The sequence below is a fragment of the Vanessa atalanta genome, chromosome 17 (genome assembly GCF_905147765.1).
Source record: "Vanessa atalanta chromosome 17, ilVanAtal1.2, whole genome shotgun sequence".
In the NCBI taxonomy this organism is placed as follows: domain Eukaryota; kingdom Metazoa; phylum Arthropoda; class Insecta; order Lepidoptera; family Nymphalidae; genus Vanessa; species Vanessa atalanta.
The window spans coordinates 6488001-7528213 of record NC_061887.1 but is presented as its reverse complement, the minus strand read 5'-3'; the positions used below and the strand labels follow the sequence as shown (position 1 = coordinate 7528213).

Sequence of the window (1040213 nt, the reverse complement as noted above, 5' to 3'; positions counted from 1 at the left end):
CCCTATAGAGAGCCACCTTTTAGAGAGCCTCCTGGTGCATTGCACCACCTGACCCTCCGACAGCTACGCCACTGGGTTATATCATGAATTTGGGTACCTATTTACCAAATGCAGTTACCTATGCAATTTAGAAGGTATTTACCTACTATGTAAGTAATACGATATCGGTACGTACTTAACATCCTAAAGAACTGTCATATTGATCGTATATTTTATTGTTAATAAACTAGAGAAACTTTCATCGGAAACAAGAGGAACCAAATTTAGAATACCATTTTGTTAATAAGTATGACATAAATAAATAAATTACCTATTCCATTGTTACGTACTTTCCTCAATATTTATAGGTATTTATACTCTATATATTTATAGGTATTTATACTCATTTACTTAAGATATACCGAAATATATATTTACGATTGAAACTCAAAATCATACGCCAATTTCGAAGCTATTAGTAAAGTAAGATTACATTACATTACATTTACATTAGCAGCCTGTATATTTCCCACTGCTGGGCTAAGGCCTCCTCTTCCATTGAGGAGATGGTTTGGAGCATATTCCACCAAGCTGCTTCTATGCGGGTTGGTGGAATACACATGTGGCAGAATTTCATTGAAATTAGACACATGAAGGTTTCCTCACGATATTTTCTTTCACCGCCGAACACGAGACGAATTATAAACACAAATTTGATTATAAGCACATGAAATTCAGTGGTTTTTGCTTGGGTTTGAACCCGAAATCATCGGTTAAAATGCACGTGTTCTAACCACTAGGCCATCTCGGCTCAGTAAAGTAAGATACAAGACGTAAAGCATTAAATGTTAAGTTTCAAAGCTCTGTTCAAATACTAAACTTAACCTGAAATATAAAAGGTGAAACATCAGGTAATATAAAGGTACGTAATCATTAAATGAAAACTGTATGTGTAATGTACGTACATTAACGTACGCATGGGTATCAATTAACGCCAATGGAGGAAGAATTAATCTACATCTATTTTATTTTATTTTTATTTTTATTTAATAAGTACACTAACAATATACATATTAATTGATGGTTTACACAACATCCAAAAAAAGAAAATCAACTTCTGATATGTACATCGATTACAAGTGTACATAACATTCACAGTGTATGGTGTCAACATGTAAAATAAAGTTTAAATTAAGTTGAAACTAAAATATATTATACAATTTTAAAAAAGATTATTGGCCTATGCTATCGTCGTTTACAAACACAATAACTACATATTATAAAAGAAAAACAAAAACAAGGAAGTTAACGCACTATTTAGCTGACAAGAAGTAATCCATGAGCTTTTTTTTAAAAGTAATGAAGCTATCATGAAAGATGTCAATGCCATGTATAACTTTTGTGAATTCATTATGTTTAGCACATATGCGCACTATCGGAGCCAGTTTTCCAAGATGAGTTTTCGTGATAGGAGTATGGAATATTTATACATAATATTAATAATATTTAATATACATCTAATGGAGATTTGTTATTATGAAAGCATATTTAGAAAATCTAAGGAAACATTTTGTAATAATACGAATAAGTACCACGCTGCTGCATAACATTGTCTGGAACACAGCCATTGGGCATTGTAAAAAATGCATAATGTTTTTTTTCACAGTAGGTTTTTATATTTCTATACTAAAATTATAACCTAAATGTGAAAGTAACTCTGTCTGTCTGTCTGTCGCTCTTTCACTACAAAAATTTAGTATGAAGTAAACTTGAACTCCAAAGAAGGACATAGGCTACTTTTATTACCTAACAAGTGACAACCAACCACCTTAAAACGCCAAAAAAGCGAAGCCGCGGGCCACAACTAGTTATTAATATTAGAAGATAAGACTTTTCGATAGTACGAAGAATTTTTCTTTTCTCATCGTCCTTCCTTTGCCTCCTCCTACACCATGGAACTCCTTAACACATTGCTCATAGATAAACATAATCTTGCCATACAAGATACATAGGCTATTCATAATTCTAATTCAATTCTTCGATACACTTGGCCTTTTCAGCCATGGGTTCCATCGCGTCATATAAACTCATCTTGATCTCGAGTTACTAAACTACTAAGAGTATGTAGGTACATAATTTCTTGGCACTGTACAGATTTGTGAAATAGTTGTTGTAATTTTGATGATTTGAAGCTATAGTTATAAAATATACATAGATACCTACTTATTTAAATCCACAGTGTAAATATTTCTAGTATTAACAAATGGGTAATTATGATTTTGATGAATTTCTGGCCGTTTTATTTATTATAAAATATGTAAGCCAATCGAAGTAAAAATACTTTTAGACTTGAGTATTTCATGCGATTTGCTACATTGTGCACTACTAAGAGTTTATGTTTAATGATTACCATCTTTCCCATAAGGCTACGTGCCCAGGGCCTTCATCCTGAGGAGGCCCTGAAGAACCAACAATTTCTCTCACACGTTTTTGCACACGTTGACTGCTGTGTATATTTTCGAAATTGCCATATTTGTTAGAAATACCCAACATCTTTATCAAAAGATTAGTGACGATAGTCGATATTAAAAGTTGAAAGATATAGCCGTGCTCTTCGTGATAGATATAGATACGCTATGGCCATAATATTGTACAACCAATCAGATTCCTAAGAATTAAAATTAACGCAAAGTTTATTTGAAACTTAACTTAATGCCTATTTACAAGTGAATTATTTCTACATGTAAGACGAATTTTTAAAATTAAAAACTAATTGTTTGATTTTTATTTACCATGATTAATTATCTTGTGTGCCCAAGGACTGTGTTTAATATATCTTTATTTATTTATTACTTTAACTTCCAAAATTCCGATAACAGTTTCGTCGACGTCAAAACGCCATATTTTCGCAAATCCATAGTAGATAAACATTATATCGCGTCAATTTGCTGACAAATGTTGTTTCTTTGGCTTTTCTTCTAATGAAATAGATTATAAGTCATTTATTTACCTACTTACGCTAAAGGCAGGCGCGCGTTCTAGAAACTCTTGCTGATGATGTTAACGCCTTGGACTATCGGTGAGACTCCGCAGAATGTCTCTTTATAATGGGGAGGGGAGACCTCAGAACGCCAGATTTGCTTGCTCCATGTGCTTTAGCTTAGTCCTAGTTTATTAGTCCTAGAAAATCTGCCCCACGTGTCTCCACCAACCTGGTTTAGAGCAGAGTGGTGGTAGGCTCCCAACCTTCTCCGCAAAAGGAGAGGAGGCCTTAACCCAGCAGTAAGACATTTACAGACTGTTACACTTAATTAGTCCTATATTTGTCACATGACGCTTAAAAGAAAAGAAAGAGATTTTACCTTATTTACGTAGGTAATATTTATATATTATTAAGTACAAAATTGTGGGCCATTCTGTGCATATAGAATGAGTGGAAAGCGGTTTCTATTGTTTCTGTTGTTCCTCTTACTTATTAGATTTTGTCTGATTAAGTTTTATCCATAAGCAAATAATAGAAAAATATTCACTTTTAAATACAACATATTAATACTAGCTTGGTACATACCTTAATATATACCTATATACATAAGTACTTAGGTATAATACATAAAAATATCGTGTTTAGGTACAAGTACGTTTACACGACGAACAGTACCTACCCTATTTCACATACTTAAATTCTCTGTAATTCGTGTTATCAAGAAATAATAAAATGTCTATAGTAATTCTATTAGGTAGGTATTTAAATTATTACAAAATTATAAGATGTCCAAACACCACCTTACCATTGTTACCATTTACCTACAGTTTATAAACAAATTTAAACATAAACAATATTAAAAATCACTTCATAACTAGGATGAAAAAATTGTTACCTAAGTTTCACACAATTATCTATAAAGAAAAAAATATCGTCGGTATTTTACAAAAAAAATAAATAAAAGATTTAAAATAATAGAAAAGCTTTCGACATAGGATTAGGTACATCGTAATAATTCGTAAAGGTGTAGGTTTCAGGCTGAGGCTCAGACAAGAGCAATTAATACGGCCGCCAGATCAATCGCTTGTCGAACTGCGCGCTGGACTTGTTTGTTTACTGGACTAAAGTATAAAAGACCGGCGATTATATTTTATGAACTAATATAAATCAATAGTAAACTCTAACTACCTGTACATTATCTATATTGTAAAATATTTTTATTGATCTTTATATTCCTACCTGAATGTTTTTTTTACAGAAAGTGTAAAATTATTGCACAGAAATGAAATTATACATCCTATTACTTTATAATGTTCCGTTTGCACTACAATAGATTGTATTTGTATCTAATTAATTGTATTTTTTTAGATTCCCGCAGAATTAGAAAGAGTAGGTAGATACTTATTTTATTTTTATTGATAACTTAAATGAAAAAAAAATCGATACATGCCATGCATACATACAAACGATGTCAACCATAAGAAGTTATGATATTTAAATATAAGAAAGGCCCTGATGTAATATTGCCGATAAGTTTATGTGGAACAGTGTTAAAAATTGTTACGAAATTTAAATATCTGGGACATATTGTAGCTGATAATTTATTGGATGATGACGATTTGGAACGACAGAGGCGCAGTATAGCCTGTAGAAGTAACATGCTAGCCAGACGTTTCTACCACTGTTCCAATCAAGTGAAGGTAACGCTGTTCAAGGCGTACTGTCAGTCGTTATACACCAGCCAACTCTGGTACCGGTACACGAGGAGTGCCTATAACACTCTTCGTGTACAATATAATAACGCATTCCGGGTGATGATGAACTTGCCCTGGCGGTGTAGTGCGACTGACATGTTCGCCGAGAGCAGAGTTGCAAGTTTTGCCGCGCTACTACAGAAACTCAGGGTCTCATTCTACAGCAGAGTAGCCATGAGTAACAATAGCATTCTGTCCTCAGTATTCCAAACCGTTCATCTAAAAAGAGAGAGAAAAGACTTATAGTTATTCTTAATTTCGTTTAGGTTAAGTTTTTTAAATGTTCTATTTTATTTTGTTAATATTATTTTTATTGTATATTTCTTATTATTATTATTTTTAAAATTTTAATGTATGTTGGTCTTGTGTATCTTATGGGTTTGAAATTGCCTGGAATAAATAAATATTTAATTTAATTTAATTTAATTTATAACTAGGTACATCTTAAAGCAATGTCTACCATGTTTTTCTAAAAAGTGGAAATTTTCGCACTTCGTTAACCAATAAACGTATTTAAATATCAGTTTCTTTGATATTGATTATTTTGAAAGGCTGTTGTCACTAAGTAAATGTTTAACTAATAAGCAAAGAGTTATTCTTCAATCGAGTCTGTGCAAAATGATGAACACTAGTGTTGCCAGCCATTAAAACCGAATTTCTCCAAAATTTGCAAACAAATACCTCAGTTGTGCATTTAATGAGCACTTACCTAATTTTCGATGAGAACTAACTCCGTATGTACGTCTCAACTAATTGATCGCTTGCCAAAATTGTTTGATGATTTGACGTCTGTATAGCGTTTTATTTATATTCGTAACACTAACCGTTTTTCGGTCGGCTTTAATCATCATAAATCAATCAAGTTTATGTGTGATGTTAGTTGTATTCATCGGTTTTTCAACAAAATATTCCCAATCATACCCGCTATCCTTCGTCCCTTATGGCAAGCCTGCAGTAATCGCTCTGGGCTGATTGATGGACCCCCCTCCCCTCGTCCGCCCGGAATGATCCATGGCCACGAGTTCTATTACTTGCGCCTCATCCTGCTCTTATTTCGCACATTAACTAATGCGAAATTTGTTAAAACAAATAAAAGCAAAAACTGAGTAATTTTCTAGTAATGGCGTGGAATATTAAAGTAAGTAGTTATTATTATTGGTTATCATTACCGACTTCCATTTTAGATTTTTGTCGAAAGTAATTTATACCATGATAACCGTATGAAGTCCTCCAGACATAACGTCCTCCAGATTTAGCGGTATTGTATGATTTCAATTTATCACATAATAGTATTCATTTGTTAAGAAATTTTACGGTTTTGTATATTGACCAACTCAATTTTTATCTTACTTTCTTTAGTCTCGAGATTCTACCTCATTTGTACAGTTGGAAAATTTGAAGGCGGCTGGTTTTATAGGTCCAGACAGAATTCGAATCGTGAGTAGTGATACCAGAAATCATTACCCATCTGAAGGTAGGAATTTGACAATGTTACATTCTCACATAAAGATTTTAGACTAGGATCAGCACAAGGCAGGCTAAACAGTCCTAGGCCACAACTCCCTCCCGGAGTATCGTTTTTTTTTATTTAAAATACGTAAACAAACTGGCAATTGGGTAAGTTGATACTAAGTAATCTTCACTGCACTGTAAGTAATATTAAAGAATCCATGGATCGTTAATGCGCCACTAACCTCGGGCACTAATATGTAATGTTCCTTGTGCCAGTTTGGTACATGGTAAACTCAAATTTTGATTGTCGTTAATCAGTACAACTATATTAGCGCAACATCCACTGCGTAGTTGACTATTGCTTGAGTTCTTCAGTTTTCAGCCAAAACATTGGGAGGACATCTTCTTGACCCGGTCAGCACGTACCAAATAATACTTCTGGTGAAAGTCTGCTTCTACGACCGAAAAAGATTCCTACAAAATAGTAAATACTACTTTTATATTGGAATTAATTATACTTTCAATTTGATTATGTCGTTTCTCTTTCTGAAAAATTAGTATATTGGGACAAAATTTATCATTCATATATCATTTATCAAATATATCATATTTATTAATATTATCCATGTGTAAGGTATTTTCAGGCTGTTAGATAGTTACTTAACAAACCTGCTTCAATCGATACAAGATAAGTTTAAAATAAAGTAGCGTGTTCTTATAATATCTACATAAATGCAATTGAACTTCCAATATAGATAGAGCTACACTAAACAGCAAATTCATGTGAATACAAGACCAAAAAATGTGGGCGAGTAAATATAATAATTTACTATGTATATTTATCGGTCTCTTTGGTCAACGGTTCCAAATACTCTTTGGGCATGTGGAGCACGACCCTGATGGCCTGATGTGGCACGAAACTAAGTATCATATTTTGGTCTTTTAAATGCCTGTACCTTTACTAATAATACTATTAATACAGGAATAGACGAAAAACAAAATAATCTTAAAGTAGTTAACGGTTGAAGTTTGCTTTAGATTAATATTGAACTACACTTATATTTCGTCTATAAATACATGACGTGACATGACTTATACAATACTATTTATTCCATGCTTACATCTACTAGCAACATTCGGGGTAAGGGATATGGCAACACATTTACTAGCTTCATTAAAAGTGTTAAAAATCGAGCATAGATGTCGCTTCTGGTTGGTTCTAATAGCTAAACTGGCTATGTATGTGATCTTAAACTCCATCGATAGATGTCGTTTTTACTCATGAAACTTGTTAATTGAACTATTTGTAATTGAACAAACAAAATAATTAGATAGAAGAATAAGAATGGTATATAATACGTACGTGTTTTGAAAAATAAATTATTCATTTAATGAGTTATTTAAACAACAGAAATATTACGAAGAAGAAGTTAGTAATCATAAACATTGACATATACTACTAGAGAAGCTGTTCAAAATTAAAATTATGTCACAGTGACGGAAAAGGGAAATAAAACGGAATGGCAAGTTAGTTCATTGATTAAGTAAAGAATATCGCGCAGATGAGGCACAATATTTTGCATCTTTTTCTGTTTGTCTCTGAGAGTATTATAGTTAAATTATTTAATTCAAAGTCATAATTGTAGTGATATTAAGTAGATTAGAATTATTACATTAAATAATCAACATAACAGCTTTTGATTAAAAGCTAAATCTAATCTAAATGTTTTCTAGAAGAAAACAAAATTAAATTTAATACTTGAGAAAATTCTGTAAAAGCAAGATGCCCACAGACGACTATTGTTCTCTGAGAGACACTTTTTACAGTATCGAAGAATTAATTTAAATTTTGTAAAATAAAAAAATACAACTAAACTATTTTTTGTAAAAATAGTAGGTTTTAATAATATTTATGAAAATTAATGTTTTTTTAAATTTTTCGCTATTGATATATCTGATTTAAGTATTTTTGTTAATCTATATCAGCATGTCGGTTGTACTGCTCCCTCTTAGGTAAATCTAGTAAAGAGTAAGCGAAATGGCATAACAAAATGTCTGTCATGCATGTAATTTTCTCGAAATAATTTGTTTACAAGAAAATACAAATTTAATTATTTACTAACCATTAATAATTATTTAATCATGTTAACCAAGTGCGCATGTAAATAAATAATAATGCATTTTATCATAAAAAAAATATTACAAACTAAAAATGACCGAATTTATTAAGAATACAAATAAATCGCTGCTTTCAACAACTGCCAGTTCCTCTCGGTCGCTCGCATTCGACTAAATGATTAATGAGTTGTGGTCAATTGACCGTAACTTAGTGCGCAAATCTCAGTAGCGAACAGCGCGTCTAGTAGTATACATAAAAGTCAAAGATCATAGCTCGTGCTATGATTAAAACTAAAACAATTATCATGAAATTATATAATTAACGTCATAATCGCTAATATTTATCATTTATATGCTATTAGCGACTCACTCGGCATCGCACGGGATATATTTTTTTTAGTTAAGAAAATGAGACGTGCGCTTAGCAATAAAATAAAAATCATTGACAATTCCTAATAATTTAAATGTTTTACGGTTAGAAAAGTTAGGTTTACCTGTTGGGTACCTTCTTATAACCTTTTGCTTTTGTGTAATTTTTTGTAATATGTAGTGGACTGTCTGTAACCCAAAAGCTACGAAAACCTCATTAAAATCTGTGCGGCTATTTGTATCAGTAATAAGTACATACATTTTTTTTACATAGATATATAACGTTCAAGTCATAGAAAACTTACATAAAGAATACGATACATACGGTATGGATATGTAATAAATATATAAAATAGATAACAAAGTAGATCCTAGCTAAACAAAACCTCCTTCCCTGCTAAGAAGAAGCCTTGGAGTTTATTCCACTACGCCGCTGCAGAGCGGGTTGTAGGATACATGGAGCAGAATTTCATCCAAGAGATTTCATGAAAATTATCCTTCCATGTTAAGCGCAAGATAAACACAAAAATATGAGAACTATTACGTGGTTGGATTTGAAACCACGTCCGTCTGCCGAGATCCACGTGTACTAAGTACCATATTCAATACATGAACAATAAAAAATAATGTGTCTGTAACCGCGATAGAACACAAACTTTATTTTCCAAAAATATTAAGTATTTAAAGCAATATTTCTTGCTTTTAATTTGATGATAGAACATTGTCTCCATGGTAGGGCTTTGTGCAAGCTCATTTGGGAAGATACCACCCATTCATTCATATTCTACCGCAAAGCTGTAATATTAGTTATTTCCAATTATATTATATAAAAAAAAAAAAACAAAATAGATAACATTACGTTTTACCCGTGACAGGGAATAGCCAAATCATTTAGAAATGCTTTATAAAATATAAGCTAATTTAAATGATGTAACAAAATTAAAACACTATTAAAATATTTATATGTTGATTCCATTTTCCAATATCATTTACTCAGCCTACACGTATACAACAATCTATTTTAAACGAGAACATTTCAAACACGAACAATAACTTAGTATAAAGGGTCATCAACATTCCTCACTCCCCAACCCTCAGACAATGATAAATTAACATTATTATTGAACTGTACGACTCGGCGCGAAAATTAAATTAGTCAAACACCTTTATTGCTTTCTAGACCGAGTTGAATTATAGAAAGTCCGTCACTATCTTGACACTTTTACATCACACCACACGTGGCTGAACCGCGACGCTCTTCGCCTCGGTTTACATTAACTAGTCGACGAATTATTATTCATTATTTGCTGTTTGGTTGTGTGGGACGTGTTCTCTTATTGCTTTCTGTGGCATTTCGCATTTGCTAAACATTAATGTACGGTCGCGGTTTGTTCAGAACGTGAACAAGTATACTTAAGAATTTCTCGGTAATGCATGACGGTCCTTTATATAAGGCGTGAATGAATAGTCTCATGCTCGCAAAATCTGCCTCGGTATGGCAACACAGCCACATTTGTTTCTTATTGTGTTTGAAAATGCATGTCTTTTATTTGGTACTAAATTCCTAACATTGTTTAAATTCTAGTTCAATTATATTCTGTATTTACATTGGTTTTGTATCAACAATATTTAAAGAACTGAAGCAATAGCTCGTTGGTCTAGAGCACGGGTCGGCACGTAGTTTTAAGTGAGGTCCGAATATTATTGTAAATACTTATTTTATCGAGGTCCGAAAAACATTACCACTTATTTTTTGCCTATTTTTGCTATCATATCGAATGTATTGTTCAGGGTGTGGATGTACCTACATATATTACTTACTATATACTTTGTATCCATGTAGTAGGGTATTTATTATCCAATACATACCTACATTACAAAACAGAGATCTCTTCCAAACTTCCATGTCTACGTATGGTATGGGCTGAATTAATAAAACCCACCAATGTCCTGACATTACCTACTTTTATATTATGCCTGCCGATTTTTCGATAAAGAAACGTTTAGTTATATAACGCATAGAGTTTATAGTATAACACCAAACGTATAGAGCCTATACTATTATACCTACATAACACTATTTCATTTAAATATAAATATGTAGAAACGTAGATAAAAATCTGTAAAGATAGATGCTTAATGGAATAAGTGTTCTTTGTAAGTTTTCAGTGTGTAAAAGTTCGATGTTTGATATTTTTTTCTCAAATTAAAATATAGCTTTAGGAATATTATTTATTATAGACTTAAAAAAAATTTACTTCACGATTGTTGTCTAATTTTTTTAATGTTGTGTTAAATAAGTATATAATTCTAAAGTTAAACGAATTATCTTAACATGACTATAATCTGCATGGTTTCACTGTTCAATAAATGATTCATAATAATAATGTTATCATATAGGCAATCGGATTTCAGAATCAATAAAAGTCAGCTTTAAAAAAAGTATAATATATTATACATTTTTTTACATATGACTGAATGAATTAATGATGTTGTATTGCATTCTTTTTAAAAAACCTAATTCGTTTTCAATCGTTCCCGTTGTTGGCCAACAGCGGGTTAAAAATAAATGCTTTTTATATTTCGATCGTTGCCTTATCTAACTGTATCGACGTCTCATTAATTAGGGGGAAGTGACAATGGGGACAGTTTGTTCGCGGGGCTGTTCCGTCACGGGAGCTTGAGGTTCAGGTTGCTTCGCTGGTCCGGTTTTCATGATAGGAATTATCCTCTCTCCGGCGTTCGGGGGAGGGCGCTTCGGTGCTGTTATTGTCAGAACTCCATCAGAGGATAGAGTGCTTGTGAGGTCGACCAGCTCGTAGCCCGAGGGGAGAATGTATCTACGAGTAAACTGTCGGGATATGAACCCGTGCTCGTCTGGCTTCTCTTCGTGCTTGCCTTCTACTACGACTGAGTTATTAGTGGCTTTGACTGTTATTTCTTCAGGAGCGAATTGTTGGACATCAAGTATGACCTGCAAATATATTCATTGATAAAAAATCTTAAAAATCTATACTAAGTGAATAGTATTTTACTAAGTGAATAGTATCAGCTTCATTATATCTATTAAACAATATTATTTATTTATTTAGACGTGTAGAATATAAAATTTAGAACTTTTATTGGGGTCAGCCAGTGTAACAATAGTCACAAGGGATAAAACCTTTTAGTTCGCAAGGTTATAAAAAAGTAGAAAGTTTTAAACGATTCGTTTGATCTTTTAATGATAAATCGAATTACTTACCTCAAATTTTTCCTTGGTCAGATTAATAGTAGAGGCTGACTCTTGTCTTGCTAGATTCGCCCTCCAGGGCCTGAAGTATGAATTCCTGAGGAGAGAGCTGGATGGGAAGCTGGAAATTGAAGACAGTAGGTCGTCTTTCCTGAGCCCCACACCGAAGTGCTGGTCCAGCAGTCTAGAGGGACGCTCCCAGTCATCCCACCAGTCACGGAACATCATTGGGACAATCGACATCTACGAGAAAGAGAATCTTAATGATTTTTTTTCCTCATTATTTAATGATTACATGATTTTAATAACATAAAAGTTTAGTTAACATATTTTTTTTTATAAATGGAACTATTATAATATTTCGTTGAGATATAATTAGAAATAAAGTATTGAAAATAAAATACATTTTATATTATGACAATGCTGATACGAATTCAAATTATGTAAGAATCTAAAATTGCTTGCATTATTTTGACGTGAGCAATAAGCATCATTCAAGAACGATCGTTTGTTTTCGTTGTGCGTATTTTTGGCGATGAAGAGCGTCCATCAATTAGGTACCAACGTAATGCCAACGTAAAGATTAACAAAATTATCTTATTAAACATAACAAAACTGCATATATAATAATACCGATATCAATTTGCATTTAAATTAATTTAGAGGAAATGAAATTTAGTAAATCCGAAATTCAAAAAATTACAAAAAAAGTAAATTAATATTAGTATTAATGAGTTTTTGATATTACTATTGTCAGAAAAATAAATAAAAATAAAATAATTTAATAAGCATAACGCTTTTCTGGATTTAATTTTTTTTTATTTATAACTGACGAACGCATAATTTAATACATACTTTAAATTTTATTAAATACTTGAATTTGTTTCACCCGCGCTTTAATTCCGAAAACTATCTAGAGTTATAGCTACGTCTGGTTTGTTTGGTTTGTAAATCTATACTAAATACTAATCGCGATTCAAAGTTGTTATTTTGGCAAGAAATAGAGATTATTGTAAAGACACAAACGTCTGGAACGACTCCTCTAGTGATTCACCTGGAAACACATTTAGATCTGATGCAACAAACTGAACTAAATTTCTCTACGATAACAACTTTGAGTCAAATCTTACTTTTGTCACAGATAAAAATAGTTCATTATTTTTGAATATAGAATGATGAGTCATTAGTTTATTTCAATTTGTTTTTCTATTGGTATAACAATTACATTTTAAATGAAAGCAACTTTTTATCGTTAGGTATGATACCATTAACCTAGGTATGATACCTACTTAATAGTCATGTTAATTTTATTTTTCATTAAAATCTTATAATTTATTTCGATGCACCTACCTAATCGAAATACTTCAAATGCACAACTAAATACTCATTTTTTTTTTTATCGTAACGTGGAATAAAATATCAAATGAATAAAAAAAATGGAAATATTTACATTTATCGTAAAACCACAATAAATACAGCTTAATTTTTTTTTTTTATTTTAAACACAAAATAATCGATAAGAATAATAAAAAAAACGCTTAGGTACCTTTAGTGTTTTGTTTCGTTGCAGGCGCGCGCTGCGTAGTGCTCGTGAGACTACGGAGCGAGATTTCAGAACGGATTTAAATAGAACTTTTCAGCGACCCACACTGAAATGATTCAGCGGCGCACCTTGAACTTGAAAATTGTATGAACACCATACTACATGATTAAAGAAGACAAACATCTCAAATTTAATCGTAAATAGAATATATAGAGAGAAATAGTGTTGTTTTTCTTAATGAAATAGTATTTACTGATATAAAATTATCATTTCGTCCATATTATCGTAGTTAAGTCATAATTAATACTAAATAAATAACTTAGACCAATGCAGGGTCGGATTTAGGGGAGGGCAACAGGGGCAACTGACCTGGGGCTTGAGAGGGCTTTTACTGTTTTAAAAGTCACCGATACAAGTAAATAAATTATAATCGCCTCTGTCGCTTTAGGGCATCCACTTCTTTGTGGCCTCAGGGCCTCCAGACCTTGAAATCCGACTCTGAATTCTAGTTATCTATATCGGTTATGATACCATCCAAATTATATTTCGATCCAACTTCGACCCAAATGAAATTGGATCGTTGTGTTAGTAGAATATTTCCAATTCTACGGCTGAACAATTGTGAAAAAGGTTGATTAAGTGTCCATTTGTTAATATATAATAAATAGATGTAATTCCCTCATTATCATAATTTAATTGAAGAGAAACGGACTGTAGTCTTGCGGCACTTACGTGACAATAATTCAGTGACAGCCAAACCTTTTAATACCAGAACTTCGAGACCTGAAGCCTTATAGGCTAGCCACTTGAATATTGGTCAGGTCGTCATAAAATCTATATTTGTCAAGTACCTACTACATACGTAAGGTACGTATCTAATTTCTAGGAAAGATTACATTAGTTTCGATAAACTCTCCATAATTATTAATCGTGTAGGTGTTTCATATTCACTCAGAGCCGTCTCAAGCTATGCTGGGGCCCTTAGGCACCCATGAATTTGGAGCCCTTTTGGTAGATATTTACTACCATGTACAAATAATTTGCTTATGGCCAGGCCTTAAGTATAGTTTCAAATAAATGGTGCGGTAATTTTTGTAAATTCGTAGGAATCTGATTGGTTGTACAATCTTATGGCTATTTCATACTATTTCTATAATGAAGAACACGTCTTTCTACTTTTAATAGCAACTGTCGTCAATAGCCTTTTTTGATAAATATGTTAGTTATTTCTTACAAATAAGTATATCACTTTAGAAAATTTACATAGCAGTCAACTTGAGCACAAACGTGTAAAGGAAATTAGTGGTTCTTAAGGGCCCTCTCAGGATGGGGGCCCTGGGCACATGCCCCATGTATGGTATGGTATGGTAAAGATGGTAATGTATTTACTAAGTACGTATTGTTATTTTCTGATGGAAAAAAGGTTTCCGTAAGTCATGTGTGAGCTATTTACAAGTTATAAGACCGGATCACCCATTAGGCAGTATAGGCAGCTGTCTAGGTTTTAGGTGCCTGCCTAGGATCTCTATAAATTGGGCAAATGTTCATTGCTTATGAAATTGTTAATGCCAAATATTTCACTTAATCCTGTAGGTACTTATTGTTGGTTTAATCATTAATTCATCTTAAAGTAATATAAGTACGTAAAAAAAAAAACATTCTAATTATGAATAAAAGTGCATTGTGGTAGAAAAAAATATATTGTCAAGGGGTTCGAAAAGGTTAATTAATTACTGCATAGATAGGCACTTATTTAATCTTTCCTTTCATTGTCAATTGTCTAAAAAAATTGTAAGGTTACTAAAATATGTATAAATACCTACTAGTTATAATAGTTTGATTAAAATAGTTTTTTTTTAAATTATGGTCACTTTGTATATGACGTATTTGAATGACTGAAAAAATAATTGTACATTCAAAACAGTAGGTGTCTTTCGAGAATAAACAGTTCAGGAATGGTGGGCGGCAATGAACAAGTGATACAGCGTCTTAATTTAATTCTGCATTGTCAAACGAAATTCCTTAAAAATTCCGATTTGTTTCGAGGAAGTGTGACGTTTGGCGATGAGCAATGACATTTAATGAGATTAATTAATCAGTTGTTAAAAGTAGATAATTTATCACCAACGTATTCGCTCAGCTATAAATAATCTGGATAGGTTATACCCACATTATGTAGGTATTGTCATGGTCGGTCATACAAACTTGGTTCCTAAAGTATTTCTTTTTTTTTTTGTTAAATTGGCAGTGTATATCTGCAGCGGTAGCCACTAGCCATTGGGTGACCTATTTGATAGTCAGACTACCTAAAAAATAAATTCAGGACAATGACATTTTAAAAATCTATAAAAAAAATGTATGTTGATCGGTTTAGTAGTCAAGTCACAAGAAACGAAAGAAACATGAAATCCACATTCGCATTTATAATAAGTTCCTAGTAAGATTAATTAGGATTGTTATGACTTTTAGATACGAGATAATATGCATTAAAATATACGATCGAATGATAGGAAGGAAGGGAGGCTATACCTAAGTGATTTATGCGTCGAAAAAGCAATATCAAACAGCAACATACTCGAAATTAAGTTCGAAACTAATTGGTTGGTTGACCTTTAATTCATTCAATTATATTTCATGTTATTTAAATTCGATCCTGTTAACTTAAATTTTGCTTCTTATGTGTAACGTCTTATCCATGTACTCCAGCACACAATTTTGAATAATTTAGATTTGTATCTATTATTAGTGCAATTCGTCAAATGTGTCTGGGTAGGTAGTACCAACTCTTCAGATATTCTACCGCAAAACAGCAATACCATATCATTGTTTTCCGATTTGAAGGGTGAATGAGCCAATGTTTTCAGCACACTTAACTGAAAATATGAAAATAATTTAACTGGCTATATGGCATTGATTTATATTTCAAATATGGAAATCATTTAAAATTTCCTCTTAACTTATCAGATTTCGATATGATACAAAATGCCTGGTCTATAGATGTATTTACCCATATTACAATCACAAACTCCAGCTCTGTTTAACAAATAGATAGACTGAAAACTATGTGTAAAAAAATATTTTTAAAATTCAAAATATATCTACTAATAAATAAAACCGAATGTTCTGTAATTGATAAGAGTAGCAGGGCATTGAGGACCGAAACCTCTACTTTCTTGAAGAATAATAAATACCTTTTCACAAACTATAACTACCCCTGTTTTAGAAACTATTACGCATTTTCACTTAGTTTTCAAGTTAGTCAGATTTTGATACTACGTAAAATACTATTTCGTTTTATTTCGGGTATACTTATTGAAATAGTTACGAAATAATATTTTGCGAGCGCAACAATATATTGTTTCCCTATAGGGAAAATAAAATTAAGTATAAGTATACACTCCGTAGAATCCGAATGAAATCGTATCTCCAGTTTTGAATTCGGTACCTTGCATCATAGATTTTAATTTTATTTATTTTATAATTTTATACATACCATAGCAAATAAAATTTGTTTGTATAGAATTTCGTTATTCACAAACTTTAAAGTGTAGAGTGTAGTTTCTAAAGGATTCTTAAAAATTTAGACTGCACCGCTTTTTGTAATTTTGAAAGCATTGCTCAAAAAATTATGTTCTAAGTTTTATTTATTTTCAGTGGCACATAATTTCAATTAAAATATTAAACATAAACATTTAAGTTTTATGCTATTATTGAAAAAGTTTTAATTCAATTCAATTCTTAGTTTAATGGCTTTTAGTTGTGCCATAGGGCACAGATTATTTCGCCAATGTCACGTAGGATGGAGAAGACAGAAAAAGTTTTATAGAAAGCAATAATAATGGAACACAATATATCTGACATTGATAGCTGTCAAAAATCTAAATATCAATAAGTCAGTTGACCTTTTACTAAAATAAGCGTGAACAAAACTGCAACTTCAATAATCAATTCCTTTATGTTTTTATCATTTATTTTTAATATAATGTAAAACAATTTTATAATTTCAATACGATGTTCATACATCATAAAAAAAAAAATACTAAACAACTTCACACCTAACAATAATTTAAAACGTAAACAAAATAAACCAGTCCTTTAGCCGATCAAGCTTATCAAAAATATTCTGATACACTGATAATGTTACCAATGATTCAAATGAAGTAATAAGTATGTACTACTTCATTTATTAGTGGGGAAGATTGCGTAGATACGAAACACACGAGAATTGAAAGTGCGTGGTTAAACGTGTTAACATTTTATTACCGGCGAATAAGTTAATACAACATTATGTTACACTGGGTGCAGCATCGATGGACCAGCCTTTGGTTGCTTATATCGGCATTGGCAGCATTATGTCTATTTCTATATGGTTTTTTCCCTTTGAAATATCATTCTGGCAAACTAGCCTCGATGGATGATCTACCAAATGTTATTAATGGAGTGAGGTAAGTTATTGTCAAAGAAAATATATCTGAAATATATATGGCGTAATTTTTTATGATATATTTTATTGAATTAAAAAAAAAATACAGATTATTATCATAATAAAAAAAAAATTGGTTATATTCATAACTAATGAAACAGAACTTTATAGAATTTTATAAATTTTAGTATTGATGGTCAAGAAGTATATAATTCTGGTGAAAATAGTGTAATTCTGATGGTGATAGATGGCTTGAGATACGACTTTGCCACAGAGGAGTATATGCCATTCACTGGCCAGCTGATAAAAAATAAATCAGCATGTCTTTATGTGTCCGTCGCTGAACCACCTACAGTTACCATGCCTCGGATAAAGGTAATTAATATAGAATTACATTAACAATTATTTTGCATATTGTAAATATAAAATACTTTAGTTTATAATGAGTCTGATAGTAGATTATACCAAAATATGTAAAAAAAAATTATATAGTCACACAACCAAAGAAAAAGTTTAAATTATTAACATGAGCCTGTCATTCTTAATCAAGAAAGTTTAAGAAAAAAAAATGTAAACAATAAATTTTATGTTGTCTGTCGAAATGTAAGTAAAGTGATTTGTTTTTTGCTATTTTAAATCAATATATTTAATATAAAAAATATTACACAGTCACCAGACAGAAAGAAGGAAAAGGCACAGTGGAGGCGCACAATAAACTTCTGGAGGGATATCTTTGCAAGTGTCACTTTTTGTAATTATATCACATTGCTTTATATTTGGTGCTGGTGCCAAAGAAAAAACAATCATTTCTTTTTTTTTATATAATCAGTGTGTTTTTTATGAAACTTTTGTTCCATAAGTATTTACAAAAAAGTTTTTTCTTTGGTATTGTGATTTAATGACACTACATAAATTAGTTATTTAGCACCATAGCTTTTATTTTAGCCATGAAATCATTATCATCATAAAACCTTTTATCATTACTAATATTAAAAAAAAATCCGTGCATCTGTTTCTCTGTCTCTCTTTTCACGGCCAAAACACTGAACCAAATTTGATGAAATTTCTTATGAAGCAATCCTGAACCCCAAGAAAGTATAAAAGCAATTTTTATGCATAGCACCTGTCGACCGACCCCTTAAATTAGCTGCGGGCAATAACCAGTTATGAAATATAAATACCTATAATACCCTAATCCAATTAAAGAAGTAGTAAAGATAACCTTATACTTACATCTTCCATGCGCTTTGCTAATAACTCTGCCATACTAAGTACTACAAACAGGTCTTTTTAATATATCTTTATACATAATACAACAGCATTCTACTGCAATTCTTGTATGCTTTTTATTTATACTTCCAAAGTTCCGATCACAACTTTGCTGACTTTCCAAACACCTTATTTATCCATTATAAATGCCATAGTTTATTCAAGACCAATTGTATCTCGTAAACTTAACATGAACATTATTTGTTTGTGTTTACTCCAATTAACAAAATGTTGTGTAGTGGCAATTAATATATGAAATCATTATTTAAAATTACCTTTATAAAGTAAGCATTTCATATAATATTGTCTTAGAACACTCTTGAACTATTTTCATAGCCATTTCACATATTTCATTTCATATATGTAATCATCCAGTCGAAAATATTGCTAAATGTGGTACTTTGTAAAAAGCAATTGTAGACGTTATTGCCTGTGAATAAGTGTTATTTTAGCATGAACGTAGTTAGGTTTTGCATGAATAATCACAGTTATAAACTAGTAATAATTGCAATGTGTAAATCTGAGAAGGGTTTTTCAAATCAATATTAAATGTCAATTTCATGTAATAGTGATTTAATACTTCTTCCATTAGAAGTAAAGACATTATGCTTGCCAGTTATGGAATAGCTTTGGAAAAGAAAGCATAAAATTTCAATTGGTCACAAATGGTACTAAAATTAGGGTTATGAAAACTAACATTTATGTAATGCATCGTTGCATGTATTTTTTATGAACTTAAAGTGTAATTGGACTGAAAAATTAATATATGTACAAGGTGACTGTAACATATCGTTGTTGTGTCAAACCTTTGAACCAATTTAGTTTGGCAAATGACTTTTTTAAACCTACACAGGAGAAAGAGATAGAAATATATTTCTTTGTTTTCCACTTTATTTGATAAAACCAAGTGAATTCATATATTATCTTATCATGCTTATTGATGAAATGGATTTTCGTTGCTTATTTAACAAAATCAATTGTATATCTTCAGGCAATGATGACTGGAAGCGTTTCGACGTTTGCGGACGTAGCGTTAAACTTTGGCGCTCCCGCCGTGGTCGGTGATAGCGTGTTGCGAGTAGCGGCGGCGAAGGGCCGTCGCACCGTCATGTACGGAGACGACACGTGGCTCAGACTCTTTCCTGGATTGTGGACGGAGTCTGATGGCACCACTTCGTTTTTTGTCACAGATTATACAGAAGTAGGTATTTAATACTTATTGCATACGTTCTTATATAGGTTCATTTTCTTAATTTGGATATATGAGTAATATTGTACCAGTTTCAGATATTAATTGGATTATCCGATTGTTTCGAATAGTTTCAGTTACGAATATTAGATTAAATAAAGATTAAAAGAGAAAATTACATTTGGTATTAAGTTCTATCACAGAAAAAAAAGCAAATAGCCTTAAAAACAATCAGTCTACTTTAAGTACAACATTATAAAAAACTAAATTCAAATATTTATTTATCGAATTCCGTTACGGTTTCGAACAAATTTTTATTTCGGAAAACCAATGGTTTCCATTACGGTTACGAAGTTTACCCTATAACAAGCCTGGTTAGTTACCCCCACGGGAGCATATGCCTGTATTGTATCAGCAGAGATAAGAACGTTACGTTAGTGACTGGGAAGAACTGTGCAATACAGTGCGCAAAAGTACATATATACATTGTAAGGAGATGACCTTTAAACGTATTTGTTTTCCTTTTAGGTAGATAACAACGTAACGCGCCATCTTGATAGAATTCTAACACCAGATGAAAAAAAGAAACCTCCGTTTGATCTGCTCGTCCTCCACTACTTGGGGCTCGATCACATCGGACACTTAGAAGGAGCCAGGAGTCCGAAAATTAAACCTAAACTTTTGGAAATGGACGACGTAGTCAAGAAAATATACAAAGCTATGCAAACATGGGTGATTTTGCTTATTTAATTTAATATTCCAACAAAAGATAAAGCAGTAACTGGAACACGACATTCTTCGCAAGCAAGCACGACTAAGTTTTCATGTGCTTATTTTGTGTTTATAAAACATACCGTGTTTGGCGGTAAAGGAAAACATCATGAGGAAACTTACATGTGGCGGATGAAAATCTGTCGCGTCACGAACGCATTGGCACTGCGTGGTAGAGGAAGCACCTTCACCTCAGATATAAAAGGAGCCCAGCAGTGGGACATATTAAGGGCTGTTACTTTATATTATATTCACTGTTAATTTTAACAAAATTAAATTCATAAATATTGTTGTTTCCATCGTTCATTTCGTGATTAAGGGTGAGGTCAGATGATAAGCAATCAAAGTTAAAAGTAATACCTCCCCCCCCCCCGTGCACAGGAGCGTAAGGGCGTGCTGCTGCTGTGCGGCGACCACGGCATGCGCGACGCGGGCGGCCACGGCGGCGCCTCGCCCGCCGAGCTGCTCGTGCCGCTCGTCGTGCTCACGAGCGACGGCTTCCGCTGCCCGCACGAGTTAGTTTACCTTAATCGAGGCACACGACTATTAGAATTCAAAGTTACTATTTTTATATATATATTCCCAAAAACTATGTCAAGTTGGTCCTACCAGATGCATCTCCTGACTTAGTAGTACAATCATCAAATATTCAACCAGTTTTTCTAGTTGTAGGGCTTCGTGCGAGCCCGTCTGGGTGGATACCGTCCACTCATCAGATATTTTACCGGCAAATAGCAGTACCCGGTGTGGTTGTGTTTTGGTTTGAAGGTTGAGTCAGTGTATTACAGGCACAAGGGACATGACATCTTAGTTTCCAAGGCTGGTGGCGCATTGGTGATGTAAGGAATGGTTAATATTTATTACAGCGCTATTGTGTATAACCGGTGGTGACCACTTAACATCATGTGACCCATTTGCTCGTCTACCAATCTATAACATAAAAAAAACTTACTAACATTGACTGCGTCACCAACCTTGAGAACTAAGATGTTATCCTATGTTATACTTTGTGTCTTTACTTATACTGGTTCTACTACATCAATAGTTTGTCTTATTCTTAACTCATTCGGAGGCGCTCGTACTGACTAAATTTATAATAATCTATTAAAGTGGTCTGTTACAACTACAAGAGGAATAAAGAAAATTTAACATCGACTGGACGCGATGTAAATGTTCAGAACGTTCTGAATGTCAACGAAGCTGTCATCGCAACTTTGAAAGTAAATTGAAGTGCATGGAACTGGTATAAGGAGTTGAGGGTTCGCTCGGCGCCGGCAGGGCGGGCGCGGGCGGCACGGTGGCGCAGACGGACGTGGCGCCGTCGCTGGCGTGGCTGCTGGGCGCGCCGCCGCCGGGCGACAGCGCGGGCCGCGTGCTGGCGGCGCTGCTGCCGCCCGACCCGCGCCAGCACCTCTACCTGCTGCACGTGCTGGCCGAGCGGAACGCGCGCCTCGTGCCCTCCACCGACAAGGGTGAGATCCGATCACGTCGCTCGAGCCGAACGATTCGTTTATGTAGTTTAATTGGTGGTCTGCTTCGTTAATCTAGTGACAAGATTTGAGGCCTTTCAGTAGTAAATATTTCAGTAAAAGCCTGGAGTCCGGATTTTGGAATTCTGTACAATCCCGTCCCTCAAAGAACACGTAAATCAGTAAATAGGTCCTGCGCTTGAACGCGTTTCGAACGTGTTGGATTTTCCTTCCCATAGGACAATGAGAGTGAGGGAATACAGAGTGCACCTGTGTTTGCGCACACTTTTGTACAATATAATATGTCTTACGTAGTTACGTAGTCTTACTAGTCTTCTTGGAGATTAGCCGCGAGGTCAGGACGGCAGTATCATTATTATTATTGGTAATGTTCAGACCGATCGTAAATCATCTCTATGTTTATGGAGCTTGTTAAAGACTTACACAATTAAAAAATAGTATGAGAATATATTTGCCTATAGATAATTATTAAAATGAAATATAACTTTATACGAATTTACCGAAAATTAAAGATAACTCTCAATATTATAACTAATCTTGATCTAGATTAAAAGCAAAAAGGTACATTGTAATTCACTTATATAAAAACATGTTAAAAAAATTACAACTAGAACAAGATATTCGATATTCAGTTTAGGGATACCTCAGGATTATGTACTTGGTCCATTTATCTTCCTCATTTACATAGATGACTGTTTGGTAGTTATTGAACATAAGATTGTATTGTAAGCTGATTACTCTTTGATTTTTTAAATAAAACAATATATGCTAGGATAAAAACAACACTCTGATAAAGTTTAATTAGTCAACATACAAAATGTATTAAATTTACTTCTATATTCTATGGTAAATAAAATTATTGATTTTTGATTTTTATATTTTGGTAATATACGATTTCGACGCAATAACATAAATATATTATGCTGTTTATTTTCTATAAAATTTAACAGATTAACTTGAGGAAAGAAAACAAATCAATTTTACAAATATAAAAAATAACTTTGGTAATTTCAGAATTTTACAAACAATTCGAACGCGCTAAAGTACAATTCGCCCATTTCCTGGCCACGGGACAGCAGAGCGCCGCCAAGATCGCAAAGGAATTCTACGAAGAATCCTTGGAGGAAATGTCTAAGTACCTCACGGAGACGACGACCGACTTCGATATGTTTGCTCTCATCAGCGCTACGTGTATTTTGTATCTTGTACGTACTGCAAATATGTATAGTATACTTGATAACACAATTAACACCCCTTTAGGGTTACATTCTGAAACTATGAAGATATCTGTAATCTAAGACTTTTCACGCAGGCAGATATTTCAAATAACGAAAATATATTATTATTATTATTTTATTTTAGCATTAGCATTAGCAGCCTGTAAATTTTCCCACTGCTGGGCTAAAGGCCTCCTCTCCCTTTGAGGAGAAGGTTTGGAGCATATTCCACCACGCTGCTCCAATGCGGGTTGGCGGAATACACATGTGGCAGAATTTCGTTGAAATTAGACACATGCAGGTTTCCTCACGATGTTTTCCTTCACCGCCGAGCACGAGATGAACTATAAACACAAATTAAGCACATGAAAATTCAGTGGTGCCTGCCTGGGTTTGAACCCGAAATCATCGGTTAAGATGCACGCGTTCTAACCACTCAGCCATCTCGGCCCAATAATTGTAATACATGACATTAAGCAAAAATCCCGCTGAGTTCCTTTCGCCGGTTCTTCTCAGGCCCATATCATGTTGAATAAACATGTTTGCTTTTGACCTTTGACTTATATTGACAGACATTTTTATTGCACATATTTCGAACAATAAAAAAATATATAATCTTCAAACTCAAATCGCGAGGCTGCCTGGTTACAAAAACATGCAGGCACACTGAAATCAAATATACCTAAGACATGGACAATTTTTTTTTTTATCCATTTCAAAAGACTACATTTATACATTACCTACTTATAATATTATCTCAGTTTGTATTTATTTTTGAATTATTTGTAATTTCCAGCTAGCCGGGGCTCTTCTCTGCATCACACTCTACTCTCTCCAACCGGAGGCACGAAGAAAAATAAGCTTACCAAAACTACATCGATCCAAGGCCAGTTCATTGATCGCATTCGTCGTTGTGCTCGTCATTTCCGCATTTACGCTGATTACAGCTTGTTTTATAACGGAAACCAAGAGCCAGTTCTGTTCGTTCAGCCCCCTGTGGAGTATAGCCTTCATAGCAGCGGCCGTCACGATCACAGTGACGTACTTCATTATCAAGACGACCATAGAAAATACGAAGGATCTTTCCATATTGAGAGATCTGAACGCGATCGACTATTTACTGATCATAGGCACGCTGTTCCATTCTTGGTCGTTCTTCGGCACGAGTTTCATTGAAGAAGAACACATGACGTGGTATTTCTTCTGGAATACGCTGATGTTCTTCATCCTGGTCCGGACGATCGTTGTCGTGGTGATGTATTTCGCGAAACGATGGTCGGGAGCTACGGAATTTCAAGAGAAACCGGATCTTGAGAACCGGATGAGCTCGGTCGGTGTCAGCATCGTGCCACAGTGGGTCTTGCTGATCGCTCTGCATAGGTAAGTTATTTTATTTCAAAGCTTCAAGTATATTTGTATACTAGTAGCAAACTTATCATACCAGTCAAGTAACCACCAACAGGGGATTTTAGCTAATGTAATTACTGGTACAAGGGACGTAATATCTTAGATCTCAAGTTGGTATATGAATGGAGGTGACCCAAAATACGGAATTATATATGGAAGGCTGACGAGCAAACTATGGCTCATATATTACTACCATCCATATACTGCTTCAGAACTAAGTTAAATCCCTTGCACCTATAATTAAATTGGTTCAGCGGTCACAGGCTCGTGACTAGGTCGTAGAAGACACGGCACTTTTTAAAACAGAAATATACCAAATCAAAATATATTTACATTTTCATATCATGGGCACTATTCAATTTTAGGGTATTTGTTTTTAAAGCAAACTTTACAAATTCCAGGTATTTAAGGACAATGAATCAAACCGGGGATCGTTGGTTGTTTCTCCCAGATACGGCGGACTGGTTGAATTCACCAGAAAACTCTTTCTATCTAGAAGCACATCTTGTTATAGGTAAATGTTTATAAAAATAGTTTTATACAAAAATAAATAAAGCACCTCTTAGTACTCCGTCAATTAAATAGAATTAATACGATTTAAATCAATGAAAATGGTCAATGAATCTGAAAAGTTAGATATTTCAAAGAATTTGTCAAGATAGAAACGGTTTTCTGAATACTAATTCAGTATAAAATCGCATCCTACAAAAAATCACGAGTCTTTTGAAAATCCATCTATTATGACATACATGGCTCACCCCTCACGAATCATCAGACCATAAATTAATTAAATTATTTACATTAGTTAATTGAACTTTGAAACTTCTCATACAAATTCAAATACTTTTTATATTATTTTCGATTTTTAAAGCATCGTAATTATTTACATGTGATATGTAATATTAACAAATTCGGATCTTTAAGTATTTAAAAATTTTCAAATGTAATATGAGAATGTCACCTTGATTCAATTGTATTTTTTTTTTCAGGAAGTCTCCTAACTCTGGCGATATGTCTTTGGAACATTCGCTTCATGAATAATTATATGCAAATACACTCGGCACTAACCGTTCTGGCAACGGCGTGCACACTCTGCCATCGGATCGCTACCAACGCCTTAGTTACGCCCTTCGCTATCATAAAGACTTGGGATCCCGTATTAATAGTTAACATATTTTGGGGTCTACTCATAAGCCAAGTTATATTCGAACTTCTCACTTATATTGGCCTATTTAAAACATGCGGCTTCCCACTGAAGGGTGACAATAAGTTCGCATATAACAAGCCCAAAGCGAAGAACGAAGATTACTTCTACGATCAAATGGAAGAGCCTTGGAATATAGACGAGGTGAAGCTGAACCTCGCTCGATCGATCACTCACATCATGTACAATGATTTGATGTTGATAATAATTCTTTTAATGAAGCCGCATAATGTTATAATGGTCCCGAGCATTTATTTCACCTGCAAGTTGACGTCCAAGTGCTTGGACCACAAACTGTTGGACGCTAGGACGAGGAAGGGTACAGAAATTCTAGACATATTGAGCAAGTCCCTCGTCCATCTTTGGATTGGATTCCTGTTTTACTTTTATCAGGTACGTGTAGTGTTGTTTTATTATTTTATGTAAAATTTTATATTATATAGTCTATTTCAATGACAATAGCAGTAGGATATTTAAACAATTTTTACCTGGGATCAACATTAAAGCATGACATCATTGGTCGAAATCTAAAATTAGCTGTGGTGTTTGCTTATAGATTCGTAAAAAATAGCATTTAAATGTTGAATAGCATATATAAATACTTAAGAGGAATAGTGTTGTATTATAAAAAAATATATATTTATTAATAAAGATTTTTTTTATTAATAAATCATATGGAAATTGCAATATAAGGCCTTCTGCCCTCGGAATAGGCTACCTATCGATATTGCCCTCGATTTTAAACTTAAATATTATTACTTACATTGATGCACTCGGTAAGTCAAATATGCCATTTAACTTCCGTCGCACTCGACGGATTGAGTACCCCGCGCGGGACGTAAGATAAAGTTGTAAGCAGGAGAGCCAGTGCTAACGGGCACGCGTGTCGGCAGGGCAACTCCAACAGCCTGGCGTCCGTGGAGCTGGGCGCGGGCTACGTGGGGCTGCGCGAGTACAGCGCGGCGCGCGTGGCGGCGCGCGTGGGGCTGCACGCCTACGCCGCGCCCGCGCTGGCCGGCGCGCAGCTCTTCTGCGCCGCCGCCGCGCGCGCGCACCACTGGAAGGGGTGCGCGTTCATTCTAGATTGGATTTTTGTCACTTTGGGGGGGGGATCTTTGATAGCTCTACGTAGAGCGAAAAATATTTATTTATTATTATAAGTAGTCATTTCATTATTTTATTAATTGTTTAACATCAGTACCTACCCTGTCTACTGTTAGAGTATGCAATGAAATGACATTTGACGTTTGTTTCCAGGTATCTGGAATCGGTTTGGAGGGTGATAAACATTTTCGCCCTGCAGAGGGTGTACCAGCTCGTTATATATTGTCTTATAGCGATTATTTTTAGACATCATCTATTCGTGTGGACAGTTTTTTCACCCAAGTTGCTATATGACTTTGTGGCGACGGTGTTTTCGGTGCAGGCTTTGTCGACGATATGCGTGATCGTGCTGTTGACGCATGCGTCGAGTTGGATGGCTAAAAAGTTGACGTACAAATCGACGCTGTGAAGTAAATTTTAGACAACATGTACATTATTATAGTACAATAATTCGATTTAAAAAAGTATTAGAATCTTAAATGTACATATATACTATTCTTTACGAGGCACGGGAACGGCGAAGGGTCTAGAATAAAATCGAATAAAAAAATCGATTGAATATCTAATCAAGATCATTTATAGTAAATAAAAAATCGATGTGTATTTATAAAAAAAAGAGAGAATCGATACAATTGCATAATTTATTCGCCATAGCAAGTTTTCGACTTGATGCCACTCCTTTGATTTGTTATTTGCGCATCTGGAGTATTTTTTACATTTGTAATAATACTATTATACTTCAAATGTATTATTATGACAAACGTATATAGTTCAAATGTAGTTTTATGAATTATTTATAAAGTTTTATTATATTGTTTAAACTTTCTCAAGAAGAGACAGATTTAGCCCAAACAGTGGAACATTTAGTGGTTGTTACTTTAGTTTTATCATAATTACATGTATGACAATTATAATATGTACTAATCATATAAAATATCTTTTTCAATTGTAAATATTTTACATATTTTAAATGCAAATGAAAACTTTTCATCTATAATTTCATTAACTTTAAAATCATCCAATTTAATTAAACATTATGTAAAAAAGATTATATACCTACAAATTACTAATGTTTGGATTAAGCCACATTCCTTTTTATCTATCATACTATGTGTATCCTTACAAAAGTCGAGGATTCTAATACCAGCAAGCGCCACTCAGTTAAATATACTTTTGTGTATTAAAAATGCACTATTTATCTTATATTCGACGATAAAAAGGTGTTTGTGTATCGGCACATCCCGCACCAGAACTACAAGGTAAGCTCTATATTTTTATAAAATAAATCGCTTTTTCCCATTTGAAAACGAATAAGGATCCCTATTTCATTGATTTTAATAATTTCGTGATAATGAAAAACATACCTAATATTTCTGTAAACGTTAATTATACAGTATTATATATTACATAAGATTCGGTAATAAGAACATGAAGTCGCCTGTTAAACTTTCTTATATAATATTTATATTATGTTGTTAGAATCAAAATTATTCTAAAATTAAATGAAGAGATTTATTTATAAATGTGTGCATTTGAGTTTATTTTAACCCGTTATAATAAAATACGAATTTATGTATGCATTCAGTTTCAAAGCGCCCAAAGAGGTTTTATTTGAGTTTATACTTCCACCAGCAATTTATTCATTAATAACTTGACATCATTACTTATATGCTTCTTTAGTTTAATTTAAGTTAAACAAAGTTAAATTTATTAAGCGTTACGATTTTAGAGTAAATTAATACCTAAGCAGCAAATATTGTACATTTTATCCATAATATATCACCTATGGGTTACCATTACAATTAATATTAAATTGTTTTTTTTTTTATATATTTTATAAAGTCCATACTGTTTTGTCTTGACTCGTAAAATGCTATTATGGGACGAATATCTCTTGCCTTTGAAAGGTAATATAAAACCAGAATTTTATAAATGCCACAAGTGTTGTGTCTTGCAATAACTAAACTTCTATATAACATAACAAAACAAATTTGAACAATTATCTAACCAAAAGTAAATCATAAGTCAATGTTAACATTTGTTTTTTTTTTTCTTTTTATAATCTTGCACTTATTTGTTTCCGATATTTTATTTACATGAATGAATGAACATGTAGTTACCAAATTTTAGGGAGGAACCATTTTAGTAATTACTTTGCCATTGTGAAAAATTAACTGGCTGATCAATGTCTCACCTCTTCTACATTTCCATATTTACTTCTTTGCAATTATAGAACAAATTTTGTATTTTTTCGAAATATTAGATTTTTGTATTTTTTATTAAAAAGAATTTGTTATACAGCATTTTAATACATTTCACCATTCCAATTGTTATATAAATAAAAGCTGAATAATTGTATCGATGTGAAGAATATAATAAAACTAAGTTATTTTCAATGCTTTTTATTTCTTGTTACATAATAATGGTACCACCATTGACCTACCAAACCAATATATAAGGATATAACATAAATTTTAACATCTATTTCTAATTTAAAAAAGAAGTGATTATGACAGGCAAAAATCAAAAATATAAGGTACATTTATATACTAAGTTATTCACTATGTGAAAGAAAAGTTTATAAACTGGGCATGAAAATCGTCATCACAGTGTTACCAGAATTCCGAATGATTAGAAAAAGCACCAAGTAATTTTAACAATAAAAACAAAAATATCAAATCAAATTTTACATAAATGCCTATAACATCACCTGGATATAGTCTTGATTTATTTATACAAACTGACAAAACTGTTAAAAATGTTTACCTTAATACTTTAAGATAAATGTTTAATTATTTTTTTTCTTTGGAATGAAAGTTGAAAGCAGGTGATAGTCAAAATAAAAAAAAAATACAATCTATTATAAGACTGCACATAGGGTAAGTACATATTTACATTTGGAATGCAAATTCTTTTTCTTTCCTAAAGCATGTAAAGTTTCAAAAAATATTTTTTTGCATTATTATATTATCTATCACACTATTAAACCTTGAAGGTTTTATATAAATATGTTTGATACTTAAATTATGTATAATACAATTTTATTGGCACTGCCTTTAATAAATATCAAACAGTTGAACATAAAATAAGCTAAAACAATTAAATAAACATCCGTAGTCATTACTCAAAAGTTAGCTGTCTGTATTTCTAACCTAAAACCCATTTTATACAATTAAAAAAATTGTTATAAATATTTTCAATCCAGTGCTCTAGACCAATATTAGAACTGAAATCTATCATAAAAGAAATGCCATTATCTAGTCTGCAAAGCGTAGGAAATTGGAAGATATTATATTTATAAAAATAAATTTAGCGAGTTATGAATCTGGTTTTTTTCACTGCTTCTGTCTCGAAGTTATCCGTCGACTTGTAAATATTTAAAGCTAGATGATATTTAAACAGCTAGAACTATGTTGTATTTATTATTATTCTGGAACCACAAGAACTTGATACACCTCTCCCCCTTATCTTACCATTTATTCATTATAAACCTGTAAACAAAAGTATAAATGCATTAAATAATTTTCAGTTTTATATTTCGTTGTTTATTGACAAACCCTACACTCCGAATTAAACTAAAAATAACATTTTTATATACAAAAAATAGCTTTCAAAGACATATTGACCAATATAACTATTTATAAGCAACTAGTTGTCGCTCGCGGCTTCGTTCGCATTTTGGGGAGTTAGTCAGGTATTAGAAATAAAAAATAGCTTATGTCCGTCCTTGAGTTCCAGCTTTCTTTATACTAAATTTCATCAAATTCGATTCAGTGGTTTGGTCGTGTAAGGTCAACAGGCATACAGACTGAGTTATTTTTGCTTTTATGATGTTATAGATTTTTTCATTTAAATGACAATACTAAGTGTTAGATTACTTGCTAGGTGTAGCGTGTCCTCATTGAGACTGCATCTTGTAACGATATACAAGCACGCTGGCCACCCCCACCAGCAGGCTCAGGAGCAAAGAGCCCCACATTAACATCTGCATAGAATATATTTTAAATATATTACACATAATAATCCAATACTTTAAAAATAGCTTATTTCTGTCTTTTAATAGTTATAAATATTTTCAATCCAGTGCTCTAGACCAATATTAATTTTGAAATTGGAAGATTTATATTTTAAACATACTACACTTAATAATCCAATGCATTTAAAAATAGCTTATTTCTGTCGCTTTATATTATTTACGACATACAAAATATAATATAATTTTAATTTGGTCGAAATTCACACCGCGCCACCAAATAAAACCTGAAAATGGAGTAATACGAATTATTGCGTACACTGAGATCACGTGTCGACGCCTACCGCCCGTACCTTGGCCGTGCTGGGCTTGCTGTCGGGCGCCGGCTCGTCGGTGCCCAGCATGCGGCGCGCCAGGCGGCGCTCGAGCGAGCGGTCGCGCGCGCGCTGGCGCTCGCAGCTGGCCAGCTCGCTGCGCACGGCGCCGTCGGCGGGCGCCGCCCGGGCCGCCGCGCGCGCCGCCTCCAGCGCCTCCCCAGCGCGCCCCACCGCGCTCAGGATGCGCGACTTGCGGTACAGCGCCTTCGCGTTCGTCGGCTGGCACGTCAGCACTCGGGTCACGGCCTGAACGGTTTCAATTTACATTTCAATTAAGTGTATCGACACTAAAGCGAGGACGATGACGGATCGCATAAATATAATAGCTACTTATATCGCTACTATTTTTTATTTCCCATAATAAAAAATCTACATTCTATATTATTATATTTTTAAGTCTTTCAATTTAATTGTAACTACAATAACTCATGTTGTTACCTCAAGATCAATTCGCTATTAAACCAGGGATTAATGACTACACATACTACTGAGCTTTTATTTTTAATTTCATTAAAAAAATATTTGAATTTTATTATATTTAAGATAGACCTTACTTGCAACGCAGCGTCATAGGCTCCCGCTTTCAGTTGCGCGGCTGCCATATTGTTATAAACGCGAAGTCGTTCCTCCAAGAGTGCGTGCAATGAGTCCGAAGTGGGAACCATATCCCCTGAGGGCGTGGGGTCGGTGATCCCGCCCTCGCTCTCATCGAGCACGTCAAGAGCTCGTCGATATAACTGCACAGCCAACTGAGCCTCACCGCGGCCATACCACCAATTACCACGACAACGACGCCGTGTACTAAAATTATATATACAATTTGATTATTATTTAAATAAGTTCATCTTAAATAACTTGCAACATGGTAGTCTGTTTACAAACGGCATCGCAAAAGAAACATAATCCATGGGTCTACTATAACAATAATTTACAAGCAAATCTTTTTAAATAAATGAATTTAATGTATTTTTTTAATTTACATCAGTTTAATAATGCAGTTATTTCAGTTGCCTTTATAATTACAGAATATATATGGACTTTAAGCTAAATTATCAAACAAAAATATATGCAAATCCAAGTTATAGAATATAAACAATCATTTGAAACAAGGAAGTTGATAAACATACAACCTTGGCATCATTTTATTATTAAAATATTCATCTATAACAGAGATATTGTCTATGTCATCAAAGCATTCAGTTTTTAATAATAATTTAATAATATTCTTGGCTGTACAACCTTAGTCAAAACGACATTTTATTTACTATACTTTGAAAATTTATCAGTTTAAAAAATTACATTATTTGTACATACATACATACAAAGTATATTTATTTTAGTTTAGTGGAAATACAAAATTATATTATAATAAAATCAATTTATAAAAATGGTTTATCACACACCCAATTTCCATCCTTTCTGCGATAGGTAATGTTTCATGGTCAGGCTCCTCAGTCCAGTCATGTAATTCTAGGCGAGCTTCGAGCCATGTGTCAGCATCAATCGGTGTACCTTCATATTTGGCTCCATTCACTTCCCCAACTAATCCCAGACTCTCACCAGGCTTGAGACCTGTCTCTCCATATGCAAATCTTGGTGCTATTTGAAGAAGACAAACTTCGCCTTTATACATAAGAGTTAGTGCTAAGTCCAATGCTTGAAGGACCTGAAATTTCACAGATAAGAAAATAAAATACAGTGAAATAAAGAGCAAGTCCCAAACTTAGAGCAAAACGTATATGTAATACCGGAATTTATGACCAGTGATAACCTGAGCCGGATTCATTAACACAGTCTTTAAAAATGTGGTTATTAACACCTAGTAAATTCAAATAAGCTACTGGCATATTTTATGTCCATGATTAACTTGTGACCAAATTTGACAGTGACCCCAAATTAGTATTAAAATGGACTATTAACATATTAATGGAGGCTGTCTTATTAATTGTATTATTTATTAAATATCTAGTACTTACACTTAAGTATTTTAATGCCTAATATAATCTCAAGGAACATTTAAATCATTGATAATTTCTCTTTCATTCTTTTTAATACTGAAATAACTTTGTCTTGAATATAATTCTTATTGAATCATAAGATTTCCTCAACTATCATTCATTACTTAATTTCCAACATAAACTTTTGCTTTAAGGTCAATTAACCATAACAATCACAGACAAGAAATTAAATGAGATAATAATCAGGTAATGATAAGGAACTAATTACCACAAAGATAACACATCATTGTCAATGAACTTACGTATGCAAAATATAAATACTTAATTAACTAAATAAATAATATTAACTTACTTCATTGTCACCCAAATAAATCTTAATATGATCCCGTTTCTCTACCAGATCTTGAGACCCATCCCGTAATTTAAGTTCATAACTAATTCTGCATATATCTGTTCTTTGTGGTCTAGAGCCGTCTGATTCATCGCCTGCCTTTAGAATCTAAGAGAAAAACAAACTTGTTTTTTAAGTTGCTCCAGTTGCAAAATAGTTTTTTGTGTATAATTTATTTTTACCTTCTTTAAAAGTGCCCCTGAGCCTAAAACATCCTGCCATTCTTCTACTGGTTTATCACCATGTTTTTCTTTTTCTGAAGCAGCTGCCTCAGCAAGTTTCGCTTCCTCGATCTCATGCGCTGCAGCTGAAGCTAAGTCTTCGAACGAACTACTCTCAGACTTGTCAATCAACGTAGGCTCTCCTTCACTCATCTTTAAACAAAATTTTACTCGTGATTTATACAACGTTTAACTACGTAAATAACCAGTTTGTCAAAGCATAACTTAAAATTGCGTATATAATAATTGTACAACATTTTGTGATAAACCTACCTTTTTATTTTATAACAGAAGTATTTTTAATTTATACCTTAATACGAAATATAAACAATGATCAAAACACTTGACATTTATACCTAATTTAATTGTATGAAATACGTATTAAGATGACAATTCAACTTTCTGAATTGATTGACCATTTGTTTGTTGAATGTAATGAAATTTTGCCAAAATGTACAAGAACAAAAATTGCACACAGATAAAAAATACAGTTTACATTAACGATAAGACAAGACAAGTAATATGTTTATGACTTATGTACCTATTAGAAATTGGATATCGTAAGTAGTCTTTGGAAAAGTTGTGGGGCTATATTCTACTGTTTATTATAGCAATTGGAATTACTTTCTTGAAGGACTACACATCTTTTATCTACATTTCGCAAATCATTAATTTGTACAATTCTTAATCATTGTTCCTAAATAACTGTGATACATTTCGTTCTACTTCGTTAAATACATGTCTTCCAAATGATATTTATTTCATTAGTAAATAACTATTTATCGAATCGTTATATATAATTCAAATAGATTGTAATGCTTAGAGCTTAGATCCAAAACACAAATTATTAATAACTATTAACCGCTCCCTTATTGTATAATTTTAAAATAATAAAAAATATGCATTCGGAGTACTTTAACCATCTGTTATAAGTAAAATGTCATGAGATGACAGTGACATAAAACACTCTTCATAAATTGAAATTTACATCTTGTAATTTTAAAAATCAAATCATTTCACTAATACAAATTAGTGAAAATGCAGAAATATGAAAAACTCGAGAAAATCGGTGAAGGCACATACGGCACTGTTTTTAAAGCAAAAAATAAAGAAACTCATGAAATAGTGGCACTTAAACGAGTAAGATTAGATGATGACGATGAAGGGGTTCCATCTTCTGCCCTTCGTGAGATATGTCTACTTAAGGAATTAAAGCATAAAAATATTGTCCGTCTGTATGATGTGTTACACAGTGAGAAAAAATTGACTTTAGTCTTTGAACATTGCGACCAAGACTTAAAGAAATATTTCGACAGTCTTAACGGTGAAATCGACTTAGACGTGGTCAAGTCATTTATGTACCAGCTTCTTCGAGGACTCGCTTTTTGTCACAGTCACAATGTACTTCATCGTGATTTAAAACCACAAAACTTGTTAATAAACAAAAACGGAGAACTAAAATTAGCCGATTTCGGCCTTGCAAGAGCATTTGGTATTCCTGTGAAATGTTACTCGGCAGAGGTTGTTACTCTATGGTACAGACCTCCCGATGTTTTATTCGGGGCTAAGTTATATACAACTAGTATTGATATGTGGTCTGCTGGGTGCATTTTTGCAGAACTTGCAAATTCCGGAAGACCCCTGTTTCCTGGATCTGATGTTGATGATCAACTTAAAAGAATTTTTAAACTGCTTGGTACGATATATACAAATTTATTAAATTTTCTAGTATAATTATAAAATTGAATATCTACTTCTATCCTTGTTTATTTCAATTATAATGTACCACTTTAAATTAAACAGACGTTTTTCCTCAGGTACACCAAATGAAGACACTTGGGCAGGAGTAACGCAATTACCAGACTACAAACCACTAGCAGCTTACCAGCCTAGCTTGGGTCTTGCACAAGTAGTACCAAGGTTGCCAGCACGAGGAAGAGATCTGCTAACTCGTCTGCTCACATGCAACCCAGCCTTAAGAATGCCAGCTGATGATGCCATGGCACATGCCTATTTCCATGACCTCAATCCATCGGTTAAGAATGACCGATGTTAACAATCAATACACCCCTACAGGTGTACCTCAGAACTCTTATTTAGTGTTAAGAATCAAGACATTGACGAAGTGCAACAGTGTTGTGAAGAAGACACATGAATTTTCTAGAAAAATAATACTTTTCTACTTGTTTGACAGTGATCATACAGTTAAGGTTTACATTATTGAATATTTAAAAAAAATATATACATTTTAAAATCATCAATGATTAAGCTTATCTGTGCATTTTAATAATATTGATATTATTTTATATAAGTGTAACAAGAATTTATGTAACTAATATTTTTTAACATATTTAACTGCCAAATTGTTTTGCATCTTGCATTTATAACAAGAATAAAATATTTGTATATTAGATTGAGTAATCAGTAGATGTGATAGTATACATTAGAAAAAAGGATATATAACTGTATCCTTAGATTGAAATTAGGATTTTTAGGCTTAAAGATTTAAATAATATTCTTTATTTGTTTGCATTGTTTGTTGATTTTAATAGGTTTAATTTGCTAGATGCCTTCACAATGAAATTAAAAATAATCAGGAATTATTTACTATTAGGTGGCAACATTTTGTTATTTATTTTTATGGCTGTTTACATTAATATAATAAATAGGGGTAAAGAGTTAAGATTACCTATTAACATAGAAATTGTTGAAATTGATTTAGTTTCTACATTATATAATGTCTTAATGTATAAAATAAACAATAATTGATTTAATATTAAGGAAATTGCTCTAGTTAATACGATCTCATTGAATTTCTCTTGTAACATAATTTATATAAGGGTATATAAATTACTAATAGTAACAAATTTTTCAGGTCTGACTGAACTTAATGTTAACTGACTGTATACCATTTTATAGTGAAGTTCATTAAATATTTGAATTAAACAAAAACTTTATTTTGTGTTTAGTGTGTGTGCTTGTATTTCAAATAGTACATTTTCCCTTAATTTAAAATAATACTTATTATGACAATTCCATTTCTGCTCTCTTCCTTTTTCTGTGATTTGCTACCATACTAGCTGTTGTTAGGGGGCAGTCGCCTATTTTTAGCCAACTAGAAAGAGCCCTTTCTGTAACTACTGCAGATTTAGTTCTTTCGCGCTCACTCGCTGATAAGGGTTGTACAGAATTTATAGAATCAGTTGATACAGTTGCAGATAATATCATTTTGAATCTTTGTCTATATGTCTGCAAATAGTAATGAATGTTTCATTAGATTTATAAACTAATAATATACAATAGTTAAGTGAACATATTTTCGAGCTTGTGTTATTAATTAACAACAGCAGATAAGAAAAATATAATACATATTCAAATCTTTATTACTTACATCATTCTTAACATAGTTTACTTTCTTTGTTAGACAAATAATTGTAAATTGAGAATGTAAAAATTAAATTTAGCTAACTTACATTTAAAAGTGTCGCTGAAACTTCACTTTTTATATCATGTTTTGCAATATAGCATCCCAGTTCATAAAAATGCTGTCCCAATTTATGCATATCGACTGTACATGCGTCAGCATTTAGGATTTCTCTATATGTTTCTTTATATATTTTAGGTAGATCCACACTTACTAACGGAGGTCTTCGTGTATACAATGATTCAGCAAGCCATAGAGGTATTTCTATATTAGTTCCAGCTTTTAGGTCATTTTCAGCAGCAGAAGGATCCAGAAAACCTTAAAAATAATTGTAATATAACATAAAAATAATTGAGATAGATCAACTGGCAAAACTTAACTGAGATGAATTAAACATTACCCATTTTAGGTAAATCGAGCAAAAATTTACACGGAACTTTCTCATTTGTTACTAAAATATCGGATATGGAAAGGTAATTTGAACTAGACATTGTAATAATAGGAATCGAATCGAATGAAACAACAAATAAAAATTAGGGGATCGAGTCTTGACATTGACATTTGTCATCATACAACAGATACCGGCTTTGTCATTTGAAAATTGACAGTTAAGCAGGAGTACCAACCTAAGAACAGTTGCCAAAGAGAAAAGAAAAAAATATAAAGATAGATTAGGATTCCAAATTATCAGATACATTTCTGATATGCTTGAACTAGGTTAGTCAACATGAAGTTGGCTCTCTGAGAAATCCAAGCATGTATTGCGTGTTGACAATATAATAATAATCACCCAATTCAGATTCGCTCTTAGGATTGGTTAAGAAATTGACTTTTTTGTCTGCATTAAACAAGCCTTATCATCTTTTTTTTATCAAGAAATTAACTAAATATTAAAAAATATCTTTACATGAATCAATGAACAGGCTAATCTATATATATAATTATTAACATGTTTTGGAGACATGTGTGCAGTGGGTGTCAAGCCCAAGTAATGTCTCCGTTATTATGAATAATAAATTGCGATTTTGTATTATATTTTTTGATGGCTATTCATATATTTATTAATTTTTTTTCAGACTTTTATCGATAAATCGTTTCTGTAGCAGTCAAACCAGAGTGCAATCCATTTGCAGCTAATGCATCACTATTTATTTTTAGGATGGTTAAGTTAAAATTAAGCATTGTGAACTAAATATAGCATAGGGTATAAAGTTTTTTTATAAGTGGAAACTTAACTGGTATATGTGCTAATTTTTATGCTATAGCTTAAAGAATAACTTGTACTGTTTGTTTCCCTAATAAAGTAAAAAAAAAAAAATATACAATATGTGTATATAAAAAAGAAAAACATTTATACATATGTATTAAAACAGTCTGTTCAATGGCTTCAACAAAACAAAAACACATTTTTTTTACAAAATAACAAATAAATAAGATTGTCAATTTTATACTAAATAAATTTATTCCAACTGAAAATAAAAAAAAATTAACATGTTTTCAGAAATAATAAAACCATTGGTAAGAATAACAAAATATATAATTAATGCAACAATTTATTAACAATGCTTATAGACTAATTCAACAAGTTCACTCTTCTTCAATCCAGTTAAAGCTGGTAAATTTTTGATATCCTTATATTTTAATATTTGTTTTAATTGTGGTACTGTATACTCATTAACTTTTTCATTTTGCAGTCTAGCACTTAAGAGACTTTCATCAATGTCATCAACTTTTTGCTTCTTGGTGCCACTTTGTGTTGATGATGAAGCAGTTCTTTTTATAGATAAGGCACCAAATGGTCCAAACAGTTCTTCAAACAAATCCTCATCTATGTCCTTAAACTTATCAGGATTTGCCTTTGTTGTATCAATAAATGGTTCATTGTCATCATCCTCTAATGCAATTGCTTCTATAGCTCTATATTCTAATTCTAATTTGGGATTTATAAACATGTCTGCTTTATAATCAATTGTTATTTTATTCAAAATATTTGACATTAATCTTTTATGTGCTTTTTCAACTGACGGGCTAGCTTCATTCTCATCATCCTCATTTATATTTAGTTCTCTGACACTTTCAACAAATGGAATAATAATTACATCAAAGCCAACTTCTACATCTAAGTTAAGGGGTCTTGAACAAGGGCTTAGTGCTACAATAAGTGGCTTAGCGTTCACTCTTGGTGACAGAACACATATAGCAACCATGTCCATATCTTTGCAAGCTCTGTGTAAAGCTTTGAAAGCTACTGTTGAACCTTCTATAATACTTTCATTTGGAAATAGAAAGTATCCCATTTTCAAGTACCACTTCTCTTTACAAACAATGGTTGCAGGCTTAAAACCTAAGAGTTTCAACATAGGTGGACCAAATGGATTGGTTATTAATTTTTTTTCACTATCAGTGAACTCAATCCTTTCACCTCCAATGTCTTGATAATGTAGTAACTCTGATTTCAGCAAGGGAATTTGTTTTGGTTGACTATCCTCACCATCCTCCAGAGTGACTTTCATGGTTTTTGTCATACTTGTTAGAACTGTATTAGTATCTCTATCCAAATTAACTTTTGTTTTACCATTTTGGCCAGGCCTTTTTAAGAGTGTATACAAACCAACACCAATATTGAAGTTCTCACCAATTTCGAAATTTATTTTTGCTACAGCTAAGTGTCTGTGTGACTCTTGATACATTAATTTTTCAATCTCTTCAGAATCCCATATAGGTTTTGGCATAACAAAATCTAGCCCTCTATTGGCTATTGTAAGAAGTTTTTCATAGTATGTGTCTATTTTATACTCATGTTGCGAAACATTTATTATTCTTATATTTATACTAGCATCAACTAAGTCTATCGCTCGGTTAAGTGTTGGCTTTTGATCTACTCCAATAGGTGGGGTATCAAGATAAGTCAACATGATAACAGTTCTGGAAGACAACTGTTTTTTACAATTAGCAAATGTTTTACTACAATGCCATAACACATCTGATAGCTTTAATTCTTTAGCTTCTTTAAACGAAGTTATATCGCTATTTTTAAGTTTGTTATAATCGTCGAGGCTAGGCGAAGTTAAGGGAATTATCTCAACAACTGGTTTAGAGTCAAAAGCTGATGCAGTAGTCTCTTCAGTACCGAATATGCAAACGCTAATGTTTTGACTACTCGAAGAACGTAAATGTTGTCTTATTAGACGACATGTTGCAACATGTACGGTTGCAAATATATTGTGCTTTGAATTTTCAAATGCGTTAATTAAAATAATTGTACCAGGCACACCTCTCCATGATGGTTGAAAATCAATCTCTTCATCAGAATCCATATTGTTTTTAATATTATATTTAGGTTCAAATGATTCTTGAAGTATTAATCTTTCATAAGATTAAGTTTATAAACATTAAGCTTACAGCTACAAACTACAACAATGGACTGTCAACTGTCAGTTGTCACCTGAATGACATTTTTTAAATTGACATTACTGATTTTTTTTTTATTTTTAGGCAAAGATTATTAACATAATGGTTATAAAAAATCTTGAATTGAACCACATTATCATTGGCCTTAAATAAACTTTAACCATGAAAAAAGGGGGATCACTAAAATTAATTTAAAAAATGTATAGCTTATATGCTATTAACATCTATAGATGGATCGTCGTAGAATGGTCATAGTCACATACCGATACGTTCAATAATTACAAGACAAGCAAATAAGTTGTATTAAATATTAATATTTACACCACTAATACGGCACCAACGTCGGGAACTATTATGATTTGTATCCCTTATGCCTGTTGTTACACTGGAAAACTAAGTATTGTTAGTTGATGATAAATGATGATTATGTCTATGTGAACAGTATCTTATTTCTTAGCATCGATTCTAAATATCTATTTTTAATTTTATAATGGTCATTATAAACATTTTACTATTTCAATCAAATATTATAAGAGACCATTCCTTTAATCTCGCTTTTATCAGAATATAGTTCCACCCGGTTAAGTTATAGCTCCGAAAAAACTTTTTTTGAACGCTTAAAATCCCTATTTTTGAGTTAAAGTTAAGTTGAAATATAAAACTTAAAAGTCATGGTTTCTTTTAATATTGTATAAGAAAACTCAATACAAAAAAAGTCGATAAATTTGATGAATAAAAAAACATTATATTGAATTTTAATTTTTGATGAAAATGAAGAGTTTTATTCTTAGAAAATAAAACGAAATAACTCGACAGGAAAGATTCATTCTTTCCTATGGAGTTGTTACTTATTAGTTCTCAACGGAAAGATTAACGGTATGCTATTAACAAAAAATGCAATCTTTGCATACTCTTTGTTAACCGATTGAATATTAGCAAAAAAAGACTAGTACTGTAAGCGAATTCTATAACCACCCAGCGGAGGGTGTGATTAGTGTGTCAGGGGGCACTGGGCGGGCGAGGCAGGCAGGGCGCGAGGCGCGAGCTTGCGCAGTGCAGCCGGCGTCACGGGCGTGCGCGACCCGTCATTCGTTAGCGGGATCACGTCGCGGTGCCATCTAGTCGTGCCGCCGAGACCGATCTCGAGTGAGCTTGCGACAGCGTAGCGGCGATCAGAGCCGTGTGACGTGGCCCTCGGGCACGACAAATTCGTACCAGTAGCACGCGTGCGCGATCGTGCGCGTGCGCGGCGGTCCCTGCGCGCGACGACGAGCCGCGAGCATGCAAGGAGCACGGCGCTGCCGCGCGTAGCGAGCCAGGCCGTGCGCGCTATCGCCATGGGCTGCGCCTCGTCCGCCGAGGAGCGCGCCGCTCTTGCACGCAGCAAGCAGATCGAGAAGAACCTGAAGGAGGATGGCATCCAGGCAGCCAAGGACATCAAGCTGCTGCTCCTTGGTAATAGGGCTTCCTCTCTCTTTTTCGATGATGCGCGCGCAAGTCCCGCGCCCGCCGGTGCTCTATCGACTGCCCGTCCGTTCTTTCCAAAACCGGCATCCAGCGCATTTGTATTACCGCTTGTTGCTTTATGATTTTTACTTCCTTATTGGTACACAATTTGATGAACAATAGTAACTATTTATTTGCTCCTCGAAACAAACGCTATAAATTAAGAGATATTTTTAATGGACAATAAAAAATATTTATTCTTTATTTTAAAGTGTTTCATGTTGAATAAAGCACTGAATAAAAATAGGTACGGTACACAGTTTAGACGAAACGAACTAGTACTTACCCACGCTCCATAGCCTAGTCATTCTCTATAAAATATAACTAATAAGTTTGTTTCATAAATATAAAATAATATAGGTGTTTGATTGAGCCTTATAATAAATGTTTAATTAAAGAAGAAATTGGTAATCTAGCGAAAGAATAAACTATTTAAAAAAAATACCTTTATATAAAACTTAATGGATTTTTTATTAATTAATATATTTATATTTTTAGCAACGATCCAGAAACATTTTCTAGAAATTAGTTATAAAAAAAATGGAGAATATTGTTTGTTTGATGTAACTCTCTTATTCGGCATTATTATCTACTAGTTTACAATAATGTAACTTATTACCAGACAACGGTCGTTGTCTCAATCACTAGAAACTACCTGTAGGCTATAAGTTCTTTGGGGTATTGCCAAGTGATGTCGATTAGGCAGGGCGATAACTTATCGTTATCAATATTACCAACTACATGCTGTAACAGCATCATCTGCCATTTATTTTAAAATATTTTATATATTATTTTGTTTGTCAATTATTACTGTTAATTTGATATTTAATCGACTTTGATTTATTTAGGGTAATAATATCAATTTAAGTGTATTTAAAATGTCTAATATTCTGCCGTAATAATTAAAATATTGATCATTTTATTGTAGCAATTATTTTAATAATAATAATAAATAAACAAGGTTCAAAATAACTTTAATGGTTCGCAAAATATAAAAATATCGCAATTTTAATATCATTTTGGGCAGTCGTATTATTTTAACATAATTTTTCTACTCTTTCTCGTGAGCATTTAGTTTTACGCATGTGTGAGAGAGCCGGAACGAACGATGCCGAATCAAGCCGAACGTCAGTCGAGCGGGGCGCGGTCGCCGTCAGTCGTCACGGAGTGGAGCTGGTGCTTGTCATCCGGCCGCCATTATCTCATACGAATTCATAAAATCAATTAAAGTTTTCGCTGTCGTTACGGGTTTGAGTGTCGTGTTTAGTACAGGATCGTGAAAGTTACAAAGATTTGATCGTTTTTACAAGTGTTTTTACACGCTGAAACAGTGATCAGTGATATAGTTAGGTTACTGTGTTGAGTGTTAACGTTGTGTAGGGTGGCTCCGGTTAGGCCGGGGCGGCAGGACGCGATCGGAGCGTATGCAAAGGGAGCGGTGAGAGCGCGCCCGGCTCGGGAGTCGGGGCGGACGGCAGCCAGAGCACAGGAACAGCTGCCGACATGGGTTGTACTCAGTCGGCCGAGGAGCGCGCGGCGGCTGCCCGAAGCCGACAGATCGAGAGGGACTTGAAAGAGGATGGCATTCAAGCCTCTAAAGATATAAAGTTACTGCTGTTAGGTACGATTTATCGGTAATGTAGTTGCCGGCATTCATGGCCGCACCCCAACTTGGCTGTTTGGGTTTGTGGAAGTTGTGAACGAATGTTTATTTGCGGTTTATAAAACGCTACGTATTCAATTATTGAGTACTAAGTATAAATATAATGAAATAATTAATAGGTGTATAGTTAAATTTATTGATGATTACGTACAATCAGGTCAGAGGCATGTAGGAATTGCAATTAGCTTTCTCTTGAAAGTAATCAATATTCTGGTATGCATCATTGTTCCGTATTCGTACGAAAGTGTTTATTTGTTTCATAATTAACATACTAATAATACAGCTTAAAAACAACATTTTTTTAATAACATTTTGTTTGTATCAATCAATAAAATTGATAATATTTTCATGTTTTATACCATGTTTTTGTTTAAACTAAATTATTGTAAAAGTGTATATCAGTAATACAATGTGTAATAATTTTTCCTGCATATCACATTTTCCTCATAATACTGTATATATCAACATAATTTAAACAATGTGATACATATAATATATGTATTATATTACATGAATATATTTATATGTATTCATATTGCCATTTTAAAAATAAAAATAAAAACCAGGTCTGGGTTGTTAACATCAAAGTAACAGAAGGTTTTATATTTGGTTATAAGATAATACATAGTTCTGTTTTAAGTAGATATTATACAGTTGATCTCTGTAAAACTTTTTACAAGAAAACCCTTCTCTTTGTTACAAGAAAAGATTAAAAGCCATAGATAAAATATAATTCTATTAAGTTCAATCTTCTTTTCATAATGTCTACCAAATAAACACAATAAAAATACTTTGTGTGTTGGACTTGGCTGTTTTTTAAATAAAACATTGAAAACAAATATAACATTAATTGATGGGAAATTAAGACATAGCTGCAATCTTAAAATAACCAACGTAAATAAAATGCACATTAATGAAATATTAACAAGAAAAGGTATTATACTACTAAAATAAAAGTAGTACTTTTGAAACAAAGATAGGTATAATTATATCAGGATTCAAATAATACTTTTGTAGGAATTTTATTAAAAGGGAAACAATTTCCTTCTTTTTAATCATATTATACAATAATAACAAAAAAACTCTTTAAACTGAAATCTAATTGTTTGTAAAGATGGAAAATTATTTTAAAGGAACTGTATACTATAATTTAAATTGCTAAGCAATAACTATCAATGAAAAACTAATATTACTCCTATTCAACTATTTTTCCTTATATTTTATTTGGATAAAATTAAAGAATATAAGAAATAGAAAAAGCAAACTCAAATCTCAAGGAAGGACTTTGGCTACTTTATATTGTATCTAACGTATGACAACCATCCCGAAAAACGCAAGTAAATCTACTGGATGCGACAGCTGGTTTTACATGTAGTGTAACTATTGAAGCATTTCACGAAATCACAATAAATTGTATGACATATTGCAGTTTTGCATTAACTTTATATTTACATACTTTAGCACCTACAGAAGCATAAATATATGTAGTAATGTTACGTTTTCCTGAATACAGTAGTAAGTCATAATCAGATATTGCGAATAGGTATTTATTTACAATTCAAATTAAATTCAGTTCAAAAATAGTGCCATTTTATATCAGAAATTTATTTTTGATTCAAAAACTACATTTATCAACAATCACTATATGTCTATGCAAAAGAATCTTAAAATTTGGTATCAAATAAATTACATATAATTGTGCCGTCTAAAATGCCATCACACATATTTTTTCTAAGTTTTTATCTATAAGATAATTCGTAATCCTTTCCATTTCTTATTTGCTAAATTTCTTACACAATCCTACACTGGTTAAATTCTACCTCTGCTAAAATATGTATTATTCAAGTACCTATCTATTAAGATACATTCATACAAGGAAATGGTTAACTTTATTAGTCATTTACAAAGATTTTTTTTTATGACTCAGTAGGTGTCACAAAGAAGAGAATCGGAATGATTTTAGATCAGAAATAAATATGAGTTGAACTTATTCTTGGAATTGTTTTGACTTTTACTTTTGAAAGCATATTTACATTAGGGTAATAACCCCTTATTCATAAAGCTGTACATAAATTAATTAGCAATTTAATTTCGTAATTGAAATAGGATTTTTCGTGCAGTCTAATGGTAAATCAAAATTCGTCCACTGACGGCGGAGGGCGCATTGCAGTCTTGGATAAAATTTCCAAGCTGCTAACTTTTGCGTTTTTATATTTATTTTATACTTTTTAATGGCGCACTGCTCATTTATAATTAATTAAAAGCTATTTACTAATGAAATAATTTTAAAAGTTCCATTGAATGATGCGATCGTTATTAAATGTAAACTTACGAAAGCTTAATACATTCATAGACTTTTTGAACAAAATATTTGTAAATACGATTTATATACATGGCTTCCTATTCAAGTACCAAATTAGATATCTTTCTCTATGTTACTTATCTTATATCTATGGCATCGATAATCTAATCTTAAAATATGATATAACAAAATCCAATGTCAGATTTTCAAGCCTCTTTATTGAAACAACACGAAGGAACTGTTGATGATATTGGCCGTTTTTTTTTATTTATTTAAACCATTGAATTATCGGCATTATTTCTGTTCGAGTACGTATTATCTGATCTTGAACACGCTGTTTATTTATACGTAGTATGTAATGATAGACGATTTTATTGATTCTGATTGAGTCCTTAGCCAATAACTTATCACCTCATCTTAACGCCCCCATAGAGAAACTTAATCTATCACGTCCTTCCAATTACTTTTACACGTTCTTGTTTGGACAACGTTATTAACGAACATATAGTCTCGTGTTAATATTGTCTAGAATTATATGCGGAAAACAAAACTAATATAGAAATCTCTGTGGTATTGGAGTTAATAGTTAAGTTCGAACTATTTTGTTTTGTCAGCAATAAAAGTGCTGCTTTATTCGATCCTCCACTGAAGGTGTTCTACATCATAATCATTTGACTTTTTTCTATCGAGTACCTTTCATAAAACACAAATATATATCAAAATCAACACCATATTTTGTATAACCTAAACTATAGGTTTTAGAATACATTTTACGATCCAATATAGCAAGTATTCTACGCATTATCATGCCTTACATTTTATCACTTTGATTTATTTGTAATGTCATTCACGAACGGGATATCTAACCCATATTTTAACATAATAAATATATCTATATAATTTGTTCGTGACAATGTAATATTAAATATGTTTCGTATTATGTACACAATATATTTTATGGTACGGATCGGGATCGTTTCACTGTCTATCAGTGACGCTGTTGAAACTTAAATAACCCTATCGTTTAACGTTACCAAAAAGCCGGCAGGTCGGATGTTATAGACAGGTTTATCACGCGGTCCGCGCTCGAGCACGCGACCAACGGTTTTATCACGATGATATCACAAAAGCCCCTATTTCGACACATCAGATCGCACAGATAGAATATCTGAAGATTGACGGGTTTAATATTTTATGTAACACCGTTTACGTGGTTATTTCGAATCATCAAAGAGCGAATTGAACGTGAGATTGATATGAATCGAATAAAACTACGATTAAATATTGAGAATCGAAACATTTGTGTCTGATGTATCGAGACAATTCGACTTACGAATTTTCTGTCTTTGACCGTATTCACAATTATGAGTTGAAGCATGTGTTCAAAATAATCTTTTGCGTCTGATGGTTTTCATGAATATTCGGGTCATATCGATACCAATACGAGATAATTAACATAAATGATACCATCACGTATACAAGCTCAAGGTAAGGATAATAAATAATATATCAAAATATTTTGACAATAGATAATACTATCAGACGATATTTAATTCATTCAATTAAAACACAATTATCTAATTATAATCGGTAATTCACTTCAATTGATTCCTTGCTATAGTAATTATCTACGATTCATTATTTGAAGGTAAGAACAATAATTGTGTGATTGCAACTATAAATTGAATCAAGAGTGGACTCGGTAGGTGATATGTGTATCGGGAGGTCAAAGATCGGCCGTTCGCGTCGACGGCGAGCCAATTAGATACAAGCGGGGTCACAATGATCAGACCTGGTATTTGACAGGGTTACTTTTGCAACACCCACGTTACCTACTGTGACTTTTTTTATTGATTATGATTGTCTTACGAGTTATTATTTTTTTATTTAGTAGGCATAATTTAGATTCGATTTGCTATAATTTCTTGTATTTTTTAATAAAATGCGTTTATAGTACGAGTAGCAAGGTTCGAGCTGTAGAAGCTGAATGTTACAAAAAATATATACATTTTTATACTAGGATATAGTAAATCCTTAAGCCCTTTGTATTATAGTCTAGCACTATATCCTAGTATAGGCTAGACTATAATACAAAGGGCTTAAGGATACACACTCAAACACAAGCATTCACAAAATAATAACAATAAATATTTGTACAACATTACTCGAATATATAAAAAAATACCTTTCTTCACAAAAAATCAGTATTTGAAAAAGGAACCATAAAATGAATATTTTTATAAAAATATGTAATAAACTATTGTGCTTAAGATAGATTTCCTATACTAGAGACAACTTTTTGAATAATAAAATTCAGCTGCAATTAGATTACTTAGATTTTTTTTATCTAAGCACTTTTATATTCGATTCCTGTAAATAACTTACTAATTCTACTAATAATACTAATTTCCGAGCAACGAGCCCATACATGCAGTTGGTAGAAAATTCTGATATGCAAGAAATTTTATTGAGCTATTCTATAATAACCAATATTTATCGAATATACAATATGCATCGAATTTTAAATCTGGAAATTTGTGGAAAGTTTTTAAAATTTCTGTTAAGAGGAAGTCTTACTACAGCCAAAATAATATTCATATATAAAATATATATGAATATTCGTCGATTAAAATCAGTTTAGAGAACTGTCTAGAAAAAAAAGACAATCTAGAGAACTGTCTTTCGGAGCTCAAATCGATCAAAATATCGATTAACATCGAGAACTAATATGTAGTGGAATTATTCTTTTCTAAACTCCACGACTATAATTTGTTTCGTGTTAGACGGTTAGGGAAACCATAGTAAGGAAATCGTCATGTATCGGATGAATTTCTGCCTCATCTGTATCCACTAAACTACATTAGAACAGTGATCCAAGAGATCTTTAACATAGCTTCCTCCGTTGTCCAGAACTGGGACATTTACGGGCTACTACATATACCTTTAGTCCTATATATATATTTGTTAAGTTGCATATAGTGTAATAATATATATAATAATAATATAGGTACAAGGTGTGTACGTTTTTATTAGAAATCTTAAAACGTTTTGTTTCGAAAGCTCGCATTCGTATCGTGTTTCCCGCAATCGACGATCGAAAATCCCGCCGTAGTAATCCTATGTTCTCTTCTATTTTTATTTCAGATACGAGACATACATTTAGTTGAAAATGTACGGTTTACATTCGTGAGGCAATTAACTGTTTTTATATCATTGCTAGTTTTATTGCGGTGCTTTTTATTCGTGCTAACGTCTATTCTTAACCTATCAACTTATAGTATATTATATTGCATTTCATTACAATTGATTTCTTTCTAATCTCCTGGTGTGCTTCCGCGCTTTTTCCGGCATTGAAAACCGATGACATAGACTATTATATACAAACGAAGGGGGGTATCGATTTTTTTTTCTTAAATATCTAAATGAAATGAAAAATAAAAGTGTCAGTTGATATAATCGTACTGGAATCTATAGCTATAGATCCGAGTACGATTAGTACAGTAGTGCTATTTCTGTTTGATGTGTGTGTAAATAGGGTAGGAACTCTTTAACTCCTGCAAAAGTATAGTAAATAGATAGATACACCTATATATGTCCGGCTTGGTGCCATTGTAAAATTCTTATGCTATTATATTATTATTAAAAGTGAACTATACAATCATGCGTTTCATAGCAATGGTATTGTATTAAAGTGGCTGTGTTATCAAAACTATGTTATAGATACATTATTTAAAATATATAGTCATTGAATTAATAGTGCACTTCCAAGTGTCTCTGTTGGGTTAATTAAGACATCTTCACCTGCGGTGTTCTCTGCACCTTTCGCTTGGAAAAAAACTGCCTGTCCAAAATTCGAACCTGCTAACTCTAAGTGAATAAAGACCACTGTTTCTAAGTAGCTATATTTATTAATAAAATAAACCTTCTAAAACTTAAAGACCCAAATACTTTTATCAAATTATATTAACAATAATATCTTACAATATTAAATTCGACACGAATTATAATGTTTTTTTTTTTTGATAACTTTAGCGTATTCGACATATTTGGATAATCCTTATCGAAATAACATACATGTTCATGACAGTATATTAATTTAATTTTTTATTTCAGGTGCTGGCGAGTCGGGAAAGAGTACTATAGTTAAACAAATGAAGTGAGTATATTAACTTTAATAATATAGTATATGATATACCTATCTTTAAATATTTTATGTGGTATAGATCTTCAGTGACAAATACGCGTCCCTCAACGTTAAGTTATTAAATAAGCAAATATTATTTAATATATTTTTGCTGACGTTACCTTTAGTTGCCTTACGCACACTAACACATAAGCCCGGGCGTTACTCACTTATACTAATACACGCTTCTGATAATTTAACGTGGAGGGGCGCGCCTTTGTGATTGAATATAGATCTATATACTAGGATGGGGCAAGACCTTTTAAAAGTGACAATTACTTGACAACAAGTATACCTAGTTAAAAAAAAACTAATGAATAAATAAATAACGACAGATAAATGTCGACTGCTTTTAATTTAGTTTAATAAAGTCACATTTTAAACGTCAAAACCGAACATTATGATACACAGATAATTTAATGAATTTAAAAATCGCAACCAAGCTATGCGTACGCGTGTTACACGGTACCTTTCGAATAATATTAGTTTATTTTTTCTACTATAGTAAATACTAATAATAAATTATCTACGTATAATATATTGATGAAAGTGTTGGCAATGCCGTAGGTTCGTTGAAAATAGCCAAAATAATTTATATATACTATCATATTACTCCTAATATAAAAGCACATCAAAAAAATTCATACATAACATACATAAAACATAACATTTACCCCTAAAATACCGTTAAATTTTTCAAAACACTCATCTATTAAACAAGTTTTTAGCTTACATTTGAAATATTTTTTTTTAATTCCTTGGTATCATACGGTAGCTTATGAAAAATGTTTACAGCCATGAAATAAGTCTCCTTTAAGGGGACTACATGAGCTAAATGCAAGTTTTATAATGCAAAAAAGTATATGATCCAATGCAGTAAACCAAATGAAAAAAATATATGATAATCTTCAGGATACATGCTAAGTATTTGTTATTTTGAAAACATGATATAATTAATTTGGTACGATAGAAAAAAATCACAAAGTTACCTCTAAAAAGATCTTTTAATCAATAATAACTATACTTATATACGTTCCATAATTCTGGTTTTTTGTCAGATTATTCTACAAGCAATATACTATTTAACCTGGGTGTCACTTTTTTAGTAAAATCAATAGATTTTTTTTAAATTCGATATTCTTATTTTCGAACAAAATGCGTACGCATGTGTGCGTAAACGCCGTGTACAGACAATGCCGGCCGAGGCCTGATGCTATACAGACGTGTCGATCTTTTCGCCGCATCATTCATTACGTTACGAGATATTTTTTTGTAATTTTAATTGTAAATTCATTGTTTCATGTTTTCTTATAATAAATTTTATTCTTTCTTGTAAATAAATATATTAAGTTAAAATAGTGTAGTAGTAATTAGGCATTTGTTTTTTTATTATATTATTTGTTATAAATTTTAATTGTGTAAATATGGGAAATAAAGTGAAACGCGTGAGGAAAACTAAAAAACGTTTATATAAATCAAGCGCCGAACATACATATGAACGATATTAAAAGGTAAGAGTATTTAATTAGTAAACATTTTTTTTTTATAAATTATGAATATTGAAAACAACTATTAGAAAAATGTGCAATCAGTTCGCATATAATCAGATTTTTCGAGCCATTCTTAATAATTACGATAGAGTATTTGGTCAAAGGAAGGAAAACATCAATTGACTTTCATGGGGATCAAGTGACTACATTCGATCCCCATGAACTCGAAGCATTTTTTTTTCATTATAACTACTATGACATATTAAGATACATATTTTTTAAATACATAATTTTATAATTAATAAAAATGTAATTACTAACATATATTTATTTTTTACAGAATAAAGAAAGTCGAAAACAATAACACGGAAGCTATTTATATTGCGTAAGAGTTTAATTTTATCGATTGTTTATAATAAGAATTAAAGTTATGTATGAACTAATTTTAATAATAATAAAAAAAAGTAAAGTCGTAACAAAAAAAATGTAATTGTTGTGAACCAGAGAACTAGAATATTTAGAAGTGTCATTTGTACGTAATTCATAAATTTAAATTTTTTTGTAACGTCCGCCATATTGGATTGAATATAGCAGCAATTCATGAATCGTGCATTGTCATCGAGATTAAATATGTGAGCCAACTTTCAGCTGAAAGTGGGTGTAATATTTATTCCAAGATTCCAGGACATATGTAATAACATTAATACATACAAGTGAAATTAAATAAAAAAATTAAAAAAAAAATTAACACTAAATGTTTTTTTTTTTGTAATACTAAATATAAATAAAAATATTTTAAGTTTAATTAAATCAGTTTTATTTTTTAATCATTTTCGAATAACAGTCAAAAGCAATACAAATAATTCTAATATCCTATCTATTTTTATGAGATTTATGATTAAACCTATTATGATTAACCTTTCATTCATCAATGATTCAACCAAATCGAATTGACAACATTTTTTTCTAGTAAATATTTAGATTTTTTTTTTTTAATTGAATATATATTTTTTCTTTATGAACCAATATTAATAAAACGAACAAATACTACGCTATATGTTACCCCACGGTCACTACACTATAGATTTCGAACACTTACGATTTTATTATATAAATAGATCATTAAACTTTTATAAAATGTTAAAAATTGGTATGTTTCAATATTTAGTATAAGAACTAATTGTGGTCTAATAATATAAATAATAGAAAAAAAAGGTTAAAACTAACTGTCTATTTTATTGTATACAAAATATAAATAAAAATATTGTAAGTTTAATTGAATCAGTTTTATTTTATAATCATTTGTTAACTAACATCGAAAGAAATAAAAATAATTCTGTTGTCCTATCTATTTTTTATGAGATTTATGATTGATAAGATCAATCGTCGCTCGGTTTGACGCCATCTATTAGAATATTTGGGCGTAATCTCGTTACCTCGCTTAACCCTTAGTACACGGGCTTGCCGTTTTTGTCGATTTTGTAAGTGTGTGCGTGCGATTCTCAAGGGCACTTAGCTCTTGTAGTCCTCTTAAGACTTTCCCGTCATATTGATTCGATTTTGTAATAAAAGATTAATTAACAAACACGATTTGCATGATGCAATTTGAATAACGATATTGTAACAGAAAGCGCACATTGAATAATTATTTCTTATTGCACGCAAGTCGTTGTTAGGCTAAGCGAAGCCCAGTGGGGTGTTTAGTTCATTGAAAAATTTTTCACTAATATTTACCACATATAAAGAAAATTATTCAAATATCTTTAAATTATAAAACTGTTTATACATCGTTTATACTTACTATAATATATTTATAATTGAGGAGACGTTTAGTTAGTCCGAAAAATTGAGAAACCGTTATTCGAACGTCAAAACTCTTTCCGGTTATATTGTATACTCGCCGCTCCATAAAGAGGCAGGGAGAAGGACGAGTGTTAATGTGTTTGCGCATACATTTGTGCAAAAGTTCTGCGCAGCGGACTGACGGAATCCCGTCGCCGAAATTCGACTAGGACTCGGAAGTAATTTATGTCTATCTGCTCGCTGAAATTTTAATAAGAGACGTCGCAAATTTTCGGTTGCAATGAGTACCACAGATCACGTTAAGCATATGTGTGAATGCAAATCTGTGCATCGAGGCCAGTTTAATATATCATATGCTTATGAATGCTCTTCACATCAGTTATCTCGCGATGTGAGTATCTGAAACTGCATTACAACGATTGGTAGATGATTTTGAAGATGTAAATGTTTTACATTACAGTTACCTACCTAATAAGTTTGTTTGAATACACACTATATATTCGAAACGATATTAGTATTATTTATATTGTTAATTACTAGTAGTCTATGACAACAAATTTAAAAGATAATTTTATTAGTATATACATTCAGAAATCTTATTATAATTACAACTTGTTTCTTTTTTTAATATTTAAAAAGAATGGGATTGTCTTTTTAGTTACAAATTCTCACCTCAAATTCTTGCACTTTATGGAAATGTAATAATTAATACGCGTTGTATCCTGATTCTCTCGACAAAATGCGAACCAGTTCTGTTTCCTGTATATTATATAATCGTTTATCGAAAAAGTTAGATTTTATTAAAGTTGAACTTAATCACTCTATGTAAGTTAAATCAATAACAAGCTAGCATTGCGTACCATTATTGCCGAGTGACGTACAGAAGCGACAGACGTCAAGGAGCTCCATTAGGAGTTTATGATGAAGCAATTGTCGAGAACGATAAAAGCTCAGTCGTCATCGAGTAGGCTTCATTGTATCCGACTTCGAGTATTGACCAATCAAATAATTTGGATTAATCTCCCTTTTTGTGTGTCCACTCTCATCATAAGTACTCTCATCTTAAGTATTGTTGTTTATGATAATGTTTTTTTTTTTTTTAATTATTTATAACGGACCGAAAAGGAACAAGCTAATCAGTAAACTTTTTCTTCTTTTTTTTTTCTGAAATAAGAAAATTTGTTCTTAGAAGTATTTAATTTTATGATGAATTGTTACCTACTAGATAAATGATATATATGTATGTATTATATTATTCCTTAAACTTATATATAGGTCACACAAAATTTCGAACGAATTTCGACGAAAAACTATATTAGTTGAATACTATATTTATCGCTCGAATTGCGAGGCGTAAATAAAAATAATATTATGTAATGTTAAAAAATAAGTTAAGAAATCGACGTTATATATTTCTGTAGCATTATAGAATCGGACAAGTGATTCTAGGCTGATTAAGCAACATACATCTAAAGTCAGAAACTTTTAATATTACCGAGATAGGAACAGCACCATGTGTTTGAGTTTGTCGTAGTACGTAGCTTGGGATCGAAGGATGACTTAAATCTTGTATATATTAGCAACAAATAAAATCAGGATCAAGTGTACTGAGCAGCTGTGTTTCCATAAACAAACAGTTTAACCGTCTTTTAAATGGTTTAGCTTGAAGCGTGTGTGAATAATTTGTCGCTTATTATATTTTAAATATAGAATTATTACACTTATTATAAAGTCAATAACATCGTTACGGTAAATACTTCAGTGGTACGAATTCGATCATATACGGAAGTATACCAAAAGTTAGAAAATGTTAATGTCTAGGGGCGACTTGTAAAGAGTTTTTCGAAGGATTCCGAATACGAAATACTTGTCTAAGATTAGTAATTCTGAAACACTTTACTTTGAATGATAATTTAATATCATAAGATAAATTATAACACTCGAAGATATTTTATTGGTATTTAATATGATATCCAAATTATATCTGATTTGCGATGGATAAATGGAACTTTGGTGACGCCACTCGCGTCCCGGATGCGGGCAAGCGGCCCTGTGATAACTATGTAAGTGTGACGTCAAATTTGCGACGCATGCGCGCTGTCATGTCCTCCACGCCTTTACCAATATACGAAAGTCGATGATAGAATCGTCATGACCAACGTATGAAAACACTCGTCCAATTGTTTTTTAAGTCAAATGTTTGATTTTTTCATAACCCGAGGATTTCAAGCAATTAGCACAAATGTTATGTATTTCACCGCCGTGACTTATGGTTTTCCCCAAAATAAATGCCAGTTTCAAATAATAAACGGGTTAGTGAACCGAGCTGTGTATAATTTAATAACAGTAGAAAATATATTTCTTACTGGTTATAAACAGTCTAGATTTCTCGTTAATGTCATTGTTTTTTTTTTTAAATAGAATTTCGCTGAGATTTTATATGTCCGGCGCTTCCATTGTTCGTATTCTTGAAACGTGTTGCCATAAAAAAGTTATTATAAAACACAGGCCGAATTATATATGCGGGACGTAACGAATTTATAAATTCTATTTCATTATTTATATTTACAATCGATTTTATGCCAAAATATATCCCAATAGACACTAATATACCCTCAAACGTTTTTAATATTATGTCTAGTTCTTTTTTTAAACTTATCAGTATGTTTTACATTACCATTATTCCAAATAAATAAAATCTGGGACATTATAAACATATGGATAAACCTATATTCAATTACCTACACGATGAAACAGAATCGATACTACAAGTCTATTATTGAAAATAATAATTAATTGTAAGAATTCGTAATGAGTGACATATTACGAACGTTTAGTAAACTGTTTCTTTTCGAATGTAGGCGTTCTCTTTGAAGTTTTTTTTTTGGTATAATATATATTATTTTTAAACAGAATCATCCACGAGAGTGGCTTCACAAATGAAGATTTCAAACAGTATCGGCCCGTGGTATACAGCAACACGATCCAGTCACTCGTCGCCATATTGCGCGCCATGCCTAACCTGGGCATCACTTATGGGAATAAGGATCGTGAGGTATAGTATAACCATTTTTTTTTTTAAATAAAATTATTCCCAATTTTATACATGGAATATAAATATCAGGATTTATGAATGCTTTTTAAAGTGTTTTAATAAAAATTAATTTTGGTTGTATTTTTAAATTTTAAGGAACACTTTTTAACTGTTTAAAGTGCAAACTACGCACTCTTAATTGGCTCAATAATATGTTCATATTGTTAGCATTTTGTTTTTAAACCAAAATCCAGTCTATAATGCGAAGTCAATTAGTGGTTATATGTAGAAACGTAATAGATAAACAAGTTATTTTAGTATTTTTAATAATGAAGATGGATTATTTGATATCTAATATACTCAGATGCTTAAGAATACAATACTGTTATTAACTACATTTATCTGTATGTTTTATTTATAAAAATAAATATACATATGTTGTATCACAAGTGACTCAAACTTACTTATGTTAAAAAAATTATTACTATTTTCCGCTACGATAAATGCGGATATTATTGAAATTGATTACGCTTATATATAGTTTATAGTAGTCATACTAGCGAATAATTTTAAGGTCTTTACAAATAAAAGTATTGGATTATATAAATTTAATCTTCTTATACAGTTAAGGCAAACGCTATAGGCTCAGTGTGTACGTAGTGTAGTCTGTGAATTTAGCTTGACATACTGCAGTATAAGGTAAAAATAGTCGAATCAATACCTTATCTAAATTTGAACGACAAATTGTACATACTATACTGACCCGTCTTTAGCAAAAATGTTTTCGTGTGTGTATATCCTTTCTCTGGAAGGTTTTAGAATATAAAAAAAAATAACGTACCATTTACTCGGTGGTAGGGCTTTGAAGGGTGAGTGAGCCAGTGTAACTACAGGCACAAGGGACATATCTTAGTTGCCAAGGTTGGTGGCGCATTGGCGAAGTAACGGATGGTTAATAATTCTAACTGCGTCAATGTCAATGGGCGCTGGTCTTTTAAAAAAAAATAGAATAATAAGTACTTTCTTCACATGATTGTGTGGGTTTATCAAGTCGGTATCTTATTTAAAACATATATTAAGTTTTTATTGATGAAGTAAATTATATTATTTCTAATTTCCCGCTAACCGACTATGAGAAGTTGTTAGTTTGAACAGTAAGTGTATCAATAACAATAAAACGTTATTTCTCGTTACATTTCACACGAGCCGGATTTTGGCACACTGGAGCTTCTAATGCATCACTTAGTATATAATATACAGTTCGAATTGGTAGGTTGTAGTTGATTTCGAAACACGAATTATAACGAATGTGCTTCTTATGTTAGAATGTTAAAACAATTTATGAAAATCGGCTCTTGTCTGCGGATTAAAATAGCTTTGGAAAAATATTCAGTAACGCAAATTTGGCCTAAAAATATTGGTATGTGTTTTAAACAAGCAAAAATGTTATAATATTGATTAATTGTTATAAAAAAAAAATTAATATTAATACACTGATTAGTCTTACTTATCCCTTATATAATACTATTGATAACGATTACGAATCGATCAATACAATATCTAAAACATTGCATGTTTGAGTTTTAAATTAATTCGACAATTATCGATTTCTCTATTCGAGAGCAAAATCGATTTAAACTGTAGCTATGTTTAGTGTTTTGTGTGTGCGTGTAATTTGTATTCGGTTCCAAAAATGTAAAACATTCATGCTCTGCAAAGTCATTGTAATTCACAATGTTATCTTAATGTTTTCTTTCACTTGTGGCGTGGAATCATAAAAATGTTAAATATTACCAACATTAAGAAATATTTTATAGAAGACAGTGTTTTTATCTTGCAGCGTACACGTATAGCCTATTGAATTTACAGGAGACTTAAATATAGCAATAAGCAGCTCTTATATCCAATTGACATGACATTACATGAGATCTTGTAATCTGTGATAAATTATTTATGGTATTCATTATGGATCTTGAAAAATTTCGTTTTCAAAGTTGGTACAGTTTTAATAGTAGTTAAGTGAAACAGTTTTGTACTATGAATAAAGATATATTAATCAAGAACTGTTTAGAGTCAAATCGCATTTATATATTGTTAATCTAAGTAAAATCTAAGTTGGTTTATCCTCACTCCTCCCATTGAAATAAACTTCATACAAAATACAATTGATACAAAGATAATGACATAAATATTAATCTCATTATTAAATATTCCAAACTGTTCAGGTTTCATTTTTTGGGTAGTTTTACTCGTTGCTACTCTGTTCTTAATTTAAAATAAAAAATAACGCATTATTATAATCTTCGTTTTAAGTATTGGATTCCGATTATAGAATAGTATATCGGCCCGTTAACCATAAAACATGTATTACTCGGAACGTTCTATAAATAATATTTAGTTCGTAAAAATTAATCTATTGCATCAAGCATCGTTCACTAAGTGCCCGAGTTTCCCCTCGATGATAACTCGCATTACGAAGTAATTTCACTAAGGCAACATTGCCATAAAATATTTTTATAACCTACAACGTGCTTGATACAGATTAATTTCTAAAAATCACTTGCATCGTTTTTATTATCTGTTTGTCTTTTATTATTAATATTCTTATTTTTTTTTTAAACGATCGCATATGTTTAAGATTTAACAGGCTTAGGTATAAATATAAATAGTATTTCAAAGCGAAATGAATGTTTTATGTAATGTATGATGCTAATTTGTGCATTGATCTTGGTTTATATCTGTAACATTTATTATTCATTAAAATATGTTAAGTGTGTTTAGACCGTATTTATGTCACTAGATAATAAAAACGAGAATGTATGATTTTCCTCGAATCAAATTGAAATGATCAAACGAGCAATATAAATTTTTGAGATACATTATCAGTCGATGGACATTAACACGTTTTTTTTTTAAATATTTTCTTCAAGTCGTTAATCAAAGTATAAATGTTAATTTATCTAAATCTTCCTTATTATAGATTACTCTTAAATATCTTACTATTAGCGCTTGGATATTTTATTAACAGAACGTTGATGATGATGTAATAAAACGTAACTTATTTCTGTCTATCTATTTCATTAAAATTGTCCTCCTTTTTTTTGTTATTGATACTCAACTCAATCTGCGACTGTACCCTCGCGAAATTTATAAAACTATACCTTTCGCATACAAACCGTCAACCGTAATTATAACTCCTCTAGAGTTAAATAAAAAAAAAGTAGTCTATGTCCATCACCGGGACTCTAAATCTCGACTCAAACTATCTCCATATCAAATTTCATCTAAATCGGTTCAGCGGCTTAAGTGTCAGTAAATAGTTTCAGAACTTACGTTGAAGGGTTTAGAACTTTGCGAGGCGCGGTAGTGTGAAACCTACAAATGGAATACGTCGCTACTTTAGTTGACTTAGTCTACTGGCTAACCTACACGATCTGTCTATCTTAATTTTTATTAGTGTGAGTGTGATACACCATTAAACAATTAGATACATAGTAACAGAGCCATATTGCATCTTGCAGAAACAAAGTCCTGGAAAGGTCAGGCCAGTATTTCCTTATTCATGAGGGTGAGCTTTGCTTTCAGACTTCAATTACGATATTTACATTTAATTGAACAATAGGTACTTGTTCATTCCGACTCTTTTAATGGTATTATTTATAGAGGGCGTGGGAGGGTGTCCTCTATGTAATTCTAATTACTTTACCTGTGTTTGCTAATCGTCGTCTAATAACATCATTCATCAGCTTTTCTATTGCTAAATATGAATATAGTTTGTTGTGTCCCGGTTTGTAGGATGAGTTAGCCAGTTTTATTAAAGTCCCAAGGAACATAATATCTTAGATTTAGTGGTTGGTAGTGCAATGAGGGTGTTAGGAGTTGCTTACATTTCATGCAGCGTCATTGTTTATGGGGGATATTCACTATTTAAATATCAATAGATTGCCTATTAGCCGATCTGCAATTCCAATAAGAATAAATGTGTACATTTTTTAAAAAATATTTTTTTATTACTCTACTCTGAGCAAGCTGAGATGATCGAATGGTTCGAACGCGTGCATCTTAACCGATGATGCGTGTTCGAACCCTGCCAAGTACTACTGAATTTGCATGTGCTTAATTTGTATTTATAATTCATCTCGTGCTGGGTAGTTAAGAAAAACAGCATGAGGAAACCTGTATATGTCTAATATCAATAAAATTATGCCACATGTGTGCACTACCAACCCGCATTGCTACGGCCTGGCTCCAAAACTCCTCAAAGAGAGAGGAGGTATACAAAAGTCAAAATAAAAATGGATATGGTACGAATAATGACTGCCGCGCGTGGAACGTTGGCAATAACGTATACAATGACAATTTTTCCGTTATAGTAAAATAAAAAAATAATTGTGTACTCATGTTGTTGTACCTTGATCTCATTCGTATTCTAATTTTTGTTGATTTTTTCTATTCGCAACCCAATTAAAATTTCGTATCTCATTCTCTTCGTCCCTTGCATATTTATAATGTATACAGTTTGGGGACAAACAATGGATCAATCGGATACGCCATTCAATTTATTATGCCGTACCGATCGAGGCATTGTTCTATAATATTTGATAATTACTTTGGTGCTCGATGAATCGATACAATGCCATTTGAATATACTTTGTAATACTTTATAACTTGTCTGAGACAGCTTTTTAACAATATCAATAACACAATTTGATTCAGGCAAATCTAACACAAAGGACCGGGAGGGACATAACATCTTGGTTCCCAAAAGTTGGTGATGCATTAGTGATGTAGGAAAATGGTTAATATTTCCCTTGTCCCCTGGGTTGTAAGTACTTACCAACAGACCCATTTGCCCGTCCGCCTTAAATAGGTTTTATATTATATAAGAAATAAACACCGTTATCGTCCATTAATTAAGTTATATATTTAAATGAATTGGATTTATACAAAACCTTTTAAATAGTTGTTTATAAAATTTATATAATAATGCACCTTTGAGCTAAAGTTTTAATGGAAATTAAATTAACTCGTAATGATGTTTTATACATATTTAAAAGTGAAGTAGTACGCTGTAACTAATTCTAGTTTATAGATAAGACAATAATTTATAAATACAATTGCGCAATTACAATTCTATACATTGTTATTGAACAAATAATAATTTAATAGGTAATTTAAATATCGATATTATAATATTTGTCGCAATGGTTAAACAGAGATAATTGAAATATATACCAATACGCGCCAATATTTTTTAACTGGTAAACGAATGATATGTGGATTTTTATCTAAGTTTATATATTTGTAAACGTTTTGTAACGTTACCATAACATTGTGCGTTTAGAAACAATTTTAATGACCAAAATGTCTTATGTGATACGTACCTGTCCTACTAATGTTGTATATAATAGTTTGGATGGATGGCTGTTTTTTTTTCAATCACGCCAGAACGGCTGTACGGATCTGAATTTAATCTGCCACAGATATAGAAGTTTGGGATGGAAAATATGTTACTTTTTATCGCCGACTCGTGCATGACTGCCTCCCTGCGGTAGGAAGCTCGTAGGTAATATTTTCCTTTCATTGTAATATAATATGTGCTGAGAATGTCAAACAATAGGTGCACATGTATGCGTTACGATAGCTTATCTAAGTCTGGTTCGTCACTTTAAACTAGAATGTACACTGTTAGGATTTGGATGTTTACATTAAAAATAACAATCAAAAGATAAACCTTATGACGTCATTCATGGTTTGAAAAATGTCTGTTGAGCATTTATCTTATTTCGATTTTAAAAAAAGTATAAATTTTGCCTTCATCATCATCAACGTTATCTTAGAGCACCAAATCAATGACAAATATAAGTATGTACGTATAAATAACATGGGTTACATTATGGGCTGTAAGCGACTTTTACAATGCACGTGTAGAGTGATCAGCGAGTGAGTGAGGCGTTCAGCGTCACACATCTCCTGAACGATTCGATTACGCAATCGCTGAAACAGAGGACGTTTTGTGAAAACATTGTAATTAACCGCTTCGTCACAAGTCGTGACGCGACTTGTTGTCACATCGGATCTACTATTTGTGTCCTTACTGTATAAAATGTTTACAAATTGTGTCAATGATTCCACGAAAACACGGTATTAATAAAAAAACGAAAGTAAGACTATCCGCCTGTTCGTTATTTCGTCATCAAACCATCGTAATGATGTATATAACAACAACGAATATGACGACATAGTCAAACATACAAACAGATTTAACGGTTATTGAATAAAAAAAATTAAATAAGGTCACATAGGACTCCAAAACAATTTGAAGTAGGTAGAATACCTACAGGGAAAAGTTACGAAGTTTAATTATATTAAGGTGATTTAAATAATCTTTCTATTCTAAGTTTTTTTGTAAAGCGAAACGTTGTCGTCAAAAATCTATTTAAGAAGGAAATTGTTTTGAATTTATAGTTGGGAAACGGTATAAATATTAAAATGAATTTGTATGCTAGGAAAGCCTTTAATCCAATTAAAGTGTTAAGCTGTGCATACACAAAACGCATTGAAATGGCTCAACCATTTTTATTTAAATCTTTTCCAAAACTATTTTGAAATCCAGTTTATTTGGGAGTTAAAGCATTTTACGTTATATAGTATATATTACATTTGTTACATATTACTAAGTGTTTTAGAAGTTTTTTTTTATTTTATATAAGTTTATAAATATGTTAATGGTGTTTATGATTTATGATTCATGTCGCGTTTTAGTAATGAGATCTGTATTCAATTCAACTTAATTAGTTTACCAACAGGGATATACAAACCTCACAATATTGAATTGTCCAAATAAAAAAACCATTTCTGAACCAACAAAATCGTAAAGTGCTCAACTTCTTTTACTTCATAGATTTTTTAATTAACATTAACAATGTTTTCAAGTATCAAGAGATTTGCTTTAAAGTAGTCTATATTATTTGTATATAAGGATATATATTTGTATATATCCTTCTTGTCAGCTTTCTATTATGTATTTTCTAAATTATGAATGTAAAATATCTTAAGTGTCTTACATAATGAACATACATAATTTTGCCTGTTTAGATAATTAAAACTGAAAGTGTGTACAAAATATTCGTTCCGTTCCGTTTCCACAAAAAAAATTAAATAATTGCTCATGATTATTCGGTCATAGTACAACTACGGAACTATACGAATTGAATTAGACGAAAATGTATGTACGTGCGAGACTTCGTTTTAAAATATTTTATAACAGATTGTATACGAGAGTTCCCTGCTCTTGTGATATGAAAGGAGTTTAATTACACGGTTCGCACCCTTTGAATCGTTTCTGTTTATTATCTAAGAGTGAGTCAGTCACGTTGGCGCATAAATGGCGCCTCATCTAAAAACTTCACGTTTGTACGAGTGGAACCATATCCATATATATGAATATGTCTATACGGATTTTTATACGGCACATGCAGGTTTCCTCACGATAATTTCCTTCGCCACCGAGCAGGGGATTAATTTTATAAACAAATAAGCACAGGAAAGTTCTTTGGTGCATGCCCAGATTTTAATTCGTAATCCTTGAATAAAATTCACTTCAATTCTAATAAGACGTCTCGGCCCTTATGCAGCAGCTGGCGTTTATACAGATATTACTAATTCAATATTATATGATATCAATTTGACGATGAAATTTTATTTGAACTAAGATCGATATTATATATTTACTGAACCATTTTTTATCACTGTAATGCTATCGCGTTTATATTTAGATGGCAACATTGAACGTATGTATATGAAAATTGTTAATTCTATTGATATTAAATGTTAATATGGAACGTAATGTAATATTGTATGATTACGATGTACTAACATTAAAATTTAATATAATTACGTGGTAACAAATTTGAATATTATTTTTTGATACAATTATTTATTAATTATACAAATGTTTATTATTATAAATTATTTCATGTATTGTATGTAAGTAAGCAAATTATATTTATTTTACTTTAATGATAGGAAAATATTTTTTTAATGTTCCATTTCGATGTATTATAATAAATACATGATAATTTAATTATGAAGTTTAATATTGTCATTAGGATTTTGAATTTGCACAACAAACGCTACACACTATTTGCAATTTAAAAAGATTATTCTTCACTATTCTCTGTGTGATTTACAAGTTTTAGTTTCTAAAATATATATTATTATTCAGAGCGACGGCAAGATGGTATTCGACGTCATTCAACGGATGGAAGACACGGAGCCGTTCAGCGAGGAACTTCTAGCGGCCATGAAGAGGCTGTGGGCGGACGCCGGTGTTCAGGAGTGCTTCGGCAGATCTAATGAGTACCAGCTCAATGACTCGGCTAAATAGTAAGTGGAATGTTACTTAATTATTTTAGAAACTTTAAATTGACAGATGTCAGGATCGCACGAGTTAACTAATGACGGTGCTTTTAAATTCACGTTTATTGGTTGTCATGATTGGTATCTAAGACGGAGACAGACGATCATATTTATAACTTACGTAAAGTTAAAAAAAGCAAATTCAATCCACAATAAGAGCATTTAGAAGTATTAAATATTAAATGCTCAAAATAAACAGGGATTATTGTATCAACCATATTGCAATGATGATAAAAATCATAATTGTATTATGTAAGAAATAAATTATCTAGTATGTTTGAATGGTAATTAATCATCACCATCTTCATATATCTGTTAAAGGTATATTTAAAGGTTAGGTACTATCATAACGTACAAGTAGGAGTTCTATAAAAATATTACAAATAGCAACTCACAATTTAATGTTTCTTAAAAGAACTTACATACAAATTTTATTAGAATTTAGATATAAATATAAAGGATATAAAGTAATATCTAAGAATTAACTGGATAGGTTAAGTCTTCAATTTGTCATTTTCTTTTCTTTCTGTTGTCTAACGTAAACTGCAGGGGTTCATTTGCTACGTAGGTCGGTGTTACACTGTACGTCAGTTCCCCGTATCTCCAAGACACGTTGTATTTATGAAATACCTGTAAGACGAACATAACTTTACATACCTCTAGTTTGTGAAACGCTGATCAAAATCGGATAACTAAATTCAATTAATTCTCAGTGGTCATTGGTCAGTGTACGCTGATGACGCTAAATGCGACCAATGAGGTTTTAGTATTTAGTCGGATTATTTTAACTAACTTTGCTCATAATTCCAGAAACTGGCGGTAAGTCGGCTACAAATAAAATAAAATCTAGAATGTTCTACAGTTTTCCGAGAACTTTCTTTATCTTAGTATAAATAATTAGTACTGGTATTAAATATTAATATCATTTCCACTTAAGTATGTTTCTTAATTACAATTTTTCTATTCATTCGCTTCGAGCTTTGTTCGCTTATACAAGCGTGGAATTAATGAAAGTATATTCAAACAGAGGATTGTACTTGTACCTTTGTAAGATTTTAATTTTTTTTTTAAATATATTTTCATACTCTTTCAGACGGTACCTCTGCATTTTTATTAAAATGAAACACTTTAATTGCGTTAACGGCTTTCTTTGTCGTATAACACAGTGGACCTCATTAAAATCCTTCCTATTATATTTCACGTGGAACCATGACAGAGACGAGTGTAGTTTTCAATTATTTTTATGCGTACTAACTAACGAGTAATACGTGATTTTTTTCCTCATACGCCGTCAACTTGTTCAGTACAGTTTAATAGCACTTATACGATTATTATTGTTAGCATAGAGAATGCTTATAAATGCTTATTAAACACACGTTAATAAAACCTTTACGTATGTAGTTTGTTTGAATAGACGTACAAACAAAGAAACGCTCAAATTACTTACAAGAGTTTTTAATTTAGCGACATTTTTAATGAAGTGGCAAATATTAGTTTTTTTTTTTTTAACTTTATTTTTATAAGTGGTAACTCTGTGTACGTTTCACGAGTGCTCAGATGACCTTATGGTAAATCGAGTAATTAATAACCGTTTTAACCGAGTTCAAGCCTAAAAACGTGCAAGAGTAGACTCAGGTGAATTTTCACGTGCTTAGTTTGTGCTAAATTCATCTCGTATTCGATGATGAAGGAAAACATGGTGATGAAATCTGTTTGTGGTGGATTAAAATTAGCCCACGTGTTCTCAACAACTCGCCTTGAAGCAGAGTAGTGTAACTAGAAACCTTCTCCTTAAAAGGAACGGACTAATAAGGACTAAAGGAATACTTTTTAGGGCTGTATTGTAGTTCCATTACTTTCCCTTGATAAGCTTCACTGATAGAGATTACTTAATATTCGATATTTCAAATTTAGAGTAGCAAAGAAATCTTTGGCCGAAATGTGAATAGCACAAACTCGATACATTTACGTTACCTTAGCGAGCATAAGTTGCAGTTCCACTTCAGCGAATCTCTTCCCGATACACATACGTCTGCCAAAACCAAATGGAAGAGACGCAAATGGATGGATTCCTACTTCCCTCTGCCTTTCAGCTATTAATGCTGCTTTAGCATGTTCGCAAATCTTATCATTCGTTTCCATTTCTATGTAACAAGATTTGGAAGACACATGATCGTCGGTGCGTTCTTTGTCTCTTAACCAACGTTCCGGTGTATAGTCGTGCGGATTTGGAAAGTATCGTTCCTCATTCGACATGATGTAGTGAGGGAAAACGATGTGCGACTGCGAAACGATATGTAACATTATAATTAATTTAAGTTTTCTAATTGTAAATGTCTTACTCATGAAAGCGAAAATCTATGTGTGCTTAGGATAATGTTAACGAAGGAAATTTTATCGTTAACTAGTTGTCGACCGCGGTGCCGCTCGCGTTTTGGAGATTGTTCGTCAGGTGTTATCTTGCTTCAAAGCAACTTTCATCATTTTCGCTTCAATAGTTTGTCCGTGAAAGAGCAACATACTGACAGACAGGCAGAATATTAGTATATATGATGTTCTTTTAGTTGATGATATGTGATAAAAAGAAGATAATAAACAAACCCCTTTCGGAACTTCATATCCAGATATGATAGCGTCGGATTGTAAGCAACGACCATTTCCTAAGATGACCGGTTTCATTCTAAAATTAAGAAAAAAATCAATCAAAAATAAAAATCGTTACATAGTCAAGTTAAATAGATCAGGTTTATATATCATAGATAATACTAGTAAATCAACGCGTTATATGTAACTATCGAGTTTCTACTATGCCGTTGAACTTGTTCTTATATAGCTACTGGTTCTTATGTTACATATACAATCTGAACGGAGTTTGTCCTAAATTTGATCGTATATTACGTATAAAATTTATCGTTATATTAAACGAAAAATATTACAACATTTATTTTATATCGTATAAAATAAGACGCGACATTGAATAAAACATGAGCTGAACCCCGAGGTTTTCAGTAAATATATCTGCATTGCTTTTACGTAGTGCTGCAACATAAATAAGAAACCGCTTAAACCACAAAGCGTTGGGAAGTATGAGTAACGCTGCATACAAAGCAACTTAATACTTAACTCAGATCAAAAGCGAGCTGCATCTTCATGTCATATTTGTGTAAATCTATAATCTTGTGTAATTCTAAATCCTCTAAAATAAGGATTCTAACGTCTCTTTAATGTCAATGTTAAATTTAACTCACCGCAAAGCTTCCTTTATACAAGCGCGTAAATACGGTAGTCGTTCTAAATCTTGACTATTAAGCATTCTACCTACAGGAAGGCTATTGTCTAGTTCCGCTTGCAACCTGCATTGTGCTCTCGAATTTTTCGCAAGTAAATACATCGTGCTGGCCGCAGCCGCTGCGGTTGTGTCTACACCGACCAATAATAAATCTAAAGCCAATATCGTTGCGACTTGCTCGCCGGAACTTTTAGCAATTTTAGCGCAAACTCCTTTATCTGTCAATCTCTTTAAGCAAAGATTTCTGAAGGAGTCCAAGGCGTCGACGTAGGTTTTGTATGCTTTAGTCGAATATATCCTCCATAGTGGAGCAGATAGTTCGAGTTCTGGTACACTGTGGAAGAAACCGTGAATGTTTTTTATGATTTCTTTTGCATCGTTATCTTTTTCACTTAAACATCCTAATCTCGTGCCCAGGGCCCACGCTCCAACAGCTGAAAATGGTAATTTGATATAAATATAATATGCCCGTAAGCCATGATCGATCAATGTGACATTGATGAATTCTCGCGTTTCACTTACATTCTAAAGCCCATTTGTATAATTCCGTTAGAAAATCTTTAGGCATTTCTCTATTATGATCCATAATTTTTTCCAATCTGAAACAATTTTTATTCCCAAATTAGTTGTCGATTACAACGAATACAAATAATGGGACAAGTTCTCGGACATAGTGTCCAAGCGCCAAAATTCTTAATTTTCCTAAGTGTGATAAATGTGAACGCGTCAAATCAGCATAATCGGAACGTAACTTTTTCATTGAATGAGATTGTTGTTTCCCGCAGTGACTCAGTACACACACACAGCATACAAAACAAATAAGCAGACGCCGTCGATGTTAGGAACGGATGTGGTCATTAAACCGTGATTCTGCACTCCGCTCACATTTGCCACTAGACTCTTAGATCTCGTATTATAACATACTCAGACGTGGAAACGTTTCGATGAAGACGGTTTCATGATAATGTTATGTACATTGTTTTAAATTTATGTAAATTTAATGCGAATAATATATTCGCGTTCGCATTCCGTTGAATTGTTGATGTGCTTCGATTCGAATTCACGTTCGAAACACGACAGGTTTTTGATAACGCGATAGCGAGGAGTGCCTAATGATGTCTTGATTCCAGAACACATTAAAGAAGGTGCTACTTTCTACCTAAGGCTATAAATATTTTATAGAAAACTTTATAATGGTGCTGTTCGTGTGGAAACATATAAGGCTTTGATATAGCAACTCTGTACTTTTATATTTTTGGATAAATTGAATAGTAGACTCTCTACACTGTAAACATAATTCTATGGAAACTCTAAATCTATAATGGTTTTATTTTCATCATACACGTGAAAACTACTGAACGTATCGGAATCGTCCGAAGATGGTTAGTAGACTATTTTTTAATTCCGTTGGTCTTTTCATATTTTTTAATATTCAGCCATGCTGTCTGGTAACAGTGTAAAGATAAATATAATTATTAAACGAACATTAATATAAGTTCATCAGATAAAAGTATTTCAAATAAAAAGTAGATGTATAACATCAATCACACAATACAATTATTGCGTCTTTTTATTGCAATAAATATGTAGTAATTATCACGAATTATAGTTAATATTATCATTGTGAAGAAAATTACATTAATATTTAAATTAACAGTTCTGAAATTGTATTTATTATTAGATGTTTGGAGCTGTTCTGTATGAAGCAAATCGAAATATGAACGCAATGAGCAGTACACGATCACGAAAGAACCAAGACTAGTGAGATACGAAGTGAGTTCTTACAGAGTAGCACTGTTGGACTAATTGATTGATAGGCTCTATAAACATACATGTTCACATAAAAACTGTAATTGCGTGCAGTACATAATTATAAGTAGCACTTAGTAGAAGAAGTTCATTTATTATTCGCACATTTGCTTATTTGCCATTAGCGAATTATTAAAAAATAATAAATAATTATAGAGAGTTTCTGGCCTATTAATATTCAAAATATTATGTTTGCAAATTTTCAGTATAACCTTTAATTATCCCAAGTACAATAGACATACATACCTAGGTTTCAAACATAAACAATGCAACTATAATCTGTAAAAACTATAAAACATAGTCGCTGTTTTAAAGAAGAACACGTGGATCATAAACTAAGATAACCACTGCTGTTTCATGTGCTTAATTTGTGTTAATTATTTATCTCGTGATCAGCAGTCAAGGCCAAAATCATAAAGTAACCTGCATGAGTCGGTTCATGATGGTTCTCTGTGATATATAAGATCGAATCGTTCTTTTTTTTTTATATATTTTTTTTATATAGCCTGTTTAAATTGAAATTTATTTATATATTTCATTATTTAAAAAATAAACATAATTTGGTAATAATAAACCCCTGAAGAATACGCCAAAATATGGGTCTGTTAGCTAGTGAACTATAAATTACAGCTTACCTGTCCAAAAAATCTACGGCCACGTCGTCAAGTGATGGTACAGCCGCTTTTGCTGCTTCCGGAGCCACGAGAGCTTTCGAAACTTTTGATCTGAACTTTGACCAAGGCATGCCGTGTCTGTTATCAAATATTAATAATTAAAGTACTTTATCTCCTTCATAATTAAATTTATCTCATTGAAAAAAGTTACAACCCCGGCTAACACTTACACGCCTATTAAGCCGGGCTCATCGCCAAAAAAGTCCTTCCGTAGTTCCTGTTTGTAATGCTTTAGACATGGTGCCACTGCTCTATGCGGCATAGAGTCCTCCCGCCGATACACTTTTGCTGTTTCTTCGGCACAAAATGGAAATACTAAATCTGGATGTCCAAACAATTTGGCCACTTTAGCGGCTCCGCCAGCACCAGCTAGTGCTCGTAGATTCCATAGAGTAACATCTAAGCTCCGTGTTTGCCACGGTTTCTGTCCAATAGCAAAGCGCCAGGAGTTCCCAAGCAGAGGAAGAGGCCTAGGACCCGGAATAGTCGCGAAACGCCTTACAACACTCATTGCGTGCAAAACACTAATGGTGCTTCAGCTCCAGGAGATGTTACGATGAAGGAAGTGGGGCGACTACGTTACGTTTTCAGTCATTTCGTAATAGCTGTCCAAGTTGACGACGCACACGTTCCTTAACAATGCTGTTCGCTCTAATATTTATCGCTATATTTTTTTATTACCGAACATGTTGCCCTTGCCTAATATAGATTATGATTATGTATGAATATATTCAAAACAAATAATTATTGGTACGATTTTTATAATAATAAATATTCATAATATATATCACCCTTAATATTATAGAATTTATCAATGTTGTACTCGTTTCGCAAAAAAAATAAGGTAAATTAGATATCTATTGAGCGAGTAAGAAACTAAAGTTGCATGGAAGCACTAATCGTTCCTTCCTCACAATGCAATGGTATGTTGTCATGCTCTTTAACACGTGTATGTTAATAATAGTAATCTGTTCACAAAAATGCTGTGTCATTTTTGCTTAAAGATTAAAACAACTGGATGTTCTTTGCGCAATTTTGTGTTTAGATTTGTTCCACTCGTTTATATAGTCAGTTGCCAATTGAATCAGGTGACGTCATAGACCAATGCGATGTGTCCAATTAATGGTTCCCTCAATGGGAGTTGGGTGCGGTGCGCTCACGCCGATTGATTCGTCCGGTCTTCGGGAACATACATGATTTGCACATCTTCCGCAATCTCTCCATTCAAACATGACAATACATAGTTGACATACAATCGAGATTTTCATTCCGGAAAGAACATTTTTAAATATATTTTCTCGTTAATTTTGAAGCTTATATGCCATTTAAACATTTCACGCTTCTACTAATTGGACATTTGCGACTACGCACCGTAAATTCAGAAGGACAATACACTGTTAGTTAGAACATAGTTAACATCACCGCATACTTGGGAAATTCATAGAAATACTATTGTTTATTTAAACCATGTTGGTACTTTGAAAACAATTGATAATTGAGTTGCAATACCTACTCGCTTAGACAGGCTATGCTATTTAAATTCAGTCAATTCCTTTAATGCTGAATTAGAACCATTTCCTGTCATCCCATGGATTTGAAATTTTACACGTTGGTTCAATTCTGATGTAATTTTTATGTTAAGAATTACTGAATTCTACTCCCTTGATTACCTGCGCACTCCTTCAGCTCCTCGGCAACCAACAGCATAGACATTAAAATTTGTATGCTATAAAAGCTGGTTTTTTAAAATGAGTTTTTACTGGAAATTTATTTGACTTACTGTATAGTAGTCATGTTCGGGATTTTGTTGGTAAACGCATTATTTTGATGGAGAAATTAAATATTATTGATGCAAAAAAGCACATCTTTTTATGGATATTGTCGATGTGAGGACGCATCGCAGTTGCATTTTAATGAGAAGTTTACGCTGAATAAAAATGTATTGATGTGGAAAAATAAATCCTGTGGGATAAATTGCTTTCGATGCGTTTTTACAAAAATATTTTCAGTTCCAATATGCTCTTATAATAATCTCTTGGAGTCGATGTGCAGCGTAAATTTTATCTGAATATATAAGACAATTATGAATTATTCGAAGTATTATTAAATGAGGCGCGATAACGCCAGTAACATGATACCTTAAGTCGTGTTTGATTTGCATGAGAAATGCGTCCGACGGATGCAGTCGCGTCTACAAGAAGTTCTCTGTTCCTTCATCCTCTCGTCTCGATACGAATAAAGAACGATTGCGTTAGTCCATGAATATATTATACAACGTAGCGTCACGATATTAGTTCTTAATGTCTGTCATGAAACGCTCAAACAGTCGGAAAATTGCTACTTACTGTCATCCTTTCTAAGCACGTAACGCATTGCATTATGAAGTTGCCCGTAATACCACCTTTCACCTTGTATTCTAAATACTAGTAATTTAACTAACATAAACATTAAATTATATATAATTGTATTTAACTAACGTAATGTATTTAAAATGTTGGAAAATAGTAACTAGTTAGTTTCTTGTCGGTTATTCTGATGTACTTGGAAAGCCTACTTAAACGAAGTATATTTTGATTTTATTATTGAGTATTATTTCCCAAGTTTATTGTTTTGGTGTAGTATATTATGAGGTCAATGACATTTTATCTGTGAACGCATTATGGTTTTAAGCACGGTGAGACAAGTGTGTCCCTTTCGTTCAGAGACATAGGATTATTTAAAATGAGTTTTATTTTAAATAGCTAGACATACTAGAAAATATACTACCTGATGCTGAATGGACATCACCACACTAAGAAATATTAACCACTATTGGCCGCCCGTGGCTTTGCTCACTTTTTGGGGGGTTTTGGGTTAGGTATCATAAATATATTCAATTTTGCTTCATACTATAATTTGATCTAATTCCCCTATATGTAGACAGACAAACAGACTAAGTCACTTTTCGTTTATTATATTAGTATATTTTAGTATAGATATATATATGTACTTTGTCAACGCGTCACCGCTTTAGGAACTAAAATGTTACGTGCTTGTTGCCTCTAGATACACTGTTATTTCTGGATAATTTCGTAAAATACCCGCCTTTTAAAGTTAAATAGTTATGTATTATTACATATTGCGAGGCTTGAAGGTAATTTCATTTTCAATTAAACTTAACGTGGAGAGGAGGATGCCATTTGACTAAGAGAGGACGTTATAACTATAAAGTTTGTGCTTTAAAAAGTATTTAATTACTTCATTGTTAAATAATAGTACAATAATGACTTACTTTTATTGTTTTTAGAGATATTTTAATGATAGATTGAGCGGCTTACTAATCTAATTTTATTATATTAGTAAAGTTGTTGTGTTTTGTTTCGAAATTAAACCAATATTTTTGGACAATTCGAAAACAATTAAATCGATTTTTTCTTCGAATCGAATTCGAATGATAAAGGTTTATTTTTTTATTTCACTATTTCACAAAACAAAACACTTATATAATGTACCTAAGAAAATTTTCGATGTTCAAGTATTTTTGGTCAAATAATGTATAGATTTTGAAGATACAAGTAAAAAACATTGAACCTATTTATAAGTTAGTCGTCCTTCTTTTGTTATATACAAGATGAGGGTAAATAACATGAGATAAACAGTTACAGATATATTTAAAGCAGCGTATGATCAATACTTCGCATGGGCGACAGCAATTGAGATAGTAGAGGATGTGCACGCTACGATGAGGGTTGCTAGGGTTGACAGATTTATGTACAGTTCGCATGTCGCCCACGCCAATTTCGAAACCTCTTTACATAGTTTCGAGTTCCCTACGCTATTGCGGTACAGCGATGAAACTTATGCCTTTGTCGCTATTTTATCGTAAATATATGTGACACTTATATTATAGTACATAACGTAATGTTTATAAAACAAATTCGTAACGTTATTTCGAAATAGTCAGAATAAAACTTAGTGCTTTTAAATAATTAATTGTAAATGACATATCTGTCCCCGAAAAGCAATATTATTCCATTTGTTAACATGAATCGCTTCAATGAGCATCATTGTACATCGATTGCGATATTTGAATGTGTGAAGTAGACACAGCGAATCGGGTGTGCGTGTCGTGCGAACGAGATCGCGCTGGCGATCGGTAACCGTAGCAAGACATTAAGCTTACCGTCCATAGAATACTTAACGTGCATCAATGTATCAAATCAAATACGTCAGAAGCCGCAAACTGTGAGAGTGAGAAGGATATATAGTAGCGCCTCGTTGTACGTAGCTGTGGACGCACGGGATTTAAAGGGCTCGGTCGGCGGCGTGCGGCGGCGCGGCGCTAGCTCGTATTGATCGGGCGTTGCGCCCTGGACCTGTTGCCGGGCACCCAAGCACTTGAGCCCCGATGTACGCATATATGCAATCTTTGTCTGAAACGTCCGTTGCAGAAAAATAAAATCAGAGTTATGAATTATTGCATAAAGATACTTCCTATCTACACTCCAACATGAGTCACTTTTTACATAAATGATACAATAATTTATGACTCATTCGACTCTACCTGATTGTAACAACACATAACTTTGCATTTTAAATAACTTCGGTAAAGTTGTATTTTAATTTCTGTATTCCTTATAATCTACGTAATCTTCACATGGATCAGTATAAAATTGAAGTCTTAGCAACGAAGGATGATTTCATATCTGACGTCCAAATCTCTCTTTACTCAATCGTGATACGTGTAACGCGTAAAACAAATATTTCAGTGATATCGATTTATTTGAAATAATTTCAACAGACTCAATTGATATGCTTAACATGTAAAAAATATGCCATTAATTTACACATACATATTTCTGAGACACACTTATAATAAACACTTCATAATTTCAAATGGAAACATTGTGGTTCCTTTGTCTCCCTTCCCTCTTATATGTGATGACGTAACTCTTTTCTGATTGAAATTAAACTCATTTACGGAAATTGAGTTCCAATATAATAGTTTCGGGTGATACGAATATGTTTCATCCTCCTCTACTGACCCATTTAGTGTTGACAGTGTCTTGACGTCATCGAACCGCAACCGGCGAAAGAGTATACACCCGCTTGGAATATTTACCGCCTACGTCGTTGATTAGACACGTGTTCCTATTAATATAATCATGGAAATTTTAAATTATACATGACATTACGTTTCAATAAAATATAACGATCGAATAAAAAAAAAAAACGAGAACAAAAATACAGAGTGCGCAATCGATACCATTTAAATCTTCGATCTATTGGTACTCGAAGCAATTAAGCAATGTATTCGGCGAGTCCGTAGCGTATCAATTTTCCAGTATAATATAATAGGTCTTTAGGCTGGCAAACGTCCAAACGAGCCACTAGTGACATTGAAACCCTCGACGGTACTTCAAGCTCTCGCTTTCAGCACATTGTGCTGACGGGAGTAAGATGCAAATGTGCGGTACGAATTTTGTACTCGACTAAACTTTCTCATTCGCTCGTTGTCATGGTTTTTGTCTCGTGTGCTTTAAAATCGTTTCACACGAACCAACCACTTGTACAACGGCTTTAATAGTGTCGATGTCGAGTATTGGTTGTACTCGTAGAAGACGAGTACGGATGTATTCGGATTTATAGATCCATACGATAGTGCCATTATGAGATATATTTTGGTAATTCTTGTACTGGTTAGTGATTCATTTTAAGGTTGTTGGAGTTCTAGTTAGATTATTTGAGTGTTTTCGATTAGGTAAGAATGTGTTTTACGTGGAAGGATCTAATATACTTATTATGAAAAAATGTTATGAAGGTTACAGTTGTGGGTTAATTACGTTTAATTCTTAGTAACATCGTGCATGTATTGTTTGTTGTATGCCACTAATCGATATACATAAAGCGTCATCACGTCAAATCGAGTAAAGACAAAAACCTCGTATGTAGCTAAAAATTCACAGAATTCGATTGATAGTAAAATATTTATTACTTCATTATTAAATACGTTATGGTGTTGCCACACTGCATTTTTGAAATATTTTTAAACATACATTACCTAGCTTATTATATTAGATATTGTTGAGATTCGTTAGATGTTTTCAACTCTTTATACTGATGAAAACTTAGCAACATTGTTGTATGATATTTTATATATACATATATGTATGTGTTGCATAAACGCCCCGAGAATGCAAGTCGCAATGAAAAAAGATTTGTAAATGTAAATAAAAGCGAACGCGATGGGCTTTTATTTTTAGTTTAGAAAAAAGGAAAAATGCATACTATGTTGCAATTTGCTTTGCACATAAGAAAACATAAAAATTGTCACGAATTTTAGTTTGCTACAAATGTTTAATAAATTTCTTTCAAATATAACTGTAGTGTGGCAGCACCATAAAATATTGTATAATAATAATAACAAAATATTGTGAAATGTTACGATCCATTCCGATTAAGAAAGTTTGTTTTTGAAAACATTTCGTCTTCAAAATGTCGTTAGCCTCAGACACTGTTGCACGCTATTGTTTAAAAACCCTGACATATATCAAGGGGTGTCCGTATAGGTAGAGTTTGGGTTTAGCCTTTTGGCCGATCGCCAGCCGTTGCCAGTTGCCTAGACTTGTGATCAGCCTTGATCGTAAACCGCGATCGGTGAACGCTGAACTAAGCGTTTGTTTCGAATTCATAACATGCCAAATGTTACTTAATTCTTCAGATATATTTAACTTTCGTTTTTGACATTGATACTTGTCTATAAATATTTTGTAAAATGGAAGAAGTTTTCCATTTTATCTATACAAATGGATCTCTTCTAGACTTATAGACTTCGACTACGTTGACGGGCAACCACTGAGATATATTTTTATTATGTGTTTTGTCATGGAGAAGGTTTTTATGCTGTCCGTCGAATATTGTTGTAAATCACCTGTAGATTGTGCAGCAGTATGTCAATATCTTTATCGTTTAACTAACCGCCATAATTGGTATTTATAACTACATAAAGACTGTATAAAAAAGAGATTCTTATCGGTAGAATCTACATTCCGAATCGATGGTAGCTTTGTTTTAATCATGTAAAATAACGATACAAGAGTAATCGCAAGAACCTACTTTAATAAAGTATATCTTTAGTTTTATTTGTTTTGTTATACACGCACGATATCTGTCAGGTTTTGCTAGTGTCATAGATTTGATAATTTATTCATTGTTGTTAGATAATTAAACAAAAATTCAATGAAAAATCGTTATTGCTAATCTATGGAAATGTGTGTCAAATTAAGGAAGATTTATTAAATATTTTATAACGTTACGTGCTTAGGTAACAAGTTAAGCACGAAAAGCTTGCGTGTGTTGGACAAAGTTTCATTTGGTTCGCCGATTACCAGGTGCCTTGCCGGCCTTTCACACGACACTTAGCGAATAATCTCTCTAGGTCAACAATAGGAACAGATATTATGTGAAAATAACTTGACTAATCTTACACTATTCATTTCTAATTCGACCCAGATTAATACTTCTCTCTTTTATGAATGAATACGACGATATAATTGGTCAAGGTAATTCTGTAGGTGTAAACAAATATTTACTATCTTTAACAGAGTTATTGAAGTCGATTTTTTAAACGGTCTGTAAGTTGCTCGGACGGATCTATTTCCTTGATTCGAATACAATTACTTGGTAGCAAGATTCCGTCACAACTGACTCATCGTGGCCGACCATCTCGACCTATTGTCATTGAAATGATCTAATGTTTCATATTATCATCTATTGCAACGAGCCACGGTATAACTCAAAAATTATAATATTACTATGATAACCGAAATTATCGAAATAATTTCCATGGATAAAAGAACATCTCAAATGTGTATACCCACCTAATTTAACGTCACAGATTAAATGGAGCTGTCGGAATCAATAACATAATAATTACTTGGTGGTAGAACTTTGTGCAAGCTCGGGTAGGTACTATTCTTTCGTCACATATGCTACCGCAAATCAGTAATACTTGTAATGTATTTTGGAGGGCGAGTTAGCCAGTATAGCTACGGCCACAAGGAGCATAACATCTTAGTTTCCAAGGATGACAATGCAAGGCATAGCTAATATTTATTATTACAGTATAAATGTCTTTTGGTGGTGGGCTACTTACCGTCATTTGGCCTGTTTGCCAGTCTGCCTACCTAATTTAAATATAACTAAATAAATAGAAATGGGAATTCCAATTGTATAATTATGGGCGCGTTTGTAATTTGTAGGCTACCCGGCTGTGTGAAGTTCCTGTATATAATAATATTCAAGAATCGCGTGTTGTCTGGTCGGTTCCAACTCGTTAATATGTATGTGGTGCCGACGCCCCGACTCGAAGTCGCCGTTTGCAACTGGTGGCGCACCGATTCGAATGTCTGCTTTACAAATATCAACTGTATTATGTAAAAACCGGCTGATTATTTAGTTTTTCATCAATAATTTATGTACAAATGTTTACTTTCTTATTACGACTAGTGTAAACTCGCGTCTTTATAGTTCTCCTTAATTATCACTCCGTACAACACATTTTATTTAGTGACGGTAATTAACGGTTTTCATTGACAGCCTGGTCATGAATTAATTCATTACAAGTCTCGATTGGTCGACTCGTCATTGTCAAAACCGAATGAATGCTGACGAAGGTTGTATTTTCCGAAATAACGTAAATTGAAATCGCGTGAAATTGTATGTCATAATCACATCGATGAATTTTAGCCGTTCAATTGGTCGTTATAGTTTTTGTTTCTAACGAGAGTTAATTAAATATTGTGACACATGTAAACCATAGTCGCCGCAATATTTTACATAAGTCGATAAAGGAAAAACCCATGACTAAGACTCGCCCTGACTACATTTTATGGTCGTGTTCGAAAACTTATGCTCGCAAGCTTCTACTACCATATTTTTTATACTCGCTCTGTTACAATGGATAAATATCTTAATCTTTGAGGTATTATTACGAGTACACGTATAATTAACCACTAATGATAATGAAATATTTCTAAAGTACTTTAAATTGGAAACGTATTAAATTTCCGGACGATATGTATGTATATTAATATACATCAATATTCAATGATTAATATTGACTTCATTGAATATATGAAAATGTATTCAATGAAGTCAATGTTATCCATTTTAAAAGATCTTTGAACTTAAAAAACAATATGAGGCAGTTTTAAGCCTTTATAGACACTAGATTTTGCGCGGTACTCCATCTTTACTCACTCTACGTGTCTTGTCTACGACTCCATTCCGATAACTTCAGTTGTTTAATCGTAAACAAACAAAACTATCAGTCAATCTTTCAAATATACTTATAACATAACTTATATACTTACGTATATCATACAATATTCCATTTTACTAAGATAAATACCTCGTCTCATATAGACAAGGAATGTGACACGTACTTCAATTGCACGACACCGATAAAATTACATGAGTAATACAATTGGCTCGGTTTTATTAAGAGCACTTACCTTCATATTCTATTAGTAATTGTCGAGTTAATTAGATATTCGTATTAAGAAGGGGGGGGGGTCTGTGCGTTTTTGAAATACGAAACTCAATGATTGATAACTTACAACTCAGAAACAGCTTATGCAGGTTGATTCGTAGTGAAAATACCCAAATTAAAACTTAGATTAACAACGACTTCGAGTAACGAGTAGGTTCGTGTTTTTGAATTCCACTTTGGAAGGGTGGTCCAGTATTGCATGCACAAGTACCATAACATATATTTTATAGTGTGGTGGGCACATTGACTGTTTAAGAAGTGCTAAATAGTTGTTACATTGCAATTGCCTACGTTTAGACACCAACGATCAGGTGGACAATTAGTTCTTTTGGCTTTCTAAAATAAATTATTAAAAAATATAACATCTTAAGCGCAATGGTTTACGGGCCGCCAAGCGATGTAAAAAATAGCAGGTTTGATCCTGACCCCATCCGTCCGTCCCCACTCCTAACGCAAGTGATAAGCTAAAAATGAAGATCGAATAGGAATATTACTTATTCCTTAATAAATTTGGAGCGTTGCTAGTATTCTTTATTATTAATAGTATTTAATTTATCTTATACAAGTGGATATTATAAATTATTTGAATATAAAAACAATTCATGGGAATAATATGAGACAATACGATAGGAATGGCCGATGATATATCAACATAGATATAATATTTTACTATTAAGTCATCTAACGAGTTATCGTCATCTAATTAGCATGATTCATACCAGCTGCCGTTGGTCTAGCGTTTGCATTATTTGAAGTACTTGATTCGGCCGAAATTGGGGTTTACTGTTAACATATAATAAGTAGACTTAGAATTGGAAATCACACTCCTGTATTTGGGATTTCGAAAAGCCAAATAAACAACATTTGACAGAAAATTGACGCGTAGAATTGGTTGAGAGCTTGTTTAATCTATGATGTCGTCTATGGATTTGGGAAAAAATGGCGTTTAGAACGTTGACGAAACTGTTATTGGAATTTTGGTAGGAAAATTTAAGTGGAAAGAAGTAGTTAAGTGTAATAAAGATATATTAATCATAAACTCTTAGTAGTGTACAATATAACTGAGTTATTAGCAAATCGCATGAAATACTTTAATCTAAGCTTTGTTTATCTTTTTTCCCACTTCCATTGGAATAGGCTATATGGTTGATACCATTTGCTTGCTTTCGTTTCATTTGTTTGTAAGAGGCGTATGTTCCTCCTTTATTAAATTATATTTTTTTCAAGTCATCGTCCTGTCCACATTCATACCTAACAAAGACTTTTCTAGTACTTTCTCGCCCTTCGAATTGCACGTCCATGACAATGGTCTTTTTTTATCATTTGTACTTTATAGCATTAGACGCACCCATGACGGACGTTGGTTTTTGATACGTTTTAAAAACCATACCAACGACTTTGATGATTCCTTCAAATATTTATACTTAGCATTTAATAGGGAATGGGTTTAGTGTATGAAACAATTAAGTACTATTCATACGTATAGTCTTACTTAACTTTGTTTATGATTTCAGAAATCCTTTCATTTAATACAAACTTGTGACAAAAACAACATACATTTGAGTTTTTTATCTCCTCCGTAAGTGATTAATACTCAATCTGTGATGAAAATTCCATTCATTTCGGTTTTAACATGATGCCGCTAGCAATCCACTTTATTGATCGCAATGCCGCTCTGATACATATCTTCGCGTTTGAAACTTCAAATTAACTACTCGAGTTTGTGTTTCAAGTTCGTTACTGTGTAAAAATATTTTTCCTGTTTGCTCTTCGTTAGCGAATCATATAATGTCATTAATTCGATCACACTTCGAAAACCATCATGATAATTACTAAGCAATTGAATATTTACTCCGGTAACACTTTTTATTTTTATTATTATTGTGAATGTAGAAAAGCTGGCAATAATTGCATAAGCACTGAAAAAAAAAAACATTGTCAACTATAGGAATTAATACGTCCCCTGTACCTGTTATTATTCTTGTTCTCATACTTGAAACCATAACTCACCATGTTTTTTGTGTAATAGGTAGGTGGACGGGCAAATGGGCCACCTGATGGAACGTGGTCACCACCGCCTATAGATATTGAAGTTGTTAGAAATAATAACCATACCTTTGCCAATGCGCCACCAACCTTGGGAGCTAAGACGTTATGTCCCCTGTGCCACAGTTACACGGCAATATCTGATGAGTGGATGGTACCTTCCCAGACGGGCTTGCACAGAGCCCTGCCACCTTTCAATATAATTATTTATTCATAAGGCTATTTCAACCAGAGCTTTGTAATACTCAATCGTGTACATTTAACTTTCAGTTTCCTCGATGATCTCGACCGGTTAGGTGCCAGAGACTATCAACCCACCGAGCAAGATATTTTAAGAACCAGAGTCAAAACCACCGGTATCGTCGAAGTGCACTTTTCTTTCAAAAACCTTAATTTCAAGTAAGTTTTAAAACTTCCGAATAAAAATCTGAATTAATTCTAATTTACGTTTCGTCCCGTTCGAATAAAATATTTGATGAGTCGTGTTTTTATTCCAGATTGTTTGACGTGGGCGGGCAGAGATCGGAGAGAAAGAAATGGATTCATTGCTTCGAAGATGTGACTGCGATTATTTTCTGCGTCGCCATGTCCGAGTATGACCAGGTCTTGCATGAAGATGAAACAACGGTAAATCAATTAAATTCATATACATTTAATGATAACTTCATACAAATATACTTTATTCAATGTCTTTAGGAACAAGTGGTGCTTGTAACTACGAATGTGTTCAGAATTGTACATACGTCAATGCCTTTAAGTGTCATACGGCACTGATGTACTGGTTAGATTACGAGTTAAGTTTTTAGAACTAGACTTTGCTTATTTGAGTCTTATCAATTGATATACCTAATTAGATAATAATGAGTTTTCAAGACGAAGGATTCAATAAACGAATTATGAAGATTTGTTGTAAAGTTTGTAAGTATAATAATTCAGTTTATGATATAAGCGAGAATAGGTTTTCTATTTAAATCATAATATTCGAGCGAGTACGAATATAATGTTCGCGGTGCAACTGATATACGATTTACGCATATTGATCTATTGATTTTTTTTCAGTTTGGTAATAAAAAAACGTCTCCTTATTTATTAATATAGATTATTTTAATAGTAAACCATAACCAAATATAACCTTATTTTGTAATGTTTATTGTAACGATATTTCTAACGATTATTATGAACTGAATTATTTAAAGTAGTTCCAAGTTGTCCTGCATTGATTACGTGTGCTTTTATTTTATTTTTATGATTTAAGTAATCCGGACGACCAAATGGGCCACCTGATGGTAAGTGGTCACAACCGCCCATAGACAATGGTGCTGTAAGAAATATTAACCATTGCTTACATCTTCAATGCGCCACCAAGCTTGGGAACTAAGGTGTCTTGTGCCTGTAGTTACACTGGCCCACTTACTCTTCAAACCGGAACGAAACAATGCTGAGTACTGCGGTTCGGTTGTACAATAACTGATGAGTGTTTCGTAGCCCTTCCACCAAGACAAACTCTTCTACTTAAAGTCGCTCGTATAATTATATATCTAGAGATCTTCGTACTATTTATAGATTCTATGTACATGCTAAGTTAACAACGTAAACTCTTTAAGCAATACAGTGTACCTTATATTCGCTTTGAAATATTCGCTGTATTTTCTAAGGCTACATTAATCCTTTGACAAGAAAACTATTACGTGTAATTCATGTACCATTCATGTTATTATACGTTTCGTTTTAAGTGTTTTCGTTTAAACTTGTGCAATATTTCTGGTTGTTACGCAATCGTACCACTTGTAGATTAGTTATCAATGTTTATAATACTCTAACTTCGTTCAGATAACTTTTTCTCCTTCGCAAATGATTACAGTCCGACTACGTTTGTGTTATCTAAAAAAAAAAAAATCATATCGTTTATCTTGAACGCTACCGAAATATTCGAAATTATATTTTCGAATGTGCTATAATTTTTTGTATGTGCTATAATTAAATCTGTTACAAGGAAAAACGCATTGAATACTTCGTTTTCTTGTGATAAAATCTCTTTTACATACAACAATGTATAGCATAAACGACTCTTTATTGATTTGAATATCGCTTGGGCCTGTCAGAACTAGTTCCATCCGCTTTTATCTAGATCATTTAAAAAATGACTTGTTATTCTAGAACCGTATGCAAGAGAGTTTGAAGCTGTTCGACTCGATCTGTAACAACAAATGGTTCACCGACACGAGCATCATTCTCTTCCTCAACAAGAAGGATTTGTTCGAAGAGAAGATCCGCAAGTCGCCGCTCACCATTTGCTTCCCTGAATACACGGGTAAGAACTACCTCTAATATGATCTTTACGTAGCGGTGTGTTTGTAGTCATTTTTATTTCAAGTGTATACTGAGGAATTGTTAGTATTGATTGTAACCCGGAGTACATATTAGCAAACGGACAACAATACTAATAATATTTTTCAATAACTAGTGAATGTGTTTATCGATCAATCTCTGTAATAATATTTAGTATGTATATAACGCGTGCTTCCGACGCAGGTGCGCAAGAGTACGGCGAGGCGGCGGCCTACATCCAGGCGCAGTTCGAGGCCAAGAACAAGTCGACCACGAAGGAGATCTACTGCCACATGACGTGCGCCACCGACACCAACAACATCCAGTTCGTGTTCGACGCCGTCACCGACGTCATCATAGCCAACAACCTGCGCGGCTGCGGCCTCTACTAGTTAATGCGGGCTACGGCGAGCCTGTCTCTCAACCTTAATGTCTATTCGTTAACGTATTACTTGCCGCCATGCCTCCGAGCGCCGAGCACCGCCACCGACCGCCGCCGACGCCACCGCGCGACCGGCATCAGACACGCATTCGGGACTTCCGCGTCCACGAACGAAATCAAATGCATTTTCTACCGGTCAAAAGGATACAGATAAAAAATAAGTTATCTTAGGACACGTTACTATAATTCATACAATATTCCTCTGACATCAGTGACACCTGGAGAGAGCGGCGCCGTCGCCGGCTCGTCCGCGGCGCTCGGCCGCTACTGCGAGCGAACCAGTGAACGATTTTTTCATAATATTTATCATAGAATGTATTTTTGTGGTCGTACAGCAGTGTCACTCCCGCCGCGCTCCGCACGGAGGGACGCGAGCGCTCGTTACGCGTATCATATATATTTTCGAGAAGTAAGCTTCGCGGCCGCCGCGACTAGACCGCCCGGAGCGGCCCACACGGCGTCACGGCGTTCAGCTTCCGTTCGTACGGTCGTCCTGCGCGACACGCATCTCCGGTTCAGCGCAGTTGCAATTTTAGATATCTAGTGTTCAATTCTAAATTTTGGTGCTAGGCATAAATTGACATGTGGGTCGTGTTCGTGGTCTAGGCGCGGTCTAGGTGCGGTCTAGTCGCGGTCTAGTCGCGGCCCAGTCGCGGCACCGACGAGTCGCTCCGGACGCATGTGCTTATATACTCACTCTCTTACGGACCAAAATCAGAAAGGAACCAATATTTAGCGCAGAACAGTAGTGATACGCATGACTACGTTCACAGGCCTACTTTAACTTACAAAATATCATTCCATTATTAGGTATTATCACTTACGATGAAAAATTTATTTTTTATAAACTTTTGAATGCACAAACTGTAACCGGCTCGGATTAAGGAGATTCGTTTCGCATACCTTGTGTCTAAGCTAAGATTGTATCCTCGAACAAGTCAAGTATTGTTTAAGTTAAGCGACGTACTATGCACAAACTGTTTATTCCTACGAGAGAATACGTTCTTTATGCCATATACAAACATATATATAATTCTTTTGTGTTCATATTTTTTCTATATCACGTTTACTGTAACCTTAAGACGTAGCTATTTAAGATCAACTGTTTTATGCAATTATAAATCATGGTAGGTATTTATTTGTCTAGCGTACTCTTATTAAACGATGGATCGTATTCACGTTTAGTTCTTGTTATGAGTGGTAACGGTCATGTAAGTGTTGATGATCACTTCGGAGGGCGGTGGAGTATGTATCGCCGACGCAGCGATTGTTATATTAAAATTGTATAAATTCAGAGACGGTCGTCACCAGGATCGCACGTATCCCCGGACCGGGTTCTGTTAGCATTATGTGTAAGATATGTGAGTATATAAACTTGTATACACTCGCGAATTGGCGTAATCAATATTATACATATATAAACTATATAACATAATTTATTATTAATACTAAAATAAAAAAAAATCTTACTTTTAAGCGTTAGGACAGTAATTGTATCAATAAACATTAATTAATAATGCGATTAGGCAGTACCTTTACTATTATCATAGTTAGGTGATTTAATTTCATTTTATGTTTTATGAGTATGTAAAAAGTGATTACTTAAATGGAAATGTAACGCCTACATGTGACCGCGCGGGCCACTCACCCGAGGACACCTGGCGGGAGGGCCGGAGAGGTAAGGGGAGGCACGCAGAGGCACGCAGAGGCACGCAGAGGCACTGGGTGGTCCGCGCCCGAGCGTCCGGCGCTCGCTTGTTGCTAGGTAGGTTTTTTATGTAACAATATGTGTATGTAAAACAGAACTAATAATTATAATTAGCGCAGTTCTACATTCAATCCCGATACATAATTTAGGTAAGCTTCATACTACATTTAGAGAGGAACGCACGCCGGCGTGCACGCAGCGGGCGTCCCGTCGCTTTGCATTTCGATGCGTTCCTCCTTTGCTGAGCATTAACTTGTATGCTTTAATATTTCGAGTGAATGTGATGTAAATTTTGTACACTGCCGCATTGTTTATTCGCTCGAATCACATTTAGTTTATAAGAATCGTGACAGTGACCGAAACGCACACGCCACAACACGCGACAACACGCGACGTCTCCTTAGTTAGGGATACAAAAATTGTGCACAAACTACTCGGCGACTCCCGCGACCCTCGCGACTCGTCTGCAAGCTCAAAGCGACCTTTCGGCAAAGTCACGTCACGTGGTTTGTGCGTTGGCTTCTTATTTGAAGACTGAAATGTTGCGGCTCAAGAGTTCTTGCGCTTATTAGAGTCACTGGAGGACGTTTATGAAGTTTTTAAATAAATTAGCGTCGAACGGGACGAAATAGATGCCCCTCTGCATTTACGACGTGTTTCGGATCCGAAGGCATTGAATTTCGACGTTCAGTTTTGTTTTTTAATATTCAACATTGTAATTTAGTCACTGAGACTCGAATACGTTATCACCGTGCTTCATTCATATTTACCAAAGTTATTACTAACCTCACTATTTATACGATCTTCGTTCTCTTGACTAACTCGCGTCTGAGATTCGCGGTAAGGGCGAGTGTGGCCGCACCGGATATAGTCGTGTGGAAACTAATCCGAGTGCGATGTGAACCTTATTTAGAATTGAAGACATGTAACGTTAACTTGTAGCGCGTGTGTGGGACGGCGAGGTGCAGTCCGACTGCCCGCAGGGGAGAGGGGGGGGGGGTCGAGTCCGCGAACTCTTTCACAGAAGACAGCGCGCCGAGCGGTCCCGTTTATTAAAAAAAAACAAGCGTTTTAAGAGAGTAAAATTTTTAGTCACTAGTGGGTAATTTTTGAATGTGATTCAATCTTATCTTTATTTTTCTATATCGAGTGACTTTGTAACTGTTTATTTCTTTACGTTAAAACTTATTTTTTGTAATGCATTTACTGAAAGCGAAGTATTTAACCAACGATGTAATTAAACAATATTTTCTCTTTTTTGTATCTCGTCTGCACTGGTATTTTTTATTGAATTTACTATAAATGTACTTTAAGTGTATAATTTTAAATAATTACTGAAAATGATTATATTCTAATTTTTATGTTCAAATAATAATGTTTGTTTTATTTCTTAAACCTCATTTATATCCCAACCACATCCCACATTGACGATGGAACACACAAATAGGAAGGATAAATCTTTATTTTAAATAAATAATAAATAAAATGAACTTAATCTACACAAAGCATCATGTATGTCTTGCGATCCTAGCATTACTAATCGACTTACAAAATGGAGTGTTTCACTTGGTACCACCCACACATCAGATATTCTACCGCCAAACAGCAATACTTAGTATTGTTGTGTTCCGGCTTGAAGGATGAGTGAGCCAGTGTAACTACAGGCACAAGGGACTAACATCTTAGTTTCCAAGGTTGAACTACTAATCTACTTACATATTGGCGATATAAGGAATGGTTAATATTTCTTACAACACCATTGTCTATGGGCTGTGGTGACCACTTACCATCAGGTGGCCCATTTGCTCGTCCGCCTACCGATATTATAAAAAAAGTGTTATCTGTGGATGGGTCACTTGAATTACTACAAGATATATTAATATGTCTATGGCAATATTTATTCAGTGAATCAATATAATACAATATTAATACAAGCCGGTACTTGCTAAAAGGCGTTGTAATGCCCCTTGAGCTTATTTTCCTTAGAAAATAAGAAAACCTTAGAAAATAATTCCTTAGAATTATCAGATCATTTTCCGCGCCGACTCTTGTCCCTAAATCAGTGATATTAGCAACCTACATGCCGATGATAAAATATCAATTTTAACTGCTATACACGTACGTGTACTATAGTTAAATTTTAAAGGTATGTCCCAGTATGTCATATTTCTTCCAAATTTCTGTTTACTTAGTTAAGAAAGTTCCGGTCAAATATAAAATAGACATTTCGCAGTTTGTCTGAAGAATCGCTTCAAATATTAGATAATTAGAAGGGAACTACTTTACTTAATATGCATTGGCATCATAATATAATCAGACATTAGCTATGTGACTACAACTACCACAAAACCGATAACCGATTATAGTGACGACAGGCACAAGGGACATAAAATATTAGCTCCCAAGGTTATACCCATCGGCATTTTAAGGAATGTTAAATTTTTTTCACCTGATGGTAAGTGGTCATCCCGCCCAGAGACAGCGATATTTAGCGAGTTTAAAAATTTTTGAGCGAGGCTTTTCGCTCAGACTTTGCAAACATTTTAAAAATACCAACCTTGTTCGACCATGCTTAGAATTTAATTAATATATTAAACAATATGATTAAAGAGTCAATACCGTATGCATTGTCACTCCTGCAGCAAGGTTTTTTTAGGTATTCATGTGTTTCAAAATTCAATGGATGTACTGCGTGTGACCTTAAACACATCATTAATTTCATCTAAAACTGTAAAAAGTAACTTACCGAGTAGGTTTACTACGATTTAGTGCCTACAATTTATTTCAAATACCCAATTCTAGAATCAACCTTGTATATAACTACTACGAGACTAGCCAACTGCGCGAAACATATTATAGTGCCAACTGAGTGCGCAAACACAAGTAAAAATTACAATGTCTGACTCTCATGATTTAATCAATGAGAGGGCAAATCCGCCACGACCAAAAAGAGTTCTTTTCTAGGCACTGGAGTTTATAAATATTCAAATTGCAATTTCAAGACTCTGGGCTGTTACCGATACTGATTGTGGCCTACATTTAGGCTCTCGGGATCTTCGGCCTTATAGCTAGTCATCATAGTCTATTCCAACCACAAGAGGATAAAAGCCAAATAATCAACATTTGACATCGAATTGACGCGATATCATTGGTCGAGAGCTACAATAATTTGTTATATTCATTATGGCTTTGCGCAAAAATTGGCGTTTTGAACGTCGACGAAACTTTGAAAGTAAAATTTAAGCGTATGAATATAAGTAGTTTAGTGGAACAGTACAGTAAGTAAATACATATTACTCAAGAACTGTTAGTAATGTACAATATAGCTGAGTTTTTAGCAAATAACATGAATTTGTTTATCTTTTTCACATCAAGTTTGTGTATCTTTCGATTCCCTCTTCGATTAGAATACAATTTAGAGTAGACAATTTAATAAGGACAAAAACTAAAAATCTAGATGGCCTTAATCTATTAATATATAATCTCAGAAAAAAATAAAATCTTTTGGAGTTTTAGTATTTCATACAGTTTATTATTTTTTTTTTATATTTTTTAAATTTATTTGTTCGGTTTTATTGAAATATATATATATATATGATCTTTTAATAAAACCGAACGAATATATATATATATATATATATATACTGATGATGATGATGATGATATACAAATTCTGAATGGTAGATAATTGTTTTTTATAACGCTTCTGACTTGATGCATACTCGATGCATACCGTGTGAATTGTATATATGAGAAATAATAAATGAAAGAAATAGTACTTTATTTATTATTTATACTAATTTTTATTGCTATAAAATATTAAACTAATTATTTGCTATAAAATATTTTATATAAAACAACATCAATGTTTTACGTTAGTCTGTACTCTCTAGTAATGCTATCTGTTATCTGTGCATTCACTTGTCAAATTTTGTTGTTTTGCATGCTTATACTTATAGTTGCTATAGTTTCAATAACTCCTAAGTATTAAGGGCTTGGATTTAAATCTAATTCTATTAAACAATAATGAAAGACGTGATTGATGTAATGGCGTTACAAAGTAGTCGTCGAGATCGGCGATTACCTGATTATAGAAGTGCTCCTAGTCACAGTTTAGCAACAAATTTCATTTTTGAGTGCGGTATAAAACTCGGATTACAGCCGGCAACCGTTGCTACTGCTGCGATATTTTATCATAAATTTTTTAAAGAAGCAGATAAAAATGATTATGACTGCTACGTCATCTGCACAGCTTGTCTTTGTGCTGCTGGGAAGTCGCGAGATGAGGCGGTGAGGCTAAGAGACGCTGTGAACGTAGCCTACAATTCTATTAATCGCGGAGCTGGACCTTTAGAGTTAGGCGAAGAATACTGGTCATGGAGAGGTTCTGTGGCTCAAGCTGAACTACTTGTTCTACGTTTATTGGGTTTTAACTTGGACGCACCATCGCCTCATCGGTATTTACTGCATTACCTACGCTCGCTGCAGGAATGGTTCCCAGTAGCTCAGTGGCGATCAGCACCGATAGCTCGGACAGCAATGGCCTTCTTGCAAGACTTCCATCATTCCCCTTTAATATTGGATTACCGAGCTCCTCATGTTGCTGTGGCATGCTTGACTTTAGCATTGCATGTGCTAGGAGTATCAGTTCCACTGGCCTCCACATTAGACGATGATGCTGCCTGGTATTCTGTTAGTAATTTTTTATCTTGAGTAAAGTTAGAAATTTCATTGATTTTAAAATTATGAAAAAATCTGCAGTTCGATTGGCATTAATCTATTGTTGAATTTTTATCTTTATTGTATTATTACAGGTATTTACAAAGGACTTACAGAAGGAAAAGAACTGGGAAATTATGGAAAAAATAATGCAAGTATATGGTAGAGAACCAGAACCCATATGATATAAAAAGAAATGAATGTCCTTAAAAAGATATCCAAAATAAATATATCAATAATTAAAGTATTTTTTTTCTCTACACATAATATGTATCATATCAGAAAACAGACAATGCACATTATAAATTTAATGGACTGTAAATAACACATATTTTGAGACTAACAAAATATGTTTATTAAAATGGACTTTAAACCAAAAATATAGGATACACAATCTTCAATTATAATTATTGTAAATAAAGACTTTTGCTCTTATAAAATTTAATCGCTTCTTGAATAAAGAACTTTCTGAATTAGATTTTTATTTTATATCCACTATCAATTTGTAGCAAAAAAGATAATTAGTGATATAAAATCAGGTTTTATGTATGATACCTACTGTGGTGGGTGGGAATGTTTTGTAATCGATAATTTTATAATATTTCAATACTTTTTTTGTAATAGTAGAAATCAGGTTTATCTTCCCTGATACCTTTAATTATGGGAATTCATTTTGTTTGTCAACAATTATAGTGAATCTGTTAGTTATTTATTAGAAATAGGCTTTTAACTTGTACTACCTTTATGCTTTAATCTTAAGGTTTTAATGTTGAGATGCAGAGAAATCATTTTTCTTAGTTTTCTGATAAATATTTCAGAAACGTAAAATTAGGTAATTATGGTAAAATATTGAAAGAAGTTAATAAATATAACTATATAATTGATTGCTCATTCCTTTGAGGTGACCTGTTAACTGCAGGGGATATATTGTACAAATGTGTGTTGCAGTCAACACACGTGCACGAGGTGCACTGGGTTAATATGGCCTTTACGCGGCACGGGTTTGCTAGCTATTCTGACTTCTAAACTGAGCTGATATTGAAAATTTCTTGACTAAAAAAATCCTGTTACCCTATATTGTCCTGATCCTGATTTGAATCAAGGATCTCAAGATACGCAGCCTCATACGCCAACCACAAACGTGCTAATTTATAATAGCAACTGTTGCATTGAGTTATGTTGTGTATATATTTTATGATATAGGTAGGCGGATGGGCTAATGGGCCGCCCGATGGTGAGTGAACCACTGTCCATAGACATGGGCGGAAATATAAATCTATTTACATCGCCAAAGCTTCACCATCCTCGGGAACTAAAATGTTATGTCCCTTGTACCGGTACTCACCCTTCAAACCAGAACAAAACAATACAAGTATACTATAGGTAGCTTTTATTATTTATTTCACTTCGAGCACATTAAATTAGAAAAAAGGAAACGTCCATAATCGCCAATCTTTGCATGAATGATTTTTTCTTTTATTAGATTTAATATTATGGATTATTATACAAATGTTTGTTTAAATATAAGAAGGTGAAAGTAAACAGCAATTAGATCTACAAACAAATATAATTCAGTTTTCTAACATTTTACGATACATAATTTTTATAAATGTACAGGGTAAGCTCATGACGTGGTAAAGCGGTACTAGTTGCGGTTCAGACTTGCTACCAGACGTACAGTGGGAGTGCACCGAGGACATGGGGGCGGCTGCACCGCTCTGATATGCTTTATCGTGGAACATGTATGACGAACTTACAGCTAACATGAATTTAGAATAATGAAACGTTCGAATTCAATGTGCTGTCAGGTTACAAATCTACATTAGACACCAATGACTAGTAATTTATAAAAATTTACGCTAAGTTTAAGCGTATCGAATTTCAATTTTACATCAAATTGCCAGAAATGTTCACTGCGCCGAGTGGTCGGTGGGAGCGCTCGGCATTACTTCTGTGCGTCCCTTTGGAAGACAACAGAATTTGAGTCACTTCGACACACGAGTTTAACATAACATTTGTGCTATCAAAACATTGTGTGCGAGTTGAACAAAACAATTTATACGGATTTACAATTACATATGTACCTAAAGCCTCCTAGCTGATGCGTTAGGACATTAACATCAGTATAAAGAGAAATATTACGTCTTATGCTATCATTTTATTTTAATCTATAATTTATTTCACACTGACGATTCAACATGATATCCACGTAGAGGACATAAATGACAGTAATTATTGCACAATACTATTTAACAACTACTGGATTCAGTACATCGGGGACACACAGACACAGCGTCATACAAGGAAATATCAAACGTCGAACTTAGGTTGCCATGTGTATTAATTTAATTTGAATAATTCTATATTTTATTAAAAGTATCATGTAGGTTGGAAGAATATAATTTCCGAATTAGAAATATAATTCACAAGTTCATCAATATCTTATTCTGATATATTTTTATAGATGGCAACCCCAAAAATGTATTACAGAAGAGATAACTTTCAATATCATTCCACACACATCAAAAACCAATATAACATTATCTGGATGCATGGAAGTTAAACATTTCATTGCATAAATAGATACAATTTGTATATTTAATAATATAAATAAATCTGTTCTAAAAAGTTGTAATCAGACCCGCTGATTATTATATGGTCATTGGAAATGTCCACCATGTTTTTAGATATATTGCTATATTATAATGTACTAAGAAATTTTGAAATTTACATGACATTAAAGTTAGAAATAAAATAATTAATAAAAATTAAATTTCATTCCCAATGGTTACATATAGTAAAACATGGCGCACATTATTTACACAAAGCGAAAGTCTAGCTCTCAGAATACAGAGTATAACAATATGATCAAATATACTAAAATTTTAGTTTTAGTCAAATTTCAACGAACATTTAACTAAAAATAATAATTTATACGATTGCAGACAGACCAATTTTGTTATATTCCCTATTCAAAGTACATGGCGTTTTAATTGAACTCGACTGTGAGACCGGTTCGTAATGGACTAAACAAACTCACAATACACACAAGTCCACATAGAAAAAAGCAGTACGAGTGAGTCAAAACACGAGATTAACAATAAAGTTCTACAAAGACAGTTTCAATTATAAATTTACCAGATGTGCTCATGAAGGCACTTGAAGTGATTTCCTCTATTGCAAAATAAATTTAAAAAATAAACTATAATTCGATAACAAAAATAAATCATTTTTAATAAACTTTGATATTAGCAACTCGGGAATGTATAAGCTAAATGAGGAACACAAACCTGTCGCATTGAAACTGTTAATATACAAGCAAGCATCGAGAACTATGGACGAATCAATCGATATGATATTATGTACTAGAGACGAAACTTCCAAATAGAAGTCGATAGAGACAGTAGGGCGGCGTTACATTAAAATTAAACGTATAATGACATCATACTTTAATATAATTAAATAATTAAAATGTTCTATGGCAACTGAAATATTTTGTACACGTTTTGTACGTCAAAAAAAAAAAACAAACAACACACGACACCCCTCAGGATCTGTCTATACTCCATTAATTTCCTAATCTACAAATATTTAAATTACAATAAGAAGTGACAAAAACTAACTACTACATGTAAATATAGACTTACATATTTAGTGCTACATATGATTTTATGTATTCAACTACTTTGGCTGGATTTACAAATGAAGGCAGGAATTGAAATAATACTGGGGCGCTATACCTGAGGGTTGGATTATGGCGCGCACTCGATATGCGGAGGTAACACACGGACACCGCTCCATTCGGCCCGAACCGAATAGTTCCGGCCGAGGAGTTTGCATAACATATCGTTATGTATACGCGACGAGGGAGTATCATCATGAACAGACAATGCAGGCCCGTTTCAGTTCACACGCTTCTCGGTATGGTGTTCTCAGTAGACATGTTACAATCATAACAAACCTCAGATCTATTTACTAAAATAGGACGAGGAAATGACAATAAAGAATATTTTATAAACGTAATATTTAAAATAGATAACATAAACAAACTTCTCATTTAAAATATACACACAATGGTTTATATAAAAATAATAATTAAATTAAATAAAAATGAATTCGTCGGCAACGCAACGACCACATCTCGATTTGTTCTTTACAATATGCCTCATTGTAAATACGCATCGTCCTGTACTGTTTACACTCACGTAAATATTAATTAATTTGGCATTCACTAACTGATTGTAATATAACATTCTCAATATACATAAATATAGAAACATTTTTTAAATTAATAAAATAAATAAATTAATTAGTTAGCGAGAAGATTTAATCTAATCACCGATAAAATGAAACTTTACCTAATTTAATATTATTATTTTTTTAATGATTTCAAGCCAGTGTTAGGTGTAACGAACAATCTTAAAAAATAGAAAATGGCGGTAGCAGAGATTATCCTAATATAAGACAGGATTCAGCGCCGTTTAGTATTGCATTGTCGTCCCACTACTAAAACATCTTTTTTTTTTTTAATTTAAAGACTAAATGCCATCTTCCCAGTACATACTTATCATGATTTGACACCCGCCCTGTCACCGAACTGACATTTGACACTTCAAGGATAAATTCCTTTTTTAAATTATTTCAGTCAAATTGAACATTTGTGAAGAAATGCACAAGAAACTACGTTACGAATGGAGATGCGTCACGTCAAGTCGTTTATTAAACAGTAATGAGCTGAGCTTCACTCGGGAGCTCGATAACACTACATAGTTTCACAAATTTGTACGCAAATCATTCAAAGAGCGCCAGTCTAAAATGGACTCTTCTACATTAAAATAAAGTTCAACGAATCAGTTTAGTCTACATCAAACGAGCAGCGTAATCGATGACAAAGCGTGGGATCATTATTTACATAGCTACTAAGGCATTTTATCTATCTAAAATAAGCGTATTATTGTTACAATGCAATATTATCCGACGCTGGTAGATTTATTCCCCCCTTCCTTAACAACGTAATCTTTATTTTAATTAATACAAAATAACATGGCACAAACTTCAAATATTTAGGAATATACGAAGAACGAAAATAAAATATAATGGTATCGTTATTAAATGGTGAATAACTAGGGTATAAATAACTTCAGTAAAATTACTACAGCATCAATTAGATGGAATCCATCTCGTAAACGGCTGAAAACCATATTTTAAGTAAATGTTGCCATTAAATTTTTCAACTCCATCGAATATCCAGACTCCGGTTGTTATAGCTTCAAGTCACATTCCAAACAATTTTCCACAAAAAGAAATACCCTGTTATATAAAACAATCCAATGCTATTGAAGAAAATACTCGCGACGTTCGAAAATATCGAAGGTGACGTTTCACGATTTGAGCATGAATTGTTTAAATATCAAGTATGGTTTCCAGCCACATCCGTATATGTTAAAACTGAACACGAAAGGTAATAGAGGGTGTGATTACGGCAAAGGGGGGCTCGGTGGGGGGGCCGGTCGTTCATCGCACGTCGGTGAGGTTGCTCTTGTCTCCAAACAGCTTGACGAGCTGCTCCTCGTAGTCGTCGATGTTGCGTTTCATTATCTCCATGCACGGGCCCAGCAGCCGCTCGAAGGTCTCCACGTCGAGGACTGGAGTATTCAGTCATATTTATTAATGATTGTTCGAAATGTTTACAAATAGCGGATGTTACTGCCATCATTATGATTATAAAATTATACTAGCCCACATTAAATAAACATTAATAACCCATGAATGTCCCAATTCTGGGCTAAGGTGCAAAATGAATCAAGTTTATTTTTGAAAAGGTGGCTTATTGCAGCAATATGAGTTGACAGCTAACTTTGTGAATAACTGTTCATCACATGTACAAGTTACATTGAATATTTTTCTTCATAACATAATATCAGACCAATAAAATTTAGTGAGTCAGTCGGGTTCGAACCCCCAATCTTCGGTTAATATTCACGTGCTCTGACTTATTATAAACATTTGAAATAGTGCACGTTAACACGTGTCATTGTCCTCTGTCTAATGACACAATACACATGTAACTTATTAAGGATTTAAAAAGGTCGTGAATTATTAATTTTTTACTTTTTGAATAAAAACTAAAAACAAGTACGGATTTTATGTATTCTATTTAATAATTGAGCGATTTAAAGTCATGTTTGTATCCAACATATATCACGAACGTGCGAAAACGTTAAGAAAACATCACGCTATAAGTATTTCGCCCTTGGAGTTAAAATGATCACTCGTTATTTCACGCAATGAACTTAACGAATTCAAACGATACTAAAATATAAGACACATTCAGAACCGCCTTAAGGAATACAAGAACTCGGGCACGAGTAGTGTTCTGGTGATCTCTCCTCCCAGTAAATATCTTTGGGAAAACTGGGGCGCCTCATCGATGCCCTTGGTTAAGACGAGTCTGTTCAAAAAACGCTCAAAATCAAGACGAAATGACTGATTCAATCTTAGTGATGTTCTTTATAATTTCCAAGAGTTAAGTCATATTATGTAATCAGAGCGACAAGGCATACATTAAAGTGTCTGTTGTAATATTGTAAGCGTTGCTTCGTAAAACTTACATGCGACTTTGGTGGGGCCAACAGCATATGCAGAAGCAGCACGAGGCTTATGGGTGACGAGAGCCAGTTCACCGAAGTATCCACCTTTGCCTGTAACAAGAAAGATGGTAACTCGTATTTAAAAATAAATGTTTGTATATATTTTCTAAATTAGTAGGAATAGAAAAGGTTATAGTCTGTATAATATCACGCTTTGAGCTATTTATACGTATCAGATAATTTTATTATAACTTATTTTGTAAATATATATCGTTTTCAAAACATTATTTTTTCAAAAAATAGTAGTTTTTGAGTCTACTCTTATAAACTTTTATGATATCAATATTTCTAATTATTTGCACGTTTCTTTAACAGCTAAGCTTCTTCATATAGTATAAGCTAAATTATAGTATATATCAACAAAATGTAAATATATAACTGTATCGAAGTGTAAGAAATTGATGAATCATTTCCATCTATCGCTAAACTTAACTTTGAACGGTAACCTTATCGCCATATTCCATTGTTTACTTTCAACGTAACTTCTAATGAAACGGACCGTATAACTTATGACCGTATAACCCGTGCAAATTCTAAACCATTTATAAATGGCGTCGACATCGACGCTGATAAAAAATACACATTTTCTTATATATATTACAAACAGACTAAATTAACATAAAATGACCTAGGATTTTTTTAGTGATGAGTAGTTAATTAAAGACTAAATATTTCAAATAAATTAGATGTTTCTAGGGTTTAAAGCCAAGTGCCGTAAACGGGGCGTTTGAATCCAGGAGCTAGGGTCGGGAAGCCAGTGCGAGTATATCTCACCGAGCCGTTTGATCTCGTGCTCGTTGCCGTCGTCGCGCGCGATGCGGATGCTGACGGAGCCGTCCTCCACGAAGTACATCCCGTCGGCCGTGTCGCCCTGCCGGATGATCAGCTCGCAGTCGATCAGCGTGCGCGGCAGCAGCGCGTCCGCGAGGTTGGCGCGCTCGTACGGCTGGTGGACAGATAAGATATTATTTATTTACAGACCAAAATATATATACGAAGGAACGAAGTTTCTTTCGCTATATATTAGGTATGCTAGGTAAATAACAGAAACAATGATATAAATTAATAAAGCTTGAGAAAAAAAAAATAACAATGACAATTTTTTTGGTTAAAGTACCTCTGTGAAATAAAAAAAAATAACAAAAACTGTTTAAATAAAATATATGTTGTATAAAACAGTTAACAATGGAAAGAGACAGATTGAAAAAGACGAAAAGGTCGCCTAGAGGGGGCATAACAGTTCACCATACTGTAAGTTGCGTGATGGAAAATTGTTCAAAATAGCTTAAAATATTCTTATATATAAACGCTAAATTCTTATAAATGATTAAATATGCAGCTTCAAATAAAATGCAAAAAATAAACCGTTGTAGAAACAATATAACGTAGTTTAATTTCAAATATGATGTTATTAATTTATTTTTTCATTTAAAATGTGGCAAACGCAATAATTATCTGTATATTTAACCTTGCAACATTTCTCAGGATTTCTCAATAACACATTAAAATTATAAATGCAAAAAATCGAATATTTAACGACAAATATAATCATTAGAGAAAATAATAATATCCGCGAGTTCGTAAAAAAATTAGGTCGAAACACTGTTTATTTTTCAACGCACACATGTATACTTTGAATAATAAACATTTACACGTGTGAAGGTGGGTTGGTATGCTGTTTTGAAATATGGTGTCTGACCATACACTCATGTTCGGTTTGGCTAAAAAGTGTTATTTCAATATATTCAAAATTCACAATTTGTGGAAAATTATTTTTTAAACTATCACAAGTTTAAATCTATGTTTCAATATTCAAAGACGAAGTTCTAGACCATTTACTTCTGTCTGTCTGATTTTCTTTTGTTTTTTGTTTGCTAGCTATAGAGGAGCTTTAGTGTTATCAACAAAAAATTTGGATTTTTTTTTTCGCAACATACAAACATGTTCCAAAAATTACACTCATCATTTTAATATCTTAAAATTATTATTGATTTTTGGTTTACAGTTATAATGTATTTTCAATATAAAATTGAATTATCCGCAATAATTGAATTATCAATTTTGAGAGCCGAGATATGCCAGTGGATAGAACGAATTGATCTTCACCGAAGATAGCAGGTTCATATCCGGACAAGTACGACTTATCAAGTTTGAATTTGCATCATCTACATAAACAACGCGACGAAATAAGTACCAGAACTTTGTCATTTTCAGTAGAAACCTTTGTCCACGAGTGTTATATTTACGAGCTGTTATATATTCTACGCGCATTCTCATTTGAAGTATATCACCCAATTTATCAATTTCAATATTTTGAATAGATTTACGAACGTTCGGGCTTATGTTCGGTAGTTCGTAGTTTATTATCACACATATGACGTTGGCGACAACTCGGCCTCGTCATATGTCATTTGGTGCTGACGTCAGAGATACCTTTGCCAGTTAGTGATACTACATAAATAGGCTATACGCCTTTGTATTTTGCATTTTTGCATATTTAACAAGCGCTATTCAAGAAATGTTGGATTTGTATAACAAGAGCTGAAATTATCTGCCTATCTTATGCACATTATGAATGAGATGGGGTCAAAGGTCCCTCTGACGTCTGCCCGTGTTTACACTTCTTTCTTAGCACCAGTAGTGCTATTCTAGTATAACTCGCTTCGTATCTCACTCGTGCATTATTTTATTTAAACTGATTAACAGTGTTAAACATTGCATCATTATTACGACTATTAAAGTTTCATATCATTATTTGACAATTAGCGATCGAGTTCTGCGGTGAGCTTCGAGTTCGTTCTTACAGAACAGCTCTAATATTCTTGTGTTATAATATCAACCTCTTGTTATCTTATTCACGTAGCATGTTTACGATGACGTTTGTAATTTGAAGTTTTTCCAGTTGTTGTGGTGATAAAAAAGTAAATTTAAATTGTCGCGGTAAATATATAAAGGAACACTCGAATCATAATTAGAATAACTTTAGACGATAATATCGAAACATTGCCGTTTAAATCATATGATAATTATAAATGAAGTTGCAGATATTACATATACGTAATGAAAATACACGTTTTCTATTGAAAAAAGTCGACAGTTTCTTTTTAAATATATTATACTATTTTGCACTTTTGACGACACTTTAATTCATTTAAATAATTACACGATCAATACAAGTTACAACGATCGAATTGATATATTAATGCCAATAGCAAATACGAACCGTTTCATTGAATCTGCCGATCGAAATTTTAAAAAAGGTCTCGTCTAAGGATTATGTTGATATTTAAAATGAAACTAAATTAATGACTTAACACAGAAACAACATTACATTCAATAAACAATTATTTAAAACGATAAAATGAATTACAAATTCTATTCACTACGTATTCCTAATTGTATTTTACACTTTATTCAATTATGACAATTATCTTTACTAATAACGCCAAACTACTGTACCGAATATGATAAAATTTGTTATGAAGCAAGCTTGAAAACCAAGGAAGCACAACTTTTTTATATCTAGCACCTGACGACCAACCCTTAAAACAAAAGTAAACTGTAACTGTCGTTTTCATCATGTATGTTCTGAATTATAAAGTAAATACGTAAAAAACAATTCAGTTATGTTTAGTAATGTCACTGCGATCGCATATTTAAAGCTTGCTCGATTATTCTAGGTAGCTACGCGAGTTGAAACTGTGACATTTAACCGTGAACGTAACGCTCGACTAGGCATATAGATATTTCAAATTTCAGGGATAGGTCAAGAAACAGGTCAATACAGTAACAGAGATATTAATTAGGTACTTTTTAAAACCTGGACAAATTGTACAATATTGATGACACTCGTTCAGAGTATCGGTTATTGTAAGGACATATATTCTAACTACGTATAGTCCGTAGTGGTATGTTCCGGTAGGATGGGTGCCAGTGTAATTACTGGCAAAGATATAACCGTCCACAAAATGCCAATGGTCTTGCACTTGAAGTTTATCCGGTAACGTCAGATTCACATTCTTTCTGATTATGTGAGTGTGGTATAAGAGTGTACTCGTGTTGGTGCACACACTTGTACACTATGTACATATATGTACTTATATATATTATGTCCTGCGCAGTTGGCTAATCTGTCTTGACAATGGAAAACATTAGAATAATGTGTGACTGAAAACGCTCCTGCAAAATACCTTTTCTTCATTCAATTTACAATAGTAAAGCAGACCATTAAATGAGATAATATATCTCGATGGTGATATTGGGGGGTGGTGTCTTTTTTATGATATCGGTAGGCGGACGAGCAAATGGGCCACCTGATGGTAAGTGGTCACCACCGCCCATAGACAATGTCGTTGTAAGAAATATTAACCATTCCTTACATCACCAATGCGCCACCAACCTTGGAAACTAATATGTTACGTCCCTTGTTCCTGTAGTTAGACTGGCTCAATCAGCCTTCAAACCGGAACACGACAATACTGAGTACTGCTGTTTGGCGGTAGAATATCTGATGAGTGGGTGGTAACTACCCAGACGGGCTTGCACAAAGCCCTACCTCTAAGTAAAAGATTGGTGGATTAAGAAATTTAGACATAAGAAGTACTGTCCCCTTATACCCACCCAGTAGATCAGGATATAAAAAGTTCGAACATTACATATAGTAAGGAAAAATATTCCGAGTAAAATTTAATTAGTCTTAAACTAAATTTTAAAGTAGTAGGGTAAGTAGTCTGTATTTTTCTTTTATTGATTAATGATAATGAATATTGTACACGGTGTCCTACTTTTCGTCCCGCTAAGCCGTGAGGTAGGCTGTGGCGAAAAGGTCTCTAGGCCATGTAATGATTACTTTATAATAATTATTTATGACAGAAGTATGAAACTTAAAATATAATACAAAGTCAGCGCAGGTTATCTTTTATAAATAAAATTACCTAGTCACTTCAAATAGTGTTGTTTTAAGTTAGCAACTATTATTCGCCTTTTAATTATTCCAACTAAACTAGTGCCGACTTTGTATGAGTGCGTTATTAAAGATAATAAATTAAATGTGTGAAGAAAGAAGAAACTATAGTATAAATTACTAGGTGCTTATAAGTAAAGCCTCCGAGCACGCGATACATTAGTCCAGGGTCAACGGCCTAGGGGCCATTTCTATCAAAACTCAGAACTGTTGATTTTCTTGGACTATCTATATTAGCCACTAACCATTCTTTATCAAATATTTTTATACCAGTGGTTTTTTTTTCACGTGCCTATAATTACGCTGATTCCAAGCACTAGAGAAAAAAACTATCAAACGGAGATTGTATACCGCTAAGACGAAACTACCTTAATCTTTCTCTATAAACATTAATAAGTAATACCCAGAAGATAGAATCTTGGAAATATTAACCAACGATTCAAATCTGGATTGGCTCCAATTAGTTTTCATGTCTTAAATAAAATATTGTTCAACGAAGAACAAAAATTAACAAATCTCGAACAAACTGCATGTGTCTTAAGCTATTCTTAAATTAGAGCTGTGTTGTCAAATATACTCTACACCTTCTCCATAGAGGAGACTTAATAAATTAATTACTAAGCGAATTCATTATAATGTACTTTTAAAAATGCAAGGTATCTCCAATGTCAAATACCTTCAGTGTAATTTTCATTAGTGGTATTCAATCCAAGCAAACGTAGCAGCCGATACTCTAACCACTTCGGCCGACCGGCGCCCTATTTAAAAAGCTAATAAACCTTTTACTTATAGAATTCTAGCCGTTGCTCGCCTCGCTGGACGTAATTAAACTTCAGCAATGATTCTTTTTTTTTTTTTAAATAACCCATACTTTAATTTGATATATTCAACCTCTTTGCAATATTTTATTTAAAGTCTACCTTTTTGAAACCATTTAGGTAACAATTATACAAAATCTTATTCATATTATTATCAAGGAGTAAGAATATACATTTTAGTTATTCTTATGTAGAAAACCTTATCTAAATTTAGAACGATTTCATCGCAATAATAAAATAAATTAGGTATTAGCCAGGCAGATTATTTTAATGAAGCAGCTGGGAAATATAGTCAATCTGAGTAAGGAAAAACGTCTGATTACTTTTAAAGTACAAATTTATAAATAGATACTCCTTTTTATGGTATAGGTAGGCAGACCGGGCAAATGGGCGACTTGTCGGTAAGTGGTCACCACCGCCGATAGTCAATGGCTCTTTAAAAAATATTAACCATCCCTTCCATCGCCAATGTGCCACCAACATTGGGAACTAAGATGTTATGTCCCTTATGCCTTTAGCCCTACCAGTAAGTAATACTCCTTTAATGTAAGCTTATAAATACAGAGGTTATCAAATAGTATCATAGGAATGTCACATTCACATACATAGAGTGAAACATTCGTATATAAATATATAACGAAAATATAAAATGAAATATGTATCTATATAAACGTGAAAGTAGTTCAGTCCGTCTGAATCTGATGAAATTTCGTATGAAACGAGCTTGGACCCCAACGAAGGCCATTATTTTGTTAAATTACGACCCTTACATACGGACGAGGCCACGTGTGAAAACGAGTATTCTAGTATATAACATATGATCAATAAATAAACTCGTACAACTTGTTTAAACAAGTACACATCTGGCTCGAAGTTGTCAGCTAACTCAAAGCTAAGCGACCTTAATTAGATCAATATTGCGACACTTTGCCCACAATATAATATGACCAGTTAATCTGGTCTTTGATCTGAATTAAAAGATTTCGTTGATAAGTTTTATATCTAAGCACTAGACTTTTTCGTGACTTGTGATGTGACGATACCTGACGTCATCGATAGTATAGATTATCAAAGCTGATTTGATAAAGTACATGTGAAATATTTGCGGAATATTCTTTGATATCGTTATGTCCTTTATATAATAAATCCATAACAGGGTGTGTTTGTACACGTAATATAATTATAAAACTTTTTGGTTCCAAGTTTATTTTTTTCTTCTAATTTATTTTCTAAAGCAAACAAAAATCGTTTACAAGGATGGTGGATATTAGTAGGAGGGATCATCAAATCTACTATCACATCAGGAGGAATGATTGTTCTTATGACATAATCCACCAAATTTCTTTATTTAAAAAACACCAGCTTAAATAGTCGAATATCTTTATTTAATCTTATATATGAATATGATTACGGGCCGCTGTTGAAAAGTCGCAGGTTTGATCCTGAACCCTTGGACTATTTTCGTCCCCACTCCTAGCATAAGGTTAACTCGGAATTTGACATTAAAACAGGCATTGCTTTTTTATGGCATTGGTTGGCGGGCATATGGGCCACCTGATGGTAAGTGGTCACCACCGCCCATAGACAAAGGCGTTGTAAGAAATATTAACCATTCCTTACATCACCTATACGCCACCAACCTTGGGAACTAAGATGTTATGTTCCTTGTGCCTGTGATTACACTGGCTCACTCACCCTTCCAACCGGAACACAACAATACAGAGTACTGTCGTTTGGCGGTAGAATATCTGATGAGTGGGTGGTACCTACCCAGACGGGCTTGCACAAAGCCCTACCACCAAGTGAGTGCTATCATTCTTAAAAAAAATGTTATTTCTTAACTCATAAGTTATAATATATAGTCTTTATCAATTTGAATTACCTAAACTGAAATTAGCTTTAATAAAAAAAACGGAATAGAAAACTTGTTTCTTCATAACATTTATATCGCTCGTATGGAGCACTTACGTTGAATGTCAATTTAGTTAAATTGGAATTTTTCTGTCGGTATCACTTGAAGATCGCCCTACTTTTGGGATGGTTTCCGAGCGCTCTCGCGGGAGCAAAAACTTTAGCTTTGAATGTTTAAGTAGTAATTGTCTTCAGTCTGTTTCATTTCATATTGTAAGAATAAACAGAAAAAAATGTATATTATACCAAAACTGTCATATTACTAAGTCAAGAGGTACGTTTGTTTGATGGATTTAAAGTGTGATTCTAACACATTAATACAATTTTATTATAAAACTGGATTTTTTTATCCGCAATCCGATTAGAGTAATTCTTTTCGCGTTAGATAGTCCGTATTGACGAAGGTTATAGGATATATGAATTCAGTACAAATAGCAATACAGTAACTATAAAGATCAACTAATATAGAGATTGCTTTATTGTATAAAACTGACACGTTTATTACAAATTGAAGACAAAAATCGCGAGACTCGGGTAGTTTGAAATTAAATGAAAACAATCGACATTCCTGATGATAAATTCCAGTTGAATTGATTGATTTGATATGTAACGAGTTATCGTCCGCGGTTCCCTCGCGTTTTAGACGTTGGTGATAGGTATAAAAAGTAGTTAAGTCCTTCCTTGGGAATCCAGCTTGCTTCATACTAAATAGAGTATGCCCTTGAAAATTTACAGACAGAAAATAACTTTTGCATTTGTAGTATTAACATATATACATTTTAAAATAATAAAAAAAAAAAACCGACTACAATTTTTTTTTTTTCAAATTTTATTGAGACAATATGTTGAATGCTCTCTTAACAAAAAAAATACAAATCGTTTAATGACGGAGTTCTAAAGAAACAAACATATAAAAATTAACAACCGAAAAGATACCCTTTTCTTTTATGTAGTCAGTCAAAAAAACACAGAGACTGCTTGATAAAAATAATCTGTAAATGTCCTAAGCCTAGTTTACACAGCTGTTTTTACAGCTGGGACAAGGCCTCTCGCCCATTTAGAGAAGAAAATTTGGACCACTACGCTGCTCCTGTGCATGTTTTTACATATGACAAATTTTAATCCGATACATGCATGATTCTTACGATAATTTCTTATGAAGATGTGACCACCAGTTCTGACCACAGTTTAAGCATATGACAATTGAGTGGTCATCAGGGTTTATCTCGCAAGCTTCAGTTATGTTTCAAATATTCCAATTATCTCGTCTCTAAACTCTAAAAAGTCTATATGAAAATAGTTCTATTTTTTTTTTTGTTTTCGATAATACCACGTCACGTCCAAGCGAAAGAAGTCTGCAGCTCGTTTGAAAACTGTTGACGTACAAAGGCGGCTGTTATAACGTAAGCATGTACACGGAAAACGTGTATATTGATTGATGTTAGGTTTTTTAAAACCGGCCATGCGTATTTTCGGAAGTGCCGACGAAATAAGTCGGTCACGTGAGAAAGGTATTCTCTTTGTAATGGGGATAGATTTCTCAACGATTACTCATTCACGAATACTGGAAAATAAATAAATTTAATTGACTTAACGTATGACGCATTTGAAATTAAGATGTCTATTAAAACGACACTTGTACCAATATTGTTACTACCAATGTTGTAAAAAAGTAGAGTTAATAAGTCTTTAACAGCCTGCTGATGGGCTTAAATCTTCTCTCTTGACCTGCTATAGTGCGTAGTGCCTACAATACTTTAAATCACGATAAAATAATACGAAAATCTGCCTGAATCATCGGTTTAAATGCGTTCATTCAGAAATCTAACAGTCACAAAATTATTTAGAAGGATGAAATATATCCTTTCATATAATATCATAATTGTTTTTTCTTCTTCAGGTTATCGTATCTCAACGGACAAGTAGTTCGTGACTTTAGTGAATCTTCATACTTTTCCCTTACGTGCCTGCATGTTTCTATTACCAGGTAGCATCAATCAATTTTAAATTTAGCATTATTGATGATAATTCTATTCTTTGTGCGAATTAGATTTAAGCTGAGACTTGAATGTAACATTTACGGAATCTTTTCCAGTGTTCAGAACCTTTTCGTGCACTAATAACCGATCAACTTACAAAAATACACGGTTTTAATCCCCAAAAATTATTAGTTATGTGTCCCTAAAAAATAGTTTCTCTAACTTTTTCTTGAGTAAAAGTGTTCAATGTAAACTTTTATTTGTTGTGTATATAACTCTCCGAGGACCACTTTTTAATTGACTCTGATAATGTATCTGTAATCTTCCTTGAGGGGTGACCCACGAGGGCATAGTAACGTTTAACGTGGGCGGAACCGCGTTGAGCCAGTCAAGTGCCCATATAAAGTATTATTATTGTCAAAGCAGTTGTATTACAATTTCGCGACATTACAATTGGACGGAATTTCGTCATTCACAATATCACGGGCTAATTTTAGTCACATTGAAATTTAAATGTACACATTCTGTGACATTTGGCTCGATATCGTTTCATAAAAATAGTGATCGTGTTCGGTTCGTGTTTAAAGTTCGACCATAATCGTAAAACAAACATTTTTCGTACATTTTTTTCTACTCTTTCCAAAATTGAATAGTGAAACCTCTTATACAGATTCTTTTCGACAGGGCGACGAGAATCGAGTTTAAAAATTTAATAATGAGTCACACACACATATATATTATTACACGAGAGAGAAGAAATATATGATGTAGAAAGAAAGAGGTATATTTAATATTTTTTATTGATGTGCAAGTTCTTTCCTCTCACTTACCTACAATCTATCGTGTTCGTGAAAAGGGACGGAAGTGTGTAACAGGAAGTCGGCGAAGCGCGCCCTATTTGATTTGACTAATGACGCGATGCTAGAGTTAGCCGTGAGTTTGTACTAACTAGTTCCACGAGAGGATATGATATTAATGTTGCTTATTACAAAGGGGAGATATCAGATGTTGAATATCAAATAAGAATACTGTAAGATTCATTAAATTGATTTGAATTTCGACCACACCGATCCATAGCGTCTTCTTCGTCCTACGTGACATTAGCGAAATAGTCTTCGTCTAGTCGGCTCAACCTTTAATCTAAGATTTTTTGCCTGCACATGTAGGAAGGATAAAATCCACCAATCAAAACGCTCAAGCTGTGCTACAGCCTACAACTAGGAATAACGATGTTAATTTAATTGAAAATAATGTTTAATGATTAATCATAATCAGAGTTCCGTACAGTTTCAGTTAATATCCACCGCTACTGTAATTCCATTTAAAAGTTTTGAAGAGTATTTTCCGTCACAATAAAATTTGTTATAAGTAGATGTCAAGCAGTTGCCGTTATCCTCATATATGTAAATCCTGAGTATTTCCTTACTATGCTTCACCAGTCACCGTTAAATTGAAATACTTAATACAGATTTGTTTCGGCGTCGACGCTACCGGTGTTGTATGTGCATGGCATATAATTACTCACTTGAATACAGAACGGAAGCGAATAGTTGTTTTGCTACATATTAAAGAATCTTCCGAACTAATAGATTCTTGATTACTATGGAATAATTAGATTCTGACTTCGTTAATATGAAGGGGCTACCGAGTGGAACAGCCGATTTTACCGCCGACTGAAAACAATCCTTACAAATATAACATAGTATAAAGTAGTTGAGGTCATACCTGGAGCGCCTTCAGCATGGGCACCTTGTCGAGCAGCTCCTCGTAGAGCTTGCGCTTCTTGAAGGCGCTCTTGAGCAGGATGCGGCGGAAGGTGTGGCGGTCCATGGCCCACAGCGCGCCGGCCGACTGCGCGCGCACGGACGCGGCGCGCGGCATGTTGTACATCAGCGCCAGCTCGCCGAACGAGCCCGAGCCCTCGTACGTGTGCACCGCCTGCACACACGCGCCCCGTTACTACTCCCCTCGCTGCTCTAGTGACCGGCTCACTCACTCTATGGACTCTACAAGGATCCCGCACCTCCATGACCACGTAGTCATTAGTCCTGCGCCTGAACAGTCTCCGTTCGTTTTGGATTGCCGACCACATATTAAAGATCATTTTTTAATCGTAACGACGAGCCAACTACAGAGAGAGTGAGCAAATACTGACACAATTCCCTCACTCTTCGTCCAATGAGACCCGGCTGGTGGAATGATCAGGCGCAGTACTAAAGGCCTGACATGCTGCCTCTTCGCGGTAAAGTGTACGATGAAATTTAATTTTGTAAATAAGTTACATATATTGTGTATTATATTTATGTACATACACCTAAAATATTTTAACCACATACGCAATAATTAAAGTATAATATTGCAGCATAAGTATATTACATAAAAGAGTTCCTATTCAAATTACTATTAATTATTTAATCGATATAATATTGTAAGCAAAGGACCAACAGTTTATGAATAAAAAAGTACCTTTTCAACGCCATCGTCTCCAGTAACGAGTACATCGAACACTCCATTCTCGATGACGTAGAAGTTGTCGCCATCGTCGCCTTGTCGAATAACGTACTCGCCGGGTACTGAGCGCTTCTCAAACATCGCATCTAGTACCTAACAATTTAAATAAATATATACATTTTTATTCGTGTTATATAACTAAATAAATTTAATTTATTTTATGTCGATGTTTGTTTCTTTACCCATTACTAATATTAAAGGGATAAAATCATCCTATAAATAATAGTAACCATTGCTGTATTTAACTAATTACCCGCTAGACAAGGATTAAAGGGAAGGCGGTTAGTTTTCAACATTGTATAACTGATTTTTCTATAATTATAGTATTCAAATAATATCAGTAATATAATAATTAATAAAAGTTTGAGTTTAAGAAAGCATGTCTCTTTCAGTACTAAAATCGCAAGAATATAAAAAAATGCAAAAAATCTATTACTCGATCAAGGTAAGTAATTTAAAATAAATACATAATTTCGAAGGATTAAGGAAAAATACAATCGTGTTTTAGTGACACGATTTTGTTAATTTAAAATGAACACACATATTTGCTCCACCTTACGTCGATAACTACACCGACATTATGCATGCAAAAGTTGTTCATACATGATTACACTAAGCCCTATCCTCTACGGGCGCGATGAACATGAATCCAAGCGAAAACTGACATTTTTAGTTGGAAGTTTAGAGGGACGCTTTTTAATATAACTATTGTAAGGTTTTGGTAGATGTACTTGTTAAAACTACTATGTATTTCGCATAATATGTAAAACGTTGCAAATTCTTTAAATTGTATTATTAATAACTTTAGTCGATTTTTATCCGATCAATTAATATTTCGATTATTGGATGTTAATTTGACTAAATTTGCGATAGCCAATCAGAAACGTTTGCCAATCACAGCGACGACTTGATCATAGTTGAGAACGGCTGGATACCGGCAGGCATTCTGGCCTGACCGCTCAACAAGGATACAACCACATATTGTAATAATATATTACAATTAACGAAAGTAATTACGGTGTTTAATTACCCCTATACTATTATATATTGCAAATAAATAAAAAATAATAGAATTTGCATCAATGGCAAAAAGTAATAATGATTTATTTCTACGCGCGTTATGTCCTTTCGCAGGTTCTACGTGATGGACACCGTAATGGCACGTAGTGGATGCCATTATTGTTTTCTCTCTATGGTTCTATGGCTGTGATCGTTCGTCGTAATATAAATTGGTTTAAAGTGTGAGCAAAAAAATACATTGCCATTTGCAATTGCTTGCTAACAAGCTAACTTGGACGATTGAATGACCAAAGCAACAGAATTATACTATTTTTACACAAAAGAGATAGTTAATTTTAGTAAAACATAACGATTGAAACAAAATACATAGATTTAAAATCCATCTTCCTTGGAAATAAGTTTTATATTGCTCGGACCGTCCGCACTATCAATTTTCAAAACCAAAAGTAATATTTTTTATTGAAAATTTTAACATAATATTAACTTAAAACTCATTATGCCTGGAATGAGAATGGTTTGAAGTCGATATCATAAAAATATGGTAAGTGAAAAACAATCATGGACATACATAATATTTAAAGACAAAACCAAGCTATCTGATAAGACAACCTTCATAAATAGAAAAGGACTATTAGAACTTAAGCTTATATAAAGTATAGATGAAAATTTTTACTGACAAATTCTTCCAAATGTTACGTCAAAAATGTATACACGTCACGTATTAATATACTATTATATTTAATGTTTGATAATAAAATATATTGATATTATTAATTTTACAATTGATTTATGATAATTTATTATTACTTTATGGTAGTAGTGTAACTACATTTTCTGAACGCGCATGACGGCGGGATTTTTGATAACACGAAGAGATAAAAAAAATAGGTAAAGTTATTTTGGGTATTTCAAGGAACCCGGCTTTATAATATGTATATAAAATAATGTCAAACCTGCTGCATTTGTTGTGCATCGAGCGAACGGAATAACAAAATGCCACGGACTGCCTCGGCGAGACGAGCGCGTTGCGCGTCCGACTTCGGAAACACGGCCGGTGCTCCCTCATCAGAATCATCCTCCTCTGGATCATAGGTCTCAGCAAATACCGACTTACGTCGATTGTTGAAGCGCGCCACTGGCGGCTCTGTTTAAACACACATCATATAAGCGAAATGAATTTTAAATATGGAACACTTTCTATTAATAGACAAACTAATTTCATTTTAATTGCACTAGTTACTAGAACAATGGTAACGACCAAAATTGACCTTGGCATTGTAAACCGTAAAATGGAATTTGCAGTTTAAAACTGTCTTATGTTTTTATACCTTGTTTCAATACAGATAATAAATTGACTTAATTAATCGATACGAAATATTACTCTACAAACATCTTGTTCTCTGTATTTAAAATGTAAAAAAAAAAAACATGTTCCTATGTAACCTACTTAGTGCAATACAGGATGTGAACTATTATACAGCTATTGCATAATTACACTAGCCCTGAGTCTTGTCTTGTCTTTAAATATACCATTTGACAATTTTGTAACCAAGTATCACCTCTAAAAAGGTAATATTACATCCACACATGAAAGTCAACATTGAATCGAAATTAGTGAATTTTAGTTAATTAGAAACAGTCACAAACAAGATTTATCAAAATGTTTGCTTTACAAACGAAATATGATATGGAAGAGTAATATTGAGACTATGATTTATTTGTTTACATTTGCACTGGCAGCCTGCCTAAATTATGTGTACTACATACCATGTATGAGGTATTTGCTGATACCTTTCTATTTCCATATTGTAACCAATTTCTTATCATATATACCCTAACATATATTTTTGTTTAGTAGATTATGCTTCATTCAAATCAATAAATAATCCAAAGCACATCTTTAAATTGCACATGTGACATAATCACAGTTCACATCCGTTTACAGTAAATGATTTTAATTTCTACTTAAATAAATTCCAAGGCTTGTTTACTGGTATTTTTCATCATAAGTCAACACTTGGTTTTGGTAATTGTATGTAACATTTCAAAAGGCCACACCTGTTCCGGCTCACGTTGAAGTGAGTCGTGGACGTAAAAGATTTAAGCTTATAATCTCAAAACTTCAAAGTGTTTGAAAATAAACAAATAAATGAGATCACCGTATAGTAAAACAAAAATATAAATTGGTGGATAACACTACATCATAACAAAACAAGAGCCTAAAATCTCTTGAGATTGGTTTAAATTATATACCTATGATTTCATAATTGTAGTTTTAAAGCAACTATTAATTTAAATTATTGTTTATCTACAAGCGTGGACTATAATTATATTATTATTTTTGGGCAAGAGATTAATGAAAGACTATTTGGCAACAACATTTTATGTCAATTTTGAGTATAAACCCAAATATCATTGAACTAATTGTTTGTGGCACAGTGCCAATCATTCGGATTAGTTTTTCAAAGTATTTTGTAAGAAAATACACATTTAATAGATGTTTAAATACAAATAATATTTAATGATTTAATTATTGTTATTTATATCCTTCTAGAACTAATTCAAAATCTTTTTATTATTCCATTAATATCATTGTTTAGAAAATAATCACTATAGATCAATTTTGTAACTATATTATTGAATATGAATATAACATATCAGTAATTATAAAAAATATGTGCTATTATTATTATTTTAAAGCTTATGCCAACAAAATTATTTCCAAACAGATTATTTCATATTTTATTTTGGCAGTCGCATAAAATGTAGCTAAATGGCAATAGCATCTAAAAGCAATCAACCACATAATATGATAAATGTATGATAATTTTATAACCATATAAATGATAAAGGTACTACATCAATTTCGGTCTTGAATTATATTGATTTGAAAGAAAAACATATTTAAATGTGGTTTACTACAATAATTGAGTTTTTACTATGTAATCTCTTATGTCTTTATCAAAAACTTATTTTAATTTGATTCTCTAGTGAAATGCAATTAATATGTGTGTGTTTTTAAACACAAAAATGTATATTAAGTATCACATGTATAGACAATCTGAAAAATCAATAGTGCAACAGATTGTACAAGAAAATTTATAGTTGTATATAAAATAGTATCTTGTTGCAACAGTTTCATGAGTATGTATTTAAAATTAAGTATTCAGTCCATTCATATGGAAATGACATTATGATCACACTATAGCAATCTCATTAACTAACCTTTCGACGTCGTATCGTCGGGAGAGATTATTATAGAGAGAAATAGAGAAAAATGTACCTTCTTCATCTGATATTATAGATTCATCAGGAGTGCCTGCTGATGGGCCCCGCACTATCGTCGTCGTTCTGTTGTTCTGTAACCTCGTGAAGAACTCGACTGCGTAGTTAATAACGTCTCCCGGTTGTTCCAGTAAATAACTTATGGTAAATTCCAATAAGATTTCTCTAAGGTCATCCGGGACTTGGATCCGTCCACCTTGAGGCCTGCTCATCTCTAACCGCGCCGCTTTGCTTCTTCGTTACTATGCCCCTTAGGGAACGTCAAGCGACTCACCAAATTAAAACTTTGATATCATAGCCATTGAATTAGCTAAGCGACACACCAACGAGCAATCTTACGATGGGGAAGTAGCACTACATACAAACGTTAGTAATAAACAAAACCACACTATTAACGGATACTTTTAAAATAAATAATTCTGACTACGAATAGTTAAATGTAATGACACACTTTTCTCAAAATATTCGTCGCCCTCCAGCCTGACAATTATAAAATCTCCTTTCACTGAAAAGTAAAAATGGCGAAATCTGGATTGCCCTACTTCTCTAGACTACTAATCGGTCGCCTAGTTTTCAATTTGCATTGCCATATAAAAATTATAAAAGCATAGACTAAGGACAGATGCACAAAAAGAAAAAATAATAATGATACATAATTTATAACTGTTACATAAATTAACTATTATATAACTTTTGTAGCTATAATAAATGAAATGGTTATATTAAATGAAATAAAAAAATAAAATAAAAAAAGATTTTTTTTATTGCAATACGTTGTTTTTCGCGTAATTATGATTGCTCTCGAATGTCTCACATTTTAATGCATAACATTTAAAAAGGTTACCTTTTATTTATATAATAATCTAACAAATCTATATCTAATTTGTGTAAAAGATTCAGTCGTATAGGATAGGAATAAATTTAAAATCACGTTATTAGGAGTAAAATTAAGTAAAATATACGAAAAAGTATTTCAAAATAATCAAAACATTTTACTTTTAAATAAATCAATATTATTTGCCTATAAAGAATCAATATTCTTTATTAATTATTTCTGTTAAAATCTATTGTCTAAAGTGTTTAAGTTCTTCATACTGTTAGTTTTTATATGTATGGAACATGGAATTCGTCCTTGTCACGTCTATCTGAATTTAAAGGGGATGAAACTGCAAAGCGCAACTATTATTATTGTATTAAAATAACCATCTCCGAAACGCGCTACATCTTCTAGTATAAGTTTTATGAATATTGGTGCAGTAGTCGTTTTCAGTTAGGCTTTAAGAACAAAAAAAAAACATTTCCACATTTATTATTATAATTTGTATGTAACGTGAAATATCTAATTTTCAACTAATTAATAAACAATCGTCCATGGTTGGAAGATATTTTAGTATGCATGAGAAGATTAATATAATAAAATAATTATCTATATATATATAATTAAATCATCAACTTAATTTGGTAATTAAGTTGATGATTTAACCCGAGGGGCGCGCTTTTGTGAGTGAATAGAGATTTATAAGAATGTGACTAGCATGGTTTGCCCAAACCCTTTATAATAATTTAAATTAATACGAAAAACTTGCGATCACCGATTGTAATATAAATTACTACTAATGGTTAGTGAGACTAAAATATGATGATTTCTTTTTTATGTCCTACTTTTTTTTAATTCATTATATAATACGTCAATATCGAATCGAGCATAATCTGTTGGTGCGAAATAATCTGTGTCATCGACAAAATTATGTAATATTTTGATATGTATTATAATTGTGATCAATATAAACATTTACGATTTCAGTAAAGCGTTCTATGAAGTGAATGACGCTATTTTACTTATTATGTTAAATAAATGGAAATTGAGTTGGCTTACAATTTACTTTGATGATAGCACTTAAGTCGTAATTGTTAATATGTTTTTGTTGTCTTGAATTATTTTATCTAATTTTCCAGCGTACCACAAGGTTCACATTTGGGACCATTTTTGTTTAAAACTTTTAATTTTTAAACAAATTGAATTTTACTGTTTTTTTTTAAATTCAAATATTAATATTGCTTATTTGCTGATAGTTTAAAATTATCAATAGATATAATCGTTTTGATATTATATTAATGTATGTAAAAAAAAAAAAACGGTTTTTATAAGTCTGCGTTTAATCAAGTAGGTAAAGACGGTCGTATTATATTGTTTTTGATATTTTGTTATTTTAGATATTGAATTGTGTTTTGTGCCACACATTGAATACTATCTAAGGTGCTTGGAAAAAGTGAACGAATTCCATTATTCATACAGAGTTATACAAAATAATCTATGTTATGTAGTTTGAAATCCCTACTAAGCAGAGAAGTAGAAACATATATTTTATTTAAAATAATTAATAAAATTGATTATTATGTAGTCTGTTTCTTATGAGTACCTATTTTCCTTTCTATGAGTCAAACTCAAACTCAAATTGGACCAAATATTGTCAATTTAACATAATATATCTTTATTGTATACAAATAGTAATAGTTATTTCAATAAAATTTCAATCTATATTTTATTATTAAGAATTGGAAGCACTGAAACATTACGATTTGTTGTTAATCTATAATCATATTATTTAAAAATATATTACGTGGCCTAGCCTAGCCTCGACTTTGGATTGTTTTTCTTGTTGGTATTTCTGTTCACTAATTACAATAATCCAGATCTTCTAACGTTTTTCTTTAATTTTAAGGCATGAGTTTCTCAGAATACATAGCCAAATATTATATATTTTCAATAATGTGTTCATGTAATGCTAAAGTGAAATGTTTAATCGTAAGATTTATGCGAAAATCTAGTCCGATGAAAGTCAAATAAAACATCATTTTATTATTAACATTTGTTTATTATTTCTCCTTATAGATCCGTTTTGTATTAGTTAGTTTTGGGAAGTAATTAATTTTATTTAAATATAAATTTCAATTAATCAGTTACTACTTCTAACTTGCTTAACATATTTTTTCTTATGTAAGCATATTTTGTGAAGGAATTTTTCACTGGAAACACGATTATCTGATCAGGTGAATCATAACTAATGTATTTAAATAACTCTGGTACATGTTCATCATCTGAAAATAAATCTATCTCTCTCTTCTCTATTGTATGGAGTGTGACACATTCGCATTTATTTAAATATATGCAAATATCTTGCACACTCCGAGTGGAAATAAATTCAAAATTATTACTCAAAAACGTCAGAGAACAACCTGGACATTCGAACACCTTGTTCATTATAACTCCCGCCCATTTAAAGAATACGTCATATTGTATCTGTGCTTCTAGATTGAGCCAGGGTGTAGGTATTATACAAAGGTCTGGCCTCACTTGTAATAAATAACGTTTCGAGAATTTCGTTAAAACTATTCGGTTCTCGTATATGCCCACTCGTTTGATGACCGTTTTCGCCTCGAGATCTTCGAGTTTAGCATTCAGCATGTCTCTCTCCATCGACAGTTGTTCCTGCAATAAATTAACAATTTTCATTATGTATCCATAATTTTCATTATGTATATAAATTTCTGATGTATTTATATTAAATATTACATAGGTTCTTACCTTTAGTTCTGAAAAAGTAAAACCCTCTTTCTTTTTTAGTAAATGTGATATTATGACGTCATCTGTATCAAGGTTATGTGTTTTTGAAAAGTCAACTACTGAATCCCTGAAAGATGAGTTTAAAATAAATTCATCAGCATCAAATAATTTTAAATATGATGTGCAATAATTAAAGTATTTATTACTCATATCAAATATATATAAGATGACTGAAACAACTATATTTTGATGAAAGTTAAGACTACAATTTTATCCTAAAAAGAAAGCTTTAAAGTACGCAAAGTAAGGAAATAAGTATATAGTATATTTTTTGAGCTTTAATTGATTAAGTCAAATAAACCTGTTCTATAATAATTGATTTCAGCTCAAGAATAAAAAAAAATATAACAAATAGATACCAATAGAGTTATATCAATATTGTATTTGTAAACTTGTGAGATGTATTAAATAAAAATGTCATAAATTAAATGACTAAAGACAAATGGTCAAGGCACCACTATCTTAAAATTTGTATATTCAAATTACTTACTTCGATAAGGTTTCTAAAATGCTCTTATATTCAAGATTTTTATAAATTTCTGCAAAGTTATTCCAACTAACTTTACCCTTCCAACCGACCATACCAGATTTTAATTTGTACTTTGTCTCCATGTCGATCACATTCATTTGTTCTTCTTGTACAATGGAACCAGCAGACCCGGTGACCACGGGTATTGTGTCAGAGGTTATGTCCAAAACGTCACAACTGCACATTTCACACAATAAACAGTTAAGCTCACATGATCCTTTCAATCCATTTTGAGGTAATTCAGTACTTAAAATTTCTGCTAAATTGTCTCCAAATTCTGCATCTAGCCTGTTGATCCATTTTCGCCTGTACACTGCGGCAATTTTATAGGATGACTGGACTATGTCATCAAAGTTGATCTTATTAAAGTGGTTGTTCAAAATTTTTTCTCTAGCAGCAATCGCACCACATTTCCTAAGATGTTCTATTGCACTCCGTAAAACTGGTTCAGAATATTCTTTGAATATTAGATATATTTTTTTCGCAGTCTCCGTATTTAATAACTGTTTTATAGACATCATAATGCTTAAGATAATTGCTTCCTTTAATGTTGCAAATTCCGGTCCAGATGTTATTGGCGTTTTGTACATATTGTATGATCGATTAGCGGACGACGGTGTAATAGTGTAATTTTTATCGAAATCATTTAGATCCATGGCTATACAGGGTACTCGTTTAAGAAATGGTTTTGTTTTCTCTATCTGTGATATAAGCCAAACTAATTCCATCATTGGCAGCCTAGCTTCATTAACATATCTGGATATGTTGGCGTGATGACGAAGCCTCAAAACCTTCAAAAACCCTTCATATTTTTTTATCATATTACGGCGACGTCTTAATTCATTTATGATACAGTCTTTTTCATGAGTCAGCACAGAATTTGATTCCAGGGTTAGAGCTCTTTTATGGCAATAAGCTGCTGTTTTCTTAGGATCGTTTATAGTTAACAGATCCCTTGCCACAGTATTCCTTATCTTTAAGCAACCAGGCTGCGAGATTGGGCTCATTATTGTAATTGCAGCTTTACACATCATAATAATTTTATCCTCAAATTCTGACCATACAATTTGCGAATCTACGGCTTTCTTGCGTGAGACTCTATCGGTGCCTTTTTCGGTAGGTCGATCTTTCTTCGTCTTTTGATTTTTTGTGACATCTGATTTCGGTTTGGGCTTTTTCTTTCGAATTCTTTTCGCTTTGATTTTTTTTGGTAATGGTTGTGGCACTGTCGGATTTCTAAAGATGAACGTACGCCACAAACGTGGTATGTCCATAAATATGCTTGAATCAAAACCGCATGGTCCTAAGCCATCTCCAAACCGTTGTCCATTATCATAGTCAGTTACATTGCATTCATTTCGCATTGGGTGAACTAATCTGTACCGCTCACGTTTTGGCATATTGATTGTTGTATTCGAACTGATAGCGATTACTTCGTTCCAATAATTTGTAATATCTTCCATTGAGTTAAAGGAAAATGATTTCTCTAGTGCACACATGTCAGCTTCTTGTCGTGGCCACTTTCCTGATGTATCTATTATTTTTGCGTTTCGATTGACATAAAAAACATAAGTGATAATACTTCCATCTCTACTCATGATTGTTGACGGTTGATTGATCAACTGAACGAGTCCCAGAACCGCAAGAACTTTAAGGCCGACCCTTATTGAATTTTGGAGACTTTTTGACTGTAGCAGAATCCTACTCAAATGATCTGACGTGTCTCGTAATTTTGTGTCGTAAGAATCCTCACTTAATTTAAGATGACAAATATCTGATATATCTATATTATTTATATTGCCAAGAGCAAATTCAACAGTCATTTCCGGTATAATATAGAATAGCGAACCAAAACCAGGAGGGTAAGTTGGGTCAAATTTAATATCACTGAAGTATATCAATTTAGCGATAAATTCATGCAGTTTTTGGATTTTCATATATCTTGGATAAACAAACTGTGACAATGGTCTTGTTATTTCTGACGGATTGTTATGTTTCGGTTTTGCATTCTTTTTAGTTTTAGCACAAATTTCTTTATATTTAGATTTTATTATAGAGTCCGTGGCTTTTATGTTAGGCGAGCAAATTAAAAATGTAAATTTGTTATAGTTTTTGGGTCTTTTTAGTTTTAAAATTTTAAGTTGACCATCTTTCACCAACTTTTGGACAAATAATTTAAGTGCCTTCGTATCCATCGGTGGCTCATCAATTTCTTTGGAAACCAAGGTACTTAATGTTTGAAACCCAATGACGTATTGAACTTCATTTATTATTTTTAAAATTCCATTTGCGAATTTTAATTGTCTCAAAGTTGGATTTTTTTTAGAGTTTAGTATTGAATCCTTGACATTTTCGAAGCCTTCTAACACTTTGATTTCCGTTATTTCAGGTTCAGCATTATCTTCAGGTTCTTTGTTATCCATTTCAAGCTTAATTTTTTTTACCGGTACTTCATATTCAGTTTCATCACTAGGTTCAGCTATAGGTTTAACATCTGTTTTATCACTTACAACTTTGCTACTGTTAACATAGTTCATAAGTTTATTTCTTTCATTTGCATATTCCTTATCCTTTTCTTTTGTAGCTGCTAATGCTATATATCTAAAATAATAAGTTAATGAGTTGTGGTTAAACTTGCTCGGCAAACAATAATTTACTTTTATAAAAAGAACATGTTCAATTTTTAAATGACCTGATATGAGCTGGTGAATAGTTAACATATCAATTAAAAGTAAAATAAAAAAAAAACATATGAGCTGCGTGGATATGTGTATGTTTTAAAAACTATGCATACCTGGCAGTTCTTTGTCTGCCTTTGTCTTCTAAAAATTCTCTCACTATATTTCTTGCCTTAAAGCTTCTACAAATAGTTCTACTTGTGTAAAACTCAACACCAAGAAGCTGTGCAACTTCAATTTGTGTCAATCCATTTAGACCTGCATCTAAAAATCTTTCATAAGCTTGTCTCATTAAGGTGACTCCAACTTTGTACTGACATTTCAGAGGTACATCATTGCTTTCTTCATCTGACTGTGATTCATCACTTTGTGACGCAAGTGTTATGAATCTTTTTTTAACAACAATTTTTTGCTTTTCATTTTTGTTATTAGGATTTCTTTCTAACTTAACTTCCCTGTCTTCCTGTTAAATAAGAGTTCCTGATTAATACATATTAAAATAAAGTATTTTCGGACTGTTCTTAAGTCTTTTGACTCAGATTACACCTACTTTTTTATAATTATTTGTTGTGTACAGGAGTTTTTTTATACCTGGTTTACTAAATCAGAAAGTACTTTTTTTAAGATATCGCTAGGTGGACGAGCAAATATGTCATCTGATGGTAAGTAGTCTCTACCGCCCATAGACAATTGCGCTGTAAGAAATATTAACCATTCCTTACATCACCAATGGGCCACCAACCTCTGGAACTAAGATGTTATGGCCTTTGTGCCTTTAGTTAAATTGGCTCACTTTTCCTTCAAACCGGAACATAACAATACTGAGTACTGCTGTTTGGCGGTAGAATATCTGATGAGTGGGTGGTACCTACCCAGATGGGCTTGCACAAAGCCCTACCACCAAGTAAAATATGGACATTTAAAATATGTTCAAAAGAGTTTCATGGATTCGATTTTCATAATCTAGTTGGGCAAGAATTCATAGATTGTAAACTAAAGGTAAGTTCTCTTTTGAACAAAATGTGTTATATTTTTAGATTTCCTTCATCTAAACCATATCAATTTAATTTTCAAGTCACACCTGATTGGAACTCTAGGATTATACTTAACATAACATTAACATCACAAAATTATTCTTGTAGTTATCTCTACATCCTCTACTGAAAGGTATACATAATTACATAATTAATATTAAATTTTATCTTTTTTATTAATTTGAGACAATTCAACTTAAAATAAATATTATTCAACAGCAGAAAATGTACTTACAAAACTGAAAACATTGATCGCTTTTTGAAGTCTTTTACTCTGTTGGGGAGTCATCAAGCCCTTCTTTATCATCACTTCATTTTGTTCAGAATGATCTTCTTGATTCAGTAAATACTTGACCATCTCAAATATCTTTCCAACTTTAGGGAGTGATTTCAGTGTTGGCTGGTGGAACCTTTTTAAGCGAAGAAGTATACTTTTCATTGCTTTCCCACCAGTTACTTGAGTGCAATACTGATTTTTGATTAAGTCTAGTTTTTGTAGTGCATTTCTATTGTAGAATAATAGTTTTGGTTGCTTGACAATTTTGTTTAAATTCGTCATTCCTATTGTCATTTGGCCCTAAAATTTTATTAGATGATAGAATTTAAATTTGGCAATATTTTTATCTTGAAAGACACAGTAGGGAAAATTTAATGTCAATAGTAAAAGTAAAGATGTATCGGTGCACGGCATTTATGTACCTCAATCATTCAGCTTTATACTCAAAATTTACACAAACACACAACTGTAAATTATATTAGTATAGAATATTTGATCCTGAGAAATTTAAGTAAGATATTGTAAAGAATAATAGTATCAAAGAATTAAGTGTTTTGATTTTGAATGTATCTTTACAGAGCTAATTAATTAATGATATAAATATTATTATTTTTATATACATTTCTGAATACGAACATTTTCTCTCCCTCTTCCGATGACTTCTAAAATGCAATAATGTACGGGAGTCAGTTGATTTAGGTATGTCATCGGCAAATGTGATGCCAAAGACCTCCATCTTTCTTCCAATGATGCAACTAGAACCAATTTATCACCATATTGTGATAATACTTCTTCATAAGTCATTAATTGTGCAGCATCCTTTGGTATCAAAAGTCTTGTATCATAATTAGGGCATGAACCATATTCATTGGGCACTGGATGAAACTCATAGGGACCGTCTAGGTAATTAGGCTGAAAGGATGGTGACAAATAAACAGTTTTATTAATATGAAAAATATTGTTTTACTTAAACAATATAATTAACAAATAAACACTTAAGAGTTTACACTATTTTTGTATATATTTTTACTTTGTATAGCCTTATCAAATAGCAGGAGGCATTGGCATTGAAGTGTTATAATATAATTGATTCAAGAATTAGATTGATGGAAAATATGTGCTTTCTATATAGGCGACACTAGTTATCAGAACTTTGGAAGTAAAATGAAAGCAGGTATAAGTAGAATAGTATTGTATCATTAATAACGATATATTAATCAAGAACTGTTTGTTGTATACTATAGAAACATTATAGCAGAGCAAAACGTATAATATGGAAATTTGAAGTGTATTCATCTTAACTCCTTTGGCTATTGGAATATATTATATATATATTTATTATACAGATAAATTATTTCCTTTTATTAAACATAAAATGCAAAGACATTTAATTTGATTTAACTATTTAGATTTCTAAGGTTAACTTAAAAGAGATATTATTTTGGAATAAGAATTTATTTTAAACGTATTATTTAAAACATGATTATTTTTTATATTATGTGTGTGTAAACAGTAATTAACACTTACTGGGTCTAACATGTGTCCCGTGCGTTCCTCTATTATTGAAAATCGATCTAAGATTTCTATGTATGGGTGTGGTTGGCTGAGTTGGTAAAGCATAATTGATTCCGAATCCACGATGAATTTCCAAAATTTTATCTTCATCTTTGAAGTTATTGTAGAAGAAATACGCTTTTCCATGCGTCTCCATAACAGATCAATTCCTATACCTTCTAAGCCATCTAATGCGATTTCATCTATCAAAAATTGTTTATAATCAAATGTAAAATGTCTGTGTGAATTGCATTCCATTTTAATTAAAAAATAATGTAATTTAAAACTATATTGAGAAATATTTTTATTTCTTTGATATTCTGTCAAATTAACTATTGGCTGACACTGACAGTTGACTCTAGATAGAAATTTACTTACAACGTTTCATTATACGCATAATCAGAACCACTAATAATAGGAAAGATATCGATATAAACTATCTACTATTGTTACATACAATTTTTAGTTACTCTTTTTTGTATTTTGCATGGACCAGTTCATATTTTAGTAATGTTAACTGCATTGCTTAACGATAAATCCTTTCAACACATTCAGTGTCAATTTTATCCACCACAAAAACTCATCAGTTTTATAACAAAGATAAATATACCTAAGAATAGCACATTCAATATGTGCTATATTGAATGTGCTATTCCTAGGTATATTTATTTTCATTAAAGAGAATTTTTACAGATTTTTTACGGTGAAGGAATTATAATTAAATTCTGTCATAATTTGAGTTCTATGATAATTCATATTATTCAAACTTTATCTTATAGTTATAGTTGCTTGGATATTCTATTTTTCCTTGAACATCTACTTCGTGTGTATCCAAAACTAGAAGGTAGACCTCCAAGTAAAATATTTGGAAACATAATAATCTACGGTAATATCCGATCTACAATATTATTGTAGAGCTGGAAATGCTTTTATGTATTTGTTATTTCTTTGCAGCGTCAACATCAGCGTATTCATTTTATAACTAAAAATTTATTTAAAAAACCATAAAATTATTCTTAATGACTTATTAATCTCTTTTTAGAATTAGAAAGTGTTAATATCTTACTTCTGTCATCCTTCATCAGATATCTCAACCTTATATACATAGTAGTAATAAAAAACAGTACCAAGTTTCAATATTTTATTTACTAAAGAAAAGGAATACATTTTATCCTTTGCTAAAATATTTAGCATATATTAATAATATTTTAATGAGAAAATGATCATAACATTTGTAGACAATGAGGTCAAAAATACAAAACAGTGCCCTTTAGACCGTCTATTTTATATTTTACACGTCAATGTTTCCCTTCTATTCGTCTCTAGTTATAAAAATTGCACTCTATAAATATGGGCAGCGAATACGGTGTTACAGTTCTATCACTGCGTTTGCATTTGCATTATAATATTATAAAACTCCTACTTAACCTATGGAGTGTCTAAAAAGCAAACCAACGCGGTCAACGTAAGATATATTATTAAAAGTTCATGATTAAATGCTATGTTGATGAGATAGGTAACTCATAATGAAATTACTTCGTATGTTAAGAACAGATTCCTCAAACTACCATCTGATCCGTGTGGAGATGAAATTAAAAATATCCATTCAAAAAAACTTTACTCGTAATAAAATTTAAGATAATTTTAAATGGGTATTTAAAATCTATTCTGTCAATATGGGTGGTTACTAAATAGTTTTCTAAAGGCACACTAAATAAACTCACTAAGGCCGGGTTCTGGGATTATATATTTTGCTGTAAAGTCTACAGATGCAAGTTATTTTACTTAGGCACTTCCATAGTTACCGAACCTTCTATTTGTCGTGTACGCTGATATACTAACGATCCGAAAGAGTAAGAAGTAGAAAAATATTGCACGCGCGTTTAACAGACTTTCTTCGAGAGTGATCGCGATAATCGTCACTGATTCTAGATACTAATAATAAGATAAAATGATAATTGTTTAATTTATTTTTTGTAACTTTTTTGTAATAATATAAGTCATCTTAATTGTATTATGTGTATTTGTAATAAAAATGTGAATGTACTGTTATAGCGTTGCAACGGTTAATTACGAATATCCTACCGTTACTTTAACAAATATGCTCAATTATAGAGATCTTTCTTCTTACAAGTTTATGTCAAACACTAAATACAAAAAACTCAAGTTTAAAATGACCTTTGTAAGCTATACAACTCTTAAAGTTAAATGAATGAACGAAATATAAATTTAAAAATGATATATGATGGCTCCATTAAATTTGGCTTTCGTTATCCTTAAAAAGAAAAAAAAAATCCTTCGTGATAGTGATTGTGACTCCTAATAATTATACAAGTTCTTTTTTGTTTGGTTATGTTTTGGTGTAAGGGATAATACCAATTCAATGAAAGGATAAATTTTTGTAACCCTTTTAAATGTATTGGCGCCGCCACACATATAAAATTGAAGCAAACAATAACAAATGTTTTCTTGTAAATGTATCATTAAAGCCATTAAACATACGATATACTTCGGAAAGTAGATCGAAACTGATAGTTATAAAATATTATTCAACAATGATACAACTTACTACGCTTTCATCGGTATGGGACCGAAAAAGACAGGTGACGAATTCTAATTAAAACCTAGCTTATACATATTAGTAAATGTTTGTTTGATAACGTTTTAAAACTTTCCAAACTTGCTTGCAGTGTGGCAGCACCATAACGTCCGTATACTGTTTTAATCCTTATTATTGTAATGAATATTCTGCAGTTATTATATTCATTGCACAAACCACATTGCACTTATTAAAAAAATAATGCTCTGCCTTGTCAAGAATTCTTGTCGGTGATATAAATGTTTTTAAAGTTCTAAAACTAGTGATTATTATCGCTCCACCACATCTAACAGGCGTAGCTACTTCTATAAACAAATTCCGTCATATATACACGCTATAGTTAACCTATGTGATGGTTAGTTTGAGACAACGTGATGCAAACTTGCTATTACTTAATAATATACTTTCATTAAAGTATCGGATCTTCATTAAATCGAATAATCTGTCATAACAGATATTTATCATTATCATAAAGTCTTCAATTTCTAACACTAAGGCTCCAAGTCTCAAAACAAAATTAAGCGGTCTATATAAACTACGTATGTACGTTAATACGCTCTAATATAATTCTCAATATTTCATAAATAATTAATAATTTACGCTTAATACGAGACTTTCTAGGCATGTAACTTTTACGAGTATAAAAGGTGGTTCAGTAATTTTAAATGTAGAAATGGTTATTGTACATTTCGTTAATATTACTTTTTTTTAATTATTACAAAACAATTGTTAACAATCCGCCTTCAAAAATTTCTTCGCACTTAAAACTAACTTATTCTATGTACTCGACAAAAAGTATAAATTACGTTACAGAAACCGCTATTTACATTTACATACTAGCCTCTTACGTATGTCTGCATTTTTATATATATTTCAAACTTTTAAAATGGTAACATTATTCGACATTATTGAAATATTATTTAACTCTATTGACAACAAATTTATTTGAAATAAAAAAAAGATTTTTTTTTACTTTAATGTATTTTAATAATTATTTAATTATATTTATATAGTTACTATCGTTATTATCGTTTTGTAAAATTATAATTTTCAGTATCATTTTCAAAAATGTAATCCGTTTATGTTATCTACTTCATTTATAGTTTGACAGTTACCGTTCTAAAAGTTCAAAATTATGTTCGCCCGAATTATTCTTGCCGAATATAAAGCGTCTAATTATCAAATGATTTAATATAATTATTAGAAACAATTATGTGCGTTATCATTATCAAAATATATAAGAAAATTGGCAGTTACGTTTACAATTAAAAATAACAATTACAATTTACTAATAATAAGTTTAATTGATTAATTCTATAAATAAATAATATACTTATTTATATTAAAAGTCATGGCATCTTTGGTATATTCGTGTGAAATAATGTGAGTATTGTTACGTCAAGGCAATATTTAGAATGCCTTTTTATGAATTATAATATATAAAAAGTTAACATACTTATGCGGTTTTTTATTTATTCTCAGCTATTGTTATCGCTACTCTAGTTTTCATTATAACATCAAACCAAAATAAATACTTAGCAGTGTAGCGTTGACACTTGTTTAGTAACACGCGCAAGTACTTTTTTTTATTAATACAATTAAGGTATCATTCTGTGATTATTATTCTATTTCATGGTGTCTTTTTACACAATTTAGTGATTAAATTTGTTTTGCGGTGCAGTCTTACTTATTGATAGAATCATTAATTATTTAATCGCGATAATACTTACCCGTGTGACTAAGCCAATAGTGTTTACGATACAACATACAAATTACAATCTTGCCACACACACTTAGGCACTAGATCATTACAAATAGAATTGACATTTTCTTTACACACATTAAATTGTCAACAATTAGCGAAAATGATTATTAAACATTCCGTTTTCAAAACAACTCGCTAGCTAGATCAAAGCTTTTGTGTTCATAAAATAGCAACAGGAACGTTTCAGAACAGAGTTTTTTAAAGTTTGGCCCACGTGTATGGATTTTTTTTTTAAATTTAGAATCAACGGTTATTTTAAAGAAGACTTTATTAAGTTAAGCGTACATAGTTATTTATTTTTTGACGTTTAAACAAACAACTGTGTGCGTTTAGCTTTAACGTTTTACTTATGTACACAATGATCGTTTGATCACAGCATCTTTACAAATGGCGTATACCAACACTCTAAATTGGCAATATTGCACCGCAGTGCGCTTACGCTCTAGTATCTATGTATACATAATCACTATTTCTAGAACATTATCGAATAATTATCAAAACGATCCCCTAATAATCTAGATACACCCATAAGAAGCACTTTTTAATCAATGAATGAATATCAGAATTTACATATTATTTATACATGGTAAATATAATTTATATCATATCTTTATTCTTTTTCGTTTACTTACTATAAAACGCAAACGTTTTTTTTTTCTCGATATAAGTCGAAAACATCAATTATTGTGCGGTTAAAATGTATTTTATTCGTTTTTAACTTTTTGTTAAGATATGTGAAATGCGACACATTCTTATCAGGAGTATTATCACGCAGCAGTTAAGAGAAATTAAATCTGAATACTGGAACCTTTACAAAGTTAAGGTTTAAGTACTTTTCCCGCCCGATGTTTTCGACTTATATAGAATGTTCTATTTTAGAAATTCCTTAATATAACCTTAATCTTGTGCTACTAATAGTAGTAAAAAGCGATTTGTGAGTTCATTGCAATTTTTTATTTTAATCCTTCGTTCTTTATCGTAGAGTAAATATTAAAAGAAAACTTGCAATGTCCCCAACAACTCCACACTAACTAGTCATCAACATGGTACCAACAAAACTTATATTTTTACCTAAAATATAAGTAAACTATGTATATTCTAAACAATCTACAAATTTGTTACATTTTTCATCGTACATATCGTTAATATTGTTCTGTCGTTTAAAAAAAATACATTTTTGTCATCTTCTCCGATGTACCATCGACTTGTTTTCGGGTAAAGACGAGTACGTATATTTATCATGGAAGAGAGATTTCCGTCACGATAACGGTGACTTTGTTTACAATCCAAGTCGTAACAAATTACATGAACAACACGCTATATTCTTTGCCTATCTTGCAAATTTAGAAATTTGTAAAATAGGCTCTAAGTTACTAATTTATAGGCAGCTCACTTGTACGACGCGTCGTAACATTACATTCGCGAACAGGTGTTCTTCGTTCGCGCGAAACTGACCGACGACTTCGTTGAACATTCAATTTTTTATTCACTTCAACTACTTCGCTTACGGACGGTCGATAGGTCAAAGTTTTATCGATTCGAAATTTGAATATTCACGTTTCGCTTCGTGCGCCGTCAGTCAGCTCGGTCGGCTATACTAATCACTATCAATCGGTACAATAACAATGTGATCCATCCATTACAGTTCGAATAACGATCACGCACCATTCTGGAATGTCTTTTGAGTTTCAAAAGTTCATATCGCACGTTCGCGGCGAGCCGAACGGGGAAGGCGCTCGGGTCGACGACGGAACGCGGTGGAGGTCCGTTCGGGCGTTGGAGAACCGCGGGGGAAGTGTCGGAGGGGGCGGGGCGGGCGCGCTAGTTGCGGTAGATGTACGCGCAGGGCTGCGGCGCGGGCGGCGGGGGCGTGGGTGGACGCTCGCCCGACGGCGACGGCGAGGACGAGGGCGGTGAAGGCGACGATGACGACCCGCTCGCAGACGCCGAGCCTGACCCGCTGCTGCGCTGCGACACTGCAATCGAAATGCTTTATTGTAGCAAATAGTGCGAGAAAACTGAGTATGTCTCAAAACCACTTAGCTGTCAGCCGCTCGTGAACTATTCTCGAACAATACAGATAAGAGAAGTCTTCTTCCTTCGCAGCATCAGTTAGTTAATAAAGTACTCGTATTTGAGAAAATCCTTGACTTTTTAAATAGGGTTTCGAAAAATGATGGCTTAAGTCTAATAAAAATTTCAGTCTAGTGACAAACATTAAGATTTTTCACGCATCTTTACTTTGCGTGCTAATAAAAAAATGATCACTGATTCTATAAAAAAAATATTTTATAGTATATACATAATAATGTTTAAAATTATATTGTGTTAAATATTTCTTTTTTTTTTTAAATCAAGTTAAGATGTTTGATTAAATAGGGTCAGCTCCCTTTTATAAAATGGAAACAGCGTCAATATACTATAGAATTTTATAATATTAAATGAAAAACGAACGTACCCAACGTATGGTGGTGGTGCGTATTATGCTTATGATGGTGCATCTGGTCGCGCGCGTCCGCCCCACTTGTTTCTCAGAGGTACACTTTTTTCACTGAGCGCGTGGTCGAGAAGCCATTGTCGTTCCCACGCCGGTACCCATCGCCCTGCGGTCCGAATATTCCTGCGTTAACTGACATGCCGCAGTGAATATGGATGCATGAGAACATGAAATTAATGATGCGTTAGTGATATTATGAAATTATTATGAGTCAATGGCATATTTGTTAAAGTAAATATATCATTTCAAACTCATTGTAATTTCTTAATGAATACAAGCAATGATTAGAATGATTAATTTATGTAAAATGATTAATGAAATTGATTAGTTAAATAGACACAGATATAATAAAACAACAAGCTCGAAGCAAATTAGATTATCGGTGCGAAAATTGTCGTGTTAATAATATTAATGATTATTGATAGTGAGGTGCAGACGATTTAATAGTAAAGTAATTGTGATGGAAATTGACTGAGACAAACCTCTTCATGACGATCATAAGCTTTAGACAATTTTTTTAAAACTTTTGTTGTTCTTATAAAAATATAAAAGAATGATTAAAATGTTCCAATTCAGTTAAACAGTTACACCTACATACAAAGTGCTAAAGAACTCGGAAAAAGTGCCTTAATAAAAAACTACTTAAGTGAAACATTATTTAAATGATGATAGAAAGCGTTTCAACATCAATATACGACTCGTAAATGAAATATAACTGCAAAATAAAATGGAGTCAACGTCTGAAAATTTGACAGCGGTTATAAAATTTAAAATATTCATTTAATTTTAAATACGAGCGAGTACTCGCTCTAACCACTATCATCATTCAAACGAGCTCAAGAAAGAAGAAGAACAAAGCACAACTGACATTGACCTGGTGGGAGCGAAGCGTCCCGAAGTTGTCCCGGCGGTATGCATCGGGCTGGAACTGGAAGAGGGTCTCGTGGTGGGGGTGGTAGGGGGGATGCTTGCGCAGAGTGGCGCGTGGAGACGCAGGCTTCGGTTGTGGTGCCAGCACCGGCTCCGCGTATGTCACCTCTTCTACCTGCTGTAGGAGCTTCGGCTCGGCTTGAATTCTGGAAGAAGAGAAATATTCACGTTCAGAACAATGTAATGCTCAGATTCATTTATCACATTGATTACTGCTATATTATACATTACTCATTCTGTGACCCTCATATCTGATACCTAAAAGAGAGTACTTGAAATACTATACCTGTTAATATTCTGCCGCTGCTCAAAATACTCATACTCCGTATCTGGATAAGGCATATTATCGTCATCGTCCTTCTTGCATCGTCTGCCGCATATGTAGCCGGCCGCAAAACCAGCACCTAGCGCTGCAAGCGCTCCCGCTGCGACTGCTAGCGCTAGTGTTTCTACAGAATAAGCGGCGGGCGGTGGATCTGCTTGTAGAACTTCAGGACCTGTACAAAAGGGTGTGATTTGAAGCAATAGGAAATAATGAATTTAGCCAGTTATTGATTTTTAATTATTCATTTCAATTATGATACCTTAATCTTTACATCTATAATTGTTTTAACTCTTATTCAAAACACAATTAAATTGAAATTTAGAACTTTAGAATCATCATGTTATTTTTAAATTGAATGTAAAGCTACCATCAAATAATTTGGCGTTATTAAAGCAGTTATCATACCTTCGTTGTTATTGTTGTTTCCTTTGCCATCTTTATCCTGCACAATGTTGATGACTTCTCCCTTATTCTCACCTCTTGCATCATCATATAACCCCGAGCTGAGCCCTCCTACAGCACCTGCGTCTTTACCTTAACAGAAAAATTATATCTGGTCAGTATGTCTTTTACGTTTGTATCATAAAAGAGTAACGCTTAGCAAGTTAGCTTACTATGTGGACAAGCTGCATGGCTTCCTGTGCTGACGCTTTGATAAAATGAGTTCTCATCCAGCCAGCGACTGACCCCGTGAGAGTACGCACGACACCTGCCTGCCTGCTTGTCCCAGGCACAGTATGGGTCTTGAAGCGCTACGCATTCCCTGTTAATAAAAAATATATATGAGTACAGATGTGTAAGCAATACAAGGAAATCTCCACTTATATATTTAATTAGAAAAGTTTAGAGAGTTGTAATATTCTTCTTTCTAAAATATATAATAAACTAAAAACAATTTGTTAAATTTTCACAATTTAAATTTACTGTAATTGATTTCTTCAACAATTGTTTGTATTTTATAACTTACGAGCAAGAGCTTATCTTGTCACTGGAACAACGATGTAGTCTCAGGCTGAGCACTTCTCTATCTGATACGGCGATGAGTCTTGCTGCATCACGACCAGCCCTGGCTACTCTCAATGCCCTAACAGGAGAACCAGCAGCAAAAGCTTGTAACTCTTCAATAACGACTGGTACTGCACGCTTGTTTGAATCGTATGATACGGCATTTATAGCTTTAATAATTTTGCCATTATCTGAAAGAGAGAACAGTGTTTGTATTGAAATATACATTTTTAGAAAGAATTATTAGTTTATATACCTAAAAAAATAGGTCTTATCATGATAATTACGACATACCAGTTCCTATAAATAAAACATCGTACGCTTTTCCACCAGGCGTTTTCACTTGAGGATCCACAGCGATTTGCGTAAAGCGATAGCTGAAAATATTATCAATTATTAATACCAGAAAAACGTCATCCTATATTATTTATTTAAGCAAATTATTAAAACTTACTGGAAACTTGTTCTTATAACTATTGGCTCTCCAAAGAAAGCTGGAACTGATTCGTCCATCAACGCATGAGTCTTGATGAAGTTTAATGTTTGATCTGGCAATTGTCTGGAATCGTTGTGACAAGTACCTGGTCGAGGTTCTGGTACCTAGAAAATAACAAAGAACCATATTATTTACGGAATATTCCTCATAGATCAGAATTAAATCTAAATAATTTTCTCCAACACAACTGTTAATACTTCTGGCAAGCCGTTAGACGAGTTAGTTAAGAAGGAAGCTTTCAATATGAACAAATTGTGTTTAGATCTAGTCAATATATTTTAATACCTTTGCACTATTTACTGGCAGCCAGTTGGAATTAATTGCACTTTGTTCCTTAAAAGTTCCTTCAAAAGTATCAGCAATATCTTGCATGCTGAACGCGCAAACTGCACTCCCTGATATACTGTTAGGAGGAGTTGTGAATGTGCCATAAATTAATTGAGCGTTTAAGCCACCGTAAACGCCTTCAATCAGCTCCGTCGTTGATTCTAAAAAAAACAGTTTTTATATATTAAATAGAAATATGGAATTGTATTATCACCAGCAAGAATTGCTTTTATAATTTAAGTCAATTTATGAAGTCCACAAAATCTTCTAAAATTATTGTTAATTTAAGTAATATTTATGTATTGTTAGTACTTACGGATTTCGTTGAAATAGAAAGGGAAATCCCCAGCAACAGAACAGTTCAGTCTTGACTTAAGAAACGAAGTCCACCGTTGCTTGAAACGATGCGGCCCGCCGCGGTCGTCGCGACATACGCGAGCAACGCGCGAGAATACCGACTGTTAAAATAAATTAATGATATATTAATGAAAGAATTTGTACATCATTCATAGATATACAAATAAGACCTTCATCTTAAAACCCATTGATTGCAGATTGAGTTTCAAGAAACAGATCATTTTGATAAATATTTAAAAAAATATTCTCTTTGTGTTTTTTATTATTATTAATGGAGGAGTGTTAAACATTTTTCAGAATACTCATCATCATAAAGACGATACGTCGTTTTCAAACGACACATGAAACCAGATGGAGGTAATAATTTTCTTAACTATCTTTTTTATTATTAAATTGCTTATATTAAGAAAGATCACTGCGGAATTGCGTAGTAATAATATTTTCTACCAAAAATTGTAAATACAATACATACTTTTCCGCAATTGATGTATTCGACAGCAGTTTCTCTAAAGAAGAAGTAGACGAAGTTCCCATGTACTAACGAATTCACAAAATCAGGAGCTGTGAACAGAATAATTACCATTAGTCGCAAACAGTTCGATATTAATGCATTATGTAAACTAACATGATTAACTACAGCTCCCTTAATCTAGGGTTGCCTTCAGTCCTTTGCTTACAAAGCAAAATTAAAATCTGTAAATGAAATTTCATAATGCGAGACTTTCATATTAACAGAATATTTAAAAAATATAGTTTTTTGTTATTTCAAATTATGTGATTATGTATTATTTTTGAGTATATACCGAGCGTGTGACGTCAGTAACAACCCTATGAATATCACAACATAGTGTCGATAATTTTAATACGATCCTAATCTGATTTATCGTCTGTCGCATCGGATATCATGGCTTTGACGGCAGTTCCCACCAAAACGCGTTCTAAATTCAATTAATTTGACGGATGTATATTTGACAGCGATGTTCGTGAGCAATAGAGCATACCATGTGTAAATATTATTGTCGTCGAATCAGCGTAGAAGGGATGTTTAATAACTTTACATACATTTATTTATTAAATTAATATTTTATTATTAGTTTAAGAGTCCTATTCTAACGATTATCAGAATACATTTTATCAAAATCTATATATTAAAGAAGGTTAATTGCTATAAAATCTTTACAGCATGACCCTAAATAGCGGACTCACAGCCATAAACTAAACTGGTATTTAGTTAGCAATATGCACTAGGTTATGCCGGTATATAATCAATGTAAGAAACATACATGTATAGCCTATATCAATCAAAAATATAAATAAAAAATAGATTTACGTATTCTATGCGATTTGCTTATAATATAATATATATAATAGCTTAGCTATATTGTGCTATACTAATAGTTATTTACTTATAATAGAACTATTCCAAATATATCAACTTTAAAGTTCTGATAACAGCTCCGTCGACATTCAAAACGCCATTTTGAAAATCCACAACGTCATAGATTATTCAAGCTCTCGACCAATGATATGGCGTAAATTCGATCGAAAATGTTGTTTATTTGGCTTTTGTCCTTTTGTGGTTGGAATAGACTATAGAATATATGTAGTTTAGCTGACTTGAATGATGTAAAATCTCAAGGAATAGCTAGTTAGTTTAAGTTTAAGGTAAAAGACAATACAGTTGTGATAATTTTTATATGTCCCTATAGCTCGAATTGGCACATCATACCATAAAATAGAAAGAAGTATTTTACGAATTTTATATCAAAGAAAAATTTTTTAAAAACTATCGTGTTAGGTCAGAAATATAAAAACTTTTTAGAATATACGGGAGTTCCGATATGTAAATTGTTTACCATTCAAAGTCATGGAGTCGTACGGTTCTGTTTGTAACGGCTCTCTGTAGATAATAGGTTCCATGCCGCTGAAGTCTGCCACTGTTCCCGAATACAGTTCTCCATCTGGAAAGATAAGCCAAACGTTATTTTATTATCTTTTATCACTCAAAAATGAATGAATTAATTAAGACTTTATAATATGGTATATTAGCCACTAAAAGGAAAAAGTTATATTAAATAGTACAATTTAAAAAAAAAAGAAAACATTAAAATTAAAAACAATGGTATTCTAAGGCGTTTTGTAACGAATTTTATAATACAATAATTTAGAGGCAGAAGCGTTTTAATGCCTCGTTGTAATTTTTTCTACAAAAAAGGAGCCGATACCACTCACGCCATTTTCAAGTTTTACTATATTTAATATTTTTTTAATCAGCTTGTCTTTGTCTCTTAATTAAATATGTGAAGGTTAAACCTGTATGCTTATTAGAATAAAGACTTATATTTACTGTGCTTCCGTGCGTATAATATTGCTTCCATCATCAACGATAAAAAATAACGGAAGCCTGCAAATCGTATTTGCTATTTCATGACGACTCATAAATATCAGTGAAATTGCCTACTAACCGTACGTTCCATCCTTTGTTTCACAGTCAGCTTCAAGTTAAAACGCAAAACAGTGTATGCAAAAGTGTACTCTATCGTATTCTGGGTGATATCAAAATGGCTCGTTCGAATTTAATTCATCGCCATATGTATAGTGTGGTGGTCTGTGCCCTGCAATGTACCGCATTGCAGTGCTTCAGTCGTTAAGAGAAAGCCATTGCAGTAATAGTCAACTAATATATAGTAATTAACGATTCTCTCTTAATTGGTAGAGAATTCAGTATAAGTTTCGTTCAGAATTTAGTGTTAGTTTTAATTCTTAATTAATTACTATTGAAAATTTTATTTTTTAAACCTATTTCGTTTTCATCATTTAGTCCTTTGTTTATTATAAATAAGTTTTTTACTTGCTATTCTTTTTCAGTTTTTAACCCCACACATAAGAAAGAGATAGGTATATTAGTTTAAGTAGTATCAAATTCGTTAACGAGATTTGTGTACAAAATAATTGTCCAATCAGAATTTCGTGTCAATGAATTATATTTCAACCAACAATAATTTAAAAGTAAATAAAAATCCTTTAAATAAATTCTCTATATTTGAAAATTCAAATAGTTTTGGAATAATAAAAAAAACTTTACAAAACAGCGTTGCATTTATACCAAAACGCGAAGTTAAATATATTGCTCGTGCAAACGGCGCTGAATTGACGCAACTGTAAAGTAAATTGCACACCTGAATAATAATTACCATTTTAAAAGACATCATTACCATGTCACTGAATAAACTTTAAATGTCTGCATAAGCTACGTTTTAGTTTCAACGCCTTTACTTGCAGGATAAATGTATGTGTCCATAAAACTGCGTTACACTACTGCAGACGTTAGTACAGTGTAGTGGTCCCATGGGGCGCATGGCTTAATTGGTCCAGATCAATAGAAGATAACTATCTCTACCCGTAGTAATGGACGCCAGTACTACACTTTCTACTTAGTAATGCAGTATGTTGTACAGATAAATTAGTGTTTCATTACGATATATTGGTTGTTATGTAATACTTGATGTTATTTACAGTAATAATACTGCCAAGCATTTATGAATATATCGATTTTAAAATAACTACACATTAGTCATTAAAACGTAAAGGGAAATATATATTCAAATAATAAATCTCAGTGTTGCCCGATGTAATAATCTTTGTTCGAATCGAATATTGACTTATAGGCTTAATAAAACAAACTGATGCGTATATCTTCAAAAATACTGAAATCTGTATGTTGAATTTCCACAATTCCATCCTTAACAAAACGACGTTCAGAATTATAAGTTTAAATGATAATGGAATGAATACACTTGCATAATTATATTTCTCTGTCATTTTTAGATATATTCGCGTGATGAATGAGCTCGAATTTGTGAGGGGGAATGTTACGCAAAGAAAATTGTACAAAGGACGGTAATTGATGATGTTCACCGTTGTTGCATTAAGTGTTTATTTTAGGGTGAATTGTGCTGAATTGTCCAAATAAAGTTTGCCATTTAATAAAATAAATATTTCCTATGTTCGTTTGAAGTTTAATCGGTATAAATGCGGTTAACAGATATTTTATAGTTTATGGACAGAACTCGTAGTAACTAGTAGTGAATAGCTTTTGAAATATATTTTAAAAAGTTTAAATTTATATCGATTAATTTTTGACACATGCTTTAACAATTATACTTTTTTTTATCATTTCATTATTTGATTTTTTTTAACTGTAGGGAGTTCATTTGTACTTTCTATATATATTTCCGTAAATAAGCACGATACCCATTTAACAATATGAATATCATGCTACATAAAGCTATAGTTATATATTTTAATCTGCGTGTGTCTCTCATATTTATAGACAAAAGAATCTAAGTTATTTTTCCCATATCCGATCAGGTTAGATATTAACATTAACGTCATTGTTTTGTCTCCAAATCATCGGAATAACGTTAGCCATAGGAATTCTTATCGGTCTGTTGAACCTCTGCCTTCTGTGACCAATAATACAATGTTAACGTGTCCTTAGAAACGAATAATAAATGAATTTCTCTCGCAAAGGTGAATGGGTAAGAAAATTATGTTTGTTTGTTTGGGATAATCTCCAACTTGTATACTTCCGAGCACAATGAATGCCCGAGGTATAAGGAAAACATATGGGTTCTTTTGAACAAAAAAAAAATATCACTAACTAAACATTCCCGGATTCGTTGGAGATTTTCGTCACGGCTGGAGTTTATTTATGAGTGTTTAGACTAGTATCACGTTCTTACGTCTTATGTTTTATGAGTTTTCCGCTCATAAGACAGATTTATGTCTTATTAGGATAATGTATTACGTTTATAAATATGTGTGAGAAGTGCTAAATTCAGAAAGGTCTTATTAACATTTATGATATATTTACAAAGGTGAGACAATGTTAGGCGAGCCACACGTAAGTGTATGTCTCGTTTGGTGACATGATATGTTTTAAATTTTGAATGTTATTTTGCAAGGGACATGACATCTTATTTCTAAAGATTAGAGAATATATGATATAATACATATTTATAATAGAATCAATGTCTATGAGAGGTGATGACAACTTATCATTAGGTAAATATGTATGTAATAAAAATGTGATATTCATAAGTCTTTTCTTCTAAAAATTTCCGTGTTATCCTTACACGTACTAACGTCCACAGTACATCATTTTGTATAGTTGTCACGTTATAAAACGTACTCGATCCCTTTCAACGCAACAATGAGTGGCCATTGTACGCCACCAGACTGTAAAAGTGGGTTCATTCGATATAAAAAAGATTTCTTTTCCCTAATTTCCTGACTATGAGACTTTGTAACGGCACATATGTGACCCCATTGTCGTTGACGTACCCAGATTATTTATCTAGGAGGGTCACAGCAGGCCGGTATAAAAAATTGCAATTTTTAGCCAATTTAGTGAACTTTTTTTAATTAGTATGTTCCCTTTTACGACATACAACAATTTCACTTTTGTTTTTTTTTATTTTCGATCGGATATAAATGTTTAACCGTTATAAATAGGAATTGTTTGCCAGTATAAAAGATCGCTTAGAAAGAATAAAAGCGATAGAAACTTTATACCAATTAAAAATGTCAACGTAAAAGTGAAACGTACAAGTGAATCTTAACCAATGATTGCGGGTTAAAATCTAAGCTAATACTACAGTAATTTAATGTTCTTAATTTGTGTTTATGTTTCATCTGGTGCTGGGAGATGAAGGAAAACATTTTTCTTATGATAATAATCAATAAATATCATATATTTGGTAACATATTTATCCAATCCAAGTTTAAGCAGCGTGGAGGATCTCCAAATCTTATTTTCAAAATGAAGAGATCACCGAAGTCCAGCAATGGGATATAGACATATTACACTAAGCCTACCCTTAAAAAGAGGAGGCAGGAGTGACCTGTAACTTTTTTAATAATAAAAATAGTACGAGGGAAGTAGAAGAAGATAGTCACCTATACATGTGAATATTTCAATTATTTAATTCAATAAAGTATTAGATTCAGAGCTCCAGTTGGTAATTCAGAGTCTAAGGATAAATGTAACAGTAATCGTGAACGATGCGGGTATAAGATTGAATTGTGACCGTGAATCGCTTAACGTCCACGTAAATCGTGCGAGCCGTTGCTTTTCGCCCATTCATTTGGAGCTTATTCGTGCGCAATCGGCTTTAGTGCCCCATGACGCGTCACATGTCCTCAACCGACTGCCTAATTGCGAGGACATTCTTTAGTGATAAATCCAGCTCTATATTTTTAGTAAAGCATTTAATTTAATTTTGTTTTGAGCTGAAATGATTAAAACCAAATTTAAATTATTTAAAAAGTGCTCTTATTAGCAATTCAGAATCATTTCACAAGATCATATTAAATGTATTTCTGCATGGAAATCAACAAATACTAACTTCAAGCTTTTTATCATTTATATAATTATCAACTAGCATTGAGTACAGTGCATTACCGCGTAGGGCAGTAGTAATACGGCTTATTAATTACCTACTGTGTTTTTAATATAAGTTTTAATTTTATTAACTGGCAAGATATAATTTATCTGCGAAAATTTAAAAACGAATACCTTGCTCCAGGAAGGATTCATTTATACTGTCCAGTCAGAAAATATATTAATGAATTATATTTACGATCATATTGAGGTTTTATTTTTGATTAAAGTATATAATTAAGAGAAGTATTTTTTTTTTTAATTAAAAATGATTTTATTTTGTATTAAGATATGACGTTATTAATGAATTCACTTTAGTAATTTGCTTTCCTTGTTAATGTTAATTTGTATTATAGGTACTTTTCTATTGTCTTTAAAAATATTGTGAGGAAAGCGAGTTTTTTAGCTTCATATTGTAGTAAAAACTTTTGCGAGTTATATGACAAGTTTTCCAATAAAGCTTCAGTTTATTTGGAAAACTTGTATATAGTTATAAATTTAGACTCACCGGCATAAACAGCAGTGGAATTGTGCTCGGGGTCGTACGGGCACACCGCTTGACCGGATTTCTCTTTCTCCATGTGATAGGAGTCTCTCTGCACGCTGTACTCTCTGCAGAAGGGCCTGAAGCTGTTGGTGCCGCAGACCAGCAGCCGTCCCGTGCCGAGAGACACGAGTACGCGAATGTAGTTCTGACAGCTCTCCTGTAAAAATAATGACCATTTTAAATAAAATTTTATTAAATGACGAATGTTTCTTGCTTAAACACGTTCTGAGCGAATGATCGGATTCCAATGAAATTACATACATATTATATAAGTTTATTCTATCGTGGACTATAAAAAAGGTTACTATACAATTAGTGAGTTTATGTTTGATAGCACACCTTGGGAATAAGCCGATCGCTTCCTGGCTGTTTCTATTTATATACAATTATGTATATAATTAAATTGACGAATAAAAAAAACCCGCTGAGTTTCTTTCGCCGGTTCTTCTCAGGTCAGGGTGTTCCTTTTTCCGAACCGGTGGTAGTGTTTAATTTGACCATCAATAAGAAAGTATAATGCTTCTATATTCAACAAAGGAATTTGAGTTTGAGTTTAAATCTTCATTTTATTTGTTTTGAATTCATAAAAGAGATTGTTACATTTTAATTCCCGTTTAGTTTAATAATAAGAATACTTAGGTTTTTTTATGACATTTGTAAATATATAAAACTAATATAAAATTTCATTTAGTTGTCAGGTCTCCCCAACGTAATACGTTTTATAAATACCATCATACCATTAACATATAAAGCAAAGCTCATTTATTTCTACGCCGATACCCACAAGATAACCCTCTGAAAAGCCCGTACAATACAAGCGTTACGTACGAAACAGGAAAACCGTTTTGTTTTTCCTAGAGATCATGTCACTAGCAATTTGGCTTGGTTTCACGAGAAGTCATGGTGTCTTCTGCGCCATTATCCTCGCCCGATACGCATAAATGACAATATTTCTGACGCTTTATGAGGATTCACAGACAGGCACCGTAGAGAATCGTGATTATTTGATCGAGTAATTCGTGAATGTATTTAAAATTGAATTCCTTTAACGTATCGATGTGATGTTCTGTATTTTTTTGTGAATGCCTTGTTTTCCAATTAATTGAATAGGGTTCGGTTTTGTCAATGTAAATTCGTTTAAACATCTGAAAGCCAATATGTAAGGAATTCAATTTGTTTAATTATTTCATTGTGTATGTTTTATTAATCGGATGTTCTCGTCTTGTTTGCAAAAAGCAAAAATAATCTAACGTTGAGACGATCGTTTAAAATTTTAACATTTTTCAATTGATTGATTGATTGATTAACGTGTACCAATAATTTTCTATATTTCTTGTAACTTCTTGTGTACGAATATATCTTGTCATTGTTTCGTATCGTATTTTTGTTTCATTTGTTACTTATACGATAATATTATTCAATTTCGCATTACAAAAAAACGTCTCAGATGTAATCATTTATAACTTGTTAAAACATCACTCGTCTCGATCTAGGTGACCTTATATCAATCTTTGATGAAGTTCAACTCATCTTGTCTCCGTATTCCGTCTGATCACATGCAATGAACGTGGATATGATTACATTTGCATTGCCATACACCTCTAGCTGTCCGTCTGTAATTCTATTCGAGCACAGTGAGTCGGAGTCTGATTGGATCTCATAGTAGACACGTATTGAGCATCATCGGTATGAACTAATACTAAAATGAAAACATGTACCCGTTATAACATTTAGATATTCCTCAATATATATATATTTTATATAATTATAGGTATTCATTTATTTATTAAGCAATGGAACTATTTCATTGTGTGTGAAATCAAATAGGTTGTGATGAGTACTTTGGAATCGACGTTTTAGAAGATAAATTTAAGCTACCACTAGTTGCGATTGTAGATTAAATTTTTTATGAAGGTGGTGGTAAGTAGGCAATCTAACAACCGGGCCACCTGGTGGTAAGTCGCCATAGAGATTGGTACTGTAGGAAATATTAATAATTTTTCATCACACTTAAAACCGGATCACAACAATACTAAATACTGCTGGTTGGCGGTACAATATACGATGAGTGGGTGGTACCTATCCAGACCACCAACATAACAGTACCGTAATTGTAGAATAATTGTTACGATGGTAACTCTATCTGTTCGTTAACCTATCACAACAAACGACCGAATTGATCGCAATGAAAGATAACATGGATTCGTTCCTTACAATGTTCTTCAATCCTGTAACATGGTGATACAAAAATGCTCATACAAGACTACCCCAATAGAGAATATTTACTTTCTTATTTGCTAAACCAATCAAAACCGAGAAATTTATTATAAATAATGTTATTTATGTATGTATTATCTATAGTAATATTATGAGTAGGTAAAATTTGGTTAGTTTATAAGTAGGAGGTGATCTGAGAAACTAATGAACACTTCTAAAGAAAAATCACTGCTAGAAATATATTATTCCTGTCATATAATTTCCTTTATTAATGAATTCCACACGTGCGAAGTTGCGGCGGGTGGCTAGTCATAATATATTGCTAATATAACTTTATATACATATTAAATTACACCGAGCCTTAGAGATTATCGTGTCAAGTCCGACACCTGTGAAGCAATAATCCTGACAATGAAGACATGCACAGTATATTAAGATGAAGAGATTAGGCCGGTTTTCAAAGGATGGGCGGCGAACAATGGATTTTAGTTTGTATATTTGAATAAGTCACTAGATTTGTATTGATAGTTTTCAATGTTTAATACGCTTCATTGATCCCTCGTAATTATTGTTAAATTATAATTGAAATGAATGATTATTCATTACTGCGTCGTGTATGTTAAATCTACTACATTGGTGGATTATTGGATGGGTTTCAATATACCATGTCTTGTTTATACATGTTATATTATTATGAAACATTACTACATTTTAAGTATTGGAAAAATCGTAATCAATGTTAGATATACTGTTTTTTAATAAATTAAATTCGCTCGTAATACATTCGTATATACATGAGTATTTCCAATTTAAGGTTTCGTACCTAAAAAGGCAAAACAGAACTCTCGTAGGTTCACTGCGTTGTCCGTCTGCCCGTCTATTAAGACCATTTTTCGCAGAAACGCGTGGAGATATCGAGCTTAAATAATCATACAATAATCAAACAAGACTGTTATCCTCCAAAGGAGTAACTATATCTAACTTCAATAAAAGCAAGCAATAAGTCAAAGCAATCAATAGATACGGCCGTTTATGCCAGTAAAGCACCAGTAAAGGGAAACATCCAAAAACTGTAAATTTATACGTACGTCTTAAAAACCAAAACAATAATACTCGAGTCGCCTAATGGATGAAATTGAGATATAACTATAGTTTTTACGGAACTCTTGGTACGCGATAACAACTCGCACTTGGCCGTTTGCTAACAATTTGCAACATGATATCTAAGGTCTCAGATCGAGTGTTAAAGTCGTATAATATTCGTCTGACGATGGCGCGCGAAATATATTTACTCATTGAAATGTTTTCGGAGACTAGCCTCTCAGATTTTTCTCAAAAAATTTAGGTTTACTAGGAGATTACCAATAGGTTTATATAGTATGCTATCTTTTATAATAAATGTTGTTTTATCTATCTATCTCTGGTTATCGTTCCTTGAATATTGGTAGAATACGTTTCTACTACTATAATAGTTTCATCGTGAATCTACAGAAACAAGATTTATTCAAAAGAGTCCGGTTTTTTAATCACAATTAACGTCCCTTATTTCGTTAGTGTGTTGCAGTAATAACACCACGATTAATTTTGCAAACTTATCCTGATGGCAAACCTCTTTGCGAATGCTTTTGATGGAGTTCCGCCACCATGCGGGCGGTTGGAGCCATTAAGTGATCGATCGATATGTGGCGTTTAACGATTTCTTGTTTTAAATTGACATTATAATAGGCAGATTCACTTTGTCCAAATATATTTCAATTTGTCATGTCTTTTAAAAGAAGATATTAATTGTTTTTTTTTTTTTATAATTAAAATCTGCTTTAAGGGACTAGAGATGAAATCTAAAGTAACTATTAGTTCTACCGATGAGAACTGGCGAGTAACTCTGTATTTACACTTTGCCGATTAAAAATCATTTGTAGATTATTAAATACAATTAAAATAGAAATTATTATACTTGCTGCAATATTGTGTCAAATTATTATTTATTTGCATATAGAAGCATAAATACAGGGATAGTTAATAAGCATCGATCTCATGGAAATGAAAATATGAAGATATGTTTTTAAAAATTCCGTAACTAGTTCGGAGTCGACCGTATCGAATTTCACACTCAAGTGTCAGCCGTTTCGCAAACATTGGACCGCCATTAAACGCATCCGCAATTCCAAATTACGTTGTTAATGCCTACGTTGGAAGCGATTTATGGCGATTCATACACCATGGATAGCTTCTGGAACTGCGGTTAACTTATTGTACTTTTTATATGACAGGAACAGTGAATGTAACGGATATGTTTTATGTTTATTTTCCGTTTATATCGTTAATTACAGACTTTCATCATTTTTTTTAAACTGAGTTTAACCAACGGTTTTTATACTATAGTCAGCTTCTACCAGATCAAATTGGTAGCATGCGTCTTAACTTTTAAAATAACTATATTTACCTTATTAGATTATTAGAATTCAAAATGATTAATAAATGTATGAGAGAACTTTCCAAAATAGAATAAGACTTTTAAAGATTCTCATTTGGAAATTGGAATATTTAGTGCAGGAATATATTACGGCGGCGCGGCGTGTTTCATTTAAAAGCCTTATTTAGCAATTTATTCAGAGTTTATATTCACGTAATCTTGTAGTTTATAAATTACGTTGAACTAGATTTTTTAAGTAAACTAATTACGGCCTTACTTATAATTAAACCTAGTTTAGCGGGTGTTTAGTTAAACTAAAGATAGAGAGAAGTCTTAAGAATAACACAGCATTGTTTAAATAATCAACCTCTAAGCAAAACTTAGAGATAAAGCCGTTAGATTTCACTTTTAATTATAATTTTTTTATAGTATTGGTTGGCAGAAGGGCTAATAGATCACGTAGTGGGTACGACCGCCCTTAGACAATGGCACTGTAAGAAATATTAACCATTCTTCACATAACCAATTCGCCACCAGTCTTGGGAATTACGATGTCATGTCCCTTGTGCCTGTAGTTCTACAGGTTTACTCACCCTTCAAATCGTAACCCTACAATACTAAGTTTTGCTGTTTGGCGAAAGAATACCTAATGGGTAGGAGGCCTTACCACCTATAGGAAGTAACTGCCCTAATTGTATAAATATAATGTAATTATAACGCTTTTCGGCATTATTCAAGTATAGAAAATTATTGTTTCTGCTACGTCCTGTAACTATACCTAAAATTCCTAATGTTATGTTTAAACTCTCAGTGAGTAAAGTTCAATGATAAAACCGAATTTTAAATTCAATTACTATAAACTAGAATACCTAATTTCAATTTAGCAAAGTTTATAAAATTGCATTCGTGTATTCTAAACAGTTTATTTTAAATACAGAATGCATTTAAATTAAATTCGGGTTGGAAACGTCTCCAGACGAAGCACGTCTGGCAACTGACGACTCGCAACTGAGGCATGAATATCCGAACGAGCCACCAACAGCCTAATCTACTTGCAGATGAACGTGAGATGTCGACAAGGAACATATACGACCCAGGAACTGTATTTAACTTAATTTGTCCGTACAAACACTGTTTTTTTAAACCTTCGATCGAATGTAAAATAAAATAAAATGTATATATTTTTGTTCAATGAGGTTTTCATATAAAACTCTTTCGTTGAAACTTACGTATTGTATAAATTCCAGACCACATAATAACCTTACCTGAAATAAAATGTTCAGGTATTCAAACGTGCAGCGAACGAATTTTCGCTCGATTGGCATTTTAATTTGCCGGTATTCGGTAGATGTTCACAGAGTACGGGCCCATTTCATATGCTAGTGCTAGCCCAATTCAATTACCCTCCAAGGTAACAGTGGTATTGAATAAGGTGAAGTTATTGTTCTATTGTATTAAAATATCTGAATAGTTTACTTTACGTGTGGGCGACGGTGTAATTGTTTAAGCATGTGTGCGTGAAGCGATTTTTACATAATTTATTGTAAGCGTTTATGAGAGTAATTATTTAATGTTGAATATTTTATACCCATTATTCTGGTACATTATTTAAGGTTCCGGTGAAAGAATTATTATCGTTTCTGCTTAAATAAAGTTTTTATAGCATTATTTAATGTATTTTATAAGCTTTTAATTTTACTTCTTAAATTTTTTGTGTCCCTGCAATTTTCGTTTCGTTTCATTTCGATCGGCTTATTGCGAATTGCGAAATTATATAACATCAACATATATGATTTATTCCAATTGGTATTATTATTATTATTATTTTAACGTTAGTTAGTCATCGATTCTGCACTGCAGAGTAACATTAGATTGAATAATGCAACGGTTTCATTCATCTCCTCGAAACCATGATAACTCTTTTCTTCAGGACCATTTTGATGTTTCGACATTTTATTAGTTAATCTCTAATGACATACCTCATCTTTTCCTTTGACGACACACATTTGTACGTCATTTTCGGATGAATACCACACCAGTCTTCTCTGTTCTGTTAAATCTGTTAAACTGAGATTGTAGACGACATTTCTGTAACAAAGAAAAACATCATGTTAGTTAATTTAAAATAAAAGTTTTTTTTAACGGATTGGTAAATACACTGTCTGTGTAGCACCATGGCATTATAGTAAATATTAAATACGCTTTGTATCCCTAATGCTCCACATACTTTGGGAATCACTCGTCCCTCAATCGACTACAATCAACCAGAAAGACTTCTGCTAGTTTGTTTGAAATTAAGAAAACCGAATGATTTAGTTATGTGGTAAAATTCAGACAAGTTTATAATTCATTAAATTTTGAGAGCGTGTCTGCGTTGTAACGTAATTGCGAAAGTCGCACCCCTTAATTAAGATATTTGGGATGAAATTTCATAAAGAAATTACTGTGAACTTTAGCAATTATAACACGCTAGATGGCCGGTGTGACTTACCTACATAATGTTTTTGAGATTCAACAGACAAAGTTGGGCGTGTCTGAAATTTGAATTGATAGCACGGTTCAACTGGCGTCGATTCACAAGTTACAATCGCTGTTTGATTGTTTTATTGTTATGTATTATGAAGCTAATCCTTTTTAATTAACATTTCGAAATATTTTTGTATAATGTTTTGATAATTTCCTTTAACTATACATTTTTCTCACCTCTTCGGTGACTACTTTAATTTTGCAAGAAATACTGAGAAAATTATATATGTATATTATTTAAGTTTGTATTATGTTTTTTGTATCATATTGAGATTAAATTGAATATAAAGCTACTTTAGTAGGAAACATTTTTATTTTATCGTTTCTTGATTCGATTTTTTTAGGGTTTTAAATATGGTAAACAAGTGGTAGCCAACGGACACCACTTGTGTTTTAGGGGTTATCCGTTCGTGACGCATAAAAAAGTAGTCTATTAACTCCAAGAAGGGAGTCTTGGAGTTAAAACTTGATGAAATTCAGTTCAGTGGTTTGACTGTAAAACAAACAACAGACAGACAGAGTTAATTTCGCATTTATAATATTAGTGAACTACCATTAGAGCTCTGTGCAGACCCTTGCGAGTTAATACTCATTGATTTTATTCCACCGCCAAACACTGATACTTTGTATCTCTGTTTGAAGCTTGTGTAATTACAGGCACAAGGGACATAAGTAACATACTCTGGACCCACTTTTAGACAAAGACCTCCTTTCTTCTTAAGTAGTCTGATCTACGCTACTCCAAGGCGAATTGGCGGATGAATATTTTACTAATTGTTACATTGTTTAGTTTTGTTTGAGTTATAATTAGGAAAGATTTTGGGAAATTGGTTGAAGTGGTCTCAAATAGACCACGTTTGTTACATATAATTACATATTTAATGTACTCCTATGGACAGTAATGGAATTTACTCGAACCATTACTTGAACGAATTAGATACACAGCTGTAAATGCGGTCTAAAACAATAATTATTATAAATTTATTATACTCCAACTGTTTTTGAGGTCATCGTTCATACGTTTATGAACATGTTCTTTAATTATATTCTACGAAAACTTTGATTTCCCTAAAACAAATATACAATATTAAAGTGCGCTTCTGAATCGTCATTTATAACGAACCGGTACTAATGTATATTTAACCGTTAAAAACCAGCAATAAACTCAGCAGTTGCTTGTATTTGACAACTAAATTACACGGGTAATAATAATTTATTACAATTATTATCATATTAAATTTCATTAACCAATCACGTGATTTTGTGATGCGTTTTCAAAATGGCAATCAGAACAAAAGATATATTTAAGAGTATTTCATGAGAAGAATTTTTCATAATAACTAATTACAGTATTTTTAAATTAATTGAATTCTCTTATGATGAGGAGATACTGCTACAATTTAAATTATAATTTGAAATCCTCCCCTCCATTTTATATTGCTAGCACGGGATGACATTGGAATTTTTCTCAGGAGCAATTTACCGTTGAAATATTCTGTCAATACGATGATTCTTGCTCATTCTTGCACATGCTTCATTTTGCTCTGTAGTTACGTTCATGGTTCATAGTACATTGGAATAATGCATAGCCTTCAGCGAGGGCTCACTATAAAAGAAGCAAAGTGCCTGTAATTTGGCAAGAATATGGGGGAGCAAATTTGTGGGCTTCGGACCCTATCTATATTTTATACGCAAACTATTTTTGTTCCCTTAACGAACTGGGATGAGCCAATCAATTTACCCGTATACTGACAATAGCTAATAATCCCATTACATGAAGAGAAGTACCGTAACAAGATTTCAGAAGATCAACGTCGATCAAATTTACCAATATCGCTTCTTTCATTAAGACCCGTGTTGTGTTATAATGTAAACAATAGATCATTACATCACGTTCACATAAATAAATTTGTCAAAAGCTATCGAATAAGGTAAAATAATAAGAATTTTTATGCTACTCAATGAGAAAGATTAGGTTAAACAAAATATATGTCTTAGCATTGATGCTACAAATTAGCATCAGAAAATGTTTTCGTTTTAGGTATAATAGCGTTTTATAAACATATTTTCATATTTCTTAATTATCGTATTATCTATAGTGGAAATCGTTTTGTCCTAACTGTCCTGAGCAGATTCGGAAAATAGGTTTATTTTATAAGATAAGCATTCGCTAAGATATGGTTTTTGGAAATTCCAATTTTAAATTTTAACTTTGTGTTAATTTTACCCGTAAGATGTTAGATAGAATAACTACTTTTCATTTATAGTGTCTAAAAAATAGAGAAAAATGTTATATCTTCATAATTATAGGCAATATACATGATTAAATATCTCCGCTGAGATTATGCTATTTCATAATTTATCGCCGTAATATATTCGAGACTGAAACAATTTATAAATTATGTTATATTTAGGACAGCAGGGCTTGTTCAAGAAACTACACAAAGGCTGTCCTCTATCAATTATTCGCTTCAGTGATTCCCGCCAAAAGCCCGCGGCCATCTTGGGCCGTTTGAATCAGCGCCATCTATTATTCGGTATTCGCTCATGTTTTTTGTTGCCGAGACATTCTCTAGTCACAGTTCTCTGATTGATGATTCAAGTTACAATTACTTTCGCGTCTCCATTGGGACTTCTTCGTGTGGTTTTATTGCTTCTTTAATAAAACATTATATTACTAGATATTTTGGGAATAAAAAACTGTCTTTCATTTGAAGAATGTTCGTCAAATATTTTGATTACTACGTTGAAACTTTTCAAATGTTAAGAATTACTTTCTTGGCAAGTATTTAATTTAAACTTTTTTGGGCACGTAAAGGAGAATGTCGTATCAAGACAAAGCTAGTTGAAATTTTTATAACTTTTACGAAAAGAAGATTAAAAGTTTACACGATATGGTAATTGGATGAAAAAGTTAAAATTCAATACGTTGCTCGTTTTTGTTATAAAAATGATTTTCTCATATGAATTCGCATCTGCCAATCAGTCTGTCTCATCAATAAACATGACTGGCACGGACCCAATGATCGAATCGAAATCGAAACATCAAACACGATGGGGCTTTTAAAACGAGATTTACATATTAAATAATATTATTGGTTAATTCCACAGTTCGTATTTGCGTGTGTCGACGATACGATGTATTTAGTTTATTGAGCAGTGACACTTGTGGCTATATAATTAAAATGTATCATTAGTTTTAGAATTATACCAAAACGTTTGCAATGTGAATATTGCGTACGTATTGGTACGTTTTCAATACATTTCCGCTCTTATGTTCTATTCATTGAGTTCTCATGATTTAAAACGTATATATATATATTTATTACAAATAGGCAAAAATGTTAGTAAATAAAAATATTTATAAACGATAATATATATACAAGGATTTATTTAAATAAAATATTATGTATAACACAAAACTTATATTTAATTTAAAACATAAGGTAATTTAAAAAAAAAACTATAAATCATCATTTTTTAATATAGCTTTAATGTCAACAACAACAAAAAAAAAAAACTTAATTAATATTCATACAATCAGCGGTTGTTTTAAATTAAATCAGTATTAGAGTTAAATAAAACGAAAAGCAAACTAAATGAATTAGCTCACGTCGTCACGCCATGTCCGTACTTCGTGTTAAATTTTTCTGAAAAGGATATATCGGCCTTAAGGGATTACTGGCGCATAAAGTGCACACAGGAATAAAACAACGGAGGGAGATACAACAGTATTGTCGTCGGAAGAATAAATTATTAGCGTAGCCGGCTAACAATGTGACTTTATCTTAGCAACAAAAATCCCCCTTCGATCTGATGTTTTCATTTGTAATCAGTACAAAACTACCGCAGCTCCACCACCCCCGGGTACAATACGGTAAAAAGCGAATGTCTAATCTGAGGCCATTCATTTCGGCTAATTCTCGACGGGAGTCAGTAAAACAGAGGTATTTATAAATTAATCTCTTGTTTATTTTCGGACTAATTTGAATATTATTGTCTAGGTATTTGTCATTGTTTAAATTTTAATATTCAGTAATCTGTGTTCGTTAACATCGATTTAAATATGCTTTTGTAATTTATAAATATCACGTAATAATCTTATATAAAATTCAAAAGTTATAAAAATGTATATAAGATGTGATTTTTTGATGCATGACGAAAATATCGTTTTAATATTTCCCCTGTAGCTTATCAGTAACAAAATGGTAAGAACGCTTTTAGGAAAATTCGAGTGTATAAAAGATAGAACTTCACTTTAGTAGAATAAAGTTGGAAAGGAGTCCATATTTTAATGTCTTGAAATATATCGTCTAGTTTTATAAATTACTTTTAGACTGATTTATATATTTTCTTCCGAATTGTACTTGTTTGAACGGAGACGGTCTAGGAATATGAATTTCAGCGCTAACCGGCGAATTCCAGCTGATGCAATTTGTTTGCATGCACTCGACACTGTTTCGATATTGGAAAACTTTACGACGTTCAGTTTAGAACAATATCAATACGACATTCGGGCACGTGTACTATATTATATATATATCTAGATGTGTTTACTTTCCGCTGGAATTCACTGCGTCCGATTTGATTTGGCGCACCGATACCTTTGAACTGAGCGGTTTGATTTTTTTTCTCAAGATATAAAATAGTACAGAGTTCTTTCAAAGTTGGGGTTGCATCGTCGTTGTAGGGGAATTTGTTGATGGTATAATATATTATTACTTACTAAATTTTGATTTCATTAATAACTTGTGTATGAATTAGGTTTGAGACTTAGGCTGCCTTTTGATGACTTTAAATCAGACAAATTTAACAGCTGTTAATATTTCAATGGAATAAGTTAATTTTAAAATATGAAGTCAGTTTACAGGGATTTAAAATTATGCACATTACTGAATATTTTAATTAATAATTCGTGGAGAAAAAAATATGTTTGATATGATTGCCATTTTTAACAACTTAGACTAGCTTACTACTTGTAAGCTTGAAAAGTAAATACGTAGAAATTCTAGACACAAAAGAATTCGGTTTCAGTGATTGTCAACTGATAATAATTTACGTATAAAGTTATCACACACGTCGTACGTTTTTACGGACTTTAAAGTGGTGTCGACTTCATCGAGCCGTCACGTCGGAGTTATAAGCGTAAGTTTTCGATGTTTGTCATCAGCATTTGACTGTCAAATGGGCACTCACGTGAGATGCTGGTGCTTGATATACGGCAGCCATCTTGTGAACGTTTTTACATGGCGGCGGCGTCAATATTGGAAAAGTTCTGGCGCTCAACCGGCCGAGATAGCACTTCACATGCTGCAGAGATTTATTGCAATTGTTTCTAAGCAACATTTATCACTCATTCCCTCGATTTATGACTTCTTTTAGAATTATATTGGCGCGACCGAACTTCTTTTCATCTCTATTTAATTCCCATTATACTTAATACAAGTTTTACTAACTCGAAAAAGCAGAATACGCTATATTTGCTACGAAAATCATTTACAAATTGTCTAAAAATATTTGCATTGATTTCGAACGAAATGTTAAAATAAATACGGATGTGAATAAGTGCACTGTTTGTTGTTTATTTTAAACAATAACATTAATATCCGGAGTTTTAGTTTGATAACTGTCAAATACGAATGAAATATTTACAAAATTTGTGTTTTAAAATTGGTCGGAATGGGAAAATAAAACTTGACTGGAGCATTCACTCAGCGTTTTATTTACCTAACGAACTGAAACGAATACCAAATAACGTTACAGATTGACTTGTGCAAAAATTCAATGTTTGCGTGTCAATAGTACATGCGTAATACTATGTGCATATAGATATACATATATTGTGTTTACGCAATTTATTGTTTAATGCGACGTTGTTATCGTTGATATTATTAACATATCAATAGTTTATTCATCATTATTTTGAATCACCGAAAACATTTTACAATTTAAATTTCCTCGCGAGTAACTAATCATTGTTTTTACACCTCTTATGAATTATGATTGTTTAAAGAATGTACTCTTAATACGTGCCTATAAAATTATAAGATCCTTTTAAAGAATGCGATACGTTTAACGCTAAAATTAGTAAAGTCAAAAATAGTTCGTTGTTTTACGAACTTTAAATACGTTCCGTTTTTATTTTTTATTTTAATATTCTGCAAAATAATATCTTACGTTATCTAAAATGAAAAGTTCAGCATACATATGTTCAAACAATAGAAATTCTTAGCGATTTAATTAAAATCATACAAAATACCAAGTAGCACGCTATTGTTGTCACTCTGACGTTGCCTTGATTTATGACACTACAATGAGAAGGGTTGTTGGAATATAAATTGATGATGGGATTTTTGTCGAGGAGTCATATAAAAGTAGCAGAAACATTAATCTGGTTTTGAAAGTTGAAACGAAATACAGCAATATATTATAAACTAGCTGTGCCCGCGACTACGTGCGCGTTTGAATTTACTAAAATAGCGTGACTTTATTATTATTTTACATATAATTCTAAAATAAAAGTATCATCAGCTATCTGCCAATGAAAGTCCCGTCAAAATCGGTCCAGACATTCCAGAGATTAGCCGGAACAAATAGACAGACAGACAGACGGACAAAAATTGTAAAAAATGTTATTTAGGTATATGTACCGTGTATACATACATATGCATTTAGTAAAATGCGGTTATTTTAACATTACAAACAGACACTACAATTTTATTATATGCATAGATATAATAAAATTGTAGTGTCTGTTTGTAATGTTAAAATGATACTTGAAAATAAATCGTGAAAAATAATAACTTTATTGAATAAAATTTTTGATAAATTTGAGCATTATTTTTTTAAATTCACAGTCACAGACATTAGTATTATAAGAAATGGAAACCATCCCCTAGATCGCTAATGCGCTACCAACTAAGATGTTATTTCCCTTAATGTGCCTGTCATTACATCGGCTAAACCTTCAAACTAGAACACAGCAGTGCTAGGTATTGCTGATCGGCGGTAGTATATATAATGAGTAGGCAACAGCTACCCATACGGTATTTACTTGGTGGTAGGGCTTTGTGCCCTGTCTGGGTAGGTACCATCCACACGTCAGATATTCGGCACGGCACATGGGACGTAACATCTTAGTTCCCAAAGCTAATGGCGCATTGGCGATGTAAGGAATGGTTAATATTTTTTACAGCGCCATTGTTTATGGGAGGTGGTGACCATTCACTTCAGGTGGCCCATATGCTCGTCCGCCAACCTATGCCATAAAAAAGACGGGCTAGCTGATTAATTTTTAAATAATTTATTTTGTTAACAGGCAACATTAGAATACTATTCATATTACTATTGTTTCCAACAACTAAATGTTGAACTCGTGGTTTGTGGGAACATTCCTAGTGGTCAAGATTGATTCGGCAACATTTCAAGTTACCTGCTAGATTGCCATTAAGATAATATTTAATTTATTATTACATTACAATTTTTATAAGCCATTATTTCTTAAATCATTTCTTTACGTATATCCAACGAAATGACGGCCTAGATTACTTCTTATCGGAAGTGAATCGTAAGAATTTCCCTAGGTCTCCTTATCTCGACTCAACCCCTCTATTTGCAAATATAATATATGCCTCACCATCTATACTATAAACTTATATACGTTGTATAATATATTGTTTTATTTCGAGGGTAGGTGAAAATTCATCACTTGATGGTGGTTATCACTGCCAGTAGACATTTATACCAACCTTTTTTTTTCTCGCTGGAAAAACAACCAACCTAAGGAACTAGGATGTGATGTCCCTTGTGCCTGTAGCTACATTGGTTAAACACGCTTAAAATCGGAACTTAAGAATATATTTCTGTTTGGCGGCATAATATGTCACCGTGCAATAAATGTACATATTAATTATATCAATATGTTAAATTCAGAACGCGTTATATATAATAAGCAATACGCATACAATAGGAAAAAATTGCACTTTAAGTAGTATATTGCTTCCATCCCTTATGTCACAGAAATATGTATGTATATATTTTTCTAAGCGTAAATAATTCGTATGGAAGAAGAATTAGGTCAGAGTATTCGTATGGGAATTAAGATGTTATGTCCCTGGTACCATAGACTCGCAGAAGTCAGGAATACAAAGTAGGTAGTGCTGTTTTGCGGTAGAATATTTGAATCTTTGGAGGTACTCACTTGTAAAGTACCTCAACTCATTATCATCATAAGAATATTATAATAACAAAAAATAATATTATGACGTATAGGTGCGTTCATGACATATTTTATTGTATTAGAATCTTATTTATTGTTATAATTATGATAATGGCACTCGCGGGGTAGGTCTGTGATTATGCAATTACAATATTATGTAAGTATAACCTAGCATGACATAAACTAAAACTCGCGTGACTCGGTATAACTAAAATGTAAAAGCTTTAAATGGAATACGGATCAGTTTTACGTAAACCGAAACGTAATTACCATAGTCAAAAATATTACTTAATTTAAATAAACAATTTTTTTTTAAGTACTGTCGAGGTCGAATTGTTCATTAAAATTGTTAATCAAGATTGTAGATCTTTTAAATTAATACCTTTATCATATACAACATAAAGAAAATTCTTTTTTTTTATTTTTAAAGTATAGAAAAATGGGCAAAGACAAAATGTTCAGTACATTTTTTCTTCATTCTTTGTCATACCATTTTATTTTCCGATCAGTTGCTATTGACAACCCTTAGAGTCAACAATAAAAACAATATGGAAATAAGAGTAGAAAAAAAATGTTCGTAACTTGCAAAGTTATGTTTTCATTGGAACTTAATTCACCACACTTCTCCAATGCGTGGTGGTGGATACTTGTTTTCTTCATGCGGATCAAGAGATGATTTATATACACAAATCAAGCACATAAAAACTGTGGTCCTTCCCGAGTTTGATCCCACAATCTTTGGTTAAGATGTATGCAATAATACTGTTTATTTTTCTGAGTTTAAGAATTACATTGTATTCAAAAAAAGAATAATACCTTTTGTGTGATAGATTTATATACATATATTTCCTAGTAAATATTTACTAAAAACAAAGCAAACCTTTTGAAACGAGAAACCCGTTCCAAGCCAGTGATTTATTATTCATGCGAAGTAAAACGAAATTTAGTAAAATTCCCCCAGGTTTAAACAAATAATTGTTTAATATATATTTGCTGTCCATGCGGGCACGTGTGACAGGCGGCAACAATATCTGAGCGAGAGGCAAATAGTGCCGCCATTAGCAAGTCGAGTATAAATTCGCTCTCGAAGGCGCGCCCCGCCACGTGATTTTTTTTAAAGAAATAACCTCAACAAATATCATCTAATTATTATTTTTTCGCTGTTTTTACTCTTAGTCGTCCCACGTACATTAATACATCTTATAAGTACTAGCGTCACTCACTCATTCCAACGCACACCGATAATATTAAAAAGAGCGCGCCTTTATGAGTGAACAGATCAAATACTCTACCGTATGCATAAACGAATTAATCTAAACCAAATTACGATTATTCATTGCATATATTATTGGAATTTTATATTCTAACTTGGTTCTATTCTATTGTTCTTAAAATTCTTTTGAATATTTTCTAGCTAGTAAACATACACTTTACAATTATTGACACTATTTAATGTACAGAGTTACTTTAAAAATTGGTATCATAGATGGCGCTAGTAGCCAATGACACTTGGTTCGCCATCTTGTAATAATTTGTATGATTAGTTAAAGCATACTGAATTATTTTTTCGATTGTAAAATCTATTACGAGAGAAAGAGAGAAATCAATGTTTATCTAAAAATCCACAATGCTTTACAAAAAAAAACACTTGACATGGTTTCATTTATCTTTATATATGTGTCTGTCTTTTTATGAACTGACTTTATATTTATATTGAAATATAAAATTTGTTTCGTAATAGTTAAAATGATTAAAGCAAACTTTCATGGGTTCAAAAGTACTGAACTAGATTTACAGGAATATTATCGCGGAAAACATAAAACAAAGGTCCGTAACAACTGGGAGAAAGTGGCGTCCGTACACTTAATAAGTTAGAGATCTATTTTCCTCTAAACTACTTTATTTGTTTGGGCCACAACAAATACGCAGTTCACAAAGTTTCCTGGGCACCTGAAATTGCATCTACGCTGTGTTGTTTAATCAAAAGAGAGTTGAGAGAGTACTAATGGTGCTCTTTACACGCGCTTCGTCTTCTAGTCGGACTAATGATTTTAATATTTAGTTAAATTGATTTAATTAAAAGTTAGCTCAAAAATGTAAGTTGCCTTGGCCAAAGATCCTTATTATGGTAGTAGTCGAAAGTAAGGAGGTGAATTCGGTAAATCCGCTGCTATACTGCGGGTACTCCCTACAGTTTTATTGCGACTCATGTAAGGTTCCCAAAGACGTCCAATGATTTGATTTGGCTATGATTATATAAACTCACTTGATGTGGATTGCTTGACTTTGACTGTTAGTTTAGATCTATGTCTTCAATCTTCCTAACAATTGCAGCTCGCTGCTACTTTGGACATAAAAGTTTTGCTTAAAGAGATTTTGAATAATTTTTGTATAAACTGGAGATCAATAGTTGCAATGATAATGACGATGACTTCCCTTGATTAATTTCAATCACGGCGGATAGTCTTAAAGAGATTAAGCAACTGCACACGTGTGTGTGCGTAAACATAGGTCCACTCTACATGCTGACTGTTGTAATCCAACCGTAATAGGACGGCTATTTCGACACCAGAGGATGAATTAAGGCGCTGGACCAAGAGTTTTTAATGCTTTCGTGGCACGGGAACCTCAAAATGGTAAAGCTACTGAGATTTTTTTGGCAAAAAAACATTGATTTAAAATATTATACGCATTGATTTATTTGAGATACAGTTAATGGACTTTCTTCCAGGTATCCAGTTAATATGCAATCATTACCGAAGTAATTAAAATACAACTATTTATTTTCATGTGATGCGTACACAGTCAGACTGTATTTTGTTCTCTGTGTCAATAGTAATTTAATATATACATATATATCATGGATATTTGTAATTGACGAAGGGTTATTATCGAAGCTGTGATAACTGTGATGCCGAGACATTGGAGACGTTGGTTGACGACCTCCGTGGTCGAGTAGTGTGTACACCGGTTTTCATGGGTACGCCACTCCGAGGTCCCGGGTTCGATTTCCGGCCGAGTCGATGTAGAAAAAATTCATTAGTTTTCTATGTTGTCTTGGGTCTGGGTGTTTGTGGTACCGTCGTTACTTCTGATTTCCATAACACAAGTGCTTTAGCTACTTACATTGGGATCAGAGTAATGTATGTGATGTTGTCCAATATTTATTTATATTTATTTTATTTATTGGCGCTGTAAGAAATATTAACCATTCCTTACATCGCATCGAGAGCCAAGATGGCCCAGTGGTTAGAACGCGTGCATCTTAACCGATGATTTCGGGTTCAAACCCAGGCAGGCACCACTGAATTTTCATGTGCTTAATTTGTGTTTATAATTCATCTCGTGCTCGGCGGTGAAGGAAAACATCGTGAGGAAACCTGCATGTGTCTAATTTCAACGAAATTCTGCCACATGTGTATTCCGCCAACCCGCATTGGAGCAGCGTGGTGGAATATGCTCCAAACCTTCTCCTCAAAGGGAGAGGAGGCCTTTATCCCAGCAGTGGGACATTTACGGGCTGCTAATGCTAATGCCTTACATCGCTAATGGGCCACCAACCTTAGTGCTACCCACGGGCTTGTAGTTACACTGATTCAGTCACCCTTCTAACCAGAACAAAATATCGTATTTATAATAATTAATTAATAAAAGTTACAAAGTGGGTGATACCTAACCAGAAGAACTTACATAAAGCCCTATTACCAAGGACAGTACAGGTATTTGGGTTATACGTATTTCCGGTGATTTGATATTGTTTTTCCTAAAAGTTGTTCTGAGTAGAACGTTTATTTTAATTGCTTTTCAAATGATGATTTAATTAATTTTATGGCGTTTGATTACAATCTTTACCCCTGTTTTCCTGTAGACCGTTATAGTAAGTTTTATCAAATTGTTAATATTGCGTTTGTGATTGTTGTTATACAAGACTTAAAAATTCAAGCTGGCTATACACATGGCTATATTTAATACACTGAAAATCAGACAGTAGAGTGGTAGTTACGGCAGTATTGACGACTACGTTCGTCGAGTTGTTGTACGTTTCATGCAATTTTTTTTTTCTTAATTCAATTAGTGTGCTTAATTTAGTCATGTGTATAGCCAGCTTAATGATTGTAAGGGCTGTGTTAGATGTAGTTCAGTTTATCTTTATATATTATAAATTGAAGTTACGTCAAACAAAGTCGGCTATCTACACAAACTATCTGAGGAATATAATCGTGGATATTGTGGGCGGTACAAAGACCAATGCTATCTGTTAAGTTAGCCAGATGTCTGAATTGCACTAACGATATATTTAGTTGAGGAGTATAACTAGTCGACAATGGTTTCTATTTATATATTGTTAAATAATAGTTTTATATTAGCTTAAGCCGTAGTTAAGTTTAGATGTCAATATAATATCTACATTTACAATGAGATAGATATAACGTTCTATAATTGTTAGGATTTAATTGACATTAAGTTGGTAATAGTACAAGTAATTGCCTTGTATTTTTAATATCCGGTAAAGTTGTAAATAAATTTCCCCCATGATTGTGATTATTCTTTGGTCATTATTTTTTCAGTTGCAGAACATAGTTGGGAAGTGGGCAGTGCGTAACACTTTAGTGCTTCGATTTTCTTTCCTGTTGTATCTGTTCCATCAGAATATGGTAAAGTACAGTAGTACCTAAATACCACCTAAGTAAAAGGAATACTGCTCAGTTAAGGTGAATATTTGGAGTTTACTCCACCAGCTAATCCGGATAATATTGCCAGAATTTCATCCGAAAAATGGTGGATTTCCTCGTCCGATTTTTCTCTTATTATGTTTGTCTGGGCTTGAATCTGAGGTCTTTGGTTATCCATGTGTTTTATCGACTTGGCCCTTTCAGTTGAATTTTTATACATTTATTTACAAATAACAAGCACAGCAAAGGAGACGGCGTTAATTTAAGTACGCCGCATCCGATGGGGTGAGCAAATGAACAGAAATCAGAGCAGAGAGGCTCAGGGGAGCACTTGGGTCTAGCCGAGCTCTTGATGGATGCGATGATTACCTTAATTTCTTTTTTGCCACGGAGTCGAGTCGAGTGTTCAAAAGATCCAAAGACCTACGCGGATTGATGGAATGTATGGTTTTTCGTGTTTGACTTACATCGTCATGAATGTAGGTTACGATATTCTTGTGTATTAATCCAAGTATTTGTTATTTCTCAACGTAATCGTGGTCTGATCTTATAAAGTAAAGTATGACAACATAATAATCTGTTGCCATACTTTATTATTATATATTTTAATCATTAGGTTTATTCTATAAATAAGAGCCTTTTATTTAATGTAATTATTGTGACTGGAAACTAATGACACAGTAATTTCAGCCGTGGGTCTTAGCTGAAGGTTACTAGGTCAAATCAGGACGTGGGTAGTGGTTAAAGAAAATTTACGAGGAAATGTTGTTATGTTAGAAATTTTACGTTTTGTTACGTACTTAAGTTTATCGATATATGAGGAGTGTATTCAGTACATACGTCTATCTTAAAAATCATCTATATACTACTAATAAAGTAGAAATGCATATTTATATCTAAATAGTAACAAAAAATATAGTTTGTTTCATGTGGAAAATGAAAAACGAACTATTATGATCTAAAAATACTCTATAACATAGTGGCGCGCGTCCGCCATATTAGATTTGTGACGTCATCAACGTGAATTAAAAACTGTGACGAGGTTCGTACACGAAATAGTTTTTGAAACGATGCTGATAAACTATCTAGATAAAAAAAATAATGCGTTACGGGATTTATACTCAAAAACTTAAATTAATCATATAATATGAAAATATTTGTAACAGCTCTACAGAATTTATGATATAATGATTAATTATTTAAGATTTATAAAATGAAACTGAGGTGGTCCAGTGGTTAGAACGCTTGCACCTTAACCGATGATTGCAGGTTCAAACCCAGGCAAGCACCACTGCATTCATATACCTAATTTGTGTTTATAATATATCTCGTGTTCGGCGCTAAGGAAAAATAGTGAGGAAACTTGCTTGTGTCTGCTTTTAATGAAATTTTACATGTGTAACAAACCTAACCTAATGCAGGTTGCATTGGAGCAGTGTGGTCGAATAAGCTCCAAAAACTTCTCAACAAAGGGAGGCCTTAGCCCAGCAGTGGGAAATTAACAAGTTGTTTCTTACTCTTTTTAACTAACAAACAGATGTATGTTCTTATCTCATAATCCATTAATCCCCACACGACCCCGAGAAATTTAGATGAGAAACAAAATTTCGTATGTAAAATAATTAATTAATAAAAGTTACAAAGTTGATAAAGTTACGAAGGGGTGGCTTAATCGGAAGTTTTGCGCAAACATGATAAGCGCTTTCGCTTATCAAAATTCTTAACTTAAAAAATATTCAGCCCACAGCATACTGTACACTGTAATCTGAATTTTTCTTTAGATATTTGTGTACGGTTAATGATGGAACTGCCCTTCGTAATTCGGGGCTTTGCATTATGTTTGACTAAGGAGGTAATTATTAAAAAAGTTAAAAGTCGTTCTAAAATATTTGCTTTTGGGCTAATATTTACAATGTTACATTTAGATTAATAAAAAAAACACGACTACCCTGAATGATTGAATGAATACAAGTGTCACTTGGGATCGTGTAATGATTCATATGCATCAAAATCTGTCCAGGATATCAAAAAAGAAATTCTCGTACATTTTTTCCTTTTTTGGGCTCCGGGCTTTTGGGTCGTGTACTTAACTTAAAAATCCTGTTTAAAAATCTTTAAAAGATCTTAATATAGTCGAGATAAATAGATGATTTAAGGCATAGAGTATTTATTTTTATTTTCTTGCGAGATATTATATAAATTTAAATGGAAACAATCAAAGTAGCTTCCTATTTAATTGTACCACAAGGTGGTAGGACTTTTTACAACCTTAGGTAGGTATCACCTATTCATCATATATTTTATCGCCAAACAGCAATACTTAGTATCGTTGTGTTCCGGTTTGAAGGGAGAGTGAGCCAGTATAACCTGTAATGGCTTTACAAGGGACATAGATCTTAGTTCCCAAGGACGGTCCAGCCAAAGTATGACACAAAAAATGATATATATGCATATGTAATGTGAAGATTCAAACATACTTACAAGGGTTTATTGATACAGGGTACATTGTTTTCAGGTGAATTTATAAGTAATGATACGGTTTCTTATTAAAATTACATAACGCTTTGTTTTAAACTAATGGCACATTTAGATATTATCTGTGCACACAGCTGGTACGGCGGTCGAAACGTTAATTTACTTAAAAGGGCACAAAAGGCTCACACCCTGTATGCCGGAATAATATTACAGGGACGCGGGTCAAATAAAGGTTAAAATCCACATAACATAGCGCGATGAATCGTTTTCGTTTTATTTACCTGTAACGCATAAGATTATTGAATTGTCATTAAATTGTTATAGCAGAGAAAGGATAAGATATATAATTAAAAGTTTATATTATTTTATTAAGCCGAAGGCGATAAGGCGAGTTTTTCACTTGAGGCTTCGTTTGCAAACGTATGAGTAGTCATCATAAGGTTAGATTAGAAAAAGTGAATTCGATAATTGAGGTGAAGTGATTCTGGATCCTGCTTTCGTCTAAAGAAATTATTTTCTAATTCATTCATACATTACTTCGTATCAAATTTTATTAATCTAACTTAGACAGACGAGTGTTATAATGTTAGTGCAGATAACAGTAAGATTAGTACATATTTTTTTACGATTCATAATATTGTCAACTAACTTAAAAAAAAGCTATTTGTATCATGTATTCTGTTTGAATGACATCACATAACATACATATATATACCTCGTTCTATATTAAATGTAAAAGGAAGCAAAAAACATATCAGGTGATTGTTCTATGTTATTGTCTTCATATATTTCAATTATTCAATTGAACTTTATAAATAAGTTGATGATGGTAATATTTATTTAATAATTCCATTTATTAGCAGCGATTTGTCTATCATGCGAGATATTTTTTACCCTTTGTTAAATAATGCAATCATTGACTATATAATATACATACACAATATAATTGTTGTTGAGTTATATTAAGTACTAACTATAAAGCATGCGTTAGAATGGCTTTTCATTTCTTAATTGTAATTGATACAACTCGCGTGGCTATTGTACAATGGTGGCACTACGCCAGAAACCTTCACGGAACTGCCGACGATAACTGTACAAAGTTCAACTCAATGGAACGAACGATGCGTAAACGCATAGAATACGAACATAAGTTTAGTTTATATATTGTAATTATTATGTAATTTTTTAAGGAGACTACGACAGCATAGGCTTTATGTTTTCATTACATTAATAAATTAATTATTTAGATATTATACATAATCATCATCCGATTATGTTTTTTAATTGTAACACCCGAAATGATTTGTTGGGTACTCAGGTTCCTTCAATCTTGAAACCTGTTTAAAATCCATTAATAATAATTTAGGATATTTCAATCGACAAAGATATTTTTTTCTTTGATTACCAAAAAAATCTGCCAGTGTAATATTTGTCGTCCTATTTTGTAGGTGGACAACAATCCGATTTTAACACGTAGGCGAAGCTAAGGAAATTAACCGTGGGCCATAAAACATGCGGATTAACATATGATAGTATCATGATACGTGTTATAAGTTATGTTGCGGATTATTTTGAAGTTACATTATTATAATTTCTTGGAAAACATTTGTGAAATTTGAAATTCTAGTAATATAGTCTCGTACTAATAATTAAAATCACTCTAAAACAACATTATTACTTAGCATGACGTTATATATTCATACAATTACTTTTGGTTTTCTTTAGACGCATTTGGGTAGGTTAGGTAGGCGGTGAGTAACGCCTATCAATACTCAGTATTGTTATGCTTCAGTTTTTGAAGGGTGAGTGAGTCAGTGCTACTACAGGCACAACGGACATAACATTTTTGTTCTCATAGAATTGTACACACTAACGCGAATTACTTTGAGTCGTGGTGACCACTTATTACCAATCATATGACCCGTATGCCTGACATCCAATGTATTTCATAAAATTATTTGATACATATGTAAAAGTATTATCATTTATTACTTTGTACCCTAAAAGTTAAAAAAAAGCAACTAAAAAATGCTCGCTAAGAACAAAAGATTTAATAAAAACCACGAAACCGCCAGAAGGGATTTAATATTATCTTCTATATAAAGAAAATCAATAGCATATTTTCGGAGTCAGCCGAGTTCGGCGCCGTCTCGTTAAAACAATGCGACCCCAGCTCTAAAGAAGTTCAAGGTGAGAGTACATTTTTTAGGCTAAAGACAGACGATGAAAACGGGTCGACAGCCGACACTGATTCTTATAACAACCTCTTTGCGCTCTATAATACATCCCGAGTTCTAGTTATGCGAATTTCATAGCGTGGCGTAACCATTGTCATGTAAATCTGATTTGGAAAGAAATGCAAAGTTTGCAGGAACGGATGAATATTTCAAATTACAACTCGACTCCGCGCTCATTGTGAGAAATATTGTCCAATTTGTCACACACTCGAGTTTTCTTTATGAACTCGTTTACGGTAGCTATTTTGTGCATTCGGTAACGTATGTCTTTCCCTCTAAATAATAGATGCAATTTACTTGTTTAATTATCGTGTAACTAACTAGTGCTACTTGAGCTTTATGCTAGCCTGGTAGTTACGACTCATTCATCAGTTATTCGACCGTTAAATAGCAATACTTTTTGCATTGCTACATTTGGATTTTAATGGTGTCTGTGTGTATGTAATTTTGTATAGTGTCAATGTATGTTTGAGAGGCGGAAAATTTCTAACTGCCAACTGCCTCGCCAAAAAAAATTAATAAACCGAAATTATGGAGAATTGCGTAATATCAAAAAATTTAAAGATGTCAATAATAGTTTTGTAATTACTGTAAAATTTGACTCCTTCTTTGGTTTAGTGAGCCAAGATGGCCCAGTGGTTAGAACGCGTCCATGATAACCGACAATTGCGGTTTAAGCCCAAGCAAGAGTCACTGAATTTTCATGTGCTTAATTCGTATAATTCATCTCGTGCTCGGCGATGAAGGAAAACATCGTGAGGAAACTTGCATGTGTCTAATTTCAACGAAATTCTGCCACAGTGTATCCACTAACCCGCATTGGAGCAGCGTGATGAAATATGCTCCGAACCTTCTTCTCAAAGGGAGAGGAGGCCTTAGCCCAGCAGTAGGCTAGACAAATGGCCGCAGATAAAATGTTATTGGGTTAATCTATCGAAATATTTTAGCAATAGAAAGAAAGAATAGAAGTCCATAGACTGGCAGTTGGAAGTATGTGCACTCCGTTGTTCCTGCGTCTGAGCTCACCGTTCGTGTCGGATTACCGTCCCATCGGATTATAAGATGTGTTTGCCCACACACGTGTGCTCTATAGTATGTCCTGCATATTTACGCAGATTGCCATCTGGCTAATCTTTCTTGAGATTGCCGCCGTGGCCACAATCGACAGGATGACAATATCAGTACCGAAATTGCGTTTAAAATGTTGCATTCTTTGAGTTTGCAACTAACTACATGCATTTTTCTAAAGTGACACAGTTGTATACGTAATACCTAATTATATTTACCGATTGTGATTTGATTTTAATTAATTTAATATACATGTCGAGAAAATTAGTCTAAAATGTTTTTTTATAAATACTGTAAGAATTAAATAAATAGATTAATGTTAATGCTGGCGGCATATCTGCTGACAACGCTTTGGAAAGGCATATTGGGCTAATATTACGCCATCAAAAAGTATGTATTTATATATCAAAAAAGGCTTTAATAGTAGGCGAGGAGAAATGGTTCCCTTTCCTATTTTGTCAGTGCCAAAATTTTCATTTAACATTACGTAATATATATTTAATAGATTTTTTTTATTTGAATAATATCAAATGAGTGTTGAAATTTAAACAAATTAAATTTCGTTTAAAGTTAAAATTTATATTCAAAGAAATGTAGTAATGCCTTCCGAAAGAGGACACAGGCATAACATTCAGTAAATATTTATTTTCGTTACTTTGAGTAAACAAGCTATGATACCGTGATAACGTGACATGTCTTAAGTGATGCGATAGAAAATATCGTAATCAAATAATATCGATAAAACCTATTTTATTTGTATACCAGTTTGTAATATAACACGTTGCTTATAATTACAAGATATAGTTATATAATTTGAATATTTTATTAATTAAAATTAGAAATTAAAAAAGAAAACATACCAAGAGAAAAAGTAAAGTTATCCGGTGCCTAACAACTACTTTTTATAATCTGTTATCTTGAAAGCGAACGAGTTTTAATTAAAGAAATATTTTTCTCTGTAGGAAAAAACGTTAACATAGAAGTTATAGCCAATTATATAATAAAACAATTATTATTACTAACACTAAATCAATTAGATTAATAAATTAAATCAATTATTTATCGAGTTAAAGCGTATTGCGATATATTATCGACATCCCTTTACGCAGCACTAAAAACATGGCGTCTATAGGCCGTCGGGCGAGGGGTGCTTTAAGTTTTCCTCCAAACACCAGCCAAAAATCTTTACAAATGCAAGCGAGAGGAAATGATCCGACATAGCACGCGTTTGAAAGAGAAGGATATATTGCATTCGACTTAGCTCCGCGGTCGCGGTTGATACAAGAGGTTCCATACTTCATCCGGTGTGGTTAAAAGTACCCTAACTTAGCTACGAATTCAAGTGGAGTTGGAAAAACAAATAAGTATCTCGTCTGAATGTAATGTTGCCTTTATAAATAAAGAGGTGTTGCTGTGCATATATTTAAAGCTAGAACATATACTTTGATAAAACTTTCAGTCACCGTTTGGTGGTTTTATTTGCTTTCTTTGCAAGACTTAAAAGTGAATTAAATTACCTTTTAAAATACTAACTCACTTACTTATAAACCTTGTTTAGCGGGTGTCTGGTTAAACATTGATTTCTCTCTTTCGTTCATCGTTGACTTTACATTAGAAAGAAGAAGAAAGCAATGTTACACTAATTCCTGAACCAATATTAAATGTAAGGCATAGGTGATTAGTTTGTAATCGTTTTATAAATACTTTTACCTATAATGTGTATTAATTGCATGAAGTTTTGTTTGGGATCGCATTTATGAGGACGTTCGACAATTGTCAATTAATTCAATATAAACTTTTTGACCGAAGAACATAATACATTTGTATTGAATCCGATTCAAATGTTCAAATATTAAAGATTGGACAACATCATATACCTTACTCTGATCCCAATGTAAGTAGCTAAAGCACTTGTGTTATAGAAAATCAGACGCAACGACGCTACCACAAACACCCAGGTCCAAGACAACATAGAAAACTAATGAACTTTTTCTACATCGACTCGGCCGGGAATCGAACTCGGGACCTTGGAGTGGCGTACCCACGAAAACTGGTGTACACACTACTCGACCTCGGACCTCGGAGGTCGTCAAATAATAATAATATAGATATCTATAGCGTACTGCGCTATAGATATCTATATTATTTTTATATTTAATTAACAATATAATAATTTTATTTGTACTTATAAATTAAAGTGAGAAGTGCCGTTTCTTGTTTTCATTTAATTATCTTTAATAATATTATAAAGGCGAAAAATTGTATTTGGATGTTTGTTACTCTTTCACGCAAAAACTATTAAATGTCTTTCAATAAAACTTTTTAATAATATAGCTTATACATCAAAATAACACGAAGGCTGTCACTTATAAAGATATTGTGTGAATAATGTCTGACAAACACTTGAAACGCGAGCGAAGCCGCGAGCGGAATTAGTAGGTTGTAAATACGGGTCAAGGGATACTCACTGTCATAATCCCATGGAATGACAAATCCGAAACACTCGGAAATAATTCGGGTATAGGATCAATGATTTGAATAGTTTCCCGAAGAACGCGAGTGAAAACATTGCCATCTATTTATTGATGGAAAAATCCAATAAATTGTCTTTGCCTAATCCGGGGCTTGAACCCAGGAACTCCAGACCTGAAGTCTTATAAGCTAGCCTCTCCACTAGTTTTATAAATCGGTTTCGACTGGGTATCCGATTATGTAATAAATTCGCTTCTACTTTTATAAAGACAACAGTCTAATATCGAATTTTTAAAATAGCATGAAATATCAATTCAATTTTTGGATTTAAATAGACTCGACTAAGTAGTTATTGATTTTCATAAATAGGATGTACATTTAATTCCAAGCACCTCTTATACGAGAATGTATGAGTTCTTACTGGTACTCGTCGGTTTATTCCGCATTTCAGAACAGAAGGTGATAGTTGGTAGTTTTGTTTCAATTCGCATGATTTTAATTGTTTTTATTTATAAATAATTTAATTGTAAAATGGCATAATTTTTTTTTCTTTTTAATTTTAAATTTGGATTGATAGATTATGATACTTCAGGCTCAAGAGACATGATAGTTAACGAGGTTAGTGGCACGTTGTCAATGCCTACAATATTTGGACGGTTAATATTTAGAGTACCAATATATGGGTGATGGTGATCGTTTTCTATTACCAGACTCGTAACTATTTTAAATAATAATAATAATGAAAATACGCAACATTATTATTGTAAAATATACTAAGAGTACTTAAATTATGTAGATATTCTCCAACTGAGATCATATAATTTTTTATGGTTCATATACATTAATTTGGAACCTATATTATGTACGTATTATATTTTTATAACGTATTATATTTATTGTAAAAAAAAGTGTGATTTATGAGTTATTTAGATCTCGAACAAAAGTAAGATGAACAGTAAATACGGCACGTAAGAAAAGCAAAAAGATTCATTTAATTGAATCCGCTAGGAGAGTTTGTCGAAAAAAATCTTATAAATGAACGTCGAGAGAATGAAATAAAGAGAGGATCGGATTAAATTGATATCTGAACAATGTGTTTAATGAATAATTTTAGTTAAATACCCACACACTTTCCAACAAATAAAAATTAAAACATCATGACAAATAAAAATTTAACATAGTTCAATATCACAATTAAAATGGTAACATTTGACATACAACAGGCGATCCTAGGATCTATGTTAAACGCCTATCTATTCTTACGCAAAAAAAAACAGTGCTACCCACGAAGAAAAAGGTATTTATAAAATATACCTTTATAATGGTTTGATACCATCCTCGTCAGATTTGAGAATCTTCGTTTAAATTTGTTTTTTCTTGTTTTCCACGTTCTAAATTTGCTACTAATATTCCACTGTTTTTGATGTATATGTTTTAGAAAACGTTAACGTATTTAGATTTTTCAATTAATCCATATCTTGTTAAGCGTTTTATGAATATAAATAAAGATTATCATAAGTCTAGTTAAAAATTTAAAACGGTCGTCAGGGTAAATATGAAGTAATATAATGGTTATTGAAAGATTTTTTAATTAAGGAACACTAAATGGTTATTACGTCATCATTAGTTTTTTTTTATAGTTATAAAAATATAGCAAAGATCTATAAGAGATATATAGTTTACGTGCTACGCATACAAAAGTAGTGTGGTGTAGGAGTAGAGAGCGTCTGCGGGGAGGGGCATAAGGGAGGCAAGGCATACAAGTAGGTCTTACACTTAAGGCGTTTCAATAGTTGTTTCATATCAACAAGCTTTTATTTAATCAACATGATTTATATAAGATAATTTTATAATTCGTCTCGTGCTCGGCGGTGAAGGAAAACATCGTGAGGAAACCTGTATGTATCTAATTTCAATGAAATTCTGCCACATGGATATCAAACCCGTGAACAGATTGTGAATTTACTTATTTTTATAAGATGTGAACTTAAATTTAGTATACGAGTGAGCACTGTTGTCAGCCCAATAGCGTGTACAAAACGTCAGCAACATAGGTTGCGTGGTGTTGTTTTTAAATTCAATTGTTATATTTGAACCGACGCACTAGCAACTGTAATAAAATTAAAGCTGTTAAAATTAAATTTACCTTAAAATTTACGACAGCGAATGTATAATTATTTTAAGATTAGTTCTCTAGGCCGTTAGGGTAAACGAATAAATTTTTGTCTTCCAACTTTAAACATTTAACAGTATTAAATAATATAGAATGAAGTTTTAACATAATTAATCATTAACTTTTTGGCAATATTAATATTTAAATACAGTAAATATTTTAAACAGAAATTGATGTCTTTAACAGAAAAGAAAAAAAGATTTTCTAAGAATGCACGATGTCGTCCTGATCGAATTTAGTCACGGCGGACAATCTTAACTATCCAGCCACATACATACATACAGGTCACATAGTGCACAAGTCTGTGTGGAAACACAGATTTATTCTCTATTCAATCTCATAATCAGATAAAATGTCAATTACGACACGAACCGAAAGAGGCGTAGAACCAACGGCTTTTCATGCTTTCTGTGGCACGGGAGTATTCCAGAATAACAGAACAGTACTTTCGAAAGAAAAACTCAATATCTATTTATTGCTGCGACTTGGGGTTTAAATAATCCTTGGTAACTGTAGCCTTATATCTGGCCACTAGACTAACGATGCAAAATACATATGTACATATATAAATGGTATGTTTGTTTATAGTTTTATACTAATAACAAGAGCCCGAACACTAACAATAAAATGTACCACAGTTGGACAATGGTCTTGTTTTCTGTCCGTCCTGTTACCCCCCTAACAGAATGCTTAGAGTGTATTTTATGACATTGTTTATGCGTGCGATGAAATTTCCTCCACATGTTTTCCTTCACAGCCGAACATATAATATTTTGTACACAAATATAGAGCCCGTGAAAACTCATCGGATTTAAACTTGCGATCATTTGAGATTAACATTTTATATCCAATCAATCAACAAAGGCTGATGCCATTGTTGATGCAAAAGTAAACTTTATTGATTTACAAAAATGTTATATCGGTAAAAAGAGTTACATACCTGCTACCAACGAGTAAGTAATTTCCATCTCGTAACAATAATCTGAAGAAGTCTGTATGTGTCTCATTTCCAAGAAACTTGTGCGTGTCGTCGACCCCTAGAAGCAGAAAAATAAGATATTAACGACCATTTCGTAGTACCATTACAGAGGATTTAAAAAAAAAATATATTTTATTTTTATGGTATCGGTAGGTGGACGAGCAAATGGGCCTCCTGATGGTAAGTGGTCACCACCACCCATAGACAATGGTGCTGTAAGAAAAATTAACCATTCCTTACATCATCAATGCGCTACCAACCTTGGGAATTAAGATGTTATGTCCCTTGTGCCTGTAGTTACTACTGGCTCATTCACCCTTAAAACCGGAACACAACAATACTGAGTATTGCTGTTTGGCGGTAGAATATCTGATGAGTGGGTGGTACCTACCCAGACGGGTTTGCTCAAAGCCCTACCACCAAGTACACACATTGTCTTCATTGTTTAGAATGTCCTTAATCATTTGAACGTTTTCTAACAAAGATAAAATTAGTATAGTTTTGCGAGCCGGTCGTTTTGCCTCAATCTACCTGTACCTAAACCTATAAGTTTCGAGTTTGCTTTTACAGAATAGGTCTTGGCAAACATCACACAGATCTAATCTCATAGTTTTATTATTGTCTTTCATCTTTAATATTAATTAAATTGAAGCGTCATACGTCATAAGCATTTTGCAGATGCGTAACGTAAACGCAGTCAATGTAACTTATCACACTCGTTGTGGACGTTATTTAACGTAGGGTTATAACCAGCTCATTCTGTTGGGTGGAATAAGCCCAGACATATTAAGATAAAACAGTATGCTATTATTATAATCAGGTATTCGTTTTTATATTCATTCAATTACAACAAATGTTATAAAAGATAATTTCGTATGTATTTAATAGAATAATTGTTTCATTTACAAACAAAATACATACAATATTGAATCATTTTGGAACAGATTAATAGATAAATAAATAATTTTCAAATCGAACCATTAGTTTAATCAGTGTCGATTGTATTAAAGCAATTTAATAAACTGCGTTTTATTTGTATAGTTATTATTGTAATATCAAAATATTCTTTAAATATAGAAACATTACGCTTATTTATTGATGGTAAAGTATTTACCACCGGTTCTGAAAGTAACCTCAGATTCTTCAACAGCTGTTGTTTAAACTGTATATTTATAGTTAAAGCAGGCATCATTTAATTTCCAAGGTATGTTTTTAAATAATAATAACCATTATATCAATACAAGTATGTAAGTGAAAGAAAATGGAAATAATTTCATAGCAAAAAAATTAAATCAAATGTTTTTTTTCTTTCAGCAATATAACATATTCATAATACGTGAATTGAAACGTTAAATATAATACTCTCGATCAGATTTCTGTATTCACATACACCTGATACCAATTATGTTAAAAGCAACGTAAAAGTTTCGATTTTATCTCATTAGTATACTGTTACAATATTCTATAAAGCCGGGAAGAAATTTGCATTTCCATTAGTCGGGTAACAATTTATCGCGAGAGTTAAAGGTATAATGTGACTTATACGGTACATTTAGGGTAATGGCGTAACGTTTTACTTAGATAAACTACGATTTTGACAACGTTGGTAATTGACAAGATGTTAACTTTTATGCGATACTTCTTTTGGCGCGATGAGAGCAATTTAAATTTCGAATTAGAATATAACGTCAAATTATACTATGTATCTGTATACTAGTGAGTGGCGAGCTCCTTATTTTTTTTTTATTAATATATGACTAAGATCTTAATTTATAATACCTCTATAATTAAAATTTTCTTGCATTATAAAATATACTTTAATACACTTTTAAATATTTTTTTAATTATGATATATGTATCTTAGAAGACTTCGATTTTTATTTTATTTTTTATTTACTTTTAATATAAATATCTAAACATACGTTTCAGTTATGTAATGAAATTGTTAACAATATTTTCATATAATCAATTTTCCTCCAATAGTTGTGAGCAATATGTTCGGTGCAATGATTAATTAATTATTTTTAGCTAAATACTTCCAATTATAATTGAAATTCAAATTCATCATATTGGTCGTTTTACAACATGCTAGATAATTTGAATTTATACAATACAATGCTTTTCAAAATTAGACTTGTTTTTACACTGACTTATTTTATAAAAGTTTTGTATCGCTCTAGTTATTAAAGATTATAATTACGTCCAAGAATTTATATAAGATATTTTTCAAAGTAGCCAACCGAATGGATAAGCTAAGCTCATTTTACAGTAGCGATCGATGTAAAGATAAAAGCGTTCACTTGTGCATGAAACGATATTCATAAAGGAACCTACTTCGATCACTGTTTGCAAGATATAAAACGCGCAGTGAGAATAAGACGACAAGTAAAGTATTCTGGCACGTGCGATAAAATCTGAGATTACTCAAAGGGTCTTTTTATGTGTAAAGATAGGTTCAAGTTTTTCACAATGATATTGGCAGTTAAGCTCCCAATCTATTCGTCGGCAAGTAGGAGTTATGTATTCTGTAAATCATTCGTTCTGGATTATCGTTTCATTTTCGTTTCTGTTTATATATCTTTATAATTTCGTCGTTCATTTTAAGTCATTAAACAGGGTTGCCATAAAATAAGACATTTACAAAATTTTCATGAATATTTAATACTTGGTAGATATATTACGTTAAATGTGTAATGTTTTTTATATTTCAATACGAAAAACTTGATTAGTAAAATTAATAATAATTAGAAAATATATAACTAGCGTGATAATAATTTCTAAGCAACACATCATGTTAGAGTTCATATTTAATATAATTTCGTCTTGTCGTAATGGGTGTGCTTTTAATTTGTACAGTTATTTATCATCTGTATTTGCCCTTATATTTGATGAATGTATACTAAGATGAATATGACTAAACATACAAGTATCACGATGTCCACATTTGTGTCCCATATCTTGAGTTTTTTTCCGTAACAAGATGGCACCCGCGCCTTGTTTGAGAGCCTTACGTCATACGGTTCAATGTTCTCGTGGACTACTTTTATAATTTGCGTCATGTTTTTATTTCCAAACAAAACATGTTTTATCGTTGTTTAAAATCATATCTTGTAATTAAATTTTATAATTTCAAGTCATTATTTAATAGAATACCTGTTTGTAAATTCTATTGCACATATATATTTACATAAATAGAAAATAGTCGTAGCAAGGAAGAAAATACTAACGGCCAGTGATATCTTATGGTAAGTGGTAACCTTTACTTTAGACATACTCACAGTGAGAAGTATTGATTCTTTGTTATACCATCAACGCGACACAAACCATGTGAACTTGAGACTATTAATAAACTGGTTAACTTGCCCTTTAAAATGCTGGTAGAATATACTTTGGCGGTAGAATGATAATCATGGTGGTACTCACGGGTTTGTAGAAAGCCTACAATTTTAGTAGTGTGCATACATTGTAAATATAAAAATCTAATTTTAAGTTCCACACTTTCTTGTATCTGAGAGAAGTGACCCGTTCTTCGTAAAATCACTGTTTTTTCAAGTCTGTATTCTTAAGAAGGCTCTCGCCGAGTAAGTAGGTCAAGGCGCAAATTTTCTCGCTCTGCGGCTTCGCGTGATATCGCCAACCATCGACTTTTCTCGGTTATCTTTAACATCTGGGCCACGAAGTTTTATTTTTTTTACGTTTAACTAAATTGCGTCAATCGAACTTCTTTTACGATATGGTCAGTGGAAAATATTTTATTTTTGGTGAAAGGAATAAATGTAATTTGAAATTAATTAAATTCTTATTTTATTATGAGAACACTTTCTAAATACAACGTTTACTGAATGCGAGTTCGTTCAAGTTACATATAAATTTTACTACATAACATTTGATTCATCTTTAAAATAAGATTAAAAGCATTAGCAAGTTAACAAATTAAAGCAATATTGATTCTTTTAGACTTCTAAAGTTTCTTCTTATGGTTTTTACTAACTACTTTTTCTGGTTATTTTGACTAATAACAATTCATCTATTTAGTGAACTCGTGATCATTTATTTTGTTTCCTTAAAGTACACGTTCGGTAAGTAGTATCTTCTGGCTAAATGCCACCAAATACACACATTATATTATGCCCGTGCAATTATAGGCTTAAGTTAAGTTCCACAGTTTACGACGCATTTGAAATGCAGGGCTTTGCTAAAAGTCTCAAAATTTAAGAGCTATTTTAAATTTACAACAAAAAAAAACATTTATTTAAGACTGACTCCGTTTGAAAAAAATAATGCAAAATATGATATAGTTAAATTAAGTGGGGTCGCTAAATCTATCTCCAGGGGGACATTAAAAAATCTAATTACTGTGAAATCATTAAAGCGGAACGGGCGCAGCTGGGTGTGTGAGGTGAGGCCTCTTTATTACAGTACTTATTGTGTAGACTCAGAATATATAATAACACTGTGTTTTAATTTTCTGTAACAAGTATCTACTTTTTTTTGTAACTAATTAATTTTGAAGTATGTGCACTTTCAGAATTTTCGTATTTTTTTCTTTATGAAGAGTATATAGTATAACTAACCAAATAGCAGCGGGATAAAGTGTCCAGTGACATTTGTATGATTTTTATAATCAAATTAATTCATTTCAATATTGAATTCAAATTCAGTTATGTGATTTTATTTGTTTGTTTCAATACAAATTATTTATTTAAATCCACGCTTTTATTAGTAAAGTTTATCTATATTATTTAGTATAGTTTATCTACAAACGGACGGACGATAGTTGAGGAAACGATAATCTGTGATAAAACGAAGTTACCGCTAAAATTCTACAGATTTATCGGATCTTTGGCTCACAAGTTTGCAGTCAGTTCTAACAATAAGGAAAGTTTTAGGTACATTGTTGCTATTCTATTGTTCTCTTATATATGTATATATATTTCGTGTAAATTTTAAACGGTGATTAAGGGTCCATACCCAGGCAGCATGAATTTTCAGTCTTAATTTACGTTTAGAATTTATCTCGAGAGACATGTGTCTAATTTCAATGAAATTCTTCCTCATGTGTTTTTACAAACTCTTTATAGCCGGTTGGTGTAATAAACTCCAAACCTTCTCAAAACCTTAGCCCATCAGTGCGAGCTTTACAGTTTGTTTAATTTACTTGAATTTATTGCATTTTTTTTTAAATTATTATTTCACTAAAAAGATAATTAGGATTTATCAATGTTTGAATTAATGTATACTAGAAAGAATGAGATAACATTTCCTCTTAAGTAAAATCGTCTTCTTTTATAAGTGAGTGTAGTAAGTTATATTAACAAATCGAAATTATTAAAAAAAAAAAAAAAATTCTAAACTCAAATTAAGAATTCGTTTATAAGTTAATATAAAACATTGAATTTTTAAACATTTCCCGCGTAAGTTTGATTCAGTTTAGAAAATTAATAAATGATAAAATTATTAACCATTCCAACTAGAATTTACTCCTCAGGCGTACATGTACTATGTACCTAACATAGGTATATAGAAAATCATTATTGCCTCGCTGCAATTAATTAAGTCTATAAATAATAAGTGTACTACGTTCGACGTGAACTTTATAAGAGCGAAACTAGTTAAAAAGCACATTATTCATGTTCATTAAGCGGGTAGAATTAGCCTGTCGCACCACAAGCGAGCTACGAACGAGATTTCGCTATTCAGTCGGTCTTGCAACGTAAGCTTACGGAAATTACCTTAACCTTTAGTGACCTAGGGAGGTGAGATCTATTTCCTGGATTCATGATATCGTATTATTCTGATAAGATTTTGATATTCGGATATAAGGATCATCGGAATTTTTAAAGTAATTTCCATTTAATTTATATTTTAATAAATTAAAGGCATATTGGTATAACATCGATACAAATTAGTAAATATTTGATTAGGTAGACCAAAATGCACGGATAATATTTGTTGAGATATTAAAGTGTGGTATTTGTTTTAGGCGGGTAGACGATCAAACACACCTGCTCTTAGTGAACTCCGCTCATAGACATTGTGGAAGGTGTTTAAGACACTTTTTACGCCTTTAATGCATCAGGACCATAGGACCTAAAATATTGTGGGACTATTACACTGGCTCACTACATTTAATGAGAACACAACTATTTTTAATGTGTTGGGCTCTTTTAATATTATATTTTATTTTAAATTTAACAGGGGTCAAATCAGAATAAACGTACATACAATATCATAATACTTAAATAGGATGAATTATTATTGTTTTTAATTCCTTTATCTTAATATTTAGCATTGCATGTCTTAAATACTTTTTGTTAAGGAATTGTAGCATTGCCTCATTTTAAAGAATTACATTTGATTAAGACTAAAGCTTGTGGCAGGAGTGGGGAGTTGGGACGATATTAGCCCAACGGGTCAGGATGAATCCTACGACTTCTTCATCTCTAGGCCCGCAAACTATTGCGCTATACTTCAACTTCAAACTTCAATTTAAGAATTTTATTTTAGTTTTACTTAAAAATGTTTTCGGCAATTTAAAAAGGTAAGTAATTATTTGAATACTTGGATGTGCTATTTTTTTAATACAATCGATAACTTCACTGTTCTAATAAAAATAAATGAGTTTTTAAAATATTTCAAGGCGGAGGTCGGTTTAGTATTCAGTATTGTAACAAGAATAAAATTTCGGAAACATATTTGAGACAAGTGTAATAACCGTATGTTTTTATCACAATCCGAACTTGACAATATCAATGATATAACCTTTATAGGAGACACTAAAAAACGAAATAAAAGCAAGAATAAGTGGGATTTGATTTCCGCTTATCGATATGTGGAAAGTCATAAAAATATATATAAATATCTTTGTATTTTTGATGTGAGAAATCTATTGGCACGCCTCGGGCGAGTCTGAATCTTACAGCCGCATTCAAAGACATCATTTACTTTAGTGGATATTACATAATTATTTTTACAGAACAATTTTTAAAACAATTACCTCATCCAGGTTTGTATTATTAACGGAGCTCTAAGACTAAGGTTTCAAGATCTGACTAGAGGTTGAATGAGGTTGTTATTGGTTTAAAAAATCGTTTTGTTAAAATGTTTAATTGGCATTAAAGTTAATTTACGTCTCGATTGTTACACCTCTATGACAAATTTTAGAGGCTATGTTATGGCGTCATGCCCTCACTATGTCGCTCTCAACGTGCGTTCTCGCCTGTGTGTGTGTTGCGTGTGTACATGGCACGTACTTTGATGCTACAAAGTACTTTATTATTATTATTGTTACGAATAACAATATTATCAATTAGAACTCTTTATGTTTTTTATTTATTTTCCTTCATATTTATTTATTTGTTTTCTTTTGTTCAAAGCAAATGCACGCTAGATAAATTAGGTTTTGTGTTGTTATTAAATTAAATAAAAGCGGCTGGGATCGGTCTTACTTTGATTTGTATGTGATCTTGTTATATTATTTAATTTCTTTAAAAAAAGTCTTATTAATAACAACTAGGAGAAAGGCTATGATTAAAATCAACATTCAACAGAATACCTGGATTTAGAAAGCGCTATTCAAGCGATGATATTTTTTAAGAATACTACAAGACTACTGTGTAATAGTGATGAGGGTTTTAAAGACATAATTCTTATTTTAATATAGATAAAATCTTAAGTAGCAATGTATTGTTTGTTTAACAAAAACATTAATAACTAGTTGTCGACGGCTTTAGGGTTAGTCGTCAATGTTAGGCATACAAAGCATGTTCTACTTTGGAGTTCAAGATTGCTACGAACCAATTTCATCAAATTCGGTTCAGTGCTCTTGCTGTGAAAGAGGAAGAGAAAGACAGACAACCAGTCATCATTACTTTCGCATTTTAATATAGATAGACTTTCTTCTTAAGATAAGATGGGCCTTGCAACCAACATAGTAAATTCCCCAAATTTAGTTGTCACTTTACTATAAAAATACGTAAGTAAATAAAATCAAACCAATTTATTAAATAAAATTTCACAATGAAGCGTTTTTTAATCGTCGATATTTAAATACTACCACCGTTTCCAGCGAGAAGAATCGGCAAGAAACTCGCATAATTGCTCGAAAAAACGAAAATTCCGAAGACATTGTCCACGAATATATAAATGTATCGTTCTAACAATCCCAGCAAAAATATCACTTATCATTAGCTACGTATTTCGTCCAATATTGTACAAAAGAATTGTAAAAATAGACGAAGAAACAGTACTATCAATCTTCATTATCTGGAACGAGTGTAACAGTCACGGCCGCAAATGGTAAACGAAATAGATGGATACAGTGGTCTAGAAAATCTGTTTGTCACTAACAAAAGAATAGGATCAAGTGAAGTGAAGTGGGTGATACTGTCGAGTTTATATGTCTAGTCTAAATGGAAACTGTTTCGACTTTTGGTATCACTCATGATTGGAAATTGAAACCGTTAATTATCTTTGATTTTGATCATGAATATAGTATAATTTTTTTGTGGTAATAGTTACATGGCGCCCATTGTGGGACCTTAAATTAATTATGTGTAAAATAAATTACCTATCATCATATGGTATGGTGTATATGTATATTTTACGGGTATTTAATGTTATTAAACAAGATATAAACTAATATAATTAATGTCGTGTACACCCCTACCCCATTCTATCTCTGTTTCTTTCCTCTACCTTAAGGTTGCCTGGAAGAGATCATAGTTTTAGCGCTAAGGCCGGCTTCTTGTGCATCTTTCTTAAAGATGACTAAACTATGTACGACAAAGAGTGTTTTAACTGGTGTACGATAAAGAGTCTTTTGATTTAGGTTTTTTTTTTTTTTAGATATAGGGTTTTTGTATATATAGGATTTACATCCCCGCATATAAAATTTATTTAAACAAGTAAGTATTTTAATTTGTGTATTAAAATAAAAAATAATTTAAGCACTATTTTTTACAATATCGCAGGTACGTATATATCGATATAAATTCTAAAATATACTTCGACGGTGGAAGCTCTCTTGGTTAATTAGTAAAGACTACAATCAAAGTGGGCTCAAGTTCCTTTCTCGATTATTTGCTTTCTTGACTAAAGATGCTTTAGTCGCTTTAATTCAGAATGAATACCGACTGTCTTAACAAAATACGCTTTTAATTTGTAATGTTATATTATTACCTTGAATTTTATGAAATTTCTCGTAAAACATTCTGGCAATGGTTTTAATTTTGTATATGAAGTAAAGTCATCAAAATAAATGATGCATGATTATAATTAAAATGATATTATTCTTGCTTAATAAACGACATAATATAGATCAATTTAAAATGATGAAAATACAAGATTGAATGAATACTGGTTTTTATCAAGATTTGTTTATTTGTGATTGATTTGTCATTATAATTTGTATACAATTCATTTATACAAAAAAATATTTTTTGTAGAGACGTGTCATGTTATAGTGTATTGTTCGTACTTTACTTAAATCATTATTCATATTTAGCTCAAGGAATTAACTTCGCATGTATGGGGTATTGTTGTGCGAAGTATTTCGTACCTACCAGCATTTTCTAATAAAAGAATTGAATTCATTCGAATTATATTTAATTGAAATGTGTAAAAGTACACAATATTTTTTCTAGGTATATGTCATTTTCCAAATATCCAAATCATTGTTAGTATTTTCTACGTAATTTAAAAAGAATGAACATTGTTATATAATGGATATGTTGTAATAGGGTCATTGAGCTTTCTTCGAAATTGTTAATATAATTGATGTCGAATTCGTTTTTATTTACTTGTCAATATATTTATTTTCTAACTACTATCATTAATATTGTTTAGTTAAAAAATAAAATAAACATCATGGAATCAAATGAATATATTTGTAGCTTTACGATATTCATATATTTTTATTCAGAAAACCGTCATATTGTTGTGATTGTAAGTTTGTTTATGTGATGTGAAAACCCATACGTACGTAGATAGCATAGCATTTAGCTAGAAAATTCAATTTTAAATACGTCTCTTGGGCTTTTATTAAAATTATTTAATTATTAATGTGAGAGATTAAACACTTCAAAGGAAAAAGCACAAAGGGAGCAGCGTTCCAGTTTTCGTGGTATGTTCAATTTTTCACCATTAATTTTTCGTCGTTTCAACCTTTGTATCGTGCAGTAAGTAAGCGTTATTAAAAATGTATGTTATTTTTTTTATGTTACCGAGAAGGTGAAAATGAGAGGATGAACGGAACTTATGAAATGTTTTATTAAATCATCGATTTACATAGACAATATAGAGTATTTTGTAAGCAAATATTTGTTAACTACCAATAAGGCTGTGCGACTTGTCTTGAAAAGTGTTCCTTAAAATTGGTGGCTTTGTGTAAGCCCATTTGGTTAGGTACCAGCCAATCATCAGTAATTCTACCTCTAAACAGCAGTCTCGGTGTTGTTGTGTTCCGGTTTTAAGGGTGAGTGAGCCAGTGTAATTACAGGCAAAAGAAACATAACGTCTTAGTTCTCAAGGTTGGTGGCGTGGTCAATGTAAGAAAGAGTTCATATTTCTAACAGCGCCATTGTCTATGAGCTGTGGGGACCACTTAACGTGAATGATATCATAATGTGGATATTCATAGGGTAGAATTTATTTTACAGCCAAGCATTTGATTCGTTAATTTAAAAACACAAATTAAATAAAACTTCCAGTAATTTTCTCACTATTTACAAAAACTTTGATGAAAAAAAGGTAACATTTATAATTATTTCAAATCTTAAATAATTTGTTAGTTTTCTTTATAACATCTTTGCCTTTTTCATTAAAAAAAAAAGAAACAAACTGACGATGAAATTGTCGTAGGTAACAACTTGTACATTACTTAGACGTTGTTGGGAGGACAATTTTTCCTCTTCGTTAACTATAATGGCTTGAAGGTTTCTTTGTGCCTTATGTTCCGAGTTTGCAGAGATTTTATTTTATAATATATTAATATTATGTGATATTTTCAGTCTTAGTTTAGTGAAGGTATTTTTAACTATGAAATATCGGTCTTGAATCTGATATAAAATTAATAAAATCTAAATTTAAAAGATAATGTTTAACTAATATAATATACCTATAGTAGGAGTTATTTAATTACTTCTTCTCACTCTACTCTCTCTCTCCGTCTCTCTCTCTGTATTCTTTGAGTTTTCTTAAAATTTATTCAATATTTAATTGGGGAATGTTTTCAGGGGAATGTTTTTAGTGTAAAAGATTTATATAGATACGTTACTTGAGTTTTTATTGATAATTGTATGAATAATGAATAGGTGACGCAATTTTGCTAATTGATGTTAAGGTTAACATTATTATTATATGTTGTGGATGATTTTACTTCGCATTTCAATAGCATATACGAAGTTTCTGTGTGCAATGATCGAAATGTTGCGAGCGTATCAATGTGAATTGTAATTTAATGACAATTTTTGCCGAAGAAACCGAATGAGTCTGAATAAGGAAACTATCAATAAAAATAAGACTCCAATATTAGCAACACAAAATCTCACAAGTATTTAATGGCTATATTCTGATTTATTTCAAGTTAATGCATATAAACAAATATTATTATAATTAGACTGTATCGCGCTGTACAACCAATCTCCCCTAATGCAGTTTTAATATCACCGAAATTGCTGGTCCAAATTACTAAGTTTAATTTTCACACACAACAATATAACATAGAATAGGAGGACGATGTGATTTATATTATTAATTTTAGAGAGATTTTAACAAATCGCTAATTTAAAGGTAATTTAAGATTACCAATATAAGTATCGAAATATTATTTTTTGTTATGAATATGGAAATAAAGACGTCGATGATGATAATTAAAGCTGGATTTAACATAATTTTAAGGACGGATAAATGTGCCACCTGATGGTAACCACCACCGAGCATAGCAATGGCGCTGTTTGAAATATTAACCTTTCCGTACATCACACCACGCTGTCAAGTTTGGAAGATGTTATGTCGATCGTGCCTGTAGTTACACTGGCACAATCGGACTTTAAACGGCAATACAACAATATGTAGTAGAAGTGGGTGGTACGTACCCAAACAAGCTTGCACAGAGCCTGCCACCAGATAATATTATACACTGTACATTAACATACCATATTTGTACGTGCATATGGGCAAAAATAATAATGAACTCAGGCATGTCTTATTTAAAATTTAATGTTGGTACGCCGTCATCTGTAATTGGATTTTTTGAAGTCGTAAAATTCTCAATTTTCCATTATTGTTGACATATAACTCCATCGCAGTAGTGAAGGTATAATTCTAACGTACATTTTAGGTTGATATGGTTAAATTCGCTTTGTTTTCATTATTTTTATGATTCATTTAATTATCAAAAAGTAACATTTACGGGTTCTAATTTAAAAACCCAAATGCGGAGTTCTCTTATATATTGCAACGCTTCCGAAGAATTACCGAAACACAAAGGTAGGGTAACAACAGGCTTGCGTACGTAGGTGGGCATTGTCGTAGGACATTTTGTACTTCTCGTTAACTGTAATGGCCGCGACCATCTCGCTCAACGACTCTCGTATCTTATCAGCGTTTCTTTTCACACAATACCTGGTATTTGTTGGCGAAATTTCGGGCTTGTTATGCTGTTTAATTCGGCTATTTCTCGAATGTTTTGCTTAGAACCGATCTTTGGAATGAATGAATGAATGGGAACGTTTTTATACGCCTGTTTATAAATGTTACAAGTTTATACAAATTTACAGTTTTATCGAAAAGACTACTGAATTTCTTGGCGGTTCTTTTCAGTAGAATTTTCTTTTCGAAACGGTTATATCTTTACGTGACAAAATTTCATCTGACACACGCAAGTTCCCTAAGAACATTTTTCTTCAAAATTTCAAGTGAATGATGAACTATAAACACAAACTAAGCACATGCAATTGTAGTGGTGCTTGCTTGGGGCACTGGGCAATCTCCTCTATTCAAGTGAAAATGTTAAGCGACTATCTAAGTGATAATGATAGATTAAAAAGTATGAACAATAAAGTGGATGCACTTGTATAAAACCACTATAAACTAAGAAACTTTCGCTAAGCATGTAACTTAGTCAACTTTGTTATCCTTATAACTTACGCTCAAAGTTATACCGACTACATATTAAACGATGGATGCAATAACCTTTTCAGCATCGCACTCGAGATAAATATCTATTTCATTAAAAATTTATCGAAAGTTCTTAATTAAGAAAAAAACTATTAACGTTTATTTGTTAGTAATTTTTAGAATTTATTAATTAATCAATATTATATGATATTTATTTAATCAAAATTTATGAAAAAGACGATAAAAAACCTAAGATTTACGTATGACATGTGATTTGCTAATAGAGTTATATTTTCCAATAGTAGCAATCTTTCCCTATATAATTTATTATTATACATACTTTGAATAGACATTATCAATTAATCAAACCTTGTTAATATATCAAAACAATAAAGGGAAACGATTTTATTACAATTAAATTTATTTATAAATATATAGTATATTTTCTCTTAGTGTATACCGTATATATACACTAAGAGTATACATAAATAAAATCTTAACACGTTATATGTAGTACGTTCAACAGGTAAAAAAGGCGTTTTTAAAAAAAAAAATTAAGGTCAAATTTTAACACGATGATTCTATTTATAATGTCAAAAAGGACGTATATACAGACAGTAGGTACCGAGCCGAGCGTGATTTAGTACAAAATAAGAGCAATGTTTTATAATCTGCGGCATAATTTTATTTACGAGGGTATTCTTTGAAGTTTTAGCTATCTAAAGCAGGGAAGATCATCCGAGATACAAACAGAATCCACTCCTCGAAGATAAATTCATCCTAAATATTAAAAGGTTTTTACAAAAGGAGCATCGACGACTTCTGATGAAATTACAAAAACAGATCTCTTGATCATAAATAGCTCATATATTACGCCGGTTCTGAAGAGCTTATATGGAGTGGCTATTTAAAGAAAAAATAATTTATTAAATACGTCATTATTGGTAAACAAATTTATTATTATTATATAACATTTAAATATATAAACTTAGGTATGTCATATACAATTTCCGTATTATTTGACTTTGTTTGTTAATAAATTTAATACTTATGTTAAAAAAAAATATTAAATTATAGTTTATGAAACGTTTTACTTACTGTTTATTAACCCGGATTCACACGGATACAATAAGGGTATGTATACAACTTTTATATCGTAGATCGTAGTAGATAAAAAGAAAATCTTGTTTTTTTGGCTAGGAAAGTTGAAATTATCGGCTTTTGTTACTGTAATATGCATGTATTATAAACATATTAACGTTCCTCTTGAATGCACTCTATTTATTGATAAAAACCGCTTTCAAATCCGTTGCATAGTTTATAAGATCTAAGCGTACAAACGGCAGGAAGCGACATTGTTTTATACTATGTAGAGATTATAAACACCCTAACTTAACTTTACATAAAATATTATAAGCTATCCAAATTTTATGCGCATGCATTTAATTTAAAATTGAATGGCCGTTCAATGTTTCGACAGTTTACAATCTGTGTCTACACTGGTATAAAATAGCAGTCCTAAAATTTTACCGTGACATACAATCGCTAATCTTGACCGAATCGATCGGCAGGTCGTTCGTTTATTAATTTTTGGTGTAAGATAAGTGCATTTCTAATGATATCGTTCGAATGACATTAATGACGCGTCGTTATATAATAAAATTTATTAAGGATAGTAGATTTTTATTTATTCTGTCAAATTACCACATTGGTTGAGGTTGCAAATGTTTTTATCACCGATTCGTACTTTCCGAGCAATCTTTCGACATAAAATATAATACCGAAGCACTTAGGAGCTTCTTAAGCGGCAAAATTGTGAACGGAACGGGATTATGCAGGTAAGTAAGTTGGCACTGATTTAATTTCCCTTGCACCGCGGCATCCCTCCTCTTTACCCCATTTCCTTCTCAAAGTGCGCTAAATTTGTAAAAATTGTAAAGGAAACTTTTCCGCACCGCTAGAAAAATAGTTTAGTTTCTCAAATAAATTACGTTGTCATGTGTATTTAAATGGATTGCAATTTTTAAAACGAATTCTCTTATTTGTAGGGAAATCATGACTTTGATTTATTATTTCATTTAATACTGTTTGAATAAATGGCCTGATGTAGTATCGTATTCTTGTATAGGTAGGCGGACGGTCCAAGAGGCCACCTGTTGGTAAGTGGTCACCACAGCCCCTCTGGGACATTGCCGTAAAAAAATTACCTTTCTTCCCCAATGCGCTACCTTGGAAACTGAGATGTTAGGTTCCTTGTGCCCATTAGTTTTACTGGTTCAGTTACCGGTCAAACCGGAACACATCAATACTAAGCATTGCTGCTTGACGGTAGGATATATGATGATAGGATGGTACCTACCCATGGGTTTGCTCAAAGCTCATCGCCTATTAAATTTAATATATGTATATATATTACAAGAGCCGAGATGGTCCAGTGGTTAGAACGCGTGCATCTTTACCGATGATTTCGTGTTCAAGCCCAGGCAGGCACCGCTGAATTTTCATGTGCTTAATTTGTGTTTATAATTCATCTCGTGCTCGGCGGTGAAGGAAAACATCGTGAGGAAACCTGCATGTGTCTAATTTCAACGAGATTCTGCCACATGTGTATTCCGCCAACCCGCATTGGAGGAGCGTGGTGGAATATGCTCCAAACCTTCTCTTCAAAGGGAGAGGAGGCCTTCAACCCAGCAGTGGGAAAATTTACAGCCTGCTAATGCTATATGTATATATCATTTCATTATTTCGTCATTATTATGAAACATAACGCAAAAAAATTGTTAAAAGTCGAGCGACAGACATTCTAAATTGCGATTTTTTTAACTCAACAATAAACAAATAATATGTTAACAACATTAGTGTTAATTATTAGTTATTAATAATACTTAAAAATCCCAACATATCTCAGTTCATAATAAATAACGAACGATATATATAATGTCTCAGCGAGAGACGTGTTAGTACTCTGTGTTAATGCATCAAACACTTCCTTTACTCGTACAGGTTGATGTACACTGGAGCACGTTGACGGCTCGATTTGAGAGGCTTAGTGTAGCAGGTATTGTATTACGATGCAAAATTGCATTTTTTTCTCGCTGACTTTTCAGTTTTGAAGTGCGATTATCGGATCTATTCATTTTTATCTGAAATTCATTGGCAATATATTAGGAAGGTATGCGTTCATTAATCAGATGTGTTTTTTAGAACTCATTTTTTTATAGTAGGTCGGTGGATTGGCGAATGTGCCAACTCATTGTAAGTGGTAATCATGGCTCTGAGGAACCACCACCACTCATTGGAACTACTATACTAACTTACTATACTAAATTACTATACAAAATTTAACTATAGTTGTTTAGGGGTAGAATTCTAATAGAATATATATAATATCTACCCAGGTATAATTATAACCGTAAATTATACTAACTAATATTCTAAGATTATGAATTTGTAGAGTTAGAAACTCTGCCTCCGTGGATAATAGAACAGAACAGACTTAAAGAAAGCTTACTAGTCCACCTCACTTTAGTCTCGCTTTTAAGAGACAATTACACATATGCAATTGAACAGGATGTGTTCAGCTGTTGAGCTAATGTTTATGACACGATATTCACTATATTTTCTATAAATCTTTACTTAGTTAAGTTAATCATTACTTAGGATAGTTAACAAAGCCAAACATATATCTCGTAAACGCAGTTACACTATAAATATATAGATAGTAAATTTAAATAAACTGAGGTTTATATATTTTGTAGTAGATGTAAAAAGTATTGATGAGCGGTTAATGACTATGTTTAATATGTTTTTAATTTAGTGTTTACATAATTATAGCAGTTCAGGGCGCAGAGAACACGGAAGAAATTGAAAAATAGTGGAAGGCGTTTTTTGGTATCACTGACTTTTAAATATTTTTTATTTATTTTAGGAACGTTGACAAGTAAATTACGAGATGATGTTCGCTTCGTCCATGGACACTGGATACTTCAAGAGGTTTCATTCAACATACACTATTCATACGCTGCTACATATATCTATTATGTACTTTATGTATATAACTCGCTCGCTCACTTAAACCGGAACGCAATATTGATAAGTATTAAAATTTAGCGGTAGATTAAATTAATATTTAGTACCTACCCAGAGGAAAAGATGCATACATTCGATACTGCATAGTTTGCTCATTAATAGCCAAAAATTTACCACCGTGTGGTGAAAAATCGGTACTGTTATTGTTTTTTTCTAACAATACACGTAAACGAGGCAATTGTTTAATTCTCGAGGTAAGTATCACACAAAATATTAATGGATTAATAGAATTAGTAACCCTTGACTTTACTTTTGAAACTATTATACATTAGTAGCCTGTAAATTTCTCACTGCTAAGCTAAGGCCTCCTCTTCCTTTGATGAGAAGGTTTGGAGCATATTCCACCACGCTGCTCTAATGCGGGTTGGTAGATACACATGTGGCAGAATTTCTTTAAAATTAGAGACATGCAGGTTTCCTCACGATGTTTTCCTTCACCTACGAGATGAATTATAAAAACAAATTAAGCACATGAAATTCAGTGGTGCTTGCCTGGGTTTGAACCTGAAATCATCGGTTAAGATGCACGCGTTCTGACCACTGGGCCATCACGGCTATATTACTATTATATAATAACGAAATAATTCTTGAAACTATGAAATAAAGGTCAACCATCATATCAAAAACTTATTTTTTTCAAGTTCATAAACAAAGTTAAACATAAAATTAAATTGTATGTTATAACAGTACACTAGTATTACAAAATAAACATGTATATCATACAAGTGTAACTGCTAATGAACTACCGACTTAATTTGGTTGGTTTATCTTGCAAACTAGGTGTACGAAACAACAACTACTCCGAGGCTTTTGAACTAACGACTATGAAACACACTTATAACGTCAAAATTTCGAAGAGATCATTGTTTCATTAAAGCAAAACTGACCCGGAAACACCACTGATGGCAAGGCTTTATAGGTAGCACATATTCACCAGTTATAACAACTAAATAGTATTTATGCTGGATTCAATATTATCACGCGATATAAATACATTGTTCGCGACGGATTGATTGTGTAAAGAATTGTTTATACGTCATTAACGTCAATTACGACCATTTTCTACCAGTGCGATTCAATGTTTGCTCGTTCGCCGAATTGTACATAAATAAAAGATAAATAATATATTTTCTATTAAAAAATCTCATCATGTACATAAATTATTGCAATCCTATTGCTTCTAAGCTTCCTATTCCAATACACTATACATCGAAATATCTGCAGTGGAATGCAATCGGTATACAAATACATACATATTTACCAGCCGGAAGCAGGGATGCTCCGTGGACAGATATCGATGTGTTACGAACCAACTTCTCGATTAATCTTGTACACCTACTCTACCTTTGTTAGCTTTCCAATACCATTATAGATTCAACTAAATGGGCACTGTTAAATTGATATCGATGTGACTGGGAATCGATTCCGAAACGTCGAGTGTTTCGGTAAGATTTCTTATTTATTTACCAATGTAATTGTTATTAACTGTAAACTGTACAATGAATGGAAAGAATCGGAACTCACGTTTAATGACTTGGGGTTTTGTTTGAGTTGAACATTATAGCTTTACAAATGCTCTGTCTCTTTCTTTGAAATGTGAAACGAAATAAGACAGAAAGAGATGAAAGACTGTTCAACTAAATACCCGCTAATCAACTTTTATAATTACAATTTTCAATATAAAATACCGTAAGAAAAAAAAGTTAATATTTAGAAATATTATCATTTTTTGTTCGCAATACACCAAGACGTAAATATAATCAAACAATAACTCTAGAGAGCTTTCTATAGGCTGACCTGAAAATCCCGGATAAAAGAAATCTTAGTCTTTTTTATTTACATATTTTCCTCTGAGAAATATTTTTTTTATTTTTTAAATATAAAATGTTTTTATCGCAATTACTTAGACGCGACGCCTTGAAAATATCATAAATATATACAAAAGTATCTCTTATATGAAATCCGAGTATAATTGATGATAAAGTCGTCGAGCCATGACTTTATACGTCACTAGACAAATGGCTTTTAAAATTTAACATTTTCGAGATTTTACAAAATGTCCCGATACTGTGATTTACGATACAGTTGGAGAAATCTGATGTGAATTTAAGGTATTTGTGGTTATATATAAAATAAGACTCAATTCAAGGAATTTTCTTTTACTATTTTGATGTTATAATCTGAAAAGAAGCGTCTATGTGTGCGTTTATGTGTATATGTTTCTTTGTGTGGGTTTGTTTGTATATTTATAATATATAGGATATTGTATTATTTCATCATAATAAACACTCAGACAAATTGTTTATATTAGTAAAATAATATGGTATAGTGTTGTGAATGTGTGTGTTTTTTCAAGTGTCCACCATACACTCATCAGTTACACTACCAATCAGTAATATTTTGTATGGTTCTAGATAGCGTAATTAAATTACTTCAATTAAATTATAAGTTTAGCTAGAACTATATTCAAACTTATCTTAAATACACATTGATTAAATCTCAAATAGAATTTAGCAACAGTTACGAACATAACTGGGTTTTAATTATGACATTTTTGTGATCTCAAATACGCTAACACTTATCTTTTACGATACTTACAATAATACTATATTTTTGTATGAATCTGATTTTTTTATAAAATACCTAAAATTAGAACTACAATACTCATTTGTAGTTTTCATTTTTTTTTTCAGCGACGTAAACACGACCAAATTTTTAAAAAGATCTAATGAAAATGAAAATAACATAGGTACCTTTAATGTTTACTTGGTGGTAGGGCTTTGTGCAAGCCCGTCTGGGTAGGTACCACCTACTCATCAGATATTCTACCGCCAAATAACAGTACACTGTATTGTTGTGTTCCGGTTAGAACGGTGAGTGAGCCAGTGTAATCACAGGCACAAGGGACATAACATCTTAGTTCCCAAGGTTGGTGGCGCATAGGTGATGTAAGGAATGGTTAATATTTCTTACAGCGGCTTTGTCTATGGGCGGTGGTGACCACTTACCATCTGGTGGCCCATATGCTCGTCCGCCAACCAATGCCATAAAAAAAAAACCAAATCTAAACTTTGCAAATTTTTTAAATTTTGGTTTCTTAGTGCGCCATTATTAAACGTCAATTTCAAATTTTGTCAATTTTAAGATAGCAAACTTTTCCTGAAAACATAAGGAATGACCTATATATATATATAATACTACTATTATATATATAATACTATTAACAAAGAAGTAAGTTGTTATTGTTTAATATTTTAATATATAGATCAGATTGGTATCCGATTTGTTGATAATATATTGAAGTTTATCAGTACGAGCTGTAAAATATTTACCTAGCACGATTTTGTTTAAGTCGATAAATAAATTTATAATTCGTATCAAAATTTTAACATTATAATTTTACATTTTTCACATGTCATATGTATAAAAGAAGATGTACTAAAAATGTGCTGCAATTTGAATCTGTACCTTCAGAGGATGTTTTAAAGAACGCATAAGAAAAAGGCACGTGGGCGTGCGGTGTAATACCACTGAAACCGGAGCACATCGTTTGACGTGATACTTTATTGTGACAATATATTTTAGTAATAAAAACGATTTGAGAAAATCAAAATGATAACCGTATGAAGTTGAGGCTGGCAGCTTTAATAGTGTATAATATTATTGAAAATAATTTATATTACGTATTATTATATAAATGATGATTTTTTTAATATTTATATATACATAAAGATATTCTGTAAAGGTTAATATATATACATATTTAGTAATTAAATGGAAGAAATATTTTGTTACTGAAAAAAAAATGTTTTAAATTCACGGCAATAGTTTTTTTTTCAGAATGGGCGAATGTTATTGCCATGTATAATAATCGAAAAACAAGATTGTAATGTCGTAAATGCGGTACCTTTGCCACAGATTTTTTACTAAATCAATTTCCCAACAAGAAAAGTAGCATAAAGTTAAATCCGTTCGTCTCTTTCGCGCTTAATAAAACATAATATATTTGACAGTGACAGAGTATAAAATGACGTTTATTAATTACGCTTAAGAAATAGCGCTTTGAAATGTAAAAAAGATTCTTTCTTAAAATTACTTCGCACTAACATACGGATTCGGCACGCTTTAATGGAGATATTTCACTTTAAGAAGCAAAAACATCGAAAATAAAAAAAAACCTGCACGAGAACGCAATAAGTCTGAAAGGCAAACTTTTGAATCGCTAGGTTTAAAACTTAAAGACTCAATCTCTTTGAGTGGGGTTTAAATTTGTTTCAAAGGAGAATGCGTTTTAAGATACTGTATCGAATGGTACAAAGTGGTTTGTGGGGTGGTTCAGGGTGCGAGGTGGGATGAGGCGAAGGGGGGAGGTTGAGAGGACAAGAGCTGTCATTTGCAAGGACTTCAGACGCAGCGAAGTTACACAAGTTGTCACCAGGCTTTATTTAGGTTTTATACTTATTTTACTCTTCACTTGCGTTCAGGTTTTGACGACGCTGATAATTAATTTTAACTTTCTTTTGTTATTAATTAAATTCAAATGTATTCTTTTGTGAATTACATTTATAAGGATAATATATTCTAGTTCCAGAGTACTTACTTTTTCGAATTTTAATTAAAATTTGCATATTGTTAAATTTTGTTAAATATAATGCTACGAATTTGAGGATGCTCCGTTATAAATACCGAACTACGTTCCTCGTAATCAAGCCAGCGACCGAGTAGCAATGGTTCTAAAGTTTAGCCTAAGTAATTAGATGCAAAGCTTAGTATGCAATAAACCTACCGTGTTATATCTCACGTTTGTAGGCTGGACCTCGCTTTATTTATAAAACAAATATGACATTACACTGACCACGCTATTTTTATTTTATTTCTCCACTTATACTTATTGGAGAAGCTTGTTGGAAAAACTGTGAAAGTGGTCACCACTATCTATACACATTGATGGCATATGAAATTTTAATTACTTCTTACATAAACAATTCGCCACCGACAAATTGGAAATTGAGATGTTATGTTCCTTGTGCCTGTAAAACTGCACTACTGTAACACAACTTACTCAATGAAATACAATAATACTAAGTATAACTGCTTGGCGATTAAATATCTGATGAGTATGGTACCTACCCAAACGGGCTTGCACAAAACCCTAAAAAAGTGACATTAATCGAATAAAGACTTCTTACAATATTATTGTTAAAATTATTTACACGATGAAAGTAAGAAGGTTGCAAACAATACATAGTAGGCAATTAAAACGGTTAGACTTTATACAATCTTTGCCAATTTGATACAACGACAATAAAAAAAAAATATATTTGAACTGTAAAAGAATTCGTTTTCCTTCGTATTTTGCAGACAGTATAAGTGAAATGCGAACACAAGATAACACGGAACAAGTTTTGGTCACCGGCGTCTCTATAATTAATACTATCGAGTATCGTACAACGGAAGTGCAAAATGGCGGAGTGGGCAACATGGATGTACTTCCGGTCGGTCGCCAGGGGACAATTAATCTTGTGTACTTATTTTGCTCTTAGCAATGAGGACTGTTAGTGTCGAAACTCGGGCTAATATTTATACGGAACTATGAATGCGGGTTGTGGATTCTTAATAATTGTTTTCTAGAATATTACTTTGCTCTTATCTATATTAACAGCGACTCTAAAAGTTAATATTGAAGTATACATATATATATTTTATATGATACGTTTCCTTTATTAATCATTTATTCTCTTGTGATTTATGAGCTCCATGTTTGAGATGATTATCAGGCTAAACTTGAATACGCAAAATGTTATTGATTAAAACCGAGAGAGTCCCAATGGACATAAAACGTAACCGAAGGTCGCTATTTCAAAACTGATAAGTTCTAACAAAATATTCTGTTTATTTATTATAAGTATATCAATTTATAATCCTGTTCATGTTTTGTTTCTGGTGTTGAATGAAACACGTCACCAATGTTTATAGGAGCAGCGTATTGGAGCACAAACCTCCTGAACAGACATTTATAGTGCGTTAAATGAATTTTGATATTTTAACGTCATAACTTTTACTATAAATTCGAAATTAAATATATGTTTCGTATTCACGTCTTAAATACTTGTCATAATTAAATTTTGTTAACACTTTATCGGAAATCACAAAATAAGAACCTCTTTACACGGGTCAGAATTAGTTATAGATATAAATTGCGTTGTAAACTTAAACTGCAACCATATTGACGTCATTGGATATATTGAATATCCAGAAAGAAGAATGATAATGTTCATTATAATGTGTGCATTCCCTCGGTTAAAAAAATATATTGCCAATAAAATGAATATAATGTCTTTTATGATGTGTGTTCAGGAACGCATTTTTTGTTCTTTAAATTACGGTCATAAACAAACATGTTAAACATCGTAATACTTAAATTTATTTATTATATATTATCGATTAAATAACTATTAACCGATAAAAGAACTAATGATCAACGGATATTACATAAAAAAAACTCTACGACTTTAAACCAAAACACAAACGTTTGTTTCGTATACCGATATTCTCCCTCCAAACATCAATACTCTGTACTGTTTCTATTTTATTTGCAACCGTATTTTGCATACATGCAATAAGGTCTTTTTATATAAAGACCTTAATTACATACAAATAAAAATTAAAAATTAATCATAGGGTTTTCTACTTTTTTAGTAGAAATCTATATATTAGAGGGTAGAACAATTAATAAAAAATCTCGACGTGTATTTTAATGCGACACAGAGGTATATCTTTTCACCAACAAAGCTTATTATTTACGAATAAAAGAAATCGTTACATCTCTCCAATATCTATATCCTTCGATCTCATTCACGTAATAACGTCATTAATTCGTTTCGGCTCCGGAGAAATTTTCATTTCATTAGAAGCAATTGACGTATTTGTTCCTATATCCAATTAAATACTTGAATTCGATTGGAAACGTCATATAATTGAAAATTATAATGTATGAGGAAATTGAATTTTGATGTTACGTTATAATTGTGATGTTATTATCGTTGGATAACTAGTATCGTTATAACGTTTGATTTTTTTTTATTTTATCGAAATACAAGGCTATGTTGTATACAGCCACACATGTGCTTAGCAAAGGCACACGTAAGTCTTAACTGAAGACTGCATTTTGTTCTGGATCAAACTCAGCACAGCACACATTTATTCACTAAACCTAATTAGCTCCAATCCTTCTATTTAAGAGGAGAGGAGGCCCAGCGGTGGGATCTTTATGCGCTAAATACTTGTAATTATTATATATGTGTAACGTCTTAATGATTTCGTGAAAAGGGACGGAAGTATGTAACACGACATCGGGCAAGACTACGCTATTTGATATGACCAAAGAGCGCGCGCGTGGTAGAGTTAGCCGTCAGATGATACCAATTAATTTTACGAAAGGATATAATGATAATAATGTATATTATCGAGGTGAGACTCCAATTGCGACTATTGTAAGGCTGATTGTTCTATTCAAAATAGTTAGACAGACCGACGAATAGGCCACGTGATTATTTGTCATCTCCGTTCATAGACATCGTTGATCGATATTATAAGAAATATTAAGCTCACACTCACACACTATTCAAAATAAAACACAACAATAAAAAGTATTGCTGTTTAGAAGTAGACTAACATACAAAGTAGAGTTACACGTGTTACGCAATACAGATTAAATTAAATTGCAAATGTCTTGTTTAAATTAAAATTGACGACGTAAAAGAAGATTCAGTCTCAGTTGTCGCCTCGTAGCGTCAGGTTTATTAAACAGGTAAATTATCCATGAGCATTTAGGAGCTTCTAGTGTTTCTATGACCTCGCAAAGTTCTTACACAGTTGTTACAGAGTATTTTCGAAGATTCAGATGTTGCATTAGAATTCTCTGTATGTAAATGTTTGGTAAAACTGCTGTATATTTAAATATAATTCGAGTTGTGTCGGTGTCAAGTATATAAACATTATGTTATGTAATTTATATTAATGAAGGTTTCGTATTGCTCGGGCGTTTTGTAAGTTTATATTTTGTATGACGCTTTTGTAGTTTAATGGTGAGAATTTTGTTACCGAAATCGCTGTTACGGTTACTTTAACGGGTAGTTTGTTCCTTATACCGTTTCATTAGAAGTTATGTACGTGTTTTTTTAATTTTTTACGATACTCTGTTGTTGCGTGAGGGATATTTGCGTATTTTTATTTACGTGAAATAAGTATGTACGTTAAGTTTAATTTATTAGAACTTTTGATAGACTGAAACGTTTTTGCTCAAATAAATCTAAATATATTTGAATACTTTAAATAGACAGACAAACGGACATGAAAATAATAGTTGTTTGGCGTTGGTTATTTTAATAAATTTTATTATTTTGTAAAAACGAAATGTGTTAAAATAATAATTGTTAGTGTAAAGTATCTAAATAAGTAATAAATTAGTTTCAGCCCGCGATATTGCTCACGTGTTAGGGGTGAACGGCTGGTGTTAGGTATTCTAAGTCGTTTTCTGTATCCTTTAAAAATATGTATGCAATGTTCATAATGATCTGTTGAGTGTAACAAAAAAACAGATTCACTTTTACACATATACAATACATATTTAATAGAGTTAGTTATTTAGTGTTTGGTATCTATAATAGATTTGACATATGGGTGTTATAATTATTTACGAGTGTGTTTAATTTTAGACAGTGCATATGTCCCTATAGCAATGCACTATCCCGATTCCTTACTGATGTTTTTTTCTTTATTAAAGAATGTCTGTAACAGATTGCTTATAGCAATAAGACCATCTTTTTACACCCAAAATCGAATTTTAATTTAACTTATTTTTCTTTCATTATCTTTCATAGTCATTAAGGATACTCAAAAATCAGTAAAGAATTATTATTATAATTACAAATGAATGTTCATTAAATTATGCCTAAACACAATAAATTTTTTTTCCAATGACGATAAAGTCGTAATGAAAATTGAACGACGGGAAATGTTAAGACTTTCCACGTAAAACGTGAAATGAAAAATCACGCCACACACAAGGCTCGCTAGATCGCGTTAATTTAGAAATCTCGCAGGTAAGTAATGGGAATATCATTATTCGCAGCTGCCGCCGATTTTAATTTCCTGCATGCGAGCCGTTGCAGACGACGATTTATTTGCTTAAATAAATATTAAACTTCAACGACTTGCAAGAAACATTCCTGGGAGTTCCACGTTAAATACTATCCTCCTCAAAGCTCAAAAGTACTCCGAAGTATATTATACACTGTTAACAATATTTACTTTGTAAAATAGATTCTACTTATTGTTACCTTGTTTGAAGGTTAAAGAGGAACTGGCCGAAGCCGCAAATCACTATACATAATATCTATGTCTTAAATATACAACACCTGAATACGGTATGACGTCATGACCTGGCCCATTGCAACGTCGTGTTGGAAACGATTAACTACAGGAGTTCAGGCGGCTTAGTATTAACAACACCGTACCGTCCAACGTCGCCAGAACCTTGATTTCAACGACACGTCGCAACGTGCCACGTGACGACGCGTGTGTGTCTATATGTGGTAGCCCTAATCGAAGGCCGTGGGTTCAAATACGTATACGTTTATGGGTTTCATTTGTGTTGTACAAGTGGCTTTTTTTTTAAATTGACTTACATGGATGAATTTCCGAATACTTTTATTGAATAGAAGACGCATCTGTCCAGTGCGGGGATATACATACACATTCATTCTAATAATGTATATAAACGCATCAGCGGGAGTACTTTCAACATTGAAAAGAATACTTCGTATATCGATATATACAAAATATTTTTATAAAAACAATGCCGGTGAAACATATATTTTTTATATGTCGTCGTAACAATTTTCATTGGAACATACCAAATGGAATTCACTATTTTTTTTTTATCAATTTTGTTTTTATTCTATTTTGAACTGACGTGTATTAATAAGTGGTGGGTGTTAAATGCACGATTCTCGGATATTGTTTTTTTTTTTTAATAGAAACAGAACGTATTGTTAAATATTGCTATTCTTTAAAATACAAATTCATTTTACATAAAACTCGTTAATGGCACCTTCCTTTATAACAAAGATGATTTTCAACCGATTTTGGTCACAGCGACCATCAGGGCCAATCAAGCCTGCACAGTACAGATTATACACAGGTATATATGTATAGACACAGGTGCAGTCCCTCAGTCACATAATGCCACTACATGGACCACTGCCTTTCCGTGCTAACTAATGCACTCAATGCACTCAAGTGTACATACTAAAAAACTTCCAGCTGCTATTAAAAAAACTATAACTTTTTACGACCTGGGTTTTGAACCATGTACCTCATCTCATCATATATCTACCTTATATGTTAGCCACTACGCCATCGAGGAAGGAAAAAAGTTTAAGTCGTATAGTTGTTTTATTTGGTTTTTTAGTACAAAAAAAACAACAATATTATATCGTATGATAATCCAATTGCGAAAATGTTGTATTTGCGTTCTTAATACTAGACACTAATAGTGATACGCACACATAGAGAACAATGGTCTTGTGTTAATATTTAACAAACACTACCGATGTAAGCCTACCTAAACCTATTCCATTAAAAATTGGAAAAAAGTCAAATGTGCTCCGCACACATCGCACGAGCTCCGTCAATGTTGACCGATTTTCGAGATTTTTCGTATTTTTCCCGAAAATGCCGGCTATTGTACATGTGACACGAATTTCGGCTCAATCGCTCCAGTTGTTTTTAGGTTACGCTCTGGATATATCCTTTGATTGTCGGATATATAAAATGGTATAGAAATACAGTCATATATATGTACATATATATTCATTGAAGAAACGACTTGAGAGCACACCAAGCTTCTTTACTCGTTAGAAAAATAGTTGAGTAGTAATTTTTCGAACAAGAACAGTTTCGCTTTAAAATGTTATACATGACAACATTGAAGGTCCGAGTCCAGAGTTCGAATTCCGGTTCTTAATAATAAATTTGATTGTTTAGTTTAATGTATTCTAAGTAGCTGCTTCTAAGCAGCTGCTGCTACGGTCAGCTGACCGGATTGATTGTCTTACACTCCCGTGCCTCGGAAAGCATGTAAATCGTTTGGTTTTAAATCAGATCTCTATTTGGTTGTTTCGGATTGCCTGCCCTGTCGTCTAAGTGAGCCGGAAGAGAGTGCACCTGTGTTTGATCAATATAATATCTCCTGCGTATATAACCAGTCTCTGTGAATTGCTGTCATGACCCATATTCGGTCGGAAACACTACTATGATTCCAAATCAATAGATATATATTAATTAAATTTATTAACAATGAATTCATAATCTTAAGTTTATTTAGAATATGATAAAAAACTGAAGAAAGTATTTCCTGATTTAAGTATAAATTTAACTGTAAATATTTGACTATGAATGTCATTCGAGAAGAAGAGTAATAACTGCTTTATACCAATTCTTGAATTAAATCATTTAACGTATTCCTGTAACGTAAAGATTCAAATGTGTTCCTTAAAACATACTTAAACAAAGAATGTATAGTCATATCACTCATATATATTTAGTTATTTGGACTCAATTTGCAAATATAATTTAGACTGTTATCTCAGAACGAGCCAGTACATATTTGATGCCAAGAAATAGGCAATAAGTAAACGTAAGTTGTGGATAAGGGACGGAGACAACGCCAAGCGAATTTACGGAAACAAGATGCTATCTTACATTTCAATATTCGAAAATTTATTCAATTTTACTTCGTAAAAGGAAATTTAAATGAGATTCGAAATGTTGGAATATAAAAATTATTTAAGTAAGTATTTGTATCTTGACGACGTGGCACAGTGGCCTAGTGCGGGTTTAAATCCGAGCTCTGAAATTGATGTCAAATTTTGTTTATAATTCGTCTCAGAGGAAAACATCGCGAAGAAGTCTTATAAATATCATTTACGTGTATATCTATGAACTCAGCAGCAGCATCCAGCGACCTCTTTCTTAAAAGGATGGGAGGCTTTAGCCCAATAGTGGATATATACAAGTTATTACGTTTTGTAGGTATTTTTTTGTTAATTTAATTAAAAGTCGTGTTAAGTATTACAAGTTATTTCATTATGAAATGTGTTGCGGAAATAAACAAGTTACAGTAAAAAAAAAAACGAGCTAAGATAATTCTGCAAATACTGAGAGCGTGCTACGGCTTGAGGCTTTAAAAGATTTCCAAGTTTAAAGCTGCAAATAGATGATGTGAATGTTATACACCGACCAAATATAAACATTTATTATACAGTAGTTCTAGTTTGGTAGTTTTGGCGTGTTGAACTTTCTGCATTAGCGCATTATTTATATTTGTTTTTAATCAAAGGTATTTTTTATTAATCTTTATATTATAAAATTAATTAAATTCAATTTTTAAAGGTTTGAATTCCCGTTTGGTATAGAGTATATACCAATACGGTTGTGATGGCTACCCTATAGATCAACATTATATTGAATATAATTATGTCGGCTCTCATTAAAAAAATTAACATTTTCAATAATTTTTTTTTGGATATAGGTTTGTCCGTTACGATATGTAAGGTAAGGCGCTGTAAAAAAAATCCTAACTTCGTCAATGCGCCCCCAACCATGGGAGCTAAGATGTTATGTTCTTTGAGCCTGTAGTGTCACTAGCTCTCTTGACTTTCAAACTGAAACACAACAATACTAAGTCACGGGAAACACAAAGTTACATTAGCAGCCTGTAAATTTTCCCACTGCTGGGCTAAAGGCCTCCTCTCCCTTTGAGGAGAAGGTTTGGAGCATATTCCACGACGCTGCTCCAATGCGGGTTGGCGGAATACACATGTGGCAGAATTTCGTTGAAATTAGACACATGCAGGTTTCCTCACGATGTTTTCCTTCACCGCCGAGCACGAGATGAATTATAAACCCAAATTAAGCAGTTGAAAATTCAGTGGTGCCTGCCTGGGTTTGAACCCGAAATCATCGGTTAAGATGCACACGTTCTAACCACTGGACCATCTCGGCTCCAAACAAAGTTACGGATTACAATAATACCAATTTTCTGGGTCTGCTCAAAGCCCCGCCACTAAGAATTTTCATAAATATATTCAATAATAATTTATAATATCTTTGAATAATAATCAGAAAATATATTTTCTTTAGTCTAGAGAGAAACTTACAGAAACAAACTTAAGATATTCAAATAGTAATTATGATTTGCGTTATCAAAAGCGCGCTCGAAGTCCGAAGTCGGGCTCAATATTGGCGGTCCTCGGTAGTTGATTTGCTGGTATATATTTTTAATTTCCCTTAGGGCCGAAATGAGTTCAGTTTCATACCCATTTATTAGTTTTGGGATACATTTAACATCTGATGAGCTCTAGATCTATGAATGGGCTGTGACGTCATACATTGAAACATGCATTATGAGTCATCGACGTTAGATTTTAAGAAACATTTTCAATGTTATTGATTTTTATAATTATGCTTCTTATATCAGTTGAATTTTATTAATGGATTAAATGAGTATAATTATTTAGAAAGTATTTTTAACAGATGTCTAAATAAGGATGACACTGTTCTCTTTGTATGGGTGTGAATTTTTCAGAAATTACTTAATCGGTGTTAACGAATCTTTAATTGCAGTTAGCAATGTATTTATGGGAAGGTTTTATATGATCAATAGATTTAATACACATGCATCATAACAGAATAACGCACGTTCGGAGAAAAAGTCGCGAGGAAACCTGCACGTGTCGAATGTATTCTGTATGTACTGTAACCTCGTCAAGTCATCAAGTACTACTGAATTTCCTAATGCTTAATTTGTTAAATAATAAATCTCTTGCGTTGCGGGGAAGAAAGACATGGCGAGGAAACCTGCGGCATTCATATTCATATTTCTATAAAGTCGTATGTCCATTTATCAGATGGAATTCTACTATATATAAATATGTCTGTATATTCGCTATCGTTAACTAGCGAATCGTAAGGGAATAAGTTCTAAGCCTTCTTAATAGGAGTGACTAGTAACATTAGTACTCAAATTCATTTACACGAAAACTTTAATTTTCGTCGTACTGACGTAGATAAAAAAAAAATTGCGACGCTTTTCGTGATTGGAATTTTAATTCCCAATGAATACTCGTTAAGGGGAATTTAAATTGGTTTGATGTTAAAAATATTATATTTATTTCATCATACAGTTTATATCATTCAGGATATACAGGTCAAATCAGATTCTATATTTTGTAAGTATAATTATATATAAGTATAACTGAATTTGTGTCGCTTTTATGTGTAAAATATTTGAAATTGGCGTTTGGATATTGATCTGTATATTAACTTGGTGGTAGTTTCTGCAAGTCCGTTTGGATATGTACTTATACTATGCCACTCATCAGATATCTACCGATAAACAGCAGTACTCAATGTAGTTGTGTTCTGGTATGAAGAGTCAGTAAACTAGTGTGCCTATAAAGGACATGACATCTTAGTTCCCAAGGTTGGTGGCGCATTGGCGATGTAAGTTTTGGCTAATATGTCTAACAGCGCCATTGTCTATGGGCGGTGGTGATCATTTACCATCAGGTGGCCCATATGTCCGCCTACCTACATGTATAATAAAACACAAAATTTGCTAAGTGTTTTGTGTAATGATAATAAATACATAGAGAGAAAAAATGATTTATTTTCATAACATAGCTCAAAAAATATATCTTTGTTTAAAACGTCATGATATAAGGTTTGCAACAAATAAATTTATGTAATACAATCAGGGATCAATGATTATTATCCAAGTGGTGGGTTCCATTGAGTCGGACATAATCCTATACGAGTACAGACGCGCATAATGAGTTTTGTTGGCCGCAGAAACAATTAGGAACTTTTGTGTTAATTTATGCATAATCTGGTACACAGCTATACGTTCGTTTTAATAGATTTATTAAATATTTGAGATAATATTAAAAACGGTAATCGTGCAGACTTTCGATAACTAATAATTATGAGTAATGTTAGCACTATTATTTATTATTTATTTATAAAGTAATTTAAATATCATTACGTATTTTAAAATAAATTACTCCTGTTGCGTCTGTATGTGATAAACTTAAAAACTACCAAAAGCATTTTCATACGGTTTTCGCTAATAGACGGAGTATTCATGAGGAAGGTTTGGGTGAGTAATCATTATTATGGTTTTATGTAAAATGGCCTAAATATAATGATGATGATTGTTGAAGCCAAGCCCAACGACAAGATATTAAACAAATAATTACCCAACTTTATAAAATCTATTTTTTTTTTTTGCGCAGTCAAAAACGTATTATATTGATAAAATATAAATATTTTAGTTTCGATCAAGGCATAAGAAAGAACAAGTAGTATCCTTTAATACTATATATTTAAAACATAGCTATACGTGAACTGTGTGTTCTTAAATCAATAAGTAAACTTGTTATATTTTCTTCGGTACCAGTATTTACACAAGGCGAAAAATATACAGCCTCAATCTCTTGCTTTGGGTACGCTTACCAAGAAATTGCATATGTAAGCGTGAAGTGTTCCTAACCAAGTTTGACAATTTATTTCGATGACGTTATTTGAATAAAAAAATATTGAATATAATTTTATTTTAAACGACAAATTCAGCTTTTTATAATTATTGGTATTATTTTAATTTTTAAACTGTCTCTGTCGTCATTGTACATTTTCGAATTTCAAAATTAATCATAATTTAGAAAAAATAAAACGCGTATCTATATCTTCTGCCGTCAAAGATATAAAAAAGTTTGACCTTGAAATTTTAATATCATCAAAACAAGATTTTACAGACATACTAATCTTATGAAATCAGTTTTATTATTCAATGTCGCTGTATATTAGTCGGAATATAGGGGATGTTCAAGTGAACACTCGACACTTTGGCGGTGTAGTCACCGATATGACAGGCGCTTGCCAAATGATAGCTCATTCGGGTCAATGTGGCCGATAGTATCGTACTTGGTAGCATATGAGTGCTATTGATATATAGATAGATAGATAACATAGAGTTCATTTGTACTGATTATATGGATTATGGATATCGCAGATTGGTTATAAGATTCAATAACAATCCTAGTTCTTGTGTTCAATGACGATAATTATGACTTTTATATTTAATACTGAGCAGTGGTTGGTATCTACTTAAACGAGCCTGCAGAAAGATTTACAGCGAGTTAAAGGGTTAATTAGGATATTTTTGTAAATCACATAAAATATACTAATTTAATAATATTTAAAAACAGCAAATAAATGCAGCGAAGGACAGTCTTTAACCAGGCGATGATAAAGAAGATGGTGGGACCCGATAAAGTGGAGAATTTTCGCGTACCTTGGTTGGGTTTTATTTCCAGCAGTGGACTGCAATACCAATTGTACTTTTAAAAACGTGCTAGGTTGTGCATGTGTCGTATTTTGTTTTATGTGTACGAATACGTTATGACGTATTTCGACAAAAGCAAAATCATATCCTTCAACCTGATCAAAATCAATAACTTGAAAAGTCATTGTGATTGCGAGATATTTAGCAGATAAAGTTTATATGATTTTTTAAAAAGAAAACTTTGAATATCTTAGAATATAAATAAGATACCGCCATTTTAAATTCATATAACTGTGTTTATTTTAAGTGCTATCGCAATCAGAGTGCCTCTACAGGTAGTCCAGTGCGCTTTATCGGCAAGTCGCCGGCGGGTCGCAGGATCGATTTTCTATTTGTAGACGCTCTCCTGTATTCCTTTCAATGGTTTAACACTTCTTTACTTGAATTTTTATACGATATTATACGTGGCTTTGTTGGGTGCGAATAAATACTTGCGATTTTTTGATTTAGCTATTGATCGACGTGCTATAATTACCTACTAATAATTATTCTATGATGTTATTGTATGACTTTTGCTTTAATATCATATTTTATTGACGCATTCAGAAAAACTCCATATGGCTGTGACGTCATGTAATGGTCAGCTGTTTACGTCACCGTTCTAACTACAATGCTGTTAAATTGGATCCTTATGTGAGACCGGTGGTTCTTGGTTTTTTGAAATCGAACCGAGTTTTGATATTTCTCTGCTTTGAACTCATTTTTTTATAAATAATTTAAAGGTAAACATTTTCTTTTGATTTTAGTAAGGACAGTCTTAACATGTATATATAATGTAATAAAATACTTGTCATGGTTGTTAAGATTTTTTTTAAATGTCAAATAGGTTGGCGGACAAGCAAATGAGCTACCCGATGGTAAGGTGCGACCGCCATTGACATTAGCACTGTATCACTACAATGCTAAGTATTGCTATTTGGTGGTAGAATATATGGTAAGTGGATGGTACCTACAAAGACGGGCTTGCACAAAGCTCGCATTCCGTGGACAATTTATATTCCGGAGAACCACTGGTTTATAACATAGCATAACAAGGTATTACTATATGTAGTATGGAAGGTTCCTTGACTACGCGATTTTTAAGTAAATAGGTAACTCTTATGTCATTTAAATTATTATACAAATATCGAATAAAAATATTTAAATATGTATATAGGTACACATTATGTACATATGAGTTTTCTAAATACTTTTTAGTTGCTAAGCATTACCACTATTATGAAAAAAACCCCTAGCAACTCTTTCTGAATTATAAGCCGACCAGAGTGAGTGAGTAAGTATGTATGTTACGCAATATTTTCGCCGACTTCATTTGATTGTCTATATCACCCGAAGCAACGGAGAGGATCTATTTCGATACGGGCCGCCTAGTGTTGTAAAAACTACTTCTCCTTAAAAGTTATCTGTCCTCATAAACGTTTCTTAGGCGTTGTTAAAATAGTTTTTGGAGGATTTAATTTAAGTTTATATGCAGACTATTTTTCAAGGCGTGTTTGTTTTTAAATATCAATAAGGGAAAAATAAATGTTTGATGTGTGTTAACAATGTATTTAATCAATTTTATGAAAGTAATAATAATATTTAACTTTTAAATCATTTTAAATATTCACATTCGTTTAATGGTGAAATTTTCGTAGTTCCCAAAAATAACCAAATACTTGGGGGTGGGGTAAACGGTAAAGAGGAAACGGAAGTGGTGCCATAAATCCGCTGTTCGAGTCCGCATAGCGCGCTTCCGGGAGGAAAATGTGCCCAATATCGCACCGCATACATTTTTTTATATCTCTGGTATCATAAATGTATTAAAATACGGGTTCGTTTTTATGGTGTGTGCTATCATCGTAAAAAATATTGCTCATCCAAATGCATCGAATGTTTAACGAGTTCGTTATTATTAAATAATGTTGAACTTCTACGGGCACAATAAAAGTGACATTTCAAGGTCAAATTAGCGTACAACGTTTCTATATCGATTAAGAGAAGTTTTAACGTTGCCGGGCCTTTTTTTTGACATCATAGGACGTCAATCTATGATGAAAATAATAGTCTTTTTATCATTCAATTCAGTTCATTATCGATTTTATTTTAGAAACAATGATTATGGCTATATATAATAAATAATTTAAAATTCTAATGTAATCCTGATAATTAAGCATACTTTTGTATTTGTGATGTAGATAATGTTGTTTATGTAATGGGAAAGTCGGTGTATTCGTTAGGTAGCGGGTAGAGTTCGAGAAGTAGAGCTTAGCCCGAGTGTACCGGCTTGGGAGAGGCCTACGTCCAGCTATACATCGTCTGACCCGGGATGATGATGACGATGTCAAGGTTATGTCACAAAATCAATCATATAACACATAGTGTGAAACTATATCCGTTTTCAATATATATTTTTGGCTTTAACAATGTTTCGTCATAGTTTTGTTTGTTGTAAAGTAACAATGAGCGATACGACTGTGTCAAACTAACGCCTCTTCTAAGTTCAGCATCTTAACCGTTTGATACCGTTCGAACGAAGATTGATTCGGCCCGTTGTGACATCATCCATCACTCACTGCGCAAACACGGTTCCACGCCAACAATAGCAATAGTGTCAATGTACGCTATACCTAGAGAAAGTGTCGAGAAATTTACTACGAACGAATTTTATTAGTTTGAAAAAAAGGAACGAGTTAGTTTGATTTTACTTTTAAATATTTAAGGCGCATCGATATGGTCGTATAACAAAACTGACTATAAGTAGCTGAGTTTCGCAGTTTTACCCGCTTTAAATTTAGACTAGTGATGTGATAAGCTTGAAATTCATGCTTTTGGATATATATAATACAGATTAAAAAAAAAAACAAGTTTCATGTTTAAGTAAAAGACATTTTATATAATCATGAATCTATTTTGTAATGTACGTCTGTTAGTCTATAACTGGTTGACAAAAAATGACACAATAATAAGTAATTTTGTATAAAACAAAGGTTTCGAAAATAGAAAGGTCCAGACATACCGATAGTTCGTTACTAATGGAAAGAACAAAAGCTTTTCACGGCTCCGATGTGTTGCGTCAAAGGCGTGTGAACAAAATACGCTAAAACATGTGAGCCATTATGAACCGTTTGAACGTATAAGTTTACTAGCTTGCCTTCATAATTAACGACATTGAATAATTTACATCGATCTAGTTTGTCCGTAATTTTTAGGTTGATCGTAATTCGTATGATATTTCTATGGAAATTTATCATCTTTCGTCTCAATTATGTCATAAACATGACATAATTAATATAAGGTTAGATGAATGAATAGCAATGGAAATACTGAAAGGAATAAAATAAAAAGATTTTATAAATAAGTCGATTATTTTAAATTAAGAATGCTTTTTTTTCTATAAACAAAAACAAAAAACCGAAGGAAATCCGCATTCATCTCAATAGAAGAACACAAATTATAACGCGTGATATAAATCTACTTGCGCCAGTACTGGGCAGATTACACGATACTTCATACCCCAGAGCCGTTGTAGGGTTAGTATCTGTAATTCCCATCTCTTGGTACAAAGCTACGTTGATTACGCTGGTTGCCGTGGGCGACGCAGCTCGTCTGTATGCGACCTAATACTGCCTTTTTATTTAGCGATCGATGACAGATTAAAGGGGCTTTATAGTAACGAGCGGTTTGAGGCAAATGAGCAGTTGTAGCTAGGCCATATACTATAATTTGTACTGTTCGTGGTCATTTGCGTTATTTTGTAGGCGTTATAATAGTCGAGAACGTGTAATGATGCCCTTATAACTTTTACACGGATAATAGTCGGCGTAAGACTGTTGCTAACTTGTGATTTTTTATCTGTTTCATAATTTTTTTCATCGCGCATATAATTAAAAAATCAAGGTATAGTATTGTAAAAATAACAACAATGGAATTCAGTTTAATATCAGATACGATAGTTTGTCTATCAATATAGCATTTTGGTAGCGAATTTAAAAAAAAGACCTACAAGTAAGCATGTTTTGAGTTACTGCGTTGTCAAGACGTTTTTGTTTGGAATATTAATGAACGAAATGATCAGCTTGTCTTTGTTGTTCGAGGGAACTCTACGGCTTGAATTTAGTTTTGATGGATGGTTCCGTTCATATCAATCTTTTAGACATTTGAATTGGAGGGGAATATATTATTGTTTTTCACATAGGTATGTAGATTTTAAAATAAATACGCTTAAGAACCTAAGTTAGTAAATTAAGCATTTAATTAAATTCAGCAATCCACAAGAATATTATTATATAGGTATGTGTTGGAATTCAAAAACACACATGAAAAAGCCTCTTGATGTACAAATTGTGACGTGTTGAGTTCCATCCATCAATCTTTATAGCATAAACGTGTTATAGTAACTTCAGCACTTATATCGATTACTTTTATTGTATAAAACTATATGGATGCTTGATATTTTGCGGCTATTGTTTAAACTTGGCCCGTCAATTAAACAAACAAAGGCTCATTACCCGAAAAGGTATTCGTATAATATAGTATACTATAGAGTAGTAAGTATTTATTCGTTAATATATAAACTCGTGGTAGATACAAAAGACATTTAAAATAAGTATTCGTTGATTTTAATGCACGATAAATTATACAAATGTAATTACAACACCTATTTCAATTGTCGGAGAGTAACTGAGTTTCTTGCTGGTTATTTTCGGTACAATCCTCATTCCGAATTGGTGGTAGCTTTCCATTTACTTTAATAACGTAACATGTCTCATAAGTGTTTGTTTCACTACTATTACTCTTAGTACCTATTTGAATAAAGAATATTTTAATTTTTATTTTAAATTTTGATATTGCAGACATCAACATCATCATTGAACGCAAATATAGTTTTGTTGCGTTTTTCATATGGTGGGCTATTTATTTATATTCTATTTCCGGCTGTTGTGGAGATCTTTAGAGAGGCCTTTGTCAAGTAGTAGACGTCTTCCGGTTGAAATTGTGATCATGATTTTATGATATATAGTTTACAAAATGATTTTTTTGTCAATAAGTCTACTTTTGGTATCAAAATATTAACAAATGTTTGTAAGATACATAAAACACGATATAAAGTTTGTAAGGCAATATCAAAACATTTGACTGAGTCAGCTCAACAGCGATGCTTTGTGTCTCAGTGACGAATAGTGAGTGGGACAGTTTAACTGGTGTAAGGTCAGTATTTTTTAAGTTCATTATCATAAGCGATGTGACCACAGAACATTAGGAGAGATAACTTTACATCTTCAAAAAACACTTAAATAATTAATTATATATTTGAATAGAATTATTATTAAAAAATCGTAAGTTCTCGGCTTAAGACTAGTATTGTAATCAGTATTAATGTAGATTACATTCTGTTACTAATTGAGTTATTAGACGGCAATACTATTGATCAGATGAGCCTAGCATTACGTAATGCAAATCAAGACGTGTTCGAATCATGTTAATGCAACTTAGCTATATTCGCGCGATAATATTTACAAAAGAAATAAGGAGACGACTTTTTTTTGGAATGTTTAATTAACTGCCTTGTACAAACTGGGTACACACACGTCTGTGCGCGCTTTGCCAAGAAATACAAACCTTAATGAAGCAAATAACTTAAAATTATAAATTACTAACATAAAAATATTGTTACTACCATTATGTTAGCTAGCTAGCTAAGACTGAAATAAATTGATTTATTTATTAATAGAACAAATACTAGTGAGAATATGCAACACCTTTTGGAAAAGGTTTTAGTATATAATATATAAGAAGATGCACTTCGCAGCTTCACGCGCTTTAAATCTGCCTTATTGACGTGACAGGCGAGAATTTCATAATCTTTTCACATTTTTCTCCACTGTTTATGGTTAAATAAATAAAATTACAAAAGTCATATGCGACATTGACTATATTACTAATACTTATACGGTTCAAAATAGCGTATCAACGTAAGTCGGTTATAAAAATTATCGCGAATAATTTACGAAGCGAGTTCTTATAAAAGCATTAATTTATAAACTATGTAAGAATTAATAATAATTATGGAATATTAATTTAATACCAAATTATATTACTTCAACGTAAATTGACGTTAAAATTATATAATTCTATATTATTTGATGGCTTGCATATAAATAAAGAGAGATAAACTGATTCGTTTTATAATATGACATGACGTTACGCGGCCTGCGGAAATAATAAATTAAATTCTGGTACACGACAAAAACTGCGTGCTTTTGTGTTCAATATTTTGACGAATGATTTTTATACGCGAATTGGGTGTTGATTATATATGTATGTACATTTTGATGGCAGTTTCATATTAACACTCGTGTCTATAAATTTAAACTGTGATATTGTAGTCGATCGCAATTTAGATTATTAATATGAGATACTATTTAAATTATTAAAGTCTCTGAGTACCTTCTGTTTAATTTGCATTTATAATATATTTCATGCTCCGAGGTGAAGGTTGACATTGAGAAGATACTTATGTAGACATATGTCGAATGTCATCGTAATTCTTACACGTGTGTACTCACTCCTCTCCTCAATAGTATATAGTAATAAGGCCTTTGTCTAACTGTGATATTTACAAATTGTTAATTTATATATTTTTTAAATTAAAAATCTAAGATTATATATATCGTTCTTTGGAACATTCCAGAAACGCTATCAACTTAGTTGCTATGTACGTTTACGAAAAGTCCGAAAATACCTAAGGGTATACACCTATATATAGTGTGGCAACACTTTACAAGCTGCATACAAGTATTGCCACTCAAGCCGCTAGAGTACCGCAGGCGATGCGCTTAGGGCATTTGCACACGGGATTAAACTACGTTTAGGATAAGTGTGTGTCGATAATACGTTGATACGCTTGTGTCGAGTACAGTTTGCCGAAGGGTATAAGAATTTGTAATTAAAATCACGGCTTTGTAACATTTGATGTTGGAATGATTAAATGAGTTATATTAAACAGTTTTCAGGGGCATTTCATTATGTTCATATTCTTAGTAATGTAATGAATGTCTGTATGTATGTTTATTCGATTGTTACGCTTTTACATCTTTACTACATCGATTAATTATTGAACAATTTTGCGTACATGTTGTCAGCTGCCGCCTGGCTCTCATACGCGGGTTAAGTCGGGGGCGACAACTAGATTTACATGTCCGTTTGTATGCCCCACTTGAGCAGTGGAATAATCTCCTACTTTTCTCCTTATAGGGAGAGGAGCTCTTTACCCAGCAGTGGGATATTAACAAACTGTTACTTACTTACTTACTCTTTTATAAACATAGTATATTTTTTAATGTTACACATAATGTATGTTAATATTCTTTACGAAAACGTTACAATAAAGTCCGTTTTTATAAGTAATATATGATCAATAAAATGTTGTTAGTAAGAATCGAATATTATATTATGAAAAAAAAAACGTCCGAACAAAAAACGTGGCGTTCAAATAATTCTTGTGCTAACACCTTTAAGCTGCTTAAATTACATGGAATTGTCTTGTCTGCTTGTATCTGCGCTGTCTAATGGACAGAATCGCCTCCGGGTTTTGCATTTGTACATTTTTATTACAAACTATATAATGTTTTAGATTAGAAACGTACTTAATGTTCATTTTTAAGTTTCTGGAAAATATAGCTGTGTTATTAAGGATTTTTTGTTTTTGAAATGAATGTACCTTTGTATAACCATAGGTTATATGCTCTAGGTATTTCGCTCAGTGAGTTTCGTCTGAGTACTTTGTAATTCCACGACCAAATAGTAATCTTTCATACACCGGTCCACTCTGAAGGGTGAGTGAGCTACTGTAATTACAGGCAAAAGGAACATAGCGATTTATATACTATGTAACTACGAAAGCCGTAATAATTTAAAAAAAATGTATAGATTTTAATAGCATATTATCCGTGTAAAACAAATGTCCAACGGTTACGTATAACTTGTTAAACTTGTTATTAATAATTAACAGTATAATATGTAAAGATTTAAGTCCATCCGATTACAAAACCACACAACGGACCTATTTACTCATTCACAAAGGCGGAATTTTCGCTGTATCATCCGGGCAGGCGATAATAGGATGCGTCTACTCGCATTTGTAATGCATGGCCTATCTGATGCAACCTCAAGCATTAGACTTGCAGATATTTTGTCGCCGGCGGAACTAACTTCTGAAATATGGTCGGTGAAGTCTTATTTATTACTTCTAGGTTTAACTGTTAGCCAGTAATGTAGATTATGGGTTGTTGCCAACAATTTCGGTTAGGCTGCGCTTATGCGGCATTAGGTAACTACCATAGCTGAGCGTGTAGGCACTAGCTTAACTATATTTAAGCTGACGCCTCGTGCTTATTTGTAATACAATTTAATTATTATTACTTTATAAAAATAATACGTGTGCGTCTCGGGATGCACAGCAGTGATTAAGTTATCTAAGTTGAACTATTTAATTTGACATTGTTTAACTGATTAAGTATAAAAAAAATTATAAAATATTTTTTATTTTAGTTAAAATTGTTGAATATGTACATTAGAATTTTGTGTATGTAGATTATTAGTATCGTTATTTAATCCTATAAACTGCCTACCGTTACCGTATGCGTAAGGGAACGGGAAGCCATTCAGAGTGGCGCCGTTACGCGTTACGTAACAAAGCGCTTTACCCTCCCATAAGAAATTATCACTTCAATAATAAAATTAACATACTCGAAATAAACCTCAAAACATGACCGTAAAATATCAGAGAGTGATAAGCGATATTGACTATAATAATAACGACATTTAAAACATTTACGTATCAAAACGGCGTATCAAGTTATTCGGCTTCCAACATTTCACGAGTGAAATACGAAGTGAGTTTATACAGAATAGCACAGCGGATTCTAAATTTAAATATTATGAAAAATATATACGAATATTTGTGTATTGATTTTTTCTTAAATTGAAAAAAAAAACGCACGCAATCATTGATTCTCATACATTATTCATCTTTTATACTATCGACGAGAATGACATTTAAAAGGCGAAACTGAAATACATTTTTCGAATAATAATATAACTTTAAAATGAAATATGCCAGGGATTACTGTTTCCACGTAGATTATTGTGACAAAGAACGTATACGTTGGTGAAACACTCGTGAAGTGGCTGCTTGCAGCCGCGTTTCGAGATCAGCCGGCGTACAGCCAGTGCCCGAGCGCGCATTGTCGCGATAAGAGTTGGTCCGGTGGATGTTGCTGTTGAACCAATGCTGGAGGAAAGTATATTGACCCGCCGGTCAGGGAGACCCGTAGAAACGGTTGTTCCGCTGGCCGCCCGTGGCAGAGTACAGGGGCCCAAGCGTTCCTAACCAGCTCGCGAGGCTGCCCCACCAGGCCACGCATAATCCCGGTGTGGACCGTCGTGCCGGTTGGTGACCGGACGGTGGGGTCCCGGCGGCCACTACCGGGAGGGTTCGGGGGCCCTTCCGCCCGGCGGGTCAGTTTATTTTCTCTTCTGGCAACTTATTGGGGAAACACAGCTCCACACTTTGACCGTCCCTATCGTGGCAACGCATCGCTCGCTTCACGTCTCTTCCTCTTTTTTCCCCCTATCCATGACAGTGCATAAAAGAAATGACGGTCGTACAGCGGTGCACACCCCCACCATTCCCACGCTGTTTGAGGTTGAGTTCGTTAACATCCGTGGACTCCACGCTAACCTCAATGCTGTCCACCACCATCTCGAGACAGCACGGCCAGCAATGTTGTTTCTGACGGAGACTCAAATACTCCGTCCTGTCGATACCAGCTACCTTAATTATCCCGGCTACATGCTTGAAGAATCCTTCAAAGCGAAAGCCGGAGTATGCTTGTTCGTCAGGACGGATGTTTGTTGTCACCGTCTGCGCTGCTTGGAGGACCCTTCCTTCTCCCTGTTAGTGGTACGTGTGGACTTGGTTCGTCAGAGTCGGGTCTACGTGTGCCTCTACAGATCCCACAATGGTGACTTGGAGACAAGCCGACTATTTGACCATCTTAGTCGGGTGGCAGATGCTGCGCAAGAGCAGTTTCCTAACGCGGAACTGGTGTTTTTGGGGGACTTTAACGCTCACCATGAATCATGGTTGAAGTCCTCCAAAACTGACCATGCGGGAAGGACTGCCCATGCTTTCGCTCTCACGCATGACTTGACCCAGTTGGTTGATCAGCCCACCAGGATCCCAGACATTGACGGGCAAGCGCCTTCCCTACTGGACCTTCTGCTGACTAGCCACCCGGTGGAATATCAGGTTGAAGTTCGGGCTCCACTTGGTTCTTCGGATCACTGCCTGATATCTACCAAAGTGCCACAGGCCAAGCTGCCGCCACCAACGGTAAGCAAACGTCGCATTTGGCACTATAAGTCGGCAGATTGGGACGGTTTGCGCGATTACTATGCGTCAGTCCCTTGGAAGGAGCGTTGCTTCAGTGAGAATGACCCGACAGCTAGCGCCGCTGCTATTGCTGGTGAGATCCTGTTGGGGATGGAATACTACATTCCTAACTCAGACCTCGCCAGTAAGGGTACGCGTAACCGTTGGTTCACTCGCGAATGTGCCGATGCTGTGTCTTCTAAGCAGGCGGCTTATCGCGCGTGGATCAATGGCTGCGTCAGTGGGGCATCTAACATTGACTCACTGAAAGCAACCTACAATAAAACTTCCAAGTCTTGTAGGAAGGCATACACAAGAGCGGATGCACAGCGCATTGCGCGGTTTGGCCATGACCTTATTTCACAACCTAGAGGCTCCCGTAGCTTCTGGCGTCTGACCAAATCTGTGCAAAGCAATTTCTGTCAACCTTCGCTGCCACCGCTCAGGTATCCGGACGGATCGCTAGCTCACAGTCCGCAGGAGAAAGCTGATCTTCTGGCAAACCTCTTTGCGGATAATTCCGTAATCAATGATTGTAGTGCGCTGCCACCAACAATTCCTTCATGTGGCTACACGATGCCTGACATCAAAATCAGGCAACGTGATGTACGTGCAGAGCTACAATCACTTGATGTGCGGAAAGCTAGCGGTCCCGATGGAATACCAGCCATAGTGCTGATGAAGTGTGCAGCGGAGCTGTCTCCTGTGTTAACGCGCCTGTTCCAGCTGTCTCTTTCTACAGGATGTGTGCCGGATTCTTGGAGAGAAGCTAATGTGCAAGCGGTTCCCAAAAAAGGGGATCGATCTGACCCGGCAAATTATCGGCCAATAGCTATCACCTCAGTTCTTTGTAAGGTGATGGAACGGATCTTAAACAACCAACTGATCCATTACCTAGAAGATCACTGTCTAATTAATGATCGTCAGTACGGGTTTCGACCGAAACGGTCCACAGGTGATCTTCTAGCGTACGTAACACACCTCTGGGGTGAAGCTATCGATAAGCGTGGAGAGTCGTTGGCCGTCAGCCTCGATATCTCCAAGGCTTTCGACAGAGTCTGGCACAGAAGTCTTCTCTCCAAGCTGCCGGCATACGGTCTGCCGGTTCAGCTCTGCACCTGGATTGCTAGCTTCCTACACAAGCGCAGCCTTCGCGTTCTAGTTGATGGTTGCGCTTCAAAATCCCATGTAGTGAATGCTGGAGTCCCCCAGGGCTCTGTGATATCCCCCACGCTCTTTCTTCTGCATATCAATGATATGCTCTCTCTCGGGAACATACATTGCTATGCGGATGACAGTACAGTGCACGGGGGATACCACGGACGCGCAGCGGCTGGACGGGCGGAAACTGAGGAGAGACGGAGGGATCTTGTTGTTGAGCTCGATAGGACGTTAGGACTCATCGCCAAATGGGGCTCTGACAATCTTGTTGAGTTTAACGCCAAGAAAACACAGGTGTGCGCTCTCACAGCGAAAAAGTCACCATTTTCCCCTCCTCCTTCCCTCTGTGGCACCACGCTGGAGATACATAGCAAAGTCGCCATACTGGGAATCGACGTTCGGTGCGACCTCAATCCAAAGGATCACATCGAGGCTGTTATAAAAACAGCCTCACGTAAACTCGGAGTCCTGAACAAGGTGCGGCGTTTTTTCACGCCTGCTCAACTGCTCCTGCTGTATAAAACACAGGTACGGTCCTGCGTTGAATATTGCTCGCACCTCTGGGATGGCTCCGCTAAGTACCTACTGGAGGCCTTGGATCGGTTGCAGCGACGTGCGGTTCGCATTATTGGCGATGTAAAGGTCACCAACACCCTCGAGCCTTTACAATTGCGTCGAGAGATAGCGGCACTCAGCGCTTTCTATCGAATGTGTCACGGCGAGTGCTCAGAGGAACTATTCTCCCTTATTCCTGCTTCCCCTTTCCTTCACAAGTCCACGCGTGCTGGTTCTCGATGTCACCGCCTAACTGTGACATCAATTCCATCGCGTACAAAGAAATTTGGCAACTCTTTTCTTTGTCGCACTTCCAAAACATGGAATTCTTTACCAGCGCACGTATTCCCCTCCTCTTATGACCTGGGTTTCTTCAAGCGAGGCGTGAAGAGGCATCTTGCGGGCCGGCAAGGCGGGGGCGGCTAGAGCAGATCACCTTTCCCAACTGCACTAGCCGTCGTCGCGTTTGGACTCTACTACCACTTACCATCAGGTGGAGCAGAGTCATTTGCCCTCCCGGACAATAAAAAAAAAAAAAAAAAAATACGTTAAATATGCCGTACTCATAGCCACATATTCCGAAAACATAATCTATACATTCCATTTTGATGCTTGCTCCATATAACTTAAAAGTCACATTGCTGTGTAATTGTATCGCACATTTATAACGTCGGTTATTTTGCTTAATGGACGAAAAAAGCTATTCGCTGATCGTCGCCGCAAAATATAAATCACGACACCAAACAAAAGACTCGGTAAACGAATACTTTTTCAATTAAAGCGGGCCTTTTAATTAAACGAATGCTTAAGCCTGGGTTCAATGGGCCAGCATTACCTAATGCCGATTGACACTTTTACAGCGGTGTGAACGGTGGAAAAATTTTATTAACCAATTCAGAGTGGCTTAAAACGATATCTGCCCGAAAATGGGCCGGTTCGGTAATTTAGTAGGGTATTTTTAACGTTTATTTTGTAATACAGGTGATTGTATAAAACGGGCCCAGTTATAAAAACTAAACTCATTTTTTTGTTTAAATCTCAAACTATGATTGAATGGTTAAATAAATCATTGTATTATTTTCATATTCTTTAAAATTATTCGGACAATGTTTTAAAGGTAGATCAAAGTGACGTTTAGGTTGTTCCTAAAAGAGGATTTAAAATATTAATTAACATGTTCATTTTTTCCGTCACGCCAAGCTTTTTGACGGGCCGCCATTTTGGTGAAATTGTTAAAACGATTGCCTCATTCCAGCCCGACAGCACTCCAAATTAACGAACTCTTAAAAATCCCTCGAAAACTGTTCACATTCGTGCAGTGCAACGCATTAATAATAATTGTTTATTGCGGCCAGTAACGTGATCAGAATATTTCCCGCCTATTAACAATCAGAGATGAACTATGGAGTGTAACCTTTGCTACAGACTTAACGTGTACTTTAAAAAAGTACTATTTACTAAGTGAGCAATAACTATTTCTATAGTTACTGCTGTGATTACTATTTCTATAGTGATTCTTCACTTTATTATTTTTATTTTTTCGTCCAAAGATATCGGTTTTCCTTTAATGCGTACGTTGTCGTATAAGAAATTGCTTTATACATAAAATATTCCGACCACGGCAAATTATAGTATTTTCAAAACGTCTGGATTAAGTATTCAACCCTATTTCGTAACCAATTATATGGAAAAAACTTCTCTTTTGTGCGTGGTTCCGTTTTGAATGAAGGCGAGTCGCCTCTGTAAGCATAGAAAGCGCGCTAGCAATTTGTCAGTCTAACCTTTTGCTTGAATTGAAGCGCTTGAGGCGTTTGCAGTCGGTTTGCGCATGCGCGGTGTTTAATGTCCCTCACTCCAGACGCCTACAGGAATGGTTTAATAGGACGTGTATGGTGTACATGTGGTTGTGTTTACGTGCATGTGTGCGTGCCGAAACAGCCTTTGTCATATTGGCATGAATGAGAGAGAAGCACGATCAATATTTTGAGGTCCGCAAGCCGAGGGACTTATGAAATTTTTAGTAGTTTCATAATGTGCGCCTGTATCGGGTAATTAAATCAGCGTTACGGTTCGTCAGACTACTTTATGTAACTGAAAATATTTAGAGTTAAAACTAGTTACTCAGTTCAGTAATAAGGATTTATATTTTAAGTTATTATTAATTTTTACACACTATAATGATTCCATAGGTCAGATTTTCCCGTATTAAAGCACTAAAAGACACTTGTATATAAAGTATCTTGATAGTTTGTATGTGAGGCCCAATTTAAACACTTACCTTACAATTTAAAAGTCTAGTTTAGAATGCGCTATATTTTTATTCAAGTATCAAATAATCATAATTTCAAAGTATAGATTAATCCATACATTTATTTGAATTTATATTATTTTTTAATAATATAATTATGTCAAAGGTATAACGTAACTTTGCAATATTTTTCAGTCATTATTAAAGACCTAAAATAAATTATTGTGTAAGGATCATAATTAATATATATTCATTTTTAATATTAGACAACGTCCTATCTTTATAAAAATGTAATATTATAAAATAAACTAAGTAAGTGTCTTGCGGAAACACAGTACTTTTGTTTTATTCTCTTCCGTTCTTTGAAGTACTCCGAAACACTAGTGTAATTTGACTCCATATTCTTTTGAGCTATTTCCATTTGGATATATAAAGATATGAATAGCCTCAATGTTTCTCTTGTATATTGAATAATAAAATATATTCTTACAATTTTGAATTTCGAATGTGCGTTCCTTTTCCCTTTTTTTCAACAAAGGCGATGTTCATGATGCCAGTCCTTGTTGTTGCTTAAGTGGAAACGTCTCAATATTACAACAATCTAACATATTATAATACACATTTATCTAAATCAATTCTACATGTACATTTAAATGCAACTGGCGTTTCTTTTTAATGAAAAAAAAATGGGGGCAAATAATTAGAACAGTGCAAGCAAATGACAGAGAGCGCTACGACACAACGAACAAAGCGAGATAAGAGAGCTAAAGCTGGATACACACGTAGTCATGAACACGTTTTTAAACTGGCAACATTTTGTATTGCTTCAAGTTGTTTTGTTTAGAGCCATCACCTAGTTTACATGATATATAAATTTTAGTTGTATTTTTTATAGTACTTTTTGTTGCTTGTTCATTATTATGGTGTTCATCCAACTTTAAAAAAAATAAATAATAGTAGATATAGTTACAATAACATGGAACGATTAAGGCAAAAATAATATTATAAAGTTATATAGGACACAGTGCAAATGACTTGAAATGTTCAAGAATTAAAAAAAATAACCGCAAATCAAAGGACAGAATAAAGAAAAGTAATGTGAATTAAATTTCGGTGATTCCTTCTGTTTTCGGAGTATTGAGCTAAGCTCAAGATTAATTAAAATCAGTTAATTTAGGCTTTCGAAGGATCGGATTTCATTTATCTGTCGCCGATAAGGCATTTGACATTTTCATTGAAAAATCAACGCTAACATTTATATAATAAGGAACATTGTATATTTTACAGATATTTTTATAATCAAACAAATGGAGTTTATTTTTACGATTGGTTAAATGAAATCCAACCTAATAACTTACACCCAAAGACTCAATTTCCAGCCAATTGAGAACTGAAAATAAATAACTTTTGAAATCAATTCATACAACAAACATTCCTATAGCTTTATTGTAGTACCTTAGAGTCCTTCGCCAAGAGGCAAGACTCACCTGAAACTGAAGAAATACTTTTTATTTATATTGAAACACATAACACTTAGTCTTAGGATTACAATAATATAGCCCGGGTGACCCAGTGTATAGAACACGTGTATCTTAAACAAAGATCATGTGTCTCTGTTTATGATGAATATCATGATTATACCTGCACTTGTCGGATGTCATTCCATCTGTGTATCAGAAGCTGGTGATGTGTTCTCGTAACTTCCAAAGTACCAGCCAAACAGTTGGACATTTTTACAATCATACAAATATATAAAATATTTTTCTAACATAAATAATATAATATCGTTTTCTTTGAATAGTGTAGAAGATATTATTAATATACCCTTAATAATAGAACCCTTTCAAATTATGTGTTACACATCGTATACGAAGATCTATAAACAATAATTATTACTTTTTGTTATCAATCATGTGCTTATTTAGACAATGCATATTTTGCCATTTAATGCAAAATTTAATTAAACTATAGGAAATTGCAACCTTGTCATAATTTGTGGTCTTGATAATCAATATAGCCAAACATTAGGTCTGTAATAGAATATTTTAAGCATCTGCTTATAGTAAAGTATCAATCAACCAAATTACTCTCAAAACAACTATACAAAGTGTATATTTAGTATTGTTTTTTTTATAACACACACACACACACACACATAATATTTAGTAATATTATTTTCACGATTATCTTCCAAATGAAATAATAATATGAAAATTTTGATGCTCTTTTTGAATAGAAGAGTTACAAGTGAAGATCAAAGATGAAGGCAATCAAAATGCTTAAGCTAAGTAAGAAATCGGTTTTCTTTCAAATCCATTTCAATTGAAATTTGATGGAGATATTCAACAAATAATTCAGTGATATTTTTGATTCATTGTTAAGCCGGAGTTTCACTAAAGAACTGAATATATATCTCGATCTATAAATAACGTCCTACCACTGGGATATGTGTATTTTTGATCAGTAAAATGAGCAATGTATGCCCACGCGGTCATTGACAGATCGGAAGAGGGCGAAGCGGACGCACGAAAGGGTGTGCAGGGGGGTGTCAAAAGGAAAGATATAATGTGAAAACATCGATCACTGAATACATACTTATTTGACATGAAAGAATACAAAGTACATTCCTTACATACATACATTCTCGTTACAATCTTAATTCCAATTTTAAATTTAATTTAATTTTTAAAATAGCAATTTATAAGTCCTCAAAGAGCTTTTTTAAATACGGTAATTTTTTTTGATCGACGTAAAGGGTTATGTTTAAAATTACGATATTATATAATATCACTTAAAATAATTTACATCCCAGATTATTCAAATTATATTATAACATATAGTGAAAAGCCGGCTTTATGGATCACCCACGATCAAAGGGGTGACATTGTACTTGCAAATAATCATAATATAATATTTAGTGTATTATAAGAATTATTGCTATTGAGTTTTATTGGATTACTAGGGAAAAATTATCTTGAACTTTTTTCTTTATTTGGATTTTTTTCGTATTTATAATGTGGTTATACGAAATACATCTTAACCGATCATTGAGGGTTCAAACCCAGCAAGCAGCAATTAATGTTTATGTACTTAGTTTGTTTTGATAATTGATCACGTGATTTTGGTGAAGGAAAATACTAAGATATTATGAAGACCTGTATGTACATATGTATTTTTAGCATCCCGCAGCGTGGTTGAGTAAATTCCAAATCGACTCTTCAAAGGAAAGCCTGTAGCCCAGTAGTGGGACATTTACAGGCTGCTTCTATCTTCTATTCTCTCTCCTAAGCCATATGATATATCTCATACTGAATATGAATGTGGAAACGGGGTCGCGTGCAATAGCTAGTCACCCCATATAAGATTTCTTCCCCTATTTATCACCCTCTATGCAAATAGTCGGCGTGATGGATATTGCGAAGGGCTCAGTTTAGCAATGTGTCGAAATTAATGTTTTTTCGGCGCCAAGTGGTATGAGTTTTTGACGGAAATCTATCTATTTTACACCGAGATGATGTCGGTATTAAGAAAACATATTCCTTAGAAATATTATATTTGAGCAATCAATCATATTCATTCGAAAATTAATTGTATTTTTTTTTCAGAATTAATAATAAAATAAATAAAATACGAGAAAAAAATCTTTGTTCACTAATTGACTTAAATATCCAATAATTGCTCGAAGAATTAATTACGATCAATTAAAAGGTCTTAATTAATTTTAATCTTTGGATCGATGTCAAAATATTTTTAGTTTAATTAACATCCAAAATTATAGAGAGAATTAATCATTTAATCGACACTAATAATCTTCTAGGCCACTTGGTAGTGATTAATGGTAATCATCACAATGCAATATTGAAGGTTGGACAGGTGATATATGTACTTTATACATATATGCATAGTATTTTCTTACATTGGCTTTTTAGTTTGACAAATCATTCGATGTTTGTCATCCACTTTTAAGTTATCAATATTAAAAAAAAAATCAATCATTTAATTAATCAGTATTAGAGTTGGACATATTGGTGTAATTATTTTATTGAGTCTTTTATCATTAATCACTGATTTGTTAAGTTTATCTATGATATTAGTTATATCTTCAGTGCACCCGGTTATCATCTTAAATGATTTATTTTTACATCAATCTGTTAGTCTGTGTTAAACATTCGCTACAGGTTCAACTTATGTTTTTAAATGTTCACGATTATTATATAATGTGTATTTATGTTTGTCACATATAAGTATATTATGTTCTCTCAATTCCTTTTAATTGCAGCGATAGGTTTTGTCTCTACCGTTAATTTTGCCATATTCCACTGGCTTGTTAGGTAATCAACCGGTGCAGAATTAATCGGCAGTATTGATTCTGGATTAATTAGAACCGTTGGTTAGCAATCATCACGAGCTAATCTGCTGTGGTCTGGATATGACCCGAATTGTGCAAGTTGATAAGACGACGTCTTCCACCATTTTTCTTATTTTTATCCTTTCAATATTTATATTCATTGGTTATTTTATAAATTTATCCTTTTCTTATAAATGTCACTTATAAGAGATAAAATTATTTTATTTTAGAAAGTGTGTAGTAAAATGAAAAACAGATGAAGTATAATAAAATTAAAAAAAAATGATATAAATAATCCAACAGAGGTCAAAAAGTAACAAAGAGATAAACCAGAATTTCAGTTTCCACATTTAAAACAATAAGTCCTAAGCCAAGTAAAAACTGTTACACATGACAACATTAGTTTCTTTAAAGTTTTTATTACGTAAGGAATAAAGACGATGTTTCCGGTTCTATTTGTGAGGCACACTGTACATCTCGAGCTTGTCTTGTCCATTAATTACGACTCTTGGTGTTACTCTTCTCTTTTTATCTTCGTCTTCACGTTTTTTGCGAGCAATTTATTTTATTCCGCTGACTTTGCTGAATTTTACTTACAGATTGGATATGATAAACAGGACGGACAAAATAAAAATGGCAGTATCACTTTTATTGTTAATTACTCTTTGTCCCTTCAAGGCGTAGAAAAGTGTGTATTATTTGAACAACATAAATTCTCAATTTGATCCAGCACGTTTTCAGTGTTCATGAGCACATTCTGATGGTCAAAGATAAGCTGGGTGTCAGATTTGAATGAGAAGCATTCGTGTCTACTGACTTGAATGCGTTCAGCGCCGTCGAATCACACTTGATTGACTTTGACAAGAACCAATGACAATTGATTTTATATCAACTATGAACATAGTTCTATTATTAATCGCCTTTTTTAATTGTTGTTCAATAATCCGATGATGATGAAGAGAGCTATCGAATGAACTGTTTTCACATTTCTTCTTTAAACAACAAATGCTTTGATTACATAAATAGATCCAGTAAATTTGTTTTTTGTGAGTGAGCATTCATTAGACCCCTGTTTCTTATTACTTGTTTGCATTCAAGAATTTAGAACGCATCTATCTACTTTTTCGACTACTACCTTTTTTATTAGTTGTGTTTAAACCCAATTATTTTTATGTATTCGTTTTAATTGTATAAAACATGATCAATATTTATTTATACTTGTTTAAAAACAGCAAATTGCAATATTAGATTAAAAAGTTTTTATTTATTCTGTGACGGAATAAACAGACATCTGTGCTTTATTACTTGGAAGCATTTAAAAAATGTTGAAGTGCGACACTTTACTCCAATCAATATATTTTTGAAAATATGTATTTAAAAATGGAATGAGTGGTACAAGTGTCACTGTACACATTTTAGCCACTAAATTCAACTCGATTCATTTCACTTGATTGGTTTTGTCATGCGCCAATAGCAATTGATTATATTGGCAACACTGTCAAGCCATCTGTCTGGTTATTGTTGAATGACGTCATATTATACTATTGTTGCCAAAGTTTATGCTGTGGTAGCGTCTATTTGGACATACTTAGTCATCTAAATATCTATTCTATAAACTTTAAGTAACAAAAATAATTTTATAAAATTAGAATTAAAAAACTCATTAAAATATTTTTACTTAGTTAAAGCTCCTATAAACACAATCAACATTTCGATTTATTAGCGTCTAATCCCTGGATATTCAATACAAATATATTCATCAGAGCTAATGCACAGAAAGTGATCATCTGTCATGGCGACGGATAAATCAGACTGGATTAAACCGGTTTAGGGTGATGATTGGAAGAAAACGATAAGCTCGTCAATAATTATTTCCAAATGGACTTTTTAATATGATATAACAATAGTTTTGTAAAAATTAATCTTTTATTGTGCGTCATTTAAATAATTTTTAATAGATCTATTATCTCAGTATATCACAATGCTTCTATTCTATAAAATTGTAGATAAACATAATTCTTGATCATAATTGAACCAATTTAGATTTACAATAAATATTCTTAAGCACGGTTAGAATGAAGGGCGTTACCGATTGAAATTGTTTCGATATTCAGTGTAATAAAAAAGAATATTGCTTTTAAGTGATCGTTACACACTTTATTCTCAATGTTGAAGAGCTTTAAAATGTAGTATCAATTGGTGACGATAAAATGGAGTCAATGAAAATACAAATAATATTCAAATAGGCTTTCGACAAAGTGTTTATAAAAACACTAAGGAATTTAGATTAGGTATCAAGATCATGATTATCTAAAGTCAAAGCCATTAAGTTAAAATATTCGACTGTTAGAACGTTAAATATTTCAACAATCAGTCGTTTAAAGTGTGGAAGCTAACTTCCATCGGGCAATTAACGACATTTGCAATTCAGAGTTCGCCATCGTTAGCGACAAAAAATTACCAGACGAAAAAATTAAGAAGCAAAGAGTAAACATAAACGAACTGGCAACTAAGATAGCCTTAAATTTTCTGCGTAAAGAATGGAATTTTAAAAGTTCGAAAAAGGAATTACTTGAAACGTGACTTTAAAGATGGAACCTCTCTGTTAAATTTTAAGCGCATCGCCTAATTACGTTTATTCTTTACTTAGAGCTCCTTATTCAGATTTTGTGGAAACTTGAGTGTTGTTTTATTCTTTTCGAAGGGTTTTATGAATATTTTAAAAAACTTTCAACTCTGCTTCAATCCTTTCCAAACAAGGGCTGCAGACGTACCTGGAACAAGTAAAGAAAAATACGTTATAGATTGTGAAATCGAAACATATTCCCTGGTGGAACGGGCTCGGTATATGTGAGATCAAACAATACTTTTATGCTTTAATATATTCCATAACAGTAACATACAATCATGTATATACTTGCAGCATTCCAGACAGTCTTATTGTATGGTTATGTAATGCTAGATCCCCAGTCAATTCCACATACTAACAAAGAATGATTACTATAATACGTCACATGATTTTGATTCTACATTTTAAAATACTATTTTAAATAATACTAGTCTACATAGTTTTTTTTTAAAATATGTACTCCTTTTTCTATACTATACTTAAATGATGCACGCGCTAAAATATCGTGTTTACTGCAACTTGATTTTCAATCATTTACGAGCGAGAAAAGTAGAGATACAAAGTAAGTTTATATATAATATCACTTTAAATACCAGAGAAGAAGAACATACAATATGTAAGGTATACAACATTTAATAAGATACAGGCCCGTCCCTACTTCATACGATTGAAATTCATACTAAAATTAAACCTCAATTACCCACCCTTAATGTTGAAATTTCAAAAAATCCTTTAGCAGAAGATTACATTGAAAAAGACTCAATAGTTCTGGTTGAGCGTTTATTTAGCTCATTCTTACCACCGTAAGTCAGTCATATATTATATAAAGGTTATGAGAATAATCATACATTGTATATGATGGGTTAGAAGTTATAGAAGTGGATAGTTGCCAATATTTTTCACTAAACCTTCCATTTATGAGATATAGGTCAATCTATTAGGCTTAGATATTGTTTTTTTTTCATTTCTGGCTCTAAGCCCGCGTTTTTTCACTGCAGATATGTTCAGTTAGATTCGTATCAGTTTTTACATAGAAATCTTAATATATTTGGTAAATTATCTGTCTTACTTATTTAACTCAATGGATGTTTATGTTATAAAATTATTTTTATGATTTTTAATTTAATTTCATAAAAAGTTGATATGAGAATTATTTTAGGGCATTGATCGAGTTATTTTTAAAAAGCAATTTGTTTTAAATTTTAAAATTTATTGAAATGAATATTCATACAGCTTGAAGCGTAATTTTAAAACTCACCATTACGTCTACACCGGACCGTTATGGCTAACACTCCCCCGTAATTACTAGTGATGAAATATCGTAAATTTTATTAAAGGATTCTGAATCTAAAATCGTGAAAATAGAGTTTATTTTTTCTTAAAAAAATTTAATCTTTGGGTACTTTTCAATATCTCGTCGTCATTCGATTATAAGCCTTATTACGTTAACATAACGGCCTAAATACTCTACAAAAGAATCAATGACATTTGACTTAGAACACAAATATGAACATTAGCGGATTAAAAGCTCTGCAGTCCGGTATTAATAGACGAATGTCGTGATGTAAATAAATATAAAGGGGCTGAGTTTTTAATTCGTACATCTGTCGCCTTTGCGGTACAAAAAGTGGGGTTATTACCCCCTTAATAAGGTCAGCTGGTTGGTTTTGAATGGCCGTGAAGTTGACCTATTATAAGAACTCGTAGTGCCCTTTCAAAACAAATTCGAAAGAGGTGGCCTTATTAAAATTAAATTAGCTTTATTGATTGTTATAATGTTTCAATAGTCAAAGGGTGACAAAGTGTTACTTAAATTCGATTGAACGCAATATATATTTAATTTAGTTTCGTATTCATTCATTCAGTATTGACTTAGTTTATTTATTGTATATTTTTTACGAGTTAAAGAGTTAATAATTGTTTGAAGTGATCATTATACCTTTAAAAATGAGTATACTTTTAATTTCCATAATAACTATTACGCTTAATATAATCATAGGTTTACATTTTGATAGCAATTAATTTTATTTTACGTATAAACATTAGAATAGTAAGAAATATTCTTCGGCGATAATATTTCTGAACCTGTCATAGTTCATTACCGCGCTGGCTTCATCGAACTGCCAACCGCACAGGCACAGGGTAGTTATCGCCCGTAACCGGTATCCACTGGTTATGGGTGGATATTACTAGTCATTACCGGAGTTTGTCAACTGAGATGAAGTTTCAACTAACGGTTATTATTATTATATGTAATAAAAGGTAAGTAATAAAAAAGTAATAATGAAGACTTTATTCTTCTAACTAACTATGATTATTATTATTTAATGATTATGACGTATGTCGTTTTAGAAATATCCAAAACAATAAAATTAAAATATTCATTATTTGTGACGACTATTCAAACTAACTTTTAGAATATGAATATATTCTAACTAAACATTCATTTAAATTGCAAGTCTTGAAATAATCATATTTATTGTATAAAAAAAAAAAAACTTGTCTATGAAAGGCAAATACGAAATTTGTTCAATCCTCGCCTCGCTAAAGGACTGCAATGCGCCGGGCGCCGACACTAATTCAATAACAACACCACACGGTCCGTACGTCTCTAAAAATAGAATTTTCTACATTTTCTTGATTTCACAACCGTTTCATATCAGTGTGATGCAATTAACCGTTGATCCTTCATGTGAATAAGCTTTTGTTTTACCTTTTACGACTGTAATCGAGTCGTCTCGTTCGTACATACAATTTTAATGAAATCAAAACGTACGCTAGCTCTAAGCGTAATTCATCAGTTTATTATTAATTAGATATTTTTCTTATATTAGATAACATTTACTTAATATTTTGTACGATTTTTAAAAGAACATTTCACAATTCATAGCACTTAATATATTTTTAGTTTATTTTGTGTTAGTCCGATAAGAAATTATTTATATTGCATTAAGTATTTTAGCGCCATACAGTAGCGCTTACAGTATCTGTCCGTGGACGGTTGTGGTCTCAGGTTTACGTATCGAAAAAATCTCACTAACAGCCTGGAATCTGAAATTTGGATTTACGTACACTCGCGTGTCTTGGTAAGCACGTCAAACCGTTGCGTCTGTGTTTGTGTAGTGGGTTAGTCTCTTGAGATTGGTCGCCAATGCTCAAATCAGTTACGACGACATCACATCATTATGTGCGGTGACCACTTACCATCAAGAGACCATTTGAGATATATTAAATAATATATTATTCCGTCAATCTGCTATGCAGGTTGCCTCTGAGCAAAAGATGAATGCGAAACAAAAATTATGCACGTGAAAGTTCAGTGGTGATTTCAATCGAACCCTCGGTTTGTATTCATCTGTTTTAACCACTGATACATCTCGGCTTCGCTAGATAAACTTAAATAGAGGACAAAACCCAGAAAAAATATAAAAGCATCGGATTGTCTACTATTGGATATAGGATTTACGATTCCTGGTATGGAAATTCGCTAACCAAACTATTGGTTTAACACAATACAGTTTTTTCCTATTGTAAAAAAAAATTTATATGTTAGTTCTCGTAAAATATATTCATTTTGGAAATCATTGAAAATTTTATAAGCAAAATAAAGATGGTATGTTTGCAGCTGAAAACGGAATATCTTGTTAATAGTAAGCAAGAGATGGCCCATTGGTTAGAACGCATGCAGCTTAATAGATGATTGCGGGTTCAAGCCCAGGGCAAGTGTACAATCACTGAATTTTGATATGCCTAATTTGTTTTTATAATTCATCTTGTGCTCGGTGAAGAAAACATTGTGAGTAAACCTGCATGTATCTAATTTGACAGATGTGTATCCACCAACCCGCATTGGAACATGCATGTTGGAATAAGCTCCAAATCTTCTCCACAAAAAGAAAAGGAGTCATCCCCCAGCAATGGGACCTATACAGACTATATATTAGTATGATATTAATTAATATATAATTAGTAAGAAGGTAGTTTTAGTCTATTTGTTTTTTACCGATTACTTAAAAACAACTAATCCGATTGATGTAGAACTTTAATATAATTTTAGTTAATAGTTTCAGACATACATACATGTGCTATATAGTATATATATTTGTTGTAAAATATGTTTTCGTCGTGACCCTCCCCAAAATTACAATATACACTAAAACGTATAAAGACTAATATTTGTATATATAAGTATAAAAAATATAGAATATTCAGTGAACGAGTATATTATTTTATATATGTTATATATGGAGCGAATGTTCCACAATATATTCATACCCGAAACTCATAAAGTAAAAATCAAAATGAAACGAGTTATCTATGCGAAAGTGTTTTGTTTGTAAAAGTTTTGTTATTCAACAGAACACGAACTTGTATTGATCAAATATGGTTTCTACGTAACTTATTCGGAAATTCGTGAGCGTTGTCAACTTATTCCTGTTCGTTTATATTTGACTCTATCTATCATTTAAGGTTTTATTGATATTTCGTCTAGGTCGTCACTGTCTTTATGTTATACAACATATAAAATGAAATAAAGTAGTATATATCTCACACAATAACTATTAAAAAATATACAACAATTCGGCCACCATAGAGTTATTCCGTAAGAACAAATTTGAAAAACCGCATACGACAGTGAAATGTCAAAAAATTACACGCGATATTGAACATTAAAATTATCACACATAATTTTCATTGAAACAAATATACGTACATCGAGTTATTTATAAGATAGAATATATGAATAGTTAAAAGTAGCTCGTATTGACTTGTGTACATAACGAAGTGACTGTTATTGTACATCAGAGAGGACAAATAGGCTGATATTTGTTCAAAATATGTTCCCTCGCACATTCCGAGACACGTAACATTTAGTACAAATAATACAATAATATTATTCTATCGGGACCTACAATTAACGAAATTGGCAATGGCGTTAAGGCTCTATTAATTTATGACTTGTTTTTGTAGTTAGTACCTCTTTGATATTTTTATATTCTATTCGACGATATTACTGTCTTAATTTTCATTTGATTTTCTAGTGTCCAGCTTTAAAGATAGGGTTAAGATAAAAAAAATTATGAGGTTTTTCTGTCGATAATATTTCGGTAGCAGCGTGGATTTAGGATGTTGGTAGTGCAATATTAGAGAATATGTACAACTGTTGGCCGTATTACATTGGTGTTTAATAGTACTATAAAAGTACATTAATAATAGAGAGTGCGTTTAGGTAGGTAATATTTCTTGCAGTTGACTCATTACTGAGCCAGTTCCAATTCTGTCACAAGGATATTATTATTACTGATGGTTTCATTAATAGAACCCAATTTATTAAAGCGTTGAAACGTCTATCAATGAGTCTTAAGCAAAGAAGTTAGAAGCAACGGGATCATCTATATATTTTTTCGTAATGGTAAAATATGAAATATCTTACTGAATTCTTCGATAAGAGATAAGATAGGGAAGATGGGCAATATCTCCTATATCTTATCGTTAACTTTTGACGTAATTTTCAAAATAAATTCTGTTTGACCAACATGGAAATGATTGTATTCGATTTTTAAAATCATATTTTAAAATATATTCTTACCTATCAGACATGAAAATTACTTTAATAAGAATGGACTAATAACCATCTGATTTTATATAAAAACCAATTAAAATTACAATTTTTCTATGACTTAGAAATAATATCCGAAGCATTCAAACTTCCCGCCAAAAAGTAAACCCAAGCCTCTGTGATAGGCGATCGCACGCTCTTTTATTTAAATGTATTACGCTACAAAATATTGATGCATTAATCGGTAAAAATATATATTATATTAGTAAAATATAACACTACTAAAATCAATAGTTCATAGGTTAGTTAGAACGGAAATTTCATTGCTATTTACGTCAGTCCTGTACGTTATATACATTCTTGACTCAGAGTAAATGGAGCATAGCTGGCATTAGAAAAATTGGCCGAGAGCCAGACCTCCTATGGCGCGAACTATACCATGTATGGGCATATAAGGTAATTATGCGATTACTTTTTCTTCTTTTTGTGTAAAGGAACATGAACGCAATATTATTTGGTCTTTATTTAGTTTGATGGCTATTTCTAAATAATCTATTTTATGCTTACAATCTATACTAAAATTACATTACAATACGCTTAAACCGCTGAACTAATTTAGATGAAATTTGGTATGAAGATAGTTTGATTCCCGGAAAAGAACAAAGGCTACTGGTCGAGGGGATGATTGCGTGTTGACGGTTTGTGTGCTAAAGGGAAAGAAATAGAAATTTTGCTTATATGACATATTAAGTAATTTTTTATTTTTTCCTTCATTAGTATGTAATTGTGTCATAAGTTTGTCAAGAATTCAAATTGATAATTACAACGAACAAAAATTTGTAATTTAACAAAAAATATTTTATTTCGATATTGAACCAACCATTAACCATTTTTTGTGTTTCATTGCAATCGGTTCAAGATAAAAGAGACGATACATTTTCTATCGTTTTTAAATTAGTGGAAATATTGTAACCAATTTTGAAGGCTTTTCAATTCAATTCATACAAATCTAAATAAAGTTCGAGATTGTGCAATTTTCTCTAATCTCACATTTCGTAAAATTGATGGTATGTTTTAAATAAAAGAATAAGAGAATACGTTTATTTAATTGCGCTCATTTATATCAAGAATATCGTTTGTCGGTGTAATTGTCAGTGAAGGCTGTTATTATTTTTGCAGCGCCCGTCTCCTGCCAAGTTGAAGTGCGATTTAGTGCCAAATGCTGGCGGGATACTTGAAGTAATGTTGATCGAATAATTACACGAGTAAAAATGTGGCCAAGGGATTACAAATGTTTAAATGAGGTAGATTTTTGACTATCAATAAGCAAGTGTAAACACTTCTATTTTGAATTAAGATTTTTGACTTTCACTAAATAGTAAACCCTTTTTTAAAATGCTATTTAACTTTTTTTTTGTAGTTTCGTGATATAATATATCATAAAAAAAAATTAGATTGATTAATTCAATACTACATCTTCCGTAATAAATTTTATTCCATGTATTACAAAAGTCTGATTTGTATGTACAAAGTTTATTATGAGGACTACGTTGGTAGTTTTATTAGCAATAAAGATATAAGATTCTGTGCATGCTGCTTTGTATCCACTCCACAATAAGTCATTAATCTTAATGTATTACTTGAGTATGATACTTGAAGTAAAGTTGATTGTTTAATTACACGAGTAAAAATATGGCCAATGGATTACAATTGTTGAAATAGTAAACTTTTTTTTTAAAATGTTATTTAATTTTTATCTAATACGATGACATAATATGCATTTACAATATACAAATATATTTAAAAAATAATTTTATTGAAATATATAATTATGATAAAAAATTATATTATGTGGTAATATGTAATCACAGATAAAAAAATATTGCCAAATTTTACCTCAATATTATTTATCAGAAATAATTTAATTCGCTTAAGCGTTACAAAACTCATACGTATAAAATACGATAGATAAAAATCAACAGTATTCGGTACCTTTAAAACGGCAAGCGCTAAATGTGATCAGCCTTTTTGAGATTTTGCGGAAATTACTACAGACAGATTAATGTCTGTGCTAATAGATTCAGCGGCATTGTCACTTGGAGAGATTTTTATATGGATTTTAAGGGATTATGAAAAAGTTTTTACCAACTTTCTGTTCGGCGCGGCGTTGCGAAGTTATAGGTAGATTTTATAATTTTTAAATTTCTGCTCTATTTGTACATCCGTATTTCTGTTAGTTGATTTTCCGCAAAAAAGGCTTTTAGAGATTTGTAAGATTTTTTAAAATCTTAAAATACATTTATATCTTTATAATGTTTATATATTTTTAATTTTGGTAAACCAAATCAATATATCTTCAAAAACAACGTACGTATATAGCTCAGTTGTTTACAAAAAAGTTAAATGGGTTTATTTTTTATGGCATAGGTGGTAAGCGACTAGCGACCCACTTGGTGGTTTTTTCTCTTTTTTCGTTTTGTTTTGTGTTTTTTTTTTCACTTAGCAAGCAATAGTAGCTTGAAGAATTAATAGTTTAATTAGCATATAGTAATATTTAAATCTAATAAATAAATAAATAAAAAGTACCACCCACGAACATTTGCAACATCTTGCAAGATTTGCAACATTTGCCCTGCTGCCTTTAAGAAATAATATAAGTAGACTATTTTCTTGAAGGTTCCCAACTCGTATCGGTTCTCTAACTCTATCAGTTTGTCAACCGATCAATTTAAAAAGTTTTTTGGAATTATTCATTTTCTGTTAGTATCCACATACCATTAAAATTCATGAACTAAAAGTAAAAAAGAATGTCTACTAATACGAATATGATTTAGCTTGAAGAATTTATTAGACATTTGATTTATTTTAAAAAGACGTGTTTTATAGTTATGTAAAAAAATCGATTCTATATCGAGAAGTTAATTCGATTCTGTCACTCGAATTACTGAAAGTGTAAATCGTCTGTTATCTAACTTCAGTCCTGTCCATTTAATATCGTCGCTATCGAATAAAAATATTCATAAATATGCATTACTTGCCTACAGCGTAACATCTGCATAGTGAGTTAGTACCATTAGGTTTTTCATAAAATGAATATATCAAGTTCTGATATTTAACAATAAATTGCAGAAAATGTAATTGAATTATATTGTTTGTTAGTAATACATATATTATTTATGCTTGTTTAGACAGATTAAATTCTTAGACAAAATAATTTATAATCTAAATAGTAAAGACTGTAGTACAATTGTAGCCACAATAAGCCACTAAATCTACGAGACACTTGACGCAACTATGACGCTACGCCAATTTATGCTGCGCTACGATTTAACTTCGAACTTCGTAGCGTATACTCGTAGACATGGCTACGAAGATGCTACGCTGTGGTTTTACGTTCCATGACTTATATTTTCCGTTAAAGCGTGAAATCAAAGTCAAGAATTTATCTTTAAGCAATAAACTAAAATTGTCTTTATAATTTTCTAAGAGTATCTAGTTGAATCGATAAAGTGCTTGTATAATTTTCATCGCATCTTCATCCGTAAGGAGTCTTAAGGATCGATTTACAGTACCTATCCAGTATCAGAACGTCGTTTGAGATAACCCAACAATGCGCTCTAGAACCATTTATTCGATAGTGTTGCTATACAAAAGGTATTATGCTTTCAGTGTTTATGATAGTCTGTCGAAAGAGTACCCATCAGAGGGCAACCTACTTTATATTTTCAGATACTTATTCTATATATAAGAAAATTTCTTATTTTTAAAACCGCTACTTCAAATAGGCAAAATATATTTTAAATCACCACATTGTCAGTGTGTACGTTAAACGTTTGTTTAAGGGAATTGCAATATCAGTTTTTATTTTGTTTGAGCATATATTAGATCAGTTATCAGTTGACGTATAATCAAAAGATTAAGTTATAGTCTATATTAAATCTAATTAACATAACATAATTCGGTACACCGTATCGCTATTAAAGCTTGCTAGCTCATGGCAAAGAGGCATAAATCTCAATCATAATTTGTGTGCGTCAGGCGTGGGCCAACGGACCAATGATTGATGGGCTTTGCCCGCGCGCTCATTCCAAATTCAAACTGGCCAACCAGAGCGTGGTCGACTTGCAAAATGGCGGACAATCAATTTGTGCGCAAAATTTATTAAAAATCTATTAGCTTGACTCTGGTTTTTGAGACTAGACAATTTATTGTTATTTAAATGCAAAAGATTAAAATGTTAAAAATGCTAGTCGATACAAGTTTGTAAAGTTTTGAAATAAATAATCATATCATATCAATGATAGAGATATATTACTTGAACAAAATATGTACGATCAATAAAACAATATAATCTAAACAAGCAAGATATTATTTCTAGCTTACAGAATAAAAACAATTCCTAAGCTAATATATTCTAGCGATGTAGGTCGCGTACCGCCTCGAGTGGCAAAGTTCACGAATGTATTACTTTTTGACGTACAGTAGCGCTCGCAAAATGTTAAAACGTTCATTTTGTCAAGGTGCGTTAGCAACGAAATGAATTGTTTTATATACTACGCTTGTAATCTTACTCTTGATATATACTAATATTAATCATAAAATAAAAATTAAAAAATTGGCATACATTTGGCAATTTTATTTTGATGGCTTAATATTTTTACTACTGATAAATGAACCATCTAAATTAATGATAATTGGCAGTATAAAGGGCGACTATTACCTTAAATTTCTTGTAATATTACTTTACTGGTCAGGACAATCAAAAGTATAACCGTTTAGAGTTAACGGGAAATAAAGCTATTAGCTAATAAATAAGTTCGATATGGTGAATCTTAACCGAAGAATCTTAACGGATATGAACCACTGAATTGATCTGTCCTTAATTTGTGTTTATAATTCATCTTGTGTTTGATGTTTGGTCTAAGAAAAACTGCATCTGTTACATGAAAATCTGCCATACGTGAATTCATCAATTGGCATTGGAACATCGTGGTGGAATAAGCTCCATTTTCAGTCAGAAATTAGGCCTAAACCCATCAGTGAAACATTTCCAGGCTTTTATTTTTATAATAAAATTAGTATCTGTACTCCTCTTTTATTATTGTTTCAATTCCAATCGAATAAAACTTATTTCCGTTAAAAAAACAGGTCTACCATTTCCTAAATTGAATATTGTTGGTCCTATTCCGTGTCCAAATACTGCTGGGAACTTTGGTAATTTTAACATTTCTGACCACCACTGTATAGGGTCGCTCGACAAATGTTGCTTACTCCGTGTGAATTGGATATTGCTCGGAGTGTTTGATCAAAGTTGAACCAAAACTGTATATTAATAGCTCAGTTTCTCGACTTCGACACCTTCGAGCTCAACTTCGCCTCTGAACTAATCTTCGAGTCAGATATTACGAATATTCAATTTCTATAAGCTATTTGTTCAAATGTACGTTGTTTAAAATATTTAAGTCTTGCATAAGGCTTTTTTTTGTTTGATATTATTATATATCTTTTATTTTTCATTTACAAGTTACACGAATATGTTTGGACTGATGTTATAAATGTTTTTATTTTATACAAATGTTCATACAGGTTGTAAAATTAAATACTCATAAATATAAGGAATCATCGTAATCCTTAAAACTGTTTTGAGGATGATTTTAATATCATCTTCATGAGTTATCTTAACTAGTTTTATAAATTTTGAGTCCTAGCGTCGAAAAGCGTCAATAAATTGTACATATGGCCAAAGTTATTTTTGTAATTATCAAGTGTTTGTACCTCTAAATGTTTCCTAAGATTGTTGGATTATGTCTTATTTAATTAAAAATATCTAATGTAACAGTTATTATCTCCTCTCTCATTGGCACCTAACTCTAACAAAAGTTCTTCCACCCAAAGTTGTCAGTGAGAGATCGCTATAAATGATAAGATGGCCCTTGCGGACAATTTGTACATTGCTTTCTTCGTCTACTTTTATGTTATCATTTATTTATATGTTGTACAAGTAAAGTTTATAAATAAATAAATTAAATTGATATTTAAAGAAACTAGTTATATATGAAAATATATTTTATAGTTTATACGAACATAATGTAATCGGAATAAATTGACTTTTGTAAACACACATAATAAATAAAAATTAAATCACAAAGTTTCCATAATAAATTCAATTTGAAAGTATGCACGTATTGCGTCAACTTCTTTATGCGGAATTAAATGCATTTCTCGGGTGTGGATAGATAGTAATTGCATTTTATTTTACTAAAAGCAACAAAGTAACAATGGATTAATGTCACACTGAAATTCCGAGTAAAGAGACGAGAAAGAGTTCTCTTTACAAAAGAGATTAGAACGTAATCCTCGCTTTGAAAATAAAACTATATTTTCTCGCATAAACGATTTTTATTCATAATTAATGTGTTTGTTATAAATATTAGTATTATGGCGGCTTTCGTATAAACATAAAGGAACGTCAACACGACTCGACTCGTGTAACTTCAGGTTACACGAGTTTTTTTTTTTTTAATTTAGCATAATATCTCTGTGCTAATACTTTAAAAAGCTGATGTTGTTATATCGACTTATATTTTTAACCATGTTAAACGATACTGATTCGCCTCTGTGAACTATATCTTGATGTAATATTTAATAATAATAATGAATTGACTTACTAACATTGTTTTGTATCTATTTATAATCGTTCTGTACAACAAGCATAAATTCTTCAGTTTTATATAACAAATAAATGTATACATTTTGACTCAAATACAGATTTAATTGTTTTCGAAGTTCCATTTTCAAACAGGCCTTATGTAAATTGAAGTCTCAGCTTAGGTTAAATGATGTAATCAAAATAAAAAAAAATACTGTACACGTAATCATTTGACTATTTTGTCATCGCCAATACAACATCACGACATTACAGTTAAAGTCGTAATTATTATCAGTATATTAATTTATTTTGAAAAAAAAAACATCTCATTTATAAGGCACTCAAAAAGTTTGAAATATGGCGATTTTTCTCACTTTACTTTTAAATGATACTACAATTATGAAATAATATCTCAATAAAGATGATAATGTTTATATCATGTATGGAACAGCTATTAATAAATAATATACTTTTTTATGTTATCGGCCACCTGATGTCATTGCCTCATACACACCACCACCACTGCCCATAGACAATGGCGTTGTAAGAAATATTAACTATTCCTTACATCACCAACGCGCCACCAACCTTGGGCACTAAGATGTTACGTCCCTTGTGTCTGTAGTTACACTGGCTCACTCACCCTTCAAACCGGAACACGACAATACTGAGTAATGCTGTTTGGCGGTAGAATATCTGATGAGTGGGTGGTACCTACCCAGGCGAGCTTGCACAAAGCCCTACCACCAAATAAGTGTATACTTACAGTATTAAATACTTGAAATACGAACTAAGTTGTTCAAGATACTTTCTGTTCAATCCAATATTATTTTTATAGGGAAATAATATTTTATTATCAACAATTAAATTTTAACAGTTATCCGTTATATAAAAACAAGAAGCGAAATTCATTGGCTATAAAGTAACACGGAGTCACCCCTTTAATCCTATAAAATTTATGTTTCAGATGAGGCTTTGCCGAAACGCATTATTATTTAAAGGAGCTTCTACGAGTGTATTTCCAGACTAGCCTTTCGTTGCTATGAACAATCTATTAATAAATTAAAGCGGTTCCTCCGGGATCCTACGCCAACGTTTTCGGAGTACTAAATGGTAAACTATTGATAGACGAATCGATACCAAAACATTCTTTGTTAAAATTTGAACATTCTAAATATTATTATAATGTCATTGTAAGTTATAGTCCTTTAGTAGTAGTCCTTTATTCAATATAGAAGCATTACACTTACTTATTGATTGTTAAATTAAACACGAAACCGGTTCGGAAAAGAAAGTACCCTGACCTGAGAAGAACCTATTATATGTTTCCTTCGTTTCACTTCAGAGTTTGGTTATAATACGCGTTCTTTCATTGTATGGTCTTATCAGTAAAATAGTACAATAATTTTAATACAAACTGTCAATCCCTAACTCAAGGTTTTTTTATATTGGAATATAGTCTTTTAAATTTTTACTAAGAATGGTTATTTCACAAGTATCAATTTTAGGGCCTTTTCTATATTTCGTGTTCATAACTAATTTTGTTAAAAATAGACATAAATATACAAACACCATTTATGTATATTAAAAAAAATTGCGTATTTTATTTGCTGAGATTTAACGCTATTCCACAAATGTGTCATAATTATGGATGTCCTCGACGTTCTATGATAAATAGCAGGGAGCGGGGGTACGAGCCGGAACGCGACGGTCAGTTTTAATGAGCGATTTACGTTGTTACCATTATCTACACTGCCTAAACTTGGTTAACACTTCGAAAATGAAAAGTGCATTCTTTGTTGAAAGATCATTGACCGTATTAAAGATAGACGACGGATAAATTAAAAAAAAATCTATAATAGATTTTGCTATTAACATTCTCAAATATCTATAAGACATACATACATATACATACGTAGTACTAAATTTATGAATTATTAGTAGTGTAACATAGTATGTTTCAAATATTATTACCTATTTAAATCCCCTTATTTAATAATAATGACTGAACAGAAATGTCAATTTCCGTTGCTTATATTGGAGTAATTGAATGTGTAGGTGAGTATTAAATATTTTATGAACCAGACGTTCAGTTGAGTATTTTGTATTCGTCCTCAGTTTTTCTAATTAAGCGGGATTATGCCTTGTCAAAGCTGTCCGTTTGATCTTAATGCGGATTATAAGAATATTTCACATAGCGAAATTTCCATTTAGATAGGTGCCAATGATTGTGATATTTTCTGAAAATGTATGTATATTTTCAGTTATTTGTGATAAGGGTAGCTTTTTATGAGCTTATTGCTTAGCTTTTTATCTTCAAAAATTTGAGTATATGTATGAAATATTTAAAATAAACAATATTTCATACGTTCAGTTAAGATATTATACTATTTAATATTACTGACCAAAATTAGCAAAGAGTATAAGGTGACTTCTATTAAGAAAGAAAGTGATGTTCTTTTAAACAATTTTCGGCAACTTTGGTCGAGACCAGCTGACTCAGAATAAATAGCGTTTGTGCATATATCATGCACTTGTAGCTTTGCGTATATTCCGAGAGTCGTGAGTTTAAGAGTCTGGAGTTATTCAAGTACAAACGCCAAGCATAGAGTTAGTAACACCATATCTCTGATCTAAAATGTATTTCGTAAAATTCATTTTCATTTCGAGAATTATAAGCGTGAAATATTTTATATTAATATTAAGAATTCAAAGTTGTAATAAATTTGCCATTTCTCGACGTTAAATAAATAAACTTTATTTAATGGCTGTAATTAATATGGACTCGTAACATGTACCTGTCTGTCTGCTTTTAAGGAGTTTCCATCGGTGTATTTTAGATTTAATTTATCATGAAATTGATCATCTGACAGGTGAGGATTAAGGAAATGTTCGCGATCAAAGAATTCGCTGAAAGTGTTAAGCAAGGGCGAGGCGAGTTCAAATTATCATTTATCATTCTGTAAAACGATATCTGTGTCTTATGGATTTTTGAAGAATAAGTAAAGTGCTGTATTAAGTAAGGTTATCGCGGCGCTACATGCTTACATATATGACTTAGAGGATAAATATTCTTACGCTCGCAATTCAAATTTGGAATAGAATCTTTGAATTATGATTATTTTTTATTTTATGTGATCAATGTTTTCATTCATTACGTGCTCGTCATCAAAAGCAATGGAGTCGTTTATACACAAAATCACAGTGGATGATGGAGACAGCATTAAACAGAGAAAGCTATCGGTCACCGATTAAATGTTCTTTGGAATACTACATAAAAAGTTTCTTTAACTTTTTATGGACAAAATGAAGTAGATAAATAAAAACTCACTTGTTCGGTTTACTTCATACGTATACCGTTTACCGTATAAATGGTATACAAATTTATTATTTATTAAATAAAATAATAAACAAATTCTTTGTATTTTATTTTGATGAATTACTTTTAATTTAAAATGAAAACAACTAGATCAATATGTCATTTTTTGACAAGAACATTGAGATATCTTTTAATTTGTAATTTACTATAATTCTAATGTATCTGATCAGTATAATATAGGAAACATTACCAGTTTTTCATATATTATCGATTCTTATAATACTTATCATGTTTTTGACGTTTTTTTTTTAAATAATTAAGCATATTCATTTCACGGGGCTAACGAGACGTTAAATTTTGAAAAACAACCAACCCCGACGAAGGTCCGACAGGTACGGTTGGCAACAAATACAAAACAACTAACAAACGACTGTATTGCTTTTGGCGTAAGATCTAATTTACTTTAAACGGTAAAGCGGAGGTGGAGTACAATTAAAAAGCGGAATGTAAGCCGGGGATTAACTGACCTAGAAATAATGAGGCGAATCGCTGAATAATACGGTAATGTTGCATATTTTACTTTTTTTATACTTTGTTTTGTGTAACAATAAAGACTTTTTTCTTTAATCAACGAGTATTTTGTACGAAAATTGTTATTATTGATGAATGTTTAATTAAGGACAAATCGAAAGGTATTTATTAAATTTGCTCAGAAAAAAATAAAATCAACTCTTCAAAATTCAGTTACATTAATTTCAGTAGGTCGTATAAATAATTCACCAACCTGCATTGGAGCTCTAAACCTTCTTAAGTAAAGTACACCTTTGCTCAAGCAGTGGGACGTTTACGGCTGTTGCTTTACTGTATATATTTTTACTTTTAAACTAGATGTATGCGTTATGGTCTCTAAGCTAACTATAGAACACAGGCATTGGATTCTTCTGTAAAGAAATTCTAAGTGTCTGCGAAGGCACGTAAAAAATATTGTTCCTTCGCCGGAATTATCTCCAATTATGAGTACGGAAATAGGGAGATATATATATTATATACAAAAAAATCTTTGTATTTATGTACAAATCCGTAAAAGTTCATGTATCTCTTACAGATAAAAAATTGTAAAACATAATTGGCTGGCTATTATTTGCTTAGTCATTCAGCTTGTCTTACAGTAAATAAAACAAAAATTTAAAATAATATTTTTCCGTACTGGCAATCTCATCACAATTATAGGAAAAGAGCAAATGAAATAATCCCGTATCCAGACAAAATTCAGATGTTATCACAGCAGTAACTAACCGGAGTTACACTAGAGCGAGTCAAATAAAAGAAGTAAATAAGAAAGTAAGAACTACTCGACTTGGGTTTTGTTAACTTTACAGTTAACGTTCATTCGGCGCTACGTACTGAAAATCATTGGGTACAAATTGTTACTTTAAAACTACCGTACCACGTTACTATTAAAATACTTTTAGAAAATTTTATATGTTTTCTTTGTAACATAATTATAGTTAGGTGTAATCAAATCAAATTCCTTCATTCAATATAGAAGCATTACACTTACTTATTGCTGGTCAAATTAAACACTACTGTTATAATACCAATATTACCCAAGAGACACTTGTTAGGAAACTTACTTTTTGTTGGTAGAAGGCTGCCCGCCTTCGTTTAAAAAACCTTGTTTTTTTTTTTAAATGAATGATTTTGAAATGTAGAGTTTTTTGTAGGTTTCGTTTTTTTTAATATCGAGTACATATTTAAAGGTTCTCAACACATCCGTACATGTATAATATAGATTTTAATGTTTGGTTATTATTATTTTTTGACCGTTTTTAACGGTTTTTTTGCGCTGGGTTCAGTATAGATTACATTTTCATATCATTCTTAAAGCCTACAGCCATTTTTATTATATAGCTTACAAACATGCAAGCATATCTCGATCATTTCATCCGCCACCAACCTAGGGAACTAAGATGTTATGTCCCTTGTCTATATTTACATTGGCTCAATCATCCTTTAAGCCGGAACCAAAAACATTAAATATCGCTGTTTGTCGGAAGAGGATATTTGTATACGTTTGATATTCCGAAGAAGACACATTATTGTTTTTAAACTAATCACCGACAACAAACCATGAATAAATGTTACAAAGTTTAAGCAATGTGTTAATTAATCTAATAAAATATTTACGAATTAAAATCTATACTATTATTAAAACGTTATAGTTCTAAGAACTCCGTTTGAACTGTCACTCCAGGCTGTTCTGAAGCCGGCTAACTTTCTACAATAAGAAAACCGATAGAGTAACAAGTCGGAAAATTTTCTCTGCTCGTTTTAACCGCAGCGTCGGGAATCAGGTCGAAAATATCGAGTCGAAAATTTCTAGTTTGTTAGTTCAGAATGACACAGCCCGAAGATCGGATTATACATTAAGTACCGTTCTCCTTTTAATGGTTTTATTTTGTAAAACGATTCGTTTCAGATCGATTTTTAATTCGAAATTTTTATTTTATATTAAAATTATAATAGTATGTAATAGATTTTATTTACATTTAGTATGTGTACATAAGCTTATATTTCGTACAAGTAATTATTTATTTAACATATAAAATGATAAAACGTTTTCGTACTAAAAATCTGAAGAAATTTTGAATTCAACCGAATGTAGAATAAGTATGTTTTGTGTAATATTAAGAATAAGATAGCAGTAATTGGCTGAAAATGACAACATCATTAAGTTTACCTTTTTGCCTAAAATTATTTAAAAAAAAAAATACGAAACAATATAAATAATGCTGAACCTGTTAAGTCAGTGCCTTTACGTATATAATTTAAAAAAATAAAATAGTGCTTATATAATAATGTGACTATTTTCGACACTGTGATATGTTTAAGAATAAATAAATGTAAATGAATAATCTAATATGGCCGTTGATTTCATGTTTTATTTATTTACTTACGTAGAGTACAAAACAATGTAATGTCTCTTCAGCACATTGCTAACTTTTCTTCTTTAACTAAACTCAAACAAGTTCAGAGTTGGTGACATGTAAGTAGGATTTATTCAATTATGTAATTTAACGAATAAATTCTAGCTAAAAAAAGTACTTAATATTACAAAACCGATTCTTCTTAATACTTTTCAGTCAATCGCTTAATTCTAATGAAATTTGCCGAACATTGAATCGACTAGGACATAGAATAAGGTCATAAGATAATCATTTTAATGAAATTATTTAAAAAAGCCATATTTAAGGTATATATATAAATAATAGCGAATATCGGAACATTTACATTGGTTTCTGGATATTTCTTCACTCTAAACATTCAAAGCATGGAACAAACTATTTACTTTACATACAGGATGTGTTTCATAATAATGCTAGTACATGACGTCACAGGTGCACGGATATTGAGTTTAGTGTATTAGTGTCAGACACGATATTATGCAAATCAGTGTACGAGCTCACAAGTTTTGGAAATTTGGTTTAATGTCATCCGACACTATTAAACTTGTGTAACATACTAAAGTAGATAGAACTTGTAGTTATGTTGCTGTTATTAATATAACCTCCATTAATCAACACGCATAGACTTTATGCCAATTATCACATTGAATATTCTCTTAGCAAATATCAATGTAAGTAAAATAAAAAAAAGAAAACTTGTCTATGACTTAGCATAATAATAAATAAAATTATTTGTCTGTAAAATATTTAAATTAATATATCACTTCTTGATTGTCTTTCATTTACACGCAACAATGGTATAGAGTTTAATGATCCACAGATAACGTAACATTTAATTAAGAATATTGTAAGTTTTCTGCAAGTGACAGATGGGTCCCCTATCAATTATGGTATCATGCAATACTACAATTACGAGGGTAATCCGTCAATCGACGGTAACCACACACTTGTAGGGGATCCATGAATGCTTCACAGTAACTTTAGATAAGATATTTGATTAAAAGATGAGATTAATTGATGGTAGAATGATATTACTATTTTGGCAGAACTATTTTGATAATTATTAAATTTAAGTCCTAAATAAATAAAAATATTAATTTAAATTTTAAAAATTAAATTTAAGAACATACAGAAAATATGTTCGTTATTACCGGCCAAATAAAAGAAAAAATATAATATACAACATAAAGTATCAGAAAAGAGATAATCCTTATCAAATTGCGCGCCAAAATTTATACAGCGGCCTCCGCCATTTTATATTCAATTGCTTTCACAAAATGGCGCGCGTTATTGATATGTGACAAATAAAGTAATAACATCGGAGTACATTAGAGGGTTTCAGACATAATCTTGACCGATAAGGAGCGCGCACGGCTGCCATTACTTTTATTGTTAAGCTGTAGGGGGCGATATAAAGTGAACAAGTGACTGGGTTGCCCAAATGCATTAAACATGTAAATAGGTATGTTTTTGTTTTGATTTCAGAGTTGATGATTATGAAACTACACTTTCAACCTACAGTTTCCTTAATGTCACTCGAATCAAAGTTATTATGAGAGGAATATTAATAGTTTAATTAAATAGTTAAGGAGTACTAATACAAAGTATAAAATAAATTGTTTATCATATTTCATATCATATCCATACGTAAGTAAGGGGTACATGTAAACATCTACATCACGTCTACATATAATGTAGTTGCACAATGCTCCATCTTTTTCTGACAAATGTAAAATTACGCATAACAGAAAAAGATAAATAAGCTGGTGCTTACGATCTTTATTAATAAGACCGCTATTGAACATTATTGATTTCTCAATAAAATAAATAATTTAGTTTTATGACAATAATATCTATGCCAGCTGTAAATACTTTGAAAAGTATAATGAAAGCTCTTACGTCGCTTCTATTTTAACTTACTTCGATTTATTGCACTGGCCTTATTTGCTTTGAAGATGGATTTGGTGTCAAAGATCACGTACCTGAAATGAAAAACGGCATAGTATTATTAATTTGTTTCAATGTATATATAGACGATTATGGGCCTCTTTATAATATATAAAGCCTCTTTTTGAGGAGAATATTTGCAAGTTATTCCAAAATAGTACTTCAATGCGAATTGTGGAGGTACACATGTGTCAGATTTTCGATACATGGAGATTTCGACATGGTGCTATTTATTAAACATAAATTAGGTACATGAAAATTCACTGGTACTTGCCCCGGTTTGAATTTAAAATCTTTGGCTATAATTTACTTGATATAACCACAATCTCGACTTATACTTATGTAGATGCTTCCGACTATACACAAAAATCTCGACGTCCTTACAGACTAAGGCGGTATTTTTTATTATAATTTGTACTTAACTTAAATTTAATGATATCGAGTTCAGGTTTTTGAACACAATCAAGTTGGTTTAGTCTTGAGTTGATATCTCCGTGTCGTGTTTTTATACAATTATGTGTTTCTAATATAATTGGTGGAAAATAGTAAATATTCAGGTTCTAGCCGCACTTCGTCTCGACACTCTCTATGAGCGACAGTGGTAGTAAATGACAATTCCATAGTTTTATAAGAGTCTACTCGAATAAAATAAATTTAGGTGAAAAGAACACACATGAGTGCGTGTATGAGTGTATGCATAGTTGCACACACATACACTCATATCTTTGTATTTTTATATAGCAAAAAATAACTGGCACAATAAAACCCAAGGGCTGAATATTGTTACTAAAAATATCCAATCCAGCGCTTAATCTCTCTTTACGATAAAAACACGCACCGAGATTGGAAGCGCCGCGGACTCGTAAAGTAAATCAAAAATTAATTTTATGTGTCTCTCATTCTTATGATGTTCTTGTTCAGACTCTCAGAGCGTTGAGTGGTTTTACTTCGTAATATCAATCTGACGAATCACATAAAAGTGTAGCATTAGGAATGTTTTAAACCTCTCGAGTTTTATTAGTGAATTTGTTTCCTCTTGAGATTATGTAAAGTAAGTCAAGCCAAATAACTGCTGTTACATTACTTTATGTGTACTTTAGTGGTGTTAGTTGCTAAGGCTGTAGATTATGATGTTCCGGTTTTAATTGATATTTAATGTCAAGAAATCCTCAATTCAATTTGGTGGTGTAACAGTTCAAAAAAAAGCAACGAGAAGCAATATCTGAATTTTCTACGATTGTAGAAAGTGTTACTTGTTCAATATAAATAAAAAAAAAGGTTTAATTTGTTTTTTTTTATCGTTAGTTTGTTTGTTTTATAAGAAAATTCGTATAAATGATTGTAAAGGTTATAAGCAATGTCAAATGCATGTCGAGGGTTTAAATACAGAGGAGCGAAACTAAATACACTTTAGTTTCGCTCCTGTGTATATATATATATATTATAATATATATAATATACATTCTTAACTTATTATAAGTAAATATAAATCGCCTCGTTAGATGATTCATTATCGCATGTAAACCTCAAACCAGCTTGGTTGAAGATCTGAGTAGAACGGGCAAGACAATCAGTTCTCTTTGCCGTTAATCTCAGTCTCAAATGTTAATCATTATCGATTATTACACACTGATATACTTAAATTTACATTCCTTAACAACTAACAATGAGATGAGACGATAACTTGGTGGTAGGACGTTAAGTACCACCCGATCCCCACATATACCACGACCAAACAGCATTACTTAGTATTGTTGTGGTTTGAAAGGTGAGTGAGCCAGTGCAACTACAACACAAGGGGCATAACATCTTATCTCCCAAGGTAGGTGGCGCATTGGCGATTTAAGGAATGGTTAATGTTTCTTACAACGCTAATATCAATGTGGTGGTGACCATTTAACATCAGATGGTCTATTTGCTCGGCCGTCTACCTATATATTAAAAAATACTTATACAAATCACCCAAGAACATTTCAATCAGAAAATTTATCACTCGGAAACTTCTGTCAAATAGTTTCGAAGAATTTCCAACAAGCGAAAGATTTTATCAACCTTAAAATAGCGACTAATTCGAGTATGCCATCGTTAATTAAGATAATTCCGAGAACTAGGCAAGTTGGCAAAGAAATTAATTTTACCTGCAACTGAGAGTTTTCTTTTGTTCGAGAATTCGAACTGTTTCCAGTTTTAAAGATAATAGTCTTTATCTTTATCTATAATCGACTTTAAAATCGACTGTACGTGAAACACAAATAGCACGTATGCAATGGCATAGCACAGCATAATAATAGCAAAGTGTACAATTTTACAACAAGTTACCTCCAATAATTAAGAATTAAAATTTAATGCAAATATTTCAATCCAAATTAGCATAATGCATTGTAAATACCTACTTTTCATTTTATATGTACTATGTACCCACCTACTAATACAAACATAAAAATTAACAGCCTGTAACTGCTGGGCCAAGGTCTCCTCTCCCTTTGAGGAGGAGGTTTGGAGCATATTCTACCACGCTGCTACAATGCGGCTAGGTGGATACACACGTGGTAGAATTTCGTTAAAATTAGACACATGCAGGTTTCTTAACGATGTTTTCCTTCACTGCCGAGATGAATTATAAACACAAATTAAGTACATATAAATACAGTTATGCTTGCCTGGATTTGAACTCACAATCATCGGTTAAGATGCCATCTCGGCTCTCTTACTAATAACGTGTTGTATATATACGCACTGGACGCTGCTATCCTAGATGCTAGGGTTGAAATATTGACAATTCATATTCCTTTATTGTAAGGTTTACTTGAATAAAATACGTTTCATTTGATAACTTTACATTGACTTAAGCAATAAACGACGTATACATTCATAATCTATCTTAAAAATTGTAAACAATTTTCAAGTAAGTGACTTTTTTTTGTCTTTTTTAAGAATAAATATCTAAAAACCTAATAGATATTTATAAAAAGATAAAGATAAAGAAGTTCTTTATCTCATGTTAATCGATATTATTATCTTTTATTTGGTATTTCCATCGACGATATTAAGTGTAATCAATAAAAAAGATAAGAGTAAAATAATGTTCGAAATATAAATCCACTTATGTGAATAAAACTTATGTTTTCCTAAAATTTTCAATCATGACTCTGTCGGTCGAAATTCGACCACTGTGTTATATTGGAACGGTTGTATTTAAAACATTGTATATCTCTGGATAATAATGAATGGATGATTCAGTAGAATTTGTGGTTCTATGGAAGCGTTGGAATTAATTTATCGCTATAACTGATTGGAATTAATGTAGTTTTCACAAAATCTTCATTTCATGACATCCAGAAAAAATATATAATCCGTATGAAGAGCGGGAACCTTCGGAAAACTTATTTGCAGTTATTATACGATTGAATAAAACAAAATTTGAAGGTTTTTACTCGAACTATGTAAATATATTTTAAATTTTAACAAAACTATGAAGTAAGTATGACCATAATACGGTGAGAAATGGATATATTCTTCTTTGTTCGTAAGATTTGTTACGATCTTCGCTTGGAGATCCAAACCGAGCGGAGGAAATTCTCATGAAACACTATCTCTAATGTAAAAGTTGCTCCAAGTTGGTTCGAGGACATGTCAAAAGTTGTCGACTTTTTGATGTGTGCAGCGACCAAGAATCCGATCATAAGTTATAAGGTTCCATCGAAGTGTCGCTAAGAGGAAACCCGTTTCAAATATTACGAGATATATTTTTGTATCATTAAGATATAAATAATGTTCTTCTAATTTATTTTTTTATTAGTTTTTACTCTAATAGATATATTTTCATGTCAATAATATCCAATTTTTTTATAATAAATAAAAAATAAAACGTTCGAATACGCTTTTGTAAGTACTTTTGAATCGTCAAACGTTACCTGAGTTAATCATTATTATAATTATTATTACTGAGTTTGTTATTATTTGTAGTAATAGTTACTAAGAATAATATTACCGTAAGTTTAATACGTATTAAATATGAACACTAGCGACACGGGCGAAACAGTCGCAACGGTGCGATTTTTTACTATAAATATAATTTTCACCTTATATAACTTAGAGATAATGTAGATTTCTACCAGTGTAAAAAATATAGAATTGGATCATTAGTTCAGAAAATTACCCAATACAAACAAATTCACCAACCTCTCAATGTAAATAGTACAGATTTGTTTAACTCTAATAGTTTTTGCAGCGCACGCCAAAATAGCTCGCAGGTGACAGTTTATTTCCGACTTACTGAACACTTATCCGTTATATTTTGCTCAGTTTACAAAATATCTATTGCTTTTATGTGTTATACTGAAGTATAAACTATATTACTGTAAAGATTCATTAAAATCAATTCAGTGGTTTTACTTGAAAGTGTAACAAACATCCATACATCGTGACGAACTTTCATATGTACTTATTAGAAGAATGATATAATAATAAGTTTTATTTTTTCTTGTAATCATTTAAATGATTTTCCTTAAGGAAAGAGAATTATAGAGAAGATAACTTCTCTTTAATTTTATTTTTATGTCGTTCGTTGAAAAACCAGTTGGTAATAAAAACCAAATGTAAAACAACTTAATATTCTTGTTGTACTTTCTTATTACGCTTCTTAAGCATTCCAAAAGTACAAGAATTATGGTTACCTAATTTTGATCGAAACAAACTTTACTTAAATTTAATTATGTTATGTTTTAAAATAGTTACAAATGTGTACGCCATGCTTTGGGGTAACGCTACGGATATTTAAATAAGAAATAATGTTTTCATTACACCAAAAAGGACTGTCTGGTCTATTTATAAACTTGGAGCTCGAGGCAATTCGGAATATTTACAATAAAATAATGTATCTTCATAGTGATATATGTACATTATTATAATATGTATGATTATGAAACAGTGAACTGTTTAAGGAGGTGTACGAGTAGCGAAAATGAACCCTAATGACCAAATGTTGTCTTAGATTTTCGCGATTATTACGCATTGAAATAAAACTAGTTTTTACGTGTTTACCATGAACACTGCAAAGTGCTCGAAACGTCGGGATGTAAAATAATTAATATACGCGATTAAATCCGTTAAAAACTAGTTTTATTTCAACCTAATGACCAAGCATTAAGGTTTGTTAATGCATATTAATCTAACAATAAAATCAGCAATGATCATTGTTTAAACACAAAAGGTAAAGGTAAACTTATATCACCATGTTTCTTGCTCCGAAAAGTTAATACATTCCTCGTTTCGATAATAGACTTCTATAGAATATTATAACTTTGCCTCTAGTTAATTAAAATCTTATATTTTAAATAAAAACATATTATAGATACGGCTTACTACACAATTTGAGAAATTTATTTCGTTTGAGAAAAAAAAGTTACCGTTGAATTACTTAGCGGTTGGCAGAATCTACATTACGAACCGGTGTTTAATTTTACATTCAATTTAATCATGTATAATGACGAATTGTAAGCGTTTAAAGTGAAAATGAAAATGAGAATGAAAAATGTTTATTAACAAAAAACAACATTATACAATGAAATGTCCGGTGGTACCCACACTAGGTATTCCTGTGTCGTGGGTATGTGAAATATGTAAAGTGAATCTTCTTGTGTAAAAAATATGTAGGCAATAATTGTGGCTTATATTTAAGCCACAATTATTGTAACGTTTTGGTGAGAAGTATATTTATTAGGACTACAAAGGAAAAACAAAATGTTTATACAATTCAATAGCCGTGACATGGGAATCTATTTTTCGTCAGTTTTCTGATCCCCCAAATTAACATCGTGGCGACTGTTATTAACTCAATAAAATCTAAAGCGACTGACACACATATAACGTACTGACTTTGTGCTAGCTCGACTGGGTAGGTACCACTCACTAGGTACCACCTACTCATCACATAATATTCTACCGCTAAACATTAATATGTACTTAATTTTGTAGCCTTCCTTCGTAGGTTCGGAGTGAGCCAGTGTAACTACAGCCACGAGGAACATAACTTTTAGCTCCCAACTTTGGTAGTGCATTGGTGATATAAGGAATGGTTAATACTCCTTACAGCGCCATTGTCTATGTGTAGTGGTGATCACTTACCATAAATTGGTCCATTTGCCCGTAAACCTACCAACATATATTGAAGAAAAGAGACATAAATCATACAATCAATATAACTGAATTCAGTATATAAAATATGTACAAGATAAACCATGGTCTCGAGACGCAAAGATGCAGAATGATTTCTTATATATAAAACTAAATCAAACATTACAATTCCAGATTCGTTTAAAAATGTAAAGTCGGATCCGCGTCACTGCCACCAGAAAAGTAGGAAATGCATTTGTAAATTAGATTTTCAACCCTCCGGCGCCGTTATCATGTCTTCGACCTTGCCTTTTAACCCCCGGTCACATGCGGAGATTTTGGAATCCCCCTTTGTCTATGTCATTTGATTTTCTATTTGCAAAACGTTTTCAGTTTATTCATTGATTACATTTGCCAGCACAAGGGATGACCCTTTTTCAAAACTGCGTGCTTTGTCACCATCTCTCCAATTTAAGTACGGTTAAGTGCGAAAGGGACAAAGTTTACAAAGTTATTTTATTTAATCTTTTGTTAATTAGGAGACGAATGTAGCTAATGTAATTTTTTAAAGAAGCAACAATTTTACTTTTTCAGCTTGGCATATGAAACGAGCAAATTGTATTTTGATATTGTATATTTACGAGTACAGAAACAAAATAAAAACTCCTTTCGGACGACGAAAGTGAGAAAAAACTTTGTATCATTACTCGTTATAATTAGAAAAATATGGAAATACGCAATCAGCGGCTTCAAAGCGTCAACCATTCCATCTACATTTGCAGAAAAAAATATACAGAGAAAGCCCATAAAGAAGTGCAGTTTAGAGGCATCTCGTGTTTTTCAATCCCATAGCCCTCTCTCCCCCAGCAATAAAGAACTATAGTCTATAATATACCCAAAGACAATCCCAATCTGCCAATGTTGGCGCGAAAATTGCTTCCTTATTTCTATTGGCTTAAGAGACAGAAAACAATATGTTGGAAGTTGGCGGTTGGATGTTTGTCAATGAACAAAAAACACGAGAAAAGCGGTGCGGTTTCAAATGGTGGTTTCGTTCACACTCGATTTGGTACGTAAATTGCAGTTCGCCTCTGAGTTAACACGAGTCAGATACAGATATCGCAAATAATACATTCTAATCTTGGGAAGGATTTGAAATAACTTACAACAACAAAGATTTTTACTTTTAATGCAAATGGAAAAAAATACTTCTGAGGAAATTTCGTTCAAACAGAATAACATTTCGCTGAAAGGTTTCGATAATTTGTAAGGATTTAGTGAAATCCAAAATGGGCGGGCAGGAACCTAGTGGACATGTATTTATCTTCATCCCATGTACCCTTTGGAGGGCGAACAAATTGAATAAAATGGTTAAATCGTCCGCTAGTGATTGCTCATCCAACATTCCACCGTTACCTTCAAACTTAAAAAAAAATATTCAAAAATGGAATATCATGTCTGTTACTGTAAATTAAAAAAAAAACACTTAAATATCATCGATGGAAAACGCGGCTAAATCCTTTAGAGTGTTCATTTTATGACTCGGCAATATTTTCCCTCATAATGGCGTAGAACAACCGAATCGTCTGCTTCTGTTTATAACACTGTAACGGTTCGCTGTGCCGAAACTAATGATAATGTAATTAGCTCCGTCTGATCCTAATGGGATTAAAATTTGCTACAGTTACATTCCATAAAAGACCTACTACGTCTGTTATGAGAGGAGTTAAGTGATATGAGGTATCCCGGCCTGTATCAGTCCATTGTTCAAATTGTGGGGGAAATGGAAAAAGAAAAAGCGGTAACATAAGGTAATGAACACAGAGAGGTTTAATACATAGTCTAGACTGTTCTACGCGGAGACGAGCCTTATTTTCCATTCTTGCTTATATGGTGCTAAAACATTGTGATCAAAAGATTGTTTTAGTAATAGAATATTAGCTTTTGTTTTTAATTTTTTTTTTATATGTAGCATGTAAAGCAACAATCGGAATGACATTATCTATGTTACCGAATATTGAATTTGTCTTTATACTTTGTTAGAAAACTTGATAAATGAACGCTATGAAAATATATTAGCGAGCTAAGTGATATACCCCAAAACCAAAATAATTAATAATTTTATTAAATATGACGAATGTATAACAATGTTTAATTGTATACAGAGTGTTCGACTTTATTGTAAAATTAAAAATATTATTTGTACATCAAAAATGTTTAGGCCTTTGAAAATTCACCACAGCATCATCTCTAAACGTAAGAGGCGTGAAATGAGATGCTATAATTGCTTCATATTTACGAACCGGGCGAGGTGGAAAAATTGGCCAATTACTTCGGGAAACTTGTGCAGGTCACGTTCCATGTATTTAATTAGACAAGTGTTGAATTTCTATTTACGTTCCGTTTTCATTATGTGGCAGAAAATATCTGTAAATGTATGTTATTTATAAAAATAAATTCGATTTTTAAATTTATTTAACTTCTATAAATTTTAAAACACACTTTTGTGAAAAAAAAAAAACATAAAATTTTGTTTTTTTATTATTATTTATTGAATTTGAAAATGGCACGGGAATGATTTTGAAATCTAATGAAAAGACCATAAATATAAACCATTATTAGTAATAATGTTTGTTTTAAAAAGGCAAAAATCATTAAATAGATTGTCATTCTAAACATCAATCGCCAACATAAAACTTACCGATAAAGTGATTGAAGTCTTAATCAGCGAAAAAATAGAGTTAGTGACCTGACGAGTCGGCTTATCCATATAAATGAAGTGGCCATATTAACGAAGGGTGTCTGGGGATGAGATTGCGAAGAATCAGCATTAAATGTAGGGGTAACTGCACCCAATCCGTTGGAATGGACCGTCATTGATTTATAGTCGTAATATAGTCCACTAGAGGAAGTGCTAAGAATTGAAATTCTTGGATTTCTTTGATTCCATTTGAAAATTTGAGAATACGAGTTTCTTATGTGATATTGAAATTTTCCCGCTCCGTTAATAATATTATATTGTAACATTCGAAGTATTTTGCTGACTTGAAATTCGCCCAGCAGTAGATTACGATTGGCTAATAATGGTGATAAGTTTTTTAGTGAACAATACTTATCTAGTTTGTTGAAAATGTAACAATTGTATAGAATATTATATCAATCAATTACAAAAAAAATTGGAAAATCTATTTAAACTAGCTATAGCTTTAATTGTAGTTCCTAAGGAAGAATATTTTCTAATATGTTTTTTATCTAGTTCAGACAAATATTTTTTGCATTCTAATTGCTTATGCTATTAACTAATGCCGTTCAATTTTTAAATATAACGGACTTTTATGGAGTTCCAGGAATTCGAAAATTATCATTGATGATAAAAACAATTTAATTCTTCGATCATATTTTATATTAACATAATAATTAAATTAGTGAAATTATTTGATTAGGACGTATTTTTATTGTAATATATGTAATAGAAGTGTTGTAACAACTCATTATAATTACAACAGTCATCTGAGCGCGAACATTTAACGGCTAAAAAATTAATAAACATCCTCAACGCCAAACCGTGAATTTGCAAAATCATATTTTACACAGTAATTATTAATACAAATCACGTACAGTAAAGCTTGGTGATTATGAATGGCTGTAATAAGTTTTATAATTACCGTTTCGCGTAATTTATTTGTCCGTTATAAATATTCGGGTAAACACGTCGACATATCTGGCGCACCTCAATAACGCGGTTATAATAATGAAACATCGTCGGATCGACATCGACAAAAACAATTTGTCGAACATCGTTGCTGGAATGTCGATAATTAAACAAACCTGCACTAGATATTTCGCTTGCGCCGCCGATAGATCCATATATTCCGCTTCTATTTTACTTTTTAATCCGAACGGCTATGAATCTATTCACTGGTATAAATAACTGCAGAGGGAATAGAGTTCATCGATATCGATGAAAATCAGTGACGATAAATCCTCGATATCTATAGGTCGTAAAGATGACGAGAACAAGAGAACGAGCCTATGGCTTAGCGATAAAAAAAAGTAAATCGAACACCCAGCAGTCGATGTGATATGTTGGGATTAAGACGGGAACATCAATAAGTAGCTTTCAAAATTCCGCGCACACCGGGACGGGAGAGGCGCAGGAAAAAATTGAAAGGCGCTTCAAATATGTCGTTAGAATATTAAATGGTAGAATGCTGAATAATGCAATGAGTGCCTTACGAATGATATAACTGTGATCATTGTTAAAGTTATTTGCAAACCATTAGTGTTGATAACGAATTTTGAAATTCGGATATTGCGAGGCAATTTTTTTAAGTTGATTTTTGTTTATTTTAGGAAAGCAGATTATCAAATGTCTTACTAAAAATTAAGTGATCGCGCCTTATATACACTGACTGACTGACTGACACTCTACAATCGCGAGACACTCACCAAACTATCATACAATTCAAAATATTGATGTTATCGATGTGAGACCAGGAGAGAGGCCGATAACCACCCAGACGCCAACCCCATAGCCTAGTACTCAAGGATTTAAACTTAAATAAACATTGTTATTATTTAATACTGTGATAGATATGTTTTATAAAAAAAATAATTGATTTTCTTAAAATTTATTATTTGTTTCCTTTGCATATTCTTTAAGTATAAGTTCGTTAATGGTTCTGAGATCTTTACATAGATATTCAATCATTAGTAAAAAAGACTCTTTTTAAAACTGACTTCTGTTTTTGATATATTATTTAATAATTATGATTTCATTAAAATATTATTTAATGTATAAAATAACGATGTCTATGTTACCTACAAGTCCAACATTATATTGATTTGTACACAAAAACAGAACAGGGATAATCTCGGATAAGCATGCCGAAAACTGAAGGATATAGCTCTAAGCTACCCAATACCCTTATATTTAGACATGCAATCCTCTTAATGTACAAACGAGTTTGTATATTTCAAACCGTTTAATGCTTTAATAGATTAAAAATTTAAACGATGCATACGTATATGGTGTCTTTAATGTAATATTATCCGTGAATTTAAAAAGTCTAAAAAGAGCTCGGATTCCTCTGTCTGATGAGATTTTTACAGCACATTCCGTATAAATGTATTTTATCGATATTCGATATATTTTACGAGTGTATAAAATATTTTATTTTATTTTTATATTTTATTAAAAATTCATCAAAATCTTTTAGAAAAAAATAATACGATATGCAAGAAAAAATTACACTTATTTATTCGTAGATATAAAATAAATCATTTTGGAAACGAAATTACCGTGAACCCATTAAAGTATTAAAATACGAATTTATTGTGAAAATAATAAATTAATAAATCTACATACAAGTAATCATCAACTAAGCATTTTGTACACAATTTGAATTAAGTTGTACTTTAACAGTGTTGCAAGCATCTCTCTCTTAATAGACCTTAAGTGTGAATACAAAAGTATAATAGCGTTAAAGGGTGTTTACTGCCTCCACTTACCATCTCTAATGGGCCATGTGCACTTTATTGTCTAAAATTGCATTTCCTAGATGAAAATTCCAATCCTTTTTTGTCTTTACGACACAACGGTACTAAAAATTCATGGGAGTTAACGCACTCAGAATTGAAGGAGTGAATTGTCGTATTTACTCTTAATATGTGTATTTTGCTTGTTTTGTACCGTTGACAAAATTAATTTGCGTATATTTTACACACTCATGTTCTTTTTTCATGACAATATTTTTCCGTCCGATTACATCTAGACTTAAGATTGTTTCGACATTAAGCACGACCAAAATACTAAATAGTTTTTATTGGCTCAACCTAAGACCTACGACCCCACGAGTCTGCAACCTTATAAGCTAGCCAATCAATAGCAGGAAATAAGGCACATTGAAAATATTCTCCATATCACAATGCAGCACACGACCCATTAAATTCACTTTTCATTATAGAAATCCTCGGGCTGTTCACATTACATTAACTTTTTACACGGCGACGCGCCCCTTAAATATATATCATGACGTAGGGGAGAGTTTGTGAGAATTATTATAATACGGATATAATAATAATGATTTGAAAATGATTATTAGTTTCATAATAATTAATTATTATGAATAACTTTTGCGTTTTTGTTGTCGGTGCGTCTCTTTGTTAGAAGTCTTCATTTAATTTGTTCATTTCGAGGCTATATGGCTGCATGGTGTTGTCTTGTAAAATGTATATTACAAATTTTTTTTTTTTTTATGGCATTGGTTGGTGGACGAGCGTATGGGGCACCTGATGGTAAGTGGTCACCACCGCCCATAGACAAAGGCGCTGTAAAAAATATTAACCATTCCTTACGATGTTATGTCCCTTGTGACTGTGATTACACTGGCTCACTCACCCTTCCAACTGTAACACAACAATACAGACTACTGTTAATAACTCGGTTACACGGAATTGTACTTTAATTTTGTAACTTGTCTCCGAGCTTTTTTATAACAGAAGGAAGTCGTCATCCGCGCCTATAAACATTGAAATAAATTTTAACCATTCCTTACATCACCAATGCGCCACCAACCTTGGGAACTAAGATGTTATGCCTTTTATGCCTGCATTTACACGGCCTCACCATTCAAACCGAACAAAACAATATTAAGTATTTCTGATTAGCTGCAGAATATCTGATGAGTGGGTGGTACCCCAGACGGGCTTACCCGAAACCCTACCATCCAGTATCCAAATATTCAGCTAATTATAAAACGTGAATTATGAATCATAAAACGAGCGATGGCTATCTTAATCTGTTATTAGCGTATTACATTATAATGAATAACATAAATTAATCGTGTATTTACTATATTAGTAACTAAATTACTTAATTTTATCGTCCTTTGTTTTCTGCTGTACAAGATCATATAAGATATACATATAATTTATAATTACATTACCTAAAGTTAATTTAGCAAATGAAACAATGAACGGAGTACTTCTGTATCAATACTTGACATTCCCACAAATTGCGTTTTTGAAACAGAACAGATAAATAAAATCACAGATAAGTTTATCCTGATGCATATTAGTCTCAAGTAAATTAGCAGTTATATTATGTAACTATTCTGCCCTGGGATTCGCCCGTGTGTGGAGGTGGGGCATGCAAGTGTTAGGAAATAAATGTATCCTATGTGCTATTTCAGACTGTAATCTATGCCTGTGTCAAATTTCATAACGATTCGTTCAGCCGGTCGGGCTTGATTGAGTAATAAATATCTAACCAAAATATTGCATTTATAATATAATTAAGAATTCGGCGCTAAGCCGATGAGAGAAAAAACAAATACGAAAGTTCTTGAAAATGAGACGCTCAGGGAGTGTAGCCAGTATCACTACCAAAAATATCATAAATTGTAGCGGATTATATCGTTATTTAAATCAAAGAAATTAATATGGAATAATCGTCCAATTATCTTGATACAAATGGTATTCCTTTATGGTGGACGATAAGCAAAATTATATCCAAACAAATACAGCAAACGAATTAGTTATCAAAATCGAGTTCCAATAATTATTTCGCTGAACCGTTAAATAAATGTAATTAATTCTATTATTTAAATTATAAGAAAATGACCAAACTTAGAAGTGTGTTAGCAACACCAAATATGTGAAGTAGGAAATGAGATAACGGCACGGATTCCAGTGAATTGTCACTTTAATGTTGTTTCAAATAATTATAAAAAAAAATCAATGTAACATTGTATTATACAAATAATGTACATTATATGTAACCGAATCCCTTTTTAATTTCAAAATATCAAATTTTATTATTTCATCTCTCACGTATCAAATATTCGATTGCATCGTTTCCATAAAACCATACTGTAAAGTTATTTAAACCAAATAGTATATCAAAATTCATGCTTCGATGCAACATATTCGTATAAACAAGTCATATGCGAAACGTCTTGTTAGTTTCAAGTCTATGATCACGTTCTTGCACGCTTATTTACGAAGCTGGCACGATACCAAGAAACCCCACTATATATCAATGTTATATATTAGCCTAATATTTTAAAGCCTTTATAAACTAGCTCCTAGTTCGTAGCTTTGCTTGGGTAAGATATAAGATAATTTTGCTATACCTTAGATTAATCAGACAATATTCCTTCGTGGTGGGAACGACGAATATAAGATAGAATATTTATTTTAAAGCATATATATAACAGTACGAAGATTCTTAATAATTTGTTAATTCAGATTGCTTCTTAAAATTTATGAATGGCATGTTATCCTTAAGGTTTCTGATACCCAAATTATATCCAAAGGAATCGGGAGAAACTTATTCTAGGTAAATAAAGATATTTACTTACTATATGTATTTTTAAATAATGTTCATATTAAAATATCTTAAGATACGTATAAAAATTGTTTCCTTTTTTAATTTTCATTACGAATTCCCCGCTAAGTTGGCGTGGAACACGGTCTAAGATCTTGGCGTGTTCTTGAGGTTAACGTCATAACTTAGCGTTCCTATTGCTTGAGCCAAATTTATGTTCCAATAAATTTTTTAACTTAACTTTTTGGCAAGAATGTCGTGAGCTTGTATCTGCTTAATATTAAAAGGAATATTGCTGATGAATATTTTTACTGCATTACAAAAAATATATATATATATATTTATGTAGTTTATACGTCGAATGTGTTTGAATTTATATTTATTATTTTTCACAAGGTTAGCGAATCAAACAATTTGAATTCTTTTTATTTTAAATTAAGGAATTACTAATATTCCTATTTAAAACTCCTTATAAGTTTATCACTTGTGTTAGAAGCGGGGACGACAATGGCCCATGGGATCAGGATCGATGCAGCGACTTCTTACATCGCTAGGCGGTCCGTAAACTATTACGCTATGACGTTTTGAAATTTGATTTAAATGCTCATTATAAAATGGTGGCATATAAGTAATTCTTTCGGGAGTGTTATCATCTCTTCGGTAAAGTTAGCCGCATCGAAAAGGATATTACAGGCCATAAATTGTTATTATACTGTGTCGATAGTACATTAAGCTTCATCGATCCTCCACGAGCAAATTGGCCGACTTATTTCACATTTTCCATCATAATACCGTAACATCGACTGTGAGAGGACACGACGCTTATAGCAATTTATTCGACGTCGATGGGTACAAACAGTGTCCTTCTAATCGACATTTTAGATTTACGAGACCGGTAAAGCGAAGGATTAAAAAAGGCAACGTGATATACATGTACAGACTTAAGTATATCCATACATCCGACGTGAATATAAGACTGTAAATGAGGCGGAATTCAGAGGCTTACGTCATTCGAATCTCCGCGTTTGTCATTATTAAAGGAAACATTTACTAAGGAAAACGTTTTCTGCATTGCAATCGTAGCAATTTTATATATTAACAGATTAATCTTCGTCAGTACGCTGTACTTTCTTACAGCAAATATTTTTAGCTCGATGTACGACGAGCTTGCCCTTTTAATTATCCACATTCCGGGTGGACAATTTGTCCGCTGGCTTTCGGGCCCGGATATTAATTTCGATACATTGTCCCTACCCGGCTGGAACGACGGCCATTATTTTCGGCCCACAAGACACGATTTAAACGCTTCTATCAACGACTAAATTTATAATTATTATAATCGAAAACGCTGAAGAGGCGAATGCTTGATTTGTGTGCTTGTAAATATATCTCAAACAATAATATATTAAGTACTTAAATATTGTTAATTTCCTAACAAATAACTTTAATTTGTAAATTAAGACTAAAATCGGAGACGATGGGGCGAAAAATTTAACTTCAAACGACTTCGCTTAGATATGTTTTAGATAAAGATTATTTATACAGTGTCTTATTTTACAAATCCAATTTCCGCGTGAATACACGGGCTGGTTGTAAATAACGCAGACAAAGCTTCGCAAGAATCGCGTACCGTTCGATACATTATGCAGACCACGCTTCGTTGCGCCGAGCAATGAGCTCTGTAAATATACCGGGCACATCTGAACGACGTTTTTCCACTTCCTAACATTTTTTCCACTAACTTTACACACTTTTCAAAGCAGTTCTAAAACTTTCGAGTGATTGAAGTAGCTTAGTAACTTAGTTTCTGTTTAATTTCAATATAGAACAATGAGCGCTTAGATTAAAGCGCTCTTCAAAAGAACAAATGTTTAAGCCGTTATAAGCCGAATAGTATTATATTATCTGTTTCCGTATATTGCACGATAGCAGTTTCTGTATCGTTAGTTTTGAAGGATGGCTGCGTTAACTTCACAACAAACAGTTCTCCCCTCTGATAAAATCATGTTTTGTGGGTTGTACAAAAAATTATAGTCGCAGCTAAGGCGCAAGACATTACGTTATTAGCTGTGTCATCTGAAATATACGAATGAAGCCTTATCGTCACAGTTGGAAGGCACTATTTCACGTACTTTTGTTCTCCGCGTCACTTTTTTGGCCCGTCTCTGGGGCGTAGAGGAAAAGTCGTGATTTACAGACGACAAAAATGTTATTTTCGTTACAGGCTGTGTGAACGTTGGTTGTGGGCTTGCGTGACATATTTTTCTAGTGTCGAGGATGACAAATGGGAAGATAAATCACGACGAAAGCCAGCTTTTATTTTAAAAGTTTTATTTCTACGTATGTTCTCCTAGTTTATTATTTCGTCTGATGATTTTATTTATTGTTAAAGTTCGACTGATCAATATCTATCACGATTCTGAAATATAAGTTCATATCATGAGGATTGGTTGGATATTGGATTACTATTATACTGCGCTTAACAATAGCAATTATTTTTTCGTTTTGTAAAGTAACCAATATTCAGTCACAATTTTTCGTCGGTAGATTCAGTGAACGATAAAGTTTATCACCAACGAGAGTATAAAATGATAAAGGAGGGATTTGTTGTAAGCGCTCATTTCCGCCGGCGTCGAGTTCGTTATATTCGGTTTTGCACCCCTGACGAGACTGCCATCGCCGATTCAACAATGAAATTTATATCAAACAATGATATATTCCAAGATATTCTTTTTTAAATTTAATATATATATTGTATAACCTTTTTGGATCATTAATTTCATTTTAATGTCAGCGTCAAATTCGCGCATTTATTATTACTATTGAGTACAATTTATAGAAAAATAAAAATAATATATTTATTATATGCTTAATGCTCGTATATACCGAGGATAAATAACATACTTACTGTTTAATAAATAATATTATAGTATAAATATGTATAGGAATGCGTATCAACGCGGAATGCTTACGGTGTTTTTCAGTGTTGGCTCAAAACCGTTAGCTATATGGGATACTCATACGCAGGACGGGTATATAACAAGGTTTTTGGACCAAGATATTAAGTCAATGGTCTTAGAGATAGGTGGAACTAATGTAAGTACAACATACATCACTTGTCCGAAAGGCCAAATGGTTTTAGGTATTACGATGCCGTTTTTGGTTATGATAGTAAAGAATTTGAAAAAGTACTTTTCATTTGAAGTTACTATTCTTGACGAGACAGGAACTCGAAGGAGATTTCGAGTATCTAACTTTCAAAGTAGCACTCAAATTCTACCTCTCTGTACAGTAATGCCTATTGGTCTTTCTGAAGGATGGAACCAAATCCAGTTCAATTTAGCAGAATTCACTCGTCGGGCGTATAAGAAACAATATGTTGAGGTACAAAAGCTTAAGATAAATGCCAATATACGGCTTCGTAGAGTTTATTTTACTGAACGACTGGTACCAGAGGATCAATTACCACCAGAGTACAAATTATATTTTCCACTGACGTCTAAATATGCGAAAGATAAAAAAGCCATTCAATCAAATGTTGATAAAGAAAACGTGAAACCGTCTACGTCACAATCTTTAAAAGAACGCAGCACTGCACAGAGTCGTGAAGGTTTAAGAAGTAAAGTAGATTTAGTAAGAAGTTCGAAATCTTCCGTTCATTCTAATAAAAAAGTGCCCTTAAATGAAACCAAAGGTGATTCAAAGACAGCTATTGAAACAGTTAAAGAAGAGTCAATTAACGCAGATAAAGAACAAGAACAAATAGCAGAGGATTCTATAAAAAAAGAGGAAAATGAAGATGTTAAGGAGGAAAGTGAAACTAATAAAGAGGATATTGAAACTAACAAAGAGGAAAGTGAAACTAACAAAGAGGAAAGTGAAACTAATAAAGAAGAAAATAAAGATAATGAAGAGGAAAGTGAAGTTAAAAAAGAACCCGAGGAAGAAGAAACAGCAGCTTAATTTTCTTAATAAACAGAAGTCTAATTTGTGGAAAAGAAAGTTAAATGAACGTATAATATAATATTCTCACATATTTTTTTATTATATTTTCTTATAGCACTAGTTTTAATTTTGCAGCAAAATATAATATAGTTTTTCAAAAAATATATTACTTTTTATTTAAATGAATGTAATTTCTTGCAGTGAAAATATTTTCTATATTTAATCTATTTTGTATTACGTTATATACTTATTTTACATACTGGCATGTTAAAAACGTTTGAATACGTCAACGGTGTTGATATTATGACATTTAATAAATGTTGTTATTATTTTATATTAACCAGTCCAAATATTGCTTGAAATCTTGAAATAAGTACAATAGAAAATGTTTAAAAATACATATCAAAGTGGATTATTATCAATATTCTACAGTTGTGGTTCAAATCCACTAGCAATATGGGATATGGAAGTAAAGAATGGTCACATAAAACGCCTAACAGATAATGAAGTGAACTCAATAGTACTAGAAATAGTGAGTACAAATGTTGCTACAACTTTTATTACGTGTCCAAAGAGGAATCAAGTGTTGGGCATCAAACTTCCTTTCCTTGTGATGATAGTGAAAAACCTTAAAAGATATTTTTCGTTCGAAATAACCATCATAGATGATAAAAACATGCGGAGACGATTTAGGATTTCAAATTTTCAGTCAACGACAAAAATTAAGCCTTTCTGTACAAGTATGCCGATTGGATTATCTGGTGGTTGGAACCAAATACAGTTTAATTTAGCCGATTTTACAAGACGTGCTTATGGAACACAGTTTATAGAAGCGCTTCGAGTACAGGTGCATGCTAATGCTCGTTTACGGCGTATATATTTTAGCGAACGACTTTATACTGAGGAAGAGTTACCTCAGGACTATAAACTATATTTACCTCTGGAAAAAAAGTCAAAGAAAGCTAAACAGGAAAAGAAAGAAGAACAGACGGCGAAAAAGATTCCAGCTCAACCTCCAGCTACAGAAGCCCCTGTTGAAGTTTTTGTTGAACCACCAGTGGAAAGTAAGGTTAGTGCAGCTACTATACCACCAGTAGTTGTTGGGCCCGGTGAAGAGAAAGAAGAAGAAATGATAGCACATACTGAGTCTGTTGTTGAGATTACACCTGAAACAGTCGTAGTAGAAGTATCGTCAAAAGAAGGTGAAGAAACTATATTAACAAAAGTGGAAGGTGAAGAAAATATTGAACCAACTGCTGAACAAATAACAGAAATAAAACCAGATGAGGATATACCTGTAGAAGAATGAATGTTCTTTATAGGTTTTTTACCGTTTTTATTTTTAGATCCAGTTTGCATATAATTTGTATATCTAAATATAATATATTGAAATTTTGATGTCTTTTGCATGTAGTCTAGATTATATTCTATAAATAAGTTACTTACGAAGCAGAATCTGTTTGAATTTACATACCTGAAAAAGAAAAATATATAAATTATTATATGCAATATATTATATGTTTAGTGATTAAAAGATCTTTAATTAACAATTAATATTATTAGATTAAAGTAACTATTAAATATTTAATTAATTCAGAATCAAATAATTCAATTAGAACATATTTAAAATTTCAATCAAGAGGCTCATCCAAAAATCACAGCCTCCATATTCCTTTTTATTTCACTGAATACGTAAGCCGGAAAATCTTTAAATATGTAAACAAAATGTTCCGTTCTGACCTTTCTCCTCTATAGGTTTACCTTTAATAATAATACATGTTTTTAACAACTATGGAACTATGATAAAAGGCAACGCAGGTAGAGCTTTAATGTTACAAATTGAAACAGTGTTTATACAAAAAATAATCTTTTCAGGATTTTTTGGCTATACTTCCTCAATATAACTACAATCTACGTGACATTCAAATATTACGTTAAGAACAAGATTTATCAGTAATGTCTTTCATTTCTCCACAATTATTTAAGATTAGAAACCTTTCTTTGAAAAAATAATTTGTGTAATTATTTAAGACAAAAATACTTTTTTTTAATAAGATTAAGAGTAGTACGTAATGAGTTATTGGTGATCTCAGGATAAAATCTTCCACATAGGTAAGATAATTTGGGTATATAAAGTACAATATAAAGTACATAAATATTACAAAAAAGCAGACCTTAAATAAAGGGTTAAACTTAAATAAACCTTTCAAATTATACAACTGCAAGTAGTTTATGAGATAACTTATCATGTTACACGTTTGAAGAATTCTGAACAAGAACTTTGTAAGCAAAGATCTAAATGAAGGCCTCGTTTTCTGCTGCCTTTCAAAGCATCAATACATTTTACATTACTATTGTGTGTGATAAATAGGTGATATTAAGTTTCGAAACGAACTCAATTTCAGCTTTTAATAAATATCAGGCCTACATTAATAAATAAAACCAAACATTTATTTCCAGACTTGTTTAAGTTAAATTTTCATTTGAAATGTGCATTTTCGGTCTGAAACATTATTATGATGTATCCAAAACCGCATATATCTTTTAGCGTATTCCCTCAGCATAAACGCTAGTAATAAGTTACCGTAGCGTGGCGAGCTATAAATCACATAGCAATGTGAATTTCTTGTAAGGTCAAAGATACAAGCGTATAGCGTGTATGTCGATGTTTTTTTTTTTGGATTGAAGCATACTTGGAGGTTGATTTCTATCTACTTTGTATACAATATATTTAATATATTTTAACCGAAATAGAATATTATATGAATTTATCATACAAAAGAAATATTTAAAATAATAAAAAAAAAACAAAACATTTTTTTCTGAAACATTAACTCAATATGCGTAAAACTAAAATCGATGTAAAAAAAATCAAACAGCTTTAAAAATAAAATAACTTAATTTAAAACAAAAGTCAAATGATAAAATGATACTGATGGTACGAAATATTTTTTATATTCTACCTAACAGTAAAATAATCGATGAGGATTCACATTTGATAATTAAAGCCATTCATAAAGAAGTGCAATACGAGTCTGGTCCGCCATAAACTCTAAACATAGAGCGTAACACTTAACGAACTACAGCGGCATTTCAGTCTGCCTTGCTGGCTTTACGTAATATTAAATCTTTAATTTAATACCATAATATTAAACGACAACAAAACTGATTATACTCCAACTACTGAAAACGATAATGCCACTCTTTAATTTGTTCATGTAACACTAATTAATACTAAAAAAGACTGAAATATAGAAGATATAGGTCAAGTGATTAAGCCTTCCATGCGATCCGAAACAATGGAAATTATAGGGGGCATTCGACAGGTCGTTGACGTTGTAAAGATAGAGCATAACACGACAACAAAAGATGTTTGCTATCTCCCACCCTACCTACGTCTCTAACTTTATAAAATGAATTCTGATAAGCTCATGTCAGACGTTTATCACATCAAATGATTAATAAGTTTTCAAATTTTTTATAACAAAGTCATTTGAATTCAGCTATTTGCCAATGATTATAATTTATTAGCTTAAGTTAGATTAGCTCTGTCTGTAGAAATAAATCAAAGAAAATATATATTGGCAATAGTATTTTTTATGTCACGTGACTTCACTAAATGTATATCTTCGATGCATGTATGTTTGCGTTAAAGATATTTCTTTTTTAAAGTGGCATTTACTTGTACTAGTTACGAACAAAATGTCACGCATAAATATATGAAGTAGGTAGGCGCGAAAATTAGATAAGCTCAGAACAGTCTAAAATTTAAAAAAAAGACATTTTTTTTAATATGAAATGAAGGACTTCGTAATTTCAGTATTATTTATAATTTAATAAATTATTTTATAGTCAGTTAATATGTTTCCTTTTAATTATTTACCATTTATAAATAAAAAATCCATTTATAATTAATTAACTAACTGCAATGAAAACTATTTTATATATGATACAGATATAATAATATGAGCTAAAATAAATCAACTAAAAGCTATTAGGAGCGTAAATGAATTAAATATAACATAACATGTTACATCTTAAAATTCAACTCGAGACGTAATTGAAAATTCAATTAAAGTTACACAAGTCAATTATTAGCCAGCCACAAGCAGTGCTAAAACAATTTGCCGCTAGACGTGTTTCTTAGATCTAGTCAGCTCACGGCGCCTAATTTTTGAAGTTGTAAAATTTACGACAAAGGGAGCATAATCCATCCCAAGTACGGCCAAGGTGAACGTGCCTCGCATCGGTAATAAGGTACCGTCAACAGAAATATGATTTAGAACAAACATATTGAACTTATATTCTTCTCGTAGTATTAGTTCTAATTATTAATTTGAATTACATCAATGCTCATCTGATCTTACTACTTCATTTATCACAGTCCATAGATATTGGCACTGTTATATATATTAACCATTCCTTACATCGCCAATTCGCCACCAACCTTGGGAACTAAGATGTAATGCCCCTTGTGCCTTAACTATACTATACTATACTTATACTAAGTATTGTTGTTTGCCGATAGAATATCTGATGATTCGGTGGTACCTATCCAGACAAATTTACTTAAAGCCCTACCATCAGGTAAGTAGCTATGATTAATTTAAGTTACTTGGCTAAGACTAAGCGATTGTATTCATAAATAATTCCCGATGCTTATGACACTGGTCGAATACAATGCGCTTTATTGGACTCTATAGAGCACGCAACAGCTTCACGGTCTATTCTAATATACATACGTCCAAATCCAAGTTTCTAGGGAATTAACGATTATTATAAGATATATGTAGACCCAATTAGAACATGTTTGAAACAAAACAAATTAAAAATATATGCTAAAACGAAGATATTGCATTATTTTAAATAGCTTTCTAGAATAAAGATAAATTAATACTGTGGAAAATTTTAAGTAATATTGTAGATGCGAAAGTAATCTGTTTATCGATTTGTTACATCTTTACGACTAAACCTCTGGACTTTGACATTCAGGTCAGAGAAAATTTCGCGCAAACTGCTAGTAATAAATAAAATTGTATTTCTATTTAGAGGCCTGAAAAAATTAGAAAAAGTCCTCGTAAGACGTTACCAGACGTCGTTATTATTATTTCAGTTGACGAAAAACGAAAATAATTTCTCGTCGCTTTGCATGGAAAGTTATGAACACACGTCAGAACATTATGACTAATGACAGACTTCCATGCTTATTGCGGAATAAAAAATATATTCTTTATTTACAATGTAAAAAAAAATATGTTGAATTATGAAGACATTTTTTTTTAAAAACCAAAACAATTTTATAATTAATGAAAATATTGAAGATGTTTATAAAATCAGACTTTTATAGAAGTAACAAAGAGAGTACATGGAATAAAGACTATATATATAACAATTAATTAATGTGATAGTTGTCTTTTTTAAAGTAATTAATCTATTAAACTAAATCAAAGTTATAATATCCCTGAACGATGTTAGCCTACTTTTAAGTTAGACTTTCGGAAGCACAATCGAAATAAAAAACAAGGATATTTAAAAAAAAAAAAAAATTGCAATATACGAAAACATAAACGTTCTTACAATATAAATATATTCTTTAATTATTTTGTGCTGTAAACACTGAATCAAGTCAGAACAATGTGGTTCTTTTTTTATACATATGTACATATGGCTTATTATTACTATAAGGTTATATAAGTCATATTTTTACGTTTCTTTTCATTTTGTTATTAATAAGAATATTAAGTATAAAAATTTATTTTATTAAAATTGTTTAGATTTTGTACAAAAATTATTATTACGTCATGATAGATAACATTCTAAACGGTAGCAATTACACATTTAATGTGTATGGCAATATGGCTAAACAAATCTTCATAAAGGTATTTTAATATAAAAATATGGAGTTAATAAGCAGTTTAAAACAGTTGACTGCTGAGCACATAAAATATCCTTACCGCTGACCGAGATAAGTAGACTGGCGAAATTAATTCTCAGACTCTTAACAGATTTATATGCTGTCTCTACCGCAACACTTACCCGAATTAAAGGAGCTATGTACTTGTGGATGCAGATTCAATTACAGCTCCAAACTGTGTGTAGTGTCGTATAAAGTGTTGCTCAATAGATGGGTATTTATAACGAAATCGTTGACAAAAATCAAATTTCACTTGTAAATTTCATTTATTATTTTGGTCAACAGTGATTTCCTACGGTGGTCTTATTCTAAAAAACGATATTTTAACACTAACGGTAGGAAAAGGTATGAGGATTATGATAACATACGCAATGAACATAAGTAACAAGCTGTATTTCTTATTATGGAACAAAGGCCACCTAACCTAACACCAATTCGGGTTGGTGAATAATATTAAGAACATGACAATATATGTATATTAGCAAAATTTACTGGATCTTACGTTTTAGCAGTGTTTTGTTAGTCTCAATTCCAAATATCAGTACAAAATTTCGCGTTTATCGATTTGAAATATATTTTATAACACCTCCACGAAAATCATAGTACAGTAATAAAAGAACAGCCACGGGCAGTCACTAGGCTTACATAAAATCATAAACAACCCTATCTTCACGGTACATAAAGCGGGTCACTTTTACGTGCCCAGCCTGCTCGTATTTTAGCTTGTGAATCTGCGCCGCTGTCGTGCACAGATACGCTCATATTGGTTATTTACTGAACAAAAATACATTAGACAATTTTATAACTTGCAACACTAGAACGAGTATTCACAGATAAATTCGTTCAGTAGATTAAAATTGAAAATATTATTTCGATGAATAAAAAATATTATCATATTTTTTATTTCACAAATTATAAAAAGTTTTGAATACTTATAGTATTGTTACGACTGCGGATTCTTTTTCTAATTATCAATACAGCGTTCAATGGGAATTTGATGAAGATAATAATAATGTATTTAATCATTTGAATATATTCTATTGATCCATCTAGAAAGATCTAGAATTCACATAAGCTCTTATTAATATAGTACTTTAAGAATTTGATTTGTACACTAGCTATTTAAATTTCTATTTGAATATAGTTAAGTCTTTAATCTTAATAATTCTTATGTAAATTTCATGTTACCATTTCATATTACATGGTGGTAATGGCCTTTGGGTAATCTGGGTAAACCTTAGTATTGTTGTGTTTTAAAAGGTGCTTGAGCCAACGTACACAACACAAGGGACATAAGATTGTTGGCACATTGGCAACTTAAGGAACGGTTCTTACAGAGCAAATATCAACGGGCATGGTACATACCAGGCACCAGGATCCCCATTAACGATGAAAAGTAAACCTTTATCTTTTATACCGAATATTTATTATTTAAAATAATTCTGTCTATTCTTGTGTTCTTGGTTTGAAGGGGGGGGGGGGGGGCTTGTCATAGTAGACGAGATATTTAGATTTTTGATCCCGTGACTGACAGTGTATAAAGTAGTAGTAATAACTACGGTAACCACTCACTATAAAATGCCGAACACATAAAAAAAAAAATTAACAAAAATAATAATTTGTGACTACCAGATTCCGTGGTTAATTTTGAGTCATGACAAAATGATGGAATACGTTATAAATTCATTTAAAATGTACCCCTACAATTTGAATAAATTATAAATTTATGTTCACATCCATTTTATATGACGGCATATAACGAATAATTCAATTTTAACACATTCAATTGTATAACATTATATGGATTGGCACATTATAGTTCTGGCAATTTGTTAAAATAATACATGAAATATTTATGATCAATTTCTATCGCGAATCTCTAAAAACAATATGTATATAATAAAATGTTCGTTCGAATTTTAATTTCTATATTTTTATTTAATTATTAGAATTTGTGTAGTTAGAAGTCACGTTCTAAATTCAAGTTTATTCTTCGGTGCTGCTAACTCTAAAAGTTTATAATATTTATATTTATGGAGTTGCTTATCTTTATTATTTTCTTATACAAGTAAAGTGGTGTTACATTGACATATATTTAAATGAAATAAACTGAAACTGGCACAAAAAGTAATAAAGTGAAACTCAATACAGCGGTTTGAACAAATGTGAAATAATTTTGCATTAGAAACGTTTTCACAAACGTCATACGTAAAAACGTTCCACTCAAGTTCAACCTTGATATCGCGTCTAAAATATTATTTTTAGAAACTAATTTTGAAATTAAGAAATCAATGAAATTATATAATTTTTATCATACAGACAGGCGGACGAGCAAATGGGCCATCTGATGATAAGTGGTAACCCCGCCCATAGACAATGGTGCTGTAAGAAATATTAACCATTCCTTACATCGCCAATATGCCACCAACCTTGGGAACTAAGATGTTATGTCCCTTGTGCCTGTAGTTGGCTCACTCACCCTTCAAACCGGAACACAATAATACTGGGTACTGCTGTTTGGCGGTAGAATATCTAATGAGTGGGTGGTACCTACCAAGATGGACTAGTACAAAGCCCGAATACCAAGTAAATAATAATATAACATTTTTTGAAAGCTCAAGAAACAGTAAAGGCTTGTTAATGTTGAACTGCAAGGCTGAGGTATTCATCCAACACATGATGAACAATAAACAGAAATTAAACACATGAACACTCAGTAGTTTGAACCCGCAATCATTGGTTAAGGTGCTCCCGTTGTAAGCACTGAGTCATATTGGCTTAACTTGAAACGCAATGAATAAAATAACATCTCACTGTATCTATGTATCTCATTTAATATTTCATACGTCTTATACCGATCCTATAGTATATACCAATTTATTTAACAAACGAAATCATTGCGCAATTGAACGTAAACAAGACCTAAAGTCGTTGTCACACTCCATGACTTTTATTATTGTTCAACTCGAATGCAGCAACTTAAGGACAGAAGAGAAATTCGTATCTTTTATACATTTAGTGTGTAAGAAGTCTTACAGAAATGCAACTGTGTTTTGTCAAGCAGTCGTATAATAGAGAACGCCACAGAGTATAATAAGCTATGACATGTATCATATAACAGAGACGCGTCGTTAAATTACTCTGTTATGCTTTTGTTTCCTCTTCCATGAACTAGGAAATGAAAATTAATTCGAGCACATTAAAACAATTTTTAATGAACACACATCCTGTTCTTGTAACAACCAAGAATGTGCATGTGTGCGTGTAAGATAAAATATTTTAAATGGAATATCTAGTTCGAATTTTGTATTTTTAGAGAGAAATCATTATTTTGATGAATACTAGGGAGGGAATTGTACGTAAATCGGTTTATGGACTTCCACGTAACTGAATGCCTGACTTGAATGCTAGTTGAGTGACGGTAAAGTGAAATACGCTGGAGATAACACAATAGGCAGAGACACAGGATTACGGACATATGAGGATGCTTCAAATCAATGCCTTTCTCTATTATGACGTTGAATTTAAGGTAATAGATTTACTTATCAAATTCTTTACACGTACTATTTATTCGTGCAGGACTTTCGAATCATTTTACAGGATTCTACCGAGAAATGCCGGCAAGAACCTCATTAGTTTTCACCATTTGCGGATTTCCATCATCACCAAGAATGAGATGAATTTTAACATATAAAGAACTTCCTAAATGAAGCTCAATGTAATGTCTGTCTGTGTGTCTTCAATTGTTATTAATTATCTAGTAATAAAGATCTACATATTCTTCTTTAACTTTAATTATAATATAAAAATATAAAGAAACAGGTATTTCAATAAAAGAGGAAAATGTAAGTCCGGTAACATGAAACTTTTTATATTAAAATTAAAAAGTCTACACGTTTGAGGCACGTAGGGATGAATATTCATAGGGTGCTGGAGATAGTATCGCTTAATAAACACCCCGTGTACGAACAACGTGTTTAGTTACCTTGGACGGCAAAAAGCTTGAAAGCTGTACTTTGTTATCTAACCTCGAAACACCATGTATAATTGTATATAGAATTTAAAAATAAAACTCAAATAGCTATAGTAGTAGCTTATATAATAATAATTATTATTATAATAAAATTGATTACAAGTCATTTGTTAAATATTACATTAGTGCCGTAATTCTGAACTGTCAGAAGTCGTTACCTTCCTTAATATTACATCATAACGCAAGAAACTCAGTAGTAGTAGTAGTAATTCTATTCCTCCATTTCAACTACTGACCTTATTGACAGTAATTAAGATTTACATACTGAAATTGTTGAAAATGATCATAGTAAGCCGTTTAATTATCAAATTGTACCAAATTCTTAGATATTAAGTAAAACATGCTGAAACTATAGGGACTGCGCACAACTCTAATACAATCATTTAGTTTCATTGCGTAACGTTTTTTTTTTAATTAAACTTAATTAAATTGCTATTACGCTCAATTTGCTGAAAGGAGTTTGTATATAAAATTTAAATAAAATACGAGAGTATGTAAAAAAAAGTTAAACTCTTGGTTAAAACCGACTCAATAGTTCATCCTCTCATAGTTATCTGGATAGATCCTGAAACGAAAAACTTGACTTGTCTCGTCAGTTTCTAATGTACCGGGACAATAAAAAGGTTATTGTATTAATAAAATAATCTAAAAGCCTGGAACTTGAAAATACATAGTGTAACTCGTAACTCAAAAAGCACGTCTCTAGTCGTGTTAGATAGAAAGCCTTCCTTCGAAATGAGAGTACATATATGTTCTGTGTGTTATCCGTTACCTAAGTACAATAAAGGCATCGAAGATGTCTTCAAGTAGAAATTATAAAAAAAATTGTTAAGCAATGATATCTCACTAAACACACGATATATTAACGCAGCAGCAAAATGCACAACGCGTTATGCATTTAGTTAATAACAAGCAAACGAGTGCGCAAACAATATCAGAGGCTGACAGTTTAATTTCGCGAGTGAATTGTTCTGTTTGAGCGCCGTCGACTCCGATCGGTCACGCGGGGTTAATGGACCGGTGACGTTTAACCAAATTATACGCGGGTTAATCTAGGGTTTTATTGTGATGGAATTTAAAAGGATTCTAAATTATGAACTGGTTATTTTTTTCTCTGTTAATTAGTATATATGGACGTCCATTGAGTACCAGCTTTTTCGCTGTGTTGCCATTTTTATTTGTTTGCATAATTGAAGCTGAAATTATCATCGTCGCTTTAAATTGAAAACTGTAACTTATAAATACAATGTGTCCTGTGCATTTCTGCAGTTTTCAGTTTACGAAAACATAGAAAATAAGTATCTATTAATTATATGTTAAACAGTGTTTTTAGCAGATTTAATAATATATTTGAGATGTTTTCGTCGCAGGTGCTCAAACTGAGCTCAAATTTTAATGACATTTTTTTTACCCAAAACATTAAATAAATATAAAGACAATGAGTATAAGCTATTTTTATGTATATAATGGGTCATTTGATCAGACTAGTAGTTCTCAAAACCAATCAAAAAACCGTTTCGCTTTATTATTATAGTAAATGGCCGTCCCTTTGTATAACATATTTAAATAAGTATACAATCGCCGTAAAATATAATATAGTTAAATTTTGTTTCACAAATTAGTTAAAGTAAGTTTTGCATGGTAAATACAAGTAACATTGGTCTAGTAAAAACAGGTATAAATCACGAGCCCAGCGACCCACACTAATTAGGGTTTAATTTACGTGAAGAGGGCAGCACTGACCTAAATCGCCGTCCATATGTCTACATACTAAACTAATTTTGATAAAATTATGACTAAAGATAATAATAGCATTATGTTAATTTATGTATTTATAATTATGTTTACACATTATTATATTAAAGAACGATACATTATAATAAGTGTTTCATTACTAAAATACGGGCTTTAAAAAAATATTTTCATTAGATTGGTAAGATCGTCTAGCTATCTGAAGGTCATATATTCAGATTTGGGTTCTTGGTTCAGTGTCATTCGTTGATTTGTTCTAGTAATAGTATGACCTAGGACACGTTTTACATTCAGATAGAGGAAAAATAGAAGTAAATAGCCTATTTCAAAGCAAGTAGGAAAAAAGGTAAACAAACCTTAGATTTACGTAATTCATGCGATTTGCTAATCATAAGGCTATATTGTGCATTACTAAGAGTTAATGATTAATATATTTATTTATAATACAACACAATTGCATTTACCTACTTTCCATTTTAATTTTACTTCCAAAATTATGATAACAGTTTCGTCGACGTTCAAAACGCCATTTTTTCGCAAATCCATTGTGAATATCATAGATTACTCAAGCTCTCGACCAATGATATCGCGTCAATTTGCTGTCAAATGTCGTATATTTAGCTTTTTTCCTCTTAGAGTTGGAATAAAGTATATATAATGCAATAAAAAAAAATATATCGATACTAATTTTCTCCAAAAACCTACTAATACTTATGATCTTATTGATATGTAATTATATTTCTTATTGTAATAATGATAAGGTTAAAATTCTAAAGTTTTAAACATAAATCTGAACCGTAAGTAAGGGTTGAACAATACTAGGATTTGTTGAAATGAACATTAATTAAAACATTGAATCAAAATGTAACCGTCAATCTTAGTCATATTTCGAAAGTCAAGTTGACGATAATTGAAAAAGTTAACACTTTCTACTTACATCGGGATCAGAAAAGGCGAATTATTAAACCAATTAAAAGTTTTCAACATTAACTGAATAAACGCACAACAAATTTCCTATAAAGTTAATCCATTCGCAGAGATTTTAATCCATTCTATACCTTCAATACGCTTGAGCCTACAATTTTTTTTGCAATCCTAAACGATCCCATATTTCCAGTAATTTTCCCTTTTTATTCTATTTAAAATACACACAGGTACAATTCTCAAGCCCGTTATGAATTTTTAAAACATTATTTTTGTAAATATTCGTATTCAAACGCGAGTATAGCTTAGATTACTTGTATTATTGCAGCTAGTGTAGGCAGAGACGGGATAAAAAATTCAATACGTAGCCAACAACTTGCTATTTGAATGTGAATCTTATTATCTGGACGTGTAAGTGGCAAATCGCTAAGTAGGAACATCCAACTCATTTTCCGCCAACATTGAATATTCTGCCGTGTTTGAAGGAAAAACAAAGTGTTAAATTGCGTGGGGAGTCACCTTTGAGTTGGTCGAGTTGGATGGGTAGTTTGAATCTTTTGCTTGTAGTTTTAGAGTTGTTTTTTGTTTGGAGTGGTAGATGAGTCTGGTAGGAAACTCTTCCTGTTATAGGAGACAAGTAGAGGGAATGTGGGTCAAGTGGCAACCTACAGAAGTGCGCGGCGTGAGTCCGTCACTATATTCTTGTTTAGGTTGTACCTGAATTTTAAAAAGAGACTTGTTGCGATATAATGTCACTGAAATATAGTAAAATATTCAGTTGGAAGCACTAATTATGTTGGCAAGTTTCAACGTTGTAATTTAAAAAATTAATTTTTTATTAGTATATGGTATAAACTTTTGTCCGATATCTTAATGCCTCAAAACATCTTTGTACAGTCACTCTGTTCCATATATGCGATGTTTTTTATCGTTATGACTTTAACATCTATAAGTATATATATATTAAAAGATAACTAAGAATAAACCATGTAGTTACACTGGCTCACTCACCCTGCAAACCGGAACGCAACAATGCTAAGTACTGCTGTTTGGCGGTAGTTTTATTATATGTTCTAGTTACGGCGACGTTTTAGGGCGTGGTTTTCAGGTGTTAGCTACATTTTTCCGTGATAAAAGTATGTGCCATCCCTGCCTATTATCTTTGTGCCTTCTGTCATTCAAATCTATTGAATCATTCTGGCGTAAACGAGTAAACACTTTAACTTTTACTTTAACATAGATAAACACTTTCGCAATTATTATATTTCTATGATAACATGGACTCATACACATACCATACATATTTATGTATATTGTACTCATGGTTATATACATTAACTAGTGGATTAGAAAAACGATAGACAGTACAATTTTAGAAACTAAAAAAGCCTAGATCCTAATTGAAAAACTAAATATACTTAATTCAAGTAGGTTTTTACAAGTACTTTTGGTTCAAAATTTCATACGATTATACATAGCGTAAAGCTACTGTCGGTTTTGAATTTAAATTCGACCGACAACTAAGGAATGCAAATCAGCATAGTGGGATATGCAATAGAAGTAAGACGGATTCAAAACTAGACAGACACAGAAAGTTATAGAGAAGACACAAATGGCATATATATCTGGGAAGTCGCGGGAGCCAATTGGATTCAGCTCTTTTTTTTATTATATATTAGTCTTTTATCATTAAAAATGTTTATATAACAAATAGTATACAAAGATAGACATGCATTTAAGAACTGCCAATAAAGTCAATGGAGTAACTACAAGATTTATATTAACAACTACCATAGCAGATGCAGATTTATGATACTATTAGTACAATTGTGAATAACCAACATAAAGATTAGTTAGGGATGCTGATATGCGAACATTTGCTCCAGGACTTTAGAAAAAAAAAATGAAAGTATAGTGTAGTGTAGTGTAGTAAGCATTTGGTATTTTAGATAAAGGAACATTTTCATAGAAAATTATCCATTTAAGACTACAATTAGATCACATTAGATCACAGCTAAACTTCCGTCGTACTAAAAGTAAAGCTTACAATTCAGAAAGCATTACTTTTACTATAACAGATTTTAGATGATAGAAAAATAAGGTCGTGGTAAGAGAAACAGTGGTCGTAGTTAGAGATACCCAATGTCCATGATTAAAGTCGTGATACAAGATTCCAAAACAAATGGCAAAGTTTAGTAACGAATGTCGCTTTTTCATAAACAATTTTTATAATCGTCTAACCATAAAAGTTGTTGATAAATAATTAAAAAAAATGTCGAACGAAGAGAAATAATTGATATCTCTGTAGTATAATAAAACAATTTAGAATTACTGAGAACAATTTCATGAAAAAGCCTTAGTTAGAGGCAGAGGACATATTTTTTAGTGAATATCAGATGACAATTATATATTCGAAACCCTTTTCAGTTAGGTCAAGTTAATAGAAGAATGTTTGAATTGGGAAAGGAAGACTTTTGTATTACTTTTAAATTGGCATAATATTTAAATTAATACGTTGGCAACATTAATTAAATTAATTACTTGTATACTATTGAGTATTGAAGACTAACGATACGATATGATATATGTTTAATCAAAGCAACAGGTAGATTGAAAGGGGTGTGGCTATTGGTGTTAACACGAGGAATTGGGCCACATTTATATTCAAGCTTCCATTAGTATTTTAGGTATATGAGTAACCTAAAACTCTCAAATTTCACTCTCAAAGTGTAATTTTGTAAAAATACCTAACACTTACTTAGGTCTCTAGTTCCGTTAGGAAGACTAATTGCCTGTTAAAGGTTTTGATTTTTTTCCGAAAACTCAAATTCAAGTTACTGGATATATATGTACAATTTCTTCTGAGGCGTGCAAATTTCCTCACGAGTATTTTCTTTGCTACGAAACAGGAAATTAACTGTTGATACAAATCCCAGAATTAAAATATACAGTGACGTTTCTTCTAATTCGATTTCGCAAAATTCCATTAAGAGAATTCAAATCTTACAATCTTACTATCTGTAGTTTTGAGTTTTTCTAAAAATCCAAAATCGTTTCTAAAGCTATTTGAAAAAAAAAAAAACACTTTTTTTTAAATTAGAATTAATTCCTTTGCTTATGAAACCTCTTTCTTCACTGGATTTCTGGAATAATATTGCTTATTTTTAAATGTAAAATGACAAATTCGTTACAGAACGGTTTTGCATTAACAACGATCATAATCTCGAACATTTGTAGTACTTATTTGCAATGCAAAACAGAAACGACTTCAACAATATTAAACGGATACGAAACTAAGGAATTATGAGATGTACCTACTCAAAAGGCTTTTGATATTTACTGAGAGGTCACAAGCTAGCGTAATGTTGCCTACACACACATAAATACATTACATACATTTTTATGTATATTTTTTCTATTCGTGTCATTGAACTCCTAAGCGTCTGGATTAATTTTGATAACTTGCTTGCATGTGACACATTTTTGATTAGGTTGGACACTGTAGTTAACGCTAGGGATCCCCTATGCCAGAATAAGAAAAATAACTTACCTAAATCGCCCATAATAAGTCATGCGGACAGCTAGTGTAATATTATATATATTATATACCTTACTTTCACTGATATTCTGACCCTATTTGAAATAAAAGGCACTTCTAAAGTCCTCCAGTACAAGCCACGAGACCTAACATATCATTCTGTAATTACACTGGCTCACTGACCGGTCAAATGAGAACAGTAATAGTACGATACTTTATAATACTTCTTCTATTTACTTTGAAGTTCTTATAAAAAATCATAATTCACAGATTTTATTCTTAATTCGAATAATATTATCAAAAAATAAATAGATAAATGATAAGAAACAATTATTTCGCTATTTTTCTATTTTATACGAAACTCAAGCGAGGAAAGTCGCAAGTATAGGTAGTAAATAATTAGACGTAATTATAAAAAAAATAAATCTCAACACTATTCAAGGAGAAAAGGCTTGGTGCGATGTTGCTATATAATTACTTTGTGAAAATGTATCGCCGAAAATAAAAGAAACCTGCATTAGTTTACGTGATAAAGGGTTTTATATGCGATGCACAAAGTATTTTTTAAAAGTAAACTAATTTTCTCACAGAAAAGATTCTTTATATAGGCGGGATAATGAAATGTTAAACACTCATTTTGAATTCCGTTTCACGTAAGATTCGTTGAAATTTTCTTTTTGATAACGCTATAGTTTTAGTTTCGAGAAGTTTATTAAATAATGCACTAGCTTTTATAAATTAATAAAAATACATATTTTTAGCGTTGGTAGCACATATTGCCTGGAAATCTGCCATTTATCAGATATTTAACTGCCAATCAACAAACCTTCAATTACTGTGTTCTAGTTTGAAGGGTGGGTTAGTCATTAATACTTGAAATCTACAATGGTTGGTTTCAATGGTTGGTCAAAGCGATGATATATATTTCTTACTGTGATACTATTTATGGGTGGAAGCGAGTTACCCCTCTACCGCATGCCATTTCTTCGTTTGCTGATCTGATATAAACAAAACAGCACAAATCCGGTTAAGATTGACGTGTCTGTTGAACAATCTCGGTTTATATGTACAAAACATACTTAACCTAACCGATAGTAGCCGCTCAACGCCGGTAGCAGCGACACCAGTAGCTTCACGTAATATTCTCATAAAATTAAAATTTATAAAATTGTTGTAAAATAAGCAATGTGAATATTTAAAAATTTTGAGAAGGCTTTACGTCTAACATTACGTCAACAAAGGTAATTGTTGATTTGAATTTACATTACACTACAGGCTTACTATATTAGTGTACAGTAAATTAATGGTTTGCGTATAATCCTGATTTGGACCACATATATTGACGTAGTGGTCAGACGGTGGCAATTGGTTTCTGCGGCGTAGTTTATAGGTTTACCTATGAAAAGTATTTGTACGGTTCACTGAGGTGACCGAGCGTTCTCGGCGTGTTTCCAAACGCAAGCTATTCTCACTAGGTTACGTTAAATTTTGTGCGATATTTCATTAATCACACTTCTTAATCTCTAGTCTAGGTATAATTTGGTAATATAAAAAGTAAACTTAGTTGAAAATATGAAATGAAATTTTGCACATTACTTTTGAAGGGTTAAAAGGCCATAAATAAGAGGGTATCTTGCGATCTCACCGCCTTAATCACGCCGTTTATCTTTAAACGCTACATTAACTACGAGAGCTTCTCGAAATATTCTCTTCACTGATATTAAGATTCATTAAACTTCTAGTTCGTGGCACTTATCAGGTCTTCCGCGGAAAACTCCAGTGACCTTTAGACTCATATCAAACTCGCTAGAAAAAGTGAATTTTAAATGGTTAAATTCCATTTTTACATTATTTTTTTAACATTTTTTACAAAGTTGTTTTGATTGTTTTCAGGCGAAGTAATTAGAATTCCAGAAATAGATTTGTTTTCTTCCAATAATTCAAGATGTGATTTTTATTTTTAAAATGCTTTACAGTCAGGCTATGATGTTACGTGATATTGCCGATATAATACTGCCTGTTGACACAACTAAAAGACGTCGAAAAAATAATTGAATTGAAATAATAATGATTCATATTATATGAACAATTTTAATGATTTAAATGCTTGGATTAAAAAGTTCGTACAATCTTGTAAGAACCCATACAATGTTTGATTAACATTACATAATATTTTTTTACTTTAATTACATTTTGATTAGGAATAAATTATGGAACAAACATGGCACAATCCTTTGTCAGATTGATTGTCAAGATTAATATTTTAAAGTGAGTTCCAAATTAAAAAAAAATGACATTTGAAACGACCCTTTCGGAAAGCGATCAGAATGTTTCGGCAAGCACGTTTTGGTACACTTCATTAAATTTAACCTAAAAGTTCATCGCGCTGATTTCATATTCAATTTACCGCTTACCGGGACCGCCATAAATTTTTTATAGGGACATAAAAACCTTCTTTCTGGTGGTACATCCTTTTTTTCTATCGTATGCTTACAAAACGGGACACGTGATGGTATTAAGGTGTCTAACGAAATGACATAGCATTTTTTAAGAGTAAAAAATATATATAATTTGTGAATCAATTCATAAGTGAATGTATCTTATGGATTTTGATCGGTTTATCGTAGACTCAAATTCGTTTAAACAATATGGACTAATTTCATGGGCTAATTTTATTTTTATGTTTCATTTATTTATCTTGCGTGTTTTAGCCATCATATATCCACGAATGATTATCGTAAGAAGTTAAGTGAGCTCGGGGAAACCTGCCAAAAGCATTGCCATTGAGGTTTTTGCTTCAGATATGTAGCTTGGCAGAAAAGTTTGTCAAAACCTTTTCTCTCAGTGTTATATAATAATACACTGCATCGAGAGAAAACAAACGAGATGAAAACAAGCACATGATGAGTTTATCTCGCGCTCAACGGTGAAGGAATAGGTACATCACGAAGAGAGATAGCCGCGACTGCTTAGAGTGGGACTGTACTTGCACATTCTTTTCTTTTTTTATGGTATAGGTAGGCGGACGACTGCCTCGTTGATCTAGGGGCTACATATAGAACGCAGACCCCGAGGTAATGAGTTCAAACCCCAGGTCGGGCCCATAAAATAGTTATTGATTTTTTCTATCGAAAAATTCTCAATAACAGCCTGGAGTCTGGAAAAGTGTGGAAGTTGGACATATGTACAGTTCCGTGCCTCGGAAAGGACGTAAGGCCTTCTGTCCTGCCGTCTTATCAAAAAGTGTTTGCGCACACACTTGTATAGAATGTCCTGCGTCGTTGGTTAATCCCCTTTGATAAGCTGCTGTGGCCAAAACTGTTCTGGACGGCATTATCATCAGGCGGATTGACAAATGTGATAGTCAATGATCACCTTTACTTACAACGGTTTGCTTTATAAGTAATGGTACCACCGACCTTGGGAACTAAGATGTTACCCCCTTTTTTACTTATTTAAAAAAAAAACCTGTAATACGTTTGTCACTTACCGGATCCAATGTATATCATCGTGGAATCCCTCAAATACTCACAAAAAAATTCATCAATATCAGTCCAGGCGTTTAGAAGAAGTTCAGTGACACACAAGCGTAAATAAATAATTATATTTATAAGATGTTAGTGTAAGTGTGAGTTCTTGTAACAAGACGTGTTATTAGATATAGACATAACTTTTAAAATGCCAATGTCTTTGTAAAGAAGTGACTACCCATTAGTCGGTCCATTAGCATGTCTGGCTTCCGACTTACAACAAAAAGAAGCATACTTAGAAGTCAATATTGCACTAGCATTATATTTTTTATCATTATGTGTTCATAGTGTAAATAAGTCCAGAAGCCATATAACGTACTAAGTAATTCCATTATATAATGCACTTTTTCAGACATAGCAGTTTGCCATTAAAGTTAATGAAGAGTCGTGTAGTATTTTATGGCGTTATATAAGTTTTATTGCTTTTTCTCTAAGAGGTTCAATCCACGTTGCTCGGTAGTGAAAAAGCGCGCTCATTACCGCTTTCCGGAGTAACGCCTCTTCTTGAATATTACAAAACAATAAACATTTACAACTGTGTACTTTTATTTCCCCTTTTTTTTAAATATTATTATTATTATTTAACTTTGGTATTAATATTTCACTTTTGAACTTGTTTCAGACTATTTCAGACTATTTTAATAAATTTGTATGGTAATGTTAAACTGTGTGGATTGATATTCAATGAAACGAATAATAACAATAATTTATCGTAACTTTATCTATACTAATTTTATAAAAGTGATTCTCTCTGTCTGTTTGTACGAACAAAATTTGCTGAAATTTGGATGGATCAAGCTTGAAACTCAAGCAAGGACAAAGGCTACTTTTTTTATAACTGTAATCGCGGGCGACAACTAGTTACTTATAAAATAAATGTCTCATCAAAAGCTTTATTACCTTTATTCCTATAAAAAATCATAAAACAATTTTATTTGATTGGAGTTTTATGTCTAAGCATCTCAAGTATTTGTGAAACTAAGCTTACGTATAGTTTGACACTCGGAAACCAAAATAAACTCTATTTTATCAAACTCAGAGAGCAAAGTCGTAGACAAATGTAAGGCGTACTTTATTGAATGTATAAAAGGGAAAATATCACTTCTTTTTTAAAGAAAAACTCTAGCATATATTCATATTTTTAATCAATATCAGTGTAATCGTTAAGCGGATGTACCCGAGCGGAAGCCGAGGGACGACTCGACGCTGGCGGTTAATTGCGCGAAAAGTGAAGCCCTTCGCTTCAAATATCGAACGGATTTTAAGGGTCCTTTAGAATGTTGATATTATGCATGTTTCTATATCAGACAGGAGATTAGTGTAGGGTAAGTCTTGTAGCAAGGAGTACAATCAAAGAGTTCTCTTCTTTTTTAAATCTATATACATAAACAAGTCTCCACAAACGTTTGATTATTAGTACCGACGTATCTCAACAAAGTGTATATGGCGTAGTCATTTGTTTTTCATTGGTTTTAATTTTAATATGCCCGCATGTTCTTATAACAACAGGAAAATGAAGTATTACCTAGCATGATATTATCCATCTAATGAATTATAGGACATGACTGATTTATATACGTACTAGATAATTTAAGTCATTTTATGCAATAATAGGTAGGCAGAAATGCCAATAGACCTCCTGATAGTAAGGGGTAACGACTGCTCATATATGTACATTGGCACTGTAAGAAATATTAACCAACCTTAAATCACAAAAGCGCCACTGACTCTAATAGCTAAGATGTTGTCCCTTATGCTTGTAGATACACTGGCCAACTCGGGTGAGTTAGTTCAAACCGGAACACAATTATACTAAGTATTAGAATATCTGATGAGTGGGTGGTACTTACAAAGACGGGCGGCAGATTAACCTTGCTAGAATTTATTACCAGTGGTAGCTTTAAATTTATCTTGAAATTGTGATATAAAGTGTTCTTAAGAGTATTTTTAAATAAAATGGATATTTAATTTAGTTTTTACGATGGCAATACAACTTATGTTATTATTTTAAAACTCACATCTCACGTCAATATAACACTATTATGCCCTTAAAAATGTTTTGTAGAGTTAATTTATCTATCACTATAACTGAAAGGAGGTTTTCGTATTAACTTTAATAATTGTAGCATTTACTTATTAAACTGGACAAGAAAAAATAAAAGATTTTTATAAAAAAAAATATATTTTGATTTTTGATTTTTTTGTCCGAAAATATAATTACATCAAATTCAAAAACCAATAAGTAAATAATGTTAATTAAACCACGAGTATTCAGTTCAGTGCGGAAGGCAACTAATTAAAATAATACCGATTGATTGACTTTTTATTTACTTTTAATTATGATATTTATAAATGCTGGAGTAAGCAAACTCTGATGGGTAATAGATCGATGATATATTTCATAGCTAAGACACTAGCAATTTTAAGCGATTTGTATAAACCTCTTTAATTAGAATTAGTAATAAAATTAATTTTGAATATTATTTTTTAATAAAGTTTTCGTTTCGAGAAGTCAATAGAATGTCTGTATATATTTTAATTTCTTAACAGGCCAACTTGTTATATGAAAATGATACATGTACATACCATAGATTTAGAGTTGACTAGATAGCGCATCCTCTTTAGATAGTATGAAAACAGAGCGTGTCATCATTTCTTATACCTACGATGACGTCACTCTAGCCATACTTGAATAGCATAATAAATAATTTTATAATTATTAACAACTATTTATGCAAAGAAAAACTTATCCACGGTAACTAGAAGACTTTTTACAGTTTATAACAGCACAATTACACGGATACAAATTAAGTAGCGCGTTAAGTAAATTTCGGGCGCGCTTGGTCGGACATCTTGTGATATCTAGTCTATTCTAAGTCTGTGGTACGTTGGTACTCTTAACTTTTAAATAAAGAACGTATCGAATGACATTCTTGTGAAATGGATTATTTCTTTCGCGTGAAACTCGTAACTCAAAGAGGCTTGACTCATTCTTGCCATATGTCTCGTAAAGTATCAAGTGCCGATCTATCGTACACATTTTAACATGGAAACATTGCATCTTTGATATAATTTAATTGTAAAATGTGAAATGTTAAAGTACTTTGTAAAGGAAAATGATTTGCGAGGTATCTACTCAAGAATATATGTGTAATATACATACATTGGTAATAATTTCTAATGTAGATTTATTCATTGTTTTTATTTACAGAACGAGATTAAATATATACGTAAATTTATCAGATGAAAAATCAGAGGTGAATGCCCTCGAACAGGTATTAACTTAATTCGTTTGAATTAAGTTAATATTCGATTTAAGTTTTGAATAAATATTTATCGTTAACATATTTTAACTTTGCCTCTAATATTGTAGAATATATATATTTGGCCGAGATGGCCCAGTGGTTAGAACGCGTGCATCTTAACCGATGATTTCGGGTTCAAACCCAGGCAGGCACCACTGAAATTTCATGTGCTTAATTTGTGTTTATAATTCATCTCGTGCTCGGTGGTGAAGGAAAACATCGTGAGGAAACCTGCATGTGTCTAATTTCAACGAAATTCTGCCACATGTGTATTCCGCCAACCCGCATTGGAGCAGCGTGGTGGAATATGCTCCAAACCTTCTCCTCAAAGGGAGAGGAGGCCTTTATCCCAGCAGTGGGACATTTACGGGCTGCTACTGTTACTGTATATATATTTGATACACAGATCATTGAATGTGAATAATAATCAAGGTTGATATTAAATAGTCAGTCGGTTTTAAGATTATTCTTATTATAAATGGATTCAAAGTACGAATTCAATAGTTAACTCGTATAGAATATTGATAGCGAATTCAATCGTCTACATATATGGAGTTGCATTTGGCACAGCTGCGTTCCGACGCCATAAAAAGATCCGCCAAATTGCCCTGAATATAAATCACTCGCTCGTCACGTCAATGTACTGATTTTAAATGTACGTATTTTGTATTAAATATCGACGTTATATAAGTATTGTTTTGGGAACTTTTTGGCATGGTGTGTGTTTTCAATGGACAATTTTTAATACCGCCAATTAAAGATAAATCTAGATACATGTTATGTTCAAGATACTTCTGTTATTTTATATATCTGGTGGAATGAGGAAGTGTTAAGGAGTTTCCAGTAATGTTCTTATACTTTAGTCAATTTCGGCCAATTATAATATATATAAGATATTTTAAGTTTATAAGATATAGGACCGCATTCGTGCATCATTTTATTTGTGACGTTTTTAATTAACTTTCTGATGCATAACACACATACTTTTGAAAAAATACTAGGGTTGTCGTGGAACACCTGGTCGTAACGAAGATGTTTTCGCTGTATATTACGTATCGTATCATACACAATCAAATTAATTAACAAAGTTTGAGAATAATTAAACGTCAAAAAATCAAATTGTGATTAAAGCACCGTGTGAATTAAAACCGTATATAATAGAGAGAAACGGGGAGAAAGAAAAAGAGTGGAAAAGGTCACCCAGAGAACCTGTGTTCCTTCAAAACAGACGTGGAGAGGCATCTTGAATGCGATAGCGAGAGCGGCTAGTACAGTTCATTCTTCCCGACTGTATTGGCGATCTTCGCCTATGCCTACTACTATATGCATAAAACCTCACTGAAATTGACCCGTTATAATATCTAAAAGATATTATTGACCAAGTTCCGCGCAAGAATGAAATTATAATACCACGACATTGACAATAGCCTTGCGTCGTATCGATTAAGTTACTACGTGGAACTTATTTTAGTATTGACCTTTCTTATTAGATTGCTAAATCTTTAATCTAAGAATTTAGAAGGCAATACATTTTTTTCAAGAACTGATCACAGATAATAAATTGCTAATAATTAAATATGATTGTTTTTTATTAGCTTTAAAATTGGGCTACAAATCAGTTAATACAATATTCAGTGATTAAGACTCGAGGATGATTACGATAGTCACGGTTTCGATCCGGGAATGTCGAATGTGTCGGACAAAATTCCACCACATGAGTGGTACAACTGAAGCTGTAAGCTCCAAGTATTTTCCTGTTGTCCTTCATACGTAATCAAAAAGGTCCCTAGGATTCAGAAATACTCAAGTTAAAGAATAATAATTTCACTAAAATGTTGATAACAAAAGTAGACAGACAGTTCCATTGGAATGAAACATCAAAAGTGAGAAAGATATTATAAAAGTGTAATACAAAAAATCCGAGTTTTAATAGAAGGCTCGAACTAAGTTTTATCTTTGTAATCCGGCCACAAGGCAAGTTTCACGAGTAAACGAGTTAACTTAAACGATTTCCTTGCGCTGCGAAAAAAAAAAAACCCAGAAGTAATGGCACTCGGGCGAAACTTCCTCAGTCTCTGCTAAAGATAGATAGATGTTAACAGACTTTAATGATATTCGAATCATATAATATCGAAAGATAAGATTTGTTTATTTTGCTAAGTTCGCACAAATACGGTAATCGTTTCTGGAATCAAATCGGCTACGTGGTGTGTTTTTACTATCTCGGGCTAGTTTATAAATTCACAGATCAAGATGTCCTGGTTTCAAACTCAAGGTCGGACTAATAAAACTTATTTACGTCGAGTTAAAGGAGTCGAGATTAGCCCGGAGTATAATGGTTCGCATTGTAAACTCCCTTGCCTCCGAGAGCACGTAAATGTGTTGTTACTGCGTGTATACTCTCCGAATAGCTTTTTAATATTTTTTATCGATATGATGTATCCATCATATATTATATGGACTTTACAAGATAGAACTAAAGTTTTACGCGAATGTCAATAACAACGGAGCAAGATTTAATGTAACCGGATGTTCAATGCGTGAATGCTTGATGCGATGGGCCAATAAAAACAACATTTATTAAAAACAAATAGTTACCGACATAGAGAGATGCATTCAATATAATTTATACCAATATTATAATGTGAAAGAAACTCTGTCTGTCTCTCTGTTATGCTTTCACGGCCTAACTACTGAATTGAATTTGATGAAATTTGTAAAATGCAAGATTAAACCCTAAGTAAGCCTCCAAAAATACAAACGAAGTCGCTAGCGAACTATTTTACGATTAGGATAAAAAAAAAGATACAATATATAATTAATAATTCCCATTCAACCTTTACAGAATTAAAATGAATTAGTAAATAACAACCGAGACGCAAAATTAGAATCAGCGATGTATATAACCTTCAAATATATAAAATATAACAAAAAGTTTTAATATAAACAGAACGTCTTACGAACGAAGTTATTACGGTAAAAGTCAAATTTCAGATGTAACACGTAATTACAAATAAACAAGGGATTAATTCTGCGCTACACTTAAATCTTATTAAATGACACCCTTAAATATTAAAGCCGAAGCTATTGTCAAGCGTTCTCTAATTGCAGGCTCTCGTTAATTAGTGTCTAAGACGCAAGCGTGAGTGACGCCAGTGTCAAGGCCCCATGTAGGGGCACCATGTTGGCAGAAATTCTTAGACGTATTCATTTATCTCTCGACTAATATCAAGAAATTTCATTTTAATTAAAATTTGTACAAATATTTTTTTAATATATATTTAACCTTAGCCTTGTTGTGTATTTATCTTTGTCTATTTTTAATATGGCAATATTGTGTATGTACAAAATGTATATATCTTAAGATTTACAGGAATATATATATTTTTTAAATACTTATATCAAGTTTACAACAAAAGCCGTGATGACCCAGTGGTTATAGGGCGTTAATCTTAACAGGTGATTCTAAATTAAAAAACCATCTCTTGCTCAGCGGCGAAAAAAAGCATGAAGATGTGCGGTGGATGTGGATCTGCCACATTTACCACCAACTCACATTGTAGCAACGTGTGTGGAATTTGCTCCAAGGCTTCACCTTAAAAGGAGAGGAGACTTAGCCCAATGGTGGGACATTACTTTACTTTCACCACATACGACGTCAATGTCCTCGAATTATTAAATTGAATGGTATCAACGTATAAAAATATAATGTCTTTTCCAAAATATTTCCAAAATTCTTGCATAGTATTATATAGACAAATGCATCAACTGCTTTTTCGATTAAAAAAAATAGAGATTTTATTATTTCACTATTATTATATTTATTTATAAATATAATAATAGTGAAATATTTATAAATATTTCAACAAGTGTAATAATACACTTGATGAAATATTTCAAGCAATTATAAGTTAATTAGTAGAAATGCACCTTTATACGATGAATATTTCATGTGGATTAACAATTTAACACATGGATGATTTTGTAAGATATTTCTAGAAACAGGGGTAACCAAGTATGTTTATAACTATCACGTAAAGTTTATCAATTTAAATAATAGTCGCATGTAATTAGTTGAAAAAAAAATGGAAATACATTTTTTATCAAATTATTATAAATATTACATTTCACAATAATTTTGAAGCGTCGTTAATTTCAAATGTTATATTTAATTTTTATAAATGAATTCACTGTTGTATTATAATTGTTCCATTGAAAGTAACAGGACGACATGAGTTTAAATTGTTGGAAAATCTTCTGAACAAAACTGGCCACGTGACGTATTCCTAAGGAAAAAAACATAAAACGAATAGTGTAAATAGTCGTCAAAACGTATTGACAAAGTAACAGTTGCCCATTTTTCGTCAGTGTAGACGCAGCTTTAGAAAAAAAAACTTAGTAAATATATGTTTGTACCAAGTGTTGTTATGGCTGGTTAAATTAAATGAAGCGTCGATAACTCAAGATAGATGCTTAATGATGTGAAAGTCACGTCCGTTCCTAGCATAAAGCTCAGCTCAGTGAAGGAATTAATAAAAAATTAAGTAATTTCAAACAGTTTTTTTTTTAATGTAGCCAAAAGTTAATAATAGAACATATAGGCCAATGTATAGATGCTAAAATATATTGGTGAATTTATGACATTCCTAATCAAACTAACATATTCATTTTAAACATGTTTCTTAATTAAATCGGTCATTTGTAATTTAAACTAATGTTACGAGACTAGCCCTAGCCTCCAATACGGTGCTACGTCATAGGATATCATAATTAATAATGTCACATTATTATTATTATTACATATTATTACAATTATTATTGTAATTAATTGATCAATAATTTGTACAACTTTAGTTGATATTATTTTATAACATTTAAAACTGGCATGTAACACTATTTCCTATTTTAAAAGTGATTGAGCTGTCATAAGGAAAACAATTGGATGATGGGGCATTTTGTAAAAATATAGAGAGAGATTGAAACATCATGGTAGAATATCATTTTATTTTGCCATCCCGAACTACTGAAATTACACTAAGTTGAATTATGTACTTATAAATCGTTTATCATGACTGACTAACAGACCTACTGAGCCTATAAAGCTGAAAGTTGTAACACAGATTTACGTCATACGGAAAGATGTTGGGTAATTTCAATTTTAAGGGAAAGAAAAATGGGACGAGTACCTTGTATGTATAAATTTGTACGAACGTGACGAGGAAGTTGCTGTAAGTAAATAAAATTTATTATCCTCAGCACTAAAAGTAAGGGTAAAATTTCAGTTTAATGGTATCGCTAGAAATGTTTTAAAATTTATTCGCAAGATTTGACCCACATATTAACAAATGAAGTTGAAATATGAAACACAAACAATATGTACACGAACACTAAACACGCAAATATGTATACAATACGCGAAAATAAAGTCACAGATAAAAAATACACAAATAGAACATGTCCTTAATATAATCTATAATTCGTTACTGAAAGGTCATAATTTGAGAATATATTTTAACTATTTATTTTTAAGTTCTTCTAACAATTGTACACTTGACCATTCAGGCATTCTATGACCATTCTTTGGACTAATCATGTACTAACATGGGCGGCAATTCTTAAAAAATAAAATTCCAAACTAATAACAACTACGTAACCATGCAACGTATGACATGAACTTAAAAAAAATAACCTGATTGGTCACAAAGGTTTACCATGTTTGCTTGTGGCTACGTCGTCACTGGTTATCAATTATATAAATTTGTTGTCGTTTCAGTGTGCGTGGAATTAATTCCTATATGATTTTCCTTATTAAAAAAAAAAGGTTTAATAAACTCTTTAGATTATTCGTATGACTAGAGCTCTTACTATAAAAAAAAAACAACTTTATAATCTTGGCGTGCGTTACAGCTACGTTTTGACACTCACTAAACGTCATTCGTCTTTAATAGGGTTCGTGTCCTTAGTGACCAACAGTTGACAACTATTTTTTTCGATGCGTTCGCAGCTTTGACAATCTGCTTATCGTTAGATATAAATAACCACAGATTAAACTATCGTAGGGAATATGATGTGTGAAAATAGTATTTCAGGTGTGTTTTTTGGATCAATACCAAAGATAGTTTGTTTTTTTAAATTTTTTTCATGATGTTCAACGATCTGATCTTCTTTGAATGCGATTGACACTTACCAGCTGCTACTTTCATTGTACATACAGCTATTTGTATTGGATTTTTTTTTTAAAATAATTATTAAAAATACATATTATAGTACAATAAATACTAAGTTAAGAGATCTCTCCGCCAGCACTGAGCTAATTTGTCTGTTCGTCCCACGCATGTTTTTCTCATGCATTTATTCAAATAACTTCAAATAGATTTCCACGCTGGCGATAGCTGAGGGTTGAAAAGTTCATTGACATTTAATAGTGTGTCTAAAAAGACGATTTCGATAAAAATATTTTAACAAAAAAATATTCATAACAAGAAATTACCAATCACGGAATTTCGTACGTTCTAGTGTTGCCGTTTGGGTAGAATTAATCTGGACATTACCTGAAACAAAAAACAATTCAATTAGTCAATAATATTATCATCAGCATTCTAATTTTAAACAATTAACTATTTCAGAGTGTTTTTTTAAAAGATTTGTTGTTTTATATTAGAACATTTACGTAACAAAATAGCTCTGTATATATTTAAAACTATAATACAATCAGGGAATTTTAAAAACATTGTTAATGAAAGAGAATTTTTCAACCGCATTTGAATTTTAGATTTTAATATTGAGTTATGACTTTGGAATTTAATAGAAGAATGGTCAATTTTAATTTTTAACGATATTTTTTGTTGAAAATTGATTACCGTATAAATAAAATTTGACTCATATATAGAGTAAAATAAAAAAATAAATAAATAAAACTCAAATTAAACTTATAACCATTGTAACCATTTTCACATAATACTCGCTCCAAACTCACTCGGAACTTATTTGCCTGCCAGCAAACATGTTTGTTTCCTCTGCTTTGATATAATCTTAATGGCGGTTGCTTTACCTGTCCCGTCAGCGAATAAACTTAGCAGACAGTTTATGACAGTTCCACATCGGCAGAAGTTTGGGCGAACTTAAATTCACCCTTAGTTTATTACGCGTTAACAAACCTACGGTGTGAGTTCTTTGTACCTAAATTTCAAGATAATGCGTTACATAGTTTTAGTTATATTTCGTTTAACCTCAATTTACTTTTAGTTATGACATACCAAATTATTTATTAGAGGATTTATAATTATAAAAAATTATGATATATTATAAAGAAAAATATCTAAAAATATAAAGTAGATTTGTATGATCTTGTGCTTTAACAAATGAAGTGGCCGACCTGATTTTTTTTGCGAGTTGTGTTTGAATAGGATTAACGAAAAAAAATAAAACAATAAAAATTTTATTTAATTTATTTAGATGTTAATATAGTTTAAAGTTAAAATAAACATCTTAATGTAAATATATTTAACATGGAACAGCAAACCGACATCCTAGCAGCGGTCACAGTGAAAACAATTCATTTTCAATTATCTCAGCATCATGCCGTACGACGTTACTGACAAATGGTCTTTGCACTTTGAATTACAACCAATAAATCGTCGGTAACGCTTATTGGGTTTCACGGATCCGTTCGTTATTTTACTAACCCCCGGCTATACGTCTTGACCAGGGGAAACTATTTACGCTTTGTATGCTGCCATAATTTTACTAGAATTGAGTGTAAATAAGTCCAATGGTACTTCAATATTTAAAAGCGAGAACTTCACGATGCTTTAACATTTGACGCATATAAATTATTACTTCGTGCGTTAGTCTATTTCAAGTGTGAATTTTTAAATGATTTATCGAATAAAATCGCGTTTCGTTTCACGTACGATAAATTAAAAAAATATGTTTTTAATGACATACTTATATAATTTAATATCGAAAAAGCGTAAATACTGAGTTTCTTGACGATTATTTTCGGTTAAATTCGAAACCGGTAACTAAAATTCTATCTTGTATTTTAAAATCATTTATAAGAGCCAACTTGAATTAAGTATATTTTTATTGATTGTGAATAGTAATTAATTTAAGTAATTCTTATTATTACTTTATCATTGCATTCGATATTCAAGTTGACTTTTTTCTTTCTAGAAAGAAAGCAATGAACACTCCATAGAGCTCAGAATAAAACATAAAAATAATATCATAAAAGCTTTTACAAATCAAGTCTAGCGTAAAAAATATTTTGATTAATGTCCGTAACTTGTATGAACATAAAATTTTAGTAGTTTTATTGTTTTTTAAGAGTCACATCTGTTGTAGCTAAATTTCCAAACATTGTTTAGAAAAAATATTTATGGCCGTTGTTGTTTAAAATATATCACAGCAATTTAGTATTTTGATTGCTTCTTTTTTTACTAAAATACTTCAATAATATGTCTGATCTGTCAGTTGATTTATATCACATTTGAAAAGCATAAAGTCGAGATCAAAATTCAGAATACCATACGATTAAGTTCACATTAATACCTCATTTAATTATAGTAATTTACTTTAAGGTGAACTTTGCGAAACAGCCTGCAGATAGTACTAAAAACCCCAAACAATTATCAGTCTTAAATTTAATGGTATAGAGTTGTAATTGGCTTGTGATACGAAAATAGCTCCAGAGGTGGCCAGCGAACGCATATTTCACTGGGAACCCCTGTTTACTGTTTCTAACTAAACAATGTTCGTTATAATAATTACTCTACTTAGATATGAAATGGGGGTCTCCCATTGGAGGAAAATGGTGAAAATAGTGTCCAATAACTTCCAGTAATTGGATTATAGTGGGCCGGCAGTAAATTACGATACGTAATGGCGGATAAGTCATTGATAGAAAACATAAGATATTGGAAACAATGTTATATGTCCGGATTATAATTGCTGTTATAATATCAAAAATCTATCGGGGCGCTGTTTGACTTGAATTTATATATATATATATACGTAGCTATGTACTTCATTGCTACTTATTATTCCTGGTTGTCACCCACGGTTTCACCTGCATTTTAAGGGTTTATACCTAACACCTAATGACCACCTAAAGTGTTCGGATAAATTAGTACTACATGTCCTTCTTTGAAGGTCAAGCTTCCATAATACCAAATATCAAATTCAAATGTTTGACCATGAAAGAGAAAACAACATAAGTTATAAATTTATTTTGCATGTATTTACTAGTATTCTTAAATTATAAATTCTTTCAACGAACTTTATTTCAGTGTTTCATATCCACCGGTCTCGTGACGGTCACATTTTTAAACACAAAGTGAGTCATACACGATCTTTGCTATGAGTCAACCGAACAAGCGATCAAGATCGGATCTGGAGAACGTCCAATCGGTCTAGCGGTTTTCAAGTAATCGAATCACGAAATAAAAATTCGCAAACATGTTACCTCCTTTATATTCGTGAACAAAAACGTGCGTGTAAACGTCATAATGTTTTTCCGTTTATAATATATTCAACGTGCCTTAGATTTCCCCAAAATGCTGAAAGCTATTTAATCGAAACGATATAAATAGTTTTCAAGTAAATATTTATATCAACGAAAGGTTTAATCTTATTAAAATATGCTTAGTTTTTACTAAATGTAACCTTATATGTAGTCATCATATTTTATATGAGAGCGATAGAGAATTTATCCTCAAAGCATAAACTCCTATTGTTAAAAAGAGACACATATACAATCTAAGCACACCCTTACAAATTATAATTCAAATTAACAAATATGATGCGGATCCGATAATCATTTATATAAACGTTCCTTTAATAAGAGGAGTTTTGATTTTGAACTAACTTAAATACTAAAAAGGCTGAAATACATTAAATAGTATAAGTTACATTCCACTTATAAGACGTTTTATGAATAAATTCTTTCTCATAACAATCTGATTCATTTCAGATCATTGTCTCTAAACAAATACTATTGTTTTTTATTATGAAAATTATGTTTTAAAATGTTGAATTACAATGCTAAAAGTATTGCGGCATTTTAATGTAAAGTAAACACAAATATTTCAAAAGATAATTCTATTCTAATTTACTACACACCATCCTACTTTTTGGTTAAATTTTCATTTGTATTTACTGTACTGTTTCCTGTTGTGTTCTAAAATTTATTTTCGTAACTTTTGTTTCACAAAATAAATATATAAAGAAAATAAGTCCGATCCATTACGGCATCAGTACAGCGTTTATTATATTGTAACAAGATTCCCTCGGAATAACATTGTCCAGTCCTTTCAAAACGACGCTCGAGTTAACGCGAACAAATACAGTATTCAAGGAATGTACGTATTTGTTTTCGAATCACGTAGCCGCGGGGTGGGGGGAGGTAAACAGCGTTTCGGAGGGGGGATAACGGGCGAAAAATTGCGTACCAATGGAGACTGAATTAGTATAACGCTGTAAATGAGAGAGGTACCGTTGCTGCTGAGATTTCTAACTCCCTTGTGCATCTTCGAAATGGTAACGATTATAGCGCAGCGCTTCGTGGCTACCAATTAGATTGATAGATTTTCGCTAGCATCTCTATAACTATGATTAGATGTGTTAAGGATGCTAATTCTATGACTAGCACCAAAGGGTGCTTAAGTTTTACGTGACTCGTTTGAAAAACTAAGGGAAGATTTAATACAAAAATTCTTAAATACCAGAAAATTGTTGCGCTTTGTTAAAGTTCTCCCTCGGTGTAATTAAGTTAAATGTGAATACGGAAATTTTCTGAAACAACACCTGCATATTTTAGAACCATTTGTGCCATAAACGCATACTTCCCTATGTTAATTTCCCAGTAATTTTATGCCCGTAGAGTACACGAAAAACACAAAGACGTGCATAGCCGAAATGCTAAAGTTTCTCTTAAAGAACCGCTAGGGGACGCTAACAATGCGCCGCCATGTTTGATTTCTGAAGAACAAAGAAGCCGGTACAATGGCCGACCGACGCGCTACAAGTACCCAGTCACATGCAACTTTCTGTATAGTCTTTGGCGAACGTGTAAAGTTACATATTCGGAATGCCGATGTTTGAAACTGACGGCCGCCCGCGAAGCCATCTGCGTATATATCAGAACTTTTTAATCGAGAAGTTTTTAGATTGTTCTTTTTATGAATATTTTTCGAACGTTACTTGGATTTCCGTTTGTTTTGTCAAAAAGAAAGAGCCACACTACTAATGAGCTAATGCCTTAACTCCTATAGGAAGAACAATTCGGAGATAAGTCACTCCGATCTACTATTGAACTTGCAAAGATGGGTTTCCTTGGATATAACCCTAACATGTCCTCACTACAACATCAAAGCTACATTTTACTACCAAGAAAATCTATTTACTTCGAAAACTGTTTCTACCCATGTATATATGTATGTAAGTATCATTTGATTATAAATTGCATTATAGTCTCTGTGTCTAAGGCAATAAAGTTCACATATTAGACAATATGCATTGCGAACCCAATATGATATTTCATGTCATACTGATAATGGATATGGGGTCACGAGGGATCATATGATACCATACACTTAATTTAATGTAATACATACATTATTACAACACCCATATTATTTAATAGGATGAAACAATTAAAAATTAGTTGTTTTAATAGACAATTGTTTTTTTTACTGGACAGATTTTTTTTTATCTTGTTCCCAATAACTAACTACAGCTAATGACGATTTAAAGTACACAAAAAAATATTACGTGGTAAAATAAGTTAAGTCGGCATTGCTGAGTCGAAACCCAGCTCTAGTTTTGAGCTGGTGACTTTACCTCGGATATCACGCTAAAACAACAAACTGTAAATAATTGATTGATTTTGCATACACAAAATATAATTACAAGAAAACCTCCGTGGTCTAGTAGTGTGTACACCGGTTTCATGGGTACGCCATTCCGAGGTCCCGGGTTCGATTCCCAGCCGAGTCGCTGTAGAATGCTGCTTTAGCTACTTACATTGGGATCAGAGTAATGTATGTGATGTTGTTCAATATTTATTATTTTTAGAAAAAAAAATTACAAATTTCAAGAACATCTTGATGCAGCTGATTAATGTAGGCATTGGTTTTGTTCACTTAGTTCAATAATATAACACGTTTAAAATTAATAATATCGAAGGAGTCAATAATTTAATGATATTATGTTTTACTACACGTTCTAAAATAATAGCAATTAAAAGTGAAATATACATAATTTCAGTACCAAATGTTGGAATATGAGATTCATTTGAGCATACAATTTAATCCCGACATCGCCCAAGGCGTGTAATTGTATTCATGATCTACTGTGCGTCCCTTACGCTTGCAGGACTCAATGGTTTTAATGACCCTCGCCGAAGGAAATGACGCAAAGGCTAACATGATTTCAGAATTAATTTCGGACATAATCTTGATTGTTATATTATTGTAATCCCTTAGATTTTTATTTTAGGGTTCGTTTTTGAAATGCTATTATTTAAATTAATACTTTTCAGATATGTTATTTAAATCATGCTAAGTTCTATTTTTAAATATTGTGATACTGTGTAACTACAGCCACAAGACAAATGACATCTTAGTTTCCAATGTTGGTGGTGCATTGGCTATGTAAGAATGGGTTAAAATTTTATAAGGCGCCAATGTTAATGGACAGTGGTGACCAATTTGCCATAAGGCAAAGGTTAAAAAAAATATGTGAGACTTTATTCAATCAAATACGAAAATAAGAATCAATTCTGCATCGTCATTTGACAATATTGAATTTATTATATCTATTTATTGGGGTCGTAAATTGGATTCTAACGAGATGCATAAAACTTCAGTTGATGCTCAATTTAAGGACAAAGTATCTAAAGAAATGAATTAGAACATACATATCTGGCACGGAACTGAAAATATCAGCATAGGTCTATAAATAAAATAAAAATCTTGCAAGTTTTAAATGAAAACTGAACAGTAGTATCAATCGTCTATAATTCGACACAGAAAACTAGCTAATTGAATTGAATTATTTAAATAATTGAGCTTACGTGATAATTGAGAACTTAGTGTCTCCGATTTACCTAGAAATTGCTAACATAATCATTTAGTGAGCGAATTAACACACTTGAAATATAAGTGGTATTATAGGTACGTTTCCACTGAAATAATTATTATCAGTGGCAAATATCCTCAGCCTGCAGGAAGTCTAAATATCAACCATTGTAATGTACAATTTGATAATAACTGACACATTTTGTAGGAACTTGTTTTGTCACCAAATCATTTGGATAGCACAACAATTTCTTTAATTTTAAAAGTCATTTGATGACTTTTAGCTACTTACATTGGGATCAGAGTAATGTATGTGATGTTGTCCAATATATATTATTTATTTATTACTTATATCTAACCATGAGTTAATTAGACGGTTACATTAGTTAAATATCGTTCGATTTATAATGAAGTTAATGAGCAAACGAATTGCTGTATGGTGTTTTCCGATAATCTGTTCTGAAAACGAATTCAATGATTAGTTATAATGATAAATTTCATTCAATTGATGATTGATTTATAACAACTTTTATATGAACGATATTATGAATAGGAAATTAATTAACTTTTAATGGGAAATAAATCAAATGAATACGCTTATACCTAATTGATAGAATCAAATAAAATTTGTATGAAAATTTCATGAAATTATTTCAGTAATTTATACTTAAGATACATATTTGTACATTTATATATATATATATATATATATTTATTCATTAAGCAAGTAGTTATAAGCATAGCTAGCATTCTTACCACCATTTTGTATTTTTTTTTGTGTAGAGTTAAAGTCTTAATATTATATAATTCTTATGTAAATAAATGTATTAAGTTTAAAGTAAGTAAGTCATTTACTACATTATTTCATCAGAATTTCTTTAAAATCCTACGAAGTGTATTTGTTTCTAAAGATTACGTTTAACCATATTCATATATTTATTTGTATAATAAGTCTTCATAATCATTTATTACCTCATGTATTTCAATAAATATATTCTGTTACATAAGACTCATAAATTAATGATATCACATGAAATTCTTAAACTGTAATCTATATGATATAATATATAAGGCACAATTATCCGAACTCTGAAGTTATGCTCAATAGAGTAGGTACACCAGTATATCCAAAACTATTCTCCCAGATCGTCAGGGGACCGTCGCAAGCTGGTACGGACACAGCAACACAAATTATTCATAGCCGTAGTGAATTGGTTCATCCCCGTACTAGATACGAACTGAGCCATTTATTGAAGATTTTAGGCATGAAATGATTTGTACAATTTAGTGAATATTCAGTTATGATTTGACCATTATTGATAGATATTGTATCAGAAATACGGGTGTAAGGGGTTTATAAGCCCGTATATAACCACCTTGTAATCAGATAGTCAGACACCAAACAACAATTTGTTAATTACTTAACAGAGTATGTATGTTGATATAAATTCCTATGTTTATGGACGAAGGTGACTACCATCGGTTACCTGATGGTAAGTGGTCACCACCGCCTATAAACTTTAGCGATGTTACAAATATTAACCATTCCTTACATCAACATAACACTACCAACTTTGAGAGTTAAGATATTATCTCACTTGTGCCTGTCATTGCACTGGCTCACTCACCCTTCGAACAGCTACACAACAATTCTAAATATTCCTCCTTGACAGTGGAATATATAATGAGTGTGTGGTTTCCAGAAGAGCTTGCACAAAACCCTACTAACAAGAGAAACTAGCTTTACAATCTACTTAAGACTTATTTATTGATATGGATAATTTTAAAACTTATAACGATATTCAAATTGTCTTTGAGAACGTTTATATGTAATTGTGATTTTATATTGAAGTGTGGTTGGTCGATCAACATATCTAGGGCTCCAGGATCACTCTCAACATAGTATCGGAGACCTCTAGTAAAATAACTACAACCCTAATAAATCCTCACCGACTACGACATATGTTTTAGACTGAATTGTTGACCCGATTTAGTTTAAATAATTCATAAATCTCAAAGGCTTTAGTAACTAGAAATTACATTAATTCGCGCAATATTTACCCTCGTATAAAATTAAATTACTCGAAACATACATTTTGTTCTAGAAATTTCTTCCAGTATTCAATCAAAAACGTACTTTATTAAATATGCTAGCTTATCTGTAAAACATCTTCTAAGTTATAATAGAAAAACTTTAAGTATCCTTTTACGAGCACTTTTAAATAATTATTTTGTAAGATTATTTAAACGAAAACGTATTTATCGGTATGGAAATAATTTCGTATTTTTTAAGCAAATGAGAATAGATACACAATGTAATAATAAAATAGATAATATAAAAACAGAGGTAAAACAGAGTACTACTCCACCCGGCGTACATTTGTAAAGAAATGAAAACTTTGTGATGTTGTTTTACTTGGTGGTAGGGCTTTGTGCAAGCTGTCTGGGTAAGTACCACCACACCACCCACAAATCAGATATTCTGCCGCCAAGCAGCAATACTTGGTATAGTTGTGTTTCGGTTTGAATGTGTGAGTGAGCCATTGAAATAAAACTAGTTTTTAACGGATTTAATCGCGTATATTAATTATTTTAACATCCCGACGTTTCGAGCACTTTGCAGTGTTCGTGGTCACGGGCAGACTGAAAACGATTAAATCCGTTAAAAACTATTTTTATTTCAATGTGTAATAATCGCGAAAATCTAAGACAACATTGAGTGAGCCATTGTAACTACAGGCACCTAGTTCTCAAGGTTGGTGATGCATTGGTGAAGTAAGGGATGGTTAATATTTCTAACAGCGTTAATGTCTATGGGCGGTGATGAGCACTCTATATCAGGTGCCACAGCGTCCCAGAGGAGACCAGCCTACTACACAGGATATATCAGAGTAGCCAAGTATATGCGTAGACACAGGTGCACAGTGTACTCCTTCACTCTCAAAATCAGATGGCACGGCAAATCCAATACGACCGGAACAAGTTCAGGCGCAGGACCAACGAGGTACGAGAGTTCTAATTTTTCGACAAAACAAAACCCACAAACTTTTATCAGCCCGACTTGGAGGTTTGAACCCAGGTCTTCGGAATCAGCGGCCTTATATCTAGCAACTAGACCGATGACGCAGTCTGTATTCAGTCATCATCATAAGAAAATCATATAGATTAAGAAGTCGCAATAAACAGCTACTGATGTTGGTTATAACGAACTCCATCGGCGTCAAATTTATTTTTCCAGTGGATCCTATTTATATGCTTAGGTCCAGATTATCTCTCGTGTCAAATTTCGTTACGATCGCTTCGATGACTCAGACGTGAAAATATAACGAACAGGTAGACCGAATTACTTTCACTATTATCATATTAATTATGAGACTAAATTTACTATTGTATAATTTCTGGAATCATTACGATATAAAAATATTGTTAATATTTAACACAATATGTAAAAATTTAAAACGAATATTTTTTTCAACTTATTTAATAATCCCGGAAAATAACTATCCACCAATTAAATCATTAACCAATCCTACTTAGTTATAATAATGATATAAAATCATTAACCAATCCTACTTAGTTATAATAATGATATATATCCGAATGAATATTTGCCCTGGATAAATATCAACGAACATTAACATTTTTTATCATGTACAGTTACCAAATATGTATACATACTTCCATACGAGTATATTACATAACAAGTAAATTGGGACGCTGTAATTAGTAGACTTGGTAGTCAATCACGCGTGACATTTATACATTATCTATTAATTCTATGATTTTAATGAACATTTCAATTTATGCCTCTTGTAATTAGGACGAAATAACGAATGAGTTATGAACTTGCCATACGTTGCCGTAATGGATTCGGATTGGAAGATCGAATTTGATAAACCTCTACGTTTCCAAGTCCCAGGAGTTCAATCGCGCGTGTTTTCAAAGAATTTCATCTGTTTCTAATCAATATGTATGTAAATTATATCAGTAATATAATCTATAATTACTGGATTCAATGGTTGTTCTTCTGAATGGATTAAAGGAAAGTTATAAAATTGAACGCAGAAGATAATTTTTTGACGTCATTACCATCGTTGAGCTAATTTTACAGCAAAATAATAATTAAATTAACTGATATTTTAAGTGTTTCGACTTCAGAGAAGATGAAACAAAATATCCTTAAAATAATCCCTTTCCTTTTTATTTAAATAATAATATTTATTTACATTAATAATATTTAAGAATCCTCTAACTACAAAGGCCCAAAAAACGGTATTTTAAATTGACGTAGTCGCAACATGTAATCCACGTGCAAGCTGACTGTCATCGATCAAATTGTAGCAATTGACATAAAACATAAAACTAAGTGCCCTCTTATATAATATTTACGTAGGCATTACGATAAACCTTCTTTTACATTCACAAAAGAACAAAACAAAGAATTTTATGATCAGTACAAAGATGCGACTTACGTAATACCGACGTCATTCGTCAAGATAAGGAAAGAACAGGTATTGTGATAAGGGATCCCATAAAAGTAAGATTTGCTGCGGAGGTATTTGAGTCAGACTAAGTGTTTTTTCTCCATACTAAGCCATGTTCTTTTTTTAAAACAAATGTTGCAAAAAATACTTGGCTACAGTTTCAGCGGTGATAGGCTTTGATATTCTATCAGCCACACCTACCCAAACGTTCATACCAAAAACCTTTATAAAACCACACTATAATTTAAAGACGGACCGACATTGACACTGCAAGAAATATTAACCATTCTCTAATTGGGAGCTAAGATGTCATGTCCCTTGTACCTTGTGCCTGTACTTAATTTTCTCTTTCCTAAGTTCAATCATGTCAAAGAGTTTGGTCTATATTAATTAAAGAAAAACAGTCTTTGAAGAATAATTTACAAATTATCAGAGAAAGGGTTCATTGGTTGCCATTTTGTTAAATTATACTCTTCATTTAATTTGTCGTCAATTCCCCTTAGAACAAATGCCATCCATTTGACCGTTTGAAACCTGCGGCTTTATTTATTTTGACATTGACATTTTATGTCATACTTTTTTTTATCCCATTTGTTTTTTTTAAAGTGATAGGTCCATTAAGCTGTGAATTGAATGAATATACATTTATACGTTTATTTTTACATGATTTAAACAGTTTAATTTGAAAAATAGGAATAATAATCCGAGTTTAGGTTACGATTTTTTTTATTTTAATATCCAAAATATAAAGTTATTGTTTATGAACATATAATTTAAAACGATCCTTCTATACAAGAAGCTTACAATTTTTGGACTATATAATTTAAAAGTTTCGTGTAATTCACTTATAAGCAAAGCGACTCTCGATTCATTGAACAGTAATGAAATTGTTAAAATGAATGCTGAGATAAATCTTTTTCATTACAAACGTGTATGAGATGAACATATATTAATTAAAGCTTTGTATCTCTACGAGTCCCAGTAATTCAATTTGTATAAATAAGTTTTAACAGAATTTTTTATAAGATAAAATAATAAAAATGCTACTGGGAGTATAACTTTTTACCTACCCATCCTAATTCTACCATTAAGCACCAATACTTTGTACTGCTTTGTTCCGTTTGAGCGGTGACCGTCAAATAGTACTCTGTGTACATATTTTCAAAGATGATGATGATTTCATCTCAGTTCCTTATATAGTATTACATGGACAGCGTCTTTGATTGGTAACATTTTACTGTCCGTGTTCTTTCCAAATTTAACGTGGATTATATTAAAAGTCATTATACGTCACATACCATGAATCATAAATTATATTCTATAAAGATACTTAAATTAATTTTATCATAATACATTAGATAAAAGATACCAATAATGCATTATATTTAATACAAATTCACTCTCTATCGCAATGTTGCATTATACGAGATTTTCTCACCTAATACGAACACTTTTACAATTTATGGCCTGACATATTTACTGTGTTTAATTTACTGCGTTTACAAATTATAGCTTTACATGTAAAGCGCTTAAAGCCACTACATTAGCGCTTTTAAAATGCTTTGTAATCGAAGTCTATGTATTTCAAGAGCTCTTTGAAAGTCACTTGCAGTACTGAGTTTTATAATAAACAGCTGCTTTTTTAAACAAATAACAAAACCCTCGTGCGAAAGAAACGAAGAGGTTAAGAAAGTGAAAGCGTGCATTGTTTCTAAGATAATATTTTAAGTTTTTGCAGACTAATTTTACATACTATTTAATTTTTTTATAACTTAATAACTAAATATATACACGCGCCTGTAAAAGTCTTATATTTAATTTTGACTTTTTGGGCTAATTCGTGCTCATTCTTAACTTAAGGTTTTTCGTAATAATTTCTTGAAAACAGGATTTTAAATGGCGTAACGAAAATTCTCACCACCCATCGCATGATATTCTACCGCCAACCAGCAATAGTCATTATTGTATTCTGGTTTGAAAGGTAAGTGAGCCAGTGTACATACAGGTACAATGGATATCACATCTTAGTTCCCAGAGCGGGTGAAGCATTGTCAAAGTATAGGATGCTTAATATTTCGTACAGTGCTAATGCAGTAATGACTATTTACCATTAGGGTATATATACCACAGGCCATAAAAACCCCAGTAGATAATTTAAAAAAAAAAATTAATATAATTATGATTAACTATCAAGAGAGTCGAAACCAATAAAACGCTTACTCTCATAAAATGAGAGAGAGAGAGACATAAGTACAGATATGTATAAAAATTAAAGACTATATATAGATAAGAACTCAAGAATCTCCAACTCGTAGATATTTGTCAAAACTTGTATTAAATTCGTTCTTAATACAAAGACTTCTGAATTGGTATTTACAATCGATCATTACCCTCAGCGAAGCTGGCAAAACTGATCTAGTTAGCATAAAGCACAAAACACAAACATTGTTTCTCGTATATTAGATTTATTGTTGAAACAAATCTAATACGAGTAACGAATATAAGGGAATATAATTCAATAAGCGAACAAATATTGGAAATCATAGTTTCCGTCACATTCTGCGGACAAATGTAAACATCTCCAAAACAAATTACTGCCTCATATATTACGCTGGCATTTTGTTTTTCGCGTGGTTATAGTGAATATCAAGGTCGCAAAAGGGTAGTAAATTGCTAGATTCGTACGTGAACATGAAATATAATAGTATTTTGTTATATTTCTATTTATAAGAACGCGTAAGAATTATGTTACTCATTATGTCGTGTTTTGCTGAAAACGTATTTAGTCTTTATTTATATGATCTTTAATTAAAGGAGCGGTTTCTTATTGGTGGTAGGGCTTCCCGCAGACCCATATTGTCTGGTGATTTCGTCACATATAAGTTATTGAAAGAAATTGTTTATTGGTTTTTGTGACGAACACCCCGATTTCTCTAAGTGATATTCCAAGTGATATATATATATATATATATATATATATATATATATCTGTATTCCGATATTGTTGACAATATATATAAAAAAATATTATTAATACAATTGTTTGGAGACTGTGTATCCGAAAACTAAATCACATTCGGTAACGATCGGATTAGTAAAGTTTAGGTGAATTTAGAAAATGACACAACTTAAGCCCTTACCCAGGTTAGCCTAAATTTTTTTACCAATCTTAATAATATACAATGAAATCACGTCCTAATTATTAAACCTGACAGAAGTGTAATATCTTTTCGTCGTAAACATCAACCTCAGAATATATTTTTATATAATCATACAGTTTATTTGCCCAAAGATGTTCAATAAATATTATTTAACCTAAACAAAGTAGCAGTTACAAGGAAATAAAAAATACATTTGCAATAAATAATAGATCTTTACAGACATTTGTGATTTCTTTCTTATTACATTCGAAGGAAGCCAATTAGTCCAATTATAAGTATTTGTTATTACAATTGATCAAGCGAAAAATAAACAGAAAACTCGCCCTTAATTAGGAAAGTAAGAAATCACTAAAACAACAGATAGAATGATGATAAAATACACTTCATTCTAAATTACTAAATAATTGTAAATTAACTTGAGTCTAGACAAGAGTTTTATTACATGTAAACATTCCGATAAACTTTATTCTGAAAAAAATGGTACCAGGAGTAATTGGAAAATGGACTAAAATGATATATAAAAAATTACGTTGAATCCAACAAGGCTTAGTTAATATATATTACAAACAAAATGGCGCGTAATATATTTATATACTCAACGATAGAACGTAGTTTCCGTCTAGACTCAAACAAAACGTCCCCCGGTTCCCTCTAAAAGGTTTACATGTTCATTTCGCTGTTACAGCCCCTAACAATTAGGTACCTACTAATCGATAATTCGAATATTCCCAACACGTCGCAGTAAATTGGCTAGCGAAATTCATGTCCCGTGCATCGGCATAACATGTGGGAAATGCGTATGAATACATTACCGGTTTCATCGAAAAAGATCGAGTGAAAATTCGATATTTAAAGTAATTCCTCTTCAACGAATGACGGCTCATACGGCCGTGGTGGTGAGGCTACGGTTCGAATGAATCTCGTTACGATGAGGGTAGGAGTGCGTTATTGCTACAAGTTTATTTTTATTGGGACGTTTCTTATTTCATCTTGTCATTTTTATTTTTATTTCTATGATATCACGTCCAACGTTATTACAATTCATGTTTCTTTAATTTGTTGAGGGATGGCAGATGAAAAGAAAACCCGCTGAGTTTCTTTCGCCGGTTCTTTTCAGGTCAGGGTAACTTCTTTTCCGATGGTAGTATATTTGCTTTTATGGCGTCACTATAATGTTGCACGCGTTCCATTTTGTTATATTATTGATAGGCGGACAAATATGGTAAGTAGCACCTGGTGGTAAGTAGTCGCCATCACTCGTAGACATAAGCGCTCTAAGTGGTAATTCGCTAATGCATCACCAACCCTGGGAATTAAGTTGCTACGTTTCTTGTGCCTGTAGTTACACTAGCTCAGTCTACCTTCAAACCGAAAAAGAACAATGCAAAGTATTGCTTTTAAGCGGTCAAATATGTGTATTGCTGGGTGGTACCTACCCGGAAGGGCGTACATGAAGCCCTTTCAAGTATACCAGCCTTTTTATTTTATAAACTGTTTTTCCCTATTTTATTTTTTGTAATTAATAAAAAAATGTGAACAGCAAGAGCCGACAAACGTCCATCAATGAATCTATCGCCTCGATGTTTCTGAACTAGCTCTTAAATAGATTACGGATTTTTTATTTTATATAAAATAATCTAACGTCGGAAAATCGCACATAATCTTGTCGAATTTTAATTAAAACTAATAATTATCTTATCCATTTTCATAATGTAAATATACTCGACATGTTTCTTGGGATAATTTTAATTACAAAAAATACCACTTTCAACAAAATTTACACGACTCAAGAAATGTAGTTCAAGAGACAAGAATATTATTATTTACATTGAAGAGAAGTAATTAGTATAATTCATATTTGACGGCTTATGGATGTATATTATATATTTCTAGAGAGTATTCCATGATTATTTTGAGTTGATTATAAATTATTGAATGATTTTGTAACGAATATTGGTTTCGTATCCGATCGAATACTAAAACGCGATTCGGCCGAATATAGATTTTTTTGAAAATGGAATATGTTTAAATTAACTTTGTATTATTTACTTTTGCCTCATTAAAAACGAACACTATTGATGTGATTGTTGTATAAACGAGAACCAATCACAACGCAGGATATCGAACACCGCGACTAGACGAATTCGCAACGGATCCGGTCGAATTTCATTGAAAATCAATCAATCATACAAAATTAAAATTGTATATTTGGTATCGAATATAATATTCGCTGAAGGCCTAATTTTAAGCAGTATCTGAATAGTAATAGTTTTCACTTACAAATAAAGTTTTTATCTCGAGAAATGTTATGGTTCCCAGAGGAAAACCAAAAAAGTGGATCTCTTTCAATATTCACGAATGAATTCTTAGGCTCTGGAACTCGTAAATAATAAATTAATAGTAGTATTATCATACTGAAGTTGTAACAAGAAAAGTTTGTTGTTTTTTCCGGATTTACTAAGAAACTACTAATCTTATTGCTATTGAACTATATATATTGAGCACTATGGTATAACTGTGTATATATATTTGTATATGTTATATACGAATACTGAAAATGTGTTATGGAAATCAGAAGTAACGACGGTACCACAAACACCCAGACCCAAGACAACATAGAAAACTAATGAATTTTTTCTACATCGACTCGGCCGGGAATCGAACCCGGGACCTCGGAGTGGCGTACCCATGAAAACCGGTGTACACACTACTCGACCACGGAGGTCGTCAAATCGTATATATTTATATAGAATGCGTTTTTATTACGCGTTTATGCTATGTTATTTATGTGCATGGGAAAAATAAGTCGAGATACCATAGCAAGCGGAATCTAAGAGGTTTGAACGAGAGAGTCAACGGATGTGTATGTTAAAACGATACCGGAGCCTCTGCGATCCGTGTACTGGAAGGCTATTATAGTTTTAGTGGGTAAGAATGCCAAATAAAATAAGAATACATTCCCCAAGATTCGACTATCTACCGAAAACAAACGCTGCGTGAATAAAGACACAAGCAAAATAACTGAGATTATTTTTTATAATATTTGATGAGCGCGTCGTACCTACCCAGTCGGGCTTCCACAAAGCCCGAACCCCAACCTTAAATCCAAAGCGGAAAGCTTCTACTTATATAATAATAATAAATATTAAAGCTTTACTAAGTTAGTATTAATGTAAATATGTACTAATATTGAAAAGAGGTAAAATTTGTTTGTTTGTTATGTAGCTGGTAATCTGGTAAGGATTATTTGAGTGCTTTAGATATATTAATTTCATATCATTTTCTTTATTAATAAACTGCACCCGTGCAAAGCCGGGGCGGGTCGCTAGTTAGATATGATAACTAATCACGTGTGAAGTTTACCTATTAAATCGTTATTCCCTTTGATAATACTAACACTAATTCAATATTATATGATAACTCGATTATCCTATATTCTAAGTAAATACAGTGAAATCTATACCTTATTACCTTATGTATATGTATGTATGTTGTAATGGAGTACATATTACTTTCTAGGTCCATTACTGTCAGCCGGTGGTAGCTAATTCTGTATAACAGAGACCACGATAATGATTCTCTCGATTATCGATTCGATCTCTATAACCGAATGTGAAGAGTGGTTTATCGATATTAAATATCGATGGAATATTAGTTTATAAGTTTGATATGATACTATTCAATTTAAAGCGTATTTTTATATAAAAAAAATTGACTTATGTCTACGCACAGCTCAAAAACCTTTGTTTTTTTATTGCGCAATACAAAAATTGACTACAGTTTTTAAAATTAGAACATGTGTTGATATAATTTTTTTTTTATTTTTAACAAACCAAGGCATGTTTTTTTGTCGCGTCAAGAAATGATACTCGTTATTTTATTAATAAACAAACACAAAATAAAGACAAGTATAAGTGATCTAAATATTAAGATCATTTATAAATTTAAAAAGTGAACATTTACTATCTGCAGGGTTTTATCACTCGTATTATCGTATCAATATAAGTCTTGTTTTACTACAATAATATTGTCGTTAAGATATTATCGTTAAAGCTATCCGACGTCTCGATATTTGGTAATAAAATTATTAACAGTATGAATGACGCGGGGAGTTTTAGGGAAATGCATTCCGGTGACAGATGGCGGCTGCTAATTCCATAATCATAAAAGTGAATTACTTCTATCGGCTTATAAGGATAAAGGAATTAGAGTCAGTTTCAATTATTTTATTCCTTCGCTAATTATACGAAGCTTTGATCACTGGTGATCTGTTCGAATTTCTTTCAAGCTAGTCTTTCCAAAAATATAATATACATCAGACATCAGAGTCGCCGAGGCTGTCTGATCGAGCACGGAGCAGGGCCCGCTGGATTGCAGTAATTAGGATAAAAAAACTACTATATACAGTATTTTTATATATTATCATATATTATTTATTATGGATTATTTATATATTATTTTAAATTGATAAAAAAAAAAATGTCAGTGTGGGCCACGTCTTCCAAGAAGACGACAAGCCCGAGGTCCAGCGAAGATCTGCTGATGTTCAGTAAAAATATAAAATAACACCAAAATTTATAAAAATAATAAGTCACGTGCAACTGTGTGCCCTCGGATATTGTAAATTAAATAAATAAATAAAAAAAATAATAATAAAAAAATATAATATATTATTGCATACAGTCCAATAAAAAAAGCGTAGTTACAACGACTTTGTCTACTATATAAAGAACGAGGACATAAGATAGAAAAAATAATCGACCCAAATCATCAATCAAATATTATCCCGATACAGATTTCGAAATCAGGTTAAGCAGACCTACTATGATTATTAACGTATACATACGAATCATAATAGTTCAATTCAGTGTCATTTTATTACTCTTATCTGAACTCGTAAATAATATAATATTTGAAATCACAATTTATATGACTGATACTAAACGCTACGAACAGTGTCAAGTAATATCGGCTATACTCGTAATAAATTCGTTTCGATAATTTTCATTAGTCATATAAATTGCTTAAGTTTGATGTGACTTTATAGAAACAACATCAATCATTAGGGTTATTGGCAACAGGATCGTGAAATGTCGGAAAGTGACTGCAATAGGACTCCAATAACGAAAACATTGCTCCCAATTATTTGTAAATAATCTCTATATTATACTAAAAAAATCTTTTTTTTTTTTTCTAACTGATATTCGAGACAACGATATTTTAATCCTTTCATCTATGCATGTAATAAAATTGGAGTGTCTGTTTGTCATATTAAAATAACCGCGTTTTACTAAATGCATATGTATGTATACACGGTACATATCGGTCTGTTTTTTCCAGTTAATCTCTTGAACGGCTGGACCGATTTTGACGGGACTTTCACTGGCAGATAGCTGATGTAATAAAGAGTAACTAAGGCTACTTTTATTTTAGCATTATATGTAAAATAATAATAGTCACGTTTTTTAAATAAATTCAAACGCACACGAAATCGCGGGCACAGACAGATATATATATATATAGATATGAGACTGCATACATTATAAGTGTCACGATTATTAAAATTTGACGCAGAATTTAGATACTAGAAATACTAGTTCTTATAAAAACGATTAATAAAAATGCTAGAGACGATAATTTTTTATAATAAAGAAGACCAAAAAACCTGAAACGAAAAAGAAAAAACAATTTATAACAAAAGTTATTTTTCAATAACGTTAATTGTATAATTATGTTATCTCTCAGTAAGTAGGTTGTGATATTTACGTTACAACAAACTTGCTACAAGATATAAACAGTAAAGATAAATTCAGCGAGTCAGCCTGTCTCATACTGTCTAGTTATTATACTCATAAGTTTCAAATAATACATTTAGTTACTTACAAATGATGAATGCACAGCGCCTGTCACTACGTCTGGAACGAATTTTATATTATCTAGGCCGTATATGCTACACTAGTATGCAGCAGCGATTCTGCGTGTAAAATATTTATTTTATGATGAAAGAACTATCGAAAAACATGTATTGTATCCCTATATTGTCATTTAAGGGATTACATAATACGATTATGTATACATAGGTTATATTGTGATTTGTGCTAATATAGATTTGGGCGTTTTCAGTAATGGCTTATTAAAATTCAAAGGTGAAATGAAGCGTTTATCAACGATAGAACCGTTGAACTCGGTCAAATATATATTCTTAGTTTAATACAATATTTTGTTGCCATTCTTTGTAATTAGAAAACTAGAACGTAACTTAATGTCTCGTTTTGATTTTAATTGCCTGCGTTACTTGAATGCCAATACCAACTATTATTAAGATGCCACTCAGTTCTTAACTAGATGTGTGTCAGTATTACAATGTATTAGTACATTAAATTTTGTTTGTGTGTGTCTATTTAAAGGTGTTTTATTTTCTTCTTTATATTTAAATATACAGTTTCGTGTTCATCACAATAATTTTACTGATTTTCCACACAAAATTTAATCCCCTACATACAATAACCGAGTTATATATTTTTATTTAGATGATAATATGTTATAATGGATAACTTATAAGTACATAATTAGTTACAGTACATAGCGGTTAAAGAAAACAATAAATAGAAAATCAATTGTTAATAAAGCTATATAATAAACGTCTATTAAATACCGACATCAACGTAGTTTAAAAAATCGAATGACTTCAAATCGTCTCGAATATTCGCATTAAAATAAAACTATTCGTGCAAAGAATAAAACTACATACGCAAAGATGAAAACAGTCGCGCTTAAAGTGCACAAGAATAAGGTAGCCGTGAATTCACACACAAAATCTCATTTCTTACACGCTCCATGCAGTTTTATACCGCTGCAGCATCCCGTTGAAGGTGTTAAGCGGGGATAAACAGGATCAGTTGTATAAGATTTAGCGAGAATAGTGGCTGTCGGGGGATGCCGGCTCGAGTGGCACATTCCGTTTTTCAACTTGATAATTTCATTTTCGAAATGGAAATAGGATTGGGGATAGACATGCACTTTAAAGAAACGCTGTTAACTAAATTGATTCAATTCGAGTGTTTGCTTAGGAAATTGAAATCGTAAAATGTAATTAATGCATATACAGAAATCAAATGGAAAATACAATTCGAGTAGATATTATAAAGCATATTTATTTGAATGATGTTCGTTTATCTGTTTTCTATACTTCTGTGATATTTCAGATGTAAATAATGAAATAAATATTTGTACATGATTGGATTATTTGGTACATTCGTTATTATTTTTGAATTTCGATCTATATCCCTTTGACATTCCGAACGGCTATTTAATATCGTTCATTTAGAGATAGGTAACATCGTTGGTCGGTACATAATGAACCAATTAATCATTGGTAATATTAATTATTTGGCGTTTATTCTGGGAGAATAACATTTATACCAAATGATAAATATTAATTTTTAGAATGCTTGGCATTATCATTATTTTTATTTTTTTTAGCAGTACATAATTATATAGCCAGGCATATTGGTTGGTTTGATGATTGCGGGTTCAAACCTGGGCAAGCACCTCGTGTTTCACGTGCTTGGATAAAGGCCTCCTCTCCCTTTGAGGAGAAGGTTTGGAGCATATTCCACCACGCTGCTCCAATGCGGGTTGGCGGAATGCACGTGTGGCAGAATTTCGTTGAAATTAGACACATGCAGGTTTCCTCACGATGTTATCCTTCACCGCCGAACACGAGATGAATTATAAACACAAATTAAGCACATGAAAATTCAGTGGTGCCTGCCTGGGTTTGAAGCCGAAATCATCGGTTAGGATGCACGCGTTTTAACCACTGGGCCACATCGGTCTAGGGGTATGATTCTCGCTTCGGAAATGAGTAATAATAATAAATGATTGAGATGAAAGAGATGAATATACTGACGGGACAAACAATGAAACACTCATTTATATATATGTATATAGATCATAAAGAAAAAAAAATCACATAATCGCAACCGATATTTTTCAAAGCGGCGTCAATATATGTTCGGTAGCTAGTGGGAGTTGATGTGCATGTTGACATATACACGCTACACTCATGATACAAAATTGCTTTCTGATCGCAATATATTTCAAAAAACTTCAACGAAGACCAGGACTCCATGGGTAGTGGACCCATGGAGTCCTGGTCTTCTTTCATCCGTTATTCCAGGACTATTCTACCACCTATCTGTAAACTATAAAACTAACTTCGAACTAAACCAGCTGTACCTTCAATTATAATATGGGGCTGTTTATTAAAAGACAACTTACTGGAACTGGTGCTGCAAATATAAAATATACAAGGAAGTCAGAAAATATAATCTATACTAATATTATAAATGTGGAAATAACTCTGTCTGTCTGTCTGTCGCCCTTTCACTGCCAAATCAATGAACCAAATTTGACGAAATTTGGTATGAAGCAAACTTGACCTGCAAGGAAGGACATGGGCTACTTTTTTGCCTAACACATGACAACAAATACCTAAAACGCGACCGAAGCCGCGGGCGAAAACTAGAGATGAATAAGAGCCGCAAGCATTTAATAATGACCGCTATGTCACAGACAATGTGTAGGAATTACGCAATAATGGCTGACATTACGATTAATAAGTCGAGACCAAAAGGTCTTACATTCGGTCTTGGTAGGCCACAATAATGCAAGTCCCATTTGTCAGGATAAAGTGGCTACGGAGAAAAACTGTTCTCACGGAAATATATTTTACCAAACTTGTTTGTTTCAGTCGCGAACGTTTTGCCAATGAATTAGACATAGGTTGAACTTATTGGCAGTTACGAAAGTTCTTAGAACGAATCGATTCGATAAACAAATGTTTGTTGATTCAACGTACCATTAAGTACCAGTCTTTTGAAGTGTTATTTCATTAGTTAGATTGAATAGTCTTAAAATAACTGTAAGAGTTATTAATTAGTCTTTAGTCAACATTTAAAAGCAATGCTATTTGAACACTCTTTACTTCACTGAAAGTGTTATATTTTTTACGTCAAGTGATAGATTTATTGTTATAGTGTTTTGTGTTACTATGGGTATTGTAGCTTTTTGAACATTGTTGATTCTTGTATTGTATTTTATTCATAAATTAAATTGAAAAGAATATACTGTTTAATAAAATAAATAGTAGATGATAAGTGAGTATAGTAACGTACGAAGTGAGGTTATAATATATTTTGGAGTCGAATAAATATTATATTCTATTTAAAAAACATATTTGATAAAATTACAAGATTGGATTAAAAATATTAAAAATACAGTTGTTTAAAAAAATATTTTAACAAAGCAAACTAATTCTCCATTTTAACAGTTAAGTAAATTTTTAAATAAAGCGAAATTGGAGCGCGTAACAACAGTTTACGGCTGTAAAAGGAAAACTATGAAGGCTCTAGTTTTTTAGGCAAAACTGTCAGCGACATTTGGTGAAATTTATGCCTATGTTGTTCCGAAGTTAGCCGTCCGCCGCGGTGCCGCTTGCATGCGAATAAATTCGCCAACAGTTTGAAAACTATTATTTGATGGTACGTAAAAAGGTTCGGGTTTTGTCAGGCCTTTTATATTTAAATTTTATTTTTGTATTTTAATTTTAAAAATAAATTTTACTTTTTTGTTTCTCTCCATTCAAATATTTTAAGTGGCGTGAGCCTAACAAAAATCGACTTATAATTCAAATTTATTCATTATACGCAATAGATTCAGAACATTTCGCGCCATTAGATATAAAATATTATTTCAAAATTCATATTCTCAACAATAAACATGATCGAAAACATTATCATTACTTTTACCTTAAAAAAGCATGACAGCAATTCAATTATTTATAAAAAAATATAAATAAAAAAAATTTAATTTATAATAACAATTCAAATTTAAAAATGGAAGTTAAAAAGACACGGACGGAAATTCTATGGAAAAATATATAAAAGCTACTTATTATATAACCAGTAAAAAAAGTAGTCGTAACAAAGGTCTTATTGTATTCAGTTACATTTTTATTTAATTACAGACGTAATGCTATTGATTGTAAGCAGTTTATAGCCATGAAGTATCTTGAAATGGCTTCATCAAAGCTTAGATCTCACGCTAAGCCAATAGTCCAATTCGAATTACTAAGGCTTCACTTTACGTATAAATTCGCAAAATAGTTTTACAAGAATCAAAGTAAGGACAAGATTATTGAATATAATTTATTCACAAATTGAATATACTTGGAAAATTTCATCTGGATTACAAACAAGGCAGAGATCTATTCATTCGCCTATGAAGGCGCCTTCCCCCTAAAGGGAAAATGTTCCACACGTAATCTGACGTTTAAACATCGTACATAACAAAAGTATGGAACACAATAATTTCAAACATGAAAATTAACAAAGATTATTTTTGTAAATATCAATGTATCTGAAATACATTATAGTATTGAATCGATAAAGCTTGCAATTATTATTCGCACCCCTTGAGGGCGCATTATACGTGATATGCATTTCGATATCGTATTCCGGAATTTAATTTCCGTAGCACATAATTTGTGGTCAATTTTATTGACACGTCACGTTCAATGATTAATTGTAAACCGCATTTATTTATAATGCAGTGATGTGGCAGCTTTTGTTTTGCTCCCATCTCCCTCTATAGCGTAAACAAACGAAACACGTTTAATTGATGTGAATTACGGCCATTTGGTTGTAAATACTATTTGTATTATCGTCTCTTCGTAACATCAATATTGCAAAGAACAGATCTTACACAACGTAATAAAATTCGTGAGACTATAAACAAAAATACTATGCCTGTGAACAGGTTACAGTTCTTTTGACTAAAGATTCTTGCGTTGCATAATAGTTCGCGCATAGTGAAATTACGAGTTAATGGTGCTGTCAATAAAATAGACTCTTGGAAGCATCAAAACTTCAACAGTAGTACGAATAAAATGTCATACAAAATGCACGAGACTGAGAACCAGTGTAAGCTTAATAATTTACTAAATAATAATGATGCTAAAATACGCGATACTACGAAATTTAATTCTTTATGAATTCCAAGAATACATTATTAACTTTTTCATTACAATAAAAATCGTTAAATCCAATACGTTAATTATTCATAATTTTTCCTGTGTATAAATATGAAATTTAAATTAGATCCATTACAAGTTATTAATTGATGGTTCAGTAAGCCTTAACATATATCATGAACTACTTAAAAGTAGTTCTCTTTAGTATAATAAATAAAAACATAGTCTCTATTCTAATAGACTTTTACAAATTGTGAACCAGAGTTTAAGGATAAAATGTTTGATTTCATACAGTAAGGTAAATAGTCAGTAAATGCTTACAACTCGGCAAAGACGTTATTCTAGTGAAGTAACCTTGCTGCTCTAATGTGGCAGCAGTTTTCGTGTATATCTTCCTTCACCGCTAAATATGAAAGGAATTTTTGCACTTGTTCTGGCCTATATAAAGGATAAGTTACTGTCACAGACAAATAATTACATATTTTCGTTATAAATATAAATAATGTCTCGTTACAGTGTAATGAAAAACGATTTAGGCAATTGAGAATTTTCAATTAAGTTATGAGGTGGCCGTCGGCATACTAAAACGTCCAGACAATTTTATTATTACAGCTCTCTATTCTGAATGGATAAAAGGTTGAGGCCTTCTGGGCATGAGTCTGCCTCCCGCCGAACAGCTGGCAAGTTGCCAACCTCCTACACTTCAGAACCATAGCGCGAGTATTCAATAATATTGCGCAACAACAGCTTTTACTCCACGGAAAATAAAGGCCAAAATGCAGCAAAATTGTTTATATTCAGTCCACCGTACAGCTTACAAATCGGCGTCCGTTTTTTGTTAGCGCGCATCTATCCTTAAAACCGATCCCCTAAGGACGAAATTCAAAAAGCCAAAGAAAAAACATGCTGAATTCAAATATGTTGACGCCATTGTGTTTCCAATAGGTTCTATATCAATAAAGTTGAATGCCTTGTATATAAAACGTAACCCGCAAGTCCCTATTTCGCTGCCCGTACACATATTGCACGTATATAAGAGTATGTATGGTTATACATTCATATAATTTCAGGTCAAAATACGTAAGTGAATCTTGTTTGCATAAATTTACCATATTTACGAATTGTAAAGGATTTCCCTCTTAGCTTTTATTCAATTTATTTTGATTAGATTCAACAAGTCACGCTCTTTGATTTCAACATTTATACGAAATGAAACAAATTTTCTGATCGCATTCCGATTTCGTATTTAGGTTAATTAGAATATCCGTTCCCTCGTATAAAGTGCATGTGTGTTTTTAGCGAGCGGGAAAAAAAATGTTGAGCTTTAAATGTAGATAGGAATGTTGGAATTTTTATGTAGAAATTGTAATGAAAAGAAATAATAAATTGAGATATATTTCATCTCATATAATAAAACATTGAATAAACTACTTTGAAGAATTACAATAGTATACGTAGCTGCAAAAAATTTGGAAGTGTTGATTTATCGTGCAAAAGAGCATGCACGCGTGTTCGTGAACTCGTTTCCAATTTGTTATTCTTCCAAATAAGGTTTTATGTTTTAATATTTTAATTAATTGAGGGTTGAACTATACACATATATTATAATTAAAAAAATATAAATACTATTATTATTTTAATCACAAGTGGACACATGATATACTAATTTGGAAAATTATTCGGTCTACTGCTTTACTGTCACTGAACTTTCTATATGACGTTTATTTTATATTACTTTCGTTTTATATTAGACGATCCCAGTTAATCTTAACGTAAAATACGTACATACTAATATACGAACATATAACATAGAAGCATATTCCAGAGAACATAGTTTCAACCCCTGGAGATACCAAACAAAAGCCCTATGTCTTTATAACATAGGTAAGCCGACGGGTAAATGGGCCACCTGGTGGTAAGTGGTTACCACGGCCGTAGACATTGGCGCCTTAAAAAAAATAACCATTCCTTACGCCAATGCGCCACTGATTTTGGGAACAAAGACGTTATGTCCCTTATACCTGTAGTTGCGAAGGTTAATCACCCTAAAAATCGGAATAAGTTAATACAAAGTATTGCTTTTTGATGGAAGAAAACCAAAAATATCAGATATTTTTGAGTATTAGCTTTGGGTTTGGGTACCTACCCAGACGCGCTGTACAAAGATCAACCGAGGAAGGAAATTGGACTAACTACTATAATTCCATAAATGCTCAAACCATGCACGTAGCTTCACCGAAAACCAAGTATTATTTAAATTGAAAAAAAAACGAGAAAGCTTTCCAAAAAAAACTATTTTTACGAGAACGCAAAGGCTAAAAATATAAAAACCACACAAAAATTCTGGTGTTTTGTTGCAGGACCGGCTTAATAATGATGTAGAATTGTTATCGGAAACACAAACGTGCGATTTTATTTCAAAGGATATTGTGTTCAAAAATCTCTATAGCTCAACGGCATAGGCTGTTTACATAATCATACTTGGTTAAGAGTTTGGTCCTAAGAGTTTCGCCTTTATTTTATATAAATAAATAAATTAATTAATACTGGACAACATCACATACATTACTCTGATCCCAATGTAAGTAGCTAAAGCACTTGTGTTATGGAAATCATAAGCAACGACGGTACGACAAACAGCCACACCCAAGACAACATAGAAAACTAATGAACTATTTTTTACATCGACACGGCCGGGAATCGAACCCGGGACCTCGGAGTGGCGTACCCATGAAAACCGGTGGACACACTACTCGACCACAGAGGTCATCGTATCGTATCGTATCGTATTATTTAAGGGTAATTTGTTAATGGATCAGTTCTGATATTTAATGATTATTTTTGCGTTCGTCTTTATTTCAACTCAGGTAAATTTTATAAATACCTAAGCGAGAATAGCAAATATGACACTTGGTAGTTTAACAGAGGCTAATAAACGTTGCCACTTTTAAAATATTCAACAATTCATAATGATAAGGATAAGTTAACTATAAACATAGGGTATTATGACATTTTGTTCCATTGAAATTGGAACACAAATATTGATTTTTAGCTCTCGAATAACTGATAAGTACCAGACCCAGACTCAGACGGGCTTCCACAAAGCCTATCAAGTTAACACTAAGTTGGAAGGGTATATACGAATTGGTAGTTTCAAGAAAATACAATAATTGTTAGTTTTATGCATTTTTGTTTGAAGGCGCTAATGATCTATCAGTCTGATTTTAAAATACATTTTTGCGCTTGATAGCCCGTTTTTAATAATGTTAATAATAAAAATATCACATATAATGAAAAACATTGCAGCTTTGGATAAACTCATTTTACTATTCCAAGCGAAAACTTTATATGCTTTAGACAAATTAAATATCATTTAGATTCATAGAGAAGTGTCTCAAGTCTCAGTAGAGGTATTCTATAATAATAATCGAAACTCACCGCAGAACACGAGTGTGAAATATCGGAAAGTGATATAGAAAATTGACTTTAATAATTATAATGATACACAGATATCAAATCGTCGTGTTACCATAAATTGTTTCTCAATATTTTACAAGTGAGATACGAAATGAATTCTTATAGTATCGCACAGAAACATAATTAGAAATCCAACATAATTAAAAAAAAACAATTCCATATATTTATTATTGTCATTATGACAACTCAATAGTGTAAACGATAGTTTAAGCACGTAAAAATACATACAAAGCGAAAGACCATTTTTTATATAAAATATATAATTTGTGCATTTCGATTGTCTAAAATCGAGATACTCTCTGATTATTTGTAGATATAAACCTCATGTATAATACAATTGAAACAAAATCAAAATCAACTGCAACAGTCAGCTCATCTTCCAACAAAAACCAAATCAAAATGAACTGTACGGTCCACGTAATAAAGAACAATTGAATGGCGCTTTTAAACCCAGATGCTCCGATAGCAAAGGTGAACGGTGAACGTTTGAATCGATCAGAAAGAACAATGAAAAATGAACTCTATTCTTCAGTGTCAAGGTTGATTTTACGCGGAGTTTCAGAGGCTAGAGGAATAACCTTAGGACCCAAGGCTGCCCTTGGCATTACGCCAGAATATTTGTACAGATATGGACATGTCTGGCTGTAGTTTTATGGCTTTTAGATAAATTATGTTGCTGAAAACGTAAACCGCAACTCTTAATGGATCTTTAAATGTGGAGGCAGTTTACTCCAGTACATGCTTACATTTAGTAGTAGATTTCGTTTTTATTTTTAAATAAAAATATATGGAATTGGTTAAGGAGGATTTTCTTGTTGATTTTCTATTTTTTTTTTCTATATTTTAGGTACTTGAGACGTTTTGTAAATGTGACCCTTAAGTATTTAGATTATAATTGATATTTTTGTAATCACGGTGCCTAGTAGGATTTTGTAGTGTTTGGAATTACGATAGTAATCCCTTCTAAAGTAATCGATGGTTGGAGGTGAACATGGGCAAGTACTACTGCATTTACCTATTTAGTTTTTGTGTTTATAATTCGTCTCGAGCTTGTGGGTGAAATCGTGTTCCATAAAATCTTCCACAGGTATATCGAGCCATCCGCATTGGAGTGATGGAATAAGCTCCAAACTGTCAGGTCAAACAAATTTGCCAGCAATGGGACATTTACAATGAAATTCTGCCACAAGTGTATCCACCAACCCGTATTGGAGCAGCATAGTGGAATATGCTCCAAGCCTTGTCCTCAAAGCTGTCTCTTTCTTGAGTATCAAAGTATAGGTTAAGGCCTCCTCTCTTTTAAGCGATAAGGTGTACTTAACAAAAAATATAAATGTCAATTTCATATAAATTAACAGAATGTTAATTTAAAAAACGAATTCTAAAAATGGCTACTAATCAGTAAAAGTATGTTTACAAAAGCAGAAAACTCACTTATCCGCTCAAATAACGCTATAATAAAACAAATGTGAGCATTTCTCTCCTCTTTCATATTTCCATACATTCAGTAAATTAACAACCTTCTCAACGAACAATGGCACCCGATTGTAAGCAGTGAGTTTATTTGAATTCATAGTTTTCATATGACGAGTTCGCTGCGTTTTATATTCGCTCTGTTATTTGAGAAAACAGAAAATTTCAAGGCGTCTGCTCGGAAGGTAGTTCAGACGTAAAATAACACGGTACAAAAACTATCTTTTTTTTTTTATTTATATGTTTGATAAATACACCGCGTTATTCCATGCGATTTTACACTAATGAATTACTTTTTTTGTTATTAGATATATGTGTTTTTTTTTTTTAGAAAAGAGCAGTAGTTAGCATGTTTAGGACACGTGAAAATTAACTGTAAATTTTTGGGTTTCAAACAGGACCAGTTCTACTGAATTTTTATGTGCTTAATTGGTATTTAAAATTCATTTCGTGCTCGGCTGTGAACGAAAAAGTTGTGAAGGGAAACTGCTTGTGGCGGATGAAAATCTAGCACATGTGTAAACAACTCGTACTGGAACAGCATGGTGAATGGAAACCAAAACTCCACAAAAAGGGATAAAGTTTTATCCCAACAGGGTAAAATTTATAAGCAGGTTACTACGAAGGGCAATTTATAATACATATATATGTGTTTTTGTTTCAAAAAGACAGCCATTATGCAGTTGGTTTTAAGTCCCGACTTAAGTCAATATAAGTCATTTGAGTTATTCCGTCAAGATTTTCTTACATAAAGTAATAAATAGTAACAAGATGATCTTATCAGGACAACGAGGTTCTTAATCATAGATAAATTCAATCAATTATCTTAAACTATTTAATATAAAGAGATGAAAGAATAAAAGAAGTCGCTATTAAAAGTGAGTTCTGGACACTTAATATATTGTGACGTGCTCCAATTAAAAGAAGCAATGTGACGATCTTACAATGGCCGAACAGTAAAATACGCCTTATTGTTGAAAGGTACAATAGTTCTGACTCCGGGAACAATACGTCCTATTATTTGAACGAAAGAAAATAAGGTATTTTCATTAATGAAGTTAAAGTTTAATTGCGTTTTGCAAAATGATCTTTTCCGAGACGACCGCGCGGTTACCGCGCTTAAATACTCGGTACGGTTCGCACAAAACGTATAATTTTTACACTTTGTTGATATACATAGTAAGTTTAATGTTTTGAAATTACCATATTTTTTAAGGTCAATCCTAATGTAGAAATATGTTGTCTAATTGCTATCTTCTTCGTATATTATAATTTTGACAATTGACGTCGATTATCTGTCCTTGAGGTTCAAAGTCATAACCAGTATAGAAGCAAACACATAGCTTGTCAAAAATTTACCAAGTTAAGAAGAAAAACCTTCAAAATGATTAAATTAAACACAGACGAAAACTATGTAAAACTATTCCACTTCAATTGTGAGCTGTTAAATACATGTTAACAGCTCACAATTTATAATATAGCTAACCGTCCCAACATCAAACTGGTAGAATAAGGATCTTTATGCTGAATTTTAATTTAATTCATTTTATAAACGTTTACATTGAAGGACTAATATTAAAACATTCATATTTATTTATTTAGAAGGAAAATATATTGAGCATAAACTTGCATATATCTACTTCTGTCACATTTATAAGCATGATAGAATAAGTTCCAATACTTCCCCTCAAAAGAGAAAGGAGGCCCAGCAATGGAACATTTACAGATTTTATTTATTTAGAGAATATATATTTTTTTTAAACACTAGATACTTTTTTATAGTAGAATAAATTATTTTCTAAGCAAACACAGCAACGATTTTTATTTTGTAAACATAAAAATAAGTTTAAATTAATTTGATTTATATGTTGTCTGTACGGGTCGGTCGCTTATCAACGAGTAGGCCTCAGGCGTAATTACATTGGGAAGTCAATTGCGGGTTGTGGCTGTGTGCTGTCTCTTAATAGGAAGCGGGTTTGATTCCTTTCATTGTTTAAATGAGTACATGGAAATGTTTCTTTTTACGTTACTACTTCTATATAAATTATAAAGTCTATTATTTTTGGTTTATTTATTTATAGTTTCGAAAAACAGCCTCATTTGTCTAAGCTTAATACGTAACGAAAATGGTAATCTGATCTTAATACATATCAATATTAAAACAGATATTCCTCTTATTTTACACTTCTCAGAATATATTCATCAATATAATTATATAAACGGTAAATCCCTCAGAATTTCTGTAATAGGCGTCAATTTTTCAGAAGAGGGTTCAGGGGTGATAAATTCAATAAATGATAATAATATACGTCTTTGAGATGCTATTACCAGCAGATGCGAGGGAAAAAATGCAAATATTTAGACACTGATAACGCTCTATTAGAAGTCACTTAACTTATCAAGATTTTTTTTATGTTTGATAAGATATGCAAAACTAGTTCTTGCTAATAATATTAGAAAGACTATTATTCTTTATTATGATTTTATAAAATAGCAAGTCGACCTATAGTACTCGAAAGTATAAATCACTATCGATGTACGACAATGCGAAATCTAAACAAGATCTAAATTTTATTAAATATGTAGTACCATGAAATACAGAAACGTATCCTATCAACAACTTGGTACAGCTTCATTTACCAGAGACATATTCCAATTTATCCCAATTCGTATTCAGCACGCGTAACTGACAATTGTAACCCTCAGGTCTAAAGTGGTCAATAAGCAAAGTTACAAGTGTGTAACCAAACCCTCACTATACAAATGACTCTATTTAAGAGAATCATTCACGGTCGTCCCTCAAAACGAACAAATATTTACAAATTCAACACTGAAATGGCACGCCAAACGTTGCCACTGTTACGTCAGGGTCTCTATGTCCCGTCTATTTACTTCCCTTCCGGGGTAGGTTAAGTTACATTGGTAATAGTCGATCGTTTGTGAGGAATGTTAAAAAAGGCATCAGTATTCTGTTCGGCGTCGACGGGTTAGCTTTTTGATTTTCTTGTCAATGAATCGATATTGGAAGATTAATGTGTTGATTCATGATGCTTGTTTTTTTATTATCTGATAATACTGACTTGTTTGCATCAGAGTTCTCATGAAACAATTACAATTCTTTTTTAAGCAATTTATATTATTTTTACTAACGTACTATTAAATATATTATGAACTCTTAATTAAAACTAAAACCATTTATTCAAACATTAAAAAAAGCCTCTATTTACTAAAAAACTTAACCCGTTCTAGTACAAAACTTTTCGTTCACTTGTTAAAACGTAAATAGTAGACTTTTGAAATCTAACTTGAACAAAGTTAGTAAATCAAAAAATCATATTTCCGAAGGTTCAGCTCTTGTTGAAAACGCTTAGGTGCATAGCTCTGATTCAGGCCAATTACGGTACGACGCAGCGGCCTAGAATTTCTAGCTCCACCAACTTTGAGAATACCCCTTTATTGGTTTGGATTGACCTTGTTTGAAAATTCAATGATCGGTGTATATAAGACAACATGAAACACAATTTGAAAAATCTGATCTAAGAGTTATTTTGTCTATCACGCTAACAAAATATCACATGTGACGCCACGCATATGACGCCAATCGATTTGTTTGACAATGTGAGTTCGAATCTGGCCTTTAGGCCCTTATAGTTAACGATAGCTTTATGTTCCTTTAAAATAGTTGATAGAATATTAGAAATTAATTGTAAAAAGGTCTCGATTCATTATTTAAAAATACCCCAAGCAATAACTTATGCCATAAGTTATGAAAAATCTTTTTCCTTAAATGAATACCATGTTTACGAAATGGAATGTCAAAAATAACATAAGAACAAAATATTAGTAGCAGGCATTTTTTGGTGGTAGGGCTATGTGTATTTGGTGGTAAGGCTTTGTGACACAGTGGAAAAGAAAGTAAAATATCCCACTCACTATGGAAGGCTTGTGAAATAGGTTGACTCAATTGTAAGTACAAGCAGACTTAAACCTAAAATTGCTGATTTATGTCAGTAAGTCAGACTTAGTCATGTGCGAGATTCATTCGTATTGGGTAATGAAGAAAAACGTATTGAAAAACCTTCATATTTCGAATGAATTTTTTTTTTTATGATTTAGTGGTAAGTGGTTGCCACCGCCCATATGATAGCCAATGGTGCTGTAAAAAATATTAACCATTCCTTACATTGCCAAGCGCTACCTTGGTAAGTGGATATTACCTACCCAGACGAGTTTGCACAAAATTCTACCATCAAGTAAATTCTATCACCAATGGTGCTCCAAACCTTCTTCTTAAGAGAAGACAATGGCTTATATGATCATATTTACTCTTAATTCATTGAAAGTCATAAAAATCTCCCTCATATGTTGAATATAGTTATAAAAATAATAAAAAACACGTCTAAATTAAGATGGATATCCCGTCCGTTGCTCGCCGTCTATTACCCCTGCCCTCTAAAACTCATCGCGTATTCGTTGTGCGAGCAAAAAGCGGTTGCCAATTCGAAAAGACAATTTCGGTGTAGGACTATAACTATGTGACTTGTGTTTATAATATATATATTTCTGGGAGGAAATAAGTTTATTTCAAATCAGAATTTTATTATTTTTACTTAACTATCATGTATTAAAATGACTTTGGTTTCTCGATAGACAAAGTATTTTCATTATTAGCAGTAAAACATACGGGCGTTTAATTTCGTAGTATGTTATTTACACTAGACTACAAAGGCGAACATTTAAACAAATCTAATAATCTTTTTTATTAAAATATAATCAAGCAGAAGCGAAAATGGGCGAGCTAATGGTAAGTGTTCACCTCCGCCTATAGGTATTGTCAGTGTAAGAAATATTAACCATTCCTTGGACCGCGAATGCGCCTCCAACCTTGACAGCTAAGATGTTATGTCCCTTGTGCCTGTCCTTACACCAGTTCATTCACCCTCCAAACAATGAATATAAATAACTATACTGAATATTGCTGTTTACTATTATTGCTGTTTGGTGGTAGAATATCTGATGAGACAGGCTTGCAAAAAGCCCTACCACCAAGTAGTATCAACTTTGATTTTAATAATCCCTATCACTAATAATGAATTCTCGTGATATAGATTTAAGTCATAATTAATGTTCATTTTGTTAAATATTCTCGAAGAATCCGATACCCATTTATTCGTATGCAAATCAGATTCGTTCTCACCAATGTGCCACCAAACTTTAAACTTAGATTTTTTGCTCCAGGTACCTCAAATATATTTCTAATACCCAGGATATTGTCATCCATTGCGAAAAGTAATCATCCTAATCCGACTTCAGCTTCATACTTATATTATCATAATTATCATAAAAATAACCTCATCCGATTTCTAGTCCTATCATTGAACTATGGAGGAAAATTAGAATATTACCTCTAAAATATCTTATGATGTTACGGTGCCGAAATTCACCAGTATTAAAAGAAAAAGTACCATTTAAATGAGTGTGTAGACGTAAGGTTCGAATAAACGTAATCTTTTGATATGAAAAATGTTATCACGGTTAGTAAAGCTATACAATTGGAACTGGGAGAGGCTCGTAAAAAATTTGATGGACGTAAAGTTCTAGAAAATGTAAACGATGAATATTAAATGGATTGTATAAATAAAGTTCGCTTTTACAGAGTGATTTTACGAAAGCATATTTCTTGAAATAACTCTCCTGAGTTTACTTTATTCTTTGTGAGGGATATTTCCAGAAAAAAAGGAGTATTACCCTTTGCGAACAGTAATGAGTTCTATAAAATGCATTCGATGGCCACGTGTATATTTGATCCATAATTATTTAAAATTTCGTACAAGAACTGCATGCTTTTTGTAACGTGTCGGTGGAAATTTCGAATATAATAAGTTACGAAACAAAAAAAGCAATGTTATCTCATATGATGAAACTGCAAAACTATTTTATGATAAAAATGCAGATTAAAAGGAAAAATGTATTATCTTTTTAAAATCGCTAAAAATCAATAGTCGTGAGCAGCGCTGCGGAAAATCAAAGCGACGTCCGCACTCCCTCGATATTGTTGAGATTAAAACTATCCCGTTTTATGTCTATGATTTATGACGTATCGGCGTATTGATAAAATTGTACCAGATCTGCTGTTATTTCCACCTACATGACTTTTATGTCCCATCTATCGTTTGTATATTTTTCATACGAATATTTCTATACAAACAGTTTATGTTATTGATTCACACGCCTCCATGACTCGATTGTCTGGTAATAATTATTTTTCGATGAAATTTCAAAATTTTTTGGCATGTTACATAAAATAATAAATAACAATATTAAAAGAGTATAAATTCAAAGACCTTAATTTAAATGTTCATCTTATAGAATAAAATCAGTCACTTAAGCTTGGATAACAATAACAAAAAAAAAATCTTTCATTCTAAATAAAAATGAGCATCGACAACAAAAATATCAAAAATCATAAGACTTTACAAAAGAAAAAAAATAAAACCGATGGAGAATACTAAAGGCGATACTAAATAACGCCATTTATAGAGCAGAGATTCATAAAGCGCGATACTAGCTCTGTTACACAAGTTACCGTTAAAGGTAACCGCTCATATCGGAAACGGCCTTCATGATTGGTGGTTTCACCCGCATTACGACAAAAGATAAGCCAAGAAATTGCAAAGACCGCGTTACCTTTATAAAGGAACTGGTATTTTTGGTCGCAGATAGCTTTTACGGATATTCTACGTTTTAAAATGATAACAACGATTGTTTGAGAATAGACGAAGCCAAATGAGTACAATTCGTAAACTTTAATAGATAAAATTATTATTTTTACGATCTGAATTAACCTGTCATGATTTTTGTATTGTCTTTGCTAACTTGAAATTAGAAATATTTTGGCTGAATAAAATCGTCGTCATGCGAATTCTGTTGACGATCGATTGATATTGATTACTCAGCAACGTTGCGAGAGTTTGATATTCGAATTTAGAAATTTCGAGAAAAAATGCAGAATTATTTTAAAGGGAAAACGAAAGCGAATCCTGATATTGAAAAGTGAGATACAACGAAACGCTATTGTGAAAACGTACTTTGTTTTCTTTTTTTGAATACCAGTGATAACCAAAACATTGCAAGAATAAAAAAATCCTTTAAATTTTTTTTTTTTAATTCTTCGTGATTGTAGTTTGAAACACAAATATCTTTATTCTTTTACACTTTTAAGTATATGTAATGTAGATTATATTAAATTTAATCATTTAAATTATTTTAGTAAATAGGTAAATTGTAAATAAAAAGAACGAACAAACAGATACAGACACGGAACTGGTTAAAAAGTGTGTTAAAGGCTTTTTGCTCAAAACGTTCATACGGGTATTCATTATTTGCGGACGTCACCCGTATACAGCCCGGATGTTGTTAATGGTAGAAAATGTTGAAAATTGGGCTATTCATTTCCTCTCGTCCAACCGCAGGGAATCGAGCAAATACCAGGTAACACAGAACGTTCACATGGCGACATTTGAGATCCGACAGGCGAATTTTTATCCGACCTGGAATAAAACAAACTTCGCAACTGTGAAATGTTTATAGAACACGCTATATAATCAACTTAATATAATATAGCGTGTTTTTCTGGTGACTGACCTGTTACAGTATTAACATTGTATATATGGGTATGTAAAGATGGGAATTTGTTTTTTCAGTAAAAACGAGAGGTGTCGTGAAACGCATGGTTGGAACGAAGTAGCTTACGTTATATATAATATATAACAATAAATACAATGAAATAAAATTAAATAGACGACAAAAAATAAGTTTAAATAAAACCATATAAAACAGAGAGAGACGGAGAAAAAAAAAAAGGAAAAAAGGGAAAGTTCTCCTGGAGGGCGCATGAGGCTTTTTCCTTACGTCTTGATTTCTGCTACTTCGCTCTAGTATAAGCCTCGTAAAAGAACTTCGTTGCTAGATATTTGACCATTTAACAGGATACCAAAAATTAATACATTAATATACAAGATTTCGTAAGGTTTCACTAATAATTAAGAAGTAAAGTAACAATCCTGTCAATGCCTAACTGCTAGGGGCTTCAAAGCATCCAATGGTGGCTGGATACATATATCGCGGTCAGACATATAGATTCTGTGTGCTCATGGTCACTCGCTCGTGTCCGCGGCAGCCCAACCACAATCTTGAAGGTTTTTGCAGATAGATTTGGCATATCCAGTATTGTGACATTAGAATTAATTACACACAATTAAAATTAAGATAGTTATAATGAAAATATTGTACCCTTACCAACATTAGTATTAAGGATAATAGTTACTACATGGATTTGGACCTGAAATAAATGAATATGATTATAGACATTGCAGAATTTTATCCCACAAATCCAGGTTCCTCGAGATTTTTACGTAAACCGTCTCTCTATGTCATTAAACACAAATGGTGTTAGAGAAGATTTCTTCTCCAAAAATTCACGAGTTCCAGTGTTATCTAGACTCTAAAAAACATTTAAGAAGTCATTTTAATATTACCATAATAAAAATATATAACAATTATGTTTATTAATGAAATGAGTTACGGTTGTACAACGTTATTCTTATGCAATATTAACTGCACTGTGTGGATGTAACATGGATCAAATTGCTGCCGTGTTTTTTAATTTAAATCCCGTGTACACCAATTAAAATTGTGAATTTCGTTTTAAAATAGAAAATATAATTTACGCCTTTACTCATCCAGTTTTAAATTATTTTATTTATGGCGATAAATTTTATATTTTTGTATGACAAAAGTATATAACTTAATAAATGCTGAATACGTTTTGGTATAAAATTGAAGTTATCTTATAAAAAATCTTTGTTAACATCACAGTGGTACCCAAGATCAAGTTCTTGTATCTTCTGCAGTCACAGTGACATAATCACCATTTATCAACACAAACTGTATTATTGTTGTAAGCATCTATCTCGTTCGCAGGTACAGCAATAGACTCTTGTATTGGGTATAAGACCCAGATCAGATATAAATCAAAGGATAAGAGACACACTGCACAGTCCAATTTATTGGGCAAACGATAGCAAATAATAATACAAGTTATTAGGCGTTTATAAAAATTTCAAAGCTTACTCAAAACTTTAGCGTTAGTTACTGGAAAAATTCTTACATTCATTGCATATTTCTTCAGTTTCTCTTTCGTCTAATAGTCTATTCGTATAAGTCCCACGGTTGATCAAAAGTCTTCTTCTTCTCCTTCTGATCTTATTTCATCATGCTTTGAGCGTTTTGAAGAGCACATGTTGCAGTTTGTCCTCCTCCGTGATGTCCATGTTTTTATACGCAATTTTTGGTTCAGATTCATTCGTTCTAGCCGCAGTACTGTCTCGACTATTTACTGTTGTATGTGGTTGAGATTGTTTACCAAGTATTATTCATATATCGTCCACACTTTTCAATATTACCGTAGTAATGCATAAAACCGTTTCCCATTCGGTTTGCCTCGAGCGAAACGTAATTAAAGAAAACACAGAGAATGCACGATTCGCATTTCCAATCACGACGAGAATCCATAAAGCTCCGTATCACCGATCGGCGTCATTACGCGACAAATTCCCTACAAAATTCTCTTCCCTGTGGAAATATTTGTGTTTTACAGCGCACCTCATTTTCACATTTATGGTTGAGGATTTGATTTCCAATACTTTACGATCACGCCGTTATTCCCTTAGGTTGTACGGCTTATGCATATTTATTTTTTACATATCGAGTACCGTTGTTTTTTTGTACATCTTCGTTATTACATTAATCCTATACTTGGTATTCGTTAGTCAATAATATATTAAAGGAATCTACGCGTATGCTAAAAATGTTAAAGAATACATTTCGATTCCGATCCTCTTTTATTTTCGATACTCCTAAGCATCGATAAATAAATCAATTACTTAAAAGATTCATGTGAAATCAGGACTTGTATACAGTATAATATTTACGGCTTATATGTGAGTATCATTAATCTTGGTAATAAATATCAGTGTTATTTCTTCCCCTATATTCTTGTCTCAGTAGGCGGCTGTTATGATCCCCTTTGATGGCCGCTGTGTAGAGAGCACTTAATAAAATGCGTTTTTTCAATTTTATGCGTATTTTTATTTTCTTGGATTTTCCTGACGACATTTTCGTTATTTCAGATAAAAAAAAATATGAATCAAAATACACGCACACACACACACATACATACCAACAAAAACATAAAATTTCTTAATTCTGAAGAATTTTTTTTATCACATTTTCTTTTTTATAACTTAAATTATTTTGGAAGACATTTGAAATAGTATTTACTAATACCAATACCAACCAATATCAATTTATTATTTCTAGCTTCTTCTATAATCTGTTTCACATGTCTCAAAATGACCTCGCATGAGAAATGTTAAGACTTTATTATATTTTCAAGTTTACAGTGGAGATGGTGCGTTTTATTCCCTTTATTTAGTTCAAGAAAATGCCGACAGCTTTGCAATGTCCCAAAGGAAATACAGCTGAGGAACTTTACAAGTCTTATTTTAGACCTGAATTAGTTTATAACGGAATAATGGGATCTTCATTGGATTATGAAATTTGAAAATGCTGCTTTCGCGTTTTAAATTAACTTCAGTCATTTAGGTTTATGGTATTATCGTCAACATCGTTTAGTTATGTTTGCAATTTTTTAATTAGACAAAGTTAAAAAAAAATCGTTCTAGAATATTTTTTCTTACATTCATTTAATTAATATGGTACTTGTCGTCGAACGCGGCTGCTTGTTTTAGGAGTTAATCGTCAGGCTTTAGGCGTAAAAAAGTAAATTTCGTCAAATTCGATTCAGTGGTTTGGCTGTGAAAGAGCAACAGACAGGGTTACTTTCGCCTTTATAATATATTTTCAAACGATATGTATTGTGAGCAGCTTTAATTTAATTTAATTCTTAATATTCATATCAAACACATTTAGTTTCTCTTCAGAAAACTAGTTTACATAAGACAAGTACAATGTTTTATTCAAAAAGAATGCATAGTTAACTATGTAAGCGGTAGCCGCATAAATTGTTGACTCTGCACGTGTTGCACTTTTCGTGTTTGAAGAAGCTGTCAGTGCGATAGTTTGAGTGGCCTTAGTACCGAATGATATAACTGTAAAGCGATGCTACCAGCCCATCCGATACCAACAAATACTGGCTTCTTTCGTCACACAAACGTTAAGCGCCGGCTGTTAAAACGCGTTACACTTTTACAAGACCTCTATTTTTCAGTTGTAGCTAACTGCTATTTAACTATTCGATTAAAAAACTCGAACGTCGAACTTCTGTACACAAAGAGCACTTCATCAAAATTTCGTTCGTGGTTAAAACTCGTTGCGAACCGTAAGCTTTTAGCGTTTACTCGTTAAAGCAACGAAAAAGCAAGCTGCGGTATTTAGCTAGTGTGCAGCCAAAAGTGATTCGCAGAAATTTTCAACAGCTAAAGTGCCTTGACCGTGAGCCAGACAATAACTAAATAGATTAAAATGGTAGCATGGTAAAATGTCATGCAAGCCGCTTTCTATTTTTGATGCAATACAGTTATTCGGAAACCTTTTAAACTCCGTAATGTGAGCAGCGAACGATACGAAAATACTTTATTACAGATCACGTCTTGTTTTATTTGAGATATTTAAACTATAAATGATTAATATAACTTATTCATCACGACCAACTGTTCGAAATATATTTTAGGCAATATCTTATCGATGGATAAAAAATCTTAGAGTAAAGTCGTTTTCCGATAAATAAAACCAGGGGTGTGTAGCAATACATAAATTGGGACTTTTGACAGCTATCCGATAAAGCAGGGTAAGTGCCGGAGGGGAGCTACCAAGATTATAATCGGCTCGGCTTGGACAAGGGGAAGTGTCCAGTGACAACGTCTAGGGAGCTGCGGTCTCTAATTGTGCTTCCACTTAATTAGAATTCCAGTACTTCGACTTCAAAAGAAGAGACATTTTTAAAAAACTCCTATTACAAATTGACGAACATAAGTATGAGGTCTACATCAGTAATGCTGTATTAAAAAATGAATATAATAGACTCTAGTAGTAACTCTCTAACATAATACAAAGAGCACTTTTGAGGATTGAGGTTTTCAAGAATTCGGCGAATCGATTGTCGTCATTCTTAGAAACTGTTTGATTTTGATGGTTTTCGTTAAATATTAAGAAATAGGAGATTCAGGTAATAATAATTATGATATAGCTTGTTTCGCTGATAGTATTGTGCTCAGTAGAAAGATTAGTGTGAGTAAAAATTTGCGTAATTTTTTTTTAATGATCTAAGCGATTAGATAGTAGAAATATTTTTATGCTGATTATTCCAAAAATTTGATTAAAAAAATAAAAAAAAGTTAATAATGAACAAGACTCAAAGTACCTATTTAGTAATCAATATGGTGATTTAGTTATTTTAAATTAAAAGGTAAATGAGCAAATTTCTCCTCGTGGAAAGTGGTAAAGTTCGTCCATAGACACAAGTAGTCCATAGAAGATGTGTTATTACACCAGACACGCTGTCGTCTATTAAATCTAAGTAGCAATGTGCATGGAATTACAACGAACGGTTTAGCAATACAAGCCACTGCTGGTTGACGATTGAATAAGCATGTTCAAACCTCATCTACATTCATATAAAGGCAATCAACACAGTTTTATCAAGAGCAAAATATAAGTTTACTGTTAATTTCGTGCTCGGAATTCTTGAATGAAGAAATTCTTGAAAATCTTTTTCCGTCAGAAGAAATAATGACAATTGTATTCTGCAATCCCATATAAAAGGCGTTTGGTCAACAATTAAACGTAAAGTTAATTCCTAATTATTTGTTAGTTTTTATTAAGCAAGTTAAGATTGCAGATTTGAGCGAACCCGAAAATGCAATATGAACATATCCAAATACCCTCTTTTCAAATTGCTCCATTAAAACTCTATAGTACAAGAGAAGCTAAAAATTCAAGCAAGGGTGGAAGAAATGAACAATGGCGAATAAACATTTCCTAAAATAGATGAGTGACAGGTCTTTTGTAATGCGAAATTCAACGTCGTCTAAGGGAAATTATTATTATTAATATCATAGCGCGAGGTACACTTTGTCATTTCTGTGGTCAATTTTTTATATTGCGCCCTCTGTGTCAACGCTTTTGTTAAACCTAACTGTTATCTAAGCATAATAAAAGCTAAAAGAAATGAAAAGAAACGATATAATTTTTTTAAAGATTTTTTTTTTGCTTCGGAATAAGGACTTCTGAATTCTCACTTTAAGACGATACCTTCAAGGTCATTTGTTTCAGCAAGAAATCGCTTAGTAACACCAACCACGCATCAATTACCAAACGTCTATAGTCAGACGATGGGTGCCTACAATACCGCCAGATTATTTGCAAATTGATTCAATTTGCCGAACACGGCTACGCTTTTAGCCTAACTTATATAAACCGAACAGCTACGTCACTCCGTACTAGCGGCTTGATTCACACATAAAGAGATCACTGTGTATTAACGCATTCACATATTTAGGAGAATGCAGAAATACTCCACCAATATTTATTGATAGGGAGTAGAGTATTTTATAAATAGCATATTTTACCAGGTATTATCATTCCATTAATAAGGATTAAGATCGATTTAGATTATATATTCTATGTATACATTAAGGGCTTGAATCTTATTGAATGAATTTTGATATAAGGAGGATGATTATTCATGCATAATTTTCGCATTGGCGACCATTCTTAACGATGAATTGTATATTTATAAAATTGTAATTCTAAGCACAGGTGGTTTGAGAACAAACTAGTGCCCTATAAATCCTATGCTATGCCATTCGCAGATGACTATTATAAGTTGAGAAAAGCCGTCGTTGTCACACTATATTCTCTCACTTTCAAAGTCCATAGAAAACAATGTATTTTATAAAATACGCATATATATAGCAAGAGTTTGGCAGCAATTACGTCCACAAGAAATATTTGAAAAATGCCATTATTATAAATAACCCAAATTACATCACGTAACTAAAGTCAAACATGCCTAAAACAAAAGTGACAGGGCTGGTCACAAGGCTACTGTTTTTAGTGGGCACCGTGAATGTATGCCTCTTTTAACTTTGTTTGCAAACACGGGCGAAGTCATTACAATATTAAATACACTATCGCTTTGCTACTGCGCCGCTTTGTCATGTCAAGATGTCAATTATAATTAATTTATACAGAGACGAGTTTTCTTGGATTCATTTGAAGAATTGTGTGGTATTTAGGTCAAAATCTCATTATTGCATATGAAAGAAGACTATTTAACCTAATATTTTATCGCTCTTGTTTTCTTTTGCTTTATTGAAAATTGTTTCATTGGTAAGCCAAAATGTAGAACAGACTGTATGTAAAGACTGATGTATAGCTTTATCTAGTTAAAACTGCTTCCGTGGTCTAATGACTGGCTCACACTGAGGGACCTGGATTTCAAACCCTGATTTAGCCCTTTTACTGCGTTTTGTAATTCTGTCAATAAATTTTACTTAATGGGTGAAACGAAGTACACAATAATTAAATATATGATACGTCAATTATTATAACATATGATCCAGTACAGATGATCTTCGTGGGATGCGAAGCCATTACGTCTTACGGTTCCAATATCTGTGGTCAGCAACTAGTCTATGTAATATCAATAAAAATATCCACGGCTATCGTTTCCGTGGAATGTAAATCTTCGTATTTAAAATCTTATGACATATTTCTGACTAGCTTTAATAGCTCAAAAATGAAAAGTTCTAACTACGTGAACGTCGACTATAAAGAATGAAAAACAGCGTATGAGCGAATTTTATGTTTCATCTCAGAACAATTAATATGTGAAAGGTTTCATATATTGAAAAACAAAACAGAAGCTTATAATAAATATATCTAAGAGTTAGGATTATCTCCTTAACGTCGACTGCACAGAATTAATTTCGTACCTTTCATAAATATTTAATTTTATACATTTATAATTTACAAACTCACCTGCAATACAAAAAATCTTTTAAGGTGAGTTTCTTGGGCTTTTTAAATATGTAAAATATTACTGTTGTTATATTGTAAGCATAAGTACATTGTAGAGCCGAGATAGCCCAGTGGTTAGAACACGTGCATCTTAACCGATGATTTCGGGTTCAAACCCAGGCAGGCATCACTGAATTTTCATGTGCTTAATTTGTGTTTATAATTCATCTTGTGCTCGGAAAAAGGAAACCTGCATGTGTCTAATTTCAACAAAATTCTGCCACATGTGTGTTCGACATTGGAGCAGCGTGGTGGTATATTCTCTAAACCTTCTACTAAAAGGGAGGGGAGGCCTTAGCCCAGCAGTGGGAAATTTACAGGCTGCCAATGTAATGTAATATTGTAAGCAATTATCTACTTTTTATATCAAACCATTTATAAACGACCATGTACACCTAAATAAATATTTAAGAAGATTTTTTTGCACTAATAAAATACAAATGAATACTAAATAGGTTTTAAGTCATTGGACGTTTGGGCTTTTTAGCCAATTACGACACTACCTTATATAATCTATTCGTTTATTTACAAGCCTGCTTTAGAAATCAACATATTTTTTTATCATGCTTCTTTAAAGTGTATCTTTGACAAAACAATGGAAAAAATCACCAATTACTCCATTAAAATCCTGTCAAGTGTTCAATTTAAAATTGGAACAGACAGACAATAAAAATTAAAGATCTACCTTAAATGAATACACGCTGAAACATGGCATTGTAAAAAAATATATTATTATATCAATCAATACAATATGAACTCGGTTGACCCTTGAAATCAGTTGAAATTACTTAATTACAGTTTCGATACCGTGAGGAGTGTCTTAAAATATCCATAATTACATATAAAAGTAACAGAACATTTCGGTTCGTGATATATGGACATACATTTTTTTAAATCGTTGTCTACTGCTACAGTTCGCGTATTTCGAAGGACCTATCGCCATTGGAGTAGACGAGTTTTAGAGTGAGAGCTATCTATGGCTGGCTGGCTGGCTGGAAGATGGCTCTATGACCTGAAGAAGGTGACAAAAAAGCGGAGAACATAAATCTTTTGGACTCTTCAAAGAAAACTATGTCCGTCAACGTTATACAAGGTATTCGTATATGGATGTAGTGACTGTTAAAGTATTTCTGTTCCCTTTATACCATGCATTTTGTTTTCCATTAGATAATCAAAATGTCCTATCCTAATTAGAATGAAAGCATAAAAAATACTTTTCATCAAGTTTAATACAACAACATTGAAACAGACGATGTTAAGTTAAACTCTGTCTGACATCGGAATATTCTTCGGAAAATATAATTTATTTAATGAAGTATTTAACAAAAGATGAATAAAAACAGTTATCGTCGAATAATCAATTACACTTATTACAGTAAAACTCGCGTACTGAATCTTTTATAAAGTTGTTGAATAACGAGAGGCAAAGTTTATCCATGTTTACAATTCAGAGTCCGGCTTGGGTCCAATAGCCTAAAACTATGAAAGTCGTCATATTGCGAGTACGAACTTTCGTAATTATGGTTCTTATGATGCTACCCCACTTCACATCTGTTGTCTTTATTGTGCGGGAGGTCAAATAGGCTCGATCATTGTTTTAAATTTAAGTCGTATATTTCTATACTAGTGTCCTTTAAGAGTAATAAAAAACACGCTAGGAATCTGGTACATAGTATGGCCACATAAAATGCTGTGTTGAATTATTTAAACGATATTTAGGAACTGTTATAACTTTAAATATTTAAGAAGTACCTTTTTAGCGAGCAAGTTTCTTTAAGGTAGTAGTAGGAACTGGTTGGTATCAAGTCACAAGTGATTTGAATTAATCATTTTATTAATAACTCAATTATTAATTTCTTCCTACAATTGTAGTTGTAATTCAAAACTTTACAAAATTTATAACAAAATATTTATTTATGTGATACTAACAAAACAGTCTTTTACAAAAACTTTATACATAAAGCAGTTCGAGGGACGATTTTATGATACTTGATCCTAGTTTGTGACACTCAATAAACCTGTTAAAAGGTAAAGCGGTAAAGAGCGTCAGGGACACTGCAGTTCTGCGTGTAACCGCATTAGGTCGTATGCACATGTATGTAATGTTTTTTTTTTTTTTATGTAATAAAAGATAACCGTTATTCAGCCAAAGGTAAAAAAATAATAATTTTTATTTCAATAAAAAAGTTAATTAATATTCTGTTAACGAAGTATTTTGTATGTATCTTTATGAATTTAAAAAACTATTCTTATTTGTATTTATTATTGTATTTGTCTAAAGGACGTTAATAATTATGTTTGTCTATATTTGTAACGCTTTTGGTTTTCTATATTTGCCTTTTCTTTTGATATTTTTTAATAATAATTTTATAATGTTAATGAAAGAGTTTATCAACATACTTTATAACATCAATTACAATATTCATAGTTATTAATAAATATATATATCCCCTCAGTACACATTATATTTGTATAATGTGTACATCTCTTATTATATTTGTATATATATATTATAATATATTAAAATTTGTATTTGTTATGGTACGTCAATATATCAGACATTTTCTAAAACGCCCTGAGTTTGACACTGGAAATCGAAAATATCTAAATATATACCGATTTTACTATTTCCAATATATAATTCATAGGGAGAGTTCTCTGAAGAACCTTTACATTAGCTTATCTATAAGAATTGCAGTGTTTTATTATATTAATTAACCGACCATTAAAGGGTATTTTAGTAGCACATACGCATAGACAAACGTTTATAATTTACTTCATATTAATATAAATTTACTATAGCATTTTAAAGAAATAAACAACTACAATATAAAACTTATTCTAACAAATTAAAATATGTCCGTGTCTGAACTAACTAAATAAATATCTATATTTGAGATATATGCGTTTTTCCCCAAGAACCACACAATAATATTTTTTAAAGATTTCATGTTTTAAGCTGAACATTCGGTACAATGATTATTAAGGAAAATAAAAGTTAAAAAAGAAAAAATAATTATGATAAAAAAAGATAATAGTACAAATTGAAAACATCCCGGTGAGTACAATGTGTGTGTGTATGTGTATGAATGTGTGTATGTCAAATCAAATTCAATTTTATTCAAGTAAACTTCACAACGAAGCGTATTTGAATTGTTTGTGTGTGTGTGTGTGTGTGTGTGTAGTACAGCAACCTAATGTGGTAAAACTTAAGGGCAAATTTACGGTTTAATTATATTTTAATTTGTGTATATACCTAATCGAATTGTTTATTAAGACGCTATTAACTCTATTGTAAATTTTACTCACACAAACAAATTGGTGTTTAGATGTAGTTTTAGCCTAACTAAGCCGTTTGCAGCTGGTCACTTACTAAGCACCCTCCTTTAAACGGTGTTGATTGTATCTGTTATGTGACGCGCGTTACCTCTGTTACCTCTTCATTCTACCCATTTCAAACGAAATAGAGATTTTAGAGAGCCAATACACGAATCAACGAGTAACAAACACTCAAAAGCGATAAGTTTTGTTAACAGGCTTCATATAGCTATACAAAAACTAAATGAAGGTAATTAATAGGCTTCGTTTCTAAAGCTATTTGCTATAATCTTCAACACGTTTTGGTTTAATTAGGATGATGACGATTGATGTTTTAAGATAAAACAATAGACGATTTGCTTTTGATTATCGAATTTCAATAAAATTCCTTAAGTAATTTCACTTTACGACCATTAAACGGGTATTATTCTAAAAGGTTTTTTGTATTAATTCTGAGGACTATTTTTATTTTATATTTAATTACAAATAATAATTTAATAATCTTTTATGTATAAGATAGACAAAGATAAAAATATTTTATTTAATTCAATATATTTGAAAAAAAATAACACAAATTTGTAAAATTTAAATATAATTTATAACGTCATGCATTCAACGCTTCCGCGTGGTATGTTACGCGATGCCCTTGCATGTGAGCATTCGTTTCACGCACCAATGGGGCCCAGTTTTGAAACCAGTTCGAACCGATTACAACTGGACATATAAAGGGCCGCTCCAATTGAATAAACAAGCGATGTTTGTCTCGCCAACTCAGTTGTTTGATGCAACGATACATAAAAACATGCAAGTTGTCGATTTAAATATAATATTTTGATTCACAAATTATCCGAACTAATGTTATCTAATGTAACATATGCAAACTTGCAAGTTCAGGTGTTTGCTACGCTTCTTACGTTACGTTAACACCTGTTACCTACAAAGACACTCCTATGCAAAACTAGTCAGAAGTGATTGTTTACGATACATGGGCGTTGGTAAAATAGATCATAATTACGTTTCTCGATTTAATATGAAAACGTTCGAAACTCGTATTTGTAAGGCTTTCATAGAAAAGCCATAAAAATACGTTACGTCTGTTTTATTGTTACATTTAAGATTCTTGATAATATAATATATTTTCCATGAGGGATTATCTACTGTACAAGTTTATTTGTGTGATTTCTTTATTATGTTTATATGATTAAAGTACAGTTACATTATGAACGATTTTAGATCTGTTATATATGTTTTCCATCGTATAATATATATTATATGATTTAAAAAAAAAAATCATTCTTAATTCTCATGGGTATAATTTCGCAGAGTCTAACAGACTAAGCGTAGATATTTAAGGGTCATTATTATCAAGTTTAAATCTCTCATTTATTAACTTATTAACATAATTTATTTAATTTATTTTCTCGAACATATACCATTTATTCGGTATAATATATCGTATTATCAGCTACAAGTGTTAGCAAAATTTCAGCTCGTTATTTTGAGTGGTATATGTTGAAAGTCATTTCCAAGATTTACCCTCCCTTAAAAACAGTTCAAGTTAAATAAAAGCTTGTAAAATTCTTATAAGAAAGTATCCTGAAGTAACTCAATTACTATATTTAAATAAAGGCAAATATTTTGTGAAAATCGAAGTTATAATGTTTTATTAGGCGAAAATTTCTCGCATTTTCGTTTCGGTCTTATATTAACACGGGTTATACCGGGTATTCATCGCAGTGGGTACGTTTCCGGACCCTCGTGATCATGTGTCCTGTTGTGGGCGTTATAATTTCACCAATGTCCGCGACTGTTTATTGCTCCTGAATAATAACGCCCAAGGACTTTTCAGTGTGAAATTAGCCTTAAAATAAATATTAAACTTTTTATATAATTATATTAATATTGGTATAGTTGTACACTCTTGATCATTTTTGATCTGAACTACAAAAAGAGTCCTAAGACAAATCGTTTTCTTTTGTAGTGTTCGTCATCTTAGTGATATGTATGTATATATTTTATTATATACTTTAAATTGACGTAAATTAACGAGATACCCTACGTACATTTAAGGTTTACATTTGCTTGTTCCTTGTATTTTGTTTTTCTTCTTAACTTGCATCTTTTGCGTAACTTTTGTCTTGAACCAAGACTAATATTTTTTTTCAGAATTATGCTGTAAAATCATTAACTTCAAAATATTTGTTTATTAATTGTTATGTGCATACATATTATGGTAGTTTGAACGTCTGTGATTAATTCTGTTCTTCGGCAGCTCGTCGTGTTTTAATTATGTTTCAGCCATTTCAGTCTGTATACATTATAGTCTTTTAATCTCATTTTAATCATATGGGACCATTATTGTCGATAATTATCATTTGTCGCTGAGTAACAAGCTGCCAGTGTCAAAAGACATTCAATTTTTGACACAAATTATGCAACATTATCTTTCGATCAACCCTAAATTAAACGGAGAATATATGCTGCAAATAACATACAACAAAACAAAACATACCTCAACTGCTGTAAAAAAATATAATAAGATTTCGCTAGATATTATACTTATAATTAGATTGTTCGAGCTTAACCTACTACCTACTCGGTGGTAGGGCTTTGTGCAAGCCCGTCTGGGTAGGTACCACTCACTCATCAGATATTCTACCGCCAAATAGCAGTACTCAGTATTGTTGTTTTCCGGTTTGAAGGGTGAGTGAGCCAGTGTAACTACAGGCACAAGGGACGTAACATCTTAGTGCCCAAGGTTGGTGGCGCATTGGTGATGTAAGGAATAGTTAATATTTCTCACAACGCCATTGTATATGGGCGGTGGTGACCACTTACCATCAGGTGGCTCGTTTGCTCGTCCGCCTACCGATATCATAAAAAAAGAACTTTTCCACTATCGGTGCTATACCACAGTGGAGAAACCTTGTCAAAATTTACACGCTTAAGACCTGAGAAGCATACGAATATAGTACAATATTATAAGATGAACTTCCCCAACTTCTCTTTACTACCGAGTATTAAATTAATTGTATACATTAATGTTGACTTGAAATTGAGAAGGTCGGCTTATTTGAAGCGTATAAGATTCACAAATTAATTCTACACTATCTCCAGCATGGCTTTTACATAACATACATAAATAGTCTGTAAATTTCCAACTGGTAGGCTAAGGCCTCCTCTCCCTTTGAGGAGAAGGTTTGGAGCATATTCCACCACGCTGCTCGAATGATTGGTGGAATACACATGTGGCAGAATTTCGTTGTAATTAGTCACATGCAGGTTTCCTCGCGATGTTTTCCTTCACCGTCGAGCATGATGAATTATAAACACAAATTAAGCACATGAAAGTTCAGTGGTGCTTGCCTGGGTTTGAAATCGAAATCATCGGTTAAGATGCACGCGTTCTAACCTTTTTTTATTGTTAAAGAAATAATACTATACATTTTTAGTAGTTTCTTAAGTAAATTCATATGATTTTATTTGAATACTTTATGTTTTTATTTAAAATATGATTGACGAACATATTCTCTTGAAAATAAATAATAATGTACAGTTATTAATAGGTGTATCATGACATACAAAATCGGAACAAGACATGATGAACAGAGTTTGATTACACAAGTAAAACGAACGATTCAATTAGAAAATGCATCAAAATAAACCGCCTACTGCTTGCCGAACCCAACCCTATAGGGTCCCACCCTAAGGGAGCGGTCATTGAACCCTCACCCGACTCTCATGTTACGTTCATTAGAAATTCTTCTATCTGTCCCTTTTATTCATATAAAATGTACTCTCTTAAATAAATAATAAAAAAAAATCTTGATTGGTAAACAGTATTAATTGTCGATGATTTCTAAGTATTTATGACAGTAAAATACTTTCTTGATTTTTTTTCAATATTCATAATAATGGTTTTTTATGACATCTTTAGTTTCCTTAGATGTCAATAATCATGAATATATTCTTGACATGACACATTTTATACATATGGTAAATAGGTAAATGAACGATTTCCTAAAAGTATTCAATATTGCCATTTAATGTTCCTTTATTTAAAAATACTTTATCAATGTTATCCTCCTGGTCGATTTCTGGTGCTGGGTCCATTTTCTATGTTCGTAATCAAATCTTAAGTGTCTGTACAAAGGTGCACTGTGTAATCCCATAGTAGAACGTACCTTCCGAGGCACAGGACTTCAAACATGACCATTATTCAAATTTCGAGTTGATATTGATAATTTTTCTACGAAAAAACACAACAACTCTTGTTTGGTCCGACCAGGAATTTAAACCAAAACCTCGGAATCTACAGCCTTATAAGCTAATCATTCAACACACACACAACTATAAACAGTCAACGCCTGAGCTTCATTAATTGCAATTTGATAATATCTGTTTACAATAAATTAAACAATGAATAAATCTTTTTCTTTCGGACAAGAATGTTGAGTGGAAATAGGGAATTTGAGACTTACAGCACGTTCTAGCTCTTAGAGCGGAAAATTAAAACCAGTGAGCTGTCACTGGCCGGCCAGATTCTGCACTATCATGGAACTATTATCTTTAAAGTGGCATGAAGTATTTATTGTGTTATTTCGGAGGTTTTACTGACTCAAGATTTTGTCTGACTTCAACACAGGATGCTGTCATTTTAGATTTTTCTTGGATTTTTTTTTTATGAGACCGAACCAATAATGACGACCCTTATTATTATTTTTATTTATATAATGTTTTTTTCAAAGAAAATACAAACTGGAACTATAATTATTTCGTATATTAAATTTTATTTAATGTATTTTAAAATAGGTTATTTAAGATGAAAAAATTTATCACTGAATCGGATCGCTATTCTGCGAATTGATTACGGATAATATTGATTATTAATAACACGGCGTATTCACATTAACAACAAAATTTCTACTTACTTTTTGCTTATTAATATATTTCAGTCGCACGGCGGATGATGTTGATCATTCATGATGAAAATTGAAAAATTCATACCTGTAACAAAAATAAATAAATAAACGACAGTTAAGAACACAAAAGCACAATAAAACAAGTATCTGATATGGTATATTTTTATAACGTTAGAAAATTTATTGGCAAAAGTCAAAAATTGTTTGTAGATTGATTTCCACTGAATAGCTCAGAAGGTTACGGTTGAAGACATCACTAAACCTTTACTGTTCAATTAATAATAATTTCTGAAGCTGTTTAAAAATCTATACTAATTTATATTAATATTATAAATGTGAAAGTAACTTTGTCTGTGTGTCTGTCGCTCTTTCGAGGCCAAACTACTGAACCGAATTTGATGAAATTTGGGCTATGCTACTTTTTATGCCTAATCCCAAACCCCAAAAATCGAGTGATCCCGCGGATTAAACTAGTTAACTATGATAAATCACTATAAATCTGTGTTAGTGTGTGTACATACTAAAAATACATTTTATTTAATCAAACTTTGACACTTAAAGATCCATTGATAGCCAACAAATACGAAGAAAACAGCCGAGCGAGTTTATCGAAATCGCAAATGATAATAAAAAAAGATTTGATATTTTTCTAGATTTAATACGAAACCCATTCTAAAAAGGCAACAGGGGTGCGCTGGCTCCCGTACGAATCCGTATGAATGAATAAAAAATACCTTCCACAAAGGGCGTACGGGTCAAAGGGAGATACCTCTGACACTAATAAAGTCTTTCGACGGATCCCAACGTTTCAAATTAAAAAGTAATGCGGTTTCATCAATTGCAAAGGAGTTTTTCGTGTATTGTTATTCGCTGATGACGGAGGGCTTCGCTTTATCCGAGATTATTGTAACAAAAAATACAAAGATTGATACATATGTACGTCTAGTTTTATTGTGTATTCATCGAGAGAGTACCTTATAGACGTAAGCGACATAACATATTATTTCCAAGTCTGTGGTTATTGTTTCTTCCAGCGCCTCTTTGCATGCATATAATTTTAAAAAAAAATAGATAAATAAAAAGTCTCGCAACTACGCATTTTGTATGAAAATAAGTAAAATCTAAAACATTTTAGTATCAAAATTCGACACCGAAAGTCTCAAAGGAACGACTAAGCCTCGTAATCACGGTACTCTTACGAACATTTAGCTCGGCAGCCTTAACAGCCCCGACCGCTTGTTACATTCTATCGCAGAAAAATCTCATACCAAAATCTTGGGAATACAACCTTTTCATTTTATTTTAAAATCAATTTTATATTAAGAACCTTATGACAGGTTAACATAACGCTTCGTTTTCAACAGCAACGAATAGACTTGCATGCAATAGAGTTTGCCAGTGAATGCAGACGCGGCTCTCAAAGATGCTGGATTCCAACTTGTACTTGACTTATATTTTGTAGGAATTTATTAGTTTGATAACTAACTTAAACTAAAGTTTAGTATTCAAGAATTTATACGTTTTAACAAAATATTATAGTATATCTTTAATGATTTTTAATTTAAAGATGAACTTATCATTATTATATAAAAAATAATAATTAAGTATAAGAAAAACTTTTTCAATTAGCGGATGAGTTACAAATAATTTTTTTATCATATTATGCTACCGCTTACCTTTAATAAGTCGTAAGTAATATTTGGTATTTCTGAACATATTATGAAAGTTTCAAGTGACTGACTATACATTAATACTCATTCAAAAAAAAATCAAAATATTATTTATTGTAGGCTATTTTGAATACAAGCGCTTTTGAATTGTCATTTAACTATAATAAGTACAGCTACGACCGGTTCGGAATGTAGATTCTACCGAGAAGAAACTCAGTAGTTACTCTTTTTCAACATCTAAAAATACAGTCATGTTAGTTAAATACTATTATATATGTATGTTATATGTCCTGCCTAGAAGTCAACAAGAATTAACTTTACAAATGTATTTTTTATAAAAGATTTGAATTTATGAAACGGCAAAGTTAAAAATATCTGCGGAATTTTATAATAGAAACGGATATCTTGCCCCAAGATTGATTTATTAGGCAACTATCTCACTTTAATTAATTGCTTAAAAAATGGCAGTATAACTGATCATTTTGATTATATGGCAATATATTTAAAAGATAATCACATATACAATAAACAATGGTGGTCGGATCTACCGTGTTAAAAAATAAATAAAACAGAACGTCTTAAAATTGTAAATATTTTTTTTATATAAATACATTTCAAAAGTGTTTTATATTTAATAATTTATTAAAATAATGGTATCTATTCAAAGAAGTGAAGGATACTTTGATAAAGTACACAAACGTTTGATAAACAACCAATTCCTTTTGTGTTTCGTACATTTACAAATGAGGATATCAAGCAAAACATCAATTTGGAAATAACACAAATCGTTGCCAATTCTAAAAAAGGAAACAATTCCAGGCTCACGAGCAGAATCTCGGAGAAAGTCTGGAATTTGTCCAAATTTTCCCAACGCCACACTCGATCTTGCGTTATACTATAAAAGTCGGCATACATACCCAAGCGTAACACAATCTTGAAGTAAGCTCATTAGTTTAAACTCAGAGATAGGAAACAGCGTTATGTTCCATAGTTCGTTACATTATCTTGAAACCACTTTACTGGCTTAATAAAGAAGTAAATTATGTTTAAAAGTATCTCTAAAACAAATAAGGACTAACTTTATAACTACTATAGAACAAGGGCAAGAAAATAAAATGCTTCTTCAGGAATTTTAAAGAATATTTTTCTAGAATTCTCAAGTGCCACGAGTTATAAACAAGATTTTTTTTTATTGAACGTGACAAAATGATCAGATTATTTATGTCTGAGAAGTTTATCGAAGAGCAATTTAGATTTAAAATAATTATCTAGAAAATAAAAAATAGTGTGTAATAAACACGAGATACTTTCTCGCTTTAATTCAATTAAGATAATGTATATTATGAACTTATTTATTTATAATTTTAACGAATAATTGAATTATGGGATTTCCTTAAAAAGTAATAAGAAAATAATTTAATTCTTCACATAGGTGTAAGAAGGGTTTACATAAACAAACAAAAAAAACTTGCTATTGCTGACGGTCAAAGAACATCTCACCAAAGTTTCATCATAATTTAATGAATAATTTAAGAACATAAATGTTTACTTAAATACTGAATACACGATGACATATCACCAAATATAGAAAGAAACAGTTATGTATCACATTATACAGTATAATTCAATTTAAGTGAGAGTTTAAGAAGTAACAATAATTTCGATAAAATTAGTGCTTACATTACAATTGTAAATTCTACAAAACACATTAGAAACTGTAAAACTCAATTAAGAGTCTACGAAAGTAATTTTTATCAACATTTCAAAACGTAATCAACTGGAAATTTAATCAAAGATCTTCATAAAGATCAGAGGTATTGAATGGAATACCACAACCTTCTTCAAACAGAAATAATAGGAGTAGATAACGACAGTGCTCGCCCATTACCCAATTGAGTAAGCGAGGACTTCTCTCTTTTGTCCAAGTTTATCTCTCTCTGAAATATGATCTGCGGACAAGCCCTGATTGTCGCGACCCATTCAATTTCGGGAAAAACTCTTCGACCTTCATTAAATAAAGGATATCAATATACTACATTCGCCTCATTGTTGGAGCTCCCGAAATGTCCGAACTTGGTACTCGACCTTTGGAATTATGACAAATATTTGAACCGGATCTTGCCAATATGGATTCTCAATAATAATTGTTCCATGGAACGGATTTCGGTGTATTGTTCGATATCGGTTCACAAGTTTTACGTAACGGGTAAATACATCAAAGTTTAATTGTTTATATGAGAATTTAATACAACATAGGGAATGTTTCATTATTGACTGTCAAAATAATAGTATCATGAATATTATTTTACATATCAAATTATAATTTAATACAATTAAAAAGGCCAATATATGTTATTATATTTTGTATTTTCAATAATTAACACGACAATTTTTAACCAGGCTTTTATCAATTGGAATTCATCAGTCATATTTAAGGACTGAATGTAAAGCTACTATTGGTTAGGAATGTCGATTCTACTTAGAATAATTATCAGTAACGACTCTTTTTCTAAAATTTTATTCACGCAATTTACCATCATTATACTATTTGAATGTGTAATAAGCCATATCCATTTAATATTTCGATTAAAATCTATTAAAAAGTTTAATAAATGTACGTATTTTTATAATATAAAATGACACAAATATATAACAAACGGCTGGAAAGTGCAGAAATTCTTGCGAGCATTACTGACACAGAAGGCTTATGAATGAAATTCCGTCCAAACTATGCGTTGATTGAGGCCTAATTGCAATTCTCGGGGAGGCTTCGATTGCGGTGTAAGAGAGTCCATAGCTCCCTATTGCCAGATATTGGATTTTAAGAAGTTCAATTACTTTTGTACTCTATTTATTATTAATAATTCTATATCTATACATAAAATGGATACAGAATTAATTTAGTGTAATTGTTTACATAACGAACTGATATTTCATAAAGAGTTTTATAAATATATCGTTTTACAACAATACTAAGCACAGTTGCTTTGCGGTAGAATATATAATGAGTGAGAGATAACTACCCAGACGGGTTCGCACAAAGCCCTACCACCAAGTAAATGAGTTCTCTTATCCCTATTCCAGCAGTATGTAGTTCCATAAATTATGAGCACATATATGATTATCTTTCGAACGATACAGCAAATAACCTACATATTAATTGCCTCATAAATCAAAGATTAACCAAAACCTAAATGGATTCTTTACATACAAATTCGACTCGAACGATTCAGGAAGGTAGGGAATATAATTTTCATCAGTTCCGGCGTTCCTGCGATTAATGCTCAAGCAAAGACGGTAGCTATGAATAACAGTGCTGTAACAATGGCTTTTCATCGCGTATATTACGCATAAACTATTAAATTTTGTTAGAAGAATGAATATAGCACTGTAGATGTATTATAATTTTAACTATAGAGATTATCAACTGGGTTATCTTTGATTTTGGAATTTGCAAATTGTTCTTTAAATAATTGTTATTGATTTACAGATCAAGTTTTGTTTTTCATATTAATTTTAGTTCTGATTATTTATAAGCACTTTTAATTAGAGCTTAGAGCCGAGATGGCCCAGTGGCTAAAACGCGTGCATCTTAACCGATGATTTCGGGTTCAAACCCAGGCAGGCACCACTGAAATTTCATGTGCTTAATTTGTGTTTATAATTCATCTCGTGCTCGGCGGTGAAGGAAAACATCGTGAGGAAACCTGCATGTGTCTAATTTCAACGAAATTCTGCCGCATGTGTATTCCGCCAACCCGTATTGGAGCAGAGTGGTGGAATATGCTCCAAACCTTCTCCTCAAAGGGAGAGGAGGCCTTTATCCTAGCAGTGGGACATTTACGGGCTGCTAATGCTAGTGCTAATGCTACTTTTAATTGTTTATTTTGTATCAAGAAGAACGGACAAGATATTAGAAATAGCTTTTTTGCAAATCTCGATACATATATCAAATAGTCAAATTGAATTAAATTTATGTTTCCTGTATGACACTCAACTAACACAAATGTTGTTCTATCATCCGTATAACCTGCGCAATATTATTGTAAAACCGAATAAGCAATTCCAATATAACCTAAAAAAATTTAGCTCAATAATTTTAACTACTCCGCAAATAGTTATTAATATAACGGATTTTATTAATAATTACACAAAATTATAATCCATTTAACGTATAAGAAATTAGAACGATCAGAAACAGATGGTTAACGTACCAATAGAATCGTTTAAATCAATGATGGATAGGTCAAATTAAAAGAAACATAGTTAGGTATCAGACATCGCGTGTTAGTATAATGAAGGTTGGGCCAGTGAAAGGCACTTTCGTGCAATGGTGTGCGATTTAATGAAAAGCTAACTTAAATACTTGATTAAAGTGGAGTTGAAAGGATACGTTATGATTGAAAGAATACGGAATTTATATGAATGAGATTGTTAATTGTAAGAAGGAATTGGATTAAATGAAAACTTTTAAATTAGCATGGAAACTTTTCAATTTTTCCTTCATATTGCCAGAATCTTCTAGATTATTCTATTTGTAGCAGGAGTTGATACAAGTGCTACAAACGGAATATGCTGCACGCTCTAGTGGAGAAATTGTTAAATATGTAAACCACCAACGACTAAAAAATACTGAAAGAGAAGGTCCGATCTCGAATACGAGTTTTGCATACTGCATACAAATATCTGCAGAAATTCCTTAACGAGAAAACGAACCTGTTGAATAGACTATTAACACCACATATACGCCACTTGGTAGTCACTACCCACTTGTACATTGAGAGACGAGGTCTTTATGCTTACTTGTGGTCTTCTAGTGGAACTGTAGTTAACTTTTTTTTTATGGCATTGGTTGGCGGACGAGCATATGGGCCACCTGATGGTAAGTGGTCACCACGGCCCATAGACAAAGGCGCTGTAAGAAATATTAACCATTCCTTACATCACCTAAGCGCCGCCAACCTTGGGAACTAAGATGTTATGTCCCTTGTGCCTGTGATTACACCGGCTCACTCATCCTTCTAACCGGAACACAACAATACAGTGTACTGTTATTTGGCGGTAGAATATGTGATGAGTGGGTGGTACATACCCAGACGGGCTTGCACAAAGCCCTACCACCAAGTACCTTAGACGTACATTTAATTCTTCCGTCATGCTGTAATAAGAACTATCAATTACTAACATCGAAGAATTTAAGAACTTAATGAATATCAGTTTGAGTCAAGCAATTATGAGTCATATCAATTAAATCGTATTAGAAGTCAAATACTAATTGTACCGAATAGTATACAAAAACAGACTTAATAAAGACTCGTGGCTTCGTTTATGATGATGAACGTGATATTATATTATTATACAATAAATACGAATTAGTTTATAAAGAGAAACTCAATAAAATATATAAGTTGACTCTAGCTTAGGACTGCAAAATAATTAAAAAAAAGAAAAGTTCCTTGATGTATAAAATTTTTCGTGTATCTATTTTCCTCGCGATCAAACCGATTTCAGTGTCAGTCGGAAGCAATCCGCGATTTTTTTTAAATATAAGTGCCATATTATATATAATTCACAACAAGTTATGGTGCATAGAAGTTCACGGCGTCTGAACCTCTGAATAATTGAAGAGTAACAGACGTAAGTAAGCAAACAGAATCAAAAATTTAATCTAATTCGCCTTTGAGCTTCGTTACTCATGCAGCCCTTTACTGTTTCCGCTTAATAGACGTTCGTGAAGTATCAACCAGTCAAGCACTGGAAAGTAATGTTTGAATCTTTAATGCGTTACAGAGTATTTTAGAAGTCTTGATGATGCCCTCGATTTCTTTATATGGCTTTTGCTGAATGGGTTTTTTGTGTTCGGTTTTTTTTACTTGTCTAATGATTGTTTCACGTATAAACATAATATGTATATAAATACTAATTTTCGCCCGCAGCTCCATATGCGTTTTAGAAGAGGGGTGATCGGTCGTAGGTTTTAGGTATGAATAAGTAGTCTACTCGTATGTCCTTCTTTATGATTAAAGTTCATTTTATACAAAAATTTCATCAATTTGGGTTCAGTGGTTTGTCCGTGAAAGGATAACATACAGAGTGTAGATATATAAATTTATAAGATGTTTTTTGCTGGCAGTTGTGTTATGCTTGATGGCAGTTGTGTTATACTGTTTGTGAAAAATTGTTTACAAAAAAATAGGCTTTACTGACGTTCCATTTTTGAAATTATTATTTAAATGGTGAACATCTAATCAATGTTAATTAAGCGATATCGTTTAAACCAAAATTGTTAATTTTAAAACGATAAAATCGATTAGTTTCAATGAATGGGCTTCCAAGAAATATTCAATATCAAAAATGAACAGACGCAAAGTCACGGACACAATTATTAGTCTAATATGATACCTCTTGAACATGTTAATTTGGTTGAAAAACACTGTTTATACGTACTTACACGCTTTGATGAGCCCTTAAAGGAGCGAAAGATGCTCAAACGTGTATAAAATAAACGTACACCGCAAAATTACAAACCTCCGAGCATCAAACTGGAATGTTTGTCTTTGATGTAATTTAAGAAGTTATGTATTTTAAAGGAATCCTGTAAGACAAGAAATTATCTAGATTTTAATTTTTTTAAATCATATAATAAGCTGTAAGTTTTCTGTAATATCCCAGACACAACGAACCACTTTTTTTTTGTTTTAACGAATCCTATTTAAAATTGTTATAATCTTTAATCTACCCAATTATAATAAAGTCTAAAACCATTGATCCTTTAACTTATACTATGACCTTTTAATCCCTTTTCGAGTAACTAATTACACTATTTCATGTAATATCGCTCGCTTGAAACATTAGGTAGAAATGTCACAAGTTCTTGATATATTGGCGGTCTCGGGTCGGCGAGATTGCTTTGTGTTGAAATTCGGTAAGCCACTTGCGCAAATGTTATTCGCATGTTCGCCACGCACGTCTTCTATTCCAGATTGTAACGAAAGTTTCCTGGGTCCCACATCATATTTATTATATCAATAATACATTGATCTCACTAAAAAAACCAACATATATGACGTCCATCTGCCCAATTTCGGTCTCGGCCATACTCAAGTGTTACAATGCTGCGCAGAATATATTATAGTATACTAGTTGGCCCAAAAATAAGTGCTCACTCACTGGATAAGGTAAATTCGTCAAGAGTGGAAAGAAATCACAAGAAACAGAAACCTAAAAACTTTTTATTGCCTCTTCCCAAGGTGTCAACCCCGGAATCTGTGGTCCAATAGAAACACAGAGAAATCTAACAAAAATATAGTCGAAACGTTCCCTTCTAATCGCCAATTGTAAAACTTTGTAAATTGAAGACCTCAATTTAAGACAAAAAGGTATATACATATACATGTACGGATTATAGACGCAAAATATGAATTGTAAAATATATTTTTGAGCAGATGGTGCCATGGTCGCTTCAGACTGAATAGATGCATACTAACAAAAATTTCACCACTGCAGCATTTCGTACGCATAGTTGCCAATTAGCAGAACATCTTGGATGAAATACCCTAACGGGGATGTTTCGAATTTTGCTGCTTCAATATACACTATGAATCTAAAATACAAGCATTCAAACTCAGATACTATTTGTCAACTCAGCTTCAACAGCTCACTCTTTTTGAAATCAAAAGGAAATTATATTTAATCGAATGTATCGAGTACGTAATGTTAAAAGCTATCACGATATTTATAGGTAACTCTCCACGAGCTAAAGTCCCAGAAACCACGTATGGACGAATAAAATAGGGATATCGTGCAATATTTAATGGAACTTTTCATTTATACACGTCCTTTAAATGTACTTGATTCTTTTCATTAATATTTATTTTTGTAATAACAATTGATGAATTCCGAAAATCATTGGGTAGGTACCACTCATCATATATTCTTCCCAAAAACAATAATACTTAGTATTGTTATTTTGCGGTTTGAAGCTTCAGTTATCCAGTTTATCTATGTGTATATTATATGTATCAGCCTCAAGGGACGTAAAGTCTTAGCTCCCAAGTACATTGGTCATACGACAAGTGTTAAAATTTCTTAAGGTGCCAATGTTTGTGCTAAGTGGTGAAAATTTAGCATCAGGTGACCTATTTGCCAGTCCGATTACATAAAAAAAATATATCTTTGTGGATGTTGATTTTTTCAAAAAAAAATAATTTTAACTGTCTAATATATAAATGAAAGAAATAAAATTAAGAAAACAGAGTAATTAAAAAAAATACTTAAAATGTTTCGCATTTACCACCTTAATGCAGCTCTTACGGACCACCACGAAATACATTTTCAAAGTTACAAAGTTTATACATTTGATAAAAGATAAATTTCCCTACAGAGCCACAAACTTATCTCGCGACTCTTACCTGTCCTACTTTCTAAAAGACAAAACATGTGTTAAGTGGTTTCAAACGTCTCCTCCAACTTTGTAACTCCTCACCCCTTTGAGAAGCCACTGCCAACAGTATGTGGAGCAAAGTTACATAGAGATGAAAAAATATAGTTATTACCTTCTGTCACTGGTATTTTTATACTTACTAGATTAAGGAACACTCCGAACAACTAGTACACCCACCCGGATACCAAGTGGGTCTAAATTGAAAGAAAGTAGAACAACTGAGTAGTCATCCTTAATTTGTGGTTATAATATTCAACCATGTGTAACTACCAACACGCAGCGGAGCAGTGTGGCTTTAACAGCCCCAAACCTTGTCTTTAATAGGAGATGAGGCCTTGGAATATTGGCCATGTGCCCAGCTGTGTAACATTTACGAGCCGTTACATTACTTTACTAAACCTCATCACTGTCTAGGTAATTATTTTGTTACTAATATTTGTCTAGTAACATTTACATAATCATCGAAACTGTTATTGTTCGATTTATATTTGTTTGATAAAAAAAAATATAGATTATTATGAAAATAAGTTATTTAAAAATAATATCACTCAAAAATATGTCTTCTAATTTCTTTCTAATATGATAAAATGTTACGAAAAAACCTGGATTTTGAGGACAAATTTAAAGAAACTTTAACACAAAATGATCAGAGCTTCAAAATAAATACCACTAAATTAAACCTTTTAAGTAAAACACTACAAAATTCAGTTTCCAAAATATCTCCGCTAAAGTAAGTAATGGACGACATCTACTACTCGACATTAATATAAAATTAATTGCGTCAACGAAGTCAAATTAAGGATTCTGCACCTTCGAAGCAAGCTTACTTCAAAACATCGTCAAAGTGTTTTAGAAAACATAAGTTTAAGACGACGCTTGACGGTGTTCTTCGGAGATTCGTTAAAGTATATTTTTTGTAAAGGAAATATTTTCTGTAAACTAAAAATGAATAACCTAATACAAGACCGGGTTATTTGGCGTCAATATCAGAGCACTAAGCCTTTCAACCTACTTTCTACGAAGCGTCTTATCAAATCCATTTGATGTTTATCCTCCTTATTTTTCCAAGAACGACCAATGACATTTTGGAAATAATGAGAACATCTTGTTAGTTTAATTAGATGGAGAAGAGACAGAAACAAAAGGAAACGATAAAAATGACGACGATGATGATGTTCTTCTGACCGATTTTGACTATGGTGAACTCCATGCCTTTCACAATCCGATGAGACAGCAAATTCGACAAGACGAAATACGCACAGGGAGTCAAAATAATATGCCAACATACTACTCGGCGCTGTTATCTATGTTAATAATTTCGTGCAAGTCTACGATAGACCCGATCTAAACCTATACTAACGTTTTTTAACATATATCCGCAAAATTAGTATGATTGAGATATTTCGATATTAAATCCATTAAATTCAATGACAATTCAACGTGCGGCCATGTTTGATAATAGGAACTTTCCAAATACTTAATACTTTTGAACGTTATACTAATGGAATGCCAAAATTAAACCTATATACGTAAAATTTTCACCTAAATATAAAATATAGATGTTTGATAATCGTAATAATTATCACAATGTTTATGAAAAAGTCATACGTTATATGAAAAGTAAATGATGAACGAACGAAGCCGGATTTTTATCTAGTTAATAAATATCTATGTACCTTTTTATTGGTTTAACGCAGAGTTTGAACCTATGTAGGTCGTTGGAAATAATAAGAAATACTCATAGAACTGCCGGATATTAAAAAATCTTTATACTAACTGTCTGTAAGTTTATTGTAAATAAATTCTCTCACCATTGACAAAGTCTATTTTTAGTATCATTAATTCACCAAAGCGTCGTGAAATTAACTTCAATTAGAGCAATTGACAATGTGTAGCAAAAACATAAATGTCTCTGTACAATATGGAACTTGTAATATAATAATTTATATTTGTTTTAAGACCTAAGAATAATAATTACTTATAATTAAGCTAAATATAATCGGTGTAATATATTACATTAATTTTAACGTGTTTGCTGAATAAAACTCTTTATCAGTGGAATTTAATTTTGTCAGCATAGCGCGATTTATTTCATCTACAAAAAGACATTGAGGTGATTATTATTATTATATTATTTATTTCAATTATTCATTATTATTACTATTAACAGACATGTTTTTTACCTTTTTTTATCTTACAGACAAAAAAAAACAATAATTAAATATTATAATAACGTTTTCATTTCCTGATGTTTTTGTTTCTGATTTATTAGATCGCCAATCCTTATTGGTCGTATTCTGTAAGAAGAATAATAAAACTCATCGCAAAACACGATTGTGAAGTGTCAGAATGTGATGTATGATATTGACTATGATGATTATAAAATAAATCGAAGTGAATTCTTATCGAATAGTACTGCAGATCGTCTTTATTTATCAATGAACATAATAAATAGACGAGATGATTTTTATTATAAGCAACAATTTACTTTTAGGGTTTGTTCAAACAAACAGTAGTCCAGAATCTACAAAATCCTCAAAACAATACCGTTTTCGATTCACTGAGATGTTAGTGCATAAATATTGCAGTAACGCCATATGAATTAAATATAATGTCGCTAATAATACGTACAAAATTCTAACAAAAAGTGAAAATAGCTAACACTAAAATGACCTAAGTATTATGACTCGAAATGAAAAATGCATGCATTTTCTCAACGATGTCAACATACCATTGAATGTTCACCTTTGCAGTACGAACAAACAAAATTCAAATAAATTACGACAGCTGCACAGATGCAAAATACTGCTCATTTCATCCTTTTCACTCGCCGCACGTTTTTCATAAAATTCTTTCTCCCGACATTCCGTTTCAAAACATCGCAGTGGCCAGGGGATCTCAAGTCGGATTTAGAGATTAGGCACGTCGAATGCATCTGTACCTCGACTTACTCGGTTCCGCCCAGTTTGTGGATTCGGCATCTGTTTTTTTTTTACCTACTTTTGTGTATTTCTTTTTTTGTGGTAGCTTATTTGTTTTGTATTTCAAGAAGTATTTTTTTGAAAGTTGGTTCATTACATTAATGAACACTCGTGATTTTGAAATAACTTGTACAGCTTTTTCGTTGTATATTTTAATCAAAATCACAGCTCCAGTATTTAAAATTATATATACGTTGTATATTTTATACAACAGACGTTTTAAATATATGTATATAAATTAGATAGTAAATTAAAATTACATTAGGTACGAGCATAATTATATTTCATATTCTGTACTAAAATTATCAATGTAATTACCATTGTTAACCAGATACTATACATCACGCATCATCGAGTAACTAATAAGACGAATAATAAATAAATACTTCATTTATAAAAAGTTCGGTTTATGTTTCAATATTTCTAAAAGATGACCTACATAAACCGAATTCTAGAGAGATGCTGCAAATGGACAACATTCATGTTTAAAATGATCTCCATTTAAAACTTCGCTTCAAACAGTCTGTGAAATATCACAATACAAACCGAGAAAGAGAAAGTAACTGAGCAGTAGAAATGCACAATAATTAACGAAAGCCAAATTGCAACGCAAACCATTATATATTGCAGCGTAATTTCTGAACGGGGACGGTTAAAATTCAAAGTCAAAACGCCACGAACAATACCACCGAAAGCGTAAAACCAACCGCGACTTTTGAAAAGAACCAGCGAACCATGCGAATTTACGGGAAACTCCCGGACAAAACCAGCTATGTCCTGGAGAGACAAATTCCCGCTTACACGTCGAATAATAACTGCCGACGACAATTCCTGAAATTGCAGCGAATTTTATTCCAATTGTAGATGTCGAAGAATGTCGGCTGCTCTATTATGATTACGAGATCCTATGTTTTTTCTAACATAGAAATTATTTATTTACAGTTAGGACGTTTGGATAATGTACCTTGTATCGATAACAGTAAACAAGTAGGAGGTAATAGGAGGGAATAGGAGGGAACATCAAAATATTACCCGTGCAAACATTGTATGGGCGAATTCTAATCAGTAGAGGCAGGTCTGTTTTGTTAGGCAGCGTCGTTATTGAGATAGTCGTCTGTCCCACATTAAAATTAAATTTATGCAGCTTGTAAAGGCAGGTCAGCACTCGTTCATTATTGAAGGGAAAACGAAAAGCTGGCACTGCTTCGTCCATTGAGGTTTAAATTTTAATTCAGTTAATTATTTAGCTCTGAATTTTGCATTCAAAACTCAATTTTGCATTATCACGTATTAATACGCTTGAATTTGATTATAAAAACATTTATTTTTTAATAATTATAAACTAATTGAGCAAAATACGTATAGTATAAAATGTAAATGTCCCACTGTTGGGTGAGGCAGGCCTTAGGAAAAGGTTTGGAGCTTAAACCCTACTGGTCCTATGCGGCTTGGTGACAACCCACATTGAAATATTGTCGCACATGTGACAAAAAATTATTAAATTTAAACACATGCAGGGTTCTCGATGTTCACCGCCAAGGATGAGATGAATTGTAAACAGAAATTTAACACAGAGAAATTCAGTGGTGCTTGCCTGAATTTGAAACCACAATCATCGGTTAAGACGCACGCGTTTTAACCACTGGGTCATCTCGGCAATATTATTAAAAACCGTATATATTACTTTTTATAAAGTTAAAACATATCCGCATAGTAAAAAATTTTATTTTATGCAACAGAATGAATAATTCAATTGAATTAATTCAATTTTAATAATTACCATCCAACATTTAGTACTAGTAACGAACAACTTATATATATAAAAACCATTACTTACAGACACTATTAAAATCGTAGCATAGACGTCTTACGTTTAATGCAAGTGCAAGTTAGTAAGAACGATCTTACTTTTATCGCTTTTAATTTGAAACGTTGCCAGAAAAATAAGAAGCTCAGACAAGAAGAAGTGGTATTGGCGACGACTGTGCGACTTAACTTAGCTCTTGTACGGCCACGGCCCGAATTACTTCAAATGGCGCCCGACGTGGGACTTTGTAGAAGTAAGCAAATTGTGGTACAACGCCTAGAAATTGCAAATTCCAACAGTCCCAACGAGTTCTTGGGCTGAAACCCATCTTGCAATTCACTTACCTTTATACAAGCATACATTATTTAAAACAGTAGTTGTACCGAAATATTCCTTAAAAGGGTTTTTTTGAGCGCGAGAGAAATTTGTAATTTAAACGAATTTTTCGTACTGAGGTACTTTTAATGCGGCTTAAAACGTATGATTTTTATTTATTTTATACATTTTATTCATTTACATACACAGTTTAAAATAAAATAAAAAATCTGTTAAGTAGAATTTGTAGCCTTATAATATGAACAATTTACCAACTAATAAATAAATAAAACGCAACAAATGGACCATTAACACTGCAATTTAAACCGACTTCAATAGAAAGAAAGTAAACCGGTAAAAATGAGAAATTTCAGCTGGTAGAATAAAATTTCATCTATAATTTTAACAAATTTCCTGCCCGATGCCGCATTAGCTACGTACATTTTGCGACGGAGCATTTTGGGTCGTGATTACGGACCGAAAAAACGCTAAGAGGCTCCCTTCTGCGACGTTACATCTTAATGTAGCCACAATATACATAATGGCAAGATATTTAGACCACGAGTGCTTCTGACTGCTATACATCAAACGAAGACATTACCACAAAACGCCTGTTAGATACTGACAGCATAAAATATTCGGTACGCAGTGATATATTTGAAGGATATGGAAATTGTGTTGGCGGAATTCGAATACGTATGCCCGATGCGTTTTGGGACAAAAAATATTCCGATAACATTTCTAGATTTGTGATATGAAAATGTCTTTTGTTTCCTAATAATATGTATTTTATTGGTAAACTCCATTCGTATTCAAATGTTTTATGTAAAATTTAGTAAGAACTATGTACGCGTTTTATTTATCTCTTCATATTTATACCAAGTGTCGCTACACGACTAGTTTGTATATTTTGTTTTTAAGTATACTTTTTTTTAATACTTTTAGACTTGATTTAATAGACGCTTTTAAAGGTAAGCGAAAGCCTTGATCTTTTGTGATAACAAAGAGATATTTCGATTGTACAAAATGTATCCATGTACATGAGAGGAATAGGGTGTGTCACAAGCACTACACGAGTCACACCCTCCGAGGCCCTCCTAATGAAGGACTCGAGGATCAGACGGGAAGACGACACTTTGTCTCGGAGTTTTTACTGCCACTACATATGTAGTCTTTGTATGAATAATTTAGCACTGTCTCTTCTTTTGTTTTGAATCAGCTGTGACTAAAAAGTTGATTGCGAATTCTTGTTAAGTTAATAAGAACGGGAATATTAAAAATATTTGTAACGGAAATATCTTTGCCTTATTTTGCTTATATGTTTCATAGATTTACTCCTAGACTACTGCTATGGCTGAGTAGGACCACCCACTAACTATTTACTATACCGCAAAACAATATTTTGCAGTTCTGTTCAAATGGTGAGTGAACCAGTTTAATTACATACACGAGGGGAATAACATTTTAGATTCTGTGGTTGGCGGCACATAACAGTGTGAGAAATGGTTCACCTCTGCTAGCTGATTTGCCTGTCTGTCTATTTAAAATAAATAAATTGATCAACTTATTTTTCTTTCGCCAAGCAAACTATACTACGTATCGAAACGAACCTCTCATTATCGTTTTATTAAATTTAAATTTCAACTTAATTTTAAATCCGTCAGTCTTAATGCGCTTATATAAATTCTGTGATATATACAATTTTAAATATTGTATCGTTTTATCCGATAAGCATTTTGGAAGCTCGTGCTTCGATAGGCATTTTATTTGTAATTTTTGCATAAGCTCAAGTAAAATAAATGAAATTGTATTATAGTGATGTACATAGAAACAAGTAATAAGAAAGATAAATACATAAATTACATCGATTCAATTAAGTTGTATCAATGTTGACATATAACAATAAATTAATTATTTTATCAAGTTTTTTTTTAAGAGAAACGAAATTGTTTTTTTGCATTATTTTCGAATTACGTTTGAGTAAAATAAGTATCGGATTTAGTTATCAAAGATTAACCTTCTAAACGTTATCGTTTGAAATTCAGTCACGGGTGTACGAATTGCAATTACCATGGCTGGGAGTTAGGTAAGCTTAGTGCAATTTCCGCGCTGAGGAGTAAATGGATAGGGAACGTCATTTCCGGGCTAAGATCATTAATGTTTTAACATTTACTTATAAACTAATATCATTAATTATAGTTAGATCTAAAGTTACCATCTTTGTCTTTCCCACTAACCCACTGCTGGACAAAATACTTTATCTCTTACTAAAGAGAATATCAGAGCCTATTAAAACACGCTTCTCCATTTCGGGTGGGTGGATTTACACGTGACAGGATTTCATTCAAACGATCCGGTGTTTCCTTAAAGTTTTCCTTCGCCCCTAAGCACGAGATGAGTTAAATTCATTAAGTTAATTCACACAACTAATTTGTATTCATAAAGTGAAAACTCAGTAACGCTTGCCTGGATTTGAAGCAACAATATTTGGTGAAGATTCTATTGAGCCATCACGGAGCGTTATTTAATATTTTGGAACTATGTGATAGAAGGTTACAAATAAATGTTCGACTATTCGACGTATAAAATAGTTTAAATACTAATAAATAATTTTGTACGTCGTATAATATAAATATTCGTAATTTTTTTATAAAAACTTCGTAGTTTTTTATACCAATTCCAATAAAAAATATACCTATTATCATAACATAGTATAAATGACATAGCAGTTTGTATTGTCTAAAAAAAACAGTGAACGTTGTAATACATTCTGTAGTATATTTAGTATCAGTATTGCACCCGTGCAAAGCCTGGGCGGGTCGCTAGTTAAATATATAGCGGAGAACATACCAGGATTGTATTATTTTTATACCCAGCGCAACATTTTTTTTAGTATTAATATAAACTAGTCGGTATTTGAAGTAAGCCTAGCTAAGCTAGATCTACACAGCTGCCAAGAGTCCACGTACTGGCACAAACGTTAGGATAAATAAGTTCGAATTATATATGTAAACCTCTTTGGGTTGGGTTTGAATAATAATATATTGAAGTTAAAGAAAAAAAAAAGAATTCGTAATTCGAATATATTCGGAAGTACAATTTACACTAATAAAATAAACAACTTGCAGTTTCCAACTAATCTATACATATAATAAAATTGGAGTGTCTATTTGTAATATTAAAATAACCGCTTTTTACTATATGTATACACGGTACATATACCAAAATATTTTTTTTTAGAATTTTTGTCTGTCTGTCTCTTTGTCCAGGCTAATCTCTGAAACGGCTGGCCCGATTTAGACGGGACTTTCACTGGCAAAGAGCTGATGTAATAAGGAGTAACTTAGGCTATCACAATAACTTTTTTGTAAAATTCAAACGCCCTCAAAGTCGTGGGCACAGCTAATAATATATACATATAATTGTTCATAATTTACTATTAACACTTATCAATAGTAATATTATAAAAGGGTAAAACTTGTTTGTTCGTATGTATGGGATTAATCTCCAGAACTTATAATCAGTTTAAAAAAAATCTAAGGTGGAAAATTACATTATTACTGCTGTGTGATGATAACTTATATCATAACATTTTATTTATTAATATTTTTCACCCGTGTGAGGGACCAACCAGGGGCAGATCGCTAGTATCTGTATATACTCGAGAACAGACAATGAAAAAACAAGGTCAGTACTTTTTCCGTCTATGTTTGTCAACTGTTAGACGACCTAAGGCAAAAAATATTTCGAAACGTGCATATTCGTATTGATTTCCCAGTTTCCAACAACACTAATATTATAAATGCGAAAATAACACTGCCTATCAAATTTAAAGACATCTTCTGGCTCAAACAGCTAGACCGATTTAGCTTAAATTTGTTGTGGAGATAGTTTGAGTCCCGGAGAAGAACATAGGCTACTTTTTTAATTCATCTCTCGAGGGAATAACGGCTTATGTCCTATAGCTAAAGTTTAATAGTATTCGCGCGGGGAAATCCGCAGGTTCGCCTAGTAAATAATATTTATTTATTGAGCCAATAATATTATAAGTAATTAATAAGGTATGATGCTTACATTAAGAGCGTAATCAATATTTAATATTCTATGATAAAATTAAAACAAAAATTCACGTAGACTTTACTAAGAATATAATTTTTAAATTAAAAATATTTACCCGACCGTATTCCCCAACTTGCATGCCTCGAGATAGCGTTAATTAAAGGTGACGCGAAGTACTAAGACTGTTTACTGCCATAACGATTATCATCAACAAATTAATTAAGTTTCGTTAAAGACAACCGATTGCACGGAGAAAACTTTATTAAGTAGCTCGTAAAATACTAACACTGACTTTTGATTTTTAACTTTTTACCTAAAAACGTGATTAAGAATACACTTTAGATAAAAATAAGGTATCAAAGTAAAAAATTTAGTTTCTAATTAATTTTGATATTATATTATATTGATATTAAAGAGTCGAGATGGCCCAGTGGTTAGAACGTGTACATCTTAACCGATGATTTCGCGTTCAAACCCAGGCAGGCACCACTGAAATTTCATGTGCTTAATTTGTGTTTATAATTCATCTCGTGCTCGGCGGTGAAGGAAAACTTCGTGAGGAAACCTGCATGTGTCTAATTTCAACGAAATTCTGCAACATGTATATTCCACTAACCCGCATTGGAGCAGCGTGGTGAAATATGCTCCAAACCTTCTCCTCAAAGGGAGACAAGGCATTTAGCCCAGCAGTGGGGAATTAACAGGCTGCTAATGATGATGATGACACCGTTAATACGCTTTAAACGCAAAAATAATATAACAACGTCTTCCGTTTCTAAGATAAGTTGTTAACTTCTACTTGTTCTACTTGTTAACAAAATAAAGTAATCACGAAAGGACAAACGCTCCATATACTTAACACGATGAATTATTTCTCATTGTTCAATGACTATAACATATGTATCAGGCGAGTCATGCTATAGAAACATTAGCGTTGAGTTGCGAAGCAATCGACCTCATTCATTAGTAACAGCCATCGATCAAATGGCTGAAACTGTTCTGAAAGTTGTGTAACTTCTGCCACAAGTAGCGCACTCTGTCGCATCGCAAACGATATGCAAATTAACGCAATTGCAGTTAAAGTACGTTATAAAAGCGTTTTATTGTGATTATAAATTGTTACTTTCACACCTGTTTATTGCAAGCTGTGTACTTTTAGTTGAGAGTAAGTTGAATAAAACGAAATTTTATTTATGAGACAGATTAAAATTGTTTCGTATATTAAAGCTGTGTCTTCAGAAATATAAACTTGACAATATTTTGTTTTAACATACATTTATTGTAGATAACTCAAATTGTCAACAATAAAAATTGTCAGAATATTTTAAGTTAATGGCGAATCTGGAGAATTGCAAATATAAAAATCGACAACATTATAAATTATCTTTGAAATACGTATTAAAAAAAACACACGTCATCTCTTCCTTTACCAATTTATATGACACCAAATCATACAGAACCATTACATAGATATGAACATAAGTCATTATATTCACAATAAAAACGGTTCTATTGAATACTATTCAAACAGTTTCGTATAAAGATCAAACAATAAAAAAAAAACAAAAAACGGCATATTGCAGATATTTTTAAACGGTTTTCAAACACAAAAAAAAAATATTTTATAAAGCGCATCCTTTACGATCTGCACGTAATAAATTCATTTATCCGTGCGCCGTGCATAGTTGAGCGAAATTAAGCGGGCGCAATAAAGATTTGCTCGTAAAACTATTCGGGCGAAGCGAACAATTCGGATTAAGCCTAGCTCGAGTATTGCAGCTCGGATGCCTGGAGTTAAAGGAACTATATGGACATACAGAACCAGAATGGGACATTTTATTATCCAATGAACTTTGAGATCTTTTGGCTGTATGTAAGAGAACGGTGCTCTGTAACTGTACCGTTTCACGAATACTTTAAGTCGTTTTTGAATAAGGTATTTGATTAGTTTTTTTTTTTTTTTCATTGCAATTTCTTTCGTTTGGAATTAAATTTCATCTGACGTGAAAAAAATATTTAAGGTTTTATATATGTATGTTTTCAAATGAATTATATTTTTTATTTATTTCTAACGCAGAGTTATTTTAAGCACTCATCATCATTATCATCGTCACATTGGCACATTTTTGTTTTGGTCGTAGAATATGCTAAGTGGGTGGTACCCAACTGTACTTGCAGAGGCCTTACCAAGTAAATCAATAATAAATTATTTGACTTAAATTTTAAAATATGTTCGTGTCTCATATATAAAACATCCCACTCACGAAATTGCAGAGTTGCAACAGGAACAAAATGGCAAGTCGCCAAACCTAGCAACTAAACGGAGTCGAACACCCTTAAAATTGTCTAACGTTCGCTTATTTGCCAAAACTATTCAAGTATTAAATATATTTATTATATCATAAAGTTACTTTTCTATCGCTTTACATTTTATAAGAACACACACATTTTTAAAGAATTTGTGTTTTTATAACTCAATTATGAGACGGTATTGGAATTTTGTTGAGTAAGATTTCTTGTTATAATTATTAAAAATATCAAAACATATAATGTACTTTATTTAACTAAGTTCTTAAAAGTACTGTTTAAATCTGCCTTTTAATGCCGGCTTGTCTCCTCTCAAGGATAAGGGTTGGTGCTTAATTCGCAACACTGTTCCAATGTGAGCGTATTTACATTATTAAACAAAAATTGAGCACGTAAAAATCTTTGATTTTTGGCTGGGTTTGACCTTCATCAATCTTCGGCTCAAATCCACGTTTTGTATACGCTGGGCCACTACTGAGATCTCGCCTCCTACAGGTTCAGGTTTAGCTGTAGATTGTATTAAATCCTTTAATAGAAATTTAATTTGGTAACTATGATTTATCTGTGTGATATTCCAAATCTACTAAGAAAAGGCAAAATGTAAATATCAAATGCATTGTCAAAAACACAAATTGTTTAATGCAATTTTTTTTTTTTTGCATTTGGGATTTTGCTAGAATCAGCAGCATTCATTCTAATAAAGTAAAGTAAGCAAGATGTAAAATGGCCCACTGATGGGATAAGGCATCCTCTTCTTAAGACGAATAGGTTTAGCGCATACAGCCACTTAAGAAGACAGAGAGATATAAAATTCAAGCCCAAAAAATCATTTCAGTTTTTTTTTTGCCAAAAAAAAGTCTGGATGGAAATTTTAGAAAAATGCAATAGGTTTTTAGTCGCTACCCGAGAATCACGGCCGAGGCCTTGGAATCTACAGCCTCATAAACCAACTACTAGACCAACGGAAACTACATCCATAAATGTTATATCATATTTTTTAAACTTAATAAAGACAAAAAATAAACGAAACCATGTTTGAAAAAAAAAACGTAATACAATAACATTTTTAACGAGAACTGGTTTGAGTGTTTCGCCATAATTCAACACCAGCGGGAGTTCACGAATCGAAATATTTAATCCTGGAGCGGAAAACTTATCAGTTATAGAAAGGAAATGGATAATTTCAACTCGTTCCGATGACTCAGATCTGTCGTAACAAACTTTAGATGTTCCCGTGGCTTTGCCCGCATTATCTGACATCGCTGAGTGAATTCAATTATTGTCAGATGAAGTTGTTTTGTTTCGATTCTTACAGACAACAATTCTGTGTTACTTCTTATTTCAGTCTAAGTTCGTTTTGAGTTTTGATTTATAACACTTTATTTTTTAACCAATTAGAAAAAATGAAGAGTGCTTCTATTATATTGTAAAAAAAATATACAGGTTTATGTATGTTCGTGTAAAATGTTATTGCTTATGAGCTTCGGTGATAATTTTTGCATTAGGTTGGCAGTATATGGTGGTCCCATCTGGTTGAATATTGTTGTGTTTTTATTTAAAGCGTACAAGGCTAAATTTTCCAAGTCGGTATTTTTTGTTTAGCTAATGTTAAATCAATGTCAAGTCAGGTTAGAAAAACACTCAAATCTCAAGAATCTAAATGACAATTGAAGAAGATTCACGCATTGTTTATATATTAAAAGATATTATCTATAGTTTTAATCTCCAACATTTTTGATCTCAGGATCTTCTGCTCTTAAAATAATCTACAAATCAAATTATTTTCTTTATACGAATTAAATATTTGACATATTTCAAGTCTACACTAATAAAATATTATGATTTCTTTGAAAGAACTATAGAAAAAGATACAAAGCCAAATAAACTTTATACAATATATGGCCTTAGGGATATAGGATCGTATTTGTTATTATGTTTACTCCAACCATGTATTAAAAACGGCTGTCACTCGTTTTATAACAATGTCGTTGACTTAGGGGCTAGCTCTAAAGACCGTAAACCCCTTGTACCTGGGTTCAAATTCATCGGGTCAGTAAAAGAAAAGTTATTATTTTTCAATTTTTTATTTAAAAAATCAGTCGTTGAATATTCAGTAGCAGTCCGGTCTACAGGATGGGTGTTTACGCCGTTAGTTCTACGCCTGATTATGCATCATGGCGAGCTATCGTCGTATCGGGGTTCGGTGTATGGAATAGATGCACACTCAGCAGCTCCTGAGCAGTTAGCTAGTAGCGGAAAACTACCGTGCTCGAAATTTGGTGGACATTCAATGTAATGATTTAACAATAAATATATAAAATTCTGCGAAGTTTTGTACGTCAGAGAGGGTAAGGCAACTGAAATGAAGCTGTTTTTTTAATGATCATTATTCAACGTAAGATAAAAAAACCGGACCAGGTCACTACATCAAATAAAAGCAATTTGTAACAAGCCGTTCCTAATATGAAAAATAAAAAGACGCCATTATAAAGTACTTCATTCAAAGCGTTTCATTAAAACATTTTCATTGAAAACGAATAAAAAATAATCTTATTTCGTATTCATGATCCGTGGTCTTTTAATTTTAATAAAATTCATTACAATCGTGTTAAACGCTAGGTAGCAATAAGAATAATTGGATTAAGAAGGTCCAACGTAATGGACTCTCATTCCGAAGGTTGGCGAAATAATTCAGAATTAATATCTAATACTTTAACTCTGTTACAAGTTTATTTTCATCTACAATAACTGTGCCGAATAATAGGCTTTTGTTTTAATTGGATGTGATTATTATTTTGAAGGACTAGTTATCGAGTAATTATTTTTGTATTATGTATTTTACCTTCCTTTATTACATAATATTTTCCTCGAAAAGGAGTTATTTTTTACAAAGCCTTTTAATGATTAACTATTCTCCCATTATGAAAAACGTTAGAAACCTGGAATTTGGGTTGGTAGTTACTTATATAGTACTCTTTACTGGTAACACTTTGCGAAAGCCAAGTTTAAAAGGTTTGGGGAGGTACCACCTACTAGGTCATACATTCTACCACCAAACAGCAATACTAATTAGTATTTGTTGTGTTCTATTTTTAAGGGTAAATGAGCCAGTGTATCTACAGGAACAAGGGACGTGATATCTCAGTTCCCAAGCTTGCTGACGCCATGGCGATTTAAGGAATGGTTCGTTTGTTTTACGGCTCTTATATCTATGGACAGTGGTATGTATTAGCAGGTGGCCTTTTTGCCAGTCCGCCTACCTATACCATAAAAACTCAGTGATAAGTACAATTGAAATTCATAATCAATAATTTAATAGCTCCTTAACTATTCCTTTATAATATCTGCTTTAAATTATTTCAGCATTTATCAATCAATAAAGTAATATAATATAATATCTCATATTTCAAAAAACTCTCTATACTATTATGAACGTAATGAGAAAACTCGTGTGACTTCGATAAAAGTCGTTTAATAAAACAGCGCTGCATATTACACGCCGGTTGCTTTATTAAAACTCATTTCTACACACACATACGTATGATGGTATTAAATGTAAGATAAAGCATTCACACTATGGTCATTTATTTAAATGGATGGAGTGGAAAGAAGGAGAATTAATAAAATCCACGCAAATTATAGATAGGAAGGTTTCCTTACGATGTTTTTCTTCAACGCCGAGTATGAGATTAATCTATATCTATACATATAATAAAATTGGAGTGTCTGTTTGTAACATAACATTTTTTTCAATTTTTGTCTGTGTATTTGTTCCGGCTAATCCCTGGAACAGCTAGAGCGATTTTGACGGGACTTTCACAGCTGATGTAATAGGGAGCAACTAAGGCTACAAGAATATCTTTTATTGTTAAATCAAAACGCGCACGAAGTCGCGGGCACAGCTCGTCTAAAGTAATTTTATGAAGAGGTAAGTTTGTTTGTTTGTATGGGGAAATCTTCGTAACTATTGATGTAATTCTAAAAAAAACCCTAGTAGAAACTAGATTATTCCTGAGTGCCATGGGGTATAAATTATATTCATATCATATCATTTCTTAATTTAAAAAATCCACCATTGCGAAGCCAGGCTTAGTTGACCACATGAAAATGCAGTGATGCTTCTCTTGGTTTTAACCATCGATTATCGGTTAATCTCTGAGTCATTACGGCTGTTAAAAAACAAAACTATGTTTGAATTCTCAACTGTCATTTTTAAGCTGCTTTTTTCAAATTATTTCATGTTTTCTGTTTGTTTTTTATCCATATTTATCTTCGAAATAGGTTAAAAAAACAAATGTATATATACCTATATTGAGATTAGTAGTTGTCGCCCGCGGCTTTGCTCGTGTTTTTTATCTGCAAATATTGTGTTATTTGATATGATTAAATTTCCAAATGTTACCACCGGATCGGACTATGGAATCTTCTTCTCAATCACCTTATTTACTTACCCATTTTATATTCAAATAAATAAGGTGTTGTGTGCTACTTAAATTTTCAACGACTACAAAAAGCTACCAAAAAAATCATCCCACGATTTTCTGCATCAGTATGACGTTTATTTTTGTTGTTTATTTGATTAAGTATGGTTGTTACTTTATATTCTTCCCAAGTATTTTAAATGTATATGTTCTTAAATAAAACTCTATGTATCTTAAAACTAAGTCAGAAACCGCAAGCGCGCTGCAGATCACTTAAAAGTAAAAATTTAATACTCCGTCTTCGGTGGTACTTTTAATAATTCAAGTTGGCCGGCGGAGTGGAATAACTCTCGGAACGATACCAGATGCAAGTTAAGTGAAAACGTGCTGTAAAACCAACTAATGTTGCCAGCTTATAATACATCTGTTTGTCAAAGAGCGAAATGTTAGTTATTTTCATTTTCATTTTTAAAAGTAAGTTTTTATTTTTCCGACGCTATTATGTTATTTATTAATAATATTAATATGTACCTAATATTTATTAATCACGATATATTTACGTCATTATTTATATATATATTTTTTTAAATACACTCATTATATAACAGGAACTACCGCTAACTTTTCGAGGGTAGACTCATGGAAAGTTTGGCTAGTAGCTAGCTTATAAGGATGCAGATTCCGAGTCTCATTATTTGATTTCCAGATCGGGCCAACAAAACTTATTGTTTTTTAATTTTCCATCAACAAATTTTAGTAGTTAATGTGTTGCAGTCCCATCCCTCAGAATGCACGAACATTCGTTGAGATGCTCCATCCAAATCCACTCAAGTCGGGAAGGATTGCCATTCCATCCGAAAAGATTGAAGGAATCAGAAGCCAACTGCACTAGCACATATAATTGTGAGTTGAGTTAACTCAAGTATACTGGGATAGGGTATTATTCTCCGAAGAAGCAAGGAGCACTACGTAGACGAGAAGAACGCTCTGCCTGGCCTGTTTTGGAAACATCACACCTTGTGGTGGTACCACAACCTTGTTAGTTTTTGAAAACAGCATTATGACTAGGCAATAATATGCAACGGACATTCCAATTCTATGTTGACCGCTCTTAGTGAAAACTCAATTTTTATGGACGATAACTAGCACTGGTGGGCAGTTTGGCGATGTGGTGCTTGATATCGGAATTCGTCGTTTGTATTGGCCTGCTAGAAGTCCTGATATCCAAAAGGGCATTTCTGGGACGTTTAATCTCCAATTTGTAAGATCGGTGCAACCGGCCCTGCAGACCATCAGAGAGCTAGAGAATGTGATTATCGCGGAGTTTTTATACTCTGTATTCTGCCAGAAACAATAACTCGCTAGTATGCCCAGAAAAATGTGAGCACAAGGGGGTCACACTCCATACTAAACTTTATTAACATTTTACAAAAAATAAACAAAAAATCTTTAGTCTTTTATTTTTACTTAGCGAGCGGTTCACTACTAAACTTTAACATTATTTCCCATGAATTTAATCAAAATATTGTGATAGAACTGACGAAAACTTTCTCTTGATTAATTTACGAAATTCTGATTATAAAACTACCTTAATTTATCAAACAAACTAATTGAAAAAAATAAAGTTTTTTTGCTCAGTTTTTTTGTCCGTTTGTTTTGCGTATATAAACGTACATATAATATATCCAAAAACATTCTACAGTTAACTTTTGGTTAAAGTCATATCAATAATTAACTTGTATATGATCAATATCGTCTAAATACAGCCATGAACAAATTCAATAGCGAATTACCATACCGGATAAGGCTTTGAACGACCAATCAGATCACAGTCCACTGGACTGTACGCAGCACGTATCGTCTTAAGATCACACGTGTGTCAAACAGTCCATTGCTTTGATATTGTGGAAACCCAGAGACATATTAAATAGACGTTTTGACATTATATTCTCGAGTTATTCTCACTTTTGCATACGATTTAACTTTTAAATTTAGAACGAGTTCATGGCCTGTATTTTTTTTTTTGGACTGTGGTAATAGAGACTTATTTTAGAACGTTTTTTTAAATAACATTGGCATATAATAAATATAACACAAAGTATTAAGAATATAAAGAGAAACAAAGATTACCCATTATACAAGAACTATAAAGTTTTGTTATAATATTTAAAAAAAAAGAAACAATCTTCAATATTAAACAGTCTAAAGTCCCGATGAGCTCCGAAAAATTTCAATACAAATATATCACAAACTTGCATAGAACGCCTATTACATAAGCGAGATCATCCCCAATGTACAACGCCTATAAAGTCTGGTTAAATCTATGTTGTAACGAGATAAACGTAAACCGGTGTTGCTTGAGCAAATCTACGCTAATCACATTATGCATAAGCCAAATCGTCGATACACATGATCCCCGCCCAGGCATTAACTGTTCACCCAATAGTATCCGAAGGTTTACATAATCGTGTTAAACGAAGCGTTAGTTCAAACAGTTTCATTCACTCGCATATTTGTACTGAAGGTTTACAGCAGCTATGGTCTGTTTGTATGATTTCAAGTGTATACATTATGTATGATATGGGGTTTTGTTTATTTAATTTTGTTTACAAAATGTTCTCTACGAAATACGATCTTGTGTAAGCGTTTTTATTAACATTTTGGGAATTCAATGGTGTGAATGCTAAATAATATAGGAAAGGTTATCCAGCTAATACATAACATAAAACGTTAATAAGAGATATATTTTATTCAACAGAATACCGTACATAAAAATAACATAAAGAACGAGCGTATTATGAGTCTTGAATATTCAGCAAAGTAGTAAATCATCATCTTAAATAACTAATTACACATACAACTTGTTACTCGTTTCAACGGTAATACATTTGTATAATAAAATCACAGAAGATAATTAAGGAATATCTTTGTTAAAATCGAAGGAGTAAAGATAAATATCCATACGATTCACTAGTAGCTCTATTGTTGATCAATATAATATATATATATATATATTATCTTATATTTTAATGGCGTAAGTGGTTATGGTCTCATTTTGAAGAACGCCAGCCGTAGATTTGCAGAAAAATAAGGATGATTCATGATTGTAGTTTAATAAATAGTTACAATTAAACAAATAATTATTTTTTGAGAGCGGAAAATAGTTACTGGGCGTTTAGAGAGCGGTGCTATGACTGTATAAAAAAAACGTAAACACAATTGAAGTAAGTTGTTATCGAAAAACTCCAATTCTATCTGATCTAATGTATATTATTTGACATAAAAAAAAAATTAAATAATATTTCATAATTTTGGCGCGCAAAAGATGTGGCGTGGCGTGTAAAGATGAGTGACTTGCAGTTTAAAATTAATTGAAATAAAAAACAATATTTTGATTATACGCGAAGTTCCGCGATCGATATAGTATTTATTTATAATACAACACTGTTAACACACCACAATCATTTAACACCCTTTATTCACAGTATTTTTCATTTCAAAGTTCCGTTGAAAAAAATTTCAATAATTTTTTTTAAGCCAATAATGAATTCCATATATGATTTAAAATTTCAACCATTGATATCGCATCAATTCAGTGTCAAAGTGGTTTATTAATCTATACTCCTCGTATACTTAGAAAAAGGTCTAGATTTTATGTTTCGTTGCATAATTTCTGCAAAAAATTAGTTATTATAACAAAATTTTCTGCGCGATAATATTCACGACCCCTTTGAGCCCTTATTAGATATTCCTTAATATCTTCAAGAAGTGCAAGTAGCAAAAATCCCTAAGTTAACAAAGTGTCGCTGATTCGGTCTCGTCTATTATTCACCTCGGCTAGGAAGTGGCGGAAACTGGTAAACTAGATAAGTTTTAAAAAGGACCAAGTTAGATGAATCTTGACTGCATAATGATCTAGATTAAAACTTGGCGATTGTGATTTTTTAACGCTATATTATAATGTAACCGTCAGCTATGTAACTATGTATACAATTTACTTTGATATACCTATTTGAGATTAAGAGATTACCGCTTAGCTGATCGTGATTACCCTGAAAATTGACACATAAATGAAATAAATTTTCATAAAGTACATCTTCATATCCATTTTGGTGCGACTCGCCACTGATGGAGCAGCCGAACTTCATCTTCTGGACGTTCGATGGATCGCCATGACAGAATTGTGAGGTTTGTAATACAAACACAGAAGATGGGCTCATGTCTTTGTATATATATACGTATGATATATACATAGACAGGACACCGTCTGCCGTTTTGCTAAAATATCATTCTGAAAAGGCTCATAAAAAAAAATTATATTTCTTGTAATTAGCACGCTAGCACGACAAAATTCATAAATTGTTGTATTTTTCTTGAAAACGAATTAAAAAGCGTGGTCAATATGCCCAACATTATACGACTTATTTCTAAATGACGAATATAAAATTTTAATAATTAATTAATTCTATCATTCATCGTAACATACTCAGTTCTAAGACTAATAATAAATTTATACAATCACGCTAAGGATAGAACTTTGCGACTGTTAGATAGTTGAGCTACAGTTAGTTACTTTCAAACTGACTAAGCTGAAACGTTTGGCAGTTTAGCTTTATAAGCTAATTGTCGACATTCGCTATTAATATTCCGTAAGATTATAATGCTGTCACTTACTTCGTACAGACGATATCTTCAATGCAGTTTTTGTGTATGGTAACCCATTATTTTCCAGAGTATACAGCACACATATAAATTTACGAATATATTACCACTTTGCTGAATTTCACTTAAAACTACTGTATGATTTACGCAAAATGTTTGCAAAGAAAAGTATATGGTGTAGAAAGGCAATAACTAATTAAAAGATATATACAATAATCTTATTATTAAAAATTAATACACATAGATTTAACGAGCGACATAGTTATTAGTGACTGGTTATTATTATTTCATAAAGCAGTAAAGTACAAAACTAAAGGTTATTAATAAACAAAGCCAATTTTCTCTTAATTTAAATTTACCACAAAATGCTGCAAATCTTCAACGAATTCTGATTAATAATAATAGTTACGGGTGGTATGTTGCCAACTGAGCGATCACTAGTAATTAATATGTTTTAATAAAATTTATGAGTCACAATTTTACTGGACGATACATTGTTATTATTAAAACAAAAAAACTCAAATGTCAAAAAGCGTCATTTTTAATTTGACATAACGTGTGTTGTCTTTGGGAATACGTAAATTGTTGTTCCATATTAAAAATGTATATGAACCATACATACACAAATAAAGATGTATGTGTGGGTGTCAAATACATTGGAGTGTGTGTTATGTTTTTATTTAATTTAATGTATTTGTAATTAAAGTGTTTCATAATATATATATTGATTCATATATTTCCTTATACAATATACAATTCTATAAATTGGTTGGAAGCCTCCAAACTCTGTAAGTCACAACGAACGTCAATAGCCTAAATTACTCCGAAGTCTAGACTTTTGGTTCGACCTGACCGGGTACACTCATTAAACTTGACTACTTAGTTACTAAGAAGATTCGCTCACACAGAAAATACGATACAATAATATTAAATAACACAGACGTTGTTTATTTTATACTTTTTTTAGGTATAGTTTTGATACTCTTAATTCTTATTGGAATGAATTTTCAATTCACGTGAAAATGTTTTTTAATAAATTTTTGTTGATTAGTCTTCATACAAATTTATTTAAAAGAAAATATTAAAAATTAACAGCCTTTTGCTGGCCCGATATTTTGCTATTCTTGCGAAGATTTGGAACTTCTCCACTGCGCTTCTCCAATACGGGTTGGTGATAAACATGGGAGGGTATCCGTGATTAATAAGCACGAGATAAATTATAAACACAAATTAAGCACTTAAAAATCCAGAACGGCTTATCTGGATTTTAACCCATTTTTAATCTTTAATGATATTGCATGTATTCGAACAATAGAAATAAAATATTCATCCTAAGTTTTTTTTTGTCTAAATAACATGAACTTACAGAAACATTATTAAGTGTAATTGTTTACAGGCCATGAATATATTTTCCTTACGAATAAATAATACAAGATACTCCCGACCCTGGATTTACTTAAAGGTGACCCAGTAAATAAGGCAACAAATTTTGGTCACTTCAGTTATCTTCGACTGATGGTCGAAGTGCTAGCGGAAATACAGCAGCGTTTACCATGTTTATAATTAATTGATACTACAGCAAGATTATCAATTAAAGATTTATTAATGCACACAAAATTATATAAAATTATGTCCTGTTCAGTGTGGAACTGGTGTAAAATTCTATTGAAAGTTTCAACCCATTGAGATATGTGGTTAAATGTAAGTAAATCAATGCAATAAAATAATCCACAGTTACTTTTATTGTCCACGAATTCCGCTTATCAACCCGCTCACACTGATACCTAGCTCAAAATGACCACAGCACTTAGCGAATTAAGCATGTCAGAAGTTAATGGTTAATGCAGACGAGGGTAAGGGCGCATTTGGGTAAATTAACCATGTCTGTTCTAACCAAGACAGTTAGATAGAAGTATCTAAAATAATTACTGGATTAAAACTAAATTGTACCTAGATTACGTGAAACAGATTGACCTATCCTAATTTCCAGACTACGTCATTAACAACGAAATAACTTGACGTTAATGAGGGGATAAAGGGAGGGGGCGGGGTTAAATAATATTATATGCTTGCTTTTTGTATTATAAATACAGTGACAAAAACTAATATAATGATTTAATCTGTATAAGATCACGTTACATTCCGATATTCCAAAGCTCAAGATGTCAAAGTTCATTCCGGAGAATTGTCATATGTCATATCTCAAAGATATCAGTGGAGGAGATTTTTAAGTGCTTTTTTTGCGCAAACACGAGTCGTCTCTATTCCTTTACTTTTACATAGTCCAATGTGACGGAAATCCGACACAACCTAAAGAATCCGGCGCAGAAATGACGGTTTTATGTACTTTCTTGTACGAGATGGCCCAGTGACTAGAACGCGTGCATTTTAACCGATAATTGCGAGTTCAAACCCAGGCAAGCATCAAAGAATTTTCATGTGCTTAATTTGTGTTTATATTTCATCTCATGCTCGGCGGTGAAGGAACCTGCAATTAACCATTGGATCATTGAGGAAGTATAAATAAAATAGTAATATTATAAATACTAAAGTAATGTGATCTTCCAAATAACTTTTTTTTTATCTTATAGGTAGATAAACGGCCAAATGGGCCACCGGATCTTAACTGGTCACCACGGCAACAGCCATTGGCGCTGTAATAAATATTAATAATTCCTTTCATCACCGATGTGCAGCATACCATGGCAACTAACTGTCTCACTGACTCTTCAAAATAGAACGCAAAAATACTAAGTATTGCTGTTTGACGGTAGAACATTTAATGAGTGGACGAGTGCCTAATCAGAAAGTTCTACAGCCTAACTCACGAGTACTACTCATGGACATATTTAAAATTGCGCGGAATCAATTTTATTTCTTACAAAGGTACATACATTTTTTTACGAACAATTAAAAAAATTACTTGAATATATTATTAAAATAAATCACATAATCATATTATTAATCAAACACATAAGTATATATAATATATTAAATTTTGCATATTAAATTATCGAGTGCATTTCAATTTTTAATTTATTAAATAAATCAGTTGTTAATGTAAACTATTTAAGTAAATACGAGATCTTATTTGAGACAGATCTCGGAAGGGTTAAATAAGCCGTAATGGTTCTGTTGAGACATGACACTTGCATTAGAGGATTTGGTCCACAGGGCTCCGGCGTCCATTGAAATAGGACTTACGGCAGGAGAGACTTCTAATACCACGAGCACTATTAACCGATTACAATGTTACATGAAGAATTGTTACACTGTTTTCAAAATACATACATATATTTAAATAAAGTTCAATAAAAGCCTAACAAATCAATCTTTATTGATTTGTTAGGCTTTTATTGTTTAATAAGGACGTTTATTGTCCTGACAAATATTAAATACAACTATCCCTCTACTTGTAATGACTATTAAAAATTATCTGATTAGTTTTCTAGAATGTTCTACATACAAAACAAAAATAATTATTGTCGATTCTATTCAAACTGTTGTTGATGCACTAATTAGTGTCACAATTTAATTAAATAAAATATAAAATTTTCATTTCTTATATAACACAGGGTTAAAAATTCATGACTATTGGATATTCTGTGACAATAATATCCCATTTAACCCAGATCGCTGATTGTTCGCTGCCACGCTAGCGGTTTCCACATACTCTACGTACATACATATATGTATATATGGAATCAGTACATAGCAATTTCGTTGAGTAACGTAAAAATTTCACGAGTTCATGCTCCATTTTTCATTGTTTTACATACAGGGACAAATTTAAAAAATTTCAAATGCAAAAACGACGTCTGACACTATGTTAAATTTTTGTAACAGAACGAAAATGCTGTGCGCTAATTTGTCTGCCCATACATTAACTTGTCATTTGATTTCAACAATTAAGTATGTACGTTAAAAGAACACTGGTGAATTAATTAAGTTATAATCAGGATTTCATTTTAGAAGTCAGATGAAGATTAATTTTCCGTCAACATTGTGTTTTGTTTTTTCGATGTCCAATAAAACTTCAAATAAAAGCTTAGGTAAATTACATACCAACATTAATTTGAAATATCACGACTTACAAACGAGTATTCTGTCAAAATTGAGGAATCTATATATAATACAATAACTTCAAAAAGTAATTATTAAAATTAGTATCGTTAAGACAGTAAAAAAGTTAAATATTCAGCGACATTAAATACAAATATAAATTTTCAAATTTTTAATAAAATATTCTATTTAAGATTTGTAATGTTTTAAATTTACGCGAGATAAATTTAAAATTCTTTTCACTTTAAACATTTTAAACAATACGACGGCAAATAATCTATTGTGAGAAATTGAAAACTTATGAAACCGCGACCTTTTTAAGATCTTTTGTTTCCACCAACATTTGTGTAAATAGAAGAATGGTACTGTTTTTAGTTTAAATAAAAAATATGTTGGATAGTTTGAGGTCAAGATTTATTTATTTTTTTGAATTCCTTTCATCGGGTTAACGCTGTAGAAATAAATTAATACGGTTTTGTTACGATTCTCCAGTGCAACAAATGCGTATTGAAATGCGAAACGAGAAAATATTCATATATTTTTGAATATTTTGATGTCTTTGAAGATTAAACTTAATGTAAGTAATAATATTTGTAAAAATAAATCACAGTGGAATGTATAATGTATATCAAGTTATATTTAAAGGCAGAACTTTGGCAACAATGACCTACGACCCAGCGTTCTTCTGCCCATAAAATACTTATGGTAACGGAATAAATGTTCGCGTCTAGTCGCAACGGCGTCAGAGGGTTCATAAATCACATATGTACAAGAAACTGCGTCAGATTAAGAGATTGTAGGAAAGTTTGCGGGTAAACAGGAAAATCCATTAAAGTGAGCCCATCAAAGAAATGCGTGTAATCGGTTTGGTTAAATAGAATGTTGAACTCGCATCGTCACCGGTATCGCTATCCTGAAAATTTGTCTTAATGAACTTTGATGCTTGTTTATTTAACGTTGAAGATACAGCAATAACTTCGACTGTTTGAGATTCGATAGTCCTTTTACATTACGGAAATTGAATTCATTACGAGCATTGGGCGTATCCAGACTGAAAATATTTCTGGTAATTTTTGTAAGAGACGCTGAGGGTGTGTGACGTTGTCTCATGTACTCTTTACAATTGTGCTTGAAGCATGCGTTTTTATGTAATGGAAGGGATGGTGGTTTTAAGCGTGATGTGTGCGTCACCCTAAGGATTATTATCCGGGTAGAAATATTTCAAAGAATTTTTTTCTTCATCCAAACTCGCAGCTAATGCAAAGGGTACTTTGAGCTGTTACCTTTTTGTTTGGATAAAAATCTCGAACCTATTTTTAGGGAAACAGACTTGACACAAAGAGTACCTACAGAGAAGTTTAGTTGAAGAAGTTTTCTAATAAATTAAAATAAACAATTTGACTTAGTTTGTTCCACATTTACACTCTTCAACCCTCGGCTTTTGCTAGACAATGAGAAATGAATCTGGAAAACGAAAACAGATCAAAAGTTACTCATCCTCATAGATATCTTACCTCGATGGATTTGCTGTCTTTGAATTTTGTGGTATACAAAAAACAATTAAATATTTAAAAAAATATATTTCAAAACTTGATTGTGATGAGTTTAAGATAAATGTATATTATTCATTGTTTTACTTTAATTTAGTAATTGAAGTCAAATAGTACGATGAAAATGATCAATAAATATACTTTAGCTAAATTACGTATCGGCCTGGTGACAATTATCACTCTATTTACAGATACGGTTTTTGACTGAACGATACACGAATTGAATAAAAACATAATTAAATAATGTTATATACACTCTATTGATTTTTGAACCCTGAGTTGATTCAATCTGTTAATGATAATCGAACTAAAATTATGCAAAAACAAATATAAGCCAATAAATAGACTAACTTTACAAAATCCAATCGAATGCAACATAAAAACAATTTGGTTTCAAACAAATTCGACAACTCGTTACAACTCGCCGCATTAAGTGAGTTAGGAGTTTCAACAGCCGCGGAAAAGCAAAAAAAAAAGGTGCTTTATTGCGTTTTTCCGTGAAATATATATAGCAATGAAGTGGAACTTTTGATTTGTGTAATAGCAATCAAACTTTTATTCGAACGGAACAAAAGATTATTTGAAATTTTTATACCCAATATTTAATACACACTAATTCGATTATAACATATATTCAATACCACCTGATGTTAGGTGGTCACCATTATCTATAGACATGAGTGCCGTAAGAAATATGGATCATTTCTTACAACACCAATGCGTCACCAACCTTTAGAACTAAGATATTCCCTTCCACCTGTAGTTACACTGGCTCACAGCCTTCGATCCGGTATACAACAAGTATACCGGATCATTGAGCATTGCTGTTTGCTAGAATATCTGATGAGCCGATGATACCCAGCCAGATGGACTTACACTGACTCCTACCATCAAGTAATTAGTGCATACACGTGCGTTACAATTTCAATCAAACACATGCAAGTTACACGTACAGTGATCCTTGGTCGGATATCAACCCGCAATCAACGTTTAAGACACACGTATAATACACGTGTTCTGTTAATTACTAATGTATAAAATAATCACGAACAGATTAAATGTTATATTCTCAACGAATACAAATACAACTTGATTCATACTTAAGGATTATTCCGCACTTATCTCTGAAGAAAATATAATGCTGCTACGTTCAAAGGATAAATTCGAGCGCAGTTGCTGTAAAAGATAGGAGCCATGTATAATCTGAGCACAAATAATAAGATAATCTCATGTTGATACCTTGAATCTTAAGGTATATTCGTATTGTTTGGGTAACTATGTATATATAATCGTACCTAATACTTAATGTGCTTGCAACTAAGTTCAGATTATGCGAGGATAGTATGTTACTCTGTCTGGCAATTCTGTTCCATCGAGATTATCGGTCTGGGGTTATACATTCATTAATTTTAGAGAAAGGAGACGGTTCTATTTCAGTCGCTTATTTTTTTATGTATGTACAATGATATATGTAATTCACAAATTTCTACGCATTCACCGATCTGAATGATTTAAACAATATTCTATTAGGGATCCCCAGATGGTCCCACATACTTACCATTAAAATATATAAAATTAAATATATATACATAAGGTATTTGTTCGACAGTCTGTTTAATGGTCTTTGAATAAACATAATGAATTAATAAAATATAGTATAAAAGCTGTTTGTTTAGAGTTTAGTTTAAGATACTTTTCACACTGAAAAAAAATTTTGTTGTATTAAAAAATAATAATCTGCAAACGAAATATTTTTTATGTTATGTAAACGAAATATCTTAAGTTATGGTTCATATAAAGAAAAATAAATCAGTGCATTCATCGATAAGCAATGAAAGTGAAACTAGAATAGTTACGATATTAATAACATAAAATTGGATGTTGCTATACCTGGACCTCGACATGGTTTGAACGATTACCATGTAATAGGCACCATACCACCATACTACCATAGGCTCAGGGCTGGATTTGGGGTGGGCAACCAGCCCGTGTGCCCTACAATAGAGTTTCCGACGAGTTAACAATTTTAATCTATGCTTAGGTATCTACTATCAAATTATAAAAATATTACTCATGACAAATCTGACTGACAGAAATGAAAATGTGCGAATTAATTTGTAAAATAATATTTAGGGGCCTCCACCCCACTGTTGCCTCAGGGTCTCCGCTCCTTTGTAGCCCCAGGGCCTCTGGACCTTTAAATCCGGTCCTATATAGGCTATCTAGCACTGAAAGATTTTACAAATCGGACCAGCAGTTCCAAAAAAAACAAAACTGTTCAGCTTTGTAATATAGGTATAGATTTCTATTGATACGGTTCATATACAATATTGTAACTTGCCACTAGATGGCGCTGCAGCACATCCATGGTTTTAACCAAACGCCGTGAACGCAAATCATTGAACAAAGGGCATTAAACTAGCAATATTATAAATACTTACGTCCGACTTTAGTGTTCAAATCAAAAACAGTCCAAGGAATATTGTATATTTATTACGAAGAATACCAAACATGTCTTGAGGAATAAAACTTCAATAAAGCCAATATAAGCTTGCCTTTGACCAGTCATATGAGAAATAATATTAACAATAAATATACAAAAAATAATTTTATACGAAACATTTATTGAATATCCTAAAAAAACAATGAAAGAATAAATTTCTACATATAAAAAAAATAAATCATAAAACGAGTAAATACTGCGTCATTTAATATTTGGGCTGATATTCGTATAATGTCGGAACGGGAACAAAATCAATAACATCGCGAGGCCATTCTAACATTTGTATAAACAAAGTTACGTCCCGTGGGTAATCACAATATGGCAAACTAGTTTTCGACTCATATCTTACCCTTCAGTAAGTTACAGGTCAATTTTCTTGTTAAACATTCTACAGCACATCTCTAATTTCATTGTGGCTTAATCCTCGAGTTTCACAGAATATTCTGAGACAAATATCCTTCGCATATGTTTAAAGTACTTTATATATATATATATATATATATATATTTTTGTATCACATATATTTCTAACCATGACTAAATTGTTTTTTTCTATTTCTTTAGTAAAGAGTTTTCATTTTACATTTACTTGTTTTTATTGCTTTTTTTTATTTGTGCGTTTTATTTATATTTCAATTATCTATTTACATAGATCTACGTTTTCCTTTAATTCTTAAGTAACACAAACAGCAAATTCTATAGAAAAATTAAGGTGAGAAAATGAAACGTACGCGAAAATCGCGGTTTAGTAAATCCCGAGAAGCGTGCAACATCCTTCAATCTATTTCAGCGTATCACAGAAAACGTGTAAAGACGAAAACAGTTTCCACCGTAAATTTCACTTTAAAACTGTTTCAAACTTCTAATATCGAAATGCACTTTATCTATGAGAGCCTTTCACGCCTGAGGCGAGGGTGCACATCAAAGATGTCTTCACCTACATGAAATTTTACTGTGGTCTAACTTATATCTATAAATTCTTCATTGAAAATGATACTCTAACTTCTACATTGCATGATACACATTCGTTTGACAGCGTTAATGGTTATATCGTTTTTGTTTGCAGTTTTCTCGATGCTTCCGAGGGCGACGTTTTGCGTTTAAAGCAAGCGAAAGCATAATAAAGCCAATAAGATTACCCTTTTATCTCTAACGCTATTTCAGCACACGCTTGACGTTTCGCGCAGAATGGGATTCAAGTAATTTATTTACCATTTAGACACGTTTGTGTTAATTACACACGAAATAATGGCTGTGGCGTTTGCGCTTTCTAATTGCTCTGTTAGCTTTATTTGTACGTGATATTTTGTTGAAACGAAAGACAAAGGGACTGAGAAAAATTAAATATTTTCCTTGTTGATTTTTGTGTAATTTATTTTTTCCTAATTTGTTCACTTCAAGAACACTGCAGAACTGAATGAATTTAATCATTTGTACATTCATTATTTTTTTTAATGAGTCAATTATAAGGCGTGACGCTGAGTGCTCTTACATTTAGTTCTTTAAAAGGGAACAATAGGAAACAGCTCTATCTCAAATTTAATTCAAGTACTTTTTCGACCCAAATCTTTAGCTGTAACTTTAGTAACAGACACGTTAAGGAATTAATACAGTTACTGTATACGTTCCTCCCGAATAATTATATACATATATACATTTCCAAAAACAAACTGTTTTTACGTGATACGTTACAAAGATGAATAGCACATGAACGTTATCTGTGACTGTGTGTTAAGTACAGTTTCCTCCAGGTAGTTATAATGCTCGGCAGTGCGATTCTGAAAGAAATCACTCCGTATCTCACCCGTGAAATATTGACAACCGACTTACAATTATACGCCATTTCGATTATGTTCTATACATTTTATTATTTAAGCCAACGTCATATTCAACATTCTGTCATTTCAAGGTCGTGTTCAGCGGTGAGTTTCGAGTTTCATGTTACAGAACAGTTAGGCTGTGTGTTAGTGATGTAACAGATCTTGACGCATTTATTGAAATATTAATTGGTAAATAATATTCAAACCTCGTGAAATAGAATCCTTATACGAACCTGAAACAAAAGAAGAAAACATTAAATACATGTCGAAACACAACAAGTAATGCGAAATTATTTTTTTTTTACAAAACACTTTACTGTAAATACGCGATTCTTTGACAATCGACATGATAATAATGCCAGCATAACCACAGACAACGAAATGCATAAAACATTAAAAAAAAATAATTTTAAAATGAAACTTCAGTCCACACTTAAAAAATCAGAAAGGACAAAAATACGGTGCAATTGTCAAACAATAGCAGATACAGTGCTTCCCCAAAGGTTATCTAGTATGCAAAAAGCAGAAAATTAACCTATATAACTAGAAGACCGTATGACATATGATAATTTTATAAAACCAGACATTTCAATTTGAAACACAGTACAAAGAACTGCCACGATTTAAGCTTATTTGAATTACTTTCTAGGTTACGAAAGTGTGCCTAACCTAAAACAATATAGACTTGGATTTTGTTATTTTTAGTATCTGAGTAAAATAAAAAATAATAATTCTCTATGGGAGGATTCGCGTTTTTTTAACTTATTAGTTTAACAACGATAATTATGTTAAATTTTAAGCGACGATCCTCATCTTGTACGGAATTATGAAAATAAGGGAAATATCGTTGTTAATATTTGTATAACTGTATGTATTCGAAGTATTCCTATTGCCATATTCTGAGCTACTGGTTAAACTAAACGAATGTACTGGAAGCGCCGTCCGTTCGTAACAAAACATATATTTTTATTTATTTGTGAGATTGTTTAGCAGCTTCAGTGAGCAAATACCACCCACAATTCTAGTCCAGGGACCGGAGAATAAAGAAATATAACGCGTATGTAAAACCTAAAACGACTCATTACAACATGTAATATATATACTATAATTTGTCGCCCGCGGCTTGGCTCGCGTTTAAGGGGTTAGGTACTAAAACGTAGCCCATGTTCTTCCTTGTTATCAATTCTATAAATGTTTATATATAAATTCGGTTTAATGGTTTGAAGCGTGACGGACGCGAGTTACTTTGGCGTATATAATGTCAGTATAAAGTAGTGAGAAGAATGTAAAAGACATCAAAGTACAAAATGATGTTCAGTAGCTGATGGAAGAAGAATCACAAATATTGTGAAAGCCAAAACGTGTGCCACATTGTTTCCTGTGTCTGTGTGTAAATTATAATTATCTTTACTATAACATTATGTAATAAATGGTAAACATAAAGTAATTACAGGCGCAGCGGACATTAAAATGATAATTTAGGTTGTAGGATCGATAGTGCATTAATTATTCTAGAATATGGGTTTGCCCCTTAAAGTAATAATATTTATGAGCAGCGTTTCGTAACAATTTTGAATTAAATGTAATTTGTCGCTAGATCGACTCGGAATGTAAATTCTTATAAGAAGAATCCACATTAACAATATTACCAGCCTGTAATCCCACTGTTGGGCTAAGGCCTCCTCTCCCTTTGAGGAGAAGGTTTTTTGAGTATATTCCACCACGCTGCTCCAATGCGGGTGTTTTTACGATGTTTTCCTTCACTGCCGAGTACGAGATGAATTATAAACTTGAAAATTTTAAATACTTGCGGGTTTGAACCCGCAATCATTCATTAAGATACGTTCTAACCACTAGGCCATCTGGGCTTGTTCTTCTTCGAAGAACCGAAATAGAACCAAATTTGATGTTATATAATTCTGTCCTGGTATAGTACGAATGTAAACAACATTAATTACTAGAATTCTGCCGTTACCAATACAATACACACATTGGTAAATACTGATATAATTTCCACATTCGAGCACCGTTGTATTTAGAAAATAAGTGACTTATCTCTTAGTTTACCAGTATTATTCGACCAATAGAAGTCGAATATACTTTTCGTAATTTAAATATACTCCAATGAAGAAACTTTTCAATAAAAATAGATCATCACAATTGGTTCATAATATTGATACCAAAAATATCGATTAACATTTATGACCAATCCGAATTTAAAACTACTTACATTAAGAACTTACTAAACGATATATAAAAATAGCATTGTTTGAATAGCACCATTTGATATGTAAACGATACGTTTAAGAAGTTCCCAAGTAACTCAATCGAGGCGTAACGTATATTATCGATCATGAATATACCCATTTCTCACACCAGTAGCCTTAGCACAATAGCATACAACTATGTATAGATATATCGTAAGAACATCACGCTTCAGTTGAAATGGACACATTGGAGTATTACAAAACGACCTAATACTTTGTTTTTTTGTACATTATTTATTGAAACTACCTCGTTTATCTAGTTTTTTTTTTTATATATACGTTACGGATCCTGGAACTATTTCCTAATCGGGCCAATAAAATAGATTTTTCTATTAAGAAACTATTTTAGTCGAGGAAATAATAGCATGTTAATCTCACATAAAATTCTCGGTCTCCTTGGTGCCTTCTCTCGTAGTTCTAAATTTAAAAAAAGAATTTCAATTTTAATAAAATACATTTTTAAATTTGGAATAATATGAATATTCTTATTTATTTAGGAGACCAAAAATAACAACTTAAGTTCCCTTGTAATTTAAATAACATCTAGGCATACTAGTTTAAATGTTAATTTAATTTCCACAATGGCCGTGTCTAAATGCCAGAGGACTGGCAAAAAATGTACTCAACTAGATCTCGTAATTTCACTAATTAACTCTGAGAGTCACGTACAAATTAAGATGGCGAAGAAGTATTCGAGAATACGGGCAAATAGACTAACGCTCTAAACGTTAATTTGAATAAAAATGGAAATTTGATGATATTTGAGTCTTTATCGTCTAAGTGTAATTCTTAGAACAGTCGTTGTAACATACTAAAAATCTTAAATTTGACACAATTAAGGATATTTTCCTAATATCACCAATCATTGTTAAAACTAAGAATGAATGAATGTTACTTGTGTAGAAAAACAGCAATGAGGGAATTGATGAATGAATTTTAAAAAAATCGTTTCGTTGATAATCAATTATTGCAATTAATTAATAAAAAAAAAAATAACAGCTAATATTCAGTTTTCATGAAAGTAAAATATTCTATTCAATTAATAAGCCTCAGAAAACTTCGAATGAAGGCCAATTGGAATGTGGGGAATTGTAAAACAAATAATTGATCTCAGAAATTTGCCAATAACATTAGTTTTCAAGAAGATTCCTCGAATTAAATCATATAAACGATTAAATAAACGACTAACCTCCAACTTCTGAAACGCTGATCAAACTCAGATTAACTACTTAAGCTATAACCAGAATGCTCAATGGCAGTCTGTGACGTGATAGGCGACCAATGAACGTTCAGTATTGAGTCGGAATAGTAAATCTAATATTGGTCATCATTTGAGGCGGTAATTATTATCAAAATAATTTACAATTTAACTATATATGTATTTTTTTTACTTAAACTTAAACAAGCCGAATATATCAAATCTAATATTTAGCTAACTATCGAGTAAGAAATTACTGGTAGTGTAATTATACATTGCCAGTCTGTGCTATTAAACAATTCCTTACACGGTCAATGTATCGTTAACAACTTTATCTAAGATGTCATGTCTCTTGTGTATTTTACTGTCGCACACAACAATGCGAAGTTCGCGTAGAATAAATAATATCGTAAATTAGAAAAAGCATTACGCTACTGTTACTGCAAAAGGTCGTATGACTATGAGAACAGAGTATTACATTACGTCTTTTTTACTATAATATAATTTTTCTTTCACTTCTGTTACGTACATATGATAACCATACATTGATTTTAAACTTAACTTCAAAGCGTTAAATTCATACAATAAATAAAGGTAACAGTATGTTTTGTAATCTTATGTTACATACGTCTTTTTGTTTTAGTAGCGGATATTTATAATAATTGTTTTGTATATATCTAGTACAGAAAACAAGTCTAATCCATTTTGTATATATGTAGTACAAACCTAATCCTAACAGAAAATCGCGTGAGCGGTGACGGCGCGTTAACTGTCAACCAACATACCCATAATTATCAGGAACGTTGTGTTATTAAAATAAATAATAGAGTAATTTCAAAGATATCTACAATGGAATTACTTTGAAATTATGTTACATATACTTAAATAGAAGATAAGAATTTGATACAAATTTGCATAGTTAAAAAAAAAATCGTTCAAAAAATAATTTTAAATTCTCCGCCTGGAAAACTTAATTTAAGTATATTGACAAATTATACAGTTATCTATTGTCAGCGAGAAGTTAAGTACCGTAGATGGTATGGTAAGTGTTCTATCCACACTCAAGTAGATATTCCCGTTTTTCAGAGCAATTTCTTGCATTACCAATGCACTTCTAACAATGAGATCTAACTAGTACATTCTTATAATTAAACTAGTTCATTCTTCCACTATTTCATTGTAGGATAATTTTCAAAGGATGTTAACCTAGTGGAAAGGTCTAGTAAATGTTGAACATTCTTACTCTATGGCAAATAGTCCACCTGATGTTAAGTGGTCACCACCGCCCATAGGCATTGTTCCCGTAAGAAATTTTAATCATCCTTTTCATCTCCAATGCGCTACCAACCTTGGGAATTAAGTTATTACGTACTGAACCAAACACAACCTGAACACAACTATACAAAGTATTTCTACTTGGCGCTAGAATATATCATGAGTGGGTAACCAAACCTAACCTACCCAGACGGGCACAAAGCCCTACTACCATATAAAAATGTATTTATAATCATATTTAATCACATGTATATAAGCCCTTCTCTTAGCATTCTGGAATAGGCTTCAAACATTTTCTGTATAAGGAGAGGGTGCTTTTTACAATAGTGGGCTAAAATTGGAATTTATCAACCACATTATTTATACGGTAATTTTTGTCTTATTAATCAAAGTTCTAATCTTTCACCAACAACAAATGACAGCCCCTAACAGTTGTTAATCCCTTAATGATGTTTCTAGTCTACTTTGATATGACAAGTAAATTCATAGCTTATTAAACAGACGTGTTTCTCAAGATTAATATCAGTAATGAACGCGCAATGCAGTAACGTCACACGTCACGTGCTTGTTTAATATCAAATTTCGTACTTCGCTCCACGAATTATAATATGATAATGACGTAGATGCATGGCAGCCTAAGCATAGAGTATACGACCGATTTGTATCTGATTAACTTAATAATTATTGCATTAGTCACGCCTCACACATGTGTAACTATTGTTATATGTCTATACTGAATCATTATGTACAGAAAGACAATGTTTAAGTGAAATAATATAATAGAACCGATCATTTTCATGTATATTCGTTTATAAATTCAATAGAGTTTTAGGCTTGTGTTCTATACAATGAGGGGTTGAAAAATATCAATGTTTTTAATAGAAGCGCAATATAAAATTATTATAAAGACTGACTATTGACTAAATTTTTTATCATAATAAGAATTTACATTTCGAACGAGGTAACTTAAGTAGAACTGATATGCTAGACTTTATTTTAATGAAACTATTCGTCAAACTTAATAATTATGAAGATCAAGAGCTTCCAAATTTTTAGGTACACCAAAAAATTGTAAAAAATCTAAATGTTCATTTGTGAATAGTTCAACTAGCTGGGAGCTAAATAAATATTGACAATATTCGCTAGAGATATAGCTGTTACGTTTTACATTTTTGATCACGCCCCAGTTTTGTTGAGGGCTTTTTGTGTAGTGCCTGTGGCGGTAACAGGCTGCGGCATGTCCCCAATATTGGTACAAGACACGTTCCGTACTGACATGTTTCGAGACGGCTGCCAATGTTGCTACGAATGAAAAATACTATGGAAGAATGATTACGATTTCAACGAAAAATTGCTTAAGAAGGAATGAAATGGAATGAAATGGAATGAAATATACTATTTGTTTTTATCATTTCATTCTTTGAAAATTTATAATTGACGTTATGTTCTGAAAACAGCAAAGAGGAAGCGATTTCATAGAACTTGTAAGTCAAAGATTAATTATTTTCGTTAACAATTAATTGTAATCAATCTATAAAAAAAAGGTCTTAATACCTTGTATTAGAGAGTATTATGAATGGTGATGAATCTTTGAGGGAAACTTAATCAGGACTGAACTCCTGTGGAAAATTTGACTCATAATGAATTATGTAACGCGTCGGAAAAATTGGATGGGCTTAGAATCGATACCAAATTTTTTCCTCATTATCGGAAAGGCGAAAGAATATTTTAATTAATTAACAAAATAAAGATCTTGAAACTTTGTTAAAATATGGACTTTCAAAAATCAAACGCAATTAATATTTCATAGAACTTTAACCTATTTCCAATAGCCGTGATGAGCCAGGGGTTACAAGACGTGAATCTTCACCGTTGATCCTCAGTTCAAATCCGGGGTAACCACTAGTAATTTCATCTACATAATTTTTGTTAATAATTCATCTCGTGTTCGACAGTGAAGGGAAACGTCGTGATTCAACCTGCAATCTGCGTGGTGGATGAGAATCTACTGGACACTGTATGTGTCACATGGCGACTGTAAACTAACTCCTAACCTTCTCCTCCAAAGGGAGAGGAGGTATTTGCTGAGTGGTACATTAACGAACTATTACTGTACTTTTCTCAAAATTATTTTTTTATTCCACAACCTTATATACAAAAGGATTCCCATGTGTGATTATATCATCAGTCATTGAATTCGACATATTCGATACCAAGCCATGAAATAGGAACTGGATTATATTATTGACTATTCCTTCAGTAAGATACAATTCCCCTAAATCAACTGAAAATAAACTTAAATGGATATAGACGCCTGATGAAATTGAAAGCATTGTTTCAATCAATCCACGAACATGTTATTTCGTTTACACTTTTATAGCAAATTAATATGATGACATTTCATGTCCCACAGCTGGGCAAAGCCCATTTATTCGATGCAGAATATACATGTTGCTGCAATAACATATGCCGAAAAATAATCAGTAATATACAAGTTTCGTCGCGAAGTTTTTCCTCCCGCCGAGCACGAATAGAATATAAAAGAAATAATGTTCAATGGTGTGTGAACCCGCGTTCTTTATTTAAAATCCTCATGTTTAATCCATTATTCCACTTAGATTTTCTAATGGTGAATAAGTTTTATTTTATTTTTGTTTAAATATCGGGATTGTATTGTTATTCTTAAATTAAATTAAAATTCTAACGATAAATGGGAAAATGGGAATAAATAATTTACGAGGAAAAAACATTGGTAAAAGTAAAACTCTTAATATATAAGAGTAAACATCCGCAAAAACCTGTCAACTTAGATAAGTTGTCATTGAGTAAAATATCAAGCATTATGTAAAAAAACTAGTTTTATATAAATGACGTAATATTTTCTTGTACACTTATCCTATATTCCATTCCATTTTACATAATCTCGAAGAAAGCGATCAGTAAGTCAGAGGGCCAAGACGACCCTAAATGGAATTATTACGTATCGCTACATTTCTCCATTACATAACCGACCGATAAGAAACAACACAGCAATAGAATAACAACTTCAAGTGTCAAGATTCCATTTGCATTCGCAGGCTAATGTTTTATGGGGTTTGAGGGACAAGTTACGACGTACTATGGTTTATGACACGCACTGGATCCATGGGGTACGTGAGGTGGCCTCTGCGATCATAGATATTTAGTAAAACATTCTGTTATATTGTTTACGTAACTGATGTGTAGTGAATACCAAATGAATTTGTTTTTCAATTTACTTCATAGAGAAATTTCTATGGTCATTTCTTTTGTACGTATTTTTGCGACCCGTGCTTTAAATAACACTGTCATTCACTCGAAAGTCGATTTCGGACATGGATAAGTTACTCATTGATAGAGAAATTCATTTATAATAAATAAACTTACAGCATATGTATGACATGTGTCACGTGATCGACATTTTATTGAAAAGACGATGTAATTCCAAAGATTTGAATCGCAAGCATTTATCTTCGCCCATTAATAACCACAAGACTACAATAGTGTCCTTAGTAGATTATCTTTTTAAGACTATACTAGAAAAACAAACAAATGTATTCAAAAGCACTTTCTTTGTTATTAGTAGTAATAAAATAATTATATACATTCATATAGCTTTTCATGCTGATCGTGTATCGAATGAAAACTAATAGAAATGTATATTGGAATTCTCACTGGTTTATAACTGTATTACTAAATGGGGAGGTCTGACACAGGCGGATGGATGATCAGTCCCGATTGAGCAACTATTTCACCCAAATAGCTTAATTAAATTTGCTGCATCGAAGTTTATACAATTTGGGAATTGTGATAACCGAAAATATTCTATGTCATTCTTTACTACTGAATGTATTCAATTTATATCTTTTAAAAATAAAATCAGACATTGAAGTTAATTAATTATTCCAAATGAAATTAAAAGAGTGTCTTAACGAGAAAATACATTTTTACTATCATTCCGGGTGTTCGTGATTTGTACAGTCGTTATTATTTATCATTTCTTATCTATTATCTATACAGTTCCATGAAATCCTTTTTTATTAATTAAATTTATTGCATACAAATACCTACTACACATAAGGAATTTAGTTGAGTGACATATTAATGCCAAAATAGCACAAATCGTAAGCGTAAAGCTAGGAAATCATTACATCACTAGTGCAAAGTTTTGCTTAGTTTCCAACATAATTTGCCTTAGCGACAGCCCAGTTACCAGCTTGTTGACTTGGGGCATGTCATAGTTATGCACTATTTAGCTGAGAAACTGTATCGATAGCCGATACTGAATATCGGAAGCTGCATATTTAAACGACTATGTAACAAATTAAGTTTCACAAATTATTTGTAAGTCATGATGCTAAGTCGCGATCTCAACTGTAGGTTACATGTTCAAATCTTGACGTATACGACCGACTCTCTAGTGAGCTAAATTTTTAAAAATTATCACGTAACATAAAAATTCAATTATTCCAGAATGTTCCGAAATTTTTTTCGGTCATGGACATAACGTTCTTTCTTCTTACACCTGACGAGGATTTTCTCAGTTGTGAAACTTTTTTACTTTATGTCATATTATCTTATATATTATATATAGTATAGTAGCGTAAGCCGATTTTTGTCTCAGTGATTATGGGACTATCGCTGCCCATAAAAAATCGGTTATGGTCTCATTTTGAAGAACTCTAGTGTAAAAAAACTCAAAAAAACTTAAAGGAAATTCATATCGACGAACTCTAATACTAACTGAACTATTTGTCATTAAAAATTTCATTTTAATAAGGTTTCATCATTTTGGCGCCAAATGGGGATGAGTGACTTGCACGTTACAATGAAATATAAAAATAAAACAAAATCTGTCATAGGTGTCGACATACCTAAAAAATTCTTATGAAAAATCGCAAAGTATCGCGGGTGACTCACTAGTACTTATTAATAGTGGAAATCTATTTCTTAAACGTTTCAAAGGAGGAACTTGCCATTATTTTCTAATAGAGAACAATCTTTGAAGCAAATTGCATAGACGTACAAAATCAAAGGAAAATGACATAGAAACAAAAATGTTATCTAGAAATATCATTCAATTTGTCTAGACTCTTTATAAAATTCTTTTATTCAAACGAAATTTAAGCTCAATACCGAAAATTGTATCGCTTTGAATTTGAATATAATTCGGTCTATCAATACAATATGGCGGCTGGGTGCTGTCAAAACGCACGGAAGATAAATGTTAGCTATAACTTGACACACGTCAGGATGATTTGTGATCAAGTCAGTTATACAAGCGCAACTATGCAAGTTAGTCAACGGTATGCATGTGTACAATATTCACGGATATAAGCTAAAACATAAACATATACACTCTGATTAATATATGAGCTGGTGACATCTATAAATTAATGTTGCTAGCACTTAAAATTATTAATGTTGTATTAGGTTGGCTACGTTGTTACATTTAATAAATATGTATTTGAATAGTAAAAATATTAAGAGGCTTACGATGTAACAAAATCTTTTAATAAGAATATAATTAATATTCATGCTACGCAAATACGTGTTACATATTATTAGAATTAGCCCAAATGTAAAGAAAAAATAATAATTAAAAAACATCTAAGGAAATAAAGGAATAATTAATTATTTCGTATTATACTAATTGGAAAACATCCCATTTAAGTCAGAAAATATATTAAACATACAACCATATCCGACTGACCACATCTCAGAATGTCTTGTCAAGCCGGCATATGTGGATAAAAACGTGTGATCACAGGTGACGTCGCTTGAGTGACCTGTGAGAGGATTACAGCAATAAGCCGCTCAGGACGTCGCTTCAAAGCGAGGACTTACAGACCTCTTACTGGGTTTTATGAACCCTGTGTCCCTTATAATATACACGTTTATGGTCGACTGGAGTAATGACTAATGTAGGGATTTAGGATACATGGTAATAAGACCTTAAAATAATTTCTTGCTCTGTTTATATTTTGACAAAATATATTCCTCATAAATGTTTCGTTTGTCATCTTCGTCACTAATGCTTTTTAAAAAATAACACATTCATTCTATTTTTAAACATTACCTACGTTCAAAGTTAAGAAAAATCAAATAGATGATTACGTAATAGTATAATTTGTAAATATATTAATACGCTTTCGTATGAGTGTAACCTCTATATAATTTGAAATAAACCCTCCTGTCTGTTATATGAGATTTCAGGTAACATCACATATAATACTCTCAGGAATAAATCATTTGTCAAAATTGTTTGAGCCTAGCTGTCGCTGAATGCCTAAGCTCTGTATGGCATCAAAAATATTATCTACGAGTGATAAAAAAAAAAAAAATCATTTCACCTAATAATATTTCATGCATCGCTTTGATAGGTTCACTTAAGATATTATTAATGGTTCCTATATAACGATTACTGTTACACAAATTACTTCAGGGCCTCGCCATGATATTGAGGTTAATACTAAATAAAAGACATGGAAGAAATGGCCGGAGCGTCTCCAGGGACGAAACTTGAGTGTTTACCAGAAGTTAGTAATGATCTGTTTACTACTTAAGAATACATTACTTACGCTATTATGTCATTACAAAAATTGACATTGAAATATGGTGATAACTTCACCTTTTGATTCGATAAGTTTTAAGTTTTGACTTGGTGGTAGGGTTTAGTGCTAGCCCGTCTGGTTAGGTACCACCCACTCGTCATATGTTCTACCGCCAAACAGCGGTACTTTTTATAGTTGTGTTCCGGTTTAAAGAGTGAATAAGCGTGTAACTATAGGGACAAGGGCCATAGCATCTTAGCTCCTAAGGTTGACAGTGTATTGATGATTTAAGTAATGGTTATTGTTTCATAAAGCACTAATGTCTATGGGCCGGGGTGACCACTTATCATGAGGCAGCCCCTTTGCCTGTCAGCCAATCTACTCACCGATCTTCTTGTTTCTAAATTATTTATTCAATCCTATAAAACGAGTTAAACTTATAAATAGTCACTGATGAGTGAGTTGCCTCCATTTGAAAGCAACATTGCTAAGTTAGAACTGTATAATCATCTAACAATGAACTACTGCTATCGGATATACGACCAATTACGATCAAGCAGCCAATTCAGTGACTGTCAATATAAAAAAAGTTAACGCACTATCGGAACGAAGAACAATAGCGAAAGAAACAAAACACAACTTGGATATCGTATCAGTAATCCATGACAGTGAGGCGTACGTGGTCCTCGAGGGAAATACATCTGATTGCACTCATTCACTATTCCACTTGGCGGTGGAAACGAGTGCATTTCTGATTCACCTGCTGTATATTTTCCTCGCGATTTGTTATGACTGAGCATTTTCTTATTGTGGATATTTGTGCATCGCTTATTTATAGTAACCGTAAAGTTGTTATTGTTTGTTATAAAAAAGTTCATAATGTTACATTGAAACGAATACATATAACACTAGAATATTATATAATTAAATTAGAGACAGACAGGGTAATATGATATTAGATAGTATTTTACCACGTTAATGGTATATGTAATATTATAAAGACAACTTCACAAAGAACTAGAACAATAAGAGTATTTTCTTCACAACTACAAGTTAATTTAAGAGACTTATGAAAAATAAATCAAGGGACGAAAGAAAGAAATATTTCGACACCATTTTCCACAAATACAAACAAACAAGACGAATGAAATTTCACGTGAAATGAGTGGCAAAAAGAGCTTCAATTTAACTGATTAAAAATATATCGCTAGTTCTTAAATAACCATTTTAACGGACGTTGACCTTTAAACAGATAATAAATAAGAATTTTCAATAACGATCATTCGATGTCCTAAAAATCGATTAATCAGTTGTTCGGCTACTAAGCCTTAATTAGATGATACATAGGTGTACCTATAAGCCATTGAGAATGTAATTATCCTGTAATTGCCCTTATATTACATAATCGATTATATTTATAAAAATGTACTACTGATATTCACCTTGCACCAAACAATCAACGAAACATTCCATTTAAACCTGAAAATAAAAATGGACATATTCGTTCTAAGATTATTGTTGCTCTGTGTGTGCACTATGTAACAACCCTCTGTTTTATTTATTCATTGCATAACAGTTATTGAAAATGTAACGATTTTCATTACATTAATAAATTGCATTCATAAAAGCAATCGAATATTTTACTTCAATATTACCTTGGCTTACTGGCACAAAGAAACTATCCGTTAATATTAAACAATGGCATTGGAGCGTGGTATGGAAACCGGAGCATCCTTAGAGACTTTGGCAATAAAATATCGATCACGTTTCAATTACCGTGATTACAGTCAGCCAATAATTACGTTACATTGAGTATTCTAGGAGCACGCGGCAATAATTAACATGTACGTTACTGTAGCTGTAATTCAACAGTGCAATGGTAAAAGGCGATATTTACAACATTATTTTAGAATTCGCTGGTTCGATATCATTGATTCGAGAGCTGGAATAGTTTGTGATATTAATTATGAATTTGCGAAAAAGTGACGTTTTTAACGTCGACGAAACTATTATCGTAAATTTGGAAGTAAAATTAAAATAATAAATAATAACAATACTATTTCACTTAACTAAGAAGTTAGTGAAATTGTTTTGTATTATCATCAAGAATCATCGTGGAATAGGTAAATCTAAGGTTTGTTTATCTTCATTCCTTATTCGATTGGAATAGACTTTAGACATTAGTGTCTTACAAAAAATTAACCATACCTTAATCTTACATCGCTATTGCATTGAACTTGGAAATTAAGATTGTGACTTGTGACTAGTTACGCTGACTTGCTCGTCCTTTTTAACGTTACTAAGTATTGCTGCTTGGTGAAAGAATATAAAAGTTGGTGGTATCTACCGAGATTGGACTCGCACTAAGCCCTATCACCAATAAATGATTCTGAATAAAACCGAAAATAATCTTTAAAAAAATAGGTTACGATGCGATTAGAGTACGCTTTTATTGTAAAGTATTGTACGTGTATGACGATCTGTGAAAAATATAAGAGAAGGTTCGGAGCTTAATCCACGATGCGGAAGACGTACGTGGCAGCATTTTATCCGACACATTACTTCATCATTATTTCCTTCACCTATGCTAAAATTAATATGAAGCACAAAGATTCTTCGATATTACCCGGAATCGAACACACTATCAACAGATAGAATTCATATGCTTTAGCTACTTGCTTTTGATACGTTTACTTCTGTTAACTTTTATTAATTATTATATATTGCATATCTGTAATCCTGGCTCACTAATAACTAACAATCACATTAAATAACATTTCGATTATGTATTTTGTAACCGTATTATATATTTGTAATAGGAAATAACAACTCATTATACAATCAAACAATAAGCCAATCCTACGAATGAATAACACAAACTAACCAAACGGTTCGCTGTAGTTAACTATTTCTCGTTAACAAGATATTATGTACTGGTTTAACAAGACGAATCAGTTTAATTATTTGCATAAATAAATATACGTAATACGTGTGATTCGAGATGTAATTACTAAAACTAACTAATCAAACACCCAACTGTACTTAGAATTTAAAGTGCGTTCTAATCACTTTATATAAATATGAAAATAATATTCAAAAGAAATCAAATATAACATTATCTAAAGACTGTTGTGTAAAGAAGTTCTTTATTGACTTCATAATATTAAACTTAACGTTGCAAGTCAATTTGTTATGACATTTGAAAATAAAATGGAAAAAAATGACATATAAAAATTCTATCCCATTTACAACTAATTAAATGATTGATTTTCCTTTATAAGGCGTGTTACGTAGTGTCCTCAACACGCAAGGACCAGGAACCGTGACGGTAAAACTTGCACAACCGAAGTAAATATTAACGCGGTGCGCAGACGCAGCGGCACACACGTACGCAACAGCCGAAATGATCCGCAACATTGCTGTAAGTTAAATTCTCTAATTCTAATCACGTGGACGGATTAAGTGAATTTAAGTTTTGATTATTAAAATTATTATTACAATTAAAATCATTTAGCAGAGTCAGTGATTATAAATATCATAAATAACTTGGATATTATAAATTAAGGTGTTATTAAAATTGTTCAGATTTATAATGCCTTTGTTTTATTTTTGTTAATTCCAAAGTAGATCAATTTAATAATTAAAAATGATTAAATTTCAGTTAATTTGGGCCGCAGTAGTCGCCAGCCATATTTGCTTGGCAACTCCCGTGCCGGACCCGGATCCTATCCACAGAACTCAGTAAGTACTTGTTTAGTGATAGACGACTCTTAAGATGTTATCATTTGTAAATTAAAATCAGTAGAGCTATTCCGTTAGGAACTCAAAACTCACAGCAGTGATGCAATTCTCTAGGAGTTCACTTGGTATCTCACTAGTGAAATGTTGAAAAACGACTTAACGACCTATTTAATTATTAAAGTCACTATCACATATCAAATTCTGACATATCACGTCCGTGCTTTGCGGTGAGTTTCGAATTTCTTCTTACAGAATAGCTCTACTGAACACGATCGTGAAATGTCAAAAAGTGATAAGCAAGTTTGACTTTAATAATAAATAGTGTTAATATAATATTTATTAAAATTTGAGAAAAACATATATCGAACTAGGTATATCAATATTTTTTAGCAAACAAATGAAATAAAACGGTTGACAAACAGAATAAAAACAGGTACTGTTTTGTCTGTACCTACATATGTAGTCCTTACCTATATAGAAAACATTTGAAGGATACGTTTATTAAGGTATCATATGACCCTTAGTCGGTTTACAGTGTTCCACGAGTGAGTAAATATGAAGGGACTCTAACAGAATACCACAACTGATACAAAAGTACGACAAATGATTAACCTGAGTTTACATACTTTGTATAACAAAATATCTATTACTACATAACTCCAAACATATTATACAATACGTATTGTAAACCAGACAATGGTCTGCTATAGTTTACAATACGCATTAGGTCAGCGTTAAGCAGCTTAGTATCATAAATTTTTAATTACTTTCATGTAAATGATTCGAAATAAAGAGCATTATTCAAAGGGATCAAAACGTTACTAATAGCATGAATTAATCACATCGGTTTTTGTTACTCTGAATACACTTAACGACGAACTTTAAGTACCTAGTTAATGAAATATCTCTTGAAAGTAACAAATTTATTTTTTAAGCAAAAAGGTAATATATTACTCTAATGGAAATGCCTAAATGATATTCGTTTCAACTTAAAAAACGTTTAAGAATCGTTGGGGAATCCCTCGATTATATCATTGGATAAACCTAATAATTATTCAACAAATAATGAATTTAGAATGAAGCAAAAGTATAACTTCACTCGAATTCATTCCACTTCAATTCATAAGAAATACAATTATTTTAATCAAAAAGAACCACGGTACTTTATGGTTGTTTTAATGAAATAAAACGGTTCATTCATTATCTACGTATAATGGAATTTCTTTATCTTTCTTATATTGTATCCAAGTTAATTGATACCTTTTTGATCTTGGAAGAGTTATGTTATCTATTGAACTGTAGTTGTAGACTGACTGATTGAATTGTGGATATTGAAGTAGAATAATGGACCCTACCTAATCCCTTAAATCGCACTGTAGTAGTTGTACGTTTTGCAATTTGAAACATCTTAATATACTAAATAATGTTACATAAACTTTAAGCTTTTGCGCCAAAGATTACATCGCACCATAAATGTAATGACTGACCTATTGGAACAAATCAATAGACGAAGTTGATAGGACGGAGCCAGACGCATAAAATCTTAATTTTATTCCTCGGGTTCTTCAGTTTTGGATTATCTTTGCTTTTTACAGGAGACCTGCCCAGTTATGTCATATTTTTGTATTCGTACATTATTTTTGATAAAATAGTTGACAAATTGCAAATATGTTTTGTGATTATGAAGCTTACACGATCCTTTTAATTTGTTGAATTACAATGCAATCTTTTCTCTTTTTGCAGTGTGAAGATTCACGTTCCATATGAAGTCCACACCGTGCATCATCATCATGTCGAGAAAGTTCCGATTATAAAAGAAGTGCCTATCGTCAAAGAAGTACCAATTTTCCACGAGGTACCAGTGGTAAAAACAGTGCCTATCTATAACACTGTGCACGTACCACTCATTAAGACTGTTGCGATAGAAAAGCCAGTTTTCATACCTTACAAAGAACATCTAGGCCTATATCACTGAAAAGCAAATTACGCATACGCCTGTAGCAGAATTTGTGGCAATTTAGGTTTCCTTCAGCAGTTTACTCTATTAACAGTTTAACAGTTTTCTAAAACATCAATGTTCAATTCAGATTAATAATTCAACGCGAATAGATTTGGTGACGTTTATATGAAAAAAGCAATAGTGTCAATATATCTTGAAGAAAAACAATTCCAAGGCATGAGAGAAAAGTGAACACGCTGAAAGACATAAATTCTAGAAGACTGATATCTTGTATCTCTAATGTTTTTATAATTAAATATAAAAAAACTTGTTGCTGGTGATTTTTATTAAAATGACCAAAAAGGTCACAATAGAATAGGTCACATTTTTAATGATTCTACTGAAATTATTTAAAATAAAATGTAATAAAATTAAGATGTTTCATAATAATAAAATACAAAAATAAATGAAACGTTTAGCGAACCATACTAACTTTAAGCATAAGAGAAAAGTTTCGAATATTATAGCCATTTTAAAAGTATGCTATAAAATTTTGATTAGTGAAATTCATAAAGGAAACTACCCTCGGGTAATAAAAACAAAATATTCCACCTGTCGGCCATTAGCACAGGACTAGTTAACAAGACTCAAACTTAATTACTGTAATAACCGGCTGCTAATAAAACTAATATACTTATTGAAGCCTTTAAAAATATTTACTTTGATAATTGTGATTGGTGACAGTTAATAAATTATTTTAATAGTTCATACGACTTTATGTTTTTGTGGAGTAATACAATTATCTGCATAACTCGCTCTAGTTCTACAAAATCAAAATATACTTTATTCAAGTAGGCTTTTACAAGCACTTTTGAATCGTCATTTAACAAACTATTTAAAGTAAAGCTACCACCTGCTCGGAATGTAGATTCTACCCAGAAGAACCGGCAAGGAACTCAGTAGGTACTCTTGTCTGTTACTCAAAACAAACTATTAAAGAATGTAAGGATGATTAAGCTCAGACTACTTTTGCGTTGTCACCAAATGTTAGTAACGAACGTTTCTGCAATTGGCTTAAGTTGTAATGCGGAGGTCAAAATAGGAATAAAAATATTTGACTTTTGAAAGCTATTCTATAACTCCTGTAAAAAATCGTGTTTATAGTTCATTGTAGTTTATACCTATGAAATAATGTAATAATAGATTCGGTAGTATTTTATTTAATATTATTAATTTTTTTTATCAATATAAACATAGAAATTTATAGAAAACATATCGAAAACATTTAGTTTCAAAATTTTTTTAAATAAATGCTACTACGTAAATATCCAGGCTTTTATCGAATAAAATATCAAATATAAGCCCAATGCGATAACAACAACCAATAGAAATAACTAGGGAGCACCATGTGCAAAAATCAATAGGTTACCTATAGACACGTACGTTGAAAACAATTTGTCCACGCGTAGTACGATGCAGCACTTCGAAAGTGGCAACACAGTACGTCCCCTGGGAAACACTCGTCACGCGCCGACTGCCAGAGGTACGATTATTTATTCAGTAACTAATACTTACACTTGACACACATCACGTTTCTTACGGCCCGCCTTTCGATCGACGTGACAGCGGCAAATATATAAAGGCACGTATACTTTGTACTTGGAAAATTATATTGTATAGAGGTCATCGTTATATCGAAAAACATCTATTATATTATAGAAAGGTAAAAATATGATGTTTGAACTTATCATAGAATTGCTAAACTATATCAACTCGATATAAAATAACAATGGAGCAGGTCGTAAACTAAATGGTAGAACTTTGGAAGCTAAAAAAGTTATAGCACTAAAGTCTTTGATATAGCGATTATGATAAACGTAGAGATATGCTTTTAATATGAATTTGCCTACAGCTACTTCGAAGCGTAGGTTAATTAAGGAACACCTCCTGCACGGTGATCATAAGGCACGTGTTCGATACCTACGGTACAATACTGAAGCCGGAGGATATAGGCCGGAGATTGAAATTAAATTTTTTTTTTTTATTCACAAGCTCATTTCTAAAACCAGTGACATTTAAATATTATTTTAATTTATGAATCTTGAGTCAATTTCTAAAATGAATGGTTTTGAAATATTGTTTTAATTTATGTTTTTTTATAATCAATTTCATAAACGATTTTAATCACAGTATAGCATAATAATACAATATGCACTATGAAGTAGAATAATTGAGAATTCAATTAAAACTTTATTATTATGGCATAATTAATTTTCGTACAATACGGAAGCGAGTGACAATAGTGCAATACCTATTTATTAAGTTTTCAAATAGATATCTATTTAGTTCCCATATTTACATTGCAATTTAGCAGCAACTCACAAAATAGCATTGCATTTTCGTTAACAGCCAAAACATCAGTGTGAAAGTTGTTTGCACGTAATAGCAAGGCTCATTGTTTGTGCGCGTTATCGCAATTTGCAGCGGGCGGCGATCGGCATGTCGGCCTTTTGTGTTCTTGTCAAACCCGAAAGCCATTTATTTTGTACCCATCCGATGCTTAAAAATAAAACATTCTCTGTACTCATTACTTCGTATTTTGGCTTTTTCGTGGTCCTATGACAATTTTCGGAATATCATGGCCAGTTCTATAATAATGGTCATTACCTAGATCTTCATTATATTCAGTTAATTTTTCAAATTTCAAATCCATACAAAATTTAATTTAGTTGACCATTCTAACCTATCATCTATAAACCAACCATCAAATATCATATTAGGATCCTTAATACTGGACCAGCAGTTCTAGTAAATATTTGTAGAAATCCCTTAAAATTTTTATGATATATCCTGATCATTAAAAATAACTGACACTTGAGAGAAGGCCATAATTCTTTTGAGTAACAAAAGATGAGCGACACTAAACATCGATATGAAAGTTTATATCGTGAAGGCTTTGTTTATACAATCTATCGAAATTGCTGCGGTTCGGTATCAGCTTGTCGGCCTATTGTTCTCTTGTCAAGTTTGAAAATCGTTCCATTTACAGAAGTTCATCTCCAGCTTTCCGTGATTCTTTCGATTTTAATATTTAGACTATATTAGATCTATCAAAAAGTGACAAAAATGTATTTAATGTTTATGTTTAGAAAGAAACGTAACACCTTTGACATATGAGTACTCGCCAAAAGTAGTTCTACTGACTTCTGCGGTCTTAGGTCTCACCTCAACTCCAAGCCGAGCAAGATATTCGTAATTGATCCTAAGCCACGCAAATTTTATCTCATAATGACAATTTATAAGTGAACTACAATTACATGAATTAAAAGCGAAATCAGAGCATTCATCTGAATTAATTCGCAAACGGTTAATTTTCGCCCAATTAATTCTTTTGTCGTCCGAGGGACTTGTTACTGGTAATTATTTATGTCGTCCATGAATACACCTTTGACAACTCAGATATCGTGACGGTTTTAAAATTGAGATGCCAAATTAAAAGCCAATTCATGAACCATTCGTACGAAACAATGGAAAAATTGTCATATTATTAAATTGATCACTGTACTTGAATGTGTTTAATGAGCTTATGCGTATATCGAGCTATTTTATCGCTGATGATGTTTATCCACATTATTAACGACAGTTTTATAATAACTTAAAATATATGGAGAGTAATAACAATACATTAAATACTTAATTACACGGATGACAAATAATATTCAGATTTAATTATAATAAACCTAAATGTTGAAGTACTTTTGAACATTGTAAATAATATATTCTAAGCTGACAAGAAGAAATTGGTGGCACAATATGAATAATTTGAACACAGATGCATGTGTCTATTTTTTAGAACTTTTTATTTATTTTAAAGTATAGGTACAGGTGGCAATCGAACAGTAGGCTCACCTGATGAAAAGTGACTATCACTGCCCATGGGCATCTGTAACACCGGAAAGGCTTGCAGGTTGAATAAATTAAGTATTAATTTAATTAATTAATTAGATGAATAAACTTAATTTTTACTTGTTTTTAATATAAACTTTTAAATTTACTTGGTGGTAGGGCTTTGTGCAAGCCCGTCTGGGTAAGTACCACACACTCATCAGATATTCTACCAAATAACAGTACTCTGTATTGTTGTGTCCCGGTTAGAAGGGTAAGTGAGTCAGTGTAATCACAGACACAAGGGACATAACATCTTAGTTCCCAAGGTAGGTGGCGCATAGGTGATGTAGGGAATGGTTAATATTTCTTACAGCGCCTTTGTCCATGGTCCGCCTATCAAAACCATAAAAAAAATTACATAACTTAAATCCCACACATAGCATAGTGTTACGGATACAGTACAATACGGACTATTTATAACCCTATAATAAATTAAAAGAGCCGAGATGGCCCAGTGGTTAGAAGGCATGTATCTTAACCGATAATTTAGAGTTCAAACCCAGGCAAGCACCACTGAATTTTCATGTGCTTAATTTGTGTTTTTAATTCATCTCGTGCTCGGCGATGAAGGAAAACATCGTGGGGACACCTGGATGTGTCTAATTTCAACGAAATTCTTCCACATGTGTATTCCCGTATTGCAACAGCGTGGTGGAATATGCTCCAAAACCTTCTCCTCAAAGGGAGAGGAGGCCTTAGCCCAGGGGTGGGAAATTTACAGGCTGTTAATGTATGTAATGTAATAAATTAAAAAGTCAGAACAAAAGCTATTACGATGGCCAATTTGATTACTAGCCCTCTAAATCATTAATATATCACGATAGTTTATATTACCCATAAGCCTTTTATATTTAACTAAAACTAAATTAATAAATTACCTCGTCACCTTAAAACATTCTGAAAATGTTTCTTACTGACCCCAAAAGTGTATGCTATATTTAATTTATGAAGTAACATTAATAATATAATTACACTTGCTAATGCTAGTATATTAATATTCGAGAACCGTAAAAAGCAAGGAGTGAATTATTAATGGTGAGAAAACATGCAACGCGTATTGAACAGAGACGTTTTATAGAATTAATTAAATTTTATCGAAACGAATCAAGGTTTTCTTTACTAATCCTCGCCTGCGACTTCTACCGCGTTAAAGACGGGGGATCCTTAGCTGCCTTGGGTACTGTACCCTTGAAGAACTTCAAAACGATTGAGGGGTTAGGTATGAAATAAAATTTCGTATTTATAATATTTTGAATCGTCATGTTGAATTTATCAAATGAAATGTAAATTCTACAGAAAAGAACCAGCAAGAAACCCAGTAATTATTCTTTTCCGCCAATTTACATAAAAATGTTAATTAAATAACATCTGATAAATACGACAAGTTCCCAAATTAGTTTCATTTGTGTTGCAATATCAGTTAATTTTAATACCACTGAAAGGCTTTTACATTCATAATAAGCAGTATTGTGTGAAAAGCTTGTAATGTTATGATGAATATATATATATATATATATATATATATATAATATAAATAAAACACATCAATAATACGTGTACAGATGTACGTGTACATGAACAGATTAATTAAAGAAAAGAAAAATTATAGTCACTACAGGATATTTTCTGGATTCTTTGCCTGGGTATAAGTTATGGTATAAGTTTGGCCGATGAGCAAATGAGCCAGCTGTTGGGAAGTGTTCACCGCAACCATAGCCCATAGACAATGGTGCGGTAAGAAATATTAACCATTCCTTTTATTTATACAATCTCGGGAACTAAGATGTTATATATCCCTTGTGCCTGTAGTTATACTGAGTACTGCTGTTTGGTGGTAGAATATCTAATGAGTGGGTAGTACATACCCAGACGGGCTTGCACTAAGCCCTACCAACAATTAGTAACGTTGTTCAATGTGCAATTCCATTATTATTCTAAATTTTATGCGGGTATAACCGTGTGACACACCTAGTATTGATATAAAATCTAATGGCATTGAATAAAGCATGGCATAGACAACTAACGATATATTGTACATGTATTATACATACATGCACAATGTAGTTGAACCTTGCTCTTGAATCACTTTATCTATTAAAATAACCGCATCAAAATCCGTTGTTTAATTTTAAAGATCTAAGCATACACAAGGACAGACAGACAGCGGGAAGCGTCTTTATTTTAATTATTGTTTCATAACTAAAGAACATCGAATTTAATTATTATTATCATCAATTTTTTATTTTTATTAATTTAATTATTATTATCTAAATATACGAGTAGTATGTGTATTTTCAATTTATAATATAATTAAATTAATTTTATTTAAATTATTCTCTCTTTCGAACGAGTTTAACGATATTTTCTCTTAGAAATATATTTTTAAAAGTAAGTCTCCTCTGTTTAAAGTTCACAATGCTATCAAATTGCAAAAGGGTGTCAACGCATTTATAATTCAAAGATACTTGTATAAGCAGCTTGAATTAATTATTATAAAAGGAATTAAAAACTCTAGAAATTGTATATTTTAGACATACAAATTTAAAAAATACATACAAAAATTACTTGAGTACTTGTACTAGTGCAGTTACAAGAGAATATCAATTGTAGAGAAGAGAACTGATTGTAGAGAGAGAAATAGATTACGTTATAAAGATGTTACTGACGAAAATGCGACCAATATATCAGCGTCCATTAGTATGAGTAACTCTTGTGCTTACAAGACGTCTGCGTGCTAGTGTGCGTGAGAGGATTAATCCTCAAATTAGAGTAAATACAACAAAAAATAAAAATTACATTATATTTGTTAACGCGAGCCGATAATTTAACGTAGATGGGCGAGCCTTTGGGAGTGAGTCTTTACATATTTATGAGACATACTTTTGTTACATTTTCAGGAAAAAGTCTTTGAAATCATAAAACTTGGACTCATATTATCAATCACGCTTAAACGCAGTCCGCGTTTAAATTGTACTTAAAAAGAACATCACTAGTTATTTCTAACAGTATATTCAAACTAATGAAGAATATCATACGTTTTCATTTCAGTAGATAAGATTTAGCGTTTAAGTATTATAACTTGGTCCAATCAGTTCAGTTACAGCATAAGTTTGGAGCCTTAGAAAAATACGCTTGAGTTATAAATATGTAATAAGACATTTAGGTTCTTTTGTCAAAGGCGTAAAGATTGCTTTTAAAAAAAAAAAAAGGATAAAACGAAATCGTACGTATCGGAAAAGCAAAAAAAAGTCACAATCAGTAATCTCATACTAATAATATAAAACTTAGGAGTTTGATTGTTTCTTTGTATGATTGAGATAATCTTTAACTATATAAGATTTTAAATTGGTTATTTGTATTACTGACAGTATTTAAAACGGGATATTTACCATGTTTTTTATTTGGTGGAGCTCGATATTTCGACATTATCAACGAAAGTCTTGTCCACGAGAATCTTTAACTAATTTGAATTTAAAAGAATATTTTTCATTTTTTTTTATTCATCCCTACTTTATAATTTCACTTGTGCCCTCAATAAATGAGTTAATCTAACTGTCTATCTATCTGTTAATCTCTCTATCTACAACAGAGTTTGCCAGGGAAATTTAACGTTTGTTCCTAGCCAGTCGCTCCTCGACAGTTTGTTTGAAGTTTGTCTTCGGCCGCCATAACGCCTTTGTATTGGCCGTCTTATTTGATAATCGAATACTAAGTTGTGTGTTCGGTTATCCTCGTTGATACTGGATCTTGAGTTATGTTTGTGTATGCTATTACTAAAAGTCACGAAGTAGCCTTTATATCATATCCATATAGGTAAACATCATTTTTTAAATCGAATATCCCGACCTGAGAAGTATAATGTCCGCGATCTCATTAAAATTGGACATTTTGACATTATTTATGAATTCAATAAGTTACGACCGGAAATAATACGAAATGTTTTATTTGCACACGTATACACGTAACATGTACATATATCAAGAATAAGCTTAATAAAATATCAATCTATATTCCAATGCGTAAACAACTTTCAACGGTTCAACATTCGTTTCGTTCCACGACAAAACTTAATATATTTAATATAATTTATTATACAAATATATTTAGACGTCAGAGAATATAGTATCATAATGACTTTCCTAGAAATAATCTTTGTAGATCCGAATGACTTACAAAGTTTATTAATGTCTTATAACAGAGTACACAACAGTGAACCTAATTAATTGTGCCAAATAATAATTATTGTAGAGTCATCACAGCTCTATCGTCATTTGTTTCAGCCATCAAGTGAGAGATCAATTAGTAAGATTAGTTGCCTTAAAGATTATGTAATTAGACGCTGGGGGTGAAGTGTCGAAACGTATAATATCTTGCATTCTTGCTACTAGCCTGCGGGCGTCGGGGGAATCGAAACGTTATGCTTAGCTTTCAAATGAATGTTGACGGTGAAACACCAGGGGACTGAATACTTTCTGAGTTATATACTAGTTTTAATTATTACAGACGTTTTTTTTAACGTTATTACTCTATAAATAGAAACAGAGCCTTCTAGTTTATACGTATGGTAGTTTTTTATTAAACGTGTGATGTATATAAAACTTAATCTTACTTCACCATCGTAATTATTTTACTGACATAAATGAATTTATACGTACATGTTTAGGTGATAAATAAAAGGGAAGTGGATATATTATTCGTTATTTAAAATCGTTGCCGAATTCAACTTGTTTGTAGTGAATTTAACTATATATAAGCATTATTTTATAGCAGTACTTCATCCTAAATAACTGATGATAAGTAATCGATGTTATCAAACACTTGGAACTTACCCGTAGAAATAAAAGGTCGTAAAACCGATGGCCGGATTCCAGAGGAGGGATGGTCCAATTTGGCGTATTTAACTGCTATCTTCAGAGCGATAGCATTTTGGAAGTTATTAGCGTAACAAAATTGTGGACGATTTTTCTCCTTTAAAAGTATTTTCGCGATTGTATCTTTTACTAACAAAAAAATGGCATTTTACCTCTGTAATGGCGAACGTAGGATCGACCTTGGTTTTGTAATGAGGTTACAAAGGAAATGATTTATCTTCACTTTTTGTTTATGATGGTGCTATGTCTTTACAAATTGCTTGGAATTTTATATGTTTTTTTTTTTATTTCTATTATTCTATTACTTTTACAGAACTGTTTAAATGTATCAATATTTAGCTTACACACTTCAACAGGTTTTTATAGTGGCCACTTTGTTGTAGCTCGCCATTAAATGACGCTGCAGCACTTCAAATTCTATACCGTTCAACAGATCGCCATATGTATATGCACACGCAGGCATGACGCCTGCCGGCTTTTGTTAGTCTTATATATTATATTATATAAATTAGTTGAAATTCTGTACTTGTTGGCTCATGCTTCAAGCTTTTGATATAGTTGGAAAACAAACATACAAAAATATTAATTATATACTTGATATTATTTCTCAATACACAGTTAGACGAGACATGCAAACAATAACATCCCAAACATGAGGATTTTTTTATGAAAGAACACCCACCCTTGATACTACTCAATAAACTTCGATCTATATATATGATAACATTTATTGGAGCACAACGTAACGAAGCAGTGTGTTTCTCGTAACAAGTCAAGAAAAGCATTCAATAGTTAATCAATTAGAGCTCGTAGCCAATGAAAACAAGCCACGTAAACAACACGTGGCTGTAAACAAGCGTAATAGTGTATGAAGGGTGTGGTGGAGGCGCGGTGCTGTCCTTTCCGTAAAAATGAGGATTAATTGTACAATTACAAATAAAAATGATATTACATCGTTAACGATTATACAATGCTCATCGTTTTGTGAAACTAATAATGATATAATAGCTTAGCTCCATTTTTATTTCCTATTAACGAGTTAGGGGCGAAATTTTTGAAGGACAAATTTTCTACCATTTTGAGCTATTATTGTTTCCTTTATTGTCATTAGTGAGGTTATCGAGAATTGATTATAAACTAAATTTGACAGGTTTTTAAATTCAATAGGGACAAATAAAGAGGATACAAAAATATCATATAATGGAATCGTATAGGAATTCCTTGAATTCCTATACGATTCGTGTGTCGTACAATGTAAAGTAACAGCCGGCGACTGCTGGACAAATCTATCGGACAGGAGTTTAGTTCACCCCACACTAGGGTAGTGGTTGAATCCATGTGTCAGATTTCATCCTACATACTATATAAACTTCCTCAAGATACGACAAGAACAATTTTAGGAAATAAACACTATTGTCAGGAACATTTTAGATTTCTGTCGCACCAAGCTATTTTTTTTTTTAATTTAAATATAGAATTAATTCTATCTGAATTATTATAGACAATAATCAACATACTTATTAAAATAGTATTTTCGTAATTTTTAGGAGTGTTTTTTTTTCTTTTTGTGGTGTACAATAAAGTATAAAGTAAGCAAGTAAAATGGTGTTTATTAGAATTAAATAAGAACCTGTGTTTTTTGATTAAGTGCACATATTCTATTCAATGGGCAAACCCAGTTCGATATTTGAAGCGATCAACATTTATCTTAAACTCACCGACTTCTTACTAAGACGATAAAACATTTTCTTTTCTATTTTCTATTCAACGATATTACCATTTCTTTGCAAGCACTTCAAGCATTTTTCGATGTTTCATTTATATAATTTATTTTAGATGTTTACAAAATTTATTCTTTTAATCTTAATTCAATGACACATTTTTCGATATAATTATATAAAACAACTATTATATTCTTTAGGCTGTACAAAAATGACCTTGAACTTTAACTTGAAGCGAATTTAAAAAATGTAACAATACAATTTCGTGCCCCCATGACGCTGAAGTATCATTGAAAGTACTAGAACAAAAACTCATGGTTCCGCGATTTAATGAACTCTTTTCTGTGGATGAAAACACTGTACATACCTATTTGCTGTATTTATTATTTAAAATTATATATTACTATTGTATCTGAATACATTTAAGTTTACTTTTGCTTAACATTACCTACTATTTTACTTTTTTTATTTAATAAGTATGCAACGGTCGGAGTCAATAGCAATGATGTAGAGGAGTTAATTGTCAATTTTCCTGACTATGCAGCAATTAAAAAAATGCTCATAGTGAATATTAAAATTGTGATTTGATATCTGCGAGTAATCGTGTAATTTTTTTTAAATTACGTGCAATCTGTAGGGTTTTCCGAAGGTCATAGTATTATATGCAGAATTTTGGTGTCGACATATCGCTGAAGTATTATATCAGAGAATTAACTTTATATTTCCAATTTCGTACCTTTGTTTAGTCACGTGTTTATTTTATATTTGAAATTCGTCTGCAGTGAAGTTATACAAAGTAAGAAACTTCACTTCTGTCTCTAAGAAGTTCCGAGTCATGCATATCTGTCAATTAGTTAAAGAGGAGCACAGATTAAACTCGGAAGCTAACGTCTTAGTGTAAAACATAGATTATTAATATTTTATGTTTGACAAAAATAAAAATAATTTTATAAAATATAATTAAAACAAATATTGCTATATTTTAATGGTTCATTATTTTAGTCAACAATTAATTCATTATACTGCGTACAGTGTGTGGCCAGTAATATTCCTTCGATGAATTTATAAAAAATATTGTTCATATTTTTGTATATTTTATAACCGGATAGAACTCTCCACCCTATCTTATCTTATTAGCTTTCAAAAGATATAGATGTGAACAACAAACATGATAATAGTATTTAAAACAAAGTGTCATTATCTTCAAACCATTACGGCTCGAAACTAAACGAACATTACTTTTACATCTTGTTAATTCAAAAAACGGCAACATTATAATTAAAAAAGATGAAATTAATTAGCTCATTGGAGTCATATCTAAGGATTTCGGAATATTTATTCCATTTAAGTTAAAAAGATTAAAAAAACTCTTTTCAAAAACAATCTATATCAAAATATTAACATACTAGTTGTCGCCCGCGGCTTTGTTCGCGTTTTAGAGGTTGCTTGTGAGGTGTTAGGTATAAATAAAAAGCCTATGTTCTTCCTTGGAGATCAAGCTTACTTCATACATGTCATCAAAATCGGTTCAGTCGCTTGCCGTGAAAGAGCAACATACAAATAGACAGACAGAAATAAAAGTATATAATATTAGTATAAATGTGAATGTTATATTGTATTAGTAATATCTAGTTGTTTTAATGAAATGTTAAATACTTAGTTAGGAATTGTATGTAGTGACTATAAAGGATTAATTTGTTAACAACTCCGCACACTTTTAATTCCCTCAGAACGAAAGCAACTGTGTACGTACTTTATCAAGTTTTCTATTATTCATTTAATTTTCTAGAAATTTCACGAAACATTTTGTATCACGATCCATTGCGTGACGTACCAAGACGGCGGCAAAGTTAAAATGTTATTAAACTAATAATATTAATTAAAAGAACGTTATTCACAACATTTTAAGCTATAACTTAATAAAGAAATTATGTTAAAATCGTCGCGACTGTTTCCTTAATTATATAATTAATGATAAATCAAATAGTCATATTATTATACCAAAACACATTGGTACTGAATCGATAGAATGCAAACGCTCTCTTTCTCCCTCTTAAACTCTAATTTGACGGCGCTAAAATATAGCTATCTCTTTCTCTTAACCACAAAGAATAGCATTTTTGTCTTTTTCATTTATATGCCTCTGCGTTTATAGATTGAATACAACGGAACTACATTTCGATTAAGATATTCTCGACTAAATTTATTTTAATAAAATAAAGTTGAGAACATTAATAATTAATATATTATTTTTTGATTGTTTCTTGAATATTCTTTCATTTTCTCGGACATAAGGTTCCTATGTCCTTGTACCATTCTTAAACGAACACAACTATTCATATTATTATATTTTCAATATAATGCATCTAGTTATGAGTTTGACATTGCGATAGTCGTCTGTAAAAAAATCCTTCTAAATCATAAAACTTTTTATATATATTTTTATACTTTTATAGATAAAAAATACACTTACTCATTGTCCTTTAGCAGAAAAATCAGCGAGTTTTTTTTTTAATTAATGTTATTAGTAAGCCGTGAATCATTATTCACAAACAATAACGAATATTAAATCATAAAAATCATCCAGATGAACAACTTAATATGATTTTATTTTAAACTAAAACCTTTACGAGTTACTAAATAATTCATCGAAAGCACATTTTCTATGTAGCAATCCGGGTAGATTGTCTTTAAAATATCAAGTAGAACATAATCAGATTTAGATCGTATAGTCTTACGCGTCAAATTAAGCTATAGAGAGCAACAGACAGCCAAGACAGGGCTCAGGAGATCCAGAACAGCGTTTCACTATTGATATTACTCAACGAAACTTGAAACTAAGTGAAGACGTTCAAATAATCGTTGTAGTCTAGTCCTCGTGTTTGGCAGAAGCACACGTTTTAATGGGCAAATAATTTGAACTTCGAGCGTCTAATTTGTATTTGAATAATCACCTTTTTTTCCATTTCGCACATTGAAAATGTAGGTATAAAAGAACACATTGATAGTTTTTGACAAATCAATTCTCTTATGTTTTCTTGATGGTAAATATCTAGGTAATAAGAGGTACCTAACTTTTCTTTGAAGATATAATGACAAGTTTTATTCTAAATTATTATTCATTTGAATTTAATTAGATAGTAAGTAGCGCCATCGATTCTATTCGTAAATTCTAGTGTTGTAAAAAATAAAAAATCCTTTGTGTTGTTGTTGTTTGTTGTCGTTGTTTTTAAATTAAAAACAATATTGATAATCGACGCCCATCGATTAAACTACTTGAATTTACTAGTTATTTATTGTAACATTTTTTTTTTTTCTATTAAGGAGCTAAGGAGCTTCAAAACATATTTATTATATTCATCTTAGATAATTAATATGAGCCGAGATGGCCCAGTGGTTAGAACGCGTGCATCTTAACCGATGATTTCGGGTTCAAACCCAGGCAGGCACCACTGAAATTTCATGTGCTTAATTTGTGTTTATAATTCATCTCGTGCTCGGCGGTGAAGGAAAACATCGTGAGGAAACCTGCATGTGTCTAATTTCAACGAAATTCAGCCACATGTGTATTCCGCCAACCCGCATTGGAGCAGCGTGGTGGAATATGCTCCAAACCTTCTCCTCAAAGGAGAGGAGGCCTTTATCCCAGCAGTGGGACATTTACGGGCTTATGTTAGCTAATTAAAAGCGTAACCCTTATGCTTACCGTCCTTACCGTCAGAAGAAGATATTTCATAAATAAATTGTCTATTTATTAACCAAAATAACTAAACCTAATTTACTTTAGTATATTTAGTTAACCACAAATCGATCTTAGTTAACATTTTGCGTTCGGACGTTCTAGACCAAGAGCTAACACCGTTATGATGTAACAGGCTCGGAGCAGCGAGCTTACACTGCGAACAATTAAGTAAACCCAGTTAAGTAACTAACGAGCTAAGTAAATGTAAACTTGGTCTAATAAATAATTGGTATACAAGTGGCGGCAAGTTTGAATTCGGCGGCTTCTTAGTATCATCAAATGGGTAAACACTGATTGTTCTTGTGCGTTTTAAGAACATATAATTACACGGAAAGGGTGAATAAAGAGTATGGAAAATATAAGCCGTTTGCGTTTCCAAAGATAATGTTTATGACGAAAAAACATATTTGTTTATGACAATTAAAAAAAAAAACTTTTATTAAAACAGTTTATTTTAAATAACGAATCATTCAGATTGTACGAGTTATTACATATAATATTTATTAGCTTTTATTGATATAAGAATTCTGTTAAATACAAGTTATGCAATAAATTGCATTCAACACAATGAATACGAATGCATCGAATACATCGAAAACAAAGTCTGCAGGATCAAATTCGTTGTTAACAGCTGTATTTCTTTTAGGTGTACTCGACATACCTATTAAGATATTGTGAAATCATGAATTAAAATTTTATGAAGGGTTATCTGTCCACCAGTAACCCACAATGTTAATGCAATTTTGTTACTTACCATACCCAAAACCAATCACCATTACATCAAAATTATATTCAGTTAGCAAAGTGACTTACTCACTGATAAAATATATTCTTAAGCAGATATATATTTAAATATTTAAGAAACATAAACCTATTTCAATCGAAGCTGCAAAATATTTTTTTATCTGTTAAAACTTTCGTTACAATGAACTTGTCAAAAATTTTAAATTCGAATTTAAAATAAATTATATTTTAAAAAAGGAATAGCTCTTTTTGTGCTATCGTCAATCTCAAGCCACGAACGAAGTTGGTAAATCCACTCTTTGTATAAGATTCATGCAGATGAGCTGCAGTTTCTTTTAAAACAGTTTTAAGCTTGAAGAATATATGATTTATATTTTATACTGTAGAATAATCTCAACAAACCTGCCACAAATATATATATATATATATATATATATATATATATACTGGTATATATATCAAGTACTACTGCTGACATTTATTTGCAATTAGTTACACAAAGTTTAGGATCGTCAATATACTTTTTATATAAAATATACTAATACTACTATATTATAACACGCAGATTTATGAATGTATATAGAAAAAAAAGGACCTAGTAAATATTATAGAGTTTATTGATTGCAAACGTCTTAGCCTAAGATTTCGAGTAACAATTTTGAATCCTTGCAATCATTACTAAGGTTTTATGTTTATTATTTATGACAGTAATTCAGACAGATATCATGAGGATACGTGCAAATAAGGTCCAAAATTGATGAGGATTTTGTCCAACATCGAAAGAGGCTGTTTTATTTTTATTTTTTTTTACTGACGGAAAATAATATTTAATCAATCTTCTTGATGAATGCTGAGCTCGCAATCGTAGCATATACATACGTTGTTATCATTAAAAAGTTTTCTTAAATAATCGTAGAGTAATATTTATCACACATAACGCTAGTGAGCCTTTCTCTTTTCGGTATCACGAAGACTCTATTTACTTTATGAATATTCAAAGTACGATTTTAATGTTGGCGACTAACGGTAAACGAGGCTCAGTAATTGTGAGGGGAGTTTTGAAAAAAAAATGAAAAACAATCGGAAACAATCCCAAATGTAAATAATACGAGAACAATATTCCTGGCGTAGAGAATAGAGAACTCTTTTAAACTGAATACCATCAAGTGGCGTTGAGTACTCTAAAGTATAAAACTGGCTAGGGCTACTAGCTGGAAATCATATTTGAAATTATTTGACTCGACATTCATCATACATATATATGTACGTAAACAAAGTTTTGTATAGCTCGAGACACGAGCCAGTAAGTGATGTTGAAGATTTATTGATCTAGCACAAGTTGTACTGTTATTTGAAATTGAAAATACGTACCATATTAAACATCATAAAAAATATATAATACGTATATATTTTTTTACGTCTCTTTGTCGAAACGATAGCAAAAAAAACGTGCCTTATATTGTGAGAATATCAATTTAGATAACTCTTATTTGCGACAATTATATAAAAGGACTTCCGTCTCATTATCTCCACTGGATACACGGGGGTGGAATATTTTCGTACAAAGAATCACAATTAATGCGCTTGTACAGGGAAATATTCTTGGCAATAATTTACCCACGCTCATAGCTTGTATTTCTGTATATACTGATTTATATTTTATCGATCTCATTGTGATTTTATACAACAATAAAATGACAATAATGTTGTCATTATAATATTAAATAAAAGATAAGAAAACAAATAGTATATTTAATGTTAATTTCGTTTATTCTTTGTAAATTTTTAAATTATGTGCCCAATATAAAATCCCCAAGACAATTTAATTCTTCACACTTTAAGAATATCCCTAAAGACTGGCAACCCTAAGCTGGGCGGAGGAGTGTGGGCGGAGGGGGTGTCAGAGCTAGCCAACGATCAGTCACTGTCAAGTTGCCGATAGCAAGAGACGTCTCGGTACTGCGTAGAATTTTATCGTTAACGATATCAATTCGCTTTTAATCGAAATTTTATTTTTCTTGATAGGCTCGCTTACTGAGACGGATACGAAATTGATATCTCGACTGTATAAAGTAGATATTTTTCTTATGATTCCGAGAAAAATATTGACTTAAAAAGAAAATTCTTAATATATTTTGTTTAATATCATAATACAATATTCATTGAAAGAGAAAATTACATTCCAGGCTTTAGTAAATTAGGTAGATTTATTTACTCTTCTCGTTTAATAAAATCGCGTGTTTTGCCAAAAAAAAAGAACTTTATTGGAGCATATTTATTGGCTTTAATCTCGCTTGTCAAACACAGCTTTTCTCATTAATTAACTGTAATGGGAACATTTACGATTAATTACCCTCTAAAAATTATTGTTTTGACTTATTATTATAAACCAACTTATAACTTCTACTATTATTAAATATATAACAAAACAACTATTCAACCCTTTTTTCCACTTGTCACATAAATCAACTAATAACCTTATTGATTTAATCGTTTGCTTTACAACTTTGATGAAATGGAAAAATTGATAGTCAGTCAGTGTTTGTTTGAATCGTCTATTCAAATATGTCAAGCTTCTATTTGAATCTATTGATGCATTCTTATCGACTGACTCGGGTTTTACTCGTATTGGAAGATCGCCCAGAATTTATTACTTCACTGATTTTTTCAATTGCTCTAAATGGTACCTACCAAGCGAGATTTATAAGGCATTCCCTCTCAGAGTCACGTAATGTTCGTCCCCTTTGTCGGTGACCCGTACTCGAGATAAGTTCCAAGAAGTGTGGAAAAAAAATTAAATCGTACTTCCTTGAAGGAACTTCCGATAATTAAAGTGTAAACCCATGTCGATGGTGATAATCTCTATTATATGAGCAGGGAACATTATTGTAGATATGTTTCGTATTATATATACATTCCATCATATAATTAATATTTTCTATCCTTTATCTATACTGATTAAAATGATATTAGAAGATAGAGAACGTTTTGTAGTATGTTTTATTATACGAGTATAATATACGTATTATTGAATAAGTAGTAACGCTTGGCAGTTTCAACCGTTTTCAATTTAGAATGTTGAATAATTATTATGAAGGTGATAACTAAAATAATCAACACAATAATAATTCATTAATAAAAATGTCTCAATTTGGAACATTAAGAACTTGACGAAAGAGTAAAGATTTAGGTTAAAGATAAAATATATTCGATCTGAGTATTTATTGCGGTAATAAATGACCTGAAAACGAATAAAACAAACAATGAAGTTAACTTTGTAACGAAATCAAACGTTATAAAACAAATAGAATATAAACTCTCGAACGACAAGAGCTCAGAAAGCCACAAAGCGCGCTAGATGCGGGCGACCATAGTTTTTACTAGCGAAGCGTGACTTTTTTGCTTAGCAGCCCTTCTTGCATCCGGATTTGCATCCTGCACAGAATGGACTTTGAATAAAGATGCGATCGTGTCTTTTGGATTTATATCAAATATACTGCTACTGCTTATTTTGAGTGTCAAACAATTTATAACTTGACTCGTTTTTTAAATTTACTATTATATTCAAGGAGACAACTTCTATTGCAAATCTATTCCTGTTAACTTCTATCCATTTGTTTTGTGAAGAAGAGCAATCAATTTCCTCCTCGTCATCGAAAACATTTACATGTTTACAACTACCTTGTATATCTTATATCGTTCCTTTAGAAACAATATGTTATAAAGAGCAGTTTTTATTTTTCCTATGAATGCATTATATATTTTTTTTATTTCCTGCTTAAGAAAATTAAGCGGAATAGCTTAAAGTCTACAAAAAGTAGTAGACTTTAAGCTATTCCGCTTAATTCCTTCCTCTTACGGAGAAAGGTTGAAGATTTTTCAACCATGCAGTTCACAATGATAACCATTGGACCACCTCAGTTCTTCTATGTATATTTCGACATATCCATTAAATTTGTCGGAACAAAACGTAGTCTTTTTCTGGAAATATATACGCAATCATCTCACTTTGGTTTTAATTTATGTACAAAAATGTTTAAATAATTTTGCGTGAATATACACGAATATTGGAAATTATATAACTGTTATAAATTTCCACTGCCAAAACCATTCCATTGTAGCATAATATGTACCTAAGAATGAATACAGATCTGAAAATATGCGATGTCCAAGTAAAATAAACAGCGTTCTGGAATATTTTTAAGCAACGCCGGCAAAACCGGCGTCGTAGGCACTGATGCATGAAGCCAGTTCTCTCCCGAACGTGACTGTCGTGATCTCACACACACATATATTTTCATATCTCTTTTGAAATCTATTTCAGTAGAAGCTAAAAACAATATCTATATACGTTAAATAAATGTATATAATGTTATCATTGTCATATATATATTTATGTAATAGCAGTGCCGTTTGCTCGGTTTTAATAAATGCATCAATTTTCTGTAAAAATAGAATAAAGTAGTTCTAGTAATAATAACTTTAATAAATAAACTTTCTATTTATTTTATTTCTTTATTCTTTCAATCCGTGATCGCCACCATTTGTTACTGGACTTCAAACACGTCAGAACGCGAACAATTGAAGGGGCTTGTAGGCATCCCGCCGCATTGTCCACGACTTGACAGAACGCTCGGTAAAAGATTTCGTGAAGGAACTCTTTTGTATCCAGGTTCAATTTGCCAAGTGATCTCGTCTGCAATAAACAGCAAATATAACGCTAACAATTACGTACCGATATGCCCTATGTACTAAATTCTTACACAAATAATTTCGCTAGAATCAAACAAAGAAATATTCATTAGATGATTTTCACGTAAGTCTGTGTAATAAAGTGTCTTTTAAGTGATTATATAAAGTAATGCCGAAAATGTATGTGAAGTAAATAAACGTATTAAAGATAGCATTGACAGATTAAGATACATTCCGCGGGATCTCTTAACGGCTTAAGACGATAAACCTCTCATTTTCTTATACAAAATCCTGAGATCCGCTTATATTGTGTATTTTGAGGGAATACAAAAATTTAAAAAGCAAAACCGACAGACAATATTGGATATTTGTAAAAATGGCGCACAAAGAACGCTCTGAAAACATACGTTGCATAATAACATTAATCTTTTTGAAAAACTAATATTTTGTATCTTATATTTTTCAAATGTTCTATCAGAAGTACATTGTACACAATTAAATGTAATCAATAAAACATTTTTAATTTAAATGAAAAAACAAAATGTATTATTTCAACAATAAACAACCTTAATTATTACTATATAGAGTCGCTAAAATTACAACGTTTAGCTGTTGTAATAATACTAATTTAAAAAGTTAATTATTAACGATATATTGTGCGCTCGTCCGAACTCGGATCACGTGTATCAACGAGGGGGTACGCACCCGGGCGTGCAGGGCGCCCAACCAGCCCTCTGTTTACTCGATTCACAATAACTCCTTTGTATGACTAACTTTTCGCATTGTATGGGGTTATTGGTATGAAACTGAGAAATACTTAGCGTTTCGCTAGCATTTGTTTACTGATCAATTAAATATTTATAACATGAAAAATGTTCTCGTGTCCTTTTTAAAGAAGAAAATTATAGAAATGTAATTTACAGGAACATACTTCGCATTCATCAGTCTCAAAATAGATTGGCATCCTAACCTTACCTTTGCGTCACTCATCACTACGGCAGTAATTGAGACTGGTGCGAAAGGTCTCTGTCAGCCTTTATTAGCCCGCCAATATAATCTATTGGTTAGATTAACGGAGATCTCTTAGTGGGAACGTTCCAAACGATTTGCGTAAATTGAACTATTGATTGGATTTCTTCGACAACCGAGATCTTCCTTCTGGGATAAAATGTTGACTGAGAAATTCCTAATTTTATTTGAGCCATTTAAAAGTTTGATGTACAATATTTTTAATAGTCTATTTGAGTTATTTATAATATACATATATGTTTGCTTCCTTATTTTTTAGGTTATAGATTTATCGAATTGCGTATTTCAAAGCTGTTTTGGTTGCAACCAGAAAGTTTTTTAGACAACGATATATCGATCGCGTTTCATTTTTTCACAGATTCTTTTTACAGAACTTGTCATAAAAACGATGATTGATCAGTCCTTCGAGCGAATGAATAAGAGATCTACTAATAATAACATTGTTGAAGTCCATTGTCCGATGGGTTGACCCAATTACGGTTCGCAGACACCACATTGGAACGAAATTGTTCGATCTGTCTGCGGAAATTAAATTTTCTGAATACCCATTCGTTTGACTCGGCATCAAAAGTGAAAGTGTAACACGACCATTTGGGTTTGATCCTTTACATCTTTGACACTATTGAATAACAACAAGTACGGATCTTTAGTCCTAATTGCTTATATTATGAAATTAAAAGTATTTGACGTAAATTGCACACCTTAAGAAGATTTGTTGGAGTAACATTCAAAGAATATATAAAAATGGATCGGTAAAAAGGTTCAGCACAGCTAGATCATAAATTGACATGGGATATATTTTGGTGAGGTTGCGATTGCCTTTCACTGAGGACGAGAGGATCACATTAAACTGGTGCAATAGATGGGGTGGATTTTCTCGATTCATTTGTTATTTCAGGACCGCGGAGTGATCAGTTCACAACTGGTAGGGACGTATTGTCGGCCCTCAGTCCATTGTGTTTTTTTACGCTGACAGTGCGTTTTTCCGCTAAAACGTATCAAAGTCTTTGTGAGTACGGTATCTTTAGAATATTGGGCAGGTCGTATTGAGTGTGTCGATATTGTAGTAGCAGCCACGCAAAATATGTTTACCATTGACGATTTGTACTTAAAAGTGTTATCAAATTATTGAGTTTGCTTGTTAGTTTGAGCAAAAAAATCTTTTTCGTAAAAAAATCAAATTTAAATAGATATTAACATGAATTATTAAGGAAGGCTATATACTACATAAAATACTATCTATGACTAATAGAGGCGGTGCTCCGCCTCTTTTTTGTATTAAAATATGAATACTCAAAATTATATTACTTGAATTTTTTCAACTAAGTTCAAAAACCTTTTTACATGCTATCATCTCAAATAAATTAGTCTTAATATAATTTTATTACAGAACATTGCACTTAATTACAATACAATATAAACAATTCTTGAAGATCATTTTATAAGAAATGTATTTACTTAATACACCACAAATCACCACAACCATATTTGAACTTGGTTATCCAAGTCAGATTAATAGTATCAATTTGATTCTAACACTAGTGTAGTGTCGATCAATAATAGGGCATTCTCGAAGCCAATGACCCATGAGACTACAGTAGGTATTAATAACCAGGCTCGTTCTAAGTGCATGTGCAATTGTCCTGTTAGCGGAGAACACAAACAATGCGGGACCAATCACACGGGACGGATGCCAGTAATTAAGACCGCTCGAGTCATTTGAGGAAATACTGACGAATAAATATTATTTCTATGGGAAAGTGAAATTATCTTAAAGAAAGGATCTTATGCACTCGAAGCTCTTTTTATCTAATCAAGAAATATTATATTCAATTAGACTTTTGCAAGACTTTTCTAAGTCAAGACTACTTAAGTGACTGCCAGTTCAGAATGTAGATTCCGATGAGAAAAACCAATAATAGACTAAATAGTTAAGTACTTTTTTTGTACAATTAGATAAGAGTGGTATAAATATATGTATTTATAACATGTGTACCAAAGTTTACAAACACTTTAGTGAGAGTACACTAGATAATTGCTATGTTATAGTCTAGAGATGTTTATTGTCTCAGAAATTGTTTTAAATATCGCAGAAACACAAGAAAGTTCATCCAATGATATTTTGTAAAGGCTGTTATCATAAAAAGGGTAAGACTTAGAGGCTACGTAATTATCGATTTCGGTCAAAGCACATTCTTGAGTTTCAAAACTTGCCCTCGGAACTTTGGTGAAACTTCTAAATTTATTTAGGCCATATTTTTGAAGTTCGATCTGATAAAGTTGAGACAATGTAACAGTTTCATTCCTTTGAATAATGTCTTCATTAAAATTATTAAATAGCTTTAAATAAGTAAGAAAGTTAGCTACAACATTATTCCTAAACATTTGTTGAATGTAAAATATAAATTAAAGACTTATTTTTATCACTAAAGATTGATATTAGTAATAAATCCTGTAGAAATATAATAGCGTAGAAAGACTTTATCGCACACAATTCCTATCTATCTATTTTTCCTGGAGGATTGTCTATCTACTGCTTAAATACATTCCTTTTAAAATATAAGTTTTAGCTATCGTCTCATTGTAGTATAACATTGGCGCCCTCAGCTTACAAGCATCGATTGAACACTAGGTAAATCTGAAAAAATCAGCAGCCATCAAACGAGGTCGAAGTTTCTAGAACGCTGCAAAATCCTAGTTCAGTCATCAGAAAAAATATTAGAGCGAAAGAAATGAGCGAGCGAGCTCCTAGTTTTATTAAACGTTTTTCCATCGTCGCTCCCATCATGTGCCAAACAGCTGCCGCGTAGGTTTTTTACCGTCAACTCTGACCCCACTCTCTACGATCATTCATGTGGGAATTGGTTTTTATATCGAACTTCTGAAGCAATTTAAAACCTAATGGCTGAAGCACACGACCTCGATTCGCTCGCTCGCTTTAACTTGCCTTAAGTGGGTGCTACATTAGTGGTTGTAAATTAATTGGTGCCCATTTTTTTTCGAATACCATGAAATTATTGTTTATTTTTTAAAGTGGTTTCAACGAATGCCGAAATTAAAATGTTGGCAATACTTTTAACCATGTATAATACGCAATTACATTTAAACAAAATGTTTTAAGTTTAGCCTGTTTTTACTCAGAAGAATAATTATTTATTTAATCAATACTTTCTGATAATGAGTTCACTATATAATTAAGCAAGCTGCATAGACTAAAAATTAAAAATAATAAACACTTAATTCCATGAATATTAATTGCAAAATTGCATTAAGTAGTTTCTACATCCAAAATCTAATTACTCGCTATAGCTTTCCGTCCTAGTTATTTATCTTTATCTGGGGGCAATAAAACAGTATGATATTAGTGAAATTCATCATAGCAATACGGACTGCAATCGTGTGGCAACCGCGAAGTTACGAAGAACCCCAGGGAGATCGTAACCGTTCCAAAGCAATTACGTATGACATGTCATAAAATGCCACATTTGTAAATGTGACCATATAAAGTTGATGAAAACACATGAAAAAACAAAAACCCTGATATTCGTTTATTTTGTAAACCAATTACAATTTTGTTAGGAATAGCTAAATAAAAATATATACTTAATAGTATAAAGAAGTATTGTATTTAGGGAGTAATCCTTGAAAATAATAATCCAATTCTAAACGGTTTTTTTACTGGTAGATACTACTACTTACTTTTACTGGTAGCTCGATTATTCCTGAGCACTATAGGGTACAAATTATATTTATCATTTCTTTATAAATAAATTGCATCCATGCAAAGCTGAGTTGCTAAACTAAACCGTCTGTAATAACAATTTAAAACCAAAGCAGAAAAAGTTGAACACATACTGAACCTACACATGACAATGACATAACTTCGAAGACAAATAAAATAGGTGTACAAAATATTCTGAACAATATTAGCTTTGATTAATTATGTCTACATTGACTGTCAATGTTGAGAGCACGTCGAAAAAAATAGTAGCCCACGGTTACCTACTAAGTGCACGCACACTAGTAAACTATATTGGCCAATGTCAAGCGTAGCTGTCACGCACACCAAGACAATAAAGTTAAACCGTTTGTTTTAGTTATTTTGTACAGCGACACTCCATCTACATACATAAATAATCTAAGAATAATAGCTTGAATGGATAACAAAACTTTACATTCTCAGCCCATTTAATTCCATCAAGTAGCTAATATCACACCGCGATATCACATCGAAAACTTATCAGAACTCCGAACTAATCCAATGTCACTAAGGAAGTAAGTAAGCGTAAGTCGAGTTTGTAACAGGAAACCAGTCGCGAAGTTATACCCGTCAATGAACCTTAGAACTGGTTCATTAGTTATATCGCTTAAATATATAACGTGAATGTTTGTGGGATGTCACGCTGCGTCTTTCGCGATGACTAATGCAATACTATCGTGTTTTATTCCCAGTGGTTTTTAATATTCACCATAGTTTCATCATGATTTATGTCACAACAGCCACGTTTTCTATCTAGCTATGGATCCTAAGGTCTTCGTTAAAACTGGATCGAACTAACACTAAGTTATTAAGATTTTTTAATCTTTAAAGAGATTCACAGTAGTCATTGCCCATACGCTATGTATTTATTACTCGCAGTAGTAGCTAATAATAAAAAATATATATTTATAAACGAACAGTTTTTTTATTGTAATAGTATATAATAGATTCATTCAAAATCGACCAGTTTAAAAGAAAAGGGTCCAAAGAAAAAAATCAGCTTTATGGCAAATGCAAATATACGATTTTAATGGAGTAACCAAACCTAAAGATGCCGATAATAATGTAATACATACATACCAGCTTCAGTCCGTAGTTAATATCATACAAACATAAATATGTAAGAAACGAGAAAATTATAACGAGATAGATAGAGAATTAAAACATGTTACGCAATTTTTAAAGGTGTAAACACATTTTGATCAAATAAAATATACGTTTTAATCTACATTAAAGCTGCTCCAAAGTCATTATATTGTACACGTGGTCATAGCTGTATAGAAGAATCCGGCTGTCATTGATTTAAATTGCTAAGTCACTCAGATGTTCGATATTTAAATCACGTAGAATGTCCTAATTTGTTAGTGAGGTTCGTTGGTACTTCTGAATTATTTATTAATACTTATGAAAATAATTTGGCGGTATTTTTTTGTTCGAATTATAAATTATTGGAATCAATGAATGATTAGAATACAGAATATAGGTATATACGATACTTCTTTGTGAATTTTATATTGATAACGTCAGAAGCGAGTAAGATTTCATTTAATTAAATCAGAATTCTTATATCTAATGGGATACCATATTATTAAAGGCATTCCGGAAAAGGAGAAAAAATTATTTTAAAAAAATGTAATTTATACTGAACGTTATTTTATCAAAGAATTAAATTTGATTTTTGTTTCTTTATAAAATTATATTTAAATAACTTCACCAAAATCAATCCGATTAATAATAATAGAAATTTATTTATTTATCTTTAAAATATTGCCATCTCCTTTTAATGGTTGCGGGTAAAAAGGATGACAAATATTTTAGTTATGTTAAGTTACTGTAATTAATATCACCATTACAATACAGTACAAATATACTTTATTGTAGACAAAAACACGAGAGGAAGAAGGAACAAGGAACACAGAAAAAACGTGGTACAAAAGGTTAACAATTAACATACATTTCAGGACAAACTTTGGGCCGAGGACATAATATGAAAACACTAAACAATAACTGCAACTATTATTATATCACGGGCAATAAATCAAGCAAAGTAATCTTTATAACTGTATTACAATCAATAGAGTTGGTTTCGTTTAAAAATATTGTCACTGGTCTTTCCAAATGCAGAGTCAGTTCAATTATTCCAGCAGCAGCCGTAGACTAGCTAAATATAGAAGAATCGATAATAATCGATACTTTTGCACTGTAGTTTGATTTGGTATGTGTCTCGAAGTGGTATTGGCTAGTTTATAAATCTGCAGAAAACGATTAACTGTGTTTAATCCCCGTTTTGGGGGGAAATTAAAAGGTATTTGATTTTTTAGGTCAAGAATTTCAGAATATTAGTAACATATCTGTAACCCACTTATTTGTAATTTTAGCATAAAGTGTATAGAATAAATTATATATGTATATTTAAAACCAATGTCATCTGTACATCAATACAAGATTTACTATATACATATATACATATGTATTATATTGTTAGACTAAGTGAAGTGTATGCTCCTCATATGTAATGTCGCCCTAGTCTTCGAGATCTGGAAGTGACAGCCTTAACTTCGAGGATGAATTACAACCTCATTTACCGTAAACGCAGTTTTATTATACCACATGTTACTTAATAAGCGTATAAAAATGTTTTCGTACGCTACAAATGGCAAGTTTATTGCCTAAATCTTTTTCGGTGAGCTCGTATCAGTCATTATGTATGACATTCTAAGTAGCAGTTTATTATCCAAACCGCTCTTCAAAATATTGCTTTGATAATATGATGTCGATAATACTTTAGTACAAATACACGGTTATAGTAAATTTATATTTAAAATTACGATTAAATTTTGCGCAATAAAACACGACTGTCCTGACAAAAAACGAATTAATGATTGAAGAAAACAATTTGTTTACACGTTTTAAATGTGATTCATTCATCAAAGTTTATTTTTTTGTTTTCAAAAAAGGAAGGATTATATAAGTGAACATGTTTCCTACATTAAATTATGTTCAGAAAGTTGTAATGAAATCAAGAAACTCACATAGGTACACACATATAGGAACAACACACACATACACACGTATAAAACATTACACTCCTTTTTGGGCAGTCGTCTAAAAACACTAAAGGCAACATCTCTACTGACTCATTCAGAACAGATCAACTTCATAAAGAAGCAAATAAATATTCGCATCCGATTAATGAAACGCCAAAACACAAAATGAATCAATTGCTATGTTTAAAACTGCAGTTAGCAACAGAACATTATTTATCATCGAACGCTAAGTTCATTGAACCCAAGTCAAGTTCAAGAGTAGAAAGGGACTGTGTGTTTATTTTTAGGGCACTAAACATACTCAGCTCTTACACTTGGTGTAATGTTTCCTGTTATTTTATTAGCCAAGTTGTTAGCGAAAATGTTATAGGAATATGCTGAAGAGTTTCTAATAACGAATGTTTTAGGGCAAACACATGTTTGGACAGATGTGGGGGAACGCATAAACATGCTTCGACAGAATCGCTTACGTTATAAGTTTATCAAACCTCTAAAAGATATATTATCTCATTAAATTACAAATTATAAAATACAAGACCATAGTAGTATACATGCAAATGATTTTAATTAAGCACTTTTTTAAATATGATAAAACATCTGACTAATTAAAGGCAATTTATACCAATTTAGAGTCGGAAATTGACATCAAAAGTTATGTTTAAATTTTATTATTAATCATTTACACACACATTAATCTAATTAATTGTCATGAAAATTGCAATATAAATGCACAATAAATTCAATTTATTAAACTATATTGAATGAATCACTACAAAGGTTTTGTAGGAATAAATTAAAAAAATAAAAAAAATAATTATTATTGCAACATAACCACAGAAAGCAATGTAAAGCTAAAAAGTAAGGATGAAATGTTGAAACTGGTTGTAACTTAAAACCACTCGGTTAGAAGTGCCAATGACGGAAGCAATTAAAATTAAAAAATAAAAAATAACCATAAACATATTATTTATTTAAATCTATAATATTATTTACATACAAAATACTAAATATAGTTGCACATTAAAATCAAGAACCAAACGTACAATTATTCATTCAATAATAGCAATAACGGTTCGTAAATAAATATTAATTTAAAGAGAAATGCTTTTCAATTGAAGAGCACGCGATAGAGTCGACCCCAGCGATGGTATTGTAAGCACATATTGTGCGACCACCTGCCTCATTAATAGAACCAATCACCACACCACACAGAACTCAAACACTCTTGTAAAGTAACTTTTAACATACCATAAAAACAGCTGCTGTTAGTTAATTTTCTCACCTAAGCCATAATCAAAAGAAAAAAAAATGATCATTACAGATTTAATGATTAATTAACGTTAAAATAACATTTTATAGTAGAAAATAAAACCACATTATTCAACTAAAATGTTTATAATTCACAAACAAATGTAATCTGAGTAAATTTCAAAGTGAATTGTGGAATATTATTGGCTACATTTTGATAAATATATTGCGAATTATAGGGAAATTCAAAACGGTAAACCCAAATTGTGTGGCAATATACAAACAATAAAAATGAATCGTACAACCACAGCTCTTTAGCACAAAGACTCATCGTCACATGCCACCTGGCATTGCAGAATCGGTATAGTGAGAAGGATCTTGGTAGACTGGTTTTAAAGTGCATTTCACTTGTATAGTACCTCGCGACGCTGACTGGCCCATTTCTTACGACCCATTGACTCTTTCCTATTCATCGGTGCATTTTCAAATGAGAAGGGTTTTGTCCTACTAAGTATGTTGGTACGTGAAGTGTTAAGTTCATGGAATGTAAAACAATCTGCAAAGACTAAGTAATAAATGATAAATTAGGTTTGGGAGATCATAGAAATTATTGGTAATAATTTATTTTTACTATTCTTAAAACAATTTTCAATTTCTATACAATGCAAAAAAAAATCTTTCTGAATTACCTTTTTATTCACGAATAATACATACGATTATTCTAAAAAAAATGAGGATTACCCTTTCAAATTGTGCAAATCAACTATGTTTTTTTAAGTAAGTACAATAGCAAAATGTTATACCGAAGTTGCTACAAACGATGTCCCAACGTAACAACCCCGCATCGGGCTTATTACGAGCTTCCTTTTAATCCGGATTTAAAAACTGCATCACAATGGGCTAGACACACTCGCGCAGTCATCTCACAAAAAGTCTTTGCAGTGCCCGTTGAGGATTTCAACAAATATTTTCATTACAGAACCAATATTTGCGTTGTCCTCGGCAGTACGAGTTGAATAAAGAAATCTGTCATCTATCACCATTATTTCATTTTTATTCCACCTTTTGTTAGATTTGAATAAAGAAACCTTCGTTTGCCAATCGATCGCTACCATTATGATCTCTTTTGAAATGAAAAGCAATATCGTCCAAAAACGTTACAGCGTACTCGAGTTACGACCAATCTTTATAACACATTTGAGAAAGTTATGAGAGTTCTCGTGAACTGGCGCAAAGGAAATGCATTGAAGTACAAACATCATGCATATGTTAAAAATTTTATTTGTCGAATATAAAATATATTTCACGTACCAATATATGTTCCCTAATATATTTTTGCTTGATTCTATTCTACCATTTGTGAATACATTCTGAAGAAAGTTAATGCGTGTGTTTGACAAAATAAAACAAAAGAGGGCTTGTATCCCACACTCAGTGAAGACAATATATATCACCGCTATAAAGTTGTCCCTCTCCCGCAAGGCGGCGCCATTCCTTCACCCCCCCCCCCCCTCACCACACTCAAAACATGAATACCGCACGCACGTGCGTGTCGTGCTCTTTAACCACGTCATTTAGAACAAATGCATCGAAATCGACTTATTGCAACTACTGTAGGGTTTACATCTAAAATTATAACCGCAAAAAAACCGAGAACAGACGATTTTTTACCATAATACATTACCATTGAATTTACTTTGTTTTGTTACTTCCCAAAAAACGTTCTTATTGACGAATGTTTGAACTTTGGTCCTTTTCGATTAGCGGTTATCGTCACTCATACGATTTTGTCGAGCAATTTATTCCGAAACGCGGTACTTTTACCGTTAACATACAAGACAATTTATTACGATAACTCATATCATGGTTATTGTGAAATTAAAATGAATGTCAGTGATAACATCTTACTTGACATCTAATATATTTATTTATTTTTAATAATAATATAATACTAAATTAAATTTGACTTAAACTCGTTCCCCTACGGATAATAACGAAATGTTAATAAAATGTTCAGGAGAGCTCAATCCAAAACAACATCACGTCACAGCAGTATTATGCACCCTAACCACATAACAGTACCCTTGGGTATCGGTTCTTGACGAATGACCCAATAAATACCCATAAGGCAAAACGCGACACGTACAAAACATTCCAGGGTATAAAAGTATAATCCTGTTAAGTAATTTATTTCTTCTTCAGGTAGTAAGTGGACGGTTATTTTATGAACCCACTTTAAACGTTCTATAATCCTGGTAGTTAAAGCATAAAGGAGGGCGTCGAAAACCATAATGCAACACCATAAAACGTTTGAAATTGAACCTTAGACCGCGGCACCTGTTCAAACCTAGTACAGTCCATAAAACTTGTTTTAGAATCGTGTTCATATTTTGTATTATGGGTTCCATTCTATTATACTATGATTCTTCAACTTCCATTGCTTCGAGAGAGTTTTATATTTTATTTATATTATAAAATCATTCGGTGTTTAGATATCTAACGAGAGTCGATTTTAAAGTAATCATTTATTTCAATTTTATCTTAGAATTGACTCAAAGCACATACAAAATTTTCTAAAGCAAAATCTACGATTCACATCGAGTTACACGTTGCTCCTTAATGAGTCATCCTCCACCGGGAGAAATTCTGTTTAGCATTCACTTCAAGCCCAATACGTGTCTCGACCCACACGAGACCAGTCAGAACAATAAGTGGGTTACACAATAACGATAAAGCACACGATTATGGTTCGATACACTTTCTTCGTGCATTAGAATCGGTATTCGAAATAGTTTGGAGACTCTTCTGTTTCCTTTACAGAACTTTGAGACAAATTATTGCATCCTCCGTACTGAATGCGCTGAGCGATTTTAGTTCTACATTTTGTATACAATTTGCACAAATTGAACCAATTCCCTCTTGGTATACTTTGTGAATAATAACTGTATCAGTTGTCGACGGACGCAAAGTGCAGTAACATTACCCGCAAATTAGGTTAGTTAGATTGCAACCGCTATCTCCTAAGCCGTGGCAGTAATACTATTATGTACTTATTATCGTTGAGACTAGTTCACTAGATAGTTGAGACAGTTTCAACTACATATCTTAAGTTGTAAATAAGGGTTAGTATCAGATTGCCGCAGACATAAATATTTCTTCGTGTGATTCGATCCTTTATAAATAAACCAAGCGTTGTAAGATAAAACTTTATCGAACTAAAGCAAGTATACATGATAAACTGTAAGATATTTAAATATATTAAGCACCGCTTTTACAATAACATTCAATTCGATTTTGAAAAAGTATTCTGTATGTTATTGAAGGCAAAAGATAAAACCAGGGCAATTTTATTGAAATCTTTAGGAGATATATATATATCCTTCGTCAGAAAATACTAAAAAATTGTAGGTGACGTAACAATTATACTAAACCTTACTGATGTAACAATTATACTAAAGTCCCTCAAAAATAAATCTTTATGTTAAATAGAGCTCCGTTAGTTTCACCCCGAGATTTTATTAAATGCTTCAACTGATATTAAAAAATTGTATAAACTCAATTGCTTACACAACTCGCTCGTTTAAAATTTATCAAATGACAAGATATTTCGTTTAAAAGTACAATACAAGATTCGTTTATCAATTTCGAATATCACGCAAACATCGATAAACATATTCAAAATAAAATCATCGAAGTATTCCGAAACGTTGATATTAAGGCAAAATATGTATGGAAATTACGATGTAATAAAAGAAAGTTTTATATCTCCGATTTCCATACAGACCTTTGATCGTGCGTATATTAAACCACATTATGCGGTCAGTGTGAACCCTCTGGTTTGAATTGGTGGATCACATTACTAGAGGTGTTGACTCGAGTACTACGAGTGTCCGAACATCAAACAGAAACTATAGCGGTGTAATTAACTCGCTTCGTCATCTCTGCTTACTTCATTTCAGCTTATTGACTTTCAATTGCAATTAATTTACTTAGTTACACTGTATCATAATTGTCACTTAGGGCTTTAATGAAGATATCGTCAGCAGTGTTAATTTGAAATCAATTAACAGGTTCAATTATGTACGACAAATATAGTACTTTTAGTATGACAAGGTATTAATTGAATATTGTGTTGTGCATTTTTCCACGTCATGTCAATTATTATTCATGATATACGCGACATAATCAAATTAGTCCGTTGATATTTCAAAGTAACGATAAACAATGCGAGCTCCGGATACAATGGACGGATATACGTCCGACAATAACGTCTAGACCAGTAACGTCAGTGATTCCAATTGGTACTTCTTTAATGAACATCGAGATAATCAGGTTATTTAGATGTCATTTCGTTTCGTTTGCAGAGATATGTTTAAAAATCATTTGATCAATAAAAATCTTTGATTATTTTTTTAGAAAGATAATGTTTTAGGTTCGTTGTAATTTGTATGCTCTCGTAACAATATTATTATACTTTTACTGATTAATATTTTTTTGAAAAAGTATAAATAAAACCACCATGTTGAAATGTAATTTATTCCCATAAAAGCTCTACAAATTCACAGTTGATTTTGACTTAACGGAACAAAAGATGAATCCACCAAATATACATGCATAAGTTAGACAAAGTTTCATCCAGTAGGTTAAACATCGCATCGCTAATCCGGGCGTAACATTGCAAAACGCAGAACAAACTGCTTCGCTTTGTGCTGCACTAATGAGAGCCACGTGGCTGTCCCCCGCAATGCAGACTGCACAATAAAACAATGGCTCCATAGTTGTGCACTCCGCCTTTATTCCTCTAGGATAAACTATCGCATGACTCTGACTCGTTATTGGAGTACCACAAGGCGTAATTCTGGGGACACTACTGTTTGTTTCAAACAATGAACAGTAGGTTCTATTTGAAGTTTCGCCTATAATAACTTTTATACGTTCGTATTGTTATCTAAATTACTTAGAAAGCTATTTATATATATTTATTGCGCTTACTTATTTTGTAAGATTGTATATGATAAGTCGCTCGACTTAGGTCACGTGGTTCGGTTTAAGTTGCAGTAAGATTTTAGTCCTTACAGCTTTTAGTTTTTACGGTACATTACATTTGATTATTACGTTTTAAATGACTGATTTTGAATCATCTTTTGTATTAAAATATATCGACTACGTACACTTAATGTATCTATATGTACGTCATGTGAACATTGTGTTAATTTTCATATTGGAATAACTAAAAATTTGTCTCTATCTTAATTGGAAAATATAAATATCAATAACTCTTAATACACAAAACACTGTCTGAAAATAAGCAACATAAACAACTACTGAATGAGTTTAGCCGCTTAGCCGCGTGGCGTCAATGTCATCAAACAAAACAAAAATAAACACGAACCTTTGGAGTGGTTCTACGAATGTAAGCTCTCGACTGTTGTCAGGGGGTTATAAGGTCGCTTGTTAGCGTTCAGTAACATCTGACAGCATGATGTTAACTGTCATACTAACCTAATTGTGCGAAGACCTTGGGGCGAACGTTCTCCTGCCAGGCAGCGGCGGCAGCGGCGAGCAGAGCCGCAAACAGGGCACAGCGCAGCACGAGCATCGCACTATTCACAAGTCGTCATCACTTGGAGAGCACTCGCGGCGCGCGACTCAGCGCAACACAACGGGCGGGGCGCGCGGTGGCCAGCGGCAGACTGACGGATGAGGGAGGCCGGGGGCTGGGGGGCGCGCCTGCGCTGCCGGCGCCCCGCGGTCTCGCATGCGTCGGGCTGCGGAGTGCGGACCTCGCACGTGACGCAGCCCTCCTCACCCCAACGCACCCTCGCCTATCCTCGACCCTGCGACGTCATAATCGTGTTAAAAAACTGCCTGCATATCCTAATGAACGCTAAACCAGCAATTAAACTCTAGAGGGGCCGCCTGCTAGGCTTTTGTTTATTCTTTTCGGTAGGCATATTAAAAATTCGTTAGCGACATCTCAAGGGCGTGACGCTGTTCAACGAATCGTAAGGTTGTGATTACAACTTTGATGGTTACAATGGGGATGTATAGCCGCTGCGTAACGGAAGATTCCATTATTTTCCTCTCCCTAAAATAAAATAAACATTGTCTTCGTTTGATTTATGATATGTATACAAATACCAATTTATAGAATACGATAAAAAAAAACAATCTAAGACTTCTGTAATAAAAGATAAAATCACTAAAATCTAACATAATGTCAAAACAAAATCCTGCCGCAGAAGCTCTTAAAGATAGATTTTCAGATAAGTTATGATAAAGCAACGAGGTAAGTATGTCATAAATCATATTATACCTTAAATTATTTTTCTAGAAAAGCTGGCTTCTAATTGTGAAGAAATGAAAAAAAAACTCAATTACTATGGCAACATAAAAACAAACGTATAAAATAAAACTTCTTTTTCTAATTACGCACATTATAAAATTAATCAATCGTTACTAAATAAATGCGCAACGAAACCTTTAGCGGAGTAAAAAAAATAATTTATTAACACAAAGTTCTAACTCCCGCGGCACGCAAAAGAGGAGCGAAACTTTATCGAAATAAAAACTTTTTTTTCAACACTAGGGGTCCGTTGGTAGCATTTTCATTATTATTAATACGATAATGTCGTTCCCTGGCTACAACATTGGAATAACATGGAACTATATCGAAGTAAATCGTGTTAAGTTAGTGTACCATGGATATGCATTGTATTAGAGCCGTGTGAAAATCAATAAAATAAACAGTTATTGCGCTGGACTGGGAAGCCCTCTGTGCATCTAAATTACGAAGAATTAACTTCCTTTAGGCGTTAAACAAAACAAACACTTATGTGTTTTTAACCTAATTCTTATTTAATTCGAATGAACTTTACAATACATTATTTCTACGTCACTGTGAATGTAGACGTTCTTAGATAGATTTTGTTAGAGAAAATATAAATATATTAATTCAATCAACAATAAGGAATAATATATATGAAGGCGATACAAATTCATGACGTGGGTACGAATCAAAAATTACAGATCAGTATAAGTGTTAAAAGTTTCCAGTGGAATCAGTTCTTTCGTAATACTTTTACAAGAACATTAATAGGCCAATGAAGAAGTTCAGAAAATATCCATCCAACCGAAATTTAATAAAATAACTCAAACTAACTTACGATTTCCAACCCTAAACGTTTAAAAAAAAAGTTAAGGAAAGTAAATTTATTATTTACGACGTTTTGATTGTTTATTGCATATAAGTTGTAGTCAGGGGTGGTCGTCAAGTGTTTGAGGCATAAAAAAGTAGTATAAGTCAACTTACGTAATCCTTGGAATTCATGCTCGTTCATACAAGATTTTATCAAATTCGGTTTTTTCTTGTTAGGGGATTTAACCGTAAAAGAACAGACAGACACAGATATACTTTCGCATTTAAAATATTAGTATAGGTAAGACTATACGCGTACGCTCGACCTTCAATTTTAATTCAATTATTAAGAAGATTTTTGTATGCATCTTTAACTCGTTGTATGTAATAAATTATAAAATTTCTTCGAGAAGTAATATATTTTAAAAGGATAATATTGTCTTGCTTAAGTTTTTCTTGTATTGCCATAGAACTGTAACTACAGTTCTTTCATTCAGCACAATGAATATAATTGGATGGTTGCAAATTGTTATTGAGTTTTCAAATGCAACGTATTTGCCTCAGTACAAATATAAATTGTTTTTATTTTATTCTCACTTGAAACAGTAACAACAATAGAGCTTCTGTAAAAACAAACTCGAAACTCGTGAACTTTAAGTGATTGTTACATTGACCATAATAAAATTATAAATAATACTTAAAGTATCGTATCAACTTATGACGATTTCCAACATTTCCCGAATGTGTTACGAAATGAGTTCTTACAGAATAACACGACAGTTCTATGTCATACAATTTGTGAGTAATAAGTAACTTTATATCTTAAAATAGTTTTACTAGTTTTTATTTAATGCAATATTTAAAAATCTTGGTCAAATTTTGTAAGAAGTAGAATCACTTACTCTTACTTTTCTGATAGAATTGATATTTTAAACGTCGCATTGGTTCTGTTCCCATAACAATGCCTTTTATTGGTAATCATGACTTCACACACCCAGGATTGGCAACAAGCAAAGAAACCCCTATAAAGAAACACTATAGGCACATTTCGAGCACTATATAAAAGATTTTTTTTTTAATACGTTTTTATTATTTCATTATTTAACATTAGCATCGCAGTAGCAAATATAGCATTTCCTCTTATCCTACCAAATTAAAATGTTATTTGCAAGTTAAGATGCTTGCATACATATTAATGACAGGCATGACTTGATACAACACCCATTTTTCAATAAACTTTACCTCAATTTTTTACCGTGTGAAAATTTTCGTGTTGAGCTTCGAAGAATCGCGACACCTCAATTGATTTCTTAAATAATGAAGACTTCGACTTGTATCACTTTTTCTTAAGTTGAAGTATATGTCATCAATCAAGACCCAAAGAGCTATAACCAGCATCTTTTTGAGTAGTAATATTCATTGATTTAAAGTTTAACGTTATAAAAAATATCAAAAGAGCAAATTATAAAAAGATTATAAACATTAAAATATATATATTACTTCTAAACGTTTCTCGAATTAATTCGCGTCAAATTTTTCCGTATTTATTTGTGTTTCGGTGATTTTTATAATATATCAATTTATCAATAATTGATATTATTTTTATCAACCGTTTCTCTTTCATTTACACTCTTTATGCTGATTTCGTTTCAACAGTAGTGTTTAATGACGTGTTCGACGTGAAACATTTAAAAATAAAAATGAACTTATTTGATATCAATGTAGTATTCTATTGCAACATGTTTTGGTGATTGCTTCTACCCTTCGTCTATTGATAAACTGATCATATATGTATCTTTCGAACAAAGCGTCGCTAATAAATATTATAAAGTCTTAGAGATAAAATGTATGCTTAAGAAATTGATTACTCAGTGTTTGTTTATATTTTACGAGACTAATGAGGTTGTTTCAAACAAAAGTTTTCGTCGTCGTCTATATTACTTGATTTTTTCTTTTTTACTGCAGGCGTTAGTCGGGGGGTGCAACTGGAATTTCAATATTAATAAAAGTATGAAATCTGAAAAATATGTCATTAACTATGAATTTAAAGATAAATTCCCAATTTGGTATGTCTAGTGGCCCCGATTCGGCTAGGAGCCTACGCTACCGAGTGAATAATCTAGTCCTGCGTATTTCAAAAGCGGGAGTGACCCACTTGAGTGACCCATTTGAATCGTCACGTTATCCTTCGATCAACAATGATAGGTTTAATAAAATATCCATAAAGTCTACCGTAGCAACTATTATTCAATTTTCACAATATTATTCTTCGAGTAAGTGTTAGTTATCTTTGTCTATATGAAGTTAAATTGTATAACATTTATCTAGAAAAATTACACATTATCCAGGAGATTATTGCACAAAAAAATTCCCTGTAGATGTAGAAATGATATAGCTTATCAGATTAAAATATATTGCAATATAATAGACGTTCAAAGTTTCCATCAGTTATTAATATATGATATTCATATATTTTTTATATAATTGTCATCGGGACCACCAGTAAGTGGTCTTACCCTTTATCCTTCAGTCAAACGAACTCAAGATTTTTATCTTTATAAGAAACAATAAATTATAATTAAAATAATTTGTAAAACTTATTTAGATTGACGTACATTTTTCATAAATTTACAAATCATATATAATCATTTTTTCCCTGAAAATAAATTGACAAATATATATAAAAGTAAGCTATATACTTTCAACCCTTCCATAATAACACTAATCGAATCATAGAAGTATATATTGTAAACAAAAACAAATAACCGATGTAATAAAAATCGCAGTTTAGGTCGCCGTAAAAAATAGCCATATTGACGGTCAATATTCGCGATTTTCACAAATTCCGAAAAAAGTTCACCGCCATAAAATATTCCTTTCTATGTGAAAAGAATGGAAATAATACAAAGAGTTAATGTGACAGCACAAAGGCTCTCGGTTTACGTTTCATCGTGTAACGTCGTGCTTCTTGATTTGTGGCGAAGCAATGTCTAGGGCTGATGCTTTTCACAATAATACGAGAATACTTGACACATTTTTACAACGAAGGCAGACTTGGCAACTGAAATAGTAAAGAATATCATCAACACGAAACGTCCCATTTAAGAACAAAAATAAAAAGTACCTTAACACGAAATGAGTCAAGTGGAAAGTTGCTTTTACTAAGATGTTTACAATTATCGTGTAACACGAGACGGATTTACAAGATTATTTTGATATATAAATATATCAAATGCTTAATTCGTCTAAAATTTATTTTGAGCTTTGTTTGAAAATATTTTATTTGGAAGAAATAATTAGAATGGTAACGATTTGGGTAGAAGGGTCATTCGGTGGATTTATTTTAATTTTTTAACTATAAAATTAACCTCATCAATCAAGGAGAAGGTTTAGAACTTATTAATGTAAACTGCTTCAGTGCTATGGCATAATTTCATCCAACAAATCACGAGCTTGAGAATAAATATAAATAAAAATCAAATAAATAAATATATTCAGTCGAGTACAGTACACACACAGTCGTCAGGGTTTGAACCTGTGATCCCACTTAAGATTGACATCCATCTCCGCTTAAAGCGAAAGCTTAATTTATTGATATTAGACTTCTTTTGTTGATATAGATATACAATAACAGGGATTGAGAATGTTTTTATGATACGTGCGCATAACATGAAAACTACATGATAAAGTTGCTCGGTAAACCGCCAATTAAATGTCAAGTCGCTCGAAATAGACAACTTCACACCGTATCTTATTTTATTACAATTTTATTTGTAATGACTTTCAAATTGTTAGTGACTATTACGTTGGTGAGTGATTAGCAGCCTGTAAATTTTCCCACTGCTGGGCTAAAGGCCTCCTCTCCCTTATGAGGAGAAGTTTTGGAGCATATTCCACCACGCTGCTCCAATGCGGGTTGGCGGAATACACATGTGGCAGAATTTCGTTGAAATTAGACACACGCACGCACACACTTTTTAAATTTATATCTAAATATAAAACTCACTCCCAGTACATCCAAGCTACAATAAAAACAGAATCAAACGATGGCGAGTAAAAGCTATCAATCAAGAATAAAATAATATATTCAGACGTTACATTATTTCACTTTTAACGTAAAAATTATAATATTTATCAAAGTAAAATTGCAAACCAAATTAGTCGGGCATCGAACAAAAAGAAACAGTTTTACGAGGGCAGCGAGACCACAATGCAAATAGGGCCGGTAGCGTGCGTGGAACTTTCGGTCGACGATTAATTGCATGCGGTCCGACTGATGCGACCACTCATTTTGCTCTCGCAGTGCTTTGTTCTTATCGAATTCAACGTTATATTATATGTATGATAAATTAAACTCATCACTCAATAATGAGATAAAAAAGTACCATCTTTCTGTTATCATTTAAATAGAAACACGGCTCAAATAAGAATGGTCACTCATGCGTCTTTTGGTCCGTAACTAATTACATATGGTGTCCGTTGTCCGAGTACTCATTTCGGTGTGGCAGCGTTTTATTTGTAACGAATTAAAATGTATACAACGTCTAAAACAAATTTCATGTTGTGATGCACTTTTATGGAGTCATGAGAAAAGCTACTATTACAAATACGGGTGGCGCGTTTTTAATTCGGTCACAGAGACATTTGCCGCAATCTCTATTTCTTTTATTATTTATTTTGTTTTAAAATTTACGTGAATATATTTTTGGTGTAATATACGATTGCACTTCAACAACTCAAAGAAAAGCTCTTTAAATAAACCAGCCATTTCTTATTTTCTCATTTCGCTCTCGGTCAATAACCCCGTGATAGCGTACAGTATACATACATATCTACAAAGAAGGTTTCTACATATTCACGTTTGTAATCCAAACAAAAATGTTAATACTGAAAAATTCTTAAAGAAAGGCACGATGTAATGCAAAAATATTTATATAAAAGACAAGGCTTTTAACAAATCAGCTGGGTGTCAATTTCTTCTTTAAAAAAAATCTACGGGCAGTCTCTAAAACTCTCATTTAAGAAAAAAACAAACTCGTATGAAAATAAGCTATCACTCTTAAGCATTAACATTAAAAATATTGCATAAGATAATTAATAAAATATTTTGACGTCATAAAATATGAATTTAATTGAATAGATTATTAGAAAGGAATTAGACTTAATAATATCAGAAGCATACTTTTTGGTCGAGTCATGGCAAACAGATAGACAAGAAACTATCAAAGTAAAAATGAATATACTTATAACTTATGAAATATCTTATCCCCGTGCCTAAGATATTTCAAAACATACTAAGTATCATTTATTTAAATCATCCTAGTAACAAATAATGTTATTTTTTATCTTATAAAAACATAATAATGATGCAAGGGGCAGTTTTAAATACAGTGCGCAACACCAAATTAAGAGATGGCCCAGTGGTTAGAACGCGTCCAAGCACCGCTCAATTTTAATGTGCTTAATTTGTGTTTATAATTCTCGTGCTCGTACGATGAAGAAAAACATGGTCAGGAAATAAGCCCGCGTGTGTCTAATTTCAACAAAATTTTGCCACACGTTTATCCACCAATCCGCTTTGGAGCAGCATGGTGGACTAAACTCAACTGTGGGATATTTACAGGCTACTTTTACGCAACACCAAGTAATGTCCAATATATTGAATTATCGCTATTACCTTCAAATAATTATCCCAGCACACTATTCGGTATTCAGGTAAATCATTTAACACAAGATTATATAGATGCTAAAAATGCGTGGAGCGATAAAAAAATTAATTGTATTTAACTGACATAACTTTGTACTTCAAATGTTGAAAAAGAATAACTACTGAGTTTCTTGCCGGTTCTTCTCGGTAGAATCTACATTCCGGACCGGCAGCTTTATGTTTAGTACAATTCTCAAAAATTAAAAATTCAAATGTTTGTATAAAAAAGGCTACTAAAGAATATTTTGATTTACTGATTTGTATTTACTTGAAATTGTTTTTTTCACAAGAGTTTATCTTTAATGTGCATATGTTTTAGGATCAAGTTGTTTACCTAAATGATTTAATTTAAATTGAATTATTCGATGAATAAAAACATCTCCAATTTTGAATTCAAAATAGTCGCTAATGTCGTATTATCTTTACCGACGATTAGTTTTAAAGCCGTAGTAAACACCACAACGGCTTTTGCTTCTATTTACTATGTAAATTAGAACTTAGCTATTCTAAGCGTTTACTTTGTTTTTTTCTTTAAACAGAGTTCTCGTTTCGAAAAATAACGTGAAAATTACATTGGTTTTATGTTACTTGCTTATAAAAATATATATTCGAAGATTCTTTACATAATTTACTAATTTAAGCGAGATTCCACAATCATCTTCAATAATATATCGATTCATTTTATAAATTCAACGTTCAACGATATTGTTTATTAAAATGATTTGAATATTATAATATTTCATCTCAATATGCTCTGATGAAATGTACTCGATACTTATATTTAAAAGTACTTCAATTTGTAAATCATATTTTATATAAGAATTTATATGAATGCCAAAGGAGTATTAATTAATTGAATTTACTGCCGTAAGTTATATTTTAGGCGAACATAAATTTAATTTATAATCCATCATTTCGTTACTGGATAACTAGCAATTAAATCATATTATTTTTTTAGTACAATACGAACAATAACGGACAATTTATCACAATAGAAATAGTTGATAAAATGAAAATCATATATCCAAAATAAAATAACTAATGTGTTTCTTTGAAATTATTTTAAGTGGATTAGTCATTTCAGGACATGTTCCAATAGCTGCAGTAAATCGTAAAGAATACCGACATAATGGAGCGAACGCAGCTAGTCCTGTGAAAAAGAAACGGGATCCAATCAATCTACATTTACAATCATATGAGTATCGATCCAGACGTATAGAAGGCACAAATCTTCTTGATATTAGCTTTCTTAATGCCAATTTAAAAAATTAAAAACACTTCCTTATTTAAAAATACCTTTATTGATCAGCTATTTTTGTTACTGTTCTCCTTATTCGTTAATACAAATAGATTAGCGCGATAAAAATATTATATAAAATTAGTTGGTATTCCGAATGATACATCGTAAGAAAATTGTATTATGTGAGTTTGTAGTATATTTCATATAATTCAATTACTCTAATATGTCCATACATTATTTAAAGCATACGAAACTCGTTACAATTTTAATAGCATAATCAAATATCCGCATAAAAACGCCAATACTTCGAGTAAATTTGGCGTGTTGCCAAAAACGTTACGAAATTGAAACAAATCCATTAAGTTCGTTTTATAACGTCAAAAATATTTTATCGCAGTGCAGAGATCGTCAATCGAATCGTTACAGTGAATAGTTTAGAATGACTCCATTCGATATACGTAGAGGGTGACTTCTATATCAGATGATACAATTTTGTATATTCTTTAGTTTGTCCCTCGCTTCCATTACATTTGTATATATTACATTTTGCTTTTGAGTTAATCAATTATTTAATAAATCTCATCTAATAAACTTTATTATGTTTGTAAATTAATGTAATAGAATAATAATAACAACATATATGAAAAAGTACGAATGTGTGTAACGCAATAAGTTCTTTTAACTAAGATATGAAAGACATTTCATAATATTTTAATAAAGTTGAATAAAAACAATGAAATAGATTCGAACATAAACAAGCTTATAATTTGTTAGAAGTGTGATAATGATATCACAAGAATATAAGTAATGAGAAAACCGTCGCATAAAGTTATTTGAAAGGCACGAATAGTTCCCAACCGGAGCTAGGTATGAAATTGAATTGATGGCAAACCGGCATACCGCCTTGACGTCGTCGGCTGGCGTGAAATTATCTCAGCAAGTGCAACATCTCAGATTAAGTGGCGTCGATCCTTACTACTGAATAACCTAACCGAGATCGATAGCCTGCTCTACTTCGTTGATAAAATAAACACGAAAGAAAGTAGCTTGAGAACATTATTGTCTTTGGCACGAGTGAAAATTTATGATGGCTATTCGGAGTTAATCCATTTTAGTTTTATTTCAATATAAATGTAAAGGATTTATCAGTAATAGCGTTATAATAAGACATATATTACAATTACAATAAATTATTATATTTTTTTAACTAATTATATATTTAAGAAAAAATAAAACTTACTTTATAATTTATAATTGGTTTGTATAGGCTGCAAATCTTTAGGTTCTAAACAAAATCCTGAAGCCGGGCCATTAAAAAAATTATTGATTGTTTCTGTCATGACATAGCCGTGGAAGTCGCCAGTATTTACACTCCTGTGTCTCGCAAAGAACGTGAAGCCGTTAGTCCCGAGTCTGAACTCTTTCCGATCGTGACGATTTTGTGATGGAATAGTGCACTTCTATTGTCCTGCACAGTTCTCTAATCTTTATAGGTCAAACATGCATCAGACAGGAAAACATTTTCGTAGGTTACTCAACACAAAAAATACGAACGTTTGAATACATCTCATATATTATAGCGTGTTTAATTGTACAGGCTTACGTGGATTCGCGGGTGATCCACCTTGGGAACTCCAAGCGGAGGTGCTCGCAGAGGTGTACCGGTTCCGGGCGGAGGCGAGGAACGGCGGCGACCGTCCAGGGTTGGCGGAGGTCGGGCGGATCAGAGCCATAGCCCAGCAAGCCCTGATCGCCCAATGGGAGGAGGATCTGGGGTCACCCACGGCAGGCCTGGCGACAGTGGAGGCGGTTCGTCCCCACTTGAGTCGCTGGGTCAAGAGAAAGCGTGGCACGCTCACGTTCAGGATGACGCAGGTACTTACCGGGCACGGATGCTTCGGTAAGTACCTGCACGGGATAGCGCGGCGGGAGGTGTCACCCTCCTGCCATCAGTGTGGCGCGTCAGTGGACACGGCGTACCACACCCTGACTGAGTGTGCTGCGTGGGGGCCCCAGAGGCATTCCCTGGTGGCGTCTTTGGGCGGAGACCTCTCGTTGCCGAGCGTCATCAACGCAATGCTCGGTAGCGAGGCGTGCTGGTCAGAAATGCGCTCCTTCTGCGAAAACGTTATGTCGCAGAAGGAGGCAGCGGAACGGGAGCGGGAGGTGGACGCTGCTGCAGACCCGATCCGCCGAAGAAGACCGGGGAGGAGGAAACAACGCTACGCGCACCTTCTCCCCCCGCCTCAATAGGCGCCACAGGAGCTAGGAGGGTTCTCAGTACCCCGGGAATCCCCCCTAGGAATTGGAGGCCCGCATAGGTGGGCCGACCGTCAGGGCGTCACGGTAGTATGCGAAAGCGATCCCGTGGCGCCTACCGATGAGACGGAGAGGGTACCGCTGGTTTTTTAGTGGGTATTCCGGTGTGCCGCTAACATCTTGGGCACCGGCGAGTCCCACATACCCCCCCACTTCCACGTGGGGGAAACGCGTAACGCGTTTTTCCAGCGAAAAAAAAAAAAAAAAAAAGGCTTACGTGGATGGAAATAATATTTTTGTATAATAATAATAAATGTATAATACTTACATTATGCCAAACCATGTTATCTATAAACAAAGTTTAAATAGCTTTCGATGCAATATTGATAGCACCAACTAAATACATTTATCCGCTGGTGCGTAAGTAACGTGACAGCTTTATTATAGTGCACTAGCTCTATAGAAACATTATTCCATTCCAATCTAATAATGTTAAAGATAAATTTCATTATTACATTACAATGGATGAGCATTTTATTAGAATAATTAAGATATTCGTTGATGGATTCGTTGGATGAGGTGCTAAAGTTACTCAGAGTCGGATTTAAAGGTCCGGAGGCCCTGGGGCCACAAAGGACTGGAGGCCCTAGAGCAACAGAGGTGTGGAGACCCTAATAACTATATTATGTTACTTTGAATATTTAGTTAATCATTAAACTAGAATTTATTTACTTGTATCGGTAACTTTTAAAACAGTTATTATAATTTGACTATATCTAGATATTTGTTAACTCGTCGGAATATCTGTTGTGGAGGCGCCAAGGCAGTTGCTCCGGTTGCCCTTTCCTAAATCCGGCTCTGAAGTTACTGTTCAAATGATTATACGTTTCAAAAATTGAATTGTTCTATGAAAAGTGAAGTTAAATATCTTACAATAAAACTTGTAAAAACTATTGTTGATACTTAAACATCCAAGATGACTCAGTAGATAGGAAACGGGAACGGGACTTAAAATTCGGGCAAGCACCACTAGCATATGTGTGTACATCAAAACTGCAGTGGAACAGAGTGGTGTAATAGGCTACTAGTGAAAAATTCACAGAATGCCTGTTTACTTTGCTTGAAAATATTTGTCTTAATGTATTGTTTTAAGGGTGTGGATAATGATATTACGTAAGAACACGTACTGCTAAGGTATCTGTTCCAATCTTTACATTCGAACCACGATCTCTTTTACGCTCTCTCAACCAGTTGTAATTCGAGAGAATCAAATTAACGTGTCAGTTCGCTCGTTTTTCTTCCGAAACTTGTGTTTTAGCTCTGAGATAACTTTGTTAATTAAATTTTGCATTTTTTTTTCTTCTACCAAGACGCTCAGCTCCACCTGAGTGGAATTAAGCTTTTTCATAGACTATATGAAAAAGAATTATTAAGAAACTTCGCATACAAGATGGTAAGATGTGTTTTTTATGATTTTAATATTTATATTAATTTTTATAATAGCGTATTTCATATATGTTTAGCGTCGAGTTAATTTGTAGAATATTATGCGAATAATGGAACATTATTATTACAACAATAGTCTTAACATAAAATACATTAATCTCATTATGATGAAATTTATATCTTTAAAATCGAGGAAATTACACAGCTGCCTGTTAATATGGTTACCGAGGTAGTTCCCAAAATAGAGTCTGTGCTCAGCAAGGGTTAATAAGAGGGGATGTCGTTAATTTAGCCCCGTTAAGAGGGCTGCTCGTGATATCGCGTCGAGTTACAGAAGCCTTACAGAATTACCTTGCGGTGAACGGGACCAAACTATTTAGCCTAATTAACAGAAAAAATGGTACTTAAGTACCGTATAGTATTACAGGGTAATCAATGACTATTTCATATTAGTATAAAAAACAGTTGTTTAGACATAGATAATTTTCAAATAGTTTTAAGCTACGTTTTGTTTCTGTTCTGAACTGTTTACTTAGATTAGGTAAGTTTTTATTTTGTGTTCTTTTTATGAACACAAAATAAAATCTTTTATTTTATTTGAAAGTATAAATAAATTATAATATAAAACGGACAGAGCTTTTGGAAACCATTTTCAGTGTATTTTCGGCCACATGAACAAAAGTAATCATTTGAAAAATGGGGTTTATGTTAGTCAATGCAGATAAAATAGGACAGTTCTAACAAGGGAAAGGGAAGCATACAAATAGTCTAAAGTAAAAAAAATATAGTAAGCAGATAAATAATGAAGATTCATGAACTTCAAGATGAGATGGCCCTGTTATCAGTAACACATAAATCTTAGCCAATGATTGCGAATTCATACCCAGGACAATATTGAATTTTGAAGTGCCTTGTATTATGTATATAATTAAACTCTTACTCCACCAAGGAAAATTACGTGAGATGAAAATCCTGCAACATATAAACATCGACATCCAGCCACCTGCACTGGGAAAGTGTGACGAATTGATCTTCATTTCTTCTACTCAAAAGAAGAAGATAATTTAGTCCAGCACTGGCACATTTACTTTAATTTTATAAACTTCAATTATAGACCAACTGTGCAGAAAATCGTAAGTGTTCGATTACCGAAGCCTTACTGCAAAGTTAAGAAAAAAAATGTTCTATGTATATCGCATTGCGACAAGTTCTCGTAAAGTTAAATAAAGGATTAGGGGTTCAAGTTCCTCATTACCCAATCAGTCTAATTTAAAGATCCTATTGTTATACGAAAAGGCGTTACGGAAGTCCAACGTATATCTTTAGAGACAAAACATACATCGTATAATATATATTTTATTTGATTCCAACTAACCGTCCCGGTTACACAAGTAGAATTAAGGTTTACATAAAACATTTGTATTGAAATACATATACACAAAGAATGAGTCAAGCATGCATCTAAACTGATAATCGCAAGTTCAAACCACTGAATTTTCATATACTTAATTAATATTTATAATTCATTTCGAAATCCGTGGTGAAGGAAAACGCCGGGGGGAAACCTGCATGTGATGCATTGGAGTAGCGTGGTGAAATAACCTCCTAAATCTTCTCCTCAAAGGGATTGGAGGCCCTAGCCCAGCAGAGGGAAAAGGGTGTTACTATATACAAAGAATAATTATTGATTTTTCCACCCACAAATCTTTGCAGGCGTAAGCAGAGCAGCCCAAGAAACCTTTTTCACAATCGGATGAGCACTTGAGAAACGCTCTAGAGGACTAATATACAAACATTAATTTTAAATTATGAAAATTTTATCACAGCGAAGATTATCCGGTCTATAGAACAACATCTTCAACGGAGATCCAAATACGACTACAGCCATATTAAGTTCCTATGCATATCATTTATTTAATTTGTTTATATTATAAATTATGTAATCAAATCATCTCGTGCTCGCCGAAGCAAATATCGGTAGGAAACTAATAGGTTTATCCGACCCGAAATAGAGCAGTATATGGAATATGTCCATACGTTTTGTTTAAGCATTTACCCAGTAGCGAAACAATTGGCTATTTCTTAGCCCTAAATTATTTGACGCCTCAATTTTTATTAGTTAAAGATAAATAAGTGTAACACTTTTGAGAGTGAATAACCTCATTCATAGAAGGTTCTGGAAATAGCTTTACTGAGTAAAGTGAAAGATAGAATAATAATGGAATAGATGATAAGTCTAGACAATAAAGTTCTCATCAGAAATACGAGAGTAGCTTGAACTCACTTAAGAATAACATAATATAAAATTAACTCACTTTTATTACTTAGTTTAACTTACTTATTTTATTAATTGCTTATAAGAATAATATTGTTTGAAAATATTTACAGGGAAATAACTATTAAATATATTTTAGAAAATAAGAGTTGAAGAATGGGTTCAGTGACGTTCCCTGAAAGAGGCACAGGATCAGTGAATTAAATGTAAAACTATCACCGGTTTGGAAAGTAGATTCTGCAAAGTACGCCAAGAAACTCAATACATATTCACAATTTTTATTACATAGTTTATGTCAATCAAGTACAATTACATTTTAATATATCCTGCCAAGAAATCGACAAATACTAAATCCATGCTTTTTTATTATAAATATAATCTTTTATTGAGTAATATGCCATATTTATCAATGTTTCTGAGAGTCCTTTATGTATTAAGTGCGTATGTCTACATTTTATAAACAAATGTATTTACATTTGTCATAGCTTCATATGGTACCATTAAAAATCAGCATTGGGGTTTGGAACCCGACTTGAAAGCTGAATGGTACACCTATCAAATCTCTTCTTAATTTTTTTCTTTTTTGTTGATTTTTATTGAAGATTAAGTAGTTTATACTTTGTTTAGTCTTTATAACATTTTTTTTATAATTTTTATAATCGTACCGTGTCCTAAATAAACATTTCTTTTTTCTTAATTTTTTTTCTTTCTTTTATAATACTACAACTCCAATACGAAAATATATGAAAAATAATCCATTGTATCTATATAGCAAGAAAACCCTGTTGTTATAACGAAGCTTTACGTGAGGCCGCGAGCATTTATTGCAGACGATGAAAAAAAAAAACGAAATATAAATTAACTCATGTAATTATACCATCCCCAAAGCAAGTATGCATTCGAGATCCCCACGAACATAAAAATAAACTGCAATATAAAATTTTACACACCCTATGCTTATACTAAGGGATTTTAAGATTCGCTACACTGAACGGTATTTTTATTGACTATCTAATATAATAAAAAGAAACAGTCTGTAATAGTAATAAAATAAAAACAAATATAATTACATTTACCTTTATTATCTTTATAAGATATATAATCGTCTTTTTTACGTAATCTGCACAAAATTTTATTTGAATGTGAATTAGGTCAATATAAAAATGAGGATTATACAATTTCAAACTATTTTCACTTTGATAAATTCAGACGAAAGTACTTTTACAAAAATAAAATTAAGTTAATTTTGACATTAGCAACAATGAAGGATCTAGTCTTAATTATAAAACGTTGACTATTTATCATTTCGTGATAATTTTTCTTATAAGAGTATTTTGTTGGTTACTTTTTAAGAATCATTTTAAATCAGATCATTAGATTTTTCTTTAGTATAATACACGATTTCGCACATATCTCTTTAAATATAATGCAATAATATGAAGAAATCGGTCGAATAAACATGAATTTTATGTTGTACATATCAAAGATAAAAGGGCTGCCTAGCCGAGGTGGCGAAGTGGTTAGAACTTGAGAATCTTAACCGATGATTACGGGTTACCCAGAGAAGCCCTTAATTTTCATGTGCTGCATTTATGTTTATAATTCATCTCATACTCAGTGAGGAAAGAAAAGATCGTGAGGAAACCTCCATGTATCTAATTTCAACAAAATTTTACTACATATGTATTTACTAACCCGCATTGGAGAAACGTGATGGAAGCGTCTCCAAGCCTCCTCCTCAAAAAGAAAAAAGATCTTAACCCAACAATTTCACATTTATAAGTTGACTTTACCTGGTGACTTGCCTCAATAGGAAAAGGCTTAAATCATCCAAATCGATAGGTTTAGAACGTAAAGTGTATCTAGCATATAACGTCTTTATTTTAAAGACGTTTATTTCTTTTTTAATTAGTTCGGACAATAATTGTACTGTACTGTACTTAATGTACTTTATGCAGTTTGAAATAACGATTTCATGTGTTTATATTTGAATGTCTACACGAGGAGAGTAAAGTTGAGTGATTATTGATGAGTTGACAGTATCATCGACAAAGGGCCATTATGTCGGCTACAAACCCAAACTACACTGTCAATTCCCTTCATGTTTGTTAAGGGCTGCTCTCTTATAAATATGCAAATGTTATTCTGCGTTTAGCGAGGCACTGAGATAATATTTATATTGAAATAGGCATCTGCCCTTGAACTCTTACTATTATTATACTGATCAAACAACCCTTTACATTTGATTGAAGGCTATGTGGCCTATGTTAGGATTTAACTTATCAGTTTAATCCGTTACTAGTTAAATGTTTCGAATGATTTACTTGTTTTATGATCATACTTGAAGCTACTCACTAAAATAAATAAGGTATTGCATTTAAACTTATGTAACTATTGTTTTATTTATGGTCAAGTAATGAACTGCCTTAGCAATTCCTCCTCAAACCAAAGAATAAGATGGAGCGCATATAACTTGTAAATTAAGTCAGTTGAAGTAAAACAAAATATCAAAGCCATCCCGCTAATAGTGGGAAACACGTACGCACGCAAACACGTACACGCACAGACATGTGCACGCATACGCCTACGCACACAAAAAGTACGCACGGCAGCGGACGTCTACTGCAGACAAAAATAAATTGAAAACAAGAACACTGGATTTTTATTTTATAAGTATGATGAGAAATGTAATACTATTATTTTTAATATGTGACTATTTTATTCCCAATTAACTACGGCAACACATCGAGTCTTCCGGTTTTATTGCGTTAATTTTTTTTCACAAAATATATCACTACTTTTGTGGGTAAAATAAAGTGTAATAGTTAATACTTGTATTAGTCTTTCTCTAATTGAAAATAAGTTGTTTTTTATTTCCTGAGAGGTTTTATGTTAGGGTTTTGATTAAATATAATGAGTATTGATACGCAAATGACTACAAAAAAATAAGGATGTATATTATCACCGCCACACTCACTAACAGCTTCATTCTACTTCACATATTTTTCGTCCAACTTATTCTTTAATCTGAGGTGACAGTCCGCTAAAATGACGGTTACAAGAAAACGCCACTTCCCCTAATAAAGAGCTATCGTAAAAAACCACTACAATCATAATAACTCGCCTGTCTTACAATGGACACATCCATCACAATGTTGCTGAAAAATTAATGTCTGGCCAAGTTCCACTGACCGTCTAAAGCCCAAATAAAATACGTATATGACCTGACTTAATCCAATCATTCCGGTAGTAAAAAAAAGGAAAATAATAATATTCCCACAGATTTTCTTATCAATGTATAATGTATAATAAATACTATATAAATACTTTTCTTGAAACAATTAAAATTAAAACGATAGATCCGATATAATATTTTGCTGATCAATAGAATAACGCAACTAATGAGATTGACTCAGTTTTTTTTCCTCCCTTGCAATTTAATTAAGAGATATGTTCACAAGCCATAAAATGAGATTTCCACTTCGTTGACGCTGTAAGTGACTACCCTACACAATTATGGTTTAATTTAAATATCATATATGTATATATTGTGCGTGGATTTAACTTTGATTCGAACACAAACGTTTTATTTATAGACGAGAATCTTAAAAATATACAAATATTCCGTTCTTAGTGCTAAAATATTACAGAGATATGGAAATCGTAAAACACGAGATAGGATATATATTATGTGTATAAGCATTTCGCCATTTTTCTCAAATGCCCTGCTTCACACGTTGCTAATGAGTTTCGGAAAATATAACGCGTTCTTAAGCGTATTTTAATACGCTTGTACAACCTTTTACATTTTATAGTGTAACAAAATGTATAAAAAAAGAATACTAATGTAAGTATTTTAGCTGGATGTCTTTATGCTATTTTAATATTATATAACGGTTATAGATATATTTAATGTTTATATATGTTACTGTAAAAGCTCGAACTACGGTAAATCTTAAGATTTTCCAGTAAAACCTAAGATTTACCGAATATGAATGGTAAATGTCCATAAAACTTTGGGATTCGAACTTCTACCATTATTCACTTGGTAAATCTTAGGATTTACACGTTAGGTTAGTTTAGGTTGGAATGGTAAAAGTCCGAAAAAGTCGTCTTTTATAATAAATTAGTTCGAGCTTTTACAGTAACATATACATAGCTGCACGAAAAAAAATGAACACCAATACTAACTTCTAACTTTAGTATATTGCTCAACTAAAATGATATTTAGTCAACGAGAAAAACATAACTAATTCTATTGACGAGATAACATAAAATAAACCTTATACAACCGACGCAATGTTAAATGATCATAGACCATTTCATGTGCTAGATTTTGTTTATGATTCTTAAACATTAACTTATTACGTAAAGGGGTAACTTATACACACCGCATTTGTTATGTAATACATATGTCATGTACAGCGGTGATGTTAATGTTGATGTTGCCCCGCGGATAAATAAAGCAATGTGTTACAAGCTACCGGTCGTTTCACTTGTCTCACATACCTATCAGCATTGAAATAGTGGATGAGCATCACAGCGCCCCAACATTCTTCATATTAAACCAATAGTACAAATTTTACCGACCATTTCTTAAAACCATAACAATTAAAGTACAAATTTGTATCGATATAGTACATATATTCCAGTGAATGGAACATACGAATATTAATTGATTACCGATGATTGCCGTTTCAAGTCTAGGTTATATAACCTATTCCGATGGAAATAGCAAAAAAGATAAACCTTAAATTTACGTATTCTACTACTAAGAGTTTATGATTAATATATATTTATTTATAATACAACACTATTACACTTAACAACTTATTTCCATTTTAATTTTACAGATTCGTCGACGTTCAAGTCGCCATTTTTTCGCAAATCCATTGTGAATATCATAGATTAATCAAGCTCTCAACTAATGATAACGCGTCAATTTGATGTCGAATGTTGTTTATTTGGATTTTTTCCTCTTATGGTTGGAATAGAGTGTAGGTAAACACCCTATATCCTATTCCTTTGCACCCCGCACAACGTGTAGGCATAAATTCATAATGATCAGTTGAGCAGTTAGGGCGTGAAAGCGTAACTAACAAACTCACATTCGCATTTATATTAGTTACAAATAATGACATTAATAGAAAACCATTAGAAATATTGTTTTTATGTATAACGTTGAAGAACGTAGAAGTTATCCACAAATGTTGCGCTCATAATTAATAAGCTAATTAATTAGAACCATTACAATGCAATGTGCATTTTAGAGATTCGTTTCGAATTTGTGTTATTGTATGCGGTACACTTTGGTCGTAATTGCATATATTAATAACATTTAGCGGTTAGTTTTACTAATATGATTATTACTACTATTAATCGAAAATTTAAATTAGTTTTATGTGCATGTAATAAATTATATATTTAACTATTGACAATATTAAGGCTTGTGTTAAAAATATAGATTAAAAGCGTGCATCGTTCGTTAATTTACAAGCAACATTTTTTCATGTATGTAAGTATATGATTGATGAAAAAAAGTAACTTTACACTTTCTTGACAGTTCTTCTCGGTCGAATTTTATGTATGTGAAATGACAATTCAAAAATGCCTCTAAGATCCTACTTTAATAAAATATATTTTGATTTTATAATGAGCATGTTTAAAAATATAACATACTACACCTTCGTTGTGTATATTATTTTTATAACTGCCCAACCAAGTTTTAATACAAAGTATTTATTTAGAGAGTGCGAGCCGAGATGGCCTAGTGGTTAGAACGAGTGCATCTGAACCGATGATTGCGGTTTATAACGAAATTCTGTCAGCGTGGTGGAATATGCTCCAAATCTTCTCCTCAGAGGGAGAGGAGGCCTTAGACCAGCAATGGGAAATTTAAAGGCTGATAATATTGTAATATTATTTACTTAGACGGTGCTTATCTAGTAGATTTGTACCTACTAGGTAAGCCTATATATGTAACACTGTATGAATACCGATTACTCTTATCCTACAAAATAATAAAAAAAACAAAATATGTCCCCTAAGACCTACATATTGTCTAATCTATATATATATATATACATTGCAATTAATTAGGTTTCCAATAAACTAATTTTATTATATCACCCCGTAGTACCTACATACTGTTAACTTATCTTTTTTCTTTAACTTAAATCAATATATCAAAGGTAGATATATCAATATATATCTTCAAACGCATTACAATCGATGTCAACAACCCCATTTCCATTCACCGCAATAGGAACGAATTAAAAGCGTTTAAGGCAATTACACAGTGCAGTACCTAACAACGCGACACGGGACATAAAAGGTAACTATTTGTTTTGCAAACGTTCACAGAATTTAATAGTTGGCCTAGTTCAACTAAATATTTGCTCATCTGTTTATTTCAAATGAATACTATTACGTTTAAGTTAATTGTATGTAAACGGTCGTTAATATCTTGCAATACGAAAAAAGCATCATAAATAAAAAAGCCAAGTAAAAAGATCTTTTAAGAGTTTTATCGACTATATTTAATTCTTCGGGTATACAATGTAAAAGTTTCTAACGAATTGCAATTTCAGCATTACAATGTTTTAAATTCGTCCATATTTGCCTCTCAATGTTTAACTACTGGACATAGGCTTCTCCTAATTTAAATCAACCGGCCGATCCTGCACTCTTTAAATCCGCCGTCTTCAGATCGGTAGTTCACCTGATTAAAGTATTATTGGATTCCATGATGTAATTTTATATTCAAGAGATTTATCGAGCTATTTTTATGTTGTGTCTTGTTAATAAATAATTTATGTTATCTTCTACGAGCGTAGCATCGTAGCTCTTAGCTACGTCGAAATAACCAAACATATATTTTTTAAGAAGAAATCGAAATGTATCATTTTTTATTTAAAGATTTCTTATTAATAGTATAAAACATTTAAGTACTTCAAGCACTAACTTGAATAAAGATCAATTTAAGATTACTCTCTATATATACTTTCTACTTGAGCTGAACAAAAAATTTCAACACTTAAGACACCTATATGGCAGCACTTAATGAGGTCAGAATATACGTCCAGGAATGGGCAGCGTAGTCCCCATCTCAATTCCGTCGAACATTTATGATACCCGTAGAACATTTACGACTGTTAAGGCACGTCGGAACATAAATTCAACAACGACGGATGAATAGCAGTCAAAATTCACAGAAAAAGTACGAATATCAAGTTCTATTTTTATGCACTTTAAAGAAATCTTTTTCCACTTTAAATGGAATATGATTTACACAAAAAATGATTGCCTGGGTGCAATGGTATGTCCACATACTCCAAACTACCAAAAGTCCAAACATCCCAAGTGATCTTCGAGAAAACTTACATAGGATTCAAATGTAAATTTAATTATAAAGTCAACCGTTGAATGCAAACTTAGCTCAGTTATTGAGATATTTTTTTGGCGACAGAAGACACAAACATTCATTCGAAAACTTCAAGTTAATGAATGAATGTGTAAATATCACAATATTTTGACTTTAAATAGGTATAAATCATATTAGAGTATGAGACTCATCAAAATAAACCAAATGAGCAATAACATGAGATTTACTATAGTTACCATTAAAGAGTTGAATTTTCATTTCCTAGCTTCATCAACGTAGCAGCACGATAGTACCAAATTATTAAATCACAATTATAATATGTTTTTAGTATTATGCTTTTTTTTAATTGTATAACTTTTTTAATTTAATTAAGTTATTTTTATAATCAAGTAAATAATATTGAAAAAACACTTTCAATTTTCAATGTACCTACACGATTTTGAAATCAATGTTTAATTATTTTACTTATATATCTCTCATGTTAAATCAACACCCAATTTTGATTCACAAAACAAGTTTGCTATTAAATTAACCAAAATCTACTAATACCGCCAAATTTCGCCAAGTAAACAATAATTTACTAAAGCTGGACTCCTAAAATACACGATAATCATTCGTGGATGGTAAACATAACATTGCGGTCGTTATGATCCCCACCGTTAACCATAACTACTATTACCCCATGAAAAAGCTTTTTGCGAGACACATGAATGACTTCCACAAGGCCGAAAACAGGGACTGTTCTATTAAAATTCTGGAAATAACAAAAGGGATGCAAAGTGTCGCTATCCCTCGTCTGCTTACCTGCTGTCCCGTGTTTAAAAAGGAATGTGATACAATGCCAGTTATTTCCATTACTCTGAAAATTTGCGTCCGAAAAAACAAACGAAAAACGAATACTGAATAGAAGAACCAAGTCACAGCATTGAAGGGTTATCAAAATAAAATGCGACCACTTATTTTAATGGTGAATGAGAGTTTATATCTGAAAAAGCTTAAAAAAAAGATGCCCTAAAAATGTTATGAAATACCAAGTCTGATATGCCTCAAGTAATCAAAATAGCATCGTTTTTTAAGTATATTTTTTTCTATAAATATTGTATACGAAGAAGTAATTACTCCCATAAAATATACACTAAAGCAGAAAAGTGATCCAAGTTACCAAAATAAGTTAAAAAATCTGCAAACGGGTTTCTGAAAGTAGGTCACGTATATTTTGCTCATAAATCTGGAATGGGCACTAGATTATTTTAATTGAAACAGGGCACAAGCATTGCTCTTAAAGAGAAGCAATGGAAGCCGAGAGGAAGTATTTAGACTATTTGCCGGTAAGCTGATATTGTGAAAATCTCTTAAACTATCACGACTATAATTTTTTTAAATAATAAATAACACTAAAGATCTTCAATAAAGAAAAGGATAAATTATCTACTTTATATATATTTTTTATATAGTTTTCACCATTTGTTTACCAAAAAATATGTTTCATATGAAATTAGTTAAAATAAGCTTTAAAATAATTCTATAGCATTTGCTTGACCCCGTTACCAAGTGTCCGGGTTTAAGCAACTCTATTAGTATCATTTATCAATTTAACTATTATTTCAACGAATTTTATACAGAAAATTAAGAAACTTTTTTCGCAATGAGCTCACAGACTCAAAGCCCACTCGTGGGTCTGCTAAAATATTAACAAAAAAAAATGTTACATAACTATTTGTAATCGGTGGAAGGATTTGATGTAAGCACGTGGTGGTAGATGCCACCTATTCATCACATATTCTACCGGTAAACAGATAAACGTGTGGTTGTTTACCAGTAAAAAGGGTGAGTGAACCAGTGTTAAGCAGAAGGTAAATAACATCTTACTTCCGAAAGCTGACATTGGCAGTGCCATGGATTGTTAATATTTATTACGGTTCCAATAGCAGTGTTGAGCTCTGATCATAAGGCAAGCAATATACCAGTTTCTTATCGTTGTTAAATAATAAAATATAATAATTAACTTAACTCACAGTGATAGTTAGTCAAAATTAAACATGCCATCTTTGCTTACACACGCTGCTTGTTATATAAATATTTCTTGACCTTTATCTCGGCTTTCTTAGCCGATAACATGGATAAATAAAATGTCATAAATAATTATTATATTATAAATAAATGGTAATAAAAACTTATTGCCCAAGTACATGAGTTGTACAAGTTTGGTCTTATATTAGGTAGCAGTATATATTTCTGACGAATTTCACATTTTACACATAAACTTTAAGAAAAACACAACCATTATGGATTTTCTTTCACTCTGCGTGCAATAAATGAATGAAAACTTTCTTCTCTAACTTCCAAGATACAATTGATAACGCGCTCGAGGCTAACTTTTTGCTTTCCGCTCCATTATTGACGTCCAAGCTCGAAGAAATCAGACAGACTGTGATATCTTTAGCCTTACTGATTTTGAAGTTTGTTACAACTCTACTTTTACTCTAATTACGTACGTAATGTTGAAAATATCTTCTAGAACACATAACTCAATAACGCAATACATAGAAAAGAACGGGAGCATGCTATTGATGGATTCAATATGGAAACTCCAATGTTTCAATTAAAAACGAGACTTCTGAGTTCTCGGTTTGCTGGTCAACTTTTATTAGTTTCTGGAGTAGGAAAAGTAATCAAGTCTGCAATATATCGTACACCTAACTCGAGATAACTCTTAATTGTTTGATGTGACGCCTTTCGGATACGTGCGCCAGTCTAGCTTCCTTTTATCTTGTTTGAGAACAAATTTTAAGTTTTTAATGCATTTTCGTTTAAGATTAGCGAGCCTTATTAGATAAATATAATTTAACTTGCCCTAAAGTCCTTAATGAAAGTGGATTGTGATGTAAATTAATCTTTTGAAGTTCGTAATAGTTTTAAGGAAGCTGCTTTTATAGTTTGAATCTTAGCTCTTAATATATTTTTTAATACAATGAGTTTTTATATAATTAAAATAAGGGGCATCGTGGTCATTCCTCAAAAATATGTACCAATACTTATAAATATATATTTATGTACCTACAGTACCCCTATTGAAAGAATACGTTAGTAAAATACGAACATGTTCTTTCAATTCTTTCAATGGAAGTATTTAATTAATTAACGAAATATTAAAAAAAAAAAATAAGCTATGAATACGAAGAGCTGAGTTCGCAATTACGATAACAAAAGCAGTGGGAAAGCTCGAGAAATACGTTTTACTAAATGAAAGCATAAAAAAGAGGCAAATGTACGAAAATGGGTCATCGAATGAAGTATTGCACACGTCCAGTAAAGTGAGACCCTGGTATGAATCCTCTTTGCTATAAAATGGAGATTCAAAAGTTTGCGAAAGGGATCTCGGTAAATGGATGTAAAAGTGGAGAACAGAGGACGGAACGCGTACGACAAGATTCGTAGACCATCCGATGGGATCGTGGCAATTGTTTTCTTTGTATTCGGACGTCGAATGACGCGGGGCTTTCAACTCGAAATTCTGTCACAAACGCTCATGTCACGAAATGCTACAGACATTTTTCCATAGCATAAATTTCAAGCTTCAAAGTTTCGGCATGATTTTATTTGTATTTCTACAGTTACAATAGGATATTATAGAGAAGTTTAAAAATGAAAATTATTTTATAAAATATATATAGTCATATAATATGTACTGTATTACATAATATGCCTTAGTTATGTGATTGAAATAGGTGTTATTATACACGATCGCAAACAACGTAAACTAGAGAAGAAATTGTTCAATATCTTAACATGCGGCTTTGCCCGCACGAAATTTATAAACCTATACCTATAGCACACAACGCATCATCCCCACATTTCACCCCCTCGAGGGGTGAATTAAAAAAGTAGAATATGTCCTTCCCCGGAACTCAAATCTATCTCCACACCAAATTTCATCTAAATCAGTTCAGCAGTTTAAGCATGAAAAGGTAACAGAGTTACTTTCACATTTATTAATATATATATAGATGTATAGTTTATGCATAAAAAATTATTCCACCTACAACAGTACCATACATAGTGGTACAGTACATAATAGCAGCAAGCCTGACTGGATAGGTACTACCTTCTCATCGTATATTCTATGGAATCTATGGCAAAGAAGCAATACCTATTGTGTTCCCATTTGATGGGTTAGTATGCCAATGAGTCAGTAAGTTACGGTTAAAATTTTGTACAGGCAGTGATGACCACTTACCATTAGGGGTTAGCCAACCTGCCTGCCTATGCTATAAAAAAACATCTAAGAAAAATAATTACCCAATGGTTGGTTAAATGATATAAAAACAATTATTTAATTTTCACAATCACTAATACCGTACAATACAGAACAACATTCAAATCTGTATGAATACTAATTATTAAATAATTTTCAAATCCACTCAATCAAATCTAATTCCCTCATTCAATACATAGAAGCATAACACTGACTTCTTGATTGTCAAACCAAACACTAACACCGGTTCGAGGTGAGAAGAACCGGTAAAGGAAACTCAGTGAGTTTATTTTGTCAATTTGTGATTATTTACAAATATTCAATATCAAAAGAGATCATTTCATATATTTGCTGTAGAACAATTTACTTAAGTTTTATAATTAGTGAAGTAACTAGTTATAAATCATTCATTATGTTGGCAATGCTGGGCAAAGAGCTCCTCAGCCCCTTATTATAATATTTGGAATTAAATCAACCATCATAAACTGTGGGATAGGTGAAACAGAATTTCGACAGTTACATTTCTTCACTCTGCACAATATAAATTACATTAACAAATTTATTAAATAAAAACTTAGTGGTAATTGCTTAGATATTTAGAACAATGTCCGAAGACTGTTATCCAATTCTGGATGCTGACTAAAGTTAATTTCCAAATATAAGTCATTTACTTGGACACTTCAGCCCTAAACTACACAAGTACTATAAATATCTTAAATATAAGATGGAAAATAGAATATTTAAAAGTAGAAAAGCAAAAAAATATTTGAAAGCAAAAAGAAAATTAAACAAAGATCAATGTTTATTCGTTTATTAGTATGATTAAAATGTACTACTGTTATAAAAAGTTGCAAATATTAATAAGTTAAATTATAATTAGAAAATTGTAAATCAACTTAGTATCTGAGGTCTATAAAAATATAGATCAAAATCAAACTTAAAAAGTTCACAATAAAATAAAAGAATTGCATATACATTTATAAAAAACAATAAAAAGAAAACATTTATATTTTAAAGTAGAAGTATACAAACATATATGTATTAAATAACCTTACAAAGAAGCTCTCTAAAACTACTTGAGGGGCATGCCTTTAACATTCAAATCATATTTACAATTATCTCACCAATAATTGCGGTGCAATAACGGTTTCACTGTTTACAAATATTATATTTTATTAGATAATTTATAGTCAATGATTCACCAATAACTTATTTCTCAAAATTATGTTGAATATTTAGCACCAATTGTCACAAAATCACAAAACGTTCTTTTACTGTTCCTATGTAATGTATTTCTAATAAAACTCTAAAGAATCGATTAACAATAACAACAATATATTACAGAAATGCTGTATTAACCTATTTCTGACTTGTTATTGTTATGCCGCCATCTTGATTTTTAACGACAGATGCTGTCAATGTCAGAATGTCAGAAAGACATTTCAAAAACTTAAGCTAAGAACATACTTCGTTTAAAAAGTAAAATGATTGCAGGCTCTAAAAACAAAAATACTTTACATTTAAAGAGAATCCAGCATGACAATGATAACAATCAATTAATAATGTTAATTAGTTATTGGTTTAATTAATAAATAATTTATATTTGAATGTGCCTGCGAATATAAATGAAGTTTAATAAATACAATGAGTTTTATATAATTATAATATAAAATATGATATGTTATGTTAAGTCTTTAACATGAATTAATTATTAAAATTAAATGTATTTTTTCTCAACATTACAAATCTATATTTTATATAAAACACTGGCTAAGATGTAATTGGGTAACAAAAAACAGCGGTAATTTCAAACTTTATTCCTACGTCACTCAATAAAATCACTTCATAAATGACAGAATGACTTGATATACAAAAATTTACATGAAAATTCAATCATGAGCTTTACTAAATTATAGTATGAATTCTACTAAATTAAAATTTAAAAATAAATAATACTCTATGATATGCCAGGACCAGATATAAGAACTGACGAAAATGTTCATGGCGAGATGTCTACAACCCCCACAACAACTGTTCACAGTGGCGTTGAAGCTAAAACCGAAAGAAAGTTAACAGTTCTTGAAACACATGGTTACATTTTGGGCAGAACCATAGGCTCAGGTTCATATGCCACAGTCAAGGTGAGATGTTAGTCGTGTCAAAGTTAATTAATATTGTTAAGGTATATTTATTTCAATCAAAATATTTATTCATAACTAATCACAAAATTATTGTTAGAAGACCTTGTAATGACAATCTTAACGAGACCATAATTTTTTTCAATATTATTACAAATTATGTTTACTTGAAATATTATATGATATGATTGTTGTTATTATAGTCGTTTTTAATTTTTATTATATTATGGTAGGTAGCCAATAGTGATAGACACAATTGTCAAGTGGCAATAAAAATAATAAGCAAGTTTCAAGCACCTGGCGACTATCTGAAGAAATTTCTTCCCCGAGAGATAGAAGTCGTAAAAGGACTGAAGCATGAAAACTTAATACGCTTCTTACAAGCAATTGAAACCACTCATAGGTTCTGATTCTACTTTAAAAATATGTCAAGTAGTTTCCGTAGTTAACGTTATTAGTAACAGTGTTCCTTATTATATTATGTAGTGTTTCCGTAAGATACATTAATTATTTGATATGACAATACTTATATTTGTAAAAACGTTAAATGAAATTAAAAAAATCATCTTGTAATTTTATTTGTATGTATATATAATTATTATTATTCTTGCTATTTATTTAGTTATAGTTTTTACCTTGTTTTTTTCCTTCTACAATATATACAATATAATAATTTTGAAAATATTGAATAAGGTGTAAGTAATTGATAATCTAAATTATTTATATAAAAATATCATCAGTAGACGTTCCTACTTACTAAGAACTATCTAGATTTTTTATTTGAACAAAATAAATATTTTGACTGATAATTTTAACCAACGAAATTTTTAACAATTAACTAATTGCAGAGTGTACATTGTGATGGAATATGCAGAAAATGGCAGCCTGTTGGATATTATTCGGAAAGACCAACATATCGATGAGTCACGCGGTCGTCGGTGGTTCAGACAGCTCGTGGAGGCGGTAGATTATTGTCATGAGCGGGGTGTTGTACATCGGTAAGATTGGACACAATAGACACAAACAGGAAAAAGTCAACCACAACTAATAGGCTTATTTTCAATTATTATATTCTCAAAATAAGTATTTCCTTCACGATCTGCGATTTTAGGAGGATATTCTTCCAGCTCCAGTGGCGCAATCGGTTAGCGCACGGCACTTATAGCGCAGTGCGTGCGAGACATGCCGAGGTTGTGAGTTCAAGCCTCACCTGGAGCAACATTTTGTAGCGTTTATACTTATACAACTATATATATTGTACCTCGATTTTACTGACGATATTTTGTGTCGAAAACTTCTATAGTTTTCGACGTGTCGTGATAACTTTTTTAATAAATGGGTAGTCAATTAAGGCTAAAAGAAAATTGACTTTATATATCTGTTCTCTGTTCACAGGGACATAAAATGTGAAAATCTCCTTATGGATAATAGTCTGAATATCAAACTATCTGATTTTGGTTTCGCAAGAGGCCATATGAAACCGAAGAACGGGGTTTATGCATTAAGCGAAACATTTTGTGGGAGTTATGCTTATGCCTCGCCAGAAATACTAAAGGGTGTCCCTTATAGGCCTCAGGATTCTGACATTTGGAGTATGGGCGTAGTTCTCTACGCGATTGTGTATGGTAGACTGCCCTTTGACGATACTAACTATACCCAACTCTTAAAGGTATCAATTAGGCTATGATATTTTATTTATATTCGTAGGTAATTGTTTTAACGATATGTTATTGGTTTTATGAAAATATGGTTTTTAATCTTAGTAGATCTTCTAAGTCTGTATATTACAGTATAAAATAAAATTCGCAACTATGGAAATTCAAGGCCTAAGGCAGTTCTTCAGGCTGTGAATTGACACAATTAAATTTTCATGTGCATAATTTGATAATTTCTTAGCGGTGAAAACATCATGACTTGCATATGTGTGCGATTATAATTCAACAACATAACAAAACATACTAGAAGATGTATACACTCATGCTTTGGATACAACAGCGTGATTGGATAAACTCCAAGCTTCCTTTTAAAGGATCAGCTGGGGAATATTGACAAGCTGTTACTTTACTTTTATATTTACTATATACATTTTTAATATATCGTTCGTGTTTTTATAGCAAGTCCAGAACAAGGTGTCATTTCCTCGCGAACCGAAAATATCGACAGAATGTCGCAAGCTAATCACAAAGATTCTAGCTCCTCTGAAATTACGTGCAAAAATACCTCAAATCTTAGCCGACCCCTGGCTTAGTCCACACCAGTCATCCAAAGATGAAGACTTAGATGCCAAGCCAGTAAGTCTGACGGCCAACGTCTGTTATTGTTACTCACTGTATATTTCATATTTATTATCTACGTAGCTAGGTGGGTAAGGGCCCCGGTGCATAGAAAAAGAATCAGGACCTCACCCCCTCTTTAACGTACATTGGCATTCAAAATTATAGATAGTAATAAGAATAGGGTACAGGATACAGTGAGTTAAACATATCGTTAGTAAATTAAATCCATACTTCATCTCTATTCAAAGCTCTTTTCATAGCTTAGGTTAGAGGGCCCCCAGAGCTCAGGGGCCCTGGTGCACTGCACCACCTGGCCCTACGATAGCTACGCCACTGATTATGTTTCTTTTACAGGATGCAGCGAGTAAAGAGGAAATAAAAAGCGTAAATATTGGAACCGTAACATTTGACAGAAAATTTGAAGAAGTGAAGTAAAAAATGACAATTACATATTTAAAATAGCTTAATTTTATCTGCACAATAAACGAGTTACATGACAAACTTTTTTTTACTACAAAGCGAAACACTGTTAACTTTGTACCAACTTTATTTCAAAACAAGAACTTAATATTCCGTAACCTAGTCAATATGTCGTTCTTAAAATAAAGTTAACCTAAATCCACAGTATCATTACACAAAAAAAAACTAGTAATAAAATTAAATGCACATGAAATATTGGTGTAGTAGAAAAAACCAACCAATATTTAGGACTACGTTAAATCTTACAATCTCTTAGCTTTACTCCTACAGTATGTTTCGTCATCTTGCACGTTATCAGCGGCCATTCTTTCTTTATTTTTTGCGTGCTTGATACACATGTACGACAAACCCAACGTTATCACGTAAATAAAGGTTGCAACCCAACAATTAACAGCTATCTGTAAATAGAAGAAAAACTATCTATTGAATATTCTAGTTATTATATAATATTTTTATATGAATTGATTAATATTAAATGAATATACTCTATAACAATCTCTACTTGTTAATAATTACCTATCAAATAAATAAATAAAAAAACAAGTATTCGTCTTGATTGTACATTTCAATATGAGCTCGACGTTTTAAATGGTTTTAAAATGAATTACAGCATTTTTACATATTGGCAAAAATGACATAATAAAAGGGCTCAATATTGTATTACCAATTGATAGTTTTCTTTAGTTTGTTTCATGAAATCGTCGTAATCTTCATACCCATGATGATCAGGTTCCGCCTCTTCTATGAACGCAAGTACTTCCATTTTAAAGAAAATCCCCATTACAAACTAAAAAAAAATTAGGTTTCAAATATCTTCTTATTTCAAAATTTTATGAAGGGATATAAGATCAAACCACAAAAAATGGGAACATGGCACAGCAGCGGACCTAAATTATAGCAAAGGTACTATTCGCTACTAGATTGGCTTGAAGCCGCCGCTATAGTGTAACATATTTTTACCTTTATATAGGAATCTGGTAAGTGAGCAACAGTACGACGTACGTACAGCTTAAGAAGTACCTTGACACTTCAATATGTGACTATAATTAAATTTCAAATTCTTAAAGATAATTTATAATTGTAGTTATTTCTATTACCAATTGCAGAATTGCCCATATACTCAAAAGCATACAACAAACACCACAACCTAGAAGAAGACTCATTTTTATAATAAATTTAAGCTTCTTATAGCATAACTTGCACAGAGTACATTATTTTATGAAAATAATGATATTTAATAATCAATCGACTTCTGACACTCAAATATGTTTTAAAAAATGACATTTAATCTCTTTTTAATTATCGATAACAAGTTTTAATTAAGGCCTATAAAATCGGGAAAATAGACTTTTTTTTTAAGATTTCCCAATTTGATACATGTAATGTTATTTGTTTGTATCATGTGCTCGTAGTGGATCTGCCAAGTGTATCACCAACCCGCATTGAAGCAGCGTGATGAAGCTCCAAACCTTCTCCTCAAAAGGGAGATGAGGCCTTTACCTCGACATTAACATGGGCCAATTCTTCTACGTAATAACGATTAGGTACTATACATTCCAGATCCTATTACGATCTAAGGATCGTAATAGGATCGTAATAAGGACTATTCCTCACAAAAATAATTATCTGCTGAATCTTAAATGGGGACCAACTCTACTAGTTTATACCGGTTTCGATACATTATATTCCAATACCACACCGAAACCACAACTGCATCTTTGCGTAATTACCATAGGAAAATGACTAAGGGGCAACAATTACGTTTCTCTTCGATTGCGATAAACTGACATTTTGTTAGTAAAATTGGTTGTTACTTAATACATTTAAATGAATTTGTCATATTTTATTACTAATGAATTAACAATTTGTACTCGATAATTACCTACGTATTCTACCAAAGTAATGACTTTACTGTGTCCTTATTTTGTTCTGCAACAAATTACGATAGCATTGTCTTAGCTTTAAGTGACGCAATAAATAAAAATTCTATAACATTTTTAATATAGGTTGGTTGAAGGGCAAATGGGCCACGTGATTGATAAAGTGGTGACCGCAGCCCATAGATTTTGCGCCGTAAGAAATTTAAGACATTCCTTACTAATACAGCAGTTACACTGGCTCACCCACCCTTAATGCAGAACATAACAATACTAAGAACTGCTGCTTGGCAATACAAAATATGATAAGGTGGTACCTACTCAGATTTGTTTGCCAAAACTGTACCACCAATAAAATATAAGTTATTTTTTGTTATCATGTGAATGTGATAAAAATAAATATTTTGTTATATAGAAAATAAAAAGAAAAAAACCAATGTAACATTAATATTTAATTCAAGAAAAACTATAGAACCATTTTACAATGTACCTACAATAATTACAGTTATTTTATGTACAATTTATAGCGATCATTCAACAACATAATACTTTCACAGGATATGGGACTATTTCATTGCCAAACTATTGAGATAGTATTTTTACAAGAGTAATCTTTGTAGAGGCAATAAATTAAATAATCAGCGAGGGTTGCCATATCAATTAACTTGACAAAGTTATTAAGTGCCGATTACCTTTTATTCAAATATAGTACTAATATTCTGGATGACAAATGTTCTCAATACAATATTGGATTTAAATGTTTAATTAAATTGCTCAGACCAATATGGTTCTGAAATAAATATTTATTTTGAAACAAGACCTATATTATAGATACATTTGGTTAGAAAAATAATATACCTAAAAATTAATAAGCATTACATGGAATAAATTTAGATTAATTTAAAGTATTTTATACAATTGGTAGAATCTTAGGAGTAATTTCATTGGGTATTTTATTTTTCTAATCAAATTAAATGGAATGGAGCTGTAAACACAGAGGTGTACTTATAAAGTACTTTGTATGTTTACATGCTAACTGAAGAACGATTGTTCATCCAGAATTGATGACCAGATATTACAAGAGTGATCACATAGAGCAGAGCAGCAATCCAGCAGTTGTATGCATTCTGTAATAAAATAATTGTTGTTTTTATACAAAATTACAAATAATTAACAATAAAATTTATAAAAATTTAACATATTACTATTATTAAGTGTTTTGTTCATTTTAATGGTTTTGCAATTCTTTTTCTACTTATCTTACTAATAAGTAAGTAGGTTTAATGTTTTATGGGTACATACCATGATGGGTTTTCACATAAAACCTTCATAAATTCTAATATGTTCATAAGTTATTTGAATGTTAAAGAAAACATATTTGATTTGTTTTGTAAATTATATTATGTGAAATTATACTCATTTTTACAGCAAGAAGATATTCTTTTCATAAAACTGAAATATTCCTTAGAATGGTCCAATACTATGACATTTATGAGTTGAAGATCTGGTTAACACCAATTTTTAAGCTATGTTCAAAATCTATAAAATTTACTAAAACTTCGTAATATGCATATATATATATGTAAATCATTATGATATGATTGAATGGGCTAGCTAAGATGTTGGAAAGTACTTGCCTGAGAATAACCATTTTTCACTTCAGCTACGAAATCTTCAATGCTGTGGTGATTTTCTCCAAGTGGTAAATCTTCTAAGAGAGCTACAGCTCCATTAAAGTAGAAAACGCCCATCAAAGTCTGAAATTTTAAAGTATTTATCAGATTATTTGTAATTTTACCTCAAGTGTATGGATCAGTTTTACTTACCAATTGTATGATACCCCAGACACTCAAAACTAGCCCGCAGAGAGAAAGTTTTGGACCACAGAGTTTGCAAGCCATTTTGCTCGTTTATTTTATAAAATTACGAACAATTGATATTATTTTATCGACCACTGTCTGTCAGCAAGTGTCAAAAACCACAAAAAAAATGGACACTCACATGATCGTTTATATCTATGGTGTAGAGTATAAAATTATAAACAATTTTAACACTCATTGATTATAATATTTTTATCATACGATTAAAACCAATTAGCATTAACAGTTATTTTAATAAAGTTAAGTTTTATTTTATATAATTGTCATGGGTTACACAATAATATAAAAATCAGTTTCAAATTTTGAAAATAACAATTTTCATGAAATCTAACGTTAATTTTCAAAAAATTTATCATTTATAATAAAATACAGATAGAGTTTTTCCATCATAAGCCATCTGTGTAATTTTAACTTAATTATTTTGGAGATATTATGAAACTTTCTTTATTCTAAGCGAATACTAAATGAGGGTGGCAACATTGTCATCAAACATGAATGACACATTTTTCTCATCTTTATCGTGTCTCTGTACTGTGTAAACTGAATAAAAATTCGATAATGGTGGACCGCTTAGGTAGGCTATTAGTTTTTATATTTGACACATAAGAAGGGCCCTTTTGCATTGTTTTCAACATATTGAGTTATTTGTTATTCGTTAAGTGGATAATCGGTATCATTGTTTGTTCGCTTACTACTTTCCTTTGACGTCAAACTTTGATGCTGCACCACAATTGTACAAGATTGTTTTTCCTTTTTCAGTAAATAGTGAAGCCAATGCTAGAAGAATCGCTATGGTGGAAAACTGCTTCGGCAGTTCGGGACAGGTGTGTTTTTATATTTATTTACATAACTCTAAAAAGTACTTAAAGAAAGTTTAAAACTTCACTATATTATATTCCCTTTTATCAACCGACAAACAGTGCAGATAATTTTTCAGTAAGTATGATTGGTGGGTTCGGTCAATGTTATCATTTTTATCAGCTTGATATATTTTTCGTATGAAATAGATTCATATTTATTTTATGATTATGCTTAGTACACAAATTTAACTGATTTGTTTAGATAATATATATTATAATATGGCTATTTTTATTTCCACTTGTTAATGTAAAACTGCAACAAATGCTGCAAAATATTTAAAACCTTTATTTTGTATAAGTGTAGTAAATGAAAGTTAAAGATATGCTGTATGGGCTCAATTTCATTTGTTTGTTGATTTGATTACATATATAATAAATTATTAATAATAATTAACATATGTGTATCTTCACAGCCATTAGCAGAACAAGGCCGTGTGCTTGTAGGTGAAGGTGTCCTAACAAAAATGTGCCGGAAAAAGCCCAAAGCTCGTCAGTTTTTCCTATTCAATGACATACTTGTATATGGCAACATAGTAATAAACAAAAAGAAGTATAACAAACAACATGTTATACCTCTGGAGGAAGTCAAATTGGAATCACTAAAAGATGAAGGGCGTAAGTACTGTATTTATTTCTAAATAGAGCCAATGTTTTAATAAACTCACTGGATTAGAACGAACACCATATCTTGGTTTTTGTTTAGTAAAAAATAATCTCATATGCAAGTTTATTATTTTCATCTGATTGAAAGATCTAATAAGAGACAATTATAACAGTATATAATAATATTTGTGAAATAATTACATCGTGATCTAGAACAATATAGGTCTCAGTGTATAATAACATAGTCTTCAAACAAAATATATATCAGCTACTAAGTAGTATTCTGTTGAGCTCTCTTAGCTTCAGTAATACTTGAATTTTTTTCTATATTTTGTCATAGAAATTGTCATCAAAGGATCGTAAAAGAGCCCTGAAAATATTCTACTTAAGATCTCAACAAATCCCTAATGTCTAGCAAGTTGACAGTTCCTAATGCTGTAAGCCAGTAGATAGATTTAACTCATTTTATATTTCCAACAATTTTTTTAAGACTAAATGATTACTACATTATTAATATATGACTACTGTTAGGTATTATTTCTGCCATTGCACAAGATTTTTATCACTTATGACTTCAGCTTTGATGCAAATTGATGAAACAAAATTAGAATCATGCTTAGCCAAGTAGCAACACAATTTACCATGGTGAAAGTTAAATAGCTATATTCAACTGATTATCTTGGCAGTATATTATTATATCTCGTTCACTTCACAGGGATCACATGAGCCCCGTTTCTATTTTTAGTAAGCTTTTATTAGCTTGACCTGTTTTTATCTAAGTAAGGGAATCTTTCAAGATGATTTTCATCATCTTCAAGACATCACATGAATTTTGAAAATTGACCTATTAATGACCAATGACAACACTACTATTTAGTCATTTTTTTCTAAGAGACTGGCCAGGTTAAAAAAAAGACTTATATTACAGGTTGTCTACACATGTTCTTTCACATGTTTTTTAAACTATTATTTTTCTTATTAGTGTTAGGGATTAATATTTGTTTAAATCAAATCATTACCCCAGTTGTTTGTGTTGATAAGCTTTACCTAATTCATTTTCCTTATTATTAATAATTTCTTATTATATAAAATCTATGATGAACTTTTAATTTTGTTTAAAAAATTAAATGTGATAAAAAATTGCATAATTGATACAGTAAAACTATTTTTTTTAATTATTTTTGAATATTAAGGCTCTACTATTATAAATAAACACGAGTAATCTGATACAATTGTTATAGAGTACATTCTGACCATACATCCCATTCTTGATATATGTTTCGTAATCAAAATGTCAAAGATATCATCCATGCCGATACACCATTAACTTGACAGTGGATTTTTATAGAGCCTATTTCTATTTTTGTCATGTATATATTTACTCTCTTGCTCACTTTTAAACTAGGAACATAGCAATATAACATTTTTATGTGGAATAATGAGTGGATTCTCATCCGGGCAGATACGCATAAAGCTTGATATAAATAAAATTAGGAATGCCTTGATCCATTTCCTTCTCAAATTGTCTCATATAATTATATTATATTCACTAAAAGTGAAAATACAACAAAAAAAAACCCTAATTATGACTCATTGTTGTGATGAATCACACTATATCGTTATCACTTTTTCTATATTAATGGCATTGATATTTATGTGGTTGAGTCAGTGAGTCAACTTTGAACTTATAAATATTTATATTAAATTTGCATACCACATATTTGTATAAAGGTTGACTGACACAGCTTATCTCAAGGGTAAATATATATACTAAATTCAAATAAATATATCTTTATGTAAATAGGCAGTCAAAACAGTTATATTAATTTTTTTCTTTTGATTGATATTGACGAGCTTTTGCGTTATCAATAAAAGAACCTGGAAAACTGAAACTTTCGAAACATGCAAACTGTTGTGTGTGTGTGTTCTCATAAATTTTTTGGGATAATTATGGTCGAATTTTAATCACTTAGGAGATTTAATTTGTTTGTCAATGAAACTATTTAACCTTTACTTATATGATAAATTATTTATTTGTAGAACATTTATAATGACTAAATAAAACATTTCAAATGATTGCTTAATTTATATTTAATTTAAAGGGATATACTCGGGCTGGATAAGGAACTCTCAATCAGAGATGCACATTGTAACTCTGATCTGAACTTAATATGTACCTCTACAAGAGTTTTCATACAAATGTACAGTTTTTTATATAATTACAATTAATTAATCTAAAATTAAATATTTATTTTAGAATATCGCAATGGCTGGCTGATCCGGACTGCATCTAAATCTTTTGCTGTGTACGCTGCCACGGCAACAGAAAAAGAAGAATGGATGGCCCACATAGAGAAATGTATAGAGGACTTGCTAAGAAAGAGTAAGTGGTCATATATAATAATACATATATAATTTTTAATTAACTTTGTGATATATATGACGTAAATTACTTTAATTATTGTATTGTTTTGCTGTCTTTATGTTATTCGTCTCACTCACACTAAGACATCTTATAAACACTGTGTGTTGTGTTGAGTGTCACTAATGCACGCCGATGATTTTACGTGGGGGAACCATTTTTATTCAGACTGAATAATTTAGACTGATTTGATTTATATAAAGAGATTTCGTCATTTTACAAAAATGGATTGTTATATGTGTTGTGGATTGAACATATTGATATAGATTTATTTATTTTTAGTAATAATATTAATGCGAAATTTTGAATGGATTTTTGTGACTCATTCTTGCCAGAACGGCGGAATGGATCTAAATTAAAATTGGCACAAAGACAACACAGCTTATAATCTGGATTAGAATATAGGTTACTTTTTAGCCAGGAAAAAATACCCAACACTTGTACCTCATAGGCAGACTAAGCCGCGGGGGGAAACTAGTATGTTATACATAGCCGAATAAAAGCTAGCTAAGAAATACTCTTGAATTACTATCATGTACATTATAAATTGGAAACATAAAAAAAATATTTTTTATTGTTTTTAGGTGGGAAACAACCACCATCAGAACACGCAGCAGTGTGGGTGCCAGACAACGAAGCCGCCATTTGCATGCACTGCAAAAAGACACAGTTCACTGTTCTTAACAGAAGGGTATTTATTTTTTTCTCTTTTTCTCAGCACTCTGTTTTATAGTAATTTTTATTTAATTATTATATTTTTAGAAATTATACTTTGTGCTTACAGTATCCGTGTAGGCGTAGATTGAAATCTCTCTATCACTGCGTCTCTATAACGTAAAGGATCGTTACGTTACAAAATATCTACATAAAGTAACTTTTTTCTAGCATCACTGTCGCAAATGTGGCTCGGTCGTGTGCGGGCCGTGCTCGTCCAAGCGGTACGTGCTGCGCGGGCAGAGCGAGAAGCCGCTCCGCGTGTGTCTGCAGTGCTACGACGAGCTCACCCGCGACCGCGCGCGCCCCGCGCAGCCGCCCGCGCCCAGTGAGTGCACGCACACCTCTATGCACGCACGCCATACTCGCGCATTGGATATGCACGCATACATTAACACACACACGCAATACTCACGCGTTGGATATGCACACATACATTGACACACGCACGCAATACTCACGCGTTGGATATGCACACATACATTGACACACGCATGCAATACTCGCGCGTTAGATTTGCACGCATACATTGACACACGCACGCAATACTCGCGCGTTGGATATGCACGCATACATTGACACACATTACGTACGCGCATAGCACACTTGTACGCACACATCCATTACAGGACACGTTGAATACGTGTTCATATCCACACACAATGGCATGTATACTTATATGCAATACTTTTCCAAATACGAAATTCCAATCTATAATTAATATACTCTTATAATGTTTTTATCAACTTAGTATCAACATGTCACTCAATACACTAAGGATTTTTCAGCAACGCATCTTTTCTACTAATTTCTAACTTAACCTCATATCGGTGTCGCAGTGAAAGCTGAGATCACGGGTGCAGGTTCCGGCGGCGACTCGTCGGGAGACGACGACAGTGACGACGACGACGACCGAGTGCAGCCCGACCAGAAACATGACGAGGTGAGATATACATACCTACGGCATCGCAAAGACTCACACATACAGGCTCAGAGCGTAAATTGGAAGCACTCACTTATACCATATTCCAATTGAAGAAGGAGTAAAGATAAACAAACCTGAATTTTACCATATTCCATAATAATAGCTAATACCTCCGCTACATCGTGCACTATAAAACGGTTCTTGATTAATGTACCTTTATACAGGGTTCTTTATTCGGGTATTGGTAATTCCCTTTAGGAGGTGCTAAGGATGACTATTTACGGTCATTTTATTATAATATGTATCATGCAAAAGTGAACTATTTTTGAGCTATCATGTTTTTAGCTTCTTTCAAAATAAGTAAAAAATGCAACTTAAAATTTTATTTAAAAGAAAGTATCAATTTAAATCTCATTTTTCTTCTGATTTATAAAAACGATTAAAAACTGGTTATTTATCAATAATAAAACAATAATTATCGGTACAAAATTAAAAATGCGTGACGGAAAAAGGTATTATTTCAATATTGTTTGAGTTTTTTTCCACAAAAATATCTTTAAAAAAAATCGTTATGAAACTTGTCTTTTTTTAACATTACTGTATTCTTGGCTGTCCAAAAAGTTACAACTAGGAACTTATTTAAGAGCAACAGATAAAAAATGTTCACACATGATGCTGATGGAAATTCGTATTAGAACATGAACGAAAACGGCTTAAAAATCTCTCTTTTTCAAAATTCCCACAAAATTAAATAAAAACAATACCCAATGTAAATAAAACAATAACCCTGTATAAAGTACATCACTATTACACTCGACCCTTTACGTCCAAAGGAAATTCAAGACGAATTTATTACCATAGATTATTCAAGCCATCGACCAATTATATCGGGTCAATTAAATGTCAAGGTTATTTATTTGTCTTTACTCCTTCTGTATTTTAAATAGGATATACGTTGTCTAGCACTCAACAACTATGTAACAACAATGAGTGTACCAGTGTAGACATAGACTAACAATATACTGCTGCTTCTTATAAAGGAAGCATTTACAACGCTTTTGTGTCAATCAATAAGATAATGATAAATTTAAAACCAACTCTGTTCTAAATGCAGCTTGATTTCCGAGGAAAATGTACTTTTATTATTGTAACAAGGGGCTGTATTAGCTACTGAAAGTTAATTAAAACAACTGAAATAGTGGTATCATATAAAAAGCATCACCACTTTAAATGATGTTCTGTCACTGAGGTGTGAGCTAGATTCGTGTTCCGACCACACGTTAACACATTAAAGTTTTATCACTCTGCTTTTAAAATATGCTTATTTTTAGGGTTTTACAAGTTATAACGGTGTGAAAAACGGATTCGGAAATAAAGTCACGACAGTATAGTACATGTTGATATTGTGTAAGTCGAGCAAAATGCTAGATTAATCACGCTTCTTGATTTTTTTGTTTGTATGGTTTTGTTCATGGTGTGTATTATTCCACGCGTTCGTGTTATGTGGGAACAGTTCACCTCTCATATGTTGTTATTTTTAATGTTATGTAGTTTGCTATTTGGTCGTTTACATTAAATATTTTTATTGAAACAAATCAAACAGATATTTTTTATGATTTTTTTTTTATAAAATTTATATAATTATTCATAATAATCCAGACCATTGTTTTAAATAATTATGTCACGCGATATTTTATTTTATTTAAACCTAAAGAAGAGTATGTTAATCCTAATTTGTAAGTTGATTTGTATTTTTTTACTAATCGTGTGAAGTGTTTTTTTTTTTATTTTTTAATGATTGCATAAACATTTGGCTTTCATGCCTATTCCCATTTTAATAGATGGCCCTATATAACACTTTATTCAATTCAATCAAATAACGTTTGTTCTCCATAGTACTGATTAAAATAAGGTCCTTCTGGTTTGGAAATTTGAAGTTGCTTTAGTGTTATGAGTTTTATTCAAACAATTATTCGTGTTTATTGTTTTTCCACTCACTGCCTAATGTATCCCTTTTTTAAAACCCTTCATAGTCATTGTAATTCAACATAGACCTTCCAATAAATGAACTTCGGGTCCACGCTTAAAAGTGTCCGAAATAAAATGTGCAAAAAGAAACAGTCGATACACTTGTCACAAGTCTAAAGTCGTCTGATATAAGAAACGGATAGGAAACTCGGTACTCTATTTTAACGCCACTAATGGGCGATGTATATTTTTCCAAGCTGAAAATATGTCAAACCTTAGTAATTTATAACCAGCTCCACTAAACTGATTAAGCTGCATGCATATAATATTGGTGGCATACAGTCTAGTATACTATATTTAATTCGGTTGAATATGTGGATTACATAAAACCTTATTTACAAAACAGTTTTTAAACATAAATATATTCTTAAAAATATAGTAGTTTCTTCATAAATGTCGACAAATAAAAAAATAAATAAAAACAGTCAAAATTACATAAGCTTATAAATAGTTACACGCAAGATTAAGCTGTATAATGATGATCTAAGACATAAATTAATATGTATTAGTTTGTCTATGATCATATTCACACTCACGCTTATATAACCCACTACACTTTTTTGTAAATTTTCTGTAAGATCCGATGTCCGTTTGTTGGGAGGCCAGTACTATTAATAAAATCGAATTATTTTTTGCAGCCAAAGTTCTACAGTGACGGTGAAAAGACTGAAGAAACTAATAACCATTCGTCCAAGGATACCAAGTAAAGCAATAAGCAACAATGTCCCAGTACAGGATATGTAATTTACATAAATTATTATAATTTTACACTTTAGTAATAATATTGCCGTGGGCTACGTCGTTATGATAATGCAACCCAAAAGCTTCATTCTAATATACACAGAATTAATTAAATTAATAGAAATAACAGATAATATAAAATATAATCATATCAGCTACAGATTATATTACTGTCTGTCAATATACAGAAGAAAAAAAATGGTTTTTATTAAGGATAATGATTTATTGAATAGATCATATAATATAGTATTATTTGGTAAAAAATATGAAAAAGACAGAGGATATAATAAAAGTTATTTATCTTATATGATTTGGTCGGTATGTAGAAGTGTTTGTGGTAAGTTTTTTTAAAGTAAATTTATGTGGTTATTTTTAATAAACTATGTATTAATAATAACATCGTAGTGTCTATTAGTGTATGTGATATCATCACCGAAATGAACACCGAGATGGCCTTCTACTTTAACATTAGATAAAATTTTCTATGTATTTTATAAATCCAGTGAGTTCAACCGATATAATATATTTTTATATAAAAAACCATTTCAATAACATTTTTTCTAGATGTAAATATAAAATGCTAAACAGCTTTAAAACGCTCAAATATACTCTGAACGGGCATCGTTTTTAATTTAATTCATATTATTTATTTACTTTATGTTTACACTTGTGAGTTTCGCTCATAAAACTATGTTATTAATATATATTAAAGCATAGTTATGTTATAATGTTGAACACCTTTACAACTTAATTTTGAAATGAAAACTTACATAAAGTAAGTTATTATTGTAATCTCATAATATATCGAGGCAATCAGGTAAATAAATTTGTTAGATTTGAAGCAATTTTATATCAGGGTCAACAAATTGGTAAGTATGAATATCATATGAAACTCGTAGGTTTTTCCAATGACTAGTTACTGTGTTGAATTTTTCAATATTCAGGGATATTAGACATAATATCACAATAAAAAATAATTAAAATTTATATAAATCTTTACAAGCATTTATCTAACTTAATTTAAGTGTGTGTGTCAACCTTAAATTTAAATCAGTTGCACTGACTGATTGAGCTGAAATTTTACATACACCTCTTGGTATACTATACTAATATTCATTTATTTTAATGCATGAACAACTATTTTTTTTGGATAATTTTGAAACTAAAATTAGTCACTACAATTTGTTTGATTTCATTTTATGACATGTGGAATTAAACGGTTTGGCTATCTATCTATTCTATTGATAATAATAAAATCGAAACAACACAAGTGTAAACATTACCAATCATGGTTCTAACACATTTACATTGCTGAGCTTAGACAAACACATTCGATTCGAGTCAAAGCGATTTCGATCGATCTTCTATCAACTTTGATAACGTCCAATCAAATACTTATGACATATACATTTTGGTGTTACAAGCGAATACGTCAATCGATGTGCAAGTTGTCTAGGTCCGGTGGTTAGGCTTAGTCATTTATGTCAATACATATTTAATACTTTACATGAGTTAGCCTATTATATTATAAACTTTTAAATATAGTTCATATTTTGCTATTACGATTGTTGAATTTTATTATATGGTTTACATAATGTATGTAGTTTAAATTGCATTCATTTATAAATCGTTTATGTAATATTTTGTATGTATATTAGGAAAAATAGTAAGTAAGAGGTGCATTGATTATATTATGTATATTGTTTCGTATGAAACCGTTACATTTTTAATTTAAGGTATTTTTTCATATTAGATATAGTTTGTTTGAAAAAATTTGTTCGCAAAAATTCTAAAATAAGGTCACGGTTTAATTATTTATAATCATAACATAGGCCTAAAATGTTAACACGTCGAGAGCGTACTGTTACTGTTATTTTTCGAAAAACTAAGCGAAAGATAACATTATTGTTTAATATTCGGTTGACAAATATACAATAATATTTTTTATCTTTGATTTTTATTTAATACCCATCAAAACATTGATTCATAATCTTGACTAATGTATGACATTTATTATGGATTCGTGAAAAAAGTAATTTGAATGCGAAATTATAATCGGAACTTTGAACTGAAATTATTACAACTACGATATTTTAATTAATCCATGCTAAAAAGTGTGCGTTAATTTATATTAATACAATAATTTTTAATTTGATCCGTGGTATATAATCAAATAAGTTGGTGCATACCGGTAGCCCACAATAATATCTAATTCTAGTTTATTTATATAAGACCTCATTGAAATTGTCAGAATTATAAATTATTCGTTCAAAAACATAACACTAAAAAAATGCAAGTTTCGCAACACAGTCGTCCAAAGTTGTGAGATCTTATGTTAAATCAAGTCAGTTATTTTATTTAGTATCTGTGGATGCACCAATTCAACAGAATTGGTGCTTCCAAACTTGATATTTATGGGTTTTGGAAATACCTTGGAATTTTTATGGTCGGTGAGTAAGTAACAAAATTAGAGAACTTCGACTGTCGAGTTTATAATTTTTGTTTAAATTTTATATAATTTGGGGACATAGCTAGTCTTCATATGTCCTATTCAATACTGAAAATTCAAGCTTCTCGTCTTGTCCCGAGCCAAATTACAGGTTCGAATTGCCCTGATTGGCTTCAAGAAAAGGATGTTACGGCTGCGTAAAACTTGGCGTGGGCACTGCCGTGCCTATATAAGGATGAAACTTTCAGAATCCATTTCCAATAAAAAAAACACTACACATATTTTTCCACTCTACTTTTATTGTTACAAAAAGTAATTTACATATAGATTTAGGTATAATACTTTTTTTACTTTGAAATAGTGAATGATTGACAATTGTACTTATACTAAAAACAAATATGTTTTATCTTAATAAAAATAAATTTATTTTTGGACATAAACTTTATATATCTTGGCCTTTTGTTAACTTATCGTAAAAAAGAGTGACGAAACAGAAATTTAAATTATACATACGAATTGCATTTATTAATTAAATTTAAGTCTATTATCTTAGGCGTATAATTATGAATTTCTGTTTGATCAAACTAGCATTATAATTACATAAATTCTTAGAGTCTATTAGCTCGCAGTATTCGCAGCAAGTTCAAACCATTGCCTCAAAGCGTCTCCCAAAACCGTGGGTAAAGCGCTCATGTCCCGTAGTATGAGGTAAAATGGGAACGGGAATGTGTCCAAATACGATACGAATCCTGAAAATGTGTTGGTGACTGGATCCAGGAGTGGCCGCCTGATGTCCATTATCGAATCCTAAAAATAATAAAGATTGTCTCTTTAAATTGTGAAACTTAGAGCCGGAAATGTTTTAAATTTTAAAGAGAAAGAAATTTTGTCCTCAAATAAAATCATTTCAAAATCACAAGTAAATGATTAAAATATTAATTTATGTGTTGTTTTTATTCCAATTAATAATTTCAGCAAATCATCGAATTCTCACCTTGTTATCAGGGTTGTCGATAATCACGTAGACCAAAAATATACCCTGTTGTCTCGCCCGTCTAACAGCTTGTATGACTCTCGTTTCTCCTTCAGAAAATATTCCTCTACCGTCGCTGACTACGACCAGTAATTTCGCATTAAAGGCGTCACTCCTCACAGACTGCTGGTCGAACATGACTGTACAGAAATCTAATAATTGGGCTATTTTTGTCTTCGTCTGTTCAAAGCGTAATTTTTCCAAAATCTTTGCGCCGGAATGTTCTGAGAATTGTTCCGTGAACGGATGTAATAAGTTCGGTTTTTCGCCGAAACTTAATACTGCTAGGTCGCCTGACTCGAGGAGATTCAATGCCTGATTAAAATATAAATAAAATGAATATCACATGATTAATCTAATGTATAGCACACAGTGGTAGTACATTGACTTATATAGTCATAAGATTAACAGATATAAATATAATAATGGCATATGTTATACATTTCAAATCAGTTATTATAAGTAATTAATTCATATTTAACATAGTAATATTGTTCACCTGAGAAACTAAGGCCAAGCTCTCAAAGGCCAGTTCCTTGCTCCTGTTGTCTGACATCGAGCTGGAGTCGTCGATAGCGATAGCGATCTTGTATTCTCGCTTGGCGGGTTTGGTCCGGCGCAACCAGATGCGGTCCTTACGGAAGTGCGACGCAATGTACGGGATCACACGTCGCATGTTGATCGCACGACCGGTTCGGAAATCACCTGAAATATCATTTTGAATGTTTTACATATGATTTATTTAATAAATTGGTATATATATGCATGTAAAAGTAATAGCTGCATTGTTATAATCTGCATTAAATTGACTATACAATATAGTATATTGTATAGTCAGGTCAGGTTTTTATTTGGTACGATTAAACACGCAGGTGAACACGCATATAAATAAATAGTGCAGACGCCACGTACCGGCTCTCCGGGAGCGGCCGGTGGGCTCGAGCACGAGGCGCAGGCGCTCGCACAGCGCGCGCGCCGCGTCGGCGGAGTCGCGCCACACGCCGCGCCACGCGCCCGCCGCGCCCACCGCGCCCGCGCCGCCCGCGCCGCCCTGCGCGCCGCCGCGCTCCAGCCACTGCCGGACGCTCAGGTACTCCTCGACCGTGATGTCTTCCGCATGTTGCTGTGTTTCCTCGAGTCTAGAATATCATCATTTATTTTTGTGAGTAAATAATTTGATGGAAGTTTATATTAAAAGCTCCGTTGATCTGGTGACTATACTGTTAGGTTACTGATTTCGAGTTGAGTCAAAGAAAATTTATTGGGTCTTAATTTGGCTGTCAAGAAATACTCAGTTGCCTGAACTCTTGCCATCTCATCCGACTGTGAGTCTGAGACTATAAACCGGTGTCTACACTTCTGCATTATGATATCTTCTGTGTAGGTAGTTAGCCATTAAGATAGAATGGTGCCACCGTTGGCCGAATGGTCAAACGTCTCATGATTAATATATAAATAACTTACTTAGTATGATAAGTAGTTTCCCTTCCCCTCGGTACATTGACTGTTAATATATTATCTCCTTCCACTTCGATACCGGTTTCGCCGGTAGCTTCCTCGCCGCCGTCTTTCTTATTTCCAGTTTTTTCTTTATCTTTGTCTGTGCCATCTTTCATTTTCTCAGATGAAATTTCTTCCGATTTCTCTACCTGTAAATTAAAAAAAATTGCCTTATGATACGGAAAATCTAACAGGATTTTGTTTCGTATTTTTTATTAATACGAAATATTCCGAATTAAGAGAGATGTACAACTGGTAAAAGATGGCTATCGGAAAATATATTTTAACCTGAATATCATCATCGTCTACATCCATCGGAACTTCTTCATCTTCTTTTAGTTTTTCCGATTCTTTATCTTCTTGCTGCATTGTAGGTTGTTCATCCGCTTGTTCTTTTGTCGCAGCATCAACCACCTAAAAATTCATGAAAACAGTATAAATTAATCGTGTTTTGTTCCCCATTCAGTAAGAATGGATAATATTTCTTATAATGTCATTACCCAAAAGGGATGTTACCATTTACCATCAACTGCATCATATTTTATCCGTGCGACTTCTCGATTATTAAAAATATAATTGAAATTATTTTGTTATAATACTATAGAATTCGGAATTTAAAAAAACGATCCAATTATACCAAACCAATTCTCATTAAGTAATATATTTGTATTGCAAGTTGAATTACTTACCTGAAGGTCATCTTTCTTTGCTTGTTTAACATGTTGGTAAGCGTCTGCTTCTTGATCTTTGTTTTGTTCGGGTTCAACGCCTTCTTCTGCGTCCTCCTGTTCTACATTTAATGTGTGTGCTTTCTTGTGTTTCTGTTCATTGACATCACCTTTATATGAAAAATAAAAAAAATGTTAAATTCTAAAAGAGATGAATCAATTAAATCGACTTTATTCTAAGATAGCATACCGAGTGTTCGTTCTTGATCGGTTTTACCCGGTTTGTTCTCAAATCTCTTTTGATTGTCTTGCGACCTCTCTGCTCTTGCCGCTTGCTTTTCACCACGATGTCCTTTATCACTTTTATCTAATTCAGATCTTCCCGTGGACTGTATATCTTCACCTACTTGTTCTTGAGCTTGTTCCTGTGTTAATTGTAATGGCATTTTTATGTATGTGGCAAGTAAAGGCCGAGATGACTCAGTGATTAAAACGAGTGCATCTCACCGATGATTGCGGGTTCAAACCCAGGCAAGCACCACTGAATTCTCATGTGCGTAATTTGGGTATCTAATTCATCTCGTGCTCGGCGGTAAGGAAAACATCGTGAGGAAACCTGCTTAAGTCTAATTTTAACGAAATTCTGCCACATGTGTATCCAACAACCCATATTGGAACAACGTAGTGGAATATGCTCCAAAACCTTCTCCTCAAAGGGAGAGGAGGCCTAATTAGAAAATTAATGGGAAATGTTAATATAATTACATAAAAATTATGTTAACTATAGTTACTTTCTAGTCAATTTCTGCGACGGCGCCAGTCTCAAGGGGACTAACCAACAAAGCGAAACATATTATAATTACTGTACCTTAATTGCTGTAATCAGATGGAAATATAAATCGATACGACTGAAAAAAAACCAGGCTACACTTGCGTTTCTCGGAGTTACAAAATATTTTATTGTAGCCAAAGGATATAAATGATTAGAATTATTAATATTGAATATTTTTGATAATTTTAGAGGTAAAGGAAGTGTGTATTAACTTACATACGGCGCTGCATCTTCGTCTTTAGCTTGTTCAGTATTGGTCTCAACATTATCATTCGTTCCTCTTTCCATTTCTGCGTTTTCCACCTTATCTTCAGCAGAAGCATCATCATTTGAAGGGTTAGCTTGTGGATTAGCTTCGTGTTGTTTATCTTGCTTCTCATCCTCTTCATCAATACTGTCAGGATTCTTTGGCAGGTTTTCATCTTCCTTAGATTCTGGTTCATTTTCATCCGGTCCCATTTCAGGTTCAGGTTCCTTGTCTGGGTTTTCCTCATCCAGTTTAGTATTATCATTTGTTTCGTCTACATCATCGGTTTCGTTATTTTCCTTTGACTTATCATCTTCATCGTTTTGTTCCGGGTTTTCTTTATTCTATAATATTAAATAAAACGATGTTATTTACCAACTAAAATTTTAAGATTTCTCTAAATTATTTAAATTGTATAATAAACAAATTTCATTTATGGAAATTAATATTCATAATATTTTGATTCTTTTCACGTAATATCGATACATTTAACTATGATAAATATAAAGACAATTGTCTTTATATATACCGAAGACAAAAATAATTTTAACGAATTAGAAACAAAAAGAAAAATAGTTTCATTATTAACTAATTATAAATTTATGTATAAACTGAATCTCTATCATCAATCATCATCGTCAAATCCATTAGTATCGCGTGAATTATTATATAACAGAATCTGTTTTAATTTGTTTGATAGGTTACTAGTTATAGATAATATTCACTAAAATAGAATAAGTCAGTCAGAGCAGTCAGTCAATCGTTGTTATTTCCATAACCGTCGCTCAGTCATCTTCGATACAAACCGGTAATCAATAATTATAATTGTAACAACAGTTTAAATCGTCAAACACTTTTTAAATACGTTGCAACAAGAATTTATTGACTATAACGTTTTCAGTGTGTCGAGCTAAATTAGCGTCTAATACGTCATTAAATATTTACCAACTGAAATTTATAACAGTGTTATGTATATTAATAATAAATTTATAAGATAACTGATTGTTTATGTATTGGGTTATGAGTCAAGTACGTACCTGTTCCTCACCGTCCTCTCCTTCACCATCTTCTTCATCACTAGACACTTCAAGACCGTCTCTATTCCCCTTTTCCTCTTTTTCCTTACTTTCCTCCTCCTCTTGAATTGTTTCTTTCATTGTATCGATTTCAAATGGATTTTCCGTTTCTGTTTCACCATCCTTTAATTTCAACGATTTATATGTTTAATACTATTAAAATAGTAGTATTACTCTAAGCACTTATACTAAAGCTAAAAGTTTTGAAATAATGGGTCACGTGATGGTACGTGGTCACTACCAGAGACAATGGCGTTGTAAGATATATTAAACATTCTGACAACGCCGATTTGTCAACAACCTTGGGAGCTAACATGAAATTCAAGCCGAAACACAACAACACAACAATACTGAGTACTACTATTTGGCGGTTGAATATATGATGAGTGATATCTATATGCGAGACTGGCTTGCACAAAGCCCTACCACAAAGTAAATCTATGTTTAAGCATTTGTAACAAATATATTTCAAAATTCAAACCTCACCTTGTCATCGTCCCCATCTTCACCGTCCACATTCATGTTATCCGGCATTTCAAAGTCTTCCGGTTCAGGTAGTTGTTGTTCGTTACCATGATATGGATCAATCTATAATATTAAAAAACCAACAACATTTATAAATATATAAACGCGTTGATACGTTCAGTATTGATTATTTCGGATGATATGTCATATCTATCTATATAATGTATTTTTAAAATATTAAAAAAGTTTTAACCCCCAACCTAACTTAAAAGTGGGGGTAAAACTGATTTTCATTTGATTCTTATCAAAAAATAAACAAATATTAGGTATAGATTGAAATGTAGACCGTTGATATCCAAATTGTTGCTATTCGTGTTTGTATCACATTACTTCAAAATATTAGAAGATATATAACAGTAATTTTATTTCAAATGACTAACATGATCATCGTCAACTTCTGGTTCCTTCATTTCATTGATATCCTTCTTTTGTTTCTCCTTGCCTTCGCTCCCGTCGTCCGTACCCTGCTCTTGTTCCTTCGCTGCCATTTCTTTCTCGCCAGTACTTTCACCCTTACCGCGTTCTTCTTTATCTTTCTTATCTTTCTCTTCATCTACATCGTCTTCATCTTCCGAACCCCATATTTGTTGATCTAGCCTGATCATTTAAGTAAAAATAATAATTTATATTATTGGTTTAAATTTGTTACTAAAATAAATGTTAAAAAAAAAATTCAGTATCGCCAAAGTGTATCTAATTTCATTTTTTTTTTCTGTATTCAATATAATAATTACGTATATTTAATTCGAAGGATACAAGCACCTGAATTAGGTCGAGCCCGTGTCTCAGACGCTTTTCTCGTCCGATGACGTTATACAATTAAAATGATAAATTATTTCATTTGCTAAGAACTGCAAATTCCTATTTAATGGGCAGGTCATAAATCAAAATCAGGACATATTTTTAGTTACACTTTCACATTGCAGTTTTAATAAAAAAATAGTTCTACCAATAGACATTATCTTGTTTAAGTTTTCTCTTATTGTGAGCATGTGAAAAATAATTTAAATATGTATGTATGTATGAGCCGAGATGGCCCAGTGGCTAGAACGCGTGCATTTTAACCGATGATTTCGGGTTCAATCCCAGGCAGGCACCACTGAAATTTCATGTGCTTAATTTGTGTTTATAATTCATCTCGTGCTCGGCGGTGAAGGAAAACATCGTGAGGAAACTTGCATGCATCTAATTTCAACGAAATTCTGCCACATGTGTATTCCGCCAATCCGCATTGGAGCAGCGTGGTGGAATATGCTCCAAACCTTCTCCTCAAAGGGAGAGGAGGCCTTTATCCCAGCAGTGGGACATTTACGGGCTGCTAATGTAATGTAAAATTTTTGCAAGTGATGGCAAATAACACAAAGATCCTTAAGTATGAGGATATACATACTTTTCAGCTGCATTCTCAGTTTCACCCATTTGCTTGTCTGCCTCATCATTATCATCCTCATGATCAGAATCCTCCCCTTCTGAAACCGTACAAAAATCTTCAACATCATACTAAATGATTTTTTTTTAATAAATGATAAAAACTAAATCAAATCTAACATATTATGTAAATTACAAATAATTATAATTAATCAAAAACTAAAGATATATTTTATTATATAAACAATTTTTTAGATTCCATGGTCTGTGGATCTCTGACAGTGTAAGGCTTAAGATAAAACTTCTTGAAATATCAGTGTTTACGGGCGAATATGATGGCTTAATATTAGGTGGCCTATTTATTCGTTTGCCATTCTAAATATTGTTTTTAAATATTATATTAAAATTTACCTTTTTCTTCTATATCTTGTAAGTGTGAATCAAAGTCATCGGTCATGTTGACACCTTTTTCTTCTTCTTTGCAATCTCTATCATCCTGTTTCTTTTCTTCGCCAGGACGATGCGCGTCATCCAGTTGATCCTATCAATGTCCATTACATATAGTTAAGAAGTAAAGTATAGTAACTATTTGTTATGTCACGGAAAAGGAGAAAATTTGGACCTTACTCCACCAAACTGCTTAATATCAAAGAGACATAAGAAAAAATACATATAAACGTAATAGCTCGGAAATATTTGTCAGAATTTCATCAAAGATATGCCGACTTAATCGTGATATTTTCCTTCACCGAGCACGAGATGAACTTTAAAAAAAACAATCACATGAAAACGCAGTGGCACTTGACTCTAATAATCTCTAATTTTCATATAAAAAGGATAATCTTACCTGATTCTCGATCCTTTCAGACACATCCTTTTGACCTTCTCCTTCTCCAAGACCCGTACCACTCGAAAGCTTTCCTGGGCCGCCATCACCATCACCTTCCTCCATATCAAGGTCAGATTGTTTGCAAAATCTAAAATCAATCGATTATACTTGTTGAAAACAAATATTTTTGCAGTTATTTCTGAATGATAAATTAAAATAACATTCTTAAAGTTTAATTTCAGACATATAACGCCTTTCTTTAAGATTGGTTTGGAATATTCATATATATATTTACAATATTAATGAACCATTTATATTTCAGTCACACGGGTGAATTTAATGTCATCAACTGTTTAATTAGAAGCGATAAAAGTCTGAGATATATAAAAATTATACTAACCCTTTTGTTGCGAGATCCGAAAAGATCTTAAGTAAAACAGACAACATTTTACACGATACTCTGTGTACAGCCACTTTTTGCGACACGAAATATTGGACAAACAAAACAACTTGTTCCAATATTGGGACCAATCTCATAACCGCCGTCCTAACCTCATCTACCTCTGACCTAGTTGCGATATATTTAACGTAATCTACTAATAAGGATCGCATTTTGGTAATCAAAGTGTCCAATTGTAACATTTTGGAATCAGTAGATAGTTTCTCTTGCAATAATTCTTTCAAATGCCTGTCTTCTAATATTTCTTTCGATTCCTCCTTTTCGTCGATAATTTCATCGATTGCGTTTAAAACTTCGATATTTTCCATACTTTTGTCAGGTGGTAAATGTCTTTTGTATAGAGACTGAATAATTAACAACATCGTCGCAGCAATATCTTCGGTCTGTGTGACTATTGCGTTAGCTGATAGTTCATCCATGTCTTGGTCAAGAGGTTGGTCCATTTTGTCAAGTTCATTTACAGTTTCTTTTAAATATTTTACCAAATTCTCGATACCACGTAGAAGCGGATGTCGAGGTGTATAGTTATCAAAAATATTCGTCTCAAGCTTGAAGTGATACTCCATTAAAATAGCTTCGCTATTTTCAATTATTTTAATCAAATTACTTTTAGCATCGTTTGTTATATCGATATGGTTTTGAGAAACAACATTGAATTCTACAAATTCACCGATTTGCGTCGGGATGGTATTGGTCAATTTATAAAGGGCCGTTTTTTGTTTATCTACTATAGATATGATGGCCTTTGTTTTTTTATATAGTGCTTGCCATTCTTCACTATCCTTGAAACAACGAGATATAGGTGATTCTGACAAAACAACATCGAATTCGGGCTCGGTATTTGAGTTTATCGTTTTTTCTGGTAGAGATTTCAGTACAATACTAAATTGGTCTAATAAAATACTGGTCTGAGCGTAGCATTCGACTAGAATGTTGAGTTTTTCTTTCAACGTTGTGATGTTAGTATTGTCAATATCAGCTTCTAGGGCATTCGTTAGATTTGTCGTAACTGTTCGTAAATCACATATGAATCTTGTATATTTGGAAATTGATTTTTTCTGACTATTTGTAAGTTTCTAAAAACAATATAATTGTTACGTTAGTTATAAAATCAAATAAAAAACAACGAACATTTAAATGAAATTAAATAAATATTTAAAACATACCAATAATTGTGCAGCGAATCCCTTACAACGTTCTATATTCTGCATACCGAGATCGCTATGGGGGGATTGCAAGGCGGCTGCAAACAGTCGGTGTCGGGCGATGTTCCTCTGGAAGTATTTCTCGCAGCCAGACCATAGCATGATTAGTGTTGGGTCACAACGCCTAAAATGTAATAATAATATCACCTATATTATATACTTTATTTAAGTAGCCTCTAAAACTTAGGTAGTACGTCGATAACTATAGAATTAGTAAGTAGATTCTACCGAGGCGGCGGTAGAATAACTCACGTCTGGATTGTATTTACCCAAAAGATCTTACTTGATATTAAGGCTTCCAACAAGCCCGTATAGGAAGATACCACCACCTGATTATATGTTCTAACGCCAACCAGCAATATTAATTATTGGTTGTGTTCCGTGAAGGGTGAGTGAGCCAGTGTAACAACAGGGACAGGGGACATAGCATAGTAGTTGACAATGCAAATGTCTATGGGCCTGACGGTCGGCCTAAATACAATAACAAACAAACTCCATCTCCCGTATAGATATAAATTTTCCAAACCTGCTCTTTAAATATTTCATAGCTGCTTCCAAATCTACGGGCGGAATTGTAAAGTCGTATAATTCTTCTGCAGCTGACAATATGACTAAACCGGTGCGATAATTGAGGCCCATTTTAGTGAGATACTTAAATAGATCCGCGAGTGCTTTTCGTTTCTGCTGAACGATATTCTTAGCTTGGGACTTTTGTTTTTCTTTAGCTGCTGTTGAATCCACCTAAAAAAATAGTTTTTCGACCATTTTAGTATAGGGTAGTAATGGTTATAATCACAGCAGATAATATCATAGCTTGATTCCCCAAATTCCCAAGAGGATTGGTACAGACCTGCGTGACGCATACTCATACGAGCGTCACCTTCTACGAAAATATGATTTCGCGGAGCGTAAGACTGAGGAACTTGCCACTACTGAATACCCTAGAAGAAAACTGGTGAGAAAATGCCAGCGCTTTACACGTATACTATGCCGTAAAAAGCGTCTGGTATAACAGGCCTGCTTAGGTGGACCATCGGGACGACACGATAGGATGTGGCACTAAGTTTGGAGCGGATACCATTGACTTTTGGGAACTCGGTGTCCAGTGAGTACAACAATGGGATAAGAACAATCGTATAATGATTTAATTTTAATTGATATATCTTACCTCTAATGAGCCTAAATGCGCACTCGTCTCAATAACAAGGGTTACAAAGTCATCTAAACCTTGAACCAGCGCAGGGTATCCGGTATTCGTGATTGTATCCTTACATAGCGTCTTAGCTTTGTTGAGTAATGATGGAATCTTAGATAAAAGACTAACTTCTGATATTATTCCACAGGGCTGCTCTGACTGGTCTAAATATTTCTGAAAATGAATTTTCATTATAATATTATTAGTGTGTCAAGAAGAGTTATGATTATGTTTTTAGTTGTTATGAGCTATGTTATATGTATAATGAAATTCATTTCATATATAAATAATGCATATTTTTTAATTACTTAATTAATTTATAAAGATATGAGAATATTTTTAATATTATATGATTAATTAAAAATTAAATTAAACTTTAACTAACAATCTTATAATTAAAACGAATATAAATAATTTATGAACGAAATCATAGGAATCCGCCAGTAATCATTTATATAGACTTTAATTGAAAAAAATAAGTTATTTTAAAAATGTAATTATAAACAGACCTTTATATTTCTAGCTAGTACGATATGGTTCTGCGGGTCGATCATATAGGCGCCTCCAGTAGCACTCGCTCCAGTCGCTCTCTTTGGACGATCCCAGATACCGACGTGGTCTGCACCGACTTCACTCGTATTGTCGACTAGACAACTTGCCACGCTCTCTTTTAAAACTTTCTGAGATTAAAAAAGGAACGTTACAATCGTGCTTGTCATAAATATTTACGTCGATTATCATTATTACTTATAAATATATATATATATAAAGGCACATTATTACATGTGGTGTAGAATAAAAATATGATGGTAAGGCTTTGTGCAAGCTCCTCTAGGTAGATAGCACCCGAGCCGCCAGTTCTTCAGATATTCTACCACCAAACAACAGTACTCAGAATGGGTGTGTAGGTCAAGTCCAAGGGACATAACATCTTAGTTACCAAGGATGGTGGTGCGTTGGCGATGAAAGGAATGGTTATATTTCAACGCCATTGTCTATCTTGGTGGCGGTGACTACAAAAGTCACTCTATTTTAACTAAAACGTTTATGTGCAATAAATAGTTATATTATAGTTATAAACCTCAAACTCCTTTGTGTGTTTATGAAGTGCTTTGTGTGCCTTCTCCACTGTATCCTTGACACTCCAGTAGCTAAGATCTCTATCCCAGGTACAGATTTTGACGAAATCCTTTAATTTTTTCTCAATCGGAGCTCGTTTCTCTTTAATAAATGCAGCTACTTGAGCCGAGAACTGAGCGTAGAAGTTGTATGTGTTCCATAGTATCGATAATAGTTCATCTGCGAAATTGAATTAAATATTTAAAGAATACATAATAAAAAAATCAAACCATATCGAATTTTACTATCAATTTAACATAAACTCACTATTGATAAAGTTTAAATATTTGTAATAGTTCACCAAATAATTGAAATCTTTTATAGGGAAGCTCATTAGTAATCTTCTTATACAATGCGTCAGATATATTTACTAAAGACGCACATACGCACTGTATGGTCTCCCGTAATACGGCAAACTATATAGTTACCCACAACTACTTGCGGCCGGATAAATATACTTTATGGGAAAATATACTACATGAAAATACTCTAAACTTACTGAGAAACCATTACCGGAAAATAAAAATAATTTCAGTTATTAATAAACAATAAAAAAATAGTTGTGTCCTAATTCATCGCAATGACCAAGGAAGTATTCTGATTCTGTTTTTATTTTTTAATTCCTTTTCAATAGTAAAACAACATAAAAACTTACCTCGTCTTTCATTGCGTTCCAAATGCACAAGATGGCAGTGATACACGAAGACGATATCTAATCTGACTTCGAACTCAGCGAGGTTTGATTTCTCCATAAACTCCTTGAGCACAGAGACAACTCTCGCAGACGATACTGAGTCATCAGACTCAGGGTCTAAATACGAGTTGATTACTGCGTACATATAGAACCAGTACTTGTGGGCTTCTGCCTGTTTCCTGTTTATAAAAGATTATCACAATTACATGATATATAAAATAAATTTGATTTTTATAATAATAATAATGTACAAAAGATTGCTTCAATCAGTTGCTGTAAGGGAATGTATCGTGATATATATATGTACTCCATATAGAACACATGAAGATTGACTTGTTGGTTTAAGGTTAAAATTCAACGATAAGCCTAGTTGAAGTCAGTATATTTTTATTTTAATATTAGATTTCTTACCTTTGATAAAGATTATTGAGACATTCCTTCCAATGGCTCATTTCAAGTTTTCTCCAATTAATAATTTGCTGACCGACTGCCAAGGAAATATCGATCATATTGTTCCCTTTATGAGCATTTTTATTCCACTCCTCAATTTTGTCCCGGAGTAGTTCCAAGCCCGTCAAAAATCGGGATACGGGACTTGTTATCGAGAAACCGAGGATCCTATCGACTATCACTATAATCTGTAAAAATATAAATAAAAAAAAATAAAGTCACGAGCGTTTAGTTTTGTAACGTATTAAAGTAGCATGCAAAGATGCTAAAATTTAATACGCTTCTTGGCATATTGTCCAAGAATTTTATCAATATCGTGCTTGAATTAAAATTGGCCAATTCATTCTCAGATCTAAAAACACCTGAATATGTGGATGTAATATTTTCACATTTATAAATAACAAGCCAAACAAACTGTTGTGAAGTAAGGTTAAAATTTACCCCTTAAATAGAGAATGCCCAATAGAACATTAACAGGTTATAACTGCTGGCTGTACTCAAAGTCAAAGTCAAAAATCTTTATTCAATATAGAAGTGTACACTTGCTTATTGATTGTCAAAAATCTACCACCGGTTCGGAATTTAGCACCTCGGACCTGAGAAGAACCGGCGAAAGAAACTCAGCGGGATATATTTTTTTATTTTTTTTAACCATTTTCCATGTAGGTACACTACTTGAACTAGTGTTACACGCACGATAAAAGCATAATAGTCAACATTATTGAAAATTTTAAATAATTATATTGTTACTACAGGCACAAGGGATGTAACATCTTAGTTCCCAAGGTTGGTGCCAATGTCTATGGGCTGATAGCCACTTATTGTCAAGGATCCCATTCTGCCTACATATTTTCATTAAAGAAAAGGAAGATATTGTGTACAAAATTAATTTAAATTAATAAATAATAATAGAATCAATATTATATACTTACATCTTTAAGTGTTGGAAAATCTGGCCACTGATCTAACAACTCATTTGTGTTGTCTTTAACTTTTTGTAACAGCGGCAGGCACTCCCTCGTTTCCGACACCCAAGCCGAACGATAGAAGTCCAGTTTTTGATTAGGTGCATCTGTTTAATGCATAGTGTTCGTTACTTACAATAATATAATAATTAATGTATTGTTATTTTTTGTTACATATTTTATATTAAATTTATGTTTAATATTTATTTATATTTCTATGACGACTTTAAGTAGTATGAAATTATATAGCCTCTCTACACACAAAATTAATATGATGTTTTAGTTGGATTAATTAAAAACTGGTAGTCCCTGAGATCAGCGCTTGCAAACTCACATTCACTAAAGTTTTAGAATGTTCATGAACACAGATAAAATGGAGAATTTTATGTAAAATTTAAAATGAGCCGGACGATACCTACAAGAGTATGTCATAATGAAAAATAAAATGTACCCTAACTACTAAACTACTATTATCTAAATATCTTAAAAATATGTATAAATACCCAATAGTAGAATCAATTTTTTTACTCACCATTACCATCAACCATTGCTTTAATATGAGATACCAAAACAAGTAAACTTGGTGAAATTTTGCCTTCGAATTCCGCATCCAGTGCTTCCCATGCGTTCTGTATAACCTTGCTAAATATTGGATAGCGCAGTAACAATGGACTTATAACATCATTTCCTACCAATCTCTTTGGGCTGGTTAACCATTCCGCACTCGTCATATTTCGAACAAAGTTTGAATGCCACTTGTAAATTAGTGTGACATCTTGGGAGTTTATTAAATATTTAGATTTTGGTTTATCTGTGGTCGGTGTTTTAATTTTCTTCTGTTCAAGTGATGGTGGTTTGAACTCAGCAAAATCGGTTTCCGAATAGGATGGGAACATTTCCATTATCTCCTCATAGGCTATTGCTTCTTCGTCTTCATCCTCGCACTTTGATCTTAAAAATAAAAAATAAACTAAAACCTCTAGATAATTGACAGATCAACGAAAAAGTGGTTGGTTTTAGTCTTCTGTCCCATAAACTTAAAAGACTATCTTATAATAGAAAAAAAAATCTTACTTGGTGACATAAAGCGCTTCTTCATCCTGCTTCTGTTTTTCTATTTCTTGTCTCTGCTTCTCCCATGCTTTAACCAAAGCGTCTAGAGTATTCAACATTGCATCAATCGTCACTTTGTCAATTCGTTCCAATGCCATACTATTCATGCTGATTTCTGATAAATTCATTTTAAGGACCCTGCAAAAATATCATTTACATTAATCATTCTTATTATAAGAATTCATAACATTTTCCCTTTTTTCAATACTTACTGTAGACATTCTACTTCAGCTTGGTATGCATCCTCATTTACAGCAATTATATTCCTATTTAATACTTGTATAAAGCTGGATGATACAAATCGATTGAGGTGCTTTTCCCTTGCATCTTTAGAAGGAATGTTATCAGGATAAGTCAAGAGGGAAGTTAACATATTATGCAAATTGGGACCTTGTTCGACCTTGACGACAAGTTCCCTGATCAAATCGTTCAATAATGTAACGCTATAAATAATTTGAGAAAGCGAACTCTGCAAAGGTTTTGCTAAATCAGGAAATGCTTCTGAATAAGATGAGTCAACTTTTTTATTGAACGCTTTCGTTGAATACAACCATGATGAAGTCTCCTTAATAATAGTGTGTGCGTGTTGTATTATTGATTTGTCATACGTGTTTGTTTTTACTGCTTCAAACAACTTGGCACACGTTGATATTAAATTCGTTGAAATTGTAGCTACTGTTTTATCTGATAGAACGGACTTTGTAAAATGCTTACAATCCTGAAAATAGTACAGTTTATATTTATATAAAGAAAATTAAATAAAATATATGTAAAATAAATAGACACTGATTGTAAGAGCTCTTTAAGAATAAATCGCTCTAATGTCAAATCTTACCTTTACAAAGTTATTGTAAGATGGTTCTTGCGGTCTGAACGTATTGCCAGATGCATATTTGTGTACTCTTTGAGCAGTTTCCTTTTTTAAATCCATCAATATTTTACAGTAGGGGTGAACTTTTATCAACTTTTCTTTATTTTCCGATCCATCTTTATAACAAGCTACAGTTATATCTGCTGCCTTTTCTATATTTCTTTGCTCGCTTATAGTCCCAGATACAACACCATACAAATAATATACACTAAGTAATTTATCAAACATATTTATATCTTCTTCTATATATTGCACTTTGAGTCGATATTTTTCAACATGATCTATTTCGCTTATTTCAGCCATAATTCGAACAAAAATAAGACTCGTCAAAAGAGACAGTTGTGAAGTAAGCATCTTTATTTCAATTTTAGTAGACGTGGTATTTATTTCTTGGGATAAAATTTCCAAAAGTTGTTTTTGTATATGATTTGATTTATTTAACATATCTAGAATTTGTTTGTCATCTTTAAAGAATAATTCTAGAGATTGCGCATTATCATTCGAAGATTCAATTGCATTTTCCGTAACATTATTTTGTTCTGAGAGTATGCAATGTAAACAATTGACTAGATTTTGGTATCTTTCTTGCTCGAATGCCGCATCAGATTTCCTAAATTAAAACAATATGTTTTCATTAATAAAAAGTTAATTTGCAATTCTACATTGAAGTGAAACTAAAAACTTACAATTTCATATCAGCCGCAGCGTCTAAAGTCCCAATATTTTTCCATAGAGTATTTAACACTGAACCTATTTGCATTGAATATTCTACGCGATCTATTAAACTTACATTTTCATATGCCAAGCTAGGATGTGAATCTGCAAAAGGATAATCCGATAATAAAGTTTAATAAAAGCAATATACCTAGGTCACCTCGCTCAATTTAATAAATATGAGTATTTATGATGGTTTTGAAGAGAGGAAATGTATTATTTTCTCCTTGTTTATGATTTGATGAGATGAGATGAGATGTTTAAGATTATTAAGAAAAAGTTGGAATTACCTGGCGTGTCTTGATACGTTGTCAATTTCTGAACGTAGTAAGGCATCAAAGACAGGTTGTTTGACACTCTCTTTGTATTTCCAGGAATAGTATCAGCGATATCTTCGCTGCTAACTAAACTGTGCATATTTAAAAACGGTAGTGGATAATTTACTGGAGAATTGGAGAGCAGTTTATAAATTTCAGACATGAATGTGACGGAGAGTGTTGAAATCCTGAAAAGAAAAAAAAGTTTAAGGAAATTAATTAAATTTACACAAAGTACGCAAACTTAATTAAATTATAATCACCTCTGACGTGCAACCTCTTCATCTTCGCCGATAATTTTCTGAATAACTTGGAGCTGACTTATTAACATTGGAGGAAATCCTTTCATAACCTTTACAAAATTAATTAAATCATCTAAAACTTTCCAAGCATCTTTGCCAAATTCATTGCTTTTAAATCCATCGTTCGGTAATTTGTTAATGAACTTTAATAAAAGAGGTTGCAAAACAGTAATCACTCTTTGTACTATATACAAATTAATAGGCAATAGTTTGACTTCAGATCTTAATTTAATCGTTTTAGTGGAATTTTCATTTATGTCCTTTATATTATCCTGGATTTCGCTTACTGCAGTATTGTCAGGTACATCGAAGGCTAAGGCTACATTTGATAAATAAATAGGATCTCTAACGACTTTGATAAGTTGTTTGTTGAGTGACTCATAAACATTTAAATGGGTTTTATTATAAAGTTCTACTTTTGCAATACATAAATCGTATTCTTCTTCATTTTGATACAATTTTGGCTGTCCATAATATTTTCGTAATTTTTTACTTACTTTTGCAATTTTCGAGCAATCTTGGTCGTTGATTAGATTTATAGACTCTACTTCATTTTTAAATTTCTCTATATGTTTTTGATTTGTTGGTATTTTAAATAACTCTCCAATCAAATATTTTCGTACCCATTTACAATGAACATTTAACAATGGAATAATTTCCTCCTTTAAAATTGGTGTTCTTTTATTCCTAGCTTTTTCGAATATTGACATGGAACATATTTTTATATATCTATCACGCCAGTTAAGTAATTGCAGCATAAAGCATACGAAATCATCACTCATTGAAGATAAACTTGATTTTATTGCACTTTCGATGTAACTATCAATGATTTGAAGGTAGATTCGACAATTTTTCAAAATAGGATATTCTACAAAATCGTCAGTTAGTTTTCCTTCAAAAACTGCGCAGGAGTAGTTGAATGCAGAAAAACCGGTAGATGGCAGGAAGAACTTTATAACAATGTTTTTCAAATTTAAAAACAATTGGATAAACTCTGCATTCACTTTGCAAACGACCTCATTATCTAATGTATATGATTCTACGAAATACCTCTTGCAGGATTCAGACATGGAGCGTTGACTCAAAAAATTAAATGCTCCATCATTCAATTGGGAAGTTAAAGTACGTAATTTATTCTTATTGTGCATTTCTCTGTTTAATTTTAATATATGATTAACTATGTGTAACAAATCTTTTGAACATCTTTGATATGTAGTCAATGTGCAAAATAAAGAAATTAATGCATTATCTGTAGATATTTCTTCATTTGCTTGTTTGATTGCGGAGTATGCAATTTGTTTTGAAATTTCATAAGAAGAATTAGAGCATAATCCTTTAACAGTCAGTGTGTGATTAACGTCACTGGAGACGATGGGTTCATATTCCTCTGTTCCCAGTTCAAGTTCTAAGGCTTTTAACATTGTATTTTTCATTTCAGATAGAGATGCGTTTACAGAAGTAGCAAAGTCACTTCCGCTCCTCGGTTTTATGTAAACATCTGAAAAACTGTTCAACAAAGCCGTCTTACTTGATATACCACGGAGTAATTGTTGCCAAGTTAAATGAGCTGCCTGAAGCAAATGCGAGACAGTTGGACGATCTAACCCTGTTAAAAAAACATTAAATCAATTAAGGTTGCAAAAGTACAAAATAATATTAAACATACAATAGTTACCTTGAACGAATGCCGTCATCGATTCATGACATCGTATGCAAATGTCATGGTATTGGCTCGGAAGTCCACAAGAAGAAAGCAGAGCAACTAAGTCCATGTAATCCATTGTCTCTGATAACCCTAAGTCCCAATCTTCTGAGCTTAGTAAGAAAATTTCGACCCCTCTATTTCTCATGGCTCGAGATATTTCCCCATATTTTGGATCCATTGTGAAGAAAACTCTAAAGTTTGAATGTGGTTTTATTTCACTTAATTCACCTCTCTCTGGTATATTCAGTACTCCATTTGGTTCTAATAATCCATTTAATCTATCTAATACGGCTGCTGATGTCAGATTTACATTATCTAATAGTAACCATGAACCTTCTTCCATTGTTTTCACGAGCAATGAATCTACCCATTCAAATTTACCACCGGCGTTCACCGACAAATGTTTGGTCACTTTGATTTTTAGTTTCTCTAAGTTTTCTATAATTTTCTTTATTCCTACGCAGGTTATGTCACATGATCTAGTACATTCTAATAGCTTCTGACAGTGTTCAGAGAGGAACGTCAATTTTTCTTTGAAATTTTTGGTCTCTTCATCGGTGAACTTTTTATCTACAAAATTTGATTGATACGATTTATACTGATATAAGTTGCTAAGAAATTTATCTGATTTCCATTTGTTTATTTCTTTCACTAGCCAAATATTTCTAACAATTTGCAATGTTACTGTTTCTATTTCGTCATAAAGATTCTCCAGATTTCTATTAAAGTCAATTTGCTCAAAACCTCCCAATAGATCAGAAACATCCATTGCTGACGTGACAGGTACAACATGAAGTTCATTTCCAGTTAAATCCGCTAACACTTGAACGATGCTACTTTTACCAGTAGCTGTCGGACCCACCAGTATAGAGAGCCAATTCATTTTAATATTTTGAGCTAAAGCTTTCAAAGTCGGTAATTGATTCCTTAATATTAATAAGTTGGTTTCTAACGAGCGTCTATTTTTAAATGTCTTTTCTTTATTCCGCTGTAATTTAACATCCCCGACTATAATTTCGTCGTCTTTTATACCGAATTGTGGACTAGTACTACTTCTTGGATAAGCTGGACTAAATATTTCATCATATATTTGTGTCATTTTGGCCTTGTCATCTTCGGTTCTCATACGGTTTACATATAACATATCAACAAATTTTCCCGGGGCCAGTGTCTGTCCAAGATTATCATCATTTATGAGTGCTTCACACCATCTCTGAATGTCTCTCAAATTCATTTCCCATGGTCCACCTTTATGTCCCCATGCTTGCACTTGTGTTATCTCATGTGCAATTCTACAATTGAATTTTACAATCCTGTGTAAAATATCTTGAGGTAGCTGAGGATATTGTGCTTCTACGATAAATAAGAGGTCGTCCTTCGTCAGTGTGTCGATATACACTTGCGTGAATCTATTTAAGAATGAAACTGGCAAACCTCTTCTTGCTCCGCCTTGTTTCAATGGGTTTTGACATGCAAATAATTTAGTTTGTTCCTTAACTTTAAAAGTTTTACCCAGTTCTGGAATATATATTTCACCTCTATGATCAAGACATGCATTGAGACCTTCGAGTACTGGTTGAGGAGCTAAGTTGAGTTCATCTAGAAGTATCCAGTCTCCATTTTGAAGTGCATTCAAGAATGCTCCTTCTTTAAATGTAAATGAACCATCTTCGGAAGGTAAATCGGTTCCAAACAAATCAGTTATATCCTGAAATAAAATGTAATTATTAAAATAGCCTCAGTACTGTAAAAACAAGTTGCTTTTATTAGTTTTTCGATTTTGATCCCATTTTCAGTATGATTTTAGTAAGAATAGTGTACAAAATTAATAAGTGCGAACTTTTTTATCATTTTATCTTAATAAACAAATAAAAATATAAAATAAAATGTTTATAGTGTACATTATTTGGCAGCATAACAAAAAAAAGATTGTAACTAAACTTACCGTTTGATCACTTAAATTGATGCGGACCACTTTATGCCCAGAAGATTTAGCTAAAGCAGTTACTAAACTAGTTTTTCCAACACCTGGATTACCTTCTAAGAGAATAGCTTTATTTAATTGTAAGCCACGTAATAAACGCAGAGTATTTGATCCAGTGGTTGGTGCAGTAAATGTAAAGGTCTGTTTTTCATCTAAATTTTGATGAGGTCCACAGTCAATGAAAAACGGTTTGATGCCGAATTTAGAATCATTTGCTTCGGCTTTAAGCACCAATTTCTTATTGCTTAATACTTCTTTCAATTTATCTGTATGTTCATTTCCAAATGTTTTAATTTGATTAAGTAAGAATTCTATAGCGTTTTTTCGTAAAAGAACTAACGTTTCAGAATCAATATGGCCTGTGAGAGTTGTACCGAAACAATCTAAAAATGTCATACAAGCTCCATGGACATAAGCCTCAGAAACGTCTAATAATGTTTTTGTAACTGTCACATTAATAAACTGAACCCACGAGAGCAAGTCTCGTATACTAAATGGGAATTTGTTGGTAACTTCTGAGTTTTTTAACCAATCCGTGAAGTCTAAAATGCAACTGCCAATACCGGAAGTACAATCTTCTTGATTTCCTAAAGTAATTCCTTTAGCAACACTTTTTTCGAGCACCTTTAGTAAATCGTCTTTTGAACTTACATGATCGCACCATATTTCTGTAAATCGATTACGGAGAGCTGGTGATAGTTCTTTTTTACCAAAATCACCACCTGGATTCATAGTGCCAATAAAGTGGAAATTTGTAACTGCTGATATAACCACAATATCTGAACTGTTTTCCATGCCCCGTTCTGACAGAACCAGTTGTCGTTCAGGTTCAAGGAGGGAATTAAGTCTCTCTAACACACTGTCGTCGGCTAAAGAAATTTCATCAGCTAAAAACAAATAGCCATTCTCCATAGCTTTTATCAAGGGTCCATCTACCCATTCAAATAACCTGCCATCGTTATTATATTGCCTCACTGGGCGGAGCCCTCCCAAGAAATCCGAACTTTCTGTATGCATATGACAATTAACAGAAAGTAAGTGTCTTTGACTTAAAGCAGCTAAAACTTGGCAAATTGTAGTTTTTCCGCATCCCGTTTCCCCAACTAGTAGAACTGGTTCATTATGAATAAATGCTTTTGCTATTAAAACTGCTAATCTTCTCATATTAAATGTCCAAACTATGTGTGAAAATTCTGTAAGCTGATTATTAAGGAGCATTTCTAAAATAGACTTTGACACAGGAGACGTAGTCGAATGTAGACTGAAAAGATTATCGGGGTTTACTGTTCTTTTAATATGTTTCTCTATAACTTCCTCGATTATATTTCGTTCATCTTTCTGACGTACTTTACCAGCCAGAATTAAATAACCTTCATCGGCAATGTGTTGGTCCCAATCATAAAACTTTTCCGTTGTTAATGCTTCTTTGGAAGCATGTTTATATCTTTGACCCCATCTGAACAAATCTCTCAACGTAATAAAGCCATCCTTGCCTTGAACTGCAGCTGAGCCTCGCCTTCTTACTTGTAATTCTGCCATTACTTCGATCATCTTTTTACTATAAGTAGGAGGAATGTGACATCGTTGATGTAAAATGGTTTCCAATTCTTTTCGGGGTATTTCATCAAAGTGAAGTTCCACGAAACGATTTCTGAATGCTCTCGATAACATTTTTCTACCTCCGTACAATCCAGGAGGATTTTGGGTTGCAAAAAGCATAAAGTTTGGATCAGCTTTAACGACTTGCTGCGTTTCGGGAATGAAAAGCTCACGATTGTCGTCTAAGACACGGTTAAGCGCTTCCAACACATCACTTGGTGCTAAATTCAATTCATCAAGAATTATCCAATAACCCTTTCTCATAGCTTCAACTAGAACACCTTCCTTAAAAACTAAATTCCCGCTGGAATCTGTTGCATATGAACCTATGTATTCTTGTAAATCTGTATGTTCGTGATTGTTTATCCTCACGCAATAGTTTCCAGACGCCTTGGCAATATAAGTTATGAGAGATGTTTTCCCAACTGAAGTATCACCTTGAAGTAAAATGGGTAATCTGCCTAAAGATATAATACGTGCAATATCTCGAAGGTTCTTCCGTACAGTGGGAGTTAATATGTATCCATCGGGAATATTTATATCTAGCTTTCCCTGCGAAATCCAATGCCCTTCAAAGAGTAAATAATTCTGGCCTTCAACTTTTGGTTCCGGTATCAATTGCTTCAGTACCGAATTTAAATTCTTTTTTCCTATGACTGCCCTGAAATATAAATTTTAATTAAAGATAAAAATAATATAAAGTATCGAAATTTAGAATTGAAATATTTAGTACATTGATTTATATTTAAACTGTTCTACTTACTTAGCAATCATAGCCTCAACTTTAGGATGAGATGATCTATCTAATTGTGTAAGAAAAGAGAGACAGAAGGCTTCATACAATGATCGAGCTACGGTGCCACATTTTGCTTTAGCTGCGGCTGAAAGAGCCCTACATAGCGTTCTCAAAGAATAATGTGGTGCATTACCTGTAAAATATAGATATAGATAAAAAATCTACATAGATTAAAACATAACAAAATAACTATAATTTAATATCTGTACCTGCTCCATCTACTAAGCTCAGTTTTGCTTCTTTCTTTATTGTGGCGTAAAAATTATATATTGCTTCCAAAACAGCTCCACTTAAATTCATGTGATATAAATAATCACCTATGAGCAACATTAAATCATTTCTGACGGTTAGTTCGTCAATGAAAAACTCTGTAAATCGGTTTCTTAAACCGACTGGTAGGTCTTTTTTCCCAACATCTGTAGCTGGATTCATGCACGCAAATAGTGTAAAATTGGGATGTCTTTTAATGGGTACTTTGTCGCCTTTTTCGAGTAATTCTATACTCTCGTTTTTGTCTTCTAGTAATCCAGCAAGACATTCTAATATTTCTGCCGATGCAAGATTAATTTCATCGAGCAAAACCCAATACCCATGTTGCATTGCTTTAACAAGAGATCCTTCAATAAACGCAAAAGTCAATCTAGAAGCGGATTTAACTTGTTGTTCCAATTTTAAAAGTTTATGCCCAAAACCCGCCCACTCCTTTAACTTTTCTAATTTATTTTCTGTCGTCAAACGAGTTATAGCTGCCTTATGACTTTGCTTCATCAAAGCCAACAATGCGGTCCAATTTTCCGTATCGTAACATGATTCTATATGATTTATAAATTTTTTGTTCTTTTCTACATTATAAAAACCTTTGAACATTTCAATGTATTCTGTTTTTATTGGTCGTACGACATATTTGAGATCTACTGGTTTGTAGCCTCCAAGTAAATCAGCTGAATCTGACTGTTGATTCATATTTATAACGACAAGTTTATGACCAGTTTGTCTGGCCAAATACTGTATAGACGATGTTTTACCAGTACCCGTTTCTCCAACAAGAAGAACAGGCTCGTTTGCTGTGACACAACATGCAATTTTTTCAAGTAAGCAAGCTGATTGACGTGTAAATGAAAACACTTCTTCTTTATTATCAAAATCTATCGTGTCCAAACGTTTCTCAACTCTAGGAACTTTAGATCTTCCTACTTCCAACGAATTTGGATGTAATGAAACATTTGGTTTATAATGTTTGCAATAAAATTCCGACTTCGTTTCGACAATGCCCAAACACGTGCCTACCTTCTTTGCTAATTCTAACCTATGTTCTGGTGAGGATATGGAACTTGTGAATATATCCAGGGCATCTTGAAGTACTTTAAGAGCGGAATCTGGACTCGAAATATTAAAACCGACTACAGATCTAGCACACCATTTCATAAGATCTCTTGTTGAAATTAGTCTCGAACCTCTCATTAAAACGACATTAGAATTATTTTTTTCATTAGTTTCCGTTGACTGTAAAGAGGCGTCATGGTTGCCTACAGAAAACATCATGAACACTTCTATCATCCTTGAACAGATTGTCGAAAGACTAGAATATTTGGTTTGTATAATTTCTGCCAACTCTGTCTGAGATAAAGGTTCAACATTTATTTGAGTCAAGTGCTTTTGCAATAACGTACTTGAATTTGACAGTTTCTTCTGGAATCCATAATTAGTCACTACAGTTCTGTAATTTGGAACATAAATTAATAAATACCTTCTAGTAAATAAAATTTATAATAAACATTTTCTCACCCAAAATAAGTTCATTTCATACCTCTGTGTAACAAATAATTGAAATCCTGGAGTAACTGGTAATGCGTCTCTATATCCTGGTACGCAAAGCGTGTTTCTTTCTAAAAGGGAACTCAATGTTGAAGCTACGTCTAAAGCTGCACAATCAATATCTTCCAATAAGAGCCAATGACCATTTTGAACTGCCTATAAATAAAAAATATTTCCTTAATATAATTATTGACTAATAAATGACCTGCAAGAATTAATTCTACTTGGATATAATCTATCACAGAAAACTGCAATAAATATAAGAATTATACCCTCATAAAATCTAACCACTATTTCGTAAAAAATATTTTTACATTCTTTAAGATCGCGATTTTCTGTCGTAATTTAATGAGGATGATCTAGTTTCAGGAAAAAAAACGGGCCTAATGTTTTGGATGTTACCTATACAATAACAACGATTTACATTTATTACAATGTGGGTTTAATGCCCCTGTTAGGTGGCTAGCTCAGCTGTAGATCCAAATATCGTCTTTTATTACGATATTATGTTAAGAACTAGTCAATAGTAGAGGATAAGAAGTTAGTAGTACTAAACCCGCATGCCTTGTAAAGCACGTATACGTTATGTATCTCATCTGTGTGTTCACTTGCTGTACATCATACTAAAAATCTATAAACAGTGTACGTACGTATGTAATGTATATATTTTTGCGCGATGATAACCGTGCACCAGTTTCTGCTATATAATTTGTTACTCTTTGAAATTGGCCTTATGGTGAAAATTCGGACATGAGAACATTAATGGTAGTAGCATGTATTGTTTTGCATAAGAATACAGACACATCAATCTGGCAAAATACTATTTATGGTTATAATGTGTTAACATACCTCAGTAAGGACACCCGGTGCCCATATAAATTCACCAGGAACATCAGTACATTGATGGGAACCCAGCAACATTCGTGAGTCAGTTTGATCACCAAGCTGAACTTTTTTAAAAGCTACGCTTTTACGTCCCGTGATAGCTGCTAAATGTTCTACGAGAGAGGTTTTTCCGGAACCCACTGGACCCATTAAAGAAAGAGCCTTCCCTGCAAATATTAAATATGGATAATCTCATGAAATTCCATGATCCAAAGTGCAATGGAGTTAATGAAACAAATGTATTAAAATAATTCATTGGTTTAAAAAACTTACAATATTAAAATTATGCAATAAGATTACTGGAATACATCACTTATTAGACTATTTGAAGAACAATAGAAATTGCATCAATTACGCACAACTAATCACACTTGGCTAAGGAAAAGGTAACATAAAGTAATAAAAACACATTACAGTAATAGTTTTATCAGATTCTGTACATGCTATAGGTTTTGTATGTATGGAGTGATAGATTACATTACATATCTTTAATGCCAGTTTGATATATTATAAAATGCTTATGTATAAAACTGCCTTAGTTTTTAAGGAGAGATGTCCTGTAAGAAATTAGGTAATCTTTTCTTTTTTTTTCATATCATAAGAAATGTACGTTATGTCAAACTATTAAAAAACTTTGATAAATAAGGCATATTACAAAATACAAATTTATATTAAAAATTATATTTTACTTTACTGACATATTCTGTAAATGAAATGCTAGAAAAAAGTTACTACTGAGTTTCTCCTGGTTCTTCTCAGTTGAATCTAAGTTCTGAACTATTGGTAGTTTTACATTTAATTCAACCCAGTAACATGAGAATTCAAAAATACTTATGACCCCATTTGAATAACAATATTTTAAATTTAGAATGTTATAGTAGAAAAATGTAAACTTAAATATTGAGAGTATTCACGTACCTGATGCAACAGCCAGAGCTAAGCTTCGTAAATTATTTACGGTTGACTTAACGGGTACTAAATGACCAGACTGAATATTACTCTTATCATATATTGGTAACAATATGCCATCAATATTAACAACATTGCTTGAATTCATATTTAACTCATTTATATTCCCATCAATAATGTATGTTTCTTTTGCACGAGGAACATATTCTATTTCATTTTGTTCTTTAATATTTAAATTTTTCGATAGCATTTTTGATTGCGCCTCTGTCATATTTGTTAGTATAGTCATACATTCCTTAACCATCCTATAAGAAAGATTATTAATTATAAATAGATATATGTATCTTATCAAATGTTGGATGTTATTGGTACAAACTTACCATCGTATTTCTGTATTTTCATGATTGCTAAAGTTTACCACAAAATTTGTCCAGTCCCATTGTGTTGATAACTCATTCGGCAATTTACTAAGTAATGTATAACAGCATAATACTATTTGATAGTCTGTTATCTTTTGTCGGTAATCCAGCAATCTTCGTTTTTTTGGTGCCACATTGTAGGAATCTTCATGATGAATAAAAACTTCATATGGTGGTATTGCATTAATTTGAAAGTATTTCAAGGCATATCTAAAACAGATTCAATTACCAGATACAAGCACTTATACTCAATTGAATTAAAGGGTGTTTATGTCGGATGCCATATTAGCCAATTTTACAAGTTTTTTTTTGAGGGATTTAAGATTTTCTACTTGAACAAAAGTATAGTACTTATCAATAGAATCTATCTCTCGGAAAATCCTCTTTTAATTCAGTGTGATTTGAATGTTGTTTTACCCATAAAAAGGAGTTGTAAGTTATTTCTACACATTACATAATAGAACAGATTGCCTTCTAGAGAATGTATTTATAAAAAAAATGTGTATTCCTATATTGTTTACGAGAAAAAAAGTAATGTAGGCCAAGCTAAGTGCTCAATAGTTACTTCAAACTTCATGTCTTTTGTTCAAAACTACCTTTACAAAATAAATACTTATTCATTTATAAAGTTTGTCTTAGTTTATGGAAAGAAATATTTTTTTATTAATATAATCACATATATACATAATCACCGGCACTAATTATGACTACATATCATTTTATTCATTAATAAATTGCACCTGTGCAAAGCCAATGTGGGTCACAGGTTTATTCGATAGGAACAATTTACATTTGAATGGATGTTTTCTGTGTATCATAAGAAAAGCTAGTCATCAATACAATTTGCTCCAAGACATCACAATTTAAAAGTAACCTATCTGTGTATTAAAATACTTCTCTGAGATTGAATTTCAGTTGAATATATATAGTCATCTGAAACTGTCGGTATATCCATACTCAAAATTTTGGGTTTACTTTTGCCTCTCTTTGTGTTTACAATATTTTATACTCAATATCTAAGCAATTTATTTAAAATATTTACTATATTTTATTTTATAAATTATATCTAAACTTACTGTAGAATGTCAGGGTGATCACTTAACAAAGCCAAAGCTATTGAAAATTCCAAATGGTGTGTTTTTTCTAGATCAGTACAATGATCATAGTTTTTGTTTGAAAATACTGGCTTCAAAGGGATCTTGCTAGACACCAGTGCTAGCAGTATGTTTGAGAGATATTTCTTGAACAAGTGTGCATCTTCAAAGTTCAAAATAAATTCTGACAATTCATCTATCACGAGATTGATTTCAGTTTCATCATTTTTCAGCAACTCCTAAAAATATATATTTTGTCTGTGTTTATAGATAGAGAATTGAGAATATCAGTGTGGAATACATATTTAATATATTTGTTGCTTTTAACCAACATGTCGCAGATACATTATTCTGAGATACACATATAATAAAACCAGCCATGAAATAGCATTGTGGCTTCATGGTACAATACTTAAACGGTGTCTTATCACGACTTTGTTTACTCGCTTTGTTCTCTATTTACTTGTTTTTTAAATAGAACATAATTAAACAATGTAAAAATATATTCCATCAATAGTAATAAATAATAAAGATATGCAAAACGATGATATAAAATATCAAAAGTTAAATAAAGTGGAAGACTAACCAAAACATGCTGACAAGTTTTTTTCAAATTAGAAGTTTTAGCTTCTAATTCTATGTTTTTAAGAGACGTCACAATTTTATCACACATTTTCGTTAAATTTCAAGTACAATTACTATATGGTTTTAGCGTATATACTTTTTAAAAATAAAAACATTGTCGCCGGTACAATAACGTGCCTCTCACGTGGGTTTAGTGATAACTGTGACATTGACAATGACACTTGTTTTTTTTTTAATTAAATTAAATTACCATACGGCTAAAATCGAATATTAGTATTACTTTTGTAAACACATGGATATGCAATAAATCTACTTTTTGTAATAGTAATTGGTATATATACGCCAAAGTTAAAAAAAATATATATTATTACAAAAAGAAAATAGTGGCTTTTTTCACTATCACATTTATTTATAATATTTATTGTTCTGAATGAAATTATATTAGTTAAGCATGATTTGTTTGCGTTGAAATGTTTTTTAGTCGCTTTCATATCCATATGCTACAATAATATGTTGATATGTTAAATAGATAATAACAATTACTTAATAAATAAAGTATCAATGCATTTAACAAATAAACTAAAAGTTAAAAGAATATTCATTCACTTTATTCTCTAATAGTTTGAATAATATATTTTTTTAATTTGTCTGGAAAATTATTATAGATTTTAATTGCCATTTAATAGATATTTTACTTGTAAACAATTCTTTAATTGACACAGCATTCCTAATTTGTATTGTTTCCCTTCTGTTAAGATTCTCTTTTGAGGAAACAATTGAATAATTTTCATCGCTTTTATTTCTCCTAAATATTTAATGCGGGTCTCATGCAGGTTTTTTGTGCTTCAAAGACAGGTATTGCATCGGCAGAATTTCATACACAAGCATGATAAACAATAGTTGCTGCTCTTTCCAAAACATTTAGACTAAGCTTATTCAATTTTGCGCATACTTTCTTTCCAATTACAAAATTAGTCTATAGATATGTCCAAAAACGTAGCTATATCGTCCATGTTTATGCCATCATAGTTAACATCATTTTCTAAGCTGTCATAATAGTGTCTTAAAATGTATGGATTGGTTTTTTTGCTTTTTGAGGCTTTATATGCCTAACTATTGACGCACTTTGGTTAACTATGGTTGTATCATTTGCATACTAAATAATATTTATTGCTTACAGAATCAGTTTAAAACGTCACTGTTATATAGTTTTATTATAGGATAGGTCACCCAATAAAAGTATATCAGATCGTTCTAGAGATTTCATGATGAGTCAGTAATTAGTATTTCGTTCATATATACTTATATAGATAGAACAGTCGACTGATGCTCATTAAGCCAGGTTTAATTATTCATTTTATTCAAATTTCGATTTTTTTATTCAAATTAGATTGTACTGTTCTGTTTAACTTAATAGCCATAATAATGACACAGAATGTGGTGACTTAATAGTCAAATTAAATATTTAAAAAAAAATACTCTTTAAATAATTATTAATTTGATTTCATTGCATTTTTTTTTTCATATTAACAGTTTGTTTACTATCCGTAATCCACACTCAAGATACATCAATATAAAATAATTAATAAGATCAGTTTATAATTGGTTAAATATCACTTAACAGGTGCATGATAATTAGTACAAATTAGAAGTAGCTGACATCTTTATGTGTATAAAGTTAGTTACAAAACAATTTCACAAATGATATAGGCTGTATAATGTAACAGCGTTTGCCTTTATTCAGTGGTAATAAATAAAATAATTACAATGTACAATGACATCACTCATTAAAATTTAAACGTCACCATTTAAAAATATGATGAAAATATTGGCGCGAAATAATTTGGAAGCGTTATTACTTATTATGACTATCTTTTATAATATTGAACAAAATAAATTTAAAGAATAGTTAAATTAGAAGAAAACAAAGGGCAGCGATGGTTAATGGTGTTTGAAAATGGATGACTCCCAAAGTTCTGATATCTTCTCTGAAAACAGTATCAACATACAGAATATTACTGTATCCTTTTTATATAAAATTTTATTTTGTGTTAGTTTAATAATTAACCTATGTATACAATAATTTCATTCAAATCAGAGATAGATTAATCCAGAATCGTATGACTTGCTTCTAAACAAAATAAAGAATTCTACGCTTGGGAATATCAGTCAAAGAAACAAACTTTCGGAACGCTTCAATTTAATTTTAAATGATTGCAGCAGTTTAATATTTCAGGTATATTACTTGAAGCAAAGATTTTAAATATCGATACATTTAGTGATACATATATTTTTTTATACTTACTTTTTATGTAAATATGTTTCAGGGTCTTGAACTAATTTTATCATTACTAGAAGAGTCAGCAGTGCCAATTGATAAAGTAATCAATTATATAGACGATGGTGCATGTACATTACAAATATTGTCGAATTTTATCAAGAATGTTATTGAAACTACTGCGGTGATATGCTGTACAATGAAAACATTCCCAACCTGTACAGGAAATATTATTTATTTAGTCTTCTCACACTGTAGGGATAGGTAAGTTATTTTCTTTTTTTTTTATTATTTTATATTAAAAGAGTTTGTCTCATATGTGACTTTGACTATAGAAAATTGTGAAAGTAATTCTGTTTGTCTGTCACACTAAATTAGTGAACTGAATTTGATGAAATTTGGTATGAAGCTTAAACCCCAAGAAAGGACAAAGGCAGTTTGCTGTTTTTTATACCTAAAACCTATGAGCACCCCCTAACTTGCATTTGGAGTCAAAGGTGTCTAGTGTGTCTAAATGTCTAAATATATATAATAAAATTTAAACTGATAAGTTACATTACAATTACACCCAAGCTTGTAGTTTGGTCATTTTTAGTTGGTGATGTAATAATCACACAAATGTTTTTTTGAAATATTTTGAAAGACTGTACCAGCCTCAATAAATAAAATAACTGAAGGATATTATAAATAAAAAAGAATATAGTTTATATTTATTATTATGTTTCAGTGAATGTATCTATGGTAGATATTTGCACAATGTGGAAAAAAAATTAAAAGACTTATTTAGAAATTGCCATGAACTACAGTTAACATATTTAATGGCTTTGGGAAAGAACTTTTTATTTGATTTATCTGAACAGGATGAGCAGGAAATTCTTATTGAAAGTTTGTAACCATTATTATTTATATCGTCTTATTAAATTCTACTATAAAGTTCTAAAAAACTATATTTTAAATTTACTTTTTTGTATAAAGATATTAATTTTTTATTAAGATAATAGTCAATTCATACAAATTGAAGTGCCTAAGGTTTGTTTTAAATAAAATAGGTAATTGAAATTTTCAAAAAACCTTTTTGATATTTTTCCATTATATTTAATTTTTATTGCCTTTCAGCACTGAATATTAATTTGAAGATTGGTGAAGTTGTACAAGCATTGGATGTTAAAACGATGGCTGAGCAATGGAAAGCATATGTCATGATTTGTGAAAAATATTCAAATTTCTTATTAGACAAAAATATTTACAATAATTGTACTAAACTCCTGGCTTCCACAGTAGAGGATAATATTAAAACTGCGCTGCAGGTAATGAACATAGCTTTAATAAACATATAACATTGTATATGCTTAGTATAGATAATTATTAAATATTAAAGAGATTAGAAAAATCAAATGTTGTCAAGGTCAATTAATCTTAAATGGTTATAACTTACTACCTGCCCTTCCCTCTGAGACTATAGAGGAGGCTCTTTGATACCACGGGGTGACTTCTTGGCTCAGGAGGCTTTTGGAAGCATACATTAGGGTCCCAGAGATCCTCTGGGGGGCTGATGGGTGACTTGTATGGCATCGGATAGGCTACGGCTTTCCTCAGGGGTAGGTTCTCAGCCTAATACTGTGGAATGTCGGTTTCGACTGGTTCCTATGAACTCCTGACCTTCCATACTTCCCTATAGCAAAGCCACCACACTTATATAGTCACTAGTATTATATATATATGTATATATTATGTAACAGGACAGGCAAATGTGCCACCTGTTAGTAATTAGTCACCACTAGGAAATATCAACATTCAAACTGGAACACAATAATAAGTAATGTTGTTGTTGTCTTATCCAGGTGGGCTTGCATAAAGTATACCCACCACAAAGTATAAAGGATTCCATCAATATTAACTTTTAACTTTAAGGATTGCTTGTGTAAGTAATTTATAGACTTACAAATATTTCAGGTAACAGAAGATAAAATTGTTATGAGATCATTGAAAGTTGCTAATTTTTCTCTAAAAATCTTGCTTAAGATTTCCTCAATTTTCAAAGGTGCTATTTGTGCTAATTATCAACATATTCTGGATTTACTTCAACATATAAGTCTGTGAGTTTGAAATTTTTACTTTTATTATGATAAATGAATACTTATAAAATTCTTTGCATTTTCTTAATTTTACAAATAAGGGCTTGTTAATGTCCCATTAATTGCTAGGAGCTGCTTGTAGCTTCGATTTATTCTATAATAGTAGATTTACTCTTAAGTTTTGTTCTATCAATCACAAGATGCAATAATAAAATCAAATTTAGCATAGGAAAACTAGGTTGGTCGGATTTGAATTTACAATCTTCATATGATCCAAGAGGATATTATCACATTTATCATACATTTTATCTCATTATAATAATCTTATATGATAATTTTTCAGATGTAATAGCAATTACCATGAATTAACATTAAATAAATCATCTGGATTTTCAAAACTCATGTATACAAATCTAATAGTTCCCACAGATGCTTTGATCAATCAACTCGTGAATGAGGAAAAATTTATAAAAGTAAGTACTACGGGGTAAGAACGCGCGATTTTTATTTCGTAGCTATGTAATTTTGTTTATTATGCGTGTATCACACATACGTGACTGTAAATGTGTGCACACATTGCTATAATTATCATCGTCTAGATTAAATTTTAAATATGTATTATTACAATTAAATGACCTAAAATATAGTTTTCCTTATATACTGTTTTTATATAATATACATAAAGAATGATGAAATATAATAATGTATTTCATTTGAACTGTTTCAGTTGGTGCTCTCAACAAATACAAATGATATTAAGGATCAAAATATCTTAGCTTATATTTTGTTTAGGATATCAATTATGAAGGCTTTATTGCAAACCAATGACGTTAGCGGAACAAAGTACAAACTGATTGAGTGTGTGTTTTCTATTCTACCAAACTGTAAGTCAGTGTTGTATTTAATCTCTTGTTACTTGACTGCATAGTCTGGCCCTTGTGGGTGGACTTAACAACAGGGTCACTGATAATGTTTGTTTTTTTTTTTGTTTTTCAATTGGATGGGCGTGTACCACCTTCGTCTTCATCTACACTTTCCATCAGGTGAGATGGAAGCCTATTTCATGACAAAAAAAATCCACACTGCCTCGCCTCAATTGCTAAACTTACTAAAATTGTAAAATAACTTTTGAGTGCAAATGGATATTAAATTTTGAAAATAATAATTAATTTTAAAAGAAACAGCTCTATGCTGTTTCTTCACAGTTCTTGGTGCTTTCAAATAATTTAGTAATACTTGAAAGTGTATGATATATGTTTTTGTGCAGGTCATGTGTGTTTCAACATGGGTCTGAAATTCAATTCCATAATAAATGAAAGCAACAAATCTTATGGTCTTTATGAATATTTATTAATTCACACGCTAGCTTTAGCAGCGTGCATGACTCCACAAGAATACATTAAATTGGAAAAAAAATTCTATGAAGCGATTATGGATGTTGATTATTACACTGCTGTGTTTTGTTCAAATGTCTGGATATCATTGTGCAGGTAAATCTTATATATAAAATTGATTTTTTCTATATTTGTTTGAGATTAAAAAACAGTGCTAGTCCGATCACAAAGTTTGTTGAACCTCGTCGTGAGATGGCGCTGTAGCTCATTAACTTTTATACCGTTCAACCGATCGCCATGACTATTGGTATACTCGTATATACATATATAGACAGGATAATATCATCTAGGTGTAGCTAAGTACCTTAAATAAAACTATTAATTTGATCGTTATATTTTACGTTTTAACTACTGAATAGATCATCATGACATTTTATATATACAAAATAATATACAAAAGGATTAAAGAAAAGGACACCGATAACATCTGACTCTCCCCTCACACGTGGGCGAAGTCGCGCGCAGAAACTAATTTATAGTTGTCCCGACCAATCTTTATCATTTATTTCTTATAAATTAATTATATTTTGTTGAATGATTACTGAAATTTTCAAAAGTAATTATGAATGAATTGGATAAAGACGTTTTTCCACGAAAATATTTAAACTGTTACAGACTTATTGTTTTTTTTTTCAGGATGAATAGTTCTCAATTACAAATAAATACTTTGCAAAATTTACTAAAAATATATCAAAAACTGGAGTCGAATGGATCGTTTGCCACATCGCCGCAACAAGTTAATTTAAATTATACAATAGAATTACTTTTTCAAACTCTAAAATATCCGGAAAAGCTGTTAATTTATAAACACTTTAGTATCAAAGATAAAAGGAATATTGGTATTTGGTTCGCATTAAAAATAAGAAATTTACCTGAGAATCTCGAAATACATGCGGAGAGATTAGTGATCGAAAAATTGATAAAAGTTTATGATGAATTGTCGAATAATAATGCATCTTATGAAACAGACAATTTGGTAGGTAATTGTGTGGCAAAAATTATTCGGGGCACTTGGTGCATATTTCTCATATATATTTTTTTTCAGATTAAATATATGAAACTAGCGGCCACTTGTTCATTTGTGGAATGTTGTTTGAAATTGGAGGATTTGATTGTCATGAGCTGGTGGCGAGCTTGTCCCGATTGTAGTAGCATTGTTCTTCAAAATCACCCCAGTGTGGTCCAGTACATGGAATATTTAACTAACTTAACCGAAAGTTATGTGCAAAATTTTGAGAACAACACAAGTCTAATAAAAGTAAGAGTTTTTATAGTCACCGTCAAAAATGTATCTAAATAAAATTAGTTATTATTTTTCGCTATGACGTGACAGGTGTAAATAATAGGTTCCAGCTGGGTATGGTTAGCATAATAAATATTTATTTATAAAAATATAAACATGTATTTAGTATTATTATTAGTTGAATTTAAATCTACATTTCATACAGTCACTTTTCATATTCATAATTGTCAGAGTAATTTATTATCAAAATTAATGTTTGTTGATTATTTATTGCAGTTGACATTTAAATTTTGATATAAATATTTATAGAATATTGAAAGTTATTGGTTGCAAATGTAATATACAATCATAATGTTGTCTTATCATTATATTAATACTTATTTGAGTTCGTATTAAAATATGTAAAAGTAGTTGTTAGCACTGTGAACGATTTGGCATAGAACTATGTATCCAGGTATAATAGATCGCCTAACTTATATTAGCTATACTATATTCCAAGAGCGGGAAGAATAAACAACAACAGATAAAAAACCTTTAAAAAATCTGCTATATTTATGCACATCATAAAGTTCATGATTAAATATATTTTTATTTTTAATGGAATAATTTTTTTTTTTCACTTTACTACATCCAATTTTAATTTGACTTTCAAAATTCCGATAATAACTACCTCCACGTTCAAAACACCGTTCTCTCACGAATTCATAATGAAAATCGTAGATTATTTTACATCTCGACCAATGAAGTGTTGATGTCAATTCAATGTTAAAGTTTATTTTTGTTTACTGCTGTGATTGGCTTAGGTTGTAAAATGTTTCTTTGGTTTCAGATAATACGTGTGATGTCAAACATAATGCACAAGGGAAATTCTGACCTCATAATACTTATGTTGAAAACGTTTTGCAAGTTACTCTGTCAATGTGAAGACGAAGATGATTCGGCGATGGATCTTTTGATAAACACGTTACAGTCTATAACGAAGGACAACGATGTTCAGAACTGTTTGTTCAGTATGATCACATCACACGATGAAATAAACAATTTATTTACACCTATTTTAAATAAACATCCATCATTAACAGATTTGAGGCATCGCTTTGTGGAATATAAAACTAAGTTTCAGAATATTATAGACAGAAAGGATCGACTGGAAAATGTATCAGAAAATATATTCGAACATAAATGTATTAATGATTACAATGTTGATTTAAAATTGGAAGCCAATAAAACGAGCAGTAATTTTGATATTGACATCGATTCATTGTTTGAAGAAAGCGAGCCAGCCAGTAAAAAGGCCAAGTTAGATATGAATATCGAGAATCTCTTGTCAAATATAGAAAATAATGTGTTACAGCTCTCTCAGGCTAAGGAAAATATTCTAAACGATCACAAGAATAGAATCAAAAATGTGTGTGATAATCTAAGAAATATAATTTCCTAATTTTATTACGTTTTTTATTTGATCTTCTTACTTTTATCGATGTGTATATAGGATTTTATAATAAAACGAGATATATTTCACATTTATATTTATTGTTGTGTTAAAAAAATCTTTACAAATAAGTGAAATATAATCATAACCATACGTCACCGGCATTACACTGACAATTCTTAATCATACATTATGATACACCTAGAAATGGATGCGTGGGGATAAAGGAAATCAATTAAATAGTATTGGTGTTCAATCAGCAGTGTAACACCGGCCGGAGGGGAAACTTAAAATAGCTTTAATTGATACTCGGAGGTAATAAGACAGCTCACGCGCCGAACAGTATCAACTAACATCAGTCGCACTTTACGATTTCACCGTCCAATCGCTGACAAATTACTCGCTACGGCTGTACAGTACTGAAAACCACTCAATGTCATGTAACACAGCAACAATTACTAAATACAATATAGCTAACACTCATCCCTCACTAGCCTAACCTACTCGACTTCCGTAATCATTGTGATGGCGCCATTTCATATGTAACACTTAAAATTGGCTAACTAAAAGTTAAAATACGAATATAATATATTATTGCCCTAGATAGCAAACTAAGCAACTTCAGAAGCGAAGCCCGAAGCACTTTATACAGCTATAACTTAACCGAGTTCTCTAAATAAATTAACGAAATAATACAGAGTAAATAGTCGTTTAGGGTTTATTATAAAAAGATAAAATCATTCAGTATGAATAAAAGTTACGTTTATTATGAATATAAAATTTACATAAATGTATGATCGTTTGATTTACGTTTCCATTCGAACACTTCACCAGTTGAATTCCAAAATCGAATTATATATATCAGATCAGCGAGACAAGTTCGGTTAAACTCAATTTTACAAAAATACGATCAATAAATCAATATTATTCCATGTAAAATATTTTTAAAAGCGTTCATGTCAAACATTAAAGTGATTTCTTTCATTTATTACAAGACCTCAATTTCGTCTCGCTCATGTGATACATTCACAAACATGGCCAAGTAACTACTGCGACGTAAATGTAGACTTTCGAGGCACCATTTCTTGTATGAAATATGAAATCTATATTATGTGCGCCATTTCTGTCTTATCAAAATGATAATAAAATTATCTCTATATCGAAATTCTTTGTAAATAACATTTCGTTTAAAATTATTGCGATTCGTTTGGAATGGTTGGAAGAAAGTGAACTACAAGGCAGTATTTTGTTTTATTACAAAATTTCTAATATCACTTATACCATTAATAAGCAAAACTACATTCTGTACTATATATACACGGTGCGAGAAAATATTCAAAAAAAAAAAAAAAAAACAATATGCAAAATTTGCAGTGACATCAAAATTGGAATAATTGTCAATATAATTATGCCTTTAACGATACTAATAATTGCATTTAAATGTTCTGAGGATGTAAATAAGCTCCGAGGAAATTTCATATCGAGTTTCCCGAACATAAAAATGCTAAGCACCGGGTTTAAACAATAAATATTGCACATTACGATACAGACGTGCAGTTTTAACAAATGAGTAGACGACATCGGCGAGTTACATCCCGATACGTTATAAATATAAGTTAAATCTAATGTGTTAGGATACAAAACCTACTAATATTCAAAAATATCAATTTCTTAGGCCAATTATGTCTTATTTTAGTTTTAAATAAGAAGTTAAGTTCACTTGTCGTGTTTTCATTTATATTAGATTATTATTTGTGGCATCATTACACTTTCGCTTAAACTAAAAAGTCTTGGCACAAATAAAATATCAATCGAGGGATCGCATCACGATGCGACTCGTTTACGTCCTAACGAAGAGTACGATTACGATAAATAGATAGGAAACTCAAACTGCGCACGCGCTTCAATAAAAATACATCGTCAGCATTGCGCGTATAAATAAAACGTCTCGTCTCTAATCGAACGTACCGAAGCGGCTAATCGCGTATAAATTACATAAATAAATCCCTAAGTCTAAATACCCTCAGAACAGTTAATAATGTATTTATATAAAATTCAGTTCTTTAATAGGATTATTTGGCATCTATCACCAATATCGTTATTCTAATTTAAAAATGGTATACGAAGGTGAAAATACCTAATCCGATAATAATGCGTCTCTTCGAACATAAATCCTCACGAGTCATGCGAAACGCATGAGTATAAAATCCCTGCCGAACCTAAATTTCCTCCTGATCACGCACACATGCGGTCCCGCGTCCCGCGTCCCGCGTCCGCCCGCGTCCCGGCGACCGCGCCGCGCGTCCCGCTCGTCCCGCCCGTCCCGCCACCAGGGCGCCCTCGCGTTCCGAAACTAAGTGGAACTAATTCGAAGCTAATCCAGACAAAACTGCACTGAACGTCAACACAATCGACTATTTCTATTTCGCTGCCGAGAAGCCCGGGTATGTTTCAACTCAAACGTGATAATCGTTTACAAAAGCGGCACGTGTTCTACGCTTCGTTTAATCAGTATTTATCACCTAGGGAATCGTATTTTCTGCGAACGTCCATCGACGACTTATTCGATACAGAACTGTAAGTTAACCTATCGTACGCTAAATACATTTAGAGAAATTGTAGGCAGTCTAACTAAACTTACTACCGATCCGGGAGCAATAAAATTCAGTACACCGCATCGAGCAGCGGTCGCAAAACAAACCATGTAATTTTAATTTCATTAATATTTTAGCAATTATAGTACTGATTCAAAAATGTATCCATAAAGTTATCTTACTCTTCTAAAGGTTATTGCCAAATCTGATGTAGCAATCATAAGATTACTTGCAATTTTATTTCCCACGAATCGATATTAATCGTTACAAACTTATCGGCTACTTCAACAATGGGGTACAAGGTATCGAGTCCGCGAAAATGTTTACATTGAAATGTGTATAATGCGAACATCGCACACGCAATCGTCTCAATTACAAATTCGGTCGAATCCAAGATTAGTCGTATTTGAAACACTAAATGTCGAGCTCGGCTACTCGAGTCGAGCGAGTAATAAAAACTAGACGTCGTTAACACACGAGGACGTCGACGTTTCTTCAGTCGGGGGGGTCGGTGCGATTGCGTGCGGCGGCGCCGGGCGGAGGGCGCGTCTAGGGCGCGCGGTACAGCGTGTTGTGTCGGTGGCACAGCGGCAGGCCCGCCTGCTGCAGCTGGCCCAGCGTGGCGGCGTGCGGCAGCGGGCCAGGCGCGTGCGCGTGCGCGAGCGGCCCGTGCGCGTGCGCGTGGGCGTGCGGGTGCGCGTGCGCGTGCAGCGCGTGGTGCATCTGCAGGTGTTGCATCGATGCGCTGCTGTGCAGCATTTGCAGCTCCGGCGGCATGTGATAAAGGCCAGGGGTCTGTGGGCGAACGTTTAACGTGACAAATTTGACCTAATTTGATAACAAATTAAAAATCACAGTCAATTTTTTTGAGCTTCCAGTAAATGCAATTTACGTTAAGTCTCGAGAGCAAAAAATGTACTCACGTGATGCGCGTGTGCGTGTCGGTGGGGCGGCAGGGAAGGCCTGGCTCAGTAGGCCGAGGCCTCCTTGTACTCGGAGTTGTCCATGGTGAAGAAGTCCTCGAGCTTCCACTGCAAGGTCTCGAAGGTGGGCCGCTTGAGAGCGTCCTTGTTCCAGCACTCGAGCATGATGTCGTAGAGCGCGGCGGGACAGTTGGGCGGGCACGGCATGCGGTAGCCGTGCTCCACCTGGTGCAGCACCTCCGCGTTCGACATGCCTGCGAATGAGCGACGTGTGACTTAAATATTAGACGGAACTTGAAGCAATCGTAGTCTTGAATTGTTGACTTTCAGTGAATATAGTAATTGTCAAACATAATTAATGTTGCACATTAATAAGATTCAAAGTGTCATATTTAATTGTAAACGTATAATATAAAACAATTAAGCTCCTACGGTCAACTGCGTTGCATTGTTCGTAACATTCCCGTGACACTGACATTACCGTTGACTTTGAACTGTAGAAGGTGACCATTTACGATCGGGTAAATACACATCAGGTGATATTTGAATATTTTAAGTCTTTAAATTAAATCGACATAAATTTTATACATCAAAAAACCGAGACAATTAATAAAATGATAATCATGTAAATAAGAATCGTCTGAAAGTCAATGACCCCTGAACAACTACTTGAAGGGGATGAAGTTACATATTTTAAATTCTGTCTATTAATTTATGAGTATGTGTGTGTGTTCTATGACGTCACAAAATGGCGAAAAGCCATTCTTATGGGTAGTATATTTGTTACGATCGTATTCTTCCTACCTGGATAAGGTGTCCGGCCATACGTGACGAGCTCGGTGAGAAGAATACCGAAGGACCAAACGTCGGATTTGATAGAGAACTTGCTATAGTTCGCGGCCTCCGGCGCGGTCCACTTGATCGGGAATCGTGCGCCCACGCGAGCCTCGTATTCATCCTCCTAAATTGGAAAATTAACACGTTTATTGGATATTTTATTAACTTCTAACGAAGACAGATCACTTAAACGTTTCAAATGAAAAGCAGTACTCTATTTAATTCAAGAACAACGATGCGGATTCCGTTTCACACAATCACTAAAACAATTTGAAACGACAAAATATCATTACTCTTTCTAAATCACACAAGTTTGAGGATTTTATATAATAGAAATATTATCGAACAAATAATTGATGTACTCGTATTCTACTAATGAACATTGTTTTGTATTACTATGATCTGGTTTGAAAGGTGCGTGAGCGTTATAATTTCAGAGAGAAGGGTAAAGGACTCTTCGTTGTCCTGCATACCGATGATTGCTATCGATTTAATGGTGGGAGGGAATATGTATTTCTTTAAGTGGTCTATCGATAATAGTGACCAATTACGTTCTGATGTCATTCGCTCGAATTAAGTTTATTGTTAATTAATACAGAAATATTAAATTAAAAAAGCGTTTTGTTGACTATGAACAATATCAGAAGTGTACATTCTTCCTGGAAGACCTATCTATATTTTATTTCAAATTTCTAATAAAATGACGTTGAATGTCTAATAAAAATAGATAAAATACCTAAACGGAGACGCAATACAATATTAATTACAGGAAATATAAAGATAGACACTGACTGATAAATAATTAAATGATATAAGTAACAATATTATATATTTACATAACGAACCGCTTTTATACAAAATAACCACTAGGTAGGTTGAATCTATCAACATCACGGCTGCGGCTGTGGATGTGACATCAGTATAATAAGAGAAGAGGCGACATCGTGACGCAAAAATCATAAAAACGTGATCATTAAACTCGTGTTTCAAAACAACACGATCACTACATTATCCCATAGCACGTTACAATGGCAAGAGTGGAGACAAACAAACCTTAGATTTACATATTCTATGCGATTTTCTAATAGCTCTGCTATATTATGCACTAGGAACAGTTAATGTATTTATAATACAACACTTATAGCCATTTTCATTTTACACACAAGAGTCCGATAACAGATACACCGACATTCAAAACATCTTCGACATTCTTTCACGAATCCAAAACGAATACCATAGATAATTTCAGATCTCGACCAATGATGTCGTGTCGATTCAAGGTCATACTTGTTTACGTATATCTACTCGTCCTTCCATTGGAACGGACTATTGTTAATTATAGCAAATCGTAAATATGTTGCAGTGTTCATTCATCTGTATGCAAAAGTAAATAGTTGAGTTATGGACAACTTTGTAGAAAAGTTGTGGTATCTATTAACGGCACTAAACATTGCGGTATGGGTTTTGCCACCCAGTGTGATTAACCTCAAAGTGAAATGAAGTGAGCTAGAATGTTGTAGACGAACGGCTTCTGCTTAGTTTTCTTTACCTTGTTAAGAATAACGATGTCTGTACTGATTTTCCTCAGTGATTATTGTTTTGGCCTTGCGCTCACAATAACTAATTAAAATTGCTATCTGCTTGAGATAAATATTTCAGATAAGGTATGACGCCTTTGATTTTATTATACTTTTAAATAGTTCATCATAAAAATATATATATAGGTATGGTAATTATTTCTTCACAGAAACGAATTAGAATACCGTGGAATTGGAGTCCAAGGTTTATTTATGGAGTAAACTAACCTTTATGAGCCTGGCGAGACCAAAGTCAGCAATTTTGACGATATTCGCTTCGGCCACGAGTACATTTCTAGCTGCAAGATCACGATGAATGTAGTTTTGAGACTCGAGGTACGCCATGCCGGCTGCGATCTGCGCCGCCATATCGATGAGAGTCTGAAGCTTCAGGCCACGGCCTTTACCTGTAAAAAAAATTATTGTTTTAAATTTATATAAAAAAATATTTTTGTAATATAAATAAACTTGTATACAAAAAATACGATCACGGTCGAACATTGGGGAAAACAACTAATATTGCAAAAGTTTTACTCATTCAATGGCCACAAAAACAAGTGTTTTTGTCTGATTCGTCACGTATTCGCAAGTACTTCTCAGTGTATTTCTTGTAACGACAAAGAAAATCTATTACACGTTTTAACGGATATTTTTTAATAATGGTAATTTAAAAATAGTCTAATATAAATACGAATGTGTGCGTAGTCCAGATTTGTATAGATTCGTTTTTTTATTAATTTATTTTTATTACAATTATAGATTTATGTTGAGAATGAGAGAAGAGTCATACCTTGTAAATATTCCGAGAGTGAGCCGTTCTTCATCAGTTCGGTTATGATATAAATGGGTTCTTCGAGAGTGCACACGGCATATAATTGAATCAGTTTGCTGTGTCGAAGTTTTTTCATTATCTGCGCTTCTGCCAGGAAGTCTTTCGGGTCCATTGTACCAGATTTGAGCGTCTTGATGGCAACGGGTGTCGTGTTGTTCCATAGTCCCTCCCACACTTCACCGAATTGCCCATGACCGAGCTTACGTACAAATTTCAGAGAAGATCGGTCGATTTCCCACTGATCGCGGGTTCGGTGCGAAAGTCCTTCTGTGACGGGTTTTTCAACCTATAAAATAAACAGTTTATAAATATAAAACGATGTACTCGATACTTAATTTATAGCGAATGGTTTCGAAACAATAGATACTAAAATTGTAGTTGAAGTTTCCATAAATCTACAGATCTGGTAAATCGGTACAGTGTATCGGTTGTAACTTTTACTTGCAATTAATGATGTATTCAGAGCCCATCACGCGTTGAATTATTATGAAGTGGATTGGACATAATTGGCTTTAAAGTCGAATTACTTATGTGACCAGGTCGATTGTGTCAACGGTCGTAAAAAGGATAAATTGTGCGTTGATCGAGTGACATTAAAGGATTTTCCAGACAGATAGGCGACGTATAGAGACTGTAATTTGAGAAGTGCATGTATTTTTTAATTCACAACGCGTTGTAAGTTGAAACCGGCGGTTCGTGGCGACGGCGGCAAGCGACCGCGACCACTACATGTATGTTATTTCGTTTTCCTGTCATAAATAATCAATAATAATCAATTTTAAACTGAGATAAATAACGTTTGACTTATTGCAAATTATATCGGACCAATCTCTAAATAACTCTCTCAATCCCTTTATTACCTCATCACGGGTAAATCATCGAACCGATTATAATGTTATTTGACAGAGGTAGCCCGAGGCCTGGGATTTATACAAAAATAAGTTTGACGTCGATAGAGTTGCATGAAACAGTCTGTATAATATAAATTAATAGTTAATAATTCTAAGAAATTATATTGGTTTTTAATAAGGCTTTATTTAAACGATTAATTGTTGCTTCAAGTTATTATAATTTTTTTATCAAATCAAACTAATCATAATCATAAATCAAACTAATTTTCCGTATGGCCTTTATAAGGCCATACGGAAAATTAGTTTGATTGAAGTTTTATGTTCAAAAATTCAAAAAAAAGTATCGTAAATAGCAAAGTTGATGTAATCACGCCCGTCGCTTGGTAACCTAAGTTGATGTAAAATGTGCGAATCGTTATACAATCTGTCACATTGACGCGGGCTGTTATTTGCATGTCCAAATAGCGGCGAGCGTGTCGCCTGTTTGTAAATAAGAAAACGATCCGAATTCCCAGCTTAAGCTACCAGACTTTAATCAAATGAGAAATCTTTTGTTAATTGGCATAACCAGATTTCTTTTGCTGGGAAGGCCCTAGATTATGTCAGGAAACGGGTCTGTTTACGTTCTCTTTTTTACGCATAAAAGGGGTTCAATTAACATACTAAACGCATCCAATCTCTTATATGTACATCCTTTTGTAACTGTTCAATTAAATAATTGTGTGTCTTAATTTTCGTAATCGAAGGTTATCGAGGATCGTAATTATAGTCTCATCGAAAGCAATGTTCTTCGTTAAAATCCAAATATACCTACCAACATACCGTTCATAACATGTTTTGATGATTTCCATGTCCCGTAAAGCTTTGTTTAAAAGTATAGTATTAGTAATAATATATTTTACTAGCTACTCGACCTGTATTCACACGGATACAATAAGAGTCTATATTCAACTTTTAGATTTAATAACAAATATAAAAAGAAGGATTCGTGTTTTTCGTTCCACATTGGAAAACTGAAATTCTACGCTTTTTTCAACCGTAATAATGTACACGTATTAGTCGTATGAAACTTTCTCTTGAATCACTTTGTTTATGATGAAAACAGAATTAAAATCCGTTGCGCAGCTTAAAAGATGTAAGTATATGACGGCGGTAAGCGACTTTGTTTTATACTATGTAGAGATATGTATCTTTGTTGGTAGCAAGAGTGAGGAATTTGGGGGGGGGGGGCACAAATTTGTACACTTAGTTAACTCCTACATATCTACATAGTCCACCAGAATCCACTGTAGTGATAATACGGCGTGGAAGACATTATTGTTTTAAATAATGTTCATATATTAATATAATAACCATTTCGATAAATATTTGTATTAGGTACATAAACAACAAGAAGGTTATAGATTAAGTAGGAAGCTCACTTAATTAAAAATACGATATTGCTAAATGTCATTACTACGAAATGTCAGTAAAAATAAATTAATATGATAAGAGATAACTGCGTGAAGCCTAGATGGATTCTTTTAAATAACAAGCAAGACCGTCAGTAGAGGTTGTCTGGCGTCTGGCATTTATCGTATAACTAAAACCTTCTCCGAAACTCGCTGTATATTTTGGTATAGGTACATTTTATGTATGATCTCACAGGAGATCTAAATCTATTATAACCGACGGACAACAAACAAAAAAAAATTTTAGTAATTAATTTATTAATCAGAAGACAGGTATTCAACAAAAATGCATCTCATTCTCCGTAAAAGTAACGGATAACCGTAAAAGCTACACGAAATCCAAAATTTCTCGGAAGTCAAATATTGACTTTCGTCAAGCTGCTTAGCGAGCGGTTTAACCAGTTAATACATGCCTATACGTATGTAGACTACCACACCTGTCATCTGATCGACAGCTCGACCATCCGCTAGTCGAGCGATTGGTCAAACTGCAGACAGCTGAAAGTGACCATTTGTTAAATAACAACTAGTTTTTGATCTAAGAAATTATTATGTGCACAATAATGTCGATTCTGTTCTAAGAAATTTCTCTTAGTTTTACTGGATTGAAATATTTTCCATCCTTGTTTAGCCCTAAACAATAAAGAGATGGTAATATTTTTAAAAGGTATATTAATTAAATAAATCGGAGCAAGTCCCGTGGGATATTAAATTATTAACCAAATATTACAAATTTGAATTATGTCTAATACGGGATGCATCGATGGTGCAATAAAAAGAGTTTATTAATTTTCATCACAACTACATTAAATTTAGTATATTGTGATTCTCATCAAAAATACTAAACAGTGGAAAAAAAGCTTAACTCATTACTTTTATTCGTTTACAGACGGTCAAATGTCGTTTGGGAAAATACAACTAAGATTTATTACCTATCAACTTATTTCATATTTTTTTACGAGACATTTATGTACATATATAATATAATTTACAAGCTAAAAGCGTCAATTGGTTTTAAACAAGTGTGCTTTTCGAGTCATAGAAAGGCTTTGTGACGTCATCACAATGGCGGTCTGCCATATTGCGAAACCTGTTACAGCCGTGTGTACAAGTTTATTGTGCATATAAAAATGAATCATTCTACACTTATGTTTTTATTTTCTTTATAACTCGATAGACGAAGGTAATATAAAAATCAATACAGGCGAATAGCTTTCCAATCGGACTTAAGATGGTAATAGGATATTTTGAATGATTCCATTTGTATAATTCGCACTGCGTTACTAAACACTAGATGTTGCAACCGTTATTGGCTTCGAAACCGCATAGATGTTGAGAAATGTGAATCTAAATATACATCAGAGACGATGTAATTTTATTATCCTAGAAACGTACCGAACTGATATACTTCGAGAGATCGCTTGAGTTTGACTTAACAGTGAAAATCTAATCTATAAGACGTTACGTGTCGAAACAAGGACAAAGTTATTTTGTAACTGATGTCGGCACGTGTCTTAAACCTAGCCAGCAAAAATCCAAGTTATAATAATAATATATTTATTCCAGAGATCAGCTTTTCTTACATTTTTTGACAGCTATCAGTAAGCTACAAAACAGGCCATATCACATATAAACACTATGTTATACAAACATAATTTTATATCGAACTAGTAAGGTTTTCGGGTTATTATATTGTATATTTTCAAACATATTCTTATATTAGCCCTTGATATAAAATGTAATCATGTCAAGTTCCAGTAATATAAATAAAAATGTAGAGTACATTATTCTATCCTCAACAAAAATCAATGTTACAATCATTAAAAGTATTTTTGTTTGAGGTTATTGATAAATTTCTGTAGCAAGCATGCAAAGTATGCAAAAAATGTTCGAGGGTTATATGCACAGAAACATAAATTCTTAGTTAGTTACTAAAATTAAAATATATTGTATTTGCAAATGGAATTTTAGTATAAAATATTCTGCAGGTTTTAGAACATCCAAAAGAATTCAACCTTGACGAAACCTGCATCGGAGTTTCTTATTTGAATCCTCTTTTTATACTAATCATTGGACACGTTTATCTTAGAACGATGCGCGGCTACAGCTTCTTATACAATGACATCCATTACACGGAAAACATATGCATCAGAATTCAGAAAAACTAAACAATTAGTTTAGTATTGATATTGATATTGATTGATCATTAACAAAACTTAATTAATTATACTTGTTGTATCCACGGTTATAGTTACACCGAACTACCCGAGACTTATTTAAACTACGAAAGTATGTTCACGCGTATAAACTTCATCATTTCAGGGTTTAAGGCTATATGGCGTCGTGATAATTTAATTTAGGTCAGTGCAACGCAGACGATGTTGCTGATAAGAACAAGTTCTATAATAGATTATTGCAAAATTCTTTGAACTTGAAAGTGTCAAGTACGATATATAAAATCATATTAACATAAGACACTGCGTCACAACATCAAAACGACACGTTATCGCATAACTATGTCAATATTAACATATTTACATCCATCAAGCCACGCTAGACTCCTTGAGGTTTTACTTTTAACTTTTTATGATGAAAATTAAACAGAAATATAAGCATTCGAAAGTGAGTAATTTGAATATTGATTGATGCTTTTGTTTGATGTATAAAACTATTTCAGTAGATTTTAGCAAAACTCGTGATAAAATACTTTTACTGGTACTTTTTTTTTGCAAGCATAAATATAAAGTTGCCAATCAAAAATGAGTTATTCAGTGAATGAACATCAATATCTACCTTTCTAAGTTTGAAGGGTGAGTGATCTAGTGTTATTAAAGGTACAAGATTGGATCACTATTAAAACGATCGATGCCTTCACGTCACATGAACGATTACCAAATATATTAAGAAAAAAAAAAACATTCAGCACGATTCGTTAACTTGTTTATGAATAATTTATTTTCTAAATACAGGTTTATTACAGATCCATAGTTTCATCGCATTGCAAGTCATAAAAAAAAAGAACAATTTTATTTAAATTAGACAAACATGTATAAAAGTTCAAATTTTAATGTGTCATATTTATCGAAGCGTGAATAGAAATATGAACTAAAGCAATAAAAAAAGGTTAAAATAAAATAAACTAAGACATTAAAGATAAATATTAAACGCAATTACAGAAATCTGTAATTAATTACATTTCATTTGTTACAATTAATAAATAGAATTTACAATAAAATTCTACTCGAATAAAACAATGAAAAGTAATAAAAGCCTTTTCGAACAATACAGTTCATTAAAGTATAAACGTCACTGGCTTCATTTAATCGCGTGTCGATAATCAATTAATGTTGTTTTGACAATGGCCGCCTTTTGTTGATATAAGTCAATAGAAAATAGATAATAAAACCGAGTTTAATATACCGAAACATTAAAATCCAATTCATTTTGTTTAACGAGACGGGTTTTTACATTTATAGTTTTCTTATCTTGTATTTAATTATTTAACTTTGATATAAGTCAATTATTAACGTTTTTTCGCATTTAAATGTCATGCGAATATTTTTTTTTTGTTGAGAAGAATACAGTAGTTCATTTCGACAATTTGTTTTGTTTTTTTTTTTTAAATTGGTATAAATATAAAATATATTTGGATTCGTAGCGTTTAAGACGAGATAGTTTAAAGGATGAGTCTGAGTCTAAGAACCTAAGATCGCGGGATAAAATTTGTGTTAAATCTAATGTCCGCACTCTCGGATAACATTAACATGTTTTATTTTAAATTTCTCTTATTGGAATGCATATGCATAAATACAGATTTATTTTTTATCAACAAAAAAATAAATTGGCCACCTGTTTTTAAAATTAACTTTTTAATAAGCCGAAGGCCAATCAGTTTTAAGGGCATATTTTGTTGCTAAACGATCAATAACGATATCCATATTTCGAGCAATTTACGTTTACAATAAGGATGTACAGAAAATTTATAATCAATGAATCTATACTAGTACCTACTAAAAAACCAGCCAGCGAATGTAATGAGATTTGGTATGAAACAAACTTGAACCCCAAGTAAAGACATAAGTTACCTAAAACCCAAACCCTAGAACGTGAGCGAAGCGCGGCGATAACTAGTCACACATATAGGACAAACATACATTTATATATTAATATAATTGTAGGGATATATTGTATAGAATATCGGAGTACAAAAATATGCACGTATTTATTTTACAATGAATAATATCATCACAATCATTACAGTTTCATGTAACGTTTTTACGTAAAAAGTTTTTCATAATAAATATATATGTATGTGTTACGCAATCTCTTACACAATTCTGTAATTAAGATAACAAGGCGATCAGAACTATTGAATATAATTACCAATATACAATGAGAATTCAATCACGCTATTTAAAAAATATTTATAGTAAGCTTGCGATTAAAACGATTTTATTAAAATACTAAAATTTACTACTTTATACGTCTTCGAGAGAATGTTATAAACACAGCTTCACATTTAATTAAATTAAATGCCTCATAAAGTTGAAAAAAAAAAACGATTTGATCTGTTTTATCGAATCCTAGAACAAATATTAAACTCTCTGAAACCTTGAGGGATTTAGTCACTCAATAGATTACCCACAAGTACGTTATGTATGAAGTAAAAAATCATTAAGTATTTACAAAAATATATTTATTAAAATGTATGTTTGTTGATCAGTTTCTTTAAAACAAATATATATTAAGATATTCTATAAAATCTTAGTGATTGTCATTCTATATTGTACTATTTTATAATATTTACTCTTGTGTGCCGAGATGGTCCAGAGATTAAAAGTCATAAGCTCCTAATCTTCGCCTCAAATGTCATTTTTAGACAAATAAATTCTTAAACCTGATGTTTATATTACTTCGGAATATAACTAGCTCTGTTTTGAGTTAAGTTTGAAATATATATGCCCGTTTCATACAGTATGCCGTAATCTGATGTTTATGATTACCGTTCTCCTTTTTTGGCAGCTTTATGTCATATAACCTTCCTCAATAAAAAGACATATAGATGGATAGAATATTAGATAATATTATCGTATCCGACTTTTTAATTCTGATATTAACACAAATACAACCAAATTTCCAGTTTTATAAAAAATAAGGATATATGAGACGTATCTTTATACAATAATTCGAAAAATATCTAAGTCGATTGAAATTTTACAATATTACGCATGACAGCCGTTTAATGTTATTATAATTATGTATTTTATATAGTATTTAACTACAATTTGTATTTAAAATGTAAAAAAATGAGTTACTACTGAGTTTCTTGCCGGTTCTTCTTGGTAGAATCTACATTTCGAACCGGTGGTAGCTTCACTTAATATAGTTTGTAAAATGACTATTCAAAAGTGCTTATAAAAGCCTACTTGAATAAAGTATATTTTGATTTTGATTGATTTCATTGGCCGGAAGGTATAAAATTGGAATTTAATAGTTAAAATTCCAATTGATTTGTTACTAGTTGTATAGAGTTTAGTAGAATCTTACAGCCTGTGTGGCTATCGGTGACTCATTAGATAACAACGCTGAACAATGCTACGTGACATTGTGTAGATTTGAAGGGTGAGCCATTATATGTGAAAAACATAAACAATATGGTTCACGGTTGCCAGTGATAATAAACGTTGTCTAACACCATTACCAGAACGTAAGCCTGAGATTTTATAAAAAAAATATTAAAAAATAAAAACGAAAAAGAAACTCAAGTAAAACGAAACGTTCAAAGCAACCCAGAGTCCAGCCTACAGGTCAAAATTTGATGGAGAACCTCAAAGTTTTTGTTTTATTATTTCGCGAGGCATCTGAAGGTCGGCGCTAGTTATTAACTTTTTTTAAAAATCCACATACGAACTCGGTTATTATAAGGTTTCCGGTTCTCTTGACGTATTAAAACTTGAAGAAAAATTACGAATATTACTTTCGTGCGGTTACGAGCAAATTATTTTTACATTAACAGTAACAGATGTACGGATCTCGTTTCATAACCGGATAAAAAAAAAAAGATTGCGTCGTGAACATTTGTAGACCAACAACTATACTATCGATAAATAATTGCGGTAATATTGAATATTAATAATAAACTTGTTTATTTTCTCCCTCAAAATATGTAACTATTTATTTCACGAGCGTTAAATTTACATCGTGTATGCCTGTGTCATCCAGCAACCCCCGATGGCGCAGCATGGTAGGTTAAGCTCAAAAACTTACAAGTTGATCATTTACAGCATTTTATTTTGTTATATGTTTCACACACGATGCATAACCAGATGCATATCATAAACAAAACACCAGATTTATTCCCCAAATTGATTTGGCAGATTTTGATTTACTGATATTACTGGCTTAATAATCTTCCCGAGAAAGTGCTACCTAAGGACAATATAACTTTTCAAATATGACTCTGAGTCTCCGAGATTGACGCGTTTAATCTGCTGGAGCTGATAAGATTTACTCATATTTATTTTTATAGCGAAACAAATGTAATTAACTACACATTCGTGCAAACTTAAATGATTCACCTTATTTAATATATGGGAATTTATAAGTTATTTTATTTTTATATGCTTATCAAATATGTACATCAAATCAGTGTGCATTTAATTTTATTTAGTAACGTACACACCGATATAGAAACTAAAGAAACGTGATTTTTTTATATGATGTTTTTATGTGATGATTTTTATGTGATGTATATGATGATGTCCTCCTGGACGATTTCAACCACGGCAGGCTATCTCAAGGGAGAATAACCAACTGCAGGACATATTATGACATACTATGACCTTCGTGGTCGAGTAGTGCGTACACCGGTTTCATGGGTACGGTCTGAGGTCCCGGGTTCGATTCCCGGTCGAGTCGATGTAGAAAAAGTTCATTAGTTTTCTATATTGTCTTGGGTATGATTGTTTGTGGTAAAGTCGTTACTTCTGATATTCCATAACACAAGTGCTTTAGCTACTTACATTGGGATCTGAGTAATGTATGTGATGTTGTCCAATATTTATTATTTATTTATTATAGTGCATAAGTGTCTGCGTAAACACAGGTGCGAACTCGAGGATTTACGTGCTTTCCGAGGGACGGGAATGAACGACCTTTAAACTTCTAGTCTCCACTGAGTATCTTCCGACAGAAAACCCAATAACGTTTTATTGGCCCGGCCTAGGGTTTGATCTCAAGACCTCGGGATCTGATGCCTTATATCTAGCCACTAGGCTAACGAGACTGTCTGTTTTGTATATATGTATTACGGTTAATATTATGTAATAAATATGAAAATTTAAACCCGTAATTTTATTTTTCATTATTACTTACTGGGTAATGAAATTTTCGAGTCTGAATTTTGCAAAGTCTTTATTAATCATTGATTGACTAAAATGTTTAAATATATCTAAATTGACATAAGTCAAGTTTAATAATAAAACTAGCACTTAGAAGGCAAACGCAGCGATGCCTTTTTCCACTTGAAACCTCCTTCTATTTCACCGTATGTATATAACGTGCAAACAACAACTGTACAAAGTTTCAACCCAACCGGTTGAACGATACGCGATCACATATAACACGAACAAAACATTTTAATACAAAAATTAGATTAAACTTTGTATCTCGTAATAAAAGTTCAATCATTACGGGCCGCAAAAATGCACGAGAATTAATTGAAAACTGTACGTAGTGTGATATTACGTTGACTCCACAAAACCGTCTATCATATATCAGTCGGACGGGAAAATTATTAGTATTAATTACATAATCCGATATCTATTCGAAAGAAACCGTTCGAGACTGTCTCCGCTAATGTGGTCGGACCCTGAGCCTTATATATCTTTATTATGGATATTTTTCACGTAACTTTATATTTATTTACCATTTATAGATAATATGACGTAACGATACGTAGCGTTTGTAGCTTTAAAGTTTTAATAAAATCTTCTAACTGTGACATAATTTTTTATATTCGAGATAAAAATTTACTCAACATTTAATTTCATTATATAAGATCTTAAAATGACATTTTTGTATAAAATAAGATATTTTACGGCATAAACATCGCAATACTGATAATTACTGATGATTAATTAACCGACAAAACTTAACAAAGATAAAATGATAAGGTTAAAATAATCTAAATATATTTTGACGTTACCGGATGTCAAATAAAAATAGTAAAGTCAATCAAAATAACACATATTTTATATCTTTAGGACAGGAAACTGAAAAACAAGCGAATTATCATCATATTCGTCTTATTTTGTTTAAACATACCTAAGTAAACCCGACTTCAGATAAGAAAATTCCACTATTTCACATCTTTGTGACATGGATGGATTGTCCAAGTTCAGTTTGCGACTTGCTAGGATTTTTATTAACAGTATTTTTTTCAAAACGGCTGTTTCTGCATTAGCGGCCTTGACAGCACCACAGCGTTTGATGACGTTGATAAAACATTTATTAATTGAGAAATGACTTAAGTCAGAGCGCATAATTGATTGGAATTAAGGTCTTTAAAGTGTCTCCTGTAAGATCGCACTTCGATTCATAACGTCATCGGGAAGGATTTCAAGTCCGCTTACGTCATCATAAATAAATTAAATTATGAATGATAATATATGATTTTTATTATTTATTATGCAGTGAAACATGCACTATAAATGCCTCATCGATCATGTAACCGCAGTATAAAAATGTATAATAACATTGCAACATAAGTGCGTCAGTATATAAAATATTGTGTCGGAAATATATTCGAAGATGTCTCGAGAATTTTTTTTTTAACAATTTCCAATGAATAATAAATAATAATGTCAAGAACGACCGTTGAAGCCTGACTAAGCTGACTGTATTTGTATATTATTATTAATTATAAAAAAAAAATGACATGAAAAGAGATTGAAATTTAAATCTATTAAATTTGGGTCAAAATATAGTATATATTTATACAGGAATACGATAACATTCTCAGTGATATATGAGAAAATATACAAAATTATCAAACGAAGTCGTCTACAGTCCGTAGTCAATAAATTACAAAATATCTTTATTATATAACAAAACGGAATTTCCGTAATGACATGGATATAATAACGTATTAATCGTCTTCCAATCATAAACGTTTAACATTTTTAGTTAACGAGTTAGTTCCTTGTTTTTCCTTGTTTTATAATAATAATAAAATAGATTCACATTGCTCATGATATAGGAGAGAACTGGTATAGAATAGGTTACAATTTTACCTTAGTTAAATAATTTATCATTATAAACGAAACTGTTTATTTAAAAATGAACCTATATATACTCAGTTACTATAAAATCAAAGAATAATAATAAAGTGTTTACTCTATTATATACGTTTAATCCTTTATAAGCTTTTATTTCACACATCTCTTAATGTGTGGTTCATATCTTGTAACAATATTTACGATTCAAAAGATTGAGCTAAAATTTTGGACAAACTTGAGTACATGGATTCAACAAGAGCTTGGTTTTAATTCTTTTTTGAAAACATGCTGTTGAGTAGAGACTGCTCTATCTATTTATCTCTGTGGTTTAATGTCACATTAACCATATAAAAAGGAATAAAGTTTTGTTTTTATAAAAAAAAATTAGGTTGATGGGGAAACGGTCCATCTGATGGTAAGTTGTTATTCATTCACCCATAGATATTGGCGCTGCAAGAAATATTATCTATTCCTTACAACACCATATCTCTTGTAGTTGTACTGGAAGTAAGTGGAACACAACAATACTGATTTTGGTGCTGATGATGTTTGTAGAATATAGATAATAGAATAGAATATGTGTTGATTTTACCTACTTTAACAGTCTTGCATAAAACTCTATCACCAAATATAAAGCTATAAAGAGTATTCCTTAATTACCAGAACTTTCTCGGCGTAAAAGTGCATATTTAACTAAATAATATATATATATATATAATTTGAGCTAAATAGTAAGGTGAACAATGTTTTAATTCATATTTAATTAAATAAATGGAACAAATCAAACGATTACGAATATAGCTGTCATTAAATAAGAATTCATTGAGATTACATGCAGTTAATACGTGTCGAAAGGCGATTTCTAGTATTATTTATTGAATAGGAATTTACACGTGTCCAATCACTACAAAACTATATTGCGAATTGACGAATGTCTAAAGCATATCCAAACGAAGCAATACAGATAAGTAATTGAAACCTATAATACTCTTTGTTTTGTAGCAATTAATAAATTATTCATAAAAAAAATACATAAATCATTCACAATTAGAATTACAACTTTACAAGTATGTATATTGTTTTTCTAGAGCCACGTAGTACCTAAGTTATAGCGTGTAATTTTAGACGATGTCTTTATGAATAAAATTAATAAACAAAATTAATATGTGGATAATCATGAAAAAAATATTTGAAAATATATTGTTAGGTATTGTTATATAACAGAAAAAATACCTATAATACTTAATAGGACGGTTTTCTTTGATGATAATATTATCTTTGATTACACGCAAATATACAGTATATATCTCTGTAAAGATGGTACAGATAATAAATTACACGTATTTTTAATGCAATAGAAAACAATCATAATCAACTAATGACATTTGTAGATTACATAGATATATATAATTAATCTTTCGTTTAGAGTTATGATAAAAAATACTTTTCCGAGTATTCATATAGAACGGTGTACGGTTTAAAAGTAAGATTACAAAACAAAGAACACGTGATCGCGTCCGAGAGAGCTTTCGGTGAATTGAAAACGTTCTCGGACACATACAATACGTCGTGAAATATTTCTCACGCAAACAAAGGTGTCCATCGCGAACCATAAATTTTATGGTCGTCCCGATATTGGATTTTGCGATTTATATTTTATAAGCATACGTAACAAATGACATGATTATTTATGATAAAAACCTTGAAGTAGAAAATTGCAATTCTATTAATCTTTACATATTTTAAACGATTCTTTTGTAAGATCAATGTCCTTAACTGTCAATAATTGTTCAAATTTATTAAAAAAAAAAAGTTTCTTATTCAAATTGTGATATTACCAAGGAATCGATTAACATTGTAATCGATTTCTTTGAGATAATTTTGTATCGAGTTTTTAAATAGAACAGGGAGATAGGTATATACAGCCAATAGTCAAGTTCGCACCGGTAGGGCTGTATCTTACATTCCAGGCACGCATCGCATGTAAGGAATGTATTGCTCAAGAGTTAGGCATTAGTAATCCTACCTTAACGTTTACATCGAAACAAAAAGCTCGATGTCACTTATAAGGTATATTGTAGACGTTCAGGGACTTGTAGGGACTTCTGGTGTCAACTTTATTGTTTAGTAGTAAGTGACGTACATAATAATAATACTTCAATAATGTTTTTTTCACGGAAACTAAAATGATCAAATTGATTTCAATTCGAAATACGGCTCGTTTATATATTAATAATTAATAAAATAATATTTTTATAATTATTAAGCTAAAAATATTCGTTAGAGATCCATTGTTTAATAGTTCTATTGTTTGCAAACAATATTGAGATATTTGTGTAAGCTTTGAAACGTTAGTTTTATCGCAGTCGCGACCCAAACGAGGTCATGGCCTAGAAGCCCAAATGCATCGGCATGTTATTTTATTTCTCATAGACTACAGTATGTAGATGCAATATAATGCAATTGTTTTATTAACGGTCAATACTTTATAAATTAAAGTTTTGATTACTTTCTACTACACCGATTGATTCCCTCGTGGATTCCATACTTCGTAAAATGTATGCTAAATTTGTTGTATTAAGCTTCTAAATTATTCGATAGCCGATATTAAAATCAAGAGTTTATGTTGTATTTTATACAATGCTCTATTTGCAGAAAAGTAACTGAAAAACAATTGCATGTATGTGTATGTAGTGTATTTACGAGGGACATAACATCCTAGTCCCCATACCCAACATTTTAGTTTCTTGGATGGTAGAAGAACGGCGGTATTCTATTTTTAAATATAATGCATAAATAATGAAATTGAGAAATAAATTAAAACAGACAACCCAATAACTTTTTGGCCTCATCCAGGATTCGAACCTAAGCTAGATACCAGATCAGAGACAAATCCTTGATTATATTTACACGTCTAGATAGAATGTCGAATTTGAGAATGCGTCGATAAAAATAGTGGCCAACAGTTAGCCATTAAGTACACGCACACTAGAAAGACGTTTGGCGAATTCGTGCGTAGCTGTAACTCACACAATGATAATAAATTTGGCTCGTTTATTTTAGTTCTTTTGTAGTGCGACACTCTATCTAGTTGTAGAAATTATATAATAGATATACATATATATGTTTTAGTATAGAGACTGACCTGGACACATGGCTTGTTAAGCGATACGCAGAGACCATCCGCGTCCTTACTGTAGTGCTCGACGAGTTCCTGCAAAGTTCGGAAGGTGGTGCGTCTGGCAATGAAGAATCCCCCTTCGTCTAGCTGTCTGATGCGGTAATGCTTTACCGTATCACCGTCTCGAACTGAGGACAAAGGATATGTTAAGCGAGCTTAGATAAAATGCATTCGATATAGAACCACAAAGTTAGCTTTTCGAAATGGTCTTAAAAATACTCTATACATGAAGTAACAAGAATAAATTTACGACTGTTATTATTATGTTATTGACTAAGAAAAATCATTTATATGAAAAATTGTTATTCTCGTTTAAGAATAGAAGTGACTTCAATTTCAATTTTGCTTTCTATTAATTTAAAAAAATTACTGATCATCTAAAATTTTAAAAGATCATATCATTTTCTTGTTGTCAATCTTATGTATTCATTACTTATAAATTCGCTACCATATATGATACTCTTATACTATCATCTATATACATATGTATATGTAAACATTCGTCAATTGCTATGTTAACTGTGTACAGGCACGATGTCAAAAAAGTCGATTTCGTGTATTGCATTAACGAGCTTTGATAATTAACGTGTCATATACCGTACAGTTCTTTAAACTTTATTAGTAATTTAACATAAATAAAAAATCGGTAAAAATTTTAAGAATTACATTTTATGTTTCTTTTGTAAAATTTATCAATAAAATCATCAAATCAATAAAAAAAAAACATGCAAACAGCAGACAAAAAAGGCTTACAGTTTATTGCTAATTACGAGAAATCTTCGTTTCATAATTTTTTGTCAATTTAGAAGCAAAAAATTACTTTTTAAATATTAGCTTGGATTTATATTTTTCGATAATAATTATCAATTATGGAAAACAGTTTACCTAATTATTTAATAAACGTACATATTGTGAACGAAGAACGTGATTCCAACTAAGACTACTAATTAAGACTGATTTATTAATCAGTACTTTTGAAGAAGAAAATAGGTTAGGTTAGTTTTATTTCCGTTAGCGTGCCATCGTCAAGAGTTCTCAATATTTATTACCAAATATCGATCGCTTTCAGAACTAAAACTAACCTAATTTATGTCATTAATGAGCTATATATTATGGACGGTGGTGACCACTTACTGTCAGATGGATTTGCCCGTCCGCCTACCTATTACATAAAACAAAAACCTTTGACCGTCATTAAGAATAATATTGACCGAGAAAGATTTCTAAATCTGAATCTAACACATATAAAACCGCAAAAACCGTGGGAAAATATTCATACCTGCAAAAACCGTATCGATAAGTGATTCCACACGACACATTTGCAACCGAAATTCTTCACACCCAACGAAGCGTAACTCCAACTCCGAAAAACGATCATTATTCAATACATATCCAGAATATTTGTATAAAATTTATATATAAAACATTTTTAGTCACCGTTTCCAAAAAACATTAAGCTTAAGTACATATTCAGAATACTAAGCAACCCGATGCCGTATTTCCTGTATAAGTAACACGCCAATGAGTTAACGCATAAAAAGATTAAAACGGATACTTTAAGCGCCCCTATTAACATTTCATTTTAAAATCTCAAATATTTTATCGATTCAATAATATTTAATCTACAGAAATATGTGTATGTTTTTTGTCATGTATCGAATTAAACATAAAAATCCAACATATACGTAAAATGATGCACAAAACATAAATATTAAAATAATTTATCGATTGCACTTTGATACGGCTAATTAGAATTCAATGAAAAACTAATTATTACTATAGGAATGCAGTACGTTGTTTTATAGAATCATGTAATGGAAACTTCTAAGGATTTTAATGTTTTTAGTTGAAATAAAATAAAAGAAGACGTCAAAGTCAACATAAAATTACAGGGAACATAAGCAATCTCGTCTTTGTTACCGACCACTTAATCACGCTATATAATTATTAGGTTATTGTAAAGGATGTAATTAATTTTATAATAATATTAAGCTTACATTAAGACAAGTAGTTATTGAAATTATAGCTGTTTATACCGTCGCCGTTATATATACCGTCCTTACAGCTCGATGATGCAAAATTATTAAACTGGCAAAGTGGCAATCAATTAAAAATAGGTTAAAATCAACTAGGACGTAATTTAATAAAAAAAAAAGTAATATTATAATCATTTTTATAAAACTTTTCGTTTTAAGCGATTTATGGATATGTATTGTAATGATATTATAGTCACAAGATTAATATCATCTCATGAATAATTATAATTTCACAATGGAAAACGATATTTCTCAAGTTAATATTATCCCGGGAAATACCCGGAGACAACAAAATCCTTAATTCATTCCTGTAATCCATGCGAAGCTTTGATGTTAATGTTATTTAGATCTAATTTTTTTTTCATTTTAATAATCATTTTATTTTATTTTAATTTGCAACCAAGACACTGAGATTTCTTTGTAATATTTCTATATAATTCACAATATCAATTACAAATAGCGATGTTATCATTTTAATTGAACTTAATTGAAGTGTGAAAATATATCTAGGAAAAAATATTATTAATATACAATTCACGATATTAGTTTGTTACCAGTAATAACAATTACAGTCGCATAACGCATTACACGTTTCTAAAAAAGGCAATAAACACTTAAAAAGTCATCCATATTAAAACTATAATTTTCCAAGTAACGACGACAAGAGAAAAATATCTCAATTATTATTATTAATTTTTCCTCGCTCAGCTTACGTAACATCTACGTGGCGTATGCGTGAATCGTTTAGCGATACAATTATTTGATATACTCTTCTGATTTCGTATCGATTTTACGAATCGAGTGAGAGCCGCTGAACTATATGTATTCGTTAAAATTCAACGAAGCTATCGCTTGAGATGTAAGGCCCGATTCGAGGCTATTAAACTTTTGCATATTCCAATAAAAATGCAGTGAATTCGATTCGATCAGCTTTCTTAACTGATTATGATAACAGTGAATTGAGAGATAAAAATAATTTGGGACAATCCAAAGATATATTAAATTATAATTATTTAACAAAAAAAAAACATTTTATCTGAACGCAAGACTTCGAAGTTAATATTGATTAAAGTCTGAAGTTTATCTTGTCTAGACAACTTCTTGTGAGCACGTAACAATGCTGAGATATATATTGATACATTGTATATACACATACATATCTCTGGCGTGTCTACAAAATAAGCAATTTATGGCTAAACTTCAAAAAGGTATTACCTTTTATTTTAGCAATTAAATAGCTCAGGTTTAAATTATACTCTGACTCAACTGTGACTATATTACCAAACAACAGAAAATAACAGAAAAATATAAAAAATAAAATGTCTTAAATAATAATTGTAATAGGCTAGTTGACAAAATTTGGAAATTAGTTTAAAACTATAGCTTGGCATCTATTTCACCCCAAAAATATACTATTTTAAGAAAAATAGGTTTTTTATGTTAGTATTTTGAGTTTTTAGAAATGAACTTGAAATTGACCGCGAAAAAGGCCAAGATTGTCATGGCGTCTTGAATGACGTCACACCTCGCGAAACAGCCGTGTTTGTGTATGACAGTCAATTGTGTTTTTTAATAAATAATGAATTCCTCGTATTATAAATACTGTATGGTGCCCCAATGTGAAAGTACAACGATAAAAACGCCAGACAAATTATTCATATACGTACCAAACAATAAATAAATACGAATAAAGTGGTTAAATGGCATGGAGGCAAGATGCTCTTATTTTGTCAACTAATTCCACAATTTATTTCTGTGAAGATCATTTCGATGTAAGTATTAAATACAACTTGATATATCTATTTATAAATGTATAGTAAAAGAAATGAATTTAGCAAATATAATATATCACACATAACCTATAAAATGTTAGGACTAGAATAGGATTTTATGATTTGTTTGAGTTAAAATATTATTTTGTTTTATAAAATGTAATAATTCAAACTCTTTTTACTTTTTTAGTTGCCAAATGATATGACTAATTATACAGAGTATCATATTATAGGTAAAGACACAAGTGCGTATGAAACCAGGTTGTATACCAACGAAGTTCGAATGCCAAGAAGATATATGTTGAAAAAACAAAGTTTGTCAATAATCGCAGAGTGTTTGAAAGATCCTGAACCAAATAGTACCCCCAGTTTATCTGCCATAATGATAATTGATAGCAACAACGTAGCGTTCCGCGCTTGTTTCGCGAGGTGTGACGTCACGCGACTCTGATTGGTGTTTAATGTCACGTGATTAAATGCCTCATTTTGTCGATTTTATTTTCCAAAAATATAATTAATCTTTTATTATTTTTGTAGAAAAGTTGTTTTTTTATTTACTAATTATCATGATTTATCATTAGAAACTCAAAGCCATCCGATTTATGATTAATGGAAACAAGCCTATTGTACATTATGTATTTTAGTGTATTTATAAGATAAATATTTACAAAAATACGGTTCATAAATGTTGTCTGGAAGAATGTACTTTTTCACGTACCTTGGTGTTTCTTACATGTATGGTGTACAATAAAATGATATCTAATATAATTTTATGACGTAAGTATATATTGTATTCGTATTATATTTAAATAATTAAGCTATTATCGTTTTTATACGCCGCCTTCTTGAATTTGTATTTAGTTAAAGGTTGACTGGTAGAGAATACCCGCAGGCAACAAGTCCGGATTTTGTTTCAACTGTGTTGGTTAAAAGAATTATAAAGGTAATTAATTAAAAACTTATGTTTATTTAATATATTATGTGATTTTAATATAGCAGTATAACATTATGTCCTAATTTGAAAGAAAATTAATATCTATGATATATTTGGAAAGCAGGCGAACGGCACGTTGCTATGTAATATCATCATTTTAGTATAAAACTATGTTTTATGATTGACATATAATAATAATTCGTCTGAATAAAAAGCGTTTAGTTATGAATACAAAACCGGTACTTAAATAAAGAGTAATCGTTACAAAACGGAGATAGTCTGCGAGATGCATAACATTTTCTCACGGCTTACGAACGTAGGGTCTTAGAAAAACTCAACCGGTTTAACATCGGGAATCGAATCTTCGAGGCTATTTCGAGACGGGTTGTGTATTTTAATAGTCACTTACAATTTTTTAAGCCTAGTGTCTGCCCTCGGGTTTAGGTCACGATGAATTTTGCATTTTTACTTCTCTCTACACTACTTTCTTAAGATATAAGTATTCGCGTCGGGTCAGCTTTTAATGTCAAACGAAATGTTGCTCTCGTTGTTTGTATTAATTAAATTACATGCAGACGGTACGATCCATTTGATGTTTTGGGAATGGGATTAATACAAATGTCAATTCTGATCATTACCATGCGATGAAAAAATTTATTAATCCAAACCAATCCGAACTCGAATTTAATTTTTAACGTTTTTATAGCGACTAAAATTAAACATTTCGAATATAAATATATTGTTTATTTAAATTTCGAACGTTATTTCAATAAAATCAATTTTATCTTTTTTCAAGCAGGCTTTTATAAGCAGTAATAAATCGTTATGTTACAGGATTGAATGTCATGTAAGGCAACCTTCAGTTCGGAATGTAGATTATATTGAGAAAAACCGGCAAGAAATTCAAGTATTTTATCTATTTCTCTTATGAAATACACAGTTAACTATATACAACTACATTTATATATATATGAAAACAAAGAAAACGAACTTTACGATGTTTTTTTCATGTATATTCTTGTATCGTGTAAATATCACTCCAGAAATGAGCGAAATTTTTATAACATGATTTACTGATTAATTATATAGATATATTTTCTTTGTTTTCCTTAAATAAATAAAATAAGATTTTCCTTACCTATATTTTTTTTTAGTTTATCTCATTTGTTATAGACAATTATAATTAAAAATATATTATCCTATAAAAATATGCTTAATTACCTGACAATGAGAAGTCATTGTGACGGCTCTCTGAATCTCTGATGAGGAAAGCACCATGTTCGTTCTCCGGCAGAAGCAGTTTCTTTTCAGCTTCGATTCGCTTAATTTTACGGAAGTACCATCTGGAATAAAAACAAAAATCTTTAGATTGGCGTTGATTGTAGGGAATTAATAAAACAGCATGATGAAAATAGAGATTATTTTTAAACTGATGTCAAATATGTTCAAATTGTATACAGACGAAGTTGCGAACACACAGCCGGTTCATATTAGGCGACTGATATTATAAAGCTTAGTTATGTATGTATAAATATATAAATATCAAGAACCACTATTCCGAGTTGGATATTCCATTTGGTATTGCATAACCATCGAGGAAAATTAAAGACTCAATAATTTCACGTTATGACTTAAAAGAGCTGAGCAGTAACGATAAAAGTCAAACGAACTAGAAAATGTACTGATATTTAGATAATGGAAGGTATTTGGTATTGGTAGTCATCGTGTGATTACGAGCTTCGTATAGTACTAATCTAACGCGGATTAAACCGCAGTGGATTATGGCTATTATAGAGAAAAAGTGTGTGCACAAATCTCATTGAACTCTCTTAATCCGATGGGAAGACAACTCTGGAAAAGAGTTTAAGCACAAGGCCGACGGTTTACGAGGTACGTCAGTTTATATAGTCAACTATCAGAAAAGTACTGAAAAAATTATGAACTGACCGGGGGTTTCACAACCCAGGGCCTCAATATCTGGGGCCGTATAAACTAGCTACTAGACCAAAGAGTCGTGGAATATAGCTAGTTGATAAAGTGTCGCCCAGAAAGCGGGGCGACAATGACTCAACGTTGACGAATGAATAAGTATTTTGCATTCAATTGGCGTGAGCGCGCTGCGAAGAGAGCAAACTTATTGTGTTAACACGTCTAACATAGGAGTACAAGCTTATGCGAATTGTATGATTATTATAAGTGTTCATAGCTAAAGAGAAAACGTAACAAAAAATAATACTGATTTGCATTTGTTTTAGTTGAAAGTGCCCAGGGTACTAGTTTAGTTAGTGGTAGGGTTTTGTGCAAACCCGTTTGGGTAAGTAGGTACCACCCACTCATCACATATTCTACCACCAAATATTAATACGTTATATTGTTGTTTTTCGGTTTGAAGGATGAGTAAGCCAGTAACTATAGGCAAAAGGGGCAGAACTTATTAAATTCCGAGGTTGGTGGTTCATTGGCCATGTGGGCCCCTTTTGCACGCCAATGTCTATGGGCGATGGTGACCACTTACCATTAGGTGGCCATTTGACCGTTGGCATACACGGTATGTGTAAAAATAGGTATATAAAATCATGAGGTTGGTTTTTAAGATAAGCAAGTTTAAATAACTCCAACTCAAGAAGAGACCTTTCCTCTTATGTGTATACACTATTTCACTGCGGATTGACAGGCAAATGCGTATCAGAATTTATTACATGCAGATTTTCTCACGACATTTTTTTATTCAAATGAACTTCTTGTTGCTGGTCAACAATTGCCGCGACCTTTGTTTAAGATCAACCGGTGGATACGATTTATGATCATTAGCCGGTCTTGATACATGAGACATATATGTACATATATATATTATATTTAAATCTAATTACTTTAAAAACGATCAAAAAAGATGACAAATCCATCACTACGTTTGGATATATAATATTCTCCTTATGATACATTTCGTAACTCGAAAAGCCTAACAATGGTATTGCATGATATTCCGCTACGCAGCCGAGGTCGTCCGACTCCCGACCAAACCGGTAGAATAATTTTAAAACATTGTGCAAAAGTATCCTCTTTTTCAAAAACGAAATATATAAATACTATTTGTGGAAATAATTTTCATATTAATGAGGGTTGTTATTTAAAATCGATGCAACTATTAAAACCTTTGTGAGAATTGGAGTTTTAGTAAATTTTCCGTAAAAGTATTTATTTGGAAGAAGTTTTAGCAGCCTGGATATTTTTTTTCACAGACTAAAGGCGACGTGTATATATATAAAATTTATGATAATAGATCAAAAATAGGTTTCTGATAAATGGATGCATTTCTTTTATGAAATCGATTATCTGACGGACAAATTGGCTAATGGTAAGTGGTCACCGCCGCCCATAGATATTGACGACGTAAGAAATTTTAAACATTCCTTATATCTTCAATGCGCCACCAACCTTGAGAACTAAATTATTAGTGTTCTTGTGCCTGTAGTTACACTAGCTTACTCACCCTGCTTGGCGGTAGAATATACGATGAGCGGGTGGTACCTACTCAGGCGGGCTCGCACAAAGCCAAACCATCAGTTTTACATAACTCCATACATTTATTTATATGAATTACATATTATATGAATACGATATTAATAAACAAAGAACGTAACCTATTCAAATTACGAGATAATTAGCGATGGTAGCCATAATCTAGTATTCAAGTGTTGCATTTGTATTGAATTCGTGATGCGGTTCGGTTCAAGTGATAATTATAATTATTCATTGGGATTATTCCGAGAGCCACGAACGAACAATTGGATTATAATTAAGTAAATATATGGTTTTTCCTTTGCACACATACAGATAAACCTTGCATTTCTTTAGGTTGACTGGTAGACATAGCTTATATCATAAAAACCGCTTTTTGTAATATTTTTTTTTTATTTGATTTTGATTTTTTGATTTTCCATAACACAAGTGCTTTAGCTACTTACATTGAGTAATGTATGTGATGTTGTCCAATATTTATTATTATTATTTATATATTTGTCCTGTGCACTAATGTATTAGTTTAGTTATCTAGTACATTAGTGCAAAGCACGAATTTTGTTAAATGTTGCTAAATTACGGTTAGTTATTAATATTAAGATAGAGACGAATTACGCTGGCGTAAGTAAATGAATCATTATTTTTATCGTTTTATATCCGCGAAAGTCTTGGAGAATCGAACTCTAGTTTTTATTATACTTGATGTTTAAACACTACTCATAAACAAACTACGTAATGTACTAAAAGTTTTATTAGAAAAGGAAATTGTAAATCGCGTTCAAGTTTAATTTCAATACATTTACTGAACTATTTATTTTATCTGTAGCGTAAGGCTAAACTGGAATTTAATGAAATTCAGTACGAAGCAATCTTGAACCCCAAGGAAGGACATAGGACTTTTCTATAACAGATTTCCTACCCTATCTCCGAAACGAGGGTGAAGCCGCTGGCGAAAATTAGTATTAATTATATTTAAATAAAATATCAAACAATATATTGTTATAAGCTTAGTATAAATTTGCGTGTTAAACAACTTGGAAAAATAAAATACCGTTACCGTACCTCATCTGGTCGCTTTTTAATTGAATTTCAATAATTATTTAGGACTATTTAATTGGCCAGGCTTATCATAAAACCAGTCAAATCGCCAGAATTAAACCTGTAAATGATTCAACTACCGTTTGTTCCCATTTTATTATTAACACACCTTTTAATTTGTTTATAAACAATATATATTTTTTTTGCATAATTATAAAATTAAAAACAGTTGCATAAGAGGATAAAAGGCTATCTTAATATGGTTAAGGATGTTGATCATTAAATACATACTATATTTTATTGTATGCTGAGCACAATTGGATAGTAAAATCTTAGACGAGGATAGAGGATAGAGTGTCATCAATGTCGAAATAATAATAAAAGTAAAAGGGCGCTGCGTCCTGAAACTTTTATTACCAGCTAGTGTGACCTTGTCACGTGCTAAGGGCATGCTAAGGGTCATAGATCGGTAACTAGGTAGTCCTGATCGAAGGTCTTGTGATGGAAAACGCATTCGGAATTGATTGATTTAAATCAAGTGCAGCCATCATCCTTATTGACACATTGACATATATAAACAGAGCATGAGTTGTTTCAGCATAAATATTAATATCTATGACATATAAATATGGTATTATTATTTATATACATATTATGATTAAGTCATTATTGACGATTCCGGCAATGGGGGCCAATCTCAAGCCTATTCAAACTGCGCAGAACATGTTATCGTTGCATAATGAGCGCAAACGTAAGTGAATACTCTATTCTTTCCCTCATAATCTGATGAGATACTAGAGTTAGCACTAATACATACAGATTCTAAAACCTAATAACTTTTGTTAGGCCCGGGTAAAATGGGTAATTTGAACCCAGTACCTCGGAATTTGCTTTTAAGCCACCCAATATGTCAATGAGGCTATATAATAATACAAGAATCATTACTAAAACAGGTTCGTTGAATGAGACAGCCTTACTAAGACACTCGTAGCCTTATTAAATTAAAAGCGAGTATAGTTCTGTAATTATGTATTAGTAACCAGTTATAATGTATTAGTAATTGGTGAAGGATTACTTGGTAAATACGTCAAGTATATATAATTTAAAGCCTCATTTTTCCCAGTGGCAAATGAAATTACAAAAACTATGTCTAATTGCAACGGGATGATAATACCGTGGCTAATCGCGGAGCTCGGTTGAGTCATTGTGTTTGCAATTTGTATGCATCAAGAAAGCAAACGCCCGGGGACAGATAAAACTCACAGGACGAACACATAATTTAAACACGCTTTTAACCATAACGTAACACGAACGCTTCACGACTAATAACAATATGAAATGTAAAATTACAAGCTGCAAACGCAGCAGACGTCAGACCAACCTTGACCTGCATGTTGTGAAAATGAAATCGGTTTCTGAATACATATTTTCTCAAAAAATAGCCTCTTCTATTTATGTTTATTTACAACTAGGTAGCAATCCGTTCCGGCTTCGCAAAAACTTTTATACCGGATTGGTTATAACTATTACACATTGGTTTACGCGGTGCATCCCAAATAAGATCCCAGTTTGCTTGATTTCTATCAACATACTTGAGCCATTAATTAATTATACACTGGAATCTTTTTCATGAGTCACTCCATTAATGAAAACCGTATGAAAAACCTTTTATTATATTTAGAGTTTATCGCCTATAGACAGACATATTTATAATGTCTAGTGATAAAATACTAGTTTCATATAAATATATTACAATAGACATTGCGGCACAAACAAATAAAAATGTTAAACTATTTTTCGTTAGAAAAGATAAAATAAAAACATAATATTTTATTTATGTTTAAACTTTTACAAATCAAATTTAGTTTACTGTATTACCTTTGTCGAATAAAGTAAATATAATCTTGTATATAAAATCAGTCTCCTAGATATCTTAATCGCATACATCGATATATCGATTCCTGACTTATTATCCTTTTAAATACTGGATGATGTTTTATAGCGACCGACATATAATAGTGGAGTATTTCTAATGAGTCACTGTCAATTAAAATTATACAAAGAACTGGGCATAAAATTGTTTTATCACCTACAATAGTACTTGATGGAGATAATAAAATATAAAATTTTATTTAAGTACTCACAATTTCGTTGACAACTTTTAACAGCATTTAATATAATTATTTAGATACGAAGTTACCTAACGTAAACTTTTGTCTGGAAAAAAAAGCGCTGACATCGTTCTCACAAAACTGGTAGACAGTAACGAAAATTATTCATGAGTTCATTATTAATAGTTTAACGAGAATAACCTTGAAAAAAAAAATTAAATATATCTAGCAAACAATATTCTAACAAGTTTCTAAATTCATAAAGTTTATTTAAACAGGCACCGCGTTACATATTTATTTTACATGTTTCAATTGGAGAGATTCGAAAGTTCAAATAACAAACTGCAAACATGAATAGCTTCATTTATTATCGAGACTTGTCAGTTAGTAGGATCTGTATTCAGATTAAAAACGCTATCAGGGTTTGTCCGATGAAAAAAACATCACGATCTTTATATGGCCGGATTTTTGATCAATTTTTGAAATAGAAGCCTCGATAAAAATTAAAGGAAACTTTTGTTTTATTTCTTTTATATCATTAGTAAGGAATAAGAATAAATAAGATATAAATGATATATGCTTAATTATATAATCACAATTAATTTAGTTATGTGACTAATTGTCAGAGCACAAAATAATAAAACAATTGCCAATAATATAATGAGTATAAAGTCGAATTGTACAAATTATCCTATAAATTATTCACATCGTAAAAAACCTTTAAATCTCGCACTAAAAATAGATCTTCAACTTTTTTCCATAATGAGAGAAATGAGAATTTTACAATGGGCTATGGGTGGGTTGGCGATCGTTGAACTTTTGCGTGCCGATGCAAGAACGTTTTTTTGCTAAGCCAGTCCTACCTGACTTAAGGTTGTTCACTAGATGGGTAATCTAATTATAGGGTTTCTATCCCGATAGACATACTCGTCGTAGACTTCGATGCTAGTTTTTTTTAGGGAGAGCTAGTTCTATGCCTAGTTAGATATTGTTAAGACGTATAAGGGAGATGACAATTAAGTGTATACCTGTAATAAATCAACTTTTTTTTATTATAAATAATTAGATATAAAGACAAAGATGTTGTTTCCAACGATTCTATTGACACATCTATATTAAGGACTAAAAAAAACGTGTCAACTACATGTGAATCAGGAAATATGTCACATGTTTCGAATCGTGTTAAATCTATCGTTACATCCATGAGAAATAATATCGATGCACGTGTAATTGATTGTACCGTTGTTTATATACAAAAGATCAAACGATTAATAAGTTAACTAGTAGGAATAAAACTAACGACTAATTATACATTGAAGTCATCATCTATTGTTTCATAGAATTGTGTTAGTTTTTATAAGATATTATAGTTCTAGTCTTTTCTTTGTATAACTTTAAAAATAATACCAACCAAAAAGGTTATTTATTCTAAATTCATTTTCCTGAGATTCCATTATATTTCTACGAAATAAATGTTCGTATCGCTTTTGACTAACAGGTAATGTAAACATACATTTGAGCTGATATTTAGAGCAAGAAGAATTCGCTTGAAAAGATATGCATGAACTAAAAACCCCATTAAAGATAATAAAATAAACGGTATTTTTGCAGGCAATATATGTTTGTCCGTTACTTATTCAGAGAAGTGACAGATAAGGATAACATTCATACAAATCAAGACATCCTATGAATTTACAATAAGGACGTTCAGGTAAGTAGTGTCAAGTAAAATATTCATCCATATAATTTAATCACAAAAAATAAACCTTTAATAATTAATATCCCGATTGATTGTCAATGAACAGCCCATACAGTACCGTGTTTAGAAATCTGAAATTTGGAATATGGGTTTAATTTATTTCAAAGATAAGCATTCACTAAAAAGGGAAATTTCAACTTTAAGGGACGGGCTGGGAGGAGTAATTTTGTATGAATGTTACTTATACGAAATCAGAACGGGCGGCTGGTAGAGTACATTTTTAAATTGGTTGTATGTATTGTATTTAGATGGTGTAAACAGGAAAGGAATGAGTGTTACAAATGGTCGATTTAATAGTTTATTAACTCAATGGATAAGTTAGCGAATTTTACAATGAGTCGTTAACGGCTAGTGCCATTTGTTTTCGATCAGTTATGGACATGATGATGATGATGCGGAATACAAAAGCGTCAGCAGGAGGTACTGCGAAAATTTTAGTCACATCGTCACAAACAATTCCTTATTTTACAAGAGCAATTATATCCGAATATAGTCCATCTACCTATATTTCAATAGATAACAATACTGATAAGATAATAGTTTATTAATAGGTACTTAAAATAGTATTAACGATAATATTATTTCAATTGTAGACGCCACTTGATTTATATACGAAAATAGTTTATAATAAATGCCTGAAAACATCAGTGCACGATGATTATTATCGACGAAGGCTCACAGCGCAAGCGATCGCAGCACGCATAAAATCAAAAAACAAACCATAAAAACTTTTGCATTGTTCTTTCGCAAGAGATCTCTGAACCTCACGATAAGTACAAAACATTTTCTAACACGTGTATAATATTACAATGAAATATCGCGAAAGAGGAGATAAATATCACTAATTACATTTAAAAATATTGTCTCGGTTACACCTCCTTAATTATAAGCAATTATAAACTGACAACAGATAATATATTACATCGAGAAAGCATTTACGTTTACAACGAAAAAAAAAATAATTAAATCGACAAAGAGAAGTTGAGAGACGTCACGAAATGTTACCCAAATCAGTGCTGGCCGCAGTGAAAGTGAGCCAAAAGCAATTAATGTTGTTATTAGACAATATAAACGCTGCATTGTGATAAAAGAGCAAAAGGACAAACTATATTCACTTCTTATTCCAGATGCGTTTTCTTTCCGTTTCGAATACAAAATTCGTATTCATGATTTGTAGCACAAATTACTTTTGTCAACCTCATTGCATTACGAAATTTCACCTCGATTAATATCATATTAAAAATCGATAGATCGTTCACTGTCTATTTCAACTGTTACACAATATAAAGCGCGATTAACAAACGATCATTTCTGGTAAGTTTTTTAAACGAAAACACGTCGTTTCGTCCGAGATATAATAAATTTATGACAATTGTTGAATGTAATCAAATCAGATAAACGACGTTATCACAATAATATAATCAACTTATTTTATCTTATAGTAATAATCGATATAAATTAGTGATTACTGAAAGTTTTTTGTGTATTATAAAATATTATTTTTGGAAATACAAAAAGAAATATATTTCATAAAATATTTATTTACTTAAACAAAATGCTGAAAGTTTTGATCTTTTATGGAAACATTGTTCAATTGAATCTGTTACATAAGAATGAACACGAACAGTTTTATAGACATAATTGTATAAATCTATGTATACCGAGACCATTTTCCGATGTGAATTCATTTTGTTTGTTTCAAATCGTACTTACGTTTCATTAGTACAATAGCTTTGTTGATAATCATACGACCAAACAAGCTTTTTTGATAAAGAAACATCAACCGACATTGTATTAACTTAGAGTAATAATAATCAGTGACAACCTTAATATTGATAGTTGGATGTGAATAGAATATTAATAAATTACATGATAAGATCATTAATAATAGACAAGAGTTCAATGAAATGATTGGAAGAATTAATGACATTGAAATATGTCCCTGACCCGAACTACCACATCAAAAAGGTTTTAATGTATACATGAATAAGAAACTTTGTTCTCTTAATTGTGATTTCATTGGAATGTGGTGATTTACGTTATATTATTCAGTTGTAATCATTATCAGCATTTATTATAGGAACAGAAGTTTACAATTGTGCAACCAGAGTATCCCTCAAGGCTGATCAGTGAAACCGACACCGGCACGTCCGTATACCTTGCCTCACCACCCGCTGCTTTCCGCGCTCTCTAGTGGTTGGGACTTCAGATATATATCATAAATGGTTAAATATTCTTTTTTTTATTACTTGGCAAGAATAATTAATTATATAATATATTTTTTCATAAGTACTGCCTACGCTTATCTATTACGGTGCGTAGTTAGAGGTTTCCACTTTATTAACTATTCATAATTAAATGAAACGCGTATTCCGAGTCTTAATAATTCCAAAAAGGATTAAGGAAGTATATAAAACAAAATCACGAACTAAAGATGCGTACAAAATTTAAATCACAATTACTTCCGACTGGTCGACTACAGTTTTCGTGAGCGTTACCTTCATAGGTTACTTCCTGAGCAGACTTCCAATCGCCGAACTACCGAGAGGAAGATTGCCGTCGGTGCAGCGACCGACCGCGCTAACGTAGCCTTGGACGCGAGCTCCCTGCATTCTAATCAGACGGCCTTGCGGAAGCGCGTGCTCGGGACAGCTCTCGTAACACGCACTTCTCGATCGGCGCCTTATCAAAAGACCCGAGTAACGATCTTTCCTGATGCTCATTTACATCACCCGAATACATAAATTTGCTCTCATATGAAAACTTACGGAACGGGTGTACAATTTTATACTACTATAATTACAGCTAATCAGTTAGACAAATTAATGGAAAACTGAGTACCGTTAAGGGAAAGAATCACGAAGACATAATATGTAAGGAAACGTATGTACTAATGTATGTGACAATAGTCAATATGAATGATCAGCATGAAAAAGTGACCTGGTGGAAGCCAAAAAGTGGCAACCAGTTCCACTAGTTAAAGTTGAATGTTTGACTCGTTCAGCAGGTTTGGATTTGACTAAGTAGATCGTCATGGCTAGTTTCATGGACATGCGTCAATGCATCCGAAATATAGTTATAGTGGGTTAGTTGTTTCAAAATAAGTAGGGTGTAACATTGTGTACATGATTGTAAAAAAATAACTTACGGCATTGTATTGAGTTTCATATATGTATCTAGTGGAAGTTCGACATGTTTATTATTTTCATTTGTTCCTGAGAGCCGGCGTGCAGTTCTCATCCAGCTTCCTCTTTGTCTTCTAAAGCCTTTGTCGTTTTTTACTAATTGAAGATGCCTTTTAACAATATCATGCCATTTCCATTTTACTGTTGCCGGTGAGTCACTCGCTGCATCTTCCTTACAAATCTGTAAACCATCACTAAACCTTCTCATATTTTGTAAATACATTTCATTCGATTTAGGGGGGAGGCTTCTCCTCCTTTCTTCGGGAACAATTCCCGAATCATGAGAGTTCTGTTCAGCTATCCATTTTGATATAAAATCATTTTTATCACAGACTTGTGTAATCACTGGCTCTTCTTTGGGTGGTGGTGGTATCCAATCCAAGCTCACCCACTGACTAGATTTTGGTTTCGACTTAAAAATTACGTCTATCTCATCATCACAGTCCGACGAGCCAATCGAACAAACAGATGTTTTTTTCCTGCGAAAACGCGACCGAACAATCGGCTTACAAGTAGATAACGATTCAGGATTTGTACTGAAATCTGTAATGTCCTCCCGTCTCACATCCTGTAAACTCTTAATAGTCTCTATGTTAGCATAAGAGTTTTCGGAGCAAGAGGAGTCTACACTAAATCTACTTCTTTGCATTGGTTTAGATTTAACAATAGGATTTTCGCTATTATTTTCATTTCCCCCGCAACCAATTTCCCGTTCATAGGTTAAGGACAATCTCCTTTCATTTGATTTTTCATTTTCCATTTCTATTATTTTAGCCATACTAGGAAAACTATTATCTTTAGCACTTTCTACTATTCTATTAAATTTATGCGTACATTCTTTATCAAAATCTTCGTAACTATTTGTATGCGTAGATACAGAATTGTCTTCATTAAATTCTATAATTCTAGTAATTTTTTGTGGCACTTCAATTTCTTCATCATGATTTAATGGCGAAGATAATTTATCATTTTCAAATTCAATTATTCTAGTTATTCTTTGTAATGGTTCTTTTTCTATTTTATTCATTAAATCAGCATTAAAATCATCTAATTCAATTATCCTTGTTATTCTTTGGGGATACATATCTTTTTCGAGTTTTTCTTCACTTTTTTTACTAATACAAAACTGTGTATCAGTTTCCGAATACCTTGTAGTAGAACAACTAGAGTTTTCAAAGATTAGCTTTTCTTCTAATGAATTATGTCGACTTTTTGCTTTTTGTAGTGCACTCTCGGAGAGGAAAACACATGGAACTTCCACTTGCATTGACATCTTGCGACGTCTAGTTGTGTTTTCCTTTTCTTTATTAATGTCATTATCGTAGTTCTCGGGCACAGCTGTAGGCGGTAAAATGATTTGAGTACCGGCCACCATGCGTAAAAAGTCTGTTACAGCGGCTATATGGGCTCCAGTGACAGCACCTTGCAACTTAACACCGGAAACTTGGTGAGGCACAAGTTGGTTATCGCGCATACACCATACAACGGGCAGAGCCCCTTCCGACACCATCGTCGTGTTATAAAGTTTATATAATAAAAACACTCGACCAACTACTTCAAAAGTTACTTTTTAAATATCACAAATTAAAATAATAAATAATTAAATCACTGACGTTTTTCTGGGCTGCAGCCTCTTATGAAACAAACAAAATTCAAATATTCAAACACATAATTGTGACGTATATGGGGCGACATAGCGCGAGCGCGGCGCAAGTGCAAGCGATGCGTTGCGCTGTAGTCGTGCGCGTCCGGGCGCGGCGGAGGTCGCGAGAGATAAGGCGGTGAGAGTCGCATGCGCAGCACCGCCGCCCGCACCCGCGCCCGCCCCGCCACCGCATAAGCCATCTTTGACGATCATACATCAATTTTTATCCAATGCACTTCTTCAACCAATTATATAACGGTATAGATTGACCTATTAAATCCAAATTTTGATATTCTTTACAAATCATATACACATTTTTGTAACAGCAATTTTTGTTTAAAGGTTATATTACTACTAAAGTGTAACATATAAAAACCGATAAATAAAATCAGATCAAAGTGTTACGTTTTCGACAAATTTCATTATTTGCATTACATATGCAAGTACATCAATTCAAGATTCGCATTACTGACGCAACGAATGGATGGCTGGAAATTAGTAAACCGTTCGGCTACCGCGGACATCGTTTATTGTAACCGAACGATTAACAGCTATTTACATTCATCGTCAGACGTCGCTCATTACAATTTATAGCTTGTAATCTATGAAATATTCCAAAAATACATTAAACCGTTTGTTAATTAAAAGATGAGCTATTTATTAGACGGTGAGTCGTAACTTTTCCACCTCATGTACAGACATCCCGTCAGGTACAGTTATACGGCATTGTGTTGGCCCCTTTGCGTTGCGTTCATGGGCACCGTCATGCGAGCGAATTTCTTATCTCCGACCATCATTTCAACTGACGATGATGCTGGAAGACGGCAAAAATTTGCTACTGAATGTAGAAATTCATTTGATGTTATAATTTAAAATGATTTCATTTTAGACATACGGGTAACTTCCACATTGCACATTGAAATATATGTAGCGACTGAACATTTGTTTCTATTTATTGGTAAAAATAATTGGATACTATGTACAAGCCAAGTGCAATTACACGCGCAAATGCCAATCAACAGTTAGGATTGGCGCCGGCGCAGCTTGTGATGCGTGGCCCGTATGTGGGACGGACAAATCAGGTATTAATTATCCATACAGCGCCTAATCAACCTTTGTATGGGTCAAAATCGAGGAATGACATCTTGATAGATAGTTTAGCACCTTCAATTACATTTATGCTTAAGTACAAAATGGAACCAGTCGGAAATAATTCATGTTATGTAATTAAATTGAAATGTATAAATATAAAGTTTGTTTGATGAGTTAATGATAGTCGTTTTTTTATATCTAAATGAAAAAATATATATAACTAAATTGACGCACATCTTAACAACCTTCAACAGTTAACTTTAAATGTATGATTCAAAAAATTCCAACGATATATTTATATTGCAGCAAGAGTCGAATTCGTATCCGTTTAGAATTTTGGCGGTCAATGAATTTATTAAATAGATAAGACATCTTAGTTTCTTTTGATACTACGATTAATCAAATAATAATCCAATTTGTGTTTTAGAGAAAGTCCTGGCCACTAGTCACGCTTTTATTTTAAAAAAAAAATAGCTAATTTTCGCCAAGTTAAGAGCAGTTATAATTATCTCGGAGCAAGAAAATGGTCTAGTATCGTTTTATGTTAGATGGTAGTCTTTTAATAATTTAGATAATACATTTTCTATCTTATTCTTGGCGTAGATACATCATGTAATATCATAAGTGGTAATAACGACGTCATTAAGACGACCTCAGATAACGTGATCGCGGTTTCGACGAAACACTTTCTGTTTAGCAGAATTCTGGTAAGACCCAGCAGCAGGAAAAAAAACATCTTAGATACGCTAATTTTCAATAACATTTTATTTAATACCTTTTATAAAATATTTTAAATTAAGTATTATGAGTTTTAAGCTGTAAAAAATTAGGAGTTTATTAATTCGGTTGGGTTACCTCAGAATTCTCGGCATTTATAAGCCAATATTGAATTTTTTTTGGGTCTCGAAAGCTTTCCTATTTGAAATTTTGTTATTATTTTTACTGCACGATGAGAATAAATGTTGATATATTCAATAATTTAAAGAATTCATTGATCGATCATTAATTTGCAATTAATATCTAATTATTTGATAGCCATTCCATTCCCCTAACTAATAGTCATAATCATAGAATTAACTGATACTCTTGAAAATACATTATAAAACATTTTTTCCACATTGCATATTACCTACAGTAATGATTTTTTTTATATTTGCTGTCTATATTTGCTTAGAAAAGTATTCATCCGAAATAAGGAAATTTGTAGACTTTATCTGTATTCCAACTTTTTTTTTTATATATACAATCAGTCAATTATACTAGAAGGGTGCTTGAAATTTAAAATTTATCATATTTATCTTTGAAACCTGAATACCAAAAGACTTTGTAGGTCATTTCGATTAAACTTCACACTCTGTGACAGCTTGACAGAGATACATCGAAAGCAATTATAATGATCTTTATCGAAATACGAATAACTCTTTTATTATGCGTACTACTGATATTTTTATGCGATCACGCTAAACACGCACATTGAATGGCTTTAAAATATAGTTTTAAATTGTATGTATTGATTTTTTCCTAATTTATTTTAAGGTTTTTAGGGACGCATATGAACCTAGCTAGCTAGCCTAGCTATATGATGGAAACTGCAACGCCGTAATAACCGTAAAAAAATAAGGAATACGCAGTCTAAACGTTTTCTATCACGGTTTCAAAGATGTTATATTCGTTGCATCTGTAAATAATACACTTTTTCGAACACCTTTTAAAAAGAACACTGCGGAGGGAGCCATACTCAGACCACCGCCAAGCCCAAACATCTATTAACAGATAAAATTGACTTAAATTTAGTTGTATTTCCATACAATGTTTAATGTATGTAAGGCGAGGTAAAACAAGAACTTTATATAATTCTATATGGTCAAGTGGTTAGAACAAGTGTATCTTAACCTACGATTGCGTTTTCAAACACAGGTAAGCAGCACTGAATTTCCATGTGCTTAATTTTTGATTATATATATCTCGTGCATCATATTTAATATCAATGATATTATGCCATGGATCAACCCGCAATGCAGTGCCGTAGTGGAATTAGCTCTAAGCTTTCTTATGTAAGGGAGAGGAGGCCTTAGCCCATCATGGGACAATTACAGGCGAGTACTTTTTTAACAACAACCCATATTTATAGTTAGAAATGGCGATGTCACCTACCAGATCTGATCTGGAAGGGTAATCTTTTCTGATTGACTAACAATTTCACTCGTTTTATTCATAACTTCAAATCTAAGCTCATTTAAACCGAAACCTCATTTACGTCAAACAAAATGACGAAGGTGTATTCCTTCAATTTTTTGTGCCTGTTAATTTTTAAAATGCAATGATCATAATAAGGAAAACTTAAGATTAAAATGTAAACAGAGTAACAAAATACGTGAGATTCTTTAAAATATTTTATACTAAAGACCCGCCCCTGCCTCGCAAAGGGTCAAGGACAATATAATATGATATAAATATAAGCAGGACTTAACACCCTTTCGCACTTAGGAATAATATGGCTTTCTACCAGTTTTTTTTTTTTAATTTCATTAGTTCTCGAGATTACCCCCTACATATAAACAAACAAATTTTCCTCTTTATTATATCACTAAAGAAGTATAAACTACAGAATATAATTTGTATGATGTACAACTGTTTTGTATCGTGAAATCTTTAGGACACGAACTCATTAGTGGAGAACGATTATTAGTGCTAATGAATGTTAAATTAGTTCTTAATAATTTGATAAATGCATGAGTTTTGATGGATGTGTGTTTGTTACTCAATCATGTTAGAACTACTGAATTTAGCACGGAAATAGGTTTTAGTCTGGAATTACTGGATAGATTACTTTTAATCCCTAAAGAATGTCAGCCAAAGCCGCGGCTTAAATAGTATAGCATAAACAATTTCCAGCGGGAATTACTCGTTGTTGACAAGAAATGGTAGTGGTAACGATGCTTTGAGTGGCTGTCAGTGCATATTCATGACGTTTAGTACTAGCACAGTAATTTCGTGGAAGCCGTGGCCGCGGCGACATTGGCGCCAGGAGGCGGCGCCTAAGCGAGTCATACGCGACATTCGCTTTTTTACCAACATACATTAACATGGCACTTTCAATTAATACTGCTCGGTTCGACCGAACCTTCTTGTTATTACTACCGAGTGTTTAATTACAACTTTTAAATTTGATTTATTTCGTAAAGCAAACATTAAAAAACACTCGTCGAATTTTCGCTTAGGATCATTATTTGGTACAATAATTAGTAATCAGTGAAAATAATATAATTATATTTGACACGTATTTAACGAATAACTGTCGCAGATTACGTAATTTGAATCTTGTCTAACTACATTATAAACAGATGATCGGTGACGCTGATGTTCATTCATAATATTCAAAACCAATGAAGTGCAAATTGATTCGAGTGGTAGAGTTCCGTTATCCGTACAACGATTATTTTATATATAAAAAAAACAGTTACGCAATGTCTTACATAGTTACATATCTCTCAGCAGGTTTTGCTGTTTCTGTGAGTTCGATATTGTTTTAGACATAAAAATACTTAAATTTTTTTAAATAACATGAGAATAAAAAAGTAATTTAAAATATTTCAGTAACTTGAACGAATATTCCATTTTATAAATGCTGGTTTTTGTACGTACGCCGGTTTTTTGAATATGGGATGGAATATGTATACAGTTCAACAAGCCTTAAATAAAAATTTAAATATGAACACTATTAATCAATTTAACAAATTACAAACCGCTGTCAAGAGAGTCTAGATATTTTTATTAACTTAGACATATAAAAATATTTTTTTTGTGATATATTTTTGTAAGTGGTCATTAGTTATACCGTAAACGGTTCTTTACATTCGTTGGTTTGTAATCCACTCGAACAAATGTTTAAATGTAGAATATGTAAAATTTACATAAAAAATTATATCCTTAAAAATTTTTGGTTAATCTCTAGATATACCTAACAATATTTTTTTGAATTATCTATTATTTGCTCAAACAGTATTTTTTTCTAGTAATCAATACCTATTCTAGCTGGTCGTTATGGGTACCATCCACTTAGCGATATTTCGCACAAAGTATCAAACGCAAGCGAGCGAGTCAGTTTAATAACAGGCCCTAAGGATATAAAATCATAAATCTTATGTTTGGTAGCGCATCGACTATGGAGTGGTTTATACTTCTTGCAATGTCAGGCCAGTGCCAGTGTCTATGGCTAAAGGTGACCACTTACTACCAGGTAGATTATGAGAACGTCGCAAGGCTAACGAGGATTTCTTAAAAAAATGTTTTTTTTTAATTGTTTTTTTTTTTTTTGATTATTATAGAGGATTTCTTAAAAATTTCGTTAATTTTTAGAGCATTCAGACCATTTTTTGTAAAATTAAATAATATGTTTTATTATGGCTTGTTAACTTATTCTTCTTCGTAAAATTTTATTTGAAAAACTTTTTTTTTCATACTCTTAGTTGCATAAAAAACTAAGACCGTCATACAAAAAAAATATATATGTAACGTCATTAAGAACTACAAGAACTATGCTTTCTCACTTGTGACATAATCACGTTTTATTACGCTTAACAAAAATACTTAGTCCTATCCACGCACATCAGTGACCTGGGAAGGTTCTGTATAATTCCCGCATACACTGAATCAGGCAAATAAAATTTGATTAGTCTTCTTATCAAGAAAATCCTAGTGGAAATCCGGAATCTGAAAGTGGATGCTGGTCCTGAACCCTTTCGCGTCATGACGTCACATCGCATTATGAGAGTGAGGGAATAGTGTTTGTGTACATTTCTCCCCGTCTTATTGTAATATGTCCGGCGCAGATGGCTAGTGTCCTTTGCGAATGAATGTATGCCGTGTCAGAAATCGTTCAGGTGATATCCTCTGGGTAGTCGTAGTTTAAACTACGATCAATATCAACTACGTGGCGTTTACATTAAATAAATGACACATTTATAATTTAGTATTTATACTATTGTAATATTTTAGTTACTGAAAAATTAATGGACTTCACGTTCTTTCACTCGAAGCGCGTATAGAGTGGCGTCTACATTATTCATTGTAAATGTAGCACCGATGCGGGCACAACTGAATACGAGGAAATGACTAATGTAAACAAATACCTACTCGTCTATCAAGTCCATTCAAGACACAGTTCTTACGTTTCCGCTTTGATACTAATCGAAAAGTATTCACATTTCGAACCTTTTGGAGCTAAAAAGCACCAACATTGAATTCAGTTGCATCTTCTTACGAGACACGACTTCAAAACATATTTATGAGAAATATTCGCCAGTGTAATTAAGAGAAAATACACTTGAATGTATTTGATTGAAATGATTGGAAATTGAAAGGAAGTCCTCCTTTAAATGTCCAAAAAACAAGTATTGAAATTAACATTGCAATATCTAAAGAAATTTCTAAATACACGATTTACATAAATTTGTAACGGGACCGGGTCTGTAAATCAAATACATTTATTTTGTCTGTATGCACGTATATACGAAATATATATATATGTATATATATATATATATATATATAGTATAGTATATACGAAAATCTACGAGAAACACAACAAGATAATAGAAACACAACATAGATATTAATTAATCCTGAATTATAAATGTTCTTTGTGGATAGAATTAAAACTGCTCCAAGAAGAGCAGTAACGAACTGCGACACGAAAAGCTGCGAATCTTCTATACTTATAAACAGGTTAATTACGGTATCTTAAATATTTTCTAATTGTTTTTTAGTTATCCTGGTAATCCTCAATAATTGCGAGAATGGCTTAAATTCTGGACCAACAAGCATGATTTTAGCTGAAGATCATACTTGCATTTATTGAAATAGTGCACAGATGAGAGTTGAGAAATTACATTCTCCAACTGACATTCATGCGTACTAAGTCGCACTGCAGTGCGTATGTAATAAAATATTAATGATGATAAACAATTTTCTCATGTATCTACTTATAGAGGAAAATAGACTTGCGTCTAGATTGTACAGAACTTATAGTTTACAGATAATTCAGCTTACTAATTTAGTTACTGATTTCCTTGAAGCAAAGGTAGTTACTTTTACCTTATAAGTTACGAAGATATTGTATGCAATGCAAGAAACAGGTACACTAGTATGTTGCATTTTTTGTGCACACATATAGCACAGTACCTTTTCAATTATATGAGATTTTAATTTCCTTTTAATGACAAATATCACCATAAGTATTTATTTGATGAGCATTTATTTCAAATAACTTTGAAGATGGAGACAGAAAACATGTTAATATACCATAAAAAAATCGTATGTTCCAGTTATGGATGATTATCCATAACTGGAACATACGATTTTTTTTTATAAATATTTAATTTAATTAAAAATGCTGAATATTTAAAAATATTAGTTTTTTGTTGCGTCCATCTAAGTTTTTGAGAGAAATCTCGATAACAAAAACCGAAGTAATTATTATTGGCTGTTGGGGGATTCCAATTAAAAGGCGAATTGGAAATTATTAGCAACGTAATGTGCAGTTTAATTTGCCTGTCGTAACGTTCGCGAAGTACGTCAATCTGGAGATTACGGTTTAAGAGCGTTCTAGACGCGCACGTAGAAAGTTGCGGCGCGACTGAACGGCGCCTACGTATGTCCTGCGCACCGCATTCTCTCGTCCGAGCTTTAAAACACGACTAAAAAGCACAAAATGTCTCCGCTAAACTAAACAAAGTATATCTTGAAGCTAGAGCCTTTAGACGATAGAGAAAATAGACAATTATTGAACACATCCAAGGCTATCTGTTCTAAGAATAAAACGCTAATGAATAGTTTGTTGCTCCCAAACGCTGGTGCTTCATAAAATGGGCTATAGAATGGGGAATGCGCTTAGTCTATTTGTGTTTTTTATCGGTAGGGTTGAGTTCTTAAGCGTTGTACATGTAACATTTTATTGGTACTTACGTTTATAGTTTTATTTAGATGTAGAATAGTTTTAGTGCAAAATAAAGAAATTAGAGTTAGTTTTTCTAAAAATTCAATAATTTTACTTTAGATATAAAGTAAACTTGGTAATTTTAAAATAATTAATTGTAAGAAAGAGTCATTGTTAAAAGATATGATATTGCATTGTTTGAGAAACTTAAGTTTCTCACAGTTTTTAAGTAGTTACGATTAGCTATCAATCAAAAATTGTTTTTGCAATAAAGTCGCGGATCCGATATTTAGCTGTACTTAATTAATTTATAATAGAATTAGGATTTATTTATTATAAATTCAAAATATTAAGATAGTAGTCAGTGTAATTTAATTTAACGTTTGCTTAGCTCGTATCTATTCATGCTAAGGGGTCGACTTATAAATTTCATTAATTACATAGAATGTGGAACAATGTTTTACATATCAGATGATCCTGCGATTGCGGTTTTTATTTATATACATATAAGGCTAATTATCGCCATTTTGATTCACACTGTATAACTAAACATAGTATCAGATAATTACCCAGCTTCATCTGTTGCAGAATACTAAAAGCCGAACGCTTGCAAAGGATAATGTAATAAACGGGGCGAAAACAATACGTTTAAAAAAGATTTCATGAAAGAGAAGCCTTAACCTACATTTCAAAATGATTACAAAGGAATGTCACGAAGTAGCAAAACATTGTTTGGTTAATGGTGTATAAACAATCGCTAACCGCGGAGCAGCGCGGGTCGATGAACGACCTAGCTCGCGCAAGGCGTTTCCTCCGCGATGTAGAAACAGACTCAGACGTGCGCGATTAGAACTGAACTCGCACTTTATATACGACAAATACGCAACAAACAAATAATTATAAAAACAATCATGCAAACAACTTCGTTCGTGTAAGAAACAAATGCTAGCATGTTTTATTCAAAACTCACCTACCTAAAGTTTAATTAAACATTCAAAGTTTTCGGTAAGTTTATCCTTTACGTTATTAATTTCCTTTTTACCATTCAAGGCTTTTATTTAGTTCTAAATTGTTTCTTTATAATTTAAAAAAAAATAATGTAAAACAGTAAAAGAAGGCGCGTCCAATTTAATGTGTAAACGTTTTCATGTAATACTTTCGTGCTTATTTAACAATACAGTATTACGTAAAAAAAATTTAAACATTTAAATTTCGACTCGAATAGCATATTAATGCTTCGTATAAAGTTGGTGTCTAAAAACTCCTAACATTCACGTATTATATATATATAAATTTAAATTAATATTCTAGACAAAATCAGGTTGAATCGTTAATTAATTTGAATTGAAATAATATTTTTATAATCATAAATTCTAAACGGAAATTATTATTCATTTATTATCCTTTTCACTGATCTATAAAATTTCATGCGACAACCCTGTCAAAACAAGTTATAATAACCATTTTATCTAGATGAAACGTACTTCACTTTTTTAAATAAAACGAGCTCAATATGTTTTGAGATCGTCTCGTAATTTATTGATAATAAAATGAATTTAACGCCCCGTACGAGATAATATTGGCTGTTAAGATTTTAAGAGATATAAAATAAAATTACGTTTGTATACATCATATTTTAATCTAACATAAACTCAACTCGTTTTAGAAAATATTTTATATGACATATCTTAGGTATTAAATACAAGAGTTTATTTGACCTTTATTAAATAATTATTCGAATTAATTTACCTAAATTTAAAATATAACGGTTTTATTTTTGAATTGCTTAGTGAATTGTATCAAATTCATTAATTTGTTCAGGGTGTCCAAAGTCTGTAAAATGGAAGGGCGCTAAAGAAAACTATTTTATTATTCATATATCAATTGATTTGATTATTATCGTATGAAAATGTCATACCCTTTTTAAATCTTTGTAGCCAATCAAAGGTCGTTAGGGAGATAATTCTGCACTGAAGAATAGAAGGACAAGTGGTTGAACCCTTAAAAATAATCAGTAATATACTCTTGCAAACCGACGCGTTTTCTTATGAAAGTAATACCTTTGATTTTCCTAATGTCTTTCTTTGAGAACTTCGTTCAGTTTAATTGTAAAGCGTAGTACTCTGAAGTGACTGTGGTAACCCTTTCTTTATAATCAATCACCGTTTTTGTGCTATAGTCAAAAACAGAAGTCCATACAGACTTCTGTTTTTGACTCAGGCTCCAAGTGATAAAACCTCGATTAGTTTCCAACTTACAATTCACTACGAAAGTACATTGTTAAATTGATCTAAGACGCGTCAATTATCAAGCAGTCGGAATTCTCCTTATGTGATTGTGATATGGGAATAGTTTTCTAGCTTTTCTTTTGATTGACGATTCCTAAACGAATATCGTTAAAAACTTGGTATATACTCTTTTAATAGGTTCCTAATTATGCTGACACGAAGTAAGAATCCAGACCCTTTACCCACCATTATGCGATCTTTCAGACCGTCCTTGTATAATGTCATGTCAGAATCTCTGTGCTATATCAAACGAAACCTTCTTATAACTTAATCTATTCGTCGATTCAGGATTATAATCTCACATAACGGTACAAGTATAAAAAATGCAAACTTAAGCATTTAATACATAGTAATAAGTTAATTTAATACATAATATTTAGAGGAATATAATAGGTTTGACATATAAGACACGTCAACTTTTATCTGTACAAGGAATCGTTAATGTAAATACATTTTATACTTAAAATAAACAACGATCGCTTTAGAAAAGCCGGAAGTATCAATATCTAAGAAAAAATTAATTACGCGCGAATGTTTTGCGGTACACATACCAGTTTCGGCATTGCAAAACTCTCACTTATGAATGTCGCATTCACATCTCGTGTATGCGACGCTTCGTTACCGATAAAATTGGCATACAGCAAAAAATATTATTTTCACTGTTCGCTGAGGTTTCTAATCATATCTGGGTCAACGGAAATTTACAACGCGTACGATTCGCTGAAAGCCTTTTACATCATCTCGGTGATGGACAATCGCCGGTACCAGGATCTGATCAGTACGAGATACGTGATAATTGGCGGGACTTTTTTGCATTACATTATGCGGCTGCCAACAAAAATTGTTCGACTACGGATCACATACTAATTTGCAATGCGTCATATATTTGAAATTGTAATTAGGATTAGCTACGTCAATAAAATGACACATAAGACGACAGCGAAAATGTACGGAATGACAGCCGCATTGGAGATCGGAAGGTAGATTTATACAAGCAAAGCAAAAAAAAAAATGGGAATAAGTGAAAGTATTTATTAAATGTCATAGTGAAAATACTGCAGTTAAAAATTATCAATAACAAAATCGACGTGGGCGCTCACAGTGCAGTGATAATTGAAAGTGCCATCACTTGCAGGCACTTCAGCGATCCAGTAAGTCTGTACCAGATAAAATGTGTGTCAAGTTGTTTTCACGGTCTTGACGTTTGACTACACAAAATCGACCATGACATGGGTGCGTGCGGTTTGGCGTGTGGGTGGCTTTACATATCATCTATACCATTTCTCCGAATATTTGTACCTGGTATAATACCACGAAAAATAAATCTTTCTATTTCTTCTAAAATGATCGGATCCTGGTGTAAAATTATGTTTTACACAATCTACTAATTTACAGACACACGTTATAAAGTTTCAGTTATGTTATTATTACTGTCAAGGGAACTGACCTAATTTACAAAACTTTACAACGCGTCGAGCGTTGAATGCTGCCGGGAGTTAGCTACGGCACGCACGCGACATTACAAAGTCGTCAATACAAGGGAAATTGCTCTCCGGTCATTCTGTAAACAAGTCAACATGCTCGTTTCAGTTTCGTCACATCTGGACACTTTCTAAAGAAACTGCAACTAATAACTGTGGCAAGAAGCAGCCTGCCTTCCAGTTGAAACATGCGATAATAAGGTATAATTGCACACCACCTCTGTGACTATATTTAGAAGCAAACGCTCAGGATCCAGCCGCGTATGCGACTTGTTCAATTACGTAAAGCGGTTGAGCCCATTTCTAATCTAAAAATAATCGTAGGCTGTACAGACATCGGCGCCACTAGGATCGTACGTGAAAGTAAAGACAATTATATTAAATCTTACCAGTAATATAATTAAATAAAATTCCTTTCATGAATATGTAGGACTTTGTCGCGGGTAGCATACTAAAACACTAATTATATATTTTAATGAATTATAAAACCAAATATTTAATCTCGAATATAAAATTTTACATGTTTGGTTTGTCTTTAATTGCATGATTTGTAAGCTTTAAGTTGAATTTACACATCGTAAAGTTTTATCGAATATGCCAACATTTATACATTTGAAAACAGCAAAGGGCAAATAGGTATTATATAATACGTGTCAAGTATAAAAAATAATAATAATAATAATAAACAATGAAATGAGTTAATGTTTTTCTTTATACAATATAATATAAATAATGTACAGATTTTTAGTGACGCCTGTAGCCTGAACTAATGTTTTGTGCTCTATTGTTTCTTTTGTCACGTTTCATCTAGTTTACGATCACGTTTCCCCAATAACTCCAAGAAATGGATCGTATTTTATGTTATTGCCTCTTTGTTACTTAATCTTGCGAATGAGTAATGACATAATTATTCATACACATTTATTTGCACCTGTCGATTTTGTCACACAATTGACATCCATTGAATAATAAATTGACTATGATTTCAATCACAAAAAAAGAAAACGATCAAAAGAAATCGTCTATATTATTATTAAATAGTGATCATAAGTTACATTTTATAAATGTAGGCAATATTACAGATACTGATAACATAATTCTACTGCAAATACATCCGTGACGCGGACCGGGTAATACATCAGTGGCGCCAGCAGTGTTTAATCGTTCGTCTGCGCGTGTGATGCGAATTTTCCCCTGCACTTAGACCATTAGCGAAGGGAAGCTATCATTTGCGTGGCGACGGGGCGGATCTACGGGCCAACCGGATTATTACCTGTAAGGCTTCAAGCATTAATTGGGGTCTTAAGTGAATTAAATTCGATAACTATATATTTAACTGCTGAAACATACCTACCCGTTCCCCAGCATTTTATCAGCTTCATAACAAAAAAAATTGCTATAATTTTTGAGCGTACTTATTAATAAGAGATAGAAAAGATTCCACGCGATTGGATCATTTTATTACACTGTAATAACTTTTTACCTGTAAAAATGTTTATTTAGTGAAGTAATTCTATATATGCAGTTTGCCTAGTCGTGAATGTGAATAGGGGCAACGTTCGTACGCGATACATCGTCTGCAGTGACCTTAATTGCATGCGATCTCGGCCACTGCTCTCTCTTAAATCAAACTTGAGGGCCCTAGAACCCCACTTATCACTAGACGTGTAGATCATCCGCCCTAGCACGTGAACGCGTGGCTTATGCAACAAGCCAATGACCGCGTAGACTCGTCTGCGTTACATGTCCTCAGTTTTGATAGGATCAGAAAATCAACTTCACTTAATACTCCTAGAGATCGGACGTTTTGTGAAAGGCCCATTATATTATAAATTCATATTTATGACGATTATATAACTTTTCGAGATTAAAAAAACTTGATGTCAAATGCTTTACTAACGTAGACAGTAATACAAATGATGTAATTAACTAACTTGTTATTTATTTTGTTTAAGTTAAGTATGTAACTAAGTACCTGGCAGCTGAACTGGTATATTTTATACATTGTGTATGTTTTATTGCAAGAAAACATCTAAGTTCACTGTTATTTTCCTAATTAGTTTCAAACATGTAATGACTAAACAGATCGCGGCCGCAAAACCAAACAGATTAAAGATGAAAATTATTATTATTAAATGTTATTTAAACATACATGTAGTACAGGGGTGTTACAACGACAATTTATGTTAACTAAGTGCAGGTTTACAACGGATCGTTATGGACGGGACCGGGGCGGTGAACTCGTGCATCCTGTCTTCTCAGCCGGTGGCGAGCCATCTTTACTAGGAAATGTGGGTTTTAAGAAGCCGTTAGAGGCACACCCAACACATCACCTGTTGGGTCAATTGAACATCTCGGCTCATCCGTTTCGACGCTTTACAAATATAGGACAATTTCTTCAGAGAAAATCTTAACATTTATCTTTGAGTTTTTTTTTGTTTATATTCATTGCTTCTGCGAGTATGTCGATAAATTGAAAAATTAACATAACCTGTGGGTAATCATCTTTAATCGCGCCCGCATGCAATGCGTACAATATTTCAAGGACGTTTTTCTAGAAGCGATTAAAATTGTTCGAGTATTTTAAAAATGATATTTGTTTAAAATTTGAACCAGTGATGTTACCTACGTTTAGCAAGAAACTGTATTATGAGATAACTACTTTTTATGAAACGTTAAAGTGTTTCAATTAGCAATTTATGTAAAACAGCAATATGTAATAAGCTATAAGATATCCCAGTTTATTTTACAACATAATACAAGTTTTGCTACTTCGCAACAGTTCAGGTTAAAATTAGAATAGTATTTTTAGCCGTATCGACTTTTGCAAATCCTTTAATTTTCGAAATTAAAACGACTCGAATGTTCTGTGGAACTAATTAATAAATAGTTTTCGTGTAAGCCAATTTCAAACTGTATGAATTAGCGCTGTATTCGCAGTATATGTAAATTGTTTATTGCTAATGGTTGATCAGAATGCGCTGGTAAGTGTCGTATGTCGGTTGACGCGACCGTGCGATTCAGCGAACCGGCTGACTTCCTGTCAATCCAGGATTGCGCTTGCATGCCATGAATAAACACAATCCATGTATCGAGTTTATCTTGAATAGGTGAAGTTTTTTAATAAAAAAAAAAAACAGAAATGAATCATGTACACTGAACATCCGGCAAGTGAGACAAAAGAGAGACACAAAGAAAGTCTTAAGTGTATCAAGCCTTATTAGTATACAAATTATTGTATACATATAATTCGACCTGGTGCAATATGATAAACAGAAAATGCTCTTGATTATCGAATTACTATAAAACTATAATATAAATGCAACAATACAAATTTGACTATCAATTTTATCGCTACAAAAATCGCTATACTTAATATATTTTCTAAAATTTGATATTTTTAATGAAGAGTTAATGTTATCTTAAATTATTTTGACAATGGTCGTTGACGCGGAGTCACGTTAATATAATGGGAAAATGCAATAAACGAAAGCTCGTTTAAGAGGAGAACGATCTTATGTTTTCTAACGCTAAAGACCCATAAAATGTTTGTACTGTTGGTGGTTTTATTCAAGTCATCAAGCACACCGTTAAGTAAGCAGCAGGAATAGCTATTAGTTAAGTATCCAGGCGGCACGAACTCCACATACAAAGTATAGGAACTTCGCCATTTCATATTTGTCTTACAATTTGTTTGTTTGATCAGGAAGTGTTTCCTTGTAAGCGCGTCGGTTTTACCGAGACGGCACCTGGTATTAGTTTTCATAGTTTATACTTTTATGCGCTTGATTTTCCTTATGTTTCGTTCCCCATATTATGCATTAAGTTAAATGTTAGAAAGATTTCGAAGAGATCAAAAATATTCTAGATTTGATTAAGTATGAAATTTAATCATAAATTAATAGTAGTAAAGTAAGAGCGATTTTATTTAAATAAGAGATAAATAAGAGAACGAGATGATCAACAGTTTCCAATTTATTTGTCGAAATGAGTCGACCTTGTTTGCACAGCCACCGTGGAAGTGCGGAACATGGCGGTTTTAATTATTTGAAGGCAACTGCTTTGTCTCAACGTACATTTTAAAGCCTTGTAAACAAAAATTATTGTTTTCGAATGCACAACACAATGTAAAGAAATCACTAATAAGGTCGTTTTATATATTATTCCCTGTCTTAAGCGTAACGGTATACATTTACATACGACTATTGTTAGCAACACACGAATATAATGGAAATGGCCATAAGTTATTATTGTTTTATTTGATTTACTATTTATATATACTAATCATGTTTGAGGAGAATTTTACATGGAAAATTTTGTTACAATGCTTAAAGAAATGTACAATAGATTTCTTAGACAGCCTCAAGTTTATAATTAAATCAATAACACGCATAATACAGTCAAAATAACAATTGTCCATATATTTCAAAGTCAATAAATTCTTCTGGGGCGGACGGATGCCTTCCGTTTCTATAATAAAATTCGGCAATTATTTTTAACTTTACCGATTCATAAATTCAAATCATTTGTAAAAAAAAGCATATTACTCAAAACAGGACTATATAAAAAAGCAACACTTGAGTTTCTTGCCGGTTCTTCTCGGTAGAATCTACATTCCGAACAGGTGGTAGCTTCACTTAATTGAAAAATTACGATTTAAGTGCTTTTCAAAGCCTAATTGAATAGGTAAAGTATATTTTTTCATTTTGATTTTTATACATTTTAAGATTTTAGATAAAAATCTGTTTATGTATACTTTATTCATGTAGGCTCTTGCAAGAGCTTTTAAGTCATAATTTTATATGGATATATATAATGTTGTTGTAAATGTAACATTGTCGTAATACAAACTTTGTTAAAAACATCTCGAAGGGAGTCTCGAGCTCTTAGACTTTAAATAGCTGTAAGGGCTGTTGAATTAAAATATCTAAAATCTGTTAGCTGTATAACCTTCCAAATCCCATGTGTTGCTGTGGAGAAGAACAATGACTATTTCACTGGAGCTTTGAATATATAGTAATGCCTAAAATAATTATTTTATCAGTTACACTAAGAATTCTAATGTCCAACTAACTAAAATAGTTGTTGTTTTTCATTCGTTTGATATGAAATGGTTTCTACATATTCAAGTTTATGTATGTTTTTTTTTTAATTTAAGCCATAATATTGGGGACAAAGAACGAACCGTTACATGTTTATTCTGCTATACAAGTTACATAAAAATTCAAAACAAAATATTTGAACACAAGAGATGTGTATTAATATAATTAATGTACTTAAGATCATTTTCCCGCCGCTTCAACTGTTAAGGTTGTTTTACAGCACGCTCTCAAATTTCCATCTTGTATATTTCCATTCACGATAAAATGTACTCACTGCGAACATTAAGACTGAAGTGAATTTTATTTCAATGTATATCTTTTAAACTAATTGCAGGAGGTGCCAAATTATCTCACTTCGTAAAATTTATAGCTTTCTCTTTATTAACAGCTTTTGTAATGTTTAAAGAGAATCTTTGATGATGCGTCACCATATATTTTCATTGTCATTATTTAGTTTTAATGATACGCTTATTACGCATAAAAATTATATGGTTACAATGAAATGTATACTGTATTATTATCGGCGACAGCGGAAACTGCAAAGGACGTTTTTGTTCGCTCATACTTCTAAAATACATTACAAATCATAAAATCATCAGCTCTGAATCGTGTCTTCCTTAGTTCTTATAAAAACGACCAACGTCATTCGTGCACGGTGAACACGTAGCCATTCGTTCATAATTATTAGTATTAGTTATTAGAATGAATAAATATACAAAGATTTCAATAGAAAAAAATGAATGTTTTTTTTTTATAAAATTACTGTTTGAAGTTATATGATAATGGCGATTGATATATTCATGGAAAAATGCAATCAAATCACTTTGGGATTAATTATTTTTGATAAAATATTATTTTAGATGAAATTCATAGACTAAAAAATTATAGATTGTTCGCTTTGTAGCAGTCGTGAGTGCCCTTGAATTAGTTGATTCTGCAGTTCATGTCTACGTTACGTTACGGCACCATATGTCATGGCACCTAAGAAGCATTCATAGAAAACTTTTTTCGTAAGGAAAATTTTGGAGGGCTTCCTAAAGGTAGTCCAATCATTATCATCATGGCAAATAAATACGATACTATACGATTCTGGCACTAGGCAAACCTGAGGAGTTGAACACGCGCTAATATCTTTAACCCATACTGGATCTCCAATTTAAGGAAAGTATAGATAAACCTAAATCTAAATTTACATATACTATGCAACTTGTAACTCTTCTACATCTTTCACTACAAATGGTTCATGAATATCATATATTTATTTATAATACGCTACACTACTTGCATGTATATGTTACCGTAAGATTACAAACATCGTTTTTTGCTAAATGTACATTAAAAACATAATTTTTCACAAATCTATAACGAATACAAGATTTTTTCAAGATCTCTCCAATAATATGTCAATTGAATTCTCGAGTTGTTTATTTGACTTTATTAATCCTGTGAGTGGAAAAGGTTACATATATTTTAACGAAGCACAGACGAAGCTGCGACGGATATTACTTGTCGTATATAAAAATGCAACTATTCATAGACAAAAAGGTTACTACGAAACCGACAATTCATTCTTTGTAGTATAAAATAATTTGTAGCTTTTAAATCGATTAAATGCGCGTCGACACACAATGATAATTGTTATTTATTCGACTTTCTTTCTCATCCGTACATATATGTTGACATGTTACTGCCGTGTTGTATGTTATAAGATAAATGCAACAAAAATGAACATAAAGATACATCATTTTATTTTATCATCATACGTTACCTTACGGAGAATTTCATTTATCATAATCGATGTTTCGGTACTAACGACCCTTGCATTCCGACCGAATGACCTAAAAACCTCCGGACGATTTCAATTTAGAAAACATGCAGTGCTTTTATATATTGCTTCGATTTAAAAAGTAATTAAATATAATTGATAATCGGAATACAGGAAATTGTTCTTAAAGTGAAACGTCATTTTTATGTGATTTTTAAATAAGATAAGTATTTAATAGAAATTATTTTTAAAGAGCTTCTTATTCGAATCCTTGAATATGTTTTTAACAAAATCAGCTACGAGGGCCATTTGAGTTTTCTGACTAATATAGTGTACAAGTGTGCACACGAACACGGATACTACTATTTTTTCCCTTCTTTTTAATAGTAAAGGTTGGCAGACGGGCGAATGGGTCACCTGATGGTAAGTGTTACCGCGCATAGAAATCAGCGATGTAAGAAATATTAAGCATTCCATACATCGCCAAAGTACCACCAAACTTGGGTGTTGTGCCTGTAGCTAGTTTGTCTCACTCACCTTTCAAACCAAAACACTACAATACTAAGTATTATTGTTTGATAGCATAATATATGATGAGTGGGTGGTACCTACCCAGGCGGGCTTAGACAACGCCCTAGCACCAAGTAACAAGCCACGATCGGTGAGAGGACAGCTGCAGGAACAGTGGCTTGTCGAGCTACGATTTGAACCCATGACCTGGTCTTATACACGACCTTATAAACGAATCATAACACTAGAGATAGTCATTCATTCCTATATATATAACTAAATGGCCTTCCTGACTTCGTACGGGTAAAATAAGGATTCGAATTTTCATATTTCCAATTTCAAATAACACAGTTTCAGTTTCGATACAAAGGTTCCCAGGGGGAGACCCCTTTGAAGTCGAAATTTCCAGAAAATCTTTCTTATCAGACGATTACATTATGAAATAAGCCTGTCTCAAATACAAACTTTTTAGACTCAGTACGGACAAAACAGCCATGCTGAAACCTCCTTGTTTTAAACGATATTTGTCAACTTAAAATTATAAAGATTCTTAGAAGATATCCTTTTCAAAAGTATTAATTTAACATACGAATAGCTCGTGTGATGTTCGAATTATCCTATATTCAATGAAATTAATATTATCATAACGAGTTTGTAAATATCTAAAGAATGCTATAAAATTCATGAGCCTCTAAAACTCGGCGCCAGGTAAATTATATGAAAAGGAAGTGCATTTATGAATAAAATTATTGTATCAATACGTTGCCGATGCCAAAGTTCCGTAACTTTGGTATGATAAAAATTCGAAACGCCATAAAGTTTTCTAAACTAATTTAAAAGGAATTTTGCTTTAAAAATTTACGCTTATTAATATTTTTTGTTTTATAATTATTCAATAGAGTTCATATTAATTTTATTATTGATGCAGTTTTGCCGTTTCCTTTTGTTAATTTATACAAATTTTATTAATGCCAAGATGGCCCAGTGGTTAGAATGCGTGCATCTTAACCGATGATTGCAGGTTGAAATCCAGGCGCGTACCACTGAATGTTCATGAGCTTAATTTGTGCTTATATATGTTATTATGAAGTTCACCTAAACAAGGGGGTAAAGTTGGGGTTGAAGATATGAATGCAAATGGTAATTAGGCCGCGGGCTTTAAACCAGTTGATTATATATTAAGCACATGTTTTTTAATTTAATGGGTATATAATGTACAATGAATAATGATTTGTCAATTTAACCGCTCAATAATCTCTACATACAGACATAAAAAATATTTATGACGATTTTAGCCAAGTCGTGTGTCAACGTATGTATTTATTGAATTCTTTTTAATTTAATTAATTTATTAGTGAAAGTCTCATGTCGATAATTGACAATAACATGACAGATTCTATACCTACTATCTTTACATTCAATATATACAAATATTAATAAAAACTCATAACGTTATAAAATGTTTGTTTATGGATTTTTTAATATGGCTTCAAATTGCGTCATATGTCACAGATTATATAAAATATCCCACGTGTCGTTAGCGATATATATATATATTTTTAACGGTATTTACTAGATCATAGGACGTTTGGCAAGCGCGTCTAGGTACTACCTATTTATATTAAATTCCTTCGCCAAACAGTAATACTAAAGTAAGTTTAACATCTTAGTTAGCAGGGTTGGAGGCCCATTGACGAAGTAAGGAATAATTAAAAATGTCATTGCCCATGTAAATTGGCTGTTGTGACGTCTTACCAGAACATTTGTAGGTCCATATTGATATGTGTAGGCGACACATAATACATTTGGATTGCCAGCTCAAAAAAAAAAAATACACGGATGTAGTCGCGGGGTAGAGTTAGTACATTATATTTTGAATAAGCTCGAGTATTTTCAATAATAATCTGTCAACTGTCCGATCAGTCTCAGCATGTATCTACCTACTTTCGCTTGCATTTTTCTACCATACAGATATGACAACGATCGGAAGGATTGCACAATACGACTTTAAAATATTCGCAATTATTATTATTATAGCGTTAAATTCAAACGAGTCATGACACGTCAAAATAGATAGTATGTGAAAGCAGATTCGAAGAAAATTATACAATTAAATAGTTGAACAACAAAAGTGTTAACAACACTTTTGTTTTGTTCAATTTCTTGTAAATTTTTCCTGTACATATTTTATTATTTAATATCTTAACTAATATTATAATACATATCACGGTCTATATTATGTAACGAAATAAATATAATAATAAGTTGAATATTATTTCCGAGTTTAATATTTATTCGGTTTAGCATTTCTATATGCTTAAGCAGAATATCCAATTTAAAAAAAAAAACATTGAAAATAAATATAAGTTAAGGTAAAGTTAAAATATCTTTACCTAATTTGTATTCGTATTAAGAAATTCGTTACGAGGACCGTTTGTTCGTAACCGTACAATTTCGAGTTATGGCATTTGATATTAATAAGTATTTTTGATGGTTTTAAGGCTGATATTGAAGTGCATAAGTGTGTGCATGGCACAGCTGTACCCTCTTTCCATGTACTGGTAAACTACGACCAGAGAGAGGTCAAGTGGACCAACCCTTTTACGAGCATTTCGAGTAACTACGGCCGACTACTAAGAACTTAATAACAGAAAAACCCAATAAAATTTATTGACCTTTTCTGAGATTTGAACTTTGGACCATATATATACCAAATTTCATCTAAATCGGTTCAACAGTTAAAGTATAACAGAGTTACTTTTGCATTCATATTATTAGTAGCAATTGATCAAAGCTAGGGTGGACTAAAATTTTGTTGAACAAAAGTATTTTATTTTTATATTTATATTCCATAGAAAATGTATTTATGCATCCCTCTTGCCGTACCAGGGGATGAGTGTGGAGCATCTGGCACCGTGCCAGTCTCTTACATAATAATGAGAGAACATTATATTTGAAATAATATTTGAGATTTTTAATATAAATAAAATATAATGAGATGATTATACGATCTTATTATACACTACATGTATTGATAATTGTAATCTGTCTACAAGTCAAGCTTGTTATTTGAAATTCAAGTATTTGATATACTAAAATATTACGGTCTATATTAATAAATTGAAGTATCATGTCTTTTTTTGTTGCCTTATATCTGTGTTGATAGGGTACAGATTATTTTACTAGATTCACATGCAATAAAGAAGACTCAATGCTGAAAGAACATGAATATATTAATAAATTCAATAAATCTATTTTTACAATAAATGATACTTTTCAAATTAGCTCCTTAATAATAACAAACTATTATTTATAGGACTACTTTTATAATGGGTCTATCTTTTTAAAATACCTTTTTTATTTTTCAATTTAAAATTAATTACAATATGAGTAGCGACAGCTTCCATGGACTGAACAAGTGGGTTTTAACTTAAACTAGTAAGAAATAATAACAATTCACTGTATTGCTAATGTGCTAACCATAGGAAATAAGATGTTATGTTTCTTGTGCCAGTAGTGACAATGGCTCACTGACCCTTCAAATCAGAACAAAGCAATACTGAGTATTGCTGTTTAGCAGTAGAACATGTGTTGAGTGGATGGTATGTGGTACCCAGATGGGCCAGCACAAAGCTTTATCACCGAGTAAATGTGGTGATGTTTTTGTAAACACATTGTTGTCAATAAAAAGTAAACAGACACAACTGTACATCTAAATGAAGGATTTCTATGCTTTGAATAGCTAAAAGTATGTTTATATAAATGTATTTCATTATTTTCATGATAATTTACACATCACTTAGATTAGGGGAATGATTTACAATTGCTTAGATCATTAAAAATATTTTTCAATATATTAGAGATTTAGAGATAGAAAAACAAATTAAATACATGTCATAAATAAAAACAGAACTTATTTTGTTTTCCAAATGTGTAGACTAACCATATAAATAATTATATTGATAAATTTAGTTTAGAAAGTTATCACTGAACATGAACAGTGGTGCAGTAGATAAAAAAGTATAACCGGTGTAATGATATGTTTAAATATATGATAAAAAATAGATAATTTGTTATCATTTCAAAGTTTTCTTATAAATTAATGTGAATTTTAAAAGTGACAGTATTAATAGCTTTTATAGTATTAAGATCACCTTTCTCTATAAGTTCAGTTCATCAGTCATGAGTGCATTGTAATGTGTGCATGCCCCTTGCTTTCACTTCATACTTAATGAGTCATATTGCCTATTACAATTAATACAAATTTTTATCTTTTTTACTTAGATAATTTATTAGAATGACCTCATATATATATTTGTGATATATATATTCTCATTATTTTTATTACTTTTATTATATTACTTACACAAATACCATAATAAGGATGCCTATGTTAAAAAATTAAAAGTTTTTATTGATGTCACATTGTTATTGTATTGAATGCAATATTTATATTTATTATAAAACATACTATGTTTAGAAACAGTAATTAAATCTTGCAGTATTTATAACGCAAAGGAAAAGAAATCGTACAGGAACCGCTCACTATTGTAACGATTGCATAAAACATATTCGACTACTTACGGCTCGGCCTCTATAGATTGCAGGCGGGCGACATAGTTCGATGGAATGTAGCCTTCGTGTTTTGTTTTCTTGCTTCTAGCTAACCACCAGTCTCCCTGTGTATCGTTAAGGATTTCCAAATGCTCCCCTTTTCTAAAACTAAGGTCCTCATCGGTCCTTGCATCATAATCATACAGGGCAACAAATATTCGGGTGGGAGGGACCTCGCTTGTATCTGGGCCTTGATTCACCGTAGATCTTATTGGATCAGGGGGCGGTGTCGGCACTGGTGTTTGAAATTGTCTAGGATCTTCCTCATGGGGGTTGACCCGCTCATTTTTATTTTTGGAATCCTTTTCTCCCGTGCTACTAAAACAGTTCCCCATTTTCTCTTTACAAGGTGAGACTGGTATCACTTGTTTTACGTCAAATCACACACTTGTATAAATCCAAACAACTGTTTAAGTCTTGATTGTCCATTAACATTTTATTATGCCACTTATAAGTCAGAAAATATAAACGAGAAACATAATTTTAAGGTAAACAAAGAATATAAAACCTCGATACGACATGACTACTACAGGCTGCCATTTTGGGATATCATAGACACTAAACAATTTAATAATATATTGTCTATGATTTATATTTTTAAAACTTCATATAACTTTAAAGCGATATAAATAAGTGTTATAATATATATAAATAAATAAAGAGGTAAAATACTTTGGTATTTCATTGCATATAATTTTAATATATATTTTAAAATACAGAAATTGCCGCAGTCTCCATCTCTTAAAAATTAGTTGAAATATTTGTATCCATTTCTGAATCATCCAATTGACATAGTAGTGTTCTAAGACGTGGATAGATGTCGCTTTTATAAAGTAAGCTAATTGTGGCAAAGGCAAAAGGAGAGTTTTATTTTAACTTTATGTAAAGTCATTTATATTTAACAAATACGAATAAAAAATCAAAATAATAAAAAATTGTACCCGTATTTACTCAGGTTTCGTCTCGATTAATTTGGTTTTGCATGAATTAGTTAGTTAGAAGTTAGTTTTAGGTAACTTCATATATTCTTTTCGTATAATTTCTAATCTGAACTAGTGCGTTTTGCCATTGTAGTGACGTTTAACCGCCTTGTCGTTTATTACTTTATAATAAACTAGTTGTCGCCCGCGGCTTCGCTCGATTTTATATATTGAACCTTGCGATATGTTTTCAGCGAAACATTGGGAGCATTAGCAAAAAATATTCGTACGCTTTAAATCAATTATTTCGGCTTTTTATATTTCTCACATGTATTAATAGGTTCTTCACTTCTTATAAAAACAAATTTACTTATACACAATATATATTCTAATATGTATACATAATTATATCAGTAAATGTACCGTGTATGAAATGGCAATAACCATATTGGGTAATCTATTTATAAACCAAAAATTATAATTTAAAAACATGCTCTAGTAATAAGGAAGCAGCTTATCGAAGAGTTTAAAATAATTCCGAAAATAATGTGATTTAAAAATGTTGATGCAGAAACAAATAGAAACGATAATATACAGTATGCATTTATTTCCAGTATTCAATCTAATAAAATAAAACAACGTCTATTTCAAAATTAAGACTTAACACTTGGACGGGCAAATAGGCTACCTGATGTTAAGTGGTCACCACCGCCCATAGACATTGGCGCTGTTAATATATTAACCATGCCTTACTTCGCAAATGCGCCACCAACCTTGGGAACTAAGATGTTATGTCCCTTGTGCCTGTTGTTACACTGACTCACTCACCCTTACAACCAGAACACAACAATACCAAGTATTGCTGCTTGGCAGCAGAATATCTGATGAGTGGGTGGTACTTATTCAGACGGGTTTGCAAGCTTTACCACCAAGCGCACAAAGTCCTACTACCAAGTACAAATATTCCTATCAATGAAACCAGCTATGTATGCAATTTTTTATAGCCTTCCGCTTACTGTCGAGACAGTCGCCTCTGATCATTCTATTGCTGCGGTTTTATCTCAAGGTGATCTATCTGTTGCATTATTTTCTAAAACAGTGAACCTCATAGAACAAAAACATTATTTTATTGGTACATCTTTTCAAATTATATTTATCCATCCGTCAAATATTTGTATAATTATGTTTAATGAGAACATACTTTGTATATTGCCACCATTTGACCAAGACCCTATAACGGTTAAAGTATGCATAATGTACAATGTAATTAATTATCTTATTTAAAAGGCGAGATAAAAAAATCTATTCAGAAAAATAGAAAAATTACCAAATCTTGTCGTGTTTTCGCAGAAATAAAGTCTAATAACGTACAGAATCGTACACCTCGACTAAATAATAATTAAAGCAACAGCTCCATTTGAAAAGTCGACAATAAATATATACTAACTGTATTTAACAAAAATTCGCGTTTTCCGTTTGATTTTCCTTGTGTTTCTTCGACATCTCAAAATTAGTTATTAAATATTTCTCATATGCGGTATGCCATCTTTCTAAATACTGATCGTGGTGCAGCAATCATTTCTTCCGATTTGAAAGGCTTTGTAAGTAATCATGGCATTGTTACGAGTCGAATACGCACTATAATCCTTGAGGGAATGCTCAAGTGGAACACAATAATTCAACTGTATGGAAAGCTGAACAAATAGCTTTACGTTCTTAGAACATGTCGATTGAGAATGGGGAAGTAGTTCTGCTCGAGCAGATTATATCTGCTCTTTTCTTTATACTGCTACAAATCTAACACCTCACGAAAAAGTATGCATAAACGATGTATTTGTACCGAGTTGGTTGATTAATTCGGATCATGAAGTTCTGCAAAGGTTCAATTGCGCAATAAATATTAACCACTAGTCAAGCAGTTTCAGTTTCACGTAAGTCCTTATTATTCTCATATATCCCTTTATTGACAGTAGAGAAATTACCTTTAGTAAGATAAGACAATTTATCTTCCAATGATAAAAAAGATTAATAGCTTTATCCATCGGTCATGTAACATGTATAATAAAAAAATTTAGTACTATAGATATATTTTCATGTTCCCTTTTAAGTTATAAAAAGAACATTAATGAATTATTAAATCAATGAATGTTAATTTTGTCTTATGTAATTAATATTTATTTTTTTGAATGTTTTAAATTTTTTTTTTTAATATTAATTGATTTTTGTTTTTGTAATTAATTTTTAATATCTTTAAATAACTATTCTAGTCCTTTTTACTTTCTGCTTCTGATTTGTAATAGATATCAGTGGAAACTTGATTGGTTTATGTATTATTTTATTGTTTTTTCATATTACTGTTCTATTGTACTGTTTGTTTCCCGAAAATAAATAAATAAATAAAATAAATTCCGAGTGTCGTAGAACAAAATTCACCGAAGGGAGATAAAACATCAGATTCAAGCAACCAACTGAAGACCGCTCGCGTTCAACGGAAGAGGAAGCAACTTTGCGTAGATCAAATAGAGAGCATAGACTTCCTATTCGCTTCCATGACTCGGTTTTAAATTAAAGTGTGGGAGAATGTGATAATTCACTTCTTTGCTTAAGTACGAATAAAAAATCTCTATGTATTTTGGAGAAATAAATGTGCAAATTTATACACCTACCCATAATAATTATACGGTTTCAGCTCTATTGGACGATGCAAGAATGTGCAGAATAGGGATAAAAACAAAGAATTATTTTTATAAACGAAATAATGTTATATTACGACTAAATAATAAAACTCAAATTTGTGTGTATACATGTTCAGGAATAGGTTTATGACCTAGCCCTATTCTGTAATCCCGACAGGTACACCAGTCCACAGTAATGTATAAATATATATAAAAAAAAAACATTAATGATAATAATATAAAAGCAAGGAGCTCTTACTACAAGGTAAATTAAATCATTTAGTTTTGTAGAGAAACTATGTACGTCTTAATAAGAGCTAAGGTTTATATTCAACACGGAACAGCTGATTTATTTAAAAGTATTGAAGTTTTAATTTTTGTTTTATACGTTTGTAGCATTTATCTACAGCACTATTTTGACTAAAAAAATAATACGGTAAATTAAGTATGAGTAAGCCAAAAACATCTATACGAAAGGGTGGCCTCGTATAAAGTGATCAGAAATATTATGATACCTTTGTGTCTACCTAGATAGATTTCAAAAGTGTGATAAAGCGGATAGTTGTTTGGCTGTGTAGAAGGTATCCGGCGTATTTGACGAACCTCAAACTACCTTTTTCAGCCAAAGTATGCCCAGGTGTAGTTTTCATCACCTCGCAACAGTTTTTAAAGTGAAATACTGTTTTCAGAAGCTGACCTCATATACTAAATCAGACAAAAGCGCTCGTTACCGGCAAATGTGGAATTAAGTCTTTATTCACCAAAATTTACCACGAATTAATTTTAAGTGAGATTTTATTGTATTCCCTTACAAATATTTTTTTTCATGCCGTTTAAGGTAAAGAATCGTATTTCTTTTAGTTTCTTTTGAATGTCCTATTTTGTTATTTGGCCGGATCTCTTTAAACTTTTTAGTTATTGTATAAAATAATCATGTATTTATCCAAATAACTACACAAATACATCCAACTGTGTCATAACTTAGGTTAAGATGTTAATTTTATTTATGTCTCCTGTAAAGGTCTACTCAAAACTTTTTTGAAATGGGTCATAGACTATTTGACGTGGGACTTTTTTTGAAATGGGTAGCGTCAGAGTTTCATTTGAAAACGCTATATAGAAATTTATATTTACACGAATTTATTTATAAATTCGTGTAATTATTTATAAAAGGTAAGAATGACTTGACTGCTTAGTCACTAACCTTTACCTAGCCTGAATAAGATAAACGACACATCAAACATTATTTCCCACCACTAGCCGGATACTCTACTCTATATTTAGTTAATTGTTATATAAATTAAGTTAATTTTATTTAGATACTAGCGGCCCGCCTCGGCTTCGCACGGGCACAATACTGATACTAAATATACTACACTATGTCTTTATATACAACGTTCAAATTTTAAATTTAAGTTACAATACAAACCGCTAAAAGTCCGCGCTTTAAATCTGTAGTATCTTTGAAATTATTTATTTAAATTTAAAGCCAGCGTTTGCAATGTAAGGGAAAAAAAATGTGTTTATTTACGACATCATATTAGAAACCTCTAAAATTATCAGTGTTTCTCTACTGTATTGTGCACGTATTAAACGTATAAAATTTTCTCTTGAATCAATTTATTTATTTAAATCAGTTGTGTAATTTTAAAGATCTAAGCATACACAGGGACAAATAGACAGCGGTAAGCGACTTTGTTTTATACTATGTAATGATTATGTGCATATTTAAGTTATATTATAATTTCTATATATCTATTAATATTTAAATTATGCTTATGATTTCCAGTAAACGTTCGTATTAAACGTTATCTTTTTTTCGATTTTATACATTTTTAACTTCTTTTACTTTTTGTAAAATTTTCAAAACGGTATCGAAATCGAACGATACATAAATTACATTTCTTTCAAACAAAGAGATTTATTAAGGAACCTTTAATGTATTTGCTTTTAAACAATACGTCAATCCGTTTGATCATATATTTTAGACGTAAATGTATTTTGCGTATATGATCGGCAGGGTTATTCTGTAACAAGAAATTCGAAACTCATCGCAGAACACGACCGTACAATTTCAGAATATGCGAAAGTGACTTTAATAATTATAAAATGTACATGTTACACGTATCAAAATGACATATAACTGTAAGTTAATTAAAGCTTAAGTCAATTTAAATTAATTTATTTCGTGTTATTAAGATTCAGAATTTAATTACTTGAATTCGCTAATTTACAAAATTATTTTAAGCCTTAATATTTATCCAGACAATCATCAGCGTACGCCATCATTTTATACGCAGATCACAAGCATTACAGTGACGCGTCATATGTATATTACTTGATTATCTATACTTCTCTGTCGGATGTCTCTGATGGAATATATATATATATAATATTATAAATAAAAGCAAAAAAAAACCTTTCTATGTATCAGATATTATCATAAAGTAACAAATTATTTTCCACGAAACATTTAATGTTTGAGTTGAAAGTACTATAAATTAAATATTTTTTATCTAATAAAAGGGCATTTTGAAATTAGTTTTTTATTAGCGTACGAAATTGTAGTTCTGTTACGATGTTTCTCATTCAATTATATTTTAAGTACATCATAGGAGGCAGTCCGATGCTGCATTTCCAATTTGAATTGGAATTATTCCATTAACTAAATGTTAACGTAAGTAATTACTCTTTTAGTTTAACTAGATAAAGTTACAAATTCGTTTCGATGAATATAATAAGTAGTTGTATTCAGCTACTTGAGAATACAGCGTTAAAACCTGAACTTTAAAATTATTTCCAATTTCTATAATCTAAATCTATAATAATTTACAAACAAACAATTCACTAAGACTTGTTCCAACAAAAAACAAATGAAAGATAAAAATCTTTAGCCGGAAAATGATCTAATATCGAATATTTAAACAGCCGAATTTTTTCCTCATTTTTTCCTCACTCAGCATTTATTATAACCTCCCTTTGCTTTTAATATTACCTGTAACCATCTTAATATGCTTTTCATTGGGGTACAAATAAAGCTTTGGCATGTGATTTCGCATCTTTAAGTCTTTAATATAAGCTGATTTTTTGGTTACATTTTATCGAGTTTATTTCAAACATTTTTAAGGTGTCGTGCCAGGAATCCCTTTTCAACGATGAGTTGTACTTTATGTACACGTTTCTCTACCCTATTTATAGATAATGTTTTCTAGTGTACATTTTTATTACAATCATAACCATAATATAAGGCTTTCTCTGTAATCGAAAAGCATTTTAAATTTATTTTTGTTCTTTATTTCACACATACTTACTTACTTAAGTGTGAGTGAACTATAATAAATAAAAAGAAAGAAATGAAACTCGGTCCGATTATCAGGATTAAAACCAACGGTTCAATATTCGCTTTATAAAATATATCATTAGGTCCTAACCTCCGCATAAAGCCGTATATAAAATAATACAGAATAATTCATTCTAATAAAGATAAACTGCGTAGATATAACTCGTCAACTTGTTATCTAGCACTCACATATAGGGGTTAATTTATTCATGCCCACCTGTGTATTAATTACTCGATTATAATAAACTTTTACGACATTTTCGAAATGATACGTTATTAATATGGAAGGCACTATTCTAATAAATTTATCGTCATTTTAAATGTCAGAATAAGCAAAGTAAGACATCGGTTGGACTTGTTAATTTGTGAATAATAATAAAAAATGACACGTGATACTAAATTTCTTAGGTATAGGTACGTATCGGTACTAGTTTAGTTTTTGTTTTTTTTTGGGACGCGGGTAATTAATATTATTCTGATCCCAGTGGGTATCGTAATAAACTGTAATTAATAGCGAAGCTATTCGACTTTTTTGATTAAAAAACGTCGTAATGCATGATTATAAGCACATCTATCAATACATATGGGAATTGTTATAGTAATAAGATTATTATTATTATTTTTGTTTTTTTTTTCAGCGGAACCATTCGTAAAGGTATCTAGGCCCCTGTCGTGGGGGAACGGGTTATGTTCTTATCAATTAAACGCACTGCAATGACCATCGTCGGGGCGGATGCTGGGACGTGTTGATATAATGCATTTGCAGCACCCCGTGGTTTGCTCCGCTAATGGCTCAACGCTAGTAAGAACGGCAGCGCAAGTAAAAGACACGCGAAGCACCCACTTCACGTGTCACGTGTGTTCCGGAACCATATCAAAGTCAAAGTCAAAAATCTTTATTCAATGTAGACGTGATAACACTTGCTTATTGATAGTCAAAAATCTACCACCGGTTCGGAAATTAACACCTCGGACCTGAGAAGAACCGGCGAAAGAAACTCTGCGGGATATTTTTTTTAAAATTTCATTTTCACAAAATCAAAATGATATTACTAAACAAAAAAATCTTGTTTTATTTAAGAGCATTAAAATCGATTGTTACTCATAGTGACCGTAAATTTTACGTTGCTCACTTGAGAAATTTTATTAAGTATTCAGTTTTGCCAACAAAATTTGTAGTTTAACTTTTGTAAGATACGCAAATTCGACATAAGAAACATTACCCTAATCTTTAAGAGCACTTACTCTAATTACTATATAAAATTATGAGTTCATAAATAAATACAATATTATTCATATATGATTAGGGATGGTTAATATTTCTTACAATGCCACTGTCTACGGCTGGTGGTAACCATTCACCGTGTGGTGGCCCATTTGCCAGACGACCAAACCATTTAAAAAAAAAAAAAATATAAGTAAATAAAATAATTAAAGTTATTGTTAGTAAAAATACTATTACCGAATTTTAAATTATACAAAACTAGGTGCCGCCCTCCCTTTAATGACATTGCCAACCGAAGGACGTTTAATTTCAAGTCAATTGTAACTATAGTTTCGGCGATGTCGTGTTCAATTACATTTCGCTTATCAATTTTTAGAAAAAAATCATTTGTCTGCACTTTTTTGTTTTCTTAAGAAAAATCTACAAAGTATTAATAAGTTTAAATATAAAAGATGAATAAAATCAGTACCGTCGTTCACAAGTTATGGCGTGAACAAGGGTAAATAGGTTTTTATTTATATATATATTGATCACAGCTACTCATAATTTTTTATAAGACTGACAATTTTATAACTTAAAATAAACTTATTAGTCTTACAAAAGATAAGGTTTCCCTTCTTCTTCTAAATTTCAGCGTCCGAAATGGTTTTATTACACAGCTTATCTGATATCTAGCAACAATCGATTCCTAGTTCCCAAGGTTGATGGCACATTGATGATGTAGAGAATGGTTAATATTTCTTACAGCGCAATTGTCTGTGGGCGGTGGTGATCACTTACCATCAGGAGGCCCACATGCACGTCCGCCAATCTAAGCCATAAAATAAAGAAAAATAAAACAATGATAATAATAGGTAATCTGACCCTGTCTAATGATTTGTAATAATATTGTTACATTATAAGTAGTAATTTAAAACTAATATATAAATAAAAAATAAAAAAAATACATTATACAACAGCTTAAATAATGGACATGGTTTCAAAAATGGACAATAAGCAAACTATCATAAACAGCAGTTGTAGCATGTAAAAAAAAATATATCAAAGTCAAACTTTCAGAACCACCACTGAAAATTTTTGATTTTGCATTTTGACCCTTATAAATGAGACGCGGCAAAAGTTTAATGGCTGAATCCTTGTAAATATTCTTTTATGTGCGTTATGTTCTTTGATATTCGCAGAAAGCCTTATTCAATTTTGAATCAAGACAAATATTACCAAGTATGTAAAAGATTTATGTTGCTAGTGTTTATAAATAAATATTTAATTATAAATTAGATCGAACGTAATATGAAAATTTGACTATAATGATATTGTAATAATTTAATATTATTTGTTGATTTTTTTTTTTTTATTTCTTTAATGTTTGGTGATATCGATGTTGTATTATGACCCCATTGTTATTATTTTACTGTATTTATTACTTATTGTATTTTTTTTAATGATACATCTTGCTGTATATTTTATTTATTTAATGTGGAAACTTCTTTTGTCTATGATTTATGTTTATGTTCGTGTTTTATTAATTGAATATTGTACTGTTAGTTACCTAAATAAAAATAAAAAAAAACAAATGCCGACGACGCGAACCAAAGTCGTACTCGATAAATTGTCTATGTGTGGTAGTGAATTTTGATTGGAAATCATTTTATTGTAATCACACGTAATGAAAAAAGTGAGATTGCAATACGATATATTGCGTTAATACCCGCAGTAATATTTTTCTCAAATATCTTCCATGTACAGATTTCGATAAATTACGATTTTATTATATTATGTATAGATAACCCTTTTTATAATTATATTATATTTTAATAGTTTTCTTTTCAGCAATATAAAAAATGTGTTAAAATTATTATAGTACAATTATTTGAAATTCAACTCCGTCAACCAATCATGATATAGGCGTAGTTAAATAAAAGTCCGCAAAATATTTAAAAGTACTTTTCAGCTCGCGATAAATTAGTTATTTCTCGCTTCGTTACCATCCTATTTTGTAGACCGCATTTGATTTAAACTTACATACCATATAAATCAAGGCTATTACTGTGCAACATATATGTTATCGGGTAAATGTATTTGTTGTAAGTTGTCGCAAAATTGTGAACGACTTAACGTAACTTAAACTTTTTTTAAATAGGCCAGTATTAGCTCAACTTGAAGAAGAGTCGACTAGATTTATCGAAAGATTTTAAGCTATCGAAGTATATATCAGATACGATTATAAATGTACATGATTTTGTAATCAAAAAATAAAACTTTTTTCGTGACTATTTGAAGGCCCGTCTTCGGTACCACCAACTCGTCAGCTAATCTACCGCCAAACAGTATCTGTATTCTTTTTTTCCGGTTTGAATTGTGAGTGAGCTAGTGTAACTACAGGCTCAAGGTAACATCTTAGTTTCTAAGGTTGGTGTCACATTGGCGATGTAAGGAATGGTTAGTTGTGCTTACAGCACCATTGTCTATGGGTCTAATGGTGACCGCTCACCATCAGGTGATAAAGTTGCTCGTCCGCCTATCTATGAAAAATATACTTTACATAAACAAACTTTGATTATAAACGAAAGGTCGTTACAATTTTACGGTTATATACACGTCGGGATTACCTTATTTGACCAATAACAATCACACTTAAACAAGGCCATAGTATTAAATGCTTTAAAACAGACCCAAGAGGTCTCATTAGTAAACGGTTTAACTAGAGGGATATTACTTAAAGCGCTTAAGCGTGTTGTTTAACTAGTACTTAACTGAGTGAAAAATAAATATAACTAATAAAAATAATTCGATGTTGTATTGCAGAATAATTATTTAAGTTATAATAGTTTAGTTAATTCATTGCGAAAGATGAAGTAGCTTTTTTAGTACGCTATTGTTATTAAGAAACATTTTTTTAACTTAGTCTTTTCGATGTAGACTGTAGATATAACTCATTAAAAAAAATTGACGTAAAAACGTTAAAAAATGATCAGCTAGAAGATAAATTTATTCCGTTTTAAAATTACATACAAAAATTACAATAATTGAAAACTTTTGTACACATATGTGTTTTAATTTATTTTTAATTTAGATTATAAAAGTCTTTAGGATCTCGGAAGCAATTAGAGAGAAAAAGCATCCAATACAGCAGACTATGTTGACCAAGATTGCTTTCAGTACGAGACAAACAAAAAAGGCTTCGTCATAATCAATAATTTTATGTGCTAAAGCAGTTTAGACACATCAATAAGCCCATTTGTACTTTTAGCTGAACAATTACATCTACGACAAAATTTTATATTGTAGTAACATTTTTATTTATAATTAATTATTTATTGCAATTTTATGTATTGAATTGATATGTGAAAAATCATTCGCGCTTTGGAGATACCACTGACTCGTACTATGCGATAACAAATGCTACATCATTAGTTACAAAATGTATTCTATTTTATAAATAATTGTACTAATTAATGTATATATATTTCTTATTTTTATTATAAATTCTTTCAGTAGGCATCAATTTTTAAAGCTCCTTATATGCCGGATATTCCTTGAAAGCCAATTTTTTTTTCAACAGGAAGGGTTATGAAATTTATAATGTTTAACACAGATATCAACACTGAGTCAATATTATTTATTTCTTATATATCGTCAGTGCGTAAATAACCTCTAGGTCTTTCGTCTTGGTAGATGAAATATCATTAAATTAGGGTCAAGTTAATTAAATCAAATACAAATTAAAAAATACAACAATATGTTTATTACAAAACAGTAAGTAAGTTTAAAATCTAATTTGAATAAAAAAAGTGTTGGCTATGAGGGAAAGTTTGATTTTATGCATCTATGAATTCATTATACAAAATGTTTCTACTGACGCCATCCGCCTGTGAAGCTCTCATTGCAATTTAGCCTTTACCGCTCACTAAATAGAGACGTAAACGGAATGGCGGTGTTTCAAAACTATATCATTCATTGCGAAAAGTTATATTACTGGTCGTTTAAGTTCCCGAATCTTAAATTCGCAGAAATTTTAGTGGAAATAAATCCAGATATTATGTTTCATTTTTATATTTGTACATTTTTATAGCGATGCCTCCGTGCCTTTGGTATTATTTTTGCTATTGTACCGCTATGAATAATATAATCGGTGAAAACTATTTATGTATAAAAATACACTATATATTTTTACTATTCTAGTATATATTTACTTTAAACATAATAAATAACAATCATTATACAATTTATATAAAAGGATCTCTCCTATTCTTTTGAGGAGGAATTTATTCCACAATACCGCTCCAATGGGGTTGGATACACAAGTGCTTTAATTTCATTCGAAACATGAAAGCTTTTCATGCACATGGAGGGATTATTTGTATATGAATTAAAATTATCATAATGAAACATACTTAAGCTCAGTCACGCAATGTTCGCGCTACGCCACGTGCTCTAGCCGCTGCCCTCTATAATACCTACTTATTTACTATTGTCTATTAATATTAGTTAATACATGAATAATTCAAAGTTACTTTACACTAAGTTAACAGATCTTAAGAGTTCGATATCTGGGCAAAGGAGAAGTTCTTCTCCTCTGTTTTTAAAGGATCAATCACTTATCCCAAGGTTGGCGATGGGTTGGCGTTGTGAGGAATTGATAAAATTTCGTACAGCGCCAATGTTCATAGGCAGGAAGGAACACCATCACGTGGTCTATTTGCAAGTCCACCTACCAATGCTATTAAAAAAAGGTGTTATCAGGTGTGGAAATTGTCCACCTCGCTCCTCTACTGCAAGTTTGTTGGGTCTACGAACGGAAACTTATTGATTTATTTATTTACTCTATACCTTTAAAATTTTAAATTTGGAAAACTTTATTTTATAATGCTTTTTCCATATTTATTCAGGATTTCCCTTTTCAAGATTCAATTATAGAAATGTTCCAGCAAACGTTTCTATTACTAAACGCAGAGTTGCAAAATGTAGAATCTGTTCCTTAGTGTCAAAGACGAGGTTACATAAGACAGCTGACGATTTTATTGAAAAAGTAATCTTCTTAACTTCGGTCCTTATTAGATACTTATTGGATATAAGTGAAAATACTCGTATTGATGTTGACGATAAATATTTGTATTTGAAATGTATTTTTTAGCATTAGCAGCCTGTAAATTTCCCACTGCTGGGCTAAAGGCCTCCTCTCCCTCTGAGGAGAAGTTTTGGAACATATTCCACCACGCTGCTCCAATACGGGTTGGCGGAATACTCATGTGGCAGAATTTCGTTGAAATGAGACACATGCAGGTTTCCTCACGATGTTTTCCTGCACCGTCGAGCATGAGATGAATTATAAACACAAATTAAGCACATGAAAATTCAGTGGTGCCTGCCTGGGTTTGAACCCGAAATCATCGGTTAAGATGCACGCGTTCTAACCACTGGGCCATCTCGGCTCTTGCAGGCTTGAAATGTTAACTTGCAAGAAATCATTACCTATTGAGGGAATATTTTCAGCAAATATTATTCAAATATCATTATTCAACAGACAAGTGTTACACTATTTTAAATGATTGTCGAAATTCTACTACCAGTTCGGAAAGAAACAGACCCGAGAAGAATCTGCGAAAGAAACTCTCAGGGATTTCATTTTTAATTTGTCAGAGATTTGTGTTAACAATGATAACTAATAATAAATTATTTATTTTTGAAATTACCTGGAGGCGATCGTTTCATTCCCAAGGCGTGCTATCTTTTTTTAAAGTATACCTTTAGCACACAAATGTTCTTTAACAATTTTTTTTACCTTACAAAAGAAACAATTTGAACAATTTCTGGATTGCTGTTGTTAAAGCGAATACAACTCTACAAAAAATTACTAATCCTGTGTTGTCGTTCTATACAAGTGAGTAAATTCAAAGGCCAAGTATCTATATTCTGTTATATAATTAGGACCTGATCTAAAAATTAATCTGTCTAAAATAGGCTTTGAGGTCAAACGTGATTAGAGGCTTTAGTCGTCCAAGCGCCCCATAAGACTAGCGGTAAAGTTGTATTTTCCTGTCGTGTCGAGGACTACGATAATGCCAGCGGCGGCTTTACTGAAACGCCAAGGAGGATTAAGGTAGTAGATTGTAGCGCCAAACAATACCACAACGTAAATAAATAAATAAACAGTTAAGTTATCTGTAATAATAAAAATATATACAAATAAAAAAAAATCGTTAAAACTTTTTACTTATATATATTATAAGCCAGATCAATATAACTGAGGAATATACTGTCAATTGGATAATGTATTGGAAAGCTTGGGTATATGTTTAGTTGGAATACCCGTTGCGGTTGCCCTGTGAGAGAATTTTCGTATGTACATATTAAAATAGCATTCTTTTCTCTATCGTAGGGAGGGAAATCTTTTCCGATAGCAAAAAAAATATACCTAACATTTATCTGTGGTAAAGTTCTAAAGAGAATTTCATTAATTAAGCATTCCTACAATCAAATGTCACAAGTTATATAAGAATGTATGTTTTTTGTGATTCTCTCAGATAGCATATGATTATATATATTTTTTTAATAGCATTAGCAGCCTGTAAATTTTCCCACTGTTGTGCTAAAAGCCTCCTCTCCCTTTGAGGAGAAGGTTTGGAGCATATTCCACCACGCTGCTCCAATGCGGGTTGGCGGAATACACATGTGGCAGAATTTCGTTGAAATTAGACACATGCAGGTTTCCTCACGATGTTTTCCTTCACCGCCGAGCACGAGATGAATTATGAGCACAAATTAAGCACATGAAAATTCAGTGGTGCCTGCCTGGGTTTGAACCCGAAATCATCGGTTAAGATACAGCGTTCTAACCACTGGGCCATCTCGGCTCCGGCTCCGGCTCTCGGCTGGGATTATATATTTAAGGCCTGTAAATACTGGGCTAAGGCCTCTAGCCCAGTTGACGAGAAGGTTTCGAGTCCATTCTACCTACGCTGCTCTAATACGGTTTATATGTAGTTTACTACATCAACATCTATTCGTGTGTCTACGTTTCAATCAAAATAGATTTTGATCGTGAATCGTAGTTTAACACGCAGTTTTCTTCAAGATATTTCCTTTATATAATTATGAATATTATTACTTTTTATTTACATTTTTTATCGTTTCCACAAGTCACGCTATAGAAGTTAGAAATATGACAAAAAATAAACGAAATAATATGCACTACATACGGTCATACATTTTTTCTGGACCACCTGGTATGGCTTGGTGCAACCATAGTTAGGTACCACCCACTCATCAGATATTCCTCACTTAGTGGTGACTCACCATCAGGCACATTTACCCATCATAAAAAATATAAATTTATAATACTATATATATAAATTAGTACATACCTACATAGTATTAATAATATAGGTCACTCTAAGAGTTAACTAATTCGTGATAAAATGACTTCCTTGCTTACTAAGCAGAAAATTTAGTGACTAAAACTACAACGACAAATAAATGGGCTAAAAACAAGCATTTACTAAACGGCAATTTGGAATAAATTACGATATTTAGTGTACTAGATTGTATTGTTCTCAGAACTAAAAGGTGTGCAAAATTTCAGCTTTATCGGTTGAATGGAAATGGTTGTGAGATTCGGCCCACACACACTAACAGATGAGGTTTACAAAAAGTATGTAAAATAGTCGGTATTCTTTGTAACAATAGAACTCGATTCTTTGATGTATAAAAATAATATATCGATACACAATATTATTATTTTTTTACCTAACACTTTTTTTACCAATACGTATGCTAAAATTACAATTTTTATTTATACCTTTTTAAACATAAAGTAACCGATTTTAATTCAATATTTTATGCTAAACTAGCTGAACCTGCGGCTTTACCCGCCCGAAATTTATAAAACAAAAACTTCCAACTCCCGTTTTACCTCCATAGGGGTGGAGTTTTGTAAAATCCGTTCTTAGATATCTACGCCCTATAAGAAATTTACCTGCCAAATTTTAAGTTTGTAGGTGTTATGTGTCAGAAAGCTGATATTTCGTGATTTATCAGTGAGTGGTATTTCACTTATATATGTATGACTTTTTTTTTTGACACATAAGTAGATATAAATAAACTGTCCGCTAGTCTGTGTCCACTAGTTTAATCTATACTAATATTATAAATGTGAATGTATCTGTCTGTCTGTTACGCTTTTACAACCAAACTACTAAATAGTATTTGATGAAATTTTGTCTAATGCAAGCTTGAGCCCTAAATAAGGACATAGCCTAGTTTTTACACCTAACACTCACGACCAACCCCCTAAAAAGCGAGCGAAGCCGCTGATGACTGGTATAAAATATTACGAAATCCAGGGATAGCATACGTCTTCACATCTATTCTGTTTATTTTATAAGTTTTTTCTTTTTTTTAATATTTAAATTATATTCAAATTTTGATTGGCAGCAGAAAATAATGTCGACAGGAGTTTGAATATACATATGTCAATCTCCTACAGTATACTCTATTAGAACGACTGATATAAACGTTACGTTATTTTTTTAAATAGCATGTAGATTCCATATTAAAAATTCATTTTTTCTTTTATCTTAGTAAAACGAATATTGTTTAATTATAATTATTATATTAAATAACATTATCTTAAATTCATATATTTTTTCCAAGCGAAAGCGTCTTCTTCCGGGAAATTATATTTAATATTGGCAATATTTTATTGGTCTGTTAAAAGTGGATTCCAGTACTTCAGTAGGCAGCTATATTTATTTTATTTTATTTTCGGGAAACGTACAGCATTGTATAATACAAAAACATTTGATACCAAAATAAGTCTTACAAAAGCCAACAAAGTTTTCATTGTTACATTAAAACGTGGAGTAAATCTAATAAGTATCGTGGCTAGTCATATGACTAAGCTCTCTCGTGTTGTTGTATCCATCCCATCAGACTAAGCGACTAAGGAGTATACGTGTTTTTCCAGACATATGTGTTGTGGTACACTAAACAATATAGTTCTTAATATTTCTTATTGACTATCAACAACTGGGACGCTGGTATATAAAGAACGAATAATCATTGTATTTAAAACTATTAGAATAATACCACCTTAATATTTATGTATCATATCTATGATTTTAGTAGAATTCAAGTAGACGTAAATGTAACAAGAAAATTACTTTAAAGAATGATTATATTTTTATGATATAGGTCGCCAGACGGGCAAATGAGACACCTGATGGTAAGCGGTCACCATCACCTAAAGCCATTAGTTCTGTAGGAAATATTAAACATACCTTACATCACCAATGCGTTTTGGGAGCTACGTTAAGTTATTACGTCCTTTGTGTTTGTAGTTACACTATCTCACTCGTCCTTCAAACCTAAACATAATAGTACTATTATAGCTACCCAGACGGGCTAGGACAAAACCTACCACAAAGTATAATCTATGGGTCTCTAGAACCGGTTGATTGTATGATATTGTTTTATGAAAGCATTTACACAGGTATAAATATATATTATATCTTTTTCAATTTATATAGGACGTCAAATTAAAATGTATGCGTATAATTTTACATAGTACAAAATAAGTAATATAAACAGTAGGTAATAACAACAATGCCCTAGTTTTACGGGCATACAATCTCGTTAATATGTTATTTTAGTGTATGCGAAAAATCTAATTTCACATCTCATATTAAATCTAGCAACACGTTATAAACAATGTAACGTATTAAAGCGTTGATTTAGATCAAAAATCTGAATAAAATGTTCACATTGATATACAATTTTAGAAAACAAGACAAACAATTTTTTAATTAAAAAATATATATATCTATGTATAATCTTTGTCTCTTTTTAGAACAAAATCGACTTTTATATCGAGCCTGAATGAATGAATTGATGTTCATTTACATTCAGTCATTATCGAGAATGACATAAATAAATAATAAATATTTTTAAAAAATAGCCTTCACACACGCCTGGTTCACACCTACCAGGCGTCCTGTGGCATCGAAATTAATGGCTATCAAAACAACCAATAAAGAAACATGGAGTAATAATATAAAAATACTTTAATTAATTATATTTATATTTTTATGCGTGCCACGCACACACATGCAAGTTGAGAGTGGCGGCGGAGAGGAGGCTTGAATGTATAAGAAGGCGTCATGCCGTTGGACGTCACGGCATACGAGTCGTTTCACATCAAAAATCCACCAAAAACATTTATTTTTTACATTAGCAGCCCGTAAATTACCCACTGCTGGGCTAAGGCCTCCTCTGCCTTTGAAGAGAAGGTTTGGAGCATATTCCACCACGCTGCTCCAATGCGGGTTGGTGGAATACATGTGTCAGATTTTTGTTGAAATTTGAAATACGCAGGTTGCCTTACGATGTTTTTCTTCACCGCCAAGCACGAGATTAATTATAAGCACAAATTAAGCACATGAAAATTCAGTGGTGTTTGCCTGGTTCTGAAATCATCGGTTAAAATGCACGCGTTCTAACTCCAAAAACATAACTACCGAAAATTCATTTCAAATTAAAAATATTGTTCGTTAAGTCTAGCTCCAAACCTTTTCCTCAAGGGAAGGCTCCACTTGATTTCCGTCTCCGCAAAATCAATTCAATCTTCCATGGACAAGGTGTTCGCTTCTATAATAAAATTCTTCAAATACTTTTAGCTTTGCCAATTAATAATTACCAAAATGTTAAGAAAACTTTGATTAATACGGCGTTTTACTCGCTAAAGGATAAAATATTGTGGAGTAGGCATTCGTTGATAAGCAATTCAATTATTGTATTTAATAAACTGTGTACCTAACTGATTGTTGGAAAAGCGACAGTAAGATAAAAATATTTAAGAACTCTTAAAAGAGCTTTAATATTAAAATTCAAAATGCAAAGGAAGAGATGCGCAATCCAATTTTATCTGATAATGAAGTTCTTAGCGTTCTGATGTTGAAATAAAATCGAAAATTGGAATCTAAAACATTTTTACATTGGTTTTATAAATATAATCAGTAGTATAAATTAGTATAAAATTTATTTACTAAAACTATAATACAAAAATAAATCATAACAGGCTATACATTTTTTTTTTACATTAAGGTGGTTTGAGATCGTAGTAATTCAGCCTAGTTTTTTTTTTTTTAATTTTTGTTAGGAACGCAGACGCCTAATAGGCCACCTGATGGTAAGTGGCTATAATCACCCATAGACATTGATACTCTAAAAATATTAACTTTCCTTTCATCGTCAATGTGCCGCCAACTATGCGAATTAAGTCTACTAACAAACAGCAATACGTGGAAACTTCTCGTTTTTACACCTGTAAAATAATTGATTAAAAAGTCATAATTATTTTTTTAACGTAATGTTTTTGAGATAGGACGTAATTAAAATAAACTTTACATGTTATTTGTTTTAAGATGTTTTTAATATGGATAACAGATGTGTAAACAATCTAATTAGTAATAATCAGGATAAGTACTGTTAGCCGACATAGCCTAGAAGATATCGTGAGGAAACCCGCATGTATCTATGAAATTTAACCACGTGTACCGCAACCGCATTTGAAAAGTGTGGAGCGACAAACTTTCTCCTCAAAAGAAGATAAGTTCTTTTTTCAAATAAAATTAAAAAATCCAAATTGTCTGACCATAACTGAATAATGGCCGTTTTGTTTGTTCTTTTAAGTTAAGTAGAACAATGTTCTAGAATGACAAAGAGATTATCATATTGGGTATATGTTAATTTTTATCTAAATTTACAACGTTGAAACTCCCTCAAAGAACGTAATAAGTCAGAAATCCATATGCAACATTAATTATAACAATTATAGTATTTAAAGGATACAAGAATCAAAATAGCGTATCGGCTTCGAAAATTTCACGTGGGACATGCAGTAAATTCTCACAAAGCAGCACTGCTGGCTCGCATTAATCAATCTCTTTTGTGTATCTTTCCTACGTGACATTGTCAAAATAATCTATATTTACGTAGTATACGATCAACAACAGACTACGGTGACGGACCCAGGTACTAACAGTGTACTAAATAAGAACGATTAAAAAAATCTACGATTATTATTAATGTTTCACATTTATGAATACTGAATAAAGTACATTCTTAAATCTATTAGACTCAGTGCCATAAATTGAATCGTATTTTTTTTTAATTTATCTTTGTTAACAGTCGTACACCACTGAAACATTTAGGGAATTTTCCAGAAATAACTAATTTAGTGTATAAAAGCATTATAATTAAATTATCTTGTTCGATATTTTCGTTTTATTAGATTTCATGTTGTTTGGTCGATTTCGTTCGATATTATTAAATTTATGGGTGACGCAACCTAATACTATATGACATATTCATACAACGTGTAATTATCTCTACCCCGTTTCTGATAGTGTTTGAATTATTGCAATTTTCTTCATCTATCCCACGTAAGCTATCATTAACGCTTGGCTTTATTTTATGCACTAGTTAGAAATATATACATATATGGACATGTCACGCGATCTGTAATACGATTTTTTGGATTAATCACATTTTCTTCGACACGTATTATATTTAAAAAAAAATTACATTACTAAGAATATTCTAATAATATTACGTTTATTTATAATATTAGGCAGAAATAATTTTATGTTTAATTGTCATAATGCTTTTTAACTAACAATCCAAAAATACGTGCATAAATAAATAAAAACAGAAAGATATCCTCATTTCAACTCTAAACACAGAATCACAGCTGTCAAAACAGATATCGGACGAACTGTCAAAATCTTCCGAACAGAAAGTTAAAAAAAAATCTGTCAATAATGTTTAAATCATGCAGTTTATACAATAAATACTCATGTAATGTATCATTGGTGTTTTAATTATTGTAAATGATTCAGAAATAATTCCATAATTAGTAATTATTATGCGATTGGTACATTTCGAGCTAAAACTCCACGTTACAATCTATATATCATCAAATATCGTCTGGATTTGTTAGCGCAATATTTATCGTGTGTCTCGACTTCTTAAATCTAAAGGTTTTCAATAAGCTTCTTTCAAATAAACGTTTATGGGACAATGTGATAAAATAAATTCTACTTCGAGTGTGTAAAGCAACAGGCGGCAATGGTTCAGTGTAGAGACGTCGGTCGGCTCGGACGCCCCGCTCTTACAAATCGTACATCGTGAAAAATGAAATATTTTCTGTTTACATTACCAATCATATCTTTAACAAATATATAAAAGTTAAGTTTGCTTTTATAAAACTGTGCTAATAATTTTCCGTGGGAGGAACATCCGTAAGTAACCTCTTTTATCTTCTCAACAAACATATACTGTTGCGTAAACATTTAAAAATTTGGCGGTTCATTTGTTACGTTTAATAAACATTGATAATGTGAACATGTAAACGGTTATAGTGTGCGAAAGAAATTTAGTTTTTCGGTTCAAAGTGCGTAATACTTTTGATCGTAAGATTTAAAAGTGAATGTGTTAAGTAAACATAATTATAAATTTTAACGATATTTGCAAACAGAACACACATTTCCTTATCAACGTGTAACAGAATAGTAACTAATCGTGTCTGTTCGTGAAAAATTTGGCAATGAATTGAAAAAAATTGATAAAATGTGTAATAATAATAGAGTATGATTATATTTATTAAAAATACAAAATTATTATTAAACTAAATGATATATTAATAAATTATAATATCTATTCGAATTTTCATCAATAAACATAAAATAAAACGATAAAGAAGTACCAATATTCAATTTTATAATTGTTTTTATTAATTTTCTTAAATAAGTTTTAACATTATTTAAGGACTTATTCAACATTTCCAATTACTACAATTACAAAAAAATACTACAAATTAAGATAGTATTTAAGTTAAATGTTAGATAGAAAATCTCTCAACAATATAAACAGTTCCTACGACACATCCTTGAAATAGATATAATGACCCTTGAAATAAGCAGAAACACCCACGTTTATAATTAGTAGAGTATCAATTACAAACATATAGTATTTTATACCTTATTAGTTAATTCATATATATTATTAAATCAAAATCAAGGCATCCTTTATTCAAACAGACTATTGGGAATCGTAATGTTGTTGCTTTTAATGGAATGTATATACCGTCTGTTCCGAATGTAGAACTGAGATTTTTTTTTACTTTAATGAAATATAAATTCAACAATACACTATCAAAATGTATGTCATGTATGAAACTAATGACAATCTTTTTTATCGTATATAAGTTCTCGTATTGTATAATATGTATTAATTTCTTATATCATAAGATTAAAGATTATTTTTAGGCGAGGTTAAAAGTTAAATATTGCGTATAATTTATTTGCAAAGGACTATTCAGTTCACAAAATGTATTTTTTTTTTATATAATGGCAATATCGATTTTATATAGTCTAATACATTTACATATAATAATAAAGTCGATACGGGTCGCTGCACTTCGTACGGGAAAATTAATACAAAGATAATTATAATTCTATACTTAAAGTAGTATGTACAGATCTCCTTTGTTAATGGATTTTTAATTCATAAAATAAATTATTTAAAAACAAACACAACAAAACAGGTTCTTGGCTCAGAAATTTTATTTATATATTGATATTAATATTTCAGCAAAATGCGCTAACTTTAGAAAAAGAAAATTGTATACGAAAATGTTATTCTGTTAGGTAACGTATTAAATAAGAGATGTGTTCAAAGACCTTTGTTAAATAACTTTTATTACTTAATTGCTTTTACAGTAAAACATACAATTGCATAAACGGTTTAAGCAAGAAAGTATTTTATTATTTTTCTCTGTAAAGATTTTAGTTATTATGTTAGTTTTTCAAATGGTTATATTTCTTCAGAAAATTAATTTGTGTCCACAAAGATAATTATATAAATTTACTTTTTAAATATAAAAATAAAATTACAACCAATTTATATACGGGAAAATAAATAAATAAAGACATATTCACATCAAACAAGTAAACTCAATCAAAATATAAATCCGAAGGCACGGACCACACGCAGTTGAGTTTTTTAAACTAACAAAATATGTTAGTTTAAAATAAAACATTCAAACATTTACAGAATAACCTGGGACAATTCTCACCAGTATTGTAGTTGCTTTTTTTTTAAACAACAATTAAATATCTTTGATTTCACTTCAGATAAAAAAGCTTGGATGTAATTGCTTAATTCCCAAGGTGCGTTCTGTGTCTATAAGTATATTAAGTTAGTATATTACCATAGCGTAAAGTTATTATCAGTAGATTTTCAGGCAAGATAAATATATAAAAATATTTCATTGTATTTAATTAATATATTCGTGTACTTAAATTGGTGGACCACTGAATGGTAACCATACACAATGACACTGCAAACAAGTAGCTTCTAACCTGAGAATTAAGATTATATGTTCCTTGTGAGTGCGACCAAACAGTAACCTTTTTGGGGGTACAAAAAATAATGGAAGGGTCGTACATACAAAGACGGACTTGAATATCAACCACCAAGCAAATAATTTCTAACAAATAACATAATTAATGAACGAATCTTATCATTCCTTTTGTCTTTAATCGTAAACAATAATAACTGCGTTCCGTTCAATTATTTCTTTATCGTTATTAGTTCAGCAATAATTAAATACTATTTTTTATATAATACTTGAAACTATCGGTAGATACTACTTATTTCTAAGCAAATTGTTTTTGTTGCACGCTGTAATATAACTTTTAAGATAACATTAAATTGTTATTGTTGTAACATTCATTTCAGTAATTATTTGGATGAGTTATATTGCTATGTTATAACTATATTGTGAAGCATATACGGCCAATAGGTACACGTGAATCCTACTGGATGATTGTAGCTTATAGCATGACTAAATTGATCTCGTATTCGGTGAATGCGAACATCAAGGAAGAAAGGGAAGCCCTTCAAACTTCTACCTTAATCAGAGAGGCCTGTCCCCAGTCGTGAGAGACATATAGAGGCTGCTAAATTTAACATATTACAATTTAGTTGTAATATGTATATACCTCTGGGTCCTTTGTAATTGTTAAGCAGGTAATTTCCGAGCACTTATTAACATTGCATTCTAAGATAAGCGCATTTAAATGGCCTTAGAGTGCTTTGAAATTTAAATGATGAAAATAAATGGGTTCTAAATATTTTATAAAACATTTAAGCAGGAAGTACGTGAGGCCTTTAGTAAGAAAGCACAAGATTATTAAGATGAAAATCCGACTTCACTCGGGTAAAATAAATAAAACTAAACATATAAAAATATAATATATATAATACTAACTACCGTCCAATTGCACGAAATTATTATTGGGAACACGCTTTCTGAATTCACCCGTAAACGTTGACATGGTCGACCGTTGAACTTCTGTCATTGAATTTCATGGATTTAATATCGAAATATCTCGATTACCTATACGAATTTTGCAGATATGTGTTATCAATTCAAAAATCATTATTTTTATATCGATCTTTAAGTTGATGATGATGGATTACGACCGGATCTATCGTAGACCTGCACGGAATTTTAATATAGATTTAAAAAAATCGTGTGGATTAATTGAATACTTAAGACATTTTTTTGATTTAGACTTTGCAATACAAGTAATCATTTGGTATCTAGTTACGTGTCAAGTCTATGTTTAAGTCAAAATATTCATTCGTTGTTCGTTGACTTATCAAAGTTTCACTTTAAATAAAACATTATATCGAAAAATAAGTTATTAAGTTTATATTTGAAAGAGCTCGTTTATGCAATTGCTTTTTATTGAATAAAAATTAACGAGCGTACAAAATTATAAGTATTTTCATTATTTCGCTACTCATAATAAAATTCCTAGAAATAATTTCTCACATAGAACTAAAAGCTCTCCTTTATAATTATATTTGCGAAATGTCTTTGAAGATTTGTAGTCCAACGAGCATACGTTATATATTAACAGACCACGAAATTAAAATATATATTATATTTGCGTCTGTATGTTTAATATACCATATCGAAAATAATTGCGTGTTAATTGTGTACTTCATTGATTGCAAACAAAGTTAACGTTCGTAATATTTTATATATTTATGTTTATTGTAGTTTACTTTTTGTGACGTACGCTTTTTATATATGTACCTATGTATGTTCCCTGAACGGAACGAATTTGAATGATCTAACCTTCATTCTATTGACGTAGGTCTCCAAGTTGTCCCTGATGAATCTTCGAAAAACGATATGCTATTTAAAAAAAAAAAAGATAAAAAAGTATTTTACTAATTAATTTTATTCCCCAATAATACGATACCGGATTTCATTATATATATTTTCCGGTATTTATGACTTTTGAACTTTCTTAGTTATTTAGTAATGCGGCTTTCATTAACGCTTTCCCTTTCAGAGACACACGTACGTTTTTCTTTTTATTTTACTCTCGTTAGTTTATGGAATCATAATAGTTTGTATACCTTTAATATCATTTAATAGAGATCAATCCTGTAATTTCAAATATTGCTTCAACGTCATAGAAACGTTAAAAAACAAAAGATAATCCAAAAAGTTTTTCCGTCAATCCAGAGTGAACTATGAAAGTACTGTACCTTGCGTAAAAAACCACTGATTTAAATAAATTTCATTAATCGTAAAGTTTTTGCGAATATCTATCTATAAACCAAAATAAGTATCAAAAGTCAAAGTCAATATAGATAAAATCTTTACTCAATATAGAAGTGTTACATGATATTGATAGTCAAAAGGAAATTAAAACCTCGGACCAGAGAAGAAACGGCGGAAGAAACTCAGCGGGTTTTTTTTGTACATTAATTATTACATAATTATGATTAATGTTAAAATGTTTTTATTTTGTATTACCTTTTTCACTTGACAATTTGTTCTAGTACTTTCAGCTATTTTACAAGTTTAATGATCTTGATTGATTGATCAACAGACGTAAGGAATACGTTAAGATTGAAATGTTTATAATATATAAATATATTTGACGCTAATTCTTTTTAAAATATACTAATCCCATTTATTACACGAATCCCTTTCACTATAGAAAAACAAATCTATGTACTCTAATTGTTTTTTTTTTAAACATTTTTATTTTTAATGTTACGACGGTTATGTTAAGACAGACAGAATAAAATTTTTAAGTAAGTGAATTATTATTATATCCATGACAATATTTTCATCTGTTCATTAATAAATGAAATCATTTATATTGCCATTAAAATATGAATACAGAAGTAGTAAATTCTTCGGGTAAGGATGTTTTACTTCTTAATACATTTTCTATTATTTATTTAGCTCGTAAATGAGTTCGAAAATCAATTTGCACTACAGGAAAACTTACCACTGTAACAAGGCACTATAATAAATCCTTATTAAGGCGGCAATTAATTACTAAGATTAAGAATTACGACGCCATTACAAACAGGAGCATTTAAATAACTGATCACAAAATGAAGAGATTTTACTTTTAACATGGTTTGCAGATGGCTTTAATTACGTTTTATGTTAAAATCGTTTGAATTCATTATAAATAATAGAGTTATAGTTTTACGTTTTATTTTTACATGGCAATAATTCGCCAAACTTTTTTACGCATCACTGAAATGTTCGAAATTTAAATAACATCATTTTAAAGACTAAAACTTAAGCGTAAGAAACATTAGTATAATTTTGTGTTAAAATACGCACTCTATGACACGGCCTTAACTCCTGCGAGTCGTGCAAATTTACATTTTCACATATGCATTGATGTTTACATTAAAATGTTACGAGCGTCGTATTGAATATATATTGAGTTGTTACAACAGTTATTTATTTACTAACACACATAGACACTTGAGAAAGTTGAAAAACTTTTTCTTAATATATTTTTTTTAATTATTTAACGATTAGTTCTAACGCGTAGCAGATGGTAGGGCTTTGTATCGACCCATCTAGGCGGACAGCTCTTTTTTATTTTGTGAAGATAGGCGGACTGTATTGCAAATGGGCTGCCCAATAATAAATGTGTGGTGGTGGTAAACATATTAATTATTGCCATCAACTTCGAATTGTTATTTTATGTCCCTTGTGCCTATAGTAACACTGACTCACTCAACCTTCATATCGGAACACAACAAAAATTTAGTATTGCGGTTTGGCGGTAGAATATATGGTGAGTGATTATTATACCCAGACGGCCTTTCGCAAATCCCTTAAAGTATTCATACTACGTGGTGGTACCGAAAAATAGCAATATACTGTATTTCCATGTTCAAAGGTTGAGTGAGCCAGTGTAATTCAAATTCAATTTTATTCAAGTGTACCTACTTCACAATGAAGCGTTTTTGAATCGTCCGTATTTAAGTACTACCACCGTTGCGGAAAGCAGCCTCCATCGAGAAGAAACGGCAAGAAATTAACATAGTTGCTATTTTCAAACAAACAGATTTACAATGCTGTTTTTTAAAAGTATATCTTTAATGGATAATAAGATTTATTAATTAACCCTTAATAAAGTGTGTGGTAAATTGATTATATTTCCTGGTATCTTATATATATGCGTATACCATTGCCCAAAAACGTTCTCTGTACCGTATGCAATCGGAAAGTAGTACAAGTTTATTCTTATTTCTTGTATTAATGGTATTTATATCAGCTTTTATGGAACATTTTTGTATATTCTTCTGTATAAACATTATACTATCATTAATATATTGTGAAGCAGCAGTTAGTTAATACAGTTATTTCTTTAAATTTTTCGCGTAATTGCAGGCCAAAGGGGTATAATACTAGAGCTCGCGGTTGGCTGATCATTGACGGTGTAAGATGTCAGTGTAAGATTAAGGTGAATTAATTAATTAAGATTAATATTAAGGTGTAAGATCATTACTCTATCAGGCCCATTCGCAATGAATAAAAAAAATTAGACTAAATCAATGTCAAATAAAAATTCATTAATTTCAACTATTTTGAAAAAGCGTTTTAATATTTGATCGATTCTCATGACAAATAATATTCTGTGCAATACGAAATTTCCACATGATTTTCCGAATTGTATATTATATACCCAAGTGTGAATTAACGTGAAATAATAAACTCACAACACTAATATGTGCGGTTTTATTTGATTTCTCATGTGAAATACCATATGAATAAACCCACTTCGTAATAATATTATTGTTTTGGTAATATTCCATTAATAAGAATGAATGAATTTCAGGCAGAATATTGTCGAGTAATCTTTCTTAAACCTCGTGTTTTTTACACGCGAAGCTGGTTATTTCTATTTTGTTTTATTTTTGCTTAAACGCTCGATATGATCCAGTCGTGTCGTACTTAACCGATGTCAGTGGAAAAAAATTATAAATTTGTATCCACCAATTCGCATTGGAGAAGTTTGGTGATATAAACTACAATGTTCTCCTCAATAAGAGGAGAGACCATAGTCCAGTATTGCTGGACTAATTTTACTCTAAAAAAATTCATTAATTCATTCATTTCATTCGCATTCAACGTCAAATTCGACAATACGTCAAGTAAGACAGAACGAAAGTTTATTGACCTTTTCCCGTTTTGTTATAATTGGTCAAGAACACAATGACGTTAGAACGCGTCATGTACCTTTACCATTATAATGATGAATCAACATTATAAAGTGTTTTCTATATCGCATAAGCACACATACTTTATTTACCTTGTTCTGGACCGTATTTATCATAAGGTCAAATGTTTTACATGAAAATGTAATTAAATATGATCAAAACGACACACGTGTTTCATATCGTATCAGGTTTGTATTTGATTTATTTAAATTGCACTTTAAAAATAACTCGTGATAATTATTATCAAGGTAACTTCGACAAGTATCGATATCAAAGCTTATTCAAAATTTTGTTAATGTTTATATTTCGTTAAAACTATTTTGTTTTTATAAACGGTTTTGTTAGCCAATATCATATTTATAATAATAGACAATAGCAGATTTATCCACAGACATATAAATAAAACAAAGTCTGGTCTTCGTTTTAAGGAATAACATTTATTTATATTTTTCATATTAATATAATATATATTTTTTTGAGAGATGCCAATTATTTTTTTTTTACTTATAAATACTATTCAAACTTATAGAATTTTTAATAAAATATTATGTTAAATCCAAGTGTTACCATATTATAAAATGAGTTAATCCGTAGTTTGTCTCGAGGACTTGTAGTTGTAGTATTATTTTGAAAGAAGGATATATAGATTCATGTTTTAGAATATCATAATTCAAATAATACTAAGTAAGTAATGTACAATAATTATATATTTTATGTGTGGTCATGTGATGACAAATACATAAACACATATGCAAATTATATATTGACCACCATTTTTAATATTCGACATAATACAATCAAATTTATCGAATTATTATTATTAATGTAAAATCCAGACGTACGCTAAAGATTTACCTTAGCGGCATTTCTGTGTATATATGTATATCGTTTTATGTTACTCCTTGCTGGATGCAAGGATGTCACTGACCTTAATATAATTACTAGTATAGACGCAAGAAAATATAACCAACCCGCTCGTTTAAACATCCCACTCGATCACGTTTGAAACCGGTGTTTAATTTATAGTATCAATAATTAATTTATTTATAAGTATCATTGGTCGTAGAGCTATTCTATAAGATAAAGCGAAAAATCGAAACTCATCGCAGAAAACGATGTTCTAATGTCAGAAAGGGATATGAAATAACTATACTAATAAATGCGGAAGTAACTCTGTCTGTCTGTTACTTTCACGGCTAAACTACGGAACCGAGTACGATGACATAATATGGTATAAAGCAAGGTTGAACTCACAAGTAGGACGTAGGCTAAATTTTTATACCTAACTCCTGAAACGAGAGCGAAGATGCGGGCAACAATTATTATTAGACTATTTTTACTATAACATTTTGAGCCTACAGACTTTAAAATAGCTTATTACGATTTAGACTGTTCTAAAAGAATAGTAACACTACACCAGACCATACTTCTTTAGCCTTTAAAAAAGTGTAAAGAAAAATTTAATTCATTTAATTCTTTACTTTAATTCTCTATCCCAAATGAGTCCATGCAAAGTATTATAAGGATAAAAATTGTGGAATATAGGATGATTAATTGGTACACCTACCTGATATATCGTTTGACTGTAATACCTCTCTATTTAAAGATATACGGTAAGTATTTCCCACCGGTACTTGATTCATATTCCGAATCAGTAGATAAATCTTGAAAATTTTATAAACTGACAATTCGAATTGCTTCTATAAGCAATTTCAATAAAGTATTCTTGCAAAGTTTTTTTTTTTTTTAAATTTGTAATTTTATTTTTTTATTTTGGAGAAATTGTTTATTACTGAAATGTTTAATTCAAATGACGCAAAAAGGAACGACTTTGTATCGGTGAAAAAAGGAAAGCATTCATTCTTTTATCAAGTAGCTCATTTGCCAGTCGGCTTACCTTTTTGGAATAAATAAATAAAAACAAAAACTCGCTCAGACGAGTCGTTAAAAAGTTTGAAGTAATCGGTAATAATTTTATTTTTTAGGGAATGGTTAAAATTTCTTACAGCGTCAATGCATATGGACAGTACTTACCATCAGGTGCTACATTTGCTCATCCGCTTACCATTATTATAAAATAATAAATAAAATTACATAATTTGATTATTTTGAACTGTACTATAGAAACAAACTAAACTTTGCCAGTCGCAATGTTGTGTATCTAGTTATGTTGGCCCAAGGTGTAAGAACAGTACAAGTAAATGCTGAATCAGCATTAAAGGAAAGTAACATCATTTATCTCATATCGTGGGAACATATTTGATGTGAACATCATGTATTAGAAATAAACTCAATTGATTGTAGCGTGAGCTTTCTAGCTTTCTATTCCTTAGTTTAACTAAAATAAGTTTAAATTTAACTTTTTTTTATTAAAAACAAAACACTCGTGCTCCCGTAAATTTTTCTATCTATTGCATTTTGATATTATGTATGCTTTCCGGTTAAAAACACTTCAAGTCATATCGGATATTAATCAAAATTTAAATGAGGAATGAATTCTATATCAAACGAATGTAAATAATTAAATAAAAAAACCTTTCTTTTGATCATGTTTTTGAATTAATTAAAAATATTTTTGTATCCGTAGTGGGTTCACTGGTTTCAATGTGTGGGTGAGTACTTTATTTTAAAAAAAAATGGCAGATATCCTTCTTAAATTGTTCAGTACTAATAAATATATTATTTCCTAATCACCTTACATACTTTATGTACTCCAGTCGTATTGAGTTCTGCAGTGCTATTGTGTAACTCACGTGTTTCAACTCATTTCGTATCCTACGTGTGTGATCTCCAAAACTTACAGTGATATTACGGTTTGGTTGCGTCATATAGTGCTAAAACTTACTTATAGCTTACACTTCTCGATCGTCCTCCACGATTAGTTTGTTTTTTACTCACACATTCTTAACTATGTCAACAATATACATAATAAGGTACGTATAATAAATTTAAGAACAATACATCCAGCATTTTTAATAAAAAGAAAAAACAAAACAATACTTTCACATCCATATAAAATTACTAACAATATAATCGAAAGTCCGTTGAAGAACTTCCGATGGAATTATGCCAAATATCCAGTCTCAAATCATTCAAAAAATATATTTGAAAATAAATAATAAAAATACGCATATTACGCACATCTACACACTACACACATATATGAAATAATTTTGAATTTAGAAGGTTTAAACTATTGTCAAGTTGCATACATGTTTATAATTATTTTAGTTAATCGCTTGTTCAAAATCGAAGTCCTAGCTCTTTCGTGGCAAACGCAGGCGACGCGCGTCCTCAATACGAAATGCCGTGAAACTAAGCTTTGATTGCGGGAATGTAAATCATAAATTTCTACAGTAACGTCCACAGCATCCTACGTCCACAACTACCTTTTGAGCTTAAGTCAAGTTATTAAGTATATTAACGGTTAATTTACTAAAATAAGTGTACTATAGATGATTCCAGTCCATGGAGTTTAAATATTGTTGACAATCTTATGATCATATATTACAAACAAAAGACAGATGTAAAAACACGAACGAACACAAAATTAAAAGCCAATACGAATTCCTAGTTGTGTAAAATATTTATTAATACTTTTTTTTATCTGGGCTTACAATATGGTTAAAAAAGATTAAAGGTCTTCCGTCTTTCAGATGTATAACTATTACTACTTTGGATATTTAAGTTTTTAATGATTAAGTACATTTTGTATTTGGTTTATGATATGTTGAATGGCTTATGAAGTGGTAGTTAGTTCTAGTTTCTATAGCGATTGAGGAAATCCAATATCGGGTGCAAGAGAGTTATCGCCTCAGATCTCGCAGTAGTCATTGCCGTTGTAAGAAGTTGTTTATATTACTTATACTGTCTTTGAGCAAAGGTGGGAACTTACTATCAACTTACCATCACCTTACGTGTCCATTGTCCACACCGCGACTTATCTTTTAAGCCTCAGAACATGTCTCAACTAGTTCTCTATAGTTAAGGTTATTAAGTATAAACTCTCATAGCATTTTATATTATTTTCAATAGGAGAACCGACAGTAGATACAATATCATATCAAAATAAAAAAAATACATTTCAAAATTAATTCGGCAAATGTTCTACTATTTTCAGGTAGTCTCGTCATGTATTCATATTGTACAATATGTATTAAAAATATAAATTAAACTTAATCAATGATTAGAGATAAGAATTATATTATTATTAATTTATTATTATTATATAAATACTGTAGATAGTGCTGTACGATAGTGCTAGTCATGTGTTAGAAGAATTTCCCTATTCTGTTTTAATTTATTTAAAATTAAAAAATGCTTTAAAATATTGTCTGCATATTTGTGCTCGCTTTGTACTAGCGTTTTGAAAGAATTTAAAAGAAATGAGCAAATGCATGGCAACAATTCGTCTACGTTTATCTAATCAAATCAAAATATAATTTGTTTAGTTCTTACAACCATATTTGAACCGTCATTTTACATGTAAATGTCCATTGTCACCGAAATTTAGATTCTACAAAGAAAAATCCGGCGTGTAACTCATTTGTCTATATTAATATTGTAACTGTGAAAGTAACTCTATCTGTCTGTCTATTGCTCTTTAACGGCCGTTCATCATTGAACCGAATCTGATAAAATTTAGTATTAAAGCATGTTTGAACTCCAAGGAAGGATGTTTTACACATTACTATCTTATGCAACGAAGCCGCACTAACCGAGTCACCTACAAATTTAGTAGGTAGGTATATTCATAATCATCATCACCATCATCAGCAGCCCATACTCGTCCACTGCTGGACATAGACCTCTCCAATTGCACGCCACTGTGATCTATCTTCGGCAACTCGCATCCAGCTCCTGCCAGCCGTCTTGCGCAAATCGTCACTCCACCGTGCCTGAGGACGTCCTACACTACGTTTGCCGAGACGCGGTCTCCACTCTAGAACACGTTTTCCCCAACGGTTATCGGTTCTACGACAAATATAGCCGGCCCACATTAATAAAATACATTACAACTGTATGAAATTCAACATACACTAGCACTGCGCTTTTTCATTAGACTTTAATTACATTATTATTAATATGGAAACTTCGCCTAGTACTACACAACCGGTTTAAGTTTAGTTTAGTTATACTACACACACGTTTAATTCAATACAATATTTGTAATTAAATTCAATCAAAATAAAACTTTATTCAAATAGGTATAAAATTATAAATTATATATAGCATAACTGACATTTGCTATTTCCATAACAACTCAAGTAAATAAAAATGTTAAGGTAATAATTAAAATAGCTTTTATTTAATACGTAATAAGGATTAACTTCAAAGAGTTATTATAATTTAATGAAAAACGGCGGTATGCTATAATTTTGGACTGGTATTATGTAATTCCATTGTTTGTAAAGTGGCTTTGTAAACATTTAATAGACCTTTTGATGCGTTTTAAACAACGCTTTTGATTGTAAAATAATATATGAAATCATGGAATTTATCCTTAACGATTTGAATCACATCAATAACTGTATACAGGTTCTAGGGGCTATTGAGTCAATATACATTTTCCAACTTTATTATTACTTGCTTCCGTACTATTTTTCGACTATTTTTTTTTAAAACAATATGCAATACAAGTGTCAATTCTCAAGTTGTAATTATATTTGAAATTATTATTATTATTAAACGTGATTTGTATGCACGATGAGTACATACGTCAATAAATAGGAAAACTGAAATGGCCCAGTGGTTAACACAAAATCAAAATCATCAAAATGAAAATATACTTTATTAAAGTAGGCTTTTACAAGAATTTTTGAATCGTCAATTAACTAACTATTTAAAGTACAGCTACCACCGGTTCGGAATGTAGATTCTACCGAGAAGAACCGGCAAGAAACTCTTTACCGTGAATAGAATACCGTGGATTTGATTTCAGGAAACATCTAACAGTTTTCATTTATGGCTTTAGTTCGTATCGTGTAAAGCGCTAAAGATCAGCTAAACGTTCCATCAACCACTTAAAATACTCTTTAAAAGATGAGAAGGCCTATACAATTTATTATGCTTTCATTCCATGAATACTATGGAAAGAATGATGAATGAATGAATCATCGATTAAATTGCCACTGAGTCGCAATGGCTATCTAGATTCCTCAGTGCAGGGTACATTGTTGGTACCAGTTACCGCCAAATGTCAGTAATTTATTTGTTATGTTTGATTCATTCGGGGTAAAGAGTGAATGAGTCAGTGTACAGACACGAGGGAAATAATAAGTATGTGTGTCATGTATGTATGAGTCGCTTGAGAATTAAATGGTGTCTACAAGCGATCCAACAGCGAATAGACACATTCTCTCGTCTGACTTATTGTGTGTTAAAAAAAGAAACATGTAAATTATAAAAATAAAATAACCTTCACCCCATATACAATAAAAATATTATTTATTCAAGTAGGCTCATAAAAGCACGTTTGAATCGTATTTAATGTGACGTACTCGTAATCTTACGTAATATTACAGTGTTGAATTAAATTTAAAGCTACCAAGCGAAGTAGGCAGCGGATTATAATGATCTCCGGTTTTTACTCATCCCCCTGTTGGGATATGGTGATGGCATTTCCTAGGGCCATGACCTAACTACTGCGGTGTCCTGTTCGCCGTCCGTTGCTACGGACGGGTCGTTACACCAATTCCAAGGAAGTAGTGTCCCTAGTGGCGTGTGCAGCAGACATCTCTTGGTTCATTCTCAGAGCGATCAAGCGCACCGGATGAGACCCCGTACGGGCAGGTCCAGCAAACGATCTGCTCTGTGAATGTCTGCGCACGACGGCTGTCGTGGTATAGAAGGAGGGGTCGAAGACATCTTGCTGCTGCAACAGATTATAAATATGGGCAACGAAGTAAACCCCTTTTTTCGGGTAGCGCTCAGAGGTGACGGACATTTTCGTATTGCGTTGATTACCCTCAGTTAATAAAATAAATTGTTACGAGGCAAAATTGTCATATATAAATATAATTATTAAAAATCATATACATATTCATACTTATTTATAATAAATTTCGTGTATATTTACATTAACATAATTACATTTGACGTCTTCGAAAGACATATGTATACGTATACGTGTTTATCGTGCAAGATAAGGCAGCGTTTCGACAAAATCGCTGCATTTTCATTTGAATATTTATCAAATAGTTAGAAAAATATTAAAAGCAATAAGTCATCAAATAGTGAGCGTTGGAACATTGAGCTGTACCTTGGCAAGTAGTAGTAGTTGCGGCCAACGTTCACGAAGCAGCTGATCTGAAAGCACGCCGACCTTTACCTAGAACTTCATAGCGCCACCTGGTAACACTTTTGTTTCGCTTCCGGGGATAAAATATAGGAAAAATGTCTAACTTATGTCCGTATGCATTACAATTGAAACGAAATGTAAAATAAGGCAGGCGAGCATTCTACTACCGAACAAAGCCGAGATCGCCCAGTGTTTAGAACGTGTGCATATTATACGATGATTGTGGGTTCAAACCCAGGCAAGCTCCACTGAATTTTCATGTGCTTAATTCGTGTTTATAATTCATCTCGTGCTCGGCGGAGACATCGTGAGAAAACTTGCATGTGTTTAATTTCAACGAAATACTGCTACATGTGTATCCACCAATCCGCATTGGTGAAGCGTGATGGAATATGCTTCTCCTCAAAAGGAGAGGAGGCCTTGGCCCAGCATTGGGAAATTTAAAGGCTGTCAATGTTGTAAAATAAGGATGTAGTAGATATGTATCGATTTTATTTTAAATAATATTAACAATGATCCGATTCAGGCCAGTGGTTCGAACACGTGGATCTTAATGAAAGAATTATCGTTTACTATCAAACAAACAAATCACTCCTGTTTATACTATCCTATAGGAACTGGGATAAAAACTTATCTGCTATTACAAACTATAATGTAACTCTGTGAGAAGTTTCATCCAAATCTGCTCAGCTGATCTAGTGTGATTAACAAACATCTATTTAACTAAACTTTGACATTTATAAGGCCTTATGGCATAATATAATATATATATATATATATATAAATAGATATTACATTTTGCTTTCGTATATGTTTTTTTTTTTTAATTTAATCATAATTGTTAGAAAACTGACATCTAACTGGGCGTATGACAAGCGCCAATGGCGTGTTTGCGAACTCTTTATACATAGTCATAAACAGCAAATTGGCTCCGAAGTTAATTTTCCCTTCGCTGTAAAGTGGAATTAAGTCAAGTCAACGAATTATTATTTATCAATATAGGAAACACGATGCTTCCGAATTTATGTTTCACACTAATTTAGTTGGCAAGCTTGCGTACGATAGAAAATGACATTACATCCTGCGCGCTTCTATGAAATCGGTTCTGTAGTAAAATTTACTCGTCTTAAACTAATTCCATAGTGATGCATTTTAGTTACCTGACAAGAACCAAAATGGTTTTGCATTTATATTTTTTTAACGCTTATTATAACAGAATAATAACGCTTATTTGCTCTTAAATAAACAATTAAACCTTTGAGAGTATATAAAAACATGTTTATACATGGTTTATAGGTTGATTTAAAATCTTATATCCCTTGTGTTTTTAATTACACTTGGTCATTCACCAAATAATTCATGGCGAAATAGATACAAGGATGAAGCACAGGATTAACACAGGTTGGATGAAATGGCGGCAGGTTACGGGAACAATTTGTGACCCACGTATTCCCCTTAAACTTAAGGGGAAGATCTATAGGACCATGGTCAGACTTGCTGTTCTATATAGATCAGAATGTTGGGCTACAAAAGGTATGACTGAAAGACAATTGCATGTGGCGAATGTTGAGAGGAATGTGTGGTGTTACGCGAATAGATAGAGTAAGGAATTAGTACATAAGAGAAAGTCTGAAAGTGGCACCGGTAACTTAGAAGCTATGTGGAAACCGGCTGTCATTGTATGGACATGTTTTGCGGAGGAATGGGGACCATGTTGTGAGCATGGTCTTGAGCGTGGTTGTGGATATATATAGAGGTAGCGGATGACCAAAGAAACGATGGATGGATTGTGTGAAAGACGATATGGTTAGAAAGAATGTTACTTGTGAGATGACGTCCGACAGAGAAATATGGAAGAAGAAGACATTCTGCGCCGCCCCAAGTAAAATTGGGATAATGGCAGGACGATGATGATGATCATACACCAAGCCTGCATAAAAAATACCACTTGTATTAACTACTTAAGTAAGTATATTTTTGTTATATCATACCAAAACCATATTAGAAATTGGTGTAATTATGTTCACACGGAAATAATTTCCACTTGTTCAGCGAAATTAAAAATAGTTTTTAATTGCATGCAAATAATTAATTGCATAATATTTTTATTATGATAAATGTAGTTTCTTCTGTTTTCATCATTACTGTAACACTCACGTTTAATTTAAATTTGTAAATAAACATTGTAAAATAGGATGTGATGTCTATTTCGAGCGACGTGACACTTAATTGGCGGTTAAACGAGCAACTTCATTTTGTAGTTTCATGTAACTTTTCATGTATAAATTTAAAAAAGCTGTCACTCAAAACAATACAAAAGAATTAATTGCTTGTACATTGTTTTGATGTCTCTCTAAAGGTTTAGCGAGCGTTAGTCATGTAAGGGTATCATAATATATATACGAAACTTTCCATTAGTGATACTAGTAATTAGCTCATCAATTATAAAAAGTAAGCGCAGATAGAGACAGACGCTCAGCGAATTTGTTTTATATTTTATATTCAGAGCATACATAATTAAAAATTTTGCATCAGAAAAAAAGAAAATAATGAAATAAAAAATAATAACAGCAAAAAGGTATATTTAAAAAAAAAAACGATATTACAAACAGATTGACAGTTTGTTGTCAATAGTAACGATAACATATGTTTTCTGACTATTCGAGTGACGTCATTAATTATTTTGTTCGTAATTTTTATTTTACTTGATGCGTTTTGGTTTAATTTTATCTGAATTAATAAAGCTAATCAAAAAAGTTAAATTAATGATTGACTAAAATAGTAACAGAAATCTAGATAAAATAAATGATTTGTACAATTATTATTATTAAAAATAATAAATCTTGGAGTCATGATTCGAGAAAAATGTTCTTAATAATAAGACAATATTGATTTCTGCTAATATTATTTGATTATGTCAATATGTTTTATTCTCGGCGCCAGATCGTCGCACCGCAGATTTTACGTACCATTCTACTAAACTTCATTTACATACGTAAAGTTTAATACTTATACGACCTCTATGTGACAAGGTTAAACCTGTTACGAAAATAAATGACGTATGACGCTAATTTTCATCAATATATCATCGCATTTTATTCAAAAAAAGAATATTATTATCAAAATATAATACGCAGGAGGCAACACTGTGGCTAATACGCGGATAAATGTCTTAACCGAGGATTGCGATTCCGGTTTTGTAAGGAAACATCTATTAACGCTGAGATCCGTCTTAAGCTATGCTGGAGCCCTTGGGCACCCATGAATTTGGGGCCCTTTTGGTAGATATGTACCATGTAGAAATAATTTGCTTATAGTATAGTTTCAAATAAACGGTGCCGTAATTTTCGTAAATTCGTAGGAATCTGATTGGTTGTACAATCTTACAAAATAAAGATGTTAGTTATTTCTTACAAATATGTCAATTTCGAAAATATACATAGCAGTCATGGTGAGCACAAACGTTTGAAACAAATTGTTGGTTCTTCCGGGCGCTCTCAGGATGGAGACCCTGAGCACGTGCCCCGTGTGCCCTATGGTAAAGACGGTAATGTTAACGCTTCTTCTTGAGAAGACCGACTCCTATATCATGATGGCAATCGGAATGATGCTCTCTTATTAAATTATAAAAAAAATATATTTGTATATTATCAACTAAATTTCATATTCATTTATTGGTCCCCTTTAATTTTAAATTGTTCCAATAATCATCTTTTTTTTCTATGGTGAACGTTTACCAGGTGCCCGTGGCGGCCTATTTTATTTTATATTAGTTTAAGACGAGTAAATTGAGCACTACTGATAAATGGCCCCGCTTATCAATGGTACTTTAAAGGTATGGTAATGTGATGATTGTTGGTTTTATATGACAACGTGCCTTAAGAAGCGTGTCGCCTGTGCCGAGAACGATCTCATGTAAGGGTCCGTCAAATTCATATACATACGTTCTGCACTTTTACACTGGCTCACTCCCAGTTCGTACCACTAGTTGTCTATATTCCATTATAAAAATATCAGTTAATGCGTGCATATAATTTTTTATAAGTGTTGAATTGAAATCGATTTGTTATTCGTTGCTAACAATTGCGAAGCTTTACACGAACGAGTGGATCTCGTGATGAGTTGTTAGATATGTACCTTTATGAAAAAATATTAAAAAACAATTCCTTTTGTATGAAACAAGGGGACGATTTAACACGCTTCATGCATTATGCTTTTTGTGTTGTAATATATTTTTTAACGATAATATTTAATGGAGAAATGCAGAATATGCATGAAATAAGCAGTACAATACCTATTAAGTGTTTGAGATTCTAAAGCCAATATCTCTAAAACACGTCTAAATTAAAAAGTTCAAAGGTATCTTTGAAGGATAAACATGCCTTTCGTAGCTAATTAGTTCTTTACACACACTGCTTCCTTTGTTAACGTTATCCGTGAGTCATCCGTGAGTCATATTGGGTCATCTAACTCTATAAGAATAATAAATTAAAATTATTTGCGTCCAGATAATTCAAAGAACAGACTGTGACAGACAGACACAAATGATCGTACAAGGGTTTCGTTTTTCATCGGATGTACCTTATATTATGTGCTAGTTCTAAATATACGAGTTGTTTATCCGTTAAGAGTTTTTGCGCTAATTCAATAATTACCTCTCAAAGTTCTATCCTACCATGTTTATGGTTATTAAAATTAATTCAACTTTAAAATATTTTGTTTTTGAATCACATTATTCTTATCTCAGAGGATGCTAGTTGAATCATTCAAATTGAAAAATATTTCGTATTATGCCATTACTACTGAATCCAATCATGTACGCGGGTCATAAAACTGCGTGAATTATAAAAATAATTAGCATAAAAGTTAACTTTGAGAACATTTTCATTGTATAGTCCATATATTATTGTGGAAATTCTATGGAGCATAATTATGATTCTATTGTTTTTACAAGCTTTTATTTAATTTGCTATGTATGTACGGGTGAAATCGTGCAACTCAATTTAGAAGTAGATATCTTTAACCGATTGAGCTGAAATTTTGTATTCAGTTTGAATTACAATGCATGCTTAACTATGTGACGTCATTCTAAATCCAATATGGCGGCATACCCAAGATGGCGGAAAAGACGGCGGATTGTTTTATTAAACAAGTAATTTAAATGATTTGATGTAAATAATTTTATCTATTAAAATATTCAAACGAAGCAAATACGAGTACTTATATCTCGCGACAAGTTTTTATATCATATAAATTGTGTCAAATGTTATAAGTTAACAGTAAAAGTTTTAATTTAAAAGTTTATATTTTTCTTATATTAGCGCATTTAAATAAAAGCTTGTTTTAAAGGGACCCTTACTTTTAATTTATTAATCATAATTCTTGTGAAAGTTTTATTTTAAAAATGGGCCGATCATATTTTTTTTTTTTTTATCATTAACACCCTTTAAATTTCCCTGCTGGGCTAAGGCCTCCTTTCCCTTTGAGGAGAAGGTTTAAAGCATATTCAACCATGCTGCTCCAATGCCGGTTGGTGGATAATTGATCATATTTACCATTTCTTAAAACTGCTAGCTGCATATTAAATGTAATGGAAGGTAATGAGTAATTATTGATTTTCTTTTTCTTTTCCTCGGCAGAATCTACATTCCGGACCGAAGGTATCTTTCTAAAGCTTGATGTATTTCAGTAGAATCCTGTAAAATGACTTACGATTGCTCGTAAATGACTACTAGAACAGTATATATTGATTTTGATGCTATTTGAAAGTCAGCTTTTTTAAATTTACTCCATATAGAAGTAAAATAAATAAATAAATATTGGACAACATCACATACATTACTCTGATCCCAATGTAAGTAGCTAAAGCACATGTGTTATGGAAATCAGAAGTAACGACGGTACTACAAACACCCAGACCCAAGACCACGTAGAAAACTAATGAACTTTTTCTACCGGGACCTCAGAGTGGCGTACCCATGAAAACCGGTGTACACACTACTCGACCACGGAGGTCGTCAAAAATAAACGGATTAAAATGAAAAAGCTTATGCAAATTCTAAACGAATCCTTTGATGTTTATCGTCTAAAATAGAAACAGGATTCCCGACACTTAGGTAATTATAGAAACTTTCGTTAGTCATAACGATTACACAAAACCTGATAATTTCCCTTTTGTGGAGACTCAGGCTTAAGTTTTGCGAACACCGTACATTTAATATTTCGAAATTACTTAAACGAAGTTTATATAGATAATCGGATAGCCCGCAGAATATGTTCCACACTAATTATAGTTATCCAAGTTACCCGGGTATTGGGATGGAACTGGGAATTTTAGCCATCAAAGAACGACATTTTTATGATGTCCTCGTTACGGATCGGTGTCGTTCTGCGCTTGCAGCTTCGCAAAGTTGTCTTGAGGTACTTTTAGCTAGTGCGATTAACAAGCTTGCGAGGTAATATTCTTAAATAGTGAAGGCTGTAAGACTTTGGTATTTTTATTTTTATCTTATTATCTCGGAGCTCGTATATTTTTAATAAATCTTCAAAATGTTTTACAAAAACATTTTGTATATACATATATTTTCGTAATAATATAAATCTTTTTGAAAGAGTATGTATGGACTATATGTATGGACATGAAGATGAGAATGTTTTGATGAGATGAGAGGAGAGAATGGTTAACCTATAATTATTTATTATAAAAAAGTGTCGACTTAGTGCTTGTTGATTTCAAGAATGTATTTGTATAAAAGTGTACTTCATTTATATAGACTCTGTAAATAAAATTATGGAAAAAAATATCTACGGTCTTTCTTTACGATTCTTCTCTGTTGAATCTGCTTGGCAAACCGGTGGCAAACCTTTTACATTTATATTATATGAGCCTACTTAAATAAAAAATATTTTGATTTGTATAAATTTAACCAAAATTAATGGAAAATTCTGTCCATATCTTTATTTCTAAGGCATTTTCTGCCTCGTAAAACCACTCTGTGGAATCAGCTTACGCTGGCGGTTTTTCCGAACCGATAAAACTTGGGAACCTTCAAAAATAGAGCCTACATGCTTCTTAAAGGTCGGCAACGCACCTGCAAGCCTCTCGATATTGCAAATGTCCATGGGTGGTGATAGTCACTTTCCATCAGGCGAGCCTCGTGTCCGTTTGCCAGTAATAGCATAAAAAAAACTTAAAGTAATATGGCGTTGATGATAAATATTTAACGACCAGTTTGAACTTTAAGATTTAGAAACATTTGATTGTAACGTAGAAAGAGCAATAAGGAAGGATTTTGATAAATTTTGGCTGCTGCTCGCATTCTTGAAATTCATCGAATCGAACCAAAGGGTAATTTTTCTGGTTGTCCTTTTAGAGTTTTAATTGCAATCAGGTGATGTTTTATATTCGGAGAGCCGAGCAGTGGGAAGTTTACAGGCAGTTAATGTAATGTAAATGTGTGATAATGTTTTACATTTATTTTAGATGGCAGACGACCCAATGATGACGTTCGCTCAGACACTAAAATATTGTCGCTTGTGTCTGTAATCAGACTGTCTTAATTGCCCTTCAAATCGAAATGTAGCTGTACAAAGTACTTGCGTAGTAGAATAATTGATAAATGGTTGCTAACCCACCCATATCTACCTATAAAGCACTATCAAATGAATTGGTTCAATGGCTATAACAGGCGGATAGATATTTTTTCGCTTCCATAAAACTACCATTGATATTTTTTAAATAATAAATAAAAATTGGACAACATTACATACATTACTCTGATCCCAATGTAAGTAGCTAAAGCACTGGGTTATGGAAAATCAGAAGTAACGGTACCACAAACACCCAGACCCAAGACAACATAGAAAATCAATGAAATTTTTCTACATCGACTCGGCCGGGAATCGAACCCGGGACCTCATGGGTTTCATAAAAACCGGTATACACACTACTCGACCACGGAGGTCGTCATTTGATATTGATAACACATCTTCACACACACTTCGATGTAAATAAAAATCTTCCTTTTAGTTTTTAATTCTTGTAATATTTATTATTGTTTTTTCAACAATTGCCTTATTGCCTCTACTGTGTGTCAGATCAGGACAGGGCTGGTTCGTTTTGTGCCCAGAGGATCGGAATTGCAATTTAACGGGGAAATGCTGCTAGCATTCATTCCACGCGGTCACGATTTATACAGACCGGTAACTATTTTTAATTCAAGGACTTAATGTTAATAATTCTAATAAAACGATATTTTTTTTTATATTGTTGCAAATAAATAAATCGTTCATATCGAAACGTTTTTCAATTTCGTTAACGTGCAATTTAATAGATTCAAAAGCAAACATAAATGTCAACATCGTTTACTCCACAATTACACATACTGAATATTTTTCCAATAAGCGACGGTTTTAATTACAGCCTTTATCGATGTTATCAAGCGTATAACTAATAAACTGATATACATGTCTCTTATATCTTATGGGGGATTTCAATGGCGTTAGTTTATAGTTGATAGTGAAATTTTAAGTGCGTTATAGAAAATAATATTGAAATAAAAATATGTTTATGATTTTAAGTTGATACATGTTTTGATATGGGTGGACTTTAATAGAGATGGCTCTTGCTTCATAAAGAAAAGGACTGGGTGTATGATAAAATATATACAGAACTAATCACCGTCAAACTACTAAGACTCCGTTGTCCGTCCGCCTGTTCGTCTGTCAGTCACCACGCTGTATCAAATGAACTGTGATAGTTAGACAGTTGAAATGTTTAAAGATAATTCTGTTGCGTTATAAGAAAAAATGATAAAAAAACAGAATAAAACAAATATTTAAGAGTCCCATGCAACAGACATGATATTTTTGCCGGTTTTATAGATAATGGTACGTAACCCTTCGTGCGCGAGTTGATTTGTTAATAAAGAGTTGTAAACACAGATTCAAAGTAGGCTAGATACCGCATGTTCTTTAGATACCAAGAATGTCAACTTTAACTTAAATACGATGACGTCACTTCAGCCATACTTGAAGCATACTTGAGCAACAAAATTACTTACCAATGGTAGGTTATACCTTGATTGACTCGATTTACTACCCTAGTAGAATTTTTACAGTTTATAACGGCGCAATTTCTCGAACTCAACCTAAAGTAGAATGACGTTTAGTATGTGCGTAGCTCAAACTTCGGGCACGCTTGGTCGGCAGGTTGCAGTATCTAGTCTACTTCAAATCAGTGGTTGTAATCATATACATATAATATTATACAATCAGTATCACCAAAGCAATTACATGCTTGACTGCTTTATTCATAAGCTTATTACTTTGTAATAAATGAGTAAGTAAGTCAATAAAAATAGGTAATCCATATTGCTCATAGAAAATAATTAAATTTACGTCTAATATATTATATGTGTATATTGAAATTTTGATTATATATTATAAAGATATTATAGATATTATAATTTTACACACATTATTAATTTATAAAAAAAAACATAAAAAAAAATATAAATTAAATAATTTGGTAATTTTTTTGCAAGAACGTATAAGATCGATGAGTATGTTAGTACGTATTGTTATAATATTAAATTCAACGCTTACGTAGACACACAAAATTCTTGATCAACAGTACACAGATAAATGCCAAACACACACTAATAAAAAGATGCCGGCTTAACTTTTTTTTTATTTTTTTAGATTTTATAACGTGTCTTAGTTGTTTGTAATAAAAAAAATTGAAAATCCAGTTAAATCTAGTTTAGGAGTCAAGGATGAAATAATATAATTGAACCTTTACCATAATAGAGAATATTATTATTTTAATTAATATTGCAATGGCTATTAATGTATAAGTAATCGAAGGCTGCACCCGCGAGCCTCCTGATGTTACAGATATCCTTACGTAAAGGACGTACTCATACGATTAATACACAGTACAAACACCGATAGCGTTTCAGTTCATTTACCGAACAGAGAATTTGAATTGTGATTGCATTGAATGGGGAATGATGCTAACATTCTTGCCATTCCATTCCATTCTATTCGTTCATTATGTGTACAATATCAATTTCTAATCAGGATTTGAATGTCGAAATGACTTAGTAAATTGAAGCTGGCAGCTTATAAGAGAAAAAAGACAAATGTATTTTTCGAGTATTTAAATTTAATAAAAGAAAATATACTTTAGCTAAAAATTAATTTTACGTTATCATTGTGAACATCACAATGAATTTTCGAATAGAAAAACCCTTAATAAAAAACACAAAACAAAAAGAAACGCGTGTAAAAAACGTGTAAATAAAAATGATAAAAGATAAAAAACGTATACATCTTGTGACAAATTAGCAAGATGTGATGAAGTTGAACATAAAGTCAACATCACGCCTGTCAGAACCTCGGAGTAAAATTAATAAAACATAAGGGCTCATATTTCATTTCTATATGATTCCTGACGCACTATCGCCATTAATATTTATGTTCGGAACTTGTTCGTGTAAATAAGAATATAAATTATTTTATAAATCTCGTCATGAATGATATATGAGTATATAATTATGCGTATTTTGTGGGAAAATATGTTGCTTTCGGGTTGGTAACCATTAATCTGTCTTTTCTTGCTTCAAAAATATTTTTTTTTTACTATATCCTTGGCAAAGAAATTTATAATACTTCCATAGATATTATAGAAACAAATTAAACTAGAGTTAGACTATATATAAAGAACGAATACTGGACGATTTCCACAGTACAGAACTAAACAGACAAAGACAATTTAAATTTCACATAAAATGTTGTGCAGCAAAAAGAATCAGCTCAGTGTAGTTGAGTCGATGCACGTCACTGATTTTCAGCTGGTCCCGTTACCTTAGACGTTATGTAAAATCCTAAACTGTTCCAGATCCAGATTCAAAGTAGATATTTTTAAACAAAATCACATGTAAAATCAATAATACGATAAAAAGTAAGTAAAACCTATACTAATTTTATAAATGCGAAGGTAACTCTGTTACCTCTTTACGTTTAAATCGCTGAACCGATTTAGATGAATTTTGGTAAGTTTGAGTACCGGGGAAGGACATAGGCTATATTTTTAATCGACCTTCGAAAGGGATAAAATGGGGGGTGACATTTCGTACGGATAAAGCCGCAGATTCAGCTACTCACCACCAAACTACCAGAAGTTTAATTTAAAGATATCCTAACTAATATTATAAATGCGAAAGCGAATTTATTACTTTGTTACTTTTTCATATCTTAATTACTTAACTGATCAGCATAAAATTTCAGGGGCATAGAAAAGGACTTAGGGCACCTGACGCCTGTCTCCCAAGTCTTGTCATCACGTTATTGGTCGTCAGGAGTTAGTAAAGCCTATCTCCTTTATGAGGTTCAAACTTGCCTCATACCAAAATTCATAAAATTCCGTTCAGTAGTTTGGCGTGAATGAACAGACAGATAGACAGTTAGAGTTACTGTCACATTTATAATATTAGTATAGGTTATTAATTGTGAGAACCATTCATGTTAGTATAAAAGCCAAAACAAAACGTAATATTAGAATAGATAGATATTCGTATTGCGTACAAGCCAATGTGTGAATTAAAATAATAAGTTCTAGATATACTTGTGTTTTAAATATATTTAGCATTAGAATTTTTTTTTTTAGCCTTAGCCTGTTAATTTTCCCACTGCTGGGCTAAAGGCCTCCTCTCCCTTTGAGGAGAAGGTTTGGAGCGTATTCCACCACGCTGCTCCAATGCGGGGTGGTGGAATACACATGTGGCAGAATTTCGTTGAAATTAGACACATGCAGGTTTCCTCACGATGTTTTTCCTTCACCGCCGAGCACGAGATGAATTATAAAGACAAATTAAGATGCACGCGTTCTAACCACTGGCCCATCTCGGCTCTTAAATATATTTGATTGAAGATTGGGTATAGATTCAGTTTAAGAGGCTATCAAGAGAAATTGTATTGTAAAATAGACGCGAATATCAGAACATTCCCGGCTTGTTGAGAACTCTGTTGTTTATAATGATGCCTCTAGAGGCGATGAATATAAAATACTTATTGAAAGAGTACTAGCTTAATTCCAACTTTTTCTCTTTGTGAATAATTTTACCAATATTGTGGATAAAGAGATTTTTTGAATAGTTAATTAAATTTTGAACATTTTCAAAGTTTTTTAAATTCTTATTAATTTGATCAGCAACTTTATTTTCAGACGTTTTTTTTATAATTAGTGAGTTACCCATTAATCAGTATCACAGTGAATTTCTAAAAAAAAATCTATAAATAAATCTTTCATGAATGTTGGATGTTTATAAAAATAACCTTCCTTTAGTTTTATTTTTGTTTCAGTAACCTCGATTTTTCCTCTTGCTATTATTATCAAAGAATAAATTATTTTTCCCTATCTACGTCAAGTCTCATAACTTAGTGATCGAACTTTGACAAGATGTCGAGGATGAACTGAGTTCATTTTAATGACTTGCTATTTAATACAAAAGAGATTTTTTTTTTCAAGTTGTTCATTGTTTTAATTCTATTTTCAAAATTAAATATTCATCTTTGTTTAAGGTGCACGATGAAGGCTTCGACGTCACGAGTGAAATAATAAATACAGCTACGAGTCGTTTGTATAAAGAAACGTATTCGTATCAAAGCAGACGGAATATGATCATGTGTTAGTGTTAAGTGATGAACAAAGGTGCATTATCCATCACAATGCTAGCGGGCGATGACACACGACACAAACATACCAACATCAGTTACAGTATAAACGATACTTATAACTACTTCGACGACTCAAGATTGTTGACGCTATTACAACAGAAAGGGAGTAACAAGACAACGAATATAGAAGATTGGTTGAGAACGTTGGAAGATTTGAGAAATAAATACAATATATCAATTATTAAGGAGTGTGATCGTTTCGAGTATTGTGCGGGAGATATCAGGAACTTAATAATTGCGTATAACAGTATCCACGGATACATCAGCTTATTGGTAAGTAATTCACATTGCAGATTGGTTCTAGTGTCCAATGCTAATACAAACAGCCTCGTCTATCCTCGCAGACTGAGATCTATTTACATATTTAAATGAACTCGTGAATGGGAAATGGTTGAACAACAATTTTCAATTTGGCTGAGCGTTTTAATAACGGTGAGCCAATGGCCGGCCAAGGTGTTTTGCGTAAGCTGATATTGTGTATAAATAGGTGATAAAACAAAAATGTTCGAGTATGCACCATAAATAGTGATACGGGAATATTAGGTCATTGACTTTTATATTGCCTATTGTTTTATGAACATTATTGCTTCAACGAGAAACCTATTATTTTGATTTATTATTCTATTAATGCTATAGTTCGTTATAAACGTTTGAATATGGAAAATTAGTCTATTATAGGCAAATAAAAGAGTATTGTAAGTTATGACGTAATAACAAATCCGAAAGTAATCAGCAAAGAAAACGGTCGTGAATAGAATATTTGCAATATTGACATCAATCATCATAATATTTATAGGATACGCGTAAAAATATCATATCACGCTAGTTTTACAAATTTCAAGAGGAAATGAGGTATATTTACGAACTTAATCGACATAATTACGAAGTCTCATGATTTTTTTTACAGATCTGTCTCTTTGGTAGTTTGGCAAATGCGTTAAACGTAGCAGTTCTGACAAGGAAGGATCTCGCTGCAGCTCCGATCAATCGCCTGCTCAAGTGGCTGGCGGTCGCTGACGTGTTTGTCATGTTGGAGTATGTTCCCTTTGCCATCTACAGATATCTGGTAAGCGATGACGTGAAGATCAAGTTATTGTACATATTCAAGTCAAATAAATAACCCTTCATTTTTGTTTTTTTTTTGTTGTTTATTAAGTGTAATTTATATTTTTATTTATTTATATATTTTGAAAAAATACACGTAAAATGGACTACCCGACATTGAATGGTCACTTTTGCTCTTAAACTTAAACTTTTCAATTTAAATAATTTAAAATGTCTTTCGTTTTAAATTACTTAAAACCCGTTTCGCTATATTCATTCATTTATTTATGCAGGAAATCCAATGTGTTTATATTCATCACGTGGCCTAGATTTGACCTACGCTAGTTACTTTGCGAAATCAATAAAAAAACATAAGTCTATAGTAAAAATGAGGGAACGATTTTTAATAACCAACTAACAAATGACTAAACCAATATAAATAAAACTCTGCTAAATGATGCAGCGCGTTTCGGAGATGGTTTTTAGATGGTTGGTTTTATTACATAAGTATCGAAGTTAATATTCTTGTGATCGTATATATGCTTTATTTAAATATGTACTGTAGCGATTTTATATCAAGCATGTTAGAATAATACAATAATAAAGCCTTTTTATATTTCCTTAACATATATAGAAACGTAAGAGTACACACATTTAAATTTTTTCTGTCAAGGCCCCTGCCGATTATTGGCCGCCTCCAACAGTTTCCAATTATTCCTATAATTCCTTATCTGTGCTTTCTTTATCCAGTTTTTTCCAGCAAATTTTTTAATGTCATCTATCCATATTTCTTTAGGGTTCTATCCTCTGGCTCTCTTGCCACTTGGACCTGGCTAATTAGTGACCAAATTTGTCCACCTTTCATCTGTCGATCTTGCCATGTGTCCAGCCCATTTCCACTTCAGTCGTTTCATATGCTGGATGTTATTGTAAATAAAACGTTTAATTTCGTTCCAAAACGTTAAACTGAAATCCCGAATGTAGTTCAGTTTGTTTAGGCCCTTTACCAAAGTAATCTTGATAAAAATATATTTTACTCTGGACCACAAAAAAGGCTGAATATAAATTTAATGAAGTACATGAACTGTGCTCTAATGGGTGTTGAATACTACATTGTCAATGTCTTGCTAACTGTAAAGCTTATATAATTGACGCATATGTCTCTACGTGACTGTAATTTTCATGTTTTGACGTAACAATACACACTGAATAGTATTTTTTCCTGAACGGCTTCAAGACTTTAGAGGAACTTAAAAATCGGATACACTAACTCCAGATCTTTACGAATTGCTGCTTAAGCCAGGTATGTAAGATATTATGAACAGAGAAACCCAAATCTCTGTCACTAATGACACAAGACGTAGAAATAAATCAGACATACGTAGAGGACCAGATCTTTCCATTACAACCATAGACGGGATCCATCAAGTCAAAATAAAAACTTATCTCGAAACAGCTAATAACGCACCATCATTAGCGAAGCGAAGACTATCGAAATGACTCTAAGAAATGTCAAACGTACCGTCGTCGAGATACTAAGAAATAATGTTATCAAGGCAGCTCTTTGCCTCCAATCTCCGCACGATGGGGAGAGAGGTGGAGATGAGAGACATAGTGATATTACTTGTGAGGTTTAATATATGTTGACTAAATCCTATCTACCTGAATAATCCCAACATTAGTAATATTAAAAGTATTATTATAAAGTCATCATTATATAATCGGTCATGATTACAATTTGTGTTAAATATAAATATTCCATCAAATATTTGTGTGACATTTATACCATAATATTTGCCGAAGAATGACCACAGTGACGTGCATTTGGAGAGGCCTATGTCCAGCAGTGGACGAATGCGGGCTGATGATGATAATGATGATGATATACCAGAATTAATAATAACTAGCGAAACTTTGCATTTCTTGAATATATTTTTTAAGAATGTCGAAACCTATGACAGGTTTTGTTTTGATTTAATTTCATGATAAACTGCAAGTCACTCATTTATATTTGGCACCAAAATGATGAAACCCTATTTAAATGTTCCTGCACCGCTCTCTAACCGGCGAGTAACTATTCCGCTCTCTAAAATTAATCATTTATTAAATTGTAGCAATTTCGTAAATAACAATGAAGAATCCTCTTTAATGTTCTGCACATCCACGACTAGAGCTCTTCAAATTGAGACCATAACCGATTTTTTATCTGCAGCTATCGTCCCATAATCACTGGGACTAAAGTCAGTTTAGGCTATTAATATATAAGATTTATTTTAGTAATATAAAAATATGCAAAATTTATGGAGCGTAAATCAAGCTTTCAAGCTATACTTCACTGTATGTTGTCAGTTATTAATATTTTTTATATTCCACTTCAATGAACTGATAAATTTATACCAGGGGGAGGTTTCTATTTTCATATAGCTAGCTAATGCGTTAAGCTGGATAATTTGTAATGAATAGATATGTTTTATCGATTTTGGTGTATTTTACCTGAAATTGTGAGAGAGAGTCAAGATGTTCCTGTAAGTGGAATAATTGGATTTTAACCGAAGAACTTCAAATCTATTTAATCTCTGCGCTATCATATGTTTAATTTATGATTATGAATGTAATTCATCTCATGGTCGAGGATATAGGTAAGGTCGGTAGCAAAATTCTGCCAACATCAAATGTCTATAAAACACAGCGACCACTGCGTTGAGCAACGTATTGGACTAAGCTCAAAAACCGTCTTATCGGATGAGGAAGGCTTTGCTCAATAATCACAGGCTGTTATTTTATATAATTAAGATAGTTTCAATAAATCTGATGGTAAAAGAATGAATTAACTAAATTTATAAATAAAGAAAATAACGATAAATCGTCTACAAAAATAGTGTCGTGAAAGTCGGAATATTTATCAACTAGCCATGAAGTAATGTTAAATACGTTGACTTATGAATATTATACGATTTATTCCATAAAAGAAACATATAGACCACTTCTAAACTCTTTTGAGTCAATAAAGCGTTAGCCACGAGTCAATTATGTTATGTGCTTTGTTTCTGTAACATTGGCACATTCACAATTCGCAACAAAACCCAAACATATCAATATAAATTATCGTTGTTTGGTAGAAGAATATCTATCGGAAGGGTACTCGGTAAATAATTAATGTGATGTCGAAGGTAACGTGTGTATTGCCTTCCAGCTGTTCCCCGGTCAAGTGGACAGGCCCTATTCCTGGGCAGTGTACATGCTGTTCCACATGCACTTCACACAAATCCTGCACACCGCCTCGATATTACTCACGCTGTCGTTAGCCATCTGGCGGTATATCGCTATCAAGTAAGTACCTATTACATTAAACAAATGTTAAGTGTTGGTCGAATTATTAATTGGTTTCATTAATTATTCACTTTAATATAATACGATTAGTTGTTCGTGTTTTATTTGATTTATATCTGTACTCTGTTATATCAGTAATATTTGCAGAATATTTTAACATGTTATCATTGTATTCTTTATCAACGTAGAGTAAATACTGAAGTAAAATAAAAATTTAAAAATGGAACACTCAATTCCTTAGCACACTTTTTAAATATTCTATATTTAAAAAATATATATTTCGAGAGGTTTCAGGTTTTATAAAAGAATCACGTATCGCTCTTATTCAACATTTAAGAACTATGGTAATAATAAACAAGATAAATTATATGAATAAGATTTATGACCTCCGCGACATCATAACTTAGACGTCCGGTGCAGAATATTAAATGTGTTTAAATAAAAACAATGTTTATGGACTACATATATCTATTTGCAAAGATTACGAGTATGGCAGGCGTCGGGCGCCTTGCCAAGCGCACCTCATATCTTATAGACGAAAATGTATGGAGCTATATTTTACAGGAAAATTTTTCAATCTTATTCACAAGGAAACGTTTATTGCATAAATATTTGTTATATTTTTACAACAAGCAGGAGATATATCTTTTATTTTCCAAACATGTTCTACGTTAATACCTTATTAGGGATTTTTATGTGGATTTTATAGTAGTATTTATTTTTAAATTTTTGTTATTACTTAAAGTGTAAAGATTTATTTTACAATCATTATTGAATTTGCTGTTCATAAATAATTAAAATGATATGACTATGAGAATAAAATAAGCTATTTTTTTATATAATATAGAGTCCTCAATTGACAGTACGTGAAGAATATTCCAATGGAAGAGGGAATAAACAAATTTTATATTTACGTATTCTACGATTACGATTTGCTAATAGCACTGGTTTTCTTGGTTAATATGTCTGTATTTAATTCCACTTTAATTTTAATTCCAAAGTTCCGTTGATAGCTCCGTGACTATTTTTTCGAAAATCCATAATTAATATCATAGATTATTCAGGCTCTGGATCAACGATATTGCGTCAATCCGATGTCAAATGTTGTTTATTTGGCTTTCGTAGTTGGAATAGATATATACATGATGATTTAGAATTCCGAATTTGGCGAACTTTTAAACTAGTGTTACAAACATGTTGTAGATTCAGTTTATTAAGCAATTCGTTTTGTGAATAGTTCCCCAGAAACCTCCGATTCCTCTGCGTAAATCGGCGTATTAATCTGATATCCCGGCATTGATAAAAACGCTCCACTATCTACAATACCTGAGCTATACTCCACAGAGTTTAACTCTGCATTTTTGAAACTGACTAATTGGCTGAGCGTATTGAGTGAGGTACAAGGGACATGTCTATTACATCCTGCTTGTAACAACTGGACTTCCTCGTTGCATTAGTGGCTAGCTTAAAAGGTAGATCCAGTCTTGGTTCGGTTCGAATAAGTTATGAGTTATTTATATAATGTTGGCAATTTTAAACTCCTATTGGAATATGAAATATGCATTGGAAATTATGCAAAGGTAGTATTGCGCTTGATCTAGCTTAATCTCATCACCAGGAAAAGGAAAAAGTGAAATAAAAAGAATAGAGTAATCACTCGGCTTACGCACATATTTCTGCCTTATAATATCTCATGTGCAGTGGGCCGGTACACACTACGATATCTTGAATTATACGTTCATTATTGTTTTATTTACTCAATTTAAAAATATAATACTTCCTATTTTTCATTGCATCGTCAGTTTATGACATTAAGTTTATACAATGTTATTTACATTGCTCAATTTAAATAAAAAAAAAATTATAATGTTGTACTAAATATTCGACCGATTATACGTTAAAACATATAAGTTTAAATACTAAATCCAATAATAGTAAGTTCTTGTTTAGTGGCTTGATGTAAGGCCATCCCGAGGTTCTAGGTTCCCCACACGCACACCCCAGGTCGATTTGATAATAAGTGATTAGGTTTTGTGTCGAAAAATGATTAGTAACAACCCGAAGTCTGGAAGTTGGAAGTGCGGATACCAGCGCCTAAGATTATCGGGTTATGAGCGTGACGGTTTACATACTGCAACTGTGTTAGCGCAAACATTTGCGCTCTATATACTTATACATATATATAATATATGTATATTACGTAGTTGGTTGTTCTCCCATGAGATTTGACACCTTGACCGAAATCGGCCGGATGTCATCATCAATATTATATTAATTCAAAATTGACTCTATTATTACAGAGCCTTATTGTGTGTATTAATGTTTTTGATAGTGAGTGTCAAATCAATAAAAAAATAGTTTATCGACGGACACTGATTAACTAAGTTTCAGTTATATATAAAAAAAATATTATGAAATTAATCTGGAATGCAACTGAAAGTCACAAATTTGTTACCACCACGACAGCCCAAGATGGATTCCCCTATTTTTTACTACGTCTGAAAGATGACGTCACTTCCTTGACCAAGTCACTCAGTTTTCGTTCTACAATAAATTACAATTTAATTAATTGTATGATCACGAAATATTTAAACCTGTAATGTTCAGGAATATTCGTTCAACAATGTAAATATACGCATTAAAATTACAAAAATAGCTTTTATTACACGAACGCCGTAAACTTGATTACAATGGGTGAAAAATAAAGACTATTTTTACCCGAAGAGTTTTTTAGTAGACTTCCGAAGTTTAAAATAACTTTTGAATTTGAAACCGTATCGTTTAGACTCGTACATATATAGTAAGCCGAGTTTCTTAACTTAGAACATTCATTTTATTAAAAAAAGGTAACTGCTATTGAATATCCGTAATGGACATAGGCCTCTCCTTGAGTTTTGAAGGTTATTCCACCAGGCTTCTCCAATGCGGTTTACATGTCTCACTGCTGGGCCTCCTCGCCCTTTTGAGGAGAAGGTTTGGAGCCTACTCCACCGACTTCAAGCTTCCGAGTCTCCACAAAATTTCATTGAAATCAGACACATGCATGTTTCCTTATTATGTTTTCCTTCACCGCTGAGCACGAGATAAATTATAAACACAAATGAAGCACCTGGATTTGAACCCACAATCACTGGTTAAAATCGTGCATTTTCCAACTGCTGCCCCAACTCGGCTTTGATTAGTATAATTAGTTTCAATTACTGCTTGTAATGAAAGGATTTATTAAGATCATGAAAGGAAACCTTTTTAGAAAGCAGAAAGGCTTTGAGGAAACATGAAAGATGTTTTTTCTATTATATAAATGCTTTTATATAAATCTTTCTCAGGTATCCATCTCACGGGCCATCTCTGTGCACGGAACGGCGCTGCTCTCTTGCTATTATAAGTAGCTTTTTGCTTCCTCCGATACTCTGCATTCCTTCCTATTTCGTAAGTATTTCTTATATTATTATTTGCTGATGTGACTGTTTGAGATTCATAGACTACAGTGTTCTAGTCTATCCGACCGACTATCGTATAGTTTGCCACATATTGATTTGTAATGGAAAAGGTTTTCCTACTTCAAATTTGTTTTAACGTACCGTAACGTAACGTACAATACTGACAAGGCAACCTACTAGATTTTGCTAAAATTAAAAAAAAAATAGATCTCTAGTAACACTACGGGATAGAAATGAAGCGTTCGCGTTATTTACGTTGAAGAGTGGCAAATAAAATAAAATACAATTAAAAATAATTAAATGAATGAATGAAACTTTAAAACTATTGAATGAAGTTGTCGCGTCCCTTTTGGGCTTTGATAGGCGTGATAGGAAACTGCGTGAGAATTCAATTTATTGAGGCTTCATATTAATGGTGAAAATGGTTTTGGAAAGAAAATACGAGAACAACGAAACGACAACTGTATTCGATTTTTAGTACATCTTTTTACAGCTTAATATCTTATGAAATTAACTTCGTTTCATTTTCAAAGTTTCATTTCATTTATCGTAAAATATAATAAATTAATTTTGTCTCTTTATGTTTATTCATTCGTTAAATCTTTCCTCATTTCTATAAAAAAAATTCTATACTTACTTTTAGATTGTTCGTGTATTAAGTGGCGGTTGCTTTTTATTATTTATACATATATATACATTGTAGATCTAAGTAAGTTTCTTGTTGAGCAGATATAAAAAGTTTATTTTGATTATTTTATTTATAAGGTATACTTTTTATCTAAAAAACGAGTGTCCACCCACTAAACAATAATTTAAATATTGTTAGTGTAGTCCTTTTCAACGGGTGAGTGAGCCAGTGTACCTACAGTCACGATTGATATTACAACTTAGATCATATTACTAGCCGCACAATGATGGTAGTAATTTTAAATTTGTGTGACGAAAAAAACATGAAAAATAATTATCATTGTAAACAAATAAATAAATACTAGTGAGTATCCCGCGAAACTACTCGTTTATTCAAAAGATTTCTTTAGGAGTTTCAAAACCTATGACAGGTTTTGTTTTCATTTCATTTCATTGTAAACTGCATGTCACTCATCACACATCTCATCACATCATCTCACAAAATTATGATCTCTTTTAAATGAAAATTTTAATGTAAAATAGTATAGTTCAGCTGGAATTGGTTTTTGTTGAAATAATTTTGTTTACGTTTTTCATTTTTTTTTATACAGCTGTAGTAACTTTTCGCTTTCTAAAATTAATTCTTTGTTAAATCGTAAAAATTTAGTAAATTGCAATAAAGAATCATCTTTAATTTTCTGCACGTCGCAAAACGGCTTATTATATTAATGTATGTGTATGTCGAAGGTAAAATAAATACATGTTTCTCATTATTATAATAATATATAACAAAGAATAGCATACGCGCTTTGCCCACACAAGGGATTACAGAGAGGCAGTTGAGAAGGTAGATCACGGCTAAGAGAGCGTGATATCCTTTGCCGTCACGGCATAGTAACCGCTCTCACACCCGAGGCGCAAATACATTTTTCACATCATTATAACGTAAAAGATACAGAGAATTTATACGAAAAGACGGACAGTATGGCTTTGAGGGTTTAAGGAGGATTTTTCGCTTCTGTTCGTATTTAAGTCGATTGACGAAACTGATCAGTCACCTCTAAATAACATTATTCCGCTAAGAAAATATTTTTGTAAAAAACAATACACTAACCAGTTTGTTGAAATAATTACTTACATATAAATTATCTACTTTCTAATTCTCTCTTTAAGTGTTGTCGCTGAACTTCGACGATAGACCGTACTACAATTTTATTAACTAAACATGGGAATTTGGACTTTTAAGTCTCAGGAGATAAGAATTGGTAAAATTTAATGGAAAAACTCAATTGAAAATCTTATTGGATCTAATGAGGATTAAATCGGCTTAAAATGCGAATTCAAATACGATTTTATTTTATCTGTACTTAAAGTATTTATTTTACGAAGTGGTACCGTCAAAAAACAATACTTAAGATTGTTGTGTTCCAGTTTGATGGGTGCGCGAGCCAGCAACTGCAGCACAAGGGACATAACATCTTAGTTCCCATTGGTGGTGCATTGGCGATGTGCGGAATGGTTAATATTTCGTACAGCGCCGATGTCTATCCGCAGTGGTGACCAATGAGTTCATTTTCTGTGTTCCATATTTAAATTACCTTTCAACAAAATATGTGTGAAATGGAATTAATTAAACGTCATCAAACTCAAGACAATTATAAATTATTATTTGTTATAATACGACTATATTAAATAGCCCGTTATTCTAGTGTCTGTTTCATATTTACGTCGCATTCCAGAAAATCGTCTTATCAAATGCCGCATACAGATAGCTAGGATGTTACACAAGAAGTATCTAATTCAATAAGACGCCGCAGTATTTCATATAAGCTGCTGCTACGTATACTTTCATTGCAGTTTTATTAATAAATCTTTGAAATAGTGAATTCAACATCGATTTCGCAACCTTTGGTTAAATCTATATATTATGGTGCCCGTTAATTGAATAAAAAATCACCATAATGTAATATTATTACGTTCATTAAAAATTTGATCCATTTAAATTTTATTTAAAAAAGGTAGGTGGAAATTGGACACCTGATGGTGAGTGTTCTATATTGCTATTGAAACACTTGGACCTTGGAGAAGAAATGCAAAAAGCTTAATTAATAGTATAACACCTCACCTTTTTGCCTCCACTGGTGACAGGAGGAAGACTGTTCAGAGGATCTGAATTGCGATTCAATGGGGAAATGCTGCTAGCATTTTTGCCACCATTTCAAGATCAAGATTTATGGAGTAACAATTTTTAAGTCATATTTGTATATATTGAAGGATTTGATGTCAATAATTCTTATGTAATAAACATAAATTTCCTTAATATGATGTCTGTGCGTCACCAACTATAAAATGATGACATTATTACGCTAGGCCTGTAATAACACTCACCTTTCAAACCAGAATATCATAATAATGATAATTGCTTTGTATCGGTGGAATACTATTGAAGACCTATAGTTAGCTTTACGATATACTTGTACAGACCTATATAACAGAAGTTACATTGAAAGAGAAACACGTTTTTTTAATATCCTCCTGACTAACTGACGAGAGATTTCAAGCGGAAAACCAACGAGAAGACCAAGACAGTTAACAGCTTTCTAATTAAAGTTGCTATTGAGTTAAAACCTGATAGCTTCTGTTTAGTCCGACCCGAGGTTTGAACCAAGGACCTCGAGTTCTTCGACCTTATGACCCACTAGACCAACATGGCAGTTTTATTACAGAAGATCATGTTCGTTATGATTCTTAGCGTAATAAAGCGTATCGAGTTCTATTAGCTTCTTACTCGCGTCGCCGCTGTAGGAGATAATATCGTCGTTAAATAAATTAAGATCTTATCATGTATCTTTATTATATTTAAAAATTGATTAAAATATCTATATTCATTAAAATATATATATATTTTGACGACCTCCGTGGTCGAGTAGTGTGTACATCGGTTTTCATGGGTAAGCCACTACGATGTCCCGGGTTCGATTCTCGGCCGAGTCGATGTAGAAAAAGTTCATTAGTTTTCTATGTTGTCTTGGGTCTGGGTGTATGTGGTACCGTCATTACTTCTGATTTTCCATAACACAAGTGCTATAGCTACTTACATTGGGATCAGAGTAATGTATGTGATGTTGTCCAATATTTATTTATATATATAATTTTCGTGTTCATAAAATCATGATCATATCATCAAAATACTACTCAATAATACTCTAATCAAATAAGCGCTTTATAATCGTCATTTTACATACGAATATGAACGAATACGAATGAAATGCTACGACAAATTGGACACCGCTCATTATAATGTTTGTGACCTTATTGTTATAATTATATTTAAAAAAAGAATGACTCAATAAACCGTCAATTACAATATTCCAATTTTGGATTTATGGAACGACACAAAGAAGATATTTGTTAATTTAAAACAATACCTATACTAATATTTTAATCGCGAAAGTAATTGTATCTTCCTGTTTGTCTGTACGTCTGTCTATCTGTCTGTAGCGCTTTGATGGCTAAGCCACAGGACCGAATTTGATGAACATGGTATTACGCAAGCTTGAACTTCAAGGAAGGACATTGGCTACTTGTTAAATCTAAAACTTACGACCATCTGCTCCCCCCCCCACCTTAACAGCCGGGCGAAAACTATTTCGATAATGTCAAATTAAGATGAGTGCTCACCACTCCATTAAGGTTGTTAGATTGTATTAAAACCGTTGTTCGCGGGTTAAAAAGTAAATATCGTCCTAACTATGTGCTTATTTTCCTCCAGCCCATTATAGTACGCTTTATTAAGCTTCGAGTATTCCCCAGAGAATTGTATCTAGTGCACTCTCATAATAATTGTACTATCGGGACTGATATTAGTGTTGCGTTTTACGAATATCTAATTCCTTATATGTATTGTATTTACATGACTGGGAAGCTTAGTTTTAGAGCTCTACCAAAAATACCACTCATATTTTAACGATGCCAGTTTATAAATTTTAATTTTTTGTTACAATAAATATCAATGAGTTATTATAGTCAACACGATGAGATTATATATATAGATGGTAATTATAAGAAAAAAAAAACATTTTGATAAACAATCTTTTGGTGAATACTCACATAAGGAATGGAAAATTAAATAAAACTCATCATTTTACCTACTTACAAATCTCTTTTGCATTTTTTGCGAATCTGTAATAGTTTTTGCGTTCACGTCAAAATGGCTTTCTCTCTCTCTAAAAATATTTAATTAAAAATATGCAACATTTTAATTTACTTTAAATAAATTTTATATCCGTCCTAAAACTATAAATTAAATTATGAAACTTCTTTTAAATGAATTCGAAATTAACGAACGAAATTTGTGACATGATTAATAATATAAATACATATTATGTGCATAGTAATAATGGTAAATATAAAAAAAAATGGAGTGACTTTTATAAGATATATTAATTAATATTTATGACAATGGTGGCAAAAATGGTAGCAGCATTTCCCCGTTGAATCACAACTCCGATCCTCTGGGCCAACGAACCAGCCCTCATCCTGTCATCAGTGTAACCAAAAGGGCGAGGTTTTATACTTTAAAAATAATTTTACATATGACATTTATATTTGGATCGTAAGGACTTAATGTTAATAAATCCTAATAATTTTAGCTTTTGATGAAAATTTACCACTGATTACCATTGCACCGATGGCATAATTAGAAGATATACTACTTCGGACTTTCTTTAAAACTTTACATGAGAAACAATTCAGCGATAGATTAATTTCGTTTAACACGTGGTAACATTTAAGATGCCAACTTTTTTCGACTTAATGGAACATTTATATATTATATAAATTTAGCTCATCCTTATATGTACAATATATATATATATATGTAAGCTTTGTGATTACATTTGAGTGTTGGCAGTTGAGTCGAAGGAGGCCGTCTCAGTAAAAAACTATATAATATTTTTTTTTAATGACATAAGAAGTGTCAATTAATTTAAATATTTATTTAAAACGTAGTGATAAACGTTTTTTTTTATTAATTAGTATTTTAGTTCAGTTAAGAGTGGAAAGGACAATTCCAGTTCTCTTTAAGGAAATAAATAAAGCATGAACATTGCAATTGTCGATTCTCTATTTTTTAGATGAATCAAATTGTTTAATGCTTGAAAAACCCACGACCTTATAAATCGACAATTTAGTTACATGTAAAAAAAGGAAATATTTTCTTTTGTACCTACGTAATGGAGAAATTAAGATTTGAATTTATTATAAAAGCAAAACCAGATGATAATAAGACAAGTATTTATGCCATAACCTCCATTACGGATATACAAAACCAAACTTATATTGTGCCTAGAGAGTACCAACCAGTGCATCTACACAAAGAAATAATAAAGCATGAAATATTTGACAAAATAAAAAAATCTCTTCAGAAAAGGCACGATAAGAGACAGGTATGGATAACATTAACTAAGGAAATGAAATCAACATATTTAGATGATGACAACTTACAGTTTGATGGGTTTTTACTTGAAAAAATAGAACAAAGAAATGAGTCTTTAACAACAGAACCAATATTGTTGAAAAAACCAGAAAATAAGATGAGATTAATATCAGAATTTTCAATAGAGAAGTTTTCAAAAAATACAACAAATGTTAAACAATGGTTAGATACTTTTGAAAATGAATGTGCACGATTACAAATAGATACAGATATACAAAAAGTAGAAATTCTAAGATTGCTATTGGAAGATAGTTGTGTAGATTGGTACAGCTCAATGATTATTAAACATACTATAGATTCAGATTGGTCTGTATGGAAGAAAAGTTTGAGTGAAACATTTGCTGATAAAGGTTGGTCACCAATAAGGTACGCTATGAACTTTAAATATATACAAGGATCAATGTTAGAATACGCTCTAAAAAAGGAGAGACTGTTACTAGAAATAAACAAATCAATAGATATACCAACTTTAATATATTTGATTGCCACCGGTCTACCAAACTTTGTAACGGATAGAATAGACAGAGAAAACCTTAAAGAAGTAAATGACTTATTTAACAGCATAAGAGGATTAGAAAGTTTAACAAGAAAAAACGACATAAAGAAAAATTTAAACACTGTGATTAAATACAATAAACAAGAAATAAAACAAACTGAAAAAAAATCATGCAGGATTTGTGAGAATAAAGGAAAAATGAATAGATCTCATCCAGAGAGTGTTTGCTGGTATAATTATGGAAAAAAAACAACAGATGATAAAAACCTTAGTTCTAATTCAATATTAAAAGTTGAACTGAGTAATGAAGATCCAAAAAACTAAAATTTCCTCCACTTATTGAGATTACAGTGAAGTTAAATAATACATTAGAAGCCAAGGGACTATATGATCCTGGTTCACGAATAACATTAATAAATTCAAAACTAGTTCATGTGACGAATATGAAACCAAATTATTTTTATAACACAATAAAAACAATAAGTGGAGGAGGCAAAACAAAAGGATTGATTACGTTAGATGCGGAGTTATTGCATAAGAAGATTAAAATAAATGCATTTATCTATGAAAATGAACATTTTGAGTATGATTTAATACTAGGATTAGATTCAATACATAAATTTGGGTTGACTCATGATGAGAATTTAAATATCCAAATACAAAAAACAGACAATTTCAAAATAAGAAATAAGAATAATTTTGAAGACGAACAAACTAAAAATATGGGAATATATATAGAAGAAAAAGAATATGCTGTAAACTTTAATGAAGGTATAGATACAAACAAATTTAATATAGATACAGAACACTTAAATACTGATCAAAGGAAACAGATAAACATATTATTGGATAGTTACACTGATATCTTTGCAAAAAATAAATTTGACACTGGAAAAGTGAAGAACTATGAAGCGTGTATAGATTTACAAGTTGAAAAATATTGTTATAAAAGACCTTATAGATGTTCAGTTCAAGACAAGCTAGAGATAGAAAATCAAATCTCACAACTGTTAAAACATGGATTGATTGAAGAATCATACAGTCCGTTTGCGGCACCTGTGACCTTAGCTTTTAAAAGGGATGAAGGAAAAAAAAGTAGATTATGCATAGACTTCAGAGATTTAAATAAACTAATCATACCTCATAGAAGACTTAATAACAAAAACAATAAATTGTAATTATTTTACAACTCTAGATATAAATTCAGCTTTTTGGTCTATTCCATTAAAATTTACAGACAAATACAAAACTGGTTTTGTAACACAGGAAGGTCATTACCAGTGGACTTGTTTACCCTTTGGCCTTAAAACATCACCGGCCATATTTCAACGAATTTTGGGAAATATTATAAGAAAAAATGACCTGTCGGGATTTGCAGTGAATTTTATTGATGACATACTGGTTTTTTCTAAATCATTTGATGAACATATCACACACTTAAAAAAATTGTTGGATGCTATTCAAGAAGAGGGTTTCAGGTTGAAATTTACAAAATGCAAATTTGCAAGTGATTCTGTTAAGTATTTAGGCCATATATTACAAAAAAATACGATTACACCTCTAAAAGACAATTTAAAATCAATTAAAGATTTTCCTGCTCCTCAAAATAGAAAACAAATACGACAATTTTTAGGGAAAATTAATTTTTATGGAAAATACATTCCAAATGTTTCAATCGTTCTTGACCCTTTACATAAATTACTGAGGAAAGATCAGATATTTAATTGGACACAACAATGTGAGGATGCATTTCAGAAAATTAAAGATTATTTGTGTTCCAAACCAATACTAGCCATTTATAATCCACAAGCACCAATACTTATCGATACAGATGCCAGTGCTGTAGGAATAGGAGCAGTTTTAAAACAAATTCAACATAATGGTGAAGAAAAACCGGTAGCATATTTTTCTAAAAAAATAAATGAATCACAAAGAAATAAAAAAGCTATATTTTTGGAATGCTTAGCCATAAAAGAGAGTATAAAATTTTGGCAACATTGGTTGATTGGAAACTATTTTACTGTCTATACAGATCACAAACCCTTAGAGAAGTTAAATATAAGAAACAGACCTGATGATGAATTAGGCGATATGTCATATTATCTGTCACAATATAATTGTGAAATAAAATATTTCCCAGGAAAAAATAATACAGAAGCAGATTGTCTCAGCAGAAACCCAGTGTTGGACATAGATGCTAATAATGAAGATAATTTAAGGACGGTTAATATTATTGATATTCATGACATAAAATGTGATCAAGCACAAAATTTGCAAATAAAAGAACATGAAAAGAACATTGTGTTAGAAGATGGAATTTACTATAAAAAAAGTGGTAAAAGTAATAAAAAAATACTTCTAAGTGAAAATTACAGTAAAATTATAATAAAAAAAACCCATGAAAAATATTGTCATACTGGAATAAATCAAACAGAATCTAAAATAAAACGCTTTTATACTGCACCGAATCTATCAGAAAATATCAAATATATATGCAAAAACTGTGAGACTTGTATAAAAAATAAAACAAGGTTAAATAAAAAGTATGGCTTTATATCGCAATTGGGCCCAGCTAATAAACCCTTTCAAATAATGTCACTGGACACAATAGGAGGATTTGGTGGGCAAAGATCAACAAAAAAGTATTTACATCTACTAGTTGACCACTTTACTAGATATGCATATACTCTATTTCGGCTGAGGCCGTAACGTTTTGTAAAATAGGTGAACATGGACGTTCGTCCTCAGGCATAATTTCACTGAAAACTACCAAAAATAATGAGAAAAGGCAATTTATTACAAAATAATTGATAGTTAAAATAATAATTATAAATTGTAATAAATCACGAATTTAACATAAATTAGTAATTTAGTATCCGACAAATTTAACTACTTTGACTATTAATTTGAAAAACATTAATATCAACAAATTTAATGTTAAAGAAACTTAACCACTTTAACAAATTATTATTAATTTTACTAATTTACTAATAAGAAAACAATTTAAGCTAGAAACAATTCAGGAGTGACCAATATCACAATTAAGAGGTGTGAACGGAGCTAGTGCTATCGTTCCAAAGGTGCCCGGCCGCCTAGCACGTCGGTTTATATCAGGTCGTCCCCCACCTCGCCTGATTTGTTGAGCGATAAGCGATTGTAAACAACTTTGTTGTTGCACTTGCACGTGTTTGTTAACACCTGTTGTTGTTTCCGAGCCGAGATGCACGTGTTCTTAAACATCTGGTGTTATTGCTGCGCCGACATCTATGTTCTAAGAATCAACACGCTCGAGACTTCATTAAACTCATAGAAAAAATTCCTAAAGAAGAAACAATAGACATCTTACTCTCTGATCAATATCCAGCTTTTAATTCGATTGAATTCAAAAATTATCTTAAGAACCGAAACATTCAATTAATATTTACTGCGATAGACGCACCGTTCTCAAATGGTTTAAACGAAAGGCTAAATCAGACTATTGTAAACAAAATAAGATGCAAAATGAATGAATCAAAAGGAAAAAGAAATTGGTCAAAAATAGCTGAAGAATGTAGAAACAGATATAATGAAACAGACCATTCTGTAACAGGATTTTCTCCTAAATATTTGTTATCTGGGGAATCTACAGACTTGTTACCACATGAATTAAAAGAAAAACAGTTATTAACAAAAAGTTTGGAAGAAGACAGGAAAATAGCATTCCAAAGGTCAATAAAATCGCATGACTATAATAAAACTTTATTTGCCAAGAATAGATTACAATATGATTTTAAAAAAGGAGATATGGTATATGTTGACTATGGGAACAAATTAAACAAAAAAAAGATGGATGAAATTAGAATTGGCCCATTTGAAATAGAAGAAAAAATATCGGATTCAGTTTTTAAAATAAATACTGGTCGTGGAACAAGATCAACTGGACTATATCATGTCACAAAGCTTATCCCTATGCATACTGATTTTTAGTTTTCACAGCTAAATATTACTTAAGAGGAAATATAAATTTTCTCATTTATATTTCGAAGGGGGGAGATGTAAGCTTTGTGATTACATTTGAGTGTTGGCAGTTGAGTCGAAGGAGGCCGTCTCAGTAAAAAACTATATAATATTTTTTTTTAATGACATAAGAAGTGTCAATTAATTTAAATATTTATTTAAAACGTAGTGATAAACGTTTTTTTTTATTAATTAGTATTTTAGTTCAGTTAAGAGTGGAAAGGACAATTCCAGTTCTCTTTAAGGAAATAAATAAAGCATGAACATTGCAATTGTCGATTCTCTATTTTTTAGATGAATCAAATTGTTTAATGCTTGAAAAACCCACGACCTTATATATATATATATATATAATATATCTATCTCCACTTAGAATATTGGAATAATGTAATAATGAATAATCCTTTTAAATGACGATCATTTTTTTAAACAGGTGCCATGTTTGTATTTGTTACTTTCCGCTTATAAACAATCTCACAAAATTCGCGATCTTTATGTAGCTTATCCTATAAACGTGTTTGGAAAACGTACATTTTGATTTGTTTACTCAGTAAAGACATGAATTGAGCTTATTGTTTTTGAGATGAAGCTCATTACGTCAACGTAGTCGGACGTAAAATTATCGGCTTGGTTGGTCTTTGAGCGAATGCTGCCAAAAAATTGTTCAACTCTAAAATTTGTTTAGAAAATTTCACAACGGCAAATCTTTTATGTATAAATCACAGTGACCATTTTATCTTTAGTAAAATGGGAACAAATAAGTTATACAAGAGCCGAGATGACCCAGTGGTTAGAACACGAGCATCTTAACCGATGATGTCGGGTTAAAACCCAGGCAAGCACTAACTAGCACTTTGATGAAGTTCAAACAATCGGACTCGTAGATCTTGAGTTTAGTTAATTCAAACAAACGAACTTTTCAGCTTTACAATGTTAGTAGAAATAAAAAAAATACGCAGTTACTCTTAACGTAACTAATTAAAGACAGGTTATATAAACTAGTATCGAAGTTAAAATGACCTCTGTATGTAAATATAGGTGAAATAATAAACATGTATATTAAATATATTTATGTTAAGGTATTTGTAATAAGGCTTAAATGGTATTTATCGTTTAAAAATAATGAATTGTTATATTTGTGAAGTCACGAACTTTAAAACTTAGAGAAAGTGGTTGTGGAAGATAAATATAGTTACATATGGAATATTTTTTCGAGTACACTATCTTAAAAATTAAAAATAGTTTACAGACAGAAATATTTTACAAAATTCTTGATTTTCTTATTGAATTCAAACTAGACGTTGGTTCTTATATGTGTCAGTGTATTAAAACTAGAACCAACTAACGTTGGCTTCCAACTTCGAACTGACCTAATTTACACACGGACCATATTTCATGTAGGCGTGGAATAGTAAACTTTGTACGGAATATATTAACGTGTAACAGACAGAATCACTTATATTTTGACAGGTGTAAAAAAATGTGAACAGAGATACACATTATATAGTTACTAACAATAGATAATGAAAATTGTTGTATAATCAACTCTTACCGCCTAATGCGTCAATACCTTGTAGTGTTAATACATTTAAAAAAAAGAACGTATGATCGCCTGGCACAGAGACTCGGGTTTATTTCTTCGGCACGAAGTCTGCTTCGAGTATTACAGGCATACAAATTCTGAATTTCTGAAGAATTTCTTTCAAATAAAGTTGACTTTTGCAATCTGACGTAGAAGTGGGCTGGTCACGTATGTCAAACGACCGAATGCCATAGGACTAAACGAGGCAAGAATGGAGACCGCTTATTGGCAAACGCAACGTCAGGCACTATCCAGCCAGCTGGACCGAGGACCTGTCCTAAAGAAGGAATTATGGCTGATCGTTGATTAATGGATTTATTTATGTAGTAGCTAGCTAAGGATACTCTTATATTCGAGGTACTTAACTAATACCTCACGTCAGGCTATTAAAAAAAATGATTCCATTTCCATGGATAAATCTGTCCGGTCGTGTTAAATTGTCGACTCACCGGATTATGAAAAAAATACAGAGTGTATCTGTAAATGCACATAAACTCGTTGATTGTTTATTGAATTTCCTGGGCAGTTGGCTAGTTATCAAGATGATAACTAGCCTAACCTAACCTACCAGCGCGGTAACCTGCGTTAATAACTGATGGTTTTTATCTGATATTGGCTACTGAAAACTGCATAAAATAGTATGTGTTTAAGTTTCTAGCGTGAATCGAATATGCTGTACTAGACTCGAACCTAGTATTCCTACTGAGAATTCCCAAGAATTCCTAAAAAAACTATACTAAACTTATACAAATACTAAAACTATTTTTATTTAAAACAAATATAATTTCAGAAATAGCAATCGATCAAAATCTATTGTTTTTGTCTTGAAGCTACCCAAGTTTCTACCCAAACGAGATATAAAACTGGTCTATTTTTGTAGATTGAACTTGTAATGATGGTGTCATAAAATTTCTTAGTTATTAACGCAGGTTACCGCGCTGTATTTGACGTTCGAATTGTAAATGGACGAAAGGTAATCGCTGATGTTTTTCGATGAAATTCTCTTTGATATGTGTATATTTTTTTATTTATCCTTATTGCTTAGACAAATTGGTACTGTTCTTACGTCACGATTTACTGAGATTAAACATAAATTGAGATTTTTCATTATTAGAATGGTACGTGTATTCATAAGCCTGTATTTGTGTGGTTTTTGTTTAAATTATATATTTTGTTAAAATTTTTTCTTCGAATGGAATATGTGGCACATTTTCCCTAATACGTCATTTTTATTTATTTATTTATTGAGATAGTCTCACTATCACAATATCACTAAACACTGAAATACGTCTTTAAAATAGATTTTTAATAAGAAGTGAAATTAAAACATAACAAGCATAAAATATTACAATAATGTTATTGAATATAAAATTAGAAAACATAACAAAAATAAATATCTCGCTTATAAGCTATGATATCGGTTCAATGAAATCTTAGTGTTATTATTATGAAAAATGTATCGAGGATGCATATTTACCTATGATGATAATATAAGGTCAAGTCAAAGTTATAGTGATTTTTTCTAATACACAAATATATATAATAAATAAATGTGTATATATATATATATATATATATATATATATATATATACACATTTATTTATTATATATATTTGTGTATTAGAAAAAATCACTATAACTTTGACTTGTATCGTCATATATATATATATATATATATATATATATATATATATATATATATATATATATATATATGTATATGTGTGTGTGTCTTGTTTTCAAAGATTTAGGAACTAAGCGATCGCCTGCTGGCTATTCTTTACAATAATATAAAAATACAAAAAGTACCGTTAATATTTTTTTTCAGTTCATTTTACTATCCAAGCTGATTGTAGTTTTTACTTTGACCAATAACATATGTAACCTCTACATTGAATTAGCATTTCATTTTTAATAATACCACAGAAAAAGGATTAATATCCTCGTGACTGTCACCTTCGGCAAATAAAATAAAAAAAAAATAAAGTCAAGTATATCTACTTAAATATTATTATACTATAGATACTTATTATTATTTTTTTTTTTTAATGGCATTGGTTGGCGGAGCATATTATCCACTCAATGGTAAGTGGTCACCACCGCCCATAGACAAAGGCGCTGTAAGAAATATTAACCATTCCTTACATCACCTATGCGCCACCAACCTTGGGAACTAAGATGTTATGTCCCTTGTGCCTGTGATTACACTGGCTCACTCACCCTTCTAACCGGAACACAACAATACAGTGTACTGTTATTTGACGGTAGAATATCTAGAGTGGTTGGTACCTACCTAGACGGGCTTGCACAAAGCCCTACCACCAAGTATAAATGTGCACATAAATTTGGTCCTCACATTCTATTAAGCAGATCTAAAATATTTGATTAAACTGTGCCTTTAATTACACGACAATGATAGATACAAGACGATTAAAGGGCATAAAATTATTCAGAACAAATACAGCTAAGTTAGGTGATTGATTAAGGAAATCGTGCGGCGCAGAACAATTAATGATACTTGGTTTATCGGCCAAGGTTTCTCCGCACCTCTAATTAATCGATTCTGATGTTGCTATTTTTATCAAATTCGATTCTGTGTCGTAAGTAAGTTTCTAATATTGTTCATTGGCTGATACCCTACGATTTATACATACCTTGAAAGGCTGCAGATTCCGATGTTCTAGATTGTTTCCTGGGCCGGATCATTAATTCGGTCCGGGTATCTATTGAGAAATCTATTATTTTTTCTTTGTAAAATCTTCGGTCCTGAGCTTCAACTCTCTATTTGAGTCGGATTGCAGACTAATACTGCCTTGATGTCTCTGGTTGGTTTATCTATCGTGCTTAGTGGTGAAAAAAGTATATCATGAAACGCAAGTGCCAGTTAAAATACTGCCACGTGTGTTTCAACCCGCATTAGAGCAGAGTGGTTAAATAAGTTTCAAAAATCTCCTCAACTGCAGACCTGCAACTGCTCTTTGCCCAGAATTCTTGATGTTTTGCATATGCTTGAGTCATATATTGTACATGTGATATAGGAAGAATACAAAAAATAGTATGACATGACATCGATAGATGTAGCACAGAAAAATCCTTACTCAGAATCTGATGTTCTATCGACGGTAGAATAATACTTCGTGTATTTAATTGAAACCCAAACAGTTTCTATCTGAATCTTAATTTCTTAATCCCAGTCGCATGTTTCGTTCACCTTAAGCCCGAGGCAAGCTGTCTTGATTTACTGTTAATTAAGAATGGCTATCGTTGCTAAAATTCGGCCAGGAGTATATTATTTCTCTTTGACCCTACTAACTTATTATGATATGTTATTAAAATGATCAAAACATACATATTACTTAATATTCATAATTCGTGTTAGTCAAGGTACTGTGTATGAATATTTAAATCAAAAGAAAATTCAGTTCTATCGAAACTTTTGATACGATTTTCAAACTTTCACTTAATTTGTAACCCAAAGCGTTGATCATATTCGAATAAGGTGCTAGGTTTACTTTTTGATATTCAAATATAAAGATAATTTCACTTTTAGTTTGATTTCGAATATTACGTCAATCGTTATTTTGGTTAGTTTTGAAATAAATTTATTAATGCATAATAGTTTACATTAGCAGCCCGTAGATGTCCCACTGCTCGGATAAAGGCCTCCTCTCCCTTTTGAGGAGAAGGTTTGGAGCATATTCCACCATGCTGCTCCAATGCGGGTTGGCGGAATATACATGTGGCAGAATTTCGTTGAAATTAGACACATGCAGGTTTCCTCACGATGTTTTCCTTCACCGCCAAACACGAGATGAATTATAAACACAAATTAAACATAATAGTTTATACAGTTTAAAAGTTTGTCCGTAATTATAGCTTTTGGACTCGTACCTATTATATGTATCTTATTATATTGTTTTTCTTTCTAGGTATTTACTATACACGAAGATTTTACTTTAGACCGATCGCCATCAAAGGTTTACTACGTAGATTCAAATTACGACGGCAGCCTTTATCAGATCAACTTTTGGGTTCATGCTGTGGTCATTAAGTTGCTGCCATGCGTTATCCTGACCGTAATTAGTGCGTGGTTAATCCGGGTATTGTACCGAGCGAACAGTCGGAAAAAGGCACTTAAGGGATACAGTGCGTGTCCAGCAGATACGGTCGTCAATGGTAATGGGAATATTTTCAAAAGAAAGTCGACTAAGCGAACCAAGTCTGAGAGGAGGACAGATAGAACCACGAGAATGCTCGTCGCAGTACTGTTGCTGTTCCTGTTGACGGAATTCCCACAAGGTATTTTGGGTGAGTAAATAAAACAGATCTAATCAACATTCTACATTTCTTGTCATTTTGAAATAAGGCAAAATCTGATTATTTAAAGAAAATGAAAATTGTATAATTATTCTTTTTAAGAAGCATTCTAAAATATTCAATGAAATTAATAATTAAACTTAACTAAAATACGTGATAAAAACGTACAAAAATACACACCATAATTATATAATAATATATTTTTAAGTCGGCTTAGTAGTAAATGAACAGTTAATTATATAATAATATTTTAGAATATGTTTAAGAAGAAGATGTTTAAGAATACATTTCCGAATTCACTTATTTATATTAGAAAAATTCTATTGCAGTAGAAATGTAAAGCAATGTAATTGAAATCTATAAAAATAAAGATAAATTAAAGAAAAATAAAGCAAAATAAAATATCTTAAACCACGCTGAGTTGAATGCGATTCATGAAGACAAGAATGACAAAGACAATGACGTCGAATTCAAACGTATTGAGAATATATTCTTGTTTTCATTCAATTTAGTCTTACTAGCTTTCCAGAGGGTACAATACGACTAAAATAAATAGACACCAAAGTGTTCGAAGAAAAATAAATGTATTTTATTAGGTTGTTAGGTATTCGATTAATGCACTCAACACTCAAAAGGACATTATATTGTTTCAGTAGATGGTAGGGTTAATTCATAATTTGAGTCACTGATGTTTCGGGATCATTATACTGTGAATTTATTTTCTTTTATTTTTGGAAGATACACGAGAATTGTTTTCAACTGATTTGAGCATATATGTATACAGGTATTTTTAGGGCACTATTACAGCCCATATTAACACCATAATTGTGTCTCCAAACAGGAAGTTTTGTATAATTGGCTCTCTCACTGCTCAAACTGAAATACAGCGTTATAAAGTATTTTTATTTTTGGTAAAACGGTTAATATAGCGGTCTTTACTTAATAAAACATTTACATAATATAAAAAAAAAATCTTAACTTATTTTAGTATTAAGTTCAACACATAGATCTTTAACTGAGAGCTTAGCATGTCCTCGGGACATTAGTCGTCACATTGAAGATCCGAAATGGCAACATCTCAGAACCTAATCCAAAGACGCAGAAATATCCCTATATAAGAATATAGTGGGAAATAGAACCCAAAATAAATTACGACTATGTTTTTCCTTTATCAAATACAATAGATACACACAAACCGTCAAAGAAAAAAATATTTTAAAATTTTATCATAATTTTTGTTCATTCTTCTGTTACAACTTTTTCAAGATATGCGAGGTAAAACTTTTTTCAACGTAACTTTACACGTCTACGCCAATTTAGGACGAGGTAACGGATGTAGACGTGATACTGATTCAGTTGGTACTAAAAATAAATAAGTTATCCATCCATCTGCATTATGTGTGACTTATTCATGAGATACTTATTAGAAGGAATCTCTTTCGAAATAATTCTTGCTATCTATAGATATAATTTATTTTCTTACGAATGTTGTTTGTCAGCTGTATCCCGTTGTTTAATTGGAATTATAAATGCCATGTTTCACATACATGATATACATTTAAGCACATTTCGGTAACTTAATATTATCCGGAACTTAATAAGAAAAAACAGTATTACATTTGTTTAAGTTTTCCATTAATAGAGCTCAGCAGATTTAGGACGAAAAAATTAGTAGTTTCTATAGCAGAAGTGTCCAACGCTTTTATTTCTCCCAGATCACTCGCCATGTTTATTGGTTTTCGGTAGACCCTCTGCTTATCTAATATCATTCTAGGAATTCCAATTGCCAGTGGCGGCGCAAGACCAATTTTGTGAAGGCAAGTGCCTAAATAAAATCCAAAAATGAAAGATCCCTAATTCTTTTTTCACTCACATGGACCCCTTGTAGTTCGTCATCAACCGCTGGGTTTTGATATAGTCTATTTTGGGTATTATTGGTCGTGACGTTGTGTGAATTTTGACAGCATGGAATGATAATATCATTGTAGTAATCTATAATATTATAACAATAGAATAAATATTAATAAATAGTTGCAATCAATTTTTTCTCTTTTGTCAGAGATAAACTTTCCAGATTATATTAAAAAGATTTGCTTACGTCTCATATCATCGTGACATCTGGTGACAATCTTCGAATGTCAATATAAATCATTTTACCCTCTGTTACAATTCTGTCGAAATTGTGTTCAGTTCGGCTGGAACACGATTTCCCTTTTTTCTTTCCCTGGCTCATCGTCAGAAATAACCTCTGGGACTATATGTGGCCGCGGTGGGCATTCACACAATTTGTAAAAACTATTTCAGAATAAATGCCGCGTAGTACGATATTGTTAGTCTTTTACAAGCGCCAGTTAGATAAACTTCATCGGGTAAATATTAGATTACTTTGTTGGAAATATTTTGAACAGCCGTCGAATGGTTCCAGCAACTGACACGTATATATTTGTTTTTATTTTTACGAATAACATTTTCATTTTAAAGTTATCGAATACTTAAATTTTAACGGTTCTGATATTTTTATCATTGAAATTTGTTATTAAAATTATATTTTTAGTTGTTTTAAAGGTAATATTTATGCTATAGATAAAAGTTTCAATTAAAATTAATTATAATCCTGTACATTGTAATAATAAGTTTCTATATAACGTGCCTCATCAAAGCATTAGCGGTTTGTTTTTTTTTGTGGTTCCAAATGCATTAGCCCGCTTGTAACATGAGCTGCTTCTGTTTATAACACAAAAAGAAGTGTAGTATTACAGCGTTCTATTTTCAAAAACGTGTATACTTACCAACCAATTTCGCCACATCGTACCACATTTCATATATTATATTTGTTTGAAAATTAGTTTGAATTCAAGGAATTCATTTGATGAGTCTAATTAATTTTGAAAAATATACTTTGCTTATATTCTCAAGATCTGATTTCGCGATTGTATTGTTAATCTGTCGGACGATGACAGCCGAAGATATGGCTCAGTGGCCACTACTGGAAGAAGTTTGTTCCAGTATTGGCCAAACATTAGAATATTTCATAGAATAATTCTTGTTATTTAATACACCTAATTAAGAAAAAGAAGAAGTTATAGCTCTTTTTGGTTGAATGTAGAAAAACATACGACTGAATAAGCTAATGGTCATTATATCCAATTACAATTCTTATTGTCCTGTTACGCTTTCAACCATGTGATTCAGTTTATTTTGTCTGTAATTGAGGTAAAGCTAAAGAAAAACGAAACACAAACAGAACACAAACTCGTTGGTTATCAACATTAATATAACCTTTTGTTTCATAAATAATTTCTATATTCAGGTTTGATGAGCGGATTGCTAGGCAGATGTTTCTTCAAGCGGTGCTACGATCTCTTCGGGGAGCTGATGGACGCCCTCGCCCTCCTCAACGGAGCCATCAATTTCATCCTGTACTGTTCCATGTCCAAACAGTTCAGGACGAACTTCAGGCAAATTATGTGGAGCCGATGTGCTCCGACTCCCCGAGCGAGCTCACACACCGAATTGCAAACAACATATGTATGAAAGAGATGGCAATAGTCAGACATTTGAAGACAAGAATAGAAAGATAAAGTTGTGTATAGCATTTGTATGTAGAATTTTAATGATTACTCAGTTTACATATACGAGCTTCAACGGTATAATGGTCGAAGTTCATTTGTGACTAGGCGTTCATTCTCGGTAAATAAATATTTTGTATACAGAAATATAATGATATACATGATAAAAATAAGGGGTTTAAAAATAGAATTGCAAAATTACAATTCTCTATATATCCTTTGAAATATAATATTTTATGACATTTAAAGAAATTGCAATCTATTCAATGAAATTGGAATGTCAGTCACAATCTGGTACAATTCAGAAACTGGTGTAGGAATAATATTGTAAACTATAAATTCCGTTATAAAAATAAGCTGTTTATGTATCCCTTAGCCAGCTTAAACATTAAAGAAATAAATTGTATATTAGTGTAAGTGTGATTGAGTTGTATAAATTGAATTTACGTTAAAGCCCGCTTACTATATTTAAAAATACGATTCGTTTTGCGTCTGATCAGGTCAGTCAGAACTGTCTAAAATTTTATACTCACGGATCAACACCTACCAAAAACGGATTATAGGGTAAATGTATGAAGATGACATAATGTAGCGTAACAATGAAAAATGTAATAATGAATTAGAAAATACTACTATCCACTAGCATAAATAATTGTTTGAATAAAGTAACGCGGGCTTTGTTAAAAATGGAACTTCATTGTGCTGTGATGTTTACATAAATCTGTTTAAACTAGTTTCGCGATTGTTAATGATTTTAAGATAAGCCAAACATTAAAGAAACTATTTTAAGAATAAGACTTGTGTTTTAATTAGTTCGAATGATAATTAAAGTTGAATTTTGTACAGAATTATGTTTATTTTTGCTATTTGAAATAAATGAACGTAGAATTATCATATTATTATAGAAAAGAAATATTTAATTGATTTTGGTAATGTATATGAGAAATGTATGTTTTATATTAGTAGGAGGGATTTGTGAACGGCCGTCTGGGTAGGTACTATGTCCTCATCATATATTCTACCGCCATACAGAAACACTTGGTATTATTTTATTCCATTTTGAAAGGTGAGTGAGCCAGTGTATAACCAGATACAAAAGATATCAGATCTTTGTTCTCACATATTTCCTGCCTACTAATTTAAAAGAAAACAAGCTATTTATAAAAATCATTTTATACTTTATTTATATTTATTAAATATGGCTTTTACAAGTGGCGAATGAAGCAGTGAATAGAATAACGACAATTTTGGCAAAAACTACTGTTTCGTGTGTATTTTGTTTTGACAATTCATCCAGTGTTTTCCATGAAGAAAAATGTTGTGAGAGATCCAGCATGTTCAGTTTAAAACTGTGATTTATTCACGAACACACTTAAAATCCTCATCTTAAATCGGAGTAGATGTTAATGCCAAGTAATCGGAAAGGAATTACTTTTACAAATAAAATGTATTAAAGTTGCAATCATAAATGTTTTAGTGCTGTGTGAAACTCACTTATTGGAAAGTATAATGTAGGTATATATTTTGGAAAAAAGATCCAAGTAAGCTGTCATTAAAAGAATGATTATCGAGTGAACGAAAGTATAACGAATGAACAGGTCATACAATCCATATCCCAAAGATCGCTGACACGGGTTTAGATAATATTAACATAGCGTTGGGTGGACAGAAGTGATCCTTTTCCTACGTTCATTATGCTAATAGTTTCTTTGTTCAGGTTTTTATGACTTTTATATGACTAAGTAGACCCTAAGCCGGATATGAGGGTATGACAGTATTTCATCGCATACTTTGCATGAATGTTATTATAGATATTCATTTTTATGTACAATTTTTGCTTAAACATTTCTCATGTATGGAATTTTAAATGTAAAGTGTACTTGAATTGTACAATATATGTCTATGAATTATTAATAATTGTTTAAGAAATTGAGAGTATATTTTATTTAATACAAAAATCACTATAACGAATTTTCCTTTTGATATTAAGATTCATGCTGATAGATTTAACAATTTTGGTTAATTTATTGAGCGGTAATAGTAGTTTGGCTAACGTAAGCGCATGTCGCCCTTGGGCTAGGAAGACGCAAAAAGCCATTTTCGAGCGAGACTATTTAATTGCAATCATTGTTCCTTCAGTCTCATAATCAATCAATATAATCATAGCCCAAAAAATGACAATACGACCTGAAAGAATTTAGGGCACGGAAGCAATAGCAAATAGTACATGCTTTTTAAGCAACGCAAAATTACTGCCACCTGGTCTGAGCTGCTATTTGATTTTGTTTGACGGAAAAACTAATAGCTTATTCTGTTTTTCAATTCCGGGATCCTATAACCAATGCAATTGGATTTTATACAATCGGTCAAAGGCACAAAGCTTATAACTAAATCAGCTGTTTGTTGTGATCCACGAATGTCTGACTTTCACGCGATGTTTTGTTTGAATACTATAACTTTAGATAAGAAATCTAATCAAACTTTTAATTAAAAAAAAATCATATCTCAACATAATATTGGTTAGTGGACGGAAGTTTTAAATTACACTCAAATCCGAGCACTCACTAGAAAGCTTTTACAGTAACGAGGTTCTAGTGTGTACGCGGTGCACACGTTACTAACCAGCGAGGCGAATCCGTAGTATTAGTTCAGAGTTTCCCGATGTCAGATGACAGATTTATGATTTTCCTAGCATTCGTTTGTATTAACAATTTTAAATATCCTATTCTGGATCAGGTGTTCTAAATCCATCTGATTTGTTTTGACCATCAGGAAATTAGTATAAAATAAAAATAAAAACAATGATACGATAAGATACCCAAAATTTTTCTATATTGACCACCACGGTTCGATGACTTGTAGGTCACAAGGCGTTTATGTGAGCGAAAAAAGAATTGGAGATCTGTGCGATGTAAACGCGGGTCTACGATAGTGGATCTTCTTCAAGCAGATCATTTAGTTTAGGGTGGTCCTGTAATTATTATTTTCTTTTATCAGACTGACCGACAACGATACTATTGCATCATCGCAGCTTTTGTAAATATACTTAATGTCTTAATATACTTAATTTTAAATATAACCATTTTGAAATATATAATAATCTAATTAGTTTTTATTGGCATAGATATATGTAAAGTAGTCTAATTTGATTTGTATCGAGGCCTTTTTTCTAATCTTTTTCGAAAAAAACCTAACTAAAATATATTTAAGTTAATGGTTTTTTTATTCGATAGCAAATTGAGTGCCAAGAAAACCTTCAGCCTTATTTTGCAATATATTTTTCATAATTATTTTCAACATTTTTTTACGCAATCGATGCACTTAAATCACTATGTAATCTCTCAGTCGCCTAATAAATCAATGCTGAGGGTTATGCTGAACAGACCTGTGACACTTTTCTCAGTAAAAATGGGGCAGGAGCTGTATGGTATGCACGGGGCATATTATTCGGTAGCGCTAAATCGAGTAAAGTCAACGTATATCCACTTCTAGTATATCATATTATTTTCTCCTTCTTTCAAAACCCTACATCTCAAAGCAGTTGTGTCACTAATGTATTTGCTTACGTGTCTTACAGAACAGAAGTGAAATAATATTTAAAAATGAAAACACAATCAATAATAACATAAATTAAAACGAATAATAAGTAATGTCAGAAAACAATTAAAATAACAAACAACTTTTGATTAATACAATTTTCATGTGTCCGAAGTACTCAAACTTCGCACAAAAAAGGTCGGGTACTGTATAACGCATAATTTATAAAGTGAAAGTAATGGCAGAAAAAGAATTCTTTTTTTTATATATAGGTATATCACGTCACAAGAAATTGACCTATTTGGTGGGAAGATTGTTAAGCTAATCTGTACTCTAGTAGAAAATCTGGAATGTTTGTGTGATTGAATTTGTGAAGTTCGGGAACAACCAGTCTGAATTTGATCGATAGTTACTTTATTGAATTCGGTTATGCAGTTTATAACACTACGACATCAGACGCTACATATGTAAACCAATATGGCTACTATGAAACCGGCACTTAAAATACAAATTTAACGCGAGTAAAATCTCGAAGCACAGCTTGGTTTAGTTTGGATATAAGATACTTACTTCTCGTTCTTTGTTTTGTATAATGGAATGAAATGAAACATATAATAAGGATTTATCGAAAACGGTACAGATAAATAAACCACAGACGAAGTTGTTATTCCGCGGAAGTTAATGACATAAAGTATTGGTTTTGCTATTGAGAGCGATTGTGATTAATTCTCCGTTCAGCGAGTAACTTGTCAGAGTGCTGTTAATGATCTATAAGATACCGAGATTCCTCAAAACTTCCCTGTTCGTAGCTAGCCTTTGAGAACTGGTGCAGTAGCTATAATCATTCATATGATATTAACATAGGATTATTGATTCAGAAATAGATTCTCATATCTAAGTTTCGCTGTTCAATATTAATCATAAGTACCGATTATGATATCCTAATGCTTATTATTATTTTCTGGTTCAAATCCGTCGTTTATTACAGTCTGCATAATGTTCTTACCATAATTAACCGTATATTTGACATTTTAAGCGACTGATTAAAAACAGAATCACGAATATTTTCTCTTCCATAATTAAATAAATTTTACATTTTAGTTTATTATTTTCATAATTGGGTACACTTTTAATTTTAATTGAGTTAACATTGTTATTTGTCTCTGGGATCTCTCTGAACTGTTTTTTATTAAAAATGGTTATTATATAATTTTATTTTTGTCTGTTTTTTTTTTATTGACACGCTGATCCCGTCTCTTACCAGAGAAACAATGTTAAAATCCGGAGCCGCTGCGGAAAAAGCTGAATCGAACAAACTATCCAAATATGGTCTTATTCCAAATTATGTTTATGAAATACTAGGACGAAGCAGTATTCCAAAAAGCTACATTAAAAGTATAATACATAATACATCCACTCACTGCCTCCTCATGCAATAATACATGGGAGGAATTCAACGGGGAAATGCTGCTAGCATTCTTGCCACTATTCCACGCGGTCATGATTTATACAGTAAGTATTTTAAATTCTTATTTATATATAATTTACTTGTCCTTATTGATTTTTCCAACGCGTTTAACTTGGTAGATCATGATATTGTTCTTGCCATTTTTAAGCGTTTAAACTTTTCTTCATCAGCTCTGGACTGGTTCTCCCCATATCTTCGCGGCCGCCAGCAAGCGGTCAGGCTGGATCAATCTCTTTCCGGGTGGCTTGACCTATCTGCTGGCGTGCCGCAGGGTGGCATCCTTTCTCCTATTATTTTTTCTATTTTTATAAATTTTCTTACTTATAACATCGACTGTTCTTACCATTTCTACGCCGATGATCTGCAACTCTATATTCATACTAAGTTGGAGGATATCGATTCAGCTGTAAATAAAATTAATCGAAACCTTACTTATATATATAACTGGTCTAATAAATATGGTATCATGGTAAATCCAGCTAAGTGTCAGGCGATCATTGTTGGTAGTTCGCGTATCATTTCCAAGTGCGATATTTCTTCTTTGCCAAATATCGTGTTTAATAACAATATCATACCTTACTCTCAAAATGTTAAAGATCTCGGACTGCACATTGATTCAACTTTGAGTTGGAAGGTGCATATTAATGAAGTTAGTCGCTCGGTTACCGCCACCTTAAGGTGTCTCAATAGATTAAGAAATTTTCTCCCTATTAAAACCAAAGTTTTGCTAGTGCAAGCCCTATAAATCCGATCATCAATTACGCTGATGTGTGTTATGTCGATCTCAATGAATTTTTTTTAAACAAACTCGATCGCCTCATAAATAATTCCCTGCGTTTCATCTTCTGCCTTCGAAAATTCGACCACATTTCCCACTGTCGACCCGAACTCAAATGGCTCCCTATCCGCCAACGCAGAGATCTACGGCTACTGTGTTCTCTTTTTTCTATTCTTTTTGACCCTCTTTCCCCTGATTACTTAAAGGATAAATTCAAATTTCTTTCTGACAATCACGATCGACAGCTACGCTCTATTGATTCTCTCCTTCTCTCTTTTCCCAGTCACTTCTCTGGTTTCCTAACTAACGCTTTCTCTGTCCAAGCTGTCAGATTATGGAATAAACTTCCGGTAGAAATTAGAAAGGCTCCTACTAAGGCATTGTTCAAGCGTCGTTTACAGGATCATCTTATTAAAAACCTCTCTTAAGTTTCTCCTTCTTTCTCTCACTACGCTGTGTTTTTAAAATTTCTATTATGTCTCTGTTAATTATAAATGTGTATTCTCATGCATATATATAATATTTTATCTATGTTTCTGTTTCATTATTATTATTATCGTATTTGTTGTAAAATTTATTGTTACCGCCTTCATGACTTTCTGTTTGGCCTAAAGGTTGACTGGTAGAGAATGCCTTCAGGCTTTTGTTGTTGCTTTCAGGCAACTTTTGTTGTTGGTCAATAAAGTTTTTAAATAAATAAATAAATAAATAAATACTTAATGTTAATAATTCTTATGTATATAAACAAAAACCTTTTTTATCTGTTGGTTTGCTATTTATGTTGTCCAAAGGATGTTAATTATGACGTGCCCTTATATCGTTAAGGGTTATCATATTTGACCATAATTTGCAACAAACAACAATGGTTCCAACCTACTATGTGTTCTCCCATAATATAATTATAAATATATGTTCTAACTGATTCTAAATAGATTATAAAACGCTTGTTACATTCTCAGGGGAGTTACGAGTCGCAGCAAAGGTAACTTTTCCATTTTCGAATTTTATAAGAAAACAAATGAAATTACGTATGTACATATTTGCTTACACAAATTCTTCATCAGTATTTAATACCTACAATGGCCTATATGAATATTTTCTTATGTTTTAATAGTAATATTGCTAAATATAATATATATTATAAATTTTAACTTTTACCAACTTTATATTTTTTTTTATAGCTTCATCAAAAGTTGTCTGGAAGATCGCTCCCTTAGAAAAAAGACTGTTGTTTCCACATATATAATTAATTTGATATAAAACATATCTATTTCGTGCATATTAATTCTATTCTAGAATAATCTTCATACATTTTCCTTGGTCATTTCTACTTGAAGCTATTGCGATAGCTGGTAAAGCAATTAATTCATAAGTTAAATTATAGTTTATTGCTAGAAAATAGTTTACATATAATCTTCTTCTTGTTTATAATGTATTCATCATTAATTGGTCGCATCGTATAATTCAATGTGCTCTGATATTAAGGTTAATAACCGGTTCATAATTTTAAGCTAAACCACTGACACTAAAATATGAGAAATGCTAGCGAACATCCCTAAAAAATACGTACACCAAAAGGGTATAGTACGACACAATTTAAATGTAGCATGGAATTTAAAAAAAAACAATTAATCGTCAATTTGGCGAATGTATTTGGTTATATGACATTACAAATTATTACGTTTGCATAAAGATCATTTTCGCATAACAAATAGATAAAGATTGATGATTTTTAAGACGCACTTAATTCGGATGTGATCGGTTTAACGAATTTTGCCGATACTACGTCTAAGTTGTGTCGTACTATACATTGCAATTATTATCTAATTAATTTCTTAATTTTAATGTGACATTACTTAATTTGCATTCTGATATGATGTGCTTTAATTTAAGAATATAGCTTAGATTTACCGACCCCGATTGCGTCCTTGAATATACTGAGCGTGAATTTGGTAGCGGTGTAGAACATAATATTAAAAACAACATACATACATACATTACATTAGAAGCCTGTAAATTTCCTACTGCTAGGCTAAGGCCTTCGCTTCCTTTGAGGAGAAAGTTTGGAGCATATTCCAATGCGGGTTGGTGGAATACACATGTGGCAGAATTTTGTTGAAATTAGACACATGCAGGTTTTCTCACGATGTTTTCCTTCACTGCCGAGCACGAGATGAATTATAAATACAAATTAAGCAGATGAAAATTCAGTGGTGCCTTTCTGGGTTTGAACCTGAAATCATCGGTTAAGATGTACACGTTCTAACCATTGGGCCATCTCAATTAAAAAGAAACCAAAGCAAAAATTATATTAAACTTTAAATAATTATAAAAAATGTAGTATACAAATATCTTAAATTAGCTGAAGTAGGTAATACTAAAGATTATTACCGTTTTACTCCTTCAAGTGGAGGGAGTCGTATAAGTTCATGAGTTTGTTTTAGATTTTATTATAATTTCGATTAAACGAAAATATTGCGCACGTAATAACAAAATATTGTACGAAGGTAATATAGTTTGGAACATAGGTTGCATTCAGAATATTCATTATTAAGCCTGTAATTTGAATACAAAATTTATAAAAACTTTATAAAATAAATACTTAGAATAAATAAAATGATGCAAGATCTCGTTAGTGCGTGCATATATTTGTGTAACTTTTAAAAAAATGAACTACGTTTTCCTTATGGGTATTTATTTAAAAATTTATTCAAAGATGATATCATATTTTCGTATTATTAGTATTAATTAATAAGAAATACTGTTATTGATTTTTTGTTTGTTATTTATTTAATTTATTGTTGTTCAAACTAGGGTGCTATTTTTATTTTTTTGTGATATTACGTGAAAATCATGTCCTAATTAATCTCAGCTTATAAAACAAAAAACCAGAACGCGGAACATAAAAGTGAAGCAACAAAAACGAAAACAAATTATTCGTAGTGCGAATAGCAAAAGCTTCAAAAGTGCTGTCACTTTAAATAATCATTATTATTGTTGACTTATTAACAAAACATGCATTTCTCACTACCAGCAATATGTGTATCCTCTTATCAACTTGTATATGCTGGACCCATTTATGTTTGACAACCAGTATACAACAAATTTTGTCATCATTTATGAAAACTGTCTTTCCCTTTTCATCTGTCAAACACGATATTGGCGGAATATTTTATTTATTTACATATTACAAATATAATTTACGTGTACTTGTTAAATAGCTTACAAGAAACGCTATTCGAGTAATAAATTCCTAATTAAGATGGTTCAGTTATCTTTTCATGTTCCGAATAGGAAAAGTTCAAACACGAAGACGGTCAGTACAGTCAGGAAAAATGAACTGCACTAGTCGCCCTCCCCATGTCGGTCCGCGAGATCATGCCTCGTTTGAAGGATCCCAGGTTGTATGAAGAGGAGAACACGTGTGTTGTTAGAGAATTCTAGTTTTTAGCGGTGCGACAACGAAATGAATTGCCATATTTCTTCGTTTGTGTTGGAATTTATGTCACAGTTAGGAGGTGCCATCTAGAGCCAGCACGCGTATACTTAGAAAGTAATAATACTCACAACACTCACCGCGATAAAGTCGATAGGACTCAGGGCATTGAAAGCAGCCGCATTGATGCATGATCGCATAAGCTCTAAATCTTCTTAAACAGGAAAGCAAGCCTTAGTGCAGAAGTGGAACATTGACAGGCTATTACTTTAAATAAATTATTCAACTAGGTAATCAGATTCGAAACACAGCTAGTCATTACTAAGGAAGTTTGCTAGGAATAGCTTTTGTTTTTGACTGCACCTTAATAAGCATTAAACGTAAGTTGATATAAAAATATCGACTAAAACATTAAAGAATCAGATGAATTCATTTTAATTCTAAATATCTTTTACTAAGTATGGACTCGTGTTAAATTATAAATTTTACAATTTATTATAGTCTTTTAAATAACTATAGTAATTTGTTTTTGAATCATATTAATTTATATAAATCTAAGTATACATAAATGATACAAAATATAGTACTTTTAGGATTTAATTCTATAGTTATTGTATACAGTTTTTTCACTTCGGTAATGTAAATACTCCTCGTATTTACAGTACTAATGTGAAAAAACTCCTCGAGTTGATTACTTTGGTAGAAACATCGCACAGACACGAGAAGTAACGATAAACTTGTATCATCAAGATTTCGACTCCACAAAGGGTACTGAGACAAATGTATACGATTTTATGAAAAACGTACGCAAATTTCCTATAGCAGTTCCATTTATAAATATTTATGAATTGTACTAGTGTATTAGACTAGCATTTGAACAAACAACAAAATAAACGATCTCTTTATTTTAGTATAGATATAATAACTGTTCACTCATTCACATTCACGAAGCATTCCGCTCATTCATTGCTGCTGCACAGCGCTATTCAATCGCTTGAACAAGCGAACAACTTAATTAATATTGTAAAGCGGAAACGAGAAACAGTTGAAAGGTAAATTTTAAACTGTTTTACGTCCTCTAGGAGGAAAATGAGACGAAAATTTCCTTAGTTTTTTTTTTTTTTTTATAAATCATTAAAATTATTGTATTTGGCATTTTAAGTGTTTTGAAATTTGCCGTAACGAATTAAATTGTCGTTATGAATTAACTTTATTTTGTCGTGACTGTTGTTTTTTTTTTTTAATGAAGAGTTAGTTAAAGACAGAACTTTATAAAAAATAATATCAAATTTATAAATTATAATTAAAATAATGCTATAAATTAATTGAAACATTTTAAACTTCTATTCGTTAATTATTTTTGTTTTAATTCAAACAGGCTGGCGGTCTGGTAAGTAGCAAACTGATGGTAAGTAGTCATCACCGTTCATAGACTACGCTCATAGATTGGCGCTGTCAGAAATAATAACCACTCCCTATATCGCCAATGTTGGAAACTAATGTCCCTATTATACAATTCTTATATACGATTTGTTTATTTTCAGGCTAAGCTACTTATACGATGAATATTACATAACATTATAACAATTATTTGTTTCAATATGTACATAAACTATGTATGTGTTGTGTTACGACAAACTCAGTTTATTTCTTGCGTATTATTTGAGACAGGTTTTTTATGCCGTTGGAGATAAAATTATCTAATGGAGGTTCGAGGTCATTCGTCATTCGTTGACAAATAATAGACTCACAAAAACCATGAAAAAAAAATTGAAAATTTAAGAAATGTTATAGACATTTTGGAATGAACATCAAAGACTATATCTGTCCTTATTTGTTAGATAAAGAATGTTATGTTTACTAAAATAATAATTGTTGTCGCCATCGGATTTCCGTTTATATTTTTAAACTGACAAGTCGTAGTGATTAATGTAGATTCTGTCGAATTAGATTATTCGAAAAAGTGCAGTGGACAAGTTAACATGTATTCTTGTAAGACTATAATTTGCTTACTAGTAAATAATATAAGTACAACCCGATTTATATTCAGACTAGCTGTTAGCCGCGGCTTTGCTCGCGTACAATATGAATATATTTACAAATTAACTTAAAATATTTCGTTAATGTAAGACCACTTCTATACCACATTGGTGTGTATTTTAGCCCTTAGGGTAGAATATCCAGAAACGCTTAAATACGAATCAACTCATTATTAATCGGTAGCCCAAAAATAAAATTTCGAGCTTCTTACTTCAAGATGACGGACTTCCAGTCTAACCTTTATAGGAAATGTCAAACTCTATTTCTTCCCGTAGGCGTAAAATATCCAGAAACGCTTAAATAAGTATCACTCCTTTTTAATCAGTATCCCAAAAATAAAGTTTCATGTTTCTAACTTAAAAAGTTACGGACGTCCATACAAACGTTTAACCCCTATTTCACCCCTTTAGGGATAGAATTTCCAAACTTCGCTCCTTAGTGGATGTCATGGTATGTTAGTTTATATGTGTACAGCCTAAAATATAAGATTTTTGCTTCTAGTTCAAAATATGACAATACTTTCAATAACTTCAACCTTTTCAACTTTTCATCCCCCTTTCAACACTTTACAGCACTTTTGTTCAAATAAAAAGTGTCCTTTCTCAGGCTCTAGACTATTTGTGTACCAAATTTCATTTAAATCAGTAGTTTTGGCGTAAAAGCGGGACAGACAGACAGACAGAGTTACTTTCGCATTTATAATATTAGTAAGTATGGATACGTCTTAATATAATTTTAAACCATTAATTAATTTGCTGTATTTAATTGTTTATTCTACTTTTGATTTCAGCAAAGTGTGTTTTTATCGTTTTACTAGTTTTCGCTGGAAACTTTACGAGGAAGAGTGTGTAGATGATAGGTACAGTTAGGTTTTCCGGAATAAAAAAAAGCGCTATTCCAGCATTTAATCTAAATCGTTGACGTGTTCGAGTAACAACCATCAATCCAAACTTTCGAATTTTTAATATTGGTTTGATTAAAAGATATTTTTGTTTCAGTTCGTTTTCTACTGTGGAAAACATTATTACAAAAAATAAACTTGAAATAAATTCCGAATACTTTTCGTACGAATACTTCGCATTATTCTCTTTATGTTATAAAAATAATAAACACGGTCAAAGTTTGGAAATTTCCATGAAAAAAATACACATAAAATGATCTTTGTCTTTCCAACTTTCTTTACCTTGTCTAATTTTTCCCTGGGGAGGTAAAACATATTTTCTCATATTTCCCCATTGGTAATTTCTAGGGTAAGTTGTATTATAAAAGAGGATAGACATGAAGATGACAAAGGCCGTAATTTCGTTTGACGTAATTCACTGTTACAGAATGCCCTACGATTCAAAGTTTGGCAGTTTTTACACAAATTCATAAAAAATAAGATATTTATTTGCGATATTAAGAAATATTCTGAAAAAGGTTGCAAATCGAATTTCCTTATAATTCTAACAACAAACATTCTAAAAAAATGGATCGTTGTCTAAAATGCGATATTATGGTAAAAAAAATAAAATAGAATTGAAACGTTCGATGAATTAGGTAACGGAGTGGATTAGAGGCCGCTCGAAGACAAGAAATTGTTTGATTCCTTTAAAAAAAATGTTCGCATTCGATTCACTTTTTAAATCTATATCGCATGTTTTAAATAATATTAATCTTTAGAAGTACTGTATGCATGAGTTGAGATGCAAAATCATTTCGTGTTTGTTTGTGTGTACAGATTTATGTATATGCGTATAAATTAATTCATAAAACATTAACTGTATTATACTGGTCTGGTTGCGGCCTTTCGGGATTAAGTATATGCAAGATTTCGTCTTGAAGCTGTCTGTTATCGTATAAACTACATTATTATGTTTTGTTGATAATACAGACTATTTTTACATAAATCCCTGCCTTAGCTGACCTTTTGTTTGAGTTAAGTTCTTTTTCTTGTTAGTAATATAGAACAAATTAAGGAAGATATTGCAATGTTTGTATAGTCTTTGTAGACCAATAAAGACTAGTTTATTGGTCTAAAATTTATAAATCCAACAGGTGATAATTCTAATGATATCAATGAGGATATAGCTTCTATCCAGTAGGAAGAAAGTCAAGAAAAAAAAGTCAATAAAATAATGCATGTAGCTTCTGAAGATTAGTTAGACAAAAATATTCCTAGAATTATTAAAACTCCGTTTCACTTTGATAAGTATGATCACAATAGAGCGAGGAGTATCTAGGTTAGATTAAAGGGAATATTTTAAATGTTTACGTTAAAACATCTTGAAATCTCAGAATTGTTATCTTAGGTATAAGATAATATCAGGGAAAAGTATGAGATCATTTTTGTAGATAAAAATATGATTTAAAAGTTTTGTATCAGCTACGTTAACGATAATATTCATCGTTTGCGAAAACAATGCAAAAATCCGACATTTTTGAACCTTAATACATTTTGGTTCAGATTTTGGGTTTTAGTAAAAATTAATTATATTTAACTGAACTTTATACGTTTTATTAATCAAAAAAACTATTCATAAAAAAAAAATATCGCTCATCATGTTTTCCCTATATGAAAGGCGGTTATGTGGCTATACAGAGCTTCTTCTTCTTAAAATTAAGATTAATCCATATCATATTAGGTATGTGATGTACTGGATATTGAATTAAAATTACTTATCATTTAAAAAAATGGATCCAATTGTTTTCATTTATCATATTATAATTTGATATCCAAACTAAATTGAAGTGCACATTTATGAATTGACGGTTTCATATTCATTTATTAATCCGATTACACTAAAAGCTGATAAGGGCACGGTAAATTTAACGGTTCATTGGACGTTTTACAATAATTTTACCCGTGAGGATTTAAATACTAAACTATATTTTTGTTTATGCTCTGTGGTTAAAGAAACCAACATGGACCAAATTACGCTAAAATTGTGGCACATCACCAACCCATAAAATCTTCGCTATATCGCTGAGGAGAACGTCGAAGCGAGAGAACGCTTCAGCTCAGTCGGTTTGACATATACAAGAACTTACTTTATTTTACTTTAATGTTACAATTAATTTATATTTAAAAGTTTCCTCAAATAGAATTTGCCGGAATTACTTCAATGAATATTAAATTAAGGTGATATAACTTGCTCTGAGCTGAAATGAACTTTGTTGTAACTTCAGTATAATATTGGACTTTTTTGGAGGTATGTTTTTCCTTGAGGGTAGCTCGTAAAATATATTACAATTGAAAAGCATATTTTCATATGCAAAAGTTATAAAGCGGAATTCAAAGCAAAATTAGAATATTAATAATTTATAACATGTAAAACTTTCACGTGAAAATTTATATTAATTAAATTTTTACAAATAATGTTAATGTCATTTGTTTGAATTATTAAACCATATATCATACACATACTGGAAAAAATCATGGAATTGGCCAAACATTTTTTATCAGTACTTCTAACAGATGCCGTAATAACTGATTGGTGGCTATTGTTGGAGAATAAAAGCCAAAAAAGGGCTCAATCGCATGCTCTGGGAAAGGCCTTACGCCTAGCAGTGGATGATCACGCTTCGATGATCAAAATCTTTTACCGAACATTTAGCCGAAACTTTGTAATCGGTAAAAACTAAGTTCAGACCATAACCAGAAATAAAATTATAGTTTAGGCACCTAATATGTTACCCACTTTGTGTAATTGTAAATATTAGAATTACATATTATGTATTTTATTTTAAGGATTTTAATTACTGTAATTCAAAACCAATTTCTTATATTTTTATTCTTCGTCTCGCAAAAAAACCTTCTTTCATTTTCAATTTAAAAGGAAATTTAAGATGCGCTCGGATCTATTTAAAGCTTCTGTGTTTTACATGGAGCGTTTGAGTTCCGTTTGAAACGTTGGAAAATTCGAATTTAAATGGAGGAAGCATGCATGGACTCCGCTTTTTTAGAATACATTATAATTGTAATTTTTAGCCTGAAACCTGATGTAGTAATTGTTTTTGCATTAACAGATACGAAAAAATAATTAGCTTAAAATCAAGCAGATAATACTATATATCCTTAGTTATTTTGTATTTATAAGTGATAAAAATACGTCAATCTAAGCCGAAGACTGTGGATTTAAGCCCAGGCAAACCACTGAAATTTCATGTATTTGATTTGTATTTAAAATCGTATCTCGTGCTATACGGCAACAGAAAAAATGATGAAAAATTTATTAAAAATTTATCCTTTAATCTATATTTACAATAATTCGTACTGGTGTACCGTAATAGAATAAGTATTAAGCCACCGAGAGGAGAAGCGTAAAGCCTTAATGCAGTCGTAGTTAATAATATGGCCTTATTTACAAGACATAGATCTAGTAGAGGTTTTGTACGGAAACATACACATATTGTAATAATACCACGGCAGACGTTGTTCCACTTGTTTATATGTATATCAATAGTTATGGAAATCGGTTGAAAGTTATAGAAGTTGTGCTTCAGCGCCATCTATTGGTGAGTTACAGAGTGGATAACACCAAAATTTACATGTATTTTTAGTCTGGAAAACCAGGATAAAAATACACGTACATGACAATTTTTATCGTCATCGGTCAAATAGTGCCGATTTTTACATGACCCCAAATAAAATTGGGATAATGGCAGGAGGATGATGATGATCATGATATCAGTCTATATAAATTAATGACAAATTATTTATATTTAACTTAATAAAAGTAAATATAAAGTCTGCCATACGCACTAGTGAAAACTGTGTAGACTAAATAAACACATGTTAAGAATAGTGTATTTCGCACTCGCCGATTCGCTTATAAACTACGGACTTATAGTATACGGACGAACGTTTAAGACATATTTAAAATATATAAGAAAAATACAAATAAGACTGATCAAGTTCCTAGTAAGTAAAAATGTTAAGAAAAGATGTAATAGAGACTATGATAGGCTATTTCATATATGCAAAATATTACCAGTAGACAAAAAGGTAGAATATTTATTAGGATTAGAATATTATTACAAGGACAAATATAAAATATTATTATATAATAAATATAATACGAGAAGAGTTACCGACAAAAAGTTATATCAGCCAAAAATAAATAATTACTATGGGGAAAGAACAAATAAATATATGGTACCAAAATTATTCAATAGAAATGTTATGTTAAGACAAAAAAATGAAATAAGCAGAAAACTGTTAAAGGTTAAGTTAAGGGATTTGTTTCTCGATGAAGAAAAAATGTCGCCATTGTGATATTTAAACAAATGTACATGTGAAGTGAATACTGTATTATTATTATTATTTTATGTAATAACGAGCGCGTCTCGCCGTTAAGCATACCAGCTTGGCGAGAACTTATGTTTTTGTAAAAACTTTTTTATATAATAAATAAATAAATTAAAAAAAAAAAAAAAAGTCACTCTCACCCTTTGATGAGAGCCCCGTCAAGCCATGAACGGAGTACGGCATGGGAGTAGTATCAACTACGTATGTTTAGACAATCTCTCGGTATTCTCTAAGGGGTCTTTGAAATCGCAGAATTAAGTATAAATAATTAAAAAAGAAACATTCAAAAACTTAGACGACAGCAATTAATTGCTCGGCTTGTTATCTTAAAGTTTTAATTCGGAAATAAAATTTTATACAAAGAAAACAATTTGATGTAAAGTTTTATGCTCAATTAAAAAGTTCTTCTTATTTTTATTTTTTTTTATAATTATGATAATTTGCTAAGATAAACATAAAATGGGCACGGTGTCTTCATGTATATTTAATTTAAAACTTCTCTGAATGTATTGTGTGTTTCTATTTTCTATCACAAAATATCACAGCACGAATGCGCTTTTGCAGCAATCAGTTCACAAACTATGTTCATAGACAAGTTTAATTTTAGGTAAAATTTAATATGTCAGTACTCAAATTTTCCAAATATATGGCATTGTTGCTTTGCGAGTTGCATAACATTCAGAACTCATTAGGTATATTACGTAGATATTAAATAACACAGCATAATTTTGCTCTGGTATACTCCATTCCATACTGGTTACCCTGCCTTCATTTCTGTCAATATTTTAGCCCCTTTGTGTCCAATTGGTCAGGCTGCTTTATTCACCTGCCTGCATCAAAAAGAGATTCTCAAAAAGAAAAATATGACCACTGCGCATATACGTACGATAAAAAACTGCTGGAATCTGAGTTGGTCGAGTCTTTAAGCATTATTAAAGGAAATTTAACCTCAAAATGGTGAGCTTGCTTAAAATGCACTGGCGAGTTTCCCATGAGACATAAGTTTTCATTGGTAAGGTTTTTAATTATTACCTGCCATAATTACTTGTCTTCTATACTTAAATTAACATATCATGACTGACTGACTGATCGATTCATCATCGCTGAGCGTAAACTATTAAAGTTAGGTCCATGAAATTTGGTGAGTAGGATCGTTTTAGTGAGTAGACAACCATTAACAAAGGAATTTTTGAATTTATACCTCTAAGAGGGTGAAACAGGGGTTGAAAATTCATATCCATCATTTTTTTAGTTGCAGCATAAAACTTTATTTTCGGCTACAGATTAATTCTACCCTTAAGGGCTGAAGTAGGAATTTATATTTTGTATATAGCTTAATCTTGAAGTCCATCATTTTAGAAGTTAGAAGATGGGTGCTCCTAGAATGTTACTCAGGGATTTAAAACCTACAAAATTATGCAACGGACTAAATAGTAACTAATTGTAACTCCATTGTTACGTTACAGAGATGTACCATCAGATTACCCCTTTGAATTCAAAAGAGTACAGTTCGCGCTTAAATTCTATTACGCCAAGACAATTAATAAAGCACAGGGTCAAACCTTTAAAATGAACACTGTTTTTCGCATGGATAGTTCTATGTTGCCAGTTCGAGAGTAAATTCTGCAAGTAGTCTGGTGGTTTTAGCGCACGAAAGTCAAATTACATATGTGATATACAAACAGCCGCAAACCAGCAATACTTATTACTGCTGTATTTCAGTTGGAAACATAAGTGAGTCAGTGTAACAGGCACAAGACACAAAACATCTTAGTTACCAATGTTGGTGTCGCATTGGAAATTTAAGGGATGTTTAATATTTCTTACAGCGCTAATGTATATAAGCAGCGGTGACCTCGTACCACCAGTTAGCCCACTTGCCACCTGTATAAATGATGTACAAATGATATTTAAATAAATTTTGAAGTTGCATTTTTGACTTGTTTTACAAATAGCTGAAAAAACCTGATAACTCAAAAATGTTTCAATTTTGCATGATTCATATAGGGGTAAAAATTATCTCAAATAGTCACCCCTATTAATTTTTAACGGAAATCCGTCGAATTACCAGTAGCCCCGTATATATTTTACCTTATTTTATAAAGATTTCTTATTCGTTTCTTGAAAAGCAACGAATGTATATTTTATTAACCAATAATATTTAGACAGATGTCTCCATTTGTCTAAGGGTACCATTGAAATACCTACAATTATATATCTCAAACATTGTTTTTAATTTAACGGTTCATTTAAATGCATCCATCCCGGTTGGACTGATAGGTAATTTTCCATCAGGAGAATCAATATTGGTATTTCATGGGGAAATGCTGATAGCATTCACGCCATCATTCACGATTTGTACCGTAATGGTTTTTAAATTAAGGTTTCTGTATACGCATTTACTAAGGTCTCCTGTTACTAGTATTTGTAGAATTAAAATTATAAATGTCAATTAATCGGTTTTAAAGCACTTTATTATCGTATTAGTATAACCAAGAAGTTATTGGAGATCGACTTAACTTAAGTACTTCTCTATTTTATCTTTCTGAATTAACTTTTCCATAACCTCATTGTGGTAATATAAATATACCACAATGAGCATCTCGAAATCCATATTCAGATTACAAAGCAAGTAAAAATAGAACAAAACTAAATACATCAAATATCACGAATTACAAGCGAATGAATGAATGTTACGCAACACAATGCCAACAGCAGACATGGATTTCGACACTTTTAATTTTAAAAGGATTAACATTTTACACTGTGTAGGTATATGATTTATTTAATGATAATTGTTTTGCAAGATATGTGTCTAGAACGGATTTATGAAACATATAAAGTTTTAATTGCATAGCTCTCATATTTAGATTATATTGATACCAAAAACACCTGGATTTCGTCAGTGACTGACTGATGATCATCAAAATGGTTAGGGTATTTCCTTATGTCGTAGAAAGCTGAAATTTGGTATGTAAGCTAGAATTAGTACAAAAACAACAACGACAATTATAAAACTTGTAAATTGTATCCCCAACCCTTTAAAATAGGGGATGGAAGTTTGTATGAGACCAGAGGTCTGAAAATTGATATAAGGACTCTTTGTTATTTATTATAAATAATAAAAAACCCCAAAAAAATATAAATAAAGGATTTCTGTCACAAACAACTTACAAAATGAAATGAGATCCCACCAAAAACATTTTCATGTAAAATGTAGCTAAGACTATATGTCTCGCACTGTCAAAAAGTTTTCAGATCTCATGTAGAACCAAGCTTCTAACTCTACAAGGCCTAACTTCACAAACTCTAGCTACCATAGTCAAAACAGCCGTTTCGTTGCTACAAGAATTATCGTAAAAGAGAAAAGTTATGAAAAGTGCATACATTTTTCACCTTACGAATGCAGCGAATAAAAAATAATAATTGGATTCTCATGAAAGTATTTAGTTTTACGAGAATAATGTATATGAATATTTATTTGCGTTTTTGTTAACGCTGTAAACGAATAAGATGTAGTCTTTGAAACGTACGTCTTTGAATAGTGATATTCGAAGAAGGATTTCTGTGCTTGTATTCGTTTAGAAGCTCAGATCATTAAATTACTATATAAATAAACAAATATTATAACGTTTGCATGTATTTGATGTTGGAATATGTTTGTACTGTTACACGATGTTGTTTATATTAGAGCAGTTTGTATATTCATATATGACGGTTAAACTCGAATATGAAATTATGTATTAGAAGTATGTAATTACTAGTATACAAGCCATACCTTGACAGTGAAATATTTATGAGTGCCATTACTATTATTGTAAACTTGATTTTAATAAATTTATTAGTATTTTAAATGATATTTAAATTAAATTAAATGACGTTTATAATACACCAAATGTAATGTATTCCATTGAGTGAGTTTTTGTTATCTGTGCTAATGTCTGACTGTTGTTCTTTTACGGCCAAACCACTGTATCGAATTTAATAAAAAATGGTGTTGTCAAGATTGCTTACTAGAACTCAAAGTAAGGACATAGGGTACTTTTTTTTGCATAATTGCTGACAATCCTTAAAACACGAGCATAGTGAAAAATAACTAGTAATACATATACAAGGGTTAAATTATAATGTAAGGTACAGTGTACAAGACTTATAAATAAATAAATATTTGACAGCATCACATACATTACTCTGATCCAAATGTAAGTATCTAAAGCACTTGTGTCATGGAAAATCAGAAGTAACGACGGTACCACAAACACCCAGACCCGAAACAACATAGAAAACCAATTAACTTTTTCCACATCGACTCGGCCGGGAATCGAACCCAGGACCTCGGAGTGGCGTACCCATGAAAACCGGTGTACACACTATTCGACCACGGAGGTCGTCAAAGTTGTTTATTCGGATAATAGTTGAGGAGGTTACGTTATAAATTATACTGATTATAGGGTTAATATATTCCTAAATTATTGTTGCTATCTTTAGCCTACATCTTTCACTATAATTATATTAATATTTGGTATCGCATCTTCAAATTAATTTCCAATAGTATATGATCTTTAATTAATTTAATTATTTTCACGCATACTACTTCAATTTATTTATGTTATTATGTTATCACTATTTGAGAGAGTAATAATATATCGAATAAATATATGTGTGTATGTATTTTACCGAACATTCAAAGGCAAAAACGGAAAATGACGTGGAAACGTCTAAAGGAAGCCCTATTGGTCAAGTATCTGTAAGGTTTAATTTATTTATTTTATTATAAAGCTTATAAAACACTAGAATATTTTTAACTCATTAGTTTATTTGGTATGTACACATTTTGCCGTCAAAGCATTTTGGCGTTGTATTTTATTATTAATTCATAAACAAACTTCTTTACAAGAGTGCGCGTACATAGTTGCCAACGGTTGGCCACAATTTCTTTCGATGCGCTTCGAGTTTTGACGTCTATCTAGACATGTAAATAATAATAATCAAAGATTTTAGGAACGATATGCCAGAGGTTTCCTCTCTTCAAAGTTTACGTTTCACATATCTAACTAATTATTATTATGAAATAATAATAAAATGTTTTACAGTAAATAAGGTAGGTCTATTTTTACGAACGGGGTGCCGACCTATCTGAGGAGACTGTTGGAAGCGTACCTCCAGGACCGGGAGGTCCTCTGGGTGGGGGTCAATGGGGAGCTTCGTCCTTCCCGGGATAGGGGTGCTCTGTTACGCGGACGACACCCTCATCACGGCGACAGGGCGAGACTTTGGGGACGCAGCCCGCTTGGCTGAAGTCGGAACTGCTCTCACCGTGGACCGGATGGAAGCGCTGGGCCTGAGGGTCTCCATTTCGAAAACGGAGGCTCTCCTTTTCCACGGTCCACGAAGGGGTCCTCGAGGGGCAAGTATCACCGTCCAGGGGACGGTGATCAAGGTGCAGGCCCAGATGAAGTACCTGGGCCTGATCCTGGACGGACGATGGAGCTTCAGGCAGCATTTCGCTCAACTCGGGCCGAAGCTCATCAACGCCGCTGCCGCCCTGGGACGCCTCCTACCAAATGTGGGAGAGCCGGGATCGCTATGTCGGCGACTAAATGCCGGTGTAGTGAGGTCAATGGCGCTGTACGGTGCCCCGATTTGGATAGACGCCCTCACCGCTGGCAATCGGGCCCTCTTGCGGAAACCGCAGAGGGTCATAGCAGTGAGAGGTATAAGAGGGTACCGTACGGTGTCATGGACTGCGGCGATACTTCTCGCGGGTGATCCACCTTGGGAACTCCAAGCGGAGGTGCTCGCAGAGGTGTACCGGTTCCGGGCGGAGGCGAGGAACGGCGGCGACCGTCCAGGGTTGGTGGAGGTCGGGCGGATCAGGGCCATAGACCAGCAAGCCCTGATCGCCCGATGGGAGGAGGATCTGGGGTCACCCACGGCAGGCCTGGCGACAGTGGAGGCGGTTCGTCCCCACTTGAGTCGCTGGGTCAAGAGAAAGCGTGGCACGCTCACGTTCAGGATGACGCAGGTACTTACCGGGCACGGATGCTTCGGTAAGTACCTGCACGGGATAGCGCGGCGGGAGGTGTCACCCTCCTGCCATCAGTGTGGCGCGTCAGTGGACACGGCGTACCACACCCTGACTGAGTGTGCTGCGTGGAGGCCCCAGAGGCATTCCCTGGTGGCGTCTTTGGGCGGAGTCCTCTCGCTGCCGAGCGTCATCAACGCAATGCTCGGTAGCGAGGCGTGCTGGTCAGAAATGCGCTCCTTCTGCGAAAACGTTATGTCGCAGAAGGAGGCAGCGGAACGGGAGCGGGAGGTGGACGCTGCTGCAGACCCGATCCGCCGAAGAAGACCGGGGAGGAGGAAACAACGCTACGCGCACCTTCTCCCCCCACCTCAATAGGAGCCACAGAAGCTAGGAGGGTTCTCAGTACCCCGGGAATCCCCCCTAGGAATTGGAGGCCCGCATAGGTGGGCCGACCGTCAGGGCGTCACGGTAGTATGCGAAAGCGATCCCGTGGCGCCTACCGATGAGACGGAGAGGGTACCGCTGGTTTTTTAGTGGGTATTCCGGTGTGCCGCTAACATCTTGGGCACCGGCGAGTCCCACATACCCCCCCACTTCCACGTGGGGGAAACGCGTAACGCGTTTTTCCAGCGAAAAAAAAAAAAAAAAGGTCTATTTTACGAAAACGGACAGTTATATAAAACGACGAACCAGATTTTTTTTAATTTATTAAGAAAAGTAAAGTAAGCTTTGTTCATGTGTGTGTCAGTGTTGAAAGATTCGTTTGTATAATTAATTAAATAGAGGTAATGATTATTTGTAAAGTAGGTTAATGAAGAATTTCGAGAAATTTAGAAAACATCAAACACATTTGGCGTCTTATTAATTTACTGAAAAAGAAAATTAAAACCGAATGGAATTAAATTTGAGTTTTTCGGCGATAACAGAGCCCTAGCGCAACTCGTAATTATAATCTGTGTAATTTATATTCGTTCGGAAACCACTCGTATCTCCGACATTTTCTTTTTTCAATTATTGTTAATATTATTGTCGCATCGCCTACGTGGCTAATACACGTGTATATTACTATATATAATACTATATATAATACATTCAAATGTGGGCTAATCCTAGTCAAATTTCGGTGCATAATTATTATTTATCTTGCGCTCGGTCGCGGGAAGCGTATGTTAACCAACATATACCGGATTAAATCTAGTACGGGTATCCATATGCATTGGAGCAGCGTGCCGAAATAAGCTTTAAATTAGCTTTCAATGAAGGCTACGACTTTTCAGTTTGTAACTAGATATGTTAAAATATCTAATATAATATTTCGGTGTGTCTAGTGTAGTCTATAAATGTAGGGGATTCCCGCCATAAGTCTCACCGGGGCTAGGGGGTCTCTGTACCCCGAGAACCCCCTAGGAATTGGAGGCCCGCAGAATTGGGCCTACCGTCAGGACGTCACGGTAGTATGCGCAAGCGATTCCGTGACTTCCCCCAAAAAAACGGAGTGGGTACGGCTGGTTTTTTAGTGGGTATTCCTGCGCCTACAGTGCCGGCGAGCCCCACATACCCCCACATCATGTAGGGGAAACGCATTATGCGTTCTTTCAGCGAAAAAAAAAGTGTAATGTAGTGGGTTGGTCGTCAAGTGTTATAAAAACAGTAGCCTATGTCTTTCCTTAAAATTCAAGCTTGCTTCATAACAAATGTTATCAGATTCGTTTTAATAGTTTATCTGTGAAAGAGCAACATACAGTGAGACAGAGTTGCTTCCCCATTTATAATATTAGTATATAATGTTTAAATAGCAGTTTCTTTCTGCACTGTATCATGTTAAATGTTTTTTGACGAAACTCGCTTACGCAATGCTTAATGGATCTCTCTGTTGTCCTCTGGTATTTAGGGCAATAAATCTTTCGTGATTCATGTTGATTTCGTTAGGAAAATGTAATGCTATTTATCGTTAGTAAAAATGAGTAAAGGTAAATATTTTTTTTTCTGAACTAAATTAACTTTTTATAGAGATAATAAATCATGTTGTTATTTTATTTTGTTTAGACCACTTTTTGTACAGCACGGATTTTTCGTGTTGTTTTTGTTTTATTATAACATAAAGAGTATAATATATATATATATGGTAAATGTCCCACGGCTTTTGTTTCGGGGAGGAAATTCTCCTTTGGATTTACTATGGATATCCTCTGGGATATCTCGGATCCATAAAATATTATTAGTAAATAATTATTGATCATAGATGTCTATTATATCTAACAGCGTCGTTAGACCCCAAGTCTTGCGAAACCAAAATCTCCGCACTATTGGCTAAAATTCATGACCCCATAAAGGGGCAGTTATCGCCCCATATGTTTTCATCGTAGGTAATTTGCAAACCTTATGTCACCCTCCAGTATTTTATCGCGTCAATATTATAATATATGATTTTTCTCAGAACGCCTCATTTACAAAATTAAGTAATAAGTTGATTATTAATAATTATTATTACGATATTACATAATATAATAAGACCATAACAATTGTTGACTTTCAGTCAGAATATATAATGTATATATCATAATATATATGATATGATATGATTTAACATCGAATATTTCAAATATTGAAAAACAGCGTCGAGTTTTTGGTGGATTCTTTTTGGTGGAACCTACATCCTAAACGGGGGTTAACTTTACTTTTTATATAGTTCTGTAAAATGACGATTCACAACTTGAAATATATAAAAGCCTACTTGAACGAACTATATTTCTATGAAAAACTCAGACTATAGCTGTACAAGAATCATTATTTCATGATAAACCCTTTTCTTCAAACAGCAATACTTAATATTTGTGTTATGGGTTGAAAGGTGAGTGAGCCATTATTGCCACCGGCTCAAGGTAAATAACATCATACTTCTCAACACCAATGTATATGGGCGGTGGTGACTATTCACCATCAACCTATTTCATAAAAATATATTTTTATATAAGGTATGTGATGGTGGTGGTGAGCTAGGATACTTATTAGATCCTTAACGAAGATAACAGGATAAATTATTAATTGGTTTTTATTTAGTAGTATTTTAATAGTAATTTGTCAGTTAGGTGTTACAAAAAACGTCGTTTCTTTTATCTTTATAAATTAAATAATTAAAATTAATTATAGGTACATACCTTAATGAATACTTAATATATCATATAGATTTCGTGAATAAATAATTTTTTTTTTCGCATTTATTGCAAACGCTGTCTGAAACCTACGAGATAGATCAAAATAATAATTAAAATTGTTCAATAAAAAAAAACCGCGATGGTATGTGTCTATTTCTTAGGGATAACCCACAATAACCATTTTTTTTATTAAATACATTGTTTATTTATTATAGATCAATATGGCCCTTTGCAGCATGAAATTTAAATGAATATTTTTGAAGATATTACAGATATTGTCAAATGACAAAAAAACTGTGAACGTTGTATGACATTATGTAGTATATTTAGTATCAGCATTGCACCGTGCCGTCCGCTATTTGAAAAGGTATTTTCTTAAATATTTATTTCATATTGCGAGAGATATTATAAATTCCCCTGTATTTTTAATTTCATGCAGAGCTATGCCAGACGTCTCTTTTGTAACTTTAAAAATACAAGCCAACTTATACGACATATTTATTACACTTAGAGAAAGGACACATGCCAATAAAAACGAAACATCTGTTTGCAATATTACGTTTAATCTTTGGATAGCAATGATGGAATCAAAAGTCATTACTTGAAATATTCGATGTAAATGTATACACAAACAAACTTTATTAATATGAGTTTTTTTCTATATCAAATACTTACATAATTAGATATAAATAAAATATTTGATACATGTACATAAATATCGGTGAATGCGATGAAATTTATGTTTTTCTTCGTTAAAATGAATTATGTATTTAAGTACCTTTATTAAATAAATAAATAAACAAAACACAAACAAACACGTCAGCTTACACTAGTCACGTTCGTTGAAGAAAATTGATACTGACATCGTACGAGTAGTGTTTATCATCCATTTCTTGAACCATTAGTATGTTTATATGTACGTTACTGCCATAACATCTGCTATAATTATAATCAATCGTCAATAGGCTCATGTCGTAATTAACTAACAGAAGCTTAGACACACAAACAAAATTATGGAATGCTAAATGTAAATATTTAAAAAAATAATTATGATCAATTTTGTAACTATTTATAAATTTCTATGAGAAATAAATTGAATTTCGTCTGTATTTTAATATTAGGGCAAAGTAAGAAACATATTAAGTGAGTTACAAATAACATAAAGAACTGAAACATTTATTCCTTTTTCGATAAATGTTATTTACTTAATGTTCATCCCAACATCGTTCGGTATCATCCATACTACGTTACCACTCCCAATTCAGCTCTTGAAGTTAACATTTCCAAAAGTCCTTTCTTAGTGAGCGCCTAAGTCACGAAAAGAGTAACTGTGCTAAACCTCAAGTCAATTGGATCTACGGATATCTCGTAATAAGTCAGTCGTTAGTAGTATTTAATATATATATTGCATTGCGTTGTACCCTGCGTGGGTTGCCCTAAGGAGGACGGCAGCCGGAATGGCATCATGCTGCCGCACGCTAGTGAGGATTGCGCAGAGTGAGATGGCCTTCGCTTTGACCAGCGATGAACGGAACACAGCACGTAAGGGGCTTCAGATACGTTCTATCGACCTGATCCCGCAGCTTAATGGGTGGTAATCTCACATAACTCAGATACTCCCCACAGTACTTTTTTGAAGGTTTCCACCACGTGAAAACGAAATGTTATAAGGTTAACCCTAAAATATAAGCCATTCTGGATTAACTCTATACTTGATTCTAGTTTTGTTAAAGTAAAATTCATTCAGCTGGTTCGACGAACTATTTGTAATTCCGTGTAACTGATGAATAAATTAAATATGATCAACACCACAAACATCTATGCTGTCCTTAATAATCCTCTATCACAACACAGACATTTAAACCTAATATTCTATCATTATATTTATTCATTTTACTGGGGGTAGGACTTTGTGATAGCCTATCTTGGTACCAGCGTCATAGACCATGTAATAAATAGTTATTTCTTACAGCGAAAATGTTAATGGATGGTGGTGATCAGTTACCACCAGGTGGCCTTCATGTCAGTGCACTTACCTACATTATGATGTATATGAATATACATTATCTATCTTATAAAAGATCATTACTATCATCGTTTAAAATTCAAGTTCGTCGAAGTCTCGATTTTCGCCTTAATGAGTGTAGTTTCTGGTTTATTTTGAAACTACGTGTCAAAGGATTTAAGTGATTTGGGATTAGTTCGTTCCTCAAGACACCGAGCTGAGAATAGGTTAAATTACATAGAAACACAAAGTACGTAGTCATCTACAATGTCCGGATACAGTTTCAAGGAAAATAGGTCATATCGAGTTTCATATATTTGTATGTAAAAGGCAAACTAACTTATTAAAAACAAATATACGTTTAGTTTGATGAAAACTTTTTATTGAATGATGATCACTTTGCGTTTAATATAATCCAGTAAAATTAAAAAGCAGTCTTTTTGTTTTTTTTTTTTTTAGAGAGGCAATGAGATTATACGTAACTTTGAATTTAAGGTTATCATATACCTTAACCTTTACCTTAATCTTTACCTTAACCTTTACCTTCGCTCAATAATTCCATACGACGAGTCATTCTGCTTCAATCATGAATTTACAAGTCCACAAAAACGAATAAATAATGTGGTCAAATACTTTTTCAGTTTCAGTTTTAGTTAGTTTTTCAACATAAATGTAAATACAATATTTTTAGGGCAAAAACAGCAGAAAAACATTCCTTCCAATTAATTTTTTTACGAAAATATTTATTTTTTTCAATATAAATAAAGCGTACAACGTTTGTCTAAACATACAAAATGTTTTAATTAAAGCAATGACAATAAACATTTATTGATGTTAACAAGAATACAAATCTAATAAAAACTGTTTTGAAGTGAAACTCCTTGATAATAATTAGATAGACGAGATGGACAAGAATTGAGAGAAAAATTTAAGGACGCGTCACGTTTAGGCACATTTCGTTCTTAAGAAAATACAGATATGACATAGATAAAGAGAAAATGCTATATATTTACGTCCTATTTTTATTTATTTATTTGGAAATCCAACGTGACACACAAATATCAGCTTGGTAAATATATCAATATCAGCTTGTTTAAAATTGGAATTAAAGATTATTATAGCTCTCTATAAAGGAGCAGATTGGCCTATATAAGTTTCATAGTTCTATATTATATTATATATTTAAAGGTTCATTAGGTTAAAGTTCATTTTAGGGTCTTGCATTATTCACTCAATAATGCTAACGTCCATTTCATTTTTTTTGTAATACAGAAAGGTCAATCCAGTATCTGCGATAGTGAAAGGGTGTTATAATTTATTACTCTTTAAATAAAATTTATGAATTTGATAGTATTCCAAGCAGTAAAACAACATTCTAGATTACTAAGACCTAAAGTAGAGTAGACTAAAGTAGAAGACAAAGTTAGTCTTCTACTTTATTTTGCTAAATTCTTTTGTACTTCTTATTATAAGCCTTAACGTTTTAAATGTTGTTATGAGCAAATTATCTATATAACTACTATATAAAACTCATTTGACTATCAATTATAACACCTAGATCATTTATTCTGAACTTTTTCTAAAATAATAAAAACAATTTTATACCAAAAGTTACACTATTTTTGATGATTTAATTTCATTTTATACTCTTCATACCATATGAAAATTAAGAAACAAAAGAAAACAATTATTAATATTAATATTTTTTTATAAAATTTAAGATCCTTTGCATATACATAAAACTGAAAACCTTTGACACATTTTGCAGTATCGTTGATAAATATTCCGAACAATAAGAGGCCGAGGTGAGAGCCCTGTGGAACTCCAGATGTAGGAAAAAAATTATAGAATGATTTCCTCCAATAACAATTTTCTTTTTTTCCCCAATATTAATTTCTCTATTTATTAAGCCACTTACAAAACTTCCGCTTACAAAAAATCCGTGTATATGCAATATTTTTAATTATTATAGGCTATATTTTCTGATATGTAATCAAGTGTAAAGTTAGACAATGTAGATCTCTGTTGAATAAAACTATGCTGATTCTATGATATTACAGATTTCATGTGCCATGTTTATGCTATATGTGTGTGTGTGTGTTTCATGTTTATGTGTAGTTAATGATTCAAAAATTTTAGCAAACGTCGACAAGATTGGTCTGTAATTTTTTTTATATATGATTTATTACCCTTTTTAAAAATAACAACCATATCTGCTATTTTTTATGAACTTGAAATTTCCCCAGAGTTTAAAGATTTATTGTATATTAATAATAAGGGTCTGCCCCCTTATTTATATCAAGACATCTAAGTTTATTACTTCGTACTCAGTTAGACAAATACTGTTCAATTTTGAATTAAACAATATTCATTACGAGTATTTGACAACGGTAATCGTTACGTCAAATATTAGCATACTGGTAACAGATATCTGTGACATCGGTTAATGAAAAATTATTTAATGTCATTATAGAAGGGAAGACAAATTTATGACAGCGTTTGTTTTTCAAAAATGAATAAAAAACAAATCGGATTTATTGTTAAATTAGACTACACACCATCAATGTAACTTCTATAGTTTGAATTTATAACAACATCGCATCTGTTTTGAAGTAATTTAAATTGTGTCTCATTTAAAGGATTCTTATAATATTCTGTAAAAAAATTCTCAGCCAATCTTCTTATTGAACTTTGATAGTACCATGTAGGATGAAGATAGAATTTTTATTACTAACAATTTTCTGTGGTACACATTGCTCTATGATCTTTTCAATTCTATATAAAATACATTAGTTAATTGATTAATATATAAACAATTTATGTAATCCCATTGTATTGAGGCAAGATTTTGGTTGATTAATTTATAGTTCACATGTAAGAAATTGTAACTTGTCATATTATTATTTGATATATATCGGCGTAACAGCATTATTTAAATAATTTAAATTATGTTTTAAAATCATATTCTCATAAACTGATTGCTATGTTTATTGTTATTTGTCAAATTGTTCTATTATTATTAAAATTGTTTACGTTTAATTATAATTATTATTAATAAGTACGGCGCATGTTAACAGTAGAATAATAATAGAAAAAATCATAACATTGCCCTTATATCTTTTAGTTATAAATATGAGTGGTTGTTGTCGTACGGGGGCTTCTGTGACGAGTATCCGAACAGGATGAAGCTCTCTATTGTCAATTTTATCTGAAGCGATTATTTTGAAGAAGTTGGTTTTACTTACTTTTATAATGGAAAGTTATGATAACAATGAAGAGCATATATATATATATATATTATATGGATGGATTGAGATTAGTTTCGTAGATTTCTAGTGGAGGATGCTACCAATCTATTGGACGTGCAAAAAATTCTTATTATCTACTTAACATTGCTTGAATTACTAAATACAAGATCTTTTATTTAGCCGTATGTATTATTGAAGCCATTGTATTGAAATCGACTTGTAAGTGACATTAATTCATTTATAAGAATACTTGCTGAGTTTTTTTTTGAATGGAAGGTATATTACAGTCCCTTGCTATACTTGTAGACGATTGCTTATCGTCCATCCTTTCAACGTTATGAGCAAACCTTCAAGTACCTTGATAGATCGCATAGACAACACTTATACACATAGATTTTGTGCCAAATAAAAGGTTTATTCTCAGATTCATATATCGTCCCATGAGTGTACTCTGCAAGGTTGGTGTTTCTTAGAAACCGCAATAAAAAGCCCCCGCCCTCCAGTAAGTCAGTATTGCTAGATTCACGGTCTCTATGCAATAAAAACATTATAGTAATTGTCTTATCTATGAATTCATTATTTGAGACGAATACTTTTGAATATTTACTGAAACTTGGCATAATAGTTATGCCAAGTTTCAGTAAATATTATGACATTGAGTCAATATTAAATATAGCGAAGTATATGTCATCTGCAGCTTTTCCTCATATCCCATAAATGTTTATAAAATATATTATAATTATGTACATAAAACAACACACTAACAAACAATATACACAATAAATTACAATTTACACAAAGCAGCCAAGAAATGTAATGAATCGTTTAAGTTAAAAAGAATAATATTCTAATGATTTTAATTATTATTAGTACGTCACTTGAGATTGAGACATCTGCAGACATAATTATTTAACTTTGTCGTTTCATAAATTCAAATCATTTGTAAAAAATACATATACATATAGTAAAGAAGGCATATTTTTCGATTCAATTCTATATAATTATAGATGATAAAAAAGCGGGGAGTTAATGCTTGTTGACTTCCAGGCAGGATATATAACATTACATATATATGTTATTACATTACATAGTATGAACTGACATGACTGTAATTTTAGATGTTGAAAAAGCGTAAATACTGAGTTTCTTGCCGGTTCTTCTCGGCAGTATCTACATTCCGGACCGGTGGTAGAATATAGTTTGTTAAAAGATCATTCAAAAGTGCCTGGAAAAACCTACTTGAATAAAATATATTTTGATTTTAATTTTTGATAGATCCTAAAATAAATATTACAACGTGACTATTAAAACGATATTGCTTTTATGTCGTAAATTTGAGAGTTGCAGAATAAATATCTTTAACTGTGGATGATAAATGTTTTGATATGTATACCGGTCCTTTTTCTTAAGATATTATAGATATTATTTTATTTATCGTTAGTATTTGTTCTATTAAAATTTATTACACGGATCAAAAACCGATCTCACATCAGAGGGCTGCTGAATTTGACAAGTACCCTACTAATGTAGGGCTTAACGATTCTTCATTAAGCTTTGCTATCTCTGTATCTTTAGATACAGCTTCATCTGTTATTGGAACGTTAAGTTAATTTAATTTCGTTAATTTTACCTATTTGTTCGATGATATTGGATAAATTTTCATTTCTTTACCCAAAGACAAAGTGTAATTCGATGTTGCTGGCCCTAATTTCGTTTTTCCAATAAATTATTAGCATTAGCATAGCTTTGAGTATTTATAATCTGCTTTAAATCGTGGATTCAATTTGATTCAAGTGATACAGAGACTGACATTTAATACATTTTAGCCTTTTCTGAGTGTCTATTTAATACTATACATACTACAAAATTATTTTTTTAAACTTTAGAGTAAGTACAGAACGTCTGATTCTTTTGCTGGCGAGACTCCACTTCTATATGCCTATGGAGCTGCACGGGCAATTGAAAATATTATTTATTGCAATTTTTTTAACTAGTTGATTCAGATTCTCAATTTACAATTTCAATTATAATTAACGTTTATACTATGTAGATGATGGCTACAGATCAACAATTTCAAAGACATTATATAAATATTTACGGAAAGAAATCATGAACACTGATTTATTATATCTGTCATCTTCTTCTCATATTTGATTTGATGTTCGAAAGAAAAAGATAATTGCAAATATTACGAATATAAACGATATTTACGAATTTACCTCTAAAACTATTTTTTTTATGTAAAACCGTTAAGATTTTGGTAATATATCATCATGATAGAATTATAACATGTAGGTATAACTAATATATTATATACACACGGCTAAGCTGTGATTTTTGGTCCCTGTATCAATCGAGTACCATCGACAGCTATTCGCAAGTATAAGAGGACCTTTCTTAAATGGGTGCTTGTAGATCTCTGGAAGGCTACATACATTTTTGTTCAAGAGGTACGCTATATAAAAAATGCAAATATGCTGTTTTCATTGGCGGGTTTACAGAGTCTAGGTACGTTAAAAAATATTACACATTTTATTAGTTGCTTTAGGCTCGTATTCAACAATAGAGAATAAAATAAAAGACGAACCTGTTCCATGACACATATACATATATATACATACATATACAAAAGGAGAATATTTTTATTTACATGGTGGAATGGCTTTGTGCAAGTCTGCCTCTCTAGATTGTGTTTCAGTTTGAAGTCAGTCAGTGTGACAGGCAAAAGAGACAGCATTTTAGTTCCCAAAGTTGGTGATGCATTTGCGATGTAATTACCATCAGGTGGTCCATTTACTCTTGCCTACCTATATCATTAAAAAAATAAAAATAACGATGTAATAAATAAATAAGACATTATAATCTAGGATTCAGACTAAACGTCAGCTGCTTACTGTTCATCAATAAAGGTGTGACTTATTCGAGTAGGATTGCAAGACTCTGCGATCTTTTGTTACAAGATTGAATTAATGTAAAACAATAGAAATTTTACCTATAAGGAACATAGTCGTAACGCTTTTATTTAAACGAGCGAATACTAACTCCATGCTTTTATCGTTCATATTATACAAGACATGAGATTCGTAAGTTAGTTAGTAGTCTAATTTTAATGCGGGTAAAACTGTGAAGCGCAGCTATTTGCATACTAAAACCATTTTCTTAATGCACTGCATCTTCTGATATAAGTTTTCTGTTTTTTAGTCCGTATAGCAAGTCGAGTCAAGTTTTCTGTAAGTTTATTAGATTCATAGTTTTTTTCCGTTAAGCATCTAAAATCAGTCTTCTCTTTTATTAATATAAATTATTCATTTACGAAATGGCGCCCCTATACTTTAAATTTTATATATTAATAGCCGATTTTTGTCCCAGTGATTATGGGACGATGGCTGCATATAAAAAAACGGTTATAGTCTCATTTTGAAGAGTTTTAGCCGTAAATGTGCAGAAAATTAAAGAGGCTTCTTGATTGCTATTCACAAAATTGTTACGATTCAACAAAGAATTAATTTCAGAGAGTGGAATAAAGTTACTGGCCGGTTAGTGAGCGTACTACAGCTGTATAAGAAAAATAAATAAAAACGTATACATTCTAACCACACTAATGAAAACTATTTCATTTAAAAAAAATCATTTAAAAGAGGTTTTATAATTTTAGCGCCAAACTTTCTAAAAATCTTACGAATAAACCCGAAATTACGCGGGAGACCCACGAGTAATTATTATCGGCGTAAATTAGGACGAGTGAGTGACGCTCGTGCTTATAAGAGTGAGCGTGTGCTTCGTCTTAGTGTACGCGAGACGACTTAAGTGTAAAGACACCAAAATTTACGGATCAGATTATATATTTTTATATAATGTGGAAGAGCGCGCATTCGTGATTGAATACATGTATTTTATTGCTTCTATTTTTAACATAACATTTCAATTTATTAATTGGCAAAGTTAACAGTTCGGATTGTTAACCTTAAATTGAGGACCAACTTCCTAAAGCATCAACTTCCTAAAAGTTGGCGAAATATCAAATGGCTTTGTTCATTTGTATTTCCACTGGGACCATTTATTTCTTTCTATATAAATTGAACCGAATGAAAAACCGATGTTACAAATACAAATCGATTCGAGGATAGTTTTAGATTGAACTAGTTTCAAAGAGGCTGGAAAATATTACTTAATTAAAGTGAACATAAAACGAATTCTAGTATCATGGATGTTACGGAAAAGGAAATGTACGCGTTTAATGTTTAATTAAAATATAAGCAAATTTATCTTGAGACATCATACTCTAGTGCTGGACATAAGCCTTCCTCAAGTTGCAAGTCTAAACTCAGAGTTCAGCGTCATCGTCACTCAATCAGTCTGGTTTTCGATACGTGGAAACAACTAGGTACATACTCCTTCCTAAAAGGCCAGCAACGCACCTGCAACATCCTTGGTGTCGCAGATATCCATGGGTGGTGGTAATCACTTTCCATCAGGTGAGCCTCCTGCTCGTTTGACCCCTATAACATAAAAAAAAGAAAAAATCTACTTAGGCCTCTTTTGCTCCAACGGCGATCGGTAGTTCGACATATGTGACCCATTGCTACTTCAATTTGATAATTAAACTTAAACAGCTATAACGTAAATAATTGTATTTCCAATCCCAATAAAATTAATAGGTAATTTATGGCAACAATTCAAAGATATCTGAACTTTTTTAAATATTATATAATTTATCTAACCAACCTTAACCGTACGGTACCTTGATAAGTCAATGCTTGGTTCATTTGGGAATCCTTTAAGAGTATGTATTTGTTAAGAAAGGCACAATTAATAAGTGTAAATATTTTTCTATAGGTACGTGGACCAGCACATGGGCCACCTGATGGTAAGTAGTCACCACAGCCCATAGAAAATGGCGTTGTAAGAAAGTCCATTTCTTACATTGCAAATGCTCCACCTACCTTGGACACTAAGATGTCCCCTGTGCCTGTAGTTACACTGACTTACTTACCCTCCAAACTCGAACAGAACAATGTGAAGTATTTGCTTTTTGGGGGTAGAATATATGATAAGTGGGTGGATGCCTACCCAGGCGGGCTTGCACAAAGCCCTACCACCAAGTATAATATCACGTTTCTAACATCTTTGAAAGTAAGTGGTAATTAATCAATTGATTAATACTAATTAATGAAACTATTAGACATGAAGTGAAAACTATAAGATATTAATTAACAGTCGAATTTTAGTCAAAAATTAGACATTTCGCTTTAAATTACTAATTTAAATCTTTTGTGACAATTAATTACTTAGCGGCTTTCTCCTATATTGAAAGCGTAATTAATTTAGTACTGGTATATATATCTATGTTAAGAACATTACAAAGAAAAGTAGTACATTTAAAATAAACTATTCAAAGTGTAAATTGTACTCGATGGTAAAGTTATATCAAAGAGCTCATATTCTTTAATACCTCTGTGTTAATAACGCTTACTCACCTTATCTCTCAAGATACTTAAACTTTAGTAGATTGACCAATGACCAGACAATGATAGCTATAGTAACGAAGTATTTTCTAGCCACGCGAATTATACTTTATTTATTTGTGGGTTTTCATAATAAATTCTTTCAATAACCATAAATTTTGATGTTTGACATCTGCTACAAATTGGACTAGGGGATTGAATATGTAGAACAATGAATTTTCACATAAATCTTTTTTTTTAAACTAATATAATTCAAATGGTCGTTTTTTTTTCTTATCGTTCGGTCTGGTCTTTCTGATAGCTATTTCAAAAAAAAAAAAAACAAAGAATAATTTTATATTCGTAATTTACAATTGTACACATAGTATTTAGTATTTAATTGAAAAATGTCCCGCTGAGTTTCTTTCGCTGGTTCTTTTAGGTCCGAGGTGTTTATTTCAGAAACGGTGGTTGGTTTTTGACAACAAAGAAACATGTCTGACTTCTTATATTGAATTAATGTTTCGAGTTTGACTTTGAATTGAAAATAAAAGATATACCAAATACCAAATATATATATATACCAAAATAAAACATGCCCACGAATTCTCAAAGTAATGCCCACGAATTCTCAATGATTATAATATAAAAAATATTCATAATTTACATTTAATTTGACTAAGTAACAAAATTCTCAATAAAGTTACTGAATTAAAGTTAAAATAAAACTTGTAATTGATTGAGTAAACAAGCACCAGCTTAACATAAATGATTAAAAGGCACTCAAGTACTCAGCGTTCTACAGATAAACCTAGCTCCGAATTTCTGATTAAATGTATTCTTAATACAAATGCAGGAGTTCTAGCTTGGTCTTACTCAAATATATATAACATTTTTGTATATTTATATAATTATCCTCGGTTATGACACGAGCGACAATATTACTACCAGATCTCTCTCCACATAATCAAAATTGTATCACTTTATCGTTAAAAACAAAAAAATATCTAAATTATATCGAATAAAGACAAACATCACACATACAAAATACCTATTTTCGAAATTCAAATAGAATATGATATTTAAGTTTCTATCTATTTTTTTATTTATAAATTATCTGTACGTGGATATGTAATTTGATCTCCTCATAAACGGTTTATACGATTTCGATGGTTGTTTTATTTCATTTGAGTGAGGACGATTCAAAATAACTTTTATGGGCCTATTTCAATAAAGAATATTTTGTTTTTAATTTTGAGTGGACCTTGGGTGGCTTAGATTGAAACTCGAAGTAAATAAAACTCTTATTTCTCTCGGACGAAGTCGGGACGAAAAGCTTCTATTATAATAATATTTAACAATCAACAAATAAATAATAATAACTTGTGTATTTATTTAAAACGATCAAACGCTTTTGATAAATTAATTACATCAAGTCTATAATTTTTAATTGGTAACTAATTGGGTAATAAATACTTAATGCGGCATAAACATTAAATAAATATATAATCTAAAAGATATATCCTTCAAATATAACACGACAATGACCCGTAAGCTGCAATAAAGTGAAAAAAGATTTAACTAAAAAATACCAGTACACTTTTAACGTCAAACATTAATTATCGTTTACGTGAATCGGATATCTGTTTAACATTACAACGGTAAATATTATTTACAAAATCAGAGTCTAGCCCGATATGATACCGGCATACATAACTTCTCAGTTGATCACGGACGGGCGCCCGGTGTGTAGGGCTGGTGATTCTCCTTAAATATTGCACACTCTTTCTTAATACAAATCATGTTTAGTTTGAACAGTGTTACTTAAAAATGTGTAAACAATGATCGATCATGTGAGTATGCTTTTATATGTATCTTTTAAAAAAGGAATTTTATTTGTAATTTTTTTTTCTGTACATTGTGTGATTTTAAATGTAATGTTAAAACTTTCTATAATTGTTGTTTTGCGAAACTATTTTTTTTTAATTTAGGTTTTATTTTAACGATGTATGTTTCAGTATTTAAGGATAATGCAAGTAGTGTTTTTAAATTAAAATAATTCAACAGACATTTTATTATTATATAAATACTTATTAATTATTAAATATAATAACTATTCATGTAAGTTTTTTTATCGATTAATTATTTGATTTAATGTAAATAATAAGAGAAAAATACCCCTATTTGTGACAGACGTAAAAAAATAACTTTAATGAAGACATCTTGGAAAAATAAATTCTAAATTATTTTTGCTATTATGTAAACATTGATTATCACTGGCTGAATAAAAAAAACAGTCGGTTAACTTTTTAATTTCGTATGTAACGTTCCAAAGAATTATTTTGAATTTATTTTCGACTAGCTAATATTAAAGCTGTTCTCGTTAAATTGTGGCGTTTTAGTATTATTTTCTCATTTAAAAACAACTGATTTATTATTAATTATGTCTGTCTTTTCGATTTGTTTATTCAGGCCATTTAGAAATGTATAACAAAATACTTTGTAAGAATCTTATATCAATAATTTAATATCTTAACGTAAGCATTTACTTTTATTTCGCTCACTTATTAAAAAATAAATTTGATCCGTTTTTCAAATTTGGAATAGCATTTTGTCATGCCTATCTCAGTTCCTGGCATCGTGAAAAATGCACAAGAGGTATGTCTCTCACATATACAGTGTTACATAGCTCGTTTAGATCGAATCGCAAGAATTTTCACTGCCGTTTTTGTGCACAGCGATGCGCAATTGATATTACTTAGCAAAACTACGAGTTCTTAGGTTTAATATGAAGTTAGTTACTGAAAGCAAACATCACAAAGGTTCAAATAATAACGTCTAGACGGCCATTAATAAATTTAATATATTTGACATAACTCTGTATTTCAAATGTTGGTAAAGAGTAACTACTGAATTTCTTGGAGGTTCTTCTAAACATTCTGGGTAACTTTACATTCAACACATTTGTGTAAAATGACTGAATTTGTGTGAATGATTCAAAACGGTTTTGTCAACTTAAATAAAGTCTATTTTGATTTGATTAATTACAAATAACTATCTTAACCATTTCCCTGTCCTGTCAGACACATATAATTAATAATTATCGTTTAACTATTGTTTCTTGATTTAGAGGACAATTTTCATCATTGACATTTAAAAAAACATTGATTTTGTATTTGCTTGATTGAGGTTTGGTAGTACACGTATAAGGTCGTTCTTTATAAGAAACATGCAGGTTTCCTCGCGATGTTTCCCGCCGCCGTGCACGAGATGACTTATAAACAAAATGTTGCGCTTGGAAATTGTGTGGTGCTTGCTTGGCTTCGTATTCGCGCTAGGTATATTGTCTTCTAACAATCACGGTTCACGTCAACTCTCCCCGTTCTTTAAATTTTTATAGCGCTATGTGTATTTTTGTTGTCATAATAACAAATAAAGTATATTCATTATATACTTGCTGTCGATCGTCGTTAGGAGTTGTGAGGTATAAAAAGGAGGCTACATCCTTGGGGGTTCAAGCTTGCTTCTCAGCTATTTCATCAAATTGGGTTCATTGGTATGGCCATGAAATCGTGACACATAATTACAGTACATATGAAACTTATAATTTTAGTATATATGAAACAACTGAATTGACACTTTTCCTTATAATAAATCACCAATGACATTTATTGTTAATATATATATATTAAGGAAATACTAGTTTACCGATCTACGATTCATAACTCTTAATCATGGAAACAAGAAAAATGTCCACTAAAGAATGCTTAAAAAAAATTATAACTTTGACGAAATAATTGAAAAAAAAACATATTAAATACCGTGTTAAGGTCGTTACAACAATAACCATCGCTCCCAAATTTCCAGTGCAAAAAGGCTCACGAGATTAACGGTGTTCTTTCTAATTGAATTTCGAAAGATCAAACGTAGTGTCAGGTGTGATTAATATTCGAACGCAGAGAATATTTTATTTAATCTGGATGTTGACACCAAAGTGTATACAATTACCGGTTGACTAAAAGCGAAAACTATATTTAATTAATATTTATGTACGAAAATCGAGATTTCTACGTACAATTTCTTAATAAATTGAAAGCATTTTAGCAAAGCATTTTTTCTTTGTTCTCTTAGGTTTTTATCACAAAAAATATATACTTATACTAAATAGTATTGTTTAGTGGTAGAATCAATGTTATATTATTTAGATTAACAATTTCGTCACTTCAATTCACCAATGAATAAAAATCAACTTCACAATCATCACGTGTACTGTTTATTGCGGGTAACTGCCAGTGTACCGCCATTTTATGAGGTGAACGATGACGTCTTGTCCCCTGCACGAACTCTGACAATCGTTATAATTATGTATGCAGTATTTCTACTGACTATACGCACACAAAACTGTACTTAACTGAAGTAAACAGAAATGCAACAGAAATCTGCGCGTGAGAATACAAGACAACTTTAAATTTAAAACCTAAACGTAAACACTTATGTGTAATAATATCTCTCTATAATTAAAAGAATATTTTTAAATTATTCCGATAAGCTTGTAGCATGGGCCTGAACGTAGGATTTTGTACCGTGAAATGAGGAATGTCCCAGTGGAGTATCAGCGAGTATGGCAACTTGTTAAAAAATAAATACCTAGCTTCGTATTACGTATTGCTATTAAAGTCGGTAACTCGGAACAAAAAGATATAACGAACATGCACGATATATTCTCTCGAAATCATCATTATTAATCGACGTACGCTTTTTGATGTGTCACATCATTTCTCTAACTTTCCTGAAATCTGTGAGAGTGATCGTGAATAAGGACCGATGTTTGTAAGAGGAAACCGGGCTATTTGATTTGACGAAAGAACGCACAGTAATAGAGTCAGTAAGGTGGTACCGACCCAATTTACTTGAGGATATAATATTACCAAGGTAAGATGTCAGCAGCGTGATCCTGTTAGAATTTACTTCATATCTCACTTGTGAAATGTTGAAAATCGACTTACGGTGATACGATATTTTGATACGTTTATCCTATAATTTAACAATTATTAGAGACAATGTCGCTTGTTACATTATGATATATCACGCTCGTGTTTTGCGATGAGTTTCGAGTTTTTCCTTAGAGAATAACTCTATTGATGTTACATATCATACATATATACTTTTCCCGTTTCATTATCTTTATATATTTCAATATTATATCAGGCATCAATATAATATATAACTAATAATGTATATAATATCATTTATATGTATTTGGATGTCCTCCTGACCGATTTTGGTCAACACAGATTCTCTAGAGAGTCTAACCACGAGACAAGGGACATATTAATATAGTGCGGATAAACAAGAATTGCATTCTAATAACTCGACACGACCTGAAGACTTCAGGCACTTTACGAGACACGTGTATTTAAACTTCCAACTTGATAGCTTAGATATTCTACAAATAATTTCTTAATAGACTTTTTACTGTCGCGTCAGTTTAAACCAAAGAGGCAGTGAATTATACATAACAAAATAATGTCGTTTACTTATTTATTTCTATTTATTATAATTAACAACTGATATACGTAATATAACGTGATACGTTTTTACAGCTGTATACAACATTGACCAAAATATAAACCAAACTAATCTATATAAAAATTAAATATCAAATATTTATAACTAAATTATATCATTTAATAATTAATGTAGTTAAATATTTTATTCCTGTGTGTCTGTGGTTAAGATAACGAGAAAACAGGATCATTATTGCAACTCGGAACAATGGAATCGTACCTCCTAGTTCCAACACATATTTTATCTCTGAAAACAAAAGATTTTCAGGTCTAAGTCGATATCGATTTTGAGGTCGAGCCAGAGATCCTAAGCCCCACTTTCCTTCCACGGGAAGTAATTAAATAGAAAATACCATCTTCCATGCTTTAAATTCAGTCGAAACCTGCAAGTAGTGGAGTCTAGGTTGCATTGAGTCGTGAGCGGTAATGAGGTGAGGAGTTAACTTATTACATTGAATATTCTTGCTATATATATGATTATTTGGTCTCTCTCTTGCTTTAGGGTAATTACATTTGTTGTAGTTGTTTAAGCTTTTTTTTTTAAAATATGATATGATTAAATGATTGATTTCGATGTATAATAGTCTTATTTAGAGCAACTTAACATGATGCAAGTTAAAATAGAATTACGTATTTTAAAATTCCTATAAATTTTTTTCGTGTTCGTAAACTATAAAGTAATATTTTTGATAAAGAACTTATATAAGTATTTCTAATTAAGACGTTGGCGATACCATATAATTTATATTTTAATGACAAATACTGTCAATTTAATTGATATAGTTTCTTTTAAAAATAATGGTCAAGGAAATAGTGACGGTAGATTTCAAGTCATATGTTTTCATTATGGCGACCCTTCTGGGGTTGAATTACGTGATTAATGAAACGAAAACATTGTCAAATCGTTTGGAATGTGTAGTTTATTTAACAATTTCAATTAATCATCATGTCATATGGTTATACTCAGACGATTAGAGAAATTATATATGTATTTTTTTTTTGATAATACGTATATTATTACGTAATTCAATAGCAGATGGGATGCCGTAGTGGTATAAAATATCTTTAAAAAAATCTGTCACTACCTCCTTGTCTAGAGTTCTAACTAAACTTTTCATAAAACCAGATATACGTAAAAAATATGGAGTTTATTAAATGGTTAACCAATGAACATATTTCATTTAAATATTAATCAATATATTAGTCATATTTACTTGGTGATAGAGCTTTGTGCAAGCCCGTCTGGGTAGGTACCACCCACTCATCAGATATTCTACCACTAACAGTACACTGTATTGTTGTGTTCCAGTTGGAAGGGTGAGTGAGCCAGTGTAGCCACAGGCACAAGGGATATAACATCTTGGTTCCCTTGGTTGGTGGTGCATAGGTGATGTAAGGAATGGTTGATATTTCTTGCAGCGCCTTTGTCCATGGGCGGTGGTGAGCACTTGCCATCGGGTGGCCCATATGCTCGTCCGCCAAAAATTTCAAAAAATGATCCCACTCATTCCTTAAAGGTCAGTAACGCACCTGTGCGACCCCGGTGTTGTAGATTCTCGGGATCAGTGGTAGTCACTTTCCATAGTGAGCCCGCTGCTCGTTCGCCTTTTAAAAAAAATATTCCACTGATTCGGTGGAAGACATCGATTTTTTAAAGACACACACAGGTGTTTTTCTTCATGAACGAGAAAGAGCATAACCACAAATTGAGCATAAGATAAATGAATATAAATATTTTCAAATGTTAAAATGATATCGGAGTTTTATTGCAGACTTGAAAATGTTTGCCTTAGGAACGACTTATTGACTTTTCCAAGTCCTTTTGAACTGTTTCATGTTTTTCTTTGTCCGCCGTACGTAAGGTACGGCAGACAAAGAAAAACATGAAAGTTTGAGTTTGTTTATTCTTGTATCTTTATATGTATAATTTGTGTGTTATATATATATATATATATATATACTATCTGTTTCCCGCGGCTTAAATACGTATACGTCTACTCATTTTTAATCACTAGACCAAAAATAAAGTCTCATGTTTTTAACTTAAAAAATATCGGACTTCCATACAAACTTTCAACCCTATATCAGCCCCTTAGGTGTAGTTACTTCAACCCTTAGCAATACTCATTAATAATAGTAATTATTATTACTAAGTTGTTTTGCACTCAACAATGTCGATAGTTATCGAAAGTAAAAGGCGACCACTGCTACCTCAGCAGTATATTTTTGGTAAACATTTGCAAAAATACTATAGTTTAACTAGTTAATATTACAAATCGATTTCTGACATTTCACGATCGTGATCTACATTGAGCTCTGTGTTTACAATACAGCTCTACAGCACCAGTGGTCTCTATGTATGAGTTCAAATTGCATATAGAGTTAAAAATATATATGTATAAAATTAATAAGATAAGTCCGAGATGGCCCACTGGTTGGAACGCGTGCATCTTAACCGATGATTTTGGATTCAAACCCAAGCAGGCACTACTGATTTTTCATGTGCTTAATTTGTGTTTATTATTCATCTCGTGCTCGTTGGTGAAGGAAAATATCGTGAGGAAACTTGCATGTGTCTAATTTCAACGAAATTCTGCCACATGTGTATTCCACCAACCCGCATTGGAGCAGCGTGGTGGAATATACAGCAGTGGGAAATTTACAGGCTGCTAATAATAAGATAATTCGATTTCCAAATATGTATATAAAATATATAAGGATGTCATAAAAATTTTATGTACCTTCATTCAAGACGCGTATTGTCCACTTTGTGAAAATAGCTAATCCATTAATGGGCCTCGTGTGACAGGTTAATTAATCACCTAAGGTATTAAAGGCCATTATTATCATTTTATTGACGGAGAAAGTAGCCTTATTAACACCAAGTCAATTGCTTTGACAGAAGACTGTTATTATACTAACGAAAAATTGTTATACAGCAACATTCATTTGTTTAATTATTATTTATAATTCAACTCGTGCTCGAAGGTCAAAGAGGATAATTATTTGTTGTATCAAATTTTGTGATTCAAATAATGTTTGTTTTCCTATTCTCTATTGACCTTGAAATTTTTCATACTTGTAGAGAGATTTTTCATCGTAAAAACGCAGGTACGACATCGGTCACAATGTAGACCGTTGATGTATTCCTTCGACGCCTTAAAACAAGATGCATTATAAACAAAAATTAAGCATAGAAAATTGAAAGAAATTGAATCCTCATTTTTCTGTTACGATTTACATGTTACATTACCACTGGGCTTGTGACTCAATTTTCGGATCAATGGTATTCGTGTTTAATCAAATTCAATTTTCGCGTATGAAAAAAATCGATTGCTGTATTTGTTTATTTACTGATATCGCGATTGATAAAAATACATTTATTCTGTTGTCAAAGGCTACGTATAGTATATGATATTATTCCATTGAAGAGAATAAATTTAGGTTTGATGTGATACTATATGGAATCCAGGCAAGCAACGTCGAATTTTTTATTTGCTCAAAATAATGGTGACAAATCTCGTAAACAAATCTAAATTTCAGCGTAGTGGTAGCATTCTCCTCAAAAGTAGAGAAAGATTAGAGGGGGATTTTCTGACTTTGCATTCTAGCGATATTCCATTCAAAAATAAATAAAAATAAAACTACTTGAACCAACAAATTAGCAGTATTTAATAAATAATATACACGTTAATTAATATAAATTAACTTATATTACAAATTATAAACTAGATATATAGTTATTTATTTTTGAGATGTTATCTTAAATAATAAATAATAATAAGAAATATTATAAATCCGAAAGTAACTCGGTCTGTTACCTCTTCACGTTTAAGCCACTCAACTGATTTAGATGAAATTTCGTACGGAGATAGTTTGAGTTCCGGAGAAGAACATGGCTAGCTAACTTTTTTTAATTCACCCCTCGTGGGAGTAAAATTGGGATGAGGGTTTGTGTACTATAGGTAATGTTTTATAAATTTTGTGCGGATTAAGCCGCTGGTTCAGCAAGTTGAATACTCGTATATTTATTCAACTCGCTGAACCTGCAGCTTTACATTTTTTACAGCGGCTTTAATTAATACTGAAAATAGTGTTAATTACTACCTATTACTTAATCTTACTTGTTTTATATCTTTTCTTTTTGCTGACATTTGAAAATATTTTGCCATGTATTTTTATATAATTTAATACTACAGAAAGTAATAATAATAATTATGGATGTTGTATTCGCTTTTATATATGTAAACAACAATTTTTTATTATAAAATATTATGAAAAGAAAAAAAGAAAAATAAATCTAATTATATTATGAAATGTAACAAATACAAGCAACCTTATAAATAAATAGATAAAATATAAGCATCCTGGGGTGCCACTTTAATCGGGAATAGATAATATAAATGTGTAATAATATAATTCCTTCGGGACGCGTCCAGCCTACATGTACTCAGCCAGCCATTACTAATGCATCTTATAGCATATATGTACGCTTTATATTTTTTCTTATGCGTTCCATGAATCGACCTTTCATTTTTATACGTTTTGATAGATTATCAAAGTTGAAAACACGACGAAAAATATATTTTCTCAAGCTGTTGGTTACCATTTGTTGCTTCACACGCAGGAAGTAAACCCACACTGCTAGTGTGGGTATATAGCATTATACACGTAAAACGGTATGATTTTTGTTGAGTTTTAAACATACATGTCACGCACACCAAGACAAAACAGTCGGTCCATTTGTTTTTTTTTTCTGTATACAATCTATCTAGATATATAAATAATCTAAGCAAGCATCAATTTATTTGTATCACAGAAACGAATATAGTATTGACGTTACGAGTCCATGATCAAACTATTATGCTATATCGAAATCAATGTCCTGTATTAAACGGATTAGTAAAATTCAGTGTGTCTTCCGTGAATTAGAAAATATTTCATTTCGGTCGTGTCGGATTTAGCTTTATATTATATTATAGGAAACGAATACGAATTATAGGTTTTAGGTAATAGAGTGTGTATTTGTGGTAGCGCTCGTATTGTAGGGTTGATACTTTTTTAAATTTTTAAACATTGTTTTACAAGTTTTCTTTACACCGGCCAGGCGATCGGTGTTCTAAATTATTGAATATATCATTATTTTATCAAATATAAAATATAAATTTTAAATCAGAGACGTTATTCTAATAGATATATAGCACATTGATTTTTCAAACAAACTTTTATACGAAGTAAAGCACACTGAGTCTAGCTGGCATAATTTTTGCTAATACTCGAACAACTGTAACTAAATTTAAGAACTGTATTTGTATTACAATCTGTAAAACCAACAAACAAATGCAACTTTTGCTTAAATGGTTATCTAAATTAAAACTTATTTCTTTCCCTAAACAAGTTTTAAAGATAACAGTATTAATAGTACATCTATATATAATACTGCTACCATAGTGCCACCAATCCTTTTATCAGTACAGCTGTTTTACATTTTAATGAGTATTACTTATCTTAATCCCCAATATAAATTACATTACCTCACATTACATTAGCAGCCTGTAAATTTACAAGAAGGGAGGGAGGGGAGAAATTTTTGGAGTATATTTCACTTGGGTTGGTGGAATACACATGTGGCAGAATTTCGTTGAAATTAGATACACGTATAGGTTTCCTCACGATGTTTTCCTTCACCGCCGAGCACGAAAGCACGAAAATTCAGTGGTGCCTGCCTGGATTTGAACCCGAAATCATCGGTTAAGATGCACGCGTTCTAACCACTGGCCCAACTCGGCTTTTTTATATCGAAATAAATTCAATATAAATAATAATTATTATATATACGTGTAGTGAGTCTCATACTAAGTACTCACTTTACACGTTTCATTCAGAAACATTATCATTAATCATGTCCAATTGACTAAACTGGAGACTGAACTTTATCAAAAATTAGTAGAGTGAACTTTATCATTATACTATATTTGATTCATTTTTAGTAATTCCAACGTGTGTTCTTAAATATAATAAAAAAAAAAAAATAACATTAAATTAAGTTCCCTGCGTAGGAGGAAATGTTGGTCAGTCACGGTAGCATGCGAAAGCGATCCGCGAGGGTGCCGCTGGTTTTTTAGTGGGTATTCCAGTGTACCGCCAACATCTTGGGCTCCAGCGAAAAAAAGATAGAAATTTCGGTTAGTTATAGATTACAAGCTGCAAACTGCAACCACGTGCATTCAAATCTGTGTAGATTTGAATGCACGTATGCGGTAATCTGATAGGATGACAACAAGTCGACTGACTTACCTAATCTCTGGGTATGGGAATCAGCGTTTTATTGTCCATCTGGGGCCCGGGAGTATTACACTTCAACTTCCTAAGTCTGGGCTGGGTTGGTAATTAATTCAATAAACTTTTTACGAGCCCTACTCTACACCCTTATAAGCTTCTACAACAAGGAGACATTAAAAGAAATGAATTTGACTCAATGCTCAATGCTGTCCATCACGACTATAAAACAAACAATGACTGTAATTCATTTATAGGTACGAAACTTTCAAGTATTGTCCGAAACATCTCCCAAATGAATTTGGTGAACATTCGTGACATTATTCACCGGGTAATTTCTAGTAATTCTTCAATTATTCACGGTCCTTAAAAAATATTGTAGTGAAAAATTGACATATTTATTTATTTTTAATCTCCTGTAATATTATATAGTGAGGTACTTTTCACACTGTTTTTGAACGATTCCTTAGTAAAGAAAACTTGTTCAAGAAACAATATATTTAGTTTTGAGGTTGGAAAGAGCTTTAAAAGATTTTAAGCGCTTATATTCTAATAGTAATAACAATAAAAGAGTAAAAATAGTAATTAATTTCTAAAGCAAGTGAAAATGTATGTATTTGTGCGTTGGACTACGTACGTAATGAGAAATGCAATTGCTGGAACGGATAGCGACAAAATCTCCTATAGAGAAAATTAACTTTAATGACGCCCCTCTTAATCAAGATAGATGCTTATTTAGAAGTAACATAAGAACTCTGCTTAAGGAAACTATTAAGAAAATAGAAAATGAAATCCAAAAGTCGCGGATTCGATTGGACCATTATCTAACCAACTATTAGTAAATAATACATATCATCATAACACCTGACTTGATAAAGTGATAATTTGTAAGCTGAAAATAAAAACAAATATTCTTAGAATTTTCAATAACGTTCATGGACGAATTTCGATCAATAGTCGAACACTACCGTATTTAAATACTTTCAAAACAATGTCACCAGTTCAGCTGTTTGGTTATTACTCTGAAACTAGGACGCCCGCAAATAAAGCACTGAGTGCAATAAACGTTTGAAAACATAGGCTTGAATTGAGAGATGACTCGTTATGAATTATCAATCAAAGTTGTATCGAATTGAAATTTGAATCGAGTTTTAGGAGTTGTTATAGCCCAATAGATAAAACTAGTCAATCTCAACTAAACCCGAAAAGGTTCAAAACTTTTATTTATATTAAATTTGTATTTATAAGTCACCTAGTATTCAGTAACAAGTAGGAGAAGGAGGTATTATATTCCACTGTTATAGCAGCAGTTGAATATATGTACATATTATATAGACAGTTACTTTATTTTTTCCTATAGTGCCAATATTTTATTACACTGGAAATCACACACAGTAGTAATTTCGACAATATATTTTTTTGAGTTATTGTTTTCATAAGTAATTGTTTCGGTAGCTTTACAAATTAGGTATATTACATAAAATAAGACAAATGTTTGGTTCCAAGTTTGTTTGATAATAAGCTGCGGTTTAGCGTTGGAACTTTACTTTTAGTTTTCATTAGCATATGGCGTTCAATTATTTGTATTTCTCGTTTTAAAGTTCAAAGTAGATACGACGCGAATTAAGTAAAATAATTTATAGAGCAATAATAAATATATAAACTGAACTCTTTCATAAATCAGAGTGCGAGCACTTATTACGCGTACAATTTTATGTTTTATAAAGGCTTTACGGTTTCATATAATAAAAAATTCAACCTTGATTTTTTTTTTATTAATGTTGTTCATGAAATTTTTTAAGCGTTGTAGTTATTATTATTTTTTCTAAGAAACGCTTCTTTGTAAGTGCTAAGTAACTGTTTTCCACTATGTCATATTTTAATTAACAAAACTTGTTAATCTGTATTAAATCTTACAATTGAATTTTAAACGAGTTCTGTCTCAATTGAGCTAACGCTTTTTTTATAACATTATATTTTTAAGTCTACTTATTTTTAATTATAGTTAGGATATATACATTCATGAACGCAATTATTTATGTCCCCGGTTTCGGCACGGCAGCCATTTTCATGTTCAGTTTCTGTGCAAACATAAGTGCACCGATGTGGCATAAGCTTTGATATAACCGAAAACTGTTCCAGCGATGAATCAACAGCCTTAAATGAGTGACGTTACTGAGAAATTCTCTACGTATCCCAGTAACTTTTAAATGGTTCGATCCAGGCTAAGAACGAAATCTATCTCGGAATCTGAAACGAGGCAGGCATTTTATGTAATTATATAAATTTCTAGAAGCTGATTATTATTTTTAAGTTATAACTTTGTGAATTCGCAGGAATAGAATCCTTTGAGCATAACAACCAAAGAGCTCCTGCTGATAAAGCTTCATGTATAATACTACTTGTTTTTAAATATTAGATACTATTTTTCACATTTAAAAATGTCGCCTTTTATTTCAGAGTTGTAACACCTTTGTGATTACAACATAAATGTATATTATTCACGTGGATTATTTTTTAAACATACTCGTGACGATTTTATGGCGAAATTCGAGGGATCGTCGAAAGGCCATTAATATTTGTCACCTAAATTCTCGTAGGTCGACAAACAACATATTATTTTTACTTACAGAGATTTTGTCGGATAATTCATGCAGAATTATATAATTGCTTGTCATTCTCATATCAATGAAAACTTTCGCTTCTTCCTCGTTCATTTAACAGTAATTATATATTAAGAATTATTGATATTGAAGCCTTATTTATATACAAATAGAAATTAAAAATAGGTAATATTGAAATTGTGTCACATTTGGATCTACCAACCCACATTAGAGCAGCGTGGGAGAAATTGGGGAAATTACTGCAACCTTATCTTTATAAGGAGGGATTTTTTTCCTCGGCTTCTATTCGAAATGCTAAGGCGTCTACAATGTCCTGTGGTGCAGCCGCTGACTCCATTAGCCTCTTTGCAAAGCCTCCTTTTCAATTGGTGAACTTCTGCACCACCTCCAGAATGAGGTCTGCGCTTCGGCCAGCTTATGGTTGGAGTTCCTCCACGCCCATCTTCGTGGGTTCGTAGGGAAGAGTATTCCTCAGCCTCCAAAACAACCTAAAGCGTACTTTCGAAACGCTCTACTACGCAGCGATCACTCGAAGGCCTCCTCGGTCCTAGGTCTTGGCTTTCAGCTCACCCTTAGTCCGAGCGAGGCCACTACTGAAGAACTTTGACAGTTTTGCAGCAGGCTTGCTCTTCGCAGCTAACCTCGTCTCCGTCTCCGTGTCAGAGTAAAAGTAAAAGTTAAGTAAAGCAAAAATAGCGAGACCCTCATGCGGTCGTTTTCTGCCAACCAAGGCGTTGGACGACAACTTTGTGTCGACGTCCATCGCCGAAAAAGAAAAACATCAAACAAAAAAGAAGAATATATGTTACAGATAATAAATTTACACGGGTATACGACCTCATTTATTAGAATGACCAATCCACCAAGAAAAAGTCTATTAATATGGTTATAATATTGTCAAGACAATAAATATTTATATTTTTTTTCCGTTAAGAAATTTTTAGTAGTAGTCCAGGCTTAGAAGTTGTCCATGCTCTGCCTACACTGCCTGGGAGCCTAGGCCTGTGCCTAGGCTCCCAGGCAGTTTACGTACAGGCAGGTTACGTACAGACGTAAAGCCATTAGTCCTGCGTCTGAACTCTAATTGCATATATAAAATTATCAGATATATAATTGTTGTTGTTGATAGATAATTCGTAAAAAGAGAATGCAGTTGTGCACTAGAATCTCCATCCATTTAAAAATATCTGCTGCTGCAATCGGCCAGGAGGACAGAAACACTTTATTATTAACTAGATGTCTTTGTATATTTAAATTTTACGTAAGTTTGTTTGTAAATGAATTACTTCTAAGCGGATTGCTAAGTGCAGCGGACTGAAATGATTTTTGACGACTTAGATTAGACCCGTTAAGTGGCGCTGCGATCGGAAAGAAAACAAAATTCTTGTTTTAACCGGACGAAGTTGGGACGGGAAAGCTTATAAATAATTGTATGTGTTGGTTAAATAAAATAAGTCAACCTTTTTTATTTAAAAACCTTTGTGTAATTTGTATATTGTAGCTAAAATAAAATATAGAGATTCCAAGAATACAATAATTTGTAAAGTTACGTTTCTATTTCATTTGGTATAATTTAAACAAACCCGTGGGTATTGGACCTGTGTATATTATTTCACGCGCAATTCATAATATATTATGTTCGTTATTTTGAGATACTATTATAAATACTTAGAATCCGGAGTTATTATATAAATACAAACAATGAGCTATTAAAGCATTTTTTAGTACTAATAATAATAATACCTGTCTTTTTACGCAATTTAAACACAAAGGACCTGAGGAGAAGCTGGGTTATGTGATATTCTTACTACACTAAATCCACTACAATCGCCGTTGGACATGGATCGGATATGCAGGATTATGTCGATGTAACGCTCCAGTAGCGCTCGATGTAGCTCTCCTCGGGGACGAAGGTGATATTGCATCTTCGCATTCCTCGCTAGTGCGTATATCAGGTATTCTACTCAGGATCGTCTGACATATGACATGCGAGGCCCCCATCTCTTGTGTCCAAGGCCACACGGTTTCGCCATATTTTTTAAGTCCAGGCGTCGTGGATCTTCTCAGCCCAGTCACAGGACTGGGCTGAGAAGACGCCGAGTGGGATCGATCTTTGCACTTTACGGCTCCACCGTCTCCTTCTTTAGTATGACGGTCGCAAAGGAGGCTACAATCCTACAGGCCCATTACCGGCGGAACTTCGCCGAGAGCATTGCTTCACAGAGAGAGAACATATTCGATGTCGTGGATTATGATATTGCTCTCCGCGTGCCCTTGGGGCACGCCTTCCTAATTCAAGGAAAATAAAGTCTAGAAAGGTATGGCAAGAGATATATTTTTCTATTTTAAGTGCATTTTTTTTGTAGATATATCCTATGATATGTTAATATGGGGTATGTAAAAATTCGACATTCAAATTTGCTTAACAGCCTCCCATTAAAATAAATTTAAAACAAAACTATACTTGTAGCAAAATTCTGATTTAATTATAGGTGCGATCAACTTCAATAGTTATCATAAAAAAGTAGTGACTTTTACCACAAATTTTACAGCCTCTAGCTTAAAATGTTATAAAAGAAAAACAAAATAACAAGAAGTATGATTAAAATAAATTCATAGATTACAGATCATTTTAAATATCACATGATATCATATCTAAACACGTAAGAAAACCTTCCGTGCTATTTTCAAAGTTGTGAGTTATTGAAAAATACGAGTGCGTCAAAATAATAGGGAATTTAATTTACTTTCTGAACACAGCATAATAAATACTAGCTGTTAAGTAAGTTACTCCTTCTTCCATGAGCTGTCTGCCAGTGAAGGTCCCGTCAAAATCGGTCTAGCCGGACATAAATTAAAAAAATATATATTTTGGTATATGTACCGTGTATACAATATATTATATTAATATTACAAACAGACACTCCTATTTTATTATATGTATAGAATAGCAACGCACAAAGACAGGCTAATTGTGAAATGTTTTTAAGATAAACAAAGCGAGAAGGCAGCTTCATGTAAGATATATAATTTTAGCCAATAAGTAACGTTAGATGTTCTGCTAACTCCACTTAACAAGATGACGGAGGCCCATGTCTGTAATTACTTCTGCCAATTTGTGTTTAATACACGGTGTACTGTTGGAACTAAATAGTTTTTAATAACTACCTTAACAGTTATGTGGCTTATAAAGCTGCATGTGCAGCTATTATCAAAGGGGTAGGGTAGGTATATACCTACCCCCCCCTTTGATAATTTATAATACCCCAACTTTTATTCGAATCTCGATTCAGGCCAAAGAATTCGTATTGCTTTCAACCAACCTCATCATTTAATGAGAGTGGAGGGGTACAGAAAATTACTATCAAATAAATTTAACACTAAATATAAATAATGTTTGCGTCCATATAAATTATATACAATATGCATAAATAAAAACATAGGATTATACTTCATTATAATACTATTAAAATATGTTTTGAAATGAATAGCTAATTTATTAATCGTGTATACTATACAGTCCTTAATTTATCATCAAAAAATATATATTAACAATTTCAAAACAAAATGTTTGTTGTTCCAAATAAAAATAAGTGCGCGATATTAACACTACAGTATACAGCAATAACACTGTAAAAGAAAGTAAGATTTACAACTAAAGTCTTGTAGGAAATTGTCCAGTCAAACATAAGAGAAAAAATTCGGTTAAAACTTCAATTTTATCAGAAATAAATGGAAAACTGTTTGTAGTTTCTCAATGGAAGATAATAAATATATTACAGTATGTAAATGTCATGCGACTGGGTTAAGACTTTCTCGCGTTTTAAGGACAAAGTTTGGAACTAATTCCAGTACGCTGTCCCAATGGTGCCACTGGATACACACGTAGCAGAATTTCATTGAAATTGAGTTACACAGGTTTCCTGATGATGTTTTCCTTCACCGCCGAGCACGAGATGAATTTAAACAAAAACTAAGCAAATGGAATTGCAGAGGTGATTTCCTAGGTTTGAACCCGCTATCATCAGTTAACATAAGATAATTAATCACTGTCATAATCAACCAAATAAAAGGCATTAGACAAATCTATCCAAATCAAAATATTTCATTTTAATAACCAAAATATCCCAAACATATTTCTTCTCCTTTACGTTATTGCAGAAGTAGTACTTATGCCAGACCGAAAATCGGACTGAAATTTGCTAAGAATATTATTATTTTCAGCAACAAGGAATATCTGTTTGTACGCAAACTTTTAAAACACATTGACAGGAAAGGAAGTATTTGGATGTTTTTGAAATTGTTTGGCTCTAACTTTAGATACAAAATTTATAAAAAATTAACTCTAAAGACTCCGGAGGCAATAGTAAGATATTGTGAGTAACAGCGGTTAGTATTTAATAATAAACGGGTAGGATTATTAAACGGTTATATCATAAAAAATAGCATCACTTGATACAATTGAATTTATCACTTTATAGTGCAATCAATAGATAATGACGCTTTTAAAAAGAATAGAGGACATGAAACGAATTTTTAATTTTTAAATCGATGTTTAATATATCTGATTTTATGACAAAAAAATAGCTTAATAGCTTGATGATATTATTCATACAACGATCTGAAGAGAATTGAAATGATAATTTAAAACGTCACTTTTTCATTAGGTTGGAATTATTAAGTCAATAGCTAACGACTTTACAACGGATTAAGAGCTAGCTCTTTATCCGTTGTAAAAGTCTTTCGAATAGTAATTCGGCATGATAAAATCTTTTTACATTATCCTATAAATTCTTTAAAATTCCCTAGAAAGTCTTAAGGTTTTACCTTAAAAAAAGTTTGTTTTGTAAAATTATACTACATTTAAAACAAAAACGATGATATTGAAATAAAAGTGTATGAACTTTTGGTTCACTGAAAAAAAAACTCAAACTTGCTAAATCGTTATTATTGAATAACTGGAGATCTAAATTAAAAAAAGGCCGCTTCAATGAATCTGCTCTCTGGTAGGCTTTAGATTTACAGCGAAGTAATCTTCGAAATTTTCAATAAGATTTAATTAGATCAAAGGCACTTGATTTGAACAAACCATATATTACAAGATATATTTAGATTTCAATTAAACTACTAATCAAAAACGTAATTACGAATTATAAATATTTTTATTTAGAAATGCATACGAACTGAATGGGCTGTACAATGTACAATAATAGGACCATGTGGGCGAACCACAGTCAGTGGAATGTCCTTTATCAAACCTACGACAATTACCGTTCGGAATACATTTGAAATTCCAACTATGTCGTGTATATATACTGGCATTCGCATTCTCTCATACAACATACAATAACTATAAAACACGTTCTTACAAGAACTTTTGAAGTGGTTATTTTACGAGATTAATTTAAATTCAAGATACTACGGTACGGTTTGGAATAAATATGGCAATAATCAGATGTTAAACTTTCCCGATAAATCATATCAAATCAAAATATAATTTATTCAAAGACTTGTAAAAACACTTTTGAATCGTCATATTGCAGTTTTGATTTCAACGTAAAGCTACCATCGGCTCGGAAAGTAGATTACCTTACCTAGAAGAAGCTACAAGAAACTCAGTAGTTACTCCTTTCTTATATTTCAATTACCGTGGATGTCAGTAAAGTTACAATTCAATTTTTATATATCCTGCCTAGAAACTAATAAATACTAAGTAAATAACCTTGTATTGAGCAATATGCCTTATTACTCAATGTTTTTTTTTTTAAATGAGCTTTAAATATTTTAATAGTCAAGTTAACAATAACTGTGGATTTTTATTAAAGAAACAAATATCTTGGTATCGTAGGAACCCCAGGAAGGATGCATTAACTTTGCGCAGACGGAAGTTATGTGTCATTAGTTTACCTTTTGTACTCGTATCTACACAATGATTCTCATAGTTTCCTTTAAAAAGATCTGTAATATATAATTAAATACATTTCGATGACCAACGAATACTAACCCCAGGCTTTCATCTATATGAGTATATGTTATAATATTTTATCAAGTAATTTATTCATGAGAGCACTTATCGGTATTTAAAGGTTGTACATCACTAGTTCTCGGAAGAGCTTAATAGATAACCGCATCGATTGCAGATAGTTTGCTACAAAGCAAAGTTTGGTAGAAATTGGTAGAACAAGACTTTGCTCGTTTCTTACATAGTTGACAGCTCCATGGTGTACGATTTACCTGCTCATCGGTTCAATGGTATTATCGAACGGCGAATTGCAATTAAACATTGGTACATGTATACCACGCCCCTAACAAATGCTTTAAGTACACAATGTCGATGAACTAAGACTGACCGTTGATACAATAGGCTATTTGACAATGCGAAAAATAAAGTGTCAATTATTGTAATCAGCATATATTATGAGTTTAAAAATGGTTATTTATCAACAAAATTTGAAAATAATAATTAATTTATTCAAAAATCCATAAGTACTGTATATGGATTATATGTGCCACAGATTAAAATACAGGCAAGTAACGTCACCGACCCCATTTAAGCTCCATATTATCAAAGTAGCGCTTTCGCGCGCTATTTAAATATGGAATTTTTATTTTGATATTTTTCAACAAATATGTACTAGAATAAAAAAATAAAAACAACTTTTACTGGGTTCCTTAACGTCTACTAAATAATATAAAAATGCATTTTAAAAACCAATCAAATAGCCTATTACTTATACATATTCGTAAACAAAGATATACTTATGTAGTTAATGTTTATCCTACAGTATATGTGTAAGATTGCTTTGCAACAATAATGTTACGTCACACTGATGTGTTGTTAGATCGCTCTAACACAAAAGGTTTGCATATGCTATAAAAATAAACTTAACAAATTAAAAATTAAAAATGAATTTCTGTACAAAAGATAAAGGCGTAAAGTTATGCAAGAATGCCAGCAGTATTTTCACGTTGAATCACATTGGTTAAATAAAAGTGTATGAACTTTCGTTTCACTGAAAAAACTCAAACTTGCTAAATCGTTATTATTGAATAACTGGAGAGCTAAATTAAAAAAGGCCGATTCATTGAATCTGCTTTCTGGTAGGCTTTAGATTTACGAAGTAGTCTTCGAAATTTTCAATAAGATTTAATTAGTTCAAAGGCACTTGATTTGAACAAACCATATATAACAAGATATATTTAGATTTCAATTAAAATACTAATCAAAAACGTAATTACGAATTATAAATATTTTTATTTAGAAATGCATACGAATAAATGGGCTGTACAGTGTACAATAATAGGACCATGTGGGCGAACCACAGCCAGTGGAATGTCAAATTGGTAAGATTTGCAAATACATGATTCGAATCAAAGGCATAGTCAGAAAAGTTTACTGTACTTTTTATTAAAGTTAAACTACGTTTTGTTAATTGTTGTCGATATAATTTTTTATAAAATATGAGAATAAATAATTTGGCAATCCTAAAGATTTGTATTAATGTATGGTGAACACGCTGACCATGCAGTGATAAGAATATATAGGATTTTGTCTCTTACGTCAGTGTCTTCCTCGTTTTTTTGACGAACTGTTCAACGACGCACGTGTGACAAAAGAAGTTTTGGAAAACCAAATCAAACGACGCACTAGATTGATTATTCACAAGATTAGAATGACTTATAATAAGATATTCTTCAAGAAAAAGGCGTGAAGTAGAAGAAATATTATAACTGTATTATTGTAACTATGAATATAATTGTATTATTATTATTATTGGCTTTCATTTAATAATAAGAACAGTATGTTAATAAATTGTGGCTAATAAAACTGGCCTTACCTTTCTCAGTAATATGTTCTTGTTTTCCGTTTAGAAACAAGTAATGTAACGTAAAATACATGAAAGACCGTATTTAATAATTATCATTTGATTTAACATTTAAAAGCACTCTCCTAGAAACACGTGAGGGTTGAAGGATATTGTAATTTAATACGGCGGCAGCTCCAATTGTTAGCGGCGCTGGAAGACGTTGTCTTATTTCAAATTGGATGTAACATTATATCGAATATCCCGAACCTAACCTAACTATTCTACCCTTATTTATTGCGACGGGGTTTTTCCATTTATTACCAAAAGCAAATTAATCATGGTGGTTACATTTGTGAAAATAATGCAATACCCTTTTTATTAAATGTAACCTACTTAATGATTATATTGGGAGCCGACTTGGCCTAGTGGTTAGAATGCGTGTGTTAGATTTTTTTATTAATTAATAATTACAATGAAACCAATTACCTTAATTAAAATATACTTTATTCAAGTAGGCTTTTATCGTCATTTAACCAACTGTTTTAAAGTAAAACTACCACCAGTTCGGAATGTAGATTCTAAGAAGAACCGGCAAGAAACTCAGTAGTTACTCTTTTTCAATATCCAAAAATACAATCATGTGAGTTAGATACAATTATACTCATTATATATATAATACTAACTTTCTATATTGATAATTGCAAAAACACAATTCATATATTCATCAATAATTTAACAAGCAATAACAATTAGGTATATTATATCACAAAATTATATCGTACCTTAATTGTTAACACCTTGCTGGTCCAGGATCAAAGTGAATAGTAAAAAGTCGTAGTCCCAATTAAAGTATTCTGAACCGAGCTTCCATCATTTATATAGCCTCACTACGAATCACGTAGACTCACAATATTGAACAGAAAAGTCAAAGTACCCTCTTATTTAAATAAGTCTTATTTAAGTAAGTCTTGTTTGTAATTGTCTAATTATTTATTTATTTCTTAATTAATCTGACACGTGCATCTTAACCGATGATTTCGGGTTCAAACCCAGGCAAGCACCACTGAATTTTCATGTCCTTAATTTGTGTTTATAATTCATCTCGTGCTCAGCGGTGAAGGAAATCATCGTGTGGAAACCTCCATGTGTATATTTTCAACGAAATTCTGCCATATGTGTATTCCACCAACCCGTGTTGTAGCAGCGTAGTGGAATATGCTCCAAACCTTCTCCTCAAAGAGAGAGGATGCCTTAGCCCAGCACTGGGATATTTACAGGCTGTTAATGTAATGCAATGATTACATTAGTGTGGCTTAAAAATAAATAGTTTATACTTACACATTGACCTCAAATGCATGTGCAAAAATTTGTAAAATATGCTACTATTATAAAAAAATTATCTGAGGCGAATCCAAAACGCCAAAAAACTGGAATGACTGAAGAACGGCTTTTTTTGTATCACGAAACCGATATGCCCTTTATGACGATCACGAATTCAAAAATTTTGGTTGCTATTTTGAAAATAATAACTTATAATAGTAATATAAAAACTATAGATATTGATTTTTGTTTTTTATTTTAACTTGGCGCTGATGTATTAGTGCTCTACCTATTTTGAAGCGTTTGCCGCAATTGAAAATAAATATATGAAATGATAGCTTTATTAGGCGTATTAAAATAATTAAAATAAAAAACATTAAAATATTGTCCTGTTTTACACTAGCCAATACACACACACGCAATGTAATACGTAATTTCAATAATGATGATGCATCCCAGTAGGTAACAACACTTGAGACCGTACGGAGTCTTTTTATTTAAATAATTTCTAATGTTTTCTTTTATATAAACAGAGCTCCGTCATGGGATGTCTCAACAAATGTTCAGGCGAGCAACGATTTTTTCTCATTATAAAAGTCTACTCTGATACATTTCTCCATTTTTATAAAGTATCATATTTTGTGATTTATAATAGGAAGTCAGTCAAGAACAAAGACAAAAGGACTGTGAAATATAAATAACGAAAGGGCTAAATTTGTCGAATAGACAGAAGTAACAAGAGGTTATTCGTAATAAAATGCGTTCCCTTAGAGATATTTAAGGGTTGATCTTGAAAATGTTCGTACGGATCTTTTTTCCACGTTGATTTTACCTTGATTGATTGTTTATCCAACTACGTATTCATTCTTTGTAAACAAAGAGTTATTATTCAGATAGTTATGGATTATTCTATAGTATATTATATGTAAGATTCCTTTGCGTCATAATCTATCTGATACTATGTTAAGTCTATATACTATAAAAAAAATTCAAAAAAGACATACAAACCAAAATTCAAAACGAATATCTGTACAATAGACAAAGGAAAGCAAAAATGCCGGCAGTGTTTTCACGTTGAATCACATTCCTGATTCTGTAAATGTACTTAATAGCAAAAGGTATGTTCATGTGTTATGTAGAAGTTTTAGAGTTAAGGTATTATATGTCGCTGCTCTTGTGTGTCGTGGGGGATGTACCTAGCTGTACCATCTCAGAACGTGACAAACTTAACCCTAGGTCACTAACCTTCGTCCAAACGACGACTCAAAAATTGTGGTATAAATTTTGAATTCGTCGTCGTACACATTCCAGATTCCGGCTAATCTTCGTCGACCCACAGCTAGTGCGGTGTATGGGTGTATTTTTTGTGTAGGGTCCTGTGTGTTCCAACCACCATGAGTGTCAAGTCGACGTAGGTTAGTATTAACGTTATCCTTGCAGAGTTATTCGATACTAAAAAAAATCGTTATCTTTTTATTTGAAACCTTTGTGGAAAAAAAAACATATACAGCAATATTTCTCAAACTTTTATAATACTTCAAAAAGTTGACGCCAAATATTTGTATGCTTTCGGTACAGTTGTTTGTTTAGTTGAGTTTTCGACATTCAATTTCATTCATTCCAGTGCACGTTTCATAGCAAAAGTATTTTTATGTCGCTTGGCGTAAAAATTATCGAAGGCTTATTTATTTTGAAAACAAGTAGACAAGTAAACTATACTTAACAATTATATTTGTGAGATCAAAGAAATAAAAACATATGTAAAATGACAACATATAAATATGTTGTATTTTTGACCGTAGACCTATTATTATATATTCAAGTTTTGATATTAGTGTAATGTATTTTAAAGTATCAAAATTGCTTAATATTCAGATTAAATTGAGCGTGAAATGAACCGCGCGAATGCATTAATACAATTTCAAATGAAGCTATTTTTCGTATGCAGTTTCGAAATTTAAATTAAATTAATTGTGAATGATTAAGCGAGTAGGGATGTTTCTGCATAAATTGGCCATAAAAAACCGTAGTGCATAGTCACCAGATTTATGTTGTTTATTACCAAAGTGTTCATGTTACTAAAATATTAAGATTGGCTGTTGCGACTCGTTTAATCTTATATTTTAAAAAAGGGAATCAGAAATTTATGTTCGTCGAAAGAGTGTATGGTAATTAAATGTAGAGTAAAATAAATAAAAAATTTTTTTTGAATTCGGAATTTTATTTCATACACTTATTGTTGGTATTTATAAGAAAGTTTTTCGCTGCCACTAAACCAAATTGTCATTAACTTGGCGACGGAGTTGTACCCGATAATAATCGATAATAATTAAAAGGATAAAAATAAAATTAGACGTTCAAACATTAAACTGGTTTTCAAAAAATTGTTTCACGGTACCCAACCTTCTATCTCATTCTCGCATTAGTTTTTTTTCACATATATCTTAAAGAAACGCATAATTTATAGTTTACTTTGTTTTTAATTTGTTTTATTTTTAAAAATTCTCTGAGGACAGACAAGCAAATCGACCTCAGGGTAAATGGTCACAAGAAACAAATAAATCTTTGCCGTTGTAGCGGTGCTAGCTATGGGATCTAAGATGATCCTTTGTGTCTGTAATTACACTGGCTGACACATCTTTTAAATCGGTAGACTGCAATACAATTTTGTGATAGAATAATTTATGAGTAGGTGGTTCGACCTTATCACATATATATAAATTATTCCACCCACAGGACCCTTCACCTATCATCGGGTTTATAACATAATAACGCAATTAGATATAACTTTTAAAGGTCATAAAGCCCTTATTATCATGTCAAATAACAGTAATATTATTATTATTATTTTATGATATCGGTTGGCAGATGAGCAAATCGGCCACCTGATGGTAAGTGGTCACCATTACAATCAGGTAGACAATGGCGCTGTAAGAAATATTAACCATTCCCTACATCGCCAATGTGCCACCAACCCTGGGAACGAAGATGTCCCTTATGCCTTTATTTACACTGGATCCCTCACCCTTCAAACCGAAACACAACAATACTGAGTACTGCTGTTGGGTACCTACCCAAAAGGACTAGCACAAAGCACTGCCAACTAGTAAAATAAAAAAAATAAAAATTATACCTCATCTTTAGCAATAGTTACATAATATTTCGGTCGATAGTGAAAATAATATCTACATGAGTACTGAAATGTGAGACGAAGTGAAAACTATTTCTTCGACAGTTGTTATGATAAGTGACATTGTGTTGTAAATAAATCAATCATTGTCATGTCTTGTTATTTATTATATCCAAAGGGAATAAGAAAACTTTTCGCGCAATAATAAACTGAAACGACTACTTTATCCGACTGTAAATTTTCTATAACCTGGTTAGGTTAGGTAAATATTTTTATTTGATGTAACGAATAACAAGAGTAAAAAAATGGTTTAGATACATAATATAAAAAGATAGAATATTTGATTCGGTTTTATAACTTCGGTGTAAGGCTTATTTAGTTGTAACTTTTTTGGCGGAAATTTTATGTTTGGACCAAATATGTATGAATCATGAATCGAATGAAAGCTCTCATATATAATAAAATAAAATCACGACATTGATAATAGACCTTCGATTTTAAATGATATATTTTTATGAACCATTATGCTTGGTCTCCACCAAAGCGGAGATGGAGAAATTTATCGAAAATAACCAATAGACATAGAAACATAAGTTGCAAGGAAAAGACACATAGACTATCTTTAAAATAAACAAAAGCAATCAAATAAAAAAATATATAATCAAAACTATGTGTGACTTAAGACAGTAATTTTATTTGAAAGTGTTCCAGCATTTAACTCGAGCAGGCCCTGAAAATCAAAATATTATTTATTTATTTCTTGTTGAATTTCTCGACAGCAAAATATTACAACTCTTTATTAGCCCGACCCTAGATTTTAACCCTGACTTCAGTGTCTGCAGCTTTATCAGCTAGACACTGGATCACCGAGATAGTCTCGGGGTATATTAACTTTCAAATCGAATAATAAAATCGATTATCTAAATTATTTGGTCAAATTTTTAAATATACAAAAAATTGTAAACAAATCGAATGGTAAACGACGTATTGTAAAAAAAAAGTTATAACGATTTAATCCAGTCAATGTTAATATTAGGTCCTTACATATGAAATTGGCGTTTTGTACGGGAGGAATACAAAGTAATTTTTTTTAAATATATTTAATTAATCAAAGTATGCACCATTGTTATCTATGCACTTTTGCCATCTCATAGGTATTTCATCGATCCCTTTCCAAAAAAAACCACGGGGGCGAGAATCAATAAACTCTTTGAAGGCGACTGCCGCATCGGAGTTGATTTTTTTTCCTTGTACGAAGTTGTCCAAATTTCGGTGAAAATGGTAATCTGTTTGAGCAAGATCCGGGAGTTTGGTGGATGTCGCAGACATTTCAATTGTAGCTCATCTAACTTAGTGTTTGTTTGTTGTGCAGTGTGTGGTCTTGCGTTGTCATGAAGCAGCAGTGGCCTAGAGCGATTGACCAATCTCGGTTGTTTAGCAGCTAGTATTTCCTTCATGGTTTCCAGTTACTGCCATTGTGACGAGCGCTTCATCGTAGAGTATCAACTTTTTATAAAAAGTAATGATTCGATTTAAAATCCCTTCATTATTGTGTCATTTAAGCAAAGTAACACAGCAATCGACGCGTATATGCAAGTTCGATTCACTCAATTCAAGAGGTACCTGTCGTTCAAGGTTTTTTACTTTCCCAATTTGCTTCAATTGGATTAATACAGTCTTATTATTTACCCCAAAAGCCTATATTTGAAGTGCTTTGAGATGGATCCGCTTCCACAATAGCCTTTTAATTATTTATTTCCCACTTTGGTTTCCGGCCGTCCACGGGGATCGTTCTGAAGGTCGAAATTTCTAGACCGATGACGTTAAAATCATAAACGTACCGTGCCTTCATTTGCGACCTTTTTCTGCAGTTTCTCGTACTCGTAAATATACGGATATTTCATGTTTTCCATTATGCGGTAATAAGCGACACCAAAGAAAAATATAATGAGGAAAAAACAAATAATTGACTGTTTTCAAAACTCAAATGTACCAGCTAAATTAATTTATAAATTTGAATTTGAAATTCTTAATCAAAGCGGAGATATTTAAGCTCAAAGTCAGTACGATAATACGCTAATAATATGTAAGGACCCAATATTAATTTAAAAAAATACTCGTCTGCATCGTTGGTCTATTGGCTTGATATGAGACGGTTTTCGAGGTCTTGGATTTAAGGGCACTTATTCCAACTGCTGCTTCTCAGTTTCTGTGATTTTTAAGCTCGTGTGCGTAGCCAATCGATGTAAATCATCGTGATGCTATTACATTATTTATTCCGTATATATTTTCTATGGGTTTTATTGTCTATGATGTAGAAAGTAAAATGACATCATACATTATAATAAGAATCATAATAAATTACTAAAATAACTATAATATATAGGATATACACACAGTTAGTATATAAAAAACCAAACTTTGAGTAAAATATTAAAAGCGATTGTCATACAAAGTAACCGTAAGTTTTACGGTACTTACGATTTATTGAGTAATTTTATTATCAAATTTTGATTTTGCCTTCAAAACTTGTAGTCCAACTATTGTTTGATATGCAAATTCTACAAAAAGAATGAATTAAATTAACCTTTGACGACACTGGTAATCTAAATATAAATGGTAACTAAATTATGAGTTCATAAATGAATACAATAAGTTAAAGCAACTACAGTTTTTATATTTTTAATTTTCCATTTAAAGTTTCTTTGTTGATGGTTAATTTTGAAAGGAATAATAAATTATAACGAATCGTAATTTTAATACATATATAATTCAGTAATCAATGACTTAAACTTTATAATAGCATAAGTATTTATTCTATTAACAAAGTAGTTCTGCTTGAATTGATATAGCATGACGTTTTAAGCTTAATATTGTGCATTTAGCTTGGTTTTCATATTTTTTTTCTCAAAAATAATAAAGATTTTTTTTTTATCAATACATTCTACACAAAATCAATTTATTTATACAATGCTTACAGAAATAACATACAAATATTTATTATGGGTAAAACAGCGTTAAATTTACACCGAAATGTAGAATTTTTTTTAAACACGCATTTTAAACAAATATTTTTTCAAATATCAGCAATGTTTATTTAGGATGTTTTCAATAGATTCTATTAGGATACATTTTGTTTTTTTTTTCGGCTTCGGCTTTCCTGTTAAAAGACACACAAACAACTTGCAGAAGTTGTTTGCGTGTAATTATAAACTCCGGTCGCGACAGATTTAGACTTGAGAGAGTATTTGTATTTACGCACACACTTGTGCAGTATATGCACAGCGTAATTGGCAGGACTCTCTTAAGATCAATAGTTTGTTGTGGTAGCTGAAATTAGCAAGGACAACTATATCATATTTAAAATAAAAAAAAATAACGATGACCTTTGTAGGTGACAAAGGTTCAACTTAATTTTAGTGTAACTTAAGAAACACTAAGTGGACAAACTAAATAAAAAAATATGTATTTTTTTGAATACAGTATGAGCTATCTCATATTTATTCCAAATAAAAATTCAGCTCACAATCTGATTAAAATAAAGAGATATGAGGTTGTATGATGTCAAATAATTTATACGAGACAACGTCCACGGGCGACGGACAGCAAAGATATTTCTATTTGCGACTCTTGGTGTGCGATGACCTTATAAATTCAATTTGCACTGTCAATAATATCATTGAAAAAAATATATTTGTATTGGTAGAAGGAAATGAAATTATTCATACAATGGAATATGTTTGATATGATTCTGATACGTCAGCGAGAGCATTTTGAAAAATCACGAGTGAGTTTTTATGAAACAATTTAAGGACTTACTTGGTGGTAGGGCTTTGTGCAAGCCCGTCTGGGTAGGTACCACCCACTCATCAGATATTCTACCGCCAAATAACAGTACTCTGTATTGTTGTGTTCCGGTTAGAAAGGTGAGTGAGCCAGTGTAATCACAAGCACAAGGGACATAACATCTTAGTTCCCAAGGTTGGTGGCGCATAGGTGATGTAAGGAATGGTTAATAATTCTTACACCGCCTTTGTCTATGGGCGGTGGTGACCACTTACCATCAGGTGGCCCATATGCTCGACCGCCAACCAATGCCATAAAAAAAAAAGGAATCGATCCATATAATATTATATTTTATAAAAATTAACGTATTAGTTAGTATGGGTGAGAATTTAGGATTTCCAATTATATAAGTGATACCATAGTATTTATTACCTGTCACAGAGGCTATCAATACATGACACTTGACAAGATGTCGATGTTAATTCCATTTTTGGGCACACGCCAAAAGACTTGTCGGGCTGTAAAAATCGATGGCATTCATTGTCATTTATATCATGGTTATATTGTCACCACGCGAAATGTAAAGTAGCCAGTATCGGCCAGCCATCCAGTAGCAGGCAGGTCATCAAAACTGATCATGGCTAGTGTGTGTATGTTTGTATGTTAAATTATCAAATCTGTTAAACTAATAACCACAACAAATTATTATAATCTTCCAGTAACAGTTATTAACAGATATGTTAAAATCATGTTTTATTAATGAAATTCTAGATAGCAAATGGTCGCTGATAGTGCTCTGGTGACATTCCGATTCCCTGTTCGACAAAATCAAAATGGCTGCCTAGCTCCGCTGTCATGACAATAAATAAAAGACATTTTACACAGAAACGTCGTTCCTTATATAAATAAGTCAGATATTATATTATTATAGTTAAAGTTCAATAAATACCTTCAAGATTAAATTCAAGATACATTCATACATTCAAGATAAATTGGTTTCGCTACATTCTTTCGTATCTACAGTAGACCACAAATAGTTATGTTTTCATATTTAGGAGTACTTTTAATATCCGTTCCAATTTTATTTAATGTATTTCGTACAGTATAGACTATATTGGTTTAGTTCTTATTGATAGGCAAGCCCACCGGGGTAGGTACCACTCATCACATATTTTATCTCCAAACAGCATCGTTTTGTTTCGATTTGAAGAGCCAGTGTAACTAAGGACACAAAGGATGTATAATCACAAAATTGATGGCGCATTGGTATTGTTAGGAACCTTTAATATTTCTTACGTCGCCAATATCTATGGACAAGGTGACAATCATTGTAAAGACACAAAGACGGAAGACAAATTAATAACAACTATTAATTTCCGATTTCGCAAAGTTAATACACTTCCTGGAGTAGGGTATTCGATTTTATAATATTAAACCACAGTTTCCTGACTTAGCCGATTAAAAAATTTAAATCGCATGTCAAAAATATATTTATAAACAAGACATATTACTCAATACAAAATTATTTGAATGATAATATGAAGTATTATTGAGTATTAGGATATGTATAAATTTAATTATACTTTAATGACATACTCTGTAATTATAATAGCTGAAAAAAGTAACTACTGAGTTATTGCCGGTTCTTCCCGGTAGATTCTACTTTTCGAACTAGCCGTTTCTTAACATTTAATTCAACACTGTAACATGATCAATCAAAAGTGCTTTCATGTACTTATTTTAATATTTTGATTTTAATGTTCACTCACCGTTGCCTATCGATTTAATAATAAAAGAAAATCATTCAAACAATTAAATAAATAAAAAAATATTGTCAGTGATTAACAGCTTATTTATTAATTTGTAAATTAAATTATTCTGGTATACACTTAAAAAGTAGGTAGTTAATACTAGATTTGAAGGAACTACAGCCCATTTCGAATTGATTGGATAAAGGTGGTCGGTGTTATAACGACGATCTGAACACTTATGACACTCAATGCTAATGAATGGATATATTCATGTCACTACCAATATCGGAATTAATTATGATATTTAATTAAGCATTTTCAGAAAAAAAAAATTATTAATGCTACGTCTCACCTTTAATATATCCGATGAAAAAAGTCCTTATGATCATTATCTGATCAGTGTCTGTCTGTCCTCTAACTCTAAGTTTTGTGATCCATTCAAAGATACAGCGTTAATAAAGAAATTTAAGATTTTGCTAAAGAGATTTTCATATCAGAAAAAAAATATTTAGGAGCACCATGTGTCATGTCTCAAATGACATTAACGAAAATATACAAAATTTGATCGCTTCTTCGCTCTTATTTCTGAAACTATTTAGCCTAAAAGTAAAAATAAATAAGAATTATTCATTTTGCGAACCCGCTTCCAAAATTTAAAATATATTCAAATTAAGCGTTTTTATCTTTCGCCAGCCTATCGATCGAGCTGGAATTTTCACACAATTTTGTTGCTAGTGATAACATAATCAAGTTCGATTTTAGTGACCGGAGTAAACTTTGGATAATTTTGAAAAATATTTAATTTTATCTCACATATATTTTATAAATTTCAATTTTACTTTTCTTGTCTATAGATATTCCTATTTGAGAACTACAATATATTTCCTCCTCTTATTTTCCGTCAATGTAGTCCATGAGACATATTTTTAAATCTTTTATATTATAAATTGTTGCAGGATTCGCAGAAGAATCTTGTTAAGCTTGTGAAGATTTGAAGTTCGCAAAAATGTCGTTCGAAGAAAACGTTACGTCGAACATAACGCAGACGTTAACAAATTTGTTTGAAGAAATGTTACTAGCGACGGAAGAGTCCAGTGAGAACAAGAGCGTTGATGTTTCAAAATTTTTAACAGCCCTGAAAGAGAAGTCGACTAAAAGTAGCCACGACGCGTTAGATTTCGGCACTCTGGTTAAGTTAGTGGATGGCTGGCGCTCTAAACTAAATCTCACTAAGCCGTCCGAAACGACATGTAACTACTGTGACGGCAACATCCGAGATATCATCCTAGCGTATAATAGCATACACGGATACGTCAGCTTAATTGTGAGTATCATTAATCTTACTTTGGGTAAATCCGTTTATGATGATATGGGAAATGTTTGAGGGTTTTCCAATGTGCGAATTCATTTATATATTTTCGATATGTTTGATTATACTTCACGTCCATTTACCATTTATCATTTTATATTTCTTCTTTATATATCTTGCCTTTTATGTCTAATTATTTTATGTTTAATTATACTTGATCTTACAAAAAAATAAGTTTGTCTTTTCTTAGAAAAAGACTTTCAAAAATAAGTCATGTAAAATCAAAATAATAAAAACTTTTTCACAACTTTGTTATTTCCAACAATTTATCTTTTAAGTAAGATATCCATATTTATTTGGCAAGTGTAATTTTGATAAGAACATGTGTTGGTAAATATATTGTATCAAATAATGATACTGAATTAAAGCTACCCACGGGTAGAATAATATTTTACATAAAACTTCTATATAAGGACAAACATATAAGAAACAGATAATTTGTAACTTGTAATAAATCGTTGTATTGTATTAATTTGTAATTGTTCTTGGATACAAACAGTTGTATAAGTGTCTTAGGGTTAATATTTCAATTTATTTAGTATAAGATATGCTCAGTGTAACTGTCGTGGTTACCTGCATATATGGCAACTATTATTTTATTTCGTTTTGAGTACAATAGGCTCATTGTACACAAAAAGTTTAACCAAATTTCAATATATTCCAAGCCAACATTTATGAAAATTAAGACTATAAGATCATTACTTTTCGGGCAAACAAAATAGATTTCCAAGTATGGATTTATTGTTGATATGATTTTAAAATAAAATATGGCCTTATGCAACAGCGGATACGAAACAGGTCTTTTGGAGATGTGCTGTTCAAACATTAATAATAATCTTTGCAAATTACAATAAATCGATGCTCCTCTGCCTGATCTCTCCCCAATTATGTCTAGCCTATTCCAATGGAAGTAGGATAAAATATTAATAAACCTTAGACTTACGTTTTTCATACGATTTATTAATAGCTCAGCTATATTGTGTACTACGAAGAGTTTATGATTCTTGATTTATAATACAACACTATTATACTTAACTACTTATTTCCACTTTAATTTTACTTCAAAAATTCCGATGACAGTTTCGTCAAATGTTGTCTTTTTTCCTCTTATGGTTGGAATACTGTATATGCTTGTCATCTCATCGGATTATGAGAATGAGTGAGTAGAGAGTGCACTGTGTTTGCTATAATAAAATTTGTACATCACAAACACTGCTTGCACAAGAAGAAAAAAGTTATTTTCTTGAAAATGGCCAAATACATATGATTTTCTACTTTATAAAATGCCATCTATAGAGAACCTGCGTGACCTTGAAGTGAATCTCGAAGTCCTGAACGAGGTGCGGCGTTTTTTCACGCTACAACTGCTCTTTTATAATATTCAACGCAAGTGCGATCTTGCGTTGAATATTGCTCGATCGGAAGGCATATGACTCGATTCCATATATATAGAAATTATAAAAAAAAATACTATCTCTTCATTTATGGATATACTATAGCGAAAGTCACGGCGAATGTTATGTGCGACGCCATCTAGTGTCTAGTGATCTATATTAAAGTGAGTCGCCTTCTTCGTGAAAAAATACCTGCACTCGCCAAGATACATAAACATTCATTTATTAATATAATTTATTCAGAAATATATATAATATAAAAAGAAATATATAATCCCGTGTTTGCTTTTGCATAAATAAACTTAAAATCTTTAAAAGAAACGAAACACGAAAAGCGTGAAAATTATTGCTATCATATTTTTAAGTCACGTTTTTACGACTGTATTTAATTTACGGAACATTTATTGGACTATGAAAAAAGTACAGGTACACGAAACAGCTACATAAACGAAATTCCCCGTTTTACTTAGTAAGGTTACTAAGATATTCTACATATATTGAACCATTCAAATGTTAGTGATAATTATCTTCAAAGTAGTTATAATCGGAATCATAGAAATAAATAAAGATCTTTATTATTATTTCTATGATCAGAATTCAGTGTTTTCGAACAATCGGAAAATCTATTCATCGGAACCATTGGTAATACTAAAGTTTATTTTGAGATTCATGACTTTTCAGAAAAAAGACATTTCAAATTAATAATCTCGAAAGAAACTATAAAATAAATATATTTGAATTTTTGTTTAATATATGGTATGGGTACATTGTCCGCGTGGAATAAATAAAATGAGAGAAAGCGAAATATTGATATAAATGCTCTTCATTTATCAGCCATTTTTCAGACTGATTTGTCCACTGGACCAGCTGCGCTTCTTATTGTTATTGTGAAGTTATATGGCCAAATCGATAGACAGGCTATTTAACAGAACTATTTTTATATCGACTAGCGATTCCTTAGGTCCGGGGGATCAATTAAATATTTTATTCATCTTTATATAATATTAAATATATTTCATATTCAGATAAGTCCATATAACATTCATGTTTAAGTAATCAATTAATTACTGGGCCTTAAAGCTCGGCTGTTCACATTACTCGGTAATGAATTGGAAATAAACGTCAATTAGTACCATTAATATTTGCCACTCGACTGTTCAACGATTACCAATTTTTCAACAGTGATGTACTTGGCCTACTTTGTAGCATTAAATTTATTAGTATTTTTTTCTTTAACCGATAAAAAAATAATTAGGCACTTCACAGTACGAGTCGTGTCTGGTTTTCTTAGACACATTCGTCAATAGACTTGTTTTTTATATTGAAAATATATTTAACGTTTGAATGGAGCGTTGAGGTTCACGTATGAAATTTTACATCGTACGATTATTTTATTTATTTTGTTTAACACTTTAGTAAATTTTAATCTCGTCGAGAGGAAAATGTTTATGCCAGAAGTAATGGTTAAATATTTACATAGTTGCAAAACAGCTTTTGAAGAAAAGACGCAAATAGATTTTGTTCTTTGTGTATTCGGCATACTTCAGTATTTAAATGTTTTTAGGTTAAGACTAATGGAAAGTGGTCACCAACGCCCATAAACATTGGTGCTGGAATAAATATTAACCATTCCTTATATCGCCAATGCCCCACCAACCTTGGGAGCTACAACGTGGTGCTCCATATGCTTTTATTTGGCTCATTCAACCTTCAATTCAAAACATAACAATACTAAATATTGATGCTTGGTGATAGAATATCTGATGACCTAATGGTACCCAGCAAGCTTACACAAAGCCAACCATGTATATACTACTGAATTTATTTAAAATTTGTTATTTACAGTATTTATGAATTTCATAAGCTGATGTTGAATCAGGAAATTAGAAATAGAAATTAAAAATATGGCTAAATATAGCCATACGTTTTGTAATAGAGCAATACGATCTATTTTCATTTTATTTTTATTTATATATTCTTCACAAAGGTTTAATGGTCTTCATTTATTTTCCGTTTTGTTGTATTCGGTAGTTACGCAATAAACTTTAGCGAAAATACTTTTGGTAATAGTTCATTAAAATTTTGCAATTGGAAAAGTTACAAAATTATCTGGTATCTTGTCGTAAGTGCGTATGCTTATTAGCATAAAATACTTAGTAACTTTATGTATTTAGTCAGGGAACAGGGCTAAGAAGTTTAAAGGCTAAGTAGAGTTGTGGTAACTTTAAATGAAAAAAGCTGAAGAATATCTGATTAAATGTCGGTATTACCACTAGAAACATTGTTATACAAAATTACGTTAATATTATTATACGTTTAATAAAAGTTCAACAAAAAAGTAATACAACCAAAACAATTTCTTTTGATGTGTTCAGTCAATTCAAGTGTCACGTCCATACCACCTGCTATCATAACAAGATTTTTCGTTTCATTTATTTTTGTCTTTTGTTTTTTTAATAAATTGTTTGTAATGGAAAAGTAGTTTGACTTTGAAGTCAAATAATACTTTGATATCATTCATTCGAAAACTAAAATTATCAATTCATTACTATAAATTCGTGATAATGTCGGCGAAATAGATTTTGGAACTTTGGAATTAAAATTAAAGTGGGTAGAATTATGTTTCCGTTGTGTTGTTATGTAAATTGAGATATATTAATCAAAAACTGCTTGTAATGAATAATATTACAGCAGAACTATTAGCAAATCGAATGGGATATGTTAATATCGGTTTGTTTATCATTCCGTCTCCTGCCATTCTCACACAGAATATAAAATATATAGGTCACAGAGAATTGAGTTAGATTTTTGTACAATCCGAGTCATTTTTTCTTTATAATTATTAGAATGTCAAAGAAAATTTTTTATAATAGTATTATTTTATATCATTAATTATGAAAAAGAAAATAATTTAATTTATTTTAAAAAAGGCATTTATTGTATAAAATTCTGCGTAATTTTCAACAAACTTTATCTTTTTTTATATCAAATCGTAACCGGTTGTTAATGGTAAATAGAGCTAAACTCAAAAGAACAACCGAGGTGCGTTGAATATGAAATAAAATAAATATTTTAAAAATGTCGAGCATTTGATGTTAACGTTTTATTTGACAAATATTATTCGCCGGGATATTACGTCACGTGCCAAGAATTTTGATTGTGTTTACTTTTGAGAACTACAAGTTAGCCGCTCACACGGTATTAATGTTATCTACTGGAAAAACAATGTTGTACAAAGACCTATCACCAAGATTTTTTTTTTAATGAATATCATTGTTAATTATTAAAAATCCTTTATATATCCGAATATAATTTTCATTACGTGCCCCAGCGGCGTTTATTAAAATTTATTTCTCAACTTTTCTCAATCTCGCCTCTTCTCTTACTTATTTTTTTTTTCCTCTTCATGGACTATAATATTCTGTAGCTTTTATATCCAGTTAGTATTTTCAAGTCTTGATAGCATGGCAATTATATTTTCATTTTCATGCCTAGTTTTAGCTGTAGTTATCCAACACTTTAGTTTTGTTATATAATAGCTTCTGCCCGCGGCTGAGCCCGTGGGTGAGAGAGGGCCTTTGTGTTAAATCAGAGTAGGTATAAGCTTTTCATTAATTCTAATAGTAAAACAGAAAAATTAAAAACTGTCTCCAAAGTCTTCGTTAAAGAAAGGATTGGTCTGGGGCATAGAAAACCTAGTCCACTTTAACCCCAAAAAGAAGCAAGTTTGCACGTTGACCGCTAAAAATCACCATTTATCGTATCTCCACGATTAGAGAACAGCTTCTTACGATATTCTACTGATTTTTCCACGGGGATTGTTCTGAGGAATTGTTTGGATTAATCCCAGCTGCTGAATCTCAACTTCGGACATCTCGTCAAAATTCCAAGTTTCACCCGCACCACCTAGATGTCCGAAAGTCCACAGCGTGATTTTTAAGACATTTTCTGCCTCACACAACCACTCCAGCTTTTTTTCCGAACCTATACGACTTGGGAACCTTCAAGAAAATAGCGTACTCATTGTTTAAATAACGGCAACGCACTTGCAAGTCCCCCGGTGTTGCTGATGTCCATTGGCGTTGGGAACCACTTTCCATCTGGCGAGCCTGCTGTTCGATTGCCGCCTTCACATAAAATATATATACATAAGATATAAAAACCAATAACTTTTATTATATAGTTCGTCTTGTATATTTTGGTTATTTTAACAGTATTATTTCACATGGCATATTACTTCAGGGCAATGCTGCAGATATTTAATCTGTTATTTATAAAACAGAGCAGTCTTGTCTCGTGTCTTTAAAATTATGGAGCTAGACTTCGAGATGTTTTTAACAAAGTAGAAATACTCACTGTTGTGTCCCAATGTATTTACAACAATATTATGTTTATTTTCATTTTGATTAAACCTGTCATACGGTGCTGTCCGTAGCTAATCAAATCTGTGGAGATTATTATTCTAAAAAAATATATCGAGATATGTATAAGACAAGATTTCAGTCCTTTGACTTCGAACTTGACTTGACTTTATAATGTTATTAAACAAAATTACATTAATCTTATAGATAATACTAATATTTCATTTGTGATACAATAATGGCATTTAATTCGCCAATTATATATAATATATAATATTAATTCGTTTACTGAATGCTTTTTGATAAATTGGATTTTTATGATTTCCCTGATTGATAAACTCATAAATAAGGTTTAGATTGTTTTTTGCATAGCACTTTACTGAAAACAGCTTTTAATGAATTAAAATATCTAAGAATTTTTATCTTGGCCTACATAGTGAACATAATAATGATATTCCATGAATGAAGCCATAGCCAATGAATTAAGCCATAGCCAATGAAGTCCATTTTCCTTTAAACGTCATAAACATTATTCGTTTAATATTTTCGCGTTTAATGCGAAGGTATTCCCGAAGTCAGATGGTCTCGTGACCATAATATATGACAAAACAATGCAGATATATTTCTAAACTACATTGACTATTGATAGACAAACGACTATTTTTTTATGTTTCATCATCATCATCATCAAGAAGGTAGTCTACCGAATGGGCCTTTCAAATAAGTATGAGTATATAACACAGCTTACACTGTAAATGTAAAGTTATGTATATACATATATAACTACACTGGCCCATTCATCTTATAAATTAAACATTATTAATTATTCTCCGTATTTATTACATCGCACAAAGTAATAATGTTTCTCTGTAGTATTATCGATGAATAGATATTAGTTATCCAGACATCATACACAAAGCCCGATAAAATAATAGAATGATATCGAATTCGCCTATTAAAATGGTAATGTGTCTTCAATTTTGCATGAAAACTGGAAGCTACGATTTTAACAAACTAATTCCATTAAAATATGACACAGTTTGTTTACTGATATTTTCATGTATTCATGTTTTTCTACAAACGAAGTCGAAACGTCAATTACTGAGGCAGAATTAAATATTTCATTGCAATATGATTATTTAAAAAAAAAAAAACAAGACATTAATATTTTCGGTACTTTTGCTATTGAAATGGTTTGTTGTTATCAAATTTGTTTTATTAATATAAGCTGTTTTAATGTAGGTTTGTTTATGTTTATCATGCAACTTTATTCGTACAGCCTTTTCCAACACAGAAGGACAAATGGCATTGTGGCGATATAATTTTTTTCTTGAATAATCTGTGTTTCATTATGGATTCGAGAAAAATTGTGTTTGGTGGGGCTTTGTGCAAACCATCCACTCATCAGATATTCAACTATCAAACAATAATATTTTGTATTGTCGTGTTCTGGTTTATAAGGTGAGTGAGCCAGTGCTACTGCAGGCATAAGAGGTACAACTCCTTAGTTCCCATTGTTGATGGTGTGATGTAAGGAATGGATAACATGTTTTAAAGCACCATAATGACTTAGGGTGGTATGATGATTCTCAACATCCAGTGGCCTATTTGAACGTTTACCTACGTATTTTATAAAATTAACAAATCGCATCGAACATGTAAATCTAAGATTTGTTTATCTTTACTTCTTCGACTGAGGTGTAATAAATAATATAATAATAATAAAAGAATTATATATTTATCTTCTTTATTTCCACTGCATAATGCAGTATAAATATGTATTGTACTCAATTGATTAAATTTATCACTCCATTTATAATTGATTTTATTAATAAAACACGTGTACAGATAAAGATCAGCGAGAAATCACTGATTGGAGGAGTCAGAACACGGGAATTAATATCAAAGTACGTGGGAACAAATCCTCACGAGCACAATTGAGTTTTGAAGAGCTTTATTTGTATTAATAGTACATTCCATGCTCGTAGGTGAGGAGTTAATTAACCAGAATAGAACAATGTACTCGAATAAGCTACTTAAAAAGGAAATGGCTTTTGCTTTGGGTTCGGGAGTGGTTTATGGGATGTTTCTTTATGTTTATATTAGATTTTATCTTCTGTGATAGTTCGTCAATATATTATTATATTTGATGAAACGAACCAGTTATAACTGGATACAGATCCAGTTATAATTAGATTTTGACAGGGACATCTTCACAATATATAGAAAAAGCCGGTTAATGAGTAAAATTGTTATGCAAATACGTCGGAAAGGCCATATCATTTATTTATCTATCTATGCAAATAACGCGATGAGGTTTTTTTGGAAGAAACTAATAAATCAATAATACTTATAGGGGAAAATGTATATAAATGAACCGTGAAAAGTACTTACTTACATAAAATTATTATGTATGCGCTCTTCGTGGTCTCACGTTTTGTATTGAGACTATCGACGTGACAAGCATGTAATTAATGTTTTTGTATTTCATATAAATATGGAACTTACTAGCGAAAATATAGTTTTTTTAACCCCACGTGTGAAATTTTTAATTAAGTTTTTTTTTTGATGATTTTTTATAGTCTTCATAAATACCTATTTCTTTCGTCTAATCTAAGTTAAAAATATAATATTCTAGGTAAGAAAAAAATTTTATGTGTGCAATTCAGATAATTATTAGTAGCAATAAGTCCATGAAATCATTTTAAACGTTATCCTAGCCTGGTAACCGTTATCTATTGGTCTTCCCATGGCACATAAAACTTGCTGAATCTATTTAAGTATACACGTAAATACTGCTTAAAAGTAATTGAACTGTGTACTCGGAATAACGAGTACGTTGAGCACGTTATTGAATCTGCTCGATACTGTGTATTTATCTATAATGTCTCAGATTAAAAAAGAAATATTTTTAGATCATTTAGATCAAAAATAAGAAATTAAACTACAAAGAAAATCAAACCGAGCATTTTATAATTTTATATTATATAAATACAAATATTTGTCATTAAATATTTTTACAGATAAACTTTTATGTATAAAACTTGCTGTATATGCTGTTAACAGCTTAAGAATTCCTTTGTCTGTCCAATCCTTGAATGAGATCAGTGGTGCTATTACGGTTACAACAGAGCAACTGTTGCTAGCAAATATTTGTTGCAAATTGATATAAAATCAAATCAAATCAAAATTTTATTTATTAACATAAGAATTAATAACATTAAGTGCTTAAATATATACAAATATGAATTAAAAATAGTTACTGTATAAATCTTGACCGCGTGGAATGGTGGAAAGAATGCTAAAATGCTTTTTTATTTTATTATATTGGTATTTGTTGTAATTTTTATTGTATTTTTTATTGACAGCAAGGCCTATATGATTAATATACAAACAAAGATTTTAAATAGTTACTGTATAAGCATGTTTCCGTTGAATCACAATTAAGATCCTCTCAACGAAAAATGAACCAACATAATTCGTCATAGTAATACAATTTGAGCTTAAACTTTAGCTAATATGGTTTTGTTATTATTATCCAATGTCATAACTTAATAGTTAACTAAAGACTATGTATTATAATCATTTGTTATTGTACAGGTTTGCCTGTTCGGTAGTTTGGCTAATTCTCTGAACGTAGCCGTGCTAACGAGACGGGACCTTGCTGCTGCGCCCATTAACCGCTTGTTGAAATGGTTGGCGGTTGCAGACGTGTTCGTTATGATGGAGTACGTACCATTTGCTGTGTATAGATATTTGGTGAGTATATTTTCTTGTCATAATTACTTGTCATAATTAAGTTATTAAAAACAAACACTTATGTTTAACACATCAAAGGAGAATATTTATCTTACGATATGGGTTTCCCATTTAAAATAATTATATCATTATTGTACCAGATTAAAAAATATATATTTGTATTTTTTATATATAAAAATTACAAATATTTATTTATTAATAAAAATATATAATCTAAAAAAATCTCTATTACTATAAATCCAAGTGTTTTGTTTGCTAAGGGCACAAAGATATAATTTTGAATTAAGAACGAATATTCTCGTCGTTTGCTTGCTTTTGCGTTGCATGGTTTTTATATACTTTTATTGTCAACCGAACATAAGTCATACTTTGAGGTCCGAATTAATCAGTGCAGATCAATTAGCCTGTCTTATCTCTGTGATTAGAAATTAATTAAATTATTAAATTGTTATTTAATATAAATATAATATACAATTATTAACAAATTTAATAGTGTTGAGGAGGGAAACTTTTTATGAATATCATCCGTACGAAGTAGGAATGAACGATTGTATAATGAAATTTTGTATCAAAAATTTTTTAGACAACGTTATCGATAAAAATCAGAGGTTATTTTTTTTTTACTCTTACTCTGGTTTCCCTATAAATAACCTTGTAGTCAATGTTAACGCTAAGGAAGGGCTTATGAGCTCGTTTTAGTTGGTTCGAACAAAATTAGTTATTACATTACATTACATTAACAGCCTGTAAATTTCCCATTGCTGGGCTAAGGCCTCCTCTCCCTTTGAGGAGAAGTTTAGGAGCAAATTCCACCACGCTGCTCCAACGCAGGTTGGTAGATAAACACGTGGCAGAATTTCGTTGAAATTAGAAACATTCAGGTTTCCTCACGATGTTTTCCTTCACCGCCGAGCACGAGATGAATTATAAACACAAATTAAGTACATGAAAATTCAGTGGTGCTTGCCTGCCTCTTAATAAAATTAGTTATACGTAACATAAATTAATTTCTATAATATTATAAACGTGATCCTTATTACATGCATAGATTTTAGAGGCTGTGGAGTTCTGTACGATCCCGGCTCAATAGATCCAAACCACCTGTCAATTAATAATTTAATGACAAATATGAGTACTTTGCAAGGTTTTCATATTGCTTTTATGATTACATTATACTATCAAATCGAATATTTAATGGCCTACTAGGTATATCGCTGTTTATAATTATTTGAGATGGAGTAACTTTAAAACTCTGATCCCAATGTAAGTACCTAAAGCACTTGTGTTATGGAAAGTCAGAAGTAGCGAAGGTACCACAAAGACCCAGACCCAAGACAACATAGAAAACTAATGAACATTTTCTACATCGACTCGGCCGGGAATCGAACCCGGGACCTCGGAGTGGCGTACCCGTGAAAACCGGTGTATACCCTACTCGACCAAGGAGGTCGTCGAAATACTATGTTGCCTAATAAAACTAATTATACATTTCTATCTATTCTAGTTTTTTAGCTGCCTATCTCTATTGTTACCATAAACATTGTTGTGTTTTCGAAAGAGATTAACACATAATTTGTTTATGAATAAGATTACTTAACTTCGTAACTACCCGGCGTTTGTATCACTTTTGATAATAATTTTGAGCGTAACATAATTATTTACTAAGGAGTTTAATTTAAAGCTACACGGCACTAAAATTACGGTACTCCATATTATTAATTTTACAACAATCAGAGCAGCAACAATGTTGTTTATCTAAAAAAAAAAATAACGTTTGACTGATTCATAACAAAAGACCGAACGAACATTATATTAAAAATAGACTAGGTAGACGTGGGGTTCAAGTAGGCGTTTCAGCAATGTCAAATCTTCCTATTACTAAATAAAATATATTTTAAGGTCAATGACAAGTCATAACTATTTTATACGACCTTTAGACTAACTTACAATAAGTTTAAGACATAAGTATAAGAAACGATTAGAAATTGGCAAATAGAAAAACAAACTCAACTTAATAATAACTATATAATTGGTCCTTTGGGATGTACACGATCATAAAGTAGTTTGTTCACATGGCTGGATTAACCGTAATCATCGGGGACTGCTTAAAACTTATTTAAGAACTATTTCAGTAAATTTCACTGAAGTATTTGAAAATTTCTGTATATATTTTTTTAAGAGAATTACCAAGCAATTTAAAGAAATGTTTCACTAGTTTTTGTTCATAATAAAGCCATTAATAAATAATTAAGACAATAATGTAGATTCCGTTGTTAACAGTGTAAGAAAGTTGAAAAATAAAACATTAAACTTGATACTTACGGTCGATAACCTATCAACGTATACAGATTTAGACAAGTCTTGCCTGGGTGGTGTAATCGTCTTGTCCAATCCATTATTTGCGATCATAGCGGCCAATCTTAAGAGAGACTAACCAACTACGCAGGACTATAATATTGTACAAGTGAACCCTAATCGCTCACCGATGGGACCGATGCGGGGGATGGGTAAATCTAACACGACCGGGTAGTGTTCAGCCGCAGCACCTTAACTTTCTTTCCAAATCACGTGCGTGTACCCATTCCTAACTTGTAGACTCCGGGCTGTTGTTGTTTTTTTTTTCCTATAGAAAAACCAATAAGTTTTAATCAAGGAGATCTGGACCTTGAGCCCCGGACCGCGGGATCTACAGCCTTATTTAAGGCACTTAACCAGTGAAGCAACTGACGGATTAAGTGGTATTTTATATGCATACAGTTAATAAATATGCAACCTATATTTTTCGCTAAATACATTTAAATTTTATATACAACATACATTGTTCGCTGAAGTTCGCTACTTTAAATAATAGTTTATGTAGATATATTTGTGAAAATTTCCTTTTAAAATCACGATACTCCAATTTTATTTTTCGTCTACTGTAAATTTGTTAAACGAAACGCTGAAATATTTCCAATGCAATGACTTTTACTGTATCCGATACAAAAGGTATCAGCTCATTTCAATTATTCCATCGTAATCTATCCAGATCGTAAATTTTGGAATACTCTTATTTTATTCTTTTGTCATTCGTTTTTAAATACGAGTCCACTAAAAGGCGATTCTGCATTCATTTTCATTAAAAGGATTTTTTTTTAAAACTAGTCCATAACAAAAATACTAAATCCCATAGAAGACTATTTTAGTCATTTATTTTGACCTAAGAAGAGGCGGATTATTCCGTTTCTTTTTTTAATTCGGATTCGAGACGATAAATACATGTAGGTTTTGATCTCAAGAAATCTTCAGTAGATAATATTATAAAGAGATATCTTTCTAGTAGTAATCTCAATAAATTATTCAATTCTAAAAATATTTTCACTTGTATAAAATATATTTGAACATGAGTCCTATAAATTATTTTTTTTTTTTTTTTCATTAATATATATCCTTTATAACTGAAGTCTAAGCTCATGCCAAGCCAAATTTCATTCAGACTCATCAAGCACTTCAGCTAAATCGATATAAAGATAATAAATACTTTTAAACCCCATGGTTTTAGCCTTTGTACCGATAATAATGCCGCTGGATGAGTACTTTATCAAAAATGGCGCAAGATTAGATTGATTACTTTAATGTGCCCGCGTTATAATCATAAAAAAATAACATAAATTATAAATAACTATTAATATTAATGAGCTTATTGGTAGGACTTTGTGTTAGTCTGTCTGGGTAAGTTCCACCCAATCATCATATATTCATAATAATTGCGGCAGTACTCAGTATTGTTGTGTTCCGGTTTGAATTCAGAACAAACCAGTGAGTGAGTGTAAGTACAGGCACAAGGCACATCTTAGTTTCCGAGGTTGGTGGCGCATTGATTAAGTAAGGTATGGTTAATATTTCTTATAGCGCCATTATCTGTGGGCGGTGGTGGCGCCATCACATATATATATATAAGAAATTGTAATACTATTAATGATTTGTCCAGAAATTACTTAAAACATTTCGGAAGCATCGTCAACATGGAAAGGCTTGTAATAGTTATTACTCTGATGACCCTATAAATTACTAAAACTTGTGACACCATATTTATGCATAAATTGCTTTACTTTCTGCTGAACAAGCTGAGCGAGATGGATAAACTCTCCCTGGAACGAATGTGCTTGTTTACACCAGGGATACTTTAAGGGTTAAGAAGATTCTTATCGCCAATATTAACTTTTGTCTTAGAACAAGAAATCGGAAACGCTGTGGAAGGAGGGACATTACCCTACAAGACATTAATGTGATTTCCCCACCAACTCAAACAAAATAATTGCCTGAACGTAACAGGGGGGGGGGGGGGCGGTGGCTGACCGAAAACTCCGAATAAAAGTGTATAAATTCCATTTTATGTTAATATTATTTAATACATATTAGTTTCTATAATATAAATCTTTGTTACGTTTCACATCTCCATAGGAGAAATTAATTGGATTCAAATCTGCTCGATCGATTCATGTAAAATTCCACCCACACCATCTATTGTCTTGTAATCAGAATGAAATTCTGCTTACAATATAATAGATCTAGAACACTCAATTCGTTACCGTGCATGCCATAATTATAGCTAGCATAGCTTGCTTATAAATTATCATTTTGTAACGATATATTTTTCATGTATTTTCCATTAAGTTTCAAATTATAATTTAATATATTTGTCCTCCAGATATTACCAGGGCAACGTGAAATGCCGTACAAGTGGGCAGCCTATTTGCTTTTCCATATGCACTTCGCTCAGATATTCCACACAGCATCGATATGCCTCACACTCTCTTTAGCGGTTTGGAGATACGTTGCGATCAAGTAAGTCAAATAAATTAATCAATCTTACGATGTCATTCATAGATTAAATTGAGTTGCTTTAAACATTGATCTAATCATATACTGAATTTTCTTCTTTCAATTATAATAAAAAAAAAAAACTTTTACTTTCTCATGGCAAAAAAACAATGACAATATTTTGAATGTAAACTGTTGGCTAATTTTAAGCTACGTGGTCGATCCGATCAGACTGAATTACATTTTGACATCGTCCATCCGATCAGGGACCTGTCCGAAAAGCATTTTTTGAGACTTTAGTAATATAGGTAAATTTATTTTTCATTCGTACTGATAATTTTATGTTAAGCTAAAAATGTTTATTTTGAACCCAGTATGTGACATTTTTGGAAATCTCAATGCAAACTTCGTATCTGAAACACACCATTCAGTATAAATAACGTAAACATTTCCCAAATAAATAATCCGTCAACAGTCGAATTGTGAATCGTCACAATTACAAAATATACAACCACACATAATATACAAACGTCAGAACCTTTTACTGAGAAAATACAAAACTGTAAGCATTGTAGAAATAGCCTTTTCTATAAACAAAACTATTTTACGAACTTTTATTACAATTTATCCGTTTGCATGCAACTGAAATTTAAACAATTTCCATACAACTCATTTAGCTGATATATTGCACAAACTTTTTACAGTACAATTTATTATTAATTTCTTTAAGTTCATTTAAACTCTATATACAGAAATAAAGTCAAAATAGTTTAGTATCTATATCTTTGTCAAACGATTTTCTTTCAGTTTAACACTAACACTTGTAAAATCCCTTATTTAAAAAAAGTTAATCTAATTTAATAATATTGTTGTTCTATACAGCTCAGATTGAAACTTAACTACATTTTAAATAGTTACTTTATTTTTTTATTATGTAATTGTTAGTAGTAAAAGTTAGTTATAGTATATAAATAATATAGTAATAAATAATGAATTTAAATACTATTGCTCTTAGAAATATAAAGAGTCAATTTTAAATTAATATACTCAAAAAAGATTTGTTTAATTAAATAAGTCGACCTCCTAGTGTATGCACATACGCAAGGAATGATGATTAAAAAATAAAATGAATATTCAGACTTTCTAGCATTATTGAGATATCTAAAATTGACTATTTATTTGTTATATATATTATAAATAATTGTTTCAACGACAATTTCCTTCCTCGCAAACGCACAAAACTAATTGTCAAAACAAATATTATGGCACATGAACACATGATCTTCGGCTTAGATACATTCTACGCACACCTGCATTAGCTGTATTAGTATTCTCAGTATAATTCACACTATAATTAATTGGCCACAGGTATTCGGACAGAAACCACGTTCTCTGCACCGAGAGACGCTGCAGCACGGCCATACTGAGCAGCTTCATTCTACCGCCCATCCTTTGTATTCCTACATTTATGGTGAGCAAAATTGTACATCTATACTAATATTATAAATGCGGCAAAACCGTTAACTGTGAACTGTATTTGATGAAATTTGGTATGAAGGAAGTTTTACCGCCAAGAAAGGAATAGGGTATTTTTTTGCTTATCACCTGCCGAACAATCCCTAAAACGCGAGCGTAGCCGCGGGTGACAACTAGTCTATAATATATCCTATATTTATAAGAGTTTATGTTGGTATATTTGTACCAGATTTATTAATCAACGGCTATTGCCTTCGACACTGTTTAATTGATAAAGAAAGTTTGGCATTTTTTTTTTATTCATGGAGTGTTTTATTTATACCATCCATTTTGTTGTAACTATTGAAAATAATTTATAATATTAATAATTCTAATTTCTACTCTGGCAGCAAAAAAACAAAGAAGCGCTCGACCTCACACGGTGGATACTAAAATATTATTATTATTAATTAAATGTAAATTCAAATATTCATTGAGTAGCATTAAACTTACTTATTGATAGTCGAAGGTAGCAATTGTTTCCGAAAAGATATACCTAGTGGCGTAGCTATCGTAGGGCCAGGTGGTGCAGTGCATTAGGCTCCGGAGCTCAGGGGGGCCTCTAACCTAACCTTTGAAAAGAACAGCCAACTCCTGTAGCTACAAAATCAAAGCTAAGCAAGGTCGACTGTTTACGAGATGTTTTTTTCCTATCTTTAATTTCGTAGGGTAATATAAGTTAAAGAGGGGGTGAGGGCCCGATTCTTTTCCTATGCACCGTGGCCCTTGCTCACCTACGCCACTGCTTAGACCTGATAATAATCGTCGAAAGAAACTCAGATAGACATTTTTGTTAATTTCTTGTAATAGTGCTCGTATTTCAACTTACAACTATTTTACATAAAAATATACGTACAATAGGTTTTTTAATGAGATAGCTTCATTGAATATACATATAATTACTAAATACTGTTTGTCATTTTGCATTAAACGCTATCTCCGCCTGAACGAAGATGTCAATTGCTTAATTAATGCATCGTATCACTCAGTAAACACCTTTATTTGCAAATCCCTTGAGACAACAAAATATTATGTAAATAATCTTTTTATTCACGGCAAATTTATTTATGGGCTATACACTAAATTATAATGGAAATTTATTAAAAATAAATACAATCCTTAACAGGTTGATTTTGAAAAAGTTAAAGTCTTAGAGTTCTTAAGCCTTTATCAATAGGCTATTTGACTGGTTTTTAAAATCCATTTTATATTATTTTGTATAGGTGAAGGACCCAGTAAAAGTTGTGTTTTTTAATTCTAGTACATTTACATGTTCATGTACATTTGCTGAAAAGTATCAAATAAAAAAATCCATATTTAAATAGCGCGCGAAAACGATACTTTGACAATATGGCGCAGCAATGGGGTCATTGACGTCACTTGCCTGTATTGTGGCACATATAATCCACATACTGTAGGAAAACGAGGTTAACAAGCAAGTGACGTCATCATAAGCCCGACCAATCAGGAGCGTTATGTGTCACGTGACAAACGTTTAAAAAAATGCATTTTTATTTATGGATTTTTGAATAAATTAATTATTATTTTCAACTTTCGTTAATAAATAACTATTTCTAAACTCATAATAAATACTGATTACAATAATTGACACATTATTTTTCGCATTGTCAAATAGCCTATTGTGGATATTTTTGAGATATAAATATTAAAAGATATTTTTTCTTATAAAATAAGTATCAAGTTACTGGTCTAGTTGCTATCTAGGAAGACGCAATTAGCGTCTTCTTTCATTATCTTCGTTCATAATGTTTATGGGAGCGACACTAAGTAATATAATATATTTTAGTAAGAAAAGTAACTTAATGTTATTTTAAGTAACTAAACCAATATTTCTTGCGGTTATGGACATATTTTAATAAGTATCTTTATGGTTTATTTAATACATTTATTAATTTTGGAAATAAATAATATTATTACATTGAAAAAAAAAAACTTAGGCAATAATAGTTTTCGATTTAAATTATAATTATAGTCCTTATTTTATTAAATTCTCATAGTTCTCGTACTATCAGGTATAAGAATCGATGTTTTTTTCGCATCTTAAGATGACATTTCCTTATACGGTATCTAAAATACATATTGCAAAATTAAAGTATTTTATAAAATTACCTTTACCGCTTGTGATGTTCAATTGAATTGTATCCTACTATAATACTATGTACGCGCTATTTGAGAAGTCTTTAGAATTAAAAAAGGCTTTCGTATATAGTCGCATTGTAGACTGAGCAAAGATTTACATGTTTGTTCCACCTGTTACCACTGTTCTATTTGACTGTTTCCCTAAGGGCAGAGGCCTCCTTAAATGGTTTCCGTTATTTTCTGCCCTACGTTACCTTTGTCCTTGTTTTGCAACCGCAACGATTTCATCATCCCATCTCTAATATTGTCGTCCTCGTTCTGTTATTTGTTCCATTGGTAACTATTATATTGTTGTATGGCTCTATTTTTTGTCACCTTCTAATGTGTCCATTCCTTTCTATTACAGACCATTTAATCTTGAGTCGTTCAATTGTTTTCTTTATCTCTTGTACCGTTGTTAATAACACATGTCTTCTGCGTTTGTCTTTTAGTTTTATTCTTATACCTGCGATTCTCCTTTCCATTGCTCTTTGATATCTTTGTAATTTTTAACGTCATTTTGTGTAAGCGACCATGTATGTTGTCCGTAATCGAGTACATGTTTCAATCTGTACTAATTATTATGTAACGTGCCAGTATATAAAAAAGAAAGAAAACTTAAAACATAAATAAAATATACATATGTTCTAGATTAAACAAGAGCAAAACGCTGTTGTGTGTGTTGCCTGATGTAATTGAAATTGATATCTGATTATTTTTCATAGTTTTCCTTAACATTGATATTTTCGCAATTTAAATGTAATTCCAATCAAGTCCGTAATTTCAGCATAGTTAAATTTAAATATTATGCGGCGCTTACCCTATTTCTGAACGTGTACGCGGTATAAGTATCGAAGATTTATTTCGCTTCTAAAGATAAAATTTCCTTATACAGTATCTAAAATATTGCGAGACTAATATATATTATTATACTACCTTTATCGTTTGAGATGTTCCGTTGAATTGTCTGGCAAATAATACTTTATAAGCGCTATTTGAGAAGCATTTTGAATTATAAAAGGCTTTCAAGGTCGTATTGTATTGTTATATCACTGGAAAATCTCAACGAATGTGATAGAGATAGAGATAAGATAATTATTATTTTAATTATTTTGTCTACATTGTATGTGAGAATATTACTACTTAATATCTTGCTGGTGATCAAAGGCTTTGCTTCTTGAAAAAAAAGAATAATAAATCAACTACCTACGCAGAATAGATTATAGACATATTTTATAGATTGTAATTATTTCTTGTTATAGAATATAATAATAAAGGACATCATAGTAAATTTGAATAATAAAGAAACTTTTTTTTAATAATCTGATTGTGTTACCTTTTTTATGTCACTTAAAAATACAGTATAAAAATGTAGAAGAACGATACTAACGATAACAAAAGATCCGAATATGGTTTATACATTACTTTTCAATTGATTACACACAATATCCTTAATGTTCTACATCTCTTTATATTTTATTTACTCGATGCTGTATGTAATAAAAATAAAATGGTACTATTAATATGGAAACGATTCTGATAAACATCTAGTCGCTATAAAACTGTATTTTTATATTTTCACTGTCCAAAGTATTAGAAAATATAATAAAACTGACTAACGACCAATAAATGTTTTATAAATTGAACAATTGACAAGCCTTAACTTGAAGTTATGTGCACCGTAAATAACTAATATTTTCTTTATTATTTCGTGCAGGTATTCGATATCCACACAGCTGTCGTGCTAGAACCGAATGGACCCATGATACTGTACCACGTAGATTCGGATGAAGAAGGTCAGCTGTATCAGATAAACTTTTGGGTACACGCTGTGGTTATAAAGCTATTACCTTGCTTTATACTAACAGTGATTAGCTTGTGGTTGATAAGAGAAGTATACAGCGCAAATGAACACCAGAAAAAGATTCGAGTTTACAACACCTGTCCTACAAACGACAAGTTATTAAAACGTCAATGCAAAGGAGACAAAAGAACAAATCGAACGACGAAGATGTTAGTAGCTGTGTTGCTATTATTTCTGGTGACAGAACTGCCGCAAGGGATTTTGGGCCTTCTGAGTGGAGCATTAGGTCGATGTTTCTTCAAGCGATGCTACGATTTGTTCGGCGAGCTAATGGACGCGCTGGCATTGCTGAATGGAGCTATTAATTTCGTGCTGTACTGTTCCATGTCAAGACAGTTTCGGATGACATTTAGACAGATGATGTGGCGTGCGCATCTTCATCGGTGGCCGCCACCGCAAGCTTCTCATTCGGATGGTTTGAATACGTATGTATAGGCACGATTTCATATTTTTCAATTGTCGAAAATTACTAATATTTCAATTATTTTTCTCAAATAGAAGCCTTGATATAAATTTGATTATGATTATTACATATAAAATAACGTAAAATTAAAAATGTTATGATATATATATATATATTCTTTGTATACTGAAACGATTGAAGCAGTAAATTACCTCACCTTAGATTCGAACTTTAATTCGAACACGAAATACGAAAAAATCAAATCAATCAATTTACCATTTTGTTTCTGTTTCTTTACAAACGGTAAAGCGGTAAATTTTGTTTTCAAAATAAAATCAACCGAATTGAAAACCTACTTTTTCGCAGTCGGCGTAGTACATTTTAGTGTACTTAGTGTAGTACTTTTTTTCCATTTTTAAGGAAAAGCTATGGTTAAGACAATAGTCGAAAGGTTCAAGACTTTTACACCGGTAGGCGACAAACGTTGAGCAATATACTATGTTAGTATCATATACATATTATTATTAATGTGGGATATAGGGTTGAAAGAAACCACAAATTAACCACAATTTATATTATTTGCTTCGAATTCACAAAAAAGTACGTTACACCTCAATACGTCGTGCCGCCATCATGTCTATTCTTTCTCCCTCTCGCTCACACCTACATAATCCTCTGTCATGCTGTCTTTGTCATCATTACACTATTATACTCTCGCTCTCACATTGTACCTCTCAATCACACACCTAACATTCCCACATTAATGATTGAATATTTCAAATTAAATTTTATAATTTTGTTACAGAGCAAAAACATCGGTTCCTTGAAACAGGAGGACTCAAGAGAGGCAGGCCTATGTTTTACAACAATTTGTATGAAACAAAAACATAGCCATAAATTCTTGTTACATCAAGTTTAAATTAAAGTAAAGTGGGTTTAGAATATGAATTAAATATGTAATTAATTGTTTAAGACAAACATGTTGAGTGTTTATATTTATTATGGAATAAGGCGAATTTGAATCTAGTCATAGATCTTAATTATGTCTAAGTACAAAATACTAAATAAATGTGTTTTTAATGTAAATATTCATTTCCTATACTAAAAATGTTGCCCGTAACTATATTATCATAATGGAAAAGTTTATTGAAACAACGAACGAATCCTTTGATTGTAAATATCCCAGTTCACATATAAATTTATATATATATTAGTGTGGGAGCATTAGTCATACTTATTAAATGTTAATAACGTTAATAAAATTGTGAGGCATCACACTTATGGCTACAACAATTTTGTACGTTGCGACGCCGTGCTGCAATGCATTATAGAGTCGTGTATCGTATAAAATAACGACACGACATCGTGTAGTGTTACGTTCCACGACGACGTTTTTTGTATAACAACGAACTAAGGATGAACTAAATGTTTTTTGGGAATATAAATGATGCACTAAATCTCACCCTGAAAAATATAATTAACAAGATAATGTATAAGAAAAACGTGTTTACTTAAATAACGCAATGTTTATCGTTTATAAATAATGTAAAAAATATATATCATTATTTTAGTAATTTTCGATTATATAAATTAAATAAGTGCTATGATAAATTGTTCGTACTTAATTATTGTGTACATGTCATTGAACTTAAAAAAATACATAGAATAATAAGTTCTTTGTTGAAAACCCGATATTGAGCTCCTTTTGTCTGGGTTCCATATAACGAATAATTTCAAGCAATATTCGGAGATTATCCTGAACAGATATCTATTCTCCTGAGCTGTCTGTATTTTGCTATTATAACAATAAAATATTTCTTCTAAGGATATTTTTAAACGAATAATGAAAACTTAAATTGAATTATTAAGAAAACCGAAAAATAAATATGGAATGAAATAGACTTTTATTAATAAAATAAATTTGTTTTTTTATTGCTATTATAATATGTAACGTTGTATATAATGAACGCGCTCCGAATTCACAAGGCAGTATAAAACGGCTAAGAGGGAGCGGGATGTCATAAGAGCCCGTCATGTTATTTCACACCCAAGGTGTGCCAATAGATATCATATAAGTAATACTTTTATAACAATAATCATAACATGTAATAAGTATGGAAGTATAAAAAGTAAAAGTCACAGTTTCGATCCTACTAACAAATTGTCACTTTATCGCAATCAAATTGAAACGCAATCGCTGCCGTTCAGCCGTTTTCCTATTCTACTAAACCAAAAATGCAGATGTTAGACCGAAATATAATCATGATCGTGTTGTAACCGATGTAAATAAATAAAAATTGGATTTTACATACACATGCTATATTAGATATAAACATTTTTTTTATTACAAATAAATTAAATATAATAAAAAGCGAAATTGCTATTATTCATAAAACATACGTATGCGTCTCGAGACGCCCGACAGAAGTGATAATTAAAAAAAAAAGTCTCTCCGAAATACGGCTATCACTGTGGGTAGAGTGTGTGTGTAGAGTGGGAAAGAAGGAGTCTGTCTACCGCTGCCGTATGCGTAAGAAAGAGGGAAGCCAGACACACTGGCGCCGTAACGCGTTACGTAACGAAGCTTACCTTCACAAAAGTAGATATCACTTGAAAAAAAAATGTAATAGATAAGAATATTAAAAAAAAAATACACAAATACCAAATAAACCTGATGAAAACCTCTGTTACCATTTCTAGTCTAAAATATATATAATTTAATTATATATAAAATTCTCAATAACTTTTCGACTATATCTCGATTACAGGTAATTAATTAAATAGATACAATACGGAAAGATTAAAAAATATATATTATGTGATCAAAAAGGAATTATATTTTCTGTTTTAACGCTATTTATTTATTATATTGTTTTTACGCTAATACATAGGGAAAAAGATCACTACTCGCCTTTACAAAATCTAGACAACATCGGCTCTGCGAATAAATCGTAGGAATTTAAATTTTGGGTCGATCGCTGTGAAAAAATTACGTGGGATTCATAGGTGTGTATCACACACTTATGAATCTTTTGATAATAATATCCTTCAAACCATGCCGTTTGCAAGCGGTAACCTTAAAATTACGACACACATGCTAGTCTTAAAGACGTATAGGGCGCCGCCACCAGCACCGAAATAAGCTGACGACTCCGCCTCATCAAAAGAGCAGTGAAGCAGACCAGGGCTGCAAAGGTGAGGATCGAAGTAAGGCAACCTTCCCATTATCCAAAACTCCTTGCAAGGGCCCTTTTAAAGCAGCGTTAAGTCCTTTTCAAAAACATCCCGTTTTTAAAACCTTATTCATCCCCACCCCTAAAAAGCCACCCCCACTCTACTGTGGAGCCTACCCAAAGAAAAGAAATTAAACATCCCGCTTGAGGGCTCAATAAAAAAACCTGCTCAATACAGCCCTACCAATCCCTAAATGTCAGCTAAATAAACCCTCAACAATTTTTTTGACCATCTCAATAGCCTTCCCCTAACCTTTGGATTACTTCAACCCCGCGAGCCATATCTGGGAAGCGGTCCATCGTAGATACCCCAAGTTTGGTATCAAATGAATCGGGAAGAGCCGCAACATCTAGCCCCATAAGAATTGTGAAACCACACGGAGATCTACGCACACCACTCACAACAGCGGGACTTCACCGGAGAGACTAGAATGCAGACTGAAGTCGCAGATCCCAGTTAACGCCAACCCTGGGCAGAAAGACACGAAATGGGAGAAGACAGAACCTGACATAAGAGGGCTGGAAGAGAACATCGGCAGTCTAGGTAGCCAGTTAGATGTTCTGCGACAAGAGGTGATAAAGACCAAGAGCTTCGTCGCGAACATCTCACAGATCCCCGAATGCCTGTACCTCAGAACCCCCCTGCGATCGACGAGACAAGCGAGCGATAACACCGTCGCTAATTACTTACGTCGTCAGTAGTAGTTGTTAAAAAATAAATCTGTGGACATGTATTGTATTTGAATGTTTTGTTAAGATAAAGTACTTACCAATATATAATTAAGAACTAGAAATAGTTATAATTAAGAATTATTTACAATAAGTAATTAAATATATACAAAAATTTAAGTAGTCACTGTTCCATGAATACTATTTAATCATTTAATATATATATTTATATATTATTATAATAACATTATTTAATAGAAATACTAATAGTAAAGTCAATACGGACTATACGTCCTTCAGTAGAAGAAAACTACCTGGAGAATAGTTATAGTATTGTAATAATATAATGTACATCAGGAATATTCTTATTGTAATTAAACAAGCCAATAAATTAAGAAATAATACAACAGTAAATAAAGACATGGGCTATTGTTAAGCCGGTGAATGTTGCTTAGAAGTTAAGAGGAGACTAACTACTCAACCAACATACGTAAAATGTATATCGGACAAGGTTTTGCATCCGCTTAACACGGACTGTTATAGAGACAAACGTGAACTTCTTATTCGTTTTACAAAATAAATAATAATATTTACCTAACAGTTTTTCATTTTAATTATTTTTTAATATTAATTTAACTTTGTGCCTAAGAAAATATTTAATAATAATCGCAATTATTGATTTGGTGGTAATTGTACCGCTGAGCAGCAATAGTTTGAATTGTTGTATGTTGTAATATGTTCCTTTTGGAAGTGATTGTAAGTGAGTCAGTTAAACTACAGACACAGATACGAGGGACATAACTACTTAGTTCCTAAGGTTGGTTATCAAATGTCACTGTTTTTATTACATATACATATAGGTCAACTAAAGAGTTGTAACTAAACATCACCCCTTTTATTACATACATTATGTATATTTACAATTCTTAGAGGTATATAGTAGGCAAAAGTGTTTTAATAGGCAAAAATCTTACAAGTATACCCTCCTAAAATAGTTTTTTGTTCAAACTTTATGTGACAAATTATTGAGATAAAATATCTCAAAGATTTTATATTAGATTCTTTTTCAAAATTTAATCGGATCTCCTGTAAAATTTACTTTCACTTTAATCCTCTCTACGTAGAACACCTTGATGATTTGTAGAAGTAAGTTTCAATATATAAATATACATCCTTTGTCACGAATAGATTTTTATAACTATTTATAATACACTGGCGACCCACTCCGGCTTCGCACTTCGCAGGATGCTACAAATTATACTACAGAATATCTTTATATACAAAGTTCACAGCTTTTTTGCCGTTAGACAATACAAACTACCATCTTTGTCCCTGCATTTAAAATCTGTATAATCTTCGAAAATATCAATTATAATTACATGCTGTGAAAGGTCGTGTTGATCTATATTAAATGCACAATAAGGATTAATGCTGTATTGCTTAGTATCACCTCATAAATAAGCCATTATTTCTCGTAAAAAGTAAAGGATATAAAATGGTTATCGTGGGTTATCCCTAATAGATAGACATATACCATGGCAGACTTTTTTATAAGCCTTATTAAGGTGTATAATACTGTAGTACATTATTTTGATCTATCTGATAGGGTTTAGCCAGCGGTTGCAATGTAAGCGCAAAACAAGTGTTTATTTACGATATCACACTAATGTGGTTTAATTTTAGAGGCTTGTAAAAACCTTTAAAATTATATATGTTTCTCTACTATATTATAAATGTATTATACATATAAACTTACCCTTAAATCACCCTATCTATTTAAAAAAATGCATCATAATCCGTTGCGTAGTTTTAGAGATCTTAGAGACTTTTTTTATAACATGTAGTGATATATAATATTTATATACAATGATACTGAAAATAATATTTAAAACGCCTGAAATAGAACTGTGAGCAATTAATGAGTAAAAAGTGTAATATTTATTATATTTCATTTATTACTATTATATTATACAAAAGCTTGATACTGAAAAATTCCCGGAATGCAATTATTCCTATTGAGATACAACGCTGTTATTACCGCCAGATATCGTGACCAAAGTAATAGATTGACTTATTCATTTATTTAATTTTTTATTATTAAACGATTTACAAGAAATAAAATTTACATGGTGGTAGGACTTTGTGTAAGCCCGTCTGGGTTGGTACCACCCACTCATCAGATATTAATAAATATAAATATTGGACAACACAACATACATTACTCTGATCCCAATGTAAGTAGCTAAAGCACTTGTGTTATGGAAATCAGAAGTAACGACGGTACCACAAACACCCAGACCCAAGACAACATAGAAAACTAATTAACTTTTTCTACATCGACTCGGCCGGGAATCGAACCCGGGACCTCGGAGTGGCGTACCCATGAAAACCGGTGTACACACTACTCGACCACGTAGGTCGTCAAATATGTGAACAGTTTTGATAAATAAATAATAATAATGTTTAACTGATATTAGATGAGTCGTCTAAAACGATTAACAAAATTCTGTGAAATTTTAATGTCATTAGTGAAAATTTAAAACGTTTTCATAATAACACTCAGAATTAAAGTAAATTTTAAAATATGTTTAATATGAGAAATTCGTGTAGCGTCCATGTATTATCAGCGGGTTATAAGCGAGCTGAGTAAGGGTAATGGGGCCGTATGGTGCTACGGGTGCCGCCAGACAACCTGAATAAGAATATACATTATATTAATACAGTAAGTAACATAGGCTAAAAATTATAAAAACGGTAAATAGGTGATTTTGTTTCCATATGAATAAACTGAATGGCCAATTGGCCAATTGATAGTAAACGGCCACCTGATGGCCACTGCTCATTGTCACTGTAATAAATATTAGCCATTCCGCCATTAACCTTGGAAACTATAATTTTAATTCCCCTCGTCCCTATAAAACTCCGGTTAACGTACCCATAAAATAGGAACAAAACAACAGTTAGTATTGCAGCAGTATGTATATATGTGTGTAGTAGTATGTACCTACCCAGACGGGATTATACAAAATCCTACCATATTAGTGTAAAAATATCTGAACAATAAATGCTATATAAAGACGTTGAAGATTTATTTTATCGAATACGAAGTTCAAAATCTATAAGTAAGGTCACGAGTTTATAATATATGTCTAAGTTAGTCTCGAAACTTATGAAAATATTTTTTGGTAGATAGCCCGTTTATTGATAACGTTATGGCCAATATAACTTTACAATACGGCCCTAAGGAACGGAGCGGTAATCATAAACATCAGCCAATCCTGCAAGCTGTTGGCACGTTCAGAAACAGTCATGAATAATAAAAATTTACCGCGAGTACCGCGCATAGCTAATAAATAAACCTGTTCATTTATGAAAAAGTTATTCTCTGATATAAATATTATTTATTTATTGAAAACCTTATACGTAAATGTGAAAAAGATTGTTACAATATTAAAAGGCTTGCGTATCATAAATAGATTACATCCAGTACAACCAAGAAGGAGAAAGAATAGATAGATAAATGTGACGTACCTACATAAAAAAATCTTATAAAACTACCTATAGGTACGAATTCTACTTTACGGTATTTTACTCTTATTTATTTTGTTTTAATAAGAAACCCATTACGACGTAGTTCAAGTTTAAAAAATAATTTAGAGATTAATTACAAACTAATTATTCAGATTTCTAAATGTTTAAACTAATATTATAAATATGACTGTGAACTGAATTAGACGAAATTTGATACAGCTTGATTTATGACAAACTCCTCAAACGCGAACGAAACAGCAGGCGACAACTAGTATCACTTTAATTTGATCTCGATGAACTCTTGTTTTGATGAGTGCCTATTATTATGTTGATCTATAAATATATTTTCACATATATTGTCCAATATCGTCAATCCTTTTGTGTTAATAATAAAATAAGGATATATTAAACCGAGTTAGTTTTGTAGATTGCAACATTAATAACGTTATTCAGATAAAATATTGAGAGCTCATTGATTGATTTACTCTGTGGTAGCGACACAAAGAAAAAAACAATAATGTATTGGACCACTTCGTGGGATAAATTCGACACGTCAAACTTCGAATGTCATAAAAATTGTGTCAAATATGTTATAGAGATTTATTAACCGCGAAGCTTCATATATTTTTGAATATTTTTCGTAAATGCTAAAATTTACTGTAAATATAATTTTGCATAAAATAGGGGTTAAAGGTGTTATTCATATTAATTAGTTAACAACAACTTATGACATACGTCAATTTGTTGTGACAATGCAGAGAATATTTAAAATTATTTTACACTGCTATGTTCAGATTATGAAACAAAACGCAGATGCAGCGTTCAAGAATATTATACTAAAACAACAAAAGCAAATACAAAATCAAAATCGAACCCAAATTCCCGGCCGTGTGTGTAATAATTTACAAATTTGTTAATACATTAGCAGCCTATAAATTTCCCACTGCTGGTCTAAGGTCTCCACTCCCTTTGAGGAGAAGGTTTGGAACATATTCCACCACGCTGCTCCAATGCGGGTTGGTGGAATACACATGTGGCAGAATTTCGTTGAAATTAGACACATGCAGGTTTCCTCACGATGTTTTCCTTCACCGCCGAGCACAGGATGAATTATAAACACAAACTAAGAACATGAAAATTCAGTGGTGCATGCCTTGTACCTGAAATCATCGGTTGAGATGCACGCGTTCTAGCCACTGGGCCATCTCGGCTCTTAATTTGTTAATAGGTCAACACTAGCTAAAATTGTATCACTTTTGACGTATTAACAAAAAGACGCGTCGTTTTGTTGCTTCTATCTGCCTTTCTTTTAAAATCTTATGTGCTAAAAACAGAATCGTTTGCACTTATAACGTTTTTAACCTCGAGGCTTAGTCTTTGAATTAAGTAAGCATCACCCCCATGTGTTGGAATAACGCAGCACTGCTTAAGAAAACTTTAATATATTTTATAAGTTTGTGTTTAACTTCGCCTGGTAGTATGATTGGATTAAATCTAGCTAGTTTTAAGCCAAATAACAGTTTAAACTCAAAAATTTCTTTCTTCTTTGGTACCATTGGATGAAAATAAAATCAAATTTATTTTTGTGGCCTAACTGAATGGGCTAAAGTGCATTTTTATTTAAACATATTATATAATTTGCCATAACATTTTAAAAATAATAAATATATTTGTGCTAAAACGGCATAACCTTTATTATTTGGAACAACCAACATGTTTTCATTGTTCCTTTTTTGAATAAAAAAATAAAATTATTATTATTAATTATTAAATGACCTTTACGTCATTGATATTGGTATTTTTAGTACCAGGTAAATTGTGGTTGGTACATAGCTTTATGCAAGCCTGTCTGGGTAGGTACCAGCTACTCATCAGATATTCTACCTTTAAACAGCAATACTCAGTATTATTGTGTTTCGGTTAATCTTATTGTTCGTATCATTTCGTGGATTCGCAGAAAAGCTCGGTTTAAAATGATTTATATATTTTATCATTTGGTTTCATATGACCAAGGACTAACGGGCCTAATAACGGCAATATTTTTTAATATAAAAATAAGAAATATTACTCTTGTCAGGTATATATCGAGGTTTCTATTTGAAGTGAACTTTTTCATTTTAAAATATAAAATAGCTATTCGATCCAAGCAAGCCCGTCTGGGTAGGTACCATTCACTCATAAGATATTCTACCGTCAAACAGCAATACTTAATGTTGTTGTGTTCCGATTTAAAGGATGAGCGAGCTATTCTAACTACAGGCACGAGGAACATAAAATCTTAGTTCACAAGGTAGGCGGCGCAATGACATGATATGATCTTTAATAAGGATTTTTGTAATCGATATTTGTAGCAGTTACTGCCTGTTATTCGCGCCCCTACCGTCCGACCAATGTAACATTGTACAAGCGTCTATTATTTTCAGTGTTTCCATTTAAATTTTACTTTGAAGCGATAATATATAATAGAAAAAGTCTTAAAATTTTCGGACAATGCTTGAATCTTGAGGAAGTTTTGTTTTATATGTATATTTATTTAAATTTTTAAAATCATTCAATTAAGAAAATATGTTCTATGTCCGTCATTGCAAAGTTATGTCGATCAAAAAAAATTATATTTGTCAAAAAGATCAAGCTATCTTGTACAGGGTATAGTATAATTCGCTTTAAATTAAAAACATATGACAAGTGTCAATTTTACGGTCGTATAAGGTACGATAATAAGCATGTGGCTGTGTGCGACATTAAAATTCTGGCTATCAACTACACACGCCTACATTATAAAATAAAAATAGTCTCAGTATGTTTATATTTCGAACAGCGATAACAATGAAGCGAAAAATAATAGCAGAATAGTGTAACATAAAATACTATTTGTCGCTCTCAGCTTCGCTTGCATTTCAGGTCGTTAGGCATAAAAGTTAGCTACTCTTTGGAATTCAAGCTTGCGTTATAACATAAAACATTTCATCAAATTCGGCCGTGGTTTTACTGTGAAAGAGCAACACACAGACAGACAGACAGACAGAGAGTTACTTTCGCATTTATATTATTAGTATAGATTATCTTATACTTTGTGACGTAATTGTGTCGATAGCCATGTATATTTATATAATATGTATGTATACAGTGTATACTTATGAATATAACATAAGATAATTAAACCACCTATTTTCATTCTATATGGCTATTATTAATCAAAAATTTGCCTGATACGTAGACACTTATAGTCATTGCTCCTTAGAGTTGAACCTGAAATTAAAATTTATGTTAACTAACATGACTGTATTTTTATACGTTGAAAAAGAGTAACTACTGAGTTTCTTGCCGGTTCTTCTCAGTAGAATCTACATTCCGAACCGGTGGTAGCTTTACTTTAAATAGCTTGTTAAATGACGATTCAAAAGTGCTTGTAAAAGCCTACTTGAATAAAGTATATTTTGATTTTAAATGATGGATTAAAGACCCTTCGTCATTAATTATTATCAAATCTTAATGGCGACTGCTGGGATTAGTCAGTTCAACCGTGTAAATTGGCCAGATTTATAATACAGATAAATAACGAGCTAAGTTGGCTCACTGGCTAGAACACGTAAATCTTAACCGTAGATTGTGGGTTCAAGCTGGGCGAGCATTTCAGTTTCAACGTGCCAATTAGTTTTTATAAATCACTAGCGATTACCCGCTTTATCTGAACATTAAATAAATAAAATGATAATCAATCCCAAAAATTTATATCCTATAACGATTTGCGTCATACTGATACGTTTTGAAATTTTCACATGATCAACGGACACAAAAGAAAATATCATTAAAAATTTAATAAAATCTCGTGCTCGGCAATACTAAAACAATGTTGTGATTTCTTCTTGTGGCGAATGAAATACTGTTACATGTGTGTCCAATGTACCAATCCGAATTATATTATCCGTAGCAGTATGGAGATTCTAGAATACAAACCAAATGTGGCGATCTATAATAGACATGATCAGACTATGGACAAATATAATTAAGTTCAGCTGATAAATCCAGAATCTCATGCAGACTAATAACATCAAGGAAGTCTACTCAACAAAGACAAACACCAGGTCAATGAATGTCTTCGAGTTCAATGCAAAATTTTGATCAATTCTCAGTCCAAAAATTTAGATTGTGTTTCTGCCTGGCAATTAAATGCAGTGCATCAAAATAACATAATTACATTTATAAATATAAAAATAAATGTAATTATGGATGTCCTTGAGAAGGATGGTCTTGGGTCAGCAGTGCGACATTTGCACAATATAACCTGAATCGATTCAAGTTCAAACAACTTTATTAATGGAATAAACATTTTCCATATATTCACTTCAACTAGGGACTACTACGTATGTAATTTAGTCGAACCGTAGATATGATATTAATTCAATTTCTCCAGTCTTTCAATCATATCTACTGACAGGTTATTAAGGTCTGCATGAAGTATTCAAAATTATCAATATAACTAATGCTGATGTGAATATGAAATCAATAGATGTCTCCAATTTCAATAACGTTACTTAACGTATAACTTACATTGGAGCGTAGCAACTAGAATTTAATAATATTAATATAACAGATTATGGAAGACGAGGATTTGAATGGATTGATTGAGTGAACTGTAAGATGGTGTAATAACACCAGACGTGTTTTGCTAGACTACTTTAGAGTGCTTTACGATCAAAATCATTTTCACCTCATTTCGGCAACTATTATTTTATAATACGTAGTACAAGGATCAAAATAATATTAATGTTTGCATACCGTATAAATCAACATATAATATAGCAGTTTGTAAACCGTTGTCAAGTTATTTATCTTTAAAGAAAATCAGAAAGCAGAAACGTAAAAAAAAAACAGCACATTAATCCAAAAACTTCTACAAAAAAATGAAGACATACATACATTGAAAGTTAAATCATTCCCGTATATATAATACACACACACATTTTTACTATCACAACTAAAAACAAGGTCATTTTTTTTTATCAAACAGATGCCTTATAATGCTGTGTTCCGATATGAGACGACTATTGTTCCATGGAAAACTATTAAGAACATAAAATCTTATACAAAAATACATAAGTACTGGTTTTTGTTTATCATCTATGCGTTGGTAAATCTTTTATTCGAGTCGAGACTTTTTACCGCTATTAGTGGTATTTGCATTGGGGTTTCGTCGTCGGTGTTTCCTGTTTCTATCTTTAAATTTTAGATTTCCATATCGAAAATATTGTTCCTACCTACAATCCCATTTTTCGAAAATCACGTACCGACGTTCCTGAGAATGATGTTTTTTTGGAATTGCAATCCTGTAAGATTGTGAACGTAAATAAATACAACGTTAATGACATAGAATTGTGCATCATAATGTCTTCTAGTCAATCTAATCAAAAGAATATTAAAAATACCTATTAAAAAAGCACAAAATTGTATCCTAAAATCGCCAAAAATCATTTTTATACATTTCCAATTTTGGCAGAAAAATTTCAGACGAAAAGTGAAATGAAATATATTGAGATATAAATACTCCTTAATCACAATATTCAAAACTATAAGCAGTTGTCTTTATTACATGATAATTAATTAGTAATTTTTTTTTTTTTATTTCTCAGTATAGGGCCAAAAATGTTAATACTGTAATTTTCTCACGGTTAATTATAAATTAAGTATGTTTCAAGATATCATTATGAGATCTTGAAACGTACTTAAACGTAAACTTGATTTATAATTATTTTTTATATATATGAGTACATCTATTTTACAACAGATTACATTTAATAAAACCTTTTTTGTGACTTTTACGAATAAAATAAGCCTTACCTCAATCTTATTTCGATCAGTTGGCAAGTAAAAAATAATATTTTATAATTATTTAATATTATTATGTAACTTTTTACAAAAATATATAATAATAAACAATAGCTAATAAACTTTTAAGTAAGCGGATAAAAAAAAAAAGATAAAATTGCGTTAATTATCTTTTTACTAATGTTAATGTCACGTCACTAATGTTAACTCACGGGAAATTCCGTGTTGTGATTTTTTTAAGTCTGTACCTCTGTATGTACAAACGAAGAAAAATATGGAAAGCAAATTAATAAACTATTGATATCTATTACCAATAAATAATATTTTTTTTATATATAGGTGATAGAATTTTATTAGAATGATATTAACACAATTTGATTAACGTATCAAAGGTTGTCATTTGGGAGAGACGTCAATTGTAAAAAAGATAAGACTGGCACGTATTTTGTTACACAGCCCAAAAATGGAAATATAAAGCTTTAATGGTATATCTGTCTGTGTATGCTCCTTTGTTGAGTGAGGCATTTGGTCTCTTGGTATTGCGACAACACCAGCGCCAGACGTGCGTACTGACTGAATTAGTAAAATCAACATGTCGGACGACAATAGTAATTGTTTAGATGGCTATCCATGTGGTTCTCCGACATATATATACTGATTGATTGTAATTTATTGAAACTAGATGAAGGTACTATTTAGAGAAATCATCGTTCAAATGGTCATAAGTCAGCATTACATATATACATTACTCTATACTTAAAAAAATCGAGAGTGCATTGTAATTACGGTTGTGTAAGGTACTAGGTAATTGTACTTATCTTTGACGTATATATCCGTTTATATTTATTCATTTACAGGTAAAGTATGTAAATTTTTTGTGCCAGTCTTAAATATTGTGCCAAATAAAATAGTATTAATTAAAGTTTAACAAATGATTAAACAACTAATTACAACAGTAATTTTAAGTAAATAATAATGTAAAACAGTTTCGATGATAATCATTATATAAATAGACGTTTTATTCTCAATATCAGGATTATTCAAGATAAGTGGGCGTATATTCAAACTATTTTATATATGAACGATCCACAAATTTAGTAAGTTTTTAATTAAACAAATCAATTACACAGGTATATTCACAATAGTCATCAATATCGATTCGTTAATAAATCATATACACAAACACACATAAATCACTGAATTTATTACAAAACAACAAAGATAATGTTGGAAATTAGCGATTCGTCGCATACGTGGTGCGCGGGAAATCTTGAATGTAACTGTCGATTCAAGATGGCTGCCGCGCTACCATCGACGCGACGCGGACGCTTCACTAGAGCGTCGTTCAACTCCCATTCTCACTCTTTTCCATCCAGTATGAATAAACAAGATGGCGCACCATGCGCCGTCATATATAATGATGATGAATGTCCTATGTCCCCTAGATGGGGCAGAGGGCGTCCACAGATGTCCTCCATCGTGATCGGTCTTGGGCTTCAGCCTTCACCTCGCTCCACGTCATTCCGATGCTCGCCGCCTCTGCCAAAACGGAGCGTCGCCAGGTTTGACGGGGACGGCCACGCTTTCTTTTCCCTTGGGGATTCCAGTCCAAAGCTTGTTTGGGAATATGGTCGGGGTCCCTTCGGAGCGTGTGTCCAATCCATCTCCACTTACGACGCTTGATCTGACTGTCGATCGGGCTCTCATGGCATTTCTCCAACAGCTCTAAGTTTGAGATGGTCTCGGGCCAGTAAATACCGAGAATGCGACGAAGACAGCGGTTGACGAAAACTTGGATTTGGCGTGAGATGTTCTTTGTAACCTTCCACGTTTCGCACCCGTAAAGCAACACGGATTTCACGTTGGACCCGAATATCTTAAGTTTAATTCTTCGGGTCAGTTTCCGTGATTGCCAAACAGGTCTCAGCTGCGCGAAGGTAGTTCGGGCTTTGGCTATCCGTGAAGCGATGTCCTCTTCACTTCCACCAGTCTCTGACACGACGCTCCTGAGGTATGTAAATTTGTGGACGCATTCCACTGCCTCTGTGCCAATCAGCAACGGTGAGCGATTCTTCAGACCAGTTCTCATCTCCTTGGTCTTCCGGATGTTGATTTTAAGCCCTGCTTTTGCCGCTTCCTGACTTAGATCGTTTAGCTTAGCTTGCATATCGGCGTGGGTATGACTCAGCAGGCATATGTCATCAGCGTAATCCAAGTCTTCCAAGACGTTGGATAATCCCCACTCTATGCCGCGGCGCCTGTGTTCTAAGATGCGAAGCAAAATTCCGTCTAGAACGACTAAGAAGAGTAGCGGCGATAGGACGCAGCCTTGGCGAACACCCGCGTGCACTGCAACGTCATCCGATATGAGGCCGTCGTGAGTTACTTTGCAAGAATACTTGTGGTAGATGCATTGTAGCAAACGGACTATTTTCGGCGGCACTCCAATTTCCAAGAGGCGGGACCAGATGCTAGACCACTTCAACGTATCAAAGGCTTTTTCGAAGTCGACAAAGGTTAGATAAACCTCCCTCTGCCATTCTGATGCCTGCTCCAGTATGATTCGTAGAGTGTTGATCTGGTCCGTACATGAGCGGTTCCTCCAGAAACCAGCCTGCTCCTTGCGTAGAAAAGGCTCCACGGCCTTCGGCAGTCTATCCAGGATGATCTTGCAGAAAACCTTAGAGGGAATCGATAGCAGAGTGATACCTCTCCAGTTATCGCATAGGCTTAGGTCCCCTTTCTTAGGAACAGTTATAAGGAGACCTTTGTTCCAATCATCAGGGAGCTCTTCAGCGGTCCAAATCCTTTCCATAAGAGGCGTCAGAACGTCGACGGCGGAGGATAAGTCAGCTTGTAGCATTTCCGCAGTTATCAGGTCGAGTCCTGGTGCTTTGCCTGTTTTCAAAGAGCGGACTGCCTCCGCAACTTCAGAGGCTGTCGGTGGTTTCGTGTTGATGTCGAGAAGTCGGGATGGTGGGGAACTTACTTGCGGTGCGTCAGGTGTCGAAGTCGAAGCAGCTGACAAACGGAAGATCTCTTCAAAGTGTTGACGCCAGCGTAGTAGCTGCCCTTCTGACGTTACAACGAACTGACCATCTTTATCCTTCAGTGGCTTCTTCTTTGACTTGCCGTTGCCTGCCAAGATTTTAGTGGCTTTGTACAAGTCCTTCAAGTTACCGGTGTTTGCAGCTTATTGAGCACGATCAGCAATACCGTCAGCCCACTGCCTCCTATCTTTGCGGGTACTTCGATAAATTTCCTTGCGTTTCTGGCGGTATTGAGTGTTAAGGTCGGCTCGCATGGATATATAATAATGTGATATAATTAATTATGACATCCTATGACGTAACACCGTTTTAGAAGCTAGGTCTACTCGCTAACACTATATTTTTCTGAAACAAGTACTGTTATCTCACGACGTGATTGTATATGATTTTCTTTTTATTACTACTCTTACAATTTGTGCTATAAAGCATATTAAATGCCATTTTAATAGAACTCTGAGGTGACAGCCAAACCACAATTTATTAGAGCTATGCCGCACCTAGGCAGGTAACTAACCACGAAACGAACAATAAATGTGCCCAAATTGCGTATTTATTCCCCAAAAGTTATGGACCATGATAAAACACAGCGTTTTATTACTGAATCAATAACATAAGTAATCCTCGAGCTTTGAATCGTTTGTTATATTAAGTTACGATCTCAAACTTAATAAGTATTCAGTGCATTGAATTACTGAGTTTATTGACTATACTCTTGGCTAAAATTTGTTCAATTAGTTGTTTCGTTTGAATTTAATTTCTTTATGAAAATATATGCTACTTTGTTTCGCGTTGGCGTTTATTGAACTGCATGAGCCATTTCAGTAGAGTAATTGTCTTTTTCGAATATTATTTTTTCTATTTTAATGTTAATGATTTTTACATTGTCCGCGCTAAGTACCTACTGCCTTTTTTTGCGCGAATAATAAGAAACAGATATTTATTTTATAAATGACTATATTAAATGTTAAAGTAGAACTTCTTTACAATCGCTGTAATTTGAATTTGAAACGAGAATGCATCATGAACATTACAAACAATTAAAAAAAAACAATTAATGTATATATATATACAATTAATTTATATATCATTATACACACATATATGTTACATACACACATATTTTTTTAACTACATAATATGTATTTATTGATTTCATTATAAATTCTTTTAATAATCAATGTTAATACAAAAGTGCGTCGCGTGACGGCAATATTTTTTCATCACAGGATATATTTAATAAACTATATTTGATAATATTAAGCACATCCTACATATTTACAGAAGGCTGTAACAATACCAACGCCAACGCTATTAAGATGATTATTATTTGTTTAAAATTTAATATACAGCAATGGCTTAATGTTTTGTAGTCATTGACCTGTCTATTTTGTATCTTTGGGAATTCTTAGGATATTTTTTACAATACATGATAAACTTGAACATTAGCAAAAAAAAAAGAATAATGCCCTAGCATCCAGGCCAGGATCGCCCTAAAAAAATACTGGTATTACCTGTCGATTACGTAAAATCCTTCTTTTATCGTTAAATTTCATTCTATCGTGTATTTTTTCAGTTTTTTAAACTATGTATTAGAATTTATATTTCAGTATCTGATGTATCAACGAGTTTTGTTGTTACATTTAGATAAATTAATTAAACGTGATAAAATGGACTATAAGACCAAATAAACTCATCTCTGATATAATAAGATGTCACTTATCTAATTAAAAATATCGATAAAAGATTTAATTCTCATATCACTGATTTCCTAAGCATGTTGCGATGTTTCCGATTAAGTGAATCAATAAGAAATTCAAGTCGGAGTTGACTAAATTGAAGAAAATGTAAATTGCCCCGTGCCCTGGGTGCGAATTCAGTTCGTGATGAGAATGTCACTCACACTTTTATATGTATACTAATGGAACTCGATTTAACCTCGAAACGAAAATAATGTGAACACATTTAATACTAGATGTTCTTGGTGGTAGGGCTTTGTGCAAGCCCGTCTGGGTAGGTACCACACACTCATGAGTTATTCTATCGCCAAACCACAGTACTCAGTATTGTTGTGTTCCGGTTTGAAGGGTGAGTGATCCAGTGTAACTACAGGTACAAGGGACATAACATCCTAATTCCCAGGATTGGTGGCGCATTAGCGATGTAATATATAGTCAATATTTCTTACAGCGCCATTGTCAATGAGAGGTGGTGACCAATTACCACACGTGGTGGTCCCATTTAGGTGACTAATATATATAAAAAAACAGACATGTTATTGTAACTTTTTAAATATATAAATACATTAATTTTCTTAATATCCCTAACAATATTACACATAAAAAATAAGATTTGTATCTGTGTGTGCTCTTTCAATTATAGGAAAACTCAAATCAAATGTACTTCATATAACTAAGTAACAGTTAATATTATACTTATAACACTCAAATATATGTTACATTATGTAGAAAATCACATAAATAATAATTAAAAACTTGTGCTATTTGTGCTTAAAACTTAAATGAATTGTATTCGTATTAAATAATATTCAAATCAATAAAAAAAAAAAAATTAACCGAGATGGTTCAGTGGCAAACGATGCTACATTATTATGCCAAGATCGATGACGCATTGGCGATGTAAGGAATAGTTACAATTTCTTACAACGTTATTATTTATAGTGATCACATAGCATTAGGTGGCCTATTTTTCTCTTCTACCTTTGTCATAAAGAAAAATATTCTTGCGATAACACGTAGTAACTAACACCCGTAGTCGGTCTGAGATCTTCATTGTTAGGTAATTGTTACTGCAGGTATCTACAACCATTTGCAGAGACTATGGACAGCAGAACACAATATAATACTTTTGTAATTTTGTATTTGATGTTTCGCTCATTATTTATCATCGTGTTCTTTATTGAAACTTGTTTATTTATTTGTATTTGAAATAATTCAATTATAAATTTTAAAAGAATCTTTAAGGAACGTTTGTCTGCTAAAGGATATTTCATAACCAATGACTTTGCATTCACATTGGGAATGAAAAGCCTTGCCTCCGACGAACAAAGAAAAAAAAATTTTTTGTGAAAAGAATAAAAAATCTTTAAATCTGTGATAAGAATAAATAATCTTTCACAGCCAAACACACTAGCTACAGCTTGTTCAATTTAATAAAAGTAAAATTAGGCCGTTTCGGCTCCGGCCTAATTTTACATATAAAATTTATATGGAAATTATGCGATCCAATTTTCAGCAAGAATTCCGTCGTAGTACTATGCGGCTAATATTTACGTTTATGTTATTAACCATTGTCTGAAATGGTGAGCAAGTGATAAGCAGTTACTTTGAAAATGTTTTGTCGCCAAAAGCAATCATTTTATACAATTATACATCTCGCTTAGAATGGATTTTCACTTGTAAGTCGAAACGGCATACATATTATTGCGGCATACATTTTATAAGCGGGATTTTTCTTTTAAATAATTACATGATCAACTGCTACTCACTTTTCTTCTAACGTATGTTTTATTCGTGCCGTACGCAGGCAGGCTGACAAACGTCTTACCTGATAGGGACTGGTCACCACCGCCCTTAGAAATGATCACTGTAAAACTATTCCTTACAACATGAATGCACCACCGACCATGGGAAATGTTATGTCCCGTGTACCTGTAATTGCACCGGCTCTATGAGTCATCAAACCGCAACAGAACTGAAGATGCAGCGAAGTAACTTATTACAAACCAAACCAAACACAATGTCCTGGTAAAAATTTTACTCATAAATAAAGCAGAATTATTGACTTTAAGCTGAAAAATAGACATAGCTTACTATTCTAGAAAATATGGTTTCATTTGTTTCTATTTACTTCATTCACTCTTGGCTTTCCCTCGAAAATATAAATTAAGTTTCCGATGGATAGAGAAACACTTCCATCAAGATGTTGTTGTTCTTAAAATAGTTTAAACAAAGCAAGTTTTTGTATCTGCCCGTTTGTTTACTAACATCTTCCAAGCTATACGTTGGATTGGATTGGATCTTGATACGGTTCACACCATAAATATTATGAAATAAAACCTTTATTATATCCATTCAAAGTTATAATGTAAGTAGATGCCTACGTTCTCAATGACTTTTTAATCTATACATATAATAAAATTGGAGTGTCTGTTTGTAATATTAAAATAACCGCGTTTTACTAAATGCATATGTATGTATACACGGTACATATACCTAAATATATTTTTTTACAATTTTTGTCTGTCTGTCTGTCTGTTTGTTCCGGCTAATCTCTGGAACGGCTGGACCGAGTTTGACGGGACTTTCCCTGGCAGATAGCTGATGTAATAAGCAGTAACTTAAGCTACTTTTATTATAGAATTATATGTAAAATAATAACAAAGTCACGCTTTTTTATTAAATTCAAACGCGCACGAAGTCACGGTCACAGTTAATATTTTATATATTCTAATGGTGTTCTACAAAATGTAGATAAGTTACTAGTAAGTAGAGTATTTCAACTTTATGTTTAGTCAGTAAAGTTTGTCGAACATGTTTCTGCCATTAGGAAAATATATTATTTAATACTATTTCAAAAAAGTTTAAGAGTGTGAGGAAAGAACGAGAAACAAACAAGGTCAATGACATTGAAATATTATTAAATGTGTTTAATTTTCCAAACAATAAATGTCAACAATCATTTGTCACCGTTAATTGTAAGCGTTGATTGTTGAAGTTGATTTTTTATGATATTTTTTGATAAAATTAAAAATGAGAACGAAATAATGTTTTACATTTACGTACAAAAATAATATACACTGGCAAACTACTATAATTATCGGTTATTCTAATATCATCTATAGTTTTGCTATGTTTTCTTTAATAGAATATTGAGTAGTGAGTGATCTTTGTTAAAGTAAGGCACATAACATCATATTATATCCCTTGATTGACGCTTAAAAACAATTCAATTCGATTGATGAATTCTTACCATGCGAATATCTGAATAAATCAGTGTTACGAAAGTAAGCCAGATTGAAATTCATTTTTAAATCTATCATCGAAAATCATTTATTTATAATTAATTAGCAAATTAATCTCTTTCAATTCCTATTTGTACTTGCCAAAGATTTTAAATACTATCAAGCTTTACAATTACGTCGTCGAGTAAAAAATCCATGTAATAATGAACGTTTGGTGTCTCTTTACGCTGAAAATTTCCAAACACATATTAAAAAAAAAATTAAACCACCTACATTATCACGAAAGAAAAAAGCACCAAAATCGACACACACGTATAGAATTATACCCATATCAAGATATTCCGTTTGTGCCATTTCAAACAGAAACCCGTTTTAATAAAGCTTTAAATGAGATTTTAATTGTTCGAATGCTTAATCACAGGAAGTATCGGTCCTTTTATACCGAAAGTATAAATTATTTGATTTTAAGACCTTTAAGAACGAAGCAGTAAATTTAATTGACAATAAATATTCAACTGTTTGTATTTAAACCAAATTAATTACAGGTGAAACCGTGGGGTAGATCTAGTATGCTTTGTTAAAATAATTAAGATAATTTTCCTCTTTCAAATATAATTAAGCGGCCCTCAAGTGAAATTGTTTAAGACGAAAGACTCTTTAACATCGATAATTACGATAAACGAATTATAAGGAAATGTCTCTCGGTTATCAACTTTATATCCATTTATTGATTTCATTAAAACTTGCTACCGATGAGAAATTAAATTATTAATTAGATTAAAAAAATTTCAATGTCAAGCAGCTTGAATAAAACAAAGACGTAAGTGTAACTCTAAGATCATACCTATCAACAAATTAAGAAACATTTTGAAGAAAAAGTTTCGGTCTGATATAAATACATATATATGTATAATAAACATATATATATATGTGGTATAAAAAGTGACGACTACCGCAAAACAAAACAGATGATCAATATTATATATTAAATACAATTAAAATAGTCTCAATTAATTCTTGTTCAATTATGCGATCTAAACTCAAACTCAAATTCCTTTATTCAATTTAGAAGCATCACACTTATTTATTGATAGTCAAATGAAACACTACCGTTCGGAAAAGAAAACACTCTGACCTGAGAAGAACCGGCGAAAGAAAATGAACGGGTCTTTTTATGTCTATTTTATTATTTACAAAATTGAATATGAATAGAAATAGTCAGGAGGCGATCGTTTCATACCCAAAGTGTGGTATCAATCATAAATTCACTAATTAAACTAAAATAAAAAATACATTTAATTAAAAAACAGTCCTCCAATAAATGTCTCTCTTCCTTGCCTTTGTTTTTTTTTAGCAAAATGATCCGTCAGAGCGATCGGTGTCGTTCATGAGCACATTGTCATTACGGAGATCTGGCCATATTATGATGAAAATCTACATTTCACAGTTCATTCAATCGCAAAGTTAGTTGCGGACTAAACCTCGCCAATCGACGTAACTCGTTAACCTCATTACACAAACGAACAAACGGGAAAATTTGTCAATATTTACAATCAACCTCGCATATTTAGCAAGAAAAATATGAGATGTCATTTAGTATAATTAATTAGTTTGTTAATACCCATGTAGTTTATTCTTAATTAATTAATTTAGTAAATTTTATTCGTGCGCATTTTATAAAATAATTCAGCTAATTATACTCAAGGCAATGATGCTAGGGGAAGTGATCTGATGTCTAGGTTTTTCCTGCAAGCATAATTAAATTTCTGAAAGATTCGTATTAAAGTAAAACCGCATATCATTGTAGGCGTTTAACAGAATATGCAATCTACTACTTCACTGGACTTACAGAATGTAAATTTATAATTCGTACTAATGGATGCTAATGATGCGTGGGAGGTCCAGGACGGCTTTGTTATCGATTATATTCGCTAATGAAGAAATTAGTAATATATGTCTGTAGAATTAAAAACCGTACACAAATTTGTAATATATTTTAGTATATAAATTAGTAATTATACAGACAGTTGGAGTATCAATCCTATCGGAATACGGGTTTGACATGTAATCATCAAATATATAAAACTAGTGGGTCGCACGCAAAAATTCTCATTGTACTATATTATTATCTCTATATATTTAAAACAGGCTTAAAAATTTCGAAGCCTATGATAGTTTTTTTTTTATTTAATTTCATTATAAACTGATGACGTCTGTTCGTACGATTTATATATGTTTTTTTTTTTATACAGCCATAGCGCTGCTCTCTACGTGGCCAGTAACTTTATTCCGCTTTCTAAAATGATTTCTTTGTTAAATCATAAATTTCAATCAAGAATCCTCTTATTTTTCTGCATATCTACGACTGGAGCTCTTTAAAAAGAGACTATAACCGTTTTTTTGAGTGCAGCGATCGTCCCGTAATCACAGGGAGAAAAATCTTTATAATATATGAGATATATCATCAATCATACACAATGACATATCTGTATCCCGTATAAAAATCAACGGATACAAACTCCAAGTACTTTTATGTTATGTATAATCTTGTAAAATTTAATACGCCTTATGAATTTATACTTATTAACACATGCATAGAAATGGTTGTTTATTATTAAACGCGAAGTCGTCGTTTTATGTACCTTACCTCTACATCTCGCGGTCGATTTTTTGTTATTTCCATGTTACAATATTATTTATAATCACATAAAACAACGACAACACATAAACACGTATAATAACTTTATTTACAGTTTTATTAGATATGATATAATCTTAGAATAATTACCTTTGCTATAAATTCAAACAAATTCTACTCCTTTGAAAATTTTTAATTCAATGACATCACGAAGATTTGAAAGTTTCATTCTAAAGTTTTATTTTATTTTAAGGAAGATAAATTCGATTAAATTAATGATGCCAGCGTCTTATAAATTTTAGTGAATATATTTTAATAATCAATCGGATGGTATAAGTAATAATAATCGAGGGTAGGACTTAGTGCAATCTCCTTTAATAAATACAACATACACACAACAATATCACATTTGTGTTGTTGATGAGATAAGAATATGTGACATACAGTAATACTTGGTATTATTTATTCCTGGTTGAAAGTTGTGGCCAGTGTAACTAGACACATCCTAGGTTTAGATATCCGTGCCGACGACGCCATCACATTGGTTTTTGTGGGTAGAAATCCCACACAACCAACTTGGGTCCAACCAGGGGTCTTCCAACGAAAAATAAAGTAGCTACAGTTGTATGGTTACGAAGTCAGTCACATTCTTCTCTAATACAGAGAAAACTTTCACCACGACGTGAGTCTTGCTTGATATATAAATATTAGAAAAAATAAATTCTTATTATTATTAACATTTAACGACAAAACAAAAATACATTATCCTTGTAGCTTCGGAGAATTGGATATTATGACATAATTGGCTACATTGAAATATTTTTTTTTTTTTTCTAGAAGATATAAATGTTCAAAAGAAACTAAATCAAAATAAATTTTATATAAGAAGCCACTTAACAAGCACTTTTGAAGCGCTATTAATGTGATTAAATTTAATTTAAAGCCAGCATTTGTGCGGTTTGTCAGTACATTCTACAAAAGAGAAGTAAATGGAAAAAAAAAGTTTCCAGACCCAGACGTTTCTCTACCATAATTTCTTTTAGCAATTAAGTTTATGTAACTAATAAATTATATAAAACTAAATATTTATATCTTACTTGAAAATAAAATAATATTGCATCCATATTTTTATTCAAATCTGCACTATTACAATTAGTATGTGCAATTATTATTTTTTTATTATGGATTTAATAATATTTATTTTGTAGATACTGTATGTGTATGTATGTATATATTTTTTTCTATAGTTTTATGTTTAAGTATGAGTAATTCATGTACTGTCAAATAATAATTACCCCCTTCATGGGGGTAGGTAGGACTTAATGCGTGCAGGCATTCCCTGGCAGAGAATGCCTGCACGCATTAAGTCCTTTCGTTCCATTTACTTAGTTGTGGTCAATAAAGTTTAAATAAACACATTTGTAATGTAAATGTAAAAAGATTTGTTGTGGAAATTGTTGCACACGCTTGATGTCTCATGACGATAACATCAATACGGTCGATCTGACATGTTATTTTTATAAGTCTAGTAGTCTTGCATTGTAAAAAAAAACATTAACATATTCAAAAAAGATCATCTCAAACTCAATACTGGTATTGGACATTAAACTTTTAAAAAGTTAAATCACTGGCGTGCTTAAAATCATCTACAAGTATAAGTTTGTCCCGGGGAGAACGCATTGATTTATGAAATTGTTAAATCGATAAAATAACCTTAAAACAATGTGTTTCGCTTGTTTTATCTAAATAACAAATCTTGCTGACGCAACGCCATACGAGAAAGATGTTTAAATAATATGAGTGTCAGCATTGATTAATTAATTCGATTGGTATGACAATTATCCATTATAATAGATTATCGGGAGGACTACCTTCATGTATGTCCACAATATTTATTATTATCCTTGACTATTACACACAATTTATGCTAGTAACGTTAGATTTTTAGTAGATTGTAAAACACACGGCTAAGAGTTCCACATAGTTTCTCGCTTGCAGTACGGGATGTATAAATGCTTTTCCAACGGAATAAAAAACTATATAGGTACCACTTTACTAGTAGTATATTTATACATGTATATTTCTGTAAAATAGATTATAAACATAGTCAAAGAAATAATCGTCTGGTTGGACAACTGCCAAAACTGTGTCACCGCTGACGTAAAACTTTGGTTGAGAAAGTTGTAAGTCTCCAAAATGTATACAATGACCCATAAATGCTGTTTATGAAAGGAAAAACTTATTATAAATTTATATCGATTTTATTAATTATCGTACGAGTTTCGATATCTGTCGATTTATTAACTGTATACTGTTATCCGTCTATACAAAATATAATTTAATACTAAAAAAAAGTAAAGTAAATTTCATCTATAACTTGATGCCAACTTCAGACTTTTCTTAATGAAAAATGCAATTAAACTATTTTTAAAGTCGGTTTAGTTAGTTAGTTAACTTTTACTTTTAGTTAAGATGTTGATACAAAGTACAAATTTAAGTATGAAACTGACTAGACTAGCTTAAATGGCAAGGACCACTTAAGTAGTGCTGATATTTCAACTCATAGTTTTTTTTTTTGGTTTCACCAGTTTTCTGAAGAAGCAACAATTACGTATGATAAATCGTGCTAAGACCATTATCTTTCATAAACTTGAGATCTCTAAACGAACCTATTAATAAGAGCAGTAAGATTAATTAGCAATTCAATAGTCTTACACATAAAGTCTTAAGTTAAATGTTGATACAATGCGCTTTATTTCCCTTTGTCTTCAATCCTTATTAACATATTAAAAACAGTTGATATTTTATTCATCTACTCAATACAATAAATGATAAAATCAAAAATATATTAACGTACTAAGTTATGTCATCATCTAGATAAAACAAAAACAGTTAAATATTAGTCGAATAAATGGCGAGCTTAGCGTCATCAACATGGAGGAGCTCAAGGGTAGACGGCGTGGAAGTTTTTCGCCGAATCAACTCGTGCCTTATCGTGATAACCTTCATTAAGAAATCCACTGAGTCTAACAGTCTTAGTCTAATGAGCCATTTCTAGGGGGCTCTTGAGGGTCTAAAATGTCATTAGACGGGGATTGCATTAATCGTAAAATCGCATCAGTTACTCGTTCCCATGTTTGTCTTGTTAAAATCTTACGTAAATTATCACGAGCAACTATAAATATTAGTACTAGTAGCTACATATTAAAAAGGGCGAAAGACAAAATAAAATCTGGAATATTTTTTTTTATCTGTGTAAATAATAATTTGAATACAATTAGGTATTTAAATTTAGAATCATTACGTCAGTACAATCGTACGTTAATTATTATTAATCACTCATATATATTACATAGTATTTATAATTTCATAATTACATGTACACGCGTAATGATTTTTATCTCACACATAAATGTAAATTCATTATGAAGTATTAAAGTAAGAAAACAATAATAGCAACACTACCTTGTATTTCACGTGTTTTGTTTGAATTTATAATAATAGTTAATCGCCTTATTAATGACTAGAGACCCGCCCCGGCTTTGCACGTGTGCAATTTATTAATAAAGAAAATTATATAATTAAAATATGTTTTTTACCTTATAGCACTTAGGAAGAATGTCCGGATATTACATCCAATAATAAAAAAACATTGTCATGATATTAGTATTATTCATATATTTTTCCTAGCTTCTTATTCTGCCCGAGGCACCGATTGCGATTTTTCTTTGTCACAATAAGTTGTTGTTTTGCTTTCTAACATACATATAATATTACATAAGTATAACATGATTGATAAACTATTTAAATCTAATTAGAAAACTTTTATGTTAATTCGAGTCTATGCAATTTTTTAATATTACTTCTCTGTAGATTTATAAGTTCCATATAAATTTCAATGTAATTAATTTATTGCATACGTTTAGGTCCTATAAAAATATGATACCCGTCTCAACGTAATAAGGACGTATTTAAGTTTAAGTGAAAAACGTCCTGGAACCAACCTGGTACAATCTGAACCATCTATAAATACCCAAACATATATCCTTTTTAAATAGATCTAAAGTTTTCTCGATATAAAGAGAAACTAAGAAATACTTTCTTAAATATAACACTTACTTATTATTATTGATTGTCAAAAATATAGGAGAGAAATATAAATAAAAAAAATTAAATAAAACCTTATCTGAAATATAAAAAATTTATATATTAATAAGATTTTAAAAAGGTATTAATGACCGGGAGTCGATCTTTTCATTCCCGAGGTGTGCCATCGTCAAAACTAATTTTAATTTAAACCTAAGCCTAATTATAAACTAACTTTTTATAAAAACGTAATTAATAATAATTGTGGTAATATTACCAGTATTATAAACGTATTAATGTAAAGATCTTTACATCCACAATCCACATGCATCTTTACATCAATAATCCAATTTCTAAATTCTAATAAGAATCTTATTAAGTTACCTATTATTTGAGCATAATTCAAATAAAATAAAAATAATATACTTGCGCGCTTTCAAAATAAATTCGCCGCATATGTATGTATATACACATATATAATAATTATACACATATAATTATGATAGTAATTAGAAGTACGTTAATTAATAATATTCGGTAGCATCTTAATAGAATAGGATGTGCTAATTGTAGCGACTAATGTAGTATACACAATATAAATTAATATTAATAATTAGACAAAATATAATAATCATAGTACTATACGAAATATTAACAATTCCTCGTATTACCAATGCGCCAGCAACCTTGGGAACTAATATTTTATGTCTCTTGTGCCTGTAGTTACACTGGCTCACGTGCCTGTCAAACCGGCACACAATACTAAATTACACAAAAATCTTGCTGTTCAGTAAAATATATAATGAACCTACCCAGACGATATCAGTATTCATTTCTTGGTAGTAAGGTTTTGTACAAGCCCGTCTGGGTAGGTACCACCCACTCATCAGATATTCGACCGCCAAATAACAGTACTCTGTATTGTTGTGTTCCGGTTAGAAGAGAGAGTGAGCCAGTGTAATCACAGGCACATGGGACATAACATCTTAGTTGATGTAAGGAATGGTTAATATTTCTTATAGCGCCTTTGTCTATGGGTGGTGGTGACCACTTACCATCAGATGGCCCATATGCTCGTCCGCCAACAAATGCCATAAAAAAACAGTACACTACTGACATGTAATCTTCGATCGTTGACAGTGGATTGACATTGAAAACTATGTAGTTGTACACTGTTCCTGTAATTGCATATTGGCACACAATAGTTCTGTAAATAACGATATTATTAATAACTAATATTATGTTTGTGTATTGCTGTTAGTGCATAGTTAAATTGTGTATCAGAATATGGAAAGGAAATTTATTTAGCGTGCATTCAAGATAATTGTTGTTGTTATACGTGCACCATTAGAAACATTGTTACATAATGTATAACATACTAGCTGTCGTCCGTGACTTTGCTCGGATTTTAGGGATTGTCATCAAGTGCTAGACAAAAAGTGATCCGTGGAGTTCAAACTTCCTTCATACGAAATTTCAAAAAATTCGATTCCGTGATTTGGCCTTGAAAGTGCAACAATCATTACAAAACACTAATAATGATGTTGAAAATTATTATAGTAATAGCATTTCTCATCAGCCTAACGGTTGAATAGTTGAAAATGCTTTCAGCCATTTAGTCCTCAACATACAACAACATGTACAGAGTGTAAATTTCCCAATGCTGAGCCAAGGCTTCCTCTCCATTTTGAGGAGAAAGTTAGGAGCATATTCCATCAAGATGCTCCACTGCGAGTTGGTGGATTCACATGTGGCAGAATCGTTGAAATTAGACACATGCAGGTTTCCTTACGATGTTTTCCTTCACCGCCGAGCACGAGATGAATTATAAACACAAATAAAGCACATGAAAATTCAGTGGTGCTTGCCTGAGTTTGAATCCGCAATCATCGGTTTAGATACACGCGTTCTAACCACTCTCGCCGTCTCGGCTCATTTACACCTCCTTTTGTGTAAAATTTTAATAATATGATTGTGTCATTATTTGTGTATTTTGTTTTTCCGCATAAAATCCAAACTTAATAAAAATATGTAATCTAGGCTATGCTGCACCGTTACCTTGTTCAATTTTCATTATCGCGTCTTCTAGCTCCTGCAAGCTCGTCCATTACGATTCAATCTCCGTCACATATTGCCATTTTGATCGTGTAATCGCTTTTATGCTTTTCTGGAGATATTTTGTGTCCCTCGTCCTTTTAAGATTTTTAAATATAAATATTGTAACAATATAAACTTAAGCAAAAGAAGCTTTGGTATAGACACCGACTTCAAAAGTTATGGAAAAAATTGGTTATGTTTTGTGAATATTTAAAAGTTATTCTTAAGTGCACGCTAGCATATTTTAACACAGATTTGGTTTTATGGGTGGAATTATTATTTTTATAATAAAATAAAATAATAATAATTGAAATATCTCTTTTCTCATATATAAAACTGATTAAAATCTAAATGTATCTAAAATTTGCAATTGCTCGTCGTCGTATAAACTTTTAGTCATCTATCTATACGTATAAAAAATTTGGAGTGTCTGTTTGTAATATTGAAATAATTGCTTTTTACTAAATGCCTGTATATGTCTGTCATATGTTTCATGTTTTTGTACCAAAACATAGAACAATACGTAATGATATATTCCGAACTCAATTTAACAACAAAATAGTATTTTCTAGATTAGATGTGAATTATTTGACTGGACGTCTATCGTTGATGATGTGCTAACCAACTTTGGTCACGTTGGCTATTCCCAAAAGAGTTGAACCGTATATGCGGGACATATTGTAATATACAAATATATTCAAGGTCACATTCCAACGTAATTTACTGCAAATTACTGAAAAGTTTTTAGAAGGAAGATCTAATAGATGAGGAATATCTAAAAGACCAACTGAGAGGTAAGTTGTAAGTTGGCACCAATGCTCATTCTATACACCGCCAATGTGATAACAACTTTGTAAACTAACAAGTTATAGCTTTTGAGCCTGTAATTACATTGGCTCACTCATCAAACAGGAACACTTACTTGACCAGATATGCTTACACAAAACCCTACGACCAAAATATATCATAAAGCCAACAGCAAAACAATACATTCAGATTAAACAGAATTTTACGAAATTATAATTTTTGAAATGAGAAAAATCAGACCAACGATAATGACAGAGAGCGTCGACGTAATCAGCTAAAGTTCATATTATAAATAGTTTAATATTTCGAGTAATTAATATTATTAAAATTTCAAAGTACATTACTGGTTTCTAAGAGTTATACGTTCCGTTTTACTGAGCATAATACAAATTAAAAATATAACAAAACATATAATAAAAAATTAAATAAAGAAACATTTCCGATGAATCTTAATATGCGGTAACGTAAACTAAACTATCTGTCCGTGGTCCAACTCGAGATTTCGAGACTGACGTTTTGACTTTGAGCTAAATTCCACGCACCCAACGCTATCCCCCCTCGAAAAATAGTTAGACGCGTCATTGGAGATTGAACTAAAGGTACATATAGGCTTATAATAATTAAATTTTACATGGAGTTACCGGTGCTTTATAAAAAGGAAGTCAAATGTGGTACTAAAGTCTATCCATTGTAGGTAGTCATTAAATATTCAACCGCAAAACAGCAATCATTCTTTGTGGTGCGGTGTTTCGGTTGGAAGGAATCAGTGAATGAGCCCGTGTTATTACAGGCACAAAGAACGTGATAATTAAGTTCCCAGGGTTGCCAGCGATATGGTGATAATTTTTACAGTGAAAAAGTTTTTCATAAAAACACTTAAATGTCTTCAATAATAGACAATGCAAAAAACAATGTCCTCCTCCTTACAGAAGTTCAACGCGCCCTGAAAGAAAAGTTTTGTTGTGAGTCATGAATAAATATAGGTTTTAAATGGTGAGAAAACTTTACTCTTATAAGAAATACGCTCTCGTTTCGATATTGTTATCTTTTATATTTTGTGTAATACCTTGGACATACCTTCAATTATATATTTTAATTTGAGATTGAGGATAAAATTACAATTAAATATGAGTGAATGTATATTATATACACACCCTGACACGCACAAACATACAAAAAACATATTTCTTGTGGGCAGTCCTACTTAAAGTGTCTTACGAAATTTTGAATTATATTCCTAATGATATGTAGCAAAATAAATTCGAAATATACACTCACACATTCACAAAAGTGCAATAAATAATCAGATAATTTTACACGTCATATTATTTTATCATATGGTTTACATCGGTTAATTTAAATACGGTGTACATTCCGTTTTTGTTTTGTTTTGATTCCAGTCTTATTTATTTATATTTATTTGCACAAATCATTCAAAAGTCAATGATAATAAAGATTTAATGGCAAAATGTATTCTCTTATTTATTTTTATAGACTAGCTACTCGTCTCGGCCTCGCTTGATGATAATATAACATTTTTGTCCTAGCTTTTGTTCTAGCTCGCAGCCGATATGACTATTTCCGACATCTTCTATATTTCAGATAAATCTATACCTTCCACCTGGATTTCTTCATCATTAAAAACCATTAGAAAATCCGTTTGAGGCAGCTTGTGGATTATGGATGTCACGGTGGAGTTGAAAATAGGTACTACGATCTAACTTTAAATGAACAAAAATAAGAACACTAATAAACAATATGACGTCGTTTTATTGATTTCTTAGAATCTATATTATATAATTTCGATTAGATCTAAAATAATAGTTATTTTCGATTTCTTAATCATCTCTTTATTTTCTATTTTTTAATTATAAACTCACCCAATATAATTTGAATTTAAAGGTGCTGCTACATTGCAGTTATAAAATATTTTCAAACATCATTAAAGATTAAAGCAACAATCTGTGAATGCTTGGCTAAGGCCTTATCATATAATAATTGTAATTCGTCGAAAATTCATTAAAATTAGACATACCCCATCCTTCGCCGTTGAATGAGAGATTCATTATTAGTCACATGGAACTTCAGTGCTTCTTGTCTGGGTTTTAGCCAGCAATCGCTTGTGAAAATGCACAAGTCCTAGCTCAATAGATATTGGCCCAGTGGCCATACCATACCATATCGGCTCTCAATGAACATTAACTAACACTATATGTTTTTCTTTACATTAATATGTTATCAACGAAGCGTTATAAGCATATGGATGGAAACATTGCAACACCGCTTTATAACACTTTATAACTATCCGTTTGGACTTTGGATATATGTAGGTAATTTCTGAGGTAGATAATTTGTTTAATAACATTAATATTAAATGACATGAAACCTTTGCTACTATTTTTGACAAAATGTTAATTAAAAAATGTTCAATAAAATTTTATAATTATTTAATATGGCAACACAGTGTATAGTGTATATTTATAGTCAATATAGTGAGTCGAGTCGATTATCGATTTCTCGACGAATCCATGAGATGTAATAGAGATAAATACGGAAATTACTTTCTCATTTTGTTATTATTAGCTTTTATTTCTTAGTCTATATATCGCAAGAATTTTTTCTTATTTATTGTTGCAGAATATATATATAATTATTTTTAAACAATTTTTTTTCGTCATTGCAACCCCTCTGCCGCCTAATACATCAGTGCGGAGTTAGACGTTGTGCTGAACGGACATGTTATACTTTTCTCCACAAAAGGAAAGTAGATATCGGCTCAACGGTTTAGGAGTTTAGGTTTATATATCTTCAGATAAAGATATATTACAGTTATTAACACTCTGCATCTTGTTATAAAAACGGGGAAAGAATCGTAATTATTTTTATATTTCACTCCAACAGTTATTGAGAATTTTTTTTAAGAAAACAAGGTTTTTAAGTAGTTTGTTCTCAATATTCACGAAGCAACTCAAAGCATTCTAATTAAAAACTCTTAGTAATTATATACGAAAAAAAAACAAAAATAATTGTGAATTTCTTGTGAAACATTTTATTTTCCTGTTGGAATTTTAAAACTTATGACAGCTTTTTTAAATGATTTTTTTAATATCAAATAGTATACATTAGTTCAGTTAGTATTGGAGATTGTCGAAAAAAAATTTACTTTAATTTTGTTTACGTTTTTAATAAAAAAATCGGCTTACACTATTAATATATAAGATTTTCGAAATCGGAATATGTACAGTAGAAACAAAATCTTGAACTGAAACATCGAAATCAATGGTTATTGAAACAATTTATGATTTTTGAAAATCAATAAATACATATGAGCAACGTCAATAAAAACAAAGAATTTCTTAAGTTTTTTTTTTTCTTTTTAATATCATATTATATATCTACATGTTGTATATGTTATATAGTCATATTAAACGCCATGGATGGCGGCGGATGGGGTTTCTATCCCCAAGACACGCCAATAAGTATTGCATATCAGAAACACTATGTCTCCGACACAAATATTTTAAACAATTACGACGCTACTTATTAATCCGACCTATAAAAGTCATATCATTATTACATAAAAAAACAGTTCATATTAAAAAAAACTTTGTTTTATTAGAACTAATATTACTTTGTTTAGTATAAGCATTTTTCCTAAACATAATGATTTGTCGTGGATTATTTATTCTACTCCTTGAAGGTATTTTTAACTTATGTAATATTAGATCATAAAATAAGAGGAAAAAGGCAACACGCCTTTTGTTATTAATAAAAGTCACATTGGTTATACGGACAATCTATCCTAGAAAAGTGCGGTGTACAAATATACGTATACAGGAAAACGAAATTGTCGTCATTTTTATTACTACAAGTATTTAAAACGAGTTATTTATGGGATGTTGACGGCATTAGAAGTGTCCATATCGGACTACGCCCTTTCTCGTACGTCAACATCTACCCGCAAACTTCAGTCTCGTGAACAAGACATTCGTAGATAATGTCGAAATATCGAGCTCCACCAAATAACATTAAAAAACATGGTAAATATCCCGTTTTAAATACTTGTAGAAATTGTCCTCATTTTCATTTTTAAGAAGATAAATTAAAATGTAGTTATGGTCATTTTTTCAGTTTCTGTATATGGATATATTTATTTTCAAATTGCACAATTACCACTGTTACGCGCGGGAATTAATTACACTTAATTATTAAAATTCCATTCTGCGAATATTTTGAGCCTTAAGTTTAATAATTAAGAATATACGTAATTATATTTAAATAAACTTCATACACCATGTAACTGCAACTAGCAGGTAAATCTTGAGTCATTTCGACAGTTAAGATGTTGTTTAAATAAATATGACCAACGGGAACGACGTGGTGTTGTGATAGTAGGAGTTAAAAAAGTTGTTAAGATACGTTACGATACGTAAGATAGATAGATAGATAAGTAAGATACTTACGATTAAATCAACATATTTATAAAGTAGAGTAACATCGTGTAAATGTCAAAATTCAATCAAGCGGCTTCATTGCGGTTTGGTGGACATATCTCCAAATATTTCCCTGGCAAGGTTGTTTTCATCAGCGATCCCGAGATGAATTATAAAAGTACGGGTTTGAACTCTGTATCTTCCTTTAAGATTCAAGTTTTCCAACCACTAGACCATTAAAGACAATAAGATATTCAAAAACTGCCTATATTGTTATCGTCAATGTCATCTTGGCATGCGTTAATTACTTGAAGCACATTATTTGTAGATTGTTTAAAATACCAAATACAAAAACTGAGTTAATTGTTCAAAGACGGATTAGAAATTAAACAACAGATAAAGTATTTTATGAAGGTCGATTTTGCACATGGAGAAGGATGCATAATTAGATAAATACAGTAATTGTCGAATATTAAATCAACACCTTGCTAATGACTTTTTTTCGTTTTATCTTTAGATTCGTATTTATATTTATTAAGAATAGATATATATTATATTTAAAATTGAACCCCGTCGACCTCCGCGAAATGGTTTTTGTCTTTATTTTGTTTTTTCCTAGAAAAAAAAACGGCGGTATTTTGCCTAAAACTTTCTTGTAATAATAATTTCTCTCTCTAAAATTATAACACTATTATTATAATATTTGCAAATTAAATAAAAAAATATATATATTCAAAACAAAAAAAATTTATTATAATTAAAAAAACATTACAAGTGGGGAAGGTTACTACTGTGATAGCTGTTTTCGGTAAGGATCTGAGAGACTGTTGATGTAACGCATTCGAGGCCCCATCCGCATCCCGTGCTGTGCTCCGCTCGTGACTCTCCTCAACTTGGCAGAACTCTCCTTACCGTAATAAGCCAATTAATAAGATTCTATTACTCTTTGCCATTTTATAGCCAATGAGAGCAACATTTACTAACCGATTTATTCGCCCATACTGTATTAATGCATCGTATAACACGCCCGCTTATCTCGTTATATTTCTAAATATACCTTAAGCCGTTTTAAATTGCAAAGTGTAAAATATTTATCTACATAAAATGTTTAACATTAACGTGTTATTTAATATGTAAATTTAAAGATAAATTATACATAATAACAAAATTGAAAAGTACTGCCTGAGTTCTTTACTTCTGTCAGTTATTATGAAAAGGGTTACATGACTTTCTGAATGTAAAATATCACTGTCGGTCACATTTCATAACTCTAAACAAACTTTCTTATCATAAACGTAAAGTAAAAAGTAACAACTTACAAATGTCTTCCTGCTGGGCTAGGTTTGAAGCGAATTCCACCACTTTGCACCAATGAGCGTTGATGGATACGTGTTGTGAAAATTTTCGTCCGACTCGTGCAGGTTTCCTCACGATTCATGCCGGGTTCCTTCAACGCTGAGCACGAAATATATTATAAACACCTGAAAATATCGTGGTGCTCTCCTGGATTTGAACTCGCAGTTTTTTTATTAAGAATCTAACCACTGAGCAATCTCCGCTCATATCATAAAGATTAATTAAACTTTGTATACTCTACGTTGCATATTTTATAAGTATGCGGGGGTGTTTTAACCCCTTTCCCTCTAAAATACTATTATATTGCTGTTGCATACAGTATGTTAAAAACATATTTTTACAAGCGCACAATTTTTAATAGGAAATCATTTAGATTCAAAGTAGCAATAGAAATTAATTTACAAATATTTAAAGTATATAATCAATTTTAAAGTATTGTATTGTATATCGTTGTTTGATATAACGCTTTACACATAAAAAAATTATTCCATCTTCAAAAGAGCTATTTGAGCTAGTTGTAATCTTAGAACTCGAGGCTCGAAGTCTAGGAAGAAAAGCATATTAGGGGTATTATATGTACATTACCGAAGAAAGACCACAGTGGCGTGCATTTGGAGAGGCCTATGTCCAGCAGTGGACGAATGCGGGCTGATGTGTGTGTGTATATGTACATTAACCCTAATTTGTATAGCTAGTCGTCGTACGTGGCTTTGCTCGCGTTTAAGGAGTTCGTCAAGTGTTAGACAGGAAAAGTCAATTACCTTACTCTTAATTCAAGCCTGCTTCACATCAGATTCCATTCAATTTGGTTCAGTGGTTTGGGCGTGAAAGAGCAACAGATAGACAGACAGACAGAGTTACTTCGCATTTATAATATTACTATGTAATGTAATAATAATATGTATATAAAAAAATGTACAACGTCAAATTACTAAAAACATTATTCTCTGTAAAATAATATTTACGTCATATCTTTGCCATATTTCCTAAAATGCTAATGGATAGACAAAAAAGCATTATTTAAATGTCAAGAAGTCAAAAAATATGATATCGTACCAGGAATAAATGAGCAAATAGGATACTTCGAAATCAAACTATTATCTTTAAGTTTTATGTATATTATATAATATTAAAGTTATATTTTATGTATTTTAAAAGTTATCTATTGACTATAATTCCTATTGAGATCTCTCAGAAATACAGCAAAGTTGATCTTTTATTTATAAAAACAGAAACTTAACACCGATTACTATATTTATATGTACTTTAACACTACGAACTTCCATGCAAATGTTCATTCCACATTTTGCGTCCTAAAGGGATGAATTTTCGAAAGTTTTGATTAATGACTGACTTTAATTCATAAACGCAAGCCTAAATACCGAATTTCTAACTTTCAAAATTGAGTGACGTCGATACGTAATTGAACCGTCAAAAGCGCAATGGTTTACGGGACGCCTAGCGATGTGAAAAGACAAAGGTTCGATCCTATCCCCTCGGGCTATTGTAGTCCCCACTCCTAGCACAAGCGACAAACTTTAGGAATATTACTTCGTAATAACTTCTTCTGACTTTCATCCTGATTTACACACAATTGGGTTTGTCAAAAAGTCTTTGATTTAAATTACATCTGTTTTAAAATCATTAACATAGGAAGCCCAAATTCCATACTTCCTAACATCAGAAACGTGAAATTTCTATGTAAATTTTCATCCTTTATTTAAACCCTTTCTCAGATAACCTTTGGAAATCCTCTCTTAGTGCTCATCTTTCCATAATAAATTTCTGTTCAAAATTTTATCCTCTTATACACACCTTAGTCTTAGGCTGTGGGTTGTATGTCAGTCAATCAATTTAAAATACCCCGATCTAAGAAGAAATGAAGCAACTATTTTTGAATCTAATTACCAAATGAAAAAGTCGTGTAAAATTTTTGGATGATTTTAAGAGTACCAGTTTATAATCTGAGATTTAAATCCTTAGGAAATCGTATGAAACGATTCTATCAACAACAGCTTAATGTATATTTATTTCTCGTTAACAATATTTAACAAATGATTTTGAAGAATGTGTAAATTATTTTAATTATAATATTGTAGTAAATACTAAACGCTTTGGTAGTTGGCATTTTTACCATCGTCAGGCGACTTCGCGGTCGTAAAAGAAAAAAAAAAAGAAAAGGGGAGTATTTGATTATTTTGCATGAAACATATTATTTTAGGTAATTGAGCATGTATCTTATACTACGGGGTATAAGACTTGTAATCTAAAGTTACTGATATAAACGAGCTTAACAAACTAGTTAAAAAGAAAACAGAGTTTAAAATTCAGTAAAAGAGCTGTAATTAAAATTTGTTACAAAAAATCTAAGAATAGAAGAGAAATTACTGAGTGAACTTTAATTATTTCATTTGAGGGGATAAAAAGTTAAGCACTTTTCTTTGAATAAAATTAATGATTTTAGAAGAATTAATTGTCACTGAATTCACAAGAACTATTAGTTTTGCTATGACAATCAACAAGTCACGAAGACAAACGTTAATCAAAGCTGGTATAGATTTAACTAAGGATTGCTTTACCCATGGGCAGTTATAAGTTCCATGTCCACGTGCGAGGAATGCCAGTAGTGTTGTTGTTTAGCCCAAGAAAATCGTACACCAATCGTACATTTTATATAAATATTTTTTTCAATAAAGCTACAAAAACAAACTATCGATTCACAAAATAGAAGAATTTCATTAAAATTATCATAGGATAAAATATTAATAAGTTATAGTAAAATCTGCGAACTGAGCAATACATTTTTTATTTAATTTAAAAGCGCCCGAAGGCGCAGGCACTACTAGTAAATAATTAAAATTTGAACCCGTGTTTTTTTAACATCCTTATCTATAATTTCCTCAAATTTAAATAAGTAAAATAAAAATAAAATTTCAACAGTCATTTTGGAAATGTGAGGATGACACGTGATGACGAGGAAGTCTGAGGTAACAAACATAAAAAAATACAACCAAATTGAGAACATCCTCCTTTTTTTTAAAAGCGCTTAAAACAGTATTTCGTGACGTAAACAAGTGACGTTTCGTCAAATAAATAATAAAAGAGGTCGATCTTTTATTATCAACTACTTACAAGAAGACTTTTGATAACAATTAAAGTTAGAAGTTAATTCCATTACGTACTTCATTTCCCAATAATGTTTGACGTTATGTTTGATATTAAAACTAAACTAAACAATAAATATATATATATATATATATATATAATATGTGAAGTCATATTATTTTATAAGTTCTCGAAGATTCTACATTGCAATCTTTTTTCATATTGTCGCCATTACTAAAACCCTAATATACTCCCTGGACGTTCAAATAAATATATAAAAATAACCTTTAATATCTTGTTCAAAGTTTTTTGTTTTTTTTTTTTTCATTAAAATATTTAACTTCACACACTGTCAAGTCTTATTTCTGTTAAGCTGCGTATACGCTGGACGAGCCAAGCACGAACGGAGCGCAAGCCTAGCCGTTCGCTCACGGTGTCAAGTGTGGACGTGCAACGAGCCTGCAATGATAGCTTTCCAAAGTGTGCTCGTGGCTCGCGGCTGGGATGGACGAGTTGCTGGTTTTTGCGGTAGGCAAAGTCTTCTGATAAACCTAATGATCTTCAGGTTCATCCTGTAAACGTTAAGTGACGTTAAGTTTCGATGTATGTACTTAAACGCTTTTTTAGCAAAAATCCTGCAGATAGACGAATTCTATAACGTAGGTCACGTGTTAGTCTTTACTTTTGAACACCACCTCTTTGACGTAATGATTAATATTAGGTTTTGACGAGATATCTAACAGTTCTCTGTAAAGAAAATTACAAATTAATGTTAGTGGTAGATAAAACTGTGGATGAGAAAGAACATGACGTCAATATGGCCATATTGGTCTATATAAAATGCACAATGTATTTAAGGTTTTTAATTGCAATAAAATGTGTTTATTTACGAAACGATGCCGGAGGTTAAATTCCGGCAAAGTGCAGTTCGTAAAGCACTTCTTTCCTTGGATATTCATAAGTCGAGTGGACCCGATGGCATCCCTCCAATCGTGCTACGGACTTGTGCTCCCGAGTTGGCGCCGGTCTTAACGCGTCTTTTCCGGCAATCCTATGCATTCGGCGTCGTCCAGAACTCCTGGAAGACTGCTTTGGTGCATCCGATCGCTAAAAAGGGCAACCGCTCAGACCCGTCCAATTATAGGCCTATAGCCATCACCTCCTTGTTCTCCAAGGTAATGGAGTCCATTATAAACTGCCAGCTCCTGCGGTACCTAGAGGAGTACCAGCTGATTAGCGACCGCCAGTACGGTTTCCGTCGGGGTCGCTCAGCCGGTGATCTTCTAGTTGACCTTACTCATAGATGGGCGGAAGCAGTTGAGAGCAAAGGGGAGGCATTAGCAGCCAGTCTGGACATAGCGAAGGCCTTCGATCGCGTGTGGCACAAAAGCGCTTCTTTCGAAGCTTCCTTCCTATGGGCTTCCCGGGAAATTATGCAATTGGATTACCAGTTTTTTGGCAGATCGGAGCATCAAGGTCGTTGTCGACGGTGCATGCTCTGACTTAAAATTCGTCAATGCTGGTGTTCCACAAGGCTGCGTTCTATCACCCACTCTGTTTCTTCTGCATATCAATGACTTGTTGCAAATCAGTAACATTCATTGCTATGCAGACGACAGCACCGTAGACACCTCATACACCGGCCGTGCTAATATTTCTCGGGAAAACGTCGAAGAAAACCGGAACAAACTTGTATCTGAAATCGAGTCTTCGTTAAACAAAGTCTCGAACTGGGGTTGGCTAAACCTAGTTCACTTCAACCCCAAAAAGACGCAAGTTTGCGCGTTAACTGATAAAAAAACACCGTTTGTCGTATCTCCACGATTCGAGAACATTCCGTTAGCCGCTACAGCTAGTATCGGAATACTTGGCGTTGATGTTTCGAGTCTCGTTCAGTTCCGCGGTCAATTGGAAGGCAAAGCCAAATTGGCATCAAAAAAGCTTGGTGTGCTCAGCAAGGCAAGACAGTATTTCACGTCGGCCCATCGTGTAAGACTATACAAGGCGCAAATTCGGCCTCACATGGAATACTGCTCTCACCTCTGGGCGGGTTCTCCCCAATACCAGCTCCTTCCATTTGACCGTATCCAACGTAGAGCGGCTCGAATTATCGACGATCAAGCCCTTTCCGATCTGCTTGATCCTTTGGCTTTGCGTAGAGATGTTGGATCGCTCTGCATCTTCCACAGAATTTATCACGGGGAATGTTCCGAGGAATTGTTCGGATTAATCCCGGCTGCTGAATTTCACCTTCGGACATCTCGTCAAAATTCCAAATATCACCCGCACCACCTAGATGTCCGAAAATCCACAACAGCGCGATTTTTAAGACATTTTCTGCCTCGCACAACCACTCTGTGGAACCAGCTTTCGCCGGCGGTTTTTCCGAACCGATACGACTTGGGAACCTTCAAGAAAAGAGCGTACTCTTTCCCGAAAGGCCGGCAACGCACCTGCAAGCCCCCCGGTGTTGCAGATATCCATGGGCGGTGGTAGTCACTTTCCATCAGGTGAGCCTCCTGCTCGTTTGCCACCTTATGACATAAAAAAAAAAACCATATTAGAAACCTCTAAAGCGATCAGTGTTAAACTACTATATTGTGCATGTAATACATACCTATAAACCTTCCCCTTGAATCACTCTATCTATTAAAAAAAACATCAAAATCCGTTGCGTAGTTGTAAAGATCTAAGCATACCTATGGACAGACAGACAGCGGGAAGCGAATTTATTTTATACTTATGTAGTGATAATAATTTATTAACTGATTATAGGTGCATAAACAATTTTAATCCATATGTGTTGTTTTAATTTAATCGTAGAATGTGTTCATTATTATGTATTACTTAAAAAAAAAAAAAAACAAACAAAGTAAACAAAATGTTATAAAAATTGTATTCTAATTTTCGATACGGAACCCTAGTCCTTGCTAATAATATTCCATCAAAAGTGCTGTTACATTCAATACCTGATCTCCAATACTCGAGTCGACTTCGTTAAGAACTTTCCAAGATCATGACCGTGATACTTAAGGCACGCTCCGAGCCCTTCAAACCTCCCAATAGATTTTTCACTCTTACCCAGGATGGGGACAGAAAATGTTTTGTAAAATATACAAAAGATTCCTTCAAGCCAAATAAGTGTGTCCGCTCCTTTGTATTGTATTCTTATAATACAAAGACATTTTCTGAATGAAACTGAATATAAATACATATTATACATACGTACATATTTTATAGAATTTCTATAAAATTTAATAAACTACCATTATCAAGCTATCCCATTGAAAGAACGTTTGAGATTTTTTTAATGAATGAACGAGGATAAACCCTTCAGTATGAAATTCAAAACGTATTTCTTAATGAACGCGTGCATCTTATTCACCAATGATTTCGGGTTCAAACCCAGGCAGGCACCACTGAATTGTCGTGTGCTTAATTTGTGTTTATAATTCATCTCGTGCTCGGCGGTGAAGGAAAACATCGTGAGGAAACCTGCATGTGTCTAATTTCAACGAAATTCTGCCACATGTGTATTCCACCAACCCGCATTGGAGCAGCGTAGTGGAATATACTTCTCCTCAAAGGGAGCGAAGGCCTTTAGCCCAACAGTGGGAAATGTAAAGGACATTTCCCACTGCTGGGCTAAAGGCCTTCGCCTGCTAATTTATATAATGTAATATATAATAAGCACATCAAAACGTAACGCACTTTTATATCGTTTAGACTTTGCGTTGTTAGCTCGTCAGTATGTTGTTTTATAAAAATAAAGTTTTGTAAATGTGTAATTTAGTATCGTCGCGCGCCAATAGAAATTTTGTATGCCGTGACGACAAACGGCAAGCACACTTAGCCGAGAGTGTACTTCGGGACGATAATATATTACATACGAAATAGTATATCAAAAATATATTATCGATTATATAATTGTTACTATGTGAAGAGTGTCAATCATATAAATAACTTAAAACATATTTAATTTTACACAATAGAATGTTAAAAAGATTATTTACGTTGTGTGGTGACCATTTGTCATCAGATGGCCCATGTTCCTATCCGCCTAAATTACGAAAAAAAAAACAACACAACATTACTTAAATTAAAAATAACGTATGAAAAAAAAGTAGTCTTATTTTATTAAAAATATAGTAATGTCGCATAGTTTTCAACTCACATTCCTTCTATATATGTTTCTTTAAATATACGAGACATACAAAGAACATTGAACTACAATCGATCGAATAAAAAAACAACGGAGGTCGGATTACAATCGTCTGTGGTCAGACCACTAGATGATTATAATCCGATCTAATAACACTGATAGTATAAAAATAGTTATATACAAATAGCAATAAAAAACCGGGCAAGTGTGAATCGCACACGGGATTACGTACCGCCCACTGCGGGGTCCGTACATCCAGAAAGATAGACAAACAGACACTGATGTAACAACAAGATATTGCTTCTTGACAAATTTCATGATTCCAGGTCAACGGGAAGTACCCTATATAAGATTCCCTATGCGGTTGTATGGAAAATTCCAAATACATGGCGTAATTATTTTTACCAGACTAATTTTTCACAGAATCAAGTGACCACAGATCTTATTATTTTGTATTAATTTCAACTTTATACCTTTACCCGTTCCAGGGGAAAAGGGTCTTGACAGACAGAGGGACAGATGGAGAACGAAGTGATCTATGAGGGTCATATTTTACCTTTATATTCTTATTTCTCTATTTGGCAAAATTTATTTTCTTCAAATTTCATTTGCACTACTTTCGGACTTATAAGGGTAGCAGAGGTATTCTGTAGAAAGAAACTCGAAACTTACCGCAGAATACGAGCGCGAAATGTCAAAATGTGTTATGCGACATTGCCTATAAAATAAATATGAAATTTATAATACACGTATCATGATGGCGTATCACCTTAAATCGGTTGTCAACATTTCATAAGTGAGATAGAATGTGATTTTTTATAGAACCGCACTGCTGGTTTACCAACACAAAAAAGCAAGTTGCTTTAAAAAAATCTCAGCTTCTACTAATATTTCAAAGGTTATATTATTATGATTTATTTTTCACCGCACGACCACACTGTCACCGCTGTCAATTAAATTAATTGTTAATGCATTAACGGAGCACTTGGACCGAGATATAGTCAATATCTATCAAACAATAATATGTAAGATTATTGTATAATAAAGTTATCCATCTTAAATATAATATAATTAAAAACTGACAACACATTTGCAAATTTTGCTATTTTTGTAACGTCGATCCCAGATGATTTTGGTATTGAGTATAATCCCAAATAAACCTAATTAAACGATAGACATATCTTTAAAAAATTTTTTTTTTTTGGTAATAGATTCAGAACTACTTCCTGTATAAATATGTTGAATTTATGGCATGCTGTATATCTGTTTCTCTCAATTTGAAATTACATAAGTAGATAACACACAAAAAACCTCTCAATTAAGTACGGATTCGGTCAATTCGAAATATCTAGACTATTTTGAGTTTCAAAACAATTGAACTTCAATAATATATATTCCAAGTATTGATGAAAACTTGATCTATTTTTAGTATTTTGTAAAGTCTATTGGTAGCGCTTTGTTGAAACCTCTTTGGAGTGAACCATACTTATCAGTTGTACTACCTCAGGGTGTGGCGCGGAATCTTCAAACGGAAAAGAGATCAATAAGACGATTATAGTCACTTCTGAGCGTTATGTCATGAATGAGAAATATCTTTTTCTTTCTGACCTTGAAGCAATGGTTGTAGGAGATTTGTGGTTTCGTCAAGATGGATGAATCTAAAAACCCTAAACGGGTTATCTATTGAAGGAGCTGTTTAGAGTGACCAGCATGCTCGCCTTATTTAGAATTCTGTTTTGTTATGGAATATATTTCAACATTACCAATCGTCCGACAACGCTGAATGAGCTAAAAACAATATTCGTGATTTTGTCGCCAAGATCGACGCAGAAATGCTGGACAAAATGGACCAAAACATCAGTTTGCGTCTCTCGTAATCTATTGAGCAGAACCATCAAGATATAATTTTCTATAAACATTTTATCGTAAAGCTGTGTTAAAAAAAGTTATTTACAAGACTTTTTGTTTCATCATTGTTAAAAAATAAGGAAGTTCCCGCACTGCAGACTGTACAATAAAATAGTACAATTTGTACTCATATCTTCCGGTTAGAAAGATTATATTTTACAATTACATACACGTGAGCAATATTTAGATATTTTGACTATCGAAACATGACATTGGATAGCTTTTGATTCGTCAGGTAGCATGCGAAAGCGATCCCGGGACGCCCGTCGAATTGACGAATATGGTACCTCTGACACTGAGCACCGACGAGTCCCACATGCCCCCAACTTCATGTAGGGAAAACGCGTAATGCGATGCGTTGTTCCAGCAACAAAAAAAATCGTGGCTGCATTTGTTTGAAAGACCTCTTACAGTAACAACTTAGCAGGGTGTCTACCCTGCTAAGTTGTTAGACTTAGAATGGGATGGACCTCGTTTAAAATATAATGTAAAACTTCCTGTTAGAAATAAATAAAATTAAAAACATCATTTCTTAGTCTCGAGCAAAGTATAATTTCAAAAACTATTTTTTTTCTCAGTAATTCCATCCAACACTAGAAGTTTCTTTTAAATTAATAATTAAACGACGTATGTCTTAACATATTTCTTATATTACAACTATAAAAAATTATCGATTTATATGATGTACTTATAAAAATTAAAAATTTTATTACACGGTAGCTTCATCATAGCGTGACATCTTACGTCAGTACTATGTGATTCAAGGATTTTGCAAATGCGAGTATATAAAGGGGTCTTATTAAGGTATAATATCACATTCAATTGAACTTCAATCAGTAAAGGTGAGCCTCCCCTTACATTGTTATCATAAACAATATTGTAAATTTTCAATTTTTTTTATACATAGAAACGTGTTAAAATAACCCAAAATGAACTTGGTGGTCCCTACCACCAAGTTCATTTTGTAATGAACCTACCCAGACGATATCAGTATTCATTTCTTGGTAGTAAGGTTTTGTGCAAGCCCGTCTGAGTAGGTACCACCCACTCATTAGATATTCTACCGCCAAATTACAGTACTCTGTATTGTTGTATTCCGGTTAGAAGGGTGAGTGAGCCAATGTAATTACAGACACAAGGGACATTACATCTTAGTTCCCAAGGTTGGTGGCGCATAGGTGATGTAAGGAATGGTTAATATTTCTTACAGCGCCCTTGTCTATGGGCTGCCATCCAATGCCATAACAAAAAAAAAAAGAATGACCTGAAAATATCATAATCGTATGATATTTGAACTTAACTTATTTCGAAAAGTATGTTTAATTAATACCTTTATTTTTTAGATTTTGTGTTTTAAATATTCTATAACTTATATGCTTATATGTTTTTTTTTTATTAAATTACATATTTATATTTGAACTCTATTCAAATTAGAAGATAGAATCCTGTGTCACGGTAGTACGTGTCAGTTAGATATCAGTAATATGTAGATCTAAATTCGAGCTGCGTGTTGGAATAACCTAAAAAAAGTCCAAGTTTCCCAAACTCCCCCTTAAAAACCCTTGATACGACAGAGGGATTTTAACAGAACGTTACTATACTTTAATATTTCTCATTCCACAGAACTCAAGATGAAACTCATCCTCGTACTCACATTTGTGGCGATGGTCGCTGCACGACCCGACAATGACTTGAGCCGCTACGATAACTTCGACATCGATGAGCTGATTAATAACAAACGTCTACTGAAGGCATACATGGAGTGTTTCATTGAAACTGGAAAGTGTACGCCTGAAGGCAACGACTTTAAAAGTAAGTTGTCTACCAGTATTAAGTAAATTAATTTGTCAAATTGAATCCTGGAAGTATATCAAGTTTTTCAAGTCTGGCAGGTGCAAATTAGTTCTTCCGTCTTATTGTAATTTATACTTTCAAACACGCACACACACAGGTTAAGTTATTTATTGCTTTTACTGTTTGCGTTCGAACTTTGAAAGTTATCGTACTAAAGGTTCTAATAATATTAAGCCGAGCTACACCGAGCTAACATAACGTTGATTGTATTAGAATATATCGTATCTATTTTTAAAATATATAATTAAAGGGAACCCTTTTATTAATATAAACATTTTATATGTAAATAGTAAAGTTATAATAATATATTGGTTTGTTATTCAGAATGGATTCCTCAGTCCGTGGAAGATAGCTGCAGCAAATGTTCTGAAAAACAAAAGATCCTCGTTGCGAAGGTGATCCTTGCCATTAAAGGAGAATTCACTGATGGCTGGGTGAAACTCAACGAATTATATAACCCTGAAGGCAAATACGACACTAGCCTCAATGAATTCATTGAAAAATACGGACATTAATTTTCACACTAGCCCTCTTCTTCTAGTACTGCTACTTGTTGGAATCAAAACCGATACTAAGGTATTGTTATTTATTTATAATAAATATGTATAATACACAAATAAATATTATTATTCTTCATAAAGAAAATCCTAAACGGTATCCACACATAAAAGAAGCTTAAAAAAACACCGCCTCAACTAATTGATTTCAAATAATTATCCTTTTTAATAAAAAGTTAGACCAGTATTTTTGTATAAGAAACTGTCTGAGTTCAGCTAAGATTAATTTATATCTAGAGTTTATTGACTTTGACAATTTTAGTAATAAACCGGTTGAGCGAGATAGAAGCAAAGTTCGCTTATTATGTGAATTCGTTGCAGTTATCGTTGAAAATAATTCTTTTTTTCGATTCAGGATACGTGTTTGATTTCAAAATCATAAAAAATCAACCACTCATACCCAAAAACACTATAATATGTTTTAAAAATCTGTCATATTTTCGATGATAATAAAAATCTGTCATATTTTCGATGATAATAAAAAGTTTTTTTTATTTTATTTTATTATACCTAAAAGTCCTCTATCAGTCCCCGAACCCATTTAATGTATTGGTCTTCTAAATGCTAACTCGTTTTTTAGGATATTGAATAAAATTTACTAATTAATCACTCTAATTAATAATCATATTTATATTAATAAAAATATGAACACAGGACGAAAATCAAACTAATTTTTTCTATCTAATAAAAAAAATGTCTTTCATAACCGCGTGTGGACTCCTTCGTGGAATCACAATTGTTCAAAGTCACAATATCCTGAACCCATATAGAAATCAAGGAAATCTAAGGCAGTATGATGTTTTTCAACGAAACTATTTACAGATTTTATATCGAATACATAAAGCATTTGGCTTTACCAGGTGTTAAATAAAATTTTTATATGAGGAATCTGAACTTGTGAATTGAATCTTTATTCGTCTCTGCGATGGGAATTGACATAGTGTACGTGGTTTATATCTATCATTATTAAATAGATACATCAGTTATTTAATAGTCATGATGTGAGAAAGGTTTTGAGAATGGATGTGGATGGATATAGGTAGGGGACGACCAAGGTTTTGAGAATGGATGTGGATAGGTAGGGGACGACCAAAGAGACGATGGATGGATTGTGTGAAAGACGATATTGTTAGAAAGAATGTTACATGTGAGATGACGTCCGACAGAGTAGTATGGAAGAAGAGGACATGCTGCGCCGACCCCAAGTAAAATTGGGATAAGGGCAGGAGGATGATGATGATCAGTTATTTAATAGTGTAAATAAAACCTATAATAAAACCATTGATGTAAGTCCAACATATAGCTATAATATATTACTTTATTTGTTATTATCTATAAATCAGATATCTGAACTGAATTTTGAACACAATTTTGATATTAATGGCAATATAATCTAATATATATACTTGAATGTTATGAAATTACTTCAAATAGCTATTGTTTTAAAACTCGACTTAAAAGAAAATATATTTTATTATTCGCTTCTTTTATTTGAAAAAATATATATATAAATTTTATACATATTTTATTCGTCCTTCATTGGAAAAATATCATACTTTTCATTTTATTAATTATTTTCACAAAACTTCTAACATCTTACATATACATACTCAGTGTCCTTGAGACAAAGTCAACTTTTACAATTATACTTATTACTAAATAACGTAAGCTTTGATAAATCTTAAAAAAAAACTTTGAAACATTCAAACAAAACACACTGTATCTTGGGAGAGTGGCCAGCAATGGCGTATGATTAGCTGAACGATGATGACGATGATGAAACTGTCAAATTATCGTTGAGAATTAGTTTCCGATGTTTTTTTTATATAATGACGTCATAGAGTTAGATACTGCATTGTTTCCTTCCACAAACAATGCTACCTTGGACTTTGTTACTTAGACGCTTCAGTCGCTCGCGTTTGTATCTACTTAATAGTTAAATTTTTAATTTTGGTATTATCACATTTGTAATAACTATATATAACTTAGTGACAGATTAATTGTATGCAATAAAATCATACAGCATAAATACTACAGTGGAATACTTTATGGGCATAACCAATATTTTAAGTTTATCAATAGGAAAAAGGAATTTATACGAATAATTATTATTAATTGTGATGATAGCAATGACATGACTGTGATATACGAATAAGAGAATATTAGCGTTAATATAAGCTGGATAATATAACTAGGATACCAGAAAATGGATTATAATATTTATTCAATAAATAAAAAATAAAAAAAAATGCTATTTATTCAATACAAATATAGAACAATTTAATTTTATTTGTAATCTAATTTTCAAGTAAACTTAATATGTATGTACTAGCAGACCCGACCACGCGTTTTTGTGGCTACGTTCCACGTTGAATTATCTTGTATGATTATGTTTAGCCAACATTTTAACATTAACATTAACAACCTGTAAATTTCCCACTGCTGGGCTCAGGCCTCCTCTCCCTTTGAGGAGAAGGTTTGGAGCATATTCCACGACGCTGCTCCAATGCGGGTTGGTTGATACACATGTGGCAGAATTTCGTGGAAATTATACACATGCAGATTTCCTCACGATGTTTTCCTTCACCGCCGAGCACGAGATGAATTATAAACACAAATTAAGCGCATGAAAATTCAGTGGTTCTTGCCTGGATTTGAACCCGCAATCATCGGTTAAGATGCACGCGTTCTAACCACTGGGATATCTCGGCTCGGTTTGGCAAAAAACGTTTTCTAAAATACACTGAATATATTGATATAAATTTCACGTCGAAATATTCAGCTATTTATGTATGTGGCGCGTTTAAAGAAAGAGGTAGCGGTTACCTTTTTATAGAGAGTATGAATAAACAAAACAATAATAATTCTGCTTTGAAATATTCGAAAAATGCTTGGAAAGTTATGTTATTTTATGAAATTTATATTTTTATAAAATCACTCATAAATCATACACTTCTTACAGCACGTCATATCTTTATAGACTTACAAAAAGTAATCGTTACAATTAGTCAACAAAATAAAATTATTGAAAAGTTTGAAATCAAAACAAAGCTGGGTAATTTCGAAGTTTTAAGTCCTTCATGGTTCTGTCTTGCTACGTGCCTTATTCTACTATTTTAAGCTGTTCACGTAATGGAATATTCCAATACACAAACAGTTTAATCTTAACTACTTACTTTAAATGAACGATATAAAAATATTATCATCTACATAAAGTTTTTGAAAGTTAATTTTTGTTTTCTATGATATAAAAATGAATAGCATTGATAAATGTAAAATCATGGCTATTGAGATCAAAACAATATAACAATACATTAAAACAATACTTATAAATAATTGGGTTACAATCAGGCAAAACAGATATTAGAAAAAAAAACTAAAAAGAAATCAAACAACAATTTAACTAGAACAATAATTAAAGGTATCGACAAGTTTGCTTTCCCTATTTTAATATATTTTTCGAAATTAAATAGTCTAAAAACGACTTCGAACACTTCAGCGTAATATAAATACCACTGTGACAAAAAATAGAAAGCACCATCCAAGAGGTACCAAGAATTGAGGGAAGCAGAGAGTATTATAGATATAAAAACATGCATTATAATCAAGTGCATGTAGAGTAATAGCGGAAACAAATTACAAAGTCACGGTCAGGCTACGTATATAGTACGCCAAGCACTGGCTCTAAAATACAATTTAATATCGAACAAGATATATATAAAAATTGCTTTACAAATATACTGCTATAAAGCAATACTTAAATATAAAACACTACAATAGATCGAACATAACAGTAGACAACAAGACACAAAAACGCAGCTTTATAAATGACATTGTCATATCTAATACAAGCAATAAGCAAAGCACCATAAATGAAAAACTTACTAAATACAAGGAACTATGAGAACAACTCTTGTGAAAGAGTGAAGAAATGTTATGTGGAACTTGCAAATAGTTCATAATCCCAATAATTCTTACTACTATCTATGCCAGTCGCATTATACCTAAACAATTTAAAATCTCTCATTCTACCAAATTTTCATTATAATAAAATATGCAGAAGCTCGAGATACTGATGCCGAATTGTGCCCAGCTTCGTTGAAACGAAAACACATGACAATAATAAGTTAAGTAATTTCTTTCTGACATTCTAATGTACAAAGTTAAGAATATCCTAGTAAGTTATAAAAAACCTGTAACATTCGCCTCGCACTCTCACTAACATTAAATTATAATCAAGAACTTAAAGCATTATCAGTTTAATCGGCTTAGTTTTTTTGTGCTAAAGTTTGGCACGCGAGCGAATCGGCCACCTCGGATCGGATAGCAAGTGGTCACCGCCACCTATAGACATTGACGCTGTAAGAAATATTAACTATTACTTACATCACCCATACACCAACAACCATGGAAACCAAGATATAATACTACTTGTGTATATAGTTACACTGCGTAACTAACTCTACAAAATAAAACACAACATTACTGAGTATTGCTGTATGGCGGTAGAAAATACGATGATTGAATGATACCTACCCAGACAGACAGAAAGCCGTACAATCAAGCAACAAGAGTTTTTTTAATTAACCCATATTCAAATTGATTCAACGAAACTACTATATCAAATCAAGATTTCCAAGATATTTTAAAAAAGATTTTACGATTCCTAAATATTATGTGAATACGGTATTTTCCTTTAAATCGTTATTTGAGAATTACAATGATATAAATTCTCATGACATCGAAATTTCAAGCCATAAATAGTTTTAAGAAACTTTTTATGAAATCACTGAACAAACAGCGCACTTTTAGAGTTTTATTTATTTTTTAAAGTTGAATGTAGTTTCATTATAATTGTACTTCTTTTATTATTAGTGTAATATCATACAATTCTATTATTGTAAATGCTTATAATGGCGTATCATACTATACTACTAGCCTACAGTCGTAATTTACTTTCTTGTTTATTTTGTGAAGATATCGATAGTGTTTGTGCTATGAATAAATAAATAATAAGAGGGCTTGAGTATTCTTTTTGTGTTATACAATTTTGATATTGTAATATATATAAGAAATATAGTAATTAATTGTTAAAATTTATAAAGATGTCGTTTCGGTTTATAAAGAGGTTGGAAAACTTTTAAGCGATAACTGGGGCTTCATTACGGGGAAACAACTGTAACTTTCATGTGCTTAATTTGTGTTTATAGGTAATTATATATCTGTATAATATAATATATATATCTTCATTAAGATTAATAAAATATTAAAGAATTAATACTATTAGTATGAACCCTTGCATTATTTCTATTAGCTACTAGCTGTTTCTAAGGAAACGGAAAGCAACAAACTAATAAACGCTTATTATCCAATCACAGGACGATTAAATAAAATATAAACAAATTTGGTATTAAATTGACGTAAAAGCATTGGTCGAGATCAATAAAAACAATGTATGATACAAAGATATGTATTATGATTCGTAGAAAAAAATCGTTTTGAATGTCGGTGAAGTTCGTTTTGGTCTCAGGACTTTGGAAGTAAAAATAAACTGGATATAAGTAATGTATGTAAGAGTGTTATATTATAAATAAATATAATTTAATTTATCGAGATGTCATTATGGTGGATAATGTTGTAAATTTATTACGAAATCACACGGGATATATTACTCTATGGTTTATTTATGTAGGAACCAAAGCCACATAATTCCCACTATACCAACAGACTGTATTTAAAAGTTATGATCGGGTTAGATTATTTTATAATTAATCACAAACAAAAAGGTATCATGGTAGATAGGGAAATGATTACAACACAAAATTTATAAAAAAAAACAATAAGTCTAATACATTCAAAAATATAAAACAAATATAAACGAAAACCCTACATTTAAAATTAGAATATTAAAATATATACTATTAATTGTTCAAGGATTTTTGTTCGAGTGCAAGTATATAAAGGAGTCGTACTACGAACAGAATAGTATATTGAAACAAACTTCAATCGATAAAGGTAAGCTCGTTGTCTAATTTATTTTTTAATTTATTTATAATAAAATTCTTAGAAATATTATATTATTTTTTATACATACATGGTGTTTTTAAAAATGTTTTAACAATCTATGTCGAATAATTATTACTAATAAAATTGATGAAAAATATTTTATTCACATATAGTTTTACTAGTACTTTTGAATCTTCAAGTGTTACTACAAGTTCGGATTATATTATGAATGACTTTTTTTTGTTTTTGTTTTTAACGAATGTTTTCGGAAAATGTTCACATAATTTATTTAGTGTGCAGTGCAACAAACTCTTGCGTGATAGTTTCTGAATTAGTACCTTCACCGTTTAATAAGTGGCTCGTTAATTGTATCGCATATTTTGTCTTAGACATATTAATATTTGTATAACTGTCGTCAACGACAACGAGTATCAATGGTTACGTGAAAGTTTTTGGAGCAGTACCATCACGGTGTAGCAGGTAGCCGTGAACCGTGAGTCGTAAGAAATATTTTTTCAGCAAATAATTGTTGTTAACTTGAAATATTCTAATATACGTTCAAAAATAGCACGTGATTCGTATTGGATATTTTCTACAAAATTTTGTAACACACGTACAAACACGTACAAAACACACTCGCGACTTAATTTGTAAAAAACCGTTAATTCATACTTTTATATAAAAAAATTATATTTAAAAAAACTAAGTTACTTTAGATAGCTTTTAAATATAAAAAATTAAATTTAGTTTGTAGTGGATAAAATAATTATGTATATTAATTATTATTTATTTCGAAAAAGTTGACGGTCAGAAATTTTTTAATGGTGTTCACAGTTTCTAATGTATGGGTATGTATACAAGAACAATGCGTTTAATTATTTATTTAATTTTTGGCCGCCATTTTCTTCTTGTATCGTAGATCCCGATCTTCACTTCAAGCCCCAGGTCGGGCCGATAAAATATAATACAGCCTAGAAATCTGTCAGGATGAATTACTTATTAGTTAATAATGTAAGATATTTCATGATCATCTCTTACCACAGAACTCAAGATGAAACTCATCCTCGTACTCGCATTCGTGGCGGTGGTCGCAGCACGGCCCGATGATGACTTCAGCCGCTACGAGAACTTCGATGTCACTCAATTGACTGAGAATGATCGTCTACTGAGGGCATACACGGAATGTTTCCTGGGAACTGGAAAGTGTACGCCTGAAGGAAACGACTTCAAAAGTAAGTTGACACTTTTTTTATGAATACAAATTTGATTTAGTGGGCTTACAATATGTAGAATAACCAAAATATTTGTTTTGCAAAAACTTTTATTTAAATTTTAAATTTTAAAATAAGTCAAAACAGAATAACTACCCTCTCATGCATTGTCTTTTAATATTTAGAATGGATCCCTCAGTCCGTGGAGGACAACTGCAGCAAGTGCTCTGAAAAACAAAAGACCCTCGTCGCCCAGGTGATCATTGCTATTAAGGAAAAATTAGCTGAAGAGTGGGAGAAACTAAACAAATTATACAACCCTGACGCCAAATTCGACGCAACTCTTAGTGAATTCCTCGATAAATACGGACATTGATTTACATACATACTACTATGAGTACATGATGTTCTTATTATTTAATCGATACTTAAAAGCATTATAATGCATCATTAAAATAAATATAACGACTATACATATATGTGTAATTTGTTTTTTTTTTAAAGTACCTATCTAGCAAAGCATACAAAAGCAACAAAGCTCATATTACGACAAGCGCACAAAAAAGCCTCAGCCTGTTCATGTCGAATAGTACAGTATTTCCAAATTACCTCTTTCAATAGGAAACCAAGTTCACTTTGAGTTTTTTATATAGCCTACAGTTCTTTGATATCAAAATGGATTCAGGTTTGTCGAAAAAAGGCTTTAAATTGTAAAAACTACCGACACGAATTTTACCACTAATCTAATTTAATCTTTAGAGATAGAGAATGGTAGTCTTAATTCAAAATGCCAACTAAGTTCACTGTTTTGTTACCATTTTAGATAAATAAAGATTTTTACTGATTTGAAATTGTGAAATGAAGGCAGAGGATAAGGTACATCGCTCGCAGAACTAAAGGTCGCTGGGGCTGAAAGGTTCTCGAGTGGTGACCAGGAATGGGAGACGCATCGTGGATTGACAACCTTGTAACGATCGCGAAGAGTTGTTAAATGCGGATAGCACAAGACCTGTCATCGTAGAATTTCTTGGGAAGGCTTTTGTCCAGTAGTGGTTGTTTTTTGGTGATATGATGATGACGACGATGAATTATTATTTTATTCGATAACGAGATGATTTTTTTGGCTCTGTAAATAGGCTGTCATTATACAACGAAATGGTTGGAATATTGAATCCCCTCTGCATTTAGTTCAGAATATCCACTTTAGAAGAAGCAAAGTTACTTTGATAAAATATATTTTACATTATAAAACTTGGCTGTATCGACTACAAAAAACGCTTATACTGTAGGAAAGTTCCACGAAGAGTAAAACCTAGTAGAATGCCAATCCTATTAATGCTAAAGACACTGATTTGATAAAATTACGAAAATAAACCTGTTAACCTTTATACACGAGTTCAGGACAGAAAACGTTTTCTTTGGGCTGAATGATTTATATTTTGATTCATCATCAGAATATGTTATTTTCCTTTGACATCTGATAATTGTGTGTTTTTTTCCGCTTTATTTTACAAAATACTTTATTGTATAAGTATTAATCTGTATTTATTTATAAGAAATTTAAAAAAAAATATATAAATATATACGTTTTTAAAGGCAGATTCAATTTAGAAGATTAAATTAATCTTACAACTTCCACCGATGTAGAGTTTGGACTGCGAACATGAACCTCAGTAATTATTTTTTTATACGGATTTTACTGAAATCAATTATTTATTGTCCAATTTTGTAAACCCTGAAACCTGGCTTCATATTTCTTTTAAAAAATATACAAACAGTGATGCTTAAGTGAATTATTTGACGTTTAATTCGTTCATTATAGGAAGGCACACGAGCATCAATAGGTCATGAGTTAGAGATACAAAATAGTTTATATCTCTTGCGCCTTCTTCCCTATTATATATTTCACGGCATTACTTTAAAATTTGCTGAATCTATATTTTTACTCATTTATTAAATAAAGTGTTAAAAAATGCTTTGGGTTTGAAAATGCTGTGCTGGATTTAACTATTTATCAAGTAGACTATTTAATTTTTCCCGCTTACTTCACAGTGTACAATTGCCAGTGCAAGGCATGGACCATCATTTACAAGATTTCACAGTAAATTGACCGGTATATGGGACTCTGAAAAGCACAATTTCAGCTTACATTATAAGTTTTTAGTTTTGTTTTCTTTACTATTTTAATAAGCAAGTAAAACTAATTCCTAATACACTTGGGTTAATAAATACTGAGAAGGATTATATCTTTTTCAATAAAATAATGTCATACTAAAGCAATAAAAAGTATGTTCTAAAGTTCTAATGATTCAAATATGTTTTTATTTCTTTATTATCCTTGTTTTTTTTTTCACAAAAATGCCTTAAAAACAAAAAAAAAGAAACGCTAGGAAACTTGTCCTGCAGATTATTTTTAAAAAGTAAGCTATTTCTTAGCTCTTCAAAAATGTATAACAACCACTTATTTCGAAGCAACCGAGATAAAATGACCTAGTATTGAATACATTTTATAATAACGTATATTTTACTATCGGGTTTTCATTTACATACGCTTTAACAGACAATGTTCGTTCTATTTTAATCAGATTACTTCTTATTACAGGGCACATTGACCTATGATTTTATTTCTATATAAATAAATTTGTTGCATTAATTATAGATTGATGTAATGTAGAACAGAAATCTTACTAAAATGGAACTTAAATATATTATTTTAATATTTTATTGTCCCGTTTATTGGCATGGCCTTGTATGACGGTTAACAGACCCAGGCTACCTTCAAATTTTGAAGTCAAATGGCGCAGCGCGGCGTTCTTCATCAACGTCAGCACCACAATGCACCACCTGTGGAGGTCTTTTTTGGATTTTTAAGCGTGACTTACATTAGTCGCTCTCTAATAGTTACGGATACTATGTTAGGGCAAGTTTCCTATCTAAGAATTTATTTTTGATAAGATAAGACTCCATCTTATGTTAACTACTTTTGCAAATGTAACTCCTCCTCTCACCTCCTCACCTCCTCTCCTCTCTTTTTCTTTTAATTACATAATATAATAAAATAATAGAAATATATATCTATAAATGTATTTTATGTGTTTTATATTATATTTAAGTAATTGTTGTAAATAAGACATTTGAAAATCGACAAAAAATAACAATAGAATCGGTATGACCGAATACTACTTCGAAGGGTGATAATCCTGTGGCGCTTTGAATAGTGTGTTTTGTAGGCCATAATATAATAAGTCAACAGGTGCAACATCCGTGAACTTATGGTCATATTTGGCTAATCTATGTATCTATTAATGTACATTGAAACCTTTGTACAAGCGTTATGTGTGTCAAATTTGTACATTTCTATTAAATTTTTCTTTAACTTATAATTAAGCCCAGGATCAAAAGTTATCTTCACATCGTAATATCTAATTGACACTTGAACTACATCTGGAATGGATCTGCTATTAGTAGTAGTAGCCAAGTCAGATTAATTGAGCCATAGTAAAATTGATTCAACGAAAGTTGTATCTCAAATCTGCCTTGGAGTTCCAAGATTTTCTAATAAAACATGCATTTACGATTCATCTAGGAATCGTAAATGCATGTTCATATAAAATTCAAACCTGTAAATCGTTCTGTGAGACCTTACGATGATATCAGTTCAATGACATCGACAATTCCAGCTGAAACCTTAATAGTTTTGAGAAACATTTAATGAAATCTCTGAACAAGCACCAGTATTACAATTTTATATGATTTTATTTTTATTCTATATTATATCCAATTTTCATGAATAGAACATGTCTTTATAATTATTTATGCTAGGCAGTGTATTGAATGAAAAGATGTCACTTGCGTTTTTCAAACAACTCGCAATGGAATAATCTTGCATATAGAATTATCTCGAAACTCTCTAAAAAATTAAGACTTAGTCCAACAGAGGGACTTTTAGGGTTGTTACTTTACTTTTTTTTAATTTATTTGTAAAACTGTATTACTCAGGCACATTACATAAATATCTACTATCCATCGCACTGATTCAAATAAAAAATATTTCTGTGTTATATTAAAAAAGGTATTTTAAATATTTTTAGCAATATATCGTTTAACGCGAATAATATTTTTTAAATACCTAAATACCTATTCAAAAATAGATTTTACATTTTAGTCGACATCACATAAATTACAAAATGACTTAATAATTATTTTAATGATTATTTTGAATACAATTGATTAACACTTTAATTAGCCTGAACACAATACAATATTGTTTGAAAATTATATTATATTATACACATTAAATTAAGATAAAAAACATTTAAACGGTGCCTAATTAGAATTGACATTATATACCTACTATATTTAATTAATATCACATAAACAACATCAATAAAGGATTAAAGAATGAATACTCTTTGTATTTCATACTACCAGTATGAAAGCAATCTTCCCTTTTTTCCAACAGCTGCTGACTGTTTTTAATGCAGCAGAATACAAAGAGATCGTCAAAATGTATATTATCCAATCAATGGAAAAGTAAAGACTAATAAATAATTTTGACATTAAATTAACGTGATATCATTGGTCGAGATCAATAATTTTATTTTGTATATAAGTATTATGATTCGTGGAAAAATTACATTTTGAATGTCAATGAAGTTCCCTATGGGTAATTTAGAATCAAAATTAAAGTGTATATTATAAATAAAGATTATATTATTAATAAAGAGCTGTTTGTAAAGCATAATATAGTTGAATTATTATTAGCGAATCTATGGTTTATTTCATTAGGAACCAAAGACAATATTTCCCACCATACCAATAGGCCTAATTTAAAGATTATTATGATTAGGTATTTACCAAATTAATTGTTTTTTTTTTCGTTTTATAATTAATCACATACATGCAACATGTCGTCAAGTATTTTAATAGTCACGGACAGACAAAAAGTTCAATAAAAAATAAATTAACAAAACAATTACTCTAACACTTTACAGTCATATAAAACTACCGAAAAACCCAACAACAAAATGTAAAAATTAAGGTTATACTAGTCATTGTTCAAGGATCTTTATCCGAATGCAAGTATATAAAGGAGTCGTTCTACGTAAAATAATAGTACATTGAAACAAACTTCAATCGTTAAAGGTAAGCCACGTTAGATAATTTTAATTATAATAAATATTGTGTATGCGTTTACATGATGTTTTAAAAAAGTTTTACCAATCAATGTGCTAATGTTAATCAGATAAAAATATTTCATTCAAATATGATTTTTCAAGTACTCATGTGTTACCAATGTGTTCGCAGACGCACCATTGGTCACTGTGACCAATGCAGGCTAGTATTCCTTGGTACGGTTGACCGCCGTGGCTGAAATCAGTCAAGATGGAATTATTATTTTAAGATATTTCATAATCATACCTTACCACAGAACTCAAGATGAAACTCATCCTCGTACTCGCATTCGTGGCGGTGGTCGCAGCACGGCCCGACGCTGACTTCGACCGCTACGAGAACTTCGATGTTACTCAGTTGACTGAGAATGATCGTCTACTGAGGGCTTACACGGAATGTTTCCTGGGAACTGGAAAGTGTACGCCTGAAGGAAACGACTTCAAAAGTAAGTTGACACTTTTTTTAACAAATTTGATTTAGTGGGCTTACAATATGTAGAATAAGCAGGATTAGAAATGATTTCAGAAGTAAGTTGACACTTTTTTTATTGAGTTAAATATTATTCAGTGGGATTCAAAATCTATGATCAGTTAAATTATGAACAAAATTAGAATATTTAGAACTAGCGACCCACCCCGGCTTCTTACAAGTGCAATGCTGATACTAAATATTCTACAGAATTCGTTACAGCATTCACAGTTTTTCCGACATTAGACAATACAAACCCTGAATGTCCCTTTTGTATTAAATGCTGTAAAGGGTCATATTGATTTATATTAAATGCACAATGTATTTAAGGTACTTAAGTGGATAATGGTTAATGATTTATTGCATAAAATCGCTTCGAAAATAAGTCATTATTTCTCGTAAAAAGTCAAGGATAAAAAATGGTTAATGTGGGTTATCCCTAAGAGATAGACATATATCATATTTTTGGAGACCTTTTTAAGACGTACAATACTGTAGAAAATTATTTTGATTTATCTCGTAGGGTTCAGCCAGCGTTTGCAATGTAAGCGCTAAAATGTTTTTATTTACATCACATTTAGAAACCTCTTAAATAATCAGTGTTTCTCTACTATATTGTACATATATTACACATACAAACCTTCCTCTTGAATCAATCTACCCATTAAAAAAAACTGCATCAAAATTCATGTATTTTAAAGATCTAAGCATACATAGGGACAGACAGCGGTAAGCAACTTTGTTTTATACTATGTAATGATGATGATAACTAGAATATCTATATGAGAGATATACAAGGCACAAGTGAGTACCACAAACACAAGAACACTATTTTTTGACTTTCATATTCAAATGGAAAGACATCGACTCGACCTGAAACAGTTCAGGCACAGGAATATAGCTTTGCGTGTTTGTCAAAGCGCAATAACGTAAATGCTTCCAACTATATCTAGAATCAAGATTTAAGCCTCGGCCAGCAGGATCTAATGCCTTTTAGCTTAGATAGTAGACATGATTGATAGAAGATAGTTCAAGTTATCTGTTTCATTTTACTCTAAAATTTATTAACTTATTTTGTATTTTGCGTTATAATTTTATATATAAATGACCATTTTAATTTTTAAGTTTTTATAATATCAATTTTCAGACTGGATCCCTCAGTCCGTGGAAGATAACTGCAGCAAGTGCTCTGAAAAACAAAAGACCCTCATAGCTCAGGTGATCAATGCTATTAAGGAAAAATTAGCTGAGGAGTGGGAGAAGCTAAACAAATTATACAACCCTGAGGGCAAATTTGACAAAACTCTTAGTGAATTCCTCGACAAATACGGACATTAATTTACATGATACTATGTTACATAACTATTATACATGTACATAGTTAATTAATTGTTTAATCAATACAAATATATTGAAAATATATATAACGAATATACAAATATTTGTATTATTTTTTTAACACCTAAAATAAATCCCACTCATATTACTACAAGCGCTTAGTCAGTTTATTTTAGTTTTTCCATATTGTCACCTTCAAAAGGGAACTATTTCGATCAGTTTTTTTTTGTATTTCCTAGAGTTCTTTGATATAAAAATGAATTCGGGGTAGTCGAAATAGTGGCTTCAAATTGTAAAAAAATCTAACACATTTTTTTCACTACTCTAAATCAATCTTTAGAGAAAGCGAACGGTTGTCAAAAATAATGGTAGTTCAAAACATCGAATAAATTAAGCGTTGCCATTTGAGATTTAATGACAAATTGTTTATGCTGAATATGAAAATTGAGAAAAAATGTAGCCGTTGGTGGGGCACATCGCTCGCGGAACTGTTGGTCGCATGCGCCGAAAGGTTCTCGAGTGGTGACGACGAACTGGAAGATGCAACGTGGACAGCTGGCCCCATAAAAATTAGACTGTCGATCTTGTCATTGTGTCTTGATGGTTGCTTGAAGTTATTAGATGCGGATAGCGCAAGACCGGCCGTCATAAATATCCTTGGGCAGGCCTTTGTCCAGCAGGGCGTCTTTACAGGCATCATGATGACGATGATGAGTTATTTTATTCGATAACTAGATTAGTATTTGTAAAGGAGTTGTCATCGTCTTACATATTAATCTACGTTGATCAAAAAATACTTAAAACATTAAATCTATATCGTAAAGTTTCGGAAAAGAACTGACTGACATATAGCTTATCCAGATAAAATTAAAATGAACTTTTCAACGATGCAAAGCGTAGATTCTATGAATATAATTCTCAGTAATTATTCTTTAATACGGATTTCACTGGAATCCATTATTTAGAGTCTATTTTAGTAAGGCCTTGAATCTGCCTTAAAAAAGTTACACTTAAATTGATTATTTGATATTCTACTTCTTCTATGACTTCTATGTCCTAGGGTCTAAATGTCAGGGGTAGAAGTGTCGAGATTATCAAAGTATTCCAAGTCCAAAAGAAATGCATGCGGGCTATTTGGGCGTTGACGCATTAACAAGTTGTAAAGCACCTACTAAGCTACCGTTATCATACATGAAATAAGGGATTTATATATTTTTGTGAAGAAACATCCACATTGTTTTCTGTTGAATGCTGATATGAAGAGGTCGACGCGTTATACAAATAAATTGGATATTCCAAAGTGTAACAATAATATATGTAAAATAATATTTTATTATACGGCTTATAATAATTTTCTAAAAAAAATTATAAGCTATCCTCGTGCCCTTTTAAAAATAAAATTATTTTATTTCTGCTAGCACAGTATAGCTAATAGTTTTTTATGATTGACGTTTTGTTACTTTATTTTTCTTTTTTGATTCTTTGCTATTTTAAACATTGATTGTTATGAGTATAGTTATGTTTCTTTTGCTGTGTATTTTTATTTGAAATATCTCAAGTTATAAGCATACTGTATAATAGTATTATTAAAGTTGAATGTTAATGTATTTATCACAACATCAAAATGTAAGAGTACCTCAAATAATCAAGTACGAGAAAGTTTTATGCCATCAGAGTAATTCAAATAAAGGATTATTTTATATTTATTTATTCTTTCCTCCACGCACTATAAAAAAAAGTACGCTTGATGTAAAATATGAATATATAGGCAAGAAATAACCTTTATGGATGGAAAATTAAACCGCTGACTTTAAAAAAATAATATATTAATTGTAAAGAAATAATTTGAACATATATTTGAAGTGTTTATGTTCAGTTTGGATTAACTGTTTATTATTAATTACCCAGTAACTTTAATATTTTACAAATGTTACGTACATTCACTGGGTATTTAAAAACATACCCTCGTCATCCATATTAATATTCATGTGCTTATTTTGTGATTATAATCTTGTGCTCGACGATAAAGAAAAATATCGTTACTTCATCTGTCATTCTATAAAGAATTCCAAATTCAAATTAAAATTAAAATCATAATATACTTGTGATATTTCTTGTAAATAATTTACTAGTTAAATTGCCGCCGCGCCGTATTTTGTATCGCTGTTTGTGCGACTGTGAAAATATCGAAATTTCACATTCGAATACGAGTGTCGACATGGCATTAATGCAGAACAAACGGAACTCAATATCATCGATATTTAATTCTTTGTTAAATCGAAGTGTATTTTATATAATAATAATTTCCCTTTTACCGAGCCCTATCTTTATGTGGATATGCTATATTAAATTGTATATGATAGCTTCAATTATACAAAGGAAAATACTTGTTAGCTAAGGAAATACTTATGATATAAATAAAATAAATATTGGACAACATCACATACATTACTCTGATCCCAATGTAAGTAGCTAAATCACTTGTGTTATGGAAAATCAGAAGTAACGACGGTACCACATACACCCAGACCCAAGACAACATAGAAAATTAATGAACTTTTTCTACATTGACTCGGCCGGGAATTGAACCCGGGACCTCAGTGTAGCGTTACCCACGAAAACCGGTGTACACACTACCCGACCATGGAGGTCGTCAAAATGAAATTATGATGACAGTGAAACAACCAAATATTATATATAAATAAATATTGGACAGCATCACATACATTATATTATTTATTACATATTATAGTCTTCCTATATAAGTACGATACATAGGTTTGATATAATCATATACAACGGAATGACGATATACATATAAAACACATAGGTAGTCTCCAAGTACTACTTTTACGTATCCTGTATCTTCTGAAACTACGGTCTTCAGATCTTTGAGGTTTTCCTAATACTTGACCACTTGGGTGTATCTACTATCACGGTTCTTCACGGTTTATTTAAGACTATTTGTCCATCTAGGAGTATTCTGTACCATTTTTTCTGAGTCGTGCTTTCCATTGGAACCTACCTTCCACTTTGGTTATCTTTTTTTTTACGTAACAACGTCAATGACTCGAATTGGTATGCTATGAAATATGTCGATTTCCTCCATATTTCAATAATTGAAAATAAATTAAAAGAGGTATCAATTAAATGTAATGCAATATAAATAATGTATACCAAACACATATACTACATACGTAGAAGCAATACATATATATATATATATATATATATATATAATCAATTTCGTTTCCTATCAAGTGACCTGTTGTTAAAAGTAAATAAGCTGTTACCGCCGCTAAATTCAGGAAACTCTTCAGGATCTTAAGGCTTCATCTCTACGACTAGTGTGTTGCTTGGGTCTTAAATTTTTGGAAATTTGTTATTTTCGTCTCGCTTTCGACCAAGCCACTGTTTGAAATGTAGATCATTAGATACATTTGTTATTCTTCTGAGATGTAGCTTTCATTACATATCAAATCATTGATTTCCATGTTAAAAAATCCGTAAACAAAGTACGATTGTTCAAATAAATAAAAAAAGCAATTAAAATAAATTCCTACTAAATTCTTCAATATAAGTGTAAAGTTTTTTTAAATATATATAGTATAGGTAGGTGGAATGGATGGTAAGTGGTCACTGGTCCATAGACAATAGCTCAATAAGAAATATTAAACATTCCTTAAAACGCCAACAAGTCACTCGTCTACATTTCATGCCAAAATTATGAAAAATATTTTTTAAAGGAAAATTTTAATGTCAAATAGTATACATTAGTTCAGTTAGAATTGGTGTTTGTAGATTACAATTTACTTTAATTTTATTTAGGAAAAACTTTCACCATCCACAACTAAAACATTGCTATTTGAAAATTATAATTTGTTTAATAAAAAACTGTGAGCAAGCTACTTATTACATGTAAAATTAATTCTTTGTTAAATCGTAACAATTTAGTTAATAACAATCCTTCGGAGCTCTTCAAAAACGCCCGTGCATACAAGATGGCTTCCTGAGACGACTTAGACTAAAGACAGCAAAAAAAGTCAAATTATATGATTAAAATTTATTAAAAATTATTTATTTCTCTAAATATGCAACTAACGATAACATTTTCTTAATATATACTCTGGAAAAAACAAATTAAAGTATAACTATTAAAATTGTTTTTTAGTATATTTGTATCGTTAAGCGTAAAAACTTGTTTACAATGTGTATTCTACCGAAAACAGTAAGCAGGAAACGCAGAAGAGGCTCTTGTTTTCTATGATGACCCTGTATGAACGTGTGCAGGTGTGACCTATATAATATCCTGTATCCTGAATAAAAGTAAACTATATGCAATTACAGACTATAGTCTCTGTGCTAAATTTCATTCAGATCCGTTCAGCCGCTCCGGCATGATTGAGAAACCAACTGCCATCCACCTAAACATCTACATTTATAATAATAATAGAATTATATATATTTACAGATATTAGAGAAGTAACCTTGTAAGAATTTTATTCGTACAAAGAGGGGACTGATAACTATTAAATTACATTACATTAGCAGCCTGTAAATTTCCCACTGCTGGGCTAAGGCATCCTCTCCCTTTGAGGAGAAGATTTGGAACATATTCCACCACACTGCTCCAATGCGGATTAGTGGAATACACATGTGGCAGTATTTCGTTGAAATTAGACACATGCAGGATTCCTCACAATGTTTTCCTTCTCCGACGAGCACGAGATGAACTATAAACACAAATTAAGCACATGAAATTCAGTGGTGCTTGCCTGGGTTTGAACTCGAAATCATCGGTTAAGATGCACGCGTTCTAACCACTGAGCCATCTCGGCTCACTAATTAATATATGATACCAAATGAACGCTAATTTAATTTATAATATGTTTGTATATATGAATAAATACAAACTAATAAGTTTTTATTATTTAATTTAATTATGTATGAGAAACAACACTAATGATTTAAATATATGTTAAATAAGATTCACGGTGTTTTATCTAAATTTTAGTATATAAAGGAGTCGTAATAAAAATTTGTTTAAAAGGGTGTTTGTGGATTGTGAGACCAACTAATGAATAAGTGACTGCCTGTTGCGGATCATACTTCAAAACATAAAGGTAACTATTATGTGCCTAACTTATAAAGCTAGACCCAGAGTAAGGACTCTGGGGTTCTAAGGAGAACCTCAGAAACCAAACGCGGGTCCGGCCAAAAAAATATCAGCTGGGGGCTCGATAGTTCTCGCCAAGTCTCGGACAGACGTAGACATCCTTTTATTAATTAATTAAGTAATTCAGAGAAATTTGATTATTCTTCTAAAATTATACAATACTGAAACAAATAGTTTTTAACTATCGCCAGTCAAAGTTCTCTAATTTGATAACTACTCACTCAGTCACCAATCTTCAAATTGATGAATTCAGTCAATGTTTAAACTATATAGGAATGAAAATTAACCGAATTATTAAAAAAAATAAAAAGTTTCAATTTGTCTCTTTACAAATGACTGTATGGCGAATTTTCGTACAAATATGAACAATATAATCATAAAAATGCATAAAAGTAACTACATAGACAAATAAAAAAATGTATAATAAAAACAAAACTTCACAAAACAAAAAATAAAACAAATAATATATATATACATATATATAAAAAATTACAATATGAGATACAAAATCAAATCAATAAAAAATATTAAAAAAAAAAGACAAAGAATTATAAAATCCTCATAGAGGCCTTTTTTTAGTAAGCCGACGTATGATAGACCAACCCAACCAGAACAGCCGAGTAGTCGAAATAATAAAAATATAATAAAAGATGCATATTTGCGCAATTAACTTATATGTTTAACTAAATTAATTAGCTTAACTGTATAAATTGTGCGCTAATAAATAAAAAAGTAGGTTCAGACAGATTTATTGTTAACAATTTTGTAAATACGAACAAAGAAAACATATTGTATATCTTTGTAATCGTACTCATCTTTGTTTAATATAGTAAACAAAATAACCGACTCGGTTTTACGTGACATTTCTATTTCCAGTGGAAGTTCTGCGATCTTTTACCTTTGTTGTTACATGTTATATTTTTCTAAAAAAAAATAGGCCGTGGTTTTAGGAATAGCATTGGATTCCAAACTTCAGCGGAGTTTATTCATTCATTTATCGTCCCTGACAGGAAGACTCAGCTCCGCAGCATACGCGGTCAGAAAAGTTAGACCACTAACTGATATTGATACCGCTCGTCTAGTATTTTTTGGCTCTTTTCACAGTATTATGTCATATGGCATATTACTTTTATATAACGCTGCAGATATTGAATCTGTTTTTATTTTACAAAAGAGAGCAATCCGGTCTATTTATAATCTTGGAGCTAGAGACTCTCTTCGGGTTGTTTTTAACAAAGTAGGAATACTCACTGTTGCGTCAAAGTATATTTACAACAATATTATGTATATTTACAGTAACATTGATCACTTTGATTAAATCAGTGATAATAATCATTGTATGTACACAAGAAGTAAGGATAAGCTTATAACGCCAAGTTTCCGACTCCGCAAAGTCAATAAATCATTCTTGGTGCATGGTAACCGTTTCTATAATAAAATTCCGCAGACATTGTTACCTTTACCGTTTCATAAATTCAAATCATTTGTAAGAAAATATATTTGTAAAGAAGGCATATTATTCATTACAAGATTATACAGATGATAAAAAAGCGTGGAGTTAAAACTTGTTGACTTCCAGGCAGGATATATTACATACAAACATGTGGGAGATAATATAATTTTTAATCAAATCCGATCTTATAATACGGTTGTGCTATTGACTCAAAAGGACAAGTTGCTATAAAAAGGGTCGACGGATGTCAACAGATCAGAAGTGGTTCAGTGTTGAACACGGCACAATCGGTGCTGTGAACTGTTTTTTGGTTATTAAACCAGGTGAGCGTATCTTTGTACTTATTCTGTAATTAAACTCAATTATTCTATATATTATATCGTATTCATTGTAATTAGTGTTTAAGAATAAGTATAATTTATTGTTATCGTTTTAAATATACATTGTTTACTTATAAATTGGTTTTACTATTTATTTTATCACACGTTCTCTCACATACATACATATATAATTAGTATTTAACTAACACGTCTTTATTTTTAAATGTTAAAAAAGAGTAACTACTGAGTTTCTTGCCGGTTCTTTTCGGTAGAATCTACATTCCGAACCGGTGGTAGCTTCACTCAATATCGTTGATTAAATGACGATTCAAAAGTGCTTGAATAAAGTATTTTTTTTTTATTGATTTACGCAATAATAACATTTTAATAATAAAGTGTTTATCTTCGTGTTTTAATTAATTTAATTCATACGTTTCGTTTGTAACAGAAGTCAAAATGCAGCTTGCGCTTGTACTTGCGTTTGTTGCTGTTGTCGCCGCAGCACCTCCAGACGATAACTTCACCCGATACAAGCACATTAACTTCAATGAAGTTGTTGGTAATAAGGATCTATTGAAACCATACGTTGACTGCTTTGTTGGCACAGGAACATGTACCGTTGAAGCTAGCGAAATCAAAGGTAAGTTTTATATTTAATTTTATCATGGACCATTGACCTTCTGATGATAAGTGTTCACAATCTCTTACATCGTAAATGCACCAGTGCGTTCTGGCACTAAGAATTTATTTTCTTGTGCCTGATCGTAATAGTAGTACTGAGTATTGTTGTCAGGTAGTAGAACAGGTAGTGTACAGTGGTGATGAGTGAGTGGCTACAAGGTGTAGCAACAAAATATTAAGGAAATAAGAGTTAAATATAATCAAGGAGAAAGATTTTACATGCTAACATTAAGTTTTAAAATTTATTTGTTATCAAATTTAAGTTACAAATCTCAACAATGACATTATAATGGTATTAATATTAGTGGGAACAGTGTATAAATGTCAAACTATTGGGCATAATTATATAATATAATTCCTCATCTCTTTCTAACGAGAATGTTTGGAACTCCTATCACGCTGATTTGATGCTGATGAATACAAAATTTGATTGATATTAGATTTAATTCTGGTTTCCTCGTGATGTTTTTCCTCCTCAGAGTCGAGGTGACCCAATGGTTAGAACGCGTGCATCTTAACCGATGATTTCGGGTTCAAACCCAGGCAGGCACCACTGAATTTTCATGTGCTTAATTTGTGTTTATAATTCATCTCGTGTTCGGCGGTGAAGGAAAACATCGTGAGGAAACCTGCATGTGTCTAATTTCAACGAAATTCTGCCACATGTGTATTCCGCCAACCCGCATTGGAACAGCGTAGTGGAATATGCTCCAAACCTTCTCCTCAAAGGGAGAGGTGGCCTTTAGCCCAGCAGTGGGAAAATGTACAGGCTGCTAATGCTAAAAAAAAAAAAAGTTTTTCCTCTATGTCAAGCACGTTGTGAATTTGAAACAATAATAAGAGCACGTAAAATTTAAATTGTTTATTGCGAGGTTTGAACCCGAATTGTGCGTAATCTAACTACTGGGCAAATTCAGCTCTATCAAAATAATTATTTCTAATAATTTATTTTTGTAAAGCGAGTGAAACTGCGAAGCGCAGGCTACTGTCTAATAATATTATTAAATAAAATCTTCTTCAAAACACTTTACTTATATATATATTATACTTGTAGCATATAATTAATGTATTATAAGATTAATTAATTAATTCTTATCTTTGTCAAAATACACAGTGAAGATCGCGCATGCTGTGCAGGAGAGCTGCGGGAGATGCTCTGAAAAACAAAAGGATCTCGTATCAAAGATGATGAATGCCATGAAAACAGAATTCCCTGAAGAGTGGGCTAAAATGGACAAAATATACAACCCAGATGGCAAATTCGGTACATCCGTTAATGAATTCATGCAAAAATATGGACATTGATTAATTTATATATGTATTACTAATCTGCTACTTTAATATTTCCGATATTGTCGAGCACAGGAACGATACTTAAAATATTATATCATAAATAAATAAAATAATTTACAAAATGTTTTTTTTTTTTTTTAATGTAACTATGTAACCCTAGCCAGACGGTCATATAGTTTTTACATAACAATATAATAGTATATATATATACAATTAATTTCCTTATAAATAAAGATCTTACCGCCAATGGAAATAAAACGATGAATGACGGAGAAGTGCCCAAAGTTAATTTTTAAGGTAATAAAGGAAATTTCTTCAGATTATAGATAACTTAAGCCCGCCTTTATGTTTATATTCCTTTCAAAATAAAAAGTTTAGTAATTTAAGGAGATTGTTTACGAACCGCTTAGCGACATGGAAGTTACCTGTAAGAGAGATAAATTAAATATTATCCTCCAACATTGATATTTAAAACTGATTTTTGGAAAAGTAATTTCGAAAATATTAGCAATGATTGAAATATAAGGAGTTGACTCGGTGAATCCAGGCGGATATATAGGTTAAAATATAATCCCAAATGAGTAAAACTTTTATTTGATACCCGTGCGGAGGTAGTTAATAAAATATAATTTTATATGCTATTCTGAAAAGGTAAGTACTGCTCGTTTAACATATTACGCTACAAATATCAACAATCAGCAAATACTTTTAATTTTTTTATTAAACACTATTTGAATTGACTATGTGAATTAACCCTTAATAAGTTTAATCGTTATTTTATTTATTAATTTTCTATTTATAATTTATAAACGGGCCTTGTTTTAATTTTGGTATTGTTTCTTTAGACGTATATCTCATAACCGTGCGGATGGATAGTCGTATGTATTTATGCGTGTGAGTGTGTGTGTAAAAAGATATATATTCAATCAATTACAACTACAATGCAAATAGGCCAATAAAATCTTTATTTATTTGTTTGGGAAATCTACGTGATATACAAAGTATCTAATTCTATATAAACATGAAGTCTTAAAAATATTGCAATGTACATCACTCTCACAGGCTAACTCATCATGTAATAACAACAGAAAAGGGTTTAAATTGAAAACATACAAGGCAAAATAACAAAAAGATAATATCTATAAAGTATAACACGCTGTACAAAAAACAAAAAAATATATGTACCTGTGGAAAATGTTGTATACTTTTCATTATTTTTAATCATACGATGGATTATATACAATTTCACTCAAAAATGTATTCAAATGCCTATTACACATACAATAACAACAATTTGTAGATACTCAATTGCTTTCCATGTGAAATTTAATATTTGTGACATCTAAATTTTATGTTTATTTTACGTTCTATAATGACTTCGTTCCAGGCTTAAGCTCATTAAGATTTAAGCCCTAAAGCCGAAATCCTTATAATACTAGAGTAGAGTAACATTTTCATTTAATATTCAAAGCCTTAAACGGTAGATTTAAGTTTCGAATCCTATCATTGTGTAATTCTTTTCAATGCTTGGATGGTTCACATGTGTCGGTCGGTGAACAAAATAAGATTCAATTGCTTCGAATATTTTTCAAATATAAGTAATTAGTATTTATATTCTAACCCTTAATGCCAACAATTATTGTATATTTTTTAATATATTTTTAATACGAAAATAACAATTTACCTACACTCGCCACACACATAATAACGCCACGTATACAAATATACTTTAATAATACAAACAATAATGCTAGTAATCCAATATATTAATCCATCCAGTGTACTTATGGAATTAAAATACGGCAATACTAATGTTATGAATTTCAAATTATTGTAATAACAAGAGTTCATTCGATAAAATATTTCAAAATTCGACGTTCATATATAATATTGTATTGTATTTATAAACGGATAAACTAATACGAATATGAAAAACGGATATAAATAAAAAGTATTTTAATGTCCCACTAGTGGGCTAAGGCTCTCCGTTCTGAAGAAGTTAAAATCGCTCGCTACTCCAACACAGTCACACGTGGCACATTAGTAATATGATTATTACGAATTTGAAAATTCACGACTTCTAACCAATAATCCATCTTACTTTACTTTAAATAAATAAAATGATACAATTGCTACACATGTAGTTTATAGTAGTTTCATTTATCTATAAACAAAAATTTGTATATAAAAAAAATACTTCTATTATTTAATATTTTATAGTGTTGACTTCACGTAACCACTTAAAATACTCCAAAACGAAGAATTAAACCCACTCGCATTCAAGCTTACAATATAGTTTGTAATAATATTATTGTATATGAGCCGAGATGGCCCAGTGGTTAGAACGCGTGCATCTTAACCGATGATTTCGGGTTCAAACCCAGGCAGGCACCACTGAAATTTCATGTGCTTAATTTGTGTTTATAATTCATCTCGTGCTCGGCGGTGAAGGAAAACATCGTGAGGAAACCTGCATGTGTCTAATTTCAACGAAATTCTGCCACATGTGTATTCCGCCAACCCGCATTGGAGCAGCGTGGTGGAATATGCTCCAAACCTTCTCCTCAAAGGGAGAGGAGGCCTTTATCCCAGCAGTACATTTACGGGCTGCTAATGCTAAATATTATTGTACAGGTGGAAATAAGCCGATTTCAACGTCTCTCACTCGTTTCCAGTTATGTTTGTTACCTAACGACTTATCTGTATACTCTTTAAACCAAGATATACCACGACAGATCCTATTAATTATTAAAAAATCGATTTACTTTTAATTTGCATTTATTAAATACTTAAACGCAAAATTAAAGAATAATTAAAAAAAGGTTTAATAAAAGGTAAAATTTACGCCAACTGATTGATATGGGTATTTTTTAATTCACACTGCTTTACTACGTGTAGATGACGTTTTAGAAATCATAATAATCCTGTAACAAGTAGGTATTTTAACGGTAGTATCTTCTGTCAATGAGCACAAAGTGAATTATAAAATTAAAAGATTAAATGTTTAGAAACCCTTCGTTAAAACACTTCTGTTGAAGTTTTTAATCAGCTGGACTGGTCAGCAATATTTTTTATTCAAGTTAAATTAGAAAAATAGAAAGCAAAACAAAGACCTCGAACAATGAAGTGAAAACATCAACAATACATAATCTACTTGCTAGTGTTAAGGTCACGAATACTATCGCGACCTCCCCAGTAGGTTATAGCAGACTTCATAAGTAGATATTTACATAAATTACAGACTACATAACTTTATATTATGTATAAGTTGATTTACTTGAACGATATCTAGAGTGTCGCACTACAAAAGATCTAAAACAAATGAGCTAACTTCATTATCTATGTGTGTGAGTTAGCTCCTGACGTCATATTATTTTACTAGTGTGCGTGTGCCAACTGTTGGTCAAAAATTTATTGACGCTTTTTCAGCTTTGACTTTATATCTAGACATAAAAATAATCAAAGGTATGTTTGTCGTAAACATGTTTCTTTTTAATAGAATTTATATTATTCTAGCACAACAGGCCTTTACTCACAAATTTAGTCTAAATTATAGATATAATGAAGGCAAGGGATTTCAATATTTAAAGTCAGGTCAGTATCCCTTAGGAAGTTTTTACAAAAAATTTGACATACAACGTAGACTTATATACTCAAGAATCAGGTAACTATTTGAATTCAAGTCAAAATTCTAAAAAACTTTGAGTCAAGTATTCCCATAAAAATAGGTACAAATAAAACCATTCTTTGCATTAGGCACTGATGTCCATGTGGAAAGGAAGTAGACAATTTTATCTGCGTTCTTTCATGTCCAAAGAATTCAGACATGCTTTTCCACTCTATATGTCTTAATTATTCAATAAAAGTATCTTATCGTTCTCGAATTTCTTCTCTTATCCCTTCCATTATGATTATGGTAAGATACAGGTAAGATATAAGACTGCTGCCGGTTCCCTGAGAACGGCAATTTTATGTAACGATGAAAATGTGATCGCGCTATAATTTAAAATATTATTACTTAGAGTAAATTTTCTAGTTTTAAATAATATTATAAAATTATAAAGTATTTATACTTTTACTTGATTAAGGAAAAGTATTGCAGCTTATTCAACAACGCTCCCCCAATGCAGATTGGTTGATCTACCTTTGGAACCAACCTTTGGAACTAAGATGTTATGTCCCTTGTGCCTGTATGTGTATACTGGCTCACTCAACCTTCAAACCAGAACACAACAATACAGACTACTGCTGTTTGGCGTTAGAATATCTGATGAGTATGTGGTACCTACCCAGATGGGCTTTCACAAATACCTACCACCAAGTAAACTAAACGTAAACTCGTGTACATGATCATAATTATAACTCTTTATAAAACAGAATAAATCTCCACGATAAAAATATGAGACTAGCATAGAGGCGATAAATGCTTTGTTATTTAACATACGCTAAAAAACAAACTGTTTAATATCTAATAGAATGCCATAAACAAACATATCGAAAAAATCTTCAGGATTTGTAACGTTCTTGAATATATTAGTTTCGTCTTAAGGTAAAAGGAAACGTGCTTTAGACAGATCCTTTCAACTCCAAACGCACACGTTGTTTCGCATTCAAAACAAATTGTATGCGAATATTATTCAGTTAGAATACTTGAGACTGACAAAGTGGCAAGCTCTAGAAGTTGATGACGTTGACATTATGCAACGGAGAGACGTTTGTTATAAAACTTTTTTATTCATTAAACTAAAATATAAAAGTAAAATTTAACTCACTTCGCGTTTCTTAAGTATTTACACTAATTTTAACCTATCAAAAGCACATTAAAAGAACAATGTAACTAACATTGTTCTTTTAATGTAACATTAACTAATAAAATTACTTACTAAGTAAGTATACTTAGCGCAAAGATTAAGCCGAGCACTTCAGAAAGGTAAAATTGCCATCATACTAAATACTACCACAGATCTATCTTTTTAGAAACGTGTATTATCTATAAATAATATATTTACAGCTACTTTTATTGTACTATTGTGTTATCATTTACTATTTTATACATTCTAAGGTAATATTGCCATCATACTAAATACTACCACAGATCTATCTTTTTAGAAACGTGTATTATCTATAAATAATATATTTACAGCTACTTTTATTGTACTATTGTGTTATCATTTACTATTTTATACATTCTTATTTGTGATAAAAAAAGCGCAGCGCTCTATTACTATTATATTAAACTACAATAATTACATTCACATGTTTAAATTTTGAACGATCGCAATTACAAAATAGAACATAGCATTATGCTATTTGATTTAATCCTTATTATTTGTCCGCGACCAATCTCATACGTCCAATAAAATAAATGAAATCAACGAAAGTAATTTATGACGGAACTATAAATAAATACGAATAATAAATTGAAGAGTTGTTTTATTATTAATATTAATAAACGCTGTAACAAATATGCATTATTTATTTTTTTAATTACCTTTTTGTTAGAATAAAATATATATCTAAATAATATTATAATAGCAAGTGAAAAATACATGTCCATGATTTAAAATAAGATTAATAAATTGGAAAATTAAAAATAAACTATTATGTGGTCTGCCCGCATGTCAGATCCACCCTATGTGTCTGCATTTACATATATATATATATATATATATATATGTATGTAATAATAATATCAATATCGCAAAAACGCAAATTTTGTATAATATTTAGATAGCTTTTAAATTATAAAAAATATACTAGGAACCGAAGTATGTGTCTGCCATTAAATTTTTCTATATAATTTAAGATATGAAAACGGCAGACATGCTGCGATCACGTTTTGACATTCAATTTTTATGCCTTTCGACTCCTTGGCACGCATAAAGGAACCCTCGATGGGAATAGTGAACCTCAATTTCACGAACGGCAGGTGAAACAGTATGGCATCGGTAACACCTGGCATTAATATGGAGTTTGCTACTATACTGTAAGTCTACTGAACACTGGCTCTTAGGCTAGTGCTGATACCTACAGACCATTTGTACATAAGATTCAGAAAACTATTTTATTACAAAAAATATTTACTTAAAAATATATTTCAGATAAATATTTTATTTGAATGAAATGATTTCTATATCTTTCATTAGCCTACATTTAAATATGTAACGTAAATAACAAAATATACTATACAATTTTATAACCAGTACTTAATTTTTTTTTAGTGTAACCAATTTTCTTAACATTAAATGTATACAAAGAATTAAATTAAATTGAAGAAAGATATTATGTATTAAATATATAAATGTCGTCTCTTACATTTATTATTTGTCGAAAATTCTTGCGCATCCTATTTCGAACTACAGTTTGAAGGCCTTATTGTTATATAACAACAAAGGATTTAACACACCTGCGCGATCAAGAAAGGCATAAGTGAATTCATGTATGAAGTCCCGATGCAGCTCTAGATGTAGACTAAGTAATAGAGGATCCTTTTAAATGCTCAAAGGCATGCTCAGTGGGACGGCAAATACAGCAATCACGATATTCCCAGTTCCCTTTAATTGTTAGAGTTTAACTTCACAATCAAAAACTTAATCACTAAGTTCACTTAAAATAAATGTTACAAAGAGCTTAATAAAATATCAGGAAATTTTCGAATTCACAAACAAACAACCTTAAGGAATTCGTGGCTTTTTATCGCCTGGGTTGCTTACTAAAAAAACATTTCAGGGTGTTACTATTTCAAAATATAAATAACTTGTCTATTTATTACGTGGTAAATAATTGAATAGTTCGTCGATAAGGTTATTGGAAAAGTATATTTTCTGCTTTCGTACTTTACAGAAAGCAATTTTTTCCATGGTCGAGTTTTAGTTTTAAAACTTTTTTTTTAATATTTTATCGGAGCCCAGTTTGATATCGCATTCCGCAAAATATACTCGTAATAATTCCTGTAAAAAAATTATAGAGTAAGTCTTATAGTTTACAAAGAAGACAATGAAATTGTGGTGCGGTGTGGAAATGCCGAAAAAAATTGACAATCAATTCAAAACTCAATAAGTTGCTGAATAATTAATTATTATCGAAATTATAGAAGGAGAGTTTAATCAACAAAGCACATTGGCCACGACACCCATGGGATGTTGAAATTTCCTGTAGCATTAATTAACACTAAAACTTCAGAATAATGAACTGTTTCATAAAAAATTACGTACGTATCCTATAAACTTAACAAACTTGAAATGAAAATCCAATGTCATAAATTAAATTACAAATAGATTAAATTTGATAATACCTTGTAATAAATTAGTCCACTTCAAAATTAATAAAGAATCATTTTTGCCTGAAGAATTTACTTCTTAAAAAAATTGAAGTAAATTCTTCTATTCTTTAATTTTAATACGTGTACCATGATGGGCGGGCTTTGTGCAAGTCCGTTTGCCAAGGTGTAAGATATTTTACTGTCAAACAGCAACATTTAGTATCTTTGTGTTCCGCTTCAGTGAGCCAGTGTAACTACAGACTCAAGGGATACAATATTTTAGTTCCCAAGGTAGTTGGCTCATTGGCTAAGTAAATAATGATTAATTCTTATAGCGTCACTTTCTATGGGCGGTGGTGACCACGTACAGCATGTGATGTGCTGTGGCGTATTTGTCCTTTCGCGTACCTATATCACATAAAAAAGTGGCCAAGTGCGAGCCGGACTCGCCCATGAAGGGTTCCGTAGCAGCACATAATATAAAAGTTCTTGTAGTTCGTTGTAACTTTTAAATGAAGGGTAATTGCGGTTAACGATTTATGACGTATTAAATAAAACTTCTTACTAGATCTCGTTCAAGCCAATTTTGGTTGGAAGTTTGCGTGGTAATGTACATCATATATATTTTTTAGTTGTATCATTCTCTTATTTTAGAAGTTACAGGGAGGGGCGACACACATTTTACCACTTTGGAAGTGTCTCTCGCGCAAACTATTCAGTTGAGGAAAAATTCACATAAGAAACCTCAATATAATTTTTGAAGACCTATCCACGGATAAACCACGCGTATGGGTTTGATGAAAAAATATATTTGAATTTCAGTTTTAAGTATGGGGAACCCCCAAAATTTATTGTTTTTTTTTTCATTTTTATGTGAAAATATTATGCGGTTCACAGAATACATTTACTTACCAAGTTTCAACAGAATCGTTCATATAGTTTAGGAAAAAAGTGGCTGTGATATATGGACGGACAGACAGACATGACAAATCTATAAGGGTTGCGTTTTTTTACCATTTGACTACGGAACCCTAAAAAGCAACGATAGCTTGGTCTCGCCTAAAAATAGTCAAATTCTAACTACTTTCGAATTTGGCATACAATTTACAATGTCGACTGAAATATGAATCTGTATTATTATAAGAGTTTGTTGCACCTGAGAACTTTGCACAAACATGAGTAGCAAAGTAAAAAGTCCGTTTTTAAATAAAAACTTTTGCAAGCTACATTTATTACGCTTCTTATAAAAGTTATTGATGTAAGTATTCATAGAGGCTAATAACTTTATATCAGATACTTTAAAAATAACTCAAATCAGTTTTAGATTTTTCTAACATAAAATTTGAATGAATGTTTCTTTGTCTATTATTAATTATTTTTATGGCATAATTTGTCGGACGAGCATAGGATGGTAGGTGGTCACCACCGCCCACAGACAATGGTGCTGTGAGAAATATTAACCATTCCTTACGTCGCCAATGCGTCACCAACCTTGAGAACTGTTGTCATGTCCCTTGTGCCTTTAGTTACACTGGCTCACTTATCCTTTAAGCCGGAACACAACTATACTAAGTACTGTTGTTTGGCGGTAGAATATCTGATGAGTGGATGGTACCTACCCCGACGTACTTGCACAAAGCTGTATTGTTGTTTTATTCATTAATCTAAAACTTTAACTTTATTTTATTATTCGATAGTAAAAAACCAGGAAACAACACTGAACTTTAATTTTATTTTTTCAACCATCTGATGCAATACTTGTTTGCGAGAACATGTAAAAATAAGATCTAATAAGGTCAGAAGAGCTCAGAACCATTCAAATGCGAGGATAGAATCCAATTGGATTGCTATATTCGTGTGCAAGCAAGAACTCATAAAAAGAAAACCACGTCAAAGCCATCCTGATTTTTTAATTGCCAACTTGATTTATTCAATAAATCTTGTTATTCTAACTTAATTTCATGCGTGTCTTACTTATTACGATACTTCAAAGCAAACTTTCATAAATTTCAACAGCATTGGAACAATTTATATTTATTAAATGTAAATTAATTAGAAATGTTGTAAAATAACGGGGACTGTAAATTTTATATTATAGAAGATCCAGAGTATTGGATTTTATTCAGACGGTGTCAGATATTCAAGATAACCCGATTAAGTTACATAAAAGATAAATAATAATTGCATTTATTTACGTTCGAAATCTATAAATTGTTGAATAAAAATCCCAATAGCAAATGGATGTTTTGCCTTACGTTCAAATAAAAAAACATCAATTTACCTACTAACCTTACTTGTTGTACCTCCAATTTCTTATAAAAATGTATTGAGAGATTTTATTTTCTATTTCTTTATTGAAGCACATCAAAAGACAAAATACAGTAAAATTGAAAAGAGCTTTCCAAGAAGTCAATGAGTGAAAAATGACTTCGACGCACTAAAATAAATATATTCAAACCAATATTTAAAATAGTAACTGGCTGGTAAATTTTTCGTCCCGAGATTTGGAATCACTGCTCGTAACCAGGTGAGACAATAAAGCAGATAGTTATAAAAAACTCATTTAAATATCGTAAACTGAGATTAAATACATTTCACGGTGAATTAGCTAATATTTAATACAACGAAAAACAATGTTTCTAAATGTTATCGTCGATGTTGATAAATTAAAACAACCTAAATCTATACTCATATTATAAACGCGAAAGTAACTATGCCTGTCGTTCAGTCTGCTGCTCTTTCACTACCAAACCACTGAACGAAGTTTGGTATGAAGCAAGTTTGAACTCTGAGGACTGACAGGCTTTTATGCCTTTCATCTGACGACCAACTCCTAAAAAGTGAGCGCAACCGCGGGCGACATCTTCGAGCGTTAATTATAATATTATAACATATATATATTTAATTATATTATAATATTATAACTTGTGCAAGTAGCGAACGTGCTTTAAATCTGTTATTCATTTATAATTTAGTCAAATAGGACGACATTTAGTTTCTATTTTTCTTTATGAGTCCTCCCGCCGTGCCTGTATCTACGCTATAAGCTCAAGAACGACTTAATTGATTTCTATGCGGTTTTTACTAAAGGTGGTATCAGACAGTTCATTTTTTGTTCATTTTCGTGTTTCATTTTGCGTCTTTCACTCAAAGTGACACGTCTAAACACAAAGTAAAACAAGAGTGCCGAATGAATTCAATAGTGAACCTGATCGGTTCATTCGGCATCTATCATTCCCACTCCGAATGAACAGTCTGAACACAGAGTGAACGTTCACTCGGATGTGGCCATTTTGTCTCGAACGCATTTTTCTTAATCTTTTTTTAGCTCCTTGATCAAATGATCACAAATTAAACTTATTCCAAGAGACACAACTTCATTCGCCGCCATCTTGAAAGAAACTACGGATGAATATTCTTTTTTACGTCATTCCAGCTAAGCCGTGTGAACATGAAATGAAATAAAAATGAATCATTCACTCAAAAGAACATTCACTCGAATTCACCGTCTGAAATCACCTTAATGGACGGGGCGATTCATGAGGAAGATTTAGGTTTTTAAGATGATTTTGATTGTTTAATTCATCGAAAAAAAATGTGCCGACTAATTGAAATGTATATTATTTATATAACTGTTTTATGTAGATCTTTAATCTGCCCGTACAAAGTCGGGTCTGATGGCTAAATATACACATAATGCGCCGGTAAACCACACTAAGCAATTAAATAAAAAATGAATAAGAATATTTTTCATAATAAAAATGTAATCGATTCGATCAAAAAATGCATTGGATGACATTTAAATTCATCTATTTTAAACACTCCTACTTATTTTTAAAATAATCTCTATTCCGATATACCAAGCAGATATTTACATAAATTAATAATACAATAATACAATATGATTAATTTTAATATAATTATAATATATTGATTGGATTTCATTACGTTCAAAATGTTTGGTACATAACGCTTATTAAATCAACAACATATTTTATTTATTATATTGCTATAATGTAAATCGGGGTAGTGGCATGGTTGTGTTAATTACTTCAGATGTTTTTTTTGTTCAAAGCTGATAATTATGTATTAATAAACTACTCATACAAATCCAGAATAAAAAATGACTTTTTGAAAAGAATAAACTTCTAACTATCTGATTTTATTATACAATCAAAAATAACTTCAATTATTTTAAATGAATAATAATAAATAAAAAAAAACCAAATGAAACGACTAATTTTCTATGACTCAGAAATAATATCTCCGAAGCACCCAAGCTTCGCGCCAACAAGTAAACCCAAGCCTTTGTGACAGGCGATAAATCGCTGTTTTTTAATGTATTACGCTACAGGGTTTTGATGCATGAGGCAGTATGACTACATTAACAGAAAATATAACACCTGTGTACTTTTTATTAACCTATATTTATATTTGAACGCCTCCTGTAACTTATTACTTCAAATAAAACGAATGTTATTATAAGTTTGATTAAAGTTTATAATAGATCAAATATAACGTGACTTATTTCCATAGAATATTTCCAATCGGCCTTATTTAGGAGATTTTCTGTATGAATATTTATGACCGGTTTTACAGCTGACGAATAGGGGTTAAAAATTACAAAATTCACGTAACATTGCCAAAGTCATAACACCGATCGTAAATTAATTATTTTACGGTTTCAGGTACACACCTCGAACATTCAGTGGGAGTTCGTCAACAAGCCGACAACACGATCCAGTATAAACAGGTGTGTATATACTCAGAATACGCAATGGAGGAACAAAGATATACAACGTTTATTTTTTAGATTTTATGTTAATTTGTTTTGGTCTTGGGCTTAGGTTTTGAACCTTACCTCATTTTTTTTCTAGAAAGTGGGCTAGGATCCGGATTAAGAGTTACCCATGAAATCTGGATCAAATAAATGAAACATGCGATTTTTACATAAAAAAGTAAAAAAGTAAAAGTGACAATGATGTCACTATACTATACACTATACAATATAGATAGGTATTCTGTTAAATTCGAAACTCACCGCAGAACACCAGCGTGAAATCTTAGAATGGGACATACGACTTTAACTATTATACTTTATAGGATACAGGTTTCGAAATGGCATATCAACGTAAGCCGATTGTCAACGTTTCGCAAGTGAAATACGAAGTCAATTTTGACCAGAATATTGCTGTACTGAAAATTAATAATAATACACAGTGAGCGTACAAAACTAATGAATATTACGAACGTTCTATGCTAACTGACGTTAATAAATTGAATGTACGTCTTTGTTTGTTCACGAATATTACTAACATATAAATAATATTGATATGTCAATGTTATACAATCAGAAATACTATTATTAATAATTGATTTTCAGAGAGTATGTACAAAATAATATTATTACCTACTAATATTACTTCTAAAGACGGTGAAATGTTAAGACGACTTAAGCCAAATCACAAGATTAATTTAGAAATTTGGTCATGTTCTTTGATTCAAAAACACTCCGATATATCTAAAAATCGGTGTATATTTGAATAAGGTATGAAATCTTCATTTTAATACGTACGGTGTACGTAAAGTACGGTACAATAATTATTTATATATATTTTTTATCTTAATTATTATGTTAAAACATCACATCAGTTTCACAGGGCTTCACTCATCGAGGGTCATCAGAGGAGGACTCCGCTGAGTAACGAGCGGAGGACAGCCCCGGAGGTTTAGTTGGTGATAATCCCACATAACCTTTCTAAATGTTTAGCCTTCGTAAAATGTGACCAATTATGAGGGCACTTATGTTCACATATTTAGTATGATATAAGTTAAAAAAAACTTACGAGGCGTCGAAGTTACTCCAATTGATTGTTCTATTTTTTAATCGATATTATTTGTAAATTATTCGGTACAAATAAATAAAAGTAAAAGTTAAGCAACAGCCTAGAAACGTTTTGAAGCTTGGAACTTCCTCCACGACATGGCTCCAATGTTTCAGCGAGTTGTTTAGCTTCTTCACCAATCACGAGACGAATTATAAACACAAATTTAGCATATAAAAAAATATTGGTACTTGCGGGTTTGAACTGAAAATCAGCGGTCAAGATTCACGTTTTCTAACTAACTGGGCCATCACGACCCTTATGCACTAATAAAATAATAAAAAAAGACATAGGAACCTCATTTATATTTCAATGTAAATGTAAAATTCAATGGGGAACCAATGTTAAGCGCGTTATTGCCGAAATACAGCCTGATTTACTGCGAAGAATGTATGAAAATACCTGATTAAGCCACGTATGCTCCAGCTACGGCAGCCACACGCCCGAAATCATTATCAAACATAAACGCAATAAAATTATCGGTTAAATAAATTCAAGGAAATTATAAACATTTTTCGGTGTTTAATTTCAATTTAAATTCTCTGCCCCTTAATATTGAATAAATATTTTAAATAGACTCTATCCTATAGAAAAGAGTCATATTTGTGTCAAAGACAAAATTTCAGAGTGTATTCGCAAAAGATCAAAGTTATTAACTATTTGCAATTCGATCTATGTACGTATGTACGAGTATATACAACGTAGTCATCAGATATTTTGTCGCTTAACATCAATATTTAGATAGCTGTGTTTCGGTTTGACCACTGTGAACCAGCTACAGGCAGAACATTTAAATTCTAAATTCGGATTCTACGGGGAAGTCCTTAACAAAAACCCTCTCATAGCTTAAAATTATTTTCAAATAAATAAAATTGAAGTGTCTGCTTGTAACGTCAATATAACAGCTTTATACAAAACGCATATTTTGTATATACGATACTTATAGCAAAAAACTCACTCAATTGTATTTGTTTGTATTTGTCCGTTGGTCTGTCTACTTGTTCTTGTCGAAAAGAGCTGGACCGACTTTGACTTTAACTGACATATAACTGATTTTATGAGGAGTAATTAAGGATGCTTACTTACTTACTATTGGTAGGGCTTTGTTCAAGCCCATCTGATCCGAGTTCCGCTGGACCAGTTCCACTGGATCACTTATCCTACGAACCTAATCTACATCTATAATAATTTCATGGGTTTTTATTTTTTTGCGCAAACTCTAATTATTTTTCTAAAAGAAAAGTTTTTTTTGTTCTTTAGGTAGATGGACGAGCAAATGGGCCACGGAGAATGGCGCTGTGAGAAATATTAACCATTCCTTACATCACCGATGCGCCACAACCTTGGCAACTAAGATGTTATGTCCCTTGTACCTGTAGTTAAATTGGCTCACTCACCCTTCAAACCGGAACACAACAATACTGAATACTGCTGTAGAATATCTGATGAGTTGGTGGTACAGGCTTGTACAAAGCCCTACCACCAATAGTTTTCTGAAAAATATAAAAGATTAAATCTAAAGAGAATCCGTAACCAATGTTATTTTTTTTTTTTATGGTATAGGGTGCAAACGAGCAGGAGGCTCACCTGATGGAAAGCGACTACCACCGCCCATGGACATCTGCAACACCAGGGGGGTTACAGGTGCGTTGCCGGCCTTTAAGAAATAAGTACGCTCTTTTCTTGAAGGTTCCCAAGTCGTATCGGTTCGGAAAAACCGCCGGCGAAAGCTGGTTCCACAGAGTGGTTGTGCGAGGCAGAAAATGCCTTAAAAATCGCGCTGTTGTGGATTTACGGACATCTAAGTGGTGTGGGTGAAATTTAGAATTTTGTCGAGATGTCCGAAGATGGAATTCAGCTGCCGGGATTAATCCAAACAATTCCTCGGAACACTCCCCGTGGAAAATTCGGTAGAAGATGCAGAGTGATCCAACATCTCTACGCAACGCCAAAGGATCGAGCAGATCAGAAAGGGCTTGATCGTCGATAATTCGAGCTGCTCTACGTTGGATACGGTCAAATGGAAGGAGCTGGTACTGGGGAGCACCCGCCCAGAGGTGAGAGCAGTACTCCATGTGAGGCCGAATTTGCGCCTTGTATAGTCTTAGGCGATGGGCCGACGTGAAATACTGTCTTGCCTTGCTGAGCACACCAAGCTTTTTTGATGCCAATTTGGCTTTGCCTTCCAGTTGACCGCGGAACTGAACGAGGCTCGAAACATCAACGCCAAGTATTCCGATACTAGCTGTGGCGGCTAACGGAATGTTCTCGAATCGTGGAGATACGACGAATGGTGTTTTTTTAGCGGTTAACGCGCAAACTTGCGTCTTTTTGGGGTTGAAATGGACTAGGTTTAGCCGGCCCCAGTTCGAGACTTCGTTTAACGAAGACTCGATTTCAGACACAAGTTTGTTCCGGTTTTCTTCGACGTTTTCCCGAGAAAAAACGAAACAAGAATAAGAACATAAAATGAATAGCAATGATTGTCTCGCTAGACCTTTATTGCATCCGTCGCCAGTAAGAGAGCTAAGCATAGTTCGGAAGCTTAAGATTAATTATGGCTTGTAGCCAACACCGAGTTTCATGTTTATTGCGATCTTTATAAATGTTTTAATTAACAATTTTTTACTTTAAAAATATATTACGAGACAAAATTAATTAACTCTTTTTTTAATTAACTCTAATATTATATTTGGGTATTTTTAAACAAATAATTTAATAACAAAGTCTGTCTATCTGCTTGGTATCTCGTAATGACAAAACTAGTGATCCAACACTAATGAAAGTTTACATTGATAGCCTAACACAATGATCACAGTCATAATTATGATTATGACGGGCATAACGTACGTAATAACAAAATTGCATATATGTATGTCACATTCTTAATTAAATACTGACCGAAATCGAAATTTGGTAATTGATGTTGTATGTTTTAGTGTAATACCATATTTTTTAAATTGCTCTAGAACTGTAACTTAAAATCGTAAGATAAAATGAAAACCACACGTATTGTCTTAAATACATAACTATAAAGTTCTAGTATATAAGTAGTCTATTAATTTAAAAAGTTTTTTAAATTTTTTATTTAAGCTATACTTACCAAATTTATTTTTTTCATTTTGAGATACTTCGATGATTTGAACTTTTTATGTAGTACAATAGGTCCACATCGATCTACTCGTAATAATCGACTCATCTAATTTAAATTTGTAAAAACATTTTCACAACTTAATGTTTTCTCTGTATCTACGCTATTTTTAATTTGTATATAAAATTTGCAATTATTTTAATGCAGTAAGATAGAGTTTTATATTTTTTGAGCAATGTTTTTACTGTATTGCTTCAAGGTTTCTGTATTTCAATTGCAAACGTTCCAAGGATATTTAGAATGGGAGACAAACATTTCAAGTGTCATTTCACTTCAGCATTTTCCGCAACATCTCCGATCTATAAGATTATTTTATTCTGATATCTTGAGACGGTGCCAATAGAAACGCATATAGCATCCCACCATAGGGTCCATTTCCATTCCCAGAGAACGAGTGTCATATCACGTCTTTACGAAATTCTTCGTCTTTTATTGTAATCACGAACACATCAGAGGATTTTTAGAGGATATTACATGCAACCAAAGACCTGACTTAAGTTAATTCCAAGCACGGTCACCCAAATTTCTATAAATGTCTTAAAATATTACAAATGTCTAAAAATCTCGTTAATATTTATTCGTTAATATTTGGATTAAATTTAATTTTTAATTTGTGAACTGTAATACTACATAAAGTAACGAGGATGTCACTGGAATTCTAACTCACATCAATATCACTGTACCGAATAAAAAAATAGCTTAGATCATAGAATAAATACAAATTACAATCTTAAAAAAACTTTAAGAAATTGGTAGACCTGAACAAATTTAGGACGATCCATATCACTAACCGTTTTCGCAGAAGATATTTTATCGCACATGTGTGTGTCACAAGCTTAAATGCATCGTATGCCCTCAATGCTTTAAATACTCTCATAATTCATCGAAATTTTACTCACGTGAAAGAATAACGGATTCAAGTGCTTTATGAAAAACAGCGCCAACTTCCAAACCTTCTTATTTGATATCGAGAGTTTCTAGACCGAAATAAAATAACTTTTAATCGATTAGACCCAGAATTTGCAACCTTTCAACCTATCTACTCAACTTTCTTGATGGCAGGACTTAATGCAAGCCCGTCTGGGTAGGTACGAGTACAAGATATTGCTGTGTTCCAGTTTGAATGGTAAGTGAGAGTAGTTGCAGGCACAAGGAACATATCATCTCAGTTCCCAAAGTTGGCGGCAGGCTGGCGATGTAAGGAATGGTTTATATTTATTACAGCAGCAATGTCTATGGACAGTGAATATCTATGAACACTACCAGGTCACCCATATGGCCGCATAACATATAAGAAAAAATATTTTAGATAAACTTCAGTTGTATGAATTCTCCGTTTATATTACACCTCCGATTATTATCATAGTATCCTTTTCAGACAATGTAAACGGTAACAAAAGGCCTCATTGGAGAGTATGTATGGAGTGACATGGCATTTAATGTTATTTAATATGAGTAATCTTGTGTTTTATTTTAAGAACTTCTGTAATTATAAATAAACCAAAACACGAAAGGTGTCTTCGGACACACAGAACGAAGTTGCTTTCTCTCAATATTATGTATTAAATAAACGACACAGTAAAATAAATTAACAAAGTTAAAAATTAAAAAAATGTTATTAAAATCCCGTCTGAATTAAAACAATAACAAAATATAATTAATAAAGTTATATAAAACCGTAAACGATAAAAATAGAAAAAGTCATCATAATACTTTTTCCTCGCGTAACGTTTCAAGAATTTTGGCATTAAATTTATATAAAGTGGATGTGAGTTAAATGTTTCAGCTCTGTAAATGTGAACTCCTAATTAAGATTTAAATGATCGAAATGATTTAATTCATTTTTGTTCCAAGTGTGAAAGCCAGTAAATATTCCATTACTGGGCACAGGCCAAAGAGGTTTGGATCTAATCCACCAAGCTGCTCCAATGCGGATGTATTAAATCTTATAAAATATTACGATAATATTTGTCTCGTAAAGTTGCTTCTCATTTTGGCAATTTCATTTGACTGAAATTACCTTTAAGGTATTTTAAATATTTTCTTCAATAATTACTTTATGAATTTTATGTATCAAATATTAATAATATTTATGTACTCATAAATTTATTAATGTAACAATATCTCAAATTAATTAATGTGAGATATTATTACCCTTACCATACCATACCATAGACAAAACATGTTTTTACTTTGTAACATCGATACATTGTTATTACTTATTTTTCTTGTAGGATTATTTTTCATGTTATTAGTAAATTATCGCTCTATGAGACACGTTTTTATGTATAGGTTTTTGCGGTCCCTAACTGAATTGTTTTTTAAACTTTATACTCAAAGATTCAGCAAGTTTGTGTCTACGTATTAGATAAAGTGAAAGGTAAAATAACAGCACTAAAATATCATTTTATAAAATCAATGCAAAATTGGAAACACAAGGAGATTTTCATATGAGGTTTTCCTTCTGCGCGCCTCATAAGCACATGGTATCCTAGTCGCGCTAGTCCAGATTTACACCTGTGATATAATAAATAACATAACGTGTTTATGGAGGATTTTCATTTTATCTTATGTTCTTAAAATCCGATGGTTTTATACTCGAATTCATACCTACTTCTTAGTTTTTCAGCAGTCTTGACACAATAAACCACATGAATTAATATATAAAATAATTCGTCATATTATTTTTAAAATAACAAACATCGAAAAACATAATTAAATAAGAATCTTTCTTATATATTAATATCGTAAGCCGATTTTTGTCCCAGTGATTGTGGGACGATGGCTGAATGTAAAAAATCGGTTATAGTCTCAATTTAAAGAGCTCGTAATAAATTATTCGTAGATGTGCACAAAATGAAAGAAGATTCTTGATAGCAATTTACTAAATTGTTACGATATAACAAAGAATTAATTTTAAAGAGCGGAATTTACTGGCTGGTTAAATAGCGGTACCACGGCTGTATGAGAAAAAAAAATGAAAACTTAAACATTCTAACTGAACTAATGTATACTATTTGATATTAAAATTTTCACTTATACGAGATTTCATCATTTTGACGCCAAATGTATATAAGTGTCCTGCAGTGTACTGTGATCTTTAAAGAGTGATACCAAATACTTGTATTGATCTCTGTGGTTTTTTTGTAATTTTATTTTATAACAATTTTAATTAACGTAGAATTATTATTTATGATAATGTTATTTTATTGCTTAAAATAAGTAGTATAATTAGTACTTTTCCAATAACAGTATTATATTGCTACACATATGGTTAGGTATGCTTAAGGCAAATTGAAATATAATTTTATTATCCAAGTCTTCGAAGATATTATACAAAATTGCTAGTTAATGTTATTATTTCTGTGTCAATTATCACTTTATCTAAATTGTGTAGAAATTATAAATAATGGCTAGACAATATATAGAATGTCTGTATTTATTACTTTGTCTGTAACATACACATTTTGAAATGTAAATGAACCGAGAAAGCTTATTTTTGGATATGTTGTAGAGAGGGCTTAGAAAAGCTTAAATTGAAATTCTCGACCTCGATTTGCTATGTACCGCCGCCATCTTGAAAAAAGGGTTGTATTTTGTTTTTTGCGATAAATCGGCTGTGCGTGATACGAGAATTATGATAAGCTACTTTTTTGTTGCTCTATTTACGTTCTACAATATAGGTGCTATACATTTTTGCCTATTTCGGTTGGTGGAAACACATTTGACAGATTCACATTCGACACATGTAGATTTCCGTACTTAAGATTCACGTATTCTAACCACTGGCCATTTCAGCTCTCCGATTAAAATAATAATTAATCAAAAAACTTGTTTTCCCTATATTTATATATAGGTGTAGTTTGCTTTCCTATTGACGTCTGACATTTCTTATTACGTTATTATAACTGCTTAAATGGATTTGTTTAAGATGCAGTACATAAACTAAGCTAAGATATACATAGGTACATATGTTGTTATCGTTACAATCTGCAACGTAATCTGTTCTAGCAAAATGAAATGCATTGCAACTGGTATGTAACTGAGTTATTTACTTTTATGGCAGAATCCGTGAAAATAACGTTATGCAACGTTGTAGAATATATTATAGTTACGTAACGTTATTATTATTTGTTATTTAAAACAATGATAATATCATTACTTATAATGATAATATTACTTGGGAGATGATGTCCAACAGAGAAGTATGGAAGAAGAAGACATGTAATGTTGGGTAAGGGCAGGAAGATGATAATGATGATAATATTATACATTTTTTTGTTGTTTTGGCTTTTATTTGTGCCAAGTTGCACAGATTATTTCGCAAATATCACGTGCGAATCATACATCTTAATACATTTAGTACGAAAACTGACACAACCTATTTTTTTATATTTTTTTATATTGGACAACATCACATACATTACTCTGATCCCAATGTAAGTAGCTAAAGCATTTGTGTCATAAAAAATAGTAACAGAAGTAACAATGGTACCACATACACCCAGACCCAAGACCACATAGAAAGCTAATGTTATTTTTCTGCATCGACTCGGCCGGGAATCGAACCCGGGACCTCGGAGTGGCGTACCCATGAAAACCGGTGTACACACAACTCGACCACAGAGGTCGTCAAATTTAGGTTTGACATTTGTCAATATTGTTTTTAGAATTATTGTACTTATTTATTGTATTATAGCAAGACAAAAATGATCAAGATTTATTTTTAGGTATCATTAATAAGGCTACAATGCAAGGCTATATATAGCATGCTTGAATGCCAAAATCTATTTTTCGGGCAAAGTTCCATACTGCCGTGGTATAACAAAAATGCCGTTAACTGACATCTGATCGAATTTGAACTTTTGATGGCATATTAATAAGAAAAAAATTCTCTATCGACATATATATGCGGTTTTTAGATATCTTGATTAGTTTTGAAAATAATTTTAATAACAACGCCGTTACATGCCTTTTTTCTCGTGTGTTATTAAGCATAAAAGTCGTTAAGTAACTTTTGGAGTCAATATAGCTGCTAAAGTTCCTTAACTTATATTTTGTTATAATTTTTTCCTATGATTGCTTAACTAGATTGCCGTTATATGGTCTTTCGCACATTATAAAGTGGTTAAAAGACATTAACTGTTTTATTGTTATTCTTTTTTAATACAGAGGATTACGTTTGTTCACCTATAAAGCCGTCAACTGAAATTGTTAGACTTAAATGTGGTTAACAAAACTTAACGGCATTATAGATTAACATTTGTTATAAGTATATATTGAGTTAAGGAACGTAATGAGCCAGTAACGGTATTTCTAAAATAAATCGAAAAAATAATAGTCCTTAAATATTAGATTAAGTGTCGTTATCTCACAATAATACGCTATAGTGCCGTTAAATAATCTCGCCGGCCGGGAGCGGCGAGGTAACGATCCTAGTGCCGCGGTCAGGAGTCAGGGCTCGCCGTGAAGGACGTGTCACTTCATGTCTGTTACCGCAATTTTGCAACTATGGAGGATCGAAACTACGGGTAAGTTGTTTTTATTCAACTTTTCCTGTTTCTTGTCGTTTTTATTTGGGTGAAATTTTCTAACAGAAATTTGAAGTTGTTAATGCTTCTTTTGCATACTATTATATACTATATATATCACATAATTATTTACTACATTATTATATTATATAGCTGGATGACGAAGTCAGGAGTTATTTGAAGTAATGCTTATGCTTTTTCCTACGTAAACTGAAATTCACGCGAGCGAAGCGGTGGGTAGAAACTAGTAAATATATCTATTTTCTGTATAAAATAATAAATAATACCCCGCTGAGGATGAAAACTTTTTTATGGCATTTGTAATTGCTAAAAAACAGGATTGATATAATTTTGATCACGTAATACTTTATTATTTTTGTTTGTTTATTGCATACATTTTTTTTTTAGTTACAGAAGGTCTGATTACAGAAACCAAGAGAGCTAAAACTATTTTCAGTATGATTAAAGATAAACCAGAGAGTCCCGTGACAATATTAACGCCAAACCAAAATATAAAGAAGAAAAATAATAGTATTCCTGCTTATATTGACTATATATACAAGACATTATTTGATGATCAGCAGTATCTTTGACACATTTTGTGAGACAAAATCAACCTACAACTCGTATCATTTGGCAAATTTACATACAAATAAGTTGAAAGAAGCTTTATTGACTAAAAGTACCATCCATCGTTTTGTTACCAAGCCTCATTATATTGTGAACCCACGCATCGAAGTAAGTTTAACGTGCAACGAATTAATGCCTCCAGATTCTCCTCTTGATTTAGAAGTCGAACTAAATACAAAATAATGTAGCTTTTGAAAATTGCCCACATGATTTTGATTCAGATGATTCTGTTCTTGACAAATATTACTGTCTATCTAATTCCTCAGGAAGCAACATGTCAGATGAATCTGAGAAGATAATTCAAAAAAATATAGACCACAAACTAATTTGTCAAGTGATTTTATCAAGAATTTTACTTTTGACAATAAACAAATTTTGAAGCGAGAACGTAGACACTCGGTTGATACTGCTTGTTGCGAGAATTCTATGCCCGAGCGACTATTCCTCCGTAAGCGTAGCCAAACCGTTGATCGTAATTACTGTTACATATTACCCTTAGATTATGAAGTTAAGAATCATGTTAATTCTAGCAAAAAAAAAAAAATGCTTGGAACAACTTCGTAGAAATTCAATTGGATCTATTAGTAAAGCGAAAACTTCGCTTGAGGGAGGATTCCTGCGAAAGCGTTGCACTTCTTTATTGTTCTACATTACCTGAATCTACGTTCAATGAAATTTGAATTCAGAACTTAACCAAAATGTATCGAACCTTAAAAAAAAAAAAAAAAAGCTGATACACTTGAAAAACTATCAAGCATAATTCCCCCTCACAAATTGTTATTCTGGAAAAAGATGCCAATTAAAGAAAATGAACATGCCGGGACAAGTTGTTAAAGTTATTTTGATAAAGGTTTTTTTTTTTGGATTAATTAATGTTAATTATAATACTGTGTTAAGTTTTTATATATATGCCTAAGTATTAAGAATATTTTGAAAAAAGTTTTGTTTGTGAAAAAAAATATATTTTTTTTTTTATTGAATACTTTATGAGCCGAGATGGCCCCGTGGTTAGAACGCGCGCATCTTAACCGATGATTTCGGGTTCAAATCCAGGCAGGCACCACTGAACTTTCATGTGCTTAATTTGTGTTTATAATTCATCTCGTGCTCGGCGGTGAAGGAAAACATCGTGAGGAAACCTGCATGTGTCTAATTTAAACGAGATTCTGCCACATGTGTATTTCGCCAACCCGCATTGGAGCAGCGTGGTGGAATATGCTCCAAACCTTCTCCTCAAAGGGAGAGGAGGCCTTTAGCCCAGCAGTGGGAAAATTTACAGGCTGCTAATGCGAATACTTTATTATTTAAAATATATATATTTTTTAATAAATAATTTTAAGTTCATTAAATGTGATTTTGTAATATTTTAGTTTTATATACATACAAAGACTTTTATTGATCTCTCTTGGTTAATTAATAATTGTTATCGTCATTAAAACCATAAGTGCCTATTACCTACTTAGTTAATGTGATATTTGTATTAGTAAAGGACTGAAAGTTCCTAACAAATCTAGTTATAAGTGATGTTTTGTCAAACAAAATACGATGCTTAATAACATAACTTACTCATATATTCAATAAATATTCTTATTTGCGAAATAATGGTATATAATTATTTAAAAATTATCTTTATTTAGTTTCACTGGTTGAATAAATTTATTCAAATATTTTTGCAATTGTTTCGCTATGATGCCGTTAACGTAAAGGGTTCCCGTTTTAACTACGTTTTAGAGTAACAATGAATCAAATTATTTATCGAAACTAATTAAAATTTGTAATTTACCGGACTTAAAAGAGGTAAAATACCAATAATGCCACTAAAGTCTAACATGATTCAGTTCTGTGTCTCCCAATGTTAAGCTAAAACAGGGTTATGTGCTATAACATCGTTTTAGCTAAATATCTATAAGATTATTTTTAGTACTTTAAAATTCTATACTATTATTTTAAATAGAAACACTAAAAGGCCGTTAAGGTATACTTAAAGGCATTTTAGTGAATTCTTCGCGAGACATTAGAAACATCGATAATTAACAAGAACGAAAAAAGCGTTTTTCATTATAATTAAATCATATTTATAATATGACAGAAGAGTAATTGGAAAGTATATTACTTGACGATTTTTTTGGTGCTTTTAGGTTTCAAATTGGTGTTATAATCGATAAGTAACATAGATTTAAATTTTTACCGCGTTTTTTGCTCATAACTCAAAATTAAGCTTAGGTAGATAACGGCATTATAGATATACCACGGCAGCATAGAGCTTCGTACATTGTCCTTTCTCTCAGAATTTTACTGTATAATCGAATAGAATCAATTCAGTAGTTTGGTATTATGAGTTATTAGTAATATTCATACACACTCGCAAAGCATGACCAAACATAAACCATACTACTAAAACACAAACCAAACGTTACGCACACAATAATAAATAGTAGGTATATTGATTCAATCATTACCAAAAATATGTAGAATATAATTTTTTTCTTTTAGTAAAATGGTTTTATATGAAAGGGAACTTGATACCGTGAATCATAAAAAAGGTGGATCGTTCGAACGTTTTATGCTGAAAGATCGATGTCAAACTTTAAAATAATTGAAATTGAGCTTTAAAGGTAAGGTATCGTGTGCCATGAGATTTAAAAAAAACCTAGTAAATGTTATTTTGTAATAAACATACATATGAAATGAACAAACAGTTGTCATGATTTTTAAATATACTTATATCATTTTAATTGAAATAATAATATTTAGTATTTTTTTAAATTAAAATAACATGTATGAAGTGTGATTATTGATTCAGTTATCGACACCGTGTTGTGGCACTCCCGTCTCTTTCGTCTCGAGGCGCGGTGATACGAGCTGGTACTGCCTGGCACGGAGAAGCGCGTGATTTTGAACTGGAGAAAAAGATGGCGGACAAACTAGGAAGGACGGATAATTGCTGACTTTGCTGTTAAAGTTATAAGTAATATATGTATCGAGTGGTTTTAATATAATGGAAGTTAAGGTAATGTGAGTTGTTTTATTATACAGTAATAATGGCTTTGGTTAAGTAATTACTTGCAAATAACAATATTAAATTTTAATAAGACAGTAATTTTGAAATCTCGGAGATAACTCTATTTCATAATTTTTATATAGCTATTTATTATATTGTTTAAAAAGAAATAAAATAAATGAAACGAATATTAAAATATTCAAATAATTTTAATTCTTAATACAATAATACGTAATCCATACGTCATAATTTTGCAATCTAAGTATATTCTTACTCATATAATAAATATAGCACTATTAGGCCGGTTCTTCAGCGGGAGCACTCACCTGTCTTGTAACAGTTCAGAGCGCCGATTCTAGTGACAAATTGTCACTTTATCGTAATCGAATCGTAATATAATCGTTGATGCTCAGCCGTTTTCCTATTACATATATTAGCAACCTGTAAATTTCCCACTGCTGGGCAAAGGCCTCCTCGCCCTCTGAGGAGAAGGTTTGGAGCATATACCACGCTGCTATAATGCGGGTTGGTGGAATACACATGTCGCAGAATTTCGTTGAAATTAGACACATGCAGGTTTCCTCACGATGTTTTCCTTCACCGCCGAGTACGAGATGAATTATAAACACAAATTAAGCACATGAAAATTCAGTGGTTTATGCCTGGGTTTGAACCCGAAATCCTCGGTTAAGATGCACGCGTTCTTACCACTGGACCATGTCGACTCTATTTTAATTTTTCCTATTCTACAAAAATAATGAACAGTATCGATATAATCATAATCCATACAAATAAGCAGTATTAACCCTCATTTACTATAAAGCTTAGGTTTATTTTCGTGAGGAAAAGTCAGTTGTATTACAATAGAATCGGGAACGTATCATAACTGTTATAAGTTAGTAGTTTAAGACAGCAGATTCGAGCATTACATAAGTAAGGAAAACGAAGAGAGCATCAGTCCTACATTGCCAAAACAACTGACTCAAATTCTATAAAGGGAATTTCAGATTGTTACATTGCAAGCAAACGATCCCGGTGAGCCACCTTTCTGTGTAGTAGTACTTATATATAAATGAAGTTATAACTAACATTTAATCCTTTTTAAAAATAATCTAACATCAATACAGTTGATCTTTGGTAAATTCAAATACAATACCTTATCATAACTTATTAAGAGTACTATAATCTCCAAGCAAATATTCGTGTTTATAATTATTAAAATTTATCATATCATTAACATTGTAGTACATAAAATAATAATAATATAGGTATTTATTTAGTATTGATTCTTCTATGTATTATTTTTATTTACAGTTTTATTTTGTAACACAAAACAAGATATTCTCGTATATATATTATTTACATCTATGTATATCATTATTTATTTTTTTAATTATAAACATAGTTTTACTACATTACAAGTGATATTTATTTACTTTATTTTAATTAAGTAGGTTACCAACAAAGCACACAATAACACGGATAACATTAAAACACTTGGAATAGTACAGACAAAAATGTAGCCTTTATTACAGGTAACACAATACCTACAATACATAGAGCAACCGCTATATACACTCTAAAACTAAATACTTCTCTAAGCTCCACCATTTTCTCTGAACTCCACACAAGATAAGCAGGCATACATGTAAAATATTAAGTCATTCGCGAACGAGAACTCAATTCTTAGTCTATATCGAAGCAACCAGTTAAATAACCACTCAGCCTTTAAATAAAATTTTAAAATAGGTTATCAGATTATAATTGTAAATTCATTTTAAAACTAAGCCTACTCAATATTCATACGACTGGTACTATGTTATTGGTAGTATTGAACTTATTTTGATTTTAACGCAACCCTTGAATAACATACATATTTAAGAAATACTAACTACTAATAAATATTATTAAGATCTAAAAAATATTTTCCTGTAAATGTTTCACTGCTGGGCCGAGGTCTTCTATCCCTTTGAGGAGAAGCCAGAGTTTATGCCACCATGCTACTCAAATGCGGGTTAGTTAATATTCCTACATGTGGTAGAATTTGATTGAAATTAGATACACGATGTTATCATCCCGGCGTTTTTATTATAAAATTGAATTTAGTGATTATAATTAAAATATAAAAATTAATAGTGAAAATATACTAGCCATCAAAATAAAAAATATATATACAATTTAACAAATTAAATATAAACTATAACATCAACGCAAAAATAAAAACATAAAAAAACAACATCGTACATTAGGTACAACATAATTCATTGTTAGATATATTATTAAGTTTATTGAGAAAATAGAAGTGACATTATTAAAAGGTATTATTAAAAAACAGTGAGATGCTGTTACTTCTGTTGCGATTACTGAATTTATTATTCTAGACAACGCAAGATTTTTCAATCATTTTTTTTGTTAATCGGGGACGGTCAAAAATATTCAACGATTACTCTCAATAGATACAAAAAGTCTGCGATTTATCAGAGAAAAAACACATCGATATCCAATAAAAAGAGTTTTTATATAAATTTATTACTAAGATAACATATTTTAAACAAAAATCATTTTGAGTAGGAGAGTACTTATGAAATTTATATATTAAACATCATTCTACCGTTCAAGGGATGAGAGATTATTGTGCTTGCATGATGCTGAAATATAAATTCGTTGTGAATCTCATATTATAATCTAAAATTATCTTTCAAACGAGCGAAGGCTTTTGTAATTGGTTAAATATCGATTTAAAGATATGAAATTAAATGATTCCTATGGTTATTAACTAGGAGCCGAGATGGAAATTATAACACGTGAATCATAAGTCAAATGATAGAATTTGCACAACTATAGCGATGTTTTTTAGTTTCACAAAGCTATTGTTTAATAAAATAAAAATATATCAAAAAAATAAACGTCTTCGAAATAAAATAAGACCGAACGGTTTCCCATACCGAAAGTGACGTCAATTACCAAAATCATGCAAGCGATCAATCAAAAACACAACGTTTACTAAAACAATAATTTTATTAGTGCATTGTAATTGCATACGATATATGTATGTATTCTATAGATATAAGTATGTTGATATGCGTTTTATGGCGGTCGAACAAGTGGAACACTAACGGTAAGAGATCACTACTGCCGAGTGGGTACCCAGATAGGCTTACACAAAGCCCTATTACAAAGTGAACGTAATTACGTCGCAAGATTATTAAAAGCCGGTATATAGTAATTTCAATAGTGTTGTCTGATGTAGGGTTTTGACAAATGTCGTAATTCCATACAAATTCAACGACAATTCTCTAAAATACTTACCTCGGCTAACAAAATAGCCAGATATATAACAAACCAACTTACAATTAGTGATATATATGTTTAATATATAGTCTATATTCCTTTTATTATATATTATTTTAAACATATAGTGAAATATGTACATAACCCACATTTACCTAATAACAAATAAAAGTATTCCGTCCGTTTTGACCCAATTTTATGAAAGGATGACCAAATATATCCTCAGAAATCCAAGAATAAAGTAAACATAATTATTTCGGATCATTTATTGACCTCGGGCCCTAGGGTAGGCGCAAATTACTACGGAGGATATTTGATTATTCGAGGTTATAGTATATTTCATGTTAAGAACTAGTTATCTGGCTCTTCCCACTTCCTACAATGGGAAGTTGTAATTTCCAAACATATTTTTTCAATAAGCGTTTACTTCGCAAAAGGTGTAACTATGATTAGTTTCAAGTCAATCAGACCTTTAGTTTCGGAGATTTCGTGATAAGTCAGTAAGTGGTATTTCTCACGTATTTAGTACGTAAACAAAAAAAAACACATAATATCTAAAACTATTAATATCCTTGTACTACTTATCATGTGTTTTACTATCCAAATTTTAGTTGCTACTTAGTTTTGAACGCGTAATCCGCTGTAAATTTCCACGTCCCCTAACCATAAATCCATCACCTATCTTTCATATAATGATGAAATGAATGCAGTCTTAAGCAAACATTTTAGAATCCGTTCCAAATTTGAATATTGATCAAATTTGTAGATGTTAGAAAATATGATTTGATTAGCTCAGAACCGGTCTTTCAGATCAAGCCATCCAATCGGAATTGTAGAATTGAAGACAAAATAGAACGACATTTACAAGCAAAAATATATTAAAGATAACGTTATATTACATTCGCCTATGACTGAAATAGTTTTGACATTGTAGATTACGCGTAGATTACGCGTTAAGCCGTTAGCTATGTTCATTAAAATAGCTGTAATCTAAGAGCTATCAAGTACTTTGTTTATTTAGATTACAAAGTCATTATGTAAAGCATATTTATAGTTATGTATATTTTATTCACGACCTACTTAAGAGTAGTCAGGGGTTTGTATATCTCGATCAAGCCCGGGACTAGAGTGGCGATTTTTTGACGCAATCAGTGCAACCTCACGTCAACGTTTAAAAATTATAAATATGTCCCTAATATCTTGACGACAATGTATAAAATACTGCCCTGTACACAGTAAATAATAATATTACATTTTTTTCTGAAGCCGTCGTCAAACATCCTAAGGAAAAACATATCTTTTGGAATTTAAAAATTCTTCGGAATTAATTTATTAATGACAGGAAAATCTCAAGGTTGATTTAAAGTAAACCATTTCTATATCTATCTAAGGTTTGAATGAAAAGTTTATGGAGCAAATAATTCAAATGAGTTCCACGAATTTATATTGAATATAAATACATAGCAGTTTAATGTGGCCGTGTGGTAGACTGTTTTCTTTTTTAATTTCTCTGTTTCACAGAATTTTGCGTCCATGCATTCAGAGTTTTCTTTATGTTTTATGACTTCGTTATTTTCTAATTGTTACTGAAATTTATTTTGTCAATCAATTGAAATCAAAGAAATACGAGTAGTTAGTTAATTTTTGATCCTAAATTAATTAAAAGATCCTATATTTAAATTCTGTGATTTCTCACTGTTATTGAGAGATATCAAGTTGATATCTCTCAATAACAAACAAACTATAAGTTTCGCTGCGATATACATAAACAAAAACTTACTTATGCTTGACTTTAGTTTTAACGTTTCTAATAACCGAAGCGTAGGCGGTAACGTAACGTTTTCACATTATCCGATACGATATCGTTGTTGGACGACGATAACTGACAGCTGATAGCCAGCAACATGTGCTATTTTCACATATTTCCGACAAAATCGTTCCGATTCGGTCATTTGCTCCAAAGCTTCGTGCGGGCAGGTCATTATGGCAGACTATAATAGAAAACGTTATTTATTATGTTTGAAACGCAAAAAATAACTATAATAAGAAAAAATTGGATACATCCCATTTTATTTTTATGACTTTCATAAGTTTTATCCCAAAAGCAAGGTTTTGATTCTAACAGTTCAATTAATGTTATTGTGTCACATTTAAATGATAACGACGCCATGATGATGTTTGACAACCAAACAAGTAAACAAAACAAAAACGCACACAGAGACAATTTAAATGCACGTATAGCACACTTACAAATAATATCGTCCGATGAATCGCGGGCCTCCGATGGTGCCGCCAATACATCGATGTCGCTTCCGATATCCGAGAATCGGACAATATTAAAGACAGATACATATATCATACATTTTACTTCCTCCGATATCGGATCGGCGCCCGACACTGATATCGGATCGGATAATGTGAAAACACTTTAACTTATACGTGTAACAGAAACTTATAATATATTATAGCGGCTATATTTAGAAAAGAAAAAACTATTTGTGAACGACAAATAGTATAAAATGTCTGAGATGTTTGGGTTTTCTTTTTTTTTGTAACGTCTTTTGGTTCTACTAAATGGACAATGGAAAATACAAGTTGTTTATTATATATATTTTTAAAAAGAATGAAATATATAATCTTAATAGCTATCCAAGTGAATAGGTAAGTACATTTTTACCGTAAATACTAACCTAACTCAAACAATGTAAATCCTCTTTTGAACAAAGTTTTCAATAATCCAGTGTTCACAGCTTAACAGTTCGTAGTCGTCGCAAACTTGTAAAACATGAATTTTCACCTTTTTGGGATGATGCCAACATTAAAACAACTAGTTAACCAAGTTTTTCACGGGACACAAATAAAAATCTACTTAATTTTATATAATATAAAATAAATAATTATATACGTACAAAAACACATATTTATTTATAAATATACACAATATCTGCAGATACATGTGTCGTATCTGAGTTCCTAAAGTCAATAATGATTTTCAATTATATATTTGTGTCTATAACGAACTGTGAAATATTAGATACGGAAATTGTCAAATGAATGAAATATTTCTAAACAATATCTCGTTAACAAAAAACTCTATTTATTGTTTTAGTGGAATAAATCAATATGTCTGAAATGTTTGGTTTTTCTGAAGAGTGCATCGTAATAAAAGAAAACTAAATATAAACCCTATATTAATTTATTTTATTTTAAAAATAATTCAAAACTCCTTAACAAATAATTAAATAAGCAGTAATAAGCGTTAAGTGTTCTTCAAATTTAAATTTCTTCAAAAATACTTTTATTATTACAAGTTAAATAACTTAAATAAAAGCTAAATATAAATTAATAAGCTAATCTCAATTCTCTTTAGAGATATTTTCACAGAATTATAAACATGAATACTCGTCATACCATTGTGCAATCGACCTAACTAAAGAAAATATCCTTCGATTACTACATACATATTTTTATATCCGTTTGTTAATAATTTAGCATAGAGCTGTGAAATCCATGACGCGTTACATGAATTTAGCCATGTAAGATTTTAGTTATACTGTTATTCAAATGTTAGCTAGCTAACTAACTTAATATTGCAGCGAACCGGGGTTAACAGCAAAATCATCAGACACTATAGCACACATTCATACAATTTAACTCTGAGCACGGATTTTCAATACGTAATGTGTGTACAAGTAAATGTACTACCGACATTGATTTTATATTGTCACTGAAATATTTTAAGGACAATTTGAGTTGATATATTGCGTAAATTCAATTAAACATAACAGTGTACATATACTGCGACCCTTCGATACTTTATCTTATTTGAGACTACTGTGGATATTCGACAGGTGATACAAAAATAGCTCCTCTTATTATACGATGCGTGGGAGGAATCAGTATATAGTATTGGGAAAGTCTGTTATTTATATCTAAAGCTTTGCTTTGTGTTGGACACGATGTCCTTTTGTTGAATCTAAAACATGACGTTATCGAAGTTGTGCTGAATATTATATTGTTTGATAATGATACATGATTTTAAGTTGGCATAATAATTGTAAAAAATATAAAAGTACCACAATTCAAATATAAATAGTTTTATAGTAAACTACACAAACATTATTGTAGAACCTAGCTTTCTGATTTTATCTTATGATATTATCTTTTTTGATCTAAAAAATTTAACTTAGGTTCTGGTACTACGAGGTACTTTTCTTAGCCTAACCTGGAACTTTCTAGAACTCTAAAGTATAATAATAAACTATAATATAAACTATAATTAAATCATCGTTTGATTAACAAACTACTTTGATTAACATGGAAATTGTGTGATATTTAATATAAAGAACGGTTTTTAAGTTAATATGTTCCAAAGTTAACATATCAATTTTCTCGTACCAAGCAAGAGTTGACTTTATAACAAGAATCGTTAATTTTCTGTTACAAACAAGACGAATCAATAAATCCATTACTTTTATTTCTTGGTAATAGTATATTCACGCTGATTTATAAATTTATTAAGTACATATATTTTTTAGTTCAAAGCAATAATATAATGTAAAAAAAAGCTTTGAATTATTTAATTTCTGCTTAAGAACCTTTTGTCTGTACTTTAATGTTAATACTCAGGTGGATTTCAAATATAATATCTATCTTTACTAATAAATATAAATATGAAAGTACCTTTGTCTGTCAGTCGCTCTTTCACTGCCAAACCAATGAACCGAATTTGATGAAATTTGGTATGAAGCAAACTTGAACTCCAAGAAAGGACATAGGCTACTTTTGCCTAACACATGACAACCAACCCCCTTAAACGCGAGCGAAGCCGCGGGCGACAAATAGTATTGAATAAAAAATATAATTACCATGATCAAGCTTAAGAGACTATAAAAAATAAGATTATCCGTATTCAAAACTACATGTCTGTATGTGATTTAATAATTATGAACGTAATGACAATCTGTGTTAGTATACGAAGTTTATTAGGAATGTCATTAATATCGGCTAGCAAATTTGTTCCTACGTTAATTGCTTTGAGAAAATAATCGAACTTTTTGTGTATTAAATTCTTATTAATATCATAAATGTAAAAGTATATGTGTTACGGTTTCACGTCCTGGCTACTCAACGAATCATTATGACATACGCATTGTCATAAATACAAAACAGGACATAGATATACTACTTGCCCTCCCTCACACGCGGATTAAAATTAGGTATGTATAAAAACACCTTATTTATGAACATATTCTTATAGAAATTATAATATTCTTTACTTTGATAATATGCTCAAACTTGCTTGGATTTATAGCAATTAATATGTTACTTAAAAGTGTTAAATATTCTATATATAAATAGGTGGCTTCTATACGGCGTTGAAATAATACTGGAACATTAATATTTACAATAACGAATTTAAAATACGTATTAAATAAATTAAATATATTTGTTAATTCCGTTTTGGTGCACTGTTTTTTTAAAATTAACTCATATTATATCTGCTCTTTACTAGTTTTGTTTATGTAATCGCTACGATTGGTAGTTTATGTTTTTAATACAAGATTTCACTTAAAAACATCATACATCTGTCGTACAACATTTGTACAACACATCGTAACGACTACGATCAAATGACAAAGTATTTACTAAAAGTTCGTACCGAAGACATATTCCACAATATTATACAAAAATGTGGTTATCTCTAACGGTAACAGAGGCTATTCACCAAGTGTAATTTTACATAAGCTACCAACTATAATTAGAATCGGAATTGCAATTCAAAGGGAAAACATTGCTCGCGTTTCTGTTCTCCACGCAATCTTGATCTGCAATAGTCGTATTTAATTAAATCCCTAATGCATATATAATTTCTTTGTTATTTTGTTACATATTGTAGAACAATTCCATAGTTTTAAAAGTTTAAGAACAACACATTAAACATCGACGAAGCTTCACACTAAAGCTTGTAACAAACTTGCTACGTAATTGTCTGGCGAGACAATATTTTCTTAACAATAAATGACGTCATAAGACATTGAGGTCACTTCTACCAAGAACATATTTTAATGTCCTGAGGGAGTTTGGAGAAATATTCTTTCATATAACACGAAATATACTTATAATAAATGCTTTGAATGAACAATGAATTCATATAAAATTAAATGTAAAAATCATATCTTACTTTTTTTAGTGTTAATATGAACAAGGACTTCTAAATATAAAAATACTAACCATTATCCTTTTCTGACCATGGTTAATTAGTTAAAATGCTTTCAGCTTTTAATGAATGACAAATTACACCTCTAGTTGATTCATTCGTGCTCTCTTCTTGCTTTTAAATTTAATTCCACTTCACTTAAATACGCTAACTGACTATTTAAATATACATTTACCGTACAAATTATTAACACTAATCACTTTTGAGTCACAGAAACTGTTTACGCACTGCAGGAAGATTTCCTAGCAAAATTCTGCCTCACGGTACCGAGGTTTTTCCGCTGAAACAAAGAAAAACAATTTAAATTTTGATAGTAAATATATATATATATATATGTAAATAGATCACTAATTGAGTGACCACATCTCCTGTACAGAGTGTAACGTATACACCCTCCTTTTTGGATTTAAATAAAATAAATACATTGGACACGTGCAAGTAACCTCATAATGTCATCGTTCAGAGCAGAATTTTCTTCTGCTATCATTGTGTCAATTTTCCACTCCTCGGTGAAGGCCTTTCCACTTGTGGTTGAATTATTTGGGCATTATCGCGCTGGTTCTAAATGGTTGCCATATATGTATCCAACACACATGACAGATGAAAACACGTTTGTTTAAAGGTTTCCCCGCAATGTTTTCTTTGTTACAAACACGAATTAAGCTTATGAAAACTTAATGGTGCTTGCCATGGCCCGACACCTTTTAGTAAAGTTCACGTGCTCTGATCAATAAGACGTTTCACAGCAGAGCTTGAGGTGAATTAAAAATTCAACATATTTAAATACTTGATAAAGTGCTAGTACAGTTAGTAGTAGATAATAGTACAGTTAATATTAGTACCTGCCTTGGATTTCTATTAAGATCAAAGTGCTGGACCCATTTAATCATCTTAGCTTCTACAAATACGATAATTATTAAATAATCAGAAATGCCAATGTCTTAAGCCTAACAAGAAACCGCGTGCTGGCAGTATTCTGGCAATCTCATGTAGCTGCTTGTAAATTTGCCACTTACTTGCCTTTGAGAAGATTTGGAGCATATTCCACCACGCTTCTCCAATGCGGGTTGGTGGAATACAGTGGCTGAATTTAGTTGAAATTAGACACATGCAGGTTTCCTCGCGATGTTTTCCTTCATCACTGAGCACGAGATGAATTATAAACACAAATTAAGCATATGAAAGTTCAGTGGTGCTTGCCTGGGTTTGAACCCGAAAACATCGGTTAAGATGCACGCGTTCTAACCACTGGGCCATCTCGGGTCAATTTGATACTCAATAAATAAAATAATGTCAATTTTCAATGTCGAATTTCTTTTTATACATAATTATGTTTGAAATTTTTAATACACGTATATTTTCAAAAGAAGGTTCAAAAAGAACATTTAATCATTTTTACGCTGATACGTTATGTTGATGCGTGTTTGTTTTAAGCGTTATAATTATTATACATCACTTATCCCTTACCGACAAATTACAATCGTTTTCTGCGGTGAATTTCGAGTTTTATTAATTGAAACAACTGAGAAAAAATCTATATTTATCATTGTAAAATATACGAGTGTAAAAGCCGAAAATAAATTTGTTTCGGAAGTGTATTTTTTTAATCAAAATATTATTTACCTAAATAAAATAAATTAAATAGCCTCTTTCTAAAGTCTATGAAGAATTATTACAATGAAGGGGTTGTGAATAATTTAAGCCATAAATTATAAATTACCTTTGCTAAAACGGTATGATTCTGCTAAGGGAACAATAATAATTAATTCAGACCATTCTATGAACAGTTTATTCGATTCATAAAATTCTTTGAACTCATGTCATGCATAAATATATTTATTTAAAATTTATGAAGCCTGATATTAATTCATTTAATTGATTATTGAAATTAATGAAAAGGGTTCCAACCTTAATTGTCCGTTATAAAAGTAACGCGGAACCCATTAAACGTTATAATCAAGCTTAATTATGATCCTTTAGAATTAAGAGACAGTTCAAATCAAAATTTTACTCTACAATAAATTTTTTTAGATTTGTCGCAGAAATTAATTAACTTTTGTAAGATATATCGAAATTGGGAGAGATGAATTTTTTTGTGGACTTTTTCCTAAGCCTCCTAAAGAAGCGTTTTACTTACATTATTATGAATGGATTTTATAGGTGAAGTAACAAAGAGATTTACGATAAAGATCAGCGAACAAAGATTGGAAGAAAGCCTTCATTCGGCGTGATTATGATGAATGGTCTTATGTAACATGTTTCAATTTACTATGGAAGCTTCAAACTTGAATATTATGTGTGGTTAAAGAATATTATGGCCTTCGAAACGGATTGAATACGCAAACAAAATAAAATATTGAAATTATAGTTCGGATTGTAGATTCTTCTGATGAAAACCGGGATGAACGCAGTGATTAAACTTTTCATCAATCGTAAACATGAAATAATTATGGCTAATGAAATATACATATACAATTATACACACATCGATGAAATTGGGTCATAAATATAAATAATAATAACCTCGGAGATAAGCTCTTTTATTATCTACATCATCTAATTATATAAATTAATTTTGAAATGTATTGTAAATATATTTTTTCTTTTAAAATTACATAATAAATTCTTCTTTTTTTATTAAAATATATAATCTAGTAATCTCTTTAATTTTTTTAACATTCCTTGACATTTTAGTAATATACCGGTACCTTCTCATTTACTTCAACGTATCCTTTATTTTGTATGAATTTAAAATAAATGATTTACAAAATATTGTCAATAGTATTTCAACGCTAAACCATCGCAGTGGCTAGAGCGCGTGAATTATACTACAATTAACCATTTTTTTTTTACTAAGCATATTTTATACGCTTGATTTGTATTTATAATACAACTCATGAAGGGAAACATTGTGGGAAACCTGCATGTGTTGCGTACTACAACATTCTGCTCTATGGATGCAGAGTAATTATTATGTGACTGAGTGATATGTATCAGCTTTTATGGAATATTTTGGTATATATTGTATTCATGAATATTATTCTGTATAAACATTATATTATCATAAATATATTATTATTTTATATTTTTCACGAAATGGTGTTCTAGAACTACTATTGTAAATAGTTCGGACAGCTCTTTTCTGCAGAATAAATAGCAACATTCCATATGACATGAGATTATGAAGATTACTTAATCAAACTAGCCTAACTGTACTCAATACTCATGTATATAATTTATTATAAAGAAGCCGCCAAGCAATTGAAATACAATCGATAAAAAATAATTGTATTATTTATTTATGTCAGACATACAAAAACCATGAAAGTATATATATAACATTATCAAATGGGAGATGATAAGTGTCATCAAAACATATTGCCAACGTATGCCAGCGATAATATGACATCGAACCCGATGTCCCCACGAAGTGGATACAACTGGTCTGGGTTTTTCGGTGAGCTTGGGCCCACCATGCATTCTCAGCACCGGCGAGAAAGCAAAAACGCGATAATATATTTCTAACGTTTTCTAAACTTTATAATGTTCTTTTTTTTCATGTTCGCTGATTGCAAAAAAAGAAATGATATATATTATTTGTACTTATTTTTTTTTATTGTTATATATACATGAGGAGTTTCCCTTAACTGTTAGAAAAGGGTAAATCATATTATATAAATTATCGCAAATAATTCTTGGTGAATCTAAATAAATAAAACAGAATGAAATTTATACACAGTTCTGTATTCCGCTTCTGCTAAATAGTAGCTATCGCCACTTGAATATCGCATCTCGAATGATGAACCTGACCCACAATAACCCAGTACACGTGTGAAGTATACAGAGGCGATGTAAGGCTTGGGCGACGTAATTGGGACGAACTTGCGGTAAAGAAACTTCCAAAGTTAAGTTTTAACATTTAAATTTAAATATTTTATAAAGTACAAAAATAATATTACAGGTTTTTCTTTCGTTTTTTACGTGCATTTACATTTACATAACATTTTACATTAGTAGCCTGAAATTTTCCACTGCTGGACTAAGGCCTCCTCTCCCTTTGAGGAGAAAGTTTGGAGCATATTCCACCACGCTGTTCCCATGCGGGTTGGTGGAATACACATTTGGTTTCCTCATCATGTTTTCCTTCACCGCTGAGCACGAGATGAATTATAAACACAAATGAAGCACATGAAAATTCAGTGGTACCTAAATAAATTAAATAAGGTAAATTCAGTGGGTTTGAACCCGAGATCATCGGTTAAGATGTACGCGTTCTAACCACTGGGCCATCTTGGCTCACGGCTGTGCCTGCTACCATAAGCACTAACATATATTAAATAATTGCATTGTTTTGAAGAGAAACGAGCGGTGATCTTTAATGGGCCAAGAAACTATGTTATAAATACAATAATCAATCTTAATGTGTAATAAAAGTATTACGTCTTTTTCTTAAATATTGTAAGCAATGACTATTTTCAAAGAATTACTAATATATCTACTTTTACCTCCAGATAAAAGTTAACTAGTGGTACTTTAACTAGAAGTGGGTACATTTCTATGTATTGAACACAAGTTAGCATAAGAAATCAGAATCGAAACTGCTACTTACACATGGCGTATATACCGTTGATCTTTTGAGACTTATTTAATTAATCTTAAAAAAAAAACTAACCCGTAAAACGCTTTTATTTTTCGAATGTTTTTACTTTTACGTTTAACGTGACAATTAAAATTAATTCATCTGTAACGAAATTAGGCCATACATCATTTTTAGGTAAAAACATACTTTATTTTTGCGAAAGAGCGGCGAAAATGGGCAAAAATTTACGATTTTACGCGCGAGCCAACTTAGCTCTTATATAAAACGGCTGAGGCGCCATTCGACCGTTTGACCTCTCGTCTGTGATATTTATCAACAACATTTATAAATTAAATATCTCAGTTGCCATTGTTCCAGAAAATTTCAATTTACGAAACATCAAGATATTTATTTTAATTTAATGAAATGATCATTTAATGAATTCATATTTAGCCAAATAATATTGAAATCCGTTGTAAATTGGATACTAATAATGTTTGTAAGAGGGTACAAGTATTAATTTTTTTTTTTTTATTTCAACGACAATATTTTTCTAATAGTTTACTACATGCCCATGTCGTGAATCTTTGCTATGTGATTAATAATAATTATAAGATTTTTTTAACAAAAACCTCTATGTTATATATAAATATATATACCATTTTCCTAGTCACTTTACTATTTTCAAAAGTAACGTTCTCAGAATAATACTACATATATATATATATAAGTATACGCTACACTATAAAGTATATTTTCATTCGAAGTTCTTTCAACGCGTTGAAGTCGTTCAGAGGACTTGAGAATAACTTAAACACTTAAAACAAAAGTGATAAAAAAATACGTTAAAAAACTAAAACCTAACTACGGAAAAAATTGGGCTCTTAACGGTTCTAAATATATATCATTTTCATTTGCCAAATTATGATAGATAGTTTTAAATATATGAGAGGATAGATAAACTTACATACATACATAAATGAAATCATATAAATTAAACTAAACCATTGTTCGGTAATATAAAAAACGTATTTGTATTGAGATGAGAACTATGTAGCCTACATTCTAAGCACTCAATCTATATTCATTGTATATTATGTAACATGTTATGTAATCCGTACACGTCATGTTAAATAATAAATCTGTATGCTATTCGAGCTTGGCTATATCTCATACTTGGTGGCACAAATACTATGTAAGAATTCGTTTATATTACGAATAGTATCAAAGATTATGAGTGAAAGTGACCACTTACCATCGAACAACTCATATGCTGTCTGGTTTCCTGTCACAAGTAATAAAAAAACTTCCTAAGAATTAAGTACAGTATTACGCCGATTATCCGAACGTCGATAAACCGAATCGCCAATTATCCGAATCGCTCCTAAGTATAGAAAATTAAAACCAAGTATTTTTTGTAAATGTTTTATACTTTGTATTTTTTTAAGGCCTGGTGGGATTGCAACTTACTCTGATTCATATGTTCAAGTGAGCGTTATTGTAGAACTGTGTTTGTTCTTAATAAAGTTTATTTTATGTGTGACAGTTCGTTTTTATTTATTACCAGTCTATGTCCGATTATCCGATTCGTCCCCTGTCCCAATTAATTCAAATAATAATAGGCGTTCTACTGTAGCTTGAAAAAAAAAACATTTGAAACCAGACGGAGTCACCCTAATATTCCGCAAGGAATATGCCAAAACGTTCAACAAGAATATGGTGTACATGTACTATAACTAAAAGGCCATATGAAATAGGCATTCTAATCGAAGAAGGAGTACAGATAAACAAAACTTACATTAACAAATTCAATGCGATATACTAATAGCTGCCATAATCACACTACAATCAGCTCTTAATATGATAATTCTTACAATAAATACAATAATATTCCACTTAACTACTTTTATTTGCTTACGTTTTAGTTCCAAAGTTCCAATACCAACTATACCGTCGTAAAAAACGCATTTTTTCAAGAATCCGAATATCGACCAATGATATCACGTCAATACAATATCAAAGTTTTATTTATCTTAACTCCTACTGCAATTTGAAATTTGGTTATAGGTGATCTCTTTAATATATATAGTTGTACCAGCGTAATATGAATTTATTAAACACACATACAAAGAACAATAGCAATTTACTCACATTGACATTCAAACTTTAGTGATGCTCTGCAGCGGTTATCTTTTTATCTTTTCAGTGCACCTGTCGGGACAAAATAATTTGATGCGTTTCCTTTTTTTATCCTAACAATTGTTATTTATTATTTATTCACTCATTACGCAAACAGTTAGTAACATATTTATAACTAAATTACAATATCAAGTAACTGATCTGTAATAACAAATAAACATTGACTTATTAATAATTAGTAATATAATTATTAGTTAATTTTATTCTAACAAAAGCGAACAGAAGCTAACAATAACAGAAAACATAAGCTGAGAAGAAAATTATACGTACGTATTTTGGTTGTGGGAGTCCGAGTGTGAGGGATTAGGAGGCAGGAAGCGAGCGAGGTGCCTTTGTAGCAAAAGCTGCCTAAACGTCTGCCTGAACTGTCTTGACATCGAACAGTATAATATGAAGTTTATTGCGCCATTCAGCAACGCTAAGAAGTCCATCATTTCTCCAAACAGGTCGTAACAACGTTTGAAGAAGCACCAACCGATCAACCCGCTCATCAAACCCAATATCCCTTGAGGCAGTTCCGTTACAAGGAAAAGCAGCAAAACGGCCAATAACATCTTCGTCGTCCTATCCGTTCTTTTATCCGCTTTATGTTGACGTTTTACCATTTTCTCAGCGGCCGGACAAGCGCTGTAGTTCCTCAAATTTTTCTGGTGCTGATTGGCACTGTACAACGCTCGTATAAGCCACACGCTAATCACTGTCAAAATTGAGCATGGTAGCAATTTTATGAGTACAGCATGCACCCAAAAATTCAATTGATAAAGTCTGCCCTGACTGTCTGAGTCTACATGGTAGGCAATATACGCCGGTCTGCCATTTACGGCGGTGATATTCTTTGTGTGAATGTCAAATACCTGTGGAATATAAAAAAAATGTTTGCATGCATTCTATGATAATTTGTATTGTATTAAAAGCAGGAGCAATGTGCGGAACTATTAAGGAAATAGCTAATTTAAATTAATACAATAAGTGTATTGGAGAATGTGTGACCTTGGAATGTTCTAGATTATTATCATCTTGTATTGTTCATATTAGATATTATATTAGCTTCAAGCGTTTGCAATATTTAATTGCTTAAAGAAATGAAAAATTAAATGATCCATTAGCTTATCACTCACCATAAACGTGGGTATGCACAAAATTGGAGGCAACAAGAAACTAGTCAAGATGGCAATACTACATCGTCGCTCAGTGCACAAAATGTGACTTCTATCCGAATATCTGAAATAATAAAACACGTTTAATACCAATCCAAATCAAACCTAACTTTCTCCGTGACAATTAAGAAAATAAAAGAACTCGGCCTTCAAATAGTTATATATTGTTTTGTAGGAAGTCGTTGTAATAATGCAAATTTAGACATTAGAAACGAGTTAAATGACTTCGTCCTCAATGGTTTTTATATCTTTTTTTATATCCTATTAGTAAGTTAAAGTGTATAAAAAGTCAATAAAAAAAGGTTCGACTCACTTTATTGCAATATATCTCCATATTGCTAGCGACAATGTGAGGCATATCGACGCGGTATGTAATATTTGAGCGAAATGCATATGAAAGAGTAAGTACATCGCCCACGAATACGGAAAATCCAATTTCTCTGGTAGAACCTTAAATGAAATTGTTGTATAAATACTTAGCATTAAGATGGATTTATAACCTTACAATGTGTTTTTCCTATATTCTTAAATAAGTAAAAAGAAAAAATCGCTTTAAACTTGAAATAATTTAATAATGTTTTTCAAATAAGATCACTTTAAACGAAATCTATAAATACATCGTACAAGCTATCTCGATCTATTTTTAAAATGTGTAAAGGTAAAGTGCCAGGGTGACAGTATCGAACCTGCAACTTTAACGTCGCCGATACTATATACCGTCAAGCTATTGAGGCTTGTTAAAGATCATCACGATTATAGATAAGCACTATTGTATATTTATTCGAACCCACACTTTGCTATTTTCATAAACCGATTAATTTATTATTCATTGTAAAACTGCTTATATAAAAGTATAATCTTGTTCGTAGTTACATCTTCTACGAAATATAAAGCTTTGATCGTTATGTTTATAGTAGCTTAAAAAACTGAATGATTTTTTGTAACTGAAAAGAAATTGTTTTTTCAAGTTTTTGAAGGTTTAGTATTCGAAGCCTAATTAATCTGTCTCTTGTTAAGTTAACTCTAATAATAATTATTATTTGATGATATATTTTAAAGACAAACTTTAATATAAAACCTGAGTAATATCATCGATGGTGGAAAAAAACAAGAGTCCTTATTATATTGAAAGTATCATTTTATAGACAAAAATACTAAGTCCGATTTTATTAGGTCATTGACATCGCCATCCAAAATTGTTTTGCTTATTTATAAATAAACATCACAGGCTAAGCAAATACAATACCGAACGAAACAATTAAATACTTTAGTCTCACTTGAATCGAAATGCTTATTACCAAGATACAAGATGGTGGCTATATCGGCTAACCACTAGGATACATGACCAAGTGTAAAGACATCGATGTGTATATTTAACACTATTATACGTTACTACATAACACAAATAAGTCAAATCGGAACTAAATATATCAATTTCGATATTTGTTATAAGTTTATATTTTTTGTTAATGTAGTTTTAATTATTATTTGGTTATATTTATGCAAAGTATTGATTGTAATAACTCACCAAGTATTTATATATGGCAAATGGAACGTATTCAAGCATGACGAAAACGTCTGCGACAGCCAGCCACTTCAACAGGCGATTGATAGGCGCCGCTGCCATATCGCGGCGTGTCAGCACCGCCACGTTCATTGTATTCGCTATCACACCTATTGTGCACACCTGTGGGTGGAATAATTAATTAAGTCACTATATTTATGGTAATATTTTGACTGCCGCGTTAGTCTCGTGACTGCTTTATACGGCTGCAAATCCCGATTAAAACCATGAAAAGAGTCGTTAGTATGTTTTAAGTTTCTCTATAACAAAAATCAATAAAGCTGTTGGTCCTGAGTCTTGAGTTATATCTCGACTCTGGTTCTGTGTCGTGTTAAATTGCTGTCCCTTCGGATTATGAGATAAGATTGCTTGTTTGCACACATTCTTGAGTACTTCCTATTTGCTAGGGATTATTACGAAAAGCGATCAGGAGCATCAGAAGCATCATCGTTATTTCAAAGCTATTAACAATTTCAATGAGATTGTAAAATCAATAAACGTGAAAAAAGTAGATGCAAAATTTACCAGTTGTAAGACATGAATATTAATCGAAAGCCGTAGATTCAAATTTGGGCAAGCACACTGTTTTTCTTTAATTGTATAAGCTCAAAACCTTTTACATACGAGAATCTTGATACATTCATTTATTTATAAAATAAATATGCAACACGTCGGGTAAAATTAAATGATTGATTAAAGAACGTCAAAAACATCCATGCAACCGTACAAATTTAATTAATTTCAAATTGGAACTACTAGATATTTCAACAGTAATATTATTGTGCTATCTCGTTTTATATAAATTGATTGATCGATATCCACATATAGAATGATCCATGTCAAAAACTGCCTTAAAAAATATAAATATGCGTAATATGTTTTAATGTTCCGACTTTTCCCACGTAAGCGTGATTTATTGCTCACGCAACACCATTTGACAATCTGTTACAGGATTTAAAGGTAATAAACGGGAGCTATTTATCAATTCGACAGTAATGTTCCATTGGAAGAGCGAGAACAGTATTTTTTTTTCTTTTAAATTCAAACAACATTTCTGTACAGACAGTAATAATTATTATGTATAACCTTATAAGTATTCCGTATATATTATTACCTTTTACTTTTTATTGACATACACCCAATTACTATATTTAAAAAAAAACATTATGCTTATGGAGTGGGAAGTAGAATTGTCCTATTGACGTTTGCAATATATATAATAAATTTACCCAATTATCCCTTACTCAAGGGCTTCTGATCCGCAAATTCAGTCAATTATTATTAATGATATTTTATTCTTTGAGGTTTTTGCTGGTTCTACTTAAAATTATACCTAATAAATTATTTTATAGTATATTAATATAAAAGATTGGTTAGATCAGGAATGTAGAAAGATTTCTATTTAGTATATACTATACTAAAATATTAATTACTAACATAATATTATAAATGTGAAAGTCACTCTGTCTGTCTGGCGCTCTTTTACTGCCAAACTAATGAACCGAATTTGACGAATTTCGTAGCAAATCATATGTAGCAAACTTGAACTCCAAGGAAGGACAAGGACTACTTTTTTGCCTAACACATGACAATCAATCCCCTTAAACGCGGACGATTTTATAGACTAGTAGTCTATAAAGTCCAAATTCACCTAAGAATCAACAGATATTCCGCTACTCTCGATTTGCCCGGATTTGATTTATGGACGCTATGAATGCTGATATCGACAACCTTTGCATGATGGCAATGGAACGTGATACTATTACAAGACCAACGGTTGTCACTCTGGTACATAAATGGACTGCTGATATGAACTCGAGTGCCCTAATAAGGTAAAATTAACTGTGGATGGCGTTGTCGTTAAAAATATTACCTTAGAATAGAAAATATTTTCGTTTCATTATAGTTTTAGTTGTCAGTCAGCATGTTGGTTTTTAGACACTAAAATTCAGATTTCATCCTTTAAATAATTTAAATAATGCGTGCGAGTACTTGCAATTATTTTTTACAAAAAATTAAAACGTCAAAGTTAAGCAAGCATATTTATAAGTAACATTGTATATATTACACTATATTTTAAAAAATATATTTAAACCAATAAATAATAAGGTTACTAATTGACTGTGTTTAAAATTAAATGTTTCAAATAACCTAAGAAGGCAAAAATATCTTTCGATCGTAATATTCGTTTAAAGTATCCAAAAATAATCAAATCAAATCAATTTTATTCAAGTATACTTCACAATGAAGCGTTTTTGAATCGTCGATATTTAAATACTACCACCGTTTCGGCAAGCAGCTTCCAGCGAGAAGAAGCGGCAAGAAACTCGCATAGTTGTTCTTTTTAAATAAACAGATTTACAATGCTGTTTTTAACAATAATTAGTGTCCTGTGATGGAACCCGAGCCTAAATCCAAGCGTTTTTTTCTTTTAATGAATAATAAGATTTTTTTATTAATTTAGTACACTTTTTAAATTTATTAAATGGTAAATTGGTTACATTTCCCGGTATCATATTATATATGCGTATACCATTGCCCAAAAACTTACTCTGTATCGTATGCAAATTGAAAGTAGGGTTTACCAGTCTATTCTTATTTCTTGTATTAATAGTATGTATATCAGCTATTATGGAATATTTCTGTATATTCTTCTGTATAAACATTATATTATCATAAATATGTTGTGAAGCAGCCGTTAATACACCTATTTTATTTAAAATATTCGCGTAATGATGTCCTAGGGCTAAATTTGTAAATAGTTCGGATAGCTCTTTTCTGCAGAATAAATACTACTTCAATATCTGTTTGTTATGTTCTCAAAAGAAAATTATGTATAGAGTGTAGGACTCGCTGTTTTATTTACAAATAGAACATAAATACTGATTACCTTGGTTCGCGTTGGTGAAGATAATCATGTGATTCCACTGGTCTTGTTATACTAGGTACTTAAATGACTTGAGTATAAATCTTTTTTTTTGTCGTTAGGCTTTATCTAATATATTTTTATGATAATATTATTTTCAGTAAAATCTACGACAGACATAGTACTATCAATAATTTTTCTTTGATTTACCATTTCCTAATTCACCTTAAAAAAAGAACAGGTTTTCTATCGATTCGTATCGCTTTTAAAGAAATAGATTTTATATTTATTACAAAGGATTTATTAAAAAATCATCTGGATTTATTACTCTGTGGTATATTTTCCTACGTCACTGTCAGTATCACCTCAGACTGTCGCTGACAGCATCAAACGATTAATATAATAAATAATATAGAATTGAATTGAATTATTAAGAAAATTACAGAAAAAGTTAGTGTTAACTGTAAGAATTAATCATAAGGAGCTATTAATTCTCTCAAACATCATATCAAGTTGTACGACCTATAAACTTGGACAATTTATCAAAAACTAACTGCCTTACTGCAGAGTGAACTAAATGCTTTCTCAAAACAAAGTAAAAATTTTCAAACCTTCCTTACCTGAACCAAAGCTTGATAGAAATTTAGCCTATAAAAATCAATCAGAAATTCATTCAATACAATTATTTTCATGACTCAATCACATCTATCTTTTAAAGAAAATCACTGTAAATATCTATCCCATCAAAAACATAAATGTAAAAATGAGAGCCAGGTTAAATATTATGATATATACCTTGGTTGTTGTCTTCAACGACAAAAGAAGTGAGATCTAAATTTGTGCCAAGTTAAATAGTCCTTTCTGAAATTTATTTATAACTACATAAAATATCATTTCTTCTTATAACTTGGGGTAATATATTGTTGCCTAAGGTCTGACTTGGCTAGTTCTCATATACAAATTATATTATAGCCTTCGTAAGTTCTAAGTTCTACAAATGAATTATAAACACAAATTAAGCACGCAAATAACCATTTGAGATGCGTTTATGAAATTTGGAACACATATGTATCTCGCGAGTCTCAATATATGAGCCAAATTTGACACATTTATGTCAAATAGTTTTTGAGTTATGAGGAGGTCAAAAGTGGTTTTTCGCCAACCCGCATTGGAGCAGCGTGGTGGAATATGCTCCAAACCTTCTCCTCAAAGGGAGAGGAGGCCTTTATCCCAGCAGTGGGACATTTACGGGCTGCTAATGCTAATGCAAAAGTGGTTCCAAATGGTTCGTGTAATATTACACACGGTGCTGCACGCCAGTTCTGTTACTAGAACTTGGCTGACACGCTACCGCGTGTCTAGATCTCATGTTTCTAAAAAGGAAATATAATGACAATAGTAATTTAGTTTAATTGTCAAAGCATTACTCCATAACAAAATGAGTAACATATTAATTGTGCACATTTTTATGTAGATATATATTACCTATTATATAAGAAAGCCGAACTTTTAGAAATATTACGAGATATTTAAATAATCTCGTGATAAATATGCGGGCTGTGTTGTACGACGCATTAGCACAGTACGGGCGAATATTTTATAGATCTGTTGTCGAACGTTTATGTACCACATTGCTTAAAAGATATCTCCGAATAAAATCCTTACCCGTACAAAACACGACAGTCAGCTTGTGATTTAAAAAATACTCGCAAAATTTAATCTAAGGTTCACGAATATAACGTCCAAATTTTGTTTCAAAACATCACATTCGGAAGTTAAATTCTGTAGTTGAGGGAACTCGCGGCGCTAACGGCGGGCGATGAGATAAACGAAGTGGCAATTCGTGAGGCGCGGTTTTTAAGCCGGTGGAAGTTGTGATCACTATCTATCTATCTTTTATAGACCGAACGCGTTATGTTATAAATAAACCTCATCTTATCATTTCTGGAGATTAGCAGTTTCATTGTTCAAGATATTGAATTTAGAAGAAATAGCAGACTATGTCTATTTGTTTCTTCTCAAGACTCCTTCACTACATGATTTTTCAATATAAATGTAAAATTATTAACTATGTATAGCACTATAGTATAGGACATACTTAGCTCTGTCTGAGTTGTTTCTTTTTTAGGACCAAAGCAGTCTTCTAAGAATTAGGGCCTACGCTCAATGTGTAGAAGTGCCGGAAAAGTGTCGTTTTAAGATCGGTGTCAACTGAAGCATCTTTAAACAACACGATCCGAGGGAGTGATATTGACACACGATCGTACGTAACGACAATTATTGCTACAAAGAGAAGCTCTATCCCAGCGATCACATTCTGAACGGATCGATCGAGCGATCTCATAGAAGAAGCCTTCAGGATCGACATCATTTATTATTATTATTTTATTATAGGAAAACAAACAGTGAGATGACATTTATGGTATAAAAATATACAATATAACATACATCACCTAAGTTTCCACTAATACTTATTACACAATTATTAAAATTGAAAAAGACTACACATAAAATCAAATAGTTAACGTTATAAAAATAATGAGATCAATAAACGTATACTATAGGAAATCTTACACAATTAGGAATAAAGTTAAACACATAATTAACCGAAACAAAATAAAAAAAAAAAAAAAAACAAACAAAATATAAGGCATTAATGGTTACATTTGTAAATTAATTATACAGACTAAATATATGCGTGTCAGTAGATATTTTATAAATTGATACGTTATCTTATTTACTTTATTTTTAAAAGAACACATTTTTTCGAATAAAATATCAATATCTGAATATACTCTATTATAATTTGGGCAGCTACGGTATAAGAAGATATTATTACTTTTCGTTTTACGAATCGGCACATTAAATTAGCTAAATCTTTAGACTAATATTAGCCTGGTGATTCTGCAAAAGCTCTTTGGGATTGCTTCTTAGAAGGAAACGTATCTTTATTCATATTATAATTTAAAATTGAATAAAGTAAAAAAAAGGTAAAACTTAAAAATGTGTCTCTCTAATACTATTGAATGGAAAGTTACTGTGTGGGCAGAACAAATTACACTCTATATTTAATAATCTTTGAATTAACTAATCTGGAACAGTTCATTATGAATAATACTTATTTACTTTGAGTCTGCAGCCTATTAAAGCATATTAATTGACCTTCGTCTTATTAGGGATCACACTAAGTACTTAATATCATTAGTATCACATTGAGTACTTAATAAGTTGGTTTGGTAATAGTACTATTAAGATGCCCACCATTCTAGCAGGTCATTTAAAATACAACTTTGAACATCTATGCAAATACAGTAGGAAATAATTTGTCTAAAATGCTATTCTTTTAAAATACATAAATAAAAATATTCAGATTATAAACTTTTTACAAGAATAGAAATATGTAGGCCTGAAGCTAATTCAGAACTCATATTTTTTATTATAAGAATAGTTGAAGATTTCTCCCACGCTGTTCGTATTGATACAGCTTTTGTATAAACTAGCGACCCACCCCGGCCTAGCAGGAGAAAGCGCTTTTCGCTTTTTTTTATTTATAATATAAAAAAATGCGCTCAGCAAGAAATATGTAGTTTACAATTGACTATAAGTCTGTCACAAATGAGAATTATGAATATATATAATCGTAATGTCTGTGGTTAATGTACAAAAAAAAGTGGCCTAATTTCGTCAACTATTTACTGTTCTTAGTTTACGGAATCCTGATAGTTCGCATACCGTTGTTAAAATAATATAATGGAAATCAATTATGTACTCTGCAAATAAAGCTTAAAAATAGCAATCTAAAAACTCTTCCCGCCAATCAAGTGTGAAACTTGAAAACACTGATTTTGTATTTTTTTTATTATACATTCGTTTCAGTAATTGTTGGTTTAGAAAAACGAATAGCAACCGATTTTCCGAGAGGATATAATGTTGATGTTGCTTTTTTCTAAGATCAGATGTCAGATGTACATATTTTATGCGACTACTGTATGACTCACTTGTTTTTTCCCATTCAATGCGCGTTATGGTCGTGTTCTTTTGTTTTTTTTTTTATCTATATTATATCGCCAAGGCAACTATCATTTATACCAGAATAAGGATTAACAATGAAACGAGAAAATGACTTCGTTACTAATTTGGTATAGATAAAAATAATTATGAGTTTACCTTAAAAAGTAAGTAAGTTAAGTTGAATTTTCGGTAGACTTTATACGATTTTTAGTACATTGTTAGCCATGTAAGCTTAGAAAAACATTTTAGTTTCTCTTCATAAAACACAGTCACAGTTCAGCCATTTTGTACAAAACATTTACAAATAATATGCACAAATCTAAAGCGTATCAAAATCTGTCGTTTTTAGAAGAAGAAAGGGTACAGATAGGAACAGAAGGCAACTTTGTTTTATACTATTTTTAAATATGGATTTAATTTGATAAATGTTTAATAATCATGATACGAATAACGATATTTTAAACTGGTTTTACTAGTTTTTTACTGACTTATTTAAACAAAAACGGTTATTGTTGCGCAATTATAATAATTAGACAAACAGCTTCGCGGACTTTTTTGTGAGTATAGTTTAATAGTTTTCGCTGCGCACACTAAATATTGACAAATATAAACTAATTTTGGACACGTTACATGTTACATTTTTGCTATTATCATAGGAATTTTCGACTTTTTTTAATAAACTTTTGCTCATGTGTTCCCCGATATAATTAACTTTACGTTAGTCAAGATTTTATAAAATCTGTTGAGTAGGTTTTGAATTTGTTCATAATAAACAATTCTACAAGGAATAAAAACTTACCTCTTTACAATATTCGTATAGATATAGATAATTAAAAAAAATAAAAATTTGAAAAAACCTTTTAGAGATAAGCTAAGCTCTACGTTGAATATAACTCTGTTAAATGGCGATTCAAAGGTGCTTGTAAAAGCGTACTTGAATGAAGTATATTTTTATTTGATTTAATGTGATTTAAATTTTTAATACAATTATTATTTAGGGTAATTATTTCTAAAATATGACTGATTCATTAATATTTAAAACGAGACATAATTTACTGTAAGTAGAATAAATTATCAATTTAATGTGCATTTTTACATGTGCTAGTGTGTGTTGTAATTATTCAACTCGTGTTCGGCGGTGAAGGCAAGCATCATAAAGAAGTCTCCACGTGTCGGATGTAAATTTGGTACATGTGCATTGAAGCAGTGATTGGATAAGCTTTAAATATTTTTCTTAATCTTCAAAATCTTAGCCCAGCAGTGGGATATTTATTTGTAATTTATCAATAAAAAAAAACATTGCATTTATATCAAATACAATACATTTGTTTATGATATAGGTAGGACGAGCTAATGGGCCATATTATGTCCCTTGTACCTGTAGTTACGCTGGCTCACTCGTCCTTAAAGCCGAAACACGGTTAGGCGGTAGAATATCTGATGAGTGGTCGGTCCCTACCCAGACGGGCTTGCACAAAGCCTTATCACCAAGTATACCATACATAATATAGCCTGTAATCTGTATATAATTGCATCAAAACAAAAATGTTTGCAAAGTTTCAACTAGTAAAGTTAATTAAAAGCTTGTGAAAATTATTGTGTGCTTTTGATCAGTATAAACTGAAAATTTTCAATCGCTCTGTTAAAACAACTACTGCCTTTAATCGCATGCTGGGAAGTTTATACAGTGAAAAGATTTAAATGTTGAATACAGAAAAATATCTATGGCTCTCTCTCTCTTTTTAAAAACGAACTTTTTTTGATAAATCTCATAATTAAAACTTAATCTATTGCATTAAATTTATTAATGGCCTAATGAAATATCAACTTTGTATGGTTATATATGTATGTATGTTTCGTTAATTAATTTATATAGATATTTGCTTTAACACAAATTCGAACATGTAAATATTTTATTATATCTTCATACAAAGTCAAAGTTACAAAACATAAACCTCCCAAACTATGAGATTCGATTGCTTTAACCAACATTTTTTAATTCTTATAAGGAAGTCACAAACAAATAAAATCTCTCTCAAAAAGCATTTTGCGGTTAATTCGCTACTCGTACATGTGTAACACTAACTAACTCCTCCGACTTTGCATGAATAAAATAACTAATAAAATTCATGGTCTAAATATACATACAATCTTTATTTCTATATGAAATTTATATAAACTATTCGAACTCATTTTCACAATTTCGACCACTATCGAACGAAACTTTAGAAAAACAAATATTAATTTATGACAATTGTTTTCTATTATTTTCATTAAATTTATTTATAATAAGACTTTAGCTCGTTAATAGAGCCAATAAGTTTTTTGTTCTTAACGAAACAAAAAATCAAACAAAAAAAAGACGCGCAGTTTAATCACTGTCTATTTGTGTAAATATTGGATTTATGTATATAATGTGACGTAACGTGTTGTCTATGAGTAGTTTATAAATGATTCCAAAAAATATTCTGAAACAATCATACTGAAACTTATTTTTTATGAATCTCGTTATGAAAACAATTATGAATAAAACCAAGTTTAGAAGGTACTTATCGTAGCCAATCTCATTGTTTGCCTCCTAAAGTAGTCAGTCACCTTAAAACAATCTTGCCTTTTAATAATATTCTTCCAAAGTTGTAATAAAAACTGGTGAAATAATTCTAAATTATATCATAACCTTTAAAAAAAAACAATTTAAGAACAATCTTTTGATTAATTTAACACAATACATGTTTGTTTTGTATAACAGTATATTTACTACAATCAAATATATTTTTTTTATATTACAATAAAATAAATGCTTGTATTTATTGTATAATTTGTTGGTTCGAGTATTCCATTAATTGAATTGAAGGTTTCTATCATAGAACCATCAAGACAAAAAGTAAAACGTAAGTCAATAAATAACAAAGTATCGTAAGTACGGCCAGTTTCACAAGTAATTCTACCTAACATGCCACGAGGAAATTGTTTTTGACAAGTTCTTTTCTATTTTTTTTACTAATGTTATCGCTTCAGGTCCTGACAGCGTCACCATCCAATCACTAACGTCAATTTGGAAGACGAGGAGCCTACGTGATACGATTACGTGTCACGGGTGTGATACGAACGTCCTAAGGGTGTCTTCTAGAAAAACTTTGACTTAAAACATTGGACGGTGGAGAAGGCGCAAAGTGTATCAAAGTTGAGCGTGAAATACACAATCAATGATGCTTTTATTGAATTAGCATTTTACTTGTTATCGTCCGAAAAAATGAAGTTACTATTTCGTTGTAACTTCAGCTGATCGATCCATTTAAAGCGCCATTTCGTCAAACTCAACGAGACAAATAGACATGGATTTTTACTTTTTTACATACTGTATACAGCAAGTCGAAAGTAAACGGTAGATGTTCATCGAAATTGATTGTTATTAAAATAAATATATAATATAAGTAAACCTATAAAAAATATGTTATGAATATATATTTCTGAGTATTACAATAAATCAGCGAAAAATCCTGAAAATCGAAAATTGTTTTCTGATTCTCACAACTCTTACTGTTCGCCCTTCCCAAGAAATGGGAATATTGTTGGCAATCTAAAAACAAAACAAGTATCATCTATACTAATATTATAAATGCAAAAGTAATTATGTTTGTCTGTCTGTTGCTCTTGTAGGCCAAACTACTGAACCGAATAGGACAAAATTGATGAAGCAAGCTTGAACTCCAAGTTAACTCCAGCATATTTAAGCCTTACATCTTACGACCAACCCCTAAAATGCGAATGAAGTCGCGGCAACAGTACTTTATGTTTTTACAATAGAAGCCATAGTATGGCTCAATTTACATTTCCCAGTGCTGGTCTAAGGCCTCCTCTCCCTTTGAGGAGAAGGTTTGAAGCATATTCCACCACACTGCTCCAATGCAGGTTGGTGGATACACATGTGCAAGGATTTCGTTAATATCTGACACATGCAGGTTTTCTCACGATGTTTTCCTTCACCGCCGAGCACGGGATGAATTATAAACACAACTTTAGCACATGAAAATTCAGTGGTGCCTGCCTGGGTTTGAACCCGCAATCATCGGTTATCTTAACCGATGATTACGGGTTCAAACCCAGCGTTCTAACTACTGGGCCATCTCTATTATGTGTACTATGTGATTATTAAGTTCTTGTTTAATCTGTGGGCGGTGTTGACCGGTCCGCCTACCTATGTCATAAAAAAATGCACTTATCAGCCAACGTGTGTTCAACCATGAGTATATCGGTCTGGGGGATATCATCCTAGATTATATCTTCCAGGCCGATTTGAGTCACAGCGACTATTATCAAATGTGACGAGCGAAGAACATATTGTAGCGCAAAATTGGATGCGCAAACTCAGGTAGACTCTATTCGCTCAGTCTCAAAATCCAATGGAATAGAAAATCCGGCACGGCTGGAAAGTGCGCAGGTGAACTTGCTAATGGCTTCAGATGCATTGTGAGCATGGAGGTGTACACACAACTTACAAACTACGTGTTGCTACGGAATATTTTCGACTGAAAACAGTTTTTCGAAACGTCTCGCAGTTAGAACCCAGGATTCAATCATCAGGTCGTCAATTACAAAAATAATTAATCAATAAGGGGATTTCATAGAGTATATTGTTTATGGAAAAGTTAAATTACAAATAATAAACTAAGTGATCTATCAATTGAAGTATATCTAACTAATAAAGTGTCTCATAACATCAATAAATCATCCAGCGAATGAGGTTTAATAATATAATTTTATTGAAAAATCGTACAGCCGTGAAAGCGACCTGCGCGTCAACTCCATCATTTCACAGTCGTTGCCTTTAGATCGTATTTAATATGTTTTGAAAGTTTACCCATAATTAAAATATAATATGCTGCTATTTTTTTATTATTTTAACTAACGAATTATTAGAGAGACGGTTGTATTATACGTCAATGACGTTTTCATTTCATTATCAAAAAATGTTGCCAAGGCAAAAAAAATACGAGGATCAAGGAAGTGTGTATTAAATAAATAAATAAATAATAATAATAACTGTTCATTAATGCCTCGTATTATTTTAAAATTTAAACTGTAAAACAGAATTGTATTTATTCTGTTATTCAGATGTTATAAATGACATTATTCTAATTTTTTAATTGTTTCATAAATCATATACCGCTTTTATTAATAGTAGTGTTTCAGAAATATAAGTAGTCCACTAATTCAAATTAAATCAAACAATTTTATTATTTACAATTTGGTTATTTAAAAAATATTTTCTAGAAACATTATTTCATTTTTATATCCGATTTCCCAATGTGTTAAGATTTTCGAAAGATACATATGTCTAATAAAGAATATATAAAAATATTAAATACGGCTAAAATAACACGGCAAACATTCGAAATCATTACGTTATCGTGTCACTGCGTTTTAGTGTTAATGATAATGTATCTACAACAATAAAACTAACTAACTAACTGAAAAAAAAAACTACTTAACCAGTAAACATAAAACGTCTACCAGAAGACGCAGCTCGTATCGGAGAAGGTTTCGCGATGGCACTCCCTTTCAGATTTAATTAATTAATTTAAAAAAAAACGAACTCTTAGACGTCTCACGCACACTAAGACGTGTTTTGTAAGCACAAGTGTCACACACTCATTCAAGTGCACGCCAATAATAATGTATTCTATATCTGTAAACATAACATTAACAGCCTGTAAATTTCCCACTGCTGGGCTAAGGCCTCCTCTGCCTTTAAGGAGAAGGTTTCGAGCATATTCCACCACGCTGCTCCAATGCGGGTTGGTAGATACATATGTGCCAGGATATCGTTGATATCTGACACATGCCGGTTTCCTCACGATGTTTTCCTTCACCACCGAGCACGAAATGAGTTATAAAAACAAATTAAGGACTTAAAAATTGAGTGGTGCTTGCTTTGAACCCGCAATCATCGGTTTAGATGCACGCATTCTAACCATTGGGCTATCTGTAATAACGAATATAAAATGCAATCATTATGCCATAAGAGTCGCGTGTCGTCTATTCATTGACGCTACTAAGCCAAACTTTCAAATGCCAACGAGAACTGTAAAAAATTTAATCAAACAAACAAACAATTGAACGATTTAAAACGCAAACTAAAACCGGCTCTAATGTTATAATAATAGCTTTTATATTCAAAAGAGATAAATTAACAATTTCTTTGTATTATAAATTAATTTTGACTCAATCATTAAACATTGTTTAAATAGCAATCAAACGGAAAGCATCATTCATCGCGATGACACGCATCCCTTTAAGCATCAATCTATCAAACGATATTTCCATTCATTTCGATCATTAGATGATGAATTTCTGCTTTCAATACCATTGAAATTAGACAATACAAATATTTATTTTTGAAATAAGGATGATTACTTAGAGTAATGGATAAGCTTCGGTTTTTATGATAAATATAAGTTACCTACCTTTGGTTTCGATTCAGAATAGGCTTATTGTTATAGTGTTTAGAATTCCCATAGGATCTTTTTTTTTAAATATAAATTTCACATCGATATAACTCTATTTTAGTTTACTTAATGCGTTATGTAATAAATGGTCGCAGTTATGCTCGCAACGTGGCCGTGATGATGTTTGTTTGTGATAAAAAAATGTTAATGAAACAGAATGATTGTAAAACTCTTTAAAAATAAATGTAATTAGACAATTTTTTATCAACTCAATAGGACTTCTGAGTGACGTTTTTCATATATTTACTATAAGAAAACTGACGCTGTTTAAATTAAAAAATAGTACCTAGCTCATAATTGTATATATTTTTTTAAGATTGTTATGTTATTAATGTATCCATCGACTATTATAAAATATTACAATAATCGTAGTTTTGTACTTTTACAGTATTCGTAATTTAAATTCTTAACAAATCAAACAAAAATTTACTTCAATCAAATAGCCACTTGCGAAGTTTTTGCAACACTTTATGCGATTAAATTACAATTAAAGCTACCACCGGTTCGCAAAATAGATTCAATCGAGAAGAACCGCTAAGAAACTCAGTAATCACTCTTTGCCGACGATGAGTTACACAAAATAATTACAATAATTTTACTATTAATATTCCGCATGGAATTCATCGAATAATAAATACACTTCTTTATCATAAATATCGTTTATCGACTAATACGCCTTATTCATCAGTTTCCTTCGCATGTGATTGAAATTTATTCATTCGCTAAAAGTGTTTGAAGTTTTTTATAGTAGAAGCAAAAACTTTGCACAAGGAACATAAGACCAATCATTAATCAAAGCCTAGTATTATAGTAAAACTGGTATTGATTATGACGTATAGTAAAGCTATACATTATAAATTATAATCGTTTAGACCCGTGCATCTTCATAATCCTAATACGAAATATGATAAGCACACAAATCAATGCATACTTTATAATGTTGCCTAGTTGAAGCAGGAACCATAACTGCTTATGAATAATTATTATATAAGTATGATTGAGATTTATTACATCAGAATCATTGCAATATAATATTATATAAACATATAAGATGATAAAAGTGCGTTCATTTTAATGATTTAACCAATTTCAATGTCATGATGATCTATACTTAACAAAATATTAGCACTCGTAAATAATTATTCTCTTTTATATAAATAACAATTATTAGCATTAAGTCCTTAAATATATACAAATATGAATTAAAAATAGTTACTTTATAAATCTTAACCGCTTGTAAGTAAAAAGTAAATATTAAGACGTATATAATGATTTAAGTAAGTCACACGTTGTAGGACAAAAAAGATGAAAATTAATAAAACCTTTCATATGGTCAACAAGGTTATTTGTGAGCACACTAGCTATCCGCCGCGGCTTCTTAAGGATAAAAGGATCTACATTAAATGTTTCATATCGTAATACATTTATCTCTATTGGTTTACGAGGCGCACGCCAATGAAGCTCCCAGTCGGCGTGTCCGACATCTTCAACAATTAGATTTTTTGACAATTTATACAACTGTAATGAATTATACACTTATACCTTCTTTATAAATCAGCGGGCGGATTTTGTTTTATAATACGAAGTGATCAGGTACTGCGAGAAAAGGTGGTCCTCAAAAGACGCCCGGCACGCACGAAACGTCGAATCGAGGAGGCGTGACGGCTTAGGAGAACATTATGCTGTTTGTCGTTATGGCATTCGAATTAGTCTTATCCTGATGCACATAGATGTTTCTTATGCTTTATTAACGTAGGTACCTTAGTGTTTTTTTTTAATTTTCGGTCTTTTTTAAACATTTTATAATTAATGAACAATAAATATTACATCGTAAATAACATCAAAAATCATAAAAATATTTTACAGTTGTTAATTTTAAAATTCTATTCGTTCACATATTCATAATTAGTTCATTAATTAACTATGTTTAATAATTTAGCTTAAAGTTGTAGCATGATGTATCATCTATTTTATTTGCATTGTAATATTTCCATTCATTTTTATGATAACTACCAATATCATAAACAATAATAGTAATTGTTCAAAGCACATAAAAATAGATGGTTTTCATTATTATCGATAACAAACATAATTTTAACCACGTTGCTAATTTTACTAATTTTTGTAATGCAATTGCAATGAAAAAAAAGATGTCATTGGACATCACAAGAATACCTCAATGGAAATTGTATTAACATACCCTTTGCAGTTTTTAGGTGTTGGTATTTAAAATGTAGGCTGAATCACGCTATCAATATTTTCAGTGACAAGCGCTATTTATACAATAATTTACGTTTATCTAGTAGGTAAATCCCCTCGTTAGTTACGGTACGGTTTACGGTAATAATTTAAATAATAGTATACGACAGAATAGATAACACCAATAATATCTTTACCGCCAAATTTTGTACCGAACAAGTATATGGGTAAACATAGTTGCATTCAGAGATAATCCGATGGGACGGATATAAGACGATGGGAGAGATCGGCGCGCAAAACCAGAGGATTTCGTGGCATTGAATTGATAACACTGCCAAAAGTACGCAGGCTATATAACAAAAAGTATCACATATTCTATCTTATTCTGATGCATAACCAATGTTATTTTAAAGTTTCATTAAAATCCATTCGTAGATTTCGCGTTAAAAAGTATCAAACATCCATACATACAAACTTTCGCCTTAATGATTTTAGTAAGGATTTTATTTATTCTTCGCTAATGACTTAGAGTAGTTATAACGTTTGGCAATTGGAAATCTAGAGCGGATAAGTCCGAACGGAGCTATAAGTGCTTAACCTAGCCAAAGCTTGCAACAGTGGTGATGACACTTTGACAGTACCTCCACGCAGTACAAATCTATAAAACTAATGGCTCGAAATGTACTTGTATTAATCTAAATTCAAATTTCTTACCTTAAAATATACATGTTAAATACTTTGAGTTGTCTGGAAGAGATGGCTAATTAGCCATAAGTCCGTCCATTGTACAACACTCGTAACCAACATTTATTTTTTTTGTTTTACTTTTTTTTTCTGTGTGTTTCGTGTTGTTTGTGGTGTACAATAAAGTATATTTCATTTCATTTCAATCACTTAGCACAGAGCTCATGAATCGGAAGAATAAATTGCAGCAAGAAACGCAGCCCAACAAATCAGAACAGCACAAATTCGCAGATTGACAAGAATCTCAATCAAAAGAAATCAAATCAGAGAACAGCGTGATGAACGTCTACGACAAAATATATTGAGAACAAGATCGGCGCGAGAACAGACATAGCCACATTTAGAGAAAGCGACAGAGAGCGACAACAAACTAAACGTGCATTAACACGTACATCAATCGTTCGCCTTGCGTTCGAATATGCACCAGTCATCAATTACTCTGAACATCCTAAAATTATAATTGGTGCAATGGATAAAATATGCCAATATTGTCAAGCGTTAAAATTGCCCAATGAAACGACCGGTATGTGTTGTGAATCTGGAAAAGTTGTAATGGATCCTCTTCCTATTCCACCGGCACCTTTAAAATAATTTCTTGCTGGCGAATCAGACGATTCGAAATTATTTTTTACGTAAGATACGCAAATTGAATTCTTGCTTCCAAATGACGTCCTTTGGCGTTCGCGCCAACTAAAATTTTAGATCTCATATCTGATGGAAATAATTTTGAAACTACAATCATTAATGACAATGCCTAATGATGATCCAAAGTTTTTCCAAATTTAATTTATGGGCAGTTGTGAGGAACGCGTGACAACTCAGTGCCTGCATAATTTCATCGAACAAGCAAAAGAGGCAGCAATTGTGGAATCTTTGGAAAACTTATTTAAAATAGTATCGCTCAATTAAAAAATGATAATTATCCAATCATCATCAAAGCCGACACAGTACCATCAAGAGAACACGCTGGCAGGTTCAACGCGCCAAACGCAGATGAAGTTGACGTTATTTTGGTTGGTGATCCAAAATCATGCATCGAGACAGCACTGTTCATATAATTTCAGACCTTCATCGTTCATATGACGCTTCAGTATCCCTTAATATACTGGAAATTTGTTGATTTGTTTATTTCATTTACATGTAATCCAAATTGGGAAGAAGTAAAAATTTTGTTATTATTAGGCCTACAATGAATACATCGTCACGAAACATATATACATATATATAATAATCGAAGCCATAATAGATATTATTCCGTTAGATATAAGGGTGCCTTTTGTCATCATATTATTTTAATCTATTTTAAAGCATATGAATATACATAAGCCATAAGATATTTAATTAAATTTATCAATCACAATTCGGTAGAAAATATTGTTAATTTATTATTCAAATCATAATACTGCTTCTAATAATGTATTATATATTTCTTATTAAAGATAAAAAGGATATCTTTATTTTTCGATGAAATCAAAGCCTCTTCACAAACACTTCTTTCAAGTCTTTCTTGTATATCTCTAGTACCTTCAGTAAAATTTCTTTGATCTTTTAACTTATCTTTTGAATACACGTTCCGATTTTTGCAGACGTTTTATGTGAAGCGTTAAATTTTTCGTTGATGGGCGTTTTCATGTGAAACAATAAAGGCTAGAGGCTTACATTTTTTCTATTACATAAGCTTTAATGTAGTAAATTATATTTATTCTAGATTAAAACCTGGCTTTGCTCGGGTTAAATAAATAATACTAATCAAACACGGTTTATTATTTACTTCTCGTATAACTTTTTTATAAACGTTGTGATTTTATCAATCATCTATATTGTCTATTTTGATGGTGAAAACTAATAATAATCATTCTTGATAGCTTTCTGAACGCACCCGTAAACGTCAAACATGGCCGCCTGTCGAACTGTTATGTCATTGAATTTCATGGATTCAATATCGAAATATCTCGATTATATGAATTTTGCAGATATAAATATGTTGTCGACTTTCAATAATATTTTTGACGACCTATAATCGTGGATTTCGATCGGGTCTATCGTAGACCTGCACAAAATTATTAATTCAATTCTTAGTTTAATGGCTTTTAGTTGTGCCGACAGGGCACAGATTATTTCGCCAATGTCACAAAATTATTAATATAGTCATTAAACTATACATCAATTTAAAGGAGCTGACTTATGACGGCCTCAAAAAGAGGTTTTATTGACAAAACGTGACCCAATGCGTAACCTAGTAACAAGTTTAAAGCAATAACAAAGGATCGCCACTTACGGCGAGGAAACGGGAAACGCTAATTTGGGGCAGAAAGACCGGTGCTCAAGATGATTTTCGGATATTGATACGAAACAAATAATTATAAATTAAATATGTTATTATATATGTTATTTAGGTCAAAATAATGTTTTAGTCTCGGTCGTTTAAAAAGACAATAATATATTTATAGCTGAAATGGCCCAGAAGCTAGAAAATGTCAATGAAAAATCGAAAATAACGATATCCTTTTTTATCTTTAATAAGAAATATATAACATATTATTAGAAGCAGTATTATGATTTGAATATAAAAATAAATAACAATATTTTTTAATCAAATTGTGATTGATAAATTTAATTAAATATCTTATGGTTAATGTTACATATTAATATGCTTTATTGCACACCAAGACGGGACAATTATAGTAGTCAGATTAAAATAATATGATGACACAAAAGGCACCCTTATATCAACGGAATAATATATATAATGGTAATACTATGATTTATTTATATATAGACTTCAAAGCTGAGAACACGAGCAAACACACACACAAGTTAAGATGTATACGTTTGGGTAGTGTCAAGAGTAGCTGTTTCGCACAAAGATATATATATTTTTTTATGGTATAGGTTGGCGAGCGAGCCTATGAGCCACCTGATAGTAAGTGGTCACTACCACCTATATACAATGGCGCTGTAAGAAATATTAACGATCCCTTACATCGCCAATGTGCCACCAAACTCACAGAGATAACATCTTGGTTCCCAACTAAGATGTTATCTCCCTTGTGCCTGTAATTACACTGGCTCACTCACCCTTCAAACCGGAACACAACAATACTGAGTACTGTTATTTGGCGGTAGAATAACTGATGAGTGGGTGGTACCAACCTACGGGCTTACACAAAGCCCTACCACCAAGTTAATATACAGAATTTTATTATAGAGCGAATACATTGCCCCAAGAAGGATTTATTGACTTTGCGAAGTCAGAAACTTGGCGTTATAAGTTTATCCTTACGTCAGATACCGTGTATATATAATGATTATCACTGATTCTAAACTATCGTCAAATAGGGAGAAATAAATAGACGTGCTTCTTGACTACCGCTATATTTTTAGTGACATCGTAACTCCACAAAATTGTCTATTACATATATCTTTGACAAGTTATATCGAATTACCCACTTTACTACAATCCTCCCCTCTATACAATACAACCCCTTAGCCGAATACAAATAGCTTAACCTAAGTTATAAGGTTTGTAGATTTAAACATTTTTTTTTTTTTTTATATGTTAATATTAACTTATTTATTATTAAGTAGACTTACCCTATTTTAAATTATTTAACACTACCATGCAATGGTTTAATTAAACGACATTTGCGTATTGGCCTTATCCGAGGCGGCGACACGGACAGCGGCGACTCAGCTGCGAGTGTGGGCGAACTTGGACCCATATCAGTCTTTTGCTCGTTTACCTCTGGTTGCGGTCTCTCTCCACTAGACTCCTCTCTGACAACCGGCTCACCCATTCTTGGCATCTTTGGACTATCGCTCATTAGTGCCGGTGTCAGAACCCCAGGGGAATCATGCTGCAATGGAGTGTATGGAGCAACTATGGAATTACGCGTAGATCTCCGTCTTAACTGATCGATATGTCTGTGCGATCCCCTCCCTACGTCATCTAAAATGCTATAATCCGTCGCGCCTAACTGTTCTATAACTTTACCCGGCACCCATTTATTAGCTCCCTGATACTTTCTCATCCACACATCCTCTCCCGGCTCTAAAGACCGACTTTCCTCTGTTCCTAACTTCCTTTGACGCGCTTGGGCTTCCTTCACTTTTTTATCCCTATCTGGTCTAAGTAAATCTAATTTTGTACGCAAACTACGCCCTAACATTAGAGAAGCAGGGCTTTCCCCAGTAGTACTATGTTCCGTGTTTCTGTAATGTAATAAAAACGTATTAAGAAATGATTGAATGTCCTCTTTTTTACGGATCGCTTTTCGTATTACTTTTTTTATCGTACGTACAGCATTTTCGGCGGCACCGTTTGACGCAGGGTGGTAAGGAGCTGAAAATAAATGTTCTATGCCTAATTTACTTGTAAATTTTGAAAAATCTGTACTTGTAAACGGCGGACCATTGTCGGTTACCATCTGCTTCGGTAACCCCCATCTCGCAAAAACTTCCTCTAATTTATTCAATGTATAACGCGCGGCGGTACTAGGGACAGGATATACCTCGATCCCCTTAGTTCTCGCGTCAATTAAAATTAAGTAAATTTTATCTTGAAAAGGACCTAAAAAATCTAAATGAATCCGTGACCAGGGCTTTGAAGGCCACGGCCATGGATTGACAGTATGACGGGTTGGTGCATCCGCCTCCGCGGCACACACCTCGCACTGCTTGCATACCGCCTCCACCGCTTCGTCGATCCCCGCCCACCACACGTAGCTGCGGGCCATCGCTTTAGTTTTACTAACCCCCATATGCGGTTCATGCAAATCCATTAAAACCCTATCCCTACAGTTTTCCGGAATTACCACCCTATGACCCCACATAATACATCCTAATTCCTCGTATAACTCTTTTTTTCTATTAAAATAAGGTTGCAATTCCCTTATTTCATTCTGCTCCGGCCATCCACTTTTGACATAAAGTAATATTCTACCTAATAAAGGATCTCGCAATGTTTGTTGTTTAATTTTATTATAATCGAGCAATAATTCACTTTGCGCGAAGTGTAAATAAGTCTGTTCGGGCGGATCGAGAGGTGAGTCATCCCCGCTCACATTGCGCCCGGGCAGTCGCGATAAGCCGTCGGCGCTGTTAAGTTTTGTGTTAACATATTCAATATCGTAAGTATACGCAGATAATATTACTGACCATCGTTGCATACGACTCGCTGCCATGGTCGGAATGCCATGTTTGGGGCCAAAAATGCTAACTAGGGGTTTATGATCAGTTCGCAACGTGAAACGCCTACCGTATAAATATTGATGTAATTTTTTTAAACAAAATACAATTGCAAGCGCCTCACGATCGATCTGTGAATAATGCGTCTCGGTCTCTGTTAGCGCGCGCGATACGTACACTACCGGCCGCTCGGCGCCCCCCGGCTCCGGTTGGGCGAGGACGCCGCCGATGCCTCTTGAGCTCGCGTCACAAGTTAGACTTAATGGTTTTTGCGCATCGTAGTGGGCTAAGACTTTCGTACTCGTTAAAATTTTTTTAATTTTAATAAACGCTTCTTCGCAACCATTTGACCATTTCCACCCTATTCCTTTTTTTAATAATTTATATAACGGATACAAAATTTGACTTATGTTTTTAACAAATTTAGCATAAAAATTAACTAAGCCCAAAAATGACCTTAGCTCGGATACATCTTTTGGACGTGGAATTCGAACAATGGCTTCAATTTTATCCTTATCTACCTTAACACCCTCTTTAGATATTACATAGCCCAAATACTTAACTTCTTCTACTAAAAATGAACATTTTTGCACACAATTAATATTTTTATGAAAAGAGGGAATTTGTATTCCTAGCTCGGACAGCCACTGTCTCCCCAATAACGACGTAGTTCCCCCTTCAATAACAAATAATTCTAATTTTTTACATACATTATTATAACAAACATTAGGTCTAATTGTCCCTAACGGCTGTATCGAGCTACCATCATAAAACTTAAAGGTTAAGTTATTTTTTTCTATTACTATATGCTTAAAATATTTATCATACGTTTTCTTGCTAATGCATGACACTGCAGACCCTGTATCTATTTCCATTTTTAATAAAATATTATCTATACATATTTGTAAGCTTACCGGCTTATAACTATTTAGGCTGAGTTGATGCAACTCCTCTTCCATGTCTTCCGAACTGCTATCACCGTCCGATCGATCAGAAGCAGCCACATGATTGACTTTCTTTCCTCTTCTAGGGCTTCCAGACCTCGGACAAACCCGTTGCAGATGTCCTTTTTTCTTACATATCCGACATGTAAAACCTTTATAGCGGCAAACCTTGTTATTATGGCCTGCCTTCCCGCACGTCGAACAGTTTTTGTCCACCTCCCGTGTCCACTCACTTGGGACAGGGTGCCTAGGTCCATGCTGCTTCGGCCCACTTTGCCTTGTTTCAGGCTCCTTTGATCCATGGCCCATCATCACGTGAACCCCTTCTACAGAGGCTACCTTCGAGCCCTCCACCACCGCAGCATCCCGTTCAGCTGCTTCTAGGGCACATGCCAACTTCAACGCGCCGTTATAATTTAAATTATCCTCAGCGAATAACCTCTGCCTTGTGACGTCACTCCGTAATCCACAAACTAATTGATCACGCAAATTTTCTTCTAGATTATTTGTAAATTCACAATATTTTGACAATTTTTTCAATTCTGTTACGTACTGCGCCACAGATTCATCGTTCCTTTGTCTTCTTTGTCGGAAGCGATAACGTTCCGCCATTACGGACGGCCGAGGTTGCAAATGATTATGTAATAATGCAACCGCCGCATCATACGTTAATTGCGCTGGTTTTAACGGACTCGCCAAACTGCTAAGCAATTCATATGCTTGGTCACCGATCGCGGTAATTAAAGTAGGCAGCCATAAGTCCTTTTCCACTTTGTTCACTTTTAAATACATTTCTAACCTTTCCACGTATAATGTCCAGTTACCGGAATTAATGTCAAACTCATTTAATTTTCCGCACGCCATTTTCACTTTTATTTTATTTTTTTTAAATATCCCGAACTCGTACGCCACTAAACTATCGTCAAATAGGGAGAAATAAATAGACGTGCTTCTTGACTACCGCTATATTTTTAGTGACATCGTAACTCCACAAAATTGTCTATTACATATATCTTTGACAAGTTATATCGAATTACCCACTTTACTACAGATTCTACCAAAGTGCTCGATGTTACTGTGAATATACATAACATTGTTGTAAATATATTGTTACGCATCAGTGAATATTCCTACTTTTATAAAAAAATCCCGAAGGGAGTCTGTACCTCCAAGATTATAAGTAAACCGGACTGTTCTCTTTTGTAAATAAAAACAGATTCAATATTCTTAGTGCGTCAGAAATCCATCTCCTACTCCATGGGGAAAAAAACATCCGTTGCGTCGTATGAAAATCTGTCACATGTGATCAACACGCACTGGAGCTAATATAGCGCCAATTCAATGGGTTTTTTTAACAGCTTTTATATCAAATAGCCCATTTGCCGGTCCGTCAAACTATTATTTATAAATTAAGGGTTTCGTACAATTAAAATGAAACTGCACATAAATACAACGTATTTAGCATATCTAACATGTATAATTGCATTTCATTGCATTTTATCCACGACAACGATACTACGAATGGACATTTTTATTGTTCATCATCATTCTATTCTCGTCCACTGTTGGACAAACGCCTTTTCAAGGTCAGTGAGCTCGATCTTCAGCGCATATTTCATTTGCCAAAGCGTAGTCTAATCTAATGGTTGACTTATGAGACCAGCTCACTTAATGAAGTTCGTTTTCATTTTATGTCAGCTAACTTTAAAAAAATGGAATTGGAAATGTCAACTTGTATTCCCTTAGTGTCATCTGTTAGTACTATTTTATTTCATTACTTCCCCAGAATATACCTTCCATATTTTCACGAGAGACTTATCCTAACGAGTTGCAAGGCTTAGGAAAAAATCTACAACAAATCGTATCGACAATTTTTAAAAGCATTTTCAGTCTTATGCTTGCGCAATAGAGTACATTTCAAGAAGAGGGGTCCGTGTTCAATATAACCATTTCACTTAGGCGTATAAGCCTCCCTAAAATAAACAAGGTAGTGAATGTAAAGTTGTTTTAGGCATTTCTTTTATATTCTCATTCTTCCAGCTTAAGTAATAGAAGTATATTATATCATAGTAAATAAAGCGTAGTTTTATTTAAATATTATTTGTCAACAGATATAGAAAATTTAACGTGTATTTAAATTGCGATTACGCATTAATTATGCCGTAATAGCTATTAAAGTTCTATTTGAATTCATTAAATTGATTTATCAATGAACTCTAGATCAAAATCTAGGTTTCAAAATAGAAGGTGATAGACCTCGATTTATTACGAACTGAAAACACATTACACTTAAATAAACTTAACCATTTAAACTTACGTAAATTACCTAATCAAGGTATTACCAATTGCTAGGTATTGATCGGTATTGTCTCTGTTTAGGTATGTCTTGAATATATATCGCATACTGTTTTAGATTTTCTAACGAATAATACAAATAATAATAATCACTTCAACACTATAAGATATTGTTTTCATTTTCAATGTATGACATTTCATTTTCATTAAAGTAGTTAATTACGTAGTTCAGCAATCATATAAAGTTCGCCTAAGAACCAACAGTCATAAAACAGATTTTCGAGTTATAAACACATACATCCTTGAAAATATAATTAAACGACGGACTTTTCTGCGTAATCATTCATTCATTAGCAAAAAATATTTGCTGTTTAAAAATACATTTTAAAAGTTATTGTTGTTGTCTATGTTACTCCTTATTACATCAGCTTTTTGCTAGTAAAGTCCCATCAAAATCGGTCCAGCCGTTCCAGTAATTAGACGGAACAAACAGACAGATAGACAAAAATTTAAAAAAAGTTATTTTGTTATATGTACCGTGTATACATACAAATGCGTTTAGTAAAAAGCGGTCGTTTTTATGTTAAAAACAATCACCCAATTTTTTTATATGTATAGATGACACTGACTTTCGCCGCTGATTAGAATTTTGAATTTATATCATTTTATTTATCAGTCAAGTTCATAACAGCAATCCACTGCTGTGTGTGAAGTAAAAAGAAAAAACCAGGTTTCGTTTCTATCATGCAAAGGCTATCAAGTTGTACGTCAAGTCCATAAATAAAATCCGAGTGAATGGAGAAACAAAGTCCGTTATTACAATCCGGTTTTAGAAAAAAGAAAATCGGAATAAAAAATACTCAACACAAACATGAAAAGAACCAAATCTCACAGGGACAAAACATTGATTCACGTTTCTATCAAAGTGAATGAATATGTTTTACAAAATGTATATTCATTTCTGTTAGCACTCAGCGCTTTAAGCGCTTTAACTCTTTCTCTTACGTTACGGATCCAGTGCTTAATGAGTGATTTCGGATATATTTTGTGAATCAAAAGAAACAGTGCGAAATCAAAGAATCACCTATTTCATTAGTTTTGAATAATATGAAGTATCCGTTAAATTTTAGTAATTATATATAGTTTAAGTCACACATCAGTCTGTTGATGCTTTGGCGAATTTAGACTATGTCCTTTGACAACAGTTTGGAAATATCTGCTACAAAGCTAAGATGCTTTTTTTCGAGCTATTTCGAGCTATTTTAATATACAAAAGATAAAAAAAATTAGAAAATTTAAATCATCAATGTTTTATTTTATTTAATGTATTTGTAAAGTTGTATAAACTTTAACAATGACTAGTTTTGACACTACTGCGTGCGCGCAATACGCTTAAAAAATATGTACAAAATTTTCTCTTTACATACGTATATATAAATAGATTTAATGTATTTTGTATACATTAACATCTGTTGTGTGTAACACGTGTTAATTTACCATTCAAATAGCATCGGAACATGAAATTGATCTCATGATGGACACACAATAGATCTATTGAATTCCCAAATTAACTTCAGCGAAATTTTCGTCTTGGACTCAATTAACACACACACAATCATATATACTATGCACATACACGCATATAAGTATGAGCTGTCCTATGAGTGAATGACCTTAAGATGTTTTAACATGGTTCTTGGGGAGTTCTTTACTTTTGCGCAAAAGTTGAAGGAATAATGATTGTTACGAATTTCTATTTTTTGCATATTATCATTGAAAGGTACTTACCATAAGACTAACATATCCATGAATGCCGTTGTAAGCGTGGATGACGTCTCGAAAATCTCCCTCACAATAACCACAGTAGCCGTCCGGCTTAATGGATAGATTCAATTTGCTCTGAACATCGCTCACTACTTTAATTAAAACTGAGCCAAAATTCTCGGGTTTTCCTTTTGATGCCTGCTCTTTCAAAGCTGATAAAATTCTCGTCTCATTGATGATCTTGCTATCCGAGGAATTGCCAGATGCCGCCAAGATCTCTTGAAAAATATCCAATAAAGTTTGCGAATTGTTGGACATTTTGCTACTTCGTCTTCACTTGGATAAGCGGTATTTGAAAATCGATATGTCCATCAGCTAGCTATGACGATAATATCTGAAAATAAAGTAACAATATTAGATATACGCAAACTTTTAAGAGACATATAAGGGGTCTGTGAAATAATGATAAATTGCCGTTATAAATATTGATAAATGACTAGACCATCGAATGTCTTTTGATATACTCAAATAGCCTATAATAACAAATATTGGGATTGCTTCTGGCAGTTGTCCAAGAGATCTACCGTAAGACAATAAATATATATGATATTGAAAAGTTAATTTCTATTCTTAGAATATATCAAAAGATTGATACATTTTATAAGATTCGAAACTCCTAAATATGTATATTTTTTTATATAAAATTTTGTATAGTTTCAACTTTTGTTCTATTTCCGTTTGATAAATTTTTACTTCATATCATTTAAATTTTAAGATCCTCAGGTGTTTTAATAACCTCGAAGTTAAGTTTTCGTAGACATGTAGACCACGTTACTTCTAAGCCAACTAAATTATTGGGCTGTGTCTACAGACAAAGGCAGATTCGAAGATTCTGGTTTATCAATTCTTGTGTTTAACAATATTATTCGCAGTGCCTTGGAGTCTTGTAGCACAGTTCAGACTATCAATCACATTCTGACCGAATATAATAAATATAATTTGTAAATTAATTGTTTTTTCCGGACTTAAAATGTAAACGTCGTAAAATCATCTACACGTGACTCTCCTCTTACACAGTATACATTGAACTCACTAAACGAGCGTAGAAAGATTACTGATGTGGTTTTTCTGACAAAATTAATTAGAGGCCTCATTGATGCGCCTGAATTAGTTGACCGCATGATTTATATTGGTCGACTATAAATCGAAAGACGTTTTGTTTACCTAAAACCAAAAGTAATTGGTCGACATAGTCCAATTTAATGAATGCAATTCTTTCCAACTGTTTTCGTGAAAGCATAGACAGGATAGCTTCAATTATATCAAGCCTAGTATGAAAAATTTGTTCGCACTTAACTTTCGCATCCAGTGGTCATAATTGTATGGCAATTTATAAATAAATATTACTATAATTCGACTTATTTTGATTAAGAAATTATTGTCAGTTTTGCGAATAAAAACAAAGTAAAAAAGATTTTTAATTGTGATATTGTTGTTTTATGTTTTATAATGTGTATATATACGCTTAGAAGAAATATATATTAAAAAAATTCTATCGACTATTTAGAAATAAAAGACGATAATAAACCACCAGGAAAATTATTCCCTTAATATGTACTAAGTGTACAGTGCACGAATATAATATATTCGTGCTAATTGTTAGCACAGTAACTAGGTATTCGGATTCGACTTGAAGATGCAATTAAGTGATTGTACAATAGCCCAAGAGGTCTCGTAAGATGATTATTAATTGTATTATAAATAATTTATCAATATATATGAGGGAGGTACATATGTTGGTTTTCACGCCAATCTGAGTTGCATAATAATATTTGCCAAACATGCAATATATGCTAAACTAATCAATTAATCATATCCCTTAAAAGAAAGTCTCTGTACAGAAAATCAAATATTATCTGATACTTGCTGTTACCGCTTACTATTGTGGTCTTTTTGCCAGTAGGCAAGTAAGTAGTAACTTTAAATAATAATATTTTCCAATATTGGATGTATTTGCAAATTGGCATTCCATCATTGGCACCCGTATCCATAACAACACAATGAAAACTATTATGATACAAAGCTAACATATTGGAAATTGCCTGTCGAGCAGTAACATAATGAAGGCTTAAAATAATTATGATTTTCATATCCTCGACGAGATGCTAACAATTTCATTATAAAGTAATTTCTGATGTTAAACCTATCAGAGCTTGCCCTGATAAGAGGAAGGTACGTTACTTAAAATTGTATTTTAATCATGAGTCAAGAAACGACAATATGAAAATGTGAATAATGGTATGTACGGGCCAATTGGGTATCACGGTATTGTACCGTAAAAAGAAATATGTAATTTATATTGAGTATAAACTGGTGGTATAATGGTTAGATATAGCGGTCCGCAGATCCCGAGGACCTGGTTTCATAAAAAAGCGGTAAAAATATATTAAGTTTCTATCGATAATAGCTAAGTATCTGTAGGTTGGAAGTATGTACACTCTCGAGCCTCAGAATGCACATAAAGGCGTTGGCATACTCCTGAAATCTTGCCGGTCGTGAAAGATGCCGTCTTTTAGGATTATGAGAGTTTAGGAATAGAGTACATCTGTGTTTGCATTCAAGCTAATACACTATATATGTCCTGCGAAGTTGGTTGATGGTTCTTGAGATGGGATGGCGTGGCCGAAAGCGGTCAGGATGACATCATCAATCTCTTGTGCCACAAAGGACAACGATTAGGTTCCCCTCGTGGTAAGTATTATTTCGTTCAGTGCCAGTTAATATAGGCAGGGGTACCACCTACCATCTGATGACAAATTCTATCGTCTAAAAACAAATTTAGTTAGCTTGTGTGTCATATAAAAAACATTTTAAATGTTTCGCATTAATACCGAGAGGCAGATGGACACGGCGACTCCGTTTTATAAACTCTTATCTTATAGAGTAAGCGACATTTATAAATAGGTCGTTGCTGTTTAAGTGTATGCTCAGACACAAAGAAACGTTTAAGAATACACATAGAAAAAGTGTGTAGCGTGTGAGCTCTGGAAGATGTGTATTAGCAATGGGTGATGGATGGACGGACTGGACGTAAAGAGTGATTGGTCGCCACTATACGGATTGTATTGTAATAGATTTTTTATTTATGTACTACTGTAATATAAAACGGGGGGTCCTTGATCATATATACATAGACTCAGTTCGCTATTAAGTATAACACACACATTAAAATATAAGACTAATAAATTGAAATAATCAGCTCCTAGCCGATTTCGCCTTATTCTCAACGGAGACTTTTAAACTGCACAGAAAATATTATAGTAGGTACAAAAATGTGAACACAGATGCCCTTTCCATTTCCATACTCTCATAACCCGATGCAACGGCACCCTGACACAACTGAAGAGATTTCAAACGTAGATGCAACGGCTTTACGAGATCTCTGAACCACAGATGTAAACATTGTCAGCTCCGAACCGCTACTGAGAATTTCTATACAATAAATTCTTAATAATCTTATCGGGAGTTAGGGCTCAGACCTTAAGCTCTGCAGCCTAATATTGTGTATTATATATGTATTAGTTAAAAATTATCCTTAATTTTATAAGTACAAGAAAACTGTACGATAATTCATTAAATGTTTTTAATGTTAATTCAAGAGTATCGATACTCTTGAATTAATATTAAAAACAATTAAGATATACAAACCAGGAAATCGTTTCAGTAGATTGATGGCAAACAACAAACTTTTACGAGTTCCCGTACTTACTTAGGACAATGAGATTATCCCAAGCGAACAAAATGAAAAGATATTTTTGTTTGAATTTGAAAACTTAATTTGAATATATAATATACATTAGATACACAGTAGAACAAAGAAACAAAACGTAATCTATTAGGTAAATCTATATTGTAATGTTTCGAAACTAAATTGTATTTACTTTTAAAAACGAAATATAACAAAAATATCATATATGTTCTAATCTTAAAATATATACTACAAAATTGTTATCTTTTATTTTAATTTATTTATATAGATACTAAAACAAAAGTTTTATACTTTTATAAAACATAAATAAAATTATTGAATAAAATCATAAATCATCTTTTTGTCTTTACTTGCCCTTTTTATATGAATTTCCCTACAAATTTTCATTTCTCATTTTTTTATTATATGGCTAGGGATAGATGCCAATCACCGCACTTTGTGCATGGACTTTGCGACCGGCCATTTAACCCCTTTAGAGGATAAATTTTGAAAAATAATTATTAGTAGAAATGCTCACCGACGTTTCAGAAAGAAAACTTAGCCAATATATCATCCCATTTCTCCCATCGGCTCAGTCTGAGCATTACATGTCAGACAGCCGTTTTTAATATTTTATTAAGTAGTTACATAATAAAAATAAAAAAAAATCTTTGTTTTCCATCCTTTCTTTGACATTAATATATTTATATCATACCCGTCACCAGTGAATTGCTACAAAATGCAATTCACCGACCAGAGTTAAGCCTTTAAATGCAAAACCGTACGACGTACACGTCGCATTCATTATGAAACTTCTCGAATATGATTTAATTGTGATGTACAGTTTCACAGCTGAATGACTTTCAGCGTTACTTCCCTAATGTACACTTAATAAGTGCGTAAAGGGCGAATTTAAAACATTAAATAGATAGTTTTTAATTGCATATAATATTTGCTATTTAATAAGTTTTGATGAAAATACAAATAGAAAATAATTTACTTTATTTAGTAATAGAGATCTATGCAAGCCCGTCTGAGTAGGTACCATCCACTCATCAGATATTCAGATATTCTGCCGCCAAGGAGCAATTCTTGGCCAATGCCAAGAACATAACAATTTGTGGTCTGGTATTCTTGGTATTCTGAGTACTGCTGTTTGGGGGTAATATATGATGAGTGGGTGGTACCTACCCAGACGGGCTTGAAAACAAAGCCAAAGTTCTATTACCTGTTTCGATAACGTGACTTTTTGTAAGTAGAATTGACCCCCAGGTTGATACACGTGTAGGAGAATATTATCCTATTATCCAATAACATACAGATTATCATGGTGTTTTACTTCACCATCAAGCACGACTTGAATTACAAGCAGAAATGAAGCAAATGAATGGTGTGCAATCACAATCGCTTCGGTTAAGTTCCACGTATTCTAACATCTGGGTCATCTATGATCGAAAATAAAGTTAATGTACATTGAAGTATATTCTTAAACTCAACTGCAACTTAACACTTAACGAAGTTCCGTTCGTTAGAACGCTACAAAAGTTGACTCAGCTCTTATACGCCACCTAGTCGTAAGTAAGGGTAAATAAAACTTTTTTTGATGAATGACTTTGACGCTTTCGATATTTTATATATTGTTAAAGTTTAGCTCATAAAGCAATATCGTAAAAAGTTGTGTTCGCGAAATATTCTTGTAAAACTGTGATGGCCCAGGTTTAGTACCCCTAATTTTTTATGTTTATAATAATTCAATGGTAATGAAGGAAAACATAGTGAGGAAACCTGTACGTGGCGGATTAAAATCTAATAAGGATATCCGCCAACCCACATTGGAAATAAACACCAAACATTCTCCTAAAAAGTGGTTTTTGCCTGTATTTAATTTTAAGTCTCCTGCGCATCGCTCTCTTTAAAATTTTCAGCGTCAAGTTGGTACTGAGATTGAGAGATTGATTGGTGCGATATGTTTCTGCATATATCGAGAAACAGGAACAAGATGAAGGAGATGTCGTCCATTTGGCCTGTTACGTCAAATACTTAGAACTCACTCTAGCCACTTACATATGCCTAGTGCATTGTTACACAGCGAAATTTCACCTCTTCTGAGTTGAGTCAAAGAGTTAAAAGGATAAAATCATTAATTAATGTTTACCGTTCTTAATTTATAAATATCATACTATGGTACATAGTTTAGATCCTTTACGGAACGAATCGGCGCTAGTTGATTTCGGCTGTAGGTATCCAATTTATCACCAGTTGAACTATTGCACTTCCCATCTTTGTTTTTAATATAATTTATTTAAATAGAAAGAATTATGGAACAAAGTATTTTTCAAAAACAAACAGCGCAAAACAACAGGTTTTTACTGTTTCAATATATCAATCATTATGAAATTTAGATATATTATAAATGCAAAAAGTAACAACTAAAAAATGAAATCACGTAGCACGTAAAAAAAAAAAAAAGGCTAAGATAATAGGATACAAAATATTGATGCGTTCATTTAATGAATTACAATATCTAAAAATTACTTGTATTGAAACATATAGAAAACGATCATGTTGAGTTGTCGAAGTCCTTAAAAACCTATTCAAATATATAATTTAATAAAAATACTTTATACGAGGCACAAAAAATCTTCAAAGGATTGAAGTAAAGGTCAAACGAGGTGATGTGGAACTCTTACCCACTTAAACAAAGAAAGGCTGAAACAATAATCACTTCCACGGACCACTCGATCATTATAAATGTCAGCTAGTCTAATAAATGGTAGTTTTCTAACTGTCGAGTTTTGAAACTAAAGTTAATCCTAATAATATATCAGTATCGTTGGGACTAATATATCAGATGTCTAAATTAGCTCAATCCAAAAAAAATATTTTTGATTTTTGGCTATTCAAATCTAATTATTTTGTTTAAGCAAATTACATATTATCATTTATAATTCACTGTTAGCCTGTAAATTTTTCCACTGCTGGGCTAAAGGCCTCCTCTCCTTTTGAGGAGAAGGTTTGGAGCATATCCCACCACGCTGCTATAATGCAGGTTGGTGGAATACACATGTCGCAGAATTTCGTTGAAATTAGACACATGCAGGTTTCCTCACGATGTTTTCCTTCACCGCCGAGCACGAGATGAATTATAAACACAAATTAAGCACATGAAAATTCAGTGGTGCCTGCCTGGATTTGAACCCGAAATCATCGGTTAAGATGCACGCGTTCTAACCACTGAGCCATTTCGGATAATCTCGGATAAATGAAATATAAATTTTAATGTAATGTGGTTTCCATCGACAAAAATAACAATAAATATAAGACCGTTGGCATAAAAATACCTTCTCCAACTTTATTTTCCATTCGTAACATCTGTTATTAGCATAAATGTAGCGAATTTAATCTCATTTATAGTAACTTATTGAATTATTTAATAACAGAGCTTTCCCTCTAATGTCCTAACGGTTAAGCTTTTAATAAGAGCATTTCGAGTCTTACACGAATTTCAGGCTGTAAAATAATGCGTTAGAAGGATTACAGAACTTAACAATTGACCACTAAATAGTGGTATTGATATATATTTTTATTATATACACCAAAAACGGAACTAAAATATATATATTTTGCATTCTTTGATTTCTGCATTGCATGCATTACATGCAGAATGTATGCCAAAGTAACACTATGTTTGTTTCAGTCTTGGCGCCACACTTTTACTTTTATTTTTGTTTTGGCCTTTATTTGTGCCAAGAGGGCACAGATTATTTCGCCAATATCATGTGCAACACTTTTACATTAAAAAGTTTTTTTTTTTAAATAATTACCTAAAACGACATAATAGTGTCAATTCACTGGAATCCGTGCCGTTAACTCATTTCCTACTTCCCATATTTTGGTGTCTTACATTTTTCTGTCATCATTTTTCATGTTATGTCAATCTTATTATATTTAGGCGACATTGACGACAAAATGATTTTATATTGTAAGACACCAAAATATGGGAAGTAGGAAATGAGTTAACGGCACGGATTCCAGTGAATTAACACTTTTATGTCGTTTTAGGTAATTATTAATTATTAATATTATTAATCATTCTAATTTCAGTAGTTTATTGAATTTTGCACACGTAATTTTATGCCAAGTGACTCTGGGATCTAATTGGCATAGTTTTTAGTTATAGAATAACTCAACCAACTGTAACTAAATTTAAAAACTGTAAACCTAATTTAAGTTCTGAAATTGTATTAACAATCTGTTAAACCAACCTATTTCTTTGTAACTTGCTAATTTTATATTAATAAAAAACTTATCGTACTTATAACTATATTTTTATATGACAACATCGAAATGTTCAAAAAAAAATATCTGAAATATATCTTCAAAATGTATATGAAATAGGTTACACAGATAAAAGCAAACACAAAGTAAAACGCAAAATAGATTAATTTACGATGAACATAGTTTTTACCATAGCCTGATAAAAAATCAAAACAATTTTTCAGAATAATGGATTGTAATGGAATTATATTAAAACCACTTTCAGTTACTACTAAAACGGATAACTTTAAAAGCCGAAACACGAAGCGACTTTTAATTGTAGAAAAATATTCACAATTTTATTGAGAATTCACACCTGCTACTATTTTACAAATACTCAACTCCTACTTATTATAATGATTAGATTACACGAATAAACACAACGCATGTACAATAAACATTGGTTACAAAATATTTTATATAGTCTACTCTTGGTCTCGAAATTGATCCAATCGCCAAACCAACCTATAGTTAACTAACCCAACCTTTGATAGAAAATCTTATTGATAAAATTAAATACATTCCCAATGAACATTCCAAATTTAAAACAACATCTACCCGATATATTTTTTTCTTAAAAAATTAGTAACAGTAAGACCTCAGGTATATATAAATAAGAAGATAAATAAATAAAAATAAATAATAATAATAATTTAGAACATAACTCAACTTTTACTCGTGGGTTGCTATTGGGGAATGGGTTAGTTAATAGTTCTTAGTTTAAATAAAGTAAATTACGCAATGGAAACCTCATACCGAATAAATGACGATTTAAAGTTCAACTAACAAATAGCCAACGTGGAGCAATGAGAGGGATGTAGAATAATTGATTCTCTAAAATCTAGATCTAGTTTTAAGCTCTTCATTAGCATCTCAAAATGAATTGATTGAATTTCCCAAATTTTCTGCTAGTAATTAATTTAATCTCTCCAATGATCAATTTATTGGAAAATGATTATAAATTAGACCAAATAAAGACTCAATTATAGGTTTTGATTATGTGTGCAGACATTTTTAACTTAGCCGTTTCATAGATTCAAGTCAATTGTAAAAATACATTGGTAAAGAGGGCAGTGGAGTTAATGCTTGTTGGCTTCCAGGCAGGAGACATAACATACATATATAATTGTACTTAATTAACGTGACTGTATTTTTATATGTTAAAAAAGAGTAACTACTGAGTTTCTTGCCGGTTCTTCTCGGTAGAATCTACATTCCGAACCAGTGATAGCTTTACTTTAAATATTTTGTTAAATGACGATTCAAAAGTGCTTGTAAAAGCCTACTTGAATAAAGTATATTTTGATTTGATTTGATTTGTGTCGATACACCACCCTCGTAATATAAAATGCAAAATTCGTGTGCATGCACCTAACGGAGTAATATGGACATATCTGTATAAGCTGGGCCAACGACGAGCAGATATTCGGAACACATTCAAAACTAGCTGCTTAGATCGAAAGATCGAAATCTCAGTTATTAATAACACATGAATAGCAAAATGGTTACCACCTTTCTAAATAATATTTCTGTATTCCAATACGATAATCTTTTTACATTTATAACTATAAGCCTCGTTAAAATATAAAGACAGTGTTACGAATTTAATAGAGAGATCACAAATTTTACAAACCAATTATAATTGCAACCTTTCAAGAATAGACGACTATAAAAAATAAAATAATAATAAACTATAAAATAAATAAAAACTGAGTGGATCGCTACTTTTATTTTTACCGATGATAGAGCAATATCACGGCGCTTCGCTTTCGAATTGTGAAAATACGCAGTCTAGAGTTAAAAAATAATATAAATTTTGAACAATATAAAAATTTAGTATAGTCAGTTCAACTGAGCTTGTTTACTATGATAACAATATTATTCTAATTACAAATTTATAATTCATATTATTTTAAGCTTTATGTACAAAACGGTCTGAGACTCGATGTATTAGATTTGAACACGAGTCACTCACATCACACATACGAACCTCAACGCATGCGCTCGTGGCTATACGAGTATACACTTATACTCTATTAGAGATTATTTAGAAATAAAAGAATATCGCAGTGCTTTAACAATGTTTGGAATGATTAGTGCAACTTATAAAACCAATTTGACTATTGACTGAAAAAAACAACTCAACGCTAAACACATTTTTTTATGGCATTGGTTGGCGGACGAGCATATGGCCTACCTCATGGTAAGAGGTCACCACCACCCATAGACAAAGGCGCTGTAAGAAATATTAACCATTCCTCACATCACCTATGCGCCACCAACCTTGGGAACTAAGATGTAATGTCCCTTGTGCCTGTAATTACACTGGCTCACTCACCCTTCTAACCGGAACACAACAATACAGAGGTACTGTAATTTGGCGGTAGAATATCTGATGAGTGGATGGTACTTACCTAGACGGGCTTGCACAAAGCCCTACCACGAAGTAAAAATATACTTTCGTTTTTAACAATAATAATTTTATAACAACAATAATTAATGTCATCTACTCTCTTATCATTAATATTAAACAAGACAAAGATCCCACTAATGGATTAAATGTGATAATTTGGTTACAGTAACAACTAACAGCTGCCAAATACACCCGTCCAGACGTTTCTTTTACCTAAGACGCGTAAATCCCTTGCACGTGGTTGGCCTCATGAATAGCTTCATCCATTATTATCCTTCAGGTACATAATTCGTGCAGACATTTGTCAGCGTACCGTAAAATATTCCGTCAAATTCAGAAGCATATTTTTATATAAAAAAATATTCTTAGATTGTAAGCTTTAACAAACACTAATAAAGTTGTAAGCTGAACAATAACATTTAATGGTATAATATTAAAAATACTAAAAAATACCTTTGCAATGTATCTCATTTGAAAAATATACAGTTAAAATAACGTTTTAAAAAGAAACTTTAAAGTTATATATAGCACCGTCTATTTACTTCCACTGGTGAGAGAAGGGCTGGTTCAAATTTTTTGCCCAGAAAATTGAAATTGCGATTTAATGGTGATTCAAAATATAATTTACACGTACGTACGATAAACTTAAACAAATCTATACTAGATTGTAGTATCAACATGATCAGTTTGTGCAAAATTTCAGGTCAAACGGTTAAGTGGAACTAGTTCAAAATTCAGTTGCATGATTTGATCCAAACATATGTTAACAGTAAAAAAAGTAAAGTATATTTATTTAAACTTAAAGCTGTCAAATAAAAAACACAAAGGATGCATATGTACTGAAGGTTTGAACAATCAATTTATAATTAATATTCAATTACTTTAACGTATTTTATTCATCCCACCAAGAAGTGTATACAGAGTGTTTGGCTTTTAGAAAAGCCATCGAAGAAATCAATTATTCGAATTAAATTTAACAATTAAACACAACACTATAAAAAATTAAATATGTGAATAAAAATCAAAAATGTGTCGCAAAGCAAATATATCGTAACTAGAAGTGATTGAAATCTGACAGCGGGTGATGAAAACAAAACATCATTTACTTGTGAGTACATTTTAGTGTCGAACTGATAACTCAATTAAAACGTTCGTTCATCTTCTCGCAGAGCACAAAGGAGTTATTTCATTATTTCCCACTAATTACATTGCAATCTCATTTATACTACACTACACTACGACGGATTCCAGTTTATCAGTTCCTTTAAGCCTCAGACAATCCGTTTGCCCGTTTTTATTTGTACGAGACTCTTTGTTAATAGAACTTATTTTATATAATGTAAACATCTATTGAGTTATCTTTTTAATTATATTAAATAAAAATGTTGTATCGAACTCTCTAATCCTATATATAAAGTAAAAAAAAATAATCACGAACACTTTTCCGAATTTGAACATCATTCTTTGTTTGAAATAATTTTAATTTCAATACAGTAATTATTTATTTCTATCAACAAAAAACTATATTGTAATATTTTCCTGTATAAATTCGTGTTAGGAAGCATTTTATATCTATACGAATAACCGCGATAAACTGAATCAGCTGATAAGAAAACACATATAAACGTACAACAGAAAGTTTTGACAATATTCATTTATTTTCATTGAAATAATTTTCCTCGAGTACTTTATTTTATATAGCTATGTAGTATATATACCCTTGATAATGTGTATATAAAGTTTCCTTATAATCGGTTGAGTAATTGAACGTGAAAGCGTATAAATAAAGTCATTTTTATGGTATTAGTTACGATTTTATACTTTATTCCATATGTATATTCCAATAGAGGTAGGAATAAAGATAAACATACCTTAGATTTACGTATATTTGCTAATAACTCAGCTCTATTGTGCCCTACTAAGAGTTTATGATTAATATATATTTATTTATAATACAACACTATTACACTTAACTACTTATTTCCACTTTAATTTCACTTCCAAAATTCCGATAACAGTTTCGTCGACGTTCATAACGCCATTTTTTCGCAAATCCATAGTGAATATCATAGATTAATCAAGCTCTCGACTAATAATATCGCGTCAGTTTGCTGTCAAATGTTATTTATTTGGCTTTCCTCTTATGGTTAGAATAGAGTATAGGTAAGTGCGCTCCATGTTAGACAATAGCTCTGAATAAAAAGAAATATTCCATAACATAGCCGTAGAATAGTGTGACAAGCTGACTATGCTCTTAGGAGTGGCCTTATACATTATTGTTTGTAAGAGTTCGCTCTGTGTTCGAAATTCGACCATCATCTTTATAGAAATAAATAAGAAAAACATATATGTATAGTGTACATATATGATTTTCTCTTGTTTAAATCTTACTTCAGTTTTTCTCTGCATGATACTGTAACCTCATCAATAGATGTCAAACAAAAAATATATTAAGTTAACAATCGAGGAAAAAAGAGCCTTGGACTATTTGTCGCTGCCTATTTATATTACTCAAATTATTAATGTATCTAGATAGATAGTCGTACTACAAACGGGGTCACTTCATTATCTTGTGTGACAGCCATACTTTACTCGTGTGCGGGTACTTAGTAGCCAAAAGTTGGCCTATATTTTTTTTAACGCGTTCTCTTTTTTTACAGTCTATTAATATCTATAATCTGTAATATCATATAATAAGACTTATAGAAGATTTAAAAAAAAAAATACATGACGTGTTTGTTATTGGTAACAAATATAAACTACTCTCGTTCTTTATATATTAATATGATTAATAAATTTGGCCAAAAAAAGTTTTTCATCAGGATAGGATCGTCAGATAACTTTTACTCAGCAATGCAATTACAATTTCAGAACAATTATGAAACTCGATGATCTAGACAGAATTTATGTAATTGCACTCTCTTCGCCCACTCAAAACGTACCGTTCTCTAATTCCAATATCAACTCAGGTAAGTTGAATTGATGATTTAAACCATTCACTGACGTTTACAACTACCCCTGATTTCATCCAAGTGTTCAAATGTCATTTTACTATTTGTTTAGTATTTTTATATAAATTCCAAGTTACTTTTTGTACTAACAAAAACTTGGTAATGATCTAATAAATAAACTCCATTAAAAGCGTAAACTTAGAATATGTATTCAACTGAAAGTAAATTCCAATCGATGTCGCACGTTTAAACACATCAAAAGAACAACATTATTATGTAACAAGAATATTTTATATTAAGTCAAAAACAAACGTATAGCAATACTACGCATTTTCATTCTAAATAAAAACTAGTAGGTACTCTGAATAATATACTCGTTTTCGAAGTGAGAATTTAATATAAGTTTTAATTAAAAGTCAAAATTTTATTGACGACGTGCAAAATTTACTCAGATGTTTTATTACAATTGCAAACAAAATATTCGAAAAATTCTATACATTTTTATTTTACGAAGATATAACTTTGGTACCTATACTTAAACAGTATATATTTTTATGAAGATATTAATAATTTTATGGCAACCCTAACTAGGTCAACGTTATTAAAAATCTTGTGCTCTCTGATTCATAATAATTACGTCCCAATTAACTCTTTTCCCCAGAATAATATATAAATACATATTCTTTTTATAAATTTATATATTTATATATATATATATATATATATAAATAAATCCTAATCTCTGTAGCACACAAAGAAAGCTACATGATAACCTGAACAAGTCAAAGTATCAGCTTATTGAAGTTGGTACAGACGCGTACCAACTTCAATTAGTTGTACAACTGTCGAAGATGCTCGAATATTCTTGTGCTATTCATTCACGTGTCTCAGTGGTGTGGGTTATCAGAATAAACCACCTAGACATGTTTCCACTATTGAGATCAATATCTTCCCAACGATCCCAAGAGTGCTATGAGCCTTGTAAAATACACGCGAAGCAATTGTCCCTTCACATCTTGAAAGTACCTTATATTTGTATAGTTATATGTACGTATAGTAATATACTAAAACATGGTGGAAGAAAATAATTCTGAAATAAAATCTAACTGCATGTCAATTCACATGAAGGATGTATAGGATAAACGAATCTCCCGCCCCATGTAGAATTGTCAGCGTTCATTAGTATGAATGACGCTCGAGCTTACAAGATGTCCTTGTGTGCATGAAATTAATAACATAAGAGCAAAAAAATAATACCAATACGATAATATTTGTAATAATTAAAAGATAATTTAACCTGAACAGAGCGAGCAGATAAAAAGAAAAGATAAACGGAAACTAAAAATAATATATAATATATAAATAATAATATACTAAAAAGATATAATAGTTTTATTCTTGCCGAGATTCGTATAATCTATCCTAATATTATAAATGCGAAAGTAACTCTGTCTGTTACGCTTTCACAGCTAAGCCGCTGAACCGAATTTGATAAAGTTTGTTCTGCTTGAAACCCCACGAAGGACACTACAATTTTTTAATAACTAAAACCTACCAATATAACACGCGAATCCATGGGCTAAAACTATTTTATAATAAAATTTAAAATATTACACTACATAAAAAAATTATACAAGCAAATCTTGGTCTGTAAAACATATGAACAAGGAAAACTAAAAATTGAAATTCACAAATCTTATGTTGAAATTGCCAATTGTTTAAGAAACCTACTTTCTTCATAATACAACGTAGAAATAGCGAGGTACTTTGGCACTGGCATACATGCTCGATTCGCTCCAATACCTCGACACTTTTACGAAGTACGGAATACATCGCTGTATTAAATTTTAAGGATATGACATTTTGTAGAGTACTTGTATGAATACTGACGTGTATATCAAATACAGTATTCATAAGATCGAATATAAAGCAAAATTGATAACATTTAACTCTGCATAGCGTAAAATTGTTTCAAAGTTAACAGATCCTTTAGCTGATATATTTTCGAAAAAGTCATATGCACTTATATTTTCTCATAAAATAAATCTTAACACCGATTTCCATATTTCAAACATTGAAAGAAACTACCATACAAACTTTCATCCCAAGTTTCATCTATTTAGAAAATAAGCCTAAATACCGATTTTCATGTTTTTAACAAAATATTAAATACTACTAAGTGGATTATTAATTATATTTACCAATAATCTAGAGCTGATTTGACGCAGACTTTATTCATTCTTAAAGCTCTTTAAAATGTTCAGGTGACTAAATAACTAATGGTGATGATATCCACCTGAACGATTTCGGTCACGGCGACTATCCTCCTTTGAGAGAAATCGGTCAACTGCGCTGGAGATATTAAAATTAACGAATTGAAATATGCATATCATTCGACTTCTTTCACATCGAAAGAAGTCGAATGATATGCATAGAAGAAGTAAGGGACAGCAATACGTCATTAGCGTAGGACACATAAGGTATTCAATCCGCCTCTGATTTCCTCTCTTATATTACACAATGGGACAGATATCCGAAACGACAGGAAATAGTACAGGCGCCAAACCACTACTCTTTTCTCACGACACGCAATAATATTATTAGCAAGAAAGATTACGGCCTTATAAACGTTGTTAAGCGGATGTTTAGTTAAACACTGATTTATTTCTTTCTGTCATCATTGATTGTATATACGAAAGAAGGAGACAGGTATACACCCTCTAAACAATTTTATATGTAAATATTTTTGCCTGAGCGTATAAAGTTTCACGCGAACTTTTAAAGGATCGTCGTAATGGTGATCTGCCAATTAAATTTTACGATATGTAATATGCATATATTCGCATGGTTTTGTAGGTTTTCTTACACAGGTATAAATTCGTATTGATACTACGAAAAAGGACTAGAAAAATCCGAAGATAACTTCGTAAGCGAATATAAAAAGAACTATTCTAAAAAACTCGATTTATTTGTAGTAAGATTCTTTGATATTCCTTGTAAAGTCAATTAAAATCACAATGCATTAAGCAACAAGAGATAATTCACCAAGTTCTTTTAGATTTTCTTCACAAACCCTTGTTTCAAGACAGGGAAGATCAATCTTATGACTAACGTAACAGGAGAAAAGTAGATAAGCCGTTAAAAGTTTTACAAGAAGCAAATAGCGACAATAAAACGGTACGCAGATATATTTATTCGCAAAATATTTTGTTATTCTGTATTTTAAACAGTTTACGTGAATCGTGAGTGGTGTTATAGACAAGATCTCGAAATACTACAAGTTTATATTAGCAATCATATTATTTATATAACACGAATGCATACATACAAATGCGTACGCGCTAATATATATATATCTATAAGGACGATGTGTGTGGGCTACACATTATATTTTTTTATTATGATTTCTGGATAAAATCTTGTACCAATTTAATGAGTGTAAAAAGATTGCAACTACTGAATATTTCACTTGGTAGTAGGGCTTTGTGCAGTCTCGTCTGGGTAGGTACCACCCACTCATCAGATATTCTACCGATAAATAGTAGTACTCAGTATTATTGTGTTCCAGTTTGAACAGCGATTTTATTAACGGCTAGTATCTGATACGCAAGCAAACGTAGCCGATGTACTGTAGAGTTTGTTAGAGTAGTTTCAGCATATTTTCTTTTATTTTATTTGATAAATATCAGGCCTGACCTCCGTATGGGAACATCCGTATTTTAATCCCAGGTTTTACGACAATCCACCGGCGAGCTTTAGTCATTAAAATCGCGGTAAAGCTGACTCAACGATCAGCAGGTGCTATTATCTAACGTCACGAGGTTGAGTTGACGTTGAAGCATGATATAAATTTCGTATTTCCGAAAAAACTTTCAGTGATAGTAACGTGGTACGACGAGAATGGTGAAAAAATGATTTTCCTAAAAATACGTAAATCCACAACAACAAAACTGATTTTTCCCCACATAACAGTTTAGTCACGGCGTCAATTTGTCATAAAAAAAAATTAAATACATTATTATTATATAATGAAGGTATAGCCGTATGAGCAAGCCAATTTTAAGTATTAATAAATAGTATTGTTATTTATATATTAATAGCGTAACCGATTTTTGTCCCAGTGATTATGGGACGATAGCTGCACTCAGAAGATCGGCTATGGTCTTATTTTGAAGAGCTCCAGGCGTAGATGTGCATAAAATTGAAGAGGATTCTTGATAGCAATTTAATAAATAATTTTAAAGATCGGATAAAATTACAAGCCCGGCTTGTATATGGCTGTATAAAAAAAAAACAAATGAAAAACGTGCCAATAGACACCGTCAGTTTAGAATTAAATTAAATCAAAACAAAACATGTCACAGGTTTCGAAATTCCTAAAATTCTGTTGAATAAACACGAAGCTTCGCGGACGACCCACTAGTTTAATTTGTTATTCGTACTAATAATTTGATAATATAGACAATTTTGGTAGAAAACCACAGAGATAAAGTTACTAATTAAATGTACGCACTGTTCCAAAATAATCCGAGGTGTCCTGACAACGAAGAGCATGTGAATATTAACCCATGATTGCGGATTTTCATGAGCTTAATTCTTGTTCACAATTCATCTATCTTTTGCGGCGTAAGAAAACATCGTTAGTCAACCTGAATATGTAGTACGAAAATCTGCTTCATATGTATCCACCAAAGTCTTATCCCAGTAGTAGAACATTTACAAGCTGTTACTGACTTACACTACTTTACTTTTATACAAATTTAGTATTTATACAAAATTACGAACTAAGAAGATTTTATTGAGTTTAACTAATCAAATGATTTAAGCTCGTATTTACCGACCGTATTCACAACGGTAGATATTTGTCGAATAAATTAAATATAAACCATAATATACAAAATTGCTTCTAGTGAATTGGTTTTATAGGTGCTCATAATATCATGTCTTATACACTGACAGAAAATATAATAAATATAAAAGTTTTCATAATATTGTATGGAAAGACAGGTTCTCAAGAAAAAGATAACCGTAGCTATTGAAAAGAGAAATGAGTCCACTTATGTTGTATGAGAAGAGACACAAATATATATTATAGTTGCGGAAAGCGAGTAACGTATTGGTAGGTTAGACCTTGTAATCTTTTTTTCCCTTTTATAAATTTATCTCCACAAATCAAATGTATTTTATTCAAGTAAACTTTACAATAAAGCATTTTTGAATTGTCAATAATTTTAACACTACCAACGTTTCGGAAAGCTGTCTCTAGCGAGAAGAATCGGCAAGAAATTCGCATACTTGCTTTTCAAACAAACAGATTTACAATTGTTGTCCAATCGGTCCTGTCATGAAACTCGATTTTAATTAATAATAAGATTTATTGATTAATTTAGTGTTAATAAACTTTTAAAATTTGTTAAACGGTAAATTTATTATATTTTTTTTCGATATCTAATTATATATGCATATACCATTACCCAAAAACGTTCTCTCAAGTGGGAAGGAGGGCTTACAAGTTTGTTTTTATTTCTTGTATTAATAGTATGCAAATATATATCAATTTTGATGGAATATTTTTGTATGTTCTTTCGTATAAACATTATATTATCATAAATTTGTTTTGAAACAGCCTTTTATACACAAATTTTCGTGTAATTATGTTCTAGAACTAACATTGTCTGTACTTCGGATAGCTGTTTTCTGCAGAATTAATACAATCTTAATATATGCGGCATTACTCCATAACAATACATATGACGCAAAATTATGAACATTACTAAAATAAGCTACCCTTAGCAGTACTTATGTCTGTGAGTTTTCGAATTATTTAATTTGTATAAATGGTACTACTCAGTTTCCCTGCTAGGGCATACAAATGGGTCCCCACTGAAGTTTGGAGTCGAGAGTAATACCTAGAAAAACCGTCGACTCAAAAATCTCAAATCTTTTATTACTCAAAATAACCATGAGAATTTAACTTGACATTTGGCAGGGAAAATAAAATATATTTCGTCTTTTTTGCATTTAGATTATTTACGTCGAACCAACAAAAAATCTGTGTCAGAGCAATACTTACAACGTCATAGTTGTTTATCTTTCTGTCAAGTTAAAAAATAAGTACAATGTCGCATGTCTTATTAACAAAATTAGGCGAATCATTTATATATGTATATTAAAAACAGCAGAGGTCCTAAAATTTCACCCTGTGGTAAACTCACTTAGACCAAAGCGCCATTTGATTTTGCACCGTTAAAAACCTTCAAAACTTTTTCATTAAGGTAGGAGGGAAATACTTTGATTGCAAATTTCCTAAATTATTTCTCCGTACACATTTGCGTAAAAAAAATTATCTACAAAATACATTAAATATTTTGTAAAATATTGTAATAACTACTATTTTCCATTATACTATTACTACGCTTCATTTAACTGTTCTGCATTTGTAAATAGTATTACATAAAGAAAATATATTTTTCACAAATACGAATCAGCAACAGCTGAATCAGTTGAATATTTTATTTACAAAGCTTTACCTTGCAACTATCTAATAGGGCCAATACAATATTCGTTTTGTATATAATACATTCAAATTCATTTATTTCCTTTAGTGAACTGAGAGTGGCAGAATACAACAATTCTTTACTCTTAGAAAAGCGTTATGACCCATAAAGTAACCTCTCTTTCTCTCTGTCTCTTTCTATATATAATATAATTAATACATACGTTTTTAAATAACAATTTTATTACTCTCAAAGTAATTTAATTATTCTCAAAGTTTGTTAATTTATTCAATTTTGTCTGTTTATACATAATATACTATAGCAAAAGCAAGTTCGTTGCAATCTGGTGTCCCACGACGCATCTCATGTTTTATGATAAGTATTTAATCCATTCATAAATGTTGCCAGTATATATAATCATATATGTGTCTATTTGTGGAATTAGAGAAACATAATTTTCATTTCCATTTTCATTTTGATCAATATTATTTAAATCATTAAAGTAAATAATTGTTACCTAAATAAATATTATTACTTTTTCATATTTAATTTAATATTTAATGAATTAGAATTTGAATGGCTATTTCTGCCAGTTTCTGACACAAACCGTTTGAAGTTCAATGAAATAATTTATTAAATATGATGTTTTGTACATTTTATTTGATGATTTTCTCGAGTCAAAAACCAATTAATTGTATTTAATTAAGAGTTTTTAGTAGATCCGTTCTAGGCCTAGTACAGCGTTGTACGACAATAGTCAACAGTTAATTTTTTTTTTATAATTAGTTATTAATATTTCTTCATAATTAATTTGTTTTAATTAATACTTGGGCTTTATTGCGCGATCATAATATTTAATTAAAGTTATCATAAAATATAAAAGATCTTCATTACTATAACTTTATTGCACAACTGTAATATATCATTAATAAAATTATTTGTATTTATTAAAATTTATTTGGAACATATCACTGAAACCTTTTTATCAAAACGGTACTTTATAAAGATTGAAAATTAACAATTTTCATCCAACAAAAAAGCAGCCGCCTCAAACACCAAAACTTAAGGCTTCCTCTTCAATTATAGCCGAGCTGCTGTTATTATATCCCAGCTGTGGGATATTTACAAACTGTGACTTCAATTTTTTATCATAAAATTGCTTCTACATGTTAGAATGAATTTTATGAGTTGAAGTTTGTAAAGAGTAGGATCTATTTTATTTTTCTTTGTTTTTGATAAAGCCTATGATTTTTGTTATATTATCTGTAACGGTTCCGCAACATCAATACTAAAGAATAAAGTTTATGATTTTTTTCCTCTTTGCGAAGCTTGAACTGTGGAACTTTCCACATAGTCTATATGCATAGTTATACAATAGTCTATGTCTGACTATAAACTCGTCTTTTATTTGACGAGTCTAGATTTTTATGCAACAACTTAATAGTATTCTAATGTGATTTTTTTTCTGAAGATTTAAAAGGTGCAGAAAATAGGTGTAGTAGTGTGCGTTAATCTTTGCGTATTTGACAATTTTTTTGTTATGTTTGATTGAAATATTTTTATATATGAGCTATGTCGCTAATTTCCACTAAAAATGTCTTGCTATTATGCTCTCACTCTGCTCCAATGTGGGTTGGTGGACAAACATGTTGCAGATTCTCAGCCAAGATATTGTATCCTCGCAATGTTTCCTTCTTTTGTGCTTAACACGAGATAAATTGTAAACACAAAAATCAGCACTTAAAAATTCATTGGTAGCACATTTGAACCCAAAATTTTCGGTTAATATCCACGTGTTCTAACTTTTGGGATATCTCGGGTCTTAGTTTTAAAATTCTCCTGGAAGTTGGAAGTTTATATAGTCTGTTCTCGTTGTGAATACCAAGCTTAACGTGGTTGCGATCAAAACCATTCAAAATAAAATACATTTCCTAAGCTATTCTTTGTTATATTATCCCGAAACAGTTATAATTTTGTAAAAGAAATGAAAGATCTTTGTTAAGTTTATGGTTATATAATTTTTTTAACATTGTTAGTTATGTTATATTAGACTTTTCTGTATGCTGTATGCTGTATGCCGTAAGACCTCAATGGTGCTTAAAAATTCATGTGCTGCATTCCGAACCTGTGGTAGCTTCACTTAATATAGTTTGATAAATGATGATTCAAAAGTGTCTGTAATAGCCTATTTGAATAAAGTATATTTTGATTTAAATAGGTGAATCTGAAGATGTGCATACAAAAATAAAAGTCATATCCCCATAGTATATGAAGTTATACGAGCCCTCGGACGGATAAAGTAATTAAACATAACAGACTTGAATAGTCTCATTCCTTATGATTTTTCTCGAAAATTTTGAAAACGATTCCTCCTTAAAATCAATATGGTGATTAACGCATCGCTCGATTTAGTCGCAATATTGACTTTACACTTCTAGTGACATGCCTAAACGCTGGTAAAATATAAAGTTGGACTAGATGTGTGATGTGAAACTATATTTATTATAAAACAATATTCTAGAACCTACACTATAAAATAATATTTGTAATAAAATTTGGATATAGTATTATAATACATTGGATAAAGTTTTCATATATCATAAACTTTCGAGCGCCTCTGAATCATAGAGCGGCGATCCATTCACTTCGTGGATCGCATATTTTCACGAAACGGCTTTGTGATTTGAACACTTATCTTTGGTAGTTTTTCAAACGTTTATTTGCGTTTTATATTAGACCGCTTTGTCCATTCAAATTGCTTTTCCTTCACAGACGATATTACGTGATATATTTATTAGACATTATTTGAAACAGTAATGTGTAAGTTTATTTAAAATTTTAGTAGGTATAATTTTGTACGGTTGAAAGAATAAAAATAATCATCCAGGTTATTGTAACTCTATTGATGTTCAGTCAAGTGTTTATATTTCTTTGAAATTATATTTTGATTTCGTTATCAAATTTGCTTAATGTTGTGTGCCTTAGGCCGAATCGTATCCCATGGCAGCAAAAGACATGACGCTCTTTTATAACGTGATGGCCAGCTTCACCGCTGTTCTCTAATCCTTTGTTTGTACATATGCTAAACATTTCGCTGTATATTAACATAATAATAAAAAATCTCTTCATTATTTAAAATCTTTTGTTCTTATATCTTCGCTGTAATTATAGATTCTTCTAATACCCATTATTTTGACGTGCCAGGGACATTGTTTGGGCACTTTAGTGAAGAAATTTTATGTTTTAACTTGTAAATGTATAAAATTTCCGGCTTAAATTATGCAAAATTGTAATTAAGGCTTAAATAAACAAAGAATTGTAGTAAAACGAAATAAATTACAATACCACATACATTTAAATATTAAAAACATTTTTAAAGAAGTTTCATCCATGATCAAGTGGCTAGCTTACAATGCTGCATACCCCGAGGTCATCGGTTCAAGCCCTGAGTCTTGTCAATAAAAATACTGTCTATTAACAAAAAGCCCTTTAGCAACCCAGAAATCAGCCGTGTTTACACTCCTTTGCCCCGAAAGTATGTAAAACCATTGTTCTAGTGCCTTAATTCTTCCCAGTCATGTCTGAGTGTACCATCGATTGTAAAGTAATAAATACAAGATATTTGTTTGCGCACACACTCTGTGCACTATAATATATCCTGTGCAATTTCCAATTTCCCTTCCCTGTCTAGGGTGATCATCGTGGCCAATATCAGCGATTAGGACACATCATCATCACAGTTTCAAATTGATAATCTTAACTAACGATAAACAAACAAGAGGAATGCATAATAAAAATTATGTTTTAAAAACAAAAATTAGTAATTAATCTACTCCTACGTATTTTGTTTTTACTCGATCCCGACCCTTTAGAATAACTTTATTATAAATCAAAATTTAATAAATACCTTTTACGTAATTGTTTTTCATAATCATTTTAGCATTTATAAGATATATATGTAGATTAATTTAAAAACACATTAATATAATTACAAACTCTATATAAGTAAATTTTCATTTTTAATAAAATTAGAATTGTATGCTATAATTGTGAAGTGCTTTTGAAATTTTACTTGCTCAATAAAATGTATTACAAAACATATTTTTCTATGTTTATAGTCGTTATAAATAACTAAAAAAATATTAAAACACGAAAAAGTTACTTAATAACGAAATAATTTACCAGAAATCCCAACAATTTATTATATTTTTTCCAAAACTTACCTTGAACTTATACGTTCGATCTAAAAGTTGTCCGTAAACAGTGTACACTAATCACGGCCAACTTTACCATTCGATGATTATAGTTCACTCGAAACACTTTAGTTGTTAAAGTTTATCATACACTGTCAAGATAGTAATAGTTGAAAGCGAATGCGACCCGCTTCACTGGAGATACGCTCACAACTGAAATAACGACGCTGCGAAGGGCTCCACCACCTACTAGCTGTCACGTCTTCGCCGGAATGAAAACTTCCGAACGATTATAAATATATTAACCCTCTGTCAATAAACATTGTCCCTTTAAAGTATATTAATATATAATAAGCAGTAAATCTTATATTTTAGTATACTTTTAGTGCTTTTATTTATTTACATCGATATTCATTATTAACTGGAATATTTATAAGTTGAATGAAATAATTGTTTTTAATTAAAAAAATTGAATAAATAGATCGTTAATTTTCTTACAGGATACAAAAATAAAATTTATAACGATTATTTTATTAATAAAATCAATAAAAAATAAAATAACTCAAGAAATTTAGTTTATTGCCAGTTCTTCTCGATAGAATTTAGATTCAGAAATATTCCAAACATATAGTCGATTTAATGGCAATAATTATTATATTGTTTTCATATTTTATTATATATATATAATAATACTTAGCACGTGATCTTAATAGAAAGCAAAAATGTAGGTTGCTAAGTAGAATTAAGTCTTTGTTACGTGGGTGCATCCAGAATTTTATTTTCCTCTTCTAAGAATATTTAAAAGTATTACATAACGTGTCTTTTTTAACTTCATCTTTCAGTTTCAGATACCATTAGATTGGCAAATGTTCAAATGATATTGATTCTTATTTATCTATTTTTAGACGTTAATAAAGATTTTAATTTTTTTTTAATTTATATATGTATTATATAACTGAAGTATCAAATAACCAAACACATAATAGTCTGTGGGAACACAGTGCAAGCAAGAAACTAGGTGTAGAATACCGAGTTTTGTTATTTGGAATTAAAATGTAAATTTTCATAGTGATTGATATGGGGCACAGTAAGCCCAAAACAAAACTCATTTATGTCGAAATATTAGTATTAAAACTACTTAACAATAACATGAGGGTAAACGCAACGATCAATCTCCTCCGTGAATCCGTCGTACGTGATACGAAATATCCTGGACATTATATATTAAATCACATATACACAACAAAAAGCTATTTATAAAATAATTTGTAAAAGATAATATTATTTCTTTCATATTACATAATATTCTTATTTAAAGTTACTCAAAGGTCCGTGGAAACTCTGAGGTGGTATTCTCTTTAATCCCCACTTACTAACTGATATAAAGATTGATGATGCTTTAAAGACAAAAATCAAAATCCGGTGTAACAATCACGGTGTTGGTCTATGATCTACGTTCAAACTATTCCCTTGTACTTTTAATTTCCTAGTTCATGCTGTAATATTTTGACGCCATACAAAAATCAAACAGCTTAGCCGTTAATTATTATTTTTAGGCTATGTTTACTTACTTTAATCACTTAATTTTGAAGTATTCTTACTTTATTTGTGTGTAATTTTCTTAATATAATTATAGCTGATTCTATTGTTCTTGTATCGCCGACAAGGATTACGAGTTTGCCTAAGCGTTTACTTGTAGAGAATGCCTTCAGGCATTGTACGAACCCTTTTGTTTTGTATTATTTTGTTGGATGAATAAAACATTCAAATAAAATAGTATTGTCGAAATGAAACCCGTAATTATTATTGAAAATTATGTGTAAATTTGTATTTTTATTTTTATACCGTTATATTTATTTATTTGTTATTGTTTTTTTTTCTTCAAAGGCAACGAACAAAAAAAAAAGAAATTCGAAAATCGATTGACAAAAAAATTTTAAAATGTATTTATTGTATTTGCCTATTTACATAACCCTAAATTAAGAGATTTTCATTTAACTTCATTTACTGACAAATAGTTAACTACAAATGAATGATATTTGAATATAAATTAAATATAATGAATACTGATGGCATACCTGAGTAAATGTTGTATATAGTTTGAACTATCAATGGAATGTATAATAACACACGCACATGTTAGTGGAAATTATCATAATATGGTGTACGTATATTCATCCCTAGACACGCGTGTGATAAATCTAATATTTGTTTTTATATCAGACAGAATCATACTTAGCCGGAAAATGAATATGGTTTTGTTTTTCATATACTTGGTGGTAGGTCTTTGTGCAAGCTCGTCTGGATAGGTACCACCTCGTCTGGGGCCCCATAAGGGGCACATAATTACCAAAGTTAGTGGTGATTAAGGAGAAAGAGATTGACGATGTAAGAAGATTTTTTTTTTTTTACGGGTCCAATTTGTATGCGAAAGGTGACCCATTTGTCCTACTTATGGCATTAAATATATTTATTAATATATAATTTGAAGAAATGTCATCATACAGTCAAAAAGCAAAACATTAACCTACTAATGGCTCTTATAATATTTTTTTATTTATTAGTTCCGCTCAACAAGGCCAGGTCAGTTTTTTTTATGTAATACCGGACCGGACCGCCAAATGTTCCATCTGATGTTAAGTCACCACCACACATAGACATTGGCGCTGTTAGGAATATTAACCATCCCTTTCTTCGCCAATGGGCCACCAAGCTTGGGAACTAAGTTTATATCCCTTGTGACATTTCGTTTTGTTTTTAAGAAATAGAATCATCACTTTCAGCTTTTCATACACATGTAGAGTTAACGTAATTGTAAGTGATAGTGAATGAAAGTCTATTGAAGACTAAATTTCTACGTTACATACGTAATAAATAAGCGTTCTTTTTATTAATCGTAAGCTTAGAAGATGTGTGTAAATATGTTTCGCGTGTATGTAACTCAAGAACAATCGGTACATGTACAATAACGCTCCGTTAAATATAGGGACGAAAGGAACAGATACACAATTCGTTCGACGTGAAATAATTTTACACAATGACAGTATTAAAGGTACACTTACTTTTCAAATATGTGAATTAATTTCGTCGAATCGATTTAATCATGACCTTAGTAGCTAGGTGGGGCAGAAGTTTGTGGCCCTGAAAATCCAGTGCCCCTCCTAAATAAAACGATCCAAAATCATGAAACCCAAACTATCAATTAGTGAACATTCCCAATATTTGGAATTAAAAAAAAATAGCATAATAGAAGAAATAGCATATTTAAGTATTTATATAAAAATATATGAAGTTAAATTATATGAATTACATAAAGTAACACAAAAATAATACTAGTTTTTTTTTATTATTTCTTCCATCGGTTTAAATAAAATCGATTAAAATTTTACCTATACTAACGAATTAGACCCAATGGTTTAATCAATCGAGTTACTAATGTATGGATGGATCGATGGATGGATGGATGGATGGATGATGGATTTGTGCAAAAATAACATCTTTTAAATTTTGCACGTATATAAATAAAATATTACCAAATACTTGACGAACGACATGTTTACTTAGATGTGATAATTAAACTCAAACGCGAAGATTATATGGAAAAGTGAGAGTTGATTTTATTTATTCTAAAAATAACTCGTTATCTTGTAAAGAAAATATTGAATTGGTTAACCAGCTTTGCAAAGCAATTATAACTAAACGTTATTGAGGGGTTTATATTCAGGCATGTCTATATTATTTATAACTCTATGAAAATCTTAATACAGACCTATTAACTCGCGAAGGTGCGCCCCTCTACTATAAATTATCGGCTTGCATTAGTATTAGTGACGCTCGTGCTTGCAAAATGTCTTAGTGTGCGTGAGATTACAAACACATATAAGTTCTATTTGTTATTAACACACGCCTATAAAATTTATCATAGAGTTGAGTCTTCTTTAGTAAACAGGTCTAAAACGAATTGTCAATTTATGAACTGTGATTAGAAAAAAATTGATAATCTACTCTGTATTAAGACAGGTATGATTGTATTTGTATTTTTTATGGCATAAAATCAAAACTACGTGTCAATTTTTCTAATAAAAAAGCGTCTATGATGAAAAAACCTTTCGGCTAGTCCAAGCATCATCAACCTTTGTGCTTAAACAATATCATATCAACACGTAGCTTTATTTATATTGTGGGATGATCTGTTAATCAACGATGTGTCTTCTTCTTTTGGATGACAAATACCAAATGATAGAAAGAGACAAATAAGTTTTTAATTTGATTAATCACCTGCTAAACGGCGAAAGTGTATGAGTTCATTAATTTTATTTGTGTAAGATCTGTTTAATTTTTTGACTCATGTTTGGCAAACAATATGTTAATTATATTTAATGACTCCGAAGAAGCGATGGTTTATTTTCCTACGGGAAAAGAAGTTTTGTTAGGGATTATAATTTACTCACAATAAATGCATTTGAAAAATTAATTTCACAGGCAAATTAAACATTATTTAACACATCGACTACTTGAACAAACTTAATTTGATAAATAAATCTATAATCAAAAATACTATAAATATTTCCATTATTTTTAAAACACATTAATTATATATTTTATTAGAGTGATATTATAACTTTATCTTATTGAATTATAATTTAAAAAACTTATATACTTATTAATAACTTCATGATTATTAACTTTTTAAATAAATAACAAATAATAATGTCATTTATTATAAATTTTCGTCGAACACCAATTTATTTTATAACCTTAATAAATAACTATTTATCGTTTATTGTACTAAAATATTTGCTTCATCTATACTAATATAACTGAAATAAAATTTGTTTTTTTTTGTATGAAAGAGGAAATTTCCGGTACAAATGATCCAATTCCAATTTATATTTAACCTTAGGGTATAAATATAATATAACAGGGTATATAACATGATATAATGGGTATATCACATCATTTTCTTTATAATCAATTAAGTACGATAGAAAAATGGCGGTTCTGTAACAATAATATCATGCAATGACGCGGAATAATAACATAAAAAACAACTAATATGTCACGTCAGTACGCATGATCAAGGTAATACATTTGTTATTAAGTATTTGGAGCAACCAGGTCTGTTTCATTTCTTTATAATACTTTCTTTTCTTTTCGCGTAGTAAAAACTGTCTTTGACAAGCATCGGAGAGGATGAGGAACGCACGTGCTTTGTTCCGCTCGTGGCTGTGCTCTTACTCCAGGGGGCAAGGTGATCTCAACCTCCAAAACAACGGTAAGATGTCATTACTCGTGTCAGTCGGAAAATGACTCGCTGCTTTCGTCTCATCCAGGCTTCGAAAGCCAGCAGGATCCCTCCGACGCATCGAATCTCGCATTAAGCGGATAGCTACTATGCACTAAAAACTCTGAATCTTTTGGCCCGAATATTTTATAACCAAACGGGCGCGCGCCGTAGAGGTTGATCGCAAGACATCAGGACAGACATGGCGAACATCTTCCCTCGGCACTCTGGGTACCCTGGCACTACAGCGCACCCGCCACCCTCTCGATCTGGAAGACTCTTCGAAGCCCCAGCGACCGTCAAAAGTAAGGAACAAGATTTCCATATACATGGATCCTATGAAATACTAACATAACCAGGCAAACTTTGTGATATATCAATAAACGAGGCTTTTGAATGGGGAAGAAGTTGATATGTTGTGCTATCTATCGGTGCGTCATATGAAAGGTGATAGTGTAAAAATATCATCCAAATATATTCCATTCTGGCGAAATACATACATTGTTGATCGACCAAACAGTCAAAGTCTGCTAACGTGACACAATTTAACAAATATTATTTTTATATATAACATGTTTATAATATATTTGTTTCAAGTAAACAACTAAATAACCTTTTTTTTTTTGTTTAACGAGGAGGAAATGCATTTAGGCATGCCGCCCGGTCGGGACCGGGACGGGTATGTGGGACTCAACCGGGAACTAATTCCCCGTGCCAAGGCACGCTAGTGCTAATGCCCTGTCCTACCCACTAAAACCAGCCCCGCGGCATCCTTCCCGCCAGTCTTAGCCGTGACCGACGAGCAAGCTCAAGCCGGCCCCGTTGCCTAGGGTACACCACGAGGAGATGACTGACATGTACCCCAAACAACTAACTAACCTAACCTAACATACAGCAACACCGATACAACGAGACCACAAGTAAAATAAAAGAGAGTGACTATTCATAATATTAGCATTTAAAGTTTTCGTTGCCTATTTAATCTTTGTACTGCACGTAATCGCTTATAAACATTTCCATTTTAACTTGAATTAAATTTAGATTGTATCATTAAAACCAATGTCGGTAGACCACGGATATTTCCGAATAAATATCAACTTTGTGCTTACCCTAATCCTGCAATAAATAGAATCATTAAATCCCTTGTTTAATTTAGATGACAAATTCTAAAACTTCGCTTTAGAAACACGAGAGCCTTCACCGAATACTTTCAGTTAATCTTTGCCTTTGATTACGAGTGAAGCCTGTGATTTTGATTTATATCGTAAATGGTAATTAGAATTTACTACAGCTAAATGGATATTTCAAACGAGATTATTATATCCGTGGCGATGTGTGATATTAAATATGTTTAATCATAATTTTGTTTGTATACATAGAAATTGGCAGCATATATATATATATATATATATATTTTTTATATATTGTGTTGTGTACTTGTGTTGTTAAACATTTGTGTACCAATACTTATACTTTAAACTTATATAGAAAACAAGCTGCGCGTCACGACTTCACAGGGTAATCGAGGAATTTTATTTACTTCCCGATCGCAACTACATCTACTGAATTTAATCCATACGAACCAGTGTCCAACTTAAATACACCCAAAAAAATCACTTATACACATCTAACTGTTAAGAAGTTCAGTTCTATACAAATGTACAGAAAATGTAGGTATAAAGATAATAATACTATTTATTATGCATACAAACCGTGACCCTAATTTTACCCCCTCTAGGCGTGCATTAAAGAAAGTAGCCTATGTCCTTTTCCGGGTCTCAAACTGTCTTCATCCCAAATTATATCTAAATCGATTCAGCATTTTGTGCGTAAAGATGCATTTATAAAATTATTAGAAATAGCACATTACTAATAAATCGCACGAATGCGATTTATCAGTTATTAAAATGAAAAGTGCGCTTAGCAAAGAATGTAGTTGGTATATTTATTCTATAACGTTTTTATTTATTAGTGTGACTGAGAAATTGGGTTACCTTAATAATTTCCAGTCGTAATTATTTTGTAAAAAAATTATTATTACAAGTAATTACCCGACCCATTTTTTTGGTTTCAGCTAATTTGGAATCGAGTGTAAAAAGCATTTTAATCTATATTAATTATCCATGATAATAAACGTATTTATCGGAATAAGGATAAAAATAATAAATTGGAGAAAATGGCGCACATAACCTTCATTTTCTTATTAATCTGTAATACTTAGAATTGGTTTTATGAGTGAAGATTAGAAGTTATACACATGGTATTGCGGACGGTATTTCTGTGGGCCATTTTAAGACTTACATTTTTCAGTGAAACGTTTTCAGGTGTCTCCTAATAAACGTATGATAACCTTTTTTCCTAAAAAACATGACACAGTTCAGCTATTTTGAAGACAACATCAATACAAAACTTCCTCGTTTACCGCTCTATCTATACATGAAAACCTTACAAAAATACTATATAATAAAAGCTAGGCAAAAAATGACTTCGTTTGATACTGTGGTTGGTTGTGACACGACTAGTAAGCCATTTTAATAAAATATAAAATGTCTTCACGGCGATCGGCTGAACGGCAAATAAGTTGCAATAAAATGGATGGCATACAACCCTTGCATACGAAATTAAATATTATCATAATATTGCCTGACACGGGACGTCCGCAGATGTGAAACAATTAAAGTGATCGTTGTTGAAATATATTTTTCAATTAAAGAAACCGATAAATATATATCGGAAATAAATAAAAATATAATTTCGTTAGTAAAATTAATATTATACGTTATTATTATTACATATTGACTGACTCGTTAGTCTAGTGGCTTGATGTAAGGCCACAGATCCCGAGGTTCCGGGTTCAAAGCCTCGGAAAGTACGTGAAGCCGTTGGTCCTGAGCCTGCACTCTTTCCAGTCGTGTCGAATTAGCCGTCCCAGAGGATTATGAGAGAGTACAACTGTGCTTACGCACAGACCTATGTTCTATAATAGATCCTCCGTAGTTGGCTGGTCTCCTATGAGATTCGCCGCCGTGACCGAAATCAGCAGGACGAAAGCATAATTATTATTATATATAGCAACGAAGTATAATATATACGTTTTAAACATACGCGCCACGCATAGTCACAAGGGAGAAGAGACCGTCAAATCGCTTGTGACATTCTTACCTCAAGGAGCGCCAAGAGATGTTATACACTAAAACACATAAAGATGTCCCCCATGATAATCTCTCAAACGATCTCGAAGTATATCAATCACAAAATATTTTACGACGAATTAATGCTGTACATTTATATCCAGTTTAAAAAGCACTGAATTGTTTAAATACAACGCTTTAACTCCAGGTTTTGAAAAGCGGATTTTTATTCAGAACCTTGCAATTACCGTGTAAATTTACACTTCCTGCTTGTACATGCACAGTGTATTTAACAAGATTGCTTGTTTAATATTGTATTCGACAATGAATATTATCGTTGATATTTACATTTGTAAAATTAATTGTCGTTATAACGTACAATTTTATTGTAAGACAAAATAACTCTTCTTTAAATGACCCACAGTTGGGCTATGGTTTGGACAGGATTTCCTGCACTGCTGCTACACCCAGCACGGCATTGATGATAAACAAAAATTAAGAACAGAAAATCTCTGTTGTGTTTGCCCAGACATGAACCCGCAATGTTAATTATTAACGTGTTCTATCCACATAAAAATAAATTAATATAATCGCATAGCATTACCTTCATTCATATGAATATAAATATTTACCTTATAATTAATTATGGCGCCTTGTTTGTTTTTGAGAACCGAGTTGATGATAATGAAGTTACGTCTACGTCTAAGTGCTTATAAGTGTATTTATAGTGCGACAAAAACGTCTTGAAATTTGCTTGCCAAACATTTATCTGTAGAGGAAGAACACTCGGACAAAATAATCGAATTAACGCGAACATTTTGACTGAAGTACATTTCAAGAAATCAAAATTTACAAAACAATTCTCTTTCCGTAACGAGATTCAATTATAATGTAAAATAGTTACTTTCAATAAGTCTATGTTCAGTAAGGGACTTGCTAAATTTCATAATTTAATTTACTATTTTTTTTTTTATTATCTGGGATGAACTTTCAAATACTGAAAACCGAATTTCTTAATAAGAATCCATTGACTGTCTAAGAGTCTCATCTCAAAAGAATTTTGGTGACTCGCAATATTTTAGGGCAGAGTAACCTTATTTTTCAAAAGCCTAATGATTTAGTTTTGTTTTTCATTAAAAATGTCTTAATCCGAATATTCGAATTTTGGCAGTATATATATAACCCACGCAGCCAAACTGTTCCAACTTATTATATATTCATTAATTTTCGAAAGTCCTTTTTTGTAATGAAAAAAGGAACTTATCACCCTAGATCGATGGAAATAAAGTTGATGTGAAAAAAGGCATTTCATGTCGAGCAGTTGCGTTAAAAGCTACGAGAATCACAAATCTCAGTCGTTTTTATACTGACTATAAACAACTATGTGCGGTCGAGCACCGTAAAGCTGCGTGCTAAAGCATCAGGCAATAAACTATAAGCTTTTATCAGCGAAAATTCTGCCAGCGAGTCGAAATTTCTGAAATATTAAAAATAGGTCTCACCCAGAGCAACTCGTTACATAGCACCAAATTGCCGACGTTTTAAATTAAAATGCTGTATATTTTAATTAATATTTTATTTTTTATTTTGTTGAACTCGAACAATATTTTAAAATATAATTAACGTTGTTTCAGTAAATATTTTAAAACAATATATATCACATTAATATTTGCAGTATATCCCAAATCGATTATTCATGAAAATAAAACATATATTTTATAAAATTTAAAATCTATATCTAATCGGATATATTTACATAGTTGGGCGGTTCTTCACGTGGATTTTTTTTATGAAATAAGTAGGCAAATGGGCTACTTGATGGTCCCAATCGCCCATAAACTTAGACGCAGTAAAACAATTTTAATCATTCATTATATCTCCAATCAAATCAAAATAATATTTATAATATTATTTAGTCAATACGTCGTTCCTTGGTCTTCGTTTCTGTAATAAAACCCCATACAATGGAAAAGGCTATATAAAACTTTGATTAGTCCTTATTATTTCATGTCATAAGGAAATTTAATCGAAGTAATAGGAATAATTTCCATGAATAAATGATTAAATGAGCGGAGATGGACCAGTGGTTAGAAAGTGAGCATCTTAACCGCTGATTGCGTATTCAAAACCAGACAAGCATCGCTAAATTTCAATGTGATTAATTTGTTTTTATAATTCATCTCGTGCTCAGCGATGAAGGAAAACATCGTGAAGAGACCTGCATGTGTCTAATTTCAATAAAATTATGTCATATTTGTATCCACCAAACCGCATTGGAGCAGCGTGATGGCTCCTAATTAGCTCCATAACCTTCTCTTTAAGGGGCGGCTTTGCCTAGCAGTAAGAAATTTACAGGATGTTACTTCATGGGTAAATAAAACTTACCTCTTTATCTTACCTAATATGCGAACACAATAAAATGGAAATCTTTATATTCTAAATCACTAAAAAACTGTTGGAGAAATACTAAAAAATATCTATGTTTCTAAAGCACATTCCACTGAGAGTGTTATTACTAATGTAAACTTTGGATAAATGTGCATCTAGGGACCATGCTAAAAAAAAACAATTTTAGTGTTAGTTACCTTTAAATTTTTGTGTATTTTTATGCAGATGATAGTACAGTGCATTGGGGTTGCCACGGACGAACGGAAACGGAGAGACGGAGGGATCTTATTGGTGAACTGTATAGGACGTAAGAAGTCAATGCCAAATGGGGCTCTAATAAATATTGTCGAGTTTAATTTTAAAAAACGCAAGTATGCGATTTCATGACGAAAGTCACCATTTTTTTGTTCCATCCCTCTGAGGCACTAAGTTAGTGGTACAAACCAAAAATGCCGTATTGAGTATTGACATGACCTTAACCCCAGGGATTATATCGAGGCCGTTATCAAAACAGCCTCACGAAAACTCGGGGTCCTGAACAAGGTGCGAAGTTTTTTCACGCTACAACAACTGCTCCTGTAGTACAAAACGCAGGAGCGGTCTTGCGTTGAATATTGCTCACACCTTTGGGACGGCTCCGATAAATACTTAGTGGAAGCCTTGGATCGGTTGCAGCGACGGACGTTCCACATTATTGGTAAAGTAAAGGTCACAAACACCCTCGAACCTTAATTTGCGTCGAGAGATAGCGGTGCTGAGTGCTTTCTATCGACTTCATCAAGGTGAGTGCTCTGAGGAATTATTTTCTCAAATTTCTATCTCGCGACGTCACCGTCATTCTCCATGACTGTTCTGGCCGTTCTCGCGTTTGGGCTATTTACCATCAGGTGGTAGAGTCATATTCCTACCTGGTTTAAATAAAAAAAAAACTATTTAGTAATAACAAGTAAAATAATGTTTCATTTTATTTCTTACTTAATTTATGTATATTATTCATTATTTTGAATTCAAATAAGTTTGGTTCACTTGTTTTTAATTTATTCAATAATAAAAAAAAAACTTGATGTTATTGTAGTAAAATTCTGTACAAAATAACACACAGAGGCATGCCTTTACCGTGTATACATACATATTAATTCAGTAAAAAGCTGTTAGTTTAATATTATAAAAAGACAGTCCAATTTCATTATATTTATAAAAGATATTACTTGACGGTTGGGCTTTGTGCAAGCCGCTTGGCGAGATATCACCCACTCTATCTAACGTTCTACCGCCAAACAGCAATACCAAGCATTGTTGTGTTCCGGTGTGTAGTGTGAGCGAGCCAATGTAACCACAGGCACAAAAAATAAAACATTTCCCAATGTTGGCGGCGCATTGGCGATGTACCAATTACCATCAGGTGGCCTATTTTTCCGATCGCCACCTACGCCATGAAATTAAAATTTGGTTTAACATACAAATCGCAATTTTGTTTCGTATAATTCGAATGAATAAACAAAAACTTGGTAATCAGTTATATGATATAGGAAATATTTTCACACCCTACAGAGCTTTTATCGGTAAAGTTATCCATAGCGTATTTGGCTACAAAGGCTGGACTCATGTCTTTGTGTACTTCAACAAAGGATATAAGATAGTGTCGACGTTTCACATAAGCTCTATATGTTTCGTAATTATAATAGACTCCTAGTAACAAATCAACTTTTCCGCTTACCAACAAGGTTGTTTATGAAATAAGATTACACAAATAAGCTTATATTGAAGGACGTATATCTAAAGAAATTGCTTATGTTAATTGTAAGATTATTCTAATATTATCTTTAAGCTGGTAAATAGTCAGCACTTTAATTGATAACTTATATAGAATATTAAAGTCTTAATCATATTTATAGGAACATTGGACATTCATAGGAAATTTTTATTAATGGTTTCGAGGTTTTATTTTATATATATATATATATATATCTATCTATTCTCACTACAATAAATATATTACTACATATCATCATATCATCGCGCTTAAAAATAAGACAATAATAACACTCATTTTTCTTACTTGTACAATTTTTAAAAGGTGACCTAACGCTTTTTTAGTTTGAAGCATGAAATATTATCCTTTGAAACGCGATACGGTGTGAGATATATTTTTAATTTTAATTAGAGTCCTATTTTTAAAAACAATTATATCCATCCATCCTTGATTTATTATATTTTAAGACTACGAAGAATTTAAGTGTTCCGTGTCTCATAATATCAAAAATCATAATCAATGTAAATATATGAGATTGTTTATTACCTACAATAACGTGATGTAAAGAGTCCCTCGGTAAAAAAATATAGGAAGAACGGAAGATAAATGACCCAGTTAAGCTACGAAGTGGAAGAACATATTTTTTTACATGTTTATACTCTTATGAGACTTCGCGTTATTAAATATTGTAACGAGAATTCATGAAACCCTTTGTTAGCTTAGGCTTGTTTATTGTTGGCATAAAATTTTAATTTATTTTAATATCGCAATTGAACCCTACTAAAATCATTACTAATGCTCCAGTTACAATTTTCTTTTAGACTTTTGTTAAAATATGTACTTACCTTTCAAACTGAAATTAAAATATAAACCTTCAAATCTTATTTAAAATAAAAAGTATATAACGAAATAAGAACCTTATTATCAGATTCGTAATTAGATGGATGATACATCGTAGCAAACTCAGATAATATTTTACTCTTCAAAAAACTATTTATAACCTTTTTTAATTTTTTTGATATTCATTTATTTTTCATGATTTTAATTGAAATGTCTCGGTATGTATAAATCTCGGAATGTAAAAAATCGGTTATAGTATCAATTTAAAGAGCTCTAGATGTGCACAAAATTAAAAATGATTCTTGATTGCAATTTATTAAATTGTTATGATTGAACTAAGAATTAATTTTAAAGAGCCAAAAAAAGAAACACACACATACATACACACGAAGAGAGCAGCGCTATGGCTATATAAAAAAAAAAAAAAAACAAATGTAAATCGTGCGATTATAGAGTATAAATTTATTGTCCAACTTAACGCCCTATCGAGTGTTCTGTTCTTAAAAAAAAAAAGTAATTTCGACAATTTTGTCCTTTGATTGATTGATTGATTGATTTTGATTTGATTTTTATTTAAATATTTTTGTGTGGTAATAAAACCAATTCTTTTTTGATTGCAGCAAAAATAATTTTGAGAAATCTTTTTCCGAAGATTTAACTAACGTAACGTAACAGGAAACAAGTAAATCTGAACATTAAAAATGATACTAATATCAGATATTTATTGTATCTTCGTCGTTACTTATATCGCCTGATGTCATTCCAATCGTGTAGGATTTGCTGCCCCGTGGGATTATGAAACTGAAGGAATAGACATGGCAATAATGTTTGCGCACACAATTGTACACTATGTATTGTAAACCAGTATGTACATTGTACATAGGTCATGTACATATGTTCAGCGCAGCTGGCCAATTTCCTTAAGCACGACTGCTGTGACTAAAACTTATGTTTTATGTTTCTGGTATAGGTACGATCCCATCAAAAACATAAATGTAAAAATGAGAGCCAAGTTAAATATTATGATATATACCTTGGTTGTTGACTTCAACGACAAAAGAAGTGAGATCTAAATTTGTGCCAAGTTAAATAGCCCTTCTGAAATTTATTTATAACTACATAAAATATCATTTCTTCTTATAACTTGGGATAATATATTGTTGCCTAAGGTCTAATTGTAAAAATGGTAGCTGTATTGAAATCTCAACGGTTAATATCATTTGTAATTAGCGATAAAATCATAGTGTATATTCTCAATTATATAATTATTACAAAAGAGAGAGACCACTATTATGAGTACCATAACCAATCAGTTAGGACTTAGACACAATATTATCACTGCTAGAGAACGCTACATATTAACTAAATACTCATAAGCAATTATTCCCGACAAATTTCATCTTATCTAGTAATTTAACCTGATAATTCTGTGAATTGGGAATAATTAACATTGTGAAAGCTAAATTTATGGATTCTGAAATTGTATGCACATATCTCGCAGGTATAGGTACGCATCGTTTTATTTGTCTCATTACACACGTATAATAAATGTTTGCCTATTATAGTTCTAAATAGTTAGAAATGCTTTATCCAATAACCTTATGTGATGCGCGTAATAAGGTCATTGGAACACACCAACAAGACATCTCCTTTTTGATTCTTTCTTGAGTTTTAGTTAGTATGCAGAATACGATTGTATAAGGAATAATGTATTGCTTTAGGCTTACTGGACCTTACAGCATCATAAATCGAGGTGCCGATTACCGCGACAGAAGAGCAAAGGAGTGTAGAGAGCTCGCGTCAGGACTCAGTGAAATGTCGGAAGATTGTGATGCCTTCTTGCAAGAAACAATCCTGCAAGAACGCAGTTCAAATTCCTCGGTTTGTGACTGCTGACATTGATGGTGCAATGTGTGATTTATGTTTCAGTCTCGTCCTTTCTAAAGGAGCGTTTTCGTCTGTTTTTTATTTTTTACCAGGTAGATCATCTGATCTACCTGGTATGTTCCCTTTAACTGTAAGACCATATTTGATTGATCTATTTTTAATAACGTTGTCCCCAGAAATCCTGCTACTACAATCATAAATTAAGTCACTATAACTGCTGTTCAAGCAATAGAACAAAATTGTTTTGAATTTAATCTTAAGATGTTTTGATTTTAACTTTTCTCATATAATACGTTATACAATCTTGTATATACTTCTGTTAATGTTCTCTTAAAAGTTGGCCGAGAATATTCTGAGCGTGGAAGTGATAAGTGGTATCGATCGACTTAAACTTTCCTGTTTACTTCGAAGCTAAGTAAATTGGCTAATTACACTTTCGACTCATTAACTAAGGTGTTTGAGGTACATTTGCAAACTTTGGATTCAGATTAAAATTTTCTACTTCGATATTGAAATTATTTTTTGTAACTTTACAGTATGTAAGTAGAGAATATACTCTTATTGAATCTTTTTAAACAGTAATCTTAGTCTATTTAATAAGTAATAACTAAATCGACATTATATGTCATCATTAAAATGATGAACAGATGCTCATTGATTTCTAACTTTTACTTTTTTTTCGCAGGTAAGTCTTTAAAGATTTCCCGCCTCTTGGAGCCGATTTGTTATGTTGAATTGTTACTTACTAAAATCCCTGCGTCGTCAAAACGGAGCGGAGTTTGCAAGATCATCCCATCCGTTGCACGTCCAGAGCCATGTTCCGTTCGTGGTTATGCGGGGTTATCCTGTATGTCTATAAAGTAAGTCTCACAAGCAACTATGAAACTATCAAAATATTTACTATTTTGGAAACATACCACATACGTATTTTTTTATGGCGTTTGTTAGCGAACTAGCATATGAGCCACCTGATGGTGAGTGGTCACCACAGCCCATAGACAAAGGCGCTGTAAGAAATATTAACCATTCGGAACTAAGATGTTATGTCCCTTGTACCTGTGATTACACTGGCTAACTCACCTTTCTAACCGGAACACAACAATACAGAGTACTGTTATTTGGAGGTAGAATATCTGATGAGTGAGTGGTACCCAACCACAAAGCCCTACCACCAAGTAAAACAATGATTTAATAATATGTACTATCGATCGAACTAGTAAAATATCTCTGTTAGCAATTAAAATACTTTTACGAAACATTTTCGACTTCTGTGCAATGAGCGCTTAAAATGACTATTATATACAGAATTTTTGACGTATTGAATCTCTGAAATATTTTATGATTTTTTTTACAAGTTACATTGTTTTCTCACAATTCATGCACTATTTCAACTTCTTTATATATACTTACCGATTTAGAAACTATCCATATATTTCTGTAGAACTATTTTTATTTTAGTATCGATCGTATTAAGTTAAGCCTATTTTGCCCAAGCTACAATTTAGTATCAGTCATCAATCAATGAGTTACGTGGTATTAACCCTTGAATAATGCAATGAGACTGCTTCGTAGTTCGTGCTGCAACGTCCATCCAAGTTAGTGTAATAAATAAAGCCTGCAGAATGGATATCTCTGAAGCGTGACGTGACACTTTAATATAACAATGCATATATTTATATATTTCTTAACTATCTATTTTATTTATTTATTTATATACTCTTTATTGCACACCAATATAGACAAAAATAATAGGAGTACAACAAAAACAAAGAAAAAAAAAATGTACAATAGGCGGCCTTATCGCTAAAACAGCGATCTCTTCCAGGCAACCTTTGGTAGAGGAGAGAGATAGGATGGTAGGGGTGTACAAATTATTTAATACATAAAAATAAATAAATAGATACAATATATATATATATATATATATATATATATGTATATATACGATACATAAATAAATATTCCATAAATATATAATTATATAACAATATAATATACATATACATTATAAATATATACATTTACATACTATAGATACTTACATAATAAATAAAATATTGAATTGCAGTATTTCTTCATGAAGCAAGATAGTGCTCTTTTATCATTTTTTTAAAAGAAGTAATAGTTGGTGCACGTCTTGCTTCTAGTGGAAGAGAGTTCCAAAGACGAATTGAATGGACTGTAAATGAGTCACTATAAAAAGATGTTGTATGGGGAGGTATTTTTAGCACCAAATTCTCTTCAGAACGAAGATTATGGCTATGTGAAGAACTGAGAAATTGAAAACGTTCTTTTAGATATGAAGGAGAGGACGGATTGAACAGAATACAGTACAGAAGTTGAAGGATGTGAGTATTCCTGCGAAGCCGGATTGGGAGCCACTTGAGCTTTTTACGAAATTCAGAAACGTGATCAAATTTACGAAGACCAAATATGAATCGGATGCAAAGATTTTGGAGACGCTCAAGTTTATTAAGTTGCTCCTCTTTTAGATCAAGATAACATGCGTCAGCATAATCGAGAATTGGTAGTAGGAGTGACTGTGCTAACATAATTTTGGTAGGGATGGGTAGAAAGTTGCGTAATCTTCGAAGGGAGCCAACGGCTGCAAAAATTTTTTTACTAGTCTCACTTATCTGTGGTTCCCAAGATAGGTGCTGGTCAAAGGTAATTCCCAAATTCCTAGCTGTAACACTGAACGGTATGTTAACACCGCTAAAGTGTACAGCCGGGAGATCCGAAAAAGATATACGTGAAATTAATTTTGAACTACCAATAATCAGCACCTGTGTTTTATTTGGGTTTACACGTAATCCAAATGCAGTAGACCACTTTGAAATATTTAATAAATCATTATTTACTAAATGTATAGTTTCAGGAAGGTTCGCAATTTTACTTTGTGAATAGATCTGAAGATCATCTGCATACAGGTGATAGAGAGAACATATATGAGAAGTGATGGTACTTATAAAGACCGAAAACAAGAGGGGAGACAACACGCCACCTTGTGGAACGCCAGCAGTTATAGGAGCCCATTCTGAGAAAGAATCTTGAACTCTTATCCGTTGCCGGCGCCCATACAAGTAAGAATGAAACCAATCGATTACTTTAGGAGATATGTTAAGAGAACACAAAATAGCAAGAAGAATATCAAAGTCTACATTGTTGAAAGCATTACTAAAATCTAATAATGTCAACACAGTAACCTGTTGATTATCCATTCCTAATCTAATGTCATCAGTTATTTTGATCAGAGCCGTAGTCGTACTATGACCAGGACGAAAGCCAGATTGTAAAGGATTCAATAGGACATTTTTTGAAAGGTATTGGTTTAATTGATTGTGAATAAGGCGCTCAAGTACTTTAGACAGGAAAGGGAGAATGGATATAGGACGATAATCAGTGTAAGATGAAGGATTTGTTTTTTTGGGGAGGGGGATGACTTGTGCGTCTTTCCAGGATTCAGGGAATTCACAAAGGATAATGGATTGGTTTAAAATATGTATCTATCCCATTTATTATTCATTTATATTTATAAATAAACTAAGAGGACTTATTTGACAGAGACATTAAAAAAAATAATCTTACACATAAACAAGATATCTGTCTGAACAAGATAAATAAATAAGTATGTGAATATCACAAACCATAATATAAGTAATACGTTTTAGTTTTTCAAGATTTTTATTTATTCTTAATTTTTAATACTAATATAGTATATCAGTGTTGTTTATTTAATAATAAATCTCTGAAGTATGTTATATGGTTACAACTCGTTTTTTCGCGAAAAATGTATTTTTATTTTTGAAATTTGTAACATTGATAAATATAAGGAAAAACTTTCCTGATGTCAAAGATGTTAAAGAAAGACCGAAAGAACTATTTCATAACAGTCCTTTCGGTCTTAAACTACTATGTCTTTAATTTTTATGAATTTAAAATTGTCACAACATTCCTTTCCCCAAACACATTATGATTTTAATTAAGGTTATGTATTTGTTATTTATTTACAAGGCCTTGAAAATAAACGAATGATCTAGTCAATCACTTTTTCTAAATATGAAAACTACATGTGTACGTCAATAGTGTTCCAATTATTTTCTAAAAACTTCTCATACACTTATAATTTTATTCCTTTTACTAATTTTATAAGAATCTATAAATACAATCTCAAAAACCAATACCGGCTGTAATTCTTTGATATTTCCTCCAAAGTTATAAGTATACTTTCTGAAACCTATTATACTATCGCCAAAGTGAAATAGTGTCACGCTACGCAAGCTTATGAACAAATTCCTTGGAGTACTTAAACAGCATCCGTCGCATAGTTTGCACGCCTCACAATTAAAACTTTTCTGTTAGCTAACTTTGAACGACTTCTATTAACTGATTTTGCAATATTTTCAAACAAACTGTTGAATTTTTTTTCTTTTTTATAAAATACGTGGACGAATAAGCAAGTCGACCACCTGATGGTAAATCACCACCACATAATCACATTGGCGCTGTAAGACATGATATAATAATGCGCCACCAACCTTTAAAACTAAGACTTTATGTACGAGTATACACATCACTCACCCTTCAAGCTAGAACACAATACTCAGTTTTGCTATTTGGCGGTAGAATAGGTATTGAGTGGGTGGTACCTACCGAGCCACTACCGCGTAATATTTATATTAACCATTTTCATATACATTTTTTCAAGATTTCAAAGTCTTATAATGTTTATTTACATTCCAATTTTAAGTTAATTTTTAAAATTAATTGAAAATGTTAGATATGTTTCTTTAAATAATGTTCAAGTGATTATTTTTTAATACATTTTTAGTAGAAGTTTTTCTAAAAATTTTAACAGTTTGCCTCGTAAGTCAAACTGGATAGTAACCAATCAGTTGGTGTCGATCTACGTATCTTATATCTAGTTTAATAACGCGTTCGGTATGCTGATAAGGCTGTCTCATATCTGTAGCGTTGAGGGATATTTTATAAATCCAATGTTGACATTTTTTATACGATAATGCAAAAAGGTGTCCACCCTAGGTATGCAGAGTACAGGCCTTCTTCGATATATTACATATCGCCCTTTATAGGCAAGCAAATATATTTATTAATTAGATTTATTTTTTATAGCATTATCATATATTGAAAGTAATTTTAATTTATTTAAACTACATATTTGTAAAATTAGCAGATATGATTAGATAATAATACTTATTATTCAAAACGCTCCTTTAATTTAGTCTTTTTTTTTTAATCTACTAACCAATTTTGAAGTTTACTTTTTAACAACGTTAATGTTAACTCTTAAATTTATTGGTAGATTATTAAAAATATTTATGCATATTATATAGCAATTTTTATGAAAAAAAAGCATTTTTAATGACAAACTAGACATTAGACATCATTTTGCCCTTGCCGGAGTCCTGAACTATTTGTTCAGAACTGTTTGTTAGCGCTGCTGCGCTCGATTTCCGATCGCGCCGGATTCTCCTTCCCATCTGATTACGAGAGTAAATGAAAACTTGTGATGACGCATAAAATTTGTACATACTATAATATGTCCAGCGTATTTGGCTAGTCTGCCTTGGGAATGGTTCCCATAGCCGCAACCGGTTAAGTGATTAAATATTGTTTAAGGATAAGGTTATAAGATAAAATACAAACAGTGTTCAAATTAATTTATATTTAAAATTGATGGCAAATAAAATAGATCTTGAGTAGCCTCATTTATTGTAAAATACAATTTAATATTTAATAATAATTAAAAAATGCAACATTTAATCGACACACAAATTACACTAATGTTGAGAAATTCAATATCACTATTACAAATTATTTAAATTATAGATATAACAACAAATTCAAACGAGAACATGAGACCTTTTCTTTAAACACCTATTTAAATTATTTGACAACATTTTGTAATTTTCATGGCTTTTTACCTCGTAAAGCTGAATCATATTTTACATTAAAAGAAACCTTCTTTCTATATAATAAAACTTTACTTACGTCTAATATTTAACACCTAATATATACACAGCGATACGTGAATTTAAAAAAAAAAAACATGCATATCAACTATAATAAAATTAAAAATCATAATTATTTACGTTCTTTTTTTGAATTATATGTTTACGAATCTTTTCTTTTTAATTCTGGTAACTGTCAATGTAATTATTTTGAACTGGTCTATTGTACTACGTAATCATTTATTACGTAAACATATCTCAATCTGAACAATACTATTATCACAGCGATAATATAACAAAGTACAACGAAATGTCTATTACGTATACCGTGTTATCATATTGAGAGGTCAAAGAGGTCATACATAAAATACGACACGTAATCCCTTCCACCTGTTGAATTTTTATCATCTTGCATTTCTTAACTCACGCAATTCAATATGCCATAAAACTGTATTAAAATTAAATATTTAATCAAGATAAATAATATAAAGTCCGGAAATAAAAATAAATAAAATACGTATAAGTTACGAATTACAATCGTCAAGTAAAGCAAAGCGTTAATACGTAACCACCTTAATATGTAATCATCCTACGGACGTGTGTATTTTATAATTGATTTAATGCAGTGCAAAGATTCATTCTATAATAGAATGAAACCATTTTAAATCAAATCTATCATAATTCATAAAGTCTGTACTGATAAATTAAACGAAGTTGCATTCGATTATAAATGTCGTCTTCGTCTAAAATATGAAAATGAATTCGTTACAATTTGCAAATTCAAAACACGTACCAAAGTTCGAGATTTCTGTGGGAAAAATGCTTTGAATTCTCGTAATTGATGGAAAAAACCTAAGAATCAATCCATTAGCGTTTCAATTCTCGAGTAGTTTATATTTTTTTGCACGCACGTGGACTTATTGATAATGTTTCTTTTTTTATGTTATTTGCTTTTAAATTCAAACGTCATGTTGTAACGTAATGATAAAAAGCTATCACATATACGAATTTCTATGAATAATTATTAAAATGGATAAAAAACGATTACAAACATTTGGATCGGATTTGATTGTTATTGTACAATTTATATTAATTTCCTCGTAACCATGTGATAAAAAATTCAAAACTATAAATCGGACTATCTACCATTTTTAGTCTTTTTATGCCTAGTTACTATAACTCTACAAACAATTAGTTTTGTTTATGGTTATTAGATTTGTCTATGTCGATTCCAAGGAAAGGAGTAAATATAAGTAAACCACTTGACCTCGAATTGACTTGACAAAATTGGTCAGTGTAAAATAAAATATGGCATCCATCATGGTTTCGTGAAAAAATAACTTTTTTTAACATTGTTATCGAAACTAGAGAAGATGAATAGTACTGTATTATAAAGATATATTAAACGAGAACTGTTTATATTGTAAAATATATGAAAATTATTAACAGATTTCATGGCGTGTGTAAATCTAAGGATATTTTATCGTTGGAACATTCTTTACGAGGCGTAATTAAAATCTACTATTGACTTGTTACAGAGATGGCTAAGAAAAACGGATAATAAGATAAGATCACAATTTGTAAGCAAAACAATTTGTTTCGGACAGTAAAACGTTTTTATCACACCTTGTATTTTGTTTAATCAGTGGTATCTTTTCTTTTAATATAGTTCTTAAATGACGATTCAAAAGTGCTTGTAAAAGCATACTTGAATAAAGTATATTTTCATTTATAGTAATTGATTTTATTGTGAAACGGTTCTAGATGAATACATTTTTATTATAATTATGAATAGATCATGTTTTATTAAAGCGAAAATATGGAGGCTAGTTTCGTTGTATCAATTCAAGGAATTCAAAAAATCGTCAACATTCCGATCGAGTTCAAATTAATATTAAAGTCTTATATATAAATTCTGATCACTTATATTAATTAATTTAATTTTCATATTTTTTTAAATTTAATGAAATTGACATTATAGATCGATACACTACTAACTTTAAAACAAGCGATTAGCCGCAAAATTTATAATCTAAGCCACGTTTATTTAAAATGTTCAAATATATAACAATATCGGCGAAGCTAATAAAGAAGGTTTAAATAAGGCCAATCATTCCATTTAGCACCGTATTACGTCTTGTCATCAGTCTCATCTTCAAAATACATTCACATGATCGTTCATTCGTTCAGTTTAATGCTAAAATATATAAAAAACAGTTACCATAATATAGCTTCAACAATATGACAAATTAATATAGTATGTTTCCTATCCATAATATATCATAAAACATATTTAACATTCAATAAAACTAACTGTCACAACAGCATAATGTAAATTTATCATTAAAAAAAAAAATGTTATCCGTATGGTGTTGCCACACTGCAGTTAATGTTTTAAAACATATTTGAACATTTTGTTAGAATTTTTTGCTAATAGTTTTTAATATTATGTGACATTATTTAATATTAATGATATTAAACAAATTACCGACCTCGGAAAGTTTATCTGAAGTCAAACTGAACTTTTTAAAAATGTATAAAACTGTCGCGTCGCTTGTCATCAATTGCTAGGATATTAGAGACATTAAAGGCCTATCCTATAATCTTCTTTTCTGCTCATGCTTCTTACCAAATTTCATCAAATTCTTTTCAGTGGTTTGGCGGTGAAAGAGCACAGACAGACAGACAGACAGACAGACAGACAGACAGGGTTACTTTCGCATTTATGATATTAACGATAGACGATATTTTCATACAGGAAGTCAAACGTCTAATTAAAAGTAATAAAATGTAACATATGTTTGTAATAATATAGTTTTAGTTAGTGTTCAATAATGCTTTAAACATTTAACAAATGCAGTATGGCAACACCAATACATAATTTGATTAATCTTACAATAAAAATGTATCTTTAGTTAACATTATTAAAAGATAATTTAATATCATCTTTGGTTTTGAAGCAATGCAAGAAATTATTATTAAACTTGAAAATATAAACGTTATCTAAAATTTGTAAATTTATATATAAACAATCACTTGTACACGCCGGGGTATAAGAATATTTATATGAAATTAAAAACAAGTCAAAGAAAATATCATAAATATCTCAAGTTTAATAATGATCGCCTAGCAAAAATCATTTATAATATATATCATTTAAAAATTATATCTATAATCTAGAATTGACTAAACACAGTCATAATAAAATCTTTCCTAAAGGGCAAGTTCATATCTGTCGCTACCATAAGATTCACATAGTTTCATTTCACTAAAACTACTTATAAAATTATTCTTAATCATAAAATCCTAATGTGATCTAATATAAATTGCATGGAGGTATTGTTTATAACAGAAAACCTGTCAAATCATTTGATTGCACTTATTATTGTATATATACTTACATATATTTATTACAAAAAAAAAAAATTAAGGCAAATGCGCAAAGGAACCACAATACACATATAAAATAGCTAATTATATATTACATGTCATTTGCTTGTTATGTGCGTATGCGCAACGGATTCGTAAAGTGATAAAACTTATGTCTACTTGACGTCATACTTTAGCGATGCTTTAATATTATATGGCGGGCGTTAAGCTGAACGCTATGTTCCAGTATATAATTTGTTGGTCAATAGTTTTGAAGTTACTTTTAACAACCTATCAAATTGAAATTTTAATTATCATAGGAATTTTTCTATATATACGAACATAGATCAGCAGAACATTAGTTTCAAGGTAAAGGATTTTTTTAATCCAATACATATCGTCATAACTAGTTTTAGAAATTTAACATCCTATAAAAGTAATGTAATCAATATTAACATCACTCGTTTTTTTTAATGTGGATTTGAGGGAAATCCTATCTTATTACCGTGAATTAAGATTGATATCAGCTCACTTATACTCGTCCATAAACCGCTTGCACATGTGCACGAGATCGATGAACTTCGGTCGCATGTTCGGGTCGAGCGCCCAACACTCCTTCATGAGATGCCTGAATATTTCTGAAGGGCAACCCTCCGGTATTTGGAAACTGTTAAAATAATAATTTAAATTAGTACCAATTGGGTATTATATTTTCACAATGAAAGGAAGAAAATATTAAAAAACCGTAATAATGTTTAATTTATAATAAAACTATTTTTATATTACTTCTTTTGATAATAATAAAAAAATATATATTGAATTAAAAACGAAGATATGTGATGATGATGAATGTCATATTGTCCTCTAATAGAAAGCTGATTTATGATATCGTTACAAATTTAATACTAATTGTATTTAATTAAAAAAGATTCTTATTTATAATAAATTATAAAATAAAACAAATAAGTAATAATTAATTTTAATTACATATAAATAACAATCAGCATAATTGCAATAACTCAATAAGGTTAACACTATTCAATAGGGGCCTGATAAATTTCGCGAACAGGAAGCTACACCGGCCACACTACGTATATAGAAACAGGTTACCAGGAGGCCCTCTCCCGGGGCCGCTCCACGTCGAACTTGGGCACCTCGTGGCGCGCGCGAGTGAAGATCTCCCACGCCGTCACGCCGAACGACCACACGTCGCTCTTCGTCGAGAAGTGCCACGGCTCCACGGCCGACTCCGGCGCGTACCTGCGGCGCGGCGGGGCGGCCCACATCATTATCACATGTATGCAGTCGCCGTACACAAATCGTACTCCACTAGCGACCCGCACGGGCGAAATTTAATAAATAAATTGTTACGGTATAAAAATAATTTATACCCTGTGGCAATAATAAAGTTACTTTCTTCCGTTCAGTTCCTGAATTTACTCCCTACATACAAAAAACTAATTTTACTTCTTTTTAATATTAGTATAGATTCAAGTAGCTTCATACAAATGAACCTTTGTTACATGTTATAGGTTATATTGTCCATTGATAAGAATAAAAAGTAAGGCTACCAACGACAATATGTTTACAATATTAAATATAATAATAATAAGTAATTTCAGTACACACCAATTAATCGGCAACAATCTCTCGGTCTTGATCCGATATGTGTTCTCTTCTTTAGGAATAATCCTCGCCAGTCCGAAGTCTGAGATCTTAACGTGATACTTATTGACTACGAGGATGTTTCGCGTAGCCAAGTCTCGATGCACTACATTTTTTGCAGACACATGATCCATACCCTAAAAAGTAAAACAGGTTATACTTAATCAAAATTTAAATAAGGTCTATTCAATAAATTTCAATTTTACATACACATCCTAATAAATTATGTTGATTTATTGTGTTTTTTTTTATTTATGCAATGCAGAAAGTCTTACCATTTTTTTTGTTAATAATGGTTATTGTTTACAATTTTAATTTAATTTAAAATTATAACAAAGAAATAGGAGCATAAACAATCAACTTTTTTTTAATTAGCTAGTCTATATGCCAGCTAAATGTAAAAATGAATGACAAATTACTTAAACAGTAGTTTTTCAGTATGCCATGTGTTTAGTTTTAATTTTAAACATTCTCGAATTTCTTTTTATACCTCTTATACACATAATAATATTCCGTCTTAATAATATATATTAAGATATAAAGTTACCGTAGCTATATCCTTCGCATATTTAAGCAGATGCGATATACGTAGTTTGTCCCCTTGGAACTTAAGGTAATAGTTGAGCGACCCCTCTTCCAAATACTCCATAACAATAAGAACGTCAGAACCATGGTCCCAGGAGTAGCCGAGGATTTCCACAATATTTATGTGTTGCAGTGACTAAAATTAAAAAATATATATTACTTATCAATAAATAACAATAAATTTAACGAACGGAATGTACCATATTTTAATAATATAATAAGGCAAATGTATTACCAAATGTTAATTGATGATCTGAAGGTAAGAATATTTAAATAAAATAAAAACAACAATACTATTTATTTAGTAAGCTATGAGCAATTAACGTTAAAAATGTATGTCATTTTAACTTTCGTTTATATTTTGAATATGAAATCTATAGTTTATTCGTTACTTACTTTCATAATCTCGAGTTCATTTTTAAAGTCCTCATAGAGACTGCCATTTCTCTCGGATGCCTGCCTTGTCAATTTTTTAACGGCCACTTCTTTTCGTTGAGATTCCTGGTTGTCTCGCTCCATCCATCCTTTGAATACGTGACCATAATTACCCTGCAACATACAAATTAAACAAATATATCTCACCAGTAACGGAATTAAGGGAGGACATCCGGTTGTCATGGGGTGGGGCATTAGAGATTCATATAATTCTGAAGAGTTAACAATTTTAATGTAATATACATGTAGATATCTAGATACCTATAGTCAAATTATAATAATAATTCTAATTACTTTTTTAAAAGTTACCAATACCAAGAGTAAATAAATGATTGACAGGCCTTACTGACAGAAATTAAATTGTTCAAATTAATTCGTATTAATTAGGGGCCGTATCTCAGTCGGTGCCGAGGTAAAACAACGGAACCGCAAGAGCGGGAAGCGACGGGCATCGAGACGGAGGGCGGACACTCACGCTGCCGATCTTCTTGGTGACGGTGACGAGGTAGGTCTTGCCCTGCGACACGATGGACTCCATGAGGCGCGGCGCGGCGCAGGCGGCCAGGTCGTCGGGCGCGTCGGGCGCGCCGCCGCCCCCCGCGCCGCCCGCGCCGCCCGCGCCCCCCGCGCCGCTGCGCCGCCGCGCCTCGCTGCGCAGCGCGTACGTCAGCGCGTTCATGCTCTCCAGCGAGTTGGAGCTCTTGTTGTCCGCGAACTGCGGTTGACAGAAATTACGTTTAGAGCATTCATCGATCGATCCCGCGAGCGGAGTAGTCGAATGGAGCGGCGTTGGGTTGGCAAGATTTACGATGTGATGATTCCACTTTTTACATTACGAAAGCTCAATTATTTGATGTCACGAGAACGAGGATACTCGCAGATCATTGTTAACATTTATGTTATCCCTATTTTAAATCTGCGCACAGCGGTGTAACTTACCGGATTATCGTACTGATCCGACATGGTGCCGTTCATGGAGGCCGCGCTGCTGTCCACTGAGATCAACGATTTGTTGCTTCCGGCGTCGCTTAATTCGCTCGGAATGAACCGGTCGCCTTGAAAATAGATAATGATTATTTCTTAGTCCAACTATTTCTAAATTTTTTACTTTTCATTAACTATCTACAAGGGCGTCACTTACTTGACACTGTTTCTGCGTGCTCCATGTGGTCTAAGGAAATCTTTGGTTCTTCATACTCGTGGAGCGGTACGTACTCTGCAATATAAAAATATTTTTAAAATTGAATATAAAGTATTAAGCTTGACTTTTGACATGGATAATTGATATAAATTGAATAAGTGGAAATGGGATTTATTATTTAAATACAATGATTGTGACTCCTTATTCGATAAAATATTTTCTCAACACGTAATTAAAAGTACATTATCATCAAAAAATATGAATCGGTAAGTAAAACATAACACATGCTTTGGCTGTACACCGAATGAAGACACTTTGGTAGTAAATATAATAATAATCTCTCGATAAAAACTTATCAACTATATAACGGTTTAGCTTTTTTTATCTTTTTTTTAAATCGGTACAGACATAAAAACGAATCTCCAGCTACGTTAGGAAGGACTACTGAGCGGGCCGTACCGCGGTGCAGCATGTGGTTCATGTCCCGCATGATCTCCTGCGGGCGCAGCGGGTCGCTGTGCCAGCACTGCCGCAGCAGCGCCCACACCTCGCCCGGGCAGCGCGACGGCCGCAGCAGCCGGTCGCCCATCTCGTAGCTCTGCGGGACCAGCCGTTCGTTTGTTAAATAATAATTAGGGGCCTCCAGACCTTTTAATCCGTCCCGGACTATACTTTCTCCGGCAAGGGACAAAAGTCTCGATTGTTGGATGCTATTGAATTACTAACCCTTGCAGTCAGCACGGGATTGGTGTCGGCGGGCGACTGTCCGTAGGAGAACACTTCCCACAACGTGGTCGCGAACGCCCAAATATCACCAACGACGGAACGCTTTGCGAGATTCATGTCCGAGAAAAATTCCACCGGCATCCAATGAACACTGAAAAAATAAACATATTTGTAGTCAATATAATTTTGATGTGTTAACATTCATAGCATCCGCCACTAATACTATGTTATAAATGACAAGTGTTGATTCATCGATCTTCTTCATCTATTTAAAAAAAAAATAAGGGGTTGCCACTGCTAATAAGCATTGGCACTGTACGGTATATTAAGCCCCTCCCTTACAATGCCAGTTCGCCACCAATCTTGGGAAATAAAATGTTATGTCCCTTCGTGTCTATTTCATACATTGTTTGATGCATATACAAATTTTAAATTCATTAATATAGCAATATACTCAGTACTTACTCTTGCGGTGTATACTGTCTAAGACTAGGGCCCGACAGTTTGACAATGATCCTGTCGGCTTGGTGAGAGGACAGCAAGAGTCGTCGACAGCGTATCCCGCCGTGGACGACTCCGGCCTCCGAGAGGTCCCACAGCGCTCGAGCCAAGCCTGCGGCTACTTTCTTTAAATGTAACGGCTTTACGCGTTCTTCGTTTTCTCTGAAAAAAAAAATACAGAAAGATATTATAGTTAAAAAATAAAAATGTTAATATTTATTAAAATTTTAAGAAAAGTAGCAATGCCCAAAATTAATTAAGGATTTAGTAATATTCCTATTTAACCCCCTCCTTTAAGGTTATCACTTATGTTAGGAGCGGGGACTTTGCGCTATTGACGCTTAATCCTCCCTCTAATTTATAGTCAATGAATTAATGATTAGCATCAAATTAGAGTTAACTTTAAACTTTAAATTATATCTTGAATATAAGACAGTTGTATAATAATGTTTTACTTTAAAACATATCTATCTTTAATAATGCTGAATCATTTTAAGTACAACTAAACCATATTATTAATGTTAGATACCTTAGGTAGACATCAAATGGTCCATAAGGCAAGAATTCAAGCACCATCGCTGTCGGTGAGCTGAGAGTAACGCCATACAGCCGGACGATCGAACTTGACTGCACGCAAGCCCATTTACTCGCTAATTCGATAAAATCCTGCAAAAAATAGTACATAACTATAACTTCCAATAATAAATTGGTACATCAATAATTATTAAACATTTTATAAATATAATACTAATATACTATATATAACTTTAAAACTTATTTTTTTCGGTAAATAATAATAATAATTATATTAGTAATGATGATTTGTAATAATAGACGATAGTTGGTGTTTAGAAAAAATGCATTAGACAAGATATCGATAGACAAACCTAAAGAACTTGTTTTCGTTTGAAACTTTGATTAGAAATACCTTTACCATAGCATTCTTGGAACACATATTTCATGGCTGAAATTACACCAGCTCACTCCAATACTTTACAAAGTATTAGCGGACGGGTAATACAAAATAATTATCAATCAAGTTTTAATTAATAAATTATATTAAATGAGCAATGCTAAACTTACCTTTAGATAATCATTAGCTCTCTCCCTCTGAAGAGTTTTGAAAGCAACGAGAAGCTTTTTAGTTTCATCGAGCCTCCATAAAGCTTTGTATGTAGCTGTGACGTTTTCGGATCCCACTTTTTCAGAGCCTATTTACAAAATGAATTAATGGCTTTGCTATTTAGGTATAAACTACATATTATAGCGGTTATCTTTTACCTGTATACAAGAGTATGTCTTTGTTTGGTAGACATCGGGGACTTTTGTTATCCTTCAATATATCTTGCAACTCGGCTTGGTCTATCCTGACACCTTTTTTCAGTGGTTCCCCGCAGAGGAGTAACTGAGATTTGTCTAGAATGAGAATTAATATTTAATTCTCTAAATATTATTTATAATCTGTATTTAGGACATATTAAGTCGATTTTATTTTTTAGTAACTGCACATGCCTTTGAACCTTTTGGCCTTGATAGCGTCATCAGTTAAGAGGGCAAGTGCGATGACTCAAACTGGATGTTAGGAACCCATAAGTTAAAAGGCTTACGCACGTTTTAAAAGTTGCTTCTTGTGAAGCTAACCCGCGCCTTAGGATGTCGTCGACAGGATGTCATAATGTGAGTAAAATTATTGGCTTCACAATAATAAACAAATATAAACTATTGGGAACAAAGAGAACTAACGGCGGCATATGAGCGGAGCTAGTTCTATTTTTTATGTCGTGTTGTAAAAAAGGTAATTTCTTTGAGAAAAGTTGTCAATTGACTAGCCAACAAATAAATAATACACCGGAAATAGGCTTAACGTAATACTAGGTACAATCAAGCACACGAGGGCTTGACAACAGTTTTACTGAATTGTATAATATTGTCACATACCATATTCTGAAGGAGGGATACACTCGTTTAAAAATATCCTCCCTTCATTATTCTGATGACAGCTGACCAATCTTTCAATGCTGAAGTATTCCTCTTTGTTAAATATGTAACAATGTCCTTTGTACTCTAATCTGTATGTCTCTGTGGTACTGCAAGAAAAGAAAAAAAAAACATATTTACGGCAAAATGACATCAAATTTATACGATATTATTGGTTGCTTGATTAATCTGTTTTGAACGTCGACGAAAATGTTATCGGAACTTTGGAATTTATATTAATGTGGATATAAATAGTTAAGTGTAATATTGTATTATAAATAAAGATATATTAATTATAAATTCTTAGTAGTGCACAATATAGCTAGTTTTTTGCAAATCGCATGAAATACGTATATATAAGGTTTGTTTATCTTTATTCCTACTTCCATTGGAATAGGGAAAATAAATATTTAATAAATGTGGAATTAAATTATATATGATTATTAAAACATCACTAAAACAAAAATAATTTTGTGAATTAAAGTGACACACAATTTATAATTTTAACATATAGAACACTGTACTAACAATTTTTTTTACAACATTAAAAAACATAAAAGTATTTACCTATTCTTCGTACAAACGTCTAAATAAAATACATTGTAGTCATCCTGACACTGTCTTATGATATAGCACCCGTGTTTTTTACTTCTTTTTTCTTCTAGCTTCCGGTACGAAAACGCTCCACTGGAAATTGAACAAAAATTTTAATAACTTATATACATTTGAATATATAGTTACTTGTTTGTGTTTTGTTACTGACCCGACTGGACCATGACATTTTATCCTTTGCAATTCTTTCAATGAGGGAGTCTCGTCGTCCTTTGAAAGGTTAAACGTCCATTTCACCATTAACCTGTTAAAAATATTATTAATAGTATGTAATAATTAGAATAAAAATTATTGAAATAATAGTAATTTCACTTACCGATAATAACCATCGCATAATGATATAAATGACGACAACTGTTCCTCGGATTTGAATTTGAAAAACAAAGGCGTCCCTCTTCTAGAAACTTCTAAAGAATGATCGCCGTTTCTCGTCAAATATATCAACTCTTCTATCGTGCAAACGTGAAACCACTGAAACACATAAATAGTAATTTAGGTGATCTCTATTCAGTATCAGATTAGATAGATATCGTGTCAATAGATTCGTAGCTTACATCTCTTTTGCAAGTATTATATAGACGTATGCCGGCCTGGTGGGGGTGAAAGGGTGCGACCACCACTCTCACAGGTACCACATCACTACCATTCTGCCAGAGGACGTTATCATACTCCTCTGCGAGATAGTTAGGCGCTAATCCATATAATTGTTGTAGGTAGAGATTTTTGACATAACTGTAATATAAAAACAAAACAATGATATTCTTACTTTGTTTCAAAAATGTGTTAAAGTTAAATAAACGCATTTTTTTTAATACCGACTACATTTCACCGTCATTCAAGTTTGGCTGTAGTTTTGAAGAAAACTATTTACTCTGTAATTATATTACGTTTTATTATTATTTTCAAATGTTATATTGAAAGTTTAATCTGTTTTGTTCGCTCTTTATAACGAGCACATCACAGCTCTTCAAATATATTTTTTTCGGTTTAATTTTTTCTTAATATCTTTAATGCGTAATGTTTGCTAACAGACCTAATTGATTTAAAATCAAATTGAAATATTTCCTTATTCTTGAACCTATCTTTTTTTCTAACTGTTATATAAATAATTCGTATACAATTCGACCGATTGGTTTGATGTTTTTTAGTCATTTTAGCATTTGAGTTCCTATCATAGTAACTACAATTGACTTACAATAGACGACTCGTGACTCGTATCGAATAATTGTTCGTCCCCTAAGAGTTAGGGCACAGTTCAACGCACTGCCTCGAATTGACCGTGGTATAGGTTACGTAATACCTATCTTTATTGGGACTTCCGAATTGACTCCAAATGTCGCATGCGATGCTTTAAGAGGACTTGAGTTTGCCCGAACCTACTAGTTGTAAGGCCAAAAACGTTATAGGTAGAGTAAATATACCTAGGCGGCCTATGTACGTCCTGAATGACAAATACGGCTGATATGGATACAGTAGCCAACGCATTTTTAGCGTGCTCTAATACAGACATACCATATCTATCGTATCTGCAAGAGGACAAGCTGACGTCGTCCATGGACGTGGCGAAAGGTCATCATTAGATTGAGTCTGTTTAATTCGGTCATTTTATTCGGCTACCGAAAAAAATAAACGTGGTTATAACTTCTTTCTTAAAATGTTAATTTATGAAAAAATATTCAACGTTATCTCTAAAAGTACCACGCTTCATAATACTTAGTCTAATAGAAGCTACAATAATAGTTAGCTAGTATGTAACAAGTTTATCAGATGAATGCAATTATTATCTAAAGTACGTGTTTTTGGCTTCAATTGTGAACGGATATTTGAATGCAACTATCGCTCTGTGTTGTCATTATAGAGTAGTAATATATTTCTCCGAAAATAAAAGACCTACATGTTTGAAATTTGGCAGGCTTGCTTGTTTGGTTGAGTTAATATCACCGAAGAAAATTTACCAACAAACTTATTTATTATAGAAGGGATCACCCTATCAATGGGAGTTTCCGTCTCTAAAACACAAATTGTGCAGGTATATGCTTAGTAAGCATGTAAAAATTTGCTTTGAACCCCACATTTGTTATCGTTACGTCCATCATTATGAACGAAAATCAACACCTAAAGAAGTTGAGCTGTCAACAAAACTACGATCCACGAAGTGGTTGATGCTATTGTTAGGCTTGCCGAATAGCAACGCTGAATGACGACCAATATATTATTTTGTTTATAGCTGCTATATTAAAAGTTTAAGTTTGACTATACTTTGACACTATATCCTTATCTCTATTAAAATCATTTCCGGTAATACGTACCTACTTTATAATTACGAATATGACACGAAGCTTTTTCGGTTTTTTTAGAAATATCGATAAATTAAATATTGAAGATCCGACAAAGAGTAAATACATCTTATCCCTTGGATTCCGACCAATATTTAACATATTCCATGTTGACAGTAACAACCCGGTTGATGACGGAGAACCAAAACACTAACAAAAGCTTTCCTATGAAGGCTAGTCGTAAAAGTCTGCCTAATCCTTCTTAAACCACAAATTGATATGAGGATAAGGACATAAAATAATAATTATATAATAATAAACTAATTAGAGTTAAAGAGTTTCATATTAATTATGTATTTAATAACATCTATTTTACATTACAATGGTAGTTAATTTTTATGAATCACGTAAGCAAGATAACCCCAGATAAAATATTATAAAACACTACAAAAAAAATTTTACCGGAAATTTCATTGATATATGAGTTTAAATACGTAACTTAATTCTTTGTAACAAATTTTAACGATAAATGTGTATACTCACTTTACATTGTGACCCACGGAGCACAACTGTGGGAGATAATCATGGGCGTACTTCTTTGGAAAAGGTCCATGTCTTCTGACAATAACCTTTGGGATATATTTCTTGTAATTGCGAACCACATCATTGAGAGGTAATTTCTCTTCCAATATTGCCCGAGTCCTGAAACAAAACAATACATAACTACTTATTATATTGGAATTGTGAGGATTTTCTCATATTTGCCACTGACGCTGATGTTCAGAATCCTTCTGAAAATAACGAATACTGGCAGATTCCGGATGTCTTGAAGAGTTTTATCTTGTCACGAATTAAAATAGTAGACTAGAATTGTTCGATTAATTCAGTTTGAATCACAACAGAAAAGAGGTTTTATATGTTGTATAAGCGTCGTCAAGTTATGCTATTTTGCGTGTAAACCTGACCTATTTAAAGGATGTTTATATGTTTATATTTCTTATAAAAATGTGGAAAAACGATGAGACAGGCCATCCCATCGGATCTTACGAGTGATAGAAAGGAATGTGCATCTATGTTTCAAGTCACAAGAACTGTTATATCACGGGCTTTATACGGGCTTATGTTCTCTAATCTCCGATATAGTGGTCAAAATCGATCGACAATAATCAAAGAATTATTAATTTTAAGAGATAATTCATTGATACAAATATCTTATAATAACATTTTAAAATTGTAGACATATTAATAAATATAGTATCTGTCGTAGAGACAGCTATCACTGATTATGAGAACCATTGTTTCATTGAAAGGTAGATAATGATTCTTTATGGACTATTGTTTAGCAGAGCATAATGTTACATGAAACTCCACAACCATACAATATTTAAGTAACTAATTGCCCTAATCTTTTTCATATATTTATCTGTATTAAAAAAGATAGATAAAAAAAAATCTACGAATATATTGACATGAAATTTTCTGCGTGTATACAATATAATTGAACGTGTTATACGTAGCCACATCAATGCGTCGGGTCTGTTAGTTCTTATTATAAATGTGAATTTATTTATTTGTTCGTTTGTTTTTTATGCATTCACATCTGAACTACACGGATCGTCATGAAATTTCACAAATACGTTGTAAGATGTACGAAAAATAACAAGAGGTATCTAAACATGCAACCTTCCCCTCCTCCTCCTCACATCTTTATCACAATTTAGGTGTATAAAATGATTGTGTATAACTGAATCCCTAAGTTGATTTTAATTCTAAATAAAATGTATGGTGCATGACGTGTGGTGTATTGACAAGCAAAGTAGACTCTAAGTGGACAAAAGACTTTTTCACTCTTTAGTATATCTGGCACAATGAATGATCAACCCTTTCACTCAATGATGACATTTATTATTATTTTTGTAAACATTATTACAATTATTTGCCAACATTAGAACCCATCCCAATTTGAGCCTTCAGTTCTACTTGGTCTATCTACTGGATAATCTCCACCGACAACATCAAAATCAAACCCGAGACTATAAAACATAAACATCACCATATATATTGGAACAAAAAACATTCCCAATTAATTATATCCAGAACATTATATTTTGTATATTTGTCTGTTTATACTTTTAACTAATTATAGTAATATCAAATTAATTGCATAAACGGCATTTGCAATTCAAATAGGAACATTTATAATTTCTAGAGTAAGAGTCAAGTCGTAATAGTAATTACATACCAATAATAGTATTTAATAAATGTTGTAATATAATGAATTTCACTTGTTGATAAACAATTAAATTACTTTGTTTATAGACATTGTGATATCTTTCCCTTAATACAAATAATTATCAAATTTTTTATCATGATGTAAGAAGAGAAGTGTGTACATATTACTATTAAAAAATTATTTATCAGATAACAATTGTAAGAGTTTCTAAACTTATTGAACAAAGATAATAAATAAAGTCTATTGATAAAAAAAATATCAGCAGTATCGCATTTATAAAAACAAATTCAATTAATATGATTTAGTACAAAAAAATATTCATCATATAATAAGATAAAAAAGCAATTAAATTAAACCATTACATATATGTGTAACTCACATATAAAGATATATAAATAAAGAACACACATTAATTACAGTTGTAAAAGGTTACATGTCTTTTTAAAATTAAAATAATATGTTAATTAGCTATTTTAATTGTTTAGGAAATGTTAGAGATAAAAAAAATAGAAATTATATTTAATTAATACTTAACAACCGATTAAAGCAATATATACATTTCAGAAATGCTATTATTTTTATTGATTAAATATACTCATAGTATAATTTATTTCTATTAAGTTCAATAATGAATGAATACTTGATATTATTATCTAAATGTTGATGAACTTTTGACATTATCATTGATAATATATGCTTTGAATAATGCATGTGTTTGATATACATAACTAACTAAAAAGAATAGAAAATGTCGTCACAAATATGCAAACAAAAATTGTTATTTATTTTTGATACTCTTTCTTATTTTTTACCTGGTGGTATGCCTTCACACAAACCTTTCTGAGTATATACCACCTATTCATCACATATTCTACCACTAATCAGCAACACTTAATAATGTTGTGTTCCAGTTCACAGGATGAGACTGCTAGTGTGAAGCACAAGGGATATCATATCTTTCCTAATATTGGTGGTGTGGTGGTGATATAAGAAAATTTAATATTTCTTAGCTCCAATATCTTTAAAAGATGGTGACCAGTATCAGGTGGCCTATTCGCAACTGGCAGAATAGACTACCTTTTATTTAATATTAAGAAGGTATGATTAATCTCACTGATAAGCAATAAATCTATCGCCATTAATAAGAAAGGAATTTTTGCAACACTAAAAGATACACATATTTGTAATTTATACACATTTCAATTAACCCATTGATTTACTCACATATCTGCAATACCAAGGCCCAGTAACTCTTGTTTATGTTCGGGATACTTGATTTCTGGTATTTTGTTCTCATTGACATCATTGCGAGCTTGTTGAAAGTAATAGTCATATGTTGTTTCATCCAAAGTTATTAGGAGTCCAAGGCGAGGTACCTATTAAAATTTATACTTGATTAAATGACAAAACTTCCTTCATTTCAATTATTTACAAATAATCCAAGAGTTTTGAATATCAAGTTTTAGTTTATATTTTTAGGCAATAGCTATGCGCTATTGCCTAAAAATATATAAACATATATAAGTATTAAATAGACCTTAAAGTAAGAAAAAAATATTTATTGTTAAAAGCTTACGGTTCATATAAAAAGATTCAGCATTAAAGTTAAACATAATTTATTACTTATTTAACTAAGGATTAGTAGGATATTATGGACCTTACCTTGAACCGTATTCTCAATTCGTAATCTCGTGAACTCGAAAGAACTTTGCTGTTATCTTTGAGGAAATACTCTGTACCTCTGATCCGTAATGCAAATAACGTACGCGTCAGTGGAGGAATGTTATACTTCTTGCATAAAATTATACACAATTCTTCTGCAGTAAAAGAACTTGAACAGGGTATTATATTAGGCGTCGAATCAATCACCACCGACACTTTAACTGTCTCGACCGCTGCCATGGTTTATTTTGTAAACTTAATCACAAAAAACAAGACGCCAACAGTGATAAGATTCAATCTATTTGTATTTTTGAGGGATAACATTAATTCTTGTTTGCTGTATTTCGTTCATCTTTTCTTACAATCGCGATAAATAATGCACATAATAAATCAATGAAATAAGTAAAATGTTTATTTATAAACCAACTAAGGTCACCACTGCTAGCCACTAGCTAGTTAGGGATGGCCTAAGAAGTTTGTAAGTCCTTAATAATCAAAAGTCAAGAGATGCGCGCTATATATCGATATTATGAAATAAAATAAAATTTATATTGGTGCCTAAGAATATTAAATACAAGATATTTAGATAATAAAAATAGAAAAAAACAGTTTGTAAATATTTTACAAAATAATATGTTATATATTAAAAGAAAGAAATTGATATTTGATCAATCGCATCAACATATCTGAAGCACAAAATATAAGATATTATTTTAAAAAATCATAAAAACTATATAAGTTTTCTCGTAGACTCTTGTATATATAATTATAATGTAATTGTGTGAATAATACCTAAAAGTAACTTTGGCTTAAATATATTTAATTGCCTAATTATATCACCATATACCATTATACTGTCATCATAATTGCATTTCTTATGCATATAAATATTATTAAATAATAATATTTGATTTTATATACAAAAGCAATAATAAAAATAATATAAATTTATTTCACAGAGTATAGTATTTTATGGTAATTTTAACTCTTTTCAAGTTTTCAGTCTTAACAATCACAACACATGAACACAATAGCAACACTACTATCAATTTTCGTCACTCGCCGCCATTTACCAAGGCACGTCTTTGTTCAGACTTCACAGATTTTTTTTTAAATTTAACATAAATTATAAACAGCTTTACAGTCTTGATTTTCAACTTACGACGGTGAGTTTAAACTCATACTTAATTTTCTTTGATATTTTTTGAAAAAAAACATACGCTTTACATACTACACGTGTGAATCTTTGAAGTGCCGGTGAAGCTTGAATTATTTTTTACCAACCGATTTAGAATTTTAAAATAAAAAGTCAATTTATTTTATCCAATAAGATATGTTTATAAGTGATATTGTCTGTTAAAGAAATGTATAAAAATGTTATACTCTGATTACTAGCATTAATCTAAGCGTAGGGTAGGTATACAAAAATGTTTTGATATCGAGCTGAGGTTGCATTATTGGAATTCTTTTTTTCAGTCTCAAATTTGAAGCGTCTGAATTAGTATTGTTATCATTTTACATTGATTTCAGATGGATGATGAATGGGATGATTCCTGTGATATTGTAAGTACTCCATAATATATAATAATAATGTATCTTTATAGTGAAAACTAATTTCCTTATACACAACATCTAAAGAAATTGATCTTCGTTTGATGTGAAATACAATTATATTTATGAAATTCTTTTGATTTCAACAAAGTATGTACCATATATATCAGATCATTAGAATGTTATTACTGTAACTGAGATTGAATAAATATTTATAGCATACACAGGCTTAAATATAATTTTTAACAATACAAAGCATAACTTTGATGCTTATGCACAGTATTTAATGTTTGTCAATTTTAAAAATTATTCCATAAAATGCATTCTGCGGAAGATTGCCTCATGTTACAAACAGATTTAATTGTTCTTTTAGAATATTATTCAAGCTATAGAATTATATTCAACATCAAAAATGTCATCTGCTTACCTTCACTCATATAAATATGATATTCACTTATAAAATCAACAACTTGATTGTATCAAAAGTGAATACTGTTAGGGACTCTGTAGATACAATAAAACTATACAGATAAACTATACTTTCATATGAAAATTAAAAAACATATATTTAATTGTAACCAAAGCGAGCAACTGTGTAACTTTTACTTTCAAAATTGAATGCATAAAAACTCATTATTTTGTATGTTCAAAGTCTTTGATATGCATGTAGTAAATGGTTACTATATTTAATAATTTAAGACAGCACAAAAACTGTTACTTGAATACTGAGAATTTAAAGATTTAAATAAAAAATGAACAGTTACCAAGATATGTGTAGTGATTATGATATGGATATGCTTAATCAAAGAAGAAATCAAATTGATATGATACTATTATACTTTCATAAATGGCCAATTTTTGAAAGTGTAATAGTATATATTTTGATATATGTATATAAATTTGATTTTCCAAGTTTTCTATCTGCCTTTTCTGTGAATATTTTCTCTAAACTGTGAAACAAACAACTATTGAATGTACCTATGTAAAGCTCAAACTATGCTGAATATTATATTTTAATTCATCTAATAAGAAATGTCAGTAATTTAAATCAAAATCTTGACTTATTCTCTTTTTATCGGAATGCAATTTTAAAATTAGATTGTTAAACTGCATTATAAATTGATGTATAAATTGACAAATCATATAACTTTACAGACACATCAAAGTATCATGTTTGTATTTTATCTGTTTTAATAATTTAATATTATTTGAATTTTATAACAACATTTTCATTAGTTGCACTAATAAAAATAGAGTTCAGAAATTAAGTCTTATCACATAAGTGAAGAACTGCAATGGACATTCAAACTTAAATTTGCATTGTCTCAAAATCTATTAGACAATAGTTCTTTATAAAAAGAAATTGCTTGAAAGAAGATAAATAATTGTGCTTCGACTTATTAGTTTGAATCTTTATAAAACTGTATATTGAAAGATTATAATTTTTGTGTTGGATATCTTCATAAAACATCCATTGATTAACAATGGGGTTTTTCTATTTATAAATAAAAATTATTTAGATTTCTTTAAGGAATGAAAGAACTATCCCAGTCCATAAGTAAAATTGACTTCATAATATCAGACTTAATGAAACAATATTTCCATTCAACTTGTTGAGAATTTTTCTGAAGACAAATATCCAAACAAACCTTTTATGTCTATATTATAATTAAACTATTTTACACAGTACATACAAAGTGACAATCTGAAATCTTTAAAGACAATGACATGTAAATAAATATCCAGATATGAAATCATAATGTCAATGAAGAATTATCTATCAACCAAATTCATCCAACTGTTTTGAAAACTAGGTTTCTACCTTAGTGTGACAATTTTATTTATTAATGAACAAAATTTACACATTATAAATAGTTATTATATTTTTATTTTCAGGTGGTACAACCGCCTCCGACTATAAACAGCTATGCTGACAATAATGTGGACGAAGGTCACAGCTTGTCCAGGGGCAGAGGGTTTCCTTCTTTTATAGAAGACAATGAGGGTACAATCTAAATTAAAATCTTGTATCATTAAAGCAAAATTGAGTAATATTTGTTATACGAAATAAACTAACTATTTTTTGTTGCCGTAAATAAGATACATAAAAAAATTTGGTATGATAAAAAACGCTTATAATTGTTACAGACTTTAATAAAGGGGACAGTAATGGGTTCGAGCGTCGAGGCCGCGGCGGAAGAGGAGGTCGTGGTCGAGGAGGGCGCGGGGGACGCGGTGGGAATCGCGACCGTGGTGACTATGAAAATGGTGGTAAGTAGACTTTGTTCACTACTATGATTCTTATTTATTTTAAAATTTCCTACCGTTACTCCAATGCTTATGCATTACTGAACTAGAATGATTTGTGTCCTTGTTTCATTAATAACATTTTAAGATATTTTACAATTCTTTATAATAAATATTTGTAACCAACTATGTATGAATTTTATATTATTATTTTAAAAAAATAATTAAGTGTGACATTGTTTCGTTATTGACGAATTCATTCCGATACTACCTAACTATGCTTGCATTGAGAGTTAACAGATACAATAATAGATTATTGTAATACATAAAAAAAGCTCGGTACAAATGGAAATTCATATGAATAAATAGTCAAATATCCAAGAAATCTGCTCAACCACTAATCGATAATAACGATAAATGACTATAGGACAGTAAGATTTTTTTTCTTATAACACTAGTCATTCTCAGTCACAAGTACCTATTCCATCACGTGACATTAAGTTCTTTAAGTTTGTTAAAAACATTTGGTTCATGTGTTTATCTTAGAAATTAGTTAGATTTTTTTTTATGTGTCAAAAGCCCCTCTGGAAATGCCACATATTCTAACGCTAAACAGCAATACTCACTGTTGCTGTTTTATGAACTATTTAGTAGCCATGTGAAAATCTATACGTAATTTTATTCTATCTTCTATTAGTCTTGTCAGCACCCACGCACTTTACTGACACTTCAGCCTTATCTGAATACAAAATAGGTACATTTTGTGAAATTAACAGCCTTTATCTCAATAATGAAATGAAATAAGTCATGATATGAAACATTAATATAGTTTATATTACTGGATTTAGTTCGAATACAAAAGAAGCTTTTTGTTTATTATTTTATGTTTATAATTATTATAATTGTATAATAAACATTTTTCATACACTTTAACAATACATATTAGTCTAAGTTAATAAGTAGTTATATTATTTCTCTAATCATAAGTCTTACATATAAATAGTCTCAGAATTAACGAAATAAGAAAAGACTAAAATTTAAGTTATATTTTCTTTTTGTTAACAAATGGCCTTTCAGGAATCTTTCTAAGATTGTTCCATTAAAAATAGTCTTGAGGGCCACTTACAATATCAAGTGCCTAATAAAAATTTCATTTGTCACTTAAGTTTATCAAGTAAAATACTTTGAAATGTCAAAGTCCACTAGTTTTTTTTGTTTTTTTAAGCGATTGAATTATTATTACAGACCTAGTGTTTTAATTTTTTGTGGTATTTCATATAATAGGTGATAATTATGATAATGGAGAGAGGGGTGATCGACATGAAAGAGGTGAACGAGGGAGAGGAAGAGGTAGGGGGCGTGGAGGGAGAGGAGGTGGTCCTCGGCCCAACGGTGGTGGAGAGGGTGAGCCTACAGAGGGAGGGGAAGATGAGGCTAAGAAAGCCCCAGTAACATATGTACCGCCGGAACCTACAGAAGTTGAGGAGGAAATATTCAGCAGTACAATCAGCTCCGGAATCAACTTTGATAAATTCGATTGTATAGCCGTAAAGGTAGGGTAACCTACTTATTTTTTTTTTTAAATGTACTTAGAATAGATTAGAATCATGGTTAAAAAACAAATGAATGTAAATAAATAACTATATTTTACAATGATTATATATCAATTTTTGCCATAGGTGACTGGAGAGAATCCTCCCCGAGCGATTGACAGTTTCGAAACGGCAAATCTTCGAAAATACGTGCTGGATAACATTCTCAAGTCAGGGTACAGAAAACCAACTCCCATTCAAAAACACGCTATCCCCATCATAATGGGCGGAAGAGATTTAATGGGATGCGCGCAGACTGGATCGGGAAAGACTGTAAGCGATTATCTTTTGATTTGTAAATTTCACAGTAAACATGTTTTTTTTTATTAAATGAACTACTAATATTCGACTATTAGTAACTGAAGAAATACTGTATTTCAGGCGGCATTCCTTCTTCCGATTATTAATACACTCTTGCAAGATCCTCGTGAATTGGTCACCGGACCTAATGGATGCGCACAACCACAAGTGAGTTTGTATCTTTATATTTAATAAATGTTGTTTTTATACGTACACTGTTTTTGTATGTTCTTTCGTATAAAAACTAAGACATTGAATATTCGGATTTGGGTTATAAAGCTTTCTTATACTGATTTTGTAACCTATAATTAATTTCAGGTCGTAATAGTGGCACCTACGCGCGAATTAACACTACAGATATTCAATGAAGCCAGGAAATTTTCATATGGTTCGGTTTTGAAAATAGCCGTAGCATATGGTGGTACCGCAGTACGACACCAAGGCGATAATATTGCTGTAAGTTTGTATATGATCTTTAAAATAAGAAAATTGTTAAAAAAAAATGTCCGAAGATAGTAATTGATTGAAACTTAAATATTAAACAGTGATTTAAACTAATCCTCGATTAATTTATATGTGTACTTGTGTAATTTGCTGATTCAGGATTAACGGATAATATATTTCTATCATAGCGAGGCTGTCACATATTGGTAGCAACGCCGGGACGACTTCATGATTTTGTTGATCGCAACCGCGTATCGTTCGATGGGATACGATTTGTAGTGCTTGATGAGGCAGATCGTATGCTTGACATGGGTTTCATGCCTAGTGTGGAGAAGATGATGGACCATCCTACTATGGTATCTTTAGTAAGTATTTTTATAGTAATTTATATTTAAAAAAAAATAATGACTAGTTGACAAATACCGATTACCGAAGAAAATAATACTTAATACATTCTTATCTATAATGTCTGAAATAAATGAATTAGCAAAACTGCAATAACTAATGTAACATAATTCATGTATTATACAGACTGAACGACAAACGCTGATGTTCTCAGCTACTTTCCCAGAAGATATTCAACACCTAGCAGGTCGTTTCCTCAACAATTACCTGTTTGTGGCTGTCGGTGTGGTTGGTGGAGCCAGTACTGATGTGGAACAAATATTCCACCAAGTCACCAAATATGAAAAACAGAATATGCTTAAGAAGCTCATAGAAGAGAATGGTGGGCATTATGTTTAACAAATATCACTGTAGTCTTTGTTTGCGAAAATATTGTATTAGACATACTCGTTTCCAAGATTTGTCATTATTATTATGATACATGATAAGTCAGTCATATGGCCCCAGTACCTTGTACCAGTAACTTGTGGATTTACCTACGTCTTAAGTTAATCAATATTTTTTCAGATGGCAAACGAATACTCGTATTCGTGGAAACAAAGCGCAATGCCGATTTCATAGCGGCCATGCTGTCGGAGCAGCAGATGCTGACGTCGTCCATCCACGGCGACCGCATGCAGCGCGAGCGCGAGGAGGCGCTGCACAACTTCAAGAGCGGCCGCCACTGCATCCTCGTCGCCACCGCCGTCGCCGCGCGCGGCCTCGGTCAGTCGGGCGACAGCGTTTACCTCGGTGTCTAGATAGCAATGGAGTACAAATTAATACTTAAACTTTAAATTTTGTTACAGATATAAAGAATGTGGATATCGTCGTCAATTACGATCTCCCTAAGAGCATAGACGAGTATGTGCACAGAATCGGGAGAACCGGTCGCGTCGGCAATAGGGGCATGGCTGTATCATTCTTTGATTCTGATCAGGTAATGTTCGATAAGAATTGAGCATTGACAATTATCATTTTTTTTTTAAGTTAAATTATTTAGCTTATTTTAAAATGTCTAAAGTGATTAATAATATTAGATAATTTTTGCACAGGATGTAGCCTTAGTAGCTGATCTAGCCAAGATTCTGAGGCAAGCTGAGCAGCCTGTACCAGACTTCTTAAAGGGTGGAGGAACTGCCACTTATAAGGGCAACAAGTATGGTGGCAGTGATATTAGGGTAAGGAAATATCAATTTTATCATTTCTAACTATTTAAGACTCATTACAACTGAACAACTTTACTTTGTTGGTTGGCTTTGTGTAAGCCCATCTGAGAAGTACTACCCTTCTGACACACACTATATCGCTAATCAGCAATACTTCGTATTTTTTAGTGTTCTAGTTTGCAGGTTGAGCCATTGCAACTAAAGACACAAGGGACAATATCTTAATTTTATCTTAGTTCCTATGTTAGTGATACAGTAATGATGTGAGGCATGATTAATGTTTCTTAAAGCACCAATGTTCATGTCTGTTGTTTCATATGATATTAAAATATCAATATTTTTGTCCTTGCTTACAATTATAGAGGACAATGTTTAACGAGGTATGATTACATTTATTTATGTAACATATATTTAATACTTCATAGCATTGATTTAATCTAAATCTTTCACACGGTTAAACATTAAAGTGCTCTTCTTGTTTCTTCTGATGCAATCTGTTTAATAAAACTTTCATATTTTTTGTCCTTGCTTGCAATTACAGAGGACAATGTTTAGCGAGGTATGTTTTAATTCTTATTTAATTTTAAACACATTTCGAACCACAATTGTAATAAATACGCAGCCTTCGTTTACTTCTGTTTTAAACAAAATAATAAAAAAGCAATGTTCAAAAGGACAAATTCAACACTGTTTGAAACCATAAAATCTTAACTTAGCTTCCCTTACCCCACACAAAAATTAGCATAGCAATAAAAACTCCTGCACAGTTTTGTTGTGATCCATCTTACAACTTTGATTATGAATGAATGAAAAACTCTGAATATGTTTATAAAACAATCAATGTTTTATTTTCAGAATTTCAACAATGCGAGCACAACGGTCGATCAAGGCCAGGAGCCAGACGAGGAGTGGTAAATGTGAAGGACAACTTGATATTACTCTGTAATGTTTCCAGTGATTTTGATTATATTGTACAACAAGTGGTGCGTGTATATCTCATTGGTGCTTGCGGGTTCGAGACTGAGTGTGTGAACAAAATTTTAAAATTTATATATATACATAATATGTGTGACATATGTAGAAACAAATTATTATCTGTAATGTAATTCAAAATATATTTGTGATGTAATAATTTTAATTTAATGTAATTATGATCATAACATAATACAAAAAGCACATCTCGAAAATTCGGAAGTATACTTATTTCGCGTTCATCAAAAATTCTGCTTATAGACTAATATTGATGTTTGCTATCGCGTCGTAATAGTTACGAAATCATCCTTAGGTACTGTAGTCATTAGTCTAATAGCCAGTTAATAATTTGTTTCTATGGTAAAACTATCTATACTATATCCCTAAGTCCTATAGAAGACTGTGTTTTTCTGTGACAAGTATTGTAGATTAAGGACTAACACGTAAGTTTTAATAGCCTTGTAAAGTGCTGTAATGTTTTTTTTTTCTGTTGCACAACACCTTTGATTTCAATGCTTACCATTTGATTGTACTTATTATGTTAGTTATTCTTAAAGTTACTGATGGTATTGTTTTTATTTTTTTTAAGTGTGTTGATTTAATTTTTTTTAGGTTGTTACATCCAATTCGAAAACGTTTAAAAAACAATCGTACAATGCGATATTTTATACGAATCTGTGATGTTTAATGTTAAAGTTGCTCAGTTTAAATTTTAACATAGTTACACATAATGTTAAGTCTATTTACTGCAGCTTTTGTTTACAAAATTTTATACCTGACTCGTTCAAAAGTTCTATATTTTATATTATTTAGTTTAAGAGAATCTCAATAAATACTAAACTCGAGACATAAAGATGAAACGAAATGTCCATAAACTATTTTCTTAATGAGAATATTTCGTTTCTTATATTTTATTGTACAAAAAGTAAAACAATATTTCAATTAATCTGTGATGATTATTATAAGTAGCATAGTTTGACTTCCATTACAACTTACCATAGGTCATTGTAATATTTTTAGTTTACGTGAGAAACGTATCTTTTCTGTATGAAAAGAAACATTTATATTGATCCGATTATGCAGGGTAAACCATCATAATATATTACAACATATATTTTGTCAGAGTCCTAAATGAGGACAGAAATGGTACAAATGTGTAACTATGTATACATTATGACTTAAGATAAATTTTAGTTTGTAAGATGCTTGTTTCCTTTTACTTTATGAATAAACAACATAATTTCAATGTAAAAGTTTTATTTTGTACAACTGTATCATATCAATCCATAAGTTTTTTTCTGAAAGTTGTGACTTATAATTATTTTTATACAATCACAAGGGATCACAATCTATATAATACTCAGTTAGGGTGTATATCTGTCTATCTTGCGAGAATGTAAATTGCTGAATCTTCATACAACTTAAACATAAAATTTTCTAATTTTTCGATTAATATTCGTTAATTATTAACAGAATTTGTTATGGTTTACGATCTTTTTGGCAGTTGACAATATCGCGAGATAGATTTAATGGTGCCACAATTCAATGGTACACAATTTATTAAAATAAAAAGAATAAAAACGAATTCTAACTATCTATACCTAGTTAATTATAATAAAGAATACTTTTGTTAAGTACGTACAAATATTGATTAATAATACAAATAATACTTAATTGATTCTGACAATGCCCAAAAAATTAAAAATATAAAACATTTTGTCTATATCAATAAAATGTAATTTTTAATATCACAGTTTTTTTAGAAATATAAGATTTTACTTTAGAGGTAGCTTCTAAAATACTTGTCATGAATACATTCAATTTTTTTTGCTAGCCACGAATAACAATAGACTTGCACAAGTATGTTTGACAATGACCACAGATAATGATAACAGGCAAAATCGTCGCTAGACAACAAAACAAATCTGTCTGCTAGGTATGGTATACTTAAACTCCGAATCGCACTGCATCTTTTGTTATACCATTTATATATATAAATAGGTGTCGTAGTTTTTTCAGTAGGGCAATATCAATAATAAACAAAATATAAAAGTAGGATCAACCGAATTCCAAAAATCAATAGCCAACAACCATTTATGGACGATTCATAAATATCATAGATAATCATGTATATATTTTTTTATAAATTGCATATCAATAATCAAGATAATTCGACATCTAAATAAATCTTATGCAGTCATTTCCTACGATAAAAGATGTATATCAGGGTCCAATAAAATATCGGACGTGGCATGTTAGACAGGTAACCCAAAAAACCTGTTAAAAACGTGTGTAATTAACGTAACGTGTGTTCCATTAAAATAAAAATAGCAAAAAACTTGCACAATAAATTGTTTATGAAGAGCATATTACAAATAACCTCTCCCTTTACATATATTTCAATTTGGATGAATTATATACCTGTAACAAAAAACGTTAAAAAAAATTATTTATGTATATATTACAAAATTAATTGAAACCCATATATTTAGTATCATATTTACCACCATAACTAAGTGGAGAATAATTTCCAGATGATCTATTCCACGAAAAATATTGTACAAATCTGTAACAATGAAATTACTATTAAATGACTTTCTAAGAGTATCTTTAATCTAAGAGATTCATATCGAAGTCGATTTTTCAGTTCAATCAGTCATTCTTCTACCTAGTGCAGCGGTTTATCTTGTGTCTCTTCCCGTTCATTTGTTTTCATAATTTGTTTACATCAAACAATATGATCTGACCTATTCCAATCGAAGGAGGTGGAAGAAGAAAAACAAATCTTACACATATTCCATGGGATTTGCTAATAGCTCTGCTATATTATATATACATAATAAATACAACAACAGTTATAGATAAATATATCTTTGATATACATTATTCCATTACTACTACTACTGTTAACTACTTATATACATTTTAATACCAACTTGGACTATTTTACGTCAAATCTCCAAACATATTTTTTTTAATTTTAAGATAAGTCAAAAGGTCGAATGTACAATTCCAAATCTAATTCCAAAGTGACAATAGTCCTGATTATAGACTCACGCTGATCATAATCAATGGCTTTGGATAAGTCATTAAGTCACAGAAAATCCCTGAGGCATCTTGTGACTCCACCGAAAATTCATAGATATTCTTAATAATCTCGATAATTCTGTCTGTTCAATAAGGCTACTAATTGTTTTAAGATATTTTTTCAATTGTTTGCCCAGGGTAAATAAACAACCAGTATTGAGACTAGCCTCTGAACTTGTTGGAGGCTGAGGAACTACGAGATTGAAAAATGATTTTACTGTTTCATCAGTTTAGGAAATATATCACATTAATCACATCTATTAAATATTATTCCAACTATGAATACCAATAGTCCCCCAATCATTACATAATTAAAAAGGTTTATGTATTAACTGTTTTGGTGAATTTGTTGTTAATTAATTAAAAAAAAAATCAAAGTAGAGTGATGTATGAAACATGTTAAACCCGTTATTTGATTTTGTTTCAAAGGAAAAAATATATGTAATGTTTACCCACGACGTTAAAAAAATGAAACTAAAAGGAAAGGACAAATTCCAACATAAAGTTAAAAGAGAAGGACGAACGCCCGAACGAGTATAAATTATTGCCGAGGTTACAGACTCAAAACGATGATACCTACAAAAGTAGTATTTCCAGCACTCTTCGATTTTAAAGGATGATTCTTTTTTCGCTTCAAATTTCTCTTAATTTAGGTAATTTATATTGTAATCTTGAATTTTATAAAGAAAAATTATTTATAATTTTTATACAATACCTATGTGTATTAACAGTATATATTTTCTTAAACTTAAAAATTGAGAGTGAGTAGTATTATTTGTAAGTACTAAAAAAATTTTTTAACCTAAATAATACGAATGCGACAAATAATTTACTACTGTGCATAATATTGATTAATATATAGTATAATAAATGTAGGTAACCAAACGTAACACACATACTCGCACACACACACACACCTATGGCTATGTATATATTAATTTCACACGCCAAAATCTTTTAAATAATTGTTTATTGCAACTTACCCCAAAGTACCTATACTGATCACTATCATCGAGCTGCTGAGAACATATATAGCACCAGGAAAAGTCGCCAACGTACTCGCGTACAGTGAGTTAAAGATAACTGGATATATGATCGGACAAATACTTTCAGCTGTGCTTACTAGAAATAAAACTTTAGCAACGTCCTCGACAGGAATCGTTTTTGTCAAAAACGATCGCACTAACGGGCCCGATAGACCTTTGAATATCGATACTCCGGAACCTGTAACAAAAATGTTTCAAGTTAAAAAATGTTTTTCCGTAAAAGAAACCACCTATAAATAAATAAAAAAATTAAAACAATAATTCCATTATCGGTATATGAAGTAATTTATGTTTTTTTTTCACTGACAATAATATGGACATTTTACCGTGTAGTTCAACTTCAAATAGAAAACGGTAAGAGTAGGTCTCTCATCGTACTTATTTGATTCCTTGTTCATATTTATTTAAACGTTGCACGTAAATTTCCCTGCATAGAAAAGTAGCTAATAGTAACGTATCCCAGCGGATATCCTTTTCTAATGCGTTCGCATAGACGTGTGGAAACTAACTGAATTGCGTGACAAGGGCTTATAATTATTTTTAATATTACTTGAAATACGGAACTACTTAATAAATCTTCTTAAACAGTTTTATTGCAATGAACGATTGGATTTAACAATGTCTCGGAAAATCAATATTTTTTTTATTCTGGTTTTTAAGGTTCCCTAAAATGAAAGAGCGACTAAACTTTAACCGTGTTAAAGGAAGATATAGCCAATAAAGATAAAGTAATCTTAACTGTAAGTGCATTTTATCGGTTATAAGTATTATCGCGAACAGCTTCACAAAATAAGTAAATATAGAACTTACTTAAGTACATGTGCCAGGATTTGATTGCAAACAATTTTATCAAATTATCCGCTGTAGCTGAGATCAATATAAATATTGCAAAGACTATATCTCCAAGACGAAGTACTTTCTGTACCACGACAACACCGAAGAAACCTCCCAGGAACAACATTGCTGTGCTCACTGCTGAGTATTTTGTGTATTCTTGTAATGACCAATGTAGTTTTTGTCTCGTATAAAGATACTCCAAACCGACGGTTCCAAAAACGGCTAAAATTGTAAGGACTCTGACAAGACACAGGAGGAAAATTTGAGCTCTCTGACGATTAGGTCTTTCTTTCAAACATTCTTGAACCATTTCTTTTATAAGTAATAAGTCTAAGATTTTCGACACTCCGCCCTGTAATCATTATTTGTTTTAATTTTAATTACAACGTGAAAATGTAACAAACGAACTCACTGTCGGATTTATGACATTAAATAGGATTTACCTGTAAAGCACCGTTCAAGGATTCCCTTATCCATATGTTGGTAAAAGCATATGCTATCGTACTGATTGTAGCAGATACCAAAAGTAAATATGTATTTCCTATTTTTAAAATCAGATGAGTGCTACACGTGGCTCCTAATACACTACCTAATGATGTAGTTGCGTCTATCATTGTCATTCTGAGAACAAAATAAATAAATAATGCAAATTGGAAATTCGAAATAAAACATTCCATCACAAAGTCTTGTATATTAGTTAATTTAAAATATGCTCTGTTTCTAAAAAGAAGCAAAAAGATTCTGCAAATGTTTAGTTCTTTTGAAATTGATTTTGTTTGGACATTCTTTTATTCGACCAAAAATGAAGTGGTTTTTAATATTTATATATATAAATCTAGAGCTATTTTGTTTATTTATATATATATTAACCGATATTAATGACTATTTTGCGTCGGAGTCCATATATCGCTCCAAGGTCGACAAGTTTTTTAAGTCAGTTTTCATTTTATTTGTTTTTTTAATTAATTTTCTTATATTTAAACAGAAGTTTCAATCCAATTTGTTATCTCTTTCTTGTAATCGAGTCCAATTTTATTCGAAATAGGGCTGTGTTTATCTGCCTGGGTAGGTACCACCTATTCATCAGTTATTTTACAGCCAACCAACTATACTTTGTATTGCTGTATTCTGGGTTCAAGGGAGAGAAACTCAGACTAATCACTTTGGACATAAGATAGTAAATCCCAAGGCAATTTCAAAATAACAAGTGACCATGTCTATGGGCAGATCTGATCACTCACATCAAGCTTATTAAAAATATCAATATCCAATTTAGATAAAATGTGTCTCTATTCCATACAAACTATTTAAAAACGATATATAATTGTAAAATATTGTATTACCTTAATAACGTACTACTGGAAGAACTGGTATCGCTAACATAGCAGTAGGCACCAGTAAATAATACTACGAATCCTCCACTAAGAGAAAAAGGCACTGCTGTTAATATTAGCCACCATGGACCTAAGCTATCCATCATTCCAAAGATAACTAGTAACATGCTCGTCATTGTCAAACCTACAAAAAAATTACATTGCATTTAAAACCAATAACTATTAAAATAGGTAGAAAGGTTAAAAATACATAGCTAGTATTTTTTTTTTGATTATGATTTTTTTCTTTCATAATAGATAAATTAGACAAACAAACAAATATATCCCTTGTCCTTGGCCTTGCATGAATTACTTGTGCCTATAAACATACGCAAACAACGATAAAGGAGACTATTTTTTTAAAAGATACTGAACAAAAGAAAAACTTAATAAGTGCCAAGATTTATAAATAAATATTTTTCTTTGAATTGTGTAATTGTTCTACAAAACTACTCTCACCAAATAAAGGCCAAACTATTAAAAGTTTTCTGCCGTATGTATCAGACCAGACACCAAGAAACAAAGATAGAAAAGCTGGGAACACATACTCCAGCACCATCTTTACGGTCGTCACATACGTAGAATATTTCTGCACTTCTTCCTCTAACTGTGCCGTAGCGTTTGTTTTAATGGGTGAAAGGAATGGCTCGCATTCAGCCACAGAATAATTTAAATAATGCACGCACGTTCTATAGAGGATGATATTACTGATGGCTGGTCCTAGATAAACAAAACAAACTGTTTTTAATTATCAGGGTTAATAAAATAAATTGCAAAAAGCAAACAAAAACATTGATTATAAATATTGAACATTGAAGGAAAAGTTTTTACCTGCTAAGGTCACGGCCACTATAGAGAGAAATAGCGGTAATTCAATTGTCGTTGAGATCGACCTCTTTGGTATTGGTAGCCCATTGCTGGAATTTATGTCATCTTCGTTTGTCATTTTTGTACACCTTAATAGCTAAAACTCTAGAACAAAATCTGCCAAAAAATATAAAATTGATTCACTGCCATTGAACTTGAAAGATATTGAATTAAAACACATAATTTTAAAGTAAAGTAAAAACAAGAGCTTCGTTAAATAACCATATTAAAATACAATGCTTACTGTTCTTTGTTTTCGATATCGCTAAATTTAATCAACGTTTTTATTAAAACAATAGCAAATACTGACTATGAAATCCCTTGTTATCGCGCAACTGAATTATCATTCATTATCATACCTAACTATGATTCAATCGCAAATCAACCCAGACTTTAAAAACATAGCATGAAATGCAATATTTAAAATATATCTTGACTTTTGTTGTTATTCCATTACGTACTACGTTAAATAAATGAAAACAAATTGCATTGCATGTCGGCAATGCACATTGTCTGTCTGTCACTAATTATCCTAAAGGAAATGTAGTTCTAATACTCGATTAGTCACGCGCATTGAGATTCATTATGCACTGTACAGTAATACGAAGTTATTATCTCAGGCTTATTATTGTGCTTTGTTGTTCTGGTTTATTCTAATTATTGTTATACAACATAGCTATTGCTTTAAATAAAACAAATGAAGAATATTTATTTCTTTAATAAAATGGTTGTAAAGCATTTATAACAATATATTATACGGCTATATTGACAAACGTTGTTTAGTGGATGTTTAATTGAACACACTCTCTCTCTCTCTCTCTTGGTCATAGTTGATTTAACATTTGAAAGAAGAAGACAGCATTGTTATAGCGATGACCTCCTAAACGAAAGATATAGTTAAGCCGTAAATATATAAGCAATAATATACTATTTTTGTTATCATTATAACGTGGTAAACATTTGTGGTAAACACAAAATAAAATCATTTATTGGCAAGATTTACACAACATTCAATTAACACAATTATTATTTTAAAACTAAAGAAAATTTTCCAAATACGTCACAAGAAAAAAACAAAATATGGCCATTGATTGGCTTATTATGTCGTGACAACGATAAACTCTACTCTTATCCTTACCGTGCGAAACCGCAATAAATATTATTCAAAAGGCTTGCCGATTTACTAATATAGTTTGTTATCAATCATTAACTTAGTTTTTTCCTAAAATTTGAAAATAGCTAATAAAGTATTTTTGGGTCTGCGTGTAGCGTGAAACAATCGATCTTTAAAAAGAGATAAGACTGATGGTACTATATCTCTAATATATCTACTTTAATTTACATACTTGCATACAGAATACATTAACTATTAATGTATATAATATATGTTATGTAATAACTATATCACACGCAATGAAGATAAACATAAAACTATGATATATGAAAAGGTACCTACAAATAATACAGTAAATCTTTATATTTCTTTGTAAGTCATATCTTAATCGCATTAACATTGATGGTATATTTCGTATCTTAACACTACTGAACTATATATTACCTTAGTCGTGTGTGTTTGTGTTCCGCATTATGTGGCGAACGGTATATTTATCTTAAGATAAAATATACATAACATTAATTCTCGTGTGTGCTCGCTTGAGTCCAGAATAAAAAGCACTAAATGATTGTCACACTAATATTCTAATAATTGATTTTTAAACTGTAATATATACGGTAGACATGAAAATATCAGTTCTAGAGCAATGCCGCCATATTTAAAATATCGTTAAAGGAGAGTCGCGTTAGTTAAGATAAACAAGATAAGAATTCGATATATAACTTGTAAAATTACAATTTATTTTTGTTTTGCAAGTACATCTCTCCGGACTATATACAAAATTCAATAATTCGTTATCTCAAAATGTATGTTCGTTTTTCAGTTGTTTCACACAATATTGAATGGAATCTTAAATCTTAGACATAAAACAAAAGGCGAATGGAGCGCGCGGAACACTATAGTGAAGCAACAAAAGCGAAATAATAAATCAAAAGCGAATGCATTTTCCCGGTAGCGTGTGCAGTAATTAATAAATTATTATTATTTATTATATTATTTAATACGTCAATAATCAATAATTAAAATGACTGCACTTCTAACGTATTATGGCGGAGTCCTTTTTTGTCAAGGCGTCGCGGCAAACTAACGGTCGGTTGGGATCTCTGGAATGGCTCAAGTTGAGTTCGTATTATATTTTTTTTTTGTTTTCTTTGTTATTTGTATAGGCTAGTAAAGCTGTTTCATAAAATACTGAGATTAAACTAACGATGATATATATATTTCAATGAATTCTAAGGCAATAAATAAATATTTCTATAGTGGTCAAGGTCTGAAAATTTGACGATTTTAATAAAAGTTTCATTATACAAAAACTCAAAAATCCCAGTCAACGTGTTTCTGTCATAATGCAATTATATATAATTAATTAATAACAAAATGCAAAACAAAAGTTTACGGATGCGATCTGGATTTTTAAAGATCATTTCACCAGAACAAAAAGACGCGTCGTAGACTACTGGGAATTTGCATTCGCTTTTGTTGATTCACTCTAATATTCTGAGCTCTCCATCTGCCCTTTGTTTTAAAATCAGCGGTAAATAAAAATTGCTTAAATATTGAAGTCATATTCAATAGGTTTATTCCTTTGACCTTAAAATATAATCGCTTAAAATATTAACGCATATATAAACATTCATATAATAATAATCCATGATATTGAAAATGTAACATTTTACTTTTGTCACTACATTTGACAATGATCCTTAATGCTATTATTACAAAGTGCAATATTGGACCAAAACTTTAATTTTTATTCCTTTATTCTGATATAAAGCAATTCGAAAACATTGTTCGACTTTTGAATTTATTTTTTATAAGCTGTATTAATAAACGATTCTGTAAATATAAGAAATTAACTCAAAGTGCAAACACTGAGTAGTGAGTACAGTCAGCATAATAATTGTAATTAATAAAATTTTCATAATTTATTTAATTGTACTTGAGTATACAATATGACAATTGTTACTTATGTAATTTAATTTAATACATTTACAAATAAAGTATTTACTTTAATCTTAGCTACAAATATGAAGTCATCGGTCAAACTAAAGGTCAATTTTTAGATACACTTTATAACTATGTAAGAAAGTAGAATAAAAAAAAATGGCTCATTGATTTACTCTTTTTATATTTAGTCTATTACACACGATATATTTAAAGGCGGTCTATGTTGTAACTAAAATAATCTACATAACTCTATTGAGTAAATAATTACATTTATATTTCGGTAAATATTTTATTTTAATCTAATTTTGTTAATATCACAGCTTATTTTATGCAGTTCATTACTGAGATACTTCGAAAAGGTACAAAATATAAAAATAATTGTTGTAATTAGCACCTGTTACTATAGAGTAAAAAGTTTTCTTCAAAATTATTACTTTTACTTACATGTACTAACCAAATAATGTCTACTACACACGGTCTAAATTAAAACTGCAGGACAGCTGCAAAATTGCCGTTTAGAAACAGTTTTAGTGCGGTTTTCATAACTGCATCAAACCGACTCAATCAAATTCCACAGTATGTTTGCAGTCATACACATAAAATAACAAATACTTTTCTAAACCCTCGGATGATCACCATCAGTTAGTATATTTTTTATGGTCTAACGATAAGTTATACCGATGGCAAACAAACTGCGCAATTAATGCACACCGCGTGTGTAGACATTTATATTTAGCCGGTTAATATTACATTTCCGCTTTTACACTTTAAACAAACATACTGTAAAGTGTTGTTAGATATGTCAGATTTTTTCATTTGCGATCTTATTACATAATAAAATCATCAAGTACGTATTTATTTTATTAATGTCGACTTTAAAGTTCACAAATTATAATCTACATTATATATTACATATACTATTTATTATTAAATATCACACGCATTAACTTTAAAAAATATATTCGAAGTCATTTCAGATTTCTTATGATAATTTTGAGATCCATTCACAAAATGGCGTTCAAAGTGACATTCGCACTATTAATTATGACAGCTCTAGATTAAACTACAAAAATTAAAAAAAAAAAAAACATTATTATATTACTAAAATAACTTCTCGTCCCTAAAATTATTGGTATACGAACAAACTGTAGACAGCAATTTAAGGTACATAAACTATAACATAATATAATAATGGTAAATTAATAGACATTTTTGTTATTATAAGGCACGAGTACGATATACTAACAAATAAACGATTTATGTAACGATTTATTTTGTTATTATTATTATTTGTGACGTTTAAGAACCTAGATGTTGTTATCATCGTTACAAAATTACGATTCGTTGGATAAACTGTCATATATTATGGACGTTTGTCGCCATCTGAAGTATTGCACAAATCTGAAAAGAAATAATCTTTATTAATTATTTGATATTTACAAATTTGATATTAAAAAATCGTCAGACTACACAAGTTTCTTAGTTTTGTTTTGTAATTATAAACAAAATTAAAAAAAAAAAACAATCCTGACATCATAATCAATAGTTTTCGCCTTATGAAACATAAAAAACGCAGTCCACGAATAAACGTAAAGGCAATAATTTTAAAAAGACACAAAATTAAACTCTTTTGAGTAATAAACTATTAATTTAAATTAATATTTAAACAACAATAAACATTTTTAACTATTTATTTCTATAAAGTAATTTATCTTATAGAATAAACAAATTCGAATTCTATTATTACTATGTAACTACCAACTTTGTTTTAAATACGGTTTATTTTTGTTTGTCGGCTAAATCTTTATTTGTAAATATATATATTATACAAATTCATGGTGTTCTCCTGACCCAATTTCCCGAGGAAGCCATTGACAAGGAGACTAGCCATCTGCCCAGGGCTTATAGTTCACAAGTACGTCAACTCCCTTATCACTTTCACAATATTGAGTACACGGAAACAGTTCAGGCGCAAGACCAGCGACCCTACTTTCCGGGACACGGGTGTGTAAACAATGCCACCCTGTGACTCAGTGTTTCTACATAGAAAAACCTTATAATACTTTCATAACGAATCCCGACAGGGGTCGAATCCACGATCTCATTATTTATAAGATAACTAATTGGTTTGGAGACAGATAATGGTATACCTACTAGAAATATCACAAGGCACATTTATCAATTTTAAGTATGTATTATGGTCATTATAATTTACTGTCATTATAAATAAAATTGTATCCTACACAAATAATGCTATCAAGACTATATACCTACACGTGTAAGTGTAGTAAAAAACTTGAATCCTAAACAATGATGACGAGTGCAAACACTATGTGCCTAGTTTTTGTATTCATCCCGCGCTCGATGGGTTTTTAAGTAATAAGACCACTACGCACCAACCCAGACTGGCGCGTAGTGGTCTTATTAGCGCCGAACCTCCTTAAGAGTTGAGCCGCTATTTGATTGGTAAATTACAAACTTTACTTTTTTTTTGTTTAAATATATGCGAGCCAGTACATTTTCAGACGCACATTTAGATTTGTGTACATTCAGAAAATATAAATGGTAGGCCTATTTATTAGCTTCATATCAAAGGATGTAACTCTCGATTAAATAAAAAGATTACGCTTCAACAGGGACATGTTTATCGCAATTAAATTGCATGCAACAATATCCGTATAGCGCAAGGTCAGTTCAGACGACTGCAATAAAAAGTATTATACAACAGCATACAATACCTATATATTTCATGTATATACTTAATTTTTACAATTTCTCTTTATGATTTTTTTAAGGCAAATAGGACACCTGACGGTAGCCGGTTAAAATTGGCGCTTTATAATAAGATTTATGTTCCATTGTGAACATTTAAAAGAGCTTGTATATACTATATATGTGTGTAGGCTACGCGAATACAGTCGATATTAATAATAGCGTTCGTGACAAAAGTTTTTATAAAAATGTTAAATACTTTATGATGGTAAAAAAATAAATATGTGTTGTGTTTTGTTACGACACGCACTGTAATGTGAACATAAATTCTTATGTTCCAGTTACAAGAGTGAGTGAGCCAGTGTGGCTACAGTCACAAGGGATTACGTCTTAGTTGGAGTAGTAGGACTAGGTTGGAGGCGCATTGAAGAAATCGTTAATATTTCTTATAGTGCCAGTGTCTTTAGCCCAATTGTCAATCTGCCAAGTTACATAACATTTAAAAAATATATATTTATTGATTTATTTCTAAACAAAATCTAACAAATTTAAATTTTGTCATCAATAACAAAATAACAAAAAATGTCTGCCTTATTTAATACAAAAGGCGGTCAGACATAAAATTACAAAAATACTTTTAAATTTTGGGCCTTGGAGAATACAATCAGTAGCTTCAATATTCAAGAAAAAATTGAAAAATCCAGTGAACAAATACATATCGGATAGCAACAGAACACCCGCTGTTTTGGGACACCGCTTTAAGTCCATATAACAAAACGTTTCATTGTATAACTTGTTAGAATTGTTTAGTCGATTTTAAACTTAAATTTTTAATGCAACGAAATATAAAGTAAAGGACTTACTACCTGAGTAAATAAAGGACAGAACTATGAAATCTCCTCTATATTCATCTCTCTCGTTGTAGTTGTCTCTTTCTCTAAAACGTAGCGGTCTTTAATGACTCTTACCTGCTATATAGACCTCAAAAATAAGTCATTGGACTGTTGCGAAAAGTATCTGTGCTTATCCTTCACGTGGATCCAATATTTTAAATATAAATTTGCTTCATTTATTGAATGTATATATAATTGAATATTAGTTTAAAATATAAAATCTAATCTTAATCCAAATAGTACTCAAATACTATTACATATTAATATGTAAAACGAATTCAAGTTATATATATTATTCATTTAAATAATAGTAATAATTTTAAAACTTAATTGTAAAATATTGCGTTGTCGATTTATTGTTAAACGTGACGTCATTTTTTATTCCAATTTATATTCGCACGTTAGGCGAACCAACAAATAGATCCCCCGATGGTAAGTGTACACGTATCTACCTACCATACTTGGGAACTACAGACAAAGGACACCTTGCGCCTATAGTTATATATTAGCTCACTAACCCATCAAACCGGAACAAAACAGCGGACATGTGGACATTATGCAAAATATATGCAATGGACACGTAATTATAAGTATCATATAAAATTAAGTGTTGTTTCCAAAAGTATATAAAAACTTTTTAGTCGGAACACGCAAGACACACGATTTCAATTTAGCCGAAAACATTTTTATTTATTTCATTACGGACGACGGAGTTGGCAACCGGTCGTAAATATAAAAAAAGGATTTAAACGCATTTATTTTTCCATTTAAGGTTAAGGACCTTGTTTGTAAAGATATAAAATTAAGAGTTTAAAACTTTTGCAATCAATATACCGATTTCCAATAATAAATTAATAACAATAAACTAATTCGCTAAAAAAAAAAAAAACTTATTCGTATTAAAATAATACGTAAATATGATAAAGTAGTATCAGACACAATAAGCTGCGCTTATAAATTAGCAGGAAGAATAAAAAAACTGAAAAGTTACTTTACACAATACACATAACTTACTATACGTACATTTACGTACGTCAGCGAAGTTGTTGGCAATTTTATTTTATTTTTTAAACATTAACAGCCTGTAAATTTCCCACTGCTGGGCTAAGGCCTCCTCTCCCTTTGACGAGAAGGTTTGGAGCATATTCCACAACGCTGCCCCAATGCGGGTTGGTGGAATATACATGTGGCAGAATTTCGTTGAAATTAGACACATGCAGGTTTCCTCACGACGTTTTCCTTCACCGCTGAGCACGAGATGAATTATAAACGCAAATTAAGCACATGAAAATTCAGTGGTGCCTGCCTGGGTTTGAACCTTAAATCATCGGTTAAGATTTTGAAAGCGACCGTGCAATTATTTCTGGTTAGTATACCTTTGACCTGACACTAGAAACGTATGAAATACAAATCTCTTCTTAATTATTTAATTCAAGGTCAACCAAGTGAAATGTTCCTTATAACACAGCAATACTAAGTTTTCTTATTTGTAAGTTAATAATGTAAGGTGATTAAGATTATAAATGTGTTAATTTCTCAAAATAAGATGTTCTTGTATAATTTTGTCACGATTTGTAGGTACATGTACCTATGTACAGATATACAATTATGCATTTACACGAGTTGTTTTTAATCCAAGCAAATATTATTGAATAACGACAACAACAATAATTATAAGTATATGAAATATATATAGATTATTAATAAATATGTAGCCAATCAAAATTTTTAAATAATTAATATTCTGTCCACTCATATCGTTCAGAACGTGTGGTTACAGGTTAATAACAAGAGTGTAAAACGTTCATTAAAACCGGTCTTCGCGTCCTGCCTTTTATTCCTGCGCATTATTAATTCAAAAATCAAAATATACTTTATTCGAGTAGGTTTTTACAATCACTTTTGAATCGTCGTTTTAAAGAACTATATTAAGTGAAGCTACCACCGGTATTATAATTGTTATAATAATTATTTTTATATATTTATCGGGTAATTCTGATCCATGTTATTTTTTAAGGAACTAATTGTAATATAAATAAACGTACTAAGAAAAATACACAAATGTTATCTTCGACCGAGAATACTTTTTTTCTCGTGGTCTGAACATAATTTTAAAATTTTGAGTATTTTTTTATCACACCCGGACGTAAGAGTAGAGGGATCTTCTCAAACCGAAGTATGTGGCCTGGGTGCGCCAATTTCATTTGATAAAAAAAGAAAACTTGTTTTACTAGAATCAAGCAACGTGCGCGTAATCAAAGATTAAATTTTCAAATCAGTTGAGTTATAAAAATATCCTGGAGGATAAGCAGTAGTAAGATATCGGAAATCCGATCCCTATGTGTAATGTATTTATTTTTGTTACAAATTGTATAAAATATTTAATAAAAATAATTTTATATATAATGTTTTGAGATGAAGACTAATTAAATTACATTTGAATGACGTTTTTATTTTCTATTTATTTAAATAAATATATTTTTTTACATATTTCTGCAGTTCGTGCATCTGTCTGTTCATGCGAGGCAATTAATAATTAATTTAAAGATATTTTGCAATTCAAATCTAATATTTAGGTTAGCTCGCTGAACGAAGCTATTACATGAACTCACGACTTAACAACAAGCGATTTATAGACAAATTATATTCATGATCTGTGTATTGTTATACGATAGTGAATACGAGAAAAAGTTTGGTTAAAACACAACAATTTAATATAACTATTCCTCTAGATGTTGTGTTGAACGACGACATTATCCATACAAATTAAAAATGTATTATTAAACATAGTATTCACTATAACGAGAAGGAACTTTTGAAACGTATAAAACTTGTTTTTTCTACTTACCCTAAGAATATTGCACATAAAGTCGTTATCACCGCACTCAGCACATATATGGCGCCTGGGAATGATGATATTGTGAAGGCATACAAAGAGTTGTACATCGCAGGCGATATCAGTGGACTGATGCCCTCAATCGTGCACATCAGCGCAAACACCTTCGCTATATCTTGCGGAGGCAGTATCTTCGTCAGCAGCGATCTTATCAGAGGTGACGACAAACCTCTAAACAGAGATATAGCAGAAGCTGAAAATAATAATGCCGTTACAATACATTCATAATTAATAGAAAGATCTAGACGTAATAACTATGTACAAAATTATTTATTTAAAATCCATATAATCATTTTCATAGTTACATTAAGCCCCTGATGTTGTAATTACTAAGTACCGTTGTATTGTTGTTTATTGATGATATTTTATCAATTAAGGTTAAGTGCTATTGAATAATAGACAAATAATAAAATAATAAACATTATACGGGTAACTTTTAGAATTATTTAAAATTTCCTTAATCTATCTGTGCAATTTCGTAAAGGCTATTCCAACCACAGTATACATTGATTTGATCAAGATAAATAAACTTTTCACATTTATAAACAAATTGAAAAGAAAACAGTAGACGAGATTTTTATTTGATATTCAGTACGGATTCGGAAAAACGTTTGAATCGGCAAAGTTATCGAAATTTTGGAAGGAAAATTAAAACGGATATAAGTTCGTACAGAACAATAAAGAAGAGCTTATCATTAGGAAATCGAATGAAATATGTAAATAAAAGATTTGTTTATCTTTATTATTTATACGGTTTGATTAGGTTAAAGTAACAAGAACTAATCTATTACAAGAAATTATTCAAAAACTAAATATATATATAAAATTGTTATAAACGGCAAACTATTTAGGTATTATAATTAGTGTAAGTTGGCAGACTGGTAGATGGGCCACCTTATGGTATGTGGTCACCATTGTTCATTGATATTGGCACTGTGAGATATACATTCATCCCTTAAATGCCAAACGCGCCACCAATCTTGGAAACTAAAACGATACGTAAAAATCAATCGAAGAAATGATTTCACATGACGACTCGTCTTAATTTAGTTACTAGTTCGTAGCGCAATAAGCTAGGTTCAACTTATCGTTAGATATATACCAAATAGTCGTTTGTAATGACCCCATTTGGACTATAGATGTTTCTAGCAAAACTACAAACTTGAAATAGGAAACTTGAAAGTAGAACGAACTAAGGCCCGCTGACTAGACTTTTGGTATGAATACATAGAATATTACAAAACTTGCAAAACGGTGATTTTAATCCTCAAATTGATACGAAAAATTAAATTGTACGAAAATAGTTCACGCTAATGTAATCGTCTTAAAAAGCGCTCGAATGAATACAAAGTCATAGACGCCATCTTGTTTAGTACAAAATTAAAGACACACAACTGTAAATGATATTTCCTGTCTAAATCCAACACAACGTGTTTTCTATTTTTGTATAAAACTTCTTTTAAATTTCTATAATTATCACACTATTAAGACTTCATTTTAAGTGCTTAATAATAAAGATGAGCTTTATTATATTTCTTTGTCTTTATATAGTCTTTCTTTTGTTCTAAGCCCTTTTGTTATTGACAGTTTGATAGTTTTTGGCATAATTGTGAATAGTATCGAACTATTGATTGCACAAAAATAAAACATCGCTACGAAGGTCGGACATTAGGTAATACGAGTATTAAGTACGAAATAAACAGATGAAAATGTTCCTTTCAATAAACCTTTGACAGTGGTGATTCGTTCCGTACTTATTCACGTAATATTGAATCTTGTTTTGATATATGTATACGTAAACAAATAAAACTCAATAAGACAAGTACCTATATCAAAAACATTTAGGTATAGAACAACAATCGCTGATGACTCATTCCTCCTCAACACATTCAAGTTGAATAATTTTAAATTCGTTCGAATAAAATAGATGAAACGTCGAATTAAACATTATAACCGCAAACAACATTAGCTACAGTTTGTTATTTTATTATTTGTCACATTATAGTACATTACGAATAAATAAATTTATAGCAAACTAATGCAGAATTAATTCAATTCAGAACGCTTTTGTCGTTCAATTACAATTACGATTCATTCTTTTAGTTAAAAATATCTCGGGCATCTAAATAGTCGAGGCTGTACTATGTAACGATTAAAACAAAAACAGTAAAAACAATTCAATGATTTTCTTTCGGTTTTAAATACTTTGTTTAAGGTCGAATATAAATATTAAGTATATTATATTATAAAATGAACCCTGATAACTATATTTATTATTAGAACATGATAAATATAAAATTTGTACTTTGATTTTGTTGTATTGATAATACTTCGTCTGAAAACTGATATAAATATATTAAAATTAAATAAACAACTCACCCAGATACATATGCCACGAAACAGTAGCGAATGTTTTAATGAAGTAATGGGCAGTTGACGATAAGAAAGCAACGATAGAGAACGCCAAATCCGTCACTTTGAACAGTCTCTGGACTAATATCACACCGAAGAACGATCCGAAGAATGATATCGTCGTGTTAAAAGCTGAATATATAGTATATTGTTTTATCGCCCAGTGCAATCTCTGCCTCGTGTACATGTACTCCAAACTCATGAGACCGTACATTATGAATATTGACAAGCTGTTCGCAAATGTCAGCAGGAGGATTTGGGCACGTCCATGATTTGGACGCTTTTTGAAACATTCGACAAACATCTCTTTCATAAGTTTAATGTCTAATACTGTTGATATACCTCCCTGGAACAAGAAATTAACAATTATTATGCTACATATAGCTCGTATACGGAGTCTTCCGCTTTCATCAAGAACGTTTTGGAATTAAATGGATGGAATTTTATATCTATACTAATATTATAAATCGCAAGAGTTGAACGCACTAATCTCAAGAATTGCTGGTCCGATTTGAAAAAATATTTCAGTTTTAGATATCCAATTTATCGAGGAACGCTAAAGGCTACAATACCACCACATTTTGACCGGAAGAAACGGAGTATCAATGAAAAATGTTGTAAAACGGGAATAAATTATATCTTTTGAGAGCTTTTGCTGCGTGCTCTGAGTAAACGGTTAAAGTTTCGCAAAAGTCATGTATGGTATGCATGAATTTATAATATACCCGAGCAAAGTCGGGCGAACAGCTTCTGCATAATATAGGAATACATAAAAGCACCTACCACGCTGTATGAAGACAATCACTATTAGGATTTTAATTACAAATGGGGTATATATTTTTTTATTTTAATAAATAACATACCTGAACAGCGCCAGCTAAAGATTCTTTCAAGCAAACATTGGTAAAAACATAAGCTATTACGAACAACATAGCTGATATCAACAGCAAGTATACATTTCCAACGGCTCGCAATACATACGAACTAGCCACGGCACCAATAACACTGCCTGCTGATACCGAAGCTTCGACTATCGTCATCCTATGAAATAAGATATTAAATATTATACAAGCAATTGCTACAGAAAACTTAAACTATGCCCCTTGGAGCTAGGAACCGAAAAAAAGAAAAGATCGACAAGACTCGGGATGTTATTATTAACCAATCAATTTTTGTTATAAGGTACAGGTCAGTCTATCACATTCGCCTGGGCCGCCAGTTCAGATATAGGTCCTTGATTTGTGCGTCGGGGATTAATTGTAATGGAGCTTAGGTTTGAGACATCTTCTACTATGATCAATCTTAATCATTTAATATATGAGAATGGAACGTAAGATTATCAGATTATTATTAATAATTATCAATTGAAACGAATACGTGTGGATGTAAGATATAGTGAGAAAGAGGGTTGGGGGGGGGGGGGGGTAGCATAAGTATAACACGAACAAGGATTAAGACCGAATGCAGACAAAGTGTTTAATTTGAATCAATCAAAATCACTCCTTTCGGAGATAATCTTTCTGAATGTCTCTTTCTCATTTTCTCTGAGAACAGTAGGTTTATGTTACTTACCTAAGAGATCTCTTATCTTTGGTAGTGATGTCGCTCACGTAGCAGTAGGACCCCGTGAACATAGCCGTAAAACCACCAGACAATGAAACTGGTATGGAAGTGAGGATAAACCACCATGGGCCTAAACTCTCCAACATACTGTAGACAACGATCAGACCACCACTCAGAGACATTCCTAAAAGAGAAGAAATATTAAACTTAACGCTACAAATGTACAAACATATCTAGATTATGCTGTTTTTAGTTTATTTTATTTTCTGTAGTTGAAATAAGTAGGTGGACTGGTAAATGGGCCACCTGGTGGTAAGTGGTCACTAACGCCCATAGACAAAGGCACTGTAAGAAATATTGACCAACTCTTACACCGGCAATGCGCCACCGATCTTGGGTACTAAGATGTTATGTCCCTCAGACCTATATTTCAACTCGCTCTCGGAAACCGACCCAAAATTAGGTAATACTAAGAACAGCTGTTAGGCGGTAGAATGTGATGAGTATCTACCCAAAGGTATTGCATGTTCATCATCATTTGCATGTTCTGCTACTTTATTAACTCACAGACACTTTAATATTATATACTTATTTACAAAACTTTTCTTAAAGTCTAACCAAAGAAATTTTCTAGAAATCGTATTCACATTGGTTGAATCTTTAGATACCTATTGTAAGTTTTTTGCTCACTTAGCGATATCACCTTACGATTGTAATATCACATTTATAAAAGGTCACAAAGTATATCGATAAATTACATTTTGAATTTTAATTTTAGACTGCATAAAATTATAATAAAATTAGTCATATTAAAACGAAAAGAAAACATGTATAAACAAGTTGATTTATTTATAGATCTAATTGAATATTCGGTATCTTCATTATTACATAGTATAAGACAAAGTCGCTTACCGCTGCCTGTCCCTGTATATTTTTGGATCTTTAAAATTACACGACGGATTTTAATGCGGTTTTTTATAATAGAAAGATTGATTCAAGAGGTAGGTTTATATGTATAATACATGCACAATATAGTAGAGAAACACTCATAATTTTAGAGGTTTCTGAAGTGATGTCGTAAATAAACACATTTTTGCGCTTACATTGCAAACGCTGGCTGAACCCTACGAGATGGATCAAAATAATATACTGTAGTATTGTATACTTTATAAAGGTCTTCAAGAGTCCACGATGTCTATTTCTTAGGGATAACCCTCAATATCCATTTTTTATCCATTACTTTTTACGATAAACAATGGCTTATTTTTAAGCGACTTTAAGCAATAGAGCATTAATCCTTATCCAATTAAGTATCTTAAATACATTGCGCATTTAATATAGATCAATATGGCCCTTTACAGCATGTAATTAAATAAATATTTTGGAAGATGTTACAGATGTAAAACGCAGGGACTTGTATTGTCTAATGACTGAAAACCTGTGAACGTCGTAAGACATCCTGTAGTACATATAATATATATTTAGTATCAGCATTGCACCTGTGCGAAGCCGAGGCGGGTCGCTAGTTCTAAATAAAATGTAATGAATGAGCAAATAATATTTTAAATTTTTTCTTGCGAAAGAGCTGTGATTGCGCGTTTTTTTTTTAATATTTTGTAATGATCGATCTTCGTACAAAACATATTTGTACGAAGATTGTCTGTTTATCATTATAACAAATCACAACCTAAACCATTACTATTAACTAATAATATTTGTTTTGCATTGATTATGTGATAATTGTTGTTGTATTGGTTACTCATTAGTAAGTAAATAGTCACTGGTGTAAATATCACAAAAGTATTCAAAGCTTTTAATATTATAAAATCAAATGAATCGTGGGAAGGATGTTAATTAATTTCCCGGTGACCTTAGTAGTTTTAATACAAAAAAAAACACTTTTTAAAACTTAACATAGACGTGGGTTCTTTAATTATAGACATAATTTTATACTTATATCTTAGAACATAAATTAAAATATATATATATAACTTCTCGCTGATTTCATTATTGCTCAGCTCAGCTCAGCATTACTTATACAATGGAATAGTACTTTTTTGACATTTAAGTCAGCGTTTCCGAACTACAGATACTTTGACTATCGATAGTTGACCTCGAAAACTATTCAGTATATCGATAGTACTATCGATAGTATCGTTTTGATTAATATTATCGATAGTATCGATAGCGCTTCTTGAGCAATACTATTGATTACGGCAATACTATCGATACTATCGATAGTATTGCTAGCTCTCTGTAAGCAATACTATTGGTAGCAGCGATACTATTGATACTATCGACAGTTTAGATAGTTTGGGACTATCGATAGTTTAGGTTAAAAGAAATGGTTTTTGCAATACTATCGATAGTATTGCTCAAGGAGAGCTATCGATACTATCGATATTATCGCTAACACCTTATCTATCGATAGTCTATCGATAGTGGACTATCGATATGCAACACTGATTTGTCGGAGCCTTAATTTGATTGTCGATTTGTCGCTTTATAAAAGATAGAACATTACATTGTTTAAAGTAAAGTTCTTGATTTAATCACTTTAAATTAAGTTCAAAGAACAATTTTGTATCAATAGAATAAATTAAAATAAGTCTATATTAAAATGGCAATTTTTAGATCCTTTTTTATTATAAATGACTTTCTTTCTTTAAAAGTAATTATCTTATTCCATTGTTTGCTAATTATGCTTCATTACGTTTAAGAGTTGTCAGAAAACAAGTTAATTATGATGAAGTAAATAATGCATTACAATTCTAAAAAAATTGAAACATATTTCAATATTTGTTCTTGATGCGACGAAAAATCGAAATATTTGTACACATAGGTAAAATGAGGCTACAAATTAAAGATATGTACCCCTGTAAATATAATTTATACATTATTAATTTTAATAAAGAATAGGCATACATACATACATACATTTTATGTTAATACTGCATATGTTAAACGAATTATAAATATTAATGTATGGAATAAAAACATGTTTTTATATGAGAATGTGAGTAAAACATATTTGCATATAACATCAGATAATAAAGGTGCATTAATAAAATAATTTCTACGACATATTTTATTCATAAACTACAACTGTAGATGACTTCATTTCTGTAGCTTTATATCCGATTGACGAATTTACTTGCGGGAAATTATGTATGTTTTTACGCTCATAAAATAGCACCAATAACGCATGCGAAAAATCCGGTGTGAAAGAGTGTTTAAGGCAAAATTATTTAAAATACATTTGTGTTATATTATGTGCCATAATGAAGAAGCAACCTGGTCCATGAATGAAAAATAAGAGGTCTTATGACTATTAAAATTACGATTAACTAGATAGGAAAGAAAGATTTTCTTTTTTTTTACTAAATACATACACAACATGTGATGTATTTAAATTAAATATAGAGTAGAGGTAGCTTACACCCTGATTTAACACATAGTCTAATTAACACCAGCTCCTCTAACACACAGAAACAAACCCATAGGCTGTATCTATTTAATAATCAAAAAAATGTACTCACCAAGTAAAGGCCAAACAACTAAAGGTTTTCTTCCGTGAGTATCAGACCAGACTCCAAGGAAAAGAGAAAGGATGGCAGGTGCAACTGATTCTATTATTGTTCTCAACATAGATACAAATGTTGCATATTTCTGTACTTCTTCTTCTAAATGTTGACTGCCATTGTTCCTTGCTGGTGATAAAAAAACCTGACACTCTTCTTGAGTATGGTTTAAAGAATGAACACATGTTCTGTACAAGACTAAGTTGCTTATTGCAGCACCTGAAAGAAAATAAATAATTTAAGGGCAAGAAAAAATCTATTTATATTTATATAAGCAAACTAAACAGTACTTAAATTATAATAAACATATTATAAGTTACTAATTTTTGGTGAAATATGTCAAAAAATTGACATTGTAAATTATTTTTAAGTTATTTAGTTATATATTTAAGTTTAAATAATTTCTTAGCTTACCTGACAATGATACCGATAACATGGTGAAAAATAAAGGAAATTCCATGGTTATTCTAAATGGCCGAGGAGGAGTCTGATTCTCACTAACGGAATTAATATTCGAATTATTTTCGTCAATATTTTCATTTTCTTGAGCCATGTTTACAATTTATTTGATAGGGTAATACTTTATTAGTTATTTAGTTCCTAAAGTACAAGAACTCTATTTATTTTTAATAGGACGTATTTTTATAGAAAAGTAATTAATTGAACGCGGTGTGAGAATCTGCAATATTTTGATGCATTCTCCTCGACACTGTTCACCCGTCGAAAACCGAGGGCAATTTAACTTTAAACTCATGGTCATGACGGTGTGTCGTATTATTTGCTTGTTATTGTTTTATTTTCATCTGACGGCTGTCGCAAATAGACATTATACATAATATGACATTGGATGCATTATACTCTTTTTTTCTTATGAAAACGTCAAAGACATCACATCATGCAGGCTTTGAGATACATCAACATATTAATCACTGAAAAATATATTATCATTAAATATTTTTGTCACTCTGTTTTGTCAACTCAAATATAAATAAATAATATTCTATTGTATATGTATATTAAAATCAAATTTCTTAGTAAAAATATCATCTAATACTTTCCAGCCTACCCGGCATTAAAAAAACTATTCATAGTTTTGCACTTTGTAATAATTAATAATTTCAGCTTTTTATTTTTCTTTTTATTTAGATTAATTTAAAGTTTCTTTATTCTTTAGTTGCTTATATAAAACACGATATTATGGAAGAGTTTATTACGAGTATATATTATGCTCACTAGACCCGACCTTAAATATGCTTTGTAAACTCTGATAAAGAATAAATATTTTTTTATGAAATAGATATATTAAACTGAAGCAATTTATTATTAAACACTGAAATGAACTCAATAAAATTGGATTTGCAACTACTATTAGTACTTTGAGATAAACGTAAGCATATTGAGGCGCGAAGCACCAACATTTTGGGATGGGAAAATAAACCTTTAGTCATGATATTAAGGGGCACTGGCAGTTACAGTTAGTATACTCAATTACTCAGATGATCCAAAATAATATTCAACTGTATTACCGGTTATGCTTTTATGATGACGGTACAGATCGATAAATTTACCGGTTTTTAGCTTGAAAAAGACATTCTAGAAGATACGCCATAAAATTAAAAAAAATATCCATCTTGTCTATGACAAATCTTACGAAGGCGAGCTTTTCGGACAACAATTTAACGTTTATAACGCTTTACTCGATTTAAAAAAAACTATAAAAATAACAAAATTATAGGTATTTGGATTCATAAGGTATGTGACATTATCGTTTTTTTATTTTTGCCATTAAATGTTCAATTATCTCTAAAAAGATTTTGATGAGTCGTCGTCTGTCATACGTGCATCCGCCGTTAGTTGCTTCTTAAAAAAACTTGTTATAATTTTGTTAATTATATGTGATATTTATTTCATTGTTTATTATTAAAGAATATAATTAAGATTCAAAGAAGGCGCGGTATCAAACACTTAAGTACAACACGTACCGACCTATTTTTAGATCGGCTTTCTTTTTTATACAATGCAGTGATTTGGTTATTAGCCGGTTGTGAATATTTTCACAGTAAAAGTATAACTCCTTATAATATTGAAATTGTTTTTAGGTGTTGGCAAAATATTAGTTCAAGATGGCTGTAAATGTGTATTCCACAAATGTGACATCGGAAAATCTATCCAGGCACGATATGTTAGCGTGGGTTAATGACTGCCTTCAATCAAACTTTGCTAAAATCGAAGAGCTATGTACCGGTGCCGCGTATTGTCAGTTCATGGACATGTTGTTTCCTGGTAGTGTTCCTATGAAGCGTATTAAATTCAAGACAAACCTAGAACATGAGTACATTCAAAACTTCAAAATATTACAGGCTGCCTTTAAAAAAATGTCTGTAGATAAGGTAACTATAACTTTATTACATTTAAATCATTGAAATATTTTAACCATAACGCTTTAAGACGAGCAGTAATTTTACCCGCTCAACATTCGGTAACAAATGTAAGGTAAGTAAGGTGAAAATCATCAAATTGAAAATTATTTTTGTGATGGTAAAAATTATTGGAAATTTTATTTGTATTAATAAATATATAAATGTTTTTGCTTTAAATGTGGTGATTAATATTAAATATGAACTAAGGATATTTTTAGATTGCAGATATGATTCACAATATGCACCTTACTTTGTCTTATCTGTTAATGTTACTAATACTACAAAGAAATCATCAATTTTTTTTAACAAAAGCATTAATTTTTATAACAGGGATAATCTATTTTAGAATATCATTATTAAAAAATTGTTTTCATCATAGAAAATGTAGCTGTTTAGATTTTTGTGGAAAAGTTTTGAATCAACTAGTTTTACCATTGTTCTAAAACCGTTGCATGTACTACAATTGAACACAGGGATAAATCACTTTTGCCCTAATTGTTTTAGTATCGGTCTGATGTAATTTTGTAGGTAATACCAGTGGACAAGCTGATCAAGGGGAGGTTTCAAGATAATTTTGAGTTTTTGCAGTGGTTTAAAAAGTTTTTTGATGCCAACTATGATGGAAGGGAGTATGATGCGTTTGAGGCCCGCGGTGGTTTAACGATCGGGTCGGGCGCGTGCGACAGCGGCGTGCCCCTGTGCGCGGGCGCGGTCCCGCCGCCGCCGCGCGCGCGCCGCGCTGTGCCGATGCACCACTCGGGCAGTACGCATCCCGCTCCTCTAATCATATCCCGCACGTAGACACGTCACGCATGACCGGCTCATATCATTCTCACATCCACAAATTACTGACTAAATTGTTTGCTACTATGCTACTGGTCGATGCAGACGGTCTAAGTGCTTGCACATCTCGATCTCCCATACAGGTAGCCGGCACCCCATAGAACATTTCTTTCTTTTGTTTTACTTTCCTTTTTCTTTCGTAGATAGTACCCATTGACAGACTGGTGAAGGGTCGGTTCCAAGATAACTTTGAGTTCTTGCAATGGTTCAAGAAGTTTTTCGATGCTAACTACGGCGGCACCGAGTACGACGCCATGGCGCAGCGCGAGGGCCTGCCCATGGGGCACGGGGCCGCCGGCGCGGTTCCTCGTGCCGCGCCTCCGTCAGTTAAGAAGCCGGCGGCGCCCGTCGCTAAAGTCGCCGCTAGACCCCAAACCAGTACTATTTGTTTACTTTATTAGTTATTTTTCTTTTTATATAATTGATTTGTTTTTATATAAAATAATATAGCATAGTATTTGAATATAGCAATATAAATATTCTTATCAATTATTATATTAAGTTATGTATTTTAAATAATTGGTAATAACAGGAACCATTGCGACCTCTATTTAATTTTTATAAAACAATAAGTTTATGTAGAGTATAATATATGTACTATACCGACCCTTTAACTTATTACGAACCATTATCATTTATGCTTTTCTTATTTATTTTTACTTCATACTTCTATTTATATATATATGTATTATTAGTATATTATATGAATATCATTTGGTACATTTGGTGATTTAATTTTTTTTTAATTTTTCAATTATTATTTTACCTATTTTAAACAAGAAGTTATCTATGGAATGCTTTTGTATTGCTCAAGTAAATTAAACTCTTGTCTTATTGAGTAAAAAAAATTGCAATTAATTTATTATAAAGAAGGAATTTAAAAAAAACGTTTTGTAACTATACTGCCTATGTAACTTTACTGTAAGTTTTTGGTTAAAAAAAATAATTTAATTTTTATTTTGTGTAGTTGGCAAGGCGAACAGTACAGTAAGATCTCCACCGGTCAACTTATCCAGAATAAACCAAACTGGAAAAGGCGACTCCAAAGTAATTGACGAACTCAATCACCAGGTATCTGTAATATATGTAAATACAGTAACAGCCTTTGAATATCCCAATAATGGGCAAAGGCTTCTACTGTGTAAGATGCTTGAGAGCTGAGTTAGCCCAGAGTAGAGAACATAGCTAATAATTATAGGTTTATCTGGGCAAGCACCCTGGGCTTTCACATGCTTAATTTGTGTCTTATTTAATTCTGCTCAGCGGTGAAAGAAAATATTACGAGGAGACTTGCATCAGTCCATGAGATATTTATGTATACCCACATCCACATTTTAAGCTCCAAACAAACTCCAAATCATGAATATTTTGTTTATATGTAATTTTATTAATATAATGGCAATTGTGATGTTACTGAATTTTCAAATTATATAGTTAAATAAACAATAATAATTAATTACATTATATCACTATTCATGGAAATAAATCAATCAAAACTACATAATTATAACTACAGTTTATAGTAAAATATTGTATTCCAACTTTATTGAAAGTAGTTAGCACAAAGTTTAATAAAAAGTTTTAAAAGTAAAATATAAACATACATAGAACATATGGCGTCCATACGCGTGATTTTTCTCGGTCAAGGCTTACTCCTTCACTAATTAGGGCATGCTTTATAAGGAATCAGATAAATATTTAAGAAACCGCATGCAGATTATCGTTTTGTGGCCTGATGCTAAAAGGGTCCAAGTACATTTATGAATAAATTGTACCATACATTTTATTACTTGTCAAATTATTTACAAAATAATAAATTTATTTTTGTTAAAACAACATAACTTTTAACAATAGTGTTAAGATGGACAATATTATGCAAAAAGGCATATGTCATATGAAAGTAAGCTTGATTGACATTGGCATGGCATTGGACCCTTTTAGCAACAAGCTACGGAATTTAAGAATGCCTATACTTTATTAGTATTTTTCGTTTTCTAAGATTAATGAATTAAAAGCAACAGTCGACGGCCTTGAAAAGGAAAGGGACTTCTACTTCGGAAAACTTCGGGATATAGAGGTGATCTGTCAAGAGATGGACGAAGAGCACAATGCTCCAATAGTTCAAAAGATTCTGGACATCTTATATGCAACTGAGGTAAACCATAAAATACAACATGAATTATTTAACAGTGACATAAATATCAATTATTCTAAAATGAAATATTTTAATGAGGCAATATAGTATATTTATAGTGCAGGATAATATTTTTGATTTCCTTGTTATTGTAATGATCACTTGTTTTGTTTTATTACAGGATGGATTTGCGCCCCCAGAGGAAATGGACGGCGAAAACCCTCACCCACCAGAGGAAGACGAATATTGAGAATATAACATCTATGCGTATCATAGTGCTCTTTGTATATTATAAACTCGAAATTATATCGCTTAAAAATCATCGACAACATCGAGTGCTTTGTATTTCACAGCCAATGAGTCAACAGTAACAGTGTAATAGGTAATAAATTAACAAATGACAGTGGCCCAATATGGCTTTATGAAGTTCCTAACTTATACATGTATATTTGGAATTTATCAAATGTCTACCAGTGATTCAATGTTACATGGATTTGAATATATTTATACCTCTGTATATATTTAAGATGACCTCAATGCAGTAATGTACACATGGCTGTGTCATACAAAAGTACATTCTTTATTTATTAGGAGCATATTTTTCTTGACTGAATTTCTGTCTTATCTTTTTTGTTTCGGTAGAATCATTACATTGAAACAAAGAGTTATATTTGTATGATGGATAGGTTTTTAATGTGCAATGTGGTGCAGAAAGCGTGCTTATATGTATTGTCTTGAAACTGATCGTAATATTTGGGCCACTGTTGCCTGTTTAAACGTGCATTTAATAGGTTGTTATAAATGGAAGAGATTTACTGTTACTTGTTTAATTGTGTTTTAACAAAATTTACTGTAATTAAATTTGGTCGTAAAATTACTGTACTATGCAACACTTAGAGTGAAAGTGAATTAGATCTGATAAATTTTGAATTACTTTTATTGACGAATATTTACAATAAATTCGGTAATTGACATGTTTCAAAATTAGTGCATATGATATAATCTAGGGAATATATCTACATTTTATGTATACCGTAATTGACTACATTTTAGTTAATTGAATAAGAATACCATGTTTGTGCACTAATAGTTACTAATAATAGAAACGATGTTAATGATCAGATTGATTTGTTAATAGGTTAGGAAGTGTCTTAGCAAATATGTTGCGATACTAACGACTTGTTGGCGGGAAAGATGTTATCGCTGGTTAAACTTAATAGATAATTAATTTATTTACTCCAAAAGCATACAGAAATTGCCTTAACTGCAAATATTAAATCATAATTATAAAATAGCCTCTGGATATCAGATTGTCGAAGTCTTATCAAATAAATAACTACATTAATATAAAAGTATTTTATTTCATGCAAAGGTTCTGGTACAATAACCCTGCATTTCCGCAGAAGTATAGTTCGGCTTTTTTATAATTAACTCAATTGCGCTCGTAAGTGCTACGTGTCGATGGTCGCTTTCGAATATTTTAGCTTATTTTATTTTTACATTCCTGGAATCGTATTCGTCGAAAAATTAAATACAATTCTTGTTGTATTTTTAAATAAATTAATGTAAAAAACATTAATCAAAATCATAGTTTTACAGTTTGCTCGAACCATTTATATATTATATAATCATAATAGTATAGTAGTAGATACTAGAATACAACATAAGGACGGTTACATACTGGGCTGTTTTGTAGAAGTACATCTCAAGCTTGAATACGTAAATTTTTCAATCTGGCGAGCATTAGAATTCTTGTCTAGTTTGTTATTCTCGTGCTTGGCGGTTAAAGGAAACATCGTGAATAAAATTTCACCAACCACTTTTAGAATATAACCGAAATAAACAAACCAAACATTACATAAGTAATATGTACAACAATAAACATTTGACAAATGGAGCGACTTAAAGGTTCTTGATCTAATAATTTTCACTTGTGATGAAAATTAATGCAAAGTAAGACGTATGTTGATACCAAGTATGATCAACAACAGTAATTAAACAAGATTGGAGTGTCATTCAAATGCAGATCAATCTACTTTTATACAGTCGGCTCAAACTAAGAAAGTAATCACCTGAGTTATTTTATATGTATGTACAACAACAAATATTAAATTTACATAAGCCACATTAAATATAGCTGATGTGATGAAAGTACATGAAAGGACCCTCGTCCAGTGTGTATTCATATTCAAAGTTTCTTAAGACGTTAATAATATTGTCGATAACTATCTTCAATTATTGTTTTTAAAATCAAAACGTGTGATGTTACGCAATAATCATTACATATTATCCACGTATGACGTAAAATATTATCAGATGAAATCTTCTATTCAAGATACATTATCTGAATGACAAACGAAAAAAATGGTATAAGAAAAATCAGTACCAAAAATCTATATGTAATGAAGTCGACACCGTTCACTCCGTTTAGCTGACTGGGCCCGCTTTTGCAGCGCACACCGCAATTATTTTTGTTGATAATTCATTATATTTTATCAAAAAGAAAAAACGTATGCTGTGAATTAATTTAAGAAGATATATGCGAATTTTCCGTTAAGAACAATTCAACCATACGTTATTGTCTTGTAACTATAATTAATTGCGCAGCATACGCAGAAGAAGCTTTTAAAATGCACGACCTAGTGGACGAATAAGATCATGAATTTAGCTAATGGGTATGTTCACACATAGGCAACTGGAATAATGCATCTTCAAAAAGGTGAAAAAAAATCTCAAATATCACGCTCCTCTATATATAGTATAGATTACATCAGGAAAGTAAAAAAAATATAACCATTATCACTATTTATTTTACAATAATTCTTATTACATTAATTTAAATATTAGCTATAGAAGAATTGGTCGTCTTTAAATGTCATACTTAAATTAAAATTAATACTAATAACTCCTATTGTCAGACATGAATTGAATAAAAATCGAACAATGTACTTATATGTACACATTACATATAAACTATTAACCATTTTAAAGTGTATTCATTGAAGACCAATAACAATGCGATTCGTTTCTTTTGTAAATAAATTACGCAACATGATGTATATTAAATATAAATATCTGGAATCAAAAAATTATCATGATATCTCAATATATTATTAAAGCGGTCCCGCCGATACGGCAAAAAACTAAAGAGGCATTTCATACTCTTATCTCAAAATATACTTTAATTTGTATAAGTTGAAAATTCATTATTCTACAAGTTAATGTACATCACTATTGACAAGTAACAAACGACAGTCTATTCATTTTACATTTTTTGATCTAACTCTTAAACTTCTGCTGGAAATGTTACTAATATTTAAACTTGACTGTTCAGTTGTAGAAGATAATTGCTTTTTTTCATTATTTTTTCTAGGCGTTTGACGACTCCTATTTAAAGTGCCATTCTTTATTGTAGGGTTCTTAGCTGGTTTTGTTTCTTTATTAGATGTCTCCTTATTTTTTTTATTTGCTACTGGCTGTTTTTTCTGAACAGGCTCATTGCTCTTTTCCTTTGTATTTTTGGATTGTCTTCCTCGTTTTGGTTTGGTAGTAGTTTCACTAACTTGGATACTTAAATTAGCCTTTTCTCTTTTTTGCTTCAGTCGGAGACTTTCTCTAGAAGTATTACATTCGTTTCTATCCTGTGAAGTTTGTTTATTTGTTTTTGGTTCTTTGGCTTTAATTGTTTTCACATTCGACTTGTCTTTACTTAATTCACTTTTTAATTTGGATTCTTTTTTTGTTTTTGCGGATGGTACTAATTGATCCTTCGCTTTTACTTGTTCTGTCGATTTAATTTCTTCATTCTGTTTAGATCTAGTTGTCCTATTTAGCATTTCATTATTGTTTTCTTCAATTTTTTCTTGATACTTATCAGATTCTTTTCTTCTGGAAATTCTACTAATATCTGACCTACATGACATACTGCTATTGATACCCTTATTTTGAAAACTTCTTACAGTTAGAATAGTACCTTTTACGACATTTCTTTTATTTATATTTAACTTTGAACTATTGCTTGCAACTTCTTTTTGATTATTGTTATCTGAAAAAATATTTTGCTAGTTACTTAATTCTTAACTGAATTAATAGTTTAAATTAAGTTATAGTTTTCAAATATTTACCTGGCTTTGTTACATTTCTAGATGTCCATGGTGTTATAGATCTCTCTTCCATGTCACTTTCGAAATCAGTATCCCAAAACGATTTCACACAGCTGGACACAGTTCTCTTGTTTTGACCTACAAAAATAATCATTAAACAATATGACGTAATATTATATTTAAATTTTTCTTGACCCTTGATCATTTAGAATATACTTACATTGTGTTTCATGTAATTTATTATTATCATTACAATGATTAGGCTTTAGCTGCAATTTTTGTATCACAACTTTACATTGTGGTGTTAATTTTTTATCTTGATTTTTAGGTTTTACTTGAACATCATTTACTTTACATTTTGTAGTTGTTTGTTTTTCTGTAGTTAACAAAGAATTATTGACTTGTTTATTGTTGGTTTTTTTGCTATTTTCAGTATTTTTAAATATTTCTTCATCTGTGTAAGTGTCACTACCCTCATCATTGTTGCACATTGATATAACAGATGCCACATCCCACTTATCATCATTTTCATGGTTGCTTTTACCTAAATCTTTCTTGTTTGTAGCAGCTGTGATATTCATCTGATCAGGATGGACAATCTTATGTATTAAATCCAAAACATTATCATCCCCAACATCACGACTAAGACACGATTGCGATGAAACTAACTTTCTCACTTTGTTTTTTTCTCTGCATGCACTATATATTGTGTTTTGTGGGCTGTGTATTGCCAAATTATCGTTACTCATATTTTTACTTTCAGCAACATCTAATTTTTGTGTAAAGAGTTTCCTCTTCAAGAAACTGGGCTTCATTGAAACGTCTGTAGTAGAATTGTATGTAATTTCTGCTTGATTAGAGCAGTCTGGTTCTAATTCAGTATTTTGTAGTAAATATTTGTTCTGTAATTCCAATGCATGTCTATCTTCAGGATTGTGTAATTTATGTTGTGGTTGTGATAATTTATCAATTGGTAACTCAATTTCCAAACTTCCAGTGAGAGGCTGACGGGACTTAGCTATCAGTATTTCTGGAATTTGATCTTTTTTTGCAATAGAGGTTTTTCGTATGGGCATTTGTGGTTTTTTGAAGTTAAAATCATTGTTCTGAATATTAATATCATTTGATATGCAGTCATTCCTTTTTATAGGTGACATGGTAATCTTATTTCTCTTTCTGTCAGATGCATTTGTTTCTTCAACTTCGAGAACCCTTTTACGTTGTTGTTTAGAATTTTGTTGGCTAATGACATCTCTTGTTATATTTTGTGAAAAAATTTCTTCCTTATCACTATCAGTATCATGATTTATATTATCACCTGTTACTATGCAGTTATTATCTTTATTAAATGGTATGAAATTTGTTAGTGAAGCTTCATTACTCATTACTGTTGATTTGTTAAACCTTTGGGACGGTAATAAAAATGATGATCCCTTTTTAAATCTCTCTTTTAGCGTAACCACAGAGGTATTTTCAGGGTTTTCTTGAGGTATGTGATTCTGCCTTAAAGAAGTTACTGCAACTATATTTCTTAGGGAATTCTGTTTAAAATTATTTGTACAGTCTTTATACATATCACTTTCTTTTATTGAAGTCCTGAAATGTGATAAATCATGTGTTTTCAAAGGTCTGTGTATGGATCTCGGTATATTTTCTTTGTGAAGTATTGTTCTGGATGATCGACAATCATCACTACTAATCGATGAATCACTGCCTTGCTCTCCTGAGTCTTCCCCTGATCGTTTTCTATTGCCTTTCAAAAATAACTTAAGATTACGTCGTTTTTCGATTTTTTTTCTGACCCTGTTTTTCATGAATTTATTGTAAGCTTCTTTTATCATTCTTAAATCATATTTGTTAAATTTTACATTTTTGAATGCCAGTGCAATATCGGCAGCACTGACACTTGCATTAGAATCTGAAAAAACAGACATAGATTAAAATGTATTTAAAAAAAAAACTTTAAAACAAAAAACATAAAAACTAGTTTTGTAATTACATATATTAAAAATAAATTATTTCTTAAAATTTTGTTTTAAATATACTATCGCTGAATCAGAATTTTTCAAGCAGGTATTTTGTGTGTTGTGTGTTTGTATTTATGTACATGTTCAGATAATAATTTTCAAGAATATTTTTCTTCAGGTTTTTATTTTAACAGACATAAATATATTAATGTATAAAAATGAAAAAGTATTTATAGCCATTAACAGAACTATTATATGAAATATATTTAAAAAAAAATAATATACACAACAGTAATATTAACAGAATAATAAAACTTTAAAAATAAGTATCATACCAATGCTCCTCATAGACACCGGTGATCCACTTCTTCCATTAAAAACAGATCTCTGAGAGCTCATACCACGAGTGTATAATGAATTGTGAAAATTTTGTATACCAGAGTCAGGAAAACTTTTTAGTGACATCGGAGATGTTTCTCTTCTATAATACATGCTTCTGTTATCAAGACCTCGCATGCCATATCTTTGCCTTTCTAAATGCGGCATATTAAAAGTAGATGTCATCATATTGCTTCGAAATGTATAGCCTGTTATATTTGTATTATTAAAATTCGAGTTAGCGTTGATAGCCTGTAATTAAAATTTATATAAATCACTTGTGTTGTTTAGAAGTGTACACATATTTAATTTGTAAAACTTACGTATCACAAAACTTAAAAGCAAATTATAAACTAAAATTAGATTAAAAGCTAAAATCAAGCCTTTGATAAATGAAACTACTTAAATTATTTCAAAATAGTAATTGTTTACTTAGAAAATAAACTAAAACAAAACAAACAAACTTACGGTTGGGTTGCGTTGATATTTAAGAACATTATTTGGCATTAAATCCTCGTCACTGTCCGACATTTTGATGTCACGTATTTATAGAAAGTTTTTATACATAAACAATAAAACATTTACATTAGTTTTTTATTGACTTTCACAGAAATTCGCCTAATACAGCGACAGCGAGCGTCGATTTTATTTAAATTTGAGATTTAACGGACGTTCCCATTACGTGATCTATAAATAACTATAAGTAATAGATAAAATATACAAAGAGATAGCTACAGATAAAATATTCTAAGCCACACTGTAGCTCAAAGATGATAGAATATATTATTTTCTATTTTTAAAATCTTTACCGACAGAAAAGAAGTTAAAATTGTAGGAGTTGCTATCGGTACATACATCGATAATTTAATTTTATTGATAAGTCAAGCTATTTATTTACTTATGTAATACTTGTATCTATGTATAACCTGACGAAGTGGCAATGGTAATGCTAAAATGGTAAATGTTTTTATAAAAACTTTAAATTGTTTTTACTCAATAAAATATGTTTTACCACAAATAGGTAATAATTAATATATTTGTTAGTATACTACAAAATAATTAATTTTATTGTGATGATCTATGATTGTGACGAATGTCGATGTCCGTCAACAAATGTCAATGTCAAAGACATGTTCATATGTGATATGACATATATCACACTTTAAAAAAATATAACCATGCTGTTTTTTATTTATTAATAACAAAATATGAGTGTTTATTAATCATTTAATAAAAAATGGCTTTTACTACTCGTTTATTTGTGGGAAATATACCAGATAATTTCAATGAAAAGGCTTTACGAGATGCGTTTTCTTCATATGGCGACATAACCAATTTCGATTTAAAATCAAAGCCTGGTATAGACAGTGATAAAAAAACCTTTGCTTTCGTAACAATATCTGCGTCAAATTTTAATGTAGAATCATGTAAGTATTACTAGGTTAACAACTTTATTCTTTAAAGTCAAAAAATGTATAATCATGGTCCTTAACGAAATAACATTAATATCATTTATTGTTATTGACGTCCGCTTTTGTCTTCGGCAATACTTAATTGTAGATTGCATTGTATTACATAAATGTGAAAACAGGGGTTCTTTATTCCTTTAATCTCATATGTGGGCCGGCAATTTAATCGGATACATGTCAGCTGTAGGATTTCCATGCTTTTTGAACCTAGGAGTGTAACTTCTGTTACTGAGGACTTTATAACCTTAAATCTGAACTAAAAACTTATTTTCAACCATGCTAATGAAGCCTAAGGAATAAAGTTTTATCCACATAATATTTACATTACAGTCTGTACATTTTTTAAGGTATAAAACATTTTTCCCATGAAGAATTTCAAGGAAATAGATTACACGTCACTAGAGCTCGTGAGAGCTTCTTAGAACGCTTACAAAGAGAAAGAGAACAATCACAAAGAAATGAGAATAAACAGGTGAGATTTTTACTTTGGAAAAAATTGTAAATAAATGTTTTCTTGTAAAATATGTACAAGTGATATTTTTTAGATTGAAAATGCACCAGCGAGCTCTTTAGCTAATACCTTTCCCAAAATTGACAAGCCGAGTTTAAATAAAAGGAAATTTATTGATGATGAAATAGATGATAACCTTATTGTGAAGAAGAACAAAGTAAAATATGCAGAAAAGTCCAACAATTTATCATCAAACTTTGCCAATGATGATTATAATAAAAAACAAAATTTTACACCAATACCATTTAATCATGAAGATGATAATAAAAAAGAAAGCACATTTCAAAATGATGAAAAGAAACAAAACTCTGACAAGAAGAGATTGGAGTCAATGAAAAGAAAGAGACAGGAATTTAGTGAGAAGAAAAATATTATTAAATCTGGCTTAATAAGTATTGTAAGTGATAGAATATACAATTTCCTTAGTATATTATTTAAGTAGTCAATATACAAACACATGAGCTTCAACATGTTACTGTGCAAACATCTCTAAATAACTCTACTTTAACATAATATTCATGGCCATTAAATAAAATATTTTAAAGATAGAACTATAAAATAGATTGTATCAATAAAATTATCAGTTTACCTTATTAAAATTTTAAACAAAAAAAATTGCATCTACAATATACTTGCCTACAATTAATTTTATACAATATGTTGTTTAAATATAAATAATAAAGTCATAATTGATTTGTGCACACTTTATAAACAGTATTGCCAACAGGATCATTTATTTTCAGGATAAAAAACCAAATAAGAAGGTGATATTTTCTGATACAGAGGAAGATAATTCAGTTAAAAACAGTTTACCAAATAGTGGAAATGACAAACAAACTCATAATGGAAAGACAAGTTTATTTGAAGATGAAGCCAGTGATGATGAGATCAATTTCGAAATAAAAAAGCAGTTTGAGGGTGTAAAAGGACAAAAGGTAAGTTGCTAAATGATATACTTTGCAATTAAATAAAAATAATATTTGAAATCTATTATATTACATTACACTTTTTTAGGTTTTAGATTTACAATCAAGATATAAATCTGATAAACGTTTCGTCTTGGACGAAAGGTTTGTTGAAGATGATTCGGAAAAGGAAGACAATGGAGAGCGAGATGAAATTGAGATTGGGCAAGCTGATGAAAAGTCTAAGCAACTAAATATTTTGCAAGATGTACTTGGAGTTACTATTAAATCTAGATATGATAATCAATATGATACAACAAACAAAATGAAGTAAGTTTTGCAACAAAAAGTGGCTTTAATCTTACTATTTCAATAAATTATGTAATTTTCTTATTCTTTCATATTTTGTGTTTCAGAACAAAACTAGGGATGCTTAGATTTGATCCAATGCAACCAGAGCATGCGAAATATTTAGCACCAGTGGAAACAAAACAAGAATCAGCTAAAAAATCTAAGAAGAAAAAGTCTAAGGATACGGAATCTAAAGAAGAGGAAATAGCACAACCGGAACCCGTTGTGGAAAAAGTAGAAGTTTCAAAGGAACAATTTTATAAAATAAGCGACACATTAAAAGAAGCTATTACTCAGCCAAATTCATTTAGTTTGAGGAGTCTGTTTACAAAGGATGATATTGCTCAGGAAGGTTGGTAGATTTTAACGAGGAAAAAAGCCATATATAATGCTATATTTTAATTTGCATGTTAAATATTGATCCATTGTATATTCTGATATTAGAAATTATAATGAATTACAACTATAATCATTTAATACTCATGACTGTTTTATGGAAATGAAATTATAATTGAATGTTTTTTTGTTTCATTCAGAAACTCCAGAAGAAGATCAAAATTATATTTCCCTTCCAAGCAAAAAGTTATCAAAGGTCAAAAATCCATTGGAACCTGGTGAAAAAAATCCATTTGTTTATGATTCTTCGGAGTCAGAAAATGAAGAAGACACTAATCAAAATTCTGATAAAGTTGTGGAGGAGAAAATTGAACCTAAAATGGTCTGGAGAGAAAAGTTTTTCTTTTCATCAGATGATAACAGATTGAAAGGTAATGCTAAATATTCATTTATAATTTAAATATTTAGTGGTAAATTAAGAAATATTTGCGATTAACATTTTTTATTCTTTAAGATGGATTATTATTCTTCTGTAAGACTTATGAAAATGCTGTACAGAAAGAGAGGAGAGAATTAAAATCACTTATGAAAAAGAGAATTTATAATAAAGAAAGAAAGAATACTATGTTCCAGAAAAAAATTGGTGGAAGAAAGAAAACTATGAAAAAAAAGTTTAAGAAAGGTTGATATTAAAATGAATAAACATGTCACATCTATACTTTTATTTTTAAATCTAACACTTTTATAAACCAGAATAATTATCTCCTCTTCCAAGTAGGCTTCTTCCTTGCACCAGGTTGTCCAGGCTTCTTTCGTTCACGACGTCTATGATCTCTTGTTAATAAGCCAGCTAACTGCATAGCTTCAAGCATGTCCTTATCGACAAAACTCCGTAATCCCCAAGCTATTCCCCATCGTATGGCTCCTGATTGTCCTGATGGCCCCCCACCTTCTATGTTACACACTATGTCTACTTTATCTTGCATTCCAGTAAAAATTAATGGAAAAATTACTTGTTCTCTTGATTGTGTATCTTCAAAATATGTCAAATCTTGCCCGTTAATAGTAATCTTTCCAGTACCTGGGGATTTAATAGTGACATCACCCCTGGCTTTTTTACGCAAACATTCATATGTTGTTACAAATGCATTTCCATTTTCATCATAACTTGGTTTAGGGATTTCTAGAGCAAATCTTTGAGTTGCCAGAGGTTTTCTAAACTTCTCAATGAACTCTTTGTATATATGAGAGTGAGGCAAGGATACAAGTCTGTCCATGGCTAATTTAAAATTGTCATATTCTAAATCAGTTACAGTTTCAACTAACAATTGTTCAAGTTGGTCCTTGGTTAGCCAAACACTGCCAGTTATATTCAGCAACAATTTTTCATCTGTTACTTCTTTTTTTCTAATTACTTTATCCCCATACTTGTACAAGTCTTGAATATTTTCAGTGATATCATACAATAATTTGAAAAAGTTTGGCTTGCCAGTATAGAATAAAAAGTGATGTGGCCGTCCTGCTTCATCAAATTCGGCAGCCTTACGTGCCGGAAAAACTTCCTCTGGTGGTTTCATTAATGGTCGAGCAGCGCGATCATATATGCCACTGGGAAATAAGTATTCGATAGCGCGGTCAACATCTTTTTGAGTAAACGTTTCTGGATCCTCTCCCATCATATTTGCAAGATGCCTTTTGCCAATGTTGTATTCGAATTGCTGTTTCTTCATAAATTCATCATGTTCCTTGGCTCTTTCTAAGTAGGCTCTCATTGCTTTGCTAACCTTTTTTTTCTTGCTTAAAGTCTCCCAGTCCGTAAAGCTGTTATAAAAATTATCTTGCGATGTTGCTTTGGAGCTATAATTGTAAACATTTTGTAAAATTATACTTGACCGACTCGCTATTGGCAGTGCCTGTTTTAAAGTTAATTTTATAGCAAATGACATTTTATTATAACATAAAAACATTTTCAGAAAGGCATTTTCGTCCGTTTCAAATACGATTAGGGAGTACAAAAACTTTAAAAACGAAATTTACTACTTTTGCAAAATAAAATTACTTCATAACCTAGTTATTATTATTGAAGTTGACGTTTAGTTTCAAAGAGTATGTAAAGTAAGAGTCGGCACTTAGAACACTAGTCCCGAGCTCACGCACACATATATGAACCTTATGAGAAGCACTACCAACCTATTGGAAGTAAAATACGGAAGTACTTACTGCCAACCCAACCACTTTTTTGACAACTGTAGGGAGGTGGTGGTGTCGACAATAAATGTATCGATATCGATAAAATAGTAATGTGCTTTAATTGTCGATAAAATAGATCATGTCTGTATTTATCATTTTATAGTTTTGGATTTAAATAAATAAAAACACAAACTTTTAACTCAAAATGTACTTTATTTACATATGTTGTTACAAGAACTTTTAAAATCGTCAAGTGAGTTATAGTCTACTTTTACTTGGTATCATAATTAAGATACAAACAAAATGAAGTAAATGAAATATAATTATTTACATTAAATAATTGAATAATTCCTTAACTGCCATTTTGGTATTGATATTGGTACTTTCTGCCAGTACAACTGTAAACAAGGAATATTTATTAAGTAATTGGCATAACAACAAATATAAAAAAAATCATGATCTCTTTCAAAAACCAAATAACATTTTATAATAATAAATAACATTAAATATGTATGAAATAAATAGTAATAACACAAATGTTAAATAATATCATAATTAATAAACCTTGAATGCATTTAATATTTGTGCAATTATCGAATAATATAAATGAGTAATAAATAAGTAATAAATGAGTAATATTGTTATCAGTACATACTTAGAATTAGAAATTAGAAATATTATGAATTACTTAAATTATGAAAAAATAAAGCAGTAACTTCAGTTTTTACATTAAAATATAACAAAGGAATACTTTGTTATATTTTTCTTAATACCGTAATAAAAGTAATAGAAAAAAAAATGCTTAAAAATTACTAATTATAAATAATAAACAAATTCTTTAATTAATATAATGTAATAATATGGTTAATAAAATAAAATTATTTGAAATATAAGCAGTTAATTATAATTGCGCTTTAGTTATTACTCAATATCAATATTCAATCCAGTCAGTCTTGAATTAAATCTAGGTATATAATTTAATTGAAATGAAAGAAATATTAATAATATTTAGAAAATAATTAAAATTTAGTGTTGACATAAAATGTGAAACTGTAAATTAATATTTTTAATAGTATAAGAAATAAATAAATATACAAAAACTAAATGTTACTTTTTAAGAAATTGTATTATTAGATATGAATATGAATGTCATTACTTAAGTATAGTTTTTTTTGCATTTCAGCAAAATGAAATTTTAAAATATGAAGAAAGAGAAATAAAGGGAGTTTATTATTCAATATGCAACCTCTTTAATGTGATACTATAGAATAAGAATTTTGTGGAATACACAGGCGTTTTAAGTTCAAGATATCTAGATGATCTTTAATCTCTACTATGCAATTCACATGAGAACTTATGTGCTTTTTAAAGTAATTGGAGGAACACAAACAGTAATAAAGAATTTAATTACTATAATTTAAATAAACACATACTTCGTTTTTACTTTAATTTACATACCTGAGTCCTTTTTCCTCATTTCATAAAAGGACTTAACTTGTAAAGGAAACTCATTCAAAGTATCATCAGATAAAGGTGGTCTAGTAAGCTTCTCAGTTGGCACTGCAGTTTTAAGTAAACGATTTCCTTTGGTATTGAAAAACTCAGGCACAAAATGAGAACCACATATATACTTTAACTCATGCGACTTCTCAATCGGCAAATGAATTAAATCTTCATCACCAGTTGCTTTCACCCATAATCGGCATCTGAAAGCAGCATTTATACGTTAAAGTAAGGGTAGCATGCTTCTTAGTTTACTTTTCATAAGTCGGTTCGATTCAAATATATGACCAGATACTTAAGTTTTTCTGTTGTAAACTTGTAAAATTGTAAACATTAAAATGTTAGATGTTTTGATAAATTTAATAATGTGAAGACATAAAATAAATATGGTATTTAACTTACTGATCTGGGTCTAAAGGAAAACTTGAAAGGAGCGTGTTAGACTTGGGTAACTTTCGCACACCACAAATCGCACACTTCCTATAACTGTAATGTCGTATATTCTCCATTACAATACAATTAGTAATCAAATAACACAGTTATTATCAATGAAAATAAAATTTTCAAGATACACCGAACTTCACAAATACGTTGTTAAATTCGAAATGTCGAAAACAAATATGGCTGTTCTCTGTAACAAACTACCAACATTCCGAATGATTTATATCTGTGTGTTGGCTAAGGATTCATAAGTTTCTCGATTCCGTTCTTCAACTAAATTTAAACTTTATTACGTACGTAATAAGGTTAAGATTACGTTGCTTTGCAATGTTTTCGACCATTTCTTAGAAACTGTCGCCGCACTGTTTAGTTTATATTTCCGGTAACTCTACCAGGCTACCACTACCTTTTACAGAAGTGTTTCCAGCACTAAAATAATATTAATTGTCGTGTTCGTAAAGCCTTTTTCCCAGTTCCCATACACCTTAGACCAATTTGTATGACTTTTTTTATAAAATAAAATAATCCTAAAGTTAGCACGAATTATACATCTTTTGTTTTTTTTTTTAATTATATTTGTTATTTGATGTTTTAATATTAGTTATTCTTTATTGGATTGAAAAAAAATCCGAATGAAATTATATATAGCCTATTCCAATGAAAGTAGAAATTAAGGTAACGAAATCTTAGATTTACTTATTTCAGCTAGCTAGCTCAGCTATATTGTGCACTACTAAGAGTTTGTAATTAATATATATGTCGGAGACTGGAAAGCGGAACGTCAAATCTTAATTGATTTGGGCGTATTCGGATGCGATGGTGGACAACACTGAAGTAGTTGACAGCTGACGGTTGCTAAGGGTTGTTTATATAGAAAAAGTGGATAGTTCATCAACGTCCGACTTCGCCGCGTTTCGAAAAGTATACAATGGAAGAAGATCGCCCACATTCTCCGACGTTCCCTTCGTTATCAGAAGTGGGATGTAACCGAGAAGAAAATCGACATGAAGCACGTGGTGCCGAAAATACAAAATGGCACCTTCTTATGGAGCAGCAAAACCGCAACTTTATGGCGTTGATCGAGGCAATGAAAACACCGTCTACTAGCAAGGATATCCAGCTACCGAAGTTCAACCTAGATCAAGACAACGTGGATGCTCGCGCATGGATTACAACCGCGGACATGTGCATCACGGATCAAGACTTACAAGGCGCTTCACTCATGATGGCTTTGAGTCGTGCGCTTAAAGGACAAGCTTCGGCCTGGCTATCGCAAGTGTCATTTCATGGAATGACCTGGACCAACTTTAAGGATTTATTTACTGCCAGGTATGAGAGTGCCGAAACTTCTGCTGCGTTTTTGATTAATTTAAACAGTGGTAGACCAAAAGAGAACGAATGTTTAGCCTCATACGCGGCAAAATTGATGTCATCTATTATGTCAAAGTGGAAAAATCTCTCAGTTGAACAAATTGCAGTGTCCACTATCCTAGCGCATATTTCTCAATTTGAACCTCGGGTTCAGCGACTCTCCTTCACGGAAAATATTACCACCAGAAACCGCCTGCAACAAGAACTTAAAGCTACTTCATTTTTGAAACGGAAATCATCCTACGCACATGATCACAGTCAGGATCCGAAAAGATCTCGTTTTCCTTCTGATACCGCTGCTGCAAAGTGTTACATTTGTGGCAAACCGGGTCACAAAGCAGTACAATGTCGCTCAAAAAGCGAAGCAAGGAGTCAAGACGTGGAACCAAAGCCACCAGTTGCTGATGCCATGCCAAGGAAGACTTCTTCTGCTGCTTCTGTTACCTGTTTCAACTGCCATGCCACAGGTCACTATGCGAAAAACTGTTCACGGAGGGGCAATAAAGAGGACAGCACTAGCAGTGTGGCCGGGCCTTCGCAAGAGAAGCGAGTCAACGTCTGCGTCGTCAACTCGCCTGAGGGGCTGCTTCGAAATGCTGGTGAGCAGTTTAAGTTTACTTACGATTCTGGTGCTGAGTGCTCGCTAATGAAAGAGTCTATAGCTTGTAAATTTAATGGAAAACATTTTAATAATGTTGTTGTGATGTCTGGTATAGGCAGAAACACTATTAGCAGTACGTTACAAATTGTATCGCAGATTGAAATCAATGATATCCCGGTAGAGGTTGTTTTTCATGTCTTACCTGATCACCATTTACATTATGACATCATGATTGGACGTGAAGTACTAACGTTAGGTATAGCCGTACATATGACATGTGACAAACTGACTTTTTATCGCCCCAACATTGTTAACGTTTGTAAATCTAAATCCAATATTGATTTAAATTCCCTTGACACTGACGTACCCGCAGAATTTAGAAGTGAATTGATAGAGCTCTTGAAATCTTTTGAAAGTTTTTTTACTACCGGAGTACCAACTACGCGTGCTGACACTGAACCAATGACTATACGCCTGAAAGACCCTAATAAGACTGTGTACCGACGACCTTACAGACTGAGCCCAATAGAGCGAAGTGTTGTGCGTGATAAAATAAATGAGCTGCTTGAAGCAAATATTATACGACCCAGCTCGTCACCATTCGCCAGTCCTATTCTGCTGGTAAAGAAGAAGGACGGGAGCGACCGAATGTGTGTCGACTATCGCGAGCTCAATGATAATACAGTGCCGGATAGGTTTCCTCTTCCCCTCATCTCCGATCAGATTGCTAGATTGCATGGTGCACAATTCTTTTCTATTTTAGATATGGCATCAGGCTTTAATCAAATTCCGATGCATCCAGACTCTATTGAGTGCACATCATTCATAACACCTGATGGCCAATACGAATATTTGGCCATGCCGTTTGGCTTGCGAAATGCGCCCTCGGTCTTTCAACGTGCTGTCATAAAAGCTTTAGGTAGTCTGACAAGTACATATGTAGTCGTCTATATAGATGACGTCCTAATCATTGCGAACCATCCAAAAGAGGCACTTGAACGATTAAAGGTAGTTCTTCAGGTTCTCACCGACAAAGGTTTTTCACTTAATGCTAAAAAGTGTTCCTTTTTGAAGCAAAGAGTGGAATATCTTGGGTTTGAAGTATTTCAGGGTCAAATTAGGCCTAACCCTAAGAAAATCGAAGCCCTAACCGCTCTACCGCCTCCAGAAACTGTCACTCAGTTACGCCAATTTATTGGCTTGGCCTCGTATTTCAGGCAATTTGTGCCTAAATTTTCACAAGTGATGGCACCTTTATATTCTCTAACTGCTGGAAACGGCAAACTTGATTGGCAGCCCGAACATGAGGCCATTAGACGTCAAATAGTGTCAGTTCTGACAAACGAACCTGTTTTATCCATTTTTGACCCTGATCGTGAAACAGAACTTCACACTGATGCCAGTGCAATCGGCTACGGTGGTGTATTAATTCAAAAGGACGAAGGTGTACCACACGTAGTAGCTTATTATAGTCGTCGCACCACTTCCGCAGAGTCAAAGTACCACTCTTACGAGTTGGAAACTCTTGCGGTCGTGAATGCAGTGAAACATTTTAGGCATTTTCTACACGGTCGTAAGTTCGTCGTCGTTACAGACTGCAGTTCCTTGAAATCCGCCCGTAAGAAACTCGATCTTACCCCGAGAGTCCATAGGTGGTGGGCATTCCTTCAGAGTTTTGATTTTAACGTAGTTTATAGAGAAGGAAAGCGTATGGCTCACGCTGACTTTTTCTCACGTAACCCTCTATCCCCGAATCCTAAGAAAACTTTTGACGCGGTAGAACCTAAGCAGGTACATTCTACCGAGATTACCAAAAACTGGCTTCTTGCTGAACAACAGCGTGACAGCGATATTATGAAGTTGATTGGTGATCTTACTGATGGTAATCTTAATGAGGATGTTGCTAAAACCTATGAAATGCGTTCTGGTACACTGTATCGCAAAATACAGCGTAACGGAAAATCTCGTTGTTTACCTGTAGTTCCTAGATCACTGCGTTGGTCTATTGTTCATAGTGTGCATGAAGGGCTGGTACATTTGGGCTGGGAAAAGACGCTTGAAAAGATGTATGATTTTTATTGGTTTGAAAATATGTCCAAATTCGTAAGAAAATTCGTGGAAAATTGCGTAACTTGTAAGGTTTCTAAATCAAACTCGGGTAAAGTTCAAGCGGAATTACACCCGATACCCAAGGTAGCAGTTCCTTGGCACACAGTGCATATAGATGCCACTGGCAAGCTTAGTGGTGTGAAAGATGCAAAGGAGTATGTATTCGTCTTAATAGACGCATTTACAAAGTACGTCCTATTGTACCACACTCGTAAAATAGATACCGCCAGTAGCATTAAAGCAGTAAAAGACAGTGTTGCTTTATTCGGTGCTCCAACACGAATTATAGCAGACCAGGGTCGCTGCTTTGCAAACCAAGACTTTCGTGAATACTGTAATTCAGTTAATATTAAGTTGCATTTGATCGCAACCGGTAGCTCACGAGCCAACGGTCAAGTTGAGCGAGTTATGTCGACTCTTAAAAATATGCTCACTGCAGTCGAAACTTCAAAAGGCTCTTGGCAGGATGCTCTCCCCGATGTGCAATTAGCTCTAAATTGCTCGATGAATCGTGTAACCAAATCAAGTCCGTTAGAGTTACTGATAGGTAAGGTTAGCAGACCTCTGGAGGTAATGTTAGCTGAGGACGTAGAGCAGAAGCTTGACTTCGAGGAGTTGAGATTGAACGCGGTGACTAACATTGATAAAAATTCTAACTATGACAAGACTCGATTCGATAGAACGAAGGCTAAAATTGTTCCTTTTTCTTTGGGTGATTATGTTCTACTAAAGAATGAAGAGCGAAATCAAACAAAGCTCGATCCCAAATTTAGGGGACCTTTTAAAGTAATCGAAGTATTGGAAAACAATAGGTACATTTTAAAGGCTATAGATTCAAAACGTACCTATAGGTACGCCCATGATCGTTTAAGAAAAATGCCTGATAATGATAATATTTCTGATTCTAGTGATGTAGAAGATGTCGAGTCCAATGACTGAATGATGAGTTAAATTAAGTGGTGCTTTCTTTTTGGTTAGTGAACAGTAATTTACTGAGTTGGTAATGGAATATATCGCTCCTTTTTTTTGGTGATGTGTTTGTTATATTGGTTGTTGAAGGCAGTATGTAAGAGTCATTCGAGGGAGATGACACGGTTAACGTCACTCGATGGAGGTGGCATGGTTATCGTCACTCGATGGAGGTGGCATGGTTATCGTCACTCGATGGAGGTGGCATGGTTATCGTCACTCGATGGAGGTGGCAAGGTTATCGTCACTCGATAGAGGTGGCATGAGTTGCTATTGCTCGATATAGGTGATAGCAACGACACTTTTTGATATTTGTGATATTATTTTCTACTATGATACTGTTCACTAATGAGCGAGTTGCCTTCATTATATTATGTAATGTAATTTATGATGTAATTGAAATAAACTTGATGTTACCGCTAGTATTGTGGTTTATTACGTAACAAACCCTATTATTTGACTAAATGATGATCAGAATGGGCCGAGCTTAAGATATTGCAGAATGTTTTCCCTTTTGCAGCACCATCACACAGGGACGTGTGACGCGTCATGATGGCCGTGTCGGAGACTGGAAAGCGGAACGTCAAATCTTAATTGATTTGGGCGTATTCGGATGCGATGGTGGACAACACTGAAGTAGTTGACAGCTGACGGTTGCTAAGGGTTGTTTATATAGAAAAAGTGGATAGTTCATCAACGTCCGACTTCGCCGCGTTTCGAAAAGTATACAATGGAAGAAGATCGCCCACATTCTCCGACGTTCCCTTCGTTATATATTTATTTATAATACAAAATTATTTCGTCGACATTCAAAACGCCATTTCGTTTCATAGATTAATCAAACGCCATATCCATAGTGAATATCATAGATTAATCAAGTTCTCGACCAATGATATCGCGTCAATTTGCTGACAAATGTTGTTTATGTATTTGGCTTTTCTCCTCTTAATATTTATATAACCATTCAATCTCTTTCGTGTCTTCTCCATCCTACGTGACATTGGCGAAATAATTTCTGCCCGGTTGCCACAACTAAAAGCCATTAAACTAAGAATTGAATAGAATAGAGTATATAAATACATATTACACAATTTCTTCATCGATTATCATAACAGATTTCACGAGTTTTATGAAAAAAGATTTGCCTGCTATTACAATTTTTCTTTTACCAAAATGGTGTAATCTGACGACGGTTCATTTACTCTAAACTGTAAACATGTAACTATAAATTATTTTGATTATAAATAAATGAAAACGGAAAATTAATCATTTTTTGGAAGGCAAACATGAAATTTGTACTATTATATTCAGCGTGTTTCAGAGAACTCTTCAGACACATTTTTTCGTTAATTGGTTATGTGGTATCAATTTAACGCCAATGTTGTTTTTTTTATTTTGTTCTCTTGTCGTTGGAATAGACTATTCACGATGTGTTTGGGACGCTTTGAACCAAACTCTATACTTGCATAAAAATGTGTCCACTAAAATGCCATCTATATTAATATTATAAAGAGGTATAATTTATTTGTTTTTCTGTTAAGCGTAATTTTAAATAACTAAGGATCCTTATAAATTTTTTTTCACTAGTTACCTAATTCTTTAGGTCCTAATTAGTACTAGTCCCGACAGAATAAGATGCACATAGCGCGGAGGCTTTCTTCTTCTTCGGTGAATCGGGTATTCTTACGCTCACGCTCTGGTGCCTCCTTATGCGACATGACACTCACATAAAGATACCTTTTTCCAGCTAGCACTTCTCGCTGCCAAAAATGGTGTTAATCACGTTCGGTAGCTAGACATCTCCGCCGACTATCGCTACCATGAAATTCCTCTGGGACTCCAGATGGCTCTCTCTGTCGTGCGCCTTGTCTAGTAGTTCACCGAGACGGGATTATAAGGTACTATCTACGCTAATATTATAAATGTGGAAATAACTGTCTGTTTGTCTGTTGCGCTTTCAAGGCTAAACCGAATTTGATGAAATTTAGTATGCTAGCGTTAATCTCAAGGGAGAATATAGGCTCCCTTTTATACCTAACACTTATGAACACCAACACGCGTCCGAAAACTAGTACATAAATAAAAGAAAAAAAAATTATTGATATTAGGTTTTATTACATTTATTACATTTTAAACACTAAATTAAAAAATCTATTGCTACAAATGTGTCCAATAAAAAAGCAATCAACGCAATACTGTGTCACATGATAGTTAAACATTAAAAAAAACTTCAGTACAACTCACACTATTTTAATGAAACAATAATATGTTAGTTCGTTTTTTACAACCGGTTTTTAAGGATATATTTTTATTTTATTTCACAAAAATATAAACTACAAATATATACTACATTTTCTTATAAATACGTTTATGTGTGTTAAACTCAATATCATTTTTCTTGTCAATTTTTATGGTTGTGTTACCGAAACTTATTACCTTATATTAGAGCTGGAACTCTTGTATTTAATATAAAATATTATATGAATATCATTTTAAAATGAACCCTTCATAAATAAATAGTGTAATAGTATCGTGATGTAAACATAGAATTTTGTGCATAATTTTTATTTTATGTTCAAGGAAATAAATCTAATAAAGTATTTATTTGCAAATAACTAAAATTTCTAAATAAATATAGACAAATAAATATACTAATATACTCTTATTACTTAATAAATAACACAGTTTTAGCTCTTAGTTCCCAAAATTACACGAAACGTCCTTTATGTTTAACATGGCATATATTTTCGTCAAAACATTTAATAAAAATTTTGTACGGAGTGAATAGCGAGATAAGGTATTAAAGGGTGGGATGTATCATCAAAAAACTTAGTACTTTATACATCTAAGATTTTTTTTTTTGGAAATCATTAAATACATGACAAATGCACGATATATTCATACTAATAAATACTGATTATTATTAAAACAAAATAAAATTGATCATGATATTATACAGTTAGTTAATTTACAAGTTAATTTTAGAGATAAAAGGCACGGAAGTGACCTGAAAATTAAATATTGTCGTATAGGCGAAACTTGTATGAGTTCTTATTTTTATTTATATTCGGAACAAAAATATATAAAACGAGATTTTTAATAAAATTTACCTAATTATCAGTACCTAAAAAGAAAACGAATATAAAACAAGAATATCTATAATATATGAATACGTATCGTAACGGAAAGGACTATACAAATAGTGGAATGATTATTTAGTGTATATATAAGATTTATAATTAAGTTGTCACACTTTCCGATGACACGAAACGTATACGATATCGGAGATTAACAAATACCATAGACTAAATTAGAGTTACAGTCATATAAATATAAAACCTTTTTTTCGATATTAGTATACGGATAATTCATATGTTTATATGAATGACGTCATCAAACAGTAAGGAAAGATTACAGGGTATTCGGAACTGTAGACCATACTCGCTTAATAGGAACATATTAAATGATTACCAAGTGAACGCCTGCGCCATATGGTACATATGCCATAAAATCTTATGACGATTCTATCAATAATAAAATCAAAATCAATATATAAAATCTTTCAAGATCGTTAATAATATAATAAAGAAAATATAAAGGATATTCTGGTTTGTTTATATTACGTGTCATTTGAAAATGCGGCGACTTTTAATTATAAATCATCACCTTTGATTGGAAAAATGTTCTTAATAGAAAACAATACTTCTTGAAGTATTTAATAATATTGGTGTCACATTGTTGAAAATTAAGGATATCTTGGTACTCTTTATATTCTATACACATATTAGACTAGTAATAACGAAAGGTGTTCACACAACAAACTCTGTGCTGTTCACACTCGAAGCAACTCCATAACGCGCACTCGATGGGGGTTACGTCGGTTCTTCTGACGACATCAGGGCCTCTGATTGTTCGTCTAATTCTGATATATTCCTTATTGCTCTGTAATATTAAAAAACATAAATTAATGAATAGCAGAGGCCTATAAATATCACACAGCTGGGTTAAGTTTGGAGTTTATTCGGTCGCGTTGCTTCAATTTATTTGAATTTTCCTTAGACACATGTAGGTTTCCTCACGGTATTTTCCTTCACATGAAAATTCAGTAGTTATTGCCAGACTTCACAACCACAATCATCTGTTAAGATACACGTGTTCGTCTCATTCAAATTAAAGAGTCAAGTGTTTTATTCATTTGTATTGTGTGCCTTTTTTGCTTAACTACATAAAAGGCCGTACCAGATTAAAGACTGATGAGTCAAACTAAATATAGCATCAAGAGATTATCTTATTGAGAAAGGTAATTCTGATTTTTTTTAATGTATGCGGACTGGTGTATTCCGACTTATAAAGAGATTATTAAGGTTGATCTTTATTATATGTATAGCGCATACGTCGAATTGTAAAACAAAACCTGTTTCAGCTATTGGTTATGATTGGCAGATTTATAATTTAATTTTGTCATTAAATTTCAGTTTATGGGATGAATATATATATGCAGAGATTTTTAAGGAATAACAAATGATCTTAATAATATCAGCGTCTTTTTTTTATAATATGCTACTTATAGTCATTTTCGTAATTCTTGTCAGCTCATAGATATAAGTACTGAATATATAAGTAATAAAATTTATGTTTGACCGAAAAATAATTGATTCAGACAAGTTTTCAGTACGCAACTGCACTTCGTCTGCTTTCTTATTCGATATTAATATGGTCAGCTAGCAGTCAAGTCAAGGTAAAGAAGAAGACGAAAGTCAAAGATAGCGTCAAAAAATTAAGTGGCAACTGTATTTTCACAGTAAGTAATATGATGTTTCATGCACACCATGATTATAAAGTTGGTTCGTGAGTTTTAGTCCATTATGTAGTACGACACTCTATATAGATAGCTTTATCAAAATGTACAAAATAATGTTTGTTGTAAAAAAATTGCTCAATTCTAAAGGACTAAATTGAAAACATTTTTTTAAATTAATTGACGAAAATATAATATTTTTTTACTACAACTAAAAAGGTTATATAGCTCAGTTTTATTTTTGTTACAATTCTACAGCAATTTAAAAAAACAAAAAAAATTTACGCTAAAAAATACAACATAAATTATCAAAGGTACGATATATATATAGATAGATAGATATAATTAAGGTAAGACGTAGAGGGACTCACGCGAACGAGTCGGCGGCGCGCAGGCGGGCGGCGAGGCCGGCGAGCGCGGCGGGCGCGGGCAGCGCGGCCACGAGCCAGCCCGCGCCCGCCAGCAGCGCCGCCGCCGTGCGCCACGCGCTGCCGCCGTCGCGCCACGCCTCCGCGCACGCGCACAGCGGCAGCGTCAGCGCCAGCGTCGCCGTCGCCGTCGCCGACGACGTCAGGCAGCGGCCCCTGTCACGATCCTCATTACTATCACATTGACATTTATTTAGGGTAGGCGCAATGTAGCTTTATAATGCTTTTGCTGATGGGTTTGTATAATATGTAATATATTATTCGATTAATTCTTTTTTTTTTAATACTATTACTAGGTAGCTTTAATATAGCTTATTCTGGTTTAAAACTGTGGAACAACCTATAGAATTTGATAATGTTAGGATTTGATAAAAATGGGACTCAATATTTATTGTTACTTTGAAATTCAAGCTACAAATTCACCACAGCCATAAAGATTCCAGCAGCAGCGGTCCCAGTGCAGCATCTAATAGTAACCAGCTCCAAAGTCTTGGAGACGGCAGTTCGGCACGTTCAACACCACTGACAGCCAACACGCCACCGATCGCCCATGCTAGACAGCCGCAGGCGCAACCCACTACACCTACATCAAAATATTTTTTTAGACTCCGTGTTATTATTTAGATGCGTTATATATATTTGATAATAATTAATCAATGAGTAATTAAAGATATATTTGTGATGAACTTACCAACTAGTAAAAAGGAGTTAATTCCATCCCCTTTCCTCAATTCTTGTCGAAATAGCATGAGATGTAAAGAGTAACAGAAAGCAGATCCTATAGCTGCTAAAACAGCTATCCAATTACTTTGATGACTCTCTGATACACCCAAAATTACCTAAAATAATAAAAGAAGGTAAGACGGACGATAACCTATTGAAACATATACTTTATTCCTTCTAATACTTACAAGGCCCGCTGTAGTGAGCAGGACAGCGACACATTTTGAGAGAGAAAATCTATCGGATGGTACTTGAGCGAAAAGCGCTCCAAACGATAGTGCGAACGCTGCAGTCGTCGATGTGTACAGAGTCGCTGAACATGAGGATGAGTGAAGTAAACTGAGGCGGTATAAATAGTTGGCGATAAACCACTAAAACGAGAGAAATATTTAAAATAATTTAATAACTTTATAAATATCCCACAGGTGGGCAAAAGTAAAATGAGTCGATTCCATCGCACCCTTCCAATGTGTTTTGATGGATATTGATCCATCAACACACGTTTGAAGGAGTTAATATATTTTTTACATACCGGTTTTTCTCTATACGTAGCCTGAGTACGAGATAAATTATATCATTATAATTTAGCACTTTTAATACTGTATCGGTCTGCTTTTTTTCTATAAGTTCAGTCCAGTACGCAAAATATAGTCATATTAATTAGGTTTTGGACATTTACATACTGACAAATACATTTCAGATACGAAAAACAAGAAAGAAGATCAATGCGAATCGCGGTTTTGCTTATAACGATAATTGTTAGATTGCAGGATTAAATGAAAGATATCGTTACTTAGCGACAAGACCTTATTGTACATGTATATCTTTGGTGGGTTACGAGTTTTAATTACTAATTATGTGTAAGACCGTGGGAGTGAGACAAAGAGAGCTCTCTCTTTGTCTCACTCCCACGCTTGTCACACAATTGTCATTACAGGCAAACAACTCATGTCTTATTTATTCAATACATAAAGAGTAGGAATTTTCCCGTTTCCTCATAGTAAACGATATTAAGCTGTTATATATTATACAGTTAAACGTAAACACACAGATAAACACGTATCACCTCTCTTTACGTCGCGTGCAATGTAAATAAATATTTCGTATAAACAAAATATATTATTAACCATGTGCTTCATTAACGAAGTACAATGTCGTAATTAGCTACTAAATTATAATTATGTAACTGATTGTTGTTGGGGTTTTACCGATAACAAAACTGGTTTAATAACTTCAATATTGTATTAAAACTATTGTTCCTATATATCAGAGGTCGCGTAATAATTATAAAAATAAAAATATATAAATTCAACAATTTTCTCTGAGAAAAGAGTAAAATTACGTAGTCCTAATGTAATTACACGTGTTTATAATGCGAATTTACGTGGTTTATTAAAACAATGTATAATCACACAACTGACGCAAAGACAAACATATACAAATTGAGTATCAGCCGTTCGTCTTGTCGCTAGCGTAGATGGCTGCAAATAACGAGGTCCTGGGTTTTAATAGCATTGTTTACGCTCTCTTGCTTCTTTGATCTCATTCCTTTCCTATCGGAACGCCAACCCATCAGAAATAAATGACCGAATGGAGAGTGTACATAATATACAATTTGTATTCCGTATTCTCGCCGACATTCGCGTTTGCATATAATAATCATACTCACAGGTACACAAAAAACAAGAGCTAGTTTAAGATGTCGTCTTGTAGCAGCAGCTGCGGCTCGACGCTGCGCGTACTCTGTGGCGCGAATGGAAGCAGACCACGACAGGCGCGCCAACAACGCTTCCCCTGCCATCGCCGCTGACATTACACGCACCTTAACAACAAATATCCAATATCACTACATAAACTTCTTGATCCAGGTTGATGGGGTTGCAAAAATCCTGGGCGCCTAAGGGAGTGATCACTGATGTATGTCAAATGCCTTAAAAATATTTTTCTGGGGTGAGGTAAGATAACCAGAACTATTCTTGCATGAGGTTGGTTATGCTTAAGACGGGCCTGTTTTTACTGGTAGGACTTTGTGTAGATACCACAAATTCATCAATTATCCTGTAGGATACAGCCAAGCCACAATTCTTTTTCTGTTTTCGGTTTGAAACGTGAGTAGCCAGCCAGAATTATACGTATATTTGTTATATGTTTTGCTATTATGAGTTGGGAGCTTTTATGTTTTATTTGGTAGGAAGCTAAGCTTTAAAAAAAATTAGGTGTTTTTTTATATTTTACGACTTAAAGCGAAAAGGATAGTTCTCCATGATTGGGATTTTTTTTTATCAATTTGTAAATCATTTCAAATGAATTAGTAAAGATAATATCAACCAAAATATTTACGTCCAGATTTGTCTCTTTCTGACGTAAGTGATTTGAAATTCGTAAGAAGAAGATAAAACATTGTGTAACCCTACATCGTTTAGTAAGGCATAGTGATAATTCTGAAAATTTTGTAATGTTCAACATCCTTGACATTAAAGACACCTCGTTGCAACATTTTAATAGAGGCGGTTTGTGTTTGACATTTAACAGTGATAAGTATTAACCTTATAAAAAAAGGCAATACTTTCTGGTCGACTGTATTTTTGCAGTCGTATATTGACCAAATTATGCTGGCGAATCTGTATTCTTGTAGTCATTTGTATCTAATGCTTAAGAGGATGAAAGTCTCAACGTGTTTATTTCATTTTACTGTTGAATTATCATTAGAATTAAATTTATAAAATGAATTTTATATAGCCTTATAGACCTGTTTTCTGGAAGAAGCGTCCCACCATGTTAAATCATAAACGTAAAACTTAAAAACTACGAAAATCGTATAATTTAATTCGTATTTGCCTTTCTCATGATACGCATCTAAGATGGACAGCACGAGCGTTACTCACAGTAGTACAAGGCGAAAATAATTTAACATGCAACTTCATGATTGAACAGATCCATACATTTAATTTAATCTCATAAGAAGTAATTTCAAGACCATTTGTAAGACCACTTAATTAAAATATATTTTTATTTTGAAGAATTCATTTAATGATTCTTCTAAATAGTTGCCATGCATTTGAACAGGAAATACACAAAAAAAAGTCTAATTGATTCTTTGTAATCTGCCTTTTGTACAACAATACAACGACAATGTTGTTCATTTTCAGGCTTGTATTGTTTTATCAAGAACTATAATTATATCTTATTGAGTGATTAATGAGATTAACTTTCTGAATTATGGTACCCTCACATATTTCTTAATATTGAGTCTAGTACACAACAGCATACTTTAGTTTGAATAATTTTAATAACATAATATTGTATCTGTAGAAAGACAGGAGGTATTTGTTTCCTTTATTATAAAATTAAACATAACTATTCCCAGATAATTGTTTGAATATTATTAATGATTAAATATATTTACATAACTTGTGTAAGTAGCTTTATCAAACAAAATTTATTGATTAGGGGAGATAAAATAGAATAAATATAATCCATTTTATCTTTTATGAGAACTGCTGTCCTAGTTATTGTTTAAATTTGGAATATTTTTTTTGCCATAGATTTTTTATTTAATAGAACTGATCATCCATTCACTTTTAATCTTTGTAAATGATAAATATAACTTACTTCTGCTACTTTATTGAATCGTACAGCTCTCGGTGTTGCGTCATCACTGTCTGTAGTTTCTCCTGCTCGTACAGGAACAAAAGTTGAATCACCCTAAAATAATATGTATTTATTACAGCACTATTATGTATTATGAGGTGAAATATGTATCTTCTATACATAAAATTATATAATAGTAAGGTTACTTGATCTTTAGCTAATAATTATTGATATAGAGTAATTATTGAATAAGAGTACATATATTCATTACCGCATAGGGGAAAAAAATATCTGTCTGTAGTTCCTTAATACTTATTTAAATAGCAATTGTTAAAGAAAAAAAAAAATTAAATATATTTAAAAAAAAATTGTATACCAGGCTGTTGTTAGATTCTGTGTAAAAGCTTTCATCATCTGTCTCTGCAGTTGGCTCTAATAGTTGCTAAAAACATTACAATACATTAGTGGCACTAGGGTAAACATCATATTAAATTTTTATAAAAATAAAAAAAAGGGTGTAATGTAATTAAAAATCTATTTTGATTTTACTGTATGGTTTAAATTATTTGTTTTTTAATACTGATTTAGAGCCTTGCAGTAATTTATAAAGACCTCACTATGTAAACATATATAAATATAACATTTACTTACAGTGTAATCCGCAGGCTGACAGGGATCTCTTGTTGGTGGAGTGAAACATAATACTACAAGATACACAAATAACAATGAACTCCTTACGTATGTCACTAAAAATGGTCTTTCAAGTTTCTTTTCTATATATATGTACTGAAATAAAAATAAACTGGTTAATGTCAGTTAGAAGACCAATAAGTGAAACAAATTACTAGTAAACAACACTACCTTTGTCAGCTCTGATGAAACAACCCATAACACGCTGACAAGAAATAGAATAAATAATCCAAAGGCAAATTTTCTTTTACTAAAAGTTTGACCATCATCTTTGTTATTTTTGTTATTAGATGTCACTCCAAAGTAATTATGGCATAAAGTCAACATGAAGACTAAATCAAAAGTTATTCGAATTGAATAAAACCAGATTAAGGTCTATTTTTGTCCATTTAGGATATGTTAACGACTGTTTATCGTTTAGTAGATACAATGGTTTCTATTATTCATCTATGTATATTGTATCACAATATATTGTTGTTTCTTTATATTTAAAACTATCACCTCCTATTATATACGTCCTAGTTTTAAGAGGGCCTCGGAATACTCAAAATTTCATGAGTATTTATTTCTTTCTAATTTTATTTAGTTAGTATTCTGTTGCAGAAATATCACCGAGAGAACAGAAAACCGATAGCCTTGACACTGTCAAACGTCAGTGTCAAGTTTCAAGTGTCAACACGGATTTGATGAAGTTTGTTGAATGAAGATTATATAAGCGATATGTTTATCGATAAGATAGTAAAAACTTTTAGACTTGTTGATAGAGAATTTGACCTTCTCAATTCTCAATCAAAGAAATTTTTATTTAATAGTTCTCAATTTTACACGATATGTGTATCATCATTGTTTTTTTGCTTCAACTCTATTATTTTTAACAGTTTTATTTTATTATTATTGTTATTTTACGTGGATAAAAAGTTACTAACGAATTAGTTTTTGTTGTACTTTTGATCAATGCCCAGTGCAGATTATGTACATTCTAGCAAATTATGCAATTTGATAATTTTTGTTTATTGCAATAATAAGAAAATCGAATCGATTTCAATGATAATCGATAACATACAACATTGACATTTAATTTCTTTGGCTTTGAATAAGAGAAATAGTAAATAGGTTATAAACATTACGGAAAACTAAACAATATTTATTATAAATAAAAACTAAATTATTTAAAAATGGATGTGGTAAAGTTTGTTGGAAAGTACCTTAATATACCTGTCGGGCCATTGTGCTACAATACTGACAAAGTATATGAATATTTTTATTCTTTTATTCGTAAAGGATAGTTAAATACGTATATTTTTATAATTTGTACACCATTGCAGGTATTAACTACTGTACTAGATAAAGAAAATGTAGAAGGCTTTGCTAGTATATTATTGAGATTAGCAGAAAAGAGTGGTGTCACTATGAGCCTAGAGGAAAAACTTTTAAGTTATCAATGGCTTGAACATTTAGCTGTTTACATTAATCAAGCTGTTACAAATCCTACTTTTGCTAAGAACTTTTTACAGGTAATTTCTTAACATATCCTTAATTGCTTTAGTTGTACCACAAATGAACTTACAGTTTGTTATATTGATTATCTTTCCAGGGTATTAATAGTACGCTCAAGAATAGTTCATATTTAACTGGAAACTACCTAACCATAACAGATATTGCAGCATACCATGCACTATATCCATTGATTGTAAGTATATATAATACACAATTACAGTAATTATTCAAAGTATCTTCTAATTTAAAAATAGAAGTTATAATAAAACTTGAACCTTAAAAAATAAAAATATTTTTTTAGCTATTATGAATGATATTTATTTATGTGTGGACTGATTTAAAATATGAATATACTATTTTTTAAATCCTGGATGTACATACTCTGTATATTCAACAATTATTTCATTTTTAATAATTAAGTAATTTATGTCATTTCTAGGAACGTCTCACAATTTCAGAGCAAGAATCATTGTTACATGTTTGTAGGTGGTCAAAACATATCCAGTCTAAACCAAAAGCTAGAGGCAGTAGAAATCCAATACAATTTAATACATTGGTACTAACAGTTCTGGCCCCTGCAGTACACTAAACAATGTAATAAATTTAATTTTTATTAAATTTTCTTATTACATTTCTTAATGACATTTTTAATTACATTTGTAATTACAGAACTGAAATCCATTGTAATAACAAAAATAAAATTTGTTAAATACGTCAAATGTTTTATTATACTCCTTACATCATTTCACTGTTCTGTTTAATGATGTATGCTGCTATGCCAGTAAGTTTCGAAGTGTTTTTAAGTTGATATATACATTAATAATTATATTCTTAGGGCTGGTTGGTATAGCCAAACAGTAGTTGAGTCCTATATGTAGTTATGAAAGGTTTTAATATTACATGCTTAAATATACATAATTCTTATCTAAAAAAATATATTTTGAGTGTGATCTTTAAGTACATGTATGTATATTTTGAAATATCCAGTCAACTGGGAAAACTTTTCACTAAAATATTTTTTATAAGTTGGTCACAATCTAATGTTTGGCCCCACTACTAATAGTCCTACACAATTTTTTTTTATTTTACTTATCATTATTAAAAAAGTAAGGATTTTTTTTTAACTTGCACACCCAGGCTGGACCTACCTGCTAAGCTAATAATGTGATTTGGTATTAATAGATGCACTATTTAAAAAAATATTATCTGTCAAATAAAATTTATTATTTTACAGACTCCTAAATCCATACCACTTTGGAAGAAACACCCGTTACCTAAACAGGTGTATCCACATGAGTTGAAAAATGTTAACTTGGATGAGCCAGTAATATATTTTCCTCAACCATTCTCATATCCGGGATATCCTGTTATTCTGTATTTAAGAAAATAAAATTCGAAATAAATGACAAAATTTTGAAAACAACGTGGGCGAATTTTTGTAAGGAACATATTGATAGAATATAATACTATAGACTACGAATTATAGACTTTATTCTGTTTTGCTTCTATATAATCTATTCTAATAATTAATACATTCTTATGCACATAAATATCTTTCTTATAACTGCAAGTGGAATCCGTGATTTCTACAAACATTTATAATAATTACAATAGGTATCTAAATGTTTCTTGAACACCAAAGTTTAGAAATATCAATAGAATCAATGCAGTGAAGTACAGTTCGTTTAATGTTTGATACAACTCTGCTACAATAATTCATTTCCTGAAATTAAAAAAAAAAATGTGCTCAGTACGTAAAACGAGACCTAAGATGGTTTCGTAGAAAGAACACGTAGATTTTAATCTAGTTATTTGTGATAAATCTGCTGTAATAATACATTTCGTCATCGACGTCGACGGAAAACATAGCGAGGAAATTTACGCGTGCCTGGAAAAATGATAACATGTTTATTTATGCACAAGCCCTCATTGAAATAGTATGTATAGTGGACTAAGCCCCAAACCTTCTTCAAAAGAGAAGAGGCCTTAGCCCATCCGTGGAACATAAATGGGCTGTTATTTGACTTTTCTTTTGTACATTTTGTACGTACTTAATGTATTATTTTATTTAAGGTATATAAACCTGTTAAAGCTTGAGTTCGTTGCCGATTGCTGATTTTGGGTCGCATTTACTTTCCTGTCGGCAAATCGAAGCATCAGACAGCGTTCTAATTTGTTAGAATAAGAACATCCATTGTCTTCGGACTCTGGAAAGTATCAGAAATTTATGATATAGAGGTTACCATAATGACAGTAGGTATACTTCAGCTAATATAAAAGCCATTATACATTTCAGATTGCATATTTAATTACTTCGTTTTATTGCGGTACTTTTTAAATTCGTTCTGGTGACCATATCCGACATTTTAGTACGAGGTAATTCACAAATGGTTCCTAAATTATGTTTATTCAGCACGTATGCAATTTATTAAAGATTATGTTATATGAAGTACCCGATTGGTTAAATCACAAAAGGCTTGTCATCTTTGTGAATATTATTAAATATTGTGCAATAGCTACAATTGTTTTCCTCTATTTTTATAAATTGAACAAGATGTGTATGTAGTAAAACTCTCAGAGCAAAGAATATTCTAGAAGTGGCAATCACAAGGAGTTGGAATGATATTAAATACAACTAAAGTAAATAATTTTCGAGATCGTAAATCGTTTCAATTTATCACCTAAGCAGTAATAATAACTAATAGACTAAATTAAGCTGACATGCAGGAATAAAATATTAGATGACTCTCTGTAATTATTATATTGATTAGTCTCATATTATTTATTAATATTAGCCCCACATCTATTTTTATACTATCGATTTCTAAATAATCGGGATTATTACTTAAAAAATATTCATATAAAATTAATCAGATATATTACTATTGAACCACATCAGTTTTCGTCAGTCATGTGGCAGACATGATAGTTATATAAGCTTGCGTTCCTACAAATTAAATGAACTACCCTTTAATTGAGTTTCCACATAATATGCTATTATTAGACAAGGATAATCATGTGATCATATGATGTACAGATTATGTATATTTATGTGTGGCTGTCGGCTGATGGTTGTGTTATTCAGGCCCAGATTATCTAAAAGTTAGTGTACTAGAGACTAGAGGCAAACAAATAATTAAATTATAATTAATTATTAATGAAATATTTTTCCTATTTGAATATGGTGATGGTACACCTTTTTAATCTTAATTATGAATAAAATTAAATTGGTATTAACAATCTATTTAAAGAAGTTAGAAAAGGGTAAATGGGCTCCTAAACGTACATTGCCTAAGGTTCTTGACATATTAATTCCGGCCTGGCCCGAAATAAACAGATAATATCCGTATGTTTCAAATATAAATTAATATATAAATGCATAGGAAGTTTTAGCAGTTTTAGTAGAATTGATTAATTAATATTTTACCAGATTGTAATTCTTGAAAACAAGCTCGAATTTGATTCTGTAGTATTGCACGTGACTGTTGAGAAGTCACTGAAGTTTGTACTTTGTTCCACATTTCCGCTTCACGGGGGATACCCTTTGAATCTACATAAGAAAAAACCATATTTGTGACTAAGTATACGTTAGCTATGATGTAACGTTTACGTAAAAAAATATCTTACCATTTCCAAATTGGCAAAAACACATTGGCTGAGGCACTGAAAAACAAAAAGTTCATTTATGAGACATTGCTTTTTAATTATACAAGGGAAAAATAATTGTGAAAGTGATGATGTCGTTTTGAACGATTTCTGCCAAGGTCACTTTTATTTAGAGACTAGCTATTTACGCAGCACATATATGTTGCACAATATAATAATAATAGTAACAGCCAGTAAATTTCCCATTGTTGGGCTAAGGCCTCCTCTGCCTTTGAGGAAATGGTTAGGAGCATATTTCATCACGCCGCTCCTTTGCAGGTTGGTGGATTCACATGTGGCAGAATTTTGTTGAAATTAGACACATGCAGGATTACTTACGATGTTTTCCTTCACCAACGAGCTCGAGATGAATTATAAGACAAATTAAGCACATGAAAATTCAGTGGTGCTTGCCGTGGTTTGAACTCGCATCATCGGATAAGATGTACGCGTTTTATTAGAACTTAGAAACTATACGAAATTAAGGCATAATATATAACACCCGATGTGTTAATTAGATGATATGCATTTACTTAGATAAGTTTATTATAGTAACCTTAACTATATTCTAGTAATATTTAAAAGGTATCTTTTAAATAATTACCTGATCATTGTCGTTTTTATTTATTAGCATTTCATTCCTCTTTACTCGATCGTTATGTGCGTTGCTATGGTTACCATTATTTTTATATTTATTTCTTATAACTGGACGTGGAATAGAATTAACAAACTTCTCTTCTTCATTTCCAGCTCCATATCCCGTATAATCGTAAACCGAACCGTTTGAAACGTGCATCTTGGCCAGAGTGTTAGTGTTCCGTCGTGTATGAACATACGGGTTTATATCTTCCTTTGTATTAGCGTCTATGCGCGGTATCTGGTAGTTGTAACTATCTACGTCAAATCGCCTCTGTCGTTTGCCGCTGTCTTTGGAATATTCTTTATCGTGGATGTGATTGCAACTTTTTATTGCTGCAGCAACATCTTCTTCCATTAAGTGTATATTGCCCTCCCCAGCGCATGATACCAGAATAGGTAGCATAAAAAATATCAACCACGTTGTCACCATCGCTCTCAAATAACGCTTACATTTTCTCACGGGGCTATAAATTTGTTTTGTTCAGGATGTTCTGCTATTATGCTTGACAGTTAACTGACAAGGTAATAGAATCTGCATTCTATTGAAATATAATCACAATAAATAAAGTATCCTTTTGTTATCTAGTGCATGTGAATACTTGAAGATTATTTTAATTGAATTGTTCCCTGTGCCAGAGTAATGTATATGTAGGTAATGTAAAGTTTAGCTTGTTATGATAAACGATGAGAAATAATGAATTAATAAACCTAAGGATTACGTCCGTGGATTAGGGGCTAGATCTGAAGACTGCGGACCTAAGGTCAGGTTTTTCTCACAGGAAAAAGGAATAGGGCTTGCACAATGTGTTTGAGCACATATTTGTCCATTCTATAACATCGTTCGCAGTTGGTTAAGCTTCCTTGAAAATCGCTTTCGTCGTTAAAATCATTCAGAATGACATCACACAAATGTTTGAAAATTTTGAAAGTGAACAATAGTTTTAAAGTGTAAACTTCTATAGCCGCGTTAGGCACTTTTTATTTATTATTTATAAAAAATATTTTAATGTAGCCAATACGGCCCGTCCTGACCCTCTCCTAAGGACGGAACTACTCAACGGAATAATTATACTAATATTATAAATACGAAAGTAGCTTTGTCGGTTTGTATCTCTGTTACGCTTTCACGACCAAACCCCTGACCAGAATTTGATGAAATATGGATGGATGACCGCAAATATGGATGATGATGATGATCAAGGAAATATAGGCTGCTTTTTTATACCTAACACCTGACTAACAACCCCAAAACGCGAGCGAAGCAGCGGGCGACAATCAGTCGTTTGTGTATTAGAATCAAAAACAATAAATGAATACGTACTAAAATCATTACGAAGCTGATAATAATTTGCTTACAATTCTTATAATACATTATCATAATCAACGTTAGTGCCGTAAGTTCTTAATACTTAAGAAATTAAAAGTATATTATCTCCGACACTCATTCATATCATTATGATATCGATTCAACATTATTCTAACTCGCTTATGAAAAATTGGTAAGTTACGCACTATTTAAAATTCGATAAATAAACAGTGTCTTTTTGGTCGCGATTTGTTGAAAGCCCATCCAACATTCAGGTTAGGTTGTGTTTTCTTTTAGAAAAGTAATCGGAAAATTAATTTATTTTTATTGATCTGATTATCTGACGTTAGCGTTGTCCTTTAATTAATCCGTCTTTAATAACAAAATAAACCGGATATTCTCATATAACGTGTTTTATTATTATGATTACCTACAAGATTCTCATGTACGTTTGCATTATAATTAACAGTAAACAAACTATACATCACACAAACAATATATCCATACACATCCGAATTAACATTGAAATAAAATAAAAAATAAATAGTTTTAAAATATTATAGTTTATTAAATACTGGCTATTAATATTAGTTCTGGAGACTACCTTTTATAATATTAGTTTTGCATCTAGCAAATGGGCTTGTAAAAACGGGTGCAACTATAAATACCAATATTTTTGGGTTACTTCCATTTACGTTAATCAAGCAATATAGAAAGAATAACGAGGATTTAAAAATAAAAAGAATACAAGAAAGTAATTGCGTTATATTTTTTATATGTTGATAATTTATTCATATAAACTTGACATTGATTTAATAAATTAATTGTTTTATACATTTCGGAACTTACATCAATTATAGGTTGTCCCTTAAATGAGTTTAATACTATTAATGCTTATATAATACTTATCAGCGTACATGAAAAACTAAATCAGCGAACTATGGCATTCATTATTTTACACTGAATTTGTTCATAGGGATCGTGAATACTATGCATGAAAGTCAAATTTTATTAATATTCGTATTAATAATAAATATTTAGATAATGATCGGAATTCCCTTTGATAAACATCAATATAATATAAATAGTTGACACTGATTACACAATTTTTCTCACTAACGTCATCTACTGACTCATTAAAAACAAATTAACGATGGTGTTAAAGATCTTTACATTACGACATAGTGGTAAAAAAAACTTATTTGAATTTCAACCACAAACAACTAAAACTATTTAAAATTGAAATGCATAATTGTAATGATGATTTATAAAAAAAATCATTTTATCCTTTTCCGTAATGACCCCATTTTCCATTACCCCAACCACTCCAAACAGGCCTGCTACTGCTGCCGAATAGCCTTAAGCCAGAATATCCTCCTGGTGATTTGTAACTCGTGCCAGCTAGAACCGCTTTACCTAGATTGCCATAGGCTTCAGGCATACCCATATAACCGCTACTATAGACACCAGTGCCAGAGCCTCCTCCATATGTACCAGAAAGATGGAAACTTAGGGGAATATAAATTCCTTTTGAACTGGATGAATGAAATCTTGGCCAAAATGTCTCCGATCCTTCCATTGACTCCGGTTCGAGCGAAGTTTTGTCGGAATCTGTAAAGATTGAGCTCTTTTTTTTTTTTTTTTTCAAGTACCTAAACATACGCTGTGTGTTGAGTTTATTCACCTTAATAATTTCAGGACTGGTTTATACATACGAGACGCTAACGTGTTGTTTTTTTATTTCTTACACGTGTAAGACAGACAGTTAAACCTTTTTTTGCTTGCAATGATTAAGTATTGGTTGATTCATTTAAGTCATAAAAAAGTATAAAACGACAATTGAGATTATTCATAAGAAAGTGATTAGAGATTTAGACTTCAATATAACAATAAATAACTTGAAATATGTGAATTTTTAAAAAAATAATACTATTTATAAAATAACAAATAAACATACTTTCTAAAATAAATGGAGCCGCGTTGCCTCTTTCTTTCATCCTCGGAACCATAGATTCCGACCACATTTTCTGTGCGTCGTTGTCTTTTGATGTAGTCAAAGGGGGACTGGGAGCCAAATACAGAGCTGGATCCAAGACAACTCCCTCTATTATGCTAGTTATTCCAACCAGACAAAGTATAACCTGTGAACCAATCAAATATTTGAGTGCCTTAAAGTCTTTACATAAAATAACTGTAGTATGTATATGCAGTATAATTTCGATATTATCATTGTAACTAACACATAAAAGTCCAAATTAAACAACACGGAAAACTTAAAAATCAGATGTAATCATATAATCTAATTTGTATATTTATATGTTCTTATATTTTTTTGCTGTTTATACTCTTATGGTAATCTCACGCACACTCATGTAAGCATGAGCGTCACTCAGTAGTATTATTACACACCGATAAATGATTTAATGATTTTTTTTTTAATTATTAACAATAATAATGTATAACATAAGTTCACGTTATACAAAATTATTACTAATAATTATAATTACAAAATATATATAAAAAATTAAAAACTACTACATGTGACTTTGATTTATAATCAAACTCTTTACTACAAGTAGAAGTTTGCTGGCTGTTAAAAAGATAATATCTCTACATAGTATAAAACAAAGTCGCTTCCCGTCGTCTGTAGGTACACAACTTTTAGATTGCAGAACAAAGACAACAGGAAAAATTCTTGTCTTGTTCGGATAGGTAATTTGAAATTCTCGGCTTTTTTCTACTATGATATGCACGTATCATATAAAGCTTCCTCTTGAATCCGGAGCGGATTAAAACCACATGAAATCCGTTGTGTAGTTAATAAGATCTAAGAGCTGCTAGATCCGTTTAGATCTTTTATAAGAAAAAAAAATAAATAAGAATTTTTCCTTTTTCTAAAAGTTGTATATACCCTTTTTGTATCGACGTGAAGCTAGTACGGGAAACTAGTTAGATTATAAAGGTAAAATTTAGTGTAGAAAGAAGACTGAAAGTGTAGCCCAGAAGTATAAAATCACCGATTTTTAGTTGCCGTTCCTCAAGTAATAGCTTTTTTTATATTCAACTTTATGTATAAGAATAGTAATATAGGTATTGTTATTGAAATAAAAGAAATAACGAAAATATTCTAAGATACTGTTATCAGAAGTAACAAGTTCTACAGTATGATAGAAAATATGTTTTGTAGTAATTTTTCAACTCGTTGATATAAAAAATAAATAAATATATTATCAACAGCGATGTAGAAATTTATATTGAGAATGAAATTAGTTACGTTCGTGATGGCTAGCAAAAAAACTTAATGGAAAATAATGTAGCGCAAAAAGCGTGTAACGAAATAATTGAGTAAAATTTTATAATCGATTTAGTCACGGAGTGTGTTATTTTTATTTAACCAACTTATGTTAGCAGTTGGACCTAATAAATATGTCTATCATCTAGTAACAACATTTTAATTAAATAAATTTCGCAACTTGTAATCAATGTAAGACAAAATTATACTCGTTAAAATACTCAAAAATGAATAAATACTAAATGCACTATCAGGTAAACTCTATTAAAATATGTCCAGTATTATTCAAAGTTTTACTAAACAGTTTGACGAGCGGTAAATTTTAAATATATATTAGCAGAACTATTTAAAAAAAAAGTGTAATTGGCTGGAATAATAGCGAATTGACTGGAATAGGATATTAAACTCATAAAATTAAAAAAAAAAAACTTACGTTCATTATTTAAAATTGTAGATAATTTATCACGTGTAGTATTTTGTACGCTGTGTTGTTCCAAACTAATCGGGAGCACTACTGGGTGAAATCCTGACGTTTTAAATAATAGAAAGAGGAGTGCCTTTCTCCTCTTTCCGGTTTTGTTTTTAACTCAGTTCAAGGTCGGGTTAAGGTTCTCATAATGTTACGTTTACTATGAAGTGAAAGCGTCTTACACAGTATGTCGTCATAGGTAGATGACATTGTATAACTTTTCTACAAAAGTTTATTATATAATTGATTTTATATAAATATGTAAATTCATACTTTCACTTTAAATTTTATTTTTGTTTTTACTTCATATTTTAATTACTGTTTGTATAAGTTTTTTTTTAATATTATTTATTTGGTATTGGGGTAGT

General features: G+C 31.9%; 39 protein-coding genes, 1 non-coding gene and 1 pseudogene across 51 annotated transcripts; 20 read left to right on the top strand and 21 right to left on the bottom strand.

Moving 5' to 3' along the window:
• Positions 1-11130: 11130 nt before the first annotated feature.
• LOC125070201 (protein lethal(2)essential for life-like) lies at positions 11131-13559 on the bottom strand. Of its 3 annotated transcripts, none has more exons than XM_047679954.1 (4): positions 13434-13559; positions 11900-12130; positions 11249-11629; positions 11131-11202 (listed from the first exon to the last, which is right to left on the bottom strand). In XM_047679954.1, the coding sequence occupies exons 2-3, from the start codon at positions 12128-12130 to the stop codon at positions 11279-11281; spliced, it is 582 nt and encodes a 193-aa protein (XP_047535910.1). In that variant the 5' UTR covers positions 13434-13559; the 3' UTR covers positions 11131-11202; positions 11249-11278. The 3 variants fall into 3 exon arrangements, with proteins under 3 accessions (XP_047535910.1, XP_047535911.1, XP_047535909.1); XM_047679955.1 differs by having other exon boundaries at positions 11131-11199; XM_047679953.1 differs by having other exon boundaries at positions 11131-11629.
• Positions 13560-17344: 3785 nt separating this feature from the next.
• Positions 17345-28480, top strand: LOC125070468 (GPI ethanolamine phosphate transferase 2). 2 transcript variants are annotated; one of them, XM_047680355.1, is made up of 13 exons: positions 17345-17875; positions 18042-18228; positions 18523-18588; positions 20114-20323; positions 20840-21043; positions 21464-21597; positions 22361-22554; positions 23587-23777; positions 24586-25169; positions 25598-25710; positions 26186-26793; positions 27294-27466; positions 27658-28479. In XM_047680355.1, exons 1-13 carry the CDS (start codon positions 17718-17720, stop codon positions 27911-27913), a joined length of 3078 nt encoding a protein of 1025 aa, XP_047536311.1. In that variant the 5' UTR covers positions 17345-17717; the 3' UTR covers positions 27914-28479. The 2 variants fall into 2 exon arrangements, with proteins under 2 accessions (XP_047536311.1, XP_047536312.1); XM_047680356.1 differs by lacking the exon at positions 18523-18588 and having other exon boundaries at positions 27658-28480.
• Positions 28481-29900: 1420 nt separating this feature from the next.
• On the bottom strand, positions 29901-34883 carry LOC125070542 (peptidyl-prolyl cis-trans isomerase FKBP8-like). Its single transcript, XM_047680447.1, has 8 exons — positions 34698-34883; positions 34386-34577; positions 34165-34311; positions 33258-33520; positions 32409-32655; positions 31831-32100; positions 31383-31489; positions 29901-30995 (listed from the first exon to the last, which is right to left on the bottom strand). Exons 2-7 carry the CDS (start codon positions 34575-34577, stop codon positions 31403-31405), a joined length of 1206 nt encoding a protein of 401 aa, XP_047536403.1. The 5' UTR covers positions 34698-34883; the 3' UTR covers positions 29901-30995; positions 31383-31402.
• A 490-nt stretch (positions 34884-35373) lies between these two features.
• Positions 35374-37385, top strand: LOC125070571 (cyclin-dependent-like kinase 5). Its single transcript, XM_047680487.1, has 2 exons — positions 35374-36120; positions 36242-37385. Exons 1-2 carry the CDS (start codon positions 35463-35465, stop codon positions 36478-36480), a joined length of 897 nt encoding a protein of 298 aa, XP_047536443.1. The 5' UTR covers positions 35374-35462; the 3' UTR covers positions 36481-37385.
• Positions 37330-38431, bottom strand: LOC125070572 (DNA replication complex GINS protein PSF3). Its single transcript, XM_047680488.1, has 3 exons — positions 38249-38431; positions 37898-38166; positions 37330-37673 (listed from the first exon to the last, which is right to left on the bottom strand). Exons 1-3 carry the CDS (start codon positions 38337-38339, stop codon positions 37449-37451), a joined length of 585 nt encoding a protein of 194 aa, XP_047536444.1. The 5' UTR covers positions 38340-38431; the 3' UTR covers positions 37330-37448.
• A 951-nt stretch (positions 38432-39382) lies between these two features.
• LOC125070307 (X-ray repair cross-complementing protein 6) lies at positions 39383-41261 on the bottom strand. Its single transcript, XM_047680114.1, has one exon. The coding sequence runs from the start codon at positions 41163-41165 to the stop codon at positions 39405-39407; it is 1761 nt and encodes a 586-aa protein (XP_047536070.1). The 5' UTR covers positions 41166-41261; the 3' UTR covers positions 39383-39404.
• Positions 41262-42313: 1052 nt separating this feature from the next.
• On the top strand, positions 42314-86128 carry LOC125070615 (guanine nucleotide-binding protein G(o) subunit alpha). Of its 2 annotated transcripts, none has more exons than XM_047680561.1 (8): positions 42314-42714; positions 50844-50886; positions 57120-57261; positions 65468-65628; positions 83282-83410; positions 83509-83638; positions 85169-85322; positions 85544-86128. In XM_047680561.1, the coding sequence occupies exons 1-8, from the start codon at positions 42597-42599 to the stop codon at positions 85729-85731; spliced, it is 1065 nt and encodes a 354-aa protein (XP_047536517.1). In that variant the 5' UTR covers positions 42314-42596; the 3' UTR covers positions 85732-86128. The 2 variants fall into 2 exon arrangements, with proteins under 2 accessions (XP_047536517.1, XP_047536516.1); XM_047680560.1 differs by lacking the exon at positions 42314-42714 and adding an exon at positions 43903-44386.
• Positions 66163-72222, bottom strand: LOC125070614 (probable cytochrome P450 49a1). Its single transcript, XM_047680559.1, has 7 exons — positions 71604-72222; positions 71395-71511; positions 69473-69549; positions 68910-69384; positions 68263-68341; positions 67636-67944; positions 66163-66291 (listed from the first exon to the last, which is right to left on the bottom strand). The coding sequence occupies exons 1-7, from the start codon at positions 71942-71944 to the stop codon at positions 66172-66174; spliced, it is 1518 nt and encodes a 505-aa protein (XP_047536515.1). The 5' UTR covers positions 71945-72222; the 3' UTR covers positions 66163-66171.
• A 5285-nt stretch (positions 86129-91413) lies between the features above and the next one.
• LOC125070372 (cyclin-Q) lies at positions 91414-92654 on the top strand. The gene is made up of 2 exons (XM_047680214.1): positions 91414-92181; positions 92304-92654. Exons 1-2 carry the CDS (start codon positions 91516-91518, stop codon positions 92391-92393), a joined length of 756 nt encoding a protein of 251 aa, XP_047536170.1. The 5' UTR covers positions 91414-91515; the 3' UTR covers positions 92394-92654.
• A 4046-nt stretch (positions 92655-96700) lies between these two features.
• On the bottom strand, positions 96701-115895 carry LOC125070683 (cAMP-dependent protein kinase type II regulatory subunit). Its single transcript, XM_047680640.1, has 7 exons — positions 115344-115895; positions 113014-113204; positions 110996-111133; positions 110255-110467; positions 99633-99804; positions 98820-98909; positions 96701-97853 (listed from the first exon to the last, which is right to left on the bottom strand). The coding sequence occupies exons 1-7, from the start codon at positions 115555-115557 to the stop codon at positions 97723-97725; spliced, it is 1149 nt and encodes a 382-aa protein (XP_047536596.1). The 5' UTR covers positions 115558-115895; the 3' UTR covers positions 96701-97722.
• Positions 115896-118232: 2337 nt separating this feature from the next.
• Positions 118233-125349, bottom strand: LOC125070682. Its single transcript, XM_047680639.1, has 7 exons — positions 125016-125349; positions 124125-124400; positions 123447-123788; positions 122294-122640; positions 119461-122100; positions 118932-119037; positions 118233-118835 (listed from the first exon to the last, which is right to left on the bottom strand). The coding sequence occupies exons 1-7, from the start codon at positions 125298-125300 to the stop codon at positions 118299-118301; spliced, it is 4533 nt and encodes a 1510-aa protein (XP_047536595.1). The 5' UTR covers positions 125301-125349; the 3' UTR covers positions 118233-118298.
• A 3621-nt stretch (positions 125350-128970) lies between these two features.
• Positions 128971-470174, bottom strand: LOC125070342 (semaphorin-1A). The gene is made up of 18 exons (XM_047680167.1): positions 469907-470174; positions 442592-442926; positions 173748-173844; positions 148945-149053; positions 142297-142492; positions 137200-137304; positions 135816-135904; positions 135303-135444; positions 134945-135147; positions 134618-134763; positions 134458-134540; positions 134126-134354; positions 133773-133921; positions 133564-133692; positions 133120-133330; positions 132772-132979; positions 131865-132009; positions 128971-131382 (listed from the first exon to the last, which is right to left on the bottom strand). Exons 2-17 carry the CDS (start codon positions 442686-442688, stop codon positions 131938-131940), a joined length of 2265 nt encoding a protein of 754 aa, XP_047536123.1. The 5' UTR covers positions 442689-442926; positions 469907-470174; the 3' UTR covers positions 128971-131382; positions 131865-131937.
• LOC125070451 (cilia- and flagella-associated protein 20-like) lies at positions 266642-267667 on the top strand. Its single transcript, XM_047680334.1, has one exon. It carries the CDS (start codon positions 266642-266644, stop codon positions 267665-267667), a length of 1026 nt encoding a protein of 341 aa, XP_047536290.1.
• Positions 267986-268958, top strand: LOC125070343 (cilia- and flagella-associated protein 20-like). The gene has a single exon (XM_047680168.1). The coding sequence runs from the start codon at positions 268035-268037 to the stop codon at positions 268956-268958; it is 924 nt and encodes a 307-aa protein (XP_047536124.1). The 5' UTR covers positions 267986-268034.
• On the top strand, positions 406254-408323 carry LOC125070344. Its single transcript, XM_047680170.1, has 2 exons — positions 406254-406348; positions 408092-408323. Exons 1-2 carry the CDS (start codon positions 406254-406256, stop codon positions 408321-408323), a joined length of 327 nt encoding a protein of 108 aa, XP_047536126.1.
• A 486-nt stretch (positions 470175-470660) lies between the features above and the next one.
• Positions 470661-473708, top strand: LOC125070434 (testis-specific serine/threonine-protein kinase 3-like). Its single transcript, XM_047680310.1, has 6 exons — positions 470661-470934; positions 471165-471334; positions 471780-471929; positions 472327-472600; positions 473046-473222; positions 473562-473708. Exons 1-6 carry the CDS (start codon positions 470758-470760, stop codon positions 473640-473642), a joined length of 1029 nt encoding a protein of 342 aa, XP_047536266.1. The 5' UTR covers positions 470661-470757; the 3' UTR covers positions 473643-473708.
• Positions 472058-472149, top strand: Trnai-uau. The gene is given in 2 exon segments: positions 472058-472095; positions 472114-472149. It is a non-coding gene; the product is annotated as a tRNA-Ile (tRNA).
• Positions 473709-473842: 134 nt separating the features above from the next.
• On the bottom strand, positions 473843-474888 carry LOC125070556 (ribonuclease kappa-like). Its single transcript, XM_047680467.1, has 3 exons — positions 474785-474888; positions 474352-474474; positions 473843-474085 (listed from the first exon to the last, which is right to left on the bottom strand). The coding sequence occupies exons 1-3, from the start codon at positions 474848-474850 to the stop codon at positions 473930-473932; spliced, it is 345 nt and encodes a 114-aa protein (XP_047536423.1). The 5' UTR covers positions 474851-474888; the 3' UTR covers positions 473843-473929.
• A 1115-nt stretch (positions 474889-476003) lies between these two features.
• Positions 476004-477551, bottom strand: LOC125070345 (ribonuclease kappa-like). Its single transcript, XM_047680171.1, has 3 exons — positions 477391-477551; positions 477202-477321; positions 476004-476691 (listed from the first exon to the last, which is right to left on the bottom strand). The coding sequence occupies exons 1-3, from the start codon at positions 477463-477465 to the stop codon at positions 476590-476592; spliced, it is 297 nt and encodes a 98-aa protein (XP_047536127.1). The 5' UTR covers positions 477466-477551; the 3' UTR covers positions 476004-476589.
• A 365-nt stretch (positions 477552-477916) lies between these two features.
• Positions 477917-487684, top strand: LOC125070458 (pleckstrin homology domain-containing family F member 2). Of its 2 annotated transcripts, XM_047680343.1 has the most exons (9): positions 477917-478018; positions 478204-478268; positions 478718-478919; positions 481165-481290; positions 481914-482020; positions 482215-482371; positions 482883-482986; positions 484300-484375; positions 485635-487684. In XM_047680343.1, the coding sequence occupies exons 1-8, from the start codon at positions 477940-477942 to the stop codon at positions 484357-484359; spliced, it is 900 nt and encodes a 299-aa protein (XP_047536299.1). In that variant the 5' UTR covers positions 477917-477939; the 3' UTR covers positions 484360-484375; positions 485635-487684. The 2 variants fall into 2 exon arrangements, with proteins under 2 accessions (XP_047536299.1, XP_047536298.1); XM_047680342.1 differs by lacking the exon at positions 484300-484375.
• Positions 487685-488552: 868 nt separating this feature from the next.
• Positions 488553-517638, bottom strand: LOC125070675 (midasin). The gene is made up of 41 exons (XM_047680625.1): positions 517462-517638; positions 516858-517114; positions 515743-515991; positions 515372-515667; positions 514418-514620; positions 513561-513724; positions 511963-513470; positions 511721-511886; positions 509320-511618; positions 507345-509082; positions 505631-507275; positions 505341-505555; positions 505023-505155; positions 504301-504946; positions 503678-504183; positions 503427-503603; positions 502885-503303; positions 502320-502459; positions 501349-501575; positions 500899-501116; positions 500206-500423; positions 499634-499804; positions 499098-499298; positions 498456-498670; positions 497891-498053; positions 496665-497800; positions 496283-496412; positions 495847-495976; positions 495458-495536; positions 494448-494664; positions 494029-494130; positions 493504-493665; positions 492436-492810; positions 491638-491812; positions 491409-491557; positions 491008-491133; positions 490684-490868; positions 490132-490358; positions 489719-489924; positions 489181-489534; positions 488553-488993 (listed from the first exon to the last, which is right to left on the bottom strand). The coding sequence occupies exons 1-41, from the start codon at positions 517546-517548 to the stop codon at positions 488805-488807; spliced, it is 16203 nt and encodes a 5400-aa protein (XP_047536581.1). The 5' UTR covers positions 517549-517638; the 3' UTR covers positions 488553-488804.
• A 1637-nt stretch (positions 517639-519275) lies between these two features.
• LOC125070380 (uncharacterized protein C1orf112 homolog) lies at positions 519276-525891 on the top strand. Its single transcript, XM_047680225.1, has 12 exons — positions 519276-519480; positions 519565-519696; positions 519788-520002; positions 520466-520623; positions 520855-521045; positions 521692-521834; positions 522157-522286; positions 522541-522697; positions 523081-523303; positions 523844-524183; positions 524253-524465; positions 525280-525891. The coding sequence occupies exons 1-12, from the start codon at positions 519418-519420 to the stop codon at positions 525889-525891; spliced, it is 2577 nt and encodes an 858-aa protein (XP_047536181.1). The 5' UTR covers positions 519276-519417.
• Positions 525892-525964: 73 nt separating this feature from the next.
• On the bottom strand, positions 525965-589726 carry LOC125070519 (tyrosine-protein kinase Src42A). Of its 2 annotated transcripts, none has more exons than XM_047680418.1 (8): positions 589165-589726; positions 553370-553491; positions 547371-547534; positions 532604-532931; positions 532042-532220; positions 530204-530360; positions 529400-529653; positions 525965-529271 (listed from the first exon to the last, which is right to left on the bottom strand). In XM_047680418.1, the coding sequence occupies exons 1-7, from the start codon at positions 589527-589529 to the stop codon at positions 529445-529447; spliced, it is 1524 nt and encodes a 507-aa protein (XP_047536374.1). In that variant the 5' UTR covers positions 589530-589726; the 3' UTR covers positions 525965-529271; positions 529400-529444. The 2 variants fall into 2 exon arrangements, with proteins under 2 accessions (XP_047536374.1, XP_047536373.1); XM_047680417.1 differs by lacking the exon at positions 589165-589726 and adding an exon at positions 563724-565526.
• A 20781-nt stretch (positions 589727-610507) lies between these two features.
• LOC125070521 (G-protein coupled receptor dmsr-1-like) lies at positions 610508-666715 on the top strand. The gene is made up of 7 exons (XM_047680419.1): positions 610508-610652; positions 637865-638293; positions 638928-639086; positions 642258-642394; positions 645721-645823; positions 661964-662342; positions 665662-666715. The coding sequence occupies exons 2-7, from the start codon at positions 637985-637987 to the stop codon at positions 665883-665885; spliced, it is 1311 nt and encodes a 436-aa protein (XP_047536375.1). The 5' UTR covers positions 610508-610652; positions 637865-637984; the 3' UTR covers positions 665886-666715.
• A 37371-nt stretch (positions 666716-704086) lies between these two features.
• LOC125070460 (G-protein coupled receptor dmsr-1-like) lies at positions 704087-757068 on the top strand. The gene is made up of 7 exons (XM_047680346.1): positions 704087-704202; positions 735571-735938; positions 745339-745497; positions 750188-750324; positions 751669-751771; positions 755672-756243; positions 757027-757068. Exons 2-7 carry the CDS (start codon positions 735621-735623, stop codon positions 757046-757048), a joined length of 1311 nt encoding a protein of 436 aa, XP_047536302.1. The 5' UTR covers positions 704087-704202; positions 735571-735620; the 3' UTR covers positions 757049-757068.
• A 46625-nt stretch (positions 757069-803693) lies between these two features.
• On the top strand, positions 803694-812208 carry LOC125070323 (annotated as a pseudogene).
• A 4660-nt stretch (positions 812209-816868) lies between these two features.
• Positions 816869-818807, top strand: LOC125070384 (allergen Tha p 1-like). Its single transcript, XM_047680228.1, has 3 exons — positions 816869-816876; positions 817163-817351; positions 818522-818807. The coding sequence occupies exons 2-3, from the start codon at positions 817171-817173 to the stop codon at positions 818710-818712; spliced, it is 372 nt and encodes a 123-aa protein (XP_047536184.1). The 5' UTR covers positions 816869-816876; positions 817163-817170; the 3' UTR covers positions 818713-818807.
• Positions 818808-825613: 6806 nt separating this feature from the next.
• On the top strand, positions 825614-827729 carry LOC125070383 (ejaculatory bulb-specific protein 3-like). The gene is made up of 3 exons (XM_047680227.1): positions 825614-825664; positions 826110-826301; positions 827457-827729. The coding sequence occupies exons 2-3, from the start codon at positions 826118-826120 to the stop codon at positions 827645-827647; spliced, it is 375 nt and encodes a 124-aa protein (XP_047536183.1). The 5' UTR covers positions 825614-825664; positions 826110-826117; the 3' UTR covers positions 827648-827729.
• Positions 827730-861856: 34127 nt separating this feature from the next.
• On the bottom strand, positions 861857-898941 carry LOC125070573 (G-protein coupled receptor dmsr-1-like). Its single transcript, XM_047680489.1, has 6 exons — positions 898648-898941; positions 872069-872227; positions 870854-870990; positions 870502-870604; positions 869654-870237; positions 861857-862885 (listed from the first exon to the last, which is right to left on the bottom strand). Exons 1-6 carry the CDS (start codon positions 898939-898941, stop codon positions 862864-862866), a joined length of 1299 nt encoding a protein of 432 aa, XP_047536445.1. The 3' UTR covers positions 861857-862863.
• Positions 898942-947046: 48105 nt separating this feature from the next.
• Positions 947047-961626, bottom strand: LOC125070522 (tyrosine-protein kinase hopscotch). Its single transcript, XM_047680420.1, has 22 exons — positions 961180-961626; positions 960742-960893; positions 957828-957986; positions 955563-955740; positions 955325-955479; positions 955160-955252; positions 954964-955083; positions 954358-954506; positions 953701-953835; positions 953503-953630; positions 952949-953085; positions 952384-952581; positions 951919-952069; positions 951652-951790; positions 951193-951267; positions 950991-951106; positions 950527-950766; positions 950013-950165; positions 949579-949752; positions 948996-949168; positions 948477-948626; positions 947047-948033 (listed from the first exon to the last, which is right to left on the bottom strand). Exons 1-22 carry the CDS (start codon positions 961417-961419, stop codon positions 947895-947897), a joined length of 3354 nt encoding a protein of 1117 aa, XP_047536376.1. The 5' UTR covers positions 961420-961626; the 3' UTR covers positions 947047-947894.
• Positions 961627-962204: 578 nt separating this feature from the next.
• Positions 962205-971084, top strand: LOC125070576 (ATP-dependent RNA helicase vasa). Its single transcript, XM_047680493.1, has 14 exons — positions 962205-962345; positions 962710-962742; positions 964627-964735; positions 964879-965001; positions 966262-966530; positions 966657-966842; positions 966951-967037; positions 967188-967325; positions 967502-967678; positions 967845-968040; positions 968226-968423; positions 968507-968637; positions 968753-968878; positions 969722-971084. Exons 2-14 carry the CDS (start codon positions 962710-962712, stop codon positions 969779-969781), a joined length of 1833 nt encoding a protein of 610 aa, XP_047536449.1. The 5' UTR covers positions 962205-962345; the 3' UTR covers positions 969782-971084.
• LOC125070578 (proton-coupled folate transporter-like) lies at positions 971079-977631 on the bottom strand. 2 transcript variants are annotated; one of them, XM_047680495.1, is made up of 9 exons: positions 977293-977631; positions 977013-977165; positions 976641-976901; positions 976152-976326; positions 975252-975429; positions 974782-975160; positions 973909-974149; positions 972343-972404; positions 971079-972259 (listed from the first exon to the last, which is right to left on the bottom strand). In XM_047680495.1, exons 2-9 carry the CDS (start codon positions 977125-977127, stop codon positions 972252-972254), a joined length of 1419 nt encoding a protein of 472 aa, XP_047536451.1. In that variant the 5' UTR covers positions 977128-977165; positions 977293-977631; the 3' UTR covers positions 971079-972251. The 2 variants fall into 2 exon arrangements, with proteins under 2 accessions (XP_047536451.1, XP_047536452.1); XM_047680496.1 differs by having other exon boundaries at positions 977408-977631.
• A 119-nt stretch (positions 977632-977750) lies between these two features.
• On the bottom strand, positions 977751-994953 carry LOC125070577 (proton-coupled folate transporter-like). Its single transcript, XM_047680494.1, has 7 exons — positions 994581-994953; positions 994125-994385; positions 990595-990769; positions 989886-990063; positions 988990-989368; positions 986563-986803; positions 977751-981510 (listed from the first exon to the last, which is right to left on the bottom strand). Exons 1-7 carry the CDS (start codon positions 994717-994719, stop codon positions 981444-981446), a joined length of 1440 nt encoding a protein of 479 aa, XP_047536450.1. The 5' UTR covers positions 994720-994953; the 3' UTR covers positions 977751-981443.
• Positions 994954-995766: 813 nt separating this feature from the next.
• On the top strand, positions 995767-999866 carry LOC125070426 (microtubule-associated protein RP/EB family member 1). Of its 4 annotated transcripts, none has more exons than XM_047680298.1 (6): positions 995767-995918; positions 996266-996556; positions 997115-997349; positions 998397-998476; positions 999429-999584; positions 999745-999866. In XM_047680298.1, the coding sequence occupies exons 2-6, from the start codon at positions 996290-996292 to the stop codon at positions 999811-999813; spliced, it is 807 nt and encodes a 268-aa protein (XP_047536254.1). In that variant the 5' UTR covers positions 995767-995918; positions 996266-996289; the 3' UTR covers positions 999814-999866. The 4 variants fall into 4 exon arrangements, with proteins under 4 accessions (XP_047536254.1, XP_047536251.1, XP_047536253.1 ...); XM_047680295.1 differs by having other exon boundaries at positions 998397-998500; XM_047680297.1 differs by lacking the exon at positions 997115-997349 and adding an exon at positions 997573-997807 and having other exon boundaries at positions 995768-995918.
• A 2549-nt stretch (positions 999867-1002415) lies between these two features.
• On the bottom strand, positions 1002416-1006687 carry LOC125070385. The gene is made up of 5 exons (XM_047680229.1): positions 1006480-1006687; positions 1005969-1006263; positions 1003887-1005584; positions 1003688-1003804; positions 1002416-1003608 (listed from the first exon to the last, which is right to left on the bottom strand). The coding sequence occupies exons 1-5, from the start codon at positions 1006540-1006542 to the stop codon at positions 1002824-1002826; spliced, it is 2958 nt and encodes a 985-aa protein (XP_047536185.1). The 5' UTR covers positions 1006543-1006687; the 3' UTR covers positions 1002416-1002823.
• Positions 1006688-1007149: 462 nt separating this feature from the next.
• On the top strand, positions 1007150-1020574 carry LOC125070407 (nucleolar protein 8). The gene is made up of 9 exons (XM_047680271.1): positions 1007150-1007438; positions 1007828-1007952; positions 1008026-1008388; positions 1008735-1008926; positions 1009006-1009226; positions 1009313-1009599; positions 1009784-1010014; positions 1010098-1010265; positions 1020515-1020574. The coding sequence occupies exons 1-9, from the start codon at positions 1007249-1007251 to the stop codon at positions 1020544-1020546; spliced, it is 1809 nt and encodes a 602-aa protein (XP_047536227.1). The 5' UTR covers positions 1007150-1007248; the 3' UTR covers positions 1020547-1020574.
• On the bottom strand, positions 1010291-1011677 carry LOC125070408 (28S ribosomal protein S9, mitochondrial). Its single transcript, XM_047680272.1, has one exon. It carries the CDS (start codon positions 1011548-1011550, stop codon positions 1010342-1010344), a length of 1209 nt encoding a protein of 402 aa, XP_047536228.1. The 5' UTR covers positions 1011551-1011677; the 3' UTR covers positions 1010291-1010341.
• A 1057-nt stretch (positions 1020575-1021631) lies between the features above and the next one.
• Positions 1021632-1029636, bottom strand: LOC125070550 (solute carrier family 35 member F5). The gene is made up of 10 exons (XM_047680455.1): positions 1029169-1029636; positions 1028959-1029093; positions 1028684-1028749; positions 1028329-1028421; positions 1026386-1026538; positions 1024905-1025087; positions 1024685-1024832; positions 1024417-1024576; positions 1023937-1024149; positions 1021632-1022709 (listed from the first exon to the last, which is right to left on the bottom strand). Exons 1-10 carry the CDS (start codon positions 1029322-1029324, stop codon positions 1022640-1022642), a joined length of 1377 nt encoding a protein of 458 aa, XP_047536411.1. The 5' UTR covers positions 1029325-1029636; the 3' UTR covers positions 1021632-1022639.
• Positions 1029637-1030072: 436 nt separating this feature from the next.
• Positions 1030073-1031193, top strand: LOC125070459. The gene is made up of 4 exons (XM_047680344.1): positions 1030073-1030244; positions 1030323-1030511; positions 1030592-1030687; positions 1030934-1031193. The coding sequence occupies exons 1-4, from the start codon at positions 1030173-1030175 to the stop codon at positions 1031081-1031083; spliced, it is 507 nt and encodes a 168-aa protein (XP_047536300.1). The 5' UTR covers positions 1030073-1030172; the 3' UTR covers positions 1031084-1031193.
• A 532-nt stretch (positions 1031194-1031725) lies between these two features.
• Positions 1031726-1035275, bottom strand: LOC125070393. 2 transcript variants are annotated; one of them, XM_047680245.1, is made up of 6 exons: positions 1034744-1035275; positions 1034122-1034157; positions 1033922-1034048; positions 1032578-1032701; positions 1032333-1032382; positions 1031726-1032217 (listed from the first exon to the last, which is right to left on the bottom strand). In XM_047680245.1, exons 1-5 carry the CDS (start codon positions 1035206-1035208, stop codon positions 1032373-1032375), a joined length of 762 nt encoding a protein of 253 aa, XP_047536201.1. In that variant the 5' UTR covers positions 1035209-1035275; the 3' UTR covers positions 1031726-1032217; positions 1032333-1032372. The 2 variants fall into 2 exon arrangements, with proteins under 2 accessions (XP_047536201.1, XP_047536202.1); XM_047680246.1 differs by lacking the exon at positions 1032333-1032382.
• Positions 1035276-1037366: 2091 nt separating this feature from the next.
• LOC125070579 lies at positions 1037367-1037663 on the bottom strand. Its single transcript, XM_047680497.1, has one exon. The coding sequence runs from the start codon at positions 1037661-1037663 to the stop codon at positions 1037367-1037369; it is 297 nt and encodes a 98-aa protein (XP_047536453.1).
• Between the last annotated feature and the right edge of the window lie 2550 nt (positions 1037664-1040213).

Bases quoted from the DNA above. Each gene is read 5' to 3' on its own strand.
- LOC125070522 (XM_047680420.1), bottom strand. From the start codon at position 961,419: ATGGCAGCGGTCGAGACAGTTAAAGTGTCGGTGGTGATTGATTCGACG. The intron at 955,084-955,159 runs GTCAGTAACAAA...TTCAATTTCCAG, and splicing joins AAATGTCATGGTCCAGTCGG to TGGAGCGTTTTCGTACCGGA. The intron at 950,767-950,990 runs GTAAGTTACACC...TGTCAACCGCAG, and splicing joins CGGATCAGTACGATAATCCG to TTCGCGGACAACAAGAGCTC.
- LOC125070372 (XM_047680214.1), top strand. From the start codon at position 91,516: ATGAAAGACGTGATTGATGTAATGGCGTTACAAAGTAGTCGTCGAGAT. The intron at 92,182-92,303 runs GTTAGTAATTTT...GTATTATTACAG, and splicing joins ATGATGCTGCCTGGTATTCT to GTATTTACAAAGGACTTACA.
- LOC125070682 (XM_047680639.1), bottom strand. From the start codon at position 125,300: ATGGAATGCAATTCACACAGACATTTTACATTTGATTATAAACAATTT. The intron at 122,101-122,293 runs GTATGCATAGTT...TTATTATTTTAG, and splicing joins GGCAGACAAAGAACTGCCAG to ATATATAGCATTAGCAGCTA. The intron at 119,038-119,460 runs GTAAGTAATTTG...CTCATCTTTCAG, and splicing joins ATTTTAGAAACCTTATCGAA to GGATTCAGTAGTTGACTTTT.
- LOC125070550 (XM_047680455.1), bottom strand. From the start codon at position 1,029,324: ATGTTGACTTTATGCCATAATTACTTTGGAGTGACATCTAATAACAAA. The intron at 1,028,750-1,028,958 runs GTAAGTAAATGT...TAATGTTTTTAG, and splicing joins GTCAGCCTGCGGATTACACT to CAACTATTAGAGCCAACTGC. The intron at 1,026,539-1,028,328 runs GTAAGTTATATT...TTTGTTGTTAAG, and splicing joins GATTCAATAAAGTAGCAGAA to GTGCGTGTAATGTCAGCGGC.
- LOC125070380 (XM_047680225.1), top strand. From the start codon at position 519,418: ATGGATGACTCCCAAAGTTCTGATATCTTCTCTGAAAACAGTATCAAC. The intron at 520,003-520,465 runs GTAAGTTATTTT...ATTATGTTTCAG, and splicing joins TTCTCACACTGTAGGGATAG to TGAATGTATCTATGGTAGAT. The intron at 521,835-522,156 runs GTGAGTTTGAAA...ATAATTTTTCAG, and splicing joins TTACTTCAACATATAAGTCT to ATGTAATAGCAATTACCATG.
- LOC125070519 (XM_047680417.1), bottom strand. From the start codon at position 565,270: ATGGTGTCGGAAGGGGCTCTGCCCGTTGTATGGTGTATGCGCGATAAC. The intron at 547,535-553,369 runs GTAATTAAGCAT...CTTTGTCCTCAG, and splicing joins CAATGACTTCTCATTGTCAG to TTCGAGACGGTGATACGGTA. The intron at 532,221-532,603 runs GTATGACTCTTC...TTTTTTTTACAG, and splicing joins ACTCTCGGAATATTTACAAG to GTAAAGGCCGTGGCCTGAAG.
- LOC125070460 (XM_047680346.1), top strand. From the start codon at position 735,621: ATGTCGTTCGAAGAAAACGTTACGTCGAACATAACGCAGACGTTAACA. The intron at 735,939-745,338 runs GTGAGTATCATT...GTTATTGTACAG, and splicing joins ACGGATACGTCAGCTTAATT to GTTTGCCTGTTCGGTAGTTT. The intron at 751,772-755,671 runs GTGAGCAAAATT...TATTTCGTGCAG, and splicing joins TTTGTATTCCTACATTTATG to GTATTCGATATCCACACAGC.
- LOC125070344 (XM_047680170.1), top strand. From the start codon at position 406,254: ATGATTAAATTTCAGTTAATTTGGGCCGCAGTAGTCGCCAGCCATATT. The intron at 406,349-408,091 runs GTAAGTACTTGT...CTCTTTTTGCAG, and splicing joins GATCCTATCCACAGAACTCA to TGTGAAGATTCACGTTCCAT.
- LOC125070342 (XM_047680167.1), bottom strand. From the start codon at position 442,688: ATGCTCGTGCTGCGCTGTGCCCTGTTTGCGGCTCTGCTCGCCGCTGCC. The intron at 134,355-134,457 runs GTATGTCGTAAT...TCTCTCTTTCAG, and splicing joins TGTTTTATTTATAGGAACTG to ATAATGGCAAAATTATTAAA. The intron at 133,693-133,772 runs GTAAGCTAACTT...TTTTCTGTTAAG, and splicing joins CCATGCAGCTTGTCCACATA to GTAAAGACGCAGGTGCTGTA.
- LOC125070579 (XM_047680497.1), bottom strand. From the start codon at position 1,037,663: ATGGAAGGATCGGAGACATTTTGGCCAAGATTTCATTCATCCAGTTCA.
- LOC125070408 (XM_047680272.1), bottom strand. From the start codon at position 1,011,550: ATGTTTTTATGTTATAATAAAATGTCATTTGCTATAAAATTAACTTTA.
- LOC125070614 (XM_047680559.1), bottom strand. From the start codon at position 71,944: ATGAGTGTTGTAAGGCGTTTCGCGACTATTCCGGGTCCTAGGCCTCTT. The intron at 71,512-71,603 runs GTAAGTGTTAGC...ATTTGATAACAG, and splicing joins GAGCCCGGCTTAATAGGCGT to ACACGGCATGCCTTGGTCAA. The intron at 66,292-67,635 runs GTAACGTAAATG...TTCGTCTTACAG, and splicing joins TGCAACTTATGCTCGCTAAG to GTATTTCATAAATACAACGT.
- LOC125070578 (XM_047680495.1), bottom strand. From the start codon at position 977,127: ATGACAAACGAAGATGACATAAATTCCAGCAATGGGCTACCAATACCA. The intron at 975,161-975,251 runs GTAAATCCTATT...TAATGATTACAG, and splicing joins CCTTGAACGGTGCTTTACAG to GGCGGAGTGTCGAAAATCTT. The intron at 972,405-973,908 runs GTAAGTTGCAAT...TCATTGTTACAG, and splicing joins ATCAGTATAGGTACTTTGGG to ATTTGTACAATATTTTTCGT.
- LOC125070576 (XM_047680493.1), top strand. From the start codon at position 962,710: ATGGATGATGAATGGGATGATTCCTGTGATATT. The intron at 964,736-964,878 runs GTACAATCTAAA...TAATTGTTACAG, and splicing joins TTTTATAGAAGACAATGAGG to ACTTTAATAAAGGGGACAGT. The intron at 967,038-967,187 runs GTGAGTTTGTAT...AATTAATTTCAG, and splicing joins ATGGATGCGCACAACCACAA to GTCGTAATAGTGGCACCTAC.
- LOC125070384 (XM_047680228.1), top strand. From the start codon at position 817,171: ATGAAACTCATCCTCGTACTCGCATTCGTGGCGGTGGTCGCAGCACGG. The intron at 817,352-818,521 runs GTAAGTTGACAC...ATCAATTTTCAG, and splicing joins TGAAGGAAACGACTTCAAAA to ACTGGATCCCTCAGTCCGTG.
- LOC125070459 (XM_047680344.1), top strand. From the start codon at position 1,030,173: ATGGATGTGGTAAAGTTTGTTGGAAAGTACCTTAATATACCTGTCGGG. The intron at 1,030,245-1,030,322 runs GTATATGAATAT...ACACCATTGCAG, and splicing joins TGTGCTACAATACTGACAAA to GTATTAACTACTGTACTAGA. The intron at 1,030,512-1,030,591 runs GTAATTTCTTAA...TTATCTTTCCAG, and splicing joins TTGCTAAGAACTTTTTACAG to GGTATTAATAGTACGCTCAA.
- LOC125070571 (XM_047680487.1), top strand. From the start codon at position 35,463: ATGCAGAAATATGAAAAACTCGAGAAAATCGGTGAAGGCACATACGGC. The intron at 36,121-36,241 runs GTACGATATATA...GTTTTTCCTCAG, and splicing joins AAGAATTTTTAAACTGCTTG to GTACACCAAATGAAGACACT.
- LOC125070393 (XM_047680245.1), bottom strand. From the start codon at position 1,035,208: ATGGTGACAACGTGGTTGATATTTTTTATGCTACCTATTCTGGTATCA. The intron at 1,034,158-1,034,743 runs GTAATTATTTAA...TTTGTTTTTCAG, and splicing joins ATAAAAACGACAATGATCAG to TGCCTCAGCCAATGTGTTTT. The intron at 1,032,702-1,033,921 runs GTAAAATATTAA...GATACTTTCCAG, and splicing joins TTTTCAAGAATTACAATCTG to AGTCCGAAGACAATGGATGT.
- LOC125070675 (XM_047680625.1), bottom strand. From the start codon at position 517,548: ATGTGTGATAAAATTGTGACGTCTCTTAAAAACATAGAATTAGAAGCT. The intron at 505,156-505,340 runs GTAATTCCAACT...ATCCTTTTGCAG, and splicing joins AACGTATCAAGACACGCCAG to ATTCACATCCTAGCTTGGCA. The intron at 492,811-493,503 runs GTACGTACTTGA...TTAATATTATAG, and splicing joins GAGAGGACGGTGAGGAACAG to AATAAAGAAAACCCGGAACA.
- LOC125070426 (XM_047680295.1), top strand. From the start codon at position 996,290: ATGGCTGTAAATGTGTATTCCACAAATGTGACATCGGAAAATCTATCC. The intron at 998,501-999,428 runs GTATCTGTAATA...TCGTTTTCTAAG, and splicing joins TTGACGAACTCAATCACCAG to ATTAATGAATTAAAAGCAAC. The intron at 999,585-999,744 runs GTAAACCATAAA...GTTTTATTACAG, and splicing joins ACATCTTATATGCAACTGAG to GATGGATTTGCGCCCCCAGA.
- LOC125070615 (XM_047680561.1), top strand. From the start codon at position 42,597: ATGGGCTGCGCCTCGTCCGCCGAGGAGCGCGCCGCTCTTGCACGCAGC. The intron at 50,887-57,119 runs GTGAGTATATTA...ATTTTTAAACAG, and splicing joins ACTATAGTTAAACAAATGAA to AATCATCCACGAGAGTGGCT. The intron at 85,323-85,543 runs GTAAGAACTACC...CTTCCGACGCAG, and splicing joins TTGCTTCCCTGAATACACGG to GTGCGCAAGAGTACGGCGAG.
- LOC125070343 (XM_047680168.1), top strand. From the start codon at position 268,035: ATGTTTAAAAATACATATCAAAGTGGATTATTATCAATATTCTACAGT.
- LOC125070468 (XM_047680355.1), top strand. From the start codon at position 17,718: ATGTTACACTGGGTGCAGCATCGATGGACCAGCCTTTGGTTGCTTATA. The intron at 18,589-20,113 runs GCAAGTGTCACT...GTATATCTTCAG, and splicing joins ACTTCTGGAGGGATATCTTT to GCAATGATGACTGGAAGCGT. The intron at 25,170-25,597 runs GTAAGTTATTTT...TACAAATTCCAG, and splicing joins TTGCTGATCGCTCTGCATAG to GTATTTAAGGACAATGAATC.
- LOC125070572 (XM_047680488.1), bottom strand. From the start codon at position 38,339: ATGTCTAGTTCAAATTACCTTTCCATATCCGATATTTTAGTAACAAAT. The intron at 38,167-38,248 runs GTAATGTTTAAT...ATTATTTTTAAG, and splicing joins GCTCGATTTACCTAAAATGG to GTTTTCTGGATCCTTCTGCT. The intron at 37,674-37,897 runs GTAAGTTAGCTA...TACTATTTGCAG, and splicing joins TTTCAGCGACACTTTTAAAT to ACATATAGACAAAGATTCAA.
- LOC125070577 (XM_047680494.1), bottom strand. From the start codon at position 994,719: ATGGCTCAAGAAAATGAAAATATTGACGAAAATAATTCGAATATTAAT. The intron at 989,369-989,885 runs GTATGTTATTTA...TTCTTGTTCCAG, and splicing joins CTTTAGCTGGCGCTGTTCAG to GGAGGTATATCAACAGTATT. The intron at 981,511-986,562 runs GTAAGTAGAAAA...ATTTCTTTTCAG, and splicing joins TTATGTGCAATATTCTTAGG to ATTTGTGCAATACTTCAGAT.
- LOC125070407 (XM_047680271.1), top strand. From the start codon at position 1,007,249: ATGGCTTTTACTACTCGTTTATTTGTGGGAAATATACCAGATAATTTC. The intron at 1,007,439-1,007,827 runs GTAAGTATTACT...ACATTTTTTAAG, and splicing joins AAATTTTAATGTAGAATCAT to GTATAAAACATTTTTCCCAT. The intron at 1,008,389-1,008,734 runs GTAAGTGATAGA...ATTTATTTTCAG, and splicing joins AATCTGGCTTAATAAGTATT to GATAAAAAACCAAATAAGAA.
- LOC125070434 (XM_047680310.1), top strand. From the start codon at position 470,758: ATGCCAGGACCAGATATAAGAACTGACGAAAATGTTCATGGCGAGATG. The intron at 471,930-472,326 runs GTAAGATTGGAC...CTCTGTTCACAG, and splicing joins GAGCGGGGTGTTGTACATCG to GGACATAAAATGTGAAAATC. The intron at 472,601-473,045 runs GTATCAATTAGG...GTGTTTTTATAG, and splicing joins ACTATACCCAACTCTTAAAG to CAAGTCCAGAACAAGGTGTC.
- LOC125070458 (XM_047680342.1), top strand. From the start codon at position 477,940: ATGACACATTTTTCTCATCTTTATCGTGTCTCTGTACTGTGTAAACTG. The intron at 478,019-478,203 runs GTAGGCTATTAG...TTCCTTTTTCAG, and splicing joins GATAATGGTGGACCGCTTAG to TAAATAGTGAAGCCAATGCT. The intron at 478,269-478,717 runs GTGTGTTTTTAT...GTATCTTCACAG, and splicing joins GCTTCGGCAGTTCGGGACAG to CCATTAGCAGAACAAGGCCG.
- LOC125070542 (XM_047680447.1), bottom strand. From the start codon at position 34,577: ATGAGTGAAGGAGAGCCTACGTTGATTGACAAGTCTGAGAGTAGTTCG. The intron at 34,312-34,385 runs GTAAAAATAAAT...TTTTTCTCTTAG, and splicing joins CAGGGGCACTTTTAAAGAAG to ATTCTAAAGGCAGGCGATGA. The intron at 31,490-31,830 runs GTACGGGCGGTA...TATTCTATGCAG, and splicing joins GCAAGCCCAGCACGGCCAAG to ATGTTAATGTGGGGCTCTTT.
- LOC125070345 (XM_047680171.1), bottom strand. From the start codon at position 477,465: ATGGCTTGCAAACTCTGTGGTCCAAAACTTTCTCTCTGCGGGCTAGTT. The intron at 477,322-477,390 runs GTAAGTAAAACT...TTAAAATTTCAG, and splicing joins TCTGGGGTATCATACAATTG to ACTTTGATGGGCGTTTTCTA. The intron at 476,692-477,201 runs GCAAGTACTTTC...ATTTTATTACAG, and splicing joins TGAAAAATGGTTATTCTCAG to AATGCATACAACTGCTGGAT.
- LOC125070201 (XM_047679953.1), bottom strand. From the start codon at position 12,130: ATGTCGATTGTCCCAATGATGTTCCGTGACTGGTGGGATGACTGGGAG. The intron at 11,630-11,899 runs GTAAGTAATTCG...ATATATTTGCAG, and splicing joins TGACCAAGGAAAAATTTGAG to GTCATACTTGATGTCCAACA.
- LOC125070451 (XM_047680334.1), top strand. From the start codon at position 266,642: ATGTATAGGAATGCGTATCAACGCGGAATGCTTACGGTGTTTTTCAGT.
- LOC125070683 (XM_047680640.1), bottom strand. From the start codon at position 115,557: ATGAGCAGGCCTCAAGGTGGACGGATCCAAGTCCCGGATGACCTTAGA. The intron at 113,205-115,343 runs GTACATTTTTCT...GTGTTTAAACAG, and splicing joins TATAATATCAGATGAAGAAG to AGCCGCCAGTGGCGCGCTTC. The intron at 98,910-99,632 runs GTGAGATATACT...TTCTTGTTACAG, and splicing joins GCACGAGATCAAACGGCTCG to GCAAAGGTGGATACTTCGGT.
- LOC125070385 (XM_047680229.1), bottom strand. From the start codon at position 1,006,542: ATGTCGGACAGTGACGAGGATTTAATGCCAAATAATGTTCTTAAATAT. The intron at 1,005,585-1,005,968 runs GTATGATACTTA...CTGTTTTTTCAG, and splicing joins GGTGTCTATGAGGAGCATTG to ATTCTAATGCAAGTGTCAGT. The intron at 1,003,805-1,003,886 runs GTAAGTATATTC...TTATTTTTGTAG, and splicing joins TAAATTACATGAAACACAAT to GTCAAAACAAGAGAACTGTG.
- LOC125070383 (XM_047680227.1), top strand. From the start codon at position 826,118: ATGCAGCTTGCGCTTGTACTTGCGTTTGTTGCTGTTGTCGCCGCAGCA. The intron at 826,302-827,456 runs GTAAGTTTTATA...CAAAATACACAG, and splicing joins TGAAGCTAGCGAAATCAAAG to TGAAGATCGCGCATGCTGTG.
- LOC125070521 (XM_047680419.1), top strand. From the start codon at position 637,985: ATGAACAAAGGTGCATTATCCATCACAATGCTAGCGGGCGATGACACA. The intron at 638,294-638,927 runs GTAAGTAATTCA...TTTTTTTTACAG, and splicing joins ACGGATACATCAGCTTATTG to ATCTGTCTCTTTGGTAGTTT. The intron at 639,087-642,257 runs GTAAGCGATGAC...ATTGCCTTCCAG, and splicing joins TTGCCATCTACAGATATCTG to CTGTTCCCCGGTCAAGTGGA.
- LOC125070307 (XM_047680114.1), bottom strand. From the start codon at position 41,165: ATGGATTCTGATGAAGAGATTGATTTTCAACCATCATGGAGAGGTGTG.
- LOC125070573 (XM_047680489.1), bottom strand. From the start codon at position 898,941: ATGTCCAACAATTCGCAAACTTTATTGGATATTTTTCAAGAGATCTTG. The intron at 870,991-872,068 runs GTGAGTTATTAC...ATTTCATTTAAG, and splicing joins TTGCCATATATAAATACTTG to GTTCTACCAGAGAAATTGGA. The intron at 870,238-870,501 runs GTGAGTGATAAG...TATATTCCACAG, and splicing joins TGTGCATACCCACGTTTATG to GTATTTGACATTCACACAAA.
- LOC125070556 (XM_047680467.1), bottom strand. From the start codon at position 474,850: ATGAGTCTTCTTCTAGGTTGTGGTGTTTGTTGTATGCTTTTGAGTATA. The intron at 474,475-474,784 runs GTAATAGAAATA...ATTTTTTTTTAG, and splicing joins TATGGGCAATTCTGCAATTG to TTTGTAATGGGGATTTTCTT. The intron at 474,086-474,351 runs GTAATACAATAT...TTCTATTTACAG, and splicing joins CTAAAGAAAACTATCAATTG to ATAGCTGTTAATTGTTGGGT.